The sequence below is a fragment of the Dasypus novemcinctus genome, chromosome 7 (genome assembly GCF_030445035.2).
Source record: "Dasypus novemcinctus isolate mDasNov1 chromosome 7, mDasNov1.1.hap2, whole genome shotgun sequence".
Classification (NCBI taxonomy): Eukaryota; Metazoa; Chordata; class Mammalia; order Cingulata; family Dasypodidae; genus Dasypus; species Dasypus novemcinctus.
Window position 1 is genome coordinate 49,654,943 of NC_080679.1, and position 1,153,433 is coordinate 50,808,375.

The 1,153,433-nt window shown below is 37.1% G+C and overlaps 4 protein-coding genes, 1 long non-coding RNA gene, 1 other non-coding gene and 1 pseudogene across 42 annotated transcripts; 3 read left to right on the forward strand and 4 right to left on the reverse strand.

Moving 5' to 3' along the window:
* Positions 1 to 4,401: 4,401 nt before the first annotated feature.
* On the forward strand, positions 4,402 to 338,664 carry DNAH7 (dynein axonemal heavy chain 7). The gene is made up of 65 exons (XM_058300437.1): positions 4,402 to 4,542; positions 20,766 to 20,828; positions 36,794 to 36,856; positions 38,507 to 38,615; positions 39,382 to 39,529; positions 49,026 to 49,101; positions 50,554 to 50,734; positions 52,936 to 53,011; positions 55,201 to 55,326; positions 61,640 to 61,759; positions 70,106 to 70,289; positions 70,883 to 71,062; positions 76,131 to 76,403; positions 77,175 to 77,302; positions 79,950 to 80,028; positions 83,490 to 83,714; positions 86,638 to 86,784; positions 88,278 to 88,963; positions 91,338 to 91,524; positions 113,487 to 113,680; positions 115,978 to 116,176; positions 119,205 to 119,345; positions 123,411 to 123,623; positions 124,634 to 124,743; positions 128,714 to 128,882; positions 143,603 to 143,705; positions 143,825 to 143,952; positions 150,610 to 150,822; positions 154,938 to 155,036; positions 156,762 to 157,010; positions 158,993 to 159,142; positions 164,024 to 164,206; positions 164,555 to 164,731; positions 167,814 to 167,945; positions 169,343 to 169,567; positions 172,036 to 172,233; positions 184,523 to 184,678; positions 185,412 to 185,580; positions 194,215 to 194,341; positions 194,426 to 194,645; positions 201,020 to 201,892; positions 204,458 to 204,687; positions 207,225 to 207,555; positions 216,896 to 217,242; positions 218,656 to 218,836; positions 220,833 to 221,018; positions 224,874 to 225,037; positions 241,773 to 241,927; positions 250,811 to 251,001; positions 257,769 to 257,902; positions 258,625 to 258,960; positions 264,719 to 264,845; positions 265,802 to 265,996; positions 267,358 to 267,450; positions 291,824 to 292,000; positions 297,560 to 297,721; positions 300,181 to 300,381; positions 302,650 to 302,811; positions 316,395 to 316,580; positions 318,401 to 318,538; positions 322,166 to 322,396; positions 329,197 to 329,349; positions 331,711 to 331,888; positions 337,071 to 337,174; positions 338,251 to 338,664. The coding sequence occupies exons 1-65, from the start codon at positions 4,528 to 4,530 to the stop codon at positions 338,455 to 338,457; spliced, it is 12,063 nt and encodes a 4,020-aa protein (XP_058156420.1). The 5' UTR covers positions 4,402 to 4,527; the 3' UTR covers positions 338,458 to 338,664.
* Positions 338,665 to 508,963, reverse strand: SLC39A10 (solute carrier family 39 member 10). 37 transcript variants are annotated; one of them, XM_058300456.1, is made up of 15 exons: positions 508,572 to 508,724; positions 474,857 to 474,919; positions 472,442 to 472,606; positions 429,006 to 429,177; positions 428,166 to 428,246; positions 396,252 to 396,360; positions 390,258 to 391,273; positions 387,973 to 388,180; positions 378,217 to 378,386; positions 376,042 to 376,236; positions 369,089 to 369,209; positions 367,375 to 367,743; positions 366,098 to 366,178; positions 345,966 to 346,156; positions 338,665 to 341,386 (listed from the first exon to the last, which is right to left on the reverse strand). In XM_058300456.1, exons 7-15 carry the CDS (start codon positions 391,260 to 391,262, stop codon positions 341,228 to 341,230), a joined length of 2,499 nt encoding a protein of 832 aa, XP_058156439.1. In that variant the 5' UTR covers positions 391,263 to 391,273; positions 396,252 to 396,360; positions 428,166 to 428,246; positions 429,006 to 429,177; positions 472,442 to 472,606; positions 474,857 to 474,919; positions 508,572 to 508,724; the 3' UTR covers positions 338,665 to 341,227. The 37 variants fall into 37 exon arrangements, with proteins under 37 accessions (XP_058156439.1, XP_058156448.1, XP_058156425.1 ...); XM_058300465.1 differs by lacking the exon at positions 472,442 to 472,606 and adding an exon at positions 492,769 to 492,826 and having other exon boundaries at positions 508,572 to 508,675; XM_058300442.1 differs by lacking the exon at positions 396,252 to 396,360 and adding an exon at positions 492,769 to 492,826 and having other exon boundaries at positions 472,442 to 472,550; positions 508,572 to 508,675.
* A 5,732-nt stretch (positions 508,964 to 514,695) lies between these two features.
* LOC111765340 (U6 spliceosomal RNA) lies at positions 514,696 to 514,800 on the forward strand. Its single transcript, XR_002797711.1, has one exon. It is a non-coding gene; the product is annotated as a U6 spliceosomal RNA (small nuclear RNA).
* A 25,096-nt stretch (positions 514,801 to 539,896) lies between these two features.
* LOC131279254 (7-methylguanosine phosphate-specific 5'-nucleotidase-like) lies at positions 539,897 to 540,732 on the reverse strand (annotated as a pseudogene).
* Positions 540,733 to 668,007: 127,275 nt separating this feature from the next.
* On the reverse strand, positions 668,008 to 677,547 carry LOC131279255 (uncharacterized). The gene is made up of 3 exons (XM_071215982.1): positions 677,499 to 677,547; positions 671,050 to 672,013; positions 668,008 to 668,052 (listed from the first exon to the last, which is right to left on the reverse strand). Exons 2-3 carry the CDS (start codon positions 672,001 to 672,003, stop codon positions 668,008 to 668,010), a joined length of 999 nt encoding a protein of 332 aa, XP_071072083.1. The 5' UTR covers positions 672,004 to 672,013; positions 677,499 to 677,547.
* A 182,429-nt stretch (positions 677,548 to 859,976) lies between these two features.
* Positions 859,977 to 861,128, reverse strand: LOC131279166 (survival motor neuron protein). The gene has a single exon (XM_058300477.2). The coding sequence runs from the start codon at positions 861,103 to 861,105 to the stop codon at positions 860,233 to 860,235; it is 873 nt and encodes a 290-aa protein (XP_058156460.1). The 5' UTR covers positions 861,106 to 861,128; the 3' UTR covers positions 859,977 to 860,232.
* Positions 861,129 to 985,499: 124,371 nt separating this feature from the next.
* Positions 985,500 to 1,014,247, forward strand: LOC105746594 (uncharacterized). Its single transcript, XR_001118905.3, has 3 exons — positions 985,500 to 985,671; positions 1,013,828 to 1,013,906; positions 1,014,013 to 1,014,247. It is a non-coding gene; the product is annotated as an uncharacterized lncRNA (long non-coding RNA).
* The last annotated feature ends 139,186 nt before the right edge of the window (positions 1,014,248 to 1,153,433 follow it).

Genomic DNA, 1,153,433 nt, shown 5'->3' on the forward strand with positions numbered 1-1,153,433 from the left:
CTTACACAGCACCAAGGGGTCAAATTGCAGAAGAGATCCCATCATGGCCTGCCTTCCAGGAAGGCCAGACTGCTTGGGTTAGGGTCAGGTGATGGCAACTCTGCACGCCTCACTTTGTGTTGGAGAAGAGAGACAATTTTGTGCTGCCTGAGGAGGGTATTTATCTCCAGAGGGTGGGGCCCTGCCACTGAAAGGTTCCTGCCTATTAAACATCTAAGGCTCCCCAGTCCCACGTCCGGACTTAAGGTCTGGTCAGGGCTTTTCATTAGACCTGACATCTCCCCTGAGTTGTGGAATGGAAACAACCTGAAACATCACTGCACAATAGAATAGGAGGTAGGGGATGGGTAAGCGCTGGGAGATGGCTGATTTCCCCAGTACTTGGCTATTCAATCTTCTACTGCTCTACTGGCTTTCAACTATTTTGACTATGACCTCAGGTTATGAAAAACTCTACATCTTCAGTTAATTCCCTGAACCCTCTCCCCATGTCCAGGTCTCAACTTTATTTGTCTCTCCCTGGGGCCTCTGTTCTCATGTGGGCCTTTCTTTCAATTCATCCATATTCCAGATTGGATATGTGGGGTCTGCAACACTGACCCTCTGTTTTCAATACAAACTCTTACTAATTTTAAGCTCATAACATTATTTTTCCTTCTTGTCTCTTGCTTCATTCATCGAAGACTCTAGCCCACAGTTTCCCCCTCCTTTCTGCTACTTTAGTACCTATAAGAACAGCCATAGCCTTCACAATTCAGTTCACTGGCCTCCCATGGCCAAAGTCTTTCACTTTAATCACTTAAGCTTCCGTGGCCACATTCCGGACCTTGTCAACACCTGGAATTGCCCCAGTTCTGAAGTCATATAGTCAATAACTTCATTGCTATCCTTTGACAGTTTCTTCAACTACATCAACCTCATTGAGACCTCCACCCACCCCAACCCTTTTTCTTTCTCCCCTTTTAATGGCCCTTTCCCTTTTTACTTACTTCTACTTATTCCTCCATTTTATGCTCTGTGACTCTTTAACTTCTCTGTTTTCAGATTCTCCATTCTCTTGCTCTGTTGCACTTCTGTAACACCAGCCTGAGAAATGTACCAGGTGTTTGTCATCTCTGAACCTGAGCCTAGTCTGTGAATGTTTTTGGAGGGCATCACAGAAAACATGGATTGCTGCAACTACTAATTCAGAGACTTCAACTTCAGCTGGGTCTTTCCTCTGTCTCCTTGATCAGTTTTGCTCTCTCTTCTTTTCTGCCACATAGTTATTTTGAAACTTCCCCTTTCTCCTTCAGTTTCTCAGCAACCCCTCCCTCCTATCTTCCTTCTCATTTTTACCGGATGATTTTGCCTTCTATCTCATAGAAAAATTGAAATTAATTTGGAGGAGAATGCCCCCAACTATATATCTGCAAAGCTATAAAATGCCCATATTTCTGCCCAATCTTTCCTCCTTCCTTCTTTTGCAAGGATCCTCTTCATCTTGATGACCCTATTTCCTTCCATGTTCTCTTTTATCTTCATCCTCTTCTTCCCATCTGTATTTTAACATGAACAGATTCTCCTATTTGAAAACATAAACTCTTGGCTCTATGACTCCCCCAGCCTGCACCCTATCTCTTTGGTCCATAACTTTTTGGTCCATAAACTTTTTGAAGATTTAGTTACATTTTCAGCCTCCCTTCCATTTTACTCTTCAACTTCTGCTATGTAGCCTCACATCCTCCCACCTTACTCCACTGAAACTCCTTTTGCCACATTCACCAATGACTTCCTTGCTGCTACATCCAATAGATAGCTTTAAATTCTTAGATCATTTACCTTCCACATATTCAATTCCTATTGAAATACTGTCTTCATTAGTTTCTATGAATCTATACTCCGTTTTCCTCCTTTATCTCTGCCTGCTTCCTCTCTATTCTTTTTGCAGTCTCCCTTTCTAACTTGTAACTGTTGGTGTTGTTTAGTTTTTAGTGTTTTTTTTTTTTTAATTAGGTCTTTTCTGTTCTTCCTGAGCATACTCCACTAGCACCTCCTCCATGCTCATAGATTCAAATGTCATTTATATGCTAATGAACCTAAAATCCATGTCCTGTCCCCAGTTCAGAAATTATCTTCTGAGCTCTCATCAATATGTATAATATATACTGGCCACATATGCACTTGCAAGTCCTATAGGTATTGTGCAGTCAACATGTCCAAACCTGGACTCATACTTTCTCATGAAAACCTTCTCCCCCTTCTCTTTTCCCTATCTCAGTGAATGAGACAACCAAGCACCCAGGTATTCAAAGCAGTAAAAGGATCCTCAACCTTACTTCTCCCTCTTAAATGTCCACATCTTTATGAAGCCATTTCCTGGATGTCTCCTGAATCTGTCCACTTCTCTCCATTCCCACTGTCTGTCATTAGCCCAGTTCCAGCCACTGTCATCTCTCCCTGAACTCTTATAATATCCTCCTGTGGAAGACTGAGCTATGCACCCTGGCCGGTGGGGGTGGGAAACACATTCTTTATCTTTTTCTGCATTCCTGTTGAACCCATTGTAAATAGCAACTTTTCAAGATGTTATTTTTAGTTAATGTGTGATCCAACTGAATGAGGGTGAGCCTTAATCTTTATTACTGGTGTCCTTTATAAGGAGAAGAAATTTAGACATAGTAAGAGAATGCCATGGGGAGAAGCAAGAAGCAAGAAGTTAGAGGGAACATGGAAGAGAAATGAAAGGATATCACCAGGTGGTGGGAAGCAGGAGACACAAGCTGAGGAACCCCAAGGGTTGCCACAGCCACCCCAAACGCTACCCATCCCAGGAGGCTGCAAGATTTCTAGCCTCTGAAATTGAGACAATAGGGTCCTGTTCTTTAAGTCTCTCAATGGTGTGGTGTTTATCACAGCAGCCTGGTAGACAGAGACACTTCCTGACAGGTCTTGCTTGCTCTCAGTCCCACCTTTCTTCCATTCATTCACCTTCCTGGAGCTAGAGTGATCTTTCTAAAAGGCAAATGTGATCCTGCCACTTCTTTATGATTAAAATTATCAAAGAAGGCCAGTTGCCCTGAAAGTCTAAACTCTTTACCATGTTTATGGGCCCTGCTTATCTCAGTTTCATCTGCAGATTCTAACTCCCTTTAACCAAATCTACTCTTCAACCTCTCAGAACAATTTTCAGTTCTTCCTATATGATCTGCTTTCTGCCTGGAATATTCTTTGCCTGGCCCTATCTTCTTCCTTCAGATTTCAGCTTCCACATTCCTTCCACATCTTCCAAGAGAAAATTAAGTGGTGCGTTTATGTTTTCCTTGAACCCTCTCAACCCAGCACAGTCTCCACTGCACAATAACTGACAGTTTGTTTTATTTTTTGTCTTTATTTATTTTTTTAATGTTACATAAAAGAAAATATGAGGTCCCCATATGCCACCCATCCCCCTTACCCCACTCCTCCCATAACAACAACCTCCTCCATCATCATGGGACATTCATTGCGCTTGGTGAATATATCTCTGAGCACTGCTGCATCACACGGTCAATGGTCCACATGATAATTTACACTCTCCCCCAGTCCACTCAGTGGACCATGGGAGGATATACGATGTTCGGTAACTGTCCCTGCAGCACCAACCAGGACAGCTCCAAGTCGTGAAAATGCCCCCACATCACGTCTCTTCTTCCCACTCCCTACCCTCAGCAGCTACCATGGCCACTTTCTCCAAATCAATGCTACATTTTTCTTTGATTACTAATCACAATTTGACTGCTTGTTTTAAAACTCCCTTCATCTTTACAGAATGAATTGTTTCTAGGTCACCTTTGTACGCCAAGTGCTCAGCGTAGCGCCTTTTCTGCAGTAGACCATCCGTGAATTTTGGCTCACTGAATTAGTAAAGGTTCTTTTGCTGGTGTTCTTCCAAGGAATACTTTTCTAGTGTGTGGAAAGAGTCAAGAGAAGAAGGTGTCTACCGGCTCCAGCCTTTGCATGTCTTACTCTCATTCCACTAGTCCTCATTAGCGTTGAACCTTTGCGATCATCCACTAATTTTCTGAGACTTTCTAGGAACAGATGAAGCCAACAGAGGCGTTAAAACAGAGGTCCAGCGCACCTGGCTCAGTATAGGGAGGGTGCAGATGCCTGACCATCCCTAATCAAAGGGTATCCTCCTTACTGCCGAAGAAAAGCTACCATCACCTTTAGCTATTCTGCGTTCAGCCTGTAGCCGCCGCCACCGGGCGGAGGGGCGGAAGGAGCCGCGAAACGCCGCGAGTGCGCCCCCTGCGGGAACGCTCTGCCAGCCCCCGGGTCTAGTCCCAGGCGCAACAGGTGACCGGAAACGGAACCGCGCGCGCGAGCGCGGACCTGTTGCTTAGCAACGGACGCTGTTCAGAAGCCAGACCGCCCCGGTGCGGAGAGAGTAGCGCTGGAGTTGCCGGCGGGACCCTCAGCTCAGCCTCTTTGGTCCGCGGGGTTCTCGGGGCCGCCAAACAGAAACCCGGGAGCGCCCACTGTCGCCAGCGCGTCCTCGCAGCCATGAGCACCGAGCAGGTGAGAGGGCTGCTCCCAGCTAAGGTCGCCGCCGAGCCGTTTCCCACGCGTTTCAAATGTTGCGGACGCCCGACTCGCCAGTTGTGACCCCGCACTGTAAAGCGCTCCCTTCAGCCCAGTTAGGACGTGGGATATTGGGCACTTTCCGCGAATAGTGTGGACCACGTTTCCTTTCCAACCGTTCGCTCTTGGTGTTGTCATAACAACCAAACATTTCAGTCTAGTGGTGCGCCTGCAGTTTAAATGACAACCCTGGAAGGCTCCCGCCTGTATTTCGGTGGGGCTGCTCAGCGGGAAATTACAAGGGGTTTGGGCTCTAGAATTGGATTCAAATCACTACCTAGTTGTGTGATTTTGGACAAATCACTTAGTCTTTCTACGCCGTTATTTCCCTTTCTTATGCACAGGGGGAAATCAGAACAACTTTTCCTCTTTCCTAGGATTGTTGTGAGGTTCAAATAAGATATGATACGATAAAATACAATACTATACTGTCCTATGGGTGAAAATTTGGTGAGTGACAAATGCAAAGTCTTAAAATATCCCCATGGTATGTAATAAAAGATTCATGTTCCAATAACTACTTTTTAGAACTCTTTTCTTATTGAACCTACAGATATAAGAGCATCTGTAACCAAAATAAACGTGGAATAATGTTCAAACTTAGATGCTAGAACAAAATGGGATGGCATTAAGCGTGGGCATTATTTGGCTAACCAGAAAACAGCGCAAGCTCTTCATGTGGTTATGACTAAGAAAAAGAACCCTTTAAACATTCTGGCGCTGAATGGGAAAAATTCATTCTGAAGTCTGCAAAATTTGCTTAGCTTTTTAAATTTTGCCACTAAACTATAGTTCTTTCCTTTTTATTGCTTTATAATGCTTTTCCATAGTGTTAGAGTTTATTGTGGAAACAGTGTTAAGGTGGTTTAGTCCCCTATCCACTGGGTTATAGATTACTAAGAGAAAAATGTCAAAACTCTAATTCCCTCATTAATGAAATAAGGAATTGATGCCCAAATGCTCAAGAAAATTTGGTTTTAAACATTTTATTGAAATAAGTGTAATAAATTGGGCCCTAACAAACTCGATGCTGATTCTTATACCAAAGCATAATTAGTAATTAGTAGTAAAAAGAGCACATGAAGAAACAAGAAATAACAAAAAATTCAGATACAGGTAACTAAAAAACTGAGCAATAGACTAATAGAATTTGCTAGTGATTTTTTCCTGTATGATCTTGTTTTCAGAGACTTTAAGAAAATAACATTTGCTATCATCACCATCAATATATATTGGCAGAGACTTTGTTTGATGCCCAAATCAGTCTTTGGCTCCATCTTGATCTATAGCCTACGTTGTTGAAATTTAAAATACCTGTTTACCATATTTACAATGGTATTTCTGAATAGCTTCTATTTCACAAAACCCCTAACTTACCTATCTACAACTAAAAAGCATTAATTAAAAATCCATTGGCAATTTAGTTTTAAGCTTCATTTCAACTTTATAAAAGTGATTTTGGGAAATGACCTCCCCCCCCCCCAAAAAAAAGAGGAATATATGTTATTGAAGAGGAAGTGGAATAGAATTATTTCATTCTATATATACTATTTTTAAACAGCAGAGGGCTCTCTCTTGCTGTTACAGGTTGTAATTTTAAAACTTGATACTTTTCATAATGCTAATTTAGAGTGTAGTTTTTCCTTTTGAAACAAACAGAATATATTAAACTTTTGGAGATGTCATTTTTATTTGGTATTTACTTACATATTCATTCAGTTTTAAAAAGTAAGCCGGTATATATTATACTATAACCTACAGAAATGTGTGGATAAGAGTATAAATTAAAATGTAAACTATAATCCAAGCTTAGTGGCAATGCTCTAAAATGTGTCCATCAATTGCAATGAATGTACCTAACTAATGAAGGATGTTGTTAATGTGGGAGGTGTGGGGAGCAGGCTTAGGGGAATCCCCTATTTTTTTAATATAACATTTATGTAATCTAAATATCTTTTTAAAAAATTAAAAATTAAGAATTAAAAAAGTAAGCAGTTAGTAAAATCATATTTGCTGAAGGAGATTTTAACATATTCATATATTAGTGGAAGGTTGAGAATAACATGGCATTTTTCAGGAATAGCATTACACTCTCTGGCTCTCAAGTTAGATATTTAGAAGAAATATAAGCCCTCTGCACCTCCTCATTTCCTTTTAAAAATTAAAACATAAACAAAATAAGTCATTTTTATTTTCAGTTGACAAAGTTTTAGGGGCTTAAAGATGCAAATAAATATCCAAAGACCAGGAGGCTTCCCATAAATCTACTACAAACTATAGGCAAGGAAGAGAAAACCGCTGTCAGCCTGTCTCTTCCCCAGCACTTTCTCCAGTTGTAGAATCAAGCAGTTTTGGATTTATATAATGATCATTCCCTGTTTTCCTTTAGCATATGTTCTTTTTTTTTTTTTACCTTTTTTATTAGAAAACTTGTGAGCTTACAAAACAATCATGCATAATATCATATGTTCTTTTTTTTCCCATAATATCATATGTTCTTGATTTGATGGCCTTCTAAGGGGATCAGAGAGAGAATAGTTGGATGTGTGGGTGTCTAGTAGCCTGGTGAAAATTTAACAACATGTGGTAACTATATTTAAATCAACCATAATAAATTTGAGAGCATATTGTTGATTTAGCCAAACATCCTAATATTATTGTTGATTTAACCAGACACATTCATAGACTCTGGTCAAAGTTCCATAGAATGGTTAATACTTGGATGATACCAGGTTTACAGTATCCTGTCTAATAAATAAATAGTTGAAAATCAGCAAATCAGCAAGATAAAAAGTAAATGGAAAGTCAGACTACTTAAGGAAAACGTAGGCACTTTAACAACTTTAATTTTGGTAATATAATATTGTACTAGTTGTGATCCCAACAGAAAATAGATGGCATAATCAAAGGGATTTAACTAAAGAATATTTATGTTGAGACTATTTACAGAGTTGTGGGCAAGGTTAAGCAAACCAACGGGAATGACAAGGTACCCAAGAATTTATAGCACTAGGAAGCATTTTTTATTCCTAGGCCTGAATGGGGCAAAGAGAGTGAACACCAACTCTGAACCTCATGAGAGCTGGGGGCTTAAAAGGGCAGCTTCCTGACAGGAGCTAAGATGTGGAGGAATTCAGCCGCCATCAGAACCATGGGTAACAGGGAATCCTAGGAAATAAGTATCCTGACCTCTCTCTCCCGTTCTCCAGTCTTCTACTGTTGCCTCTCATTGGCTGATCCCACCAGAAGTCAGAGGGTTGAGGGCCTATATGGTGCCCATACATAGAATTCAGCCTTCTAGTACCGAGTAGGAAGAAAGGGATGGAGATTTGATCTGGAGGGGCAAACAAGGACTAACTGGCACAGTAATTATTTATAAATAAATGCATCCTTCATAGACAATTCTGTTTATATATCCATTGGGATTAAAAGTTTGTAAATCAGTTGTTTAGATCCTATGATGCATTTTCCTTTCGAAATCTTTTTACCTAATAAAGGTTTAACAAAAGACCTTTATTAAAAATATTACAAAAAATCTTTGCATGAGGAACTCACCAGGATCTGAGTAAATAAATATACAGTATTCATGAAAAGGAAGAGTCCATATCATAAAGATGTCAATTTCCTCCAAACTATTTTAGAAATTTCAATGTGTTTCTATTAAAATCTCCAAAAGTTTCATGCAATGTGAATTGTATAATTTATAAGGGAGAGAAAAGGGGAAGAATATTCATGATAATATTTAAGAACAGCAAGGTAGAGGGAATTACCCTACATATGATATAGTCATAGTAATTGAGAAAATGTGATAAAATTTGTCTACAGATATATATATATGTATATGTACACACATATATCTGTATATATGTGTATATGTACACATACACTTAAGGAATTAAATAAAGGGACAACACTAGATGTATTAAATATACTCACTTTATACACACACACACATATAAAGATACATGCCCAAGAATATTGTGAATTTGTGTGTATACACTAAAATATATGCCTGAGACCCAAGAATATTGTGAATTTTGTGTGCATATACACTAAAATACATGCCTGAGAATGTTCACTGCTGCATCTTTTGTAAGAGAGAAACATTGGAAATAAACTAAATGTTCATTCATAAGAAAATTGATAATTTGTATTATATTCAAAAGTAGAGTACTATGTAACTGTGAAAGTCAGTAAAGAGAGTGTTTTAATGTGGCTAAATTTCAAAAACATAGTATTAAAAAATAGCAAGTTGTAGAAGAATACAAATGATGTGATTACCACTTTTATAAAATTCAAAGCCTTGCAATAACAAGATCTTAGTTTAATGATCATACTTATATAGTAAGTATGATAAAAATTTGCATGGGAATGATGAATAAAAGATGCCATGGTAGCAAAGTGTTAGGATTGATGGAGTTGGTTTGAAGATACATGGGTTGGTATGATATTATTTTCTGTAGTTTGAAATTTTTCATTATTTTTAAGATATGAGTAAATGGAGGCAGTGTGCAGACAACTATCTCTCTTTATCCCCTAGTCTTTCTCTATATCTCTCTTTCTACAACTCTCCTTTCTCCAACCTCTATGACCAGAGTTGTAGCTGTGGATATGATGAGAAGATATTAGATTCAGAATCTATGATGTGGGTAGAACTCATGGGATTTGCTAGTGGATTAGATGTATGGTGTGAGATAAAGGGAGGAATCAAGAATGACAGCAGGATTTTAGCCTGAACAGCTGTATGAATGGCCATGCTATTTACTGAGCTCAATAAAATTTGGGGAAAAACTGGTGGGAGGTGTGTGGGTGTTTCATTTATCAAGCAATGCTTTTGAGATGTTAAGGTAGAGGGGTCTGATATCAAGCAGGCAGTCAGATATAGGAAATATTAGTATTCAGGGGAAATGTAGTGCTGGAGAAATAATTTTAGGAGACTTGAGTATACAGGATGATATTTAAAATGTTTGGCCTCGATGGAATCAACTTGGAAGTAAAACATCTAAGGAATGAGGGATCTCTAGCACATAAAAATCAGAAAATGAAAAAAAAATTGGCAATGGGGATTTAGAAAAAGTGTCCACTGAGGTAGAAGGAGCATGAAAAAATAGTCATTCTAGAAAACAAGTGAAGGCAGAATTTCAAGGAGACAAGAATCAACTGTCAAAATGCTGCTAAGAGATTGAGTAACATTAGGCCTGCGAATTGACCAGGGGATTTGGCACCACAGAGTTATAAGTACCCATGACAACAGTGTTATTCTGGGTATGAAAACTTGATTGGAGAACATTCTGGAGAAATTGAGAGTAGAAGAGTGGACATAACTAGCAAAAGGCATAACTCATATCTGTTTTATACATCAAAGTATCAATCCTCCAGATTTTTTTTTTATTAGATAAAATACCTACCATAGAATTATTCTCTACTGTAAAAGGATAGAGGTACTTCTCTGAAAGTTACTGCTAAAAAGTACAAGTATTACTTATGGAAACTTGAAGGTACATTAATTTGAATAAGTGTCACTTTAGAAAGTGGAGCATTCTGGGAAAGAAGTGAATTTCTAGCATGGAGAAGGGAGGTGGAGTTGACTAAGCCCTGGACACTAAGTTCAGATAAATTCTCAGAAGAAGATAGTGTGGATAAAAGGGTTTGTATTTTTTAAAGCTTTCTGATAAGCACTTTGGGTAGCTATATCCTTTTTTTAAAGCAAGCAATCATGAAAGCTATTCTAAGAACAGACACTGAGAAGAAAAAAACATTTATTTTTTGAAATTTTTTCACCATGTAAAATTCACCAATTAAAAGTATAATGCTCAGTGGTTTTTAAGATATTCATTCACAGTGTTGTGTAACCATAAGTACTGTCTAATTTCAGGGCATTTTAATCACCACAAAAAGAAACCTAATGCCCATTAGTAGTTATTCCTCATTGTCCCTCCCACAAGCCCCTGTCAACCACTAATCTACTTTCAATCTAAATGGATTTGCCTATTATGGATATTTCATGTAAATACAATCATTTATTATGTGTCCTTTTGTGTCTGGTGTCTTTCACTTAGCCTAATATTTTCATGTTTCATTCATGTTGTAGCATGTGTCAATACTTCATCCCTTTTAATGGCCAAAGAATATTTTATGTATGGATATGCCACGTTTTGTTTACCCATCATCAGTTGATAGATATTTGGATTGTTTCCACTTTTTGATGACTGTGAATAATGCTACTATAAACATTCTTGTACAAATTTTTGTGTGGACATATGTTTTCAGTTCTTTCGTGTATATACTTTGAAATGGAATTTCTGTATCATATAGTAACTTTATTTTTATTTTTTGAGAAACTGCCAGACTGTTTTCCAAAGTGGTTATGCCATTTTATATTCCCACCAACAATATATGAGGGTTCCATTTTCTCCATATCCTTACTAACACTTGTTTTTGTCCATCCTTTTGGTTATAGCCATCTTACTGGGTGTGAAGTATGGGCTTGATTTGCATTTCTCTAATGACTAATGATACTGAGCATCTTTTCATGTATCCTTTTTAGCCTTTGCTTATTAATCTTCTTTGGAGAAATGTCTATTCAGAAACTGCCAATTTTTTAAAGTATTTGTCTTTTTATTGTTGAGCTGTGAGTGTTTTTAAATATATTCAGGATATTAGACTCTTACAAAAATTATGATTTGCTAATATTTGTCCCATTCTTTGGATTGACTTTTCAATATCTTGATACTGTCCATTGAGGCATAAACTTTTAAATTTTGATGAAGTCCAATTTATCTATTTTTTCTTTGTGCATTAGGTATACTATCTAAGAAATCATTTCCTAATCTAAGGTCATATATTAAGTTTTATAGTTTAAACTCAAATATTCAGGTCTTTTATCCATTTTGTGTTAAATATTTTACCTGAAATTGGTACAACTTCATTTTTTTTTGTATGTAGATATCCAGTAGTCCTAGAACCATTCATTCAATACTCCAAATCTCTTGCCCTTGTTTTTTTCTTTCAGGCTCCATTACCCCTTTAGTATCTCTTGCAAATCTGGTCCTTTGGTAAGATATTCTATCAGTTATTGTTTGTCTGTTAATACTTTGAACTCACCCTCATTTTTGAAGAAGAGCTTTGCTGGATATAGAATTCTTGGCTGGCACTTTTCCTCTCTCAGTACCTTAAATACATCATACCACTTTCTTCTGTCCTCCATGGGTTCCCATGAGAGGTCAGCACTTAATCTTATTGAGGTTCCCTTGTATGTGATTCTTTGCTTTTCTCTTGCTGCTTTCAGAATCCTCTCTTTATCACTGATGTCTGTCATTCTGAATAGTAGGTGTCTTGGTGTAAGTCTATTTGGATTTATTCTCTGGTGTGTACTGCCCTTCTTGGATATTGATATTTATGTCCTTCATAAGGGTTGGGAAGTTTTTGGTCATTATTTCCTCAAATATTCTTTCTGCCTCTTTTCCATTCATTTCTCCTTTTGGGACACCAATAATGTGAATGTGTGTTTCATGTCGTCTTCAATTTCCTGAGACTGTTCCATTTTTTCCCATTCTCTTTCTGTTCTTTGAGATCATTAATCTTGTCTTCAAGCAATTAAAATCTGCTCTTATGTGCCTCTAATGTATTTTTAATCTCATCCATTGTGTCTTTCATTCCCATAATGTCTGTTACTTTTCTTAGCAGGTTTTCAAATTGTGCTTTATGCTCTCCCAGTGTCTTCTTAATATCCTTTATTTCTTTAATCATATTTTCTTTAAATTCTTTCAAGTGATTTAGGAGAGTTTTGTAATTATCTTTGATTAGTTGTCTTAAATCCTGAATCTCATCAGGATATTTGTTTAGTTCTTTTGGCTGGTCCATCTCTTCATTTTTCCTAGTATGGCTTGTAATTTTTTCCTGATGTCTAGGCATCTGAATACGTTGGCGAATTTACTCTGATGACTAATTTCTCTCTTTTGCATATTTTTTCCCCACAGCTCTTCTTTGATATTTGGTTCTACTTATTCTCAAGTCTTTAAAATTGCCTAGCTCAAGTTTTCAAAATCAGATCAAGGACTCAATAGTGGAGCACAGATTTTCTCCCAGGGGTTGGATACAGAGCATGATCAGCTTTTGTCCCTGCAATTCCAGACTGGTCAGCAGATGGTATTAGTCAGCACACTTTTCCAAGGAGGTTTTCAGTTTATGCTTCCCTGTGTTCCTGTGCTGAATCTCCCATCAGAGACTCGGAGTGGGCTGTGTTGGCTGAATTCACTAATGAAGAGCACCCAGGCCTTTTCTCCCTTTTCCCTTGAAACAGCCGACAGAAAGGAAGATGTCTGTTTCCTTCTCAGTCACCTGCAGTGAAACAGATATTTTACCCCAGCTTCATATCTTGGGGTTGGGGGACGGGACACTTCCTGGCAGCCACCGGGGTTTGGTAACTCATGTTCATTGTTTTGTGTTCTTCCTTTCTCTGTGCTTCACCATCCTGGGAGTTCTGTAGCACTGTCCTGGTCTACTGACACCCAAAGCAGGTCTCTCAGACAACTTTTGGCTCTTTCTCCATTGTTTTTGTGAGAGTGTTCAACTATGTCTTTTAGAGTGTCACCGTCTTCCCATAATCCCCCTATTCCTATATTTTGGAGTGTGTTTTATTAAGGAAAGACGTTGAATTTTGTCAAATACATTTTCTGCATCAATGAGAGGATAATGTGATTTTTCTTCTTCAATTTATTAATGTGGCTTATTACACTAATTGATTTTCTTGTGTTGAACCACCTTTGCATACCTGGGATAAACTCACTCGATTGTGGTGTATACTTCTTTTAATGTGCTTTTGGATTTGGTTTACAAATATTTTGTTGAGGATATTTGCATCTATGTTCATTAGAGTCATTGGTCTGTTATTTTCTGTTTCCTTACTATCTTTTTTTAAAAAAGATTTATTTTCCCCTCCCCCACCCCCTCCCTGCTGTTTTTTGCTGTCTGTGTCCATTCGCTGAGTGATCTTCTGTATCTATTTCTCTTTTTGTCTTCTCCTCTCAGAGATCCTGGGGACCTCTGATGTGGAGAGAGGTTCCCTGTCCATTGCACCACCTCAGTTCCTGGTCTCAGCTGTGCTTCACCTTGACTCTCCCCTTTGTCTCTCTTTTGTTGCATCATCATCTTGCTGTGGGACTCACTTGCGTGGGTACTGGCTCACCACATGGGCACTGTCTCACTACTCAGGCACTGGCTCACCACGCGGGCGTTCATGTGGGCACTCAGCTCACTGAGTGGGCAATGGTTCACTGTGTGGGCACTGGCTTACAGTGCAGGCATGCTTTCTCTTCTTAATTTTCACCAGGAGGTCCCAGGGATTGAACCTGGGTCCTCCCATATGTAGGTGGAGGCCTTATCACCTGAGCCACATCTGCTTCCCTGTTTTCTTAGTATCTTTATCTGGTTTTGGTATTAGGGTGATGTTAGCTTTGTAAAATAAGATTGGTAGCATTCTTTCCTATTCAATTTTTTTGGGAAGAGCTTGAGCAAGATTGTATTAGATCATCTTTGAATAATTGGTAGAAATCACCTGTGAAACCATCTGGTCTGAGGCTTTTCATCTTTGGGAGGTTTTTGATGACTATTTTAGTCTCTTTACTTATGATTGGTTTTTTGAAGTCTTCTATTTCTTCTAGGGTCAGTGTTGGTTGTTGGTGTGTTTCTAGGAATTTGTCCATCTCATCTATGTTATCTTGTTTTTTGGTGTTCAGTTTTTCATATTATCCTCTTATGATTTCTCTTATATCTTTAGGGTCAGTGGTAATGTCTCCCCTCTCATTTCTGATTTTGTGTCTTCTTTCCTTTTTTCTTTGTCTGTCTAGCTAAGGGTTTGTCAATTTTGTTGATCTTCTCAAGGAACCAACTTTTAGTTTTGTTGACTCTATTGTTTTTGTTCTCAATTTCATTTATTTCTGCTCTGATCTTTACTATTTCTTTCCTTTGGCTTGGTTTGGATTTGTTTGCTGTTCTTTTTCTAGTTTCTCCAGGTGTGCAGTTAGATCTTCAATTTTAGCTTTCTTTTTTTTAAATTTATTTTTATTTTTATTTATTTATTTATTTTTATTGACTTTGTAATAATATTACATTAAAAATATATATATGAGGTTCCATTCAACCCCACCCCCCCCACCCCACCTCTCCCCCCGCCAGCCACACTCGTTCCCATCATCATGATCTTCTTTTTTAATATAAGCATTCAAGGACTATAAATTCCCTCTCAGAACTCTCTTTGTGGTGTCCTACAGGATTTGATATGTTGTTTCCTCATTTTACTTCATTTTAAGATATTTACTGAATTCTCTGGCAATTTCCTCCTTGACATGTGCATTATTTAACAGTGTGTTGTTCAATCTCCATATATTTTTGAATTTTCTCTTTTTCCATTCATTTTTGATTTCTAGCTTCATTCCATTATGATCAGGGAAAGTGTTAGTATAATTTCAATCTTTTTTAATTGAAATTGATTGAAACTTGTCTTGTCACCCAATATATGGTCTATCCTGGAGAAGGAGTCATGACCACTTGTAAAGAATGTATATGTACTATTTTGGGGTGTAATTCTCTATAAATGTCTGTTAGGTCTAGTTCATTTATCATATTTTTCAAACTCTCTCTTTCTTTATTTAACCTCTGTCCAGATATATTCTCTACTGAGAGTGGTATTTCAAAGTCTCCAACTATTATTATAGAGACATCTATTTTCCCCTTCAGATTTTCCAGTGTGTATGTCATGTATCTTGAGGCACCCACATTAGGTGCATACATATTTATTATAGTTATTTCTTCTTGGTGAACTGCCCCTTTTATTAATATATAATGACCCTTTTCATCCCTTATAACAGTTTTGCATTTAAAATCTATTTTGTCTTGTATTAGTATCAATACTCCAGCTTTTTTTGTTTGTTTATTATTTCCATGGAATATCTTTTTCCAACTTTTCACTTTCAACCTGGTTATGTCCTTATGTCTATGGCGAGTCTCTTGAAGATAGCATATAGATAGCTCATATTTTTTAATCTACTCTATCAGTCTATGTCTTTTGATTGGGGAGTTCAATCCATTAATTTTTTTTTTTAAGATTTATTTATTTCTCCCTCCCTCCCCATTCCCCCCCATTGTCTGCTCTCTCTGTGTCTATTTGCTGTATGTTCTCCTTTGTCTACATGTAGTCTCATTAGGGGACTCCAGGAACCAATACTGGGGCCTTCCGGGGTGGGGGAGAGGGGGTTACTCTCTTGCACCACCTGAACTCCCTGTTCTGCTATGTCTTCTTATTTTCTCTCCTCTATGTCTTTTGTTGCGTCATCTTGCTGTGCCAGCTCTCTGTGTTATCCAGAACTCCTACGTGGGGTGGCTTTCCTGTACTGGGTGGCATTCTCACATGGGGCTGGCACTCCACATGGTCCAGCTTACTGTGTGGGCCAGCATGCCCTCACCAGGAGGCCCTTCGTATTGAACCCTGGACCTCCTATATGGTAGACTGGAGCCCAATTGTTTGAGCCACATCCATTTCCCCAAGCCATCAACTTTCAATGTTATTAATGTAAAGGCATTTCTAACCTCATCCATTTTATCCTTTGACTTTCCATTGCATTTTCTTAATATTATCTGTCATTTTGCCTTATATTACCCTTCCTAATAATCTTCATTTCTACACTCTTCTCTAAGTCCCTCACCCTTGTTTTTCTTTTCAGGATACCCCATATAATAACTCTGGTAATTCTGGTCTTTTTGTAGCATACTCCCTCAGTTCTTGTTTGTCTGTGAAGACTTTAAATTCACCCTCATTTTTGAAGGACAGTTTTGCTGGATACAGAATTCTTCAGTGGTAGTTTTTCTCTTTCAGTACCTTAAATATACCATACCACTTTCTTCTCACCTCCATGGTTTCTTTTTTTTTTTTTTAAAGATTTATTTTTATTTATTTCTCTCCCCTTCCCCCTGCCCCAGTTGTCTGTTCTCTGTGTCCATTTGCTGCATGTTCTTTGTCCGTTTCTGTTTTTGTTTTTTGTTTTTTTAAAGATTTATTTATTTATTTATTTCTACTCCCCCCCACCCCATTGTCTATTCTCTGTGTCTATTTGCTTCGTCTTCTTTGTCCACTTCCGTTGTTATCAGTGGCATGGGAATCTGTTTCTTTTTGTTGCATCATCTTGTTGTGTCAACTCTGTGTGTGTGGCACAATTCTTGGGCAGGTTGCACTTTCTTTCACACTGGGCAGCTCCCCTTCGATCATTATTTCCTTAAATATTCTTTCTAGCCCTCTTCCATTCTTTTCTCCTGGGACACAATAATGTATATGTTTATGTATTATTTTGCATCACTCACTTCTCTGAGACCCTGTTCCATTTGTTCCATTCTTTTCTCTCTCTGTTCTCCTGTATTTTCCAGTTCACATGTCCTGTCCTCGAAATCACAAATTCTGTATTTGAGCAATTAAATCTTCTTCTATGTGCCTCTAATGTATTTTACTAGGAGGTACTGGGTATTGTACCTGGAACCTTGTATATATGAAGCAGGTGCTCAACCACTGAGCTACACCTTTTTCCTCTAATGTATTTTTAATCTCATCCATCACGTCTTTCATTCCCATAAGCTCTGTTACTTATCTTTTCAGATTTTCAAATTGTTCTTTGTGCTCTTCAGTGTCTTCTTAATATCCCTTCTCTTTAGTCATTTTCCTTCAATTCTTTGAATTGATTTAGAAGATTTGTGTGGTTTTCTTTGATTAGTTGTCTTAAATCCCGACGCTTTCCAGGATATCTGGTTTGTTTGTTTGGCTGGGCCATCTGTTCCTGTTTCCTAATATGGCTTGTAATTTTTTGCTGATGCCTAGGCATCTGGATGTATTGGTGAATTTACTCTGATGATCAGGTTCTCTCTGTTGCCTATTTGTTTTGTTTTGAGGTACTGGGGCCAGGAATGAACCTGGGGGCATTGTAAGTAGGAAGCTGGCACTCAATCACTGAGGCACATCAGCTCCCCTGGGTTGTTTTTTTCATTTGTTTGCTTGCTTTTTGTTTTTGTTTTTAGGTAACACTGGGAACAGAACCCAGGACCTTCCATGTGGAAAGCAGGTATCCAACAGCTTGAGCCATATCCACTCCCTATTGTTTTTTCATTCACAGGTTTTCTTTGATTTTTGGTTCAACTTATTCTAAGTATTTAAAATTATCCTGCTTAAGTTATAAAAACCAGGTCAGTGACTCATTAAAGGGGTGCAGATTTTCTCCCAGTTTTGGGGCTGAAGAGAAACCTAAAAGCAGTTTTTTCCCTTGCAATATCCCGGCCAGCCAGCATATGGCACTTGTTGGCAAACCTTTGCGTGGAGATGTTTCTTTCAATCTTGGCCTTCCTGTGTCCTGGTCTGGCTAGAGCTGAGAATCAAAGCAGGCTTTGTTGGCCAAATTCACTGAAGAGAAGCCCTCCCACTTACCCTCCCTCTTCCCTTGTAACTACTGACAGGTAAGAAGACCTCTGTTTCCCTCTCAGTTGGCTGCAGTGAGCCAGGGGTTATATCCCGGCTTAATGTCTTGAGGGTAGGGGAATCCCTCCTGGCTGCTGCGGGGGTTTAGTAACTCACATTTGGTGTTACAGGTTATTCATCTCTCTGTCCCTTCCCTCCTGGGAGTTGTGCAGCTCTGTCCTGGTCTGCTGACTCCCAAAGCTGGTCCCTGAAACAGCTTTTGACCCTTTCGCCATTGTTTTTGTGAGAGAGTTGAGCCCTGCCTGCCATCTTCCTTGAACCTCTGTATGGTTTTTTTTTTTTTTAAACAAATAAATTTTATTGATACATATTAATAAAGCATAAATCCTTCCAAAGTGTACCTTCAGTGGTATTCAGTATAATCACATATTTGTGCATTCATCACTTCAGTCATTCTTAGAGTACTTTCATTATTCCAATAATAATAATAAACAAAAAACAACCAAAACTATTCACCTCTCAATCTCTCTGTGCTTCCTCTACCTTAAATAGCTGCTCTTCTTTTTCCTTCTCTCTAGTATATTTGTATTCATATTTTGTAAAAGCTGTCTTCTATATGTAATATCATATATAAGTTTATTTTTGAACTCTCAATTCAATTCAGTTTCTTTAATCAATAGGCCTATCCTCATGCCAGTGCCATGTAGTCTTGATTACAATAGCTTTGCATCAATTTTGAAATTGGGGAGTGTGACTCGTCCAACTTTGTTTTTCTTTATCAAAATTGTTTTGGCTATTCTGGGTCTCATATATTACCATGTGAATTTTAAGGGTTCCATTTGATCCAAAATTTCTGCAAAAAAAGTCATCTGGGATTTTCATAGGAATTGTGTTGAATCTGTAGCTTGATTTGGGGAGTATTACCATATTAAAAACATTAGTCCCTGTCATCCTGTCTCTAGCTTTCTGAGACAGCTTGGTTTGCTTATTTCATATCAGAGAGGTCATGTCGTATTTGTCCTTCAATGCCTGGCTTGCTTCACTCAATATAAGGTCCTCAAGATTCATCCATGTTATTCCATGTGTTTGTACTGTATTCCTTCTTATAGCTGAGTAGTATTCCATTGTATATTTATACCACATTTTGTTTATCCATTCATCTGTTGATGGGCATTTGGGTTGATTCCAACTTTTGGCAATAGTGAATAATGCTGCTATGAACATTGGTGTCTATATATCGGTTTGTGTCCTTGTTTTCAGTTCTTCTGGGTATATACTCAGCAGTGAAATTGCTGGGTCATAGGGCAAATCTATAGCTAGTTTTTTGAGAAACCACCAAACTGTCCTCCAGAATGACTCGAGTTCAGTGCCTTGTCAGTGGGCCGCACTTTGTAATTTGTGTTTCTGAATGTGATGGAGTTGGACTCAGTTGTGACCTTTCTACACATGCCTCTTCTGTCACTTTTACCGAACCTGTGGCACTGGGGTTGATGTATACCCAGGAGACTTGAATCTCTGGACTGGCCATGTGCCACCTGGGCCCTGACCCTTAGCAGAGTTGCAACTCCTACTCTCCGGTTCGTTGGACTTACCCAGGTCAGCTAACAGGGGGTGAAGATGGTCAACCACCACAACAGGGAACCAAGAGTAGTGGCTACAACTCCAAGGAGGAGAATCACATCCATCAGCCATATGGGATCTAAGACCCCTCTTGATAAAGAGGTGGAGTGGACATTACATCCCAGTGTCCACAGGATGGAGGAATAAAATATGGATTAGAGTGGACTTAACTGGTATTCTACTATAGAACTATTGTGACTAGTAATGGAAGAAACCGTAGCATTGATGTGGAGAAAGTGGCCATGGTAGTTGCTGAGGGCAGGGGGTGCAAAGAAGAGATGTGAAGTGGGGGCATTTTTGGGAGTTGGAGTTGTTCTAAATGATATTGCAGGGACAGATGCTGGACATTATATATCCTGCCATAACCCACTGAATGTACTGGGAGAGAGTATAAACTACAATGTGAATTATAATCATGTGGTACAGCAGTCCTCCAAGATGTATTCACCAAATACAATAGATGTGATGCAATGATGAAGGAAGTTGTTGCTATGGGAGGAGTGGGGGATGTGGGGTGTGGTATATGTGGGAACCTCTTATATTTTTTAATGTAACAGTTTTTGTGATCTTTATATCTTCAAAAATACAATAAAAATGGAAAAAATAAAATAAAATGTATTAAAGCATAAAAAATCTAAAAAAAAAAACCACATTAGTCTTCCAATCCATGAATATGAGATGTCTTTCCATTAATTTAGATCTTCCTTAATTTCTTTGAATGATATTTTATAGTTTTCTGTGTACAACCCTTCCACTTCTTTTATTAAATTAATTCCCAAGTCTTTTATGCTTTTTTACAGTCTTATAAATGGAATTACTTCCTAATTTTGGTTTTGGGATGTTCACTACTAGTATATGGTAATACAGTTTATTTTTTGTGTATTGATCTTGTATCCTGCAACTTTGCTGAACTTGTTTATTGGCCCTAATGATTTTTCTTTGAAATCCTTAGAATTTTCTATATATAAGATTATGACCCTTCAAGTAAGTTTTAGAATATTTTTGACAATGTGTACTTTACTTTAGAATAGACACTCTGTAAAATTTGGTTAACTGAAGGTAATTTTTTAAAAATGTTTTCACATAGGACAAATCAACCAGCAAAGAAAAATCCAAGACACCAGTGAGATTTTTACCACAATTGTCTACGGTAATGTACTTATAAACTATGCATTTTGCTCCTTGAATTTTGTTGTTTACTAGTTTTCTGACTTGAAAATTAGTTACTGAATATCTGGTTTTGAATCCAGAATTTGAATTTAAATACTCTACTTGATTCTTTTCTGATGGAGAAATTCTATGTGGTTCATATCTATGGAAAAATAAACTTTCTTAATGAATTAACTATATGCTATAATTTCCTTGAATGCACAGAATATTGGAGAATTCTGGATAAAAGAATTGCAAGATAACAGAAAGAATATCAGAGTGAGAGTGAGGAAATGAGGGCTTGGGGTACAAATTATCAAAAACTGGGAGTCGCCACTGTGAGCCTCAGATTCTGAGTTTGAAAATGAGGAGTGTGTTGATTTGGTGATCTCAGAGGAGAGATCTCTTGCAGGAATATAGAAAATTCCTCAGAACTTAGCAACTTTTTCTTTTTTATGATTTTAAATTATCATTGTTCTTTGAGAAAAGGCAGTAATAGACATTTTCAGTTGATAAAATGCTGGGAAAATTAGATTTTACTGTAATAAATTTTAATATCTAGTAATTATATTGAATTTAATGCCACTGAGTTACACTCTAGTGAATCCTGGAGAGTGAGTTTATGTTAGGGTTTAATGCAAATATTTGTTTTCAAATATATTTTAAAAGTTCAGAATGAATTATGTAATGGAATTTGCATTGAGCTATACAGAGAAGATTTCTGATAATTAGAAATGAAAGACATTTTTTTGCTAAGAAAATGTGAATGAGTATTCTTAGGTGTTATGATCTTAAACATTTCAAAATACATGTTTAATTGATAACCTGTTTGTGTTGATATTGACAAGGTATCACACCAAATTTTATAAAGTAGAATCATAGCATTTTTTCTTGGTTCTGCAAACATATATCTTAAGGTTTCTAGTCTAAGAGACAAAGATCTGGAATGAATAGATATTTTCATTTCTTTTATAATTTAACAAATTTTAAAACTGAGAAAAAGCAAAATATTGCCCAAAGGTCTTTTCTGTGTGTGTCTTATTTGTATTCAGGTTTATAAATATAACAATTTCACTTTACTTAATGAATAAAAATATTCATTGGCTGAGATGAATAAAAATCCTTTTAGTCATTGAAGCATATAATCACCTTAAATGCCTTTGATGACTGTTTTAAAACCTTACAGTTTGCTTATTTTTAGTTGTATCTTTCAGTTTTTCTTTGGTGTTCTTTGAGTTTTCTGTCTTTTAGGGAAATCATATTTTAACAGATATCTTTTAAATGACCCCTTGTTTTTTAAAAATCTATTTTTATTTGAATATCAAGGTTTGTACTTGGATGAAGTTTTCCAGTGGTGGCTGAGATCTAGAATGATTTTCACACAAACCTTTGTGCTTCTGAAAGTGACCCTAGTAGTAGAATTGAAGGGTGACATAGCACTGGGGATTCCCAGCCCCTGTGAGCAGGTGACCTGATTCTCAGCCTTCTGAGCCCTCACTTATAGCACCCCCATGAATCCTTAATCCTTTGTGGAGCAAGAAGAGAGTGCAGGAATGGAAGGGCAGATGGCATGGTGGACGTTGTCTTAGATTATATTTCAGAGGGGCCTGAAACAAGGACTTGTATACAGGTAGTTTATCTGGAATGTGACTCCAGAAAGGAAGAGTAAGGGACTGGAAAGAGTAAAACTAGGAAGAAGGAGAGGGCAGTGCAGACATGTGTTAGCAAGTTGGTTGCCATAGTAGACAACTGGGTGACTCAGCCATGACCTTCTGAGGAACTTAGAGAATGCTTCCTGGAGTTGTCCACCCGAGGATGGTCTGGAAGTACCATTTTTCTATCAGCTCTCATCTCCTATTGTTTGAGGGTTGTTCCGAAGGATGTCAACTGCCACTTACTTCTGGCTGCTGATATGTGTGTGCAGAGTGGACTGCCCCTAGAGTCATAAGCTTTGGTATTGGAGTAGCCCCAAGACAGCAAGCAGAAGACATTTCCTTAAGGCAAAACACTGTCATTCCTATATGCATTGAAGTTATAATAGCACAAAACTGCTCCCTACAGCTGTGTCTGGAATCAGTAATAAAGCCAAGGTGATGGGAGAGGATTTGAGGCAGGGTGCAGGAGTTGTGTGATAGAAAAATCATGGAATTCCCTTTGGGTCTGCATCGGGAAAGTGCCAGAGCCGTGGGAGGGATCACATATGACAGGGTCATTACATAAAAGGAAGACATGGACTAAAAAGACTTGAATTTTTAATGTCAAAAAATATATAAATTTGTTTCAAGATCCCCCTCTCCTCACATACACTTTTACTGAAGAACCACATCACTTATCGATGATATTCTGGCTTACATGTGCCTTCTCTTCTTAGTTAGCCAGAAAACCACTGTTTATAAAACATTCTATGAGATATATATTCTGTACCATAGTTAAAGGAGGAACCATTAAGGCCGCTCTACCCAGGCTGGTTACTGAAGGGTTGAGGGTGATAACTCAGCAGGCAGAATGAGTTGTGTAGATCCTAAGAAGTTAGGTATGCGGGATTGTTGGAAGGTTGGTTAAAGGAGTTGTTTGGTACTTGTTTAGTGACTCCAATATAATAGATCTCATTTGATTTACCTCTTGATCCTGTTATGTAAATTCCAGTGCACTTGGACCATATCACCCCAGAATATTTCCTCTCTCACCTAAATTCATTCTTATCAGCCTTTGTCTGAACCCTCATTATCTCTTAAGCCTTCAATTCTGAGCACACCTACTGCACTTTCTAGCTTGAAAACTTTGTGCTTATATGTCTTTCAATATCATGTCCCTCCTGGAGATTGTAGAAAATAGAGCCATTTGTGGTAGACCAATAAATATGCCTGAAATGTTCAACAAATCCAGTGTTTGTACTTTGTAGCAGTTTGATATTGTTTATGAATTCCAAAAATATATATTGGATTATGTTTGTGAACTCGTCTGTTCCTCTGGGCATATTAGATTGGATTGGATTCAGAGGTTTCACTTTTACTTGATTAAATAATGATTAAGGCTTTGATTGGGTTACATCAGTAGGATGTTGAGTCACTGCCCCCTTGGTGGGTGGGGACTCACAAAGAAAAGGACAAGGCACAGAATTGGAGTTTTGAGCTGGAGCCGTGGAAAGTAAACACACAGGAGAAGAACACAGAGGAATAGAGACGGCTGCATAGACATGGCAGAAGTCCCAGGAAGACAGCGAGCCTCATAGTCTATCGCTGACCTTGTGGAGAGAACAGAGCAGCTGAGCCTGGAGAGGAACAAGCCTTAGGAAAGTGACGAGACTTACCCCAGAGTATGGCTGATATTGGAAGAACCTGGGACCATGGAGCCTTAAGAGGAAGAGGAAGGCTGGACCCTTGCAGACGACAGCAGCCATCTTGCTCCAGCTCATGGCAACAGACTTTGGTAAGGAAGTAACTTACACTTTTTGACCTGGTAACTGTACCCCAAATAAATACCCTGTATAAAAGCCAACATATAACTAGTATTTTGCATCAGAACCCCTTTGGCTGACTAATACATACTTTAAGAAGTACTGTCTTTCAATTTTAATTTTTAAGTTTTCATTACATTTTTGAAGGGCTTGTTTAATAAATTTGTCATTTTCTAAAATAAAGTTAGAATTATTTTAATTCAGTTTATCCAGCTCTTTCGGACTTTGATTTATTAGATGGAGGTGGGGTGGGTTGAGGGGGTATGAGAGCAGGATAGGTACATGCACAAATTATATTTCAGACAGAATTTAAACAACAAAAGAGTGCTGTGCATATTCAAAGGAGAGGGAGATCCCCTGTGGCTGGACTTAAGAAAGAAAATCTAAACATTTTGATTTTGGTCTTGAAGAAAATGTAGGATTTTAACAGGGAGATATTGAGGGGCATAATGCTGGTCGTGTTAGGGTAATTAATAATAGCTGACATAACGGACAAATGCCCAAATCTCAGAGACCTTGCTTTCATGAAGTTGGATGTAGGTTAGGTCGCCCTTCCTGTTGTGGTTATGCCAGCCAGGACATGTGGAATCTAAGGGGGCAGTGGCAGGGATGAGAGAGTGGTGGAGGTGGAACAGTGGCTCTGAGCTCCTTTTCTCTGTGTTCACATTTCATTAGCCAATGTGAAATGGGTGGCTCCAAAGAAAGTGTCCGAGATGCTTGGAATTGGTTGCAGCATACTGTGGAGGACTTTGGATACCTACTACTACAGGGGCTTTTGAATATTTCTGAACAGGGAGCAATATGATCAGAGGTGTTACTTAAGAAGGTCAAGGTGACCTTCTGTTACTAGAATTTTTAGAAAATCAAGGCCTGTATCTTCTGTTGCTTGGATTATTATTAAGGAGCCACTAAACTTCTGACTCCAGTCTCTTTCTCCTATATTTTGTTTACTGCTGGCAGGACCATTTATGAATTCACCCTTTGTATGTCCCTGCATTGTAAATAGGGTAAACAATATAGTTTATCGCCCAGACTGAGATGCTATTGAGAGTGGAAGAGGTGCTCCAAATGATTATGCTAGGTCAAGAGGTGTAAACTGGGACTATGCCCATCAAACTGGGATTTAAGGTCACCCTTATAGGAGACTACAATGGCTTTCTATTACCAGACAGGTCAGTAAAGCCCAAAACCCCTGGCTGGCCTTCAGGGTCCTCCGTGATATAGCAGCACCTACGTATCAGTACTATTTCTTCTTTCCACCCTTGATTCAGGTTCCTACTCAAATCTAAGTTCTGCGTAGCGGTGCCTTACCACCCCAGCTAACCTAGGACTTCTCTACCCTTTCCCCCTCAGCCCCCTTATTTTGCATTTTTCTTCATTTATATTGCTGTCTGGCATTATAGGATGCACGTATTTGTAAATAGCTGTCTGTACCCCCACTGGAATGTAACCTTAATGAGGAAAGGACTTTGTTCTGTACTGGGCTGCCGACCCAATATCTTAAAGAGAGCCTGGCACTTGGTAGGTCCTCAGTAAATTGTTGTTGAATTAGAGAATGGATCTACTTTCTTTTTCACTTGGGCCAATAACACCTCCTGCACCTTCTATTCTTATTTAGCCCTCAAGCTGTTGTTCATGATGATCCTTCTGTCTTCAGTAAAGTCATTATTGTGCTTCTATTATGGAGAGCCAACCAATGCTTCAAGGCTTAGCTTCCATCTTTTATCTTCATTGATAATAGTGCTCTACACTATTTATCTCTTATAGATGTTGTTTAGATTTCTAGGCTGCTCGAAGCAGATACCATGAATTGAATTGGCTTAAACAATGGGAATTTATTAGCTTACAGTTTGAGGCTGAGAAAATGTTCAAATCAAGGCATCAAGAAGGTGATCCTTTCTTCCCAAGGCTGGCTGCCAGCAATCCTTGGCTCCTTTGCCAAATGGCAATGCACATGGCAGTGAGTTCTGGTTTCTCTCTTCTTTCCTGTTTTTTTTTTTTTTTATTTCAGCTTCTTGCTTCTGTGGCTTTTCCTCTTTATCTTGCTTCCATTTATAAAGGACTCTGGTAAAAGGATTAAGGCTCATCCTGAATCAGGTGGATCACATTTTAACTGAGGTAGCCTCATCCAAATGTCCTACTTGCAATAGGTTATACCCACAGGATGATTCAATTTAAAACATGTTTTTCTGGGGTATATACAACTTCAGACAACTGCAGACATATACAATTTTTATGATTAAATAATTATCTTCAATGATATATGATATATATATTATACAAATATATTGCAAAATACATAATGTATAAATACAAATTGTATTTATGTATAATATATAAACATATATATTTAAATAATTATATTTGTTATCAACTGGCTTGCATGCCTTGTAGGGCAAAGACTACATTGTATATAAACTTCTCATCTATAGAACAGTAATAAAAGTAGTACAGTACTACTTACCTCATAGTTTTAAAAACAGGTTTTAGATGACAGAAAAGTTACTTTGAAAGTATAAGGGATTCCCATATACACTGCCCATTCCCCCTCCCACATCTTACCCAGATAATAACATCTTACAATTGTGTGGTACATTTGTCACAATTGATAAATAAATATTGAAGCATTGCTAGTAACCAAAAAAAGGTCTATAGTTTACATTGCGGTTTACACATAATTCCAATACCCTAGAAATGCCCTGTGTTCTATCTATTATTCCCTCCCTCTTTCCTCAGAACCTCTGGTAACCACTATCTTTATAATAATGTTTCATGTTCTTCCATTACTACAATATTAATAAGTTTACTTTGTCCATGGTTGCATTCTCCCCTTACGTTTGTTCAGTCTTCAGCTTTGAGGATTTTTGGATGGTGATGCCCACTCTGTCTCAGATTAAGAGGGACCTTACCTCTTATGGGACAAATGGAAGGAACTGTTTTGCTTGAAGTTGTAGATAGTCTCTGTTTTTTGGGATGGTGGTTGTCCGTCATTATCATTTTTTTAGTTGTCCTGGGTGAATCTGATGATTGGAGAGTAGGTATTGGCTACAACTTTCTGAGATTTAGGGCTCAACTGGCATATGAACAGACCAAAGATATAAGTCTCTGAGATGTACATTTAATGGATATGCTTCTACTTATACTTATATAAAGGGTGTAGAAGAATCATTTGTAGGGAAATTATGAACTAGTCTAACTCTGTTACACTGGGGAATTTGGTTGTCATTTATTTCAAGGTAAGGCCCACTGGCAGGGTGCTTGTTTCAAGGGATTGTGTGACTTGCTGTAGCCACTGGAGATTATTCATGAATTCCAAAAAGAGAGATTATCTTTGTAAACTGGTCTGTTCCTCTGGGTGTGGTTCCCTTTGATAGTATTAGATTTGGCTGAGACATCTTTGATTAAACTATGTTAATATTAGGGCTTTGATTCAATGACTTCATTTGGGTGTAACTCAGGTTAAGTCCCTTGGTGGGCTGATATAAAGGGGCACTCAAGAAGGCACACAGAAGACACAGAAGAGGAGCGAACTTGATCATTTTGGTCTGCCATATGACAGAAAGGAGAAGGCTCAAACAGTTAAAGCTCTGAGGAGAGCTGAGCCATTCACCTTATAGTTTGCAGCTGAAGAGACCAGAGCCCTGAGCAGCTGAGAAGGCTGGGAAATAAACGAGCCCTTTAACCTACAGCTGAGATCTGGAGAAGCTGGGTCTACAGAGCCTTAAGAGAAAGAAGAAGGTTGAACCCTAGCAGAGACTGGTAATGATCTTGCTTAAACACATGGCAACAGACATTGGTGAGAAAGTACTTATTATGGTACCTTAAGTTGGACTCTGTAGGACCTTGTAATTGTAAGCTTTTACCTCCAATAAATACCCTCTATATAAGCCAACAGATTTCTGACATCAGCACTCCTTTGGCCAACTATTACTTGCCTATAGTGTCTGATGTCTCTAGAGTCCTTGGGAGCACCCCTATTTGAGGCTTTGTCAACAGTAGCAGTGAGACATGCCTGAACATGCATAAGTGTAACCTCTAGAATGACTTTCTGATTCATATTGAAATCTTTTAGCCATAAAAACACTTTTGTATTTGATGTTTCCCCCTTTTGGTCAAAGTCTTTTTCCAAATACAATGCTGGTTGGTGCTTGGTAGTAATCCTTCAGTGCCAGGGAGGTTCATCCCTGGAAGTCATGTCCCAGGCTGGGGGAGGGGGAGAAGATAGTATGTTTATTTGCTGAGTTTGGCTTAGAGAGAGGCCACACTTGAGTAACAGGTTAGTTTTCAGGAGGTAACTTATAATTAGATTATGTTTCAATTTGACAAGAATAAGATTCACAAGTACAAGTGTTAATATCATATGCTTGATCATGGTGTATAATTCATTTGATGTTTTGTTGAATACAATTAGCATTCCCACAATTGTATTTTCAATCACAGACCTCCACCTCCCCAGAGTTTACCTGTTCCTTCCTCCAGCCCTCCCCCTAGTTCCATGGATAATCAAACACCCCCCCAACCCTGCTCACCCTCACACTCCAGAACTATCAGCCCCACTCACATTACTGCACCATCATCACCCGCACCCACTGCCAAACCACCCTGTTCCACCTTATCATAGATTCTGACCAGATTGAGCATTGGCTTACCACTCTCTACTCCTTTTCTCTCTCCTGGTAAGTCTTCTAGACTCTAATCTTTGTGAATCAGCTTAGTATGCTAAGGTCAAATTAGTGAGGTCATGCAATATTTGTCCTTGAGTGACTTGCTTGCTTCACTCAATATATGGTTTTTGAGATTCATCCATATTGTCAGGAGTGTCAAAGCATCATTCATTCGTACAGCTGAGTAATAGTCCATTGCATGTGTATACCACATTTTGCTTATCCATTCATCTGTTGATGGGCATTTAGGTTGCTTCCAACTTTTTGCAATAGTGAATAATGCTACTATGAACACTGGTGTAAATATATGTTTGTTTCCCTGCTTTCAGTTCTTCTGGGTATGTACCTAGTAGTGGGATTGCTGGATCATATGGCAATTCTATAGTTAGCTTCCTGAGAAATCACCAAACTGCCCTCTGCAATGACTGCAGTATTCTGTATTACCACCAGCAGTGGATAAGTGTTCCTATTCCTCTACATCCTTTCAAACACTTGTAGTTTTCTGCTTTTTTAGGAGCAGTCAGTCTAATAGGGGTAAGACAATATCTCATTATAGTTTTAAATTGCATTTTCCATAGCTAATGATGATGACCATATTTTCATGTGCTTTTTATCTACTTGTATTTCCTCTTTTGAAAAGTGTCTATTCAAATCTCTTGCCCATTTTTAAAATGGGTTGTTTGTATTTTTATTTATTTATTTTTTTTAGATTTATTTTTTATTTATCCCGCCCCCCCCCACACACACACACAGTTGTCTGCTCTCTGTGCGTTCTTCTATGACCACTTCTGTCCTTATCAGTGGCACTGGGAATCTGTGTTTCTTTTTGTTATGGCATCCTGTGTGTCAGCTCTCTGTGTGTGCAGCGCCATTCCTGGGCAGGCTGCACTTTCTTTTGCCCTGGGTGGCTCTCCTTACGGGGCGCACTCCTTGCACATGGGGCTCCCCTACACAGGGGACACCCCTTGTGTGGCACTCCTTGAGTGAATGAGCACTGCACATGGGCCAGCTCCATATGGGTCAAGAAGTCCTGGGGTTTGAACTGCGGACCTCCCATGTGGTAGGTGGATGCCTTATCCATTGGGCCAAGTCTGCTTCCCTGTATTTTTATTTTTGAGGTATAGCATTTCTTTATATATACTGGATATTAGACAGTTTTCAGACAGGTAGTTCCTGAATGTTTTCTCCCACTGAGTAAGGTGCTTTTTCACTTTCTTAACAAACTGCTTCAAAGCACATAAGTTTTTAATTTTAAGGAGGTCCCACTTATTTTTCTTTGATTGCTCACTTGCTGGGTATAAAGCTTATGAAACCATTTCCTACTACAAGATCCCATAGATACTTCCTGCATTATCTTCTAGGAGCTTTATCATCTTGGCTCTTATATTTAGGTCTTTGATCTTGAGTTAATTTTTGTAAAGGGCTTGAGATGGTGATCCTCTATCATGCTTTTGTATATCCAGTTCTCCCAGCACCATTTGTTGAAGAGGCTATTCTGTCCCAGTTGAATGGGCTTGGTGGCCTTATTAAATATCAGTTGGCTGTATATATGTGGGTTTATATCAGAACTCTCAATTTGATTCCATTGGTAAGTATGTCTATCATTGTTTCAATATCATGCAATTTTGATCACTGTGGCTTTACAGTATGCTTTAAAATCAGATAGCTTCATCCCAGAATCCTCAAGATTGGGGAATAAATGATGGACTAGAGTAGACTTGCTGTTATTCTACTATAGACTTATTGTTATTCTAGCAAAGGAAGAACTTTTATCATTGATGTAGAAGTAGTGGCCACTGGAGGTTCTCAGGGGAGGGAGATGGAAAAATAAGTGTAATATGGGGACATTTTTGAGACAATGGAATTGTCCTGAATGGCATTGCAATGACAGATATAGGCCATTATATATCTTGTCATAACTTACAAAATTGTGTTGGAGAGACTTTAAACTATAATGTAAACTATAACCCACATTTATGTGTTCATCAATTGTAACAAATGAAGGATGTTGTTAATGTGGGAAAGTGTGGGAGGGGTTGGGAGTGGGGCATATAGGAATCCACTACATTTTCTATATAACATTTATGTAAGCCAAGTATCTTTTAAAAATAAAAAAGTATATTAAAAATAAATGGATTAATTGTAAAAAAAGAGGATTGGGGAAAAAAATAAAGTCAGGTAGCTTGATTCCTCCAATTTCATTTTTCTTTTTCAATATGTTTTGGCCTTTGCCCTTCCAAATAAATTCCATTATTGGCTTTTCCAGTTCAGTAAAAATTGCTGTTGTGATTTTTATGTGTAAATCAATTTGGGTAGAATAGAAATCTTAATCAGATTTAGTCTCCAATCCATGAACATGGATGTTCTTCCATTTGTGTAGATCTTCTTTGATTTCCTTTAACAATGTTGTATAGTTTTCTGTGTATATCCTTACACAGTTAAGTTTATTCCTAGATACTTGATTCTTTTAGTTCCTTATAAATGGAATTTTTTTCTTGATTTCCTCCTCAGATTGCTCATTATTAGTGTACAGAAATGTTGATTTTTGCATATTAATCTTCTATCTTCCCACTTTACTTAAAACACTTATATCAGCTGTGAGAGCTTTGTTGTACATTATTCATGGCCTTCTACATATAGGATCATGTCTTCTCCAATTGTGTAAGTTTTACTACTTCCTTTCCAATTTGAATTCCTTTTATTTCTTTTTCTTGCCTAAGTGCTTGAGCAAGTGCCTCTAAAACAATGTTAAGTAAGAGTGATTACAGTGGGCATCCTTGTCTTGTTCTAGCTCTTGGAATGAAAGCCTTTAGCATTGAGTATGATGTTAGCTGTGGGTTTTTCATATATACCCCTTATCATTTTGAGGAGGTTTCAAAGTGTGTTTGTCAAGAAAGGATGCTGTATTTTTATAAACGTGTTTTCTGTATCAATAGAGATGATCATGTGATTTTTTTCTTTTGATCTGTAATGTGGTTTTCTTGTGGTGTCTTTATGTGGCTTTGGTATTAGGGTGATGTTGGCATTACAGAATGAGTTAGGTAATGTCCCCTCTACTACTTTTTGGAAGAGTTTAAGCAGGATTGGTGTTAATTCTTTCTGGAATGATTGGTGGAATTCACCAGGGAGGCCATCTGGTCCTGGGCTTTTTTTTTCTTGAGAGGTTTTTGATGACTAATTCAATCTCACTCCTTGTGATTGGTCTGCTGAATTCTTCTATTTCTTCTTTCATCAATGTAGGCTCCTTGTGTGTTTCCAGAAATTTGTCCATTTCATCTATGTTATCCATCTTGTTGGTATACAATTTTTCAGAGTATCCTCTTATGATCCTCTTTATTTCTCTGGGATCAGTGGTGATATCCCCTCCCTTGTTTTTTATTTTATTTACTTGCTTCTTCTCTCTGTTTTTCTTTGTTAGTCTGGCTAAGAGTTTGTCAATGTCATTAATCTTCTCGAAGAACAGCTTTTGGTTTTGTTAATTTTTCTAGTTTTTTTTTTCCCTCTCAATTTCACTTAGTTCTTCTCTAGTGTTTGTTTTTTTCTTTTGGATATCCAGTTCTCCCAGCACCATTTGTTGGTTTGGGATTAGTTTGCTGTTCTTTTTCTAGTTTTTCCATGTGTCCAGTTAGGTCTTTGAATTTAGCTCTTTCTTTTTAAATATAGGCATTTGTGGCTATAAATTTTCCTTCAGCACTGCTTTAGCTGCATCCCATAGGTTTTGATATGTTGTGTTCTCATTTTAATTCATTTCAAGGTAGTTAATGATTTCTTTTGCAGTTTTCTTCTTGACACACTAACTTCCATATATTTGTGCCTATTCTGTTCTCTGCCACTTATTAATTTCCAGCTTTATTCCATTGTGGTCAGAGAAATTATTTTGTATCAGTTTAATCTTTCAAAATTTTGTTGAGACTTATTTTGTGACCTAGCATGTGGTCTTCCCTGGAGAATGATCCATGTGCATTTGAGAAGAATGTATATATTTGGGTGTAATGTTCTGTATATATCTATTAGGTCTCATTCCTCTAATGTATTATTCAAGCCCTCTTTTTCTTTATTGACTCTCTGTTAAGATGTTCTAGCTAATGGTGATAATTGTATTAAAGTCCCCCACTGATTGTATAGGCATCTCTTTCTCCCTTTTGTTTTGCTATTGTTTGTGTCATGTATTTTGGGGCACCCTGGTAGGCACATAAATATTTAGATTGTTCATTCTTCTTGATAGATTGCCTCTTTTATTAATATATAGTGTCCTTCTTTGTCTCTTATAATAGTTTTGCATTTAAATTCTATTTTGTCTGATATTATTATGGCTACTCCTGCCCTTTTTCGGCTATTGTTTGTGTGTAAAATTGTTTTCCAGCCTTTCACTTGCAACCTCCTTGCATCCCTTGGTCTAAGGTGAGTTTCTTGTAGACAGCAGTTCTTTCCTTATTCGTTCATTAACATTCAGTCTCATTACTGTGAAGTCAGTACTTACATTAGCCATTTTTCTTTAGGTTTATATATGTCATATTTTCTTTTTTTCACTTTTTAATCCTTTTAGTTCCTTTTACATAATCTTCCTTTCCACACTCTCCTTTAACCCTCTCTCTACTGTTTTTCCTTTCAATCTGCAGAACTTTAATATTTATTAAAGGGCAGGACTCTCGTTGACCAACTCTCTCAATGTTTATCTGTGAATATTTTGAACTCTCTCTCATGTTTGAATGCCAGCTTTGTTGGGTACAGAATTCATAGCTGGCATTTTTTTTTCTTTTAGCAACTTGTCTATGTCATACCATTGCCTCTTCATCTCCATGGTTTCAGATGAGAAATCAGCATTTAATTTTTATTGAGCTTCCCTGATATGTGATGTATCTCTTTTTTCTTACTGCTTTCAGGATTCTGTCTTTGTCTTGAGTATTTGACAAACTGATAAATTTGTGTCTCAGGTAGACCTGTTGGGATTTATGCTGTTTGGAGTTTGCTGCATTTCCTGGACATGTACATCCTTGTCCCTCATTAGAGTTGGGAAATTTTCAGCCTTTATTTCCTCCAATAATCCTTCTGCCCCTTTCCTTTCTCTTCTTCCTCTTGGATGCCTATGATGCATATATTTTTGCAATTTGTGTTGTCATTCAGTTCCCTGAGTCCCTGTTGACTTTTATCTATTTTAAAAAATCTTTCTGTTCTACTAGCTGTGCAATTTCAGATGTTCTATATTCATCATCACTACTTCTTTGCTTGGCCTGTTGAAATCTGCTGTTATGTGCTTCTAGCATATTTTTAATTTCTTGCATTTTGCCTTTCATCACCATCAGATCTGTTATCTTTTTATGTATGTTTATTATTTCTTCTGCATGTTCCTCCAGTGTCTTCTTAATATCTTCATGTCTTCCTTCACTTCATTAAATTGATTCCTGATATTTGTTTGGGCATCTTTTATTAGTTGTTCTATGTTCTGCATCTCCTGCTTTTTAGTTTGTTCATTAGACTGGGCCATGTCTTCCTGCTTCTTACTATGGCTTGTAATTTTTTGCTGGTGTCTAGGCATTTGTTTATCTTGATGGGCTTATTCAGTTGATTAACTTCTCTTTCTACTCTAAGTTTTATTTAATTTTGTTTTGTGTTAAGAGTCCTCTTTAACACTTCATTCCTCTCATTCTATATCCCTGTAATTGTCTGTGTTCTACCTCCAAAATATTAAGACCATAAAAAGGAAAGAAAGAAGAGAAAAATAATTTTCAAAAGGATGGGAAAGGGGCTGTAAAAGAGCCAGGAAAAAATGTAATAAATGGAAAATTATAAAAATAAAAAGGAATAAGAATAAAAAGTAGAGGAAAAAAAGAAATAGGAAAAAAATAGAATAAAAGATTGGAAAGATGAAAAAAAAAAAAAAGAAAATGAAAGCCAATCAGTAGAAGGGTGAATGAAAGAAAAGCAAAGGAAGAGGGAGAAAATAAAAGAAAGTAAAGAAAAGAATGACAAAAAAGGGGAAAAAAAGAAAAAATTAAAAAACCACCAACAGGCCTCTCTCTCAGGCTACCAGCAAGCATCTCATGTTGCAGGTGCTCACCAATCAATCATCTTGTGGCCTGCCCTCCACAAGTAACATACACAGATGTAGAGAAAAAAGTAAAGATTCAAGAATAATAATTTTTTAAAAAATCTAAAAAATAAAATCTCAGTGTAAGTTCCCTGTCTTGAGACTGTAGTCTCCCAGCTCTCCTTCCCCCATAGAGCTGGCTGGGTGACTGACAACATGGATTGCTCTCTGGTTCTTTTCTCTCCTGGGCCAGTTGGGTACCTGACAGCTTGTATGTTGCCTCTTTTCATCCATCTCCCTTTCCGTCAGGCCAGCTGGGTGTCTGATGGCTCACCTGCTTCCTTTCCCCGTTCTCTTCTAACCTGGACTGTTAGATGCCTGTAAGCCTACCCTTCACTGACCCAGTTCCTCCCTTTCCTGGGGCAGGTGGGTGTTACAGCCTGCCTGATCAGCTTTCCTTCCCCTCTAGCTGGAGCCCCTTCAGCTCTGGCTGGCATCTCTCCTTTTCCTGGAATTGTCTGAGATCTGGTCCAGCTGCCCTATCCCCCATTCCCACTTACTCCTGTCTCCCCCTGAGCAGGCTGGGTGCTGGTCCCCATACCTGTTTGTTCTGCAGCTTCCCCACCTCAAGAGCTTACTGGGCATCTGGACACACCCCTGGTTATCAAGTGGCTTTCCTCATCCTGGAACTGGTTCAGCCCTGGTTTTCCAGCCAAATAACTTCCCTGGCTTCCCTCACCCTCTGAGCTACCTGTGTGCTGACTTGCCTGCCCTATCTCCTGTGGCTTCCCTCCTCCCCAGCCAACTGGGTCCCCCTTGTGTAGACGCCTTCTTCAACTGCACCCTCAAATCTATGGCTTCCCTTCTGCCAGGTAAACCTGCTTACCTCTCCACAGTTCCTGGAAGAAGAGTGTAGCCTGCCATTCCCTACTCTACCATCTTGGATCCTCCTCTCATAGAATTTTTTTTTTTATTTTAATTTTTTATCCCCTCCCCCCCCCCCCCCATTGTGACTTTTTTGTGTGCTGTCTGCTCTCTGTGTCCATTCACTGCATGCTCTTCTGTGTTTTTGCTTGTCTCCCCTTTTTTTTGTTGTATCACCTTACTGAGTCAGCTCTCCATGGCGCTTGCAGGCCGGGCGGCTCTCTGCAGCATGCCAGTGGGCTTGCCTTCACAAGGAGGCCCTGGAACGTGAACCCAGGGCCGCCCATAAGGTACACGGGAGCCCAGCTGATTGAGCCACAGGCGCTTCCCTCTCATAGTTTTTAAGAAAATTAAATGAGAAATCCATGTGAAGTTTTTAGAACATAACTTGACATAATACAATCAATACAAAAATTATTAATGAGATAATTTACAATCTTTATTTTTGTTCTGTTTGGAAAATATAGTATATATTTTTCACTTAAACTCTTTTCACTTCAGACTAGACATGTTTCTGGTGGTCAGTAGTTATATGTGGCTAGTGGATATGGTAGTAGACAGTGCAGCTCTGGAGAATACAGATTAGCAGATGTAAGGAGCAGCTGCTCACTCCAGGTCTAAGGCAAAGTGTTTAAAGACAAGCTTGGAAGAGCGATCCTTTCCCCAGAGCTGATAAGTATTATTGGGTGCCATTTTCCCTGATTTCTTTGCTACAAAGGAAGCTGTTCTAAGACAAACATTGAGAATTAATAAAATAGTAAGTATATTTTTAAATGTTTTTGGATAATGTATGTTTTACTTCAGAATAGACACTTTGTAAAGTTTGGTTGAGTGAATGAATTTTATTTTCAACAAAGTAAACAGTTTTTTTTTTTTTCATATTTTTTATGCAGGATAAGTCAGCCAGCAAAGAAAAACCAAAGGTGCCACTAAGAATTTTGCCACAGTTGTCTACGGTAATTTATAATATGCTCTCATTCTATTTTTTGCTCTCTTAAAAATGTTGTAGTTCTCAATCTTGAAAATAAGTTACTGAAGTTTTGATGTTGAATTCTGTGCTCCATTAGATTCTTTTCTCATGGAGAAATTCTATGAGGTGCGTATCTTAAGAAAAATAAATGATCTTAATGAACTAACATAAGCTAGTATAATTTCTGAGCATGTGCAGAATATTTGAGTATTCTGGATAAAAGAATCAGCAAGATAGACTAGCAGTAAGATTATCATAGGGGAGTCGGGAAACAAGAGCTCAGGTTATAGCTTTGTCACTAACTGGCTTACAGCCTTGGGGTAGTTAGTCGCCAATCTCAGCCTCAGCTTCAGAGTTTGAAAATAAAAGAGTTGATTTGATGAACTCAGAGGAGAAGGTTCTTGCAGCATAGAACTGCTGTGTGTAGAAGAGTTCTCAGATTTTGACATTTTAAAGAGTTTTTCACTCTTCTGACTATAAATTATCATTGTCTTGAGGAAGAGGCCATTGATAGACATTTTAAAGTGATAAAGTGTTGGGTAATATCAATTTCACTGTCACAAAGGTTGCCATTTATATTGGGTTTGATGCCATTCAGTTATATTCTTGTGACTCTTGGAAGCTGAGTTTTAGTTGGGATTCAGTATAAACATGATTTGTTTTGAAAGATACTTTAAAAACCCCAAATGTGCTATAAAATTGAATTTGTATGTCTTTATGCAGTGAAAATTCCTGATAATTAAAATGAATGACATTTTTCATTTAGAAAACGTGAATGAAAGTTCCTAGGTGAATGATCTTGAACATCTTAAAATACATGTTTTAAATGCAAATCTATTTGCATTGGTAATTCCAAGATTATCACACTGAGTCTGTACAATAGAACCATAATATGTTTACCCTAATTCTGCAGAATCTATCTTAAGGTTTCTAGTTTAAAAGACAAAAACCTGAAATGGAATAGACATTGTATTTCCTCTATAAAAAAATAGCAAATTTTAAAACTGGGAAAAAAGAAAATTTACCTTTGGTTTTTTAAGTATCTTACTACTATACAGATTTTGAAATATCAGTTTAATTTCAATTATTGAATAAATATTCAGCATCTGTGATGAATAATAATCCTTTCCTGTCAGTGAAACATCTGATTTTAAGTTCATATTTGGCAGTAGCTTGCAATTTTTCATCAGTGTTTTTTGAGTTTTATGTCTTTTAGGGATTTATATTTTAAGAGATATTTTAAAAATAATACCTTGATTTTAAAAAATCTATTTTCATCTGAATAGCAAGATTTATACAAATTTCCAGTGGTTGAGAACTCATTAAAATGGAAGGCTTAAAAAACACTTGCCATCTTTGGGGATGAGTTGACTCTCTGGAATGAGCATCCCATTTTAAGGTAATGGATCCTCATGTCAAATCAGTAGTTTGGTCTTTGGTAATATCTGCCATATGTCACATACCACAACCATTCACAGACCTGAATTAGTTCTCCTGTTGAGTGTTGGTGCCTTCCTTCAAGATATCTTGATCTGTTTGAGAAAATGTCTGTATTTGTAAGTACTCATGCATTTCATGAAAAAAATATTTTTTTCTGATATTGTTCCATCAATGCTATTTAAATTTCATGTTGTAGGTAAGTACAAAGCCCCAGTGGCAGCAAGCAGCTCCATCATTCCATTTGAGTATAAAGCAGGAAGATGATGTTCCAGAACAGTTCAGTGTTAAAAATGAACAGTCATATGGTAAGAACTTCAATATTCTAGGTTAAATTTTAAGGATATTTTATAGAGAAAAATATCATACAAAATTTAGTTAATGGAATAATATAATTGTAATACCTAAAATGACTGTAAAGTAGAAAAATTTCTCCCAAATGTTTCCCTAAAAAATAACTTATTCCAGTTCTTAGATATTTCAGGCTGTTATACATGATATCAAAGCTGATACTTTAAGATTGGATGTTTATAATAAAATTTTGATTTATATAGAAGTTAAAAATTGACTCTTAATCAAAGGCCAAGAAAGTTTTCCCTAAGAGGGATTTCGTTTTATAAATACTGCCTCCAAATTAGTCATTTTTGTGTTTTTTTAAAAATTTTGACTCATTAAATGTATTCATTAAATTGATTCCATTTTCTATTAACATTTTTTTTCATTTGGTTCTTCAAATATTCTGAAATGATTTTCTATTTTGCTTATATCACAATTTTAGTCTTGTTCATTTTAAGATGATACTATGTAAATATAATTGAAATTTTTGACTTTACTAGCATATTAATCAAAACATAAAATAATTGCATATTCTTGAAATAGTCAGAAGCTTCTCTTATGATAACAAAAAATCAAAGTCGTTTAACTTCCTGATAGTAAAAGTAAATAAACTATACTAAGATTACTTGAGATTTTAAACTGTGTAATTCTTTCTTAAAAGGTACTTTATTGTTTTATTCTAAATATTAAATGATTTGGGTTATTTTTTAAATAACTAACTTTACTTTCTTGTTCAAGCTGAATACATGGAACTCTTTGGAAAAAAAGGCAAATTACTAGACCAAGTTGATGACACTTATGCTGGTCCATCCACTTCCAAATCAAAGGGCAAATCTCTACATAAAGAACGAGAAAACTTTAGAAGTGCTCTTGTAAATGTCATTATGTAAGTTCCATAAGTTAACCAGTATGCATTACTCTAGTTGGAACCCTTGGGAAATTTGTGTCTAAAATATAGGAATTTTAGGCATCTGTAAGGATGCCTCAAAGCCTTATTGGAATGAGGTCAGCGTATAAATAAAGAATGAAAGAAAGATTGAGTTTAATCCTGTTAATGTGTTCCACTTTTAAATATCATGGACTATAAAGGTACCACTGTTAAGACTTAATGTTTCCAGAGAGAGAAGAATTTCAGAGGTCTCTGGTTAAAGTCATGGTGGCTTTTGTATTTTATTTGTTTGTTTGCTTTTTGCTTGTTCACTCAGGTGATACAGTGACATCTCTGGAGTATTGTGGGTTTCTTTGTGTAGAAAAGCGATTGATTTTTTAGAAAAGCGATTGATTGTGTAGAAAAGTGATCAGCCATGTGAGCAGTGCTTAACCCGGTCTGAGTTTCATAAAAGTTTATAAGGAGCAATGCAGAAGCAAGTCACTAGTTCCTCTTTGATTTGTTTCCTCACAGCCTTATGCTAGTTGCTTTGTGCTTGCTTTTATTTAACTATGACTATCAGTGCTCATACTGCTGTGTGTAGAACAAATGGAGTTTCATGAAGAATATTAACATCTTAGCCCCTTTATTATTTATTTCTCGACATGAGCACTCTCGATTCACACACACAGTATAAAATCAGCCCACAAATCCAGGTCTCTGGCTACAAATTCTTTTTATTTTATCTTATATATTTTTTATTTTATTTTATTTAAAAAGATACTTAGATTACATAAATGTTACATAAAAATTATAGGGGATTCCCATATCCCCTTCTCCCTGCACCTCCCACATTTTCCCACGTTAAAAACATACTTTGTTAGTGTGGTGCATTCATTGTAATTGATGAATACATTTTGGAGTATTGACACAAAGCATTGATTCTAGTTTACATTGTGGTTTACACTCTCTCCCACACAATTTTGTAGGTTATGGCAAGAGATATAATGGCATGTATCTGTTGTTGCAATGTCATTCAGGACAATTCCCAAGTTCCAAAAATGCCTCCACATTACACCTGTTTTTCCCTCTCACTGACCTGAGAACCTCCAGGGGCTACTGCCTCCACATCAATGATATAAGTTCTCCCATTGCTAGAATCACAATAAGTTTATAGTAGAATACCAATAAGTCTACTTTTAGTCCATAGTTCATTCCCCAATCCTGAGGATTCTGGGATGGTGAGGCCTCTGCACGTCTAATTGAGAGGGGGCTTCAAACCCATAGGGCGGATGGATGGGACTCCCTTGCTTACAGTTGTAGACTCTTTCGGTTCTTTGGGATGGTTGTTAACCTTCATCATCTCCTTGTTAGTTGTCCTGGGTGAGTCCAATGAACTAGAGAGTAGGTATCACACCTCTGTTGAGATTCAGGGTCCTGCTGGCTGATGGACATCCCAAAGATTTAAGTCTATTGGACATAAACCTGTCGACTCTAGTGCTAATTATAGGTTCAAATAGAAGGGTCAGAAGAGCTATGTGAAGGGGAACCAAAACTGAGTCCAACTCTGTCACATTGGGGAGCATAAATTCCAAAGTAGGGCCCACTGTCAAGGCACTGAACTCCTGATCTATCTGCCATGACTATAGTGTCTTGTTATCTCCAGAGCCCTCAGGAGCCCCACTATTTGAAGTAATATTTACTTTGACAGTCAATGAAATCCTGCTGAAACATGCATAAGTGTAACCTCTGGAATGACCTCCCAACTCATTTTGAAGTCTCTTAGAAATATAAACTCATTTGTCTTTACCTTCCCCCCCTTTTGGTCAAGGTCTTTCTCCATCTGCATTGCTATTTGGTGCTTGATAGTGATCCCTCAGTGCCAGGGAGGCTCATCCCTGGGGGTCATGTCCCACATGGGGGGAAGGTAATGCATTTATATGCTGAGCTTGGCTTAGAGAGAGGCTACATTGGAGCAACAAGGAGGGTCTCAGGAAGTAACTCTTAGGAACCCTATAATACTAGGCTAAGTTTCAATTTCTAAAGTAAAGGTATCTAAGTACAGTCATCAATATCAAGGGCCCATCAGTGGACCATCCTCCTTCACTAGTCATTGCCCCTGTACTTGGGGAATTCTTGCTGTTCCATTAGAGAATGTGGCAGAGCTCCCCAGGATGGGAATGAATTCTATATTTTTTTGGTTATTGTGTGACACTTCACCCACTGTGACAATGGCCTATGAACACTTGAATGCATTTATATACCTTATGTATATGCCCCAGGTGAACCTCCTCCAATGTATTCCCCATCACTGACACCCCTCACCAATGATCCTCCCCTGTCATAGTTGCAACCCTTCTGTGATCCAAAACTTCTTCAAAAATGAAATCAACACAATAACCAAATACAATTAATAAGAAATTGAAATAATGATAGTTTTAAAAATAGAAATAAAATACAATCTAAGAAATTGGAATAATAGAAAATAATGGAAAAATATTTAAAAAATTTTTTGATATTATGTCTTTCATCAATGTAAGACCTCCTGTTTTGTATGTACAGTGATATTTTCTTCTGTTTATTCCCCCAGTGTCTTGCTTTTTTCATTTTGTCTTCAAAGAAGTTTTAGGTTATAGTAAAGTCACATACAGAATATAGGGGATTTCCATATACCCAACATCCTTCCCCATTTCCTGTTTCCCCTATTAATAACAATTTATATGTGGAAGGTGTATTTGTTACAATTGATGTACAAATATTGAAACATAGCTACCAATAATGGTCAATGGTTTACATTATGATTTATATTATGGACCATACACTTTTAGGAATTTTGATGGAACTTAACATAATCTGTATCCGTCATTGCAAGGTCATGTAGAACACTTCCATTGCTCCCAAAATGCCCCATGATCCATTTATTCTATTCCTCCCTCCTTCCCTTGGGGCCTATGGCAACCAGGAGGCTTCACTCCTTGAAGAACAAGATTCCTAGTTACTTGCAGCAACATTGAGGGCTTGATATACTGGCCTGTCCTCCCCTTTTAGGTACTGCTTGTGCTCTCAAGAGACTCCCACACCTCTATTTGAGAAGGCAGCAGGACTTCCCAGGATGGGAGTCCCAAGGCTTTCCTACTCATTATGTAGGTCTCCACCCACTGATACAGCACAGTATGACAGGATGAACACTCACATACTCTCTAGAAGCCTGCCCAGCTGCACCCTGACCTGAATGCCCCCACATCCAACATCCTAAACCAGTAACCCTCCCCTGCCATATTGCCAAAAGGACATTCCTTGACATTGCGGTTTCAACTACAGACCCCCAAATCCCCAGTATTCACCTTTTCTCTCCCCCACCCCTCATGGCTACAAATTCTTATAAGAAATTTTCTCCTATCCTGAATCCTGGCTAGGACAGATGAGCTTTCTTGGGATGACTCCCTGTGTCTCTTATTTCTAGTCCTCCCTTAAAATGAGGGTAGAGGGAAGCAGATTTGGCTCAAGCAATTGGGCTCCCGTCTACCAGGGTTCGATGCCCAGGGACCTCCTGGTAAAGGCAAGCTGGTCTGTGTGGTGAGCTGGCCCATGCGAAGTACTGGCCTGCATGGAGTGCTGGCCTGCACAGACTACTGGCCTGCACAGAGTACTGCCCCATGTAGGAGTGTTGGCCCATGCAGGAGTGCTGCCCCACACAGGAGTGCTGACCCATGCAGGAGTGCTGGCCCATGCAGAGAGCTGATGCAGCAAGATGACAAAACAAAAAGAAACACAGAGGAGAGATAAGAGATGCAGCAAATCAGGGAGCTAAGGTGGCACAAGAGAATGATCGCTTCTCTCCCACTTTAGAAGGTCCCAGGATCAGTTCCCAGAGTTGCCTAATGAGAATACAAGCAGACACAGAAGAACACACAGCAAATGGACACAGAGAGCAGACAACTGGGGGGGGGGGGAATTAAAAAATAAATAAATCTTAAAAAAAAAAACAACTATTAAAAAAAGAAAAGATGAGGGTAGAGCCCACCTTGGGTTCCAGCTTTATGCAGTCTCAGTTTGAATTTTGCCCTTTCCCTCAGGTCTAAGATAATCTTTGTCTTTCCCATGAGGCCATTAAAAATTCAAGGCCCTGCCCCCATGCAGGAGCCAGAGCATCAGTAAGTTCTTTGCTAATTACTCTGCCTGGCCATTTCTTTCTCCAACCCTCCCCCACCATTCCCTTTCATTCTTGAAAACTCAGCCATGCCTTTAAAAAGGTTTGTGATATATTACCCAGCATTTATAAAATTGTACTAGGAGGTTTTTTATATTATCTTTGCTGCTGTGTTATATAAAACAAAAGTCTACTTTTGATAGTTTCATGTCATTTCTTTTAGTTATATCTTTATAAACAGGATGTACATAGATTTATTAAAATTCAGTCTTGGAATTTTTGTACTTTAGTAGCATGTTTAATGGTTATCCTCACATTTAAAATTCTGTACTTTAATTTATATTTTTCCAAGTCCAAGAACCATTTTCTATACCTTCTCCCTTATATACACAAAAGGACCTTAGAATGCTTTAACCTTAACTCTAAATTTTCCGTGTGATAATTGTTTAACACTTTAATTCCACCAAGTCCTTCCCCATGCTTTCTTTTTTAAAAAAGTGAACACTTGTTTAGGTTTTCTAAACTGTTTTCTAATTTCTTAGAAAATTGCCTTTGTATTCCACTCCTTATTTCTGGGTTCATTTTCATTTTTTTTGTCAGTACAAAGCCATTAGTAGTTCTTTCAATAAGAACCTATGGGTAGTAAATGCTAGACTTTTTATGTCTGTAAAGGCCTGTATTTCATTTTTGCTCTTGAATTAATGGTTAAGCTGGCTACAGAATTAAAGGATATACTTTTGTAATATTTCCTCCTAGTTTGTGGCTTTTGTGGCTTGTCTCATTTTTTTAAATGTTTTTTTGAAAAGTGAAAGTACAATTTACCATTTTTTTTTCTTTTAATGTTCTTGCTTTTGGAGTCATAGCTAAGAAATCTTTTCCTAAACAGGCCACAGTGATTTTCTCCTGTATTTTCTTCTGGAAGCTTTAGAGTTCTAACTCTTACATTTAGGTCCATAATCTGTTTTGACTTAGTTTTTGTCTATATGTGAGTTTCAATGTTTTGCATTTGTTTGTCCCAGTATTTCAGCTCCATTTGTTGAAGATAGATTATCTCATTGAATTATCTTGGCACTTTTGCTGAAAATCATTTGACCATATAGATGGGAGAGTCTATTTATGTTCCACTGATTATATGTATATCCTTATACCAACACCACATTATCTTGATTATTACAGTTTTGTAGTAAATTTTGGAATTCTGTAATATAAGTCATCAACTTTATTCTTCTTTTTCAAAATTTCTTTGACTATTCTCAGTCTTTTGCATTTCTATATACATTTTAAGACCAATTTATCAGTTCCTGCCTTGCCCCCCGCTCCACCCCCCCACCCCCCCAAAAAAAGCCTCTTGGGATTTAGTAGGGGTTGCATTGAGTCTATAGGTCAATTTAGGGAGAATTGCTATTTCAGTAGTACTGAGTGCTCCAGTTCATGAACATGGTATTTATCTCCATTATTTACATCATTAATTCCTCTCAGCAATGCCATATATATATATATATATATATATATATATATATATATATATATATATATATATTTTTTTTTTAATTTCAACTTCAAAATATAAAATAACAGATAAAATGCAGCTTAACAAATTATAGAGCATTACTGTAAAAAAAATTCTGTCCAGGCACATTTATCTCATTTAATCCTAAAAACAACCTCGCTGGTTTTTCCAGTGATCAGAAAGATACATAAATGAGCAAAGATTGGTTAAATGACATGATCAAGGTATCCTTGTTAAGGAAGTAAGTGAAAAAACATAGTTAATCATATTCATATCTCATAAAATTAAACCTCATTTTTTTAACTTTTAGCATTGATATAGCACCTCCTTATAAGTGTCTTGATTATTTTAATTATTTTATTTTATTTTTATTTAATTTTATTTATTCCCTCTACCTGCTGCTATACTCACTGTCTGCTTTCCGTGTCCATTTGCTGTACATTCTTTTTTTGTGTCTGCTTGTCTTTTCTTCTCGTCTTCTCTGGGACCCTCCAAGGTGGGAGAGAGGCACCCAGTTGCTTTCTGGTTTGTTGTGTCTCTTGTTGTCCTTCCTCTGTGTCTCTTTTTTGTTGCATCATCTTGATGTGTCAGTTCTCCATGTGGGCCAGCACTCTGCGTGGGTCAATTCTCTGTGTGAGCCAGTTAACTGTGCGGGCCAGCTTGCCTTCACCAGGAGGCTGTGGGAGCTGAACCCAGGATCTCCTATATGGTAGATGGGAGCTCTATTGCTTAAGCCACATCCACTTCCCTTAATATTTTTAATGTACATCTTGTGCTTCTTTGGTCAAATTTGTTCCAGAGTATTTTATTGTTTTTGTTATTGTAAATGGAATTATTTATTCTTTGCTGGTATGCAGAGAAATCAACAGATATTTACTTACTGATGTTACATGCTGAGATCTTACTAAACTTGCTTATTAGTTAAGAATACTTTTTTATAGGTTTCTTAGGATTTTTTAATATACTTGTAGAGTCATATTGTCTGCAAATAAAGACAGTTTTAGTTCTTCATTTCCAGTGCAGATGACTTTTATTTATTTTTCTTTCCATTTTGCATTCATTAAGTTCGTTGGTACATTGTTGAATAGAAGTGATAAAAGTGGAAATGTTTCCCTAGGGGGAAAGCATTCTGTCTTCATATTTATGTAGGATGTTAGCTATAAGTTTTAAGATACCCTTTATCAGGTAGAGGAAATTCTCTTCTATTTCAAGTTTGTTGAGAGTTTTTGCCATGAATGAGTTCTGGATATTTGTCAAATGCTTTTTCTTTGGCCATTGGGATTTCATTTTTTTTGGTCTTTTATTCTGTGAATATGGTATATTATCACATTAATTGCTTTTCAGACATTGAACCAATATTGCATTCTTATCACTTGGCCATTGGTTATAATCCTTTTTATGTGTTACTAGATTTGATTTGCTAATATTTTATTAAGAATTTTTGAGGTTATGTTCATGAATGATATTGATTTGTAGTTTTCTTATGTCTTTTTCTGGCCTCAAAAAGTGAATTGTGAAGTGTTTCTACCTCTTACATTTTCTGAACAAGTTTATGTGGGATTGAATTTATTTATTCTTTAATTGTTTGATAGAATTCATCAATGAAGCCATCTGATCCTGAACTTTTTATTTGTGGGAACATTTTGAGTAGTAATTCAATTAGTTTATTTGATATATATCTATACTGATTTTCTGTTTATTTTTCAATCATGTTTGGCACTTTTTACCTTTTAGGAATGTGTTCATTACATCTAGGTTGTCTAAATTTCTGACATAAATTTGTTCAGATAACTTCCCTGTTTTCAGCCTTCCAACACATCTCTTACTTTTATATGTGCTGAATGAGAGATAAGAGCCTTTCTTGGGTTTCCCAGGTTGATAATGGATTCTTCTTCGCATGAGTTATGGGCTGTGATGCTTTCAACTCTATTTCATTTGTCCTCTATTTTCTTTCCACATTCCATAAATTGATTGACATATCTCATCAGTTGATTATCTACCTTCTGTTCTCTTCATAGTCAAGGGTTAAAACTGTAATACTATAATTTTCACAGGACAAGTTGAAAAGGAGTTGTTCATGCCACTGAATGAGAAAATACTCAGTATAATTCTTTTCATTTTTGAGAGATAAAGTACATCACAAGTTCTCTTTAACCAGGGCTAATGTCTCCTATATTCATTCTGTATTCATAGTCTTATATCTGAATGAAATGCTGCTCTCTTGGAAAAAGGATGGCAGTTGGAAGCATATATTGATGAAAAATGCTTGAATGGGTACTTAATTAGCTGAATGGGCAAGTTATGCAGTTTCTTTACCTTTGAGGTGGGAATAATTATGGCTCCTGTAACAGTTGGTGCGAGGATTAGAGATTATGTTTGTGAAACTGTTTAGGGCCTGAGTAGGTGATCAATCAAAGGCTGTTATTATTGTTCCCAATGACAGAATCTTTGCCTATTGCCCCAGCATAATAGAATCATCATGGAGTTTTAGAGCTGAAAGGATCTTCATTCCAACTGGAAGAGCTTCTGTAGCAGCTCTGATAGCCCCCAACCCTCTTCCTCCTTACCTACCCTGGCCTTGTGACCTCCTCTAGGCAGGCATTACTCACACAGATGATGAAGTTTACTTGATTCTCAGAATTCAGCACGATAGGTAAGATGGGCATTTCTCACATTTTAAAAAGACATTTATTAAGACCATATATTTTATAGTGGCAGAATCTGAACCCAGATTTCCTGATTGTTATGTTATTTTTCCTTCTTAGTATCTCTTTTCTGTATCAACAAAATAATGAGATGACCACTTTTTGTAGCTGAAATAATCAACCCTTATGGCCTTCTCTCTTCAGCTATGGAAGACCTTGAAGAGCTTTCACCAGTCCTTTCATACTCTTACTCCCTCACTCAATAAACATTTACTGAGCAGTATGTCCTGAATTCATCTGAGCCATTACCCAAAGCCTTGACTCTTCCCTGGCCCATATAAAGTTCACAAAATATTGCATTCCTGCATTTGCAAGAGACAAATGAAGTTAGAAGATTCATTCTGAGTACTTACCTTGGAATGATGTCATAGACAGATATTCAATAAACCTCCAATTTCTACTCGCAGTTAGTGGGAATGAGTATTTTATTACTGCATCACTGACCTCAGAAGCAGGTGGGATCCAGAGCATGATACTTTCAATGATAAAGATTTTAAAGCTATCCCAGAACAACTTGTTATTTTTCCTGATGATGTAAACCACCCTTTTCTTCACATCCTAGAACAAGTCTCAAAATGTAGCTCATATCTGACATAGATTTTGAATTGAATTATAGCTACAGACATTGTATTATATGATCACTTAGCCAATAATAAATACAGAAGAGCACATGAGCTTCTATATCACTAGTTGCTAACTTACAATATGTTTCAAAATATCTAGGAAATGGCCCTTTAAAGAACATATTCCTATGTCCTTTGCAAAACTGCATTTGAAGTCTTCTTTGTCAGTATTACTTTACACTCCATATTTATTAAGAACAACTAATACTTTAAGAGTAATACAAGAACATTCCTATGCAAGTTCAGAAAAGAGAACTTGGTTTTAGAGTAACAAAGAATGAGTGAGAGCCATCAAGAGGGATGTCTTCTGAATAAGGTCTTGGAAATGACTTCTGATACAGCTTTCTCTTTATAAATTAAGAGAAAATATCCTGGGAGGAATATGGTACTCAACAAATAAGTATGCTCAATAATTCATTTTTCCCTTGTGATTTAATAAAAGACAGCCTTTGTGTTTTATCCATTGTTATGTGTATTTTAACTGCCCTTGCTATACATTTGAATAGAATTTTTATTATTTTCTCAGGCAACAAGACTCAGCTGCCCCTGATGAAAGCTCATTTCCAAGAATGACCACTTCTGCAGTAGAGAAAGACATCTTGGTAACAGGCTATTTCTTTTGTTAGTATAATTGAAAATAAAGAGAACATTTAAAGATACTTTTATACATTTGATATTATTTTGTGCTTCACCCTTGTGGTAACTCTATAGCTGTAGAAGTGAACATAAAAGTTCCACAGAATTCCTCTATTGATTAAGGGAGGAAATCATTCTCCCTTGTCCCCTAACATCACAGTTAAGGAATTTCAGGTCTGCTTGATCCTTAGGTTAAAGCTAGCCTTGGCCATGTATGGATTTTACATGTTTTTATTCTTCGATGAGAAATTATTTTAATTATATAATGTAAACTTTGTAAAGAATATTAGAAATAGTAATGCTTCAAGTATTTCAAATACAGAAGATATTTTAAAAATGCAAATATCAAAGACTTTAACATTGTTAGTTTGAAAGTATTTGAATGCTTAAGTATTTTTCTAATAACTGCTATATTAAAAACTTGTGAAAATATTGAAGTTAAAATTTCATTATTAAAGAACTAATACTATATTTAAAAATGAATATTTTATGCCTAAATATTATAGTAGCCTTAAAATTATAGTATGGGATATTAATAAGCCAGTTAAAAATTTCCTAAATTCTGTTGAATAATATTCCTGAGATTAATATATATGGATACTGATTCGCTTGCCCCTTTTAAGAATTAATTCTGATTATCAATAAAAAAAGACAAAAACTAACACACACTTCACACATTCATAAAGCACTAAACTCTTAATTCAGCATGGACTCTTTTTTTAAAAAATTTCTACACTTTAAAAAAAAATTCATAATTTTTAAAAAATTTATTTCTCTCCCCAACCCCCCCCAATTATCTGCTCTCTGTGTCCATTCACTGTGTATTCTTCTGTGTCTGCTTGTATTCTTGTCAGAGGCACTGGAAATCTGGTTTTTTTTGTTGCATCATCTTGCTGTGTCAGCTCTCCGTGTGTGCGCTTTTTTTCACGGGGGGTGGCTCTCCTTGCAGGGTGCACTCCTTGTGCATGGAGCTCCCCTACACAGGGGACACCCCTGCATGGCAGGGCACTCCTTGTGTGCATCAGCACTGCATGTAGGCCAGCTCACCACGTGGGTCAGCAGGCCCTGGGTTTGAACCCTGGGACCTCCCATGTGGTGGGTGGACACTCTATCAGTTGAGCCAAATCCGCTTCCCAGCATGGACTCTTAAGTTCATTATACATTCAATAATATCACTTGATGTTTTACTGTGTATTTATGAACTGAGATAAGAGCTTTAATTTTCATAAAATATTATATATTTTTTAAATTTAGGAAATTTCAAAATTGCCTAAATATACTGTACAAAATAATTTTTTTGATTTATAAATATTTTGTTCTGCTAAAACTTACTTTTGTTTGGTAATTTTATTTTTAATAAACACACTTCTTTTATTATACTGTTAAACCCATATATATTTTTCCATCTGTTTATATAGAGGTATTACTATTATATTCACCATGGAATTGATACGGACCATGTAGCCCCAATGGAAGATTCTTGGCTAGAACATGTATTGAACCTAGTCCCAAAACATCTGAAAGTCCTTACTGACAGCATACTCATATTGTCGGATGAAATGAGAGAAGATTATCTTCTTAGTGTAAAAAAATCCATAGGTAAAGTAAAGTATCTCTTTGCTTTCTAATTTGAATATGTCTTCATTAAAAATAAAATATTGATTTGTATTGGAAGTGAATACCTATATTTTAACTTTCTTGGTATATTATTTATGCTCTTTCTTTCGTTGCTGTTCCATTACCTAAAATCTTAGACAAATTTCATTAGTGAAGTACAGTAAAGAATATAGTTCCCATTAATGGGAACTGTCTTTCTCTTTGTAGGAATATATCCCCTCAACAAAGGACAGAAATGAAGAATATTATAAAGATTTAATTTCAAGCCCTGAAAATATTATTATATGCCTAGTTTATGCAAGGCTATAGGAATTTAGCAAAGTCTCTCCCTTTAAACTGGTCCCTTTCAAGGATCTTATAGTGTGGATGTTAGAGATAAGACATACATATATGAATAGTTACTGGAAAATTTAAGTAAAACAATGATGATTAATATTGCTGGTGTCATAAATTAGAACGTTATTACTTTTAATAAGTTGGCACACTATGGGTTGTAGGCCAAATTTGGCCCACTGCCTGTTTTTGTAAATAATGTTTGATTGGGACACAGCTACAAATATTCACTTGCATATTGTATATGGCTGCTTTTGAGCTACAAGAACAGAGTTGAATAGTTGTGACAGAGACTGTATGACCTGCAAAACTAAAAATATTTACAATCTGGCCCTTTAAAAAAATAATTTGTATTTCAAAAATATTTACAATCTGGCCCTTTATAAAAATAATAAGTATTAGTCGACCTCTGGAAGACTAATAGATCCAAGGGTAACTTAAGACTGATTTCTTGCCCAACCGGAATCAAGATCTCTTGAGGTGGGGCCTAGGGATCTGTATTTTTCAAAAAGGTGCTCCAGGGAGCAGATGTGGCTCCAGAAATGGTACCCCTGCTTCCCTCATGGGAGGTCCCGGGTTCTGTTCCTGGTGCCTCCTAAAATCAAAAATTAAAAAACAAACAACAAGCAAATAAATGAAAAAGTCAGCTCAGGGGAGACAATTTGTTTCAGTGGTTGAACCACATGAGGTCCTGGGTTCAATCACCAGCCCTGGTACCTCAAAAAATAAAAATAAAAATAAAATAAAATAAAATAAAATAAAATAAAATAAAATAAAATAAAATAAAATAAAAAGGTGCTCCAGTTGGTTGTGAGAGTCAACGTGGCATGATGGATGCTATTTTCAAAAGTTGGAGAACTCATAATGCTGTGGAGTATTTAAGACTCTTACTGAGTAACCTGGAAATGTAAAAATAAAGATCCAAATATCTGCACCAAAATATTCAGAGGATAATGAAGGAGCTGAACCAATCAGTCTATTTATAAAGCAGAGTGGTAACTGGGATGAGGTAGAAATCAATGACATGCTTTAAGGGAGAAGTCATCCCTGTGTGTAAGAAAGTACTCTGGGGACACTTGAACTGAGTCTTGAAGGATGAGGAACAGTTTACCAGGAAAACATGTTTGGCCTAGGAATTGGTGGAAGGATGGCAGAAATGTAGGAAGGATTTCTCTGGGCTTGCAAGCAATTCTACTGGCCAGAACGTAAGGTGCATTTTGGTCATGGGACAGAATGAGAAGGGCTCAGTATGCCTTTTTAAGGCATCAGAATGCTTACCAAGTAGGTAATAGAGAGTCGTGGAAGGATTTTAAGCAAGGGGATAACAGCATATTTACATTTTATAAAAAGTATCTTGAAAGATGTCTAGAATTAAATAGGAATTAAAGACCATAAAAGAAAGAAACAGAGCTAACTTGCTTTACTCATTTTATAACATGATTGTTTTATGCTCTTGGGCACTTTAAAAGAGAATAAGGCAATATGCATTTTTCCTCAGTAAAAGAAAATGGCAATGACGACTATTCTATTGTTTACCTGGAATTAAAAAAAAAACTACTTTTTGTGACTATTTATAAAGGAAAACATAGTATTAAAAGCAGTAACATTTTCAAATAAAAGAACAGGGACACATTATTAAGAAAGAGAGCATACTCTCAAAGACACAGGCATAATATATGTTTTCTCATAAGAAATGTTTTATTTTCTTCTATTTATAAATGTACAATTGGCTCATTATTTTAAATAACTTTAATTTAAGCCATGAATTTTAATAGAATTATTTTTGTAATTGCTTGGAAATGTATGGTTGATATAAGGTTATTTATTAGAACTTTACAATTTTCTTTTAGTTGATTTTGTTTTAAAAGACCCAAGAGAAAAAGAAGATGATAAAAAGCTAGATGATCTTCTACCACATCGTGCTGAGTAAGCAATCAGGATTCTTTGAGAATATTGATTATGTGGCCATTTCTATATATATGTATATATTTATGCACTGGTTATATTTTCTTATATATATGTTTAGAATTTATATATTTTGTATATATAACTGATTGTTTTTACTATCTTTATTTACTGATGTCTTTAAGCCCTAACATGTTACATGTACATATTGATGGATAGCTAGGTAGACAGACACATAGACAGATAGGCACGTAAATACCTCAGTGGCAAGATATCTTTGTAACTGCACAGCTTCTAGCACAGGCTTCAGATTTAGTAGGGACATAAAAATTTTATGGCAATTTGAATGTACAAAATCACATTTAGAATATTGCAGAAAACACACAAACGTAAGCAATTTATTGCATGTGTTAAAATATAGAATATATAATGGCAAAATCCACATGCTATATTTTCCCTACAAATAATGAACATTTAGGAATAATTATTTTAAATAAATTGAAGAATGGAACTTATATTGATATGATTAAGTAATTCAATTTTATTTTTAAAGATTTATTTATTTTTATTTAATTCCCCCCTCCTCCGGTTGTCTGTTCTCTGTGTCTATTTGCTGCATCTTGTTTCTTTTGTCTGCTTCTGTTGTCGTCAGCGGCACGGGAAGTGTGGGCAGCACCATTCCTGGGCAGGCTGCACTTTCTTTTGCGCTGGGCAGCTCTCCTTACGGGGTGTACTCCTTGCGCATGGGGCTCCCCTATGTGGGGGACACCCCTGCATGGCACGGCACTCCTTGCACGCATCAGCACTGTGCATGGGCCAGCTCCTCACGGGTCAAGGAGGCCCGGGGTTTGAACCGCGGACCTCCCAGGTGGTAGACGGATGCCCTAACCACTGGGCCAAGTCCGTTTCCCAAGTAATTCAATTTTACTGTTTCTTTTCTTTCATTTAAAAGTACCCCAAATGGTTTCCTGTAATGACAATAATAACAACAACATGTCATGTAGCCATTTTCATATATCTTCTATTGAGAGCAGCTTTTCACTTGGGGACAGACAAAAGCATCCTTTTATAACTATAAAGGTGGTATGGATACAACTGAAAACTGAATTGAACTCATTATGTGATAAAACAAGTTAATTTTTAAAAATCCATGGGAATAAAAATTCATATACATAAACTAAAATGTTCATATTTAAATAGACTCTGAAAGCTGAAGATAGAATATCCTTTAAATAAGGATGATCATTGTAATCATTGGAGTTGCAGAAGAAATGTCTTCAAATAAGAATATTAGAGGTTAAGTGGATGTGACCCAATTGATAGAGCATCTGTCTACCATATGGAGGGTCCAGGGTTTGATCCCTAGGGCCTCCTGACCCATGTGGTAAGATGGCCCACGTGCAGTGCTGCTGTGTGCAAGGAGTGCCATGCCATGCAGGGGCGCCACTGTGTAAGGGTGCCCCACACGCAATGAGTGCGCCCTGCAAGGAGAGTGGCCCTGCATGAAGAAACGCAGTCTGCTGCCGAACATATGGAGAGCTGACACAGCAAGATGATGCAACAAAAAAGAGATGTAGTTTCCCAGTGCCACTGGATAATGCAAGCGGATGCAGAAGAACACACAGTGAATGGACACAGAGAGCAGACAACAGGGGGAAAGGGAGAGAAATAAAATGAAATAAATCTTTAAAAAAAAAAGAATATTAGAGACTGTGGTTTGTAAATAACCTCTACTCATTAACAGAGAACAAAGTACAAAAGGATTTCCATAGGTAGTCTGGACACTATCCATGAAATGTTTTTTAAAAAATAGAGGAAAAAAAAATCATGTGTCCCAAAATGAATAGTCATTGAAGATGTATATGAAAGATAGTTGGATGCTGTTTCTGTGTGATCATTTTAAGTTATTTGTGAACTTACTAATTCAATTTGTGGCCTTGATATCAGGATTAACAACTTAGAGAAAAAAATTACCTTATGAATTAAAAATTCAAACCTAATTTCACAGTCATAAATTATTATGAAATTATACTAAACCATGAAGAGTATGACCTTTATATATTTTAAAACTTAATTGTATATATCTGTTATTACCATGAGGAATACACCATATTTTATTAAAATGAAACCATTGTATCTCAAAAAGTACGTTGACTATAAAAATTACTTTTAGATTTTTAAAGAAGATAATATTCTCTCTTTGTTTTCAGAATGGAAATTCTGCCAAAACCTTGGAGGAAGTCATTTTTAGTTGCAAGCAGTTATATTAGGGATCATTTGAATGCAATGAACCCTACAATGCTGGCTCTACTAGATTTGTGGCACAGTACTTTCAAGTGAGTACTTCTGGCCTTACTGAGATTTCTCAAAAGAGAGACGAAAGTTATTTTATTACACTTTAATATTTTGTTGCTCATTTAACTGTGAAATTTTAAAAATTAATTCAAAATTTAATGTAAGTGTTCAAACTTGGTACTGCAGAAACAATATATAAGTATATAGAGGAAAAAGTGAAAGTTGCCTTTGGGTTCCAGCACAGTTCTCCCGCCCCTCAACTCCTGCTCAGCTGCCACTTGCATTTCAAGGGTAATCGCAGTGAAAGGTCAGAATTGCCATACCTTCTTTTAAATACCACAGAACATTAGCTGCAATAATCATTTGAACAGCTTAGAAACTTAGTAAATATTGCCCAAGTGAATGGCAGGAGCAGAAGTTCCTGGTCTTCTGAGATCGTGACTTCGTCTTAATGAGAACCTGGGAAGCACCTGGCAGAGTGGAAAGAGCTTGACTCGGGTCAAGGTGGGTTTCCCACACCTCCATGAAGCTTCAGCTTGTGGGACCCGTTGCAGACCCTGGGAAGGGTCCTAGCAATATGCCCTCCCAAAATTAGAATCCATAGTACACGTGAGCACTTATCCCGGGTTCTGGAGTGGGGAGGGGCCTGGTCCAGGAAACCAAGTGATCTGGGCTTGTCCCATTTCTCTGCCATCTGATTATAGGCTTTCTAGTTTGTCGTTTGTTCTCCCAGGACCTCAGTTTTCCCATATGAAAAATGACATTTTGAGCTAAGTCTCCCTATATCCATCCTTCCCTCCCTCCTCTCTCCCTTTCCTCCTTTGTTTAACAACATTTTGATTTAATTTCTTTAGGCACATGTTCAAATGTAATTTCATATAAGTACATATATGTGATCATATATACTTTTAAAATGCAGTCTTTTTTTTCTGCTTTGAGTTGCTAGATTCCTCCCACTAACTTTTCCTTCTACCTACCCTTCTTACCACCAGCCCAGACAAATAACCCATGATGATAATCTAGTGGGTATCCTTCCAAATTTTTTTCTGAATTTATATAACCATATACATATGTATATATATATGCACACACGGACATAATACATAGCATAAATATTCACATATACTGTATTTTTTTAATCTTTGTTTTATAAAAATGACCACATGTACTATTGCATTTTGCTTCTCTTAAGAATGTTTTATAAAATCCCTATTATTCAACTGGTATAGCTTCAATTTGTACTTTTTAATAGATGTACAGTTTTTCATGGTGTAGCAAAATCATCATTTATTTAGTAGTACCTCTGTTAAGGACATTCATTTTGTTTTCAGTTTTTGCTTCTATGAATAATGGTTCAGGAGATAACCTTATATATATGCCCTCATTTACTGGTACTTTTGTTTCAATGGGACAGATTCCCAAAGGTGGGATTGGTGGATCGAACAAAGTGTATTTGTGATTTTAATAGATGTTGCTAGATTTCTTTCCAAATATGTCTGATACTTCACATTTTCATCAATAATAAATGAGAATCCCTTTCCCAAATAACTCTTAATCTTACGTATTATAGCATCAGTTCAGTGAATATAAACTATTATACCACCGTTACTTTCATTTGCATTTCCTTGACTACTAGGAAATTTGAGTATCTTTTCAAGTTTGTAAGCTATTTAGAATTGTTTGATTGTGAATTCTCTTTTGATATCTTTTGTACAATTTTCTGTTAGATTCTTTGTCTTGTTAACTTTGTGATCTCCTTGTGTAATGGAGAATTTAACCCTGTGCCTGTTACCTAAAGCAATCAACATTCAAACTGCCCTCTAATTTAGGTTAATTGTTATCTCTTGACTAAGTGTATGGTCAGTGTGAGTGTATAGAAGGTTTAACATTTTATATTATCAAAATGTTTCTCTCTTTTCTTTTATACCTTCTGAATTCCCAGTCTTGGTTAAGAAGGTCACTCTATTCAATAAATTATATATGAAGTCTTCCACATTACCTTGTAAAAATTTTTTAACATTATAGTGTTTAGATCACACAGATTATTTTTTCCTGTCATGTACTATGGGGGGTTCACTTTAGTTTTCTTCTGTGTAGTAATTGTCCCAGCATCACTTACTAAATAATCTATCTTTTCCCCTTTAATTGAGCTATCACTTTTGTCATAATTAAACTCTCTTATTTAGAGCAATCTCTTCCTGGATTTTGTTCCTCTACTCTTTGTATCTATTTCTGTACAAATACTCTATTAATTTGATCTGTGTGACTTATTTAGTAAATTTATAATTTTCTTCATGTAGGTGCTCTGATGTTCATATTCATGACTCAGAGTTCCCTCTCACTTTCTCTTTATAATTTACTACATAAATTTTTTTTATTCCCTTTTTGGATGAAGCATGAGGAAGATTTCTCATCCAGGAACTTCCCAGAAAGTTCTGAATTATAGATATGGGTTAATTATTCTAGTTTATTGTGACCTCTTTTTTCATTCCCAATTGTCCCTGGGACAGACTGACTTTAACTGAATGAACTGTAGGATATGATTAGACTATCCTTGGTTTCTAATGCCTACCCAGACCTTCCTTTATATGTATAACTTCAGGGCCTAAGATTTTTAAAATTGAATTTGTCTATTAAAGTACATTTTGAAAGAATGTCCATCCTTTCACCTTTCCAGGGTATATTTCATCCTCAGAACAACACCAAAGATTGTCATTTTTCTTTTGTATCCATTCACAGATGGAATCCCCAGAACACACAGGCAGGAAGCTAGGGGATGGGGCATTATTGCCTATTATTACTCATAAAGGGCTAGGCTTTGTCTGTTAGACAGTGTCAGGCAGCAAGAGACAAAAAATAAAAGGAGGAAGGAGAAGAAAAAGTAGCAAAGCTGAGAACTCTGGCCAAAATTAGGGTCCTAGTCATGGAGGCAGAGCAAAGAGTACCTTCCTAGGGGGGAATGATAGTTGGTGGGAGAGTCAAGGGACCCAGTGAGGTGCAGGGGCCAACAGGAAGCCCTAGAGGTGAAAATTTTCCCTTGTATGGCTAGAGGGTAGTGGGTTAGGCAGTTAGGCTTTCTTGGAATGCTGGAGGAGCAGGTGGTGCTTTGATCTGGAGGGGGTGGAGGTCTCTGTCTCACTCCTGTGTCCATGTGGGTTCTTTGTTCAACCTTTGGGGGTGTGCCATGCTTTCAGACACATAGGCTATGAGGGGAGGGGGTCTGTCTTTCCTCAATGCACATTGGGGGAACTGAGTCACAGCTTGTTAATTATTGCAAACCTAGTGAAGGGGAACCTCTAGCAGTGGGAATTCACGGCACTTGGAATTTACACTTACAGAACCCATTAAATGTCAGAGACAGCATTTGTCATATATTTACAACCTACACAGCACACCTGTAGTTTTGCTTGAAAAATGGTATACCTATGAAGATCACAATAGACTGTAGAAATTATCATTTGATATGAGTTAAGTGATAAAAATTGTGGTGAATAGAAAAGAAAGATGTCTAAGAAAGTTAAGCTCATCTTGAGTGATAAAGGGAACTTTAAAATTTGTGATTTTTACCAAGGAGAGTCTAGGAAAGTATTGCTAGATTAGAATAATGTGGATTCATTTACCCTGCAGTGCTCAGAGGCAATACAAATTAAATCATCCTGGGACATATTTTTAAAATGCTTAACCTCACTCCTAGTAAGAGAAAAGCAAAAAGAGTGAAATGAAAAATGCACCAAGAAACTGTTTTCTATCAGATTGGCAGAAATCCAAAGTTTTGACATCACAGTTTTTTGATGAGGTTTGAAGAAATGGGCACCCTTTTGAGAGGGAATTGGCCTTATCTATCAAATTATAAATTCACTTATACTTGGCTACAGCAATCTTATTTAGGGGAAACTAGCCTACAGAAACACCTGAAATTGTAGGAAATGATCCAGGTATGAGGATCTTTATGGTGGCATTTATTTATTAGAGTGAAAGACTGAAAACAACCAAGTATCCATTGATAGTGGACTGGTTGAATAAATTCATACAATGGAATATTATGCAACTGTAAAATATGAATAAGAAAAATCTCAATGGGCTGATATGGAAAGATCTCAGGGATGTATTGTTAGGTGAAAGAAGCAAGTGCAGAATACTGCCTATAGCCTGCTACTTTGACTGTGATGAAAGAGGAGCACAGGTAAGAGCAAAGCATGTTTCTAAAAGGACAAGCTCAGGGAAAAAACCAGGAATGTAGGCACTTAGAGCAGAGATTGAGGGGGGCAACTAAGTCCCAGTAAGAGGTGAGAAGATTCGTTATGAGAGCTGAAGAACAAAGTTAGGGACCAATTTGTTCTCAAGACCAGAGTGTTGAGCCAGGACCGTTGACATCTCTCCTGCCTGAAATCATTGGTGGACCCAAAGGTTGAAGTGGGTTTCAGCCTGCAATGAGCATCATCAGGTGGCAGCATTTATGAGGGTGGCACAGATATGTGATGACAGTGAATGTATAGAAATTCACTTCTGATTGGAATGGCAGACAAGGGTTAGGTTATGTTCAGAGAAGATCCCAAAGTTCATGGTCTGGTGATTTGGGGCTATTGTTTGTTTCTATTAATATTAATAGAAAATAAAGGGAAGTGGATACAGCTCAAGTGCTTGAACTCCTGCCTACCACATGGGAGTGCCAAGTTTGGTTCCTGGTCCCTCCTGAAAAGAAGACAAACACACAACAAACAGACATATCAAATGCAAACAAGGGAGTAGGGAGAAATAATAATATAAATCTTTTAAAAAAATGAGGAAAAGGTTTTGATGGTTAGAAGACTCATTATCATAAAGCTTTTAATCATAAAGCTTTTAAGGAGACAAACATTTTCCTTCTGCTAACGAAGTTCAACCTAATGCCTGGTGAGTAATAACTGATTTTCCTGATGGTTTCTATTGTCTTAAACCAGTAATTTAAAATATGTCCTATTGCTAAATTATTGTAGGGACCACTCTAAGAAAGCAAGGATGGTATTTAGTAGTATTTTCCCCATCTTCTTAACAATTCAGTTCTTGATCAGGAGGTTTTTCCAAATGGTAAATGTTATTAGCAGATATTTCATGGGAATGTGGTTGTACTGCAAAACCTCTGTAAAGGCCTTTCAATGTCAAAACAACAAAGATGGGTACCTGAGCCTTGAATTAGTCTTAAACACTAAGAAACTGCAGGGAAAATTGGTCTGGTGGCTTGTAGACAAAGTGAATTCTAGGGCTCCTGCCTTCACAACGACTTATTCAGTGCTGTTTCGTACCACATACATCTGCATCCTGATTTACAGCTACTCTTTTAAAATGTAAAAAAAGTTGAAAACATTGACCAAGATCTGATTATGTTTAGCATGTGCTGTTATATTACATTTTAGAAGAATTTTATTTTAAACATTACACTGCTCATTTCAAAAGTTTAATGTTCAATTGTCTGGAATAATACACTGCCAAAGGTTCTGCTGGCCATGGTTGTGCACACTTTGTGCCTAAGAGATGAATTTTAACTAGCAAAAGGACTATAAATAGACTTGAAATGTATTTTGTTTTTTCATTGGTTTTTAAGTAAATATTAAGTGTGATGTTTTTAATAGTGTTTACTATCTTTCAGAGTACATAGAAATTACTTATCACATGAAAATTAAATAGGAATTCCTCCAGTAGGGAAACAGTCTGTCGTTAAATTGAGGTGAATAACACAGTGATAATAAGAGATAATATATTGTTCTCTCATTTTAGTTGATCTGCCAGAGAAAACTCTAATTGAGTAAATAGCAAAAGATGTATAACTTTGTAGTCAGAAAATGAGTTGTACTGAAAGTTGTATGCACTATGTTTAAGAAAAAAAAACCACACCAAAACCAGATAGAGTCAAAGGATCTCTATAAACCAGGTAGTTCTTGATTAGGTGTGAGAACTCCTCTGCCCGATGGATCTCTAATGTCTGGAGCCGATACTGGACACATGAAACAGTTTTCTCTTCAGAGAGAGTGCAATTTTTGTTTTAGGAGCAGTGGACCTTGTAAGCAATGAGCCCTGACTTTTTCTGTTTTAGCTGTTTCTGTTTAAAAGCAAAAACCAGTCTAAAGTATCTGTCACATCCCAGTTATTGCAATCTTGTACCTCACAGTAGTTTCAAATATCATATTTTTCCTACTGAATCTAAATATATAATTTTTAAATTAGACTATTTCACATCCTTTGAAAATTTAATTTTACAGAGCATCATTTTTGAATGATAAAACTTAGGAAAATGATATTTTGAGAAAGGAACAACTAATAAAAATAGCAAATACAAAAACTGATTCTTAAATTACTAACTATCTTTCTCTCTTGCAGAAAATTACGTTTAGTTGATATAGAAGAATTTCACGTTCGCCAGGATGCATTAGAGCTGTCAAATTTCCAGAATATTGTCATGAAACACATGGACTCTGCCAAAGAGACTCTACTTAAAACGTAAAGTTTTGCAATTTCATGTTGAGAAACATAAATTTGAAAATGTAATTGGAGGGGTACTGCATCTTAATGCTTTTAGAAAATCTCATTTTAACAATTTTTTTCATCATTTCTGTTTGTGAGTTAAAGATAGTGTCTATACCCACCTTGGTTCATAATACATATCCAGATGTTCTATACAACACAGATAGTTCAGGAAGTAAAATAATCAAAATTTTTGCTTGCCTTCTTCTCAGTGTCTGGTTTCTACCTCTGCTCTGATAGTAGAGTTAGATACCATGAGGGAATGCAAGAAGTCTGAGAAACTATGAAAGCATCATCAACTAATTATTCATCAGATATTTATTTGGTATCTACTGTTAATATATGCAAGGAATTGTGCCTATTTTACTTTTGGATGGACTACATAGAAGAGTTTAAAGGGGAGCAGATGTGGCTCAAGTAGTTGAGTGCCTGCTTCCCACATGGGATGTCCTGGGTTTGGTTCCCGGTGCTTCCTAGAAACAAAAACAACCAACAAGCAAACAAATGAAAAACCAACCCAGGGGAACTGATGTGGTTCAGTGGTTGAGTGCCAGCTTCCCACATATGAGGTCCTGGGCTCATTTCAGGGCCCCAGAACCATAAAAAAAAAGAAAAGAAAAGAAAAGAAAAAAAGCTTAAAGAATGATTAGGGGAAAGTATAATCTTTAAAGGAGTATACAAGCTCATTGGGAGATTAGACGTATCAAATAATAATTAAGCATCTCTTTGGATTAGTCTTTCAGATTAGAATAGCCTCATAAAATAATTATTGATGTGGGTGCTAGAAAATTTGCTCTCAAACAATATAATAAAATTGCCTCTAGCATTGATCATTCAGTTATTATAACTAAGACTAAACTAGAGCAACTTTAAGATAATAGGGGACATAAAACTTCAGGCATATCTTCATGATTTCCGAAAGTTACTTAGAAATGTATCTCGATAGTTTAAGATTGAATCTTTCCTTTATCTTTTTTCTTCTCCAGTATGTTAGAATCAAATTCTTTGACATTACTTGAAAGAACTTTAGCCTTTTATTTAAAATTAGTATTTTGTTAATATGGAAAAAATATATAGAGAAGTGCAGAATGAAACCCAAAAATTAGAGGGAAGAAAATGCCCTCTTGAGGACAGAATAGGAATAATTCTCTTGATCTGCAACTTCAGGGTTTTATACCTCAGGAATACATTATCATTAAATTTTAGTAAAATGGGGCCAAAGTACAGAGTCTAATATAAACCTTTATTGAGTATATTTACTAAAATAGGTAGATTCATTAGCTGCTTCTCTTGATGCTTCCTGATTGATTCAAAAGGAAGATCTCTCTCACTATACTTTCAATAATGAGACAGAATGGATTTATCATTGCTAAAAGACAGAACATCCACTTGCCCATGGTGGAGAAACAATGAGCAAATGATTAATTTGACATCTGTCCCAATCCTTCTGCTTCTACCCTGCAGTTGCAATTTTACCACTCCTGTCTTCTGGAAAGCTGTTTTATTTTTTTGTGACCCTGAGCTTCTCAGGATCTTCCCATCTCTTCCTCTGGCTCTTCTTATCCTTGCACTCCTCTAAGTCTAGGGGCTCCTGCGGTATCTGCCATTGTCTATCTTCCTTATTTTCTCTCTCTTGGTAATTTCACAACAGCTGTCTCAAGTTCTAAGCCCTTACTGGCAATTTTATACTGAATATCTCCAGTTGATTGCCATGTCAGCACCTGAATCCCAGCATGACCATAGTACTGTTTTCTCTTTCTTCCAAACCTGCTTCTCTTCCTGCTTGCAACCATCCCCAGGCCTAGCTGAAAACCTTCTAACTTTCTTTGTCTCTTGCAAATCATCCACACCCTTACTTTCCTGATACCCCCCACCCACACACCCACTACCACCATATCTGGTATGTGGCTAAATATTCTATTTTTTTAAATTGAGTTATGATTCACTCATTATAAGAGTCACAACTTTAAAGTGCAAAATTCAGTGTTTTTTGTGCAACGAACACCACTAATTCCAGAACATTTTCATCACCCCCAAAAGTAGCTTGTATACAGTAGCAGTTACTCTGCATATCCTCCTTCTACTTCCTTTGGTAACCAGTAATCTTTCTGTCTCTATGGATTTGCCTTTACTGATCATTTCATAAAAAAGGAATGCTACAATCTGTGACCTTTTATGTCTGGTTTCTTTCACTAAGCATAATATTTTCAAGATTCATCCATTTTGTATCAGTACTATTCCTTTTTATGCTGAATAATATTCCATTGTGTGACTCTATATACAACATTTTGTTTATCCATTCATCAGTTGATAGACAGTTAGGTTGTGTCCACTTCTTGACTATTAAGAATAATGCTGGAGCAGACTTGGCCCAGTGGTTAGGGCATCCATCTACCACATGGGAGGTCCACAGTTCAAATCCCGGGCCTCCTTGACCCGTGTGGAGCTGGCCCATGCGCAGTGCTGATGTGCGCAAGGAGTGCCATGCCACGCAGGGGTATCCCCCATGTAGGGGAGCCCCACGCACGAGGAGTGCGCCCTATAAGGAGAGCCACCCAGCGCGAAAGAAAGTGCAGCCTGCCCAGGAATGGCGCCGCACACGGAGAGCTGATACAACAAGATGATGCAACAAAAAGAAACACAGATTCCTGTGCCACTGACAACAAGCGGACAAGAAGAAGACACAGCAAATAGACACAGAGAACAGAAAACCGGGGTGGGGTGGGGGGGAAGCGGAGAGAAATAAATAAATCTTAAAGAAAAGAATCATGCTGCTATGAATATACATGCACAAGGTTTTTGTTTTCAGTTCTCTTGGGTATATATATACCTAGGAGTGAAATTGTTGGGCTATATAGTACCTCTGTGTTTAAATTTTTTGAGCAACTGCTAAACTGTTTTCTGAAGTGGCTGCACCACTCTACATTTCCATTGACATTGTGTGAGAAGACTAGTGATGCTGAGCATCTTTTATGTGTCCATTTACCTATTTTCTTCAGAGAAATGTCATTTCAAATCCTTTGCTCATTTTTTATTGTGTTATCTGTCTTTTTAATTATTGAGTTGTAAAGTTTATATATTCTGGATACTAGACACTCATCATGTGTATGGTCTGCAAATATTTTCCCCATTTTTGGTTTGTCTTTTCACTTTCTTGATAGTGTCCGTTCATGCACAAAAGTTTTTAATTTGGATTAAGTCCAGTTTATCTTTTTTTTTCTTTTGTTGCTTGTGCTTTTGTGCTTATCTAAGAAACCATTGTCTAATTCAGAGTCACAAAGATTTTTCTATGTTTTCTTCTGAAAGTTCTATAGTTTTAGCTATTACAGTTAGGTCTGTGATCGCTTTTGAGTTAATATTTGTGTCTGGTGTGAGGTAGGGGTCCAAATTCATTCTTTTGCATGGGAATATCCAGTAGTCCCAGCAACATTTGGCGAAAAGACTATTCTTCCCTCACTGAATGGTCTTGGCACACTTCTTGAAAATCATTTGGCCATAGATATATGGTTTATTTTTGGACTCTCAATTCTATTCTAATTCATATGTCTACCTTTATTTCAATACCATACTGTATTGATTACTGTAGCTTTGTACTATCAAGTAGTATGAGTTCTCCAACTTTGTTCTTTTTCAAGATTATTTTGGCTATTCTGGGCCTTTGCAATTGCATATGAATTTTAGGATCAGGTTGTCCATTTCTGTAAAAAAGACCATTGGATTTTGATAGATATTGAATTGAATCTGCAGATCAGTTTGAGGAGTGTGACCATCTTAATATTGTTTTACTACCCATGAACATGGATGTCTTTCCATTTATTTAGATCTTTTTAATTTCTTTAAATGATGTTTTATTTTTAATTTATAAGTATTACATTTCTTTGGTTAAATTTATGCCTAAGTACTTTATTCTTTTTGATGCTTATTATAAATGGAATTGTTTTAATTTCATTTTCAAATTGTTCATTGTTATCATATAGAAATTACAGCTGATTTTTGTATATTAATATCCTGCAACCTTATTGAACTCATTTATTAGCTTTAACGGTTTTTTATTTGTGGATTCTTTATTGTTTTCTATATATAAGACCATGCCACCTGAAAATAGAAATGATTTTACTTATTCCTTTCCTAACTGGATGCCCTTTATTTTTTTTCTTGACTAATTTATCTGGCTAAAACTTCCAGTGCAATGTTAAGTGGAAGTAGGGAGAGCGGACATCCCTGTCTGCTCCTGATGTTAGGGGAAAGCTTTCCATCTCTCACCATAAAGTACGATGTTAGCCATGGGGTTTTCGTAGCTGTCCTTTATCAGGATGAAGAAGTTCCCTTTTTTTCTTATTTTTTCTGTGTGTGTGTTTATCATGAAATGGTGTTAGATTTTGTCAAATACTTCATCTATTGAGATAATGTTTCTTCCCCCCTCTCTATTCTATTAATATTGTGCAGCACTGGTTGATTTCATATGTTGAAGCAAACTTGTATTCCTGGGATAAATCCCACTTGGTCATAGTGCATATTCCTTTTCATACCCTGTTGCTTTGGTTTGCTAGCATTTTGTTGGAAGATTTTGGAATCTATATTCATAAAGGATATTGATCCATGGTTTTCATTTCTTGTGATGTATTTGTCCGGTTTTGGTATTAGGGTAATATTGACTTCATAGAATGAGTTAGAAGTGTTCCCATCTCTTTTTTTTAGAAGAGTTTGTGATGGGTTGGTATTATTTCTTCTTTAAGCCTTTGGTACAATTCACTAGTGAAGCCATCTGGATTTTATTTATTGTTTCTCTATTCTTTATTATTTTCTATTTCCTCTCAAATCTTTATTTTTTCCTTTCTTCTATGTGCTTTGTATTTAATTTGCTCTTTTTTTATAGTTCCCTAGGGGAAAAGTTTAGGTTATTGATATTAGATCTTCCCTATATTTTAATGTAGGTGTTTGCAGATATAAGTTTCACTCTGAGCATTGCTTTTGCTACACTCCATATTTGTTATGTTGCGTCTTTATTTTCAATCATCTCTCAAAGTATTTTCTAATTTTCCCCGAGACACCTTCCTTAACCCATTGGTTATTTAGGAGTGTGGTTTTTAACTCTCATGTATTGTGAATTTTCCACATTTGTCCCTTCTGTTACTGATTTCTAAGTTCATTCTTTGTGGTCAGAGAACATAATTTGTGTCAGTTCAATCTTTTTACGTTTGTTGAGACTTGTTTTATGGCTGCCAGCTATTCTTGCTCCTCTCTCAAGAGTGTCTTCCATTTGCTGTCCCCCTTCCTCCTAACTCCAAGCGCCACCACCTTTGGAGAGGCCCTCTTAAACTCCACCTAGAGCTCTGCAAAATCTGTGTAACTGCTCTTTCTCTGTCTCTGATATCTCTCCTTTTAAGCCAAGCCTTTAAACAGCTGCCAGATGAATCTTCTTAAAATACTCCCTAGTTGAGTGCTTCCTTTTTGCTGACAAAATAAAAGTACACATTTCTTAACCTGTCGTTTACAGTCTTCTGCAACCTGGACCTTACCCTTCTTTTCCATACTCAGCTCTGAAAAGACTTTCATATTGGACCATGCCTGTAGGAATAGTATGTTAAAGTAAACGATGTAATTTCTAAACTAGGTTATAATCTCTGTTAAATATCTATCCGTGGGTAAGGCTCTTCATTCTACTTTTTAACCAATTAATGATTTTTAAAATAATTATTTACTCATTGTTTATTTTCATTTGCCAAGATGGGGTTGCTGGGAAAATTGGAAAGTTGTCTAATTACTTCCCTCTTACACAGTCTGTGTCTTTTAGCATTTTCATTCTTGAATACACAGTTATAATGATTGAATCAGAGGTTAAGGAGATCAAAATGGAACAAGGACGTCTAGATTACCATCAGCAAAATATTATGGTTCACAATATTTACAATCTTGATGCAACTCATTACTGGGTAACCCTCCCTATTGCCCTTTAGTACCCAGTCTAAATGACCCTTCTCCATGAAGACTTCACTATTACCTTGTCAAAGGTGGTTTCTTCCTTCTGTTCCCCTCTGATACTTTATTCCCTTATAATATCTTACCTTTTATAATATTTATTTATGCCTCTTTTCCTCCACTAGCCTGTAAGTTCTTGAAGGCTGAGTAATCTTTTGTTTCCCAAATGTTTTGCCCACAGTAGGGAATTCTATAAATATGTTTTAGATAATGAGTGAATGAACCTTTTAAAAAATGTATTTTATTTGTTCTTTTTCCAGGCTTCCAGTTCCAATTTTATTTTATCCCTTGCCTGAACTACTAGAAGCAGCTCAGCTCCCTCTCTTAATTTAGCACTGCCCTTCTCTGCTTAGTATTTGCTCTTCTCTTTGCCTATTGCTTTAAAGGTGTCACTACTGCAGAGGATGTGCCACGGCTTTATCTTAGAGAATGATTCTGTTTCAAGTTCTTATTTTTATTTCCCAGATTCTGCAAAAATCCTTGCAGACTCCCCCCAGCCACACACACATATTCCTTCCTATTTTCTAGTCTATCTCTATTATAGACAGTTAAATGACTAAATATATCAACTCTTCCTAACCTACTTAGTTTTCTTTTTAGCCTACTTCCATTTCAGATCCTTCTTGTAGGATCTTCCTCATTACCATTTCTCTTTGTTCTTCAGTGAAATTACCATCTTCACACACACACAAAAACCCTTCTCTATTACTTACTCTATGCTTTGACTCCAAATCTGTTTTTCCACTGACACATTGCCTTCAACATTAAGAGAGAAAGGATGATGCCATATCTTTTTATATCTCCTGTGACACTGTTTATTTCCTCATGTAACACTCAACACATTTTTTAAAAACATTGCCCATCCCTCCCTCTCTTAAAAAAAATTTTTTTTTGAGTGAGAACCTCTTTATTTTGCCACTCTTTGAGTTCAAAATGGGGATGGTGCTGGTCATCAGGGTGAATATTTGACTTATAGGGTAATAATAACAGCTTCCCTGGCCCTGAGCTGGGCATCACACCATGGGGCAGATATTATTAATATCCTCATTTTATAGATTGCTTAAGTGATCTAGACTGTCTTAGATCATAGAAATGAACACAAATACTGGTCAGTTTCATTCTAAGCCTGTATTATTACCTCCTAAACTGTAAGGCTTAAATATCATAAGTAAATAATGATATAACAATTAGGGACCCAACTTATAGAGCCCTTACCCTCCAGTCATGTATCTTATTTCCCTACTCTTTTTTAAAAAAGTATTTTTAGTTACAAACACCCCATATCCAGCATACTTTCCCTACTCCCCCATCTCCTAATAATCTTTAATTTTGCTATTTCTAGACAAATCTTAATATGTAACATAATACAATATTTATCCATACGTGTTTTGCTTATTTCACTGAGCATAATGTTCTCAAGTTCTTTCATGTTGCAGAGTTGCTGCATGTCACAGAACTTCATTCTTTCTTATGGCCCAATAATATTTCATTGCATGTATATACCACATTTTCTTTATCCATTCCTTTGTTGTTGGACACTTGAGCTATTTGTTAAAGAAACGAATAAACACATTTAAAACTTAGGTTTTGTCTTGAAACAGTCAGGCAACTCCTGCAATTATATTGATCCTTGCTATCATTTCTCATAAAAGAAGATATCAATATTCTTTAATTCTGTGATGTTGGACAGTGGTTTTGTAAACTGACAACTTGTTATCATCATGATGTACCTATATGTTGAAATTTCACTGTTATCCTTTTATTGTGAGGATATATACATAGTTGAAAGTATGCTTTAAACCAGTCACTCTTTCAAGACATATTATTATAAAGGGGATAGAAAAATAATATACATGATTTGTTTGAGTTGTATTTTGTTTTCAAGTTATTGTGGAACTGACAAATTGGCATGGACTATCAACCTAGGGAACCAAATAAGCCTTCCTTTTGGTTAATCAGTTCTTCATGGTTTAGCTTTAAACTAACAAAAGCATTCCATGAAGAATATTGAGGAAACTAGAGAAGAGTATCTGATAAGATCCAATAAAGCCAGTCCTCATATTTCTATAAAAAGTGCAACGAATCATACTTCTGGAAGTTATATTTATGCCTTTCTTGCAGCATCACATTGTTGTGTCATTTTCTATTGGCTATGATTTAAAATTTGTCTTCCTAGGAGAATGAAATATGCTAACGCTTACATTTCAGAGAGTGGATAATGTCACTTAGCAATATACCTTTCTGTGAAGACCTTTGGATGTCCAGAAATTAATGTTAATGCTTAATGTAAAAAGAGTAATTCACCGAAAGTATTAACTTTTAAAAGTCTTTTGTTCTTTCAAGGTGGTTCCCAGAAGTGCAGAATATATATTACCAAGGTAATAAAAAAAAGCAATTGCCAACTGGTGACAGCAGTGCCAAATTGGAATCTTTTTTCAACTGTGCTGCTACACTTATGACTTTACAGCTGCAGGAACTCACTTTGATCTCCATGCAAGATTTCACAAACTTAATTGCACAACCCGCAGTAAGTATGGTTCAGTTATACCAGCATGCCTTTACTAATTTATTTATTTTCATTTCTTTCAGAGAAGAAAATGATAAAATGCCTTTACTAGTGGAAGAGTAGAAAGTATACTAAAAGTATACTTAACTGTTAAAAATGTTAGCGTCAACCCCCATATTTCGGATATACGATCATCATCACCGTACATCACAATGAGTGAAAATTCCCTTAACAGGAAAACTTAGGCCGTAGTGGCTGTGGAAAGCTTCTACAGAGAGCCCTTTCTTTCTCTGGAAGGATGTACTGGTTACATCCTTGAACTTGAACTTGAATGTTCTCCTCTTCATCTTTCTTTCTTGCATGATTCTAGAATCCCGTTGCCATTCACAGCCCCTTTTGTCTGGGACCTTGACCCTGTAGTTGACTTGTAGGTCTAATGCATACTAGAGACCAACAAGTCTAGCTGGAAATCCTTCTTTCTCTTCTTAGGAGAGCTACACCTTGCCAGGGCATAAAAGGAAAGAAGTTCATGTTCTCATGAAATCTAGTTCAGATACGTTCCTTAGTCTATTACAATATGTATATGTTTTAAATATTATTTATTTGTTTTGCAGGATTCTGTTAGAGCCTTTGAACATCCAGGTTTCATCATGAGGCTGATTCTCGATAATGATACTATTAAGTTTGAACCTGAGTTTAATGACTATAGAGATATTCTTCTAAATGTTTATGATGTCATGATTAAGGCTGTCAGTTTTGTGCCAAGAGTTGAGACAAAATTGTACTCCAAGTGGGTAAGTAACAAAATTGTATTCTAAGTGGGTAAGTAACAAGTATATTCTGAGTATTTGAATTTGCATAGTGCTATTCACTTCAAATAATTTCTGGAAGTCGCGGGCAGAATATAAATGGCCTAGTGATATTGGCTCCTAAGGAAATTTGTAAAAACAAAAACGAAAAAAACTATTTTCCCATTAGCTTCTCATAAAATATATCTACTTTCTTTTGTAGGAATTAAACTTGTGATTAGATTTGAGGCACTTAATAAGTCTGCTTTTGAGGCATTCATAGCATGCTATGGATCTCCATTAAAAATTTCCAGTTCTGTAAAACTGTCTTCCCATTAATTATTCTTCTCATATGCCTTTTTTTCATAAATGATTAGCTCCCATCTCCACACTTGCGACTCATTGATTCTATCTTCCCTTTTTTACTCTTTGGCCAAATATTTAACATAGCTATGCTGAACTATATACAACATTGCAACAGTAGTTATTACAGTCTAATATATATTGATATGATATGTCTGAAAATTTCTTACGTTACAAGGTTTTCAGGTTTTATTGGTCCAATCAGTAGCTTTCTTCTTTCATTTCTATTTTTAAAACACTTTAAGAATATATCACATGTACAAAGAGTACAGGAGACGAGTGTGTGAAGTTTGAATGATAAAATTAACATGTGCCTAAATCCAACTTAAGGAATAGAATATTACAGATACCTTTAGCACCTTCCCTATGTTCCAGTTGTTCCTTCCCTTCCACAGGAAGAGCTCCCCCCCTTTAGCAAAATAATCAGAATCCTGAATTTTGTATTTATTATTCTTTAATAGATTTGTTCATTTTTTCCATGTCTTTGTATAAATGGAGTCATATTATATGTAATCTTCTTGGCTTGCTTTTTCCCCCCACTTAACATATAATTGTGAAATGTTCATTTTGAGGATATTATTATCTTTTCCACTGAGTTTCTAATTTTTTAATTAGTTTATTTTTATTTCCTAGGAATTTCATTAGGTTTCCAAATAATATGTTGTAATTCCAATCTACATCTTTAAAGACCTAATCTTGCTTTTACTGACCCCTGCTCCTGGTGGTTTACTTTTTTGGGTGCTTTTTACTTTTTCACTATGGGCTTACATATGTAAGAACTTCATGCAAGGAAATCTTTGAGGTCTTGGTTTAAATAGATTTTTCTAGGATCTGCAAATTCTCTTGCCAGGTTCTCTGGAGGCCCCTGGAGGCTAAGGATCATTTTTTAAAAACTAAAATTTCATCTAAGGTTTTGTGGTTAACTTAGGTAATGTGAATACTGGCCCAAATCTGTATGAAAATAGGCCCCTGATTACAAATTCCAAGGGTAACATCCTTTTTCTTCTCCACTAAGAAGGCCAAGCAGAACATTTTCTTTATGTTCCCCCACTTTCATTCAAAGGTTTTCACCTTTCTACATTCTGAAATTTTGTCACCGCAGAACTCTTACTCTGAGCTGGTGTTAAATTTCAGTGCTTTTGGTTTTATAGGAAGGTATCATTTATAACTTCCTTTATAACTAACTTTGCTCAGGCTTAAGGCTTTGCCTCTGACAGCCACCCCATCTCTAGCCCAACTCACACACACACATATATGCATACACACATACAACCTTTGTTGGAGACTCATTAATGCAAAACCCCAGGCTCTCAGGAATTAGCAGGCTCCCCAGGACAGCTGCTCACTTCTGTATACAATTACCGCTCTCAGTTCATTCTTTGAATTGAATACCGCTCTCATTTTTTTGACTCTTATCTTAATTATTTTGCCTCCTTGGCTATAAACTATGATATTTTTAGCATTTCCCCCCAACATATTTATATGTTTTGAATTAGGTAGTTGTTTTCAGGGTATCTATTCCTCATGTTGCCATAACTGGAAGTCTCTCAGGAAACTTGCTGTTTATTTTGTCCTCTTTTAAACTGCAATTCATCTATTGCATTCTTCTCTATTTGATTGACACCCTGCCTCTTTTCAAAATGATTTGAGGAAGTTTATGAAACAGACAAATATAATAAGTCCATAGGTTAAAAGTTACAAGACAAAGTGCTAAGTGAATAAAAGGAACTTACATAATCATCTAAGTGAATATAGTTATGTTTTTATGGTTATAAAACATGGCCCTAAATATCCTGGTTTCTAAAATAAAGAGAAAAATATTACAATTTTTAACTAGGGTTTAAAAGGTTAATTTTAGACTGTATAGAGGGTGAACAATGTTTTTTCCTGGTATTAAATTGTGAGGGATGGGTCTTACATGGGACATTTATATACAGGGTAATGGTTTGGAAACCCTTTCAGTATCACCTGGTGACATTTTAAAAATACAGATTCTATAGTGGTGCCCCGGTAATGCAGATTGACAATAACAGTCAGAAATCTGTATTAGTCATCCAAAGTGATGCTGATGCAAAATATCAGAGATCTGTGACTTTTATAAAGGGTATTTATTTGGGGTAGACGCTTACAGTTACCAGGACATAAAGCGTAAGTTACTTCCCTCACCAAAGTCTGTTGCCATGTGTTGGAGCAAGATGACTGTTGATGTCTGTAAGGGTTCAGGCTTCCTCTTCCTCTCTAAAGACTCCGTGGTCCCAGCTTCTTCCAATATCAGTTGTAGGCGGGAATAAGTCTCTCTCTCCCGGGGCTTGTTTCTCTCTGGGTTCAGCTGCTCTGCTCTTTCCATTAGGCCAGCTGTAAACTATCAGGGAAATGGCTTGTCTCTCTTCCCAGGGCCTCTGCCATGTCTAATGGAGCTTTCTCTTTCCTTATATATATGCTTCTCTGTGTGCTTACTTGCTGGGTTCCAGGATCAAAACTCCACCTTTCTCATGCCATGTTGTTTTCTCTGTGAGTCCCTGCCCACCAAGTAGGCGGGGACTCAACATCCTACTGACAATGCCCTATCAAAGCCTTAATCATTATTTAATAAAATAAATGTTAAACCTCTGAGTCCAATCCAATCTAATATGCCCAAAGGAACAGACTAGCCTTCAAACATAATCCAATATCTATTTTTAGAGTTCATAAACAATATCAAACTACTACAAATCAGTACTGGCCAGATATCCTTAGATGATTTTCACAATCAGTCAGAATTGGAGACAATTGATATATAAGGTACTTTGAGTAGGATAATTAAACATGGTTTAAATGATATTTGAAGAGCAATTTGCAGAAGTGGAATTCATATAACTGTTTCTTATCACAAACTTTCATAGAAACAAAGTGAAATTAAAATGCATTTTTTTTCATAGAAGGCAAACCTACAAGGGGCTAAGATGCTGTAAGTCCAAGCACATCACCATCTTATATTTGATAGACTTTAGTACATAAGAGGAATTGATACATGTCACATACAAAAAACTATTTTCCTTAACTCTTTTTTTCTCTCTTTATTTTTTTTTAAATGTTACATTAAAAAAATATGAGGTACCCATATACCTCCCACCCTCCTCACCCCACTCTTCCCACATCAACAATCTCTTTCATCATCATGGGACATTCATTGCATTTGGCGAATACATTTTGGAGCACTGCTGTACCACATGGATAATGGTTTACATTGTAGTTTACACTCTCCCTCAGTCCACCCAGTGGGCCATGGTAGGACATACAGTGTCCAGCATCTGTCCCTGCAGTACTGCCGAACAGCTCCAAGTCCTGAAAATGCCCCCACACCATATCTCTTCTTTCCTCTCCCTAACCTCAGCAGCTACCGTGGCCACTTTCTCCACATTAATCCTACAATTTCTTCCATTATTAATCACAATAGTTCCATAGTAGAATATCAGTAAATACACTCTAATCCATACTCTATTCCTCCATCCTGTGGACCCTGGGATAATTCTTAACTTTATAATATAGTTCTGAAATTCAGGTATCCAATTCTGTTTGTGAAAACAGAGCTTAGGCTTTGGAAATCATACAGGCAGTGAACAATTTTAAAACACATTCTGTAACGAATGTTACAGAGTTTCACATGCTATGATTTCACATTACATACAGTACTTAATATAGAGTGCTTTATCCTGAATTCCTTTTTTGAGAGAAGGTGATACCAAGGATCTACTGAGCCCAGGAGTGAAGTAGTGGATGATGGTGGGAGTCACTAATAAAATTCTCATGAAACATCTAGTGCTAAGCAATCTGGATTCTTGAAGTGTCCACTAGAGGGCAGAGTGGGCAAATGCACCCTGGGCAACTGAACAGATTACCCAGTTCTCTAAGATATCCTCTATCAATTTAGATGCTGGAGAACATCCACGAAAGACAGTGGTTTTTATTTGCCACAGTTAAAAATCCCTTCTTCTGGGTGGTGGTCAGAGCATATGTATTTTAAAGAATAACTTGGTTGAAGATAAAGCATGTAGGCACTTGTCCTTTTATTTGAAATGGGAAGGAGAGAAGCTGTTAAGATTTGTTTGCTTATTTAAAATTGTTGCCTGGATCATCTTGTACCCTATTATTCTAGTGATGATAACATAATACAAATTTTGCAACCAGGGATTTTAGTCTGTTCAGTTGCTGTTCACAGAATTAAAGATTAAAGTTAAATGATGAGTAAATAATCTTTTTTTTTTGTTCTAGATAGATTAGTCCTCAAGAGAAAAAAGTACAGTGATCAAAGAACATGATGATCTGACATTGCACTACTTTATTTTTTAATAACGTATAATCCAAGTTTTACCTTATAAAGTTAGCACATAACTATTGTACAAATGAAATGTAGATTTTGCTTTTTACATTCTGTATATTTTCAAATGGCTGCTCTTTGATCCATACTGAAAAACAAAACTAGGTAGCCTTAAGGGAAAACAAAAAATTATACGAAACCTAGATATTTAAAATACTGCTGTGATTAGACTAAATCTAAGCTGTTATCTATCAAAAGTATCTTTCTGTAGAATTTAGTTTAGAAAAACAAAAAGACCTTCTGAATAAAGAAAGAGGACAATATGGTAATACTGGCATTTTTGCAAAGATAAATCATATGGTTAACTTACATTTAAATTATTTTCAATAACTAATATTTTTCCCCCTTGTGCAGGAAAGTAAGTCCAAACCAACAACCTTGAAACCAATAATTTTGGATCAAATTCTAGATGTTCACAAAAAAAGGATTAGTGAAGTGATTGAGAAAGAGAGCTTGGCACCTAAAGAACACCTCAAACTCTATGACAAGTATAATTTTTTGGTTACCAGAAAAGCTGAGAAAGATGTTGATGCTTTCCTTGCAGAAAATCATCATTATGAGGCAATAATACATGAAATTCGCAAATATCAAAAATTAATGGAGGAAATACAGTACACATCTAGAAAGGTACACAACCCCAGTTGTATTCAACTGTTTTCTGTATCTAATGGTCTTTTCCTGGTTTCATCAGCATGCATATTTATAACATACTGTGAAAGAATTAGACCATTAAGATCAAAGGAAAAATATTTATTGAATCTCTGATATGTGCCAAACCCTGAGAATTGTGTTGAGCCCTGAGAATAAGAAAGAAAACAAGACAGACGTTGTTTTTGTCTTCTTGGAGCTGATAGTCTAGAACCACAATTCCAACTTTTAAGTACCTTATATAATTTGCCGAAGAAATTTCCAAGAACTTAATATTGTTTGCTTTAGTGCTTATAAATCTTCTGGACAATACAATAGTTACATCAAAATTTGGTAAGTAAGTAAATTTGGTTTAGTAAGACATAAAATTTTCTTCTTTTGTCCTTTTTTTTTACAATTTTTCAAATTTTTTACCATGAAGATACATTACTTTTTTATATGAATTTGGAACCCACACTATCTATTTAACAAAAACTCAATTCTCCAAAATCTTTATATCATTTATTTTCCTGAAATAGATTTGACTTCTGAGGTAACAAACTCACCAACACGATTTATCCAGAAGATAGTTGCAAAATGCAAATGAATATTCATAAAACTCTGCCTGCATCATATTTTTAAAGAAAACTCGATCTTGTTAGATCACGCACAAAACAATCAGTATTGTGAGAAGGGCAAAGTTGAGAATCTTTTATTTTTAGTTTTCCTCATGCTTATTAAAAGTTTGCCTTTCAATATTTAATGTTGCAGACTGTTCGTTTAGGAATGTTTGAAATGCACTGTGATGAATTGATCAGAGCTCTGGTGAAGCGAGCAGACATTATTTGTGGAAAACTTATAAATAAAATGTTCAGAGATCATCAAGAAATAAATACAAGGTATTTTGGTGATAGTGATTATATTTTTATCTTTGGGGGAGTTTGCCAGGCTGATATGACAAATACCACACAACAGCCTTCTTAAACAATGAGAATTTATAGTTTGGCGGCTAAATGGAATTTAAAAACAAAATACTGGCAAGACTTTCTTTCTCCCTGAAGACTGTTGTGTTCTGGCACTGGCCACTGGCTTTCTAGTCGCATGGTGATGTCCTCTCCTTTCTGGCTTCTGTGACTTCTGGGTTCTCTTTAAAAGGCCTCCAGTAGCCCAGATTAAGACCCACTCTCATTTAGTTGGGCCACACCTTAACTAAAAATAACATCTTCGGGAGGTCTTTTTTACAGTGGATTCACACCCACATGAATGCAGATTAAGATGAAAAACATGTTTTCTTCTGAGGTATATGATTCAGTCTACCGCTGTGGAGAGGGTTAAGTAGATCTGTCACTCAATCAAGGCAATGGATTAAAGCAGTGTCATAAGTGATCCAAAAAATAATAAGAATAATAACGCCAAGGCTTCTTTCTATTTTACTTTTTGTGTGTTATATTGTTGTTATTATTATTTTTTTCACCACAAGTTTGCTTTCCCAATGATTTGACTTAAGATAGTATTAAAAGACATTTGTATTTCCTTTGTACAAGTCAGGTGGACATCATCTAACTTGAGATTTTTTAATTTGTGTAATCAAGACATAATGTGGGTTTTTAAAGTGAATTTATACCATAATTACCATGTGACTAAAGGGGCACTCAAATTTGGAACTGCATCGTACTATAATTAGTCTTAAAGGCCATGGTAACTTATCTGATCTGAAAATGCATTTATTAAGTAATCTGGAAGTTTTTAGGGAAACTGACTCACTGACTCAAGTTACTAAAGTGTAAAGCAGAATACCTGTTCATTTAAGACAAAGTATGACTTGTCCTCAAACATTTGCTGCTAGTGTTCCTTGAGTGACCTCTTTCTGGTATCAGTTGCATGGAAAAAAACCAAATAATCAGAATGTTTTCTAATGGTAATTATATCAGAGAAATAAATTAGATCACTTAAAAAAATGTTTTGTTGTTTTTTCTTTCAGGCTGCTAAGAAGCCTGAAGGGGGAGTGTCATTTACCTATGTGTTAGGCACAAGACCAGGCACTTGGGTTCTAAATATGAATAAAACTGCTCAAAGAGTTTACAATATTGAAGGAAATATAGAAATATACACCAATAAATTCCAGTATGCTACAGTAAATACTGTGCTGAGTAGAAAGTACGAGTCACAGAGTTAGAAAAGAGAAGGAAGCAGTTCTCTTTCAGGATGGGGGTTAGAGGCAATGAGGGAAATCAGGTAAGGCTGCAAAGAGCTGAAGTGATGTGTGAATTTCATTTTGAAGGGTAAGTAGGAGTTTGCTAGGTGAACAAAGTGGGTGAAAGAATTCCAGGTGAGAACATAGTATGTAGAAGACAGTGAGGTATGAAAATAGCATGATACATCCCAAGAACTAGGAATGGTTTGTACTGCTACCCACAGACACAGAGGGAGAAGTGGGTAAGGCTAATGGTGAAAAGTGAGGGCACTGCATGAGAGAGGACAGGACTTGGGTAGCTTATCAAGGAATCACAATCATATATTTAGCTTAAAGCACTTTTCCTATGAAAGTACTAGAGAAATAGTGAACATTTCTTTTACTGATGGCTTTCAACACTGAGTGAAATATTTATTTTAGTTACTTTGCCACTTTCCCTGCCTCTTAATTGCCCTCTGAGCTCACACCAGTCCTCCTTTCCCTTTTCTCCTAATTATTTCTCTTACCTCTCACCAGATCCTCTGGATATACAGAGGCCATATCAGGACTGTTACAGGAACCATTAGATAAGAATTACCCTTAAATTCTTATTCCTACATCTCTCAACTTGCCCTACCCTAAACCCTTTCATCTCTGTCTCCCCTACATTCTTAGAGAGCAAGGAGTCTGTCCCACTGTCACAGCATTCAAAGCTCTTCCCTCTACCTATTCTGTCGGCACTATTGCCTCTCATCCCTCTAGACCTGGCTCCACCAGTTGTTTCCACTGTTCCTGCATTTTAAACCCCTCCTCTGCTGAGTCTACCTCTGAGGTTTACAAACATGTTCAAATTCCTCTTCCATCTTCCAGCCCTACTTCAAACCTACTTAATTACAATGATATTTCTTTTCACCTTCTCCTCACAGTCAGTCTTCTTGGATAATTTTCTACGTAATTTACCCTGGCCTTCTTAGCCCCCACTATTATTTCTGTCCCCACAGTCAGTTCATTATTTATGTTGTCTTCAACTGAAATCTGTAACAAATATTTCCACAAGAACCCTTTAAGATTCTACATTAGAAATGATTTTTATATTCCTGACTTTGATATTGGATTACACATTATTTTATCCATTTCTGGATCTCTGTCACTTAATACAGTTTGGAAAGTAATAGATAATTATTAAGTGTGTACTGAATGAATAAATAAATGAACCCAAATTTGTTTTTTCAATTTGTTAGATTAGATGTCATGTAGGTAAATTGTAATCTTACTTTTTCATGTAATGGAGCATATAAATAGTACACAGGATTGTATTTAGGAATGAAACTGAATTATAAATATGTAAGATAGTTTTTTTCCTGGTGTTTCAGATTATGTGATGAATTTGAGAAGATAGCAGAAAAAGCTCTTAGTACTCCTCCAAGTACAACAGAACTAATGGAAATGAAGGTATTATTTATAAATTCCTTATAGGCATATGTATATCAATTGTTTATTGCCACAATAATGCTAAGTAATAAGGCACTCCAAAAGTTAAAACAGAGGCTTGAAATAATAAGGATTTATTTAGGTTTAGTTTATGAGTCTGCGTTTGGCGTTTTAGGTTAGGCCCTCCTGAATGGTTCTTCTGGTCTCGCTTGAGTGACTTATTTATCTGGGGTCGGCTGGCTTCAGTTGGGGTGACTAGTGCAATTATCTTTCAGCAATTTGACTCTGTTCCACTTGACTCCCAAACTCCTGCAGGCTACTCTGGATAATGGAAGAGGTGAAGTATCGGGGTTGTTAATGCAGTCATCTACCAGGATATTTTGTAAAGATTTTCAATAATCATTACTATGCTGACAGGCATACTGGGAGGTGTGGTCACCTTTCGTTTTTTGACCCACAAGTACTTAAATCTTAAGTAATATTTTTTGTTTTACATAAGAGGTATCTTTCATTATAAACTAAAATTTTCTATGATAATATGCTGAAATATATTCTGTTTTGAGCATAGGATTTGTGGTACTGAAAATATCAGTAGATGAGTTTCACTTTCACCCTTTTTCATATTACTTTTGTGGTCCATATCTCCTTAATGGCAAATGTAAAAATATAAAACAAATAGTTAATCCACATTTAATTTTATTTGCTTTTCATTCTTTCCATATAGAAAGCCTTTGCAGTATTTTTTTTCATTTTCTATCCGTCTCAAAAGCCAAAAAGAGCACTTTGATTTTTAGATTTTAAAATATTGAAATGGACCCAACAAAACATGTAAAAATCATTCAAAACCTTATATCAGCAGGAAATTACAAAAGGAGTATAAAAAAATTGTATTTTCAATGACTGTTTAATATGAGGAGAGTCAATAATACTCTCTAACCATCACTGGAGGTATTTAGGAATTTCAGGTTATTTAATTTGCATTTCTACTGTCCATGGAAACCTTTAGCAAAATTAGGAAATAGGAATTCATTGCCTGGTATTTAAAATATGTCTGTACCTTAAAAAGGTTTATTCCCAAGTGGAAAAATAGTTGGTCAATTTATTCAATTAAGAAACCAGGCATTTATTGCCAAAAAGGAGAAATAAAAATCAGTTATTTGACTATCTAGAAAGCTAAATATTTAACTAAATTTCAAAAATATATTTTCAGTTAGACATTTTGCTACTTGTGGAAACCACCATGGCTTCCATCCTATTTGTTTGGATTAACAACATAAAGGCATTTAGTCTAATTACAATGACATAACAATGAATGATTTCTGGGCAAGTTTGCTTGTTTTTTCTTTTTAATTACAAAAGTAAAAATTTAAACTATGTGGAATTGTATAAAGTAAAAAATAAAAATTCTTCCTTTCCTTTTCCATAATTTCATTTCTTAGGGGTAACAATTCTTTACAATTTGGTAGAACTCTTTTCTTTCCAAACTTATTTTTCTCTCTATTAAAAGAGGTAAAACACTAGTGAAAGAGAGATGAATAGAGAGAGCCAAATAGAAATAGCAAGGAGCAGTCTGAAAATAATTTTTAAAAAATTTAGGAGTGTTTACCTCAGGAAGGGGGCGTGAAGGATAAGGAAAGTGATCATGGGCGGGTGCAACAGGCCCAGTTTTCTCATTTTTCAATGAGGTAAAGGTTTCCTTTGGAATTTATATTATTAAAATACGTAGATAAATCAATATGTATAAAAAGATCTGTGATATATGTATGTACATACACATGTACAACTCACACATGTTCTATGCACTTGCTCTCACACACACGCACACATACATACATGGGTTTGTTTTTGCAAAAACAATCATCACATCCTCTGCTGCAAATTACTTTATTCACGTAATAATAGACCTCAATGTTTCTTCTACTATAATAGGCCTCTTACCTTTTTTCCAAAATTGTTAGTCTGTTATCCCTATCTGATTTATTAAATGATCTGTCATTTCATCCCTGATTTATATGTGCTTCTATTAACGCTAAATTTCCTTATGAACGTGGATCTATTGCTGAAGTCTCTATTCTGCTTTACTCCCTATTCCTGGGTCAGACAAGAACTATTTAAATTATTGCATCTGTACAGTATGTTTTGGAATTTTTTGGCCTTAGTCTCTATCAGTTTTCTTTTCATGATTATTTTTGCTATTCTTGGGTATTTACTTTTTAGAGAATTATAGCAAATTCAAATTTTTAAAATATCAGTGCAATTTTGATGGGAATTGAATGAATTTTATAGACGGATTTGAGGAAAATTTACATCTTTACCGTATCTTAACTTCTAGAAGCATATGTTTATATATTTATTCAGTACTTAAAAAAATGTCCTTCGATAAAGTTTTATAGCTTTCCTCATAGAAGTCTAGCACATTTCTTATTAAATTTGCCCATAGTTATTTTTTAGTTTTTGTAACTGTTAAGAACAGTATTTTTTCCACTATAGTTTCTCTCACTGGTACTGCTGATGTATATAGAAGCTATTGCTTTTGTATATTTAGTTTGTATCTGTTCGTTTTGAACTCGCTTACTCCCTGAAATCTCCATGACTTGGTTGGCTGATTTTTTGTTTGTTTGTTTGTTTGAAGGGGGTTACTCTCTGAGAAGGAAAGGTAGTTGTATGACAAACTTTCCAACATGTACGACTTCATTTTTCTTTTAATTGTCTTGTCATGTTGACTAGGTCATACAAGGCCCTGTGGGGTCTCTGACCTCCATTTACCTCTTCAGCCTCCTGATTCTTCACTCTGTTCCTCCCCTTTCTGCTGCAGTCATGCTGGACCCTCAAGCCCTCACACCAACTCTCTCTGGCTACTGGACCTACACAGTTTTCTGCTGCTTGCAACCCTGTCTCCTTTCCCATTTCCTTATTAATTTCTACTCACCCATCTGCTCTCATCTTTTAGGAAACTAGCCTCACCCCTTGTTGCTTCACGTCCCTATTTCACATTCTGAGCAGCGGTACATTCCCTCAGCAGCACTCCTCTCTCTTGCAAATTTGTGATTTTACATTGTTATGGTGACTATTTGACAAATACCTGTCTCCCTAAACAGACTCTTAGCACCATGGGGGCAAAGGCTATGTCTGTTTTTTTGTCATGTTGAATTGCCAGCACCTGTACCACAGGAGGTACTCAATAACTATTCAGAAAGAATAAATGACATCTCTCAGATATCTGAGCGATGTCTGCTTCATATCTTCCAGTAACTCTTAGTGTTCTACGATTTTCCATTGCCTTTATGTGTTGTTATTTTTATTTCTGTTCTGTCACTTTAGTAGCAGAATATAGGAGGGATGAGAACTGAATTGTTCCACAGTCCATTATCTTGAACCGAAGGTCTACACTTTTCTGTGCATATTTATTCAATGTATTTCCACAGATTTTTTTTACATTAACTGTTCACTGAAATGTCATCTGTAATTTTTGTTTTCCCCAGGCTTATATTCAGAAAGTGGAGGCAACTGAGATGATTGAACTGGAACAGAGATTAGTGGATTCCAAAAACTGCCTTGCCTTCCTCATTGAGTGTGCCAACTTTTCTCCTGCAGACATTAGACTAAATAATAATGTTTTCCAATGGTATGGGAGAATGGGAGAAATTTTTGAAGAACACAGGAAAATAGTTAAAGAAAAAACAGAACAATATCAAGAAGGTCTTAAGGTTGGCATCATAGATACTTTTAATTATTTTTGTTTCCTGGAAATGTTTTTAATTTTTTTGTAAAGCATCATCAACTCTTCTGTTTCAAAAGCCATATATTTTAGCTTTCTCATACTATAAACCTTAGTAGAAGGTAATACACATTTGGAGAGAATGAATAGTATTCACTGGATCAAGTGTGGGGTCATTTCTTGATTTTTCAAGATAACAACAAATACTGTTATCTTATAATACTACTATGTATTTTATATAATCTATAATGTTCTCTTGATTTGGCTATTTTATTTTTTAAAAGATTAATTAATTTATCACCCCCCTTCCCTTCCTCATGCCTGCTGTTTTTGCTGTCTGTGTTGTCTTCTCTTCTCATTTTCTCTCCTTTAGGATTCACCAGGATTCAATCCTGGAGACTTCTGACAGGGAGAGAGGTTTCCTGTCAATTACATCACCTCAGTTCCTGGTTTCTGCTGCACTTCACCTTGACTCTCCCCTTCATCTCTCTTTTGTTGTGTCATCATCTTGCTGCGTGACTCACTTGTGTGGCGAACTGGCTTCACACAGGCACTGGCTGGCCCCAGGAGGCCCCAGGAGGCCCCAGGGATCAAACCCAGGTCCTCCCATATGGTAGGCGGAAGCTGTATCAGTTGAGTCACATCCGCTTCCCAATATTTTATTTTTATCATTTGAATGTCAAAACTCCCTTGTTGAAATGTGTCTTCCAACTTTGAAACATTCAAACTCTCCTAAGAACTGTGCCCAGCTATCATTCTAACACTCAATGGTTCTAACTGATTTTTTTTGTCTTCCATATGAGATACTTTGTGATTTGGGCCTCTCAACTCATCCAGCCTCACCTCCTACTTTTCTCCTTCCTTGCTCTTGACTTTTTGGTAACCCTGAGCTATTTCTATGTCCCAGTACATTCCATGCTCTCCTAGACCTTGTGCCTCTCATATATTTTCTCCATGTGCCCTGGAACTCTGTTCCCCCTCCGCTATGCTTGTCATTCTGGCATATTCAATTTATTTTCTGAGAGCACCTCTTAGACCTCGGGACTAAATCTCCTTTGCTCCTGTTGCACTTTTAACATATCTCCACTTGACTAATTATCCTATCCCCTTGTTATTATTTTCTATGTCTAGATCTCCCCATTAGATGATGAGTGCCTCAAGAGCAGGGCTGTCTCATTTTTACTTTTTCTCCATTTATATCTCAACCGGCTAACATAATAACTGACACACCGGAATATCATGAGAACTCCATAGTTGCCGTCTGAATATTATTTTTAGTCTCATTTTACAGATGAAGAAACTAAGGTTTCCAGAGGTTAAGAAATTTGTTCTGGGTCAGCCAGTAGAGATGTCCTTTGATAGCAAGCCTAGCTCTCTTTCTAGTACACTACAAGAAATATACTTAATTAGCAGAATATATTGTTTGTAGAATAATTTATAGTCTTAGAAAAAACACCATCTCATACTATAGTCTATATTTCTATTTTATATTTAGGCCATTAAAAAATTTAAAAACTTGTGAAAAATATCATGAATAGTAAATATTAGGCATATAAGTTGCAATATAATAGACTCTCAGAAAATTACTAAAATAGTCAAAAATTATCTATGCTTTGTTGTAAAGTATGCTATTTCACAAACTACATATAATGTTGATGAATTTTTAATTTTGTTTTCCTTCTCTCACTGGGGCCAGTGCAATGAATTTGTTAGGAAAGGGCAAAAATCAACCTAGAAAACCTATAAAGTAGAGAATCTATTTTTGAATAACCTAGAATTGATTTTTGAATAATTTATTTAGAACTATTTATTTTAGAGCCACTTAACTGCAATGTTGTAATAAGCCTTTCTCATTTAAATACACACACACATACCTGTTTTATATTGGAGAACTATAGTTTTTAGACTTTAAAATCTTGATTTATTTACCTTATACATTTCTTGCAAAGAAAGCCCATAAGACAGAGTATAATCTTAGACTACCTTGTTTTAAGCATTGCTATTTGAAGGGCATATCTGCATGTTAGAACACAATTTAAGAAATTCCTTTCATTCCAATTGTTTGTAATAATGTCACATATAGTTTTATACCCCTTAGTACATTTGTGGTTTCTTTTGGTCCAATATTTGATTATTATGAGATTTTTCAAATGCTCATAAATCATTTGCATATTACTCAGGGTTATCCATAGAAAAAGAACCCAAGGATATATATATAGAGAAAATAAGACTTATTATAAGGATTGGTTCATGCTACTGAGAGGGCTGGGATGTCTGAACTCTGTAGGTCAGGCTGAAAGCTGGAAATTCAGGCAAAGGAGATACTGAAGTCCTTAGTCTGAATTTCCCAGGGGGAGCTGGCTGTCTAGAAATTCCAGCAAGAGCTAATTGGGTGAGGAAAATAACCACATTGCTATCAACTGATTATAGATGCAACCAACTGACTGTAGATGCAAATCTCATCTTCACAATACCCTCACAGCAACAATTATGGCAATGCTTGACCAAACAACCTGGACACTATAACCTAGCCAAATTTACACATGAAATTAATCATCACAATTTGTGAGCATAAATTCTTTAGCTTATTGGAAAAAAAAGGCCATAGTTTAGTACATTCTTCTTCATTTTATTAGTTAGAACTTCTTACATAGCTAATACAAGGGTAAATCTTATCTAATTTGTCAAGTAGAGGTGAGTGAATTCAGGATGCTTTTTTTACTACAAAAATTTTTAATCCTGACTCTTAAAAGTCCTGTATATTTAGATAATCTTCCAGATCATCTCTTTCTTTATATTTTGTCATGGGTAAATATAATATTAATTCTGATAATTCTTATATTTAAGTTTTCTCTTGATGCTTAGGTGTTTTAATTTTCTGAAATAGTAACAAGTATTATTATTTTTATTAGTTACGATGTGAACGATTTGTGGAAGAACTGGAGAGTTATGCCAAGCAGGCAGAAGAATTTTATGTGTTTGGGGACCTTCAGGATATACAGCGATACTTGAAAAAAGCTCAGATACTGAATGGAAAGTTGGATTTAGCAGCAGAAAAGGTATAATTTGCAAATTCTTAAGAGGATGTATTAATATTAGTTTTCAATTGAAAAAGGATTAAATTTGTATAGGGTATGTACCTTTAATAAGTAGATTCTAATAAAATAGGTTAACTACATTTAATTAGAGAATAATTCAAATGACACCAATAGTTTTTATAGATATGCTTCAAGAGGTGCAACATTGCCATTTTCTATTGATAATGCCACATTTCAGTGGTCTTCGTCTTTTATTTTATAGATAGAATTATACCTCAGGTTGTCTCTCAATTTTTATTTTGCTTCATTTAAAGTAACTGAATTTTAAATCATTTAAATGGTAATATTTAGGAATCCATATTTTCAAACAGAAGTGAGCAAATTATAGCACTTGATTACTATTAAATAGTTTTTCCATCTTCATAGATGCCAGCTTAGACTTGGCTGCTGTATTTTTTTATTAGGCATATTATCTTTTCCCATCAAGCCACTTTGTTCCGAATACTTCTTCAGAGAAGGTAGAGAAGAAAAAGCCACACTCTTCGCTATATTAAAATGTTTAAGTGCATTTTTTATAAAAATAGAAAATATGGAAATAAACCCTTTTATGCTGCTCTATATTTTACTTTGAAAGATTTTAATAGTATAAATTCAGGTAGAGAAGTCATTTATAATAAGCAGAAATATGGAAACATGCATTCAAAAAAGAGAAAATTGTTTAGTTTTTTAAAAAACTGAGGCCTCCGAAATTTCATGTAACCTGCATAATTTACATATGGAGCACACATGTTCCAATTCTATAGGTTTTTCCTCAGAGCCACTGACATCCTCACATATTTTACCACTAAACTAAGAGGAGGCTTTCTTTGCCTCCTCTTCCTTACTTATCCTCAAGACCCAGCTCAGGTTGCATCTTCTCTGCAGAAACATCTGTGGCTGTGCTAATTCAGCACAACAGCTCTCCTTTGAGTGATAGCATTTTTTGTACATACTAGTTGCTTCATATTAAGCAGATACTGCCTTAAGATATCTCTTCTATTACCTTATGTTACTACTGAATAATTGTTCTTTAACTTTCCATTATGTATGACTTGCCTTCTCAGCTGGATTACCAATACCTTAGGGTCCAAATAGTTATTATAAGACTTTTTTTTCTATTTTCTCAGTACTGAACACAATGCTGTATATATTTAAAATACTTAAACTCTTTTTTAGTTAATGAATGAAGCTGCATGCTCAACATATCTGGGCAGGCAAAGATTTCTTTATATATGTAAATTTATTTAACTATTTTAGCTAACTTAACAGGTCTTTGCTCTCTGGAAATTGAAATGAAAAAAGAAATAGGAAAAAGAGATTACTGCTCCATTTCCCTAGATTATGGCTCAATTTAAGTTTAGTTTTAAGCCTTAACGAGAGTTCATTTGGGTCACATTTTGAAATATATATTTAAAATTTTTTAGAATATCATTCACTTTCAGAATAATTAATATATTTAATATCTACCCTTCCAGATTGAGCAGTTTAATGCTGAAGAGGAGGCATTTGGTTGGCTACCATCAATATATCCTCAACGGAAAAAAATCCAAGATAGTTTGAACCCTTATCTTCGTCTCTATGAAACTGCTGTTGAGTTTAGCACCAAATACAGAGCATGGACAGAAGGACCATATCACAAGATGAATCCAGACCAAGTAGAAATGGATGTTGGAAATTATTGGCGAGGGCTATATAAGCTGGAGAAAACCTTCCATGATTCTCCAAATGCTTTGGCAATAACGAAGAAAGTAAGAACAAAGGTAGAAGAGTTCAAGCAGCATCTTCCTCTCATTCAAGTGATCTGTAATCCTGGCTTGCGCACCAGGCACTGGGAGGCCATGTCCAGCATTGTTGGTTACCCCCTGCAGCCTTCAGAGGACTCCACCATTTTCTCCTTTTTAGAGATGAATCTGGAACCATATTTAGACAGATTTGAAGGTATTAGTGAAGCAGCTAGCAAAGAATATTCTCTTGAAAAGGCCATGGAGAAGATGATTACTGAATGGGAAGCAATGGAATTTGTCATTCTTCCTTATAGAGAAAGTGGGACATATATTTTGTCCTCAGTTGATGAAATTCAGATGTTGTTGGATGACCACATTATAAAAACGCAAACTATGCGAGGATCTCCATTCATTAAGCCTTATGAAAAGCAAATGAGGTAAAGTGATGTTTATATGACATTCCCTTGTATTTAATGATACAGTTTTTTTTGCAAATTGATTCTGCATATCATACTTAGTATTTTAAATAGTTCATTGTAAGGAATGTCAACCTTCATTGCTTTTGGAAGAGTATTAATCCCTTGTTATCATCTTAATGGTTTGTTAATTTCTATAATCATAACAAAGACCGTGGACATTCAGTATACAGATATTCATTTTAATTGCCTATAATCTTATCTTTTATATTTGACTCAGAAATAATTTTGTATCTGTAGATACCAGAATGTATACTTTGTAAACTAAAATAATCATGCCCTTTTCCAAATGTACTTATTAGTTTGTAGTAAATGATCACTGAATGTCTATTATAATTTCCATTCCTATGTAGGAAGGATGGTTAGATAAGTACAAAAGAATGAAGCTATGATTCTAGACTGGGGTTTTAGACATCTGACTAAAACCGATTAAATTAAAGCCTTATCCTGTCTGTCATTTTGATGTTTGTAATTTGTACTAAGAAGTTCATATCTTACTTCAAAAAACAGACAGCAATTCCAAATCAGACTGCCATTGCAATTTGAATTTGCATAGTGATGGAAAGCTAATTGTTTAGTAATATTTCCCTACAGTTAATGACATATTAGTATAAACTTGAGTGTGCTCTGATCAGAGTTGACTCAGTCCCTGTATTTGGTTGTTCTCCCTCCTGCCCACCTTGCTCCAGTGTGCTCAAGAGAGTAATTTTTGAACTACTCTGCAAGTGGAATACTAGGTTCTGTTTTGGAGAACTATGGACACTATCATTAGCTGTTGGGAACTTCTCTGCATCTGCCAGGGATTAGGTGGAAAAAGAGGGAAGAGCGCCAGAAGAGAGCAGGAGTATTTGTGTCTTCTTGTGTGAAAGAGATAAAACAAATTTATTAATAAGTATAGAAAGGAAAGTATTTTGAAAAAGGCATTTGAAATGCCTAGCAACTTTTAAAACTCCTATTTACATTTCTTTGCTTTAAAGGTCTAAAATTACACATTGCCGTTTATAAATGATGTATAACAGATTAAGATAGGGAAGCAAATTTGGCTCAACTAATAGAGCATCTGCCTACCAGGGTTCGAACCCAGGATCTCCTGACCCATGTGGTGAGCTGGCCCACGTGCAGTGCTGATGTACACAAGGAGTACTGTGCCATGCAAGGGTGTCCCCCGCATAGGGGAGCCCCACGAGCAAGGAGTGTGCCCTGCAAGGAGAGCCAACCCCCACAAAAAAGCACAGCCTGCCCAGGAGGGCACTGCACACATGGAGAGCTGACACAGCAAGATGACTCAACAAGAAGAGACATAGATTCCTGGTGCTGCTGACAAGAATGCAAGCAGACACAGAAGAATACACACACAGCAAATGGACATAGAGCAGATGGGGGAAGGGGGGGAAGGGGAGAGAAATTTTTAAAAAAAGATTAAGATAGACATAGTTCTAACCCATCTCTAAGTTCTCTTGCCATTAGTAAACCAATCTTCTTTATGACTATGTTATCTCTTATAGTATAGCATAGTGGTTTCAGCTGTCTCGGTTCAAATCTTGTCTCTGTCATTTATTAGGTGGATGGCCATGAACTTGATACCTCTCTGAGCCTTAATTGCCCCATCAGTACACAGATGTTATAATGGACCCTCCCTTATAGAGTTGTAGTGAAGATGGAGTAAATACATACAGGGACCTTAGAATTACACCTGTCTTGTGGTAAACTTGTCAGCTTATGGTATAGATATATTATCTATTCTTAAAGAAAAAAAGTCATTATTTGTTTTCCGTATTTAGAAATGAACTGATAACCCATTTTAAATTCAAATATTCCTCTTCCTCCTCACAAATAATACACGAATATATTTAGGAGCATGCAGATCTTTATTTAAATGTCAGTTTCATCTTAAGAATTGAAACATTGCATTCTGGATATAAAGGCTTTATGGGCCCAAATTTTGTGAATGTTAAACGAAATGAGCCTTGAATGTCACTACCCTTTCCTGAGAAGTTCAGAGCGCCCTTCACTGAGAATACCACTACTGCTGCCAAAACCTCATTTTTCAATTTGTAACCTCTAGCCATGGATCTCAGAAGGGTTTATCACTATGACATGTTCAGATAGCTGTATCTTAACATGGGCATCTGTATAAGCAGAGATGTTGAAGTTATTATTTTAAAACAGGTTTTGAAAAACAGGTCTAGTGATTTAGCCTTGAATGAAGCTAGAAGAATGGAAATGGAAGTTACAACACTGAGCACAAGATTGATAGTCTTGTCGTGGTTTTGAATTTTGCCTTCTGAAACATTGCTTGGTTCACTGTTAAGAGTCATTGTGTTTTGCTTCTCAGAGATTGGGAGGGCAAGCTTCTGCTGCTTCAGGAGATACTGGACGAATGGCTCAAGTTCCAAGCCACATGGCTGTATTTGGAACCCATTTTCAGCTCTCCAGACATTATGTCTCAAATGCCTGAGGAAGGAAGACGATTTACAGCTGTGGATAAAACATGGAGAGATGTAATGAAAACTGTCATGCAAGTAAGTAAAAATCTCTGAAAAGTGTGATTATGTTGGTTGAAGTGACATGGTTTTGTTTTCTAAACTATCCCACGCCCATCCTCATTTTGACTCTCATTTTAGAATCCCAAGGCACAGAAATATCAAAAGCAAAATAGATATTTTTCCCTGATTACCCCTTGAGGTCCAAATTGAAACTGAATTGCTTAGTGAACTTTGGTATTTCTGGCTCTTGCCAGGAGTTTTGGTAGAACAATGCTGTACTTGGTGCTTGCTGCCCTGTCCATTGCTTGTGCACCTTATTGTGTGGTCCACTCCACCTCTGAAATGCACTGCCATGGAGACGTGTCACCCTGCCAACTACTCAGGCAACAAGTGTCTCAATAGGAATAAAAAAAAAAAAGATAAGTTTACAAAGATAAATAGTTTTGGAGTCTAACAAATGCAAAAGAAGGCGGGAAGAAAACCTGAAAATAAATAAAAACAAAATATTGTGAGGAGAATGGAAAATTAAGGCTAAGGAATAATTTTATAAATATAAGAAGAGTATGGCTTTTGTCTAATTAAAAAGACATTTATTTACTGCCTGCTAAGCATGGTTTATGTGTTATTGAAGATTAAGATTAAAGTAGAATAAATATTAGTTATTAAATTATATTATAAATTATGTAAACTACCCCATTAGTATCTTGATCTAATATTGTACTGTGAGTTTGGAAGAGTATTATCTTAAACTTTTTCCTACCCAGAAATAGAAATATGCATATCTTTATTATTTAAACTTTGAAAGTTGTGATTATGATCCTAAATACCGATAATATTGTATTGACATCAACTATATGATTTAACAGGAAAATATTAAGAAAGATGGATATAGATTTGTTTATACATTTACCTCATTTTATATAATAGCACTTGAAACAAATTTCTATATAAGCCAAACTTATATAAAATTAATCACACTGGAATTAATTCCATATTTAATGGTAAGGAACTGTTGTTGAGTCAATTGGTACTTTAATTTATTTTATAACTGTAGCCTTTCATATATTATTTCTACATAACAGGGCAAAACCCGTGTAATATATACACTCTTTCATTATTTTTCTTTATTAGAGAAATTGTGGGTTTACAGAACAATTTCACATAAAATACAGAATTGTCATATACCACCCACCATCAACAACTTGCATTAGTATGGTTCATTTTTTACAATTGATGATAGCACAATTTTATAATTGTACTATTAAAGTCCATGGTTTTTCTTGGAGTTTACTGTTTCTGTAGCATAGTTCCATGGATTTAAAAAAAAATTTTATTCTGTTACTATATATACAATCTAACATTTCCACTCTTAATCATATTCAGATGTATATGTTAATTGGGTTCACAATGTTGTTCTGCCATCACCACCATCCACTGCTGAAACATTTCCATCATTTGAAATAGGAACCCTACACATTTTAAGCCTTAACTTCCCATTTGCTATCCTTACCCTGTCCCCTGGTACCTTATATTTTAGATAGTGACTCTATGAGCTTACTTATTCTAATTGTTTCAAATAGGTGAGGACATATAATATTTTTCTGTTTGTGTTTAGCTTATTTCATTGAATATGATAGGCTGTTTTGATTACTGTGGTTTCATAATAAATTTGAAAGTCAGAAAGTGTGAATCTTCCAATTTTGTTCATTTCAAGATGGCTTTAGCTATTTGGAGCAACTTATCCTTCCATATAAATTTGAGGATTTGTTTTTCCATTTCTGCAAAGAAGGTTGTTGGAATATAGATTGGGATTGCACTGAATTTATAAATTGCTTTGGGTATGATTGACATTTTAGTGATATTTAGTCTTCCAGCCCCTGACCATGAATGTCTTCTCATTCATTTAGGTCTTCTTCGATTTCTTTTTGCAATATTTTGTAGTTTTCTCTATATAAGCCCTTTACATCTTTAGGTAGATTTATTCCTAGATATTTGATATTTTTACTTGCTATTGTGAATGGAATTCTTTTGTTGATTTCTTCTTTCAATTGTTCATTCTTTTTCAATGATGATCTTGTGCTGCACCACTTTGCTGAATTTGTTTATTAGCTCTAGGAGCTTTGTTATGGAGTTTTCAGGGTTTTCTGTATATAGGATCATATCATCTACAAATAGGAAAAGTTTTACTTCTTCCTTTCCTATTTGGATGAATTTTATTTCCTCTATCTTGCCCTGTTGCTCTGGCAAGAAATTCCAGTACAACGTTGAATAACAGTGGTGACAGGGGCACTCTTATCTTGTTCCTCATCTTTGAGGGAAAGCTTTCAGTCTTTCACCATTAAGTAGGATGTTAGCTATGGACCTTTCAATAATGCCTTTATCATGTTGAAGAGGTTTACTACTATTCCGAGTGTTCTAAGTGTTGTTGTTGTTGTTGTTGTTTTAAATCAAGAAAGGGTACTGTGTTAGTCAAAAGGGTTCTGATGCAAAATACCAGAAATTGGTTGGTTTTTATAAAGGGTGTTTATTTGGGGTAGGAGCTTACAGATACAAGGCTATAAACCATAAGTTACTTCCCTTACCAAAGTCTATTTTCACGTGTTAGAGAAGATGGCTGTTGATGTCTATGAGCATTTAGGCTTCCTGGGTTCCTCTGGTCTCAGCTCCTCTGTTTTCTCCACAAGGTCAGCTGTAGACTATCTGGTGAATGGCTCTATCTCTCTCCCTGGGGTTTCTGCCGTGTCTAAGGAGCCATCTCTATTCCTCTGTGCTCTTCTCCTGGCTCAGGTCCTCTCTTCCTGGGGCTTGCTTCTCTTTCCTCTGTGTGCTAACTTTCTGGGGCTCTGACTTAAGACTTCAGCATCGAACTCCAACATCAGAAACCCTTCTACTCTGTCCTTTGCCATGCCTACTGATGTGGCCCAATCAAATTCCTAATCATAGCTTAATCATGCCTAGGTACAGACCAGATTACAAACATAGTCCAATATCTATTTTTGGAATTCATAGCCTTATCAAACTACTACAGGTGCTATATTTTGTCAGATGCCTTTTCTGTATCAATTGAGATAATCATGTATCTTTTTTCCCCTTCATCCTGTTAATGTGGTATATCACATTAATTGATTTTCTTATGTTGAACCAACCTTGCAAACCAGGGATAAATCCCTCTTTATCATGGAGTAAATTCTTTTACTTAATGTGCTGTTAGATTTGATTTGCTAGTATTTTGTTGAGGATTTTTGTATCTATATTATAAGAGATCTTGATCTGTTCTTTTTGTGTGGTATCTTTATCTGGCTTTGGTATGAGGGTGATGTTGGCCTTGTAAAATGAGTGAGGGAATATGCCCTGCTTTTTAACTTTTCAGAAGTGTTTTAGGAGAATTGGAGTTAAGTCTTCTTGGAATATTTGGTAGAATTCCTCTGTGAAGCCATTGGGCCTCGGCTTTTGTTTGTTGGGAGGTTTTTGATTACTCATTCAATCTCTTTGATCATTTGTTGAAATCTTCTATTTCTTTTTGTGTCAATGTAGGTAGTCTGTGTGTTTCTAAGAATTTGTCTCTTTCATCTAGGTTATCTATTTTATAGGCATAGAGTTGTTCATAGTGTCCTCTTATAATCCTTTTTATTTTGTCAGTGCTGGTAGTAATGCCCTTTCCATTTCTCATTTTCATTATTTGTATCTTCTCTCTTTTTTTCTGTGTCAGTCCAGCTAATGGTTTGTCAATTTTCTTGATCTTTTCAAAGAACCAACTTGTGGTTTTGTTGATTCTATTGTTTTTGTTGTTGTTGTTGTTTATTTTCTATTTTATTTATCTCTTCTTAATCTTTGTTATTTCCTTCCTCTTGCTTGCTTTGGGTTTAGTTTGCTCTTCTTTTTCTAGTTTTTTACAGTTTCAAGGTTAGGTCTCTGAAGTCTTTCTTCTTTTTTAATGTATGCATTTAGAGCTATAAATTTCCCTCTCGGGGGACCACTATCAACTACCAACTGATGATGCAACTGGAAAATGACCTTATACGGAAGGTTCAATGCGGATCAGCAGAATATCCATGTCTACATAAAATACCATGACTTTAAAATGCTGTTTGACCTAAAGTAAGGGGGAAATGGAAAGGAGAAATGAGTTTATATGGCTACGAGTTTCTAAAAAAGAGTCTGGAGGCTGGCAGAAGGATTGCCCTCATGCACAACTGAGCAGAGTCAGAGAGACAGATAAAGCAGATACAACCCCCAGATATTGGTTCCTTTGAGGGCTAAAGAGACCCACGGGAGTTATGGTCATGGCCGATGGGGTTAACTACCAGGGCAGATGGCCCCTCTTTGGAAATGGTGTTTATGTGTGATGAATCTGGACTCAGATGGGATCTCCCTTCATAAGACTTTCATGCTAATGTGCTGGAGGTGCAGTTAATGTTGGGGTTTAAGATATATTTAGGGGATTTGAATCTCTGGACTGACAATGTGATAGCCAGGTCCTGAGCCTCAGCAGACTTCAGCACCTACAATCTGATCTATTGGACTTACCACACTCAGCTAAGATGGAGTTGAAGAAGGACAACCACCACACCATGGAGCCTAGAGTGATTACAACTGAATATGGGAGGATTGCATCCAGCATCCATGTGGAATCTGAGCCTCCTCTTGACATAGAGGTGCAATGGACACAACCAATCCAATGTCCACATAGAAGAGGTGGCATTGGATTGGGAAAAGTGGACATGGTAGACGATGGGTATGGGGAAAGGCAGGAAGAGATGAGAGGTGGAGGCGTCTTTGGGACATGGAGCTGCCCTGGATGGTGCTTCAGAGGTAATCACCGGACATTGTAAATCCTCACAGGGCCCACTGGATGGAATGGAGGAGAGTATGGGCCATGATGTGAACCATTGTCTATGAGGTGCAGAGGTGCCCAAAGATGTACTTACCAATCCAATGGATGTGTCATGATGATGGGAACGAGTGTTGTTGGGGGGGGGGGGAGAGGGGGGGTGGGGGGGTGGGATTGAATGGGACCTCACATATATATTTTTAATGTAATATTATTACAAAGTCAATAAAAAAAAAAATTTCCCTCTCGGTACAGCCTTTGCTGCATCCCATAACTTTTAGTGTATTGTATTTTCATTTTCATTGGCCTCAAGATATTTCCTAATTTTGCTTCTGATTTCTTCTTTTAACCTTTGGTTTTTTAAGAGTATGTTGTTTAATTTCCACATATTTGAGAGTTTTCTATTTATCCCAGATATTCTAGGATATTCTAGCTTTATTCCATTGTGATCAGAGAATACACATTGTATGATACACTTTGTATGTACTGTTTTGTGACCCAGCATATAATCCATCTTGGGGAATGATCCATGTACATTAAAGTATAATGTTTATTCTGTTTTTGTTGGGAGAAGTGTTTTATATATATCTGTTAGGTTTAGTTGGTTTAGTGTATCATTCAAGTCCTGTACTTCATTATTAATCTTCTGACTAGATGTCCTATCCTTTGTTGAGATTTGTGCCTTATAGTTTCCTATTATTAATATAGAACCATCAGTTTATCCTTTCAAATCTGTCAATATTTGCTTCATATATTTTGTGGCTCTGCTGTTAGATAATATATATTATAATTTTTACATCTTTCCATTGAATTTCCCTCTTTAATAGTACATAATGACCATCATTGCTCTCATAACTGTCTTTGACTTAAAGTCTATTTTATGTGACTTTGGTATAGCCATCCCAGACCCCCCCCCCCCTTTTTTTTTTTGGTTACTACTTGCATGATATATTTCTTTCCATCCTTTCACCTTAAGTTAACTTGTATATTTGAATTTAAGATGAGTGTTTGGAGACCAAATAGAGTTGGGTATTGCTTTCTTTACCCATTCTTCTACTTTATGATTTTGACTGGTGAGTTTAATCCATTTATATTTAAAGTCACTACTGATAATAAAGACCTTTCTTCTGCCATTTTGATATTTAGCCTTTGTACATCTTATACCTTTTTTTGTCCATCACTTCCATTAACTTCAATAGCATACACATGTACTTCTTCTATACCCCTGCTCCCCCATCATTTTTTCATATTTGTTAATGCATATCTTTGTACATTTTATGTCCAAAATAAAAATTTATCATTACTTTTTATGCACTTGCATTTTAGCACTTGTAGGAAGTAAGAAAAAAGTTAAATACCAAACAATACACTACAAATACTAGAATTTATAATTACCAAACTGGTTACCTTTACTGTAGGTCTTTATCTCTTTATGCTACTTTGAACCACTGTCTCGTGTCTTTTCCTTTCAGTCAAAAGAATTCCCTTTAGCATTGCTTTTTGGGCAGATCTAGTGGTGATGAATTCCCTCAGCTTTTGTTTATTTGAGAATGTCTTAATCTCTCCTTTATTTTTGAAAGAGTGTCTCCCCAGATATAAAATTCTTGGATGATAGTTGTTTTATTTCAGCACTTTAAGTATTTCAGTCCAATGCTTTCTTGCCTCCATGGCTTCTGATGACATATTGGCACTCATACTTATTGGGAGTCCCTTGTATATAACATATTGCTTCTCTCTTGCAACTTTCAGAACCCTCTATGTCCTTTGTATTCAACAGGGCAATCGATATATGACTTGGGATATTTTTCTTCATATTTATCATGTTTGGTGTTCTCTGACTTTCTTAAATATGTATATTCACATCTTTTTTAAGTTTTGGAAGTTCTCTCATTATTTCTTTATTTTCTTTCTGCCCTTTTCTCTCTTCTACTTCTGGGACTTCCATAATATATATATTGGTGCACTTTGATGGTGTCCCATATTTATATTACCCTATTTTCACTTTTAATATTTCTTTTGTGTGTGTGCACCTCAGCCTAACTCATTTCAAGTGTCTTCAAGATCACCAGTCCTTTCTTCTGCCAGCTCCAATCTGCTCTTGAAACCCTCCTGGACATTTTTGTTTCAGTTAGTGTGGTTTTCAGCTCCTGTAGTTTCTGTAGCAGCTTGATATTATCTACAGATTCCAAAAAGAGATATGGATTATGCTTATACCCTGGTCTGTTTCTCTGTGTGTGATACCCTTTGATTGTATTAAATTCAAAGGTTTTATATTTACTTGATTATGTTAAGATTAGTGCTTTGATTTGACCACATCATTTGGGCTTGCAGGGTTTAATCCCTGCCCCCTTGGGGAGCTATGTAAATGGAACTCAATCAGAGACAGAAGATACACAGAAGAAGGGTTCTCCATAGACATGGAAGAGGATCCTGCAGCTCTGGGAAGAGAGATGAACTATTTGCCTGATGGTTTACAACTGACCTTCTGAAGAGAACAAAGCAGCTGAGCATGGAAAGAAATGAGCCCTCCAGTCTGTAGCTGAGACTGAAGGAGCTGGGGCCATGGAGCCTTAGAGGAAAGAGGAAGGCTGAACCCTTGCAAACATCACCCACCATCTTGAGCCTTAGAGGAAAGAGGAAGGCTGAACCCTTGCAAACATCACCCACCATCTTGTTTCAACTGTGGCAACAGACTTTGGTGAGGAAGTAACCTTGAGTTTGACTCTTTAGGGCTTTGTAACTGTAAGCTTTTACCTAATTTAGTACCCTTTGAAAAAGCCAACAGGTTTCTGGTATTTTGCACCAGCATCCCTTTGGCTGACTAATACTAGTTTCTTTTTAAAATTTCTATCTCTAAGTAGAGAGTCTAACACTCTTACATTACTTATTCATTGTTTTCCTGACATCCTTCAGTTGTTTCTCTGTCCTTTCCTTCAACTCCTTGAGCATTTTAATCATCATTTTTTAAAGGCTTTGCTTGTTATGCACACATTTCCATCGTCTTCATTTTTATCCTCATTGTTTTGATAGGCCTTCATTTACTGTTTCTTTTTCTTATACTCCTTTGTTGAACACTATACATTTGAATATTTAAAAATGTTCACTCCAGGATTTATTCCCTGAGACGTCCATTTTGTTGTTTTATAACTGGTTCGTGATAAGCCTGGCATTTTATTTAGCTTTAGCTCCTGTTAAGAACATCTGCCCAGAGTGAATGCACTGTGCAAGGTTTTCCCTGTATTTCTGGGCCTCTCTCTTGTCTTAGGCTTTTGTTTGTTAGTTGTTTTGGAGATCCCTTAGTTACAGGAGTTTGATTATCCCTGTGTTTCCCAGAATACAGACCTCCCTTTCCCGGGTGTTTGAAGCCAAGAGGCTTTCTCCCAAACTGTTTGCCTCTATAGTTCTTTTAAACTCCTTTTTTTGTCTCAAGCTGCTTTTGCCTGGAGGGAATATTCTGGGAGGAGAGTCACCTCAGAGGGGACTTATAGGGCCAGGGACCCACAAATAGGGCACATACTGGTTCCAAAGTACTCTTGGGAGGGTAGCAGGAGGGCACCAAAAGCTCCCCAATGACTTCCTAAAGCTGAGCTTTCTCAGTGTGCCCAGGAAATGTCAGCCTTCAGCTAACTGTCTCCAGCAACCATATGTCTTTAAATCTCCCCTGCCTCCACCCCTGTCTAGGGAGAACTGAAATAATGACTGTTGTAGCCTTTGTTGGAGTGATTTGAAACAATAACTGCCCTCTAACCGTGTTCTGCAGCAATCCAAATTCACTAATCAAAAGTCATGATTGAGATTTCCGGGAAGATGGAGGATTAGAGAGACAGAGGGATCACGTCTCTTCCAGAAAAATAGCTAGAGGACAGGCTGAGACTGTCTGGAGGGCTATTCTGGGGTTTAGGACACCAAGGGAAGGCTAGAAACTACTCAGAAGAGAGAGGAGTGAAGGAAAGAAGTCTCATCTGGCTGGAAAAATCCCTCGAGTAAAGCTGAAGCAGCAGCTGCTGGCATCCATCCCCTCATCCTCAGAGCAAAGAGCAGTCTGCAGACTGCAGTGGAGAGGGGAGAGGCAGGGACGTAACCTACAGAAAATTCAGATTTTGGATATGGAACTTGGTCTGCTGTATTAGAGGTGTTGCATACTTCCAGGTCAGATGGGCCTGTGACATTGTTTGCCCTGAGAACAAGCAGGGAGCTAAAGATAATTTTTCTTCTAAAACACCCTTCCTACTGCCCTGGGTTGGTTGCTGAGGATACAACTAGAGAGGAGGCCAGCCAAGAGAGGAGAACAATTTCTGGGAAACTTTGTTTTCAAGGCTTGTCCTGCCCTGAGGGCAATGCTTTTGTATCACCTGCCATGACAGAGATACATTGAATCCATTTCCCCCAGTCTGGGTCTAAGCTGAGATGTCTGCCAAAGATCACCATCCTCTGGCAGGTCAGAAAATGTATGTAATAAGGGAAAATAAATAAATGAAAGAGGCATTCAGGTGCCTTTACTGCCCCCCTTTCCAAGGCCCTTGGAAACTGGTCTGCACCCCATTACTCAGTCTTAGCTCTGGTTTAAACAGTTAAACAAGGGAAATCCTAAATATCTAGAACAAGTTGCAACAAGAATCAAGGAACAGTGGTAGCACAAACTGCTTAACAGTAAAACCAAGGCAAGAGAGAGAAGCTGAACATCAGAGTAACATAATCAGATGCCTTGACATCAACAAAAAATTAAAAGCCATACTAAGAAAAAGGAAGACTTGACTCAATCAAGAACAAATCAAAGCCCCAGATGAGACACATACATGAAAAAACTAATTAATGAAGCTCATAAAGATCTCCTGAATCGAATCATGTAGTTGAAGGATTCCATGGCTAAAGAAATAAAAGCCATTAAGAGGGGTGTTGATATAGCTCAAGTGGTTGAGCACCTGCTTACTATGTACGAGGTCCTGGGTTCAATCCGCAGTATCTCCGAATAAGGGGGGGAAAGGGCATTAAGAAGACACTGGGTGAGCTCAAAGAAAAATTTAAAATCTTGGATAGAAAAATAACATAGATTATGAGAATGAAAGACACGGTAAGTGAAAATAGAAATACAATAGCAGATTTGAAAATTTGGAAGAAAGAATCAGTGATGTAGAGAACAGCTGAAAATGAATGGAGAATAACAGAGAGAAAAGAATGGAAAAAATTGAGCAGGGGCTCAGGGAGTTGAATGATTTCACAGAGTATACTAACATATTTGTTATGGGAGTTCCAGAAGGAGAAGAGACTGGAAAAGGGGCAAAAGGGTATTTGAGAAAATAATGTCTGAAAATTCCCCAACTCTCTTGAAAGACATGAATATACATGTCCAGGAAGCACAGCGAACTCCAGTTAGAATAAATCCAAACAGACCTATACTGAGACACATAATAATCAGAATGCCAAATGCCAAAGAAAAAGAGAAAATTCTGAAAGTAGCAAGGGAGAAGTGAAACATTACATACAGCAGATGTTCAATAAGACTTAGTGCAAATTTCTCTTCAAAAACCATGGATGCAAGAAGGCAATGGTATTATATAAGTAAGATACTGATGGAAGGCTAAACATCATGAAGATGTCAATTCTACCCAAGCTAATTTATAGATTCAGCACAATACCAGTTAAAATTCCAACAGCCTACTTTACAGAAATAGAAGAGGCAATTACCAAAAAAATTATTTGGAAGGGAAAGGGGTTGCAAATAGCCAAAAACATCCTTAAAAAGAAGAGCAAAGTCAGAGGACTCAGGCTTCCTGCCCTTGTAGTGTATTTTAAAGCTACAGTGGTTAAAACACCATGGTATTGGCATAAAGATAGTAACAATGATCAATGGAATTGACTTGAGAGTTCAGAAATAGACACTCACCTCTATGGTCAAATGAGTTTTGATAAGCCTACGAAGACCATTTTTCTGGGACAGAACAATATCTTAAACATATGGTACTGGGAGAAGTAGATATCCATAACCAAAGATGAAAGAGGACTCCTATCTCACTCTCTATGCAAGAATCAACTCAACATGGATCAAAAACCTAAACATTAAAAACAGGACCATAATACTCCTAGAAGATAATGTAGGGAAACATCTACACTACCTTGTAGTAGGTGTGTGTGTGGGGTGGTTCTCTTAAACCTTACATCCAAAGCACGAGAAACAAAAGAAAAAAATAGATAAATGAGACTTCCTCAAAATTAAACACTTTTGCACTTCAAAGGCCTTTGTGAAGAGTTGGTAAAATGGCAGGATAGCAATTTGGTATGGTTTATGAATTCCAAAAAGAGATATAAGATTATGCTTTTAAATTGGTCTGTACCTGGACATAAGTAAATTATGATTGGGCTTCGATTGGGCCACATCAGTAGGATGTTAGTCCCACCCCCTTGGTGGGCAGGGACTCACAGATAAAACTACATGGCAGGGCAGAAGAGTTAGTTGGAGTTTTGAAGCTGGGGTTTTTAAGCTGGAGCCCTGAAAAGTAAGCACATAGAGGAGCTAGGTCGTGAGGAGAGAGAATCGAGCCTTTGGGAGAGAGACAGAGCCAGTTGCCTGATAGTCTACAGCTGGCCTTGTGAAGAGAGGCAAAGCCTAGAGAGCCTCATAGTCTACTGCTGACCTTGTGGAGAAAACAGAGGAGCTGAGCCTGGAGAGAAATAAACCCCAGGAATAGAGGAACCCAGGATGCCTGAACCCTGGCAGATTCGGCAGCCATCTTGCTCCAACACGTGGCAATAGACTTTGGTGAGGGAAGTAACTTATACTTTATGGCCTGTTAATGGTAAGCTTCTACCCCAAATAAATTCCCTTTGTAAAAACCAACAGATTTCTGGTATTTTGCATCAGCACCCCTTTGGCTGATTATACAGACAGCCTATTCAATGGAAGAAAATATTTGAAAATCACACATCCGACAAGGGTTTAATATCCATGATATATAAAGAGATCCTCCAATTCATCAAAAAATAACCAATGACTTGATTAAAAAATAGGCAAAAGACCTGAATATTCATTTTTCTAGAGAAGAAATGTTCATAAAAATGGCCTGAAAACACTTGAAAAAGTTCAACATCACTGGCTTTTAGGGAAATGCAAATCAAAGCTACACACCTTCTAGGATGGCCACTATTAAAGAACAGAAAATTAGCTCACTCTTATGCTCTCTTGCTTTCACCATGTCCTGGTGCCTGTTTGTACCTTATTCTGGCTTCTTTGTCCCTTTCTGGTCAATATGCAAGTAAACCCGGGGATTTGTAATCTATAATGGGGAATTGTAGTCTGTAAATCAGCCCGCTTTATCGCTTTACAGCTCCTTCCTCTCTACCTGAGACCCATGATCTGTTATTTTCTTCCATTTCTCTTCCCTCCCTACCTTTAATAAATAAATGGCCTAACTAAAAACAAAACAAAACAGAAAACTAGGATGAAGATGTAGAAAGAAAGGAATGTTTATACACTGTTGGTGGGAATGTAGAATGGTACAGCCACTGTGGAAGTCTTTTTGGCAATTCCTAAGGATGTTAGATATAGATCTGCCACGTGACTTGGTAATACCACTACTAGGTATATACCCAGAAGAACTGAGAGCAGTGACATGAACAGACATCTGCACACCAATGTTCATAACTTCATTATTCACAGTTTCCAAAAGATGGAAACAACCCAGGTGTCCATCAACTGGCAAATGGATAAAGAAACTGGCTTATACACACTATGGAATATTATTCAGTTGTAAGAAGAAATGAAGTTGTGAAGCATATGACAACCTGGATTAACCTGGAGGACATTATGTTGAGTGAAGCAAGTCAGGAACAAAAGGCCAAATAACGTATGATTTCGCTCTTATGAACTAAATGTAATGAGCAAAATTATGGAGTTAAAAGCTAGAATATGTCACCAGAGAGTAGAATGTGGTTAGGGAACAGAAAGCTGAGGCTTAATTTGTACAGAGTTGTTAACAATTTTTAAAAGTATACTTTTATGACAGTAGTTGTGAATTTACAAAACAATCATGCACATGTGTAGAATTCCCATTCAACACCGCTCCACCAGCACACCACATTTGTTAGTGTGGAACATTTGTTAGAGATTATGAGATAATATATAAGACTATTCCCTCTAACTACGGTCCATGGAGTACATTTGACATATTTTTTCCATTCCTTCTACTATTAACACAGTACATCTTTGGCATTGATGCCAGTATATTATAGTATTGCTGTTAATTATAGTTCATAGTTTACATTCATTGTATTTTTCCCTTGCTTCTCCACATTCCCACCACCCTGTAATAGTGATGTACATCGGTTCTAGTTCACAGAAGGACATTCTTGCATTTGTACTATTAACAACGATTCTCATCCACCTCTGGGTTCACTGTGTTTTTCAATCCCTAGATTATTCTCTAGCTTTCTTTCATTGACATTTAAATCCCTAGACTACCCTTCTCAGCCATTATCCCATTTATAAACCAGCTGGTACTCACTATAATGTGTTACCATCAGTTCTATCCATTTCCACATTTTTACAGTCAAGTTAATTAAAACTGCTACATACACTAAGCATCAGTACTCCTTTGCAGACCTTCTCTTATCTCCTAATAATTTTGTGTCTATTTTATTGATACATATTAATAAAACATAAATCCAAAGTGTGCAATCCATATTATTTGGTATAATCACATAGTTGCACATTCATCACTTCAATCATTATCAGAGCATTTTCATATTCCAATAATAATAATAATAAACAGAAAAACAAAACTCGTAACTTCTGAATCTGTTTTTCCCTGCCCTACATTGCTGCTATTCTGTTTCTGTCTCCCTAGTTTATTTGTATTTACATTTTGTAAAAATAGTCATGTAAATGTGATACTACCCATATTTGTATTTATATGAGCTTTTGCTGTGTTATACAATCCCAAGTTACATTTTTTAGCTTTCCTTCTAGAAATATACATGACCTTAGACTTACCCTTTCAACCACTATCATACCCATATAATAGCTCTTCTATTTATAGACAGTATGATGTGCTTTCACCATTTCTATTTATTTCCAAAGATTTACAAGCAACCTTTTTACCAATTCTGCACAAATTAACCCTCAGCTTTCCATTCTCTAGCCTCATTCTATTTTCTGGTGACTTATATTCTAATTATTAACACCATGACTTTACACAATATGTTTAGTTCTTAATAGTGTAATTACAGAGTATTTGTCTTTTTGCATCTGGCTTGCTTCATTCAACGTGTCCTCCAGGTTCATCCATGGTGTCATATACTTCACGATTCATTTCTTCTTACAGCTGCATAATATCCCATCATGTGTATATCCTACAATTTGTTTATCCATTCATTGGTTAATGGACACCTGGGTTGTTTCCATCTTTTGGAAATTGTGAATAATGCCACCAGTGTGTAAATGTCACTGCTCTCAGTTCTTCTGGGCATATATCTAGTAATGGTATTGTCCAATCACATGGAAAGTCTATATTCAACTTCCTTAGGAACTGCCAAACAGTCCTCCACAGTGGTTGTTGGGGGATGGGCAAGGGAAAAGCTGTGTTAATGGATGGTAGTACAATATTGTGAATGTGATTAATATCATTGAGCTGTAACTTTAAAAAATGTTTAAAATGGGAATTTGTGTTTTAGATATTGTTATGACAATGAAAGTTTTTAAAAAGACAAATGGAAAAAATCAAAAACTGCAGAAACAATGTTTCAAATTTGCTGGCAGTTTTTATATACCTCGAAGTGCAAACAAACAAAACAAAATAAACAAAAATACGTTACTTGTACTTGCTCCCGAATAAGCAGGCTTCTTCTTGTTTACTTCATTTACTTATGCTCTAAGAATTTATCTTCTTCAACTTGCTTTGCATTTCCTCCTTCTCTACATGTTTAGTATTCAGAGCAGCTTTTGTCCATTCTCTCTGAAGCTTTGAAAATAAACATTCTCTCAGGAAGTCTAATAAGATAACCTGTGTAATAGAGGCTGCTGGATTAATTGCTTGGTACCATAGATCATCATTTTCATTCTTGGGGGTTCCAAATAAACATCTTTTAGAGATGTATTATGCCAAAAGAAAAGCCTAAAATACATTCTAAAATAGAATGTAAATGATATTGTTGGTATAACTGGCTTGATTGCAGTGTTTCGGCTCCTTGAGGTGAAACATGAAATAATTTTTTTGGGTACCCGCTGCCAATTATACTTGGTCAAATCCCATTCTCTTTAGGAGAGGCTCCTTTATTGACATCTCGTTTTAATTCCTGAAGTCTTCAGTCACTTTAGGTTATTATGGCAGTTTTGTCTGTATCTCAATAGCACGTTCTCCTGAGAGCTCTCCTTCTCCCCAGAGTGCAGGTAACCCCAAGGTGCCAGTGATGGGGAGGGGGTGGGACTTCTCTCCCATATCACCTCTCTCCTTCCTGTGTTTATCACATGGTTCTGGGACAAGGCATAGATAAGAGAAGGAGAGAGGGAAGGAAGGGCAAGAGACTGGAGCAAGAAAGTGAGACAGAGGGAGAACAAGAGTGAAAGAGCATTTCCTGGTGTAACAGATCCTGTCAAATTGGCTGTTTGCTTTGTTGCTCTTTGCAGGATGGACACCTTCCAGTCAGTCATGTCCAGACACTGTACCTTTTATGTTGGTCTTCACAACTGGTCTAGCTTTTTGTTCATTGACTCAGTTTGGATAGGCAAAGACCCCAACAAGCTCTGGCTTTGGAAACTCAGTCTTGAGCATCTCCTCTTGGCATTGGTCATCCTCTGTGAGTTTTGAAGGTAGCTTTCATCGATGGCTTTTGCCACATTCTGATATATGTGTCTCTTTCCCCCATGCTGCTGCAGTATTTCACAAATCTCTAGGCCCTGATTTCATCTTCCTTCCATGGCCCAAATGTGGGGTCTGTATAAAGGCAGGATCCATCCTCTGTACCACTTAGTAACCTCAGGCACATGATTCTTGCCCTCCTTAAACTGGTCATCCCACCATGCTGTCTTCTCTTGGGGTTCTTTCCTGCTCACCTGCTGACTGAACAAACTTCCAGCTGGGGAAGATGTCAGCGTCTTCTCTTTTCAGATACCTGAAAACTTGCTAAGCCTTCTCTCAGGCTACCTCCCTAAGATTCAGGCATGGGAACCAGTCAGTTGCCCACCAGGTGGAGGTGAAAGAAGTGGATAATCTATCTTCATGTATATGACACTTCTGTACCATTCAGATCTTTGGTATTCCAACAAAGCAGGGGGAAGAACTCTTGACTTTCTCCCCAGGTCTTTTCTTCTCTTTTTCTAATTTGAACTCACATAAATATAAATACCATTCCACTATTGTTCAAGCCAAAAACCTAAGGGTCATTCTTTATTTCTCCCTTTTCCTTTACTATAATAAATATGATCAGTTGGTATCAAGTGTTTCACCTCTTTGTATGAACTGGAAAACTACAAACATCTCCTGAACTTCCTAGCATTTAAGTTTGTGGTAGTGAATTAGATTCTGTTAAGATGCACTTTTTTTTGAGATTTGGAAGGCATAAATGAAATAACGGTCATCTTCCTGCCATTTTGGCTATTTCTGCCATCAAGCAAGAGCATGAAGACTTGACTCTTTGTTCCATCAGGATTTAAATGTCTGGTCACCAGTTTTATGGCAGTTAAAAGGCAGTGATGGAGGTGGCCTCCTGATCTTAACTCCTTGACCCCTAGAATCACAGCCAAGATGGTGTGTCCTTGAACTCAATATTTCCAGTGTAGTATCCTTTTATCCTGACTGGGGCAGAGGTAGTAACACTCCTGGAAGTAGTCTAAGGAGTCTTTCCTTAAAGCCTAGCCTGATGTGCTCCTCTATCTACACTGTCCAATGATTTTGTTAATCACTTCATTCCCTGTGCTAAATCTCTTTCCTCCTAATGTACCTAGAAGGATTCTGCAATGAACTTTGAATAAATAAATATACCAACACCTCAAAGATGTGTCTGAGGATTGTTATATGACCCAGTTGGATTTTAGGGTAGTGGAGGTCAAGTGACCATTTGAAAATGGGACACTGGTAGTGCCTGGCATGCTTTGGAAGAATCACTTATTTTAATTATGCTCTTAGTCTCCTAGAATGAAGAGTATTATAAGCCAGGTTTTGGTGGCCTTTAGTGGCTACTGGAATAGGTAATTTTGGTGTGAATTTGGAATACAAGGGATGTGAGATGGACTGAATTCTTTCAGAGGCACTAGAGAAATTAAAGAAATAAATGGGTTTTAGGATTTTAAGTTCTCTGCTCAAGACAAGAGAAATGGTACAATGGGCTGTGGGGTTTACAGACCCTATGATGAGTATTGACATTATAAAAATGTGGTATGGCTCATATTGAAGACTCAATTGCTGTCAGCTGAGAGACAATAGTTTGTAAATTTGGGGTACAATTCTAGAGGTTTACACAGTGTATATTCTCAACCAGCTCCAGATATTTGGTTTCTTCCACAGATAGAGTACATTGGGTCTGGGCATTAAGGAGTGAAAATGGGAATGACACCTCACACCAAATAAGCTACTCACATCAATTTTGATTCCCAAACTTGGGTTTTACTAGTATCCAAGGGGGAAGATGCTCCTGTGTGGGGACACATCAATGGTTTCATTGAACTAGAAATTCTTAACCTGTACTGTCCCCATCCTTTTATTCCCCTGTCCTTGTAACTTTCTACCTTACTTTATTTCAGCCTTACTGGCCTCCTTTAAAAAAAAAAAACATTAATCTCACAGCCGAACACCTCTACTTTAGGGCCTTTGCATTGACTGGACCCTCTTCTTGGAATGCTTTACCTCCAAATATCTGCAGAGCTAATGGTTTTGCCTGCTTGAAGTCTTTTCTCAATTGTTACCTTTTCAAGGAGGCTCACATTGAGCAACCTATTTAAAATTGAAACCTGCCTTCACCTTTCCTGTTACTCCTGATCTCCGCCCCCCCCTCCTTTTGTAGCATCTATCTTACTTTATCATTTATGAATTTTATGTTTATTGTTAATCTTCCCTGTAGAGGCTGGAATCTTTGTTGCTTTGTTTACTGTTGTAGCCTAAGCAGTGAGAACAGTGTCTGACACATAGCAGTCCCTCAATAAATATTTGTTGAATGAGCAAATGAATAAATTGTGATTGATCCTTGAATTTTTTGCTAATTCTGAGGATTCTGAGTTTACTCTGACAAATATTCTCAGAAAACTCAATTTTAGGTAAGTGGACCCTGACATCTGCATTAATTCTAGAAATATTCTAGGTCTTAAACGAAAGAACTTCTATTCTTGGTGAGGTCAAGGAATCTCAAAGCAGTAAGGGGGCTTAATAGTCTCCTAGGTCAACCTTCTTAGTGCTTAAATGGTTTAGTGAAGATCTTACCAGTTTTCTGTTCTCTGGGATTTCTGACTAGGAAGTTCATGCTTCCAGAAGTTTACTGCTGGCTTGGGCTTAATTCCATTAAATATACTAAGCTGTACTTCTGTGAAGTTTTCTGGCAGCAGTAATTAGAATGTTCTCTACAGAAACCCAAATTAAAGTTTCAGGCCCCTGATATCATAGGCACTTAGTTAAAATGTAAATGAACCAGGAGATTTTCATGTGAGCTGATGACAGTGGTGATGCTTGTGAATCAAAAGAAGACACAATGAATTGTAAAGTTGTTCCTTTAAGCAAAATTATAGTGGTTAATAATTCCATCCCCACCCCACCCTCCTCAGAAACAGAAAGCAATTGAGGGTCAAGGAAATCATACTAAGCTTCAAATTTCTCTTAGGCTTCTGTTGTTATACCTTATTGTGATGTCCTTAGAACATAGCTTCTGAATACCAGCCTGGGACCACATAGGAGGTTGTAAGCCCTCTGAATTCCTCTGTGTCTACGGGCTTAACCTGCCTTGTATTCACTCACGCATTCAACACGTATTCATGGAATAGACCAGGCTTTTATGGCAATGGTTAAAAGGGATTTAAAGTCAGTTTTATTTTCCTATGATAAATAACTTACTTGAAGGATGGCAGATTATAAAATGTTCATTTCAACTCTATAAAACTGATGGAGTGAAATAAATGCCTCATTCCTCTCCGTCCTCCAGAGTTTTTCTCTCTCTCTCCCTGTTTACTTTTCAAGAGACAGTTAATGAAGGGAATGCGAAAAGACTGCCTGGCAGCTATCTGTGTGTTCTAGGCCTCAGATTAATCTCTTCAAACATGTTGCCTTATTTGGCCCTCATAACAATTTTGGAAGAGATCTCCGGTCTCCATTTGAAAGATAAGAAAATATTCAGATTAAGGAAGTGATCCAGGGTCACGTGGAAGGAGAGGAATATGGGTTAGAAACCAGAGGTGCCCACCTTTGGGACCTTCCCTGATGCGGTGTTTATTACGTTCACCTTCTCACTGGCAAAGAGTAAAGGTAGTTTCCAGTCACAAGATGATTATTTTTGTATTTATTTCTTAAACTGCATTGTCCATGAGTCCATATACAAAAGTACATAGATTATGCCTGTGTCCACTTAGAAGTAACATATTTTGCTCAGTTTTGAGCTAATTTGGTTAAAAATAGATTCTTCATCAGGGATTTAAGAGTGGAAATTTTTTTCTTGAATGCCAGAGGTATTTCCTTTGTAATATTTGGAGAATGGAATTTGAATTGTTGTTTAAAATAACTGAAATTTTTAGCTTTTCAATCCCAGATCCAAAATAGCAACATTGCAAGAAATTCTTTATCCAAGAAGAAAACAAATATTGTTCATCTGTGAAAGGAGATGAACACATTTATTTACCACAGTTACTCATTCAGGCTTGTTTTTCAACAAAGAAAGGCATGCTTTTCCAGAAGGTGGCGCTCCAAGAACACTGTTTTGGCTTTTGGGTTTTGGCTACAGGAGTACTCTATCCTTCACTGAATGAGCTGCACATAGATAGGACTTATTACTTGAGTCGCTGCCATGCATATTTTGTGGTTTGTTTTTCAATGTTTATTTGAAACATAAAGCTGTTAGAAAGCATAGTAAAATGCCATTTTAAAATTGTGCACCTTTATAGGTAACTTGATCTGATTATATGTTATGTATTTCATATAAGCCTATTTTACTGAGAAAACAGATACTAATGATTATTTTGTTCTTTGATCAAATTGCTGTGTTTCCAAGTTATATTGTTATAATTAAAAACAAAACAGGACATTATCCACCTTCAAAGTATATTAACAGAAACAGATTTTAGAGACGCCTATATGAAACAATTTATGCAGACATTTTTGGTTGATCTCTCAGCTATGGCTGAATAACAAATAAAGTTTAATATTCAATGTTAATATTTTAACAATGCTCTCTTGATTTAATTTCATATAAATTTCCTAAAATTCACAATGACATATTAATGAATATACTGGTGCGTTCTTGCTGTATTTGTTATTTGGTATAGTGATTGAAATCTCACCTTAATGTGTTTTAACACCTCTTTTTAGCACCTTTAGGCTTATTTAGTAAAGAACTTCTTTTGCTTTAAATGTTATCAGTGGAACTGAGTTTGGAATTAAAATTCCAAGAATGGACTCTAAGGACATAAACTGTGTTAAAGAAAAATAAAGTAAAAAGAATTTTTATTTCGACTATATCTAGATTCTATTTTACTGTGTATTTCTAAAGTTTTTCATAAAGCCAGTAGGTGTATGGATATGTCATGAAATCAATAAACTTTACTTTAAAAATATATGAGTTCTTAAGCTCACTTTTTGTTGTAATTTGTAGTTTGAATCTAATAGCAGAAAGGAGTCTTCTTTAAATACTTGACTGAGTTTGAATTACTTTAAAGCAAACAGCTCACTGTGACACTTTAATATGACAGAATGTTCAGAAATGTATGCCCTTCAGGTCTCTATAGTATTCAGGAAGAACATTAAGTCTTTTAGGAAGCAGAGTGTTATAATGTTCCAAGCGTGGTTCTTTATAATATAGGCAAAATTCCTTCCTCCCTGACTGTATTAGTCAGTCAAAGCAGTGCTGATGCAAAGTACCAGAAATCTGTTGGCTTTTATAAAGGGCATTTATTTGGGGTAAAAGCTTACAGTTACTAAAGAGTCCAACTCAAGGTTACTTCCTTACTAAAGTCTGTTGCTAAGCGTTGAAGCAAGATGGCAGGCGACGTCTGCGAGGGTTCAGCCTTCCTCTTCCCTCTTAAGACTCCATGGGTCCAGCTTCTTCCTATCTCAGCTGTGGGCTGGCATGGGGCTCATGTCTTTTCCCAGGGCTGTTTCTCTCTGGCTCAGCTGCCCTGGTCTCTTCACAAGGTCAGCTGTAAACCATCATTCATCTCTCTTTCCATGGCCTCTGCTGTGTCTATGGAGCTGCCTTTCTTCCTCTGTGTCTTCTCAGTGTATCTACTTCTGTGTTCATGATTCAGCGTCCATTTATACAGTCCATCAAGCGGGCAGGAACTCAATCCTGCGTGCACTAATGACATGATTGAATCAAAGTTCCTAATCTTGGTTTAATCAAGTATACGTAAAGCCTTTGAATTGAACACAATCAAAGACTATCATGCCCGGACAAACAGATCAGTTTACAAACATATTCTTTCTTTTTGGAATTCATAAATAATCTCAAACTTTCACATCCCCCAAAAATCCTTAATTTTTTATCCACAGTTTTGAAGGATTATGCCATTTTCAAAGAAGAGTTATCTTATCAATACAGATTATTACATTGAATGTAGTTCCTTTTTAATTTATTATTGGTAAAAACAATATTCAAAATAATAAGTATAATGATGACTTATCTTTTTAGAGTACTTTTTCCTCAAGAAAAGATAAAAGCATATATCTCCTATTATTTTGTTTCCCCTTATCCTTCTTGTGAGTTAAGCCAGTCTTCTTTCTCTTTCACTACTTCATCTTCTGTCTCTCATACATTCAAATTTAGAATGAGAAATTGTGAACAACATGGCTGATCATCAAGTCAACATGACTTTCACATAATTAAAGAGGTTAGATCTAGAATATGCAAGGTGACTTTTTAAAACTAAATACCATAAATTTTGCCTAACTTTTGTTTTATTAAAAACATGTAATCGCGAGAGTAAGATAAATATAAAGTTAATATTTGATTTTTGAGTTGAGTTTTTTTCTTTCTTTTTTTTTTTTAGAATAAACATGTTTTGACAGTTGTAGGTATTGACAGAATGCTGGAAAGGATGAAAAAATGTAATGAACTTTTAGAACTCATTCTTAAAGGACTTAATGAATATTTGGAAAAGAAACGTCTCTTCTTCCCCAGATTCTTTTTCTTGTCTAATGATGAACTTCTTGAGATACTATCAGAAACTAAAGATCCCACTCGGTAAGTAATTTGTATGTATAACACATAACTAAATTAATCTGCTTAAACTTAATTTTTGAAACAAGGCAGAAAATAATTATATATAATTATGATTTTATAATAATTTTTATCCAAGAATGCTTTAACTATTCTCAGTTGTTTTAGTTTGCTTGGCTGCTGAAAGCAGATACCATAAAATGGGTTGGCTTTAACAATGGGAATTTATTAGATTACAAGCTTACAGTTTTGAGGCTGTGAGAATGTCCAGTTCAAGGTGTCAACGAGGTGATTATTTCTTCCTGAAGACCAGCTGCTGGCAATCCTTGGTTCCTCTGCCACATGGCAAGGCACATGACAGAGTCTGCTGGTCTCTCTCTTCTCTTCTGGGTTTTGCTGATTTCATCTGCTGGTCTCTTCCTTCTCTTTTGGGATTTGTTGATTTCATCTTCTTGCTTCCTTGGCCTTCTCTTTCTTTGTCTGAATTTCTTTCTCTTATAAAGGACTCCTGTAAGAGGCTCAAGACCCAGCCTGGGCCACACCTTAACTGAAATAATCTCATCAAAAGGTGATGCTTATGATAGGTTTATAACCACAGGAATGGATCGGCTTTAAGAACATGATTTTCTGGGGATATATACAGTTTCAAACCACCACATCAATTATCAATTTAAAACAATTCTAGAAACATAGGTAATATCATTGAATGATATTTTTCCAAATATGATAAACCTCGGAATAGATCTTATTTCATACGTATTCTCTTACAGATTTTTCAGAGCACCTCACTCTTGTAGAAGTGGTCACATTCAGAATAAAAGCCAGTGCCCTCACAATAGCTTAGAATGACCTACACATTTGGTCACCTATTATCTCTCCAGTTCCATCTCCCACTAGTCTTCTTGCTCATTCTGCCTACCAGCCATTTTTCAATCCCTTGTGAAAAGGGCAGCCTCCTCTTTCAGGGTCTTTATACTTCCTGCTTTTTTACCTGAGATACTCTTTGCTCAACTGTCCATAAGACTTCTTCATTTACCTCCCATTGGTCTCAGTGAAGACCTGCTCAAACATCTGCCACCCAGAGAGGCTTTCTCTTTCTACCATTACTTAAAATGACCTCCCCTTCCAGCACTCTCTAGTTCCTTTCCCATATTTATCTTCACTGGTTTATTTCCTTTTTCATACGTATTACCATCTGGCATACTCTATAATTTACTTAGGTATACTTTTACTTCCCCTAACAGAATATAAGCTCATGATAGCAGAGATTCTTCTTTTTATAAAATTTTATTAAAGTATATCATATATACATGCACATAAGTGTATGGTAAAAGTTGTGAACTTACAAAAACAAGCATACATATCATCATACAGGACTCCCATACTCAACACTTTGCATAGTTGTGGAATGTTTGTTGCAAAATATGAAAGAGTATTGTTGAAGTATTACTACTAATTATAGCCCATATCTTACATTTGGTGTATTTTTTCCCCAACCCCCCCCCCCCCCCAATGCGGAGATTCTTGATTGCTTTTATCCCAGTACTGATTCCCCAATCCTTTGAAAGGTATCTGGTATGTTGTAGGCACTTGATAGATAATTATTAAATAAATTTGTTTATTTTGTATCTTCTGTCTTCAAAGCAGGAGGAAATAAGTAACCTAGACAAAAAGACAAATTTAGGCTCTATTTCCATCTGAGTTTTTATACCTCTGTTTCTTTTTTGCCCATTTGAAAGATAAATACAATTGATTATTTGTAACATGCCCAAAATGAAGGGTTTAGGGAGTCCTTTCTATATAGGCTAACAGTTGGGTACCTTCAAAGCAGTTGAACTGATAAACTGTTAAGTATTGAAAGCACTAAACCAGCTTCATAATTTACAAACAGTCTGAAGATACCAGTTGAAATGGCTACTTTTGTGCCTTTGTACGCTTTTCAGACTACTATATTATCTGTTAGGATTTGGTTTGCTACTTTTATTACTTTTGCCATCTTTTCAGTTCATTGTATTGGAAACAACCTTATGGCCCTCTCTTCCATAGCTCTTGTTATACTTGTAATTTTACAGATCTTTTTGTGATTATTCAATTAATGACTGCCCCCCCCCACCCCCACCCCACTACACTGTATAATCCTTGCAGGCAAGGATTGTGTCTTTTATCTCCTGCTCAGTGCTGCATTCCTAGCAGAACCTAGTATGGGTCTAGAATATAGTACATATTTATGAAATGAATGGAAGTTGGTAGACAAAAAGCATTGATATCTTAGGAATTGCTTTAATTTGGTTAATTTCTCTTAATTTTTTTTTTCCCGACAGGGTGCAACCTCACTTGAAGAAATGTTTTGAAGGAATTGCAAGGGTAGAATTTACAGAGACTTTTGACATTACTCACATGAAGAGTAGTGAAGGAGAGGTTGTGGAACTCACAGAGACCATTTCAACAGCCAAAGCTAGAGGTCAAGTGGAAAAGTGGTTGGTTGAGTTAGAAAGAGTTATGATTAGCTCCATTCACAAGGTAGCTGGCTGTATTTATTATTAATGTCAGTAAAGTAGGATAGAGTATTAATGCTATTGTATATATAGCCTTGATAAATGCACTCTTACTTAGACAGAAATTGAAGCATATGCTACCAATGCAAATGTAATTGATAATTTGAAGGTAAAGAAATTATTTGCCTATGATAGTAATTTTGTAGTGATGAACTTGAAAAGTGGGACAAAATACCCTCAGAAAATTTGTTTTTTGTCATGTGTCTGTCTTATTTCTTATAGCCACATGCTAGTACTTTCATCATTAATTAGACACACTGTGGTCTATATGCCTTGAAAGCGTCATTCTCCTTGACATGTATATTTCTATGGCCAATCCTTTTGTTCTGTGTGTACCAATATGTTAGAAATTTATAAACACTCACTACAATTAATGGAAACTTATTTTCTACAACTCTGAAAGCATATTATTGTCAGCTAATCATTTGCAATTATTTTTGTTAGAGAATTATAAGGCATGACAAGAAACAAATTAATTGAGCATTTAAATTCATTTTTTGCTATAATATGGACTTAAGCATTCAAGTTCTTCATCAAGAATAAAAATCATGATTGGACAGAGGAACATCAGGGCAAGAATGGGAAAGAAATACAGCATTTGGTCCTGACTGACAACAGTTTCTATTAATTTTTCAGATTCTCCCCATGTTGTGTTTAAATATATATCATGTCTCTTAATAATGCTTCTTCCTATTCTTATAGTTTTAATACTTACCTATATAATATTTTTCTAGTGGATGTAAAATCTTTTAGACAGTTTCCCATTTATCCCTATTATGAATTATATTACAATGAATATCCTTAAGCAAATAACTTTTTTTATTAGATTTTTTTCCCCTTAAAATTTTTTTTAAAAAGATACTTGATTACATAAATGTTACAGAGAATATATAGGGATTCCCATATGCCCTGCTCCCCACACTTTCCACATTTTCCCACATTAGCACCATCTTTCATCAGTGTGGTACATTCATTGCAATTGATAAACACATTTTGGAGCATTGCCACTAAGTATGGATTATTGTTTAATTGTAGTTTGCACTCTCTCCCATTCGATGCTGTAGGTTATGGCTGGATATATAATGACCTGTATCTGTCATTGTAATGTCATTCAGGATAATTCTGAAGTCCCAAAAATACCCCCTATTATACCTGTTTTTCCCTCTCCCTAACCCCAGAACATCCATGGGTCACTGCCTCCACACCAATGGTGTTTCTTCCATTGTTAGAATCACAATAAGTCTATAGTGGATGATTGGATTAATTTTTATGACAATTCCTCATGTATAGGACCACTAGACCAAGGGGATAAGCTTTGATAGCTGTTGATAAGTATTGCCAAGTAGCATTCCCATTTATGTGGCTGTAAGCAATGTAAATGAATTCTACCTTGACCACTATTTTGGCAGCATTGAATTTGGTTATATGGCTTGTTAATTGATATGGTATTCAGTGATAACTCATCATTCTATGCATATCTGATACTATTTCAACTATTCTTTTAATGTATGTCAGAGTCTTTAGAAAAAATATTTTGGTTGTCATTTGAGATTGCTAACATGTGGCAAGGAATTGTGTAGGAAAATATCTTCTCAAAATGTTCATGTATAGAGTTGCCTTGGTGAAATATGCAAGCATATACAATGGAAATACTACAAATAGAGATATAAAAATAGGATAATGTGTGTTACCATGTTACAAGTATTTGTGTGATTGAAAGACTATTGCCAGTCTCAAGTGGATTTTTTGTCATTTATAAGTAATAAAAAATAATTTTCTTTGCACCTTTGCACCTTTATCTTAGTGGATTATCATGGGGTTTTCTGTAGCTTGCTATCCAAATAAGCCTAATGATATTCATAAATATAATATTTTACATTATATATTCTATTGTGGAGCTTTATGTGATCAGATTTCTCCTCATCCAACTATATACCAAGCCCCTTTTGCAATTTAGATTTTAATGCCTTCCTTTTGCTCTCCCCACAGTATCCTTCTAGAACACAGATGTTTTCTTCATCTCCTTGTCATTGTTCTTTTGTGCTTTTCCTTATTCTTTTGTGTATTCCTCCTATTCCTCAGGTGCCCATTTTCACCTACCCTTTCTGTGGTTTCTTCTGGCCTTTCAAAATTTATTATCCATTACCAGCATTCTACTCTTTGTCTCTCTCTGTTCAGCTCCATAAATATTCCAATTAGGCTAGAAATCCAGAAGGGCTCAAGCATCTTTATATATTCCTCAGAGAAATCTATTTTTGACAGTGTTTTTTGAAATTCAAATATTTAAATGGGTATCACCTCACAGATGATGCATATAATAGACTAGAATGTTTACCATTTGATAGTTGGTAGAAAAAGTTGGTATGCCTGTCCACTGAAACATGTGTAGCAAAGTTCATAAAGTATAAAAGCACTCAACTTTCCCTGGATGAATTATATATCTGTCCCTTCATCATTGCCTTGGTCATGAACTTGGACTGAATTAAGAGGCAGTGAAATATATGACTCTTAGAGGGATTTGTATGATTTGCCTGAATGTGTGTATATACACATGCACATGCACATGGCTGAGTGGGCATATAATTAAATTAAAGGAAAATAATTATCTATGAATTTGGTGGATTTAATTTTGGAATTATTTGAGTTTATGTTTTGCAATGAAATTGCTCATACTTGTTCAAGTCAAATGTATCTAGGATACATCTGGTTATAACTGGTCAAATGAATATTTGATATAATATGGTTGACACAAATTGATAATGTATGAGCAAAATAAAATGCAATGTAATATGTTTGTTTTACTCACAGGCATATGAATAAACTTCAATTTTAATTGTCTGATTTTATAGTTTGAGTCTTTCATAATTGGCTAAGAATATTGTAAAAAATTCATTAATGTGAGTTCATCTGCTTAGGATTTTAGCTCTTAATGTATAACTTTGTTCAAGTAAAGTATGAAACCATTAATCTCTAGTATTTTCTTTCCCAATTAGGTTATTGGAGATGCAATTATTGCTTATTCAAATAATGAACGAATTAACTGGGTAAAGGAATGGCCTGGACAGACTGTTCTCTGTGTATCCCAAACCTTTTGGACATTAGAAGTAGAGACATCTATTCTACAGGGACAAGTGGTAAATTTTTTCAGGATTTTTTCCAATAGTTGCTATTGCCAGAATATACTTGTTCTAAAAAATAAAGACAGTCCACTCAAAAATTTAATTTATGTTGCAAATCAAATTATAGATTTTTGAAAGTAAAAATTTCATGTAACAAATATATAGGAAAAACTGTATACAAAATAGTTCATCAAAATTTATGTCTAAAACATCTGTTTTATTATTTGTAGTATATAAAAATTAGGGCTACTTGAGTTTTGATCTTGGTAGTATATATATTTTCGTGCCTTTAAAAAATATGGTGATCTCAAGACTAAGATACTTCCTAAACTCATAAAGATCAGGAGGAAGTAAATATTAGGCTTTGAGTAAAACACTCCTATGAAAACAAGATATCAGTTGACTTGTTTTCAATATTTTAAAATTTTTTAGTGTATGGATTTTGAATAATAATGCACAATTAATATTTTGAATGATGCCTAGTAATATCAAATACTTAAATATTCCAATATATTTGGATATTTGAACTTAATATTAATTGGATTGTTGTTAATAACAGAAATTACATTCAATGAAACAGTTCTATCCTTGAGATAGGATTTCAAGAGGATCAATTTTCAGTTGATTAATGGGTCAATTGGAATCTAGCAGTAAAACCGTGAGCTCTTAATATATTCTTGACATTGAATCCAATATTATTATCTTTAACAGTTTGAGAGGGGCACATATTCTGTAGACATGCAGATCCCAAAAAGGAAGGGGCTAAGTGACATGTGCTTATTAATTCTTTCCAACTTACCAACAGGTCTCTCACTTCCCAACAGGGCAGAAAGTCAGGGATGTTCAGGAAAAGTCTTAATGGAAACAGAGCACTGAGGAATAAGATTTTTGCTAATAGCAGTATGCCCCATACTTCTGGGCCTTAGTTGTCTCTCCCTACATGCATCTTTCCTTTCTGCTGAGTCCAGAAGAGGGTGTATGTGTAGAAAATATGAGATCTCCCTCCTTGTTTCCCCCAAACTATTATACTAACATTTCGTTCACTGTTGTGGAGAAATAGTTTGGAGGAAATGACATCACAAATGTAGGCAAATGTGTAATGCATCTTCCACATTTTTTTCAGTGATGCCCGAGGCTTTCCAGAATTCTCAATTGTAGTCTTGCCCTCCTCTCTTTTATTTTCAAAAGGGGTGTGTATCATACTTCCAACCCTCTGTTAAATCATGTTTTTCTCTAGTCTTACTCCAAGCAGTCTGGAAAGGTAGGAGTTGAGGCAGAGAATTTAAGTGTAAACTACAGTTGTATCTCTTCCTCTTATCTCATAAGCGTAATTTGATTCACAGGAAACATGCAATTTAGGTCACTCTCATTTCAGTGAGTCCTCTGCTCAAAGCTACTAACTGGTAGTTCTTATCACATTGCATTCATATACAATACTTTTTGGGGGGTGTGTATTACAACAGTATGCACTGATATTAGGGAGGAGTTGTTTACCTACTAATTTATTAATCTATTCTTTTCTTTCACATAATGTGATGTAGGTATGCTGCCAATCACTGAGAATGCCAAAATGAGAACCTGTGCCTTTCCCTTGAATGACTGCTGCTCTAGGGTGATTCAGCTTCATAGACTCAGATGCTTTTGAAGCTTTAGCTTAGCAAGACGTAGCAAGCTGCTCCTTTGTTATTGTTGCTTGCTGTATTACCTTCTTCCATTTCATGGTACTTCCGTAACTGTTCCATGTTTTCAAATAATGTTTTTCATGTGTCAAAGCAACTAATTTCTTTCTTTTTCATGTTTGTAATTTCCCTGTTTCAACCTGACATCCATAAACTACCTGTGTACTTGTCCATATTTCAACCATATTATGCCATTCAAGTTCTGCAGCAGTATCATGAGGGGCTGGTACATGTTTTAGTATTCAGTAGTATTGGTGATTTAAATAAAATATGCACGTGGTCCTATCATGGGAAGTTAGTATATGTTTTAGTATTCTATGTGTTGGTGATTCCCTCCCCCGCCAATTAATATGTAATGCACATTTGAAACCAATGACTGTGGTTGAGCTGCCTGAGGTAACACTCTTAGCAACCTCATAAAAGGTTGGGCACTTCCATTCTCCGCAAACATTTCAAGTTGTTTGGAGCTTGCTGCTATAATAGTTCCGTGTTATACTGTCAAACTCTTAGAAAGCCTGTTAACTTCAGGGTCTGTGTTTTCATTTATTTTTCCAGTGAATATTGATTGCGGAACTAGTCTGTGTGAGGCATTACAGGTGCTACAAAATAAAGACTCACTGTTCTCACAGACCATGGGCTATTGTAAATATTAATGTAATTGAGTCAGTCTGTCATTGTATATGTAAAAGAATCTAGGTATGACTAAAATATTTGATCCCAGAGAAGGTTTATTTTGGCTTAATATTGTTTTGGTTACCCTAGGGCTCATTAATTAGTTCACTGTACAGAATGACTTAGCCTTTTCTTGCATATATTCATTAAAGAGTAATTCAAGAGAAATTTAAAGGGAGTTAATTATAACAAATACTATCAATAACATGACTTTTTAAACTTTAGCTAATTTGAATTCTCATTGATTTATATAACATACTTCCTAAAGAACTCAGTTTATCGTAGTTTGAAGCTAAATTTCATTTCTAAATCTTTCTCTCATGTAGAAAAATACATTTGCTAGTGTAAATAGTAATAAATTCTTATAGACATATACTTTGCTCTGTCAAGTCCAAATGTTAAATTTTTATTTTACGTTTTGTCTTGAACTAGAGTATTAGAATTGGGTAAGGCTCTTAGAGATGCTTACTTTTACTGATAAAGAAACTGAGATGAACTGACTGGAACAGCTTCTGTTCCTAGGATCGGAACTGGTTTAATAATTTATCTACTCAGTATACTTAAATTCACTAATTGGCTCCAAGAATTTAAACATGTATGGTTATTTAAACATAGTGGAGGGGACAGAAGTTTATTTTTCACTCCTTAAAGAAACAAATCCATAGCAAATTAATCACATAGATAATATAAATGAGTGTTCAAGCACTAAGCCTTTGAAAGAGTGCTATCTTTAAAAAAATTAAGATAAAATATTTCAAAGAAGAAAAATGCCCTTTAGAGAAACAATTTGCAGTCCCCAATTCTGCCCTTTAAGTTTTTCCTTTATTCTTGGAAATCCTCATTTTCAGTTTCATTGTTGCCACTTAACTGGTCCTAAAGGAATTAAATAAACTCCTCAGTATAAAATACTTAATAAATATTATAGTGGAGAAAACGACTGCATCAGTCTGCTGCAGCATATTGACACTTCCCTTAAACACATATGGTTTCGTTTATTCTAATTCAATTTGTGTTCTAAATCATCTTCTCTTTTTTAACTAACTCATTGGATTTAGACACCGGAAAAGAGAACTGGCATTAGCTTACCATATACTGAAACTTTCCATGTTTTGTGTATTATGATCTTTACATTTCAAGTGGCACAAACTCAACCCAGAATGCGTTCACAAGGGTCCTTGGGCGATTCAAAGGATGGGAGGAAGATCGGTTGGAATCAGGACCTCAGGGCTTCCGTGCTGCTGCCCCTTCTCTTTCATTGTCTGGCTGTCATCTCTACCAGTCCCCGGCAGGCTTTATTCTGTAGTGGGGAGGAAGGCTTACAGTAAGTAGCCTCTTTGCAGTCTACCTGCCAAGTGTAAAGCATGCCTTTCTCTCAGAGTCTGTATTGCAGTCCCCAACACGAATGTCGGCCCTAACAGAATCACGTAAAGTAGAGAAAGGGTGATTCCCTAAAGGAAAAAATGTTGGGTAAAAAGATGCTGGGTAAAAAGATGCTGGGTACCCATGCTTAGCCAGATAGAACTTGTTCACGTAACACCTTTGTAGTCAGAAAAATTATTTAAAAATTAAATAAATTTTTTAAAATTAAGTAAGTTAAAATTTAAAATTATGTCACATGGAAAATTATGATAAAAACATAGAGAATATTTTGTATACATTCTTGTTCAAAAGGTTTCTGTTCAAAATTATTCTGATCACATTGAGTAATCATATCTTTTTTTTTTTTCAGGCTCTTGAAAATTACTTAGAGATATGTAACAAACAAATTGATGATATTGTCACCTTGGTCCGTGGCAAATTATCCAAGCAGAATCGTGTTACTCTTGGAGCCCTTGTGGTATTGGATGTCCATGCTAGAGATGTCCTCACATCACTTGTAAAAAAGAAAGTTAGTGATGATACTGACTTTGAATGGTTAAGTCAGCTTAGGTACTATTGGCGGGTAAGTGATATCACTGAATGTTATTACTCAGCAATTTCAGCTCAAAGCTTTTTAATTTGTGCTTGCTTGCTCACATGGGAAATAGTATCAGCAGTGTAAGATATTTTTTTGCTGATGGCAGATGATACCCAAACAAGCATTCTTCTGACTAAAGGTTAAAGCAGCCAATTACTGCTTCTATACCATCTATATCTATATCTCTATATTTCTATACCCATTTGTATAGTTATGTAGGAATACATATACATATATGGGCACACACACAAAATTGTGTTTCAGATTCCTGATGCCCCTGAAGAATATATGAAGCAGACTGTTTTAGTCTTATTTAGTCATTCAAGTTTCCTTTTGCCGATGAGTTGAAAGAGGCAGAAAAGTGGTCTGGAAGGAAGGTTATCACAGCATCTGAGTGGATGGGGATGGCACTCATGGTCAGAAAGGCAGGAGGAGCAGGAGCAGTTAGTGTGGTGGGCAAGGAGGGGCCTCTTGAGTGTGGGCAGAGAGAGCTGATGGCTGGAGGTACAGATTTGAAAGCTCACGCGATACATGCTTTCATGGCAGGCTTGGAATGTGTGGGAGGGGAGGAGTGGAGGGACAAGAATGAGCACCCAGGAAACACATGAGGGGCAGGGTGTATAGTGGTTAGGATCTCATACTATGGGATCAGTTCCTCAAATGCAGATCCTCTCCTTACCAGCAGTATTCTTCAGGATCAGTTTTCCTCATCTGTCACCACTCTAGAGTGAAAACAAAATGACTGAAGATATAGGAGAGAGAGGGAATAAATATAGTTTCCTAAGTTATTTCTATGGTAAAAATTGAAACCAGTAACTTCAGAAACTTATCCAAGGAAATAAGATATTGACTCCTACTCAATCAAATGATATCTGAAGAATGAATTTTAGAGATGTTGTCTAAATCATGGTTACTATTTAATTCAGAGCTTTAGATTTCATAATATTTTACATTTTATTGCTTAAACTAACTTCAGCTTATCTGATTAATCTTAGGAAAAGCATTTGGAAACAAAGATGATCAATGCTGGTTTGCGATACGGATATGAATATCTGGGAAATTCCCCTAGGCTGGTTATTACTCCACTCACTGATAGATGTTACAGGTAAACCCATTAATTTAAGGATCTGTTAGAAATGACTTTCCCTCACCACTAGACCATGGATTCCTTAAAAAGTATTAAATTATCTTCCACACTGTAAATTTATCCTGTTATTTTTTCCTAAAACCTTATATTCTCTTCTTAACTTTATCTTTAATTTCTCTTTTTCTGCTGGCTTCTTCCTCTCAGCTCAGATGCTATAAGTGCTTTCAAGTATCTCTCAAACTTAAACACAAAGAAAGCCCTTCATTTGTGTCTCCATCCAGCCCCTCTAGTATTATCCTTCCATTATCATCCAAAGTTCCCTGAAGAAAAGACTATATTCCCTGCCTCCCATTTCAAATATTACATTTACTTTGATCACTGCAATCTGATTTTTGTTCCTGTTGCTCAATGGAAACTGCTTTTGCCATATTCAGAAGAAATATTTGTTAACTTACTCGAACTCACTCTTGTTTTTGACATTGTCCGTCTCCCTCCATCATCACCCCTTTCTTCTTGAAACTGGATTCTTCTTTAGGATCCTTTGAGTCATCCTATTCCTTCCACTGAAACACTGGATTTTCTAGAATTCGTTTTCATGGGTGTTTTGCCTCACTCTTCATGGTTTCCCGCATATGCACACTTAGCTTGAGAGAAGGGACAGTGTTTCTTTTTCTTCGTCCTTGCAGAGGAAGGGGACATGAACAACACACCACAACTCTTTCCAAAGAAATCCTCACTACTGGCCTACCATTTACTATCTTCCTAATGTTTATTTATGCCCTGACTGTAGGTGATATGCTAAATCATTGTCACCAACTATAAGATAAAATGAGCTGGTATTAATTTTCTCAGCTTGGAGAATTTAGTGAAAATTCTGAGACAGAAAGTACCATTTAATATACTGTTACATAATTTTTACAGCTAATATTCATTTAGATTTAGCCAAAATCTTATCATTTTCTTTACTTACCTTACTCTTATTTTACCTTGTTTCTGGTTTAATTTTCTTCTTACTAGGCAAAATCTTTTAGTAATTGTTGCATTGAGATCCTACTCTTCCTGTCATTGTCTAAAAAGTCCCCCTGTCTTTGGTCTTTGCTTAATTGTTAAATGATAGTTTAGCTAGATATAGAATTTTAAATTAACAGTAATTTTCCTTCAGCTCTTCAAATATAGTATTCTCTGGCACCCATTGCTACTGATTGAGAAGTCTGTTGTTCTAATTATCTTTCCTTTATAGGTAATTCTTTCCTCTGCTGTAACTTTTAAGATTTTCTCTCTATTGTTGATGTTCACTATAATATCACTACTTGTGGATAAGTGTTTATGTATCCTACTTGGGACTTCTTCAATTCATGTTTTCCTTCAATTCCGAAAAACTCTCAGCATTGCCTTTGAAATTTTGCCTCTTCTCCATTCTCTCCCTTCTCTCTCCTGGCTTTTAATTTCTTTTACATTCTAACTTTGTTATATCTCTGGGTCCTTTCTTCACGTTTGTATTTATCTTTCACTTCACAATTCTGTTTCCTTATGTCTAATCTGCTATTTAACTTGTTCACTGAGTTTTTTAATTGAAGGATATCATTCATACATGAACATACATAAACAGTAAGTGCATAGTAAAGGTTGTGAACTTACAAAACAAGCATGCATATCACCATACATGTTCCCATACATCACCCCACCACCAGCCAATACCTTGCATTTTTGTGAAACATTTGTCACAAACTATGAAAGCATTGTCAAAATATTACTACTAACTATAGCCCATGTCTTACATTTGGTGTGTTTTCCCTCAACCCACCCAATTATTAACATTCTGTATTAGTATTATATATTTGTTATAGTTCATGACAGAATATTCTCATAATTATTTGTTAACCATGGTTCTTCTTCTACCATAGGATTTACTGTGATATACAGTCCCATGCTTTGTACAGTCCATTCAAAGTGTATACTCAGTGGCTCTTGTTTTCATCACAGAGTTGTGCTATCATCACTTAAGTCAATTTTAGAATACTTTCATTACTTCAAAAAGAAAAATCCCATACCCCTCATTGTTGTTCCTTAGAATTGAAGTATCTTTGACATTGCTGTAAAAAATATTACAATATTTCTGTTAACTATCATCCATAAGTTACATTAGTTGTAATTTTCTGTGTATTACCATATTCTTAACACTTTGTAAAAGAAGAACATACTTATATTTATTCTATTAACCACAGTCTTCATCCACCACAGAAATCACTATGTTCTACAGTCCCTAGATTATTCTCTAGTTTTCTTTCAATTGACATTAACGTCTACAACCATATTTATTAATCAGTAGGTTCACTGAATTTTTGAAAGTTCAATAAATATACTTTTTATTTCTAGAATTTTAAGTTGTCTCTGACAAAATTGGTTTCTTATCCTTTTCCTCACAGTTTTCTGGTGCTTCTTACTTTTTATTAAAATTCCATTTAACAGATCACCAGGATTCCAGAGGGCAGGATGCCATGTATGTAGTAATTGTGTCCCTCTGCATTTGCATTATAAGTTTGACTCGTACCTTCTCTATCTCCATCTCTTTTTCACTCCCTCTCCCCCTATTTTTTCCCATCCCCTCTCTCCCTCTTCTTACCCACTCTCTCTCTAGTTTACTTTCCTGATGTAGTCCATCGTATTTAATTGTGAACTCATTTTTGTAGGGGTTGTTTCTCCATGTAGCCTTGCATGTTCTTAATTATAGAGGTGTTCCTTTGACACAGTTTCACATTTAACTCTGAAGAGAAGTCTAAGGGTTCCTCTGGTATAGGACAAAATTTTAATGTTTATTATTCAGCATGGGTCCTTTTGCCCCATGGTAATGGAAATTTGAACCCCACTGCCATAAATTAGGTAGTCTTTTCATTGAGTCCTATATGAAGTGTAAACTTCCTTGTCTCTTCTGTAGCTGGCTCTTTTTTGTGTCTCTCTAGTCAGATGCTGGAGTAATTTTACTTCCCATTTAGAGAGAAGGCAGCCTTTCAAGGCTTCTAGGTTTTATAGGTGGCTCCATTCCAGCTCCCCATTTTGCCCTCAGTTCTGAGGATTCATTTTCTGTTTTTACGTAGACGTAAATAAACTTGAGTTTATACCCAGATCCCCAAACTATATACACCTCTGCTGCTTTTGTGACTAATTGCTTCTCCAACTTTGAATTCCTTCTTCATTGGTGATTTCCCTTTCCTTCTGAGATGGCTACTTCATCTATTTGTTGGTCATCTGCTCATTGTTTTGTTTTGTTTTATTTTTCTCATTGTCTGTTTGTTAGTCTTTTTTAGGAGGCACTGGGAACCAAAACCGGGGCCTCCCATGTGGGAAGTGGGTGCTCAGCTGCTTGTGCCACATCTATTTCCTGCTTGTTTTTGTTTTTGCTTGTTGTCTGTTTATTATTTGCTCATTGTCTTGCTTGTTGTCTGCTTGTTGTTTTTTGGGTTTTTTTTTTTTTTACTATTTGCCTGCTCATTGTTTTTGCTCATTGTCTGCTCACTGTTTTCTCTCAATGTCTGCTGGTTGTTTGTTCATCTTCTTTAGGAGGCACTGGGACCTGAACCCAGGACCTCACCTGTGGGAGGCAGGCACTCAACTGCTTGAGCCACATCTGCTCCCAGCTGTGTATTTTTAAAGTTATTATTTGTTTTATATTATGAAGCATTGCCATATGCTTGTAGTAAGGGTCCTAGGTTATTCAGTATTACCTCAGTTTTCCATATTGACTGGAATTCAGCAATAAATTTCAAAAGTGAATTTGTTATGAATTTGTCATGTAAACAGCTATTCAGAAATAAAATATAATAAAAGATGAAGTAATGAATTGACAGAGATCTTCAGAGATAGGTGGGAAAGAAGAAATTACTAAAGAGTTAGGAGGCAAATAGGGTTCTCAGTTAACTTTTCCTCTTTTTGCTATATGCATGGAAAAATCACATTATTCTACCAAAACTGTTTATTTCTTATATTTTAGAACCTTATTTGGAGCCCTTCACTTGCACCTTGGAGGAGCGCCTGAGGGTCCAGCTGGCACTGGAAAGACTGAAACTACCAAAGATTTGGCAAAAGCTGTAGCTAAGCAATGTGTTGTTTTCAACTGCTCTGATGGACTGGATTATCTGGCTTTAGGGAAATTCTTTAAGGTATAAATTAACTAATTTTTTTTTTTTTACAAAGGATAACTGATAACAGAGGAAAGTTAATGATGAAACAATATTGAATACACATAAAAGACTTACTGAGGCTTAGTTAAAAGGTAAAAATTAAAGCAAAATAACACTCATTCCCATGGGGCTTGGGGCATGGTATCAAGTTTATTTGTGGAATATGGGACCAAGATGGCAGTGTAAGATGCTTCAGGGTAATGTTCCCCCACAGAATCATTGAACAGCTACCAAAAACTGCCAGAGCCATCTTTCTCAAAATTCTGGAAAACAGTTAAAGGGTTGCAGTAACTGAGCAAATCAAGAAAATAGAGCATTAAAAATGGTGGGAGACCTATTCACCTCTACTCCCAGCTGTCCTCTGAAGCCAACTCTGCTGGTCTCTCTGAGTCTTCCTCCAGCTTGGTGTTTCCTCCTCTGAGCTCTGTCTGCCTTTCCTGACTTGCATGAATCGCTGCAGATCCCGCCCCCAGTGAGTTCAAAAGGAAGCATTGTGTATTGCTGGGCCTTACCCTGGAAGCCCATCGGACTGGAAAGGTCTGCTCCTTCCTCAAGTTGGTGGGTCATCCACTGGCCATAATGACAAACCTCCCAAGCATGCCTTCCCCCAAAGGGGAAGAACTAATGACTACCCCAATGCTGCAGACCACTAAGTCCCTGTCCCCAGAAGCTGAAGCCACCACAGCACTCATTGCAGTTATCACCATGGTCTTCCTTAACTACTCTCAGTTGTGACCTTGATATTCTTTTACCTGTACAAGAACAAAGGCAGCTATGTCACCTATGAACCTGTAGGAGAGCCCAGTATCATACTCCAGTTGGAGAGTGACTCAGCCAAAGGCAGAGAGAAGGAGAAATTTTTCATTTGACTTCCAGACCCCGAGGAACTTATTCCAAGTTCCAGCATAGTAAATTACATGGGTTAATTTATTAGGTGAAAGTTTTATCTGAAGCCAATGAGCAGCATTGATTAATATGGACAAATCTGAGCTTCCTCCCAAGGGCACAGGCTCAAACAACAACCTCAGTGTCACCAGGGACCGGGGACATGGGGAAAGCAGCTTACGATACCTTGAGCCAGGACTTCATGCTATAACTGGTATTTTTGACTAGCCAACAAAGTGATGCTATACCAGGGAACACTTGAATATATGGCCAGTCATCGTCATTTTGATCATTGGTTAGGAGGGAGTTATGGCCACTGGGTGCTCCACTGTGTCCTCTCTCTGGTCACCTAGTGATAGCCCCAGCTTTTCTCCATAGAAGTTCTTTGCAGACATTTGGATATCATGGTAAAAGGCCAGATCAGAGGTTTAGGAAACTATGGAGACCTCACCTTCTAATGAATGTGCTATATTCTTTAGTATGAGCTCTTCCTTCCTATATTTTCCAACAACCTCATACTTGTGCTATTTTTATCTGAATTGAAAGTTTTCACTAAGTGATACAGAAAATAAAATGGTGGGAGAAGCTCATGGCATGCTTGGTGATCCCTCCCCTACCACCTCCCTGGGACAGTGTAGAGCCAACCTGAGTTCCCAGTGTGAGTCCCTGGCCTGTTCCAGAGGGAGCAGAGTAACCCTTATGTGCATTCTGGGTTGCCTATATGTCAGTGCCAGTCTGTTTGGTGGCAGCTTGAAAGACTGAATCAGGAAACTCTTCTCTGGTTCACCCTACTAGCACTTGCCATGCAGGCAGAAGCATCTGGCAGACAGTTAAGTAGTATAAAAAACAATTAAGTCAAAGTGGCCTTACCTCCTTTAAGTCATGGAATAGAGCTCCTGGGAGGGAGAGAAAGCCTATTTTATAGGGAATTGAGAGGACATTCTAATTCCTGTAAACTGAGAAATTCCTAAGGCCATAAGCAATCACAAGCCCAGGACAAGACACAGGCTAAGAAAAGATAGTGACAACTATGCACTCATATTCACCTCAGGCATATCTTATTGATAAAAGAATAAATTCAGAAGAAGAGCACCAGCCAATGCAGGGCCAATTTGCAAAGACTATGAAAGGTACTTTATGTGTTGGATTGTTTGAAATTGTTAGCGCCTGACACTAAGGAAATCTCTGTCATATCACTGTCTGGATACAAACTTAAGGAACAGACAGATCAGGGACTAAATCCCAGTATTAAGACTTTAAAACATTAAAGTCAGTGTGCAACAAAAGGTTACAGGGTGAATAAAGAAACAAGAAATGATGTCCCATCCAAAGGAACTAGGTGAAAATCCAGAAACCATTAAAGAAGAGGATCAAACTTTGGACATACTGATCAAAGACTTTAAAAACTGATCCTTAATATGCTCAAGCAGATAGAGGAAAACACACAGAGAGCTAGATGATATCAAGAAAACAATAAATGAACAATATGAGAATCTTAATAAAGTGATAGAAAATTTTAAATGGAACCAAACAGAAATACTGGAGTTGAAGACCACAATAAGTGAAACGAAAATTTCCCTAGGAGGTTTCAATATCAGATTGGAACTGGCAGAAGAAAGAATCAGTAAACTCAAAGGCAAGGCAATTGAAATGACTCAGGCTGAGGAGCAGAAAGAAAAAAGAATGAAAATCAGTGACCACATCCTAAGAGACCTGAGGACCATCAAATGCACCAATAAACATGCCATGGGAGTCCCAGAAGGAAAAGAAATGTAGAAAGGGGAAGAATGAATATTCAAAGAAATGATGGCAGGAAACATCCCAAATTTAACAAAAGACTTGAATATGCATATTGAAGAAGGCCAGTGCACGCCCAACAGGATAAATTTGAAGAGAACCATACCCAGACATGTAGTAGTAAAACTAAAGATTGCCAAGAACAAGAGTGTTCTGAAAGCTTCAAAAGAAAAGCAACATATTATGTACAAAGATGTCCCAATAAGATTAAATGCTGATTTCTCATCAGAAACCATGGAGGGAGGAGTGAAACAAAATATTTAAAGTGCTGAAACAAAACATTTGCCAAACATGAATTTTAATTCTGGTGAGAATATAAAAGCAGCATAGAGAAATATAGACTTCCTGGAAAGGTAACTATATGGATGATTATAAATGCCAGTACTATTGTATTATATTTTTTGATACGTGTCATGGATAGGCTAATTTGTCAACTTGGCCAGGTAATTGTACCCAGTTGTTTGGAAGGGGTAAGCCCTGGGCTAATTGTAATTCAAGGACATTTATGGACTTTACTCATCAGTGAGTTTACTACAGAGATGACTGATTACATCTATAATCAACCAGGGAGATTGCCATCAGCAATGAGTAATGTTTTTATCCAATCAGTTGAATGCCTTAAAAGGGAAAGTGACTTTAGCATTCAGAGAATATTTCTCAGCTGTCTTGGGACTGCCAGTGTCTCCTGAGTGCTCATCAAGGACCTTTATCAGACTTTCATCAGAGCCCCTGGTTTGCAGCCTGCCTACGGAATCTGGACTTGTGTATCCCCACGGTCATGTGAGAGAATTTTATAAAATCTCATACTATTTACAGATGTCTCCTGTTGATTCTGTTTCCCTACAGAACCCTGACTAATGCAGTATGTAATTTTACTATTTAATTCTATAGGTTATAAGATACAAATGCATAAAAAGTGATGATAATTGATGATTTGGGACATACATGGTATAAGGACACAATTTGTAAAAGTACAAAAAAATGGTGGGGCTAGAGGGGTATAGGAAAAGTATATGTGCATGCTATTGAAGTTGTTGGTATCAAATCAGATGTGATTGTTATGGGTTTAAGATGTTAAATTTAAGCTCCATGATAACCACAAAGAAAATGTGTGAAAATATATATTCAGACAGAAATGAAAAGTAACTCAAAATGATTTAAAAAATTGAATAAATATGAAAGTAGGCATTAACAGAAGAAATTAGGAGTAAATGATATGACTTACAAAGACCAAATAGTTTGATGGCTGAAGAAAGTACTGCATGATCAGTAGTTACTTTTAATATAAATGGATTACACTCTCCATTCAAAATGCACAGATTGGCAGAATGGATAAAAACAATTACCCAACTATATGCTGTTTATGAGAGACTAACCTTAAATTCAAGACACAAATAAGATAAAAGTGAAAGGAATCATACAAGATGTGGTACTCTGTGTCTGGTCTCCTGCATTTAGTGTAATGTGTGGGTTTTTTTTCCTGATATTAACAATTTGTAGTATTAACCTACATTTGTTCAGCTTCAAAGAAAAATGGTCTTATATATGCAATTTTACCTAGATTCATATTTCACATAATCTATTTTTCACATAATTTATTTAGTTCATAATAGAGGCACTCATACAGTATTTGTCCTTTTGTGTCTGGCTTGCTTCACTCAACATAATGACCTCCAGGTTCATCCATGTTGTCATATGGTTCATGACTTCATTTATTCTTACAGTTGCATAATAAATAAATATAAATCAATTTATATAGATGAAATCAGATTAGTGGTTATATAGGGCTGAAGAAGTACTGCTAAGAGGTATGGAGTCTTTCTTTTGGAGTAATGAAATTGTTCTAAAATTTTTGAGAAGATGAAAGTACAACATTGTGATTATACTAAAAGTCATTGATTATATACTTTGGAGAGATCAAACGGATTTTGTTTTTTAAAGATTTATTTTTTATTTATTTCTCTCCCCTTCCCCGTCCCAGTTTTCTGCTCTCTGTGTCCATTCACTGTGTGTTCTTCTGTGTCCGCTTCTATTGTCAGGTAGCACCGGGAACCTATGTCTCTTTTTGTTGCGTCATCTTGCTGCGTTAGCTCTCTTTGTGTGCGGTACCACTCCTGGGCAGGCTGGACTTTCTTCTGTGCTGGGTGGCTCTCCTTACGGGGCGCACTCCTTGCATGTGGGACTCCCCTATGCGGGGAACACTCCTGTGTGGCAGGGCACTCCTTGCGCATCAGCACTGTGCATGGGCCTGCTCCACATGGGTCAAGGAGGCCCTGGGTTTGAACCGTGGACCTCGCATGTGGTAGGCGGATGCCTTTTCCGTTGAGCCAAGTTCACTTCCCTCATATGGATATTAATAAAACTGCTTAATAAACAAATAAATAGCCAGAAATAGCAGCTATGTACAGCAGGGGAAACAGAGATTGAGAGGTGATGAGTTTTCTTGTTTGCTTTTTGCTTTTTATTATTATTATTGAAATAATGAAAATGCTTTAATAATGATTGAAATGATGACTGCACAACTTTGTGATTATACCACATACCATTAATTGTACACTTTGAATAAATTGTATCCTTTATTAATATGTATCAATAAAAATGCATTAAAAGCACTGGAAAAGTGAAATGAGAAGAAGAAAACAAACCATGCAAGTGATAACCAAAAGAGAGCTGGGGTAGCTATACTAATATCAGATACAGTAGACTTCAAGGCAAAAACTGTTATGAGGACAAAAGAGGTCTGTATACTGATAAAGAGGTGAATTTGACAAGAAGGCTTTGTAATACCACAAGAAAAGAAATAGGTTATTGATGTGGGAGGAGTGGGGGGGGTAGGGAGTACGGTATATGGGAACCTCATACTTTTTAATGTAACACTTTTTGCGATCTATATATCTTTTTAAAAAGACAATAAAAATGAACTAAAAAATAAAAAAATAATATTGTAGACCGATATCCCAATAAATATAGATGCAAAAATCCTCCTCAGAATACTAGCAAACTGAATCCAACAGTACATTAAAAAAATTATACACCATGATCAAATATCCCAGATATTTAAGGGAGGTTCATCATTAAAAAAATCAGTTGGCATAATATACCACATGTGGCAGTTTGAAATTATTGATGAGTCCCCAAAAGAGAAAGATTATGTTTATAAACTAATTTACTTTGGATATGATGTTCTTAGATTATATTGGATTCAGTTGAGGGACCCTTGATTAAATTACCTGTTAAGATTAGGACTTTGATTCTACCATGTCAGTAAGGTATGACTCAGGTTGAAGACCTGCCCCCTTGGTGGTCCTGTATAAATGGACACTCACTCAAGAAAACACACGGAAGAGGAGAGAACCTTGCCACTTTTGATCCTGTGGCCCTGGGAAGAGAGATGAATCATTCACCTTGGAAAGAGAGTCGAGACTCAATAGGAAGCCCTGAGAGAAAATCCCTATGGCAGCCTACAGCTGAGATCAGGAAGAGCTGGACCCACAGAGCCTCAGGGGGAAGAGGAAGCCCAGAGGGAACTTGAGGCTGAAACCCAAGCAGACGTCAGTGACATCTTGCTTCAACATGTGGCACCTGACTTGGTGAGAAAGCAACCTTAAGTTGGACTCCTTAGGGCCTTGTAACTGTAAGCTTTTAACCCCAAATAAATACCCTTTTATAAAAGCCAACAAATTCCTGGTACTTTGCATCAGCACCCCTTTGGCAGACTAATACACCACATTTGCAGAATGAAGGGGAAAAACACCTCATGATCGTTTTAATTGACACAGAAAGACATTTGAAAAAATCCCTTCTGCTTGATAGAAATACTTAGAAAACTAGGAATAGAAGGCATCTTCTCCCACATGATAAAGGTCATATATGAAAAATCCATGCTAATCTCAATGGTAAAAGACTGAGAGCTTTCCCTATATAAGATCAACAAAACAACAAGGTTGCCCACCGACACCACTGTTATTCAGTATTCTACTGTACATTATAACCAGTGTAATAAGGGAAGAAAAAGAAATAAAATATACCCAATTTGTAACTGAAGTAAAACTTTCCCTATTTGCAGATGACATGATCCTATATGTAGAAAATCCTTAAAAATCCATAACAAAGCTGCTAGAGCTAATAAATGAATTCAGCAAAGTAGCAGAGTACAAGATCAAGAAACAAAAATAAGTGGAGTCTCTGTACACTGCTGTGAACAATCTGAAGAGGAAACCAAGAAAAAATTCCATTTACAATAACAACAGAAAGAATCAAATGTCTAGGGAAAGGTTTGGCCTAGAGTGTAAAGGACTTGTATACCAAAACCTACAAAATATTGGTAAAAGAAATCAGAAGCCTAAGTAAATGAAAGGATATTACATACTCATGTATTGGAAGACTAAATATGGTTAAGATGTCGGTTCTACTCAAATGAATTTACAGATTCAATGCAATTCCAGTAAAAATTCCTACAGCCCGCTTTACAGAAATGGAAAGCTAATCATAAAATTTATATGGAAAGGTAAGATGCTCCAAATAACCAGAACCATCATGAAAAAGAAAAACAAGTGTGACAGCCTCACATATCCTGATTTTAAAACATTTTAAAGCTACAGTAATCAAAACAGCATGGGACTGGCACAAGATCAGACATAAAGACCAATGGAATCATATTGAAAGTTAAGGAATAAACCATGACATCTGTGGCCAACTGAATTTTTTTTTTTTAGCTTTCAAGGGCTTTTTCTTTATTACTGAAATTCGGCAATTGGATTAATTTATTATTATTATTAATGAAGCTTTAGATTACATAAAGGTTACATTGAAAATATAGGGGATTCCCATATATCCCACCCCCCTATCCTTCTTACACTTCCCCCCATTAACAAATTTCATTTCATTAGTGTGGTACACTTGTTACAATTGATGAGCACATAGTGAAGCATTGCTACTAACCATGGTCTATAGTTTATATTAGGGTTTAAACTTTGCACTGCACAATTTTATAGGTTTTGAAAAAATGCATAATGGCCTGTATCCATCATTGCAGTGTCATGCAGAACAATTCCAATATCCCCAAAATGCTCCATGTTATACCTATTCTTCCCTCAGAATCTCTGGTGACCACTGCTTTGATATCAATGTTACAAGTTCTTCCAGGGGGAATGAAAAAACATAAGGGAGGACTGTAACTATGAATTTAGTATTATGGCCAATTGATTCCCCCCCACAAGATAGCCCCCTCGTCTGTTTGCTCATCATTTCTCTTTTTGCTCATTGTTTTTGCTTGCTGTCTGCTTGTTGTTTTTTGCTCATTGTCTGTCTGTCTGTTCGAGTTTTCTTTAGGAGGCACCAGGAACAGAACCTGGGACCTCCCATGTGGGAGGCGGGTGCTCAACTGCTTGAGCCACATCCGTTCCCTACCAATTGATTTTTTTATATATATTTCCTAATCTTTTTTAAAAATTTACTTCTCCTTCCTCCCCCCCCCCCAGTTGTCTGCTTTCTGTGTCCATTCCCTGTGTGTATATTCTTCTGTGACCGCTTCTATCCTTATCAGTGGCACCAGGAATCTGTGTTTTTTTTTGTTGCATCATCTTGTGTCAGCTCTCCTTGTGTGTGGTGCCATTCCTGGACAGGCTGCACTTTCTTTCGTGTTGGGCGGCTCTCCTTACGGGGTGCACTACTTGTGCATGGGGCTCCCCTATGCGGGGGACACCCCTGCGTGGCATGACAATCCTTGCGCCCATCAGCACTGCGCATAGGCCAGCTCCACATGGGTCAAGGAGGTCCGGGTTTTGAACCGCAGACCTCCCTTGTGGTAGGCGGGCGCCCTATCCGTTGGGCCAAGTCCGCTTCCCCCAACTGATTTTTGACAAGGGTTTCAAGTCCACTCAATTGAAGAACAGTCTCTTCAATAAATGGTGCTGGGAAAACAGGATATCCATATAGGAAAGCATGATGGTGCATCCCTACTTCCTACCATAAATAAAAATTAACTAAAAATGGAGCAAAACCTAATATAGGAACCAAAATTTTCTCCTAGAATTTTTCGCCTAGAAGAGAACAAAGGAAAGCATCATTAGTACCCTGTGTTAAGTAGTGGTTTCTTAGACTTTACACCAAAAGCATGAACATCAAAAGAAAAAACGTTAAATGTAAACTCTCCAAATATAAAATTTTGTGCATCAAAGAACTTCATCATGAAAGTAAAAAGACAATGTACACAGTAGGAGAAATATTTGGAAATCCATATCCAATAATGGTTTAATTTCCACAATCTGTTAAGAACCCTGAACTCAATAACAAAAAGGCAAACAACCTAATTTAAAAATGTGAAAAAGAGTTAAATAGATATTTCTCCCAAGAAGATGCGCATATAAACAAATGAAAAGATGCTCAACATATTTAGCTATAAGGGAAATGCATATCAAAACCACAATAAGATACCATTTCACACCCACTAGAACAGCTACTATTTTAAAAAAACAAAAAATAAGTATTGCTAAGGATGTGGAGAAATAGGAACACTCTTTCATTCTTGGTGGGAATGTAAAATGCTGCAGTCTCTGTGGAAAACAGTTTGGTGGTTCCTCAGAAAGCCAAGTATAGAACTACCGTATGACCAGCCATCGCACTACTAGTTACATATCTAAAAGAACTGAAAACTGGGACTCAGATATTTGAACATCAATGTTCACAGTGGCATTGTTCAGAATTGCCAAATGATTGAAGCAACCCAGGCGTTTATCTCTCGATGAATAAACAAAATGTGGTATATGCATACCATGGAGTATTATTCAGCCCTGAGAAGGAATGAAGCCCTGATACATATGACAACATGGATGATCCTTGAAGAAGACATCATGTTGAGTGAAATAAGCCAGGTACAAAATAACAAGCATTGTGTGATCTCACTGATAGAAATAACTAAAATAAGAAAATTCATTGTGTCAGAAACTAGAATACAGGTTACCAGGAGCAAGGATGGGGTAGAGTAGGGTAATACTTAATTAGAACAGTCTCTCTTTGGCATGATGGAAGAATTTTGGTAATGGATGGTGGTGATGGTAGCACAACACTGTGAGTGTAACTGACACCACTAAATTGTCAATTTGAATATAGTTAAAAGTATATTTTAGGTTGTATATATGTTACTAGAATGAAAATCTTAAAAACACATATGATTATACAACACAAAGCGTGAACCCTAATATAAACTATGGACTATAGTTAATATTATTAAGAATAATTTCTCAATTGCAACAAGGTTATCACACTAATGTGAAGCATTAATAATGGGGAAAATAGTGTGTGACGGTAATATATGGTAACTGTATTTGCATGATTTTTCTGTAAACCTATACTTCTTTAATTAAAAAAAAAGCTTTTTGGGGAAATTAAATGCAGAGAACCATCAGTTCCACTTTTAGGTATATACTCCAAATATTGGAAAGCAGAGACTCAAACAGATACTCATACACTAATGTTCATAGCAGCATTATCTACAATCCAAAAGGTAGGAACAACTCAAATATCATCGACAGATGAATGGATAAACAAAATATGGTATAACCGTATAATGGAATACTGTTCAATCATAAAAAGGAATGAAGTTCTGATACATATTACAACTCTGATGAACATTGAACACTTCATGTTGAGTGAAAATAAGCCAGATACAAAAGGACAGATATTGTATGATTACACTTACATGAAATAGCTAGAATATGCAAATTCATAAGACAGAAAGTAGATTAGTGCTTACTAAGGCTAGCAGGAGGGGAAATGGGAAGTTATTGCTAGATGGATAAAGAATTTCTGTTTTGAGTAAAGAAAAAGTTTTAAAAATGGAATGTGGTGATAGTATTGCCTCATAAAAGTTATTAATGTCTCTCTATTTTACATTTTATGATATATATATTACCACAATAAAATCAGTTATTTAATTATTACATTTTAAAAGTTTATTTGAGACAAGTTCTACTTCTCCATTCCCTGCCACTGGGTCATGTTACTGATAAATGAGAGAGGAGTTCCTTGAATACATGGGGGTATTTAAAAGTTTGAGAATCAGGACATGAGGTAAAGGTTGTATAACTCTAAAGATTTTTTTAACCTTTAGACCTTGTGATTAGCAATTTATTTTCAGTAATGTACTTGTGTAGACGTATTCTAGTTAAGAATTTGTTTTTTGTGAACCAGAAAAGCTTGTTTTTTCCCCCTTATTCTCTGTTGAATTCCTACTCTTACAAATCTTTAAAATTCTTCCAAATGGTAGAATGAAAGGTGTAAAGTCTCTTTTTATAAACCTATAAACAGCTGATTATTTTAGTACCTTGTTTCTACAGCCTGTTATTCTTTAAATATTAGGTTACATAATTTGAACACAAAATAATTCATTTGGAATATGGGTTATTTTATTTGCTTATTTTAATTTTTCTATTTTTTGTATATAATAAACTTTATAATGAAGTTTTTTAGATTGCATTAAAGTTACATAGAAAACATAGGGGATTCCTATATACCCACCTTTGCTCCCTCCAATATTTTTCCCTATTAATAACATCTTACATTATTGTGGTACATTTGTTACAGTTGATATGGATTGCTACTAACCAACGTCTATACTTTACATTATAGTTTATACTTTTCACTGTACAGGTTTAAGGATTTGACCAAATGTATAAAAGCCTGTATCCATCATTGCAATACCATGCAGAACAATTCCATTGCCCTAAATTTACCCTAGTTTCCACTTATTTTTTCTCCCCTCTCCCCTCAGAACCTCTTGTAACCACTGTCTTTATATCAGTGTTGTAAGTTCTTCCATTACAACAATAGTAGTAAGTCTACTTTGGTCCATGGTTACATTCACCCATTATGTTTACTCATTCCTCAATCTTGAGGCTTTAAAGATGATGATGCCAACTCTGCTTCATATTGAGAGAGGCTTAGATCTTATAGGGCAGATGAAAGAACTGTTTTGCTTGCAGTTGTAGATATTCTTTGCTTTTGGGGGTGGGGTTTGTCCATCATCACATTTTGTTATCGTCTTGGGTGAGATCTAATGAACTGGAGAGTAGGTATTGGCTGCAACTCTGCTGAGATTCAGGACTCAACCAGCATATAAACGACTAAAGACAATAGTCTCTGGGACCTACATTTAATGGGAATAGTGCTAATTTTAAGTTCAAATAAAAGGGGTACAAGAATCATGTTATCAATTATATCAATAAATGAGTCTAACTCTGTTACACTGGGGAAATAGATTGTCCTATAGTCCAAGGTAAGGCCCACTGATAGGGTGTTGTTATCATAGGGTTATGTGCTTTGCCTATAGTGTCCAGATGTCTCTAGAGCCCTTGGGAGCACCCCCTGTTGAGATTTTGTTGCAGTTAGTGACATCTGCCTGAGACGTGCATTAGCATAACTCTGAAACACCCTCCCGACTCACTTTTAAATCTCCTAGCCATGTAAACTCTTTCGTATTTAATGTTTCACCCCTTTCGGTCTTTTTCCAAATGCATTGTTGGTTGGTGCTTGGTATTAATCCCTTGGTGCCGGGGAAGCTCATCGCCAGGAGTCATGTCCCTTACTGGGGGAAAGGTAGTGAGTTTATTTGCTGAGTTTGGCTCTTAGAGAGAGGCCACATTTGAGTAACAAGGAGGTTTACAGGAGGCAACTCTTAGACAATAGTTATTAGGCTAAGTTTAAATTTTACAAGAATATGTTCATAGTTGCGTGCATTAATATTGAGGACTTGACGTAGTGGCCTGTTTTATTTTATTAGGCACTGCCTATGTACTTGAGAGATTCTTGCCCCTTTATTTGAGAATGTAGGAGGACTCCCCAGGATGGGAGTTTAATATATTTTGGTTATTGCATGGGTCTTCACACACTGTCTATGATTTTTAAAGTATACTTTAAATATTATGTAACCTTTATATATCCAAATTTTCTTTAGGAAAAATAACATTATTTTTAAAGAGTAACAAAAAAGAATATACCAGTCATAACCCATAGAGCAGTTTGTTCCATGCTGACATGAGACATGGTAATCTCATAACAAATTTTGTGTATGCAAAGTCTTTACATTTATAATGTCAAAACATTTTGAATGAAGTAGAAAAATAGTCAAAATTCTAATGAATAATATCAAGAAAACATTTGAATGAAAATTTTTTTCATTTTCTGTAAATATATACAACCTTGTTATAATAGTGATCTATGATTACAGTAATGATCCAATGTTCTTTGAGATATATTACTCAATTTTTAAATCTACACGGAGATGTTCTTAGTTCTTTGATTTAGATTCAATCACTTGAGTATTAAATTTGCTTTATCAATAAGTTATTATTGATAATGCAGCTATTTTGTGTTAGGATCATGATGAAGAATGGGGATGCAAAATGAAAGGAGACATGATTCTTGCATCAAGAACCTACTAATATGGGTAGTTATTGGAATGGGACTTTATAAGCATTTTGTCTTCTGTGTTTTCTAGTCCTTTTATTATAGCATGTAATAGAGATCAAACAGATTCTTCTCTAAATAATGAAAATTTACTATTTTTGACTTTCCTGGAGTTCATTTTCAGTCTCCTATAGTTCAGTAGAATGAAATATGTAAATCTAAAGTAAGCCATTCTTAGTCATGTGACATTGGCCTAATTAACATTTTGTATGCAAAGCCTTAATTTCCTTTCAATAAGATATATACAAATTGCTATGCATCATTCTTGGTACATACCCAGTACTCAATGAATCACACACACACATGTGCTAACACACATATCTATAAAATATATGTTCAATAAATAATTGTTTTAATCGTTTGATTTTTAAAATGTAAATTTGAATTTAGACTGAGCTACTCTACTCATGTTTGATTTTTCTAGTTTCTTATTATTTCAAATTGGCAGTTGTGAGTTAGGATTGCAAACTCTAGCCTTAAACTGTATTAGTTGGCCCCCCCTTTATTTTTATTAGAGAAGTTGTGAGCTTACAAAACAATCATGCATAACATGCAGAATTCCCATACATCACCCCTCCACCAACACTTTGCTGTGTAACATTTGTTACAGATTATGAAAGAACATTATCAAGATATTGCTACTAACTATTGTGTATAGCTAACATTTGGTATATTTTTTCCATACACCCCCCCCTCCAATAATAACACCATGTATTAGTATTGTACATTTGTTATAGTTCATGAGAGAATGCTCTCATATTTGTACTGTTAACCACAGACCACCATCCACTGTGTTATAGTCTCTTGCTTTGTACAATCCAGCCAAAGTGTACACTTAACAGCTTTCAGTTTTATCACAGAATTGTACAGCCATCACCTCAGTAAATTTTGTAACGTTTTTCTTAGTCCAAAAGGAAAAAAATCCCATACCTCCTATTATTGTCCCTTAGCATTGATATAACCCTTCTTTGACATGATGCAAGAGTATTTTTATACAATATTGCTGTTAACTATAGTCCATAAGTTCATTAATTAAAATTTTCCCATGCATCACCTCGTTCTTACCACCTTGTAATAGTGATGTACATTTGTTCCAGTTCATAGAAGAACATTCTTGTATTTGTACTATTAACCACAACCTCATCCATCACTGGGTTCACTGTGTTATACAGTCCCTTTTAAGGAAATGGACCACAACGAACTAATCTTAATTATTACAACTCATTCCATAGAGTCCACATGAAAGATGCAAATAAGATCAACTTGTAAATAACAAGTAAGAAAAACTTTGAAATTACATGTGATTTGGATAAATGCCAAAAGATAGACAGTAAAAAATATCTATTGGAAATTGTCCCCAATTGATCAAACCTTTTATTCATGTGGGATAATGAATAGGTAATGAAAAAATAAGCCATCTTTAAAGATAAGGGTGACTATGTAATTTCCTTGATAGGATATTAAATCCTCGAAAAGATCAGGTGAAAATGCAACATTTCAATATAATATTTGATCAGATAAAATTGAAAAATGTCATTACTCTTTTCTCCCAGGGACTGTTATCTTGTGGAGCCTGGGCTTGCTTTGATGAGTTTAACAGAATTGATTTGGAAGTACTTTCTGTGGTTGCTCAACAAATTCTTACTATCCAAAGAGGTAATGGACTAGTCTGTCTTGAATTACGTGGAAACAGAAGAAATATGAGAGGTAATGAATGGCACAAGTCACATTTATATGTGGTATTACTAAGTCATTTCATTCTTCATTACCCACAGGTATTAATGCAGGTTCTGATATACTAGTGTTTGAAGGAACTGAACTAAAACTTGACCCCACATGTGCTGTCTTTATAACAATGAATCCTGGGTATGCTGGTCGATCAGAACTGCCAGATAATCTGAAGGTATGGAAAGGATAACTATATCATCTATTTCCTTTCTTTCTAAAATTAAAAAAATTAATATATAAAAAGAGAACATACTAATCTTGAATTTTATGCAAAATATTTGCTTTCAGTAATTTTACTATTTTAAAAAATAGTTTTTATAGAAAATAAGTACTTTACAAAATATATACACACTAGATGCAATTTCATCAAAAACATTTTAAAAATACTAAGTATAAAAAATTAGAAAATACAGGAAACTACTAAAAAGGTATCTCTCTACTGCTTACAATGTTATTTTCTCCCAATTTTGAATACCTTTTTTTACAATGTTGAAATTAAACAATTATGTACACTGGATTTTTTTTCCAAGTTAATATTATAGCATGAACATAATTCAAAGTATAAATAAATTTATTGAACTGTCTTACTCTGGATACTTAAGTGGCTTTTCATTTTTCTGTATTCTAAATAATATTGCAATGGGCAGTTTTTACTTAAGACTTTTCTCTACTTAAAAATAGAAAAATTTCCATAGGACCAAGAACTATGTTGCTAAGCTGTCTTCCAACATAGGTTGTAACAATTGATACCCCACATCAATTCTCGATTTTCATGGATACCCAGCATGGAGATTTTATTCTTCCTGCAAAAAAGAACAAAACAACAAACTTTGCTAAACTTATAGACTAGAACCATCACTTAAAACAAAACAAAACAAAATACCACCGCCAAAAATATCTTTGTTTGTGAAGTCTAGTATAAGCTATTTTATATCCTCTTCTGGTGCACTGTATGTTTATGGCCAGTGCATCAGAATGACGTTAAAAAATAATTCACTGGTAATTGTGGGTCCAAAACCAAGTCTATGTTCCACCCACTATTCACGCGCTGAGACTGACAGCTTCTCAAACTAGATGAGGACTTTTCCGCCAAAAAGATTTTTGATAGGCCTAATTGCTGCCAAATATTTTTACATTTCCATTTTCTGCCCTTATTAGCCCAGAGGTTTTTTTTTTGTTTTTTTTTTTTAAGATTTATTTTTATTTATTTAATTCCCCTTCCCTCCCCTGGTTGTCTGTTTTTTGTGTCTTTTTGCTGCGTCTTGTTTCTTTGTCTGCTTCTGTTGTCGTCAGCGGCATGGGAAGTGTGGGCGGCGCCATTCCTCGGCAGGCTGCTCCCTCCTTCGCGCTGGGCGGCTCTCCTTATGGGTGCACTCCTTGCACGTGGGGCTCCCCTACGCGGGGGACACCCCTGTGTGGCTCGGCACTCCTTGCGCGCATCAGCACTGCGCATGGGCCCGCGCCACACGGGTCAAGGAGGCCCGGGGCTTGAACCGCGGACCTCCCATGTGGTAGGCGGACGCCCTAACCACTGGGCCAAAGTCCGTTTCCCCAGAGGTTTTAATACTTTGTCTTATTGAAGGACAGTCCGATTTAAAAAAATGAAAACTGTAAATAATCTTTACCTAAGAAGCATTTTAAAACTTTCCATTGTGGTTTTCTTTTGCAAAAGTCTTTTTGTAGCAATTTATTCATTCATTCATTTATTTTATTCATTCAATTGGATCCGTCCAAATACATAAATATTTATAAAGGCAGGAAAGGCAAAAATCTGTGAGTAGCTTGTCATGAAAAGCTTAGAATCTTTATTGGTTGAGTCTGTTAATGCCCTAGGCAGATTTTTCCACAGTTTTATTTACAGTGCTTGTTTTAAGTGTCAAAATATTCACCTTGGAGTCCTTGGAGTAATTAACATACTTTTCTTCTACATTAGGGCAAAAGCTGCTCTCAAATTCAGATATCTTTTCTTTTGCTCCTCTTGTGTGCAGTCTTCTTGGGTACAGTGCCTATGGAATATCTCTTTTCAAGTCAATCTAGAAATGCCTAACCATTTTGAAAATATACTATTCTAAAATAAAAATGCTGTATTATTTCCGAATTAAATTTTAAGAGCTACATTGTCATTTTAAATGAGCAAAGCTCAAAAGAGTCTGCTTTGGAATTAACAATTCTAAAATAAAATCTTGCTAGGTCCAAAGAGTATTGTGCTCCGTCTTCAGAGTCACCCTTCTTCACCCAGTGATTTGGCCAGGCACCCGAACCCATGGATCCTGTTTCACAAAAGTTATAATTCCTGCTTCTTCTGTCCAGTCCCATGGCCACAACTTGCTCACCTTCTCTTCAATCTTCTCTTGCATGTCTTATTGCAACAGTGCATTTGTTACCAATCTTCCTCACTGAAAAGTACCATAATGAATTCCCCTCCACAATGCTACCAGTACTATCTGTCTGTTAAAAAGAAATCTAATCACATGATTTCTGGGCTTAAAAACTGCTGGGCTCCTTTTTTGCCTCCAGAATAAATTTCCAATTTCTCAGCATGGTCTGTGACAGCCTCAGGACCCAACTCTATCTGTCCTGCCAGGTCCCTATGTCTTTCTGTCACACTGGGCCTTACTAGGATTTGCCTTGCACATGCTGTTTGCTCCCTTGAGGGTTTTGCTAGGTTGCCCTTTCCCTGCCTGACAAATTCAGACTCATCGTTAAGCTTTCCAGGTCAGATATTACCTTCCGGGTGATGCTGCTGGGCCTGGCAGAGGTTTATAGGCAGCGCATAGACCACAGGTCCATGAATTCCCCTGCTAGGTCTCTCCTGTATCTCCTGAGACTTGAGAGGCAGATTGTGTTTCTCCACCTGATACTCCCTCCTTTCCGCCTGTGTCTCTGATGGGCAACTCCACATAGACTCTGCCTGGTGAAGACCTCTCCCTTTGCCAGCGGCTGTCTTGGGCAAGACTTAAAATGCTATAACTTGGCTTTCTCTTCCTTATTATGCACATCTCCTGCCTCCTTTGTCCCAACTCTGGGAGTGAAGGCCCCATTAATCCTGCTACCGCAGGCCCCTTTCTCTTTCTCCAACATGAGTCCAGCCCTAAACTCAACAAGCTGTAACTGAATTTGGGGATGTGGGAACTTACAGCCTAAAAGCAGCTCTTTTCACAGGAAATGTTTTCACAAATCCTCTCTCCTTTACTCACTCATATATTTTACTGTTTACAAGTAGATGAGAAGGTTCGAGTGCTGTGTATATTTCCTTTGTAAATTCTAGATATTGGGCAGGTTAACCTACCTTTGTCATTGGTATACATCATATCGTGCAAGAAGAGTCCCTTTTTTACATCCTGTTACACCTAATTAAAACTTGCATGTAGGAGTGGATGTGGCTCAAGTTGGGTGCCTGCCTACCACATGGGAGGTCCTAGGTTCAGTTTCCTGTGCCTCCTAAGGAAGATGAGGAAGATAGAGCTGATGTGATGAGTTGATGCAACAATATAATGTAACAAGATGATGCAATGAGGAAACACAACAAAAGACACAACATGCAGGGAGCATATGTGGCTCAAGTGATTGGGTGCCTCCATTCCACACGGGAGGTCCTGGGTTTGGTTCCCAGTGCCTCCTAAAAGAAGATGAGGAGACACAAAAAAGCATACAACAGACAGACACAGAGAACAAACAGCAAGCACAAAACAATGAGGGTGGGGTAGAAATAAATAAATCTTTGGGGAAAAAAAAAGATCTTGCATAGTAGAGCAAATTCTTAAACATATCTCCATGTTAGAGAAGCTATATTTTAGATTGAAGGTATTCTGAAGAATCTGATTCAATGATTGTTTAGAATAAATGTTAGAAGCCATGGTAAAATAGACATATTCTATATCTCCTAATGTTAGAAAGCCTATAACCTGATAATAGCTTTCCAGAGAGTATGCAGCATGAAACTTCCTAGTAGCAAAGAGGAAAATAGTGAGGTAGATTCCGAATCCTCTATTTCATTCAACTAAAACCCAACTCACTCTTGAGCAGATCACACTATTTATGAAATGTATTTCCAGTCCCTTGGGAAGAAAAGGTCAGAAATTGTTGCTTGAATTTATTATTATTTTTTTTTGTCTGCTAGAGTTTGAGGTTCTTTTTATTTTTTTTAAATTTTTTTTGTATCATTCTTTTTTTTAAATTGACTTTGTAATAATCTTACATTAAAAATATATATATATATGAATTTATTTTTATTGTACCAATATGATGTCCTCTGGAAGCATACTCCAGGAAGTACATATACTTGCTTATATTTCACCCTTTTTCTACCAAATATGGCAGAGGCAATAGAACAACTATTTTGATATTTTTGCTGAGATAAGCCTGAAGAGTAATCCTCACATTGATTACATACTGGAATTCATTCAATTCCTGGCAGGTTACCTGAGTCTATAACTCCTTTTTTGTCATACTCAATAAACCATGTCATTGGTTAAGCTAGAATTCAATTTAACTGCTAAAATAATGGGGGAATGGATGTAGCTCAGTGGTTTGAATGCCAGCTTCCCATGTACAAGGTCCCAGGTTTGATCTCTGGTACCTTCTAAAAATAAAACCTCAGAAAATACTAAATTATCCCCAAATTTACCGCTAACAAATTACTTCTGCCCCATCTAAAATCAGATCATAACAAATCGGCACGTCATATGCATCCTGTGTGAGAACCACTACCAGCTTAGAACATCTACCTCCACAGTATTTTAGACTTAAAAAATCTTTTGATCAAGATGCATTTTATCTGTGATAAATAAGAATCAATGTTAAATCCTGATGGAGAACTCTTAATAAATAGGAAATCACAGTAACCTCTTGCAACTTATTTCCTTCACTCTATTTTGTTCCCCTGGCCACTGACTTGTCTGTTTAATGAATTCCACAAACATATTGCTAATAGTGCTGACAGAATGTGAATAGAAATTTGTGTAATTCCTGTGGTGAGTGGGAAACCTACAACCCATGGTACTAACTGCTGATCCAAAACCAGCAGCAACTTGTACTACCATAGAAAGACTGTATCACCCTAACATACCCAGTCATTCTCTTAATCATTCAACAAATAGTTGTTTAGAACCTAGCCTTTAAAGATGCACTATCTGTACAGCAGTTCTTTTGCATTCTTTTTCCCTTAAGGGTGTAGTAGAAAGAACAGTTACTTGCTTAAGCCTTTCCTGTTCCAAGTTGTTCATGCTCATTTTTAAAACACTTTGTCCTTTCTATTCTTTAGTAGTAACTTAGTGGATAAAATAGTAATAAGGCCTGTAGCTAGTAATTAACATAACACATAAGATGGATCTTGCTTGATGCAAACCTTTTATTTATTCTCAATTTGGAAGTCATAATACATCACTTAAGCAAGATGTCTATATTTTCTATCTGCCTTGTGTTTTGAGTGATTCGGCTGATTCCCAGAGGTATTTATAAGCTATCTGAGTAGGATTGTCATTCACATAGGGGCTTCATTGTTTTCCTAGAATATTGTTTTCCTTCTTTTTTTTTTTTTAAAGATTTATTTATTTATTTAATTTCCCCCCTTCCCCTGGTTGTCTGTTCTTGGTGTCTATTTGCTGCGTCTTGTTTCTTTGTCCGCTTCTGTTGTCGTCAGCGGCACGGGAAGTGTGGGCGGCGCCATTCCTGGGCAGGCTGCTCTTTCTTTTCACGCTGGGCGGCTTTTCCTCACGGGCGCACTCCTTGCGCGTGGGGCTCCCCCACGCGGGGGACACCCTTGCGTGGCACGGCACTCCTTGCGCGCATCAGCACTGCGCATGGCCAGCTCCACACGGGTCAAGGAGGCCCGGGGTTTGAACCGCGGACCTCCCATATGGTAGACGGACGCCCTAACCACTGGGCAAAAGTCCGTTTCCCTGTTTTCCTTCTTATCTTTACTTTCCTTCTTATCTTTAATACAAGTCATGTTTTATTAGTTGAGCTATTCCAGTGGATGTGAACTCAGATTTCTTATTTATTCTTTTAAAATCTATTCAGTTTTCTTTCTTTCTTTTTTTTTTTTAGTAGGTCCTAGGGATTGAACGAAGGACCTCATACATGAGAAGCAAGTGCTCAACCACTTGAGCTACATCTGCTCCCCTCAGTTTTCTCGTTATTTGTCATGATGTAAGATTGACTTGTCCCACAATATTTAAAATTCCATGAGAAAAAATTTTTTTACAGTTTGAGAAATTGGTTTATTAATAATAATTATGCATGACCTTTCCAGTTTTCTTTCCTTTATTATGTTCTCTGAAAGACTGGCATGGTTACTACAGACTCAAAGAGGTTAAGACTATTTCAGACTATATCATTTATATAACATAGTTTTGTTATTAGGGGTTACCTGATGGACCCAAAATTATATAATTAATTAGATGTATCGAAAGATCCTCTAGAAAACCCAGTCTCCCAATACCAGGCATGTTCTTAACAGCCCAGGTGAGAAGCCTGGCAGAGTCTGAGATTCTTTTCCCTATATCATGTTGCCTCTTTGGAAGAATATAAAATAATTGACACTTAGCTCTTTGATGAATTAATCATTTGTCAAAGATGTAAGCATGATAGAAACTTGAAAGTGTACTTGAAACATAATTTAAGGGAAAATATTTATACAACAAATTAATGATATATTTTATTATATAACAACAGGAAACACATTTTTCTTTTTAATGAAATTTTTGTCCTATATGATTTGTAATTTAACGTTATTGCAGAAAAGCTATAAAGTCATAAAATGTTGAGAAATAAAGGACAGGGTTATCTTTGTGATGGTCTTTTTAAAAGCACTTTTTCTTCATGCCAATAGGCCCTCTTTCGGACAGTGGCGATGATGGTGCCTGACTATGCCATGATTGCTGAAATAGTCCTGTACTCCTGCGGCTTTGTCACTGCTCGGCCGCTGTCAGTAAAAATTGTGGCTACATATCGATTGTGCTCAGAGCAGCTGTCATCTCAACATCACTATGACTATGGAATGAGAGCAGTGAAGTCCGTGCTTACTGCTGCTGGAAATCTAAAGGTAGAGAAATCAGGCATTTCTGATACAACATGTCCCATTAGTTAATCCCAGGACTACGTGTCTACACAGTGCTCTGGGAAAACTGGTTGGTTTCATCAACTGACTGGAAAAAAACAATGATTATACTAAAAAATTAATTGATTTATTTGCACATATGAAAAAGTAAATCTTGTAATGATTTATAAAAATGTCAATATCTAATTATTTTGGTTTAAGTTCTGTTCCATAATTTTAAATATCTGAAACTAGGTACTACCAAGGAATAACATTACTTGCTTTTGAGAAATGTTTTCAGAATTTTCATGTATAACTTTAAAGGAAATAATATATGATTAATAAAAATGTATAAATGTCACTGTAATTACACAGTTGCAGCAAACTGTTGATTAGCAGTAAGAAATTTGCAATATAATGTTTGCATTTTAAAATGGTATTAGAGTAGCTGAGGTGGCTCAGGTTTTTGAGTGCCTCTCTTCCACATGGAAGGTCCAGGTTTGGTTCCCTGTGCCTCCTAAAGAGAAGATGAGCAGACAGAGGGCACACAGCAAAGGGACACCGAGAGCCAACAGTGACTGCAAACAACGAGGCAGGGGGTGATAAATAAAATAAATCTTTTTAAAAAATGGTATTAGTCATCATCTGTATAGATGAACACCCAAAATACTTTTAGTCTTGGTTAACTTTTCATTGAAAGTATTTTGTGGAATCATAAAATACAGCTACACAACAATTAGTTCTTTATGAAAGAAAGATAAGCTATATCTAGCAGCATAATGCACCAAAGTGTGACCTTGGAGTTTGTAGAGTTTTCATGTTCATGATTTGTAGAAGACATGATTTAAAAATATCTTCTGGAATAACATTATAAAGAATTTTGATATATAGTGGTGATATTCTATTTCACCACATTAGCCTAACATAACTTCAAGTCATTATTTTTTTCAGTAAACAAAAGCAACCAGAAGTAACAATTTGTATTAACCTGACATGTCAGGATTACATTATAGTCAGAAAATGGGAAAGATAATGCTTTATTCTAGTGTCTGTCATCCCTGAAATCTGGGCTAGGCAATTGAGCTATTAAAGTTAACGTAGCAAATGAATCCTGCAAATGAATCCTATCATTCTCTGTCAAAAGCTAATTTAGAATTGTTGAATGTTTTGGCCTGAATATTTTGAAGCTTATATCTGTTGTGTCAAGAAACATTTTAAACATGTGTTTAAAAATAAGTCTCTCTACATAGGACAGAGTCTTATTTCCGTATTACAAATGAGAAAATTTGAGGTTAGAGAGGTCAGAAACTCAAAGGTCACTTAGCAGCAGGGTGAACAAGTATCATCACTAACACTTTCCCCCACATTCTGCTGCATGCTGCCTTCCTGCTCCTTCCAGCCCTCAAGGGCAGCAGCAGCTAGTGAAGGGTGATAGTGGCAGGAACACATGCTTTGTATTTGGAAGGTGTCAGATGGACAGATGGCTGTGAACAGACAAAAGCTTCAAGAATGCAAACAGACATCAGGGCCCACATCCCAGGTTTATCTGGTCTCCAGGTGAGGCCATTTTCATCCTGTCTCTCTTCTACTTGGCACAAGTCAGCTCCTTACTCTAGGTGAGACTGTGTTTAGTGCTTTTTCCCAGAGTTCTAGTTTCTGCAGTTATTTTTAGCTGTAGTGTTAGTGCATACTTGGGACAGGTGAGGCGTGACAGGGAATGTGGGTGGGACTAACCCTTGGATCTCTGGTACCAGGCTCTGGGCACCCTGACTTATTATCTACCCTGAGGCTAGATTTCACCCTAAGAACTATGTGGAATAGAACTTCTTGTATATTCTTCAGTTTTGAATTCAAGTCTGAGGGTCACCCTTGCTTGATGTTTATATCGTTACCTGGTTTTGACAACTTGGATCCCTCCATTATCTGTAAGCAATGCCATGGCCTGTGTTCTTTATGGCCCCATTTCCCAGGGTTTTGAGAGACCTGGATAGATAAGAGTCTCTGATTTAGGTCTGGTGATACATCATCAGGCAGGAAGCTACCTGGAAAGCACTTTAAGGAGCCAACCAAGTTCTGGGGTATTCATCAAATTTTTGAGATGAATTAAAAATAATCACAATCTAGTTCAGTCTAGACCCCACCCACACTCTCCAAGCACCTAGAATCCTCCCCAGAGGGCCCTTAAATGATTTCTTCAGGTTCTCTGGAATTGTAGGCTTGCTTCAAGCCTGGAATAGCCTACCTGTCTGAAACCCTATCACTGGGACCTTAGTATGCCTTACTAAAGTAGAGAGGTACTTTCTTCATTCTCACTTTCAGCTCTATACAGAGTCTGAGGAATTAAAACCAGACTGGTTAGTATCATGAAGCCACTTTTATTTCAACTGGACACAATGAATACTACATAAATTAACTTTTTGGTTCAGATGAGAAATAAGGGGAAAAAGTTCTTTGGGCCAGCAAAAAAAAAAAGAACCTCTCAAATAGCAAAACAGACTTCCAACACTACATATAGTCCAGGTGGTTAACTTGAACTAAAGGCAATGTCCCAATGAGCAGGCCTACCTTTGACCCTGGGAGCTCTGGAGAGTCAGACTTGTGAACTTGACTGACACCAGCACTGACCAGTCAGGCAGGAACATGAAATTTATTAGGCAGAAGGAGTCTTGAGGAAAGGAAGAAGTGTCTGGGAAATTAAATGCATGATGAAGTGAAATGTTGAGGGAAATATTTGAGGGAAATAATTTTGAGTCCATATATATGTTAACATTTGAAACTTGTCATGGATTATAAGCAACAAGTTCAGAATTAAGTCACATTTTTAGTAAACCTTGGGTATATCAACAAATGTTTCGAAATTTAATTGTTTTCTTAAATATCCTCTACTTAACTGATTTGCAGGTTAACCAACCTTCTCCACTCTCTGTAGAGCACACTAGATAACACATATCAGCTAGTGGGCATCACTCTGCTTGGCCTCCCGCTCCAGCCTCCACCAGTTGAGTGGTAGTCCTTACCCAGAGTCAGCTTGTTTGTTCCCAAGTCTTCTTATATTTATTATATTCAGAGTCAGCTTGTTTGTTCCCAAGTCGTCTTATATTTATTATATTTAGATTGTCTCATAACTATCATTCAAGAGCATTATTCCCTTAAAAAAAAATAGAACACAACAAAACTGGTGGAGTAGATGATGCATTATGGATGTATTTTCTTTTGCAAAAAGAACAGTACAGAATGCTACATTCAGAGAAAAGGCCTTGGCATCAAAATATTGGCCAATGAGTGAATACTTATATCTTTTAAATTTAAATGCATCTTTTAAAATGATTACTCACTTTGAATCATTATTTTCTGATCTCAAATGCATAGGATAAGCAAGCTCCCATGCAAAATATAGGCAACAGGGGAAGCAGCTGTGGCTCAATCATTTGGGCTCCTGTCTACCATATGGGAAGCCCTGGGTTTGCATCCCAGGGCCTCCTTGTGAAGGCAGGCTCACCCGCATGCTGCAGAGAGCTGACTGGCCTGCAAGCACTGCAGAGTGCCTCCTGGCCCAGCAGTGCTGCAGAGAGCAGACTCAGCAAGGTGACACAACAAAAAGGGAGACAAGCAAAAAATTCCAAATAGTGCAGTGATGGACACAGAGAGCAGAGAGCAAGCAAGCCGCAAGGGGGGAGGGGAAATAAAATAAATACAGACATAGAAGAACACACAGCGAATGGACAGAGAGCAGACAGCACACACATACACACAAAAGTTGCAGGGGGGGGGGATAAAAAATTATATATATATATATATACATTTATATATATATAGGCAGTAACAACTCCTGAACTACATTGAATTCTTGGCCAACAATTTACCCAGCTCATCTGTGATAAGGTAGTTAGTTCACCATAGGTTTTTATTATAGCCAAGAAGAAAATTCAACAAGTGGAAATGTCAGTTTCTATCATTAATAACAACCCAATAAAATGAAAAGAGCAGATATTTATAAGAGTCACATTTTTGCATTTCTTTCAATTGCCTTTAGGGCTAGTGTGCATTTGTGTATGTGTATGTGTGCACAGAAGGGTGCAGTTAGCAGGCGCAGATATCATCATGAGTGTATTTTCTTTTAGCTGAAATATCCAAATGAAAATGAAGAAATTTTGCTGCTTAGATCTATTATTGATGTAAATCTGCCAAAATTTTTGTCCCATGATTTGCCACTCTTTGAGGTAAGAACATTGTTTATTATAATGTATCAATAATAATGTATTGTGAAATATTTATGTTTGCAAAGCTCCATAGGAGAAACTTTCACTATAGAAAACAGCCATAAGAGTACAGAGAAGCAGATCAGTCCTTGTTTCATTTGAAGTGTGTTTCGCTTTGTTACTTTGGATGACTTTCAACAACTTGGGGTTTTTAACTTGTATTTTTTTCACTGCAGAATGTAATGAGCACACAAAAGTTACGTAATATGTTTGCTTATAAATTCCTCTGGAATGTAGGCTCTGTGAAAGAAAATGATTTATCTAACACACCAGGGAAACCCTAGCACAGAGTAGATACTTAGTAAATGTTTGTTAAAGTAAAGCTTGAAGAAATAAAGAAATAAACTCAATTTCTTTAATGAATGTAATGGTTTTTATGGAGTTGTTTTTCAGGATGATTTAAGATAAGAATTAAATTTACTAATTCTGTAGGATACCAGGATTAGATTAGGAGTAATTGAGAGGAAGTATTAGAATAATGATGAAAGGTTTCATAATATAATTTGGCATCATTCTTTTCCTCTTCCTCATCATCTCAGGTAGAAAAATCAAGGGATGTTCTTTAATTACAAGATATTAGCATGATTATAGGATCTCTGGATGGTGGACCATAACACAGTGACACCCAGATAGATGAGAAAGACTTAGGCTCCGAAGGAGAAAAGGCTGCCATGGACGGTGTCAGAGGGGTTGCCCCTGGGGGAGATGGTAACAGTAAACTGGAGCCATAGGCAAGTAAGGTAGAGTTAGCTAGATTTTCTTCTTGTGTTTTGGGTATTTTGTACAATTCCATGGGCTCAAGGAAGAAGGGTCCTCCCTTAGATGCTTGATATCAGGGCCTTCTGACATCAGGCGTGTGTTTGTTGTAAACCATGAGTGTCCAATTTTGATACTAGGAGCAGTCTGGGTGTGGGCTTAGCAAACTGTCCATGAGGAGAATTGGCAGTTTTTTAGCCATTGCCTCAAAACTGGGTCAAGACAGCCCTTATAAAATATTATATTACGAGGGGGGAGTGGTCTCCTGTCGAACGTCCTATGTTGCACTAATGAATACAGGCGGTTAGTTCCCCACATGTAAGGACAGACAACATTATAGCTGTCACGGGGAAGGGGAGAAGCAATCCTTCCACTGTGGGTGGTCCAGCTTCTGAAGGCACCCATAGGGACAACGTATTTAGAGCTGACATTGCAAATATTTACAGAGCAAATCAGCAAGGCAAGGGTTCAAATGTTCTTCCTAAAGTTTGCACTCAATTTCCTTGGTACTAGTGCACTGTACAGATTTTTCAGGAGTAAAAGCTATCTCGGAAATGGAAATATACCTCACCAGATGTATTCTCATGCAGTTGCACATTCATTCAGTGAACATTTATTGAGCAGTGTTTCTCACATGGAGCACAATTGGCAACTGTGATTGGGACAGTTCCTTGTGGCATTAGACTGCCCCACACCCTGCAGGACATTTGGTATCTCTGCCTCCTTCCCCTGTTACTTGGGACAACCAGAAGGGTACTGCCAGGGATTTCCAATGGCCTACCTGGTGGGAGAGTGAAAGTATGTTACAAGTTATTCCATTAACACAAGATAGTAACTATAATAACAATAAATGTACTTGGGTCCATGGTTACACTCCCCTCTTTGTGCACGCGTATCATCTATATGAACTCTGAAATTAATTGTCAACAGGGAATTACTTCAGATTTGTTTCCTGGGGTGAAATTACCAAAACCAGATTACAATGATTTGCTGGCAGCTATCAAAGACAATTGTGACAACATGAATTTGCAAATGACCAAATTCTTTTCTGAGAAGATTCTTCAAATATATGAAATGATGATTGTCCGTCATGGTTTCATGATTGTTGGAGAACCATTTGGAGGAAAGACCAGTGCGTATCGTGTCTTAGCTGGAGCACTAAATGATATCTGTGAAAAGGTAAGTAGTTATTAATGCATTAATTTATTGATTTATAACAGCTTTGTGCAGGAAAGAAGGTAAAGTAATTTAAAAGATACCCTTAATATGGCAAATTAAAATCTGACAAAAATGAGTTGAAGAGGAAATAAAGTTAGGAAAGTAAAGTGGAGCAGCTAGAAAGTTCAGCAAGAAAAGGGTGTGCCATAAATTTGCCTCTCAAACTTTTTGTTTCTTTATTTTTCAGATTTTAATTGCATTGGTAGTAATGTGCACTTTAGAAAAATCTCTCAAAGCAAAAAGAGAAATCTAAAGGTTTTCATATTTTAGGAGAGTATTTTTATTTTCTGGGTGGTTAGATTTATGATGCAAATTTGTATTATTGACTGATAGTGGTATTGAATTGGAATGTATGTGTAAGTATATACATATTTAAATGCACATATAAAGTAATATTCAAAATTCTTTCACATTTCTGACAGTTTTAAATTCTCCAACTAATACTGTGTTTCTGACGACATCTACCTGTTTTTGTAATAGTTTTTGCTTCATATAGTGTAACATTTGTAGCCTATGGTGGGGTTTATCATCATTTTATCTTCATGTGGAATCTTTCCTTGCAACAAATTTAAAATTATTTACTTGTCTTGTTATTTTCCTTAAATCTACTATGTCAACTTTCAATATTGTAACCCTTACTTTTTCTCTGTATGTATACTTGCCTTTGTCTTTAGTTATAACTTCTGGTGTCAATGTGATTTTCCTTTTATAGAGTACAAATAGTTTGACTTTTATTGTCTCCAATATGATGGTCTTATCTTGTCATCAGGTAATTTAAATTCATTTATATTTATTTTGTCACAAACTGATATGTTACCTCCTCCTCTTTTTGTTGTCTGTTTCTTCTGCTTTTACACTTCCATGTTACTTCCTGCTTCCTTCCTGTGTGCCTGCTTGTCTGCTTGCTTGCTTTCCTTTTCTCCTTTTTTGTTTGTGGTATTTTTTTGTCCTGTTCCTTTGTTGTATTGTTATGTGGACTGATTGTTTTTGCTGCAAAACAAACAAACAGAGGGAAAAAAAAAAAAAAAGCCAAGTCTCTAAAACAACCAAACATTGCGCCACTCAGTTTAAAAGAAGGTGATATTATCAGCATGTATTCTGGTCCAATTATAAAGTCCAGAATGGTTCATTCCAGGAAATTCTGGAGAGTGACACTTGGTTACATAAAACGGTCAGTCTTCCTTAGTCACTGCATACAAGCTACAGCTTCACACGAGTCTTTCTGCATTTGGAGTAAAACCTCTCTTTGGTGGCAACCACTCTAGCCTGCTGAAGAAGATGATAGAGGGAAGCAGATGTGGCTCAAGTGATTGGGCTCCAGTCTACCATATGGGAGGTCCACAGTTTGATTCCCTGGACTTCCTGGTGAAGACAAGCTGGTCCGAGCAGAGAGCTGACCAATGTGGAGTGCTGGCCCATGCAGTAGTGCTGCCCAGGTGCAGCAAGGTGACGCAACAAAAAGAGACACAGAGGAGAGGCAATAAGAGACACAGCAGACTAGGGAGCTGAGGTGGTACAAAAGATTGAGTGACTCTCTCTCACTCCGGGAGGTCCCAGGATCAGTTTCCAGCGCTGCTTAAAGAGAAGACAAGCAAACACAGAAGAGTGCACAGATAGTGGACCCAGAGAGTAGACAACTGTGGGTGGGGGAGGGGGTGGAGGCATGGTATAAATCATAAAAAAAAAAAGTAGATGATAGAGCTTTCCTGGGCTTCTGAGTTTAGGAAGACACATCCCTGCCTGGGCACAGAGAAGAAAGCAAAGACCTTGAGCTTATTAGCTTATTAATTCTTACTATTATTATTCCCAACTTAGCTCTTCAGTTTGGTAGCTTGCTTCCCAAGTTCCAGAGGTAGAAGTGACTGCAGAAGGCAGTGTTGGGAAGAGTTGAATTTATTGTTACATATAAAAAGTAAATGATTGCATTTTTTTTTTCCATTAAGGGGCTAATGGAAGAAAACAGGGTTCAAATTACTGTGTTAAATCCTAAGTCTGTCACCATGGGTCAACTGTATGGACAGTTTGATTTAGTATCCCACGAGTGGTCTGACGGAATCCTTGCTGTCAGTTTTAGAGCATTTGCTTCTTCAATGGTAAGTTCTAGTGTGTTTGCATGCACATTAAAAAAGCTTATAGTATTTCCTTCTGACTAATTTCTGAGTTTTCAAGTTGTTTCAATCACTTGCATAATTTATATTAATAGTTCAAGGTGTTTATTTAAGCCACATTACTGGAAAAACATTGTCAACATCTACAAATATGCCAGAGACCACATTTGTTCTGGGGATAAAAGAAGAGAGCCAGGGATTCTCTTTTCTCCCTGGCCAGATCATCCAGGAAGGAGAGCTTTTGAATAACATGATCCTTTGCCTCTTCGGAACGGGTCTCCCTTGGCCCACCCTTCGGGTTGCTCCCACTGGCACACCCACTACTTTTTATATATACTCCAGTGCCTACAGAAGAGAATGCAGACCTTTGCAAAGTGTTGTTTTACACTTCCAACCCTTCCCTCTAGTGTGTTAGGAAGGGAATAGGCTGTGGGAAGCAGCAGAGGTAAGTGATAGATCCCTGTGGCTTTTTGTGGATGGAGCAGGTGCTTGCCTACTCCTAGCTTATTCTGCTATGTATAGTAGGTTAATTATTATAGAGTATGATGATATGATAGACAGCATTCTAAGACTGGTAGAAGAGGAAAACAGGCTTCAGTTAGAGGAATTTAATTAGTTCATTAAATCATTCTTTTTCATAAATGTCTCCTTTATTCTGAATACCACCCATTCTGAATTTGGTGCTCCTTACCCACCTAAGAACCCAACTGATAATAACACTTAAGTCAGTATAATAAATATAAAGAACATCATATCTCAGTTTTGCTTCTTATTGGCAATGAGATGACACAGGGTTTGACTCACATGCCCAGTATCAAGCTTCAACTAGTACATTTCAAGGATAAAAGTAATCATGAGGCAAAGATGAAGCAAACAAGTCTGGGACCATGAATGTAAGAAACACTGCTGATTGATGGATGTGATTATAGTTGAAATGAGTAGTCTAGGAAGATTAATGTTAGTTGGAGGACAGTGGAGGATAATACAGGGAATGTATAACAATGATTTTGACAGTAGATGAGGATTGTGGTTAATAATATAAATACAGGAATGTTCTACTACAAGGTGATAAGATTGTGGTGATACATGGGAAAAATAAAATCTAATGTAATTTATAGATTATAGTTAACAGCAACATTGTAATGTTTTTGTAGCAAAAGCAAAGAGGGTGCTATATTAATGCTAAAGGTCAAAGAAAAGAATATGGGGTTTGGTTTTATGAGGTAGGAATATGATTAAGCATTTTTTTCTCTCCTTTTTTTTTTCCATTAATAAGGAGACCTTAGCAATGTCAGTTAACAAATCTCTGTTCATCTGTGTATCTTTCTGAACACTAGAGGAACAATTGAGTTAGTAGTTGGAATTGGATGAGATAAAAGTGCCTGGATGGAACTTGTAGGAGTAATACTTCTATAAGTTGTTGAGCTGCCTTTTTCTATTCTTTTATCTTTTTGAATTTGAAATAAAGTTTGAAAATAAAAAGTCTTAGGCCATCATCCATACAGCTGCCAAGGTTTTCTCATGCCATATGAGATGTACTCTGGCCCAGATTAACATATGAAGTTTTAGTTAATGTATGCAGTTACATTATTTACACAGAAATAATCATGAATTATCTCCATTTTATACTCACTTACATAGCTTACATTACATTTCCCAGGAAACCGTATCTGATAAGTGGATTTATGTATCAGGAGCAATCCTAGATAGCCAGGTACATCCCACTGAAAAGTGTTCCATGAATAGTCTCTCTCTAGTTGATTACTTTTTTTTTTTTTTTTTTTGATTTACTGGTAAGTCTATCATTGGCATGTTTCCACACCAATTTGACTAAGTCACATTCTTTCCTTCCTGGGACATCCTGCTGATAACTGGAAAGAAAGGACTACAGATCTGCTACTTAACCATTTACTTCCCTGGCACATTATTAAATCAGGTCATTCCCTAATTGGTAGAATAAGAATGACAGAGAAGCATGGCTTATAATGTCACTACATGAGACAGTATAATTCTTAGCCTAACATGCACCTAGAAGCTATCATTAAATGTTCCATTCTTTTTCATTTTCCTAGAATATCTGGTCTTACTCTTCTTTGTGTGAGTATAACAGGGAAAGGAAATGAAAGTACAATAATGAGGAAGTAGGAAAATATATGAAACCTCTGGTATGGTATGAATATGGTGACAGCTTTGTTTTGAATTTCCTACTTTGATTGTCCAAAAAAAATTAAAACAAAAATGAAAACCAAAAAAACCCCCCACAAGTTACATATTCAGCAAAATAAGATAACAGAGAAAATTTACACACTCCAAAAGATTAGCAGTGATCCGGAAACCAAAGAGAGACAGAGACAGGAGCAAAGAAGAGTGGGGAATGGCAAGACTCCTAGAAGTGGCAAAGTTCAGAAATCACTAGAAAAAATATACTCCCAGAATGATGGGGTTTCCACCCTGAGGGGAAAATACTAAAATCATTTTGAGATGGAACTGAACACTACTACAAGAGAAGAGGTTAGAAGAAGCACAAAATCCTGAAGACTTCCGGATGCAGCAATTCTGAGAAAGTGCCAAAAACCGTGACTTTAGCAGTGAGGGAGTCATCTAATGGCAGCAGCCTGTGAAGGGACTGGAGAATGCAGGTCCGGTGGTGAGGGCTGAAGGGGCAAAGGAGGAATTTACAGGCTGAGGGCAACACATTGGAAGGAAACAGAAAAGAGCTCTAAAGTTTCAAAACTGGAAAGCTTCCCTGGCTCCTTTCCACCTTCCACATTGACCCCTCCTGTAAATAGTGTCCTGGGAAAAGTCAACTCATTGAAATACAGCTAACAAACAAACAAGCAAAAAGAACAGAAACTGGTAAGGTACAATACAAATCTATGCTATAAGAAAAATTGTACATAAATTCTTCCAGAGAATAAAAAAAGAGGGAAAAGGAAAAAAGGAAGAAATAGTGGTGGGAGTGAGATGTGTGTGAGGATGTTGTAGCAGTTTGATATTGTTTATAAATTCCAAAAATAGGATATTGGATCATGTTTGTAAACTGGTCTGTTCCTCTGGCATATTAGATTATATTGGATTCAGAGGTTTCACTTTGACTTGATTAAATAATAATTAAGGCGTTGATTGGGCTGTGTCAGTAAGATTTTGAGTCCTTACTCTCTTGGTGGTGGAGACTCACAGAGAAACTGTGCTGCAGAGAAGGGAAGTTGAAATTTTGATCTTGGAGCCCCAGGAAGTAAATACACAGAGAAGCAGATACATGAGGAAAGAGAGAAGGCTCCATTAGACATGGCAGAGGTCCCAGGAAGAGAGATGAGCCATTTGCCTGAAAGTTTATAGCAGGCCTAGTGGAGAAAGCAGAGCAGCTGAGCCCAGAGAGAAATGAGCCCTGGGAGAGCGATGAGACTTATCCCAGCTTACAGTTGATATTGGAAGAAGCTGGGACCATGGAGTCTTAAGAGGGAGAGGAAGCCTGAACCCTTGCAGACATCAACAGCCATCTTGCTCCCACAGTGGGCAACAGACTTTGGTGAAGGAAGTAACTTAAGCTTTATGACCTGGTAACTGTAAGCGTCTACCTCAAATAAATTCATTTTATAAAAGTCAACAGATTTCTGGTACTTTGCATCAGCACCCCTTTGGCTGACTAGTACAGGTGTTCAGCAGGACTCAGAGCCAGAGGTGACCATTAGAAAGAACATAAGCCCCAGGGAATTAGTGGAAATTATAGCTTGAGCTAATTTTATTTAAATTCCAAAGGTCCCAGGTTACTTCATCATGCACCTGAGTTATGTATTTAATTCTCCTAAGAACCAGGTGATGTTGGCATCTGAGCAATACTGAAACTCTTAACTCTGAATGGTTAAGGCCACTCAGGGGGAAAGCGGTAGAATCAACTTGAAAGGAAGGTCTTTCAGGTTGCGAAGTCCCAGGTCCTACCACTATATGGCTGTGCTTCCCAGAGTGAAGTTTAGTAGATATGGGAAGCCAGCAGTATGAGTGAAAGTAGGTCTTGAGGTGGTTGCTGAAGTGCAGATTCTTCCTTGTTTCCTGAACACAGCCAGAATTGGCCTCTGAGGGTGGGTGTGAAGAGGCCTGAGCCCAAGACAGACCCATGATCTCGTAGATTAGTGAAGCTGGTCACAGAGACTAAGACTGTGTTAGGATGGATTCAAATCCTTCCCCACTTCAACTCAAGTTCACATTATTTAAAAGTGAACCACGGTAACATCGGTGTACATGAGAAGGCTATGTATAAGGATCTGGAAAGAAGAATCAGTTTTTGTACTCCAGCTAATACCTCACCACCCCTTAATTTTCTTGAGCATTGGCTATATTCTGGACAACATATAAATATTTTCATATTTATTATATCATTGTGGGACTGTGAATTTTATATTGGCTTTGATGTCCTGTACCACCAGGAGACAGTTTTATTACGAGAGTGTGTATGTGTGTGAATTCATTCAGTGGAAGGAAGAAAAAAATCTGGCTTTGCATGCAAGAGTAGTGACTCTGTATGAACACAATATTAGACAATCCAAATGAAAATTCTGTTTTCCTCAGCAATTTTTTTTTTTACTCATAATGCTTTCTGAATCATGTTACATATGAGCTTAGAACCATTGAAAAACTGACTCTTAAGGAAAATTTTATATTTCTGTCTTGTCTTTGGTTTAGATAACTTTCTTTTGGGACAATACATACATCTACACTTTACTCAAAGGGTGCATTTCCATTTCCATTTTCATGGTTAAATTAATTTTAGGAGTTAAATTTAAAAATTTTGAAATATGATTCTTGAACTATTTCCTTGCATTATTGCAATTATATTTTTGTCTTTTATTCACTATGTGCATAAACTAGACTCCAGATAGAAAATGGTTAGTTTTTGATGGACCAGTAGATGCTGTATGGATTGAGAATATGAATACTGTCCTGGATGACAACAAAAAACTATGTCTTATGAGTGGGGAGATTATTCAGATGTCTCCACAAATGAATCTTATTTTTGAACCAATGGATTTAGAAGTTGCTTCTCCTGCCACTGTAAGATCTCAATTTTTACATCTGCTTATAAGTTGTAAAATGTTGTAAATGTGTTTATTTACTTTGCAACTTTAACTTTAAAAATGAGAAATATTCATAGAATTCCCTTGAAGAGCCATTTGTGATTCTCAAAGAACAGATATATCTGTTACCATGACAAATTTAAGTCAGGGATGTTTTCTTCTTTGTCTATGATCCTTTGGTAAAGTCATATACAAAAATTTAGAACATGAAATTATGTAAAATTGGGCTTTTTCCAATAATTTTTTGAAAGTTGTAGGTTGTACATATACTGTCATATTTCCTTTATAAACATTACCTTGACGGTAAACAATAATGGTTTTTCAGGTTTCCAGATGTGGTATGATTTACATGGAGCCTCACATGTTAGGCTGGAGACCACTGATGTTGTCGTGGATAAATCTTTTACCTACTTCAGTCAATGCTCTTCAGAAGGAATTTATAATAGGCTTATTTGACAGAATGGTCCCTGTTTCTATCGAATTTATTAGAAAGCATACAAAGGTAAGAAACATGGGAATTTTAAGAAAATAAATAGAAAATTCAAATTAGCCAAATATATAAATTTTAATATTTGTATTTAGGCCTTATTAAGATTTTATTTTTTAAATGATCAAAATAATTTATTAGCTGGTTTGATTTTAAACTTTTTCACTATTTGAGTTAAAAAGATTTTAATTCATATAATTACTCTCCAAAAAAATATTTTCAATGTAACATCTTAGGGTTTGAGAAATTGGTATAGGTGCTAAACTTTCCTCTTAAAATTTTTTTCTTTGTTCAAAGACCCACATATCCATGTCTGGGTAAAAATATCCCAAAATATTATATCTCATTTCCAATTTATGGGTTGTTGGATTATAAATAATTTCCATTTTTATAGTTTTCTTTTGTTTTTCAACTTTCCTTAAATAAATATGTATTATTTCTATAATCAGAAATTTTTTTTTTCTTAAAAGCCAGTCTCATTTATGACATCAAAAGAACTGGATAGAGAGTCTGTTAGTCAGCCAAAGGGGTGCTGATGCAAAATACCAGAAATTTGTTGTTTTTTATAAAGGACATTTATTTGGAGCTTACAGATACCAGGCCATAAAGCATGAGTTACTTCCCTCACCAAAGTCTATTTTCATGTGTTGGAGCCAGATGGCTGCTGACGTCTGTGAGGGTTCAGGCTTCCTGGGTTCCTCCCTTCCAGGGTCTTACTTCTCTCTGGGTTCAAGGTTACTTTCTTCCCAGGGCTTGCTTTTTCCTGGTCTCAGCATTCCTCTCTTCCTGGGGCTGACTTCTCTTTCTTCTATGAGCTTACTTCCTGGAGCTCCAGCTTAAGGCTTCAGCACCGAACTTCAACATCAAAACTCCAACATCAAAAACCCCTCAACTCTGTCCTTTGCCATACCTTTTATCTGTGAGTCCCCACCCACCCAGGGACGGGGACTCAATGCCCTAATTATGTGGCCCAGTCAAAGCCCCAATTATAACTCAATCACGCTCAGGTACAGACCAGATCACAAACATAATCCAATATCTATTTTTGGAAGTTATAACCATATCAAACTGCTACAGAGGATAATCAAGGAGGAGCACAGATCATTGCTAAATGAGGAACCCACTATACTTAGCATGAGCATATCTAATTGTTTAGGGATTCTGTCAACTGAAAAATGAAAAAAAACCCTGGTATTCAGGGAGGGAAGCCAGTCCCTGGTAGAAGGACTGGAAAGAGGTCCTAAAGTAAGGAAATTCTGTTTTTCATCTTTCAATACTAGAACCCCTGAGAGATGAGGCTGTGGACATGGTAGAAGGGAGAGAAGAGAACGTGAATGGAAATCTCCTGCCTCTGAGACTTGATGGTGCTCCATCAAGGCTCTTCAGTCTCTCCAGCTGGAAATTATGGGAAATATATTCTTAATTTCTGCCTTGGAGGATGTTGACCGAAGGTCTTTAGAAATGACCTTGGTTCTGGGAACAAATATGAGGAAAAGGGGCTGGTCTTTCTAGTTTGATTGGATATATTGTAGAAGAGCTTGAGGTAGAAGTTTGCGTCATGGTACAGATTTGGAGAGTGAGTTAAAAACAATGTTAATGTAGATTACCTGAAGGGAGAATTCTGAGAGAAAAAAGAAAAGACCATGTGGCATATAGGAATCCCTAATATTTTTTATGTAACATTTTTGTAATCTAAAGCTTCTTTAAAAATAAATAAATAAATAAATAAAACAAAAACAAAAAAAAAAAACCCACAAAGGATTGAATCCCAGGTGCTCCAGGGTTTAGATGAGAGAGGTGAGGAGAGCCTTTCAAGAAGGAAGTAGTCAGTCTCAACAGAAACCACTGAGGCCAGTTCAAGGAAGTTAAGGACTGACACGTGCCCCTCAGATTTGACAACTGAGAAGATTACCGGGGAGTCTTGGTGCTAGCACTTTCAGGGGAGAGGCAAGGGCACTTCAAGGCGGCTGGTTGAGGAATGTGGGAGATATTGACAGGATACTGGATGTAGACTGTTCTTCCAAGAAGCTCAGATGTAACAGAACTATGTGGTAAGTACTAAATAGTCATATTTCAAAAACAAACGTGTAACTTGAGGGTGAGAATAAAATAAGTTACAGGTTTTTTTCAAGTATTGTCAGAGAATGTGGGTGTTACAAATAAACGAATATTACATATAACTGGAACTTAGCTTTCAATAGCAAAACAAGAAAAAAAATTTTAAATGCAAGTGTTTCTAAATGTACTATGCACTTCGTCTTCTCGAAAAAAGTTATGAATACCTGTTATTTATTATGTTGTAATAAGTAGTTATGGTTTAATTATTGCATAAATAAGAAACAGCTGACATTTCTGCCTGTTTTTTAATGGAGTTGTGACTGAATTTGAAGCTAGCTCCTTCTAACTTTTAGCTTTCAGAGAGTTAATTTTGCTTGTTAACCATGACTCAAGAAGACTAAAGTTTTCAGGGGAGCCAGGAAGGAAGAAAACCTACATTTATTGAGAAATTGTTGTATGCTGCATGGGAGCTAGGAGCTGTATGTGTTATTTCATTTATTTTATTTGCTGACATGGTGAGACTCCCCCTAAAAGTAAAGTGCATGACTTCTACAGCACCCAGAAATGTTTTCGTACGCTCTGAGACTTGGAAGTATATTTCATAAGGATGGGTTTAGTATGAATACTGCTTTAGTTTATAATTATGTTCTAAAATGAATTTTATTTATTAAGGATTTTATGTAAGCAAATTACCCTCTCTGAAAGATTTTTTTTAAGTTTTTGGTTTATAAAGTTAGTTTAACACAAAATCTGGGTCTTTGACTAAATTAATAAAACACCTAATGGCAAGCTAATCAGCATAGAACAGTGCTTAAGAGCACTGTCTGCCTGCATGTGACATCCACCACTGTGGCATTCTAGGCAAGGGAATTAATGTGTGCCTCAGTTTCTCTACCTTTATAGCTAGAATTTTAATAATAGTACCTTTTCATAGATACTATGACTGTTAGAATTGAGTTCAACGAATATTATTAGCTGATAATATTTTAAATAGTGCCTAAGTTAATTTGTTTCACAGATGTTTTTTCTGATTTTTCAGGAATTATCTCCTACTACTAATACAAACTTAGTCCGATCTTTAATGAATCTAATAGACTGTTTTATGGATGATTTTACTGATGAAGTCAAACTAAAAGAGAGAAAAGATCGAGAAACATACTCTTTACTTGAGGTAAAGTCCATTGTCCTTTTGTGCCTTGCAGTAAAAAGACAGAATTACTACTTTCCCCCAAAGCTTCCTAATTAATGAACCTAATTTCTGCCCTGAAGTTAGGGGCTGGGCAGTCCTTGGTACCTGAGCAGTGAGGAGAAAGCTAGGCAGAGCATGCCAGGTGCTGGTGGGGAAGCTTTTCCTCTGGCAAGTCTGTTACATCAGGTGGTTTGGGTGGAACCCAGTGAGACCTCGGATTTGCTACTGAAATCTTGGAACATTTGACCAACCTCAGAAATGACTGATCCCCCAAATGTCAGTGACCAGTTTTGACAACGAGCGTCACCTCTCCTAAACTCCAAATCAAAATTCTTTATTGATTTTTCTTCCCTTTCTCATGAGATACCATTTTTAAAAAGTATATGTGTGTGTATTTAGACTGAGGAAAGCAAGAAAATATATAGGTAATGTATGAAAAGTTTAAAAAGAATATAAGTAGCTACAGATCTTGAATATTCTTTAATAAAAATACTGCTGTACTGCTAATGGTAGCATTTCTAATGTGGTCAATTTGATACTCATAGTTTATAGTTTATGAAATAATTTTTTGTTTTAAGTCATTTCCAGAGAGAAACAGTCTGTGAGAAAACTAGGCGTAGTTGAGTATGGCCAAAGGAAAATGTAGTTTTATGAGCATTGCCAGGACTCTGTTAGCCTTGGCATTAAAAAAGAGATTCAAGGGTTATATGGGAACCTCTTATGTGTGTGTGTTTTTTTTAATGTTTTTTAATGTAACATTCCTTGTGATCTATTAACTTTAATTAAAAAACATTAAAAAAAAAGATTTGATTTTAAAACAAGCAAACAGATTTTCTCATCTAGTGGTAGCTTTTGTCTCCTACTTTTTCCCCCACCTCAGTCTGGTAAGAAGGAAACTGGTGTTTTGCTTGCAGAATGACAGTTCTAGCTCTGAAACCAGTGCCCAGATAATTCCTACAACAGTTAAAATTATATTAATTTGTTATACTTCTTCAAAAATGAAAATATCAAAATCTAAATTTATAAAAATGTCTATATTGTGTTTCATTATTTTCCTTATTAAAGTATGCTTTTATACCTTAATAAAAAAATATCTCAATGTTCTTTTTAATATCAAGCTCTTTTATATATATAAAATATGTGATTTCCTAGATTTACTATTCTTAAGTGGTCACTATGGCTTGAATTTATACTTTACATTGTATTATCTTCTCTGAAAGTTTTTATAAGACATGCATTGTGATAATTAAAAATTGCTATTATATATCTGCTTATACATTTCCTTCCAGAGATATTAATCTGGCTGATCTGATTTAATCTTCAAGGGTAAAGTAAAGTTTTCTTTAATTGCATTTTCTCTTCTCATCTCTCCAATGCAGGGCATTTTTCTGTTTTCATTGATCTGGTCTATTGGTGCTTCTTGTAATGAGGATGATCGGTTGAAATTTAGTAAGATTCTCCGAGAGCTAATGGAAGGTCCAATTTCAGACCTAACTCGAAATAAATATAAATTACTGAGTGGTACTGAACAAACGTCTTCAAAGACACTAACTGTCCCATTTCCTGAAAAAGGAACAATTTATGATTATCAGTTTGTCACTGAGGTAAGAGTTGTGTCTGCCAGCCTGGTAGAGTCCCTTCTGAGACTCACACAGCACATAATGGCTCTGTAGCCACCTTCCATCACTGTTTAGTTTAGGAGGCAGTGTGGAGTAGAAGAAAGTGCACCAGCTTTGAAGTCAGACACACCTGGGTATTAGTCCAAGTAAAGCCACTGTGTAACTTTGGACAAGTTATTTAATCTTTCTGAACCTCAGATTTCTCATTGATAAAGCCCAATAATAATATCGCCTGGGGCACTTATACTCATTAGATAAAATTACTCGTTGAGATATCTGAGTCACTTAGTGATTCAAGGTGCACATTAGTATTGCCACAAATGCTAGGAACTCCTTTAGGAAATCAGCTGGTTTGGGTTAGTTCAGCATCGTCCAAAGTGATTGGTCCGTAGAACTTGGTTGGTATTTGCTTGCTTTTCTTTTTTCTTTTTTTTGAAAAAAACACCTCCCACAAGTCAAGACAGTTTTGGAATATATATTATTTGAATAATGAAGATTTCAGTTTTGTATCCTAATTTTTCACCTAGTAAATAGGTTACCTTTCTATTTCATGAATGTTTCTTTAGTTAACTTTTATTTTTAAAGCCTCCCTATATTCTACCATATGAGTAATAGTGTCCTACTCTTGGATATTTGGGATGTTTTCATTGCTTTCAGTTTTTCACTTTTCTAAGTACTGCTTTAGTGAATATATTTGTACCACAAGTCATTGTGTACATAGTTGATCATTCCTTAAGATGATTCCTAGAAAAGGAATAGCTATATCAATTTTTTAAAATTTTTGTGGCTTTTGAGATGTATTGCCAAGCTCACCTCAAAAGGGATTTTTCACCCTGTCAACAACTGTTTCCTATTCTCTTTCAAACTACTTATAACAGAGCACATTATTGTTTTTTAAGCTTTTCTATCATTCTATTTTGTTTCCCCGACACCAAAGTGATATAGGAAGGATAGGAATATTTTGCAAATTGTACCACTGAGGAAAATAGGGCTTAGAGATATTAAGTGACTGTACATTTCCAGGTTTTCTGATCTTAATCCTAACTTTTCCATATCCTCGAAAAAGAGACATATTTGAAAAGATGATCAAGAATGTGGAAAGGGCTTTATTTTCTTCATCTGTTCTAGAAATATTTTTTTGCCATACAATTATCAGAGTACTTTGAATTCAGCCTTCTCAAAAAGTCTGAACAATATGCATGGAACCGTGCAAGATGACTTGAATATAAATAAAGCACAGTGCTGCTCTCAGTGAGTTGATAACTTGTTCAGAAACTAATCATGTTGGAAGCGGACTTGGCCCAATGGATAGGGCATCCACCTACCACATGGTAGGTCCGTGGTTCAAACCCTGGGCCTCCTTGACCTGTGTGGAGCTGGCCCATGTGCAGTGCTGATGCACACAAGGAGTGCCCTGCCATGCAGGGGTGTCCCCCGCGTAGGGGAGCCCCACGTGCAAGGAGTGTGCCCCATAAGGAGAGCCTCCCAGTGTGAAAGAAAGTGCAGCCTGCCCAAGAATGGCGCCGCATACACACAGAGCTGACGCAACAAGATGACGCAACAAAAAGAAACACAGATTCCTGGTGCCGCTGATAAGGATAGAAGCGGTCACAGAAGAACACACAGCAAATAGACAGAGAGCAGACAACTTGGGGGAGGGGGGGAAGGGGAGAGAAAAATAAATCTTTAAAAAAAAAAAAAAGAAACTAATCATGTAACATTCCAGGCCAACATCATGTCATACATCAAGGCCCAGGATATGTTGGGACTGGCAGGTCCATCACTGGGGCTGAGTTATGTGACACAAGGATGATTCTGAATTCTGATGGACTTTGAATGCCTAGGAATTTGGGTTTCTGTTAGACGAAAGAGTTAGCATGGCATTCTTAGAAGCTCTTTGTTATAAACATGGTCATAGCAAATTAATATTTTCATTCACAAGCTAATTGGATGCAGAGATACAGCATAGTGGTAATTCATAATAATCATCATTTCATATTAAGAAATCTTGCCTGAATGATAAACTGTTATAAATGCTATCATAAGAATCATGCAATATGTAGCTGATGTTCTAAGGAGAAAAACATTTCCATATCAGTTAATATTTAGTTAAAAATTTCTTTGCTCTTAACCCATTTATTCACTTTTCTTAATGCTGTTAAAGAATCTAACATTTGGCTAAAATGATCTTTGGGTTGGCATGAACAGTGGTTTCAGGGCCTCAAAAATATCACAGCACTATCATTTCATTTTTATTCATATAAAAGCTTGATTTTTTTCTAATTTACACATAAAATTTAATTTTCAAACTCAGGGTGAAGTGTTTTAAAGAACAAAATCAAATTTATAAGTATCAGGGCTTGTGGTATTGAACTTTTCTATAATCACATAGCAGTACAGAGCTTTTAAAAGTATTTTATAACATTTGGGATTTGTCTGCTTATTATCAACAGGGAATAGGAAAATGGGAGCCATGGATAAATAAATTGGCAAATGCTCCTCCAATTCCTAGAGATATGTTCTTTAATGAAATCATTGTACCAACTCTGGATACAGTTCGATACTCAGCATTAATGGAATTGTTGACCACCCATCAGAAACCTTCAATATTTGTAGGACCAACAGGAACTGGAAAGAGTGTTTATATTATTGTGAGTATTATAGAAATCTCTAAGAATATTATTTTTAAACTTCCTGAAATAGTAGGCTTAAATCATTTTTTAAAACACTCAAGTATTTTCATGTTTGCACCTCAGAGAAATTGCTCTTGTTTTCTAGAAAATTGAGTAAAGGTATGATGCCATTTTATATCATGAAAACTATTGTCCCATTTATTTAGGTATTTTAATAACTGCGGTCACCCCTCGGGCTGAAGCGTGGTTTGCTGGCCTGGCGGGGGAGCGGCCGCGGTAGACCAAGCCGCTGCCCCCATAATAGGGTGGCTGGTCGAACTCACCGCCACCCCTGAAGGAAGCTCGGCATGGGCGCAGAGTGCCCTCGGGTCTCCCCTTCTCGGCAGCCATGCTTCCGCGGCCGCCCCTCCTCCCGGATGGCGCCACACGATGCCTTCTTTCTCCCTGCGCAGGCGCAGGGCAGAAAATTCCAGTCTGCCCTTTTCCCCTCCCCCGACAGCAGCAACAGCCATGTGTGGGCGGAAAAATCCAGCCCGCCCTTTTCCCCTCCCCCGACAGCAGCAACAGCCAGGTGTGGGCGGAAAAATCCAGCCCGCCCTTTTCCCTTCCCCCGACAGCAGCAACAGCCAGGCGTGGGCGGGAAACTCAAGTCTGCCCTCCACCCCAGCAACAGCAGCCACCAATCCCTAAACCCTGCCCCTTCCCCCAGCAACAGCGACAGCCAATCCCTAACCACCACCCCTCCCCCGTCCAGTACCGCCCACTGACCTTTCGCCGGCAACCAATCAGAACAGGGCGTGGCTTCGACCAATCAGCCTTCCCCAGCCCCTATAAAACTGTTGCCTCTCCCTCAGTAAAGTGGACTTGCGTGTTTACCTTGTCTCCGCGGTAGTTCTTCTGCCGTGCGCCCTCCAGTCCTGAGAGCCCCCGACAAGGGCCTGGCCTCCCTTGTCCCCAGTTCGTCGCCTGCTTCTCCGGGCGACCCCTTCGTCGCCTGCTTCTCCGGGCGACCCCTTCGTCGCCGGCTTCGCCGGGCGACCCCGTCAGCCGAACCGCGCAACCCCTTGTGAGACCGATCCCTCGTCTGCTGCCGGACCGACCCCTCGTCCCAGGTGGGACCGACCCCTCGTCCCAAGCGGGACCGACCCCTCGTCCAGAGCTGGACCGACCCCTCGTCCGCAGCCAGACCCCACCTCTACCGACCGAGCAAGCCGCCGCAAATAACAGCTTGTTCAGGATGAAGAATTTCATATCCCTGGAAAAACATGTTTTAATTATACTCTATTCAATTTTCTAGATAACTTACTATCTGAAGGATTACTATGTTGTAATAAGACTGATTTTCCTTAGTGATTTCTGGAGTCACACTGTTGTGTGTTAGTTAAGGTAACACTAACTGTTAAAACAAAGTCCCAATTTTCAGTAGCTTTTTATAAAGCTGATGTTTTCTTAAGTTTGGGAATCATATTGATGAGACCAGTATCTGCCTCTAGTTCCAGATTTCTGAAGACAGGAAGCTTACTAGAGTCAATAGGAGGTAGTATATAAAAAGAATATAATTCTATTAGTGGCCAGTGTTTGGAATGGCAAGTAAGTACGAGTTTTCCCAGTGTCAAGTGGAGAGTGTGGAAGATAACTGGATGGGAGTCCTCTTTGTGCTCCACTTTATAAAAACTAAAAACTTGCAGGTATTAGGGAATAGCCAAGAGAGGTGAAGGGGAAAAGTTTTGATTGAGATTGTAAATTGAGGTGTTGATTTGGCCTGGAATTTTAAAGAAATAACTGAAAATCTACAGAAAACTAAGGGATTAACCCAAGATGTCCTCAAGAGGCAGGGAATTGAGATTTGACGTGGTAAAAGGCAGTGATTGCAGAAAAAGCCATTTATCTCCATCAAGTTCAGCCAAGGCAATAAACTACCCAGGCAAAACTCATTACTTTTTTTACAAAATTGGAAACATTCCTTACATTTTATGATTTGCTTTTTTTCTGAACAACATACTGTAAATATTTTCCTATTTCATTGTTTTCTGCAAGATGACTTTAATGACATCATAGTGTTCTGTTCTTTAATTGTATGATTATCAATTCAAGCTCCTGATTTTTCTAGGTTCTGCTTTAAAAGTATGACTGCAGTGAACATTTTTGTAGCTAACCCTTTGTTTTTTATCTCTGCTTATTTGCTTAGGATAAATTCCTAGATTCCTAAAAGAGAAACTGCTGACTTATGAAAAATATTGTTAAACCATTCTTCAGAAAGAGTATGCTAATTCACATCCTACTAGCAGTTTATGATAGCCGCATTGGCATTTCTTTATTGTCATTATATTTTCATCTAATCCATCTAGAATTTATTTTCATATATAATAAACAACTGCCTTTGTGCCAATGACTGAAAAATCTTTTATAACCATGTGCTTGAAAGAATACCTTTTATCATATACTAAATTCTAGAATGTACCAGAGTCTCAATCAGAATATTCTACTTTACTGATTTGATCCAGCCCTAGTAATACTTTGTTTAAATTCCTTATGTATAAATATTTGATATCTGATAGTGTTAACCATCAACTTATCTCCCTATCTCCAAGTTTTCTTTCTTTTAAAAAGTATTTCTTGGTTGTTTTTATTTTCCATCCTTCACAGAGTATAAGCTCAAATTCCTATGGGGACTAAGTATGTAGCATAAATGTATGAAATGCACTAGGTGAAAAAATTAGCAGTAAGACACTTTTAATGCATCCAATTTTAATGCAACCTGTTAACAAGAATTAATGCTAGAGTCTCACTATGGATTTTCAGTTTGAGAACAATAGATGAACTTTATAATCATTTTGTCTCTTAGGACCACTAAAGAACATATGTGATTTTCTTCATATATATATAGTTCCTAGGTATTTTGTATTTTTTGCTGCTTAAATGAATGGATGCTTTTCCTTTATATTTTAATTAGTTTTAAAATAATACAATAATTGGATTTTGTATATTTTTATCTGGCTATGTAGAGTAATTCATTTAATTCTAATAATTTTTTAGTTTCTTCCTTGATCACTCTTGTCATCTAAAGGTAATGATTTTTAAATATTTCTTCAATAATTATATTAAAAGCTGCAAATTTTTAAATTTCTTTTTAAAAAATTTATTTCTACCCACCCCTCATTGTTTGCACTTGCTGACTGCTCATTATGTGCTCGTCTTCATTTTAGGAGGCCCCGGGAACTGAACCTGGGATGTCCAATGTGGGAGGGAGGGAGGGAGGCACCCAATTGCTTGAGCCACATCTGCTCCCTGCTTGTTGTGTGTCTCCTCATTGCGTCATTTCCCTGTGGCAGCCCATCACATCAGCTTGCTGTCTTGACCCACATCTGCTTCCCAAAAGCTGCAACTTTTACTCACACTTTTCCTGTCAAGATTCTTTTCCTTTGCCCCTCTCTTTTCTGGGTGCTGTTCAGCCATCCCTTGGTGTCCTAAACACTAGAAAATTTTTTTCCAAGATACTTGTGCCTGTTCTCATGCTACCTTTCCAGGAGAGAAGTGAGTCCTGTGTCTCTCTAATCCACTATCTTCCCAGAAGTCTGCACAATTTATGTTTTGAAATACTTTTCAACAATAACCCTGCCCCAGTCAAGAATACAGAGAGGTATTTCGGGGCTCTGTTTCCCCCCAGAATCTTTGAACAAACAGCAAGAACTGGTAGAAGCATCATTATCAAAGTACCAGAAAACAGTGAAAGAACTGCAGTAATAGAGCAAGTGCCCTATCAAGAAATAGGCTACTTAAAAGCAGCAGAATCTCATGGCATCCTGGCTGGCCTCTCTTCTACCCCTCACTGGCTTGACCCAGAGCCAGCCTGCACTCCCTGTATGGATTCCTGCTCCTGGTTCCAGAGGGAGCAGAGTTATCCTTGTAACATGCTGGGAGAATGTGCGTCTGACCCAATCATGTATGTCTGACCCATTCTATCTGGTGGTGGCTTGAGGGGCTTGCGATCGCAGAACTCGCCCTTCTTGTAGAAGGTAGCTCAGGGAGCTCCCCTATAGAACATTATGGGAGGACAGTCAAGTAGCTGCATAGGGCAAAGCTGTTTTTTGTTTGTTAGTTTTTTTAATTAAAAAAAAATTATTGAAATTTTGCTGGCTGTGGGACATAGAGAACAGTTCATGGGACCATGTGGAAACTGTTTCTTGGGTAAGAGGGGACCATTGTATCCATGTAAACAGGGAAATTGTTATGGCCAACTGTGCATGCATCAGACAAGCTACATGTGCAGAAAGGACCAGTGAGGCCCCTCTGTTTTGACCTGGAGCTATTCTCTCAGCTCACTGTATGGATAAGCTCTGAAGGAGAACATCTGCACAGGTCAATCTGCAAACACTAGGAGAGGTGTTTTCTTTTTTCTTTTTTCCTTTTTTTAAATTAGCTCCTGACATTCAAGGAAAGCTCTGTCATAATAGTAGCTGGATAGAAGCTTAAGGAACAGATGCCTCAGAGTCTAAATTTCAGTGATAACACAATAAAATATCAAAATGTCCTTGTTTCAAAAAAAGATTACAAAACATACAAAGAAACAGGAAGTGATAGCCCAGGTGAAGGAGAAATTTAAAACATTAGAAACCATTGATGAGGAGGACCACACCTGGGACATTTCAAAGACTTAAAAAAAATGGTCCTATGTTTTTTATTTATTATTTTTATTGAAATGATAATGCTGTAATGATTGAAGTGATAAAGGCACAACTATGTGATTATGCCACATACCATTGATTGTACACTTTGGATTAATTGTATGCTTTATTAATATGTATCAATAAAATTGATTTGTTAAAAAAAAATGGTCCTAAACATGTTCAGAGTTAAAGGAAAATGTGGACAAAGAACTAAAGGAAGTTGGGAAAACAACAGGTGAACACAAAGAGGAGATCAATAGAGATATGGAAATTATGAAAAGGAACCAAACAGAGCTGAAAACCACAGTAACAGAAATTAAAAATTCTCTAGAGGGGTTCAGCAGCAGATAGGAGCTGGCAGATGAAATAATTAATGAACCTGAAGAGAAGACAATTGAAAGCATCCAGTAGAAGGTTGAAAGAATGAAGGAAAAAAGAGAGCCTGAGAAATTTATGGGACACCCTTAAGGGAATTCCCAAAGAAGAAGAAATAAAGAACTAGAATATTCAAAGAAATAATGGCTGAAAAGTCACAAATTTAACAAAAGACATGGATGTGTATATTCAAGATGCTCAACAAACTCCAAACAATATAAACCTAAGTAGATGGACACCACGCCATGTTATAATCAAACTTTTGGATGCCAAAGGTAAAGAGAATTTGGAGAGCTGTAAGAGAGAAACAATATGTCACATACAAAGGAACCTCAGTAAAATTAAGTGCCAATTTTTCCTCAGACACCATGGGGGCAAGAAGGCAGTGGGAAGACATATTTAAAGTGCTGAAAACAAAAAATTACCAGCAAAGCAGTTTATATTTGGCCAAACTGTCAGGAATGAAGGAGGGATTAAGATATTCTCATATAAACAAGCTGAGGGAGTTTGTCACCACTAGACTGGCCCTACAAGAAATGCTAAAGGAATTTCTGCAGGCTGAATGAAAAAGGTACTAGATGATTGTCTGAAGCCATGTGAAGAAATAAATATCTCCAATAAAGATAATAACAGGTAAATATAAATACAAGTTTCACTGTATTTTACTTCCTACAGGATCTAAGAGGTAAAAGCAAAAAACATAATGATAAATCAGTGGTATAAATATGTAATTTTTTCTCTTTTTAATTTAAAAAAAAAGAGACTACATAAATGTTACATAAAATATATAGGGGATTCCCATATGTCCCACTCCCAACCCCTCCCACATTTTCCCAAATTAGGAACATCCTTCATTAGTGTGGTGTATTTGTTACAACTGATTAACACATTTTGGAGTATTGCCACTAAGCATAGATTATAGTTTACATTGTAGCTTACACTCTCTCTCACACAATTTTGTAAGTTATGATCAAATATATAATAGCTTGTACCTGTCATTACAATGTCATTCAGGGCAATTCCCAAGTCCCCAAAATGTGCTCATATTACACCTGTTTTTCCCTCTCCCTCCCCTCAGAACCTCCAGTGATAGAAGTTCTTCCATTGCTAGAAACACAATAAGTCTATATTAGAATACCAGTAAGTCTACTCTAGTCCATCATTCAATCCCCATTCCTGAGGATTCTGGGATGGTGATGCCCACTCCACCTCTAATTGAGAGGGGCTTAGATCCCATGGGGCAGATGAAGGAGACTATCTTGCTTGCAGTTGTAGACTCTCTCTGGTCCTTGGGATAGTTGTTGTCCATCATCATCTCCTTGTTAGTTGTCCTGGGTAAGTCCAGTGAACTGGAAAGAAGGTGCTGCAACTCTGTTGAGATTCAGGGCCCAGTTGGCACATGGACAGCCCAAATTAAATATGTAATTTGTGACAACTTTATAAAAGTGGGTAGACAGAGGGGTATGCTATTGGAGTTAGGCTAGGATCAAGACGAAAATTTAAAAAGATTGTTATAGATTTAGGATGTTAAATCAAGCCCCATGGTAACCCAAAGAAGATATCAAGGTACATGTAAATTCATAGAGACAGAAAGAGAACAGGTTACCCTAGGAGTTGGGGGTAGGAGCAATGGGGAATTAATATAAAATGGGTGTAGAAAAAAAGATAAACTGAGAAATAATGGCAATTAAATTCAATGCATGATACTGGATGGAATCTATGAATGGAGGAGAAAAGGCTTGAAATGATATTATTGGTACATAAAAAATTGGTATATATATTGTAAACTTTATATCGATATTAAATTTCTTGAACTTGATAACTGCACTTAATGTTATTACACAAGTGTACAACTTTGTTCATAGGAAATGTACATGGAGGTATTATGTGTGCAAGGAGTATGATGTGTGGAACCTGCTCTCAAATGCTAAGAAGGTGAATGGATGGACAGATAGAGCAAAAGAATGACACTGCACAGATGACAAAATGTTAAAATTGAATTTGGGTATCTGGAGATGGGGGTTATGTTAGAATTCTCATTATGGAGTTTGTATTATTTTTGCAACTGTCCCATAAGTTTGAAATTATTTCAAAATAAAAATTAAGTACTTTTCATAGTAACATACTTGCCTTATTGGTGTCTTTGATAAGACTTTCCTTAGTATTTCACTTTAAAGAAATATGGTTGGAATTATACTTTTCTGTGTTAATACATTCCTTTCTAAGGGGTAGATATTCTATGGATTTAAATGCTGTATGCTAGCCATCCTCTTATAATGTTGACTGTGAACCTGTTGCTTAATTGGGCAGATGCATTCAAAATAATGTTTCAAATAAGTTGACGGTGTTAGAGCTTATAAAGTGAACTTTACCAAAGAATGAAGCAATAGAGCATTTAAGGATAATATTATATGATTACCATAGACAACTGTTGTTAGGATTAAATTGATAATTAATTGTGGTTAGGGTGTAATGGGGATACAAATGGGCTTGTTTCTTCAGCAGGACGCAGTAATGGAGCAAGAATTGATTGTTCTTTGTTCTTTGGAAAAGGGATTTAAGAATCAAGTTTCTAGCAGAGATGGCCAGAATCAACTGGCAGGAGGGGCTATTTATCTCTCTTCCAGGGAAACTGACACTAAATCTTGGCTTCCTTCCATCCAGCTGGTGGGAAATCTAGGAATCCATGCTAATTAGATGTTCTGTTACTGAGTGCTCCTGGGCAGGTGATCTGATCTCTGTTTCAGAAGTTTATTTGGTCTTGAATATTGTAGTTTTGTTTTAATGCTGACTTGAGGTTGTCCATGATCTTTCCCTTCTATTGCCCCAATAAATTAAGAGTTGGTTGTAATTGTAAATAATAGAGATATACAGCTGTAGTGTTAAAATTTCTTCAGTGAAAGAAAATAAAATTTTGAGATAATGCTATATAACTTTCATTTCCATGACATGATTTCACTGATAAGTTATTCTTATAAAATGCTTAATGAACCTTTTGTATGTACTTACATTCTATCGGGGAAATGATTATGTAGTAAATTTAATTTTATATTAATTTTCTATTCAAATTATTTCAATTTCAAGTATTTCAATTTTAAATAGTAGTTGAAAAAAGTGTTATTCCAGTTAGAAGTTACATAAAAACATTATTATAATAATGATACTTTACAACAAATACTGAAGACACAGACTGAGAGCAAATTTTAATTGTGGTGGAAAGGTGTCTGCAACTTCACACGTTTTACATAGTTAATGGGGCTTAACCTAATCATCATTTGAAAATACAATATTTATATTTATGATGTTTGTTTTTCTTTTTTAAAGTTAAGCTTTATTGGCATACAAGTATTTTCCCTTTCACATAACTACATAGCTTTTTAAAAACAATTTTAATCAATACATATAATTTGATCATTAAATTGAAAAGAGATACTAGAGTAGTTTTTATAAGTGAGTACTTAATCTTGAATGTTATCTGTTAACATTAAAAATATTCATTTTTCAGTGGACCAAGTATAATTTTATCTATAGGGAAACTATAAGACATATTGATAATGCATTTGAAGTAAAGACAAAGCATATCTGATGGATAGCTTATGAAAACAAAACTTTTCTTAATATAATTTTTAAGGAATCTGGTGAAAAGTGAACTGTACTTAAGATTTTTTGAAAAATCAAGGTTGATAAGCACCTGGATTTATAGAAACGATTGGATAATGGTCTGAATTATGTATTTTATCTGTATATATAACACAAGTAACTCACAGCCCCATAGTGTATTGATTGTACACTTGAGTTACTTTTGCTCTTTATTTGCATTTACTTGGTCTATGTTTGCCTTTTTTTTTCTTTAACTTTTAGCATTTCTGAATCACTTTGTCTTAGAATCAGCTCATAGCTGCATTTGTGTGTGTGTGTTAATCTGAGCCTATTTTTTCTTTTAACAAGGAAATTGATCTTAGATTCATAAATTGACATGAATGTTTAGACAAACTTCTTATTCAAATTTCTGCTTAGATTTTTATGCTCTTTTTTAAAAGTTCAAATCTGTTGCTCTGGTGGTGTTCCTATTGATTTAGAATGTTATATAAACTATTTAAAATTCTAGTGTTATTTAAATATTTTAAAACTGATTTTTTTTCTAAATTTCTAAATTCTGAATTTACAAATAATTGATGCCGTGAATGAAACAGTATCTATTGACCTCCTACCTTTGTCCAGTTACCTAGGAAAAGTATCATATTGTTACTTCCTTCAATATTCTCCTCACCACTTTTAGACAGATTTTTAAAATCTCAGTTTATTATTGCTAAATTATTTTTAATATTATGGATCCAATCTTTTTGTAGTTATGTTGCATTTGAATTTTCATAGCTATCTATACTTACTATAGTTAGATTTAATTCTGTTTTTATTTTTTTTTATTTTTTTATTTTTTATATTTATTTTTTTATTGACTTTGTAATAATATTACATTAAAAATATATATGTGAGGTCCCATTCAACCCCACCCCCCCACCCCACCTCTCCCCCCCCCCCCCCCCCAGCAACACTCATTCCCATCATCATGACACATCCATTGGATTTGGTAAGTACATCTTTGGGCACCTCTGCACCTCATAGTCAATGGTCCACATCATGGCCCATACTCTCCTCCATTCCATCCAGTGGGCCCTGTGAGGATTTCCAATGTCCGGTGATTGCCTCTGAAGCACCATCCAGGGCAGCTCCATGTCCCAAAGCCTCCACCTCTCATCTCTTCCTGCCTTTCCCCATACCCATCAGCCACCATGTCCACTTTTCCCAATCCAATGCCTCCTCTTCTATGTGGACATTGGATTGGTTGTGTCCATTGCACCTCTATGTCAAGAGGAGGCTCAGATTCCACATGGATGTTGGATGCAATCCTCCCACTTTCAGTTGTAATCACTCTAGGCTCCATGGTGTGGTGGTTGTCCTTCTTCAACTCCATCTTAGCTGAGTGTGGTAAGTCCAATAAATCATATTGTAGGTGCTGGAGTCTGTTGAGGCTCAGGACCTGGCTATCACATTGTCAGTCCAGAGATTCAAATCCCCTAAATATATCTTAAACCCCAACGTTAACTGCACCTCCAGCACATTAGCATGAAAGTCTTATGAAGGAAGATCCCATCTGAGTCCAGATTCATCACACATAAACACCAGTTCCAAAAAGGGGCCATCTGACCTGGTAGTTAACCCCATCGGCCATGACCATAACTCCCATGGGTCTCTTTAGCCCTCGAAGGAACCGATATCTGGGGGTTGTATCTGCTTTATCTGTCTCTCTGACTCTGCTCAGTTGTGCATGAGGGCAATCCTTCTGCCAGCCTCCAGACTCTTTTTTAGAAACTCGTAGCCATATAAACTCATTTCTCTTTTCCATTTCCCCCTTACTTTAGTTCAAACAGCATTTTAAAGTCATGTTATTTTATGTGACAGGGATATTCTGCTGATCCACATTGAACCTTCCGTATAAGGTCATTTTCCAGTTGCATCATCAGTTGGTAGTTGATAGTGGTCCCTCGGTGTAATTCTGTTTTTAAATGGTTTCAGTGCTCACTGCCAAACCTTTCATGCCAATATTTATCATGGGTTGGGGATTTCTTTATCTTCATTCTCATCTTGTATAGTCCATCTCTCTATCTGCTCATCCATCCATCTATCCATCCTTTTATCTAACAAATATTTATTGATTACCCTCCATATGACTGCCACTGTTAGCTAAAAAAAGGTAATAAAAATATTTAACTACGTTATATATTATGTAGGCAAGCAAAGTCAAACTTTTTTAGAGAGAAAATCTTAAGCCAATACAGGAAACTTGAGTGAATTTTCTTTACAAGAATTTTCTTTACAAGAACATGTCATAAGATATATCTTTATTACAATTACTGCTCAGGGCTTCTTTCCTTAAATAAACATAATAGCTTATTTTTTAACTATTTTTTCTATTTAAATTATAACCAATAAGATTTTAATCATACAGTCATAAAAAAGACATTTTAATGATAACATCATGAAAAAAAATTCCTACTTTTTGGAGTAGGAATGGAGTGCGCCCCATTCCTGCTTTATGCTATTCTCGTTCAGGGGATAGAGCAGAAAGTCTTCAGAGATTTTTTAAGAACTTCCTTTTAGAATGTACTCATTTCATGCAAGAGAGAATAATTTTAAATTTAAAAATAAATCCTGCTGGGTTGGTGGAAGGAGTGAAAATTAGTCCTTAATTCAGTATCTCTGATCAACTCTTTACCCTCTTTCCTTCCTGTTTTCTCCATCTGTTCTGCCTCCCAAGTACTCCTGACATGTGTGTTCATTGTGGTTAGTAGGGGGAAATCATAGTTGCTTTTTAAAATATAGGTGTTACGATGATACGTAAGTTAAAATTTGAAGATGTGTTTTTAAGTTTTTCATTTGTTTAATTATGGTAGTGTTTAGCATACAATCACATTATGAAAAGGGGACTTGCTTAAGTATTTACCACTAGATTTTTTTGGTTAATAATCTACTATCTTATATGCAATAAAGCTGAGTGTTGAAAGCACTTATTGCAAGTAAAATTTGGAATAGGAGAAAGCTAACTCACCTTTTCCCCTGTCTTACCCATTTGTGCATAGTGATAGTAGTACTCATTAGGAAAATATGACTTACTTAAGATTTTTTCTAACAAACTCGCCCTTAATTGGGAAGAGGGACCAACATATCCAGGATGCTTTAGTGGGGAGAAGGAAAAGGAAGGAGGAGAGAAACAAGTATATTTTGAGGATACATTTGTTGATTAAGAACAAGTGTAATTGCACCTGCTTTTCAGTGAATTCCATTTCCAAAATGTAATTATATTACTAAAGCTTCCTACCTTATAGACAGATAACTTGGTATATAATTGGAACGAAAATAAGGCATATTAAAAAGAACATGGATTCTGGAGAGACAAGTGGCAGTCTGTACTACTGCCCCCTTAGGCAAGTTCTTCAGACTCTGAGTTCCCTTAGTTTCAAGTTAAGAACAAATGTGTACTCTGCATGGTGGTTATGAAAATCAAAGATGGGACAAGCATGGGACCTGGACAGGCAGAGGCAACTCTACTGACGTGGCAGCTGTTATTACTATTGTGTCTATCTCTTTTTACATTGTTTTGATACTCTAAGATTAAATTTGAGGCTGTCAACAATGATATTTAGTGTTTATTCTGAAATGTCAAAATATTCTGACTATGGCTTGTTTTATTATTTCCTGTTACATAGAATTTTCTTTTAAATCAACTCAATAAGGAAATCTACAAGCCTCTGTTAATTAACTTCTCAGCACAAACCACAGCAGCTCAAACTCAAAATATCATCATGTCAAAACTGGACAAAAGAAGAAAGGGAGTTTTTGGTCCTCCTCTAGGCAAGAGAATGGTAATTGCTCTCTTTCTTTCTATGCACATGCACTGCTACAGTCAGAACTAGGAAACCAATTATGGGATGCCTGACTATAAGTGGCTTCACAAATATTTGTCCTGTTTTTTTAATCACAAATTTTGATCTAAAAGTTTTCCTAAAATTTGTGATTATTTTTCTACTTGCATTAGACAACTTGAAATGAAAAAACAAACAAACACACACAAATACTTGAAACAAGTAACTGAAAGTAGAATACTCATCTGGGGAGTGACCCATGTCCCTAATTCTCTCACTGTAAATTTTCACTCAGTTCTTGCTGCTTGCTCTTCTAGCCCTTTAAATAACCCAGCTTTCAATTCACTTATCTGTGCTCTGTGAAAACCCTCACCCTCGTCACTGGAAGGTTATACTCCTTTAAAAATCTTGCCTTTCTCATTTATTTTAATGTATTGAAGTTGTACAAAGAAAAAAGTATGTCAAGAAACAAATTGTACAAAGGGATTAATAAGTCCCAAACTACTAAACCTATAAAGGTTAGTAATGAGAGTATATCCTTTCTAGAGGAAGTAAAGACCCTAAAAGCATGGATACTAAGGGATATTATTTGTGATGGGGCGGGAGGGAACCTCACTAATGACTTACATGCTGTACAAGAAGATAAGTGAATTCTTTGCCACAGACTTTTTTATGCAACAGGACACTACTTTAAGAGGTTAGCATCTAATACCTCTTCTCTTTTCCTTCTCAGGTTGTCTTTGTAGATGATGTCAATATGCCTGCTCGGGAGGTTTATGGGGCTCAGCCACCCATTGAATTACTTAGACAGTGGTTAGATCACTGGAATTGGTATGACCTTAAAGATTGTTCCATGATTAAACTCGTGGATATTCAAATCATGTGTGCTATGGGACCTCCAGGTACAGTTTATGAGTTTGTGATTATTTTATTTTTTAATTTTAAATCACTCTGGCTATATCTAAAAAGATAGTTAGAGAAAGAAAAAGAAGCCCAATTATACTCTTTGAATTGGAGTGTTTCGTGTCTATTTGGGCTGAGAAGTAGTTAGTACTACAAAGTGGGTGGCCCTGGTTGGGTTGAGGCTGTTTGCATTAGTCAGCCAAAGGGGTGCTAATGCAAACTACCAGAAATCTGTTGACTTTTATAAAGGGTATTTGTTTGGGGTAAAAATTTACAGTCACAAGGCCCTAAAGAGTCCAATTCAAGATACCATAAGAGGTACTTTCTCACCCAAAGTCATTGGCCACATATTAAAGCAAGATGTTGGGTGAGGATTCAGCCTTCCTCCCTCCTCTTATGGCTCTGTGGTCCCAGCTTCTTCCTATCTCAGCTGTAGGTTGACAGAGGCTCATCTCTCTTCCCAGGGCCTCTGCTATGTCTAACTAGCTGTCTCTCTTCCTCTGTGTTCTTCTTCTCTGTGAGAGTCTGATTTTTTGCCCACCAAGTGGGATGGGACTCAAGGCCAAGTTGCACTCCAATGATGTGGTTGAATAAAGCCCTAATCTTAACGTAATTTAATCAGACATTACAGCTGAATCTAATACAAAGGGTATCATACCCAGAGGAACTGACCAGTTTACAAACATAATCAATATCTCTTTTTGGAATTCATAAATAATATCAAACTGCCACACTGTTTTTCTACCAACTCTTCCGAATCCTTGTCTTCCTTCCCCCGCCCCCCCCAACCAACCTTCTGGGACTTTGCTCCCCATTTCTTGGACCTGAGACTTTTAATGCCCCAGGGCAGCTTATCTTCCTGTTTCATTCCTTAATGCTTCAACTGTGTGAGTTTGTCCCTGCTTCAGAATTCAACTTTCCAGTACTCAAGTCCCATTTTAATGAGTGTCTGGATTTAGATGGCCATTGAGAGGAATGTGAGTAGGAAATGGCAATAGAATTAGCCCTTAAAGAGGAATATATAAACTCAAGGGAATCTCTATGTAGGGGAAATTTTATATGCTGGATTGTCTCAAATGACTTGATGCAACTAACTGGACATCTGCAACTCTTCTCTCCCTGGGCTAGAGTTTGTATCCTATTTTTTAGAAAATTCTTTCTCATAACATTTCTTCAAGAAATCTCTGGTATTTTCCTCCTAATTCCTAACTTTAACCTGTATTGCAGACAATTTGCTTTGAGTCCAATCATTGCTCTACACATTATTAGAGAAGTTCTGGGATTACAAAATAATCATGGATAAAATACAGGATTCCTACCACCACCCCACCATTAAAATCATGCATTGGTGTGTAACATTTGTTACTACTGATGATAGAACATTTTTATAACTGCACTATTAACTGAAGTCCATGGTTTAACATAGGGGTCACTGTTTATGTAGTGTAGTTCCTGGGCTTTTCTTTGTTGGAAGGTTTTTGATTACTGATTCAATATTTTTACTAATAATTGGTTTGTTGTGATGCTCTATTTCTTCTAGAATCAGTGTAGGTTGCTTGTGTGTTTCTAATGTATTCATTTCATCTAGTTCATCTAATTTATTGACATACAGTTCATAGTATCCTATTACAGTCCTTTTTATTTCAGTGGGGTCAGTAATAATGTCCCCTTTTTCATTTCTGATTTTAGTTATTTGTATCCTGTCTCTTTTTTTCTTTGTCATTCTAGCTTAAAGGTTTGTCAATTTTATTGATCCTTTCAAAGAGCCAACTTTTGGTTTTGTTGATCCTGGTTTTTTTTTTGTTTTGTTTTTTTTTGTTCATTTATCTCTGCTCTGTTATTTATTTCCTTCCTTCTGCTTGCTTTGGGCATACTGTACTCTTCTTTTTCTAGTTCTTCTAGTTTTGAAATTTGGTCTCTGATTTGAAGTATTTCTTCTTTTTTAATACAAGTATTTAGAGCTATAAATTTCCCTCCCAGCACTGTCTTCACTCCATCTCATAAGTTTTGGTATGTTGTATTTTCATTTTCAATGGCTTCAGGATATTTTCTAGCTTCAGTTCTGATTTTGTCTTTAATCCATTGGCTGTTTAAGAATACATTATTTAATTTCTATGTATTTGTGAATTTCCCATTTCTCCCTCTGTTATTGACTTCTAGCTTCATTCTGTTGTGGTCAGAGACTATACAACATATGATTTCAATGTTTTTTAATTTATTGATACTTGTTTTGTGACTCAACATATGGTCTGTCCTGGAGAATGATCCATGTGCACTTGAAAAGAATGTGTATTGTTTTTTTGTGTGAAGTGTTCTATATATGTCTATTAAATCTGGTTTAGTGTATCATTGAAGTCATGCATCTTTATTGATCTTCTGACTAGATGTTCTATCCCTTATTGGGAGTAGTGTATTAAAGCCTCCTATTATTAATGTGGAATTGTCAATATCTCCCTTCAAATCTGTGAGTATTTGAATATATTTGAAAAATATTTGGGGGCTCTGCTGTTAAGTGTGTATATATATGCAATTGTTACATCTTCCTATTGAATTGCCCCATTTATCAGTATATAATGACTATCTTTGTTCCACATAACTGTTTTTGTCTTAAAGTCTACTTTATCTGATATTAGTATTGTCATCCCAGCTCTCTTTTGGTTGCTATTTGTGTGGTATATTTTTTCCATTCTTTCACCCTCAACTTACTTTGAATTTAAGGTGACTCTCTTACAGACAGCATATAGTAAGGTCATACTTTCTTTACCCATTCTGCCACTCTGTCTTTGGACTGGTAAGTTTAATCCATTTACATTTAAAGTCACTACTGATAATACAGAACTTTCTTCTGCCATTTTGTCATTTAGAACTTGTAAGTGATATCTTTTATGTGCCTTCCTTTTTAATGCCAGATTCTATATTTATTTGATTTTTTAATGTTGTGCTATATTGAGTGCCTCCTTATTTCTGTCTGGATATATTTTTCTTCTGTTTTCCTTATGGCTATTATGGGTTTAAAATTTAACATCTTAAATGTATAATAACAGTTTTATTTGATATCAGGTTTACTTCAATAGCAATGCACATGTACCTCTCTGTCCTTCCACCTTTTTTGTACTTGTTACCATTTATATCTTTGTACATTATATCCAAAATATAGATTTATCATTACTTTTTTAAAAAATTATATTTTAAAATTTATCCCCCCCCCCCATTGTTCCTTCATCTTTCTCCTCATTGTTTTGCTTGCTGTGTCTGCTTGCCTTCTCCAGGAGGCACTGGGAACTGAACCTGGGACCTCACACACGGGAATTAAGTGCCCAATGGTCTGAGCCGCATCCACTCTCCTTGGGCTGCGGCATTTGCTGGCTCATTGCATCTAGTCCATTGCGGCAGGTTGTGGCATCTAGCTCGTTACAGTGGGTTGCATCGTCTAGCTTCTTGTGGCATCTCCTTGTCTTCTTTAGGAGGCACCAGGACCTCCGTGTGGTAGGCGGGTGCCCAACTGGTTGAGCCACATCTGCTTCCTGTCATTACTTTTTATGCATTTGCATTTTAGCATCTGTAGGAAGTAAGAAGTGGAGTTATATACCAAACAATACACTACAATAGTGCTGGCATTTATAATTATCCAAATAGTTACCTTTACTGGCTGTCTTTATTTCTTTCTGCCACTTGGAACCATGGTCTAGTGTCCTTTCTTTTCAGTCTGAAGAATTCCCTTTAGCATTGATTGTAGGGCAGATCTCGTAGTAAGGAGCTCCCTCAACTTTTATCTGAGACTGTCTTAAATGAAAGAGGGTCTCAGTGGATATAAAATTCTTGGCTTGCTGTTTGTTTTCTTTCTGCACTTTAAGTATTTAGACCCATGTCTTCTCATCTTCATGATTTCTGATGAGAAATCGCCATTCAATCTAACTGGGACTCCCTTGTGTGTAACATGTTGCTTTTCTCTTGCTGCTTTCAAAACTCTCTCCTTGTCTTTGCATTCAATAGTATAATCAATATATGGTGGGGTTTATTTTTATTCATGTTTATCCTGTTTGGTATTCTCTGAGCTTCTTGGATGTGCATATTTACATCTTTCGCTATGTTTGGGAACTTCTCTGTCATTATTTCTTTGAGTCTTCCTTTTGCCCCTTTCTCTCTTTTCCTTCTGGTATTCTCACAATGCACATATGGGTACCCTTGATGTCCCAGAGGTGTCTTAGGGTATTTTTGCTTTTAATATTTCTTTTTTGCTTGTGCTTCTCAACCTGACTCATTTCAAATGTCTTGTCTTTGTGTTCACTGAAACTATCCTCTGTCAGCTGCACTCTGCTGTTGAAAACTTCCTCAACCTTTGTTCATTTCAGTTATTGTGATTTTCAACTCTAGTAGTTTTATTTGTTTCCTTTTTTAATATTTCTGCCTCTTTACTAGGACTCTCACTTTGCTTATTAATTGTTTTCTTGATATCCTTTAGTTTTTTCTCTGTGCTTTCTTTCATTTCCTTGAGTATTTTAAAGATCTTTTTAAAAGACTTGGTTGAATATGTCCATATTCACATCTTTTTCATTCATGTTTTCTCTATTTTTATCCTCTTTCTTTGGATGGGCAAGCATTTCCTATTTCTTTGTCTTGTACTCTTTTGCACACTGTATTTTTTCATGTAAACAAGTTTTTTAATAATTAATATTTTTATTAGAGAAGTTGTGAGCTTATAAAACAATCATGCATAACTTGCAAATTCCCATACATCACCCCTCCACAAACACCTTGCATTGTTATGGGACATTTCTTGCAGATTTTTCCATACACACCCCTATTATTACACCTTGTATTAGTATTGTACATTTGTTATATTTCATGAGAGAATGCACATATTTGTACTGATAACTACAGTTCATCATCGACTACATGGTTTACTGTGTTATACAGTCTCATACCTTGTACAGTCTATCCAAAGTGTACAGTCAGTTGGTTCTTACTTTCATCACAGAGTTGTGCAGCCTTCACCTCAGTAAATTTTTGCATGTTTTAATGTATTGTTGGATTCGATTAGTGAATATTTGTTGAATATTTTTTTGTCTGTATTCATTAGGGAAATGAGTCTGTAATTTGCTTTTTTAAAAAATATCTTCATCTGGCTTTAGTATTAGGGTGATGTTGGCTTCATAGAATGAGTTTGGTAGCATTCTAGTTCAATTTTTTGGAAGAGTTTGAGTAAGATTTCTATTAAATCTTCTTTGAAGGTTTGGTAGAATTCACCTGGTAGACCATCTGGTATTGGGTTTTTCATTTTGGGAATTGTTTGATGTGTGTTTCATTCTCTTTGCTTGTAATTCGTTTGTTAAGGTTTTCTTCTACTTCTAGGATTGGTGTAGGACAAATTCCTAGGAATTTGTCCATTTCATCTATATTGTCTATTTTGTTGGCATCCACTTGTTCATAGTATCTTCTTATGACCTCTTATTTCTGTGGGGTTAGTAATAACATCCTTGCTTTCATTTCTGGTTTTATTTATTTGTGTCTTTGCTCTTTTTTCTTTATCAGTCTAGCTACGGGTTTGTCAATTTTGTTGATCATCTTGAAGAACCTACTTTTTGTTTTGTCCTCTCTATTTATTTATTTGTTTGTTTGTTTCCCACCTCCTTGTGGCTTGTTTTTTGCTGTCTGTTCTCTGTATCCATTTGCTGCATGTGTGTCTGCTTTGTCTCCTTTTGTTGCATCTTGCTGCATCAGCTCTCCACCACGCATGGGCCATCAGCTCTCTGTGGCACGCGGGCCAGCTTGCCTTCACAAGGACGTGAACACAGGGCCTCCCATATGGTAAATGGGAGCCCAACTGATTGAGCCACAGCCGCTTCCCTTCTCTATTTTTTTTCTTCTCAATTTCATTTATTTCTGCTCTGATCTTTATTTCATTTCTTCTGCTAACTTTGAGAATAGTTTACTGTTCTTTTTCTCGTTCTTCCAGATGTTTAGTTAGATAATTGACTTTAGAACTTTTTAAATGTAAGCATTAAAGGCTATAAATTTTCCTCTCAGCACTGCCTTTGCTGTATACCATAGGTTTTGGTATGCTGTGTTCTCATTTTCATTCATTTCAATTTACTTATTGATTTTTCTTGCAATTTCTTCTTTGACCCAGTGGTTAAGTATGTTATTTAATCTCTATGCATTTGTGAATTTTTCCTTTTTCTGCCTCTTGATTTCTAGCTTCATTCCATTATGATCAGAAAAAGTGCTTTATATAATTTCAGTATTTTTAAATTTATTGAGATCTGTTTTGTAACCCAACATATGGTCTATCCTGGAGAAAGATCCATGTTCACTTGAGAAGAATGCATATTCTGCTGACTTAGGGTACAACTTTCTGTCTGTGTCTATTGGGTTTAGTTCATTTATCATATTATTCAATTCTCTGTTTCTTTATTGACCTTCTGCCCAGAAGTTGTATCCAATGATGAGAGTGTTTTATTGAAATCCAGTTCTTATTGTAGAGGCGTCTGTTTCTCCTTTCAGTTTTGCTAGTGTTTGCTTCATATATTTTGGGGCACCCTGGTTAGGTGTGTATACATTTATGATTGTTATTTCTTCTTGACAAACTGACCCTCTTAGGAATAATGTTCTTCCTTGTCTCTAATAACAGCTTTTCTTTTAAAGTCTATTTTATCTGATATAAGTTTAGCTACCCCAGCTTTCTTCTGGTTACTGCATGCATGGAATATCTTTTCCAGCCTTTCACTTTCAATCTATTTGTATCTTTGGGTCTAAGACGAGTCTCTTGTAAACAGCATATAGATGGCTCAGATGGATCCCTGAGACTGAGCTTTCCTGGACTGCCAGGCAAAAACATTCCTTTAGCTAACTGCCCCTACAACACTGAGGAACTGTAGTATCAAGTTTCCAGTGCTGCCGCCCCCCTCCCAGGAAGGTTGCGACAATGGCTTTGTCCACCTCTGCCTGGGGCAGGTTAAAACAACTGCTGCCCTCAGAGCTGGGCCCTCAACCTTCAGAATTTGTTAATCAAAAGCCATAACCAGTGATCAGCCATGCCCACCCTCGTGTTTCGGGGAGAGGAGTTTTCTGTCTCTGTCACCAATGAGCTAGCCAGGGTCTGGACCCCATGGCGACCTGCTGCAGGAATGGGGATATGCACCTGTCACCATCACACAGAGAGAGCAATTTGCAGTTCTTTACCATAATTTATCAGCTTCTTCCCCTTGCTCTTTCCTGGACACTGTACCGTGTTCTTCTGACCTCTGGAGTTTCAAAGTAGTTGCCTGTATAATAGTTGCTTTTGTGGGAAGCCTTATTCCTGGGGCTCCCTACTTTGCCATCGTCTCACAATCTTCCTCTGAACAACACCATTTAAAAATAGGTAAATAAATAAAAGACTCTAGTACTCCCCCGTCTCAGACTTAAGTTTTCGTTTTCCCCCTCGCCCCCACACTCTGCCACCCCAAGCCAATCTTTGTACTGAAGTGTCCACTTTTCCCTGCCTCTTCAAGCACTGGACAGAGGAGTAGGCTGAATCCATGAGATGCCCTTTCCACTTGGACCCCATTTTCCAAAAATACATTTCTGAATGTTCTTTGGAAGGAATTGTTGAAGACAGAGTTGGGGGTTCCTTTTGCAACCCTTTAAACTTGACTTTGTAAATTAGTGTTTGTTACAGGCTTATAAGTATACAGATATACATAACAATTTTAGTTCTATAGACTAATTGCTACTAGTTATATGCTTTCACATTTTGTATATTTTCAGAAACCACATGCTACAACTTATAATTCAGTGACAGAAGCAAGATACAGATTTATCTTGTTTTAAACAACCATAAAACATGAACCATATATTTTTGCAAAATATATATTAGAGATTTATCCACTTTTAAAATCACTTCTTAACTAAAAATTTCATGATAGAAAATCTTTAAAAAGCAGTTGCAATTTTTCTACAATTTTAAAGATATCAGTTTTATAAAATGATATGAACCATTCTGAATCCGTTATTTCAAACATTATATTTGCAATTGTAGTTATTTTTATGAAAGGGAGACACCAAAATTTTTTAAAATGCAGGGAGCCAGTGAAGTGGCCCCATGAAACTACAAACATAATCTTCATGAAATTCATTTCAATAGTGGGGAAAGAATAGGCTATGTGTAAAGGTTATGCCTATATTCAGTCACATGGAAAGGATCCTAAACTTTGGTCAGTTGAATTCCTTGGGATTATCTTAATATTGTATAAAAAGTAATAGGGAGAAGCAGATATAGCTCAGTGGTTAAGCACCTGCTTTGCATGTACGAGGTCCCAAATTCAGTCTGTGGTACCTCCTAAATAAAAAAAGAAAACAGGTAATTGGGATGTTACTGTTTACTGTTTTAGAAATCAGTCAATGGTATGAGCCATGGAAAACTTGGTCAATGGTTCTTTCTTTCTGGTCTAATTTCCATTGGTAACATTGACTTCATAGACTTGACCCAAGGTTATGTTTAATTAAATGAATTCATTCAGATAATTCAACTAGGAAAACTACTTTATGTTTACAGTACCATCTTTCAAGTTATTTTATACTGCAAAATCTTGAAGAAAATACTCCAGTATATACTAGCAACGTTTTTAAGAGTTATCCTTTTTAATATTTAGGTGGTGGTCGAAATCCAGTAACTCCTCGGTACATGCGACATTTCAATATTATAACAATCAATGAATTTAATGATAAATCCATGTTTACAATCTTCTCTAGAATATTAAACTGGCATTTTAAAATCTGGTAAGTAATTTAAAGTTTGTGTTTTTCTCTCATTTCCCAATTATATATTTGCTAACATTTTTCTTTTTTCATACTAATTTTCAGTTATAAATTTCCAGAAGAATTTCTAGATTTGACCACACCAATTGTAAAAGGTACAATGGCTCTGTACAAAGAAGCAATGAAGAATCTCTTGCCTACTCCAGCTAAATCTCACTACTTGTTCAACCTCCGTGATTTCTCTCGTGTTATTCAGGGTGTTTGTTTGTCAAGACCAGAAACAGCAGAAAGCAAAGAAGTGATTAAACGTCTTTGGGTTCATGAGGTAAATTTCCATGTTTTAAAATGTGATTATTTAAGAAACAAAAATTTTACCATGCCAAAACTGGGGTAAAAAGAAATATTCAGGAATTTATATTGCTCAAATGCATTCAGCTGTCCCGGTATTTTGAAAGCCAGTGATCAAGATGATTTTTTAAAAATATTGAACAATAAGATGTTTTGTGATGTTTAAAATTATTTATATTCCATTTTCAGAAATATCTATTGATTCATAGAATTTTCAAAGTAGGTATCACTTTGGGTCTATCTTGTTTAAGTGACTTAATCCTTGTTAGTTTAACTTCATATAATTTTGAGAAAGAATACTTTTTAAAGAGATGTTTTTATAAGAAGAAAATGGATTTGTTTATACTACTTATTTGTATTATTAGATGCTAAAAGAACTGCGAAGCAAACTAGTCTAGAATTCATACTTCGTTAGCACAGAAACTATATAAAATGTATTTTAGTCCTCTTTGGGAAAAGGTATGTGGATGAACATTTTCTTATAAAAACAAATACAGGGAGAGAAAGGAGAGAGGGAGAGAGAATATAAAAAAAATAGTTTAATAGTTTTGTAATGGGTAGAGAATGTGGGAAAGTTGGGAGAAAATATTCTTCCATTTTAAAAAAATATAAATAATATAGTTATTTTAATTTTAATAATGTAGTTATAAGAAACCTGGGAAATCAGAATGCTTTGCCTTTTAAAAACCATGTGCTACAGAGACATAAATTTTATTTTTTTGTTTGTTTTTTTTGTTTGTTTGTTTTTTTTAATTTTTTAATTTTTTATTGACTTTGTAATAATATTACATTAAAAATATATATGTGAGGTCCCATTCAACCCCATCCCCCCACCCCCCCTCCCCCCCCCAACAACACTCGTTCCCATCATCATGACACATCCATTGGATTTTGTAAGTACATCTTTGGGCACCTCTGCACCTCATATACATTGGTTCACATCATAGCCCATACTCTCCTCCATTCCATCCAGTGGGCCCTGTGAGGATTTACAATGTCCGGTGATTGCCTCTGAAGTACCATCCAGGGCAGCTCCATGTCCCAAAGACGCCTCCACCTCTCATCTCTTCCTGCCTTTCCCCATACCCTTCGTCCACTATGTCCACTTTTCCCATTCCAATGCCACCTCTTCTATGTGGACATTGGATTGGTTGTGTCCATTGCACCTCTATGTCAAGAGGAGGGTCAGATTCCACCTGGATGCTGGATGCAATCCTCCCATTTTCAGTTGTAATCACTCTAGGCTCCATGGTGTGGTGGTTGTCCTTCTTCAACTCCATCTTAGCTGAGTGTGGTAAGTCCAATAAATCAGATTGTAGGTGCTGGAGTCTGTTGAGGCTCAGGATCTGGCTATCACATTGTCAGTCCAGAGATTCAAATCCCCTAAATATATCTTAAACCCCAACATTAACTGCACCTCCAGCACATTGGCATGAAAGTCTTATGAAGGGAGATCCCATCTGAGTCCAGATTCATCACACATAAACACCATTTCCAAAGAGGGGCCATCTGCCCTGGTAGTTAACCCCATCGGCCATGACCATAACTCCCGTGGGTCTCTTTAGCCCTCAAAGGAACCAATATCTGGGGGTTGTATCTGCTTTATCTGTCTCTCTGACTCTGCTCAGTTGTGCATGGGGGCAAACCTTCTGCCAGCCTCCAGACTCTTTTTTAGAAACTCGTAGCCATATAAACTCATTTCTCCTTTCCATTTCCCCCTTACTTTAGGTCAAACAGCATTTTAAAGTCATGGTATTTTATGTAGACATGGATATTCTGCTGATCCGCATTGAACCTTCCGTATAAGGTCATTTTCCAGTTGCATCATCAGTTGGTAGTTGATAGTGGTCCCTCGTTGCCAGGGAGGCTCATCCCCGGGTGTCATGTCCCACGCTGGGGGGAAGGCATTGCATTTACATGCTGAGTTTGGCTTCTAGACTGGTCACATTTGAGTAACATGAAGGCTGACAGGAGGAAATTCCCAGGCACAAAGTTGTTCTAGGCCTTGTTCTTATTTTGGGTTTATCAGCTCACAAGCATAGTCATTAGCATCAGGGGCTCACTGTTGAACCCTCACTCCCTCCCGGTCCCCGCCACTGTACCTGGGAGACTGTCGCTGCTCCCCTAGGGACCACGACAGAGCACCACTGGCCAGGAACCCAGTACCCCCCCTACTGTGGTTTTTAATTGTTGCCACTATGAGTATATCCAAACATTACCATGCACCCTGGACATATGTTCTGTACAGCTCCCTGTCAGCCATATATCACCTGTCATTGGTACCCCATACCAGTATCCCTCCATTGCCATTGTTGAAACACTCTGTGATCCAGAACTCCCCGAAATTTGAAGCCCAATATAATTTCATGGTCCCTTACTAGGGAATGGCATATAGCGATGAGCTTAAAGGATAGATAAAGAACTTGGATAAAGTTAGATAAAGAACTTAGATAAAGAATGTTGACTTGAAAAAATTCCACATCCTATCTTTTTCTTTTCCCCCCCCCCCCCCCTAATTATTCAGCTTTTCTTCACAGGAGTCCTAGACCACAGCAATGTATATATATAATATACAGCACTCCCACACATCCACCAGAAAACCTTTTCCCTTCCACAGTGATACTCTTACGCCCTATTCATATCATATTTACTTAAATTTTAAAAGAACTTTTAAAAATTTAGTTTCTGTAGGTGTTTTAGATACATAATTTGATTCCCTAAATCCTCATATTTTCAAATATGTGTCCAAGCGAAGCTCCACTCCACTTGGTAATTTGGACTACAGCAAGATCCCATGTAAGGTCTGAAAAATGATCCTTTGGAGAAGGATGAGCTAGAGATTCTGGCTGTACTCCACTGTAGGTTAGTTGATTGGTTCCTGGGGCATAGACATAGGCTCTAACTTTGGTAAGCTATATGGGTAATAGAAATATGTTGAAATATGGAAAGGAAGAGGAACTAGAGAAGAAGATGCCATGGAATTCACTGAAGGAGGGAATTGCCTAAGACAGAATTTTGTCCCTGTCTGAACCTTATTCTTGGAAACAACTGGCATGCTCCCATCTCAGGAACTTTACCCTTGATATTCCTTCTGCTTATAACACTCTTTCCCTCCTTATCTAAAAGGCTCATTCACTTACCTCTTTAAGATCTCTGCTCAAAAGTCCTCCTATCTTAGAGGCTAGCCTTGGGCCTTCCTTTCCTCTAATACCTCCTTTTTTAAAAATTTTTAATTTTTTTTAGATACTGGGACAGGGGATTGAACCCTGGACCTCATCTGTGGGAGGCTGGTGCTCAACCACCGAGCCACATTGGTTCCCTTGAGTTGGCTATTTCATTTGCTCACCTGTTGTTTGTTTTTTGTTTTTGTTTTCTCTAGGCGGCACCAGGAACCGAACCTGGGACCACCCATGTGGGAGATAGAGGCTCAACTGCTTGAACCTATCCGCTCCCCCTGCATACCTCTTAATAACTTACTTTGCTTTATTCTTTGTAACACTGGACATCACCTGACATTTATATATTTATTTGCTTATTTATTTTCTTTACTAGAATAGAAACTTAGTGAGAGCAGAAACTTTATTCACTGCTGTCCCCAATGTCTGGCATATGGCAGGTACTCTAAATATTGTCAAATGAGTACATAAAGGGAGGAAGGGAGAAAGAGAGGAAGGAAGACTTATTATACATCATAACAGGCTTTGTTGTTTGGGATTATACATGCTGTTGCTTTCTTCCAATCATGGGAGCAGTCTGTATGTGCTATTGTGTATTTATGGTATATATGATTACGTTATAGCATTTTTCAGATCCCACGCTACCGTAGATGACAGATTTTTTAGCTTTGACAATGATTCTTGGGCTCTTTGACCTTTAATGAGTTTCATGACATAATTGAACCAAAATTATAATTTGTAATGAATACTTCAAGTTTATATGCTTGAAGTAATGAGTTTGGACACAGCTCAAAACTGCAATAGTATCCTTTTTTCAGAGGAATTCAGAACAAATGTGCAGTCCTTGCAGTGTCCCATATGAGCTTTATTTCTGCTTTTCCTCCTAGATCCCTTGGATTGCCTTCTGCTCTCACCCTCTCACTCTTCCCCAGCACATAGGCCTTCCGGCTCTTCTCTGGCCTGGAATGCTCTTACACCAGATATTCATCCTCTGGGCTAGCTCCCAGCCTGTCTTTGATCAAATCTCTCCTCAGTGAGGCCTCCCCTGACCCCTCTCTTCCATACTACAGCCTGCCATCTCCCCCTTCCACTCCTAGCAGTTCCAAGCATTCTTATCCTGCTCTATTTTGCTTATTTCCCTATCATTTATCATCTTCTAGCATGCTATATATTTAATTTATTATGTTTACTGCCCATCTCTTTCAGATAGCATGGAAGCTCCCTGAGGGCAGAGAGTTTCTTCACTGATTTATTTTCAGTGCTTAAACACATAAAAATAGCTCAACAATATTTCAAAAAATATGAAGTGTTTGAACTTGACATTTTAATTAGGACTTTCATTCCAGAAAGATTTGTTGAATGTCTAAGGTGTGTCAGACACTACTTTATGTGTCTTTTCACTTTCCTTACCTCTTTACCAAGCTGGAAGAACTAATGTAATTTCTCTGAATGTTTTTTCAAAGATATAAAATTGACATACTGTTTCTCATTCCCTTTGGCCTCTCAATGGCTCTCAAAGTTAGTGTGCACATCATCTACTTTTCTTGTTAATAAAGAATATTCCATACAAACAACCAAAGAAAAAATTTAATGGGTTTCATCAAATTTTTAAAAAATTGTGCTTCAAAGGACTCTCTCAAGAAAGCGAAAAGACAAACCACAGATTGGGAGAAAATATTTGCAAATCATAAATCTGATAAAGGTCTAGTATCCAGAATATATAAAGTACCAATTCATGCTATAACATGGATGAACATTAAAAATATTATGCCGAATGAAAGACACCAGAGGCCACATAAAGTGTGATTCTTTGTATATGAAATGTCTGGGTTAGACATATCCACAGAAACAAAGTACTTCAGTGGTTGCCAGGGTCTGGTGAGAAAGGGCAACATGGAGTGTATTAGTCAGGGTTCTCCAGGGAACCAGGACTGACAGGAGATATATATGTGTGTGTGTATATATATATATATTTATATATGATGTAAATATTATAAGACTTGTTATAGGAGTTGGCTCATGCAACTGTGGGGATGGGCAGGTCTGAATTCCACAGGGCCAACTGCAAGCTGGAAACTCCACTGAAGGTTTTCAATGAATTCCCCAGGAGACGCTGGATGACTGAAGCAGAGATGGAAATTTTCCCTCCTGGCTGCTGAAATCATCATTTCTCCTTTTAAGGCCTTTAACTGGTTGGATGAAACTTCTCCCATTGTATTGAAGGCAATCCCCTTAGTTGATAGATATAATCAGTTATGTATCAGTCAACTCACTTGTTTTTTAATGCACAAAACATCCTCACAGTAACAATCAGGCTAGTTCTTGTTTGAAAAAACAACTGGACATGATAACCTAGCCAAATTGACATGTGAACTTAACCATGACAGGGTAATGGGTACAGAGTTTTCTTTTTGGTGTGATGAGAATGTTCTGGAATCGATAGTGGTGATGGCTGCATAACTTTATGAATATACTCAAATCCAGTGAATTACATACTTCAAACGGGTGAATTTTATGGTACTATGCTCAATTTAAAAATCTACAATCAAGGTTTTGAAGTAAAATAAAATTAAAGCACATATACAATGTAAATATGCCAGAAATTACATCCTTTACAACTATTTAGATTTATAATAAAAAAAATTACCTATTGACTTAAAAATGTGAAAGGGTGGCGATAGAATTGAGGGCAGGCTATTAATAGGCAGAAGCATGAGGGCATCTGCTAAGGTGCTGGAAATATGCTATATCTTGATCTTAGTGGTAGTTACATGGGTATATAAATGTGTAAAAATTTATTGAACTGTACTCTTAAGATTTATGTACATTATATAAGGAAAAGAACAAAATGGATATTTCTATACACCACCCCCAATGATTTTGAGTTAGGAGAATATATATTACTATTCTAGTAACATACATACAACCTAAAATTTCCATTTTAAGCATATTCAAATATTTTCCTTTTTCATTTTTTAGAACTGAGGGTAACTGTTATTCCAAATATACAAGATCAAAATTAGTATTTAAATTGTCAGTTTGGATTGTTTGGCTAAACTTCAATAAAGCCCATAAAAATATTCTGAGAATAATTTATATTATTTGAGATTCACACATAAATTTTTTTTTAAATTAGAAGAATCAATTCTAAAGCCACTTTCTAATTACCATCCAGGTCCTCAGAGTGTATTATGATCGCCTTCTGGATAACACAGACAGAAGTTGGCTTGTCAGCTACATTCAGGAAGTTTTGAAAACATATATGAATGATAATTTTCATGAACTTTTTCAAAGTCTGGATTTTGATAATGATGGAGTGGTGGAAGAAGATGACTTACGTAGCTTAATGTTTTGTGATTTCCACGATCTGCAGAGGGAGGACACCAACTACAGAGAAGTTGCAAATGTGGATGATCTTCGAGTGATAGTAGAAAGTCACCTAGAAGAATACAACAATATGAGCAAAAAAACCATGAACCTTGTCTTATTCCGCTTTGCCATAGAACACATTTGTAGAATTTCCAGGATCCTGAAGCAGCCTCGCAGCCATGCTCTTCTAGTCGGTGTTGGAGGGAGTGGGAGGCAGTCTGTCACCAGATTAGCTGCACACATGGCTGATTATTTACTCTTCCAGGTTGAGCTCTCCAAAGGCTATGGTACCACTGAGTGGCATGAAGATTTAAAAGTGATCTTGAGGAGGTGCTCCGAAGGTGACATGCAGGGTGTCTTTCTGTTTACAGATACGCAGATTAAAAGAGAGTCATTTCTAGAAGATGTCAACAATTTGCTAAATGCCGGGGAGGTTCCAAATCTCTTTGCCCTTGATGAGAAGCAAGAAATATGTGAAAAGATGCGCCAGTTAGATCGCCAACGGGATAAAACCAAACAGACAGATGGCACCCCTATTGCTCTTTTCAACATGTTTATTGATCGCTGCCGCAATCAACTCCACGTAGTCCTTGCCATGAGTCCCATAGGAGATGCATTTCGGAATCGGCTTAGAAAGTTCCCTGCTCTTGTTAACTGCTGTACTATTGACTGGTTTCAGGTATTACCATATTAATTTTAGATAGGCTTTTAGAAATGTTGAATTGTCTTCATGACTCATTTTGTAGATTTCCTCCAAAAAAAGGTAGTTTAGCAGAATTTTCTGATCAATGTTGATGGATTCTATGATGTTATAAGTCAAGAAGTCATAATAATAGAGAAATATTTTATTAATTGCATATGTAGTCATTACTTTAATGTATTATAGGATATTTTTATTTTTATTTTTATTTTTTTAATTTTTTTATTTTTTATTGACTTTGTAATAATATTACATTAAAAATATATATGTGAGGTCCCATTCAACCCCACCCCCCCACCCCCCCTCTCCCCCCCCCCCCAACAACACTCGTTCCCATCATCATGACACATCCATTGGATTTGGTAAGTACATCTTTGGGCACCTCTGCACCTCATATACATTGGTTCACATCATGGCCCATACTCTCCTCTATTCCATCATGTAGGCCCTGTGAGGATTTACAATGTCCGGTGATTACCTCTGAAGCACCATCCAGGGCAGCTCCATGTCCCGAAGACGCCTCCACCTCTCATCTCTTCCTGCCTTTCCCCATACCCTTTGTCGTTATAGGATATTTTTAGATAATGTATATGAGCCAGGGTTCTGGCAGGAAACAGAATACTCTCAAAGGCTTCGCTGAGGAAAGCGTAATTAATGGACTACCCCCGGAGGAGTAGGTGGGCTTACAAGAACTGAAAGAGGGTGGTCGGTCATGTAGTAAGTGTAGAGCAATAGCAGGAAGTTGTTAGGACCCCTGAGTGTAGAAGGCCATAGGGAGGGGATGTTGCCACTGGAGCTCTGAGAGGGTTTGGCACAGAAGTAGGAACCACAGCCCTAGAACTCAGCCACTGCTGGAAAGGAAGGGAGGGTATGAGTATTCACCTTCCGCCATCTAATCTTACCATTAGCCACACCCAACAGGGAGCGAAAAGTAAGAAAGCCTGAGCTATGCTTTTTTGTAGTAAAGTTCAGCATCAAGAAGCACAGAGCAGGGTAGAAAAGGGCAAAGAATGGGTTGGGTTAGAAAGGTGCTACAAAAGGAGAATAACTAGTTCAAAATGAAAAGTAATTTGTTTCTCCCCTCTAACTTTTAACAGTGTATAACAATGCATTCTCCATACGTGTAGTAGGAAATTAATGGGCTTTGATAGCAGCCATATGTGTGAGATCCAACACATAAGCAGTTATGATCTTGGGGAATTTACTTAGCCTCTCTGTACCTCCATTTCCTGATAAACTTGGTTATTTCAAGCACCACATATTTATTGAACCCTTGCTTTGAGCCAAGTCTCATTTTAAAATCTGGAGATGAAGAGGTAAGTAAGATAGACAAGACCTCTGCTCTCCTTCAGCTTACTTTCTACAGACAAATAAATGAGCAAAATATAATTACATCATATAAGATGATATGATTGAAAGTAACTCAGAGGCTACCCTGGATTAAGTGGCCAGAAAAACGCTTTCCTAAAAGGTAACCTTTAAGAGTAAACCTGAAAGACAAAAAGAGCCAGTAACAAGAAGACGTGGGCAGAGACCATAGGCTAGTATAGGCAAGGGGCCAGGAAAACCAGGGTGGGCAGGCAGAGTACTGACAGAGCAACAGTATAGGCTAGGTCAGCAAGGTGGGAGGGCCAGATCAGGGAGAGATTCGCAGATTGGTTTGGGGGCAATCTCAGGTAGAGGCTTGCCAGTGGGTTTGGAGTATAAGTATTCTGGAAAGTCATCGATGGATTATAAACCGCAGAGTGATATCGGCCGATCTAGATTTTGAAAAATTCACTCTGGTAACCATAGGGAGAATGGTGTGGGGCAGGTCCAAGAGTGGCTGCAGGGAGACCCGTAGGGACACTTCTGGAATATGCTGAATAGGAGATAATGCAGACGCGTTAGGATAGATACAGAAAGAAGTGAAAGGATTGGGGAACTATTTTTGAGGACATGCCTATAGAACTTGCTTATGGGATGGATGGAGGGGTGAGAAAGGAGAGAGTGATTCAGGACGATTCCTTCATGAGCAACAGGGTAGATGGTGGTGACGTTTGCTAAGTAGGGGAAGACGATGGGTGGAGCAATTTTGATGGGAAATATAGGAACCTTGTTTTGTTCTTCACTTTGAGATGCTTGTAAGCCAACCAAGAGAAATCAAGGAAGTAGTTCATTGTTTTATTCTGGAGTGTAAGGGAAAGAGTGGTAACATTTACCTCAGAGGATTGTTATGAGAACTAAATGAGATGACATCGGTAACGGGTGCTCAGAAATAGACATTCCATATATTTTGGTTCTTTTCCCTTTCCTTGCTCCTTGCAATACTCATGGACAGTTTCTCCAATCCCTGAATAAACCTTGAAGAACTTGCATTACCTACACTAGTTACTGGCTCCATGCCCTAGGAATACAAGTTCTTGGAGCAAGTTCCTCTCTCCCACACCATCCCCAGACCATTCTCCTCCATCTCCAACTTCCATATGTTGTAAAGGGCTGCAGTAGTAACAGATTGACATCGGTGACTTTGATCAAATCCTAAATCATTTATCTTAAATTTAGTCATGGCCTGAAGATGCACTACAGGCAGTTGCCTCACGCTTCTTAGAAGATACTGAAATGTCAGAAGAAATACAAGATGGCTGTATTGATATGTGTAAAAGCTTCCATACATCTACTATAAATTTGTCAGAATCCTTCTATATTGAACTTCAAAGATACAATTATGTGACTCCCACCTCTTATCTTGAGCTACTTTCTACCTTCAAACTGTTGTTAGAGAAGAAAAGAAGGTAAAAATGAAATTTCATATTTCTACAAAAGCTATGGTGGTTTAAAAATAATTGTGTACAAAAATGATATAACTGTGATGAGATTTATTTCATATAAACATATGTGAGTTTTGTTGAATCTTTAGGTGATTTAATCCACAAACATTTTGAACGTAGAAACAGGGTCTTATTCTTTCATTTACACGTAGTGTCCAGCACTACATGCATTATCATACTTGTTGAAAGAATGAAGGCATGCCACTTGGTGCTGTAGGAAGACCCCAGGAGATTTTGATAGTGAGTTGGGGTAAACATCCCTAGAGAGCAATTTTTCTTCAATAAGAAATTAGATAATAGATAAGCCCTTCTCTTTGGATACTGAACAGCTGAAACCCCAGAGATAGCCACTCACTATACATGGCCAGCTTACTTCTCTAAACTCTCATTTGGAAACATCAATATAAGCATCAATAAACGTATTCACAAGAGGAAGTGTCAGAAGGAGAGTTATGTTCTTGAGTTTTTCCAAAAATGTCTTTGGTTCTAAAAATTAATGCTCGTTCTCTCCATATATATTCCAAAATTTAAAAGCTTATTAATATTAAGCTATAAAGTTAGAAGTTTAGAAGATATTAGTAGTCACTTTAAGGGACGTCTTTGATTAATATTTGTGCACATTCAGAAATTTAAGGTTTTTATGTTGCATTTATAATTTTAATAAATTATTTTCCTTTTAAGTTTGGATTAAATTTATCAGACCTTCCTCAGTATTTAAATAATCTATCAGTCTAGTAAATTAAACTTATACATGATGATCCTTGTGTTCTTTTAAATGTTTGAATGTGTTGTATAAATGGGATGTGATTTTGACTTAAAACACAAATTTAGTTCTGTTGCACAATTGCACAATTAAAATTGGAATTACAAGGTTGACTTGTTATCTAACAGACCAAATTCTTCTATATATTAAAAAATACTTAAAATACCAAATGTACACAGATTTCTTAACATAAAAATATTAATTTTGTGTGATTTATGTATCTTTAAAAAAATTTTTTTTAATCATAAAAAATAGTACTCTGAGTTTGATTTTGTATATATTTTATAGTTAATTCTAATCTTCCTGTGGGTAACACACCATCACAAGCATTTTGAAGCATGCGTTTTCATATTGACCAGGACGCTATCCTGGTACTGATAGGACGCTCCTCATCCCTTTTATAGTGACTGTTGCAATACAGACCCAAGTGGGGGTGTCACAGCTTTCCTAGTCAATGTAGTCCACACCCTGGGTTTGAGTCTTATCGTTAGTAATTCTTTTATCTACCTAGAGAAGTCTGCAACTCCCACAAAAAAGCTGCTTTATAACTTGGCAGGATTTTATTTCTTTAGCTCTTAAGACAATTATCCGCCCATGTAGATCTTATCTTTACCTCAATGGAACACTGCTTTGTCTTTATCACACCTATTAGATCAACAATTAAAAACTCCTAGAGAAACAGATTTGATTTTGGATATCACTCGTGACTTTAATTATGTGCCCACAATATTTAAGACCAACCAAACTGAAAGAGAGTTTATATTAAAATGACATACAAACTTGTAGGAAAGCTGAAAGAGCAATAGTTTCCTGGGTGTTTTCAGATATTCGCCTTTCAAATTTTCCTTTTTTTAAAAATTTCTTTCATCTCAACTAGAATTCCTAGCTTGTAGTTTACCTTCCCTTAACAGCTAAAGTCTTCAGCTCTCTTTATCACCAGAGAGTGCTCTAATCTAGAAGCAAATTATTACATCACCTGCCGGGAAAGCAGTAGTTTATCTAACAAAGTGTTGCAATAGGATGAACCGCCATACTGTAGCTGCCTCATGCTGGCATCATTGGGATCTTCCCTGTGTTTGTTCCATGAGGTTTCAGCTGAAACTTAACTCACAGATAATATGGTAAAGTAAATCTAATCCCCTCGGTTCCCATTACTGTCAAGTTTTTACTCTGAGAGGATATGACATGTGACAAAAACATTGAAAATAATATTTTTTGGACACTGAAGTCAGTTTAGAAAAAATTATTATAAAAAGTTTTAAGGAAAAATAGTGTTGTTGGAATAAACTTCCCAAAGTGATTAGTTTTGGAGGTTTATCATTCATTTTAATGCAGGAGACTCCTTGCCTTATGCCTAGTGAGTTTTTAAAAAATTTCTATTATAAGACTAGACATTGTGCTTAGTGCTGGAAACAGAAACAAGACATACTCCCTGTTCTTAATTATGCAGAATCCACATTCTAGAGTTCATCTTTTTTGACAAATTAATATATGTGGAAATCTTTAGACTACTCCATTAGTTTTGTCTTCAAAAAGTCTGAAAAGCTCAAGAACACTTAATTTAAAAAATTAATAGGAGTGGAAATGAATAGAAAATGATGTAATGGTGGAATAATGTCAGTAAAACAAAACATCACTCTGCTAGGCACTGTTGAGCTACTAATAAGAAAATGCTTTTTTTCTTTGAAGTGGAAGAAAAATCCTTGTGACTGACCTTGGTTTATGGTCTTGCTTTCAGTGAGGTAATGAAAATGAAAAGGAGGTATGAAGTGGGATTGGATAAGCTGGAGTCTGCTTCATCTCAAGTAGCCACAATGCAAACTGAGTTGGAGGCTCTGCATCCTCAGTTAAAAGTTGCCAGCAAAGAGGTTGATGAAATGATGGCTATCATTGAGAGGGAGTCTATAGAAGTTGCCAAAACAGAAAAAATAGTGAAAGCTGATGAAACCATAGCAAATGAACAAGCTATGGCTGCCAAAGCCATCAAAGATGAATGTGATGCTGACCTGGCAGAGGCTTTGCCAATACTAGAGTCAGCGCTAAGTGCCCTTGATACCCTCACTGCACAGGTAAGTGCACATTCATCAGCTTGCTAGGGAACATGTCATCACAGCTCAAAAAATATTTCACATTGCCTGATACAATATAGTTTGTCTCTCCAAATTAGTCTCAAAATTTAATTGAAGATGGCAAAAAGATTCCCTAATTCCTCTTGGGGGAGTGGGGGAGATATGCACATGCCTGGCTCAGACAATTTTGAGAAAGATGAGAGCTGCCAGATGTTATAACCTACCTAAAACAACATTTAGTACAAGAACTATGTTCTACAATTTTGCACTATAGTAATAGAGTCACAAGACCCAAATATTTAAATTGATTCTAAGGCATGCCTTTATCATAGGGTTTTTAGACATTTCTGTAATTGGGATATGTCTCACAATAGATGTGATAAAGTATTGTTTCAATATTTGCTTTTTTTTTCCTTGGTGATCTATAAAACAATGTGTCTTGCAATCATATTTTCTAATATGTTTTTAGATTTGATGAAATGTATTAGATGTTAAGATGTGAATTTTTAAAAATAAAAAGTAGAAATTTGGTTGATGGGATTGGAAGGAGAATGTTAGATTCTTTCTTCACATCTTATTCCATAATTGATTTCAGATTGATTGAAAATGTAAATTTAAATGGTTATATTGTTATGGAATAGTTGAAAATGTAGCTCAAAATGTTTATAATATTTAGGTGGACTACAACCTAGGACTTACCTGGTATGAGAAAAATCAGAAAGAAAATCACTGAGCAATATTATTTAGAATGCATATGCTCCGAATATTCATTTTTATTTTTCATAATTAAAAAATTTAGGCGTGATTCATTTTAATACCTAAAAATCTGTAAATTTTGTTTGACATAAACACTATGGATAGGGAAGCGGGTTTGGCCCAATGAATAGGACGTCTGCTGACCACATGGGAGGTCCAAGGTTCAAACCCAGGGCCTCCTGACCCCTGTGATGAGCTGACCCACGCGCAGAGCTGAATGCATGCAGGGAGTGCTGTGCCATACAGGGGTGTCCCCCACGTAGGGGAGCCCCACGTGCAAGGAATGCACCCCGTAAGGAAAGCTGCACAGCACAAAAAAAATGCAGCCTGCCCAAGGATGGCGTCGCACACACGGAGAGCTGACACAGCAAGATGACGCAATAAACACTATGGATAGAATTTTAGAAATATGGGGGTGGGGAGGGGTAGAGAGCATACAAAGGATTAATATGCCTTCTATGATATAAAGAGCTCTTATAAATCAAGAAAAAAGTAGCTGTAAAATAGAATAGTAAATGATAAAGAGGTAATTCACAAAAGAAGAAAGGCAAATAGTCAAACATATGAAAAGCTGTTCCACCTCACCTGTATTTAAAGAAATATAGATTAAAGCAAGTTTTTCTTTTGCCTATCAGAATGCCTGCTAGTGCTGCTGATGGTATAGTAAAACAAGAACCCTTGTATCCTTTCTAGAAAACAATTTATTAGTATTTGTTAAATGCTTTGTAAAAGGTAGAAAATGACAAGTGAATCATTTTTTTAATGTTTATTTTTAATGAGTGGATTTTACAGATACATCATAATAAATTGTTCTGCTACATTTTAAAAAATAGGGGATAATGTGGGAGAAGAGGAGGATATATGGGAATCCCTCATATTTTCGGTGTAACTTTCCTGTAATCCAAAACCTCTTTAAAAATAAAGTTTATTATATATTTTTAAAAGGTAGAAAATACTTAAACATGGCAGTTGAAACAAATAAGAATAAAGAGCATAGATATTATGTTAGAATTATGATTTGTATCTAAAGAATGCTACGCAACCATTAAAAATAACGATGTAAATGTTACTAGCATGGAGGGATGTTCACTATATATTGTTAATGAAATAGAGTGGCTTTTAAAACAGTATGTACCTTATGTATACTATGATTCCATTGGTTAAAATGTAGCATTTTTACTGCTTTGTAGCATATACACATGAAAAAGATAGAGAAGAATATAAATGAAGATGTTTACAGAGGTGAATTATTATAGCAGGATTATAGGAGACCTTTATATATAATAATTGTTCAGTGTTTTTCTAATGTTCATGATAAGTATCTGTATTTAAGAACCTACAAAACTCACTTTGTGAATATTTAGATCTCCTTTTTTATGTGTTTTTGAAGTAGACTCATGCCACAAGTATCTCATATAGTGTACCTTCCTGTTATTCTTTTCTTTTATTAGACATGTTATAGGTTTATAGAAAAATCATGCAGAAAATAGAGTTCCCATATGCTCCTCACACACACAGTTTTACCTATGATTAAAGATTTGCATTTAGTGTGCTAACTTTGCTACAGTTGGCGAAAATTTATACTATTAACTAGTGTCGATGGTCCACTGTGACATACAGTCCTATGGTTTTTTTTAAAAAAAAGATTATTCTGGTAACATATATACAACCGAGAATATCTCCCTTTAACTACATTCTACTATCTAATTAATTAGTGTTCATTAACTTCACAATATTATACTACCATCACCACCATAAATTGCCAGAGCTTTTCCATCACCCAAACAGAAACTGTATGAATTAAGCAACACGCTCCATCCCTTACTGTACCACTGTCCCTGGTAAGTTGTATTCTAGTTTCTGATTCTATGAATTTGTTTATTCTAATTATTTCACATTAATGAGACCATAGGATATTTGTCCTTTCGTGTCTGGCTTATTTCACTCAACATGATGTATTCAAGGTTCATCCATGTTCTTGTATGTATGACAACTTCATTCCTTTTTACGACTGAATAATAATCTATTGTATGTATATACCATATATTACTTATCCATTCATCTGTTGATGGCCACTTAAGATGGTGCTTCCATCTTTCAGAAATTGTGAATATTGTTGCTATGACCATAGATGTGCAAATATCTGTTCTAGACCCTGCTTTCCATATATAACTAGAAATGGGATTCCTGGGTCAAATAGTAATACTAAACTTTCTGAGGAACTGCCAAACTCTTTTCCACAGTGGCTGCACCATTTCACATTCCCACCAACAATGAATAAGTGTTCCTCTTTCTCTACATACCCTCTAACATTTGTAATTTTCTGTTTTTTAATAGTAGCCATTCTGTTGGGTGTGAAAAGGTAACTCATTGTGCTTTTGATTTATATTCCCCTGATAGCTAATGACGATGAACATCTTTTCACGTGCTTTTTGGCCATTCATATATCTTCTTTAGAGAAATGTCTATTCAAGTCTTTCATTCATTTTTAAATTGGGTTGTCTTTTTTATTGTTGAGTTGTAGAATTTCTTCATATATTCTGGATATTAAGCCCTTATTGAATACATGGTTTCCAAATATTTCCTCCCATTCTGTATGTTGTGGTTCTACTTTTCTGTTAAAGTCCTTTGATGCATAACATTTTTAATTTTGATGAGGTCCTATAGATCTTTTTTTTTTTTACTTGTGCTTTGGGTATAGACTCTAAGAAACCGTGACCTGATACAAGGTCCTGAAGATGCTTCCTTATGTTTTATACTAGGAGTCTTATAGTTCTGGTTCTTATATTTGGGTCTTTGCTCCATTTTGAGTTGATTTTTGTGTATAGTATGAGTTGGGGATCCACCTTCACTCTTTCGCATCTTGATATCCAGTATTACCCAGCACCATTTGTGGAAGAGACTCTTCTTTCACGGATGAGTGGATTTGGTACCTTGTCAAAAATCAATAGGCCATAGATGTGAGGGTTTATTCCTGAACTCTCGATTTGATTCCTTTGGTAATTATGTCTGTCCTTGTGCCAGTATCATGCTGTCTTGATTACAGTCACTGTGTAATATATTTTGAAATCCAGAAGTGCGATTCCTCCAACTTTATTCTTCTTTTCAAGACAGTTTTGGCTATTCAGAGTCTTTTACCTTTCCACATAGATTTGATAATTGGATTTTCCATTTCTGCAAAAAAAAAAAAAAAAGCTGTTAGGATTTTAATTGGTATTGCAATAAATCTATAAACTGACATCTTAACATTTAGTCTTCCAATCTATGAACATGGAACATCCTTCCATTTATTTTGGACTTCTTTGATTTGTTTTAGCAGTATTTTGTAGGTTTCCATGTATAAGTCCTTTGTATCCTTATGTACATTTATTCCTAGATATTTGATTCTTAGTTGATATTGTAAACAATTTTTTTCTTGATTTCCTTTTCGGATTGTTCATTACTAGTGTGTAGACACACTACTGATTTTTGCATTTTTCTCTTGTATCCCCACAATATGCTGAATTAGCTCTAGTATCTGTGTTATGGATTTTTCAGGGTTTTCTCCATATTTGATCATGTCATCTGTAAATAAAGTTTAGCTTCTTCTACTCAATTTAGGTGACTTTTATTTCTTTTTCTTAACTAATTTCTCTGGTTAGAATGTTCAGTAAAATGTTGAGTAACAGTGGTGACAGTAGGATCCTTGTCTCATTCCTGATCTTAGATGGAAATCTTTCAGTCTTTCACCACTGGATATGATGTTAACTGTGGGTTTTTTATATATGCTGTTAATCATGTTGAAGGAGTTTCCTTCCATTACTAGTTTTCTAAGTGTTTTTATCAAGAACAGATGCTGGACTTTGTCAGATGCCTTTTCTGAGTCAATTAAAATGATCATGTGTTTTCTCTTTGTTCTATCAATGTAGCATGTTAAATAAATTGACTTTCCTATGTTGAATCAGCCTTGCATATGTGGGATAAATCCCACTTAATCATGGTGTAGAATTCTTTTGTTGAGGAATTTTGCATCTATACACATTAGGGACAATAGCCTGTAATTTTCTTTTCTTGTGGTATCTGGTTTTGATATTAGGATGATGTTGACCTCATGGAATGACCCCTGATCAATTTTTTGGAAGAATTTGAGCAGGATTGGTATTAATTCTTCTTGTAATGTTTAGTTAAATTCATTAGTGAAGCCATCTGGGCCTAGAGTTTTCTTTGTTGGGAGGTTTAGTTTTTATTGATCTGTTGAGATTTTCTATTTCTTCTTGAGTCAGTGTAGGTAGTTTATGTTTCAAGGAATTTGTCCATTTCATATAGGCTATCTACTTAGTTGACATAGAGTTGTTCATAGTATTCTCCCATAACCCTTTTTAATTTCTGTGGGACCCCTTATTTTAGTTATTTGTAACTCTTTTTTTCTTTGTTAGTCTAGCTAAAGATTTGTCAATTCTATTCATCTTTTCAAAGAACAAATTTTGGTTTCATTGATTCTGTTTTTCAATTCTCTATTTCATTTACCTCTTCTTTAATTATTTCCTTCCTTTTGCATGCTTTGGATTTTGTTGCTCTTCTTTTTCTAGATCCTCCAATAGTGAGGTTATGTCTCTTGATTTGACTACTTTATTTTTAGTGTAAGCAGTTAGACCTATAAATTTCCTTCTCAGCACTGCCATGGCTGCATTCTATAACTTTTCCAATGCTATGTTTTCATATTATTTTGCCTCGAGATATATCCTAAAGTCCCTTGTGATTTCTTCTTTGACTCATTGGTTGTTTCAGAGTGCATTGCTTAATATTCACATGTATGTGAATTTTCCAGTTCTACCTCATTGATTTCTTGCTTCATTCTTTTGTGGTCAGAAAAGGTACATTGTACGATTTCAATATTTTTAAATTTTTGGATACTTGTTTTGTGACCTAACAATTGGTCAATCTTAGAGAATTATCCATGTGCATTAGAGAAGAATATGTATTATGATTTGGGCGAAGTATTCTGTATATGTCTGTTAAGTCTAATTGGTTCATAGTAACGTTCAAGTCTCCTATTTCCTTATTAATCTCCTGTTTCCTTATCAATCTTCTGTCTAGAAGTTCTGTCCACTTTTGAAAATGGTGCATTGAAGTCTTCTACTATTAATGTAGAACGATCTATTTTTCCCTTCAAATCTGTCAATATTTGCTTTATATATTTGGGGACTCTACTGTTAGGTGCATATATATTTATAATTGTTACGTCATCTTATCAAAATGACCCTTTTATCAGTACATAGCCCTTTTTTGTCCCTCATAACAGTTTTTGATGTAAAGTCTATTTTATCTGATTTAAGTATAGCTACTGCAGCTCTCTTTTGGTTACTATTTGCTTTTTATATATTTGCCTTTTAGAACTTGTAAGAAGTAAAAAGTAGAATTGCACACCAAAAAATACAATTAGTACTAGCATTTATCAATATTCATGTGGTTACCTTTACTGGAGATCTTTGTTATTGCTGTTCTAGTTCACTGTCCAGTACCCTTTCCCTTCCTTTGGCATTGCTTGTAGGGCAGGTCGGGCAGTGATAAATTCCCTTAGTCTTGTTTATCTGGGAATATCTTAATCTCTTCCTCAGTATTGAAAGTTATTCTTGCTGAATTATAAAATTCTTGGTTGACTGTTGTAGCAGTTTAATATTATTGATGAATTATGAAAAGAAATATTGGATTATGTTTATAATCTGATCTGTACCTGGGCAATACTGAGTTATGATTAGGGCATTGAGTTCCCACCCTTTGGTGGGGACTCAAAGATAAAAGGGATGGCAAAGAACAGAGTTGGGGTTTTCTTATGTTGGAGTTTTAATGTTGGAATTTGATGCTGAAGACTTAAACTGGAGCCCTGGGAAGTCAGCACGCGGAGGAAAGAGAAGCCGGCCCCAGGAAAGAAGGAACCTTGAACCCAGAGGAAAGCAAGCCCCAGGAATGTAGGAACCCAGGAAGCCTGAACCCTTGCAGATGTCAGCAGCCACCTTGCTCCAAATAGATTTTGGTGAGGGAAATAACTTATGCTTTATGGCCTGGTATCTGTAAGCTCCTACACCAAATAAATATCCTTTATGAAAACCTACCAATTTCTGGTATTTTGCATCAGCACCCCTTTGGCAGACTAATATAGCTGCTGTTTCCTTTCAGCACTTAAATATTTTGTCCCATTACTTTCTTATCACTTTGGTATCTAATTAGATATTGGCACTTATTTTTATTGGAATTCCCTTGTACAAAGCATGTTGCTTTTCACTTGCAGCTTTCCTTGTCCTTGGGATTCAACAATTTGACTACTATGTGTCCAGTCATGGTTCTTTTTTAGTTTATCCTATTTACAGTTCACTGGGGTTCTTGTATATGCGTATTGCTGTCTTACGTTAAATTTGCAAAGTATTCTGCCATTTCTTTAAATATTCCTCTGCCCCTTTCTGTCTTCTCCTTCTGGGACTCTCATGGTATACTTATTTGTGCTTTTGATGGTATCCCACAAGTCTCTTAGGCTCTGTTCCCTTGTTTAAAAAATCTTTTTTCTTTCTGCTCCTCTGTCTGAATCATTTCAATTGTCTTGTCTTTGTATTCAGTGATTTTTTTTCCTTTTACTATCTCCAAACTGAAGTTGAACTCCTTCAGGAAATTTTCATTTCACTTATTGTAGTCTTCAACTTCAGAATTCCTGGTTGGTTCCTTTTAAAATTTTCTGTCTCTTTTTGATTGTCGTATTGTTCATTCATTGTTTTCCTGATATCCTTTAGTTCTTTTTCTGTTTTCCTTTATCTCCTTGAGTATTAGAGGAATTTTTTTTTTTTGGTCTTTGTTACATTCAAAGTCTGGTCTTCTTAGATGATGGTTCCTGGATTTTCACCTCATTGCCTTGGTTGGGTCTCATTCCTGTTTCTTTGTCTTGAAATCTTTTATTTGCCCACTGTGCATTTTAATATTTTTAATTGTTAACTCCGGGATTTAGTCCTTGAACTGTTTGTTCCTTAATTTTATATCCAGCTAGTGATTTGACAGAGATTTCCTTGAATTCCAGGGGTTAACAAAAAACAACCAACGTACCCTGCCCCCAAAAAAACAAAACAAAAAACACCTTTCATAGTCTCTGCAAATTGATTCTGCTTTGGCTGATGCTCTGCTGAGAGTTTAGCCCTCCCATCAACATGATTAACCTCAGATGAATAATGTGTAGTGCATAGTCCTGTCTTTTCTGTGCCTGCATCTTGTTCTGGGCTTTTGCTTGCTCTTGGCTTTAGGAATGCCCCCATTTATGGGATTTGCGTGCCCCTTCCCCTCCTTGTAAAATAGACCTCTCCCTGTCCTGGGTGCTCTACTGTGTAACTTAAAGCAGGCAATCTTTTGCTCCCTGCTGCTTTGCCTTAATTGTTTGTTTCTACTGCTTTAGCTCTCTGCTATCTGCTACTGCTGCCGGGCAAGTTCTGGGAAGGCAAACCAGCCATGAGTTTCTGGATTCAGTATTTCAGGCTGCTACCTGATAAATTTCAAGCACATGCAGTCATTCAAATATTTGCATAGGCGTTTTTCTGGTCCCTTCAGAAATAGGGCCAGGGAATCACAATGGGCGCACAGGCTGGCTCCGCACTGTGCCAGGGAGTGGGTGCGAAAGGGACCGGTAAGGGTGTCACATGCTTCTCCTACCATTTTTTTTTTCTTGTTATTTTTTATTTCCTACCATTTTTTAAAAAGCTATTTTTTAAAAAAATTATTTTTAATATCAGTGTTTCAAATTACTCACTTAACACAAGATAATAGCAATAAATCTGCTTTAGTCAGCAGTCATACTTTCTCCTTGTTTTTGTTCATTTCTCAGACTTGAAGGATATGGTGTCCACTCTGATTACTTCAGGCCAAAAAGGGGTGTAGAGATTATGGGGCACAGGAATGAACAGTTTTGCTTGCAGTTGAAAATATTCCTTGCTTTCAGAATGGGTTGGTCCATCATCATCATTTTGTTAGTTGTCCAGGGCAGGCCCAAAGAACTGGAAAGTGGGAGTTGACCGCACACCTGCTGGGTTTCAGGGCTCAGCCGGCATAAGAAAAATCTGGAGGTTTCAAGTCTCTGAGAAATAAATTTAACTAGTAAATTATAAATTATAGGTTCAAATGAAAGAAGTAGAACAATCATGATTAGGGGATTTGTGAATGAGTATAAGTATGTTATATTAGGGAAATGGTAATGCTATGTTTTCTTGATTCAGCACTCACCCAATTACTGCAACCCGTTAACTGTTTTCTGGAGTTCTGAGGAAGATGGCTCTTCCAGTTTTGTTAGTTGTTCAAATATTGTTTGGGGTAATGGCACCCTGGAGTGTCTGGTTCTGCCATCTTGGTATGGGCTTAGAACCTATTATCATTTTTTGCTTTTAACTTCTCCCTTATTGCCAACATCACTTTTTGACACATTTCTGTCATTGTCACCATTTCTACCAATGAACAGAGTGAGCTTCTATCTATTGAGACTTAGTCTGTATGTGAGAACTAACTGTAATTTATAAACAATTATTTCTTTTCAAAATATTTTTAAATGATTAAATAATTAGCATGTTGTTATTTCAAGGACATTACTGTGGTAAAATCCATGAAGAGTCCTCCCGCTGGTGTCAAGCTTGTCATGGAAGCTATATGCATCTTGAAAGGCATCAAAGCTGACAAAATTCCTGACCCAACAGGTTCGGGGAAAAAAATAGAGGATTTCTGGGGTCCAGCTAAAAGGCTTCTGGGTGACATTAGATTTCTACAGTCACTTCATGAATATGACAAGGACAATATTCCTTCATCTTATATGAATATCATAAGAAAACATTATATTCCAAATCCAGATTTCATTCCAGAAAAGATTAGAAATGCTTCCACAGCAGCAGAAGGTCTGTGCAAATGGGTCATAGCAATGGATTCCTATGATAAGTAAGTCCTAATTATAAGAAACCTAAATGTTGTATTTTATTTTCACAGTTGGTTATTTAAACAATATAAAACTTTAAAGCTATATAGGTGAGAGATGCCATGGAAAATCATGTTTAATACCTGCCATGTGTTTACACATTTATCTGAGGTGAAATTACGTAGTCAAAATAGTACAATAGAGTGTTTCTTAGACTTTTTGGATCAGGTAAACTTATAATCTTAAAAAATTATTGAAAACCCCACTGAGCTGTGGTTGTTGTTGTTGTTGTTTTTGTTGTTGTTTTTACCATAGTAGATTTTAAAACTAAAAATTTTAAAAACGTTATTAATTCACTTAAAATAGCAATGAAACATTACATGCTAATGTAAATTTATTTTTCAATCCACATTTTCAAAAAAAAATTAGTGAGAAGGGTAGGATTATTTTATGTTTGCATACCTTCCTAATATGTGGCTTTTCATAGAAGAAAGCTGAACACTTATATCTGCTTCTTCATTTAATCTGCATTATGTTTTGATTGACATATATGAAAAAAAATCCAGCCTTAGATATTTACTTGGACAAGGGAGGACCTCATAGAACCTCTTAAGGGAGCATTATCTTGATGATCCCCAGGGTCCTTGGACCATGCTTTGAAGACAACCAGTATAATATATATGTTCTTTGTAAGACAAAGAGCCTTTTTAGGTGATTGTATGAGAACCATTTATATCATGCACAAAACAGAGTAAAAATGATTATTTGTTCAAAACGTAGCCATTACAGATGTCTTTCAAACTTAAACCCGTTTGAATCATTGTATATGAATAGTACAAGTTATATGTGTTTTGGGTCATGATATGTTAATGGTACATTTTAATGTAATGTTTTATCATTTATTTAGAAATGTCATATGACCCCTGCCTGCATTTTCCAGATAGACAAGAATTTGCATCCATCTTTTTTGCCTACATAGTCCCTTTTATTACCAACATACATATTTATAAGATAATTGTTCTTGGTTAAGTGTATATGCTGAGATTTAAAAGAAATAAAATATCTCATCTTCTCTTTGGAATTATGCCCTAAACAATTAGGCTAGTTTCCACTAATGTTCTGCATGAATATCCTATTCTCCTTTTGAAATAGCAAAATTCATAATTCATTCTGGCAACAATTGTATATTTTATTTCATGTAAAAAGAATTATTTGAAAACTCTGTTTATTTGGTATGTATTTTAATAGCCATTTCTTACAGGCTGAGATCAAGTTGAACTGATTCTTAGTTGAAATGTGAAATATAGAAATAGTATAGATTTTGCAGAAAGGTATGTTTTGTGTCATAGAAAGGATATTAGAAAAATAAATTCAGTGGTTGAAAGTGCAATAGAATATCAAATGAATATTTAATTTACCAATTTTACTTCTTATAGAGTGGCAAAAATAGTAGCTCCCAAAAAGATAAAACTGGCTGCAGCTGAGGGGGAACTTAAAATTGCCATGAATGGTCTTAGAAAGAAGCAGGCGGCCCTTCAGGATGTGCAGGATAAGCTGGCCAAGCTTCAAGACACACTGGAATTAAATAAGCAAAAGAAGGCTGACTTGGAAAACCAGGTTTGTAATGATATAGATAAATATAATAAAAAGTTTAAAAAAACATTAATAAAGTTGTTGATCTATGCCTTAGATTGCTGGAAAATTGAGCTTGATTATTTAAATCATTCTTCATACTCTAAATAAGGAAATGGAAAACTAAAGTGTTAAATGACCTAGGTTGTACAAGACATACTGGCAGAGGTGAGATTCGAACTCATTAACCAGAGCCAAAGCTTGTCCACTGTAGGTGTTTTTGAGACTAAAACATTGCTCTAATTTCATAATACTAGCTGTAAAAACTTACAGCTAAAGTCTGATGATGCTCTAGAAAAATGTTTCAAAATATTTTATAACAATGGTCAACATTTATTAAGTGCTTATTATGTGCAAGACACTGTTGTTCTAAGAGCATTATGTACTCTTCGTTTATTCTCCCAATGGCTTCTGAGGGAGGTAATCATTTTGTACCATTTTGAGGAAACTAAATCACAGAAATGTTGTCCATGGTCAACCCAGCTTGTAAGGTCCTGAAATCAGGCAGTCAGAGTCTAATAACTGCCCCCGCTTCCCCATGGAACTGAACTGCCTCTTCTTATAGGATTTGTGCACAAGCATGTATTTGCAGAAACATATGACATGGTGCTAATCTTTAGAAATGTGATCTATTATTATGATTTTCAAAGGTTGCACTTTAGTTTAAATAATATAACCAAGTGTGGGCATATAGTTGCTCACTGTAAAAAATGTTTCCAACTCTGTTGTATGTTTGAAAATTTTCATAATAAAATATTAGAAAATTATGGTAATGTAAATGAACATATACACATATGGGTGCTGTATCAGCTTTTGAAGGAAAAACTTTAGTTAAATTATTTAAAATATTTTTACTTAGCAGTTTCTGCTAGCAACTTTATCATAGTTCAAGACCTGATTTAGTTTATCATAAACACTGTTGAAAGAAATGAATGAGGAAAGAGACTAGGAAGATAAGATATTTAAAGAGGGGAAATTTTAAAAGGTTTAAATTTAGGAAGTATCAGAAATATAGCCAATTATATATATTTCATTTCTTTTCATCTTATCTTTAACTTGACTGGTACAGTGTTTTATGAATCTTTTACTCTAAAAGTATTTGCTTGATATATATATTAATAGCATTAGGAAAATATGTAAGCCAACTGCTTATTCCAAAATAAACTAAATGTGTCTGCATTTATCAATTAATTCCTCTTTTCATGTAAATTATTTCATTTTGAACCTCAAGATAACCTTTATTTAATCTTGTCTTCTAATTTTTCTTCTGATTTTTAAGTCACTTAAAAATTAAATCAACAGTTCAGGTATTCTGCTGGAATATGGTCATTGCACGGACTGAAGTGACTTTTCCCCAAGTTTGCTACCTTTGTAATTACTCTTTGCTTAATTATGTATAATCCAATTTGGCTGACAGACTAGACTCTCGATTATGACTGATGTCCTAATTTAAGGTTAATTGCAAGTGTCTGAGTATGTTGACACACTTTAACAACTTGAAATTTGTGCTTTGTAAATAAACATTTAGCTTTTAAAATTATCATTAAATCAGCCATAATTTAAATGAGAGGAAAATGTTCATAGAGTACTTAAAATGCATCTACATTCTTTAAATGGAGGGAAACATCAATCTTTGTGAAAGACTGTCCTTTATTACTTAATTTTCAGTGGCTCATGCTGTAAGCCAGTTCCTTAAATAAGAATTATTCTTTGCATTACATGAAAGTCTTTTATGGACTTGATAAATCGTGTTCAAGTGCATAAATTATATGGAAAAAAAAAACAATTCTAATATGTCATGGACTTTCCAGTATTAATAGTAAGGTATGTCACATTTTTCTTTTAGATAGTTTTTTAAAAAAATTCCAGGCAGAAGTCTGCAATTAAGAAAACAACAATTTATCTCTGATGGTAAAATCTTGCAGATTTTTAAATTTTCTCTACTTGTTGATGTTGACAAAACCTTACTTTTATTTTTGAGGTTGACTTGTGCAGCAAAAAACTAGAACGAGCTGAGCAGTTGATTGGTGGCCTAGGAGGTGAGAAAACGCGTTGGAGCCTAACAGCGCTGGATCTGGGGCAGTTGTACATCAACTTGACGGGAGATATCCTCATTTCTTCAGGAGTTGTTGCTTATTTGGGAGCCTTTACATCTAACTACAGACAGGCAAGGAATACTACTCTGTCTCTGAGATCTCTTTCTGACCCTTTCATCACAGCCCAACCTTTAAACTTAGAGTGTATTTTTTTATGCATAACAAGCAAAATATTTTTACATGATTTCTAGTTGTGTATTTTAAACATCCTATAAATCATGCTGGTCGCCAAAAGATTCTATATGAAATGCTCTTCTAAAATTTGTTTTAGAAACAAAACCTCTTTAAATTTAATGTGAAATAGTAGGTTCTAATAATAAAATAATAAAATTTCAGGCCTTTTTAAAAAAAATTCACTTCTCTCTCTCTGAGTCTGAAAAGTGAGTCCTTTCCAAATCATGTCAGAGCCTGAAACTTTAGAGGTGAGCCTGCCTAAAACCCAAATAAATGACTTCTTTCCTTAAAAAATACTAATGCCAAGTTCCTTGCTTTGCATTCCCACTCCTTTCACTGATTTTGCCTCTGTCTTCTCCCTGATCCAATTCCTAAACCTATTCCTTCTCTCTACTCCCTTCTACTTTTCATCCCCTTCCTGAATGAGAACCAGAATATGCTTCAACTCTCTTTAGGAAAATTGAGCTCTCATCCGACCCTGGACATGCCCAGTCTAAGCAGAAGGAGAGATTTAGGAAAAGTTTTTAAACTAAAAGAAAAAAAGAGGATAATAAGAATAAAAGAGGAAGGGGAAATTCAAAACATTTAGTAATAGCTTCTGGTGTCAAGCAAGCAGAGAAAGAGTAAACTCACCTTTATGGAGGGTTTTATAGTTTTATGAAGCTTTTGCTTACACAGGGTCTCAATTCAGGATCACATAATCTCAGGACTTTTTCCTTAAGTAGGGTTGGTTCTTAGTAGCCACTGTTTGGGTTTGTTTGATTTTTGTTTTATGTTTCTGTATATTGCTAAACTGGTTTATAACCCTCACATAGCTGGTGCTTTTGTCTCTGGTCTTTCAGATTCTAGGAACTCTTTTCCTTGTATTTGACCTTCATATTCTTGACTTGGTTCATTTGTATCTTTGGAAGACTGTCTACAGTTATGGCATTAACATCTTGTAGTTCAAATAATTAACATTTAACAAAGCACTCTTATTTAATAATTGATTTCTTCTCTTGACAATTTCAGAAATTGAGGCTTATAAAGAGCATGTGGATTGTTCAGAGACATTCAGCTGGTTAATGACAGGGCAGGAATGAGACTTCTGGTCACCTGAATTCTAATTTAGCATTCTTTCTACTCTCCTACACTGATTTGAACAGTGCAGAGTAGCTGTACCCACCCTTACTATTCTCTATTGGTTGAGAAGATCCCCTGAGAGTCTACACTGGCTTCTGTTTAGCATTCCAGTGCCCTGATGAAAGTGGATCCTTGCCTGGCTCTACCCAGCACCACCTCGACCCTCTCTGACAGACTAATCCAAGGGACTGCATCATGCTGTCTCCACCATCATCCTGTTTCTACCAGACTGGGGCTGCCAGTCAAACCACTACACAGATGCTTCAGGGGAGCCTGGAGGTCCAGCACTGAGACCTTGGAATTTACTTCCAGAAGCAAAACCATACTCAAGCTATACGCACAAGATACAACCAAAGCTTATACTCCTTCTGTGAACTTCTATCCACTGTCCTAGCTGTTTCATCCCATCCCATCTCATCTGTGTGAAGATTAGAAGGCAATTTATTCCCTTCCTTGCCTTACTATATTAAACATCAATAAGCACTGTTTATATGTAACCCTAGCCTAGGTTTTTACTTCTCTTAAGGAGCTCTGCTGTCGCTATCTCTTTCTGTGAATTCATTCTCTAAGTCCTACTCCTTAATCTTCTCTTGTTTATCTATTTATCTCAGGACAGGGCAACTGGCAGTTTTATTCTCCTCAAAGATTTCTAATATAGTTATAAGCAGGGGCAATGTCAGTGCTCCACCCAGATCCCCTCCTGGCTTCTGTGTGCTTTCACATACAATAATTAGCACCTGCGACTTTTTTTTTTCTTTTTTTCCCCAAACTTCTCTTGGGCTTTTCAAGCCCACTTTGCCCAGTGCTTGGAGAGGTGGAGGAGCCTAGGAATTTACTTCTCCCTAAGCAGCCGTTAATGAATGACTGACAGAAGCCTAAGCATGAAAATATATCTCCTTTCCTTCTGGTTGGAACAACTCCAAGGAATAATTTATATTCCCAGGTCCCCATGGAATCAGGCTGACGCTAATGCTGCATAATATTTTCTGATCCTTTATTCTTTATGGCTGCCTCCCTTCCCTGACTTGCACCCCCACTTTCTCACCAGTTTTTGCTGGCATCCCTTCCCTAATAAATCACACAAATCAGTCTAAAACAGAGGCCTTAGAACAGCTTGGTCATTAAAGGTCATCAAGGATTCCAAGTCTCTGGATACAAAGAGCTCTCAATAAAGGGCTGTATCTACTCTCCCAGCTTGAATCTGAGTAACTCAATGACTCATGAGCCCCTTTGTATGATTTATAAAACACAGTCAACTCTAATTCTTCCGGGAGCACTGGGCCCACACTACTTCAACTTAATGCCTGTGCCAGTCCCCAAAATGGAAATAGGCCTCCCACAGTGCTGTTAAGGTGTACAAGCCCTGGGTTGGATTAGTTTGAACTTTGTAAGTGACATATTTCCTACCAATAATCCAAGAACAAACAAGTTTGTAGAAACTGTGTTCTAGCAGACAGAACCCAAACTGGAAATGCCATTTGTCCCTCTTCACTTCCTTGCCCTACGACCTGTCTCTGGTATCAACAACCAAAGTACAAAGCAAAACAACAAAGCCAGATGATATTTCATAGGTGCCTGTGGTAACCAGGCTCTTTGGCTCCTGGTGTAGTGCCAGTGAATGTGTTGTTACATGGCAAAGGGACTTTGCAGATGGAATTAAGGTTACTAATCAGCTGACCTTAAAATAGGGAGATTATCTTTGATTATCTAGTTGGGTCTATTCATATGGATCCTTAAAAAAGGAAAAAGAATCAGAAGAGTCAGAGGGAAAATTATAAAACGTGACAGAAAAAAAGGCAGGGAGGATTTGAAGTGTGAGAGGGATTCAATGTGCTCTTGCTGGCTTTGAAGATAGAGGAAGGGGACCAAGGAACTGGATAACCTCTAAAAGGTGGGAATGGCTGGAGAAGCTGACAGCCAGCAAAAAAACGTGTACCTTAGTCCTTAAACTAAAGGAACTACATTTTGCCGACAACCTGAATGAGCAAGGAAACAGACACTTCTCTAATCTCTACAGAAAGGAATGTAGTCCTGCCAACAACTTGATTTTTATCTTCATGAGAACTGGGTGAATTTTTGATGTAAAAAAACCCGAGAGAATAAATTTGAGTTGCTAGATTTGTTGTAATTTATTATGGCAGCAACAGAAAATTCATACAGTGCTTACTGGTGCTAATAGTCATTGTTTCATTTAAAAGCACAATGCTATGATGTAGATTTACTGTTATTCCCATTCCACCAAGGAGAAAGATGGGGATTTTGAGAGGTTAAATAGTCAAATCACATGGCTAGTAAGTGACAGATTTAGGACTCCAACCTATATCTGTCTTATTCCAGGATGGATGTTTTGAAATAGCCTGTTATCCTGCGTGTAAAGTTCTGACTTCACTATTAAGTTATGATTTCACTGTTAAGATTTATCTTAACACTGAATATAATTAATTTAAGCACATAAGCTAACATTTTAAACTCTCATTTTATTTGAAAAATTGGATAAACACAAATCACTTTTGAGGTAGAATTTCAACAATGGTCTTTTGACTCAATGAATAAAGTGTAATGGAAGAGTTACCAAACATTCATTTGGTAACCCCCAACTTCATTTCTTTATTTTCCTCTGTGTTTTAAAGAACCAAATCAAGGAGTGGACAAATTTATGCAAAAGAAAAGATATCCCCTGCTCAGATGATTATTCCTTTAATGGTACTCTGGGAGAAGCTGTGACAATTCGAACTTGGAATATTGCTGGGTTACCTTCTGACTCATTTTCCATTGATAATGGGATCATCATCATGTAAGGAAATGATTTTTCTCACAAATGATCAGTAGATTTATTTATCTTTGAATCGTTTACCAATTGTAGCTAGTAAAATTTTGCAATATTCAAAATAATTTTACTTAACTAATAAGCTAGATTAAATGTGAACTATCTCTTGTTTCCATTATTAATATTGGAATAGTCGAATATTGTAGACTATTGTAAACTAAACCTCGGCTACTTTTGCTTAATTTTAAAAATTTTTAATTTTTTGGTTTTTAAAATCAATTTTATTAAAACATATCCACAAACCATACAGTGCATCTGTAGTGTACAATCAGTGGCTTTTGGTATTATCACAAAATTGTGCCTTCATCATTGCAATTGATTTTAGAACATTTTCATTACTCCAAAAAAGAAAAATACCCTTACCACTTAGCAGTTCTATCTCAAACCATCTATCCTTACCCTGCCATGCATAACCATTAATCTATTCTGCTTTATAAATTTATTTGTATTTACATTTTGTATAAAGGGAGTCCAACAATATGTAGTACTTTGTGTCTGGTTTCTTTAACTTAGAGTAATTCCATTTGTTTTACAATTAATAGAAGAATATTAATATATTACTATTCCCTATAATCCATAGTTTGCTTTAGTTGTATTGTCTAAATATTACCCTATTATTAATATCTTATAACATTAACATACATTTGTTTTATTTTGTGGAACATTTTTATACTTGCACAATTAGCTGCACTTACTGTCCAAAAGAGGGTTCACTATGCAATTGTCTCATGTTTCATCCTTTAGCATTCCTTCTAGTGATATACACAACATGACCTTAAACCTTCCTTTTCAGCCACCATCATACCCATATATTAGCTCTGCTAATTCACTGACTATAATGTGCTATCATTACCTCTATCCATTTCCAAACACAATCAACTTTATTACAAAGCCTGCGCAAAGTAAGCATGAGCTCCCCATTCTCTATCCTCATTCTATCTTCTGGTTGTCTATATTCTAGTTATTAACAACATGAGTTTGCTCATTATATTTAGTTCATAGCAGTGAAATCATACATTTGTCTTTTTGTATCTGGCTTGCTTTACTCAATATAATGTCCTCAAGTTTCATCCACATTGTCATATGCTTTACAACTTCATTTCTTCTTACAGCTGAATAATATTTCATTGTTTGTATATACCACAATTTGTTTATACAGTTTTTGGTTGAAGGATACCTGGGTTCTTTCCATCTTTTGGAATTTGTGAATAATGCCACTATGAACATCAGTGTGCAAATGTCTGTTCATGTCCCTGCTTTCAGTTCTTCTGAGTAAATATTTAGTAGTGGGATTGACAGATCATGTAGAAAATTTATATTTAACTTTCTTAGGAACTGCCAAACAGATTTCCAAGCATCTGTATATTCTACATTCCCACCAAAATGAATAAGCTTTCATATATATATTTCTCCACATACACTCCAACATGACATTCTAATAGGTGTGAAATGATATCTCATTGTAGTTTTGAATTGCATTTCCCTAATAGCTAGTGAAGTTGAACATCTTTTCAAATATTTTTTACCATTTGTATTTCCTCTTTGGAAAAGGATCTGTTCAAGTCTTTTGCCCATATATTAATTGGGTTGTTTGCCTTTTATTTTGTTGAGTTGTAGGATCTCTTTATTTATCATGGATATTAAATCCTTTTCAGATATATGATTTCCAAATATAGTCTACCATTGTGTAAGCTGTGTTTTCACCTTCTTGACAAAGTCTTTTGAAGCCCAAAAGTGTTTAATTTTACAAAGTAAAGTATGATCATGCGGTGTGGCAGTGCTCCAGGATGTATTCACCAAATGCAATGGATGTGCTTTACTGATGAAAAGGGATGTTGATGTGGGAGGAGCGGAGTCGGGGAGGGGGAGTGGGGGGGGTAGTGAGGTGGAGAGTGGGATATATAGGAACCTCTTAGGTTTTTTAATGTAATGTTTTGTGTGATCTATTTAACTTTTTAAAAAAGACAATAAAAGAATACTCTAATTTTTAAAAATACCCCCCCCAAAAGATAATGAGGATCCACAATAGTATGAATTGGTACAACCATTTTGTAGTCACCCAGTGATGCCTAATAAAGTTACATTCACCTTAATAAAAAAAAAGTGTTTAATTTTAAAGAGGTCTATTTACCTGTTTTTTCTTTTCTTGTTCATGCTTTGGATATAAGGTCTAAAAACCCAACTCCAACCAGCAGATTTAAAATACTTGCAACATTATCTTCTAGAATAGGATAGTTTTATGGTTCTGGCTTTTATGTTTAGATATTTGCTCCATTTTGAGTTTGTTTTTGTATAAGGAGTGAGATAGGGGGCCTCTTTCATTCTTTTGATTGTGGATATCCAGTTCTCCCAGCACCATTTGTTGAAGAGACTGATCTGTCCCAGTTGAGTGGACTTGGTAGCCTTGTCAAAAATCAGTTGACAGGAGTGGATGTGGCTCAGGATGTTGAGTGCCTGCTTCCCACATGGGAGGTACTGGGTTCAGTTCCTGGTGCCTCCTAGAGACAGAAACAAACAACAAGCAAACAAAAGCAAGGGAACCAACTCAGAGGAGCTGATGGGGCTCAGTGGTTGGGCATGAGCTTCCCACATGAGAAGCCCCAGTTTCATGCCCCAGCCCCAGTACCTAAAAGAAGAGGAAGATCGGTTGACAGTAGAGGTGAGGGTCTATTTTTGAACTCTCAATTCAGTTCCACTGATTAATATCTTTCTTTGTGCAGATAGCATGCTGTTTTGACCACTCTAGCTTTGTAATATGCTTTGAGGGTTCAAAAAGTGACTCCTCAAACTTCATTTATTTTTTGCAGGTTTTTGGCTATTAGAGACCCCTTTCCCTTCCAAATAAATTTAGTAATTGATTTCCATTTCTGTAAAGACACTGTTAGAATTTTGATTGGTATTGCAGTGACTCTTTAAATCAGTTTGGGTAGAATTGACAACAATATTTAGTCTTCCAATACATGAACACAGAATTTTTTTTAGCAATGCTTTTTTTTAAAGATTTATTTAATTTATTTATTTCTCCCCACCCACTCATTGTTTTGTACTTGCTGTGTCTGTCTTCCTTCTTTCCCTAGGAGGAACCAGGAACTGAACCTGGGACCTCCAAAGCAGGAGGGAGGTGTTCAATTGTTTGAGCCACCTCTACTCTCCACTTCGCTGCATCCCTCACTAAGTCCTTTTGTCTCTTGTTACGTCAACTTGCTGCACTCGCTCATTGTGCCAGCTCACTGTTTTCTTTAGGAGGCATCAGAAACCAAACCAGGGCCCCCACATGTGGTAGATGGGAGCCCAATTGATTGAGCTGCATCCACTTCCCAGCAATGTTTTATAGTTTTCTGAGTACAGGTCATTTATATCCCTGGTTAAATTAATTCCTAGATATTTGGTTCTTTTAGTTGCTATTGTAAGTGGAATTATTTTCTTGATTTCCTCCTCAGATTGTTCATTACTAGTATATAGAACTACTACTGATTTTTGCATGTTGATCTTGTATCCTGCTTGTTTGTTGAACTCTTTCATTAGCTCTAGTAGCTTTGTCATTGATATTCCAGAATTTTCTAAATATAGGATTGTGTCATCTGTGGATACTAAGAGTTTTACTTCTTTTCCAATTTGGAAAATTGGTTTTCTCGCCTAATTGCTTGAGCTAGAACTTCTAGTACAATGTTGAATAATAGTGGTGACAGTGGGCATTCTTGTCTTGTTCCCAATCTTATAGGGAAACTTTCACCTTTACCCACTGAGTAGGATGTTGGCTGTGGGTTTTTCTTATCATGTTGAGGAATTTCTCTTCTATTCCTACCTTTTTAAATGTTTTTTATCAAGAAAGGATGCTGGACTTTGTCAAATGACTTTTATCAATTGAGATGATCATGTAGTATTTCTCCTTCAATTTGATAATGTCATGTATTACATTAATTGATTTTCTTGTGTTGAACCACCCTTACACACTAGTAATAAAATGTACTTGATTGTGGTGTATAATTCTTTTAATATTCTTTTGGAGATTAAGAATTTTGTTGAAAAATTTTGCATGTATATTCTTTAGATAGATTGATCTGTAATTTTCTTTTCTTGTAATATCTACCTGGCTTCGGTATAAGGTGATGTTGGCTTCATAGAATGAATGAGGTACTGTTGCCTCCTCTTCAATTTTTTGGAAGTGTTTGAGCAAGATTGATATTCTTCTTGAAATAATTGAAAGAATTCACCTGTAAAACCATCTAGTCCTAGGATTTTCTTTGTTGAGAAGTTTTTGATGACTGATTCATTCTCTTTACTTGTGTTGGTTTGGTGAGGTCTCGTATTTCTTCTAGAGTCAGTATAGGTTGTTTGTGTGTTTCTAGGAATTTGTCCATTTCATCTAGGGTGTCTAATTTGTTGGCCTATAGTTTTTTGTAATAACCTCTTATGATCTTTTTTATTTCTGTGGGGTCACTAGTAATATCTTCCCTTTCACACCTGATTTTTATTTATTTACATCATCTCTTTTTTTCTTTGTTCATCTAGCTAAGGGTTTGTTGATTTTATTGATCTCTCAAAGAACCTGCTTTGGTTTTGTTGAGTCTCTCTATTTTGTTTTGTTTTACTTTTTTACTCAATTTCATTTATTTCTGTTCTAATCTTTGTTATTTCTTTCCTTCTGCTAGCTTTGGGATTAGTTTGCTGTTCTTTTTCTAGGTCCTCCAAGGATTCAGTTAGGTCTTTGATTTTAGCTCTTTCTTCCTTTTTTATATATGTGTTTGGGGCTATAAATTCTCCTCTAAGTATGCCTTCAGTCACTCCATGTTTTGCTAAGTTGTGTTATCATTTTAATTTGTCTCAAGATATGTACTAATTTTCTTGAAATTTCTTCTTTGACCCACTGATTAAGAGTGTGTTGTTTAACCTCCACATATTTGCAAATTTTCCTCTTCCCTACCTATTATTAATTTCCAGCTTCATTCCGTTATGATCAGAGAAGGTGCTTTGTGTAATTTCAGTCTTTTTAAATTTATCAAGATTTGTTTTGTGACCCAACATGTGGTCTATCCTGGAGAAAGATCCATGGGTACTTGAGAAGAATGTGTATCCCTGCTGATGTGGTATGCAATGTTCTGTATAAGTCTGTTAGGTCTAACTCATTTATCTTATTGTTCAAGTTCTCTGTTTCCTTATTGATCCTTGGTTTCTTTTTTCTGTCTGTTGATGTATAAGTATGTGTCTCAAAGTCAATTCAGATTTACTCTGTTTTGAGTATGCTTTGCTGCTTGGACATATATTTTTATGTCTTTCAACAAAGTTCAGAAATTTTCAGCCATTATTTCCTCAAATATTCTTTTGCCCCCCTTTCCCTTCCCTTCTCCTTCTGGAACTCCTATGACACATATAGTGGTGTGCTTCATGCTATCATTAATTCCCTGAGCCCTTGCTCATTTTTTTCCATTGTTTTTTCTCCATCTGTTCTTCTGTCTTTTCAATTTCAGATGTTCTATTTTGTAATTCTTTGATTCTTTCTTCTGCCATTTCAAATCTATTGTTATATGTCTCAAGCTTCCAAATTGTTCTTTATACTCACCTAGTGTCTTCTAAATGTCCTTTATCTCTTTAGCTATATTTTCCTTCAACTCCTTGAGTTGAATTTTTATTGATTTATTTTGTCAATGTATTTTGGCTATGCATTGAGAGGTTTCAGTAAATAGGTTCCAGGTCATGATTTTGAAGTATCAAATAAGTATCTTATTTACTAGCATTGTACCTTCTTCTTTTCCTCAGAGATGCTTGATAATGATACTATCTGACTAGAGATCTGAATTGTGCTAAGAATTTTTCACATATTATCTCAACTGAGTGAGGAGTTGATTATTTAGGGAAACTGGAAAAATCTATAAGATTAGGACAAGTTAGATTATAATAGAGCTATCAACATACAAAGATCCTGAAGGCTAATCAGAATTAAAAAGGCTATGAGTCTTCAAAAAGAGCCAGGAGGTTATCAGAGGGGTTGCCCTTATGCACACCTGAGCAGAGTCCCAGAGACAGATAAAGTAGGTACAACCCCGGGTATTGGTTCTTCTGAGGGCTACAGAGACCCACAGGTTCTATGGTCATGGCAAATCAAGTTCAGTGCCATGTCAGTTGGCCGTACTTTGGAGTTTGTGTTTCTGGGTGAATGAGCTGGACTCAGATGTGATCTTTGTTCACAAGCCTCTCCTGTTACTTTTACCCGAACTGTAGTTGGTGCTGGGTTTTAATATGTACCCAGGGGACCTGAATCTCTGGACTGACCATGTGATAGCCAGGCCCTGAGCCTCAACAGACTTCAGCTCCTACACTCTGGTTTATTGGACTTACCCCACTCAGCTAATATGGAGTTGAAGAAGGTCAACCACCACACCATGGAGCCAAGAGTGCCTACAACTGAAAGCAGGAGGATTGCATCCAGCACCCATGTGGAATCTAAGCCCCCTCTTGATATAGATGTGGAGTGGACACAACCATTCCAAGGTCTACAGGATAGAGGAATAGAATATGGATTAGAGTGGACTTACTGATATTCTATTCATGAACTATTGTGATTAGTAATCAAAGAAAATGTGGCATTGGTGTGGAGAAAGTGGCCATGGTGGCTGCTGGGGGTAGGGAATGGGAGGAAGTGATGAGATATGGAGGCGTTTTCGGGACTTGGAGTTGTCCTGGGTGATGCTGCGGGGACAGTTACCGGACATTGTACGTCCTCCCATGGCCCACTGGGTGGACTGTGGGAGAGTATGGGCTATGGTGTAGACCATTGACCAAGAAGTGCAGTCGTGCTCAGAGATGTATTCACCAAGTGCAATGAATGTCTCATGATGATGGAGGAGATTGTTGCTATGGGGAGAGGAGTGGGGTGAGGGGGGTGGGGGGGTATATGGGGACCTCATATTTTTTTAATATAATATTAAAAAAATAAAGACAAAAAAAAAAAGAGACACAATTCCCGTGCCACTGACAACGACAGAAGCGGACAAAGAAGAACACACAGCAAATAGACACAGAGAATAGACAACTGGGGTGGGGGTGGGGGCGGGAAGGGGAGAGAAATAAATAAAATTTTAAAAAATTACAAAGGCTGGTGATACGGTTAAATTGAATTGTATCTGAACACACAGATAAAGTATTAGTACTGTTTTCCACTTGTAAAATAGATCAGACCTATGTCTGATATAACTGCTTTAAAAAAATTCTTTAAATTTTATTTCTATAGGTATAAAATACATTAGGTTTATTTCCCTAGCAATCAAAACTGAGAAGAATACTCACCTTTCTTTGTCTGCTTTTATGTATATTTTTGTGTATAAAGAGGAAAATAGGGAAAATAACAAATTTCTTTAAAATGTACTACTGCTATTATTCAAAATCTGTCTCCCCATTTGGACTGCTGTGAACATATGTTATCACTGTTAGAAGTCTGTATTTTTCAAAAACCTGAAAGAGCACTAAGTAACAATTCTCTCTAGATAATAACAAAAGAACCACACTGTCAAAACTTGGAACCCTGAGGACTATAAAATTTGTTTTCATATTGGAACCACTTGTAGAAAAGTATTTGTGGGTTCAAGAATGTTTGATAGAGAAAGCAAGAAAGATGAATTGTTTAGAGAAAAAAACATTTTCTTGTAAAAAAAAAAAATGCAAAGTAATGGTGGGGAAGAAGTACGCAAATAAATACACTGTTCGTTTTGAATTCAGGATTTATATTCATCCCTGGATTGAAGCTATTTAAACCAATGTGTGTTGCATATAGCACTCCACAATAAATACTGGTATATGTATTTTTAAAAACCTAGATTATTCTTTTCTACCTACCCTAAAGAATATTTTTTTTTTTGAAATTTATTCATCTGATATGTTACTCAATGGAATACCCTAATCTTTAAAAATGAATTTTATAAACTGAAGTCATGGCATTGCCCTGTCTATGAATCTAAAAGATGTTACTTTGAAGATGTTGTCTGGGGAAAATAAAATTGATGCAGTTTTTTACTAGGTGTGGAACAATGTGTGTATTAATATACATATGCCACATGGATATCCAATTGTTCCAACATCACTTGTGGAAAACACTGTCATTTTCCCACTGACTTGAGTTTGCATCTTTGTTGAAAATCAGTTGGGTGAGTCTCTGGACTCTCTATTGTGCCCCATTGATCTATTTGTATATCTGGTCATAAAATGCCACATTGACCTGATTATTGAAAGTTTAGAGTAAGTATTGAAATCAGGTATAAATCTTCTGACTTTGTTCTTTTTAAATTGTTTTGTCTAGTTTTTACCTTTAAATATAAGTTTTAGAACCAGCTTGTAAATATCTACAAATTATCCTGCTGATATTTTGATTAGGACTGTCTATAGATTGATTTGAGAAGAATTAAGTCTTCCAACCCATGAACACAGTATATCTCTCCGTTTATTCAGGCAGTCTTTTTTTTTTTTTCCTCTTCCCTGGACCTCTTACGTGCAAAGCCAGCATTCAACCACTGAGCCATATCAAGCCCCCAAAATTAAAAAAAATTAAAAACAGGTAGTCTTTTACTTCTTTCATCAGTGTTTTGTTAGTTTTGTTATTTGATGTGCTATTATAAATAGTTCTTTTTAATATTTCTATTTTGAATCACTCATTGATAGTATGTAGGAAAGCAATTGATTTTAAATCTTGACCTTATACCCTGTGACATTACTAAACTCATTTATTAGTGCTAGAATCTATTTTGTAGATTCATTGGGATAGTTTATGTAGACAATCAGGCTGTCTGAAAATAGACACAGTTTAATTTCTGACTTTCTAAAATGCATGCCTCATTTCTTTTTCTTATTGCTCTGGCAAGAACTTCCAGTATAACGTTGAATAAAAGTGATGAAATTGGGCATCCTTGCCTTTTTTCCCCAATCATAGTGGAAAGAAATCAGTCTTTCCACCAAGATTTATAGATAGCTATAGGTTTTTTGTAGATTCTTTTTTTAGGTAAAGGAAATTCCTTTCTAATCCTAATTTGCTGAGGGTTTTTAAAAATATATCATTAATGGGTGTTAAATTTTGTCAAATGCTTTTCCTGTCTCTATTGGTAAGAACATATTTTGTTTTCTTTAGTCTATTAATATGGTAAATTATACCAGTTGATTTTCTAATGTTAAATCAGGCTTATAGTCCCAGGATAAACCATATCTGGCCATGATCTTTTATCTTATTTATATGTTTCTGGATTTAATTTGCTAATATTTTTTGAAGATTATTGCATTTATGTTCACAAAAAATATTGATCTATGTTTTCTTGTATTTTCTGTCTTCATTTTGATATCAGGTTAATGCAAGCTTCATAAAGTGAATTGAGATGTTGTCTTTCCTGTTATATTTTCTGGAAGAGACTATATAGAATTAGAATAGTATCTTGCTTAAATGTTTGGTAGAAATGACCAAAAAACTGTGTCTTGAGCTTTCTTTTTTGGGAGGTTTCATCTATGAATTCAGTGTTTTAAATAATTATAGGACAGTTCAGGTTATCAGTTTCTTCTTAAGTGACTTTTGGTGGTTTCTGTCTTTCAAGAAATTGGTGCTTTTCACCTAAGTTGAATAATTTATGGACAAAGAGTTGTTTGTAGTATTTCCTTATTATCCTTTCAATGCTTGTAGAGTCTGCCATGATAATCTATCATTTTTCCCCCTATTAATCTTTATATTGGTAATTTGTATTACTTTTGCTTTTTTTCTTGGGTCAGTCTAGCTAGTTTCAGCTATTTTATTGATCCTATTAAAGAACCAACTTTTGGTTTCATTAATTTTCTCTATATTGTTTTGTTTTATTTTTATTGATTTCTGATCTAAGGTTTATTATTTCTTTTCTTCTGCTTATTTTAGGCTTAAATTGCTCTTCTTTTCTATGGTTTCCTAAGGTAGGAGCTTAGGTTATTGATTTCAGAGATTTTTCTTTTCTAATATATGTGTTTAGTGCAATGAAATTTTCAGTAAAAACTGCTTTAGGTACATACCACAAATTTTGATGTTGTATTTTCATTTAATTTAAAGTATTTTATCATTTCTTTTGAGCCTCTTCCTTGACCCATGGATTCTTTAAAAATGTGTTGTTTAAATTTCCAAATATTTTCAAGGTATCTTTCTGTTATTGTTATTTTTCATTTAATTCCATTATGTTCCATACTTTTTATGACTTCCATGTTTAGAATTGTTAAGATTTGTTTCATGACAAAGAATAAGTGCATACTATTTTTGTTAATATTTCATATGCACTTGAAGATATATGTGTTCTACTGTAGTTGGGTAGAGTGTTCTATAAATGTCATTTTTTGTTCCTCCGTTTTTTTCCCATTTCTCATTCTTTTGGATTATTTAAATTAGCTACTATTTTAGTATTCCATTTTAATTTATTTATTTGCTTTTTCACTGTATCACTTTGTATTATTTCATAGTACAAAGTTTCACAAACATCCTAGAGTTAGTATTTTACCACTTCCAATAAAATGTAGAAGCTTTGTAAATATATAGTCTCTTTACCGTCCTCCTCTCCCTATAGTATGTCTGCATACATTGAAATCTCTCTCTCCAAGACAATGTTAATAGTTTCATCCCACTATTCATACATATTTTAATGAACTTGAGAAAAAATTGTCTATTATGCTTATCAAGATATTTACCATTTCTAATGCTCTTACTTACTTCCTGAATTTGAAAGTTTCTCTGTAGTATCATTTCCATTTTGGCTGAAGAATTTTCTTTAGAATTCATTTCCAGCAGGTCAGCTGGCAAAGAATTATCTTCATTTTCCTTCACCTGAAAATGTCTCTATTTTGCTTTTATTACTGAAGTATAATTTTGTTGGACATAGAATTCTGGGTTAACAGTTCTTTTCTATCACCATTTTAGAGATGTTGTTCTACTGTGTTGTGACTCCATATTTCTGATGAGACATCTACAGTCATTTGAATAATTATTCCTTATGTAAAATATATCATTTTTCTCTGGCGGCTTTTTAAGAATAGTTTTCAACTCTTGGTTTTCAGTCTGACTATGATGTATCTGGGGTTTTTTGGTTGTGTTTTTTTTTGTTTGTTTCTTCTTTTTTAAGGTTTGCTGAACTTCGTAAAACTGTATTTCACTTTTCACTGAACTTTGGAAACATTCAGCCATTATTTCTTCAAAGATTTTTTTGCATCAGTTTCTTTCTCCTCTCCTTCTGGAACCCCAGTGACATGAATGTTAAACCTTTTTATGTTGCCACACAGATCTTTAAGGCTCTATTAATTCTTTTAAAATAATTTTTCTCTCTACTTTTCTGATTGGATCATTATTCATCTGTCATTTCCTATCTGCTATTGAGCTCATACAATAGAATTTTTATGTCAGGTATTATATTTTTCAGTTCTAAAATTTGTATGATCCTTTTTTATACTTTTAATTTATTGGCTGAGAACTTTTCTCCTTCCATTTATTTCAAGAATGTTCACCTTTACCTCATGGAGGAAGGTTATAATAACTGCTTTAAGGAGATTTTTTTGTAAGCCTAAAAGCCTGCCTTTTCTTTGTGAATTAGTCTTATATTCTTTTTTTTAATATTCCCCCCGCCCCCAAGAAGACTCCCTCATCTGTCTGCTGTCTCTTCTCACTGTCTCTGCTCATTGTATCCATTTGTTTGCATGTCTTCTTTAGGAGTCACTGGGAACCAAACCTGGGACCTCCCATGTGTGAGACACGTGTCAACTGCTTAAGGCACATCCACTCCCTGCTTATGGTACCTGCTCATTGCTCATGCTTGTCTTTTTTAAGAGGCACCAGGAACCAAACCCAGGATGTCCCAAGGGGGAGGCAGGTGCCCAACTGCTTGAGACACATCCACTTCCCAAGTCTTTTTTTAAAAAGATTTATTTTATTTCTTCCCACCCAATCCCCCCCCCCCCCCCCCCCATTGTTTTGCACTCACTGTCTATTCTCTGTGTCCATTTGCTGTGTGTTCTTCTGTGCCTGTTTGTATTCTCGTTAGGCAGCACTGGGAACCAATCCTGGGACCTTCTGGAGTGAGAGAGAGGCACTCAATCTCTTGCACCACCTCAGCTTCCTGGTCTGCTGCGTCTTTTATTGTCTCTCCTCTGTGTCTCTTTCTGTTGTGGCATCTTGCTGTGCCAGCTCTTTATGTGGGCCAGCACTCCTGCATGGACTAGCAATCCATGTGGGCCAGCTCTCCGTGTGGGCCAGCTCTCTGTGTGGGCTAGCTCTTCACTTGGGCCACCTCTCCGCCCAGCCAACTCACATGTGGGCCAGCTTGCCTTCACCAGGAGGACTCAGGAATCGAACCCTGAACCTCCCATATGGTAGGCAGGAGCCCAATCACTTGAGCCACATCCACTTGCCCCAAGTCTTATATTCTGATTCTTTGTATGTCAAGTAATTTTGGAATGTATCCTGGATATTGTGAATATGAGGCTCTGGATCTTCTTAAATTCCTCTGACAAAGAATGACTTCTGTTTTTGTAGCTAATCAACTCAGGTAGTTTCAGAATACAATTTCTGTCTTGCCTTCTATGGGTGATATTTTAAATGTCAGTTCAGTTTTGAGAGCCTTTGCTATGCTGTTTGGATCTGCTCCTCAGTATCTATTACACAGGGACTTGGATGGTGGTTTATATCATAGTTAAAAGTCTTTTTTTTTTTTTAAGGAGGTACTGGGGATTGAACCTGGGACATCATAATGGGAAGCAGGCACTCAACCACTTAGTTATGACTCCCTAGTTCAAAGTCTATTTTTTAAAAATATTTTTATTTTTTTAAAAGAATCTTTAGATTACTTATATATTATATAAAAAATGTAGGGGATTCCCATATACCCTACCATCTCTCCCCCTCCCGTACCTCCCCACTTTAACAACATCTTTCATTAGTGTGGTACGTTTGTTACAATTGATGAACACATATTGAAGCATCACTATTAACCATGGACAATAATTTGCCTTATACTTTATACTTTGTACCACACAATTTTATAAGTTTTGACAAAATGTATAATGACCTGTAACCATCATTGCAATGTAATGCATGAGACTTCCAATCTCCCGAAAATGTCCCATGTTATTCCTAACCTTCCTTCTCTCTTTCCCCTCACAACCTCTGGTGGCCAGTGCCTTTATATCAATGATGCAAGCTCTTCCATTGCTAGAATAATAATGGGTCTATAATAGAATAATAACACTCCTGTTTCAGTCCATTGTTCTTTTTCCAACCTTAAGGATTTGGGGATAGTTATGTTCACTCTGCCTCTGATTAGAGGAGGCTTAGAACCTATGGGACAGATGGATGGAACTGTGTTGCTTACAGTGTAGATACTTTATGTTATTTTGGGATGGACGTTGTCCATCATCATCCTTTTAAGAGTTTTCCTGGGAGAGTACAATGAACTGGAGAGTAGGTGTTAGCTGCAACTCTGCTGAGATTCAAAGCTCAACCGGGATATGAACAGACTGAAGTTCTAAGTCTCTGTGATATATATTTAATGGGTATAGGGCTAATTATAGGTTCAAATAAATGGGGTAGAAGAGCCATGTATAGGGAAATTATAAATGAGTCTAACTCTGTTGCTTTGGGAGGCATAAATTCAAAAGTAATGCCCACTGACAGGATGCTAAATTCCTGAGGTTTACTACCCTACTTATACTGTCTAGCTCTTTCTAGAGCCCTTTGGAGCCCTGCTGTTTGAGGTACTGTTTACTGTGGCATTCAATGAGATCCTGCTGAGATGTGCATAAGTATAACCTCTGGTATGATCTCACAACTCACTTTGAAATCTCTTAGCCATAAAAACTCATTTGTATTTAATATTTCCCCCTTTTGGTAAAGATCTTTTTCCAGATGCATCAGTAGTCAGGGCTTGGTAATAATTCCTCAGTGCCAGGAAGGCTCATCCCCAGGAGTCATGTCCCATGCCAGGGGGAAGTTAGTGAATCTACATGGTGAGTTTGTAGACAAAGGCCTTAGAGCTAGAGTCTGGAGGATAGGTTAACAGGAGACAGAAAGGGAATAGAATATGGTGAGCCAATGCTCAATATGGGCAAAGTCTATAAAGTGGAAGGATGTGGTTGGGCAGTGGATGGGGGTGATAGTGATGCCTGATGTGATTGCATTCTATGATGCAGGAATGTGAGGAGGAGTGGGGGTGGGTGGTGTTGGGTTGGACTATCCATGGAACTGGGGGGAAAGATTGGAGGAAGTAACAAGTGAACTCTGGGGATTTGAAGGTCTGTGGTTAAAACTGCAATGGTAGAAAGTTCTTTTAGCAAATGTGGCAGGGGAGAGGTACTGGTGTAGGACATCAGGAGTGGGAAGCTGTGCAGGATAGGGTGCACTTGGGGCATGCCTCTATGGCATATGAATGTATTCATCTTGTCATAGGGAGTTATCTCAGTGGGTGGAGACCCACACAATAAACAAGAAAACATTAAACTTCTATCCTGGGGAGTCCTGCTGTGTTCTCAGTTAGAGGGGCAAGAATCTATCAAGAACATAAGCAGTGCCTAATAAAAGAAAATAGAGCCTATGTCAAGCCCTCAATATTTTTACATGTAACTATGAACCTTATTATTCAAAGTCTTCTTTATGATTCTGTGTGTGCATACATAGCTTGTTAGAAGCAGTGGAAGAGATCAATTATAATGGGTTTGTTCCATCTTGAACCAGTGTTTTCCGTGTAAGAATAATCTCTTAAGAACTTTAGGTTCCAGAATGGTTAGACTTCTATGGTGTTTGCCAGATTTTTTGTTCTTTCATTTCAGGCAAACATTAGTTGATCTAGGGGAAAAAATGATGAAGAATCAGCATGGACCCTTCCCTCAAAAGTATCTACTCTAGTTGGGTGATGCAGTTTAGAAATTTTAGAATTGCCATGATAGGATATTATCATTATATGAAAGTACCATAAATATGATGGGGATGAATTGCTAAGGAAGTTCAGAGGGAAAGGAGATCAAGAGAGAATTTATGGACAACTTAGCATTTGAGCTGACTTTGAAGCTGAAGCAAATGTAAGGCTTGAACATGAAAGGATAGGGAAAGGTATATTTTGGATAAAGAAAACAGCATGAACTGGGTATTGTGGCTAACAAGTGTGAAGGCAACAGAAGGAAGAGTGAGTCATTCAGTTTCTTTAGGAAACACTCACACCTAATCCTCCAAATTTAAAAATATTTCTAAAATATGACAGGATAAAAACTTTTACATATTAATAACTTTATTCCTTTCCAGTTTTTCTCAGTTTCTTAAGCATAATGATTCTCTTTTCATTAGTTGATTGCATCTAAGTTATTACACTGATCTTTTAGTCTTTTTCCTTCCTAAATATAATGTTCTGTAATACAAATGTTGAAGGATGAGATTATTTCCTTTACCATGTAAACTATGTGTTTTATCTGGCTCTAACTCATGTGCTAAAGAATAATGTGTTTCCTTTCTTTTGGGGGGACAAATTATCCAATTCTAAATTCATGCTATAATGAGATTAAGTTGAATATATAATAATCTCTGTTGCTGTTAACTCCAGTCACATTTTATTTTCTCCTTGGGGTCTTATGATGCTCTGCATGAATTTGCTGTGCTCACCTTTTGAAGAGCAAGACATTATTTTTAGGAAACGAGACTCTTGATATTGATTACATTTCACACATAATAGAAAGCTATATGGTTGGACACCATATGATGTGGCAGATACTGGTTAAGTCTTCTGTGATTCCACCCCAAAACTGCAAAGGGAGCACCCTGGAATACAAGCTGGGTTTCTCATGGGCTCTTAACATAAAAGGGAGATGTGGGTGAGAAAAAAAGCTATAGTGCAAAAATCATGAACTTTGGAGAATATATTCCTGTCCACAAGAAGCTCACAATCACTAGGCAAATATGTGATGAGCTACATATATGGCATTAAATATACAAGTGTTTAGAACAAAGACTGTATGAACAATTATGTTAACATTAAATGTTTATGATTATCATGAAGTTTAGATGATATAAAATTATTCTTTTCATCCTTTCTTTAGACTATTGTACCTTTTATGGTCTAGATTTCCAAGGTGAATATGATATTCCAAACCGTTCTTTTCTGTTTCTGCTAATGGCAGTGGGTAGAACTGAGGAAGTGAAGTAAATTGCCCCAAATCACATGACTAATCAATGGCTGATCTAGTTTAGAACTGGAGTTTTCTGATTTCCAATCCAATCTTCTTGATGGATGTCATTGTGACAGAATTAGCAGGAGTGGTGAATATTTTCAAAAAGTATAATTTGACATTTAGAGAATTTTAATTTTCCAAAAAGGAGTAAAAGCCTTGTGCTACGTTTTCAAGATGATTTTTTAAAGATTTATTTATTTTTATTTGTTTCTCCTCCCCTTATTGTTTGCACTCATTATTTGCTTGTCTTCTTTTTTTTAGGAAGCACTGGGAAACGAACCTGGGGCCTCACATATGAGAGGGAGGCGCCTAATTGCTTGAGCTACCTCCACTCCCTGCAAAATAATTTTTATAGTTGCCATTCTCAACTGTTCAATCTAAATGTCTCTGTTTAAAGAACATAATTTTTCATATTAAGTTGGGAAGTAAAACAAATACTAGAAAGAGTTAAGTATAAGACTGTGATGTGCTCATGATTAAATCATGACTTGACCATCTTCCTCTTTCTTTTTCCTTTCAGGAATGCAAGAAGATGGCCTCTGATGATAGATCCTCAAGGTCAGGCTAATAAATGGATCAAGAACATGGAAAAAGCCAATAGTCTTCACGTTATTAAATTAAATGATCCTGAATATGCCAGGACTTTGGAAAATTGCATCCAATTTGGTACTCCTGGTATGTAGCTGAATAATAAGTGTACATTATAGAAATGTCAGGGAGTGTGCAATGGACCCAAAACTATGTAGGTTTCTTCTTTAAAAGATAACTATGTCAGGTTTATTTTAAATGGCGACTTTATAAAAATCTTTCATTATTTATGGGTAAGTAATCAAATAAGAAATTTAAAGATTATAGTCCCAGTAGATTGGGACATTTTCTCAGTCTAAATATTCATGTGTGATGCTTCCTCTAATTTAGCTGTTTAATTTTTGTCTGTTTGCCATTTGTTAGTTCTCCTTATATCTACTTTTGCAGTTGAAAGGGCCACTTGAGAAGCCAAAAGTATTGTAATACAACGTGTAAGTCCACTTACAAATTTATTCCTCTCTTGACTTAATCTACAGAAATGGCACAGAAGTGAGTATAGATTTTTACATGGCTGGCTATTACTGGCCAACCACAATGGAGAGATTAGAAACATGACAAGGACTTTATTCAGTAAAGTTCTAATGCAGATGTCATGTGTCAAAACAAAAGACTAAATAGAATATTTAGACTTTTTGTAAACTGGCTTGTTGGTCATGTTTTAAAACCATGCAAATTATCCATTTTTACTATTCATTTTACCAAATAAGAGGAGATACTTATGAAACTACAGCATATTTGGCTCCAGGTCAAGTTCAGTAATTCCCAGTTGCAATTAGAATTAGTACCACATGGAAGAAGCATAATAAATAAGCCAGGTAATCTTATATATATATTTTATTTATATATATGAATAAGAAGTTCATCTTTAAATTTTTGTTACAGTTAAAGCTTCTGTTAGGATAAGGATGCAATGAAAGAAAAACAACAACAACTAAGTCTACCTACAAAATGTTTAGGATATGCATGTGGGCCCAAAGAGGCACACACAGTGTTTCATTCAACCAACTGGTGTTCATAAAGAATAGTATGGGGAAGTGGATTTGGCCCAACAGATAGCATGTCTGCCTACCACATGGGAGGCCCAGGGTTCAAACCCAGGGCCTGCTGACCTGTGTGATGAGATGGCCCACATGCAGTGCTAATTCATGCAAGGAGTGCCCTGCCATGCAGGGGTGACCCTGTGTAGGGGAACCCCACGTGCAAGGAGTGTACCCCGTAAGGAGAGCCACCCAGCACAAAAGAAAGTGCAGCCTGCCCAGGAATGGCACCGCCCACATGGAGAGCTGATGCAGCAAGATGATGCAACAGAAAAAATGAGTCACAAATTCTGGGTGCCCCTGACACAAGCAGACACAGAAGAATACACAGCGAATGGACAGAGAGAGCAGACAACCGGGGTGGGGGGAAGAGTGGAGGGGAGAGAAATAAATAATCTTAAAAAAAAGAATAGTATGGTAATGTGGAAGTACCAAAGGTGGGGGGGCGGTCATGGTCCCTATGTTCAGATATCTTCCTTGTTTAGTAAACAAGATCAGGCATATATACAATTAACTAATAAAGATAGGAAATTACGTACATCCCTAACTCTTACAGGGAGCAGTGTTCTCTGTGATTGGTAGGGTACGTGCTCTGGAGCCAGACTACCTGCATGTCCCTGTCACTCACTGTTTGGTTCTTTTACCTTCACGAGACCCAGCTTCCCCATCTGTTCTTTGACCTTGTAGTGTGATGAAGACATACATTACTTTACACTGGGTACTTACAGCAGAATCTGATAAGGACTCAATTTATCTTAGGTTTGTTGCCAAGCATGTGCTATGTGGTTTATATGTACCATCCTATTTAATAGTGTTGTATAAGAGGAAATGCAGCAATGAATGTCTCATGATGATGGAGGAGGTTGTTGTTATGGTGGGAGGAGTGGAGTGAGGGGGGTGGGAGGTATATGCAGACCTCATATTTTTTGAATGTAACATTAAAAAAATAAAGACAAAAAAAAAGATTTAAAAAAATCCATAAAAAAAAAAAGGAAATGCAAAGGCAATGGACTCTTTAAATATTTAAGTAATTTCCTACACACAGTAAAAAAAAAAAAACTAAACTAAAAAGGCATCATAATTCTACAAATATTTGTTGAATATTTACCATGTCCTTGTCATTTAGGAGATTTCTGTGATCTCAGTCACTTACCTTGATGTTAGAATTACATCAGTCTGGAGAAGAAAAGGTTATAGAGATTCTGCCTAGTATTTTTCAAACTATGGGTCACAACTGTGGGATAAAAAAACAACAGCACAACTTAATGAGTAATGACAAGCATTTTAAAAATGAGAGGCAATAGGAAAGAATAAACAAAATTTTTGTTTGTGTATTTTTTTAAAGCTTTATTTTATTTTTTCCACCCACCTTGTTTGTGCTTGTTCTCTGCTTTCTGTGTCTGCTTTTTGGGTGCTCTTCTGCTTCTTAGAGGCACTGAGAACCAAACCCAGGACCTCCCATGTGGGAGAGAGGTGCCCAATCGCTTCAGCCACCTCCCTCCCTGTGTGTCGTGTCACTCATTGTTTCCTTGCTGTGTCTCTTTTTGAGTCATCTCGTTGCGTCATCTTGCTGTGTCAGTCCACTTGCCCAGCCCATTGTATCAGCTCACTCTCTTGCTTGTCTTCTTTAGGAGGCACCCGACACTGAACCCAGAACCTCCCAAATGATAGGCAGATACCCAACTGCTTGAGCCGTTTCTGCTTCCCAAGAATAGACAATATTAGGTACATAGCATGAATGGAAAAGGATGAATAAGGATTCATATTGTTTCATGAAAGTTTTATGTGTGTGTGCATGCTTGGGTGAGGCCTTAAAATGCATTTCTGAGTTGTGGCCATAAATTTGTGAAATCCACAAGTAACTCATTTTATTAACCAGGTAAGTGAGGTATTACAGAGTTTAAATAGCTTAACCAAAATTGTAAAACTATTTAAGTGGGGATGTTAATACTGGTCTCCAAGTCATCTGCTTTTATCTAACACTTACTTTGTTACACAAGATTTTCAGTTGATTGACTTAATGTTTGGGGTGAAATTCTTTTGAAATTGCCAATGATTATTTACTATGCCTTCTGACATCATTACAGGGAAGTGAAAAGGTATTAAATACATCAATATCTTAATAGAAACAGATGGTAGTTTTATGGCTATTTTACATTAAACCTTCAAATAAAAGAATTGGTTACTCTTACAGTTTCAAAATCATAAGCTTTGTTTCCATTTACGAACTCATCTTCAGATATTGGCATATTCAAGAACAGTGGCTTTTGATTTGTCATCGCTCAAAGGAAGATTGGGTCAAGAGGGCAAAAGTTTTGGCCTTTTTTACCCACCTGCCTCTGCTTCGACCAGAGCAGGTCTCCCTTTCCTTTGTTTGTATTGTGTTTTAATGTAAGATGCTCTTTGAAAGTAGGTATCCTGCTACTTAAAAAAAAAAAAATTGTTTGAAAGTCAATGTTCTAGAAAATAAAGGTACAGCTATATTAACTTCACCAGTGGAAAAAGTTTGCACAGCATATTATTCATATAAATACTGCTGCTAAGGAAATCTGTTCATATACAAGATCTTTAATAGCTTTCCAGTGACTCTGTGAAAAGAACAATTTTGCATCCAAGGCAAAATCTAGCATAGCTAAGCCTTCCTTATATTTCTATTCTCATCTCCTAGCACTTTACTCTCTTTCCCTCTTGCATATAACATATTAGCAATGCAAAACAGTTTCTGGTTTGATGTTTCTTTCATTTGTTTTCCCATTCACCTAACACATGCTTATTTTGCAGCTACCTCAGCCAGGTCCCTTGGTCGGCACTGAAAATACAGCACTAAAAACAGTTTTGTTCTCTGTCTTTCATGGAACTTTTAGGTTTACCGGGAAGACAGAGATTGTGTGTAATGAGGATGATACTTTGGGGTTTGGGGCCTTAGGGGGCAAGCAGGACTTAACAACATGCCGCATATCACTCGACTTTCCATTCATTTAATGAATTCTTTTAAACAGGATCCTTTAAGAAACAGCTCAAACACTTCTTTTTTTGTAACATCTCTTAACTTCTCCATCAGTGTCACCACTGAAGTTTTTATAGATTTCCACTGTAGTCTTTATTATTATATGCGGAACTGTTTGCTTTTTACTTCTTAACTCCCCAAGGGCACAAAGTAGGTGTTCGATTATTGTAGCATCTATAAACACAATATCCTAGAGTTGAAAATAATATGCAGAAGAGATATTATATTAATTTGAAGCCTCACCTAGGATAATATAATTCTTAAATAAAACTCTATTTTTAGTAGGAATTTATTTAAACATTGGATTTTATGCAAAAAAGAATTACTGTTGTTAAAAGTAAACAAAATTTAACACACTTAGCTGTTATATTTCTGGAATTCAACTTCCAGCAAAGAGTAGATTTTAAAAATCTGATCATGGAAAAATAAAACATGAGAAACAGATGTCTATTGTTGCTATTGTTTAACACTGTAAGGGAAATTCCTGTCAATTCATTAAAACAGGGTGCTATGACCTTTGGAATGGAGGAAACAAAAATCATATTCATAGGCATATTTGTACCTTATCTAGAAAACCAAAGAGAATTAGCTGAAAAATTATTAGAACTAATAAAAGAGAGTATTAAAAAAAACAAACCAGTAACAATTAAGAACCAAAATAAATGGGTAGTGGTTCCAGTCGATCAGTGAGCAGGAAACCAAACTAACCTAAACCAAAACTTAGAATGACTTTAAAATGAATAGCAAGAAAATGATAAAACTTTACAGAAAACCAAAGACGTCAATATGACATCTCTTATTCCGTAATAGGAAAAATAAATGTTCTGAGGGTATCAACTCTTTCAGAATTAAATGTTTGGAAATAAAACTAAAGTTAACCAATGGCATCAAATTATTATTCACGTTCTTATATTTGTTGTAATTTGTTTCGAAATAACTGACAAAATGCCAACAGTTTAGCATAGCTTTTTTTATAATGCCTTAAAGATTTGTATACATTAAAAATAAAGCAATCCTTTCAACAGCTTATTATAAAACTACAATTGTTAAAATAAACTTTCCTATGTATAAATAAATATTATTTAAGAGATGTGCATAGAAGTACTAAAAACTGATTATTGGAATGTGTACAGCTGCACACTCATTTTCTGTGTTTTTATATTTCCTTACCCAGTTTTTACAAAATTTGCCTTTGAGCACATCAGCTAGACTTATTTCAATAATATTATTATTATGATTAATGAGGGAGAAATCAGAACCAGTGGTGAAGTTCCTATGGGTAGAAACCCAGTGAAAACAGCAGTGTTCTATACTGTATCAATTTTAATTTTAGGCCTTATTTGAATATAATTAGGGGTATTTCTTAATCATTATTCATAAATTTATAGGCAATGTTTGAGAATCATGTTTTTTGAAAATGTTTAATCCTAACCTGTCCCTACTCCACCGCCTATCATAGTTTAAACAACACATAATTATCAAAGAAAATTTTATAATCCCTCCTTTCTTCCTTTTCCCATTTCTAAATCCCATATGTCAAAGGTGAAGATAATTGGGGATTATCAAAGTTTTTATGCATTGCTGTATTTATGCCAACATATACCTCATTAGAATGGCTCTCTCTTTATAGATTTAATTAATGTTTTAAAATATTTCAAAAGTACAGCATTTTTGTTCTTTGAAAGGTTTTAGTAATAATAGTATTCTTTCAATAGTCTCTTACTAATATCTAACAGGAAATAACAGCACTAATGCGGAAATCACAGGGATGGGAGCTGGGTGAGACTCCTTAACGGTATTTTCAATCTGTCCATCTCCTTACTCCAATGTGAGAAATAGAATCATGTTTTCTTACATTTATTGGCAGTTCAAACATCTCTATACTATTTTTCAAGTTGAAATTTCTTTATGAGTATTTCTATAGTATTTGCAGTTCCATCGCCTTAAATATAGGACATATTATAGAGATCCTGAGTCACCTTAAAGAACCCTGTGTGTTATAATACATTCTGAGGGGAAAAAAAGCTAAACACTTCTTCTGGATGGTTTCTATTCCTTTGTTTTAGTTTTTATCTTTTTTAATTCATGTGTTTTATATGCTTAGAAAAATAACATGAGATTGGTTATCCCTGAGCTGGAAATTGGAAACTTTTGAAACTCAGGGAATTGCTCTGATGATGTTTAATTGCTTTAGATATAAGAAAATAAGAAAATTTATAAAAAAGTTTCCAAGTGCTTTTTCTAAGTGCTTTTCCATTGTGCAATGAGAGGAAGTTTGTGTAATGGTTAAATGTTGTCTCTATTTACAAAGTAAAGAAAACAGATTTAAATGTTTGTGTGGCAAAAAAAGGGGCAGTAATTTAAAAGAGTAAGTTTCTGTAGAATATATGTTAATGGTGCTTATTTTTAAAATGTAATTCAAGTTTACAGTATTACTTAATGCCTCTTTACAGAATTTAATAGAGAAGCAAAGTTAGAAAACATCTGTCTTGAAGAGCCTTTTATGACTTCATGTTATATGATGATAAATTTTATTATTCTCCTTAAAATCGAGCAATCTATTCTTTTTTTTTTTTTAAGGTTTATTTTTATTTATTTCTCTCCCCTTCCCCCTCTACCCTGCCCCAGTTGTCTGTTCTTGTGTCCATTTGCTGTGTGTTCTTCTGTGTCTGCTTCTATTCTTGTCAGTGGCCCCTGGAATCTGTGTCTCATTTTGTTGCATCATCTTGCTGCATCAGCTCTCCGTGTGTGCGGTACCACTCCTGGGCAGGCTGCACTTTCTTTCGCACTGGGCAGCTCTCCTTATGAGGCACACTCCTTGCACGTGGGGCTCCCACGGGGGACACCCCTGCATGGCACAGCACCCCTTGCGTGCATCAGCATTGCATGTGCGCCAGCTCCACATGGGTCAAGGAGGCCGTGGGTTTGAACTGTGGACCTCCCATGTGGTAGGTGGACATTCTATCCACTGATCCAAGTCCACTTCCCTCAGGCAATCTATTCTTATGGTCCAAATAAGGAACTTGTTATTAATAAATGATTTAATTAACCAAGAGACTTGTCATTAAAGTATAATATTGCAACTATCTGTTAGTATATTATCACATTTTCTGAGAGTATATTAAAAACAAAATGTTTTATCTGTACTCTAAAGAAAATGTAATTTTGCTAACAGTACCTTTTTATTGAAAAAATTTTATAACTATGCTTTTAAAATTTATTATAAAAACATTTGCAAATTACATAAATAAAATACTTTAGTCACAAAAAACACTAAAGGTAACCTAGATAAAAAGAAAGTCTTAAAAAAGGGCAAATAAAATTCAGAAGAAGAGTGAGTTTACAATAAACTGGAATAAGCTCTGGTACAAACCGTATTATATGTAAGACTTTAACACATCACTGCCTAGATATTTGAAAAAATTATGAAGAAGCGTTATTTTTTAATGTGGCAATTTTTAAAGAGGAGTTCTTATCTTTTAGAGATGTATACTCAATACTTGCAAATGAAATTTAATAGCATGTCTTCCTTGACATGCAGTGAAGGAAATTGACAAGACAGTCTTAGGAGTTCATTTGGCCAAAAATAACTTGTGGGAAGGACCGGAATCCATTGTACTTTTACTGCAATAGAGCTAAAAGTACCCATCTCCCCAGTGTCCTGAGCCCTTCCCATCACAACTGTAGGCTCAGTCCCTTGAGGGTCTCCTACCAAATGCCGTGATTCAAGTTTGGCTGCGCTAGCCCTCCAGACACCAAAGCATGAGATTTTAATTGAGCAAATATGTTAAAAGCCTTAACAATGTTACTGAGCTTTGTTTGGGTATTTCCCTTCTAGATTGCTATCCATAAGAATATATTCTGAAAAATGAAGTTTTGTATGCAGTGCTATTTATAATATTGAGAACAGGAAACAATCCAAACATCTAATGACAGAGTACTTTTTAAATAAATGAGGGGAAATCAGTATGATGGACTACTATTCAGTCAGTAAAAGCATGTTTAGGGGAGTGGATGTGGCTTGACTGGTTGAATACCTGCTTCCCACATGGGAGGTCCTGGGTTCGGTTCCCAGGGCCTCCTAAAAACAACAAGCAAAAAAAATGGAAAAACCAACTCAGGGGAGCTGATGTGGCTCAGTAGTTCAGTGCCTGATTCTCACATATGCGGTCCTGGGTTCAATCCCTGGGCCTGGTACCTCAAAAAAAAAAAAAAAAAAAAAGGACATGTTTCTGAGTCTTAATCACATGGGGAAATATGATATAATTCAAAATAATTAAGATGCAAAATTATATATGTTAGTTTCAACTGTATGGGAAAGGATGAATAAGAGTACTGAAGGGGAAAACAATTTACTCAACAAATATTTATCATGCCATTTATAATTTTGTGTCATCTCTCCATTAACCTATATATGGTATAATTCAATTATGTAAAATACTCCGGGGGAGGAAGAGAAAGATTAAGAACACTGATCAGAGGTAGTTTTTCTATTTCTTCTTCATACTTTCCCATGTTTTCCAGATGTTCTGTAATAAGCATGTGTTATTTTTATAATTTATTTTTCAAGTAACAGTATAAAAAACTACGGCTGGAACGCAGTTTCTCTGGTATTGCAAATAGACCGACAAATTATCCTACTTGGACACAGTGCAATCCTAGCTTTAACCAGATGGTGGAGCACTGAGCAGGAGGACCATGACTAAGGACTATTGAAAAAGGGAGGATGACTTGGTAGACCCATAGGTTAAGCCCTTGCCACAGATAATTATTTTTATGGAATTGTTTTCCTAAATTAGAAGAGGACAATAATTTTAAAGGCAACCAGGAACAGCAACAATTTTAGAAGACTGGAAGAATTTGAGGGTTGAACATTTGCAGTCACTATTTAAAATAACATGGACTCTTTCTCTGATTTTACTCTAGTGTTGCTAGAAAATGTTGGAGAAGAACTAGATCCTATTCTGGAACCTCTTCTATTAAAACAAACCTTTAAGCACAGTGGGAGTACATGTATCCGACTTGGGGACGCCACAATTGAATATGCGCCAGACTTCCGCTTCTATATTACCACGAAGCTGAGAAATCCTCATTATCTTCCTGAAACATCAGTAAAGGCCAGTATCTGTAATGAATCTTTCTTTAATCAAATTTTACAATTAATGACTAATTTTTTCCATCTGAGCCTAAGAAAAACAGATTGTCATTTCCTGAAATTGCTGTAATAATTTCCAAATGTTGCTTTTGCATGTGTATGTAAGTAAAAAAGGAGCCTTCAGTATGCTGTGAAAAAGACCCTAAAAACCTAATTTTTATAATTGATATTATTCTTAGATTTTCATTGGTAAAAATAGATGACATATATTCACATTCTTTCTTAGTAATAAATGATAATATACTAATAATTGGAATTGGAATTCAGGAACAGAATTCTATTCTTTCACCTAACAAGGTTGCTGCTATCTGATTTTATATAATTACTTAAAAGAACTGTTTTCAATGATTGGTTCTTTTCAAATAATAAGGTTACTTTAAACAATAAAGTTAGCTTAAACTTTTAGTCAATGACTGAAATAACTTAGACCTTTAGTTGCACCTGAGCGCCTGGAGCTTTAGGGACTATGCCTTATGCCATTTTTTATGCCCAACTCTTACTGCAGTTGATGCTTGGTGAGTGTTTGTGGAGTGAACAAATTGAGTGGGTGAGAGATGGGATTAATTTACAGAAGGGGACATTCAGAAATATTGATTCAGATCGTGAAGATTACAAATAAAGGCAAAGAAAATCAAAATAAATAAACAAAAAGACAAATAAAGGCAAGATTTACCCAGTGAGTTCAAATGCTCTTTTTTTTGGGAAATATTTAAAATGACATCGGCATCTCTCTTCAGATAAGCAGAGAAGGGACTAAAATGGCATAACTGATTTCTCCAAGATCAGTAACACTGCTCTCAAGAGGTTTACAATGTAAACAGCGTGCGTGCAAAGAGTTCGTATTGTTTGACTAGAAATCTATAGAAGAGCTACAAGGTGTGCTGGGAGCCTAGAGAAGGGAACATGATGCTTTAGACTGGACAACAGGAAGTACCAAGAAGTCTGGGTAAAGGAAAGTGGCTCTTGAACTTAATCTTAAAAAATATATATTAAAATATGGAAATTCTTGGCCACCGTTTTTAATCAATTAAAATACTATATACGATCTAGATACCTAAAAATATCTATTATTCATATACCTACCAGGAAAGGCAGTGTTTAGAGGTGGTGAAGAGCAGGGATTCAGGAACCAGACTAACTTAGATAGAATTCCAGCATTTGCCAGTTGGGTGAATTTGGGCATGTTTATTTAACCTCTCTGTGCCTTAATTCCTTCTTCTGTAAAGTGGGAATAATAAAAGTTGCTATCTCATAGAGTTATGTGAGGATTAAATAGATTAATCTATGTAGAGTACTTAAAATAAGGTCCAGCACCTTGTGTTATGTATAAACCATTAGTATTATCTAACTTTTAAATGTGAGAAGAACGAACCATGAGAGAAAATGACAAAATCCCAAAGATATGTTACCAAAAATTTTTAAAAAATAAATAACATGGAAAACCTTTTTTACCTTTCAGTAAAATATGTGGAAATATTGCACATAACATAAACAATTTTTATTTCACTAATAACTGGTTATGGTAGATGTCATAAAACTCTGTGGGGAGGAAACGGATCTATGATTCAGTATCAAAACCTTTAAGCTCTCTAGAGCATTTTATTGCTCCATTATCTTAATTGCTGGGATTGATTAAACAGGGATTAGAAAACATAGTGAGGCTGTTACTTGCTTTCATTTACAAATTACAGTACTTCCTCCTTGAATCTATTTTTAGGATCTTTCATGTACTGTTTGTTTCAAAAGCACCCAAGGGATAATATGCTGCTATAATTCTTCTGAGTCTAAAGGAAAATAAAATTATGAAACCATGTTTGTATGCTGTTTAAATGTTTACTGTGAACAAATGGCTAGATTTTCAAAAATCTTGATTTTGAAAGATCCAACATTAATGGACTTGATGAGGTAATGAACACCTCCTTGTGTCTGAACATAATGAAGTGAAAGCTGTAAAATCTGCATTTGCCAACGGTGCTCCTGTGATCTTTGGATTAAAGCCCATGTAACCTGTGCACTTGGTTTCTCATATCAACAGGGGAAATCCCTTTAAAATTTTAATTGTAGTTTTTTTCCGTGAGTAAATGCCAACAATAGAGAATTACATAACATTTAATGAATTTTTCAAATTTCCCATTTTCAAGAATTGCATATCATCTCGTATAAATTTACGACTGTGCCCATGTAACCTATACTTACTGGCATTCCAGCCCCTCCCCTCCCCCATGGAGAAAGTAGAGGGGAAAAGTTGAAACCAGAGGACTCCCACCATGGAGAAGTGCCTGAGCTTATGCGGGAGGAGGGGTCCCTTCCCTGGGGTACTGCAAGAAGCTCTTTTAGACTTCCTGTCACAGGTAGGAGATTTGCCTACAAAAACACAATTACTCTGCTCCAACAGAGAAGCAAGATGCCATGATTCCCACCCAGCAGCCGGAACTGGGAATATGGGGATGAAAAGGCAAAGACCGAAAACAGGGAGAGGACAGCCACTTCTCCCACAGCATTACCCGTTTGCAGTTAGGAAAGAAAGGAAAGCCCTGGGCCGTGGCAACACAAATAATTTACAAAATGGGCAAAACCACCAAAGATGCTAAAGAGCAATTTGAGATCGGGAGGAAAAAAACAAAACGAATCTGCCTTTTTTTCTAACCCTCCCACAGCTAGGGGAATATTGTTTGTCCTTAGGAGGAGGAGTGGGGCTGCCTCCACAGCTGTGCAGTTTAGACACTACACAAAGATGGGGCAGCAAGGTGAAATCTAGCCCCTAGCTCCTTTGTTAAGCATTGGCCCTAATGTGAGATGTGAGGCCGAGTCTGCACACAGATGGCACCTTTTTCTAATCCACACAAGGTGCTTCATAGGTTAGTAGAGCCTTGGGAAGAATAATCATAAAAATAAAAATGAGAAGACACTTGTGTAATGCAAGTAATCCTTCTAATAAGCTGAGTGTGTTACGTTTGAGTAAAGTATAACCTATGCGTAGCTTGCCCATTAGGTCGTTTTATTTCTTCTCTACTAATTCTCCTGCTTCTAAAGTTCTAATTACCAAATGCCAGTATTTTTAGCTGCTCCAATCTCGGTGAGATGTAATATAAACTATATGCAGACCTTTTTGACAATATTGTCAGTAATGTGTAGATTCAGTGATATAACCTGTGTTTAGAAAATACCTCCTATTTAGGAATCTCCCTTCATTAGGGCCAGGATGAAAACTAGAGCAGAGTCACCTTTGATGGTTTGTGGTAGCTGCTAAAATTGTTTGTATTTTCAACATTCAGCATTCCTGGGCTTCAAGATTGACTTCACAATTATCAAAATGTTTATCTTCAATTATCCATAGTGCATGAAGAATATTCTTGGGTTCTACCTACATACTTTCCAATGACGAAATGATGACTTGACTATATTCCCCTCAATATGTTTTGCCCTCTCCTGATTCTTTGCCCTTCCTATACCATTCCTTCACCTGAGCAGTCATTCTCAACCCAGGCTACACATTAAAATCCCATGGGGAACTTTTCAAAATCCAAGTGCCCAGGCCATACTTCAGACTCTCTGGGGATGTAACCCAGACACTGATATTTTTAACCTCTCCAAGTGATTCCAATATGCAGCCAAGAGTAAGAACTTTTGGCCTCAAATGTTGCTGGCTTCTTTCTCTTGGCTAATTGCCAAGAGGTTCAGCTCATGTTTCTTTTGCTTGGGGATTCCTTCCTTCATCTCTTGGCCTGACTGAGGTACTCTTCATCTGTGATTCTCTAGCCCCTTCTGTTTACCACCATCTGAGTCCTTATCCTACAGGATGTTGTTTGTACTTCTGATTCCCCAACTCTACTAAAATTCCTTAAGGGCAAAGCCAGGCTATGTCTTATTCTTCTTTATAGCACAGAACCTGATTCATAGTAATATTCTTTTATATGAAATGCCTTGGGGAATCATCAGCTAATGCCTAAGATTTTAGGGAACAGAAGTAGCAGAAAGCAATTCCCTGAATAGGGAATATTGACATTCTGATTGTTCATTCACTGAGTTCCTAGGGAGCATATATTTTGTGCCAGGCCATAGCTATAAAGTCAAAGAAGAGATGATCCCTGTGCTAGTTATTTACACTCTAGGAGAGAGAAAAGTAAGCCCATGATTGTATATGCTGTAACATGTGCTGTGGAGAAAGTACAGGAAATAACTGGGGGAAGGAGATGAGGGCAATGGAGAAGATACATTGTCTAGAAAGAACTAAAAAGGTGCCCAAGAGGAGGTAATACTTGATCTGCCCATTGACAGATGACTAGGAGTTGACTCAGTGGCTAACAGGGGCAAGGGTACTCCAAGCAGAACAACACCTGAAGCACATGGAAGAATTAACCACCAGGTGTGTGTGGGCTTCCACAGAGTTCAGTTCAGCTAAAGTGAGACACACATGAATAATGGGAGGTGATGATCAAGACATAGGTGCAGAACTTAACGCAAGACGTAAGGGTGGGCATTCTGCGCAAGGGATTAAGAAGCATTGCCAGGGAGGTGGTAGGCAAAGAAAAGAGGGGACATTTGTTTGAAATCCAGATAAGGTCAAGTAAGTGTTTGTTTTTGGGTTTGTTAGACTAGAGCAAGAAGGTTTCCGTGTTTTGTTTTTTTAAGATTTATTTTTTATTTCTCTCCTTCCCCGTCCCCCCCCCCCAGTTGTCTGCTCTCTGTGTCCATTCACTGCTTGTTCTTCTGTGACTGCTTCTATCCTTATCAGCAGCACCAGGAATCTGTGTTTCTTTTTGTTGCATCATGTTGTTTTGTCAGCTCTCTCTTTGTGCAGTGCCATTCTTGGGCAGGCTGCACATTCTTTTGTGCTGGGCGTCTCTCCTTACGAGGCGTACTCCTTGCACGTGGGGCTCCCCTACACGGGGGACACTCCTGGGTGGCAGGGCACTCCTTGCGTGCATGTTGCGCGCATCAGCACTGCACATGGGCCAGCTCCACATGGGTCAAGGAGGCCCGGGGTTTGAACTGCGGACCTCCCATGTGGTAGGGGGACACCCTATCCATTGGGCCAAGTCCGCTTCCCAGTTTCTGTGGTTTCTTGGTGAGTGTATTAACAGGTGTGTGGATGCAGAGCAGAGGACAGAATGTAGAGGGCTGAAAAATGAAGCCAGGTGGAGACAAAGAGCATATATAAGTAACACTTTCAGTAAATAAGGTTGTGAAGGTGCAAAAAGAGATAGTTCTCTGGCTGGAAGATTGGGGAGCAAGGGAATTTGCTTTTTAAAAAGAGACAACTGAACATGTTTATATACTTATGGGAATGAACCAGAAGGGGAGATTTTAAGATATAGGCAAACAGAGCAACCTACCTGCAGAGCTTTTAGGTATGTGGGTGAAGAAGGTATTAGCATATTTATGGACATGATTGAAATGTAAATTTATCAGTTTGCAGTAGTGGCTGATTATCATATTGTAAAAGTACTTTATTCCTGACAGGTAATTTATACAGTGTTCTTTTTTTTTCCTTATCTCCCTCTATAAGATTTACTTTACTTTTGACACCACTAGGATCTTTAAAATGTAGATCAGGAAGAAGACATGGCTCTACTGATAGAGCATCTGTCTACCATATGGAGGGTCCAGGGTTCAATCCCCAGGACCTCCTGACCTGTGCGATAAGCTGGCCCATGCACAGTGCTACTGTGTGCAAGGAGAGCCATGCCATGCAGGGGCACTCCTGTGTAGGGTTGCCCCACATGCAAGGTGTGCACCCCACAAGGAGAGCTGACCTGTGTGTAAAAAAAAAAAAACCACAACCCACCAGGAGTGGTGCCACACACATGGAGAGCGACACAGCACAATGATGTAACAAAAAAGATGCAGATTTCCAGTGGCACCTGAAAATACAAGCGGATGCAGAGGAACACACAGTGAATGGACAGAGAGCAGACAATGGTGGGGGGTGGGGCGGGGGAAGGGGAGAGAAATGAATAAAATAAATCTTAAAAAATAAAATGTAGATCAGCTAATCCATCCTCTATGAAGGATACCTTCCAACCTGATTCATATTGATTTGGGTGTTAAAGCCTTGTTGGCAACATGACCAATTATGAAATGAGAATAAATTGATTCCCAAATAAAACACTTTAATGAATTACATTTCAGACTAGGACTGTTTTAAACCAACAGTGCTGTTTGCCTATATCTTTTCTTTTAATTTCTCTCCTCTCCCCCCCTCCCCAGTTGTTTGTTCCCTATGTCTATTCGCTGTGTATTTTCTGTGTCCACTTGCATTCTTGTCAGTGGTACCCAGAATCTGTGTCTCATTTTGTTGCATCATCATGCTGCATCAGCTCTCTGTGTGTGCGGCACCATTCCTGGGCAGGCTGCACTTTTTTCACACTAGGCGGCTCTCCTTACAGGGCACACTCCTTGTGCGTGGGGCTCCCCTATGCGGGGGACACCCCTGTGTGGCAGGGCACTCCTTGCGCCCATCAACACTGTGCATGGACCAGCTCCACACGGGTCAAGGAGACCCAGGGTTTGAACCTTGGACCTCCTGTGTAGTAGACAGGTGGCCTATCCGTTGGGCCAAATCCGCTTCCCGCCTATATCTTTAATCATAGTCCCCAAAAATTAAATTGCATTTTTCACATATACATTATACTGAACAGAACCTATTTTAAGGTCAGAAATTGAGCATATAAGCAGAGACTTTTCAAAGGAAATAAATGTCATTTTTGTAAATTCTTTTATTTATAGGTAGCATTATTAAACTTCATGATAACTCCCGAGGGAATGCAAGATCAACTCCTGGGCATTGTGGTGGCACGAGAAAGGCCAGATCTCGAAGAGGAAAAGCAAGCCTTGATATTACAAGGGGCTGAAAACAAAAGGTTTTTGACGTTATAAAACACAAATTATTCTTGTCTCAGGATTATTTAGAAAGAATTAAAGTACACTGTAAGGACCTGTTTTGTTAGATTTAATAGGTATCCTGAAGGGGGAAATTGAAGAGGAAAATGTAAGTGCTTCTGTGTTGATTTAGAAAACTGCATTACAGAGTATATTTTTAAATGCAAGTTCTTAGACACTGGAAGAAATAGAAGGCCTGCCAGAAGTCAAGGCAATGTATTTTCAGCCATTCAGTAAAGTTGGAACATAAAAGTTTGAATATTCATTACACAACTGAGGTAACCTGTTTTTGCTTGAGCATAGTATAAATGAATATGTTGCATCCCACTGTCTGTTCCTAAAGTCTAAGTTGTAGATAGAAAGAGCAAAACTCTAAGTCATGTAAAATCCCAGGAAATAAATGGAGTGATTCTTTCCGTTCACTCTGGGCTGAGATGCTTGATGGCAGAGTAGATTGCCTTACCGTATTTCTCTCTACTTACCACATAAATGATCATTAGAAAGAGTACTGGAGCAGAAAGCCTTGTCTTTATGACATTTTGCCAGATAAGGAATTAATTATATAACATCACCTTCTGGATATTTGTCACAAAGAGATGCATTTCTTTGGACTGCAAGCCTTTATTGCTTATAAAAGAGCGTGTACGTGAAGCGTTTTTAAATGATTCCTTTTTTCTTCTAAGAAAATTGTGTTTTATTTTAGGCAGTTAAAAGAAATAGAAGACAAGATTTTAGAAGTTCTTTCATCTTCAGAAGGCAATATATTAGAAGATGAAACTGCTATTAAGATATTATCTTCCTCCAAGGCTTTGGCTGATGAGATTTCTCAAAAGCAGGAAGTGGCTGAAGAGACAGAGAAAAAGATTGATGCCACCCGCATGGGCTATCGACCTATCGCCGTCCATTCCACCATCCTGTTTTTTTCTATTGCTGATTTAGCTAACATCGAGCCCATGTACCAGTATTCACTGACCTGGTATATTAACCTTTTCATCCTGTCTATTGAAAATTCAGAGAAATCAGAAAATTTATCAAAAAGGTATGTAAGAGAAATACTAAATGCTAGTTAATGCGTGAAAATCAGAGAGTTTTTAGTGGCTTTCACTGTTGTTTCAGAGGGTAAAAGCATCACAGACTCCTAGTTAAAATGAACTTGGTTAATCATTGTACCTGAAATAAATTTGAGGGTTAGAAATTGAACAGATGTGTCTGAATTTAGTCTGCCTGGAAATTGTTTACTGAGATAGAGAGTTATTAAGTAATTCTAGAAAGAGGAAATATTGATATCAGTTTATCACTTATAAAATGTATTAATGCTTGGAAATATGGGAAGAGTAGTTATACCTTCAAAAGATATGACCTCATCCTCTACAAGATTGAATTCCATAAGTTACACATTTACATTTTGATACACATACACCAAATTTGTCAAGAAACTGTGTGTGGTGGGGTATGGCTCTGATAGGGTTTTTTATTCTTATTTACATAAAATGCCTTATTTAATTTTTGGCTATTACAATAAGTAGTAGTAATAAGACCATACTTAACAATAAGTCTATGAGAATATAAAATTTCATTTCATTTATCAATGAAATGATTTTGTTACTTTGGTATTAGAATATGTTTATTTCAAGACAGTCAGTGTAAAATTATTTTTTGAGCAAAGAAAATGTAAATGCAGCCTTTGCCCTTTATAGTATTTTTGATCCATATGAAGCTAGATAATTCAGTTTGACTGTTCCTAGCCACAAAAGAAACTTAATCTAATACTTATCACTTGCAGTTAAGAAATATTTTTTAGAAATTCAAAATACAAATCTCACTGAAATCTGAGTTGAATTCCTTTCAGTTATCATGGGAGATGTCTAAAATTCTGAATATTTTAGACTGAGAAGAGTTTTTTTTGTCATTCATTATTTTACAAGCTTATGATAGGAAAATAATAAAAGTATAATGCTGACATTTTTTGACGTGACAAACAATATTTCAAGAGTCTGCCCATAAGAAAGAGGAGGAAAGGAAGGGGTGTCTCTAAAGAGGAAATGCATATGATAGGGTTTAAAGTTATTTTTCATATTATGATATTTGAAAGCACTTAGGTTATTTTTCACTTTCTTCCAGTTTCTGAAATTGTTAAGTTTAGCAAGGGTTACTGAAAAGAAGAAAACATATTTTAAGTGACCTTTCTTAGAAAGTTCCGCAACATTTTTACATTGTGAACTAGTTAATGACTTTCTGGTTTTCACACTAGATTCTGAGTTTCCTGAGGGCAAGGATTTTCTTTTTTTAATATTCCCAGGATTTAGCACAGTGCTAACCACATTGTAGCCACACAGTAAATGATTCTCTGCTTTTCACTGCAGTTCTCCATTTCTACCATGGTTAGAATAGTTTCCACCAGAATGTTTTTAACTAGTTTAAAATCAAGATATTTGCTGGAGTCCAGAGAAAAAAATTGCTTTGCCACTTAAAGACATATTTTTCATTCAAGATTTAAAAATTAGAACAATTTTCTGCATTTAAAATAAATATTGAACCTTTATTATTTGTTATGTCAGAATAGAACTCACTCATACACGTAGCATCTGATTCTTCATAACTGTGGTAAACCCCCTTACAATTTAAAGAAATCAAATTCTTTTCACCCAGATATGAGATTTGAATGGAAATTTATAAAACAAAATGTGGCCTTTTTTTCTTTTCTTTTTTTTTTGTTATAATCCTTTAATATAGAACAACTAAAATCATTGTTTATGATTAAAGTGATCAAAATGATCCTAAAAAAAGGGTAGAGTTTTATTTTTAAGCTTTTAAGAGTAAATGTACATACAGAAATGCACAGAAATCAATGTATTTGCTCAATGCATTTTCACCAGTGAGCATACCTGTGCAACCAGCACCCAGATTAAGACACAATAACGTTATCAATTATTCAGAAGCCCCACTTCATGCCCCCTTCTAGGAACTAACCACCCTCCCACCTACTCTAAATACTGTCTGGACTTCCAACACCCTAGATTAGTTTTGCTTGTTTTAGAATCTCACATAAATGGAATCACACAGGATGTGCTCTTTTCTGCCTGGCTTCTTGTACTCAGCATTGTGTTTCTGAAATTCTTCCATATTGTTGGGTATAGTACGATAGGTAATTCACTCATTGTTGAATCATATTACATTGTGTGACTACACCACAAATTATCCATTCTACTGTTGAGGACCTTGTCATAGTTTCTTGTTGGGGCTATGATGAATTGTGCGGCACTGAACATTCTTATACATGGGCTTTTGGTACAGATATGTACAAATTTCTGATGGGTGCATATCCAGGAATGAAATTGGTAGTCATAGGGTATGTGTATGTTCTTGTAGAATTTGAGAGCGGTTCAATTTGCATATAGAAAGGCCAGGACCCAGGAATGATTTTGAGAAGGAAAAATGGTTTATTGATGGCTGGCCGGACTCAGAGCTTTCTGTTTCAATCCCGAGCCCTGAACAAGATTTTTGAGTCCCTTTTATACAGAGAGGAAAGGTCAAATGGTCCTTTTGTTTCAGTTCTCAATAGGCTTGAATTAGCATATATCTTCCACATCCTAGGTAAGCTTTTAGCATGGACTTCATACATTCTACATAAGCTTTTAGCACATTTGGTTTGCATTTTCCCTGAATATTTAAAGTTTATAGACCTTGCATTGTTAAACTGTTTCCTGGGACTGGAGTTGTTGCCATGGTCACCAAGGGCAGGACTGCAGCCTCTTACCGTTCCACACCACAAGTTAGGACAGACAGTTTAGGTTAAGGTTATCTCTGAAGAGACAAAGAGCCTCCCACCCATAGCCCACATTATTGTCTTTTGGTAAATACTGAGGAACAGTGTTCCAAAGTGGTTGTATCATGAGAGGACCTTTTAGCCAGTCTTGTTCAATCTACGTTAGTAAAATAAGAGTTTCAATTAAGAAAGATAGCTCCCAAATCAGAAATTAGAGAGAATAAGTCCTCGTCGGAATCATTTCTCTGCCAATTATTGATAAACATTGGACAGATGGTAGATGTTAGCCATTTATTGGACTACAGTTACACCAAAGGCATAGAAGGCATGTGACCTTGTGCCTATTAACAGCTACCAAATTGTTTTAGAATCTTAATATTAGTCTAAATTTTATCTATTTCCTTTTAATCAGAGAAATGAGTACTTCATATGTGTTGGTTTTCTGATAGTTATTATTCATAATTTATTTAAGGATAACAAACATATTATGATATTGCTATGGTATAATATTTTGTATCATCTGTTATTTATAAAATGTTTACTTCATTAAAATTTATTGTAAGAAAATAAATAATGATAATATAGCTTTGTTACAGGGGACCAAACTAAAATCTCTCTCTCATCTATTTACCTGTCTTTCTAATCTATCATCTATCTTTCTATCCACATATATACATGTAAGTATATACATTCACACATGCAGATTTTTGTTTCCTTTTCCTTCTACTTATTATGAGATCATTTTTCCATGTTATTACATACCCTTCTGAAACATAATTTTTAGTAGCTCAATGATATGTAATACCATACAATGAATGTACTATAATTTTTTATTGTAACACTTGTAAGTAGTCTCTAGCTTTTCTTACTATAAATAATGCTACTGTAAATATACATGTCCACATTGTTGATTATTTCCTTAGCCTAGAATCTCAGAATGAGAACCAAAGGTTTTCAGTTCATTCAGACTCTGATATAAATTTCCCTCTTGGAACATGGATGATCTCATATCGCTGTGCCACCCACCCTCATTGAGAATAATAATTTCCATCTTTTTAATGCCAATAGATTAAGAAAATACCATATTTTAATCTGCATTTTTATCACTAATGAGATTGAACTTGAATTTTTAATATGATTGACCCTTATAATTTTCCTTTCACACTTCCTATCTGCAAGAGTAGATATATCTTCAAGTGCCAAAAGACCAAATCTGAGTCACCTGAATTAATTGTCCTGTTAAGGGCAAGACAAATTAAATGCCAATGAAAAGATTGCCTATTAGCATAACAATAGCCTTAAGAATTGTATGATTATTTTAAATCTTCAAAGAATGCAACTGCTTTTCAGCATCTAGTTTCAAGGTCCTCACTACCAAGAGCTTTTTTAGAGTTCCTAACTAGAAATAAGATCCACTTGTTAATTCTTTCAGTGGGAATGCTGGCAGGCGATCAGATTTGGAAATAGGCACGTAGGGAAAAATGGGAAAAAAATAGAGTTAGGATGATCAACAACCTAGGATGTCACTCGGAAATAGTCAAATCTGGTTGTACTGGTAGATATTTTTTTCTAGACACATTAAGAAACAACAATGTAATTTTGCTTATCTGTAATTAAACTCTGCTGGTTTTTCTCATCGGATAAATTGATGCTTAGAAAGTCTGGGCCATTATGCCATGTCAATTGTTAGCCTTCTAAAATTGTTTTCAGTCAGTTGTTTATTTCACTTATAACTATTATAATCTATGTAATAAAAGTAATTTTAAAGTTTGATTCCAATGATAATATATTCCCTTATTAGATAATTAAGTGAAAATGTTTAAAGTGGATGTTCATATTAAGAATTATTATGAATACAGATCACACATTTTAGTAGTTGCTAGAAAGTTGTTATTTGGAAATATGGTTATTTCCTATTTCCATGTTTTGTTTATGTGGTAACTAAATGTAGTTGGTTTTGTGATTTTTCTGCTTCCATGGATTTCTGAACAGAGTAGCACAGTACTAATAAATGTTCATTTAATAAAGGTGCTATTAATTTTACTTTTTCCTTAATATATAATAAAAAACATTACAGGGGAGCAGATGTAGCTCAGGTGGTTGAGGTCCTGCTTCCCATGTATAGAGTCCTGGGTTCGATCCCGAGTACCTCCTTAAAAAAAAACAACAACCGAACAAATATTATAATGATGTGGGCTATGGGTGGGAGGCTCTTTGTCTCTTCAGAGTGAATCTTAACCTAAACTGTCTGTCCTAACTTGTGGTGTGGAACGGTAAGAGGCTGCAGTCCTGCCCTTGGTGACCATGGCAACGACTCAGTCCCAGGAAACAGTTTAACAATGCAAGGTCTATAAACTTTAAATATTCAGGGAAAATGCAAACCAAATGTGCTAAAAGCTTATGTAGAATGTATGAAGTCCATGCTAAAAGCTTACCTAGGATGTGGAAGATAGATGCTAATTCAAGCCTATTGAGAACTGAAACAATAGGACCATTTGGCCTTTCCTCTCTGTATAAAAGGGACTCAAAAATCTTGTTCGGGGCTCAGGATTGGAAGAGAAAGCTCTGAGTCCGGCCAGCCATCAATAAACCATTTTTCCTTCTCAAAATCATTCCTGAGTCCTGGCCTTTCTATATGCAAATAATTGAACCTCTCTCAAATTCTACAACAATTAAAGATTTCTGGAATAAATAGGTCAAATTTTACCCCCAAGGAAGCTTTATAGTTAAAAATAGTCCACAAGCAACAGATTTTTTTAAAATGTGCTGCTATTTTTTTCAGAAGGAAGATGGTTTTTAAAAAAAATACAGTCGATGGTAAAATGCAGTTCTCCTGAAGTGTTTCTGTTTTGTGTAGCTCTCAAATTGGTGCACTCAGTTAATGAGGATCCTTGATTGTTTTGAGGGTAATTGATCAGGAAGTTTATCAGAAGAACATGTATCTAAATGTTCTGTAATAGGTTTTCTAAGAGCATTTTTTTAAAGGATTATTAATTTTTATTTATTTACTTTTCTTTCTCTTGACTCTTAGACTTCAGATTCTCAAGGACCACTTTACTTATTCCCTCTATGTTAATGTCTGCCGGTCACTCTTTGAAAAGGATAAGCTTCTCTTCTCCTTTTGTCTAACCGTAAATCTGCTGATCCATGAGAATGCGGTCAGTACTATTTTAGTCTGTACAAAAAACTCATTATATTAATTTGGCTTATTAATTTACATGGGTATATATATATAGGTTGTAAATAGTAAAATTATTATAGTTAAGGCAAGACATCACAACTAGACTTTGAATTTTACAGAAGTGAAAAATAAATTAGGCAGTTAGGCACAGGTGATGTTGCTATTATACTTTTAGGTTTTAGTTTAAAAGGACTCCGTTTCTATCAGAATCTCATATAAATATACATAAACATTTACTAAATATATTCATATATTTTCACCAAGGAATAGTATAAATGGAAATATTTTTTAAGAACTTTTCAAGACAGTGAAATCTACCCTTTGGGATTAATATCTTTTGTAAATTTTTGCTATTTTTTAAAATCTATTCATTTAAAATATAGGAAGTAAATGTTATCAAAATTCACTATTTTATACAATATGTGCCTAAGATTTGTTAATTTCATATGGTGATATACTGGTTGAATTCAGAAGAAGTAAAGGCTTTAGTCTTGCATTTTTTGTAAAATATTCGTAGTGGTAACTCATTATATTCTATGGACAAAAACTGAAAGTATGGCAGACCTATGGCTTTCTGTTTTCCTACAATTTCTAGAGCCAATAGGTCTCTAAACAATTATTTTGGAAAACATATATTCAAATAGAATATATTCAGAGTTTCATATTTAGAATTGTAATTCAGGAGGAAATTACTTTAAAAATCTAACATGGAACTCTTTTAAAAACTGGTAATTATGGATGCATTTGTTTCTTACGTAACAAATATAACATAGGACTACATTTAATTACAATATAAATACTGAACTATATCAGTAGCAGTAGACCATACCTAAAACTCGAAAATCCATGCTCAAGTCTTTAAAAACGGCTGCAAATTTGCTTTTTATATGATGCACTCATTTCTGACTCTTCTTGCTGCTTTGTTTTCCAAAGATTAATAAAGCTGAGTGGAGATTTCTGTTAACTGGTGGCATTGGACTGGATAATCCTTACACCAACCCTTGTACGTGGCTTCCTCAAAAATCCTGGGATGAAATATGTCGCTTAGATGATTTGCCTGCCTTCAAAACTATTCGTCGGGAGTTTTTACACCTGAAGGATGGATGGAAAAAAGTATATGATAGTTTGGTATGTTTTTAAAGTGCTTGCTTATTGTGAACATTTTAAATGGAGAAATTGATAAATCAGTTTATCCTTATCTTTGAATAAAGCCAAGATTTAAATAAACTTTAACCAGTTGATCAGATGTCAAACTAAAAGTTTCAAGGCAACAGTTGTAGCTCAGTGGATGAGTGCCTGCTTTGCATGTACGAGGTCCCGGGTTCAATCCAATAACTCCCTAAAAAAAAGAAGTTTTGATTTCTATTATTCCTCTCTTCAATATCAGTGGTTCCATTTGAACTTCCATTCAAACTGCTTGAAATGTGTGGATATTAGAAAAGTTGCCTGATCCTTCTTGGATACATAGAGAGTACTGTCTTCCCTCATAATTTTTCTTTAGTACAAGAGCTAATACTCAGCCAATTCCCAGTTAATTTTTCTTTTGTTCCTTGACCTCCTGCTTTTCTTGGATTTAACATGTAAGATCCCTGTTTGGGGGAAGTAGGGGGAGGCAAAGAAGAGATGTGGACAAAATGGTTTTTTTTGGTTACCTCTTTCAAAATGTTTTTATGCATGGCACTGAGATTGTGTCTGCACATGAATTCAAATATTTTGGACTGAATCTCCTGGTTAATGATAAAAATATATATCATAGAGACAAATATACTTTTGTGGATATTTATTCTAATTTAAAATAGAAATTTTATTCATTGTGCTGAAGCATGGAGATTTCTGATCTGTTGTACCACATAGCCTTCCCTGAAGTTTCAAAGGTACAAATATACCTTTTTATTACCCAAAGTTTTACCTTTTCTCCTGGGGTTTTGATGCCACCCTCTCATCATGTATATTTTTAATAGCTTTCTCTTAACTGGCTGCTTGCATTCCAAGACATGTTCTTAAACCTTCCTTCCTTAAAAAAATTTTAAAAAATAAATTAAAATAAAAAAACATTCAAAATAAGAAATAACACTTGATAAATTTCAGTGCAATGCCTTTCCTGATTTTTATAATATGTATTCATTTTTATGAGTAGGTGATGAGTAGTTGATATGATTTTTAAAAATTACCTTTGTTTAGAAAAATACACATTTACTTTTTCCATAAAGGAATCATTTTGTCTAATTGATTAGTCTTCACATTGACTTTAACGCACTTAGTTCATAGCCTAGTTTTTATTCCTTTAAGATGTTTTAAATTTTCTTTTAGTGCTTATTTCATAACTATTTAACAAAAATTACATAACTTTCTTGATTTTGTTTAACCATAATGTGCTTTCTCCAAATATTGGTTTATAAATCAAAATGTTCTACTCTCTTCAGAAATAATCTGTTCTTTTTACAAATAATCTCCAAAATAACACTGACATATAGCCACTGTAATTTTAGGAACCACACCATGAGATTTTTCCTGATGACTGGGAAGATAAAACAAATGAGTTTCAAAGGATGCTTATCATTCGTTGCTTGAGGCCAGACAAGGTAAGTATGGGTTTTGAAAGCAGCTCAATAATTCCAGTAGCTCCTCTGTCCATAATCCGGCCAAGAGTACATTTCCTTATGGGGCAGGTAGAGAGGCTGGGGAAACAGCCCCATTTCCTTCTAAAGGAACCACTTTTCAAAACGTGTAGATTTACTAAAACCAACTAAATTGGAAACTAATCAGACATTTTATAGTTTTGTTGATTTTATGATTCTTTTTTTAATTTTGAGATTGCCCTAGTTCTTCACAATCTTCTTCCTTTACATATTGTAGTCTCCTGTTATTCTTAACTACTTTCGTGAAAGTGGTCAATGGTATTACCCTCAGGCTGAGAGCCTAGTTTCGGACTCCTCAAACACATTCCTTGGATCTAGTTCTATGTCGGCCTTTGGAAAGCAAGTAGAATATTGTTCTTAAGACATCTATCATTATTGACTACAAAGAAAAATATCAAAAATCAGTTTTAACTTCCTTAAATTATGAGTTATATAGCCAACAAATCAGTGGACCTGTCATGTCAGCAACTTTGATATCCATTGACACCTGAATTTGTATTATACCTTATTAAAAAATTCTATTGAAGTATATTGACCCATAGCCACAGAAATATCCACAGAGCTAAAAAAATGTAGATATTAGGTATGTTGGGGAGAAAATTGAGAACATCTAAATTATCCATTATTACAACTCAAGGTTGCACATGATTATTTCAAAACTTATTGTATTCACAATTTGAGTTGTTAAGGGATGTAAGACAATACCTCTATCCTAATCTAAAAAGTAGAAATTAGGTAGTGGAAGCAATATATTAAAATGTTTCTAATGGACATCAGGATAATATGGGGTAAAGGTGTTCTTTCCTCTGTAAGCCATGGTGTTCAATGAACACATGTAATTCCTCCTTGACTTGGCAATCTGTTCTTAGCCAGAGCTGACGTATCCTTCAGGCACAGTAGACACAGTTCCCAAGCCCCACAGTACTCTTATGGGTCCATGTAAATATTTTCATTTCTTTTAAAATTGGAAATAAACATGAATATCATCCAGCCTGGATTATATGTGTCATTATACCAACACATCGTAAAATATAGTTTTTAGTGTTCTTTTATGGAGAAAGTAGCCCATGAAGGCAAAAGTGGCCCATGGAAGTCACGATCCACCCTGCTTTTAGGAGCTGGGAATAAATAATTTCTTTAGGAATTGTCATAAAACTAACATTCTCCCCCTTGGTAGCCTTTTTCAAGATGAACCTCCAGTGAAACTCTAGTGTTAATTCTCAAAAGATTTCATTTCAAGTATTAAATATATAATGCATTTTAAACTCTTGCCTAATATTGCTTCCTCCTCAGAAACCTTTATTAAATGTTCAGTATTTATTATTAAAATGTTCAGTATTTATCCAGTATTTCACTTTGCTTTCTAAGGTAGATAAGGACTGTTCTACTAAAATGAGTGCATGTACCATTTACCTTCCCACCCTGATATGTGAAAATCAAAGAAGCTTTTGCTTGTTTGTGTTTTATATTAAGTTTAATTGAAAGTGATTAATAAGTCATTTCCTGATTGCATCAGTTTTATCTGCAAATATCTTTCCCTACTTTTATGTTTTAAAACATTGTCATTTTGATCTGAAAGTACATTAAGCTATTGAATAGATTGAAGATTACTTACACATTCTTTCTCTTTTGAGGGAGAACAGGAAGTTAGATATTCAAGGTGAGGTTTTTTGGTTTGCTGCCTGGATTTTTGTTTGTTTTTAAATCAGCAGAGGTTAAACTTAAAATTGCATACTTCTCTCAGCTACTCTGACCAATTCTTTAGAAGCCTGTCTCGGAACTTTTTCGTATGTATTCTAATATCTGTTCTAGAGTTTTCCCACTTTCCTTGGAGATGTCTACAAATACGTAGACATTAATGCTATTCCCCAATATTTTTGGTTCTTCTCCTTCCAGGCACTTGCAAGGTAGAGGGCTTGTTTTGGCCAATAAAATGTGAGCAGAAGTGCCAGGCCAGGGGCATCTAATCATCAGTGTAACAGTCTCCCGGACATTCTCCCTGCCATCAAAATTGCAGATGCACATGTAGATATTTAAGTGCCATAAGCAGACTGGAATGCTGAGCCAACATGTGGAGAATTAGTTGTCCACACACACAGATGACTTGGGAAGAACAAGAAATGAGCTTTCTAAGGCACAGAGATTTGGAACTCTTTTGCTTCTACAAACATAATTCAGTCTATCCTAAGGGATACAATTAGTTGGTTGTCTTTATCTATACATTGCACCAAATACTTAATATAAAAAGAATTATTAGTATGTCTTTTATCTAGCAATTTCAGACCTTTCAGTCTTGTTGTTTATTACCAGATATGCCAATGTCTAGTGGTGAAGTGATGATTTTGAAATCTGCATATTTTTAAATTATATATGGCTATTATGCTTTTATTTTTTATTTTTAAATTTTATTATTTATTTATTTATAAACAGAAACCTGATTTTCTCCCCCCAACCCTGCTCTTTTGCTGTCTGTGTCCACTTGCTCTGTGATCTTCTGGGTCTGTTTCTTTTTGTCTTCTCTTTTCGTTTTCTCCTCTAGGCTTCACTGGAATTCGATCCCAGGGACCTCCACTGTGGGAGACAAGTTCCCTTTTGCTTGCACCATCTCATTTCCTGGTTTCTGTTGCGTCTTCCCTTGACTTGCCTCTGCATCTCTCTTTTGTTATGTCATCATATTGCTGCGTCACTCGCACGCGGGCACACCTTTACCAGGAAGCCCTGGAGATTGAACCCGGGTCCTTCCATGTGGTAGACGGAAGCCCAATTCCTTGAGCCACATCCGCTTCTGGCTATTATGCTTTTAAAAGATTAGTTTTCCAAAGTAGAATGGTGTTAACTTACCTTAGAAAGGAATGGTGCTATGTGGGGCTAGTATTTGGGTTGTACTATAAGGCTTTTCTTTCTTTGCCATCTGTAATCATGACTACACTCTATATATCCATGATTAAAATCTGCAATTGATTGATCTCTAGCTTATGGTATACTTTGGTAGTTCTTTTTTTTTTTTTTTGTCTCCTTTACACCCTTCTACCCTAGAAATCAATCCCACCCAATGGTAGGAAGCCACAAATTATGGGCCCTATAATGCTCTAGTTAGCCAAAATGTAAAGGATGCTTATTAAGTCACCAGTAGGAAAAATAAGATAGACTTGGACTTTCCTTTAGAATGTAATTACTTACAGTGTTTTATTGATAAAAGAAATGTGTCAGATGGATAAATACTGAGGTGTGGAGTGTTTTGAGTCCATTTAGGAAACAAAGGGTTTCACGGCACAGCTCTAGCCTCTGAACTATAAACAAAAACAAATTAATCTGCTTTCAATAAGAAATTGTCAAATATAAATTAACATGTTTCTTTGACTTCACATAAATATTTTAGGAACTTTCAGTACATAGAAAAACACAAAAGACCCACAAACTCCTTTCCTGCCTTTGGGAAGAGGGTTGCCTAAATGAGTCCTTTATTTTTGTTACTGACAGATTTCAATTTGCCAACATAATCCTGGCATAATCTGATTGCAGAAAGAAATCCAATTCTATACCCTTGCAGGTAGAATAGCTAGTACAGGTTTATTTACCTCAGGAATTACAGCTCAGTCTTGGGAACAAGCAAGTTTTGTTCAGTTTTAACATTAAAAATCAAACACTGGGAAGGGGATGTGGCTCAACTGATAGAGCATCCACCTACCATTTAGGAGGTCCAGGGTTTGAACCCAGGGCCTCCTGGCCCACGAGCAGTGCTGCCATGTGCAACAAGTACCATGCCATGCAGGAGTGTCCCTGCGTAGGGGAGCCCCATGAGCAAGGAGTGTGCCCCGCAAGGAGAGCTGCCCTGCACGAAAAAATCACAGCCTGCTCAGGAGTGGCACCGCACACACGGAGAGCTGACGCAGCAAGATGATGCAACAAAAAGAGACACAGATTCCCGGTGCCACCAAGAATGCAGGCTGACACAGAAGAAAATCACACAACGAATGGACACAAGAGAACAGGAAACAGCAGGGGAGGGGGGAGGGGAGAGAAATAAATTTTTAAAAATCTTTAAAAAAAAAAAAGTCAAACACTGAGGTTAGCTTCTGCTCACCCTTACGCGAGCCTCGCCGCTAATGAACAGAAAGGCCATTTCACCACAGTGACATGTTTGCGTGGGCACATTGGGTGATGCCAGCTTGAACCACACACAAAGAGGGGGCCACTTATGACTCAAACATTCTAGAAGGGAAAACTTGCACTTGAAATGTATGTGCTTTCATTTTGTTTATAAAACTATAGATTAGTGAAGAAGTCAGCCCTAGTGGGAAAGAGATTATGAGAGAACATTTTTGGTTTGTTTTAGAATCTTGTGGAAGCAGACAAACCATGAGAAGAGAATAGTAAGAAAAGGGCAGGGACAGGGCCTGGGACAGCCAAGAGATTTAAATTTTCCTGCAATATGCTTGACATCTGTGTGCACTCAAAATATCTGAAACATGAAATAACTTATTCTGAATTGAAACTTTAGAGGTGAATTTGTTATTCTGAATTGTTTGTTTAGAATATCTGTAATTAGTTTCCCATCCTCACAAAAAGAGGCATCCTGAGTTATTTATCCATTCATTCAATAGATATTTATTACAGATAAACAGTATACAAATCACCTTGTTAGGTCCTTACCATCATGGCACTTATGTATTTGTTGTTACTGTGCTTACCTTTTCGATATTGGAGTGAATCTAGAGAAATATTGGGAGGTATTTGAACACCTATTTAAGCCCAGATATTCCTTCCCTGGCTTTTAGCTCCCAACCCTAAGATGTTCTCTCTCTCTCTGTCTCTGTCTCTCTCTCCCCCCCCCCCCCCACTCTCTCTCCCCTCTCCCTTCTCTCTCTCTCTCTCTCTCTTCCTCCCTCTCCCTCCTCTCTCTCCCTCCTCTTTCCCGTCTCCCTCCCCTCTCCCCTTTCTCCCCTCTCCCCCCTCTCTCCCCTCTCCCCTCTCTTTCTCTCTCTCTCTCCCCCCTCTCTCTTCCATCTCCCCTCTCTCTCCTCTCTCCCCCCCTTTCTTTCTCTCTCTCTCTTCCCCCCCCACACACACACCAGTATTGGCACTGTTTTCAAGGTACTGTGACAGATCAATGATTTTTATTTATAAACTGTTTGTAAATAGATGTTTCAGAAGATACACAATTGAAGTTTGGAAATATTTGTAACTTTTTCCAGAGGAGACCACCTTTTTGAAATACTCAGCACCTGTAAACTTAAAAGTTTCAAAAAAGCTGCAGATTAGTGGATTTGCCAACTGAATTTGGAGTGTCATGTATACACAATTCTCTCCTTGGAGAGATGAGCAGGTATCCAGACTGTGTTAGTCAGTCAAAGGGGTGCTGATGCAAAAAATACCAGAAATATGTTGGCAGTTATAAAGGGTATTTATTTGGGGTGGAGTCTTAAAGTCACAAGGCCATAAAGCATAAGTTACTTCACTCACCAAAGTCTGTTGCCATGTGTCAGAGCAAGATGGTTGCTGACATCTGCAAGGGTTCAGGCTTCCTCTTCCTCTTAAGGCTCTGTGGTCCCAGATTTTTCCAATATCAGCTGTAGGCTGGGACAAGTCTTGTCTCTCTTCTGGGCTCATTTCTCTCTGGGCTCAGCTGCTCTGCTCTCCACAAGGCCAGCTGTAGACGATCAGGCAATGGTTCGCCTCTCTTTCTGGGGACTCTGCCTTGTCTAATGGAGCCTTCTCTCTTTCCTCATGTATCTGCTTCTCTGTGTATTTACTTCCTGGGGCTCCAGCATTAAAACTTCAACTAACACCTCTGCCATGTCACCCCAAGGGGGCGGAGACTCAGTGTCCTACTGATGTGGCCCAATCAAAGTCTTAATCAAATTTAATCAAGTAACAGTGAAACCTCTGAATCCAATACAATCTAATGTACCCAGAGGAACAGAGCAATTTACAAACATAATCCAATACCTATTTTTGTAATTCATCAAACTACTACACAGATGGAGTGATTCTGGGAGTCTTCAAACAGTTCTTTGTGTTCCTGTCACTCCTTGTGTTCTTGTCACTCCATTAATCCTCTTCCTGGAATAACCCTTGTTCCCTTCCAAAGTCAGTGTGCTCTGATAGCATCTTTTTAACTACTAGCATTTTAATTTTATATGTTAAAGAGGGGTTCACAAAGTTCTATAAAGGGATGACTTGATTTACAGGGGCTTCAGATTAAGAAATGGATAGCAGCATTTACTTTATTGCTTAAATTTGTGTGTATGGATATATTTCAGAGCAGGAGAAAAAGAATATTTGCTAGTTAACATTTAGGTAAATTGAAGTTAGGTAATTAAATTGTTCATTGTCTGGCCTGTACATTTATAGCTGTTGTTTATTATCAAAGTGAATGTAAATTTCTATCAAGGCAAGTGGATATGAAATTGGCTGAAATGGATACATCATTACCTTGAAGCAGCCATTTTCAAATCTCTTAGTATTTCAATGCTTTAACATGGTATTTATATATTCTTTTTTAAAATGATATTTTATTGATGTATATCACTCATAACAGACATAACAATAAGTGTATAGTAAACTTTGTGAATTTCCAAAACAAACGTGTGTAACATGGGTCCTATATATCTGCCTACCACCAACACCTTGCCTTGTTCTGAAAGTGTTACAAACCATGAAAAAGCATCGTCAAAATATTACTACTAACTATAGCCCGTGTCTTACATTTGGTGTATTTCACCCCAATTCACACAATCATTATTATTTTTTAAAAGATTATTTATTTCTCTCCCCTTCCTTGCCACGCCCCCCCCAAGTTGTCTGCTCTCTGTGTCCACTAGCTGTGTGTTCTGTGTCCGCTTGTATTCTCGTCAGCGGCAACAGGAATCTGTGTCTCTTTTTGTTGTGTCATCTTGCTGCATTAGCTCTCCGTGTGGGCGGCACCATTCCTGGGCAGGCTGCACTTTCTTTGCGCTGGGCGGCTCTCCTTACGGGGTGCACTCCTTGCACGTGGGGCTCCCCTATGCGGCAGTCACCCCTGTGTGGCACAGCACTCCTTGTGCGCATCAGCACTGTGCATGCGCCAGCTCATCACACGGGTCAGGAGGCCCTAGGTTTGAACCCTGGACTCCCATGTGGTAGGTGGACACCCTATCCATTGGGCCAAATCTGCTTCCCTTACATGATTATTAACACCCTATATTAGTATTATATATTTATCATTCATGAGAAAACAGTCTCATATTTTTCCTGTTAACCACAGTCCATATTCACTACTGGATTCCATGTGTTATATAGTCCCATGTTTTGTACAATCCATTCAAAATGTACACTCAGTGGCTCTCATTTTCATCACACAGTTGTGCTGTCATCACTTCAGTCAATTTTAGAACATTTTCATTACTCCAGAAGGAAAAATCCCACACCCCCTTATACCCCCTATTGTTGTCCCTTAGTATTGCAGTTATATCTTCTTACCATTGCTGCAAAATATTAGAGTATTACTGTTAACTATCATCAATAACTTACATTAGTTGTCATTTTTCCGTGTATCGCCATATTCTTAGCACTTTGTAAAAGAAGAGCATTCTTGTATTTTTACTATTAACCACAGTCTTCATCCACCACCAAAATCACTGCTATACTTTCTTTAGTTTCATTTCAGTAGGCATTTAGGCTCACAGACTACCCCTGTCAACCACAATCATATTTATAAATCAGCAGTGTTAGTCGTACTCACTATAAGGTGTTACTCTCAACTCAATTCTTTTCCACACTTTTACTGTTAACCTTATTTATATTGCTACATATATTAAGCATCTGCTACTATTTTCAACCCACATTATATTTCTTAGTAAACTATACTCTAGAGTTTACCTCTGAGAGCTTATTCAATGTATTTCATATTAGTGAGTCCATACAGTATTTGTCCTTTTGTATCTAGCTTATTTCATTCAACATAATATCCTCTAGGTTCATCCACATTGGCATATGCATCCCAATTTCATTTCTCCTTATACCTGAGTAATATTCCATTGTATGTATATACCACATTTTGTTCATCCATCCATTAGTTGATAGACACTTGGGATAGTTGCATATTTTAGCAATTGTGAATAATGCTGCTTCAAACATCAGCGTACATATACCAATTCACATCCTTGCTTTCGATTCTGCAACATACATTCCTAGTAATGGGATTGCAGGATCATATGGAGTTCTGTATTCAGCTTTTTGAGGTACTGCCAAACCATCTTCCACAGAGACTGCACCATTCTACATTCCCACCAACACTGAAGGAGTGTTTCTGTTTCTCCATGTCCTTTCCTGCACTTATAGTTTTCTGTTTAAATAATGTCCATTCTATAAAGTGTGAAATGATATCTAATTGCAGTTTTGACCTGCATTTCCTTAATAGCTAGTGATGTTCATCGTTTTTTCATGTGCTTTTTGGCCATTTGTGTTTCTTCTTTGGAGAAATATCTATTCAAGTCTTCTGTCCATTTAAAAAATTTTTGATCCATCCATGTGCCAGTTGGGTTGCTTGTCTCCTTATTGTTGAGTTTGTATGACCTCTTGATATACCATAGATATCAAATCCTTATCAGATATATAGTTTCCAAATATTCTCTCCCATTGAGTAGGCAGCCTTTTTACTTTCTTGAAAAAGTCTTTTGAAAAATAAAAGTTTAATTTTGAGGAGGCCTCATTTTTCTGTTTTTTTCTTTTGTTGCTTGTGCTCTGAGTATAAGGTTTAAGAAACTACCACTTTCCACAAGATCTTGAAGGTGTTTTCCTACATTTTCTTCTAGGAGTTTTATGGTTGTCACTTTTTAAAAGATTTATTTATATCTTTATTTCCACCCCTCCCACCCCCATCTCCCATCCCCCCACCTCCATCCCCACCCCCGTTGTTTCTGTGCTTGCTCTCTGCTTTCTGTGTCCATTTGCTGTGTGTTCTTCAGTGTCTGCTTGTTTTCTCTTTAGGTAGCACCGGGAACTGATCCTGGGACCTTCCAGAGTGAGAGAGAGACACTCAATCTCTTGTGCAGCCTCAGCTCTCTGGTCTGCTGCATCTCTTATTGTCTCTCCTGTGTCTCTTTTTGTTGTGTCATCTTGCTATGCCAGCTCGCCTCGTAGGCCAGCTTGCCTTCACCAGGACACCCCAGGAATCGAATCTTGGATGTCCTGTATGGTAGATGGGAGCCCATTCACTTGAGCCACATCTACTTCCCAGTTGCCACTTTTATATTTAGGTCCCTGATCCATTTTGAGTTAGTTTTTGTATAGGGTGTGAGATAGGGATCCTCTTTCTTAGTTTTGGCTATGGATATCCAGTTGTCCCAGCACCATTTATTGAATAGACTGTTCTGGCCCAGCTGGGTGGGATTGAGAGCCTTGTCAAAAATCACTTGAGGGAAGCAGCTGTGGCTCAACCATTTGGGCTCCCATCTACCATATGGGAGGCCCTGGGTTCACATCCTGGGGCCTCCTTGTGATGGCAGGCTCGCCCACATGCTGCAGAGAGCCACTGGCCCGCAAGCACTGCAAAGTGACACCTGGCTTGCAAACTCCACTGAGAGCCACCCGGCCTGCAAGTGCCACGGAGAGCCGACTCAGCAAGGTGATGCAACAGAAGAAGGGAGACAAGTAAAAACATGGAAGAGTGCACAGTGAATGTTCACAGAGAACAGACAGCAAGCAAGCCACAAGGTGGGGGGGGGGGGGATTTTTTAAAAATCACTTGACCATAGATGAGATTTCTCAGTTCTCAGTTTGGTTCCATTTGTCAAAATGTCTATCTTTATGCCAGTACCATGCTGTTTTTACCGCTGTAGTTAAGTAATATGCTTTAAGGTCAGGAAGTGAGAGTTCTCCAATTTAGTTCTTTTTAAAAAACATTTTTAGCTATTCAGGGCCCCTTACCCTCCAAATAAAATTGATTTTTGACTTTTCCAATTGTGCAAAAAAGGCTGTTGGGATTTTTATTGGGATTGTATTGAGTCTGTAAATCAGTCTGGGTAGAATTGATATCTTAATGTTATTTAGTCTTCTAGTCCATGAACATGGAATGCCCTTCCATTTATTAAGTCTTCTTCAGTTTCTTTTAGCGATGTTTTGTAGTTTTCTGAATACAGATCCTTTATGTCCTTGGTCAAATTTATTCCTAAATATTTAATTATTTTATTTACTCATATAAATGGAGTGTTTTTATGATTTCCTTCTCAGATTGCTCATCAGTACTGTATAGGAACACAACCGATATTTGCATGTTAATCATATATCCTGCCACTCTATTCAACTTATTAGTTCCAGTAGCTTATTTGTGAAATTTTCAGGTATTTCTAGATATAGGATCGTATCATCAATGAATAGCAAAAGTTTTACTTCTTCCTTTCCTATTTGGGTGCCTTTTTTTCCTTTATCTCACCTAATTGCCCTAGCCAGAACATCTAGCACAATATTGAATAAGAGTGGTGACAAGGACATCCTTGTCTTTTTCCCAATCTAAACAGGGAAGTTTTCAGTCTTCCACTGTTGAGTACAGTGTTGGCAGTGAGATTTTCATATATGGACTTTATCATATTGAGAAAGCTTCCTTCTCTTCCTTTTGGAATGTTTTTATCAAGAAAAGATGTGGTATTTTGTCAAATGCCTTTTCTGCATCAATCAAGAGGATCATGTGATTTTTCTTCAATATTTCAATGTGGTTTATTACATTAATTATTTTTCTTGTGTTGAAAAACCCTTGCATATTTGGGCTAAAAACCCACTTGATCATGCTGTATAATTCTTTTAATGTGCTTTTAGATTCAGTTTCCAAGTATTTTGTTGAGAATTTTTGCATCTCTATTCATTAGAATTATTGGTCTGTAATTTTCATTTTCATAGTATCTTTATCTGGTTTGGGTATTGGATGATGCTGGCTTCATAGAATAAGTTTGGTAGCATTCTTTCCTGTTTAATTTTTTGGAAGAGTTTGAGAAAGATTGGTATTAGATCATCTTTGAATGTTGATAGAATTCACCTGTGAAGACATCTGGCCTGGGCTTTTCATCTTTGGGAAGTTTTTGATGACTGTCAAACTCTTTACTTGTAATTGAGGTCTCCTATTTCTTCTGGGGTGAGTGTGATTTGTTCATATGTTTCCAAGAATTTATCCATTAATCTACGTTGACTAGTTTTTTGGTGTACTGTTGTTCATAGTATCCTCTTATGATCGCTCTTATTTCTGCACAATTTTACTTATTTGTGTCTTCTCTCTTTTTTTCCTTTGTCAGTCTATCTTAGAATTTGTCAATTTTGCTCATCTTATCAGAGAACAAACTTTTGGTTTAGTTGATTCTATTGTTTCTGTTCTGATCTTTACTATTTCTTCCTTTGGCTTGGTTTACAATTAGTTTACTGTTCTTTTTCTAGTTCCTCAGGGGTGCATTGGATCATCTATTTTAACCCTTTCTTTTAAAATGTAAGTAGTCATAAGTAGTCACTTTTTTCTTGCATCGATGCTTTCCAAGGAAAGGTTGGCACTTAATTTTATTGACGTTTCTTTGTATGTGATGCTTTTCTTTTCTTTTGCTGCTTTGAGTATCCTCTCTTTATCTCTGATATTTGTCATTCTGAATAGTAGGTGTCTTGGCATAGCTCAATTTGGATTTATTCTGTATGAGGTGTATTGTCCTTCTTGGATATTGATATTTATGTCTTAAGGGTTGGGAAGTTTTTGGTCATTATTTCCTCAAACATTCTTTCTGCCCCTTTTCCATTCTTTGCTTCTTCTGGGACACCAATAACCCACATGTTTGTGCATTTCACAATGCCATTCCATTCTCTAAGAACTTGTTCCATTTTTTCCAATCTTTTCTTTCTGTTTCTTGTCTTTTCAAGTTCAGATGTTCTGTCCTTGATATTACCAATTCTGTCTTTGATCAGTTCATGCCTGTTGTTATGTGCCCTAATATATTTTCTTTTTAAAAAAATTTATTTTATTTATTTCTCTCCCCTTCTACCCCCCCCCCCCCCCCCCCGCATTGTCTGCTCTCTGTGTGTTCCTCTGTGTCTGCTTGCATTGTCAGGTAGTATGGGAAACTGCGTCTCTTTTTTGTTGTGTCATCTTGCTGTGTCGGCTCTCCAAGTGTGCAGCACCACTCCTGGGCAGGCTGCACTTCATCACACAGGGTACCTCTCCTTGACGGATGCACTCCTTGCATGTAGGGGACCCCTATGCGGGGCACACCCCTGCGTGATACAGCACTCCTTGTGCGTATCAGCACTGAGCATGGGCCAGCTTACCACATGGGTCAGGAGGCCCTGGGTATCAAACCCTGGACCCTCCATAGGGTAGGCAGATGCTCTATCAGTTGGGTCACGTTCACTTCCCACCTAATGTATTTTAGATCTCATCCATTGTGTCTTTCATTCCCATAAGCTCTGTTACTTTTCTTTGCAGTCATTCAAATTGTTCTTTTGTCACCCAGTGTCTTCTTAATATCCTTTATCTCTTTAGTCAGTTTTCTTCAACTCTTAGATTTCTAAGAGATTTGTATGATTATCATTGATGAGTTGTCTTAAAACCTGTACTTCATCAGGATATTTGGTTTGTTTCTTTGACTAGGTCATCTCTTCTTCTTTTTTAGTATGGCTTGTAATTTTTGCTGATGTCTAGGTATCTGAATATGTTGATGAATTTACTGTGATGGTCAATTTCTCTCTTTTCGTAGCTCTTCATGGCTTCAATTTCATGGATCTTCTTCTATTTTTTGTTCATCTTATTCTGAGTCTTTAAAATTGTGCAGCTTAAGTTATCAAAATCAGTCCAGGGACTCACTAATGGGATTGCAGCTTTTTTCCCCCCAGGGGTTCAGGATAAGAAACTTAAAAGCAGTTTTTCCATGCAGTTTCCTGGCCGACCAGCAGATGGTGATTATCAGCTAACCTTTTTATAGAAGTGTCTCTTTCAACCCCCACTTAACCCATGCCTCTAGTCTGGCCAAGAGCTGAGATTCAAAGTGGGCTGTGCTAGGTTCTATAGTCAAGGCAGATGGCTCTGGAATTCAGGGCCATGTCAGTTGGCCCTACTTTGGAGTTTGTGCTCCTGAGTGAGATGGAGTTGGACTCAGATATAACCTTTCTACACATGCCTCTATTGTCACTTTTACCGGACCTGTGGTTGGCGTTTGGGTTGGTGTATACTCAGGAGACCTGAATCTCTGAACTGTCCATGTGACAGCCAGGCCCTGGGGCTCAGCAGACTTGTAGCTCCTACCCTCTGGTTTCTTGGACTTACCCTGGTCAGCTGACAGGGAGGTGAAGAGGGTCAACCACCAAACCAGGGAGCCAAGAGTGCCTACACCTACAAGCAGGAGAATTGCATCCATCATCCATGTGGAATCTTAACCCCCTCTTGATGTAGAGGGGGACTGGACATAGCCATTCCAGGTCCACAAGATGGAGGAATAGAGTATGGATTAGAGTGGACTTACTGGTGTTCTGCTGGGGAAATATTGTGATTAGAAAGGGAAGAAATTGTAGTAGTGATGTGGAGAGGGTGGCCACGGTGGCTGCTGATGGTCAGGAGAGAGAAGAAGAGATATGGTGTGGGGGCATTTTCAGGATTTGGAGTTATCCTAGGTAGTGCTGCAGGGACGGATGCTGGACATTGTGTGTCCTGTCGTGGCCCACTGGCTGGACTGAGGGAGAGTGTGGACTACAATGTGGACCACTGTCCATGTGCTGTAGCAGTTCCCCAGAATGTATTCACCAGGTGCAGTGGATGTGCCGCGATGATGGAAGAGTTTGTTGATGTGGGAGGAGTGGCATGGGTGGAGTTGGGGGTATATGGGGACCTCATATTTTTTGAATGTAACATTTAAAATAAAGAAAAAGAAAAAAAAGAATAATATTTCAAATATTAAAAAAATAAATAAAGTGGGCTGTGCTGGCCAAATTCACTGAAGAGAAACCACTCTCCACTCTCCCCTGCACCCTCAGTCTTCCCAGGGAGGAAGTCATCTGTTCCCCTCCCAGTCAGCTACAATTAGCTATGGGTTTTATCCCAGCTGTGTGCTTTGAGGGTGGGAGCTGGGGGTCATATGTGGCCACCACAGGAGTTTAGTAACTCACGGTTGTCGTTTTGGGCTCTTCGTCTGTCTCTTGCCCTCTTGGAGGCTGCACGGCATTGTTCTGGTCTGTTAACCCCCAGGGCAGGTCCCTCAGACAGCTTTTTCCCTTTCTTCATTGTTTTTGTAACAGAATTGAGTCCTGCCTTCCTACTCTAACACCATCTTCCTAACATGGTATTTCTAAATGCAGCTTAGCTATCTTGTACGTAAGAAATTAGTATACAGCAGAGCAAGGAAGGCCTGCAAATGCTTTCAGCATGTCAAATGCTATAGTAGTTGAATGCAAGGGCTCTTTTTCAACTTCATTTTTCAAGGGTGCATCCATAATTCTTTTTAAAATGTCAAGCAGAAGCTGTCACAAGGCTCCCATGTCCTTGCCTCACTGAAATCAAATGAATGTTCTTACTCCTTCACTAAGTGTGGCAGAAATATGAACAATGTTAATTTACTCAGCACAAAACTTATTTTATTTTCCTGTAGAAGGATCCATTAATATCTGTTTTCACCTATTAAAAAGTCTCAAATGAAAATCACAAGTAAAACTAATAACAAGAAACAGAAGAATATAATATAAGGAAAGAAGAATGTACCATATCTCTAATTTTCTTTTCTTTTACTTCCTCAAATCTGTGCTTCCTTTTGCTGTTGTGCTTTGCTTTTCTCATCTCCAATTATCTTTGTGTTGATAAAACAAATGAATAATAAGCACATTTCATAATTTCATTTAGCTCCTTTATGAGGGAACCTGCAAGATGATGAAAGAGCAAACAAGAATAAAATAAGTTTGAAGGGGGAAGATTTATGTAGTTGAAGGAAGAAATGTGTACCTGATTTAAGCTAGGTACAGGGATATGGCTTATTTAACCCATCTTCATCATGTGTTTGGGTATCACCTGTACCATGGCAATCTGGAGCATCCCCCAAAGATGCCAGATGTATAGCTTTCATCAGAAATAAGGAATAAGAGAGGGGGCAAGATGGCGGCTGAGTGAACATCCCTGTTAGAGTCTTCTGCAGGGAATCGGCTGGGCGGCGTTGGAGACTCTTTGGGACCGGATTGTTTCGGGATTTTTGCTGGTCCGGAGGTGTCTGGACATCGATTTGGAGGGAAGGTAACAGAGAGGATTCGTCTGTGAAATATACACGGAGATCCCAGCTACCTGTGGAGGATTCCCTTCTTGGGTGCTACAGGGAACACCTCACATTTGCTGGGTTTTCCCATCCTCCACTGCCTCATTTCTGTGTGAACTGATTTAGGCTACCTATACTATCCCCCTTCCCCTGCATCTTGATATCCACTATCATCTACTGTCTCTCCTATATTCCACCCCCCACCTCCCATTCTTTGATCCACAAAGTGTCTAACTCTTAATTTCTAATACCTTTGTTCTGTTTTCTGTCTATTATCCACTCTTGAAACTATTACCTTTCTTTTCTTTTTCCCTCTCTCATGAAAACAATAGCTGTGTAGTTCATACCATATTCCTCCCAAATTCAGTCATCAACTTCATAAAAGGTACTCTACCTACAGCTATAACTCTATACAATCTACATGAATCTAACCTCCATCCTTCCAGATCTCATATTCCTGCTTTATTAACATACATCACCAATACAACTTTACACTTTTCCCTTGCTTACACAATTGCCTTTCCCCAACACTAATACTTTCCTCTAAAGTGAACTTAACCAACAACAAGTAACTAGAATAAGAAGAAAAAAGTGACAAAGAGAAGATATAACACCTGTGCAAAAATAACAACTAATTAACCTCCAAGAGCAGACAAAGAAGCTAAGGAACTGATTAAATTCGTCAAAATAAAGAGATGACCAGGAAGCAACAAAAATCTACGAACCAAACCAATAATCAGGAAAACATGGCTGAATCCAATCAACAAACCAATAATCACGAAGGGGAGCAAAACTTGGCACAAGCAATGAAAGATCTCAGAACATTTATCACCGACAAATTTGATGCAGTAATGAAAGAGGTTAACAACATGAAGACATCACTTGGAGGGGAAATTGCAGACATACGCAAAAACATAACAGATATGATGGGAATGAACACCACAGTTCAAGAAATCAAAAATACACTTGCAGCAAATATCAGCAGACTAGAAGAGACAGAGCAGAGAATTAGTGATGTGGAAGACAGTACATCAGAAATCAGATAGTAGAAGGGGTCAATAAGAAGATAGAAAAAATCCAATTAGGATTTAGGGACCTGAATGACAATGCAAAACGCTCAAACATACGTATTATAGGCATTCCAGAAGGTGAAGAGAAGGGAAAGGGGTCAGAAAGAGTGTTGCAGGAAATAATGGCTGAAAACTTCCCAAATCTACTGAAAGAGACAGATGTACATATCCAAGAAGCACAGCGCACTCCACAAGTCATAAACCCCAACAGGCCCACCCCAAGACATATACTTGTCAAATTATCCAATGCTCAAGACAAAGAGAAAATCCTAAAAGCAGCAAGAGAAAAGAAAACCATCACATACAAGGGAAGCTCAATTAGATTAAGTGCTGATTTCTCTTCTGAAACCATGGAGGCAAGAAGACAGTGGTATGATATAGTCAAGGTACTAAAGGAAAAAAATTTCCAACCAAGAATACTCTATCCAGCTAAACTAGCATTCAAACATGATGGAGAGTTCAAAATATTCGCAGACAAACAGAAACTGAAAGAGTATACCAACAAGAAACCTCCCCTTCAAGAAATTCTAAAGGGAGTTCTGCAGGAAGAAAGGAAAAAACAGGAAAGGCAAAGTTGGAGGAGAGTATAAGACCAACAACAACAACAAAAAAGACAAAAAAAAATATACAAACAAAATATGACAAACACAAATCCAATCAAAATATGGCTAACACAAATAATTCCTTGATAGTAATAACACTGAATGTCAATGGATTAAACTCACCTATCAAAAGATTCAGACTGGGACACTGGATAAGGAAATATGACCCATCCATATGCTGTCTACAAGAGACACATCTTAGACCCAGAGACGCATGGAGATTGAAAGTGAAAGGCTGGAAAACAATCATACAAGCTAACAATAACCAAAAAAAGGCAGGAGTAGCTATATTAATATCAGACAAAATAGACTTTAAATGTGAAACAATTGTGAGAGACAAAGAAGGATACTACATTTTAGTCCAAGGGAAAATCTGTCAAGAAGATCGAACAATCATAAATATCTATGCCCCTAACAAGGGTGCCTCTAAATACGTCAGGCAAACGCTGGAAAAACTAAGTGAAAGAATAGATACATCTACAATTATAGTGGGGGATTTTAATACACCACTATCAACTCTGGACAGAACATCTCAAAAGAGAATCACCAAAGAAACAAAACATCTGAATATTATATTAGAGGAGCTCGATCTAATAGACATATATAGATCGCTACACCCAAACACAGCAGGATATACATTTTTCTCAAGCGCACATGGATCATTCTCCAAGATAGATCATATGCTAGGCCACAAAGAAAGGCTGAACGAATTCAGAAAGATTGAAATCATACAAAACATTATCTCTGACCACAGTGGAGTCAAGCTGGAGATTTGCAAGGGAAAGAAGCCCAGATTTCACACCACGATTTGGAAATTAAACAACACACTCTTAGAAAAACAGTGGGTCAAAGAGGAAATCTCAAAAGAAATCAATGACTACCTTGAAACAAATGATAATGATAACACAACATACCAAAATTTATGGGATGCAGCAAAAGCAGTACTGAGAGGGAAGTTTATAGCCATAAATTCATATATCAAAAAAGAAGAAAGAGCAAAAATTGAAGAACTAACTGCACATTTGAAGGAATTAGAAAAACAACAACAAAGTAACCCAACAGGAAGAAGAAGGAAGGAAATAACAAAGATAAGAGCAGAACTAAATGAAATAGAAAATAAGAAAGCACTTGAACAGATAAACAAGACCAAGAGCTGGTTTTTTGAGAAGATTAACAAAATTGACAAACCTTTAGCAACACTAACAAAGAAAAAAAGAGAGAAGATGCAAATACACAAAATAAGAAATGAGAAAGGCGATATCACCACTGACCCCACAGAAATAAAGACTATCATAAGAGGATATTTTGAAAAACTATATTCCAACAAAAACGACAATCTAGAGGAAATGGACAAATTCCTAGAAACACATAAACAGCCCATATTGACAAAAGAAGAAATTGATGATCTTAACAAACCAATCACAAGCAGAGAGATAGAATCAGTTATTAAAAATCTCCCAACTAAGAAGAGCCCAGGGCCAGATGGCTTCACAGGTGAATTCTATAAAACATTCCGGAAAGAACTGACACCAATCCTGCTGAAACTATTCCAAACCATCGAAACAGAAAGAACATTACCCAACTCCTTCTATGATGCCAACATTACCCTAGTACCAAAGCCAAACAAAGACATCACAAGAAAGGAAAATTACAGACCAATTTCTCTAATGAACCTAGACGCAAAAATACTTAACAAAATACTTGCTAATCGTATTCAACAACACATTAAACGAATTATACACCACGACCAAGTGGGATTCATCCCAGGTATGCAAGGATGGTTCAACATAAGAAAATCAATCAACGTAATACACCATATAAACAGATTGAAGGAAAAAAATCACATGATTATATCTATTGATGCAGAAAAAGCATTTGACAAAATACAGCACCCTTTCTTGATAAAAACACTCCAAATGATTGGAATACAAGGAAATTTTTTGAACATGATAAAGAGTATATATGAAAAACCTAAAGCCAATATTGTTTACAATGGAGAAATCCTAGACTCCTTCCCTCTAAACTCAGGAACAAGACAAGGATGCCCACTGTCGCCGCTCCTATTTAACATTGTCTTAGAAGTACTTGCTCGAGCACTGAGGCAAGAACCAGAAATAAAAGGCATTCAAATTGGAAAGGAAGAAGTCAAAATTTCATTATTTGCAGATGACATGATCCTATACATAGAAAACCCTGAGAGATCTACAACGAAGATTCTAGAACTCATAAATGAGTTTAGTAAAGTCGCAGGTTATAAGATCAATGTGCAAAAATCAGTAGCATTTCTGTACACCAATAATGAGCAAGATCAGAAGGAAATCAAGAAACAAATACCATTCACAATAGTAAATAAAAAAATCAAATACTTAGGAATAAATTTAACTAAAGAGGTAAAGAACTTATACACTGAGAACTATACAAGATTGTTCAAGGAAATCAAAGAAGACCTAAATAAATGGAAGACTATTCCTTGTTCATGGATAGGAAGACTGAACATTATTAAGATGTCCATCCTACCAAAATTGATCTACACATTCAATGCAATCCCAATAAAAATCAATGCAGCCTTCTTTAAGGAACTAGAAAAACTAACTATGAAATTTATTTGGAAAGGAAAGAGACCCCGAATAGCCAAAGACATACTGAAAAAGAAAAACGAAATTGGAGGAATCACACTACCTGACTTCAAAACATACTATAAAGCTACGGTGGTGAAAACAGCATGGTATTGGCATAAGGAGAGACATATAGACCAATGGAATCGAATTGAAAGCTCTGATATAGAACCTCACATATACAACCACATAATATTCGATAAAGCCACCAAACCCTCTCAACTGGGAGAGAGTGGCCTATTCAACAAATGGTGTCTGGAGAACTGGATAGCCATATGTAGAAGAATGAAAGAGGATTACCATCTCACACCTTATACAAAGATCAACTCAAGATGGATCAAAGACCTAAATATAAGAGCCAAGACCATAAAAACCTTAGAAAGCAGTGTAGGGAAACATCTACAGGACCTTGTAATAGGTAATGGATTTATGAATATCTCACCAAAAGCACGAGCAGCAAAAGAACTAATAGATAAATGGGACTTCCTCAAAATTAAAGCCTTCTGCACCTCAAAGGAGTTTGTCAAGAAAGTAAAAAGGGAGCCCACACAGTGGGAGAAAATATTTGGCAATCATATATCTGATAAGAAACTTATAACTTGCATATATAAAGAACTCCTACATCTTGAAAATAAAAAGATAAACAATCCATTTAAAAAATGGGAAAAAGACTTAAACAGACACTTCTCCGAAGAAGAAATACAAATGGCAAGAAAGCACATGAAAAAATGTTCCAAATCTCTAGCTATCAGGGAAATGCAAATCAAAACCACAATGAGATACCATCTTACACCCATAAGATTGGCAGCTATGAAAAAAACAGAAGAATACAAGTGCTGGAGAGGATGTGAAGGAAGGGGAACACTCATCCACTGCTGGTGGGAATGCAGAAGGATCCAACCATTCTGGAGAACAGTATGGCGGTTTCTCAAAAAACTAGCCATAGATTTGCCATATGACCCAGCAATACCACTGCTGGGAATATACCCAGCAGAACTGAAAACAAGAACACAAACCAATATATGTACACCAATGTTCATAGCAGCATTGTTCACTATTGCCAAAAGTTGGAATCAACCCAAATGCCCATCAACAGACGAGTGGATCAATAAAATGTGGTATATACACACAATGGAATACTACTCGGCTGTAAGAACAAACACACTACAAACACATGTGATAACATGGATGAATCTTGAGAACCTTATGTTGAGTGAAGCAACCCAGACATTGAAGGACAAATACTACATGACCTCAATGATATGAAATAAACAAGCTGCCCTAGATAGCAAGAGACTGAACGATAGGCTTGCAGGAAATCGGAGGGTGGAGGAAGGATATGAGCCGATGTCTGCAGGGGTGGAATTTAAGACGAGATGGTGGTAAGTATGAACACAAAGAAGAGATAAAAGGGGGGCAAGGGGTTGCCTTTGCTTGGGGCTTTGCGGGTTTGAGGGTGGCTGGGGAGGGACGGGTGGGTAACGTTGCCCAAAAGTGGGGGGAGGGAGGGGTAGCATACGAACCAGGAGAGGGTCAGGTGTTGGTGGAGAGTAAAATGCCGAGAAAATCATATCAAAATATAATAAAGAGGGTTACCTGTTTAGAATGCTCGGAGGGGAGGGTCTGATGCAGGACGGGCTCCTGGGGAATGTCTAAATGCTCATTCTGCCAGAGTGGGTGACACCATGGGGTAGAAACCCAAGTAGTGAGAGTGGGGGTGGACCCACATCCTGGGGAGGACTAATGCCATCCAATAGAGGGAACTGTATCCCTCGAGAGAAAGGGTGGCTCCCAGGGCATTGGGGCAGTTGAGCAAGTTAGGCCCTGAACACTATTCCATCTATCTCTGGAAGTGGCTCCTCAGGAAACGGAGGTTGGCTATCACTGAGGGCACCAAGGTGGAAGGGAAAATGGACGTTAAATGTGTGGAACCAAAGTAAATGGGGGGTAAGAGAGGAGTTTCTTGAGAGTACACAAGGATGGATATAAAACATGTAATATTACACCATAACATATAGGAGATGACAGACTGATAATGTAAACCATAATGTAAAACATAGGATAACTAAAAATGTAAAGAACTGTGTATCCTAAAGTATGCACCATAATGTAAACACAGATGTCACCTTGTTAGAAAGCTAATGTCTCAGACTCTGTACATCACTTTAAGTAAATATGATATGAATAGGGCGTAAGAGTATCACTGTGGAAGGGAAAAGGTTTTCTGGTGGATGTGTGGGAGTGCTGTATATTATATATATACATTGCTGTGGTCTAGGACTCCTGTGAAGAAAAGCTGAATAATTAGGGGGGGGGGGGAAAAAAAAAAAAAAAAAAAAAAGAAAAAAATAGGATGTGGAATTTTTTCAAGTCAACATTCTCTATCTAAGTTCTTTATCTAACTTTATCCAAGTTCTTTATCTATCCTTTAAACTCATCGCTATATGCCATTCCCTAGTAAGGGACCATGACATTATATTGGGCTTCAAATTTCGGGGAGTTCTGGATCACAGAGTGTTTCAACAATGGCAATGGAGGGATACTGGTATGGGATACCAATGACAGATGATATATGACTGACAGGGAGCTGTACAGAACATATGTCCAGGGTGCATGGTAATGTTTGGATATACTCATAGTGGCAACAATTAAAAACCACAGTAGGGGGGGTACTGGGTTCCTGGCCAGTGGTGCTCTGTCGTGGTCCCTAGGGGAGCAGCGACAGTCTCCCAGGTACAGTGGTAGGGACCGGGAGGGAGTGAGGGTTCAACAGTGAGCCCCTGATACTAATGACTATGCTTGTGAGCTGATAAACCCAAAATAATAACAAGGCCTAGAGCAACTTTGTGCCTGGGAATTTCCTTCTGTCAGCCTTCATGTTACTCAAATGTGGCCAGTCTCGAAGCCAAACTCAGCATGTAAATGCAATGCCTTCCCCCCAGCGTGGGACATGACACCCGGGGATGAGCCTCCCTGGCAACGAGGGACCACTATCAACTACCAACTGATGATGCAACTGGAAAAGGACCTTATACGGAAGGTTCAATGCGGATCAGCAGAATATCCATGTCTACATAAAATAACATGACTTTAAAATGCTGTTTGACCTAAAGTAAGGGGGAAATGGAAAGGAGAAATGAGTTTATATGGCTACGAGTTTCTAAAAAAGAGTCTGGAGGCTGGCAGAAGGTTTGCCCTCATGCACAACTGAGCAGAGTCAGAGAGACAGATAAAGCAGATACAACCCCCAGATATTGGTTCCTTTGAGGGCTAAAGAGACCCATGGGAGTTATGGTCATGGCCGATGGGGTTAACTACCAGGGCAGATGGCCCCTCTTTGGAAATGGTGTTTATGTGTGATGAATCTGGACTCAGATGGGATCTCCCTTCATAAGACTTTCATGCTAATGTGCTGGAGGTGCAGTTAATGTTGGGGTTTAAGATATATTTAGGGGATTTGAATCTCTGGACTGACAATGTGATAGCCAGATCCTGAGCCTCAACAGACTCCAGCACCTACAATCTGATTTATTGGACTTACCACACTCAGCTAAGATGGAGGTGAAGAAGGACAACCACCACACCATGGAGCCTAGAGTGATTACAACTGAAAATGGGAGGATTGCATCCAGCATCCAGGTGGAATCTGAGCCTCCTCTTGACATAAAGGTGCAATGGACACAACCAATCCAGTGTCCACATAGAAGAGGTGGCATTGGATTGGGAAAAGTGGACATAATGGACAAAGGGTATGGGGAAAGGCAGGAAGAGATGAGAGGTGGAGGCGTCTTCGGGACATGGAGCTGCCCTGGATGGTGCTTCAGAGGTAATCACCGGACATTGTAAATCCTCACAGGGCCTACATGATGGAATAGAGGAGAGTATGGGCCATGATGTGAACCAATGTATATGAGGTGCAGAGGTGCCCAAAGATGTACTTACCAAATCCAATGGATGTGTCATGATGATGGGAACGAGTGTTGTTGGGGGGGGGGAGAGGGGAGGTGGGGGGGGTGGGGTTGAATGGGACCTCACATATATATTTTTAATGTAATATTATTACAAAGTCAATAAAAAATAAAAAAATTAAAAAAAAAAAAAAAAAAAAAGAAATAAGGAATAATGTACGTAAGGCAGGCATTAGCCCTACTAAGCAATACAATCCCATGCCTGATAGGGACCAATCAGCATGGAGCCCAAGCCATGTGATTCTGCTCTTTCTTAAACAAGTTTCCAGGAAAATGCTCAGTGATGTTATCAGAATATTACACAATATAGTTTTCATTTTGTTGTTTTGTTTTAAATTCAACACAATATAGTTTTACTGTTTCTCTTTCATAGTGGTTTTCCAACCCCACCCCCCAGCTATATAATTCTTGATGGCATGGGAAACTTTCTATTAATTGCACTAAAATGACTACTTTTGAGTTGACTTTTGTAACCCAGTCAGTGTTCTAAAACTTAAAGAGCTAAGATTTCTTATCTTCTTCATCTATTATGTCTTGAATACTCATTAAATGAAAGAAAAATACTTTGGAATTCTGGTGTCAATAAATCAATCACCCACCTGACTTTTATTATTAAAATATGTTAGAAATTGATTATCTAAAAGACTTTTATATAAACAGTGACATCTTTGACTTTGGCTCTCTGCCAACATTAACAAATACCTAAGCTAATGTAGCTAGAAGCCTTTGTTTTCAAAACACCTTTGGAACTAACTTTTAAACCATGTTTTAGACAAAATTCAAATAACAAGTTTAATTCTTTCAAATATGTTCTTGCTTTTCTAGGTTATTCCAGTGGTGCTAGAATTTGTTACTAACAGATTGGGACGCATGTTCATTGAATCACCGCCCTTTGATTTATCCAAGGCATTTGGAGATAGTAACTGCTGTGCACCACTAATTTTCGTGCTCTCTCCTGGAGCAGATCCCATGGCTGCCCTTCTAAAATTTGCTGATGACCAGGTACCTTTAGACAGATGATATTATGTTTTTTTTAAAGCAAAATTTGCTTGTAGTTGAACTCCTAACGGCTGAATCTTTGAAAAACTTGGTGGCCCAGAGGTTGACAGGGCCCTAAAAAAATGATACTTAAATGGCAACACAGACGTTAAATACAGCTTGTTATCCAAATTATAAAACCGGAATTTGGATTGGGGAGACACTTGATTTTCTTTACGTTTGAGGAGGCCTGGGGACTCTGTGGCATCATTTGTACGAGGGCATGAGCTTGGGTTGACTTATACATTCAAGTCTGGACAGTGACCCTGGGGAAAAACCTCTTTTTTAGTTTTCCAAAGGGCTGTTGATGCACAGTATCAGAAATGGGAGTTTTATTTAGGGGAAAACTTAAATTCCAAGGCTGTAAAATGTCCAAATCAAGTCACCATCAGAGAGACTTTCTCACCAAAGTCAGCTACTGTTGCAAAGCAAGATGGCCACCAATCTCTGCCAAGGTCTCTGCCTTCCCCTCCAGAATCTACCATTTACTGGAGCTCAGCTGTGGGCAACCAGGCATAGGGTTTATCTCTATCTGGGCTCCCACAATCAGTCTAGGCTGCTCTGCTTTCTCCTCAAGGTCAGCTACAAGCTATTGACATATGGCTCATCTTTCCTGGGCCTCAAATCTCTAAACCTCTTGAGGGCTTCTCTCCTTGCAGCTATTGATGAAACTGGAGTTCTTTCTCTCTCAGAGCAGGATCAAATATGGTGGCTTTCTTTTTCCTGTGTGTCTCTGTGTCTCCATTTATATCAGACCCAGCAAGAGGTCAGAGACTCCAACAAAGTGTCTCATGCCCACAGGAATGGATTAGTTAAAAAATGTAATCTTTCTCTTTTTTGGATTCACAAAATAATATCAAAACTGCCGCTCCTCTCTAATCTTGTCCCTTTTCCTTACTTCTAAATGGGAACCTCCCTTGACTTACCAGAACAAGAATACATTATAATCAACAGGTTGGAATATGTTCTAATATTTAAGTTTCTAGGCTTAAAAAATATTAAAATTAATTCACTAGAAATTCTTGTGAACCTACAGTCTAGAATAAGAAAATAATAAACACACTGGGGCATTTTTAGTTGATTTCCTCCCTTTTGGCATAATCAAAATAATTTTTATGATAATACAGATATTTCTAAAACCACCACCACTATTTCTGTGTGTTTAATACATACTGTTAAATTCACTCGACCTTGTTATAGACATTTTCTCTCAACTTTTACAACAATACCTGAAGTATCTTATTTTACATATGGAAATAGTAGAGCATAAAAAGATTAGTTTCTCAAAGGCCACATAACTATAGACATACCTTGTAGATATTGTATATTGCAATAGAGTAAGTCAGGTGAACTTTTTGGTTTCCAAGTGTATATAAAAATTATGTTAACACTATACTGTAGTCCGTTAAGTGTGTAATAGCATTATGTCTTTAAAAACAGTATACTTACCTTAATTTAAAAAGACTTTATTGCTAAAATGTGCTAACCATCATATGAGCCTTCTGCAAGTCATAATCTTTATGCTAGTAGAGGGTCTTGCCTCAATGTTGATGGCTGCTGGCTGATCAGGGTGGTGGTGGCTAAAGTTTGGGGTGACGGTGGTAATTCCTTAAAATAAGACAATGTCTCTTCCTTTCATGGAAGGTTTTTCTGTAGCATGCAATGTTGTTTGATAGCATTTTGCTCATAGAACTTCTTTCAAAATTGTAGTCAATCCTCTCAAACCAGACCACTGCATTCTCAACTAAGCTTATATAATACTCTAAACCCTTTGTTGTCATTTCAGCAATGTTTACAGCATCTTCATCTGAAGTATATTCCATCTCAAGAAACCACTTTCTTTGCTAATCCGTCAGAAGCACCTTCTCATCCATTTAAGTTTTAGCATAAGATTACAGCAATTCAGTCATCTTCAGGCTCTACTTCTAATCCTAGTTTTCTTGCTATGTCCATCACATCTACAGTTGCTTCCTCTGCTGAAGTCTTGAACCCCTCAATGTCTTCCATGAGGGGTAGGATCAACTTCTTCCAAACTCCTGTTAATGTTGATATTTTGACCTCCTCCCATGAATTATGAATATTCTTAATGGCATGAAAATGGTGAATCTTCTCCAGAATGTTTTTGATTTACTTTGCCCAGATCAATCAGAGAATTATGACCACTATAACCTTACGAAATGTATTTCTTAAGTAATAATACTTGAAAGTCAAAATTACTCTTTGATCCATGGGTTACAGAATGCATGTTGTGTTAGGAGGCATGAAAACCACATTAATCTCATTGTACATCTTCACCAGAATTCTTGAGTTCATTTCAATGAGCAGCAAAATTTTGAACAAAATTTGTTTTTCTGAGCAATAGGTCTCAACTGTGGGTTTAAAATATTTGGTAACCATGTTGTAAGCAGATGTGCTGTCATCCAGGCTTTGTTGTTCCATTTAGAGAGCACAGGGAGAGTCGATTTAGCATAATGCTGAAGGGCCCTAGGATTTTCAGAAATGGTAAATGAACATTGGCTTCAGCTTAAATTCACCAGCTGAATTAGTCCCTAACAAGAGAGCTAGCCTGTCCTTTGAAGCTTTGAAGCCAGGACTTGACTTCCCCCCTCTATCTATGGAAGTCCTCGATGGCATCTTCTTCCAATCGAAGGCTGTTTGGTCTACAGTGAAAATCTGTTGTTTAGTGTAGCTACCTTCATCAGTTATCTTAGCCAGATCTTCTTGAGTTAACTTGGTGCAGTTTCTATTTCGACTCTTGCTACTTCACCTTGCACTTGCACATTAGGGAGACAGCTTTTCTCCTTAAACCTCATGAACCAATCTCTGTTAGCTTCCAGCTTTTCTTCTGCAGCTCTCTAACTTCTCTAAGCTTTCATAGAATTGAAGAGATGTAGGGCCTTGCTCTGGATTAGGCTTTGGCTTAAGGGAATGTTGTGACTGGTTTGATCTATCCAGACCACGAAAACTTTCTCCATATCATCAAGAAAGCTGTTTCACTTTCTTATCACTCATGTGTTCACCAGAGTTGGACTTCTAATTTCCTTCAAGAACTTTTCCTCTGCATTCACAACTTAGCTAACTATTTGGCACAAGAGGCCTGGTTCAACTTTCAGCATGCCTTCCTCACTAAGCTTAAACATTTCTAGCTTTTGCTTTAAAATGAGATACATGGAAGCCATTGTAGGGTTATTAATTGGCCTAATTTCAATATTGTTATGTCTCAGGGACTAGGAAAACCCAAGGAGAACACACACAACATTTATCCATTATGTTCCCCATCTTACATGGGTATGGTTCATGATGCTGCAAAACAGTTAAAATAGTAACATCAAAGATCACTAATCAGAAATCACCATAGCAGATATAGTAATTTTTGAAATATTATGAGAATTACCAAAATGTCCACATGCTGTTGGAAAAATGGCATCAATCGACTTGCTCAACACGGGGTTGCTGCAGACCTCAATTTGTGAAAAACACAGTATCTGTGAAGTACAATAAAGTGACGTGCAATGAAAACAATGTATGCCTGTGATAGGTTAAATATTCTTTACTGAATCAATTTGTATTTTAACACCCAATGTCTTTTTATATTGCATGCTCTTCTTACTTACTAGCATGACCCTTACTGTTTCTTAAAGAATTACTCAATCACAGCCAAAACAAGCCACAGTCCACAAATGAACAAAAAATAGTGATAAACATTACACAATGCATAAAATGTCCAACAGAAGATACAATTTATACATATCCTATACTATATATCAATTTCATGATGAAATTTTGAATGGAAGAGTATGGCCCAAATTAGTTTCTCTAGAGATAAAAAAAACTAGAGAAATCTTAAAGAAACAATGATTATTCTTTAATTTGTTATTGTAACAATTTCTCTCTCCTGGCCTGTAGATAACTTCACTCATTTCCCAGAATGGAAATCTGTTCATTAATTCATCAAGAAATACTTCTATTGCATACCTACTATGCATCAGGTACTTTTTAAGCTGCTGGTATATATAGAAGTGAACAAAATAAAATCCCTGCCTTCATGGAGCTTGAATTCTAACTTGTGTGTGTTTTCACTTTTCAGTTAATGAAAAATAAAGCAGGAGGATTAGTGAGTGCAAAGGCTATGAGATGGAATTAATTTTGACTTGTTCTAAGACAAACTACAAGGAGGCTGCTATGGTTGAAGGAGATGAGGTCTAAGACGTGGTGAGGGACCAGATCATGTCAGGCCTTTGTAGGCTACAGTAAGGACTTTGAGAAAGATGGAAATACATAATAGGCTTGTAGGCAACAAAGTGACATGATCTGATCCATGAATTTTTAAATCTCATTCTAGTTGCAGTGTGGGGAATTAATTAAAAGTGGTGCAAAATGGAAGAAGGATGCAAATAGGCAGGGGTAATGGAGTATTGAAAGTCCAGGAAGAGCAGTGGTGGGCAGAATTAGAATGGAGATGGCAGAGGGAGTAGCAGTGTCAATTCTGTAGGGACTCCCCCTCTCCAAATCAGCACCACCTGTCCAAACCTTAGAGACCTTTCCAGTTCCTAGCTGTATCTCTCTTCACAGTATACAATGTGATTATTTTCTGGTCCCTATGTAGGACTGTTCAGTGCAATGTCTTCACTTGCTATCCCCACGATTTTCTAGGAACAGTAGTACCAGCTCTGTTTCATTTTATGTTGCTTCTATCTACTAGTGACAGTGAGCCCTGAGCATCCAGAGAGGGCCTTAGACCTAATTCTTTCACTGTTTCCATCACTCAAGGTCTTTTCCAGAGAAGCAGTCAGGTGGTAACTGCTATAGAAAGAAGGATATCCACGGAGTCACAGACAACATATTCAGAAGCCACAAATGAATCAGGATATAACAGAATGTGGAAATCTTTGAAGAAACTTTTAAATGGAAAATGGTTGTTAATGGTTTCTTAGTTTTGTGAGGTAGCCAAGTTAATAATTAAAATATAATTATTCATAGGTCTGGAGAACTTGGACATGTTCATCAGTCTTTTTTTTTTTTTTTACTGTAACTTCTATAACATTTTGTTTGATTTGGTTTTAAACAAATCAATTTTATTGATACATATTAATAAAGCATACAATTCACCCAAAGTGTACAATCAATGGTATTTAGTATAATCACATATATGTGTCATCAGTCTTTTTACAGTTTTCTTTTGGGCTTGGATTTTAGCATTTGCTTCATGACAGCCAGTCCCTTTCATCTCCCTCTCATGTCTTCTTAATCTGGTTTTTTCTATTGCTCATTCCCAGTATCAAAGAACTACAGACTTTTCTATCTATAACCATGACTGTTTCCAACATGAAATGACTTGCTTTTTATCTAAATGTTATAGAGTTTTTAGTCAGTAAGAGTTTTTAGGGCTGCATATCATGTGTGGGCCCTTTAGGGATGTTACATAATTAAATTTTAATATATTTAACATTAAAGTTTCCTATAATAACATTGATTCTTCTGAAAATGAGATTTTTAAGAACATCTTTACTATTTTCTACACAGGGTTATGGAGGATCAAAACTTAGCTCTTTATCTCTTGGTCAAGGCCAAGGACCCATAGCTATGAAGATGTTGGAAAAAGCTGTCAAGGAAGGAACATGGGTTGTTCTTCAGAACTGTCACCTCGCCACCTCTTGGATGCCAACCCTTGAGAAAGTTTGTGAGGTAAAAATGTAAGATTTTAAAAAATAAATTGTATTCTGGCTTCTAATTAGTGATATACACACCATCCAGATAATTCCATTACTATCCTCTAATTTGGAGGGTTTTGGGTTAATGGCAAGGCTGTATCACCGGAGAGATGGGCTCATATTAGGAACTCCATCTAGAAGAATAGAGGAGAGCATGTGATCCGGCCTTGTTGATTCTCTTTCCATAGGGGTGTGGGCTTATCCAGTGAAAAGGGAAATATTAGTGATCCAGAGGAGCAGGCTTAAAGGTGAGAGTAAACCACAGGGTAGACAAAAACCATTTTATTTTTGCAGCTATGAAACAAAAGCAGCAAAGGAGGCTCTTCAGGGTAAAATTCAGGTGACCTCTCTAAACCCAAAGGCTCAGGATGGATCTTTTCTTTAGCCCATGTTTCTTCCACTTGGCCAGTTGGCCTGCTCCAGAGGAGCAATCTCAAACCAAAGAGATTCTACCCCCCATTTGCAGTGGGTCACAATGCTCCCCTATTTTAATGGGCAAAAGTTCCAGAGAGAAACCCTCTGTAGCTCAACTGAGTAAACAGAAGACCTGGCACTTGATTCTGATAAACAGGAGAAAATGCATCATTTGGAATTGCCCATGACCCTAGCCCCTCCTTCCTCATGCCTTCCCAGAGTTTCTCAAGCTACTAAATAACCAAGGGAATGATATAAATTGCACTATCCAGCTATCCAACTGAATCTTTAAGGGGCAGATTTTATTTTTCTTTATGGCACTTGTCAGTACTTTGTTTTGTCTGTATCTAGTACCTTGAATAGTGCCTGGCTCTTTGGTCTTAAAACCTTTCAATGCTTCCCATTGCATGCAAGATAAAGTTCAAATATATAAATAGTGCTGTTAACTATACTCACAATGTGCTACCATCACCACCATCCATATATTTAAATGAAGTTAAAGGAGGAAATTTTAGGGTAGTATATGTGGTACTAGAATAAAAATTGTAAACAATAACAACATAGGACTGTACAAGCCATGAACCCTAATGTAAACCATGGACTATAGTTAATAGTACAATTATAAAAACGTTCTTTCATCAACTTTAACAAATGTACCACACTAAAGCAGGGTAGTAATAATGTGATGGGAAATGGGAAATCTGTATTTTATACATGATTTTTCTGTAAACCTACAACTTCTCTAATAAAAAAAAAAAAGATGAATTTCAAACCCCTAATGTAGGCTTATAAGACCCTTCCAAATCTGACTTTTGCCTGCCTCACAGGCTTCATCTCTGGGTGCTTTCCATTTTGACTTCTCTGAATTAGCCGTTAGAACTTCTTTCACATTTGTGGGCACGGCACATTTTCTCAATAATATGGACCACCATAATAGATGTTATTTCTATCTGGAAAACTATTCTTTAAAAAAAATTGCCATAACAACCCGTACTTGTCCCTCAGGCCTTATGTTAGGGTTCTGAATTCGTACCTGTTTCCTTATGGCCCCTCTGTCTCTAGGCTATTCCCATGACTTGTTGAACTGGATCATATAGAGCCATCATGGAGTCATGTAAGAGAAAAGAACTGTGTCCCTAAGGGATGGTGAACCTGCTCAAAGTCCCATGAGTCATGTTGCTGAAGGCGCTGGACTTAACAGTCATCACTATTATTATTAAGGAATGTTGGCAACTAGGCATCCTTCCTAATTCACTCCATCCTGTCACAACCATCTTTTTTTTTTTTTTACTGATGAAGATTTGCAATGAAAAAGAAAGATATCACTGATGTGGACAATTGGGGCAGGTAGCAGTTGGGAATGGGAAATGTACAGGAAGAGAGGGAATAGCCCATGGCAATTATTCTTAGGCTCTATATAGCCTTCACGACAGAGCTAAGTGAGAGTTCTGTAATCCTTAGGAGTTCCGGCTTATCTCCTTAAACAAATAGAACTAATAGTGCTATGCTTTAATGCTTCAGGATATACTGGTTTTTCCTGACCTTCAAAATCTTCCTTTTTTTTCATCTTCACTTGGCTTAATATTGACTTATTTGAATGTGTTGCTTATTCTTACAAGCTCACTACAGCAAGAAGGAATTATACTTAATCTACCTCTGTGAAACAGAATTATTTCTGTATATTTCAGCAACATTGGTGAGATATAAGATTGTTTGGAATGTTTTAGTCATTTTGTTGTTGTTGTTGCTAATTCTGAATTAAGTAACACCTTTTAAAACCTTAGAGTCATGTGAATAGATTTCATCCCTGGAGAATGACAGCACCCCAGGCCTTCTCAGTGAATTATATTGGTTCAGTGGTGGGATCAGAATTTAAAGCCTTTGCTGAAAATTGCAGCAATTAAAGCTCTATTTTGTTAAAATGCTCCTTCCCACTTCCAATCCCCCCATGCACATATGACCTTTAGATTTCCCTTGGGTTTTAGTCACTCTTTTCGTGTGTGATTTCTTTTCTTACAGGAGCTAAGCCTAGAAACAACACATCCAGATTTCCGAATTTGGCTGACAAGTTACCCATCTCCAAATTTCCCTGTGTCTGTGCTGCAGAATGGAGTGAAAATGACCAATGAAGCTCCAAAAGGTTTACGAGCTAATATCATTCGATCATACCTTATGGACCCCATCTCTGACCCCGAGTTCTTTGGCAGCTGCAAAAAGCCTGTTAGTAATGGATAAGTCTTGTTACCTCAGCCCCGTAAAGCAATTCAAGTGGCCCCTGTTGGTTCTGGATGTGTGAACTGAGTAAAAAACTACAAATTAAATAGGCCTCCTGCACTGCAGTGCAGTTGGTTTTGATTACTGATTATTGACTGTGGGGAAGTCAATTTTATTAATATTTTATTTTAATTTTACCACCAGCCTCATTCCTGCTCAGCTGAGAGCTCATGGGGTGTCATTAATAATGTAGCTTTCTCTTTAGAAAGTCAGCTGTAAGCCATTCCCAGTACAAATCTGCAAGGTTGGAGAATCTTGTTTCAGGATATTAACTGAGCCCTTTGCTATATGGAGCCATATCTCTAAATTAAAACGTAAAAATATTTCCTCCATATAACTATAATGAGAGCCAAAATGATTTTCCTCCTTGATGGATGAGACTCATAAGAGCCTTTTTTAGCGTCACCAGGCAAGCGGGAAACCACCCACTGCTTTCATGATTAGAATTCTGTGTGTGAATGTCTGTGACCTAAAATTGTTTCATAGTGTTTTACCATAATTAAAAATGGAAGAGTTTCTTTTTAAGAGGGGTTATGAACCTAGTGGGTTTTTTTTTTTGCCATGAAAAAGCTTACTCTTTTAATGTCTGAATATGTTTTAAGTCACATCAAAAAGAAACATTGAAAATAAAGAAGTATTTTCATTAAACAAGTCATTGTACTAAAAAAAGGAAAAAACTCACACAAAGCAAAACCTGTACTTAAACTAAGTCAAACCTTATCCTAAGTTCCTAAGAGCTACCTTCTGACTCGTTGTTGCATTTATTAGGCCCAGAGAGAACTGGTTATTCCCTGTTAGTTGGTCAGGGCATTTCTGTATATGATGGGCTTGACAGAGCCTCTTTGCAAAATTTTACTCAACCCTTACTTTCCTTCTAGACAAAAAAGATCTATCTAGCTGTAGTCACAAATATTAAATGTCTTCAACTCTCTAGTACTTCACCTAGGGCCTGCATTTGGTGGGCTTCAGGCCACAGGGATGGAGTTGGCACCTTTCTTTATTTAACTCCTTCTACACTTGATATCTGTCGATACTAATAAAGTTTGGAATGTGGGCATGGAGCAGGGGGAGGGTGCCAGACGGTTCTTCTTCTGATGGTATTGCTTGGAGCTCCTTGGCCTTGGAAGGGGTTCAAAGTCAACTTTTTTTTTCTCTCTCCCCCTTCCTTTCTCCCCTCCGTCCCTCCGCCTTCCCTCCCTTCCCCTTCCCTTTCCCTTTCTATCTTTCTATCTTTCTCTCTATCTTTTTCTCTTGAATTCTTTCGGGGTTCCCCACGGAGTGTCTGACTGGGAGGGTATCCCTTTGCAGTGCCTCGCCTTCAGCTTGCTGCCTCTGGGCCCGCTCAGCTTCTGGTTTTCAGCATCTGCTCCATGCAGGCTCTTACTGGTGGGTTTCCTCACTCCCTGGCAAGAGTCCCCTTGACTGGAAAACTTTTAAAATGACCCCTCTCTGACAGTCCTAGCCCAAATTCTCCATTTGCCCCTTGGGACTCAACCCCCTTGACCTCCACTGTGGGCATGTGGTGACTTCCCTCTCACAGTCCTCCATTCTGCCCCTCACAGACTCCTCAGCACTTTCAAGTGTGAGTTTTGTGCGTTTCCACACAGTGCCCTTGCTACAGGGAACGTGCATCAAGTCTTGAAGTGGCCCCATTAATTCCTTCTCACTAACAGGCTTAGCGGACAGACTCCCACTCCCCCCTGCCAACACACACACCCTTCTCCCTTAAAGGGGGGGAAGGGGGCTCACAGTATAACACCTACTCTCTACAAGGAAATCTCTTCCCAAATCCTCCTCAAACTCTATTTTGACCCTGTTATATCTTTATGGGTTTTAGAGCTGTTTAATTAGATTGAACAATCTCCTTTGAAACTTCTCCGTGGTGGTCTGGTACCACACATTAGAATGCATACTTCTTTCATCATGGTACTGAAGTTGGCATCTCCAAAATTCTACAACACACCATTAACTTGGACGAGCTCGCTGTACCCTGTAGCTGTGTGGGCCAACTAAACATGTAATGTATACAAACGGGCACATTTTAGCTTGAATAGCCTGTAGAAATACTCTGAACTCTGTTTTAGTTATGCTTAGGACAAATATATCCCGACACTATTTAAAAGCAAAAATAATTACTTTCATTTTGAAATATGGCAAGTATAATGCAATGTTAGGGGGAAAATAATCATGTGACACCATTTCTTTTCATCACAGGAGGAATTCAAGAAATTACTCTATGGCCTCTGTTTCTTTCATGCATTAGTACAAGAGAGACGGAAATTTGGACCCCTGGGGTGGAATATTCCTTATGAGTTCAACGAGACTGATCTAAGAATCAGTGTACAACAACTCCACATGTTCCTGAACCAGTATGAGGTATGGTAAAAATCACAGCGAGGACATCGCCTGTTTTGCTCTTTATCACACTGCAAGTTGTTTGTATAGTAAGCAGGGATTTCAGATTAATTTTATTCTTATAAAATGAATAGGCAGGATAGTTCCCAACAGCTTATTAAGTAGTACTTTATTATAATAGGCTATTGTAACTGCTATAAAGAATCATTAGCATGTGAGTTGTCTATTAGCAAGCTATACTTTATTGGTTTTATTTTTTAGTTTTTTAAAAATATATAAACACTAATGGAGAGATGAAAAGTCATCATACTGTACTTATTTAAAGGACTTTGGAAAATCTCAAATCAACCAGACTCCAAAATGGAAAGAAAAAAATAAAGAAATGAATAGACTAATTTCCTTCTTTTCTACAGCATGACTTCATTTTTTAAAAAAATTTTTATTTTTTGTCTTTATTTTTTTAATATTACATTAAAACATATATGAGGTCCCCATATACCCCCCACCCCCCGCATGACTTTATTTTTAGAGAAGTAGCATTGTACTGTTGTTCCAGAGTTCCGGCCATTTGTCAGGAGATAAAACAAACCAACCAAACGTCTAAACCAATGGTGCTAACCTGCAGTATGGATTGTGGGAAGCAGCCAGACAGCCCCAGGTTGTCATATAAACCATATTTCATCCTCTGTAGTCCTGATACAAACATATCCACACACACTTTATTTGTTTTTGCTCTATGAAACAGTGCATTCTTTCCAAGATTGCTCTCCTTTGTCTTATTTAATAGAGTAGTTTTAAAATGTTAAATTGCATGAAAGCTACCAGGTTAACCTCTCTTATCTATTAATATAACCTCTACTCTGCTGCCAGAGTTCTCTTTCTTAATGCAAATCTAATCATATCCTACTCCTACTTAATCTTAAAATCAAAATGAAGTACATTTACCTGTAAGATTAACAGATTAAATAATAATATTTAAAATCATTATATCCAGTATTGACATAAATGTGATGAAAGTGGCATTCTCATACTCTGTGACATAGTTATTTGGCAATGTGTAATGAATTCTAAAGTTGTTCACACTGATAATCTGAATTTCCAACAATTGGGGAATAATCAAGTTAATCATAGACATCTGAATAATTGAATATCAATGCAGCCATCAAGAATGATGTTTATAAAGAATTTCTCATGCCATGGGAAATTGCCAATAATATAATGTAAGTGAGGAAAAAAGGCTGCCAAGGTGCATATGCAGCAGGACCTCAAATTAGGTAGATATTTATATTCATATGTATATCCATGTAAAAGACCATAACACAACAAAATAAATTATAACAGTGCCTCTGTCTAAGGGATAGTATTATGAATACTTTGCTTTTTATTTTTAAACTGAGGACCTAATGTTTTATGATCAGGGAAAAAAAGCTATGAAAATGGATTCCATCATTTTAGGATGAACTTCAAGTTCCGAGCAAAACATGATCCTTCATCACCAGCCCCCTTGTTCCTTCTCTAGTGCCATCACCCACCCCACCCCCAGCATACCCCACCCTGCAGGCACACTGGTTCCATACCACACTATCCTTCCTCTCCCCTTTCTCCCTCTTTCCCTCTCTCCCTCTCCTTTTCCCCTTTTCCTGAAAACTTAAATATCTTTTTATATTAAATCCTTGTGAACTCAGAAGTCCATCCCCTTAGAAGACGTCCCTGACCTCTCTCCTCTATCCTGTCCCCAGTATCTCTTGGAAACCCTTACTCTGCACTCACTGGATGTATCTTGATGATAATCTTTCTCATATTAGCTGTCTGCTTCTTTGGTTACCCATTAGATTGTAAGCAACTTGAAGGCAAATTCTGAGTCTTTACTTCTACTGCTTCAGTTCTTCCACAGCTTCCGTCCCAAAGATGTCATGGAACATGTTTCTGTGGCGTAAATGAAAATACTATATTACACCCCCTCCTCAATCAAATATATAAAGAAAATCAGATTTGTAACATGATAGAAAATATAAATTGTCACTTCACTACCATAATCATTGACTTCTGGAATTTTCTAGAACTAGGTGAAATGACTTAGGTGACTCTGACTGGGTAACTATACAGAACTGAAATATTCTAATTATTTTACTGTATTTTAAACAATTTCATTCTATCTAATGTTCTGAGGCAACCCAGGACCTTATATATGGGAAGCAGGCACTCAATCACTTGAGCAACATCTGCTCCCATTATTATTGCTTTAAAAAAAAAAAAAGAAAATATATTTTTATCATAAAAAACAGGTTTTACTATCTTTTGGTTTATTTATACTTACAGTTCAATTCACAGCCTTTTATTAGCGATTGCTATAGTTTGGGCATATAAGGAAGAAGAATCAATGGGTCCCTGCCTTTAAGGTGTTCCATGTTCAGGGGGGAAGACAGAAATCAACCAAATAAGAGTTATATGTAAGGTGATTATACCTCTTAGTTTGCTGGCCTTTGAAGTTTTAAAATAGGTTTGTAGACCACTGGTTGGTACTTCCAGCTTCAGGATTACACACAGTTCTAGTTTGGCTACATGGTTAAATCTGAAAGATGACCAATGACAACCAGTCTCTTTTTTCCGATTGGATCACAAACTGACACTTACCATTCAAGGACATCATGTGGGGTGCTCACTAAAACCAAGCACACTGGGACACAGGTATTAAAGCCACCCATTTCAGGTCGTGATGGAAGGAGTGTTTCACCATGCTGCTTATCATGACCACTTGGTGGGGTGTCAACTTGTGCCATGACCTGGTCCCATGACCTTCAAGATGCACAAAATTCTGGCCACCAATAGGTGGAGTCAGTGGAAAATGGAGGAATTTATAGGTTTAGCATATATGAACTATGTATGGGAAATTGAGTTTGAGCCGTCCTACCTCAGTCACAGAGCAGTCTGAAAGCTGTTGCTACAGTCATGTTACTTATTGTATGATGTAGATCTACAACTATTATTTATTTTATCATTGGGTGACATTTTTTATATTACAGTAAACCCTTTGGAAACAATAACTTCAAAAATGTAAATAGGCCTATTTTGAAAAATAATATACATTATAGTCTATAGTGAAGAGTCAGTTGTGTGAAGAATTTAAAATTTAATAACAATAAAATGCAGCTTTGTGAAGATTATAGACAATATTCTTTTAAAAATTAAAAATAATGAAACCATATTGAAAAGTACACTCCTCACGAAAATGTCAGAGGCATGTCACTTGAGTCAGACATGGCTGAGAAGCTAACTAAAATTTGTGACTATATACTAAGAAAAATTCTGCTTATACTTTTTAAAAGATATTCATTATTAACAGCATTTGTTGCTTTAATGTCTTAATTATTTTAAGAAATATTTTTATTTTGAAAATGTTTTAATTGAATAAAACTATTTTATAGATCTAAAAATATACCAAAATAGATTTCTCAATTTGTACTATTTTAACATTTTATAATACTGTCATTCATACCCTCTTTCTTTCTTTCTTTCTTTCTTTCTTTCTTTCTTTCTTTCTTTCTTTCTTTCTTTCTTTCTTTCTTTCTTTCTTTCTTTCTTTCTTTCTTTCTTTCTTTCTTTCTTTCTTTCTTTCTTTCTTTCTTTCTTTTCTTTCTTTCTTTCTTTCCTCCCTTTCTCCCCTACCCCCCCACCCTGATTGTCTTTTCTCTGTGTCTATTTGCGCGTCTTCTTTGTCTGCTTCTGTTGTTGTCAGCAGCATAGGAATCTGTGTTTCTTGTTGTTGCGTCATCTTGTTGCGTCAGCTCTCCATGTGTGTGGCACCATTCCTGGGCAGGCTGCACTTTCTTTTCCACTGGGCAGCTCTCCTTACAGGGCGCAATCCTTGTGCATGGGGCTCCCCTACGCGAGGGACACCCCTGCGTGGCATGGCACTCCTTGCGCGCATCAGCACTGCACATGGGCCAGCTCCACATGGGTCAAGGAGGCCCCGGGTTTGAACTGCGGACCTCCCATGTGGTAGACGGACGCCCTAACCACTGGGCCAAGTCCGCCGCCCCATACCCACTTTCACTCTCAAAAAATGTTTGGACAATAGGGTATTTGGGGGAAGCAGACTTGCAACAAAAAGAGACACAGATTCCCATGCCACTCACAAGAATAGAGGTGGACACAAAAGAACATGCAGCAAATCGACACAGACAACTTGGGGTGGGGGGAGGGAGAGAAATAAATACAAAATAAATAAATCTTTAAAAAATAGGGTATTTGGTCATTCTAGTTATATAGAGGTGTTAAACTCCAATAAGGAGGTAAGTGGCTCTGTTTGATGTGATAAAGGAAGGCTCCTCAGAGGAGGTACATGGGTTAGGATTTAAGCAATAAATTGAAGGTTTTCAGGTAGATTCTGTGAAGAGACAACAAAGAGGTTAAGAAAGAAAAGGTGCATATTAATGTAAAGTTTCAATTAACCATAAGCATTTTGGAATGACCTCATGTGCATGCTAACTGATAATGGGAGTTAATCTTTTGTTATTGGTGTGCTTGCAGGAGAAGATTTGCATTTAAGAGATATCATTCTAGCAACAGAGTAGGGGGTAGATTAGAGAGTCTTAGATGAGAGGCCAATTTTAGGAAACCATCACAATAGCAGGGAAGAGATGATAAGAATTTAAGCTTAAGTGTTTGAGTTAGGAGGGGGAACACGGTAGAGAAGCAATAAAAATGGAGGAAAAGAATCTAAGATATTAAATGTAAAGGAAGAGGGAAGAGTCTCAGATGACATTTGTTTTCTGGTCCGGTGGTTGGTGGTACCATCCATTGATCCAGACATGCAATAGGATGAGAAATTAATAGGTGTATGACAGGTAGGAAGTGGAATGGCAGGGAGGGAGAATGGGACTACTTCAGTCTCTTACATTTTATACATCTGGATGTCCACATGAAAATGCTTTATAGGCTCTTGGCATATGGATTTAAAGCCCAAGAGAGAGCGAGCAAGAAACAGAATTTGTGAATTGTAAAAGTGTGAGCAGAAGCTTGGAAACAGATGAGATTTTTAAGGAAGGCCTCGTGGCATTAAAAAGAGAGAGTTGAGCACCAAAGATCAATGGCAGGAAAGTACAGAAGATATGGAAAATGAAGACTGTGCAGCCAGTAGGAAAAAAAAAGAACAAGCTGAGTAAGACAGGAATGTCGAGAGTAGTCCACCTGCTACAGAAATTAAATTAAACATTCATTGGATTTCCAACAGTAATTTCAAAAGAGTTTTAAATATTTTTAAATGCTGAACTATAACTTCTAGGATTTTGCAGAAATAATACTCTATTTGTTGGGGAAAAGTGGTGCATTAAAGTTCATAAAGCATAAGTTGCTTGTCTCACCGAAGTCTATTTAGAGCAAGATGGCTGCAGACATCTGCAAGGATTCAGGCTTCCTGGGTTCCTACATTCGTGGGGCTTGCTTTTCTCTGGGTTTAAGGTTCCTTTCTTTCAAAGGCTGACTTCTCTTTCCTCTGCGTGCTGACTTCCCGGGGCTCCAGCTAAAGTCTTCAGCATCAAACTCCAACATCAAATCTAACATCAGCAACCCTCATCTCTGTTCTTTGCCATGCCTTTTATCTGTGAGCCTCCACCCTTTGGTTATGACCTAATCATAACTCAATCATGCCCAGGTACAGATCAGATTACAAGCATAATCCAATATCTATTTTTGGAATTCATAACCATATCAAACTGCTACAAATGGCTAATTTAGATCTGACCTTCTGTGTTTCTTATAGTCCATTAGTAGCAAAAAAAAATTATGATATTAAAATGTATTAAATGCACAATGATAAATAATGATGCAGTACAAATATGAGCCATATCACTTTCATCAAGATCTTTAAATGATACAGGACTGGCTAAACTGGTGTCGTCTATTAAATTCAGCAGTGCTTTCTATTCCTCTGAGGTAGTAATTATATAGCAAACTTGATAAAACTGCTACTCAAGAGTTACATTTAATTCATAATATGTTAAAAAGGGATTCTTTGTGGAATGTGAATTCACAGTTCCCTTTGATATTAAATCTATTTCAATCCTTCAACAGTCAACATTTTTCTTCTTAAAACAGAATGATCCAAAGTCTTGATAAAGAAAACAATCAGAATTAAACTACCACACACATGTACACACACACACACACACACACACATAAAAGTTAGACCAATAGTTGTTGCCATCAAGAGAACGAATAGAATGATAAAATCAAAAGAAAGAGGAGTGCACTAACCTTCACTTGGAAATAAGATTAGCTTTATGGTTGCAACAGAAATAAAAAAACAGAACCTCCTAACTTATATCAGAACATGCTTCTGGCTCCTAATAGGTCTAGTGGATCCTCTATGACCATAGAAGCAAAGCTATAGGCTCTGATTCTAATTTATACTGGAAAAAGTAAGACTGAAGGATTTTAAGAGTCTTTGTCCAGGTAAAGCAAGCCCTTGAAGGTTATAAATCTGTCCATAGGCAGTGGACTTGGCCCAGTGGTTAGGGCGTCCGTCTACCACATGGGAGGTCCGTGGTTCAAACCCAGGGCCTCCTTGACCTGTGTGGAGCTGGCTCATGCGCAGTGCTGATGCGCGCCAAGGAGTGCCGTGCCACGCAGGGGTGTCCCCCGCATAGGGGAGCCCTATGCGCAAGGAGTGCACCCCGGAAGGAGAGCCACCCAGCGTGAAAGAAAGTGCAGCCTGCCCAGGAATGGTGCCGCCCACACGGAGAACTGACACGACAAGATGACACAACAAAAAGAAACACAGATTCTGTGCCGCTGACAACAAGAGAAGCGGACAAAGAAGATGCAGCAAATAGACACAGAGAACAGACAACCGGGGTGGGTGGGGAAGGGGAGAGAAATAAATAAATAAATAAATAAATAAATAAATAAATCTATCCATAGACTTCAGGCATCAGAGAGAGGAATCAAATACTAATAGAAAGTTGAAGAGCAAAGATCCTCACAAAAGTGCTCTTTGCTGTACTGTCAGGGCTGAAAAACATCCTTGAGCCCTGATTTTTGGTCAGGTGCTAGAAATTCACGGAGCTAATCTACAATAATATGCTTTGTAAAGAAATAGTAGGGAAATGAATGAGGTTCAACCAATTGGGCTCCCATCTACCATATAGGAGGTCCAGGGTTCAATGCCCAGGACCTCCTGGTGAGGGCAAGGTGGCCCATGTGGTGTGCTGCCCTGCGTGGGAACGCCGCCCAGCGTGGGAAAACCACCCTGCGCAGGAATGCCGGCCGACATGGAGATCTGGCGCAGCAAGATGATACAACAAGAGGCACAGAGGAGAGAAAATAAGGAGACATAGCAGAACGGAGTTGAGGTGGTGAAAACAAATAATTGCCTCTCCCGCTCTGGAAGGTCCCATGATTGGTTCTTGGAGTCGGCTAATGAGAATACAAGCAGACACAGAAGAATACACAGTGAACAGACACAGAGAGCAGACAATGGGGGGAGTGGGGGAAGGGGAGAAATAAATAAAATAAAACTTTAAAAAATAGTAATAATTCAAGGAGTAGGGACAAATTTGGAAAACAAGCAGAAGAAGGCATGATAATCTTATGGAATCCTGTTTCCATAAGGAATTACTAAATATTGTTCTTCCCCATTTCCCATTGTCTTCTTGCATCAAAGTTCTAGAACCACCATCCACTCATCACTCAACTAGAAACCTGGGAGTCTTCGGTGCACAGTTATTCCTTATCCCTTCCAACCATATCCAACCTTCCGTCACTCCCCATTTCCTCCCTCTATCCCATGCCCTATACTGTACTACTACTGTCTACTTGCTGTTCTTGCAATGCATTGTGTTCTTTCACATCTCTGGGCTTTTGTGTACATTTCCCTCCTATTTGGAGTGTCCTTTCCTATGCTAAATCCTGGTCTCTTTCAGAATTCTTTCTTGAATAACCAACTTAAATTCAAAAGCCAAGTTCATATGTGTCATTTTTTCCAGCAGGCACTGTCCAGCATTGTGGTGGGAATCCTTATCCTTGTGGATGAACAGCTGGGAGAGCATTTGTCTTCCATGGTCTGTCATCCTTTCATAAAATACTCTGCCAAAGAATCCAGGAACATGGGTTCCCAGCTCTCAACTTACTCTGGCAACCTTAACAGAGCTGGTAATGCACATAGGCTACTAGGAACTGCCAATGTTTTTTTTCCACAACAGAGGACACAGTTTGCCTAATTATGAGCCAGTAGACTATATGGTGACTTTATTTTGTTTACTCTTGTGTCCCAGTGCCTAAAATAGTCTATGTAGTTGACAACTCATTAAGTCTCAGGTGAATGAAAAAATCACGATATAGGGAGATATCTTCAATCTATTATACTATATGTAAATTTGGTATAATAATCATAGCATTTAAAATAAATAGGAAGTGGAAGAAGTATTTAATATATAATGTTAGAATAATTAGTTATTTGCTAGTAAGAAAAAATAGCTAGATTCTTATTTCATACTATATAATAGCAATTGGATTAAAAATAAATGCTAAATAAGAAAAATTAGCCCATAAAGGAAGAATATACAGGTGGGATATATATTATCAACTTGGCAGAAGGGCAATTGCTTTGTTATTGCTTTTGTAGTTCTGTTTGTGTGTATTTATGTATGTGAAAGACCCATACCCCACTCTCACCCCCACTTCACCCCCAAGGCAACCAATTTCACAGCTGGGAGCATATCTGTCCAGATGTTTTCTTAAGGCATATACAGTTACACACATACATATACACAATGTACATACAATTTTTTCTCTCAAAGGCAAAATTATAGCATGCATATTCAGCTTTAGCTTTCTTTTCCATTCCTACATATGTTGTGGATGTTTCAAAATTGATATAGATCTCAGTTTTAATGGCTGCTTACCAACATTTCCCCTGTGTTAACAATTAGGATTTTATTTGCATTTTGTTGCAAATAAAACAATGTTGAAATGAACAACTTTGTATATAAACCGACATACTGGTAGTTGACTTCTAGTTTAGTTTCTGTTTACACCCTCTTCCCTCCCTTGGTCCCAGCCCTCCTATCACAATGGAGCAGGGAAGCAATCCAAGCTGTGAGCTGCTACAATTTCTGTTACGCCAGCCAATTTACTTGAGTCACTGGGAAAAAAGCACTCCCCATTTTGAGTGGCCCTGGTTGTGACCAAGCTGCTGAGAGAAAGAGCAGGTAGCATTTTACCCATGAGCTCTCAGGAATATTTTGGCCAAATTTAACCTGTTTATACATAAATACAGTTTTCCCCCTTCATTTGTCTGCATCACAAAACCCTTTCAGGGACAACTGGTCCACGTATTGCTCAACTCCAATTACTACTTTTTTAATTGGCACGTGAGTTTTCTTATAGTTCGTTTGTATGATGTGGGGACCCTGTCAGCAAAGCAGTGCATGTACTGATCAAACCAATTGCATGTTCATAGTTGGAAGAACATAAACATTCTGTTGTTCTCCTTCCTGATTTTGCCTGCTTCTCCACAAGGTCTTGGCCACTGACACAGTTCTAAAAAACAAACCTCAAAAAGTTCCAACTCCTAAATTCAATGAATTTTCCCTCTCCACTCACTATCTACTTTTCTCTACTACTTTTATATCTACTGAAGAGATTTTTCAAAGTAGGATCACTGGAATGTAGGGCATATACACTTCAAATTTTAACAGATACCTGGAAAAGGAGGTATATAGAGCACAAAAATGATGAAAAAATCCTAAAGTAAAAGATTGCTAGATTTTTGTAGAAACTATAGTAAAGCATTGCTATAAAAACCATTAAACATCATAGAAATAAAAGACAACTGATTCAACATCTTTATAAAGAGCTTTTAGGGAAGCAGATGTGGCTCAAATGGTAGAGTTTCTGCCTAGAGTACAAGAGGACCCGGGTTCAATCCCTGGGGCCTCCTGGTGAAAAAGAAAAAGAAAAAGAGAAAGTATGCCAGGAAGTGGATTTGGCACAATGGATAGAGCATCCTCCTACTACAAGGGAGGTTGAGGGTTCAAACCCAGGGCCTCCTGACCTGAGTGGTGAGCTAGCCCATGCACAGTGCTGATGCATGCAAAGAGTGCTGCACCACGTAGAGGAGCCCCACACGCAAGGAGTGTGCCCCATAAGGAGAGCCACCCAGCATGAAAAACATGCAGCCTGCCCAGGAGTGGTGCCGCACACATGGAGAGCTGACGCAGCAAGGTGATCCAATAAAAGGAGACACAGATTCCCGGTGCCGCTGACAAGAATATAAGTGGACACAGAAGAACACACAGCAGATGGACACAGAGAGCAGACAACTGGGGGGGGCGGGGGGAGGCGCGTGGGGAAGGGGAGAGAAATAAATAAAAATAAATCTTAAAAAAAAATAAAAGAAAAGAAAGTGTGCCTACTCCACAAGCCAGTGACCATGTGGTGAGCCAAGTGCCTGCATGGCAAGCTGAGTGCCCACGTAGAAAGCCAGTGCTGCACGCAACTGAATAATGCAGCAAGATGATGACGCATCAAAAGAGAGACAAGGGGAGCGATCAAGGTGAAGCACAGCAAAAAACCAGCAACTGAGATCGTGCAATTGACAGGGAACCTCTCTTCCCCTCAGAGATCTCCAGGATTGAATCCTGGTGAATTCTAGAGGAGAGAAAATAAGAAGAAAAGACAACATAGACAGCAAAAACAGCAGGGTGGGAGGAGAAGAAGGCAGTAAAATAAATAAATAAATCTTTTTTTAAAATAAAAGAGCTTTTAGTAATAAGAAAATAAGGATAAACACTCAAATAGGAAAACACGTAAAGAACAGAATAATTTACAAAATAAGACATACAAATTGACAAACATTTTAAATGTCAAAATCAAGAATAAAGAAGGGAAATTAATTTTATTGTTTGTCAGTTTTTTCTGAATGTTGCTCCATGTTGCTAAAAATGGTGAGAAATAGAATTCTTATATACTGCTACATGGTGTTAATATTTATGCTTAGGATAAAGGAGGGAAGCGGACTTGGCCCAGTGGTTAGGGCGTCCATCTACCACATGGGGGGAGGGGGAGGGGGAGGGGGGAAGGGGAAGGGGGAGGGGGAGAGGAGAGGGGAGAGAAACAAATCTTTAAAAAAAAAGGATAAAGGAAATTTTAATGTTAAAAATCAATCATATTGCTATATAAATCATTTTTAAATGCATATACCAAAAAAAGGCAAAATGGAAAAATTATTTCCAAAAATTTAATAAATGAAGGCCAGTTTTTAAAAATGGTTTATATATATATATATATGTATAAAGAAAAACTATTAATGCTTTAATAGAAATGGGAAAAAGGCTAGTTCACAGAAGAACTACAAATGAACCTTATACTAAGAAAAAATTATCAACCTTACTAGTATTCTTGAAGATGCAATTTAAAGCAATGTTAATTATCTTTGGCCTATCAAATTAGCAAAGATTTTAAAACTGATTGCTATGATTGCTGAAGCCTTTTGGAGAAACAATTTGGACATATTTATCAACTGCATTTTGTAAGCTCCTACTCTTTGACGTAGTAATTTCCTTTTGAGGAATCCAGACTAAAGAAATACTAAAAATTTTAAGAAGTATATGTTTAATGAAATAAAATTAAATATAGTACAAGATTAGAAACAACCGAAGTGTTCAACATTAGAAGACAATTTTTCAAATAGTATTTTTAAAGAATATTTCATGAAATGGTAAAAAAAAATAACTCATGAGATATGGTGAAAAATTAGAATGCAAAATTGTATGTACAGTGTGGTTCCAATTGTATGGATATAAAAAGGTGAGAAGGAAATTAAAAAGGTGATTATCTGTGAATTATATTGGATTTGTTTTGAGTGTCACTCAGCACTGCACGGCTCTCAAGGGTGAGGATTGTGGTCTAACCGTTTGTGTAACTCCAGGACCTAAGCAGCGTCTGGCACATAGTAGGTGCTCAATAAATGTTGGTTGAATGGTAAATGAGTTAACCAGATAATAGAGGAGTTCTCATCTCAGCAATGACTGAATGGGAATGAAAAGTCACAAAAGGAGTAAAAAACTGTGGGAAAATCAATATTTAGCAAGGAAGTATACAAAGGGAAGTTGTGTCAATGCAAACTTTTTGTAAGATGTTGTTCTGCTAGATAAAATGCTTTGCTAATGCTTTGCTATATATACATGTATATAGTTTGACATAACTCAATTAACTCAAGCATAAGAAAGCAATACACATATATATTAAACTTCTGTTAATAATTGGGAGAATATAAAATAAGGAAAGGATTGTCTACAAACATGGATCCTACTGCTGCATTATAATCCTTTACAATATACATATATATAGATATAAGCTCACCCAACTGGGGGACACACCAGTTTACTTGGCCCACATCTGGCCTGAGTCTCAATTGGATGCAATATAAATATATATATATATATAGTTAGTTAGTTAGTTATTGAACCTTTGTTAATTGAAAGAATACAAAGTAAGTGAAAGATTTTCTATAAACGGGGGTCCAACTGCTATATCCCAATCCCTCGTGAGATGCATATATACATTTACAAGCTCACCAGTCCGGGGACACACCGACATACTTGGCCCATCTCCAGCCAGAGTCCCAATTGGATGCAGTATAAATATATATACATATATCTAGTTAGTGAGCCTTTGTTAATAATTGAAAGAACATGAAATAAGCAAAGGATTATATATAAACAGGGGTCCAACTGCCATATCGCAATCCCTTACAATATACGTACATAAAGGTATAAGCTCGCCAAACCGGGGGGACACACCAATTTACCTGGCCCACATCTGGCCAGAGTCCCAATTGGATGCAATATGAATATATACACACACATACACACATGTACACATCTAGTTTAATAAGTCTATACTGACAAAAAGAGTAAGAAACAAGAATAACATGGTCAATCAGAAGATTAAATCAATATTCATCAGAGTCACACAATGACAGAAAAATAGAACAGCTTTACATACAAACTTACCAACATCTAGCTCACGGCTGGGAAGCGCTGAATCAGCAGCCAATACCAGAGTCTTGATTGAAAGCAATTCCTGTGCAGAGCACCCTCTACCAGAGTGGGACTTCAACTGGCTGGACCAGGGACTGTCCCTTTTATTGAATTCATAACCAATGAACTTGATACCATAGATGCCAACTTGTGAGCACTGTGTCAATCCCCGAGGAAGTGGCCAGCCTCCTCAAGAAGGAACACAACACTTCCCTGGGCAGTTCATTCCAAGGCTTATGTGTCAAACCTTGAGAAAGTGGCCAGCCTTCCCGGGGAGGACCCCAATACTCCCTGGAAGCACCTTATCTGTTCTTATTTATTACAAAACATTTCCCAGTGTGCCCACTGCTCCAGTTCTCATCATTCCTCCTGAAATATGAAAAGTGCTAACCGTAAGACATTGCTGGTTAACAAAGCTTCCTGCATGATGCTTCACTTTTAGGTTCGAACAACACTCACTATTTTTTTTCCCAATACACACGTTTAATAATGTGAGCAAACAAGTACAATTCTGTATAAAGTGCTCCAAACTGGTTGAGTGACTTGAGCTCTCAATTTTAGGAACTGCCTTATGATGCTCTGCGATACATGACCGGTGAATGCAATTATGGAGGCAGGGTGACCGACGACTGGGATCGACGCACACTGCGCAGCATTCTAAACAAATTCTTCAATACAGAATTAGTTGAAAATTCAGACTATAAATTCGACTCTAGTGGCATCTATTTTGTCCCTCCTTCTGGTGATGTAAGTATGCCCTTTAGGAAAACTACAAGCAGTAAAATATGAAATTCCAATGGTAGTGAAAATAGGAAGTATACCCATTTTCCCAGAGCCTTGCTTTTTGCTAATGCTTGTGTTATCTGCATTTTCTTCTGTCACATAGGGACATAGCACACCCCATACACAAATGGAGTTAGTGATGTCCTCTTTGCTAAAATGTAAGGAGTACCAGAAACATCCTCACCCAAGAATCACTTCCAAAGTAACCTAAAAATATATTATCGTGATGTCACTTCTTTGGGTAAAAGACATCGTCTCCATTTGAGATGAAAATATACAAAAGAGGTTACAAAATATTATTAACAGTATGAGTTAATATTTATATCATGCTTAATAATTTACAAAACAGTTACACATAATTATCTCACTAAAGCATCAAATTAACATTGGTATTATTATTTTATCCCTTTTACAAATGAGAAAGCAGGCTTATTAAAGTGACTAGCTTAAGACCTGCAGCTAAAAAGTGGTTGAAAGTCACAGAATTAACTGTGACACAAGGCCAAGTTTCCCTTTTGTTACTCTTTCAGTCTTATCAAGTAGAAGATGTGGTATCTGCCTTCAGACGATCATACCACAGATTTCTAGGGACTGCCAGGACATTCAGATTAGTTTTCATTTTATTCTCAGAAACGAAAAGGACCCATGTGGAAAGTTAAATACGTGGGCACATGTAGTAAAAGACAAATACCATACCCACAACCCTAGCCCCTCCACTCTCTAGGATAAATGTTAGCTGAAGGCAGATACCAATAGCATTAGCTTGAAGGGAAAATTCAGTACCATACCTTGAGTCACTGACTGGCAGGAGCATGTCAATATGGGAAGTGTTGTGCAATGATATCTCCAAATGATGAATTGTCAAGTGAGAAAAAAACAAGACAGAGAGTGATATAGGTACTATGACCCGTATCATAAAATCATCAGTGTCCAAACCCAACTAACAAATAAAATATGTATATGGATAAGTGATTATCTGAGCATCAAGAAAGGTAAAGAATTTTGATAGAATTCCTTGTAAATAAAATAGAATGTGTGTACATATGCTTTAAAAGATATATAATGTTAATGGCAGTTATCTCAGGATAATAACATTTGAGATAGTTTAACTTTTCTAAATTGGGTGGGTTTTTTCAGAATAAAATTGAACTTTATATTGAGAAATTTTCATTTTGATTGTGAAAGTAAATTAAGAAAAGTTATCAACAAAATGCAACACAGGAAGATTTATCTTTTTTTTTTTTTTAGATTTTACCAGTAATATTTTAGTATACTTCTTTTATTACACAGAAATCCATGAATCCATTCCTGTATCCATCTATTGACTTTAATTTTTGTGTTTCAAGGAAGTTTTTATTTAAAAATATTTTCATATTTACAGAAAAGTTGCAAAGATAGCACAAAGAATTCCCACATACCACACACCCAGCATCCCCTATTATTAATATCTTAAATTACTATGGTACATTCATTACGATTAATAACCAATACTGAAGATTTATCTTGAAGAAATCTCTAAATGAGGTTACCAGGATTTCTTTCCCTACATTTTAAAACCCATTCACATTGAATGGTACATTTTCTTTCCCTCTGTAAATGTGTCCTTTGAAGGAAAAAAAAAAGGCTTTGGCATAGGCTGAAAGAAAATGAAAGCATTCAGTGTTCAGTCTCACAGGCTCATCCACTCAATAACTGGAGTATTGAAAATTACCTCTCTTCAGTGAGAAGGTTCTACAGTACAATTGATTTCTAACCTCCTGACTTCTCGTTATTCATCCTTACAGCACAAAAGCTACATCGAATACACAAAGACTCTGCCGCTGACACCGGCACCGGAAATCTTTGGGATGAATGCCAATGCGGATATCACCAAGGATCAGTCAGAAACTCAACTGCTATTCGATAACATTCTTCTCACGCAGGTGTGTGATCTGCACAGGAACTGGCTTCTGAGGCCTATAAAGGATGCTCTCCAAGCAGTATGTGCCAGCCCAGCAGAAGCTGTCTTATACAACTCTGTTAAAATAGAGAATCGTTTTTTAAGAAGAAAAAAAAAAATGCATGTCTTTAATGTGGGTTTTAACAAAGCACATTAATATATTTTCCCCCATCAATCTTTTGATTTGGAACAAAGATGTTTTCTTTGATCACCATTCAGCTTCTAGGAGATCCGTTTTGCCCTTTTTGCATAACGAGCCTGAATATATTATATATCATGTCCCTTTTTAGTTTCTCTAAAGTGGAAGAAGAATTTCAAAGATCTCTGGGAAGCAGTTTGGTGACAGAATCCATCTAAAATTTGACATCTTTTATTTTCCACTTTCTTACCTAATTCAATAGCCACTTTCTAAAATGACTCATCTTTGTCAAATATTTCAGAACATTTAGCCTAGTTTACAAAGAAACAGCTAATCTCTTTCACAAAAATAGTTTTATCAGATTATATAATATTTAAAGTATACAATTACAATAGTAAACACAAAATGAATAAGGTTTAGGAAATAAGTGATTGACTCTTGACAAAACATCTCTGCTCTCTAGAGCACTAAATGGTTGGGCATGTTCAAGAGTGACTCCTAAGACACCAGAATTCAGCATGCCATAGGCACAAGTTAGTACATACGAAGGAAAAACATTTGTTAATCTTGTGTGTCTCTTAAGAAATCTTCTCTTGTGTTGTTCTCTCTTTAGAAGATGTGCTTGGTTGTTTGGTTTTTTAAAAAAATGTCATCAGTGGTGGGGGGGAGCAAATTAGTCCAAATGGCAAGATTCCCCACAGTTTTTGAATAAAATTTTAATAAATTGAGGATGAATAATCTGTAAAGAAAATTATGCAACTGTTGGTTTCCTTATGGAATCTCAGGGTGGTAATGATAATAGTTAACACTTACTGGTATTTATAGCATTCTAACACAGTTCTAAGTGCTTTATATATATTAAACAATGTACTGCTTATGATAATCCTATGAGATTGTAGGGGTAGTATTAGTCCCACTGTCCAGCGAGAGAACTGAGGCACAGAAGGATTAAGTAACCAGCTCAAACTCAGCTAAAACAATTGCAAGCCAGGACTCATATTCAAGCTATCTGGCTTCTACTATTTACCTCCAGAATCTGGGTTCTTAATCACCTTGATAAGGTATCTCTCTAGAATTAAAAAATGGCAAAAAGCATAGAAGGCAGATTGCCAGAGATAACGAAAAAGCTAAAAGAACCAGATTAGGAGCATAATGTGGTATGTTATCACTGATGGAAGAGTCCATGGAACCCTTACTTCTTGTCTACTCTAAGATGCATCTTCTAAGAAGCCGAAAAGGACAAAATCCATTTTATGTCCACTTTACATGTTAATAGCAATAAAACCAGTTACTGTCTGGGCATATGTGTATATACGGGTATAAATAAGTCAATCTTTAGGAAAATTAGATGCATGTAATAATACACAATAATCTGACAACAGGACATTTGTAGTGTATTTTGGCTTTATTTAAACTTAATGGGGTATGCCACATTACAGAATATGTAAAACAGTGGACTCATTCCAACAGAAAATGACTCAGAACCAAACAAATGAGTTTAAATACACAAGGGGTAGCCTCTTAGTATGTAATTAAACAACCTCTTTCAATATCCTCAAACTCAGATTGGCAGTTCAATTGCAGTAATGGGTAGGCAGTAGCTCAATGATTCTAGATTGAGTTTTCCACGATTCAGAGACAAAGAGATAGAACTGCAGAGCTGGGAGAGCAAGTTAACAATGACAAGACTTTTACATCATATAGCTGCCTAATAAACCTTAGAAAAATTACGAGAGACAGAGAGGGATTGGAGTTAAAAATGTATGTTACTTTTACAGAGCTCTTTTGCTTAAGTTTAACTGCCTATCTTGAATAGGGAAATTGTTTCCATTTGAAATATTATTAAACTAGAAATGATTTAAGATCTTTGAAAATGTTAAGCTCTGATATGTCTCCTTGAAAATGTACTCTACTTATCTTTATTTGTTTGATAAAAGGAAAATAACCTTTAGAAGAATTCAGGTTACATGTGTGAAAGCTCTAAGCAAAGGTGGTAAAAAAAAAAAAGGAAAAAGCTAAGTTAAATAATTCTAAATAAATAACATCTACTTGCACTTAATTCTCAATATCAATTGGATAATACAAGTTTCATAGTTTCAAACCCTGTCACCCCAATTATGTGCTTTTGGTGAGTGAGAAATGGGTAAGGGAAATGTCTATGTTAATAAAGTATTTTTCTTATGTTTTTTTGAAGGGCTGTAAGCTTGAGATTTTATGTGTGCAGGTGTGTGTTGTGGGGCACAGTATTGTTAGAAAATAGGGACATTTTTCATGTGTTTATAGGACTTAGTATGCACATCAATATTTAAATAAACAGAAATCATATGATTGCATAAATGCGATAGCAATAGGTATTTCACTTTTTTCCCCCCAAATATTCACTATCTTCTTCATCCCCTATGATTTGTTTTATATAATTGGTTGTAAAACCAGTACTTTGGGATCATAATAAAGGATTCTTATATTGGTATATCACTTTTTTTTACTAGAAAGTAATTGGAATTTACCATTTAATTATTTTATTGTGCAATGTCATAAGATCTTGTGGTATTTAGTAGGTAGTGCTAAAAGTCACAGTGGAAACATAAATAAAATTAATATTTATAGAAGACATCCAGTATAGAAAGAAGCCAGGAAATGTAAATCTGATAAAAGAATAAATACAATTTCCTGGGATTGAGGAAAAAATGATATGTCCATTTATATTCTAATAGTGCTCATTCTTTCTCTCATTCAACACACGCACGCGCGTGCACATACACATACACACCTCACCCAAAATACCCACACACTTGCTCACTCTCCACTCATTTGTTTTGAGGATTTAAGAGTTTTTCCAGAAAATATAGATTCATTTACACAGTGCCACAGTAAACATATAAAACTTAAATTGAAATTAAATTCCCCTTCCTTGCTTTCAGTGTGAATCACTAATGTCTGCCTTTTCTCCATAACTCTTCCTACTACTTAGAGGAGATGAGCTTATTTTCTTTGCCCTCATGGTTCAAGGAGAAAACTATATTTCTGTTTTGGGTAACCAGTGGCACCAACGTTATCAGCAAATATATTTTGTGGCAGACTTTCTTAAAGCACTATATTAGATTTAATTCTTATGTGCTTTAAATGCCTGTCATCATTTGGCCACCCCCACCAATGTAAATAACATTTATTCTCCCTTTTTCTGCAACATCTATTCCTTTCCCTCTACCCAGAAGCTTATTTGCTTCCTCTATACCCTTTTGAGCTTTGAATACCATAATGCTCTTCTTCCTTCTCTCTAATGTCCTTATTTCTCAAAAATCCACCCACATGCCTATTGTCATCATTTAATAAATCTTGTGTGGAGGAGGACCATGGATAAAAGAGCCATGTAGTATTCACTTTTATAGAGAGTTGTCTGGGGAACTTTCCTATTCAGCTATTCTTAGACCTTTCTTAGGATTTCTGATTTCTAATTTGGATTCTTTATAGTCTCGTTCAGCAGGTGCTGGTGCAAAATCATCAGATGAGGTAGTAAATGAGGTAGCTGGTGACATCTTGGGTAAACTTCCAAATGATTTTGACATTGAGGCTGCCATGAGGAGATACCCAACAACTTACACTCAGAGCATGAACACTGTACTTGTACAAGAGATGGGACGGTTCAATAAATTGCTGAAGACCATAAGAGAATCATGCATTAACATTCAGAAAGCAATCAAGGTAAGTTGAAATACATCAAAGAAAAATCATTGAATTAAATAGGTCATTCGTTTATTTGGGTACAGATTCTGTGCAAACACTTTTCTTGGTTCTCGCATAGAAAAAAATCTCTGTCCTTGAGGAGCTTATAGAATTCTTAGGTAATAGTTAATCAACAGATAAATAAGTAAAATAAAGACTGTGTTCGATAATGATGGAGAAGAGATGTGCTAAGGAGCTTGTATTTTAGTGAGGAAGACTATTAACAAATAAGTAAATATATGATTTCAGTAAGTGATAGGTTCTATGGGGGAAAAAATAGATTGGTAATGAGTAGAGAATGATGGGCAAGAAGCTCTTCCAACCAGGCTGGGCCAGAGAGGCCCCAAAGAGATGAAGAAGCAAGCCATGGAACAATGGAGGGAAAAACATTTCAGGCAAAGGGTATAGCTAGTGCAAAGGTCTTGACAAGAACAAGCTTGGCATGGTCCATGAACACAAAAAGGAGGACTGGTGTGACTAGAGTAGAGTGAGCATTAGGGGGATGGTAGGACACCAGGAACCCGATTGTGATGGCCTTAAGGGCCATGATCAGGGACTTGAATTTTATTCTAAAGTCTAAGGTAAAGAGAAGCCTTAAGAGCGTTTTGAGAACTGAAGAGATATGATCTATTTTATATTTTTAAATTTCACTCTGACCACTGCAAAAAGGACTGCAGGGGAACAAGGATGCAGGCAGAGACCAGACACATTAATGAGACAGTCCTGCTGAGTTGGTCTGCAGTAGGAGCATTGGGGGTGGTGGGGAATGGCTGGATTTTAGTTATTATTAAATGAGCAGTCTACTAGGCTGGTTGCAAATTGATATGGATATGAACAAGAAAGAAAGAGTCAAGGATAGCTCTTAAATTGTTGGCCTAAGCAAGTGGAAGAGCTGGGGAAGGAACAGATTTGAGAGAGAAAATCAAGACTTGTGTTTTAGTCATGTTAATTTTCAAATTCCTGGTAGACCCATTGGAAAGGTCTACCTTTGGAAAGGTTGGGTTGGTTGCTAGCTAGATGCTCTAGAATTCAAGGAGGAGGTCAAAACTGGAGGTAAATTTCAGAGTCAGCAACATACTGATTATATTTAGATATGAAATTTATAAATTATCTCAAATATTTTGATAGTACTGATGAGTATGGATTACTTTGAAGCATCAATTACCCCCACCCAACCACCCAACTCATATAAGGTACTTATAATTAACTTTACCTTAATATTCTTTCACCATTTTCTTCATATTTCCAAAATTTGGGGGAGAAAATGTATCAAATTTGAAACACCTAACTTGTGTTGACCTCTGAGGTAATGTGGCAACATAAATCCACGTATTAGGTTCACTTATTTTCTTGATTTCTCAGTGATGTGACCCAACCAATCTACCTGGGAAAATTACATGTCACATTCTCTGGTCATGTAGTAAAACTGGTGTGTTTTGTAAAATTTTGATCATAAAAATAACAATATTCAGTATATAAACCATAGCCAGTTGCAAAATATCTAGGACAAAACTTATTTCTTATAGTTACATAAATGGTAAATTCTTACAATAAATTTAACAAAGGAACATGTCAAGCCTATATTAGAAAAAAACTTCAAGGCTCTACTAAGAAACTAAAAATGTAAATAAGTAGAAATAGAAACTTATTGGATCAACATAAAATCAATTTTGTACCAATGTTAAAGACATACTAATATAAACAGTTTCAAGTTTTGTATACCCAGTATCCTAGCAAATATTTAAACATTTATTACTATCTATTTATTGATAAGGGTGTTGGTTATCAGGAATCCTCATATATTGATGGTGGAAGTGTGAATTGACGTAACCATATTGGGGCACAATTTGGCAATACAGTCAAAATGTCAAATTTCCATTAGCCTGAAGATATATTTATACATGTGCATATATGTCAGATAGCAAAATGTTCATTGTAAATGATTGAAAATAAATCTAAAAGCTTATTTTTCAGTAATTAAGATGGATCTCCACAATGGAATGCCCATCAATAAAAACTGAAATGAAAATAAGCATTTTAGTTACTGAAATTAAAATAAGCCAAAATATATTGATAATATGAAAAAAGCAAGACATACAATTTTATGTATTTCATGACCCAGTTTGTGATTTTTTAAAGATATACTCAGAAAAATTATATTCTCCTGAATTTGCCACATTTGCTTTATCACTTTACCATTCTCTCTCTCTGTATTACATGTGTTTGTATATCCACATACGTATATTAATGTTTTTTAAATTACATGAGAATAGGTGCTTACTTTATATCCCTTTATCCTGCAGTACTTCAGTGTTACAAAACCACAGTACAATGATCAAATCCAGTGATTATAATCTTGATATATTTGTATCTAATCAATGTCAGTATTCCAGTTTTGTCAGTTGTCCTAATTATGTCTTTTATAGAAACACTTTTCTAGTACAGGTTTCAGGTCAGGATCAGATATTGCATTTAGTTGTCATGTCTCTTTAGTCTCGTTTTATTTTGGAATGGTTTCTTGTCTTTGATGATATTTTTTAAGAATATAGACCAGTCAGTTTTTAAAATTTCATAAGAGAATATTGAGGAAGAGGCATGGGGGTATACATATAAATTGTGGCCCATTTGAAATGAGCGGTTGGCAAAAAAATGGCTTGTAAGTGGTAAATGTTAATATATTCATTGACGACTCTATGTACTCAACCCATCATTGCTTCCTTCAGCAGTAGTATATCATTTTGATATACCCCAACATATTTTTCCCTTTAATAAAATGACAAATATTTTGATCTATTTAGGATGGAAAATAAATCAGAACTTCTGACTTCTCTCAGTAATACTGATAAGTACCAGCTGTTGTTTATTTGTTTCTGAGCTTGGCCTTTACATACATTGACTCAAATAATTTCAACAATCCTTTCTATTTAGTAAACCTTTATTAAATGCCAAATTGTTTCTGGCACTGATGAGGAAAATGAGGCTCAGATTGGTTAAAGAATTTATTTAAGGCCACACAAGGCCTGTAAATAGTGAAATCAGGATTTAATTCTGGGTCCTTCTGGCTCTAAAATATGTATTCTTTCTACTTGATCATCTTGTTTTTCCAGTTGTAATAGAGAAGTGTAAATTTGTGAATTGCATCAAACTTTTATCTAATATGAAGCAATCTGAAGAGGTGAGAGACATTGTTAGTTTTTATCGTCCTGGCTTTTAAGTATTGTCAATTAATTTTATAATTTTCTAAAACCCAGAGGTTTTTTCTCAGTGATGGGTCATTCTGCTTCAGAGGTCTAGTTTGCTAGTTTTAACTTCTGCTTCATTACTGTTTGATTCTGAGGAATTGTTAAAGGACATGTTTTTCCTAATCCTTCTACACTCACTTCCCAAACAATGGCCTGGTAAAACTATGCATGATTCAGTTCTTGTTTGAGGAGGAACAAGAAAAGGTAAACATTTGAGTCATTTTCCTAGAAGGAATAGAATTGAGTTTATTGGAAAACCAATTAAAGAGTACCCCCAGATAAAATCATTCATTTGTAGCATGATGAGCATGTAGTTATGACACTCTCAAGAGTGGGGAGTAAAGAGGCAGGGGAGGAGAAAAGAGAAGGGGTGAGGTGAGGGAGGGGAAGAGAAGGAATGAAGGAAGGGAAGGAGAAGCACTAGCATATGAGTATAGAAGATTTGAACAACACCACTTACAAACCGACCTAACTGGTGTTTATTGAATACCACCTCCAACAAGATATGACACATTTTTTTTCAAGTTCGTATGGAACACTTACAAACATTGACCATACAACAACCATAAAGCAAGTGTAGTAAAAGGCATGAGATCATCAGAGTATATTCTCTAATCACAGTAGAATTAAGCCGCGAAAGAAAAACAAAAAAACAACTGAAATTCCTGTGTGTATGGAATTGCAGACATACTATTAATAGCATATGGCACAAGGAAAAATAATAAAAATAGAAATTCAAAAATAAAATCATAATGAACATATCAACAAACAAAAATGTTAATAATAAATAATCAAATAAATGTTAGAAAGGAAAAAAGCCAATGAAATAAAAGCAAAAATTAATGAAATAGAAAACAAGCAATAGAGATTCAACAAAGCCCAATGGTGGTTATTTAAAAAGACTGGGGGAGGGAAGCGGACTTGGCCCAATGGATAGGGCATCCGCCTACCACATGGGAGGTCCGCGGTTCAAACCCCGTGCCTCCTGACCCGTGTGATGAGCTGACCCATGCGCAGTGCTGATGCGCGCAAGGAGTGCCCTGCCACATAGGGGTGTCCCCCGCATAGGGGAGCCCCATGCACAAGGAGTGCACCCCATAAGGAGAGCCGCCCAGCATGAAATAAAGTGCAACCTGCCCAAGAATGATGCCACACATATGGAGAGCTGACACAAGATGATGCAACAAAAAAGAAACAGAGATCCTGGTGCTGCTGATATGGATAGAAGTGATCACAGAAGAACACACAGGGAATGGATACAGAGAGCAGACAACTGGGGATGGGGGGGGGGGGGAAGAAATAAAATATAAATCTTAAAAAAAAAAAAAGACCTGAGGAAGTGGAGTGACTCAACTGATAGAGCATTCACCTACCATATGGAGGGTCCAGGATTCGATCCCCAGGGTCTCCTGACCTGTGTGGTGAGCTGGCCCATGTACAGTGCTGCCACGCACAAGGCAGGGCAGGGTGCCCCACACGCAAGGAGTGTGCCCCGCAAGGAGAGCCACCCCACATGAAAAAAGCACAGCCCGCTCAAAAGTGGCGCCACACACACACAGAGCTGATGCAGCAAGATTATGCAACAAAAAGACACAGTTTCTCAGTGCTGCCTGACAATGCAAATGGATGCAGAAGAACACACAGTGAATGGACACAGAGAGCAGACAACAGCGAGGAAGGTGAGAGAAATAAATAAAATAAATCTTAAAAAAAATAAAGTACCATACTCTGGCACACTCACAAGCAGGCGAGTCACTGGGCACGCCCACTTCTTAGCCTTGCCCATCGAAGGGTCCACTTATACCAAAAAGGCTACATAATTGTTGGCTTGAGCTTTAAATAAAGTATTACATTTAAAAAAATAAAATAAAATAAAAAGACTGATAGAACTCATTTACTCTGGCAGACCAATCAAGAAAAAGAGAGAAACAGAAAACTAATGTCAATAATGGAAAGGGGACATCACAATATATCTATCTTTATCTAAGAGGTCTTAAGATGATATGAAAACTTTGGGCCAATAATTCTTAAAATATTAATGAAATAGACAAATTCTTGGAAAAATACATTACCAAAATTGATAGGCAAAGAAATAGAAAATCTGAATACTCCTTTAAATATTTTTAATTGAATGCATAATTCAAAAATTCCTCTTTCATGTGAGAAACCTTCCTCAGATGTCTCGTAAATTGGAGTTGTCTGCTTATATTTTAGAGTAGGGCATTATCCTGTGAAGTGTACACTATGGGAACATTGGCACGATTTTTGACTGTGGTAGTCACTGTAGGGTAATCTGGCTGTGCTGTTTGGCTAAGAAACTGATGGCTCAGTATCGTTAAGTATTTTGTCTTGACCTGCTTCTTCCTGTGTCCTTGCTGGAAGATAATAGACTGGCTTCTAGTATTCTGGAAGCCAAGAGAGGAAAGATGCCTCAAGGATCCCAGCATCCAATGTATATATATATTTACTTAATCCTGCTGATTTCAGCATGGTAACTCTGACCTCAACTGGGCCCAGTGTCCCCCACTCCAGGGATTTCTATTTTCTCCTCCAGGTTTCATTTAAGGTAGGTAAAGTGCAGTTTGGGGAGAGAAGAACTAGAAGTGTTGATTTTCAAACGCAATCCTTTTTATTTACTACCATCCTCTTCTCCTCACTTTCAGAAGTATTTAAGGCTTCCACTTCCCAAGATTTGTGGGTATTCTGCAATGTACATCTGGTTGATTCTTAGTTTTCCCCCTACCAGTTTAGGATCAGGATTTTCCTGACTGCTAAATCAGCTACTAGCAGTTCATATGCTTTCAATCTTCCAAAATCCAATTGTCATTGTCCTTTTCCCTTTTGTTTCTGTACTTATGGACTTAATGCTTTTTAAAAGAATCCCTTATCGTTTAAGTGAGGTTAGGGAAAGAGGCAAATGAAATGTGTGTGTTTAATCCATCATATTTTCTCCAAAAGCTTCCCCATATGTTAGTTGAAAGAACATTGACTATGGCAAAAACATAAATGACAATGGCAGCTGACATAATAGCCAGATCAAATAGGCAGGGATTTTCAAGGGCCTCCAATTTTTAATATCAGTGCACCAGCAATTCAAAATGCGATTAGGCCAATTAGACTTCACAATTGGATTCCAGGGTATTTTAAAATTTTGTATCATTTTCCTAATTTTATATTCATAACAGCTCTTTTAATAAGGAGAACAGATATATTGTCCGTTTAATAGATGAGTAAATGAAGTCAAAGGCTGTGATTGAATAGCTAGTGTGTTGCCAAGTTTTGATTAAGAGACTTTTCATTAGAATTTGGTTAAATGAAGACTGTTAATGTTTTTCTAAGGAATAGTTCAAAGACTCCATGACTTACTTGTGGGCAAAAGCAAATATCTTTACTTTCTCTCTCTTTTTTTTTTTTTTGCTATATGACTCAACCTTAATGATTCAAAATTATAAACACAGGATAATTATGGAGGTGTTTAGGAGGGGGTTGTTCACATCTCTATCCTTTTATGTTAACCAAAGGTTAAATGTGTTCCAGGGGCTTTTAGTGATGTCTGCAGATCTTGAAGAGGTGGTTAGCAGCATTCTGAATGTCAAAATTCCAGGAATGTGGATGGGAAAATCCTACCCAAGCCTTAAACCACTTGGCAGCTATGTAAACGACTTCCTTGCAAGACTAAAATTCTTGCAGGTAAGTTCATCCAAACCATCATATATTGTTAAGTTTCTTCTGGTTTCATTTTGTCAAAACTAGTGTGATGTGCATTGCAGGCACAAATGACCATAACTTAATATTGCATGTAATTTATGTAACTGTTGCATTGACTAATGGAAATACTAGTTGTATTTGTCAGCCAAAAGAGGTGGTAATACAAAATACCAAAAATCTGTTGGTTTTCATAAAGGGTATTTATTTGGGGTAGATGCTTGCAGTTACCAGGCCATAAAGCATGAGTTACTTCCCTCACCAAAGTCCGTTGCATGTGTTGGAGCAAGATGGCTGCCAATGTCTGCCAAGAGTTCAGGTTTCCTGTGTTCCTCTCTTCCTAGGGCTTGTTTCTTTCTGGATAAGATGCTCTGCTCTCTCCACAAGGCCAATTGTAGCATATCAGGTGACCAGCTCTGTCTCTCTCCTCGGGGCTCGATTCTCTCTGGGCTCAGCTGCTCTGATCCTCTTCCCAGGCTCCAGCTCAAAACTACAACTAATTCTTCTGCTCTGTTGTTTTCTCTGTGCGTTCTGACCCACCAAGGTGGCAGGGACTCAACATCCTACTGACATGGCCCAATCAAAGTCCTAATCATAATTTAATCACGCTCAAAGGAAAAGACCAGTTTACTTTTTGGGATTCATCAATAATATCAAATTGCTACACCAGTATTGGAAGTAGAATTTCTGAAAACTTCTTTAGGAGCAAATACTTGTGTCAGTAAAGTAAAAAGTTCAAGTCAGTGACATTTGAACACAGAAAACAATTGACTATATCGATTTTTTTTCATTATATATTTAGGTAGATACCTAGTACAGATCATGTTGAACAACAACAACAACAACAATAAACCAGGAAAGCTACCAGTAAGAAAGATTATTTCTCCCTTTCCCAGCAGTCTTCTAAGTCGTGCTGGTTCAGCCCAAGACAGTAATGACCTCAATAGCTAATAGTTTTGGAAATGTTAAGTTGGCAGAAGCCTATTTCCCAATTATCTGGTAATATTTGTGTTTAACTATGTTCTTTTTTTTTTTTAAGATTTATTTCTTTATTTCTCTCCCCTTCTCCCCCTATCCCGGTTGTCTGTTCTCTGTGTCTATTTGCTGCATCTTCTTTGTCCACTTCTGTTGTTGTCAGCGGTATGGGAATCTGTGTTACTTTTTGTTGCGTCATCTTGTTGTGTCAGTTCTCCATGTGTACGGCACCCATTCCTGGGTAGGCTGCACTTTCTTTCGTGGTGGGCAGCTCTCCTTATGGGGCACACTCCTTGCACATGGGGCTCCCCTACCCATGGGGCACCCCTGCGTGGCAGGGCACTCCTTGCACACATCAGCACTGCGCATGGGCCAGCTCCACACAGACAAGAGGCCCGTGGTTTGAACCACGGATCTCCCATGTGGTAAACGGACGCCCTAACCAGTGGGCCAAGTCCGCCGCCTAACTATGTTCTTAACAGTTATATCAGTTAGAAGTATCCATTTCCTAGGCTCTGTACACAATGCATCCAGAACTGTCTATGAAGAAATATCTGCAGGGACAAAATGCCTAAACGTGAAAACTCCCTTTTCATAACAGGCTTTCTTTCAGACTCGAGTCAGTATTAAGGAATTCAGGTTTTTCTTGAAAGATGAAAGTTCTACCAATGGGAAAAGCTATTTCAACTTCATTTCATCCAACTTGACTTCTATAATTCACTAACTATTTAGTTAAAGTCAGTATTCAACTAGCTCAGCATTAGAAAACTGTGATGTGAACAGAAAATCAAGATATCTTGATATACATAAAGCCCTTACACCGTCACTACCCTGCTTCTTCTGATAGTTCCTTGTACAATGTTACATTTCCATATGTTGAATTTCATTGCATTTTAGTAAAGTAGGAGGGAAAAACTTCCAAAGAAATATTCTACTGGGTACAAATGACTTATTGGAAAGAAACAAAGTGAAAACATGACTTTCTGATCAGACTTTATGGGACTCTCTTCTCTGTTCAATCATGTAACATGATATATGGTGAAACAATGTATATTAGTTGCTCAATATAGTAGGGCTTTCCTGAAGGACTATTGGGCATGAAATAAAATAATGATTTATATTTGTACTCATGCATATTGTGATTCCCAAACTAGTGTTATGGTTATGAAACCAATGTCAGAACCAACACTGAATTTACTACTTATTTTTGAATTGAGAATATGGCTCACTGTTCCTCAGAGTGTTGGCTTATTCACTAGTTAACATAAAAGATAGTAAGGGGAGTGTCTTCAGTCAAATTTTCTTAAACAGTGTTGCATTTAAAGAGTTGAAAGTCTCTGTTGTTAGGATGTCTATGTTTTGACACCACAGCAATGGTATGAGGTTGGCCCTCCTCCAGTCTTCTGGCTTTCTGGCTTCTTCTTCACACAAGCCTTTCTGACTGGTGCCCAGCAGAACTATGCCAGGAAATACACTATTCCCATTGATCTACTTGGGTTTGACTACGAAGTGATGGAAGATAAAGAATATAAAAATGCTCCCGAAGATGGTAAGTGCAGTGACAGTATGAGTTGGCTCATATCTGAGCACTGAACAAAAATATAATATTCTTGATTATTTTTCTTGCCTGTTAAAATAGTAATCCTAAGCTATGAAAGTTACACTTAAGTAGTTGAGAGAAAATTTATGGAAACACAGAGACAGAGAGATAATTATAGAGCAAATGAAGATAAAATGATAAAAATAGGTGAACAATCCTACAGCTATTCCTTAGGAGATTTGCTTTCCCACCCTCAAAATGACCACTTATGCCTTCTTTTCAATTCACTCTGCCCTCATATCTCACCCCACCCTTCATTGAAAAAATAAGCTATCAGAAGAGAACTTTTGCCACAATCAAACCTATAACTCTATCAACATCTGTACTCTCTGGAGGTCCAGATCCCATTTTCTTTCTCCTTTCAAGGACTTTGTTCCCTCACTTATACCCTCTCTTTTCAGAATCAACAGTATCTTCTTTCTGTACTGGATAATTCTTATCAGCATATAAAATGTTCTAGAATCTCTCATAACAAACCAATGAACAAGTCCAATTTTCTTGATATCCACATCCCCTAAGCTACTGTCCCATGTCTCTGCTCCTCTTTATAACAAATATTTTCAATGATTGTCTTTGCATGCTGTCCCCAAGTTTTCAATTCTTAATTCCTACCAGACTTTTACCCTCTGCAATCACCTGATGCTGTTCTTGCCAGTTACTAGTGACTTCTATGTTGACATATCCCATATATTCTCTGTACTCATCTTAACAGTTGAAAGCTTCCTCTTTCCAGAGATATTATTTTCCTTCTGGTTCTAGGACATCAGCATCTCCTGATTTCCCTCTTCTCCACAGCCATGGCCATGCTTCTTTGCTGGCTTTTTCTTTTCTATCTATCGGAGTTCCAAGAACTCAGTCCTGTTAACTGTTTCTTGTTTTTTCATTACATTCTCTCCCCACATGACTCATCCTTGTCTGTGTTGTTAAACAAATCTCCTTGCTTATATCCTCCAAATTTAAATCTCCAGTCTATATCTTTCCTTTGAGATTCAGACATCTAAATCCAACTGTCTACCTGACATGTCCAGTTTGATGTCTCCTAAATAACACTTACAATGAATGTCAATAAATGCTACCACCAGCCAGCCAGCAAATCATGGATTCTTCATTCTTCTTGTCTCTTATATACTCACATCCCATGCAGTCATTCTTCTACAACCCTAATGCCTCCACCATTTTATCTAGACTTCTGCTCTAGCCTCATATCTTGTTTCTCCACTTTTGTTGGTGCCCACTTACAATCCTTTATTTATAAAGCAGCCACATAGATTTTTTAAAAATGTAAACAGATTCACATCACCCTGTAGCTCCCATTGAAAATCCAAACAACTAAATAAGGTAATAAAAATATTTTTCCCATTGTAGTTAGAATAAAATCCAGACTCTTTATCATGACTATGAAACCAAGAATGATCTAGGCACTACCTGCCTATACTACAACCTCAACAAGGACCTCCCTTCCCTCTGACAGTTCCTAAAATGCCTCAATCTCTTTCCTTTTTAAGACCTTGGTACATACTTCCTAAACCCAGATTCAACATAGTAAGAACTTCTTGACCTTCAGATTGCAGCTTAAATTAAAGCTGATCTGAGAGACCCTCCAGACAGTCTATTGAAGCCCCACTCTACCTCGTTATTCTCTTACAACTCTGCTTATTAACATCAGTACATTAGTCATTCTGTGCAATGATTTCTATCCTTTATTGTCTGTCTTCTCTACTACAATGTATATAACAAGAGAGTAGTGACCTTGTCTGTCTTCACCCTTCTTTCCTTAGTGTCTAGCGAAGTGTCTGGCACATAATAATAGGCCTTCAGTTGCTTTCACGGAAATTCCAAAAATCCTGTTGCTTGTGTCCCCTACAAATCCATGGCATTTAATCCAACATTTTAAATGACCTTTTATTATACTCTCCTTTAACATTTAAAGTTTTATTGCAGAAACACATTTAAGAACAATAGATGCATGGGTAAAAGATCTTTGGGACAAATGTTAGGTTAATACCTAATAATTTTTTATTCCAGTCATAGATGCCTAACTTATCATTAACTTGGCAATTTGTTCAGAATTCCTTTATTCTTAACACATTCAGAATGGGCATATTGCTACATGCCTGAAGAGAATTTAATAATCTTCTGCTAAGTTCTTTAGTTTATTGTTCCTTAATTATATGGGTCTTTAAAGAAATATACTCTCTAGTACAGATCACTATATTACATGCTGTAAAAACACCAACAAATAGAAATTTTAGTCCCACCCTCATAAATTAAAAATACAGCTAGATAGGCGAGCAATATGCTAAGAAGGATAAATAATTTGGTTCAAATAAATATTTGGGAGGGAGGAAAAGGATTAAGTTGAGCAAACGCAAAACTAGGGGAAGGGCGTGGGCACTTTCTGTGGAGTTGCTGTGTGCCACTGCTAGGTTCTAGAAACTACCCAAGCCATTTACACTTAGTCCTCACATTAGCCCTATTGCATGGTTGCTATGATTATCCCCACTTACAAAGGTGGAAACTAAGGCTTAGAGAGGTTAACCAACTTGCGCAAGGTCTCATAGCTAGTAATGGGCAGAATTGAGATCCAAATCCCAGGCTATCTGGCCCTGAAGTCTGCATGCTTAACTGACCTAGTAAGTATCTTGGAAGAGGCAGAAGTTTAAAAACATCATCATATTTCTCAGGGTAAGTTTCTTGGTTAATTCTTAAGTAAATTCAGATGTAAGAATATGATTGTTGTTTTTTTTCCCCTAATTTTTTTCTCATGTCATGGTAAAAGACAAAAGGTAGCATTTGGATTGAAGTAGTACTGAGGACTTTCCTCAGTTATGTTTTTGAGCCAAAACATCAAATTTATAAGTGCATTGCCTGAAAATTCTAAATTGGTTAATAGCTAAGATCAAACTTGAATTACCCATCATTATACACTGAACCTAGACATTGTGCAGAGTAGTTATTTCTTTTTACAGTGATGTATTAACTGAAGTTGCTTTTATTAAGGGAGGTTGTTATTAAAAATCTAAAATTATCTTGAAAACAGTAGAACAGGTATAAAGCACAACTTAAAGATCAATAAAGACCATCTAGTGTTCCATGATTGCACAATAAAGAGTAGCCATCAGTTAAATAAACCATTTTACTGAATACTAGAGTGCTAGCGCAGGTTTGCTTTATGATAGCTGGTAGATGTTAGCTAATCATGGATTCTTATTTTATTTTACACATATTAACACACATAATTTTAATGATAAACACACATATCCACAAGCTAGGTTAGGATCTTTAAAAAAAGTTTTTTTCTTTTTTTTTTGGTTACATTCAAAAAATGCAAGAGGTCCCCATATACCCCCCACCCCCTTCACTCCACTCCTCCCATATCAACAACATCTTTCATTATCGTGGCAGATTCAATGCATTTGGTGACTACATTTTGGAGCACTGCTGCACCACATGGATAATAGTTTACATTGTAGTTTATACTCTCCCCCAGTCCATCCAGTGGATAGGTTAGGCTTTTTGCCATTCCATTTTTTCCCTTCCTACTTAGCTAGTTACTAAAAAGAAAATAAGCATTCATGAAATGTTTTGAGAGATGGAGGCTATTCCAAAGGAACTCCTTTCTCATGGGAACTCAGTGGGAGGGACATTGATCCCACCTGAAATATAGGGCTAGAATTGGCTTTTTTCTTTCCTATCTCTACCCCTCTACCAGTTATTGGAGAAATGCCTTGCCAATTAAGAAAAGTTATTTTTATTCCAACTTATTCTATCAGTTAAACCCATGAGGGGAGAAAAGGTAGTCTTCCCTCCAACATCCATTACAGGGCTATCTACATGTGGCTCTTTAAATGTAACTTTAAAATTCAATAAAATTAAAATTCAGTACCTTGTGCACACTAGCCATATTTCAAGAGCTCAATAGCCACATGTAACTAATGGCTATCATTTTGGGCAGCACAGATGAAGAGCATCTGCAAATACTACTTTACATAGTGCTTTCACCTTTTTTAGCTGATTTGATTCTAACACTTCTACAAGGTAAACAAAGCAGGATTCTTCTCTTACATATGACACCAGATTCTGAAGGTAAATGAATTGCTCAAGGAAGGTCACACTGCAAATTAGGAACTGAAATGTAGATCTTTCTACATTCCACATTGTTTCTCCTTCCATCTTTTGCAAAAAATTGCAATGAATATTTCCACATACCAGATATCTGTAGTCAATGCATGAGGTTTTTATACATGAAATGACCATGTTTCACTCATTTCCTAATTTCAGCTGTTAGTGTATATTATACTCATCCAAGAGTCCTTCTGTCATATAGATGTAAGAAGAAATATTAGCAGTGAAGATAAATTCTCAAAGAGGAGTGAAGATTTAACTCTCTGTTCCCTAGTAGCCACTGAAATCCCAATAAATACATTGACTTTTGCTTGCAGACTTCATGGCATTTGGCAACATAATTATTGGCCAGTTAAAAATACAAATCTAATGCAATGTTCACACAAACTGAGGTAGACTTCTAATAGGCTAATTTAAAATTCCTTTCCATCTTTTGCCTTCCATGTCTAATTTTACTATTGCATTACTACACTAGGCAAAGTATAGATGTTCTTAAAATAAGGTGATTAAAACAAAGCACTCTGAACATTGCTTTTGCTTTTTAGAACAAGTCTTAGGCTACTAACTTATTATCACTTGCATGGTATTCACAAGCAGAAATTTCAGATTCATAATCAATATGCATGCATATTTAAAATGTTATATTGACCTGGTTCTTTTTATTACCCCCACCTTATTGTTTGCACTCAGTCTGCTGTGTCCACTTGTTGTGTGCTGTGTCTGCTTGTCTTCTCTTCAGGAGGCACCGGGAGCCGAACCTGGGACCTCCCAAATGGGAGAGAGGTGCTCAATCGATTGTAATCTCATTTGTCTTTCCTCTTTGTCTTTGTTCCATCATCTTATTTGCATCAGCTCGTCGTGCCTGCCTGTCATGTCACTTGCTGTCTTGCCCAACTTCTCTAGGAGGCACTGGGAACCAAACCCAGGACCTCCCATGTGTTAGGGTAGGTGGGAGCTCAATTGCTTAAGCCTCATCCGCTTCCCTAATCTGTTCTTTTACATTTAGGTGTTTTCATTCATGGATTGTTTCTGGATGGAGCTTCCTGGAATAGGAAGATCAAGAAACTTGCAGAGTCACATCCCAAAATTCTTTATGATACCATGCCTGTGGTTAGTATTCTTAAATGATACGATATGGAGTCCTATTATGTGTGTGCATGCACACACACACACAACACACACAGATGTGATTTATTCTATCTACACTGACATAAAAATGCAAAACTAGCAGCTTTAAAGATTCCTCTATGAAAATCTTCTGCCTAAACAGTCACATTTTCTAGGCATCTATCTATCTTCAGCAGGATAGATCAAACTATATAAATACAATTAAGTTTCCATTTATTACTGCATTATGAGAAAATGGCTAGATTTTCACACAATTTGAAGGGCAAGTCTGGGATGGTGTGATAAAACTATAGGCTTTGGGACTTGCATAAATTCCATTTGGGGGGTTCTGAGAGGGGCTCAAAGGCAGACAAAACTCCTTCAGAGAAACAGTGAGGGACCAGCTAACTGCCAACTGGGAGAAAACTGCCTTGTTACCAGATACTGTGGACAGAGAAGTTTCAAATATGAGACCCAAATTGAAAGTCACAAGGGCAATTTAGCAATTTCAGGAGTTGATTGGGATTGAGCTGTTTTTCTTTCACATGGAAACTGAAGTAGCTTGCAGTTAGTAGCAGTAGGAATTTATAAAAGGATTATGGTTCACCTGAATAAGGACATTAGCTAGTAAGAAATGAAAATTCTCATTAGGAAAATTACTTTTGATTTGAGATTAAATACAGCCATCTTGAGAATAAGTCCTTATATCATAGCTATATCTGCAAAACTGCCTTGTGGTCCCTTTATAATGAATCTGGATTCCACAATTATGTAGGAGAAAAAGAGGCCTGAATCCTAATCAGGAGAGGTGAATAGTAGTTGGGTAATACGTTTTTTAAGAGTTGGTGAAAATGATGTGGACTAATTTTACTCAGTTTCTAAACTGGTTCTGAAGACAGTTCTGAAAGTTCTAAAACTATATTTTGAGCAATGGTAGCTCTGCTGACGGGAAAAATCTATTTGGGACACAGATTTAGAAGATATAAGGGACTTTACTCTGACAATAGCATATTAGGCACAAATATATGTAAATATTATTTAATAGTATTGGCTTAAGAGGTTTGTGTACTTTTTTCCAGATGTGGCTAAAGCCCTGTAAGAGGGTAGATATACCAAAACGACCAAGTTATGTTGCTCCAGTGTATAAGACAAGTGAACGGAGAGGAACGCTATCCACCACGGGCCATTCAACAAATTTTGTAATTGCCATGATTCTTCCCTCGGACCAACCCAAAGAGCACTGGATTGGACGGGGTGTAGCACTGTTATGTCAACTTAATTCATAAGCAGATGATGTCATGACCCTATTACCTTTGTCTTCTTAGACTACTGAGAAGAAAATATATTTTACTTTTAAAATAGTTTTTAAGTTGGCTTTGACTAGAGCTATGCTCAATTTTGAATGTATATATGGGCAAATGCAGCCTAAATTTAAAATGATCATACTTCAGTATAGGAAAATGTTCTGAAATAAAGACTAAACAAAACACTTACCCTTTTTTAATAACTTTATTTTGGGAGAGTTCCATAAGCATTAGGAACATACATAAAATGACATACCACTGTTGACAATGAAAAAACAGCATTTGATCATTTCCAGCTTTATAAGGTTAATAAAAAAAATGATTTAGTTACAACAAAGAAAGTTTAGATATTTTAGCAAGTATCACCTTGCAGGACCATAATCACATTTAAGCCACTGACTGTTAATGGAAAAAAATTCACACTGCATCTAGTTACTACAATATTTCTAAGCATAATCACAGCTGATTGAATGCAATGTGATATACACCAAAATTCATATGGATGTCACATAGTGACAGCATTGTACAAGTAACATTAATGACCTCCAACAAACACATGTTAAACTAGACTGTCAAGCTAAAATGGAATGTTGGAGCCAAAGAGAAATGTAGTGGAATTCAGATTGTCTATTAAGACTTGAAACTATACATTAGAATTAAGTGAAAACTAAATACTGGTGGAACCCTAACAATATACTAGCAGCAACTGTTACAGCCCTCTTAAACAATACAAAGTTTTAAAAAATCTAGTAAATAAAGATAATACCGTTTTTGAAAGATTATGAAACTTTATATATTTCAGTATAACCCATTTGCTTTAATCAGGCATTTATTTTAAGACTGGGAGTACATTCCAGCTATTGCTTTTCATAAATGTTTTTAAATGAAGCAGACAGAATGCTGGAATTGCAGAATCCTTTTCGGGTACAAAACCCCAAAATGAACTGTAAGTGTATCTTGGTTCAGAAAACAAGATGTTTGAATCTCTTGAGGTTGGCAGTACTAAAATATCAGCACCTCATAGCTAGGTTGCTTGAAGTGCCCAGAAATGATATGAGGACTGTCCTAATTCAGTGCCCAATGCTGAAAATAATGTATAAAACAAGGAGACCATGAGAAAGCCAGAAATAATTTTTTTCAAGTTCAAGCATAAATTAAGGAAATTTCTCCAAAGTTCCCTTTCTTACAGCATAAAGAAGAAACACTGGCAGTAATCTATTAATACCTGGATGTATGTGCTGCTCTTGAAGTTTTTGTTTTTTGTCTTAAAGGTCATGCAGTAAGAGAAAAGGAGTTGGGAAAGGAGGAGGACTAAATAAAAACATTTTAAATGGAATGGAAAAGGTTTGGCTCTTAAATATTTGAACAATACGATTTTTAAAAGCAGTTACACTGTTGCCAAATAGATTAAAGCAAAGCTGGCTGCACATAGTTCAAATACAGTTTTATCTGGCATAAATGAAGACCACGTGGCACAATATATAAACAGAAAGCTACGTGCATATGACATGGCTTGCACTTCTCACAAATCATTCACAATAATGATAAGAAAACAGGCACCTTAAAAAGACTAATCCCTATCAGGCATCAACAGCATGTCTTGGCACAAAATGATCAAGTAATTTCAGCTTAGTTATTTAAAGATATCTTCCAAGTCACTTGGTATCATGGAAGCCACAGTACCAAAGGAGTTTAACCTAGTAACTGTTTAATGGCCACATCATGTACAGAATATAGACATGAAAAAAGTAGATTTTTCTGCTTAACAACCTGTGAGCCATATCATGTGCTCTTGGTTCCAATGCCAAACTGGTAAACCAATGCATACATTCAGAACTGAAATTTCCCAGTCAATTAACTAGTACTGTTAAAGTTGATATATTGAGTATTTAGATCTTGTTTGGGTTTATCATTTCTCTTGTATTTTCTAGGGTGTGATACTTTCAAGGGAAAAAAATGTTTTACCACATGTTCCACCCTGCCCCCAAAACAAAAGCTGAAACAAAACAAAAACAAAAACAAAATCCCAAACGCCAAGTACAGTGTTAATACAAAGAACCATTATGAATCTGTCATTAAACTGAAGCTCACACAAACATACAATCACAATTTTCAGTAGTTTAGGCTGCAAGTTTAAACACTATGCAAATATATACAAAAATAGTAACTCTAGATTCAAGAATAAGGGCTTCTTTTCCCAATGCTAAATTCATACTCTCCTGCAGCCTGAGCTTTTCTCTAATTCCTAAGGTCTACTTTATACAGTTTCAAACCTGTGTCAAGTTGATCCCTATCACCATAGGTATATATGTAGCTGAATTAAAGGACACTACAATTCATCCTTAGCACAAACAAAAATGTCTGCCCAAAGTCCATTTAAAATACTTTAAAAATGTAAATGATTTTTGGTTCAATTTCTATTTCTGCATAGCCACAGAAGTTTCTACTAGTAAAGAGACTACTTTAGTGTTTTATATGATTATTTTTTAAAAAGTCTTAATCAAACCTATATCAACATTGGTTCATGGAGTCCCATTTTCTCCTTTATCACAAGCTTTGTATTTTTAAAAGACCCCTGCTCTGAGGGAAAACAGTACTGAGCACCAGTCTTTCATGGTTAGGCTCAAATCTATGGAACTTGTAAGTAGTGCAAGCCACTGACTTTTCTTTGAGCAATGTGCATACAGTACAAGAAACAGATGCAAAGCTGCATGTTAACATTCTTGTAATCAACAGTGATTATTGGGAATGGTCAAAACTGGATGTCAAACACAATTTTGTCTTCATAGAGTGCAATCACCAGCATGATGGCAAACCCAAATAGCAATCCTAAATTCTGAAGAATGAATTGCCCCACTGGACAAAAACCATGCTCTTCATTGTCACCATCACCATGCAACATTTCCGGAAGCTGAAAAACAAATTTACAATTTTGTGTAATACTTCTGCTGAAATATTTTTTAACAGTTTCCTACTTAAGAAAACTAATGACTTAAATCAAACTAAAACAAAATAATTATGACTCCTAAAATACATTTTATTCAAACCCTGAGAAAGAAATTTTATACTATGGCTACATATTAAGTAAATATTAAATGTATTCCCTCCCTGCCTGCCAACAAGCACTCAATCTATATGTATTTGTCACTTTTAGTTATCTTCCACTAACCTTATTAATTCTGTCATTTTACTTTATGTTGAAGTATAAGGCAACTTATTACTACTAATAAAACACTCAGAAAAATCACAATTCCCACATTTATTGTTAGATCTTAACTTCACTAAGAAAGTGAAATTCCTTTTAGGGATATCTAATCAAAACTGGATCATTTTTTTTACTCTTTTCCCTTTGAAATTCTCATTTCCACCTACATATGACACCAAAGGAAAGACATTTACAGACAATTCCAAACTGGCATTTCCATGCCCTTAAACTATTGCTTTTCTTCCTATATAGGCATAGCTCTTTTTTTGTGTGCTTTGAAGACACTGCATTTTTCTTCACAATTTGAAAGTTTGTAGCAACCCTGCACTGAACAAATTTATCAGCACCATTTATCCAAGAGCATTTGCTCACTTTGTGCATCTGTGTCATATTTTGGAAATTCTTAATATTTCAAACTCCATTATTTGTTATGGTGGTCTGTGATCAGTGATATTATTTTAATTGTTTTGGGGCACCATGAACCACACCCATATATGAACTTAATGGGTAAATGTTTTGTGTGTTCTGACTGCTCACCAAGCGGCTATTCCCCCATCTCTCCCGCGTCACCTCGGGCTTCCCTATTCCCTGAGACATAACAATATTGAAATTAGGCCAAATTAATAACCCTTCAATAGCCTGTAAGTGTTCAAGTGAAAGAAATCAGAAGCTAGAAATTATTAAGCTTAGTAAGGAAGGCATGCCGAAAGCTGAGACAGGCCGAAAGTTAGCCTTTTGCACCAAATAACGAGCCAAGTTGTAAATCCAGAGGAAAAGTTCTTGAAGGATATTGAAAGTGCCACTCTGGTGCACACGTAAGTGATAAAAAAGCAAAAGAGTCTTACTGATGATATGGAGAAAGTTTTAGTGGTCTAGACAGAAGACCAAACCAGCCACAGCATTCCCTAAAACAAACCCTAAATGAGAGGAAGGCCCTAAAATCTCAATTATATAAAAGCTGAGAGAGGTTGGAAAGTTGCAGAAGAAAAGTGGGAAACTAGTAGAAGCTGGTTCATGAGGTTTAAGGAAAGAAGCCGTCTTCCTAATGTGCAAGTGCAAGGTAAAGCAGCAAGTTATCCAGAAGATCTGACCAAAGATAACTAAACAGATTTTCATTGTAGACGAAAACAGCATTCCACAGGAAGATGCCATGGAGGACTTTCATAGCTAGAGAGAAGTCAAGGCCTGGCTTCAAAGCTTCAAAGGACAGGCTGACTCTCTTGTTAGGGACTAATGCAGCTGATAACTTTAATTTGAAGCCAATGTTCATTCACCATTCTGAAAATCCTAAGGCCCTTTTAAGCATTATGCTAAATCTACTCTGCGTGTTCTATAAATGGACAAAGCTTATATAGCAGCACACCTGGCCAGTATGGCCATACTTATTAAAATATAAAAATATTACCATACTGGTTGATAAATAGCTGCTACCCAAAGCCCCCTAAAGTCGACTACTCCATCTGTATGTTTATGAGTAACTCAAACTAAATCTTCTGGTACTGTTGCTATCATATTGAATGGTTCTAAATAAATACAGATCTTCCTCTCTAGCTAAAATGGTGTTTCTAAATCACACATGTAACCATGTCATTCTCCAGCTTAAAAATTTAATGGCCCCCAATGTTTACAAGATAAACTCTTTTAAAAGCATAGTGTGTTGTCATCTGGGCAATACCTACCTGATAATCCTATGAATATAATTTTTTAATCCATTTTTTCTACTTAACATTAGAAAATACATCATTTTGGTGTCATTAAAATCTTACCAAGTTTGTTCCCACCATTTGGACATTTAAAAAGAGTTTCTAATATAAATGTGATATTATAAATACTATTGCAAAGAACACTTTAATAAGATTTCATTTTTGTTTATAGGCTTACTTTTTTTTATCATTAGTGGTCATTTTAAGTTTTTCCTCAGAATACAGTCCAAGGAATAGACTTACTGGTCAAAGGAATGATGCTATGTATTATTCTGTTTATTCATATGTTCTTTCCTCCTTCATTCTCTAACACACAATTTGGATGTCCTATTCCAAAAAGACTTAATTCTATTCCCTGATTCTTTACACAGCCTCTCTATAGTCCCAGGAACACTGTGCACCACCACTCTATCATAACATGTATCAAGAGGACTGTAACTATTGGCTACTTTTCTTTTTCATTAAACTACAAATCCTTAACATAAAGACACTTTCATTCTTTTTACATGTCTTGCTTCCTACTTCAAAAATTATTATGCAGTACTAATTGAGTGAGTGAAATAAGACAAAAATACCTGCTCTCAGAGCGCTGACATTTTAGTGAGGCAGACAACTTGATATGTAAAAATATTTAGTATGTTAATCAGATTACAAGTGCAAAAAAGAAAAAAATCAAAGTAGGAATAAGGAAAGTGAGGTGTTTTATTTGGATGGAGGTTGAAATGTTAGGCAGGTTACCTCACATGAAGGAAATGAAGGAGCTAGCCAAGAAAATATCTGCAGGAAAAGCATTCAACATGGAGTGATCATCAAGTCAAGACCCTGAAGTAGAGTGTGCCTCAAGGCTTTGAGAAATTGGGAAGAGACCACCCTTTCTAAGGCAGAGTGAACAGGGGGAGGGTAGGAGGATATAAGATAAAGTTAGGAAAACCAAGGGAGAGTAAATATGATCCAGGATCATGAAAGACCCTGAAGGTCAAAGCAAGAACTTTAGTACTTTTCCCTTGAAAACTAAGCCGCTGGACAGACTAGTACGAAATGAGGGGAATGGTCTAGGCTAAAGATATAAATTTAGGGATCATCAGGTAATAAATCTTATTTAAAGTTATGAGACTACATGAGATCATTTTAGAGGGTTTTTATCAACATTTAGAGGTGGGGAGAAGATCCAGTAAAAGAGACTGAAAAACAAAGGCCAGAAAGGTGGGAAGAAAGGATAGTGTGATATTACAGAAGCCAAATGAATGAGGAGAAAATCTGATGGGGCCAGATTTAAAAGTGAGGAGAAATGAAAGTATTAAACAGTGATTTGCTATGAGAGAAGGAGAGCAAATGGGGTGACAGCAAAAGGGGAAACTGGAGTTGAAAGGTCCTTTACTTCCACCTTTCTAAGAAGGGAAAAGTAACATGAAGTTTATATGCTGATAGGAATGAAACAGCAAAAAGGGAAAAATGAATCATCCGAGAGAGAGGGAGAATTTGTGGTAGTTAGCATGAACGGGTATGTTCTAGAACAGTTTGAAGGAGCTGGTCCTCCTTAGTACAGGAGAGATGGTAAACAGGCATAGATCAAGGGAGGTGAGCAGATGACATGATGGAAATTTGTGGTAGTATCTTCACAGCTTCAATGTTCTCTATGCAATAGGAAGCAAACTTAATAGCTGAGCAAGAGGATAGGAACTAAAGTATTAGAGGCCTGAGAAGAGGTGGGTGAAATAACTACCTCTAGGTAACAGGATAATTTGTATTTTCTTCTTTTCGTTTATAAACTTTCTATAATAAACTGGTATTATGTCTGTGATCAAAAATTTAGGTTGTGTAAGTTTGAAATGAGACTTATTGGCCAGATCCTTAATGAGGAAGAAAAGTGAACATAATATAAGTGAATTTTATGTCAATAAACCTATTATGAAAAAAAAATTTTTAAGTGAAAACAAAACAAAAACAAAAACTAACCAAACTGCTAGGCGTTCTGGGTTTGTCAACATATTTGGGATATTAAAATAAAATTAAAAGTTATTTAGATTTATTAAATTTAAGTTAAAGGTAGAAATAAGGTAAATGATATAAATCCCTTGGAATATATTCCATCTCCTACAGAAGAGTGGCTTTCCTAACAGGTAGTATTTCTTATTTGCCATAAAGCAAGCTCAAATAATTATTTTGTCAACAATGATAATAGCACATCTGTGCCCCAGTATTACAACAGAATAATAATTCCATAACTGTGCCTGTAAATACTATTGATGATGATTTTTGGAATATTAACATGTTTTTTTCAAAAATTTTCAGCATTTTAACTGGCTTTCAAGGAAGGAATCTTAGCACTTAAGTGTTTTCCTAATAGATTATTTAAAGATCTCGTGTATCTTTAAAAGAGGCTATATTTTTAAAAATAACTTGGCTTCCAAACTACTTTCAAAGAGTTCTTCCATTTTTGTAAGCTGCATTCTATTGGCAGGGTTAATTCAAAACAAAAATAATACCAAATACCATTAATTGTACACTTTGGATGAACTATATGTTTTATTAATATGTACCTATAAAATTGATTTGTTTTTAAAAAAATAATAAAATCTTACCATATCCACCAATGCTACATAGAGAAACATGCCTGCGGTGATTGCAAAGATCCAAAGTGTGATGTTATTAGCATACTGACCAACAGCTGTGCCTATCAGCATGCCTATGTAGGCCATCATGGCAGAGAGAAGGTTGTACACAATTGCTTGCTTTACAGTCATGCCTGCTTTAAGAAGAACTGCAAAATCACCTGAAATTAAGACATAATAGGAGAGTTTTAAAACGACATGATTTTTAGATACAAATTTGAAGGAGAAAACCAATAAAAAACAAAATTGAGAATGACATACATCTTTAGTAACTGATATTTTATTATTTAAAATTTACGTTTCACTTATTAAACCTTACGACACGCAAAAATATGGATTAATCTCAAAGGCATAATGCATAAACAACAGTATGAAAAGGTTACATATGATGAGATTACATTTATATGACATTTTCAAAATGACAAAAAACTAGTCTGAGGGAGAACAGATTAGTGGTTTCCAGTGAGTAAGAACAGAGGAAGAATAAGACTAAAAATGAGACTATAAAAGGGACAGCATGAGGGGTTTTGTTGGGGTAATGGGACTATTCTGCATCCTGATGATGGTTATGAAAATCTATATGCATGTTAAAATTCATAGAACTATATAGCAAAAACCATCATTTTTACAGTATAATTTAAAAAATAAAATTTGAAAGAAAAAAACACAAAAGAAAAAAGAACATGGGCACCACTCTTTTTTTTTTGATTGGGTAAAAAGAATAAAAATTAGGACAGCTTTATTGAAGTGTAATTTGCATACTGCAAAATATTTGATTGAAGTATACAGTTCAGTGACTTTTGACAAATATATACAATCTTATAAAAACTATCACAAATTGCTTATTTTCTGTTCTTCACATTACCCTACTAGCTAGAAATTGATAGATTTTTCATCTTTTCATAAAACCAGCATTTGATTTGCATTGATTTTCACTATAGTCTGTCCACTTTCTATTTTATTGATTTCCACAATTTATTGTTTTCTATTTTTTAGGTATCACTTCTTTTTTAAATATTTTTTTAATTTATTTTTTTAATGTTACATTCAAAAAATATGAGGTCCCTATATACCCCCCACTCCTGTCACCCCACTCCTCCTCCCATAACAACAACCTCCTCCATCACCATGAGATATTCACTGCATTTGGTGAATACATCTCTGAGCCCACTGCAGGCACCACTCTTTTTGTAAGTAACAATGAATGAATGTTCTCTGCCCTGACCTTCAAAAGGAAATGGCCTGAGTAGGAAGAGAGGTAAGGTTCTTTGAGGATAGTTTATGCTTATATGTTTTGTTTTGAGGAAAAAAATTAAACCTTAATTCTGAAAATTCCAAAAATACAAGAATGAAATGAGACTTTTCTTACTCATCTGTCTAAAATTGCAACACTAGGGAACAAGGATTAAATGTTGCTCAGAGGGGAGCAGATGTAGCTCAAGCAGTTGAGCGGCTGGTTCCCAGTGCCTCCTAAAAATAAATAAACAAAAAACAACAACAAGCAAACAAATAAAAAAAACAACTCAGGGGAGCCAAAGTGGCTCAGGGGTTGAGCGCTGACTTCCCACATACAAGTCCCAGGTTCAATCCCCCGGCCCTGGTACCTCAAAAAAAAAAAAAAAAAGTTGCTCAGAAAAATATTAAGCAAAATGCTGCTACAGATAACAGTCTTGAATCTAAAAGGTTAAGAGAAATAAATTTACTTGTAACAAACTTTTTAGTTACTAAATGTACAAACATCAAATCAATTACTATATTCAAATACTGTATGCAAGGTGCTATATAAAATACTGGGCGTGTTTCTTTCCCTTAAGACAGAATCTTAATATAACTAGAAATTCATTATCTGTTCTTCTAAAACTGTCATGGATACAGGGTCTTGATCTGTACTGATAGATAGCAGTTAACAAAGAAATTGGCACAACGTGCTATTTATCCTTATTCCAGCAAACTACATACAGTACTACAACATAATTCAGGAAAAATAATACATTGAAGAAAATTATCTTCCAATGGCTTCTAAATTATAACTCTCTAGTTTCTACCTAATACTCTTCTCCTTACCTCTCTTACCCTCTGGATCCTAAATACCTTAATTCTCCTGTGGAAACTTGGATTCTTTATCAGCACTTATCATTTCTCTCACTTGGAGTTTTAATTTCCTCTCACCTTTCTTTCTTAGCATCCTCTAAGGAAAGAGCTTACTAACTTCTTCCACCACAAATATCCCATCCATATTGTCAATAATTCTCCCTCTAACTGTGCTAAAGCAGCACTTTGACTCAGCAAAGGATTAGGTAAAAAGGAGACTACGGAAGTGTTTTTTGTGCTATAAAATGGATTGTTCCCTTTTATAATTCCATAATGCAGTTTTAAGAGTATCATTTAATACTTAATGACAGCAGTATCACAGGTACAAACTGTATCAACTATATTTCTTGCCTATTACTAAATAACAAGATAATAAATTACTTCATCCCTGAAAAGCAGCCAAACAGCAAGAATTAACTAATCAAGATGCAAGATGAATTACTAAGTATTTTTAAAGTTGACTTATAACTTACATATACCATTCATTTTTTTTTAATGTAGAGCTCTAAAGAGTTTTTTTTGTTTGTTTGTTTGTTTTTTTAAAGATTTATTTTTATTTATTTAATTCCCCTCCCCTCCCCCGGTTGTCTGTTTTCTGTGTCTTTTTGCTGCCTCTTGTTTCTTTGTCTGCTTCTGTTCTCGTCAGCGGCACGGGAAGTGTGGGCGGCGCCATTCCTCGGCAGGCTGCTCCCTCTTTCGCGCTGGGCGGCTCTCCTTATGGGTGCACTCCTTGCGCGTGGGGCTCCCCTACGTGGGGGACACCCCTGTGTAGCACGGCACTCCTTGCGCGCATCAGCACTGCGCATGGGCCAGCTCCACACAGGTCAAGGAGGCCCGGGGCTTGAACCGCGGACCTCCCATGTGGTAGACGGACGCCCTAACCACTGGGCCAAAGTCCGTTTCCCTAAAGAGTTTTTATAAAAGCACATAACATGTAACCATAGCCATTACCAAACTAAAAACTGTTCCATTACCCCCCAAAATTTCCTTAGGTACTTCACACTCAAGTGCGTAGTGATCTGCTTCCTATCCATATAGTTTTGCCTCTTCCAGAATGCCATATAAATAGAATCATACAGTATGTACCCTTTTGAGACTAGTTTCAACATGTAATGGATATAAGATTCACCCATGTTCCTGCGTGTATCAGAAATCACTCTTTTTACTGGTAAGCAATATTGCAAAATGAACTCGTTTTTTTAGCTTTTCATCAGCTTAAGGACATTTTAGTTATTTCCAGTTTTTGGTATTATGAATAAAGCCACTACACATATTCATAAAACAGGTTTTTTGTCAACATAAGCTTTTATTTCTCTTGGGTGGGAATTATATACTAAGTATATTTTTAACTTTAGACCCTCTAAGCAGAAAATCCTAAAAGCTCCACAAAAAAGCTACTAGAATGAATGAATAAATTTCAGCATTATTCAACAAACTGTGCTGTGAAAACTAGATCTCAATTTGCAAAAGACGGAAGGATGACCCCTTCCTCACACCATTTACAAAAATCAACTCATACTGGATCAAAGACCTAAATATAAGTACCAAGAAGTATAAAACTCCTAGAAGAACACATAGAGAAGCATCTTCAAGAACATGTGTTAGGCAATGCTTTCTTAGACTTTATACCCAAAGTGGAAGAAGCAGATAGAGAGGACCTTATCAAAATTCAATCCTGGGAAGATTGTGGGAAGATGGTGGAGTAGGAACCGCCAAGATTTAATCCCTCCAATAGAACAACTATTGAGCAAGCATGAACCGTATAAAACAACTATTTTGAAACTCCAGAGTCCATTAGAACATTGTACAGCATGCAGGAAAAAATGGGAGGAAAAAGCTGATAAATTGCTCTCTTCATGCAGCAGTTACTGGCACAAATCCCTCACTCTTGTGGCATGCCATGGAGGATTCAAGTCCCTGGGTAGCTTGCTAGCTATTAAGAGTAACATAATAATCCATAAGATCAGGGATGGGTCCAGCAGATAATGGCTTTTGATTAGGGACTTAAGATTGCTGGGGTGCCAGCTCTGAGAGCAGTCAATTGTTCCAACTTGCCCAGGAAAGGGATGCTGAGAAAACTTCAATATGCTATACTTCTGAAGAAGTACGGAGTGCAGCTGAAGAGTTGCACTTGCTAGACAGGTCAAGAAAATACTATTGTGTCTTATTTTTGGAGTGTAATTTTACATGTTACTTCCAAAAGATAATGAAATACAAATGCATTAAAAGTAATGAACAAGGAAGCGGTTGTGGCTCAACTGATAGAGCATCCTGCCTACCATAGGGAGGGTCCAGGGTTCGGTACCCACGGCCTCCTGACCTGTGTGGTGAGCTGGCCCACACACAGTGCGGCTGTGTGCAGGGAATGTCATGCCACACAGGGGTGTCCCCTGCATAGGGATGCCCCATGAGCAAGGAGTGCGCCCTGCAAGGAGAGCTGCCCCATGTGAAAAAAGCGCAGCCTGCCCAGGAGTGGTGCCACACACATGGAGAGCTAATGCAGCAAGATGATGCAACAGAGAGAGACACAGATTCCCAGTGCAGCTGACAAGAATATAAGCAGGCACAGAAGAACACACAGCAAACAGACACAGAGAACAGGCAACTGGCGCACAGAACACACAGCGAATAGACACAGAACAGACAATGTGTGTGGCCGCCACTCCTGGGCAGGCTGAACTTTCTTTTTGTGCTGGGCAGCTCTCCTTATAGGGTGCACTCCCCACGTATGGGGCACTCCTTCTGCGCATCAGCACTGCGCATGGGCCAGTCCCATACAGGTCATGGAGGCCCTGGGTTTGAACTGTGGACCTCCCATGTGGTAACTGGACGCTCTATCTGGGGGAGAGAAATAAATAAAAATAAATCTTTAAAAAAAAAAATTACTGGCTAGATGAAATGGACAAATTCTTAGAAACAGACAAACCACGTACACTGAATCTAGAAGACAGACGATCTCAAAAAACCAGTAGCTAGTGAAACAATTGAATTAGTAATCAAAAACCTCCCAACAAAGAAAAGCCCAGGACCAGATAGCTTCAGAGAGGAATTCTATAAAACATTCCAAGAATAAACACCTTATACTAAACTACAGAACAATATTCCTTATGAATATAGATTTTAAAAATTAACCACGTAATACTAGCAAACTGAATCCCACAATGCATTATAAGAATTTTATAGCATGATCCAGGGGGATTTATCCTTAGGTGGTACAACATAAGAAAATCAATAAAGACAACACATGAAAAAAACAAAGGGAAAAGAACCACATGACTATCTCAATTATTGCAGAAAAGGCATTTGACAAAATCCAGCCCTCCTTCTTCATAAAAACACATAGAAAACTAGGACTGGAAGGAAACTTCCTCAATATTATAAAGACACCCACAGAAAGATTATGGTTTTGTACTAATTCATTTTTGAGGGTGTGGTATACTCTAAATCCATTAAATTTCACTTTAGATCACTTGATTAGATTGCTTCTGAGTGGACATCAGTGAAGCAAGACTCAAGTTTAGTCTCTACCTCTTGCTACAGCTGATATAAAGAGAGGCACAGAGAGAAGGAAGCCACTATTTTGACCCGGCTGTGTGAGAGACAGGACTGCAGGAAAACAAACCCAGAGAGGCTAAGAGCAGTCTTAGAGTCTGGAACCAGCAGAGCACAGAGGCATGGAAAGAAGCCCACAAGGGAATGGGTACACAGAGAAGCTGAGGAGAGGAGTCATATGCCTGACAGTTCACAGCTGATACCAGGAAGAAAGCAGGAGTATCTGAGACAGAGAAGAGACCTAGTAAGAGATAAACTCCATGACTGACTGCCCACAGCTGAGCTCCAAGAGATGGCAGATCCTAAAGGGGAAGGCAGAGACCCTGGCAGAGATCAGTGGCCATCTTGCTTTCCCACGTGGCGGGACCCTCAGAAAGCATCTTCGCTGATGCCTTGATTTGGACATTTCACAGCCTAGGAACTGTAAGCTTTTATCACAAATAAATCCTCTTTATAAAAGCCAACCCATTTCTGATACTTTGCATTGGCAACCCTGTGGCAAGCTAAAATAGAAAGCAAGTACTAAAGCTTTCCGTATTTGGAGATGACATGATCCTATAAATAAAATTTCTAAAAAATCCACAACAGAGTTCCTAGAGCTTATTAAGGAATTCAGCAATGTGGTGGGGTATGAACACTCCAAAATCAGCAGTGTTTCAATACACAAGCAATGAAAAATCAGAAGAAGAAATCAAGAAAAAATTCCACATACAATAGCAACTAAAAAAATCAAGTATGTAGGATAAGTCTGAGGTAAATGACTGTCAATAGAAAACTATAAAATACTGCAAATAGAAATAAAAGAAGACCTAAATAAGTGGAAGGATATTCTGTATTCATGGATTAGAAGACTAAATATTAAGATGTCAATTGTAATCAAAGCAATTTATAGATTCAACACAATCCCAATCAAAATTCAAACAGTATTCTTGGCAGAAATGGAAAATTCATTCATCAAATTTATATGAAATGGGAAGCAGATGTGGCTCAAGCAATTGAGCACCCGCCTACCACACGGGAGATCCTGGGTTCAGTTTCCAGTGTCTCCTAGAGAAGATGAGCAAGACAGCAAGCTGGTGCAATGGGCTGGCATGACAAGCTGATACAACAAGGAGACATAAAGAGAAAACACAATGAGCTACACAACAAAGCAGGGAATGGAGGTGGCTCAAGCAATTGAGCACCTCTCTCCCACATGGGAGGTCCCAGGTTCAGTTCCCAGTGCTTCCTAAATAGAAGACAAGCAGGTGCAGAGAGCACACAGTGAATGGACACAGTGAAAAGACAGTGAGTACAAACAAGGTGGGTAGGGGGGGGTGCAGCAGTTTGATATGGTTATGAATTCCAAAAACAGATATTGGATTATGTTTGTAATCTGGTCTGAACCTGGGCATGATTAAGTTATGTTGACACCCTTGGTGGGTGGGGACTCACAGATAAAAGACATGTCAAAGGAAGAGTTGAGGGTTCTTAATGTTGGAGTTTTGATGCTGGAGTTTGATGCTGGTCTTAAGCTGGAGCCCCAGGGAGAGAGACAGAGCCATTCACCTGATAGTCTACAGCTGACCTTGTGGAGACAGGCAAAGCCTAGAGAGCCTCTTAGTCCACAGCTCATCTTGTGGAGGAAACAGAGGGGCTGAGCCCAGAGGAACCCAGGAAGCCTGAACACTCGCAGATGTCAGCAGCCATCTTGCTCCAAAAGGTGCAAACAGACTTTGGTGAGGGAAATAATTTATGCTTTATGACCTGGTATCTGTAAGCTCCTACCCCAAATAAATGACCTTTGTAAAATTTTACTAACCAGTTTCTGGTATTTTGGCTGATGAATACAGGGGGTAGAAAGACATAGGACTCTCTTCTCTCCCAGAAAAGTAACTAGAGGACAGGCAGAAATGGTCTGGGAAAAAATCTAGGGTTTAGAACACCAGGGGAAGGCTGGGTACTACTAGAAGAGAAAAACGCAAAGAAGGACCATGACAGGAAAACTGAGTTAAAAGCAGCAACTGCAGCTGTAGGCATCTTCTCCCACTCTATGGACACTTTTGAATTCTCAGGCCTTTGGGGCCAGTGGCTACAAAGGGGCCCCAGGGATCCACTTCCCCAAGAAAGGGGAGGAAGAGGGACACAGCCTAAGACTGATTTGACTTTTCACCCACAAATTTGGTCTGCTGTGTCCCAGGAGCCCCCCAGGCCAGAGGCGCTGCGCTACTGTTTACCTTGGAAGCTGGCAAGGGGCTAAAAAGACCAGACCCTCTCTGGTCAACCTCCCTCTTTACTGACTGGGACTGGGTGTTGAAGACGCAGAGGGGAGTGGAATTATTCCCAACTGGGAAAAGGAGGAAACTGCCAGCAAGGGTTGGGGAACTGCCTCTGCCAAAGTTTGAACTATGAGGCTCTTAGCCTCCAGAAGGATCCTCTAGGACACTGATCTGGTCCGTGTGGCAGCAAACACCTTCTGACCACATACTGAACCAAGAGGGCTCCCCAAGAGCGCCAACTCTTGGCAGACGAAGAAAGTGCATGCTAGGAAATTAAAAGTTATTAAGAGGCTTTTTCCAGTCTTTTCAGCCTCCCTCCCCAAGGCCCTAGGAAGCAAGTGGCAACCCATTACTGGGTCCAGGGCCCAGATTTGAGCTACTAACAGGGACAATCCTAAGGACCCAGAAGAAGCTGAACCAAGAATCAAGGACCACACAGACTCCCACCACTATTTCTCTATGAAAGAGAAAGAAATCAGGCATCTAAGTAATCTCACAATCCTATCAGATGCACTGACATCAGCAAAAAATTGCAAGCCATACAAAGACAATGGATGAACTAGCCCAAGGAAAGGAATATATCAGAGTTCCAGAAGAGACACAGGATTTGAGACAACTAATCAATGAGATACATGCAAATTTCCAAAATCAAACTAATGACTTGAAAGACAATATGGCTAAAAAAGATAAATGACTCGAAGAGACATAAAAAAGAAACTGAAAACCTGAATACAAAAAAAAACAGGGAAACGGACTTTGGCCCAGTGGTTAGGGCGTCCGTCTACCACATGGGAGGTCCGCGGTTCAAGCCCCGGGCCTCCTTGACCCGTGTGGAGCTGGCCCATGTGCAGTGCTGATGCGCGCAAGGAGTGCCGTGCCACACAGGGGTGTCCCCCGCGTAGGGGAGCCCCACACGCAAGGAGTGCACCCATAAGGAGAGCCGCCCAGCGTGAAGGAGGGAGCAGCCTGCTGAGGAATGGCGCCGCCCACACTTTCCGTGCTGCTGAAGACAACAGAAGCGGACAAAGAAACAAGAGGCAGCAAAAAGACACAGAAAACAGACAACGGGGGAGGGGAGGGGAATTAAATAAATAAAAAATAAATAAAAAAATAAATAAAAATAAAAAAATAAAAAAATAAAAAACAGAGGTCATGGGAAAGAAAGATACAATAGGTGAGATCAAAAACACATTAGAGAGGAAGCAGATGTGGCTCAACTGATAGAGCATCCGCCTACCATACAGGAGGTCCAGGGTTCGGTACCCAGGGCCTCCTGGCCTGTGTGGTTAGCTGGCCCACATGCAGTGCTGCCATGAGCAAGGAGTACCATGCCACACAGGGGTGCACCTGTGTAGGGGAGTCCCATGCACAAGGAGTGTGCCCCCGCAAGGAGAACCGTCCCCACGTGATAAAAACGCAGCTTGCCCGGGAGTGGCGCTGCACACAATAAGAGCTGATGCAGCAAGATGACACAACAAAATGAGACACAGGTTCCGGTGCCACCGAGAATGCAAGCGGACACAGAGGAACACACAGCAAATGGACACAAGAGAGCAGACAATGGCCGGGGGTGGGGGGAGAAATAAATAAAATCAATCTTAAAAAAAAAAAAAAACCCATTAGAGATATATAATAGCAGACATGAAATGACAGAAGAAAGAATAAGTGATACAGAAAACAGAACAGCTGAATAGAAGAGAGGAAAGAACAGAGAGAAAAGAATGGAAATAATTGAGCATCAGCTCAGGGAGTTGAATAACACAAATGTAACAGCATACCATGGGAATCCCAGAAGAAGAAAAGGGAAAAGGGAAAGCAAGAGTATTTAAGGAAATAACAGCTGAAAATTTCCTAACTCTTATGAAAGAAATGAACTTACATGTCCAAGAAGTAAGTGTACCCCCATCAGAACAAATTTGAATAGACCTACTCCAAGACACATACTACTCAGAATGTCAAGTGTCAAAGATAAAGATAAAATTCTGACAGTAGCAAGGGAAAAACAAATCATCCCATACAAGAGATGTCCAATAGGATTTAGTGTGGATTTCTCATCAGAAAACATGGAGGCAAGAATACAGTAGTATGACACCATAAGGATACTGAAAAAGAAAAACTGATACCTGGGAATTGTTTATCTGGCAAAATTGTCCAAATATGGTGAGTTTAAAATAGTCAGAGTTCATAAAAAAGAATACACTTTTGCAGAAAATATCAAAGGAAGCCTTAGAACCTGGAAGAAAAAGGCAGGAGAGGGAGGCTTGGAGGAAAGTATAAATGAAAGAAAAGCAGAAAGGATAACCAAAAGCATGAAAAGACAGACAAAAGTAAGATACGACATATGAAAACCCAAGATTAAAATGCCAGAAGTAAATAATGCATTTACAGGAATATCATTGAATGTTGATGGATTAAACTCCCCAATCAAAAGGTATAGACTAATAGAATTGATTAAAAAAAAACATGAGCTATCTATATCCTCCCTACAAGAGACACACCTTACATCCACGGCCAGCTGAAAGTGAAAGGTTGGAAAAAGATACTCCATGCAAACACTAACCAAAAAAAAAAAAAAAAGGCAGGGGTAGCAATATTAATATGGGACAAAAGAAACTTTAAATGCAAAAACATTTAAGAGATACAGAAGGCCATTATAAATTAATAAAAGGGACAGTCTGGGAAACAGATTTGGCTCAATTGATAGAGCATTTGCCTACCACATGGAAGGTCCAGAGTTCAAACCCAGGGCCTCCTGACCTGTGTCACCACACACAGCTGGCCCACACACAGTGCTGATGTGTGCAAGGAGTGCTGTGCCACACAGGGATGTCCCCCGTGGAGAGCCCCACGTGCAAGGAGTGTGCACCCACAAGGAGAGCTGCCCCATGCAAAAAAAGTGCAGCCTGCCCACAAGTAGCACCACACACACGGAGAGCTGACACAACAACATGACGCAAGAAAAAGAGATGCAGATAACTGGTGCCACTGACAAGAATGCAAGTGGACACAGAAGAACACACAGCGAATGGACATAGAGAGCAGATAACAGTAGGGGAAGGGGAAAGATATAAATGAAAAAATAAATCTTTACAAAAAAAAAAGGGAGAGTCCATCAGGAAGAAATAAAAGTCATAAATACCTATATATCTAACCAAGGTGTCCCAAAATTCATGAGGCAAACCTAGCAAAACTAGAGGTAGAAACGACATCTCTACAATAATAGTTGGAGACTTCAACACACCACTCACATCTTTAGACAGAATGAGACAGCAGCTCAACAAGGAAAGAGAGAACTTGAGAATATGATAAATGTGCTAGACCTAGCAGACATATACAGAATGTTGTGCCCAAACTCACTGGGTTACACATTCTTCTCAAGGGCTCATGGATCTTTCTCCAGGATAGACCACATGCCAGGTCACAATGTAGGTCTCAATAAAAGAACAAGATTGAAATTATACAAAGCAACTTTTGAGATTATAATGGTTTAAAACTGGAAACCAACAATAAATGGGAAAAAGGCAAATTGATAAATATGTGGAGGCTGAACAATACAATACTAAATAAACCACTGGGTCAAAGAAGAAATTGTAAGTGAAATTTGTAAATATATAGAAATAAATATGAGAACACGACTTATCAAAACTTATGGGATTCGGTGAAGGAAGGCCTAAGATGGAAATTTATAGTCCTAAACACCTATATTAAAAAAGAAGAAAGAGCTGAAGTCAAAGATGTAAATGAGTGACTAGGGAAAATAGAAAAAGAACAGCAAACCATTTGCAAAGCAAGCAGAAGAAATAATAAAGATTAGAGCAGAAATAAATGAAATTGAGAAAAAAAAAGCAATAGAGAAAATTTTTAAAAACTCAGAAGCTGGTTCTTTGAGAAGATCAATAAAATTGACAAACTGCTAGCTAGACTAACAAAGAAAAAAAGAGAGAAGATGCAAATAAATAAAATTAGAAATGGAAGGGGAAGTACAACTGACACCACAGAAATAAAAAGGATCCTAAGAGGGTATTATGAGAAACTATGTCAACAAAACTACACAACCTAGATGAAATGGACAGATTCCTAGAAATGGACAAAAAAAACCTACACACTGACACGACAAGAAATACAAGCACATAACAAACCAATAACATTTAAAGAGATTGAATCAGTCATCAAAAATCTCCCAAAGAAAAGTCCAGGACCAGATGGCTTCACAGGTGAATTCTACCAAGCATTTTGAAAAGAATTAACACCAATCCTATCTAAACTCTTCCAAAAATTGAAGAGAAGGGAAATTACCCAACAAATTTTATAAAGCCAATATTGCCCTAATACTAAAGTGAGATAAACACACAAGAAAAGAAAATTACAGACCAATCTCTCTCACTAACACAGAAGCAAAAATTCTCAACAAAATACTTGAAAATAGAATCCAACAACATATCAAAAGAATTATACACCACAACCAAGTGGAATTTATTCCTGGTGTGCGAGGGTGGTTCAACATAAAAAAAAAATCAATGTAATACGCCACATTAAAAATGGAAGGGAAAAAACCACATGATCATCTCAATCGATGCAGAAAGGTATTTGACAAAATCCCAGCATCCTTTCTTGATAAAATACTTTGAAAGGCAAGAATAGAAAGAGGGAAGCAGATGTGGCCCAAGTGATAAGGCCTCTGTCTAGTATATGGGAGGACCCAGGTTTGATCCGAGACCTCCTGGTGAAAAAGAAAAGAAAGTGTGCCTGTGTGGTGAGCCAGTGCCCATGCAGTGAGCCGAGTGCTCACATGGTGAGCTGAGTGCCCACATGAGTCAGTGCCCATGCAAGTGAGTCATGCTGCAAGATGACGATGCAACAAAAGAGAGACGAAGAGGAGAGTCAAAGTGAAGCCCAGCAGAGACCAGAAGTGAGGTGGTGCAACTGACAGGGAACCTCTTCCATAACAGGAGTCCCCAGGATTGAATCCCTGAATCCTAGAAGAGAATGATGAGAAGAAAAAGACAAATCTATATAGAAGATCACACAGTGAATGGACATAAATGGCAAAAACAGCAGGGTGGTGTGGGGATTAGTTCCACCACCTTGGCAAGGGCATGGTTAAATGATTTATTAAAGCTCATCTGTTCTTGCTTCAGAGCAAAAATAGCTCTGTCCTTGCTTATCCCTGTACAAGCTATCTCTTTTCGCTTGAAGTTTAAAAATGGCTTCCTCTTGCCCTTTCTGCTGCTAGATAGTATGTAAGCCTAGGGACAAAGTTTCTTGTTCGAAGACAAAACATCCTTGAGAAATTTAACTTTGACCATAGCCCTTGGCCGAATCCAAAAATACATGATATATAAGCCAGAGAAACCAGACGGGGCCCTCCCTGCATATGAGTTTTGGTGTGCAAGTCTTTCATTCCCACGGCAGGGTGGGGGTAGGGAAAAAATAAATCTTTAAAAAAAAAAGAATAGAAAGAGAATTCCTCAATATGATAAAAGCAATATATGAAAAACTCATAGCCAATATCATACTCAATGAAGGTTGAAAGATTTTCCTCTAAAATCAGCAACAAGACAAGGATCCCCACTATAACCACTGTTATTCAACATTGTGCTAGAAGTTCTAGCTAGAGCAATTAGACAAGGAAAGAAAAAGGTATCCAAACAGGAAAAGAGGAAGTAAAACTTATTTGTGGATGACATGATCCTATATTTAGAAAATTCTGAAACGTCTACAACAAAGCTACTTGAGCAAATAAGTTCAGCAGAGTGGCAGGATACAAGATGAGCATGCAAAAATCAGTAATGTTTCTGTACATTAGTACTGAACAATCAGACAAGGAAATCAGGAAAAAAATTCCATTTACAATAGCAACAAAAAGACTCAAATACCCAGAAATCAATTTAATCAAAGAAGTACTGGACCTATATGTAGAAAACTATAAAACAATGCTAAAAGATATCAATAAAGACCTAAACAAATAGACTTTCAGTGTTCATGGACTAGAAAACTAAATATCATGAAGATGTTAATCCTACCCAAACTGATTTATAGATTCAATGCAATACTAATCAAAATTCCAACAGCTTACTTTACAGAAATAGAAAAGGCAATTATCAAATTCATTCCAAAGGGAAAGGGCACCTGAATAGCCAAAAACATTTTAAAAAGGAATCATGTGTCAGGAGCAGATGTGCCTCAAGCAGTTGAGTGCCTCCCACATTGGAGATCCTGGGTTCAGTTCCCAGTGCCTCCTGAAAAACAAAATCAGACAAAACGAAAAAGCCAACTCAGGGGAGCCAATGTGCCTCAGTGGTTGAGCACTGAGGTCTCAGATTCAATCCACAGACCTGGTACCTCAAAAAAAAAAAAAAAAAAAAGAGAGTAATGCAGGAGGAATTTCACTTCCTGACCTTGAAAGAGGATCCCTATCTCACTCCCTATATAAGAATCAACTCAAAATGGATCAGAGACCTAAATATAAAAGCAAAGGTCATAAAACTACTAGAAGAAAATGTAGGGAAACATCTTAGAGACCTTGTGGTAGGTGGTGATTTCTTTGACCTTACACCAAAAGCACAAACAAGAGAAAAAATAAATAAATGGGATCTCTTCAAAATTAAACACTTTCGCACCTCACAAAACTGTCTAAAGGGTGAAAAGGCAGCTGACTTAATGGGAAAAAATATTTGGAAATCACATATCCGATATGGGTTTAATATCCATTATATTTGAAGAATGCTACAACAACAAAAAAAGACAACCCAATTAAAAAGTGGGAAAAGACTTGACTAGACATTTGTTCAAAGAAATACAAATAGGGGAAAAAAAAAAAAAAACCACATGAAAAAATGTTCAATGTCATTAGTGATTAGGGAAATGCAAATGAAAGCTACAATGAAAGATCATTTCACACCTTTTAGTATGGCCATTATTAAAAAGAGAGAGAACTACAAGTATTGGAGAGGATGTGGAGAGAGAGAATGCTTATTCACTGTTGGTGGGAATGTAGAATGGTACAGCTCCTGTGAAGGACTATTTGGCAGTTCAAAAAGAAATTCAACATAAATTTGCCATGTGACCTGGCAATACCAGGTCATATAAATGTAAACCAATTTATAAAGATGAAGTTAGATTACTGGTTATGTAGGGCTGGGGAAGGACCACTAAGAGGTGTGGAGTTTTTCTTTTGGAGTAATGAAATTGTTCTAACACTTCCTATGGTGATAATGTACAACACTGTAATTATACTAAAAGCCATTGATTATATTCTTCAGACAGATCGTATATGAATACATCTCAATGAAATTGTTTAATAAATAGGTGTACAAGAATAGCCAGAAATATCAGCTACGTACAGCAAGGGAAGCATAGATAGATTGAAGGATGAAGAATTTTCTCATTTGTTTGTTTGTTATTATTATTGAAATAATGACAATGCTCTAAGGAGGATTGAGGTGATGAATACACAACTATATGTTTATACCAATTACCATTGGTTGTATACTTTGGATGAACTGTATGCGTTAGTAATGCTTCTATAAAATTGATTTGTTAAAGAAAAACCATATTATGCTACATGAAAGAAACCAGACACAAAGTACTACATATTGTTGATTCCATTTATATAAATTGTAAATATAAGTCAATTTATAAAGATGAAATTAGATTAATGGTTATGCAGGGCTGCAGAAGGACTGGTAAGAGTGGAGTTTTTCTTTTTGGAGTAATGAAATTGCTCTAAAATTTTTTGCGCTGCTGAATGCAAGACGTTGTAAGTATAATAAGAGCCATTGATTATATACTTTGGATAGAGTTATGGTATGTGAATATATCTCAACAAAACTTCTGAATGAATAAATAAATAAATAAATAAATAGTGCAAGAATAGCCAAAAACAACAGCTATATACAGCAGGGGAAGCATAGTAAGATTGAGAGGTGAAGAATTTTCTTCTGTATCTGTCTGGTTTTTGTTTCTTATTATTATTGAAATACAGAAAATGCTCTAATAATAAAGAAATCCTTTAACTTAACAAGAAGATGAACAACTCAATTTTTAAAATGCTGGAGAAGTCGGTAGAGTAGGAAGCTCCAGGACCCAGTCCATCCACCAAAGCAGCTATTAAACAGGCAGGAACTGTCAAATATCTGATAGGGTTTAATATCCAGAAAAGTAAAGAAATCCTACAATTCAACCATTAAAGAGAAAAAAAAAAAACAATTAAAAAATGGGCAAAAGACTTGAAGAGACAGTTCTCCAAATAAGATATTAAATGGGTAAAAAGCACCTGAAAAGATGCTTAATAGCACTTGTTATTCAATCAAAATCTCAATGAGATATCATTTCACACCTATTAGAATGGTCAATTAAAAAAAACAACAACAGAAAACTACAGGTGTTGGAGAGGATGTGGAGAAAGAGGAACTCTCATTCACTGCTGCTGAGAATGTAAGATAGTGCAGCCGCTATAGAAGACAGTTTGGCAGTTCCTCAAAAAGCTATGTGTAGAGATATTATATGATCTGGTAATCCCACTACTAGGTATATACCTAAAAGAACTGAAAGCAGGGATTTGAACAGATATTTACACATCTATGTTCATAGCAGCATTATTCACAATTGCTAAAAGGTGGAAACAACTCAAAAGTGTCCAACTGATGAATAAACAAAATGTGGTATATATATATATACAATGGGTTATTATTCAGTCATAAAAAGGAAAGAATTTCTCATATATGTAACAACATGGATGAACCTTGAAGACACCATGATGCGTGAAATAAGCCAGACACAAAAGGACAGCTATTGTATGATCTCACTGATAAGAAATAATTAGAATAAGCACATTCATCAAGTCAGAAACTAGAATATAGGTTACTAGGGGTTGGGTGGGGATAGGAAATGGGAAGGTAATGTTTAAATTGTACATATTTTCTATTTGGCTTGATCCTCAAGTTTGGTAATGGATTGTGGTGATAGTAATATAATGTTTCGAACGTAATTTAGCAGCACTGAATTATGTGCTTGAATGTGGTTAAAAAGGAGAAATTTCAGGTTGTGTATTTCTTAGTAGAATAAACGTTTTTAAAAAAGCAAACGTGAGGGAAGTATATGTGGCTCAAGCAGTTGGGTGCCTGCCTACCACATGGGAGGTCCTGGGTTCAGTTCCTGATGCCTCCCTAAAGAAGATGAGCAAGACAGTGAGTTGACACAATGGGCTAGTGTGGCAAGTTCACACAACAAGATAACTCAACAAGATGAAACAACGAGGAAACATGAAAGACATAACAAACGGAACAGATGTGGTTCAAGCAACTGGGCACCACCCTGGTTGCTGGGAGGTCCTGGGTTCTAAACAACCCAGTGTATAAACAAGGGAGAATGGCGGGAGAAATAATTAAATTTAAAGACATGCAATCTCAGAACAAGCAAACAAACAAAGGACCGAATACAACATAGTGAACCCTATTGTAAACAATGGTCTGTAGTTAGTAGTAGAATTATAAAAACATTCTTTCATGAATTGTACCAAATGTACCACACTAATGCAAGGTGTTAATAATATGGTAGTATATGGGAACTCGATTTTACACACATTTTTCCCATAAACCTACAAATACTCTAATTTAAAAAATAATAAAGAAAGGAAATATATTAAAAGATGACAGGACACCTTGAATTCTATGCTATGGAATTGCGTTCAAGGAAGTATTTGGCAGATCAGTCTCTTATTAACATGCAAAAGATAATTCTAAGATAAAACTAAACCAAGGGAACAAACCAACTAACTAGACTTTAGTTTACAAAAATCTATTAGTGTCAGAAATACATCAAATTTACCATGAAAAAATGTAAAGCCAAGAACCATGCTAAATAGTAAAAGGGTCTAAAATAGAGGATCTGCACGTAATGAAACTAGCATTTAGGAAATAAAAAAGCTACGAAGGAAATACACCAAGTACCAAAAGAAGGATCTAGAGAAAGTAAGTGATAGAATTCTAAAGTAGTAATCTAAGGTCTGAAGCACTGAAGTTGGAGGAAAAGACTCAACATGATAAACAAGGAATAGAGGTAGTAGGACAAGCCAAGTATTAGAATGGCATATTCAAAACAGCAGGCTCAGACATGCCAAATGCATGTTTAGTGAATTGTGTTTAGGTAAAGTAGAAAACATGCAACAAATATGGTTGGAAAGGTAGATAGAGGTTAGATGTGGAGGTCACTGAAAGGGCTAATTAAGTTTTATTTTATATAAGAGGAAGTTACTAGAAGGTTTTGATTACATAAGCCACATTTTAGGAAGATATATCTAGTAACAGTGTAGGAGATGAACTGGAGCAGAATGAACCCAAAGATAAAAGATTATAGAAACCATCCAAGCAAAAGACAACTATACCTTGGTCTAGGTTACCAATTATGTACACGAAAAAGGTAAGATTATGTGTCCATGGTTGGCAAGATAAATCTAAAAGGAATTAGCACCAAGTATGCAGTAATATACATTTTCTGCTTTATGTGGGGAATTAATAATTTTTAAGCAAATTATATGTATTCATTCATCTGCTATTCAAAATTAGCAAATAAGGTTACCATCAATCTAGGCAATTAAATGTAATAAGCCTAGCCAGGTGAATTTTAAAGAAAGAAATTAAAATAGAAAGGACATGTAAAGAAATCCTTGGATACCAAAAAGATATTTTTTTTCTTTCAAATTAATGCCATCCCTACATTCTTCAGATATTTTCTATGTGAATGCATGCTCACATCTTTTACTGCTGTGAGTGAAGTTACAGAGAAGGAAAATTAAAGCCCTAATGAACATGAAGATAAACTATAACATCATTGGTAAACCAATAAATGCCAACTAAAACAACAAAGAAATATCATCTTAATGTATTAGATTACCAAAAATTAGATAATGTCAAGTGCTGGCAGGGATACAGTAACATAAAAATGTACAGATATTGCTGTTTAGATTTAGACTAGTGTAGCCATTTTGGATATAGCAAAATGGCACTTCTTCAGCAGGCATATCCTACAATCCTGGGTATATATGCAGAGAGTTCTCACAAAGGTCAATAAACTCCAAGTCTATGAATATTCAGAAAACTAAAGGCCATGTGAGTTTGTCCAATATTAGGAACTAAATATGTAAAATGTGGTACATGCCTGCCTCTGAGTATTAGGCAAAAGCAAGATTAGATTAACTAATGCTAATCTATATATAGCTTAAAATAATAACTGTTAGTAACCAAAGGTAGGAAATAAGATAATATAATACCATTTATATAAATTTAAAATATGCACATATAAAATAATAATATACATTTTGTAGGAATACATAAAAACATCATGATAAATAAAAGAGAATAGTTGTCTGTTGGGGAGGGGAATGGAAGTGAGTTTAACGATAAAAAAAGAAGAAAGTCCAACCTAAGCAAAAATGTTTTGCATATTATTATAATGGAAAGTCTATTTATAAAGCAAGGGAACATTAGGGTTTTTAAATTATTCTTTGAGCATTAGGCTCTACTCTATTAAAACCATGTAAGAAACTAAAAGGATTTTTGGATAAGATTATGTAACATTAAAAAAAAAAAAAAGAAAGGAACAAAGAAATCATTCAACCATTTGTTCAATTTACAGATGAAAAGAAGACTGGAAGTTAAATGATTACACCAAAATCTCAGTGCTGGTTAGTGGCAAAGTTAAGACTGTTACCAGTTTCTTTAACAACAGTCTAGTTGCTTTTTGGACATCAATATTTCCTTCTCATCATTTATGAAGATGAACTGCTTAACTACTTCTGGGACACCTTTCAATTAATTGGTCTGAAAACTTTACCCTAATTCCTTAAAAAATAAAGTTTTTACATGGTATAAGAAATAAAATCAAAATGAGCTAACAGCAAAATATGTTATTTAAATCAAGAAATGATGTTTCTTTTTAAAAGTTCTTAGTGAACTACTCACAATCTATAATCCTTCATCATAATAACATAATTATTTTATCAAATGCAAAGAAAATCCAACAGAAAAATAAGATACCTATTTTTTCATATTTTAACATCAGAATGTCTTAAAATCAATGGCACATAATCTTCTTCCATCAGTTATTTTTTATGTTTTAACATCTCTGAAATTCAGATGCATTTTACAATTGAATAGGTCTTAGTTTTGATGAAATCTGGTAAAATTTTTAAGGTTATATTACCTAATTCATGTGGCAGTTCATGACAGAATACAGCTATAGAAGTACTTATTCCTCCAGTCAATCCAGCACTAAAAGCTGCTCCTAGGGGTGGAAAAAATAGCAAATTATGTTTATTGACCTTTTCTTTTCCTATTTTCATTAATAATGACAGATTCTGCCATTTTCACTTATCTAAATAGTTTTTTAAAACATATACTGAGATATAACAGTAGTAGAACAACTAGAGAAAGAACTACTCACAGGAAGCAATATTACCTCTTGAATTAACTTCTTTATTTGTATAGCCTTTTAAATAATTGTGTGAGAACCAAAATAATGGTTTTCAATATTTCAATCTCAGCAATTTTAAGCCTCCTTATAAGTTTATGACTGTGCTCGATTGATCATATTCATATTGATAAATATTTAAATGGCTACTATCCTTACCCAAACTTTTTGGGTCTACAGCACAAATAGTACAAAATATTATTATTTATGGACTTGAGGGATGAGATCAGAGGTAAACATGTATCTGACACAGTACTGAAAGAAGGCATATTCTTTAGCACTGACAGACATTATGATAAAAAAATAAACTCCTCTCTAAAAGAAACCAAAGACTATTTCTGAATGACTAATAGAATGTGGATCTCAAAAGAAAAAAAGAATCTGGATCTCAAAGTCATGTATTGATAACATTTCTGAATGATTAATAGAATGTGGATCTCAAAAGAAAAAAAGAATCTGGGGTCATATATTGATAACATTTAATATTCTCCTAGATTGGCAACATCAGTTTACATTAGCAAGATTCTAATATAATACATTTGAATTTGATACAATAGAGTTTTAATGCTGTGTTAAAATTCTTCACCTTTCTGAAGACATGGAAAATCTTAATTAAACCCAAGAGTAAAACTAATCTGTTCTCACTAGAGATGTGTAAAAGTATTTGAAATGTAATTTTAAGGTAGCTTTTTCACTATGGTGACATTACACTTTGAAGAAGAAATCAAGTTATTAAAGAAGTATACTATAGACATTTGTTTACATATTCAAAAATATTTTTAAACATTGGAATTATACCTGCGTGCCCCCAAATAACCTACAAAAACTCATTAACAGAGACTTTAGAAAAACCAAGTAATCAGGAATAATATATGACAGTACATTTATTAAGCTGCAGACAGATTTTATTCTTGCATATTCTAGTTCATAAGATTAGTATAGACAGAGAGGAAGAAGAAAAACAGTCTTAAAGAACAACAAATTATAACCCAAGTTTCATATCTACTTACCAATCGCTAACCCATCACTGAAGTTGTGGATGCCATCCCCCATGATTACCATCCAAGCTATATTCGCTATTCCTGTTTCTTTCAGATCTGATCCAGAATGACAAGGACCATGTGAATGATGAGAATGTTTATGGTGCCACTGATGATTATGTTTCCTCAGCACAGTTTTACTCTCTTCATGGTGGTTATGTGCAGTAGCATGGAGATCATGCTCATGAATGGTATGTAATCCATCACTGTGAGAATGGTCCATGATTTTCTCTTCTTCTACACAAAGATAATTTTTAGGAGGGGATTCCTGTTGGCCTTCTAAATCTGTCAGTTCAGTGTCATTAAGTCGATCTTCAGAAACAACCGAGTCATCAGTTCCTATATTTATAGCAAAGGATATGCTTTATCAACAAGTAAATGCATACACATTTGCTAATTTAATCCAGGCAGAATAGCAGTATAATGAACATTTCTTAAGTTACTATCTCTTAAAACTCATATTAATATATATCCCTCAAATTAATTACAAGTGGTTCCAAGGAGCAATGTTTTTGAACACTAATCGAAATAAATAAATGAACACACACATACACACATGAAATAAACTGAGGCTTCTGGGGAACTAAAAGATACTTCAAATGAGGAAAATGGGAGGATCGACAGCAGGCAAAGTAAAGAGAAAAGCTGAAAAGCATGAAGATGTCATGAAACTTAAGAAGTACATCATGAAACTGTTGATGAAAATCAAAGGGAAGAAAATTACTGTAGCATTTATAGGACAAGAAAATGAAACTTACAACTTTTTCAGAGAAAAAAGAAACCTTAGCGTTTACCCACTGTAACCTTCTTCATATCATGAGAAAACAAAGGCACATAAAATTTAAATAACTTGACCAAGATTATACAGTTAGCTGATGGCACAGTTCTTTCCATTCCTTAATGCTACACCTATATTACAATGCTACTTAGAGATCACTGCTAGAACAAAGCTCAGAATCCATGTAAGTGATAATACTATTTAAATTTTTTTAAAAATTGCAATTGGCCTCGAATAGTTTATCAAAGAAATTTTCCAAAGCAATTTATTGTATGACAAATATCTTAATACTTCCCAAATTGTATTTTGAGGTAGGTTTTTACAGTCTGAGTCTAGACTGCCCTTTTCTGCAGAAAATCACTGGTATACTCGAGACATAACGATTCAAACAGAGGGAAAATTAAGTTAAAGAAACATTTCCATGTTTCCCTGAAAACTGTAAGCTATCTCATTACATCTATTAGGCAACAGAATAGATGAATGGGGAGAGATTTTAAGTACAGAGACAAGATAAAATCAGGCTGTTATTTTTGCCATATAGTAACATATGAAGGACATAGGGATTTTGCACTAACAAGAAATAAAATTAACACTATTCCAGTTCTTAGAAAGCCTTTTTCCTTTGTTGCATTATTTTTTGGTAAAGAAGAAATGCAAAATGTTCCTTGTCAGATAACAGAATGAACTGGCCCTCTATTCTAACAATAAATAAGCCTGAAATTAACAAAAACACTAACAGATAAAATTACAATTAAGACACTCAAATTTAAGGAAATACAAGTTAGAAACTAATATTAGGGAAGCCACAAAGACAAGAAATTTCCAACAACACAGGCACAACTTAGAAGCAGTATTTCAATTTTTATGTTTTAAAAGTTTCTCTCTTTAGTCAGAACTGTTGTCTACCGGCAAGAGGCTTGAGCTGAAGCCAGTCAGCATCTGGGGTATTATTTAACTTATGGTCTGAAAGCTTCCTTCCAATAGTTGATTCTTCTGTGCTCTGCTTCATAAACCATTTCTGCTTTCCCTAAAAAAATACATATATATATATATGATATTAGTAACAAATCTGCAGGCCACAATTAGCAAAAATATTCACTTTTTAACACCAATGGGGACAACTGTTGTTAACGATACACATAAATTATTTAGACAAGGAGTGAGAAATTTTTTTAGACATCAAAAGATCTAAGCAGATAAAAAACCCAACTAAATATGTATAATTCTTTTCTGAACAGTCACTAAAAGGTTTAATTCATTTGCTTTTTAAAATTAAGAATACAGTACACAGTACTAGATTATCATATATAACAACTCAAATGAAATATATGTTAACACCTCTCTTAATTAACAGGGTAAGGAAACAGAAAGTTCTAACAAAAGGTTATTCTTTTCAATTTCATTCTGTGCTTAAAGCAAGCTTACACTTCCCTGAATGTGATGTAATGGAAGAGTCAAACTTGAATTAGAATCCCAAATTTGCAGCAAACATCTATGAGACGGGCCAGTTTGTGAAATTTATTGAACATAAGGATACTTGTCCATAAAGTGAAAATGATAGATTCTTATGACTTAAATAAGACATTATTAAAATAACTGATCACAGTAACTGATGCTTAGTTGCTTTTCATGAAAGACACATTTTCTTTCTTATCACATCTTAACCAGAGATGAACATAATTTAATAAACAATAATTTCTGTGCTTCATTGTTTAGGTTTGAATTTTTCTCATTTCTTAAGTCTGGCTTTTTTTTGCTTTCTTATATCAATGTAACTCTATCTCTTAACAACTCTTTTAACTTCTAACAAATTTCTGTTTCTGTGTGAATTTAAGAAAACAAATAATGAAGTATTCCATAATCTGTGTATAAAGTTAAAGCCAGTATACTCTGGGAAATGCTTACTAACTGGCATGATATTTTCTTGTTGATTTTGCTTAGTCTGTGAACTATGCTTCAGATGTTTAAATCTTCCAACTGCTCTAAATGTAAGCTTATTATGGCTCATTAGAGGGTGTGGCAGATAAGTCTCCAAAGATGACCATCATCAGTTCTGTCCCTCCCTGAATGAACACAGTGCTCTATTCCCTCCCCTGAATTCTGCCAGCCTTTGGATGCTATGTTAGTCTTTAGCAGGTCTGGCAGCTTTTGCTTTTGCTCAGGGATACCAGGCACAATTCTATAAAGAAGCTTAGTTTGGACTCTGAGAGAGGTCATGTACAGGAGCACCAAGATGCAGACATGGACTGAAGCATTCTCAGACCTTCCAACACGGCCTGAACACTGCCCAACCCAGCCGAGTGGCCAGCTGAACATGAATACGGTACAGTGAGTGATTCTAGCTAACGCCATATGAAACAGTAAATCCACCCAGCTGCATTGTGCCTAATATCCTGACACAGAAAATTGTGAAAAATAATAAATTATTGTTGTAAGCCAATAAGTTTTGGGTTGTTTTGTTTTGTAGTAATAGACAATAGAAAATGTAGAAATTTAAAATATTATAAAGAAAATAATAATATAGTGATATCCTAATGAGAATAAACAGTAGTCATGAATTAAAGGAGTGGGAAGGGAAGGTAGAAGAAGGAGCCAACAATAAAATGGAAAAAAGTCTATGTAAAGGGTATAAAAATTAAGGAAAATTTCAATACCAGCTGAGATTTTGCTTAATTGCTTTGGTTCTGATTGTCTACTTTCCTGAAAACTTTGCAAACCATTACCCTTAAGACCCCGAAAGCTTGCTGAAACCCAGACTGTCAAATGTCTATTTCGTTCAAGTACCACAAAACCCCTTTCTTCATCAAAGCCATAGCTTTTTTCATCTTAGGTAATTTATTGGCTTTATGTATCATCATAAAGGAGATGTACTGATTTATATGGCCATATTCCTTTCAAGGTTTCTGCTTCCCACAATTTCAAATTTATAAAACAGCAGCAATATTTTAAGGGTTCTGTTTTCCACCCATTTGCGGTACAAAAAAGAACCCTGCAAAAAAGGGAAGACTCCATCATTTACCTAGCAAAAAATGTGCCTAACTTTGCCTGTAAATTTAGAATCAAACCAAGATTAATTTATTAAAAAAACAGAAAACTTGTTTCCTTTAAACTATTCCTTGAAGGACTACATTTTACACTTATTTGTAAACTACACAGCCATGTTTTGTACATACTGAATACTTAGTATTTGCTGCCTTAATATGTTATTAAGTACACATGACTTAAAGAAATTTAGGGCTGCAAAGTAATTCCAAAACTTCTTTAGGTGTTTTGCAATATATAATTTATTATGTTTTAAATCAGGTACTATACTTACAGCACTGGACTCTTAAATACTTTTCTTTCTTACATCAAATTAACTATCAAGTTGATTCTCTCATCGAAGTAATTCTATTAATCACCGACTCTTCCCCATTCCTTATGCTATGACCCTAGTTCAAGCCCTCCTTTTCTTTATCCTAAATTATTCTAAGCAGTAATCTCCTTAGCAAACTCTTGTTTCCCTGCAGCGCCCCCCTGCTTTGGGATCTATTCCACCATATTCTACTCTTCATTCATCCATCAAAATTCATTACTTCAGGTTCTGCATGACCCTTCAAAAACTGCTGGGGAGCAGATGTGGCTCAAGTGGTTGAGCCCCTGCCTCCCACATGGGAGGTCCCAGGTTTGGTTCCCTGTACCTCCTGAAAAAATAAAAACAAATAATAAGCAAAAGAAACAAAACAGAAAAACAACTCAGAAAAGCTGATGTGGCTTATTGATTGAAGGCCTGGTTCAATGGCCCTAGGTACCTCAAAAAACAAAAGAACAACAACAACAAAACAATTGCTATTAATTCTCTTTCACTTTTCTCTAAATTGAATCTTCCTAATTTCCTTTACCATTCCTCAGATAATACTTCACTGGGCTCACCATCTCAATTACCCCTTCTATGAAGGCAATAAAATATGGTGTCTTAATTAAATTTTGGTAACTAAAATTAAATACACTTTTCCAAATATGAATGAAAGTACAGACCAGAAGTATTATTTCTAATGCTGTAGGTAACTTCTGGAAATCATGGGCAATAAGACATAGTCACATCTTTTAAAAATATATATATATACATACACACACACACACACATATATAAATTTAAAAAGACACAGACACACACCTAATATGTGACTGAAAAAGAACTATAATCAGTGCCCATGATCCAACTTCACAGCTCTGTTCCAAATCATATTTTGTCTCAAAGGGACACATATAAAACATATATATATACAAATAAAATAAATACATAAAAATAGCATAAATTTGTATCTTAAAAGTAGACTGTATATCAAGATGGTGGAGTGAGAAGCTCCAGGGCTCCATTCCCTGGACAACCAGCAAAACCTGGCAGAAATACCTTTATCAAAGCTCCAAAAAAAAAAAAAAAAAAAAAAAAAAATTAAAGGACTGCAATAACAGGGTGAGTGCTGAATCAAGAAAAAGGCAACTTGAAACACTCAGATACCCTGGTACCCTAAAGTTCAAGGCAGAACAGGCCCACATTTCCAGTGCAGGTCCCTGGTCCTAGTTCCACAGGGAGCAGGGCAAACCTTATGTACATACTAGGGGCATGTATGTGGGCCACTCTGTCTCATGGTAACCTGAAGGACTTAACCAGGATATTCATCACAGGCTCCCCATCCCAGATGGGATGTAGATGGGAAACTTGCATGTAGAAGGCAGCTTGAAGAGCTCTCCTATAGAACATGGTAAAAGAAGAGTAAATCACAGCTGCGTGGGGCAAGGTTTGCTGGCTGTGGGACATAGAGTACATGACTGGGACAGTGAGGAAATGCTGTTTCCTGGGGAAGAGGGGACATTAGAACCTGTGTAAATGGGGGATTCCATAGGACCATGTGCGTATGCCCAGGACAAGAAGCATGCACAGGAAAGTCTAGAATGATAACATTACACTTTTGCCTCAAGCTATTCTATAAACTGACTGTATGGCTAAGCTCTGAAGAGGAATATTTGCTAAGGCCAATCTGCAAAGACTTGGAAAGGTGTTTTCTTCCCCCCCCCCCTTTTTTTTTAAATTTGTTATCTCCTGGCATTCAAAGAAAGCTCTGTCCTAATACTAGCTGTGTACAGATTAAGGAACAGTTGCCTCAGAGGTTAAATTCTAGCAATCACACATTAAAATATCAAAATGTCTGGGTTTCAGTAAAAGGTTACGAAACAAAGAAATAAGAAGTGATAGCCCATACAAAGAAGATGATTAAGGCATTAGAAACCATCATTGAGGACAACTAGACCTGGGATAGGACATACTAGACAAAGACTTTTAAAAGTGGTCTTAAATATGCTCAAAGGGCTATTGGAAAATGTTGGCGAAGAACTAAAGGACATTACAAAAACAACAGGTGAACACAAAGAAAATATCAATGAAGTGACAGAAATTATGAAAACAACCCAATTGTGGCTGACAGTACCAAAAATGTAAAATTCCCTAGAGGGATTCAACAACAGACTGGAGCTGGCAGAAGAGTCAGTGAAATTGAAGATAAGAAACAATTGAAGTCATTCAATCAGAGGAGCAGAAAGTAAAAAGAATAAAGAAAAGTGAACAGGGTCTGAGGTACCTGTGGAATACCATCAAGTGTAACAATGTATGTACTGTATAAGTCTCAGAAGAAGAGAGAGAAAGGGGCAGAGAGAATACTTGAAAAACATATGGCTGAAAACTTGCCCAATTAGCAAAAGACATGAATATACATCTAAGATACTCAGCACTCAACAGGACTTGAAACAAGATAAACCCAAATAGACCCACATTGCAAAATATTATAATCAACCTGTCAACCTGGCAAGTGCCAAAGATAAAGGAGTGGGATGACATATTTAAAGCACTGAAAGGAAAAAAATTTCCAACCAAGTACAATTTATCTGGCTGTTTTGCTTTCAAAAATGAGGGACAGATTAAAACATTCCCAAACAAACAGAAGCTGAGGGACTTTATCACTAGAGCAGCACTAGGAGAAATGCTAAAGGGAGGTCTGCATGTTGAAAGGAAAGGACACTCAACAAAAGATGAAACCACATTAAGAAATAAAGATGTCCAGTAAAGGTAATGACATGGGTAAATACCAATGCTACAGTATTTTTGGTTTGACTCCAATTTTTACTTTCTACAGGACCTAAAAGGCAAATGCATAAAATATAATGAGAAATCAATTGTTATGGACTCATAATGTATATACATGTAGTTTGTGACAAGGTGGGGGGACAGAGGAATAGGAAGATAGATTTTATACATTATTGAAGTTAATTTGGTATCAAACCAAATGAGACTGTTATAGATTAAGGATGATAAAGTTAAGCCTTACAGTATTTACAAAGAAAATATTGGTGAATATGCAACATAGACAAAGTAGAGTACAGGTTCTTGGAGGCAATAGGAATGGGGAGCTAAGGCATAATAGATGTAAGGTTTCTGTTTGGGGTGATGAGTAAGTTCTAGTAACAGATGGTGGTGAGGGTACCACGACAATGATATGTGATTAACCCCACTGAATGGTATGCTTGTGAGTGGTTGAGATGGTAAAGTTTACGTTGTATATATGTTTCCACAATTTAAAAAAAAAGAGCAACTAAAAAGTCAATGACAATTAGGGGTAATGTGTGATCCTGGATAGGATCTAATGGAGGAGAAAAGGCTCAAAAAGACATTGGAAAAATTGGAACACAAACTATAAGCTTCATATCATTGTTAAAGTTCTTAAACTTGGTAACTGCACTTAAGGTGGTTACATAAATGAATATCCTTGTTCTTGGGAAATTTACATGGAATAATTAAGTGTTCCAGGAGCATGCTATATCCAATCTACTCTCAAATGTTCAGAAAATAAATTAATAGAGACAGACAAAGAGGTAGGTAGGTAGGTAGGTGGATGGGTGGGTAGAAAGATGGGTTAGTAGATGGATAGAATGATACAGCAAATGTGGCAAAATCTTAGATTGGTCAGCCAAACTGGAGGAATGAGGGTTATTCTTTGTATGAAGTTTGTATTATTTTTCAACTGCCTTGCAGATTTGAAAATTAAAAGTTTGAAGAAAAAAAAGCATTAGACTGTATGTATTATGAGCATGACTATCCGGAGTTCCTAAGAGGTGGGGGTAATTTGGAGTTACTAACACAATGTAAGAATTTTTGTTTCTCTTTTTTTTTTAAATAGCAGCCTTGAACTCACTTTCTTAAGGGAAAATTTCTTTTAAGCATTTGCCTTATTCTAAATGTAACAAGAAACACAGACAATGGCATGACATTTAGGATATTTAACCAATAGTCTAAGCACCATCTCCTAAGTAATTTGATACTCCTGAGAAGACTCATCATGTCCTTCATTTGATTATATTCTCTAACAGAAAACTCCCTTAATCTGACTTCTTATCTCTAAGTACTTCTACCACAAGGCATTGCTAATTTTTTTTAAAAGTGTGAAAAAGTTTTCACTAAGATATTGAAATGAAAGTTGTTTATAATTAAAAACATTTCCTAGGAAGATTGATGAGATTTGCTTCTGTTTATACATTTTTACCTTTTTGTAATAGGCATAAATTGGCCAGTATTTTTTTTCAACTATTTAAGTCACGTAGGTAAGATGCAACACAAATTAACTGAAACTGGGAGGATCAGATCTGATTATAAATGTCAGCATAAATTCAATAACATAAAATGACAAAGATCAAAGGAAAGATTACCTGTTAAAAGACAGATTTAATATACAATACCACAATTAAGAAAAGCAAATAGCCAGAAAAAAATGGCTCTTGCTTTGAGTTTTACATTTCAGAAAATGAAATTAAGAATTAAAAATACTTACTCTTTGTTGTTTATAGTGTTTATACATTCTCAGGCAGTGTTCAATGATAAATAGCAAATAAATGCCTCCAAGAGCAACAAGTCCTTTTAATACAGCATCATGTTCTTCCAAAAACTTCTTTGATTCATGTCCATGAGAATGTCCATGCCCATGTCCATGTGCATGTTGATGACTGTGATCATGCCCACCCTGAGACTATTAGAGAATATGAAAAAAAGCTTAAGTAAGTAACCAAATGCTATTTCAAAACAGATTATAATTTCCTAAAAGACACAGGGAATACGCCTTTCAAGACCCTAGATATTATCTTATTTAAAGGTAAGTATTCTTCCATTCAATATGCCTTACTCAGTGACCTAGAAAGTACAATATTCCATGGTAGCTCTAAACAAAGACCACAAACTCAAATGAATACAAAGGTAAGATACATATTATAGAGAAAGAATTAAGCCAGCAGTAAGACAATAGGGAATAGTAAGGCTTTTGTAAATTGGAATGAATGTAACCAAACTAAATGCCTAACGTTGAGTAAAAATAAACAAAACACACAAACATTAATTCACCAGTAGGTCGCCATTTATAACTCCCTGTAATCTCTTTCTTAAACTGATTTTATCTTTATAAGATTTTTCTAAATTACTTCAAGGTAATGAGCTGCTACCTCTAAATATACTGTGGAACATCAGCAAGAATGTATACTTAAATGTGTGTGTAATTTTCTGCATTTTAAAGTTTTAACAAAAATAAATGCATTCATGAATAAAGTTTTTTTTTTACACTATGAAACTTAAAAGTTTCATAATGCTAACTTTAGTGAACTTAAAAGTTAGGGAACTGGGAAGCAGATGTGGCTCAACTGATAAGAGTGTCTGGCTACCATATGGAGGGCTCAGGCTTTGATCCCCAGGGCCTCCTGACCTGTGTGGTAAACTGGCCCATTAGCAGTACTGCCTCGCACAACAAGTGCCATTCCACACAGGAGCGCTCCTGCATAGGGGTGCCCCATGCACAAGGAGTGCACCCACAAGGAGAGCCGCCCCATGTGAAAAAAGCGCAGCCTGCCCAGGAATGGCACCCCACACACGGAGAGTTGACGCAGCAAGATGATGCAACAACAACAAAAAAAGAGACGCAGTTTCCCAGTGCTGCCGGAAAATGCAAGAGGATGCAGAAGAACACAAAGCGAATGGACACAGACAGCAGACAACATGGGGGAAGGGGAGAGAAATAAATAAAATAAATCTTTAAAAAAAAAAAAAAAGTTAGGGAACTAAACATAAATATTTTCCTTCCTTATGAGTTTAGCATTCTTTCCCCATTTGCTAGTGGTCAACAGAAGTAGTTTCTAAACCTCCCAAAGATCATAAGACCAGAGAGGTAAGAGCTATGTTTAATCCTGCTTAAGAAAAAAATAAGTCAGTCAACTGGCACTTAAACACTGTTCTCACTTCAATTCCTCTAATCGGACCTATATCTGAAAGAGAAACATGGTACTAAGAGTATGGGCTTGTGATCATATCATTAGAAATATCCCCAAGGGGAAGAAAACGAGTTTGATTCTAGGAGAAAACTTGGGGAAATATCCATGTGTAAACAGCTAAAAGCCTAAAATATTTTAACAATGTCCGCCTCCTCCTGATGAGTTGAAAATGCCATAGCACAGTGGCTACGATAGACACAATCATTACAAAACCACTTATAAATTTCTTCTGAAGTCTTTCTTGATATACCACACAGATAAAAAATAAATCACTTATTGACTTTTTTTCTGTATATTCTTTCTTTGTGTGTGCGACAACATTACCATTTTAAACATGTTCAGGTGTACAACTGAGGGGCATTAGTTACTTTTACAATATCATGCTATCATCTTCTATCACTAAACCTTTTTCATCATCCCAAACAGAAATCCATTAAGCAATAATTCCCCATTCCCCTGTCCTCCCAGTCCTGGTAACCTCTCATCCACTTTCTATCTCTATTAAATTGTTTATTAAAGATAATTCATAAGTAAATCATCTAATATTTGTCCTTTTATGTCTGGTTTATTTCACTAAGATGGTGTTTAAGGTTCATCCATGTTGTAGCATGTTTTAGAACTTCATTCTAATGATCCCTTTTAGTTTAAATATTCATACTTTTAACTTTTTTAAAGATTAAAAAAAGATTTCTTACGTGGGGAAGTAGATGAAGAAGAGCATCTCCACTCATTGTTCCTACAGCTAGTGCAACAAGGAATGTGAGAAGGAATTTGAAGCATCCTTGGTTAATGATAGGAACCAAGATCACGCCTAGCAAGGAAAGCAGGCTAATAACAGTGATAGAAATGATACCACAAATCCATGCTGTAGGAAAAAAGTTAATAGTCAATATTAGTATTACCATATAGATTTAAAAGTTTCAAAGAACAATAAATAAAAGACAAATGAGTCATGGAAGAAAGGTATGTCTTCTCCCACTATGCTTTTTAAGAAACCTTCTTTTACAGCACTGCTGTGTTTAAAACAAAACAAAACAAAACAAAATCCCCATGACATATAAACAACTTGAGCATTTGAAAAAACAATCAAGAGACTCAGACGAAATTAAAAATTTTACCTTTGGTGGCTTACCATATTAGTAACAGTAACTCAAAATGACTTAAGGCTATGTTTCATTCTTATTATTTAGAGTGTAAATAAATTTCTCCCAATGTCTAAAGGTATAGACACAGCAATAACATAGTCTATTTAAAAGAATATAATTATAAAACTCTCCTGTGTGCATTACAGGAAGTCAATATCCAATGCATTGCAATCTGTGTATATCTTTCTAATATGCAGTTTAAGAAGCTTAACATAAGTACCCAAAATGGGAATATAGTCACATAAGGAGGTAATAAAAAGCCATGTCATCAGTAGCCTGTGTTTCTTTTTTCTTTTTACAAAAAATAATTTATTCCTGTTTTCCTTGATCTTTCCTCTTTTCAATCTAGTTCCAACCTCTTTTCTCTAGTTTCGCTTTCTGTACAATCTACCACTTTTTATCTTGCTACATAATTATGACTGGCTCAGAACACAAGAAATATTTTCAAATACAACATGAGAATCATATAGGTGTGGTGGAGACAAGTCTGAGCATATTTCTTTATCTAGGCATTCATAATCAAGTAAGAAACCAGAAATAAATGCCAGTGGTTGGAAGATAGACCACTTTAATTTAGAATATAGAGATTACTTTCTATAAGTGGCCTAAAATTAAATACAAGTGTTATTAGTTTTTAAAATTCTGCTCATTTTAATATCTACAGAAAATTTCCCTGAATCAATTTTATAAAGGTTTTTAGCTAAAATCCTATTTTTCTATCAAATCTGGTATAACTATAAATCTTCTGAAAGATTATATATAGTCTCATTTTCCTTGATGAAAATGTTCAGTTATCCTAATGGACAAATGCATTTTTCATGAAGGAAAATGTACAGAGAGTTAAGGAAATGAAACTGACCCACTAGATGCTGAATTTTACCAATAGAATTGTATTTATCCAGTGGATATAGTCACAGTATCCAATAACAACACAATAGCTAATTTCCTATTAATTCATGAGCTCATATAATTATAACTTTAGGTCATCTGTTAGTAACAGAAGCTCTATCAGCAGATAATCATGAAATAAATATGGGGAAGCTAATGGGGCAAACAAGGTCCAAACACAAGCAAATGTAGAGAATGAGGATCTAGTCATTACACTTGGATTCAATGGCTCCATCCTTGCAAGGATTTGGGGACAAGGAAGAAGCAGGTCCAGAGAAGCCAGAGTCAGAGACAGAGCCATTAAAAAGGCAAGATCATGGTTACTGGAACCAAAGGATAAGGGAAAGATTCCCCAAAGGTTGAGACTAAAAGGTACCCCCCTAAAAAGGGATAGGTACTTATAACTCAACTCAACTCAACTAAATAGTTGAAGTTATTAACAAAAACATTAACCTGAAGATAAAATATCTGTCTCAGAAAGGAAGACCCAACTCTCCCTTTCCAAATAAATTTTTCTTTAGTTTGGCAAAAATCCAATCAAAAGCAATTTATTGCAAAAGCAATCAACCCATAAGCAACTTTGATTAAGAACTTTAAAAATGTACTAAGCTACTTGGAAAAGCTAGTAATTCATAGTATTCCAAGATATTCTATAGGAGAAAAAAAAATCTTACTGCTCATAATGTAAGTATATGTGGAAAGGGATCATCAGAACTACAGATAAGACCCAAAATATAGAACAGAGTAAAAAATTAGGATTTTTCAACACTTTTAGAAATTTTTATTAATCAGAACTATTTTGGCCAAAAATGTACCAGAATTAGTCACAAAATAACCCAGTAAAAGTTTATGTTTTGTTTTGTTTTTTGTAAAGAAACTTCACATAACCAGACTAAGGTGCTAAAATCTGCTGGACAAATCTTGTTACTCTGATTTATTCTAAAATGGAAAACATATATTTGTCCATTTCTGGATTTGCCTATAGAGTCATTTGCGATAGAAATTATATTTCTCAATATGGAGAGAGATTGTCATTAATGATGCAGTACAGATCTGCGATGACTAACAACTTATACAAATATAATTTAACAAGCTACTGAAATATTAGCATTAGAAGTTTATTCTAAATTTTGATCTTTTTACATTATGAAATTTAAGGCCATATTAAAATTACATACATATACTTATAAGCATATTTATAAAATTCTACTCATTAAGAGTTGACAGGAGAATGTGATTCAATTCCCTAATCTTAAAAATGAACATTATTCTAAGTATTATTCTAAACATTATTCTAAATATTATTTCCCCTCTAAAATTCTCTTAATATTAACTTCAGGTTAAGGGTGATCCAAATGTGAAGAGTCCAAGAAAGATTCTACATACCCATAAACATCTTGCAATTAAGATAATTCACAATCTCAAATGGCTTTTGGTCAGCTAGCCAAAAATCAAGTCACTAAATGATAAGCTAACTAAAATCTAATTCAGTGAAATCAATTTACCAATATGTTAATGGTGAGCTAAGTATACTATAAATGAAGACTAAACATGTGCAGAATGATACACATGAAACTAGCCAAGTGCTTACACAGATACTTGGGGGAGGGTCTGTGTTTGAAAAGGTATATAAGCTCATGTGTGCACACATGGGTATATTTTACAAATACGGCATACTCCCAGCCACAATTTCCTAGGTGTCAGCTGTGGGAACTACATTCCTTTCTTAAACACATGAGGAAGCAAATGTATGAACTAAGAGAAGAAATGCTTTGAAAGAGATAAGCCCCCTTTATGGTTAGAAAATCTTTGGCATTTAATATGTTACAACTCAAATTAAGAAAGTACAAGAAAATATCATAATCCCAGAGAGGAGGAGAAAGCCTTGCATAAGTAATTAAGGTCACAGCATTGCCCAACTAGGGAACACCATTCTCACAATATTTTTCAAAGAGTTCCATTTATGTGGAATCCAACAGGAATGTACCCCCTGGACGTTTCAAGTTTAGAAAGCCGACCCTCCAAAATGAGAGGAGACATATATGCACATATACACATTTTTTAAAAACAACAGATATATTTCTTGTTTATTGGTTATATGGTAAAATCAACGTCAATAAATTGGTTGTTGAACAACACAAAATGTCAAGAATCAGAAAAAAATGTGGCTGTTTAAAGATCAAAATTAAACAATCTGCATAAAACTGTGAATATCTTATTTAACTCTTTAAAAGAGTTTTCTCTTTCCTTCAACTATGAAGGAACTATGAAGAACACACCTTGCTATATTAAAATATTTTGAAGGCTACCTGGAAAAGATTTTTAATTGATTAAAATAAATAACTAAATTCTAAGACTTAAAAGGATCCTATACCTTTCAAAAGCATTTTCTTTTTGGTATATAAAACAAAGAGGGGGAAACAGATGTGGCTCAGGCAACTGGGCTCCCGTCTTCCATATGGGAGGTCCAGGGTTCAAGTCTCGGGGCAAGTGAAGGCAAGCTGGCCCACATGGCAAGCTGACCCGAGCAGAGAGCTGGCCCATGCAGAGTGCTGGCGCAGCAAGATGAAACAGCAAGAGGAGACACAGAGAAGAAACAAGAAGAGATGCAGCAGACCAGGGAGCTGAGGTGGCAAAAGAGACTGAATGCCTCTCTCCCACTCTGGAACGTCCCAGGATTGGTTCCCAGTGCCCCTTAGCAGACATAGAAGAGCACATAACGAATGGACACAGAAAGCAGACAGCAAGCACAAAAACAATGGGGGGGGGGGGGGATAAATTAAAAAAAAAAAAAAAAGAGGGCACAATTGGGACTATTATAATACAGTTTACTCCTTTTTGTAGACATTGCTTTGATTGACAGTGTAGGAAATTATAAAAATATTTTCAAACATGCCACTTACTCTGCACCTTTATAAAGATGTTTTTTGTTAATTCCTTGCTCACTAGTGGCAATTCAAATTGGCAACATACTAGCTAATACCAACAGTGACAGCAAGGAATTAAGAAGACTTTAATTATCTACATCAGCATTTCCCAAACTGCTCATTCAGTTCTGTGAGATGTTAATAGGTGGTATTCTAAAGGGGGAGGGAGGGGAGAGTTTAATCAAACAAGTTTTGGTAATGTGCTAAAAAGGTTCCTTTATTTAATGAACAGTGTCAATCTCTGAAAGAAGAATACAATATGCAGCATTTCTCCAATTTATTGGATCACAGAACCTATCAGTATATCTCAATGAGCCAGTATCTTGCAGAACACAATTGGATATTTATAATTGGCACCAATGTCCTTCTATTTTACAGATTTGCATATTGTGGCACAGAGATGTCAAGTGTTAACTACCTAGTTAAAATGGTAAAGTCAAAACTAAACCCAAAATATTCTAACCCTTAATCCTCTTAGTCCTTCACTAAATTATAGTATTTTCAGAGAAACCTTGACCAAGTGATTTATTTATTATTTATGTAATTACCTCATAGAGATGGCTTTACAGAAAAGAGAATCTATAAGAAAAATAAGTATAATTAAACATGAAAAATAAGAATGAATACCAACTTTATTAACCCAAGTGGCTATCAATATTTCAAAATTCGAGCTAATTAGGATAGAAGGAGAAGGACAAAAGGACCACTAAAAAACTAACTTGTAACTACATAAAATTACCAGACTATTCTTATCCTTATTTCAATGCTACCTAAAAATATACATAAGTAGTGAGGTTAATCAATTTAAAATATTTATTTCCCATCTGCAGTAGCTTGGAGCTATGTACACTAGAAAAGCATGTTCTTGAACTTAATCCACTCATGTCGGTGTGAACCCATTGTATATAAGATCTTTTAATGAGGTTACTCCAGGGGCCCAAATGAAATAGAATGGTCCTTTTTCCTATTACCAGAATCCTTTACAAACAGAATGAAATTCAGACAGAGAGAAAGCCACAATAAGAAAATGAAAGTCAATGGAAATGGGAAAGAAGGGAGAAGCCAGGAGAGGCAGCCATGTGCACCTCCTTGTGACAGAAAAGCCAAGGGCCAAGGATGTCTGGCAGCCAGCCCCAGAGTACCAGTCCTCTCGGTATCACCTTGACGATACCCTGATTTTGGACTTCTCCTACCTCAAAACTCTGAGCCAATAAATTCCCACTGTTTAAGCCAACCCATTGTATGGTTTTGTTTTAGCAGTCACTAAACTAAAACATTGTTTAACATAAATTGTCATTTATTCTTGCTAGTGCTAAGAAATAAGAAAGAGTAAAGGGCTAGATTTCCCTTTTCAGATAAATCAGAAATTTCCCATATATTTCCTACAGATTTCAAGCCTTCCATGGTATGTTTCATTAGCAAAAATGTTCTACTGTTCTCCTTATGTAAGTGCATGTTATATGTTTCTTATTCTCAATTATTTATTTTTAAAATAATTTTAGCTTTCTAGCATGAAAAATTGAAGTAATAGCCCTTCTCCTAACAATTTGTAAATCTTGTTCAAGGACAATCAGAATCCTTTTGACCTTTAGAAGCAATGTAAAGTTCTGTGAAGTCGCTATAATTGAAGTATTTTCCTGTGCTAATTAAAAAGTTACTTTTAGTCCTTGTAACTTATTTAAATTTAGACCTACATTATCTCAATCATAACTTCCTAGGTGTAGAAAAGAGCAATTCAGTTAATAAAATTGTTTTGATTTCTAATCAAATTGTTATGCTTTTTCAAACAAAATTTCTTTAGTACAAAGGGGAAAAAAGGGACTCTTTCATAACACTTATACTGAACTAACAATATATAAACTATTAAATTCAACTAACAAATGTTTTCTTCATTTGTACCCAAGATACCATATACAATAAAAAGTGCTAAATGTCTGAAACAAGCTTCACTTATTCTGCAAATTAGGTTGCTTTAAACGTTAAAGGTCTTCAAGCTTAGTTATTCACCAACACTCTCTCTCATTATCTAGAAAGAAAATGCATTCTTTTAAAAAGAAGTGCTCATCTGTGGAAACTTTCTAATTAACTTGGTTCAAAGCATGTGCAAGATGGCAGTTTTCTATACTGTTTCAGCATTTTAATTGGCAGAAAATGCTTAGTGGCCTATTCACAAGCCCCCCATGGTAATTAAGCTAGGGTCAACTCTATGACTAAATGTGCCAATCCTGTGAAACTATTTCTACCATACAGAGTATATAGCATATTTTGTTTAGAGCAGTCTTTGAACAAAGTTAATGAGGTAGTAGCTGTATCACTATGGGAGATTTATATAGAACAAGTTAACCTTTCTCAATGATGTAGCAGTCATTAGAAATAATTACTGTCAGGGCATTCTCTCTAGCAATTATTAACATCTATCAAGACATAATTAATTCAAGCTTCATTTCTGACAATGCTAATAACCACCTGCAAACAACTAATCAATATTCACTATTACTCATGTATTTGTTTTCAAAGCAAGTACAATTTCCCCTAAGGCTTTTCAGGTTAAATAAACTGTTATTTTCAATGTTACTATAGTCAAGCATCTATCAACAGCTTTGTTAAAATATCTGGATTATAACAATATTATAACATATACAACTGTAACTAAAAGTTACAATCCATGGTTGATATTAAAAAAAAAAAACACCTAGAATACTTTAAAAGCCTAAAAAAAAAGCCAGCTATTAGTTTTAATTCTAGATCAGACAATCTTTCAGTCTTCCTTTTTCCCTATAAGGAACAAATGTATTTATCTTTAATTAAATTAAAAATCTCAGACCTGGATTCCCCTTTCTCCTGCCACAGTGAGAATTCAGAGCCACCTGAGAGGGACTGTGACTCTCAAGGAGTTAACTCCTCTATAGAGAACAGTGAACATGAAGCCAGGAAAGAGGAAAAATTTTATCTGTCCTAAAATCAGAATTCAAATCTAGTTTGTGGGCCCTTTTTCTTTGCTTTTACTGATCTTGTCAGACTGAATTCTAGAAGACTATCCTTGGATTTGTTACTGACTAATCCATTCTTACGTATACCAGTATTTATCTTTCTAACTTTTCTGCCTGTATCTGCATTATCTATCAAATCACTACTAAATATAAACTATCCACATCTCTCTGCCACTTGATTCTAGCAAAGCAGTAGAGGATAGTGGTTAAGATCATAGGCTTCAGATGAAGTATGCTAGTTTTTATCAGGGTTGTGCCAGTTATGTGATCATAGACATATTACTTAACTTCTCTAAGCCTTTTTTTATTCACCAAATATAATTAATAGAAGAGCTATCTCAAGATGAACTGTAGTTGACAGTAGAAATGTGAGAATGTTCTCTCATGAATAACAAATATATTATATTGATATAGGATATTAATGACTGTGTGGGTTGGGGGGAAAAACGCACCAAATATAAGATACGGACTGTAGTTAGTAGGTGTTTTGACAATGCTCTTTCATAGTTTATAGCAACTATCTCACACAATGCAGGGAGATGTATAGGAGATGTATAGGGAGATGTATGCATTATGACTGCATATTTTGTAAATTCATAAATTTTACTATACACTTGTTTATGTATTTTCCTGTAGGAATGATATACTTCAATATTAGGTATATAATGAAAAAATATTTAATAGTGTACAGATATACAACAAAAACCATGAAGGTAATATTGGAATTAAGTTCGGAACACAATGGCATAGTGATTAAGAGCCCAGGCATTTTAATATCAGACCTTAAGGTTTGTGGGCTCTGTCATTTATTAGTCTAGGAATTGTTTGTAAGTTAACTTTTCTATTGCTCAGCTTCCTGTTGCTATAATTTAGTGAAAAAAAATTAGTGAAAAAAAAAATGCACGTAAAACACCTAGCATATAAAGCTAGACAGAAAATGGTTAAACTATCTGGGTTTGAATCCCAGCTCTACTCCTTACTAATTCTGTGACCTTGGAAAAGTTAATGGGAATAATAACATTCCCCACCTGATAGTACAGCTGTGAGAGGTAAAAGAATTGAGTATAGAACAGCGGCTGCACTACTTGTTAAATAAAATAAAATTATTATTAAATAAGTGTTGCCTATCACTGTAACGAAAAAACTCTGTATTAGAGATTCTTTTTTTTTTTTTTTTTTTGGTAAAGATTTATTTTTATTTATTTAATTCCCCTCCCCTCCCCCAGTTGTCTGTTTTTCTGTGTCTTTTTACTGCATCTTGTTTCTTTGTCCACTTCTGTTGTTGTCAGCAGCATGGGAAGTGTGGGTGGCGCCACTCCTCAGCAGGCTGCACTTTCTTTCGCGCTGGGCGGCTCTCCTTACGCGTGGGGCTCCCCTTCGCGGGGGACACCCCTGTGTGGCACAGCACTCCTTGCGCGCATGAGCACTGCGCGTGGGCCAGCTCCACACGGATCAAGGAGGCCCGGGGTTTGAACCGCAGGCCTCCCATGTGGTAGACGGACGCCCTAACCACGGGCCAAAGTCCGTTTCCCTGTATTAGAGATTCTTATTTGCATTTTAGAAATATAAATCTAGCTTAAGTGCTAAGGATGTTCTGCAAGAGGGATAGAAGCATAGGCAGAGAAAGTTATGGAATTATTTCAATAATTCAATAAAGAAACAAGAAGGACCTGTACTAAAGTTACGAGAGACTGTACAAGGTTAGGAGATACGCTGAACTTGATAACTAAATACACAAAGGAAAAACAAAAAAAGGAAAAAAACAAAGGAAAAAAGCTAAGAGAAAGAAATGTCAAAGATTTCCAGATTTTAGCAAAAGAATGAATTATAATGGCATTTGGGACTCAAGAAGAGGTACAAACTTTTGTAGAGTAGAAGCTTTGTAAATATTAAGTGGGAGGTACCTGTGAACATTAAGGAGCTATTCAATCAAATGGAAATGATGAAAAAAATAAGAGCCTGGACAGAGTTTAACAGTTTTGGTTTTACCCTAGTTGAAGCTCTCCGTAAGTGCCCATGATGAAGTTCGTGGGTCAATTATGCAGCATTGCTCAAACACTGGCTTCCCTGTTGTTTAAAAACTTAATCTTTGCTTTTCATCAGCCCTATCCATCCTTCCTCCCACCCCCATGTGTAAAAGGTTAAGTAACTATAAACATTGAATAGCTTTAATTAGGGATCCAATTATTTATATTTGTCCATCAAGAAAGAATCCAAACCTTTATTTTCTTTTTAATCTAATTAGCTATCCATAGCAAAACATTCCTCAGTAATGCCATAAGAGATAAAAGTAAAATCTACTGACTCTCCTAACTTCTCCCAACCTTTTTAAAAACATGCACATCTAAATCTGATTTTAAAATATCTAAAGTCTAAAACCAAAAGGAAATCAACAATTTGGATTTACTTTTTAATTCACCTACATTTTTAAACAAGTATATAAGGCAATAAACCTTTCAATAGGGATTATTTTGAGGAAAAATCTTAAAGCTCCTTCTTACCCGATGCACCTATATGTGCCTTATCTTCAGGAACCAGATTTTTATCCTTATTTAAATCTTCAACTAAAAGTTTGTCGAAATGCTCAATACAAAGTCTGCTGTCAATCTGATACAACAACGCAGGGCAAAGGTATGTAAATAGATCAGGTGAGATCGGAGAGTTGGCACCATGACCGTAGTATCTTAACAACTGAGTGACGTTCAAACACTGCAAAGAAATTGATAAAGTAAGTATAAGAGTATCTTTAAGAAGATTATGCAGAAAAACAAATTATTATATATAATAAAAATTATTCTGATTACTTGAAAACAATCTGTAATAAACAGATTATCTATTTTTATAAAAACTTTTTGATAGGAATTTAAATGGAAATACATTCAAATAGATTACCGAAGACTTTATATGGATTTTAACCATTTTTCCATTCCAACATGAGAGACAATGACTTTGTGCCATCCATACGAATGACTCAACTATTTTCCCAAAGATTCCTAAGGTGTGAGGAGAAAAATTACTTCCCTAGTCAAATTGCAATCATCAATGACTTGAGATTTTTATTTGTGAAACAGTTTTAAAGAGATGTAGTGCACTTTAGTAACTTTATTTTAAAATACACCATAATAGAAACATTTCCACTGCCAAAGACATCTGGGAAGAATATTTATTGGGAAATTCTAGCCCAGTGCTAGTTAGTTATGAGAGGGCGACAAAATTGGATGACAAAAAAAAAAGGCTGCTTCATCCACTAGTACATAAAAAAAGGCAGAAAATAAACAAATTTGAATTCTACCATACAGTAAAAACAAGTATCTAGAATTAAGGCAAAGGAAGTGGTATTGTCTCTGTTTTTATATATATCCACTCTGGTGGTATGCTTATTTACTTGCTACCTCACTACTTGATTTTATCGATCACAACATGAGGTACTACCCTAACACTCAGAACATTTTCAGAAATCCAGAGATAATTTCCAGAAAGCATCAAACCTGGGACAAAAAAATAAACAGATCTAATGATGCAGACCCCACATATCTAATACAAAGAGAAAACATAAATGATAATATCCAAATGATTATCAACAAAAGATTCTAGGATATAATAGTAATAAATTGATCCATTTCTTTAAAAAGCATAGTAAGATTTTAAATATAAATTATGTTAAAAATCAGTGTTTAAAACTGCTAAGTGGAACAGGTGTAGCTCAGCAGTTGAGTGTGCTTCATGTATATGAGGTCCTGGGTTCAATCCCTGGTACCTCCTGGGGAGGGGGGAAGGGGGAACTGTTAAAAAAAAAAGCTCATGTATTTATACAAGGAATACAAAGATATTTACTCAGATGCAGATATTTCAGTGACAGAAAAAGAAACAGCAAAGGGTTAGGTCATTTTCCACACTTGGTGTTGAAGCAGCGTACACAGTTCTTCCCTCCCTCATTTTTTCTGTGCTGCCTTTTATACTTATGAACAAACACTGAATCAAGAAATTTTTCTAAACTCTAATTAAAGTGTTAAAATTATAATAAACCAGGGCATTGATAAGCTTTTAATGAAACAAAAATAAATACATTAAAGGTGAAGAGATTAAAAAACAACAAAAAAGAACCAATTAAATGTGAAAGTACTCAAAATGAAAATCCAGAAGGAAAACAGGATCACATCGCACTACTTTTGCAGTGTTTCATTGTATTTTTTCAATCACCTTGAATCTATTAAAGGTATGAGAAAGCACTAATATGAGTAACTAGGTCCTATCAGAAAGTGCAACAAGGAAAACAAGTCTTCCATATGTGCAGGATACCTGACTTTGGAACTAGATCAATGGGTGGGAACCATTCAGTAATTCATTCACTCAATTAATGATAATGGAAAAGAAACCACTCTGGTTACTTCCTAAGAACTTGGATTGAAAAGCACTTGGAAACAAAATAAGGTTTCAATTTTCAAATACCCTGAAACCAACCAATAGTGTAATAATAGTAAAAACTAACTTGGAAAGTCAAACAAGTCAAAAAATAATGAATCAAAATAAGGAAGATATTTTCTAACAATTTTTAAATATCTAAATCTAAGGAACCCAAATCTGAGAATATCAGAACAAACAGTACAAGAAAAATACCAATAAAATCTTTAATCTGATTTCAGATCCTTAATATACTTTGTTCAAAACTGTTATCCACAAAAGTTTCCATATGATTGATTATTCCATTGTTATTTCCCCCTTCACCAAAAATGCTCCACTATTATCTGAGCATTAGAGCAGCCATCAGACATCTTTTTATGCTCACCTCATCATGCTGACGGTCATCTTCATTAGAATCTTTGTGACTAGCCGCTGAATAAATTGCACTTTTTTTAACATGTGGTGCTTCTCGCTTTTTAACATGTCGAAGTTCACCCTCATTATCAGATTCGAGATCTTGGTGTCCATGACCAGGTTCATGACCATTATGTTCTGGAACATGTACATGAGAATGACCTGGATTATGTACATGATCAAGCTTGTGGACCCGATTATGTTCACCCTGAACATGGTTAGGGGGGAAACCTGGTGTAATAACCTCAAAATTTACATTACTTTTCTTCCCTTTTCTTTTCTTCTTTTGTTTCGTTGGTTTAATTTCAGTTTGCTCCTGTGTTGTATTGGTCTTTGTTGATGGTTCATGGCTAGGCTCCCCATGATCACTCTGAGTAATAGAATCATTATGAAAATGGTGAGTAGCATTATGATCAAGGTGATAATGCAAATGACGATTATGTAAGCGATGATTATGGTCATGCATATGTTTATCACCAGATTTTACAGATATTTCAATTATCTCTTTCTCTGGATCACATTTATGGTTTCTTTTTGTTGATAGACTGGTCACGGTCTGATTTTCTGAATTTAAATGATTATGGGAATGCTGGTGGTGATGCGAGTGAAAATGCCTTCCCTCTAGAACTGCCAAAATATCTAAGTGAGAAACATGATCGTGGCCAAGGTCCTCATGATTAATCTCAACTATTTTTATCTCTCCAAGGCCCAAGTTTGTTAAAAGTTTCTCCAGACCAAAAAAGGATAATCTTCCATTTTCACCATAGCGGTCAAAAAGTTTCTCAATATAGTAGTTTTTTTCATTTTCAGCATCCAGCACTGAAAATTTGCTTGGCTCCGATTCTGACATTCCATGATGGTGTTTGTGATGCTCTTCAGGGCCATGGTCATGCTCTTCATGGCAATGGTTGCAATGGTGGAAAATAAATGTCAGCAAACAAATGAGACAAAATTTTGTGTGCATATGTACCTTCATTTCTATTTTTCCTAAAGAGATTTAAAGAGAGACAAGCATTAGTTTTATACTAGACACATTCAAAATAACTATTATTTTTCCATTTTCAAGAAAGGTTATCTTGACTCCTCTCATACAATATACAAAAATTGTTGCAATGTATTAAAAACCTAAATATGAAACAATAAATGTCAAAACAATAAAGCAGGGGTTCTTAACCTTTTTTGTTCCACAGACCCCTTCACCAGTCAGGTGAAAACCACAGACCCCTTACTAAGTCCACACTATACTGTGTATTATTTAATAAATATATTGCACCCATACCAATACATCCCCACAAGAATGTTTTTTTGAATTTCACTTCAAGCTCACAGACCCCTTGTTAAAAACCCGATAAAACATTCAGAATGGTGCTGTCCAATATGGCTGCCACTAGTCACATATGACTATATAAAAAACTTAACAAGAATTAAATAAAAATTTTAATTTCTCAGTCATGCCAGCTACATTTCAATTGCTCAACAGCTACATGTAGCTAATGGCTACCATACTGAACAGTACAGATATAGAACATTTCTTCTAGAATCTAGAAGAGTGCTGTCCAACAGAAATATAATGTGAGTCAATTATGTAATTTAGAGAAGCAGATTTGGCTCAACTAATAGAGCGTCTGCCTACCATATGGAAGGTCCAGTGTTCAGACCCAGGGCCTCCTGATCCATGTGGTGAGCTGGCCCACACGCAGTGCTGATGCACGCAAGGAGTGCCGTGCCATGCAGGGGTGTCCCCCACATAGGGGTGCCCGATGCACAAGGAGTGCACTCCGCAAGGAGAGCTGTGCCATGTGAAAAAAGTGCAGCCCGCCCAGGAGTGGCACTGCACATATGAAGAGCTGACGTAGCAAGATAATGCAACAAAAAGAGACACAGATTCCAGGTGCTGCTGACAAGAATACAAGCAGACACAGAAGAACACACAGCAAATGGACACAGAAAGCAGACAACTTGGGGGAGGATGGGAAGGGGAGAGAAATAAATGAAAAATAAATCTTAAAAAAAAAAAATTACATCATTTAAAATGTGTCCTAATAGTCATATTAAAGAGTAAACAGAAACAGGCAAATTTAATTTAACCCTAAAATCTTTGAGATAAAAACACAAAAAACATTTTAAAGGAAAAAAGTGAAAGGTATATACTATATCAAAATTTAGAAATTTCCATTCATCAAGAGACCAGTAAGAGACTGAAAAAGCAAATCATAGATTGGGAGAAGACTGCCATAATTTACCATCCAGAATATATAAAAAACTCTTACAAATCAAAATGAAAATTATGAGACAACCTAATGAAAAAATGCATAGGAAACCTGAACAGGAACTCCCTAAGAGGACTGACAAATTACTAAGAAGCATATTAAGGATGTTCAACTTCAGTGGTCATCAGGGAAATGCCAGATAAAATTCACAATTAGATACTACTATATCCATTCTGAATGACCAAAATGTAAAAGACTAACAGTATCAAAAGTAGGCAAGAATATGGAGCAACTGGAACTCTCATGCACTGCTGGTGTTAATGTAGATAAGCAGGTGGAAGGTAATAATTAGGAGACAACCAAAGGAGATGGACTTCCAAAGTGTGGTAATATTCTCTTTCTCGAACAGAGTAGTGATCCAACAGACATGTTTACTTTATGAAAACTGATGTTCTCTGTATTTTTTTTTTGTAAACATATTCTATTTCAATGAGTTTTTAAAAAATCAAATTTTCTACAGTGAAAGCCAATTAGAAAATACAATTGCTTTCTAGAAATAAATAGGACAAGACACATAAAACCATTCAAAGGAAAAATTTATAAAACCGTTGAAGGACAGTAAAGAACTCCAAAAACTGGAGTGAGACATCATCTACATGGATGGGATAAACAGCATTAAATATGAAGTCTTCCCAAGTGTATATATAAATTTAATTCAATGTCAATCAAAAAGACTGGTAGTTTGACTAATTCTTTTAATGTTATTTTACATGCTTATCCAAAAATTCATGAGGAAGAGCAAAAGCCTAAGGACAACCAAAGATAATTCAGAAGATGAGCAAGGTAGTAAATATCAAGATGTCTTTTTATAAAACTACATTAACTAAAATAACTGGTACAAGGATAGAGCAATTGACCAGTAGAAAAAAACAGGGTTCAGAAACAGAATCAATAATACTGATTGTGAAAAAATGGTTCCTCCTTACAGCATGCACAATAGTCAGTTCCACGAGGATTATAGGCTAAATGTGCAAAGGAGAAAATAGAGGAGAGTATCACTATGATCTGTAACAGGGAAAGATTTTTTAGATAAGACACAAAAAGCGCAAACAATGAAGGAAAATGTTAATTTAAACTAAATTCTTTTAAAAATTCTCTTTATAGACACTATAAACAGAACTTATAACAAGTCACACACTAGAAGATATCAGCAACACATATAAACAATGTATATAAAAGATCATTATCCAAAATATATAAAAAATAAGGAAAAAGCTCCAGAACTGCATCACCAGCTATGCAAAGGATATAAACAGAAAAAGGGATTGAGCAGTGTGACAGTTTGCAGTTCTTTTATGAATCCAAAAAAAAGGAAGATTATGTTTTTGACTAATCCATTCCTGTGGGCATGAGATCCTTTTGAAGGACTACGTCAGTGAGGTGTGACTCAGGTTGAGTCTTTGTCTTCTTGCTGGGTCTGATATAAACAGAAGCACACAGGAAAAAGGAAGCAGCCATATTTGATCTTGCAAGGTAAGAAAGGACTCCCAAGTTTGCCCACAGCTGAGCTCAAGGAGAGAAGCCCCACGAAGCTTAAATGTGAACTACCTTCTAACAGGATGCTTTTAGTTGCAAATAACAGAACACACAACTAAAAGTAGTTAAAACAAAAAGGAAATTTCCATATAAAAAGAAGTGGGGAGAAATGGTGATTCTAGCACAACTATATAATTAAAATTTCAAGATGTACTTACCAAATCCAATGGATGTGTCATGATGATGGGAACGAGTGTTTTGGGGGGGAGAGGGGGGGTGGGGGAGTGGGGTTGAATGGGACCTCACATATATATTTTTGATGTAATATTATTACAAAGTCAATAAAAAATAAATAAATAAATAAAAAAATTTCAAGTATGTTCATCCTCAGATTTGTCCGCTCAGGGTCTCAAAATAACTGCTGATGCTACAACCATTTAACTGCTATAAAGATTTATTTTCATGCCTCTCTTTTTATCCAAAGGAAAACAACCTTTCCCTGAAGCCCCTCCTAAACAGTCCCTTAAAGATCTTTGATCAGGACTGTACCACATGACCATACCAAAACCAATTACTGATTAAGGAAGAATTACTAGGCCACTGACCTAAACAAACCAACATTCACTCCTGTGGGGCTGGAAAGGATCCACCTTTCCTAAGTATAAAGGAAAGGGAATAAACACTCTTAGAACTTGGGGACCTAACAGCAAGGAGGAGAGTAAGAGAGAACAGCCATGGATTATACAACTATTATTAAACGTAGTGTATTTATATAAATAAAGATACATGGCAGTTAGAAATGTATGAATATGAAGGAATACATATCAAATGCATAAATATCAGAAACATAATGAAAAAAGTAAATTAAAAAAGAGGCATGTGGGAAGTGGATGTGTCTCAAGAGATTTGGTTCCCATCTACCATATGGGAGGTCCAGGGTTCGATTCCCGGGGCCTCCTAGTGAAAGCAAGCTGGCCTGAGTAGAAAGCTGGCCCACACAGAGTGCTGGCCCACATGGAGTGCTGGCCCGTGTAGGAGTGCAGGCCCGCATGGCAAGCTGGCCCAAGCAGAGTGCTGATGCAGCAAGATGATGCAACAAAAAGAGACAGAGGAGAGACAAATAAGGGACGAAGCAGACCAGGGAGCTGAAGTGGCACAAGAGGCTGAACATTTCTCTCCCACTCCAGAAAGTCCCAGGATTGGTTCCCGGTGCCACCTAAAAGATAAGCTAACACAAAATAATGACAGTGAAAGGACACAGAGAGCAGACAATGAGGCAGGGGAGGGGAGGAGGTGGGGGGAAATAAATAACATCTTAAAAAAAAAAAGATGCATGTTATGTCATTTCTCTACAATATAAAAACATATAAAATACCTTACTTTTGGATACACACACAGGTAGCAAGACTACAACATGGAAGAGGATCACATTCTGGAGGGTGGTTAACTTCTCAGTAAGGAAAGGAGGGGAAATTAGATAGAGAAGAGGTTTTACATATTTAACTGCATCTGTAGTATTTTATTTCTTTTCAAAAAAAAAGGAAGGCGTCTGAAGCAAATGTGACAAAACAATATTTGTTAAAGCAGGATAATTAGATTCAGAAGAGTCTGGTAGATTTTTCTATGTACTTTTCTGTAAGTTTAAAAAGATATCACATAACCTATATTAGTGGTTTATTGAAGTATGGTTATGCGAGCAAACCAATATCAGTACAGCCTGACAACTTGTTAGAAATGCAAATTTTTGGACCCTCCCAGACTAACTGAATCAGAAACTCTGGACTAGGGCCCAGCAATCTATTTTATCAAGCACACGTGGTGAGTCTGATGCACTCTGGCTGGTCTGAGAACCACTATCTATAAAAATACATTACCAAATAATCCCATTTATTTCTTTAAAATGATATCCTAGTCAATTTAATGTTTTGATTACCTGAATAAATTAGGTTGAATTATCATATATAGTATATATGGGGTAAGAATTTTAAAATAGTCTGTAAAATGTATTTAATTCCAAAGCTACATTGAAATTGTTTTTATTCAAACACTTCAATTTCGTATACAGTCTCATGGATAAAATCACTATTTAAAAAAATCAGTTTTTCTTGTACACTAATGAAGATGAAAGGGCATAAGTGATTGAGAACAATCACAATTAAGCAGAAAGACAACACACAATTGTATTCCCTTAGCTCCCACATTACACTCCCTGCACTCACCTTGGTTTTCTAATAGAAGATGCTAATGAAAAGTGATATTCTAAGTGAGTGTTGCTCCATTCATCTGATATGTAAGTGTCTTGAGTTTTCTTTAGGGCACATTATCTCACTGTCAAATAAACAGGTACCAGTGATAGAAAATACATACATATATGTAACCATGTAATGTGATTACTGAATCATTTATAGACACTTAAAAGATTTTTTTCCCCAATATATTATAGAACAGCCAAAAGTTAATACCTGAAATTACTGTAACTGGCTGGATCACCCTCACCCCTGCATATACTTACTATGTGATGGTTATTCTAGACAGGCCTTACCTTTGTTTATGGTAATTTCAAAACTAGGCTCACCCTTGTATATATTTACTATTGTGATGGTAACCACTCCACCCTCCCCTGTTTGAATCCATAAAACTCCTAAAATCCTCAAAATTGGGGAGGCAGTTTTTGGCCCATTAGGCCACTGACTTCCTTTGTTATTGCACAAGCAAATACACTATTTCTCTCCTTAAAACCCATGTCTCAGAAACTGATCTCTCAAGTAAATTAGGAGCCAAGAATCTGCTTTTGCTCAGTATCACATATATCAGGTAACATCAAATGACTGACTCCATAAAACATAAAAAGTACACCTGTACTGCATGAGCTTGAAATTATCATGTGTCTCTATGCTTAAAAAGTTTATATTCTCAATTTGTTACCTGCAAAGATTCGAAATACCTCAAATTACCTAATCATTTATATTCAAGAGATCATAAGAATTCAAATATGTGGCATCACAGGTGAAATCGTAAGTCCATACTCTTACTTTTTTAATTATTTACTTTTTTAAAAAATGACTTAAGTAAATCATTCAGAAACTTTACAACTTTAGTTTACAACTGCCACAGCAGATGTGTGCTTATGGTTAGGTTAAGTACCTTTTGCAAAGAGATCCTTCCCAAAAGGGAGTGGGATAAGCAAAGTTTACTTCTCCCTCAAACACAGTCCAAGATAAGTATTCCAGTCTATGGACTGCTCTGCTCTAGTCATTCAGAGTCACTTACTTTCAACAGAGTGCCTTTCATAGGGGACCTCTGGGATTGAGATAAGAATGGAGGAAATGATCTCCAAGTCCATAAAACATTTATCTCAAATATTGGCCATTACAAGATACAGTTTTGCCCTAGTCAAAATATTCTATTACAGCTTTCATATTGTGCAGTTTTCCAGAACTGCACTGAGTATGTTAGTTTTATAATTAATATTTTCTCAATTCAGTAAATACATAATCTCCTAATGCTAGTCAATATAAAAAAAGTCAATGTGAATTTCATTAGATTAACATGATTCTTTTTAAAAAACTAATAAAGGTAACACTATTTCTGACACAAGTTTCCTAGAGATGCCAACCAACTTACTACATTCTGTATATAACCTATAAGTCATCTGATTAAAAAATAAACACTTTCAGAAGAAGGGGTATTTTTAAGGGAAAATCAAGACCAAAAGATGAATATCTGTTACCTGAACTTCTCACTCACACATGCATGAAGAATGCATGCAAACAAAATAATTTATTATATTCACAGGAAAAAACTACAAGTTGTTTAGTAAGATTTTAAAACTAGCCTTAGCCTTTTCAATGTCCCAGATTAGTATTTTGAAGGTCAGTGATGTAGAAACCAAGAGAAATCACTGAAAGCCTTGACCTGGGTTATAAATTTACTATTAAGTGAACTTAATGTGAAAATCCATTTTAAAAATGTATGTAATTTCCTAATTTTACAAAGGACTGCATTTCTGAAAGGTTTCATTATATGACTTCATTAAATAATAGTAGAAATAAATTTTATTTATACCCTAAATCTCATAAATCAATTGCATTTCCATCACCTGAACTATATCCATTTTAACAAGACTGTTAATAGTCAGTGTGGCAGTTTGAATTTTGTGAATCCCTGGGAAAGACTATATTTTTAAACTAATCCATTCCTTTGGATGTGGGGCCTTTTGATTGTGTTAAATTAGGTTGAGGCTCCTTTGATTACATTGCTTGATAAAATAGTTTTAGGGCTTTTGATTGGACATCAGTGAGGTATAAGTCAGATTGGGTCTCTGCTCTATTGCTGTGTCTGATACAGACAGAAACACAGAGAAAGACAGACAATAGAGAAAAAGGAACCTATCATTTTTGATCCTGCTGTGTCAGAGAGGACTCCAGGTTCACTCACAGCTTCAGAGAGGCAGAGATGCCTAAGAGACTGAGACAGGAGGCCCAGAAAGACAAGCCCTATGCCTTGTTGCCCACAGCTAAGCTCTGGGCAACCAGGTAAATTCTGGAGGGCAAGGCAGAGACTTTGGTAGAGATCACCTGCCATCTTTCTTCACCACGTGGCAGCTGACTTTGGTGAGAGAGTATCTCTGATGGTGCCCTGATTTGGACATTCGGGGCCTCATAATTGTTAAGCTTTTACCTAAATAAAATTTCCATTATAAAACCCAACCCCATTCTGGTAATTTGCATTGGCAGCTCTTTGGCAAACTAAGTTTCCTTTGGTGATGCAATGGTAGTACACATAGAATAAGTGGAAAGCACTGTGACAGTATGGCATATTGGAAAGACACTAGTCTAGGAGTCAAATACCTTGGTTATAGAGACTCTGCTACCTGACTAGGTCTTTAGGAAAGTAATATAACTTATTTAGGTCTCAATACCAATTATAAAGTAGAGCTATTAATCTCTGCTGTATTTCATAATAACTATGAAAACCAAATAATGTACACACTTCTACTAAGCAGAGAAGTTTTAAATGTTATTTGTAATATATAAATGCAATATAAATACAAGTTGTCAACAGAACTTGGATTCCAAGTTTTATGCAAGTTCTGATGCATCTGCTAAATGTAGTATCTCATACTCTGTAAGAACCAGGAGTCAGAAACCTGTCTCTAGTTCATCCCAGCACTGCCATTGTTTCCTCTCCGCAAAACAGAGGAAACAACTCCTCCTCTGCCTACCTCAAAGGGTTTTATCCATCAATTGAACTAATGTATATAAAACTGTTTTGTAAAGCAATTAAGGAACCTAAGATAATACCATTATGAAATGTGGTACTATATATCTTTCACTTAAATTCCAAAAAGTATAGAACAAGCCAAAGGGAAAGAATCTTTTTGTTCTGACTGGTTTGAAAGAATGCTACCAAATATATTCTGAGAATTCATGTAGCATTAGCACATCCAAGACCAGCCCTGGAAGTATAGAGGGCACCTAATTCACCAGTATTTACTTGAGTAGTACTAGGAAAGCATCACCAATGTACTAGTTTCAATGACATTATAAAACTCCTCAAAGGATAAAATTATTTCAATAATGAGTTTAGGAAGAACACAAAACCCTTAGTTTCATGGTTTGTTTTGTCCCCCTACTTCAGCTAAATAATCGACTAATGCCATCTCAGTATGGAATGCCAATGCAACTCTTTAAATAAATATAAATAAGGAAGCAAGCAAGCACAGTTCAGGCAATCTCTTTATCTTTCCACTGAAATTCATTCATATAAAAAATAGATGCATGCTAATTGAACTTGATCATAATTCAAGTGCTGTTCCCATTTCACTAACTTGAGAAAAGTAGAGAGTATCTACAAAGCCATGCTCTCTTTTGACTCAACTGGCAACTGTCTTCACTTGAAGAATAACTATTGCCACTGCTTCAAATCATTATCACTCAGCCCACCTTCACTCTTTGTGTTTTCCTTTTTCACCATCTTGTTACTTTTACAGGTCCCTGATTTTGCTCCAACATGCCTTTCACAAGCACTGCCTGTTAAATTGATCCTTCCTGTCCATGAGGTCAGCAAACCAACTAACCAAAGTACATCTAGGGCAATCTTTTAATAACATTGACATTTTTTGATGCTGCCAACAAAACAGAGGCTTCTTTGCCACCAGGGAAGCTTTGATTAATTTTAGCTGTCATTATAATTATTTCAAGCCATCAAGGTCCTCTAAGCAGTTAAAAGAGGTGAAATTATTTAGTTCAGCTATTTAGTAGACTCTTACAAAAGTGTAATTCAAATGTCAAATCTACTTTTTTCTCACTAACAAACTACAAATTTCATTATTAACTACCAATAATATAAATACCACCTTTATTATCAAATTTTAACAATGCCAATATATAAGAAAACTACATAAACTCTTAAAGTCTTCTTAGGACACATTTCTTCATAAAACTGTAGTCAAAAAAAAAAAACAGTGGTGGGGTAGAGTTTTATGATATATAGGTATGTAGAAAAATAAAAGGGAAAAAAAACTTTAGAAAATTATTAATGCCAAAGAACACCAAAAGTTACACAGAAAAGGAAAAGTAATAATTTATTATAATGGCTCAGTTGTGAATATCACTAACAGTCATAAAAATGTAACAATGAATACTGTTCCAAACCAGAATTCTAATTGTATGGAGAAACTTGGGTATAAGAAATGGCAAGGTACATGGAGAGGTAGGAAGAACACTAAATCCTCATCTTTAATTGTGAGAAGTAAACGGATAATGACTAAAATTGAGATACAACAAACAGTAATGAACATGTTATTTGGACACATGGCAGTGATTAACAAAGTAACTGACTAAAGGAACTGAAGGAATTCCTTCTCCCTCCCATCGGAAGAATATGAAATAAGAAAGACAGAGGACTTATTTTTTTTCTCTTCTCTAAAAAATTCTCATAAAGGTACTTGATTCTTTAAACCATACTCATACTTTGAACAAAAAACCTAAGTTTTTAAAGTCAGCAATTATAAGTTTTTAATATATTGTTAATGAAACAAAAAAATCATATTATGCCACATATGGAAGGGAAAAAATAAACTAACTTTAGGTCTACATTCTGAACACAAGCAGTTCCAGGATTTTCACAAGCATTTGTTTGCAGAGTTTTTGTCACACTATGCAAAACTTTTCTACTGGAGATTGAACCCAGGACCTCGTATATGGGAAGCAGGCACTCAACCACCCTCTCCTCAGTGAGATGTTGATTTTTTTGCTTTTGTTTGTTTGTTTTGCACGTACCAGGAAATCAAACCTGGGGCCTCATATGTGGGAAACAGGCACTCAACCACTTGGGTACATCTGCTTTCCTGTAAAACATTTTAACCTCAGTCTTTTGCTATTATTTTTGGTTAGTTGCTTGGAATTAATTCCAGGATGTAGACTGTTTGGGGAAAGGGTACAAAATCTTAGCCATTTTCAGGTCTTGTTACAATTTCCAAACTGGTTTCTACAGAAATTAAATCTGATTATACTGCCATAGCAGTATGATCATAAAACACTCACTGATTCTTATAAGCATTTGGAATTATTAATTTTGGAAACAAGTAAAAGAACTTGCCTTACTTTTAATTTATAGTCTTCACTCCCCCCCCACCCCACCCCGGCTCCCTTGTCTGACTTCTTGTTAGGTCTGCTCCCTGAGTCTCCTTGCTGTGCCTGCTAGTCATCTTTAGGAAGCACCAGTAACTGAAACCGGGACCTCCAAGGTGGGAGGTGGGTGTACAACTGCTTGAGCCACATCTGCTCCTTACTCATTGTATCTGCTCATTATATCAGCTTGTTGTGTCTACTCATTGCATCAGCTCATTGTGTCTGCTTGTCTTCTCTAAGAGGCACCAGGACTGAACCTGGGACCTACCATGAGGGAGTGGGTGCCCAGTTGTTGAGCCACATCCACTCCCTAATTTACACTTCTTTTATTATTCTTAGTGCCTCAATATTTTTATCAATCTACATGAGCTTTTATATATCATGACTCGGTAATATTTTCTGCAAAAAAAGAAAAACTTCAGTTCTAAGGGTCTTTTTATTTTTACCTTTCCCCTTTCATGTATAGATATTTTCAGGTACATAAAATTAAACCTAGCAATGTTTTTGCAATTTCTCATAATTTCTAAATTTAAGTTTTTTCTCTCCCACACACTGTATGTTTGTTTCTTTTTAAAAAGCTATTATTAAAAATAACAACCCATAAAAGAAATCCTTCATTACAGAACCAACACACAACACTCTTACACACTTACCAGTTAACTAGCAAAGTTTATATTTTAGCCTCAATAATACTTATAAATACTTGTGGTTAGGCAAAAATTTTCAGAGAAACAGCTTCAGCATTTGTTTTATAAATTACAAATATATTATAAATTATATTATTTTATATATATTTAGTGAACTTAGCATTTTTCTTTAAAAACTTTTCAGCAATTTGATGTTAGCACAACTTTTTTTTCCTTTACTGTTTTAAATTAGCATGATTATTTTCTTGAAAACAAATGTTAAATCTAATTCCACATTGGCTATATATATTATTCATTTTATTTGAAGAAACTAGAGTATCCTTACTGAAAATCTAAACTGTTAAAAAAAAAAAACACATCAAAAAGTTATGCATAGGGAAATGGATGTGGCTCAAGCAATCTGGCTCCCGTCTACCATATGGAAGGTCCAGGGTTCAATTCCCATGGCCTACTGGTGAAGGCAAGCTGTCCCAAGCAGAGAGCTGGCCCATGTGCTGATTTGGCCCAAGTGGAGTGCTGGCCCACGCAGGACTGTTGGCCTATGCAGGAGTGCAGGCCCACACAGCAAGGTGGCCCAAGCAGACGGCAGGTGCAGCAATATAATGCAACAAAAAGAGACACAGAGAAGAGACAATAATAGATGCAGCAGACCAGGGAGCTTAGGTTAGGCAAGAGAATGAGTGCCTCTCTCACTCCGGAAGGTCCCAGGATCAGTTCCCAGTGCCACCTAAAGAGAAGACAAGCAGACACAGAAGAACACACAGCAAATGGACACAGAAAACAGTTAACAAGGGGCTGCAGGGGGAGAAATAAATCTTTTTTAAAAAAGTGATTTAGACTCTCTACTTCTTATATGAATGAAAATAAACCTTAAAAGTGATCACTGAACAAGTTTTAGATGATTACTAAAGGATTAAAAAAAAAAAACCTTGGGGAGCAGACATAGCTCAGTGGTTAAGCAGCCGTTTCCTATGTATGAGGTCTGGGGTTCAATCCCCAGGACCTCCTAAAAACAAACACACACAAAAAAACCTTTCATAGTTCCTACAAGTTTTCATAGTAATAATACTTTTGGTCTTATTAAAGTGTATAACCTTATAATACTAAAAAGATAAAGATACTTCCACAATATTCTGATTCACCTTTATAATAGCTCAAAACATTTTTGAATGGGATAGATGATTCCTAAAACTAAAGTACACACCAAGGGGAAAATCATGTCTCTTAGAAATGTTAATACAAGAACAAGTATTTTCTGATACTTCCCTCTTTTTTTTTTTTTTATTTAGAGTAAAACTTTATTTTCATTGATATTTAACAAGTTAGGTCTTTGCTTTAAGATGAGCAAAACAGATATCCTAAATCTCCTAAGATTGTTTTCACACTGTTCAACCTAGTGGGGTATGGGGTTTCAGGGCCTCCAACACTGACATCTAACATTTCACCCCTTGAGATTTTACCTCTTAACACAGAAAAAAGAAGTAACATCAATATGCAACCATCAAATTGTTTGAGGGTGTAATACTAATTAGCTCTTATGTTATATACTTGCCAACTCTGCAGGGTTGTAACGATGATGAATGATTTTTTTTTTCCTCCCGTTAAATTCAATGTCAATTTTTGGTTTTATTTTCAGTAAAATGTCACAATATATAAAAATGCTGCACTTATTTCACTAAATACATTAAAAATAGTGGGAGTCTGATGATTTTTAATTCTTCATTATGAGTCCAAGCTGAGATATGATATTACTGATGGGGTCTATTGAGCATACTAATTCCTAGTTTGGTGACCATAAGCAAACTGGCACCCACAATTAAACTTGCAGGTATAAATTTTAGAGTGTCAGATTCTCATTCCCATAATGCCAGCCGAAGCTCCAGATGTAGCTAGGAAAACTCAAATGTTCCTTGGGTCCTGAGACAACTGATAAGCACCAGTCCTGCGAAACACCCAAAGAAGAGCCCAGCAGCCAGGGAAGGGACACTACCTGCTTTTACATAATCAGTGATCCCACCAGAAGCAACCAATGCTGTACAGCCAAAGTCAAACAATGTAAAGGTACTAGTGAGCTGGGCTCTTTCTGCATTGTTCTCTTTCCACTCTCTCCATTGGAGAGATTACACCAGGCCTGGAATTGTTGCACTGCTCTCCCGAGGGTCAGTGCTGAGCCACTAGATGATACTTCCCTCTTAGCAGTGAAATATCTACAAAATACCAAGTATTTAAAATCAGATGTTAAAATCATCTACCACTATCTTCAAGGTTGTGAAAGTAACTTAAACACTTCTTGAACAAGATTTTAAATTTTATCCTCATACTTGCACAAACCTGTAACTACCACCACCCCATTCTAATGATAACTTTTAATGAGAAAAACCTAGCATTAAAAATCAATTAAGGGAGCAGGTGTAGCTCAGTGGTTCGAACACCTGCATCTCATGTACCAGGACCTAGGTTCAAGCCCCGGTGCCTCAAAAAAAAAAAAAAAAAAATCAATGAAATATCTAATCCTTAAACTGACAACTAAAAACCCTTATGTTCTGATAACAGAACAAAAAAACAGAATTTGACAGGTTAATGTGATATGACAATAAGTTGTTGTGATCTCCATTTCAATGCCTGAACATAAATGTGGCCTCCTAAACAGTCCATCAGGAAGTAATTTTAATAATGCTATTGTTATTTAAAACTTTACAATTTTGGTTATAAATTGCCTTCTAACCATTAATGTATGAGTGTGAGATCTCTGGGGTGATGGAAGATTTTGGTAATGGATAGTGGTGATAGTAGCACAACATTGTGAATATGATTACCACAGAATCGTATATTTGAGAGTGGTTGAAATGGGAAATTTTATGTTGTATATGCTACCATTATTTTTAAAAGAGAGAGACTAAAGACACAATGACAAATGCAATACATGATCCTGGACTGGAACTAAAAATTGAAGAAATGCCCAAAAGAACATCACTGGAACTGAAAAAAATTGGAATATAGACTAATTTACATCAATGTTGAATTTCTTGACAGCTATACTTAATGTGGCTACAGAAATGGGTATCCTTGTTCTTAGGAAATGTACATGTAAGTTTTAAGTGCTGAGGAGGAGGAGCATGATGTATGCAACCCAGTCTCAAATGTTTAGAGATTAGAAAACTAAATAGATGACAGAAAGGTAGAAAGATAGGCAGATAGAAAGGGGGGAAGGAGAAAGAAGAGGCAGAATGCTACAAGTTGGAGAATTTAGGTATCTGGGTTGGGGATATGTTAGAATTCTATGCATTGTGTTTGTTATTTTTGTAACTTTTCTGTAAGGTTATAGTTATGGCAAAATAAAAAGTTAAAAAACATTGCCTTCATACCTACAGAACATACTTACATGTTCCCTGGTCATGGTAAATTTTTATCTTTTGAGAATATATTTGGTCATTCAAAAAAATAAATACCTGAAGTCATTATATGGCCCACTTAGAGAACTTAGAAAATAAAAAGGAAAAAAAGTTTAGAATATTGATACTTGGTACAATCTGAAACCTTAAGACTATTTTTTCAAAAACCATTCTATAAATCATAGCAAAATCCCCACCAGCAACATACAAGGGTTCCTATTTCACCACATTCATACCAGTTTTTTTTTTTTTAAATAACTGCACTTCTAGTGGATGTGAAGTAATCTCACTGTGTTTTGACTTGCATTTCCCTATTGGTTTATGATTTTGAGTATCTTTTCACATGCTGGTTGGCTATTTGCACATCTTCTGTGGAGAAATGTCTGCTCAAATCCTTTGTCCATTTTTAAATTGGACTATCTTTTTGTTGAGTTGTATGACAAATATTCTGGATATTAAACCCTTTTTGAATATATGGAGAAAAAAGTCACAGCAATATACAGTTGAATTGAAAAAAAGCTTCACCATGTGAATTTAACAATTTCAAACTTTATTTTCAGTACAGTTGAGGTAATACAGTTAGATGGTACTCAAGTGAGTCAGAAATTAGATTTTTATCATTTTTGAAAAAAGCACTCGGATTAATAAAATTGCTTGTTTTTTATGTACAAGGCTGATCTTAAAGCTATACCTTTAACATGTATCCCTCCTTCCATTTTGAAAAATCCCACTTACACTCTTGCAGTCTTGGAGTTAAACTGTTCTATCTCCACCAAAACTTATCCCCTATTGAAAAGCTGGGGCTTGAAGTTGAACACCTTAAAAACACTATGCCCCTCTTATTAGCAACACTAACCAATTGGAGAAGCCAAAAATGGAGCTGAATTACAGCACTAAGGAATCTAATGTATTTTGAATTCTGCCTTGTTTTAGGAAAAGATGGAGAATTTGCCACTAGGAGGCAGCATCAAACTGTTGAGTCTTCGACTGGGCAGTTTTTTTCCCTGACAAACTAAAGTTAGTGTATATTTTTAATGAGAATTGAACTTACAATGAACAGTGACTTTGTAAGATTTTATAACTTTTGATATAAAGGAAAAAACTGTTTTGATTGTCTAACTTCTTTTTCAATTCCTATTACATACCTTCTTTTGCACTTTTGACAGGTTATCAGTTAAAAATGCACTAGTGATACTGCCCTATTGATATAAAACAAAATTCCTATGTTATTTCCATTCTGTGGATAGGTATTACCTAGATAAGAGCTGGCATTTTTATCCACAGTATTTCCTTAGTTAATACTAAATTTGTTTTGTTTACTCAACATTTTAAACTTGATTAAACTGCTACAGAATCCTTGACAACGAAACTTCATACATTTGTGCCATGAGCACCTACTATGTGAAGAAAAGCAATGAGTATGTCCTTCTCGAGGAATTCCCTCTAATAGGAAAAATAAGATGTGCACATACAAGTTGGAAAATGCGAGAGGCAGAATAAATTCTATGGGCATTCCATATGAATACTAAAGTGATAATAATGGAATGACTGGATCCTCTAAAAGTTCCTGTACAGACCATTAAATCTCATTCTGAGTGTAATCAATTATCAGTAGAGAAAAAAAAAAGTAGTCCTTCTACCACCAAACAACTGACACATCTTATATAGAAAAGAAGTAAAATGAAGTAAGTACCTATAGCTCTTTGGTGCATTATCTCATTTAATGGTCACAATAAGCCCATAAATTAGGCTTTCAGTATCTCAATTTCACAGATAAAAGACTTTAAGACAAACCAACTTGCTCAAAGTAACCAAACTAACAAAAAGTGGATCAAGATTTTAAACCTTACGTCTCACTCCAAACACCTAAATTCTTTCCAATACTAAGAGTAAAGTTGGAGTGGAGGGAATCGAATTCTCTTTAATTAAAAGCAAATGATCAACCCAGCTGCTGAATAATTTTCTTTGCTATAAAACCTATATCCTACATTGTTCTCTGTAAATCAGTTTATTAACGAAATAGCACAGAGTAATATTTGCATTCTAAACTTGAGGCCTCCTAAAAGTACTTCAAATGAGGTGCTCAAAAAAAGGAAAACACTTGTTTGCTCTTGGCAACCTGTACATGGAATATAAACGGGTAACAGGAAGAACTAGTAGATTATCATGCAGTATACTACTGGTATTACCTCATGTCATCTCTAACCAAAATTTTTTTAAGTAGCACAAAGGCTTGCATACAGGTTCTTAACCAGGGGTATATAGTAGAATTCCACAAAATATGTTTGGGGGTTAATTTTAATCAACCTCTGAAGTTTAGTAACTCCTTCAATTAGGAAAAAATCACAGCATTATGCAGTACCTGATCCTTACTGAACAGAAATCAGACATCAAATTGCAGTTGTTTTAGCTACCTTTAAAGAGTATTTACAGTTCCCACTACTTAAAAATTATTAGACTTGCCACTATTTTTAATATTTAATGTTTTACTAAAGCGTGGATATTACTTCATATTTAATATTTTGATAATATTTAAATATAATTGGTTTCTGTTGTAATCCTACGTATTTCATACATTTAAAACTATCATTCTGAGGAGATTCATAGCACAAAGTTAAAAACCCCTACCAGCACATCATTATCACCCTTTTTAATTTTCTTCACAGCACTTATCCCTGACACTTCTCTTCCTATTGGAATATACAGTGCAAGTAGGGATGTGGATTGTCTGGCACAGATCCTCAAGGTCTAAGACAAGTGGCTAGCTAATAGTATGGTATTCATATTTGTAGAACAGGGAGCCCTGATATGAAGTAGCATGCAAGAGTCAATCAAACAAGAACTTCAATCACATTACAATTAAATTTTAAATGTTTTCCCCATTTATTACTTGCCTGTTCTTAATTATGCAGAAAACATAAATGAAACTTAAGCCTGTAACATGCTAGTTTTGCTCCATCAAGAACAACATATTGTCAGTTCCAGGTAAAACTAGAGTACTGAGGGGAGTGACCCCCGCCCTGATACCTTAAAAAAAAAAAAACCCACACAAAAAAACAACAAAAAACTAGTGTATTGAAAAGTGATAAATGAATTAAAGAAAACGGTATATTACACCGTCTTTTTTTTTTTTAAGCATGTGCTTTTGTCACTCTATTACTTAAACCAGGTACTTGGCTGAAAGAGCCTTCCAGTTAAGGGTTGAGGGTCCTGCTGAGGTAACTTCCTCCTCGTGCCCAGCTCATTAAAGACAGCCCATGCGGAGAGGCGCCCATGTGGCGAGGCGCCCACGTGAACAGGTCTTTACAGAAGCCACAGGAAGCTCGTCAACGTCACGGCGCCGGCGCCCCCGGAAGGCCCCCTACCTAGATTGGGGCGCTCGGGGGTCCCAAGGTAGAAGCAAGGAGTTCAGCAGAGATTCCTCAACCGGGGGAGGGGAACTGCAAAGGTTTCCCCGCGTCCTACGCCAACCGCGCCCCCACGATCTCCATCGAAGGGCTTCCAGGAACAAAGCCCGGGCGGCCGCGCCACCTCGGAGCCCACCGATATCCCCCACCCAGCCAGCCCTCAGCTCCGGAGACGCCAACAAGCTTGAAATGTTGACTCCCCCGCTCCCCGCCTGGGTTTTCCGGTTAATCGGGGAGAAAGCAAGCCCCCACGAGGCCACCGCTTTCGGAGCACAGGCGCAGCTGTCCGTTAGGCTCTCAGTGCCGGAACAGCGGCGCCCAGGCTCTGCCCGCGGGGTCGCCTCTTCCAGCCCCATTCTAGAAAGGGGAAACGGATTAGGGAGAGGGTTGGGGCATTTCCCTCCGCCTCCACGCCAACTCCAACGCTCCTTAAGACCCTGCTGCATATCTTCCCACTCTGGGCCACAGGGTCCCCACCTCGGTCGGTGCCACCCTCCGCCTCTGAGCCCCCAACCGCCGCCCACCTGGCAAGCTTCTCCCACCCTGAGCCGGGCCGCGCGGCTCCCCCAGCCTGAGCCGGGCGCGGGGCCCCGCACGCGGGGTGGAGGCTGCCAGGCCGCCGACCCACCCGCCCGCACAGCTCGGAGCGCACACTAGGAACCGCAGCGCCCCACGCGCTGCCCACCGCGCGCTTTGCTCCGGCTCGCAGCCGCCGCCGACTGCAGCAGCTGCGGGAACCCCAGCGCCCAGGTCCCCAAGGGATCCAGCCCCGGCCCCCCAGTTTTATTCTCCCTTTCTAACCCCCACCGTCCCGGGACTCGCAGACTCCACCGCGCACGGGGCCGGTTCTGGGGGAGGGAATGTAAACAAATCGGGGTTTTATAGTTACCTCACACTCAAGTGCCGTGTGCATCTCCTCTCCGCTCGGTACCAAAGCCCGGCTGCACCAAATCATGTATTCATCAACGCCGGATGCGCTAACTGCGCCGCGGAGATCCGCACGTCAAACAGCCCCCTACGCTAGCGGCGTAAAAGGCCCACTCAGGTCCCTGCGCAGCCGCACCCCGTCCGCCTATGGGTGCTACGCTATGGGCGTACACGCACCACCCAGCCCTTCCCTTCGGATAACGCCGCTTGCGTAGATGAACTGTACTGCTCACTGGGTAGTCGAAGCAATAGGAAATTCAAGTCTACGCAAACTGCGGAGTTCCGAGTCTGTGTCCGCGCTAGTTTTGTTCCCAGAAAGGGACGCCGCGGGGGAGTTGGGGCGGCTTCTAACGCATGCGTGGTGCGCTCAGTATCTTTCGCCCTTTCTCCGGGACTTGCATGGCGGTTGCTGAGGCCTTGGGCAGGCGAATGAGTACTGGAGTCTCTTAAGTGCATACGCTTTAACCAAAAGGTTTCAGATTGATAAATTAGGATGTTGAGCTGTGCATGAGGTGAACATCTACGTTAAATTAATCTCTCCCTCTTTATTAACGTAACCGTTTCAGTCCCTTAGGGCAAAAAGAACTTAAATTTATTTAGTGCTCTGCGTGAGTTTTGCATAGAATCCCCATCCACACACACCCAATCACATATCCTAAAGCGCACTTAATGCGGACTTACAAGCCTAAAAGAAAAAGTTGAACCGAGGGAGCATGGCCTAAAGCATTAGTCAACTTTCCGAGGTACCTCGGGTTCATCAATTGTCTCTTAAACACCCAGCAGCTCCAACTTCCCAATCAGCCCCCCAATTCCATTGGACTCCTGCCTATATGGTGTCTGTTCTTGTTCCCATTCCTTCGCTCACACCATATTCTATCTGACTTGTCTCTTCCTCTCTTAAGCATCCCATAACCCATATTTTCTTACAGGTGGTTCTGGACACGGCCCCTTTGCTTCATTACTCTGCTTCCTGGCATTTATTTAGTCTCCATGTTGAGGTTTACCTGTATTCTGCCGGGCGTGTCTGTGTGTTCTGTATCAAACCCAAATCTGCTTAATAACTGATAGTTCTAGAGATGCCTAGGAGAGTGTATGCATGAAACCATGACAAATAGTAATAGCAATTTTTACTATGCCAGAGACTTTCTATGTGCTTTACATGTACACTGATGTAACCCCCATAATACAAAGTCATTATCTCAGGAAACTGAGGCAAAGAAGTAAAATTAACTTATCTGAATCCACAGAGCAGGTAGGCAGAATTAGAATTCAAATCAAGTCAGTCTGGCTATAGAGTCCTGCTATTCTGCATATTATACCTTCATGGAGGAAGGTTGTTTTATTTTTGTTTTGTATTTTTGCACAGAAAGGACATGTATTAGGTACTTAACAAAGGCCTACTCACTGCACAGACACTAAGCTTCTTCTATATCCCATTTTTTGGTAAAGCCTATCTATCCATTGTTCTCACTCCTTCCAACAATTTCTAGAGCTCCTATTAGGCAGAGGGACTTAATAGTCCTCAGTTATGGAGAAAAGAGCTAAAGTTTGAGTTTTAGTTTCAAGTCTCAGCATTGCCACCAAGTTGGGGGACAGTAACCATGGTCCTCAAATTCATGAATAAATTAAGGAGATTGTTCTAAGTAAATGCTACAAAATGACTAAGTGGATAAATGATTGCATTATAAACTAGTATATCACTTTTCCCATTGGAAAAGGAATCACTGAAAATGACTTGCCTTAGTCAACATGATCCATTGATGAAACAATGGATTGGGGAACAAAAATGTCACCCTAATGCATGAATTTTATTTTACCTTTATATAAAATATAAGTGTTTTATATACAAATAATGCATTAGGGTAAGGAATTTGCTAATGTGGTAGAATCATAAAACTTTTGGAAAGGGTAAGTTCTTTTTTCCCAGTCAACTCATTTGATCCATAGGAAAGTTCATATGAACTATAAAAACAGTATAGATTTTCCATACCTGGGGGGAAGAGTATGGAATTATGTGCAAATCCACCTTTCATTTGTTTTGTTCATCTATACTACTTCATTCACAATTTTATTTTACATATCTAAAATTTTATGCATGAGCAATTTACCTTTGAGATCTAATATAATAAACCCAATGGCCTTTTCACCTCTCAGAGGATTAGAAAAAAGCCAGTTACAATAAACAGAGGAAATAAAAACCATCAATTCACACCTCAATCATTTGCTGTGACTGAGGGAAGTCCAAGTCATAAATATGATTTTCCCACTCATAGAAGAAAAAATAGTCATCACCCACAGCAAAAAATCTTTAATGAAATCTAAAGAACATGACTGATTCTAATTAAATTGTTCTTTCCATGAATAAAGAATAGTAATAACCAAAAACAAAAAAAACTTCAAATTCACCTTCACCTTAAACTCTGATTTTTAAGTGGCTAAGAAAATTTGGTTCGGAGAAGACCCTGCATAGATCATACCCAGAAAAACTATTGGTCAGGAGTATGAAAAAGACTAAATTTTATTGATACATAACCCTGGGGTATAGAGACTTAGTATGAACAACAGGTGTTAAAGAATTGGGATTAGGAAAGAAAGGGATACTTGGGTAAACTTAGAAACCTAGGCCTCAAAATTAGCAACTGCCTATTCTTTTTTTTCTCCTTTTTTTTCCTTTTGAGGTACTGGGGCACTGAACCCAGGACCTTGTATGTGGAAAGCTAGTATTCAACCACTGAGCCACATCAGCTTCCCTGAGTTGGTTTTCTTGTTCATTTTGCTTGTTTTTGTTTTTTCCGGGTGCACTGAGAACTGAACCCAGGACCTCCCATGTGGGAGGTGGGGGCTAAACCACTTGAGCCACATCCACTCCCCCCCATTCAGTTTTATAAACTACATAGTCAGTCTGGAGACTAAGGTTCCAGCTCTGAATCTGAAGCCAGAGTAACATAAAAGATATATCCCCCATTTCCATTCTTTGAGGCCTGTAGAACTGTGTTGACATCTAACATGGCAGGTCCTTAGTCAGAAAGGAGTGGTGGGGCCTGTGGTGTGGTCCTTTCTGATCCTCAAGAAATAATGGCCATGCCACCTCATTTTTGCAGTGTCTAAAGTCTTACCGTTCCTAAAATTAAGATAAATGGACCTTGACAGTGTGTGGGGGGAAGTTCTCATTAGAGGAACACAGCTACCTTTACACCCCTTTCTAAAGAGCAAGAATTTCATTTTCACAGAGCCCACCGCTTTGATGAGGGTACATAAAGGCAAAGCACATGAGCCATCTCAATCCTGGTGAGAAACAAATTTGACTGGATGTGCCAGTCAAGTGACGTTTACTAGACTTATGTAATAAAACTGGGCCTCAGGGTATCTGCAGAGACCAAAATAGATCAGAGACATGAAATAATTAACACTACAATTCTATCAAGTCCCCATGGGTGGGAGGAAAATTAACATCCACATTGTTTCCTAAAATGACCTGAAGACTAGACTAACCAAATCCTTAATTTCAAGATAAGGAAATACCAACGAAAAGGCTGTAGGATTAGATATCGCTAATGACAGAGAGAGAGTAATAGAAAGCTTCTAATACATCAAAGCATGTCCTTTCTAAAGGAATGAGATGGGGGGGGGGGGCAGAAGAAGGAGAAGACCACACAGAGTATCAACAAAAGCAAGAAGCTTAAAACTAGAACCAGGGTAACAGGCTAACCGTATATTTACCTACATGATAGTGCCAGGAAAGCTTCTGGCTCCCAAGCCTACTCTGTCTTGCCCGCTAATCCCTAGTTCCACGTTTAGAACTTTATTCCTGGGACTTGAAACCAAAAAGACTTTGACCCCTGGGGAAATTACTACCATTTTATTACTTATTTTTACCACTGTGGGAGTATGTATTTTCAGAGCTTTTCTGAAGAGAAAGTTTTAAGAAAGGAGAAAAAACATGAATATATAAATTCCTAAGGGTAGAGTAGTACAAAAGGATGTCTTAATTTTGCCTCCAGCCTCTTTGTTCACTCACAGAATACTAAGATGAAGAAACACATTAGACTTCTGTAGGCAGACACTTGTACCAACCATTGGAGCCTAGGTGCTGTCAGCCATTTTGGATCATTTGGCAGCACTGCAAAAATCAACTTTCAAAACTTAGCTCCTGGTCTAAAGGAATTTTAAAAAGTGACAAATATCCACATGAATATTGAAAATTTGAAAACTATTTGTAGTGGTTACACTTCAACTTAAGGAAAATTGTCAGTGTGGAGATGAATCAGCACTGTTGCCATGTGAATATATATTTTTTAAAGGCAGGTTTATTTGTTTCATGGATTGAAATTAATAAACTCATTTTAAAAATTCTTTAAATGTCATCACAATAGAGCAAATTTCAACTCATGCCTAGGGCTTAAAAGATAATTAATGAGGAAACTCATTTTACAACTGACATTCATAAAAATAATCTTTTAAAATCAAGACACACTTGATTTATCTTAACAAATATTGCTTACCTTTATTTAAAAATGTGACAGCAAGAATGCAGCAAAATTCTAAATATTAGGGAAGGCAATAAATGAATTGTCAAAACAAGAGTAACTTATAGGAATTTCTTTATCTTTCTTGTTGTAGACTTTTGAAGTAAAATTTAAATCACATTTTATTTTTTAATAAAATTCATTCTTCATAGAGTCCCATCAACCACCTTTTCTTCCCAGCACACAGCTTTAGAAAAAAGTTTTAGAATAGTGACCTGCCATGCTTGGCTTCCTTTCTTTCTCTTCTCTGTCTCTCTCTCTCTTTCCTGTAGATGATCTCACCTGCAGCTTCCAAAGATTCTTCATAACTAAGTTTCATTACAATTACAATAGCAGTTCCTTTCTCTAAGCAGTTATGTTTGTCTTTCTTCCCACTCTAAATACTTGAAATTATGTTGTTTAAAATGTGCCAGGCACCACTTTAAATGCCTTAAGTATGTTACCTCATTTAATACCTATGGCCTTATGGGGTGGCTATTATTATCCCCATTTCACAGATGAAGAAAACAGAGGTGGTTACACAGTACAGTGCAGAGTCAGGATCCCAGGCTAGGCAGTTCAGCTCAAATGCTGTGCTTTAATTCTGCTTCTTATGTTATGACTATGCAGCTCTCGATTTTTGCCAGGATCTATCTATATACCACTTTCTCCACAAAAGTTGCTAATTAAAAAAAGAAAAGAAAATTGGGAAAGCCATAAACTGATGGCTGCCCAATGTGTAAATGATGCAGATCAATGGAAAACATAAATAGAATGAAACATAGAACATTAAAACCATATCAGGATACTTATGTGAACATTTGCTCTTTTTTGCTTTATCTTTCAACTTGACTCTTTGAATCAATCCCAAGGGAGAGGTTTATTTCATAGTCACTTAAGTTGGAAAGTTAATTAGTCAATCTGATTATATGTTCAGTTGAAAGCTTTTCCTCATCTTTATGGTGATTTGATGTAGTTGTTCAAGTATTTGTTTATACCAGTAAAATTGTATTAAAAGTTAGGTAGAATCAGGTGTGTGCTAATGACATCAATCATAATGATGTAAATATGAAGTACTAATTTGCTAATCAATGGAGAATCCATCAGGTGCAGGAGAATATATCCCAGCAGACACAAAGTAAAATTCATTTAGGAGACTAAAGGTTTATTTCAGTTCTTGGGTTTATGTGAATCTACACCCTATTGCAAGTCTACCCTGGAAAAAGCACTGAAAAAGAGACAGGTAAATATTAAGGGATGGAAATATTTTCAAGCAAAAGTTTGTGGTCCTCTTGTGTGCAAGCTACTATGTTAAGTAGCTGGGATACAAGGGTGAACAGAATATGACCCTTGCCGGTAAGTAGCTTACAGTCCAACGGAGGAGTTAGTTAAAGAGGCAAAGAGATTAGAGTGGAAAGTACTATGTTAGAGATAGGTATGGGCTGCTATGGCAGCAAAGACCAAAAATTGGGGCCATGCTCAGTTTTCCAAAAGGAAGTCATATCTAAAGCCTGATTTGAAGGATGAGTGGGAGAGAACCAGATAAAAAGCAGGAGGAAGAGCACACCAAGGAGAGTAATGAAATGAGTGAAAGCATGATTTTCAGTTTTAGGAACTGAAAATAGTTCAGACTGATTAGAACAGAAATGCCAAGAGCTGTGGCTTCCACAACTGAGTGGAGAGACAAACAGGGATGAGGGAAGAGGAGCATATTTGTGCATGAGTGACTGATGGTGACTGGCAGTTGGGAGATAAATAACCCGTATTTCTGGGTCTTGTTTCAGATAAAGGAAGCTGTGGGACACTCAGATGCAGGTGAGAGGTGGTTCTGAGATTCAGAAAGATCTGTGATGTAGATGTTCATTTGGAGATTGTTTCATTTTAGGGTGATATGGAAAGCCATTGGAGTGGATCCATTTTCTTAAGGATAGTGTCTAAGAGTGTGAGCAGGGCTAGTCCCTATGCAGAGGGGGAAAATTTTACAAAGAGAAAGGAGAAGAAAGGTATGAAGCTGGAAAGTAAACAGAGAGGTGCGATACCATGGAAGCCAAGGCAAGGGAGAATGGCAACAGGTTAGTGGTTAATATGATCAATGAGCATCAAGAGGCTATAGAAAATATGGATTTAGACCACTGCTGTTGACTTCTGCATGAGCAGTTTCAGGGTAAGGATTAGTATGTAATCCTCTGAAGGAGCTTTCTTAATGTAACTGTTTAGCTTCATTTTCAATACCTGTAAAATGGGGTAATACTTTGCAGGGTATTTTTTTAATTTCTATTTTTATCATGGTAATACATTAGGAAGAGTTTTAAAATTCAACAAGAATAAAAACAGCAGTCCATTGTCAACTCCAAGGTCTACTTCCCCAGAACAAAACCTTCAGTTATTTCAGCTTTTTCCCTGAGATTTAGCTCCACATTTAAAAATGATGTGCTTATCCTGCTATTTCATCTATTTAGGCATCTGCTGTTGACTATAAATAATGAAGATCAAACTTTAACTCTCTCAAAAATACACACATAATCTGAGAAAGTGGGGAGGCTACTTCTTCCATAAGTTTTCAAATATCTTGTTTTCAGGCATACCTTTCACCTTCTTCTATTAAGGGACCTGGTTGCTTCTAATTCTCTGGCATTTCTGTGGTGCTAGACTGCCAATTGACTTCTTTCTCCCTGCCATTCTCACCCACAGGGACTAAGGTTAGGCTTTTGCCATTCTCTTCCAATATTCCATTCTAGCCTAGTGTCAAGGTGAAGTACAGCAGAGACCAGGAACTGAGGTGATGCAATTGACAGGGAACCTCTCTCCACATCAGAGGTCCCCAGGATTGAATCTTGGTGAATCCTAGAGGAGAAAAGACAAGAAGAGAAGACAAAAAGAGAAATAGATACAGAATATCACACAGCAAATGGACACAGACAGCAAAAGCAGCAGGGTGGGGGAGGGGGAGGGGAAGAAAAGAAAAATAAACACACACACACACAAAAACAAATGAGCAGGGACTGGATATGACTCAAGAAGTTAAGCACCTGCCTCCCACATGGCAGGCCCTGGGTTTGGTTCCCAGTGCCTTATAAAGAAAAAACAGACAATGAGTAAAAATAATAAATAAAAACAATGAGCAAACAGACAAGGGTGCCATCTCAGGGGGAAGAAATATATATATGTATAAAATTCCCAACAGTCTAGTTTACAGAAATAGAAAAGGCAATTACCAAATTCGTGTGGAAGGGAAAGTGCACCTGGATAACAAAAAGCATTCTAAAAAAGAAGAGCGACATGGGAGGAATTTCACTGCCTGACCTTGAAACATATTACAAAGCCATAGCGGTCAAAACAGCATAGTACTGGAATAAAAACAGACATATCAATCACTGGAATAGAATTGAGAGTCCAAAAATAAACCCTCACCTGTACAGTCAACTGGTTTTTGACAAACCTACCAATGTTAATAGGACAAAATAATCTCTTCAACAAATGGTGCTCACAAAACTGGATATCCATAACCAAAAGAATGAAAGAGGACCCCTATCTTACTCCCTATACAAGAATCAACTCAAAATGGGAAAAGGCCTAAATATAAAAGCCAGGACCATAAAACTACTAGAAGAAAATGTAGGGAATCACCTTAAAGACCTTGTGGTAGGTGACAGTTCCTTGGACCTTACACTGAAAGCATAAGCAACAAAAGAAAAAATAGATAAATGGGACCTCCTCATAATTAAACAATATTGCACCTCAAAGGACTCTGTCAAAAGGGTGAAAATGCAGCTGACTCAATGGGAGAAAATATTTGGTAATAACATGACTGATAAAGGTTTAATATCCATGATATCTAAAAAGATGTTACAACACAACAATAAAAAAAGACAACCCAATTAAAAATTGGGTAAAAGACCTTAAAAGACATTTGTTCAAAGAAGTACCAATGGCAAAAAAACACATGAAGAAATGCTTGGAAAACGGACTTGGCCCAGTGGTTAAGGCGTCCGTCTACCACATGGGAGGTCCGCGGTTCAAACCCCGGGCCCCCTTGACCCGTGTGGAGCTGGCCCATGCACAGAGCTGATGTGCGCAAGGAGTGCTGCGCCACGCAGGGGTGTCCCCTGCATAGGGGGCCCCACGCGCAAGGAGTGCGCCCCGTAAGGAGAGCCGCCCAGCGCAAAAGAAAGTGCAGCCTGCCCAGGAATGGCGCCGCCCACACTTCCCGTACCACTGACGACAACAGAAGCGGACAAAGAAACAAGACGCAGCAAATAGACACAGAGAACCGACAACTGGGGGAGGGAGGGAATTAAATAAATAAATAAATCTTAAAAAAAAAAAAAAGAAATGCTTAACATCAGTAATGACTAGAAAAACGCAAATTAAAACTATAAATATCATTTCACACCTATCAGAATGGCCAATATTAAAAAGACAAGAAAACTGCAAGTGTTGGAGAGGATGTGGAGAGATAGAACACTTACTCACTGTTGGTGGGAATGCGGAATAGTACAACCACTGTGGGAAACTGTTTGACAGTTCCTAGAGAAGTAAAATACAGACTTGCCATGTGACCCTGCAGTACCACTACTGGGTATATACTCAGAAGAACTGAGAGCAGTGACACGAACAGACATCTGCACATCTGTGTTCACAGTGGCATTATTTATGTAGGCCAAAAGTTGGAAACAACCCAGTTGTCCATCAACAGATGAATGGATAAACAAACTGTGGTATATTCACACGATTGAATATTATGCAGCTGTAAGAAGAAATGAAGTTGTAAACAAGACAACATTGATGAACCTGGAGGACATTATGTTGAGTGAAGCAAGCCAGACACAAAAGGACAAATTCTGTATGATTGCATAACTGTGAACAAAATATATTGTGTAACATATTGTATGATTCCATTTATATAAAATGTAAATATAAATCAATTTATAAAGATGAAATTTGATTAGTGGTTATGTAGGGCTAGGGAAGGCATGCTAAGGGATATGGAATTTTCTTTTTGGAGTAATGAAATAATTCTAAAATTGTTTTGATGGTGAATGCACAACAGTGTGATTATACTGAAAACCACTGCTTACATACTTTAGATAGATCATATGGCATATAAATATATCTCAAAAAACTGCTAAATAAATAAATAAATAACTGTGCAAGAATAGCCAGAAATAGCAGCTATGTACAGCAGGGGAAATGTAGAGAGATTGAGAGGTGAAGAATTTTCTTATTTCCTTGTATGTTTTTTATTATAATTATTATTGAAATAATGAAAATGTTCTAATAATGATTGAAGTGATGAATGGACAACTATGTGATTATACCAAATACCACTGATTATATACTTTGGAGGAACTGTATGCTTTATTAATATGTATCAATAAAACTGATTTGTTAAATAACAGGGGGTTTGGAAAAAATAGACCAAATGTACACTGTAGTTACATGAAAATTCTGTACATTATGCATGACTGTTTTGTAAGCTCACAACTTCTCTAATGCTATATATGATGAATGCCATTACAGAATGGCACTCCCAGCTTTATACAGTTCCAAGGTTTATACCATCCCCTCTATTCATACTTCCCTGGCTCTTTGGAGACATAGGTAAACTGAGGCTTTTTATATCAGGAAGTACCAAAGCCAAGTATTTTCAGCTCCACCTTACTTATGGGCTGTATCCTGGGAGACAGGGAACAAGTGCTCTCAGGAAAGCCTTTTACCCTCTAACCTTTTTTGTTCCATGGACCCCTTTGCCAGTCAGGTGAAAACTAAGTCCACACTATCCTGTGGTATATTTAATAAATACATTACACCTACACCAACACTTCCCACAAGAATAATGTTTTTTTTGGAATTTCAATTCAAGTCCTTGTTAAGAACCCCTGCTCTAAATGCTGGGACAGCCAGCAGCAAACATCATAAATATCTTCATAGTAAATTGCATGTGTGATTATTACTCTTTAGTTGAACTCCCTAGAATTTACAGGAAAGACTCCTGAGTATGGATGTAGCATGAGCTTCTTCCTGTATTTGTCCCAGATCCTTACATTTTTGTTACTATATCTGACTCATTAGCAATATTATAAATGTAAATGTCATGTATTCCAACTCTTCCACTCTATACTAATTGCAAAATAACCAAGTTCTTTAGCAGATACGAGTTGTCTACTTTCATAAACATTTTTAAAAAAATAGGAACCAAACAGGAAATCTTTACCTTTGCTATCATCAAATAGAAGCATTAAGAATCACCTGGGGAAGCAGATTTGGCCCAACTGAGAGGCATCCACCTACTACATGGGAAGTCCAGGGGTTCAAACCCAGGGCCTACTGACCCGTGTGGTGAGCTGGCCCATGCGCAGTGCTGATGTGTGCAAGGAGTGCCATGCCACGCAGGAGTGTCCCCTGCATAGGGGAGCCCCACGCGCAAGGAGTGCACCCCTCAAGGAGAGCCGCTCTGAGCAAAGAAAGCACAGCCTGCCCAGGAGTGGTGCTGCACACGCGGACGTAGCAAGATGACGCAATAAAAAGAGACACAGTTTCCTGGTGCTGCTGACAAGAATACAAGCGGACACAGAAGAACACACAGCAAATGGACACAGAGAGCAGACAATGGGGAGGGGAGGAGAGAAATAAATAATAATTAATCTTAAAAAAAAAAAGAATCACCAATATTGTCTTTTTATTTTCTAATTTTCCTTTTATGGCTGTATAGATATAAAGGGATTAAGAAATGGAAATTAGATTTCAACAGAATTACAAGTTTTCCAACTTGGCTCAGTTCTGTGGAAGCCCTGGTAAATTAACCAGACCATTCAAAGACCACCAGATCAATGGTAGATTCTAGAGAATGAGTTCCCAGAAATTAAGCACTAGATCCAATATATTATTATGTCTATTAGGACTTTTAACAAAGGTTGAAAGACAAAGTCATAAAACCTAGATGTTCAGAAATCTTGGTGTATCTGTGTGTGTGAAGAGAAAGAAAGAGACAGAGAGAGAGACAGAAAGGGAGAAAGAACATGTTTCAAAGGGCTAGGGTGCTTGTGTCAGACCAGGTGGTTATTTGTGCTCCTGAAATAAGGACCAAATAGGGAAATCATGATGACCATTTAAAAAGTAAGGAACAGATGTGGCTCAAGGGGTTGAGCATCTGCTTCCCACATGGGAAGTCCTAAGTTTGGTTCCCAGTGCTTCCTTAAAACAAATAAAGCAAACACGCAAACAAACAAACAAAAAACAACTCAGGGGATCCAATGTGGCTCAGTGGTTAAATGCCAGTTTCCCACATATGAGGTCTCAGGTTCAATACCCACTCCCAGTACCTTAAAAAAAAAAAAAAAAAGGAACCTCTTTCAACTGTATTCTTAATTATTATCTGTAAGAGAATGTCTATTTAAGGATTTCAAGTCTTCTTGTTTAGAAGCTATACATAAAACCAAGGTAACAGATAAGACAATACTAAATGAAAATAATAAATAATTAATAATGATAATAGCAAGAAGTTATGGGAATCGGATGTGGCTCGAGCAATCGAGCTCCCACCTACCACATGGGAGGACCCAGATTTGGTTCCTGGTGCCATCTGGAGAAGACGAGCAAGACAGCAAGCTGGCATGATGGGCAGGTGCAGCGAGATGATGCAATAAGATGACGCAACAAGGAAACACAAAGAAGAAACACAATAAGAGAGAAAACAAAGCAGAGAGCTGAAGTAGCTCAAACAATTGAATGCCTATCTCTCACATGGAAGGTCCTGGATTCAGTTCCCAGGGCCTCCTAAATAGAAGACGAGCAGACACAGAGAGTACCAGCAAATAGGCACAGAGAGCAGACAGTGAGTGCAAAACAACAAGAGGGGGGGGGGCCAGAAATAAATAAATAAAATAAATCTTAAAAAGAAAATAGCCAGAAGTTACAGTATTTACTATGTGCAGGCACTATTGTTCAGTCAAGTCTTACATTATTGATAGTCAAAAGAGAAGTACTCAATCTTAACACACAAAAAAATTCTCAAACCTAGTCCCACTTTTTATATGGGTGCTATTCAAAAAAAAGAAACTGCATGGCCAAAGTTCTCTTACCCTGTAGCATGAAATATGACAGAAACAGAGATAAGAGAGTCGAGGTAGAATTTAGTACCTATTGAGAACTCACTTCAGGCATAACAGGGAGTCATGGGCTTTCTACCTAAACTTTTCCCTGGCAGCAAAACCAGCCACATAGTTTGCCGGGCCTATGCAAAGTAAAAATGAGGAGCCTCTTATTCAAAATTATTAAGAATTTCAAGACAGCAACAGCAGAGTATTAAAGCAAGTGTAGACCCTGCTCAGGGTGGGGTCAGGAGTGACTGCACAGGCCACACCTCCATGAAGTCAGCCCTAACTGAATTATGGGAAAAAACTCCTCCCAAAGACAAAAAAACCCCACAAAAAACCTTAATAATAAAGTCAATTATAAAAGAATATCAGGAAAATCTTTACCGTTTTATCAATCACATTTCACATGATATGGTAAGTTAGTAGGATAATCTATTAGTATGAATCATGTTACAATTTTGTTTTGCACAGATTGTAAGTTGTAGCTAAATAAACATTTAAAATAAAGAATTTCAGGTTTCTCAGAAAGTTAAGTATAGAACTACCATATGACCTGGCAATCCCACTTCTAAGTTTACCCGAAAGAAATGAAAGCAGGGACTTGAACAGATATTTGCCCACAAATGTTCATGATAGCATCATTCACAACTGCCAAAAGATAAAGGCAATCCAAACATCCATCAACTAAAGAATAGATAAACAAAATGTGGTATATACACACAATGGAATATTTTTCAACCATAAAAAGAAATGACATTCTGATACATGAGACACTGAGTATGAATTCTGAAGACATTGTATTGAATGAAATAAACCATGCACAAAAGTACAAATATTCTATGACCTCACAGATATTAAATAATTAGAATATGCAAATTAATAGAGCCAGAAATTAGAGTAGGTTACCAGGGGCCAGGGTAGGGGGAGGGAAAGGAGTTAAGGCTTAAATGATTCAGATTTCTGTTTGGGGGTGACGGTAAAGTTTTGGTAGTGGATGGTGGTAACGGTAGCAGAACATTATGAATGTAATTAACACCACTGAATTATATATCTGAATGTGATTAAAAGGGGGGAATTTAGAGGAAGCAGCTGCGGCTCAATCAGTTGGGCTCCTGTCTACCATATGGGAGGCCCTGGGTTCATGTCCCGGGACCTCCTTGTGAAGGCACGCTCACCTGCACACCGCAGAGAGCTGTAGGCCTGAAAAGGGAGACAAGTAAAAGCACAAGAGCACACAGTGAGTGGACACAGAGAGCAGACAACAAGCAAGCCACAAGGGGGGGAAATAAAGATAAAAATATAGACACACAGAAGAACGCATAGCAAATGGACACAGAGAGCAGCAGCAAGCAAGATAGAAGGAGGGTATTAAAAAAGGGAAATTTAGGTTGTATATATATTATTAGAAAATTTTTTTAAAAACCATATATTGTACAACACACACAGTAAACTCTAATGTAAATTATGGACTAAAGTTATTAATTATAGTACGATTATAATATTGTTTCATCAGTTGTAACAAAGGTACCACACTAGTATAAAGTGATAATAATAAGGAAAACTTTGTGTTTGAAGAGGGTATATGAGAACTCTGTGCTCTCTGTATGATTTTTGTGTATTCCAACAAATTTTCTAATAAAAATAAATTAAAAACTAATAAAAATAAAGCATTTCAATATGGAATCCTGTTTTTTGAGCCTTTTTTTTTTTTTTTTTTTTTACATTGGGTTCTTCAAATAAAGTATGAGATAGCCAGGAAAATTTTAAATCTGTCTGGATAGTTAATGATATTAAGGAGTTGTAATTTTTAAATGTGTAGTATGTGGTAATAATATTGTACTTTTTTAAAAAGTCCTTATTTTTTTAGAGATACATACTGAAGGATCTATGGATGAAATTAAATGACCGAGATTTGCTTCAAAATAAGCCACTGGGCTGTATAGATGATACAAGATTATTGTTACATGAATTGTTGAAGGTAGATGATGCTGATATGGATTTCATTATACTACTTTTCTCTACTTTTGTGTTATTGTAATGAACTCAAATTAAACAAATATACTATCCAGTGTGTCAAAAATGTTCAGGAATTGGATATAAGTTATAGCACATAAATTATTTTATAAATGTAGGATTTTTTAACATATAGTTATGAGAAAAAGATTTCAGAAGTAGTTTGTCATTTTCCTCCTATATTTTAAATAGAATTTCAAATACAAAATAGTAGTTTTGTAGCATGAGCAGCTCTGAGATAACCAAAATGTAGAGGCAAAGACATCAGTCAGTAGGATAGTTGTACCTCTGCTCTGCATTCATCTTTTTTTCAACGTTTTTCAAAATTTATTTTAAAAGCTTTAGAATATATAGATGTTCCACCAAAAATATAGGGGATTCCCATATAACCCCCTTCCTCCCCCTCCCCCACTTTTCCCCATTAACGTCTTTCATTAGTGTGGGTACATTTGTTACAACTGAAACACATATTGAAGCATTGCTACTACCCATTGACTATAATTTACATTATGGTTTACCCTCTACCAACACAATTTCATAAGTTTTGACAAAATGTACAATGGCCTACATCCAGCATGTAACATCATGCAGAACAATTCCAATGTCGTGAAAATGCCCCACATTACACTTATTCGTCCTTCTCCCTCCCCTCAGAATCTCTGGTGATCACTGCCTTTATATCAATGTTACAAGATCTTCCACTGCTTGAATAATAATAAGTCTACCTTAGTCCATAGTTGCATTCCCTTATGTGTGTTCATTCCTCAGTCTTGAAGATTTGGGGTGGTGAGGCCCACTCTGCTTCTGACTGAGAGTGGGCTTAGATCCCTTGGGGCAGATGGATGGAACTGTCTTGCTTGCAGTTGCAGATATTCTGCATTTTGGGATGGGCATTGTTCATCATCAACATTTTGTTAGTTGTCCTGGGTGATCACGTCCAATGAACTGAAGAGTAGGAATTGGCTACAACTCTGCTGAGATTCAGGGCTCCACTGGCATATGACCAGCTGGAAGGTTTAAGTCTCTGGGACACATATTTAATGGGTATAGTGCAAATTATAGTTTCAAATAAAAAGGGCAGAAGAAATACACGTAGGAAAATTATAAATGAGTCTAACTCTGCTACAATGGGGAGATCGGTTATCATAGATTCTAAGGCCAAGTCCATTGACAGGGGTGCTGATTTCCTGGGGTTGTCTGCCCTGCCTATAGTGTGTAGATGTCTCTAAAGTCCTCAGGAGCGCCTCTGCTTGAGGCTTTGTTTACTGGGGCAGTCAGTGAAATCCTCCTAACACATGCATAAGCATAACTTCTGGAATGGCCTCCAGACCCACTTTGCATAAAAACTCACTTGTATTTAATATTTCCCCCTTTTGGTCTACATCTTTTTCCAAATGTATTGCAATACACTCATCCATACAGTAGTTAAGATTGGTCAAGGGTGGAACAAATTGAGTTCCTTGAAAGTGATTTAAATGTGATTTTAAAATTCATTGGTTCCATTCCAAAACAGATCCACTCACTTAGGAGGAAATTTAAAAAATAACCAATTTACATTAAACCTAATTGAACCACATTCTAGTATTCAGCTACATTTAAAAGTGAAGCTCTAATATTCCTATTTACATCTCATTTTATTTGAAATTTTACTTTGTAGCCCTCCATATTCACAAGGAAAGAAAAACTTATCTTTTAAATATTTACTGGCTATGTGCAATATCGAAGCTGGTATTCAGCAATGTTAAATAACAAGTTTGGTGCCTGCTAGCCAGCCAATTCTAGACTAACCAGATAATGGGGTTCCATCCCTACTAGACCATTCAAATAGCAACCAATGACCTTAGTTCCTAATTCCAGTTGTCACTTTAATTGGTATTCTACTTGATTTCCCTAATTCTTTGAAGGTAGTTAAATATTTCCTACTTTTTCAAACCCTCAGGAGACGTGAAGGGTCTGGTAATGGGTAAGAAGACATGTCCAGGAGAGACACCTAGAGAATTAGCCAAAGGATGGCACCTTTTCCCCATGCTGACGGCCCTACCAAGCAGGATGCCTTGCCTGGCTGTCCCACCACCACAGCACACACTTACGGTATTTCATTAACCTCTCCAGTGGCTCCTTTTCAGTCTTTTTCAAGTGCTTTAGTCTTTTTATTTTATTATCCTACACCACTGTTTACCAAAGAGTCTCTAGAGGATCTCATTAAAAGTGCAATTTTGCATGCCTTTCCCCACTCCAAGACCCACTAAACCATCATCTTGGAGGTGAGGGCCATAAATTTGCATTTTAAATCAGCTTCCAGGTAATTCCCATGACAAATGCAGGTTTGAGAAGTACTGTTCTACACAGTCACCCCTGAGAGTGTTACCTCCATGACTTCATTTACTATCTGTATGCTGATGGCATCTATCTGTTTTCAGGTCTGAGTATTTCCACATGGATATTTCTCAGGAAATTCTAATTCAAAATGTCCAAAACTGAACACGTTGTCCACCAATCCTGCCAAAGACCGTCCTCTTTTCTCAGAAAGATTCTACTCTATTCTCTGAGGGGGCAAAAAGCTTAAGTAAGGTGATCATTCTTATCTCCTTTCTCAGCACAAAATCAATGCCTGCTGCCTCTCTCTCCTTATCACTCTTAGCTTTACTTCTCATTACACCCAGAGGGCTCCCTATAAAACTATTATCATCTATTGTCTAGGATTAATTGCCCTCCTGGCCCAATTCATTCGCCACAATGAAAGTTAAGAGTTATCACTAATCTGATTGGGCTACACTTATGCATAAATTTTTCAAAGTCTCCCAAAGCCCTTGAGAGATAGAAAATCCTCCCTAATCTGCTTTCTTATTATTCCTGCAGATTTATCTTTCATTGCTTCCCTCAAAAACTGCACAGTCCAATATGGTAGCCAGTAGCCATGTGTGGCTCTTGAGCACTTGAAATGTGGCTGGTCTAAATTGAGGTGGGTGGTTAAGTGCAATACAAATTGGATTTCTAAGGTTTAATAACAAAAAATAATAATACAATTTCTCAATAATAATTTTATATTGATTACATGTTAAAATGACACATTTTCATATACTGGGCTAAAAATATTAATAAAGTTAATTCCACTTGATCATTTTTACTTCCTTAATGTGACGACTAAATTTTTTTAAATTACATAAGTGGTTCTCATGATACTTTCATTGGACAACAACACTGCTCTGAATAATCCAGCCATACTGAAAGACTTTTTACTCCTCAAATGTCGTGCTTTTCTCTGCTTAAACTGCCTCCTCGTCTTGGCACCCTTTCCCCTGCTTCATGTGAATACCTCAGACACTTGTCCTTCAGGATTCAGTTGAGATATCACAATGAGGAGCTTCCCTACCGCTTTCCTTCCCAGAGTAATTCTAGTTTAAACGTACCTCCTATAGGCTCTCACAGATACCTCTACCATAGCACATATCCTGTACTGCACAGCACAGTTTGTCTTCCCAATCCCTTCACTGGATGTTTCCTATACTCACCAATTCCTTAATAGGAGGGCCTGTGCCTTGCTCAATGTTCCATCCCCAGGATCTGGCACATTGCTTGGTACAAAGTAGGAACTAAGGAAATAGTAGGAGAAAGGCTGAGTGAAATGACTTCTCTGGACCCACAACATGGAACAGGGCTGATACTGGTATATGTGGGAGGAGTTATGAATTCATATTTTCTTTTCATCCTTAGCCTGCTCACATCCTATCAAACACCACCCCCCAACGCTTTCTCTCCTTTTGCCCCCTGTAAAATTTTAAAACTTTATCTGTTAATTTGAGGAAATGATCAGAGAACAAAATGTAACAGCTTTCATGTAAATATTTTTAAATAGCTTTACTGCTAGAAGTTTACTGTGAGAAAAATGACCTAGTCATTGGAAAACAGTTTTATAACTTTTTTGAAGATCATGTCTTTGCAGGAATTTTAATGAGACCTAAAATCAAATCATTTTCCTTATAACCTTGCAACAGTTGGCACTTACTGAGAAGTTTTGAGTACATAAAAAATTCTGGCATACTTACATTATGATTAACACCATATTACTCCCTGTTCAAAAAAAAAAAATTAGTGTACACCAAATATAAAAGCAGTAAGAACAGATGGTAACTACTTTCTTTTCTCAGTCTCATCAGATATAAATTTTATGTAGCATCCTTGCTGTTCATCCAATTTGGTTATTCTGGGTATCCAGGGTTTTGTGTTTGTTTGTTTTTAATGCTTTGGGGGCTTTTCATGGCACAGCCAAGACTTTTCTCTCTTTGAGATTAAAATGTCTGGAGAACTTATACAAACATTAAGCCTCATTTTGATTTGAGGTATTGCTTAACTGTTTTTGTTGTTGGTTCGTTTTTGCTTCAACTGCTTCACCACTTCTTTACTTCTCCACAGTTATGCCTGTCTTCACCACTCTGCTCAAATGACTTGCTCAAAGGTCAGCATTGAATGGGAATAGGTTAAAGGGACACAGGAACCAACTGAACAAGCTCCTAACGGCCAAAGCTGGAACAAAATTTGAGCAATAAAATTAATAAAGTAGTTTTAGATTATAACTCAAAGTAAAAAATAAATATCCAGGCATCCATATAGATATAAATAAATGAAAGAATTTTTAAAAATCAGAGAGAAGAAACAAATCTCCCATGCAGAGAAATTACTCTCAAGGAGGGGGAATAAAGCAACCCAACTCCCTCAGTGTGGGCTGTACAAAGTAAATTCCTTCCAAAGAATACAGTAAGGTAACAAACACTACTTCTGTTGGGTGATCAAGGTCAGCATCAACAGTGATAAATCATGCTGTTAGTATGTACCTGCATTAGTCAGCCAAGGGTGCTGACGTAAAGTACCAGAAATCTGTTGTCTTTTATAAAAGGTATTTTTTTAATTATCTTTTTTTTTTTAAAGATACATATATCACACAAAATGTTACATTATATAAAGGGTATTTATTTGGGGTAGAAACTTATGGTCACAAGGCCATAAAGGAGAAAGTTCCTTCCCTTACCAATGTCTGCTGCCACGTGTTAGAGCAAGCTGGCTGTGTTTCTGTGTGTTCAGCCTTCCTCTCCCTCCTAAGGCTCCATGGTCCCAGCTTCTAATCTCAGCTGTAGACTGGCTTAAGGCTCATCAAACTTCCCAGGGCTCATTTCTTTCCAGGCTCAGCTGCTCTGTTCTGGCCATAAGGTCAACTGTAGGCTATCAGGCTTATTTCTCTTCCCTGGGCTGTGTCTAAAGAGCACTCTCTCTTCCTGCACATCTGCTTCTGTGTTCTCCTTCTCCTTGAGTTTACTTCCCTGTGAGAGTCTGTTTTATCCACCCCAGGGGGATGGGACATGAAGCTGAGTCACACTCTAATGATGTGGTTGGATCAGAACCCTAATCTTAACATAATTTAATCAGAAGTCCCAGCTGAATTTATTACAGTCAAAGGGTTATCATGCCAGAAGAACTGACCAGTGTACAAACATAATCTATATTTCTTTTTGGAATTCATAAATAACATCAAACTGCTATAGAACCTATGAAATGATGTGATGAAAATGACACTTTACTCCTGTGGTTTACCTCCCAAACCCATAGCACCAAACTAATTATGAGAAAAATATCAGACAAATCCCAATTGAGGGACATTTTACAAAATACTGGCCAGTATTCATCAAACTGTCAAAGTCATCAAAAATCAGGAAAATCTGAGAAACTGTCACAGACAAGAGGAACCTAAGGAGACAATGATTATGGAATGTACAGTGGTATCCTGGATGGAACCCTGCCACAGAAAAAGGGCATTAGGTAAAAACTAAAGAAATCTGAATAAAGCATGGACTTTAGTTAATAGTACTATATTAATAGTGCTTTATTAATTGTAACCAATATTAATGAAAGATGTTAATAATGGGGGTAACTGGGAATGGTGTACATGGGCACTCTGTGTAATTTTTTTCTGTAAATCTAAAATGGTTCTAAAAAAAAAAATTTAAAGACTACCTTGACTTCACACTTGCCAAATCTGATTGCTTTTTCTCAATCTTCATCCCATTTGACCTCACTACAGCACTGTAGAATAATCTTCCCCTTGTGGAAACTCTCACTTTAAACTTCTTCAGTTAATATCTTCTCTTTGTCCTGGTTCCCAATACTCTTTTCAAGTATCCAATACTGGATACTTCTTCCAAAAGCTTAAGTGATATTTCCTAGGTTTCTCTTTGACTGTCTTAACACTTTATATTATCTCCTAGGGGAAAAAAATACAGATAGATGAATGGATGGATGGATGGATGGATGGATGGATGGATGGATAAATATCAATTCCTACAGCTTCACCTATGACTATGACTTTTAGGTTGAGGGCACCAAAATCTCTACCTCTATGTCCACATCTATCTGTAAAGGCCAGACCATATTTCTAGCTGCCTATTGGATATCACTTATCTACAGACCTTCAGGGTTCTTGACCTTAATACATCCCTTCTTTTATCCCCAAATCCTGTGACTCCTTTTGTGTCCCCTGTAATAATAAAGTACAAGCATTATAATTTCTCCAGTCATCTGTTAAGACCCTTGCATAGACCCATGACTATTCTCTTTTTACCACCATTATCCTCTCTGGTCTCAAACAAATTTTGTCTCATACAATTTTGACTATTTCTGGTTGCTCCCTTGTCTGTCACTGCATTAGTGTTCTGGAATACCTACCAATCCTTCATTCAAAACAGCCTTAGCTGACCTTAGAATGTGGAGGCATGCCCTATAGCAGAGACCTCCAGCCCTGGTATGAGATACACTTTCAGGATGGCATTGGTTTGTGTTTCCTGGGAAAGAAACAACACGCCCTCAGCTTATGACTAAGAGACTAAGACCGCCATAGCTTTTTCCCCGGTGTGTGGAGAGAGAGAGAGAGAGAGAGAGAGAGAAAGTTTGTTCCTAGAACTTTGTAGCTCTGGGGCATCTCCTCCCAAAAAGGTCACAATTGACTGATACCCACATGGATGGTAGAAAAACTCAATTTCACTTTAACTTTGGCAAAATCATTGTTATCTAATCAAGCAATTACCCACTCTCCTACCCCACCCCACCCCACAGCTTTTCCTTGCTAATAAAATCCTGATTTTATTGAGGCAACAGAAAAATCATGTATTCAGTTGAGACTGAAGCCAAACACGAAAAGGTAAATCTTTTCTTAGTCTAAACCAAGTGGTTCTCAGGAACCCTTTACATTCTTAAATATTATTAAGACATTTGAGAAGACAACAGAAGACATGTATTCCCATATCTATTTCTGCATTCAATCTGTTGTTTTGGTTGACGTATATTAAGAAAATCCAACCTCGTACAAATACATCGTTAGAAAAGGAGAAATACTTAAATAGTCTTTTCAGATAATTTTGGATATTCATCAAAACTCAAAAAGCTATACTTTCTTGTATTTACTATGTGAAATCTGAAAACATATCAATGAACTTTTGTAATCTATTATACTTAAATCTTTTGATCTGTTTTGCTCTTTATTTTTATTTTATTTTTTTTTTAAAGATTTATTTATTTATTTAATTTCCCCCCCTCCCCTGGTTGTCTGTTCTTGGTGTCTATTTGTTGCGTCTTGTTTCTTTGTCTGCTTCTGTTGTTGTCAGCGGCACGGGAAGTGTGGGTGGCGCCATTCCTGGGCAGGCTGCACTTTCTTTTCACGCTGGGCGGCTCTCCTTACGGGGCGCACTCCTTGCGCGTGGGGCTCCCCCACACGGGGGACACCCTTGTGTGGCACGGCTCTCCTTGCGCGCATCAGCACTGCGCATGGCCAGCTCCACACGGGTCAAGGAGGCCCGGGGTTTGAACCGCGGACCTCCCATATGGTAGACGGACGCCCTGACCACTGGGCCAAAGTCCATTTCCCATGTTTTGCTCTTTAAATGCATCTTTTATCCATGCATGATTTTGTAACATGTTGGTCTTTTCAAATATATTGGTTCACAAAGTTATGCCAACCTTTAAAATACTGAAACATTTCTTTATATTGTATCAAAAAAATCACTTGTTATCATCACTTATTTCATCAGAAAGATCTTTAAGTATTGGGAAACTATCAAGATCACATTGGTGGATACAAGTTACTTAACATTCTAATTTTTACCGGAAAGCTTGAATTTTATCATTTAACATTCTGTCAGTAGTTTTCCTTGAAATGACAGGCTCACTTAGTTCATTTTCAAGAAAATATCTGCAAAACTCCAACTGTGAATCACCATATTTTGTTGGTCAATCTTAAAAAATTCCATGGGAAAAGAAACCTGCCCTTTTAGTTCACAACTTTCAATTGCATTAGTGCTATGGAGATAACTAAAGCACTTTGTATGCAGGAGAACTGTTCCATGGGTTCTTACCATTTCATCACATAGAATACTGAAAAGACATGTACCAATGGGTCAAGATTTAATAAAATTAGTAATTTCTACTGCTTCATCAATGATATTCTTAATTAGAATTGGCCTGCAAAAATATAACAGCAAACTTTGAAGGCTTACTCCCTGCTAGAAACAATGACTACTGGAACATTTTGGGGCCACTGCCTTGATTTGTGTGAAAGTGCCAGCTGTGTTACCCACCATTGCTATGTATAGTCAGTGCAGATATTAACAACACAGTGAGAAAGGCAAACGACATCTTAGAATTATTAGGGAATTCCCTGAAAGGTTCTCAGGACTTCCATGGATTACTGCTGACCTAGCAGATGATATTCCCTTTTACTTACCAATTATTAGTTTTGCAATAGATCTATGACATAATTTTGGCCAGTAAGCCAAAGAGGCCTGTAGAAGGTTGACTGGATGTACCACAGAAAAAAAAAAACAAAATAAAACATGTTTTTAATCTTAATCCCATTCCTGTGGCTGTAACCCTATTGTAAATAGGACTTCTTGAATAAGTTAATTTTAGTTAAGATATGAGTTACTGAATAAGGATGGTCTTAATCCTATTACTGGAAGCCTCTTAGAAAAAAGCATGGGGAGGAGCTAGTAGCTGAAAATCAAAGAACCCAGAAGAGAACGGAGAGAATACTACCATGTGACTGAAAATCCAAGGAATTCCCAAGGATCTTGGACCAGCCAAAAGATACCTATGGAAGGAGAAAGCAAGCCTTCCAGCCCCTGAAACCACTGAGTCAATAAATTCCTGTTTTTAGGTCAAATCATTTTGTGATATTTGTCCTGGAAACTATGACAGGGCCTCTGAGAAAAGTTTCTTCTTTTTAATAAGAGGTATGGAAGCATAAATCTCCCTTTGTCATCTACATGAGAAGCCTAGAAATAACTTGTCCAAGAGAACAAATAACACACTGAATTATAGAAAGCATAAAAATGGAAAACACCACGGTGACTGATGTCATTGTTGAATTCTTGAATTATCCAACTCTGGAACTGCCCTATCTCTAGAATTCTTGTTAGGTGAAACAATAATTCTCCTTAATGCTTAAGTGACTTTCAGATAGATTTTCTGTTCCTTAAAGTAGAAAACATCATTACTTGTATGTATTCTTACACTTCCTTCAATCCATCACTATTTGAGACCCCAAGGGCCTGAACACAAATTTGATACATTCCGTAGTCCCTAAAATGAGCAAGCAAAACAAAATGATTACAAGCCATTTAAGAGAGCATAGTAGCTGGAAGGAGGCAGACCAAGTTGAATAACTAGAACAGGTGGCTTATATGAAGGCAAATCTAATGAAAGAAATGCAATTAAATTTTAATAAAAACATAATGGGAACCCTTAAGGGGATGAATATACAGCACCAAAAATTCTGGGACAAAAACATTATTTGGATTATAATTATAATTAGAAAGTAAACAGGTGTTCAGAGTCAAAACACCTGGAATATATCCAAGTATCAAGAAATCAAAACCACAGATTATATAAGACAATAGAAAAGTATTCATTATTCTGTGTTAACACAACATAAGTCTTATCATTGAAGTTAGAGGTGTGGTCATAAGTAAGAGAAATAAAATGTGTACACATATATACATATACATACATATTTGTATATTGTCAGTTTACAGTAGAGTTCCTGTCAAAATAAAATAGTCCTATCTTTTGATATCTACCTGTTGATTTGGAGATTTCTGATTCCTGATTTTTTGAGGTACCAGGGCTGGAGATTGAACCCAGGACCTAGTATGTGAGATGACAAAACTCAACAAGCCACATTAGTACCCCCTGATTTATTTGTAATCTTTGAATATTATACTGTGAGACTCAGAAGGGGAAATGCTTGAATCAGAAAAACAAATTGGTCTTGTAGATAGAAAAACATGTTTTTTAGCTCTCCTATGCACTTCTCTGTGTGTTAACAGAAAAGCGGGGATGTTTCACAGTTCTTTGTGCCTTGAAAGATCCAAGTTCTTGTTCTTTAAGAATCTAGCCACTGTACAAAGAAAAGTTTTCAGAAAATAACAATCTCTGTAAAGTCAGCTTTTAACTCCTTTAACGTATAATAATTTTAAAATTGATATTAATGATATAATTTGGACTAGATCTGGAAAGAGTAGATATTACCATAATCTACATCTAATATTTTAGAGGTTTCAAAATAGAGAAGTACAGTACCTTTAAGGTATCACTGGATGAAAAAAACAAATTGGCAGGTAGAAATGTAACTAAGACTTGAACAGAAATGGATGAGACTATGAATCTTAACTTGTATTAGGAAATCAAGTACTATAAAAGTAGAAAAGTGAAATGAGAGCTGAGGGCCTTTCTTTGTGTTTGACATTACTACTCAAATTCAACTTCAACAGAAATATTTAATTAAGAACTAAGACCACTGAACTACTTTAGGAACAGCTTTTCTCAAATAGAAAACACAACGACATTTTTCTTCTCTAATATCATAACAAATACGGATAATGCAGATCTGTAAAATTCTTGAACAGACGAGCCTCAACCTGAAGACTGTTACTCAAACTAAGCATCGCAGCTGTAATACAGCTGCAGCAGCTTCAGTAATTTTGCCCTTTATTAAGATACTCATATTGTATATTTACTTAAATTTTGCATCCTTTATCATAAATAAAAACAAAAACTGTTTCCTAGTTCATAGTTTATTAACATTGATAATATATCCATAAAATTTTGCATTGTTTTCTGCCTTAGGATGGAATAAAATTGATCTTATGGTGATATCAATATTTTCCCCACATCCCTGATGAATGGGCTTAGATATACTGATAAATAAATAAATAAATAAATATATATTTTAAAGGAGGTTCCAGGGATTGAACCTGGGATTTTGTACATGCAAAGCAGATATTCAATAGCTGAGCTATACCTCTCTGTTGATAAATATTCTTAACCACAAATTGAAATTGTTTTCAAAGGATATTTTTGGACTTAACTTCAAATGAAAATTCAGCAAGTGTTAATATATATATTTCCACTGAAGTATTAACAGAAAACAAATTAGGCATCAGCAACTTTTAAATAAACTAAGATTGAATGAATTTAATTCCAGTTACAATGAATAATTTGTCTAGGATTTTTTTGGTAAGTTTTTACTTCTTGTTTTAATATTTTGGGCAAGGAATTTTTAAAAAGAAATAAATTATTTAAAATTTAAAGAAATATGGTATTTTAGGGGTATTATAAAAATGTCTGTACATTTTCTTAAGCAGCTATATAGTTTGGGGCTACAATGTATTTGGTGTTTTAATTTGAGGTTAAATTTTTAAATTGGAGATTCAATTTGGCATTTTAAACACACAGATTTTGAGTGAAATAACTAGTTCAATTCTTCCAGCAATGATGTGAAAATATTTCTTCTCTGAATTGTCCCTTTCAGGTACCACAGACAGAAGTTAATATTGAGTTATTGGCAGCCTTATTAGCCACCAACAAGAATTTTACTGAATTGTAATAGAAATTCAAAACACTTACCATGGCATCCACTGGAATATATTTAGTGAAAGAGTGTCCTCCAGTAATCTTAGATGGACATGCTTAGTGTGTGGCTCCATAGCCTGGCATAGATAATAAATTTGTATTCACTGGGGCTATTGCAGTAATCTAAGTAAAAGATGCTGAGGTACAAGTTGTGTAAGGAAGAGTAGAAAGATTTGAGATACAGTTTAGAGGTAGAATTGACAAGACTTAGCTATAAACTAGTTAAGAGGGGGAGTGGGATGGATAGGGGATCAAGGATAACTCTTGGGTTTCAGATATGAACAACTATATGGGTGTGTATTGGTCAGCCAAAGGAGGTGCTGATGCAAAGCACCAGAATTCTGTTTGCTTTTATAAAGGGTATTTTTTTGGGGGGAGAAGCTTACAGTCACAAGGCCCTAAAGAGTCCAACTCAAGGTACCATAAGAGGTACTTTATCACCCAAAATCTATTGCCATGTGTTGATGCAAGATAGCTGCCAATATGTGCAAGGGTTCAGTCTTCCTCTTTCCTCTTAAGGCTCTGTGGGCCTGGCTTCTCCTGATCTCAGCTGTAGGTTCACATAAGGCTTGTTTCTTTCTCCACCATGGGTTTCTCTCCAGGCTCAGCTGCTCTGGTCTCTTCACAAGGTCAGCTGTAGACTATTAGGCTCATCTCTTTCATGGGATCTCTGCTGTGTCTAATGAGCTGTCTCTCTATGTCTCTGTGTTCTTCCCCTGTGTATAAACTTCCCTGTCTTTGAGCATCCATATATATAGCCCACAAAGGTGGGGGGTGGGGGTGGGGGTAGGGAGATGGGGGGACAGGGACTCAAACCTAGTCGCCCTAATGACATGGTCAAATAAAAACCCTAATCTTGATTTAATAAAGTAAAAGTGAAATCTCTGAATCTAATACAATCTAATATGCCCAGAGGAGTAGGTCAGGTTACAAACACAATCCAATATCTATTTTTGGAATTAAAAAACAATACCAAACTGCTACAGGGTGAAATAATTTTTTCCAGAAGGGAGAAGAATAAAAGAGGGATAGATTTGTGGTTAGAAGTAGGAGGATACAGACTTAATGGTTTGAAATATTTTAAGTGTGACATACTTGAGAGACATCTCAGTATAAATGTTAAGGAGATAATGGAATATACAGGTCAAGTTTCAAAGAGGCATCAGAGTCAGATTATCAATTTGGTACTTGTCAGAGTTTAAATGGTCTTTGAAACCATAGGACTGGATAAAATGGCTCAAGAATAACTGGGTAGGCCAAATCAAAGCTGTAATCATTATTTAATCAAGTAAAGTGAAACCTCAGAATCCAATATAATCTAATTTGTCTAGAGGGATAGGCCAGATTGCAAACATTATCCAATATCTATTTTTGGAATTCATAAACAATATCAAACTGCTATACCTGTAAATTAACATGATCTTTGAGCTGTCTTTTTTTTTTCTTTTTCTTTTCTTTATTGTTTTTTTTAAAGATACATTGATCACAAAAAATGTTACATTAAAAAATACAAGAGGTTCCCGTATACTCCACACCCCACATCCCATCCCCCCACTCCTCCCACATCAACAACCTCTTTCATCATGGTGGCACATTCATTGCATTTGGTGAATACATTTTGGAGCATGGGTTCTCAGAGAAACTGCACCTCAAAGAAGGGAGTTTTGAGCTGGAGCTTGGGAAGTAACACACAGGAGAAGAACACAGAGGAATAGAGACAGCGCCACAGATATGGCAGAGGCCCTGGGAAGAGAGAGGAGCCATTTGACTGATAGTCTACAGCTGACCTTCCGGAGACAAGCAAGCCTGAGCCCTGAGAGAACTGAGCCCCGGGGAGAAAGACAAAGCCTAGAGAGGCAATGGTTGACAACTGATAATGGAAGAAGCTGGGACCATGGAGTCTTAAGAGAAGGAGGAAGAGGAAGAGGAAGACTGAACATTGGCAGCCATCTTGCTCCAACATGTGGCAACAGACTTTGGTGAGGGAACTAACTTATGCTTTATGGCCTGGTAACAGTAAGCTTCTACCCCAAATAAATACCCCTGATAAAAGCCAAAAAAAGAAAGAACTGGGTAGGAAAGCAGATATTACTCAAGCGACTGGGCTTCTGTCTACCATATGGGAGGAACTGGATTTGATCCCCAGGGCCTTCTGATAAAGGCATGCCAGGCCCACGTGGGGAGTGATGCAAAAGATGATGATGCAACAAAAGAGAGATGCAGGGGAGAGTCAAGGTGAGATGTGGTCACTTTCCTCCAGTCTGTTTGCAACATCATTTTTTTGGTGTTAGATACCAGACGTGTTAGTATTTAGAACTTACAAGTGAAAGTTGAATCAGAACTGTATTAAACTTCTTCAACATATTTGGACAAAGTCAATTCCCAAGTAATATTCCTATCACTATTAGAATGACCAGCACTTCCCTTGCTATAGCAGGCACGACAGTGCCATAATTTTAACAATTACCAATTAATCAATATACCAGGTTCTTTGCCAAGTATTCTGTATGGTTATCCTCATTTAGTCCTCACGCCCTCTGAAGCGGGCACACACTGAAAAAATTCACATGTACAATTGTCCTCTTATTAGTTCCCCAAGGAGAGGGAGTATATCTTATTCACCTATATCTCCTTCACTAATGTTATGATGGATAGACCATAAATGTTTATTGATTCAATACATGTTTTAATTATAACATCAAAACACTTATATATTTTAACTGTAACTCTAGTAAACAAGGTGGAAACATTGATTTTGCTGCCATTGTCTTACTCAAAGAGCCCATCTTTGTAAATGTTCTTCATACCAGAAGTCCAATTCTAAAATATACTTAAATGTCTCTTTACAGAGAGATTTCTTCTACAAAGGACTTATACACACAGCAGACCCTACTGGAAGTATGCAAAGTTTGATATTAACGACCATGTGCTCCTATCTTTGGCATTCCTTTTCCTCTCCAACTAGTGGATTTATGTTGCCCCACAGTCTTTAGAGATTCCCAGGGCAAAATCCAGCCATTTGATATACTATGTGATCTTCCCTCAGATTTACCCCTCTTGTTTCTAATTCCTTCCCAATCTCTTTTCCTGTTGTACAGGAAATGTGTGGTAGTGTGTTCATAAATTATTCTAAAAATCATAGCATGTTAGAACTGGCAGGTCCTTAAAAGTCTGTCTTCCTCATTTTTCAACTACTAGGTAATTATATTACCTTCAGGGTTATGTTAATTTGGATCATAAAAATGACCTTAGGGTGTGCTGCTAATGGTGGGAAATGGGTGCTACTAAAGTCACATTACCCGCCCTCTGGTACACAGAATGGCATAAATTGAACACTAATTTAAATCACTGTCTTCATAATTTACTCCATTTTAAAATGGGAGAACAGATTACTATAGAAGCTGCTGCTCTTTAGTTTAAGTCATTGAGGGGGGCATGAGTCATCTAGGGAGGTTTTTGCTTAGTTTTTGTTTTAATGCAGATTTCTAGACCTACTGTATCAAAATGTTCAGATAAACGGCTCGGGAATAAAGTATCCAGAGTCATATAGCAAACTGGAACTGAAGTATATTGTTAGTTAAAAACTCTCAACTTAGATCACTTCTGAGGTGATAGTTGTCTACTTTTACTTTAATATAGAAAAGCAATATCTTAAAATATAATTTTAAGGCAAATCTTTGAGTTGTTGAGAATTTACTCGTGCATTATCAAAATATGTATTTTCCCTAAGAAAAACAGATTAATGCTTGGAGATGAAAAACAGCCAAGGGGAATGGGAGGACATTTATGTCAAGGAGGGAGACTGTATCTCCAGGCAACAACTATTTATCAATTTTCCTGCCAATAAAACTTACCAGCCAGTTTCTAAGCTGGGAATACAGATGAATGATTCTGTATAGTAATGTGTTCTCCTTTGGGAAAATTTGCTCAGGAAAATCAGTGCCCATTGATGATACTTTCTCTATATCCTCCGCATTCTTGCCTACACCTTACACATTTAATCTCCAACTGAACTTTTTTAACTACAGCCTATGCTCATTGACTAGAATCCCAAAATTCTCCCTAAAATCTAGAGACTTGGTTTGTTTGTTTGTTTTTTAAAAAAAGCTCTTCTATTTTCATTTCCACGGAATTATAGAAGGCTTGTTTATTTGGTTTGACTTTTTTTTTTTTAAACTATATAGATCTATATTGTGTGAACATGAAATAAAGTACATGTATTATTTTATCTTTTATATGTCAAATTAAAATCTCCTCTCAAAACTTTAGGAAAAAATCCAGGAACAAAGAACAGGAAAATTGGAAAGTAGCTCTACTGGACCTGTGGTTGGCCCTGGGGCTGGTGTATACTCAGGAGACCTGAATCTCCGGACTAACCATGTGACAGCTAGGCCCTGAGCCTCAACAGACTTGCAACTCCTACCCACTAGTTTATTGGACTTACCCTGACCAGCTAACAGGGAGGTGAAGAGGGTCAACCATCACACCAGGGAGCCAAGAGTCCCTACAACTGCAAGCAGGAGAATTGCATCCATCATCCATGTGGAATCTAAGCCCCCTCTTGACATAGGGGTAGAGTGGACATAACCATCCCAGGGTCCACAGGATGGAGGAATAGAGTGGACTGACTGATATTCTACTCTGGAACTATTGTGACTAGTAATGGAAGAAACTGTAGCATTGATGTGGAAAAAGTGGCCATGGTAGCTGCTGAGGATAGGGAGAGGGAAGAAGAGATATGATGTGGGGCCTTTTCAGGACTTAGAGTTGTCCTGGGTGGTACTGCAGGGACAGATGCTGGACATTGTATGTCCTGCCATGGCCCACTGGGTGGACTGGAGGAGAGTGTAAAGTACAATGTAAACCAATATCCATGTGGTAGAACAGTGCTCCAAAATGTGTTCACCGAGTACAATGAGTGTGCCGCTATGATGGAGGACGTTGTTGGTGTGGGAGGAGTGGGGTGGGGGGTGGGGTATATAGGAACCTCTTATATTTTTTAACTTAACTTTTTTTTCATGATGTATATATCTTCAAAAAAATACAATTTACAAAAATGATGAGGTAGGGGGTGGGGAGTGGTGTATATGGGAACCTCTTACTTTTTTTTAAAATGTTTTTTAATGTAACATTCTTTGTGATCTATTAACTTTAATTTAAAAAGTGTAAAATAAAATAAAAAGCTATTAAATTCCCTCCAAAAATAAATTTAAAAAAATATAATAATAATAATAAAAGAACTGGATTCATTGCTATCGGGGTCCCATCATCTGGATCTGACACTTTCTAATCCTGAGGAGATTCTGTTGAATTTTAGGGTTTCTGAGCTTATGGCTGCTCTCTCCAGGGGGAAAATAAAGAGTATAGAAGAAAATTGCAAAAGTTTTTTTAATCTTCTCAAGATTAGGAAGACAAGGACAAAGCCTACTTTAGAATGTTTAGAGGCTGAACCTCTTAAAGATTGTGATTCCCCATCTATTGTTCAAATAGACTCACTACTAAGCTATAAAGCAAAATGCAAAACTTAAATGAATACTTTAATTGGGAGTTTTTCTCCCAATACACACATGGTTTTAAAATCAGTAAGTCTATCATTGCTGAACTTTCTTCAGTTTTTTTGTGCCCCTGCTTTTGCTGGGACCCATTAAGCAATCCAGATAGGGAAAGATCTTGTCTTAGACATGCATCTTCCTCACCAGTCTCCTACCACAAAAGGTAAAGGAAAAATGAATTGGGGATGAGAACGGATAATGGTAAAGAGGTACTTCTGATATACCTGGCTGGTTAGAGTAAATTCAGTGTCAATGTTTTAAATCTTAAATATTTTTCTGAGCGAATACTGTGACTGCTCTCAAATTATTTTAATACCTTTTCAAATTAATTTTTGGAAGTTTGCTAACTTGTGAGAACAACTTTCACCCTTCCCGTACCCCTTCCCACACTGACCACAAGGATAGGCAGTCATTGCACTTACATCTTTACATCTTTACATTGAAATTGGAGGCTTTCATCTACACATATATACAGGTGAAGGGGTCACTGAATTCTGACTGGCGGGTAATCGCTCTCCTTTATTTCTTTCCTGAGTATAGATTTTCAGGAAATGCCAAAGTCTTTATTTTAAAATTTGAATCCTTGGTCTAATTTTTCCCAATCTGTATATCTAAATAGGTTTTTTGTTTGTTTCTTGTTTTATTAACACTTGATCAAACATCTTTACTTTGATGGAAGAGTTTTGCAATGTTACAAGTATATTCCCAATGCTTTCAGGCTCTTTCATTTTCAAAAGATGAAAAAGCAAGTTGCTGAGAAAAAGAATAATATAAATAAAAGTATATAATACAGCATGTTTATTTTGCTCCCATCTAAAAATTTCACAATAAGCAGTTTTATAAAGACGAACATGTTTTATTTTCTGGACCAAGCTTCTATTTGAGAGGTAAAGCATACAATTAATGGGCTGCCTCAAACTTTAGTTCTACTGCCAAAATAAAAACTACCCTACTTAAGACTCTGTGTAGCATACCGGTTATTTGCTTCATAGTATTTGGCTAAGTATGCCTTTCTTGTTTAAGAAATGCATGCCAAGTCCAAAAAGACATACTTTCTTGTAATACAATAAGATAGCATTAATAAACATTCGATTTGCAATAAATTATGTAACACTGGGTAAGGCTGGAGTGGCAAAAGGCAAGGACACTCTATCCTTATAAAAATTATAAGGTCACCAAAGAATTTAATAATAAATCTTAGCTGGACATTATACATCCTGCCATAACCTACTGAATCTACTGGGGGAAGAGTATAAATTACAATGTAAACTATAATCCGTGCAGTGCAGCAGTGCTATAAAATGTATTCACCAAATGCAATGATTGTGCCACAATGATGAAAGAGGTCTTCGATGTAGGAGGAGTGGGGGGTGGGGTGGGGAGTGAGGAATCTCTTATATTTTTTAATGTAACATTTTTTGTAATCTATGTATCTTTTTAAAAAAAGACAATTTAATTTAAAAAAAGAGAAAAAAAAACCTTAAACAGAGGCATTAATATTTAAAGATTACAATTTATACAAAAAACACATGCCCTGTGTAAAGTGTAGAAAAGACCACTTCCTGAGTAAAATGGACTGTTTTATTAAATGGATCGCAAGTTCTACTTTAATGTGACATCATTCATTTATGTACAAATCTCCACCCTTATTCTCCTCCTACCCTTTACAACCATGTCTTCTGGCTGAGCTGACTTAGCCCAGGGCATACTGCTTGGTCACACGGTCTGTGTGATCTCCTCTATAGTTTTTTCTGCACATTCCTCAAGCCCATGCATAAATCAAGTCCAAACTCTTTGGTTTTATTCTCAAGTCACTTTATCACATTCATCACTATTTCTCTTTCAAACATTTGAGTTCTCCTTCAGCTGGCTGCCCTTAAAATTCATTGTTACTTATGTCTGTGGCTGACCAGTTACAGTTCTAGTACTGTCATCTTACTGCTATTAAACCTTGGCCTTAAATGGAAACGTTTACTTTAGTAGGTCCACTTAACCCAAAACACAACTGTAAATGTTGGAATACTTGAAATTATTCTAAGGGTAAACTCTAAACCATTTCTTTTCTTAAAAAGTTCAATAATAGACAGGAGAGCAAGAAGCAATGTGATATAAGGAAAAGGGTAGATTAAGCCAGACAAATTTGAATTAAATCCCAGTACCACTGTTTACTAAGGAAATTATTTGACTATCCAAGCCTCAGTCTCTTCATCTGTAAAATATTCCTTACTTTACAGTGTTTATGAAGATTAAATAGGATAGTGTATATAAAGAATCTAGCATATTGTCCTAAACACAGTAAATTGATAAGTGGATTTATTAGTATCATAGGTACTAATAAAACCCCTCCCCCTTCCCCTCTTTTTTTTTTTTTTTCCAGGTATCAGGGACTGAGGGTTGAACCCAGGACCTTGTATGTGGGAAGCAGGCAATGAACCACTGAGCCACATCGGCTCTCCAGGGTTGGCTTTTTCATTTGTTTTGCTTATTGTTTATTTTTTTCACTTTTCAGGAGACACCAGGAACCAAATGGAACCTGGGACCGCCCATGTGGAAAGCAGCTTGAGCCACATTTGCTCCCCTCCCCATACCTCTTTACCTCTTTTGTCCTCAAAGAATCCCCAAATTCTGCCTGCTCATGTACAGCTACAAAATCTGCCCACTAACACTTATGTTTCCAAGCCAAACTCTGTTTCCATACTTGGTCATTTTATACCTTAACTACTAGTTTTAGTTTGATAAAGACTTCCAATGCAATGTACCAGAAGTAGGTTGACTTTTACAATGGGAATTTATTTGGTTAAAACTTTACAGTCTGGAAGCTGTGAAATGTCCACATCAGAGATACTGACTCACCAAGTTGCAACTGTGGGCAATCAGACATAAGTCAACATCATCTAAAGATGCTTTCTCTTCTAGCTCAGCTGTGGGTGAGCAGGCACATGGAAGGGCATGATGCTAGCTATGCTGGTCTCTGCCTTCTCCTCCAGGCTCACTTTTTCCCAAGCACAGCTGTGCATGATGACGTCTATGGCCCATCTCTGCCTTTTCCTCTGGGCCTCCTCTCTTTCAGGCTCTTAGGGGCCCCTCTCTGTGCCTCTGTGTTTCACTGATTCCAGCCTCCAGCTTTCAGGACCTCTCTTTCAGCCTCTCAGTGTTTCTGTCTCTGCAGCTTTTTTCGGTGTATCTGGGGCTTTTTAGACCCCATTTATAAAATACTCCAGTAAGAGGATTAAGACCCACTCTGGGTCCCCCAGTCTAATAAAAGACCCTTAACTGAAGCAATCTAATCAAGTGTTCTAATCAAAACGTCGCTTAACTGAATCTTATCAAAAAGTTCTTTCTACAGTGGGTTTTCAGGCACAGGAATGGGTTTGTTTTAAGTACAAGATTTTCTGGGGTCCACAAGACTAAAACCAGCACACTACTACAAATGTATTCTTGCCAATTTATACATCTCTGAATTGAAAATTTTTACAAATAAAATTATCTTTTCCAAGAGTGTTGGCTAGGCCACTTTTCTCCTTAATACTACCTACAGCCGCCAGCTCCTCCAACTGGAGAATTGGGTTATGTGATGTGAGATGCTCTAAAGTCTTTGGGGCTAATAATAACAGGAGAAAATGACCCCCAATCCAACAGGCAGCTTCTAAATCAGTGTAGTTTATTTCCACAAACCCTAACAGCTCTTTGCCCCTTGACAAAGTTCAGTACCAAGAAAGCAAACCACCTTCAAAGAAATTTTTAAAAACTCAAAATCCAATGGCAACCCATTTGTAATTCTAAATATGCCTTTAAAAGAAGTTCAGCTCATTTTCAAACATTGTCTTGTAGGAGCTTTTCCAAGGATATTATTAAACAATCAGAAATAAATGGTATATGACATAGATGACATAAACAGACTACTTAAATTATGTATATTCTAATCCTGCCTGTCAAATAATAGCTGGAAAATGTGCTTAATAAATATTTCTTCACTTAAGCATCTCTGAAAATTCTAATACACTAATTAAGCCAGTTTTCTATTAATCTGATTTTAGAAGCTTATTGTTTGCACTTAGTTACCTGAAGGATATTAACCAGAACTTCTCAGAGCAGCTTTGTTTACAGGAATGAGAAAACATCTCAAAGCAATACCAGACAGAATGGTGTAAGGAGCACCTTATGACCCAATCAATCTGTAACTTTTCTCAGAAACAAAAAGCTTGCTATTCTTGAGTGGTTGGCACAACAATATCTAAACTGTGGTTTATTAGCAGCAGAAACCAAGGACAAGTTGAACATGCTTGAGACAACACGGGACTGAGAAACTGCACCTACCTTCCTCATAAGACCCCTCATATCACTTGTTTTTCTTCTCCCTTACCCCTCTCCTTTGCCTATAAAAACCCTATTTCCCATTCTCACTTTGAACTGGTTTGGGGAAGATTCCCCCAGTTCCTTGCTTGTGCACTCACAATAAATCACCTTCTCACTGAACAACGTGTTTCTCCTTTGTGGCACTGGATCCGGTGGGCCCTTCTATTTGAAACAGCCTTTAAAATAAGACACTGTTTATCACTCCAATTACAACCATCATTAAGCATCACACTGTCTCATTCACTAGTGCCAGTCAGACTGCAGATAGTCAAAAGGTAATCAAAAGGTAATCCCAGGGAAGCAGCTGTGGCTCAATCAGTTGGGCTCCCGTCTACCATATGGGAGGCCCTGGGTTCGCATCCCGGGGCCTCCTTGTAAAGGCAGGCTTGCCTGCACGCCACAGAGAGCTGCCGGCCTGCAAGCCCCGGGAGTACCGACCAGCCGGCAAGCGCCGCAGAGAGCAGACTCTGCAAGGTGACGCAACAAAAAGGGAGATAAGTAAAAAAAAAAACACAGAAGAGTGCACAGCAAATGGACACAGAGAGCAAAACAACAAGCAAGCTCAAGGGGTGGTGGTAAATTTAAAAAAATAAAATACAGATACACAGAAGAACGCACAGAGAATGGACACAGAGAGCAGGCAAGCCGTGGGGGGAAGGGGGGAAGGTAATCCCAATGAATAAATTACACTTTGAATGAGTTTGATACAAATTAAAACTACAGACAATCTATGTTTTATTTGAAAAATGGTAGCTCCCGACTCTTGATCCCTCTATTCATTTTTGTAGCAGGTACTCTCCAGTACCCTGTGCTGATCTCTGAGTTACCAGAGTCAGGCAGGGATATGGGAAAAAAAACATTTAAGGGATTTAGGAAATGGGAATGATGGCCAAACACAGGTTTTCAATATGGTAGATTTTAGAGAGTTGAGCGGATAGTTTTCAGTGCATGATAAATAACACACTCAGTAAGTTTGGCATGCATACCCTTTTTTTCTGTTTTGTTCACTCTTGTATCCCTACCACCTAAAATAATGTCTCAGGTAAATGGTTCAAAAACATTTATTAAATGAATCAATGGCCTTTGAAGGAGAGTGGACCTTCCAGAATGGGAATCTTATAGCGGCAACTTGCACAACATTTGTGGTGGATTTTTACTGGCGGGGAGCAAGAACATCCATCTCTAAATATGGTAAGTAGAGGATTTCCCACGTAACTTCATTCAGACAGATTCAGACAGAAAGTTCCACAAGTTCTAGGTAACTGGAACTATTAAATTTTAACTCTAATCTCGTACTTAACCTTCATCACAGGAAGTTTTGCTCCATATCTCACGCATATTAATTGACAATTTAATGCCTTCTTTTGCTCTGAACTCTGGGAAAATATTTCTATAGTGCCTTCAACTATTATTAATGGAGTCATCATTCTTTTTTTTTTTCCTCCAGGCTAACTCAGGTATTCTTTCATTCTTCAGCTATTCTTTCTGACCCTTTAATTATCTCTATTGCTCTTTGAATGGTCTCCAGATTTTTAATATATAATGTTGTATTGCCCAAGCTTGGACACGATATGTTGGGACTGGTAGGTGGAAGCTGCCTAAGTGATTTTTGTAAGATAACCTCATGCTTCCTATTCCAGTTTATGTGGACTTACATCAGTTTGAGTTTTGATTTTCTTTCTTTTTTTAATTACATTTTCCATTTGCAGGTTCAGTCTCACAATTTCTGAAATAGTCATCTTTTATATTGGGCATTCATAGACTGGTCATTCTCTAGCTTGTATGTGTAATTTCTTTCCTCAAGTACATTACCGTCTGTTTATCAATACTAAATCTTCTTTTGGCCTAAACACACCACAGTCTTAGCCCAGTACTAGATAAAAGTAAGCAAGCAATCCCAATATAATAGTGGTATCTGTAATATAAAACCAATCTCATTTTCTCCATTATTATCTCTTCATGTCCAAATTTATTCTTCCTGAGTTCTTAGTCTGTGTTATCAGCATCACTGTATGCCCAAACTAGAGGGGCCAATCATTTTTTTATTCTTTCTTCTCTCTCACTACCTACAGCTAATTGGTTTCCAAGTCCTGCTGTTTTTACCTGACACATCCTGTTGTGTTTACCTCTTGCTATGGCCCTTCTTCTTTATTTCACTCTACTACCTTAGTTCAGGCCTTCAGCATCCCTAGACTGGATTAATGCAATAGCTTTGGGTTCCTCCCCTTCCATCTATCATTCCTTCCTCCATCTAAACACTGATCTGATCATGCCAATTCTTGCTTTAAAAATCATGATTCAGAGGAGTGGATGTGGCTAAAGCAGTGAGTGCCCACCTCCCACATGGGAGGTCCAAGGTTCAGGTCCTGGTGCCACCTAAAAGAAGAGAGCAGATGCTACCTCCTGCTGCAGCAAACTAGACGCCACCTCGCACTGCAACAAGCTAGTTGCCATCCCTGCTGCAACAAGCAAATGCCACAAGCCAGCAGATGCTGCAGCCCAGGAGATGATGTGCCTCAGGCTGTTGGGCACTCGCCTCTCGTGGGAGGTCCCAGGTTCCGTTCTCAGAGCCTCCTGGAGAAGGAGAGCAAACAATAAGCAGACAGACAAGAGAACCATCTGCAGAAGGAGGGGATAAATAAAGAAAAATAATAAATAAATATTTTTTAAAAATAAGCAAAAACAAAAAGCAGACAATGAGCAAAAACAAAACAAAACAAAAGAATAACTAGCAGACATTAAGCAAACAGCAGGCAGCAGGCAAACAAGGAGAAAAAAAAAACAAGCAGGGAGCAGACACGGCCACCTCCCAGGTGGGAGGTCCTGCGTTTGGTTCAGTGGTTCCTCCTAAAGAAAAACAATCAGACAACAAGCAAAAAAAACAAAAATAAAAAACAAAAACCAGCAGACAATGAGCAAACAGAGGGGAGAGCGAACTCAGGTAAGCCAACATGGCTCGGTGATTGAGCGCTGGCCTCTTGCATTTAGGTCCTGGGTTCAATCTCCAGTCCTGGTAGCTCAAAAAAAAAAAAAAAAAATCACAAGTCCCCATTGCTTAATAGGCATTCAAGACCATGAGACTCCACCTGCCTATTCAGACACCAGTCACATCTCTTATCTCTTCTCCTCCCCAAACCCTACATCATGAATGACAAATGTGTCAATTTTGATCAATTAGAAGTGTTATGACTTAGCTATGACAGACTGGCCACATCTTCCATGAAGGGGGTGATGGTATTGGTAGTAATGGCACCACCTGTGTAATGTATTTGCTGTCCATCTTGTTATACAGATTGAATAAACATTTCCCTAGTTTCCCTAACTCTTCATTCCTTTTGGTATTCTGTAACTTTTTATTTTCCTAGACCTAGTCACCCAGACTCCAGTCTTGCTCCTGTTCTCATTGCTTTTGCAGTTATCTTTTTTAAAAAAAATCAGTAAATAGTATTTGGACAGTGGATGAGCATACCAAAAAAAAAAAAAAAAAAAAAAAATTGGCTCCACATATCTCATCATATATCAAGTATATATAAAGGATCCAAGATTTAAATTTTAAAAAATGAAGCTATAAATGTTGTTTTAGTTTGCCAAAGGCTGCCAAGGCTATATACCAGAAATGGGTTGGCGTTTGCAGTGGGGATTTATTAACTTAAAAGCTTTCAGGGGAAGTGGATTGGGCTCAACTGATAGAGCATCTGTCTACCACATGGAAGGTCCAGGATTCACACCCAGGGCCTCCTGGCCCATGTGATGAGCTGGCCCACGCAGAGTGCTGATGTGTGCAAGGAGTGCCCTGTCACACAGGGGTGTCCCCCGTGTAGGGGTGTCCCACACGCAAGGAGTGCACCCCATAACAAGAGCCACCCCATGTGAAAAAAAGTGCAGCCTACCCAGGAGTGGCGCTGCACACATGGAGAGCGGAAGCAGCAAGATGACACAACAAAAAAAAAGAGATACAGATTCCCGGTGCCACTGACAAGAATCCAAGCAGACACAGAAGAAAACACACACCAAATGGACACAGAGAAGCAGACAACAGGGGAGGGGGTAGAAGGGAAGAGAAATAGAAATAAAAAAATAAATCTTTAAAAAAACAAACTTTCAGTTCTGAGGCTATGAAAATGTCTGAATCAAGGTCTCATCAGAACAAACCTTTCCCCCAAAAACTGGCATCTGCTTCTCTTCCAGGTTTCCTTGCTTCAGCTTCTGGCTTCCTCTCTCCCAGTTTCTGTTGATTTTAGCTTCTGGCTTCTGAGGCCTTCTCTCTTAGCCTCTGGGAGTTTCTCTGTCTCTGCAGCCCCCTTTGCCATGTTAATCCCATTTATAAAGGACTCCAGTAAAAGGATTATGACCCACCCTGGGCCATGGTCTACTGAAGTAATTTAATCAAAGGCCATTAAATGAAGTCATTTGATCAAAGGAACCTACTTACAATGGGTTTACACCCACAGGAATGGATTAGTTTAAGAACCTAATTTCCTGAGGTCCAAAAAGTTCTCAAACTACCACAAATGTTTTAGATGATAACAAGGAAGAACTCATTTATAGTCTTGGGGTGGAGGGGAGGTCTTTTCTAACTATGACTCAAAATCTTGGAGTTAAAACATTTGTAAATTTAATTCTATCAAAACCAAAATCTTCTACAAGGCAAAAAAACAAAACACTCCACAACACTCTAAGCAAATGCAAAAGATGAACTGGAGAAGTTATTAGCAACCCATATCATAAAAATGTAGCACCTCTAGCATATAAAGAGTTTTTAGAAATAATAAAATAACCAACAAAAATATAAAATTGGTCAAAGAATATGAAAACAGGTAGTTAATAGAAAATTATATAAATGGCTCTTAAATATATCAAAAGATGTTCAACTTCACTCATTATAATAGAAATCCAAATTAAAACTATTAAGATATCATTTTATTTTACCTATGAGGTTTGAAAAATATCCAAAAGATAGATAATGCTATTGGATAGGGGAAGCAGGTAGTCTTGTATATTGATACTGAGGATGTAAAAATGATGTAGCATCTACGGAAGGCAATTTAGTAATATCATTCAAAATTGCGCATGCACATACTCTTGACTCAACAATTTCACTACTGGAAAATTATCTTACAGATATATTTTCACAAGTGTAAATGCCTAAAGCACAAGATTATTCACTTGAGCATTATTTGCAATAGCAAAATGTTGGAAGCAACCCATCAATAGGGGACATATCAGTTATTACATCATATAATATAATAATATGCAGCTTTAAAACAATTTTTCTGCGAAGTGAACATGGCTCACCAGATAGAGTGTCTGTCTACCGTATGGGAGGGTCCAGGATTCAAACCGAGGGCCTCCTGACCTGTGTAGTAAGCTGGCCCATGCGCAGTGCTACCACGCACCAGGAATGCTGTGCCACGCAGGAGTGTTCCTCACGTAGGGGAGCCCCACGTGCAAGGAGTGTGCCCCCGCATGGAGAGCCACCCCACCTGACAAAAAGTGCAGCCCACCCAGGAGTCACACCGCATACACAGAGAACTGATGCAGCAAGATGACGCAGCAAAAAAAGAGACACAGTTTCCCGTTGTCTCTGAGGGTGCAAGCAGACACAGAAGAACACATAGTGAGTGGAAACAGAGAGCAGATAGTGGGGTGGGGGGAGAGAAATAAAATAAATCTTTAAAATAAATAAATTAATTAATTAAAACAATTTTTCTTATAAAAAACATAAAGAAGTTCCCTCTACTGAAATGGAAAGAACTCATTCCATTTGCTTAAGGGAAAAAGAGTATAAAGGTTCAGAGAAGAGAACAGAATGCTTAATTTGCATTTTCTTGAACATATTTAAAGAGACTCTGAAAGGATACACAAGAAAATAGAGAACATATCTCAGAGGATCTGGATGGATGGGAGATAGGGGTAGGAAGACGATTTTTTACTAAACACTTTAAAGTTTCTTTTTAAAATCATGTGTGATAGATTTAATTTGGATGGATCCCAGAATATCATGTTCTTAACCATTCCTATGCATGCAAACCTATTATAAATGGGACCTTTTGATTAGATCCATTTAAGGGAACTTCCTTTTGATTAGATCACTTCAGTAGGGCATGACCCAATGTGGGTCTTAATCCTCTTACCAGAGTCCTTTTAAAATGGAGGAATAAAAAGTCACAGACACCGAAAAAAGGCCTCAGAGAATGAAGATAGCAGGAGCAGAAATCAGCAAACCTGGGAGACAGAAAAGCCACATATGGAGCTGCCTGAAGTTGCAACAATGAGGCCCAGAGAAGAGGCGAGAGATGAATAGACACTACCATGTGCCTGATCACCCACAGTTGAGCTTAGGGAGAAAATGAGCCTGAAAGAGATGGCAGAGACCAGCAGAGCTACCACTGTGCCTTGCCCACGGCAGGAGTCTAGGATTGGCAGCAGCCAACCTTTGGGGAAAGAACTTGGCTTGATGCTTTGATTTGGACATTTTTTCTCAGTCTCAGAATTGTAAGCTTTCAAATTAATAAATACCCATTTTAAAAGCCAACCTATTCCTGGTATTTTGCTCCCAGCAGCCTTTATCAAACCAAAACACAATGTAAATATATTATTTATTAATAACTTAAGAGGTAAAAATAAACTCCTTTTGGGGAGCAGATATAGTTTAAGAGATTAAGCACCTGCTGCCCATGAACAAGGTCCCAAGTTCAATCTCCTAAACCTTCTAAAAAAAGGGGGCGGAAATAAACTCCTTTTAGTTAGTTGTTGCCAGCGATTATGACAGTCTGAGAAAAATGTACAATCTTTACTAAACTTCTTCTACTTTACTAGGTATTCTGAAACTTCTCTCACCCTGATTTCTCTTGATGTCTATGCTCAGTCACAATACCCTCAGTGCTTTGCTTCTTTCCCAACATTGGGCATTTTTATATAATTTTCTCTACCTTGAAAGTTTTTCTCCACCCTCCTCCCCTACCCTTCATGCCAACTTACATATTCTTTAGATCTCAATTATTTTAAGACTGTCTGTCCAGCCTGGAGAAGTTTGGATTGCGTCATAGCTTAGTTAAATTCTACATTTGTCTTTGTAAACCATTTGTGGATATCTGTCTCCCACACTTGACTGTGAAGCTCCTAGAGGCCAGGAGGAAATACTTTACATAGCACACTTTTCCAGAGCCTGGCTTGTTTGGCTCAGGGGCTCTGTGTGAATATTTCGTGAACAATTTGTCAAACAAATGCACTCCTAGGGCACACAGTATAGGGGCCTTGTGTGAGAACCTACAGGGAAAGATGTGAGGGAACCTACAGGGAAAGAGGTGAGACAATTGCTGTCTTTTCAGTTTACCAACAAGTGAGGTTAAGATACATATACACACCTATGGACTAAAGTAGACGTAATAAAATTCTAGTAATAGAATAACTTGTAATATTGGTATAAAGAGAGTGGTCATCATAGATTCTGAGGGGAGGGAGAGGGAAGAATAGGTGTAACATGGGGCATTTTGGGGACATTGGAATTGTTCTCCATGACATTGAAATGATGGACAGGCCATTATACATTTTGTGAAAACCTATAAAATGGTATAGTGCAAAGTATAAACTATAATGTAATCTATAGACCATAGTTAGTAGCAAAGCTTCGACATTTTGTTCATCAATTGTAACAAATGCACCACACTAATAAAATTTGTCCTTAATGGGGGAAAGTGTGGGAGGGGAGGGGTGGGGTTTACTGGAATCCCCAATATTTTCAATGTAACATTTATATAATCTAAAGCTTTTTTAAAAATAAAGGGAGGGAAGGGGATGTGGTTCAAGTTATTGAATTCCCATCTACCACATGGGAGATTCCTGGTTCGGTTATAGTTGCCTCCTAAAGAAGATAGCAAACTGGAACAAAGGGCGGGTGAGGCAAGCTGATGCAACAAGAGAAACAAGAAGAAAAACGTAATGAGAGACACAACAAAGCAGGGAGCAGAGGTTTCTGGTGCCTCCTAAAGAAGAGGAGCAAAACAGTGAACTGATGTGATGGGCAGGTGTGGCAAGCTGACTCAACAAGGTGACACAACAAGAGACATAAGAAGAAAAACAGGGAAGCGGACTTGGCCCAATGGATAGGGCGTCCACCTACCACATGGGAGGTCTGCAGTTCAAACCCTGGGCCTCCTTGACCCATGTGGAGCTGGCCCATGTGCAGTGCTGATGCGCACAAGGAGTGCCCTGCCACGCTGGGGTGTCCCCCACGTAGGGGAGCCCTATGCGCAAGGAGTGCACCCCATAAGGAGAGTGGCCTAGCGTGAAAGAAAGTGCAGCCTGCCCAAGAATGGCGCCACACACACAGAGAGCTGACACAACAAGATGACGCAACAAAAAGAAACACAGATTTTCCCGGTGCAGCTGATAAGGATAGAAGCAGTCACAGAAGAACACACAGTGAATGGACACAGAGAGCAGACAACTGGGTGGGGGGGCAGGGAGGAGAGAGAAATAAATAAAAAAATAAATAAATCTTAAAAAAAAAAAGAAAAACATAACGAAAGACACAACAAAGCAGGGAATAGAGGTGACTCAAGCGTTTAGGGCTTCCCTCCTACATCAGAAGTCCCAGGTTCGGTTCCCTGTGCTTCCTAAAGAAACAAGGAAGACGAACAGACACAGCAAGTGCAAACAATGAGGGGGTGGGGAAATAAAAATAAATCTTATAAGCAAAGGGGAAAAAAGATAAACACACATATAATTGTACGGCAGAATGTGGTTATTTCCTTAGGAGTTAACAAATAATGTTTTATAGGATTTAAAGCAAGGGGACTGGTTGAAGGATTTTTTAAATGTTATTATATGTTAAGAATGCAGTAGTATTTGAAAAGCGATTTTGAAAGACTGCTGTGATTTCCTTAGGAAAGGGCAGGGTATTTAATTCAGAGAAGCAAGTGTCTACAGGGCCAGGCAGGTGATGGGACTAGTGGAAACAAATAAACAAGATCTAGAGGTTTATCTTAAACGTGGAGAATTTTTTTTCATTCCCATGCTCAGGTCATAACCCAGGCCATAAAGGAAACAGTTGAAGACTTGTACTCAACAAATGTTTATCAGGCTCCTGTTATGTATCCAAGTCTTTTAACTTTATCATGCTGTTGTCAGGGACTTTATCCCTAAGGAGCCAGCGTCCTGGAAAACTGATGTCATTGCTTACAGGGTGAATGATCTCACAGGATAAAAGTGTGAATGACTCAGAGGAAGCATTATATCCCTCCAACTGGAGACTTATTAGTGACTCAGTAGCCTAGTCTTTGAATACTAAATCCACTGAGATTGGCGGGCAGAACAAATATTGGGAATTTAGAACAGGTAAAGGTCTCTCCATTGCTAGAGTTTGACAACAGTTAGAATATTTAAAAATGGCAAATAGTAGGATGTGGTTTTCAAGGAATAATAAATACCAGCAACCATTTTCTCCTGCTCCCACAACTCTTAAATAATTTGTTTGTCTTTTTTTAAGTTAACTGTTGCACTGGGCAATGTTTTAATCTGCCTCTACTGAAACATACAAAATCACTTCTATGGATAAATGTAACTGATTAACTGCAAATGAAAACCAAATCATGCAGTCTAAAGCCTTAATCTGTTGAACTTCAATTGAGCTAAAAGAGTTCTAATTGTTTTCTGAAATGCACCAGGTATATAGTTTTTATAAACAACCCATAAGAGCAAATATTTTTTAAAAATTCACAAAATGGATTTCTGTAATCAGTTTGATAGTTTAAGTGTCTAAAGTGCTTGCAAAATTTTAAATGCTCAAAGAATATAATCACTGAGAAAAGCTGTAGTATTCCTTTAAAATTTTATGAAACATGCGTTTACTTTTTATACAAAGCTCACCTTTGTTCTCAGAGGGTTCCAGGGCACAAGCATAGTAACAAAGGAAAAGAGAAGCAATGCAACGCATCAGATAGGCAAAAGGCACAAGGACAGGCCAAGAGACATAAACTTTCCTTTCCAGTTAAAAAGAAAAATTCACCATCATCACAGTGGAAGAGAGGCGTCTCTAAGCAAGAATTAAACGTTTTCCTAGCTGTGAGCTAAGAGATATATGGAGGTGGGGTGGGGGGACAGAATGAGAGCATATTGCTTACGGCCCCTGCAAACAGAAGCTCAATTTAAAGAACAAATCAACCCACTCACAAGGCAAGTTTAACTTCACCTGCTGGAGGTAAGTTCAGTCTCTTTCCCCTTCTTTGAATGAATGGGGAATCCTCTTGGCTCAGACACTGCCTCCCACCAGAGGAATGCGTGGTATCTACACCACTGTTTTAAAACCCACAGCACTTAAAGGAGCTGTAGCCACAGGTTTCTCCTTTTCCCTAGTGCTGGCCAATTGTAAACGTTCAACGTGAACCTTGAACAAGTTAAACACTATCATAGGAATCCAAAAATAGTTCTAGCCAGGGGTTTTTGTGTTTATTTTTTTAAGTAAAAATCACGATTTACATGTTTATCACTTCAGCCTTTTTGAGCCCAGAGCAATAGAGTAAACAAAGGGCTATTTCCTGACAGCTTAATACAAAGCATGTTTTAAGGAAAGATCAAAAGTTGTCCTTGGAATGTCTGTTAGGACAGAGAACTGAGACTTTCCCAGATGGAAAGTTTTCAAGAAAACTCAGAAGACTCAAAAAGTTCTTCCAAACAATGCAGTAAATGCCAACTTGTTTTAATACTTATCTAGAGACGTTTCTGTGGCCACTTCCCTGCAACACAAATATTTATCTTTCCCCCTCAACTTTGTCTAATATACTTTCCTTTCTGCCTTGAGATAATACTCTTCCCAATACGTGGAAGCTTTTCTCACTTAGCTCTAAACGGTGGGAGGAAAAGTCATGACAAATCTAGCCATGCTTTATATTTATACCTGTGATATTTTATAAAAATAGGAAACTGAGAAGTCATTTGTGTTTTTGTTTTTGTATTAACTGTTCCGTTGAAAAGTAGATGAAAGAAACTGACTTGCCATTTATACACAGCCATTTGTCATTACTTTCAATTTATTATAGTTTGCAATTTATTCTACAATGCCAAGTGGCTACTCTTAAATATTCTGACTTGATATGATTTCTCACGGAGACTCTGAAACTTCAAGTGTCATGAACTGAATTGAAAATGACCATCTGATTCCAAACACTGAGCAACGATGTTACAAAGGATATGTGTTTCCCCCGTAACCAAATAAGCACACAATTAAAACATAAAAATAAGGCAACATCCTTAACATCTTTAATCTTAATGATACAAAGAAATTAAAATTAAAAAAAAATAAACTGCTTACCAAATAATTTGCTAATTACCATTCACTGACTATTCTAGTTAACCAGTTTCTTAGATGATCTATATATATATTTTGAAAAGGAGTAGAGTCTAGGTAGTTAATTTATAATGTAGTAGATTTTATGGCTCAAACAAACTTGAAGTTCATCTCATAACTTTGTGCGTATGAGGAGGCAAATAAAAAATAACAAAAGCAAAGAAATGTAGGGGAAGTGGAATAAGGAAACAAAAGAGCAGAATCAGCAATTGAGATGGCTAGTGACAGTGCACAGAACACAGTGTATTTCACTGTTTTCCTCACCCTCAGCCTCCCCAGGATTTGCTCAAGAGTGTGGACTGCCTGTGAACTTAAAAAATAAAAGAACCTTTAGGAAAACTACTCAGTCAACCAAACTGCCTAGTGAACTTGACTCTGAATCTTGCATTTGACACTCTTATTTTTTTCACTTCTTAAAGGAATATTACAAACTCTAAATAATTACCAAAGGGCATGTATTATTTGCCAGAAATGAGGTAAAGAAGTTGGTAATGTAAGCATTGCTTATTTAGCTTTTGCAAAAGAAGATTATCAGATACCTCAAAAAAAATAGGAATTATGAGTTTAGGGTTTATATTAACATGACTATACATTTCCTTCCTTTTTCTCCTCCCCTCCTTTCCCCTCCCCTCTCCTCTCCTCCCCTTTACTTTCCTTTTTTTTAAATTTGGAGGTTAAGAGATTTTTTATCTTCCTTTGAATTCTGGTGCCAAAGTAACCAGAAGAACTGATGTGGAGCAAGATTAATTGGATGCCTGTGGACCCTCTATACAGTTCCAATTTCTATGGAGAAGAGGTCTGGAGAAAATTAAGAATCTACAGTGGAAATGTTGAAGGCAGCTTTGTTTCTAATAGTTGAAACCTGGAAATAATCCAAATATTATCACCAGGGAAATGAATAAATGGATAGTAATACAATAGATTACTACATTAAAACAGGACAAATTCCTGATACGTATAAATATATGGACACATCTCATGACATAATTTTTATCAAAATAAGCCAGACACAAAAAAGTAGACAATTAATAGTTACAGTTATATCAAGTTCAAAAACAGACAAAACTGAGAAGTCAGGAGACTGTACCAGAGAGGGGTTATTGCCTGGGAAGGGACGTTGGGGAGGAAGCCTTCTGGGGTGCTGAAAATATCTCAGATCTTTATCTAGATGAAATATACAGGTATATATATATATACATTGCATTATTCACTAAATATTTGTGCACTTTACGCATGTTATTTCTCAATTAAATATTTTTAAAAATGAAATTAAAATAATTCAGAGTGGAGGAAGGAAGAAAAACTTGAAAGCCACCACCAAAATACCAACAGATTAGACAGTAGTAATAGCCCCATTTACAAACACACACGCACAGACCAGATAAATAATTCTTTACCCAGGGGTTGAGATAATGACCAAGCTTTTTTTCAAAAAACTTTCCCTCTCCTACAGCAATAATGAAAAACAAAAAACAGACCAAAAAAAAAAAAAAAAGAAAAAAAGAAAGAAAAAAAATTTTAAAGAAAAAACAATAACAAAAACAACAGAAGAATTAAAGGCTGGCCTCAAATTTATTTTTTATGTTGTTCACACATTTCATTGGAATGGGAAAGGAGGCAGGCACAGAAAATATGTATTTGTTTAGGCTTTCCTTTGTGTTTTCTCTGGGAAAAACCTCATAACGAATCTGGGAGATGGGAAGCAAAAGGGGGAGAAAACTCAAGGTTTCTATTTTTTAAGGCAGTTTAATTGAGATATATTCACATACCATACAATCTATCCAAGGTGAAGATTTATTTTCAATTGAACTCTTGATAAAATATAAGTGCACTTTTCTTTTTTTCTAGAACTCTGGCAAAACAAATTCCTCTCTTCTTAGCTAATCCTCCTCTCTCTAGTCTTTTTAGGTCAACAATGAACCCTGTTCTCTGGTTCTCCCCACCTCTGGACTGCACAGGCCTGGTAGATCATTTTGAGTGGTAAGGGTTGTGTCTGGTGACCAGCATGTACAAGGATTCCAGCCTGGCTCTTGAGATTCATGCTCTGGCATTCTCATATAACATCTGAATTTTTAACAACTAGATCGCTGCCTCACTCACCACTCAAAGTTCTGCTGATTATGACCCTGACTTCATTTTATGAAATGATTTAGAAATCCTAGACCAAAACAGCAGAAGCAATTATGGAAATGACAATGCTATGCCTGAATATTTCATTTCAATAATGTATAAGGGGGTGTGGTGGTTTAAAGCTGTATGTTTGGGAAGCGGACATGGCTCAACTGATAAAGTGTCCATCTACCATATGGAGGGTCCAGAGTTCAATCCCCAGGGCCTCCTGACCCATCTGGTGAGCTGGCCCACGCACAGTGCTGCTGCATGCAAGGAGTGCTGTGCCACACAGGGGTGCCCCCACGTAGGGGTGTCCCATGCTCAAGGAATGCGCCCTGCAAGGAGAGCCGCTCTGTGTGAAAAAAGTGGAGCCTGCCCAGGAGTGGCACCACGCACGTGGAGAGCTGACGCAGCAAGATGATGCAACAAAAAAGAGATGCAGTTTCCCAGTGCCACCGGATAGTGCAAGAGGACACAGAAGAACACACAGTAAATAGACACAGAGACCAGACAATGGGGGAGAAGGAGAGAGAAATAAATAAAGTAATTTTTTTAAAAAAATTAGGAAAAAAAGCTGTATTTACCTAGAAAAACATGTTCTTTTAAATTTAATCCATTTCTGTGGGTGGAAGCCCATTACAAGTAGAAATTCTCGATGAGGTTATTTCAGTTAAGAAGGTGTGGTGGCCCACTTCAATCAGGATTGGTTTTCTTCCTATTACTGGAGTGCTTTATAAGCTGAATGAAATTCAGACAGACAGAAAACCACAGGAAACAAGAGGCTAGATACTGAAGGAACACAGAAGGAAGGGAAAGACCCAGAGATGCCACCATATGCCTTGCCATGTGACAGAGGAACTGGCAGCCAGTCCCACAACACCACCATCTTCAGGGAGAAAGTATCACCTTGATGACACCTTGATTTGGACTTTCTTTTAGACTCGAAACAGCTAATAAATGATCATGTTTAAGTAAACCCAGTGCACTGTATTTGTATGAGCAGCCTAAGAAACTAAAACAGATTTTGGTACCAGGAAACTGTGGTGTCACTATTACAAATACCAAAAATGTGGAAATGGCTTTGCAAGTGGATAATGGGTATAGAATAGAAGAATTATGAGGTACCTGATAGAAAAAGCCTAGGTTGCTTTGAAGAGGCTGTTAGTAGAAATGTGGATTCTTAAGGTACTTCCAATGAGGACTTAGATGGAAATGATGAACATGTTATTGGAAACTGAAGAGAAGGCAAACCTTGTTCTTACATGGCAGAGACCTTGGAGAAATCGAGCTCTGATATCAGATATAAAGCAGAACTCGAGAGTGATGAACTTCGATATGTGGCTGAGGAAATTTCCAAGCTAAGGGTGGAAAGTACAGCCTGGTTTCTCCTTGCATCTTAATAGTAAGATGCATGAGGAAATCTATAAGCTGAGAACTGAAATCCTGGGCACAAGGAAACCAGGAATTGATGGTTTGCTTGGAAAATTCTGAGTTTCCAGAAAGTAAGTTCCCAGAGAATAGTGCTCTAAGTGAGGGTTAACTGAACATGGAAACAGTCAGCAATTTTCATGGAAGTCAGAATTGGAAGTGTAATTATCCAGGAAGGTTCTGTGGAAGGTTATTTTGTCTGATTATTTGGACCCCTGGGAACTACATGCAAAACCAACAGGTTTATTGCATACTTTTTATGAACAGAACCAGTGCCAGACTGGACTAAAAGGGACACATTGAAGAAAAACATCACTTCTAGGACAGAACCATGGAAACTGAGGTTTGTACCAAAGACATCTTCTTAGGCCAAGAGAGTGGGCCCACCCACATGTGTGGAAAGGATGAGTCTGCCCCCGTGTTTGGAGAGGGTGGGCCTTCTGCCCCACTGTTCAGGAAGAGTGCCTTTGGCCCAGTGCCTTGGTGCTTGGATAGGGTGGAGGCGTCACCCCAGTTTGGGAAAAGAATGGCTGCTACATGAGCACTTTGAAAGGGATGGGCTGTCACTTCATCAGACCTCGAATCTAATATAGTATGCCCTGCTGGCTCTTGGAATTGTTTGGGACCCATGACCCATAGATTCCTTCCAGTTTCTCCCTATAAGAATGGTGGATGTTATCCTATGCCTGCCCTTCTATTATATATCAGAAGCAAATAAGGTGTTCTCTCAGTACCACAGGTCCACAGATAGAGGGTAATTGTGCCCCAGGGCAGATGACACCCATAACAGAGAGAAGAACTAAAAATTTAGGGCCTATCTAGTGTTAGTTGTTTTATATAGATTAATCACATTTAACCCTTGTTTTAGTTTGCCAGAGACTGCCAATGCAATATACCAGAAATGTGTTCACTTTTCAATAGGGAATTATTAGGGTAGAAGCTTACAGTTCCAAAGCTGTGAAAATGTCCAAATCAAGGCATCATCAAGAGATGCTGTCTCACCAAGTTGCAGCTGTGGGAGATCAGGCATATGATGGTGTCATCCAAAGATGCTTTCTCTCAGAGCTCAGATGTGGGTAATCAAGCAGATGGCTTCTCTCCCCTTTCTGCATTGCTTCAGCTTTGGCTGCTCTGCTGATTCCAGCCTCTGGCCTCTCATCCTCTGAGTTTCTCTGTCTTTTTGCAGCTGAAGGTGATCCTGGACTCCTCTCTCATATGGCAGGGTATAGTAGCTCTCTTTCTTTGTATGTATCTTTACATGGTTCTGCAGGACTCCAGCAAGAGGGTTGAGACCTACCCTGGGTCATGCCTCACTGAAGTACTCCAATCAAAGGCTCCCAATGGAATTCAGTCCAATCAAAGGGTCCCACACCCATAGGAATGGATTAACTCCAAGAACATGATCTTTTCTGGGATTTACAAAAAAAACTTCAAACTGTTACCACCCTCATGACAAATCTCTGAGCTACAAATTAGTATCTTCATTTTATAAGTGGAAATCTCAGGCTTCAAAGACCAAAGACACTAAGTATGTACTTGCCAAGGTTAAAAATCAGGACCATCTGACTCCAAACCCGTTTCTGTTTGTTTTTGTTTTTATAAAGGTGGTATGGGGGATCGAACCCTGGACCTCATACATGGGAAGCAGGCACTCAACCACTTTGGCACCTCCAAAGCCTTTCCACCTTGCTACTGCTCAGGCAAGGTATTCACTCAACAAACTCAGAACTAAATTGTGAAAATTCTTTCATCCTATGAAAAGAACATACATGGATAATTATTAGCTAAAATAGATGGCAATCTCCATGAGGGTGAAGGCTAAATTTACTTATCTTTTTATGTGGCATAGAAAAATGCCTCTGTGTGTTTGGTACAAACTTCCAAAAAGAGGAGACAGAAGATGATTTTTTAAATTAACACACACATGAACACACATTTTTTCCAAAGATGTGTAAGCATGCATATCACTGTCATTAAGGATTCAAAGACCTCCAGAAAAAGTAAAAGTTCCTCACTTTAGACAATAAGCAAACTAGTCAGTAAAAAGAATGGTTAAAATGACTATGATAACTTAATGAAAATAATGATAGTAATATTACTAACAACAACAATAACACCTGGGGACTGAATTACATTTGCTGGTTTTTATCTTAATGGTGTGTGTATATATATATATATATATATATAGCAAATTTTCTTTTTTAATAGTCTTTTTCTTAAACGATACATAGATTACAAAAAATGTTAACATTAAAAAATATAAGAGGTTCCCATATACCCCATAATCGGTATATGTTTGTTATACCATAAATAATAAACAAGCAAGCATGGAGCCTTTAATGACAAGCAGAATTATTTCAGAGAAAAGAGCATGCAAATACAAGATGTTCATATAAAATCGAACCTAAATAAAACTTAAATGAACAAACTAAAAGCCAACTATTAGTAAAATTACACTCTGATGACCAATTCTTTATACCAAAGACTCCAACACTGACTGAATATTTTTTTTCTGGATTTTTCCCCATTTTGTTTTGGTTGCTCTATGTAGAAGAAAAGCTCTGAATAAGACTTCCATTCTTAATGCCTTATTTTTCCCCCTGAAAATCATAATCTAGAGTTAGTCTATTTACTTTTAAATTGTCAGAATTTGTTACTGAAAGAAATGTACCCTAGGGCTGTAGTTATTGTATTGCTGAGGATTCTTTGCAATGAAAAACATGCAGAATTCCAAAGTGGTATGCTTTGTTATTTACTGCATACTATTAAGATTTTGAGTTTGTTTGATGTTTAGTAATTCAGAATGTAAAGTTATATCATAAAATAAAAAGTTTTCTTTGGATGATGAAGGCTCATTTAGCTTTAAGGTAGAATAATCCAGGTTTTCAGGTTTGTGGTTGCTGTAACAGAAAACTGAGTTTTTGCTTCAGAATCATCTAGGATGAATTTGTTGTGATTCTAAACCCACTCATTAATCCCCATAAGTGCAGAAGTGTATGGTTAGGCTCAGATGTGAGATTATAAGGCAAAAAAATATATCTTTCTTCATATATTTTTGTCTTATTTTTTTATAATAGTTATGACAGTAAATGGATATTTCTGAAATTTTAATAATGTGAACCTGTGTAGTGTAAATTTTTGTCCACTATTTCAGAATAATATTTAATTTTGTGGTTCTCTTTTCAACATTTTTTAGAGAAGCCATTTCCTGTCAAAGGGAATGTCTATAATTTTTTTGGACAAACACCTGTCTTTAATCATTTTGTATTAGTTTTGAGACTACTCTCCAGTAAACAGGGAACTGATTTCTTCATACGATCCCTTATCCACATTATGGTTCTTAATCCAGTCTGTCTTTGCCCATCATCTCTTTCTTATTTTTGTTTCTCCATTTTCAAAGCCTTATACTTAATGATTCCAGTAAGCTCTTGATTTTAATTCAGAATTTTTTCCAATTCCTTTGTACAAAATTATACATTTCTTCCTTTTGATTGGTAGTCACTCTATTCTATCTTAAGGTCGTTACCTTTTCCTTTTCCTTTTGGTCTCCATTGAGTCTCTGTCTCTGGGGATGCCTACTCACAATTTACCAAGTGTTTGTTGAATGGCACGGTCTAGGAGTATGGTGCTTCCTAGAAAAGGAAGGGGGGATGTCTGTCATCACTGTACTGAGCCCTGTACTAGTGAAGGTATTAATATTCACCAAAATGAAATAGTAAAAGAAATGGTCAACTGCTTAATCAATAGCATATACTCTGCTAAGTAAGTATACCATTGAAAAATGGTAAATAATGAAACTTACCCTTTAAAGAAGATTTCAGAAGATGATTTAGGAGCTTTACCTCTTTAACTCAGCTCAATCCAACTCAGGCTTCAGTTACTGAAGCCCTGGGGGTTGTGGAGACTACAAATAGAAGGTCCCTCTTCCTGAATTTTACATTCATTTAGATGATTTAGATTCATTTAAGGGTGCTAGAGCCTTCAAACACCAAGCTGTATATAAGGTGTTCTCCTTGGAGGGTGTGTAGTAACTGTTTTCCCCAGCCAGTGAGAATCTTAGGTTCCCCCTCTTTTAAAGCTTCAGGCTATTCAATTATTCTTTGACGTTGAATAACCCTCAGGGGTTTATATCCGACCTCCATATTTAATGTATTTTAATTTGGCCTTTTAATGATCTACTTATGCATTCATGAGCTCATCTTCCCCTTAGGACTTACACAGGTAGCAAAGAGATTAAATTGGCATTCTTCACTACTTCCTGAGCAATTGCCAGTCTGACTTCATGAATACTTTTTTCTCAGAACTTGCATTAGAAAGTTTCAGAGACAGTATGAGTATATGGTTAAATAAATAAAACTAAGTCTTTTGGCCTGGTCCCTTTATAACATCACGACTATAGTAAAACGACAACGTGCAACACACACATACATTCTGGCTTTTCCTCTTCCTCATTTCCCCTCCCCCCAACTTTTTTTTTTTTTTTTTGCCTAACACCTTTGAAATCGCAGAAGGTTTGTATTACTTTTTGATAGCATGCCTTAAACCCCCCTCCCCCATGAGCATATATATATATCTTTTCTTTTAGGTTTTTATTTATTTATTTATGTGTTTGTTTATATCTCACCCCCTCCCCACTCATCTGCTCTCTGTGTCCATTCCCTGTGTGTTCTTCTGTGGTCTGCTTGTCTTCTCTTTAGGTGGCACTGGGAACCAATCCTGGGACCTTCTGGAGTAGGAGAAAGGCACGCAATTGCCCGTGCCACCTCAGCTCCCTGGTCTGCTGTGCCTCTTATTGTCTGTCCTATGTGTCTCTTTTTGTTGCATTATCTTGCTGCATGAGCTCTCCCCTCAGGCCAGCTCACTGCACCGGCCAGCTTGCCTTCATCAGGAGGCCCCAGGCATCGATGCCTGGACCTCCCATATAGAAGACAATAGCCCAGTTGCTTGAGCCACATCTACTTCCCGATTCAAATACTTTTTGTTGTTGTTGTTGTTGTCATCTGGAGCACATTTTGTATGTAGTTTGTCTACTCTGTCAGCCCTAGACCAAATAATGTCTTTAATGCTTGATGAAGAAAATTCCAATCTACATGATTGTGACTGGAAGAGTTAGTCTAGGAGGTTAATGTTAATTGAAAGACAGAGGATAATCTAGGGACTGTATGACCTAGTGATTTTGGTGGTAGATGGGATTAATAGTATAAATACAAGAATGTTCCTCTATTACAAGGTGTTAAGAATATGGTGATACATGGGGAAAATACAACATTAATTTATAGATTATGGTTAAAAGTAATATCGTTACTTTTTTGTAGCAAAGGCAATGAAGGTACTTTATCAATGCTAAAGGTCAAAAAAAGAAAGAGTATGTGATTTAGTTTTAGGAGCTAGGGATCTGATCCAGCATTTTGTTTTCTTTCACTTTCTTCATTAACAAGGAGACCTTGGTCATGTCATTTAACCAGTCTGTGCTCATTTATTTATCTTTCTGAACACTGGAGAAACAATTGAGTTTATTTTTAGGATTAAATAAGATAAAGGTGCCTGGACAGAATTCTTTAAAGTAATGCTTCCATAATTTGTTAAACTACCTTTTGTCTGTTATTTTAATATAGCCTGTGCATGAATTCAAAATTATCTAATTCTGTATCCAAGTGTGCCTAGTCTCTAGAAAGCCAATTAAGTGATATAGGCTCTATAGGCTTTAAATATTCAGAAAGGATGTAGACTGAATGTGTATTCAAAGTTACTTCCAGTCAGAATGTGGGCAATATGTTAATTCAAAACCTATCTGGTACTCAAACAAACACTTAAAACGCTAAGAAACTAACAAAGAAAAGTCCTTTTTGCATGAAAGCACCATTTGACTCCCCACTCCTACATCCTCTGTATAAAAGGGACCCAGAAATCCTATTCGGGACTCGGCTTTTTGGACAGGAGTCCCCGGGTCAGGCCGGTCATAATGAATTTTTCCTTCTCAGAGTATTCCTAAGTCCTAGCCTTCAATACACGATCAATGAATCTCTCTGCTTCCACAACAATTTTATTTTTTGAAGTTGAAATAAAATTTACTAAAAAAAAAGGACACCTGAGAAAGTGGATTTCCTTCCATCACCCTCTCCTTTTGGTGAGAAAAGTGGGGATGGGGAGGGCATTGTGAGTGGGACAAAAGTAATGCCTAAGCCAGAAACCAGCGAAGCTAGCTTCCAGGAGGTCTGTCGGAGGAACTCTTGACAGAAACAATCTCGAAGGCCCTCTCCTATCACCAACTCCTCAAATCCCCTCCCCCAACTGTGAGGATATTTAAATCATTGTCATGTACCACATTATAGTCATTTCTATATTGTATTATCTTCTTTTAGGATTCTACTTCTCTTTGCACCTTCTGCCTATATCACCTAACGTGGTCCTAGAGATTTGATAAATGTTTGCTGAATTGAAATAAATTGCTTGGTCCTGCTCAGTATCCCTTTTTTTAGGATATAGAAAATACTTCTCTCAGTTGACCCCTTCAACTTTACAGCACACTGTGAAGACATAGAAAGCAAAAGCGAAATGAAGAAAAGTAACTTGGACAACTTTAAAAATTGCTGCAAAAGAAATTTCAATATTGTTTTTTCTGGAAAAAGCTCACAATGAATAATGCGTCTTAATGCTTGATAAGGTAAGCTCTTACAGATGCAGACAGGAATGTATTTGTTATTTTAAATACTTCCCACCTACTGTGGATGTCTTCAAGGGTAATTAGAATACGTTAAGGGCAACTTTCACAGTTTACAAAATAAAATGCAGCCTAAACTTGAATTTCCTTTCAGTTATATAGTTGTAGCGATAAAGTACACAGGATCATAAAAAATTTAGTGAATCGCTGATTTGTATGTTACCATGTTACCTCAAATCCAAATCTGGAAAAGTCACAGACTAAGTCGCCTTGATTTTTTTATCTGAAAAATTGGGCTGGGCTGGGGGCTGAGGCTGAGGGCTGAGGGTGGGGGTGGGGAGGGAGGGTGCAGGTTCTCTCAGATGCTAGGTGAGCTACCAAATCACCCCCAGGGCTGCAAAGGAATGAAACCCTCTGTCCTCTTGGCAGTTTATCAGTGTATCAAATTGGTTTATGAAGGGAAGCAAGTAGCAGCATTTGAAACAGGTGAAAATATCCCATTATATCTGGGTCTTAATATAAAGAATTACATCTACATTTTAACCTCTTGGAAGCAGCTTATTTATCTTTATTTATTCTCTGCCACTTTGGCCCCAACACATATGTTTAAATGAAGAATTCCTCAAGTTACAATGCAATTGGCATATATTGAAATACTGTATACATCTTAAGTAATTACCAAAACACTCTACATAGAAAATAAATACTTAGCACAGGTATGTAAAGGCTTGTGAAAACATTTTTTGATCATTTGGAATGAGAAAATTTAGTAAACATTTCTGATACTAGGTTTAACAAACAGTCACCTATGTTTTTCTTCTTTTTCCTGGCGGTGGCCGACATTCCTTAACTGCCAGGGTACTGGGCCACCGTGCCTTCAAAGAAAGTTGTCGCTCTAAGAGGTCATTAAAATTGATGGCCTGGATGGCAAGAGCCACTTTCCACCTAAATTCTAAAGTGCAAAAAAAGAGAAACACCCTAATTTGGAAAACTATAAAACACTTTCCCACTGAGCTAGACCACCAGCTCCCTGAGTCCCTCAGAAGCGGCTTGCCCCTACCCCAGGTATGTCCTCTGGCTGTGGGAGTGGGCCACCAACAGGAAGAAAGCAAGATAAGGCAAAATGTGAAGGCTCATTTTACTATATTAGGATATGGGAGGAACAGGAAATCCAGAAATACCAAACAGAATTGTGGAATTAAGACCCAGGGGCTAAGGAGGTTTGTGATAAGCTCTTGCATTTTGAGTCTTCACTGCATTTAAGATAAAGACAGTGAAATGTTTCAGTTTGTGTTTTTTAGGGTCAGACAAATCTGACTTCAAGTCCTGACACTGTCATTTATTATGTTAATTGCTTAATCAGCTGCTCCCCACCCTATCCCACCAAGTCTCAAGTTTCCTTATTTATAAAATGGGATAATAATTATATCTATTTCACAGGGTATTTGTGCAGTTGGATAACATAATGTATATAAAACATTTAGCACAATGCCTGGAATTGTTAGCTAAAAACAAACAAGGAGACATTAATTGCTCAGCTGTTTCTATCTGTAAAAAGGTGACTGAGTCAAGGAAAGCCCATGTGGTAGGGAAGTCAGATTGATTGTGTGTTTCTGATCAGGGGTTACTGACTACCCCCTATCCTCTTCATATTTCACATCCCCTGCATGTCTCCCACTCGTGCCACTGTCAGAGGTGCTAAGGATATTAGTTCATTTGACAAAAGTTTAAGGAGCGTTAACTCTGTGTCAAGCACTCTGCTATGTTTGAGGGAAACACTGAGATAGCTGAAAAGATAGTTAACTAGTTAAACAAACATGTACAAATACAATTCCTCTTGTAACAAAAGAAAAACCAACACCAAGATTTCACTTAAATGAGTTGGCAAAGGAAGATCTCTCAGAGAAAAGGAAATTTAAGATAAGACATTCCAGTAACAATAATTACCAGCCTATCTTGTAACTCCCCTAGAGTTTGGTTATCACTCTCCAGAGGAGATCTCGAGAAGAATTCAGAGAAGAATTCAGGAGGGATTACCTCCTCTCTGAGAGCCACCCTAGAGCAATGGTTATAGATGAAACTGCAAGACAGCCTGGATGCCAATATAACTGCAGACCTTCACCATGATGCATAATCGACTTTCAGGGGAAGGTGCGTGTTTCCTCCTCTGTATATCAAGGGGGAAGAGTCTTGGCTGCCTTTCCAGCTGAGTACATCAGTGAACGTTCTAGTGACCAAGAGCAGGGGAAGCCTCAGCCCCATTGCCCAAGTTCTCACAAAAGCCCCCACTTCCCCAGGGGGTCTCTGTCTGGCAGCACTGTCCTCAAAGCCATGAATAATGGTCTCCTCTGACTCTCAAAATTGAAGAATTATGTCGCTTTCATCACTCTCATCATCACTCTCATCATTTTTACCTGTGGGTGTTGTCTGTTGCAGGCAGGACCCTAAGGTGCCCTGATAGTTCTGCCCACTGTGTCCATGTCCTGTGTGATCCCTGTGGGTGTGGGAGGAAGCTCTGAGTACGATGAGATATGCCTCTATTGCCTTGTATGGAGAAAGGGAGATTATTCCAGGCCTGTTCAGGTGAGCCTTTCAAAAGCAGAGGTTTCTTCCAAGTGGTCACAGAAAAGAAGTCAGAGAATATTAAGTGAGAGGGATTCAAGATGTGAGAAATTTTCCATTGCTGGCTTCGAACATGGAGGTGTCCGCATGGCATGGAGTGCAGCAGCCTCGAGTCGCTGAGATGGCCCCTTGTTAGCAGTGAACAAGGAGAAGAGGGCCTCAGCCTTACAAGGAATCAAACTCCTCCAGCGACTAAATGAGTTGGAGCTACTTCCAAGAGCCTTCAGATGAGAACTCAGCCCAGCTGACACCTTTATTTCAGCCTCTGAGATCCTGAGCAGGGGGCCCAGCCATTCTGTGCCTCGACTGGCTCCTGAACTACAAATATGTGAACAAATAAAGGGGTGTTGTTTTTAAAATAGACACAACTGTTCTTGTTGGACTTGGAACAATTTACTCATATTAAAGGAGAAATAATCTTCCTGATTATCTAAAAACAAGGCACAGGATATACCCCTTTTGGGTTGTAGTAACCTGTGGGAGTAATAAAAGAATAGGGAAGAAATGTAGGAGACCAAGAGCTAAAAATAGGAGAATGTCAAGTTAATGTTCACATACTCAGAGCATTATCTAATGAAAATATTTCAGAGGGGTTGAAGAAAGAGCTTTTATAGAGAATTATATTAAATTAATTTTAATTGATTTAACAACAACAACAAAAAAATCCACACGTAATATTTTCTTGGCTAGCTTTCTTACATATTAAAACCTAAAGCCATGCAGGTAAATTCTCAGGCTAAGACATGTTTTGACCTAATTAGGAATACTTCAGAGCAACAAATAGGATACTATGATTTTAAAGATAACACTAATGCTTAAGGCAAGAACTAGTAAAACTGGCCAGACTTGATTTCTATCAAGGTTTTTCTTGCAGGGAATTAAGAAAAAGGAAAAAGTATTAGTCTTTTAGAGAGTTGAAATGACAGAAAACAGAGTTGGGCTTTTTTTTTTTTTAGATACTGGGGCCTGGGATTGAACCGGCGGCCTTGTATGTGGGAAGCCAGCCCTCAATCACTGAGCCACATGGGCTCTCTCAAGTTGGGCCTATTGTTTCTTTGCTTGTTGTTTCTTTTATTTGTTTTTAGGAGGCATTGGGAACTGAACCCAGGACCTCCCATGTGGGAAGCAGGTGCTCAGTGGCTTGAGCCACATCTACTCCTGGACATCAGTTTTTATGAGGATTAATTTAAGTGTATAATTAAGAAAAATATAGCCCTCCCATCACACTTGCAGACTTCAAAACTATAAATGCAGTTTATCCATCTCACAATTCCAAATAGTCATAATCCCAATCCAGAATTCCCAGTTTTCTGATATACCAGCATGTCTACAGTAATATCAAGGGGTATTCTAATAGTGTAAAAATAAAAATGATTGATTTGCCTCAATTTTAAAAAGAAATACACATGAAATATAACTTTTGGGGAGAATGGTAAGGCTACTCCAAAAAGACTGATAATTGCTATTGCAAGTACTATAATTTTTATTCCTGGGCCACAAACATGACTGATAACTCTCTTATAAAAAGTCACACATGGGAAGTGGATGTAGCCCAGTGATTGAGTCCTTGCCCGCCATGTATGAAGTCCTAGGCTCAATCCCCAGTACCTCCTAACAAAACAAAAATATAAAAATAAAAAGTCATGCAAAGAAACAAAACTTTTGAATATAGACAGTGCAATAAAAATTTGTAATCATTAAAGAATACAATTATGATATAAAATTTCACTGCAACAATCTCCTTCCTTCTGATCCTACCTTCACCTTTCCATTATGATATCAAATTTCTGCTGATTCTCCATAGATATATTTAAGGTATTTTTCTCTGGATGTATTCCTTCAGAATATTTTGAAAGGCAGTTTCCATCTAGAAAGAAATTAACAGCAATCTCTTGAAGTTTAACCAGGAACATGCAGTCAACCCTGTAGTGATAGATTTAGAAATGATATAAAGAGGGAGGACATACAACATGAATGGCCTTTTAACTTAGTCCTCATCTGCAGTTGTTTGGATGGTAGTGAAATAGATGTCACTATTTGAGATTATCTTTTGCCAACCCAGTATTTAGAATCCTGGGTGGAGGATAAAAATGATAAAATTAGTCATGACATAAATCACTTCTACTACACATGAAACTGCACTACAGATTCTATGGACAAAAAAAAAGTATAGTAAAAGAATATTACAAACTTTATACCAACAAATTCAACAACTTAGATAAAATGGACAAATTCCTTGAAAGACACAAATGACAAAACACAAACTTCAAAAAAGAAATAATAAAAACGAAAACACCTCAAAAGAGTCCTATATCTATTTAAAATAATTGAAGTTGTAATTAAAAGCCTTCAGGTCCAGATGGCCACACTGGAGCATTCTACTCAATAATCAAGGAAGAATTAATACTGATCCCATATAAACTCTTCCAGAAAGAATACTTTCCAACTCACTTCTCATATGCTGATACTAAAACCAGATTAAGGCATTTCAAGAAAACCATAGACAAATATATCTCATGAACATAAATGAAAATATACATATAAATGTAGATGCAAATGAATCAGGAAATATATCAAAACCAAGTGGGATTCATCCTAGGAATACAAGGTTGGCTTAATATTTGAAAGTTAGTTAATGTAATTTACCATGTTAGCATAATCATCAAAAAATGGCAGAAATTCATCTGACAAAATTTAACAACATTCAGTGCAAAAACAGCCAGCAATGTAGGAATAGAAGAGAACTTTCACAACTTGTTGAAGAGCACCTATGAAAAACCTAGAGCAAACATCATAATGAAGAAAGATCGAAATTCCCTCAAATACTGGAAATTGTTATTCTAATCGATATTGTATTGGAAGGTCCAACTAGTAATTAGGCAAGCAAGAGAAATAAAAGACATACATATCGTCTACAAGAAAGTCCTAAATAATCTACAAATACCTACCACAACAATAAGTGAATAATAAGTGATCTTAGCAGGGTCACAGAATACAAGATTAATATACAAAATTAAATTGTATTTCTAAAGATTAGCAATAAGAAATAAGAAATGAAATTTTAAAATACTATTTACAATGGCTTAAAAATATAAAATTTAGAAAAAATATAATAAAATATATGCAAGATCTATACACTAAAAACCCATTACTGAGAGACATGAAAGAGGACTTAAATAAGTGGAGAGGTATATTATGTTTATGGATTGGAAGAAGTAATATTGCGAAGGTGTTAATTTCACTGAGATTAATCTACACTCTCAACCAAAATCACATCAGACTTTTTGGCAGAAATTAAAATATATATGGAAATATCAAAAGCCTTGAATAGCTAAAATGGAAGACTCACACTATTAAATTTCAAGACTTTTAAAATTTCAATAAACAAGAAGACATGACACTAGCATTAGAATTGGCGTATATATTAGGGAAACAGATCAGAGTCCAGAAATAGACCCACACATATATAGTCAATTGATTTTCAAAAAAGGGGCGAATTAATTCAAAGGGAAAAGGACAGTCTTTTCAATGAAAGGTACTGAAAAAAATTGGATATCCATTAGCAAAAAAAATGAACTTTAAATTGTCATAATAGGTGGCTCATTGATCTGAAAAGAAAACATAAAACTGTGAAACTTTCAGAAGAAAACATAGGAGAAAATATTTGTGACCCTCTTGGGTTTATAGAAAGCTTGCTTAGGTAGGACACAAAAAGTGTGAACCATAAATGAAAAAATTAATACACTGGATTTCATAAAAGATTCTTTGAAAGACACCAATAAGAAAAAAAAGGCTAATCATAGACTGGGAGAAAAGATTTGCAAAACATAAATGTGATAGAGCAATTGTACCCAGAATACATAAAGAAATCATCAATAAGAAAACAAGCAACCTCCCTCAAAATAGTGGAAAAAAATTGAAGATACTTAACCAGAGAACATAAACAAATGGCAAACATCATTAAACAATTCATTAAGGGAATGCAAATAAAAATCACAATAATTTACCACTACATATCCACTACAATGACTAAAATTTTAAAAATTGGCAATATTAAGTTTTGGTGATTCTGTGGAATAACTAGACTCCTCCGACACTGCTGGTGGGAATGCAAAATGGTACAGTCTTTTTTGGAAAACTGGCAATTTCTTAAAATGTTTAACATAAATTTACCATATAGGAGTGGGTGTAGCTGAGAACTTGGGTGCTGATCCCAGGTTCAATCCCCAGTATCGCCTACAAAAAAAAAAAAAAAAAAATTACCATATAACTCAGCAATCCCAGTCCCAACTCTCTATCTAAAGGAAATGAAAACTTATATCACACAAAGACTTGTATGAAATGTTCATAGCAACCTATTTGTAATAGCCAAAAATTGAAAACAAGAATGTCCACCAATTGGGTAATGGATAACAAAGTGTGGTAGACTTATACAATAAAAAACTAGCTGGTAATAAACAAACTACTGATACACACAGCAAAAAAAAAAAAAAGGAGAAACTACTGGTACACACAACAATAATAACAAATCTCAACAAATCTCAAAAACATTATACTAAATGAAAGCAGCTAGATACAAAAGAATACCTGCAATATGACTCCATTCATAATAAATTTTTAAAAGGCAGAACTGTAGTGATAGAAAGATGAATGGTTGTCAGGGGCTGGGATGGGAAACAGTATTAACTGCAAAGGGGAAGGAAGGAAGTCTTTTGGGGTAATAGAAATTTCTATATGTTGATTTTTAAAAATTTTTTATTTATTTATCTCCCCTCCCCCACCCCATTGTCTGCTCTCTGTCCATTCGCTGCATGTTCTTCTGTGTCTGCTTGCATTCTTGTCAGTGGCACGGGAATCTGTGTCTCTTTTTTGTTGCGTCATTTTGCTGTGTGCAGTGCCCACTCCTGGGCAGGCTGCGCTTTTTTTGTGTGGGGCGGCTCTCCTTGAGGGGCACATTCCTTGTGCATGGGGCTCCCCTATGCAGGGGACACCCCTGCGTGGCAGGGCACTCCTTGCACGCATCAGCACTGCGCACGGGCCAGCTCCACACAGGTCAGGAGGCCCTGGGTTTGAACCCTGGACCTCCCATGTGGTAGGCGGACACTCGATCAGTTGAGCTATATCCACTTGGCTGTATGTTGATTTTGGTAGTGGTTACAGGACTTTATACATTTGTCAAAGCTCATCAAATTGTATACTGAAAATTTGTGGGTTTTATTGGATGTAATTTATACCTCAAAAAAGATGAAAAAATAGAAGCCATATGAATGACATGATAAGTCTAGTCTATTTAAAGATAGAAAGTTGTTAAATCAATTTATCAGCTGCAGAGAAAATCCATCAAATCCTACCCATCACTTCTTGTGAAGGAAGATTTTGAAAGCATATTCAGACTTAAAGTAACAGAGTTACTAAAGAAAATAAAATGGGAAAGCAAACAGAAAAAAAGAAAAAAATTAAATACTTCAGACTTCTGGGAAGATGGCAGACAAGAAAGACATGGGACTCTCTTCTCCTGCAGAAAAATATCTAGAGGACAGACTGAAGCAGTCTGGAAAAAGTTCTTCTAGGGTTTAGAACACCAGGCAAAGTCTGGACACTGCCCGGAGGAGAGAGGACAAAGAAGGGGAATTGTGACCACAGAACTGTGAGTTTAAACCAGTGGCTACTGCTGCCAGCACCCTCCCCCACACTAAAGCACCTTAGAATTCTCAGGCCTCTGGGTGTGTGGCTATGGACAAAGGGGGCTCCAGGGAATCCACTACCCCAGGAAAGGGGAGAGCGAGGGACATAGGCTAAGGCTGACTCAGCTTCTGGTCCACAGATTTAACCTGTTATGACCTACCAGTCCTTCCAGGTCAGGCGGGAACACACCGTGGTTTGCCCTGGGAGCCAGCACAGGACTGGAGAAATCCGACCCTCACAATCTCCCTCTCTTCTAGTCTGGACTGATTGTTGAAGACTCAGAGGGGTTTGGAAATATTTCCTACCTGGGAAAAGGGAGAGGGCTACCAGAGAAGGCTGGAGAACTGTTTCAGAGAAAGTTTGAATTACAAGCTCTTAGCATCCAGGTAGGAAGCTCTATCATATTGATCCAGTCTGTGTTGCAACAAATATACTCCCACCGGGCATTGAACTGAGAACTGCTAAAGAGCGCCTTCTGCTGGCAGGCCAAGGAAGTGCATGTGAAAAAATTAAAAATAAGAGAAGCTTTTTCTGACCTTTATAGCTTCCCTCCTCAAGGCCCTAGGAAGTGGGTCTGCAACCAATTACTGTGTCCAGAGCCCAGTTTTGAGCAACAGGCAGGGACAATCCAACAACACAGGTTGAACAAAGAATCAAAGAGCAGCGGTAACACATAGCCTCCCATCACTAAATCCCTACAACAGAGAAAGAAATTGAGCATCTGAGTAAACTACATCCTAATCAGATGCCCAGACATCAGCAAAAAATTATGAGACATACTAAGAAAATGGAAGACATGGCCCAAGAAAATGAATATATCAAGGTCCCAAAAGAGACACAGAATTTGAAAGAAGTAATCAGCAAGATGCGCACAAATTTCCAAAATAAAATTAGTGAGTTGAATGACAGTATAGTTAAAGAGATAAATGACATCAAGGAGACATTTAATGATTGCAAAGAAGAATTTGAAATCCTGAACAGAAAAGTAACAGAGCTTGTGGTAAAAGACACAATAGGTGAAATAAAAAACACACTAGGGACCTAGAACAGCAGACTTGAAATGACAGAAGAAAGAATGAGTGATACTGAAGACAGAACAGCTAAAATTGAAGACAGAAAAGAAAAGAGAGAGAAAAGAATGGAAAAAATTGAGCAGGGGCTCAGAGAGTTGAATGACAACACAGAACACAACAATAAGTGTCTTGGGAGTTCCAGAAGGAGAAGAGAAGGAAAAAGGGTCAGAAAGAGTAATAAAAGTTGAAAATTTTCCAACTCTCCTGAAAGAAATGTGCTTACATGTCCAAGAAGCACTCTGTACCCCAATCAGAATAAATATAAATACGGTGAAACAGATGTGGCTTAACCAATTGGGCTCCCCTCTACCATATAGGAGGTCCAGGGTTCAATGCCCAGGGCTTCCTGGTGAGGGCAAGCTGACCCACATGGCAAGCTGGCCTGCACAGAGTGCTGGCCCACGCAGGAATGCCATCCCATGTATGACTGTCGCCCTGTGTGGGAACACAGCCCAGCACAGGAAAGCCACCCCGCACAGGAGTGCTGGTTGATGTGGAGAGCTGGTGCAGCAAGATGATGCAACAAGAGAGACAGAGGAGAGAAAATAAGAAGACAGAGCAGAACAGGGAGTTGAGGTGGTGCAAGAGAGTAATCGCCTCTCTCCCACTCCAGAAGGTCCCAGGATCAGTTCCTGGAGCCACCTAATGAGAATACAAGCAAACACAGAAGAACACACAGCAAATGGACACAGAGAGCAGACAACAGGGGGAACGGGGAGAGGGGGGAAATAAATAAATAAAATAAATCTTGAAAAAAGGAATAAATATGAATAGACCTACTTCAAGACACATACTACTCAGAATGTCAAATGTCAATGATAAAGAGAATTCTCAGAGCAGCAAGGGAGAAGCAAACCATCACATAAAAGGGAAGCACAGTAAAACAGCACGGATTTCTCTTCAGAAACCACAGAGGTATGATGGAATTAGGATACTGAAAGAAAAAAACTGCCAGCTGATAATTCTTTATCCAGGAAAATTGTCCTTTAAATATGAAGGTGAGTATAAAATATTCACAAACAGAAACTAAGAGAGTTTGCGAAAAAGAATCCAACTTTGCAGGAATAGTAAAGGAAGCCTTAAAACCTGAAAGAGAAAGACAGGAGAGAGAGGCCTGGAGGAGAGTACAGAAGAAAGATAATCAATAGAGCAAAAAGACAAAAATATGATTTGATATATGAAAACCAAAGAATAAAATGGTGTAAGTAAATAATGCATTTACAGTAATATCATTGAATGTGAATGGATTACACTGCCCAATCAAAAGATATAGGTTGACAGAATGGTTAAAAAAAACATGAGCCATCATATGCTGCTTACAAGAAACTCACCTTAGACCCAGGGATACAAACTGGCTGAAAGTGAATGGTTGGAAAAAGATACTCCATGCAAACAGTAATCAAAAAGAGCAGGGGGAAGTGGTTGTGGCTCAACTGAGAGCGTCTGCCTACCATTTGGAGGGTCCAGTGTTCGATACCCAGGACCTCCTGACCCGTGTGGTGAGCTGGCCCACATGTAGTGCTGTCATGAGTAAGGAGTGCTGTGCCATGCAAGGGTGTCCCCCTTGTAGGGGTGCCCCATGCACAAGGAGTGTGCCCTGCAAGGAGAGCCGCCCCATGCAAAAATGCGCAGCCCTGCCCAGGAGTGGTGCCGCACACACACAGAGCTGACACAGCAAGATGATGCAACATAAAAAGTGACACAGTCTCCTGGTGCCATATGACAAGAATGCAAGTGGACACAGAAGAACACACAGTGAATGGACACAGAGAGAAGACAAAAGGGGGGGGGGGTGAAGGGGAGAGAAATAAATAAATCTTTAAAAAAAAGTTTCAAAGAAAAACCACATTAGAGAAATACAACAGCAGACTCGAAAAAAAAAAAAAAAAGAAAAAGAGCAGGGATAGCTATACTAATACTGGACAAAACAGACTTTAGATGCAAAATGTCATTTGAGATACAGAAGGCCATTACTTATTAACAAAAGGGACAATCTACCAGGAAGACATAACAGTCATAGATATCTATGCACCTAACCAGGGTGTCCCAAAATACATGAGACAAACTCTGGGAAAATTGAAGGGAGAAATAGACATCTCTATAATAATCGTGAAAATTTCAATACCTTATTCACATCATTAGATAGAACAACTAGACAGAAGATCAACAAGGAAACAGAGAACTTGAACAATATGACAAATGAGTTAGATCTAACAGACATATAGAGAACACTGCATCACAAATCAGTGGGTTATACATTCTTCTCAAGTGCCCATGGGTCTTTCTCCAGGATAGACCACATTTTACAGCACAGTGTAGCTCTCAAAAATATAAAAAGATTGAAATTATACAAAGCACCTTCTCAGATCATAATGGAATGAAACTGGAAATCAAAAACAGACAGAAAAAAAGTAAAATCACAAATGTGTGGAGGTTAAACAAAGCACTCCTAAATAATAGTGGGTCAAAGAAGAAACTGCAAGTGAAATCAGTAAATATATTGAGACAAATGAAAATGAGAACACAACTTATCAAAACTTATGGGATACAGCAAAGGCAGTCTAGAGAGGGAAATTTATAGCCCTAAATGCCTATATTAAAAAAGAAGAAAGAGCTAAACTCAAAGATATAAAAGAACAACTAAAAAAAAGGACAGCAAACCAATCCCAAAGCTAGCCAAGGAAACAAATAATAAAAATTAGAGCAGAAACAAATGAAATTAAGAAGAAAAAACAATAGAGAATCAACAAAACCAAAAGCTGGTTCTTTGTGATGATCAATAAAATTGACAAACTCCTAGCTATACTAACAAAGAAAAAAAGAAAGAAGATGCAAATAAAAATGATCAGAAATGAAAGGGGGAAAGTTATGATTGACCCCATAGAAATCAAAAGGATCATAAGAAGAAAGTATGAGAAACTGTATGCCAACAAACTAGTTAAACTTGGTGAAACGGGCAAATACCTAGAAATACACAAACAACCTACACTGATGCTACAAGAAATACAAGAACTTAGCAAACCAGTCACATATAAAGAGATTGAATCGGTCACCAAAAATCTCCCAGCAAAGAAAAGTCCAGGATCAGATAGCTTCACAGGTGAATTCTACCAAGTATTTAGAAAAGAATTAACACCAATCCTATTTAAACTCTTCCAAAAAATTGAGGAGGAGGGAAAATTATCCAGCACATTTTATGAAGCTAACATCACCCTAATACCAAAGCTAGATAAAGATACTACAATAAAAAAATTACAGACCAAGCTCTCTAATAAACATGGATGCAAAAATTTTCAACAAAATACTTGCAAATCAAATCCAATAGCATATCAAAAGACTTATATGTCACACCCAAGTGGGATTTATTCCTTGCATGTAAGCCTGGTTTAACATAAGAAAAATCAATCAACATAATACACCACATTAACAAATTGCAGGAAAAAAACCACGTGATCATCTCAATTGATGCAGAATATGCATTTGACAAAATCCAGCATCCTTTTTTGATAAAAACACTTCAAATGATAGGAATGGCAGGAAAATTCCTCAATATGATAAAAGGCATATATGAAAAAACCCACAGCCAACATTGTACTAAATGGGGAAAGGTTGAAAACTTTCTCTCTAAGACCTGGAACAAGACAAGGATGCCCACTGTTACCATGGTTATTCAATATTGCACTAGAAGTTCTAGCTAGGGCAATTAGAAAAGAAAAAAAAAAATTAAGGCATCCAAATAGGAAAAGAGGCAGTAAAATTCTCACTATTTGCAGATGACATGATCTTGTACTTAGAAAATTCCAAAGTATCCACGACTGTAGCAGTTTGATATTATTGATGAATTCCAAAAGGAAATATTGGATTATGTTTGTAAACTGATCTTTTCCTCTGGGCATATTAGATTATATTGGATTTATAGGTTTACTTGATTAAGTAATCGTGTAAACCTCTTGTGCCAGTAGGGCATTGCATCCCCACCCTTTTGTGGCATGGCAAACGACAGAGTCGGAGGGTTTGTTGATGTTGGAGTTTTGTTGTTGGGGTTTGATGCTGAAGCCTTAAGATGGAGCCCCAGGAAGAGAGGAACCCTAAGCCTGGAAAGAAGCAAGAATGGAAAGAGAGGAACCCAGGAAGCCTGAACCTTCACAGTCGTCGGCAGCCATCTTGCTCCAACACTTGAAAATAGACTTTGGTGAGGGAAGTAACTTATGCTTTATGGCCTGGTATCTGTAAGCCCCTACCCCAAATAAATATCCTTTATAAAAACCAACCAGTTTCTGGATTTTGCATCAGCACCACTTTGGCTGACTAATACAATGACAATGCTGGTTGAGCTAATAAATGAGTTCAGCACAGTAGCAGGATACAACATCAATATGGAAAAATCAGAAATTGGTTTTGTACACTAGTACTGAACAATCTGAGGAGGAAATCAGGGGGGAAATTCCATTTACAATAACAACAAAATGACTCAAATACATAGAAATTAATTTAGCCAAAGAAGTACAGGACCTATATGCAGAAAACTACAAAACAATGCTAAAAGAAATTTTAAAAGAACTAAACAAATGGAAAGACATCTATGTTCATGGGTTGGAAGAGTAAATCTTACCCAAAATGATTTATAGATTCAATGCAATATCAATCAAAATTCCAACTGTCTATTTCAAAGAATTAAAAAATGCAATGAACAAATTCATTTGGAAGGGAAAGTGCACCTGAATAGCCAAAAGCATTCTAACAAAGAAGGGCAACATGGGAGGAATTTCATTGCCTGACGTTGAAATATATTACAAAGCTACAGTAGTCAAAACAGCATGGTACTGGCATAAAGATAGACACATCAATAAGTGGAAAAGGATTGAGAATTCAGAAATAAACTCTCACCTGTATGGTCAACTCATTAACGGGATAAAACAGTTTCTTCAACAAATGGTGCTGGCAGAACTGGATATCGATAACCAAAAGAATGAAAGAGGACCTCTATCTCACTCCCTATACAAGCAGCAACTCAAAATGGATCAAAGACCTAAATATAAAATCCAGGACCATAAAACTACTAGAAGAAAATGTAGGGAAACATCTTTAAGACCTAGTATTAGGTGATGGTTTCTTGGATTGTAAACCCAAAGCATGGGCAACAAAAGAAAAAACATGTAAATGGGACCTCCTCAAAATTAAACACTTTTGCACCTCACAGGACTTTGTCAAAAGGCTGAAAAGGCAGCCCACTCAACGGGAGAAAATATTTGGAAATCACATGTCAGATAAGGATTTAATATCCATGATATCTAAAGAGAGGTTACAACTCAACAATAAAAAGACAAATGAGCCAATTAAAAAAATGGGCAAAAGATTTGAATAGACATTTGTCCAAAGAAGAAATATACAAATGGCAAAAAAAAAAAAAAAAAAAGGAAAAAATGTTCAACATCATTAGTGACCAGGGAAATGTAAATCAAAGGTACAATGAGCTATCATTTCACACCTATTAGAATGGCCACTAATTTTTTTTAAGGTTTGTTTTTATTTATTTATTCCCCAACTCCCCTCATTGTGTGTGTTTGCTCTCTGCTCATCTTCTCTTTAGGAGGCACTGGGAAGTGAACCTGGGACATCCCATGTGAGAGAGAGGCACCCAACTGCTTGAGCCAACTCTGTTCCCTGCTTTGTTCTCTCTCTCATTGTATTTCCTCTTTGCACCTCTTATCGCATCATCTTGTTGCATCAGCTTACTGTGCCGTCTATTTCATCAGCTTGCTGTCTTGCTCATCCTCTCCAGGAGGTACCAGGAACCAAGCCTGGGACCTCCCCTGTGGTAGATGGGAGCTCAATTGCTTGAGCTACATCTGCTTCCCGAGAATGGCCACTATTAAACAGACAGAGAACTACAAGGGTTGGAGAGGATGCGGAGAGGAATGCTTATTCATTGTTGGTGGGAATGCAGAGTGGTGCCGTCACTGTGGAAGATTGTTTGGCAATTCCTAAAGAAGTTGAATATAGACTTGCCACATAACCCTGCAATACCACTACTGCATATATACCCAGAAGAACTGATAGCAGTGACATGAACCGACATCTGCACATTGATATTCATAGTGGTATTATTCATGATTGCCAAAAGTAGGAAACAGCCTAGGTGTCGTCAAACATTGAATGCATAAACAAACTGTGGTGTATCCACATAATGGAATATTATGCAGCTGTAAGAAAAAATGAAGTCATAAAGCATATGACAACATGGATGAAAATGGAGGACATTATGTTGAGTAAAGCAAGCCAGACACAAAAGGACAAATACTGTAGGATGGTGTTATTAATAAATAAAATATATTGTGCAACATATTGCATGATTTTAAAAAAGCATTATGTGTGTTCAGTACATTTAATTGAGAAATGTATGTTTTTATTTTTAAAAAATTAAAGACTTTATTAATGGTATAAAGCTTACTTAAGATAGTTGAGCTCCCACCTACCACATGGGAGGTCCTGGGTTTGGTTCCTGGGGCCTCCTGGAGAAGATGAGCAAGGAAGCAAGCTGGCATGACAGGGAGGTGGAGCGAGCTGCCGCAACAAGGTGACGCAACAAGGAGACACAGAGAAGAAAGACAATAAGAGACATAATAAACAAGGGAGCTGAGGTGACTCAAGCAACTGAGTGCCTTGATGACACAGAGAGTAGATAATGAGCACAATGAGGGAGGCAGAATAAATAAATCTTTAAAAAAAAGTGAAAAATAAGAATTATACAAATCAAACAAGAAAAAGCTTTATCTCCCAATCAAGGAGGCAGAAATAGAGAAAAAATTCCAAGCAGATGGATAGGTCTCGGAAGACAGCCTTTGTGTTGAGCTTGTGGCTGTCAAGCAGTGGAGCCCATTTTCAGAAATTAAGTTCTATAGTAACATGAAATTATTATCCAGAAATCTGACATTACTTAAATTTCAGTTTTTGCAACAAACTTTATATTCAGAGCAAACTCTCTTGCTCCTGCAGAACACCCTGCCAGCTATATCCAAGGCCAAGGGCTACCTTCCTCTTTTTAGCACTTAGGCCTGCAACTTTCTTTGGGAGCTGAAGTTTTCTTGCAGATTTGCAATAATTATCCTAACTTGTGTTGGGTCAATTTCCTGCTGCCTGGTACTCGCTCTGATGTGCAGTCAGTTCTGCCACTAATGCCTAATGATGCCAAAGCTATTGTAAAAAAGGAGATAGAAGAAATCTGAACTCCAGTACAGTAACTTAGGAAATTTCATTTTTCCTTTAAAAACAAGTATTCTCTGACCTAGATCTATTGTGTCATAGCGTTTGCTCCCATTTCTTTAACTTGGTAAAGAAGTCACTACCTATAGCATGATTTTGATGGACTTCCATTTGTGATGTACCCGCTGTTGTCTTATAGGGCTGGGGAGCAGATGTGGCTCAAGATGTTGAGCACCTGCCTCCCACATGGAAGGTCCGGGTTCCATCCCTGGTGCTTCCTAAAAACAACAAAAAACACAAAAACAACAGCAAGCAAACAAAAAATCAAACTCAGGGGAGCTGGTGTGGCTCATTGGTTGAGTGCCGGCTTCCTGCATATGAGGTCCTAGGTTCAATCTGTACCTCCGAACCTTAAATACTAAAGGGCAAAAGAGTCTGAGAAGAGAAGACCTTGGAAGAGTACCCTTCAACTCTAGTGAAAATGAGCATATTCTGTAGAGCATTCACAGAAATAAGTACTCCTAGCACAAGGAAACCTCCCGTTTTGCGCAGCGGTTTGTGAGGGGAGTGAGGGCTCTGAGAACCTTTGGCAACTTGTGCGGAGGGGCATCAAGATGAGAATTCATTCCTTACCTGTGCCTGAGTCCAATACAGTGGGCTTAAAAGGGCAAAGTGTGCCAAAGCCAAAGGGCCCGTCTGTAAGAGAAAGGTAAAGCTCTATTTCCAGGAGCCTCATCTCATGAAGGCGTGCTGTGATGCTGATGCTGAAGCGAATGCTAGGGTCTCCAAGGGTGCTGCCCAGAGAATGCTTTCTGAGGCTGAAGGGCCAAGGTGTCCAATGTTTCATTTCCACCAACAGGGAACAAGTATTCCTATCTTCCACATCCTTTCCAATACTTGTATTTCACTTTCTTTAACAATGATTATTCTAATAGATGTGAAATGATATCTCACTGTAGCTTCGATTTGCATTTCCCTAATTGCTAATGATGTTGAACATTTTTTCATGTGTTTTTTTGCTGTTCATATTTCTTTTTTGGACAAATGGTTTTTAGCCCATTTTTATTTTTTTAAAGATTTATTTTTAATTTATTTCTTTCCCCTTCCCCTCCCCCCAAGTTGTCTGCTCTCTGTGTCCATTCACTGTGTGTTCTGTGTCCACTCGTATTCTTGTCAGAGGCAACCAGAATCTCTGTCTCTTTCTGTTGCCTCATCTTGCTGCATCAGCTCTCCGTGTGTGCAGCACCATTCCTGGGCAGGTTGCACTTATTTCGTGCTGGGCAGCTCTACTTATGGGGTACCCTCCTTGCGTGTGGGGCTCCCCTACATGGGGGACACCCCTGCGTGGCACAGCACTCCTTGTGCACATCAGCGTTGCGCGTGGTCCAGCTCATCACACGGGTCAAGAGGCCCTGGGTTTGAACCTTGGATCTCCCATGTGGTAGGTGGACACACTATCCATTTGACCAAATCTGCTTCCCTTTTGCCCATTTTTAAATCAGGTCATTTGTCTTTTTATTGTTGAGTTGGAATATCTGTATATCACGGATATTAAACGCTTATTATATATGTGATTTACAAATATTGTCTCCCATTGAGTTGGCTGTCTTTTCAACCTTTTGACAAAGTGTTTTGAGAAGCAAAAGTGTTTAATTTTGAGGAGGTCCCATTTATCTAATTTTTCTTTTGTTGCTTGTGCTTTGGGTGTAAGGTCCAAGAAACCATCACCTACCACAAGATCTTTAAGATGCTTCCCTACATTTTCTTCTAGTAGTTTTATGGTCCTGGATTTTATTTTGTGTGTTTGTGTGTTGTTTTTGTTTTTGTTTTAAAGATTTATTTATTTATTTCCCCCCCACCCCGGTTGTCTGTTCTCTGTGTCCATTCGCTGCGTCCTCTTTGTCCACTTCTGTTGTTGTCAGTGGCATGGCAATCTGTGTTTCCCTTTGTTGCGTCATCTTGTTGTGTCAGTTCCCCATTTGTGTGTCACCATTCCTGGGCAGGCTGCACTTTCTTTTGCGCTGGGCGGCTCTCCTTACGGGGCGCACTCCCTGTGTGTGTGGCTCTTCTACGCAGGGAACACCCCTGCGTGGCACGGCACTCCTTGTGTGCATCAGCACTGCGCATGGGCCAGCTCCACATGGGTCAAGGAGGCCCGGGGTTTGAACCGCAGACCTCCCATGTGGTAGATGGATGCCCTAACCACTGGGCCAAGTCTGCCGCCCTGGATTTCATTAGGTCTTTGATCCATTTTGAGTTGCTGCTTGTATAGGGAGTGAGATAGAGGTTCTCTTTCATTCTTTTGGTTATGAATATTCAGTTCTGCCAGCACCATTTGTTGAAGAGGCTCTTTTGTCCTGTTAACATGGACTTGTTAGGTTTGTCAAAAACCAGTTAACCATATAGGTGAGGGTTTATTTCTGGATTTTCAATCCTTTTTCACTGATCAATGTGAGTATCTTTAGGCCAGTACCATGCTGTTTTGACCACTGTAGCTTTATAATATATTTCAAGTTCAGGTAATGAAATTCCTCCCATGTTGCTCTTCTTTTTTAGAATGCTTTTTGGCTATTGGGGTGCACTTTCTCTTCCAAATGAATTTGTTAATTGCCTTTTCTGTTTCTGTGAAGTAGGCTTTTGAAATTTTGATTGATGTAGCATTGAATCTATAAATCAGTTTGGGTAGGATTGACATCTTCACAATACTTAGTCTTCCAATCCATGAATGGTGATGTCTTTCCATTTCTTCAAGGCTCTGTTGATTTTTTTAGCATTGTTTTGTAGTTTTCTGAATCTAGTTCCTTTGTTAAGTTGATTTGTAAGTATTTGAGTATTTTTGTTGCTATTGTAAATGGAAGTTTTCCCCTGATTTCCTCTTCAGATTGTTCAATACTAGTGTACAAAAACATTATTGATTTTTGCGTGTTGATCTTGTGTCCTGCCACTTTGCTGAACCTGCCTATTAAAGTAGCTTTGTCATAGATGTTTCAGAATTTTTAAATCATGACTTAGAGCAGAGGTGGGTTAACTTATTCTGCAAAGGGCCAATGGTAAATATTTTAGGCTTTGCAGTCCATGAAGTCTCTGTGGCACCTAATCACGTCAGGGGCTCAGAAAATACTTAAATGAATGAGTGTTATTGAGTCCCAACAAAACTTTTTTTATGGACATTGTAATTTGAATTTCATATAATTTTCATGTGTCATGGAATCTTCTTTTTAATTTTTTTTTTTTAACCATTTAGAAGAGTAAAGTTTCTTAGTTCTGGATCATAGAAATAAAAGTTCAGTGCTGGGTTTGGCTTGTGGCTATGGTTTGCTGTCCTGGACTTAGGTAAGACACACTCCACCTTGTAATTGCTGTAAATAGACAAGTCAAAATTCCCCAAACCAAATGTAAATAATTAAACTGTAATTTAGGGTCAGTTGGCTATTGTACTATCTAGATCAGTCTCAGGAATTACCAAAAGATTCACTGAATTATGTCTTGTAAAACTTTTCCATAAAATCTGGGAATGAGAATCCTGGGAGAGTCTGTGTCGTTTGAATTTGTCCTGCTGGAGCAGGCTAGTTTAGGGAATGAAAAGACAAGTCTGGGACCTGGTAGAAAACCACATCTGTGAAACATGTGGCCATGGGAACCATCCCTGAGGGAAGGACCCCACAAGATGGCTGCTGGAAGAACCTTGTGAGAATTCCCCATTTGGAACGGGATTTCATTCAGGATCAAGGAAAAGCCCCACCATGGTGGCTGCTGGGTATGGGGAATGGGAGGAAGAGATGAGATGTAGAGGCGTTTTCGGGACTTGGAGTTGTCCTGGGTGGTGCTGCAGGGACAATTACCGGACATTATAGATCCTCCCATGGCCCACTGGATGGAACGTGGGAGAGTATGGGCTATGATGTGGACCGTTGAGCATGAGGTGCAGTGATGCCCAGAGATGTATTCACCAAGTGCAATGGATGTGTCATGATGATGGGGGAGAGTGTTGCTTTGGGGGAGTGGTGGGGTGGGGGAGTCGGGGGTGAGTGGGGACCTCATATTTTTTGAATGTAATATTTTTAAGAAATGAATTTAAAAAAAGATTTAAAAAAAGAAAATTCTAAAGCCATGCCTACTATTAGAAAGATTGCAAACAATGGAATATGGGACAGTATAATAGTAAAACCTCTTGAAAACAACAAATGAGTAAAATTTCAAATATAAGTCTGTTTTCACAAATATAAAGACAAACTAGATAGATGGAAAAAGAATAGCAGGTATGTATGTCTGGAGGAGTATAGAAAGAATGAGAGGTGATGAGAATTTTATTGTTTTTCTATTTTGGTTTATTATTATTTTTATTGGCATAATAAAAATTCTTTAATAATGAAAAAAAAAAAAGGAAAAGCCCCAGATGTTCTCCAGGGGACTTGCCATTTGACCCCTTGGGGAGATTGACAGGTGGATTAACCAATCAAAACAGCAAATAGCTGGGACTCCTCCCCTGAACATTAATAAGGGGCAGGGTAATCAATTACTTGAAAAGCAAATGCAGAGACTAAATTGGCCTGTTCTGCCCTTTCTCTGCCTGGACCAGCATGCAAGTACATCTGGGGACTTGTAATCTGCGATGGGAATTTATAATCTATAAATCAGCCCTTTTAATCCTTTTTGCCCTTTTTCTCTCTTTGCTTTGACCAGCCCACAAGTGTACCTGGTACCCATAATTTGTTATATTCTTTCTCTTCTCTCATTTTCTTAATAAATTACTGGCCTAACTAAACTGGCATGTTCTTAAATTCTTTTTATGTGCTATAACCAAGAACCTAGAGAAAATCTGGCAACATTGTCACAAACATCAAATTTTAAGTTCTATGTTTTATCTGCTGAGACTTTGGCTTTTTCTTTTCTTTCTTTTTTTTTAATCCATTGCCCTCAAATTTTCTAGTAAAGCGAAATCTTCAGTCATGTGTCCCTGTTGCTTCAAGGATATAGTATTCTAATTTAAAAGGCCAAAGAGGCAAGCTAAAATACTGCCATGCTCAAATTAAAAAAAACTAGATTTAAGTTTTGTTGCAGAATCCCATATAGTTAGTTTCTGTAAAGAATACAGTGAGATCTTGTTTCACTTAGACTATTCTGTAAAAAGGAAAAAAAGCTATATAAAGCTATAATACATAGTAGCAATGACTTCAGCATAAAAAGAATATAGGAAAACAAAAGGATGAACGCAAATGAATTGGAGACTACCTATAAGTAATACCAAGAAAGCAGAGAAGCTGATAGCTGATAGCAATTCCTCCTATATGTTCAATTCTTATAAGAATGTTCATATTTACATTATCAAATTGACTTCCAGATTCTTTTAGCATCTGAGGTTTAGCAAGGATTTAACACTTCGTTGTTTTCTCCCAAGACACCTAACCAACTAAATTCCAAACCAAAATCCAAAGTCAGTTTAGATTCACTCTAAAAGAGTTCTTCGCTCACTATTTTCACAAAAGTACTTGATATCTCCTTTTAAGAATGTATCACAAAATTGAACCCTGAAGTTCATACTTTGGTGAGTTACCAAGGCAACACTCAGATTAGCTCTGGGAAAACAGTAGCAAGGGTTTCATGTTATTTTCATTGCTTTTGTTACACGGCTCTATCCTGCCCTTCGGACCCCATCATGAAGAAGATCAAAGCTTTTCTCTTCTGCTTCAACTTCCTTCTTTGAAAAGATGAGTTTGGAAAAAGAAGCTATTCCCTCTTTCCTTTAAATGACTGCAATCAATGAAAGAAACAGCACCAAAATCTTGGAGTCAACATTTATTTTGGGGGGTAGTTTTGACTTGGCTTTTAAATATTATGTGCTTTTTTTTCCTTTTAACATCATGGGTATGATTACAAATCTAGAGTCATGTTTTACAATATTGGGCACCCCACTCTAACAGCTTTACACACCCATCTGTGCCTTTGAACAAGAAGGGGCCAACAACTCATTTTGGAAGTTTGCTCTGTTTTAACGTAAGAGTTTGGAATCTAAGTAAAGCAGTGCAGTGTTTTTCTTCATGTCTTTGGTGGATGAAGGAAGCAAGATAAAGCACAGCAGGGGTAGAATAAAGACTGGCCTGGCTGGCCCAGCAAGAAAGTCTCACAGCTTTGCAGACTCTGAACATTGTTTTCTTCTGATTTAATCTTTCTTTTCCCCTCTACCCAAAAATCAGTTCCTCTGAGCCACTGCTCACAGGATGCCATTCTAGACACCATCCCACTTGACCCATCCTACCTGAGCATCTAAAAATCTAAGAATAGAAACTGCTGATTTGGTGAGTCTCAAACCTCCATGCACTTTCAGTTTTTACTTTTTCCTGCGTACAACCTTTGATACTGGCCTTTCTCTTAGAGAACCTTCCTTGACATCTGAGAGGACCTGATCTTTCTTCTCTTACACAATTGCAGACTATACACTTTATGTACAAACACTATTTGACTTATTTGGTTTTATCTGTATACCAACCAGATTTCCAGACAAAAGCAAAACAATGTATTCCCCCCACCCCCGTGTTCTAACTCTTTGGTAATACATATTGTAATGCCTGATAACTTGGCAGTATTAGGCTAAGGACGATGGTGAGCCATCTCTGGGGCAGGGTTTAGCCACAATTTATTATTATATTAGTCACGATTCTCTAGAGAAACAGAACCAACAGGATATTTATACATATATGGCTCATTTAACCACGGGGATTGGCAAGTCCAAACTCGATAGGGCAGGCTGCAAGTTGGAAACTCTGATCAATATTTTGATGAATTCCCTGGGAGAAGCTGGCTGGCTGAGGTAGAAATAGAAATTCTTCTAACTGCTGAAATAATCAGTTCTCCTTTTAAGGCCTTGCAACTGTGCAATCAGCTACAGAGGTAATCAACTGACATGATTTAAATCCAGGAAATAACCTCAGAGTAACAACCAGGCTTGTGTTTGCTTGTCCAAAAAACTGGACATGATAACCTAGCCAACTTGACACATGAACTTACCCAACACAGTCCACCTGTTGTCAACTTGGCTCCCACACACATCTCCTTAAACCATACTTAATCTCTTAATAAAAACAACAGTCATATTTTCACCTAATTTATATCAACTGTTCTGCATATAACGAGAAACAAGAGGATGCAAGTCTGTGGGTAATAGTCAGTCTTAAACTTGATATCCTGTAACTTAAATACATTACATAAGTTAATATAACCTATGTTATATAATAAGAGGATAAGATAGGGAAGAAAAAAAATGATATTTTGAGATACATACACACACACACAAACATATTCAAAACAAAACAGGGAAGAAATACTCATAATTATCACAATTCCTTATTTCTGCAACTGCTCATGTGGTCATAACTTGTATTTATCACTACCTTTCTCTACTACCCATTCCATATTCCCTTTACTCTCAGAAGCACCTCAGTTGGTCATAGTTCTTTGCGTCATGGGGTGACCCTAACCTTCACTTTTGAAGGTTCTGGGCCCCTAGTAGTACCACTTGGATTGAGTTGCAATTTTCCATTGACTTTAATCACAGGTTATGGTAGTACTAAAAGACCCTAGGTGATCTCTACATTCCAGGCTAGCTCTTTTTTACCTCCATTGTTTAGTAGCACTTCTCTTTCCCCTTGACAATAGGGATCAATCGCTCCAGTGAGAATGTAATTCCCTTCTTTGCCTCTGAATTCAGAGGCATGAAGAGCCCAAAGTGGCTGGGTTTTAACTTCCAGTTCAAAGGAATTATTGCTGTGTTTCCTGTAGAAGCACCCTTCCTTTCAGAACTAAGACCTGTAGACACCCTTCCTTTTTAGAACTAAGAACTTAAGGAGAGCTTAAGGCAGCAGGGAAAAAGGCAAGTTTTTTTTCTAGTGGATCACTAGAGCTAATAGTGAGCAGTACCACTTCCATTTCTACCCCTTTATTCCTGGGCCCATGAATCCTGGCTACAGGAGAAGCAGTACCATTGAGTGGATGCTGATTTAGAGCATATACAGTCTCCTGGAGAAGACTGTTCCTGCTCTGCAAGGTATTGCAGAAATGAGGAAGGTGAAAGCTAACTGTTTCTGGTGGTCATTACTAAGAGTGTTGAGAAACTCAGTAGGTACATACCAGGGGCCAGGGGATGTGTTGATTTGCTCAAGTAATGGTACCACATCTGTAACAGGAGCTGCAATTGAAATCACCACCTGGTTAAGTTTATGACAATCCACTGTTTTCTTCACAGGCCAAATAGGCTGTGGACTACAGTGGTGTTTTTGGGTTTCTTGGAATTAACGTCATTTCAGAGCCAGTGTGTAATAATCCCCCAAATATCTTATCATTTCCTTTTCTCCAAGGCATGGTCACCCTGGTGAAAGGATATACATCTCTTTGGGGAAGGCTGGGAGTATGAATTTTTGGCATTACAACTGGATCATTCCCTAAGGGGAACTGGTCTTCCCTTCATTCAGGGGTTCTGGGTCTATTTAATCTCAAGCTTGGGAATTGATTGAGGGGCCATGACTCTCATTATTTGTGATTTAAGTTAGACTTTTGTTCATTTGACCTAGAACTCGTCTGCCTATACAGATCAAGTAAGAAAGTAGTAGATTGCTAGTAATATTTCACATCTACGTACTCCATGAACAACTAGCCAACACCATAGGTCTCTGCAAGTTAGACTATCCTATTTACTACTTTGACTGCGCTGTCCCTTACAGTAGCCATACCTATCTTGTCTTTGGTGATTAAGTACTGTCACTTGGTTCCTGACCAATGCAGGATTAGATCATTGCCATGTGTTTAAGGATCTAAGTTCAGTGGCAGCAGTACCCACAGTAATATCCATAGGGAACGTAATCACGGAGCTCTTCAGGGATGATGTAGTTGCTCTCACAAATATATTCCTCACAGTCCTGGTGAAAGGTATATCCTCAGGACATTCCTGAGGGGGTGAGTAAGCAGGTCTTTCATGATAAATTCACTCTAACATTTCAATCTCTCTAAACTTTTGGATCCCCTCTTCTTCATTATTCCAGGACAGTTCTGACACTTCAAATTCAGATGACATAGGCAGCCTTCTGGTCTATGCTTCAACCAACTGCTTGGACAAACTGTTAGAGCCCTTTCTAACATCTCAAGCTATGACATCTAAACCAGTATCTCTGCTTAGTGGGCCCATATCAATAAATTCAGCCCAATCCAACTTTATATTTCTTCTACCATTACTCCACACAATTAATATCCATTCCCACACATATTACACTAAGTTCTGTTTATATAAATTGAAAAATTGTTTCAGTTCTTTTGGATTGTAGTTTACCTTCTCATGGGTCACCCTTTGTACCTCACCTTTTGGGGCCTGTTGGGACTCCAGTCTAATTATAGGTCTGGAAGAAAAGAAGGGTGGTGGAAGCATGACATGAGAGGAGTTATCAACATCTTGCAAGCCAACTATGTCAGGGCATTCCATTGTAGTTTCATTTGGTGAAACAAGGTTAATTTCTTCAAATGGAAATAAGAGGACTATTTCCACTGAAGAGGTAGTTACAGGTTTATCAGGCACAGCAGGGATTAATTTCCTCAGACAGAGGTGGGATGAATGATTCCCCAGGTTAAACTGGAGGTAGGGTGGCTGACAGCCCAAGGCATACTGGAGGTTGGGTGGCTGATTCCTCAAGGGGGACCATTACAGGTTAATCTGGCAGAGACTAAACAGAATCTAGGGTTTCAATGTCCCCACCATCATCATCATTAGCCCTTACGTCAATTTACGTTATAATTCAGCTATACACACAACGAGCCTCTGGGTCTGGTTTTCAGAAATCTCTACTGCCAGTTCACACTATGGACTCTCAGTGCCATCTTGATCACTGAAAAGAGTCATTAGTGCTTGTATTAGTCAGCCAAAGGGGTGCTGAAGCAAAATACCAGAAATTTTTTGGCTTTTATAAAGGGTATCTATTTTGGGTAAAAGCTTAGTTATAAGGCCCTAAAGAGTTCAACTCAAGGTTAATTCCATATCAAAGTCTGTTGCCACCTGTTGAAGCAAGATGGCGGGTGACATCTGTGAGAGTTCAGCCTTCCTCTTTCCCTCAGCTATAGACTGGGGGGCTTCTTTATTTCTAGGCCTGCTCAGCTGCTCAAGGCTCTGGTCTCTTCAGCTGCAAGCTAAAAGGTGAATAGCTCATCTCTCTTCCTGAGGCCTTTGCTATGTCTATGGAGCTGTTTCTCTTCCTCTGTGTTCTTTTCCTGTATATCTACTTCTATATGTCTTCTTGATTGAGTGTCCATTTATATAGCCCACCAAAGGAGGTGGGGACTCAAATTGAGTCACTCTAATGATGTGGTAGACTCAAAGCCCTAATCTTAACATAATTTAATCAAAGGCATCTCAGCTGAATCTAATACATTCAAAGTGTATCAGGCCCAGAGGAACAGATCAGTTTAAAAACATAGTCAAATATCTTTTTTTTTTTTTAATTCATAAATAATATCAAACAGCTACAGTACCCTTTAATCTAATCAGATTAGAAAACCAATTCTACAAACACCAGAACCAATCCAGAAATCTCATCCTTACACTTCTCAAGGAACCCTCTTAATACCAAAATCTGTATTAGTGTTCTCCAGAGAAATAGAACCAATAGAATGTTGTATATATGTAAATATTTAGAGATTTTATTGTAGGAATTGACTTGCAACTATGGGAATTGGCAAGTCCAAACTCTAGGGCAAGCCACAAGTTGAGAATTCTGATGAAGGTTTTGATGAACTCCCCAGGAAAAGCTGGCTGGCTGAAATGGAAATAAAAATTCCTCTTTGTGACTGCTGAAATCATCATTTCTCTCTTTAAGTCCTTCAACTCATTGGATGAGAATTTTTTCATTGCTGAAGGCAATCTCCTCTGCTCACTGTAGATGTAATCAGTCACAGATGCAAGCAGCTGACATAATGATTTAAATCCATTGGAGTAACAATCAGCCTTGAGTTTGTTTGACCAAACAACTGGAAACCTAGCCAAGATGACACATGAATTTTACCATAACAATTATTATTGTGGAAAGATGGAGATGGACTAACAGGCAGAACTGAATCCTTTCACATTCAGTCCAAGGGAACTGCTTTGGGGGTGAGTAGACCAGGACAGTGCTATACAACTCCCAGGAGGGTGGGGAGCAGAAAGATGAAAAAGCCAAAATGACAAACAAGAGTTGCCAAGCCCCTATGGCAGCTGGGAAGGTCTCCCCTCCCCCAAATCCAAGATTTTAAGCTGGAATAAAACCTGATTCACTGCAGCTGACTGAGAGGGGAACAGATATATTCCTCCCTGTTAGCTGTTTCAAGGGAAAAGGGAGGGGAGGTCGGGGTGCTTTTCTTCAGTGAATTTGGCCAGTAGGCCTGCTTTCAGTCCCAGATCTTGTGAGTCAACACAGGAAGACCGGAGGGCCAAGACTGTAACACCTCCATGGGAAGGTGCATTGACTAGTGCCACCTGCTGGCCGGTCTGGAAATTGCATGGACAAAAACTGCTCTCTGTACCCAACCCCTGGGAGAAAATCTGCACCCCACTAGTGAGTCCCTGGCCAGAATTTGAAAACTTAAGCTGGGAAAATTTGAAGACTGAGAATAAGTTGAACCAAATATTAAAGAAGAGCTGTGGAAAAAAAAAAAAAAAACAGCAATAGGCAAGAGAGAGAAGTTAGCCATCAGAGTAAATTCACCAACATATTTGGATGCCTAGACATCAACAAAAAATTATGAGCCATACTAGGAAACAGGAAGAGATGGCCCAGGCAAAAGAATAAACCAAATATCCTGAAGAGGCACAGGATTTAATACAATTAATCAGTGATAATCACACAACTCTCCTAAATCACTTTAAAGAATTTGAAGAAAATATGGCTAAAGAAATAAAGGATATTAAGAAGACACTGGGAGGGCATAAAGAACAATTTGAAAGCCTGCAAAGAAAAGTAACAGATCTTTTGGGAATAAAAGATGATGGATGAGATTAAAAATACATTAGAGGCACATAAGGGCAGATTTTAATTGCTGAAGACAGAATTAGTGATTTTGAAAACAGAACATCTAAACTGGAAAAGACAGGAGAACAAAAAGGGAAGAGAATGGAAAAAATGGAACAGAGTATCAGGGAACTGAATGACAATGTGAAATACACAAACATTCACGTTATTATTGGTGTCTCAGAAAGAGAAGAGAATGGAAAAGGGATGGAAAGAATATTTGAGGGCATAATGACTGAAAATTTCCCAACCTTTATGAAGGGCATGAATATTAATATCCAAGAAGGACAATGTACTCCAAACAGAATAAATCCAAATAGACCTATCCTGAGACACCTATTATTCAGAATGACAAATATCTGAGATAATGACAGGATTCTGAAAACAGGAAGAGAAAAGCAAAGTATCACATTTAAGGGAAAATTGATAAAATTAAGTGCTGAGCTCTCATCAGAAACCATGGAGGACAGAAGAAAGTGTTATGATATATTTAAGGTACGAAAGAAAAAAACTGTCAGCCAAGAATTCTATATCCAGCAAAGCAGTCCGAAAATGAGGGTGAGTTCAAAGTTTTCACAGACAAACAAAAACTCATAGAAAATGTTACCAAAAGACCAGATTTGCAAGAGATACTAAAGGGGGTTCTGCAGCCTGAAAGGAAAAACCAAGGATGAAAGAATTGGAGAAGAGTTTAGAAATGGAGATTATTAGGATGTGTAAGCTAAAGGAGAAGGAGACAGATGATAGAATGATATGATAACAGAGAGCTGAAGGACAAACTGGATGAAGTAAGTAATGCCTTTTCAGTAATAACACTGAATATTAATGGATTGAACTCCCAAATCAAAAGACATAGACTGATAGAATGGATAAAAAAGTATGAACCATACATATGTTGTCTACAAGAGACTCACCTCAGATGTAAGGTCATAACCAGGTTAAATGAAAGTTTGGCAAAAGGTGTTCCATGCAAATAATAACCAAAAAAGAGCTGGCATAGACCAGATAAATGTAAAATAACAATATTATAGTAAATGAACAATAATTACTCAGTACAACTGACAAAATGTTCCTGTGATCAATATTTTGTAATTTTTTTCACACTAAATAAACACTTGCTTTTACTTGAGGAGGGCTGGAGAAGAGATATATTTTTTGATACTTCATTTTTCTTTAACCCTTTCTTATTTATACTCTTTAAAGACAAAAATCTGGATCAATAAAGATTTAGCATGACTACTGTTGAACAAGACTTTGAGTTTTTGGCCTCATAAAATTATGAGCTGGCAAATTATTATCTGCTGTAATTCATTCCAATAAGATGTGAAGAATTCCCAAATAGGAATTTGATTATCTGGAAAGAATTATGGCCTAAATGGAAATTAAATGACTGAACTAATATTCAATTGCATTCTTCGAGATTATTATGCCCAATAGTTAGAGCTGTAATATAAAAAAATTATGCTATGATTAATTCTATTATATTTCAATTATTATTTACATTTATAAAAGTTTGTTGCTATGATATATATATATTTTAAGATTTATTTTTTATTTTTATTTTTTAATTTTATTCATTTTGTAAAAATATTACATTCCAAAAATATGAGGTACCATTCAACCCCACCATCCCCACCCCACCGCTCCCCCCAGATTTATTTTTTATTTATTTCTCTTCCCTCCACCCCCCCAGTTGTCCCCTTTCTGTGTCCATCCACTGTGTATTCTTCTGTGACTGCTTCTATCCTTATTAGCGCACCGGGAATCTGTGTTTCTTTTTGTTGCGTCATCTTGTTGTGTCAACTCTCCGTGTGTGCGGTGCCATTCTTGGGCAGGCTGCACTTTCTTTTGCACTGGGTGGCTCTCCTTACAGGATGTACTCCTTGCATGTGGGGCTCCCCTATGTGGGGGACACCCCTGCATGGCACGGCATTCCTTGCGCGCATCAGCACTGGGCATGGGCGAGCTCCACACGGGTCAAGGTGGCCCGGGGTTTGAAGCGTGGACCTCCCATGTGGTAGACGGATGCCCTATTCATTAGGCCAAGTCCGCTTCCCAGATATTTATTTTTTATAATTATTGTATTAAATCTAACCTGACCTTGCACATGTTTTAAAAATTTGTAATTTCTTTCAATCTATTTTTCTATTTATTTTACAATTTTCCAATAAAGGACTTTTTAACAGCTAAAAGAAAGCCATTGATTATAAATTTTGGATAGATCATATGATATGTGAATATATCTCAATAAAAGTGCTTAATAAACAAAAAAAAAGAAAAATCAGAAATAGTAGCCATGTATAGCAGGGGAAACAGAGAGATTGAAAGGTGAGGAATTTTCTTGTTTTTTGTCTATTTTTTGTTTATTATTATGAAATAATGAAAATGTTTTAATACTGATTGAAGTGATGAATGCACAATTATGTGATTATACCAAATACCAATGACTACACTTTGGATAAATTGTATGCTTTATTAATACATATCAATAAAATTGATTTATTTAAAAGAAAATAAAAGAAATGGTACATTAACCTTGGCTGTACTAGAAGGTTTTTAGAATCAAGTACTAAATACTATAAGATCTGGGCAGCCTGTGACTATTTCTGATTGTAGCTATAGAGTAAGTTCTTAACATTTAGGGTTTCAAACAGTACAAAATACCCCATGGTAGGGTGAGTGTTGCAGTTATTCTCAGGGACCTGCTGGCAAGTGGCCTGCCCATTTCTGTCCATTGTTATCCTGTCCTGTCGGGCCACACCTATGGTGGGGGCTATTATCTGTAGTTCATTCTCACATACCCTGGCCTTCAATTCTGGCCCTTCAATCCTTGAAACCTCATCCTGAATTTGACAGCAAAAAATGTAGTATTTTCTTAGAGTGGTTTGTGGCAGTTTGATATTATTTATAATTCCAAAAAGAAATATAGATTATGTTTGTAAATGCTCTGGGCATGACACCCTTTGAATGTATTAGATTCAGTTGAGATGTCTGATTAAATTATGTTCAGATTAGGGCTTTGACACAACCCTGTCACTAGAATGCGGCTCAGCATTGAGACCCAGGCCCCTTCGGCTGATAAAACAGACTCACATGGAAGTAGATACATGGAGAATCAGATACGTGAGAAAAGAGCGAAGGCTCCATTAGTCAAAGCAGAAGCCCTGGGAAGAAAGATGAGCCTGATAGTCTGCAGCTGACCTTGTGAAGACAGCAGGGCAGCATAGTCTGGAAAGAAATGAGCCTTGGGGAGAGAGAAGAGCCTTATGCCAGAATATAGCCGATATTGGAAGAAGCTGGGACCACAGAGCCTCAAGAAGAATGAAGAAGGCTGAACCCTTTCAGACATCTCCTGCCATCTTGCTTCAGCACATGGCAAATGACTTTGGGTGAGCAAGTACCTCTTATGGTACCTTGAGTTAGACTCTTTATAGCCTTGTGACTGTAAGCTTCTACCCCAAATAAATACCCTTTCTAAAAGTCAACAGATTTCTGGTACTTTGCATCAGCACCCCTTTTGGCTGACTAACACACAGTGTAATGTTTCTCCTATCTGATATACCTTTATGAGAAATTCTAGTACACACAGATTTATTTATGGATACTATTTTCTCAACTGAGAAAAATCATTGTTGTCCATTGAGAAGTGAGAAGTGCTTCTGTTTATGGTAATTAGAAAAGAGAGAAATGTGGGATTGGCAATAGATAACCAAGTTGAAGAGGACTGCACATTAGCAAAATGAATAGAAGCTGAGAAGTAGAAAATTTCAGCTTCTGAGGTACATTTCGATGGTGTCCTAAAGCAACTGAGATTAGGTGAAATAATCTAATGCTTTGAGTTTCAGTGTGAGGTTATCAAGAGAAGAGTTTGAGACTAGATCACTGTGGATTTAAAGAAGATTGAGAAATATCTACTTGGCTACATAGAAAAGGTAAAATAAAGAAAATCTAGAATTCTTTAAAAAAGTTTCAATCATTAAAATTACTCAATGATAGGAGGGCTTGAGCACTGGGATCAAGGACTAAGAATGCAAAACAAGCCAACACTCATGTTAAGAGAACATAAACAAAACTCAAGATTCGCATTTTCTGGAACAAAATCTCATTAAAAGTCCATATAACTGAGCTCCTGAAAAGGTTTTAGCACACAAGTTTCAATAAGGAAAACCAAGCCAACAAATAGTCATTATTACCAATGTGTAAAATATCACAGATACTAGTTTTATTTAGTGTGCTCACTTCATTGCTTTGTTTCAATGCATGGAAAAATATTCACAATGGCTTCTATAGGGCCACTCATGACCTCCATTTCTTGAACACTATTTCTCCCTAAGATCTTTTTAAATCATGTATATTCCAAGAGTTTTCAGAAATCTAATCTTAGAATGGGCCTCCCAAGCTGAGAGAGTATTTCAAGCTGAAAAAGGGTTTGCACCAATGGAGTTAATTCACACCTCACCCTTTCTAATAGCCTAGATTCGGAGCTTCTATCCCAGAGAGTGGACACCTCTCAGCATACTTTGCATTAGCATTGACCTGATAAGCCTACTGACCAGTGTGGGTCTGTAAGTAATTTTCTTTTATTTTTAAAATTTTACCTTGGCACAGCTAAGATAAGGTGCAACATATTAAAATATTTTAAAAAACACAAAGTATTTTAGGCGAAGAATGCAGAATATAAACCAGGATTTTAAAAATTGCTACCCTTCTGTAAGTTCAATATTCATTCTCCAGGAATCACAAATGCTATTTATTGACCTTATCTATACATTTATCTTTGTATTATATTTGATTCTTTGACTTTTAAGATCAGCATTATGAAAACTGTACATGCTTTAAAAATTTTTTATGTGCTTAATTTACATTATATGGAAATTTATCTGCACTTACTTTTCATTGTCCATTGTCCTGCCCAACTTCCCTTTACTTTCATGTAATATTCAATTTCACGATTTCACAAAAGTGTTTTGTAATATGACTCATTTTTCCATATGATTAGTGTAGGGTAGGAAAATTTTTATGATGTTCAGTTCCTCCCTTGATTTTTTCGAATATCTTCACTTATTACATGATTAAAGTATTAGGGACTTAATGGTCAATTGAAAGAGATAAGTTTTTCTTTCAATTGCTAGCAGCATATCTTTTTCATTACAATTTTATGTATTTCACTGATTTAACAATTGACTATTTTGATTTTCTGATCAGCCTAAAAATTTTTGCTGATCAAATTGCTTATTTTTTAAAAATCTAATTACCCACAAGCCTAAGACTATTTATCAAGTTGCTAACTGAAGTAGTGTGTCTACTGTGCAAATTATTGTGTTATTTAAGCCAGGCTGCAAACCTTAAACCAGCATACATATGTACCATAATCTATGGGTAGAAAATTATATATTTCACATAAGAGGTACTACATTTTGTTGTTGTTGTTACTGTTTCTTTTTTATCTGAACTGAAAGGTTATCAGGGCAGTTAAAATGTATACATACACACAGAGTCTGTGCTTTTGTAATGTTGCCTGAGGATTATGCTGTATATCCAGCATTCTGCATCATCCTAGAATCTAGATTCACAGAATTGAAAGAAATCTTGAGAGGATCAAATCATACCTAAAGTCTTCGTCATATTTGATTCCTCCCAAATAGAATTATGTGGACCACACCATTAACTCATAAGACCTTGCACTAACAGTTAATATTACTTAGAGAGATGTCAAAGAGCCAGTCATCCTAACTGTGTTTCTTATTGTATTGTGAACCCCTTTGCATGCACTAACATCAATAATTTGATTTTCTATGTACAGAACATATATATTCTTCATAATACTTAGTGGTTTCTAGATTTGTTATTCTGGTAAGAACATGAGGAAAGGGGTTAAAAGAAGAGGGAAGGGAAAAAGGTACATGAATCTTGAGACCAAAGTTCTACAAAATTTCTCCTTGGATAATGCATTTCTATTATGTAGAGATTCAACTTTATGTCTTCAACAAAATATTTCACAAATAATCTAGAAGCACTCCTGTCATCCTTGGAGCCTGGTTGACTGCCAGCGCCCACGACAGGTTCACATTCTTAAATGGTAGAGCACTACACAGCCATGTCAAGGCACTGAATATCCTTTCTTTGGCCTCAGGAACATTTATGCTTTAAGCCTAGGATGTGTTGAACATCAGAAGATTTATCCTGCTACAACTTTTCCAGGAAGCTCTAAGTCCAACGAAAAAATGAGCAATTCTGCTCTCCCTTAAATAAACTTCCCTCTGTCTTGGTGGGGGGAGGCAGAATGAGGTGAGAGGTCACAAGGGTCTCGGCCTCAGTCTAAGGTCTTTCTATGCACCCACCAATTGGGCCTTTTGGAAGGGGTTTGTTGGTCTCAATTAACATCACAGTAGCTCCGCCATCAAATCTAACTCACTGCATATTTCTAATTTTTGTGATTGTTACAGCTGGTTAATTCTCTTTGTTTTCCTAAGCATGGATCATACACATTCCTAAACTTCCAAACTTCTCTTTATAATTTTTTTTCAAATTCCATAGGACTATAATTTCACATTTGAGATATAACCATCACACTCTTCTAAGTGATGATTCTCAGGACTTTGCTGTATAGTTTCCACTGTAAAGTGAGCAAGTCAGAGAAAACAGCGCTGGCTTTGTGGGTTCTCTCTCTTCTAAGGTAATTCCCAAATATTCAGGAGCGGATTCCTTTTCCCTTCTTCAAGTCTACATGCCTCCTTAAGATAGACTGAGGTCTGAAGGTGTCAAGAACAGGAAAGTGGAATTTAACATTTTACCTCTGTGTAGAAATTGAGTTCTCAAGGAGAACACAGGAGTGGGATTTATCTTTTAGGCTCAGGTAAGACTAGAAATCTCAGGAAGAAGTGCAAAACCAGAATGAGCATCACCATTACAATCAGCAACAAAAACATTACAATTATCACAGCATTCTCACTGTGTCCCAGATGTTGCACTAACAACTTCATGCATTATCTCATTTGATCCTCTGAACAACCCTATGAAGTAAGTGCTACTATTATCTGCACTTAATAAATGAGAAAATTTGTTTACAGAGGTCAATTGGTCTTACTAGGGATACTAATGAATGGTGCTACCATAATTGAAAGCAGAATGTCTACCTCCCAAGCTACTGCTCTTAAGCACTCACCTCTAAAATTGGACCTGCTGAACAACTGAATTTTATAGATAAAAGGCATTTTTGATGTTGAATACCTATTTGTACTTGGTGGATCATCATGGCTACATTATATATTTATGTATAAAGATTTTTAAAAACTTATTTTATCAGTTGCCTGACTCCTTGAACTGAGATTGATAATGTATCAAAAGTATCAATTCATTAATTGTTTACTTGTGGAAAAAATATATGAAAAACTAAATTAAGAACTATGGGGAAGGGAGTGGATGTGGCTCAAGTGGTTGTAATATAGCCTGTGCATGAATTCAAAATTATCTAATTCTGTATCCAAGTGTGCCTAGTCTCTAGAAATCCAGTAAGTGATATAGGCCCTGTAGGCTTTAATATTTAGAAAGGATGTAAGACTGAATGTGTATTCAAAGTTACATCCTGACGGAATGTGGGTAAGATGTTAATTCAAGACCTATCTGGTACTCAGACAAACACTTGACTAACAAAGAAAAGTCGTTTTCTTTCATAAAAGCACCATTTGACTCCCCACCCTTATATCTTCTGTATCAAAAGGACCCAAAATTCTATTCTAGGCTTGGTTTTTATTAGGACAGGAGTCCACCTAGTCCCGCTGGTTGAAATAAATCATCTTCCTTCTCAGAGTTCTCATGTTCTGGCCTTCGATACCATTTACACCTGACTTCTCTGCTCTTACATTTGAGCGCCTGTTTCCCACATGTGAGGTCTTGGGTTCGGTGCCCAGTGCCTTCTAAAAACAAAGAAACAAACAATAGGCAAAAAAATGAAAAAAGCCAACTTGGGGGAGCCCATGTGGCTCAGTGGTTGAGTGCCAGCTTCCCACATATAAGGTCCTGGTTTCATTTCCTGGCCCCAGCTTAAAAAAAAAAAGCTGGACTAGGTGGACTTCTAAAATGCTACTGTTATTTATTTTGATGTCATACCTATTACTTCAGCATTCCATTTATTTATATCTCCTTTTAAAATATATTCTGATTGTTGTTTTTATATTAAAATTGTATTAGATTTGCTTTAAAATATACATTTTCTGATTTGGGGGAGTAACGTGCATTCTGATTATTTAATCAGTTTGCAAGTAGTTTATATGTTAGAAGTGATGGTTTCAATAGTATTTTTGCCTTTTCTCCTTCTGCTGTAATTTTCCCTTCCCTCTTTTCTCTTTGCTCCCTCCCTCCTTTCTTTCTTTTCTTTTTTGAAAGAAGGTGGTCTTAAAGTAGGCAGTCACTGAGTCCTGAACCTGTTAAGTTTATACCTTTTAGTCTAACACCATGTGGTACTTTAGAAGCACCATGTAGCTTCATTTACATTTGAGACAAGGAATATTGTACATTCCGTTGACTTCAATACGAGGCTTATGACAACAAAACTATCAATTGTTGATTATTCCAACCTAGTTGGAAGACCATAGATCAGTGGTTATTTTTGTATCATGGCAAAATTCATTTTGAACTCTAGACACATGATGAGATGGAGCATAAATGTGTCTCATTGCTAAAAAAGGAGGAGTCCATAATCTTACGTTCTTGGTGGCTTAGTATGGCTAGAGGTCAAAACAGGAAGTACCATTGTTAGCAGGCAGAAACATAAAAGTTCTGTTCTTAAAAACATCTTGAACCTTCTTCCTTATGAGGACAATTTTGAATGCAGGAACTTTGGGTGGGACCATATGGCTTCCTGCATTCTCTTCAATCAAAGTGGTAAAGTTTATTTCTGTTTTAAAACACAGTTAAAGGAAAAATATTTTTGCCATTTCAGAAAAGAACAACATTCAGTTCTTCTAGATTTTTATGAACACCTCTGATCCTTTCTCATCTGTGGCTTAAAAAATCACCAGTACTGATGAAATATCATTTGTTTTAGAGAAAAATCTCAGTATATTTTCCTGAAATAATGTGGGGCTTTTTTTTTTTTTTTTTTTTAATTTCTCTGCCTCCTTCCAGGGAGGTTTAGTCCACAGCCATATGTGGGTGCTCTTTCTTATACTTTCATGATAAGAATTTTTTTTCTACCCCAATATAGTGATGGTGTAAAACATAAGTGCTACTATGATCTCTGAAACTGGGGAAGTAGAATTACATTCCCCAGGTTCCCTGGTACACAATTACTACCAAATCATTCTTATAACACTTGTTGACCTAAAATAATATTTTAAACAAAGAGAAAAAATGTCATAAATATAAAAAATGGAAGGAAGACCAAGAAAGAAATACTATGCTAAATATCTTGACCTTTAAATGTTCATTTTCAATCTTCCAGGTTTTCTCCTAGCCTGTAACTGATGGCAAGCAAATATGCTAGAAAGAAATGAATCATTCTAAAAAAGAATAGGCATAAGCATCTTTACAGGTGGAATGAATTCAAGCAATTTTTTCTCTTTTCTTAATGAAATGAGACTATTTCAAAGGAGGGTATTCTGTGAGGGAATATTTCAGCCAAATGCTTCATTAGAAGCTAATCTTTAACAGTAAGCAGTCATTGTATTAAATACAGTTTATACAGTAAAAGACTGGAAGACAAAATCCCTATGTAGTGGGACCAGGGATTAAGACAAACACATCTTTACATGTACACAAATGCAGTCATAGACATGACCAAGGATACCTTTTTATATATCTTTCTTTGTGGGTAAATATATTTGAATTCAGAGTTTTTTGAATATTAATTTCTGCATACAATTTGTGGAAAAAGTTTTCTGACTTACCTATGGTAGAATTTGCAAGGCTGACCTTAAAGAAAAATAAGAAGTATTTTGCATAGCTATTGAACTTGTCTAAGAATAGATTGTATTGTACCAAATCTCCTAATCCCATGATCAGCTAGAACAGTCTTTAGTTAAGTTTATTCTATCATCAAAGTGTAGAAGAGGGCAAGTTCTAAGATCAGAATGAACCTCAGAAGATATCTCTTTATCCCACATGTATTATTGTAACAGAATTTGCTTTCTCATTTGCAGAAACCAAGAGAAGCTGCAAAAATAACAGAAAAGAAGAGACGAAGGGGCTTAACAGAGATACAAGGTTTTAGAGTAGAATGTGATCACAAGATCATTTAGGTTACTCCCCCCACCTTTTCTCTCTCAAATATCATGGCACGTTTGTCCACTTTTTGTTTTACAAAGTGAGTTGGAAATTCAGTGGGCTTTTATTATGCAGTTGGAATTTTGAAATACAAAGAAAAATTAAAAGAAAGGAAGCACTTGATTGTAGGGTCAAAGTTCTATTTTAAAAAACTATGGGATTCTTATAGGAATAAAAAAGGCTTTGCAAAATTTTATATTTTAAAGTTTGTGGGGTTTTTTTTTTGTAGTTTACAAAGCACTTTTATATGGAATTATTTCATTTGAACCTACAATGAGGGAAGGCTAAGGTCACATCATGAATTAATGCCTGAGCTATGATATAGACTAGGTATCTTGTCTCCTAGTCTAAGATTCTTTGCATTATATTTATTTCTTACCATGATTGATTCTGAAACATGAAAGACTAGCAGCTCTTTGAGGGCAAATTTAGTGTCCTATTTAACTTTGCATCTCTAATATCTAATCCAAAGTAGAGGTGATGTTCAATTAATGTTTATTGGATGAATGAATGAAAAGAAAAAAGTAAATTGAAACATATTAAATAATTAAATGAAAATAGAAGATCTATATTATAGTTTTAAGACAGCCACTCAGAATATCAAGTATTTTCATAGATGCTATCTATTTATCTGTCTCCTTATCAATGCCCTATCATCGATCATCTGTCATCTATCTTATTAACCTCACTTCAAATAATACATTTTATCACCCATTATTATTAGATGTGCTAAAGTCATGAAGTCTTAATTATTATTTAGGAAGTCTTGCCCAGTTTTAGTGACTGCATAGATAATAGAATTCTTTCTCCTCATCCATAAAGTTTCTTGGAATACAAAAAGTACAAATGGTCAAATCACCTGTCATGTTTGGGAGAGTACAAGACTATGACTGTTTACTCATACTGTATTTACATCAGTTTTCTTTATTTACAGTTGTTATATTTCCTTTATAAATTCCAAAGACTTAATGAAAGCATCAACTGATCATTTTTATATTATTCTATCGACATCATTTTCCATGACTAGATGTCCACTGCTCATGCTTAGATAAAGCACATTTTTTTTTTAAAACCTGCATTTCTAGGTAGATATCATAGCTATGTTAAACTTTATTTTATTTCTGAATATTCTAGCTATGTCAACATTTGGGTATGTGACTTGGAAGAAAATTCAATGGAAGAACTAATTTATTTTCATTTCAGGTAATAATTATTGTAGGTAAAAGCAAAATCTTCTGAGAAAAATAGAATCTCAAAGAATATACAAATTTTACAAAGCCAAACCCCTAAAATAAATAAAGACCAGATATCCAGGATCAGATATAGAGTTTCAAGATCCATATCAGAGAAGAAAATACCAAGAAATGGCCCAAACCAAACTTTGCTAATTTAGTTATTTCTGTCAGGAAAAACTATACACAATGCCATCTAGTGATGAGTGACTAACACATGTTAATCACAAAGAAGTGACTGGGAAAGGAGGGGGAATTCCAGGATTTTTTTTTTTTTTTTATGTTAGGGGAGAAATCCTTTTGAGAGAATTAAAATTGATAGTGGATTCTCCAGATACACTTAGCATATGAACATTTATCACTGATCCTCAGCTTGGGGGTTTTTACTTTGAAATACTGTATTGCCACCTACCTCCAAATCTGCAGCTTTACCTCCTTCTGCTGCTGTCTTTCACCAGATGGAAGCTGAACTCAGAACTGATGAATGTCCTCCAAGCTGCAGCCCCTCATTTTAGTAACAGGTGGTGGGGGGTGGAGCACTTTAGAAACCAGTCTTAACAACAACAAAAAAAGTACTTCAAAAATGGGAACAAGATGGTTCCTGAAACAATCTGTGCTAAGTTGAAAAAAATAATAATAACAATAATAACCAAACTGTTGGAAGATCAAAGACTAAAACTGAAAATAGGGACAAAGAAATCATCTTTGTCTTTCTTAACCAACAACTGTGCAGAACTGATACTCTCTTATTCCTTGTACCAAACCTTCATTGAAAATGCCAAAGACCTCTCTCTGAATGGCTGTAGCATTAATGCCCTAGGGAAATAATTTTATCCAACATTTCTCATCTTTTGTAAACAAATGGCATAGGTGTTTTTTTTGTTTGTTTTTGTTTTTTTTTAAGAGAAAGACCAACAATCTCTCAAATGTGGAATTCCCATAGACAAATAGATTCTTTTTGGTTAATTTTTCACTAATTTAACCAGTTTTGCTACCATAGATACATTTACGGCAAATAAATATTGCAATGTGTCCAGTTATATCTGTTTAAAACATCAGAGGAGTATTTCCGTTCCCTGAGAAAAATATCAATTTAAAGACCTTTGTGAAATAAAAAGAAAAGCTTATCAAAATCTTCAGCTTCAAGTGTGTTTAGTTATTTTCTTTTTATTATTGCCTACTTGCTGTGATTGGAGCACAATGTGTGGAAATTGCATAACCATTATTCCCACAAATCAAAGAGATTGAGAAATGGGAAGGCCATGTAGAGCTGCTACATGAAAGGTTGATTTTAAAAATTCCACTCTGTCTTAATGTCTGAAGTCTTCCCTCCTTTCTTTTAACTATTGTTAGCTCAGTCTTAACTATCTATTGGTTTGTTTGTCTGTGTGTATGCTTTGCTATTTAACTAAAATTAGAATTAGCCACAGGGCAAAGAACATTTTAAAAAAAGTATTTTGGGGAGTGGGTGTAGCTCAGTGGTTTGAGTGCCTGTTTCCCATGTATGAGGTCCTGGATTCAATTCCTGGTACAGTTTATTAAAAAAAAAAAAAAGAATGTTTTTGAATTTTCCTTAGTTCAACTTTACTTATATTATTTTTAATATCTTGGGCTAGTCTAGGAAAAGGGTTCTAAAATTCTAGTATTAGAGCCATTAAGAAAAAATTCAGTTCAAATTCCATACCATTGTTACTGGATTTTATTTAGGTTCTTGATTATGCTGCAGAAACGAATTTCAAGAGCACCCTGGGTTAGTTAGGCCAGTAATTTATTAAGATTGGGAGGGAAGAGAAATGGAAGAAAATAACAGAGCTTGGGTCCCAAGTAGAGAGGAAGGGGCTGAAAAGTGATAAAGCTGATTTACAGACTACAATCCCGCATTATAGATTATAAATGCCCAGGTTTTACTTGCATAGTGATCCAAGTGGGGGAAAAGGTGACCAGAATTGGGGTCCAAATGCAAGAGAGTGAGTTCAGGCCTTGCATAGGCTTTTTGAATGGTTAATTATTACATGCCTTTGCTAATGGCCTAGGAGGAATCCCAGCTGTTTACTGTTATGATTGATTACCCAATCCATCAATCCCCCATGATGGCCCAATAATAAAGTCCTTGGGGAATATCCTGGGCTTCTCCTTGCTTCTGGAGGAAATCTTGTTCTGAACGGCAGAATCTTGGGGGGAGGGGTGTCTTCCAGCAGCCATCTTGGGGTTATTGATGTCCACGTGGACTCTTTGCCAGGTTCCAGATCCATCTATTAATTCCCTATCTTACTAGCTGGCTTCACCATGATGGGTGCCATCATCTTAATCCATTCCCATGTTTATGAGGCTAGGAGCATCCTTACCCTATTTCCTTCAAGCTTAAAATAGTAACCATCAAAAATTTAACATAGAATTATCATATGATCTCGCAATCCCACTTCTAGGTATATACCCTCAAAGAATTGAAAGCAGAGACTCAAACAGATATTTGTATACCAATGTTCATAGCAGCATTATTCACAATAGCTAAAAGGTAGAGGCAAACTAAGTGTTCATCAGTGAAGGAACGGCTAAACAAAATATAGTACATACAAGGGGATATTATTCAGCCATAAAAAGGAATAAAGTTCTGATACATGCTTCAACATGGATGAACCTTGAAGACATCATATTGAGTGAAATAAACCAAACACAAAACATGTGTACATTAGTCAGCCAAAGGAGTACTGATGCAAAATACCAGAAATTGGTTGGTTTTTATAAAGAGTACTTATTTGGGGTAGGATCTTATAGATATCAGGACATAAAGCATAAGTTACTACTCTCACCAAAGTCTATTTTCACATGTTGGAGCAAGATGGCTGTCAATGTCTGTGAGGGTTCAGGCTTCCTGGGTTCCTCCCTTCAAGGGTCTTGCTTCTCTCTGGGTTCAAGGTTGCTTTCTTCCCAGGGCTTGCTTCTCTTTCCTCTGTGTGCTTACCTCCCGGTGCTCCAGCTGAAGACTTCAGCATCAAATTCCAATATTAAAACGCCAACATTAAGGACCCTCAACTCTGTCCTTTGCCATGTCTTTTATCTGTGAGTCCCTACCCACCAAGGGGCAGGGACTCAAAATGCTAATTATAACTCAGTCATGCCCAGATACAGACCAGATGACAAACATAATCCAATATCTATTTTTATTTTACATTATGGTTTATATTTTACACTGTACAGTTTTCTAATTTTTTAGTTACATTATGGTTTACATTATGTTTTACATTTTAGACCAATATCTATTTTTGGAATTCATAACCATATCAAACTGTTACAATGTGTTTACATGAAATAACTAGAATATGCAATGTAGGGACAGAAAGTAGATTACAGATTATCAGGGACGATGGGAGGAGGAAAAGAGGAGTCAAGGCTTAATGAGTTCAGAGTCACTGTTTGGGGTAATAGAAAAATCTCAAAATGCATGGTGGTATTAGTAGCAAAACATTGTGAATGTAATTAAATCCACTAAATTGCATGCTTGGAAGTGGTACATATGTTACTACAACAAGAAAAAAAAGTACAACCTTTCAGAAGCTGATTTGAGTCAAAGAAAGTCTGGATGCATTACAAAAGGGTAAACAAAACCACTAAAAATTCCTGACTTTTTGTGTTTCTCTTTCGTCCCAGTGGAGGAGGTTTGGTTGCCTTACAATGATATCCATGCTGGCACTTCTTTCCTAAGAGCCATAGGTATGCAGAGAACTAAAAATTACACTTTTCTGAACAGGTCTTGGTGATCTGTTGGGGAGAAGATGGGAATCTCTACCTCCCTTGTGGAAATTAGGGGGTGAATATTGGCTAAAGCACTTAAAAGTAAATTAAGTTTAGTTGGGAGAAATTCTGCTTGGGTAGTCTAATAGCACTTTCCATGTTTAAACTCATTTTCAAGAAGTAACAATCTGCAAAAAGGCATAAAACTTAGCTATGCCATGACACTTTTCAGTAGCTGTGATATAATGAACATAAATATTGTTTTTGGTTTCTGTATTTATGATCAAAGATTATTTTCTTCAGTAATGTTTCTCCTCAAAGACAGATTTTGGTGCTCTTTATAAAGCAAATTTCAGAGATTATAAGGCTAAAATAGTGATTAAAGCAAAAGTCTATGATCAGTCACACAGTCTAATTTTAAATCGTGATGGCAGTTTTTAATCTTTAAACTTGGTTCCATTATCTTTGCCTCATTTTTACTCCTGGGATTTCTCTAGTTAGAAATGTATATTATTGACTTTCTGCCCACATATGCTTCTAAAAAAATCTGTTCCCACCTACAAACCCACTGAACAGATGGGCCTAGTCAACTGTGTTTATATCAGGTGACCCTTCCTGTCTGGTTACAGCTGATTGGGCCAGTGCTGTGGACACCCGCTCTGAGAGCCAATTCATAGATTAGCCCAAGCCAATTAGATTATATTTCCTGAGAATTTGAACTAAGGCACAAAAGTCATACTTGGGTGACAGGGGTTGGAGCTGTAGGATTATAGGTATTTGGTGTGAGTATTTTCCCATGACAGGCATAAGGCAAATTTATGATGGAAGCCAGAGAAAAAGCCTTGCATATGGAGCCAGCCTAAGAGAGCGATGTAGAACAAACATGCAAGGAGAAGCAGTAATGAGGGCTCTAGCTGACATTTGAGAAATCCCACCTTACCACCCAAGTCTCTCTTTCTACCTTCTAAATAAGCATTGACTTTTCCAGCATGGTTTGGGCTGGATTGCTCAGCTCTAGAGATAATCCCTTATGGTTTTAAATCAATCAGCAGATTCCATCACCCTGTCCATGATTGGTTCAGGGTAGGTCATGTGAACCAATTAGGGACAATGAGATTAAGGAGACAGTTGCAGGGATTTGGATACAGAAAAATTCCTTTTCCAATCCATGAGAGATGCCTCAAAAGTACTCCCTACTTTTTTTTGTTTTAGATGTAACTAGGAAGCATGCAGCTCTGTTGCTTCTAGCCACCATCTTCAGGCCATTAGGGGAATTGGCCTTACATGAAGACAACTTCATGGAAGACAGAGTGCAGCAATGGAGAGAAACTAGTCTTTGTTAACATTGGAACCATTTACTCTCTTAAAGCCTGCCTAATTTTAAAAATTTCTCAGTCACGTATACCAATAAATTGTTTAAGCTGACTGGTTAGATTTTCTTTTACTTATAACTGAAACCTTAAATTTGAATGAGATGAATGATTTTCTAGGTCTCAGAAGACCAAACAGTTCCATGAATATCAATAGCCCCTAAGTAGGGGTGTCTTAAGCACCATGATCTCCATTGCATTATGCCTGGTTCTGTCACCCAGTAGAATGCCTGGCACACATTATTTGCACTATCAATATTTATTAAATAATAAATTCACTCCTCTCTTACTCTCTCAGTAAAAATCTTTGAAAGTAGTGGATTTGGGGGAGGCATCTGACTTTCAGGTTGTGTGAAGTGATCTTGGAGAAGATTAAAAGACTGGGCATTTTAATGACGACTGAAGTGGAAAGAAGGCCATTCAGGAAGAAGCCAATCAACATCACCAAGGCTGGGAAGAGAAAAGTGATAGTGCTATACGACAGACAGGACACAAACTTCTTTCTTATACGTATTCTATACAATCGTTTATTCTTAGCTAGATAAGACTTCCAAGGTAACCTGACTTTGTCCTCTGCATTTGAAATGCAAGTTGATAGAAAAAAGATTATGCTTTCCTGTAATCAAAATCAAGGTATCTCTGGCATTGTGGGTACTATATTAGTTCCCAGAGCTGCTGTACGAAGTACCACAAACTGGGTGGCCTAAAACAACAGAAAATGATTCTCTCACAGTTGTGGAGGTAAGAAGTCATCATCGAGGTGTCAGCGGGGCCATGCTCCCTCCGAAAGCCGAAAGCGCTAGAAAGAATCCTTTGTTGCCTCTTTCCTTACCTTTGGGTGGCTCCAGGCAATCCTTGGCATTCCCTAGTTTACAGGTGCTTCACTCCAATCTCTGCCTCGGCCTTCATGGGGTTTTCTTCGTTGTGTCACTGTATGTTCTCTCCCCGTCTTAGAAGGACTCCAGTCACTGAGTTTAGAGCCCACCCTAATTCAGTATGAATCAATCTTAACTAATTCCATCGTGATGATCCTGAGATTCCAGGTAGACCTGAATTTTGGGGGCACACTATTCAACTCATTACAGGTACATTGCCTCACTTAATCCTGACAATCCTGCTTGGTGGGTATCATTAGTTCTCTAATACTGATGGGAAAATTGAAGAAGAGATATTAATTAACTTGCTTAAGTTAATAAGTGACAGAGCTGAGATTACAATGAAAAGGTCCACTATTATTTTTTGATAATAGTGATCAAATTGTGATTAATTTATGACCTCTCTAATCTTGCTAGGTCTGAAGCTCTTGTTGGAAGGAGGTCATTAGAAGTTGGTGCCTAGGGGAGTAGGTGTAGTTCAGTGTTTGAGTGCCTGCTTTGTGCATATGAGGTCCTGGGTTCAGTCTCTGGTGTCTCCTAAAAAAAAAGAGTTGGAACAGTGTTTGCTTTGGTAGCACACATTCCAAAATTGGAATGATACATGAGGTTAGTGTGGTCTCTGTGCAAGGATGACACACAAATTCATGAAGTGTTCCATATTTTTCAGAATCTAGAATACAAGTTACCAGGGGATGGTGGGGGTGGGAAATAGAGAGTTAAGGCTTAAAATGTACAGAGTTTTGGGAGCAGACATGGCTCAAGTGTTTGGCCGCCCACCTCCCACATGGGCAGTCCTGAGTTCAGTTTCTGATGCCTCCTGAAAAAACAAACAACAAGCATAACAAACAACAAAACCAACTCAGGGGAGCTGATGTGGCTCAGGGGTTAAGTGTTGGCTTCCCATATACAAGGTCCTGTGTTTAGTCCCCAGCCTCAAAAAAAAAAAAAAGTACAGAGTTTCTATTTGGAACCATGGGAACATTTTGGTAATGGCTGGTGGTGATAGTAGCACAACATTGTGAATGCAATTAATAGCACTGAATTATATATTTGAATATGGTTAAAAGGGGAAATTTTAGGTTGTTTGTATGATACTTGAATAAAAATCTTTTAAAAAGTTGGTGACGTAATTGTCTCCAGGGATACTAACTGGCTGACTGTGGAGCAAGAATGATATAGATTTACTTTTTCACTGCCCAATTTTTTGTGCCGTTTGAAGTTGAAACATATGCCGATATTATTTCATAACAAATAAAATAAATGACAAATTTAGAAAAAGTCCTACCATGGAAATTTTCATCAGATAAGATGATAGGCCTGGATTAAATGATTCTGAGATCTCTTCTAGCTCCAAAATTACTTTATTGTGTGGTTCCATAAAAAGAGCTCTCAGTTTTAGAGAAAACAAAGACTTCTTTCTTGAATGTTTTTTCAAACCACTGAAACTGCCTGAGAGGATCTTAAAAAGGTCACCTATATTTTTGGCAATATCTATGAGTTTTTTAAAAAATCAGACAAATTAAATTAAATTTTGGAAGTTAGCCTTCTGATTCAGATTAGGCCAAACGTCTCTAGGGTCCAATAAAACCCAAAGGGACCTGCCAGCATTTTCACATGAAAGGACAAATTTGTTGAGATTAACACCAAACTACTTAAGCAGCGGAGGGAAAAGCAGTTAAAAGTGCAGCAATTAATCACTCAGGATATGTCCTGTGGGTGAGGATAAGCTGAAGGGAAGCATACTTTGTTCATTTTATTTTCTCAGGAACACAGCAGGCATCTTGCAAAATCACTAGGATAGGCCCCAAAACCAAAACAAAGGAGAATAAAGAAAATTCATGCACAGAGGCATTGGCAATTTGCCTTCATTCTCTAATGGCAAACCCTACAGGAGATGGGCACCCCTTGGAGTCTGACCTTGTCTCAGAGAAGACAGTTTAGTATGTGCATGGGTGGGTTTAAAGGAACTGCTTCACATTTATGAAATCTTTCACATGTCTGAGGTCCCAGGTGTATGTTATCATAAGAACTTTTCAATCAAACATGGAACAACTTTTCAGTACACTTACTTGTATATTCATGTTTTTTTTGAGTGGCAAAAACTTTAATCCGATGGAATTAATGCGAGTATGAGCAAGGCAACTAAGTGCCTCTCTTCTTAGCACTGAAGATAGTTACATCTAACTTTGCTGCTAAAGATAGAAAGTAAGTTCTGCTAACTAAAGCCCACAGTGTTTTGCACATTATTTTTCTGAATTCCTTCATTCTATTAGAGTTAGAAATGCTAAAAATTTCTGCCCTAGCACCCTTTTTGGAAAAAAATCAACGTGCTGTGTTTGATGTCTATACTAGTCCACAAGTCATCCTTGGCTAAAGTTATAAAGCAAGAGAGGAGATTTTATTTATGGGATTTTGCATTATTTTCTCTATTTACCACACTACATTTCCTCTTCCAAAACCACAGAATTATGCTGCAAGTTACAACTGAAGTAGGCAATGACAACCATTGTTAAGACTCAGAATTACAGGAAGAGGGTAATTTTTCTTCCGAGTGAGCTCCAGAGTAAAAGGCAATTCTTCTCTTTTGTGTGAGACATTATCCCCAGAATTTTAACTTTTATGAGAGATAAATAAGAATGCACCAGTGGAGAAACCCCTTGTATACTGGTAGCTGGCAGTCCCACTAGCTTGAAGGAAATTTCACAGCGTCCTTCCTCACTGCGCCTCTTTTTCCAAAAAGGGCTTCTGTTCCATAACCTTCTCCATGTCAGGTCAGGAGTTCTGTGCATCCAGCATTGGATTTTATTTTGATGGTGCCGAGTGGAATGCACCAGTTGGTATAACTTGACAAGGTTTTGCCTGTGTTGGTATCCAAACTTGGCAATGTTAATCGGCCAATTAGCAAGTGTTCCCCCAAACCCTAATTCTTGTTTGTCAAGTCCAGCATAATTTTCTGATCGTCTCCATCCCTTCCAACTGGATCATAGTGTAAATCTCATAAAGCTTCAGAGATTTAATTGTCTCCTTTAGAGTAACACCATGAATATCCCTTGCTCTGCTACTTTCAATTTTAATCTACAATTTGGTTCCTTCCCTACCTGTGCCCTGATTTCTATCCCCTTTGCAATTTTTTTAATGGAAGGAGGTAAAACCCTTTGAGAAAAGTAGGTCACAACCTTCCATGTAGCTCATCTGGTGACCTCTGCCCCATTTTGCTTGTTATAGTTTCATAAAAGCACTGGGACTCTCCTTAATGAAGAACACTCAGCGAGCCTCCATCGTGAACTTTGCTGAACTCAAATCAGGAAACCAGAAAACATAAAACTTACTTATTCATGAAGACCCTTAAGGAAAATTCTTAAAACTCTGTGTTTAAGCTCTATGTTATTTTGAAACACAGATGAAAATGCCTTCCTTAAAGGGATGTTTTGATGAATAATGAGATGTGTATAATTTGTTCTGAGTTGCTGGAGCAAAAGTCCCATATAAGGGAGCAATTATTATTTATTATTACCATCCAGATGCTGGGACTATATTTTTCCCAAGGACAAAATGAAATATAGGGCAGATGCAAAAATTCCAGATTATCGGCAAGCTCAAGGGAAACTACCATATGGTGGGTATCCTTTGATAAATATGTGAAATACATATTTATATGATAAACTGACTAGTGAAATTAGAGAGATGCCTTTGAGAGCTTTTACCAGAGTTCAGTGAGTCCCCTGGTGCATTGATAAGTGGAAGAGAATCCTGCAGGGGGTAAATAGGTTCCTGCTAGTATTTGGGATAGGCTCTTTGCCTTACTATAGCTGGAAGCAATGATTAAGAAAAGAATCAATGCTGCTGAAGCTCTTATTCACTGTTAGTGGGAGTGAATTTGGCACAACCTTTTAACAGGGAAATTTGGCAATATCTATCAAAATTGCAAATTCATATCCCCTTTAGCTCAGCAATTCTACAGCTAGGAATGTACCCTATGGATATATTTGTATTGCAACATTGTTTATAATAGCACAAATTTGGAAACCACCTAAATGTTCGTTAATAAGAAACAGGCAATTAAAAAAATGAGGAGGACTTGTATGTGCAGATATGAAAAGATCCTTGTATTAGTCAGGGTTCTCTAGGGAAACAGAATCAACAGGAGATATCTGTCAATAGTAAGAGATTTTGAGTCTCTCATGTGACCGTGGGAATGCACAAGTCCAGGTTCTGCAGGCAGGCTACAAACCACGGGCTCACCTTAATTGTCCAAAAACAAGCTGGGAAATTCTCCCTGAGTGCTGAAATCACTTCCCCTTTTAAGGCATTTGACTGATAGGATAAAGCACTCATTGCTGACGGCAATCTGCCTGATTGATGTGGATGTATGCAGTACCATCTATGCAGTAAAGTACTAGTGACTAAAGTCCATAAATGTCCTTGTATTACAATTAGCCCAGTGCTTGCTTGAACAAACAACTGGGCACAAGTAACTAGTCAGTTGACACATTAGCCTAACCATCACAATTCTCAAGATATAATTTTTACAAGATGGAAAGCAATATGTGTGTCTTGACTGAACTTGTGTAAATAAGAAAAAGGAAAAGTGTGTAAACTGGTATGTACATAAAATATATATATATATACACACACACACACACCCACAAAACAACTATTAACTGTGGTTAATTTTGGGGAGGGAAACTTGGAGGGTTATGAAAAGGAGAAACCAGTTTCCTTTTAATTTTACACTGTCAAAAACGATACATATATAATACCTTAGTTTTAAAGGTTTTTTTTTTTTTGTTTTTTCAACTGCAGCTTAGTAAGAGGCAAACTGAAAAGCTATTGCTACTATGCAGCTCATACTGTGGTCATTATTTCCTAGACAAATATGTCCAAGAGGGGAGGAGACGGAGTTTGCTTTTGATTTGCTATGGACACTGGCGAAGAGCTAGAAATATCATTCTCATCGCAGAGTGATTGAATCAGAAGCACCTGGCTTGCATCTAAAACACCTGTGAGGCCAAGCCTCTCTTATTCTCTCAGCCAGAGTGAGGACATTGGGATAAAATGGTATTTATTTTCCATTCTTATCACCTGTGATTTTGTTTAAAAATCTATTTGCCTCAAATTCATATAAAATACACTTTGACTGGGTAATTGATGATCACGCAGCTTGATTTCTAATTGTTATGAATTTATTAAAGACTTTAAATGTTGTCTCTGAAAAAATCTGTTCTTTTTGTAATTAACAAGTTTAGCTAGAATGTGTACATTTAAAAGGATACTCTTCCAACACAAATATAAAAACCCACATTGTCATATTTTCACTATTTCCTGTGATAGCTTTTCTTATTTGGAGTCATCATGTAACATACCTTTATAAAAAATACTTGGTATGCAATATTGACAAAATATACAATTATGGAGGAATCTTGTACTTCAACTTGTTACACTAAAGGCATAACACAAAAATTGTTTCATGTTTCTCATTTTAAAGGAATTTAAAACTAGTTGCTAAAAAGAACCACAGTACAGTCATTTTGGACTGTGCAAATATGTAATCATGAATCATAGTTAGAAAATAAGTCACTTACAAAGATAGTAAGTTGGTCTTTATCATTAACTTAATCTTCATTTTGGGTTCTTACACAACTTCCCAGAATGAGGGAAATGAAATAATTCTCAAACTATTCCTCAGTTGAAATGTGCTCAAAATGAAACACCATCCTTTGATAAAGGCTGAATCCAGAACTATTGCATATGTCATTTAAAACTTCCCCCAGAAGTTTGGGGTGGGCTGTAAAAGCACTGTGACGTAATTGAAGGATCCAAATATGACTGACATTGCTCATCTCTTCTTTGAATACCTGAGCTGGCCTTAAAACCAACTGAGTATAACTGATGTGGGTCATTCTCCTCCTCTAGCATATGAGGCTGGGTCAGAATTAGCTTTACATTTTATGCTTAACAATTTTTTTTAGGTATACTGACACTTGATTTTCCTATGTTCCTGCCAGGGGAGAACAAAGTAGCATAATTTTATTAAGTTGAAAAGCAGTATTTCTCAACATCACCTGGGAGCTTGTTAAAAATATTTCAACAACCCCTAAAGTTGGAGAACAATTTCTGTTTAGGAGCACTTTCAGTGTGGGACCAAGTACCACAAAATATCTTGCCCTCCTCAAAGGACTTTGTGAAGAGGATTAAAAGGCAGCCAACTCAATGGGAGAAAATATTTGGAAATCACACTTCTGACAAGGGTCTAATATCTATGATAAATAAAGAGGGTTTTCTACAGAAGAATTACAAATGGCAAACAAACACATGAAAAATGTTCAACATCACTGGCTATTAGGGAAATGCAAATCAAAGTTACAATGAGATATCATTTCACACCTACTAAAATGACCATTATTAAAAAAAAGAGAAAACTACAAGTATTGGACAGGATGAGGAGAGATAGAAATGTTTATTCACTCTTGGTGGGAATGTAGAATGTTACAGCCACTGTGGAAGTCTGTTTGGTAGTTCTTAAGGAAGTTAGATATAGATCTGCCATGTGACCCAGCAATACCACTACTAGGTATAACCCAGAAGAACTGAGAGCAGTGACACAGATATCTGCACACTGATGTTCATAGCAGCATTATTCACAATTGCCAAAAGATGGAAACAACCAAGGTACCCATCAACTGATAAATGGATAAACACATTGTGGAATATACACCTGATGAAATATTATACAGCAGTAAGAAGAAATGAAGTTGTGAAGCATATGACAACATGGATGAACCTGGAGGACATTATGAATCTTTTACTTTTTGGGATTCACAAAAATCAAATAGTCCCATATGCTTTTTCATAATTTGTGACAAAAGTTTCACAAAAATGCAAGGTGCTGGTGGTGGGATGATATGTGGAAGCACTGTATGATGTTCTGCATATTTGTTTTGTAAGTTCATAACTTTTACTATATACTTATTGTTTACATATGTTCACGTATGAATGATATACTCAATACAATTCTTTTAAAATGAAAAAAATATCTTGACCTGCTTTTCAGATATCTCTGACCCTGCAATTAAAGAATATCCACTCTCAATTCATCTACACACACCAGAGTGATTGTTAAGAAAACTCAGATATTCAGACTGCAGATATCGATACATTGGAATCACATGCAGGAAGTGTTAAATGCAGATCCTTGGGCTTCCCTGGAGGCAGGGTCTGAAAATCTACATTTTAAACACCTGTCTCAGCTGATTTTGCTGGTACACCTCTTCTCCCGAGATCCCCTTATTCCACTTTTTTTTTTTTTTTCATTTTTAATGATTGAAACAAAAAATATTTAAAGTGACAGCTTCTGGAAGAACCACTTGTTTTTGCCCCTCTTGTACTTCTGCTTAAACTTGACCTTGACTTCATGCTGGGCCTTGTATTTAAGAATAGGGTCTTGGCTTAAGTGATAAAGCCTCCTGGGACAACCTGGGTTCGATCCCTGGGGCCTCCTGGTGAAAAAGAAGAAGAGAAAACGTGCCTGTGTGGTGAGCCAAGTGCCTGCTTGAGTGGTGGGCCGAGTGCCTGCATGGTGAGCCAAGTGCCCGCATGAGTGCCTGTGTGACGAGCCAGTGCTCACATGGCGAGCTGAGTGCCCGCACAGCAAGCTGAGTGTCTGTGCAGTGAGCCAGTGCCTGCACAAGTGAGTCACGCAGGAAGATGATGATGCAACGAAAGAGAGACAAAGGGGAGAGTCAAGGTGAAGTGCAGCAGAGACCAGGAACTGAGGTGGCTCAATTGACAGGGAAACTTTCTCCACATCAGAGGTTCCCAGGATCAAATCCTGGTGAATACTAGAGGAGAAAGATGAAAAGTGAAGACTAAAAGAGAAGTAGATAACAGAAGATCACTCAGCAAATGGACACAGACAACAAAAACAGTAGGGAAATGGAGGGGGAAGGAAAGAAAAAAAAAGAGTAGGGTCTCTGAAGACATCCTTGTTGACAATGGTTTTGTTCAGGGGAATATCTATAGAGTACCTTGTGGGCATGAGGTGATTGTAGTTTTCAACTTTCATTAAAGAACTTTATCCTTGACTTCTTGGTGATTTTCTTGTGCCCATGGGAGCTGTCATTTTGCAGGGGTAGTGGTTGATTCTAGCTACCAGAGCATGGCTGCAGGGATGGTCTTAGGTGTCAACATCAAAGTGCTTCATGATGATGGCTTTGCATCCAGAGGAGCATTTGGCCAGCACCAGTACTACCTTCTCAGGTTTTGTAAACAATGAGGCTCCTGAAAGAACTTTCTTATATTCCACCTTCTTATATTTTTCATTTTGGGGTTTGGGATTTTCTTAGTGCTCCTGCTACCTCTCTGATATCATCACTACTTCTATTTTTGGGAAAGAGCAGGTCTTATTTAGAGCAGTGGTGGGACAGAAGAATGTGATAAAAAAACACTATAATTTTTCTTACCGTGTACTATCTACTTTAAATGCCTCCCCTAAGCCTGTTTGTATGAACAATTAAAGATGACTAAATTGGAAGAAGATGGTAAATCTTCATGTCACACCTCCAGACCAAGGAAATTATTTTTATCTATTGTGAACATATGTAAGTACATTAAAACTGCAGAAGGCAAGGAAGGAGGGTTCTGCTGTGGCCTCCTATCTGGTCTCCCTGCTTCTGTGCTTCCCTGCACTGCCTGAGAGCTTCCCACTGACCCAAATGCCAATCCAGTGGATTCTCCATCCATCTTTCTTTTGAATTCTCTGAACAATCAACTTTTGAACACAGCCTTCTTCCCTTCTTGAGATTCTTTTAATTAATTAATTAATTAATCTCCCCCCCCCCACTCCGGTTGTCTGTTCTCTGTGTCTATTTGCTGCGTTTTCTTTGTCTGCTTCTGTTGTCATCAGCGGCACGGGAATCTGTGTTTCTTTTCATTGTGTCATCTTGTTGTGTCAGCTCTCCATGTGTGCAGTGCCATTCCTGGGCAGGCTGCACTTTGTTTCGCGCTGGGTGGCTCTCCTTACAGGGCGCACTCCTTGCTCGTGGGGCTCCCCTACGCGGGGGACACCCCTGTGTGGCACGGCACTCCTTGCGTGCATCAGCACTGCACGTGGGCCAGCTCCTTAAGCTCCTTTTTGTCTTTGACACATTTTCTGTGAGCATCTTCCCAGCACCTCTCATAGTCTCTTTATCCCCTGCTTATCTGGTTTGTTTATATGCTGCTTTCCTTACGTTTCTTTCCTTAACTCTCTCTTTTACCACTCTCTTTCTCTCCTCTCCTGCCTTTCTCTTTTTTAATATTTTTGAATACTTACTATGGCTCAGACACACTTCCAAGCACTTAAGTAAAATAACTCAGATAATTTTCATCACATTTCACATTTGAGGGAATTGAAATAGGGAAGATAGTTTAATTTGTCCAAGGTTACATAGCTAGTTAGTTACGGAGTTAAGATCTGAACCCCAGCATACCAATTCTGAAGTCTGTTTCCTTAACTACTCCTTCATACATGTTCTTTTCTTAGTCTATAAGCCCATTTGAATGAGTTTATCTTTATCTTCAGCTTCAACTTTCACCTACAAACTCATTTGTTTAGTATTTTTAACTCCAACTAGTGTCTGCCATCAGAGTTTCAGTTTTGCGGTTGCTATTGCTCATAGTATGTCACCAGAATTTCCCTTTAGGGTAATGAATTCTTATATATCCCTCCAACTTAATTCATTTTTCTTGCCTTAGTTCATGGGTTCTCTAGTGTCCTTGTCACCAAAGCAAGTGTCTGGGAGCCATCCTGTTCTTCTTTTCCTAATCCTCCATATTTACTTGATGGTCAAAATTTGGTTTATTCTACTTTCTTACTATTTTTCTTTCACCTCTGTTCGCTCCTCTTCTTCCCTACTGCTATCATGACTGTGGTTTAGATTACAGCAATATTATTCTCAATCCCTTGTGCAAGGGATCAGTTTTTACCTTATGATATTGTGAGTCTCTTAACTGATAATGTTTCCTTCTTTGAATTATATTTTGAAGCACAGAGCCATATGTGAAGCTACTTATAAAAAAAAGTCCATAGGAATTTATGGCATAATTTTCAGAACCAACTTCTCTTTTTCCATCATCCTATTACCCTCCATATATTTTTCTTTAGACTCATTTTCTTACATTTTCAATTTTATTTTATGTTGCTTTTCCCATATTAACTACTTGCAATTTCCCCAAGTTTGCCAACCCAATTACTACCTCTGGATCCTTGGTCATCCTGGAACACTCTCACCCCAGCCCCTTACCTCCTTTTCAAACTTCTACATTTTTCAAGCGTCAATTCATGGCCATTTTCTTCTGGATATTATTTATGACAACTAACTTATGCCACCTCGATAAAAAATAATTTAAGGCCTTAATACCTATTGCCCTTATTTGGTTAGATATATGTGTTCTTTCTGAGTTCAGGGACAGACTCTTCCTATTTTTCTATTTTCAGTGGCCTAGTAAAGGGCTCTACATTCAGAAATAGCTCATGAAGAGATTCTTAAAAGAATAGTGATATTTAATGAACATTAACCATGTGCTGATGACAGGCCGAACTTCAACAACATTTCAGTGAAGATCACACTTCTAAATTTTTTGGAGATTTCTGTCATTTCTAAACACTTTTTAATCAGTTGTTAAGCCCTGTTTCTCTGCAATAATAAGAGTAAAACCCTTAAAAATAAGCATGTGTTCCACGCTGGTTCCAAGAAGGGGGGAAGTTGAGGTAAACCACATCCTACTCTCAGAGGAACCAAGAAGGACAGTGAGTGACAACTGTAAGAAAGGCAGGGGTAAGAGAGACTAGGATGACAAAGTAGGTCCAGGCCCATGATGGTTCATCAGCAGTGAGTTGCTCATGACAATGAATTCTCTGCTGTTTTACACAGCTAGTCAAGGCATTTCTAGGCTCATTTGTAGGAGGGGAACTAAATAGAGCATTGTTTTAGTTTGCCAAGGAGCTGTTATAAAGGGGATTTATTGGGGGGTAAAAGCTTAAAGTTCTGAAGCTGTGAAAAGTCCAAACCAAGGCAGCCTAAGAGGTGCTTTCTCACCAAAGTCAGCTACTGTTGATCCTGTTGTCCAGGAATGTGGCAAAGGAAGACTGCCAACGATCTGTGCTGAGGTCTCAGCCATAAACAGGAAACTAATCTGATGCTCTGTGAAATCTCTTGGCCTGTAAGCTCTGGGTATAGTCCTCTCCATTACTCTCGGTGATGGTAGTAGGGCCGTGAAAAGGTCAAAATCAACATGGCTTGAGGATACTGGGGTCATGTAATTAATTCTCTCTTCTTTCCTCATTCAGGTGGGTGAGGCTAAGAAATGTTATTTATTTATTTATTTTTCTTTTAAGTTCCTGAAATTGAGTTTGAAATAAACACGTATTTTGAATTTAATAATTAAAATATTTAAAAATATACATTTACTGCAAACTATTGGAGTTAAGAGTCTATATAATTTTTAGATTTTTAAGAGCACTTTATTGTGGAAGTTTTTGAACCTACACAAAAGTAGAGAAATTGAATTAAAAAAAAAAACCCATGTATCCATTATCCAACTTCAACAATTATCAACATTTTGGTATCTTGCTTCATCTTCTACCCCCTCTTCCCCCCTCCCCTCCCCACCCCAGTCTTTTTCTTTCCTTCCTGGAATGAATCTCCCATAGATAAGATTTTGAGAGCCTCCAACAGATTCTTCTCCCATGTAGATTAGTTTAATCAGAATATTTTCTCGTGAACACCTAATACCAACTTCTGCCCCATCCCCATCCCAGGCTATTACTTTTTAACTCAATGGACACTGTTTTAAGTATATAGTGCTTTTAACCAATTATCCGAAAGTTTAGCAGCTTTAAACAGCAAACATTTGTCTCCTGGGTTCTGTGGGTCAGGAATTCAGGAGCATGGTAGCTTGGTGATTCTGGCTAAGGGTTGAAGTCAAGATGTCAGCAGGGGCTGCAGTCATCTGAAGGTTTGACTGAGTCTGGAGGATCTATTTCCAAGAAGGCTGATCACATGGCTGTTGGCAGGAGGCTGCACAGACTTCTTCACAGGGTGGCTTGAGTGTCTTCACATCATGAGCTTCCTGCCCCTAGAATGAGTTGTTTATGACATTGCAAGGAGAAATCACAGTGTCTTATATGATCTAGTCTATGTAGTTTTATGCCATCATTTCTACCACATTCTCTTTGTTAGAAGCAAGTCACTGAGCTAAGCCTGCACTCAAGGGGAGTAGAACTAAAACTCACCTCTTGAAGGGATTTGTGGACATGTTTTAAAATTACCATGATCATCAATGGCTGGAACATCAAGCAAAAATGAAGACGGAACTATAGTGTAATGAATTAATTAAAAACTGATTTGGTATCTAGGTAAAGAGCCTGGGTTATTGCTTTATCTAAAGAAATTTTGGGAAGGAGATTGACTTTAAAGGTTATATTTCCCTTTATGCTTTTTCTCTTATCTTATGCCTCTCTCTCTTCTCTTTGCTGTTGGATCCCAGAAGACCCACACATTTTCCTAGTTGTCCTAATACTAAAGCATCCTACCCAGATTTTCCTTCCCCTTCAAAAGTCTTCTATACTTATAAATTATTGTTTACTTTTTCCCTTCCATTATATCTAGTCATAATTTTTATTCCCTAAGTTTAGACTATAGCAGACATTAACATTAAAATCTAATTACACTTTTAGAGTTGGATGAAAGAGATCTCAGAAACCATTAGAAAATTAAGTCGATGTGCCAAAAATCATGTTTCAATGAATAATAAAAATTGAAACAGAAAATTCAATAGATTTACAGAAAGAATTACAGAATAACAGAGCTCAAAGTAATAAAAACGTCTTTCTACTTTTGGTGAGTCCTGCCCTCATCAATGGATAAAGATATTTAAATATCTTGTTCCAGAGTCACACAGCTAGTTAGTAGGCACAATTTAGAATATTTTTTTCAAGTCTTTTACTTCTACTATACTGTGATTCTTTCTACTATACTGTGATGTATTTTGGTTTTTATTATTAGACACTCTAACGTACTACTTCAGATTTAGAGAGTCTGTATTCTGTATTTCCTAAAGTGAGGTTAGGTGACTAACCTCAGGACTGATCATATATTTTGTCTTCCCAAGCAGGACTTCTTGAGAAAAAAAGGGACATTATTAATAATTATGTTAGGTCAACAGGTGTGAACTGGGAAGGCCTTGGCTAAACTAGTACAAATGGCTCCCTATTAGTAGGAGTCATGATGAGTAGGTATGCTTCTAGATTGTCCTTACATTGTTTATTTCTAAATATTTTCAGTGCATTCAACAACATCACAAGATAATAATCCAAGTAAAGAAGATTTCTTTGTAACTGCCTTCTGAAAAAACCTGTAGTTCTTCTGAGAATGGAAGGAAAGAGTCCTCCAAATTCCTGACTGAAAGTAATTAATTCATTCACTCAAAACATATTTATTGCTTACTATGTACCAGGCATTGGAGCTCGAGATATCAATGAAGAAAGACAGAAATTTTTTGTTCCTAAGACCTACATTTGAGTAATGACACAGATGATTTTAGTGATCTGTACAATTAATACAATTTGGGTTTTGCTTTGCTTTTTCCAGTAATAGTGATAAAGGTATTATTGAGACATCCCCATTCTTAGGTCAGATTCCTTGGTGACCAAAGCCATATAGTATTAGGCAGAGGCTTAAGATGTGGTCAGAAATGCAATTCAAAGCATGGTTCAGACATTTTTGTGTGTGTGAAGGTGTATGAACAAGAACTACTCCCACGACCTCTAGTCTTATGGTGTGATCCAGTGAGCTGATTTGCGTCAACAAAATAAACGTAGTTGTTTAACCCAAGGGAAACATTTTACCAATTTTACAGTTGGATAGTTTCCTTTTTAAAAAAATACATTAGTAATGATTTCAGCATTAAGATTTCCTATGAATTAAATTTGTGCAGATTCCAGCTGAGTTAGAATTTTACCAAAATGATAGAGTCCTGCTAATTACTACTTTAAGTAAATCTTCATCCTCGCTGTAAATAAGGTAGGTGGTAATTTACTCTTCTGAAGATGTATAAATTAGGCCACCAGGAGGTTAAGTAATTTGTTCAAGGTCACAGTATGTGGCAGGATAGAAATCAAATCTAGAAAACTTGATTCTTAATTTTTTAAATCAAATAATCTATTTCCCATAATTAGCTATGTAAAAAACCTTCATTTATAAATAATAGTCTTCATCTACTAATTATCTATTTCTGTCTATCTGTATCACCATCATCACATCATCAAGATCAATGCTGTATTAACAGTGTTGGGGTTTATCCAGCAAAATCTACTGAGTGATTATATTAGTCGAATGATCTTCAAGAACAGAAAACCTCAGGGAGATGGAAGAGTTTTAGGTAAAAAAACATTTACATTATCAAACTTATCCAGCTGTTTGTGCAGCAGGGTGTAGGAAATTTTTAATTGAACTTTCTTTATTGAGTTTTATTCTCCTTCTAGGACTGTGCTAAGCAGGAATGACCTGTGAATAGCTTTTCTGGGCTATCCCAAATGTTGAGTTGTCATTTTATGACACTTGATGAGGTTGCAGAATCTGGGAGATAGGTATACAGGAGAAGTTTTTTTTTTTTTTTCCTTTTTTATTGGAGAAGTTGTAAGTTTACAGAAAAATAATGCAACAAATACAGAGTTCCCATATACCTGCCCCCATTATTAACATTTTACATTAGTGTGGTACCTTCATTACATTGATGAAAAAATATAATTGTACTGTTCCCTATGGTCCATAGTTTACATTGTGGATCATTGTGTTGTACTGCTCTATGTTGTTGTGGTTTTTTTTTTTCAATTTTTATTCTAATAACTTATATACCACCTAAAATTTCCCTCTTAAGCACAGTCAGATATACAATTCAGTGGTGTTAATTCCATTTATAACGTTGTGCTATGATGACCACCATCCATTACCAAAACTTTTCCATCACCCCAAATAGAAATTCTGTATCAATTAACAGATGAAATTAAATAATTAACTCCCTACTCCCTATCCCCCCCGCCCCCCGCCAGCCCCTGGTAACTTGTATTCTAGTTTCTGACACTGTGAATCTGCTTTTTTTTTTTAACACTTCTAAAAATTAAAATTAATAATGAATCTGCTTATTTGAATTATTTCATATCAGTGAGATCATACACTTTTTGTCCTTCTGTGTCTGGCTTATTTCATTCATCTTAAGGTCTTCAAGATTTATCCATGTCATAGCATGTATCAGAACGTCAATCCTTTATACAACTGATTAATATTCTATTGCATATACTATACCGCATTTTGTTTATCCACTCATATGTACTGCCTTTTGGCAATTATGAATAATGCTGTTATGAATGTTGGTGTGCAAATATCTGTTTGAATCCTTGCTTTAAATTCTTCTGGGTATATACCTAGAAGTGGGATTGCTTGGTATTATGGTATTCTATATTTAACTTTCTGAGGAAACACCAAACTCTTTTCCACAGTGACTGCAACATTTTATATTCCCACTAACATTGAATGAGTGTTACAGGACAAATCTTCACTCTTCTATATTTGCTAGGATAACACTGTCTCTCACCCACTTTAGAAAGAGAAAGTCGAAATATACATTTGCTATAACCATAATGCCCTCTGTGATGGTTAGACTAACTGTCAACTCAGCCAGGTAATTGTGCCCAGTTTGGTTAAGCAAGCACTGGGATAATTGTAATACAAGGGCATTTATGGACTTTAGTCACCATTGACTTTACTGAAGTGGTAAATTATAGATAGCTGATTACAATTACATCAATCAGGGAGACTGCCATCAGCAATGAGTGATGCTTTATCCAATCAGCTGAATGCCTTAAAAGGGAAAGTGATTCCAGCACTGAGTAAGAATTTCCCAGCTCATCTTTGGAAAGCCAACGTTTCCCAGAACTCATCAAGAACCTTCACTGGACTTTCATTGGAGCCCCTGGTTGCAGCCTGCCTGCAGTATCTGGGCTTGTGCATCCCCATGGCCACATGAGAGATTCTGATAAAATCTGTTACTATTGATAGGTATCTCTTGTTGATTCTGTTTCCCTAGAGAACCCTGACTAATACAGCTTGGTACTGGAAGTGGTTCTTGAGGAACAGAGTTTTAAACATGGGATGTCTGAGGTGGTTCTGGGAGTTTTGCAATTCGCTTTCTACTCTAATTGGACTCCAGGGTACTAATGACTGCCTTTCTAATAACAAAGAGGCTGCTAACAGTCCATGGCATGAATTGGCAGTTGAGATACGCAAAATATGATCACTGGATTCCCTTCCACACTTATAAGAAGCAAGGATCTGGGTGAGAGTGTTTTCAACACCTTAATAGAGATTTGTGGAGTCAAAAGGTATAATGATGTTGGCTGGATCCTCCTAGATACTCTGGATACAGTTACAAAAGAAAGAGATGAGTTAAAGTCTTCAAATTCGAAACTTAAACACCACATGAATGATGAGAAAGTTTCTATGTGTGCTCTGAAAGAAAATCTTGTCTCCTGTAGTCACAGGTTTGAAATATCTGAGAACCAAACTCAGACTCTCATTGCACGAGTAGTGAAGTTACAAAAGAAACTAAAATCTCAACGCTGCAGGGTTTTGGCAGTTAAAGTGAAGACATTGATTGGGAAAGAGTAGAACCCAGAGAATTGGGATGGAGACGTATGGGATGATGATAATATTGGTGGGGTCATTGGAACCCTAAATTCTGCTGAGACTTTACCAGATAAGCCTGTGAAGTCCTGCCCTGTGAAGACCACACCTTGCCAAACTTGTATCACCCAGCCTTCCACCTGCCGCAGGAGTCTGGGCCTTCTCCCAGCCCTGAGGCAGGTACCAGCCAAACTCCAGCATGCTTTGCCCTGAGGAAACTGCCTTCCAACCTCTGCTTGAAGAGATTAACCCTGTCTCAACAGAAGAAAATGCAAGGGAATGCCCTGAGGTCAGAAGCTTCGAAGGCATTTCCTACCCTTCTTCTTACCCATCCCCACCACCTCTCTTGTCTTTGAGACCCACTGCTAGACTAAAATCACAACAAGCCCCCAAAGGTGAAATACAAAGTGTGATCCATGAGGAAGTAAGGTATACTGGGAAAGAACTGCATGAGTTTTCCAACTTATATATACAGAAATCAGGGGAATATGTGTGGGAATGAATAAAAAAGGTATAGGAAATGGTGGAAGGAACACAAAGTTGGGTCAAGCTGGAATTATTGAAATGGGCCCACTAAGCAGAAATTCTGGATTCAACACTTGAGGGGTTAGAAAGGGCTCTGAAAGTTTGGGTGGCTGACTGAAACATGGACTAAAAGATGGCCTTGCAAATCTGAGGTTGAGATGCCAGATTTGCCCTGGTATACAGTAGAAGAGGGAATTAAAAGGTTTAGAGAGATTGGAATGCTAGAATGGATTTACCATTTGAGACCTGCCCACCCACCCCAGGAATGTCCAGAGGACCCACCTTTAACCAGGACTGTGAGGAATAAATTTGTAAGACTAACTTCATCTTCCCTGAAGAGCTCTGTGGTTGCTCTTCTCTGTAGTCCAGGTATTACTGTAGGGAGAGGTGTGATGGAATTAGAATCCTTAAACATGGGGATCATTGGATGCCAGTCCAGTAAAAGTCAAGTATTGGCAGTTTTTTAAAAAAATTTCTCTCCCCTTCCCCGCCCCCCCCCCCCCAGTTGTCTGCTCTCTGTGTCCATTCACTGTGTGTTCTTCTGTGACCGCTTCTCCTCCTTATCAGTGGCACTGGGAATCTGTGTTTCTTTTTGTTGTGTCATCTTGTCATGTCAGCTCTCCGTGTGTGCGACGCCATTCTTGGGCAGGCTGTACTTTCTTTCGCGCTGGGTGTCTCTCCTTACGGGGTGCACTCCTTGTGCATGGGGCTCCCCTACACGGGGGACACCCCTGCATGGCAGGGCACTCTTTGTGTGCATCAGCACTGCACATGGGCCAGCTCCACATGCGTCAAGGAGGCCCGGGGTTTGAACCATGGACCTCCCATGTGGTAGGTGGATGCCCTATCCATTGGGCAAAGTCCGCTTCCCAAGTATTGGCAGTTAATCACCAAAGACAAGGTGGGCATGGCTATGGCAGTGAAAGGCAGATTCAAAAAAGCACGCAGAATAGTCTGAGTCACATAGAGTTATGGCATTGGCTAACATATCATGGGGTACCTAGAAGAGAAATAGATGGGAGTCTACTAAATTTCTTCTGGATCTGTCTAAACAGATGAGTTCTAGGTTGAGTGAACAAAATCCTAAGTCAAATTACAAATGCAGAGAATCAAGTCCCCTTAATCAATTCCCAGACTTGAGACAGTTTACAGACCCAGAGCCCTTTGATTGAGAAGACCAGGTCCCCTTGGGGAAGGATCTTGTTAAACTGCCAAAAATTTGTACTGTTAATCTTCCTCTCACTTTTCCCCAAGAAGACCTATGACCCTTTACCAGAGTAACTGTGCATTGGGGAAAAAAAAATCATCAGACATTTCAGGGATTATTAAACACTGGCTCAGAAATGACATTAACTCCAGAGACCCAAAACATCACTGTGGTCCACCAGTCAGTGTAGGGACTTATGGAAGTCAGGTGATCGATGGAGTTTTAGCTGAGGTCCATCTCACAGTTGGTCTAGTGGGTCCGCAGACTCATTCTGTAAATTTTCTCCCAGTTCCAGAATGCATAATTGGAATAGACATACTCAGTAACTGGCAGAATCCCCATATTGGATCCCTGATTTATGGAGTGAGGGCTATTATGGTTGGAAAGGCCAAGTGGAAGCCACTAGAACTGCCTACCTAGCAAAATAGTAACCAAAAGCAATACCGAATTCCTGGAGGGAATGCAGAAATTAGTGCCACAATCAAGGATTTGAAGGATGCAGGGGTGGTGATTTCCACCACATCCCCATTTAACTCTCCTATTTGGCCTACACAGAAAACAGATGTATCTTGGAAGACGACAGTAGATTGTCATAAACTTAACCAGGTGGTGACTTCAATTGAAGCTGTCCCAGATGTGGTATCACTGCTTGAGCAAATCAACACATCCCTTGGTACCTGATATGCACCTGTTGATTTGGAAAGTGCTTTTCTCTCAATTGCTTTTACTAAGGACCACCAGAAACAGTTTGCTTTCAGCTGGCAAGTCCAGCAGTATACCTTCACTGTCCTACCTCAGGGGTATATCAACTCTTTAGCCCTATATCATAATATTGTCTGCAGGGATCTTGATCATCTCTCCTTCCCACAAGACATCACACTGGTCCATTATATTGATGATATCATGTTGATAGGACCTAGTGAGCAAGAATTCAGCAGAGGAAGATTTTAACAATTAAGTGGATAGACCTGCTCTGTGGCTAATGTTCAGCCTCTTTCCCCATCTACTCCTGTCATTGCTCAATGAGCTCATGAACAAAGTGGCCATGGAGGTAGGGATGGAGGTTATTCATGGGCTCAGCAACATGGACTTCTCTTCACCAAGGGTGACTTGGCTACAGCCAATGCTGAGTGCCCAGTCTGCCAGCAGCAGAGACCCACACTTAGCCCCCAATATGGCACCATTCCTCAAGGTGACCAGCCTGCTGCTACCTGGTGGCAGGTTGACTACATTGGGCCACTTATACCATGGAAGGGGCAGAGATTTGTTTTAACTGGAATAGACACTCTGGATAGGGGTTTGCATTTCCTGCATGCATTACTTCTTCCAAAACTACTATCTGTGGACTTACCGAATGTCTTATCTACCACCATGGCATTCTACACAGCATTGTTACCAACCAAGCAAACCATTTAACAGCAAATGAAGTGTGGGAATGGGCACATACCCATGGAATTACTGGTCTTACTATGTTCTCCATCATCCTGAAGCAGCTGGATTGATAGAATAGTGGAATGGCCTTTTGAAGACTACAGTGCCAACTAGATGGCAATACCTTGCAGGACTGGGGCAGTGTTCTCCAGGAGGCTGTGTATGCTCTAAATCAGTGTCCACTCTATGGTGCTATTTCTCCCACAACCAGGATCCATGGATCCAGGAATCACGGGGTGGAAATGGGAGTGATACCACTCACTATTACCCCTACTTACCCACTAGGAAATTTTTTGCTTCCTGTCCCTGCAATCTTAAACTCTCCTGGCCTATAGGTTTTAGTGCCAAGAGGAGGAGTGCTGTCACCAGGGAACACAACAATGATTCCACTGAACTGGAAGTTAAAACTGCCACCTGGCACATTGGGCTCCTCTTACCACTGAATCAACAGGCAAAGAAGGGACTTACTGTACTGGCTGGAGTGATTGATCCTGACTATGAAGGAGAAATAGGATAGCATCTACATAATGGAGGTAAAGAAGAGTTCCCCTGGAATACAGGAGATCCTCTAGGGCATCTCCTAGTACTGCTACGCCCTATGATTAAAGTCAATGGAAAATTGCAACAACCCAATCCAAGCAGGACTGACAATGGCCCAGAATTTTCAGGAATGAAAGTTTGGGTCACCCTATCAGGCAAACAACCACAGCCAGCTGAAGTGATTGCTGAGGGTAACGGAAACATGGAATGGATAGTGGAAAAAGGTATTGATAAATACGAACTTTGACCATGTGACCAGTTACAGAAAGGAGGACTGTGATGGTCATGAGTCTTCCTTCCTTGTTTTATGATGATTAGGATTGTATATGTACACAAAACAAATTTATTTGTCTTCTTCCTCAACCTTTTCCTTTATCATATAACATGTTATATCAGTTTCATGATATAACTTGAGGATGTGAAGTTTAAGAAAGAATATTACTCAAGAACTTTCACCTTATTCTGTAAGGAATTAATGTGTTTCTGGTTGTATGCAGGAGAGTTGAACATTGTTAGGCAGAAATATATATGTATATATGCACGTCTGTTATTGTTTTTATTGGTTTAAGGTATTGTGTATGGTTGCCAAGTTGACAAGGGGTGGACTGTGATGGTTAGGCTAATATGTCAATTCAGCAAGGTAATTGTGCCCAGTTGTTTGGTCAAGCAAGCACTGGAATAATTGTAATACAAGGGCATTTATGGACTTTAGTCACTATTGACTTTATTTATTTATTTTAAAGATTTATTTTATTTCTTTCTTTCCCCTTCCCCCCCATTGTCTGTGCTCCATATCCATTCGCTGTGTGTTCTTCAGCTTCCGCTTGCATTATCAGGTGGCACTGGGAAACTGTCTCTTTTTTGTTGTGGCATCTTGCTGAGTCAGCTCTCCATGTGTGTGGCACCACTCCTGGGCAGGCTGTGCTTTTTTTCATGCGGAGCAGCTCTTCTTGAGAGGTGCACTTCTTGCACATGGGGCCCCCCTATGTGGGAGTGCCCCTGCATGGCAAGGCACTCCATGTGTACGGCAGCACTGAGCATGAGCCAGCTCACCACATGGGTCAGGAGGCCCTGGGTATCGAATCCTGGACCCTTCACATGGTAGGCAGATGCTCTGTCAGTTGAGCCACGTTGCTTCCCACTATTGACTTTATTGCAGTGGTAAATCATAGATAGCTGATTACATCAATCAGGGAGATTGCCATCAGCAATGAGTGATACTTTATCCAATCAGTTGAATGCTTTAAAAGGGGAATTGATTCCAGTATTGAGTGAGAATTTCCCAGCTCAACTTTGGACAGCCAATGTCTCCCAGAACTCATCAAGGACCTTCACTGGACTTTCATTGGAGCTCCTGCGTACCTGGACTTGTGCATCCCCACCATTGTGTGAGAGACTCTGATAAAATCTCTTACTATTGACAGGTATCTCTTGTTGATTCTGTTTCTCTAGAGAACCCTGACTAATATACCCACCATCACCATCATCATTAGAATATAGTTAAAGACTGTATTAATCTGCCAAAGGGGTACCAATGCCAAGTACCAGAAATGTTGGCTTTTATAAAGTGTATTTATTTGAGGTAAAAGCTTAAAGCTTCAAGGCCGTAAAGAGTGCAATTCAAGGTTGCTTTCTCACCAATGTCGCTGCCACGTGTTGAAGCAAGATGGTCGTTGATCTCTACCTGATCTCTCCTTTCCCTCTGGGCTTCCAGCCTGGTTAGGGTTCATCTCGCAGGGCTTTCTATAGCCAGCTTCTTCCCAATCTCAGCTGTAAACTATCATGCTAATGGTTCATCTCTCCCCAGGGCTGCAGGATCAAAGTTCTCTCCTCTTCCATGCTTCTTTTTGAATGAGGGCCCATTTATATCAGCTCACCAATGTGGCGGGGGACTCAACCTGAGTCATGTGTTACTGATGTGGTTGAATCAAAGCCCTATGTCCTAATCTTAGCAGATAAGTTAATCAAAGACATCTCAGGTGAATCTCATACAACAGAGGACTATCACACCCAGAGGAATAGGTTAGTTTACAACATAATCTTTCTGGGTGAACTGTTTTCCTGTCATCTTTGGACAGCTAGCATCTCCCAGAACTCATCAAGGACCTTCACTGGACTTTCAATTTCTCTTTCAGAAGTTTGGTAAAAATGGATTGTAAATAATTCACTTTAAGTAAGATGCAGCTTGTGCTCCAAATCCCAGGCACATACACACACACAAGCATACAGAGCACATTTTTGATTTTCAAGTCTTTATTGATGAATTCAGAGCAGGCAACACATAAAAAGGTTTAGAAGAGACCAGTAGGATATATCTTGTTTATTTTATAAACTACAATAAAGTAGTTCATTAGCAAAATCTATAGCCAAATAGACTAATAAGAGACAAATGAATCACAATACATCAAGAGAAATCTAAGAGGACACAAATTAATCTGAATCTGTGTTGCTGGAGTTTTGTAATTCAATGATGAAATATACAAACAAGTTGTAATTTCTTCTGTCTTAAAAAGAAAAACATCTTTTAGTCCTATGTTCCCTTTAGCTACTTATTTCTTTACTTCCTTTTTGAAAGTGTCTCCAATTCTTTTTTCCCCCATTCACACTTGAACCCACTCAGCCAGATTTTGCCTTCTTTACTACAGCATTGAAATAGTTCTTGTCAAGGTTACCACTGACCCCCCATTTTGTCAACTCCAACTGTAATTCTCAGTCATCAGTTTACTTGATCAGTTGACACAGTTCATCATTCTTTCTTGAATCACTTCACTGGACAGTTAAGAAACAACACTCTTATTAGTTGCTCCTTCACGATCTTTGGGGTTATTCCCTTCATGACCTCTAAATACTGGTGTGTTCTGTGGGTTCATGATTCTGACTTCTTGTCTTCACCAAAACACTTACTTCTTAGGCCACCTCACCCAATATCAAGATTTTAAAATACTACCTACATTCTAATAGCACCCAAATTTATAACCCCAGCCAAGACCTCTCTCATGTACTCTAGAGTCATGTATTCAACTGCTTACTGACTACTCCACTTTGGTGTTTGCCGACATATTCTGGCATTCTCCCCCAGATCTGATCCTCTTACGGTTTTCTCCATCTAAGTAAAAGGCAATTCTATCCTTCCAATTTTAAGTTATAAACCTTGATACAATCCTCAAATCTTCTTCCATTTTTCACATTCAATACATCAGTAAAATCTATATGCTCTGCCATCAAAATATATCCAGAGTCTAACTACTTTTTTCCTCCTTCACCTCTACTACCCAGAAGGAAATTAACATTCTTTCACTCCTGAAGGATTGCAGTAGCTTTCCATCAGGTCTCCATGCTTTGGACCTAGTCCACCAAAGTTTCTTCTTGACACAGCAGCAAGTGATTCTTTTAAAATGAATTAGATTGGAGAGTGGATGTAGCTCAAGTGGTTGAGTGCCTGCTTTCCACTTATGAGGTTCTGGGTTCAATCACTGGTACCTCCTAAAAACAAAACAAACAAAAAAACTCCAACTCTCATTGGGGAGCTAATGTAACTCAATGGTTGAGTCACTGCTTCCCATGTATGAGGCCCTGGGTTCATTCCTGGTAACTCCTAAAAAAGATAATAAAGCATCAGATCAGGATGCACCTCTGTTCAAAAACCTTCAATGACTTCTATCACACTCATAGTAAAAGCCAAGACCCTTACAACAGCCTACAAAGCACTCTATGTTTGTCTCACAGCCCCTCTCTATCCTTAATTTTCACAACTCTATCACTTACTTTACTTGCATTAGTCAGTCAAAGGGGTGGTGATGCAAAATACCAGAAGCCTTTTGGCTTTTATAAAGGGTATTTATTTAGGGTAGGAACTTACAGTTACCAGGCCATAAAGCATAAGTTTCTTCCCTCACCAAAGTCTATTTCCATTTGCTGGAGCAAGATGGCTGCTGACGTCTGTGAGGGTTCTGGCTTCCTGGGTTCCTCTAAGCTCAGCTCTTGTTTTCTCCACAAGGTCAGCTGTAGACTATGAGGCTCTCTAGACTTTGCCTCTCTCCATAAGGGCAGCTATAGATTATCAGAGCTCTCTCTCTCTCTAGGGTTTCTGCCGTGTCTAAGGAGCTGTCTCTATTTCTCCTGGCTCAGGTCCTCTCTTCCTGGGGTTGGCTTCTCTTTCCTCTGCGTGCTGACTTCCTGGGGCTCCAGCTTAAGACTTCAGCATCAAACTCCAACACCAGTACTCCAACATCAGAAACCCTCAACTGTGTCCTTTGCCATGCCTTTTATCATGCCCAATCAAAGCCCTAATCATAACTTAATCACGTCCAGGTACAGACCAGATTACAAACATAATCCAATATCTATTTTTGGAATTCATAATCATATCAAACTGCTACATTACTGTCGCTATACTGACCTCTTTCTGTTTTTGTTTTGAACATGCCACATGATGGTGATTGAATCATGTTCCTTACGAAAGGCATGTTCTGGTCCTATCCCCTGATCCTGTCAGTGTGAACCCACTTATAAATAGGACCCTTGAAGACATCATTGGTTAAGGTATACCCAAACAGAATAAGGGTTGACTTTAAATTAATATGGCTGAAGTCTTTATAAGGAAAGGAAATTGGAAGGGAAAGCCACAAGGGGAAGTCAAAAGTCATCTGGAACTCAGAAGAAAAAGAAGAACTCAGAAGAAAAAGAAGAGATGGGAAAAGCAAGGAACTCAAGGTTTGCTGAGCAGCCAGAATGCTGCTGACCCCAGGAAGATGCAAGACTTCTGTCCTCTGAAACCATGAGCCAATAAATCCCCCATGTTAAGACAACGCATGGTATAGTATTTGTCTTAGCAGCCTAGAAACTAAGGCAAAAGTCATGCTCTTCCTCAGGGCCTTTGCACTTGCTGTTCCTCCTCCCTAGAATATCTACTAGGATTGCTCCTTTACTTCCCTCAGGCTTTTATTCATGTGCTCCACTGTCTGTGAGCCCCCAACACTCTATATACCCCTTATACAGCTTTAGTTATTTATTTTTTGGTTTCTTCTTTCTTAAAAATTTAATCTGCTTCACATGTTAGATTTGTTTGAAGAGCAGGTTCCAATGTTTAAAATTTTTGGAAAAAAAAATCTCTGTACCAGATGACCCCTAGAATGTTAACACCCAATAGTTCAGTTCATTTGAAACAGCTTTTGCCACCTTCTTACCTGGCAGGTCTTCTCCGAAGCTTCTGGTGAGAAAATGGAAGGTGCTCTGTCCTGGATTTTCTCTGGGCACACAGGGAAGAACAGTGCTCACAGCCGAGCAGCCTCCAGGTGAGGCTCCCCTCTCAGGCAGGGCCTGGCCTGAGCCTGCTGCGTTCAGGAGCCCTGCACCTCCATCTGGAACCCCCAGCACAGGATGTACTGCAGCAGCCTGTTGATTAGATCCAGCATCTCATCCTTTCCCAGCATAATGCCATAGAAGACCATGCAACACTTCCACTGTTCCTCCACCTTGTCATTTAAGAACCAACTTTGAGAATGTTCCCCATACCAGAAACCAGACATAGTGAGGTCCCACAAGGAGTCTCTAAGCAGAAGGGTGTTGGCATTGCCCTTGTACTACTGGAAGCAACTACACATGGAGCTGTTCTTGTTTATGTGTGCATGAGCTGGTCCTTGATTCCTTCTAGGAACCCATTTTCGTCAAAATCCATGTAGTTAGTCACAACATGGATGTTGGGGTGGAAAGCTTTCATTTGCTGGATAATTTCTTCCAGGACATCACCCCTGCAGGTGGAAGTTTGTTATGGACAGGGGAAGGTTGTTATGGCACAGTGTATTGAAGAACTTAACATATCCCTCCCTAAGCATTGCCTTGGACTCTCTAACCACCTGAGCTGCTGAATTTTCTATTGACACAGGAGCCTAACCATCACAGGGGGTTTTAGGGGTATGGGGTTTAGGGGTACGGGGGTTGCTGTCCACTGGTGACTGGCTTCTGGATGCTGTCCATGACCTCTGCAGGGTGTGTGGACCAGCAGTGATTAGCCTGGGTCACTGTCCAGGAGATGTGAGGTAACCTGAAAGCTAGGTGGGTGGGTGGGTGGTGGTGGTGGTGGTGTCCCTTTCCTCCTTCTCGCTTTGCTGGCCACTTTCGACAGTGCAACATGGGGCGCTCCATGACCCCAACAGGCCACCTCACCCAGCCACATCACCTGGTGGCTAAGAGCCCCAGCTCCCGCCAGAAATCCGGCTCTGTCCCCTGCCGCACCCTTGACCAGGCCTCCCAGGGATGTCCCAGAGAGTCCCAGGCTCCCCTGTGGTCCCAGTCCATGTCAGTTCCAGTGGCTCGCTCAGTCTTGGGATAAGTAAGCACCCTGCTAAGGACCACCATCCAGATGGGGCAGCCCTGGAGCTTGCAAGAGATCATGGGCACCCTCCTCAGGTGCAGAAAGACGGGTTACAGGTGATTTCTGATTTTGACATGACCTTCAGAATATTTGCATTTAATGAAAAGCAAGGTCCTTCTTACAATTATTCTGGATATCAACAGGATAAACTGGGAGGAGTGCTGGGCACTCCTTCACCACTATTACCCCTACTGAGGGAAATACAAACACAACCATCAAAGAGAAGTTACCTCATGCAGGGTATTGGGGAACCAAAGCTCACGATCTCCTATGTCAACAGAAAATTCAGGGAAGCGGACTTGGCCCAGTGGTTAGGGCGTCCGACTACCACATGGGAGGTCTGCAGTTCAAACCCCAGGCCTCCTTGACCCGTGTGGAGCTGGCCCATGCGCAGTGCTGATGCGTGCAAGGAGTTCCGTGCCACACAGTGGTGTCCCCCACATAGGAGAGCCCCACGCTCAAGGAGTGAGCCCCGTAAGGAGAGCCACCCAGCACGAAAGAAAGTGCAGCCTGCCTAAGAATGGCGCCGCCCACACGGAGAGCTGACACAAGATGATGCAACAAAAAGAAACACAGATTTCCGTGCCCTGACAACAACACAAGCGGATGAAGAAGACGCAGCAAATAGACACAGAGAACAGATAACCAGGGCAGGGTGGGGTGCGGGGGGAAGGGGAGAGAAATAAATAAATAAAAATAAATCTTCAAAAAAAAAAAACCCCAGACAATTCAGCAGACTTCCCTCACCTACTCCCCCTTTCATAAAGTTTCCATTCCACAGCCTGGGGAGATGCTAAATCTAATGAAAAGGCCTGTACCTTAAACCCGGGAGTGAGCAGCTCCAGCTGCTTATCAGGGTGGGAATTCTGAGTGGCAAGCCCTCCTCCCTTCTGCTAAATATCCACACCAGGGATCAGAACAGATTTGTCTCTCCTCTCCAGCTAGAAGAGGGGCTTGCATATCTGTCATCCCTGGACCCTGACTGGAGCAGTTGGCCTCCCCGGGAGACTAGCCGCGATGAGGCTCTTCCCCTACAGTTATGGACCTTTTGTGCTGGGTAAATGATAAAACAGTCATTTGCTATAAGTTTCTGTTGTGTCTGAGCATGTGCTCCCAAGACATACTGTGTAGCAACTCACCCCACACCACTGAGGTAAGATGACTCAATGAGTAATGTACCCAATGCCCTTATGAATAAAGAGTTTTTTCTAGTCTGGCTGGATAAATTGGCTCTTCTTGGCCTTGTGTGAATGTTCAACACTATTCCCTTTTCCCTTTTGGATGATTCTTTCCCCTGCCATAGGTAATTTCCTCACAGACATGCACCAGTCAATACACTGCTAAATAGTCAAAGGAGACCCTCCACAAGTCTCTGGAGTTTCCTCTTTGCACAGCTCTCTTCTTTCTCTGTCTTGAAACTAGCTTCTATGGGTCTCCTTGGTCTCTGAACTCCACCTTCTCAACTCAGGTTATTTGCTGGCTCTGCCTGGCTACCTCCTCTTTGTGCATGGCCTGGGAACTATAGAGTTTACCTCCTTTGTTTTCCATTTCTCAGAGATCATTGTATTTTATTACCTGACATTCAGTGTTTTGAAAATTGTTTAATAAATTCAGAAAAAATTAGAAAAATTTTGGTTGTTTTAGGCAGGAGGGTAAATTCAGTCCCATTTATTTCATCTTGGCTGAAAGAAGAAGTCCAAAGTAGTGCCTTAAAAAAAAGTCAATGGGAGAAGAGATGATAGTGCTGATGATACCAGAGTGATAGAAATGCTTGTTGCTAGAATGTTTTTAAAGTCAGGAAATTACAGCTGAAGAACAACATGTTTTGTCCATGGCCAGTAGCCCAAGAATATGGGCTTTGGAAGCAGTGGTTTGAACTCCAGCTCTACCACTTGTTTGCTACCTGACTTTGCACAAGTTACTTAAGTCTTTTGAGCCCGTTTCCTTCTCTATAAAAAGAAAAAGAGGAATAGGAATATCTGACTATGATATTGGAAGTACTAGATGAGACCATATATGCCAATTATCTGCCACAGTATGTGGGACGTAGCTGCTCCTAAACAAATGTTTGTTCCTTTTTCACTAGTCTCTCCTATTCCCCAGAGTCCCTATTCCTTAAAAATAATTGTGCGTGTTTTCTATTGCAGTTTTAAATAGTCTATGAGAGGAGCAAAAGGCCTCGTTATAAATTTCTTCAGGGTATAAGACTAGAATTTCTGTTGCTTTCTTCTTTTATTTCTTTATCATCAAACACCCAATATATAAAAGGGAATGTGTTGCAAACTATGGAATGAAAATATGCATGGCAGAGTCCTTGCTCTCCAAGAGCTCACAGGCCAGCTAGTGAGGTGGACAAGTAACCCACAACATGATAAAATGACACCACAGAAACACTGTATCTGTTTGCAAAAGAGAAAGTTGGCGGCTTGCTGGCTGACAGATAAAAGCACCATGTCCGTATCCAATCTGTCTTCAGCTTCTTTTGTTGTTTACTTCTTCAATATCTGATTTATTTCAAGCCTCAGACTCTGATCCAGCTGACCCTGTCTCTACAGAAACCATTTGATTCTTTCTACTTAGTGTGTTCAAAAGTCACTTTGTGGCAGACCATATCCTTAATGAGCTGACAAAGCTGGGGGCAGAGTTCCGGGAGGCATGGCACCTCATCTGGGGAACTCATTGCCTCTGGACAAGAAGTGATTACCTAAGGCACCGACTTTAGGAAGAGATGAAAGGCATGTCTGTAAGCTTTCCTTGATCTGGACACTGAAGGCCTAGCTAGCATTCTCATCAAGCTTTTACTAACTCATCACCAACCAATCAATAAGAATTTGGCAGAGGGGAAGAAAGAAGGACACGATTCTTCTCCTTCAGGCAGGGAATTAAAACCAGTGTAGTTAAAGGAGGGCGGTCTTCACACGGAAAGAGCATGCAGGACTGGACCTGAGGAGGCCCAGGTTTCAGGTTAATCTTTCCAGGTAAATGGCATTAGACAACTAACTCCCTTGGCATTCTTTGCACAAGTTACTTAAGCCTTCTGAGCTCTGCACATCAGTAAGGAAGTCCAATTAAGAGTTATCATTTTTGTAATTTAAAAAAAGGTTTTACTTTTGCCATGCAGCTTTAAATCTGAGACCAAACAAAATGTAATTTTCCTTCTGACTAAAGGACAATGAATAAGTCTTTTTCTTTTCTTTTCTTTTCTTTTCTTTTCTTTTCTTTTCTTTTCTTTTCTTTTCTTTTCTTTTCTTTTCTTTTCTTTTCTTTTCTTTTCTTTTCTCTTCTTTTCTTTTCTTTTCTTTTCTTTTCTCTTTTCTTTTCTTTCATGCTGCTTTAGTGGAAATAGAGGGGAAAAGCATACAAACTAGAGAGGAAGTTGCACCTCACAGCAGGGCAGCCTGACTTTCTCTAGGTCCACCTGAATGTGGGAGGTCTTGGGTTATGGATGAGTCTCTTTTGCTCCCACATCCTGCCAGAGAAAATACCCTGCTGGCTGGAGACCCAGAGTTCAGTTAGCTCTTCTGGGATGCATGCAAATGGTGATTTCACCCTGTACATCTCGAAGCAATGACTTTAGGATGAAGCTTCTTGAGAGTAGGAGCTGGTGCTTAATCAATGCCTGCTGAATGGGGTAGGCACTCAGGGCCCACCTTAGTTTCTGACAGGCAATAGAATGGTGGTTAAGGCACAGGGACTTTGAAGTCAAATTCCTGCTCTGCCACTAATCAGATGTGTAAGTTAATTAACCTATAAGTGGTTCTGTTGTCTCACCTCTGAAAGGGGAATCATAGTTACCTCATTAGGTTGATGTGAGGATTACAAGAGGTAATACAAGGCAAGTCCTGAGGCAATGCCAAGGAGCCACTCATTAAGTGGCAGGCCCAAGCAACATTGGTGGAGCTAGGGCAGAGCAGATGATGTCAACAATTAGAAACTTAGCAGCATTGGTAGAACAGATATTATGGTTTTCATTTCACACATGAGGAAACTGAGGTTCAATGAGTTTAAGAAACTCACCTAAAGCCAACAGCTAGGAAGAGGTTGAAGCAGTTCTGGAGCTCATGGGTTCAGACAGCTAAACTCAGTCTGTCTCTGCAAGAGCTGCCTAAAGTGAATGGAGGTTAGTGCATCAAGTCTAGCCATGGGATTTGGGAATATTCTCACCATTGCCTTCTTCCTAGACATCCTGGCCAAATGGTCTGTGACATATTTAAAACAAGGCCTGTCTACAGCCTTTTGAAAAATAGTAAATTGAAGCAATAAGGATTCTACGAGTTGTCAAAAGCATTTAATGCTCAAGAACCAAGAACTTCCATTTTCTGTGAATATCTTTGTCCCTGTGTCACTAAGTATTCCCTTCAGCTAAATATCTAGATGTGGATTTGCTAGTCAAAGGAAATGCATATTTTTATGCTATACTAATGAAACAATAAATCTCATTCTTTACCATTCGTGTTAAAAAAGAATAAAAGAACTTCCATTTTCACATTACAACTCTCAATCACTTTCCAGATAGGAGATACCATGGCGATAGCCCTTACTGCCCTGTCTGTCTTAGTTTGCTAGGACTGCCTTACCACAAACTGGAGGCCTTAAAAGGATAGAAAATCTACTGTCTCACAGTTCTAGAGGCTGGAAATCTGAACACAGAAGGTCAGAATGGTCACACTCTCTCTGAAACCTGTAGGGAAGAATCAGTTCCATGCTTCTCTGATGGTTTCTGGTGGTGGCTGGCAAGCCTTGGTGTTCTGGGCTTGTGGCATACCTCAATCTTTGCCTCTCTTGTCACACGGCCATTTTCTCTCTCAGTGTCTCCTTTCCCCTTTTTATAAGGACACTGGCCATGTTGGAATAAGGGTCCATTCTACTTCTCTATGATCTCATTTTAAGTTGCCAAATTCCATCTGTAATGGCCTTATTTCCAAGTAAGGCCACATTGGAGGCATTGGAAATTAGGATGTCAACATATCTTTTGGGGAGACACAATTCAACCAATAACACCGTCTAATACTTACTCAGATAAAGGACAGTTGTGTACCTTTTTTTTTGGCTATGCTTTTTATTTTTTTGAGAAGTGAATTTACAAAACAATCACGTATACCATACAGTATTCCCACACATTGCCCCCAGATGCATACCTTTTAATCCTCTTTGCAGAGAGACATAAAAGGTATTTTTTATTACTTTGAAAAAGTGATAAGGAACTTTTTTTGAACACTTCTTTGTACCAGATATCTAAGATTGACATACTTATCTATAATAATTAAGACATTACAACATACCAGAGAGATATGGTTTATTATCTTTGTTTTATGATTTTTCCCAAGGTTATTTATCTTTTAATGGGGTAGGATCTGAACCTAGGACTTTTTCAAAGAAACTTCCTCAAAACCTTCATTCTTCCTATATGATACAGACTGGCTTTTAACAAACAAACCAACAAATCAACAAATAGATATTCCCTTCAACATAATTAGTAAAATTTCAACTCAAAAATTTCTTACGGAGATATTACTTATGACCAGCTCTGTGCTACAGTTCTAAGCACTTAAAATCTTGTTATGGAAGCTTAATACCTTTATGTTTTACGTTGCACAGTTTTAGGGGAAAGATATAATTTACATTGTTCAAAGCTACTCCTTGCATATTTATTAGATTTAGTAATTATTTTGTGGAGGTGGAAGATGGAAAGATAAAAAATGATCCATGCCAAAGGAAGACCTCCATGCACCAGATCCTTTGGCTCAGTATAAATAATGGTAATTATGAAAAAGGACATGAGATGGCATGTATTTTATTAGGATAATATACCTAAAGTATGATCTCACCTTCTGAGTCAAAACCAGATAACCTAACTTGTAGACGTTCTTGTATCACTGGGAAGTAATTTTGGGCCAGAGCAGGGATGACTAAGCACGGCCTGCAGGCCAGATTAAGCCTACCAGGATATTTTGTCCGCGCTCAGCTCCCACTGAGAACAAGCAGAACATTAAGCAGCAGGTGGACGCTGACTCATCGACTCAGTAGGTACCCTGTTCCTGCCAGCACCAACTGGCTGCAGAAAGCTGAGATTGCCCAGTGCTAATCTGGTCTTCGAAGTCCCTTCTGGCTGTTAACCCCTGGGGACTTCATGATTCAGTCCTACTACAGAATCTGGGTGGGCTAAGCACATGCATGGAGATTGGCAGTTAGTAGTAGCAGAGAGGAGAGATTAGCAGGGATACTATAGATGATGCCTCCTCCTGCTTTCTGTTCCTCTGGCATGACCCCTGAGTGTGTCTGTAAGTCCCTAGGAAGGGATTTACGAGTGCTTGGAAATAGTTTGTGACTGCTGGCTGCAGCCCTCTCAGCAGCCTGTTCCAGTCATTCACCTGGAACCATTTTGCTCCATTGCAGTCAACTCATGAGTCCTGAGAAGCCACAGCTGCACCTTGCTCTGCTGGACTTTGGGAATTGACCTCTCTTTTCTGTTTTGAGTTACGCGTAGTATGTTCTATGCCATAGCCGTGAAAGCTTGGGGAGCTACCCCTGGATCAATGGGGCTTGACACAGGACTCAGAACACTGCTCTCCTCGGATGACCAGGGCTTTGTAATTGGGCCAAACTTTGTGCCTGGCTTTTTTTCCCTCTGTTAGGGTGAGTGCTTTCCTAGGAGATGCTGCGGTTCCTTGTGCAAATAGATCTCAGGAGGACCAGGCTACCCTCTTGCCGGGCATAGAGATACCTATATTTGCTCAGCAGTGGGCACAGTTTGGGTTACTAGTGGGCCCTAATTTACAAATTATTAATGAAACATCAAAACCACCTTTTATTGTCCTTGAGTGATATAACGCAACAAATTAGAATTGTAAGATTTTCTCATAATCAGAGAAAATTATTTTAGGGAAATCTCATAACTCTGAATTTGACATGATACATGGCCAAGGAATGCAAAGGAAGAGGGAAAAAAAAGCCATGGATAATGTGGCAAGGGTGGTGGATATACTGTGGAATATTCAAGGGATATTTTTAAGCCCTTGACAGGACATTTTTGCAAAATTGTCATAAAATGATGCACCTGTATTTTGTAAAAAATTACAACTTTAAATTTAGTTTTAGAAAAAGAAAAACGGACAATAGGAAACTTCAGACATGTTAAACTATAAAGGAAAACCAACGGAGATGCAGAATGGAGAATATGTACCTAATTGTATCAGTCTCTTTTAACTTTCATTTTCAAGGTTATCACCCTTCAGTGAAGATAAACACTACTAAAAGCTTGTCAGCTCTTTTTTAGACAAGAAAAAGGATTCGTTTCTCTGCCTGTCTCAAGGAGATAGATGCGGGCATTGGTGTCCTTCCACAAAGCAGTCGATGAGCCTAAACAAGATGAAGTGGCAGCGTGTTGATGGAATATATTCAGAGGTGACAAGCAGCCTTGCAGACAGCGATGTTTTCTTCATTATTCTGCAAACAAGACTTTAGAGAGCTCTAACAATAGAGGAAAGAGAAAAAAGTATATCTTGCCAAGGTTAGAAGTTAGGAATTCACTGTGGCTTGAAGAAGGACCAACCAGCCTCTGTACTGGATGAGGATATAGAAAAAAAATTTTTTTTCCCTGAATAGCAAGAAGCATTTTCTTTAAAAAGGAAGGACAGAAGGAAGGAAGGAAGGGAGGGAGGGAGGGTGGGAGATAGGGCCACTTAAAACATTACTTTAGTGCATTCAGCGAAAGATATGTGTCAGACTTCTCCCAGCATGGGGGGAGGTGGGGTTTAGAATCAGAGTTCTTTTAGGATATATGTTCCAATCCCCTCAGCAAAAGGTGAACTAGGTAGTTCTTGAAAGGATAGATGGTTAGAGAAGTGAGGGTTTTAAAATATTATCTGGTCCAATTGTCTCTTTTAAGAGAATAGGAACCTGAGGCCAAGAGAGTGTAAATTAAATTACTTGTATTTACATGGACAGAATGTTGGCATTTTTACTCCTAGTCTCGTAAAGTTTATCCTAATACTGAATATACACTATGTCATGCAGAATTAAAGGCTTCCTTGTATGTGTGTGTGTGTAAGACAGAGACAGAGATGGGTAAGGAGATATGGTATAATAAAAAAAGTTTATTTAGCTATCTTGTGACAGCTGCCATTTAAAAATTTTGTTAAGGCCTCCCCTGCTGGGTATCACTGTGGGGCATTGTCTCCTGAAATACATGTGGCCACCACTTCCTCTGTGTGTGCTACATTGGAGCCCTCAAAGTGCCAAAGGTGTTCTGTGGAGAAGGGGGGCTAGAAACATCTCTATCCTTTTCTTCCTTTTTGGCTTAAACTCTTAATACTCAATGGACAGATTTTTTTTTTTAGGTAATGGGAATGCGATATTGAACCCAGGACCTTGTATATTGGAAGCTGGCACTCAACCACTGAGCGACATTGGCTTCCCTGAGTTGGATTTTTGTTTGTTTTGCTTGTTGTTTGCTTTTTGTTTTTTTCAGGAGGCAGTGGGAACCAAACCTGGGACTATCCATGTCAGAGGCTGGCGCTCAGCCACTTGGGCCACATCTGTTCCCTAATGTAAGATTTTTGACACAAGTGATCATGGGGTGTAAGATTGATTTTAAGACCTTCTACTCTTCCTGTGATTTACCCTGCTCAGTGGCCTCTGGCCTCTGTACATTGGATAATTGGCAGGAATTAGAGTGACATGTGGAATTGCTTCTTGCTTGATGCTTGAGTAGCAATTTATTTTCATTTTTATTTTTGCAAGATTTATTTTATTTATTTCTCCTCCTCCCCCATATCTCCCATTGTCTGCTCTCTGTGTCCATTTGCTGTGAGTTCTTCTGTGACTGCTTGTATTCTCATTAGGTGGCTCTGGGAACTGATCCTGGGACCTTCTGGAGTGGAAGAGAGGCGATTACTCTCTTGCACCTCCTCAGCACCCTGTTTTGCTACATCTTCTTAATTTCTCTCCTTTGTGTCTCTTGTTGTGTCATCTCACTGTGCCAGCTCTCTGGGTCAGCCAGCATTCCTGCATGGGGTGGCTGTCCTATGCTGGCTGGCATTCTCACACAGGGCAGCACTTCTGCACGGGGCGGCATTCCTGTGTGGGCTGGCACTCTGCCTGGGCCAAGTGACCACGTGGGCCAGCTTGCCCTCACCAGGAGGCCCTGGGCATCAAACCCTGGACCACCTATATGGTAGACGGGAGTCCAATTTGTTGGGTCACATCCATTTCCCTTGAGTAACAATTTAAAATTCAATGGGGAGGGAAGTGGACATGGCTCAACTGATAGAGCATCCACCTACCACATGGAGGGCCCAGGGTTTGATACCCAGGGCTTCCTGACCCATGTGGTGAGTTGGCCCACACGCAGTGCTGCTGTGCGCAAGGAGTGCTGTGCCACGCAGAGGCGCCCATGCATAGGGGAGCCCCGCGAGCAAGGAATGCTCCCTGCAAGGAGAGCCAATCTGCATGAAAAAAGCACAGTGCGCCCAGGAGTGGTGCTGCACACATGGAGAGCTTACGCAGCAAGATGACGCAACCAAAAAGAGACACAGTTTCCTGGGCCACCTGACAAATGCAGTGGACACAGAAGAACACACAGCGAATGGACACAGAGAGCAGACAACAGGAGGGGAAGGGGAGAGAAATAAATAAAATAAATCTTAAAAAATAAATAAATAAAATTCAATGGGGGAAAGCAGATGTAGGTCAAGTGGTTGAGTGCCTGCTTCCCATGTACAAGGTCTTGGGTTCAATCCCCATTACCTCCTAAAAAAATGCAATGGGTTCAAAAGGAAACAAAAGTTTATCACTGTACATCTTTTTTCTCTTGAGGAAAATTGAGCATCTAGGGGAGTCAAGACTCTCTTGGCAAGAAATTAGTCTTGACTAACCAGCAGTTAATACAGGAGTGCAAGTTACTTAGTCTCTTGAAAAGTTAGTTTCTTCATTTGTGAAATGGGATGATCTTTTATTCAAAGATCTATTTTGAATAAAAAAGGAGATAATGTATTAATATACCTAAAGTCATGCTGTATAATAATTGTTATTAGTAGCCCCTGCCATTCCTTTCATCAGGAGGCAATACTTCAAACCAAGAGATTGACAAAGTTTAGGGAAATTATTATATTTCCTTATATTTTTGGTCATTGGCAAAGAGGCTTCAAAATGTTTAGACTGCTGATTTCAAGATTATTTTGGAAATCTTAGTGGATAGTCAGGAGGTAGGCAATTAATGATTGGAACAGGATTGGAGAAAAGGGACAAATATATTAACCTCTATTTTCCCAGACTTCACCAATTTATCATGAAAAATGGGGTCATGTTGACATTAATGCTCATTATTGCCAGCTCCATAAACCAACTGATGGATCCAGGAATTTGATCCCTTGAAAACTCTCTTTATCTTCTGATTTCTGGAAGTCCCCAGAAGTGTGTCACATGGCTCACAAGCAAATCTACTTTCCCAGTGAGCTGTTGGGCACTGTAGGCACTGCTGGGTCTGTACAGTTTTGCTTATTTCTGCTGATCATCCTGGCATCAGAGGTATTAACCATAGCTCCCTTTGTAAGCTCTTGCCTGTAGACTTCCTCGATAAATAGCTCAGATCTAGCAACTGTGCTAGGCAGCTGAAAAATAATGTCCTCTTCTTTTCTTGTCTCCAAGTTCTTTTGGGGAAAAAACGTCGTCTTCATAGTCCCTCTTAGCTTCATAGTCCCCACAGCTATGCAAATCAGATTATTTAAAGACTTGCCCAGCAGTCCTGGCATTAGAATAAGTTCAGCAAGAACCCTCTCCCTCCGGAGTGCACACACACACACACACACACACAGACGGAAACACACACTCACGCGCCTGTGGTATTTTTTATTTGTTTAGAGCTATAGGTAGTAAATAGCAACCTGGCTGTATTTATCTAAACACAGAACACACTCAGATTCAAGTAAACGTTCACATTATTTATAATTCTTAGATGGCACAATTCTATTTAAACTGTAGCACCAATATCCTGATATTCTCCCTTCAAAATAATTATGTTTTTTGGGGCTAAAACTAATTTGTGTATGTGTTATTTTAACATCCATAAAAACCGTTATTCTTGTTCAGCTTTTCCCGATATGTTAGTTGTTTAAGAAAGCATCCTAGAAAGTACATCATTTTATGTTCTGTTTCATTATTAGCTTCTTTTTCAGATGCCTGTGAAAAGCATAACAGTTAAGGTGTGAGATATGTTGATAGTGTTAAAAATCCATTTCCAAAATGAATCAAGCTAGAAGAATTATTGCAGCAGCTTTCATCTGGATATGGACACACAGAGCAATGGACTTAGCTATTATGTCAATCACTGGAAGAACCTAAACTGTTAGCTTACGGGGTACAAAGCTAGTAACCAAGCAGTTACATCTGGGAGATTATGACATCTATGCACATGGATACTGCTTTGCTTACACTTCTTGAAGGGTATATAAATAATACATGTTATAACTTTCCAGAACTAATTCTATATTTAGCCTTTATAATCTCTTATATGAGGATGAGTTCTTTTAACATTTCTCTCATAGTTTTATTGATCCTAAAAACAGAGCCTTAAAATTGTAGATATAAAATAAAACTTAAAATTCAATATCCTTGGAGAGGGATGTCTCCAAAATGGCAGGGTGAGATGCTCCATGATTCAATCCCCCCACAGAATTTCTAAACAACAAGCAGAATCTGGCAGAACCATCTTTCTAAAAAAAATAAAATTAAATGCTTACAGTATATTGGGCAAGAGCAAACTAAAGAAAAATGTAATTTAAAAACTGTAGGAAAATCTTGTGGTACTTTTGTTGGCATGTCCTCCACCACCTCCCTGACTCAGTGCAGATCTAGCACATGCTTCTAATGTGGGTCCCTCTCCTGGTTCCAGAGGCAGTACTGTAACCTTTTTGTACATACTGGACTACAAGTGTGTCTGTATCAATCTTTCCTGTGGCAGCCTGAACCAAGACACTTGTCTCAGCCTTGCTGTCCCAGAACTTGTTCTGCATGTAGAAACTGGCATGCTGAGCAGCAAAAATCAAATCACAGCTGTCTGGAAAAAAGTTACTGGTTTTAAGATATACAATATAGAACCCAGGACTGGAAAGAGGGGCATTTGGATCTGTGTAGCCAGGGGATTTCTAAGGCTATGTGCTTATGCTCAGGATAAGCTTATGCTCAGGTTCAAAAAGACTGGAGAGGAACCTATTATTTTGCCTAGGACTGTTCTACAGGCTCATTGTTAGGCTGGATATGCTCTGAGGGGAAAGCCAGTCAGCATAGAGCTAATCTGCAAGAACTGCAAAAGGTGTTTTTCCTTCCTTCCTTCCTTCCTTCCTTCCTTCCTTCCTTCCTTCCTTCCTTCCTTCCTTCCTTCCTTCCTTCCTTCCTTCCTTCCTTCCTTCCTTCCTTCCTTCCTTCCTTCCTTCCTTCCTTCCTTCCTTCCTTCCTTCCTTCCTTCCTTCCTTCCTTCCTTCCTTCCTTCCTTCCTCCTTCCTTCCTTCCTCCTTCCTTCCTCCCTCCCTCCCTCCCTCTCTCTTTCTCTTTCTCTCTCTCTCTCTCTCTCTCTCTTTCTTTCTTTCTTTCTTTCTTTCTTTCTTTCTTTCTTTCTTTCTTTCTTTCTTTCTTTCTTTCTTTCTTTCTTTCTTCTCTCTTCCTTATTTTTTGCTAGCTCCTAGAATTCAAGGAAATCTCTGACATAATGTTAGTTGGATAAAAGCTTAAGGAAAAAAACTTCAGTGACTAAATTCCATAGTTACATTAAAATATCAAAATGTCCACTGTGCAACAAAAGATTTACAAGGCAGAGTTCCAGGAAGATAGCATTGGAGTAGGCAGGCAGAGCTTAAATCTCTCACAAAAACAAGGGAGAAATGGCCAAAAGGTGTCTGAGAGACCAAATTTGGGGGTCAGCAGACTGTGCAACTCCCATGAAGGTGAGAGACAGAGAGATAAAGAACCCAAAATAACAAACATGAGTTACTAAACTCCCATGGCAGCCAGGAAGGGCTTCCACCCACCACCCTCAAGACCCTAAGCCAGGATAAAACCCTTGGCTTACTGCAGCTGACTATGAGGGGAACAGACATCTTCCCCGCTGCCAGCTGTTACAAAGGGAGAGGGAAGGTGAGTCAGAGGGCTTCTCTTCAGTGAATTTGGCCAATAGAGCCTGCTTTGAATCTCTGCTCTGGCCAGAGCAGAAATATGGGGAAGTGGAAGTTGAAAGAATCACCTCTCTGGAAAGGTTGACCAATGAGTGCTATCAGCTGGCTGACCAGGAAATTGCAAAGAGAACAACTACTTTTGGGTCTCTCTTTAGCCCTACCCCTGGGAGAAAACCTGGCCCAATTTTGATAACTTAAGATGGGTAATTTTAAAGACTCAGAATAAATTGAACCAAAAATCAAAGAAAAGCTATTAAAAAAAAAAACACTAGGCAAGAAAGAAATTGAACATCAGAGTAAATTCACCAACATATTTAGATGCCTAGACCTCAACAAAAAATTACAAGCCATTCTAGAAAACAGGAAAAGATGGCCCAGCCAAAGGAATGAAACAAATATCCTAATAAGATAAAGGATTTAAGAAAACTAATCAATGGTAATCATTTTAATCTCCTAAATCAATTCAAAGACTTGAGAGATAAAGGATATTAAGAAGACAGTGGGTAAGCATAAAGAACAATTTGAAAGACTGAAAAGAAAAGTTACAGAGCTTATGGGAATGAAAGATACTGTGAATGAGATTAAAAATACTTCAGAGAAAGTGGATGTGACTCAACAGTTGAGCAGCTGCTTCCCACATGGGTGGTCCTGCATTTGGTTCCTGATGCCTTCTAAAAACACAAACAGCAAAGAACAAGGAAACAAATGAAAAAACCAATTGAAGGGAGCTGATGTGGCTCAGGGGTTGAGCACCAATTTCCCACATATGAAGTCTTGGTTTCCATGCCCAGCCCCCATATCTAAAACAAAAGCAAAAACAAAAACAAAAACAGTAAAGGCACGTAACAGCAGATTTGAATTGCTTGAAGACAGAATTAGTGATTTTGAGGACAGAAAGGACATCTGAACTGGGAAAGACAGGAGAATAGAAATAGAAAAAATGGCCCAGGGTCTCAGGGAATTGAATGATGACATAAAACATAAAAACATATGCATTATTGGTGTCACAAATGGAGAAGAGAACAGAAAACAGGCAGAAAGAATATTTGAGGAAATAATCACCAAAAAGTCTCCAACTTTATGAAAGACATAAATACCAATAACCAGGAAGAGAACATACCCCAACAGAGTAACTCTGAATAGACCAACTCTGAGATACTTACTATTCAGAATGACAAATATCCGAGATTAAGAGAGGATTCAGAAAGCATAAAGAGAAAAGCAAAGCATCACATACAAAGGAACCTCAAAAAGATTAAAGGCTTACCTCAAATCAGAAACCATGAAGGAGAGAAGAAAGTGGTATGATGTATTTAAAGTACTGAAAGAGAAAAACGGCCAGTCGAGAATTCTGTATTGGCAAAGCTGTCCTTCAAAAATGAGGTGAGTTCAAAGTCTTCACAGATAAAAATTGACAGAGTATGTTGCCAAAAGACCAGAATTACAAGAGCTACTAAAGGGAATGCTGTGCCTGAAAGGAAAAAACAAGGGCAAGAGACTTGGAGAAGAGTGTAGAAAAGAATATTATTAGGGAGGGTAAATTAAAGGGTAAAAAGCCAGGCAATAGTTAAATATGACAACAGAAAGTCAAAGGACAAAATGGGTGAAGTAATGCCTTTACAGTAATAACATTGAATGTTAATGGTTTGAACCCCCCAATCAAAAGACATAGACTTGATAAAATTAATAGAATTAATAAAAAATATGAGCCATCCATATGCTGTATACAAGAAATTCACCTCAGATGTAATGACACAGTCAGTTTGAAAGTGAAGGTTGGAAAAAGCTATTCCATGCAAAAAGTAACCAAGGAAAGAGCCAGAGTAGTGATACTAATATCGGACAAAACAGATTTGAAATGCAAAACTCTTACAAGGCTTGAGGAAGGTCACTATATATTAGTAAAAGAGGCAATTCACCAAGAAGAAATATAATAAATATTTATGCACCTAATTTGAGTGCTCCAAATATATGAGGCACACACTGGCAAAACTGAAGGGAGAACTAGATTCTCTACAATAATAGTTGGAGACTTGAAAACACCACTCTCCGCATTGGATAGAACATCTGGACGGAGGATCAATAAATAAAGAAACAGAGAGCTTGAATAATATGATAAATGAAGTAGACTTAAAGGACATTTATAGAACATTACACCTCAAAACAGCAGGATATACATTCTTTTCAACTCTGCCAGAGTTCAGGCTTCCTGTGTTCCTCTCTTCCTGGGGCTCATTTCTCTCTGGGCTCAGCTGCTCTGCTTTCTCCACAAGTTCAGCTGTAGACAATCAGGTGAATGGCTGTGTCTGTCCCTGAGGCCTCTGCCTGTGTTTAATGGAGACTTCTCTACTTCCTCACGTATCTGTTTCTCTGTGTGTTTACTTTCTGGGCTTCAGGATCAAAATTCCGGTTAACTCCTGTGCCTCATCATTTTCTTTGTGAGTCCCCACCCACAGATGTCCTACTGATGTGGCCCAATCAAAGCCTTAATCATTATTTAATCAAGTAAAAGTGAAGCCTTTGAATCCCAGAGGAAAAGACCACTTTACAAATATAATCTAATATTTCTTTTTGGAATTCATAAACAATATCAAACTGCTACAAACCATATGTTAGGTCACAAGTCAGGTCTCAATAAATTTAAAAAGACTGAAGTTATACAAAATACTTTCTCTCATCATAATGGAATGAAACAGGAAATCCATGATGGACAGAAAAAAGGAAAACTCATAAATATATGTAAATGAAACAACTCACTCTTTTTTTTTTTTTTTTAAAGCCATGGGCTTTTTTTTTTTCCTAAGATTTATATTTTATTTCTCTCCCCTTCTCCCCCCACCCCAGTTGTCTGTTCTCTCTGTCTATTTGCTGCGACTTCTTTGTCTGCTTCTGTTGTCAGCGGCACGGGAATCTGTGTTTCTTTTTGTTGCATCATCTTGTTGTGTCAGCTCTCCGTGTATGTGGTGCCATTCCTGGGCAGGCTGCACTTTCTTTTGTGCTGGGCAGCTCTCCTTAGGGGGTGCACTCCTTGCACATGGGGCTCCCCTGCGTGGGGACACCCCTGCGTGGCACAGCATTCCTTGCACGCATCAGCACTGCATGTGGGCCAGCTCCACACGGGTCAAGGAGGTCTGGGGTTTGAACCGCAGACCTCCCATGTAGTAGACGGATGCCCTAACCACTGGGCCAAGTCCACTTTCCACAACTCACTCTTAAATAATCAATGGGTTGAAGAAGAAATTGCAAGAGAATTCAATAACTATCTTGAGATGAATGAAAATGAGAATACAACGTATCAAAACCTATGGGACACTGCAAAGACAGTGCTGAGAGGGAAATTTAGAGCCCTCAATGCTTGCATTAAAAAAGAAGAAAGAGCTAAAATTGAAGACCTAAGTGTACACCTGGAGGAACTAGAAAAAGAACAGAAAACTAATCTCAAACTAAGCCAAAGGAAAGAAATAATAAAGATCAGAGCAGAAATAAATGAAATTGAGAACAACAACAACAACAACAACAAAACCAAAATCTGGTTCTTTGAGACAATCAGCAAAACTGACAAACCCTTAGCTAGACTGACAAAAAAAGAGAGAAGACACAAATAAAATCAGAAACAAGAAGAGGAGCATTACCAATGATACCACAGAAATAAGATAGATCATAAAAGGATACTATGAACAATTGTATGCCAGTGAAACTAGACAATGTGGATAAGATGGACAAAATCCTTGAAATACACAAACAACCTATCCTGACCCTAGAGGAAATGGAATACCTCAACAAACCAATCATATGTAAAAAGATTGAACAGTCAGCAGAAACCTCCCAAAGATGAAAAGCTCAGGACCAGATGACTCCCAAGGTGAATTCTACCAATCATTAAAAGATGATCTAATACCAATCTTTCTCAAGCTCTTCCAAAAAATTGAACAGGAAAGAATGCTACCAAACTTATTCTATGAAGCCACCATCAGCCTAATACCAAAACTAGATAAAGATACTACAAAGAAAGAAAACTATAGATCAATATCTCTAATGAATATCGATACAAAAATCCTCAAAAAATACTTGCAAACCAAATCCAAGAGCACATTAAAAGAATTATACACCACAATCAAGTGGGTTTTACCCCAGGTATATAAGGGTGGTTCAACACAGAAAGTCAATTACTGTAATAAACCACAGTAATAAATTGAAGAAGAAAAATCATATGATCCTCTCAATTGAAGCAGAAATGGCATTTGACAAAATACAGCATCATTTCTTGATTAAAACACTCCAAAAGATAGGAATAGAAGGAAGCTTTCTCAATAATGTAAAGTGCATATATAAAAGACCTCTCAGCTACCATTGTACTCAATGGTGAAAGACTGAAAGCTTTCTCACTGAGATGGGAGCAAGGGAAGGTTACCCACTGTTACCACTGTTATTTAATATTGTGCTAGAGGTTCTGACCAGAGCGATTAGGCTAGATAAAGAAATAAAAGGCACCAAAATAGGAAAGAAAAAAGTAAAACTTTCACTATTCACTGATGATAGTATCCTATACCTAGAAACTCCTGAAAAATCCACAAAAAAGCTACCAAATTATAGACAAGTTCAGCAAAGTTGCAGGATACAAGATTAACCCTCAAAAATCAATAGTGTTTCTATACACTACTGGTCAGCAGTCTGAGGAGGAAAACAGAAAAAAAAAATCCATTTATTATAGCAACCAAAAGAATCAAACACTTAGGAATAAACTTAACCAAAGACATAAAGGACCTGTATTCACAAATCTACAAAACATTGCTAAAAGAAACTAAAGAAGACTTAAATAAATTGAAGGACATTCCAAATTCATGGACTGTAAGACTAAATATTGTTAAAATGTCCATTCTACCCAAACTGATTTGTAGATTCAATGCAATCCCAATAAAAATCCCAACAGCCTTTTTGCAGAAATGGAAAAGCCAATTATCAAATTTATTTGGAAGGTTAAGGGGCCCTGAAAAGCCAAAAATGTCTTGAAAATGAAGAACAAAGTTGTATGATTCTCACTTTCTGACTTTAAAGCATATTACTTAAGCTACAGTTAAAAACAGTGTGGTACTGGCTTAAGGACAGACAATTTGACCATGGAACTGACTTGACAATTCAGAAATAGACCCTGAGATCTATGGTCAGGTAATTTTTGACAAAGTTGTCATGTTTTCCCAGCTGGGCCAGAACAGTTTATTAAACTAATGGTGCTGGGAGAAATGGATATCCAATTGCAAAAGAAAGAAAGAGATAGGGATCTCACAACTTGTATAAAAATTAACTCAAAATGGATCAAGGACCTAAATTTAAAACTAGAATCATAAAACTCCTAGAAGAAATGTAGTAAAACATCTTAAAGATATTGTGGTAGGTAGTAGTTTCTTAAATCTTACACCTAAACATGAACAACAAAAGAAAAAATAGATAAATGGGACCTCCTCAAACTTAATGCTTTTGCACCTCGAAAGACTTTGTCAAAAGGTGAAAAGGCAGCCGTTTCAATGGGAGAAAATATTTGGAAAGTACATTTTCTGATAAGTGTTTAAAATCCATGATATATAAAGAGATAATACAGCTAAACAATAAAAAGACAAACTACCCAATTAAAAAATGGATAAAAGATTTGGATAGACCTTTGTCCAAAGAAGAAATAAAAATAGTGAAAAACACATGAAAAAATATTCAACATCACTAGTAATTAGGGAAATGCAAATCAAAACTACAATGAGATATCATTTCACAACTATTAGAATGGTCACTATTAAAAAGTCAGAAAACTTTAAGGATGTAGAGAATTAGGAACACTTATTCACTATTGGTGAGAATGTAGAATGGTGCAGCCACTGTGGAAGACTGGTAGTTCTTAAGGAAGTTAAATGTAGACCTGCCATGTGACCTGGCAATAACACTGCTAGGTATATGCACAGAAGAACTGAAAGCAATGACATGAGCAGACATCTGTAAACCAATGTTCATAGTGGTGTGATTCATGATTGCCAAAAGATGGGAACAACCCAGGTGTCTGTCATGTGATGAATGGAAAACAAATTGTGGTGTATACACATGATGGATTGTTATGCAACTCTAAGAAATGAAGTTGTGAAGCATATGACAATATGGATGAACCTGGAGGACATTATGTTGAGTGAAGCAAGCTAGACACAAAAGGATAGACACTGTATAATTGCAGTATTGTGGGCAAAATATATTGTGTAAAACCATGGAGTTAATAACTAGAATATAGGTCAACAGAAAATAGAATGAGGGTAGAGAATGGAAAGCTGAGGGTTAATCAGTACAAAATTGGTAAAAGGGTTGTTTGTGAATTGCGGCGGCTTGCTCGGTCGGTAGAGGTGGGGTCTGGCTGCGGACGAGGGGTCAGTCCCGCTTGGGACGAGGGGTCGGTCCCACCTGGGACGAGGGGTCGGTCCGGCAGCAGACGAGGGATCGGTCTCACAAGGGGTTGCGCAGTTCGGCTGACGGGGTCGCCCGGCGAAGCCGGCGACGAAGGGGTCGCCCGGAGAAGCAGGCGACAAAGGGGTCGCCCGGAGAAGCAGGCGACGAACTGGGGACAAGGGAGGCCAGGCCCTTGTCGGGGGCTCTCAGGACTGGAGGGCGCACAGCAGAAGAACTACCGCGGAGACAAGGTAAACACGCAAGTCCACTTTACTGAGGGAGAGGCAACAGTTTTATAGGGGCTGGGGAAGGCTGATTGGTCGAAGCCACGCCCTGTTCTGATTGGTTGCCGGCGAAAGGTCAGTGGGCGGTACTGGATGGGGGAGGGGTGGTGGTTAGGGATTGGCTGTCGCTGTTGCTGGGGGAAGGGGCAGGGTTTAGGGATTGGTGGCTGCTGTTGCTGGGGTGGAGGGCAGACTGGATTTTTCCGCCCACGCCTGGCTGTTGCTGCTGTCGGGGGAGGGGAAAAGGGAAGACTGGAATTTTCCGCCCTGCGCCTGCGCAGGGAGAAAGAAGAAGAAGGGTGCCGCCCCACAGGCATCGTGTGGCGCCATCCGGGAGGAGGGGCGGCCGCGGAAGCATGGCTGCCGAGAAGGGGAGACCCGAGGGCACTCTGCGCCCATGCCGAGCTTCCTTCAGGGGTGGCGGTGAGTCCGACCAGCCACCCTAGCTTACTGCGGCTGCTCCCCCGCCAGGCCAGCAAACCACACTTCAGCCCAAGGGGTGACTGCAGTGAATCTTTGGAAATGAATAGAAATGGTGAGATCATATCATACTGTTTGCAATGATGAAAATGCTGTAAAAATGATTGAAGTGATGAATGCACTGCTATGTGATTATACCAAATACCATTGCTTATACTCTTTGGATGGATTTATGCTTTATTAGTATGTATCAATAAAAGTGATTTGCTAAAAATAAAAGATTAAAAGGCATTAAAAAAGGGAGTGTGTAAAAATGGCGCACCCAAAGAAGATTAAACATCAGAAACCATCAATGAAGAAGCCCAGACTTTGGAGAGTTCAAACAAAGACTTTAAAAAAACTGTCTTATATATGCACACAGATCTATAGGAAAATGTAAAGAAAAAACTAAAGGAAATCAGGAAAATGATATATATCCAAAATGAGAATTTCAATAAATAAGAAAACAGAAAAAAGAACCAAACTGAGTGGAATACCATGATGACTGAAATAAGAATCTCCCTAGATGGCTTCAACAGCAGATTATAGCCGGAAGATGAAAAAAATCAGTAAACTTGAAGATAAGACTGTCTGAATTTTCCATAGGGCTGCTGATGGAAAGTCCCAGAAATGTGTTGGCTTTTATAAAGGGGATTTATTTGAGGTAAAGCTTAGTTTCCAGGCCATGAAATGTCCAATCATGACACCATCAGAGATGCTTTCTCTCCAATGTCAGCTATTGTTGATCTTAGTATCTTGCTACATTGGGATCAGACATATGGAGGGGCTCATCTCCTCAGCCTTGTGCTGTTCCATGAGCCCAGCCTCCTGGGGGCCATTTTTCATGCCTTTGGACTCTGCTAGTTCCAGAGTTCAGGACTTCTCTCAGCTTTTCAGGGCTTCTCTGTTTTCCTGCAGTCCTCTCTCTCACATGGCAGGAGCAAAATGGCAGCTTCCTTTTTCTCTGTATGTGTGTTTCTCCCTCTGTGTCTCTGTTTATATCAGACTGAGTAAGAGGGTAGAGACTCAACACAAGTAATGCCTCATTGGCATAGTCCAATCAAAATGGTCTCATACCCACAGGAATGAATTAGTTAAAAAAACATTATCTTTCTCTTTCGGGATTCATAAAAGAACTTCAAACTGTCACAGGAAAATTAAAATTGTTCAGTCTGAGGAGAAAAAAGAAAAAAAGAATGAAGAAAAGTGAATAGAAACTAAGAGACCTGTGAGACAACATCAAATTTACCAATATACACATAATGGGAAATCAAAAAGGAGAAGAAAGAGAGGCAAATAATATTTGAAGAAATAATGCCAGGAAAATTTAAAATTCCTTCCAAATTTAATGAAAGACATGAACATACACATTAAAAGAAGTGCAAATATTCCAAACCAGATGTATTAGTCCGCCAAAGGGTGCTGATGCAAAATACCAGGAACTGGTTGGTTTTTATAAAGGGTATTTATTTGGGGTAGGAGCTTACAGATACCAGGTCATAGAGCATAAGTTACTTCCCTCACCAAAGTCTATTTTTGCGTGTTGGAATAAGATGGCTGCTGACGTCTGTGAGGGTTCCGGCTTCCTGGGTTCCTGTGGGCTCAGCTCCTCTGTTTTCTCCACAAGGTCAGCTGTAGACTATGAAGCTCTCTAGACTTTGCCTCTCTCCACAAGGGCAGCTGTAGACTATCAGGTGAATGGCTCTGTCTCTCTCCCTGGGGTTTCTGCCATGTCTAAGGAGCCATCTCTATTCCTGTGTTCTTCTGCTGGCTCAGGTCCTCTCTTCCTGGGGTTTGCTTCTCTTTCCTCTGCGTGCTGACTTCCTGGGACTCAAGTTTAAGACTTCAGCTTCAAACTCCAACACCAATACTCCAAAGTCAGAAACCCTCAACTCTGTCCTTTGCCATGCCTTTTATCTGTGAGTCCCCACCCCTAAGGACATGGCCCTAATCATGCCCAGATACAGACCACTTTACAAACATAAACCAATATCTATATTTGGAATTCATAACCATATCAAACTATTACACCAGATAATCTCAAAGAGATCCACATTGAGACACATTATAATTGAACTATTAAATGTCAAAGACTAAGAGTATATCCTTAAAGCAGGAAGTGAGAACCAACATTTCATGTACAAGGAACCTGAATATGAATAACTGCTGATTCCTCATTGGAAACCATGTGGCAAGAGGGCAGTGTGATGACATATTTAAATAGCTGGAAAAAAAATTGCCAACCAAGAATTCTATATCTGGCAATACTGTTTTTCAAAAATGAGGAAGAGATTAAGATATTCCCAGATAAACAAAAGTTGAGGATATTTTCACCAGCCCTACAAAAAATGTTGAAGGGAGTTCTTCAGGTTGAAAGAAAGGACATTAGACAATAGATTGAAGCTACATGAAGAAATAAAGATTTCTCTAATGGTAACTTCATGGGTAAACATAAATGCCAGTACTACTGTATTTTGGGCTTGCAACTCCACTTTTCAATTCCTACAGGATCTAAAATGCAAATGAATAAAAAGTAATTATAAATCTATGGTTTTCTACATACAATGTACAGAGATATAATTTGTGACAAAAACAACATTAAGGTGGGTGATGTAGGAGTATGAGAGCTTAGCTTGTATATGCAATTGAAGTTAACTTGGTATAAAATCAAATGAGATTGTTAAAGATTCAGGATGATAAATTTTAGTCCCATGGTAACCACAAAGAAAATATATGAAAAATACGCAAATAAGGATATGAGAAGGAATTATAAAATGTTCACTACAAAAGGTCAACTAAATACAAAAGTAGGAAATAATTGAATAATTGAGGGATAAAAAGTATAAGACTTACAGAAATCAAATAGCAAAATGGCAGAGGTAAGTCTTCTATTATCAGTATTGCAAAGCTTCAATAAATCAAAACAGCATGGTCCTGGCACAAGGGCAGACCTATAGACCAATGGAATAGAATTGAAAATTCAGTGATAAACAGATTTTTGACAAAGGTGTCAAATCCACTCAATGGGGAAAGAATAGATTCTTCATCAAATGATATTGGGAGAGTTGGATATCCACATCCAAAAGAATGAAAGTGGATCCATATCTCACATCATAAGCAATAATTAACTCAACATGGATCAAAAGCATAAACATAATAACTAAGACTATAAAACTCGTAAAACATAAGGAAATATCTTCAGGACCTTGTATTGGCAGTGGGTCTTCAGAGTCTGTCTAAAAACCAAGAGCAACAGAAGAAAACTCACATAAACTAGACTTCATCAAAATAAAAAAAAAAAACTTGTTTTTGAATGAAAGGTCACTATTAAGCAAGTGAAGTGGGAACTTGCAGAATTGGAAGTCATATATCTGATAATTATAATTAAATTGATTATGTATAATAATTATACATACAAATATATAAAGAACTCCTAGAACTCAACAACAAAGACATCCAAATTTAAAATTGCACTAAGGATTTAAATAGAAATTTCTCCAAAGGAGATATACAAATGGCCAATTAACATATGAAAAGAAACCACCCCACTAGAATGTCTATTTTTTTTTTTTTAAAGGCAAATAACAAATGTTGGTGAGGATGTGGAGAAATAGGAACTCTTGTACATTTTTGAAGGGATTGTAAAATGTATCCACTGTGAAAAACAGTTTGGAAATTCCTCAAAAAGTTAAATATCGAATTACTGTATGACCTGGCAATCCCACTTCTAAGTAATACCCAAAACAATTAAAAGCAAGAATTTGAACAGATATTTATACACGAATGTTCATAGCAGCATCAGCATTGTTCATAATAGTTAAAAGGTGGAAGTAAACCAAATGTCCATGAACAGATGAATAGATAAAATATGGTACATACATTCAATGGTATAATATTCAGGCATAAAATGGAAAGAAATTCTAATACATGCTACATATATGAAACTTGAAGGCATCACGTTGAGTGAAATAAGCCAGGCACAAAAAGGCAGATACTGTATGATTCCTTATTTTAGATAACTACAAGATGCAAATTTATAGAAAGTGAACGTAGATTACAGGTTGCCAAGGTTGTGAGCTGGGGAGATGGTATTGGGAGATAATGCTAAATGGGTGCAGAGTTTTTATTCGGGTATGGTAGAGATTGTAGCACAACATTGTGAAAGTAATGAAATCCACCGAATTGTATGTTTGGAAGTGCTTAAAATGTGAAATTTTGTGTAGTATATATGTTACTGCAATAAAAAAAGTTTATTTTCTCATTTTGCAGAATTGGAAACTGAGGCCTGGTGAAGTCACATAGCTGGTTAATGGAACAACCGGAGTTAAATGGGGCATGGGATGTATAGTGCAATATGAAAGTTATAAATACAAATAATTAGGGTATAAAAAATAATTAAATTCTATGCCACTTCTGTCCAGACATATCAATTTACACATTAATAGTGTGTGGTCAATATCTAGAATAATATTATTTAAATCTTGCATCATTTGTCATATATTTAGGGCAGTGATGAGGAACAGGCAGTTTATTAAGTCTGCTTTTAAAATAAAAGGCAATTAGAAGAATTGCTGTTCCTTTCTATTCTCCTCTTGCAGTTATATCTGAATATTATACTTCGATTTCAATCCATTATTCTTGAATTTCACTTGTTTAACTTAGTCCCATTTTTTTCTTCCCATGTCTGGGCATTTTTCTAGTGTACCACTATAATTCCCTTGTGTATTAGTAAGCCAAAGGGGTGCTGACATAAAGTACCAGAAATCTGGTTTTCATAAAAGGTATTTATTTGGGGTAGAAGCTTACAGTCACACGGCTCTAAAGAGTCCAACTCAAGGTACCATAAGAGGTACTTCCTCACCCAAAGTCTGTTGCCACATGTTTAAGCAAGATGGCAGGTGATGTCTGCAAGAGTTCAGCCTCCCTCTTTCTTCTTAAGGCCCTGTAGTCCCAGCTTCTTCTGATCTCAGCTGTAGACTGGCAGAAGGCTTTTTGCTCTCCCTGGGGCTCATTTAATTTTGGGCTCTGTTGTTCTGTTCTCTTCACAAGGTCAGCTACAAGGTAGACTATTAGATTCATCTCTCTTTCTGGTGCCTCTGCCATGCCTAATGAGCTTCTCTCTTCTTCTGTATCCTTCTTCTCTGTGTGTTTACTTACATGTGAGAGTCTGTTTTATCAGCCCACCAAGATGACTGGGACCCAGCACTGAGTCACACTCTAATGACTGGTTGAATCAAAATTCTAATCTTAACATAATTTAATCAGACATCTTAGCTGAGTATTATACAGTCAAAAGGTTATCTCATCCAGAGGAACATACCAATTTACAAACATAATCTCTCTTTTGGAATTCATAAATAATCTCAAAACGCCACACCTTGTCATATCTTTTACTACATTTTTGAGTTATTTTCTTAGTGCTGCCCCTCAGAATTAAAATTAACATCTTAATTTATAACAATCTAGTTCAGGTTAATACCAAATTCATTTCAATATATATATGTTTTATGCTCAATATCAATTTATAATTATTCTTTATGAATTTGCCTTTTAAATCATATAGGACAAAAAATTACAAACAAGAAGTACACTTTCTTTTATATTAAACTATGTAGTTACTTTTATCTGTGTGCTTTATTTCCTCTTGCAGATTTTAGTTACTTTCTAGTATAATTTCATTTCATCCTGAAGGACTCTTTTTAGTATTTCTTGCAGGGCAGGTTTGGAAGAACCAAATTCTCTCTGTTTTTGTTTATCTGGTATTGTATTCATTTCTCCTTTTTAGAAGGAGAAGTTTGCTGGATATAGAATTCTTTGTTGATAGTCTTTCTCTCAGCACTTCGAATATGTTACGCCATTGCGTTTGGGCCTCCATGGTTTCTGATCAGTCGTCAGTCTTCTTGAGCATGACTTCTATGTAATGAAGTTGTTTCACTTTTGCTGCTCTCAAGATTTTCTCTTTGTTGTTGTCTTTACTGTTTGATTATGACATTTCTAGGTGTGGATTTCTTTGAGTTTACCTACTTGGAGTCTTTTGAGCTTCTTGGATGTGTAGATGACAGCTTTTCATCAATTTGAGAAGTTTTATAGTAAAAAAAGCTGTGCCTATGCAAACAAAGGATCATCAGTGTACTCAGATTTCTAGAAATTGGAATTTAGGTCAGTTTGCTGAAGAAATAAAGGGTGGTAAGTGAAATATGGAATGTGCAGTGAAAGAAGAAAGTTATAAATTCTAGCTCTACTCCACAAAGCAGTTGAAGAAACATTGTACTATAGTTTGTACTTTCATAATTTCCTTGCTGGTTGTTTGTTTGGATATTTCACACAATTTTATTTCTCTTTCTAGTTTTTTCACCACTCTTGTATACAGAGTATGTTTTTGGTGATAAATTTTACTATAAAGTTCAATTGGAAGAATTCTGTGGTTTTAGTTGGAGGACTTACATGACTCAGGGCATCTGACTTGAGATGCATGCAGTAAGTGAGAGACTTCAGGTTTTCTTTCTTTGGAGAGAGGTTGAGTTCATTGCCAGTTTTACTTAGAGGAGTTAAAACATATTGGTTGGGGACATTTTGAATCTATAGTACAAAAGGAAGGATTGTGAGCATACTGGGTAATGAATAGACTGGACTATGGTGGACTTTTGTTGTTTTTAGCTACCTAGCATCCATTTCAAGGATGAAATTACTACTCAAATTTCTCTTTTGAGGAATAGCCTCTTTCCCTTTTGAAAAAAATGTGAGGGGGGAGGGGCATATGATTCCAGTTAAACCAATTAGATGCTATGTTCTAAACATGTGAAACTGGATTACAATATGATGAAGACTGAAATTCGTTAGCCCAAATTCATTCAAGAGGAGGGGTGTCTTGGTGATTCCTTGATATCCTTGCATTTGATCAGCATTCCTAAAAATAATGTGAACTATGGCAAATATTTATAATAAATTATACTTTTGCTTAAGCAAACCAGAGTTAGTGAACTAACAGTAAGTCTTATTAAAATAAACTACCAATTCCCTTGTTAAAATAAAAATAAAAATAAATCATTGATGTATTTCCATGTTGGAAATTCTGCTTTGGGTATTGATTTGTCATTCATGAGCATATGTGAGAATGTGTATCTGTGTGAAAATGCATTTATCACAGGTCAGGAGTGTGAATTTGAGAAAGGGAAAGGGTGATAGTGAGAATATCAGCCTGTGGTGTGAACCCTTTATATGCACTATATGTTGTGAACCTTGCAATATGGCTTAGAAAGTGTAGTTTGAAAGACTATTTATAGAGCTGTGGAAGCAGAATAACATAAATTCCTTCTCTGAATAAAGTAAGAGGTCAGATATGTGACTCTTGGTTTAAAAAGGGAATCAGCTTTGATTACAGAGAATCTGTGAGGCAAATCAGACCCTAAAAGTACTCTTTGCTGATTCAAACACTATTGTTTATTGCTTCTTTTTGCTGAAAAAGTAAAATATAGATACTGAATATGTAAGCCTATGGACCTTAATAAAAATCTTGCTTTTTAACAGATCATTTTGGGACAGTCTCTCAAGTCAGACTAGAACTTTATTGTGCTCAACAGTAATTGGCAGCAGATCCCTGGGATGTGCTTCCCAGCCATTCGTTGTCAAAAGACAGACTCTGCTGCTCTCATATTGTTTTATTAGCCAAGTACAATGTCAGCTTTTGGGTTGTCAAAATCATGAAACATACTTGTATACTTACAAGAGAAAAGAAATGATGGTTCAGAAATTGTACTTATCTTTCTCTCTTCAGGCATAACCAAACTTAAAATTAATTTAAGCTAACTTCTTGATTTCACCAACTATAAAAATTTGAGTAATTTTTTTAAGATGGGCCTTTTATTTCACTGAAAAATAAATATAAAAATAAACATATGAAAAATATGAAAAATAAACATAAAATAAAAGTGCTTCTGTTTCTAAATCTAAAAATAATTTGAAATTTTATTTATGCTTCTACAATATATTGTTTTTCTCTAGAGCAGAGGTTGGAGTTTTTTGCTAATTTTCTGTCAAATGAGAGAAGGCTGAAGGTGGGAACTGGAGTGATAGGCCACTGTTTATTATGTTAACAATAGAATCATGAATATATTTTATATATAAAATTTAGTAACTTATAAAGTCCTTGCTGTTTTATTTGAATTATTTAAATATTTACATATTTATCCATACATATGTATTTTAAATTTTGGTCTACTACTGTGAATTAACTGTGAGAAGGTCCTAGCATAATAAAAATTGTCATCATTTTGTATAAAGGGTTGATATACTTTCTTTTTCTGAGTGACCAGCTGCCACAACAAAATGTGTAATGTCATAGTCCTGGCTATATTTGGGTTTTCATGTACAATAGTTTTGTATTTGGAACTGAAAATAGCAGTTAGAATATTAATTTTATTTTCACAGTCATTAGTTGCCTACCTATTGTTTGAAAATGTGAAAATGTCTAGCATATGATTACTTAAGGACAATTGAAAACATACATGGATAATTTAAATAGGATTGCATAAGTATCAGTATCAATAGCATTTAACTACTTTCTTTTCTAGACTATCACACTCCAATTATAAATAAAAACAACCTGAACTATTTAGGCTTCCTCATTAGAATTGAGAGGTGAATAATGATTCTCATTTATGTTATGTGATAAGGTGGTACTTTTACTTGAGTCCTGTCATCAATCTTAAGCCAAGAGATACACCTCTAGGAAGCATCAATCATTGGCTTCAAATCAAATTCTATCAAGTATCAGCCATGTAATCAACTGTGATCCTCAGTAACAACTAGGAGACAATGCCCTACTTTCACTTTATTCCTGCATGAGAGCCCCAGCTTCAGAGTCTGGCTAAGACTCAAGGACATAATAGGGAGTCTGGTTTATACAAAATAAAAAGATAAAATTCCTGCTTTGTTTCTTTCCCTTCCCCACCTTCAACTTACTCTCCAGCACATCGTTATTCTTCCTCCATGTCCGTAGTAGAAGGATTTCTCAACACAGTCTGTTATCTTACTTCATTCAGGCTTCTCCCATCTCATCATCATTAATTGGAATTTTCAGAGGCTTTATCTTAGACTGGAGTCTACACAGGAAGTTATTCTCTTGGGAATTCTGATTAATTCATTACCTTGAACCCTCATTCTATCTGGTTATTGGGTATGTTCATAGGTGCTGATCAGTCCTTTCAGAACTCGGTACAGTTATTACCTATTTTTTTTTAGGGTGGCTACTCTTAATTCCCTATATCTATTATTTCCTCTTAAAAAAAGAGATAAACATTGCCATAATTTATCGACAGATATGTTGAATAGATAAAACAGGAAACCTATACATTTCTACAGAGAAATAAAATCCATATTTTATAACTAGATACACATCCATATATGTAAATATACTGATCATCATTATTATTTTTTCATTTATAAAGAAAACAAATATTCTGTGGGGTTATCTTCACTGAAGAGTTAAAATAAATAAATAAGAGTAGGGTATGTATCACTGTTTGATGGTTTTAACTCAGTATCTTTTAGATTTTTGTAATAAACTAGATAACCTGCCAAGGTCCCTTTCACCTTTATAATGATATAAAAAGATGTCACTTCTTGAATTACACAGGAAAGAAAGACCCCAGCACTGCTTCAAAGGAAGTTTCTGTCTAATTTTATCAGACTCAGTTATTTAATCTTTTCAGTAGCCTGAGGTTTCAAAAAGGGAAACATTAAGTGGATAATTTTCTATATGTTATTAAAAGACATTGGAAAGTTTTATAGCATAGAATAGGTCAAGAGATAACAAGAGGACAAAAATAAATGGAAAAACACTTTAGGGAAAAGAAAGATGTGGGTAGGAACTTATGTGAATTTACTGTTGACACTGTGGTTTCAAAGATGACTGCATTTTTCTAATAGGGCTTCAGAGATCTGAGTTCAGTGCAAAGGAAATTTATTCTGATTAGCAGGAAGAACAAAGTACAAAAATGCTGTTACCCCATCATTTGGGAGAGAAGCATATATTTTCAAATTCTCCATTTCTTAATGGAACATTATATACCCAATTTAACATAATGACTTGAGAATTTTATTTATCTATATCATTTTCCTCTTTTTTCACCCACCATTCTCTCTTTATAACTTCCTTGCTCTAATTCTTTCTAAACCCTCCACCTTCTCTTAGATATGAGTTGACTTCATTTGAGTAATAAATGATATTTGTCCAAAGAAGCTTTAACTTGATGTTTATTTTTCGTGGGGAGTCTGGCACTGAATTTAACATTTAGATACATTTGGAAAATACTTTATAATGTTATTTTAGAGTTGATTGCTGGTGCTTGAAATTTTATTCTTTGAATTCACTTCTTTGATATCAAAGTGCAGACACTCCTGGTAAGAATTAGTGGCACATGCCTTAGTGTGAATAAGGCTCAGAGGCTGCATTTTGATTAGGGTTTGGTGGAGATTAAGAGCAGGACCATTATTTTAGCTAAGGTGCAGATGTAATTTCATGGTGGGAAACCTGCTGAATGCATAGCCTGGTTTGCTACTCACCAGCTCTGTAAACTTGTAGTCACTTAACTCTCCTGAACTATCTCATATGAAAAAATGGGGTGATAATACACACCCGGCTCATCTAACAGGATTATTGGGAAACTCAGTGGAGAATGTATGTGTGACAAAAGATTTGTAAACTGGAAAGTAAGAATATTAAAGGGCAGAACCAAAGGGGAAAAGAAATGTGGCCAAGGTAACGTATATTGCATGTCATAACTAAGGCAGATCCTGGTGCCACCCATAATCGCACTCAGAATTCAGACAATTAAGATGTCCAGGGTTCATATATTGCCTTCAATATATCACTGTGTTAAAGGAAACCTCTTTTCTTTTCTTTCTCTGTTTCTTCTCTAGCCCAATACATGCTAGCCCAGCTTCTGTCCCTGTGTAGCAGCATATGGAGAGGTGAAGGGACTGTGTAGAAGAAGATGGGAGAGGATGGCTCCCTGAGCACAATTCATGCTTGGCCTGAATCTTCAGTAGGGGAGAATTGTTTAGATCTGTGGCAAGATCTGCTCCTTTTTTTTTAATGTGGTCCACCAGGTCTAGCCACTGTTTTTTACCCTCACCTACTCCACTTTTTAAATAATTTTGTTATCACGGAAACTCTGGGTTTTGCTTCCCTCCAACCTTCTTTTTCTTTTCTTTCTTTTTTTAAAGATTTACCTATTTATTTATTTATCCCCTCTATTCCTGCTCTTGTTTTTTTATTCACTGTCTGCTCTCTGTGTCCATTTGCTGAGTGTTCTTCTATGTCTGCTTGTCTTCTCCTTAGGCAGCACTGGGAACTGATCCTGGGATCTTCCGGAATGGAATAGAGGTGCTCCATCTCTTGTGCCATCTCAGCTTTCTGGTCTGCTGTGGGCCAGCACTCCTGCTTGGGCTAGCACTCTGCTTGGACCAGCTTGCTTTTACCAGGAGGCTCTGGGAATCAAACCCGTTCCCCTCTTCCTTCTCTTTTGATTCTTTCACACTTACAGAATTTAAAAAGTTATTGGGAAGTGGATGTGGCTCAAGTGATTGGGCTCCCATCTCCTAAATAGGAGGTCCAGTGTTCAATTCCCGGGGTCTCCTGGTGAAGGGAAACTGGCTCACGTGGTGAGCTGGCCCATGCGATGACCTGACCCATGAGGAGTGCTGGCCCATGCAGGAGTGCTGGCCTGAGCAGAGAGCTGGTCTAGCAGAGAACTGGTGCAGCAAGATGACACAACAAAAGGAGACACAGAGGAGAGTCAATAAGAGACACAGCAGACCAGGAAGCTGAGGTGGCACAAGAGATTGAGCACCTCTCTCCCTCTCTGGAAGGTCCCAGGATCAGTTCCGGTGTTGCCTAAAGGGAAGAAGGCAGGCACAGAAGAACACACAATGAATGGATGCAGTGAGCAGACAGTGGCAGGTGGCAGGCAGGGGGCGGGGGGATTGTTAGTAAATAAATAAATAAATCTTAAAAAAAGTAAATATTGCTTATCCTTCTCAAGGCAATGTAGAAGAGCCTGCTGATTTGGCGGAAGTGTGTGTGTGAACATAAATATTATTATTTCCATTATGTTATTATACCCATGATCTCCAGGAACACACTGTGGCTGAATTAGGGTCCATCTATTCTACTCTCAAGCAAGATTTCTCATTTTAGGAGAAAGACAGTGCCTTGTGGATTAGGACAGATACTGATTTGAATTCTAATGATCCTTAGTAGCTGTGTCATTTGGAAAGACCTTTAAGTTCAGTTTCCCTAGAATAGTGGTTCCCAACTGGGGACAATTTTGCCCCTCCAGACAATAATGTCTGAAGCCATTTTTGGTTGTTACAACTGGGGTGTTCTGAGGACAGGGAATTGTCCTGAATGACATTGCCATGATAAATCTTGCTATAACCTACAGAATTGTGTGGGAGAGTAAACTACAGTGTAAACTTTTTTATTTTATTCCCTCCCCCCTGCTATTTTTGCTGTCTGTGTTCATTTGCTGTGTGATCTTCTGTGTCTATTTCTCTTTTTGTCTTCTCTTCCTGTTTTCTCTTCTAGGATTCACTGGGATTCGGTCCTGGGGACCTCTGATGTGGAGAAAGGTTCCCTGTCATTTGCGCCACCTCAGCTCCTGGTTTTCTGTTTTGTCTTGCCTTGACTCTCTCCTTTGTCTCTCTTTTCGTTGTGCCATCATCTTGTTGCGTGGCTTGCTGAGTGGACCTGACTTGCTGCGCAGCTTTTACCAGGATGCCCTGGGTATTGAATCCAGAAGCCCGATCACTTGAGTCACGTCTGCTTCCCCAGTGTAAACTTTAATCCACGCTTAGTGGTAATGCTTCAAAATGTGTTCATCAGTTGTAATGAATGTACCTCACAATTGAAGATACTGCTAATGTGGGAAAATGTGGGAGGTGTGGGGAGCAGGGCATATGGGAATCTCCTATATTTATTATGTGACATTTGTATAATCTAAGTATCTTTAAAAAAATTTTTTTAAATTAAAAAAAAAAGACAAGACATTATTGGAGGCTAAGATATACTTGGGGGAAAGGAGGCAGATCTTGGGTTGTAAGAACAAAAGTGAATATAGGTACTTCATTGATTTTTATCCTTCAGTCACATCACTAAGTTCTGAAATACTAGGTGGCATAGTAAAGGGGACATCACTGCAAGAAATATTGTGGGTCAAACGAGGAGGGCAAACTTTGGCTAAGGAACGTCAGAAATTTTTTTTTTTGTAAGAGAGAAAGGAATAATTGTAATAGGACTTGTCAAATGACTTAAAGTAACAGATTACTATTTTGTTAGTTCATAATTTATTCTGGCAGTCTGTTTAACCATATGCACAGTCTCTTGAATATGATTTAAGTGTTAAGTCCTACTTATGAAACTAATACAAACCAATTTTAAGAAGTCTGTTGAGAATTAACATGCATGCAGATCATGAAGTCATTCTCATTAAGGAAAATGCACATTCATTTTAATTTTTTACAAGGTGGAAGCCTCTCTGAACAAATACCAAGTAGACCTAAATTAAAAATTAAAAACAAAATAAAATGGCCAAAACTGTTAAAAGATTTTATTCTGCCAACATGTGTTATCCAGGAATATGTAACAGAGAGCTATTTTCTTTAAACAGTGTTGAGATATTTCAAAATATATGGATTATTATATTCTTCTGAACTTTTTAGGGCTAATTTTGTTGGTTTTAGCTACAGCCTTGTTTCAACAGACTTTCTTTCCACATGTTGAATTATTGGAGGCAATGGAATTGTAAGTGGTTTGTGAGGGTCACCACACATGCCCTTTTGTATAAACTAATCAGCCTCTGAAGAAGAAAGACAATTCAATGCTAACAGCTGAACCAATGAGAAAAATGGATGTATCGTAGCAAGTGTGAAATTCTTTTCAGTTGGCTTGAGTAGTGAATGTAGCTAATAATAACCTTTTGAATTTTCTGTCAAGCATATCCATATATCTCTTTATACATTGTTGTCAGTCTTGTAACATTGTTGGACCATTCATTATTCAACTACTTACCATTTATTGAAAATTTATAAATTTGTGTTCAGTCGCTGCCCTATGTATTGAGGATAAAGAGACAGCTAAGAATCTGCTCACAGTCTAGTGGGAGAGATTGACAGTACAAAGTACAATGGTACATGCATTCGACAAGGTAGGTATTTGTGGAGGAGAGCTGGAGGAGATGCTGCTGGATAAATAGCCTGGGCTGAAGGAGAAGCCAGGCTGCAAAGCAGGCGCATGGTAGCGTGTGACGACCCCATGGAGAGACTTGGAGCCAAAATGCCCTGTGAGGGTTGTTCCATACTGGGCTGAAATGACCAGGCCTTTCCACCCTGCCTGGTTGGTTACCGGAGGATCTCCGCGGGAGGGAGATCCCTCCGCGGGAGGGAGAGGTGAGTGAGCTCTGTGCCACTGAGATTGATTCTGAAGGGATTGACTCTGAAATGTCTATTGACAGCATGCCCCGTAGCTAGTGCAAAAAGTCTTTCCTTCCAGAAGCATCTGGGCAGTGACTCTTTGTGTCCACTGCACATGTCAAGGTGAGAGGTTGGTATGAGTGGTTCTGCTGGACGAGACAGCCTAGCTGGAAGACGTGAGCTCCCTTCCGAGTCCCTGGAGGCTCAGCTGGTTAGTTTTTAGGAAAAGCGTTCATCAGTTTATGAATTAGTATTATTATTTTTCTCAAAGTTTTGTTATACACATAGAGAGTTGGTTTACGAATCTGATCAACTTTCTTCTTAACTGTAGTCAAACAAATATAAGCCATATAACAAATATGGCTACCAGCTCTGCTTAACTATACTTCCTGTAGTATGTTCTCTGAAAAAACAGAAAGGTTTAAATTGTCAGGAAGTTTTAGATGGTTTTTACTTACTGTTAGTTTAAATTTACATGGTAAATCTATAACAATTAAAACATTATAAATATATTACAGGGAACATGGATCTGTGGTTAAGAATAGGATTCTTGAAACAAATGCAAATGCTTATGGTAACGAGGGAAGTTAAGAACAACCTGACAGCCAAGATGGGTTGTTTTCCCTGAGACCCATTACACTGGCACTAACAGCAAAAAAGAGACAGAGCACCACTCCACCAACAGCTGGAAAATGCAAGAGAATTCAAGTTAAAAAAGACATGAAGAGAGGAAAATATACTCATGTTTATTTAAAATGTGCAACTTGTGATTGAAGAGATGCAAACGAATCTAAAACTTGGTGTCACTTTTAGTCATTACCATTGCAATGACTTATTTTAAACATTGTAGACTTTTTCAAAGAAAAATTACAAGAGAGAGACAGTGCAGCTAGTAGTGTAATGAAACACATAATCCCCATGCAAAGGGAAGCTTGCTTGATGGTCCTATCAAGGCTAGGTACACTAAAGGCCCCTACCTCCTTACAATGAAACTCTGAAAGATGACTTTGAACCCAGATTCCATCTTTGGAAGAAGGAGCAGCAGGGGATAAAAACCTTCATAGAAAGTTATAATTTGAATTGACTAAATACATACCTAAGAGAGACTGTTTTAAGCAAGAAGAGCTGTTCACTTTAACTGGCAAATTTAAATGCGCCCCCTATCCACTGGTTTGAGTACCATAAGGTGGTTCAATTCAATTATAGCACGTAAAGAACACTATGTTATTTTACTCTCCTGTGTGTAGTGTGTTAATTTTTTCATGTTAATATAATAAATGTCATTCCTCTTATTGAAAAAGTGATTTTTAAAGTTGGTTTAAACATTTAGCATCTATATATATTTATGTGATAAAAATGGCAAATATTTGTGACAATGAATATCATCAGACATCTTTATGCACTGAAAAATGATTTAACAAGTCTTTCCTTTGAAAGTAGAAGATGCTGTATCATAGACCATATGACACCAGAGAATTGACCTCTCAGCAAACTGATACGGTTATAGAAATATCCACCAACAAGTGTTTAAAATATTTTTCCCACCATCACTTTTGGCAACATTCTGGCAATGATTTTTCTGACAGAGTGTATAAAATAATGGAAAAAACAGACATATTATATAAGTCTTAGTTCTCAAAATAGTATGATTCCCATACCTAGAAGGGAAATTGATTGGATGTCAAATCTCTTAGTGCAGCAGCAGAATCTATTATTTAGCAGGATTTTCTCAAATTGTTAGTAATCACTTTTCATTAGCGGTATCATCAGTGCAATAGCTTCTCACCCATTATTCAATGAGAGAAGTAGGAAACTTTTGTTGTTTTGTCTGATGGCAACCAATTTTAGTCCTTTATATATTAACAGAAATTTGGCTATATCATGCAAAGGATGGCACAATTCACATTTATTTTAAAGATAAAAATATGATTCCAAATTAATTTCCAACTTGTTTGTTTTAACTAAACTCCTAGAGTTAGGAGTATGATCACCAGTCTCTGCTGTTAGTAGTTTTTTGGTTGGGAAGTTTGGGGAGTACTAATGGGGACAAATGGGATCCAGGAGAAATTTTTAAGTAAGGGAGCAGAGTTAACTTTAGGACTATTGCTTTGCCAGTCATGTAGCCTGTGCTATAAAATATGGTAGCCACTAGCCACATGAGCTATTAAAATTAAAATTAAAAAAATTGAGCTACCTGCTTACTATAGCCACATTTCACATGCCTCACAGCTGTGGCAAGTGGCTACTGTATTGGACAGCACAGATAGAATACACTTCCTCATCACCAAAAATTCTACAGGACAATGCTGATGTAGAGGATGGATAGTAGAGTGGGGGAAAAATCGGCAGGAGGAAAAACAATGAATTTATTAATGGGGAGTATTAGTTCAAAAAATGAAGCAAAAATTTCTATGTCGTAAATACTTTATAACACCTTTAGCAGTTTTTAAAAAGCAATTTTATTGATATATATATTCACATGCCATATAATGCATCCAAAGTGTACAATCCATGGCTCTTAGTATAATCAAATAGTTGTGCTTTCATCACCAGAATTTTTAGAACATTTTCATTACTCCAAAAAGAAAAACCCCACATGCCTTAGCAGTATCACCTCTCATTCCCTCTATCCTTCCCCAGCCCTACACTACCACTAATCTAATTCTGCCTCTATTGATTTATTCACATTTACATTTTTTTAAAAAATTGAGTTTACAAAGCAATCATGCATAACGTATAGGATTCCCATATACCATTCCACCATCCATACCTTGCATTGTTGTGGAACATTTGTTAAAATTGATAAAAAAGTGTCCAAATATTACTACTACCTATAAACCATAACTTACTTTAGGTGTACTTTCCCCATAAACCACCCTCTTAATAACACCGTGTATTATCATTGCACATTTGTTATAGATCATGAAAGAATGTTCTCATATTTGTACTACTAATCACAGTCCATCATCCACCTCAGGGTTCACTGTGTTATGCAGTCCCATGCTTTGTACAATTCATGTAATAGGTACACTCTGTGGCTCTCTGTTTCATCAAAGTTGTGCTCTCATCCTCTCAATCAGGTTTAAAATGTTTTCATTACTTTAAAAAGACAGATCCCCTACTCTTTATACCCTCCTATGTTGACTTTGGCATTGATATAGTACCCTTGTTTTCCATGATGCAACAATATTACAATATTATTGTTAATGATAGCCCATAGATTACATTAGTTATATTTTCCCCATGTATCATCATATTCTTAAAACCTTGTAATAGTGACATCTATTTGTTCTAGTTTGTATAGTTACGTTTTTGTATTTGTACTATTATCCACAATCCTTACCTAACATGAAACTCACCGTATTACAGAATCCTGAGATTTTCCTCTAGCTTTCTTTCTATTGACCTCTGCATCCCTAGATTGCCCCTTTCAGCCATGATCACATTTGTAAATCAGTGGTGTTAGTTATACTCACCGCTTGATGATTGTGTTACCATCAATCCTACCCATTTTAAATATTTACCTTCAACCTTACTGAAATTTCTACATACATTAAGTATCAGCTACCCCTTCTCAGCCCTCATTCTATCTCCTAGTGACCTATATTCTAGATTTCAATTCCCTGATTTACACATTGTATTTAGTTAATGTTAGTGAGACCAGAGAATATTCATCCTTTTGTGTCTGGCTTATTTCACTCAACATAATGTCCGCAAGGCTCATCCATATTGTCACATGCATCCCAATTTCATTTCTTCATACAGCTGAATAGTATTCCATCATATGTATATACCATATTTTCTTTATCCATTCATAGGTTGATGAACACTTGGGTTATTTCCATTTTTTGGCAATTGTGAATAATGCCACAGTGAACATCAGTGTATGAATGTCCGTTTTGTCCCTGCGTTCAGTTCTTCTGGATCATAGAGCAGTTCTTTATTTAGGTTCCCAAAGAACCACCAAACTGTCCTCCACAGAGGCTGCACCATTCTACATTCCCACCAACAAAAAAGGAATGTTCCCATTTCTCCACATCCTCTCCAGCACTTGTAGTTTTCTGTTTTTTTTTTTTTTTTTTTAAATAATGGCCATTCTATAAGATATGAAATGATTCTCATTGTTGTTTTGATTTGTGTTTCTATAATAGCCAGTGAGGGTGAACATTTTTCATGTGCTTTTTGGCCATTTGTATTTACCTTTAGGAAAAATGCCTATTCAAGTCTTCTGCCCATTTTTAAATTGGGTTGCTTTTCTTTTTTTCACTGAGTTGTATGATTTCTTTATATTTATTATATAGAAACACTACTGATTTTTGTGTATTAATCTTGTAACCTGCCACTCTGTTGAACTAATTTATTAGCTCTAGTAGCTTTTTGATTTTTCAGGATTTTCCAGGTATAGAGTCATATCATATCATCCATGAATAGTGAAAGTTTTACTTCTTCCTTTCCTATTTGGATGCCTCATGTTTCTTTTTCTTGTCTAATTGCTCTAGCTAGAATTTTTAGCACAATATTGAACAACAGTGGTGACAATGGGCAGCATCCTTGTTTGTTCCCGATATCAGTGGGAAGACTTTTAGTCTTTCACTGTTAAGTACAATGTTAGCTGTGGATTTTTCATATATGCCCTATATCACGTTGAAAAAGTTTCCTTCTATTCTTATATTTTGGAGTGTTTTTAATCAAGGAAGGATGCTATATTTTGTCAAATACCTTTTCCATGTCAACTGAGATGATTATGTGGTTTTTCTTCTTTGATTTAATTTATGTGGTATATTACACTGATTGGTTTTCTTGTGTTTAACCACCCTTGCCTACCTGGAAGAAAATTCACTTGATCATGATGTATAATTTTAAAAAAATGCATTTAGAATAAAAAAAAACATAGTCTATAAATAAGGAAGATGAGAAAGCAATTTACTAAAAACAATATATAATAGTTTAGGGTGAAGAAAGTATTTTATTATAATTACAGAATCTCAGTATTAGAAATAGTCTTTGTTATATTGCCTAGTGACTCATTTGACTGAATCCACTTTAATTGTCTGATCAGTTTATGTTTGAATACTCTCAGTAATGAATAACACATGGTTGTCTGAGACTACATTTCACCTTGATAGAACAATCCAAGCAGAGTGTGTCTTGCAATGACTGATAAAGCCTTTTGGAAAGCTTGAGGCCAGTGACTGTGAGTGCTGATTAACAGTAAGGGAAGAAACTTAGCTACTCAAATGGATGATTGCATTCTGGTCTGAGTTCATCTCTGAGAATAGGCAATCTCTTTCCTTCTCTGTTCTCATCCTCATCCTTAACTTTAAATAGAAAAAAATAGTATCTGCAGAGAGTCATGCATTAAAATTATATGGGTTAATGGCCTTTGAAAAATTTAAAGTGCTGTACATGTACAAAATTTTATTATTTCAAAGCCCTAGGGAATTGTGGCAACACAATAAAGTGTAATAAAGCTGATATTATGGTGGGAGAAACCCTTAGGGAGCTTAAAGTTATTGTCTCAGCAGGTCTGGCTTACAAAAGAAACTTGTTAAAAAATAAGATATATAAAGTTATATAAAGTTATCTGAACATGCATAAATAAAGATGAATATGTCCTCATCCAGGAGCTCAAAGACAGCCTCTTAAATAGACTTCTTATTGGCTCAGGCGAGAAATTGAAAATTCCAGTCTATAAAGCAGAATAAAAAGTCTCAAGACAGATAGACTTGCAGAACCAAAATGTTACTATAAAACAAAATCCTGAAGGTTTTATTCAGAATGATTTCACAGAAACAGAATGAAAACATAAAACATCCTGAAATTTCCCAAGAAAAACCTGTCAGTTTTAACATCTGACCAGTCTATAGAGGGAAAAGACCAAACACACACACACACACACACAACCCACCTTATTTTCCAAAGGTAAATATGATGGTTAAGCTGACAGAATTCAGATTTTAATGAATTAAAAATTGACTGAGGTTTGTGACTACATCACCATATAAAAAAATTCAGAAACAAATGACCACAAATCCTGAACTTTGCTCTAATTCTGTTGCATTAGAGGAAAGAAAAGCTGTGCTAGTTTTCCAATTGGTGCTAACAATAGGATGGAAAAATTGCACATGAAATAAGAGTCATTAGAATTTGTTCGTGCAGTTTTCCTTGGTACTTGACAGTATTGCTGTTCATGAAGCAACTGTACTATGGGCAGTTTCATCTGGGTGCAAGTGGGACTGGTTTTCCTAAGTGTGGTATACAATGACAGTTGTCTCTGCTCTGCACCTAATAGGGTGTCTGCTCTCAGCCAGTCACTTTTCCTTAGATTTCTCATCCATATAATTCAGGAATTTGACTAGGTGAGCTCTGAAGTACCATTATGGATTTATTCCTATTTAGTAACACTAATTGTTTAATCGTTTACTCCGGTCATTTGTTTACTATTTTACCACATTAATTTTCACCAAATTCTGTAGGATATTATTTTGTCATTTTACAGCCCTGAATTTGAAAAAGGGAAAGTAACATTTTCAATATCACAAACCTTGCAGGAGACGTCAGAATCTCTCCCAGCTCTGTGACACCATGGACAGTGCGCTTAACACAGCACCAAAATCACCTCGATGGCAAAAACCGTCATTAACAAACGTAAATTTCTCAACCTGTTAGTTCCCAGGAAACTATGGCTGGAAGTCAAACACTATTTTTAGTGTCTTTCCTGGCTTAAAAGCTTACAATGAAGTGAAAAATAAAGCATATTCTCTGGCTCAAATGTTTAGCGGTGAGGATGTGACTATCGTTGCTAGCTTTATCTAAAAACCATCTGATCATTCAACTTTATGTGACATACAATTCATTTTAAGAAGTTTCTTTTGAGATAACTGTAGATTCACATGCAATTGTAAGAAATACAAGAGAGCTCCCTTTATCCTGTTCCACGCCAATACTGACTTCAGCATTGCTATAGTACAATAGCATATCCAGGAAATTGACATTGATATACCCATTGATTTTATCCAGCTTTCATGATATTTAGATGTACTCAGTTGTGTGTATGTGTGTGCTCAGAGTTTCGTGCAGTTTTATCACATGGTTAGATTCAGATGAACACCACAGTCAGATATAGAACGGTTCCTTCGTAAGGACTCCCCACGCTCCCTTTTATAGTCACAGCCACACTTCCCCACCAGCTCCTGGCAACCACTAATCTATTCTCCATTGCTATAGTTTTGTCATGTCGAGAATGTTGTATGAACAGAATAATATAGTGTGTAACCTTTCACAATTGGCTTTTTTTACATAGCATGATTCCCTTGAGACCCAAGTGAGTTGTTCAGTGTGTCAATGCTTTTTCATTGCTGGGTAGTAGTTCATGCTATGAGATACCACAGCTTGTTTAATCAGTCAACCTTGAAAGATGTTTGGGTAGTTTTCAGTTTTTGTCTATTATGAATAAGGATTTTATAAATATTCATGCTGAGGATTTTATGAGAACATAAATTTTCTTTTCTCTGGGATGAATGCCCAAGAGTACAATTGCTGAGTAAGCATTTGATTAGTTCTGTAAGAAATTACCATACTCTTTTCCAGAGTGATTATAACATTTTCCACCAGCAATGTACGGAAGACACTTTTTCAGTATCCTCACCAGCATTTGGTTTATTACTATTTTTTATTTTAGCCATTCTGATAGGTGTGTAGTGATATCTCATTGTGGTTTTAATATGCATTTTCCATCTTTTCATGCACTTATTTACCATCTGTATATGTTCCTATATTTTGCCCATTTTCCTATTGGGTTGTTTGTTTTTGCACTGATGAGGGTTTTTTTGGTAAAGACTTTATTGCAATATAATCTATATATCATACAATTCATCTATTTAAAGCATACAAATGAATGATTTTAAGCATGTTTACAGTGTGCAACCATCACCACACTCAATTTTAGAACATTTTTATTTCCCCAAAAGAGGTCCCATACCCTTTAGCAGTCTTCACCCATTCCACTTCTCCCTGAGAGAGGTGATTTTACATTGCTTGATTTTACATTTCAAATAACAGTGTTTGAGAGTCCCAATTTCTCCAAATTCTCACCGACACTTATTATTTGTCTTTTTTATTATAGACTTCTTATTTGCTATGAAATGGTATCTCATGGTATTGATTTGCATTTCCCTAATAGTTAATGGTATAGATTATCTACCTCTTCTTATTGGCCATTTGAATATCTTCTTTGGAGAAATAATTATTCAAGTCCTTTGCCTTTCTTTAAATTGGGCTATTTGTCTTTTTAAAAATTTTTTTAGTGAGGTGTAAGAGTTCTTTATATATTCTATACAAGTCCCTTATTAGATACATAATTTGCAAATATTTTCTTCCAAATATGTTGATTGTCTTTCCACTTTTTTTATGTTGCCATGAAGTACAAATGTTTGGAATCCAATTTATCTGTGTTCTTTTCATTTGGTGCTTGTGCTTTTGGTGTCATATAAAAGAAATCATTGTATAGCCAAGGTCTTGAAGATGTATGCCTATGTTTTCTTATAAGAATTTTTATTTTTAACTCTTACATTTAGATCTTTGATCCAATTTGAGTTAAATTTTGTATATGATGTGAGGTAGGGGATTAATTTCATTCTTTTGAATGTGGATATCTAGTTGTTCCAGTACTGTTTGTTGAGAAGACTATTCTTTCCTCCATTGAATTGTCTTGGCCCCTCATTAAAAGTCAATTGTGTATAAATGTGAGGGTTTATTTTTGGATTCTCATTTTTTATAGCACACATTTATATGTCTGTTCTTAAGCCAGTTCCACAGAGTCTTAATTAATGTAATATTGTAGTAAGTTTGAAACTGGGAAATGTGAGTCCTCCAAATTTGTTCTTTTTAAAGATTGTTTTGGCTATTCTGGGTGTCTTCGATTTCTATATGAATTTTAGGATCACCTTGTAAATTTCTGCAGAGAAGCAAGTTGGGATTTTGGTAGAAATTGTTCTATGTTTGTAGATGAATTTGCAGAGTATTTTTTTTATCAGAACAATGTTAAGTCTTCCAATACGAAAAAAGAATGACTTTCTATTTATTTAGGTCTTCCCTAATTTATTTCAGAAATGTTTTGTAGTTTACCATGTACAAGTCTTCCACCTGATTGGTTAGATTTATTCCTAGTATTTTATTCTTTTCAATGTTATTTCAAATGAAAAAATTTATCTTAATTTCGTTTTTGGTTAATTCATTGCAAATATATAGAAGCACAATTGATTTTTTAATTAATTCTTTTGATACATATTATTAAAGCATAAATCCATCCAAAGTGTACAATCAATGGTATTTGGTATAATCTTGTATTTGTGCATTCATCACTTCAGTCATTCTTAGAGCACTTTCCATTATTCCAATTAAAAAAATAAATAAACAATCAAAACTCATCACCTCTCAATCTCTCTATGCTTCCCCTGCCATACATAACTGCTGTTCTTTTTTTTCCCAAAGATTTATTATTTATTTCTCTCCCCTCTCCCACCCTTCCCCCCAGTTGTCTGCTCTCTGTGTCCATTTGCTGTGTGTTCTGTGTCTGCTTGCATTCTCAGTGGCACTGGGAATCTATGTCACTTTTTGTAGTGTCATTTTGCTGTGTCAGCTCTCTGTGTGTACAGCACCACTCCTGGGCAGGCTGTGCTTTTTTTCATGTGGGGTGGCTCAATGCAGGGTGCACACCTTGCATGTGGGGCTCCCCTATGCAGGGGACATGCCTGCATGGCAGGGCACTCCTTGCACACAGTAGCTCTGCACGTGGGCCAGCTCACTACATGGGCCAGGAGGCTCTGGGTTTGAACCCTGGACCTCCCATGTGGTAGGCAGATGCTCTATCAGTTGAGCCATGTCCACTTCCCTAACTGATATTCTTTTTTCTTCTATCTAGTATATTTGTATTTACATTTTGTAAAAACAGTCTTACATATGCAATATCAGCTATATTCATGTTTTACATGAGGTTTTACTATCTTAGAGAGTCCCATGTTACAGTTTTAGCTTTCCTTCTAGTGATATACATGACCTTAGAATTTTGCTTTTAACCACTGTCATACCCATACAATAGCACTGCTAGTTACAAACACCATGATATGCTTTCACCTCTTCTACTCATTTCCAAAGATTTACAAACAACCTTTTTACCAGTTCTGCACGGATTAACCCTTAGCTTTCCATTCTCTACCGTCCTTCTATTTTCTGGTGACCTTTATTCTAATTATTAACTCCATGAGTCTACATAATATGTTTAGTTCCTAGTAAAGCAATCATACAGTATTTGTCTCTTTGTGTCTGGCTTGCTTCACTCAACATAATACCCTCCAGGTTCATCCATGTTGTCATATGCTTCACTACTTCATTTCTTCTTACCACTGCATAATGTTCCATTGTGTGTATACATCACAATATGTTTATCCATTCCTCAGTTGATGGACACCTGGGTTGTTTCTATTTTTTGGCAATCATGAATAATGTCTCTATGAACATTGGTGTGCAGGTAGCTGTTTGTGTCTCTGCTCTCAGTTCTTCTGGGTATATACCTAGTAGTGGTATTGCTGGGTCACATGGCAAGTCTATATTCAACTTCTTTAGGAACTGCCAAACAGTCCTCCACAGTGGCTGTACCAGTCTACATTCCCACCAACAGTGAATAAGTGTTTCTAGTTCTCCACATCCTCTCCAACATTTACAGTTTTCCAACTTTTTAATAGCGACCAGTCTAATAGGTACAAAATGATATCTCATTATAGTTTTGATTTTCATTTCCCTAATAGTTAGTGATGTTGAACATTTTTTCATGTGTTTCTTCACCATTTGTATTTCTTCTTTTTTTTTTTTTTTGGCTTTTATAGAGGGTATTTATTTGGGTAAAAGTGTACAGTCCCAAGGCCATGGGAAGTCCAACTTAAGGCACCATAAGAGGTGCTTTCTCACCAAAGTCAGCTGCCATGTGTTGAAGCAAGATGGCAGGCGATCTCTGCCTGCTCTCTCCTTCCCCTCTGGATTTCTTGTTCCTCTTAAGCCCTGTGGGCCTAGCTTCTTGTGGCGTCATTTGAGTGATTCTGTAGTTCTTTCTTTCCTGGCAAGGGCTCATTTCCTTCCTGGCCTTCTATAACTGTATTTCTTCTTTGGACAATTGTCTTTTCAAGCTTTTTACCTAAATCAGATAGTTTATCTTTTTATTGTTGAGCTGTGTGATCTCTTTGTATATCACGGATATTAAACCCTTATCGGATATGTGATTGCCAAATATTTTCTCCCATCGAGTTGGCTGCCTTTTTTTTTTTAAAGATTTATTTTCTTTCTCTCCCCTTCCCTCCCCCCCCCCATTGTCTTCTCTGTGTCCACTTGCTGTGTGTTCTTCTGTGTCCATTCTCACACGTGGTGGCACTGGACAACTGTGTCTTTTTTTTGTTGTTGTGTTATCTTACAGTGTCAGCTCTCCATGTGTGCAGTGCCGCTGCCCTTTTTTCAAGCAGGGCAGCTCTCTTTGCAGGTTGCACTTCTTGTGCATGGGGCAACCCTATGTGGGGTCACCCATGTGGCATGGCACTCCTTGTGCATCAACTCACCACAAGGGTCAGGAGGTATTGAACACTGGACCCTCCCATATGGTAGGCAGATGTTCTATCAGTTAAGCCATGTTTGCTTCCCCCTTTTCACCCTTTTGACAAAGTCCTTTGAGGTGCAAAATTGTTTAATTTTGAGAAGGTCTCATTTATCTCTTTTTTCTTTTGTTGCTTGTGTTTTGGGTGTAAGGTTTAAGAAACTACCACCTACTACAAGATCTCGAAGATGTTTTCCTACATTTTCTTCTCGGAGTTTTATGGTTGTGCTTTTATATTTAGATCTTTGATACATTTTGAGTTAAATTTGTATAAGGTGGTAACATGATTGATTTCTATATATTGAGCTTGTGCCCTGCAATCTTGCTGAATTCTTTTACTACATTTAGTACATTTTAGTGGATTCCTTAGGATTTTCTATATATAAGAAGTCATCTGTAAATACAGATAGTTTTACATCTTCCTTTCCATTATCAATGCCTTTTGTTTCATTTTCTTGCCTAATTACCATGGCTGGAATGTCCAGTACAATGTTGAAGAGAAGTGGAAAAAGCAGATATCCTTAAGTTGGTATGTATCTTAGTGGAACAGCATTCAGTCTTTTCACTATTAAGGCAGATATTAGCGGTGGGTTTTTCATAGATACCCTTTATCAGGTTGAGGACATTCCCTTCTATTCCTAGTTTGTTCAATGTTTTTGTCATGAAGCAGTGTTGGATTGCATCAAATTCATTTTCTGCTTATTGAGATGATCTTGTGAATTTGTCCTTTATTCTAATGATATGGTGTATTACTATAATTGATAGTTGGCTTTTATTTTTTTCAAAGATTTATTTATTTATTTATTTCTCTTCCCTCCCGCCCCACCCCAGTTGTCTGTTCTCTGCGTCTATTTGTTGCACCTTCTTTGTCCGCTTTTGTTGTTGTCAGTGGCACGGGAATCTGTGTTTCTTTCTGTTGCATCATCTTGTTGGGTCAGCTCTCCGTGTGTGTGACACCATTCCTGGGCAGGTTGCACTTTCTTTCACGCTGGGCAGCTCTCCTTACGGGGCGCACTCCTTGTGCATGGGGCTCCCCTATGTGGGGGACACCCCTGCGTGGCATAGCACTCCTTGCGCACATCAGCTGCACACGGGTCAAGGAGGCCCAGGGTTTGAACCGCGGACCTCACATGTGGTAGATGGATACCCTAACCACTGGGCCAAGTCTGCTGCCGATAGTTGGCTTTTAAATCAACCTTGCACTCATGGGATGAATTCCCAGCTCAAGGCATACGATACCTTTTACATGCTGATGGTTACTGGTTTGGCTAGTATTCTAGAGAGGATTTTTCATCTGTGTTCATTCAGAGATATTGGGCTCCAGTTTTCTTTTCTTGAGATGTCTTTGTCTGGTTTGGTAACAGGGTAATCCTGGCTTCATAGAATGAGTTGGGAAGTGTTCTTTCCTCCTCTATTTTTTTGGGAAGAATTTGTGAAGAATTGCTATTAATTATTCTTTAAAGATTGGTAGAATTCACCAGTGAAGTCATTTGGGCCTGGGATTTTCTTGGTGAGTAGATTTTGATTACTAATTCAATCTCTTTATCTGTATAGATTTATCTAATTTTTCTTCTTCTTGATCAGTTTTAGTAGTTTGTGCTGTTCTATGCATTTGTGTATTTCATCTAAGTGGTCTAATTTTGTGGCATACAGTTTTTTGTAGTATTCCCTTATAATCCTTTTTTATTTCTATAAGCTTGGTAATAATGGTCCTGCTTTCATTGCTGATTTTAGTAAAATATTTGTTTTTCCTTGTTAGTCTTACTAAAGGTTTATAAACTTTTTTGATCTTTCTAAATAACCAATTTATGGTTTTATTGATTTTTCTCAATCCACTTCTGTTTTTGACAATGCTCTTGGGCAAAAGTTGCTCTACAGTCTGGTCCAATTAAAGCTGGGTCCCTTTGCTTTGGTACTTTTTTAAGCCAGTCTTTGATTTTTGTTGTGGCCTCAGAAGGGATCTCCTTAGTTGTGTCTTTCCCTGATTCTTTCTGGTAAACTTGCCTGTGGTTTATCTTATTTCTTTCATGAAGCTACCAGGCCCCTCTTGATTTACTACTGCAAAAATTGCCATTGGCTGAACTTCCCCATACTCTGTTTCAAATAAAGTAATTTTCCTTGGGTAGAGCTGTGAACATATCATGTCTTATGGCCTGCCTCTTCTGCCCAAAAAACCTCTGAGTTACTGCTCTGGAGCTGAGGTAGAGACAGTGGTCCAGTTCTCTAAGAGTGACACACCTTCTTTGTGAGTAGGATGTTGAATTGGGTTGGTATCTCAGATCTTCTTGGCTTGCTATTTCTATCATGGAACTTCCATCCTACAAGTGAGCTGGGGCAAGGATGATTAGAGTCCCATTATTGTCAGGCTACCATTCCTGGGATAGAGCTTCTACTCCACAAGTAGGAGTTGAGGGGAAGAAGAGAGTCCCCAAATCCTTGGCTGAACTGACGTGGAATTTAGCCTGAGCAGCATGAATGTGGGCAGGGAGGTGTAAGAAGATAAGAAATATTGGTGGTTTGCCTTTTCGGAGATGTACTGCAGCTAGACAAAAAGGAATTTCTGGGTTCTTTGCTATACCTGAATTGGAGTTTCAGTTATGCTGAGATGGTGGAAAAGAGGAAATGTATTATAATTCAAATACCAGAGACTCTTGCTGTTCTTAATGAGTTTAGCAGATTTTCTTGAATAGATATTTCTTCATTTGCTATATGCCTTTATGGCAATTTCCATATACAGGTGAGTGTGTGTGTGTAAATTTAAAAGTTACAGTTGTTTTTATGGGGAGGGGATCCATGGAGCTCCTCATTCTGTCATTCAGATGTGAATCTGGTATGATTGAGTTTTTAGATTTTTTAATATATATTATATATAAGTCTTTTGTGATTTGCAAATATTTTCTCTCAGTCTGCTGCTTCATAGCTCATTTCTTTTTATTGCTGAATAATATTCTATTGAATGGATATACCACAGTGTGATAGATTACATTATGTAGCCCAGTTTATATTTGTTCTTACTTTTAATCCACATGCCTGTAGGTATAAACCCGTTGTAAATAGGATCTCTGGAAGACATTATTTTAGTGAAGGTGTGGCCCAACTGAATGAGGTGGGCCTAAATCCTGACCACTGGAATCCTTTGCAAGCAGAAGAAATGCAGGTATAATCAGAGAAAGGCACAGGGATGACCCAGAACCAGAAAATCAGTGGGAACGTGTAAGAGAAAGGGGAGGGCATTGCCATGCCTTGTGAGGCAGGATGTAAGCCAAGGAGCCCCAAGGATTGCCAGCAAGCTAGCCTGAGAAAGCTACAGTTTTCAGGGAGAAAGCAAGCCTTGCTAATATCTAGATTTTGGATTTCTTCTACCTCAAAACCATGAGCCAAGAAATTCCTATTGTTTAAGCCAGTCTTTGTGTTGTATTTGTCATAGAAGCCTGGCAAATGAAGAAACACAAATCGTTTATCTTTTCACTTATTTAAGGACATCAAAGCTTCCAGTTTTGGGCAGTTATGAAGAAAACTATTATAAATATTTGTGTGTAGGTTTTTGTGTAGACAAATTTTTCAACTCATTTGGGTGAATACTTAGGAGCACAATTGTTGAGCAGTATGGTAAGCCTATTTTTAGTGTTGTAAGAAACTGCTAAACTGTCTTCCAAAGTGGCTGTATCATTTTGCATTCTCATCAGTAATGAATGAGAGTTTCTATTGCTCCACATTGTCACATACATTTGGTCTGGTCAGCGTTTTTGATTTTAGCTATTCTAGTAGGAATGTAGTGGTATCTCTTTTTTTCCCTTTCATTATTGTTTTAATTTGCAATTCCTGACAACATGCACTATCTCCTATACTTTTTTTTCTGAAAGTTTTATAGTTTTATATTTTAAATCCATGATAATTTTGAGTTAATTTTTGTATAAGGTGTGAGGTTTTTTGTTTTGCTTTGTTTTTGATTTTAGCCTATTTGCTCTAGTACCATTTGTTGAAAGGGCTATCCTTCCTCCATTGTATCACTTTTGCCCATTGAGAAAATTCAGCCAAATATTGGTGTGAGTCTATTTCTGGGCCCTGTATTCTGTTCCACTGATTTGTATGTTTATTCTTCCATTAATCTCTCCACGAACACCACACTGCCTTCATTCCTGTAGCTATATAGTAAGCCTTAATTTTAGCATCATGCAGAGTGATTTCTCCCACTTTATACTTCCTTTTCAAATTGTTTTAGTTATTCTAATTCCTGTGCCTCGCCACATAAAGTTTTGAAAAATTTGTTCATATTTCCAAAGAAACTTGTTGGGATTATGGTAAAAATTGCATTAAAACTATAGATCAATTTGGGGAGAATAGACACCTTAACTATGGTCAATTCACTTTTTTTTAAAAGATATATTTTATTTATTTATCCTGTCCGCCTTCCTCTTGCTGCTTGCTGTCTGCTCTCTGTCCATTTGCTGTGCATTCTTCTGTGTCTGCTTGTCTCCCTTTGTTGGGACATCTTGCTGTGCCAGCTCTCCATGGGCATGTGCCATCAGCTCTCTGTGGGACACGGGCCATCTGCTCTCCATGGGGCATGGGCTGACTTGCCTTCTCCTATATGGTAGACGGGAGCCCAATTGGTTGAGCCACAGCTGCTTCCAGTCAGTTTATTTTGAATTGTATGAAACATTCAATTCCCTTTTGTTTTTTTAGAGTGTGATATTGTTTTATATAATTCAAGGGCAAGAAAAATAAAAAAATATGTCGATATGAATTTATGTAAACATACACACATTATATATACATATATATCATTATATATGTAATTATAAAATTATATATAAGTGTAACTTGTAAGAAGCAGATGTAGGCAAGATATGTGGATGGAATAGGGGAGGAGCAAACAGTGCCATTTACAAATGGTTTAGTACGTGGGTAGTAGATTATTCATGTATATTTATTTATCTATTTATTTTTAAAAAGTTGTACTATTCTTTCCTCCAAATCATGCTTCATTGTTTAGGAAAATTGGAAGGTGGAAGTTCATTTACATGTAACAGAAAATTATGTCTAAGATGTTGAGCATCCTTTCCTGTGCTTTCTGGCCATTTGTTTATCTTTGGAGAGAAGTCTATTCCTCTTTTGCCCATCCTAAAATTGGATTTGATTGTCTTGTTGTAGTTTGAGAATTTCTTTATATATTCTGGATATTAAAACTTTATTGAATGTGGAGTTTCCAAATATTAATATTTTCTCCCATTGTGTAAGTTATTAATTTACTTTCATGCTAAAGTCCTTTGAGGCACAAAAAATTTTATTTTTAAATTTTTATGTGATCCCATTTATCTATTTTGTTGTTGTTTTTGCTTGTGCTTTGGGTACAAAGTCTAACTGTCTAGCACAAGTTCATGAAAATGCTTCCCTACATTTTATTCTGGGAGTTTTATAGTTCTGGCCCTTATGTTTAGGTCTTTGATCCATTTTGAGTTGATTTCTATATTAGGGGGAGGTAGGGGACCTCCTTCTTTTTTTTTTTTTTTTGCAATTGGAGATCCAGTTTACCCAACACCATTTGTTAAAGAGACTATTCTTTTCCAATTAAGTGGTCTTTGCCCCCTTGTCAAAAATCAGTTGGGCACCAAAGTGAGGATTGATTTCTGAGCTCTCAATTTGATTCCATTGGTTTACATGTCTGTCTTTGTGCCAGAACCATGCTAGTTTGCTTTTTTTGTTTGTCTTGTTTTTTAGGTACTGGAGTCAGGGATTGAACCTAGGATCTTGTATGCAGTATCCTGGTGCTCAATCACTTGAGCTACACTGGCTTCCTATGTTTGTTTTTTAAGGATTTGTTTGTTTATTTATTTTATTTATCCCCCCTCCCCCAGATGGTTCTCTCATCTGTCTCCTCATTGTTTGCTCACCTTCTTCAGGAGGCACTGGGAACCAAACCTGGGACATCCGACATGGGAGGCAGAATGCCCAGTGGTCTGAGCCACATCTACTCCCTATAGGCTGCAGCATCAGATAGCTTGTGGCATCTTTTCATTTAGGCATTTTTGTGAGTTGTGGCAGGTGTGGAGTCTAGCTCATGGCTGTGATGCAGCGTCTAGCTTTTTGCTGCAGGTGTTGAGTCTGTTCATCTTTTTTGGAAGGCACTAGGACCTGAACCAGGGACCTCCCATGTGGTAGGCTGGTGCCCAATTGGTTGAGCCACATCCACTTCCTCTTATGCTGTTTTTTGATTACTGTGGTTTCATAACAAGTTTCAAGACTGGGAAGTATGAGTCCTCCAACTTCGTTCTTATTTTTCAAGATGGTTTTGGCTATTCAGGGCCACTTACACTTCCGTGTAAATTTGAAGATTGGGGTTTCCATTTCTGCAAAGAGGTTGTTTGTATTTTGACTGGGATTGCTTTGAATCTATAAATTGCCAAAGCAGTTGGGTAGGAGTGACATCTTATTATTTAGTCTTCCAGTCCATGAACAGGGAATGTCCGTCCACATATCTAGGTCTACAGTGATTTCTTAAAATGCACCTGGAATGATGCATATGCTTTGGTAGTGGAGGGCAGTGATGGCAGCACAAAACTTCTAAGTTAATTAGTAACATTGAAACATACAGTGTGAATGTGGCTAAAAGGGAAATGTCATGCCTTATACATTGTAACAGAACAAGAATTAACAAAACAAAATTTATGGAACTGCACTACACAAACAGTGAACCCTAAGTGAAACCATGGACCACAATCAGTAGTATAAACACAATAATGCGCTTTAATCAATTGTGTAAAAGCTTTATACCAATGCATGGAATCAACAATAGGGAGGTATCTGTGAATCCTGTACTCTTTGCATGACCGTTCTGCAAACCCCCAAACTCTCCAACAAAAAAATTGAAAATATATACATTTCCTTTCCTTTTCTTTTATTCTTTTTCTTCCTTATCTAATTATAATATTTTTATTTAATTCACATTTGCTGTTTTTACAAAGATAAGAAGAAAATTCCATATAGCCCATAATAAAAAGGTTTTTATCTTGATGAAGTTGTCATTAGGTGAGAGTGTCTTTTTTTGGTTTAATTTTCTACATTAATGATGACAAGCACTGCTTTTGTTTCTGCATAGACATAGCCACGGATAATCGCCACCACCACTTTTCTACCTCCTGTTAAACTAGAAATAAGTTATTGGGTGAAAGCCAAATGACTCTTGGATTGTAGCCCTCCAGAGAGGACTGAGCTTCCAAAGCTCCTCCGGATGGGCAAGTGTTCTGCTAAAAACAGGATTTTATTTTTAAATAAGGTTGAAATGGGAAAGTGTTTACTGAGTGTAGCTTTTCCATTGTTTTGCTGGTTACTATTACAGTCAATCTATTAGCTAAGTGACCCCTCACAGAAAGAAGGGAAAGTTGAATGCTTCTGGCTGGCAGTAATATTGCCCCCAGCTAGAAGCTGAGACAAGTGGGAGCTCTTATCTGTATCTACACTGAGGGGTCAAGGAACTGTGGATAGTTATGTATGTAGGGGTTGTTACAGTAATCAACTTTTCTGCCTTAAGAATAAAAACAAATCTCCAAATTGATCTTAATTTTCTGCAGCTGCGGAAAATTTCATTACAGTATCTTTTTATAATAAAAACTCTCATTAGTTGGTAGAAATAGAAATTTGATTCACAAGATTATTTTTTTTTTCTGGAACAGTTTATTGGCAGTCATTTCTGCTAGAGATTGGGATAGAAGAAAAAGTGCAGATGATTAAAACTCAAGCAAGAAGGCACTTGCTTTAACCTAGGCCAAGAAACTTGCTAACTATATATTGCTTTGCTTCTAGTTTTAAAGTAGTGGTTCTCTTTATTGAAGGTGAATGAATGTGAAAAGCTCAATTCTTGTGAGTTCAAATCACTTCGTCATACCCCTATATGTGTTTTTCCTTTGTAAATTCATATACAATCCTTTCTGCTGTTATTTGTTAGTTAGGACACATTTGGTGGCATGTCACAGAAAACTCAATCAAGTGTATTGACCAGAGTAACTGAAAAATCAATGTGTAAGAATAGCTGGATCTAAAGAGTCTAACAATGCCATCTAGTCTCAGCGTTTTTCCATCTCTAGGTTCTCTCTTAAATTGTATTGGTTCAATTTTCAGGTAGGCTTTTCCTCTCTGCCTGACTGTGGATCAAGCCTTATATTCTTCCAGCTACAAGTCAAGTGAAAAAAATTTTCCTCTCTTATTTACTCCAGCAACTAGGACTTCTATGTCTTGTAATTAACTCTAACTGGGTTATGTGTCCATCCATGAACTATTATTGTGATCGGGGCTAGCCTATGCTTCAATTAATCAGCTTGAGTCATAGTCTGACATCTAACCAAAAGGGATATGAGCTCTGCTCATGGACATGGCCTCAGGATAAGGAATGAGTGAATGATTCAGAGGTGGCTATGTATGGGGTGACATTGGGGAGCTACTGAGCAGGCAATAGTCAATAGCTGTCCACTACACCTGGTTCTAAAGAATTTTTCATTAGAAAACAAAAGAAACAAAAAACGTGTAATGTGACAGAAATGTATGTTCCTCAACACAAATGGGGAAAATGATAAATACTGCCATATAAACAAAACCTGTTTATAATGATGTTTAATAAAATCATAAAGATTCATTAGCAACTTCTCGTTTTTGGGCCTTGATTTGCTCAAATTTAAATTTAAAGGGCTGATAAAATAATTTCTTAGGTGTCTTTCAGCTCAAGTCCACTGCCATTCCATGATCAGTAATCCTAACTCCTGCTAAATATATTTTGTCACTCTAAGGCTTAAAGCCGAAATTTTTTTAAGGTAAGGATGCTGGCAAAAGTCTTAGGTAGTTTTCCACTTCATCCAAGTTTTGGAGGCTACCCAGATACACAAAATTTGGAAAATGTCTAAGAGTAGGAAGAGTTGTGGATAACATTAAGGCTACTGTTATAATCAGGGCAGAAGGTGATAAGATGAAAGGCAGAATTTTTATGAGTCGATTTTTAAAATTTTCTGGGTATTACTTTTCCATAGTGTTTGTCCAGAAGAAGGTTTGAATTCTTATATGGTTGACTCTTCTTACTGAGCTAACTCTCCTTTCTCTGGCATTGGCTGGTATACCCTCAGGCAGGCCACGATTTGTGAACAATTATCTTAGAGGACCTTACTCTCATTCATTCATTCAACAAGTATGTATGGAATGTATAGTACTTGCCCAGCACTGTTTTAGGGCGTGGTCAACAAAACTAATTTCCTGCCTTAATGGAGCTTACATTGTTTTGAGGAGGATAAACAGATAAACATGTAAATGACTCAGATAGTATTAAGTGCTGTGATAGAAAATGAAGCAGGGTACATTGATTGAGAATTACTGGAGTGCTATTTTATGGTCATCCGAGGAGGCTGCTCTGAGAAGATGACTTTAGAGCAGAGGCAAATGAAATATCAGGTCTCGTCTGAGGTAGGGCGGTTCCCGGTAGAGAGAGCAGCTATGCAAGGCCTTGAAGCAGGAGCATGCTTGATGTGTTTGAAGAATTGCAAAGAGGCCCACGTGGCTGGAGCAGAGGCTGCAGAGGGAAGAGTGGCAGGAAAGGAGATCAGAGAAGCAGCCTGGGGCCAGATCATGCAGGTCAGGTGGGGACTTCGAATTTTATTCCGAGTGTGAGGGGAAACCTTGGAAGGCTTATAGCAAGGAAGATCTAGTTTGCTTTATAAAAGATCCCCTGGGCTGTGCTGGGAGAGTATGCCTTAAGGGGAGCAGAGGGAAAGCTGCTGTTGAAGCCCTTGAGGTGCAGCCCCTTGCTCCCAGCAGGAACTCCTGGTTGGGACATCTCCTGGGACACTGCCCTCACTTCCCACTTGATCCGCATTCTGAGCTACTATGTCAGAGCCAGATTACCTGCTCTTACTATGCACAAATGTGTTCCTATCCTCTACCTGGGGAATGGATGGGTTTTCCTATTAAAACAATAACCCACACTGTGGAGGGATGCTATTGTACATTTCATTATATTATGAATCGTATAAGCTGACCTGGGGACATAACCACCAATTAAAAGATTGTGTCTCTGGGGATATTATTTCCAAGTTCTAATCAACTGACTTAAGATGCTTTGTATACTAAGAGCTAATTTGTAAGTTGGAGAATGATTCTTACCCTAGACCAGAGTTGGAAACATTTTCTTACAAAAGGTCACTAATACATTAGTAATTAATAACCCCTAGTGGACAACTTGGAAATAAAAAAAGTCAGTTGAGGAATATTTACTTTGAAAGAGAGCAAGCTATAAGAATGACTTGAAACAAATGAAATAAATTGAAGTCTGGAAAATTCCCCAATCCTGGACCAAGTAAAATATTTCAACAAAATTAATTTAAGGGGACAAATTCTTATACTAATCTTGTAATTAAGTATAAAAGGTTTTTGTTAACTAGTATAGGTAAATGAAAACCATGTGATTTTGGACTCATTGTCCTGGGTGGTGAACTGGGCATCAGTTCTCCAGTGTTCAGTGATTTTTTTTTTTAGATTTATTAATTTATTTATTTCGCTCCCCTTTCCCCCTCCACCCCAGTTGTCTGTTCTCTGTCCATTTGCTGTGTCTTCTTCTTTGTCTGCTTCTGTTGTTGTCAGCGGCACGGGAATCTGTGTTTCTTTTTGTTGCGTCATCTTGCTGTGTCAGCTCTCCGTGTGTGCGGCGCCATTCCTGGGCAGGCTGCACTTTCTTTCGCCCTGGGCGGCTCTCCTTATGGGCGCACTCCTTGCGCGTGGGGCTCCCCTACGCGGGGGACACCCCTGTGTGGCAGGGCACTCCTTGCGTGCATCAGCACTGCTCATGGGCCAGCTCCACACGGGTGAAGGAGGCCTGGGGTTTGAACCGCGGACCTCCCATGTGGTAGACGGACGCCCTAACCCTGGGCCAAGTCGGCCGCCTGCTCAGTGATTTCTGAGTAATTCTATTTACTCTTAAATGTTAAAATGTTAAATTGTTGTCAGTTATGTTCTTACAGCACTATACATGTTACTAACCAAAGTGTGTTTTGGGCCAAAATTCAGTAGTGATTATGACTTGTTAAATTCCAAATGGAATTTATCGTTTATTATCATTATTGCCTGGATCACATCTTTCAAAATGGCTGATGAAACTAAAATGCAGAATGGAATCAAACTTTACTAAATTCTCTGACTTGTGTAAGGCTTACCATTGCATGGGGGAAAAATCCCATTGGTATATAATATGCTTTTAATTAAATCTTGTAGGCACCTCAGTCTAACAGTTCTTACCTGGATCATTCCAGATTATTTAGTAACCCCTAGCTATAAGAAGTAAAGCTGACTGCTGAATTTCCTTGGACATCCTGTTTGCTTTTCCAAAATCGTTTGAGGGGAACTTCAAAATCTATATTCATCTTTTTTATTTTATAAAATTTTGAATTAAACTGGAACAGAATGAAGTATTTATTTGCACGATTACTTGAAAGGAGTCATGTCTGGTAAAGGGAAAGTCAGTGAACACAATTCTAGTCTCTCAGCCAGTAGGTCAAATGTCTGTGCCTACAAGAACACAAATCACCCTTTTCTCTATATCTTGTCTTTTTCTATCAGGAAACAGTGGCTCTTGACCTTAGCATTTCTTTAATTAAAAAAAAAAAAGAAAAGTCCTATGAGAGTTTGTTGAAGTGGCCTAATGTTAGAGGAGAAGATCAAGTCTAAAAGCCTCTGACATTGAGAGTGGATAGAGATATTGTTCCCACGTAAAAATAATTGCTTTACTTAATTTCCCAGAAGAACGTTTTTAGAAAGTGAATTCTTTGATCTGTTCAAGAAATCTATCATTTCTGCCAATTTACTTTTTTGTAAGAACCAGACTGGACCAGGTATTAGCAGACAGATTTGATATGGAAGTTATTCTGTGTCCTACACCAACCTAATTAAAATCACATGTCTGTGCACGCTGTATTGTGGAGCGCAGATAGTCTCATTCCAAGGTTAAATCCAGTTTGAACAAAGATGAGTTTTAGGAGACTTTTTCAGCTTAAAAGGGCTAGAAGTTCTTATAGCAGGCATTTGTGTGTGTGTATAATTTTTTTGTTTGTTTGTTTAGTTTCATTTGTATAGAAAGAATGCCGAAGTGTGAGATTGAAGCAGGTTAATAAAATAGGGAATCAATAGCTGGATCTGGAATCTGGCAGAAAGTCCACGTGGACCTCAATAACCCTCAAGATTGCTGCTGGAAGACACCCACCCCCAAGATTCTGCCATCCAGAACAAAGACTTTTTCTAGAAGCCAGGAGAAGCCCCAGATATTCCCAAGGACTTTATCATTGGGCCCTCATGAGGGGAAATTGATGGGTGGGGTAGTCAATCAAAACAGCAAACAGTTGGAACCCTTCCCCTGCCATTAGCAAAGGGGTGGAATAATTAATAGTTTATAAAGCAGATTGCGAAGCCTGAACAATCTCTCTCATGCGCTCTCTCACCTTCAGACCCGTTCCTGCCCTCTGCACACCGCTCTTGCCATTTTTTCTCTGCCGTGTGGCCACACAAATAAACCTAGGGATTTATAACCTATAATGGGAAATTGTAGCCTGTAAATCAGCCCTCTTGATCACTTTTCACCCCTTTCCTCTCTACCTGGGACCCCTGGTCTACTATTTTCTCCCATTTCTCGTCCCTCTCTACCTGAATAAATTACTGACCTAACTCACCTGGGATGCTCTTGAAATTCATTTCTGCAGCATAGCCAAGAACCTAGATAAAATCCAGTAACAAAATGGTTTAGTGTTTGGCTAAAATTTTGGTAGCTTTCTTGAGAAATAAAGCGAATGTTCTATACTCTTACACCTTATTTCATCATGAGAAAGGCATTCCTGTTTTGAAAGGAAACTTAGTTTTGCCACTTGTTCCTGTGATGCTTAGATGGAGGTAAAATTAACGACCTGGGCTGGGAGTTTGTGTGTGGTCCCCTTCTTTCTCAATTGTGGTTTAAAAAGCTGACTCTAGAAAATTCTTTGCTGTACCTAATCCATCTGGCCTCTTTCCTAGTACTGTTAAATGCATTGTATGTGTGTGTTGTAAACATAACTCATCTCTCTGGGTGACGTTTTGGTAAACCTTAGGATTTATCCTTGGGATTTATGCAAGGGCAGGAAGAATTCAAGGCTAAGGATTTAGTAAAAATGTTGTGATGATATTCTTTCATCATTTGTAACAACTGTGTCACAACACTGTAAGGTGTTGTTGGTGGGATGATGTATGGGAATCCTTTACAGTGTGCCTGATCTTCTTTAAAATTTTGAAATAAAAAAAATAATAAATGGTGAAAAAAGTAATATATCTTCAGGTAGAAAGATTTATTACATAAATCTAATAGATTCAGAGAAAATTTTGAAAACAGAACCATGTAGTTTCTCGTGTTTTCAAGTGGTGTGACATAGTATTCAAGGGCATGAATTTGGAAGATAAGATCACCCTAGAATCTTGAATCTGTTACTTACCAATGGTATGAACTTAGACAAATTACTTCAACTCTCTAAGCCTCTGCTAAAATAATAAACCTCCTTTCAGTGTTTTTGTAAGAATTAAAGAGTTGATGTATGTAAAGCATTTACCATCACCCCTAGCACATAGTAGGCATTCAATAATTTATATATTTTTAGCAATGAGACAATTTAAAATAATCAAATAACATCTAATCCTTGAAATTCTGCCCCTAGTTTAATAACAAGGAATAAAATAATACTGTATTCAGATTTTATTTGTGAATGTAGGTAACTATTTTCTCTCTTTTTTATATATTGTCATTGTGAATGCCAACATAGTTACACTTATTTACATTAAATTTCAGATGATAGCATTGGTCTTGATTATTGGCTATTTTAGAGAGGAACTGTTCAACTTTAGCAGTACTATAGCACATATGAACCACTATTTCTACTAATTTTATTTTTTTATATTCTGTACCAAAATGAGGAAAATATAGTAAGAGTTGAGTTTCATAGCATATTTCTATCTGAGCCACTTGAAGTACCATGCACAAAGAAAGGACTTGCTAAGGAAAGTTATAAGCTCCAAGTTAAATATTGTAAACCACAAAGAAATCCTAACTAGTGAAAATAAAACCCAGATCCTCCACCATTGTTGTTGAAAAAAGTGTTTCATGGTGAACCCATCTCAGACCATAGATAGAACTTCTCAGGTAGTTTCTCTTGGCTTTCTACTCTCACACTGTCTTGACTTCATGGAGTCTGAGGTTTGTGCTTCCCTTTGAAACTCTACCTGTATAACTGACTTCCCCTATTTCTTCATTTTGTAGCTGAGATGACATTGAGATATCTACAGAAAACTCCCAGAAACGTCATCATTATTTAAGCTTATGAGATCAAAAATAGGAAAGAAACACAGTGTCATGTATCTTGCTCATCAGGTTTACTAGTTATGTGTGTGTTAGATCCCTTCAGTACACATGGGTTGTTGGTGAAAACATTTTACTTTTAGTGTTTCAAATTCCACCTTTACGTAAATACCAATAAGAACTTCCTTAAGGTGGATGCTGTGTTGTTTTGCTAAGACCCCTCCTTCAGGATCAAGGCACTCATACCTGAAGCTGCTGAAGGCTCCCTTCTGAGTGCCTGGCTAGGAACTGTCCTCAGATGAAGGGAGTTTGTTAATCCATGGTTTCACTTCCTTGCTGGAAGCAATCTGTATGCAATGACTTGTTGATGTGGTGCCCCTTGCCTTAATTGAGACAACTCTAAAGGACCACCTTAGATATCTCTGAGATATTGTTTGTGGCCCCTGTTGCAACTTCGTTACAGTTCAATCCCACCCTCTGCCTTTTCCTGCTTTTCGTACCACCAACAGTTGCTCTTGAGAGCATTCGTCAATAAACCTTGTGTATGCATACATCAGAATCTCAGATACATTTTTTTTAAAACAACCTATTACAGTTGGTACCAGAGGTGGGGCAGTCATAGGAAGCAGATGCTGAGATGGAACTTTAAGCTGGTTCACCATTACTGTTGGTAACTGGAATACTGATAGAGTCTAGCATGAGGTTGCATTGTAACTGGTAAACCTATAACTGGCAATGAACAATAATGGAATAACCATGAAAGGAAATACACTGGTAAGTGTGATATTTCAGGCATTTGAGAGGTTTAGGAGAAATAGTGATTTAAGGATTATTGAATTAGATGGCTGTTGCTGGGGGATTGATGCATTGGAGAACCACAATGAAAGGCTAATGGTGATTAATCAGCATGTAAGGGTGAAAGGCCAGAAGGTCTCCTTGGAAGCATGCAGTCTAATTTTTTTTCCAGAGGACAGAAAATTAAACCAGGGATGTAACTCACAGGAGAAACAGAGCTCCAAAGAATGTTGAATTCTTAATCCTGGTAGGTCTGCTTTACAAAATCCAGAGCCTTACTCAGGAAGGAGTGGGGTCTGGGACAGGGACATCTGGGTAAAACACTTGAAAATCTCAAATCCTCATCATTCCCCTTAACTCTGAACCTTCCATTTCTTCTTAAAGGCTTGCTTTAGACAGTGTTCAGTGAGGCTTCTTCCTTGTGAAAAATGACACCTACGCATGCACCTCCTTCCCAGAATTTACCCTTACATCCCCTATGGACTAATAGCAAGGGTGAAATTACAACAAAATAGCTAGAGAAGTGCTGGGTTGCTGAGAGAGAGGAAAGTGACTGAAGGATATAAAGGACCAGGGTAATATATACTAGCAGGAGCTGGAAGAGTGTATATGGGACTGGATCAAGAGGGAAAGAAAATAAAACTGAGTAAGGAAGACTTTATTGATATGGGATCACTCTACCACGATATGGAATTTCACACTCTGGCAAAATCTCAGGAGGTAGTCCTAATTATCTTCTGGGTTGGTCTTGGAAGCTTGGAAGATTTTCCAAGAAGTAAATGTTATTTTACAGAAATAATAATGTCAGAACTTCTATGACATATTATGGAGAAATGGATCTAAAGACTCAATGAATTTGGGCATACCAAATATACTATGTAAGGCCAGAAAAGGTACCAGTTGACTACATTCTGTGGGATGAATTAGAGGACATGCTGTTTCCTAAAGCTTTAAGTAGCTTCTGGCTTCTGCTTAGGCTATAGAAAACTGGAAAAAGCATACTTCTACCCTTATAACAACAACAACAACAAAATGACAATTTGAAAATTCACAACTTTTCTTGAAACAATTGGGAGAGCCAAGGTCACAAGGCAAGCAACTAGCCCCACATTTAAAGAAAGATCATCACCTCCAAAGAGGGAAAGAAATTAAACACTTGCTTGTCTGGGATAGACATTACCAGACCATGAGTTAACAAGCAGTTATTCAGTGGCCTGAAAAACAAGTAACATCAGTTCACTGCTGGGAAAGGGGAGAGTGGAGAAACCCTCTCTGAGGGATAGTACAAAGGGAGGTCATAAAGCTAAGGGTCCAACAGAAATTGAGAAATCCTAGTCTCCTCCCTAAACCAGCCTCCACCCTAAACACAAGGCAATACTAGAGAAATTTTAAGCATGTAGTACTCTAAGAGTAATCACAGCAACAATAATACAAATCCAAGTTCAACTCAACTTCTGGCTAGATTGACTTAATCTCTCACACTAAAACCCTAGCAGAAAGAAAGGCATGCCCATTTGCAGGCATAAAAATCATTTATCCCCATCTTTCAACAAAAAATTACAAGGCGTACAGAGACGTAAGAAAAAAACAACACAGTGTCAAGAGGCAAAACCATAAACAAAACCAGACTCAGATATGGCACAACTGTTGGAATTATTAAACAGGATATTTAAAATAATTATGACTGACATGATAAAGGCTCATGTGGACAGCATGCATGATCAGATGGGTAATTTCAGTAGCAAAATGGAAATTATAAGAAATAATCAAATGTAAATGGTAGAAATGAAAAACACAGTAACAGATGATAAATGCCTTGGAAGTGTTCATTAGTTGACTCCACACAATTTAAGGAAACAGTGAACTTGTACATAGCTACAAAAATTGAAATATAAAGAGAAAAGAGAGTTAAAAAAAAAAAAAGCCAGAAGAGAGCATTCAAGAACTGTGGGACATTGTCAAATGGTCTAATATATATGCAATTGGAATCCCAGAGGGAGGGGAACAGTAAAACAGAAGAAACATTTGAAAGAATAATGGTTGAGATTTTTCCAAAATTAATCACAGACACCAAAACAAAGATCCAATTAGTTCAGAGAACACAAAGCATCATAAATAACACACACACACATACCCCACATATACATCTCTATGCATATTATATTCAAACTGCTGAAACATAGGCCAAAGAGAAAATCTTGAAGAAAAACAAAGGAAAAAAAGAGATTTCACGGAGAGGAATAAATATACTAATCAAATCATATTTCTTGTTTAGAAACTATACAAACCAGAATTCAGTGCAGTGACATCTTTATTTTGTAGTGATATGAACTACACTGATGCCAGCAGTACCAGCTGACTGAGCTCAGTGGTAGAAAATGCTATTGTAGAACTGGGATCACTGATAGCAGAGAGGGTGAAAGAATCCTGAAATAATCATGGTCATGTGGTGTGCTTAACTAACTACGAGAGGCAAGGTGGATGCAATTATTGTAATGACCAATGGTCAAAGTGGAAGACAGGAGTGTTTGACTCAAAGGAACTGTGAAGATGAGAGAAAAGAGTTCCCAGGGGCAAAATAGATGGGCAGCCAACAATGGTGTTTCACAATCTATATAACTGAATGAAATCAAGCATGAATGATCAGGAAGCTAAGAGCAACCACCCCAATAAAAAGTCATAATTCCTTGCTCAATTTGCAGACCTGATCCAGTTCTTAGACACAGAACACACTGATTGAAGGGAAGACCAATTTCCCATGAAGAATTATTGTGTAGCATCCACAGCACATTTAAGGAGAAATGATTTCTCCAGTCCTTACTCAAAGGAACCTATGTCTATTTACTTGGACAGCCATATACTGTGGAAAGGGGAGTAATTAAATGTTTTTTGTTAACAAATCAGTTTAATTGATACATATTAATAGAGCATACAATTCATCCAAAGTGTACAATCAAAGGTATTTGGTATAATCACATATTTGTGCATTTATCACTTCAATCATCATTAGAACATTTTCATTATTTCAATAATAATAACAACAACAACAACAACAATAAAAAACAAACTAACTAACAAGAAAACTCTTCACCCCTCAATCTCTCTATGCTTCCCCTGCTATATATAGCTGCTATTTCTGGTTATTCTTGCACACAAATTTATTTTTTAAGCAGTTTTATTGAGATATATTCATATACCATATAATCTATACAAAGTGTATAATCAATGGCTTTTAGTATAATCACAATGTTGTGCTTTCATCACCACAAAAGATTCTAGAACAATTTCATTACTCCTAAGAAGAAAAACTTCACACTCCTTAAAGCAGTCCTTCAACAGCCCTACATAACCACTAATCTAACTTCATCTTTATAAATTGATTGATATTTACATTTTATATAAATGGAATCATATAATATGTAGTACTTTATGTCTGGTTTCTTTCACTTAGCATAATTTTTTTTTGTCTGATATTAACATTTTGTAGTGTTAACATATGTTTGTTCAATTTCAGAGAAAAATGTTCTTACGTATGCTTCATTCAACATAGTGTCCTCTAGTTTCATCCATGTTGTCATGTACTTTACAACAAAAAGGACAAACATTTTGTTGATTGTTGGACAGAGGGTCTGACTTGACATTGATATCTGGGGACCCAGAGCATAATCATGGGCTACTCTGTTAGTTAAGGAGTTTGTGGGTGTCTGTAGGCAGAATAATACTCTCCCCCTACCCCCAAGTGCTATCCTAATCTTTAGAATGCTACATGGCAAAAGAAATTTAAGATTGGAGATGAAGGAAGGTTGCTAATCAGCTATCTTGAGATGGTGAGATCATTTTGGATTATCTGTGTGGGTCCAATGTCATCATGAGGGTCCTTAAAAGTGGAAGAAGGAGGCAGAAGAGGGAGAACCAGAGAGACAGCAGTTTGAGAAAGACACAGCCTGAAATTTTTGCCTTTGAAGATGGAAGGGAGCCAGGAGCCAAGAATTGCAGACGACTTCTAGATGCAGGAAAAGGCAAGGATAACAATTTTCCTCTAGAGCCTCCAGAAGGAACCCAATCCTGCTAGCACCTTGACTTTAGCCCACTGAGATCCATTTCAGACTTTTGACCTCCAGTATTATACTATAATGATTTATGTTGTTCTAACCCATTAAGTCAATAGTAATTTGTTAAAGCAGTAATAGGAAACTAATACAGGAGGGCCATAATAATTGAAGACCTAGCTTAAGCCCAGCTCACAGTTGTTCTGTGAGGTTCACAGTCACATTTGGTGGTCCTTTCCCTGGTCCCCAAATGTATAATCGTAATGCACAGTCTCATTTTCTTGACCTACAGGGGAAAAGCTATTGTGGTGGGCAAGCCAAAGGGCCTTCTGAAACTTTCCTTCAGTAGTATATTGCACGCTGGAGGGAAATGGCAGAGATTAGCACCACCCTTAAGAACTTAGAGTATGTAGGCATGATAGTCCACATTATAAACTTATTTGATTCACCCATGACCCCTACAAAAAACAGATGAATCTTGGAAAATGAGAGATAGTAATCACAAATGAAAATAAATAGTAACCCCAGTTGTAGTTGTGGAGCCAGATGTACAATTTTGGGGACAGCAGATTAAAAAGACTTCAGGTGGCATACATTCATTGTTTAACAAGCACATTCTTTTCCTTACCAAGAATTAGGGAGCAGATGTGGCTCAAGCAGCTGAGCACCTGCTTCACACATGGGAGGTCTCGGGTTCAGTTCCTGGTGTCTCCTAAAAACAAAACAAAACAAAACAAAACAAAACAAAACAACAAGCAACCAAAAAACTAATTCAGGGGAGCTGGTGTGGCCCAGGGTTGAGCATTGACCCCCCACATACAAGGCCCTGGATTCCATCTCTGGTCCTGGGAACCAAAAAAAAGGAAAGAATTAGTTCACATTCACAAAGACTATAACATACATCTATAATATTTCCCTAGGGCTATTTTCGCATTCCTTCCCTGTGCCATATGGTCATCTGAAGGGAGATGGACTATCTGAACATTTCCATAGAATATCACATTTTTCTACTGTGTGAGTGGCATCATGTTAATCTAATCAGATCAGCAAATACATTGGACATCTTGGTAAGATACATGCACTCCAGAGGGTGGCTGATAACCCCGAAAAAGATTCTGAGCATGGCAAAGTAAAGAACAAATTATTGCTTATACCTTATACCATTAAGTAGGAGGCAAAGTCTAGTAGGCCTCTTCAGATTTTATAGGCAGCAGCTTCCTTGAGAATACTCCTCCAATCCATTTCCTGAGTGACATGGATGGCCCTGACTTTGACTAGGGTCCAGGGGAGGAAAGGGCTATATGGCAACTTCAGGATATAGTGTAAGCAGCACTAATACTTGTGCTGTACAGTCATATAGTTGTATAGACCATATAGAATTAGAAATATCAGTGATGGAAAAAATGATCTTGTGCCACCTATGGCAAGCCCAATAAAAGAATCACAATGTAGACTCTTAATTTCTTGGCCAAGGCCTTGCACCATTGAAAAACAGATTCTGGCATGCTACTGGGTCCTGGTATGGAATGTCTTGTCAGGGAAAATAAGAGACCATGTGACCAGAATTGTCCATTATGATTTGGGTTCTTTCAAACCCCTCAAATCATATGCTTGGGTGGGCCTCACAGCAATGTATCTTTACATCTGGGATTGGGCAAGAGCTAGACCAGAGGCATAAGTAACCTACATGACACCCATGTCACCCACCACTGTTGCCCCAGCACTGTTCCTCAACTCACATGGATGGGAGTGTCCCTGTAGACCTGCTGATGGAGGAGGGAAAACTGAGCTTGGTTTACAGATATGTTCTCTTGCTCGCTATGTAAATGTAAGCCAAAAATGCATAGCAACTGCATCACAACCTTACTTACTGGAGTTTCTGAAAGATAGCAATGAGAAGAAATCCTCTTGTTGGGCAAGCAGAGCTTTGAGTGGTATACCTGGTCATCTACTTTGCCTGGAAAAAGAAGAGGTCCAAGGTAGGGATGTGAATGAATTATGGTGAAAGGTTTGGCTGATTGGCCAATGTCTTGTAAACAGAAAGATTAGAAGTTCAGAGATGAAAATCTGGTGAAGAGGCATACTGGATGGACTTACAGGTGTGTCAAGATCTTTCTATGTCATGATGACATGTACTAGAGAGCATTCAACAGGTAGACAGAATGATTTATCCAGTTGACATCAGCCAACTGGATATCATTACTTATCACAAGCTAGCACAATGGGCTTATGAATGGAGTAGCCATGGTGCCAGGGATGTAGGCTTTGCATGAATGACAGCATGGGCTCCCACTCACTTAAGCTGAACTAGTTCCTGCCACTGCCAAATGTCCAGCCTGCTATCCCTGAGCCTTTTATCTGGCACTATCCACCAAGGTGATCTACCAGTCAGTTGGTAGCAAGTTGACTTTACAGCCCCTTTCATTCTGAAAAGGACATTGATTTATTTTTAAAAATTTTTTATTTATCCCCCCACCTTGTGACTTTTGTGTGTGTGTGTGCTGTCTGCTCTCTGTGTCCATTCACTGTGTGTTCTTCTGTGTCTCTATCTATCTATCTAATCTATCTATCTATCTATCTATCTATCTATCTATCTATCATCTATCTATCTATCTATCTATCTATCTATCTATCTATCTATCTATCTATCTATCTATCTATCTATCTCCCTTCCCCCCTTGTGGCTTATTTGCTGTCTGCTCTCTGTGTCCCTTCACTGAGCACTCTTCTATGTTTTTTGCTTGTTTCCCTTTTTCATTGTGTCACCTTGCTGAGTTGGCTCTCTGTGGCATCTGTGGGCCAGGCAGTGCTCTGCGGTGCTTGTGAGCTGGGCGGCTCTCTGCAGGGTACAGGCAAGCCTGCTTTCAGGAGGAGGCCCTAGGATGTGAAACCAGGGCCTCCCACATGGTAGATGGGAGCCCAACTGATTGAGACACAGCCGCTTCCCTGATTTATTTTGATTAGAATTAGTAATGTCCTGGGTATGGATTTGCCTCAGGGCCTGTAAGGCCTCAGGGGCCTGCCTCACATCCCTCACATCTCTAATATCTTTTTTTTTTTTTAAGATTAATTTATTTATTTCTCCCCATCTCCTCATTGTTTGTACTTGCTGTGTCTGTCTGTCTTCCTTGTTTCTTTAGGAAGCACTGGGAACTGGACATGGGACCTCTGATGTGGAAGGGAGGTGCCAAATCACTTGAGCTACCTCCATTCCCTGCTTTGTTGTATCTCTCATTATGTATTTCTTCTTGTTTCTCTTTGTTGTGTCATCTTGTTACTCAGCTTGCCACATTGTGCCAGCTCACTCTCTTCTTTAGGTGGCACCAGGAACCAAACCAGAGACCTCCCATATGGTAGGTAGGAGCTCAATCACTTGAGCCACATCTACTTCCCTCTAATGTTTATTTTAATATATTTTTTATTTTTTAAAATATACTTTGATTACACAAAATATATAAGGAATGTCCCACTCCCCACACCTCCCACCTTTCCCCACATTAACAACTTCTTTCATTAGTGTGATACATTCATTGCAATTGATGAACACATTTTGGGGCATTGCCACACAGCATGGATTACAGTTTATACTATAGTTTATACTCTCTCCCACTCTACTCAGTAGGTTATGGCAGGATGTATAATGCCCTGTATCTATCTCTGCAGTGTCATTCAGGACAGTTCCAAGTCCCCCAAATACCCCATATTACACCTCTTTTTCCCTCTCGCTGCCTTCAGCAACTCCAGTAGCCACTCTCTCCACATCAACGATATAATTTCTTCCATTGTGAGAATCACAATAAGTTTATAGTAGAACACCAGTAAGTTTACTCTAGTCCGTATTTTATTCCCCAGTCCTGAGGATTCTGGAATGGTGATGCCTACTCCACTTCTGATGGAGAGGGGGCTTTGATCCCATATGGCTGATGGATGGGAATACATGTGTATTCTTTTCACTATGGCATCCATTAAAACTTAGAGTAGCATTTATTGTTCATATACTATATACCAGGTCCTTTACATTTATTTTATTACCTTTAACCCTCACAATGGCACCATGATCTAGATATTAGTATCCCCATTTTGCTAGCAAGGGAACTGAGGCTCAGACAGTATGAACAACTGGCTCAAGATCATATAATAAGTGGTCAAGTCATTTTATATACCTGGATCTTTCCAAATCTGAAGACCATGCTTTAGGTCATACTGTGTTGTAACAGCTGAGTTGTAGAAATGCAATTTGCAATAAATGCAAGTTGGGTAGGATAATCTGAAATTCTATAGGGGGCCATTTCTATTTCTCTGTAAAGTCTTCTGCCTTCATACTTTATTTCTTCGTTTTTTTCTCACTATCTTGGAAATTACTTCCAGAATGAAAAATTTAGACAGATTATAGTCTTTATGTGATGGAGCACTCATCCATTTACAGTTTTTAGAATATTACCAATAATTGTTTTCTGTTCTACATACAGTTTTTTTTCTTTTAGTTTAAATTATGGACACACATATAAATATTTCCATCTAATAACAAAATATGGCAAGGGCTGGGTCTCTACAGTTCCGAGTTGCAAACTGTACCAAAATATAATAACATGATATTGCCAGTGAAAATAAGGCTGTTCTTCACTCTCAGAGGAATCATCAAATCCTTTTGTTCATTTTTATGCTTTGTAATCCAATTTCCTTAACCATCCCTGGCAGTCTGTTTCTTAGCTGATTTAGGATACCACAGAATTCTTTAAAAAACAAATGGATTTGTCTTCTTCTAATATCCACCATTATTTTTTAAAAGTGCCATTGTGATGAATTTGTTTTCTATCCTTTAAATGACCTCCTTGCCCTTGTTATTGCAGCTCTCAGCATCCAATTTTATACAGAAAATATAAAGGAAAGGGAATTTTAAAATGAAAATTTTATTGCAGCACACATAGTTTCAGCAGCTGCCGTTACAACGTTATCATCAAATGCCAACACTGACAAAGACCCATGGGGTCTATTTTCTAATTCAGTCTTGAAGGAAATTTACAATAGTGAATCTCTATGGCAGTTGAGGTTAGCTAAGATTTAGATGACCCATTTCCCTTATCTAATGAATTCAGGCCCTGAAAACTTTGCAGAAGCTTTAAACTGACAAAACACCAAGAGAGTTGATGTGAAATTGAAAGACAGCTGGCATGGACTCAGAGCCTCTTGAGTTTAGGTAAGGAAGCTGCAAACTTTCACAGCTGCAAGGCTGTCAAAATGAAGATTCCAGCATAAAGATAGTCAAAATATTGGTATTAGATGAAGAACTTTATGCCTGAAGCCTTTACTTTACAGAGAAGCATCTTCGTTTTAAGTAAAGAATGTACATGGCATTTTTTGCATTTATCTCCATTTTGCTAAGTTAAAATAAGTGAGAATGTTTCCATCTCCATAAACTTAGGTTTAAAAAAGTCCTATTAAATTTGAAGAAGTTATTATTATTTTAAATGATCTAATCTTATTCCTGGAAATAAAACCAACTTTGATGTGGTTTCCTTTTTCAAATTGTCTCATTTCAACTCTTTATTCTAAAGGAGTCATGAGGATAATTTAACATTTTATTTCTGGGCTTATTTAACAAATTATTAGGTAGAGAAACATGATAGGTGCTGTGTTTTCAGGCAATAAACTAAATCATCAACTGTCATTTTTATATATCTCTTTTAAGCTCAAAAAATCCCAAACCAAATGGAATTTATGGCACTATTGAAGTTTTACTGACGAGAAGATACTTCTGTATTAAAGACATAGTTTATTGAACACTAATTAGAAGGCTGACTGTATTTATGAAAACCTAAAATTTATGAAAACCTAAAAACCTAAAATTTTAGCCTGTCACAAAACTCTTTCCTGCTAATTCAAATTGTATCATGATTGGTCATTTATACTTGAGAAATGGCTTTAAACTCATGCCAATAGTGAAATCCCCCTGAATGGGAATGGTAATGTGTGAGATACAATATAAATGTAACCTCAGAAGATAGGGGATAAACTCATTTATTACATCAATGATGAAAGAAAATGAGAAATTTCTGTGTGTGAATAGTTCAAAATAATTTATTTTATTTTATTTTTAGGTGGTACTGGGAATTGAACCCAGGGCCTTGTACCTGCAAAATAGGTGCTCAGGCACTGAGCTATACCTGTGCCCCAATATAAATTTATTTTAATCTAGGAGTCCTAAGTCTTATTAGACTACTGGAATATATATACAAAAAGCCATTTTCAATCCTTCCATGCACAAGGAGACTCAATCATAAGCTACGTTTAATTCACTTATAATTCCTATGCTCCTGGCTACTAATTCACATACTACTTGTCAACCCCTTCATTTGAAAAATGACTTTACTTTTTGTAAATTTATGACTTTTTTGGTTTTAATATAAAATGCTAAGCATATCAAAGTATAAAAACAAAATAATTTGGAGGTCAGCTATGGACTTCTGTACATTATTGAAGACTCAGGGGAAGGACCTGTAAGGCTTTCTCTGGCCTTACCTAGCAGAGCCAATCACCTCACTTTGTGTCTTTTCATTCCTGTACTGATCTTCGTTGCAATACTTTTTAAAGTATATTGAATTTACTGTCTCAGTGCCTTCTTCCTTATACAGTGAGCTCCTTGAAATCATGGACTGGATTTTATTTTTCTTTGTATCCCTAAGTGTCTGACCCAGGACCTGGACGATTGTAAATGTTTGATCAATGCTTGGAGGATAAATCAATAAAAGATTATTCTCAGTGAGATTTCAGAGCTGGATCAGGGGTAAATAGAGTGAATGCAGGGTTAAAGCCAGGTGAATGGAAAAGCTTAGAGCAAAGAAAGAGGAAGGACCCAATTTCAAAGGGAATCCTGGTGCTGGGTGTGTTGGATGAGACCTGAATATCATGATGTGACTTTTCCAAGACTGAACTTTGGGAGACTAAAGCCCTTTTCAAGAATTAGAGAAACCTTCAATTCATGGATAAAAACCAGTATTATTTCAATTACCATTCTATAAAATAATATTGCAATCAATTTTAGAGCAGAAACACATTATTGATTTTTTTCCCCTGCAAATGGGGGTGATATGCAAAGTCTTTAGCAACCAACATGAAAAAGGCAGCAACCAATTATAAAGGCTACTCAACCAATAAGAATGTGCACAGTTTGTAGTTCATATACCTGCGTACCTCTAAGTGATCACGTCTGCTCTGAATCCAAACTAACCTATTTTATTGCTCTTGGACAAGTGTTAGCAAACTTTTTTTGTGTAAAGAGCCAGTTAATAAAAATTTTAGACTTTTCATGCCATATAATTAGTCACCACCTTCAAATGCCACCATAGCATGAAAGTAGCCACAAACAATAGTAAATTTTTACCAGAAAATCTTTATTTACAAACATAGGCAGCAGGTTGGATTTGGCTTGTGGGTCATAGTTTGCCAAACCTTGTTCTGGAATTTCACAGATAGAACTAATACTAAAACATTACACTCTCATATAAAAGACAAATGGTCTTTCTGGAAGAAGACACAAGAAACTGACAATATTGCTTGCCTTTAGGAAAGGTCACTGGATGTCTTGAAATAGGAGCTTGAAGACTATTCCTTGCACATTCCCCAGCTCTTTGTAATTATACTTTATCTGGGACTGATTTTCTAGCAAAGACAATGTGAAAACAAGCAGAGTAAATGATTCTGTTTCAGAGTTACTGATGTCATTTGTTTTGTTCCATTGCAGCCCAGGGGGTGAGAACATTTAGCCACCCACCTGACATTCCTATGTGAGGTCTAATAAGAAGATCAAATTCAATATTTTCCACACTGAATCATCTCCACATGAACTGCTTTTCCTTTTGTGTTCCTTACCTTAATGCCTGATGCCACCACGCCTCCTGAAACTCAAATCAGAAATGTGGGCTTCTCCTTTTCTCTCACCTGTAATGTCTAATCACCTGATCCAGCTAATTCTGCCTCCTAAATATACCCCCAGCCTCACCTCTACCTGTATAAATTCAGGCCCTTAATTTCATTTTCCAGGCCTAGTGCAATTGTTTCTTTATTTTCTCTGTTATCAGTCTCCTTTCCTTCTAGATCAACCTCCATGCTGTCCCAAATAATTCATATGTTACTTGTCAACTTAAATCCCTGTTCTATTTCTCCTGAACTACTATTAAGTGCACACTAATCTGGGCTATTAAATAGACTGTTGATAAAGTAAGTATTGTTTAACTTGTTTAACTGTCAAGTAAGATCAAGCATAATTTTTTAAATTGCAGGCCTTCTCAGAGACATTCGTGTGATAATATGAATTGTGAGTATCCGAGAGGAATTGTGTTATTTGGCTTAAACAAATGACCATTTATTTGCTTCCACAATGAAAGTAAAAAAAAAAAAAAAAAAAAAGAGTGGTCTTCATTATTTGTTGATCCAGCAACTCAGTGATGTCAGATAAGGATTCTGGTTCTTCCATTTCTTGCTCAGCCATCCACCCTAATGACTTCAGCTTAAAACTGGTTCTTTTTGTAATAATAGGTTCATTGCTCATTGCCTGTATATTAAGTCTGCACTTATTCTCACTTAAGCACTTGGTGGGGGATGGGGGGGTGGTGGTGGTGGTGGTGGTAAGGGATAGAGAGACAGAGAATGCTTTTCCCAGTCATGGCACATAGTCTTTCTCTTCATTCTGATGCAATTGTTTAGACCCAACTTTGGACCTTAAGTGTTACCAGGGGAATACCACATGCTGATTGGCTTAGGACAGAGTTCTTTAACCAATCTTGGGCAAAGGAGACAGAATAATTCCTTAGACTAAATCAGGTCTTCTCTTGGAGGTGGGATCAATTCCTCAAATTGCATTGCATCTATACTGGGAAGGGGTTGAAATAGAAGTTGGGCAGTTACCTGTAACATCCACTTCACTACAAGTTTTTAGTGTCAGTATTTCTTCAATGTATTTGACTAGGAGCTCTTTGTTCATAGAGCAGAATGTTTAGGAAGTGCTGATCTACAAGATTAAGTTCAAATTCCTTCCTTTTTAAAAAAGATTTATTTGCCCCCCCCCCCCCCCCCTGTTGTCTGCTCTCTGTGTCCATTTGCTGTGTGTTCTTCTGTGTCTGCTTGTGGCTCCGGGAAAAGATCCTGGGACCCTCCAGGGTGGGAGAGAGGTGATCATTTTCTTGCACCACCTCAGCTCCCTGATCTGCTGTGTCTCGTGTTACCTCTCTTTTTTTGTTTTGTCATCTTGCTGCACCAGCTCTCCGTGTGGGCTAGCACTCCTGTGCAGGGCAGCACCGTTGCGTGGGGCAGTATTCTGTGCAGGTCAGCACTCTGCGCGGGCCAGCTTGCCACATGGGTCAGCTTGCCTTCACCAGGAGAGCCTGGGTGTCAAACCCTGGACCTCCTATGTAGTAGACAGAGCCCAATTGCTTGAGCCACATCCACGTCCCTCAAATCCCTTCTTAGAGTGAAAAATTTTTATGACATAGCCCCTTACTTTTAACTAGTGGTGTAATCACCTCAAAGTTATGCTCTGATGTAACAGGTTTATCAACTTTCCTATATCTCTCCATGCTACTTAATATTTCAAAGAGGTTTATACATGTCCCTGTGGCTAAACAAGTTTTTCCAACCCTCATCTCCTTCTCATCCTTCAAATTCTAGATCAAACACCATCTCCTCTGAGGTATTCTCTTTTTTGTTCTAGTCCATCATCTTGCACATAAGTCTTTCATTGCTTACCCTTACAACATTTCAATTATTTGTTGCTAGCCTTCTAGATTTTGAGTGAATTGAGGGGATGGTCAATGTCTTATTCATCTTTGCAACAGCAGAAAATTTGGCACAGGATTGTTGTAAATGTCTGCTCGATTGAATTGTTCACCTAGTATGATTTTTGAAAAATTATGTTCAATACTATGCTTCTGTACATTTTCTTTGTGCTTAGAAACATTAAATGTTTTAGTGGCTCACTGTAAAACCTTTATCTGACCGTTTGAATGGTAGTTCTTGGATCCTTTTCAGAATCTATGCCATAAAATTTCTTAAAATGTATTTTTCTGACTTTTGCTGCCTAACTTCAAAGTTCAAAATATTAAAATTAGATGCTGATTTCTGATCATGCACTATTTGGGAAAATTTTGGTAAGTACAGGCAGGACTGAGAATACATTTTTCCGACAAATATCTGCATAGTTGATGTATCATTTTTAGAGCATGCAAAAATGTGTTTCTTCAGATAACAAGCCTTCCAAAGTACACCCTAGAGTTATCTCATATATGCCTGGTAACTTATAAATGTAGAAGGACTGGCAGGTAATTGTTGTTTTAGTGTGTCAAAGGCTAAAAATGGCCAAGGTTAATTGCAGATTTAAAAAAACAGTTTTTCAAGCTCTTTAGTCCTTTCATGTAAAGTCATTACTAGGTGAAATGTGTGCTTTGAATTGCTTTTCCTCTACAAAAATACAAAGAGTAAGTATTTTGCTGTTGTATGAGCTTACTTGTAGAAGATATGTGCTTGTTTGATTATGCCACCTAGCATCCATTTCTTCTTTCCTTATTAAACACTTTGCAATTTCCTTTGGAGAAAGTACATCACCCACATTGGGCAACCTTGGTCAAAAGGTACTTATCCTTTCTATTTCGGGGACCAATGTAGTCTCTCTCCCCCAGTCCTGAATGTAGATCAAAAAGCAGCTGGAGCTAATCCATCTTAATGGAAATGTCTAGGTGAAACTGCCCATAAATTCTTTCTACACAGATTTCTGGAAATATCCTGATTCCTGTGCTCTCAAAGCCTGCTTTATTTTTTGAGCTCCCCTATATTCTTTCTAGTAAATTACCTTTTAGCTTAAGTTAGGTAGCATCAGTATCTGTACAAAAAACCCAGATGATGAGCTAGTCAAGGTCAATGAAACTTTGATTTGTTTTCAGCCACATTTTCAAATTTCATCATTGTCAACTTTACTCTTTTTACTTCATTTAGATTTTACTGCTTCTCATATGGGGAAAAAAAAAGTGTTTTTCCACATATCAAGTAAGCACAATTCTTTTTATTAGGTGCCAAATGAAGTCAGTTTTTAGAAGCCAAGTCTTGTCATGTTCAATCACATTTTTTTGTAGCCCTTTCCACCTACAACAAATATAAGCTGCCTGTTAAGATGAGCCTTAACCATCTCTTTGAAAATCATGTAAATATTTTTGGAAAGGGAGTTTCATTCCTCATTGTTGAGAAAATTTTCTCACAGTTTAGAAATGCTTTTGAAAGGAATTAGTTTTCCAAAGTTAGGAAAATAATTTCTTGTGTTTTCAGAAGAAAAACGGAATAAGAGATACGTTTGTCTGATGAATGCTCTACTAGAAAAATTGCCAACTACTCTTACTGGATTTTCCTGGGAAACTTGCATCTGCATAATACATGAAGTTTGATTTTATTTTATGGTATAGACTATTATTTAAAATCTAGGAATAAAGAAAAAGAAGTGCAACTGTGTATCTCCTACAACTCTTACAATGTATTGCAAGGGTTTGAACTCCATCATGGTGAAAGAGAAATGAACATTATTTAGATGAAGGTCAAAGGTGGAGATGCTATTCTGAGTGAAGTATCTATAATAAATGAGCTTTTGAGCCACAGGGGCAAGGTAGTACCTTATCATGTCCTCTCCAAAAATCTTTTTGTAAGCTTTAAAATACAAATGCCTTTAGAATGTCAAACTTATATTTTTTCAAAGGAAAGAAAACCCTTCTGAAATATTAAATGGGCTTATAAAGGGGAAAATTTTGGCTAAAAGGAGTTCAAATATTTTCTTTCATCAAAAGTTTAGTTCATTATTGTATGTGAAAAGACCAAGGAAGAGCTGCTTAAGATTACAAAGACCCTATGATGGCTTTAGTTAATGATAGTGCATAGCCAATTTCGTCTTCTGCTTTTGTTCTTGCTTTATAAATGGTTTCAGCATTGGTTTTCTTTTGTCCTCTTCTTTTTTGGTCATTACAGAACTTGATTATTATGTGTTTGATAATCGTAGAGGTTTTCCCCACATTACTTCCAACTTTGTGAGGTAAGATTAACCACAGATGTTAAAAGAAGGCAAATGAAACTAACTTTTATCATATACATACGTGAAGGGATTTTTCTTTTTTTTTCTATCTTGGGATATGTCAGAAGAACAGGGATGAGGGTGATGTGGAGAAAATCTTCTTTGGAAGAGTAAGGGACATGGTTAAAGGGAAGAACACAAATAAGTTTTTACTTAGGGCAGGAAAGAAGAAAATTTCTTTTCCGTATGCAAATTTTTTTGTGAAACTAGGCGGTAAGCTGAATGATGCTGAATCTTTTCCTTGCAGCCCTTTAAATTTACTCCTATTAAAAACTAGAAATACTTTTAATCCCTCTTGATTTACACACTATGGAAGTTTATCACTATTTATTTTTGTACTAATTTGTCCGTGACCACAAGATGGAAATAGATCATATTAATTTCTTTTGTGCAATCTCAATCTTGAGTGCAAAGATAATCATGAAAGGTCCCATATATTTATAGTCTGCACATAAACAGAATTCTCTTCCATTGACCTTTGCTGTCTTTGTCCATCTTATTCTACAACTAGGTTTTTTTACTTGATTTAGTTAAGTGTTCCAGCTTGGGCTCAGGTCTTCCTTGTAACTAACCAGAGAATTATCAAAATTTGGTTTCCTTAATGACGACAGTAGAAAACCTCATTTTCTGTTTGTAGCTGTTGCTTTTACATTTTTATTGATGGGGTAAACAGTGAATAGTGGCTCTGAGGAACAATCAGGGAAGGGTGGATTTACTGCAACAACTGCTGGAAAGGAGGACTCAAAGGTTGTCCTGCTCACCTGTGTGGTTTGTTCTTCTCAAATTTCTTCACGCAACTCCAGGATGATTTTTTGGGTGCTATTTCAGTGATTTTTGTGACCTACTGCATGCGTCTGCAACCAACATCCCCCTTAAGTAGATCATTGGTTTAATTTGTAAGCAATAGGCTATTTGTACAATAATAATCCCGTTTTAAAGTGATTAAATGACATTCCCCTGTTTTTAAGGTAATTTTAATTAAATTAAAAAAAATTTTAAATTAAAAATTTTTTTTTTCCTGTCTACTCCATGCTAGGCATTGCATTAAGTTTTGGGACTCCTGTGATGATCAAAACACTGAAACTCCCTTTCACAAAGCTACATGAGACAGATTCAAACACAAATAATGATAATAAAGTGTAGTAAGGACTATAAGAGGGATATGCACTGGTGTCCAAAGGAATGGACTCCTCGATAAATTCTTGAATGATGAGTAGGTATTTATCAGTTCTCGTTTGGAAAAGGATTGGGATCAGTGAGGGAAAAGCTTTTGGATTGTAGGTACAGTGGAAGCACAGGCCCAGAAACATGAAGATGGATAGACTGGAGAGAGAAAAAGAAGGTCTTTTTCTTCTTTTTCGGTGGGGCAGGCACTGGAGAATACCATAGAAAATGGTAAGTGGGCAGGGATCTGAAGGGGAAGAGTCCTGTGGATGGTAGATTTAAAGTTGAAGGCCAAGGCTCCTGCCTAGGCTCAGCTCCTGAGTAGAGGGCTGACTTTGTGTAAGTCACTGAAAAATATCTGACCCTTAGATATTAGATTTCCTGCTTATAAAATGAGGATGTTGGCTTTTGCTTTTCTTCTGCTTTAAAGTTGCCAGTGGCTTCCCAATTCCAGTCACTGTTGGATAATATTCCAGAAGGTACATGACTTGGTTCCATCTACCCTCTCCGGCCTAATGTCTTGCCACCACTTTCCTTGAGATCTTAGGGGTCTGTACTGCTGGCTCAGGTCTGAGGTTCCTCCAAGTCTAGCTCTCTTCTGTCTGGAACAAGAATTTCAAATACAGGTATTCAGTGTGATGACACTGTCCCCTTCAAGGACTGATAGAAAGATTTTAGAAAACAGAGGGAAGAGTAGAAGGTGACAGCACAGAAAGAAGGGTAATGTATGTAAGAGGAGTGGTTTCTGTGGGACTAGAGCTCCAGGGCCAGGTCTCCAGGCTAAAAATTGTATGATTCATGGCTCTGAAGCACATACATCCTATGTACTGGTACACTCCAACCATGAAAGGAAAAACAGGATGGCTTTTTGCTCTGCACACTTCTTTTACTGCTCCCCTAAACTTCATCTTCTCTTAGCCAAACCTGATAGCTAGAAAACATGCTTACTAAAATTTCTTCACTTAAGCAGCTCTGAAAACTTTAATACACTAATTTAATTGGTGTTCTGTTAATCTAATTTTAGAACTTTTCTGTTTGTACTTAGTTCCCTGAAGGATATTAACCAGACCTGCTCAGTTTTGCTTACAGGAATAATATGTCTCAAAGCAAAACCAGACAGAATGGTGTCAGGAGCACCTTATGACCCAGTAAACCTGTAACTTTTCTCAGAAACAATTAGCTTGACACCCTTGAGTGGTTGGCACAATAATATCTAAACTGTGGTTTATTAGCCACTGAAACTGAGAACAAGTTGTACATGCTTGAGACAACACAAGACTGAGAAATTGCATATACCTTTCTCACAAGACCCCTGGCATGACTTCATTTTCTTCTTTCTTACCCCTTTCCTTTGCGTATAAAAACTCCAGCTTCCATTCTTACTTTGAACTGGTTTTGGGAAGATTCCCTTGTTTCTTACTTGTGCACTCATAACAAATCACCTCACTGAGATACATGTTTCTTCTTTGTGGTGTTGGATCAGGAGGACCTTTTTATTGGAAATAGCCATTCCCTTGTTTCCAGAAGAAAGCCACATCCCTTGAAAAAAAGATGAAGAGCAGGGGACAGAGATATTGGGGCTTGCATAGGGCTTGTTTTTTTTTCAAATTACTTCTCTTCCAGAAGGGGTATTTACTCAAGGCATGGCCAAGTAAAGATACTAAGCATCAAGTTTGTTTCTAGAGTAATACCTATTTTTTAAAATAATTGAGTGATGACTGTTATCACTGTATTTACCCCTTTTTCTCTTCTACCAATCAAGCTGGTAGTAGTTTGGTACCTGTTATTTCAGGGAGGGATATGGCAGGGCAATTCACAAAAATAACTTTTTCCTTTTGGAAATTTTTTTAATAGTCTTTTTTTTAAAAAAAAACACAGATCACACAAAATGTAACATTAAAAAATATAAGAGGTTCCCATAAGCCCCACTCCCCACCCCACCCCCACTCCTCCCACATCAACAACCTCTTTCATCAGTGTGGCACATTCATTGCATTTGATGAATATATTTTGAAGCACTCCTACACCACATGGATTATAGTTTACATTGTAGTTTACACTTTCCCCAGCCCATTCAGTAGATTATGGCAGGATATATAATGTCCAGCATCTGTCCCTGCAATATCATTCAGGACAACCTGAATGATATCACACCTCTTCTACCCTCTCCCTGCCCTTAGCAACTCCTGTGAGACTTTAAAATGAGTCGGGAGATCAAGAGGTCATGCTTATGCACATCTCAGCAGGATCCCAAAGTCAGTCAAAAATAACCTTAAATCTTGCCTATATGATGTTTCAAAAACCTAAGCTTCACAATGGGGAAGAGAGATCAGAGTAAGCAAATTTTCTTGAAGAAGTCTTAAATTTTCTTGATGAAATATGCTTCCCAGAGTAGAAAACAATTCTCCTGGAATTGGAATGGGGAGAAAGAAGAGTAGAGGTATCATGGGTCGTGGGACACTGGAAACTTCACCCTGTCTTCTGGCAGTACTGCTGGGGAGAGAGCAGGACCTGGGCAGGGCTGTGGGTTCCCTTGGCAGATAGGGCCATAGTAGCTGTGGCAATGATTCTCGATTCCAAACCTGGTACAGAGGACCGGGCTGGGGGAGGATCAGGTGGGCAAGGACAGTGACATCTCAGTGACACTTCTTGGCATTGATAGAAGAGAATCCAGTGGCTCTTTTCCAGTACTTGGAAAGGCCTCAGGACTGGGTGGTACAACCCCTGAAAGAGGTAGAACACAGGAAAGACTGACATGGAATGTCTTTCTTCTTATGATAGTCTGACAGAATGGAGAATTCAGAGTCAATAATTTAGTTTAATTATAAAAAATAGAAAAAGATGATCTCTAGCCCACCTCAGTGGCTCACATCCTCTAAGTGTGAAGCAGTGATGAGATTGAGCTGACTCACACTGGTTCATGATGGCTGATTAGGTTTATCAGCCAGTTAAGTTAAACATAACCATTATGAAAACTTTAAATATAAACCTACAATTAAATAAGTTACATTGAAAACAAAGTAATACTCCTAACTCATTTTTTTCTAAATATTTTACTATTACCTATGCTCTTGGAACATTTATCATTACTGTATGGTGGAAATCCTACAAAATCATGTTCTTCTGCATGTATCTTCCCAACTTCATGTTTAGTGACTTTACTGAAATCAGGCATGGCTGTAGTATTTACACCATGGGAATCGGCAAATGTAAAGGAATTTTCTTACCATCCTGCCTCCTTCCCTCTCTTCCTCCCTTCTTTCTTTCTTGGAGAGCTCATTGTTAAACATTTAGTAGCATACCCTGAGTACAATGAAAGAAAAATGAAAGAAAAAAAAAAGGGTGACTGCCAGGTGGAATTGAGAAGGTCGGAAACAAGAAGGGAATGTGTCCAAGGAAATGACCAAGGAGCATGTTTAGCACTGAGGCTATCACTGTCTCCTCTTGGTGGGAACGCATGGATTTTGCTAAAGCTGAGAGGGTGACTTCACAGGACCAACTGAAGTCCACCCACATTCTCAAGTATTTCCTTCAGATTATCCACAATTGCTGAGAATAAATTTAGAAACAGATATCCTGAGCAGATGAGTTAAACATGAATGATTCAGTACACGTGAGGGAACTTCAAGAATCCCTTTGCTCATATCCAGTGATTGTATGGGCTGACGGTATCTATGGCCCCATCTTCTAAGGTCTCACTCGACCATTCCTGCTGGATCTTGCTGCCTCCTCAGCTTTTATTCTAGTCTCACCTCTGGGCTTGGTGTCAGATATTTTCCTGCTGGGGTTGTGCTTTGGCTGCAGAGTGTTCTCATTACTTTACTTTCCTCTTTTCCTCTTCTCTTTCCTATACTAGTTCATGCTTTCATTAAGTTTCTACTCTGTTTTCTCTTTTTTAGCTTTTCTATGTCCCTTTCAATGCACAGATTATCCTCTGTGTTGTCACTTCATCTGTTTTTACCATTTTTTTTTTTTCAGTCTTTTCGAATCTATGCTTAGTCACCTCATAGTGGTATGTGTTTGAGAAGTTGACTTCTTGGGGCCTGTTTTCTTTTGGGTAAAATGGGAAGATTTTACCATGCTCACAGAGGGTGTGTTTGTTTGTTTTGTTTTGTTTGTAAGTTTTAAATGATGTAATGTACATAAAGTGCTTAGAAAAATTTCTGACACCTAAAATAATTAATAAATGGTACCTGCTCTTTTGATAATGTTAATCTAAACTGAATTTGTTACATTTGTGCTACAAGCATCCACGCCAAGATCTATATCAGTGGTTACAAATTGAAATGCCTGTGGGACCTAGGTAGAAGACATCAACAAATGAAATGAGTAAGATTGGGAAGTGACAGAGATGGTGGTAAACTGAAGAACTCACAACTGGTCTAAATGAGGCAGCCACTTCTTAACTCTGGATAATTACTGTCATAAGGAAATATGAGCCCGGATTAGCTAGTTCTTTTAATTTTTCTAGAAATGGTAAAAATTGGTGTTTTAAAAGTAATTTTTTTGGTTAAAAATTGTTGGCTCAATATTTGAAAAACAGCACTTCAAAGAAAACAGATCTACTGTTAGCATTTGGCCTGCTGTCCACCAGCTTGAAATCTCTGCAGGACTTTCTATTGAGTTATTTGTCAGCAGTTTGTTCCTTATTTATCAATAGGAAATCCTGTCTCATATGACTAGCTGATTATCTAGTAAGAGTGCATTTGGAAGATAATACTTTATGGTATTTCCTTCACTCCAGGTGTAACCTAACCATAGTGAAGCATTTCAAAGGCTGGCAGTTATTTTAACCTTTTAAAAATTGTTTGTTCTTTATCAACTGTTCTGTCTACATTACACTCGAGTGTAGACAAGTTTGGAAACCAGCTTTACTTTCTTAGAAAGGAAATTTGAGAGAATTTGAGATAGTAGGATGATGAATTTAGTAACAGAATTTCACTGAGAAGTCATAGACCAATGGGTTAATATGTCCATCTACTGACATAAGGTATTGGATGGGTCACATAATTTACATGGGTCTTAGTTTTCTTATTTACATACAAAAGGGTTAAGTGAGATTATCTTTACATGTTTCCTAATTACTTGAGTGATTATTAAAAAATAAGGAGATTATCTTCAGAGAGCTTGAAGCTGAGTGAGGAGGGAATATGGTGATAGTGGAGACCAAAACAAAAATATTGTAAGACAGAACACAATATTAGAATCATGAGATGAGTAAATTCCTCTTTTGCCTCAAAGGAGGTAAAGACTTTCTCACTGACTCAAAATCCAGAGGCAATACAAGAAAAGACTGGGAAATTTGACTAGATAAAAAATTTCTTTGCACGCAAAAAAATGCCATAAACAAATTCCAAGGACAATTGACAAACTGGAAGAAATTATTTGCAACAAATATTATAGAAAAAAGGCTAATATCCCAATAACAGAGAGAATTGAAGGACAAAGGATTAAAAACATGATAAAAAAATGTGAAATAGATATGAACACACAATTCTCTCTCTCTCCCACCCTCTCTCTCCTCTTGCTCTTGCTCCTTCACACACAACAATATAGAAAGGTCCACACATGCATGATAAAAATGTTTGAACTCACTCATAATTAGAAAAATGGTCATTAAAACACCACAGACATGTCATTTTCACCTATAAGACTGACATAATTGTATAAAATGAAAATACTTTTGGCACTACCCAGCAAAATTGCACATGTGTTTACCTCTTGACTCATCAATCCCACTTTTAGGAATCTGCTATGATGGTAGCTCTCTAGCAATAAGAAAATACATATGCATGAGCTTATTCATTACATCCTTGTTTGTAATTGCAGAATGTTAGAATCAATCTAAAGGTTCAACATGGGAGAATTGTTGAAGATATTGTTACCTCTGCATAATAGAACAATTTGCAGCTGTAGGAAAGAATGTGAAAACTTTATATGAACTGATTTGGAGTAATTTTCAGGAGATATATACATATTTTTTAAAGATTTATTTTATTTAATCCCACCCCCCACCCCGTTCCTCTTGTTGTCTGCTCTGTGTGTCCACTTGCTGTGTGTCTGCTTGTATTCTCATTAGGTGGCTCCAGGAACTGATCCTGGGACCTTCTGGAGTGGGAGAGAGGCGATTACTCTCTTGTGCCACCTCAACTCCCTGTTCTGCTACATCTTCTTATCTTCCCTCCTCTGTGTCTCTTGTTGTGTCATCTTGCTGCGCCAGCTCTCTGCATCAGCCAGCACTCCTGTGCAGGGCAGCTTTCCTGTGCTGGGTGGCACCATGTAGGGTGGTACTCCTGCACAGGGTGACACTCCCCCATGGGCTGGCACTGGATGTGAGCCAGCTCGTTGCATGGGCCAACTTGCCCTCACCAGGAGGCCCTGGGCATTAAACCCTGGACCTCCTCTATGGTAGATGGGAGCCCAATTGGTTGAGCCACATCCATTTTCCCCAGAATATATTGTTAAGTGCAAAAGAATATTATAATATGCTATACTTCATATAAAATTAAAGAGGATATAAGAAAATATGTACATATCTGCTCAATTATGCAAAAGAAATAGAGAAAAGATAAGAGACTAATGACAATGGTTTCCTCAGGGGGTGGGTAGAAAAGGGGTAGAAAGAAGAGAAAAATGGAACTGAATAGTGGGGTTTGAGGGGAAAGTGATATTTTTCTGAATAAGCCTTTTTGCTCTGACTCTTAGAATCCTAGTTATTATATTTCAATAAATAATCAAAACCAGCCAGTATGTTTTGGAACACCAATTGAAATGCAAATAGTAACCAGTGGACCTAACCGTAATTATAGATAAATAGCCTAACCACAATGAAGGGGGTAAGGAAGAAAAACTAATGAAATAACTTTAAGAACTAGTATTTTGGCTTTATACTGTCAGGTTAGAGACCAGAGAACTATGCATAAATGCTGTACTATAGTTACTAAATTTGTTTGCCACAGGGTATGGGTCAGCAATTCTGCAATTACTTTATGTATATATTAGGACTGAACAAATAAGTAAATATGTCATAGGTAATGGAGAGCCAGGTTTTCATTGTCAGAGAAAGAAGTTTTAACTAAGGAAAGGGAGAAGGCTAACCTTGGGGTGTTAGATTGGAATGGGAGGCATCAATATTATGGTAGTCAGAGTAACGACCCCCTCAAAGATGGCCACAGTCTAATCCTGGAACCTGTGAATATGCTCTATTATCTGGTGTAGTAGGTTGGATTATGTACTCCAGAAAAAAACCATGTGTTTAGTCTAAATTCCATTCCTGTATGGACCTTTCTTATTTGTTATTTGTGGTTAAGGTGTGACCAACTGTGTCAGGATGGGTCTTAATCCTATCACTGGAGGCCATATAAAGAGAAAGCCACAGGGAGAAACTGGAAGACATAAGTCAGAAGGAACCCGGAAGAGAAACGAAGGCATCACCATGAGACAGGAACGCCAGGGACCCCAAGAATAGGCAGCCAGCCGGAACACTACTGACCCTGGGAGGAAGTCAGCCTTCCAGCCTCAGAAACTGAAATATTAAATTTTGTTGTTTCAGCCAACCCTTTGTGTGGTTTTTGTCATAGCAGCATGAAAACTAAGACACATAGCAAAGGAAAATTAAAGTTGCAGATGAAATTAAGGTTCTAATCAACTGGTGTTAAAATGTGGAGATTATCCTGGAGTATCTGGGTGGGCTCGATGTACCCACCATAAGGGTCCTGCTAAGTGAAAGAGGGAAGCAGAAGAGTCAGAATCAAAGAGATGAAATATGAGAAAGACTGGACCAGGCCTTTGCTGGTTTTTTTTTTTTTCCCCCATTGCTGGTTTTGAAGAAAGAAGGGGGATTGATTATAAGCCAAGGAATATGGGCAGCCTCTAGAAAAAGATTCTCCCCTGGATCCTCCAGAAGGAATGAAGGCCAGCCTATACCTTGATTGTAGCCCATTGAGACCCATTTTTTAGGCTTCTGGCCTCCAGAACTGTAAGCAGGATAAATTTGTGTGGTCTATGGCACTGAATTTTTTTAACAATTTGTTACAGGAAACTAATGCAAGTATGAAAATATTTTAAATGTTTATTAAATGTTTAAAATTTTAAAATATTTTAACAGAAAGCGGTGAGCACATGTAACTCACAGACTCTAGTTTTTAAATACCTTTCTCCAATGAAAGGAGACAGGGATCCATGTTGATCCCAAGGCTGGGGCAGGGGAAAAAAAATATGCCAGGAACATCTTGTGGTGGCAGAAAATAAGAAAGTCCTCAAGAAAGTTGGAGGCATGTCAAAAGGACACAGTCAGCCATAAGGATCCCCAGAACCAAAGGCCAAAGCTGAAACAAATTGAGTAACAAATTAGTAATAGTGATAGATTCTAACTCATAAAACAAAATAAATATTCTTGTGTTCATATTTATTTAAATAACTGAAAAAATCAATAGTTAAAAGAGAAGAAACAACTCTTCCTTAAAAGCAAATTCCAATTAATAAAGGTAAAAAGAATGAGAGAAATAGAATAATTACCATTGGGCCAACGCAGCAGTAATAATTATTGTAGGCAAGATCCATGAGTGAATGCTAAAATTTGTAAAAGTATGATGAGAAACAGGGTATTTGAATAGTCTACCTTAAGATATTCTATAGAATGAATTGTGATCCCCCAAAAGATGTGTTGAAGTCTTACCCTGAGTAACTCACAATGGGACCTTATTTGGAAATAGGGCTGATGGAATTAGTTAAGTTAAAATGAGGTGATGCTGGTGATGATGGACCCTTAATCCAATGTGACTGGTGTTTTTATAAAAAAGGGGAGAAGACACACAGGCAGACAAAGGACTGAAAGCTATGTGAATAGGGAGGCAGAGACTGAAGAGCTATAGCTGCAAGCCATGGAGCGCAAAGGATTGTTGGCAAACTGCCAGAAGCTAGGAAGAGGCAGTGAAGGATTCAACCCTTCAGGGTTCAGAGGGTGCATGGCCCTGCTGACACCTTAATGCCAGACTCTTGCCTGCAGACTGGAAGGCAATCCATATTTGTTGTTTTAAGCCACCTAGTATGTGGTATTTTGTTATAGCAGCCCCAGGAAACAAAGGCAAGATATTTAATAAATATGAAGGGGAAAAAATGGGAACTTGACGTGAAGATACCTGGCAGATCACACTTTAACCAAGTGGTCCAGGTTAACAGAACCAAAAATAAGACACATTGGAACCATGCTCCCCTTGACACGCTGCACCGAGAAGGGCACAACTTCACTTCCATGTTGTCAGGAATGTACAATCTCAGTTGAATCTCGAGCAAGCAAAGGGCAAACCCGAACAGAGAGTCATTCAACAGAACAACTGTTCAGTACTTTTTAAAAGTATAAAGGTCATGAAAATAAGGAAAGACCTGAGCAAATATCATGGATTAGGATTCTAAGGAGGCAGGGCAACTAAATGCAATGTGGGACCCTGAATTGGCCTGGACCAGAAAAAGGACATTAGAGAAAAACTGGTAGAATTTGAATGAGGTTTGTAGTTTAGCTTATAGTATTGTATCCTATTAATTTCCTGGTTAAATAAGATGTTAATACGAGGGGAAGCTGAGTGAAGCATATATGGGTAGTCTTGATACTAGTTTTTAACTTTTATAGAAGCCTAAAACTATTTTAAAACAAAGAGAAAAGTATCATGAGAGCAGTATAGAAGAAAGTGTTTAAAAGGGTTACATTCAGAGAAACTTCATGGCAGAGGAAGTAATTATGAAGGATCTTGAAGGATAGATATGAGCAGTGTCATAAGAGAAATGTGGATCGGGGATTTAGGTACTAACAATTGGCATGGTTTGATAGGAGCGCTGAGTGTGGAGGAACAAGTCTAGTAAGATAAGGCGGAGCCATATTCCTGAGGTTTTGAATTCTCAGGCTGGCAAGGAGACACTTACGAGACCGGTTAGGATGCATTGGTTTTCTAGGGCTGCCATAACAAATGACCACAAGCTGCATTGTTTGAAACAACAGAATTTTTTGTCTCACAGTTCTGGAGGCTAGTGGTTCAAAATCAAGGTGTTGGCAGAGCCACACTCCCTCTAAAGTCTCTGGGGAAGAATCCTTCCTGCCTCTTCTAGCTTCTGGTAGCTGCTGGCAACCCTTGGCATTCCTTGGCTTCAGTCTCCGCTTTTGTGGTCACTTGGCATTCTCCCTGTGTATCTCCTCTGTCTCTGTTTTCACATGGACTTCTTGTAAAGACTCCTGTCACTGGATATAGGGCCACCCTAATCCAGTATGACACAGTTTAAGTTGATCATATCTGCCAAGATCGTATTTCTAAATAAGGGATCATATTCACAGATACCCGGGGTTAGGAATTCAACATATCTTTTTGGGGGAACACACTGATTAAGGTTATTTTAGTGAGATTAAAAAGGGATGGCTTAAAAAGGATTGCATATATAGAGTGTATAGAACTTGGTAACTGGCAGATGATGACTAGTTGTCTAGCCAATATACATTTTTTTCATTATCTTCTTTATAACAGGCACCATTTTGGGAAGCGAAGGTGACAGTATTCCTGTCTAAAAACTGACATTGCCCAGCTTCCTTTGAAATAGTGGCATCAAGGAAAATTGTCTTATGGTTTTCCAGGAAAGCTCTTTAAAAATAGGCTAACTCCATAGACACTGACATTTGTCCCTTTCTTTTGCACAGAACATGGACACTGTGCCAGGAGGTGGAGCCATCATCCTGGACTATGAGATCAGGACAAAAGTCCCATGCAAGGATGACATAGCAGAAGGACCCCAAGGTCCTGGTTCCTTGATGCCACAGCAGTCCAAGAACACCCACTTCCAGATATCTACCTATGTAAGTAGTAAATAAAAATGACTTACTGATTTAAATCGCTATTTTGGGGGGAGTTGGTGGTGGTAATGGGGTTTTTTGGTTGGAAACCCCATTCTGTCTCCTACAGTTGAATGCAATCCTAATTGATACAGTGACAAGGGGAATGAGAGAAATGAGACAAAATACTTTTTGCACATCTAGGAAAATGATAGCATCATCAGGAGAAGAGGAAAGGAATGATTTTGAGTAAGTACTTGGGATTGGGTGGTGAGTATGATGAACAATGGCCCTGCTTTCACACTGGGAGATGCAGATAACAAACAATAGCAATAACAGTAGTGATAAGAACAAGAAGAAAAGATCTGATTCCAGTAAACATTACCCAAAGAATTAATACAGAGTGATGCTAATTAGAGAATTACTGGGTGATTCCCAGAGTGAGGTGTTAGGAGACAAGTTGAATTGTTGCATCTCTAGGCCATATAGGTGAATATTTTCAGAAACTGTGAATTTAAAGATTGGGAGAGAGGTTGGAGCTAGACATTCAATAGGGAATTGTCAGCATGGAGATGTTAGTAAAAGCAAAGTATGGGTAGAGAAGAGTGAATCAAGACATTTTGGGGTTCATAAAAAAGGGCAAAGCATCATTAAAAGTTATCAGACAGGGTGTCATCCTGTGGCATGCCCTCACCCATGTTTGGGGTTGTATACTATCTCTTTTCTTGTTTCTTAATAAACTCTCTACTCCCTTGCCTAAAAAAGAAAAAAAAAAAAAGTTATCAGAGGTAGGTATCTGACAAGTGTTGTATCTTGCCCGAACAGAGGCATGAAATCTTTTAGCAAGGAGAGTCATTAATGCTACAGGGACATTAAAATAGATGAAGTTAGAGGAAAGACCATCGAATATAGTAAATTTGTAGTCACCAATCATTAGTGACATTTGAGGAGGTGTTTTAAAATAAACATGTGGTAAAAAAATGAAGAACCACACTAAATCCATTCTCTGCCACTCCCAATGCACACGTGTGGGTGATTAATAGGTAGGCAGAAATGCAGTTCCTTTTTAAATGCTAGCACTCTTTATAACACAACTCTTCATTTGGCAATGTTCAGTCATTTCATTAAAGCACTAGCACTGCAGTTTACAGTAGCCCATAGCGTCCCCTGAATTCATTTGATTCCTGTAGCTCATATGATAATTGCTGAGAGAAATGGCACTTTGAGTCACTCAGTTGTGTAACAGCAGCATGTTTTACGACTTTTTCATCTCATAAAACAAGGCTAAATTTTTCCTTACAGTTGGAAAATGCTTTAGACGAGGATAAACCTGACCTAGGGCTCCAAGTTTATGGACCCGATTTATTCCCTCTGTAAATTCATGAGACAGCTGTATGTGAATTCTTCCACAGGGTGTGAAATCTTATGTTGGTCAGGTGTTCATGTTTTTTCATGTAATTAAGCAATTATTTTCAAATGGATGAAACATTTTAGAAGGCTTTGAAAATGTTAGTAAAGCTAGCACTCTGTTGTATTTATGTTGGGTCTCAATCCTAGTTGATCAAAGAATGTTTGGCAGTTGAAGATATTGCAAATATTAGCATTTCTTCTTTGCAGATAGAAAAATTATGTGATGAACTTGGAGTGATATTGAAAATCAAAAGTAGGAGATTCTGAACTAAAGCTCTTATTAATAATGTTTCTTCATCCTCCATCAATATCTTTTATTCTTTTTCACTTCACCCACACAAATAAAGCCATGTAAGTATTTTGGAGAGATAATATTGAAAGAACTGTGGTTAAATTCTCAATTTTTAATGAAAGTGTTGTCTTGAGAGTGGAGATTGTTGCTGTGGGTTACCAGTTTTCTCTATCAGTCAATTACTGACTCTTTCCACAATACATATCATAACTTCAAGTCACATTCCACCAGCCTCCTCAAAACTCTAAACCAAATTAAACCTACAAACTATATATAAAGAGAAATTTTGGGGAAGCCATATGGCTCAAGCAATTGGGCTCCCATTTATGATATGGAAGGCCCAGGGTTTGTTTCCTAGGACTTCCTGGTGAAGGCAAGCTGGCCCATGTGGTGATTTGGCCTCTGCGGAGTGCTGGCCTGCCCAGCAAGCTGGCCTGAGAGGAGTGCTGGCCTGTGCAGGAGTACTGGCCTGAGTGACAAGCTGGCCTGAGCAGAGAGCTGGCACAGCAAGATGACACAACAAAAAGAGGCACAGAGGAGAAACAATAGAAGATGCAGCAACCCAGGGAGTTGAGGTGGTGCAAGAGATTGAGTACTCTTTCCTATTCTGGGAGGTCCCAGGATTGGTTCCTGGTGCCTCCTGAAGAGAAGACAAGCAGACACAGAAGAATGCACAGTGAATGGACACAGAGAGCAGACAGTGAGGGGGAGGAGGGGATAAATAAATAAATAAATAAAGCTTTAAAAAATTCTTTTAAAAAAAGAGCAGTTTTGTAATCCAGATACAGTTAGAAACCAAGTCCTTATTCTCTCCTTTGAAGGAGTCTCCTATATATATATAAATTCTTCAGTCTCCACTAAGGGGATAGATTGCTCATGTAATTGGTCAATTTATTAAAAAACTCATGAAAACATGAACAAGGAGAACCCATCCCTTTTAAGTGTGTACTCTGACTTACTCAGTGTCATGATTCTAGACAATCAGAATTTCCCAAATCCAGTGCAATATCAAGAGAAAATGTACTCCTCCCTTGTTGGCTCAGCAGCTTTAAATAGACCTGAAGCATTGACTGGTTGTTGTAAAATGATGCTACTGTCCTGTTATCAGTAGTGAGCATTGTGTACACATTTGCTAGTTATTTAACTGAGATTAAAGAGTCTGTGGACAAGGACTGGACTGATTGCTCCCATTTGAGGGAACAATCTAATCCCACAGTCTTGGGCTCATTTGAAAGAATTCAAATCTCAAGAGAGAAGGTTCCTATTGAGGTAGATAGACTTGCTTCAAGGAGGGCTATGTTAACTCAGATGCTTGGGGAGGTAGGAGGACACAGATTAGCCTCAAGGAAGACTCTGAGCAAACCTGTGCATTCATTATTACCTGGAGCCAAAAGTTTCCAATAAAAGTTTCTGAATTGGTTTCCTCAGAGGATTGAGCAGATAAAGGCATCCAAAAAACTGCTAGTTGGAAGGAGTGAGTAGATCAGAATGAGGGAGAATACTTTTCATTAAAATTGAGTCTGCAAACCAAAATTACAAAACACATCAAACTCTAAAATGAACACAACCTGAAAAGAATTAATAAATTGGAAGGTAATACTGAGGAATTAACTCAGAACCTGAGAGAGAAACAAAAAGTTAAAGGTATGAAAGAACATTAAAAACAAGGGACGGAAGCAGCTTGGCTCAAGCAATTGAGCTCCCATTTACCTTAGGGAGGACCTGGGTTTGATTCCCGGGACCTCCTGGTAAAAGAAGAAAAGAAAAAAGACATCCCTGACCTTCACAGCTCAGAGAGGTGCAGGTCCCCATGCAGAGTGGAGAGGCGCAGACCCCTGTGCAGTAAAGCAACTCAACAAAAAGACAATGATGCAACCAGATAGAAACAAAACAAAACAAAAACAAGGGAGACCAGACTGGTACTCACTAATTCAGATGTAAGAGTTATCTTGAATAATAATAAGAAAAACTCTGTTGAGATAATTGAGAGTTTCCTAGAATTGTAGAAAACAATAGTTCTTAGATCTAAAGTCCATTTTATATGAGTAGGATAAATAAAAATACATTTATACTTAGTGTGGTGATTTGGAGCTGAATGTATCCCAGAAAAACATGTTTTGAAACTTAATCCATTCTTTTGGGTATAAGTAGGACATTTTGATGAGGTCACTACAATTAAGGTGTGGCCCAACTCAATCAGGGTACGTTTAATTCTATTACTGGAGTCTTTTATAAGCAGAATGAAATTCTGACAGAAAGAAAAAGACACTGGGGGAAGAAGTTGAAGGTCAAAGAACCCATAAGAGAAGGAATAGGCCAGGGGAGGCTGCCATGTGCTTTATCTTGGGACAGAGGAGCCTCAGACAAAGGATCATTGGCAGCCAGCCCCAGAACATCAGTTTTCAGGAAGAAATCATCTCCTTGATGATGCCTTGATTTGGATTTTTCCCAGCATCAAAACCATGAGTTAATAAATTCCTCTTGTTTAAGTCAGACCATTTTATGGTATTTGCTTGAGCAGCCACAGAAACTAAAATAGATTTTGGTACTGGGAGGGTGGGGTGTTGCTATTGTATAGCAAAAATGCGGAAATGGCTCTGGAACTGGGTAATGGGTAGAACCTGGAAGAATTGAGAGGTGCTTGATAGAAAAAACCTAGATTGCTTTGATGAGGCTATTGGTAGAAATATGGATGCTAAAGGGCCTCCTGATGAGACCTTAAATGGAAATGATGAATATGTTATTGGAAACTGGAAGAAACATGATCCTGTTTTAAAGTGGCACAAAACTAGGCAAAATTTAGTTCTGATGTTGGATGGAAGCAGAATTTGAAAGTGATGAACTTGGTTATTTAGTTGAGGAGATTTCCAGGCTAAGTGTGGAAGGTGTAGGCTGGCATTTATAAAGTTAAATTGTATCCCCTTGCTATTTATAGTAAAATGTGGCAGGAAAAGAGTAAACTAGGAAATGGACTCCTAAGAACAAAGAAACCAAAAATTGGTGTGTGAAAAAATTGTTAACCTATCCAGATAAGGTGCCCTGGGACTAGAGCCAGCTGTTGATATATCAGGGAGCTTCCTGAGCTTCCAGATAGTAAGTTCCCAGAGAATAGGGCTCTATGTGAGGGTTTAACTTAACATGGAACCTCACAGCCATGTGTGGCAGTCAAGACTGGAAATGCAGTTATGCAGGAAGGATCTGTGGAAAGTCCTTCTGCCTGATGGCTTGGATAACTATGAACTTCATGCAAGGCCAACAGGGTGTTTACAAAGTTTGTGTGAGCAGAATCACTGCCAGCCTGGACTGAAAGGGATAGAGAAGGGACAAATTCCAGGGCAGAACCATGGAAGCTGAGGTCTGGACCAAAAGAGATTTCTGGTCAAGAGAATGGGCCCACCCATGTGTGTGGAAAGGGAGAATCTGCCCCTCTGCTTGGAGGAGGCAGGCCTTCTGCCCTTTTGTTTATCAGGAAAAGTGCTGTCATTCCAATGCTCAGAGATGTTGGGGCCTGTGCCCTGGCATTCACAGAGCATCTGGCTGCTACCTCAGAGCTCAAAGGGGGTCGGGCCTGTGCCCTTGGGTTTCCAGAGAGCCTGGCCATCCCTCCAGTGCTCGGAGGAGGTAAGGCCTGTGTTCTGGGGTTTGTGGAGAGCCTGGCCAGCATCTCAGTGTTCAGTGAGTGTAGTGCCTATACCCAGGGTTTGCAGAAAACCTGGCCACCATCTCATGATTGGAGAGGGTGGAGCCCTCATCCCAGGGTTTGGGGAGAGCACAACTGCATAAGTACCTGGAAGGGTGGGGCTACTGCTCCATCAGGCTCAGACAAAACATCTGTCTATGGATAACTCTCAGGCCTTGAAATATAATAGAATTTACCCTGCTGTGTTACAGAATTGTTTGGGACCTGTGATTCCTGTTTTCCTTACACATCTCCCTATTGGATTGGGTATGTTTATCTTATACCTGTCCCTCCATTGTGTTTGTAAGCAGATAACTTGTTTTCTAGGTTTCATAGGTCCAAAGACAGAGGGGAATTGTGCCCCAGGACAGATCACACCCATAACTAATTTGATGGAGACTTTGTACTTAGCATTGTTACTGAAAATGACTAGGCTTTCAGGATGTTGTGGTGGAACAAATGTATTTTTTTATGTGGAAGAAAAACGTCTTTTTGGGGTCCAGAGGGCAGACTGTCATGTTTTGAACCTATATACTCAAGAAAAGAGTGAAATTCAGGCAAGTCACTAAGAAGAAAAGCCACAAAGGGAGAAGCTAGAAGCAAAAAGTCAATGGAACCTGGAAGAGAAGGGAGAGACTGCCATATGCATAGCCATGTGATAGAGGAGCCCACGGCTAAGGATCAACAACAGCCAAAGCTAGAACACCAGTGTTTGAGAAAAAAGTCTTATCTTGATGATACCTTGATTTAGACTTTTCCTTTCCTCAAAACTGTGAGTGCATAAATTCCCATTGGTTAAGCCAACCCATTTCATGGTGTTTGCTCTAACAATGAGGAAACTAAAACACCATATATTTTATTAATTTATTAATTATGAGTATTTTCTGTCTACCCTCATATTCCATGAGGACAGAGATTTTTGTTTTCTTCAATGACAAATCCCAAGCTCTTAGAACAGTGCTCAGCACACTGTAGGCAATCAATAAATATTTGCTGATATTTCAGGTCAGTATTTATTGTAATAAATTAATGTAGAAGCTTCTTAAATTATATTGATAATGCAAATGTCTTTTGGTTTCTCTCATTCCATTGATTATCAGTCTCAGTTTTTTGATATTTAGATAATTTGTTTGTTTTGCCAGATATTTTAGTGAATAGTTCAAAAGGCTGAATCAGAGAATGTCAAATGCTATTTTATAACAAAAATGTCAGTCCATCTCTAAAAGTGATAAATCTTCATCCAAGTAACTGGTAAAAATATTGATCAGAGCAGGCCGAAGATAGAACCCTGAAGTACAGCTCTTGAGACCCCCCTGTAGTCATTTATCACCACTCTTAAAAATCACTTATCCTGTATTTCTCTCCATGAGCCACAAAGACATGGTGATAAAAGTTGGCGAAAATTCTGTTGGATTCCAGACTGATAACGATGTTAATAAATGCTAATGTTTACTGCAAACTTACTATTTGCTGGTACTGTGATAAGTTTATTATATACTGTATTTTTTTAGTGGGTTTGTACCACTTTTATTCTTTTTTTATAGTGTATGAATCATAAAGCTAGTAAGTGATGGAACTAGTATTTGACTCCAGACAGTGTGACTTCAGAGTCTAATCTTTGACTACTGTAGCGGCTCACTGACAGCTATATTCTGTTTGTTGGTCTCTGACTTACCAGCCTCGTGATTCTACATGAAATATCTTTTGAAAAACCTGTTATGTGCCGAAACAAGGACAAATATGATCTGATCCTGCATTTAAATGTTTAAAAGGGAAACAGACGTATGGAGAATATTATCTCAATCTTATATCTATCTTGTGCAGTTATTTTATTTTTGCTTGTTTGGAAAATACAGGGATGTCTTTCCCTTTGTTCCAGTAATTAACTTGGTTCCAAAGACCCATTGGCAGCAAATAAGCACAAAAATCCTGTATAAATACATTTCTGCCATCAGTTTCTGAAGAGCAGAAACTTAGAACACTTTCTTGATTGAGACAGCTTATTTATAGTGCTACATAAATGCCAAATGTTTGAACCGTGAGAGTAGCTGTGCTTAAACAGATACCCCTGACCTGCTGCCAATGTGCTATCTTTGATCTTCTGAGACTTTTACTAAGTTCTCAGGCGATCTCATCTCATTGCCCCTTAACTGAAAGCAATTTTCATGTTTTATATGTAATCCTTTTGAGGCACTTAGCCAGGTGGTGAATTAATTACTTTTGTAGGTTGAGAAAAGATCCCAACTTAGTTGTTATATTCAGTTAAAGTTAGAAACTTTTCTTTGAAGGCTATATTGAAATAGTTTAAGCTTTTACTTCATTAAAAATACATTTAAAAGTTAGAACTATGCAATCTAGTGACTGATTCTACATGTTTTGGAATAAGGATTCCTTTTATCACTAGTATAATTAGGAAGGGCTATTTTGTTTGCAAACCAGTTTCTTTTTGAGCTAAAGACAAATGTCTTTGGAGGTGATAAGACTATAAGGTTTTTGTGATTGGAGGTAGAGGTGAAAGGTCTAGTTTGAAGTCTATAGAAAATTCTACATGGAGGTTTACTTTCAGCACACACTGAGCAATCTGGAAAGAATACTGTAACAATAGATAGCATTTCTCTGAGAAAAGGAAATGGAAGAGATAAGAGAGCCCTGAACTTGAAGTCAGAAGACAGTTCTAAATCCTGTTCCTAGCACTAACATGAAATGTTACCTTGGACGAACAATCCCTTAACATTGCTGAATCTCAGTCTCTTTGTATGTTAAAAGTGAATAATGATACATCTCCCAAAGAATTACTCTGGGATCCATTGACATAAAGTTAAAAAATTGTCCGTAATGGGGTAGGCATTTAAAAAATGCTATGGGTATCTGAGTATGTGACACTCAAAATTCATGACTATTGTGATTCCTGATGCACTGAACACTATCCTTGCAGTTCGAGAGGTGATGAGTGTTATTACCCTCGCTTTACACATGGAGAAACCATATTTTAAATGACCGGAACCTCATCATTTGGAAAGAGGCAGAGAACCCTGTCTTCTGACAAACACCCTCCCTATGAGTTCCTGTTCAATAGTGAGCGGTATAGTAATAGAAGGAGAGGCCTCTCTTAAATCAAGTAGAATATGTCTCCCTTGAGTGACTGAATGCAAACCTTGACTATGTAAGCAGTTTCAGAAGAAGGTCATTGTCTATGGAATTAATTTTCATTCTTGGCTCAACAATGCTTGCTGGCTGTCACTGCTTGGTGAAAAGCCCATCTGTTCAGTTAGGAACTTGCCTGATTGATGGACAAGGATTGGCAGGAGTTGGAGGATAAGTCCCCATAACCAGAAATAAATTATTTAAGTGTCCTTTAGTTCTGGGTAGAAACTAAATCTCTGTCTTGATACGTAATATAAAGTAGAAAATGAAAGCTTTTATTTGAATATATCTAAATAATGTAAGTCCTCACATATCCCACACGTAATAGATGCTCAATGAACTTTGTTAATTTTGTGAATTAAGACCAAAATTCATTTTTCTTTCTTGAGTTATCCAGAGAGTTCTCACTTAATAGATGTAGGCCTAGTACTCACTAAGTGTTTAAGCTCTATTAATTTTCTTATCCTCTGTTTTTTCACTCTGTCTTTACATATTCCTACCAACCAAGAAACTTCTGCCAGGCTTCCTTTTGTGTAGCTTTGTATTACAAAAATAATTGACTATAATATGACCAAATTTACATTTTCAAACTGCCCACATTCTACAATTTGACTTGCTAAAAGAAATGCTATTCCTTATTATCCTCACCCCCATCCCATGAGGACTGCTAAAGTGTTTTGAGTCAGTATGTAAATGTATTTCTTGTCTCACATCGCTGATATATTTAATGCATTTTTTAATGAATAATTTTAATAAAATGATTCCAGGACAAAGATCCAGTACTGAGAGCAAATTCTAGCATCTAAGATCAAGAAGAGTTCACCTTAAAATCTGACATAAAATGGAAACCATATTTTAATTATGAAATATTCAAAATTTAAATATACATACCATAAAGCTTAAAATTACTGGACTTTAAAAAAGCATACAATGTATAAGATTAAATGGGACAATATGAGTTTTATTTTCACCCCAAACTCATATGACAATGGCAAAAAACTATGCTGTATTTGGCCTTTTCTTTCTTTTTATTTACTTATTTAATTTATTTATTATGCTTCCCCCTGCCATTGTTTGTGCTCACTGTCTGCTCTCTGTGTCTGTTCATTGTGTGTTCTCTGTGTCTGCTTATCTTCTTTCTAGGAGGCACGGGGAACTCCCACGTGGTAGGTAGGTGCACAATCACTTGAGCCACATCTGCTCCCTGCTTGTTGTATCTCTCTTTTCTATCTTCATTGTGTCATCTTGTTCCATCTCTCAATGTATCTCCTGTTGAGTCATCCTGTTGTCATCAGCTCATCATACCAGCTTGCTGTCTTTCTCATCTTCTTTAGGAGGTACCAAGAACAGAACCCAGGACCTCCCATGTGGTAGGCAGGGGCCCAAATGCTTGAGCCACATCTGCTTCCCAGCCTTTACTTTTTTTTTTTTTTAACATATCAACATCATATACCAAAAAATAATTGATAAATACAGTAAAAATTTATTTAACTTTAAAAATAACTTTATATGCAAGCATTTAAAAATTATTTATCAGCATTTGTTGGTGACTTTAAAAGTAAAGAATATTGCAAAGTATTTAGGAAAAAAGCAAAAAAACACAGGCCCTGCCTTAATGGGGGCTGTCAGTCTAACAGAGAAGATAACTCATCTAAATATGGGGCATAAATATGAAAAGTACACAAAGTGTTATTGAAGGTCAAAGGAAAGTGGGGTGATTCTTTTTATCATATGGGGTAAAGAGGTGGGAGACAATTAAGTAACTTGATGGAAAAGTTGTTTTTTTGTGCTGGCCTGGCAAGAATCGAACATTGGAGGAGGAAAGGGTATTATGAGTTCCATGTTGCCCGTGGGCTTGCCTGCTCTTCCTTGGAAAGGCAAAGGCCAAGCTGCATTATATGTGCCCAGACCTGTCATGTGCTGCCATGCTGCTGTGCTTTGGCACAGGCTCGTTTCTTTCCTTGAATGCCCTTTGTCTCTATTGTTTTCTGAAAACTCTCACCCTTCCTTCAAGCCTGTCAAGAAACTCACTCTGTTCCCTCCTCCCCCAGTCTCTCAAAGGTTGGTTACTTTTTTCTCTGTGCCTTGATAAACTCTGTACACTCTTTATTTTTTTATTTTTATTTTATTTATTATTGTAATAGTCATCATCTTATTTTGCCATCCGTTTGTTCATCTGTTTTTGTAGTTTCAGGAGTCAAGAAACATGATGTATCTTTTTTTTTTTTTAATTTTTTTATTTTTTATTGACTTTGTAATAATATTACATTAAAAATATATATGTGAGGTCCCATTCAACCCCACCCCCCCTCCCCCCCCCAACAACACTCGTTCCCATTGATGTATCTTTTATAACTATTGCTTTTCATAATGTTCACTCTGAGAAAAAATAATGTTAGCTGAATAACTGAATGAAAGAATGAGTAAAGTGTTCTATGTAAGCTCTAAATATTGAAAGGAATCTGTGTGTACCGCTAAGACTTGTGACAAGAAAGTAAGAAAAACTAGGGAGGAGTGGAGGGAGAAGAGGGAAAGCACAAGCAAGGAAACAGGAAGCATGTAAGCAAGGAGAAGGTTTAAAAATTTGATAGGTATGTCTGAGAAGAGTTTACATAAGGTACTCTGGGAAGAACTTCAGAAGATGTCCATTGCTATGCAAGTACACTCCTTGCCAACTGTAAATTCTGAAATGCCCTCTGGAGACCTGCCTTTGTCGCTGAGCATTCTCAAATGACCAAACCAACTCATTTCAATAGTTTTCCCAGCATTCACCCTCTTCATCCTAAGCAAGGGAATGTCTTCTAGATAGTCAGTTCCATACTTGGGAGCTAAGATGTAAGTGAGGAAATGGTCCTAAAAACTTATATTCACAAAATCCTGAAAAGCTAATGTAATGACTTGGAGATGTGTATCCCCGAAAACATGTCTTTAAACATAATCCCTCCCTGTGGGTGTGGATACATTATAAATAAGAGCTTTTCATGATGTTAATTCTGTTAAGGTGTGGCCCAAATTAATCAGTCTAGTCTTTAATTTGGATTACTGGAGTTGTTTATAAACAGAGTGAAAGTTAGATGAGAAAAAAAGAGTCAGAGGGAGCAGCCAGAAGCTGAAAGTGAATGGAACCCTGAAGAGATGGGAGTAACTAGGAGAGCCTGCCATGTGCATTGCCATGTGACATAGAGCCAAGGAACCAAGAATCACCTGCAGCTGGTCCCAGAACATCTGACCATTTTACATTTGATCATCAGCCATGAAAGCATCTTCTTAATCAATCCTGGGTTCTTGTGAGAAAACATTTTATGGGAGTTTGCATTAGAGACCCCAGGAACAAAACATGTTCTTAATCTCAATCCTATTCCTGTGGGTGTGGACTTTTTAAAGATGTTATTCTTAGTTAAGATGTGGCCAACCAAATCGGGATAGCTCTTAATCCTATTACTAGAAGTCTTATAAAGAGAAGGTCATAGGAGGAACTAGAAGCTGGAAGCTAGTGGAACCCAGAAGAGAAAGAAGAGGACATTGCTATGTGATGGGAAAGCCAAGATAATCAAGAATTCCTGGTTAATCAGAAGCTACCAACCATGGAAGGAAGCAAACCTTATAGCCAATACCTTGATTTGTACTTCTGACCTCTGAAAGCCTATAAAATCCCACTGCTTAAGCTAATATATTGTATGGTATTTATCATAGCCACCAAGAAAACTAAGACACCTCTTAAAGACCATTTTGTTGGTTTATTGGCACTAATTAATGTAAGTGAACATTTTCCTTTGCTTGTTTGGTACAGAGCCTTCAGATATATTTATTTTGAGGGTGGTAGGTAGGTAGCCCTGTTGTTAAGAAGGAGTCAGTCACACTCTATGCTCAAGTGTCTCATCCTGGGATTGGTTTGCTGTTCCTTGGTCACAGATTCAGTGGTACGTTCTTCTAATATGGTCGTTTTATTCTTTTGGCATTAAGTGAAAATTGGATGATTTCCTTCATATTTGAAAGCCTTTATGACTTTTGGGTGTGTGTATTGGAACATTTCAGAAGAGATTCATTCTTTTAGGCATTTAGGATCATCACTGTATTTAATTTTGGAATTGGGGTTTTCCATACACTGGGATTTTATTACAAATGGGCACACCTTTTGCACAAGAACTGTGCAAAGTATCTTATGATTTTTAATTCACTTAATCCTCATAATAACCATAGGAGCTGGTTACCATTAATATTCCTATTTTATATTTATCTGTGTCTCAAAGAGGGATGAGTAATTTGCTCAAGTTTGCATAGCTAGTAAGTGACAGAGCTGGGCATCAAATCAAGACTAACTGGCTGGATCCAGAATCCATGCTTTTAACCACCATACTATACTGCTTCTCCACAGAGTGACCCATTTTCTCTATTCCAGGCAGTTTAATTCCTGGAGTAAAAAATGAGGTTATTATAACAGTTTCACCTAGTTGGGATCGTATTATGGGTATTAGGAAGGGCCTTGTATTGGGGACCTTGTATATTTCTTATACCATTATAGGAAAATCTTCTCTATCTTCCCAAAGTAATGTGAGTACACCTACCATTTGGATGCTACAATTTTAAGTATTAAAGATTATTTTTTGAAAGTCCAGCAATGGTATCAAGCAAACATTAATAGTAAAAAATCTGATGCCATTAATTACCTAATTTCATAGATTTTCAGATTTTTATTTCTATTCAAAGTTTACCATAGAATTTTATATCACAGAAAGATCAAGTCTCACACGATTAGACAGGAAACCACCTTAAATTTAACCATAGGTGCCATCAGCTCTCTTCCTGCAGTTTTGCTTTATGTTCTCTGCCTCTGACTTTGATGAAGAGAAAACATCTGGTTACCATTGTCTATATAATAACATTATATGTCTGAAGTTGGTTATTAAGTTTCCCTGAAGACTTACTATGTTTCTTGAAACTCTTCTTATTAACTCCATTTCCCAACCTTTCATTAGTTCATTTATTAAGGATTCTTGCCATATTCTCCTCATTTCTTCATGCTTCAAAATAGTTGAGCTCAAAATTGCACACATTCTATAACTTATTTTAAAAATGTCTATCATCCTCACTGCATTCTGTGAGCACTGGTCTGAGAGTCAGGAGACTCAGTATCTACTCTCTTTCCAACTAATTGGCTGTCTTGAGTTGGACAAGTCAACTAACAGCTGCATCTTGGTTTACTTATCCGAAGATTACAAGAATTGGATCAGAAGACTTTTATTGTGTTGAAAAAGTATGATTTTATAATTCTTTTTCCAGTGAAACATTTAAAAATGTATATCTGTATATAGCTAACTTGTCCCCTGCATTCTCATGTAATGGTTATTTTTCTTCACAAAGCAAATTATCCTTCATTTATCCCTAGGAGCTTTAGTATATTTATAATTTTTAGCTTGTCAGAGTCACTCAGAATTCTAATCTTTTGCAAGGTAAGGGATTCACTTAAACTACAGTCCTCCAGTTCCAACATGCAGTATCTAGAACAAAAACAAGCCAGAAAATACCTGTGGTTTTTGAATCACTTTCAGGAATTTATATAAGATAAACTAGGATTTTTATATTTAATCCCATAGAAGAAAGGTTTAATAGGATAAGCAATAGGTCAAAAGGTGAGGCTAACCCATCTTTATTGCTCCACTTCCATTTTATCCTCTTCCAATAATATTTATTTAATGCCCTCTTTTACTGTGCTAAGTTGCTATGCCAAGAAAGCTTAACAGATGTATTTCTTGTCCTTGAAGAACTCACATCCTAAAATAGGTATCATTGAAGTGAGAAAAAAGAATAAGAGATAGACTTAAAATATGCAGGAAATAACTGACTTTCAAAGTATGTGTACACTTATGAATATGTGCTAGCTGAAATCCGGTAGCAAATGGTAGCTAGACAGTTCATCACCAATGCTGACTTCATGACTTAGGCAACAGCTTCTAACCTTGCTTACCTTCATATGACTTTTAGGAAGGGTCTTGTCCCGGAACAGATACTACCTATTCTTTTACCACTACTAATTTCTCACTCCCTTTCTCCCTTGCCGCTCCTTCTCTCTCCCATCCTCCCATTCCCTCCCGCTCCACTCACACTTACTCCCTTCCTCTGCAAGTAGATGATCCAGTTCTGGTTCTTCTCATTGAGCTAGCCCAACACTCTCCTTGCCATCTGGGATCCCAAAATTACTCTTATCATCTTTCTTAAAATCACTCTCAGATTCTTCCTTCCTATGCTAAAGGGTTCCTAGAAATAATAATAATGGTAAATAAAGTCTAGCTTCTTTCCCTAGAGAGGCTGAGGATCTCTGGTGTTGGGAATATTAATAACCCTTGCTGAAGTGGGGTATAAATATTCTAAACTTGTGACCACATAGATGGGAAAGGTTATGAAAACTATGAAGGAAGAGCTGGAAAATTCCTGGTAGAGTTGAAATGGGGAGATATAGGACAAATATTCCAGTAATATTTGAAGGGAATAATAGAACAAGCAGTCTGGAGATACCCTGATATTCGAATTTGTAATTGTAGCTAAGGAATTGGACAGTATGGAAGAGAGAAAACCAGGGAAGAATTTTAATGAGAGCAATTTGAAGGTTAAAGCAATGGGTCATTAACTACTCTTGATAAAACATAAACACACCCATGGTCTTAATTCTTGCATAAAATGTGGTTAATGGTACTCTTCTCCTGAAGGAATATGAAAGTACAACAATAACAATCATTGAAAAGTTACTAATCAAATGTCACTCAAGTAACTACAGCTTTTCTTTCCTGAAGTTTTTCAAAGTTTTAGTCAAAATTCCTATAGATTTATTCTAACATGCCATTTTAAATTCTAGTTGACTACAGCTATCTTGTTTGGATATGAAAGAGAAATTTTCCCTTTATCAACTGCAAAATGCCATTTATTTCTTTAATATTCTAATAATGATGATTATAATGTAAAATAAGATGTGTGCCTTTTCTTTTTCAAAAAATGTTCTACTAGAGCAAGATTGGTAATGAAAGTGACAGTAAATAAAAACATGATAATGAGGAGATATTGAATCAGGTAAGGCACAATGTTTAATACAAACCAAATCACTTAAAAATCATTTTATAGAAACAGATGCATTTAAATTGCTATTTAGGTGCTTTTGCATATTGATGTTTACAGGGCATGGTTTAAATTCATTGTTCATTTAGTTATGGCTCAGTTGGTAAATGTGTTAATGAACAAGGTAGAATCTGAGTCATTTATTTAAGACATGCAAATACTTTCTGGCAAGGAAAAAATTATTCCTCTTTGCCGGGGATTACATGAGTAAAACACTGATTTTATGTTGATTCTGGTGAAAATGTTAGAGTCAATAAAAGTTTAAAGCTAGTGCTTGATGGTATTTGTATATTCAGTGGGAATAAAATTCAGTGCAGTTGTGTTCACAACCTTTTAATTTTTTGCTTAGAGTTTAAAAAATGCCTCTAGGAGAGGTGCATGTTTTATTGATTAGCCAACCCAACAATTTTTAACTCTGTATAAATAACTTCCAAGTGTTTCTGGATTCTAGTTGCTGAAGTGACTAGAGTCAACATTATTATTTTGTAAATTATAATTCCTTACTAAACATTTTTCACATTTCAATTAACTATTAACTTTTTTCTTCCACTAAGTACTAAACAATGAAGTAACTGTGCAGTTAATAATAGTTTGGCCATGCGTGACTTTTATTTCACAAAGAACAATCATATTTGGATACACAGGCTGTCAGTAGAATAATTTTATTTTTTTAATTGATGCTTAGTCTTCTCTAAGACCACCATTAACATCCCACCTTTAATGATCAGCCAGAAATGTCTTCACATAATTGACTCTTCTCCAACTCTGACACTAAGCAGTTTACCTTCGTCTTAGAAGAGTAGATTGTGGAAGAACCTCTGAGGAGGCCCACCAAAAGGCAATTCTATTGCCGATATTCCCACAGGCCAAACAGGATGACTATCTGGAACCATTTAAAGCTCCTATGGGGAGGAGAAGGAAATGCTCTTTAGAATAGTCATCATTTGGTAATGGAGGTGAGTTTCAGACATTCTTCTTCCTGTGTGTAAATGTGGAACATCTGTGAGAGCAAATGCCTATGCAGCCTGTGCAAACAAAAATAGAAGGATGGCCATTTAGAAATCTCCTTCCCATATATTGACTTTATTCAAGTAATTAGAATATTTCATTTAAATGTGGCTCATAACTATTTTTTGTCGCCATAATCCTATGCTAACTTCTCTAGTCACTTTAATCTTTAAGTGGTTGAAAACAGTGGAGGAAAATAGTAACTATAGTATTTAAATTAAAAATTTTAACCTCCTCTCAGCTGTTTATAATACTTTTCAATGGACCACTGACTATACCAGTCTTTGAGGTTAGAAAACTAACATGTTACATAGGAATTACACATGAGAATCCGAAATCAGCAAATCTTCTTTTGGTCTTTCCGGTCAAAGACAGAACGTATTTTTAAATTGTTCTGCTCTTGGCACTTATGTCTGTCTCATAAAGAAGTCCACCCTGATTCTATTTACCATATTGTGTAATCTTATGTGTAATCTTACGTGTAGTCTTCTTGTCTCAAGACAAGGGTATTTAGTGTATTTCAATTTAATTTAAGTGTTTCTTACTATAAAGCAGTAGCATTTCAATACACCGAAGTAAACTTTTAAGGTTGTTGTCAAAAAACTAGAACGATTTATGAAGAATAGGGCAAAATCACCAAGATTAGTAACCAATGTTTTAAACACTGTGAAGAAAGAATGACATACAACTGCTTGCATATTAGTAAGGTGATACCATGCAAAAAACAAAAGTGCAAAAAGGAAAAAAGAATTTTGAAAACTTTATTGAATTTGGTAAACTGTGAAAGCTGCTGATAATAGGTTATGTGAATTATTCTAGAAGTCTCAGCAAATGAGCTTAGTATTAAGACTTCAAACTGTCCTATCAATTTCACATAAAAAATAATTTCCCATTTGATGTATGTACAATTTTAAACAGCATTCACCACATTTGTTGAAATGCATTGAATGTTTTTGTCAAAGAAAGGATTTTAAACACCCGGGTTATGTTTTCTTCATGTTCTTATCCTTAAATTGATAAATTTCTTTTCCATCTCTCTTCTTGGTAATTTGAGAATATGGGGAAAATTGTTACTATAAAGTCTAATGCATTTCATCATGGCTTATGAGTGTAGAGTCTAATTCATCAAAAGTATATTATGGGGGATCAGCTGTAGCTCACATGGCTGAGTGACTGCTTCCAATGTACTCGGTCCTTGGTTCAATCTCCCATACCTCCTAAAAGAAGGCATATTATGTAGATCTTATTAGCTCTCATCTTTTGCATAGTATCACGTACTCTGCATGCACTTAGAAGCTAAGATATGGATGGGTATGTGCAAAACCGAGGTGGTACCCTGGACTGTGCTTACTGAAATCCAGAATTTAAATGGTAACATGTTTTCATAATTACCATTTACTTTAGCTCCATGCCTGGCTCCATTTATAAATAACAGCAATACAGATAAAACCTTTAAAAATAAATTTAGATGCTATAGAGGATACGAAATAAGTGATGAATTCTGTCTTTGAGATGCTAATAGTTTAATAAGGAAGATAGGATATATAAATAACCATGAAACAAGCTAGGTCATAGGAAATGAGAAAGAAATTGCTGGGATAATTTAGTGAAGAGGAAAATGACTTCGAAGAAGACCTGGTGAGGAATATGGCCGATAAGGTTCAAGAATGAGTCTATTAGAAATAATCAGGGGAGAGGACAGCAGGGGACCTCATTGTGCATAAAATTATTAATAATGAGGGAGTGATCAGGAACGGGGAATTGCAGCTGCTGCTAAAATAGGGCTGGGGAGACCAGAAGGCTGTTTTTCTGCACTCAGTCCTGTGTCTCAGTTCTGTTCACTTTCAGCTTTTCCACATTTGCCTTTTCATATTTTAATAGCCATAAATGTTGTGAACGAGGAAGGTAGCGGAGGGACTTCTTTTGATGAATGTCTGCAATTTATTGTCTCCTTTTCTATTCTATTTTTAATGAACAGAACAACACATAGGGGAGGCTCATTTTCTAACAATGTTTACTTCACAATTTGAAGCCCACAGCAAGGCAACATTTGAGAGTCTTTGACTTAGAACATTGGTGGGCTGGGCAGATGATGAAAGGGGGAAGTGGTGTTTCAGCCAAGCCAAGCCAAGCCAAGCCAAGCCAAGCCAAGCCAAGCCAAGCCAAGCCAAGCCAAGCCAAGCCAAGTTGACATCAGGAGAACTTTAGGTTATTAGGGATTCCCAGGCCATTTGCTGCCGAAGGAGTAATGTTGACCCCAGGTCCTGGGTAGATGCCAACTAGGAAAATTGCTTGTGGAAAAATTAAATTGGATAAATTGAAAACTGCTCTTTGCTCATGTATCACACAATCTATAAACTCTCATTTTTCCATATGGGTTTTGTTTCTGTTTGGCCTGATTATGGCTAAAGGCTGTATGTTTTTAAGTTATCCACTAGATGAATATTGGACAGTTGAAGGTTTAGATAATTTAGTTAAATTTGGGGTGTGCTGCTTAGCATGTGTGGGTGATGGGATGAACCGCATTCTTGGGCCCTTTAAGGCAGTCATTAGCAAGCACAATTGGGCAATCATTGGTGAAAATTATCTCATTAATTTTAATTGGGGAAAGTCATCTTTATTTCCTTTTCCTAAAGCCCACATTTCATTCCATGGTTTAATTATGTTATTAATTTACCTCAACAAAAGAGCAGTTCATCTCTTCTTGATCTCCAAATAAGCATCTTACAACATTTCATCCAAACCTTCCCCGTTTTTGAGCTCTACAGTCAATTTTCCACAGTCCTTCATTCCTAGCAGCTGACCTCACTCCTTTTGTATGGAGGAGTAAAACGTTACTTAACACAAAATCCCTCATCTGTTCCCTTCTCTGTTTTGGTATCTACACCTATCGTGTCTCTCTGCCTTTAGTCTCAGAGAAAGGGATGTTTCTTTTCCTTTTCCTTTCTAAGGTTTACCACTTGGTCTGAGCTCCTTGCTTCTTCAAGTGTGGCCTGCAGATCAGAAGCACTGACATCATCTGGGAATCTCAGGCCCTAGCCTAGACCTGAGAATCAAAATTTGCCACTAGGGAGGGGATTTGGCTCAAGTAGTTGAGTGCCCACCTCCCACATGGGAGGTCCTGGGTTTGGTTCTTGGTGCCTCCTAAAGGAAAAAACAGACAGACAGTGGGCTCAAACAATGAGCAAACAGATGAGGGATCCATCTGGGCGGAGGGGGAATTTGCCACTTAAGATCACCAGGTGATTTGTGTGCACATTCACATTGGGGAAGCAATGCTTAGATCCTACTAAGCCCTACATCCCCAGGACTATTTTCTCTTGTTTTTTCCAGCCCCCACCCCCACCCCCAGTGTGATGCATCAATTTCTTTATTTCTGCTGGTTTTTAAAATGCTCACAGTTTTTTTCTTATCTTGTCAACACTTTGTCTTCCCACCAGTTCTCACTTAAATTTCATTTTAAAAGATTCTTGGCACATCCTTTTGTCTTGATTTTCTTAACCCTTTTGTGATTTCTCCTGACAATTTTCTTCTACATGTATCATTGAAAGTGGCCAATGATCTCCAGTTCATCGATTCAATGATTTAGTCTTAGTCTTATGCCCTTAAGTCCTTGCAGAATTTGGCATTTCTCAGCATTTCCTTGAAGATTGCTGGTAAATGCTATGTTAATTTATAGTGGTTTCATAATAATGGATTTACATTTCTGGATATCTATAATATTCTTATTGAAAATTGTAATTGTTTCACTTGCTATTGGTACAGTATTTTATTGCAAAACAATACTTTTATGGAATGTATTCTCTATCTGTATTTAGACATCTAATTAATTATGATTAATTATCATAATTAGTATTAGTATGTGATCTTAACATAACTCATTAAAGTGGCTTCTTTCTTTTAGTATAGAGTGATGCTATTGGACCACATAGTTTTGGTAACAAATTTGGAAAAAAAAGTCCACTATACATTTTAACAACATTTATCAGCTCAACACTGATTTTCATATGAAATGGGGGCAAGAACATCAGAACTTCGTGGCTTAATGATTTGGTCTGTGAACCATAACCTAGTTAACAGAATAGCCTCAGGGTTACTCATACATTAGGACTAAGGTCACAGAAGGGAATCAAGTGCCTTATGCTTTGACTTGATTATTATTAAATGTTTCCCTTCAGGAATATTACATTAATTTTCAATTTCAGAAAGAAAATTACTTTTGCAGTGGATAGAACAGGACACTAACTAGTTTTCTCTAAAACCTGGACATTTGCCAACTGCCTAGAGATATTCTTGATAGATAATTTCCTCCCTCTCTCCCCCTGCTTGTGCACTATATTCTAATTGTCTGGTGGGTGGAAAATATAATTTTCTTCTAAATGAACTTCTGCAGATGCTATTGGGAGTATCTATATGATCTAATCAATAAGTCAGTGGGACCATTTGCCTGGTTAAAGACTTTAAATATATAATGGTGGTAGAGTTCTATGGATTTGCACACACAAAAAATGTTTTTAGTATGTTTTTCTATTTTTTTAATATATAGGATTAAAATGTGGTAGAGCTTAACAGATGGAGGAAAGGAGCAGGAAGGTAACAACTTATCCAATTAGCAAAGGTTTGAGGGTCTACTCTGCACATACCACTCAAGCTTTTTAATCTCTCAAGGATAGCACACTCATTTGTGTTGTATGCCTATCTACTTAAATTTTCTAGATTGCAAAAGGAGGATTAATATTTGTCAGAATCTTTTGGGCTTTGGAAATTTACTTATTTTGCATCTATATGAGCACTTTTTGTGTTTTGGATGATATTCGGGATTTTCTCTAAGAACACTATGTTCTTTTGTACTACTACATATGTGATGCAAGTTACTAATTCCTTCACTTTTTTCCTCCTTGCCTCAAAGTCCTTCCCAAAAGCCATTATGCAAGTTAGTATAAAGATCCTTAAAATTACCTATGTACTATCTAAAATCATAAAAATTGTAATTTTTCTCTCTCCAGGTACACTGTGTGTTATAGATAATGCAAACAACACTGGACATAAGATAGGGTTGTGTTTCCATTCAGTTTCTGTTTTTTCAAAGTAAGAAATTATTTAACATTAGTTTTACTCTAATTCCAATTCAATAAATAAATATATATGTGGAACACTTGAGTGTATTTCCATCCTAGCACATTAGTTATCTATTGCTGTGTCACAATCCACCTAAAACTTCAGTGATTTCAAACAACCATCACATTGTTAATTACATTTCTGTGGGTTGACTGGGAGGATCTTCTGGGAGTCTCAGCTGGGATGGCTGGGGAGTGAACCTCTCCCTCCATCCTCTAGGAGGTGGACTTGGCTTCTTTTCAAGTTGGGCTTCCTTACATTGCTGCTGTGTTTAAAAGGATATAATGCGTAGGATATAATGTCCTTGGCTGGACATATCATTTTGCTACATTCTACAAGGCCAGAGCAAGTCACGAGGCCAGCTCAGATTGAAGGGGATGAGAAAATAGATTCTACCGTTTTCTTGATTGAATAAGGGGCAATGTCGCTTCCTAAGATGGGATTAATTTTTGTCCCTACTTTGCGATCTACGATGTCAGGGAAGAAGCAGAATGATCAGGGTGTAATCTAATCAATCACCATAACAAAGTCAAAATCCTAAGAAATAAAAAAATATAAACAGACCATACAACCCAGTTAAACAAAATTTTAAAAACTAGTGAAATTTGAAGACATTTCACAAAAAAGATATATATATATAGCTGATCAGCATATGAAGAAATGCTCAATCATTAGTCATCAGGGAAATACAAATTAAACCCATGAGATAACATGCATATTAGGACAGCTAAAATTAAAAAAGATAAAATACCAAGTGTTGGTGAGAATGTGTAGTGAATGAATTATGCATTGCATGTGCATATAAAATAGCATAACCATTTGGAGAACACTTTGACAGTGACTTGTGAAATTAAACATATACTTACAATATGACTCAGACATTCCAATCCTTGGTATTTAGCCAAGATAAATGAAAATAGATATTCACAAAAAGATTTCTTCACAACTATTCACAGCAGTTTATTCATAATAACCCCAAATTAGAAACAATCTAAATATTCATCATTAGGTGAACAAAGAAGTTGTGATATATCAATATAAAGGAATACTACTCAGTAATGAAATGGAACCAACATAAATGAATTTCAACAATATTTTGCTGAACAAAAGAAGCCAGATACAAAAGAGTACATACTGTATGATTTTACTCATTTGAAATTCCTTAACAGGCAAAATTAATTTATAGTGAAACCATTGATTAGTGGCTGCTAGGGCTGGGTGTTCAGGAAGGGTTAGATGTAAAGGGTTGTAATTATGTGGGTGTATACATTATGAAAACTCAGTGGAAGGAAGGGAGATGTGGTTCAAGCAATTGAGCACCTGCTTCCCACATGGGAGGTTCCTGGTTTGGTCCCATGTACTTCCAAAAAAAACAAAGCAAACAAAAGTCCTGGGTGGGTTCAGTTCCCAGATCCCACTACCTTTTTATCTCTTTAATTTCCATCCTAAGAAATAGTCATATTATTAATGCTTAAAATTAATCCCAAATTTTGTCATTTCTGCCTCTTGTAATAACAAATTGTGACAAATTAGTGTGGAAATTCTTTCTTAAATATCTTTTGTATTACATGTCAAAGGAATGTTATTTATTGTAACATAAATGAGGTTTGAATTCCATCACATATAGAAAAAGACTTTGCTGGCTATATCATTAATTCTAATAACAATTTAAAAGGTTTCTGGTACGTACATATATTATGAACAATTCTCATTGGCATAAGGACTTAGAAGCACTCATACATCAAAGGTTTTAAATTAGTCTTATTTTCCAAGAGTCACAATTCTAGGTTTATACAATTTAGTAAAAAAATAGTCTGTAAGAATTTTATGTGTTTTCCCAAAGCAGAAATTGGGCAATCCACAAGGAATGCAACTGTGTGAATGAAAAGTAGTTATAGTTCACAAAAGAGGGAAACATATGGTCAGAAAATACTCTTTAATTATAGAAGGAATTAAAAACAGCTAAGGAAAAAGTCTTGATGTCCTAGTAAACATCTCTATTTTTCGAAGTTTTTTTCTTACCCTAACACTTAGTAAGAAATACATTTTACATCTGGATACATATATAAATGAATATACAGTTCACACATTTGTTCATATAAATAACTGAAACAAGTTACAAGAAACAATTTTCCTTATTTATGCAATGCAGTCTGATATTCTATTTCATTTAAGTGAAAATGCTGGTTGGGCTGAAGTTTAATAAACATTGCTCTGGTTTATGAAAGATTATGTGTAATTCTTTTACAAAGCGAACCAGAGAAAACAGTAGCAAAAATGAATTTGGGCAAAGAAGAGAAAACATTCTATAATGTAATGAATAAATGTTGGGCCCTGGAACTGATCGATGGTCATGGAATTTTCCAAGCTTCTTTAGAAGAACAATTGACAATTATTTGTTTAGGATAATTTTTTTTGTATAGACATATCCAGATATTGTAGCTCTACCAAATGACCCTCTGAGTTGCTTGCAGTTCCAAAAATATTCTAGAATTTCCTTTATTTAGTTAGAAGATGAATAGATAATTCTGGTTTTTAGTTATTAATATTTCTTAGTGATTGCCATCTATGGAGGAATTGCTACACAGTGCATCATGGGAACCAGGCTCAGGCACAATAGAGACTCCCAGCAAATGACTACCTTATTACTTGTATAGCACAAAGGGTCCAAAAGATCAGGGGAAAAGCTCTCACTATGGCTGGTGCCCTGGGGTGGCTAACTGCTTGGGTCAGTGTTGATGGACAGCAGCTAGGCACACCCTGCATCACGTTGGAGTTGAGGGATCTATTGTGGCTGGGCCCCTGGGAAGATCAGCTGCTTGGTAGTTCTTTGCATCAGAGATGAGGGTACATGTACTGCCTGAATGCTGGGCTTGTATACACTCCAGGGGTATGGGGCCATGCCAATGAGCAATTTTTGTGCCCTGACAAGTAGGTGGGGCTGATTAAGATTTAATGTCTCCCCAGTTGTCTGTGGTCTCTCATGAAATACCAAACACCTGCATGGATACAAACACAAATGGAAACATGCCAAGCACCTTCAGGCAAACAAACAAGAGTGCAAACCAAACAAACACCTTCACACAAACATGAAAGAGGGGAAAAGGAAGGTAAGTAGGCAAGAACTGGGAGGTGGTCACTGTGTGTCCATGTGTTCATAACTTCATCTCCCCTTGAATTTGTTCATAATATCTTTGATGATATAATTTGATGAAACTATCATTATGTGAATATTCACTTGGCAAACAAGAGTTTTACAACATATTCAGAGATTTTATTGGAGCACATGGTACATATATATTGATTATTAATGTTAAAAGGCTAAAATAATATAGGACTTTATCTGAATTATTATATATAATATTTGGTTCAATAAATGAAAACATATTAAAAGGTAAATCTAATTTTAATATAAATTATCAATATTTAAGGAGATTTCGACAATGTCCTATCTTTATGCTTTTTTTATCTTCTTTTTTTACATTAAAATAATTATTAGTGCCCTTAGTAGCCATGCTAAAATACAATACAATATTACTGGTATTTATAATTAACCCATATAATTACTTTTATCAGAGGTCTTTATTTCTTTATTTGTTTCAGTCCCCTATCTGATGTCCTTTCCTTTCAATCTGAAGAACTTCCTTTGGCATTGCTTGTAGGTCAGATCTAGCAGTGATGAACTACCTCCCATTAGTTTATCTGGATATGTCTTAATATCTTCCTTGTTTTTGAAAGACAATCTCAACAGATGTAAAATTCTTGGCTGGCAATTTTTTTTTTCTTTCCGAACTTTAATTATTATTTTAGTCCTGCTGTCCTCTTGCCTCCATGGTTTCTGATGGGAAATCAGCACTTAATCTTAGTGTGACACCCTTGTATATAATCTGTTATTTTTCTCTTACAGTTTTCAGAATTCTTTCTTGTCCTTGGTGTTCAAGAGTTTGGCTACTATATATCTGGGTATGGTTCTCTGAATTTATCCTATTTTGGGGTCATTGGGCTTCTTGAATGTATATATATTGACTTCCTGCCTATTTGAAAATGGTATGGATATTAGAAAGTAACACTCTTTTTGGTCCATTGCTAATAGCTGTTCAAACAATTTCATTAATCAGAGTGTGTGTAGTAAATTTAATCCCAGTTTTGCTTATTCATATAATTATTCATATAGTCATTAAATACAAAGTCATTCAAAACAAGTCAGGGATCCTCTAATAAAACTGAAATGACAACTCAGACAAAGACTAACCTAGACCTTCATATTAATCTTGCTATGTGGGATGTTGAAAATCATCCTGTCTTGTTATTGTTTTAGAGGTAAAATAGAGACAATGGAATTCAGGTGGCGAGTGTCCCAGGCCAGCTGAACAATGAACACTATTATTATTTTAGGGTTCATTGTTTGTCTAGACTCCTGGGAAAAATATTAGTTGCTTTTTTTCTTCCATTTTTAAAGATAAGATTGTTACTGAGTGCCTTCATTTGTTTAATTAAATAATCTTGATTTTTTTCAGTCACATTTAAAGACTGAGTCAATAGAAATCTGGGAAGGAAGTCTATTTAGAGGCTATGTTAATGGTAGGTGAATTTGTCCTTCCATATTTTAACTTAGAAAAATGAACAGAAAGGCAGATTCTTAAAACACAAAGGAATTGGCCAGAATCATTTTAGAAAAGAAAGTTTATTAAACCTATCTAGATGAATGCTGGTCTGACTAGGAAGTCTGCAGGTTTGGAATGCCTCCCATCCCCTATAGTCTCCAGACTTTGTTGAAGGTTCTTGTTGTATACCAACAAGCAGAAGTGTATAGTCTAGTAAACTAAGAAAGAATCCTTCCTTATTTCGGGTTGTTTGATCAAATATCCATGGGCAGAATTAGCTCACATTCCTCATATCTGGAATTATTTATTCCTTTACTCTTTATCCCATGTGACATCCCTTGGCTTATCAGATATGCAGAAGCCTCCACTGGGAAGTCTAAAGAAGTTTGTCCACAGCTAGAGGCAGAAAATTTTTCAGAGAAGATTCTGGCAAGCCCAAATAAGACCATGGCTGGGCCTGAAGTGCCCTCCCTGAGCCACCCTTATGGATTTGGACTGTCCCCACTACTGACGGAGGGCTTAGAAATATAGCCTATATATATGCTTTCCTTTCTACAGAGACTTAAAAATAAGAAAAGACAGATACAAGTAACAAACCAACAAAGCAATGTTAAGAGTGGGGAAAATGTTATTCAATTGCTCTTTCTTCAGAAGAAACTTCCTCACAAGCTACCAATGGTGGATTAGTAAAGTCACCTTCAAACAAAAGAGCAGTGCATCTATTTACATATGTGTACATATATGGGTACTCTATCATAGAGCCATAGATGATCAATTTATGGAAATATGACATTAATTCTGATATAAAATGAGTACAGTGTCATTTTATAAGAAGCAAGTTTATGTAGCAGAGTTGCAATTTATATAGTCTTAGGTGGCAATGAAAGTTACCTTTATTTCCTATAACTTATTACATTTTGTTCTGTAGTCCCCAAATTTTTATGGTCAGGGAAGGAAATGAGCTTAAACATGACAAAGAAGGTAGGCTTGGGCTTTATATGGTCTATTTAGTATTAAGCCAGTGTATTTTATATAACGGTGAATTCAAAGTACAAATTTCTTATGAGGGCTATTAGTCTACTCTCTCAAGGTGCCTCTTTTCTTGAGGGTGGATCAGGGAGAAACTCATGTGACCTTACTGTGGAAAGACAGGGGCTGTGGTCTGGTTCTTGTGCTGTTTTCAGTGTACACCCAAGTGTTTTTGTGGTACATTTGGTCTGTGCTGGCCTTTGGGTGCTGTGAGCTGGCATCCTCTGACGTGTGACTTGCTATTTTTCTAGGTCACTTGGGCAGCTACTGCTGAAAATTAGAGTCCACTACCATTTGCCTTTGGTCATGAGGTTCCTGTGTTTTTCAACTCCCTCCTCCTAGATCCTCAGCTCTAATTAACTGCCACCCCTCCCCCCAGCTTCTACTTTCTCCATATACAGACCTGTCTGGACCTGGATCCTGTTTTCCCATCTTGATTCCAGTTTACCTGAAGTTCACCCTATTATGGCCATCATTCCTTCTTGGGGTTCATCTTATTTAATTGATCAATAGGGTGAAAGCTTCTTTCTTTATGTGCCCCTTCACTTTGGTTTTAAGCATCCATGCTGAGTTTTTATGGACTGAGTCCTAAATATACAGATATCCTTTAGAAGTCTGAGAATGTGACAACATTCCTTTTGAATCAAAATGATTATTCTAATGATTTTAGGACCTCTTATTTAACCATAAAATAAAGCCACAGGTTTTTGACTGTTCTTCATTTTCTTTCTTTCCTTAATAATACAAAAAGGATAATACCTAAAGAGTAAAATAATTGTTGCAAAATGTTCATATTCCTTTTCATTCTAATTCATGGTATATATAATAAGATGTATAATGAAAATAATGAAGTATTTATTTTCTGTTTTTTTAAGCAATCATTTTTGAAGAATTACTTTATTAATTTATAATTTCATAGTGCAATTTTTACAAGTTGGGTATACAAATATACCTCCCTCTTACAAATATATATATGTATATGTTGTCTTCAGCCAAATAAATTAGAAATTCTGTTCTTATTCTTTGTATCTCCCACAATTTCAAGTATAGTTAGACATGTGGAAGGTGCTCAACAAATCTTTTAAAAATGAATTCTCTAGAAACAAAGTATGTTATTTAGTGTTGTGAAAAAATACTCTAAATTATTTTATTTTTTCCCTTACATGAAATCCTTACTGCATTGTTCATCTTATGGCACTTGACTAACTGATAAGGAATATGGATATAAAGATGGTGTGAAATCTGCAGTTTATAGAAATTAGGGTGATTTTCATTTTTAAAATAGATGGCAAAATCTCTTTTCACATTTTAAAGTTGTGGATTCAGAATTTGTCATGTAATCAACAAACTATGAGGACTTAGCATATATAAATAAAATTTAGTGATGAGTTAAATGAATGAAGTTAAAACTAACATTTATCTAATTTTAAGAAGCATTATGCTATTGAAATACATATTAACTAACTGTCAATAGTTTAGCAAAAACTGTGATAGTAATTTTCAAACAGCAAAGTTAAGCATTTCTGGAGCAGAATGTTGTACGGGTGAACCTTGAGAAAGGTGCGAGAGTTAGCAGGGGACTTTTGTGACTGACTCTCTTGTTCTGTCCAGTGGCTGGGTTGTCAGTCCTTCTGCTTCTCCAGCCTATCTCATGGCTGTTAGGACATGAGAAGTAACCATCTTTCCAAAAGGCCAGGGCCTTTCTTTAAATGATTCTATTAAAATCTACAATTCCATATATTCAGCAGCACCAAAACCTGTATATGTAGATTCTTATTTTCTACAGAAAAGAACAGTTTTCACAACATGAGTGATAAAGCTGCTATATTAATACAACCACTAACATATTAGCAGAGATTAGTCTGTTGTTTCCATAATAATTTTTCAGTCTGGACACCACCCAACTTCTCTTTGTCTCCTGCTGATGTGGTTCTTGCCCTGCAGCCCACCATTCATTTTACTGCTTTTTCCTTTTCCTCGTTCAAGAGTCCCATTCCTGGCTGTTCCCATCACTATATTAATATAAGATTCTTCTGAAAAATTATAAGGAAAGGGAGCTGGTGACCTTTATGTCTTGTTGGCATGAATTTCTATCCACTTCAGTAGTCATGTCGGGAAACATTGTGTAATAGCCCCTCCTAAATAACTGCTCACAGTTGATTTCTTAAAAACAACCACGCAAAACAAAACAAAAACCAACCAAACAAAAAAAACCCCTCTTTCTGTTAATCCCCTCAAAACCAGAGAATGATACTCTGGGCAAACGCACCTCTACTTGGCTGATTTCCTGATACCCTAACATCCTTTCAATTTTCAGAAAATTCTCTTTCATGAGAAGGTAAGATGATAAAAAATGTCACTCAGAAAATGCAATTAATGATTTTCCTGCCTCAGCAGCTTTAAGATTACACACTAGCCTAAACTTGTTTCCTCAGCATATTTTACAAGCTTTTTGGCTGCTCCTGACCAATCCATAATTTTATAATGTTGGAATCTATACACCTATTCGATAGGCTAGTCCCAAATGGATTTACTTAAGACAATCTTATTTTGTTTCTGATGCCTTCCCGAGGTTATCTTCTTATGGGTACACATCCATCAAATTTTTCACTGTGATACTTCCTATGAAATTACAGCTCTCAGCACATAGCTTTGGGTTGGTTCTGATCAGTGCCCTAAAGCTGGAAGAAAGAAAACTGGAAAAAAAAAAAAAAAAGCATAGAGTTCACAATCTTCCTTTCATATAAACATAATAGGATGAAATTACCTGCAGGGCCATTTTTATCCTGTATTCTCCTACTGTGTCAAATTCAGCTGTATTGGACTTGGAAAGCTAAAGGTATGAAATGGTGACCATTTTTCTAAAAGCTATTTCTCTGGGCATCTCAGTGGTAGTCTCCAAGGTATATAGCAATTCTTCTCTGTTGAAAGGTCATTTCTCTTTCCTTTTCATCTAATATCTTAACTGGACATTCATTTGTTGGACAATTGTAGAAAGCAGAGCTGAAAGATCTATGGGCGCCACAATATCTTTCCAATTGAGTTACACTATCTTATTATATATGTATACATACATACACATACAATCTATCTATTAAAAACACCAAAGTACTTTTACTTATCTCCCTTCATATAATCCTCTCAACAAATGGGGAAGGTATGCTATATTTTACAGTTGCTAAAATTAAGGATTACAAAATTTAAGTGAGTTTCCCAGAGTTGTGAAACTAGTTCTTTTGGCTCTTGTTTAGTACTTTTTTCAAGACCTTACTTCAATTATCAGCATTAGGATAAGTTACTCATTTTTAAATAGAAGCTCTAGATGATAGTTATGAATATTTGTAAATGTTCTTGGAATGGTACTTTCTATCCACAATGAATATATAAGAATCTGATCAAGTCCTCACCAAAAAATTGAGATCAGAAAATATGGGGAAAAGGATAGCTGGGTTTATGTGTAAGAGAGGAGGTCCAGGAATGCTTTGGGGCTAATTAAGCTCATGGTGGAATGCCACATAGAGAATGTGTGAAATCTGAGTGTGGGCAGGGAGGATTAAGAAGGGTGCTGCAAAGCGAAAGGAATGCGAGAATGTTGAAGACAGATATTCCCCAGGCCTAATCCTGGCAAGAGAATTTCTTCTGCTGTATTTACAGGCAATTTATTTTGATTATTTTTTCAAAGAAAGCATTCATGTCTACAAAGTTTAAATGCTACATGTTCTATAATTGTAGTCTAAAGCAATTAGGTGTTTAATCATGTTTAAAGATGTTTAAAGATCATTCTTTATTCTTATTACGATAAATTTCTGTTAAAAGCATTAAAGTTTCTAAAATAGTGCTTTACCTATTAATTGGCCAGAAATAATTTATATCACAATTGCATTAAAATGCACTATTAATATTATAAACATAGATTTGTTATGAGCAAACTTTTCTTCCCCTCTGTCCTTACAGATAATATTGAACTCTGTCTGTTCAGTTCTTTAAAATGGTGCTCAGAGCAGAGAATTTATTCATGGCCATTCCTTTGCAGAAAGAGTAGCCACATTTCCTAACAGACAAATTTCCAATTCTGGTTAATGTGGCTTTGGCTTAAATTCTGAGGGTCTGAGAATTAGGAAAAAAAAAATCTAATTATGACGGATTATCTTTCAGCAGTTCTCACTTCCCATTTTATTCAGACATACTCACTATCTTGACTGATATGAGAGCCTTCAGAACAAAATATAAATGTTCATATTTACTTTTTTAAATGTAAAAGGACTGTAAAAATAATTTTATCAGAAAAGTTCAGGAAATGCATGTGAGGTAAAATAAAGTAGAGTTATTTCTTAAACAGGAAGACTAATATCCTTTGGTAGACAGAAATATACAAGTGATTTTAAAGCATTTAAGTTACATCTCTAAGGTTGACATAATGCCACTTTAATGAGAAATAGGTGCATATAAATTAGAAAAGTTAGAAGTCAAATTTGTACTAATGAATTCTTTAAAGTAAAAACTTTCCTTAATGAAATGCATAATTAAGCATTAAAGACCAAAAAAAAAAAACAACGGACAATCTTCTATCACTTGCATTAAATTTTGACTTAAGGTGAACCCCAATTTGTTACTAATGCTAAAAGCCTTGCTGCTTCTCAATGTTTATAAAAATAAACAGAACTAATGTAGTTTTAAAATGCTGATTTTAGTATTTTGAAAAGTGACCATTTCCTGTTTTGATAGTGCTAGAGATAAGTGACAGAGATAGATAAGTGATAATATAGACTGAGAACATTACATCCAGGATACAATGCCCAGCAATGACAGGATTCTTACAGGCTAAGAGAGCATTTCTCTATACTAAGCCAAAAAGACTTATACAAAGTTCAAGTCTTTTTGGGAAGTTCAGACATCAATTATCATGGCGATTCTCAACCTTGGTTCTGCATTGGATTACCTGCGAGCTTTAATCTGGCCTCACCCCAGACCCTTTAATCTCTCTCTTTCTCTTTCTCTCTCTCTCTCTCCTTCTCACCCCTCTCCTCCCCCTTGCTCTCTAGTGTATGCATGCTCTCTTTCTGTGTATGAATGTAGGGGTGGACACAGGCAATGATGTTTTTATGTTTTTAAAGATTCATTTATTTATTTTCCACCCTGCCCCCATCCCTTGCTGTCACTCTCTACGGCCATTTGCTGTGCGTTCTTCTGTGTCTGCTTGTCTTCAAGTGGCATTGGGAACTGATCCTCGGATCTTCCAGAGTGGGAGAGAGGTGCTCAATCAATCTCTTGCACCACCTAGGCTTCCTGGTCTGCTGCATCTCTTATTGTCTTTCCTCTGTGTCTCTTTTTGTTGCATCATCTTGCTGTGCCAGCTCTCTGCGCAGGCTAGCACTCCTGCATGGGCCAGCCCTCCTGCAGGGGCCAGCTCTCTGCATGGGCCAGATTGTGGCTAGGGCCAGCTTGCCCTCACCAGGAGGCCCCAGGACTTGAACCCTGGATCTCTCATATAGTAGACAGAAGCCCAATCGCTTATGCCACATCCATTCCCCAGTGGTGTTTTTCAATGTCTCTAGAGGTACCAAGTCTTGGAAGGTTGTGGGAAAGGCCATTCATCGAGTTTTCTAATAGGTAAAATAATATTTGCTATTCCTTTTGCCAGGTATTCTTTTCCCCATCTTTCTCCTCAGGTCTATTTATCCTTCACACCCTAGCCCAACTCACTTGATTTTCCAAGAATGAATTAAATTCTCCTCTCTGCTTCCTCCACTTTAATTTGTAAGTATCTATTATTGTCCTTAGCATACTCTTTCAGAATTTGCATGTGCTTTGTCAATCCTTAAAAAGAACACAGTTTAAATAAAAAGTTAAATTCAATTAAATTCAGCCAATTTAACTTTGTAGTAAAGTGTTTGACCCATAATACGTCCCCAGTATACATTTGTTGAATTGCATCTGATAGATACTGCCTCAGTGACAAGTTTGTTAGATGTACTTTGTGATATATATATATATTCAGTAATTTTTCTTGGTGCCTGCACACACAAAACCAAAATTTATACCATTTCTTTATTGGCCAAGGGAATGCAGATGTTTTATTAGAAACTAAACTTGTTTGATACAAAATTTCTTTTCAAATTTGTGATAAATTCTAGCAAGTTCTAGCACCATCAAAACTTATAAAGAATGTTCTGTTCATGACCTTAAACCAATAATTTACTGCTTATTTCCTTGTGTTCTATAATGATACATTTTATTCTATGCCAAAGGAGAAATATTAACTGTAAATTTCTACTTTAGTTTAAAAAAGTATAATTTTTCAATCATGGACATACATATTTTTCATATGGAAGTCAACCATTTTCGTGCTTGAAAAGGTGATATTTCCAGAGAAATACAGAGTTAATTTTTAGGGCTTTAATGTGAAATAAAGAGTTTAGTCTGAAAAAAATCCCATTAGGAGTAATAAACTACTGACAAAACCATTTGCAAAAAAAATCCAACCATCAGGCATAGAAGTATGCTCATTCATATAACAGAGTATTATGGGCTCCTAAAAACCTTTGGAGCAATCTCTAAGATAAACTGTTAAAAATATAAAATGCAGAAGAATGTGTGTTATAAGTTTCTTCTTGGACAAGAAGTGCTGGCATGTGTGTGTGTGAGGGTGTATATGTGTGTGTATGTGTTTACTAATATTTAAAAAAAAGAAACATTTAAAAAATAAACCAAAAACAAAAATTTTTACCTATAGGGGTAAGGAGTGAACAGTGGGGAAGAGATAGTGATGGAGGCTACATCTCTCTCAAAGTGCCATGTTTCATAGTTTTGATTTGGGAACCATGTGGATATTTTCGGTAGTTAAAAAACAAAATTAATTTTAAAGGACGCTTAAAGGAATCTCTAAAGTAGAAGACAAACAGAAACTAATGAACCTAACTCTATATCACAGAGAACTATGCAATGCAGAATAATTTCAAGTGATTTTAGAACATGGTCTTTTGACTTTTCATCACTAGTGAGATATATTGTAAGGACACAAAGAGCCAAAAAGAAATATTAGACTGTACTCAATAGAATTGTAGCTAGTGATGTTAGCATTGCTATTTAAAAACGATTATTAATATATACACAGATAATCACATAGAAAGGATAAAGCAAGTAAATAATTATGTTGTTAGGGACTATGAGATTCAAAGTAAGAGAAAGAGATAAAATATAAAATCAAAGAAATTAAGTAAAAACCCTGAAATTGTTAACTGGAATTGAAAACGTTTGGACTTATTTATTTTTCTACATTTAAAAATCAGGTTTGTCCACTGAAAAGACCTAGAAGCAATGACAACACACTGGCAATAACTACTCTACAACACACGTGCAGGCTTCTAAATACTATTTCCCTAAAAGGAACCCAAGCTTTTCAGGAAAATGGCTGAGTGCAGGCTGGGGTAGGGCTTGTGCAGAATGAGCTTGGGATATCTTGTGGGAACAGACAGAGAGAACGCTATTCAGTTTCCTTAGGATCAGGTTGAATGTACACAGGAGACAACCTGAAGGGCTCTCACTGGCCGAAGAGGAAGCACATTGACTATCCAGAAGAATAATGACCACAATGGAGTCAAATATGATACCAGAAACAAAAACAAACATATATAAAAGCAAAAGCATAAAACCTTTGTCTACCTTTGGAAGTAGCTAGAGCATCAACTCATTTTTCTGAAAATTGATGAAAGGAAGGATACAAACATTTATTCTGCCTTTCCTGTTTGGACTATATTTCAGAGTACCTAATAGTTGATGGCGTTGCTTCTTTATAGAAGAATCATAGCTATTAAATGCAGAAGAATGGCAAATATTACCATTTTGTATGCTATAATATAATAATGGATGGAGGCAACAATCAGAAGTGTCTACTAGAATCATTAGGTGAAAGATTGATGGAGAGCTCAATAAAGGATAGATTCCTCTTGATAACAGAAGGGGAGAAATTGATGTATGTGCTTTTTGATGTAAAATAATAATTCACACCTCCATCTATGAAGTATCCTTGCCAAAAGAAAAAAAAAACCACAATAAATTAAACCTGAATCTAACAAAGCCTCTATTTCTAACTCCAGTTTTTATGATATACATAGAATAGAGAAATAGTAAGCATCATTATAAAGATCCATTTAACCATATACAGAATGGGGGACAAATTCTATGGACAAATGATCCTGTTTCTTCAACAAATAAATGACATGAAAAGAAAAAAAAAATAAGGTGAAGGAGGAATGTTATAATTAAGAGAAAACAAGAAGTTAACCAAATAAATACTGATTCCTGATTTGTACCAAAAAAGTTCAAAAAGGTATTTTTAAAAACAATTGGGGCCAATTGGACATGGGCTGGTTATTAGAAGATATAAAGAAATTATTGTAAAAATGTTGGGTGTAGTAATTGTATTGTGGCATGTTCTTAAAAGTTCTTCTCTGATAGAGATTCATACTGAAGTATCTATGGGTAAAATGATATGATTTCTAGAGTTTGCTTTAAAATATTTTAGGAAAAGGCAGAGGGATAGATAAAATTAGAACAAAGAATGTTAATTATTGAAGTTGGGTAGATGATATGTACCAAGGACGATTAGACAATTTTAACTACTTTTTTTAATATTTGAAATTTTCCATAATAAAAAGTTGAAATATAAAACAGAATAATTAATTTCCATACTCTTTGAAAGGGTCAATAACCTACTTTAACAGAAAGAAAAAGGCCATCAGCTATATATTTTATTGTTTATTTTGTTCTTCTTGGTCATAATGAAAAAAATTTTTGTCAATTAAAGGACTAACATTTTAAATTATTATGAATTATCATGCAGTTATTTTATTAATTAACAACGAGAAGGAAATGAGTTAGAATGAACATTTTTCAACATGAATTTAAGCATATCTTTGATCATTTAATGGAGTTGTGGATAAGACAAGCAGTGGTGCTTGATGGTAGCATAGATAAGAAATCCATTTTAGGGCACCGGACTTGGCCCAGTGGTTAGGGCGTCCGTCTACCACATAGGAGGTCCGCGGTTCAAACCCGGGGCCTCCTTGACCTGTGTGGAGCTGGCCCATGCGCAGTGCTGATGCGCGCAAGGAGTGCCCTGCCACACAGGGGTGTCCCCCGTGTAGGGGAGCCCCACGCGCAAGGAGTGCGCCCCTAAGGAGAGCCGCCCAGCGCAAAAGAAAGTGCAGCCTGCCCAGGAATGGTGCCGCACACACAGAGAGCTGACACAACAAGATGATGCAACAGAAAGAAACACAGATTGCCATGCCGCTGACAACCGGAGCGGACAAGGAAGATGCAGCAAATAGAACAGAGAACAGACAACTTGGCGGGGGGGGGGGGGGAGCAGGGAAGGGGAGAGAAATAAATAAATAAAATAAAATCTTAAAAAAAAAAGAAATCCATTTTATTACAGGGAGATTCACAGTTTATTGACAGTCAGCTAGAATTATTTACTTTGTATATTCTTATTTGGATATGTTTCTGTGTTCTTTATTTTATTCTGTTTACATTCTTCTTCAGAATGTAAACTTTTCCCTCTCCCCTTTTTCCAGTATGGAGACACTGAATGAATGGTATAAGAACCAATAAATGGTACCTCATAGTTAAAACAGTCTCTCCTCTAACATAGGAATGTTTTCCCTCCTTCATTGCAATGTCTTGCAAACTTTTGTTTCCACATTTTTCCACAGAAAAATAAATGTTGTACAGAAGCTGCAAGATTTGGAACTGTAATATAAAATCACTTTTTCATTTTATCAGGCTGATCAATGCACACGACTTCACCTTTTATGAAGCTTCAGGAAGTGGCCCCATTACTTAAATGGTACAAGTGGTTTAAGAGAATGTTAGTGATGATAGAAAGAACTCCTTGTGTACTGTGCAATGCTGATAACCTATTTCAGTGAAACCTAATGACAGAAATAGATAATATTCTCCAGGGAACAGATGTGACTCAAGCGGTTGAGTGCTAGCCTCCCAAATGGGAGTTCTCAGATTGGGTTCCTGGTGCCTCCTGAAAAAACAAACAAGAAAAACAAATGGAAAAAAACCAACTCTGGGAAGCCGAGGCGGTTGAGCACTGGCTTCCTACATACAAGGCCCCAGGTTTAATCCCTGCCTCCCTGGTACCTCAAAAAAAAAAAAAAAAGAAAAAAAAATTCTCCAGCAAATCTTTGTGCAGGGCAAGTATAGTCTGTGTGTAGTTGGCTCCTTGGCTCCTATCCTTCCTTTTCTACTTGTTCTTGGAGTGGGCCAGTGCCTGAAGTTAGCACAGTGCCACAGTCATCGCCTCAACAGGGATGTACATCCTGTAGGCAACCTAGTCTGTTTTCTTGCAAACCAATTCTAATTGACGAGTAGAGGCTGTCTGAGTCCTGTATTTGATAAGTTACTTTTAGATGCAGTGAAAAAGGGTGACATGATTAACGATGTCTGCTCTGGTATAGGATGGCAGTAGCACATGTGGCATATTTTTGGCCTTCCCTTTTTTATAGCTTTTTTCCTTTGCTTGCAGCTACCTTCAGCACCCTCATGAGCTCATGATGGCATATGATCTGTGATCAGTAGGCTGGAATAGATACTAAGAATTTATAATGCCAACTATATCATGTCTTGGTTATAATTTTATAACTTCTTTATTAACCACTACACATTTAAGATTTTTTTTCTGAAAGTGGTTTGCACTGCTCCCATTGCAGATTTTTCCTTTCACATACCTAAAACACTGACAAGGCCCAGGCATACAGATTGTTGCCATGGAGGAAGCATGATTCTAACTGGAAATAGCTGGACCATTTTGGATTTATTATCACTGAGCCTTAATCTAATCTTAAACTAAATGTCCATATGTACTCAGGAAGTGATTATATGAAATCACCAAATTATTTAATTATACAATTGTACAACTACACAGCTTGAAGAAATCTCAGAGGAAAAACAAAAACAATAAAAAAATCTCCACAAGGGAGTATATTGAGGAAGGAACGATTTTGTCACAAAATTTTTAGTGTTCTAAAATCCTAAAGTCTTAAATGAAAAGCTAATGGGAATGGATGGTGACTCCAATTTATTGAAAAAGTCTGATCAGTTTGTGTGGGCTCGCTGGCAGTGATTAGCGGCCCACGAGGTCCGGGCAGCCTTCTACGGCTCGGCGGGAAGCCCCTAGGCCAGCGCGTAGGCCTAGGTTCTCCAGGCGTGGGGGACGCGCGGTAAAAACCACGGAGACAGCCTGAGCGCAGGAACAAGTCTGCTTTATTGTGGAAATACACTTGGTTATATAGGGTTGGGTAGAGGGAGGGGCAGGAGCTGGGGCGGGTTAACTACGGGGCGGTAGTGGATAGGTGGAGTTGTGCAGGCGGCTATGAGGTAGGCAGTAGCCAGGGAAGAAGGCAGATTATATATTGGCAACGTGGGCGGGACAGGCGGGAAGGACAGCAACGGCTGGAGGAAGGAGATAACAAAGGCTGGGGGAAGGGATGCAGCAACAATTGCTCCTTCTGTTTTTTAAGGGAGAGTAGATGAAAACAGAGTATCTCTGGGGAGGACGAGGGGTGAGGGGGCAGAATTGACTGGCTAAGGGCAAATGACATAGCATTTGATCAGGATGCATGTATAGCCCTTAGAGTCGGTACGTGCTAGTGCTAAATGAAATATCTAACCTGATGTTGCTTTTTTGGGGTGGATAGCACTGTGGCTAACTTAACTGCAAAATTTCTCTGACGTATAGCAATAAAGGGGGGCGGGGGGTGCACCCAAGCCCTTTACGCCGAGGGAAACAAACCCGTGCCGGCGGCTACGGTCAGGGAGTTCTACAGTAAGCAGCTTACAGGCAGGAAGTACGGTGGGAAGGGGGGCGAGGACATGGTCGAGATTGAGGAATGGAATCAGAAGCAACGAGACGTTGGTAATGAATTTGGACAAATGAGGAGAATACACTGTCAGCATGATCTTTGGCAAGGCGGATGATTCGTCGAATGGCCCAGGGACCGACGGTGAGGCCCAGGACAATGAGCAGAACTGGGGTTAGTAACGGGAGGAGATAGGGGAGGAGGGGCTGCAGGAAGCCCCAGGAACCAGCAGTTTGGGCTCGTTCAAGTCGGCGTTGGTTGAGACCTTTTTCAAGTTCTTTTAAGCTAGAGTCTACTAAGCCGGTATAGTTAGCATAAACGCAGCATTCTTCTCCTAGAGCAGCACATAGGCCACCTTCTTTAAGGAGGAGGAGGTCAAGGCCTCGGCGGTTTTGCAGGACAACTTCAGAGAGAGAATTAAGAGAGTCTTTAAGGTATTTGACTGCATCACGGAGGTAGATGATATCAGAGTCTACTGCTTGTCTGAGGTTTTGGAGGGCAGATGCTTGTGTGGCTAGAGCTGCAACACCAGTGGCAGCTCCAGCTGCAGCTAGGAGGGAAGTGACAGTGAGTACAGCAGTAATAGGTTCGCGTTTGTGGAGGTAAATAGCTTCTTGCGTGTGATCAAAGGCTTCAAAGAAATGTAGAGGAGTGTGATAAATGACTCGAGGTGTGAGGAGGATAAGAGCACATGTTTCTTTGGTCTTGTTAAGTGTAGCAACAGATAAGCATGGAGTAAGTCCGGTGGAAGAGCAAAGCCATAGGGTAGTGTTTAGAGGAATTAAGTATTTGGTAGAGATATTTGGGGAGGTATAGTTGGCACAGGCTGTAAGGCTGGGAGTGCGAGAAAAACGGGGGTGAATGCATAAACCTTTGGAAGAGATGTGCGTAAAAGTGAGTGGGACATGAGTAGATTGATTCCAATTGCAGGAAGAGGGGGAATCGTCGGTGGAGGAAGTAAAGAGTGGTGAAGGAATAGCAAGTGGATCATAAAGGGGGAGGCTGGGGGAAAGACACAACCAGCAAGAGCGAGTGAGGTTGGGGTGGGAGGCGTTGAGAGAGAAATAGGAGGCATTTAGGAGTTTGAAGTAGGGACTAGAGGAGATGAGAGGATGTGGTTGCAAATCTGAAGCAGGGGGGGAAGTGGGCCTAGTAGAAGGAACGAAGGCGGTCGAGGTGGAAGAGATTTTGAGGGGAGTAGATGAGGACGGAAGAAGGTGAGCAGTGGGTGGGGGAGGAGGGTTAAGGATGTGGTTGGGACCAATAGCAGAGAGTGGGACGGAGACAGGTCTTTTCATTATAATAAAAAAGGCACCAGGGTCATACTCGGTCATATACAGACGGATCCCCCAAGTGCGGCCTGTGAACCACTGATCTGAATTAGGGTCTTTGACAGAAAGTGTGACGCGGTCCCATCGATTTCCATACTTGAGAGTGAGATATGGGTCTTTGTCTTTTGGGGTTGTAGACAGGCCATAGGCTATGGTTTCACAGCCCCAGGATGGGCAGTAGTAATGTGTCGGATCATGACAGCCTCTCACTGAAGGGGGGCATATATAGTAACCGGAAAGAGTTTTCCCGTAGGGGCCAGTAAGGCCACTGCTAGGGGTGCCTGAGCACTTGGGTCGGGGTGGCAACTTATTACTGATGTATCCCATGTTAAATGTATTTATAACAGAGCTTGAGATTTTAGTATCTGTGTGATCGTATCCAGCTAGCCGGCAAACGTGCAGCGTGAAGGAGGGGGCTCCAGCAGTCACGTTGAAGGCGAGAAGTTTTTCAAACTGCCAGAGGCTGAGGGTCCAATTGAAGGGCTGGTGATTCAGGTTGGCGGTAGCAGAGGAGGCTAGAGATAGCATGAGGATAAGGAGATGAATGAGACGGGGGAGGGTGGAGGGGCAGGAGGCGGGGGTCTGGATAGAGCGGGCTTGTCTGAGGAGTTGAAGAATTTGGCGTTCGATGGGGTCATCATCTTCAAGAGAAAGTCGGCTTAGGCGGCGGGCAAAGAAGCGTTGTTGACGTCGTTCGCGGCGAGAGAGAGCTGGTGTGGTCCCCATGGGCGACGGTGTTGGGGTAGTAGGCTCAGATGAATGTACTTGGGGGCGCATAGTGGTCATGGGAGAAGGACTACAAGAGAGATGAGGATAGCAATTAGAAGCAACCAGGCAATAGCGAGGAGAAGACGTTGACGAAGGTTCCAGTCTGCTGGGGCTGTGGCTGTGAGACAGACAGCTGAAAAGATTGTTAGAAAAATGAAAATTGCAAGAAAAAAGCAAAGTAAGAGTGGGTGGGAGGGGAGCTTGAGGAGCATTTGCATGGTGAGTTCCCTTTATTGATAGGTTATAAGGCATGTTTTGGTGAAGGTCAGGCACTTGTCAACGGCGGGTTGCGGAGGTAGCAGAGGCTTCTCTTGTGCAGAGTTGGGTCTTTGGAAAGATCTGGAATGACAAAAAGGAAAAAAGAGCCCCCATAGAGGAGGGGCAATCAGCAGAAAGAAACTTAGAGAGAGCACTTATTGGAATAGAAACATTTTTAGGAGGGGGCTTGGCCGATGTTTCAATCATTGCCATTAGCATTGTGTTCTGGTATCAAAGGACGTGGGATGTCTTCGGGGTCTGGCGCTAGTGGGCGCGGGATATCATCTAGGTCAAGCTGCTGTGTTGCAGGCCGGATGTACCGTCCTGGGACCCAAAGAGGCTGTCGTTCTGTTTCTGGGAAAATACAGGCGAACCCTCTTCCTTGTGCTAGCAGAGGGGCAGGTTCTTCTTGCCAGCGATTGGAAGCTGGGTCTTTCCAGTAGACCACAGGAGTTTGGGAAGGCGGCCACATAGGTCCCCAATGCTTATGCGTGGGAGAGAGTCCTTGACTATCAAAAGTTAGGAGATTGTGATGGATGAGACAAGCTGTTACAACATCTGCTGGAGCTTTGTGGGGGGAAGAGGCTTTCTCTTTTTGAATGAGTAGCTTGAGCTGTTGATGAGTGCGTTCGACAATTCCTTGTCCTTGTGGGTTATACGGAATGCCGAAGTGATGTGTGATGTGATACATTTGCACAAAGTTGGCAAAGGAAGCACTGCGGTATGCTGTCCCGTTATCTGTTTTGAGGTCCCACGGGACTCCCATGAACAGAATGGCTTGGCGAAGAGCCTTGATGCAATGTTTGGCACTCTCCCCTGCGAGGGGCACCGCGTAGCACAGATGGGAAAAGGTGTCAATGGCTACGTGAAGATACTTGAAGCGGCCGAAGGCGCTGACATGAGTGACATCTAGTTGCCACCGCGAGTTAGGTCGGAGGCCGCGAGGGTTGACACCTTGGGGTTGCAGGGGCCCCAGAGGGAGGAGAGGGGCGCACACGCGGCACGAGCGCACTAGGTGCTTGCAGGTTTCAGCAGGTAATTCTGGATAGAGCTTGCGAATTGTCCGCGCTGAGTAATGAAACCGCGAGTGCAGCAACTTAGCGTGGTTGATGGGGTCTCCAAGCAGATTTTCATCCACAACATAATCTTTGCAGGCTAAAGGAAATACTCTAAAGCTTGACATCGCCGCATGGGCAAGGTTGTTGCCGTGGGCAAGGGGCCCCGGAAGGTTGGAATGACTTCGCAAATGTGTGATGAACCAGGGCTGCTGTCTCGTTTCAAGTAAGCGCTGCATGAAGGCAAGCGCTCGGTCAATGTTTGAATCGCCTGGCAAAAAGGTGGCAAGTGGCAGGCTGCGACAAACTTGTAGTGTGTATAGGCTGTCTGTAAAGATATTGAGAGGCTGGCTTGGGTGGAGATTGAGGACCGCTGCGACCGCTAGGAGCTCGCCTACTTGAACAGAAAAGTCATTGGCGAATACTAAGTGCTGGGGCTCAGGTTTTCCAGGAGTGTAGATAACGGCTGCAAACGCTGTTTTTGAGGCGTCTGTGAAGGCAGTGATGGCTGATGGAATGGGGTTCCGCGCAGGCAACGGGCGGAACGGGTTAGAGAATGCTAACTGAGACACCCCTTGCAGCAAACGGTGATGAGGGTAGTGATTATCAAAGGAGCCGCGAAAGAGCTCTACTAAGCTCTGCATCTGGGTATTGTTCATAATAAGGGAAGAAACTTCTTTGGCATCAAGAGGCCAAATAATAGTGTGCGGTGGGATACCATACGTTTGTATGGAAAGGAAGACTAAGCCAGTGGCCAACGCAATCCAGGCCCTTAGGAAAGGGCAGATTTTTGGGAGTTTGCTCTTTGACGTGTGCAGAAAAAGAAGAGGACCATCTTGCCACAGGAGACCTGTCGGGGTGACTGGCGTCGGTAGAACCAGGGCAAAGATTGGAAGATCTGGAGAGAATCGCTCGAGGCGGCATTGCTGAAGCGCATCACTGACTTGTTGGACGGCTTCTTGCGCAGCGCGGGTGATGGTGATCTTTTGCCGGACTGCAGCAGGTGGGCTATCTTTGGTTTGCAGAAGCTCGAAGAGAGGCTGCATTTGTGCTGTCGTGATGGGAAGAGCTGATCGAAGCCAATTGATTTGCCCACAAAGTTGCTGAAGTTCAGTCAGTGTCATAGTGGGAGAGATGTGCAGCTGAGGGCTTGACGGTTGTATGAAGTGATGGAAATGAAAGCCCAAGAATTGAAAAGGAGGTTTGAGGTTTATTTTGTCTGACTGTACGGTAAGCCCGAGACTCGAGAGGTTGGTCATCACTGCAGAAAGCAGGTCATTGAGAAGGGTGCTAGAACTCGCTGCTAAGAGAAGATCGTCCATATAATGGATGATGTATGTTTCTTCAGGCTGGAAATGAGAGCACAGCGGCTCGAGGGCACAGTTGACATAAAGCTGGCACATGGTGGGGCTATTCCGCATACCTTGTGGTAGCACTCTCCACTGGAATCGGCGTGCTGCGCCCTGGTTGTTGGTACGTGGGACTGTAAATGCAAATCGTGGGCAGTCCCGCAGGTGAAGAGGAATGGAGAAAAAACAGTCCTTGATGTCGATGGTCGCCGCATGAAAATGCTGGGGGACTGCAGTAGGATGGGGGCAGCCTGGCTGGGGTGACCCCATCGGCTTGATGTGCTTGTTGATTTCTCGAAGGAGAAATCGTGGAGAAGGCGGAACTTGCTAGTGTTTTTTTTGTTAATGACAAAGATTGGTGAGTTGTAGGGACTGGTGGACGGCTCAATGTGCCCCGCTTGTAGTTGTTCCTCGACGAGGGCAGAGAGAGCCTGTAACTTGTGCACGGGCAAGGGCCACTGCTCGACCCAGATGGGCTCCTCTGTGTCCCATTCCAGAGGGATAGGGTCAGGTCTTGAGACAGGAGCAGTGGCCCCTAGAAGGGGGGGGCAGCGCGGCTGAGAAGGCTTCTGTGGTGATTCGAGCTTTTAGCTGGCTGAGGACATCTCGTCCCCACAGGATGGTTTGAACTGAAGAAAGGACGAGTGGACGAATTTGGCCTTCGTGACCTTCTCGATCGTTCCAATGCAAAGGCTGTGATGTCTTCCAGGAGGTAGCAGCTCCCGTGGCGCCAATGACTTGAGGGCCGGTTTCGAGGGGCCAGTGGTTGAAGGCAGCGATTTCAAAGGGAATACAAGAGATTTCAGCACCAGAGTCTAAGAGCCCTTCAAGCCACTGCCCGTTGATTTTGAGCTCGAGGGAAGGTTTCTGGTGACGTGTGATAGGCATTGTCCACATTAGGGCTTTGGAGCTCTCTTGAAGGCCTCTTGGGAGAGGGGCTGAGGCCTGCCCCGTTGGAAGTTTAAAGGCTGTTGCGAGGAACGGCAATCGCGAGCCCAATGGTACCCTTTTCCACAGCGCGGGCATGGTGTGGGGGGGCCTCTCGGTCGGCGCAGTGCCTCGGCAGGGCGGGGAGCTGCTTGTTGAGGGCACTCGCGGATGAAATGACCAGGTTGACCGCATCGAAAGCAGGCAGAAGCAGAGGCAGAGGACACAGCCATGGCGGAGGCGAAGGCAGTAGTAAGCGCTTTAGTTTGAGGGTCAATATCTCGGCAGGCTAAGACCCACTCGTGTATCTGCTTGTCGCGAAGAGGGAGGATGACAGTCCGGAAGGGTGCGAGGCATCCGTCGAGAATAAGCTCTTTTGCTAACATAAATTGGGCGTCTTCATTGGTGATTTTCCGCTGACAGGCTTCTAGAACGCGTGCGACAAACGCGGGAAAGGTCTCTTGTGGGTCTTGAAGCATTTGCGCAAATTTGGTAGATTGCTTGGAGGAGACTAGCGAAAATGACCGCTGGACAAGGTTCTTTGCTCGTTGCCAAAACCCTGGATCTATATTGACATAAGACTGAGGATTAGCAAAGCCGTTGATTCCGGTGTAGGCATCCGGTGGATCTCTGACACCGATGCGGGCGTTCTCTGCTACTTGCTGCTCAACAGCATGCTGATAATAGGCACGCCATTCAAGAAACTGACCGGGTGGAAGGATGGCGCGGGCTAAGGAAATCCAGTCATAGGGGAGCGCAAGTTGAACTCCCAGTTCTTCTAACAATTGTTGGACATATGGGCTACCTATACCATCTTCTTTCACAGCCTTTCGCAGTGTCTTGATCTCTTCGGCCGTAAAGGGAAGCCAGGTCTGAGGGCGCTGTGGCGTAGGCAGCGGGTTGAGCGGGTAAAGCTGAGGGGCGGAAGGGTGCGCTCTTCCGGAGTCGCCGTTATATGGTGGTGGCGAGGGATGAGCGGTAGCGGGAAACAAGTGAGGGAGTGGCAGCTTAGCAGCGTCAAGGCGGCAACAAGCTGGTGGCGGGACCCTTTTGAGCGTTGGACAAGATGGCGGTGAAGCCACGTCATTTCCGGGAGCCGGCCAAGATGGCGGCGAAGTTACATCATTTCCGGGGGCCGGCCAAGATGGCGGTGAAGCTACATCATTTCCGGGGGCCGGCCAAGATGGCGGCGAAGCTACATCATTTCCGGGGGCCGGCCAAGATGGCGGCGAAGCTACATCATTTCCGGGGGCCGGCCAAGATGGCGGCGAAGCTACATCATTTCCGGGGGCCGGCCCGGGGGATGACGAGACAGGAAGGGGCGGGTAAAGGCGAGAGGAAGCGCCTTTGTTCCCGCCGGCGGGCTCTAATCCGGGTGAGGAAGAAGCAGGAAGCACGCCATCTTGGGCAGGGGTGGAGGAAGGAGGAGGAGGTCCGCTATTCTGAGGAGCCACAGAAACGGTTTCTGTAGGCGGCGGGGAGCGCGAGCGGGGAGGCTCGCTCTCGAGAGCTGCGGCGAGCTGGTCAGACAGAGAATTCGTGTCTCTAAGATCATCGGGCTCATAATCATTGGGTTGTTTGATCGATTTGTCCCGGATGACTTCGGATGGTGCACCAAGGAGGCAGGCACGAACGGCCACAAGAGTAGGCAGCAGGCCGGGCGGAAAAGACCGCCTTTCATGCTCTATGGCAGAGGTAACTCGATCTATTAGCCGTGAGTACGTGTCCGGGCTCCAGAGCTGGCAGGTGGCGAGCCACGGATTGAAGGGGAGTAGTAAGTCCCAATATTTTTGGAGCTGTTTCAGGGAAACTCGAACCCCATTGGTATCAAGCAGGGCGGCTAAAAGCCGAACCTGAGGGGTATGGTGTGAAGAGAGGGAGGTGCCCATAGTGGGAGAAGAAAAGACGGCGACGGGGTCCCTACCTGGAGAGCTGAAATGGTCGCCAGTAGACAACAGCAACAGCAGACAACAGGGGCCATAAGGCGGTGGAAGGAAAGGATCCCGGACGAGCCCCCAAGTGTGGGCTCACTGGCAGTGATTAGCGGCCCACGAGGTCCGGGCAGCCTTCCACGGCTCGGCGGGAAGCCCCTAGGCCAGCGCGTAGGCCTAGGTTCTCCAGGCGTGGGGGATGCGCGGTAAAAACCACGGAGACAGCCTGAGCGCAGGAACAAGTCTGCTTTATTGCAGAAATACACTTGGTTATATAGGGTTGGGTAGAGGGAGGGGCAGGAGCTGGGGCGGGTTAACTACGGGGCGGTAGTGGATAGGCGGAGTTGTGCAGGCGGCTATGAGGTAGGCAGTAGCCAGGGAAGAAGGCAGATTATATATTGGCAACGTGGGCGGGACTGGCGGGAAGGACAGCAATGGCTGCAGGAAGGAGATAACAAAGGCTGGGGGAAGGGATGCAGCAACAGGTTTGCTTAACATAAAATGCATCCATTTTGGGAATGAAACCTGATAATGGGTGAATTAAGATAGAATTAAGAGGCGAGACTATTTTATTTCTAATTCCAAGTCTGTTGTATATCTGCTTTATAAAATACTTAGTTGGGTTGCAACTAAAGATGTTGATGATAAAACAACTTTATAGCATATAGTTGTCTTCAGAGTGTTTCATGGATAAAAACTCTTTCAAGTACTCCCATTTTTTGAGGGTGTGGTGAAAAAATTATATATCTTTTAAATTAACTATAATACATCAAAAAGAAATGTTGGTTTAAGTATGACCTGGAGAGTTTTTAGGTATGTGCTACTCTTACAGGCTATCTATCTCACTGGGTTGTGGTATCACACTTGTAAATAATGCTTATTTTTAATGTGACCTCTAGAAAGGCATACAAACTTTTCTGATCATTTTTCTTTTATTTTGTATGAGCATGAATGGAATTTTTAAAAGTAGTTGTAGTACAATGTATACATTTTTATTCTACAGAACATGAAAAGTGATTCAATTTTAGTCATCTCTAAGTTATCATTACCTCTTAGAGTATACAAAATTAAAAACATTAGAAAAAATTTTTATTCATTTTTTCCCTTTTTCCCCAAATGTTATAAATGTCAACTCATTATTGATGATATAAAATAGTCCCAAAAGATCCATGTTGTGCCTTATGTGTCTAATTAAAGCTACATTTTGCACATCAAAAATTTCAAAAAGGGTTTTTAGAGAATAGATAGTTCACAAGAGTTCATTCTTCAGAGCTAAAATAACCTCATTCTACAACATGATTTTTGATAGGCTGGTTCTAGAAGGCCAAGTGATGGTGCAATTGGTGAAAAAAAACCGGGAACCAACATTTTTGAGTATGCAACCTGTAACATAGTATTTCTAATAATCCTGTGAGAAAGACATTAATATTCTCACTTTAAATATGCAGAAACAGGGACTTGAGGAATTAAGTGACTTTTTTTTCACTTTAAAATTTTTGGGGAGGAGTGGATGTGGCTCAAGGGGTTGAGTGCCTGCTTTCCATGTATGAGATCCTGGGTTCAATTTCCTGTACCTCCTAAAAACAAACAAATGAGAAAAACAACTCTCACTGGGGAGCATACGTAGCTCAGTGATCGAGCACCTGCGTCCCATGGGTTCATTCCCCATTACCTCCTAAAAAACAAACAAACAAATTTTTTTTTTTAATTTCCAAATTTTAAAGAACAATCATGTATGCCATATAGGATTCCCATACACCCCCATCACTAAAACCTTACATTGTCTTGACATGTTCATTTAAGTGACTTTTCTTAAACTTTTTTTTGAAGTTTATCATTCATACATGAACATACATAAACAATGGTATATAGCAAAAGTTGTGAAGATACAAAATTAACATGCATATCATCATGCAGGGCTCCCAAACATTACCCCACCACCAACCTGCATTGCTGTGAAGCTAATACGAACCAAATACGATGAATAAACTCAGGGAGGTAAACTCTGGAGTACAGATTACTAGAAAATAGAATGTAGGTTTGCGGGCGGCTATGCTCAGCTGGCTCGGGGGTAGCTGCCGGGGGGCCAGGGGCCCTTTGAGCCGGCAGCAGGCAGCTCAAGGTGTGGTGGGGACGCGCGGCGTGGTGGAAGAACGCCATGGAGACAAGGGCTGTGCGCAGGTCTGCTTTATTGAGGAAGTACACTTGGTTATATAGGGTTGGGTAAGAGAGGGGTTGGAGCTAGGGCGGGCTAGCTACGGGGTGGTAGTGGATAGGTGGGAGTGGGCGGATGGCTATGAGGTAAGCAGTGGCTAGGGAAGGAGGCAGATTATATGTTGGCAATGTGGACAGGACTGGCGGGAAGGACAGCAACGGCTGGAGGGGGAAGATAACAGCGGCATCTGGGGAGGGCCGTGGGGCAGTGGAGGATTGGCTGGAGGGGCAGGGCGGGCCTGCAGTTCATGCCGTAATCAGTTACTGGCAGAGGTTGCGAAAGGACGGGGCCCCAACGGGCTGGGTGCGGCGAGAGGGTGGTGGGGCTGAGGCAGACTGGGGTGAGGGGACATAGGTTGATGCTTAATGTTTTTAGAATTTTTCATAAAGTTTATTATAAATGTGTGGAAATGAATAGTTGATGGTGATACATTATAGTGAGTATAAATAACACTGTGATTTATAAATGTGATTGTAGCTGAAAGGGATAATCTGCAGATATAATTTTTCAATTGAGAGATTTGAGAATAATCTAGGGATTGTATAACAGTGATTTTGGTGGTAGATGAAGATCATGGTTAATAGTATAAGAATATTCTTTTACAAAGTTTTAAGAATATGGTGATGCTCAGGAAAATTACACTAATGTAACTTATGGATGATAGTTAATAATAATATTGTTTAAGTGACATTTGAAGTTCATATAACAAGGAGAAGAGCTGGGGTTCAAGCTTAGCTTTGATTCCAAATTTGATATCTCCTCAACTATACCAAATTGCTTGCCTTCTGAGTTCTAGAAAGGTAATAATTAGTGATTTTGAGATATGTAGGCATCACCCACTGAATCAAATAATGCATACTTTAAGGTAAATAACAGCAGTAGTTTTAATCTTGAAAAAGCCTAGGAAGTAAAATTGTTGAGTTGAATGTATGAAATTTAAAATTTTAATATGGTTTGCTAAGTGTCCTTTTCTTCACTTCTTCATTGTCTTCTGGCATTTATAGTAGAAGCCATTAGAAGCCTGAGGTCAGACTTTTTTTTTTTACTTTGTGGATGATAGCTTTTTCTCCTTGAACGATTTTTTTTTTGTATGAGTCAGTAAATTCACCAGGATATATCTAGTTCTTCATTTTTTTTTTTTCTTGACCATCTCTTTTCTCCACAATATATACTGAAGGATGTTAAATATGTAGTTTTAGATCTTCATAAGGAAGTTTTCTATTATCACTTCACTAAATATTTCTTTTGTCACATTTGTTCTTTTGTCTTTTTAGGATCACTTATGCTGACTTTCTGCTGCTGTCTTCTACATATATCATATTTTCTATAATCTCTTGTGTCTATTCTTTGGCATGGTCTTCTATATATTCTTTTCAAATCTTTCCTGTTACTGACTTTTTCCCCAGTTGTGTAAAGTCTATTTCTTTATGCTCGCATTGTAGTTTTCATTTTATTTCAGTTATGCTTTTTTCTCTTAATTCCTTTTCTTTACCTCTAACAAATCACTTTTCATACTATTCTGTTGTTTATGGCATCTTGTTTTTAATCAAGTGTATGTTTTCTTTGATCTACTTTTTCATACAATTTATTCTTTAGTTAATTTCTTTGAGAATGTACAGACGTATTATGATTTCCCCCCTATTTTCTCTAACAAAAGACTTTTGGTTAGTTTCCTTGCTGGCCTTCATCTACTTCCCTTACGTATATGTGGTGACTATATAAAGGTTGCATTTTGATCTTTCAGCTTATCCTTCCCCTGGGAGTAGACAATTCTCTTGAGTTTGTTCTTTGCTCAAGAAGGGGTTCTTTTTGATGCTTCCCACTATTTTCATGTACACCATTTTATTTTATTATTCTTTTTAAAAGATTTATTTTATTTATTTATGTTTCTTCACCCCCTCATTGTTTGTACTTGTTGTGTCTGTTCATCTTCTTTGTTTCTTTAGGAGGCACTGGGAATTGAACCCAGGACCTCTGATCTGGAAAGGAGGCACCTAATCGCATAAGCCACCTCTGTTCCCTGCTTTGTTGCGTCCCTTGTATTTTTTTTCCTCTTGTTTCTCTTGTTCCATCATCTTGTTGCATCAGCTCGCCCCATCTGCCCATCATGCCAGCTCGTCTTACTTTTCCTCTCTTTAGGAGACACCAGGAACCTTGCTCCCTGCTTTTGTTTTGTCTCTTATTATGTTTTTCCTCTTGTGTCTCTTGTTGTATCATCTTGTTGTGCCAGCTTGCTGTGTCTGCCTGTACAAGCTCACACTGTCTTCTTTAGGAGGCACCTGGAACCGAAACACAGACCTTCCATGTGGTAGGTGGGAGCCTAATTTGCTTGAGCCACATCTGTTTCCCATGAACACTGTTTTAAATATTAGAATTTGAGCTTGAGGACTGGTAGTAGTTATTTTTAGTCTCAGTTCAATCCTTCATCTACTGGGTGGGTAGGGCAGGTTGGGGTGCTGTATTGCTGGTTAGCTCCAGTTCAGTGAGAAAGTCTGAATAATTTCTCACTAAATGAGATGAATCATTTCCCTGGTACAAAATCAAATCTTCTTATGGAGAGAGGACTTTTTTTGAGTTTTGGCCCTCTTTTCTAGGGACAAGAAGATAATTCTGATCAGAGGTTAAAAGGCTACAATTTTGAGGCTATGAAAATGTCCAAATCAAGGCATCATCCAAGATGCTGTCTCACCAAAGGTCAGCTGCTGGTGAACCTGGACTCCTGCCACATGGCAAGACATAATGGCAGCTGGTCTCGGCTGAGGTCTCTGCCTTCCCCTGCTAGGCTTGCTTTTTTCCTGAGCTCAGCTGTGGGCAGTCAGGCTTATGGGGTCTCTCTCCTCTCCTCTGGACCTCATCTCTTTAAGCCTCTGCGTTCTGCTGTCTCCTCTGCTTTTCTCTGTGTGTCTCTGCTTCCAGTCACCCATTTATGAAGAACTCCAGCAAGGATGCCAAGACCCGCCCTGGGTCATGCCTCACTGAAGCAATCCAGTCAAGGAGTTCCACACCCAGAGGAATGGATTAGCTCAAAGAACATGATCCCTACTGGGATCCACAGAAAGCACCAAAGTGTCACACCCAGTGTGGTAGTTTGAAGCTGTATGTACCCCCATAAAGACATGCTCTTAAATTTGATCCACCTCTGTGGGTGTGGACACATTGTGAGTATGACTTTTTGATGAGGCTACTTCAGTTAAGGTGAGATAAACCTCATTCAGGGTGGGTCTTAATTCTCTTACTGGAGTCCTTTATAAGAGAATAAAATTCAGACAAAGAGAGTAAGCCTTAGAAGCAAGAAGTTGAAAGCAATGAAACCCAGAAGAGAAGTGAGAGACCAGCAGACACTGCTCTGTGCCTTGCCATGTGGCAGTGGAGCTAGGGATTGCTGGCAGCCATCCTTCAAGAAGAAAGCATTGCCTTCGTGATGCTTTGATTTGGACATTTTCTCAACCTGAAACTGAAAGCTAATAAATTTGCATTTCTTAAACTTGACTCATTTCATGGTATTTGAAGCATGCTATTTGAAGCAGCCTAGGAAACAAACACCCAGAAAGAACACAATGCTTCAGTTTATTGCTGAGATTATTTTGTAAGAAAAAACCACACATGTATCTAAGGAGAACAAAATAATGAAGTAGGAGGCAGTAAAGGAATGCTTCTCCTAATGACTATCTTTCTTATCAGTACTCGTTCCCCATGGTCTAGAGCATATTAATCCACTTTACTGAATAATTTCAGAGAAATTAAGAACTACCATACACCAAGTGTTTGTTCAAGCTACTTGGAAATGGCAGAAAGAGGTCAAGTGATTTCTAATGATTGCTTCATAAACAATGTGCTACCTAGATTGGTACTTTAAATTTTAAACTTCTTGAGTATTTGCAACCTATTTACAAAATTTATAATGGTCTAGTAAAGGGGGAAAAGAATAACACTTTCCACTTTGATGTTATTAATGCCTTTTCAAACATATAAATGTCTCGTATTTATTTTAGTTTGGGTTTAATACCCTTTACATAAGTTAGGTTGTAAAGAAATTTTGTTAAAATCTAGAAATATAGCTAAGTTGAATTCTAACTACTGAATGCAGAGTGTTTTGATTTTCATGTGTCTGATAATTCTCTACCTTACCAAGTTCTCTAAACATGATAATTTTCATGGTTCCAAAAATTATTTCTTTACTATAAATGCAACCATTACAAGAACTTTACAAATGAGCTCCTTTGGAACCTTGAGGTTAATTAACTTTACCATGCTTTTCAACGCTATCATCTTTGGCTGCCATCCAAAATGTATCTGTTTTCTCAGATAGTCTAATCTTTGCACTGACCTGTCCTTTTCTTTCCGGCTAATCCTCTTGCTACTGTCTCCTTTTCCAACCTTTTCCACTGTGGCCTGTGGAGCTCCATATCCTAACAAACAAATTCCCTTGAGTCTTGCTTATATATTTAACTCAGAAAATTACTTAGCCTATTACTGGTGTCTTACCTTGACTTCTAATGTCCCTAGTGAATCCAAAATACTGAATTTAAGTATTTTAACAGCCTTCCATTAATAAAATAATTTCTCTAATAAAATGTCTCCAGAAACTACACAATACTTTCCACATTCCATGGCATGTACCATGCTTGTTTTATCTCCTCTTAAATTCTATCATTTTGTATGATTTCTATTCTAAAATCATTTAACAACAATTGCTCTTCTTTAGAGAAGTTGCCTTTGCCTGCCATTGTGTGTTAGCGAACACTGTTTCCTTACTTTAGAAAATAGGGCTCCACTTTCCGTACTTTTGAAATCCTAACATTATTTATGATCTGACTAAAATTGTACCTTCTTCAAGAAGCCTTCTCAGGTACAAGCAATTTGAACTGCACATACTTTCTATTTTATTTTATTGTACTTCATACTGTAGAACATAATCTATCTTGTATTTTATTAGATATGTACCTGTATTGTTTTCCATCTGATTGCAAGAATTTTAAGAATAGGAACTCTATCTAATTGATCTTTAAACCCTTGGAATTCTTTTTTTTTTTTTTTTTTTTTATGAAAACAGCTTGCTTTTATTTATTTATTTTTGTCTTTAATTATTTTAATATTACATTAAAAAAATACGAGGTCCCCATATTCCCTCCACCCCCCTCACCCTACTCCTCCCCCCATAACAACAATCTCCTCATTGCATTTGGTGAATATATCTCTGAGCACCCCTGCACCTCATGGTCAATGGTCCACATCATAGCCCTCATTCTCCCACATTTCACCCAGTGGGCCATGGGAGGACGTACAATGTCCGGTAACTGTCCCTGCAGCACCACCCAGGACAACTCCAAGTCCTGAAAACACCCCCACATCTCATCTCTTCTGCCCATTCCCTACCCCCAGCAGCCACCATTGCTGCTTTCTCCACACCAATGCCACATTTTCTTCAATTACTAATCACAATAGTTCATGAATAGAATATCAGTAAGTTCACTCTAATCCATACTCTATTCCTCCATCCTGTGGACCTTGGAATGGTTGTGTCCACTCCACATCTATATCAAGAGGGGACTTAGATTCCACATGAATGCTGGATGCAATCCTCCTGCTTTCAGTTGTAGGCAGTCTTGGCTCCCTGGTTGACCTTCTTCAACTCCATGTTAGCTGAGTGGGGTAAGTCCAATAAACCAGAGTGTAGGAACTGAAATCTGTTGAGGCTCAGGGCCTGGCTATCACATGGTCAATCCAGAGATTCAGGTCCCCTGGGTATATATTAAACCCCAGCACCAACTACAGTTCTGGTAAAAGTAACAGGAGAGGCATGTGAACAAAGATCACATCTGAGTCCAGCTCCATCACACAGAAACACAAACTCCAAAGTAGGGCCAACTGACATGGCACTGAACTCGATTTGCCATGACCATAGAACCTGTGGGTCTCTGTAGCCCTCAGAAGAACCAATACCTGGTGTTGTATCTACTTTATCTGTCTCTGGTACTCTGCTGAGGTGTGCATAAGGGCAACCCCTCTGATAACCTCCTGGCTCTTTTTGGAGACTCATAGCCATATAAACTCATTTGTCCTTTCCATTTCTCCCTTTGATTCAGGTCAAAAAGCATTTTTAACTCCTGGATTATATGTCGATTGAGATATTCTGCTGGTCCAAGTTGACCCTTTTATTCAAGGTCATTTTCTAGTTACATCATCAGCTGGTACTTGGTAGTAATCCCTTGGCACCAGGGAGGCTCATCCCTGGGAGTCATGTCCCATGCTGGGGGGAAGGCAATGCATTTACATGCTGAGATTGGCTTCGAGACTGGCCACATTTGCACAATACGGAGGCTCTCAGGAGGTAACTCTTAGGCAGCCTGCAGCTCTAGGCCTTGCTCTTATTTCAGGTGCACAGGCTCACAAGCATAGTCATTAATATCAAGGGCTCATTGTTGGGCCTTCATTCTTTTTTGGTCTTTGCTGTTGCACTTAGGGGAGTGTTGCTGTTCCTTTAGGGACTCTGATAATGCTCCCCTGGCTAGGAACTCAGCACTCCCTCAGTTGTTGTTTTTAATTGTATCCACTATGAAAATATCCAAACATTTTTATGTACCCTGGACATTTTATGTACCCTATAGAACTCCCTGCCAACCATGTGTCCCCTGTCAATAATATCCCACGCCAGTATTCCTCCCCTGCCATTGTTGAACCTCTCTGTGATCCAAAACTTCTTGAAAAGTGAAGCCCATTTCAGAACTTGGATCATGGCAGGCATCTTAGGCCAGGATATTTTGCTAGTAGGGAAGAGAGAAGCACTGAAAAGCACTAAACAGGAAGGTTATTATAAGGATAACTAGTGAAATCTCACAGAAGTCTATATATAGGCACCAAAGTGTGTACAAGACTATTGGGATCTGGAACTGGGAAGACATTAGAAACTAAGAATTTTGTTTCTCTCTCTCTTCTTCTCTCTCTCTCTCTCTGCCCCCCAGGGATACATGGCCTCTCTCATTTCTGACTTATGTTCTTTCTGTCAAACCAGCCTCCTCTAAATTTGTTAGCCCAATACCCATACTGTTCTAACATGGACCGTACAGGACCTTGCATCTTTCAGCTTTCATCACTATCTAGCAACTTCTCCAGTCTCTTAGTTAAAATTTCAAGAGAAATTTTTAGAGTTCATGTTTTTGAACCAGGCTATAACTTATTGTGGGTTATTGGGAAGACTAAGGGTTGGTTACTCTTGAGCTAGTTGTTTACCTCAGTCTAAAGAGTTGTTCAAGGAAGAGTAGGGGGTGACAGGATAAAAGATCCAAAACATGACCATTGGTATCATAGGGCCTACTGCAGCGGCAATTCCTCCAAGGCTCTGGAAAATGTTTAACTTAGTAGGTCTTTTACAAATATTTATTGATTGAATTGATCTAAAACTTAATATGAACAAAATTTGGTTCAACTCTTACCACAGTAATTAGTTTATCTCCTCAAGTAGTATGCTTAGAATAAGATGCTTCATTAAGTACTTATTCATTCACAGCTAATTATACTATATAATCATTTTCTATTTATAAAATCAATTTGTTCATACTTTTTTATTGCATGCTAAATACATCTAGATTTGTGGAGGAAAATTCTTCAAAGTGGTGCATAATTTGAAATTTTAAGTTCTAGATTTTGAGAATACAATTTTTGTCTGGAATTTCTTTCTGAAGGTCACTCTCATGTTGGGAAAATAAGAACACAAAAGAAGACTTTTCTGGTTTTTTACTCTTTACCATTATCTGGGTGGTGTTTAATTTATTATGTTATGCCTAGATTTAGAGAAGTACCATTTCCATATTTCCATATCCAAAGAAGCTTTGTCAGATTTGGAGGAATTATAATAATAATACTTAAGTCTCCAAAGGTGTTGTGAAGATTAGGGGAGATAATGTTTGCCTGAGAATAGGATATAATCAACAAATGGCATTATTTTTATTTCAAACACATAGCTTTTGGATCCTTGAACTATCACTTTCATCATTTTGCTCCCTTATTTTTAAATCAAATTGAAGTTCCTCAGCTAACTTTCAGGACCCTCTTCCTGTTTCCATGTACTGATCTCTTGCTAGTCTCTAACCTCTTCACTTCAGTCATGTAATCATCTTTATATCTCTCCAAGACATGGCAGTCCACCTCTGTGCCTTTATATTTTTCTCTTCCCCCTCTTAGAATGTACTGCATCTCCTCTTAACTTTGAGAAATTCAATACCTGTTCATGGGCCAGTTCAAGTCCTACCATTTTCATAAGAGATAGTCTAGTGTAGGAGAGTGAGTCTAGATTCTGATATCAGAGGACTTGGGTTTGAATTCTTACCTATAGGTTATGTGACCTTGAACAAGTTGCATAATAGCACTTCACTTGTCTATGAAGTGGGGGTAATAAACATGTATTATTTCATGTTTGTAAAATCTTTTGCAGGTACCCCAGTCCACAAGGATATCTCCTTTTTAATTTTTTCCCCCTTCATACATGTAATGATTTGCTACCTTATTTTAACCATATGACTGCTGGTTAGTAGCTAGTGAGGCTTGATTAAATTGCAGGGCTTAGTGAATTGTTGCCATGTTGTGATCAAGTATCCTTAGGATAGCCCTGACCTCCCAGAGAGGTATGATTCTGTTTCATGGCACCCTTCTTGCACAATTGCCATAATCTTCTCTTTGAGTTTACTTTGAGGGAAACACTGAGACGAAAGAAAGCAAAAGGGGCCTTTGCTCCCACAGTAGCATGAATTATTTTCCTGGATAATTAGGGTCTAAATGCTGTCATTACAGAGATTAGAGGCTGCTATAACACTTGCTGAGGCTTCCTCCCAGTTTAGGTACCAGCTGCTTCCTGAGTAGTGAGGCAAGCTGCTCAAGATAATGGTGCTTCAGGCTGTTAAGTGGCTTCTGAGTGAGGGTAGGCTACTTGATTTAAATAATAGCAACTGAAACAAAGACTATTCAGACTGCAGGGAACACCATAAAAGTGCACACATTATTGTGGGCATAAAATTTTTATCTTTATCACAGTGCTGTTATTCTGTTATGGTTACTGCTTCTTTCATAGGAATAAAGTGTATTGATTTTTTTCTTTCTTTTTCTCTTAGTGAGCTGAATTGAATACTGACTGCTTTATATGGCATTTCCTTAAGGAAATTCTGGCTTTCACTATGTGCGTCCTTATAAAAAGTTTACCATCTATTGGTGACTTCTTTATATTGTGGCCAGCTATCCCAGAGATATGACTAGGCATCAACTTCATTAATTGTCTCTGGCCATCTCACCACTTTGGCTGTGATGTATGGAAGGCAGACGGGCACTGTGCTTAAGGACATGGACTCTGGTCAGCTCTCAGTGCCACCATTTACCAGGTGTGACCTTAAGCCTGGCACCTAGCCTGTCTGCATGTCAGCTTTTCACTCTGTTACCCCTTGTATGGTTCCTAAGAGAATTAAATGGGTTAATACCCGAACACTACACAGAAAAATACTTAGCAGATAGCAAATACTCAATAATTATTGTTTTTGATATTTCTGTTGAGTATATAGAGCACCTGGTTTTTAATCCATATAATAACACTCTAAGAAGTAGGTTTATCATGATTTAATAGACATGGAAATTCAGGTTTAGCCAGGATTAAGAAACTTGCACAAAGACACGACTAGTAAATAGCAGAGATAGAATTCAAATTCAGTCCTGACTCCAATCTGCTTTCTTAACCACTGTGCTCTATTGCCTATGTTCTGTTTACAAATATTTCTTGGCTGTGTAGTATGTATTAGGTTCATTTTAACATTTAGCTATAACATTTTTTCCCAGGCTCAAACCATGCGTGAACAAATCCCCATTGTTGAAGCCAAACCATTTCAAGGTATTTGCTTACGCAGCCTAGGAAACAAATACAGTGCGATCTGGAGATAAAACTGCCCTGTGCTTACCGCTGGAGACTTGGTATGCAAGTGGGTTTAGATACCTCTTTATGCTACAGCAGAAATGCCAGCACAGGTCACTGAACTCTTTTAAAAATATATTGTTTTGAACCGGGGACCTGTATGTGCAAAGCAGGCACTCAACCACTGAGCTACACCTGCGTCCCTCCACTGAACTCTTGAATAGATGGGTTGCAAGAATGCATCCTACCTAAAAGCCTTGACTGCTGCTGCAACTCTGGAATTACCGTATTTCGCTTACTGAAGGTCCACAACACGAGGACATCATTTGGAATGAGAACAAGGCATTCACTTGAATGCTATACTTCTTATTTTCCATTCTAAAGTTTATCTTTGTAACATATAGGTGCTTTCCTAAATATCTTTTGAACGATATCATTAGCTGATCAAAATTTTAAACTCTAATGCATTCATATTAACCAAAGATGTATTTTTAACACTAAAGTGATGAAAAATTTTAGTAAAATCATTTCATAAAAATTATAACATGTGTTCTTAACCAGAGAAAATATTTGGATTTTAGATATATGGTAACTAGGAAGTAGTTCTTTTTCCTGGTGTTAATCCATGAGCACATGGTTAAGAAGGTAAAATTAGGTTTGGAGCAATTCTTTGAATGTAAAATGCTCTATATCAAAAGCCTTATCTTTTCTTCCACTCAGTTATAACAAAATTTTGTGTTGAGTAATAGAATTTAAAAATGGCTGTAGCAAGGACTCTGGATTTTTTTTAAAAAGGAAGGAAAAAGCGAAGTTTGTTTAAAAGATAAATTCTTGGGACATCTTTTGATTCTGTAATGTTGGGTGATTCTAACATAGGTGGTCGGGGATTAATTTTAGAGAAAACTGGATTAGAGAGCATATTACATACTTTAAAGCTACTCAACAAATATTTGGCTCATAGTGTGCTAAGAGATTCTGGTGATATGAACCTGAACCTCAATGATAACAATAAATAATAAATAATAATAAAGAGATCCATTCAACAAATATTTATTGTCTATTCTTTTCCAGGCATTGGTCTAGGAAAGAAGAGAACAGTGAAGAAAAGGGCAAAGTCCTTGTTCTCAAGGATGGGAGTGACAGAAAATAAACAAACAAATCAATATATAATGTGTCAGAGGCTGACAGATGCTTTGTAGAAAAATAAAACAGAATAAAGATGATGGAAATGGAGCAAGTAGGGAGGGAAATAATATTTGCTGACTGCACTATATTTATAGGTGTTCTTTTTTTTTAAGGGTTATTTTATTTATTTATTTCTACACCCACCCCTCCCTGTTATTTGTGTTTGCTGTCTGCTCTCTGTTGCTCTTCTTTTTAGGAGGCACTGGGAACCGAACTTGGGACCTACCATGTGGGAGGGAGGTACCAATCACTTGAGCCATGTCTGCTCCCTGGCTTTGTTTGTTTTTCTTGTTAATTTTCAGAACCTCTCAGAACATTAGAGTATATTATTATTCTTTTGTTGATGCCAAAACTAAGGCCCATGAAGCTTAAATGATTTTCATGATCTTAGAAATAAGAACTGTTTGAGTGAGTATTCCAACTCAGTCTTGTTGACTTTGCTCTGCTCTTCTGTTCTTCATGACTCCTTCCCTGGTATCTAATGATTTTTATTGGCACTGTTCAATGTGTACATACAAAATGTATTTCTATGCACACAATTATTTAATCTTCCCAACAATTTTAATGAAATAGGTAACATTATCAGGCTCATTTTACAGAAGAGAAAACTGAGATTCAAAGAGGTTAAATAATTTCCCCAAGTTAGAATGTGGTATGTCCATAAATATTTTACTCTAAAGTTTATGTCCTTTTCTGCAAGCTAGGAGCCAAGCTATAGGTGATACAGCTTAGCGTTTAGGATCATAACTGCTCAAGCTGGATGACCTGTGTTTGAATCCCAATTCCACTATTTAGAAGCAATTTGACCTTAGGTGTTTAAATACTCTAAGTCTCAGTTTTCTTCTCTGTAAAATGGGGACAAGAATAGTATTTAATTTACTATGAGAATAAAATGAGTCAACTCATCTTAAGCACTGAGAAATGCCTGGTACATAATCAGTGCAATATAAAAGTTAGCTATTGATGTAATATTGGATGGATGAAAGTAACCTATAATTAAAAAGTCTTATGTGCTAGCCTATAATTAAGTGTTAAATGATGTGGTTTTGACAATAATTACAGCAGAAGTTCAAAGAAGAGCATGACCACTGTGGTAGAAAGTTCAAAGAAGTCCACTTTTCATAGATTTGTTTCCAAAATGTTTATCTGGTAATATTAACGATCCCCTCCATAGGAACAAACACTTCCACTGTTTAAAACACACTGATGGCTTTCCATGAATCTCAAAATAAAGACCACAATTTTTATATATACTTTTAAAATGTGGATCTCTTTGAATTAATATTGGTGGGCATCCAGTTTTCTTTTGTACCATTTAAAAATTTTCTTTTCCAACTTTGCAAAAAAAGGGTTTAGTCTCAGCTTTTCTGAGCTCTTACTATGGAATATTGTCTTGAGATATATAAAATCCAGAGTAACATCCAATGGAAAATTCCAAGTCCCTTGAAAATAAAGCAAAGAGAGTTTAGTTAAGTCACATTGAAGGGAGCAGTGTATTGTTTCAGCAAGTTTAAAACTCAATAATCCTTGGCAAGGCTATATTTTCATGATTCTTTCATTATTGTCTAACTTCTCCACTATGTACATTGGTGTCTTTAGCTACCTGCCTACTTCTTAGATTTGAGAAGTGAGAAGGTTTTATCAGAATACATGTAGAAGTGTGGTTTTTTCCCTAAAGAAAAAATGAAGTGCAGACTTTTTCTGACTAAAGGTAAATGTGAGCTGCCTGATTTATTGGTTTGACAATGAAGAACATATTTGCCTATTTGGTTACAGAGTAGATATTTCCCATATTGAATAAGTTAAATTTGTAGTTCCAAAATTTTGATAAAATTTATTTAAAGCACATATACAATATACAACACAATGTAAAATACATTTTTTATAACTATTTGAACTATGATACAATTTTTATATGTTAATTTAGAATGCTTTCAGGGAGTATCTGCATAGAGTTGAAAGACCTCTGGGTCATGAGACATTACACTGTTGACTTCTGTTCACTTCTCCAGCCTCATATTACACCATTTCCCACTTTGCTTACTTTGTTCTATCCAGAGAGCTTCTTTCAGTTATTTGAGTCTGCATAGGCTAATATATCCTGATATATCTGCCTGAGTCCTTAGGAACTCTTCTACCTTTTTTTTTTCTTTTCTTTTTCTTTTTTTTTAAACCTGATACACTCCTAGCCAGCCAAGTTCTCTCATTACCTCCTTGGGATGGCTTCCATGACCTTTCTAACGAGGTCAGGTTCCCCTGCAGCACTTAATATGTGCCTCTCTGATGTATCAGAGATTGTAATTGTACATTTTCAAGATTCTTTGATTATTGTCTAATTTTTCTACTCTGTACATTCTATGTGGGAAAAGTCTGCCTCATTTTTAGCTCACCATTGAATCCCTCTCAAGGAAGGTAGACTACATGTGGTAGGAGCTATTGATGCTTGTGAATGAATAAGGAAAAGAATGAGTGATGAAATAGGTGATGGGTGAAATGTTGAACTTGAAATAGAATATGAAAGAAGGGAAACATTAGGTAGGCTGAGAGGATTAGAAAATATTTTGCAGCTAGACAACAGTAAAAATGGGCAAATTGATACGGCATGTGTGGGATGAAGAGACAGCCATGAATGAAGTGGAGAATTTGTTTTAGGAGGGAAATACGGAGATAGATTATAGGTAATCTTAAAAGCTAAGCAACGAAATTGAAGGTAGTGCAGCATTTAAATCCAGAAACATTAAATTCTTGAATCTTGGTACAATTTATTTGTGGAAAGTTTGTTTTGGCAAATTGGGACCAGGAGAGAAGGACAGGAGTCAATGTAAACATTTAGAGATATTTTGCTATAAAGTAGAATGGGAGATGAGTACAGTTTTGATGAAAAAGAGGAAGGGAAAGGCAGGTAGACATTCTAAAAGAGCACTCAATCGAATTTAGGGAAAAATTGGTTAGAAGAAAGAGAAAAGAAATTAATCCAAAGGATCCCTGGTTTCTTCTCTGGAAAGAAGTTTTGGGGAACTTGGGTTGTTGGGGTGAGAATGTGTCAAGTAGAAGCCCTCTTATCCATCCTGATTGGACTGAGAGTTGGCTGGTTAATCACAAAGTCAGCTGAAGTGGGGATATCATAAAAATATAATAACAAATGTATTGATTTCTAGTGTCATTCCATTGTGTATTTCCATACAATGTGGGAAATACATTGTACGATTTCAGTATTTTAAATTTATTGCAACTTGTTTTGTGATCTAATGTATGGTCTATCCTGGTGAATGTTCTATGTGTACTTGAGAAGAATACGTATTCTGTTGTTGGGTGAAATGTTCTACAGATATATATTAGGTCTAGTTGTTTTATAGTATTGTTTAAGTCTTCTATTTCTTTCTTGAGCTTATGTTTAGCTGTTCTATTCATTATTGAAAGTAGGGTATTGAAATATCCAACTATTATTGCCTCATTTTATAAATCTCCCTTTAATCCTGTCAGTTTTTGCTTCATGCGTTTAGGGCCTCTTTTGTTAGATGCACATAAATTTATAATTGATGGATTGACCCTTTATTATGACAAAATATCCTTCTTTGTCTGTGGTAAAGGCTTTTGTCTTAAAAGTCTGTTTTGTCTGATATTAGTATAGCCACTCCAACTCTCTTGTTTGCATGGTGTATCTTTTTCTAAACTTTTACTTTCAATTGATTTGTATCTTTAAATCTATGGTGTACCTCTTGCAGACAGCATATAATTATATAATTTTTAATCAATTCTGCCAGTTCCTGCCTTTTAATTGAAGATTTAATCTATTTACACTAAACATAATTAATGATAACCTAAGATTATATCTACCATTTTGCTATTTGTTGCCTTGTGGTCTTATATCTTTTTTGTTTTCTACTCCTCCATTACTACCTTCTTTTGTGTTAAATAGATATATTTTTAATGTACCATTTTAATTCCCTTGTCATTTCTTTTACTATATATTTATTTATATATATATTCCCTTGTCATTTCTTTTACTATATATTTATTATTTAGTTATCTCTTAGTGGGTTCCTTAGGAATTACAATTAGCATCTTAATTGATTAAAAAATGGTTCAGATTGCCTCATTTAATTTCAGTAGTATACAAAAACTTAGCTCTTATACGACTCCATTCTCTTTCCCTTCCTTTGTGCTGTTATTACTATCCAAATTGCATCTTTGTACATTACATGCCTATCAAGAAAGATTTATAATTATTGCTTTATGTGGTTGTCTTTTATATCAGTTAGGAGACAAAGTTATAGAGAATACATTTATACAGTCTTTTATATTTACCTGTGTAGTTGCCTTTATAAGTGCTCTGTATTTTTTCATGTGGATTTGCGTTACCATCTAGTTTCATTTCAGTTCAGCCTAGAGGACTCCTTTTAGTATTTCTTGCAGGGCAGGTTGGTACTAATGAATGTTGTCCATTTTTGTTGAGATGGGAATGCCTTAATTTCTCCTTCATAGTTGAAGGATAGTTTTGTTAGACATAGAATTCTTGGTTGATAATTGTTTTCTTTCAACACTTTGAATAGGTCAACACACTGCCTTCTGATTAGGAATTAGTAATTAATCTTACTGAGGCTAGTGTGGTATGTAACTCCTCTCAGGCTTCTTTCCAGATGTTTCCTTTGTTTGATTTTGATGTGTTTAGGTATGAATCTCTTTGAGTTATACTAACTTGGAGACTGTTTAACTTCTTGGTTATTTAGGTGACTGTTTTATATCAAATTTAGGAAGTTTTCAGCCATTATTTATTTATTCTTTCTGCCCTGCCTTTCTTCTCCTTCTGGGATTCCCATTATGAATATGTTCATATATTGGCATGCTAGGTTGTGTCAGGTAATCTCTGAGGCTCTGTTCATTTTTCTTCTTTTTTTTTTCTGTTCCTAATTGTATAATCTCAATCGATTTATCTTCAAATTTGCTGATTCTTTCTTCTGTGTGTTCCAATCCACTGTCATTTTACTTTTCAACTCCAGAATTTCTATTTGGTTCTTCTTCTTTTTTAAAAATGATTTCTGTCTCTATTGATATTTTCTACTTTGTGAAACATTGTCATATTTTCCTTTAGTTATTTCATGGTTTTCTTTAGCGCTTTGGACATATTTAAGTAGATAATTTAAAGTCTTTGATTAGTAAGTCCAAACTTTGGGTTTCCTCAGGAATCATTTCTATTGGTCACTTTTTTTTCCCGTGAATATAGCCCAGACTTTCTTATTTTTTATATGTCTCATAATTCTTTGTTGAAAACTGGACATTTTTTCCCTTGTTCTTAAAGGAGCTTTAGGTTACATAAATACTAAATTGAAAATATAGGGGATTCACATATACCCACTCCCTCCCACTCCCACACTTTTGCCTATTAACAACATCTTTCATTTGTGTGGTATGTTTGTTACAATTGATGAACACATATTAAAGCATTGCTAATAAATGTGGTCTACATTATGTTTTATACTTCACACCACACAATTTTATAGGTTTTGACAAAATGTATAATAGCTTGTATCCATCATTTCAATGTCATGCAGAACAATTCCAAAGTCCCCCAAACAACCCATGTTACACCAATTCTTCCCTTTCCCTCGTCTCAGAACCTCTGGTGACCATTGTCTTTATATCAATGTTACATGTTCTTCCACTATGAGAATAATAATGAGACTAATTTAGTTCTTAGCTGCATTCTCCCCTTATGTTTGTTCATTCCTCAATCTTGAGGATTTTGGGGTGGTGTTACCTATTATGCTTCTTAATAAATCCCTTGGGGCAGATGGAAGGAATTATCTACCTTGCAGTTGTAGATATTCTCTGTTTTTTGGAATGGCATTGTCCGTCATCATCCTTTTGTTAGTTGACCTAGGCGAGTCTGATGAACTGGAGAGTAGGTGATGGCTGCAACTCTGCTGAGGTGCAGGGCTCAAACAGCATATGAACAGACCAATTAGCACTATACCCATTAAATGTGTATCCCAGAGACTTAAAACTGGACGTTTTAAATACCATAATGTGGCAGCTGTTAAAATAAGGTTTTTCCCTCTCCCAAAAATTTGTTGTTGCAGCAGTTTGCAGTAGTAGTTTGTTTGAAGATTATTCTAATAAATTCTGTAACATCTGTATTCTTTGTTATATGTGACCATTGGTCAGGTAATATTTGGACAAAGATTTTTTTAAATGTCTGGGACTAAAAAGTTTCCTGGTGTTTGTTAGCAGTTCTGTGTGCATTTGAGGAGTGCCTTCAACACTCAGCCATGCAGTTTACAACTCTGTCTTAGCTTTAACTTCCTGGTTCTCCAGGGCCTTAAGGTCTGCCAGAGGTGAGAGCCTAGTGCCTTCTCAGATCTTTCCTGAGCATGCACATGGCTCTGGGCATGTGTACTTCCTTATACATGTCTGTGGTCTTCTAGATTCCCAGGAGTGTGTGTTGGCTTTTCAGTGCACGCTATGGATATCTGCTTCCCCAGCTTTCCTCTTTAAGCTTCTTGGGTAGTCTGTTGCTTGCCCCAACTGTTATCCACTGCCTCAGGCAGTTGTAATATTAGACAATTGCTTCTGATTATTTTTGACAGATGCTCCCATGAAAGGACTGTTCACACAGGCAAGCTTTAACTCAGTTCACACAAATACTTGTAAGTGGGATCTTTGTAGGGATAGCTAGATGGGTCAAATAATGCTCATTCTTTTGGAATGGACTTTGAAGGATCTCCAACCCTTTTCTGCCCTCCCCTGACCCATCCCCCCCCAGTAGCTGCCAGACTGTTGGGTTTTAGTGTGAAAGTAGGCTATTGGTATTTAAGACTACTCTAGAATCAGGAGGGTAGTGCCATAAACCTCACTGTTCTTACTGAGACTGAACAATTGAAAACAAAACATAACAGTCCCTTGATTGATGAAAATCTTTGGCTAATATCCACAGTTCTGAAAAAAATTGCCTTTGACAAATTTTTGCTTGTGTTCTCAGGGCTCTTTCGTGGGAGAAGAGTTTCTCCACCATTTTTACTGACATCATTGATGGGAATTAACTCACGAAACTAAAATAATGATTTGTGAACAAATAACAGACTTTGGGTAAATCTGTGATACAGTTAATGGGAGCAGTAGTTTATGTAAGAGGACTATGAACTTGGAGTATGAAGTGTGCTATGGGCAGATCAGTGTGATTTAGAAAGGGACAGAAAAACTGTGGGTTTTTTTTGTGTGTGTGTGTGAGTGGTTAAAAGCATATGCTTTAAAAGCACTTCTATTTTACACACTTAGAAAGAATTAAGTGGTTTACTGCGGATACATTTTCTAAGCACAAATCTTTTCTGACTTTATTGAAACTATCTTAAAGTTGATATCAATCCAACATAACCTAATAGCTTTTCAAGGGTTTATAATTTTTGGAGTTCTGTGTATTTAAATGGAGAAGCAGTTGAATGGCAGATCTCGCATTCAATTTTCTTCAGAGGCTGAGCCTGGAAAGGTCACGAACACTTTAAAACACCTGGAAATGCTTCTGCTCTCAAGTCAATTTCTTCTACCACTCACAGTTGAAAGTATCTCCTTTCTGTTATTGCACAGCCTTGAATATTTCTGTGTGAGTCCTGGGATAAACTCCTACTTGCTACTCAGTGTTTCCATCTTGGCTCTCTTGTTATTGAAGTATAAATACCACATTGAATCTCTTGTGTAGCTGTAACAGCGATCAGGTCATGGTCAAATGCTGTCTTCAGTTGGAAGGAACTGGTTTGTATCTCAAAATGATTTGAAATATATTATAGAGCACAATGTAAAATAAATTATTAGGTGTTATCAGTTGCTATTCTATCCATCTGCTTGCCAATTAAAGATCTATTTCCCAACCCTTGCTTTTTAAAAAATTAATTTCTTTTTTATTTTTAAAGAAGCTTTAGATTACATAAATGTTACCTAAAAAATATAAGCAATTCCCATATGCCTCACGCCCTCCCTCCCCCCTTCCCATACTTTCCCACATTAACAACATCCTTCATTAGTGTGGTACATTTGTTACAATTGATGAACCCACATTGTGGTATTGCTGCTAACCCAACTTTCACTTCTAAGGTGCTGTTATTTAGATATATTTCCCATATCATAAAATTTAAATATTTCAAGTGTAAAATGCAATGATCTTTAGGAACTTTACCAAGGTGTGCAACCATCACCATAAATAAATTTTAGAACATTTTCATTTCCCCAGTAGGATTCCTTATGTCCATTTGTAGTTAATCCTCTTTCCCACCCTCGGCTACAGACAACCATTAATCTATTTTCTGTCTCTAGAAATTTGTCCTTTTTGTACATTACATATGAACAGACTCAGACAATATGTACTCTTTTCTGTCTGACTTCTTTCACGTCACACAATGGTTTTGACATCTGTCTATGATACAGCATATGTCAATAGTTCCTTTTCTTTTTATTGCTGAGGAATATTCTATTGTATGGATGTGCTGCATTTTGTATATTCATGTATGAATTGATGGACATTTAGATTGTTTTCAGTTTTTGCCTATTTATTATGAATAATGCTTCTGTGAACATTTGTGTGCAAGTCGTTGTGTGGATATATGTTTTCATTTTTCTTGAGGAGATAACCTAGTTGTTGAATGACTGGATTATATGGTAGTTTTATGTTTAACTCTTTGAGGAACTGGCAAAATGTTTTCCAGTATATACACCATTTTCATTCTTATCAGTCATGTCTGAGGGTTCCCATTTCTTTATATTCACACCAACATTTGTTACTTGTTTTTTTGTTTATAGACATCCTAGTGGGTATGAAATAATATCTCATTGTGGTTGTAATCAGCATTTCTCTACTGACTAACGACATTGAACATCTTTTCATGTGCTTAATATATTCTCTGTTGAGATGTCTGTTCATATCACTTTTTCATTGGGTTGTTTGTCTTAATACTGAGTTTGAGAGTTTTTGTATATTTTGTTTATAAGTCCTTTATCAAGTATGTGCTTTGCAAATATTTTCTCTTATCTGTTTCTGTCTTTTCATGTTCTTATTGGTGTTTTATGAAGTGCAAAATTTTGCATTTTGATGAGATCCAATTTATTAATGTTTTCTTTTATGGACTGTAATTTAGGTGTCATATCTAAACAATTTTTTTTTTTGCCTAACCCAATTTCTCAAAGATTTTCTCCATTTTAAAAAAAGTTTTATTGTTTCACTCTTGCATTTAAGCCTATTTCAATTTTGAATTGAATATGAGGTGTGGGCGCAAGGCAATCTTTTTGCAGGTGTGTATTCAGTCAACCCACACCATTTGTTATTTTTTCCCCAATGAGTTGCCTTGGCATCTTTGTAGAAAAATCCATTACCTAGAAATCATAGAGTTTATTTCTGGACTCTAAATTTTTGCTCTGTTGATCTACATGTCTGTTCTTGTACAGTACCACACTATCTTGATAACTGTAGCTGTATAGTAAGTTTTGAAATTAGTGAGTGTGAGGCCTCTAACTTTGTCTTTATTCAAAAGTGTTTTGGTTATACTAAGTGTTTTGCATTTCCATATAAATTTTAGAATCTGCTTGCCAATTTCTGCAAAAAATGCTGCTGGAATTTTGATAGAAGTTTTGATATATAAATCTATATCTATAAATCTAAATCTATATAAACTATATAAACTATATATCTATATAAACTATAGATTTGAATCTATAGTTTAATTTTGGTAGAATTACAATCATTAATACTATTGAGTTTTCCATCCAGAGTCCTGAAAAAATTGCTTTTGACAATTTCGTTTTGCTAGTGTTCTCATTGCTTTTATAGGGAGAAGAATTTTGGAGGTTCTTTTTTGAACATGGAATTTCTCTCTATTTATTTAGATCTTATTGCATTTCCTGAGCAAATTTTGTAATTTTCTATGTTCATCTCATACTTCTTTTCTTAAGAGTTATTCCTATTTTATATTTCTGATGAATTATTGTGACTAGAATTGCATTCTTAATTTCATTTCTGGATTTTTCATTGCTTGTGTAAGACCTAACTTTTTAAGCCTACCAAACAAATTTAGTTAATACTGGGATCCTGATCGACTTAATGTGCTGCTTTAAATTCTTAGATAAAACCATAGCTTATTCATCAGAGTGTACTTGAAAGCCTTAGCATAGGTCTTGTACATGATAGCTTATATTGTTCTTGAATAAAAACATATATTTTGGAACATTATTTTTCAGTTTAAAAGGACATGGTTACAGACCCACATTAGTTGGTGACATAGATGGAAGCTTGATCTAAATAAGTAATATGAGTTAAAATTTTTTCATAGGCTCTTACCAAGCTAGAAGTTAAGGATTTTATTGATGACAGCTAGAGATTTACAAAATTACATGTATGAGCATGTTTTGTGACAAATATATATTTTTAACAGAATAAACACTTTTTTTAAACCCAATAGATGGTAATTTTTAAGCAAGAATATAAATGTTCATTTTAAATGTTTCAAGAAATCTTTCCCAGGTTATACACTTAGAAATATTGCCAATAACCATTCGAAGTGCTAGTTCGTCAGTCTATCTAGGTTGTAGTTCCTAAGTTCTCTGGGTTGAGGGTAGGGGGAGGTATAATTTCTTAAATTGCAGGTAGAATAAACCTTGGACTATCAACTGGATGGCTGTGTTTAAATGTTTACCTTTGTGTACAAGAGAAACGTTTTGTCATAAAATGGAGACTTAACAACATTTGTTAAAGGAAGGAAGAAAATTTCCATGGGTTGAATGGTGGATGTTATAGCACAATAATCAAGCATGTATAGAGCACACATAAGAAGAGTGCCAGTCCCAGTTCACACCTGTTGTACTCGTATCCTACCTGGCTGAGCGTTTGACGTGGATTTTTTATTTTTTAGTGAGTGGAATATTATGTGATTAATGTTTGCATTAAAATAAGTCAGAATGTTTCTGTGAGATCTCCACTTTGTAATTTCAGCTCCTGCTATGGTCCTATCCAGTAGTATCTGACACATTTGTGCAGTAACCACAGTTCTCATGAATATGTGGTAAATCTGAAAGATAACAAGTGATAACTTGGTCCTTTCTGAATACAATGTAACAGACACCTCCTATTCAAGGATAGCATATTGTGCTAGGACAGAAAATAGGGCCAGATGCTGGTAGGAGGTAGCCCCTTGAAGTACTAGCCAATTGGGCTGTGTCTTATGCCATGGCCTGTGAAATTAATGAAGTCATCCCCAAACACTGGGATCTTACACAAAAGGGGAAATTTTAGGTTAGGTGTATATAAAAAATGGTTGTGGTGCAATATCCTTTTCTATAGAAGCTGAAGTTCCAACAATCAAATCAGAAACTGTATTTATAAAAATTTATGTTTTAATATACAGAGAGTACCTGTATTACAAAATTTTTGTGACATAGCTAAATTTGAATTCAAAAAAGTTCTGTAGTATGGAGGTATGTATTTTTTTTTTTTCTTTTTGCTGTCACTTATCAAATGATTTTAGGCATGTTTAAGCCTTTGGAGAATTCTGTTGCAAACCAACTTAAGTTTAACTAAAATGACATAGAAATTGTATCCAAATAAGTCCTAAATTTTGATTGCATTTTTTGGTCAAAATTAATTAGAAATTTGTCAACATGGTTAATGAATATAATTCCCAAAATATAAGCATTTTAAACTTTTAGCAAATTATAATTATTGTAAAAACTTAACACATTGAACTTTTTCCAAAGATAGTACTGACCAAATAAACTTATGATCTCAAATGGGGTATAAGATCTAAATGTGAATTCTAAAAGTGCACAGTGAAATATCTTGACTTGTGAGGAGAATCTTTTGATGCCAGAATAGATTAAACTGAGGACCAAGATTTGCTTTAGGCAAAGCATTAAAATGAGTCATAAAGAGAGACAACTTATTTGATATTTATCTTGCAAAAATATTTGTTGAAGAAAAGTACCCTTAATGGAGGCAAAAAAGAGGTAACATGAAAACATTTGGGCTGACTTACTGACATATTTCAGTACAAACATTATATTTAATAATCATCAATTTAGCAGAATTTGCTCTGAGTTTACCAAGCAATTTAGCACCTCTACTGAGAGTTTTTCATTAAAAGTGTTGTGTTCTACAGACAGATGTCAATTGAAGATATCACTAATTTCAAAATGTTGAATAAAACTGAAGTAATTTTATGAAAATGATAAAAGAATAAGATTATATAGAAAAATAAATTCTTTATTAAAATTCTAGGACAGATAGTGTTAAAAAACTAATTAAAGTGAGAACAGTTATTCTACCTTTTGTTGTTTTTTAATGTTCAGATATTTAATATAAGCTTTTTTCAAACTGTCTTTTGACATACCTGTTATGTGTTTTTAGTTTAGTATAAATTTTTGAATAGTACTATTTTAGAGGTCTAATAATATAAAGCAAGTATTTGTTGATTAATAATATTTCAAAAAGTCATGTTATTTTAATTATCTTTAATAACCCTTTTCTCTTAAAGGTGTCCCAGCTTGCATGATTAATTATATGGTCACCCTTCATATAAAGGACATGATAACAAAAAGCCTACATCTTGAGATTCATCTTGGACCAACTGTACTCAGCAACCACATGGCTTCTATCATTTGATTTCTGACCTTCTGCGTTTTGCTTGCATCCCATTTCCCCCTGCTTTATCTCTACTCTTGATTTTTCTCTTGGCTCAGTGGCTAGGCAGGAGAAGTACTATGACTTCTTTATTTTGACCTGGGAAACCTTTCTTGAAAATTCCTTCCTTGGAAGTCCCATTGACTTGGCCTGATGTTTAAGAATGCTTTCAGTCTGTGCCTTGGTCCCAGCTCTTCTAAGTTCTGTTTTGGGCAGTGTCTTGATTGCCAGTCTTGAGATTTTATCATTACCCTTCTTTAATTCATTCATGTTTTAATTTTCCCTCCAAGCAAACACATTAGATATTTAAAAGGTTTAATTCACTTACGTTTTATTTTGAATTATCTAGAACTGATAACTTGATATTCAGATCAATGCCTACAAATAGGGCTACTTGTTTACATTTCAATTTATTAACTATTTTTAATCATGAAACATATTTCTTATTTTTATGACCATCCTAATTCTAGGGCAAACTCTATATAGGTTACTATTTGTTGGATTCAGTAAGGCCAGAACTGTATTAGAAAATGTAATTAACTTGCATTTGTCATCTTTCTGGAATACCAGGAGGGTTTCCATCATTAGGGTATTCTGTTAAAAATGTTGTCAGCAGCAATTATGATAATGTTCATGCATGGAAATTAATTTCTGTTTCTGATTATTCCACAATTAATAACCTTAACTGTAAAATTTATACCTTCCAGGTTGATAATATTCAGCAACTAATTCTGTGGAAATAAAACACAAAACTAGTACAATGGTAAAGAATTTTAAGGTATATTCTTGATATTACTTTAATCTTTATAAATATGACTGGAATGCCTCCTATAAAAGATAATATATTTTTTGTAATCCATATGATATAAAACACCATATCAAAGGAAATAAGTTTTTCACTCAACCACTTGATCAAGGAAAATATTTTTGGATTTTTCTGGTGTAACCTTAGATATCCAAGAAACGTACTGATAGTATTTAACAAAATTTCAGGCTGTGTGCATGTGGCTTAGTATATGTACACCATGGTATTATCACCTCACTTTGTGGGCTTTGGAGAGAAGAGGGAGTGTACCATCTGGAAAGAGTTTACATGACATTTTGGGTTGTGATATTTCTATATTAGTAGCATCTAAGATGAATTACTCTTCTTTCATCTAGGTATTTGTTGACATGCAAATCTCCCAGGAGGATTTGGAGATACTGGTTTCCCTTGCTATGAGCACTGATTTCTTTCTTGGCTTGAGATCCTTGAATGCTGCATTTGAAACTCCTTACCATGGCAGTCATAGCAAATGAAACTACAGACTGTGTGTGCCATACAAACTACAAAAAAAGTTTAACTTGCTTTTGTAAGATGCTGGACAATAGAATCACTTCAGGTATTTTACTGACTAAATAAGGTAGCATTTATGGATAGGTTACTACTCTTAGTCCATTTGGAAAAATGGTTGAGAGTGTCAGAAATCCATATGTAAAATTCAAGAGCAAGTTATTTGGATGTCCAATGTGGGAAAAACCAACCCATTGGATCTTTCACTTGCTTTGAGCTTTTATAAATAGAAAACTGGTTAACGGGTTCTTTATGAACATTTTTATGTCATTTCTAATTGTTTCTGCTGCCAAGTATATTCTTTTTTTTTTTTTTTTCTTGCGATGAGATTGAGAATTTATTCTACTACAAGAACAGAGCGAGCACTGGCACAGACTGTGCAGGTGGCTACAGGACAGAGACAGGCAGAGGGGCACGGGCAGAGACAGGCACGGTGGTCGCCCCAGCCGTCGGGGCTGCGCAGTGGTGGTTCCCAGGTGGCGCCCAGGTGTGTGTATGGGAGTGCCATGTGCCCGGAAAGCCCCCAGCTCTGGCTGGAGAGGGTCAGGGCTCGGGGCCCCATCGACAGCTCGGAAGTGTATTCTTAATAAGGCTGTAGGTGTTTTGAGCAGCCATAATACTGCAGGTTCATACATCAAATAGTTCTAAACGGAAGTAACTTGAATAAACAGAATGGAATTTTGTGAGAATGACACTCAAACCCAAGGTGAAGGTATACATCTGAAAGTCCAATGATTTGTGTGCCCAGCTCCATACTTCAGGATAAATGAGACTAAGAGGAGGGACTGAAAAATAGAATTAGTTTTAACTTAAAACAGCATTTTCCTGGGGGATAGCAAAGCTAAGTGTTGGACTTTATCACAATGGATTCCAATCAACTGAAATTGATAAATGACATGAACTTTTAGTGTTCCTTGTACGCCAGACCCTTACTGGTCCTAAATGAAGTTCCTTCCTGACCAATGAACAATGGGACTTTCCCCTTCAGATTAAAGATTTTATTTAAAAAGTATTAACATATCAAAAATTATCTTTTGTATGTATGTGCACTTTTGCATTTTATTATAACACTTGCATAGATTTGTGTAACTGATGGATGTAGGATGACCGAATACCTGAGAGTAACTTGTTTCTCTCCCTGTTGCTAGGATACAAAGAAAAGAATTGTATGTAAATCAGAAGGTAATGAGATGCAACCCTCTCTTTGTGCCAAATTCCTCTTTTGGTGGTCAAGAACATTCTGTTGAAGCAATGAAGTATGAAAACCAGCTTCAATCAGTTGGCTGGACCTGCACAGAAGTAGCTCCTTGCTGTCCTCACTTCAACTTGCTTAATTAACATAGTAAAATTCCCACCCAGGGGTGGAGTTGTCTGCCCTTTTCTTGATCATGCAATGTATGTGCAAGTATAATTTCCTGAACATACTAATCATACAATTACGTAACCAGCTATGTGTGTTCATCCATATGCATAAAAACTAATGCATAATCAAAGCAAATGCTAAGTAATAACTTGGGCAAGAATAAAATTGCTGCACAGGGAGTCAGGTCTGAGTCACTTTAGACTGGCTTTGGCTCCTTACCTCTGCAGACGTAATAAATGTGAGTTGCCTAACTCTCGTGTTGATGTTTTCTTCATGCCATCTCTGGTTATCCATAAAGGCCCTGCCTTGAGGCCTAACATAACCACCACCACAATCAGGACATAAAACAATTTCCTTCTATCCTTTCTTAGTCAACACTCCCTTCACCCCAACCCTTGGCAACTACCAATCTATTTCCCATTCCTATATTTTTGCTTCTTCTGGGATGTCATATATATGGACACATATAGTATGGACCTGTGAGGCTGGCTTCTTTTCACTCAGTCTTTGAGATTCATCCATTTGTTGCATGTATCATAGTTTGTTCTCGTTAATTGCTGAACAGTGTTCCTTTGTATGAACATAACAGTTTATTATAGTTCATCTATTGGAGGATATTTTCTCTTAGTTTTTTGAGGTTATGATTAAATATCCATGCACAGATTTTTGTATGAAGTGAGTTTTCATTTCTCTAGGGTGAAATTTTCATTTCTCTGGGGATTGCTGATATATGTAGATATATGTTTAACTTTTTAAGAACTGCCAAACTGTTTTTCCAAAATAGCTGTACCATTTTGCATTTCCACCAACAATGTATAAGAGTTTCAGTTGTTCTGCATCACCGCCCATATTTGATATTGTCAGCTTTTTAACTTAGTGACTCTAATTGGTTTGTAGTGATATCTCACCGTGGTTTTAATTGCATTTCCCTACATTTTAATGATGTTGAACATACTATCATATGCTTATTTGCTATTTGTATCTTTTTCAGTGTTTGATCAAATCTTTTGCCTATTGTTTTATTGGGTTGTTTTTTGTTGAGATTTTAGAGTTTTTTTTAAAAGATATATTCTGACTATAAGTCTTTTGTTGGAATTGGAACTTGTTTTAACAAATTGCGTACAGAATATATAGAAATAAATTATTTAATTAAATTCTATATTACATATTTAATTCTACTCAGATAACTAGTTTTCAATGCTTATTTAGCATATCATGAATGCCTCCTTTCTAGCATGTAAAAACCTTGATTTTTCCCCCCCTCAGTATAAGCTACTAGACCACTCAGGTAAGTTAATAGATTCAGATAATATATATATATTATCTTAAGGTCTTTTTTTATTGTTTGATATTATGAATCCTGACTGCCACCTCCTAACCAGGCTGCCCTGGATGTATCACTTAACTTCTCAGGGCTTCAATTTACTTAACTATAAAGTAAAATTGTGTCTAAGAATATTTGTGAAGGTTAATAAGGTAATGTACATAAAGTGCTCAATTATAGCTCAGTGCATATTGGAAATTCAATAAACAGGGATATAAAAGAATTTCAATGGACAGGGAAAAATTAGAAAAATAGTTACTTTAACAGAAAAACAATAATTTTTAATAATGAAGGTATTTCAGATTTCTAGATTCTTTGTCAGATATTGTAGTTATGTGACTAGTTGTTTAAGAGCTAGGGAAATTGGCTTGTCAATGTTATTATGGACAACTGCTTAATTTACTTCCTTAGTAAACTCAATTATAGCTACTGCTATGGATGGGAAGAGGCCAAAAAAAAAAAAAAAAAGTGATTATAGCTCATAAAGTCATGAGCAGTCCAAAAAGTGCATAATGAAAAGCAAACAAATACTTCACAATCACAGAAGAAACATAAGGTGCTTAGTCAAATAGTTATTTGGTGTTAATCAAATACTGTTTTTCTGACAGTAAATTGTGGGTCATGATTTCATTTACCCTAAGTAACCAGATTTTTTAGATTTTTCCTAATATAAATTCAAGACTTTAAAGAGTGAATTGTTTGCCATTTAAAAATTATTTCTTTTTAGTGTATCTAAGCAGAAAATATCAGAAGATAATGCAAAAGGGTACAAGCTTTAGAAAAATAGTTAATCCAAGGAAGAGAAATAGCCATCAGTAAACAAATCCAAGATTCACTCTTTGTAGGGCCACTTGATGGGCGGGGGGGGGGGGGAAGGGGGTAGATGCTAGATCAGTAGTTTCCAAACTTTGTTTTACACTGGCCTCACCCGGGGAGGATCTCTAGATATTTGCTATTGATGCCTGGTTCCCATCCCCAGACATTCCTATTTAATTGGTATGGAGTTCAACCTGGACAATGGGGATTTTAAAGGCTCAGGTGATTCTAATGTACCGTAGAATTTGGGAACCACTGGATTAGATATAAATGAAGGAAAAAAGTCTGGTTAAAGGTCAGTCTTGACTGACAGCTGTGTGGGAAGGAAGTAGTGTCTCATAACAAGATTAAATTAAACTTCATCAGACATTTGCTTTAGCATCTTGCCAGGAATGTTAATTTCTTCCCAAAGGAGAAAAGGTTGGCCTCCACATCAGGTTTGAGACAGTTTTTCATTTATCTAGGGAATTTCACTGGAGAAAGAATCAAGAAACTTGATTCTGTCTCTGTTTCTCACCACTTCCTCATTCACTAGCCGAATTACACCAGACATTTTTTTTAACTGCACTAGCTTTCAGTTTACTTATTGGTAAATATGAGAGTAGCTATATTTTATACTCTTTTCTAGCTCTACTAGTCTGTAATTTTATATGTAATAATGATAATAATCAGTACTATAAAATGAATAAGATAGAAATAAAAAACATAAAATTCATTTTGTCAAATATACACCTTTAGTATATGCATACTGAGTAAGCTGAGCCACCTTGCATCTGGCAGGAAAATGGAGTTGTATTTAAAATACACGCACACACACACTCACGCACATACACACTCTGAGAGAGAAATACAAGTCCAAACTTTTAAAGACTGAAGAACGATATGATAGAATTACCTTCCTTAAGACCCATGAAAATGTCCTAAAAATCCTCTTTACCCATTTCTTCCCTATATCACAAAACAGCTGTTTCTACATTTACTTGTTTTCATTCCCTTTTCTAGGTCTTCACACCAAACATCAATCTACTTTCTAGAACTCCTCTTCCGGTTGTCAGGACCTTTTTCTTCTAGGAGTGGCTCAGTTGGGCTTTGTCTGCCAAATTTTCTTGTACTAAACCCAGCATCTGGAGAAATTAGAACTGTCTCTAGGGAGGCAAGTCCTGGAATTCAATCAGAATTCCATTCCCTGCTCATCCAGAGAAGGAATATGGAGTGTCCACTGACTATTTTTCCCCCGGGTGCATGGACCACCTGCTTGTCCTCAATGCCTGTCAAAATGAATGCACTGCTTCTATCCTTCCAATGTTCTGGGCAGTCCTGGTGGTTCTTTCCCACAATATAAGGCATCCTTATGGAGCCAGAGAATTGCCCCTAGCAGGTGGAGTATCATGTTTGAAAGCTTGCTACACTAGAAGCAGACCTGAGTCTTGCACTGACTCTAACAGGGTTCCCTAATCAAGGGGGAAAAAGTCACTTATTCCTCATCACTCCCTGGTTGGGGATCTGATATCACAAGAATGAATCATGGCTATGTTTGTTTCCCAGGCCCACCCTGGCAACTCTACTATGAAATAAAAATTTGATCCTGCTCCCTGAGGATTACCACAGAAGCCTCTTTCTCTTTCTCCTCACCTTAATTAGTTTTATTTGCATGAGAATGCAAATCTACAGTAATTGTGGTTGTCTCTTCCTCTAGCAGTGATCTAATTCAGAGGTTTCAGGTTCTCCAAATTGTGTTGCATCACAGTTGTGCTGTTTTCATATTATCTGATCTCCTTGCTAAGCAGAGGCACCACTTGCTTGCTTCAGGGAAGATTAACATTGGTTCGGCCTGCAAACAGAAGAGTGTTGATTTTCAGCATCTCCAGTTGAATTTTTGAATCCACACTAAAACAATAGTCCCCCAAAGTTTGACTTTATATAGAGAGAATGAATTTTCAAAATTCTTTAAACTTTCATTAACATATTAATAACTAGGTCTAGTGGATATGAATGTCAGGATTTGTATATACCGTGAGTATAGACAATTTTTCTGCTGCGCAAGAAAGGAGGACGGTCTTCTCCTTTCAACCCTAGAATGAGAAGAGGAAAGGTATGAAAGAGATAAGCCAAGAAGCCGGATTTGGAGGGAGAATTTCCACCATTGACTTGGAGCGATGTCTAACATAATGTGGGAAAACTAGTGCAGTTTTGGAGGCAAGAGGCAGCAGCTAGTTAGGTAAGTCCAAGTTCAGGCTCCTAGCTCTTATAGCCTATTTGTGGCAGGCTGAGGATCTAGGGTCTCTGTATCCAGGTGGATGATGGAGGTGGAAGTGGAATGTGGAGATGTTGAAAAAAATTCATGGGACTGGTGAGGTCTGGGGTGGACATATGGGTCTGAATGGAGCCAGATGACTGGGACCATAAACTTCTGTCTGGACCAGACAGATAGGCTGGTCACAGCTCAGAAAAGAGCATGTTTGGGCCAGAGACCCTGCAGGAAAGATCAGCGGGAGAATAGAGGATGGGCTAGACCTGCTCTCAACCTTGTGAAGACTCCTCTGGTGTCACCATGATGTCATGTAAGCCCTTCCACCAAGCCAGATGCCATCTTGGGGAGAGGTAAGAAAAAGGGGAAGCTGAAAGCCTAAGCATTTACTAAAAGATGGTATCACCCTAAAGAAATTAAAATCTGTAAATGCCTGAAATATAGGCTCCTCCATCCTCTACCCCCTTCCCGTACCCCCATCCCCACCATTCTATGGGAGCTTGTTAAAAAGGTTAAATCAGTTCCAGAAATAACAGAACCATATTTCCTTTGCATGTTTAAACAGTGATGTGTACAGTTTCATCCGATCTACATATGAATTCTAACAACCCTCTACCCTTGGTGCATACTCTTTCTAGGGCAGCTAGAAAGTTGACACAAAAACAGGAGTCTTTGTGTCTGTGGCTCATCGTGTAATTCCTAGTTGTGGACCCCCAAACTTTCGTTTGGACTCAGGCATCTTTCAGTCACACGGGTCTGTTATCTTTGCAGTGTTTTCATGGCTTGGGCCAACTCTTTATCCAGTTATTCTCTCAATAAATAGTTACTGAGCACCAATGAGGTGCCAGCAAAAATATTTCTGCTCTAGGCATTGAGAGATAAATAATAAATAAGAAACAAAAAGTAAAATATACTTCCAGGGTCCAAATTTAGACTGAATGTTAGGCCTATCTTTCTGGACCAGACAGATATGCTGGTCACAGCTTTGGCCTAGTGGGACCTGGAAGCAAACAGCCTTTCCCTGCGGTTCTGATGTCCCCTGGTGGCAGCTGGGCCACCATGGGATCCTGTCTTTACCAGAGGAATGAAGCAAGGGCTCTGAACGAGTCCATTCTTGTCTATTGAGTCTTCCTCTTTTCTTTGAGGAAGAATTCTAAAGGCTTAAGAAATTGGATGTCCATGCAGACTGACTCTCCAGCCTGGACTGTACCATGGGGATTTCTTTGACTTCCTCAATTTAGTGAATTTCATGCCTGTAACCACATAAATCAGCAATTCTGCTGCTCTGCTTGCCAGCATGGCCAAGACCCAGGCTAAGAATCTGCTCAAGCAGCAAATGATCCTTTCTGCTTGGAAAGCAGGAAAGGCGAAGGCAGGCATGTGATTACTTATTTTAGTATTTTGTCCCTGTTACATATTCATATATTTTTATCATTTCAGAAATGGTTCTTTTTCTCATCTCAGTCTAGTCAGTCACTTCCTCTTCTCAAGACAAACACCAACAGTTATAGTCATATATTTACATCTGTGTTGGTGTTACTGCACATATAAATGAAATATATGTGTATATATAAATATATATGCTGTCTACATACTATGTATATATTCATTAATCTGCTCAATATATTTGGAATGAGGTCAGGTATATAAGTCAGCAAGCCAACAAAATTAATAAACTCTTATAATTTTAACTGAATAAGGATGCTCTAATTCTGATAAAAGTAAATCTATCCAATACAAAAAATTCTCTTTGCTTGTAAGTGTATTGTCTTTCTTTATAGCTTTGTTTTTCCAGAGCATGTTAAGGACATTTCGCTTGTATAGTCCTGTATTTCTAATGCTGTAAATTGTTAGAATTCTTTAAAGGGGAATACGTATAATTTTGCCTAATATTGGACCCTGTACTTAAAAGTATTTATAACAAAACTTCACTGTAACAAAATATACAGAAACATTTAGTTGAAGTTGGATTTATGATAATTTCACATTTCCTTATTTTTAACTAAGCTTGGTGAGTCATTATTTTCAAAGTCTTGTCACCCAAATAAACAAATAAAAGACTGGATTTTTTTATTTAAAGTGTTTCAAAAATAGAAAATAATATGGAAAACACTATGAAGAATGCACAACTCAGCTTTGTCAAATCTTAACCACCTGCCATATTTGTATCAGATTTTTAAAGAAATAAAACACTACAGACAGGTGGTGGACTTGGCGCAGTGGTTAGGGAGTCCGTCTACCACATGGGAGGTCCGAGGTTCAAACCCCGGGCCTCCTTGACCCGTGTGGAGCTGGCCCATGTGCAGTGCTGATGCGCGCAAGGAGTGCCATGCCACGCAGGGGTGTCCCCCGCATAGGGGAGCCCCACGCACAAGGAGTGCGCCCAGTAAGGAGAGCCCCCAGTGCGAAAGAAAGTACAGCCTGCCCAGGAATGGCGCCGCACACACGGAGAGCTGACACAACAAGATGATGCAACAAAAAGAGAAAAAGAGACACAGATTCCCGTGCCGCTGACAACCACAGAAGCAGACAAAGAAGACGCAGCAAATAGACACAGAGAACAGACAACTGGGGCAGTGGGGGGAGAGAAATAAATAAATAAATAAATAAACAAACAAATAAATAAATAAATCTTTAAAAAAAAAAACCCACTATAGACATATATGAATTTTTGCACGTTCCTCCTCAAATTCATTCTCCTTCTTCTAAATTCTTTCTAAAAGTTATTCACTATCCTGAAATTGTTTCTTATTCCTGTGAATGCTTTTGTACTTTTATTAAATATGTATGAAAATATAAAGAACATATGCATTATTTTACGTAATAAAAAATTCACAAAAATGTTATACTCCAAGAATATTTTGCAAGCTGCTCTTTTTTCATTCATTATATTTTTGAAATGTATCCATACTGGTCAAGGTAATACTTTTTTCTTTATTATAACTTCTGTAGAGTATACAAAGAACACAGTATGCAGTGTTTCAAAGAATTTAATGTTCCTGCCTCTAGGGCACTCAAGTGTCCCTCAAGTGAAGGTCACTGAGCCACTCAAGCTTATCTCTTTTAGCCAATTCTCTCCTGGATTCCAGTATATCTACTCTCTCCCCTCTTCCCTCTGGGGGCGGTGTTAGCTCAGCTACATCTAGCCCTGGATCACTTTTCCTCTCAGAGGGTTCCCTCATAGCCATAACCAAACAGTGTCTCTGTAGCTATGACCCATCCTGGGTGTTTGCTCCCAGGAAGGTTGTTTCTGTTTCTACCCTGTGCCTACCTCTATGTCTTTGGTGTTCATTTCTTTTCTCAGGGACTCCAGGCTATGTGGTAGTGTAAATTCAAATTCTAGACTTATTTGTTGTACAGACCTGGTATGTGAAAGAAATCTGAGAATTATAAATTCTAAGAGATAATTTTCTACCCAGAGTTCAGAAAAAACAAACTGTGTATATGTATATTATTGTATCTCTCAGTGCTGGTGATGAATGGATCTTTTTTTATTCCACATTTCCACTGAAGGTGCTAAGTTTCTAGCAGCTACGCAATGCATGCACATGTGTCTGTGTGCGTGTGGAGGGGGGTCTACTTGTAACTTCCAGCTTACCTTATGTCAAAGACCTCTTGTTCTGTTTCCTTGTGGTCATGAAGATCCAAGTCTCCACTTTACAGGGTTTGGCAGAACTCCCCAAGCAGCCACATTGACAACACACACAACACAATTCTACTTTTCTGTTCCCCTTTCATTTTTGGACTCTACAGATTTGCCATATTTTCTCATGAATGCATCTATGTTTTTCAAAGCATGTTTTCATATTTTTTAACCCAGAATTTCTAGTTATTTTGTGGGCCCTATTTCTGGGTCTCTAATTGGTTCTCCAATTTTACTAGATATAGCCAAATTGTTCTCCAAATACTAGAACCAATTCTCATTTCCACTAGCAGTACCTATTGCTCCATCGTCTCACTAATATTTGGTAATAAAAGGGTGCTATAACAAAAAGATTCCATCATAAAATATTGTCATGTATAAAAATTTGCACAACAGATTCGTATAAAATGGTATTCCATTGTTTATTAATGTGCTTTTCCTGATTTCAACTGATATTGAACATTTTTCATATGTATATTAGATATGCTCTCCTCTTCAGTAAAATATTTTTTCTTATTCTTTGTCCATTCTTGCCATTCTCTCATTGGGTTTTTGGTCCCTTTTAAATTAAGTTATAGAATTTAAAAATATATATTCTGATGCTACTCCTGACCCATGTGATGAGCTGGCCCATGCGCAGTGCTGATGCATGCAAGGAGTGTTGTGCCACACAGGGGTGTCCCCCGTGTAGGGGAGCCCCATGCGCAAGGAGTGCGCCCCGTAAGGAGAGCCACCTGTGCAAAAAAAGTGCTCTGCACACACAGAGAGCTGGAGCAGCTAGATGACGCAACAAAACGAGACACAGATTCTAGGTGCCGCTGACAAGAATAAAGCGGGCACAGAAGAACACACAGTGAATGCACACAGAGAGTAGACAATTGCGGGTGGGAGAAGGGGAGAGAAATAAATAAAAAAATAAATCTCAAAGAAAGAAAGATAAAGAGAAGCATCCCATCTCATAGAAGCAAATTCTTTCCAGCTCCTGTCAGATAGATTATAGCACTTGGATAGTGAATTTGAGTTTCATATTTCTCTTAGCTGAGATGAAGTGGGAAATTTATGAATATGATGTATTTTTGTTTTCTGACAACAGAAAGGAAGGGGCATGTGTTAATACACACAGATGGCATTTTTCATGAAATTAAACTAAATGTAGAACTTTGTTACAGCTGGCAATAGAGTTAGGGTGACCATATGCTTTATCTTCTGAATCAGGATACTTTTGAGAGTGTGTGGAGCCTCTTACAATAATTACAGGGCTAATAGGAAAGCAGATGTAAACTAGGATTTTCCTAGGGAAACCGGAATGTGTGTTCAGCCCTAGTTTTAGCTGGCATGACTTTGCCCTTGCAGAGCTTACACAGACCTTTGCCCTTGGTTTCTTACACAGCTAAAAACATTTCTTCCACATGTCTATTTTTTACATACAAAATCAACTGGAAATGTGACAATATCAACCTGACATTGTTGAAAAACAAGAATGTCAAAAGATTTGACTATTGCATTGGGTACTAATGGGTTCAAGTACAATTGCCCTTGCAGTTCAGTAATCTATATATTTGAATATACTTTATGATGACTTGAAGATAAACTTGGCTCTAGGTATTGTTTCAAATGTTTTCTATTCTTCGACTATACATACCATCTTAATTACGTTAAGGGTTTGATAAGTAACTGTTAGCTCCTTCCAACATTCTTCTCTTCTTACATTGTGATGAACTTTTATTCTTTAGGAGCGCATAGGGTCACCTGAAATAAACACTGCGTTTCTTAACCTTCCCTTGCACTTAAGTGTGATGATGTAACAAAATCTGTTAAACTAGATACAAGTGGAAGTCATTGAAGCAAATTCTGAATAATGCACTTAACGTAAGGGAGTCTGTCTTCCTTCTCCCCTTTCTCATTTCTATCAGAAAATCCAGACATGATGGTTGGAGTTAAAGCAGCCCTCTTGAGCCATGCACTGCTGCCATATGTTGAGGATGATAAAGTAGCAAGACAGAAGGGGCCTGGGTCTCTAATGATTGTGAAGCTGCTGTGTCAGTCCTGGACTCCCCACATGTTTGGAGAAAGAAATAAACTTGTTTCTGGTTTCAGCCTTTGTTATTTTGTATTGTAGCCACTTATAGCTAAACCTGATCATTACTTTTACAGAAGCTGGTGCTAAAAGTAGGTCTTATACATGACAGAATCTAAAACAATTGACATTAGTTTATTCTGCTCAAGGATGGCAGGAAAACTAATTTTAAAATTTAGAAAGCTGATGATCCTATAGCAAAATATTTGGTTAAACTTTACCAATAATTGCATGGAATATAATCTTTGATCTGACTGAGGCGGCGATATTGGAGGAAATGGTAAGATAATTTCAGAATGCTGATGTGTATTGGTTGTTTCTTATTGTAAAGTGGTATAAGAAAGTGATAAACTCAGGTTAGAGTTAGCTATCTTGAAAGTAAAGATGAGAGGAAACACAACTCTGCTAAGGGAGGCTGTATTTCCAAGACTTTTTCAAATACTGTTCATCAGGAGTTCTCTACCAGAAAATGGGATCCAGTGTAGCGCAAAGATCAGATTAAGGTATTGCTTTGCCATCCAAGCCTTTTATTTCATACGGTTTTAAGGGAGCTGTGTTTAAGGGAGACAGAGGGAAAGAGTTATTGTATGAAGCTAGCGAATATAGGATCAGAGCTCCAGGCTTAAAATACATTTCTAAATGAGATTTTTTTTGACTTGCATTGAAAATGGATATGATGCACAGAGGTTGGAATTCAACTAAATTTTTGAAGGAATTTTTTGCCAAAGAAACCTGGTGTCTGATTGTTCAACCCTTTAGCTGTACTGCCCTTTCCCCCTATGCCTTCTCCCCTCCCTGCCACTCATTCCTAGCAGAAAACTTCTCAATGCACATCTTAGGTATGACCTTGGAGAACAAGGAACAAGGAAGCTTATTGACCTAGCAGGCAAAGTCAGGGGCCACAAAAGAAGAAGGAAGATTCTCCCAGAGAATGGAATCAGGTACTTCCTGATGGTTAACCAAGGAAATTTCACTACTTCCAGAGAAGTGGTAGATGCTTTTTTGAGTTTGCTTTTGGTGAAGTGTCAGTGTTATTAGATAGTGAAGAAACTTAGAAACTTCAGCTGGGAAAACATACAACAGTAAACCCATTACTAAAATATATCAGATGCTTTATTTCTTCTAATAAATGCTATTATAGTCACATGTTGAAAATTATAAATTTAGAAAAACATGGTGTTTTTGGGGTTCATTTATTCTATCCTTTGAGTATTTTCTGGCACGAAATATTTATTGCTTACTTTCTTTCAACTTCACCCTTATCCAAATTTAATTTATAAACCATAAACCTGTATGCTTAAATATTCGAATATAGTTTACTTCCTTTACTTAAAAAATATATTCATACTACTTTCTCTGTTTATTGCAATCCTGTTTGCAGTACAGAATATATTGCCTTATGTCTCATATTTCTGTTATATCCATACACATGACTGTAAGCTCTTAGGGGACAGAGAAGTCTGCCATGCTGTTCTGATCAATATTCTCAAGAAAAAGAAAGGGAACAGTTTTTCCTTTTGAAAGCCTGTCCTATTTTCTTAATGTTTATGGAAATCCCATGATTATTTAACAACACACAAATGACAACTTTGAAAAAGCCTTTTGTAGACTATGAATGATCCTGAGTTGAGCACTCTTGTGTACTGTGAATAAAAATTGGAAAAACATTGGTGTTGTGTTCCTGGGAAGCAGGTGCTCAAGCACTTGAGCTACATATGCTCCCTGAATTATTAATATTTTAATGCCACTAAAACCTGGTAGACTTGCCCCATTCAATTCTCCATGTGAAGCCTTATGAATTAGTTGGAAACTTCACAACTTAACGGTTATTTGACTGGGACATGAGTGAAAAATCATGAGTCACATTTCTTATAGGTATTTGAGTACTCCTTGATAACTTTCAGATTAGTATTTAAGCTAAAATATCCTAAAGGAAGAATAATAAAATTTTTTTCAGCAATTGAATCAGGTGAAATAATGATCAATTAGTACATGTTCAGTATGCATGCTAGGTGTTCTTTTTACTTGTTATTGGAACCTTTTCAGGGAAAGCATCATTGCCTCTAGATAAACTTGAGGTCCTAGGTTTTATTATCGTAGTTCAGTTTATTCACATAGTAGGGAGTGAAATAATAAATCTACTTCAAATTTGTATAAAAAATCCCTTTTAAAATTCTTTTTACATGTTGTTTCATAATGGTATGATCTGGAATACACAGTTTTCTTTTTTTAATTTTCAATTTAGGATTTAATCAGATATTGTTAAGACTCTGAACTATGTCTGAAAAAAAATTTGCCTAAGCCTGTTTTAGAGCTATTTTTCTCTGAAAGTGAGGGGCTACCCCTCCTTGTGAGATTGAAACCTGCTTTCTCATGATTAGGAAGAGACCCTTTTGGGATTTCACAAAGGCAAATAGTGTTCAGCCTCATCCACTTCAATAACTGTCTCCTTTTGTTATAGAGAAGGGATGCATGTATTGTTAGAGTTGATAGGGGAGGGAAAACCCCACTACAGACTGCTGCCATTTTCAGAATGCCTTCCTAGAGAGGACTCTCTTTGCTGAGATGTAGATGAGGTCTAAGATGTGAAACAACTAGATTGATCTGGAGCTAAACTAAGGAAGTTTAATTCCATCTTGTAAAATTCAGGCTATATTGAAAACAACAAAATCCTATAATAACTATATGGTTATAGTAAATGTTGACTAAGAACAGCTTAGATCAATAAGAAAGGCCCTAGATTACCCCGAGATTTGTTTTCTAGAATAACTTGCCTTTTAGAACTATCAGTATTATACTTAACTGTATTACTAAAGTGACTACTTTTGATTTATAAAAGGATCACTGTGTAAGGAAAAGGACTTAGCTGCTCTTTCTCAATAGCTTTCTTGAGAAGCTCAACGTTTTATAAATAATTCAGTCATTTTTGCACCTCTGGAGGTAATGTATGCTAATTGCAAGTAAAATATGAACAAAACATAACTTTTTGAGGATCGAGTTTAAAAACTCAATTCTTTAAAATGGATAAAGTAGCTCAATAATAAAGCCTAGGATTCAACACCACCTCTAAACAATTTCTGCTTTAGTTTGGTGTTCATTGCTGTAGGAATCCTGACACTCTGCTGAGACAAGCAAACAAGTAATTTGTTTAGGGTATAGAGTAATGGTTTGCATTCAAAACCCCAAAGGCTTAAAGGGGACCTTTACCCTGGTAAGAACTGAGATTCATGACACCATAACCAGCAGCTCATGCAGAGAGATCTTGAGTGAATTGGTTTGGGGTGAGGCTTTCAAGTGAGTACTTTTTAAAATCTTAGAGATTCTAATCTGCAGCTGGGATGGAGAACCCCTACACTCTAGCCTTCAGCATATTACGCTGTGTGTGCAGGGAAATGATATTAGGATATTCTGATCAGAACAACATGAGACATGCAATCTACATGCACTAGATCAAGCCGAGCCTTGGTGGGCATGAGGTGTGGTGCTTGTGTGTTCGTTTTTTTTTTTCTTTTACTGCTCAAACTTGGATACACTCTGCTTCATTCTTTGGGTAAAAACTTTATCACATTTATCAGGAAGAAACTAGCAGTGATTTTAATCATTGTTTCTCACCCCCTTATAAAGTACCACCTGCAATTGAGGAAATGAGCCAATGCTTCTAGACCTATGGACCTTATGACTGGGCATGCTACCTTGCCTTGGCAAAGCTCTCTTAATCAGAGCCCCTCCCTGCCTCCTGCTGTGACTTATTCTATAACAGCTGTGGGTGATGCTATCCCTGCCTAATGCTTGTGACCCAGTGAATCTTCTCTGCAGAAAACTCCTGAGAGCATATCCCCACCAATCTAATGTAAAGGCAGAGAGTTCTTTGTAATAGTTAATGAGGCCATGCTATTATTCTGCTTAAAATTTTATCAGTAATTCCCTTTTGCCTTCAGATTACATATGCTATACCACCATTTATTGCCTAATTCTTCTTTTCTGGCCATCTCTATATCCCACCATTCCCCTCCTCTACCACCCTCCCTCCACCTATAACGTGCTGAAAGGGGAACAATAATCGCTCGTTTCCTAGGATATTGTGAGGATTAAATTAGAATCCTGAAAAGTACTTAGTATTGTACTTAGAATGTTTTAAGTGCTCAGTACAGGATTAAACACACACACAATAAATTGTTGATTCCTGTTACCATGAAGCAGCTGTCAGTTTCTTCTTCCACATTTCTGTAGCTTGTTTTGTGTTTCTCTAACATATTGCATTGTAATTGATGGTTTACCAGTCCTTTTAATACCACGGGACTTGAATGAGAATAGATGCTTAATGTTTCATGAAAGCAAATACCACTGATTTAGGAGTTTAAATGACAGATTTCTGCTCATCAATTAATTTTCTTTTACATGTTCAGACCTTATATATTAATTCAATGAGTAAACGAATTAATGATTCCCTTTAAAACCAAGAACTGGTAAGAATTCTGAATGCAGCTCACAAAGTTTTGGTAAGTGTTCTGTAGATGGATTAAGACAATGCAGTTGAGGGAAACGGACTTGGCCCAGTGGTTAGGGCGTCCGTCCAGCACATGGGAGGTCTGTGGTTCAAACTCCGGGCCTCCTTGACCCATGTGGAGCTGGCCCATGCGCAGTGCTGATGCGCGCAAGAAGTGCCGTGCCACACAGGGGTGTCCCCCGCGTAGGGGAGCCCCACACTCAAGGAGTGAGCCCGTAAGGAGAGCCCCCCAGCGGGAAAGAAAGAGCAGCCTGCCCAGGAATGGCGCCGCCCACACTTCCCGTGCGGCTGACTACAGCAGAAGCGGACAAAGAAACAAGACGCAGCAAATAGACACAGAGAACAGACAACCTGAGGAGGGGGGGAATTAAATAAATAAATAAATAAATCTTTAGGGGGGAAAAAAAAGACACTGCAGTTGAGCTTTCTAAGAACCCCTGCAAAAAATTAACCTCCTAACTATATCCAAAACTATCACAGAAAAATTTAAAGACTAGAAAATCACTATAATGCATCTTCCTTAGTGCTATACTTGAAATTCATATTGCTAAAATCTATTTCATTGAAAAAGAATGAATTATCAAGGCACATATGATTCGACTTTTCTCTTTTAACAGGGCCAGTCATGTAAGCAGGTCAGAACTGAATGTAGTAACCAGCGTTTGATATTATAGGCTTTCCTGGCAAAATTGTTAGTTTTCCTTTTATGAAAATAGACATGCAGAGGATGGTTAGTCATTCACACTGAATTTTCAAAGTCCAATTTAGTAAATGAGAATAAGTTATTGTCTTCAGCTGAGTTGGCTTTGGGCAAATACGTGTACACATCTCTAGCCCTGGGGCTCCGTGTTCTAGAACAAATTCCCAATCCCTGTGCAATTCCCTTGGGATCTAACCTGGTGAAAGGCTGAGAAGCTTGTTTTATAACATTCATTTAGTAACTAAGTACTAGATTCCTTCCACATGCTGGGTATTTTGACTGGTTAAGCAGAAGGATTAATGTGGGGATTTAGGGCACTATGGCAAAAGGGAGAGGCTAGCTCTGCGGGACAGAGGCTTATCCTGGCACTTCATACATTTCAGCGCAGGGATCACAGCTCACATCACTCATTGGGAGCACTGCAGGCCCGCTATTCCACGTGATTTACTTTCTTTCCTCCCTTCCTCCCTGTTTCTTTCCCTCTCTCCCTTCCTTCCTTCTGTCCTTCCTTTCTTCCATCCATCTTTCCTTCTCTCCTTCCTCCTTCCCTCCTTCTCTCCTTCCTTTCTTCCCTTCTTCCCTTCTTCCTTCCTTCTCCTTTCTTTCCCTCCTTTCTCTATAGTTAGTTGTTTGTCTTCACTTACATTGCCTTACATTGTCAATTTTATGAGGGTAGGGATCATATTTGTAATGCTTTCCATTTTATCCTTGCTAGGCAGGAAGTGGACACTAGTATCATTCAGGATAAAGACATGTTCTAGAAGTGAAGCTAGAAGCAGTTTCCTTTTCCTCCAACTGAATGTTTCCTTAAATTGAAACACAGACTTGTAGCAAAAAGATAACATACAGGAAAGGAGATCAACCCAGACAAAAATGGGAGATAGTTGAGAGTTACACTTGGCACTCTGAGACAGTGTTTGGCATATGCTGATGATGGAGGTTAAAAGGGAGGATGTTCTGAAAACCCATAGATCCTCAATAATACTGGGCTCTAACCTTATTTAGAGCAGGGGTTCTTAACCATTTTTTGTTTCACAGACCCCTTTGCCAGTCAGGTGAAATGAATACTACTGTAATTTTTAAAAAATATATTGTCTTTTTTTTGAAGATGCATAGACGACACAAAATGTTACATTAAAAAATATAAGAGGTTTCCATATACCCCACTCCTTCCACATCAACAACCTCTTTCATCAGTGTTGCACATTCGTTGCTGCTGTAATTTATTTATTGCATGTTTTCGTAAGTGAAGGAAATGCTAGCTTTCAGTTAGAGACCAGAGAAAATAAAGACAATAAGTTGATTTTTTTTAATTCAAGCTTATAGGCCCCCTAAAATCTTTCCATAGACGGCTGGTTAAGAACCCCTGGTTTAGAGGGTGTAGCAGTTTGATATTATTGATGAATTACAAAAAAGAAGTATTGGATTTTGCTTGTAAACTGTCTTTTCCTCTGGGCATATTAGAGAATATTAGATTCAGAGGTTTTACTTTTACTTGATTAAATAATGATTAAGGCTTTGGTTGGGCCACATCATTAGGATGTTGAGTCCCCCTGGAGCCTGGGAATTAAGCACACAGAGGAGCAGGGCAGCTGAACCTGGAGAGAAACAAGTCCTGGGAAGAGAGGAACCCAGGAAGCTTGAACTCTGGCAGACATCGGCAGTCATCTAACTCCAACATGTGGCAACAGACTTTGGTGAGGGAAGTAACTTATGTTTTATGACTTGTTAACTATAAGCTTCTACCCCAAATAAATACCCTTTATAAAAGCCAACAGATTTCTGGTATTTTGCGTCAGCATCCCTTTGGCTGACTAACAGAAAGAAAACAACCAGGTTAGTACGTGTTTGTTTCATGAATCTGGCATGGTATAATTATTGTGAATGGCCAAGTATTTAGATGCCAGGACATCTGGTTGACCACAGCAAAGGATTTGAACTATATAATCACCTGGAAGGTCCTTCAGACCCTGGGCTGCTCAGTAAAAGAAACCTGTCAATTTTTAAAAAATACTAGTTTTAAAACTAAACACATACTTGGATTTCAAGTACGGAATTGGCATCTAAATTTACTCTTCTGTATGTAATCAACTTGTAACAACCAGATTTATATCTGTATAGATTTAAGATATATCTAGTAGACAAGAACCGCTTCATGTGAGAGTGTGATCAAACAAAGTAATTTTAAAAGGGCATTTTAGTTAGTTCTTAGACCCCTTGAAGGGGATATCCCAGGACTCTATTATCAAGACAAGATTTAGTAAGTACTTGTTGAATGAATAAATAAATAAATATATATACAAATGAATGCATATAGTCCTGCATGAGAACTGAGAACATGGGAATTAATACCACTTGATTAAAAATCAGAGAACCTGGATTTTAGTCTCAGCATTATTCCAAATTAGCCATGAGATATCTGTAAATAATTTGCCTTTCTTGGTCTCAGTTTCTTCAATAATTTCTGCCATATTTACTTCAGAGGCTTTTATTTATTTTTAACAAATAAAGCGCTGATAATGAAATTTTAAATTTATAAAATGATATAGATGAAAATTATGGTTGAAGAAGACTTTTTAAAGTATTTCTTTACTTTTATTCAGAGATTGTGTTTATTCATTTTTTATTTTGGGGAGAGAGGATACCTGGAAAGATCTATTATTTAATTATTTGTGCTATACTTCTTATAATACAAAGACAATGAATTATTTTATTTCTACATTATCTTAGTCATATAGTTTAATGTGGGAAAAATAAATAAAATGCCTATTATAATCATAAAATGGAATCAGATACCAGATTTAAGTTTTTCAAGATTCTTCAGAATCTCCTCAGAATCATTAGATACCTATAGAAATTTATTTAGAAAGTGCTGTGATGAAAATGGAGGCATAGGAACCAAAACTCTTCTCACAATTCTATTGCAGTGAACCCATTGCTAGAAACCACATGCCCAATGTAGCAGGACCTGTCAGTTGTTATTCAATATCCATCTACACCTTGCCCCTTCCCCAGGTTTTAGATAGATCCACAGTCCCCTTCAATAAAGACTACATTTTCCAACCTTACTTGAAACTAGTTCTGGCGATTTAACTAAATTTTGGCAATGGTATATTAGTAGATGAGGATGTGAAAGCCCCAGAAAATGTCTTCAAGGGTGGAGGTAGATTTTCCTAATTAGCCCTTTCTCCATCCTGCTGGATGGAATGCAGTTGTGATGGTTGCAATTGGAGCAGCCTGCTGGGACCATGGAGAAATAGTCAGTGCTGAGAAAGGTAGGGTGAGGACACAGGAGTCTGAGTCCCTGACAAGATGGCACACTCTTCCAGCCATGGACATCCTCCTACCTCCTACTTTTGATTCTGGCACTCATAGCTCAACTCCAAACTAAAGAATATACCCAATCTTGTGGAAGTACGTTAATAATGAAAAGAAGTATTTTGTAAACTGTAGGAAAGTATAGAGATGTTATTTTCACTTTTACTATCACTGTCCTTTCATTTTTCCTCTAAGATGATGATAAGTTTTGGGTTGGTATTCTGGAATATAAATGGGTAACTTTGATGGGGTTCAAGGGAATATCTATAGTAGAGAAGGGCTAATGTTCTGAATGGGTGAGGCAATTTCAAATTGAGAAAAATGTTTTAATATGGGAAGTCTCCAATCTCCCCTCCCTGAAATGCTTCCTCTTGGGTACTGGGCTTTGGCCAGATCCTAAAGGTCTGGTCTGGATGTTGCGTTTGGGGTGGGCTGATCCTCACACTTCAGTGGATAAGTGGAACTGAGAGCAATCAGGGACAAAGTCCAAATGAAGAATTAAAATAGAAAACTAGATAGAATGGCAGAAGAGACGAGACAAAGGGACCAGGTATAAAGACAAAATCCAACTGCAGACAATAGGTGGAAATGGGGCATACCAGCTCAAAGCAAAGAGGTTTTAATGGATCTGGGAGGTGGAGCCTACAGAACATCTCTGAACCACTGTAGTGTAGTTGCCATATCTTTATTAGTACAATCATGCATAGATTCAGCCACAGATGGGGAAGGTGCCAGGCTAGTTTGGACTGGGGAATATGCTGGAACCCTCCTAGGAGGGAGAGTAAAGAAATAAGGACTGAAGAACACCGGAGGCTGGCCTCTGAATCTTTCTATTTGTTATTTTATGGCAGTTAAAGGACAATCATGGGTTTCTTGATTGAGTCCAGAGCTGAATATGTGGAGAACTCATATATTATGATTGGTACAGCTGGTGGGGGAGGGAGGCTCATTGGTCAGGAATGAAATGAAGAGACTGATAATAGGAATTGGTTAGGCAAAGGGGAAATAGGATGAAATTCTTGGGGGAAATGGGGTAAAAGCAAGGTGGGGTGTTAGGCATTATGCTGGCTGGTGTTTAGGACAGGATTCCAGTGCTAGAAGGCAACTGGGGTTCTAGGAAGTAACCTAAGTTTTGATTCCAGTGTATAACAGAATAGAAGCTGTGGTAGGTTGATTTATATACCCTAATTTAAATATATTCTTTATCTTAATCCCTGCCTTGTGGGTGTGAACCATTTGCAAATAGGACCTCTTGAGGATGTTGTTTTCAGTTAAGGTGCAACTTGACTGCATGAGGCTAGGCCTTAATCCGAGTATACTGGAGGCCTTAAGAAGAGAACGAAGTCAGCTGGAGCCTGGAGGAGAAAGGAGAGAACATCACCATGTGATGGCAGGCGAGGTGCAAGCCAAGGAACCCCATGGATTGCTGGCAACCAGCCCCAGAACGCCACAGTCCTCAGGGAGAAAGCAAGCCTTGCCAATAACTAGATTTTGGATGACTTCTAGCCTGAAAACCATGAGCCAATAAATTCTTGTTGTTTAAGCAAAAGCCAGTTTGTGCTATTTGTGATAGCAGATCAGGAAAACTAAGACAGATGCCTTCATATCAGTACTGGCTCTGTGGAAGCTCTACTAATTGCTCCCATTGTGAAGTGGGACCAGGACTCCAGAATTCTGATCCAGCTCAGGCAAGAGCGAAGTCCACTGTGGAAGGAAGGCATCCATTCCACCCACTGAGGTGGCTAGGAGGAAAAGATGACAAGAAGAGGTCATCCACTTCCAGTTCTCAGATCAGAATGTTGTGGGAAACTGGCTTACCTGTTCCTTATTGTAAATGTTACACCTGTTCTATTGTAGATGTTGCAGTTGTTAGATGTTGCAGTTGTTCTCTATTATAGATGATGTTGCAGTTCTAATAGCAAACAGCTGCTTGATAGTTTCCAATAAATACAATGTGGAAACACTAGGGCCAAGGCTCTCAATTCCAGAAGCTGTGAGTCCCCTGGTCCCAGCTTTATCTCCTCTCTTGTGTCTCTTTCTCTATCCTTTTATTTCTTAAAGTTCTGCATCGCCTTCCCTTTGAGCCAAACTACTGTGAGCTGATTGCAGGATCAGAGTGCAAAGAGTCCAACTCAGAAACGTTTTAAAGAGGTTAACCATTGCAGGGACAGGGGGAGAGTAAATAACTGTTGATTGGTATTAGCCAGATCAACAAGACACTAATAGGATGAACTGCCTGTTTGGACACAAATGACTTTACTATTCAGATTTCCTCCATAATGATTTTGGTTTCTTAAAATTTTACCCACGTTTTCAATATTCCTAGTGATTTATATTGAGTTATATAACACAAAGAAATAAAATTGCATTTGATTACAAAATAGTCCACAGATTGTGAAGAAACTACCACCCACAATTGTATGCAGTGATTATTCATTCCTTTAACAGTCATCTATCTACATTCCATGTGTTTGCTTCTACTAATAGAAACTCAATTTTTTTTGGTGGGGGGGTCTTCCTTTCTTGGAATGCTCAAGACTTTCTTCGGCAATTAAAAATAAAGCTTAAAAATAATCTTGGCTTAACAATTTTGATAAAGGGATTCTATTCTAGGAGGCTCATCTACATTTTCCAAAAGCTATTAGTAGCAAATATTCTCCAAAAGTGCATATAAAAACACATTCAACACCGCTATTAAGTCATATGGTATTGACAATAACTTTTAACTTGTGTTCACTTCAAAGTTTAAAAAAAAATCAGAAAAGTGTTTAATCTATTTGTTCTTTTCGTCTTGGGCCAAAACTTATCTTGGAATTTCAGGGAGTCAAAGTATTGAATAAAAAGAAAAGATCAAAGTCCATATTTAAAATCTTGGTAGGAAACACATAGTATTCAAAATAAATAAGTGGGAATTTTTATATGGCACACAAAGCATAAACAATAACTACTGATCATTGCTGGAAATAAGTGTAACTAAATATTTAAGTATAATTAAGATCTGAAATGTCACAGTGGGTAGTTAGCATATCTCCAAGCACCTGCAACACTTTTTTTCTTCTGCACTAACAAATAGAGCTTTTAACAACAAACTTGAGTGAGTTGGAATATTTGGGGTCAACACTTTTGGCTAGAAATTTAAGTTAACATGGCTCCATACCACCCCTGACATATGGATATCTAGGCTGGGGATAGTGGGAGCTGTCATTCATTGTTAAGAAGTCTCCAGTTCTAGGACATCATTTTTCTCCAAAATTTAGAAATAATTTGTTCTGTCTTCCTTTGAGATAGCCAACCAACTCATCTGATTAACTAGGTATATATTGATTGAGCTATGTTTATTATATATAATTATTTGTCAGCATCATATGATTTTCCTAGGAAAATTAAGCATAATTGACAAGTTGTTTATTTGAACTCTCATATAATACTGCTAAGTAATTTACACTGCTTTTATAACATTAATTTTATTTGGCACTATATTATTTTCAGTTGTTTTACGTATCTCTTTCTTCAAATAGACTATAAACTAGTTGGAAATGAGACCTGCAAAATGCACATTCATATCCTCTGTGGTTGAGAGCATCATTCATTCAGCTTTTCCTAGGTCCCAGATATTGCTGACACTCAGATAGAGTGGCATAACCTACCAGCAATGGCAGCAGCCTGTTTTGTAGATGGAGATGCAGTCTGAGAAAAAGTGGGACTTATTCAAGAACATGACTATAAACTTGTCCTATCAATTATCAAAATATAGGTAACCAGTGAGAGACTCTGGTCAAAAGCTGAAGCAAGAGGTCTGGGGCTAAGGATAAGGTTATGGAATGGGGCAAAGTTAGAACAAAGAAAGGATTCCAAAATCACTGGGTATTGAGGAAGAGGAGCTTATTGGCCAGTTAAAAGGTGCAGGACTAGGACAGTGAAGGGTAGTTTAATGCTTACTATAGCCATATAATATTTCATTAACCAAATCAAAGTTATTATTTTGATACAGTCCGCAGAGTCCAGAAAGGCATTCTAACTTCCTATGCTAGGCTCTTGACAGAGTGAAACACTGATGGTTTGATAAGTGTGTTTCTCATCAGAAGAGGATGATTTTTCAGTAAATATTCAGACTAAAAGGTGTTCACATCATACCAAACATCAAATTCATAAAGAAAAATTTCCCTGCGACACAGAGAAAGAAGGTATTTGGTAAGGGCAGCTTTATCAGGAGTGCTTTATGGAACATGCATTGTAGGAGAGCTACATCTTCTGAAATTACCCATATCTTGTATTCTGTGTCACTCATGTGACAGATTGTATTTCTCAAAGATGGCCTTCACAAAATATCCCTTCTCACGTGCAAGTTCTACAACCTGAGATTGAAAATTCTCTCAGCTGTTAGTAGGGTATATATCCCCTTCTTTTGAACTGAGAAGACCTTTGCAACAGCTTTAACTAACAGAGTGCAGCTGAGTGATGCTATGTGATTTCCGAGGCTAGATCATAAAAATGTGATGCCCATTCACATTGTCCCCTTGGAATGTTAGCTTTTAGAACTCAGCCATCATGCTGTGTGGAAGCTGAGCAGTCATGTGGAACACACATGTAGGTGCTCTGGCCAATAACCCCAGCTAACCACCAACAACCACCATCACCTGCGAGATAAATGAGTGGGGAGTCTCCAGATGATTCCTTCCCCAACTAAGTTATCTCCAGCCTTCTTGCCATCCCATCTCATGCCACATAAGGCAGAGATAAACTGTTGTGCTGACCCCTGTCCACATTTCAAAATTGTGAGCAAAATAAATGAATGGTGTTGTTTTAAGCTACTAAATTTCTAGCAATAGATGATTGGAACAAGTCACTAATAGAAAGAAATATGGTTTGCGTTTTTGAAATACCACCTTGGTGAAGATATTTAGCCCAAGGACATTTCCATGAACTTGGTTTCACTTTTTCTATGCTTTTACCAAATGAGCTCATTCATTATGTGTGTATAATACTTTATCATATTTGATGAACCTTGGTTTCAAAACAAGAAAAACTTTTTAGCAACAAATGTATGTTTATAACATTCAATGCATTTTTTAAAACAAATATCAAATATTAGTGTTTTTAATCATTGATTATATTGCATTGATGATTAAACAACAAACTTTGAAAATGCCATCCTTAGGCACTATTTTTTTTTTCCAGAAATACAATTTGCTAAAGTCAACATGTCAGAACAAAGTGACTATTGGAAATGATAGTTTATGATTCAATGCAGCAATAATATGAACATTTTAAAAACTTAATTACTTCCTCAAAGGACATCTCAGTTTCCAGTTTTCTAGTTCAAGAAAAGTGAACATTTCCATTATAACAACTTGATTTAAAAAAGGGAAGCATTTAATAATTGAGTTAATTGAGTTAAATGTCTCAGCCTTCAGTTACATTGCATGTGATTTGGCAGGGAAAATAAATACATCTTCAGATGAAAGAAGGGCTCATAAGGCTTGTTTAAAATATTCTTCAAATAACTAGGTAATGTTATGCATTTGAGAAATTCTTTAAAAGTCTAAAAGGTTATCCATCTCAAATTGACTAAAATGACACTTGAGAAAGAAGGTTGGTAGCTGCATGTGTGACACATAGGGGCTGTGATTCTCACGAGAATGGGGATGGAGATAGGTGGATGAACGACATGCACATACCGATGGCTCCCTGGAAAATTGGAAACATTTCTCTCACATCCACCCTTGACAAATTCCAACCCCTAAGGGAGGACAAATGGAAAAGTGCAAAATGCTGGAAACTGAAAAAAATGGAGACAGAGGTGGGAAGAGAAACCAGAAGACAGAACAAAGACTTGGCAGAATGTACTTTGTATTTGAATGTGATGAGTATAATGAGGATTTAGGTTAAGAACTCAAGGGAAATAATGACACAGAAAACAGAAAACAGAATGTAAGAATGAGAGAAGAAAAATTATGTTGAGCTCCTTATTAAAAGGAAGGGAAAAAAGCCTTTGTATCTGAGCAACGAATTGTTTAGACTTCAAAGATTTGTGAATAGCAAATGACATTTTTGTACTTCTGGGAAACACTTTGTCTTTATACACTAGGAAGCTCAATATGATTTCTACATAGAATTTTAACTGAATTATGTTATCTGTGAAAATGGAGTCATTTTCCATTGAATTATGAAAATGTTATTTCTGAGCATAAGAAATAATAGTTTTGGAGTGGCTAATACAATCTTGGTAATGTTTTTTACATTAATGAATTCATTTTTTAAATAGCAATGCTATATTAACTTCTAAAATATTCTTTGAACTACTTTTGATCAACCTACTTTTTTCTTAAGAATATGGCCCTTGAACATATAAGTTGCTGTAGGACCTCGTTTGCAATTTATTACTTTACTTTGACCTTCTAAGTTCTTGGCTCTCTCTCCATCCACAAATGGTCTGGCATGATTCCTCATCTCTCTGCTTGCCTTGATGGTTCCTTTCCACCCATAATCCCTGACAGCTGGCTGATAGCCCCACTGTGGTTACTTGAGTGAATCTGTAGGTAGTATTGCAAAGACCTGTTTCCTCCATATTTTTGTCTGGTGATAGGAGCACAGGCCTCCCTCTTTTAACCCTGTTAACTCCAATTTTTTGGTAACATTTCTAATCCGAATCAGGGCTGAAGTTTATAAATATCCCTCACACCCTGATGAAGAGGCATATTCAAGGCACTGCACCAAATAATTTAGAAAACTTTACATAGCCTACATCTTTACAGCTTAGAGTCTTTAAAACCCAACATTCAGAGAGGGTACTATGTGGTTGCGTTCTGTCTAACTTTACTACCAATCAATGTATCAGCTTTAAGGAAGTCTATCCCCCAAAGAGGCCCTTAGTCTCTAAATGTCAAAACAGTCTTCCTTTTGAAAGAACAGTTTCTTTTCTGTGCAAAAGGTCTTCCACGATTCACTCAGTGTGTTCTCCTTAGCATTAAAAAATAAACAGAAGCGACATATCCTTAAAATAACTATCTGAACTCGAGTCACCTGTGCATCCCCGAAGCTCTCTAAATGAATGAACTGTCAAACATCACACAGAAGTGGGAATTAAAACTGCTGAACTTAAGATATTAGAGACAATATAGTGCTTCTTCAGGTCAGCATGTCTGCCACAGAGTTCACACAGTTGCTGTGCCACATTTCTCCCAGTGTATTAAAACATTCCCTTTGAATAACACCAGCTCTATACTACATTACTTAACCTCGGGGTGATTCTAAGCCTCCAAACCATCATCCAATTAGAGCTGACATTCTCTCGTTAGCTTCTGTGTTTGGAAGAACCAGTACAAAGGGGAATTTAGGAAAAAGACAAGTTGCTTCAACTGGAGAAATGAACAAAGATTAACCATGCCATTGTGGAATTGTGAACATTTACTAGTTGAGCATTTTAGTGCCATGCAGTGTTGACTTATTAATTGCTTAAAAGCTGTGATGCTGATTTCTAAGCTGCCTGTTCAGTGTATGTAACAGATATTGTTAGTCACGTGCCTTTTCTTCAAAGGACAACCTGTAATAAACCTAGGTAGCAATTAAAGGTTTATTCTTGCAAATTTCTTTTCCATAGACTAGGTCTATAGGATTATAACAAGTAGTGACCAGCAAGACCAAAACCCCTCTTCTGTGCTGGAGCCCTCAAAAGAAATGCAGTGGAATAACTGTCTCCCTCTTCCCCTGACCATTTGGTCCCTTTGCCAGACTACTACTGCATGGGGATTCTATAGAGAAAACTGGGGCATGCGATGAAGGAAACAACAGAGGTTGAATTTCTACCTCCCTTGGACTTGACTCTTACACTGGCTCTTCAACTCTTAAGGATTTCCAAGGATTCTTTATTCAGTTTTGATCATGCTTTCCTGCCCTTGCTCTCATATGCATCTGCTTCGAGTGACTCAATGCACAAATCTTTCTCTTGGGAATGCTCCATCCCTTCCAAAGGAGGAGGGTTTGGTTCTTGATTTTTCCCCTGAGTCCTCAATCTTCAGAACCTGGACTTCAGCTGTGATGGTTACCTCTGCCCAGATTCACAGGCTCCAGGTGAAAGGTGGGCTCTATTTCATGAAGAAGGGTGGGAGTGGGTTCTTCAATCCCAGGCTACTTTTCCTGTGGCCCTGCTAGTCTGCTTGCTTGGTGATTAAATAAGCACATCTCTCTAAGGGAAACATGAGTTTTTGTTTGTTTTTGAACAATGTAGCCTGTCCAAGAGTGAGGAGAGAGTGTTTTTCCTTCTCTCTTTGCAGAGTCTGGCCTTGCACTTTAGGGATAATGGACCCATTTGATTGCTGTGAGAAACTCTGGACTCTTTCCAGCTCTGAGATGCGGTGATATCCTATAAGCATACTACTTTTTAAAATGGGTATTTTCTTTATTACCTGAGGAATGTCCCCTCAATGGACTAAATTCTTTAGATTGATAATATGATTTGGATAGAAAAGGATGCCTTTGTATATTTCATCTGCAGCATTTGTGTCTTACTGTATTTGAAATCTCACCCTTTACTCTGGACTGATGGCAGGTGGTCTCCTGAACATATTCTGTTTCCACCTTTACAATTTGCACTCATTTTACCACTATACAGTCTTCTGTATTCAAATCAATACACTTAGGTTCCCTCTTCCTTGGAAGATCTTTCCTTCTTCCTTACGCCTGTGCAGATCTCATTCTTTCATATGTTGTCTCTCCACGCAGATGGTCTTTGCTGCATTTTTGTCATTCATTTCATTTTGCTTTGTGTTTATAGTTAGTATAAATTCAGATATATATGAATATGTATATATATAGTTCTTCAAAGAATTGTAAGCTCCATGTAAATGTTTCCTACACTTTTTTATATTTTGCCTTTAGTTGGCACTGAATTAATGTTTTCTGACTGACAAACAGGTCTGAGTCATCCTCACTATAATTTTCACATTCACTTTCTGGCATATATTATATATATTTTTAAAAATATCCCCTTTTCCAAGGCTGTTTTAAAATTCTAGAGGATTTTTGAGGAAAAAACAAACACTAAAACTGTTTCCTGGTAAAATCTTTGGCAGTGAGGATCACTTATACAGAAACTAATAGGAATTCCAAATTTGATGTTGCAGACTCCCAAGCTATTGAAATTTCTGGTTAAACTCTCATGTGAGCAGTTGCTTACCTAAACTTAAAGCTTTGAAACATCAAGAATGTTCTCTTTCTTCAACCTTTGTTTTTATGCATATTCCATTATATGAGCTATTGAAGTATTTATTAGATCAGATAATTTCTGTTAACTTTTAGTTTTTTTTTCCTATGTAATCTTGGGGTTCAGTACCTTTGGTAGAAAAATACTTCTATGTACAATAACTTTTTTATTGTTATTATATACTAGATATCATGCTAGGTTTTGATTTTCTATAATTCTTTGTAACTTTTGATTCTAACAACATCATGGGTATATTCTAAATTGGAAGACATGAAAATATTAAATGGAAATAAAAATGTATATAGTTTTCATGTAGGCACTAAATGATCACATAGCACATTAAATTACATGCTACAGGACAGTGTAAAAAGAGCATTCCTTAAACTGTTTTTTCAAATGCTTTTCATTTAATTTCCAATGGTAGTCAAATTTACTTCCTACTTTTCATCTAGCATCTAGCTCTTCAAAAAGCAGTTTCTTGACTTCACACAAGTTTTTCTTAATTCAATTAAGTACACTTTAAGACATTTATTTTGAAAAGACAAATCATCAAAATTATACTGGGCATTTCATAGAAAGATGCAGTCTGACATACTGATTATAAAACTGTAAGCAAAGCAAAAGAAGGAAATAAAAACAGAGGAGATAATTTCCATTACTTATTTTCAGAATTTTTAAATCTCAAAAAGAAATATTTTGGGTAATGTTTTAGGCCAACCCTAAATTAATGCAATTATTTAAGTAACTGAAAATTCCCATGACTCCATTTTATTTATTTATTTTTAAAGTTGGTGCTGTACATTTGTAGGAAACTTTATGATGATTTTATCATTTAACTTGAGACCATATTGTTTGTTGTTATACATTTTTGGTCTTCAAGTTTTTAGAGAAACCATTCTCAGAAGGAATGCGTGAATCTGATAGCAGGATAACAGTAGCAGTATTTAGTGAGCTCATATCTATTTCAAGAGATGATGGTATTTTAAAGCACTTTTCTGCCAAGTATCACCAACATTTAATGTATTTCACCACATGAACAAAGGTGATATGATGTAAATGTTAGAAAATGAGAATCAAATTTTTAATTGATAAACATATTTAATACCACAATTTGGTGGACATTATTGCCATTAATTTCTTTAAAATAGACATTTAAGATCACAAATAATTATTCAGTATGTAAAGGCTGAGAGTAAAAAAGACAGATAAAAATGTTACTATGAGTATGAGGTATTAACTATGGATTTCTAATTACTAGACCTGATGGAGAAAGAAATCTGATGGAGCAAAAAAGTAATTATTATAAAACTGTTGATAATTTAGGTAAATGACTTGTCTCTAAATTAAAAAGTCAAACCTAGTTAATTATATCTTAGCTAATAAAAAAATGCAGTGATAAGATTTATATTGGTGAAAATTAATGAACTCTTTAATGAATTTTCTAGTAAGTTATAGAAGTCAGAAGTAACTTAATAAAGAGTCTGAAAATGTTTGGAAGAGATTAGGTTTACTGAGATATAAAATGATACCAGAAATACTGAAATTCCATCTTCTATAAGGAAGAATTTAAAATTAAATCTGTCTTTTAGGTTGTATCTCATTGTCTAAAATAGTCTAGCACAAAGTAGCATTTAATAAAAGTTATTGCATAAATTAATATTAAAAATAAGCCTTGTATGAGAACTGATGTGGTATGTGTGCATGGGTGTTGTAAATCTGAGGCAGTGTTTCAAAATGGTCAAATTTTGTTTCCTGTACTTTTGTACCTGTCTCTCTAATTAGGGTATTTATGCTGCCATTTAGCTGTCCAAAGCATAACCCCTCCACCCAAACACACTTAAGCACGTCTAAAAGTTCATTTTTTTAAAAAGACTTATTTATTTATTTATTGATCTCCCCTTTCCCCGCCCCAGTTGTCTGTTCTGTGTGTTTATTTGCTGTGTCTTCTTTGTCCGCTTCTGTTGTTGTCAGTGGCACGGGAATCTGTGTTTCTTTTTGTTGCGTCATATTGCTGTGTCAGCTCTCCATGTGTGCGGCATCATTCCTGGGCAGGCTGCACTTTCTTTTGTGCTGGGTAGCTCTCCTTACGGAGTGCACTCCTTGCGCGTGGGGCTCCCCTACGCGGGGGACACCCTGTGTGGCACGGCACTCCTTGCGCGCATCAGCACTGCATGTGGGTCAGCTCCACACGGGTCAAGGAGGCCCGGGGTTTGAACCGCAGACCTCCCATGTGGTAGACGGACACCCAATCCATTGGGCCAAGTCTGCTTCCCCTAAAAGTTCATTTTTTCACCTACAAAAATGTCGTACCTAAACTTCGATTCCTTTTTTCCATCCAAGTTAAAATATCCATCAGTATTGTTGAATACTTGGACTAGGTGATTGACTTTCTACTATAAATCACAATAAGATCTGGTTTAACTTTCTAAGTCTATCAGTATATTTTGGGCCTGAAAATGGGAGAATGAGCTTGTTTTGCTCATTTTTGGCACCAAAAATTTTCCCAGTAGCCAGGTAGGGCTCTCATGGCCCTGGGATTGAATGCATACACATATGCAAATGTCCAGAGCTCCCCACTGTCCTGATAATCACTATGCCATTTCCTTTGATGTTGCTGGGGAAATACTTTTTTTTGGTCATTATCTGCATGGGTGAATATAGAAAGGTGTATAAGCCAAACTTTTGCAGATAAATTTCTAATAAAATGCAAAATGAAATTGCAAATTTTATTAGCAGTTCTGAAAATTTTGAAAAGTATTGTTTGAGAACTGCTGTAATCACACGCAAAGCCATTGATAAATGAGGATCTGGCAGAGTTAGACAAGTTAACAATTGAAGGGAAAAGTGACAAGCATGATGACTGGATAAGTTCTTCAAAAGAGAATGATTTGAATATCAAAAGATTAAGAAAGGTCTTTTCAGGAAATAGATGAACACTTGAGTAAATTTGTGAGAAAATGACCCTCTTGTACGATCATGCTGAGAAAGTCAAGCTTGAGATAAAATATGGCATACAATTTTGGATGATAAATTTTTTAAAAACCCTGATTACAAGAGATTTGTTTTTAAAAATTCTAATAATTGGTACATAGTTACAAATATCACCTTTATTTTGTTAAATAAAGCATGAACTTACTTTTATAATTTTTGGTTTTACTTTTCAAAGTCAAGTCTCATCCATATATATTTTTTTCACTGTAGTATGAAATTTTGCCCCTGATTTTAAGTGGACTGACTTTCGTGCCTTTCTATTATCCTTTATCTGTACTAATTAAATAACAAAGCCCTATGTATGAGCCAATGTGTGTGTGTTTTTTGGTGTGTTCATGTCATGACTTTTTAAAATTTAGAATTTATGAAGATAATAAAATATGTTAAAAATGACTGGTGCTGCATTGGTAATAAGAACTATATGCTATTTACCTGTATAAACTCTATTAAATACATAGTAGATTTTGATATCTACTTCCAGTTGGTCTCAATCTGAATTGGGATATCTTCTTGCGGCGGCTTGCTTGGTCGGTAGAGGTGGGGTCTGGCTGCGGACGAGGGGTCGGTCCAGCTTAGGACGAGGGGTCGGTCCCACTTGGGACGAGCGGTCGGTCCAGCAGCAGACGAGGGGTCGGTCTCACAGGGGTTGCGCGGTTCGGCTGACGGGGTCGCCCGGCGAAGCCGGCGACGAAGGGGTCGCCCGGAGAAGCAGGCGACGAACTGGGGACAAGGGAGGCCAGGCCCTTGTCGGGGGCTCTCAGGACTGGAGGGCGCACGGCAGAAGAACTACCGTGGAGACAAGGTAAACACACAAGTCCAACTTTATTGAGGGAGAGGCAACAGTTTTATAGGGGCTGGGGAAGGCTGATTGGTCGAAGCCACGCCCTGTTCTGATTGGTTGCCGGCGAAAGGTCAGTGGGCGGTACTGGATGGGGGAGGGGTGGTGGTTAGGGATTGGCTGTCGCTGTTGCTGGGGGAAGGGGCAGGGTTTAGGGATTGGTGGCTGCTGTTGCTGGGGTGGAGGGCAGACTTGAGTTTCCCGCCCACGCCTGGCTGTTGCTGCTGTCGGGGGAGGGGAAGAGGGCAGACTGGAATTTTCTGCCCTGCGCCTGCGCAGGGAGAAAGAAGAAGAAGGGTGCTGCCCCACAGGCATCGTGTGGCGCCATCCGGGAGGAGGGGTGGCCGCGGAAGCATGGCCGCCAAGAAGGGGAGACCCGAGGGCACTCTGCGCCCATGCCGAGCTCCCTTCAGGGGTGGCGGTGAGTCTGACCGGCCACCCTATTATGGGGGCAGCGGCTTGGCCTGCCGCGGCCGCTCCCCCGCCAGGCCAGCAAACCACACTTCAGCCCGAGGGGTGACCGCACTTCTTTTCAGGAATTTTATTATGGACCTCAGATAATTCTTAGTTCTTTAAGATGACTAAGTATCTGTGGCTCTGCAAATGTGTGTGTAAATGCATGTGTGTAATTATGTAGGTTAAATCCATTCTTGCAAAAAACAATAACTTCTTTTTTTAATCTGAGCAGTGAAAAATCTGCCAGTGCCTGGACACTTTCTTTATATCTACAATTAAATAATCTTCTATTCAAATAGATATGCCTGTTCAATCACTTTTATATAAAAATGTATGCTTTGCATTTTGATATTTCCCTTGATTTTTAATGTGTTTTCCCTTTAAAAAATGGAAAAATTTAAAAGAAGGTAGGAGGAAATAATAACTACCTATGGTGTTTCCATCTAGCAACAAGCACTAGTAACATTTGTATATTAGGATATATCTTCCCAATCTTTTTTCCATGTGTAACAGAATATTGAAAGAATATTTTTCTTATTATTGTCTTAGAATTGTTTCTAAAGTCTTGAAACCAACCCATCAAACAACCAAACATCCAAGGTAACAGAAAGCAAAACAAAAAGGCAATATGTACATCCATACTCTAAAGACAGCTGCTGAGGAGGCATCAATTTTATCCCCATAAGATTACTATTAGGTGGCAGTACTGGCCCTCTCTTCTTCATCCCTTACCTTTTCCTTTCCCCAATCTGTAAGAGTACTATACTCAAGGATTCTATGTGCATTGTCAGAGGTGTGAGATGTTGGCCTATGCAGAATGACATGTGTAGAATAGAATAACTTGGGGTGACAGCTGGAAAGCGGAGATGTAACTTATTCTCCAGGTGGATCTTTATGCATCAGACTTAATGATCTGCCTTCTGCGCCCTTTTAGAATGGGAGTAAATAACGCAAGATGGGAAAAAAGAGAGGAATAAAGCCATCTTCACTCTTTTTTTTTTTATTGTGACAAAAGTATGCCCTTTTCTAGTGGGTCAGGAGAACATTATGGAAAGTATCTGGGCTTCAGTTGTTGGGTCTATATCTCGCCTGAGAAAGCTCACCTGTGGGAAGGGGACACCAGCAAGAAAGTTTGTGGGATAATGCTGGAGCTGGAAGCAGAATGGAGGAGGGACTGAGGAGTAACTAAGCTGGAGTGAATCCCCTATGTCAACAAACTACATAGTGAGAACCTGTACCAGAAAGAACCATGAGAGGTTATTTGGCCTGTCACTGTTTAGAAATAAAAGAATAAGGGAGAGAGGAGGTATGAGGGAGCCTGTTGGTCCCCATTCCAGGATTGCTGGGTAGGCCTCATGGGCACTGAACTGAACATGAGATGAAGATTTAAAACTCTACAAGACTGAATTTTTTAACACTTAAAAGTGACTGGGAAAAAGGATCTGTTGAGATGGCATTAAAAGACGAGAAAAGGAAATGAACTGAGCATTTTCTAAGGCATTGAAGAGAGAAAAATAAACTTTATCATCTTTGTAGCCCACTGAATTCAAAGGCTCTTTGATAGGCCAGTTATGTGTGCATATAGAAAGCTGAAATCATACTGTGTATTTCACAGTTTTGCTTTCCTTTTCAAAATACAACTGTGACGTCAAAAATATTTCCACGTTATTGAAAACTCTTTATATATATTATCTGCATGTGCTTACACCTCACACAGGGTATGTTAGGAAATGCCTAAACTGAGAGGAGGGAGGAGTTCTCTAGTTCATCTTCCTGTTTGTACTCAAAGAATAGGAAACTCAAAAGCCCACTCTCATCCTGAATTTAGCTGTTTAGAGAGATGGTGTGTGTGTGTGTGTGCATGCATGCCTCTTAGCTGTCCTATCTTTCATGCTAGAACACTAAAATAAGGTGATTTGCATAAAGTAAAAGAAATTAAATATAATTTTTTTAATCTCTGCTCCCTGCGTCTTGCTTGCTGTCTGTTCTCTGTGTGAACTTCTCTGTGTTCTTCTGTGTATCTGTATTTATTTATTTCTCCCCCTACCTTGTGGCTTGCTTGTTGTTTTGCTCTCTGTGTCCATTCACTGCATGTTCTGTGTTTTTTACTTGCCTCCCTTTTTGTTGCATCACCTTGCTGAGTCGGCTCTCTGCAGTGTTTGCGGGCTGGTGGCACTCTGCAGTGCTCTGAGGACCGGGCGGCACTCCACGGTGCTTTGTGGGCCAGTGGCTCTCCGTGGTATGCGGGTGAGCTGGCCTTCACAAGGAGGCCCTGGGACGCAAACCCAGGGTCTCCCATATAAGACAGGAACCCAACTGATTGAGCCACAGCTGCTTCCTGGTAAATATAATTTTTAACGACAGTGTGGTCTATTTTATAGCTGTGCCATTGTTGCAGCAGAGAGAAGTAGGGTGATCGTGGTATTGAAGGCCAGGATGCAAGAAATCTCTGAGAGGGAAGATTTATTATTAACAGTCAACCAGGTCCGGTGGACTTCTGTCCAAAAAAAACTGAACCTGGAATAGGATTTCTGGGTCCCTTTTATACAGAGGATGTAGGAGTGGGTTTTTTTTTTATGCAAATGGTGCTTTTATGCAAAAAGGACTTTCTTTGTTAGTTTCTTAAAGTTTTAATCGTTTGTTTGAGTACAAGATAGGTTTTGAATTAACATATCCCCCACATTCCAGGTAAGGTTGAATTAACATATCCCCCACATTCCAGGTAAGCTTGAATTAACATATCCGCCACGTTCCGTCCGGACGTAAGTTCGAATACACATTCATCTGCATCCTCCCTGAATATCCAAAGCCTAAAGATCCTATATCACTTAATTGGCTTTCTGGGAACTAGGCATACTTGGATATAGAATATGATAAGTTTGCATTCATGCACTGGCCATATTACTTCCCCCCTTTGATGGCTGCTTAAGGTTGTTAACCTTCAGCATCACTATTGTCGGAGTCTCTCTGGACTGACTGGTATGTATACAGAGCCATGAGATGGGCAGCTGTCTGTGTCTTTACTATACTATTTATTAGGCTGTGAATCCTGCTTATGATGAAAGGGAAGAGGCAAGGAAGTATGGTGCATCCTCCTATGAGGATGGCAATTATGCCCACCAGAAGCTTGCAATTGTCTGCTATTGACTGGCAGCTTCCAAAGGGATTACTTAAATTCCAACCATTCCAGGTTTGCACTGGAACATGAGCAGTTTTTACCATTTTGTTTGTAATTTCATCAATAACCTTTCCAGTGCTGTCTAGTTCAAGGCAGCAGTTAGAGAGATTGAACTTTCTGTAAACTCCCCCTTCAACTGCCAGGAGATAGTCTAGAGTGAGACGGTTTTGATAGATAATGTTTCTGAATTTAGTTTGCTGTTGGGCTAGTAAGTTTAGAGCATGGGTGGTTTCATTAGTTATTATTTCTACCATGGCTTGTAAGCAGATGATTCAGTTTAGCATATAGATAGAGGTTCAATAACACCACATGCCATCCTCTGCCCAAGTTGCTGTCCCATAGTACTGGACTGTATGCTCAGGGGGCCATTCTTCATCTCCCCAGGTAATGACAGCCCTTTTTCCTCTTATTTTTTGATATACTGGTTGGCTCAGCTCTTTCCCTTCTGCTAAGGGAATGGGGAAGAAGGAGGGTTTTATTGTACTGAACACACAAGTACCACACCAATTTTGGGAACGTTCTTGGAATGCAACTTTCCCACAGATCCAGTACAGACCATCAGGGGCAGTAAAGAGGCCCTTTCCATACTGTGGAGTTCCATACTGTGGAGTTCCATACTGTGATTAATTTGGGGAAAGTATGATTTATGAGAATTAGGTCAGATTCACTCCATGTTCCCCAGGCTCCGTTGTATTGGTGGTATGATTCTGGAATCTTTCCCCTGTACATGTTAGGTTTCCAGTGATATGGAGGAGTTTAGGCATACCCTTGAAGCACAATATTTTCCTATGACAGATGTTTACAAGGGCCACATACCATCTTGGGGGATGGCCGGGAGGCCAGTTTCATTATATGGTTGGCTGTGATTGTATTCTCTAGTTTCCCAGGGCCATTGGTCTACCATATTAATACCTCCACACACATAGCACGAGGAGACATTTAAGGCTGCCCCTACTACCACAGCTGGGTTTATAAAGAGGTTTTTTCTACTTGCAGAATGGAAAAGGGTCTTTCCATTTCTTCATAGAAGGAGTGGGACACAGAGTGGGCTTTACTCATGAGTGGGTGTTTCCCATAACCAACCCAGATGTAGGCTCCTGGGACTACTCCTTTACCATCATTGTGGAGGTTCATTTGGACTCCCTGGGTCTGCCAGTATTCAGGGTTAAAAATGGTGAAGTTTAAGGGTTACACTGACTGTGTGGACAGTTAGTTGGGCTGTTCCTTTGGTGAGGATGGCTGTTAGTCTAGTTGTGTCTGTGGCCCAGGTGGCCCAGGTCACATAGGCCCAGTAGGGCAATAGTATGCACCTATGTATTTGCACCAGAAGCACCCCCCTCATTGGGCTGCACTTTTCATTTCTGGAGCACACAAATACTTATTGTTATGAATATATTCCTGCTCCTAGCTGAGCCCTCCACAGTCAGTGTTCCATGGTATCCCGGAGTCTATAACCTGACATGCATCAAATAGGAGAGACACTTGTTGGTTCCAGCTAGTGACTGGGGTGGAGTTAAGTAGCTCCCCATCTTGAATTAATGCTCTTATTTCTCATTTATGGAAGACTGTTGGGGCTTGGGATCATAGCAGGTTATTTGGCCAGATATGTTACAGACACTATCGGAGATTCTCTGAAACTTGCAGGTGGTTATCTGGCCCTTGCAGGTGTAATGGCTATGATATATTAACATGGTATTGACAAGGGCCCCCATTCACACTTCTTGGATACACGGCTTACACTCTGAGGTGCCAGCCTAGGACCAGGGGAGGGTCAGGGCTAGGAATAGGGAAAATAACCAAAGGGGCATTGTAACTGGGATTAAACCAGATTCCTACTCTTTGGCTATGTGTAGACCAATCAGCTTCTGTGGTGTGATTGGAACAGAGCTTCGTGTTCCATCCTCAACCTTCAGCCGTGTGTGGACCAGTCAGCTTGCGGGATGTGACTGGAGCAAGGCTTGGTGTTTTGTTCTTTCACAAGATGAGTTTGGTTGAGTTGTGGATATCTGGAATACAGGTCCAGGACTCTGGGGCAGCTCACTTGACCTGGCTATGGTGTATCCACAGTGTGATTTCAGCTACTTTAACTGCAGTGGGGGTGGATAAAATGATAAGATAGGGTCCTCACCATTGATGGGTTAGTGGAGCTGATTTCCAGCCTTTGACACAGACTGCATCTCCTGGTTTGTACGGGTGTATGGAGCTAGCTGCTTAAGCAAATGGGGACACTTTCTTAGACCCAGTAGTGCAAATTTTTTAGGGATTTTCCTAGGCTGATCATTTGCAGAGCTATTGATATGTTTCTTCTGTCTCTAGGGTCCCCTTCTACATCTTTGATTAAGGGGGATGGCCCAAAGAGGATCTCAGAAGGGGTTAGGCTTAGCTTTTAGCTTGGGCTGGCTCGAACTTTGAGGAGGGCACTTAGGAGTACTTACACCCATGTTAGCCCAGTTTCTTGGCAAATCTTGACAATATAAGTCTTTATTGTATGGTTCATTTGCTCTACTTTTGCTGAGCTTTGAGGACGGTAAGCAGTGTGCAGTTTCCATCAGATGTCAGTGCTTTGGCAATCTTTTAAGTGATTTCAGAGATGAAGGCGGGTCCATTGTCACAGCCAGTTGACAGGGGCAGCCCATATTGAGGAGTGATTTCCCTGAGCAGAACTTTGGCCACTTCTTCAGCCTTTTTGGTCTGAGTGTGGAAGGCTTCCACCCAACCAGAAAAGGTGCAAATGAGGACTAGGAGGTATTTATGGCATTTCTGTGAAATCAAATACTAGATCTTTGAGGGGCATATTGCCAATTTGTTGGACTCCTGGTGCTCCAATGGGTCCCTGGTGAGGGTTATTCTTTGCACATGTCACATACCACTGGCACATGGCATGGGTGATAGCAGCTAGACTTGGGATGTAGAAGAATCTTTCTAACACTTCTTTAAGATGGGTTTTTTCCCAAGTGTGTGTGTTCAGGTAGGCCTGAACTATGGCTGTGGCTAATATTTGATTCTGTGATTGGGCAATGTCCACCACCCGTTTGCTCCTTGTGTCCCATTCTCAGAGAGTGTCCATTCTCTCTCAGCTTGAGTATATTGTGGCTCCTGGTTATTCACATGCTGCAGGACAAGAGCAGGCAGTGTATGCTGCAGTTTCTGATAATTAAGAGGTTGGGGAATGAGGGCAGTGGCCAGGTCCTCAGATAGGGATCTGTCCCAAGCTGCTCTTTTTGCTTCAGCATCTGCCCTCCAATTTCCTTGAGTGATGGGGCTGTGATTGTCTGGTGTCCCTTGCAGTGCATCACAGCCATTTTGATGGGCTCCCAAACTGCTTCTAGTAGTTCTAGAATTTGTGTGCCATATTTAATGCTCTTTCCTCCTGACTTGATGAGTCCTTTCTGTTTGTATAAGTCTCCATGCACGTGCAGGGTAAGGAAGGCATATTTGGAGTCTGTATAGATGTTAACCTTGGTCCCAGCCACAAATAGTAGAGCTTGGGTAAGGGCAGTGAGTTTGGCTTTTGGTATTGATGTGTTATCCAGGAGACACTGGGCCTCCACTGTGGTTTCGGAGGTCACCACAGAATATCCCACTATCCCACTGCCCTGAACAAAACTATTCCCATCTATGAAGAACGCCATGTCAGGATGTGGTAGTGGCTAGTCTTGGAGGTCTGACCTGCTGGAATGCACCTCTTGCAAAATCTCTAGGCAGTTATGGGTTGCAACCCCCAGCTCAACAGATAGCAGGGTAGCAGGATTCAGGATTTTTTATGAGTTCCAGTTGGATGGATGGATTTCCACATAATAGAGTTTGATATTTAACCAGGTGGCTGTTAGTAAGCCAGTGTGTTCCTTTGGCTTCTAAGATTGTGACTACTGGATGTGGAACCTGAACAATCATAAGCTGCCCAAGAATTAATTTTATGGCTTCTAGTGTTAGCATTGCTGCAGCTGCTACAACTTGCAGGCATGAGGGCCATCCCTGGGCTACAGTGTCCAGTTATTTGGGTAGATAGGCTACAGATCTTTGCCAGGAACCCAGGTACTGAGCAAACACTCCTACTGTGATGCCTTGGTGATTATGGACATAGAGATAGAACGGTTTACTGAAATCTGGAAGCCTGAGGCTCAGTGCTTCCATCAGAGCCTGCTTGAGAGCAGTGAAAGCATCTTTCTGTGGGTGTTCCCAGAGCAGTGGATTACAATCTCCCACCTTTGTGGCTTCATACAAAGGGCGTGTGAGGACCCCAAAACTGGGGATCCAAATGCAGCAGAATCCAGCCACTCCAAGGAATTCTCGCAACTTTTGGCAAGTGCTGGGCTCAGGGAGGCTACAGATTGCTTCTTTTCTTTCAGGTCCTAATTCACAGAGGCCCTTTGCTATTTTATAACCTAGATATTTGACCTGAGGTAGGCAGATTTAGGCTTTCCTTTGAGATACCCAATAACCCTTTTGTTGTAGATGTTTTAAGATGGCATGGGTTCCGCTAGCAGTCTTGGTAGGTGGGATTTCTGAGGATGAGGTCATCTACATACTGGAAGGGAGAACAATTATGGTTTTCTGTTTACAGGATTTGAGATCACTGGCCAGAGCTTGTCCAAAAATAGTGGGTATATTTTTGAATCCCTGAGGGAGCCGTGTCCAGGTTAGCTGTTGCTTTACACCAGAGCTCTGATTGTCCCACATAAAGGCAAAAATTGGTTGAATCCAGGGTAATATCTGAATGCAGAAGAAGCCATCTTTAAGATCCAGGCATGAAAAGTAGACTGCCGATGAGAGTATCAAGCTGAGGAGAGTGTAAGTGTTGGGGACTGCTGGGTGTAGGGTCACTACTGCTGAGTTGACTATTCACAAGTCCTAGACTGGGCGGTAATCCCCATCAGCCTTTTTCACTGGGAAGAGTGGGGTATTCCATGGAGACTGGTATGGCTTTAGTATGCCTTCATTCAGCAATCTCTGAATATGTAACTGGACTTTTTCTTGCACTTCACGTGGAACTGGATATTGCTTTATGCTCATTGGACTGGCTCTGGGCTTTATTTCGACAATTGGAGGAATGTTGTTTGCCATCCCTGTTGGGTTGCCCTCTGCCCATATTTTGGGCACATCTTTGAAGGGGAGCTGTGCAGTTGTAGATTGGCCGGCTTCGCTGAGGCAGAACAGTCTCCATTCCTCCTCCAGAGAAAGGGTTAGCATTGGAGGATTTTGTGGCCCCAGTGTTAACATGGACTGCCCCGTGGCATCAAAGGTAATCTGAGCTTGTAGTTTAGACAGCAGGTCCTGACTCAGAAGGGGGACTGCACATCCTGGGAGATACAGGAACTTGTGAGTGACTTCTTTACCCTCAATGTTACAGGTCCTGACTTGGAGGAAGGGCTGCTGGATGCTTTTACCACTTGCCCCTGCGATAGTGGCTTGTCTTTTTGACAGTGGCCCAACTGGCCTGATCATTACAGAATGTTAAGCCCCTGTGTTGACCATGATATGTATGGTGTGCCTCCCAGTTTGAACTCTGACCATAGGCTCCATGAGGCCAAGAGAATAGGAGCCTGGTCTGTCCTAATAATCCTCATCAGAGCCCTCTATTCCCACAAGTCCAATGAGCTGATTTGCAGGTTTTCCTTATGAATTTTTTGTGCACCCAGGGTTTAGTTTGTGATGCTTCTCTTGCTCTCCTGGCTAATGCTTTTGCTGCTTTCTTGGGCATGACAGGGTCAAGTGGTCTTTTGGGGCTCTCCTGCTTCCAGTGCCCTTCCTCCTTTCAGTACACGCTCTGATTTTGCCCTAGAGGTGGGCCCCCCCTCCTTGGGGCAGGGGCGTCCCAGTTTACTTTCTTGACAGGAAGTTCCAAGTTCCTCAACTATTGCTGCTCTGAGAAGGTCTTCTTTCTGTTTCATTTTCTGGTTTTCCTCTCTCCTGGTTTCTACATCATGGTTGATGTAAAGCTTGGTGGCTACCTCCATAAACTGGGAAATACTCATACCAGCGAACCCATCTAACTTCTGTAGCTTTCTTCAGCTGTCAGTCTGTGATTGGGCAACAAATGCTGCATTGACCATTGTTTGGCATTTGGGAGCATCTGTGCTAAAGGGCATGTATACACAAAATGCCTTGCATAGTCACTCATAGAATTGAGCCGGACTTTCATCAAGAGTCTGTAGGACTTGGGTGGTCTTTGCCATGTACTGTCTTTCAGCTTCCTATGGAAAATTTCTAGTCAGTTGAACCTGGTCATGTCTTTGGGGTCCCATTAGGGGTCCTCATCTGGGAACCGTGTGTGGACATATTGGTCACTCTCCAGGGTTCCCTCAAGTGGGTGCTCTTTGAGCCAGATTAGAACCCCTTGTGTGACTTGTGTTCTCTCCTTGAAGTTGAGTAAGGTCATGTGGAATTGTTTACAGTCAGCCCAGGTGGGTTTGTGGGTCTGTATGATGGCCTGGAAGAGATCCATCATGGCCTGAGGCTTCTCTGAGTATGGTGGTGTATGACTTTTCCAGTTGAAGAGGTTGCTGGTAATGAAGGGTTTGTACATGAATGTTCAGTTTCCTCCTTGTATCTGGGCATCAGCATCATAATAAATTGGAGCTTGGGCTTCATAGAGAGGTAGCTGTAGTGCAGCCCTTCTCCTTACTCCACCTGTCCCTGGGACTCTTTGTGGTCTGAGTTGTCATCTTTCAGGGACTCCCTCCTGACTGATGGTTGGCACTACACTGCCAGGGGCCAAGATTGGCAGAGACAGTGGTCATGGAGGTAAAAAGATTGCATTGTTTGGAGAAAGCGGCCACGGGAGCAGTTGGGCCATGTTGCTTGGAGAAAGCAGCTGTGGAACCAGCTGCAGAAATGGTTGCAGGGGTGGCTGTGGGAGCGGCTGTGCTGTGTTGCTTAGAAAAACTGGCTGAGAAAGTGGGTGCAGGAAGGGCTGTGAGGTAGCGCTGCTCAGGGAAGATGGTGGCAGAGATGGCTGTGGGGGATGGTGAGATTTTGTTGCTCAGGAAACTTGGCTCATCCCCACTCCTCAGCAATGGAGCAGTAGGAGCAATCGCATAAGGCAGCAGGAGGTCATTTTGATCTGGCCCTTCTAGAATGGGTGGGTCGGCACTAGATTTGGGGCTCACTTCCACAGGAACATTTGCAAGACACTTGTTTGGCCTGGTTCCTGGGACAGCACCTCTGGGCTTTTGTATCAGGCAAATCCTGGCTTCTTTCGTCATATATTTCTTTAATCGGGGCAGACTTTGACTCAGTGTCCTGCCAGGCATCAGTGTAGGGAAACTGGTCAGGGCATCCTGGTTTTCTGATTACCATGTGGTGGACTTTATGGATGATCCATGTGTCAAAGGTGCCCTCCTGGGGCCAGCCCACACCAAAAGTCAGCCATTCTAATTCACAAAGCATTCTAAGTTTTCCTGGCTGGAACTTTATGCCATATACATCTCCATGGAACTCTCGGGGAAAGTTTTTCAGCATACAACCTATCAGGGTCCTACTTTGTGTGTTTCCCATGTTTCCACCCTGTGTTGATGCTGCACAACACTCACTCAGTCTTTTGTTTTACCTGTCTCTGGCTGTGTCCCTTGCAGGAATTTATAGTGCCTCTTAGCCTTAGCGTGTTGGTATAAGCCCCTGACTCAGAAAAGAGTCCCTTTGCAGGGAAGCCCCCCAGACTACCCTTGACCAGATGAGGTCACCATGGAACCGCAGATTGGGACTCCATACTCACCCCGCAGAAGTGTGTCTCTATATCTCACTCAGTCTCCACAATCACATGCACACAACCACCTTCCTTTTTTCCTTTCTCAGAAATAGAGAAGATGGCTTCCTCCCTTCTCCTCAGGAGTACTAGGGTCATCTTTGAGAACTGATCAGGCTTTCCTCCTTGTTTTTTAGAATTGGGCTTTTACTGTGCTATGCCCCCAGGGGTCTTACCCGTCTGGTGTGCAGAGCTCCTTGCTTCATTCTCAGGGTCTCTTTTGAACCCTATGGTGCCTCCAGTTTCTCCAGGAGGGTTCCAGCAGAGTTGGACTCCTTTTAGTTGGAAAAAGAGCAAGATGGCGCTGGTGAAGAGGTTCATCCAGGCCCGCAGGACCTACGCCAAGGACCCGAAGGACGCGGTTGAGCAGTGCACGCTGCTGCTGGAGGAGCCGGGCCTGGACGGCGCTGTCCGCGTGGGCGACGTGTACGGCTTCCTGGTGGAGCACTACCTGCAGAGGGAGGAGCACCAGATGGCCTACAAGTACCTGGAGGAGATGCGGAAGCGGCTGCCCTCGGCCAACGTGGCCTACTACGTGACCGCGCGCACGGTGGAGGCCGTGCACCAGGGCCTGGGCGTGCCCGTGCCCCGCGGCCTGCCCGAGCACACGCGCCACGGCAGCGCGGACGCGCACAGGGAGGCGGCCGACGAGGTGCTGGAGGAGGTGGTGCCCGAGCTCTGACGCCGGCCGCAGGAGCCACGGGGGCCGCAGGACTCACCGGCGGGGAGCCCACGCACGAGCCCGTTTCCTTACACACACAGCTGGAGCGCGATGCCCAGTGTGCCTGCCTGTGCCCTCAGAGCAGCAGCTTTACACACCCGCCCAGCGGCCTGCCTCAGAAGCTTCTAGAACCTCATCAACTGAGGCTGCCACGGGAGGGCAAGGGGCTTGCTCCCACGTCCCCCGCACCTGCCCCCAGCCCGGGACGGGTGGCTGGACAGTGCCCCTGGGGCGTGAGGCTCAAGGCCTCCGTCTGCACCGTGCCTTCGTCAGCTCCCTCCAGAGAACAGGCGCTTCTCTCACGCGCTGCTGAGATTTCTATGAATAAAGTAGTTTATTTTGTCAAAAAAAAAAAAAAAAAAAAAGCGCAACTTTTTCCAACTAAAAGGAGTCCAGGGGCACCCAGAGCTGGGGTTCACCTGGGCCCTCCTGGCCTTCTCGGAGGTGTCCGAGAGGGGCAATCAACTGTTGCCACTTCTGGCCTTCTCAGCAATCTGGACGAGCCCCAAGAGATGTTGTGGCAGAGAGAAGTCAGGTGTTCATGGTATTGAAGGCCAGGATGCGAAAAATCTCTGAGAAGTAAGATTTATTAACAGCTGGCTGGACTGTTATACAGAGGATGTAGGAGCAGGGAGTCAAACGGTTCTTTTATGAAAAAAGGACTTTCTTTGTAAGTTTCTTAGAGATTTAAGTGTTTGTTTGAGTACCAGATAGGCTTTGAATTAACATACCCACATTCCAGGTAAGCTTGGATTAGCATATCCCCCACATTCCATCTGGATGTAACTTTGAATACATATTCAGTCTGCAACCTCCCTGAATATCCAAAGCCTATAGAGTCTATATTACTTAATTGGCTTTCCAGGCATACTTGGATATAGAATAAGCTAAGTTTGAATTCATGCATAGGCCATATTACTGTAATATCTTTAACTAGTTCTCTATTTCCCCACTTAAAAAAAAATTAAAGTGTATGAACATTTTCATATAGAAATGCTTTCTTCATTTGCAATTATTTTCTCAGGGTGGATTCTTAGAAATTGCAACTAGAATAGGCAGAATACACTTTTAAAGTGCTGATTATATATAGCAAACATTCTCTTATAAAATTTGGGTATGAAAGAAAATTAAGATGAAAACAAAAATACTGCCAGTCAGAGAAAGAAAATTACTACTATTTTCTTCCAATCTTTTGCATATGCTTAAATATTTACAAAAATGAGATCATAATGAATAATCAGATTTGTGTACAACCTTTTCCCACTTAATATTATACCATGAGACTTTTCCTAAATTCAAATATTTTTTGAAAACTTTATTATTATAGCTGAGTAGTGTTTTACTGAATGAATTTATAAAAGTTATGTTTTCTTTTTCACTGTCATGGATACTTAGATTGTTTAAACTGTCTTGGGATTATGATGCTGCTTTGAACATCCATGCACATAATTTTTTTTCACATATACCTTTGATTTTTTTACTTTAAGCTAGATTCCTGGAAATGGAATTTCTGAGTCAAAAGTTAGGAGCATTTTGATGAATTGCTTTTCAGGAAGTTAGCACTGAGTTCACTCCTACCCACATTTATGAGAGAGTTGTAAATTTATATTCTTGTTTATACCCCACTTCGCATTGAGAATTACCATGAAAATTTTTTCCAAGTTTCATAAAGAAAACTGATAACACTTTAATTTTCATTTCTTTGATTATTAATGAGCTTGAACTTTTCCTTTAATGTTTATTAGCCATTTGCTTTCCCCCTTGTGTGTTCTCTGTTCACACCTTTTGCTCATTTAGCTATTTTATGCATTTGCATTTTAAAAGAAGAACTCATTAACACAAAATAAATCCCTAGTTAGTGAAACCTATGTAGAAAATATTTTCTATGCAGAGGGCAATCTTTCCTGCTCTTGTCTACTGTTTTTTTAAAATTTATTTTTATTTATTTATTTTATTTTTTATTTCTCTTCCCTTCCCCCACTCCAGTTGTCTGTTCTCTGTATCAATTTGCTGCATGTTGTTCTTTTTGTCTGCTTCTGTTGTTGTCAGCAGCATGGGAATCTGTGTTTCTTTTTGTTGCATCATCTTGCTGCATCAGCTCTGTGTGTGTGTGGTGCCATTCCTGGGCAGGCTGCACTTTCTTTCGTGCTAGGTGGCTCTCCTTAAGGGGCGCACTCCTTGTGCATGGGGCTACCCTATGCGGGGGGCACCCGTGCGTGGCACGGCACTCCTTGCATGCATCAGCACTGCACATGGGCCAGCTCCAAACAGGTCAAGGAGGCCCGGGGTTTGAACCGCAGATCTCCCATGTGGTAGGTGGACACCCTATCTGCGCCTGTCTGCGCCAAGTCTGCTTCCCTTTTCTACTGCTTTTGAAAATTTATTCAATGAAAAATTGAGAACCTATTTGATATAAGGAACTATACACTGTGGGGAAAAATTTGGTAAAAAAGTATTTCTTGCTGTAAGGAAAAGGCCATTGTGTGGGTTGAGTTAAATTATTTGGCTTATTGCTTTTTAGAGGTCACTGATTTCTGTTTCAGAAATTATAAAAATGAATTGAATTACATCAGAGAAAATATGGACAATAACAAAAACAAGGGGATAATTATTCCTAATTATATCACCTTAATGCCTTTGTACTTCTGTATAGCTTTTTATTTTCTATGCATTTTAGCATTGCTGTAATCATACTCCCAAGTACTTTGTATCTTGCTCCTTTTACTTAATGGTTTTTTTAGAAGGAGTCTTTATTCCAATGGCTGAGAAGTGTTTCCCTACTATTTAGTTCACCATACCCATATTTTCAGCTTTGAGATTGTCTCCATGTTTCAGTATATTTTCTTTAGGTCTGTTCTATATTTCTTAGCAGTTTTATTTTTTTCATTTAGTGTATAGTGGGCATAATACTCAAACTTTTGCACTTAAATTATAAACTTTTTAGAATAGCTAATTAGAAAGCTTTAAGGAATGACAAAGAGTGATTGTTTGGTAACCATGCCACTTGTTGCAGTTGATAATTTGGGGTGATGGTTTCCTTGATTATCTCTGATCACACCACTTCAGTTGCCTCTTGTCTTGCACTGGAGAGCTCTCCATACCAGAAAACGTGAATTCATACTTTACTTATGATCTTGGGCAAATTATAATTTTATAGTCTTCCTTTTTCTCATCTATGAAGTATAGCTCCTAAAGCCAGCACCACACAATGTTGTGAAGATTAAATGAAATAGTTTACAGTGTCCCCAAATGAATGTTCGATTCCTCCCTCTCTCAGTTAATCTCCTTTTCATTCTGGCTATTTGGAGGGAAAGCTAGACCTTGAGTTGGCTTGAGTGGTTGACTTTTCTGTTTCTGTTTTTCAAACTCTTTTTAGGAATAGGCTCTTAATCCCGGCTGTGCCGTTTAAGTCTTCTTGAAACCTCTCAAAATACAGTAATTACTGATTTTCCATCAATTTTCTCTAAGCCAATGTTTGAATATAATTTAGGTTTAAAGAAATCTTTTCTATCCTCTCTTTGGTTGACTGTAGATTGCCAGAGTATCTCAGGCAGAGCCAGGCTTCTAAGTCACAGTTCATAATTCGGCTGCTCTTTCATGAAACCAGGCTCCTCCTGTGTCTCCTTTGTGCATCTAATAGACTTTCTTTTCCTTATTCATGTCCTTTGCCCTTCACATATTTTTCTTGTCGAGTGTTAAGATTTTTGATGCAAATTTAACAGGGGTAGTTAAGATATTTTATCCTAATTCCATAGTAATATAAATGAAATTACATTTTAGGAGGGTTAAATGAGATTCAAAAAAGTGTACCTGCACACAGGGCCTTTCATTCTCATGAGAGAAATGATACCTCTTTATATATGCCTTCATTATCCATTACTTAAAGGCATCTCTGAAAATAAAATAGGAAATCAATGGTCTGGAAAAGGTGCTTTCTGTTTTAGAATCCAAAGTTAAAAGGAAGCAGAACTTTCCTAGTATGTATGTCCTTTCCTACAGCAGGTACTTTACTGGCCATGAACTATTTAATGCCAACAGTTGGCCCATGAGCTGGGTGAGAGAACATTATACACACATATTCAAAGAGGAAAGCCATGTCTTCCAGGACATTGTGAAAAAGTAGAGACACCATGAAATTAATTTTTTAAAAAAAGAAATACATGTTTCAATATTATTACTGTTCCATCATGTGCAGTTTCTTTTCTTGTTTCCGTGTGTTAGCATTATGATAGATGGGAGGAAGGAAGGCTATGAATTCTGCTGAGTTACCCAGATTGACTGTGTGTGTGTTGGGGGAGGGGTAGATGGGAAGGGCAGAGGGAGAGAAAGAGCAGAGGTTAGGGAGAGGGTAAAGCCAGGATTGTGCAATGACTTAAAACAACACAAATTTATTATCTTACAGTTTTGGAGGTCAGAGTTCTAAAAATAGGTCTCACTGGACCAAACTTAAGGTGTTTGTAGGGCTGTATTCCTTTCTGAAGGCTCTAGGGGAAATCTGTTTTCTTGTCTTTTCTAGTGTTTAGAAGACATCTGCCTTCCTTGGCTTGTGGCCCCCTTCCATCTTCAAAGCCAGCAATGGCCAGTTGAATCTTTTTCAAGATGCTGTCTCTCTGGTTCTCACACTTCTGCCTTCCTCTTCCCCACTGAATGGTCCATTTGATTATATTGGGTCCACCAGGATAATCTTTAAAGTCAATTGATAAGCAAACTTAATTCCATCTATGACCTTTTTTAAAAATATATTTTTAAATTATTTTTAAAGGATGCTCAGATTACATAAAATGCTACATAAAAATTTTTAAGGGATTCCCATATGCCCCACTCCCCACATCTCCCATTTTCCCCACATTAATAATTTCTTTCATTAGTGTGGTACATTTGTGGAGAATTGCCACTAAGTATGGATTATAGTTTACATTGCAGTTTACACTCTCTCCACTCAATTCTGTAGGTTATGGCAGGATATATAATGGCCTGTATCTGTCATTGCAATATCATTTAGGTCATCTCCAAGTCCTGAAAATGCCCCATATTATACTTATTTTTCCCTCTCCCTGCCTTCAGCACCTCCAGTGGCCACTGTCTCCACATCAATGATATAATTTCTTCCATTGCTAGAATCATAATAAATCTATAGTAGAATACTGATAAGTCCACTCTAGTCCATATTTTATTTCCCAGTGCTGAGAATTCTGGTATGGTGATGCCCACTCCACCTCTAATTGGAAGGGACTTTGATCCCATATGGCTGATGGACGGGACTCTCTTGCTTGCAGATGTAGACTTTCTCAGTTCCTTGGTGTGGTGGTTGTCCATCTTCACTTCCTTGTTCGTTGTCCTGGGTGAGTCTAATAAACTGAAGAGTAGATGTTGCAACTCCACTGAGGCTCAGGGCTCAGCTGGAACATGGACAACCCACAAACTCAAGACTCTTGAATATACACCTACCAACTCCAGCACCAACTATAGGTTCAAATAAAAGGGACAGAAGAGGCATCTGTAGAGAAGTCACATCTGAGTTCAACTCTGTCACACTCAGTTGCACAAACTCCAAAGTAGGGCCCACTGGCAAGACACCAAACTCCAGAGCTATCTGCCATGACTATAGGACCTGGGTGTTTCCAGAGCTCGTTGGAACCCCACTATTTGGGGTAGTATCTACTCTGCCAGTCTACGAGATCCTGCTGAGATGTGCATAAGCATTATCTCTCTGAAGACCTCCCGAGTCACTTTGAAGTCTCTTAGCCATATAAACTTATATGTCTTTACCATTTCACCCTTTTATTCAAGGTCTTTTTCCAGTTGCATTACCAGGTGGTGCTTGATAGTAATCCCTCGGTGCCAGGGAGGCTTATCCCTGGGAGTCATGTCCCATGCTGGGGGGAAGGTAATGCATTTATTGCTGAGTTTGGTTTAGCATGAAGGCTCTCAGGATGTAATACTTATGTACCCTATAATACTAGGCTAAATTTCAATTTCAAAAGTAAAGTTTCCTAAGTAGAGTCATCAATATCAAGGGTGCATCAATGGACCATTCTTCTTCTCTAGTCATTGCCCCTGTACTTGGGGAATTGTTGTTATTCCATTAGAGAATGTGGCATAGCTCCCCAGGATGGGAATTCAATATTCTTTCAGTTGTTGTGTGAATCTCTGCCCACTGTGGCAATGCCCCATGAACATTTGAATGTATTTATATGCCTTATATGTATGCCCAGGTGGACTTCTTCCCATGTGTCCCCCATCACTGATACCCCACACCAATGATCCTCCACTGCCATATTATAACCCTTCTGTGATTCAAAACTTCTTCAAAAATGAAGCCAAGAATATTGCCAAATTTGATTAATAAGAAAATGAAATAATAATGATAGGTTTAAACATATGAAATAAAATAATAATTTAGAAAAACTAAAATAAAGTAAAAAAACTGATAGTAAAAAAATGAAAAATATTAAAATTTTTTTTGACATTTTGCCTTTCATCACTGTAATATTTGTTGTCTTGTATGTGCAGTGGTGTTTCCTTCCATTTCCTCCCCAGTGTCTTACTTTTTTCCACTTTGTCATCAAAGAAGTTTTAGGTCACAGTAAAGTCACATACAGAATATAGGGGACTCCCATATACCCAACGTCCTCCCGCTTTTCCCCCTTCCCTATTAACCTTTTTACATGTGGATGGTACATTTGTTACTACTGATGTACAAATATTGAAACATAGCTACTAACCATGGTTAATGGTTTACATTATGGTTTACATTTTAGACCATGACCATACACTTATAAATTTTTGATGAAATTTATCCATCATTGCAAATCATACAGCACACTTCCATTGCCCTCTAAATACCCCCTTTTCCATCCATTCTATTTCTTCCTCTCCCTCCCCTGAGGGCCCACAGTGACCACCAGGTTCACTCCTTGAAGGACAAGATTCATACTTGCAACAATGCTGAGGGCTTGACACACTAGTCTGTCTTCCATTATTAGGAGCTGCCCATGCTCTTGAGAGACACCCTTCCCTCTGTTTGAGACCATATCAGGCCTCCCCAGTATGGGAGTTCAACTTCTTCCCACTCATTATGTGGGTCTCTCCCCAATGATACAACACACAATGACAAAAATGATCATTTGCACATTCTCTAGAAGACTGCCCTATATGTGCCCTGTCCCAAATAATGCCCCCTTCCCCTCATCTAACACCGTAAACTGGTAACCCTTGGTATTGCCAGAAGAGTTTTCTCAGCATTGTAGTTTCAACCATGTACCCGCCAATTCCCAGTGTTTACCTGCTGCCTCCCCAAATCCTCCCACCAGTTTCATGGATGGTCCAACCCATCCTCCCCTCTGTCAAGCTTGCACCTCCCAACCCAATAATATCCCTACACTCCTGTCATACACGACTACTCACTTCCACCTTATCATAGATTTCACCCATATTGGCGTGGGGTGCCATCTACGGCCTTGATTGCCCACTGCTTTGTAATATAACATATTGACAGGTTATGGAGATTAGGATATGAACATAGTTGTTAGGCCATTATTCTGCCTACCACCGTCTGTCTTCTGGTACGCAAAGATTCACTTCTGCCTCACAGGCAAAATACATCCACCTTTTCCCAAGGTCCTCAACGGTCTCAAACCATTACGGTATCAATTCAAGTTCAAAATCTCATCACAATATCATTAGCTGAAGAGTCCCAAATTTTAATACACAAATCATTTTAATCAGAGATGGGTTAGGCCCTGAATATAATCCATTTTGGAGCACAATACCTTTCCATCTGTGAACATGAAACTTAAAAAACAAGTTATTTGCTCCCAACAAACAATTGTGGGACAAGCATAGGACATTATTTATAAAAGTTCTGTTTAAAAGGGGGAGAAAATGTAAGAAAACAAGGAGTCACAAGTTCCAAGCAACTTCAGAATCTAGCTGGGCATTCTCCCTTTGTTTTCAAGGCCTGGGGATAATCTCCAGGGACTCTTAGTTATACCTTTGTTTGAGGCTCCATCCTAGTCATCTTCCTTCTTTCATGAAAGGTATCATATTCACATGTTTGCAGTTGAATCATTTTATCAGTCTCTTTCTTGCTTTAGAATCTTGGAGATCTGACAGCCTTCTTTCATTTTGTACCCTCTCTATCTCTTTTGGCACAAATAGGCAGTGTTTCGCTGGTGTAAAATTCTCAAGAACATGCAGACACCTTGTGATTCAGTGAGACCCATGTTGAACTTCTAATCTCCTGGGCATAATATAATATACTGTTCTTGTTTTAAGCCACTAAGTTTGAGGTAGTTTGTAGTGTCAGCAATAGAAAATATAATTGGATCTAGCAATATGGAGATCTTTGAAGACAATGACAAAATCTTCTTTAGGGAAATTGTGAGAAATGAAAGTTGTTTTTGAGGGGATTCAAGAGAAAGAAAGAAGAGTGTATGTAGACTACACTTGAATTTCCCACATATTACATACTTTCTTACCTCTGTACCTTAGCTCATTATCTTCCTTGACTGGCTTGTACTTCCTACTTCCTTTGCCACCTTCCATTCTTCTGGTTAATTCGTATCATTAAACCTTCCTTCACTCTCTCAATTTGGGTTAGCTTTCTCCTTGTAATAGATTTCAGTAAATGCCTATTGAATGATAATTATTTTGGTTGTTCTTGAACACTAATAAATTAAGCATTTATGAAGTATACTCTACTGCCCTATGAAGTTTTATTATTTCTCTTCTTTACGTACAGTTCAGTAGTTAGGTTTCTATTCAAATATTTGTAAGGTAAGCAGAAAGATTAGCCAAAAGAACAAATAGCCATCACATTTCAATCAAATCATAGCTTTAGCACATAAAAACTATTTACTTAGGTGAAAGCTCTTTTCCAGGGAAATATTTGTAGATCATTATCTTCAGTTTCAGTTTCAAAAGTAAATTTCCGAGTAAGTCCTGCATTACGATTTTCCATGGAAAGAAAAAAAGGCATATTTATAAAACTGAATATGAAGCTATTTAACTTTCAGGAAAGAGGATGCTAGGAAATGCCATAAACATTTGAAAGCTTAAACACACCTGCATTGAAAGCTTAAACACACACAGACATAGGAACTAGCAAATTAAACCAATTAAAGTAATCAGGAAGCAAAACTTACCAAAATAAACAGAAAAATTATTTAGGTTTTAAGGAGTCATCGAATTTTACTTCCTTGATCTTAATATTTCTTTTAAACTTTCTCACTTGTTCCTATCAAATCCCTATGCTTCCTCTCAGCAATCCACCCCTCCAATAGACATGGTTTCCTGTGGCTTCAGAAACCACATTGTTCAGTTAATTCTCCTGCCCTCTCACCATGCACTGCTTCCCACGCTCTCTTTTTATTATCTCATAGGCATTGAAATCTGCTTTGAGAAAGCAGCAGCATCTTACATAACCAGAAGGAAGTCTTTGATATCGCAACTACACTCATCTGAAACAACCTGGAACAAGAACGGAAGCAAGTAGTGTTTCACAGCAGCCAAGATATTGTAACAAAGAACAGACAGTACGATTCAGAGAATTTGCTTTTTGGAGAGTCTTCCAGGCTCTCACCCTGAGTCTGCTTACTTTGACATAGTCCATTTATCAATATATCCTGAGGACATTAATGAATGATGTCATAAAACAATCACTAATATATTAATTTTTTGTGATGATCTTGAGTCCTAAGTACAAGTTAGTTTGTGTTCTGTGAATTAGCATAATTCTAGGAAGTGGACAGTTCATCACTTAAAGAGTTACATTCAAAATGGTTAAAACAGAAATAGTTTCCGCACTTAAGAAATGAACTTCATTAGTTTACTAAATACATTTTTGTGGAATATGAGATTTCCTAATAAAGCAGAAAATGTTTTTTCCAATTCATCCAGCAGCAGAACTTTATGATTTTAAATTTATTTACTTTAAAAATTAAACGTGTTTGTACAAAAGTTTAGTGATAACAAAAATCTATTGGAGTCCACATGGTGCAGTAGCTTTGGAAAGAATGTCTGATGAGTCACAATTAGTCCAATTGACCCTGAATTCAGATAGCTTGGGTTCAGATCATTATTTTGCCACTGACTAGCTGTTTGAACTTTGTCAAATTACGAAACTGTTCCCTGCCTCAGTTTCCTCATTTGTGAAAATAGGATAATAAATATAGCCACCTATTAGCATGCTGCAGAGTAAACACACAATAAATGTTAGTTGTTAAATAATTTCTGTATAGTTTTATTTTTATCTCTTTCAGAAACCCATATATTAGATGCATAGAGAGAAATCAGAGAGAATTATAAAATCTTAGCATTGAAAGAGAACTTAATTGTTCAACAAAGGGAGTTCAGAAACAAATCCACTCTTCACCCGATATAAGCATCTCTTCTCAACTCCCCTGCATCTGCATGGAAATTTCACTGAAAGGAGCTAACTCTTTCAGGGGTGTTTCTTTTGTGGTATGGCTCTGCCAACTTCATCCTGGATTCCAGTTTTCCTTCTAGAGCAATAGAGAATAAACATATCCAGCCTTTATTGAATGCAGGCTGTGTTATAGGTAATATACCATATACCTTACACATATCATTATTAATCCTTACAAGAATAGAACTGATATTCTCAACTCTATTGTAAAGATAAAAAAAAGTGAGGCACAGTGGGCCAAAGTTCTTTTCTGAGGTCATACAGTTAATAAGTTTAAAAATGATAAAGTATTCTTATCAGTAACATCCCTTTAAATATTTGAAAATATAATATTTGAGAATATGCCTTCGTCTTCTCTAAGCTCTCTCTTTCCTATAGAAAGCAATTCCCCCTGGCATTCCTTATATGACGTAGGCACTTTATTTTATATCTGTTATCCTTTCATGAATACCTTAAAAATTCTTAATAATGCTCTTCAACATGGCAACCAAGACTGACTACTCTTCTCCAGACAGATATCACCTTCTCTGATTGGGATCTTACTCAATTACATAGCTTAAGACATTTTATTTTTTTCTGCAGCTGTATCAAAATATTGATTAATGTTCAGCTGGAGATCACCTAAAGTTTTAGTTTTTTTTGCTTCACTCAAAATGCTATCATGTCTTGTCTTTACCATCTTGTACACATGCACGGTTTATTTTTATTTTTGTTTTCTAAATCTTAACATGTCAATTTAATCTCACGGGTTTCATCTCAGTGTTCTGCCTTGTCAAGATCATTTTGAATCTTACTTATGTCATCCAGCATATTAGCTCTGCCTTTCAACTTAATGCTATTTTCAAATTTGATAACCACGTTTTCCGTGCCTTCATCTAAGCTGTAGATAAAAATATGGAGCAGGAAAGGGGCAAAGATACAATCCTTAGCACCACCGGCGACACTTTAGTTAATGAAGCTCCATCTTAGTGAATAATGGTCAAGCAATAAAAAAATAATGCAGTGTGGTTTGTACAGTATTTAATAGTTTCAAAACCTTATACTGTAATAGGAACCATTATTTTGATCTAATCCAGTCCTTATAACCACCTAATTGGATAGGCAGAAATTAGATTTAGGACAAGAGGCTGAGGTGAGGCAGTAAGTGTGCTGGGATTTTAGGAGCTTTGGAAAGAGTGCTTCTCCTCCTTAAGTTCCTCCTCATTCATTAATTGGCATGAGGAATTCAACTCTAGTCTAATTTAATTCCAATGGCCAGTGTAGACTTAGAGCTTTTTTGAAATGAAAGAGCCCTTGCTTTGTCCCTCGCCTGGTATCCCAGATGTTGAATGTCCATCTTCATTTCTCATTACTCTTGCTTCTTAAGACTTCTTAATTGGGACTGTCGTGTCACTGCAGGTGCCTTAAGCTCCTGGGCTTTTTAAGCTCCTATTATATTCTTCTGCAATGATCCCAATCTATGTCAGACTATGCAGAGCGAGAGGCATCAAGGGACATGAGTCTCCTAAAAAGCAAACAATGCCCAACACCTGATTTGGCACAGAGAGCCCCTACTTGTATTATTATTGAAATAGTAATAAATATTATTGAAAAAGTAATAGAAAATTCTTTTTTAGGCTGGAGAAAGAGAAGTGACCTAATTATTGTTTTTCACTACATGACAGATTATGCCCATCTGTTTTTCTCCTCCACCAGGAATAGAACTAGAGGAAACAGATTTAATCTGTAGCCTGAGCTTTGTAGTTTAAATATAAAGGAGAATTTCCTGACAGTGAGTAGTGGATTATGGAATTTGTTTCTTATGAGATTTAGATTTCCATCTGGTTTGACTATGCTTGATGCAGTTGTCTCTGAAGGTGGCAAAAGAGGGGGAAAATATAGGTTAAATGACCTCTTAAAGATTCCTGTTCCTAAGGATTTATGATTCACTTTTTGGGAAAAAAAGAACTAAAATGGCTTCATGCTTTCCTAACTTTTAAAATGTAAGATAATATGAATTTGTAATTTATTGGGGGAATACATATAAATAATTTCAAAAATGGATATTCAACCACTTCTAGGATATAGGAGGGTGGATCTGTACTTTTTTAAAAGACTGAACATGGTTTACTAAAGTGCATTTCGGGGCTTGCCTTAGTCAAAGTAGTTATTTACTCAATTATGCTTCACATTTTAAAAAATGAATTTGAATTTGGAAAGAAGCAAATGTTGTGGTTTTTTTTTTTCATGTGACAGTATTTGGGTTAGATACTGTTGTAGTAGCAACTTTAGTGCCCATCATTTTTGCCCATGAGTTGATAGAAAAGCTTTATAGATCTAGTAAATATAGTTACTGAACTAGACAAATTATAGATAATGGCAACAGAAATAAAAATAACCCAATTATTGTATTATATAATATGGTTAGCTAAAACATGATCTAGTTGGAGAATGACTGAGGTAGAAATAAATAACCATAAATAAGGGAGGAAGGTGAGATTCAAAGTAATTTATGATAAGAGTCACCTTAGAAATCTATATAATTATCAAAGTATGGAAATTCTGCTAAACTCACATATGCACCTGCATGGCAACTGTTCTCCCACAAACAAGTGCTAAATGTTAAAAATGTGAACTTCAGAATCTTGATAGATAATGTTAAATATTCAAGACTGATAATAAAAGATGAGATTTTTATGACAGTAGGTTAAATACTAATAATTATACTTAACCTCCAGCAAGGATTCCAAGTGCCTTTCAAATTAGAAAATGACTGCTATATTTACTTTTTGAACATTGGATTTGTACAATGATTTAATTTAGGAATGAGTTAATTTAGGACAACCACAATGTATTTATGATTTAATTAATATATTTTGAAATAATACTAAAGTTTTGCTAAAGGGACTCTGTCAGATGCTGGTATTTGTATAAAAAATGTGAATTAATCTTTAGATTAAGCAGATCTTTATTAAATATACAAACAAATACAAAATGTTCTTTAGAGATATTGCCAATAGGTACATTGTTAGGGACTTTCCTGGGGAGATACTTGCCCTATTTCTTAGGTTTTAAAAAGGAAAGTGATTCAGAAATCTGCCATTCAGGGCATGAGAATAAACGAATATCTTCCTCAAGAACAGAAATTAAAGTTTGAGAAAACTGTTTTTACTATAGGGAATAAAATCTCTAAGATTTTCAATATTCCTGGCAGCATTGGTGAGTTGTAGATAGAATTCACAACTCATATTTGACAGCAGTTTATGTCACTGTGGGAATTATGTTACCTTTGCTTTCCTTTTTGACAATTTTCTGCCTATTTACTGAGTCTGCCTCTCTACTATTCCCTAGGTCTCAATATTATTATATCTAGTCCACATAACTATTCTTCAAACATTAGAGCTTTCCTCAATATCTTGAGCAGATCTACAGTTTCCTGCCATAACCCTTATCATTTTCCCACTACAAGTAACAAATTGAGAGGATTTGACATGTACTTTGTAATAGAAAATTCTGGATTTGTGTGAAATCAGAGAATTTTTGGGATACAATGACAAGAGGCTGTACCTCATGTGCTTGAGAAAGGAATGACTTGGGTGAGGGACTCACACTAAGAAATCATTCTCTATGATTAAAAAATAATCTAGTTAGGCCATATTTAAATATGCTACTAAAGGTAGATTTTAGTTGAGAAAAAGATGAGGTCTCTTAAAATAAAAAGTTTGGGAAATGTGGTGGTTTGGAGTTATATACCCCAGAAAAACATGTTCTTAATCCATCCTTGTTGGGATGAACCCATTGTAAATAGGACCCTTTGAGGAGGCTACTTCAGGTAAAATGTGGCCCAACTGATTCAGTAATCTTTAATCCAGATTACTGGAGACCTGTGTAAGCAGAATGAAAGTCGAATGGAAAGAAACCATGGGAGGATCCAGAAGCTAGAAATCAAAAGAAGCTGGAAGTGAAGGAGAGGATGCTGCTATGTGCATTGCCATGAGATGAAAAACCAAGACCAAAGACCACCAGCAGGCAGCTCCAGAACGCCATATTGTTAGGGGAGAAAGTTTCAACTTGTTGACACCTTGATTTTGGACCTCTCCTAGCCTCAAAACTGTGAGCTATTATATTCCAGTTGTTTACGTGAACCCCATTGTACAGTATTTACTTTAGCAGTTGGGAAACAAACAGGAAGTAAACTTATTAGTTATAAGATGAATTACTGTATAAGTTTTTTTTTAAAGATACATTTATTTCTTCCCCCTCTCTCCATTGTCTGCTCTCTGTGTCCATTTACTGTGTGTTCTTCTATGTCTGCTTATATTCTCCTTAGGTGGCTCCAGGAACCAATCATGGGATCCTCCAGAGTGGGAAAGAGGTGTCATTCTCTTGAGTCACCTTAGCTCCCTTGGTCTGCTGTGCCTCTTATTATCTCTCCTCTGTGTCTCTTTTTGTCACATCATCTTGCTGTGCCAGCTCTCTGCATGGGCCAGCACTCCTGTGCAGGGCAGCACTCCTGCACAGGGCAGCACTCCATGTGGGCCAGCACTCCACATAGGTCAGTTTGCCACACGGGTCAGCTTGCCTTCACCAGGAGGCTCTGGGAATTGAACCCTGGACCTTCTATATGGTAGCCAGGAGCTCAGTTGCTTGAGCCACATCCGTTTCCCTATATAAATTCTTAAAACCAAGAAAAAGTGTGAGGATTTTGATATTTTCTGGTATAGTGCTAGTCATCCTCCAAAATCTCTTCTTCCAAGGCACATAGCACACTATTAAAAGCTACGTTTACCAGCCTCCTTTGCTGCAAAGGGTGCCATGTGACAAAATTCCTTACCTCACAATATGAGGGGAAGTAATGCATGAAATTTTGCCCTCACTTACTTATTCTAGGCCTACTCCTTTTCCATTTCCTTTGAGATGGAACTTAGACATGCTCAAGGCCCAGCTTGACCATGAGATGGGAATTAATCTCTAGGGCATGGTAATATGGTAAAAGGAACATGGTCCTTTGATAACTGAATGGAATGGATTCAACCTTCTTAACTAGCTACTTACCTTGGAACATGTATGAAAGAGATAAATGCTTACTTCTTTAACCCAGGAGTCTCTTTAATATAGAAATGTATCTGTACCCTAACCTGTCTAACTTTTATGGACAAATATTTCAAACCAAGATAAAATATCAGGGTGCATTATGTTAAAGAGTTTTCATGATAAGATAAAGATTAATAAGAAAGCCTTACTATACCATGTTTATGCTTTTGTCTCTTCAGATTCACTCTTACCCTTTCTCCATTTTGTTTGATGCCCCATGAGGCTGACTTTTATGGATTATAGAAACAGGCATTCTTGCTATCTGACTTTTGATTGGGTTTGACTAATAGAGAGTCCTGGGAAATGAGGAGAAGTAGGTGAATGGGTCCAGGTATTTACTCTTTTGGCTTTCCCATGAAAGGGTGCTTCAGGCTGTTTTATACCTCTAACTGCAGGTAACTACTTTCAAGGTAGTCTTTCCTACATGATTTTCTCCTTTTTTTTCCAGTAATGGCTCCCTCCCCATGTACCTTTGATGTTAATAAAGTTGGGTTACAGAACCATCCCTTGTTGTTTCTCTTGCCCTGCCAACACCTTTATAAACAGACGCTTTTTAATTAAACTCTCCCTGAATTATCTTAAGTTGTGTGTTCTGTCTATTTTCTGTTGGAAGCCTGACTAAAACAGTATTTGTGCATCATTCTTTTAAGGATAATGTTATCTGAATGTTAGGAAATTATTTATAATCAGCTTGAAGTTACTTTTTTTTTTTTAAAGAAAACGTTATTATAATTGAAGGGATATTGAAGGAAAAGTATGCAATTTATGTTTTAGGTAGCTTTACCTATGTAACCACAGTTATTTTATAATGAAAACCTGACCTCAGCCCCTGTTTATTTTTTTCCAGAGGAGAGGATAACTTAAATTCCAGACAGAGTGCGTTGGGGAAAAAACAATCAAACAAACAAAAACAAAGACTTCTAGAGAATAGCACTGAAATTCTCTATTCTAGGAAGTGGTAACTCATGTCACTTAATGGCTGATGGCTTGTGGGAGGCTGGTAGTGGAATAGTATTCTTACAGAACTGGTTACATATCCTGACCCTCCAAGTGCTGTGGAACAACAAGTAGGTTATAATGTGGATTTTATCAGCCATCAACATTGAATTGAAATGAAGGAATTCAAGATTCTTTCATTGTGAAATGACAGAACTAAAGTAAGCAAGGTTTATCAAACAGTTAATTTCTTTGCTTAAGTAACTGGGAAGTCTGGAAGTCTGAGGCATGTCCAAGGCATCATGAGATTAAGAAATTGCATCTTTCTTGAATTTAATTCGTTCTGTATATTGACTTCATTTTGAGGCAAGATTTTTCTGCCTAAGAAAGATGTTTGCTGTGGCATTTTGAGATTATTTATGAATCCCAAAAAGAGAAAGACTATGCTTGTAAACTAATCTATTCCTCTGGCATGATATCTTTAATTACATTAAATTCAGCTGAGATGTCTTTAATTAGATTACTTGTTAAGATTAGGCTTTTTTATTTGACTATGTCAGAGGTTGTGGCTCATATTGAGTCCCCCTTCCTTGCTGGGTCTGATATAAATGACCCACTCGCTCAAGAAGACACACAGGAAGAGAGAGCTCAGTCATTTTTGATCTAGACATGTGACAGTGGAAGCTGCAAACAGCTAAAGCCTGGGGACAGATGATTCATACTGCCTGATAGCATACAGCTAAGATTGGGAAGAACAGATGAGACTGATATAGGAAGCCCTATGCCAACCTGCAGCTGAAATTGGAAGAAGCTGGACCCACAGAGTGTCAAGAGGAAGAGGAAGCCCAGAAAGGAAGGTAGAGAATAGTCAGAGATCAGTGACCTTACTTCAACATGTGGCAACTGACTTTGGTGAGAAAGCAACCCTGAGATGGACGTTTTTATTCTTTAACAAATCAGTTTTATTGATATATATTAACAAAGCATATAATTTATCTGAAGTATAATCACATAGTTGTACATTCATCATTTCAATCATTATTAAAGCATTTTCTTTATTTCATTAATAATAATAATAAACAAAAAACAAACAAACAAGAAAATCCCTTGATATAGGCTATGGGTGGGGGCTGTTGGTCTCTTTGTAGATAACCTGAGCTGTGTGTGTCAGATAGTGAGAGCTGCAGCCCTGCTCTTGGTAACCATGGCAACAACTCCAGTCCCAGAAATACAATTAAGCAATGTAAACTCTATAAACTTTAAATATCCTGGAAGGATGCAAACCAAATGTGTTGAAAGGTAACATGGAATGTATGAAGTTCATGCTAAAAGCTTACCTAGAATGTATAGGATTCACGCTAAAAGCTTACCTAGAATGTGGGGGATATGTGTTAATTCAAACTTATTGAGCACTGAAACAAAGTAGCATTTAACTCTTCCTCTGTATAAAAAATTCGGGGCTTGGATTTGGATAAGAAGCTCCTGAGCCCAGCTGGTTGTAGATAAATTCTTTTGTCCTTTCCCAAATTATTACTGAGTCCTGGCCTTTCCATACGCAATAATTGAAACTCTCTTGACATCTACAACACCCTCACCTCTCAATCTGTTTCCCCTGCTGTCCATAGCTGCTATTTCTGGGTATTCTTGCACAATTATTTACTTATTAAGCATTTTTATTGAGATTCATTCACATACCATATGATCTCTGCAAAGTGTATAATCAATGGCTTCTTTTATTTTAGCTGTTATAAAGCCCTTTATTGTAAAATTGTAAAATAAATAGAAAAATAGGTGGAAAGAAATTACAAATTTTAAAAGAGAATGCAAGGCCAGGTTAGATTTAATATAATCAGTTATGAAAAATAGATAGCATAGCAATAAATATTTATAAATGTAAATAAAAATTAAAATATAATAGAAATTAATTATACTAGAACTCTACTTTTTATGTTATAGCTCTAAATATTGGACATAATAATCTCTAAGAATCAATAAGTTATTTAATTTTTGTTTAGGCCATAATTCGTTCTAGATAATCAAATTCCTATCTGGGAATTCTTCACATCTTATTGGAATGAATTTGCAGATAACAATTTGCCAACTCATAATTTTATGAGGCAGAAAAACTAAAAATCTTGTTCAACAGTAGTCATGTTAAATTACATTTACCTACTCTGTTACATTTACCTACTCTGGCTCTTTCTTAGTTACCCTTTGCATGGAATATTTTTTTCCAACCTTTCACTTTTAACCTGGTTGTGTCCTTACCTCTGAGGTAGGTCTCTTGTAGACAACATATGGATGGCTTATATATATATATATATATATATTTTTAAAGAGATTTATTTATTTATTTCTCTTCCTCCACCCCCCTCCCCCTGTTGTCTGCTCTCTGTGTCCATTCACTGTGTGTTCTTCTGTGTCTGCTTGTCTTATCTTTAGGTGGCCCTGGGAACCAATTCTGGGACCTTCTGAAATGGAAAGGAAGTGCTCAATCTCTTGTGCCACCTCAGTGTTCGGCAACACTTTTGTCTCTCCTCTGTGTCTCTTTTCCTTGTGTCATCTTGCTGTGCCAAATCTCTGCTCAGACCAGCTTGCTACCTGGGCCAGCACTCCTGTGCAGGCCAGCACTCCTGCACAGGCCAGCTCACCATGTGGGCCAGCTTGCCTTCACCAGGAGGCCCTGGGAATTGAACCCTGGACCTCCCATATGGTAGATGGGAGTTCAGTTGCTTGAGCCACATCCTCTTCCTAGGCTCATATTTTTTTAATCCATTCTATCAGTCTACGTCTTTTGATTGGGAAGTTCTGTCCATTAACATTCAGTGTTATTACTGTAAAGGCATTACTTACTTCATCCATTTTGTCCTTCAGCTCTCTGTTGTCATATTGTTCTATTGTCTGTCTTCTTATCCTTCAGTTTATGCTTCCTAATGATCTTCATTTCTAAACTCTTCTCCAAATCTCTTGCCCTTTTATTTTCCTTTCAGACTGTAGCACCCCCTTTAGTATCTCTTAAAAATCTGGACTTTTGGTAACATATTCTATCAGTTTTTTTTGTCTATGAAGACTTTGAACTCACACTCATTTTTGAAGGACAGCTTTGCCAGATACAGAATTCTTGCAGGCAATTTTTCTCTTTCAGTACCTTAAATACATCATACCACTTTCTTTTTGCCTCCATGGTTTCTGATGAGAGGTCACCACTTAATCTTATTGGGTTTCCTTTGTATGTGATGCTTGGCTTTTTACTTGCTGTTTTAAGAATCCTCTTTCCTGATATTTGTCATTCTGAATAGTAGGTGTCTCGGGTAGGTCCATTTGGATTTATTCTGTTTGGGGTGTGTTGTTCTTGGATATTGATATTTATGTCCTTCATAAGGGTTGGGAAGTTTTCAGTCATTATTTCCTCAAATATTTTTCTGCCCTTTTTCCATTCTCTCCTCCTTTTAGGACACCAATGATGCTGTGTGTTCTTTTGTGTCTGCTTGTATTCTTATTAGGCAGCTCTGGGAACCAATCCTGGGACCTTCTGGAGTGTGAGAGAGGCAGGCATTCTCTTGCACCACCTCAGCTCCCTGGTATGCTGTGTCTCTCATCATCTCTCCTCTGTGTCTCTTTTTGTTTTGTCGTCTTGCTGCATTAGCTCTCCATGTGGGCCAGCACTTCTGCACAGGGCAGCACTACTGCAGAGGGCAGCACTCATGCATGGGGCAGTACTCATGTGTGGGGGCAGTACTTCATCTGGGCCAGCTCACCACATGGGCCAGCTTGCCATCACCAGGGGGCCCTAGGTAACAAACCCTGGACCTCCTGTATGGTAGATTCGAGAGGCCCAATTGCTTGAGCCATATTCATTTCCCTCCTGTATTTCTTTAGTCATATTTTCTTTAAATTCTTTGAAGTGATTATCACTGATTAATAGTATTAAATTCTGCAGCTATTCAAGATATTTATTTGTTTATTTATTTTGACTGGGCCATCTCTTCCTGTTTCCTAGTAGCGCTTGTAAATTTTTGCTGATGTCTAGGCATCCAAATATGTTGGTTAATTTACTCTGATGGCTAGTTTCTCTCTCTTGCCTATTGTTTTTTCCACAGCTCTTCTTTGATATTTGATGTAGCTTATTCTCATTCTTTAAAATTGCCTAGCTTAAGTTTTCAAAATCAGGCCAGGGACTCACTGTTAGGGCACAGATTTTCTCCCAGGGGTTGGATACAGAGAGTGTGAACAGTTTTTATTCATGCAATTTCCAGACTGGCTAACAGATGGTGCTCATCAGAGGTGTTTCAGTCTTGGCTTTCCTTTGTTCCTCTATTGAAACTCCAGATCAGAGATTCCAAGTGGGCTCTGCTGGCTGAATTTACTGAAGAAAATTGCCCTTCCCTACCTTTTCCCTTGAAACAGCTGAAAAGGAGGGAGATGTCTGTTCCCCTCAGTCAGCTGCAGTGAGCCAGGTGTTGTACCCCAGCTTAATATCTGGAGGGTGGGGAAGGAAAGCCCTTCCTGGCTGCCACAGGGGCTTAATAACTCAAGTTTGTCATTTCAGCTTCTTCGTCTCTCTGTCCCTCCCCCTCCTGGGAGTTGTATAGTACTGTTCTGGTCTGCTGACCCTCAAAGCAGGTCCCTCAGAGAGCTTTTGGCTTTATCCTTTGTTTTTGTGGGAACTTTCAGCTCTGTCTGTTAGTTTATTGCTATCTTCACACAATCCTCCGAGATGGACTTTTCATGACCTTGTAATTATAAGCTTTTACCCCAAATAAATACTCTTTATAAAAGCCAACAGTTTTCTGGGACTTTGCATAAGCAGCCCTTTGGCAGACTAATACAGTTTCTGACAGCCTTAACTAAATATACATAATTATGGCATATGATCCCATGAGAATATACTCCCTTTCAGAGTTCACTAAGGGACTGTGATTGGCTTCATCTGGGTCAAGTTCCCAGTTCTTGACTGTGATTAGGTAAATTTAATATTTTGAATGGACCTAGCCTGAATGATGTGACCAGTTACTGTGGCCAGGTAGAATCAGGTGTCATAATTAAGAGCCTTCTAGAATCATGAAATAGAGGATGTGTGGTGGTTGGTGGACAAAAATAACTGTTGATAGTTTAAAAATTCTTAAGAACAGATTTTTGGCCTTATTTATTACTGGTTATTTCAAAGTAGCTACATAAGAGAGGTAATCTATTATAAAATTATATTTTCTACTCAAAGTGATAACAACTATTTAATGTTTTTTTTCGCTTTGGAATTAGGGAAGTGGCCTTAATGTTTGAGACAGATAAGAGCCTATCACACGTGAGCATATGTGCAACACATTTTTAGAAGACAAGCTGTGAGCATAGAAGAGTCCAGTGGATAACCCAGAAGTGAAAAAGAAGATGTGAAGATGGAACTGTGTACAGACTCCTATTTTTTTACCCTTTATGAAACTGTACATTTGGAAGCCAATTTTATAGAGATTAATTGGGAGACAAGATGAGATTATTACTGAGTTAAAGAAAGAACTCAAATTCATAAACAACAGATAAAATGTAAATGAATACTAGGTAAAAGGCTCAAAATTTTTCTGGAGGGCTTTTCCCAGGAAAGGTCTGGGAAACTCTGAAAAAGTCTTCAAAATTTATGTTAGGTTGAAGAGAGGAATGGGGAACAATGGTAAGAGCAGGTGAATGAAGGAGGGAAGAAAAAAAAGGGCCTGATAGCCTTGTGCACCAGAGATTGAGATACATATAGTAAATGATTTTTAAGTGGTCCTTTGAAGAGACAAGTACATGAATGATTATTTCATAATTTGCTTTGAGTTAGAAATATGGTAGAAGATGGGTTAGAGGTTTTCCCATAGCCTTTTAAAAAATAAAAATCAGGAGAAATTAACAAATTTACATGTTCATTGGCTTAATTGATGTCTCATTTTATTTATAGAATTCAAGGAAGACAAAAATGGCCAGCACAAAAATAGATTGCTGTTTTCCCTTTAGAAGTTATTTGTTCACAGAAAGAGAAAAAGAGTCATTCATATATATATATATAATATATATAAAAATATATTTAATGAAGAATTTGGATGAAGTATTTTTGGAAAAGGTCATATTATGGGTAACAGTATCACAATGATTTTCTCACAGGATAATCACAGCATTTAATAATAACACAAATAGAATCATTTTACACTGCATTTCCTCAACACATAAATTTATTTTGTGGACTGCTTGAAGTCATTAGAACTGTGTGGAAGGTCATTTTATGAATCCCCTCTAGGGCTGTCAGATGAGCTATTGTTACTTCATTCCCTCAAATTTCAGAATGTGGCTGGAGTGCAGGGGTGTCTTTTAAAAATTCACTGAGGAATACTTTCCCTTAAGAAGGTAGGAACTGGTAAATCATTTAATAAGTCAAATTAAGTCTTCCAGTCCATATTAAACTTAAGAATTTCTGATAATTCCATTTGCTACAGTATTCTCTTTTGAAAACCAGCCCCAGTGCTAAAAGACCAGAATTCTGTGGAATTAAAGAAGTCCTAGAGCCTTCATTCAACACAGCACCTCTCCTTCGAAACCCAAGAGAGCTTCATATTAGAAAATAGATCATTTTGGGTTCTAAGACTTGTATTTGAGCACATTAATACAAATAATTTATAACGGATTTCTGCTCAGTCTAGCATTATACATGATAGCTTTCTCTTTTCATATCTGGTGTAGTTGTGTATTTTAGCACACATTACATAAAATGTAGAACAATAAAACCATATACTTTCTTTCTCTGCCCCTTTTTTCTTGGTAGTTATAGCAGCTTATGGTTAAACAGCAGTTAGTGATTAGGAAAAGTGATAAAATTAATGCAGGCAGGTTTTATTCTCCACCTGGTTTAGGTGTAAATCAAAGAAGACGAATGTCCAGCTATTAGAAAGCAATTAAAAACTGTTGCTCCACAGAGGAGTTTCTGTCCTTGTTTCTCCACATATGTTACCAAGAACTTTCACCTTTTCCCTCCCTCTTGCCCACATTTTCACTCAACTTCTCCCAAGAAAGAGTTTTTATTTATGTCCTCCATACTGACTTGACAACCTTTTTTAGTGGACAGTTCTGTTCCCTCCTGACTGAGGAAATGGTCCCAAACAGCTCCCTCTCTGGTCGTCACTATGCTTGTCTACCTGTGCCAATCATAGTTTTGCGGGTGGTTAGTTTGCGGTTTGAGATCTCATCCTCCCATCCTTCCTGAAACTTTAACCAGCTTTTAAGCCTAAAACAAAGAATAAACACAGATTTTAAGTATAAAAATGTAGAGAGGATCTAATTATGGTTTTAATTCAAGTTATAATAATATCACAGGTCATATCCCTAATGCACAGTTTCTTTTTCAGAGTTAGTTGAGAGTTATCAAAATTTAGGCATCTGTCTATTAATGGTTCAGGCCAATGTTAGGGAACACTGGGAAGTAGGCATAATTGATCTTTGGAGTCTCTCCTTCCAGTTTTTTCCCCCTTAATTCAAAAGCATGCCACCTTTATTATAGAGAATTCAGAAAATGAAGGAAAACATAGGAAGAAAATAAATATCGTGGATAATATGATAATATGCATATTCAGAAATAATGCAGTTAACATTGACTATTATATTAATATTTATTATGTGACTACTATGTGCCCAGCATTATACAAAAAAAAAAAAAAAACACCCAAAAAACAACCCAGAACAAGTCATAAACAGGGATTTTGACTCTCCCTCCTCTTAATCCTCCTTCCAGGTACTCAGTAGTCTTCAGTCTTCTGAAAATCTCCACCCCAGCTCCTACCCTTTTACAGACACTGGCATCTTTTTTCAATAGTATTTCTGAAGTTTCTTCCTGTCTTTCCAGACTTTCTCTTCCTTTCCTCTTCAAAATTTTCCTCATCTCCTCTCTCCTAATATTTTATATCCCTATTAAATTACCAGCAAATCTAATAAACATATTTAAACCAAAATGGTCATGGTTAATCTCATCATAAAATAGATTACATTTTTATTTTGACCTAAAGGAGTTAGCGTTTTGTGAATTTCTGGCCTATGTCAGAGCAAGTGAGAAACATTTTTTGATGACACTTCACTGAGAGCTAATCAGCTCACATTTGTCTTCAAATGAAGAGCAGATAGGGAGAAAAATGCCCTGGGAACAGCCCAAAATGTACCTGAAGGAATTTAACCTCATTGAATTCCATGTATTTCTTGTCTAACCTTCCCTGTCACCACTGTCTTTCCTGTCTCATCACCTCTGAGGCTTCAACCCCACTGCATGTTAATAGGGCATTATAGGTGGCACTTCCATGGGGGACATTTTCCATCTATTTTGAATGTGATTATGCTATGTCAATGACAATAGTCAAATCTTCAGAGCTCACTATAGTATTTCATAGACAGAATTTACTTTTGTAATTAGACTGGATCAGGATGATGTAGATTAGCAGGTAATCTTATTAAAACAGTCTTTTAAGTCTGTGTAGGTCTGAATAGAACAGGAATTTAGGATGTTTAACTCCTTCATATAGTATTCCTCATTGTGGCTAAATTTAAGAGGGCATTTAAAATACTTGAGAGCGAGAGAGACTAAGAAACAAATATTTCTGTCCCTGATTCTGTATCTTAGATTACATTTTAAAGAACAATTGCAGCTACTATGAAAACAATACAGAGTCACTATGATTCTAGTCTTGCTAGCACAATTAAGTTGGTAATTGTTCTATTATTACTTTTGACCTTATTGCAAAATCTAGGTTCACAATAGATCAACTATTAAATGAATTTCACCTTTGAGAACACAGATATAAGTAAAACAGTTTTTCCTAACATAAAATTCATGTATTAATTTTCCATATTGACATTCATGATACACAAAGGCTGACTAGTGCCTGACACCAAAGGTATTGCAGTTACAATGCTCCAAAGAAAATGAAAATTCTGAACACTGCTATTCACATGTCTTATGTTAAGAAAAATTTTTGTCATCATGCAGTGAATGAAATTCAGCCATCATTTACAGAAGTCTACTGCCTGGAGGTTTAGAATATTCTTGATATTTAGCAAGCAGGAAAACTAAGCTAAAATCATGGCTTATGAATAATGAAACAGACAAATTTACTCCCTCTGGAGAAATGGAAATACATACTGTACACCTTTCCAAATATTTGTTCATCTACTTTTCTCACTCCTGCCAGAAGGAATAAGTCCCCCACCCCCTTTTTAATGGAATTGTCTAGAAAAAGTAGTCCTTGTTGGGAAATACGTTTTCAGAAATACTAAGGTTTTTATTCTGTTACTAAGCCATATTTATTATTTACAAGTATACATCTCTTTCAATAAAGAAATGGATATGTGGTAAAGGCTCATGATGGTGACCAGGCATCTGAAGTGGGGGAATATTCCCATATTAATGCTTCTTTTCCTATTCATATAGTGACCTAGAAATGGCTTTCAGAGCCTCAGGATATCTGGCTTTGCCAGCCTTAGAGAGGGTTGAGAGGTACAAGTCACCTCTGAAGTTTGTCTTTATATACTATTAATAAGTCCCAACCTAGAGGCTGTGTCTGATTTATGGACTTGGCTTGGTTCCACCTCTCACAGAGGTATATTCAGGAAGCAAAGGCAGCAGCTAAGCCATCAGTCACCAAGAGCTAACTGTAATCAGCTGGTTTGGAAGCTTTTCCTTGTGCTTTCTGAGCTGTCTGCCTTAGCATTGAGTTGTGGTTCTTTTACCACATTGTCCAAAAATGCAAGCTGTCAGATATTTTTTTACTTACCTCCCCTGGCTGGAATAATTAGTAAATTTGATAATGTTTACATCCAGCTTATTTTTGAAATACTGTTATTATGATGACATGAATATATGAGGAATAAACTTCCTTTCCTATCGTCTTCTTAATATTTAAAGATGAGGGGTGAATTCAGAAACTGAATTTATCCTTCAGATTTATTTGTTCTTCCTGACAGCTACAATTAGCAAATTGCCAGCTACAGTAGAATGTCTCTAGGCCAGAATACTTAATTCTTTTCTCACCTTGATAAAGTTGTGGTTTGATGACTTTAAAAGGCCATTTAGGCTGTTGCATCAGCTAAAAGGGTGATGCTGCACATTAAATCACTGAAGAGGGGAGTAGGATAGTTTTTAGCTTTCCCTGGGCTTAACACTGTAGCATCATTATTCTATTTGGAAGACTTCAGAATTTAGCTAAGTTCAAATGCAGTAGTACAATTGGCTATGTGCTAGGTGTATGCTGCACATTCTTTCATTTAATAACTAAACAGTAGGTATTATTGTTCCCATTTTTACAGATGGTGATTCTGAAACTCAGGAATGTTTAATAACCTGCCCAAAAGTCATAGAGCTAGTAAGAGGTAGAGCCAATAAATGATCTCAGGTCTCTTCAACTCTATCACCCATGCCCTTAACCACTGCAGTGAATAAAGATAGTGCCCCAAAACAAAAAGAAATAAGTTAGATCATCTGTACCTTTTTACATGATTTGTTCTAGCTCCACTACACAATGAGTAATTTAGAAACTCTGCAGGAAATAGGCACTTCTATGATTTCTAAAATGTATGTCTCCCCCCATGTTTTAACATCTCTTAAATTTGGATGTGCATAATAATCAATGAGGTCTTAAAATTATCAAACACCTGGCAGCAGTTGTGACATAGCTGTCATTGCCTCAGCCAATTTATCTTGCTTATATTTTCCTTTTTAGGAATCAGTAGAGGGATATATTAAAACAAATCTATGTCAAAATAAGACCAAAAGAGCTCTTTTAACAGGTATAAAATAAACATTTTAAATGATGAGAAAGCAACTTATCACACTTTGCCAGTGTTTTTCTTTCTTAGTGGAATATGAGAGTTTAACAACATCTTAGATTCAATAAAATGCAATATGTGATATGTGTATACAATGGTTATGCAACTTATTACTTTTAAAAAACACAGCACTAGTACTATATTTCTCATTGTGTCTGCTAAATTGTAAATTTTTGCCAATTGCATCATCTAGCATAGTGTCATGCAAGCAACAGATACTGACTAAATCTATGTTGAATTGAATATGTAATGAATCTGATTTTCCTGTCTTCCCTGGAAGGCAAAATCAAAATAAGAGTTCCAGTGTCAGTGTCACTCTAATTATTGTAGAACCTTCCATGATGACCTCCTTGAAATGGCACGCTAATTTTTAATGTATTCATCATAAAAAGAGTTGACCTCCTACAAAGAGCACAGTTTGGGAAGTCAGAAGATTTTAATTTTAATCCTGCCACAACCTTCCTGTGACATCTTAGTAAATTACTAAGCCTTTAGTAATTAGTCCTGAGCCATTTCTAAGAAAAATAATTAAAAGTCCTCATAGCTCCCTTACAGGGTCAAAGTTACTGGGACTGTAAGTGAAATTACAGATGCAAAATCATTCTAAAAGCTTTAGCAAATACTCACAAATATAATGCGTTGTTGTAAATAAAATGGTCTCACTGAGGAGCCTGAATTTTCCAGTAGGGCTGATTGGAACCTGGAGTCCCGGTTTCTTATGGACGTCAGTCCCTGCCTTTTGAGTGCTGCTCGTTTTCTTCTTGGCACTGTTCTTGCACACTAGGGCTCAGTACATATCTGTTTAATAAGCCAGTGAATGAAGACAGAGGCAAAACTAATAACTAAAATACATTTAGGAGAATATCAGTGAATATTATTCTCCGCAGATCCCACAGTCCTTTGAAAAGGCAGTTGGAGTAATGGGAATAATTTGCTTTCCCTCGATATGGAGCTGGGGTTAGAGGTCAAGATTTCTGGGATTATGCACTCATTAAAAAAAAGAAATCTTGTCCTTTGTCGTGAGTTGAATTGTATCCGCCCTCCTGCCCCCCCCCCCCCCCCACAAAAGATATGTTCAAGTCTGAACCCCTGATACTGGTGAATATGATCTTATTTGGAAAAAGGATCTTTGCAGATGTAGTCAAGTTACAATGAGTTAATACAGGATTAGGGTGGGCCCTAAATCCAAAGACTGGTGTCCTTATAAAGAGGGAGAGATTTGAGGACACAGAGAAGACACAGGAGAAGGCCAGGTGAAGACAGAAGTGGGATTGGCGTGATGCTGCCACAAACCAAGGAACATGGAGCACTAGTGCGCTAGCAACCACCAAAGCCAGAGGAGGGTATCTTGCCTAGAGCCTTTGCAGGGAGCACAGCCCTACCAATACCTTGATTTCCATGTCTAGCCTCCAGAACTGCGAGACAATAACTTTCTGTTGTGGTAATTTGTTCTAGCAGCCCTAGGACACGAATACAGCCTTTTCCCCCTCACTCTGATAAACTCCAAAGTTCTGGCAATGCATTCATGTAGTTTTCCTCACAGTGGAGAGAGAAAGGATCACATTTCATATAATATGAAAACTTTCTTCCGCAAACTCCGATTTCCACATCAGATCGTCACTATATATGCAATAAGATTTGGAAATTGGATTCTTATTAATACTTCTTTATACAAATATCATTAACTACAGATAATATTTTCATGTTTCATCCATTTTTGACAGCAAATTTTGCTCCCCAACTTAGTCAAACAGGCTTTTCCACTAAGAAATGACTTGAACATTTGAAACGTGTTTTAAATCACGCAAAAAAAAAAAAGTTTTTCTTAAAGCAGTGAGCATGATTACCACAGGTAAACTTTTTTTTAAATAAAAGGAAAACCAAATTCACTTAGGAATATGATATATTGCCACTTGGTGGCAGTCTTTACTCATTTAAAGCGGTATTGATGACTAAAGGAAAAATGTGTTTGTAATAAAGAAAAGTGACAATCCAGGGAGAATTTTAATGGTCTAATTTTAGACACAGCATTCAGGTGTTTTGGTATTCTGATAGCCTGGATCCAGCAGTTTCTGGACGCTGTCAAGCACACAGGTAGATCTAGGGAAAGCCGTTCAGGCTATGAAATGCATCAGGTCTGCATATAAAGATGTTTTGATGCGGCAAAATTTGGCATATTAGACTTACCTCTTTGATTTTCTCTTGTCTCTATTCTAGAGGACATGATTTTAAAAGCCTGATGGGTATATAAATAGTAAATAGTAAATACATGCAACAAATGATTTTCCAGAAGAAGATTCTCCTAGGAAACAACTTGGAGCAGTAAAAATTCAACAGTGTAATCCATGACAACCTTTTGGTTACTGGATAGCTGAACTTTATTTATGAACAAAATTTAGAAGAAGGTAACAAAGCAACAGCTGCCACTAGCCACTTTACCCATTAAAAGGTATTTTTCAGGAAGCATGAATTGTGGTAAATGCACACATGATGCTGAATGGTACCAGGTTGCTGTTAAATCAGTCAGAACGCAAACTGTGAATAATGGAATCCTATCCAACTGTCACTCTTTCACATGATCAGCCACCATTCTAAAGGTTTAATTTGACATCAATCATTTTAATAGAACATTAGAAAGGAATTATGTTAGAATATTGTCACTGGGATGCAGGGGAATAGAAATTTCTGACTTAGTCAGTCTTGTTCTTGAGAGGTATAAAAATATCAATGCTGACCTTTTCCAGCATTTGGAGTAGGAGGTGGAAAACATTAAAGACCTATGCCTATCTTCATTACAATCACAGTGTCTGGGCAACAGTCCCAGCCTCTAGCATAAAGAACCTCCCAGAGCATAGAGCATTAGTGAGTTCAGTTCAGCTTTGTCAGCTATGGCATCAATCACATTCAGAGTAGTTATATCAGGTCCCCACCCAAGCCACTCAATTATGAAAATCTCTCTGATGCAGAACTAGCATTGCCATTACATTCAAAATCCATTTAGACAAGCTCATTGACACTAAGGTACCACATCTCCCATTTTAATAGATGAAATTCATTGAGAATTCTGCAGCTACATATTTTAGGGCATTGTTTCTCCAAGTACAGCCCAAGAATGAATACATTTCCAAAATACTCAAGGATGATGTCTAAAATGCAGATTCCCAGGTCCTAAGAAGGAATAGGGATTCTTACAGCAGACTGGTAATTTCTATGAGTTCCCAGAGGAATGATTCTTATGCTTACTAAAGTTTGAGGACTACTGTTAGGTGAGTAGAAACAATTTGTGTGACTAAACATCAAGCCTAGTTTCTATCCCATAGCAGTATGTGTTTGCCACTCTTCACCTTAATAGTGAGAGGGTTTTATATTTTAATTTTATCCTATGGAGTTCTTTGGAACCAGGGGCTGGGATTTAGAAACTTAGTGTGCACCAAATACCACAGAGGCAGAAAAACTTAGAGATGAAACTATAGAGGAGTATTCTGTTTGAAGTTCTGGTTTATCAGAAATATATTGCTTTCCTAATTATGACTTATCCCCTATATAAATATCCAAGGATATTTAGGGATGCTACATTCCCAGGAGAACTGACATTCATTGTCATCAACTCTGCAATAGATTCTTTATATTGTAATATTTCAATTAATGCAATGTTGCCCTTATTCCATCTCCTATTCATCTATTACATGAAAAGATGAGAACACAGTATCAGGCTAGCCTGCTAAAGGTAGTGATGGGCATGTTTTTCTCACTGTTAATCTCAGAGACATTTGAATTACGATTGCTAGGATGCCCTTTGAAGGCTAAGAATCTCTGTACCATCTTTATTTTATTTTATTTTTGTCAGAGTGGTACATTTGTACTACATTTCACCACAACTGGTGAACACATATTGAAGCATTGCCACTAAGTGTGGATTATAGTTTACATTATAGTTTAAACTCTCTGCCACACAATTTTGTAAGTTATAACAAGATATATAATGGCCTATATCTGTCATTGCAACATCATTCAGGACAATTCCAATGTCCTGAAAATGCTCCCATATTACATCTATTTTTCCCCTCTCCCTTCCTTCAGAACCTCCAGTGATCACTGTCTCCACATCAGTGATAAAAGTTTTTCCATTGGTACAATAACAGTAAGTCTATACTAGAGTAACAGTAAGTCTATTCTAGTCCATCGTTCATTCCCCAATCCTGAGGATGGAGGGATGGTGATGCCCACTCCATCTCTAATTGAGAGGGGGCTTAGATCCTGTGGGACAGATGGATGGGACTATCTTGCATGTAGTTGTAGATGCTCTCTGTTCCTTAGGATGGATGTTGTCCATCATCATTTCCTTGTTAGTTGTCCTGGGTGAATCCAGTGAACTGGAGAGTAGGTGTTGCAACTCTGTTGAGATTCAGGAACCAACTGATACATGGAAAGCTGAAAGATTTAAGTCTTTTGGACATACAACTGTCGACTCTAGTACTAATCATAGGTTCAAATAGAAGAAGAGCCATGTGTAGGGAAACCACAACTGAGTCCAACTCTGTCACACTGGGGAGTATAAATTCCAAAGTAAGGCCCACTGGTAGGGTGCCAAACTCCTGAGCTGTCTGCCCAGCTACAGTGTCTGGATGTCTCTAGAGCCCTCAGAAGCCCCATTGTTTGAAACAATATTTATGGTGGCAGTCAATGAGATCCTGCTGAGATCTTGAATGATCTCCCAACTCACTCTGCAGTCTCTTAGCCATATAAACTCATTTTTCTTTAACCTTTCCCCCTTTTGGTCAAGGTCTTTCTCCAGTTGCATTGTTGCTTGGTGCTTGGTAGTAATCCTTCAGTGCCAGGGAGGCTCATCCCCGGGAGTAATGTCCCACACTGGGGGGAATGTAATGTGTTTATATGCTGAGTTCGGCTTAGAGAGAGGCTACATTTGAGCAACAAGGAGGCTTTCAGGAGGTAACTCTTAGGTACCCTATAATACTAGGCTAAGTTTCAGTTTTAAAAGAAAAGGTTCATAAGTACAGTCATCAATATCAAGGGCCGGTCAATGGTCCATCCTCTTATACTAGTCACTGCCCCTGTACTTGGGGGATTCTAACTGTCCCATTAGAGAATGCAGCAGAATTTCCCAGGATGGGAATTGGGTAGTCTTTTGGTTTTTATGTGGTTCTCCACCGACTGTGACAATGCCCTATGAACATTTAACTCTTTCATATGCCTTATAGGTATGCCCTAGGTCTGCATGATCTTTAACTGAAACTTTTTATATTTTGAAAATCTTGTATCATATGGAGCATTTTTAGATATTTCAGAGGCTTTGCTCTTATCTTTCATTCTTTTAGTTCATAATAATTACATATCCCTTTGAGTCATAAAGTTCAATTCTGTACTTCATGTTTAGGGTTTCCACCGTGATGCTATTTCTTCAGTTAGTATAGAAGTTAATGTCATTGGAAAAACAAGCTTTGTATGCTAAATCAGTTAAATTCTCAAAAAAGAACTAATTGTGAGTACTAGAATCCAATTTTGCATCTTAATCTTATATTTCTAGGTAGATACTATATTGCAATATGAAACTTAACAAGAAGACTATCTATCACTGAAATTTCTTGAACAGCCTGAGTCTCTGTTATAATGCTTTCGGTTCTCCAGAAAGATAGCCAGGAAATCACACCAATCAGACTTAAAATCTCCTTTTCATTCCTACAAGAAATTAATTCCATGAGGATCATAGCATGATGTTTGTGGATGAGAGAGCATTTCTGGATTCATCAACATTCTATTCTGAACCAACAACCTATTGATATGAAAACCATGCTTCTTATAATTGAGACTGTTTGCTTCAATCATTTTTCTTTAAGGCTTGCATACAGATGATAGTTGAAAAATAACAGCTCCCATTATTCCAACTCCTGCTTGTTAATGAGTGTCTAAAAGTGGTTTGAGAGTAATTTGATCAGGATCATCCCAAATAGTTCACTTTGATGGCTATAATAAATAGTACATATAATCTATTAATTGTTGAATTTTTGAATTCAGATGGGCTGTGGAGATCATGTTGCATAAACCTCTTTATTTTGTAGAAAAGGAAACAGGTTCAGGGAAACCAGTTTTACTTTCACTGTAAAACCAAATGTTCAGCTTTGGCATAATAAAATGATAATATAAACTGCACAGGAATGAATACAACTTGATCACTCAGGCTTACACTTCATAGATGAAAAGTCTCAAGCTGCTTTTCATTTTGCTTTATCATCTTTTCACTTCTTTCTGTAATCATTTCTCCTTAACGCATATTTGTCTAAATGAGAGATCAACAAAATCCTAGTTTTTTCTAGTTGTTTCTATATCAAGAAATACATTTTTGACAACATACATTTATTTTGACAATCATAAGGACATTGCTTAATAATATTCACCACAATTCACAATAATAGTTCTCACAGATTTTCCTTTGGTGCATTCTGCTTTTCCTTGTCTTGGACTGAGAATTCGACTTTGAAGAGCTGAGTGCTTATGAAGTTTATCTTTTCATGGTATTGGAGCTGAGTTCTTGGTGCTTCTGACAGTCCCTGAAAGAAATAGGTGAAGGAGAGATGAAAGCAGAGGAATCAACTCAGTAATAGTGAGCATTTATTGATTCCTTGGTGTGGCTCCATTAGGCTGAGCCTTGGAATAGTCTTAGCTAAGTGTATTGCAAGGGATAGGGATACATGGGCCTACGTGGTGTGTGATGGTGTTTTAGTTTCCTGGGTGCTTAAGCAAATACCATGCAGTGGGATGGCTTAAACAATGGGAATTTATTAGGTCACAGTTTTGAGGTTAGAAAAAAGTCCAAATCAAGGCATCATCAAGATGATGCTTTCTTCACAAAGACTGTTATACATTGGGGCTTGCTACCAGCAATTCTTGGTCATTGTCTCCTCTGTCATATGGCAGACAGAACACATGACTGCTTCTTCTGGTCTCTCCCTTCCCTTCATGATTCCTTTCATGACTTTGGCTTCTGACTCTCTCTCTCTGAGTTTCATTCTTCTTATAAAGGACTCCAGTAATAGGATTAAGGTCTATCCTGATTGAGGTGGGACATACCTTAACTGAAGTAACCTCATGAAAAAGTCCTACTTAAAATGGGTTCACATCCACAGGAATGGATTAAGTTTAAGAACATGTTTTTCTGGAATACAGTTCCAAACCACCACAGATGGGGAATCTACAAGTTGGAATTAATTCTGTTTTAACCTAAGATGTGGGGCATACAATATCTTGCTATGGTTCTCTTTTCTCTCCTTTGGCTTTCCACATCTTGTCACACACACCCTTGTCTCTGGGTCTTGTGTATTGGTTCCTCTTTAATAAAATATTACTTCGAAAGGATATTAAAGACCATCCTGCCCAACCACATATCTATTACAAGAATCGCTTCTATAGCATCCTTGATAGATGATCTTCCAAATTGTATTCATATATTTCTAGTTCTCAATAACTCATTATTTCATTATTAGACAAATCTAATTGTTAGAGATTCTTTCACTCATAGGTGAAATAATTTTGACTGCAAATATTAGCTTTTGATTTTAGTTATTTTCAGAAATTATTCAAAGAAAGAATAATCCTTTTATAACTTGGTAACACACCATTATGTGTTAAGAGTCAGTTGGTGGGAAACGGACTTTGGCCCAGTGGTTAGGGCGTCCGTCTACCATATGGGAGGTCCGCGGTTCAAACCCCGCGCCTCCTTGACCCGTGTGGAGCTGGCCCATGCGCAGTGCTGATGCGCGCAAGGAGTGCCGTGCCACGCAAGGGTGTCCCCCGCGTGGGGGAGCCCCACGCGCAAGGAGTGCGCCCGTGAGAAAAGCCGCCCAGCGTGAAAAGAAAGAGCAGCCTGCCCAGGAATGGCGCCGCCCACACTTCCCGTGCCGCTGATGACAACAGAAGCGGACAAAGAAACAAGACGCAGCGAATAGACACCAAGAACAGACAACCAGGGGAGGGGGGGAAATTAAATAAATAAATAAATCTTTAAAAAAAAAAAAAAAAAAGAGTCAATTGGTATTACCCCAACCCAACCCCTACTACATCCACAGATACATAGGTTTCCCTTTGTCAGGCCAGACATCCCCAAGTTCTTCATGTGACATAGTGGTTTATGGATTGCTTGTCAACCTGGTTCCCTCTTGTGCCTTTATCACATATATTTGCCTCTCTCTAAAAATAATATACGTACAATTGAAAATAGTAATTTTCTTTGGTCTGGAAATTATCTTCCAACCAAAGTAGTCTCAGATTGCACTAGTTTTTGTTATTTGCTACACCTCCATCATCGAGTACTTTCACAATTAATTTATTAAATGTCACATTCACAACTGTTAACTTTCAGTGATTTCAGACCAGTCTTCCACTCTTTGAAAAATTATTCCTTAATTTTGTCAGCGTATATTTGAAAAGCCTGTCTTCATCCAGCTGGAAGACAGGAGCTTGAAGGACAGCACCTGAGGCACAACGACAGACAACTCACTCTGTAGGTTGATCTACCACAAATCCACATAAGTGTATTGTTATGAGACCCACATCTAATGCTGCTGAGACTCATCACATCTCCCATCCATATCAAGATACTCTACTTCTTCTACCATTCCCATCATTACAGTTGCTATCTGCCTTTGGTTCCTCATTTCATTAAACGTTTGCTGTAACTTATCCATATGCAATTTCACCATGCTTAGGCTCTTTCTTATTCATGTTCTCTAGACATGTTGGAATTGGTTTTCTTAAACACTATTCTTTAACAAGTCATTGAACCAAGGGCACATTATAATATTTGTGGAAGTTGGGCATTTTTGGCTTTGTGGGTCTGTTCTTCCACTTAAAAAAAAAAAAGAAGATTACTTTTAAAAATAGTGTTGGTATAAAGTTAGTTTCTTACCTAAAATTAGTTTTTACTTTTGATATGAAAAGAAATTAAAATAGTGTGGGCCTCAGCATTGGGCTTACTATGCCTAATGATTAAATCAGTCCTGCATTAAACTCTAACATCAAGTGTATGCTCCCAAGTCTAACATGAGAGCTCCTCTATTACCTTTCCTTCTCAAGTTTCTCCATTTATATAAGGTTTTCCCTCACTGCTCCAAAACAAGGTCCCTGTATTTTAGTCAGGTGACACATATACCAACTTTCCTGATCATCAGTTCTACTTCTTTCACATTCCATGGCTCATTGTGACTTTAATTGTGACTTTAATAGTTAATTTAGAATTCAGAATTTATTATGGTCATTAGCATTAAATAGAGACTGCACTGTGATAACACTATCAATTAGCACCTGAGGAAGTTTTCTTCATTGGTTTAAAAAAATTAATGCTTATTTCCCTCATTCAAACATGTAAAATTTCAATGGAAAATTTTAAAAAATATTGAAAGTTTTATAGGAGAAAACAAAAATCACCCATTGTGTACTTCGAGACTCTTATGGGCCCCAGAAAAATCATGTCCTTAGAGTTAATCCAGTCCTGTGAATGTAAACCTATTGTAGTTGGGAACTTTTGGTTAGGTTACTTTACTAGGGAGTGATCCAGGGTGAGTCTTTTTTTTTTCATTAGAACTTTCATTGTAGTAACATATATACAACTCAAAATTTACTATTTTAACCACTTTTAAATATATGATTCAGTAGTATTGTACATTCACAATATTGTGCTATTATGACCAATATCCATTACCTCAATTTTTTCATCATTGATCACATGGCTAATGCCCCTGCCCTCTGATAAAGTTTTTTTATTTAGCAAAAATTTTTATTGTCTTTTTTTAAAAAAGATAAATAGATCATACAAAAGGTTTTATTAAAAAATGTAAGAGGTTCCCATATACCCCACTCCCTACCCCAGGGTGGGTCTTAATCCTCTTATTCCACTTTATAAATGGGATGAATATATAGAGAAACACAGAGAGAAAGCCAGAGTAAGCCAGAAGCTGAAGCAACAAAACCGGAAGAGAAGGGAGACTAGCAGAAGCTACTATGTGCCTTGCCATATGACAGAGGAACCCAGGATTGCCAGCAGCCAGTCTTTGAAGGAGAAAAGCATCACCTGATAAAGTCTTGATTTGGACATTTTCATGGCCTTCGAACTGTAAGCTTATAAGGTAATAAACCCCCTTTGTAAAAGCCAACCTATTTCTGGTACATTGCATTCTGGCAGCCTACCAAACCAAAAACCCAGAATACCATCACAGAGAGAGAAAAAAAAAAATTATAGCCAATTTTTCCTATTTCTTTTTAGACATTTCATACTAAAGTTATTTATATTTTAATAAAATTAAAATTATACTGTCACAGGGCTTTTAAACCTAATTTTCTCCAATATGCTTAAAACACTAGCCTATATTTGTAAATATTCTATTATGCTATGATTTTTGCTTACTGAATTATGTTCCTTTTCTGACTGTATCATAGTTAATAACCTATCTCTTAATGTAGGACATCTCAGTTTTTTTTCCAATTTTAGGAGAGTATAGTCAGGTCTACCAAGTTTGTTTATTATATGTTTGGTATTTTTTAAATTGCTGCTGAAAAATTCAGGAGCTTGACAGGTGGTGGTAAACAGGAAGTTGGATAAATGCAGTAATTATCATCCTCATTAGAATTTCTGGGTGTTTTGTATTTCTAAATGTAGTCTTTTAAAATTAGAATGTTTTGCCTTGAATTAAAGAAATATGATGTGAAAGCAAATGAAAATTAGAAGCAGTTGTTTCAGAAACTAAAATTTTTATAACTTTAAACCTTTAAAAATATTGCAGTGGCAGTGGTTTGTCAGTGAAATCTTAATCTGCTTATACTTGAGTGAACTGTCTTATCAAAACAATCCTGGTTTTTCTTATAGTTTCAACATTCAATAAGCTGTTGGTTTGTGTGTTTTATCTAATAAATGTTGCCTAAGTAACAAAAAAAAAAAATACCAAAATTACAACACATGATAGATCACAGTCTGGATGTGCAGTGTGAGAAATCTATGCTATTAGGCATCATCTACCATATGAAGAAGAAAGATGGATTGATAAAAGCTATTAAAAACTGGAATTAATGCATATTTTATGGACTCTACAACATTAAGGAGGAAGATTAAACTTAAAGGTGGCCATTTCAGGCTTTACACAGTACTTTATAATTTTATTTTCATCCCTTAGAGTATCGTGGGTGTAATGCCAGCCGACTGATTGTGTTTCAGAGATGAAATAACCATCTTCAGCAGCTTGGCAATCAAGGGACTATTATCTAAAAATCTTCTTGGTATTTATGATGTAAAATTTTCAAGGCATCTTCTTTTTCATCCTGGCGGAATTCAGATGGTTCACAACGTCCACATACCCACATGTCTTCTCTGACCTTCTACCATAGTGCTTAAAAGATTTATTATACTGAATTTCAGAGTGTAGTTTTCCATAAACAAAGTTATAACACTGAGTAAAGGTAAAAGGACTTCAAATATAATTACATTACTGAATTAATCCAGACACTGAATTAATCCATACACTGCAGGAAAAAAAACCGGTGTTTTCCCACATAAAGTGAACATATTTTTTTTGATGCATTCAGACATTAATCATATCTTTCAGCATTTATACAATGCAGCTCTTGTTAAATAAGTTCTTCCACTTAAAAATCACTCTTGTGGACCTACCCTTAAGGATATTAACCTATGAATAAATTGCTAGAGGGAATGTAGAATTGGAGATATAAAAACAAAGATATAATAGGGCAATCTGGCTATGCAGAATAATGAGCTTGTAAATTTAGGATTTTGTTTCTTGTCCCAGTTCAAGAAGTTGTTTCAGCAAAGTGGCACAATCATATACCAAAAACACACATGGTAGATAAAATATGTAAATGAACCAGATAGATATTATGGGAGTGGGATGGATGGGTTCTAGAGAACAGCAATTTGAATGTAAACTAACAATGCTGCTGTTGATATGGAAACATTTTATTCTACCCATAACCTGGTTTTATTCAATCTAAAAAGATAAAAATTATAATTTTAAAAATTAAAAATTGAGGCTGGGCGAGGGGGATTGAGGTTAAGCAACTGCTGGCGGTGCTCATATCTGAACTTACATCTGTCTAATTCCAAAGACCACTTCCTTTTCACCACACTGTGTAATAACTGGACAATCCTATTGCTGTTGTGCTGGTATTGAATAGACTCTGGGAGCAGTTGTCTATATCTGATAACTTCAATGAATTTTTGGATTTACTTAGTAACTGTGAGAAGTTCTTAATCACCCACAATACATTCTATTCCCCATTATTAACTTGGCATGCTTGATCATAAAATGTTTTTGCTAGTTAGGCTGTCTTGCTTCGTGGGCTGTCAAATTTCTGGAAAATATCAAAGGATTCCCAGAGGGTACCAGAGGGCAATCTTTGAGTTTGTGGGTAGAAAACCCTGCAGACCATATCACTGATATAATATTGTTTGTCTGGGTTCTTTTTATACGAAACATCCTAGAATGCCTTCTGGAGCATTATTAGCCATCACTAAATAGATAATTCTCTACTACCAGAGCACATTTTATGGAGTCACTCCTATAAGAAGCCACAAATCAATGCTTTTAAAGTCTTATTTAGTGTGTGTGTATATGTGTGTGTGTCTTCAGACTGGTATGTCATATTTTCAATCACAGTTTGTTTGTCCCTTCTGAAAGGCAATTATTCCAGCCTTTTAAACTCCATATAGAGCTTCTCAGGAAGATTTCAGTCTGCCATTTGAAGTGCTTCTTTGAGACCCTTCAAAGTAATTCTCATACATGATCCATATATTGCAAGTCTAACTCTCCCCAACATTTTTTCCAAAAATTCTCTGAGCTTTTTTCACACAAATAGTTTGAAATTTAATTTCATTTATATCGATTGTGACTGTTGACAAGTTACTTACTCTTGACCTTTGGTTTCCTAATCTAAAAAAATGGGGAAAATAATAGAATCCACCTCTGTGGATTATTTTGAGGATTAAATTAAGAAATAAGGTACATGGCAGGTGATTTGCTAAGTGTTTAGCCATAGTAAGCACCCAATAAATGTTAGCTGTTACTAGTCTATAGAAGCATAAATTTTCTTCACCTTCTCTATTTCATTGTTTAATCAGGTATGGATTTTACCAGTGTACAGCACTAATAAGAGAAAGAAGAGGGCTGGGGTAAAGCCAATTTTGGAAGGAGAAGAGTCAGAATTGTAGGATCAAAAATGAGAGGGAGAGAGGAAGGGATGGTGAAATATAGATAGAAATTGGAAGATTGGGAGGTGGATAGATAGGTAGATAGAGAGAGTAAGCGAGATGACAGAAAGAGAGAGAGACATTTGATATGTAGAGAAATGGGTGCATGATGCAGGTAAATATGGGATGGAGAAGAGAATCTATGGGATGTATTGGCTTTACCTTCTATTTTCAAATTTTAGTTTATAGTAAACTGTTATAAAATGGTTTACTTTATCGATATTTTTTCTCAAAGTGGATCTAAAAATATGACTAAACATATGACTAAAATGGAAAAGAGGTGTGAGAATGTGGGCAGGGTATCTGTCTCCATTTCTGTGTTCATGTCCTATTTTCATCACTCTTGAACTCTCAGCTTTGTAGGGAAGGGGAATGGGAGGGTAACAGCATTGGTTCTCTTTCATTTCCACTCCTTGCTGCAAAAACAGAGAGGAGCACCTTGCACACCATCTATCCCATCTCTAGCCCTACACTAGCTCTTCTCCATTCCCTGACTTTTTTGGGGAGGTATGTAATACAAAAAATTGGAGGAATTAAGGAGGCCAAGAAAAAAATGCCATTGACTTGTGACTTAACCTGTGAGGAGAGTCCTGAAAAAGAAAACACATGAGATTGCCTTTGTATTAAAGATAATAACTGTGTCATGGATAGCACTTAAAGAAAATATTTGCTGTGTTGACTTCCTTATAGAAAAATTGGTGGCAACCAAACCACAAAAGCCCTGAAATTCTAAAGGATATGTGCAGAATCCAAAGATCTTCAACATACAGAACTGGAGGATTTGACAGTTTTACATCCTGTACTGATCCATCTTATTATGACTGATTGCACTGGACTGCTTAAATCCCATTGGGTTACATCCTCATGAAATGGTATTTAATCAGTTTGACAAAATATAACTAGTGTGTCACATTATAATAGGTTATATCTTACGTATTGGATGCTAGACCACTAATGTAATATTCACTTTTGCAGGCATATACAGGTTTTTTATTATTTTGTTTTGTTTTTTAGGTACAGGGGCTGGGGATTGAACCTGGGACCTTTTATGTGGGAAGCTGGTGCTCAACCACCAAGCCACATTGGCTCCCCTGGGTTGGTTTTTTCATTTGTTTGCTTGTTTTTGTTTTTTTTTAGGAGGCACTGGGGACTGAACCCAGGACCTCCCATGTGGGAAGCAGGTGCTCAACCACTTGAGCCACATCTGCTCCCTACAGTCATCTCTTTTTGTGGGTCAATATGATGTAAAAATTTCTATGCACTTTGTTAAAGCCTTATGCAATTTCTGGATATCTATAGTTAGATTTTTATTCTTAGTAAACATTGAAATGATTTAAATCTGTGGTTTTAAAATAAATTTGATTATTTGATTACAGTAACCAGTTAATGAAATTACCTGTTTTATCTTTTTATTTTTAAATTTAATAATTTAAAGATTTATTTGCAATTCCTTCAAATCAAATATAGGATCCCAATCTTCTGGCCAGCCAATTGCTGGTTATTTTGCTAACAGGATTTTTGCTTGAATCCAGATTTTGTCCTATGTTTCTAGGATCTTAGAAAAATGACATTTGTGCAATTAAGTCTCATCATTTGCAAAATGTTGTCACAGTAGCTCCAGCTGAGGTTGAATAGAACAAACTGTTTTACAATTTTACATGTGATACAGTGTCAGAAAGCCAGCTTAGAACATGATGCATAACGTTGCTCAGAGTGAAAATTTTATTGCTAGTTCCAGTAATCATGAGTATACATGAAGATACAAAATTAGATAGTTACTGTTCAATCTGAACTTTTATGAGATACTAAAAAAGGAGTTCATAAATGTACAGAAGTGGAGAATTTCACACCTTCGCTTGTGAGATGGAATGAACAGCAGAAGCCTAACTAATATCCATAGCAGGCAAGGTTATGTTTAAACTTGAAGGGACTTGAGAGCCCTGATTGAGGACAGCTCATATGGTAAGTTTATTATCTTCTGCCTTTGTATTAATACATATATAATTTTCCCCTGGATTTTTAGAATAGGTTCATCCAAATCAGAATGCATACACAGTGCAATTAACAAACTCCATCTGCATATTGAACATATGTTGACATTGTGATTTTATTAATTTTATACCCATAAAGTGGTCTGATGTACACTAGGATCCCGCGGAGTTCTTATTGTCACCTTAGAATGCCCTTTTAAGCCAATGCAAGTTGTGACCTCATGCCAAACTCTTAAATTCACCATTGTGCCTGTGACTGAGTATGTAGGGAAAAAACAGTGGAATTACAGTAGCAAAACTATAATTTCATATATTATAAGTAATCATATTCCATTGACACTAGAAGTATGTATGTCATGTTTGATTTTTCCTGCTTTTGGAAAATAAAAGTATATATTTTAAATGGATTTGCATTGTGAATTTGGCTCATTATTTTGCTTAATTAAATCTGGATTGATTTACTTTGCTTAAGTGCCAATGTGTTAATTTTTCACATTACATTACTGAATTTCTCAAAATAGTGACTGGGCAGATGGTATTTTCACTTTTCCTTCTGTATTATAATGCCTTAAAAATTATAAACCAAAATACAGGCTTTGATAAACTATAGAATATTCCTGTTTAAATTCCATTTACTACAGTTTCTACTTGTGATCTGTGACTTTAACTTGCTGCAAATGTTTCAGGTTTCTTGCTACAAATGGGTAACTCTAGTTGTCTGACCAATAGCATAATACATGCATTCACTTCTGATATTGATCCCTCATGATCTTTTAAAGCAGCTTTCTGAAATGAATTGTCATCAAAGGATTAACCACATGCTCCTTCTATTCCTACCACAAATCAAGCCTTCAGAAGCTGAAGACTGAAGCAGAAACCAGATTTCTTTTTTTCTAGATGCCTTTGTGCGAAAAGGAGAACAAAAGGCAAGAAAAGACAAGAGAGGTCTGATTCAGCAAAAGCTAGACAGAAATCACTATGCAACAGCAATGTGCTTCAGAAGTTCTAAAAAATGCCTTCATATTGACAATTAAAGTGTTGAGGGTTTTAAATCCATGAATAGTAGTAGTTGTATCTCATTATCATTTCAATTTCCTAGTGGTTTATTGATGTGTCTAGGACAACAGTGAAAATTTACTCTCTATTTAGAAGTGATAGGAGTTAAAAATAAAAAATAATAACATTAACAGTAGTCAATATTGCTTTGGAGCTTATTACTTTCCAGAGAATAAAATGTTTCATGCATCTTAAAAATTTACTCTGCATAGTAATAATACCAGGTACGGAAGAAGAAACTGAAATGCAGAGAGGAAAAATATTTTAACCAAAGTCAATCAAGTTCTTTGAATCATAGCTTGGTTTTAATCCCAAGAAGTTTGATTCCAAAGTCCAAGTGGTCAATGTCGCACTTGACTGCCTTTGTACCTAAAGGGCTGGGAGCAGAATAGAATCTCTCGTAATTTCAAGCACAAAGTTTAATTCTGGGCTAAATGCCATGGCCAGAACCCTGCCAAATGTGCACATCAGGGGAAACATTTTGGTGTGGCTCTTAGAGACCCCATCATACTTTTCTGTATGATCGCCTCACCTTCCAGCATTTTCTACTTTACTTTCTGATATTCTTCCATCTGAAACAATTATTTTATGGCATAACTTGACATCTTAGATGCTACCTAAGTCTTTCCTTGCACATTGATATTGGATAACTATAGCCAAAGAGATGTAGAGAATTGTGAAAACTTCTGAAGTTTTTAAAGGAGGATTAGATCTGTTATTCAAGTAATTATTTTTAAATATTAGGTTTTACATATTTCTGGTTGAAATGAATTGATTTTAACATTTGCTAGGCATATGCAGTAGTTAGGTCTTTGAAGAAATGCAAAAATAAATTGGTGGCTTGGATAACTATTCTCATATACTAGCCAATTGCTTTTCTTATGCTGCTCTTCAAATGTCCAGAAAGCACTTACTTCATCCATCACTACTGTTTTCTCCTCTCTTTAACACACTTTTTACTCCATATTATTCTTTACCTGACCTTACTTGAGATTTATTTCTGAATACTTGTGCATAAAATAAATATTTACATGTTCAATTTTATTGAAAATAATTTACCTTTCCTATTTTATTTGTGAGAGAGATCACAACTACATTGGTTGTATTTAATATAATCTACAGTTTGGAAGACCATGAGGAGAAAACGTATTCACTTTTCAATTGCTTAGGGTAGAGTGCATTAAAGGGGTTGGGTCTGTTAAATATAGAATTCTAGGGTATAATTAAAGCTGAAAACAGTGGAGATACTTTCATCATTAGAATATTTACAGATATTTTTAATATGTAACACTTTTTTACAAGTGATACAGAACACATTGAAATGTTAAGGGAAAGAACCCCTGAAAAATTCAGAAGAGCACAAAGGAGAAAGAGACCTTACCTATGTCCCCTCGTTTCCACTATGAAGAAAACCACTGATACATGTTTATGTACCTTCTTCTAGATAAGCATATATAAATGCATAAGAAAGCAATATCATAACTATAGTTTTGTATCGTAATTTTTCTCTTTCATGTATTTTAAAATATTTTCTCATATTGAATATTCTTTTGCAAAATGTTTTATAAACTTTCTTGAGCCAGTCACCCCTCTGGCAGTTTGTGGAAGCATTCAAACCCCCTTCTAAAATTAATGTTGTTTTTTTTAAAGATTTATTTACTTTACTTATTCCTTTTCAAAATTTATTTATCACTTCCCGCTCCCTCAGATGGTTCTCTTGTCTGTCTGCTCGTTGTTTTCTTTCCTTCTCCGGGAGGCATCAGGCAACCGAACCTGGGACCTCCCACATGGGAAAGGCAAATGCCCAATGGCGTGAGCCACATCCACTTCCTGCAGGCTGTGGCGTCTACTGGCTTGTGGCATCTGCTTGTTTAGTGTCTGTTTGTTGCAGCTGGGTACAGCGTCTAGCTCTTGTTGTGGTGGGATGTGACATCTAGCTTTCTTTGTGGTGGGTATGGGTGTCTGCTTGTCTTCTTTAGCAGGCACCAGAACCCAAACCCAGGACCTCCCATGTGAGAGGCGGGTGTCCAACTGGTTGAGCCACCTCTGCTTCCCAATAACGTTTTTAAACCTATGAAAATGCCAGGATTAAAAAAGAAACTAATTACATGGAAAATAGTTAAATAATAATAAAAAGCATTTGGGGATATTATAATTAACATTAACAACATTTTCCCAGTAGGTCTAATAACTGCCATAACTTCAAAGTAGTGATGGTTGTATGAGTTATTTGTGGCAACTATAATATGCTTTGAAATAACTGTGATTTCTTTTGCTGACAATGTTGCATGTACTGCTAATACTACTGTGATTTGGTTTCTCCATTTATGATTGAAATGTCAGCTAGAGGTTAGTGAAAATAAGGATGGCATTTTTAAAAACACCCAAGTTCTTGGACCTTAGAAGAACCCTGTTCTACAATATCTATCTATCTATCTATCTATCTATCTATCTATCTATCTATCTATCTATCTATCTATCTATCTATGTCTATCTATCTAGCAGCGGTACTGCTGGGCCACCTGGCAAGTCTATATATTTTATTTATTTATTTATTTCTCTCCCCTTCCTCCCCGCTTCCCACCAGCCCCCCCACCCTGGTTGTCTGCTCTCTGTGTCCATTTGCTGTGTGTTCTTCTGTGACCACTTCTATCCTTATCAGCGGCATCAGGAATCTGTGTTTCTTTTTGTTGCATCATCTTGTTGTGTCAGCTGTGTGTGGCATCACTCCTGAGTATATTTTTAATGGCTCTATACTATAGAGTTATTGACTGCAGGATCACCAGCTACTAAATAGTAGACATTTAATGAAAAGATAACACATTTTCCAGTATCAAATCTAAATCAGTGTATCAAAGGAATCATATATGGTCACTGAAAGTTGCCCCATTGTAAAATGCATTATCTTCAGCCCACATATCCCAACATTAAGATTCCTATATCTATTTATTTGCTGGCTATTTTCACTTAGATGTCTGACAGCAGCCTACATTCAACATATACTAATCTATCTTACTTCCCTATCTCTAGTCTTAACCCATGTTTTCTAGAAAAGAGAGCATGTAAACGTTTGTTTTTACTCCACATTCTACTGTGGGAGTCAGAGTGAAGAGAAAAGGGAAGTTGGAGAAAGAGGGAGAGAATGTACAAGAGGATGTGTTAACAAAGCTGACTGCACACACATTATGACACACAAGAGTTTTAGTTGTTCATCAACTACTGAGTTATATTCTATCATGGATGTTTCTAGTTCTTTTTGCTGATTCCTTTGGTTATATTCTGATCTCCTAGGGACATTGATTTATAGAAAGCAACATCCAATTCTTTTTTTGGTGGTTATGGTAGTGGAGGTAACCTAGGGATCATTGTAACATTCACAGATTTTTATGTGTCTAATGTCTAATGTCTCTGTGGTCAGAGCCAGGCTATTTATTGTTATTGTTGGCTATAGTTACTTCAAGGCAAACAAGTAAGTTATTACCCAGCAAGAATTCAATGACAAATTCATACATCTTTAAATCTGGAGGAGTTTTGCTTCAACTTTTTAATCTTCTGCCCAGTTGGATCTGACAAAAATCGAATAGGAATGAGAACATTTTGTAAGCATGTCCCCACTGGGTGTACATTGTACTAATCCTCTAGGAAATAACTAAATAATAACAGGCACAACTATGTCTTTTCTAGTCTTTTGATTTCTTCTGAAATATCTCATTCTGCACAATATATGGATGATTATTTTATAAAATGTGTTAAATTTAAATTCTTTAAGTCACATTCTTGAAATCAAATCTTTCTTTTTGACATTTAGCAGGTTGTCGGAACACTCTTACGAAGACTCATTGACAAGCAGGTCTCTAAACCAATGGGATATTCTAAACTCCAGAGAAATCTGCCCAGATTGAAGTGGACTTAGGACCAAAGCAAAATCTCCAAAAATTATTTTTTAAGAAAGATTTTCTAGCTGTCTATTAGATGCTCTAGATTTCAACATATTAAAAGATCCAAGGGTGATATCCTATATTTTTATATTAATAATTCAACTTGATTTTTTTCTCAGTAGACAAACTGAGAACATGTGTGCAAAAGAGCCACTGATGGAGTAATTATTGATGGTCCTAATATTTCCTAAGCAAAAATGGAGATTAGTCTAAAAAAGGTGAAGATTTGCATATATAATTTATTTTTAACAATTTTTTTCATGTTGAAATTAGTTTTTCTTATATACAATTTATGGGCTGAGGAGTGAATTTGCTAATATAGACCATATTTCCTGACTTTATTAGCAGAAAATATATTTTCTTGTCTGCATATTGTGGGCAACCTTAGACACTTTTATGTGCTTTCTTGAAAAAATCTTCAGTAAGCATAAATGAGTGATTCAGTTTTATATTTTTGTTCTCAAGATTGTACACAACCTCTTATCTAGTCTAATGTCTATATGGTTAATGTCTGCAGGGTATTAAAGTATAAATTTTATAATCTCTTGGACAATTGAGTGCTTTATCTTCCGATACACCAGGATTAAACTCTAGGCATTATCTTATCCAGTGAAAAGCCCTGTTGCTATTCTGTGATGCAAACCTGAAGCAAGTATATTGATCTTACCTGACAAGTCTAGATGTTGGCTGAGATACTAATGGATGTGAATACAATACTTTTCTGGAGGTGTTTACTCTTTCTCCATATGAAACAATGCATTTGCCAGAGTGTTATGAAGGTACAGGTTACATTTTTAAAAAAATGCTTCAGTTTATTGAATTCTAATGATCTGGTATAGAATATTTAAGGTTGCTACTCAAGAATAAAAATTTATGCTTGCATATCCTTAATTCACGGAATTTTGACTCATTGGTTCTTTACATTTTAGTTGAAATAAAACCATATTTATCTGGAGGAGGAAATCATGAAATGGTAACCAGCGATGATTAATATAATCCTATATTATCATACTGTTTATTTAATCCATTGCACTGTTTTCAGAATAAGAAATAGCTTTAGGGGTTTATAGGGAATGCAAACAATGTTTGCTGTGTTAGGCTGAGGGGAGACATATAGCTTCTGTGACCAAATGGAGTAACATAACTTTTGGTTTACTGTTTTGGAATATCATAGTTTCATAGAGCTTTATGAATAGATGCCTATGCAGGAATCACAGTACGGTATCATGTGGACATAGAAGATACGTATATGTGTGAAGGGTGATATTTTCATATTAAGATGACATTTCATCTGCAACCAAAATACTCTCACCTTGGGAGTAGGACGATGTGGAAAGTGATTTCCCAGCTCCAGAAACACTGCACAGCAGCCTGCAGCAGGAACCTAGGGGTGTAATAAGCAAATAATGCAAATTACCACAAACCAAACAAATTCTACCATTGTCTATGATTAGTAAAGGATCCAGCTCATTTTGCAGAGGGCTCAGTAGATTAAATTCCACTCAGAAATGTACAGCTTGATCAGTAAAGTTTGTAAATGACTTTACAGATGAGGGATGCCATTCAATAGTGAAGATACCCTTCAGTAGCCAAAGTATTTTAAAAACTCCACAGATGAGATGTGCTGCAACCCAGAAGCAGGTGCCCGGATCTGTTACAAGTTAAACTGCATTAGCAGAGTATTTGAATTTTCTAAGAATACAGTCTAAAAGGATAGCGAACTCTATATAGTGAGTATCTTAATTATTAAATTAGTAAAGCAGGTGTTGGGGATTGAATCATGTTCTCCAATAAAAGCATATTCAGATCGCAACCCTTGGTACTGTGGGCTGGAACTCATTTATAAATAGAAACTTTGAAGGTGTTATTAGTTAAAGCGTGCCCAAACTGAATGAGGGTAGGTCTTAATTGGATATAGCTGAAGTTGTTATAAGAAAAAGAAGACAGAAAGAGCAAGAAACTGGAGGTCAATGGAACCTGGAAGAGGAAGGAGAAGATACCACTGTGTACATTGCCAAGTTATGGCAAGACCAAGGGCCAAGGATTGCCAGCCCACCCAGAATGCCAATCTTCAGGGAGAAAGTAACTCCTTGCTGATGCTGGAGTTTTACTTCTCCTAGTCTCAAAACCATGAGCCAATAATTCCTGTTGTTAAGCCAACTTTTTGTATGGCATTTGTTTTAGATCTGGAAAACTAACAGTAGACCACTGTGTGAGTTTGAAGTTATTTTATGAACCCCAAAATAAAAAGATGTTTTTGAACTGATTTATTCATATGTGTGGAGTGGTCATTTTGATTGACAATATCAGTGAGGCAAGACTCAGGTTGGGTTTCGCCCTCTTTCTGGAGCTTTATATAATCAGAGACAGAGAGAGACACACACAGAAAAGGAAGCTGTTTAGATTCTGACATGTGGGAGAGGGAGAGGAGGAGGGAGAGGGGGAGTGGGAGGGGGAGAGGGAGAGGGAGAGGGAGAGGGAGGGGAGAGGGAGAGGGAGCGAGGGGAAGGGGAGGGGGAGGGGGAGAGGAAGAACTCCAGATACACCTACAGCTGCAGAAAGGCAGAGAAACCCTGAGATGTTGAGACAGGTCCTGGGGTCTGGAATCAGCAGAGCATAGAGGCATGGAAAGAGGCTCCTGAGGGGCTGGGCTCAAGGCTGAGAAGAGCCCTGTCATCTTGTTTCACCATTTGGCAGGACACCAGGATCAGCAGTAGCTGACTTTGGTGAGAAAATATTTCTGATGGTGCTTTGATTTAGACATTTCATGGCCCTGGACTATAAGCTTTCATCCCAAATAAAATTCCCATTATAAAAGCCAACCCATTTTTGGTACTTTGCATCAGCAGTCCTTTGGCAAACTAAAACAGCCACCACTTGACAGTTCATTGTAAGATTAAATGAAGACATTTAGGTTTATCAGAAATAATGATGACATTGGAATATCCAGGAATATCTAAAAAATTTACCTTAGAACATAGTCACCTTTCCTGGGTGGGCATACTTACAAGGAACAATGAAATACGGAGGAAAGTATCACTTCATTGTTTGCTGGGTTTGGATCCTAAATCACAATACAGAGAAATCTGGTAAAATGATATGTGGCCATTTCCCCTGAAGTTAGGTTTTACAGCTTCATGTAAGAAGTGACTGTGGGTGGATGAGAGGACCGTTCATTCACTAATCCCCCAAAACAAGTTTCAGATATTACTACTGAGCTATATTAGAAAGAAGTCTAGTGGGGGGTTGAGACAGGGAGAGGAAGGAATGGAATCAGGAGAAAGAGAGAGAAAGGAGAGAGGGGTTGGCATGGTGCCAGGTCTTTGCCAATTCAGGTGGGTTTCATCTTTATTTATTTAGTTTTGTTGAAGAGAGAGAGGCAGAAGTAAGTGGCTGAAGTGTCAGCACATGACTTTAATTGCAGAAAGAGTCATCCACAAGTGCTGCCCTTTTAATAGACAGCCTTTTACCACTGGCAAATTTGTGTTCTGAGATAAGACCAATCAAGTTATGATGCCCAGCTCTAGCCTCTCCTCTGAGCTATTAATCTGTACATTGAACTACCTGGTAATAAGCATGTTTGGAGGTTTCATAATTACCATATATAACATGTTTGAAGACTTTTGACTTTTTTCTCCAAATATATCCCAATCCCTTTTACATTACCACCCCAACTGTTTCCCTCTAATTAGTAATCTATCCTCATCATCCTCTCAATTGCTCAAGCTGGAAATGTAAGTGCCATTCTTGATTTCTCCTTTTTCCTCAAGCCTCACATCGAATCCATTAATTCATCTTATCAATTATTCTTCCCAAATACGTCTCCTGTGTGGATGCTTGTCTTAAACTTTGCTAACATCCCCCTTTCCAGGTCAACAACCTCTCTCACTATGACTAGTTCAACGACCTCCAGGTGACTAGTGCAACAGCCTCCAGGCATCCACTTTTGGTCCCCTCCAATCCATTCTCCATATACAGAAGTCAGAGTGATACTCTTAAAATATTAATCTGTTCATGGTTTTGTGCTGCTTATTACATTTATGATGTTCTGGTTAAAACCATGCCCAAATGTCTTGTCATAGCCTAAAGGGCCCCATCTTCCTCTTGTTTTCTTGCTCTTGACACTCTGAGCAGCTTTTTATTTTATTTTACTTATTTCTCTCCCCTTCCCCCTCCCCCCCAGTTGGATGCTCTCTGTGTCCATTCGCAGTGTGTTCTTCTTTGTCTGCCTGTATTCTTGTCAGTGGCACCTGAAATCTATGTCTTTTTTTGTGTGTGTGTCATCTTGCTGCATCAGCTCTCTGTGTGTGCGATGCCACTCCTGGGCAGGCTGCATTTTTTTCCTGCTGGGCTGCTCTCCTTACAGGGCACACTCCTTGTGCGTGGGGCTCCCCTACGCAGGGGGACACCCCTGCATGGTAGGACACTCTTTGTGCGTATCAGCACTGCATGTGGGCCAGCTCCACATGGGTCAAGGAGGCCCGGGGTTTGAACATTTGACCTCCCATGTGGTAGGCGGACACCCTATCTAGTGGGCCAAATCTGCTTCCCTGAGCTGCTTTTATTTATTCAAATATGCCAGTTTCATCCCAGTCTCAGGAACTTTACCTATATCTTTTCTCTGCATGAAACACTTGCCTCTGTATCTCTTATGAGTGACTCCATTTCATCCTTGTAATCATAACCTAATGTTACTGGTCAACTGGTCACGACTTCATTTCTTTTACTGCTGCATAATATTCCATTGTGTATATACACCACAATTTGTTTATCCATTCATCAGTTGATAGACACCTGGCTTGTTTCCAACTTTTGGCAATTGTGAATGATGCTGCTATGTACATAGATGTGCAGAGGTCTGTTTGTGTCACTGTTCTCAGTTCTTCTGGGTATATACCTACTAGTGATATTGCTGGGTCACATGATCATGTTTTAATGCTAATATTCTGCATCAATCTCTCCCTAGTCCACCTACCAATACTGATTCTCAATGGTCCTTTGGAATATATCTAATAAATTTAAACTAAGGTGGTAACATTTTGTTATTTAATAGACCACAAAACTTTACTATAGATAATGTATCTCTACTAGTAGAATTTCAAGAATCAGGCAGACTAACTTTTTTAGTTGGGAAAGGAAGTCTTTCCAATTAGTCTCAAGTCAAAGCATAAAATTGCTCACCAATTGTATTGTGAAGAAAACATAATTTTAGACTAAGTTGGTTGTGTAAATGATTCATTTTATCTTTGTGGACAATTCCTAGTTTTCCTAAAATTTTTGGCATTTTATTTGGATTTAGTGAAAACTTTATGATGCCAAGCTCATCTATATGTGGGAACTATTTTTATGGAAAATCTTACCCCATTTTCTCCCCACCTGCTGATGTAATTGTGTATAGACTTTCCTCTTGTAAACAAAAAACTACCCTGCATTCTTGGAAGATCAGAAGTGAATTATAAAAATTTATGTGCTTTTAATCTATAGTTCTTCACCATACTTGTCATTACGCTTCTATTTGAATTTTCATTTGTAGATAAAATTGGTTATTTATTGCTGAGAATATGTATGGTTTTGTTTAAAAGAGACAAGAAAATGGCTTAAACAATGTAGAAATGCATTTCTGTGACCCCAACATCTGGATATCACAGTCACTATGGTGGCTCCGAAGTTGCTGTGATTTTGGTTGCTTCCAGATTTCAGTTTTGTTATCCCTAGATTGTGGTCCTTACACACATGGTCCTGATAGAGCTTTAGCTATTACATTCACAGGTTTTAAAAAAGATTTATTTACTTTCATTTTTCCTTAATATCCCTCCTCCCCCAGATGGTTCTCTTGTCTGTCTGCTCATTGTTTGCTTGCCTTCTCCAGGAGACACCAGGAACTGAACCCAGGACCTCCCACATGAGAGGTGAGTGCCCAGTGGTCTGAGCCACTTCTGCTTCCTGTGGGCTGCAGAATCTGTTGACTTGTGGCATCTTCTCATTGTGGCAAGGGTGGTGTCTAGCTTTTTGCAGAGGTGCAGGGTCTGCTGATCTTCTTTTTAGGAGATACTAGGACCTGAACCCAGGACCTCCTATGTGGTAGGCAGGCACCCAACTGGTCAAGCCAGATCTCCTTCCCTATCACATTCAAATTTTAAGTACCAAGATGGAGGAAGGGAGGAAAGAGGCACTACTTCCATTAAGAGCCTGCTCTAGGAACTGAACATACATCACTTCCTTTTATATACCTTTGGCTAGATCTTTATGACAGGGTCATACCTGGTTTCATGGGAGGCTGGGAAATGCAGTCTTGTATTCACTCTTTGATTTGCATAGCCATGTACCCAATAGGGGATTTTATTACAGAAGAATGAAAGAACAGACTCTGGGCGACAATTTCAGTGTCTTCCACAAATGGTGATCCTTTTGTGTGGGATGTGTGTTCTCTTTTTACCCACAGATTGAAGTTAAATCCTCTGGAGAGGAAAATATAGTACAGAACTTATTGTACAATATTTGAGGTTTTAAAAATGTATATCTAAATCAGTTTAGTAATTGCAAACATGGCTTACAGAAAATTCATGAATAAAATTATTTTGAAGAATTATTCCATACCAGATTTTATTTGTACATATGAATGGTGATCAGCTACATTTACAATTACAGTTTGCAAGAGAGATGATTAGAGAATGGGTTGCAATTAGATTCCATCTTATCATACACTTGAGTGACATATGCTGCCCATTGGAAGTACTGAAACAAATGAGTAAAGATCAAATGACTAAGAAAACTGTTAGAAATTAAACTATAATTTGTGTGTGTTGAAGGGTAATGATTCCTAAGATTACATTCCTGGAAAGGAATTGATTATTGTGTTCAGTCATTGCAGAGTGGTTGGATTTCCCATAACTACTCATTACTGCCTCCATTTATAACACATACTGAAAGGCTGCATATTCACTGAATTGCCTGTTGAAAGCTTTTGCACAAAGAATCTAAGCTTGAATGACATACACTAGAGACAATGGATACAACTAAGGATTAGACAAATATTAACCTTAAAACAACATGCTAATCTTAAAACTTCTAAAACTTCATGAATTTCTTCTCCCTCCCTCTCTTCCTCCCACCCCCTCTTCCTTCCTGTCTCCCACTCTTCTTTCTTTGTTTTTGTTTTGGAGGGGACAGGCATTGGGGAGAACAGCATAGCTTATGAAATGGTTTCCAATGTTCTTTTTGTCTTGTTTTAATCTATATGTTGTTATTCAAATTAGCTTATTATGGATGATCATGATTATGTTTTTTCCAAGCTTTTAGTTATTGTTACTTTATTAGAATTATAAGTAAAATAATATCTATAGTAGAAAAGAATTGTAGGTGGATTGCAACATCTTAGGATAGAAAGCAGGATTTCAGACAATTTTAATGCCATAATACGAAGCATACAAAGCAGTAATTGGTCTTGATTTTTAAAAAACTTGATTTCATTTAAATTTTCATTCATTTATCCATCCAATAAATAATTAGTGAACAACTACTGTGTGCCAGGCACTTCATTAGGTATTGGGAATATAAGGATTGTATAAAGACAATTTCTTTCTTTTAAATTATGCATTTTGTGAGTAGAGGGCATAGAATAAACAAACAAGTGAGGGGATGATAAGTGCTATAAAAATGACCAAACAACTAAGGCACAATAAGGGGAATAGAAAGTGACCAGTGTCTCTCTGCATGTGTAGGTGATTTGTTTTGTATACAGAATGATGAGTGATGACACTGGAAGAGAGATATGAAGGAAATAAGAAAGCAAACCATAGGACTATCTTGGGGAAATGCCAAGAAGAAGGAATAGAAAGAGCAAAGACCCTGGAGCATGCTAAGGAATCTGGACTTGGGGAAGAGAAGCAGGGTAGGGATAGTTGATGACAAGAATTAGGAGATGATGTTAAAGAGATAACAAAGGCCTGGCTCATTTAGGGTCATGCAGGCAAGACAAAGACTTTGGATTTAGCTTAGCAGTATATGAGAAGCCATCAGAAGGTGGCTGAAAAGGACTATGCTGAAAAATCACATGTACCCAAATACATTGTCATCATAAATAGGGATATAACAATCATCTTGATAGAGTAAAATTTTTTAGTTAAGCACAATTTAACATTTAAATTTAAAAGGATTCCAAATACTGGTTATTTTTAAAAAATTTTTATTAAGGATATCTTCCTAAAATGTTTGGACCAAATGAGCCATTTAAAAATGTATCTTGGGAAGCGGACTTGGCCCAATGGATAGGGTGTCTGCCTACCACATGGGAAGTCCAAGGTTCAAACCCCGGGCCTCCTTGACCCGTGTGGAGCTGGCCCATTCACAGTGCTGATGCACACAAGGAGTGCCCTGCCATGCAGGCTGTCCCCTGCATAGGGGAGCCCCCCACACAAGGAGTGTGCCCCGTAAGGAGAGCCACCCAGAAAAAAAGAAAAGTGCAGGCTGCCCAAGAATGGCACCACACATACAGAGAGCTGATACAACAAGATGATGCAACAAAAAGAAACAGAGATTCCTGGTGCTGCTGATAAGGATGGAAGTGGTCACAGAGGAACAAACAGGGAATGGACACAGAGAGCAGACAACTGGGGGTGGGGAGAGGGGAAAGAAATAAATAAAAAATAAATCTTAAAAAAAAAGTGTATCTGTCTCAAAGTATAATAGAGTAGTGCTAGAGGTAGAGAATATTAAAATCACCATTTTCATAGGATGAACTTGGCCTGAATTGGAGAATGAGATTTTTGAAAAACTTCTGATTACTAGATTAATCAACTATTTGCTAATAAGAAAAAAAAAATTTTAAAAACACTTCATTTCTCATTCCTTATTCTGCAGAATTTCCTTTTTATTATTCTTAATTGGTGCAGTTCCCTTTCTAAAAATAATTTCTTATTTATACATAAGAAAAAAAGGCCAATTTTAAATTTGACCTTATCTTGTCATATAACTGATTCAACAGTGAAAGAAAAGAAAAAGGAAAGTCAAATCAGTTTTGAAGACTTTGACTTTGCAATACTATAATAAATTCAAGATTGAGGATTGAGAGTGGCAATCAGAATTTGTGTGGACTCCTTTAAGCAGTTATATTTCACCAAAACAATCCAACAGGCCGGAGAAAATTCGTAATAACTAATTGCTGCTATATCAGTTTTAATATCCACCCTTGTTTGGAACTTGATATATCCTAACTCTCAAGGGTATGCCTATAATTATGCTTTTGAGGTGCTCAAGAGCTTTATCACAGAGAGACGTTTGAACTCCAATGTGAGAAGGTTAATTATTTAGAATATCCTTGAAAACATTCTGCGGTATGAGTGGATTACATGAAGACACATTGAAGTGACTACAGAAGTCCGAGAAAGATAAATGTAAAAATCAATGATTTGTCTATGCTGAGTCTCAGAGGACTGCTTTGGAATACTAATGCTATTAGCTACTAATCCTGTTTTCAGAAACTGTTTCAAAATGTTATTTCTCCCTTTAGCAATGCATGTCTCTGGAGGATTGTGCATAAATTTAGCTAAGATTTTCAATTTCCTGACTTTTATTATGTGATTAATCCATAAGAAATTCATTTGGCAATGTGATGAGTAAACATGTCTTGTGTGCCTTGTATCACCTTATGATCTTCTTGTATGATTCCATGATTAAGAGGCCTTTAAATAATTTTAACAAAAGGTCGCTGTTATTTTGAACTGCTAATTAGAACACTTTTGGGCTTGGACTATCCTCCATGTTTGAAAGTCTCATGAGTAAAAAAAAGATAGGGCATTTTGCTTAAAAATACAGTTTCTTTTATTCTTTTATGTAATGACATTAAAGCCTATTATTCTTCTTCTCATCTATCCTGGGTTTTAACTCCCTTTTCACTTCAGTGTTATTGAGGGTCCAACAAAAGCACTCCCCTCTCACTTCCAGGACCTTTTCTCCATGGAGTTGTGTTTCTTCCCAGGATTGCCAGTTTGGCAGCAATTGTAGGTCACAATTGAACTTGGCTCAGCCAAGGTAGCAGATTGCATGGCATAACTCAGTCAAAGAAGAGTGGCAATATTTTACATTTTATGTTTTTAAAAATTCCTTTTTTACAACTACCTTTGCTTAGGCATAAAAGGAATAGATTAGGAGGGTACTGGTGTAGCTCAAAGAATTCCAAAAAAAGTTGAAAAACTAGTAAGACACTAGGGATCTCTGAAGCAGAATTTGTAGGTCTTTTCTTTACCACACTGCTATTAATGGTTTTGCTCCACTGACACTGGGTTTCCATGACTTTTGGGAGAAAACTACAGATTCTTGGCAGGGAGAATTTAACTGGGGGTCCAGTGGTCACTCCTGGCCAATTAGCTGTGGCAATACATGGTGTCATGTAGTAGAACTTTAGAGATCCACTGTGGATCAGGTGTATTTCCCCAGAAGTGGGGAATGATAGTGAGTCAAGCAGTCAGTGGAGGAATGTCTACTATACTTTCTCATAGGTTGCTTCTGCCCTGTCAAGGAACATGGAATGCCTCAACCCTGAACTTTCCACACATATTAGCAACATCCATGGCAACTCACAATGGATGATTTCCCATTTTCTTCTGCAAAGGAGGCTGTTGGAATTTGGGATTGCATTGAATCTGTAAATCATTTTGGGCAGAATTGACATCTTAATGTTACTTAGCTTCCAATCCATGAGCATGAAATGTCATTCCATTTACTTAGGTCTTCTTTGGTTTCTTTTAGCAATGTTTTGTAGTTTTCTGTGGACAATTCCTTTACATCCTTGGTTAAATTTATTCTTAGATATTTGATTCTTTTAGTTGCTATTGTAAATGGAACTTTTTTCTTGATTTCCACCTCAGATTTTTTATTACTAGTGTATAGAAACACTACTGATTTTTGTATTTTGCTTCTGTAATCCACCACTTGCTGAATTCATTTATTAAATCTAGTTGCTTTGTTGTAGATTTTTCAGGACTGCAAATAGTGAAAGTTTTACTTCTTCTTTTCCAATCTGGATGCCTTTTCTTTCTTTTTTCTTGCCTAACTGTTCTGGCTAGAATTTCCAGTACAATATTGGCAATAGCACTGGTGTCAGTGGTCATCCTTGTTTTGTTTCTGATCTTAGAGGGAAAGCTTTCAAGTCTTTCACTATTAAGTATGATGTTAACTGTGGGTTTTTCAAATATGCCCATTATCATGTTGAGGAAGTTTCCTTCTATTCCTAGTGGTTTAAATGGTACTGTATTTTGCCAAATCCCTTTTCTGTGTCAATGGATAAAATCATGTAATTTTTTCTCTTCATTTTATTAATTTGGTGTATTATATTAATAGATATTCTTGTGTTGATCTACTCTTGCATACCTGGGGTAAAACCCACTTGATCATCGTATAAAACTCTTTTAATGTGCTGTTGGATTCTATTTGTAAGTATTTTGTTAAATTTTCCATCTATATTTATAAGAGAAATTGGTCTCTCTTCTTGTAGTATCTTTATCTGGCTTTAATATTTGGGTGGTTTTGCCCTCATAGAATGAGTTAGGTAGTGTTCCCTCCTCTTCAATTTTTTGGAGAATTTGAGCAGGATTGGTATTAATTCTTCTTGAAATGATTGATATAACTCACCTGTAAAGCCATCTATCTTGTCCTGGGCTTTTCTACATAGAGTGGGTTTTGGTGATTGATTCAATCACTTTACTTTTAATTGGTCTGTGGAGGTCTTTTATTTCTGCTAGAGTCAGTGTGGTTGTGTGTTCCTAGGAATTTGTCCTTTTTTTCTAGGTTGTCTAATTTGTTGACATACAGTTGTTCATAGTATCCTCTTAAGATCCTTTTTATTTCTGTTGGGTCAGTAGTAATGTTCCCTCTCATTTCTGATTTTATTTATTTGCACCTTTTCTTTCTTCTTTTTCTGCCTAGCTGTTTGCCAATTTTACTGATCTTTCCAAAGAACCAACTTTTAGTTTAATTTCCTCTATTTTTTAAAAAATTCTGAATTTTATTTATTTCTGCTGTAATCCTTGTTATTTCTTCTGCTTGCTTTGGAATTAATTGGCTGTTCTTTCACTAGTTCCTCCAAGTGTGCAGGTAAGTCTTTGATTTTAGCTCTTTCTTTTTTGATGTAAGCATTTAGGGCTATAAATTTCTATCTCAGCACTGCCTTTGCTGCATCCCATATGTTTTTATATGTTTTGTTCTCATTTTCAGGGGAGTAGGTCTCATTTTCATTCATCTCAAGATATTTACTGATTTCCTTTGTAAGTTCTTCTTTGACACACTGATTGTTTAAGAGTGTGTTTGTAAACTTCCATATATTTGTGGATTTTCCAATTCTCTACCTGTTGATTTCTAGCTTCATTCCATTGCAGTCAGAAAAGATGCTTTGTATAATTTAAATCATTTTAATTTTATTGAGACTTGTTTTGTGACTCAACATATGCTCTATCCTGGAGGATGTTCTATGTGCACTGCTGTTTTGGTGTGCAGTGTTCTGTATATGTTTGTTACATCTAGTTAATTTATCGTGTGATTCAAGTTCTCTGTTTCCTTATTGATCTTCTGTTTAGATGTTCTATCTATTGATGACAGTGATGTATTAAAGTCTCCAGCCATTTATGTAGAGGTGTCTATTTCACGTTTCAGTTTTGCTATTGTTTGCTTCATGTATTTTGGGTTATCCTGGTTAGTTCATAAATATTTACGATGGTTATTTATTTTTGATTGATTGCCCTTTTATTAATATATAGCTTTCTTTTTCTCTTATAACAGCTTTGACTTAATGTCTATTTTTCAGATATTATAGTAGAATAACTAACCCAGCTCTTTTTTGGTTACTATTTGCATAGAATGTCTTTTCCCAATCTTTCACTTTTAACCTACTTGTGTCTTTGGATCTAAGGTGAATCTCTTGTAAACAATATATAGTTGGGCCATTTTAAAACATTTTATCCATTCTGCCACTGTGTCTTTTGATTGGGGAGTTTAATCCATTAACATTTAGTGTTACTGATGTAAAAGCAGTACTTACTTCAGCCATTTTGTCCTTTGTTTTTTATATGTCACATATATATATGTACACACACACACACATATTTTGGTCTCCCTTTTCCTTTATTGCAAACTTCTTTTTTTATAGTTGATTTTTGTGTGTGTCTTCTCTGAAGTTTGTTCCCGTGCTTGAGCCATATCTTTCTGTTTTTTTATTATGGATTGTAATTTTTTGTGGATGTCTAGGCTTCTGATTATCTTGACTAGTTAGCTCTGCAGGTCAGTTTCTCTCTCTTGTCAGGGGTTTCATTGTTGTTTGACTTTGTATTAAGGCTCTTCTTTGATGGTTGGCCCAACTTTTTCTAGATATTTAGAATAGTCCATGTTTAATCTGATTTTCTCAACTCTTCATCTGAATCTTGCCCTGGATATATGATACAATTTTTAACATTGCCCTTTTCATGTAATTGTTTCACCTCCAGGAGACAATATCCTTTCTTCTGTTCCATCTCCTGGAGTCTTGATCTGTTCTTTTGGTGCAGAATTTTCTTCCCAGCTTCTATGATTTGCTTAAATTCTCTCCCTTAATTTAGTGCCTTATTTTCCTTACTCTTTTTAGTTCTGGGACCCTCTTTCTTATACCAGCTCAGTTTACCCCTCCCCCTTCCTAATTTTTTGTTTCTTCTCTGTTAGGGTATCCTGCCCTGGGGAGCCAGATAGGGTCAATCCAGAAAGGTGGGTCACTCTAGAAAAGTCCATTTTCTGTTTAGGTGGTCTAGTAACAGAAACTGGATTGAGTAAGTGCAGCACTTTCCTGACTGAATTTTATCTTGGCCTTTCTCCATTTTCTTTTTCTTTCTAGGGGTCCGTTTGAATGCAGTCCCAAGAGGCTTGTGTTCTGCTCTGTGTCTATGTGGATGGGTCCCTGACCCTGGATATGAGTGGTGTTCTATTGCTGCTGTCCCTGGTAGGAGGTTGGAGGAATCTGAGCTGCTGCTTCTGAGCCACTCCCTAAGCTGAGTGGAATTAAGTGAGGGAGAAGCTATGGACCGGTAGTATGGGGTGAAAGTTTCCTAGCTGATATCTTTCTCTTTCTTTGATTCAGCATTTCTGGATTCCCTCTCCAGTGTCTGTTGCCCTCCAGAGTTCTAAGCAAGTAGGAATTGTCTTTTTAATTTGCTGAATCTCTGGGGAGGTTTCTTTCTGGGTATGTCTTACATTGCTATTTTGATGACATCACCTAGGCCTACCTTTTAAAAATAATTTTAAGAGAAAAATTGAATTATTTTGGTCTTCCTTTCAATTTCCCAATGAGTAGGTAGATTCTAGACTTGATTAGAGATGTGGTAATAAAGATAAAACTACTGTCACCAGAGAAGATTTTTACAAAGCAAACTTGCTAGTGATGTACAATCATTGGTTGTACTAATGACCAAGTTTTGAAATAATTTAATACCATTATATACTTTGAACCAAAGCATGATTACTGAATCAAATACTATTTAGTTGAAGAAAAGGTATGCCCATAAATATATGAAAAGCTAATTTTTTTCATCTAAATATTTAAGGGGTTTTCATGTTGAAAGTTTGCAGAATAATTTTCTGAATAAAAACATCCAAGTCAGTGTCTTTGGGTAAATATTAGCAAATGACATTGGTATCAGCAATATTCATTAAATATCTGCTATGAAACTGACATGATATTACATAAATGGAAAACTTAAAACAATTGAATAAAATAAGAAGAAAAAGTAAGAAATTTTCATTTAAGAACCTTAATAATTTGATTTGGTATATTGAGAATTGAAAAGGTATATGTATGATTTTTCACAATTTTACTGCAAAGTTTCATATATGATTGGAGATCTCTTGATCACTTTTACAAGTTGAAAATAGTTATGGAGAAATTCTAACTGGGATATAATTTTAAACACGTATTACTGATTTTGCACTATGTAAAGATCAAATATTTTCTGAAAATATTATAACATGAAAGCATTTCCTCATCATTTTATGTACCTCCCTCTGTTCCTGCTCTTCTCATATACCAGTACCTACCACTCCCACTTCCCAGTTTTGAATCCTTACTTCACTATTTCTGGCATTGATGACTTTGAGACACTCAAAATTCATTCATACATTCATTTGTTGAAATAAAATTATTAAGGCATTCTTTGGTGATTGAATTATGTACCCCAGAAAAAACATGTTCTTAATATTAAGCCCATTCCTGTGGACATGAATCAACTGGAGATAGATCTTTTGAAGATGTTATTTTTAGTTAAGATGTGACCAACTGAATCAGGATAGGCCTTAATTTGGATTATTGGAGTTCTTTGTGAAATGAAATACAGAAATAGAGGGAGCAAAGAGGAGGAGCTGGGAGCTGGAAGCTAGAAGTAAAGGGAACCTGGAACCTGGAAGAGAAAGGAGAGGACATTGTTACGTGATGGAAAGCCAAATAAAAGCCAAGGACTCAAGAATTGCCAGCCAGCCAGAATGCTTCCGACCCTGGGAGAAAGCAAACATAGCTTGTGAAATTGTGAGCCAATACATTCCTATTGTTTATGCCAACCAATTATGTGGTCATTGCCACAGAAGTCAGGGAAACTAAGACACATCCTAGTTACGTACCAGATGCTGTCATTGGTGAGGATGTCATTAGTTGAAGGTGGAGATGATGGTAGGATTTTAAGTTATTGGCAATGAGAATGGAAAGAAGTGGATGGCTTTGAAATATTTGGGAGATTTAATTATGTTTTCTTGGTGAGTGGTGGATGTTGGGACGTATTTCTCTCCCAAGGTGTGGTCAGTAGATTGATTATATTTGTTGCTCAATCATTTCTTATATTATTAGTGTTCATGTTCCAGGCAGCCTTATGAAGGTAAAAGTATTGTTGAGATGCATTCAGTTTTCCTGATCATTTTTGCATCATTATGAAATTCGTACAAAATATGTTCAACATAAACCTTTAAATACACTTACAAGAAAGCAAAACAAACCTGTCAACAACTACATAGGTTGTCAAAATAAATCTGTACAATGTCAGATAAAAGTTATAAATGTTGAATTAAATTTTTAATATGCATTTTAAGGTTTCATTTTTAAACAATCTAAAACAAATGTCTTTTCAAAGCTTTCCCTTGCCAGTGAATGTTATTACTAAGGAGGGATAATTATACCAGTAGGTACATTACTACCACCTAATTTATGAGAGTCCCTATCATCACAGATGTTTCTCAGGCTGGCAGATGGGGACTTCATGGACGATTTCCCCTTCTTCCCAGGAACAAGTGTCAATATGAAGGAGATCTGAACACTTGCCATTTAGTACCAGGTCAAAGCGTTCACTTCACATTCCAATGATTATCATGATGTTGGAACTTTTATCCTGAGTTTACCATGTAAAGAAAACACATTCCGTGAGACAAGATAGCATCTCAGAGTATGCTGGATTTAAACATATATACTGTACTTTTCTTATTTTCTTCCTTTCTAGAAAAGGATCGCACCCCTTGACTTTTTAAAATTTAAATATTTCAGATTCCCAAAGGCCTAGATAATTATATAATCAATACTTATTATTATGTGCACCATCCTGCTTGAAAAAGAAAACTTGTAAAGACCTTTGAAGAACTCTGCATGCTCTTTTCAGATCACATTTGTCTCTGTACCCATCATAGGTAGTCTTTGAGTATTTCTCATTTCCTTGCATTTCTTTGTACTTTTAAATATGTATGTTAAACAATATAAAGTATTGTTTGGCAGGTTTTAAACTTTAAATAATAGACCAGGACATCAATTGACTCTTGCCTCTACCTCTGCTACCCGATGCCCACCCAGACTCTGCAAACGTTATTGTACTTTACTAGCCGGTTCCGTACTGCTCTCTGCCACCAACGGCGCTAGAGGGAGACTGTTAGGTTGCAGGAAGAAGACACTGGTTTCTTTTCTTTCTTATCATGGCAGCTTTTCTTTAGCTCGACTGCAGTTGCTGTGCCTTCCAATAACAACAGCTGAATCCTGTTTGCAGTGTCTATACTTGCAGAACCAACCTTGTTGTTCCTCAAATACTCAGTGCCAGCAGCAGTGCCTTTTACCTCAGGGGTCTCCTCCCAAATCCACTGAGTCCTTCGGGATTCAGAGACACCAGCACCAATTAAATCAGGGCCTGCGATCTTGGAGGTCTGAGTTCAGCTTTGTTCTCACAGGCCTAAAGGGTGCAGCTGCTTCCAGAATTTCCTACTCTGTGAGTCCAAGAGTTTACTTTTTGCTTTTCAGTTAATTAAGTAGATATAAGAGTGTTGTTGTTAGTGATTCATTTTATTAGATTCTGTCTTTTGACTTTGACGCAAGAGATCATTACCACAGGTCATGTTCTTAAACCAACAGTTTTCAACCAGAATTTTATTTATGAGGTTTACCTGTGGTGTTTGTGTAGGACTAGGGCAATAATTTTCACTGCTATATTCCATTATAGAAACATGCCCCAATTTATTTATCCTTTCTTCTTGGAATGGCTTGTTTAAAAAAATTATGCACTAAATATTTTTATAATGTCTTAGTGTAAATGCTGGCCTGAACATTTTTATACATATATTATTGATTCTCAGACTGGTTACCAAATTGTGGATTTGTTGTTCTGTAAGAAATGTACATTTTTAACTTGATAAAATATTGCCAAATTGCTTTCCTATGTAGTTGTGTCAATTAACACCTTAAAAAAGGAGTAAGAGCTCCCATTTTTCCTTTAGGTATTGTCAGTTTTCTTAATTTCTTAATTCACAATGTGAAATGGTGGCTTATTGTGTTTGTGTTTGCATTTTCCCCAGGTGAAAGGTTTTTCCTTGTTTCTTCACCATATGGATTTCTTCTTTCTTTGAACTATTTTTTTAATATATTTCCCCTATTCTTCTCTTGGGTTTCTTTCATTGATTTAGTGACATTCTTTATGTATTATGGAACCTAGTCTTAGGTCATTTTTTAAGCTTTTCAAGTATTTTTTCCCAAACTGTGTTTTCTCTCTGCATTTTTTAAGGGTGTCTTTTGATGAACAGAAATTTTACTTTTGATTGCTTAAATTTATGAATCTTTATAATTTATGTTTATTGGGGTTTAGTTATAAATTCCCTGAAATCATGAAGTTGCTCACCTATTTTTTTTTTAAACATTAAAAAGCTTGCCTTTTTATCCTTAATCTACCTGGGATTTTGTATAGACTTTTAATTTAATTTAATTTAATTTAATTTAATTTATTTTTATTCTTATTTATTTTATATTTAATTTAATTTATTTTGTTTTATTTTTATTATTTTTTTAATACATATATACAACCCATCACTTACTGAATGTTCTGTCCTTCTACCACTTATCTGCAGTGCCACTTCTGATATTTATCAGATCTTCACATATGTGTAAGACTGTTTCTGGGCTCTGTTTTTCTACCACCCTGATACAATATAGCTTCATAAAAAGACATTATTTTTTTTCCTAGTACATCTTTTTTTTAAAATTTATTTTTAATTTATTTTTGAAAGATACCTAGATTACATAAAATATTACATAAAAAAATAAAAGGGATTCCCATATGTCCCACTCCCCATACCTTCCTCTCTTCTCCACATCAACAACTTCTTTCATTGTTTTGGTACATTCATTGCAATTGATGAACACATTTTGGAACATTGCCATCAGTCATGGATTATAGTTTACATCGTAGTTCACACTCTCTCCCACTCACTTCTGTAGGTTATGGCTGTATATATAATGACCCATATCTGTAATTGCAATGCCACTCAGGACAATTCTGAGTCCTGAAATTATCCCTGTATTACACCTCTTTGTCCCTCTCTCTGACTTCAGCACCTCCAGTGGCCATTGTCTCCAAATTAATGATATAATTTCCTCCATTGCTAGAATCACAATAAGTCTACAGTAGAATACCAGCAAGTCTACCCTAGTCCATATTTTATTCCCCAATCCTGAGGATTCTGGGATGGTGATGCACACTTCACCTTCAATTGAGGGGAGGATTCAGTCCCGTACAGCTGATGGCTGGGAGTCTCTTGCTTGCAGTTGTAGATTCTCTCAGTTCTTGGCGTGGTGGCTGTCCATCCATCCTTTATTTCTTATAGGACAAGAACCCACCCTGTGTTCTGCCACTATCACCACATATTTTTCTTCTCCTTCAAAATTGTCTTGGCTATTTTTGGCCTTTTATCTTCCACATAAATTTTCAGAATTGGCTTATTAATTTCCATGAAACACCGTCTTGGTATTTTTTTTTTAATAAAATTCTATTGAAGTATATCATTTGTACATGATCATGTATAAACAATAAATGTATAGTAAAATTTTGTGAATTTACAAAACAAACATGCATATCACCATACAATGGCCCCAAACATCTCCCCATAACCAACACCTTGCATTTTTGTTAAACATTTGTTGCTAACTCTGAAAGAGCATTGTCAAAATACCACCACCAACCATATAGGACATGGGATATGGGGCATTTTTTACTAACTTGCCCAATTATTAACACCCTGTATTAGCATTATACATTTGTTATTGTTCAGAAGAAAACATTTTCATATTTGTCCTGTTAACCACAGCCCATCTTGGGATTTTGATTAGATTTTCATGATACCTCTAGATTAAATGGGAGAGTTGATATACTTTGATATCAGGTCTTACTTTTCATTGATATGGTATATATCTCCATTTATTTATTTAGGTTTTCTTTATTGTCTTTCAATATATTCTTATAATTTTCTCTGTGAAGACCATGCAGTTAAAAAAAAATAATTTTTAGATTCTCCAATATATTTTTTCCCACTTATAAATGGTATATTTTAAAAATTAGATTTCCTGTTTGTTGCTGGTAATAGGGCTGTAGTAGACTTTGGTATATATATCTTATATCTGACAAACATGCTGAACTCTTATTAATTAATTCTAAACATCTGTAGATTGTTCTTACATTTCCTATAGAGGCCAACATTACTTCAAATAATGACAGTTTTGTTTTTCATTTCTAATTATTATACCTTTAAATTGTTTTTTTATTAGGTGGTCTAAGATCACTTCCTGTGTAATATTAAATAATCATTGACAGTGGGATCCCCTGGTCTTTTAGTTTCCCTGATTTTATTAAATGTTTGTTGGCAGACGTTCAAAAGCTGTCTTCTTTCTTCCTGGAGAATATTTGTGGCATATCTGGAGAGTTTCCTTTTGGGAATCTTCAAGTCTAGTTTCTGTATTACAGATTATATCACCTTCAGTTTGACTTTTAAGACTGACTCTGTTTCTGTGTTTTTTAGGAGGCCCTTTCTCTGCTTGGTTACCTCATTAGGAAGCTATCTTTTGGATAGAGTACTGTTAATCTTAGTTCCATACTGGTTGCATCTGTGAAAAGAAACATGCCAGTGGAAGGCAACCCACTTCAAATGCAGCCTAGTTTCTCCATATTAAGCTGCTCTGGGTCCCTAGGTTCAATCTCTGAATTTTATCTGTTTTCAGGCATGTTTAAGACAGCCTTCATGTTACTCAAGTGTGGCCACTCTCACAGCCAAACTCAGCATGTAGATGCAGTGCATTCCCCCCAGCGTGGGACATGACACCTGGGGATGAGCCTCCCTGGCACCAAGGGATCACTACCACATACCAGCTGAAGATGCAACTAGAAAATGACCTTGAATTAAAGGTTCAATATTGATCAGCAGAATATCCCTGTCTACATATAATAACATGACTTCAAAATGCTGTTTGACCTAATGTAAGGGGGAAATGGAAAGGAGAAATGAGATTATAAGGCTATGAGTCTCTAAAAAAGAGTCTGGAGGTTGTCAGAAGGAATGCCCGTATGCACAACTGAGCAGAGTCTAAGAGACAGATAAAGTAGATACAACCCCAGGTATTGGTTCTTTTGAGGAATAAAGAGACCCACGGGTTCTATGGTCATGGCAGATGGGGTTCACTGCCATGGCAGATGGCCCTTCTTTGGAGCTGGTGTTTCTGCATGATGGAATTGGACTCAGAGGGGATCTCTTCTCACAAGACTTGCATGCTACTTTATTGGAATTGTAGTTGGTGCTGGCGTTTAAGATATATTTAGGGGATTTGAATCTCTGGACTGATAATATGACACCCAGGCCCAGAGCCTCAACAGACTTCAGCTCCTACACTTTGATTTATTGGAATTACCCCACTCAGCTAACATGGAGTTGAAGAAGGTCAACCACCACACCATGGAGCCTAGAGTGTCTACAACTGAAAGCAGGAGGAGTGCATCCAGTATCCATGTGGAATCTAAGCCCCCACTTGACATAGATGTGCAATGGACACAACCAATCCAATGTCCACAGAGAAAATGTGGAATGGGTATGGGAAGGGTAGCCATGGTGGTTGCTGGGTTTGGGGAATGGGAGGAAGAGATGAGATGTGGAGGCATTTTCGGGACGTGGAGTTGTCCTGGGTGGTGCTTCACGGACAATTACGGGACATTGTAGATCCCCCTAGGGCCCACTGGATGGAACGTGGGAGAGTGTGGGCTATGATGTGGACCATTGACTACGGGGTGCAGTGATGCTCAGAGATGTACTTACCGGGTGCAATGGATGTGTCACGATGATGGGAGAGAGTGTTGCTGTGGGGGGAATGGGGGGTGGGGGCGGTGGGGTTGATTGGGACCTCATATTTTTTTAATGTAATTTTTAAAAATAAATAAATAATTTTAATTAAAAAAAAAAAAAGAAACTCATTTTCTACGTGCCAAAATCTCAGGGAGTATTACATATATATAAAACTGTTTCTTGAATTTCACCTTTCTTGGCTCCAAGCACCCTCTATACACTTGCTCTGGCTGAGGTCAGGAGGAATTGTACAACACTCCAACAGCTCTCTGCAAAAGAATACTATCTACCAATCTTTTCAACTACCTGGTCAATTCTACTCCTTGAATATCCTCATATTAGATGATGAGCTAAGGCTTACTGAATTAATTTTCTACCATTTCTTTTCTAGGTTTTGCACAAGTGGACTAGAATCTTACTTTAGAATATGCAGTTATATGGGGCCTACTCTTTCACACCTGGCCTTTGTGCAAAACAGAAAATGTCCCACTTTAACAACCTCAGATAAGATGATCCAATATTTTTTTTTCTTTTCTTCTTTAGAAATTTCTTTAGTGAGGTTATGTTATTAGAGAAACATCATAGAATTATTTTTTCTGATCTGCAATTGCTTTTTATTTCTCTTCTTTCTCAAATGAAAGTTTAACTTATTATTAAATTTTTGCCTAGTTATTCTTTTTTTTAAAGATTTATTTATTTTATTTCTCTCCCCCTCCCCACCCCCTCCATCCCCAGTTGTCAGTTCTCTGTGTCTATCTGCTGCCTGTTCTTTGTTTGCTTCTGTTGTTGTCAGTGGCACAGGAATCTGTGTTTCTTTTTGTTGCATCATCTTGCTGTGTCAGCTCTCCGTGTGTGCGGCACCATTCCTGGGCAGGCTGCACTTCCTTTCATGCTGGACACTCTCCTTATGGGGCACACTCCTTGTGTGTGGGGCTCCCTACGTGGGGGACATCCCTGCGTGGCATGACACTCCTTGCGCATATCAGCTCTGCTCATGGGCCAGCTCCACACAGGCATACAGGTCAAGGAGGCTTGGGGTTTGAACCATGGATCTCCCATGTGGTAGACGGACGCCCTAACCACTGAGCCGAGTCCACTTCCCTGTCTTGTTATTTTTAACATTGTACTTTAAATTAATTATTCCACTGTTGCCTGGTTTCCATTGTTGTAGTTGAGAAGTTTTCTCTCAGCCTAATTGGCATTCATTTCCAGTTAATTTTCTGGTTGCATTTAGAATCCTGAGTTTGCTTTAGTATTCTGTATTTTTGCTATGTTTCGTACACATGTTTTACTTTTGTTATTCCTTTTTAGGAGATATCATTCTTTCTGAATGTGAAGATTTATGTTTTTCATCAAATCAGGAATATTTTCAGCTATTATTTCTTGCAAGCTCCCTCCCCCATTATGTCCATTATCTTCTGGAACTCCAATTGAAAATATGTTTAACATCAATATATCTTTCAAGTCTCTTAACTTCTTTTTTTCTTCTTATATTCTCTCTTCCTAGATGATTTATTTAGATCTATTTTTCTGTTTACTCATAATCTTTTCACATCTTTAACTTGCTATTTCACATATTCATTGTATTTCTATTTTGATTATTATATTTTTTATTTCATTTTCAAATCCATCATCTTTTAAAATTCACTTTTATTCTTTAAACAATTTATTAAAACATTTGTATTGTATTCTTAGACTTACACTTCCAGTATAGAAGTATTGGGAATATAATTTTCTTTTTATTATTTCTGATGGATTTTGTTTGAAGTGGATTATTTCCTCACACGTTGCATAATTTCAGCTTAGAACCATATATATGGGGTGTTTTACCAGAATTTACTTTGTTAGCCCTACTTTGGTGATATACACATGTAGTGGTATCTTCTAGGGACAACTTCGAGTTAATTTCTGAGCTAGACATTTTAGGAGCAATGCTCTAACAAATATGAAGCCTCAACGCTTATGAGGTCAAGCTTGTGGTTGAGAATTGTCAGGGTAGATGTTTACTTTTTCCTCTTCCAAAGCCCCGTCCATATTTAATTAGTGTATTAGTCTGGTTTCTCCACAGATATAGAACTGACAGATATCTATCTATCTATCTATCTATCTATCTATCTATCTATCTATCTATGTATCTATCTATAAAATGTATGTAAATGTATGTAAATGTAAATATTGAGGTTTATTATAGGAATTAGCTCACATGACCATGGAGTTTGGCAAGTCCAGATTCCATAGGGCACACTGCAGGTTGGCAACTCAAAGCAGGTGATTTCCCCAGGAGAATTCTGAGGAAGTTTGAATTTCCCAGGGGAAGCTGCCTGGCTGAAGTAGAGATAGATATTCTTCTTTCTGACTGCTGAAATCATCACTTCTTGCTTTAAGACCTCTAACTGATTGTATGAGGAGACTCCCTCATTCTAAGGGTAATCTCCTTTGTTGATTGTAGATGTAATCAGCCATAGATGCAATCAGCCGGCTAATGATGTAACTCCATCTACAAAATACCCTCAGTAACAATAAGGTCAATATTCACTGGATTAAACTAGACACTACAACCTAGCCAAGTTGACACATGAAATTAACCATCATAGTCAGATTAGGCCAGATTTCTTCATGGTAATAAACCCTGAAATCTCATTGGTTTATAGTAACAAAAGTGTACTTCTTGATCACGCAAAATCCAATGTGCGTCAGTGGGTGCTCTTCTCCATCTGGTGACTTAGGGATCCAGGTTCTTTCTGTCTTGTGAAACCACCATCTCACCAGATGGCCTCTAAATTTATGTGTCATGGAAGAAGCTGATGGAAGAGGCACACCAGCTTTTAACTACCTGTCTGGAATTTAATTCCTTTACTTTTGATCATAGCTTAAAATAGTCACATGGCCCATTTAATGTTAAGGGAACTGATTAGAGAGAAAACATAGCGTTGCAGTTTGGTAGTATTTATGAATTCCAAAAATACATATTAGATTATGTTTGTAAACTTTGGGCATATTAGATTGTATTATCTTCAGAGGTTTCACTTTACCTGATTAAACTATGATTAGGGCTTTGAGTGGGCCACATCAGTAGGATGTTGAGTCCCCTCGCCCTTGGTGGGCAGAGACTCACAGAGAAAAGGACAAGGCGGAGGAGTTAGTTGGAGTTTTGATATTGGAGCCCCCAAGAGTAAACACACAGAGAAGCAGAAACGTGAGGAAGGGGAGAGGGCTCCATTAGATAAGGCAGAGGCCCAGGGAAGAGAGACGAACCATTAGCCTGATAGTTAATAGCTGGTCTTGTGGAGATAGCAGGGCAGCTGATCTCAGAGGGAAATGAACCCTGGGGGAGAGACAAGACTTTTTCCCCTGAAGCTAATATTGGAAGAAGCCGGGACAATGGAGCCTTGGGAAGAGGAGGAACACTGAACCCTTGCAGACATCACCCACCATCTTTCATCAACACGTGGCAACAGAACCTGGGTGAGAAAGCACCTCTTATGGTACCTGGAGTTGGACTTTTTAGGGCCTTGTGAATCTAAGCTTCTACTTCAAATAAATACCCTTTATAAAAACCAACCAATTTCTGGTATTTTGCATCAGCACCCCTTTGGCTGACTAAAACACATAGGGAGAAACAGTAATATTTCATTAGCACTAATTGAATCTATAACATGAGGGCCAGATTTGCTTTATATCTCTTTTTTAGAAGGAATATTTTTCCCTTATCCTCCCCATTATAGCCAAGGCTATAATACAAATGAGGTTTTGGCTGTTTGGGAGACGAACACTGCACCTTGCACAGACAAAAGCCTTTTCTCCTTTTTCTGCCCTGCTACTAAAATCAACTCTTTCATTTCCATGATTGATGAATAACATACGGAGTGCTGTTGTTTTGGTCTTACCCTTCTACCTAGATTTCCTGATGATTCTTTGCTTATCTCTCTTGTCCTTAATCTCTTGTGAGTTCAGCTGTATATTTAAATCATGTATTTATATTTTACCCAGCTTTTCTATATGTTTTGTCTTGGGACATATTCAGAATATTTGGACTGTCATATTCATAATCAAGAAGTCATGTAGACTTCTTAAACTAGTCTAATCAGTTTATTACTAATTCAAAGAGTTTGAAACCCAAGAAAAACACTAAGCTTTGTATGCTCACATTGCACAAGAATGGTCATTATTGAAAGACAAATTTATTATAAAATATTGTGAAGTTTACATATGTATTTTAGATATGGGTGTAGATTTAGATATAGTAAATAGGACAGTAATATAAAGGTCTAAACATTCCCTGACATATCTAATTAGGGAACAAAGAAAACTCTCTAAGAGTAGAATTGATATAGAACTAGAATTTTTCATTTCTTTAATTATTGATTTTTAAAATTACATTTTAGTGAAAGCACCAGATTAAAGTATTGTAAGTAACCATAGCACTGGTATTTTTCCTTGGTAGCCAAATGATATCAAAATATCTTAACATGTATCTTATCATCCTCTCTCTGTCCTTTTGTCTCTGTATCCAATCTATTGGTGAACCCTGCTGCTTTTCCTTCATAATGGCTCTCAGTACCACCTCATTATTTCCTTTTCCTACTGTTATAATGTTAGCTGAGACTATGTTCCTCTCTGGCTTGAGCAATGACAGTCTCCTCCAGCAACCTACAGCTCTCCAATCCTCCTTTCACTGGCTCCAAGCTCACATTCTCAGTCCATTGCTTTTATCTTCACAGATCCCATGTTTAAAACTTGGACACCCTCAACTATGTCACTTCCTTTGTCCAGATTTTGTCATGTAAGTTAAAAATAAGTGTTTTCTGAATAAGCCTGAAGTATTACTTTAATACAATTAATTTGAGTTTTAAATTATCAGTGAAAGTAATTACGATACCACCCTTGCAATTTTGATATATACTTTACAAGGGGAAGAGGAGCTTGAATCCCCTTAGTTCCAGCTTGAGTACAGCAGAGTTCAATTAGATCTGTGAAATGCCTCTGTGCTCCAAATGAGTAAATTATTCCGTTCAATTAAAAATAGACCCAGCATGGTGTAATAGGATGGGAGTCAAGTCATCCTTTGGCTTCATAGATTTCTTAGCTTTTCAATAAACAGTTGAAAAAGGGGGTGGGTATGATATAGCAAGTTAGATATAGCATTTGGTAGGTGTTAAAAATATTAGTAGGCTAAATTCAAAATGACTTTTGCCCTTTCACAATAATATCCCTCAAAAGACTGGTTAACATGCTTTGTCATAATTGCTGACTGTCCATTCATTCCTTAATTCCTTATCTTCTGGCAATTTTGTTTCTCTCCCCAGTGACTCTAATGAAGTTTCCTTGATTCCATCAATTAAATAATTGCCACATTTAACTCCCCCCCCTGCAGTTCATATATGCCTTGACTTTTCCGAAACGTGACACTGCTGAACATGCTCACCTTCTTTTTCCCTCTCCCAGTTCTGTATTCACCTTTTTGAATACACACACATACAAAGTTGATATTTAAATATATACATTTACATATATTTGCATACACACACATATAACACACACACTTATGTATCTTCTCATTCCTTAAATATGAGCATTAATCAAGGTTTGGCTCTTAGTCTACTACCCTTTTTATATATTCCTTTTTAAAAGGAGTCCTTCATCTTCATAACTTCAAGTAATATCCTTTCCTCTGCCCCTAGTTCCAGGGTATCTTGGGCTGTGTTATAATTAGTTGACTGAACACTGTCTATAGCTCTTTAAAATCTTGGATCTGTCAACTTTTAAAGGTTCCATTATGGGAAAACCAAAGAAAATCACTAGGTGGAAAATTAATTTTCTGGAATATAGCTGCAGTGAATCTCAAGGCTGGATGAAATGAAGCTGCAGATTTCATGCAGTCTTAGTTCAGAGCTTCTTAATTCTCTGTAGGTTCTTACACTCTCCATGATGGCCAAAGGGAAAAGTGATTTGTATGAGAGTCTGGGGGAACTTATTTTGTGAAACCTGATGCACTAAAAGAAAGTGGTTTAAAATTTTCAAGATCTTTTGCTTTTACCATTTCTATTCTCTCAGCATTCTTTCTTCATCTCTTTCTTCTGGGCCTTTACAGATCCCAGCTTTGAATAGCTTTACTTGCGTTCACTGTTATAGTGCAATTTTAGGAGAACTCTGGATTTTGTTTTCAAGCTTCTGGCTCTTGAGCAAAATACCACATCACAACTTACTCTCCCTCTTTTCAGTGCATCTCAAAAATGAGAAATAAGGTTTTCTAAAAAAAAATTTTGGGGGATGCATGATTAGCTTATAAAATGTCTGTGTTAGCTATTTGTGCAAGCTTATAATTTTTATTTGAACCTTTTATGGAAGCATTAATAATTGTTTAGATTAATCACTCTGTGACCAGGCATATTTTAACCATGAATGCAATTGGAGAGACAGAAAATTTGGAGGGGAAAAAACTGCATCCTAATGGGCAATAAATTGTTGATGCTATACCCTAGAGGATGGCAGGGAAACAAGATGAAAATAAAGTAGATCTTGAATGACTGTAGAGAGGAGCAACTGCTTGCCAACCCAGGAATGGTATTTGAGAAACAAGGTACTATATTTCTCAATATATTTATTGTTGGGTCTCTTTGTTACAGCAGCTGAGATTTTTTATCCTAGTATTAGCAGGAAAAGATAAAATAAAATAAATAATGATGTTTAGATTGGCACAGAAGAGCTAATTTATTTTAAGAAGTTTAAGAGTGACTAGGGAGGAAAAAAGTTTAAAAAGACATGTTTGTGATTTTTATCTTTTCAGTTTTCTTTTAAAGTTACTTAAAAATTTAATCTGCCATCTATATTTTAGAAATTTTTCTACATTAAATTCTAATTAAAATCAAATCTCAATGAGAGACAAAGTTTGAAAATCTGTCCATGAAATTTAAGGCAATTTTGTCATCTTTTAAAATGGCATTATATTTACACTATTAACTTTATAAATACATAATAGATTTCCCAAAATTTTTTAAAAAGTTTTCTTCATGAAATTTTCTTTTACTTCATCTGTGTTTCAAGATTTGAATAAGATTTCTCTTTTGAGTTTTTGAATTCTATTTGTTTTTGCTTTAGAAGTTTCATTGCCTTGGCAAGGTGGTTGTGTTTTGTTCTGTTTTTTTTTCTGACACTGTCTCCATACATTTGAATATTTTTGGTGAAACTTTGGGAGGGTGATTTGTTTTCCTTTTCCAAATTCTCCATGCTATAATGTCACTTAGATTTCCAAAAATGTAAAAAATATGTGTAACTCATTTCTCATTTTGAGAAACAAATATGTTTAAAATGTGGATAGGTTTCAGCTTCAGATAAAAAATAAGTGAAAAAAATTTTTCTTGTCAAATAAAAAGTCGATAACTTCTAGTTCTAATTATTATAAATTTTCATAGGATCATGTATTACAGCTTCTAATGCTTATCAAAAATACAATTCTACCTCTCATTTGTTTGAGTATTTGACTAACATTTTTCTCCCTCTATCCTCGGTGTTCATGAGGACATGCTGCCTGTTCTTTGGTACTGTGGTAGCTCCTGTTCTTAAAATGGTGTCTGATATATCATATGATTTCAATAAATGTTTGAATGTTAGAGAATCACATGAAGTTTTATAGTTTAAAATCACATGAATTTTATTTTATTTTATTTTTTTTTGGATGTAAATTACATTTTTATTGTTTCTGAAATATGTTATTTCAGTGATTACTTCTACATCATAGCATAAATGGAGTCTGCAAAACACCGAAAAAGTGGGTCTTGGAATTTCTATATGAAAAATCTAGCCTCTAATTTTCCTTCAACTTATACATCATATAAATCATGCATTGTGTTATTTGTTTTGAGTTTTGAGTGTCAACACCATGTACTAGTTTGACAGGTATTGTCTGTGGTGGTTTCTATCTGAATCTGTGCTATTCAATTGTTAATGGTTTTGGCTCTTAGGGTTAGAAAAAGGTGGTTTTCCAGGGTTGCTCTGCCGAAGTGGAAAATCAGATGAGGAGGTTTTCTGGAGTTGCTGAACCATCACTGTCAGAGTTGATGGACCTGAAGGGTATTGGGAATGAAAGAAAGAGAAAAGGGGGAAGGAAACAAGGAGAAAGAACAAGAGAGAAAAAAAGAACGAGAGAGCTGGGATCAGGGGATCTGCAAGTAGAGACTCATCAGACAATTTTATTGATTACAAGGGACTCTTTATATACCACAGTGTACGTGTCTACAAGCAGGACCACGACAGCCTACGTGCCAATAAGCACAGACCTAGTAGAAACATAGCTTACGTGGCATTAAGAAGCAACTCGTATTAACTATCAGCATTACCTATAGTCTAAGGAATTTTAGGAAAAAACCTTATCTCAAGGTACAAAGTCTAAGTGTTCTATACATTACAAAAAGTATGAGCTCATCTTTTCTTTCAGCCTTTAATAGCTTCAGCCCATTTGCTGGGAACTCCCAATCACTGCATTCCTTAGGTTGCAAGCGTAGTCATGGAGACAGCACGAGCATGGAGACAGCATGTCTCTCCTTGAGAGGCCACTGTGCCTCAGTTTCCAACATTTCCCCCTTTTTGTTTTAGTAGAGGTGACCGTACCTGTCTCGGGTTGCCCTCCTCTGAGGGTCTTACTCGTCATTGACTACTGACCAAGCTCTTCAACTTGGGGAAATTATTGAGGTGCTTTTGCTAGCACCAGATTATTTGCAAAAATCACATGAATTTTAGATGCATGTATGATATAACAAATTATTGCTATAATCTTCTCATCTCTGGAACTTCTTTATTTTGATTATTTTGATTAATTTATTTAGAAGTATGTAAATCCCAATTAACCACAATTTAAACAATTAACTTTATACATGTGAAAATTATTTTATTTCAGATACATGGATGAGTAATTTTGTATAAAATATGGCATAATTAAAATTTCAAAAATAAAATCTTGTACAGATAATTAAATATAGAGAGAAATAGAGCATGCCATGGCAAATTGTAGACCAGTTAGACCAAAAGGCTCATATTTTGACAAAAAACAAAATATATTGTTTTTATGTTATAAAATGTGTAAAATAAAAATATATTGTTTTGTATTCTGATTTTTAAACACTCTAATAAAATTATCACAAAATAATATTGAAATATTGCTAGTTAACATTATAGTGTTTTTAGACATATGAAATTTGGTTATTGAATGTAATATGACCAAAGCTGAATTGCCCAATTGGTCAGTCATAGCACTTGGAGTTACAGTCAAGGAAACAGAACTCCAACATTTCAAAAATAATTTAAAAAGCAATATAAATTTTTAGTGAAGTGTCTTGGAAATCATGAGGAGTGACCTTTAAAAACACACAGCAAAACTTAAGAAGTATTAGGCATTCTTTGTCTGATATATATGGCAGCTACCAAGAAGATGACTTCTTCCTCTTATCAAATCTCCTAAAACTAAAACTCTTCCCTGAACCCAGCCCATGTTGGTTCTTTATTTCTTTGTCCTTCTTCTTATATTCTGGATCTCTTTAAATCACTTCCCAAGAGTCACTTTGTTCCTCTCAATTCTTGCCTTTGTCCATATTTCCACTATGACACAAGGCCCAGGGGCTGACTTCCAGTTATTGATAGCTTGTCTGTTCTTGTTGCTAGAAAGCTGGGGGCTAAAAACTGGAATGAAGAAGTTAAGACTAAGTATAAATTGCCATAAAGATGAAAAATGATAAACTATCCAGTGTTATCTAGGATTCAGGGAAATCAGGACTCTATTATTTCTTTGAGCAGTTTGGTTATTTGTATATACATCTATGTCTATGTCTATATATCTATATATCTATATAAAGTCATAAAAATAGGCACACCTCAACAATAAACAATTTAAATATTAGTAATCGATTTTAAAGAAACAATGACTCATTACTTGAGACAGTGAAAATGGAAGCAATCTAAATATCTAAGAACATAAATAACTGATCCTTGATGTGAAAAACTTAAAAAGATTTTTTCTGATTTATCCCAAAAGGTAAAAGAAAATTAACAAAATAGTCAGATAAAATTAAAATGACTAATTTATTCTGATTCATTACCATAATTGTTTTTGTATGCTAACTAGTGAATTTTAGTGGTGGTGTTTTTTGGTATAATATCATGACACCTTTGGTTTAGAGTAATATTGACACATTTTAAAACAACAACAACAGTTTACCTTTCTCATTTTATCTGACCCTTTTAAGAGGACTAGTTTATATTCTGATGGGATCATAAAAGAGAAGAGATCTACCCTGTTGGAAAAGAGAGAAAATAGAGGCATATTGTTTTGCCTATTTCATTTTAAAAAAAGAAGGGATTGAAATTTTTAACAATTTATTAAACCACATTATTTAAAAAATCTGTTTTCCTTGCCTTAAAATAACTTTATATGGGTCTTCTAAAAATAGTATTATGTGTTTTTACTAACTTGGAAATTTAAATGGATTTAAAATCAGTGTTAGAACTTATAAGATTGCAGGAAAAGCAGAAATCATTGAATGTTAACTAGATGTACAGTTCCTGCATAGATTCAGATGTGGACAAGTATTTTTTCTTGAATTTAAAAAAAAGTTTTATTGGAGGTCACTCAGCTTCCCTAAGTAACTCATTTCAGAGATTCACCATTGTTTAATTATAGTCATAAATAAAACATTTTAAATTTAAATTTAACTTAACACTATAAATAAACAGATCATTAAGTTGAAAGTTTTCTTTATTTAGAGAAGGCAAGGAATAATTTTCCTCCATACAAAAGCTACTTTCTTTTATTAAACTTGAAATTACTGTAACTTTTGTTTTGACAGTGTCTTAACATTTTGAAGGTATTTTTTCCTAACTTAAAATGACTTTCTTTTATTTTTTGCCTATAAAAGGAAATTAATTTTTTAGAACAAATTTCAATTTTTAACTTTCCAAATGCAAGATCAGTTGTTAATATATTAGCATTTACATATGCACGGAAACTAGAAAGCTCCTGGTGTATCTAAAAACCTTGAATATACTAGAAAACTTACATCCACCAGAGAAATACAATACCATCCTAAACAGGGTACACTATAGTCATTTGTCTGTACCATACAGAGTTGTAATCATTTATGTGATTTTTGAGTAAAAAGAGAGCAGAGCCTAGAGTTCTTTCAAATCATTTCTTTTCATCCCTCACTTTGGCTTGACAGGAGATTAATAAAGGAAATTCCTTTCTTAGATTCTTCTCAGGGTTGCCTGCTAGCATTACATTCTGCTTTTTAATTAATTAATTAATTAATTAATTATTTTTAGATTAATAGTGTGCTCACCATGCTGTCGGGTGTAGGATCTCAATCAGTTGAGTAATACTGAAAGTGAAGTGTTTTGTTAGAGCAAAGGTCAAGGTGTGTAGATGAAATTTTATCTTCATTGAACCTGCAATTTTCTATGGTTTCCATTTTTATTTCTTTTAGAGTAATAATATTGCTATCTTCATAAAATATATTGCAATATATTAATATGCATTACAAAAAATTCAAACCATACAGAAAAAAATTCCAGATCTAATCACCCAGAAATAACCATTGAATTAATATTAGGTAATTATAAATTTCAGGTTTCTCTCTGTACAATATAATGATAGAAGACTAGATAGGAATAATTATTTTATATAAATGAGATAATATGGTACATACTATTTTTTGTACAAAATGCATTAATTTTAATTTTACTTGAATTTAACAAAAGAAAAAGGAACAAGTAAACTGAAGGAATAGCTAAACATGTTTCTCATCACAGGGATTATTAGTTCCTAAAGGGTCTTTTTGAAATAAAAAAATAATATGAGACACTTAATTGTACTATTGTGTTGTCAAATTTTTGATCATACATATATTTATATATTTGAACCACATATATGTATATATTTGAAACCATATATATATACAGAATAAAGTTTTTTAAAATATTTTGGTTTTAATTGTACAATTTCTGGTAATTTTGACTTGTTCAATAGGTGACTCATTATTAGCAAGCAAGCCTCATTTTTGCTACACAGTAGAGTACAGTAGAATAGTAAGTTGACTGAGCTTGGCTGAGACTGCTACCTTATTCTATAGACATGTTTATTAACTGTTTAGAAAATGAATTTACTAGGAATTTAACATGTCTAATATACTTTTGCTCCTGATTCAAAATAGAAAAGATAATGTTATAATTATTAGGCATATATTTAGTACAGGATAAAAGTACAGCACTTAATATTAACTAATGTATTACTTAATGCATAAAGATTCAGAGTTGCAATTATTAGTTTTAAATTTCAGATTTGTAATACTTTACATGTTATCTCTCCATGAGAGCAGGCCATAATGCCAATTGTGTTTAAGTTTTACTTACAGTGTTCTGGTATCATGGCTCCACTTAGCATGTTCTTCACGAATGAGCAAGTCATAGCATCATTGATCCTAGAGAGATTTTCCAGTATTCTACTAGCCTGGTGCATAGTGCTCTCTGACAAGATGGAACAGTGCCAGTCTGGAGGCGATATCCATTGTACACTTGGCTGTACTGAGTCATCATTGGCTGCTGCAGGAGCTTGAAACTGCAACATAGTTTCCATCAACTTCAGGAGCAGAACCAGAGGCTGATATAGCAAATATTTTTAATTGAGGGGTCAGTGACCAGCCTAGCCAATAACTCACATGGAGAGGCAACCTGCAATGTATTCAAGGCCTGGTTTGAATGCACAAAAGAGTTTGACAATGTTAAAGTTTATTCCTTGTTTTTAATATATATTTTAAACAATTTATTGCAACACATCATATATTAAATGACTGTTTACTTACACAATTTTACCATGAAGATAACAGTAGGTACTTTACTTTAATAATAGAGGGAAAATTATTTTTCATTGTTAAAATGAAAACAGAAGATTCCCAATAGAATCAAGATAACTTTTTATTACTATTTACTTAAATATGCACCTTACAGTGGCCTTCAGACAGGTTTTTATTATCATGAAGTTATTTTTTTGCAACTAATACCAATCTAAGTTTTTAGTTAACAATGATTTCTAGAACTAGAATTATTTAAATATTTTCAGTTTGGAAGATGTTTTACAAACTCTTTATAATTGACTATAACCACATTGACTAGCCACCTCATGTTTAAATAAACTTATTAAATTACAATTATCAACCAAAGAAATTTACTTTATTTATTTAAGAGAGCATATCTACAATTTTTTTAGCCTAATTTCACCAATGTGAACTTACAGTTTCCATTATTTTAAAGATTTTGTACATACAATGTTAATTTAGTTTATAAATTAACTATGGGAGATTACACTTAAGTAAAATTGAAACCATTATAGTTTATGTAAGGAATGTTCTCTTTTTTCCTTACAATAAGCTAAAACATTTTCTTTGCTTAAGTTATGAAAATGAATAATTTTTTAAAAGCACATTGATTACCATGTTTTAAAACATATTACACAATTACTTAATTTGTTTAATCATAATCCAGGAAAGATCTCTCTATAGTTTTTATGGACTTTTCTTTACTTACTGAAATTTGTCAACAGAGCCACCAATTACCTTTATTTTTGTTGGAAATAAATCTTCTTCTGGAAGAAAATAAGGCTCACCCGATTGTGGAGAAAAAAAAGAATTTATTTTCAATCTTGCAAGAAGGGGTGCACAACCAGAAAACATGGCTGGTGCCTGAACAAAGGAAAATGACACAGTTTATACCCCTAAGCCTAGCATGCGAGCTTTTCTTCTGTTTCTCTATAGATTGGCTACTTCAGAAGTTACAGCCTACCTGAGAAGATCTAACTTTCCAGCGCAAAAGTTTGTGATTTAACTGCTTTCTCTATCACATTCCAACCATTTTAGTTTTTTATCTGCTCTCCTTTGTCAAATAAAGAATGGAATTTAGTGCTGAATTGGTATTGACTTAGCTCTTTCTTGGGCATCTTTTATTGCCTGTAAGACTGGCTTAAGCTGGTTTTCTTTGTTGCTGTTTAACCCGGGAGTGGGAGACTGAGGCAGTAGGCTGCCAGGTTACATTAATCAATATTTTCTTCTTTTATGTGAAAACTAAACTAATCTTTGTTTTTTACATTTTATGGCTGAAAAAAGGTTTAAACTGGGAAATTACAGGGCAAACTGATTCTTAATTCCTTAGTCTAGTAGATAGGTTTAATCTGCTACACCTAGTCTTGCCTTCAATGCTCTTGCAAACAGGAGGCCCTTTCCTAATAGTTCCTATTAGAGTTTTATATGACTTTTCCATCTTGCTTAGTTTAATTTGGAATTCAAGAATATTTTTTCACATATATAACTGTATATTTAATTTTTAACAATTTGAATAGGGTTCTTTTAAGAATTCTCACTTGTTAATTTGATACTATCATCCTGATACATGAAGACATACACTGAGCAAACGGTAGACACAAATAGAGTTAGACACAGAAACACAACTCATTGATGTTACTTATAATTTGCATTATTTTATATACTGTTTAGATTAATTTGGGTTTTAGAAATATATATTACTTATATAACTGCATATTTAACCTCAACAATTTGAGCAAATAGACAGACATGAATAGTTTGACACAAAAACATAACTTTAGTTACTTAAAACTTCCATTTTTTACAAAGTAAGTGTGACTGCACAACATTTCAAAGACTCTTGAAACTTTTCTTAATTTGCACTATGACTGTGCAGTTTTACACTATGACCATGAAGTTTTACACAAGAATTTTCTTTCTTAACTAATGGCTTGTAACCAAAATGTTTCTAACGTTTTAACACAATTCTCTTCTGTTTCAGAACTTTATATTTTACCTTGAATTTAGCAGAATTTTGATAAGCAACAAGATTAATTCTTGAAGCTTCAGGGAGACAGACTGGTTTCTCTCATGAATTAACACTCTTAGGAACACTGACTGTTAAGGCAGGAGACTTCCTTTATTCCCCCCCAGTCCTTGGAGATAATAAAACTCCAGTGGTTGTTTAACCTTAAGGGCTAAGAATTTCACCAGGCAGCAATTCAGTTTATGCTTGGATCCATGAGAGAAAGCAGGGTTACTAATACTAGGACAGGAGACAGGGATGTTCCAGCTTTTTCTGGACTGTAGGGGCAGAAGCTATCATGAAATAACCATAGGCAAAGGCAAGGGGTGAGGTCAGGCTTGAAGCAACCATAAATGAAGGGTTAGTTTAGAATATATACTTACAATAATAGTTTCAGGCTAAATTTACTCAGTTATAATTTCAGTTATTATTTTTCCACTGTTTTATAATATAAATGCATTTATAAATGATTTTAACTCTTGTAGTTTTTATTAATTTTTTTAAACCTGTTAATTTTATAACATTTTTAAACACCTTTCATTTGACTTATAACATATTAAATGAACTTAACTATTACTTTAATTTTTCTTTTAAGGTAAAAGAACAAATCTCTTGCAGTTAGTTTGAAATAAAAAGCTACTTTTCAGGATTTGATTTCTAGAAAACCATGTTCTTTTAAAAGAGATAAGACCCTTTCTTTTTTAAACACTGAGGGAATGATGAGGTTAAAGCACAAGAAGCTATTTTGATAAAACAGATTTTCTTTGTATATTGATTATTCAGGAAACTATTACTAAAAGAGACTAATGACTTGAGAGACTTTGAGAAAGAACAAAATTTTTATCATTGCATTAGTATACTATTTGATACTAAACCTTTTAAAACTTTATAGACAGACCCATAGAATTTTACTCTACTTAAATCATAAAAATTTCTTTTCTACGAACCTTCTACACTTTCAATATTCATTCAGGTTTTGTCCCACACTCTCTTTCCCAATAATCAATCATTTTATCTTAGGACAAAATCATCTCCTGTTTCCTTAACAATGAAAACACATTCCATATATCCACATACTAAGTTATCAGGCAAACTTCTTACAACATATAATTGCCATCAACACAAAGCAAACTTGTTAAAATAATGAACTTTTCTTCACTTTAAATACTTAGTAGCATGTAATACCAGAAACAGTTTTTTAGAAGCAAGTTGGCAGGGGAGACTGGCCACCAACAAGTTTTCCTGTTATAAAGTTACCTTTTATTAGTAGTATTATCAATTCAGGTTTTGTTTAATAAAAACTTTTTGGAATTAGCCATTTAAATATCTTAATTTAAACAATGCTTCATTAAGCTTTTTATAATTATTTATACTTTTAAGACAAATTTTACCTTCACAGAACACAATCCCTTACTTAAAGTTACCACAATACCTTCTAAGAACCTGGGCAGAATGCAAACGTATTTTGGCTTTGACACCCTAGGGAGGGAATTTTACTGCATTTATTTTGATTCTGCTTTTCACCCCTTCACTTCCCCCTCTTCCAGGCAGTTGGGTGCACAACAATCCAATAGGAATATGGCTTATGAATAGAAGGTGTGGATTCCCTGGAAAGGGGCAAGCTGCTCCCCCCCTTTCTGGCTTTCCACCAAAATGAGCAGACAGAACTTAACTCAAATTCGGCACCCATCCCAGGAACTCAGTCACATTGACTGGGGCGGCCCCAACAAACCCGGGTGCGTGGCGCCGACACAGATGGCCTTCAAGTCCCGGCAAAGGGGCAGACCAGAGATGAGGCAGCAGAGCATGAGCAAACATCCAGACTCCACAAACATCCAGATTCCTCAGTTTTGCCTCATAAACAATTCTCCTCCTTGCCAATGGCAAGGAAGGGTTTCAGCTCAGTTAAATTCCACTACTTTGCATAACCACACAACTCCAACACCAGCATTGAGCTGACACAGACAGAAGCACAAAGGTCACTAACTGACCCACAAGTTTTGTATATATATATTTTCAGCATGGCTGCCCCCACAGCCATCACAAACTTTAGAGCACTTAACATTTGGCTTAAAGTGAATTCATTCACAATTCAGCACCATAACAAAAGACTCCAGCTAGACCTTTTTCACTGTTTAACTTTATACCCAGACCAAGCTTCTCTAGAAAAGCTGATCCATTTTCCTGTAACCAAGTTTTTAAAAAAATCCAGACCAATTTCCAGGACATTAGGACTCGAACCTATAAACAACCCTTCCTATTATAATCAAGCCTTCACTCCTTCAGTGGATATAAGACCAGTACCAGATTCCAACATGCAGTTAGACAAACCCAAAACACCAGGCTTTTTCCCGGTTTTTCTCCTTTTTCCAGACCTAGAGAGAACGGCTTCCCCCAATTTTCTGGGGCTACTAGGGTTCTCTCAGGAAGTGATCAGCCTCCCCTTCTTAGCAATTAGAGCTAGGGCTTTCCAGACTGTGCTCACCCTGGGAGTCTTACCTTCTTCCATGGTTGGAGTTCTTTTTTGTTCCCAGAATCTTTCTCTTCAGACCTTCCATTGCACTTGATTTTCGTCAGGAAGATTCTGGTGGAGCCCACATCTTTTCTGGATTAAATTTAATCCAGGGGCACCCAGATTTGGGGTTCACCCAAGTCCTCCCAGCTTCCTCGGGGATTTGGAAGGGGCAGAAAAATGCTACTGTCTCTGGCCTTTGTTTGCAATTCCGGATGAGCCCCCCAAAATGTTATAGAATTTGAGAGAGGGTCAATTATTTGAGTATAGAGAAGCCAGGACTCAGGAATGATTTTGAGAAGGAAAAATGGTTTATTGATGGCCGGCAGGACTCAGGGAGCTTCCTGTTGCAAACCCAAGCCCCGAACAAGACTTTTGAGTTTCTTTTATACAGAGAGGAAAGGTTAAATGGTCCTTTTGTTTTCAGTTCTTGATAGGCTTGAATTAGCATATATATCTTCCACATCTTAGGTAAGCTTTTAGCATGGACTTCAGATATTCTAGATAAGCTTTTAGCATATTTGGGTTGCATTTCCCCTGAATACTTAAAGTTTATAGACCTTACATTGTTTCTTGGGACTGGAGTCATTGCCATGGTCACGAAGGGCAGGATGCAGCCTCTTACTGTCTCACACCCACAAGTCACAGACAGCTTAGGTTATCTCTGAAGAGACAAAGAGCCTCCCACCCATAGCCCACGTCACTTCTTGTTATGCAACAAATCTGTAATTCTCCAGATAACTACATATTTGAAGTCCATAATCTTTGTTATTCATATAATGTAAATCCTAATATTAAATTGATTATCAGAATGTTACTGTGAGACTTCTTTTATTAGTCAAAACTGAAAAGAACTGTAATCATCTAATCTTTTAATTAAAAAAAATATTTAAACCATTCAAATGATAGTTTTCATCACATCCACTAACCTTAATTTAAGACCCATACTCTATATAAATGTTTTGTATTAAGTTCCCATAATAAAACCTATCTAATGCTTGCTATGTGCCTGGGACATGCTTTGTAGTCTCTCCACACCATTTTATTTAATTCGCACATAAACTTGAAGAGACAGTCCTAAGGTAAGATGAGGAAATTAAAGCTTAGGAAGGTAAATGTCCTGGGGTCATACAAGGTTTGAAATCTGGGTCTGGCTCCTTAGACTGAACTCTTTATGATCATACATGCAGCCTCTTTCAGGCTGAGTTCAGTGGTTAGCTATCTTGCTTCATATATTAAGCTTTTAAAACTTTGGGTAAAGAGCAACTAAGTTTGATTTTAATACAAGTCAAGCAGTAAAAGTGAAGCTTTATAAACTTATGATATTTCATCCTTACTTTGGATATTCTTCATGGGATGTTAGCAATAAATGGTCCACATCTTGCCTTCATTGATGCATATACAATAGTCTTTCTGGTGGTGCTGAGGGGCTTGCCTTATTTTGGGATGCCCCACTCAGAATCTGATCTTGGCTTTCCAACTGCCTCTGTATCCAGCTGAGACAACTTAATAGCCCTCTGAGTCTTTTTTCTCCTGCTAAGTGCCCTCTTCCTTGCCTTTGCTTCCCCATTATTCAATCCTGCCATTCTCCAAATGATGGTCTCAGTCAAGTCAGTTTGTAGATGGCAGGTATATGTTTTCTCTTTGGGCATATTTTTATTTTCTTCCATTTCCAGAGTAGCAACCTTCAGACTGTCTCTTTCTTTTGCCATACCAACTTTACTGAAAGCTGTAAGAAATCACAAATGTAGTCTAATGTCCTGGATTTTTCCCACTTTTTTCCCTATTTGTATAATCTCCATTAGGGCTGTTTGAAATTTAGACCTACTTCTTTCAATAGCTGAATCAAATGTTTCCTGGTTGCATAATACAGTTGATCAGTCTCCTTACCTGGATGGTAAGGTGCCTACTTAATTCTGCCCTATGTTATGTATGTATTCATCCCATCCTACACTTAAGGTCTATTATTTTATAGCCCTCTACTTTTTATATACATAAATTGGTAATATTCAAGGTTTTAAATTGCAAGTGATAAAACAACTCTGGCTAATTTAAGTGGAAAGGAGTTTATTAAAGAAGACTCCAAAATGTATTCACCAGTTGTAACAAATGTATCACACTAATGAAGGATGTTGCTAATGTGGGGAAATGTGGGAGGGGTTGGGAGCAGGGTATATGGGAATCCCCTATATTTTTTTAAATGTAACATTTATGTAATCTAAGTACCTTAAAGAAAAATAACAATTATATTTTTTAAAAAAAGACTGTGTGGCTCACAGAATTTCCAGAGGGATTTGATTTACCCTGTTTGTGGTAAATGAATTATGTGCCTCACTTTATTTATAATCTTAATCTACACCCCTGTGGGTATGAACCCTCTGTAAATAGTACCTCTTAAAATGTTATTTTTAGTTAAAGTGTGGCCCAACTGAATGAGGGTGAGTCTTAATCCAGATACTGGAGGTCTTATAAAGAGAAAGCCACAAGGAGGAGTCAGAAGCAGGATGTCAGCAGGGACTTAGAAGAAAAGGAAGACATTACCATGTGATAGGAAAGCCTAGGAACTCCAAGGATTGGTGGCAAAGCAAGCACTAAAATGCTACAAAACCTGGACAAAAGAAATCCTTCTAGCTTCTGAAACGATAAGACAAATTCCCATTGTTTAAACCAATGGTATTTGTCATAGTAGTATGGCAAACTAAGACGCACTTGAAATGGTCTGATGAAGATGGTACTGCTGCTGCTATGTTCCTCAAGGTATCAGTCTTGTTTCTGGACATGATATAGCTACTGTCCCTATTGTTCCATCACCAGAATAGATTCTGCATGTCACTAAGTTTTGTTGTTTCTTTATCATAGTAATAGATATACAGCTCAAAACTTCCCATTTAGTTTCAAGTGTACAATTAAGTAGCATTAATTACAGTCACAATATTTTGTTACTATCACCAACATCCATTACCCAAACTTTTTCATCACCTCAAATTCTGCACACATTAAGCAATAACTCTTCAATCCCTTAACCCTCAACCCCTGATAACCTGTAATCTACTATTTGTCTTTACATATTTGTTTATTCTAGGTATTTCATACAAGTGAGTGCATGTAATAGTTGTCTCTTGCGTCTGGCTTGTTTCACTCAACGTGCTGTCTTTAAGGTCAATCCATGTTGTAGCATCTACCAGAACTTCATTCCTTTTAATCGTTGAATCTCTTCCATTATATGTATATACCACATTTTGTTTAATCATTCATCTGTTGATGGACACTTGAGTTGCTTCTACCTTTTGCCTATTGTGAATAATGCTGCTATGAAAATTTGGTGTGCAAACAGCTATTTGAGTCTGTGCTTTCTATTCTTTTGTAAGTATACAAAGAAGTACAATTGCTAGATCATATGATAATTCTATGTTTGACATTCTGAGGAACTGCCAAACTGATTTTCATAATGGCCGCACCCTTTTACAATCTTACTAACAATGTATAATTTCTCCACATTGTCACTATGACTTACCATGAAGTGGTTTGGCTTGAACAACAGGAAATTATTAGCTTAGAGTTTTGAGGCTAAGAAAATGTCTAAATCAAGGCATCCTGAATGAATGAAGTAGGACATACCTTAACTGAAGAAGCCTTATCACAAGATCCTAATTACAATCGGTTTATATTCACAGGAATAGGTTAAATTTAAGAACATGTTTTTCTAGGGTGAATACAGCTTCAAACCACCACAATTGCCATTTGTATATCTTTTTTCAGAGAAATATCTACTTTAGATATTTCTTTGTTCACTTTAAAATTGGGTCATTTGTCTTTTCATTGTTGAGTATAACAATTCTTTATATTCTGAAGGTTAAACTCTTTATCAGATATATGGTTAGCAATTATTTTCTCCCATTCTGTAGGCTGTTCACTTTCTTGATATTGTTCTTTGATGTATCAAAATTTTTTATATTAACCAAGACCATTTTATGTATTTTTTCTTTTGTTGCTCATGCTTTAAGCATTATATCTAAGAAATCCCTGCCAAATCCAAGGTTATGAAGGTTTTCCCCTATGGTTTCTTCTAAGGCTTTTATGGTTTTAACTTGTATGTTGAGGTCTTTGATCCATTTAGAGCAGGGGTTCTTAATCTTTTTTGTTCCATGGACCCCTCTGCCGATCAGGTGAAAACCATGGACCCGTTACTAAGTCTATACTATACTGTGTATTGTTTGATAAATATATCACACCTACACCAACATGTCCCCACAAGATTAATGTTTTTTTGAATTTCAATTCAAGCTTGTGGACTCGTGGTTAAGAAACCCCTGGTTTAGCATTAATATTTATATATGGTGTGAGGAAGGTATTCGACTTCATTCTTTAGCATGTGGATATCTTGTTTTCTCAGTATTTTTTGTTGAAGAATAATTCTTTCCCTAGTTAATGTACTTGGCATGGCTTTCTACTCTTGTAGTACTATTTATGAACCATTTTACTATGAGACAGCCTCTGATAATATTCTAGTCGAAAACCTCAGTGGTAGCTTCTGGGTTGGCAGTCTTGGGCTTTTGTCAAAGTCTTCTTCAGCCTAAGAGTTAGTTGCCTACATTTCTGATATCATTTGAGAGTGGGGTTTGTATGGGGTTGTATGGGACAATGGCCTTTGAAACCCTGACATCTGGTATCATTCAAAACCTCGTTCATATGCTTGCTTTTTCCTGGTTATTTTGTGAATAGGAACAAATAAACTTTCCAGATGTGGTATGTGATTTCTTGAGGAACCAAATGATCTTTGTGCCTCTTATATTAAAATTGGAGCTAGCAAGGCAATAACTTATTTTGTTTGGTTGAAGAATATGTCTAGTAGTTCTGGCCCATGTAATTACTAGTCATTTTATCATTTCTGCTGAGCCCTATATTTTAGATGGTTTAATTGGCTATCTCCTGGTGGTTGTATGATTAACCAATATAGAACTCATTCTTAGCTTGATTTTAAGATTTAGAAATCAACATTATATTATCCATATAATGAATCACAGCACATTTCTGTTGAATCAGATCAAAGTCTCTTCTCACGAGTTTGTGGCAATGAGCTTGAGAATTTAAATATCCCTGTAGAAGGCAGTAAATGTGTGCTGGAGTCTGTTTCACATGAATGCAAACTTGATTTTGGCTTTCTTTCAAAATAGGAATTTAAAAGAATTAGCCAAATTGATCAAAGAATCTCAATTTCCTGTTACTTATTGTACAATTTGAAATGTTAACACTGTCTGAAGCATGGCTGGTGCTATTGGAGATACCTGAGTTATCCTCCAGAATCCATGAGGTTTTTTTTAGGCCATTCCATACCACTAAGCAAGGAATTTGTGGGTACTATTTCAACTGCATTTAACATTATCTTTAATTAAAACTGAAGTCTTAATGTTTCCCTCCCAAGATCCCCTCTTAACCACTTGAGTGGGTTTATATAATTCCTGTCTAACAAGCAAATTAAGAGAGGATGAAGAGTAGATTTGCATGACATCCCTTTCCCAAAGGTTTGGGTAAGGCAAGACTCCCCCTTTCATAATCATATCCATTCCAGCAATGCATTCTGATAGAGATTATGCAAGTTGTTACACAACTTTCTTTCATAAATTCCTACTTTGAGGCATACTTTTAATTTTGAATATTTTGCTACATCCCTCTAACTAATTATATTACTCTTTAACTTTTCATAGCAGGTTTAGCTATATTAGTATATTGTGTACCAGTTTCCACCTATCCCAGTAAAGTTTCTTTGCCACTCAGCAAATGCAAATAGCCTTAAATTCTCTGCTGGGAAGTTGTTCCAACAGACCCTGGTCGTTTGTCATTCAGAATAGTAATCCTTTCCTTTATCTTCCACTGTATAAGCAGCGCTACTTTGGAAGAGACTTTAGTTTCTACTTTTATGTCGTCATTGGACTTTTTTTTTTAGAATTCATCAAGGCTAGGGCAAATTGAGGAGTGGTGAAGCAGTCAGATCACCCAAGGTTTTGTAGTGATTCATCAAAATTTTAACAGCTACTCTCTCTATCCCCTCCTTTTCCTTACCCTTTTAAGGTAAGGAACACTTCCACCCTTAAATATCCTGGCAGTTTTTTCACCCCTTATTTCCCTTTCTTCTGCATAATTCCACTCTTTTCCCATCATTCCACCCTGTTTAAGGGAGCTGGGGGAGGACATCAATGACAGTTTCCCTGACATCATCCAGCTTGCTCATCAGAACGGTCAAATAAGGAGTTCAGGCTTTGGAAACTCTTTGGTCACAACATCAGTCAAGTAAAAGGCAAAAATTAAGGGATATTTCAGTATCATCATATAGCTAATCTAAAGTTGCTTGTATGCTTAACATTTCAGCAGTTTCAGAAGGATTATTTCATTGGGAGTTTGCCCCTCTGTCCACATATCTAAAAAGTTGCATCTAACTGAGGATCCTGAGTGAGACCTAACATTTGGCAGTATCTATCACAAGGGATATAACTCCTTGGTTCTGAATGCATAAAATTCATTTTGGCAGAGGCTTCTCAGGAAGCTATTAATATCAGTTCACAAAGGAATTAACTCTTTAAATATCTCTGTGTTTTAGTTGTCACTGATTCCTGTATAAGAACCTGTATAGTCTTTATAGTCATTTTCATTCAGACTGGGTCACATTCTGATCAAAAGAAATATCTGCCCAATTCCTTTTTGTAATTCTCTTCCTTTTTTTTAGGATCACCAGCCTTAATCTGGTGAACCCGGTAGCCTCCGTTCTTTCTGTTACTTTCATTTTTGCCAAATAGCCTAAATTACAGTATTCCTGGCTGATTGCCCTCTGTCTGAATTTCTTTTTAAATCCATATAGCTCCTACTTCTCCCCTGACTTAGAATCTCTGAACTCTAAGACCCAAAAGTGGCCTGGGAGTCAACTTGTTATCAAAGATTTGTCATTAACCTTTTCTCATATTTCTTTAACTGTCATTTAAATTATACAGCCAAGGGTCATTTCATTACCCTACTCATGGTGTCAACTATATCCATTACATAATTTCAGATAACTGAAAGAACTCATGAGGTGCTACAGCATATCTTCAAGTGAGGCTTTGATAAAGACAACACATAGTGGTGTAGTGTGAAAAAGAATTTTCAGGCAAACATCAGAGAGGTCTGAGACTTCTAGGCATGGCTCTCGGTGAACTTTCCTAATTATACAGGATGCACTATCTTTGAATTGTGACCCACCAAAGTATGTATGAGGAACCTTGGCCTCAGGTCAGCCAAGCATGAGTTTTCTGAGACATCTTTTATATAATCCTGGTCAGTAGGTAAAACCAGGCTATGTAACTATGTAAGCGAATGATAAAGCATCAATCTATATTCTTAATAAATAAGGCAGACACGTTGCTATTGCTAGGAAAGTTTCAAAATTCAAACTGGACATTATAAATCTCTAGCTAGTATATTTCATTCCAGTGTTGGCAAAGGGTCAGTGCCATTGTTCCATGCATTCTCTGGAAATAAGTGTCGAACTACAGGTGTTACAATCAGTTGCAAGTTCATTCTATCTGTATATAATATATCCTTTCTGTATGTACATTATTCTCTTTCTTTGACGTGATAGTTGATTCCTTTTTCATTTTGTTGGTTTATTATATCATTAGTTTTTACCCTATCACAGTATCCATTCTTCTTTCCTTCTTGCTCATTTAGAGATTAAAATATTCTTCTTTCCTGGGTTAACTCTTCCATATTTATTCTTTCTTCCTCCCTTTCTTTCTCTTTCATTCATTTGACAATTAAATATTAGGTTTCTGCAATGTACTAGACACTGTGTTTGCCCTCAAGGAGCTTAAAGTCTATTAAGATAGTTAATATGAAAACATATAACTGGGAATGAATATTGTGGATGATATGTCTAGGGTTTAGTGGTATACAAGGAAGGAAGTTTTCAGTTCTACCTGAGGATTCAGGAAATGTTTTAAGTAAGAATTGGTACTTGGAAGCATAAACTGGATCAAACAATGCATAGAAACTACAACAAATGCTTTCGAATGTGTAGTAAATGGTAAACTACTGAACAACTTTTGGAAGGAGAATAAAATAGCCAGATTTAGAAAGATCATTCTGGTGATGGTTCGATAATAGATTGGAGTCAGACAAGACTGGAAGTGGGAAGTTTGTTACAGCTTATTTGCACCTTTCATACACTCTTTCACGCTCATCCTCAATCATTCAATGGCATCAGTGAAGTTGCTTATATCTACTTAGTCACACACTTAGCTCTTTTTGGTAGACATTCTCTCTGAGATATTTTATACTGTTTGCTCTTACCTCCCAATTAAAACTGTCCTTCTTTGTCTGCTGGGACACCACTTCCTAGGGAAAAGGATTCTCTGGGTTTGCAGAGAGTTGAAGCCAGAGGTAATGGTCAGGCACTCCTGGGCTCTGATTCTACTTCCTCCAATCCAAGAGGATGTGATCTTCCTAATGTTGAATTTGGATCAAGATCCAGAAGAGCCTGATGTTGCAAATATTCCTTTAAACAGAAGTACAATAATTATAAATAGAGTTTCTTCCTGGAAGGGGGTATAAAGATAAGTAGGGAAACGTGTGTTTTCTCAGTTTTGGTAGCAGTGCCTGTAAAGGTGCTATGGCAAAGCAGCATCAAAGTGTGGTATTTGCACATCTACTAGATTTCAATATTCTTGGTTAAATAAATCTGAAAATTGTATGTGTGGGTTTTGGGTATATGATGTATATGAGTTGGTGGTGGCCAGGAAAAGATGATAGTGGGCATGGGGGTTGACTGAATACATCTCCTGAAATGCTGTTCTATCCCTCCTATCTGCCACCTCATCTCCCCACCTGGTGGTGTTTTCTTGGTGGCCATGCCTACCACTGCAGACTGTACATCCAAGTGATGCTCCAAGACATGTGCTTTGGGCACTGAAGGCCTGAACTCCCAACACAACTCCTTTGTCACACTTCACCATGTCTTTCTCCCTATATAGAACACTTCAGTGATCTTATGAATGTATGATTATTGTTAACATATATGCATCATAAAATTTCCCATTTCAACTACTTTAAAGCATACAGTTCAGTGGCATTAACTACATTCACAAAGTTGTGCTATCATCATCACTATCCATTACCAAAACTTTTTCATCACCCCAATCAGAAACTCTATACCCATTTAGCATTAACTCCCCCTTCTCCCTGCCCCTTGCTCCTGGTAGCCTGTAATCTGCTTTCTGCCTCTGTGAATGTAGATAGTGTAGTTATTTTGTGTAGGTAAAATCATACAATATTTGTCCATTTGTGTCTGGTTTATTTTGTATAATGTGATATTTTCGAAGTTCATTCATGTTTTAGCATGAATCAGAATTTCATTCCTTTTTATGACTCAATAATGTTTCATATGTATGTATAGAAAATATTTTGTTTATTCTTTTGTTGATGGAAACTTGGGTTGCTTCCACCTTTTGTCTATTGTGAATAATGTTGCTATAAGCATTGGTGTACTAATAATATCTGTTTGAATCTCTACTTTCAATTTTTTGGATATATACTAAGAAGTGGATTGTTTGGTCATATGGTAATTTTATGTTCAACTTTCTGAGGATCTCCCAATTGATTTCCACAATGACTGCACCATTTTACAATCCCACCAACAATGTGTAAGGGTTCCACTTTCTCTACATCCTCACCAACACTTATTTTTATTTTTATTTTTTAAACCATAACCGTCCTAGTGGGTATGGAGTGAGGTATTTTATTGTGGTTTTGATTTTCATTTCTCTTATAACCAGTGATGTTGAGCATCTTTTATGTGTGTTTTTTTGGCCATTTGAATATCTTCTTTGGAGTAATGTCTGTTCAAGGCCTTTGCCCGTTTTTAAATTGGATTGTCTTTATGTTGTTGAGTTGTAGCAGTTCTTAATATATTCTGTCTAGTATAGCCTTATCAGATATATGGTTAGCAATTATTTTCTCATGTTCTCTATGTTGTCTTTTCATTTTTTTCATAAGGTCCTTTGATGTCCAAAAGTTTTTAATTTTGATGAAGTCTATACTATCTATTTTTTCCTCTTGTTGCTCTTGCTTTGGAGCACATCTAAGAAAGCACTGCTAAATCCAAGGTTTTGAAGATTTTCCACTATATTTTCTTCTTAGAGTTTTGTGGGTTTACCTCTGATGTTGAAGTCATTGATCCATTTAGAGTTAATTTTTATATGTGGTGTGATGTGTATTTCATTTACTTCTAATAGAACTAGCTTTTCTGCTTTCAGTTTTGTATAATGAAGACAACACTATGAAGACCTGATAAAGGCAGAACGAGAAAACTCATTTCCTATTCTGATCCTCTGTTTAATAAATCCTTAAAACCTACCAGTGATGCCAATGGATAGTTTGCTTCTCATGTGGATGCCAAGCAGTCTATTCTTTTGGGGACCTTTTCTTAACATTAGGGGCATTGGTTAAGTGGGTCTCAAAAGACTTCCCTGTTGAGATTCACGCATCTTATTTAGCAAGGATAATTAGAAAGCTAGTGAAATAAACAAAAGAAATAATTGAGAAAAGCCCTTATAATATGTTGGCAAACTTTAAAGTAACATTGCCTATCCTTTCATAAAGGCAAGTGAGAACAGCCTGCTGGGCAATGTCTGAATTGAATTTCTCATGAGAAACTTGGTGTTATTGAGCTACATTCACTCAGCAGGGAAATGTTCAAAATCCATCTTCCATTTAAGGTTTTGAAAATTGTGCACATCTAAAAAAGTCCTACATTTTTCTTCTTAGAACAAATGAAAATGATGATAATGATGATGACAGTTGCTTAGACAACACATGCTTTTACATGCATAGACAAGGGAAGGTAGGATGCTAGAAATAATGGTAATGTGCAGCAAGAATTAACTTTATATTCAAAAATATTCTAAAGACAACTCTACAGAAAACAAATAAAACTTTGTGCCCTTGAGACTAAATTCTAGTCATATTGAAAGGATTCCATTACTTGAAAAGATATTAGAATTCTGAACTAATATTTGTGAGGTTTCTAAAGGAATATTATAGCAATTTGATTGCAGTAAAAAGAATGTTTACAGATCATGGAAGGAGACTTTGTAAACATGATTTGTTGAAGCAACAACAGAATTAGAAAGCATTAGACCCCAATTTACTGAAAAACTTTTGCCAAAACAAGCTCACAATTGTTTATGGAAGACAGTTAATAATAATATGAGAAAAGACCGTAACAACAAACAATTCAATAAAATATAAAGTGAAAATATGCTTAAAATTCTAAAGACCTATATGATTTCAGAAATAACATAAATTTTAAAGGCAAGAATTCAAGTTTCTGTTCTATTACTTAATATTATGAGACTCTGGAAAGCTCTCTAAGAGCCTTAATTATTATAGCTTTAAAATGGGTTCTAAAAGTTACTTTATCAGGTTTCTATAAGGATTAATAAAATATATGGAGAAGCATTTTTTTAACTGTAAAGCACTATGTCAATGCCACTTTTTAATTTATCATTATGAGTGGCACCATATTTACTTTCTTCTTGTCAAGACTAGTTCATTTGCAAATGAGAGAAACCTGCCTTAAACTGGGTTAAATAATAAAGAAAGATATAAAGAAAAGTCTAGATAAACCTAAACAACAGAATATGCTACATCCATATCATAGTTTCTCATGATGGTCACATTCTAATAAAATAGCTAAGTTTTTCCTCCCAGTTTTTATTGCTTTATCTGATAATTCATATTCAAAATAAACTTGTGGCATCAGTATTGTTATTCAAGAGGTTAAGTAATATCTGGGTTTACTTAGACTTTAAGTGTCAAAGCCTGGATTGAAATCTAGCTCTCTTTGATTCTGAGGTTGAATATAGATATCTATTGGAGTAATTTCTGATGTAATATTGTGGCTCACAGTTCTGGAATTTCCTTTATATAATTATGCAAGTTGTAAAGACATTTTAGATCTCAGTTTTAAAAAAAATTGAGGTAAAATTTACATTGTGGAATGTAAAGACCTTGAGGGTAAAATTTGATGTCTTTTGACCATTGTACTCACTCTTTTTTTTTAAAGATTTATTTTATTTATTTCTCTCCCTTTCTCCCCTGTTGTCTGTTCTCTGTGTCCATTCACTGTGTATTCTTCTGTGTCCACTTGCACTATTAGGCAGCACCAGGAAACTGTGTCTCTTTTTTGTTGCATCATCTTGCTGCATCAGCTCTGTATGTTTGTGGCACCACTCCTGGGCAGGCTGTGCTTTTTTTCATGTGGGGCTGTTCTCCTTGTGGGCAGCATACCTTGTGCATGGGGCACCCCTATACAGGGGCACCCCTGCATGGCACAACACTCCTTGTGTGCAGCAGCACTGCACGTGGGCCAGCTTACCAAATGGGTCAGGAAGCCCTGGGGATTGAACCCTGGACCCTCCATATGGTAGGTGGATGCTCTATCAGTTGAGCCACATCTGCTTCCCTGTACTCACTCCTGTAATTTTTTTTAAAAAGACTTTTCTTTCTTTATCCCCCACCCCCCTCATTCCCTCTGTTGTCTGCTCTCTATGTCCATTTACTGTGTGTTCTTCTGTGTCTGCTTGTATTCTCATCAGGCAGCTCTGGGAACCGATCCTGGGACCTTCTGGAATGGGAGAGAGGCAATTACTCTCTTGTGCCACCTCAACTCCCTGTTCTGCTACATCTTCTTTTTTTCTCTCCTCTGTGTCTCTAGTTGCATCATTTTGCTGTGCCAGCTCTCCACGTCGACTGGCACTCCTGTATGGGGTGGTTTTCCACACTGGGCGGCATTCCCACATTGGGCAGAATTTTTACATAGGAGGATACTCCTGCATGGGACAGCATTCCAGCATGGGCTGGCACTCTGTGTGGGCCTGCTTGCCATGTGGGCTAGCTTGTCCTCATCAGGAGGCCCTGGGCATCGAACCCTGGACCTCCTATATGGTAGACGGGAGCCCAATTGCTTGAGCCACATCCATTCCCCTCGCTCTTGTAATTAACACCCTGACAATCAATACCCCAATCAAAATATGACATTTTTATCATCTGAGAAAGTTTCCTTATGCTTCTTTCTAGTCAAGTACATGGTTTTTTCCCCAGAGGTATTGTTATTTTTATTTCTATCACTTTGGATTACTTTTGCCTATTTTTGACCTTCCTATAAATGTAATTATATAGCACATATTTTGGCCTCTTCAACAGAATGTTTTTGATATTAATCATATTTTTCTTTGCATCGGTAGTTTAATCTATTATATTGCTGAACAGTTTTATCTTATATGAATACAGGACAACTTGTTTATCTATTATCTGTGGTCATTTGAGTTGTTTCCAGTTTTTGGCTCTTATGAATAAACTATTATGATTAAAACTGTTTTAATTATTCCAATTCATCTTTTATTGGATATATGTTTTCATTTCTCTTGGGTAAATGCCTACGATTGGCATTGTTGTCACATAGTAAGAATATGCTTAACTTTATGAGATTGCCAAATAGTTTAATAATTTTCAAAGTGGTTATAACATTTTATGCTCCCACCAGAAAAGTATGAGGAGTTCATACTCCACATGCTTGTCAGTATTTGATAGTCAGTCTTCTTGATTTTAACTCTTCTAGTACTTAGTAAGTGGAATCCTATTGCATTTCCCTGATGACTAATAATATTGAGCAACTTTTCATTTCCTCATTGGGTGTTTTTTCATTTTTCTTGTGAAGTATCTGCTAAACTCCTTTGCTCAATTTTCAAACTGAGTTTCTAATCTTTTGATTATTGGTAAGATTATTGATTATTTTTGAATCAACCTCTGCATAGATATATGTATTGCACATATTTTCTACTACTATATGGCTTGCCTATTCATTTTCTTAATGATGTCTGTTAATGTGTAGAAGGCTTTAGTTTCAATTAAGTCTAATTTATTACTTTTTTCTTTCATGGTTAGTGCTTTTTGGGTCTCCTTTAAGAAATCTGTGGTAATGACAAAGTTGAAAAGATATTTTCCTACATTTTATTATAGAAGCTTTATAGCTTGAATTTTATGTTTATGTCTATAAACCAGTACCTCACAATTTTTGTATATGGAGTAAGGTAGGAGACATGTAAATGTAACTTTTGATTGACATATTTCTTTATTAGAAAAATTGTAGATTTACAGAAATATAAAGAAAATGCAGAGTTCCCATATACTCCCACACACTCAGTTTTCCCTATTATTAACACTTTGCATTATTGCGGTACCTTTGTTAAAATTGATGGAACAATATTATCATTATAATATTAATGATAGTTCATAGTTTACATAAGGGTTCAATATGTTTAAAATTTTTTTTTATTCTGGACATATATCCAACATAATAGTGCTGGGCCAATCACCTATCCATCTATCTGGCTTACTATCCAGAAGTAGCCACTACTCATCCATCCACTCATCCATCCATCCATTCATACTTCATTGTTTCTCCAAGGATTCAAGATAACTTACTAAAATCCACAAAAAGAGGAAAAAATAATTGAGGACATCAGGGGTAGAAGTTTTGAATGTATAAACTGTTGTGGTTTCTCCTGATAAGAGTCAGGGGATACAGAAGGATTTGCTATGGATTTGGAATAACATAATTCAGGACAAATTCTGTTTCTTTTACATTACCATCCATCATAAGAGTTTGTAGCAGCTTGGAAATAAAAAAATTGGACAATGTCTTTTAACCTGATTAGAATTTAAGTTCGAGAGAAGCATTCCATTTGACAGGAAAAAGAACTAATTGACATTTGGGTCATGTCTCCTGATTATTTGACTTTGTGCATTTTTGGCTGAATTGAACTGATACCAGCTCCTTGTGATCATTGCCAATTTCCATGCCAAGTAAACTGAATTATTTTGATTTTTCACTCATGTGCTAAGAATTACATTCCCTAATCACTAATATTTATAGGCCAGTCACCCATTATGTGAGAGGATATATTGGCCACATCATGTTAAGTATATATTGACTATGTTAGGATGTATTATGCTGTTTATTATAAATTTGTGAGTTTGTAATCCTCTAGCATTTTGTTAGAATAAGGCTAAAATTTCCCTGAACTGTTAATGTTTCAAAGTATATCTTTTTTTTTTTTACTTTTAAAGATGATTAGAAATTGGCAAGCCCTACTCTGACAGTAAACCATAATAACCCATATCATAAGGCATACACAGACACATACATAAATATACACTCACATAATGTGGGAAAGGAAGCTATCTCAAAGAAATTGGAAAAAGACTCTTAAATTAAATTAGATAGCTGTATAGTCTCCTCCTGGGAGACAATTCTCCATGGGTTTCTGGAGTTTCTGCCCTTCTTTAGAGTGAGGCTCTGACTGCTCTTCATTTTGGACTATTGTTTAAGGATAATTTCTGTATTACCTTGGAAGTTATACGGTGTCTCTCTCTGGAGCGAAGTGTAGCTATGCTAACTAACTGGTATAATAAAAATGCCTCTTTCCAGAGCAGATGGCAAGCGTGATTACAGCCCATTTAAAAAAATTGGTCTTCTCTAATCTTGAGATTCCTTTCTGTAATGTCCATTGTATATTCCTGTGCTATTTAGCCCTCTTCATGTCACCCCTTCATAATTGTGGCTTGGGAAACCAGCACAAAAAATACTGATACTGTGTTTACTGCTATTGCTGTGAGTAATAAACTGCCATCTCTCACCTAAGAGTCTTGCATGTTCTACCAGGATCCTGGAAACTGACAGGCTAACTTGCTATCTAACAAGACAGAAATCTCAGATCCTTCACAATTTTTTTTTTTTTGGCACAGCCAAGACTGATTTTGGAAGTCTGTAAATATAAAAATTTGTCCTAAGTAAACCAAGAGGATTTCAGAGTTTGTTAGTAGAATACCTACTCATGTCCAAGTCAATATATTTCTTTAAATCTTTACTGATAGTAACTTTTAGCCTATCTATTCGTTATAACATGATGGCTATCTAATTTGCATTATGAAATCATTCCATTTTTGAAGAATAAATTCTGTGTTTAATATTTAAATTTCAGTCATATGTGCTTGAGGATTGCTGAACTGAAAACCTAAAGTTACAAGGTTTGTGGGAGTAATAATTAGAAGAAGCTAACAGACATCTAAGGTGGAGGAGAGAATGTGGGATGTGTGTTTTTGAATCAATCATTTTATGAGAGGTAAAAATCATCACATATTTTCTAGCTATTGTATTTCCCCATTTGTAAATGATATTGTTTTTCAAAGAACCTTACAGAAATTATATCTCTAAAACTGATTGCAGACAGTGCGTCAGGATGTTATAAAAAAAAGAGTTTCTCTGCAAGAAGACTTTGTTCCAGACTTGTCATCTTCTTACCTTATGACTTGAGTATTTCACTTATTTTCTTGGATCTCTAATTTCCTTTGCAATACAAACAAACAAACAGATAATGTCCTATTCACTTAACTTACTTGGTGGTTTGAGAACTCTTAAGTATTAACACATTTTTCTTTTTTTTTTTAAGATTTATTTTTATTTATTTATTTCTCTCCCTCCCCGGTTGTCTGTTCTCTGTGTCTATTTGCTGCATATTCTTTGTCCACTTCTCTTGTTGTCAGTGGCACGGGTATCTGTGTTTCTTTTGTTGCGTCATCTTGCTGTGTCAGCTCTCTGTGTGTGCGGTGCCATTCCTAGGCAGGCTGAACTTTCTTTTGAGCTGGCGGCTCTCCTTACGGGGCGCACTCCTTGAGCATGGGGTTCCCCTACACGGGGGACACCCCTGCATGGCAGGGCACTCCTTGCATGCATCAGCACTGTGCATGGGCCAGCTCCACATGGGTCAAGGAGGCCCAGGGTTTGAACCACGGACCTCCCATGTGGTAGACGGACGCCCTAACCACTGGGCCAAGTTTGCCGCCAACACATTTTTCTTAAGTAGAAGTTTATCAGTATTGTATAGATGCCATAAAGAGGACTGAAGAATTCTCATAATAGCCAGCTAGGGTTTACTGGCATCTTTAATGTCCAGTGTTTTTCCTTATTGCCATTTCTTAAGACATGGATGGGCCATCATGTGATGAGACCAGGAGAACAGGATAGTACCTAAATTATAGTGGGGCAAATGATGAGCAGGAGCTTACAGTGAGGCAAACCCTAATATTCCAAATTTGTGATGAAATGTCTTCATGTGTAAGACAGGGTCCTAGGAATGTTTTCATCAAAGCCTGCTCTTTTGCCAAATGATCAGTTATATTTTGTTGGATGAAAAACACAAGGAATTGATTGGTGTTAACAGTTTACCAAAACCTCTTATAAAAAAATATTTATTTTCTGATAGGTTATTGGACATGAAGGTCTTTCAGAGTTTTCATTGCTCCATTGTCTTGTTGTCCCTGCCTATTTGTCTTCCCTGCTCCACACCACTCATTTTCCTTCCTCAACCTTGCAGTCTCTTCTCTCTGCCCCTCAACTTCTCTCTCTCAGTTTATCCTCACTTTGCTCCTAACTTTTAAAAAATTTCCTCTCTTCCTTCTATTGTTAGTCCCTTTTAGCTCTTCAAAATTCCATATTTTCTCCTTTGATCTTTCTCCTTATTGCCTTTCCTTTTATTTATTTTAAAGATTCTTATGTTACACAAATGTGACATAAAAAATATAGGGGATTCTCATATGCCTCCCTCCATCCCCCTCCCATACTTCCCCACATTAACAATATCCTTCATTAGTGTGGTACATTTGTTTCAATTGATAAACACATATTGGAGCATTGCCACTAAGTGTGGATTATAGTTTACATTATTTAATCTCTTGCACAATTTTGTAAGTTATGACAAGATATATAATGGCCTGTATCTGTCATTGCAATGCCATTCAGGACAATTCCAATGTCCTGAAAATGTCCCCATATTACACCTATTTTTCCCTCTTCCTCCCCTCAGGACCTCTGGTGGCCACTGCCTCCTTATCAATGAGAATAGTTCTTTCATTGCTAGGATCACAATAAGTCTATAGTAGAATAACAGTAAATCTACTCTAGTTCATCATTCATTCCCATTTCCTGAGGATTCTGGAATGGTGATGCCCATTCTGCCTCTAATTGAGAATGGGTTTAGATCCTATGGAGCAGATGGATGGAACTCTCTTACCTACAGTTGTAGATTTTCTCTGTTCCTTGGTGGTCATTGTCCATCATCATTTCCTTGTTAGTTGTCTTTAGTGAGTCCAGTGAACTGGAGAGTAGGTTTTGCCACTCTGTTGAAATTCAAGGCCTGACTGGCACATCAACGACCCAAAGATTTAAGTCTCTTGAACATAAATCTATCAACCCTAGTACTAACTATAGTTTCAAAAAGGAGGGTCAGAAGAGTCATGTGTAGGTAAACCACAACTGAGTTCAACTCTGTCACACTGGGGAGCATAAATTCCAAAGTAGGGCCCACTGGCAGGGCACCAAACTCCTGAGCTGTCTGCTGTGCTATAATGTCTTAATGTCTCCAGAGTCCTCAGGAGCCTTGCTCTCTGACGCAATATTTACTGTAGCAGTCAATGAGATCTTGCTGAGACATGCATAAGCATAACCTCTGGAATGACCTCTTGACTCACTGTGAAGTCTTTTAGTCATATAAACTCATTTGTCTTTACACTTTCCCCCTTTTGGTCAAGGTCTTTTTCTGGTTGCATTGTTAGTTGGTGCTTGGTAGCAATCCCTCGGTGCCAGGGAGGCTTATCCTCAGAAGTCATGTCCCGTGCCGGGTGGTGGTAGGGGGAGGGGGAGAGGAGGTAATGCATTTATATGTTGAGTTTGGATCTTCCAGACCCTAGCTCTGTGAGTCTGCTCACTTTGCTTAATTCGTATCAGTGAAGTCATGTAATATTTGTCCTTTAATGCCTGGCTTGCTTCACTCAACATAAGGTCTTCAAGGTTCATCCTTGTTATCCCATATATTAATACTGCATTCCTTCTTGCAGCCAAATAATTTTCCACTGTATATATATACCAGATATTGCTTATCCATTCATCTGTTGATGGACATTTGTGTTTTTTCCAGCTTTTGGCAATAGTGAATATTGCTGCTATGACCATTGGTGTGCATATATCTGTTCGTGTCCCTGCTTTCAATTCTTCTGGGTACATACCCAGTAGTGGGATTGTTAGATCATATGGCAGTTCTATAGTTAGCTTCCTGAGGGACCACCTGACTGAACTTCACAATGGTTGTACCATTCTGCATTCCTATTGGCAGTGGATAAGTGTTCCCATTCTTCCACATCCTCTTCAATACCTGTAGTCCTCTGTTTTTTTAATAGCCACAAGTCTAATGAGTGTAAGATGATATATCATTGTAGTTTTGATTTGCATTTCTCTAATAGCTAGTGATGCTAAGCATCTTTTCATGTGCTTTTTAGTCATTTGTATTTCTTCTTTGGAGAAGTGTCTATTCAAATCACTTGCCCATTTTTTAAATGGTTTCTTTGTCTTTTTACTTTTGAGGTGTAGGATTTCTTTATATATGCTGGATATTAAGCCCCTCTCAGATATATGGTATAGCAGTTTGATATTATTGATGAATTCCAAAAAGAAATATTGCATTATGTTTGTAAAGTGGTCTTTTCCTCTGGACATATAGAGTGTATTGGATTCAGAGTTTCACTTTAATTGGTTAAATAATGATTAAGGTTTTGATTTGGCTATATCAGTAGGACATTGAGAAACTGTACTACAGAGAGGGGAGGTTGGAGTTTTGATGCTGGAGTTTTGAGCTGGAGTCTAGGAATTAAGCACATAGAGGAGCAGAGGAGCTAAGCCTGGAAAGAATCAAGCCCTGGGGAGAAAGACAGAGCCCTGAAAGTCTACAGCTGTCCTTGTGGAGAGAGCAGGGCAGCTGAGCCCAGAGAGAAACAAGCCCCAGGAAGAAAGGAATCCAGGAAGCCTGAACTCTTTGCAGATGGAGCAGCCATCTTGCTCCAACATGTGACAACAGACTTTGGTGAGGGAAGTAACTTATGCTTTATGGCCTGGTAACTGTAAGCTTCTACCCCAAATAAATACCCTTCATAAAAGTCAACAGATTTCTGGTATTTTCCATGAGCACCTTTTTGACTAATACCTCCTCTAAATTATCTATCTTATTTGTGTACAATTTTTCAAAGTATCCTCTTATGATACTCTTTATTTCTGTGTGGTCACAGGTGATATCCCCTTCCTAGTTTTTTATTTTATGTATTTGCATCTTCTCTGATTTTTAAAAAATCTTTGTTAGTCTAGCTAAGTGTTTGTCAATTTTATTAATCTTCTCAAAGAAACAGCACTTGCTTTTGTTTATTTTTTATAATGCTTTGTTATTTTCAATTTCATTTAGTTCTGCTCTAATCTTTGTTATTTCCTTCTTTCTACTTGCTTTAAGGTTAGTTTGTTGTTCTTTTCCTAATTCCTCCAGGTGTGCAGCTAGGTCTTTGATTTTAGCTCTTTCTTCTTTTTTATTGTATTATAGGCATGTATGGATATGAATTTCAGCTTTTGCTGTATCCATAGGTTTTGATAGGTTGTGTTGTCATTTTCATTTGTTTCAAGGTAGTTACTGATTTCTTTTGCAATTTCCTCCTTGACCTACTGATTGTATAAGAGTGTGTTGTTTAACTTCCATATCTTTGTTCCTAATCTGCTTCTCTGTCCCTTACTGTTTTACAGCTTCATTCCATTGTATTAAGAGAAATTACCTTGTATAATTCCAGTCTTTCTGAATTCATTAAGAGTTGTTCTGTGGTTTGGCATGTGGTCTCGCCTGGAGAATGTTCCATGTGCACTTTAGATGCAGGTATATCCCCCTGTATTTGGGTGTAATTTTCTATATGTCTTCAGGTCTGTATGCTCTAATATATTATTTAAGGTCTTTGTTTCTTTATTGATTCTCTGTCATGGTATTCTCTCTAATGCTGAAAATGGTGTACTAAAGTCCTCCACTATAGTCGTAGGGGCATTTATTTCTCCACTTTATTTTTTCAATGTTTGCCTCATGAATTATTTTTTAAATTAATTTATTGAGGTACATCACTCATACATAAACATACATAAACAATAAGTTTATAATAGTAGTTGTGAACTTACAAAACAAACATACATAACATTATACAGGACTCTCATAACTCATCCTGCCACTAGTAACTTGCATTGTTGTTAAACCTTTTTAACTATTAAAGAGTATTGTCAAAATATTTCTACTAACCAAAGTATTTTTCCCATAACCAACCCTATTATTATAATCTTTGTATCATTTATATATGAACATACATAAATAAAATTTACGATACATAAATTAAGTGTATAGTAAAAGTTGTGAACTTACAAATCAAACATGCAAACATCATACAAGGGTCCCATACATCAACCGTCCACCAACACCTTGCATTGTCATGAGATGTTTGTTACAAATTATGAAAGAATATTGTCAAAATCTTACTGCTAATCTTAGTCCCTATTGTACAATTGGTGTGAGTTTCCCCCAACTCACCCTATTATTTTTTAAATATATTTTTTATGACAGAATTTGTAAACTTTATAAAGCAATCATGCACATGTACAGAATTCCCAAACAATACCCCTCCATCAACACACCACAATGTGGTGTGTTGTTTGCTACAGATAAGATAATATCATCTGATTGTTATCATGTCCATAGTGCATATTTAGCTGATATTTTCCATACAGCCTCAGTATCAACACAGTACATCTTTTGCATAGATGCAAGAATATTATATTATTATTGCTAACCACAGTCCATAGGTCACTCCAGCTGTATTTTTCCCATGCTTTTCCACATTCCCAACACTCTGCAGTAGTGATATACATCTGCTCTCGCTAACAAAGGATGCTCTTGCATCTGTACCATCAACCACAACCCTCATCCACCTATTGGTTTAGTGTGCTATCCAGTTCCTATATTATTCTCTAGCATTCTGTCAATTGGCATTTACATAACTAGACTACCATTTTCAATCACATCGCCATTTATAAACTAGCTGTTACTCACTGTGTGTTACCATCCACTCTATACATTTCCACACTTTTACAGTAAAGCTAATTAAAACTTCTACATTCATTAAACATCGGTGGTCCACTCAGCCCTTCTCTTATTTCCTTTAAGAATCCACCACCTACCCCCAGGTCTTGAAGATATTTTCCTACTATTTCTTCTAGAAATTTTATGGTTCTTGCTTTTATTTTTAGGTTTTTGATCCATTTTGAGTTAGTTTTTGGGTAAGGTGTAAGATAGGGGACCTCTTTCCTTCTTTTGGCTATGGATATCCAAATCTTTCAGCACCATTTGTTGAATTGAATGTTCAGCCTGAGCTGTGTGAGTTTGACAGGCTAGTCAAAAATCACTTGGCCATACATGTGAGGGTCTGTTTCTGAACCATAAATTTTGTTCCATTGGCCTATGTGTCTGTTTATATGCCAGTACCATGCTTATTTTACCACTATAGTTAGGTAATATGATTTAAAGTCTGGAGATGAGGGTTTTCCTTTCCTTTTTATGATGTTTCTGACTATTCAGGACCCCTTACCTTTCCCAATAAATTTTATGATTATGTTTTCAGTTTATTTTTTAATGCTGGTGGAATTTTTATTAGGACTGCATTGAATCTGTCTATCAATTTGAGTAGAATTGACATCTGAATGATATTTAGTCTTTCAATCCATGAGCATGGAATATTCTTTAGTTATTTAGGCCTTTTTTGATTTCTTTTTAACATTGAGCTGCAGTTTTCTGAATCCAAGTGCTTTATATCACTGTTTAAGTTTATTCCTATTTGAGTTTTATCTGTCATATTTTATTTTTACCACTCTTTTGCCAATTTTAGTTACTTTTATTGGTATAATCTTCATTTCTAGACTCTCTTCCAGGCTTCTCTCTCCTCTCTTTTCTTTTCAGGCTCTTGCATACCCTTTGGTATTCCTGAAAATCTGGTCTCTTGCTTAGAAATTCTCTCAGTTTCTGTTTATCTGTGAATATCCTAATCTTTCCCTCACTTTTGAAAGACAGTCTTGCTGGCTATAAGAGTCTTGGCTGGAAGATTTTCTCTCATAGTATCTTTTTTTTTTTAATTAATTTTTTTTCTCATAGTATCTTAAATATATCAGACCACTGTCATCTTGCCTCCATGGTTTCTGATGAGAAATCAGCACTTAATCTTATTTTGTATCTCTTATATGTTATGCATTTTTTTTTCTCTTGCTGTTCTCAGAATTCTCTCTTTGTCTTTGGCATTTGATATTCATATGAGCATGTGTCTCAGAGTTGGTCTATTTGGATTTTTTTCAGATGGAAGTATGTTGTGCTTCTTGGATATGGATATCTCTCTGTCCTTCAGTAGGGTTGGGAAATTTTTTTACCATTATTTCTTCAAATATTCCTTCTACCCCTTTCCATTCTCTTCTCATTCTGGGACACCCATGACACATATGTTTGCACTTCTTTTGCTGTCATTTAGTCCCCTGAGACCTTGTTCAATTTTTCCATTCTTTTTTTTTTTTTTTTTTTTTTTTTGATTCTAGGGATCTCTTTATTGTAAAGATATGTTTTTGCCACACAACCAATCAGCAAATATGTGGTGGGATGATACTTCGGCACCATGAGGAAAATCCAGTGGGGATGGGGATCACCCTTTATCTAATAGTTTTGGCATCAAAATGTTTTTAAAATTGTTATTAACTTTAACATTTCAATTTTAAACATTTGTTTGCTGAAAAGCACAAAATATGTATAAAAGTGGGATTCATTTGTACGTGATGGCAGACTTACTCCTAATTTAAATGCGAGCATCTTCCTTCTTTTTGATTTTGTTTGAAGCCCAGGTAATAGCCAGTATGATAGCCACTCATGTACCAAGAGATTAACATGCTTCCCAAAGCATCAGCATCATCAAAAGAATCTGGACATATGGGAGGTGGAGGGGGAAGTATTGGTGGTCCAGAAGGAAGTGGAGGCAGCCAGCATGACAGGAAGGGGGGTGGAGGTGGAGGGGGCGGGCCATTGAATTTTAGGCCTGACTTTCCGGGTCCCAGTCCAGATCCTGGCATGGGGGGTGGTGGAGGCAGAAAAGAGTTCCATGTAGTAGCTTTTGACTTTATGTTATTTGGTTTATTTCCAGGAGACTTGGAGGAATTCTCACTTTCATCCGTTGAAAGTTGACTCTCATTTTCATTCTCCTGAGCATTTTGTTCTACATTATTCACTCCTTCAAAGGTTGGGAAAAGTAAATCTGACAGATTTTGCTCCTCTCTATTTCCATACCCAGTGTAAACCACGACGCAGGTATCTCTCTTAAAATCAATTGAAGCAATGGTAGCTGGGTAAATGCAGCCATCTTCTGACCAAATGGCAGAACATTTGTCACCAACTTTCCACTGTTTCAATGGAGTTGTGATGTTCTTTTTTTGGCTTTTATTCTTCTTAACAGGTTTTCTTTTAGGTGTGCCTTTTGGCTTGTTTGAAACTTCAGAAATGTCACCGTTCTTCAGAGCATGCTTAAATGAAGCCACAGCTTTATCATAGGCTTTTATCAATGCTGTATCATCCCAAATGTCAGAATCATCACTCTGCCCTGTGCCCCGCCGGAACAGCACCGACTCCTCCTGCCCAGAGACGCCGCCGCCGCCGCCGCCATCCATCGCCATGGTGAGCTAGTTGCCAGATGCACGGCGGGCAATTTTTCCATTCTTTACTTCATCTGTTCCTTTGTATATATACTTTCAGAGGCCATTTTTTCAAGCTCATTAATCCTTTCTTCTGCCTCCTCAAATCTGCTATTATATGATTCCAATGTTTTTTAAATTTCATTTTTGCACCTTTTATTCCCATAAGATCTGCTATTTTTCTATGTATGCTTTCAAATTCTTCTTTGTGCTCATCCAGTGTCTTCTTAATATCCTTAGTCTCTTTAGTCATCTCATTGAATTTATTAAGGAGATTTGTTTGAATACCTATGATTAGTTTTCTCAACTCCTTTATGTCATCCAGAGGCTTATCTTGTTCCTGTAATTGGGTATCTTCCTGTTTCTTGGTATGGATTTTAATTTTTTATTGGTGTCTTGGCATCTGGATTACTAAAGTATTTATTCTTGGTGCAGTTTTCTCTTTAGTTTAGGGCTTCCTGCCCTTTCTCCCTTGCTGGTTGTGCAGTAGGAGCCAAGGTTGTAATTGGTGCTATAAGCTGTGGAGGCTCAAGTTGCCCTCCTTGTGCCAGGGACCAGTGAAGCTTCTCTCAACTTTTTCCTTTGCCAGGGGTAGGGGCAGAGTCACAGCTACGTGGAATAATCCAAGTTGTGCAGGGCTAGACTGTAGTTGCCCAGAGAGACTGATGAAGCTTCACACCCCTTTCTCCCCTACGTGGGGCAGGGATAGAGCTGCAGATATGGGCAGCAATCTATGCAGTGCAAGTACAAGATGACCGCAGTTGCCCTGGTAGGCTTCTGATTTTCAGTCTGTACCAGCCAAATATACCTGCAGTTACCTGGATAGGCTGGTGCAGGGTCCACCACTCTCCTCCCTGCCAGAAGTTGGACTGAAGCCTAGTGTAGGGCCATAGGCCAATCTGGGTGAGAGAAACTGGTTCCTACCATTACTGTGCTTTTCAGTTCTGGTTTCCCCTCAGGTCAAAATGGCGACCACTAGCCTCTTTCTGACTTGGGCAGATTCACATCCCAGCTGTTCCCAGGGATATATCTTAACCAGATAGGTCTACCAATCAGTAGCCAAATTTGGCAGCCAACTGTCTACTTCTCCCTTATTTTTGGGAAATGGAGCTTCCAATTTCAGCCATAGAATAGCTCCTAGGGCAGCTTGTACCACCAGAGAAGGCATAATCACTGATCTCCATGGCTTGGCTGGTAGTTTCCCACAGAGGCTGGTGTAAGTCCCCACAGCTTCCTCCCTGCTGGAGGTGGGGCTGGGGTTTAGGCTAGAGCAGCAATCTGACCTTGATGGAAAGAAGGCAGTCCCCACTAGCACTGTGATTTTCAGTCTGCCCCGCTTCTCCTTGTGCCAGGCGTAGAGTTAAGATGGAGGCTACCAGCCTCTTTCTGGCTTGGACAGGCTCAAACTTAACCTCTTCTCAGGATTATACTTTAGACTGCTGATGTTACTGATCAGTAGCTGAAATTGGTGTCCAACCATCTCTTCCTCCCCCGTTTTTGGGAAGTGGACCTTTCAATTCCAACTGCAGAACCACACCAGATGTGGCTTGTGCCTCCAGTGGAGGATGGGCAGTGGCCTTTGGAACATGGAGCACTCTAGTTATCAGTCTTCTCCACAGATGGGCAGTCTCTTCCTTCCATTCCTTCAACAATGTTGCAGGATGTTTTTCTGGCCTCCTGGAGCTCCCAAACATGTGCTTCAGCTAGCTCCAGGTAGCTCTGGTGTTTACTAACTGCCCTGTAGCATAAGCTGACTCTAGGAGTTCCTTACTCTGCTACCGTCTTCCTGGTTGTCCTACCTCACGTAATTTGAGTCTCCCTGGTTAGGTGCATACATGATTCTTTCTTCTTGATAGATTTACCCTTTTTTAAAATATGTAGTAGCCTTCTTGTCTCTTATAATAGTTTTACATTTAAAGTGTATTTTGTCTGATATTAGTATAGCTACTTCTGCCCCTTTTTGGCTATTGTTTGCATGTAAGATTGTTTCCCAGCCATTCACTTTCTGCCCCTTTGCATCCCTGGGTCTCAGGTGAATTTCTTGTAGACAGCACATAGATGAGTCACATTTCTTTATCCATTCTGCCAATCTGTGTCTCTTGATTGGAAAGTATAAGCCATTAACATTCAATGTTATTATTGTCAAGAAATTACTTACATTTGCCATATTTTCTTTTAGGTTTATGTATGCCATATGTTATTTTTATTTCTCTCTCTCTCTCTTTTTTACACTCTCCTCCAACTTCCCCTCTCTCCTCTTTTTCCCTTTCAATCTACAGAACTCCCTTTAGCATTTCTTGAAGGACAGGTTTCTCAATGACAAACTCTCTAAATTTCTATTTATCTATGAATATTTTGAACTCTTCATCACTTTTGAATGCCATCTTTGCTGGATAGAGAATTCTTGGGTGGAAGTTTTTTCTTTTAGCACCTTAAGTATGCCATACCACAGCCTTCTTGCCTCCATGTTTTCAGCTGAGAAATAAACCCTTAATCGTATCGAATTTCCCTTGTATGTGATGGATATCTTTTCTCTTGCTGCTTTCAGTATTCTTTCTTTGTCTTGAGCATTGGACAATTTGACAAGTATATTTCTTGGGGCAGGCCTGGTAGAGTTTATAGTGTTTGGGGTGTGCTGTACCATGTCCCTCAAAAGAGTTGGGAAATTTTTAGCCATTATTTCCTTCAACACTCCTCTGCCCCTTTTAACTTTTCTTCTTCCTCTGGGATGCCTATAATGCATATATTTGCATGTTCATATTATCATTCAAGTCCCTAAGTCCCTGCTGGTTTTTCTCTTTTTATCTGTCTGTTCTACTATGTGTCTGATTTCAAATAGTAGAACTAATTCTTTCCTGTGCCTGTTCAAATCTGCTGTTACGTGCTTCCAGGGTATTTCTGATTTCTTGTATTGTGCCATTCATCACTATCATGTCAGTTATTTTTTTACATATATTTACAATTTATTTGGCATGTTCTTTCAGTGTATTCTTAATATCCTTAATCTCTTTCTTCACTTCATTAAAGTGGTTCATGATATTTGTTTGGACATCTGATTAGTTGTTCCATGTTCTGTATCTCTTCCTGTTTTTTAGTTTGTTTATTAGACTGGTCATATCTTCCTTTTTCTTAGTGTGGCTTGTAATTTTTTGTTGCTATACACACATCTGTTTCTCTTGATATGTTTATTTGGTTGGTTAGCTTCCCTTTCTACTCTAGGGTTTTATTTTTGTTGGTTTTTTTTTGTGTGTGGTAAGGTTTCACTTTGACACTGCGTTTCTCTTGTTCTATTTCCCTGCTGTTTTCCATGTTCCCTTGAAAAAAAAAATTAGGCCCAGAGAAAAGGAGAGAAATAAGAAGAAAAAAAGAATAATAGTATTAATAAAAAAAAATGTAGACGAGGAACCATACAAGATCTATTAAAATAAATAATTAACATGAGAAAAAAAAAGCCTAAGAAGTACAGAGGAATAAGAATAAAAAAGTGGAATAGAAAAAATGAAATGAAAACCATAATGGGGAAAATATATAGAATGAATTAAAAGATTGGAATGATGAGAAGAGAAGAAAAGAAAAAAGAAAATGTAAAAGAAGAAAGAAAACAGGAAAAAGGAGAGAGAAATAAAAAGAAAAAATTGAAGGTCAAACAAAAAGAGGTAGAATGAAAAAAACCCCAGAAAACAAAAGAAAAATGAAGGAAAGAAGAAATTAACGTAGAAAAATGGACAGGTAGACAAAAGGGGAAACACAACGAGCAAGAAAGAAAACAACAGCAACTAAGAAACAAACAAGAAATCACACACACACAAACAAACGAACAAAAAGAACCAAGGAGAAACAGCCTTCCCTCTTAGGCCCCTAAGGGGCTTCTCAGGCTACAAGTGTTAATAAATCACCTGCAGCCTACCCTCTGCAGGTGTTGTACTGGTTTTAGTGAGTAAAACAAGGAAGGAAAAAAAAAAGAAGCTTTAAAAAACCGAAAAAAAAAATTGTATATATGTTCCCTGTGACAAAGTATCAGCTAGATGCCTGTTAACCCTGTGAATCACTCTCTGGATCACTTCTCTAAGGAGACCCAGAAATTGAACCAGGGGCCTCGTATATGCAAGGTGGGAATTCTTCCACTGAATAAATTATCCCTTTAGGTTAATCAGGCTTCAGAAAGCCATCTTCCCCATTTCCCTCAGGCTTTTTAGACTCCTTCAGTTTGCTAGAGTCCTGCTGGTTAGCTGCCTGTCCCTGCCCCCTCTCTAATCTATTTCCTCTCTCTCCTGGGGGGAGCTGGGCATGACAGCCTGCCTGAGCAGATCCCTCTTCCTCTCTCCTGGTTGGGTCCGGCTCCCTTCTGAGATTCAAAGGAGCTCAGCTGGTCAAACTCACCGCAAAGAAACCACATTACCCTCTGTCAGACGGCTCTTGCTCCCAGGGAATGCCCCCTGCCAGTCCATTGGCAGCAGTGAGCCAGGGGCTTTACTGAGGTTTCTTACCTTGAAGGCAGAGTATGCTGTTTCCAGCCACAGGGGCGAGCAATTTATGGTTTTTCTTTGGCTTCTTTATCTTTACAGTACCTACATGACTCAGAGCACCTTCCCATTCTCTATATATCCAAAGCAGCTCCTTGAGTTAGGTCCCTGACTTCTCTCTGCTTATTTTTGCGCGAGGGTCAGACTCTGCCTACCTACTTTAGTGCCATTTTTGCCCCCACATTGGTTTTTTTTTTGCTTTTTTAATTTTAATTTTTAAGTTTTATTGAAGCATATCGTTCATACATGAACACACATAAACAATAAGCGTAGAGTAAAGAGTGCGAACTTACAAAATAAACATACATAACATCACACAGGGGTCTCATACATCACCCCTCCACCAGCTCTTTGCATTGGTGTGATACATTTGTTACAAACTATGCAAGAACATCATCAAAATACTGCTAACAAATATATTCCTTATCTTACATCTGGTGTATTTTTCCCCCAACCCATACTATTTGTTTTTTATCTGCCCCTCTTTTTTCTCCTTCCTCTGTCCTATCCCCCCGTCTCCTGGCTTCTAATTCTCCTCTGCCTCAGTGCCATTTTTTTTCCCTGAGACAAGCATGCTGTGTGCTTTTCCTTCTGTGCGTCTTTTTAAAAATTTATTTTGAGCTACCAGGGGCCAGGGATCGAACCCAGAATTTCATATATGGGAAGCTGAAGCTCAACCACTGAGTCATATTAGCACCCCTGAGTTGTTTTTTTTTTTCATTTGTTTTGCTTTGTTTGTTTGTTTTTTGTTTTTAAAGGAGGCACTGTGAACTGTACCCAGGACCTTCCATGTAGGAAGCAGGTGCTCAACTGCATGAGCCACATCCCCTCTCTTGTGTGTCTTTTTTTACTTCCCTGAACAAAATGTTCTTTCTCTCTCAGCTTTCTCCAGCTGTATCAGCATCAGGAAACCGTAGCATAGATCAACTGAACAATCCTTAAAATGTTGCTATGATCTTCCCATAAATTAAAATCTATTTAAAGACAACCTGTCCAATAAGAATGCTGTAAACCTCATCTATAGTGAAAAAATAGCAATTGTTTAGTATGTTGGTAAATTTGTCAAAGTAGGAAAATTGATCATTTATCATATTCTGTTGGCAAATTGAATTTCAGACATATCAATTTCTGATGTATTGACCCACAGTCATTTTAACTGGAAGGCTACTGCAGCAAGTGTCATGCTGAGTTTCTAAGAATTTGTCAGTTTAAATTCCTCCTGACATTGGTCAGAATTGGTCTTGGACTGCGAGGTCACCCTTGCTATAGTTGAGAGCAGCAAATGAAGACTAGAAAATGGGGAGACTGTCTCAAATTCTTTTCATTCACATTTTCTTATGTTTCCTTATGGATTCAGAAGAAGTAAAACAGAATATTTTAATATATTAATGTGTGCTAGAACTAGAAATTGAGGATATTCCCAATTTAAAGAAATTTCTCATAGGCTTCTATGATGACTTGCTGAAATGTCTCAAATATGTGGACCTTATTTTTCTAGCCAATTATAGGCAGCCATTATAACTTACAAAGAAAGAGCAATACAGATTGGAACTTTGAGTGTAAGTCAGAGATTTTTTGGTCATAATATGCTGATGGCAAGAATGAGTAATAAAGTTTTCAGCTAAAATGTGACAAGAAACACTGGTGAAGACAAAAGGAGTGATGTGTAATTAGAAACCAGTTTGGAATGACTACTCCTATGTACATTCACTTCTGACTTCTACCCAGCGCAAGCCCATAGCATTCAGAGACTGAAAGCAGTCTTTCACTCCCCCCTCCCCTGAACACTAGTGATAGTGACCCTTTAAAGTAGGGGTTCACCGACTCCCAAGCGGTCTGTGGAAAGATTTCAGGGGTCCATGAGGTTGAGTTGAAAAATAAATCAATTTATCTTTAGTTTCTCTGACCTCTAATGGAAATCTAGCATTTCCTTTACTTATGAATGTATGCAGTAAATAACTTTACTAAACTGTGTTTGAAGAGGTCTTTCTCTCTTCAAAATTATAACATTAATTAGTAATTGTACTATATTCATTTCACAATCACATACCACCTTGTGTTACCTGTTTTATTTTGCCATTTTACTGACAAATTTATTTGAAAAACTCTTATGTGTTCATGTCCTGTCTATAAAATCTTTTGAGAGAAAAAGTAGTTGTGTCATTTTGCTTTTTTCACAACACACAACTGCTTTGAAAATGGTGTGTTCCATAATACATTTTGATTCAATCAATCCCTGGTACCTCCTGGGGGGAAAAAAGACTTCTTCTGGCTGAGCTGAGGGGCGGTTGTGTACGTAGAAGGATATCGGCTGTGAAATTGAAACCATGGCAGATCTAGAAACTCATGCCCAATTTCAGTTCACTGGTATTTAAAAATATTTCAACCCTTATACTCTCATAGGTAGAATGAATTGTGTACTGGCCACATATAGAGGCATTGCTTTGATTGTCCTATACTTCAAGTTAAAGTTCAAAAAAACTGCAGTTGTGAAAGCAACATAATTGGATTCTAAATTGTACCTCATCCAAGTACCATGTTCTGATGCCTTCAGAAGCTAATGTCAACTTGTCATGTGATACTCAATTTGTACAATAAATTATGAACCTGGAAAAATTTTTAAAAATAATGATAAATGATACCATAAGTGCTGACCATATTGTGTTTAACCTGATTGCATATATCCATGCTGAGTTCTCAAAGACAGATTTCGTGTAGTAATTCCCATCGATTTAAAGTATAATGAAGGTACTGGGAACAGAAAACTTTTAATATTTTATAATATTGTGATAGGCTTATAGACTATGAAGAAATGTTTTTAACCTTGGCATTTATTTCAAAATGTGTTTTATTTCACACTACTTTTGCTCACTCCCCTGGAATATTGGATTATTGAAGAGTTCATAATACTCTCATCATCGTCAGCATAGTGTTTAGAAACCATGGTATTAGACGGAAGAAGTTGTAATTTATTGCCACTTTTTAATCTTCTTTGTGACCATCTTCAGGACAGTGTGAGATGTAAGCAATAACTAAAAATTAAGGTAATGCAGTGCATATTACCAGATTAATTAGATAGATGATGTGACATTCAAAGCTATGTCTTGCTATTTTTGTCATCTATTTGTATAGCTGTGTTCCTTATTATTCTCAATAAAAGTTAAGGTCATTATATTTTCCAGCCTTAGTATTAGAGTGAACCATATGAAATTGCTGGTGTTTGATCATTTTTAAAACTAAATTAATTGTATGTTTACAGAAAAATCTTTAGTAAGTGCATAATTCCCACAAACTTTCTCCCCCTCCCACAGAGTTTTCCCTATTAAAATACTGCATTAGTGTGGTACTTTAAGTTAATGCAACAGTATTGTTGTAATTACTATTAGCTGTTGTCCATATTTTACAGTAGGGTTCACTGTTTGCATTGTAGAGTTCTATGGTTTTAAAAAATTTTTATTTTGGTAACATATATATATAATCTGAAAGTTCCCATTTTAGCCACTTTCAAATACATGATTCAGTGGTGTTAATTACATTCACAATATTGTGCTACCATCACCACCATCAATTTCCAAACTTTTCCATCATCCAAAACAAAACTTTTTACCAACTATGCATTAATTACCCATTCTTTCTCTACACCGTGGCCTCTGGTAACCTGTATTTTAGATCTTGAACAATGAATTTGCATATTTTAATTATTTTGTATTAGTGAGAATATACAATATTTGTCATTTTTTGTTTAGCTTATTACACTCAACATGATGTCTTCAAGGTTCATCCATGTTTTCACATGTATCAGAACTTCATTTCCTCTTTATGGCTGAATAATATTTTGTTTTATGTATATACCACCTTTTGTTTATTCATTCATTTGTTGATAGAGACTTGGGTTGCTTCCATCTTTTGGCAGTTGGGTATAATGCCACTATGAACATTGGTATACAACTATCTGTTGGAATCCAAGCTTTCAGTTCTTTTGGGTATATACCTGGAAGTGGTATTGCCAGGTCATATGGGAATTCCATACTTAACTTCTGAGGAACTACCAAACTACTCTCTATGTGGCTGCACCATTTTACATTCCCATCAACACTGAATGATTTTTCCTATTTTTTCATACCCTCTCCAACACTTGTTTTTTCCTTTTGTTTATAGGAACCATTCTAGTGGGTATGAAATGGTATATCATTGTGGTTTTGTTTTCCGCTTCCCTAATGGATAATGATGTTGAGCATATTTTCTTGTGCTTAATGGCCATTTGTATATCTCTTTTGGAGAAATGTTTCTTCAAGTCTTTTGTCCATTTTTAATTTGGGTGGTTTGTATTTTTGTTGAGTTGTAAGACTTTTTTATATATTCTGGACATTAAACCCTTATCAGATATGTGGTTTACAAATATTTTTCTCCACATCTGTAGGTTATCTTTCATGAAATTTTTTATTTAGGTCATATATATGATAAACACCAAAACATTAACTAAAGTCGCAAGATTGGTGGATTCATAAGTTTGCAGTGAATATTATAAACTTATTCACAAATTGGATATTTGCTATCTTAAGTTCCCAGTCACATCTGTAATTCCAAAGTGAACTGTGTTATTTGACAAAGGCACTTGTTTTGTTCCCAATCATCATTTTCACCATTTCTTTGGCAGCAGTTTTGGCAAGTGTCTCAACAAGGACTTCAACAGCTCTAAACTTTACAATTTAATATAATACTACAATTAAACATTAAAATTAAATTTAAAATGAGGCTTTTACAGCTTTTGCATTTTAAGCCCTTGGCACACTACATTTAAATTTTTAAAATTAATTCTTTTGGTAAAGAAATTGTAGGTTTACAGAAATATGCATAAAATACGTAAAATACAGATTTCTTATATACCACCTGTTTTAGTTTGCTAGACTGCTAAAAGCAGATACCGTAAAATGGGTTGGCTTTTAACAATAGGAATTTATTAGCTTACAGTCTCGAGGCTGAGAAACATGTCCAAATCAAGTCATCATCAAGATGATGCTTTCTTCCAGAAGACTGGCTCCTAGAGATCCTTGAGTCTGCTGCCACATGGCAAAACCCATGACAGAGTCTGCTAATCTGTCCCTTCTCTTCTGTGTTTCATTGCTTTCAACTTCTTGCTTCCTTGGTTTTCTCTCTTTTTGTCTGAATTTTATTCTATTATAAAGGACTCCAGTAAGAGGAAGACCCACTCTGGCTATGGCTTAATTGATGTAGCCTTATCAAAAGATCCTACTTACAATGGGTCCACACCCACAGGAATGGAATAACTTTACAAACATACTTTTCTGGGGTATATACAGCTTCAAACCACCACACTCTATATTCTGGGCCCTAAAGAGACATATTCTATCCATATACAAATTCATTCATTCACAATATCCCAAAAGCCTTAAATCATTTCAAAAACAAAATTTAGTACAAAGTCTCATCAAAATCATTTGTAGGTATGATTTGTCTTGGGGCACAATTCTTCTCTGTCTATGGACCTGTGAGAGCTAGAGAACAAGTTATATGCTTCCAATATACAATGAAGGGACAGTCATAGAATAAACATTCCCATTCCTATGGCAAGAAACTGGAAGGAAAACAGGGGTCACAGATCCCAAACAATTCGGAAACCCTGCAGGACATACTCTATTAGACTTCAAGGCTTGAAAGTTATCTATAGAATCATGTTTTGTCCTCTGGGTCTAATGGAATGGTAGCCCCACCCTTTCCAAGTGCTAGCACAGTGGCCATGCTCTCCTTGAATACTGGGGTGCTGCTTTCTGCAAATACTATGGTAAAGGTTCCACCCTTGTCAAGCACAGGGATGGTGGCCAGACTCTAGACTCCATCCTCATCAAACACTGGGTGGTCGCCAATCTCTACAATCTCCCAGGCATCTGAGAAAACTGAGGTGGTAGCACTCTCCCTGAACAACAGTGCAACACCTGCCCTCTCCAAGTGCCAGGGATAGACACCCTTTCCATATACATGGGTGGGCTCACTCTCTTGACCAGAGATGATGTCTTCCATCCAGTCCTCAGCTTGCAGAGGTTCTGCCTTTGAAGTCATTTTTCCTTCAGTCTGTCCCTTTTAGTCAGAGCTGACAGTGGTTCCATTCATACAGATCTCATTTGTTGGTTTTGCATGTAGTACACAGGGGTCCAAATCATCAGACAATAGAGCTTTCCACAAATCCTTCCTGGATAACTGCATTTTCATGCTGGCTTGTGCTGAAATGGCTGGCTGATTCCATGTTCAGTTGAACCCTCACAAGGAGTACTATTTTCTGGGGAGTCACTTTCTGGAAGCTCAGAATTTTCCAATCAATTTCTGTTTCTTTCTGCCCAGGAATTCATATAAGCTATAAAGAGAAACCAGGTTCCATTTTCCACATTATTTTGGAAATCACCTCAGCTAAATATCCAAACTTGTCTCTTTCAAATCTGTCTTCCATCTGATGTCAGGACTCAATTTTGTTACATTCTCTGCCACTTTAAAGCAAGGATTACCTTTCTTCCAGTTTGCAGTAACAAATTCATCATTTTTATCTAAGACCTCATCGGAAGTCTTTAGCATCCATATTTCAACCAACAGTCTCTTCAAAGAAATCTAGGCCCATTCTGTCAAGCAACTCATGATTCTTCCAGCCTTTACCCATTTCCCAGTTATAAAACCATTTCAACATTTTTATTGTTTGCTGTAGCAAATACCATATCAGACCAAATACCATACCAGAATCTGTTTTAGTTTGCTAGGCTGGTGAAAGCAGATATCAGAAAATTTCAAACCACCACACCAATCTCTTATTAACAACTTGCATTAGTGTGGTATATTATAATTCATAAAAGAATATTTTTTAATTGCACTATTAACTACAGGCCATCATTTACAGTAGGATCCATTGTGCTGGACAGTTCTGTTGTAGGTTGTCTTTTCTGCCCCTCTCCCGCCCCCTCCTCTTCCCCTCCCCTGCCCTCACCCTCCTGTTTTTGCTGTCTGTGTGCATTCATTGTGTGATCTTCTGTATCTATTTCTCTTTTTGTCTTTCTCCTCTAGGATTCACCAGGATTCGATCCTGGGGACCTCTGATGGGGAGAGAGGTTTCCTCAATTGCACCACCTCAGGTTCTGGTCTCTACTGTGCTTCACCTTGACTCTCCCCTTCATCTCTCTTTTGTTGCATCATCATCTTGCTGTGTGACTCACTTGCTCAGGCACTGGCTCACCACGTGGGCATTTGGTTTGCTGTGTGGGCACTTAGCTTGCCATGCAGGCAATGGCCCACCATGCGGTTCCTGGCTTACCATGCAGGCACTCACGTGGGCACTCGGCTCACATGGGGCACTCGCACAGGGACTTGGCTAACCACATGGGTACTGATTAGCTGTGCATGCTCTGGCTCATCACGCTGGCTCTGGCTCACCATGTGGGCACACACATGGGCACTCAACTTGCCCCATGGGCACTCATGTGGGCACTTGCTTCACCATGCAGGCATTTGGCTTGCCATCCAGGCACTTGGATTGCCATGCAGGCACCCACATAGACATTCGGCTCACCACACAGGCACCTGGCTCACCACATGGGCACTCGGCTCGCCACACAGGCACTAGCTCACCACACAGGCATGCTTTCTCTTCTTCTTTTCATGAGGAGGCCCCGGGGATTGAACCCCGGTCCTCCCATATGATAGGCAGAGGCCTTATCACTTGAGCCACATCCACTTCCATGTAGGTTGTCTTTTTACTTTCATGATGAAGTACTTTGCATAAAAATCTTTAATTTTGAGGAAGTCCCATTTATTTATTTTTTCTTTTGTTGCTCATACTTTTGGTATAAAGTCTATGAAATCATTGCTTAACACAAGGTCCTGAAGATGTTTCCCTATGTTTTTTTCTAGGAGATTTATAGTTTTGGTTCTTAAATTTAGGCTTTTGATTATTTTGAAATAGTTTTTGTATATAGGGTGAGATATGCGGTCACCTTCATTTTTGTTCTGTTTGCCTACAGTGTTCCTCATTGTTCTCAGTAAAATTAGAGTAATTATTTTTTCCACCCTTAGTGTTAGGTTGAACCATATGAAATTGCTGAAATATGATCATTTTTGACCTAACTAAAACGGTAGTTTCATATGATTCAACCAAATAGTTCACTATGTAAATTCCTCCTTTACATGTACATTACTTACAAAAAGGTCTTGAACAGGTTTTTTTCTATCCATTTTTATTTTTGTTTAAATGCATACCTATAGACTAATGATGATAATTTTTTTAGAGATTTTTATTGTCTTTTTGAAATAGATAAATAGATCACACAAAACGTTTCATTAAAAAACAAGAGGTTACCATATACCCACTCCCCCCCACAACGCTCCTCCCACATCAATATCCCCTCTCATTAGTAAAACACATTCATTGTATTTGTTGAATACATTCTCAAGCAGTGCTGCACTTCATGGACCATAATTTACATTGTAGTTTACACTCTCCACCAGTCTGTCCAGTGGGTTATGGCAGGATAAATAATATCCTGCATCTATCCCCGCAATGTCATTCAGGACAACTCAGAGTCCTGAAAATGCCCTATATCACAATCACACCTCTTCCTCCCTCTCCCTGCCCTCAGCAACTCCCATGGCCACTATCTCCACATCAATGATACAATTTCTTCCATTGCTAAAGTCACAAGACCTCTATGGTAGAATACCAGCATGTCCACTCCAATCCATATTATATTCCTCCATCTTGTGGACCCTGGAATGGCAATGTTTACCCACCTCCAAATCAAGAGGGGGCTTAGATGCCACATGGCTGATGGATGTAATTCTCCTACTTGCAGTTGTAGACACTCTCAGTTCCCTGGTGTGTGGTTGACCATTCTCACCTCTCCGTCAGCTGACCTGAGTATGTCTAATGAATCAGAGAGTAGGTGTTGCAACTCTGCTGAGGTTCAGGGCCCACCTGGCATATGGACAGTCCAGAGATTCAAGTCTTCTAAGCATATATAAACCCCAGCACCAATCACAGGTTCACTAAAAGTGAAGAGGCATGTGTAGAGAGGTAACATCTGAGTCCAACTCCATCACAATCAGGAACAAGATTCCAAAGGAAGGCCCACTGGCAAGGCATTGAACTCCAGAGCCATCTGTCATGACCATGGAACCTGTGGGTCTCCGTAGCCCTCAGGAGCACGAGTACCTGGGGTTGTATCTACTTTGGCTATCTCTGGGATCCTGCTGAGACACGCATAAATGTGACACCCGGATGACTTCCCAACTCATTTTGAAGTCTCTTAGCTATATAAACTCATTTGTCTTTACCATTTCCCCCTTTTATTCAATGTCTATTTTTAGTTGCACCGGTGATGGCAGTAATCCCTCATCCCTAGGGAGGCTCATCCCCAGGTGTAACGTCCCACCCTGGGGGAAGGTAATGCATTTACATGCTGAGTTTAGCTTAGAGAGTGGCCACATTTGAGCAACATGGAGGCTCTCAGGAGGTAACTCTTGGGCACCTTGCGTCTCTAGGCCTTGTTAAAATTTCAAGCAACAGGCTCCTAAGCATAGTCATCAGTATGAAGGGCCCATCATTGGACCATCCTTCTTTGCTGGTCTTTGCCCTTGCACTTGAGAGATTGTTGCTGTTCCATTGGGGAATGCGACAGAACTCCCCAGGATGGGAACTCAGCACTCCCTCAGTTGTCATGTGTACCTCTCATCCACTATGACAGTACTCAACGTACATCCAAACCTATCTATATACCCAATATGCATGCCCTAGAGAACTTCCTCCTATCCATGCATCCCCCATCAATGGCACTCCACACCAGTGCTCCTTGCCTGCCATAGTTGAATCCTTCTGTGATGCAAAACTTCTTAAAAAATGAAGCCTAATATATTGCCAAATTCAATTCGTAGGAAAATGAAATAGTATTGACAGGTTTAAAGATTAGAAATAGAATACATAATAATTTAGAAAAACTAAAATAAAGTAAATAATAAATTGGGATATTATAAAATGAAAAATATCATAAAACTTTGTTTTTGACGTTTTACCTTTCATCACAGTAATAGGTGTTGCCCTGCAAATACAGTAGCAAGGCAATTTCCTCCATTCCTTCCTCAGTGTCTACATCCTTTTTCTAAAAAAAAATTTGTCTTCTAAAAAGTTTTAGATCACAGTAAAGTCATATATACAATATAGGGGACTCCCATATACCCAACATTAAACACTTTTGCCACTTCCTCAGCAATGATCTTTTTACATGTGGATGTTATGTTTGCTACAGTTGATGTACAGATATTGAAACATAGCTAACAACCATGGTTCCATTATGACTTACTTTATGGTTTATATTTTAGACTGCACAATTTTCTAAACTTTTGGTTATGTTATGGTTTACATTATGGTTTACATTTTAAACTATACACTTTTATAAATATTTGGTGAAATTTAACATGGCTTATATCCATCATTGCACTAACTTGTGGAACACTTCCATTGCTCCCCAGTTACCTACACTTCTATACATTCTGTCCCTCTCTCCCCCTCCCCTCAGGGCCCACAGTGATAATGAAGCTTCACTGCTTGAAGGACAAGATTCAGATACTTACAACACTGCTGAGGGCTTGACACTCTAGTCTGTCCTCCTCCACTGGGAGCCATCTATGTTCTCAAGAGATACCTTTTCCTCTGTTTGAGACTATCAGTCCACCCCAGAATGGGGGTACAACACTTTCCTGCTCATTTTATGTGTTTCCATCCACTGATATAACACAATGTGACAAGATGAAGCACTCACACTAGAAGCCTACCCCAGGTGCACCCTGTGCCAGATGTCCCCTGTCAAACACCCCAAACCAAGTAACCCTTCCTTATTATATTTTCTAAAGAGTTTTCTCAACATTATGGTTTCAACTACATACCTGACAATCTCCCATATTCACCTGCTCATGCTAAACCCTCCTCCCAATTCCATGGACCATCTTACCCATATTCCCAACCCTAGCCCCCTCAAGCCTGCAAAACCCCACCCAATAGTATCCCTATTCTCCCTTCTTATTCCTTCACTGCACTACTACTTACCTCCACTTTATCATAGATTTAGCCTAGTAGGCATCAGCTCACAACTTTCCTCTTACCCCCTATTTCCTTTAAGCCTATTGTCCAGTCTTTAGCTCTCTGAGACAGCTTGATTTGCTTAATTCATACCAGAGAGGTCATGTAGTATTTGTCCTTCAATGCCTGGCTTGCTTCACTCAACATAAGGTCCTCAAGATTCATCCATGCTATCCTGTGTGTTAGTAATGTGCTCCTTCTTACAGCTGAGTAGTATTCCATTGTATGATATACCACATTTTGTTTATCCATTCATATGTTGATGGACATTTGGGTTGATTCCAACTTTTGGAAATAGTGAATAATGCCGCTATGAGCATTGGTGTGCATATATCAGTTCATATCCTGGTTTTCAGTTCTTTTGGATATTTACCCACCAGTGGAATTGCTGGGTCATATGGCAAATCTATAGCTAGTTTTTTGAGGAACCGCCAAATTGTCCTCCAGAATGACTGGATCCTTTTACATTCCCACCAGCAGTGGATGAGGGTTCCTATTCTTCCACATCCTCTCCAACACTTGTAGTCCTCTGTTTTTTTAATAGCTGCCAGTCTAATGGGTGTAAGATGGTATCTCATTGTAGTTTTGATTTGCTTTTCTGTAATAGCTAGTGAGACTGATGTTGAAAATCTTTTCATTTGCTTTTTAGCCATTTGTATTTCTTCTTTGGAGAAATGTCTGTTCAAATCTCTTGTCCATTATTTTGAATAGATTGTTTGTCTTTTTATTTTTGAGATATAGTGTTTCTTTATATATGCTGGAGAGTAGGCTCCTATCAGATATATGTCTACCAAATATTTTCTCCCATTGGGTAGGCTGCCTTTTCACTTTTTTGATAAACTCCTTTGAGGTGCAAAAGGCTTTAATTTTGAGGAGGTCCTCTTTATCTATTTTTTCTTTCGCTGTTCATGCTTTGGATGTGAAGTTCATGAAGACATTTCTTATTACAAAATCCTGTAGATACTTTCCTACATTGTCTTCCAAGGTCTTTATGGTCTTAGCTCTTATATTTAGATCATGATCCATCTTGAATTGATTTTTTTGTATAAGATGTGAGATGGTAATCCTCTCTCATTCTTTTGCATATGGATATCCAGTTCTCCTGGCACCATTTGTTGAAGAGGCCATTCTCTCCCAGTTGAGTGTTCTTTATGGCCTTGTCAAATATCAGATGACTGTATATGAAAGGATCTATATCCAAACTCTCAATTTGGTTCCATTGGTCAGTGTTTCTAGCCTTGTGCCAATACCATGCTGTTTTGAACACTATAGCTTTGTAGTATGTTTTAAAGTCAGGTAGTGTTATTCCTCCGATTTCATTTTTCTTTTTCACTATGTCTTTGGTTATTTGGGACCTCTTTCCCTTCCAAATAAATTTCATAGTTAATTTGTCCAGTTCAGTAAAAAATGCTGTGTTGATTTTTATAGGGATTGTATTAAATCTGTGGATCAGTTTAGAAGGACAGACACCTTAGTCTTCCTATCCATGAAAAGGGAATATTCTTCCATTTATTTAAGTCTTCTTTGACTTCCTTTAACAGTGTTGTGTAGTTTTCTGTGAATAAGTCTTTTACATCTTTAAATTTATTCCTAGTCATTTAGTTTTTTAACTTACTATTGTAAGCGGTATTTTTTTTTCTTGATTTCCTCCTTGGATTGCACATTATTGGTGTACAGAAATGATACTGATTTTTGCACATTGATCTTATAACCTGGAACATTTATAAGTCCTAGAAGCTTTGTTGTAGATTTCTCAGGGCTTTCTAGGTACAGGATCATGCCAGCTGCAAATAGTGAAATTTTGACTTCTTCCTTTCCAATTTGGATGCCTTTTATATGTTACTTGCCTCAGTGCTCAAGCAAGTACTTCTAACACAATGTTAAATAGGAGTGGTGATAGTGGGCATCCTTGTCTCATTCCTGATCTTAGAGGGAAGGATTTTAGGATTTCACCATTGTAAATGATGTTAGCTGTGGGTTTTTCATATATACCCTCGATCACGTTCAGAAAGTTTCCTTCTATTCCTATCTTTGGCAGTGTTTTTATCAGGAAAAGGTGCAATATTTTGTCAAATGCTTTTCTGAATCTATAGATGTGATCATTTGATTTTTTTCTTTTGATCTGTTTATGTGGTGTATTACATTGATTGATTTTCTTATGTTGAACCATCCTTGCATACCAGGAATGAAACCCAGTTGTTCATGGTGTATAATTCATTTTGTGTTTTGTTAAATATGATTGGCAAGTACTTTGTTGAGGATTTTAACATCTAGATTCATTAGAGAGATTGGTCTGTAATTTTCTTTTCTCATATAGTATTTGTTTGGCTTTGGTATTAGAGTAATATTGGCATCATAGAATGAGTTAGGCAATGTTCCATTTTGATTTTTTGGAAGAGTGTAAGCAAGATTGGCGTTAGTTATTTCTGGAATGTTTTGTAGAATTCACCTATGAATCTGTCTGACCCAGGGCTCTTCTTTGTTGGGAAGATTTTAATGATTGTTTCTATTTCTTTACTTATGATTGGTTTGTTGAGATCATCAATTTCTTCTTTCGTCAATGTAGCCTGCTTATGTGTTTCTAAGAATTTGTCCATTTCCTCTAAGTTTTCCTTCTTATCAGCATATAGTTTTTTAAAGTATCCTCTTATGATAGTCCTTATTTTTGTGGGGTCAGTGGTGATATCCCCTTTCTCATTTCTTATTTTGTGTATTTGCATCTTCTCTCTTTTTTTTCTTTGTTAGTCTAGCTAAGGGTTTGCCAATTTTATTGATCTTCTCAAAGAAACAGCTCTTTGTTTTATTTTTTTCTAGTACTTTCTTATTTTCTATTTCATTTAATTCTGCTCTGATTTTTGCTATTTCTTTCTTTCTTCTTCCTTTGGGGTTAGTGTGTTGTTTTTTCCTAAATCCTTGAAGTGTGCAGTTAGGTCTTTGATTTTAACACTTTCTTCTTTTTTGATGTATGAATTTATGGCTATGAATTTCCCTCTCAATACAGCTTTTGCTGCATTCCATAAGTTTTGATATGTTATGCTGTCATGTTCATTCATTTCAAGGTAGTTACTGATTTCTTTAGAGATTTCCTCATTGACTAACTGTTTGTCTAAGGGTGTGTTGCTTAACTTCCATATATTGGTGCCTAATCTGGGTCTCTGGCCCTTGCAGATTTCCAGCTTCATTCCACTGTGGTCAGAGAAATAATTTTGCTTGATTTCAATCTTTCTGAATTCATTGAGACTTCTCTGTGGCCTAGCATGTTGTCTATTTTGGAGAATGATCCATGTGTGATTGAGAAGAATGTATATCCTATTGTATTTGGGTGTAGTGTTCTATATATGTCTATTAGGGTCAGATCCTCTAATATATTATTCAAAGTCTTTGTTTCTTTCTTGATTGATTCTCTGTTGAGATGTTCTGTCTAATGGTGATAATGGTATATTAATATCCCTCACTACAATTGTAGAGGCATCTATTCCTCTACTTAGTTTTTCCAGTATTTGGCTCACGTATTTTGAGGTGTCCTAATTAGGTGTATAAGTGTTTTTGATTGTTCTTTCTTCTTGAAAGATTACCCCTTTTACTAATAGGTAGTGTCTATCTTTGTCCCTCAAAATAGTTTTGCATTTAAAGTCTATTTTGTCTGATATTCGTATAGCTATTCCTGCCATTTCTTGAATATTCTTTGCTTGTAAGATTGTTTACCAGCCATTCATTTTCACCCTCCTTGAATCTCTGGGTCTAAGATGGGTTTCTTGTAGACAGTCTATAGATGGGTTATAATTCTTTATCCATTCTGCCAATCTGTGTCTTTTGACAGGTGATTTTAATCCATTCAGTGTTATTACTCTCAAGGAATTACTTTACATTTGCCATATTTTCTTTGGATTTTTGTATGTCCTGTGTTGTTTTTATCTTTTTGTCTTTTTGGTTATTTTTACACTCTCTCCAACTCTGTCTTTTCTGTTTTTTTTCTTTCCTCCCTTTAGTATTTCTTGAAGGGCAGGTTTCTTATTGGCATACTCTCTTAGTTTCTTTTTATCTGTGAATATTTTGAAGTGTCTGTCATTTTTGAATGCCAGCTTTGCTGGATAGAGTATTCTTGGCTGTAAATTTTTTTCTTTTAGTACCTTGACTATATCATACTACTGTCTTCTTGCCTCCATGGTTTCAGATGAGAAATCAGCACTTAATCTTATTGAGCTTCCCTTGTATGTGATAATTCTCTATTCTCTTTCTGCCTTCAGTATTTTCTCTTTTTCTTGAACTTTGGGATAATTTGAAAAGTATATGTCTTGGGGTAGGCCTATTGGGATTCATACCATTTGTGGTGTGCTGTGCTTCCTGGACATGTACATCCATCTCCTTCAATATGTTTGGGAAGTTTTCAGCCATTATTTATTCCAACAGCCCTTCTGTCCCCTTTCCTTCTGGGATGTCTATAATGTATATGTTTTCTATCTTTTATTAACTCTAATGTGTATGTTTCTGAGTTTTTTGTTATCATTCAAATCCCTAAGTCCCTGCTGATTTCTTCTATTTTTTATCTATCAATTCTACAATCTGTTTGAGTTCAGATGCGCTATCTTCCACATCACTACTTCTTTCCTCTGCTTTTTCAAATCTGCTATTATTTGCTGAGGGTGTATTTTTGATTTCTTGAATGGCGCCATTCATCACCATCATATCCATTATCTTTTTGTGTATGTTTACAATTTCTTCAGTATGCTCTCCAAGTGTTTTCCTAATATCCATAATCTCTTCCTTCATTTCATTAAATTGGTTTATGATATTTTATTGGAGGACTTTGATTAGTAGTTTGATATTCTGCTCCTCTTCCTGGTTTTTAATTTAGTCATTGGACTGAGCCACATCTTCCTGATTATTGGTTTGGTTTGTACTTTTTTGTTGCTCTCTGATCATCATTTTATCTTCGTGGGTTTGTTCAGTTGATGAGCCTCTCCCTCTAGTCTCGCAGTTTTTTAGGTGCTGTTTTTGTGTGTGTGTTATTTTTTCTCCTTGACACTTTGTTCTTCTTATTCTATTACCTTGTTGTTGTCTAAGTTAGCTTGAAGGAAAAAGGTTAGGACCAGGGGAAGCAAAAAAGGTAAGAAAAGAAAAAGTATAATAGTAGTACTGGTAGTAAATGTTAGCAGAAGAACCATATAAGACCTAGGAGAATAAATATTGAACTCATGTAAGCAGTGTATAGTTATAGGAATAACAAAGTGGAGTACCTACAATGAAATGGGAAACTGAATATGGAGAGAAGTATAGTATGAATTAAAAGGCTAACATGATAAGGAGAGAGGGAAAGAGAAAAGACAATAAGATAAAGAGTTAATAAAAGATAGAGAACAGAACCGAAGTGTTAGAAATAAAAAGGCAGAAAAATTTGGGGCTGAAGAAAGAGAGGGAACGTAAGAGCAACAACAGAAGGTGGAATGTAGAAACACGTAGGAAGGAAAAGAGGTAGCGTTGGTTGCCAAAATCAGTACACACAGAAAAGAGGAGGTTGAGGATGTGGAAGTACAGCAAACAATAAACAAGCTGGCAGCACCTTGAGCTATCACTCTTCCTGTTGCACTCTCTCCAGATCGATGTCCAGCAGCCTCCTGCTTTGTGGGTTCCCAAAACAACTCATTCAGGCAGGATTTTGTCCCCACTCAGCCAGTTTTTTGTAGGAGCAATAATATAGGTGCTCTTACTCGGATGCCATCTTGTCCTGCCTACCCCTGTAATGATGATTATTGAGTTTTATTTTTTCCTTTTATGAACAGAGTAGTGCATAGCAGAATAATCATACTCCTGAGTCGGATACCTACTTAGTTCAGTTTTCTTATATCATCTAATGTCAATCTTCTCAATTCCAGTTTTTAGGATGATCTGGTGTCACCACCACTGACAGGCCAGGAACAGCCCAGAAAACTCAGTTCAGGAACCAGTGACATTAGAAGCATCTTTTGGATTGTTTAGTTAGTACAGTCTAAGCAACAACATTTATGATGGGAAATTAGGAGGGTGGGAAAGTTGTCTTACATCCATAAATAAAGTGCAGTGTGTGACTTTATGAGCAAATACATGTTTGGCCAAAGAAGAAATTTAATAATAATGTTGAAGGCTGATTTTGGGGCAGCTCGTGAGCATCAGGTGGCAGTGACTCAAATGACAGAAAATTGATAGAAATCATTCACTATAAATACAGAAAATGTCATAAAGGGAACTATGATGGGTCTTAATGATAGTGAATTTTCTTGAAACAATGAAAATTTCTGGCCCAGGCTGGGAAAGACCCTGCACATTATCATGTTTTCTGTGCTCCTATTATGTGACCACAGGTCTATATCATCTGGTATGGTCTGTGTAGTCCATGTGCTTATTATTACATTATTTTACCTGTGAGACTAACTTTACACGAGTAGATCTTTTTGGTTGTATAAAGATGTATGAATTAGACAATGGAAATGTAAGGTGACTCTCGGAGCTAAAACAGCCAGGCTAAGCTTGTGCCTTCAAATAGTCTGTCTGAGGAGAAGGTTGGCTCCAGGAAAGCAGACTCTCCATTAAAGACTAATAAACAGTTGTAGACTAAGCAAATTACATTCTTAAGTGTCACCAAAGTCCAACGTTGTAAATATGAGTGATTTATCATAGATTTCACAGATCTGTTATATTTAATCAATTGCACAGTATGAGTAAATTCTTCCAAATTATTTTACAATTAATTGTGATATGCAATTGAAAATATTAATCCACATACTATGAAAGCAAATACTTTCATTAGACATAAGTCCACTTATTGTCTGTCATTCTATTCCTAAGGAAATATGTTTATTCAGATTTACTTTGATGCACATGTAATACACACTGATTTGAGGAAGTAAAAATCCAATATTTCAGTATATGTAATACTCATAGTCACAAAACAATGTTTGTTCCTCTAGACAAAATACCACTTTTACTTTCACCTTTTCCAATTATTATTTAGATTTATAATATTAAAACAATGTTTTTATTATCTAATAATGCAATAGCATAGCTATTTTGTGGATTCTGGGACCAAGTGCCTGGCTTCAAAATTTTGTTCCTACAGTTATCTGTGGATATGTCCTTGAGAAAACTATTTAGCTTCCCTGAAAATCAGTTTTATCTTATGTAAAATGTAAAAATATATTTACCTTATGATGTTGTAATTAGGATTACACGATTTAATAAATGAAGTCTATTTGAACAGTGCCTTCACCTACACCATTGGCAGACATCAATAAATATTAGCTATTATTATTACTCCCCAATTTTCCCAATAAAATGTATTTTAAAGGCTTAAGAATTATGCTTCACAGTAAAACAATTTAAAAACACTCTTTTGTTGTTTTCAAATAGAGCCAGAGAAACAATGAGTGAAGAGTTTTTGGATTGGAAAACCAAGAAGAGATGAAAATTATCATATCCACTTACTTTTGGGGCATCCAGAACATTAACATGAGCTTAACATTTTGTATAATTTCACTAGTTACAGAAATATATTTTCAATATAATTTCTTAATTACAAATCAATAAAGGGAATATTTTCTTTTAAATTATGCATTGTGAGGTATAAATTATTTCACTAGTTCACTTCCAACATAAAAAGAGTGATACCATCAAAATAAGACACTAAATTAACAATTGTTTCTACCTATTAATATTCTACTTACATTTCTCTAACAGCCTAACTTTAGTCATTTGGAAAAGACACCAAAAAAATTCACTGCGTTTCCAGTTAGGGCTTGGAATCACCTCCAATAATTCCCATGATAGGAATTAATGCATGTTCTTCATCATCTGCAAAACTACTGGCATTTTTATAGCTGAGAATCCAGAGAGAAACATTTTTTTCCTAAGAAAAAATAGATAAGGGTAAGCCACTAGGGTTAAGGCTTGGAGTTTTCCTTTATAGGCACATTTATTTGTTTCCATTAAAAATCCCTTTGGAAGTTTCTTCACTGTTATACATAAAATTGCTCTCAAGAGTTTTTCAGTTTTATGACTTTTGAATCAGTGAAGTTATAAACCACAAAATTCTTAATTATTCCATTATCAAGAATAGAATTTGATGATGCTATTTTGAGAAAAACAAAAGTAGATGATTTACAAGAAATTAGATAATTCTTTGACACATATTTCATCTTAATTACTGTTACGCTGGTGATGGTACAATTCTGCATAATCAAATTAGACAAATTTCTCTCCTTTCTCCACAGGGTTACATACAACCAAGTTACCAAATAAGGGTTGTTATTTATTGTACTTCTGAAACAAATTGTGAGATGACTATCAATATGTAGATTAAATCTTGATGTTTGGTATAGTTTGGTTTGAAATAATTTTTTTTGCAGTGAACTTAATCAAATGAAGTGTTTAAAAATTAAACATAAATATTTGTTTAATATTTACAATTGTTTATTTATCATTTAAGATTACAACGTTTGTATCCATTATAGAATTTTGCTGATATTTTAAGTGTTTAGTTGTAATATTCTTTTAAATATAAGAGGGAAGCATAGCTTTTAGGGACTGGGAGTTTGTTTCAGCAGAATGACCAAGGTGAGACACAGCTATATGAGAGCCCAATATTCATCCAGATATTCTTAATATTCATGATATTTAAAAATATGAAAGAATGTAAGATTTTATCAAGTCCAAATGAAAAAGGCATTTGCACAGCTTAACTTCCTACCAAGTACACATATCTTAAGAGTCAGATGAAAAACATGCAAAATCCAATGAAGCAATTGCCTTGGATAGGGGTTTAAGACTTTTGTGAGTAATGGGTGCAATTGGACCATGTTTTTTAGCACATGACACCCATGATCCTCAAACTATTTCACTTTTGCATTCTTTAATTTTGAAAATAAATACTAAACTTTTACCACTTGGGTATTTCAAAGTTACCATCTAAAATGTTTCTTCATGGAGTCAAATACTTGAAAGAGGCATAATTTTAGTCATATTTTATTGACATTTTTATGTAAAACTGTCCACTTCCACTGTTAACCCGCCTTCTGTTGAAGCCATCGTTATCTTACACATGTGGCATTGTAATAGCTTCTAAACTTGTCTCCTTGCTTTTACCTTTTTCTATTTCCTACTGCATCCAGAATGATTCTTTTAATATATGAATCAGATGAGAATCTGTTCAAAACCTTTTAATAAGCCTTTACTTTTTTACTCAAAGTAAAGCCAGAGTCCTTACAGAGGCTCAAAAGACTTCACATGATCTGGTCCTTGTTACCCCTCCAATTTCACCTCTGTTTACCCTACTCCTGGCTCCCATCCATCTTGTCATAATAGCCCCAAAGAGTTCCTTGAACATGCAGGCATGCTCCTTCCTTATCTCAGGGGCTTTGGTTATGTGAAGACATGTGACACAGGGCCTTTGTAGTGCCTGTTTATTTTTTTAATTTTTTCTGTCCAGAAGTTTCTTCTCTCAAATATCTGCTAATTCAAATGTCAGTTTCCCAGTGAGCCCTAGCCTGACCTTGTTAATTAAATGGCAACCAGTCTCCCTCATCTTATCTACCTTCTCTCCAGAACCCATCATCACCTAATATAGAGAATTAAAACCATCCATTTAAAGAACTGCATCAGTATGCTATTCGCTGAGTCAGAAATTTTATATTAATTCTTTTATGCCTTGGTTTTGTATTTCCATTTCACTTTTCCAGCAGTGTTTTCATTTAGTGCAATTTATTTTATGCTTGGAAGGTTTTATAATTAACACTATGATATTTCTCTTCAGCAAAATAGAAATTTAAATATGTTATTTCTAGGTACCATGAGGTTCCAAACATTAACATTTTTTTCTGAATTAAAATAGCCACAATTTTAATACTAAACCCTTGGTAAGAGACATAATATATTATAAATTTTTATAATAATTATACAGAAAAAATAAATTTTCTGAAAATATATTCTTAATTAGATGGATGAGGCTGTTTATTTTTAATTAAGGTATGTATTCATGGATGAATGTTACTTCTAACTAAAATAAGATAGGAATTATAGCTGTAAGCTCTAAGGAACCTTATTCACATAAATATATAAGTGGGAATGGAAGGTGTTCTGTCACTGCAATGTTCCTCAGAATTTTGAGTCAGTGACCTATCAGCAAAATTTTATTTTAAAAATCTACGAATTAGAAGCTCAGTTAGGCCTTCCTAAAATTTTATTGAAAGTAAAGAATTAGAAATACATCCATTTGCAAAATGATTTCTTACCTGGTCATTAGCATGATTCACTTCCTAAATTTGGGGAATATAAATATGTTCCTCTAAGGTAGACAAATGGCTTTTTGTTGTTTTGCTTAAACAGTGGGAATTTATTTGTGCATAGGTTGAGGCTGGGAAAAGTTCAAATCAAGACATCATCAAGGCAATGCTTTCTTCTTGAAGACAGGCTTCTGGGACTGACTCCAGGCAATCCTTGGCTCCTCTGGTACATGGCAAGGCACATGGTGGTATCTACTGTTCTCACTCTTCTTCCAGGTTTATTCCAGCTTCTTGCTTCTGTGGTTTTCTCTCTATATATCTTATTTCATTCTCTTACGAAGGACCCCAGGAATAGGATTAAAACCCATCCTGATTGAGGTTGGTCATACCTTAACTGAAGTAAACTCATCGAAAGGTTCTACTTACAATGGGTTCACACCCACAGGAATGAATTAGATTTAAGAACATGTTTTTCTGGGGTATATACAGCTTCAAACCACCACGATGCTGATTTGCTAAATATCATGATGCTTTCTGTCACTCTGCACCCTCTGAAAACCTCACCTGATGAGGCCAAGTAGGCAGAGGAAACAGGAAAACATTTTACCAGGTAGAAAATTGTATTTCCTAGTTGATCGTGCTATGCAATCTAACCTTCCAAAGTCAATGCTTATAAGCAAGTTATGGTATTTTGAAATGTGCAAAATCATGAGTTACTTGGTAACAAATATGAGTAAGCCTCATTACAGAAATATCTTGAATCAGTCTGCTAATCACTTTTCCTTTCTTAGGTATTTGTTAGATAAAAAAGATCCTAGGCATGTTAAACTATTCTTTAAGCTCCCTTTTGAATGCCAGTTTTAGTTGATTTTCCTTCCTTTGAATGCTAACCTTAATAGTTCCATAAATATATTACATTTAAAGTTTTATGTCCATCCATATTTTATTTGGTAGATTATGATGACAAATTCTAGTTACATGTTTGTAGGAGTGGTAGAAACCTCAATGTTTGGAAAATAGTGATAGAAGCTGATATAATAAATAGTTTAATAAGGGATGCATTTGCTTCTTACTGGCCTTGGTGAAAATATTATTTAATTTATTAAAATTCTCCAAATTTGTCAAGGCTTTTAGGATAAACCTCTATGATAAATTTTGATGTGTATTCCTTATATTCATTAAGTTCTTATATGTTTTTCACACATGATCATCATCTCATTAAGTCAATGATCTGGTTAAGAAAACAAGATTTATAAATAGGAAACAATTAACAAATATACAATATCATACAAAATGTGCTAACTTATGGGGCATAGGCTAAAGGAACTATGAACGTGAACTAGCCCAGTTAGAAACAACTCTTTAGATTCAAGGCTAGGATGAGAATCTGATGTATCAAGGTGTGCAGCAGATAGTGGGATGTAAATATGACAATCTCTCCCCTGCCAAGAGTGTGTTATAGTGGTGAGAGTATGGTTTCAGCAGACCTGAGTCCTGATTCAGGCTCTGATACCTTCTAGCCATGTGACCTGGGTCCAAGTACATACCTCATCTATGAATAGTACCAACCATGATTTTTATCAATAAGTAAACATGCCAGTATCTTTGTATTTAGTTTTACAGTTTACCACCTACCCAAGAAAGAATTTTTCACCCCTTGTGGGATATTTTCTTGAGAGCCCTCTGAAACAGAAAATGTAGACATTTTCCTTTTGACATTTAGGATTATATGTTTGGGTGATGAGCGTGTACTGTAGCAAATATGACTGGAAAAGTAGAGGTTTGAAAGTCAAGGAGAGTTGTTAACAGGAGACCACTGTTAGTTTTTTTTTTTTTCCTTTACTTTTAAAGAAGATTTAGATTATATAAATGTTACATTGAAAATATTATGTAAATGTTACATTGATTCCCATATATCCCACCGGCTCCCCTCCCATACTTTCCTGCATTAACAACATCTTTAATTAGTGTGGTACATTTGTTACAATTAATGAACACACATGGTTAGCATTGCTACTAACCGTGGTCTGTAGTTTACATTATGGTTTACTTTGCTCTGCACAATTTTATAAATTTTGACAAAATATGTAAGGCCTGTATGCATCATTGCAATATCATGCAGAGTAATTCCAATGTCCCCAAAATACCCAGTGTTACAATTATTTTCCCTCTCCTTCCTCTCAGAACCTCTGGTGACCACTGTCTTATCTTTGTTACAAGTTCTTCCATTACTGGAATAATAGTTAGTCTACTTTGGTCCATTACAATCCCCCTCTTATGTTTGTTCATTCCTCAGTCTTGAGGATTTGGGGATGGTGATGCCCACTCTGCTTCTGATTGAGGGAGGCACTGTTAGGTCTTAAGCAGAGGAGTCAAGATAAAAATGATGGAAAATAGAGAATGTGGGGCATGGAATGGACAAATGACTGTTAATTATACTCATTACACTTTCACTTGGAGGTGTTTTGTTTCTGGAGCTAAAATTAGGCATAATCAAAGTAAAAACAATCACCAAAAGTTAGTATTTTCCCCATTGGATCTGAACAAAGATTTATATATCCCAACTGTATTGAATTTCTAGATATCTCAAAGTGCCTTAAAAGGTGACAGAAGGACAGAAAGATAAACATTTGAGAATAATTATCTATAGTTGGACTGGTAATTTCCCTTTTGGGTTTAAATTCATTTATACTTATTCTTTTGACTGATTAGAACAGATCATCAATATCTGAAAAAGAGAAATTAATCCTAATTAAATGGTGATGGTTTTCTAGAGTTTAGGATGATGCATCACTGAAAACATTTGTTTTTCTAATATTTTATTAAGAAGGCAAAAAAGTTCAAAGAATTGCACAGAGAACCTCTCAGTTGCTCACCACTTAGATTGTATTATTTTGTATTTTACTCTTTTTGCTTTATCACAATCTATCTAACTACTTAACATATGGCAATTAAAAAACAACAATAACCAATATATAAGTAAGTGTTCTTAAAAGTGTTGAATATCTCCTTTGTGGAAATTAGCGAAAATGAAAATGCTTTTTATTCCCATCACCTATTTCTATAATGTATCTGAATCCAGACCAACCTAAAAAGAGACTCTAAATATCCTACTTTTAATGTCTAGCTTTGTCTTTTCCCTTTATATAAATATATGCAATAGAGAGAATTTTAAGAAGCTTCACTGGGAAACGGACTTGGCCCACTGGTTAGGGCGTCCATCTACCACATGGGAGGTCCGCGGTTCAAACCCCAGGCCTCCTTGACCCGTGTGGAGCTGGCCCATGCGCAGTGCTGATGCACGCAAGGAGTGCTGTGCCACGCAGGGGTGTCCCCCGCGTAGGGGAGCCCCACGTGCAACGAGTGCGCCCATGAGGAGAGGCGCCCAGTGCGAAAAAAGTGCAGCCTGCAGGAATGGCGCGCCCACACTTCCCGTGCCGCTGACTACAACAGAAGCAGACAAAGAAACAAGACGCAGCAAATAGACACAGAGAAAAACGGGGGGGGGGGGGGGGGGGGGATTAAATAAATAAACAAATCTTAAAAAAAAAAACTTCATTGGAGGTTTATGGAACATTGGTTTAAGGAGGTTTCACTAATAGAAATCCTTTAAATTTTCCTTTTGTTTGGCTTCTTCCATATTTAGACAACCCATAACAATGTCAGATTTAGAATGAAAAAGAGGTAAGTCTTTCTTTTGTAAAGTAAAAGGATCATTAGAAAAGATGAACCACCGTGATTAATTGACAACAAATACATTCTTAGGCTGATCAGTGTTAGGAAAGTACATATGTGGAAGTAGAATATTTGGAAATTGATTCCCTTAAATAATACCCATGTGTACCTTGGAAAACTCTCCTTTACTCTAGTTTGAAGTCCTTTGCCATGCCATATTGACATAAAATGGTGACCAGATGCTATAAAATGGTCATTGAGAAGAACGATGACCACAACTGGAAATTGCAAGTCCTAGCCAAAGTCTTTTCATAAGTAACTACTTTACATGGTGGGTCTGCATCATTCAGCTGGGATGATTTAGAATTAAGAACAAAAATATTTTAAAAAATGAAGACCATATTATTTTATATTTTAATGCTAAGAAGGGATCTGTACATATTTGGTATTTTTTGTATTTATAATATTTAAAGAAGTTTTTTTATTAGGGAAGTGGCCTTGAAAGTTCAATTTAAAATGTGAAATTGAGCAATTGCTACAAAATTATACCTTAAAAACTTACTAAATTAACATACAATATTAGAATATTTATGAGAAGTTAAATGTCATCATGCTTTTAAATTTAATCTATTTGGTTTATAAGAGTTATGTAAGACCTCTGGAAACTCTTGTTTCAGACACTTAAAGAAGAAAAATCAAATTTATTAAAGTTATAAAATTATTTGAAAGCATTTAGCTTATCAAAGTTATCAAATGTTTTCAAGTTACCTTAAAAATACTTATTAACATTTGATAGATTTATACATATAACAAGATTTATAAATGAAATTTTAAAAATCTAAGGGTGAACTAGATTTTAATTTAACTTTAGTATATAGAACATTGATCTGAAAAATAAAAGCAAATCTTTCAGCAACAAAAACCTCCATCAAAAGATACATGCATTCTTAAACCTTATATTCAAAGCATGAGCAACAAAAGAAAAAAAAGATAAATAGGACTTCCTCAAATTTCAACACTTTTACACTTCCAAGGACTCTGACAAAAGGGTGAAAAGGCAGCTGACTCAATGGGAGAAAGTATTTGGTAAGCACATATGTGATAAGGGTTTAATATCCATGGTATATAAGGAAATCATACAACTCAACAAAAAAAAGACAAACTCTCTGATTAAAAAATGGGCAAAAGTCTGGAAGATAATCATTCAATGAAGAAATAACAAATGGTGAAAAAAACACATGAAAAAATGTTCAACATCACTAGTGATTAGGGAAATGTAAATCAAAACTACAAAGAGATATCATTTCATACCTATTAGACTGCCGCTATTAAAAAGTAGGAAAACTGTAAATGTTGGAAAGGATACGAAGAGATAAGAAAGCTTATTCACTGTTGGTGGGAATGTAGAATGGTACAGCCACTGTGGAGGACTGTTTGGCAATTCCTAAGAATGATGAATATAGACTTGCCTTGGTACCCAGAAATACCTTTGCTGGGTATATACTCAGAAGAACTGAAAGCAGTGACATGATTAGATATCTGCACACCGATGTTCATCTCAATGTTATTCACAGTAGCCAAAAGCTGGAAACAACCTAGGTGTCACTCAACTGATGAATGGATAAACAAATTGTAGAGTATTCCCATGATGGAATATTATGCAGTAGTAAGAAGAAATGAAGTCATGAAACATATGACAACATGGATAAACTTGGAGGACATTATATTGAGTGAAGCAGACCAGACACAAAAGGACAAATACTGTATGATTGCCTAAATATGAACTAGATATGTTATGTGATATATAAATATATTATGTGAAATATGAATATGGGTAAAATTGCATATAAAAGACTTTTTCTTTGATACTGAACAAATATAAGTTATAAAATATTAATAATAGACAAAAATTATACTAAGTGAAGACACAGACACAGAGTATTACATATTATATGATTTCATTTATATAAAAAAGTAAATATATGTCAATTTATAAAGATAATATTAGATTAGTGATTATGTAGGGCTGAGAAAGGAATGCTAATGAATTGTTTGTCTGTTGTATTAGTTGTACTCATCAGCCAAAAAGAGTGCCTATGCAAAGTCCTAGAAATCTGTTGGCTTTTATAGAAGGTATTTATTTGGTATAGAAGCTTACAGTTACAAGGCCCTAAAGAGTCCAACTTAAGGTATCATCAGGGGTACTTCCTCACCAAAATCTGTTGCCACATATTGAAGCAAAATTGCTGGCAATTTCTGCGAGGGTTCAGCCTTGCTCTTTCCTCTTAAGGCTCAGTGGGCCCAGCTTGTGTTTATCTCAGCTATAGGCTGGCATAGGGCTCAGCTGCTCTGTTCTCTTCAGCTGCCAACTATCAGGCAAATGCCTCATCTTCCCAGAGCTTTAGGATCAAAGCTGGCAAAACTCTTTCTTCTGGCATCTGTGGAGCACTCCTGTGCATCTTCCTGGGTTTTTCTTGAGTGGTTTCTATTTATATAGCCCACCAAAGGGGTGGGGACTGAATCCTGCAAGCTCTAATATTAACATAATCAAAAAAATGTAAAACTTTTGAATTTAATACAATCAAAGAGTATTTTATGCCCAGAGGAAAAGACCAGTTTACAAACATAACCTATATCTCTTCTTGGAATTCATAAATAATATCAAACTGCCACATCTGTTATTTATTTATTTATTTATTTATTTATTTATTTATTATTATTATTGAAATGATGTAAATGTGCTAATAACGATTTAAGTGATGAATGCACAACTATGTGGTTATACCAAATACCATTGATTTTACACATTGGATGAATTGTAAGCTTTATTAATATGTACCGATAAATTGATTTGTTTAAAAAACACACATGCAGTGCACGCACACACACACCAAAGCTCATGGGAACACTTTGAAGTCAGATAGACTTGAGTTTGAATGCTGTTTATCAGTCTTTTAATATTGGGCAAGTTAATATTTAACCTATTGTAAAATCTCAGTTTCATCATCTATAATAAGATGGAGATAATAATATCTACCTATTGCAATTGTCCAAGAACTAATAAAATAATGCACTACAAACATTTAGCTTAGTATTTTGTACATAGTAAGTTTGGTGGGTTGGACCTGTGTGTTCTTAAAATTAATTCATTCCTGTGAATATGAACCCATTGTAAATAGAACACATTGGTGATGTTACTTCAGTTAAGATGTAACTCACCTCCTTCAGGATGGGTCTTAACCCTCCTACTGGAATCCTTTATAAATGGGATGAATACAGAGAGAGAAAGCCAAGATGCTGAAAGGAACAAAACCTGAAAGAAGAGAAGGTGGCCAGCAGACACCATCACGTGCCTTGCCATGTGGCAGATGCCACATGGGATCTCCAGCTGCCAGTCTTTGGGAAGAAAGCACCACTTGATAATGCCTTAATTTGGACATTTTTCTCGGCCTTAAAACTGTAAGTCAATAAATTGTTAAAAGCCAACCTATTTCATGGTATCTGCTTTAAGCAGCCTAGGAAACTAAAAACCAGTAAGCATAAAATTATAGTTATTTAAAATGGATAGTTCAATGAAATTTTATTAATGACATTATCATAATTTGTATATACTTGACTAATTGCCATTTTTAGTAATACTAACTTTTCCCTTTTTCTCTTTCATTTTATTATATTAAACTATTTGGTGTTTATAGAATATTTTGGAGTCGGTAGACAAATGTTTCTCTTAAGGAAATTTTAACTAACTACTTCATAAATGTATTTTTTCAGCATTTGTTCCACCAACTGACAATGTCAGAGATTGGAGTCTCTCAGGCTGGGTGTGTAAAATTATCTGAGAGGGCCAACTGGAAACCAGTTCCTCAATTATACTTCTTCAAAGGTGGCTTTATTGAAATGGCTTTTAAAATGAATTGTACGAGATAAAAAAATGGCAAAAACTAGTAACTCTGGCTGAAAATAAACTACTCTAAATATAAAGAAAACCTTGGGAAGTGCTATATTTGCTAGTGGTGGTGGTAACGGGAGTGGGGAGTTTTGAATCCAATTTTGCCCTTAATCTTTAAAGAGTGAGGTGAAAAACATGATTATAAAAGAAATATGGTAAATGATAAAGCTAAGTTTCAGTGGGAAGTAAGGTAAAAATTATACTAGTTTAAGTGCCCTGAACAGTAATTAGAAATGTGGGAGGGCTACAAAAAGTAATTGTGTCATGTTGATTAAGGAAAGACAAGGGCAGCATGTGATAAAAGGGCTGTGGATATTTTGGAAGGTCCCTGGTGCCCTTGTATATTAAAAGTTTTTTTTTACCTTGATTGATAAATGCTATAATGCAGTTGATAGCATTCATAAAAAACTATATAAAATATTCTAAGTATATTAGTTGGTCATATTATGAACCAATGATTCTTAAAAGCAAAATCTTTCCAAACATTCTTGAAAACAAATCATTGCTTCTCTGCTTAGGTATGGAATCCTAGAATTGTTGTTAGAAGACCCCTGAAATGAAATTTTCTTCCCTTTTGCATCATTGCACAGGTGGATTATGTTTTCTTGATCTCAGATATGAAATGTTATCTAATATTGAGAGAACTTAATCTCCCTCTGTAACTTGTTTGCATATTTAGCAGTGTGATTCCTGTCTACACAGTCTTGTTTATATCCCAGCTAAATCTCTTTTGTAGTAGCTTAGACGCATAGCTTCTTATTTTGCCCTCGGTGGAGAGGAAAAACAACTGATAAGAATCTATATGATATTCTGGTATTTATTCTTTTCCCCTTTCCTCACTCAGGAGAGAATCGTGATTTTTTTTTTTTTTTTTGTCTTTTCCTCATAGGTATGACTTCTTCACTTAAAAAATTTGACCAGGGGTGTTGTACCATTGATTCTGTATCTTTTTGGGCTCCTTAGTTTTCATTCTCTTTAATGCACAGAGAATAGCTTTTGAGTATCAGGTAAAGCCAGGCCAGGTTCAAATGACTCAAGGGCCTTATGAGGACTTTATAATGTATAGAGTTAAGATATGCTACCAATCCCCATCTGGAGCAACAGAGGGGAGATGTGCTCATAAAGGCAGATAGAGAACTTATCTCATTTCAAGACATTTTCTTTCTTTGGTACTAGAGCTGAATTACGCTTGGCAGAGAGACCATCATTCAGAGATTTAGCAGGGATAACTGTGTGCAGAGCCATAGAATAACCAATGTAATTCTTATAGTACAATTTTCACAACTCAGACAACCTTCCTTCAAGATAAGCACACAGAATCTTTGCACAGTATTGTGTTATCCCAGATTGGATCTTGTAAAACACAATTTCACAACCCTGGATCACATTTAAGACACATTCAAAGACAACTGGCCTACCAAGAGAAGCTTAGTCCAATTTATGATGATGTGTGTATTAGTAGATTCATTTCTATTTCTGGAAATTGACCACGATTTCTGGTTTTGATTTTGACAGTTCTCACTTTTACCTTGACCCCATGATCATCTTGTTCATTTTCTCTTTAAGTTTTGTGCCCTCCTAGTCGCCTAAGTCTTGCCTGGGCTTACATAGACTGTAGAGCCCTCACCTGCACAAGCTCTTAATTTGTGACTGCTTAGCAGGAGCATGCATGAGCAGAGCTCTGCATTCTTTGGGTTTCTAGTACAGAAATTAATTTGACCCTATGATTTTGATCATCTTCATATTTTATAATCAATTGTTATGATTTAGAATTTATGCTTATATTTTATTCAAAGGAAGGACCTAGAAGGAAATCCAGCTCCAGTGAGTGCCCTGCTTGCTAGGTGGTGAATAGTAATTACCTAAACCTTCAGGAACAAGCAACCTACTACACTGGTTGTGAGTCTAGTTAAAATGTTGTGGAAGGATATTTAGATTAGAACAATGTTTTTTCATGTTTAAAATTTAATAGCTAATGTATTTAGTGTTTCTTTAGATACTATAATGAATTAAGTGCCAAAATCATGCATAGGATAATGTTGATCACTTTTTTACAGTAAAGTCTGACAGAAAAGTTCTGCTTTGTAGAATTTTGTGTCAAGTAAAAATGATTCAAGTACAAAGCAAAAACTCTATTTAAAAATAAGCATCTTGGTAAAGTTAAGATTTCTTTCTTATAACTGTTCCTGAAATTAATAGGAAGGGGATCCATTTCTAAAGTGAAAATTAAAATAAGTTTATTTCGTGGAAAAATATTTCTTTTATAGTCTTTTAAAATGACATTTCATCAATAATGTTTTCCTAATGTGAATTTGTGAAAAGTGATTTAAAAATATAGTCGACAGCATTCAAATCCAATAATATTCACTTATGCAAATAGCACCTTAAAGTTACTTTCAGAAAGGTGAAGGTTAAGTGCAGTAAATATCAGTAATAGCAATATATTTTGCATGTGAAATTAGCAAGAACATTTTAATAAGTCTGAAATGTGAACTAAGGATAAGAGGGAAAATGTTCCAGATAAAATTTTCATGAAAGGTCAAGGTCTTAAAGTCATAGTTTATGATCATTTCTGAATTCAAGATGAGTATATCAATGAAATTTGTTATATGTACAAGTAAAAGACTTTAAAACAAGAGTGCAGATTTGTTAAAGTGTTTTTATTACTAACAAATTCAGGCACCATTCCACATTCTTTCATGCCTCACAAATATGCTATTGGGGATACCTTGGGAAGGATCAAGAAGATCTAATAGATGACCTAAGAGAAGTGCTGCTTGGATATAAATTTTTGGAACTTTTAAAGCACTGCTTCTAATATGATGATATTTATGTAAAAATCCAAAAAGATTTACAGATTGTTCAAGAACATGAATGGAGAGGAAGAGAGGGGAAAGGGATAGGGCTAGCCTTTAGTTGTATTTGTTATATTTTTATTTAATAGAATTTTGAAGAAAAATGGTAAAATATTTAACTCAGTTAATCCTGTTTTATATTATTATCTATACAAGTGTGTGCATTTTGAACATTTTGGTTTTATAAATAAAAATTTAAAACATTGTAGTAAAAGTTTTCATATTCTAAGTAATGTGGACAGTTAAAACTATCTATAAAAGGAACATGATGTTTTAATAAATAATTGTTAAAATACATAGGCACTTACTGTATGACAGGAATTTTACTAGATAGTTTCTTGTATTCATTAACTCCTCCCAATACCCATATAAGCTAAGCATTATTGTAGTTCACCTTGTACTGATAATCTTGTTAATAACTGTATCCCTACTCTCTAGACAAGTACCTTATAGGCACTTGATAAACCTTTAAATATTTAAATTCAACAACAAATATTTTATACAACAAATATAGCCAGGCACAATTCTGAGGATGTAATAGTGGTTAAAAGAAAATGTTTAGTCTTAGAGCTTATTATGTTCTGTTGGGAGAGATAATGAAAAAATGTAGATAAGTATCATAAAATAAAACAAAACAGGTTGAAAAAGAGAGGAAGTGAATGAATGAATGAATATGATTTGTATAAGGTAAGTGTTGGGAGATAGAGTATTCTTTGGGCCCCTTGCACTCTTATGAATCTTACTGAGTATGCCAGACTGCTGCCTGTCTCTGACTACCAGTTTGCTTCTCAAGGTTTAGAAGTGAAGTATTATCTCTCTTTTCACCTCAGACTGATTGCTATAAAAGGGATAGAGTTCCCAAACTCAGTGTTCTTCCGCTGTGATGCAAATATACTGCTTGTGAATCATCTGTGGCTATCGTGTTGCCAGTGAGTCTTGTGGACAAGAAGAACCAATGCAGATTACCTATACTGCTTGCTGTGCTGCCTGTAATACTTCTATCTCATTTCTAGGTATCTCATGTCTTTTGCTGGCATCCAGGAAACAGTAACAGACTAACTGTGTGAACAGGATAGAATCAAATCTGAGATCTGACCGAGTCAGTAAGGTGAGCATGTGTAATTCAAACCCAGATCTTTTTGTTTCTAGAGTCTTGTTCTTAGTTACTATGGCAGCTATATTGGTTTCTTACAAATTAAATTTGTTTTAATGCCTGCTAACTTGAAAGACCCTTAAGGTTTATCTACTCATATTTTCAAGGGTTATATTTAATTTCTTTGAACTGAATTATTTTTTTCTGTCATTGTGGTCTCATTGCCTATCAATAGATTTTTCAGGTATGTTCCTTCATACCTCGCAAACATAAGAAAAAGTTAAGTACATGTCTTCTATTATTGTGTATAATAAAAATCATATTTAAAATAAGTTTAAGTAAGCTGTGTTTTCACTTTCATTCATTTATTCATTCAGATTTACATTAATCATTCACTATTTTCCAGGTACTAAATGATGCTGACAAGACCATAAATATAAAAAAGAATGGTCACTGTTCTTGAGAAACTTATATGGCTTCTCCTTGTCTGCTTTTGGATATATTAGTTTTTAGTTTGGAAAAAATTCTCAAAATAGCTATATGTAGCCAAATTATAACTGTGTTAGCAGTTGTTGCTAAGCTTTATTAGGGGATTCCATTATACAATAAGGGACCACAGAAGCAAGGACATATCTGTATTAACTGACACTCTTATCTGTTGCACCTTTTCTCTTGTGTTGGATTATGTTTTGAGACATATGCAAAGATTTGGTATAAGGTCAAGCTTATATATGATTTTCCCTTCTGTAAACAAGATTTGTTTCTTTTACCTCAGTCTTTCATTCCGTGTTATAGTGATACTCTAGCACTGTTTCAGTCATAGTTTCTGAACCAATGGATTTTATGAGGAAGTATGTCAATGGCCTTTGCTCTCCAGTTCAGAACAATCTACCCCTACCCCTCTTAAATAAGGAATCTGATGGTCCTAACTGTTAAACTCCAGTGTTGCTTTCCCTGACTCTTATATGAGGCTAACCAGACATGGTGATAAGCCTTAGGCATTTAAATTTTCCTTGAAGTTACCTTCAACATTTCCCCTTACTTCACATACTGGCTAGGCCCTAGGATTGAACTTAACCCTTTGCCCCTACTCCCCAGTTCCACCTAGTTTAGTCCCCTTTAAAAACAGAATGCTTCCCTGAACCTGAATTTTGAGTGGGAGAGGTAAGCTAATTTCTAAAATCTTTGGTTTGTACATATACTAATTGTAAACATTTTAGCAGAGTCTTGCTATTAACAAAGTTACTCACATCAACAATATTTGAATTGTTGTTCAAGGTCTTAAGTAAAAATCTTGAAATAGATTCTGTATTTGTGTCTGGTTTAAGGGCAATATGTTATGTGACTATGATTTAGTACTAATCTGTTATCTTTGATCCAAGATACAAATTTAAAGAATGCTGTTCACTGTTAATTTGAATGACAAGGATGTTTTTACTTTATTTTTCCAAAGTGATATGACCATCTGTTTATCTATTTCCCATCTGTCTATCTACCTTCATATTTTCATGTTATCTGTGTTTGAGATGAACAAATTTATTTTCATTATTATCTTCTAAGTCCATGCTTATGGAACCAGGAGAAAAGGGCAACAAATGCTTTAATTACTCTCCTTATGTATTTGATATTAAAAAGTAGTATTAGTTTATCTGAAATATGTACACAATGTCGATCCCATATGATTTTAATTTGGAGTAAGAGTTGGCATTAATAAAATAAGCATTTGTGTCTGTTGAGATTTATAGATTTATTTTGTTGAACTATACCTGACATTTAGCTTTGCTCTGGAAAGATAAATATAATAGCACCCTGTTAACAGAGGAAATCATATTTTATGTAGGTTATAAGTGGGAATGTTCACTAAAAGAACTATACTAATAAAATATTCAAAACAAAATAACTGTGCTTAGTGTTTAAGTAGAACGGCATATGTCAGTTAAAACGTAACTTTGCATTAATGAACAACACACAGTATAGGCTATTTCACACCGCAGTAAAAATGAATTGGAGAGGATTCACTTTGTACTTTCAACCTCCTAGTAAGTTTAAGCTGCACTCTTCCTTCATTCCAGGCTCCTGTCTTGACTATCTTCAAAACAATCTCGTTATGACTTTCAATACCTCTACTCACTGTGCTTTTTCTGTTCTCACTCAAATGAATCCCCTTCTTCACTGCTAGTCCCGGACTTCATACAGATCAATGCACATCATTACCACCATCAACCTAGGGCTTCTCAACCTTCCTGAGCGTTCAGAACAGTTTGGGAATCATTTTTCTTTTCCCTTTTCAATTTTTGAATTTCCATAATATCTATACCGAAATCTTTATTCTGAACTCTTACTGTGTTTTAAATGCCGTCATGCTCAATAGATTTCTCTTTCACAGAGAAAGCAAAGATCATCAGGAAGAGTCTTCCATGACTTTGTATCTCTTCTTCTAAACATTCCTGTAGTGATACCCATTCTTTCTTCCTGACCCATAGTCAGAGGCACCCTTTCTCCTTCACTTGCACCCTAGAGTTTATCTCCTTCTAGCAATCTGAAACTCTGCTGGTGTTTTTACCCAGCGATTTTTTCCACTCAGCCTGCAATATACAAATAAGTTCAAATGTCCTTATTCTTTATCTACCTTTCCTTCAAGCCCTCCCTCCCTTCTCCATTCACCATCAAAATCTTTGCTAATACAGCCTGGACTTGCATTCTAAATTCTTCAATTCCTGTTTACTCATTAATTACCATTAACAAACAAGGGATGCTCAGTGCCTGATTAAGCTGCTCTTTCTACAGTTACCACCTCTTGCTTATTAAATAGAGGCCTTCTTGTGATCCTCATCTTAATTTTCTTTTGTGTAGTACTTGGCATTGTGGACCACCTTCTTCTTGAGGAGTTTGCATCTATTAGATTTTAGGATATTCTTCTCTTCCAATATTTATCCAATATTAATATTATCTGAGAAATGTGTTTATGTGTCCTTTAGTGCCTTTTTCTCCTTTCTTGTCCTTTAGATATCTTGAGTCCTCAAAGTTCCATTCTTTTATTTCTTTTGTTACTTTATACATTATCCAGTACCCCCAGGCTTCCATGCCCTCAACTGCCATCAAAATGCTGTAATTGACAATTGCAATTTTATCTTTATCTTTTCATTTTCACCTGAAAATGTGTGTCCTGTAACCACCTTAAAATCAGTGTGTTTAAACCAAATTTATTACTTCTCCTTTTATATCAGGTTTCTATTAGAATATTTCCCATTTGGATGAAAATATTGCAATCATCGCATTTCTTAATCTGGAAATCTGGGGACCATGCTAGCTCTTGATTCTCTCCCTTCACATCCACTCTCTCCTTATTCATTTTAATCAGTCCTTAAACCTTAATAATTCTAACCCTGAAAAACCATTAAAAATAGTTCTTTTCATCCTTCCTGACACTTCCTTTGAGGCCTTCATCATCTTTCTTTTGAACAATTACAACAGCCAAGTTATCTGGTTTTCACTACATTTAATCTTACCCTCATTTAAACCATTCTCTGCTGTCTCCTGAGTTTTGTCACTCTTCTCTGTAAAATCCTCTTTGGTCTCCTTAATGCCCAAAGGGTTAGACCCAAACCCTTTAATTTCTCTGAGAAAGTCTTTTACAATTTGGTCTCAACCCAACTGTTCAGTCTCGTTATCAATCAGTCTCTATGTGCACCTTAATTCCAGCTAAACTGACTTCTTCCCCTTTGCTCATATGGTTCATACTGCCTTGAAGGCTATTTTGCTCCTTCTCTCTCTTCCCTCTTCAAACCCCAGCTCAAATGTTAGTTTCCATCTTGCATTACATCTCCTCAGTAGTACCTAAATTAATCTTGGAAGTTAAATAACATTTAAATTACTCCTTTTGGAGAGAATGATTATATGACTAGATATATCTTTGTCTTTCATGAGGATATTTTAAAAAAACATTCATTCAGTTTGATGAGACACAAATGTATCTTAACCAAATATAAGGAAATGTTTCCATTCACATTCTATCTAAGCACAAACTTCAAGGTTTATTATTTATCAAGAGTCTAGATTGGCTGGACTGGTTGGATGATCTTGGTTGGGCTTAACCGTTATCTGTGGCCACCTGGGAGTTGGGTGAGGACAGGTTCATTTGGGTGGTCTCTGCTGGGGTGAATTGATTCTATTCCAAGTTGTACCTCATCTCTGTCAGTCCAGCTTGAGTTTGATGTCATGGTAGAGGCAGAGGTTCCATAGAATGGAGTTTGACAGCCTAGGTTCAAGGAGCAGATGTGGCTCAAACAGTTGAGTGCTTGTCTCCCACATGGGAGGTCCCTCGTTAAATTCCTGGTGCTACCTGAAAAAACAAACAAAAGCAAACAACAAGCAAAACAAATGAAAAAACCAACTCAGGAAAGCCAATGTGGTTTAGTGGTTGAGCACTGGATTCCCACATATGGGGTCCTTGGTTCAATCCCTGGCCCTGGTACCATCATGTAATTCACAAAGCCAAGCTGGATTCAAGGGGGTAGTGAAACAGATCTATTCCATGATGGGAGGAACTGCAGAGCAATATTACAAGAAAGAATTGAATATTGGGGCCTTTTTTTTTTTTTTTTTTAGGTACTGTGGACTGGGGATTGAACCCAGGAATTTGTATGTGGGAAGCTGGCACTCAGCCACTGAGCCACATTGGCTTCCCTGAGTTGGTTACTCATTCGTTATGCTTGTTCATTTTTGTTTTTTCTGGAGGTACTGGGAATCAAACCTGGGACCTCCCATGTGGGAGGTAGATGCTCAACTACTTGAGCCACATCTACTCTCAATTGGGGCTATTTTTGCAGTTAGTCTATCACAGCTGAAAGAGCATTTAAAAACTTGATATACCACTCACATAATATTCTATAATTAATGAATCTTTTAGAAGTGAATGAGTGATTATGAATGTTGCAAAAAGGGAAATAAAAATGTGATAAAATATGTTATGCTATGCTATGTTTGTTATGTTATTTTACATTATGTTATATAGGTTGCAGTTCTGTATTATCCCTTAAAATTCAGACATTATAAAAATATGAAGCAATAATCACTTAGGTACATGACTAAATTAAAATAATTAAAGTTTTAACTTTTAAAAGTAAATTGAAAGAATTTGCAATGGTTAAATACAAAAAATTAAATGAAAATGTTTTTCATAAAAATAAAGTAAAATTATACTAAAAGGCATTTTCAATATGATGACAGGAAATTGAAAATGAAATACTATATTTTGAGAAAGTCAAGGAAAGAAATCTCAGATTACCTTCAAAAATATTATAGGTAAAGCTGCTGAATAATTCTGAGAACTCTTCTCCAGCAAGCTTGTGGAAATTACCAGCAAGATGGCTGGCTTCAGTTGATATTGTCAATTTGTTCATGGCATGGCTTCCAAGTATTGAGCGCATGAAGCTTGCACTCAGATGACAGAGAGGTATTCTTCACTGAAGTGGCATTGGAATACAAATAAATTGGATACTACTTAGAGACCTGAAATGCCACTGTGAGATGAAGGGCAAACCCCACTGAAAGTGACAGAAATATTTTCTTCTCTGGCTAGGGAAAATATATAGGAAGAAGATGAGAGATCTTTTTATTGGAGTAAAGAAAAATGATAGTGCTTCTATAACCCAAGCACCATGGTTCTTAATGCAATTCAGTAAATGCCTCAAAATAGAAGTACATTAAACTTGAAGGCAATCAGAATACAACTATTGTACTGTCATAATGTGGTAAAAGATGTGATATCCAAAGCTGGCAAAGGTACCTATAGGAACTATGTAGCATCAAATATTTTAGAGCCATTTGACAGTCTCTCTGGAGGTGCATATTTAATTGCACATATCCTACTCATTGAATGTTTTTGTGTGTTTCAGAATATTCCTATTAATAGATTTCTTCTTAATAAATTTTAAGTTAATTGATTCCAAGACACTGACTTCATATCAAACTTAAGAACCCTGGCATTTTACACACATAAATCACAGCCTCCTACATAATCTCATAGAAATGTGTACTTCACTTTTAAGTGAATCAGGCATGTCTTGTTCATTTCTCAAGGCATGGTGGCATATTAAATCTCTAAAGGTTTAACCATTAAGCATTTGAGGTATGAGTCTCAAGTAGTTGGCAGGAATGTCCTATTAGCTACAGTAGAATAAATCTAATTTGAATTTTATTAAATGAGAATGTGTGATTATAATTTTAATCATCAAATTCTTATATAGCAATTTTTCTTCACTCATTGTCATATCCAAAACATCCATTTTATATCTACTTATATACTTAATGACTTATATAGTATATTCAATATAAATATTCCTATATATGTACATGAAAAATATACTATCCCTGTAACTTTCTTTATATATGTGTGTGTCAAGATAATTTTAAAATTTAGCTTTCCAATACTGAAAAAAATATTAGAAATTTTGTATAAGCATGATTTTAGATTGGATTTAATCATAGGCTAGCAATACCATAGTGTAGCAGTACTATACTGCTCAATTTCTACAATTGTCAATGATGCTATTTTTTTTTTCTACTCCTCAGTTTTAAGCACTTGAGTTTTATGTGTATAAAAAAGTACATTGATTGAATTTGGCTTCAAATAAGAAATGTACTTTTCATGAACTTTAAGAACATTTAAAAATGATAAATAGGTCTCTAATGGCCAAATAAGCACAGATTATTTGTTACAAACAAATGATTAGATTTAGTTCTAGAAATTTAAAGACACATAAACAATTATTTGACTATAATTGAATAATTGCTTCCACAGGCTCTGGATTTCTGGCAGTGTTTCAGACACTTGCCTGGTTGCAAGGGGACTGACTGGGGTGGAAGTGGGGAGGTGGTTCCTAGATTTTTTAGACTGCAAAACCTAGCCACCCACTTTGCATGAGTCTTGCCTTCTTTTCTGCTCCCCTTTTCCACTTCTCAGGCCCTTCATGAATACATTAGGTCCACCCAGGTAATCCAAGATAATCTCCCTATTTTAAGGACCAACTTTAATTCCATCTGCAACCTTAATTTCCCTTTTTCCATGCAACCTAACATAGTCACAGGTTATTAGATTTAGGGCATAGACATCTTTGGGGGGAGCATTATTCTGTATACCACATGCACACACACGTACACATGCATACCTACATATATATGTTATATCTCTACAAACATACACATACATGCAAAGAGAAGGAGTCTAGTTATACATCATATCATTAGTAGTCAGAGGTTGAATTAAGGTGGTTTTCTTCTTTACTCTATTCTATTATTCCAGACTTTCTACAATTAGAAGAAAAATCTAAGAAATACTATTTTTAAAGCAAGCTTCTAAATTATGTTTTGCTGAATATTACAGAGATAAATATCACCCATCAAAGTTTATAACTTGGGCATTTAAAAAGTAATTTATTCTAAAAGTTGATGGTGCACTGACTGAACACCACATACTCAGAGGCTTAGGAAAGAGGCCAACCAGGAGAGATTGGGCCTTCTCAGCCATTGATTTCTGTACAATCAATTGACTCAGATCATGCAGTTAATCCAATTCAGTAGTTAAGAAAATTGAAAGGTCCAGCTGTGTGATTTTTTAGGTCCAGTATATATATATTTCATAAGAGAACAGAAAGCAATGTCATTTTTGTCAACCTGTCTGGAGATTCAGAAAGGTAGAAAAATAAAAATAGGCTTTTTTTTTCCCTGCCGAGCCAACAGAATATTTTCTAGAGATAATAATGAAATATATGTCATTAATTTTCCTGGGAACCCCATATAAGCAAATAGCAAAGGCAAACTATCATCATAATCTGTGAGCCATAGTAGATTAAAGTTCTTTGCTTATGCATGTGAAGGAAAAGAAATTTAAGTACAAATAGAACAACCTCAGTTTGTTGAAGCATTTAAAAACAACTTGTCATTTCTGAAATGGAATCATTTCATTTGCCCTTAAATAAGAATATGTATAAACAAGTCAAATTTTGAGTGCCAGGAAGTGTTATGGAAATCAATTAGGTCTGTATGTCGTTCCTAATTACAATTTGATGAATAACTATATTAAAATATAATGCAAAAAAGAAAAAAATTAAATAATCACTTGTTATTTCAGTCTTGTAAAACATAGAAAATGGCTCAATTAGGTACCAGTGCTACAGAATACATACTAACTACTATTAAAATTATAACTAGTTTCCTCCTTTTGAAATTAATCTTTTTTAACCATAAAATTAGACCTTTACTTCTCTCTACATTCTTATTAATTGCACAGTACTTCACGGGTTCTTGTTGAATTGAACAAGGTAAATTAGTCTAGAAAAGGTCACATTTTTTCCTTACCGGTTGCATGCTAATTAGTCAGGAACACAAGGAGAAGCTTGTGAAGTGATAGAAAATTTGAACTGTGGAAAGTAAGAAATGGCAAAAACATATATGGAATGGGAACACGGCAAGAACATGAGGTCCTATTATCACAGCTGGGTAGGCTTAGCCCCCACTTGAAGCCTTGGTTCTTTCCCAAGAAATGGGGTAATTTTTGGTTCCAACTCCTCCTTCACTTTCAAGAAGATGCATCTTATTTTATTGGAATTATTCAGGTAATTTAAAGTGAGCTTTCTAAACTCCTTCCATACACCTAAAAAATTGAAATTTCCCACGTACGTACCCTTGCCCAGTGCCTCCTGCTGGTTAAGGAAGATCATCCTTACTTTTCTAAGACTAAACCTTCCACATCGATCATTTCCCCTCTAATGGTCTTATGGGCTCCAGTTCACCAAATACACCTTTCTTTAGGATGACCATATAATATATCATCCAACTCACACTTCAGAGCTGCACTGTCCAACATAGTAGCCAGTAGCCACATGAGGCTAATTGAACTTAAACTAATATTTTAGTTACACTAGTTACATTTTGAGTGCTCAGTATCCAATTGGCTGGCAGCCACCATTTTGGATAGCCTGGATGAGGAAACTTTCTATCATGACAGAAAGTTCAATTGCACAATGCCATAGAGGAGAGTGAATTTGGACACTGTTAATGTCAGGACAAAGGTGTTAACTGTCACTGTCACTGGGACATATGGCCATTCTACTTATCTTTAGTTTTTTTTTTCTTTCCTGAAGCTTTCCTTTCTGCCTACTTCTTTTATGGCTATATAAAATTTTAGATAGTATATATATAACTAGAAAAAATTAAGAGATAAAACAGGACTGTACCACATATGAACCCCATTGTAAACAATGGACTATAGCTAATAGTACAATTATGAAAATATTCTTTTATGAATTATAACTAATGTAATACACTAATGCATGTATTAATACCAGGGTGGTATATGGGAAAACATACCCTAATGTAAATTATGGGCTATAGTTAATGGTACAATTATAATATTCTTTTCTCTATTGTAACAAAGATACCACAATAACTTAAAGTCAATAACAGGGACAAGAGTAAATAGCAACACTGTATTATCTACATGATTTTTCTGTAAACCTACACTTCTATAATTAAAAAAAATTAAAAATATTCCTGAAATTGCACAATACAAACGGTGAACCCTAAGTTAAACCATGAGTAGTTAATAGTCCAATTATAAAAATGTGCTTTTATCAATTGCAACAAATATACAACACTTATGCAAGGTGTTAATAATAGGCTGGTAATGGGAACCCTGTATTTTATGCATGATTTTTTTATAAGCCCACAACTTCTCTAAAAAAAAAAGATGATAGAAAAACTAGAAAAACAACATAAATGAGTACCAAGAACAACAATCATGAACTGATATACTCCCACATTGATCCTATCTGTGACACTAATTATTTAGCCAATTAAGTAAAGATTAAAAAGAAGCCAAAGTATTTTTTTCCTGTGGGTGGGTAAAACAATCATTTGAATCAGATTGTTCTTACTTTATAACTGGCTGCTTCAGGACATTATAGTAATAATAATTACCATTAATTGAGTAACTATGATGTACTACTGTTTAAGGTATTAAATGCTTCATGTATTAACATTATACAATTTAATCCTCATAATAACCATAAAGTGGATCTGTTCATGTTCATACATAATGTTTTCTATATATGTGCTACATATAATACCTTGTATATGTATATATATCTTATGGAAGTTAGTGATTTACTTTACCCATATATATCTACCTCGAATTCCTCTAAATAAGAGTCAGTAGTTCTTGAAGAGAAGCAATGTGCTATTTTCTTGATTAACCAGAATCTCACTGTGAAATTAAATAATTGGACTGACGTAAGTTAAATTTAATTTAAAGGGTCCTCTAATTTGCATTATCACCACTATTATTATTTATATAAAAATAAACTAACTCCATCCTTTGAATGATGCATTTGGGCACATAAAGGTGAAAAATACTTGACATTTGTCCATCACTTTCGAGTGTACAAAGCGGTTCCCATATATTCAGTCCATTGGGAATTGGTCTTTAAGTGTGCCATTAAATGTAATTAACTCAATATTTTTTATGTACCTTCCAGACTGAAGTTGCTATAATATAGAACTCTAAAATGAATGATATGTTTAAAATATGCACAGAAATCCAAAATTTGAGGAAATAATAATCTGTGCTAGATTAAAATGAGTTGTAATCCAGAAGAAATATGTTATTCAGAATGTTTAACATCAACTGGGTGGAGTCAGAACCTACTCCTGAGAAACTGTCCACTGATCAGACAGATGTCAGACAGATGTTAGAGGAGGAGGAGGAGTCTCTATCTAGCCCAAGACATAGATATGGAAAACAGAAGTGCAAAGGCAGGGTTCTGAAAACCATGGGGATGTTGGGTAGTGGAGGAGGAGTTTCAATAAGTGAAAGTACACTGCCACGTGAAGATCTGGGATGATATGCTGCCTGTTGCTATCTTTTATATGCATATCCAGACATGGTTTGTAGAAAAACTGGCTGCAGAGAAAAATTCACAAATAGATCAGTCCTTGGCCTTGAAATCTTGTTTACAATTCAGTATTGATGAAACATCTCAGTTACATCATATTAGGGATTAAATCCTGCAACTTCATTCTAGTTGCTGGCTAGAAGAACTTGGCTAAGAAGTGGGTAGATTTAGGACCAGTATTTAAGTTCTGAGGAGACAGTTAGGATGGAGAATCCTATCTGAAATTCTTTAAAAGTGAGTGGAAAATTGGAAGGCATCTGGCCAAGACAAAATCTTGATGGATGGCATTTTGATGGATGGCAGCAACTATTAGAAGCTGGAGGAACTCAATGCTGAAACTAATTCCAAAACTGGGCTGGATTTTTATGTAAATAATAGAGGTTAAATCAGGAGTTGGATAAAGGATAAGCATGGATGGAAGTAGGGGAAATAGGAGAGGTATTTTACAATTGCTCTGAACCCCATTTCATATCTTTGACTTGTTTTAGTGGGTTGAGTAGGCAAGAAGTGTGTGGATGTTTCAGATGGACAGAGTGGCGTAGAAGCTCATCATGAAGTTAGGCAAGCCCCAGGAAGTTACCACCTGGCTAACTGCATGTTCTACCAGTGGATTTCAAGTGCTTGGACATTATTAAACCTTAACTAAACCCAAATTTTCCATGCATCTCCTGATACTGCTACATGGACTTCTTAGTTCATTCTACTTTGGGCTGGGCAAACTCTGCTATATTTCCTTTCACAACTGGAATTGTGCATATGAAATATGATGCAGCACTTTCTTCCAATGAATTCTAGCAAGACTTTTGAAATTTTTAATATTTTCTTTCTAAGTAATATTTCTGTCATATTATATAGGAGGTAATAAGGATTTCTAAGTTTTCATGGGAAGAATAGAATGAGTGTGAATTATAAAAAAAAGTAGATCAAATGTGAAAGTATAAGTCAAAGCCATGCAATTGAGTTTTTGGAAAAAATATTGCCTAGAAAAGTAAAAATGCTTATATGGGACACATGTTGATGCAGAACATTGAAATGTTGATTCTGGGCCAGGGTGAAAATATGGGACAAAGGAAAGAGCTCATAATATTTCCTTCCCTTGAAGAAAACAGAAATATGACTTGAGAACAGGCTAATGATGTATAAATGCTCAGTCATGAATTATTTTATATTTTAAAATTTAATTGTTTATATTTAAACAAATTTCTACAGTATCATTTCTATTACCAAACATGACAGATATCTGAAATTTAAAGAAAAGACAAGAAGTCTATAAAGGCATACTCAAAGATAAATGAGAAATGATGACACTTTATTTTCATTATGTACCTTATGCCATTTCTTAGATTTAGCATAGATTATAACCTCACACTGTACTTAGATTCAGATTCTAAATACCTGCGTTAGCATTTCTAAAATAGTTGGTATCTTGGTAATTTTTCTATTTTATGTAGAACAGTATGTGGTAAGAATTGGGACTTGGTTAAAAACATTGTGGTACATCCATACAAAAGACTGCACAGTAATATAGAAAAATGTTTAATGATGAGAGAAGATCTATTTTTAAATCAAGGAAGTATTATCCCACTTTGTGAAGTACACATATGCCTACAAAAAGCAATGAAATGTTCAGACCACAGTATTAAAATGGTTATCTTAACACAGTAGAAATGTTGGTGAGCTTTTTTCTCCTCTTCAGTTTAGTTGTATTCTTCTTATGACTAGAAACAGAATATGATGTTCAAAACTTCTTTGCTGAGGAAAAAGTAGTTTTGTATAAAAACTGGAAAACAATCTTTTGATATCAATCCTGTTTTTAAGCACTAGCCAATTTAGAGGTCAAGAGAACAATATAAAACTCCTAAAAGCATAAGAACTCATATGTGTATCTCCCAGATGGCACACTATCTTAAAGTGTAATAAAATCCAAAACAAAGTGAAAATTTTCAGATTATTTTTCTTAAAAATCAAAAAAGGCCTAATAGTATTCCGTGATTCCTTAATAAAATGCCAAGGTCTATTTTTAATGCTCCCCCCCCCCCCCCCCACTCCATCAGAAGTTGTATAGAAAAGAGTTAACATAGCAGGACTTCCTTAGAAAGGCTGCTTGCAAGTTTGGCCCTTGACTGACATCTACAAAATTAGATTACCAACCAATAACTGATAAGAATGGCTCACTCTGCTTAAACTGCTTGTGCAAATAGAATGGTTTATGCTGAACACCTGCTTTCTGTCTGGGGTCTGGAATTTTGGTGCATGCCAGGTAGAGGCTGCCTACATGATAATCCTTCAAAATTTCTGGAGACTGAGTCCATGAGCTTCCCTGATTGGCAACATTTCACACATATAGTCACAACTCACTGCTGGAGGCATTAGGGTATCATGTGTGACTCCTCTGAAAGATGATTCTTGGAAACCTATGCCTGATTTACCCCAGACTTGGACCTTTCCCTTTGTTGATTTTGATTTGTATCATTTTGCTATAATGAATCATAGCCATGAATATGACTGTATGCTAAGCCCTGCGAGTCTTCTTAACTAATCATTGAACCTGGGGTGGTCTTTGAAAACCCCTAACAGAGAGGCTAACTTGCAGAATAAGGTTTTTAGTTCAGTTTTTCATGTATTTATATCAGCTATACTCTGATTAACATATAAGATCCCTCCTCTGTAACACAATATAAGAAATCTGTAGCACATGTAACTTTATGGTCTTGTACTTAACTGCTTTTCACAAAGAGAATTTCCAAGTATATTGTTGTTAGAGGTTTGCAATAATTAACAAGCTGTAGCTCAGTTTCCCTTGATATGCACTGGGGAAAGGCTAACTCTATCCTCTATAAGCCTACGTGTTTAAGGGCATGGCGCTGCCCCACAGGTTAAATAAAGAAACCACGTGGAGATGGGAGTAAAGGAAAATGGAAATCTTCCCTACCTACATATCAGAGGGAGATAAAATTCCTACAGAACAAAGAAGCATCTGCTCCTGCAGCATTCCAAGAAGCCATAACTCCCCAACCCACTATCTTCTAGTCACTGTCAGGGAAAGTTTTCACCTCTAGGGCTTCCTATTGGCCCCTTCACCTCACTTGGACCCTCAAACCCCTCCCACCAACTATCATTTCCCCACCTAGAAAAGTTCTGTATAAATTCAAATCCCCCCCTTCCAGGAGTGGGCTGAAGTCTCTCTTCAGTCCCCCACCATGCTGGTGGGGGGGGGGGCTGAAGTCTGTTCGTCAGACCCCCTCTGTTGGGAGAGCTTCTTAATAAATCTTTCTTTGTCTTTAGTCAATCAGTCTCCATGTCCCAGTAAGTGCCGTATTTTCTCCAACAATTGTAAAAATACAGACTCCACTAAGTCTGACTGGGCTGAGTCCTGGATTGGGTTGAGAAACCATGTTCTTTCTGTGGAGGTGCAATTTAGTTATTAATGAAACCCCATAACAAACTGTGTCCCCTTATTTACTTAAAGCTCTAACTTTTGAAATGAATTACTCTAATTTATATTTGGTGCTAGCTCACAGGAGTGGAATAGGAGCTGAGCACTGTGTATTATAGCATCTGATTCATAATTAAGATTAAAAGATTTTTTTCCATGTTTTTTAAAAGGTACTTAGCTAGGTCATATTAATGAATGGTATTGTATAACAAAAGGTTTTCTGCTCCTTGTTTGAGACTTTCCACTACTAGAAAACACGTTATTCTCTTTGTGGAATCCAATACATAACAGCATGATCTGTCTTACGGCATTTGTTACTGTGATTGAGCACAGAGATTTAGCTCATAACCCTGCTCTGTCACCATCTGTGTTACCTTAGGTAAGTTACTTAATCTTTTAAGCCTCAATTTCCTCATTGGGAAAATTTTAATAGAATGACTGTATTTCCTAGGCTGCTGATAATGAGATAATAGACACAAAATGTTTAGGGTCCATTAAATAATGGTCCTTTCCCACACTGAGTGTGAAATCCATTGAAACAGACATAATCAGACATATGGAAATAAAAGTCAGCTGCATTACTGAGAAAGTTAATTGGAGGACATGGCTTTAGATCCACACCCAGGTATATTTAGCAGTAGTTCATCCCTGAATCAGACTTACCCACCCATGCACTAGTACAACGGAGCAGCCACAGACTTCCTCTGCAGGGGATGAGCCACAGCACAGGCAGACGAGAGTGCCCTCATCTTTTTCCATAATGGCTTCAAGAAAGGCTCAGATGGGATCCAACCATGCTTTTTCAAAACTCATCAGTCAGAGAAGTCAGTGAGTGAGTGATGCAAAGAGAGCTCATGGTGATGCTCTTCTCTGATTGAAGTTCTTCGCAAGAGAGAGGGAGAGAGGGATCCTTATAAAAGAGGGCCCAGCAGAGTGAAGAGCAAAGGAGGTTTCCAATGAAGGCTTACTTTACTTTTCCTATGAACGTTCTACGGAAGGCTGTTCACCTTGATGTCTGAGGACATGCCTAGTTTATCTCTTATCCCATGGTACTTTGGTACCTTGCACTAATAGAGCTGGAAGCATTGGTGAATATATGAAGATACTATGCAGAGCATTGATCTTCCATGCCTCTATTCTGGTGCTTTGAACAAGAAGGTATATAGTGGAAAGAACAATGAAACTGGGAAATGTGAATTTTAATTCTAGTTCTGACTCAGGTTGAGTTGCTTGTTTGACCTTGAAAAATTCACTTAATTTTTTCATTTAGAAGCAATGCTAATAATACCCCTGCTATGGTTCACAGGAATGAATAAGACTAAATAGTTGGATGTGAAAGCACCTTGGAAAATATTTTTAAAGTGTTATGCAAATGGTAGAAAACTTTTAGGCCTGCTTTTCATATTCAAAGTAAAAAAAAAAAAAAAAAAAAGGAAAACTGCCGTATACTTCTTCACATTGGCTTTTGACTACTCAAACCCTATACCAAAAAGTCTTATATTTTTGGTCACATATCATTTCCCCAAACAAAAACCTTAGATAGCTCTAGGTGATAGAAAGTTTAGTTATACTTTTATCTCCTATTTTCCAAATTTTCTAAAATAAGCATATGGTTCTTTACTTAAAAAACAAAACAAAGGCAACAACACAGCATTCTCTGATGGACCCTCGTTGCCTAAAGAAGAAAACCCAAGTTCCTTCACACTGAGTTTAGTACCAATTTTTCCTTCCAATTTTATCTCCTATTTTTCTTTTATATGTTCCTTGCACTCTAACAAATTTGGTTCTACTCTCTTTTTTCAAACCCAACAACAATTTTTGCCTTTATGTTTTTGCTTTTACTATTCCTTCTTCCTTGATTGCCATTTTGTATCTTTGCCTTGCAGCATTCTATTCTTCAAGATTTATATTGAATCCTAATTCTTTCATTTCTTTCTCTGATAACCTCATCCAAGTTTTCCTTCTCCACATGGAACATGCACTTTGTCTTAGGTGTTTACGTCTTTGCAACTTCGTGTCTAGTTTGCATTTGTATTCATCTCAGTGCCCAGTAGAGTGCCTTGCTACTAGTACTCATTTTCTAAATGCTCATTGTTTTGAAAAAAAATTTACAATAAAATAAATGACTTAATGAGGTCTACCTCTCAGTGGCTTTACCCTAAAGTACAAAACTGTTCCCTCAGGATAGCATAATTTAAAAATGTGAAAGCACCAAACGTTAGCTTGATCTTTTTTTAAACTATTAAAGGGCAAGAAAATATAATAATGAATGCATCAAAAATTTGTTTTTGTTTCATTATTTCTCTATTCTAGGTATTACTGATTAACTTGTAATCACCATGCTAATGAGGTCTCTTGTGGGCTACTTGAAATCTTTAATCTATGCCCATAAGGTGAGCTGCAAATATACCCCTTAATCACAATTAGAACTTAATGAAATACTTTAAATGCAGCAACCTATTATTGCCCTCAGTTCTGGAAAAAATAGTTTAAAAAACATCAAAATCGCTAAACAGCATTATATTTACAAGCAAAAGACACAGATTCACTTAGTGTGTATGTGTGTGTGCATATGTATAAGAAGATTCATTTGAATGACACTATTGTCTCATTTTACAAATGTGGTGTTGTAGTTAATACATAAAGTTTATATACTTTGATATTGCAAAAAAAATCAAAATAAAATAACACAATTAGAAATATCCCAAGAATAGCCATTAGGTACATACTATACAAAATGAAAGAGATGAAAATGGAATGCTATGTAAATAATTTATAAAGATAGAAGCAGATTGTGATGGTTAAGTTCATGTGTCATCTTGGCTAGGTTAAGGTGTCCAGTTGTTTGCTCAACAAACACTGGTTCCATTGTTACTGTGAGGATATTTCATGGATTTAAATAATCAGTAAGTTGACTGCATCTATGGCCTATTATATCTACAATTAACTAAGGAGATTGCCTTGAACAAGTCTTATCTAGTGAATTGAAGACCTTAGAAGGAGAGCTGGTGATTTCAGGAGTCAGAAGGAAGACTTTACATCTCTGCATCAGCTGGCCAGCTTCTCCTGGGGAATTCACTGAGAATCATCATCATAGTTCCTGCATGTGGTCTATAATAAATCTCATGATATTAGTCTTATGTATATAAATATATATACATACCCACACATACATATATAATTCACAGGATATTTCCAAAGATTTCCAAAGACTGTTCCAAAAGTAAGGTCAGATTCAATATTTGTAACAAAAAGTTATTGCCTTTTGACCTGATTTATCACATTACATCTTCCTGAAAACACTTTACAAATAAAATATAAATAAGGCAATTGAAGCCCATTTAGGAAAGTTAGAAGCAAAGGCATTTTCTTATTAGAATTTAAACTGCTCTCATGTAAATGATTTCACCAATATCATCTCAAGTGCCATATATGAAATCAATTTAGTTATTTCAGACTGTCTAGTCTACAAATTCATTGCCTTATGGAAAATTTATCCCTTGCATAGATAACTGATAGTAGGAACATTCAAATAATAAAACGATTTCAGTGTATTAAAAAGTAGGCAGAATTCCTTTAAATTATCATGTGCTTATTTCCTGAGCTATATCTTTGTAAATATTTAGTGTACATCATCTATTTACTTGTTATTCTAATCTAAACCATAAAATGAAAATCTTTCCCTAGTAAAAATTTCTTTATAAACGTTGCTCTTCTGATGTCATGGATCAATATCAACTGTAAGATAGAGAGTAATATGATATAGTACAATTTTAGCAAGATTGAGCAATGTATTAATCCTTTTAAAATACAGAATAATATTTTCACAGACACCCCATCTGGGTTGATTTAAGTTATTTTTATTAAAATACTAAAAATATGTATATGTAAAATTAATATCAATTTCTTATTCTTTCTTACAAAGTTATAAAATCAATTTTTGCAACTGAAATGCAAACAAAACTTCAAATCAATAAAACCCAAATAAACTACCTTAATATGATGGGATAATGTTATTTTGTGAAAGCTCAATGATTCTAGCAGTGTGATAAGGTCCTGAGTGTTCACACCCATATCTTTACCACTGAGGTTTCAGTGATAACTGAAGTTGTCCATACTCTTCTTTCTTTGTGTTACTGATAAAATGTTCCTTTCCACAATAATAAATCTGCTTCATCAAGTTTTTAACAACCCTTGACAATAACATTTTTACTCCCTGATACCAAGGAAATCTTAGACAAAATGCAGATTCATGAACTGAAATTCCACACTTTGAAGATGGTGATTGAGTTGAACAGAGTATGCTTCCATATTTTTTATTTAGTATTAACATAAATTGGCAATACAAAATTTTAAACGTCCTCTTAGAAAACATGCAGATCTGCAAAAACATTGGTTTCAAGGAAAGAGCACAGGATGTCTGTTTTGTTTTGTTTTTTAACTAGGGATATTCTTCTACATTGTAGTGTTTTTAAGAGTAACCACAGATCCTTAGATGGAAGTGATAGGATATTCTTCATTATGTTATTGAAAGGTCATGGGAAGCAGACATGGCTCAACTGATAGAGCATCCACCTACAATACGGAGGGTCCAGGGTTCAATACCATGCCACGAGTAGGGATGCCCCACGTGCAAGTAGTGTACCCCACAAGGAGAGCCACCCCATGTGAAAAAAGTGCAGCCTGCCCAAGAGTGACGCCATGCATGTCACATGGAGAGCTGACACAGCAAGATGATGCAACCAAAAAGAGATGCAATTTCCCAGTGTCTGTTGCAGCCTGATAATGCAAGCATACACAGAAGAACACACAGCAAATGGACAGAGAGAGCAGACATCAGCAGGGAGGGGGAGAGAAATAAATAAAAATAAATCTTTAAAAAAAAGTTTAATTAAAGTGTTACTTATATACATGTGTATAATGATGGGCCCAACTGTAACATTCACTAAGCTTTTGCCATTTGCTAGATGTCATACTAAAATTCTTGAGATGTGCATTCACATTTGAGCCATACACTCTAAGGCAGATTATAAATAAATTTTCTAGGATTATAGCTAGTAAGTCATAGAACTTTTTTTTTTTTTTTGAGATACCAGGGCCAGGGATTGAATCTGGGACCTCATATGTGTGAAGCTGGCACTCAACCACCAAGCCACATCGGCTTCCCTGAGTTGGTTTTTATGTTTGTTTGCTTGTTACTTGTTTTTTTTTTTTTTTAAGGAGGTACCAGGGATCAAAACGGGGCCTTCCATGTGAGAAGCCCATGTGGTTCAACACTTGAGCCACATTCATCCCCAGCATCTTGTTTTTAAACACTTGTGTATTTTCTTTGATCTACTATTTCATACAATTTAATCCACATCTGCTCCCCAAGTGATAAAGCTTTGATTCACATTACAGGCATCTTACTTCAGAGACCATATATATAATAAGCACAATATACTGCTGAAATCTTTTATTATTAAAATTTCCTTTCAAGACTTATGGTTAAACATGGCTGATTGAAAAAGCATGTTTATTTTTGCTTCTTCCCCAAACCATGTTGTTAATAGTACAGTAAAAAAATTTTTAGAAGACTGAAATCAGATCAGTTACTAGTGACATGGCAGGTGGGAGAAAGCTGAAACCTAATTTTCTACAGAGGAAACAGCAGTGAGAAGCAAAGGATTTTTGCTTCTAGAGCATGAGAAAGGCTCAGGAATTGTAGGCAGCAGATATATCTGTAGACTGGAGAGCATGGATCAGTTGAAAGTCTGAGTAATTAGTGGAACACTCAGGTTTCCTTCCTAGTCCACGTGTCTAGAGATTGACTCTGCCAGGAGGTATGAGGCTTATATGCTCTGGATATTGAACAAGAGGTGTCTCTAATCAGAAACGGGTGTGTGGGAGGCACTGTGCAGAGAGTAATGGTGATGAATGGTGAAACCCTAGTCCCTGCCCTTATTCTATGCCCACAGTGTCACCAGCCACACTTTAATCTCGAAGCAGTCAAGTGACTGGCCCAATTAAGGCCTTTCCATATGGTTTCTGAAAGAAACAGCTGGGGGTTTGATTGAATCACCTTGGAACAAGACACACCCATGGGCAATCCCTTCTGTTTTTTACCTTTCACCTTACACACACACACACACACACACACAAAACACATTCCCATCAAATTTTTATTGTTTCATCCTTAATGAATGGACAAAATGAAAGACAATGGGAGGGGAGAGGGTAAGAGAAAGAACAGGGTAAGGAAGTCAGAATAAACAAAGGCAATGCAGAAATCAAAAGAAAAATTTCAAAATGCTATATTGAATATACTTAGAGAACAGATTTTGCACATCTAACATAAGAATATTTTGGTGGAAAAGGAATATCCTGAGAACAAGAAAGAGCTCTTAGAAATTATAAATAGAGATCTGAATACACATTTAATAGATAGATTATAAGATAAATTAGAGGAAATCAGAGAGTAACTCTGGACACAAAGAAGGAAAATAAAAGGATAAGAGAAAGAGAGGGCCAGTCTAGAGGTCCACATCTGACAAATATGAGTTATAAATGGGAGAATCTTGAAAACGTAGGGAAGAAATTTATTAACAAAATAACGTACAAGGATTCCCCAGAACAGAATGACATGATTTTAGAGATTACAAAGGTCTGCCATATGTCCAGACCAATGAATGAAAAAGATTCACATCTAGGTGCAACTTTTTGGTAGACTTACTATTGTAGTAATGGAAGAACTTGTAACAATGATATAAAAGCACTGGTCACTAGAAGTTCTGGGAGGGAGGAGTATTTTTGGGACAAGGGAATTGTTCAGCATAACATTGCAATGACAAAGGCCATTATACATTTTGTCAAAATTTATAAAATTGTGTGGTGCAAAGTGTAAAACATAATATAAAATATAGATTGTGGCTAGTAGCAATACTACGATATGTGTTCATCAACTGTAACTAATTACTATACTAGTGAAAGATGTTATAATGGGAAAAAGTGTGTGGGGGGGGAGGAGGAGAGAACGGAATATATGGGATTTCCCTATATTTTCAATATAACATTTATGTAATCTAAAGCTTCTTTAAAATGAAAATATAAAAAATAAAAATAAAAGTAAATTAAAAAAAATTTAAAAAGTAAAGAAAAAATCCTAAAATTTTCCAGATGGCCGGAATCACAATATTGCTGTACTTCATAAAAATACCCCTGGAAACTAGAAGACAAAGAAGAAATAATATTTAAATATCTGAGAAAAACATTTTCAGCCTAGAATTCTATGCTCATCCAAGTCTCAAGTAAGTAAGAGGTAGAATAAAGATGGATTCCCTGATGCATTTGACAATACTGAATATGTCAAATACAACTACACTCGTAGTTCTGTGAAAAGTTTGGGGTTAAATTATTGATAGGCTCATTAAAATCTAAATAGAAGAAAAATTATTCATTTAAAAAATGTCCAACAAGAAAGGAATTTATTTATAGGAATCAGTGATTATGATATAACCAATAAAGTTACCTAACCAACACAGTAAATTGTAAAATATAAACATATAAGTAGAATGGGGTAGGGAAGCGTCTTTGTTGTGTGTTCATTACCCACTGGTGTGAGATGTGAGCTGATTGTTGCATAGTCTAGGGAGTTTTGGGTTTGGGTTCTGAGGAAATTTTGAAGTCCTAATAGTTACAAGGTTACTCTTAAAATCAAACAGTCAAAGAAATTTGTTTACAATACTTTCGTTTTTCTCTGCTCATAACTGTTCTATTTGGACACATAAGCTTGAGTTACACTTGTTAGAGCAGTAATACACTCCAAGTTGGCTGTCACTCTGATAGCAAGCTCAGGAACTCAGATTTGGCTTTAAAAAGCAGATTTTATAACACTATGTATAAGCTTATTTTAAAAACAACAGACTGCTTATACCATGCATTATTTTTTAGAATTATAGTTAAACTGAGTTTAAAGTAAATAAAGATACTGATGAAATCAGAAAATTCAGTCAATGCTGAAGTTGAATATATGGGCTTCTTAACTGCCCAGTCGCCAATGACATTCGTTTTCCCACTCCGCAAGTACACAAATTAGCCTTGAGATATAAGCATGAGTTTGCAGAAGTGAAAAAAAGTGATCATTTAATAGGCTTGAGAATTCATAGAAGACAGGTAAGCAACATTTATTTTGAATGTATATTGTATAGAGATAAATATACTGATATTCAAAAGAAGAAAGGGAATTCAGTGAAACATCAGAACTCCTCCTTTATTAATATGGTTAGGAAAGAAAAGACTTAACTAGCTCATTTTTTTTCATGCCAGAGGAAAATTATTAGAGAAAGTATTAAAATGAGTTTAATTTATATTGAAACCCTTTCTTTTTGATTCTTATATATCCATCAATAATTAGTATTAGAGGCTGTAGATAAATTTGGATGAATTATAGAAAGGTCATTCTACAAATATATAAAGGGTGAAAATATAGTGGATATTCTGTTGCTCTTTATTATTGTTGTGGAATAGACATTTAATTTGATGTAACAAATATTAATCTCCTACTATGTGAATGACACTATGCTGGATATCCTTGGGGATGTAAAGAAGAATTAACATTGAAGGATGAGACAATGGAGGGAAGTCAAATACACAAATTATTAGAATTGAAGGCAAAATACTAGAGAGGCATGATGTGCCACTTTCTGTAGAACATGCAGATTCTTGGGCCCTACTCCTAGACTTGTGATTCAATAAGTCTTGTTGAAATTTGCATTTCTAACACGTTCTCATGTATGCAGTGTCATGGAAATCTTTACTGAGCAGGTACTGAGCAGGGTCTAATTTGATTTAATAATTAGAGTTCCTTGGCTTTAAATTAGTTATCATATCTCTGTTAGTTATCTAAAATATATATTATTATTAAAAAGAAATAGGATGATTTACAGAAATGAATGAAATGTTGAAAAGCCAGCTTTCATAAAGGCAGGAAGCTGAAATAACTTCATATATCTAAGAATAAGGAATCAGAGAGCCATGTCTTCGCAGAGTCCTCTTAATGAAGTATGATCTCCAACAGATTTAAGCAGTGGTATAATTCCACGAAGTCAGGAATCATCTTGGGGAGTATTCCAAAATTCAGGAATTAGGGTGTTGATAACTCACAGGTATATAAAAAAGGAAGATATATACTTGTAAGAAAGAATCTATAGGATGGATAAGCTGTGGGATTGAAAGAAGAGGGGGAATTAAATCTGAAGCTTACTTTAGAGAAGAGCATCTGTTTAAATAATGAGTGCATGGTTCAATTGCTTCTCAAAATACTTTAACCCTCTAATTTTTTAAGCTTATGTTTACCATGTCTACCATGAACATCTTAGATTTTCTCTGGAATTCTCACTTAGACATGTTCCATTCTCATTTTCTATTGTTTTTCCTGGTTACTATAATATTCATTTTCCAGTTACAGAATCATTCAAATATGGTTTAACTGTATGAGTGTTGTATAAATGATTTTTCTTGTTTGGTCAAGCTTCTCTCATCAGTTGATCAAATTCTACATTTTATTGTTGGCTAAAATATTATAAGTAAAGACAATGCTTTGCATGTATTATATGCATTGTATGTCCATTCTAAATTCATGTGATAGTATTTGTGTTAATGTCACTTTGACATGTAATTGAAACTTGAAGCCAATAGATTAATTTTGTATGGTTATGGGAAATTTGCATTAACTGAACATTTTATGACACATTCTTGGGTTTTTAAAAAATATTTTCCAGTATATGTAAGTGTGATATGCAACCTTTGATGGCAAAAGTATGTAACTGAGAACTCTAAATTAATTTGTTTACTGAATAAAAAAAATATTTTAAAGTAATGCTTCCAGAATTTAAGCTGTCTTTTTTTGAAGCTAAAATAAAGTTAAAAATAGACATTTTTTTGAGAATATAATTGACTCTATATTATATATCTTTGCTAATTATTTATTCCAGTGGAGAGATTTTAATGTTGGAATGAAAACAGATTAGGAAGATATCCCCCAAAATATTTTAAGTGCAACTGAGGTTCTAAAACCAAGGCAGAGGGATTATTGTTTGTCACCCTTTCTCAAGTACAGGACTGTCAGGGCCAATATACCCTCTTTATATTCAATTGTTTCATCAAGTCACTTAACCGCAATGTGCTGGTTTTGTTATCTGTGAAATACTAATAAAAGCATCTTTAATTCATGAGGATGTCCAAGTGAAGAAACAATCAAATTTGAAGAATCATGAGATAACATTTATCCAAAACTGTAAATAGACAACATTTTTGAGGCAAAATCCCCAGTCACAACAGCATTCTGCTGTGAAACTCCAAGTGTGTATATGTTTAAAAAAAAACAAAACACCAAAATATTCCTATTGGTATTTTCTTTTTCAGGAAAAGCAAAAACAAATGAAGAAAATATCTCCATAAATTCATCCAGCAACTCATAATGAGTTTTTGGAATAATCATTTCATGTTATTTATTAACAAATCAAGGGCAAGTTTTCCAAGGAAGTGCAAAAAAACCCCTCAAACAAACAAAAAAACACAAGGAGCTGATATACCAGAGTTTAACCAGGTCTTTAATGTAGGTTTTCTTTGAAGTTTTTGGAAGTTATTTCATCTCAGCATAATTTTCTTTTTTCTCATTCTAAATTGGGTAAACTTAGTTTATGTTGGTGGTTCTACCTGCTCTTGGTTAGAGTGGTTTAGAAAAAATCTTCTCAAGCAGACTGTCTGGATTCAAATTCCAGCTTGCCGCTTACTAGCTGATGCCTCTGGACAAGATACTCCATCCCTGTATGCCTCAATTTCCTCACTTATGTAATGGAGAGTACCTACCTTATGGATATGTTGTGAGGAGTAATTATAAATAATTTATTAGAATAATTGGAAAATGGCAAACTGTACAGAGGTGTTTGGAAATTTGGGATAACTATAAATACACATTAAAACCTAAAAGTTGCTTCGCTAATTCACTGGAAGTATTTTTACTTTAAAAGGATTAATGATAATAAAAATTAATCATAATAACCAGGCAATGGAAGTGCTCTAAATTCATTATTTCATTTAGTTCTCAAAGCATTCCTGTTAAATTGATATTAGTATCACTATTTCACAAATAGATAGTGATAATTGGACAGATGTTAAATACTTGTCCAAGCTCATGAGTTAGAAAATGGTATTGGGCTTCAAAAGCATGTGCTCTGTGTTAGAGGTCAAGCACTTAACTATTTAGCCTCCAAATCTAAGGATAGACACCAGGAAAAATGAGTTATCAATGAGGTTTTGCAGATCAGTAATGGGTCAATGAGTTAGCCAGTGACAAGAGCAGCATCTGGGCCCACTATTTCTCTGACTGAGCCTGCAGTCTTGGTATTTCTGATCTTTCTTCAACAATACCCCTAAAGGGAGTGGTTATGAAAATACATTTGTAAGCACATTATTATTAGCAAGACAATTTGTTTCATCAGAAAAAATTGTCAATCATCTTACATCTGTAGGCTGCAAATAATAAGTAATGAACCAATTTATTTTTCCTTCACTGAAAAACAAGATTTTCTTTCTGAAGAAGGGATGTTACTTGAAAAATAGTCTCGGTCTAATTTAACTGCCCTGATGACATCTTCTGAATGCCATCATTAGGCTGTACCTTCAAGATCATGAGAAAACTTTGAAACAGTAAAAGGATCTTTTATACTGGGAAGAATAAATGAGCTACCTTTATCACCTTCAGCAGGAAACTAAATTAGACTCACACTAATGATCATTTCTATTCTAGGAAAAGTCTAAATGCCTACCTAAGTATACTCTGTTATGCAGAAATATGGCAGATTAAAACAATGAAATCCATGCATTTGCATGGTAGAGCAAAGCAATTATGGAGAGCCATTTCATACTCCTTATGTCTATTTAAATTTTAATCTAATTTTCCTCTAATTCTAACCTATACATTTACCTATATTCCCACTACCTTAACATAACAGCAATTAAAAATTTGAAGTATTTACTCACATCTGCTCTTATATGTATACATTAAAAATTTTTTTATCAACTAATAAATACAGAGAAAAAACAATCAAATAGTCCCAGGAGGCTTAGAATGAAAAATAGTAGTCCTCATTCAATGATTTCTTACATCAGAAGACTTGCTCATCAGAGACAACTACCTTCAGCTCTTACAACTGCTTCTTCTGATACTTACCTTAATATTTCAAATAATATACGGCTATGTTGGACACAGTGATATGCCATGCAGATCCTCCTTCATAAATAAAGGACTTATTGCTCAGCTCCTGGGAATGTCACTGGCAGGCAGCCCTCAGCCCCTATTCTCTTGCAGGGATCCAAAAGCTAAAAACAGTCTGATTTTTTTCACTTATTATTTTTTAATTCTTATTAAAAAAACCCATAGATCTGTGGCCATTCAATGTTATTTTTAAAAGACCAAATGCATCACAATTTATCTTTTCCTTCTCAAGATACTTCCATTTAAGAGTCTCCAGACTGTGTGTATCAATTGCTTGCTTTCTAGACCTGTTGCATATTTGTCATTCTGGGATTTCTCTTCATTATCTTCCACATTTAGACGACCTGTGCTTTCCTTTCTCATTGTAGACACATTCATTTTTTTGGAGTACATACTCTAGTAGATTTCCTAAGAGTGGGTGAAAGCAATCTAAAATACTTTGTCTATGCTTTCAGAATCTTTATTCTCTGGATCTGAATCCCCATGATTGTAAATTTGCTGTAAATTTGTTATTATTATTTATTATACTGTTCAATTGATCTGGAAGTTTTTTTCTTTGTTTTTCTTATATATTTTCCCTCATTAGTTAAATTATTTAGGAATTAGATGACAAATAAATGATTAGTAATTTGACTTATTATAAGTCTTGTTAATTAGATATTGAACTTTCTGTATTGATCCTTTAAATTTCTAATTTTTTCTTTTTCCAATACTTTTACCCTTTTATTTCTATTTTTTTTTTGTTGGAGATTTTCCTTATTCTTCCAAACTTCTCATTGAATTTTAAATTTCAAATAAAATACTTTTGGTTTCTAAAATTTTTTACTATTTCTGAGTTCTTTCTAAATAGAAAACTGCCCTTATTTTACAAGCTTAATTCTCTTATTTCCACAAGAATATTAATTGTATTTTTCCTATTAAGTTATATTCTGCTCCCTGCTTTTCTGTTTCTTCCTGTTTTGTTATTTGTTTTCATCTTATGTATGTGCCTCAATGCTTTCCTCCTCTATCTAGTGATGTTTCTGTTGTCCATTTAAATTTAAAAGTGAGATACAAATAAGGTTAAGTGGAAATTTTACATGGATGGCAGAGTTTATCTGCTGGTGGTATTCACTGTAAGATTATGTGATAAGCCAGCCCTCTTCTAGAGCAACATTAAGTTCTTGGCATTTTGTGGTTTATACTTTTCCTAAAGAAGAATCTTGTGCTCTCTTCCTTAGGGGTAAGAGGGAAGGGCAATGTAGCTAACAGCATATTCTGAATCCATGATCTTGGGGTCTATCATTTCTTATTTGTTAATATTTTATTTAGGAAAATTTTCTTTTATAGTCATGAGAGAGATTGTCCTGTAATATTCCTTTCTTCTAATACCCCTTTTCAGGTTTGTATGCCAAAATTATGTTGGCTTCATGAAACTATTTGGGAATATTTGTATTTTTCTTATTCTTGGGAGATTTTATACTAAATTGGTACTATTTTCTCCTTTAGTTGTTCAAAGAATTCATCACTAAAGCTATCTAAACCTGAAGTGTTGTTTTTGTGTGTGTGTGTGAAAGTATTAATTATGGAATCAGTCTCTTAATAGATATATATTTTTAGTGTCAGTGTTGGTAGGTTTTTCTAAAATTTGTCCAATTCTAGATATTTTTTTAAAAAATTGGCACAAATACTACAAATGTCTTATTATAATCCTTTCACTGTTTATTGACTCTGTGACAATATTTCCTGTCTTATATCTGATATTCCTGATATTCTTGCTCTCCCCTCCTTTTTAATTTTACTAGATATATATCAATTTTATTAGTCTTTTCATGCAGCCAACTTTTGACCTTTTATTTCCTCCACTGTTTTTATTTTCTGTTTTATTAAATTCTGTTTTTATCTTTATTATTTCTGTCGAAGCTTCCTTTGGTTTTAATTATTTGAAATGGATACATATTTGTATGTTTTCATACTAGAAAAACCACTTAATTTTGGAAATTAAATAATATACCTCTAAATTCCTATTAGGTCAAAGAAGAAATCAAATAGGAATAGTTTGAACTGAAAGATAAAAAAGTATGAGTTATTTTCATTTCTTGTTAGAAAGTCAAAAGTGACAAGCTCCTGTCACTTTCCCCCTAAGTCCTGCAAAAAACAGATAAAATACAAACCAGTGTTTTGTTTTGTGTTTCATTAGAGATCTGAAAACACAAAAGAACCTAAATGAACAAAATTCAAAAAATGATCAGGGCTTCATAGCAGAGAAATAATCTACACTGTTCTCATTTTAGGTAGAAAGGTATATGGAGAAGATACCACCCATATTTTAAACAAATTTTATAGGCCACATGTGGACTACATGATGGGTGAGAATTATGAAGAGCTCCAGCCACAGACCAAGTCTATACCCGCCTTCTGACTCATTGCCATACATTCTTAGAGGCTTGGGTATAGTATGCCAAAGGCTGGGAACAGGACAGGAGAGCTTAAATATCCTTCCTCAGCCACACAGAGCTTCCCTGAAATACAAAGAAGCTTCTCCCTGTAGTTGGAATGCTAAGAGAAATTCATCCAAGGGACTCTGACAGACTGGAGGTATATTAAGAGGGTTGAGAGAAATCCATGCAATGTGCTCCAGGAATTTCATCTGCAAAAAAGATTGAAAGTGGAAAGGAAAAATGAGAGAAACTCCACAAAGGCATTCTGGGCCTTCACTGAATGCAAGGAATCCCAATCCAAAAGATGAGGAATGGGACAGCCGAGCAGAGAGAGATCTCCCAAAATGCAGAAAGCCTGGAATGGGACTAGAGGGCAAAGAGAAGAACAAACAGATCCAAAGCCTGGAGGCAGGATACAAAGGAGAGATATACCACAGTTTGAAAGCTAGTGGCCTAGACTTTAGGGAACAAGAGATCTCTTAAAACTCAGCAAGTCTTACACCTCCAAGTTCTGATCAAGGGAATGTCCTGGTCTTTCCTTGTTTTGAAGGACAACAGCATTAAATTGATTTGACGGTGGTGTTAAACCGTTTCAAGATCATAATGAGAGAGATTGCCCTGTATTTTCTTAATATCCTTGTCAAGTTTCCTTGAAATTTGTTGAGGCTTAGTATCATGCCAAGTTTTATGAATGTTCCAAGAATACCTGAAAAGAATATATATTCTGTGGTATTATTGCAGGGACCCATAGCCGATTTTATTGTGTTGCTAAAATATTCTATATTTCCTCTGATTTTTTGTTTGCTGGTTCCAGCAACTACTAAGAGAAATGAGTTAAGGTTTCCTAAAATGATTATAGTTTATTCTGTTCCTCTTTGTATTTTTGCCTATTTTGGCTTTATTTATTTTGAGATAATGTTATAAGGTGTGTATACATTCATACTTTTTTCATTCCTTACGGATTGACAATTTTATCATTATGAAATGTCCCTCTTTATCGCTAATAATGCTTTCTGCCTAAAAGTCTGTTTTATCTGGTAGTAATATAACACAACCCATTATTTCTTGTTTAGTGTTTGCATGACATATTTGTTCCCTTTTCTTACTTTCAACCTTTCCATGTTCTTGTATGTAAGGTGTCTTATTTTTTAAAGATTTATTTTTATTTCTCTCCCCTTGCCTCCCGCCCCATCCCAGTTGTCTGTTCTCTGTGTCCATTCACTGTGTGTTCTTCTGTGTCTGCTTCTATTCTTGTCAGAGGCACTGGGAATCTGTGTGTTTTTGTTGCGTCATCTTGCTGTGTCAGCTCTCCGTGTGTGCAGTGCCACTCCTTGACAGGCTGAACTTTCTTTCACTCTGGGAGGCTCTCCTTAAAGGGTGCACTCCTTGCGCATGGGGCTCCCCTACACGGGGGACTCCCCTGCGTGGCACAGCACTCCTTGCACATAGCAGCACTGCGTGTAAGCCAGCTCCACATGGGTCAGGAGGCCCTGGGTTTGAACTGTGAACCTCCCATGTGGTAGGTGGATGCTCTATCTGTTGAACCAAGTCTGCTTCCCAAGGTGTGTCTTTAATAAGCAACATCTATTTGAGTTCTCATTTGCCATCTTACTATTAATATTTATTTTCTGGTCATCTCACATATTCTTTCTTTTCTTCTATTTCTGCCTTATTTTGAATTAATGTAATGTTTTCTATGATTCCATTAGCCCTCTATTAGCGTTTTAATTACATGTTCTGTTACTACTCTTTTTCAAATTCTCTCAGCCTGGAAATGGGTGAGGAATTTGAGAGTCATATAACTATTTTGGCCAGTAACTTACTTTGGAATGCCATTTCAATGATATCTTGGTTCTTCAGGTGAAGGTCAAATTTAATATCATTTTCAGTACAATTTGACAGGTATGCTTTGCATTTCAAGTCAGTGGTAGCACCAGAATTAGTATAAGAAAAAGTTGTGTCGAATTACTTGGAAAATGGGAAAGTAAGTGAGCTAGGAAACTTTCCTTGCAGCTTCATTTGCCTTCCAAAGGTTGTGTTTAAATCTTAATGTTTAATATTTTGTATGGTGTGACTTGATGTTGATGGAAATGTTAATTCTGTCATCCCCAACTGGTTTCTTAACATTCCTTAACACGAGATTGTAGTTTAGTATTAACGCTCATGTACTTATTCTTTTGAGAGTGGAGGTTTTTCTCTTTTTCTCATTTTTTGGGTGTTTTTTTTGAGTTTCAAGGGAAGAGAACAGAGTAAAAGTGATTTTACTTTGCATTACTTAATTGGAAGTCCCTACCTACAAAATTTAAGGCTGATCACAAATCAAAAGTGAGTGGTGGAGTCTATGAGGAAATCTTGGCATGACTGGGACTGTCTTTGCTTTAACTTCCTGACTTTTTCTATTCCCACAGAAGCAGAATATTCCTTTACAGGGGTTTTATGGCTAAAGTGGTTAGCCTGGTTTATTTATGCAGTTGAATAATTGGTTCCATTGACTTAGATCTGTGATAATAAAAATAATTCTTCTTATTATAATACTTAGTATAATACTTACATAGTACTTTCTTTAAAAAAAGATTTACTTATTTACTTACCTTCCCCTCATTGTCTGCTCTCTGTGTCCATTTGCTGTGCATTCTTCTGTGCCTGCTTGTCTTCTCTTTAGTGACACCAGGAAATGATCCTGGGACCTTCTGGAGCGGGAGAGAGGTGCTCAATTTCTTGCATTACCTCAGCTCCCTGGTCTGTTGCATCTCTTATTGTCTCTCCTCTGTGTCTCTTTCTGTTGTGTCATCTTGCTGCGGCTAGATCTCTGTTCGGTCCAGCTTGCTGTGTGGGCCTGCACTCCTGCATGGGCCAGCATTTTGCTTGAGCCAGCACTCCATGTGGGTTGGCTCTCTTCTCAGGCCAGCTCACTATGTGGGCCAGCTTGCCTTTACCAAGATACCCTGGGAATCGAAACCTGCACCTCACATTTGGTAGATGGGAGCCCAATTGCTTGAGGCACATCTGCTTCCCTACGGTAGCATTTATCGATAATAATTATTAAGAATAAAACAAATCCTTACTGAGCTCCATCATTATTGGCATGGGGAATACAGCAGTGACTCTACCAAACAAAAATCTCTGACTACATGGAACTTACATTCTAGTGTGGGGGAAGGCTTGATAACAGTAACAAGAACTAATAGCAATTATTGAACATTTGCTACATGCTAGCCACACTTTTAAGCGATCTACCTATATTAACTCTTTTAATCATTGCATCAACCCCATACAGTGGGTGTAATTTTATATGGAGGGGAGCTGAAGTACAGAAGAGTTAAATAGTTTGACTATGACCATTCATTTAGTAAGTACTGGAATGAGGGTAGTTTCAGAGTCTTCACTATTAAGCACTCACAACAATACATAAATTGATTTTGATGATAATTTTCAAAGAAATCCATGGCTGAAAGTTTCTAAATAGAGAAACATTCCCTGGTCATTGCATGACTTAGAATCCTTTCCTTCATTGAATTACAGAATTGATAATAATATTGAAGTTATAACTTTGACTTGCTGTATTGTAAGACATTATTATTCTTAGTTTCATGTACTAAAGATAATTGACTGCTTTTAATGGTCATGGATATTTTTAAAATCATGCTATCAAGTATTCTTTATATATGAGTGTATTTTGGTGTATATTTTTGATTATCATTTTAAATAGACTTTTTATTTTAGAAACATTTTAGATTTACAGAAAAATTGAAAAGCTAACACAGAGTGTTAACATCTCACATTAATATGATACATTTGTTACAACAAATGAACTAATAGCTATGCATTACACTTAGTTGCTCTGTCTTCTTAGACTCCTCTTGGCTGTGACAGTTTAATAGAATTTCCTTGTTTTTGATGACCTTGAGAATTTTGAGGAGTGCTGGTCAGGTCTATTGAAGGATGCCCCTCTATTGGAATTTGTCTGATCTTTTTTCTCATGATTAGACTGGGACTATGGGTTTTGGGGAGGATGATCACAGAAGTAACACACCATTTTCATCACATCATATCCAGGATACATCTACCAATATGATTAATGACTGTTAAAGTTGACCTTGATCATATGGCTAAAATAGTGTTTGTTAGGTTTCTGCACTGTGAAGTTACTCTTCTGCTCACCTCCCCTTTCCATGCTGTGCTCTTCAGAAGGAAGTCACCATGAACTTCCTCCCTTAATGGTGGATTATCTAAATTATTTGGAATTTTTCATGTGGGAAATTTATCTCTTCTCTCCCATTCATTAATTTATTCAATCAATTTATTTATGTCAATATGGACTCATAGGTATTTATTTAATATTTTAATATAAATTATATATAGATGGGTATTTATTTGGTTTATAATCCAGTATTACTTTATTTTGTTATTTTGTTTCCCAAATTGTTCCAGCTTTCATCATTGGGAGTTCTTTTGGTAGCTCTGTGTCCCTTTGATATACTTCTGTCAGTATGGGGTGTTTGTTTTGTTTCGCTTTTTTTTTTGGCACTTCCTTACCTTCTGGTCCTTCAAGGTGCTACAGGCTCATCTTGTATGTGTCTTGCTCCAGTCTTAGAATCAGCCATTTCTCTAAGTAGCCCTGGTTACTTTTGTTGAAGAATGGCATTAGAAACCAAAACCCAGGCACTAGATGTGCTCATTTGTACTGTTTTATGTCTTTTAGGTGACAGAGCAAACAAATATAAGTGTGTATATTAGCCCCTTTATATACACATATCTATTAATACAAATAATCCTGTATATAGGCATCTGTGTCTATATAAAGTTTAACATGAGTTCATACTGATGTCTCCAAATCTAACCCTTTACCACATGGATCATTCTAACCTCCTCTACTTGCTTATCTGTAAATTCCCCCTCCTATAGTAAGAAACTTAATTCCCATCATCTGCCATCTATTTACATAATTGTTCAATTCTAGTATACATGGATAGCAGTATCAGATTTGTTTACCTGCACCCCAATGGTAAACAACTTCACCAAATAGAGTTCAGTGTTTATGTGCAATTCCTTTTGTCTCTTGTCTTACAGAACCCACTTTCCTCCTCATTCCCTTCAGTGAGATTCATACACTTATATTATATCTAGCTTCTCTTATCATAGTCTGAATTCCTTCCTGTGATCCCCTGACCTTCTAAATGACCTTTTTAAAAAAAAATCACCCAGTGTTTATTGTTTGTATTTAGTTCATATTTGTAAGACCATACAATATATATCCTTTTGTGTCTGGCTTATTTCACTTAGCATAATGTCTTCAAGGTTCATCCATGTTATCATTTAAGTCCCAGTTTCATTTCTTCTTACAGTAGCATAGTATTCAATCATATATACATACTACATATTGTTTACCCATTCATCAGTTGATGGACACTGGGTTGTTTCCATCTTTTTCAAATTGTGAATAATGCTGCTATGAACATTTGTGGGCAAATGTCTGTTTGCATCACAGTATTTTTAGTTCTGGATATATTCCTAGTAGATGGATTGTGGGATCATATGGCAGTTCTGAATTTAGCTTCCTGAGGAAATGCCAAAGTGTTTTCCACAGAGGCTGCACCGTTCTACATTCCCACCAACAGTGAAGGAGTGTTTCTATTTCTCTACATCCTCTCCAGCTCTGGCTGTTTTCTGTTACTTTAGTAATGGCCATTCTATGTGGTGTGAAATGATATTTCATTGTAGTTTTAGTTTTCATTTCCCTAAAAGCTGGTGATATTGAACCTTTTTTCCATGTGCTTTTTCACCATTTGTATTTTTTTTTTGGGAGAAATGTCTATTTAAGTCTTTTGCCCATTAAAAAAAATTATTGAAGTGTATCCACTCATACATAAATATACATAACAATAAGTGTACAGTAATAGTTGTGAACTTACAAAATAAAGATGTATAACTTCATACAGGGCCCTCATACCTCAACCTACCACCAATTCCTTGCAAGTGGTATTGGTACATTTTTAATGATTAAAGAACATCCTCAAAATATTACTACTAACCAAAGTATCTTATATTTGGTGTATTTTTCCTCCAACTAACCTTCTTCTTCTTTTTATTATTTAATATCATTTATACATGAACATACATAAACAATAAGCACAGTAAAAGTTGTGAACTTACAAAGCAAACATGCATAACAGCGTACAGGAGTCCCATTCATCAATCCATCACCAATACCTTGAATTGTTATGAGATATTTGTTACAAATTATGAAAGAATATTGTCAAAATCTTACTACTAACTGTAGTCCTTATCATACATTTGGTGTATTTTCCCTGAACCCACCCTGTGTTATTTTTTAAATATATTTTTATGACAGAAGTTGTAAACTTACAAAACAATCATGCACATGTGCAGAATTCCCATAAAACACCCCTCTTTCAACACACTACCCCCTGGTAGAATATATGTTACAGATTATGAGTTCATGTAATCAGATTATTACCAGGTCCATAGTGTACATTTAACAAACTTTTTCCATACTCCCCCATTATCAACACAGTACATCTTTGGCATAGATGCATTTTTACTATTATTACTATTACATTATTACTATTATTACTACATTATTACTATTACCCACAGTCCATAGGTCACTCCAATTGTATTTTTTCCATGCTTCTCCACATTCCCACTGCCCTGCAATGGTGATGTACATTTGCTCTAGCTCACAAAGGACGTTTTTGAATCTGTACCTATCAACCACAATTTTCACTCACCACTGGGTTTACTGTGTTATTCAGTCCCTACATTATTCTCTAGTTTTCTGTCAATTGGCATTTATATTGCTAGACTACACTTTTCGCCACATTTCCATTTATAAACCAGGTATTACTCACTATAATGTGTTACCATCAACTCTATACATTTCCACACATTCACAGTAAAGTTAATTAAAACCACTACTCATTAAGCATCAATAGCCCTTCTCAGTCCTCCTGTTATCTCCTTTAAGAATTCATTACCTACCACCAGGTCTTGAAGATATTTTCCTAAATTTTCTTCTAGAAGCTTTATGGTTCTTGTTTTTATATTTAGGTTTCTGTTCCATTTTGAGTTAATTTTTATGTAAGGTATGAAATAGGTATCCTCTTTCCTTCTTTTGCCTTTGGATACCCAGTTCTCTCAGCACCATCTATTGAGGGACTGTTCTGTCTGAGTTGGGTGGGTTTGACTGGCTTGTCAAAAATCACTTGACCATTGATATGGGGGTCTGTTTCTGAACCATCAGTTCAGTTCCTTTGGTCTATGTGTCTGTCTTTATGCCACTACCATGCTGTTTTTACCACTGTAGCTAGGTAATATGATTTAAAGTCTGGAAGTGAAAGTCTTTTAACTTTGTTTTTCTTTTTAAGATGTTTCTAGCTATTCAGGACCCTTTACTTTTCCAAATAAATTTGATAATCATTTTGTCCATTTATTTTAAAAATGATGGTGGAATTTTTATAGGGATTGCATTGAATCAGTATATCAATTTGAGTAGAATTGACATTTCTTTTTTAGAATTGACATCTTAATGATATTTACTCTTACAATCTGTGAGCATGGAATGTTCTTCCAGTTATTTAGGTCTTTTTAAATTTAAATTTCTTTTAACAATGAGTTGTCTGAATACAAGTACTTTATGTCATTGGTTAAATTTATTCCTAAATATTTGGGTTTTATCTGTCATATTTTATTTTCACCATTCTTTTGACACTTTTAGCTACTTTTACTGATATAATCTTCATTTCTAGACTCTCCTCCTAGCCTCTCTCCTCTGTCTTTTCTTTTCAGACTGTAGCACACCCTTTAGTATTTCCTGCAAAGCTGGTCTCTTGATTACAAACTCTCTCAGTTTCTATTTGTCTGTGAATATTCTAAACTCATCTTAATGTTTGAAAGACAGTCTTGCTAGATATTAGATTCTTGGCTGGAAGTTTTTCTCTTGTGGTAACTTAAATATGTCATACCACTGTCTTGTCTCCTTGATTTCTCGTGAGAAATTGGTAATCTTATTGGGTATCTCTTATATGTTATGCATTGCTTTCTCTTGCTGTTTTCAAAATTCTCTCTTTGTCTTTGTCATTTAACATTCTAATTAGTAGTGTCTTAGAGTTGGTCTATTCAGAATTTTCAAGTTGTAGTACTTTGTGCTCCTTGGACATGGATATCTATGTCCTTCAATAAGGTTGGGAAATTTTCTACCATTAAGTCTTCAAATATTCCTTTGGCCCTTTTCCCTTCTCTTCTCCTTCTGGGACACCCATAACACATATGTTTGCTTGTCTCTTGCTGTCCTTTAGTTCCTGAGACCTTGTTCAATTTTTTTCCATTCTTTTCTTCATCTCTTCTTTTGAATGTTTGCTTTCAGAGGCCATTTCAAGTTTGCCAATCATTTCTTCTGCCTCCTCAAACCTGCTATTATATGATTCCAATGTTTTAATTTTATTTTTTGCACCTTTCCTTACCACAAGATGTGCTATTTTTCTATAATGCTTTCAAATTCTTCTTTGTGCTCATCCAATGTCATCTTTTTAAAAAAATTTCTTTGCCTTTATTTATTTTTTAATGTTACATTTAAAAAAATGGGGTCCCCATATACCTCCCACCCCCCTCACCCCACTCCACCCATAACAGCAATATCATGAGACATTCATTGCACTTGGTGAATACATCTCTGAGCACTGCTGCACCACATGGTCAATGGTCCACATTATAGTTTACACTCTCCCCCAGTCCACCAAGTGGGCCATGGGAGGACATACAATGTTCAGTAACTGTCCCTGCTGTACCACCCAGGACAACTCCAAATCTTGAAAATGCCTTTTTAATATCCTTAATCTCTTTAGTCACCTGATTGAATTTACTAAGGAGATTTGTTTGAACATCTATGATTAGTTGTCTCAACTCCTTTATGTCATCTGCAGGCTTATCTTGTTCCTTTAACTGGGCCCTATCTTCCTATTTCTTGGTGTGGATTTTAATTTTTTGTTGGTTTCTTGGCATCTGGCTTACTAGATGTATTTATTCTCAGTTTAGTTTCTCTCTTTAATTTTTAAGGGCTTTCTTGCTTTTTTTCCCTTGCTGATTTTCTAGTAGGAGCCAAGGATGTAATATGGAGACTCAAGCTGCCCTCATTGTCCAAGGGACAGATGAAGCTTCTCTCACCTTTCTCCTTTTGCAGGGGTAGGGACTTCTGTGTATAATAATCCAAGTCACGCAGGCCTAAACTCTAATTGCCCAAGAGACTGATGAAGCTTCACTCCCTTTCTTCCCTACCTGGGGCAGGGATGGAACTGCAGATGTTGGCAGCAGTCTATGCCATTCAGGTCCAAAATGACCGCCGTTGCACTGGTATACTTCTGATGCTGTCTAGCCAAATATACCTGTAGTTACCAGGAGAGTTTGGTGCAGGGCCTGCCAGCTTCCTCCCTGCCAGTGGTGGGACTGAAGCTTAGGCTAGGGCTGCAGGCCTTTCTGGGTCAAAGAAGCTAGTCCCTTCAGTCTCTGTGATTTTCAGTCAGTCCATCTTTCCCTCATGCCAGGGTAGGAGTCAAAATGGTGACCACCAACTTCTTTCCCACTTGGGCAGGTTCAAACTTTAACTGTTCTTGAGGTTATATTTTAGCCAGCCTAATTTACGAATTAGGACCTGAAATCAATGGTCAATCGTCTCTTCCTCTTCTGTTTTTGGGAAATGGAGCTTGCAATTCCAGCCACAGAATAGCTCCTGAGGCTGCTTGTGCCTCAAAAGTAGGATGATCACTAGCCTCTGTGGCGTGGCCTGTAGTTTGAGACTGGTGGTCCCCTCAACTTCCTCCCTGCTGGAGGCGGGGTGGGGCTTAGGCTAGAGCTGCAATCTGATCTTGATGTAAGAAAGCTGGTCCATTTTGTGGATTTTCTGTCTGCCCAATTTCCCATGTGCTGAGGGCAGAGTTAAAATGGCAGCTACCAGCCTCTTTCCGATGTGGACAGGTTCAAAGTTTAGCTGTTCTTGGTGTTATACTTTAGCCTGCTAAGTTTAGTTATCAGCAGCTGAAGTTGGTGCCCAACTGTCTCTTCTTCACCTGTTTTAGGGAAGTGGAGTTTCCAATTCCAGCCTCGGAGAAGCTCCCAAGGCAACTTGCGCCGCGAGTGGAGGATGGACACAGGCCTCTGGGGTGTGGACGCTCTACCCATGAATCTTCTTGGCAGATGGGCAATCTCCTCCTTCCATTCTTTCAAGCATGTTGCAGGATGCTTTTCTGGTTTCCTGGAGCCCCCAAACAGGTGCTTCAGATAGCTCTGGGTGTTTACTAACTGCCCTGTAGCAGGAGCTTACTCTAGGAGCTCCTTAGTCTGCTGCTGTCTTGCTGGTTGTTCTCCTAAACGATCTTTTAAACATTTGTGTACATCAAGATCCACTCTTGGTGCTGTAAATTTCTGTGAGTTTTGGCAAATGTATAAGGTCATGTGTCCTCCATTATATACCCTAAAAGTTTCTGTGCTTCACCAATTTTATTTCATCCTCCCTTTGAACTCTCCTGTCAATCACTGATTTTTTTTACTGCCTCTAAAGGCTTGCTTTGCCAGAATGTCATGTAATTTGGAATCATACTGCATGTATTAGGGTTCTCTAGGGAAACAGAACCAACAGAAAAGATCTGTAAAAAATATGAGATTTTATGAAATTGTAACATGTGACTGTGGGCATACATGAGTCCAGATTCCATAGGGCAGCCTACAAGCTAGGAACTCTGATGAAGGGTCCTTGATGAATTCCCCAGGAGAAGCTGGTTGGCTGAAGTAGAGATGAAAAATTCTTTCTTCTGATTGCTGAAATCATAACTTCTCCTTTCCCGGCCTTCAACTGACTGGATGAGAAGTCCCTTATTGCTGAAGACAACCTCCTTAGTTGATTGTAAACATAGATGCAAGACAAAGATGCAGACCGCTTACTAATGATTTAAGTCCATGAAATCTCCTCACAGTAACAATCCACTGCTTGCCCTACCAAACTACCAGGTACCTGGTCAAGTTGACTCATGAACTATTCATTAAAAAGGCATGTAGCCTTTTCAGACAGGCTTTGTATATTTAACATCCTACATTTAACGTTTCTTCATGTCTTTTCATGAGTTGATAGCTAATTTCTTCATTGATGAGTTATGTTCCTTCATATGGCTATATTACAAATTGTTTATCCACTCAACTATTGAAAGGAATCTTGGTTGCTTCCATTTTTTGGTGGTTTTTAACACAGCTGCTATAAACATTCTTGTGCAGGTTTTTATGTGACTATAAATTCTCCATTCATTTGGTTAAATACCAAGGATTATGATTGCTGTATGATATGGAAAGAGTATATTTTCTTTTGTAAGAAACTGCCAAACTACTTCCAAAGTGTCCATATCTTTTTGCATTCTTAGCAATGAGTGAGAGTTCCTGTTGCACATCTTCATCATTTGGTATTGTGTTTTGTTTTTTTAAATTTTGGCATTGTAGTCGGTGTTAGTGGTATCTTATTTTGTTGTTTTAAGGATAATTACTTTCATATGCATACTATTAACTATGTCTATAGTAAGGTTAATTCTATTGAAAAATAGAGATTAGAGTTTTGTGATGTCAAATTTTAAATAGTTTACTCTCAATTACTTAAAAAAGTGAATTATCATGTCCATTTCCTGTTCTTATTCTAAATTTTGTTCCATGGATATTTATTTAATGTAGTTGCCATCTGTTTTTAAGGATGTTTTGGTACTAATATATTGAAGAAAGTAAACAAAAAGTACCAAAAATACTTATTATATATACTATATATAACACATATATGTATATAACATCTATACACACAAATATATATTACACACATAATTTTCCAAAGTTTTCCTTTATTTTGAGCTGTCTGGGTATTCAGGTGGCCCTGATGGGTAGGTTTATTCATAAGATGATGGCATGTGAGGGGGATAAATCCTGGAAAACTGACTCTGTGAATTAATCTTTCATTTTCTCAAGTTTATACTTACCATTACAGACTATGCCAGGGTCATTGCTTGCTGATTTAAGTCTCCAAAACGGTTGAGAGGGGGCAAGATTACCAATATCTGGATGCTTTTGTAGGGTCTTGAGTGCAGGAAAGTACTGCTGAGTATCCAGCTCTGGTAGCTTTCCATGTATTATAGAATTACCTTTCAGGTGCCTTACAGTAACTCATTACTTTTTACTTTGTCTGATAGTATTTCTCTGTTAATCACATCACTGTCGGTTTGTAATAATAACTACTTATTTTATTATGTGGTTTCCATCGTAACACTTCATTTTTAAAACCTTTCGTCCTCCTTCTCAGAGTTACTCTTTTCTATACTTTTTACAGTTCAGTCATAGCTTATTTTCATCTGTAATCTCACTCCTCTCTCAAAGCATGTAACCATGGAAACGATCACAGAATGTCTGTGTTTTACAAATCGTGGTATAAATTACAGGTCATTACGATTGTTATGTTACTGTTCTGGTGAGAGTGCTGCTTTTTCACCTATGACAAGGGTTATGACTGTTGTTAATTCCAAGGGGATTTGTGGTCGTTTGGTGTGGGAGTAGGTCAGGAATGCTGTGGTCTTCCCTTCAGTCAGTGTCATGAAGGCATAAGTTATTATTATACCATTTTAATAGCTGCCTTAACATTTGCTTTGAATGACTAGGTCCTTAATTAAAGTTAGTGATTCTGTTTTAATTTTCTATTAAATATAAAACCTCACAAAGCGCCTTTCATAAATGCAATTCAACATATCTGTGAAACGTTTACTTTGTGCTAGGCACTGTGCCAGGTGTTACAGGCAGTAATCTTAAGGAGGAATAGAGAAGATGATGCAAATATGCAAAGTAGTATAACACATAGTGGAATATAGAGTGTTTATTAGTTAGGATACAACCAGGAAAATAGAAAACACCTAAAATACTCAAGAGGGAGAAAATTTAATATGGGGTATTGGTTAGCTATTGATGGAAGGAATTGAAAAGCCAGCCAAGGGACAGTGAAGCAGTTCAGAGATCAGCAAGACAAGGAACTGCCACCAACCATGGGCTGGAAAGACGAAGGTAAGGGGCAGTATTACTGAACCCAGGGACTTAGCATATTGAGTCATTGGGGGAAGGTGTAATCATGGAGAACCTGTCTGGCAGATGTTAAAACTACAGAAAAGACACAGCAGCTGCCAGAGACACCAGCATTTAGGGATAGTGAAAAATATCCTGGCTTTTCTCTTTCTCCTGAATTCCAGTCTCCTATCATTGCATTCCCAGTTGAAGGTCTTCTAACAGGCAGCCTGATAAATGCAAATTTCAGGAGTCATCTAATTATGACACTGAGAGAAGAGGGGAAGGAGAAGGAGGAATGAATCCTACTTTAGGGTTCAGAATTGGGCTATTTGAGGAGGTAAGATTACTGCAGAAGTATTCTGAAATGCTATAATAGGCTTCATTCTGCATCACCTCTAACTACATTAGATCTAAAGGATGCAATACATTATTTAAAGGCAAATTTTGAAAATGGACAACAACTGGCATAACAGCTTGTTTCTGTTCAAAACAAAAAGAAAATTGTAAAAAAATATTCTTCTTTACCACTGAGTTGATCATGGACATGTTGATAAAGTTATCTGTGAGACCAAGTTATTTTGGATTACGTGGGACTATTTTTACTATTATATCAAAGAATATAAACTATTTAATATAAAGTTGGGTTAGATAACAATGATGTACAGTAGTTGAGTCTATGTGGACAGATAAATTAATTTGAAGTATTTTCAGAAAAGATAACTGTATATACACCCATATATATTCATGCATGAACACTCTACAATGAGGTGATAAAACAATTAAACATAATAGTTTTAGAAAGCAAAGTCCCCAAATTTCCTAAAATATATTACAATATTGTACAAAAATATTAAGTGAATCTGAGGTCCAGTGAACCTTATTTGATTGATAATCTACTTTTCCCCCCTACTTCTTGTCCCTTCTCTCCATTCATTTTTTTCCATGTGTTATAAATATGGGTCCATCCCATAGTCTATGTTTATTTCTTTTTACTTTCTGTGCATGCCATTTTCTTGGAGATTTTATGCCATTTCCACAAACATCTTTTCAAATATATATTTTTAGTTCTGAATTCACTCCTTTGTTTCCATATAGTATCTCCATTTAAATGCTGCTACCTCATTGTTGGGATAGTCTGTTGTCATTTCAAAATTAACACTTTAGTATCAGTAAGCGTTCAGACTGGAAACAGTGGACTCCATTTAAGAGTTAATTGAAGAGGATTTAATGAAGAAACTATTCAGAAGTATGGGAAGGATTAAGCATGTCAGTTAAACATGGTGATAAATAAATCCAGAGACTAGCAATAGTAAGAAACTTTTACTACCCCTAAGCCAGAAAGTCCAAGAGAGTGGTTATCTAAACCTGAAGAGAACGGAAACTATGAAAGAAAAGCTTCCTGAGAAGAGCTGTGCCAATATTGCAGACCCACTCAGAGGCAGAAGGGGTAAGACATACCTGACCCTATTTTCCTTTCACTTTCTCCATTTCCTATGCTGTTTTTTGGCTAAACAGAGGGAAAGGAACAAAGTGATACAAACTATACAAGCCAGCCTCCTCCTTGAGCACAGACTGGGCCAGAGAAAAGCAGAGTGTAGACATGGAGGCACAAATGGATAATAACCATCACAAAATCTAAATCCCAATTCATCCCCTGCCAAAACTCCTTAATTCTACTAATGTAGAATATGTACCATATATGTACTGTGTCTTTCTAAGCTTCTTGAAATGCTTTCAACCTGACAAAAATGGCTAGTGAACAAAATAGTAGGGAGAAAATAAAGAGCAATTTTCAGAACTAACGGATATGTTTGACCCAGTCTAGAGTTATAACACGAAGTAGGTTGCCAGACCTTAGATATATAACTAACTATATATATTTAAAGGCCTTATATTTTGATGTAAAAATCTTCGGTAATGAAAGAACATCTCACAATTGTTAAATCTATGTCATTTGTTGAAAAGTTCTTAATGCTGAGGCACGGATCAATGGAGGGGTGTGCTATTTAATTCGCCTGTGGTCCATGTGTTGGCCTCAACCCATTTTTGAGGAAAAATAGGGAAAATGTCTTTTGAAATTGATGAACACAATTCATTATATAGGGCTGACCAATAAAGAAATTGGGGCTGATACAGAGTTTGGCTTATATGCTTTAATCAGGCCCCATGAGGGCAGGACTACTATTTTTTCCCCCTATTCTTATTGCTAGGGTATATCACTTTGGGATTTCTACTCCAAAGAGAAGGACATTAACCAGGGCTCCCCTTTCTGTGTTTTCCCCTGGTTTTCAGAGGTTGAAAGGATATCTGTTCTTTGCTTTTCAACCTCTGATAACTTTAGATTTCCTTCTTTCAGATAATGAGCCTGTGATTATTTATTTTGTTAGTCCACTAATCCTTCAATCAGATCTTTTTACATGTTGTCCAGCTTTTCAAGACCTTAAGTTTTCTACCATTATTTACCAATTATTTATTAATAAACTATTAAAATAATTATATTTTAAATTACACAGAGAATTACTAATATTCTAAAGAGAAAAGAAGAGAAAGAAAAAGCATCTTTTAGTGTGAGATGTATGTATGGATAAGGGAGTATATAATAGTGATAAAGAGACTAATTTCTAAGTTCATTTGCAAAATATCCAAGATTTATTTGGTAGATAAAAATTTATCAATCCATTCAAAGACTTTGTAACTTGATAAATTGATTGTTGTCATTGTTTATAATAATGATGAAACACTTACCTTGATGTTTCCATTTATCTGTAACTTTTTATTTAAAAATATATCCTTTTTCTTATCCTGCTGTCAGGGAGGAATACAATTAATTACTGATTGGTCTTGCTTATAGTCTCTGGCACTGTCTGTGTCTCTCCTCACACACTCATTTATGCAGTCTAGCATGTGAATAATAGCTTTATCTGTTTATGGGTACAATATAGAATAGTGAATAATGCCATATGATAATAGTGGGAACTGAAGTCATGGCACCTAATAGCCATACTGTCATGGGGGAAGGGGCTCTACTTCTCTAATAATGACTTAGAGGAAAAAACAGCTGAGATTTTTCTTAACAAATATCAGGCTAAGAAAATCAGTGTGAAGTATTGCTTTCGATAAGGTGCACCATGGACAAGGATTTGGCATTTATTAATAGTAATGATGTTCCAGTAACTACATATATTATTTCTTTTAATTCTCATAATCTTGTGAGACAGATTATATTCCCGGGTTGCCAGCTTGTCTTCATCTGGGTTTCAAATGAGAAAATGCACTAAAGTTAAGGAAGTTCCATGTGTGTGACACAGCTGGTAAAAGTCTGAGCTGTATTTGAATGTCTGATTGATGTTGAAGTTGATGTTGAAGGTTTTTCATAGATGATCTTGGTTGTCAACTTCTAAGAATACCTGTCTTCTCTTCTGTCTAGGTCTCCAGGACTCTAGTAATGACAACGAAATCATGGGGATCACCGGCTTTAGGGGAAAAGATGGAAAAATGGAGACAAATAGAATCAGGTGGTAGTGGGAGCAATGAAAAGTAGGGGTAGAAAATGCAGATGCCTCAAATGCTATAGAGAATCAAATAAAACAAAGCCTGAAGAATGTTTATTGTTTATCTGTTTCATATTCATAGGGATATGGAATATATCGTGGCCTTTTATCATGTAGGCATCAAGAAGCTGAGCTGGTCTAGGTGGCAAGTAAACTACGCTCAATAGAAGCAAGGAAATTCAAAATGTGCAAGGTCAGGAATATCAAGGTTGTACAAAGCATTAGGTCAGTGAGTACATTGTGAATCTTTTTCTAGGAAATAATGTGGGAGCAGAAAAAATGGGGCACAGAGTTTGGAAGGGAATGCAAGCAGGTTGCAGTAAAATGATATGAACATAACAACTAGTAAGGCACCTGATGCACTGTAGAGCACTATTACAGAAAATGACACAATTGTGTGTATTCTTGATATCATAAATACCTGGTTTTCAACCTTACATGTACCCTGAATGATGCTTGGCATTTATTCCATTTCTCTTTTGGGCAGCTATACACACTAGCAACTTTACCATTCTTTGCTAACCCCTTACCCCATTCCTGATCTTCAGTCTTTATATTAGGGGAGGGGGAGAGTTCTCCAAATTTCACAAGCAAAAAAGCCGGCCCTTAGCTGGGAACTTCTTCTACTCAGTCTTGCCTCCCTAAAAGCCTATCTAAATCTTCTCATTATATCTTCTTCTGTTTCCTAGAATAAGAGATGTTTTTCTTTCACTGGCACTCCTGTTCTCATTTCTTACCTCCTCTTCTGATAGTTTGATCCATCAGTTGCTGGTTTTTCTTTGCTTTTTTCTCAACATTTTCCTTCATATTAGCCTCTCTTCATTAGCCCACAAGTAAGTGCAAATATGACCCATTTTAAAAAGAAGTAGTTTCTTTACCTTTCCTTTTAGCTATCATTCTTGAAATTGTTCTGTTCAAAGTCATGGCTGAAGTCTGGTCTATGACTTTAATCAGCACACCAATCCTATGACACTCCATCCAAGGCCCTGAAAGAGCAAATGCCCTGTGCTCCTTTTCTTCAGAGCCTATCTTCTTTCATTAAGCAATATTTTTAACAAAAGATTTTGGGTTTTCCTTTAACAGTGTTTAGGAATCTTAAGTTTTGGACTGCTGGAAGAGGGGGTGATGATTGTGAGGGATCATGAAGAAAGGACAAGGCTGTGGGAAGTTGAAGGTACAGATGGGAAAGTAATTCACCTAATGAGCCATTGAGTTCAGACTGGCTAAGGAAGCAAATGAAGACAGGAAGCTAGTGATAAATTTGAAGAAAATAGTTTGTATAAGAGCGGTGGTTGGGCAAGGAGCTGGTTTGAATGCAGGGCATATAAGTGAGAAGTATAAACGAAGAGGACTGTGGTAGAAGAGTAGGGTATTAGAAGTTTGCTTATTTATCATGAAATGGTCCTGAATGAATACAAATGCCACACTGTGACCATCAGGGTGAGTTCAGTGAGGAGTGTTATGGTAAACAGCTTTAGTCTGAAACATTTAAAATTGTGACAAATGTGACAAAATGTGCTTGTGTGTTGAATGGGTAGAACATGAAGGCTTTGAAATTTCCAGAAAATTATTAGTGCTTGGTGATGAGGGGAATTGGGATGAGAAGAACTGTGCAACCACAGTCCAGATATCTATAAACAAAATAGAACAAAACAAAAACCTACTGGAGAGACGAATTTGACACAAGTTGGAGAATTCATTATGGATCTTCTTTCTTGTCACCAACTCACAATAATCTGTACATTCTTAGCATATTTTTTCATTTAAATTTATTGCAACATAATTCTCATATGTAACTTACATAACCTGGCAACCTTAAACAGGGCTGTCTAATTTGCCTTTTTTTCCCCATGTACTTATTATTTCAGTCACAAACAGATTGTTAAGGTTTTCTTCAGAGGGAATTTTTGTGCATTGTGATTCCTTTTAAAAACTAAAAGGTATCTAGGGCAGTGTCTTGGTCACCAAGTTTTTCTTTAAATACTTGATTCGTTAAAGATCATATTCTGAATATTTAATTCATCACAAAACCTTAAAATGGCCTTACCTTTTATTAATACTATCTTGATTATTTAAAAACTGTATTAATGATATAATGTTTACTTAGGAGGCCACTGACACTTCCTGTGGTTAATAAATTCAAATTTTATGAGTGGTGCTAATTAAACAAAATCTTTCTCAAATAATCTATTCATTGGTTTATATTGGCAAATTAAAGTAATTAACAAAAATTTTCAATTTCACATTCATAAATTTTGGTTCATTTGGTATTTATTTTCATTGCTTGGCTATGTTAGTCACCAAACTTTGAGAAGGAAAAAGCTTCAAATGTTAGGGGATGGAGAGAGAGTTTAAGAGTATATTCTGTTTCCTCTCTGAGACAAAAGGAAGAGAAATCCATTAGCTCAGCAGGGGAAGGTTGTTTTGTAACTTGAAAAAAGGCTTTGATTTTCTTTCTTTATTCATTTTTATTTTAGAAGCAACTGAAATAATATACTAGAGAAAATTGCGGAACCTAAGAGAGTCAAGTTTTTGAAGATGGACCAGAAACACAACTAGGTTAGAGCCAGGCACATCAGCATTTCCAGCACAGCAATATGGACACATATGGAAAATTCTGATCACTCATTGAGCCTTCCTAGGATTCTTCATCCCAGGAAGTTCTACAAAGGAAAGATCATAGTCTCAAAATATTTTGCGTTTGATCCTGAATCCAGAAATCACTCAAGCTTAAAAAGATATGCTTCAAAATTCTAAATACAGTATTCTTTGTCATCCTGCATTTAAAGATATAAATATATATAAACCTGCTTCTCTGCACTAAATGCATTTACATTTTATTTCTTGAAGTGCTTTGTTTTGAGTAAGTGAAAATGAAGGCTGATTTTTAAATCTTTAGAGAGAAAATTGCTTCAGAAAGTCCATTCCCTTCTTCGACTATTATTAAAGCCAAACATTAAAATGCCAGAGATTTGGTGGAACAATAAAGGTCAGTCGGCATGGTACTAACTTAGTCAAAGAAAGTACTTTTAAGGTAAAAGCATTTCTGCATATATATAATGAAATGGAATAAAGAAAACAATTCATTCACGCAGGGTTCATTTGGTTTCTCTGAGAAATAGATTTTATTCTTTCTGCCTGGGCTAGGAAGGCTGAGATCACTGTGAACTGTTATTTGCATTTCCTAGGTTGACTGATTGACTGACTAATAGCCACATCTTACTATAAAGGGGCAGATAAAGGCAATACAGGATAAAGTACTGCCTGTGTGTATATGACTCTGTGTGTTCAGATATAACAATCCTTGTTAAAAGATTCGAAGGATAGTTTTTGGAAAATAGGGAATGGGCTCTAATAGTAAGAGATTATCTACTTCTGGGCATTTTTTAATCCTTCTGAATTATTTAATAATTAAAAAATAAAACAAAACAAAACAAACAGTTTTGCTCCTGGAGCACAAAATTGCAGTTGTGGATTATATGATTTTGGTAGGAATTTAGACCCAAGATTTAAACAAAAATCCTTCAAACTTACTTCATGATATTAAGATGACTAAATATTAAATTTTAAATGGAAACAGTGCATATAACTTTTCACTTGTTTATTCTACAAATATGCATTAAGAAGCTGCTGCACACTTAAACGTATACTCTATGTTGAGGATAACAGATGAAGAAACAAATTATCTGGCTTCAAATTGCTTACACGTTTTATTTTGTACAACTATTTATAGATGTAGGCAAGATACTTTGTTAAAGAACAAAGAAGGTTCAACTCCCCTAGGGTGGTAGCAGTGGCTAGAAGGCTAGGTAAGACTATAAAGATTAGCAGAGATGGCACATGGAGAAACTTGTGCACCAAGTCAAAAGCATTAATTCAGGTAATCTTCCTCCTCCCCCCCGCTCCTTTCAAACCCTGTTTATCCTTTTCTTTTCAAACAGCACATTTATTTGCAGCACTGAACCATATGACATTTTTGTAAAGAAAACTGAAATATGAAAAAATTCCAATTAAGATGTTTTCAATTGAATGTGACACCCTCAAAATAGTGCATTACATACATATGCTTCTGGAAAACATTTTAAATTGGCTGTTTCTTTCGGTGACTGAGTATTGTCCCCAGTTCAGTTATTGGTTCAGTGAAATGAATTTGCCTTCACACCCACACATTTAGGTTAGAAACAAATTTAATCTATACTTTATCAAAATATGTAACTCCTATCATGCTTCCTTTACTCAGTTTCTAAAGCATGCATGCACTTGTTTATATAATATTTTATTTACATATTTGCACTTATTTCTATACTATTTCACTTTAACAACTTTATAAGCTAATGAGTTACTTGTCTCTGCTTTTGAGCTTCTAGCAGGCAATACCTGGATCTAGTGAAGTATGGCCTTTTTGTTGCTTATCATTGCCCCTTAATGGCCTGATTAAGAATTTGTGTGATGGTCTCTTTGTTGGCACATGTCCCTTTTGGCAATAATGTACCTGATATGGGTGTGTATATATGTGTGTGCACCCATGAATGTCTTATTTTTTGCCCTTATTTTACCTCCAAGGGTCCATTCTTTCCAAGTACTCTGATAGAAAGTTGTATTAAGAGGGTAATTAACAAAGTAATGTCCGATTGATATGTCAGGATAGGCCTTATAACTAACGAATTAGCTCCTCAGCCTGACTCCAGAGATGTTCTGGGATACTCTCTGGCCTCATTGCTAAATGCAGAAATATTGCTGGACCAGCCTTTGTTAGTCAAGAACGCCCGAGGGTAATAGCCAAGGCACATGCACATTTCTGAGAGTCGTGCACCCTCTGGTCTTCAAGAACCATTCTGTGTATCTGCTACCTCGGTTGGTGAGGAGCACCGAGCCCAGATGAAGTGCCCCCCCGCGGCCCCCCCCCGCGTGTCCAAATAGCTCACATGCAGTTAGTTTTATCCTTGCTACATCCAGCTACAACTCATGGGGACAGTTAAGTTTTCAGAAGGCCTATTTTTAGAATGACCTTTTAAGATACTCTCTACCTGGGACACTTTTGAGAGAGAAGAGGACACTAGCAATAATTATGCAGGGATAACAAATATAAACCAGGACTGTCCTGTTTGAACTAAAATATGCATTAATTCTAGACCCTGATACATCTCTTACTCACTCACATATTTCATTCTCAGCTGTGTGTTTCCTAGTGAGAAATTTGGGACATGAATGCTTATATCTCTGCCTTTCCTGAAAAACGTTGCTGATTTCTCATCTCTTTATTCTTAGAATGCTGAGTTCTTTCTGTATCCTTTTTTAGAAACGAACATTGCCTGTGCCTGCTTCTATCAATGTAAACCTACCACTGACATTTCTGAATACAGGGATCATGAGGATATAATATGTATGTACTGAGTATAAAACAAAGAATTCTGACCTTGGGCAAGTTACTAAGCCTCTCTCTTCCTTAGTTAACAACTGTAAAATTGGATGAAAATAATATCAATCTTACAGAGTTCTTGTGATAATTAACAGCATTCATGTAACTGGGATACTTTGAACAGTGTCTAACACGTACATTGCTCATAATAATATAATGATAGTGACAGTTATTATTTTCCAACTCCTCATTGCCTCACCCACAGCCCTTGACTGTGTTCTGTCCCCGGATCTACTTAGGAAGCCTTGTCTGTCAATGACCTTCTTTGTTCAGATCCTCAGATCTTCTCAGTTTTCATAGCTCTCCACTGACTGTGACAGTTCTCTGCACACTGGATTCTTTTTCCCTTTGGTGTGTTGCTTATTAATTTCTGCATTGCTCAACTTCAGAAGCTGCACAAGTTTAGGGAAGCAGGCAAGAAAACCCCACTTTCATTGTAGTGAACTGTCATCTATGTGTCTACACCTGATGGCCATATCACCTTTCTTCTCATCTCTCTCTGAAGGAACCAAGAAGAGAAAGCAAACATCTCACCACACTCACTGGAGTGCTAGCAGTTCCTGGTGCATGGGAGGCACTTGACATATTCTCGTTGAATTAAACTGCTTTTTAAAACTTTACTAAACCTTTCTTAGAGGTAGAACTAACTGACACTACCTTATATTTCCCTGACTACAGGTAATTACATGGTTTGTGATGGTATAATGATAGCTTTGAAGTTGTTGACAGATATTTTTCCATGACCTGTGGCAATATATTTTTAGTAAAATTAATGCCAGCTCCCTTTGTATACATGGCTTCACTTTTTTTTTTCAGAGATAAAATGACCTTAAGCCAGAAATTTCAGTGGATATTTATATCCCCAAAATATATACACAATAACATTTGACATTAAATGCAATTAAGATAAAATCATTTAATTTTTTTGAATGACTTTGTGTGAAGGTAGAATTGACAAATTCAAGCATTAAAAATGCTAAATGGTCCATTACTATATGTTAGAAAATGACTACTTACTATATGTTAGACACAAAGCTAAACACTGCTGGAATAAAAAAGATGAATAGCACATGGACTTTCTTATTGATGTAGTAAGTTTAAGGTGTCTATTAAATATCCAAGCAGAGATGTCGAGTAAGAATTTAGATTAACAGGACCAGAGATTTCAGGAGAGGTCCAGGTGGGAGGCATAAATTTGGAAGTGTTGGCTTACTGATGGCATTTAAAGCCTTGAGACCTGATGAGCTCACCAAGGAGAGTCTAGATTACAAACCAAAGCTTCTAGAGCTGAGCTCTAGAGCACTTCAACATTAGAATCCAAGATTCTTTCATGGTCCAAAGGAGGAGATTCCCTACCAATGTCTACTTGAGGTCTCAAGCCAGATCTAATTAAACTTGAGAGCATAGTGTTATATTGTCTATAATTTAGTTTAAAATACTTTAGCAGAAACATTGCAATATACGCATCTGTTATTGAGGTTTGATCTACATGCTAGAGGGCTTACTTACATTTGAATTATCATGATCAGGGTACACACATGAACTAACAGCATTTGAAAGACTCATCAAAAACTTACAGTATAGAAGCAGTCCAACTACATGAGTTTTTCATCAATCCCACAGGGTGTGTCACATAGCTAATAGGGAACTGAAGTTTTCCATTACACTGATTTATTTATTTTTTTAGATATTTACTTATTTATTTATTTATTCCCCCACCCTTGCGGCTTGCTTGCTGTCTGCTCTCTGTGTCCATTCACTGTGCTTTCTTATGGGTCTGCTTATCTCCCTTTGTTTTGTCATCTTGCTGCACCAGCTCTCCCGTGGGCACAGGCCATCAGTGCTCCACAGACACGGGCCAGCCTGCCTTCAAAGGAGGCCCTGGGCTGCAAACCCAAGTTCTCCCATGTGGTAGATGGGAGCCCATTGGATTGAGCCACAGCCGCTTCCCTACATTGATTTATTTTTAGTGACATGAATATTGTTCAAGATATGTGGATTTGCCAGAAATATACAAACAAATCCAACTCTGTGTGCATCAGATAAAATAATCAAATGAGCTCAATACCCTGTACCCTTCAGAAATGTACTCTATGCTTAAGATTTCCAAATGAACTATGTTCCAGCACCCATGGGAGACTTTGTCCTCTGATACTTGACTAGTAAGATAGCTAAATATCTCTGCTAGAATTACTGTTGCAACTGCCTTGAATGGATTTACATGGAAGGGACATTTTAGAGCACCTAAGAAGATAGAGAGCTGGGACTCCATCATGCTTACTGAATATGTCATATTACATTTTGTTTATTTGATAAGAACTAATTGTATAGGTGGCAGAATTGGGTTGGATGGTGGCTTCAGTCAGATACTGGCTTTCAGTACAGCACATGACCTGATAGCAAGGGATGTGTGTGTGTATGTGTATGTATGTGCATATGCTTTCAGTCACCTTTAACTATTGATGACTATACTGACATTGTTAGAAATAAATATTCTTCTTCTGGAAGAAAATAAGGCTCACCCGATTGTGGAGAAGAAAAGAATTTATTTTCAATCTTGCAAGAAGGGGCGCACAACCAGAGAACATGGCCGGCGCCCTGAACAAAGAAAAATGACACAATTTATACCCCTAAGCCTAGCACGCAAGCCCTTCCTCTGTTTCTCCATAGATTGGATACTTCAGAAGTTACAACCTATCCGAAAAGATCTAACTTTCCCGCGCAAAAGTTTGTGATTAACTTCTTCCCTCGTCACATTCCAACCATTTTTGTTTTTACCTGCTCCCCTCTGCCAAATAAGGAATGGAATGTGGTGTTTAATTGGTATTGGCTTAGCTCTTTCTGGGGCATCTTCCTTTTTTTTTTTTTTTTGACTCCCTATAGTGCTGGCTTAAGCTGGTTTCCTTTGTTGCTGTTTAACCCAGAAGTGGGAGACTGAGGCAGTAGGCTGCCAGGTTACATTTCTTTATGTGAAAACTAAACTAATCTTTGTTTCTTACAACATGTACCAAGATAACTTAATAATTATCATAATTATCATAGCAGTATATAGTTATCTTAGATTAATTTGTGATGTGATGTTAGTTGAACATCTACTGTGATAGAGTGCTTCAAACCTATTATATTAATAGTAATTTATAAAAGGTAGGAAACATCGAAAATATCAATGGTCTATGCCAAGAGATAAGGACTCTATTTAAAAAGCAGTTAAGAGCTACATATTTTATAATAAGTTTCTTTAGTTACAGGAGGAATGGCAATTACGAAAGACTTTGTGAAGGAGGGGAATTCAAGAAATTGAAGAATGGGTAGGATTTAGAAATGTTTATATTAGATCGAAGGTCTTTCTAGGATGATGAAAATAGTTGATTTTGCTTTCCAAGTGGGAGAAGCTGGTGTGTCTGCACTGATGACTCAGGTACCTTGTGGTTTTACCTGAGGTCATGTTATCTGTGTGGAGAGATGTGCATCAGTTCCAGATCTGAGGGGGAAGTGTTATGGGATTAAACCATTGAACCCTTAGAGCAAAGAAGCTGAAAAAGGCATCAGAAGCCAAGTTAAGTATGGAGCCAAGTGGGAAGATATTAGCTGGGAATAGAAATAGGAATGCATAAATGAGAGACAGGGACTTATTGTTGTTCTGGGAACATGTTAACATAGATTGGTCAGGTCTGTTTAAAGAAGCTAAGGTGGCACAAACATAAATTCTGTAATCAAAAACATGGAAATGGCATTCTATGGAGCTAACCAAAAAATGTTTGTTACAGAGCTTTCGGGAAGAAGGGTTTGTTTGCCCTGACTCATTCCAGAAATATCTTTTAGATGGCTTTTACAGAGTAAACTAACAAATTACACATAGAATATGACAATGTGGAAAGAATAAATAGAAGTAAAAAATGACCAGGAAAAGAGAGCACAAATATGTACAACGTAAGGAAAACTTTTATGAATTTAATTTGTCTGAAATATTTAACAGCCATGATTGTAATTTTAAAATATAGTCAGCTGTATAATTCTTATAATAAAAACCAAGACACTTATGAGAGAAAGCAATACTTTAATATAAATGCTAAAAGAAATCTTTTACATGCAGCTTTATATAAAAGAGCTGAATAATGTTTTCAACAACAGATAGTTAAACAGTGACAAGCAGTTCAGTGAATAATTTTCGTAGGTTGACAAGAAGTGCTTATAAATTGAAGTGACTGGAAGGATGGATTATGGTTTGATCGTAGAGGGCTGTGATTAACAGTTTAAGTAAGGTGTTTGAACTTTATTTAATTGGCAATGGCAAGTTATGAAGTTTTTGAGATGCATAGTGAATGATATGAAATCATCTTTAGGAAGAAAGATGAGGCAATTGTGTTCAAGATAGATTAGAAAGAGAAGGAAACTGAAAGTAAGAGCCCATATAAGTAAGTGGCTTTGCTATAATCTAAATATGAGATAATAAGCATCTAAGCAAGTATATTCACATTAAGAATGGAAAAGAGGGACTGATAATATTGTTGAGGGAGAATCTGCAAAACTTGACGGTACATTGAATATGGAGGGAGAAGTATTTGTAAAATAAAGAGTTGTATTTTTGAACAAGGTGAATAAGTTAGTGAGAATTCAAATTAGCAGGAATGGGGAACAGAGGATAAGGAACAGGTTTTGTAGGGAGGTAATATTAGTTTAGGACACAACAACTTGGAGGTGTCTGTGTGGGACATCGACGTGGTGATGATCAGTAAGAAGTTGGGGCTTCATAACAGAAGGTCAGAAGAACGAGGTTGGACATATAGCTGGCCAAGTACTTATTTATGTAAAGGTGATGGTGGAAGTCATTATATTAGACTTTAGAAAACTGTTAAATTCTATGGAAATTTTTGTTAGTATAATTTCTAAAACTCAGAACTTAAATTTGGTGTCTGGATGATATTTCTTCCCTTGTGTCTCTAAATAATAATAATAATCTATTATTATATATTATCTATTATATATCAATATTATTATGATCATATTATTATTATCATCAATAACCATATAGGAGGAATAAGAATAAATATTAAAACTGGAAGCATACAATGTTTTGTGGTAAAAGATAGGTATTAAATAATTTAGAAGTGTAGAATATTAGTATTTTCCTATGAAAATATGCCATGCAACACAGTTATAAAGTTTTCTCTCCTTTGAGTTTGAAATATTGAAATAAGTACACCCTTGAGGGCCACCATAGAATCTGATATTTAATGATATCACCAAAAACATTATGACAAAAATATTTCTGCCCAATAGTAAATCCATTTTTTGCTCATGTTCCTAACTGATAGGGATTCTTTCAGATGAAGGGAATAGAATATGACCATTCCAATCATTCCATTGAGTCAGAAAGAACCAATTGCTATAGAATCCATGCAAATAATTATCAAGTTGGGCAGAGCTCAGCAGAATAGCGATAACTGAAAGTTTACACGTAAAGACAACAGTCACCATTCTTTAGAGTATATTGAAGGTAAAGACTGTAAATAGTTGTAAATGTCAGGATTTACTGAAACAAATGATCCTATTATTCACCCAAAGAATAGCTTATGCAGAACTCTTTACAATATTTCCCTTTGTGAAATGATATCTCAGGTAACCATCCATGTTCTATTTTACCATTCCTAGTCAAGTCCTTTGCTGGGGACATGGTCTGTATTTGTTGGCCAGGAATTTTAGCCTGGATATTTCCTTCACACTGACTTTGGTTCCCTGTGTGCTGTTTTGGTCCAATTTGCCTGATGCATATCCACATTGGGTTCCAAGTTGCCTAATCACAGACAGATGGGTCCTTTACTTGTCTAAAATAGAGGTTCACTCAAGACTAATAGTTTTCTGTAAATTGCAGCAAGACCACTTGTAACAAGGACTTGATGGATTGGAACAGGGAGGAAAGTTGCTAGGGAAGAAACTAGAGATAAGGATGTGGTAGAAAATGTATGTGTCTGTATTTATATAATTCAGACGTCCCCTGAAGTCTGGCCAGGATGAACCCATTAAAACCTGAATTTTCAAGTAAAAAAAGTAATAGGAGAAACTGTTAGGCTGTCTCCAACTCATTACCAGGAAGATGACTGGTTACATGTGAGATAATTGGGAAATAAATGCATTTGGTGCTAGAGGTACTACCAATGCATTTATTAAACTACTTAACTCAAAATTGCTTGACAATAGTCAAGTCAGAGGCTAAACAAAGTTACTTTTAGCACTTCCTCTATCTTCTATAGCTTTAAAGACATGCTTACATGAAAATACAATAAACATATACGCTTCTCATGGTAGTAGTATTTTGCTGAAAACAAAACCACAAAAAACTTTGTCCTCTTCACAAAACAAAAAGTTGAAAAATCTCTCTAGGTTTTGTACCATGTAGATACCTGGGTTTGGTGGTTATGATTTGATTATTACATTAGATATTGGCATACACAGAGTGGATAAAACCACAGAAACTGGGCACAATGCCTAATGATTTGATTATTACATTAGCTGTTGGCATACCCAGAGTGGAAAAAACAGAGAAATAGATTGTTTTGTTTGGGTGTGCTGCATGGCTTTAAAGACCTAGTCAAGTTCTGTTGATAAGTCTACTATTTTTTTTTTTTTCACTTCATCAATTTATGTCTTCGCCATAAATTCAGTATTAGGATGAATTATCCTTATTTCAGAAAAGATAAATTGGGTATTTACTGAAGGAAATTTATTTTGAGGTGAATATTATCTTATGAGGTGAATATTATCATTTGTCTCATTTTATTAACATAGAAACTGAAACGAAATGAACAACTTCCTCAAAGCACCCCATTAGGATATGGTAGAGATACGATTAAGCTTACTACTGAAAAATAGAGTTTAAGTTTTTGTGGTGGCTTTGGGCCATGTGTCCAGAAAAATATTTTCTTAATCTTAATCCATCCCTGTGGGTGTGAACCCATCATAAATAGGAAATAGGACCATTTGTTGAGGTAACCACACTTAAGGTATGGCCCAACTGAAACAGGATGGCTGTTAATCCTATTACTGGAGTCTTTTGAAAGCAGAATGAAATTTAGATGGAGAGACGGAGCCTCTGGAAGAAACTGGAAATAACAGAACCAAGGAGCTAGGAGAGACCGCCATGTGCATTGCCACATGACAGAAAAGCCAAGGACCAAGGGTCTCTGGCAGCCAGCTCTAAACTACCAGTCTTCTTGGAGAAAACATTGCCTTGATGATGCCTTGATTTTGGACTTCTCCTAGCCTTAAAACCATGAACCAATAAACTCCTTTTGTTTAGGCCATCCCATTGCATGGTATTTGTTTCTGCAGCCCAGAAACTCCAAGTATTCTTGCAACTAGTTCCAAATAAAACATTAGCTATTTCCCCTCCCTCCATCACACTCAGTAAACACAGCAGGTCCTTGTATTGTATTTAATCTTTGTTGTCATCTGATTTTGCTTCTGTCTAGCCCCATTTCCTTTTAGCTCTGAGTTTTTCAATTTATCTGTTTGGTTGCAATTTTTCAGTTGTTCAGCAATGTTAGAAGAAATCAACAGATAAACAATCCTGGCATCAAGTATATTTATACATTTGTTATAATGATATGAAAAGACTTTTCATTATTTCTGAGTTTATTTTACAGTGTTTTCCATCTGGGTAAAATTGTAGTGAAGAATTCCTTAAGAATGCCAGAAAAACAAGGAACCCATATTTATATGAACACAATGCCAACACATTTAACTAAAGAGCTAAAACATCAATCATGCCTTTCTCCTGCACCCACCCTCCAAAAAACTAGGTCCCCAAAGTAGTTGGAATTTTTTTTTTCAATTAATCCATTTGTTTTCTCTTGGTGTAAACAGTTCTATAGTCATGTATTATTTTCCTTCTCATATTACTTGTTAATTAAAAATGATCTTTTCTCTTTTGAAGCCATCCTAATTGATCAGTAATTGCATTTTTTTATATTTCTAGATACAAAATCACCAGGAGAAGCAAAAGTATTAAGTGCAAATTACATTTACCTTCTGGAGTCCTAACAAGCACATCAATGTTTTACGCCTAAGGAAAAGTTCAGACTGGGAAGATAGTCACAGAAATTTTGTCTCATGCATTATACAAATGCTCTACATATTAAAAGTATTTTGGATTAATAAAGTTTATTTTGGGAAGTCACAAGATTGTCTTGTTATTCTTTTTTTTTTTCTTATTAGGATAAATATTATTAATGCTATAGCTGTAACATCTACTTTTGATTTTTAGTGGGGCCTAATAAACAAGGTCATGGTGCAAAGAGGTTGTAGCAATTTGATATGGTTATGAATTCCAAAAATAGATATTGGATTATGTTTGTAATCTGGTCCATACTTGGGTGTGATTGAGTTATGACTGGGGCTTTGATTGGGCCATGTCATGAGGGTTTTTGGTGTTGGAATTTTTGATGTTGAAGTTTGATGCTGAAGCTTTAAGGTGGAGCCCTGGGAGGTAAGCTCACAGAGGAAAGAGAAGCCAGCCCCAGGAAGAGAGGAACCCTGAGCCCAGGAAGAAGCAAGTCCTGGGAAGGAAGGACCCTTGAACCTAGAGAGAAGCAAGACCCTGGAAGGGAGGAACCCAGGAAGCCTGAACTCTTACAGCCATCGGCAGCCATCTTGCTCCAACACATGAAAGTAGACTTTGGTAAGGGAAGTAACTTATGCCTTATGGCCTGTTGTCTGTAAGTTCCTACCTCAAATAAATACCCCTTATAAAAACCAACCAATTTCTGGTATTTTGCATCAGCACCCCCTTGGCTGACTAATAAAGAGGTGCTAAACACTGGTGCAAACCTATTGTATAATAACTTTTAACAGCCAGCATGGCAATAAAATATACCATCAGTAGATCTTTAAATTAGCTGGTGTATGGGCTTGTGTTTTATCTTGATGTGGGGAAGCTTCTGCCCAACACATACAAAGAGTGATTAATCCAGATCTCTCTCTTTCTTTGAGTTTTTTGTTTGTCCTTCAAAGTTCATAGGCAAATGGTGTCAAATGTCAGGCTAACTTGATGAGATATTAGCTGCCATTTAGGATCCTGAATTCAGAGCATCACCCTTTCATCTGCCTAAACCAGAGTAATATTAATAAACTATCTATATTTTCAGATTTTAACTTTTGTATGTTCAGAAAAAAGTAATTTGAATACACAAAATTAAATTATAGGGAATTGGGTGTGGCTCAAGCAGTTGGGAACCCACTTACCGTATGGGAAGCCCCAGGTTCGGTTCCTGGTGTCTCCAAAAGAAGACAAGCAAGACAGTGGGCTGACTTTATGGGCCGGGATGGTGAGCTGAAGCAACAAGGTGACACAATAAGATGACTCGACGTGGAGTCACAGTGAGGAAATATAATGAAAGAAACAATAAGCAGGGAGTGACTGTGGCTAAAGAGCTTGGGTGTCTCCCTCCCACATGGGGATCCCAGGTTTGGTTCCCAGTGCCTCCTAAAAAGAAGATGAGTGGATACAGAGAGCACACAATGAGCAGACATGGAGAGCAGACAGTGAGCACAAATAACAAGGGGGGAGGGAAGAAATAAATAAATAAATCTTAAAAAAAGGCTTAGAATAAAACTGCACATTCTATAAAAAAATTAAATTATAGTTGTGTTATAAAATAGCAGTATAAGAGTGGTACCTTATAAACTCACTTTAATAATAATTATGATAAATGTTCCTTTCATCTAAGGTAGTTTCCTCTTCATCAGAAATAATGTAGAATTGACTTAATCTCATGACTTTAGCATAAAATTTTACTGCAATTGTGAGTAAAACATGGAAATATATACCACTATTCCAAAATTTTTCCAGTGAGCAGAAACCATTTAGACAGTTACTTCAAGTAACACCATATTTTATTGAATAATTGTCTCTGGTCCATGTTGTTTACAATATAAAATCTACAATGAATATAAAATGTGAGGATGAATTTAAACTATTAAAAAAATGGCTGAAGAACAAGTTAAAGCAAAAAGCAAAATGCTTTCAAAACATGATCAATGTACATTATCAATCTGATACTACTTTCTGTGAGGAGAAAAAATAGTAAACATTCATTTAAGAAAGGGAGATTTGCTATTTATCTTTTACTGTAAGAGCTGTGGCCCTTAGCTAGCCCAGCCAGCCTAGATTAACTTTCTGCTTTAAAAAGGAAAATCTGGGTGGTCCTTCCGTAGCTGATCATCATTTGTGGTCAGCTACATCACCTTACATTTTGATAGTTTCCCACAAGAGTCGCACTTTCTGAAAATGCACATCCTTATATTCTCTTATGGCTTCAGTGCCGGCAGGTGACCTATAGTCTTCAAATCAGATGTGAACTCAGAGATGAGCAACAAAAAGAGGTAGTCATGGAAGTGGATTTGGTGTTCTGACCAGCATATTGTTAAGGTACTCACCCTATGGGAGTGGTAGATATTTTAGAGTCTCATCCCAGATGTGAAGGATACTGAGTGACTAAGGCTGTGATGTTTCAGGTACAGATTCTGTGGAGTGATTGGGCATTGCTTCTGGAGGTATTATTTCAGAGCTGGGTCCTCTAATCCTCTCAGAGATTTTGTGAGTTCCCTAACATCCTTTATTAATTTACCTTTTGGGAATGTAAGATCGCCTGATTGCATTTTTTTCTTTATTAAAGTAGTTGTGGATTTACAGAATAATCATGCATATAATACAGGACTCCCATATGCCACCCTATTATTAATACCTTGCACTGGTGTGGAACATTTGTTACAAATGATAACAAATGGGTTTTCTTATTTACAACTAAGAACTGAAACAGAAACTCTTCTCCTCACCACTCCATACTGCCAACAGTATTTCCTCTGGAAGTTGGTTAATTCCTTTTAGGCCTCTTGCCTCGTGCTATTTTTGCTTATGTCATAAGATGTTAAGACATTCCCCAGGAATCAAACTGAGATAGAAATTACCATGTGGAATATTTATTAGGGAATATTCTGGGATCAGCTCTTTTGGATACAAGCAGGATTGGGCAGCGGGTGATACGGGGCTGTGATGCAGTTCCAATGAACGCCCCAATGAGTCCCATAGGGAGATGTGTTATTGGATATTTGATGGTGGAATGCAGAGTTTACAGCTGCATATCCTACATGACTTAAAGAGACTGATAGGCTTGCCTGTCCTAAAATATCTCTGCCATTATGAGAGTTACTTTTCAAAATGAAAATGATTTAGTTGGATTGGGGTGACTATATTAGATTGCTGCAGTATCTCATCATTCCAGCCAGGAGAAGTGAATCATAATGTATTTTCAGATACATGAGCTAATAGGTCAGTTTTAATGGAGTGAGCAAAAGAGAGAAAAAAAAGGGAAACTTTACAGTTCAAGGAGCATGGCTATAGGAATATCACTTATCATGAAGACCCAGATGCCTGATGAGAGGAGGAGGTTTTGGTCAAAGACTGGTGGTAAGCACAGTGTCTGGCATTTGCAGGGTATTGAATGAATGACCAGTGCATTGTTTCTTTGGGCCTGAGAGGAAACATTTTAGAATTTTCCAGATTTGTGATCCCTAAACGCTCATTGATTCATAATTAGATGAATCAATATAATTAACCCATATATCTTCCATATCAGAATCATAGGGAATGCTTCTTGAAAATATAGATTCTTGTGTCCCATCACAGGCTATCTAGTATGAACTCATGGCGATGGATATGGACATTTGCATTTCTAACACATACCTCAGGTGATTCTTAGGCCCATTAATTTTGATAAACACTGTTTTTCACCCTGGACTCTGTGAGAGGTAGAGCACTTCACAGTATTTGTGAGAAAAGAAAATCAGTGTGGTCTTTGATTAATGGCCCAGAGGAAGAGAATAAGAAACGTGTCTAAAAATATCACCTTAGAATTGGAAAGGTTGATGGGCAAGAACAATAAGTTATTAAAACCCAAGAATAATTTAAGAACTAATTTTACAGATAATTGATAATGAAATGATCTGATAATAGTGCAAGTAGAGTACATAGGGGTGCCTTTTGAAGAAGCTATAATTAAGAGGATTAAGGAGACCAGCTGAAAAGAAATTAAAGGAATCAAGATAAATGATAATAGAGCAGGAACAAGAAACTTCCTGGAGATAAGGCAGTTTTAGGAAAGTGGCATTAAGTATTAGATTTTCTGAAAATCTGTAATTGAAATGAGAAGACTGACACTAGGACCTTATAGAGAAACTTTCATGGTGGAATCCTTTTCAGGAGGTCTATGTGTTACTTAAATTGAGAGGTTCTTTTTCCTTTGTATAATAACAACAAATAAGTTTTTCCATGCTAGACATTATTTTCTAATGTTTAACTGAAAACCATTGATAGGACTTCTACTGAATAAAAGTGAATTGTAATATCTCATGAAAAGCATAAGCATAATTTAAATATAATGTAGAACTTTAGAAAAAATAAATTTATAGTATCCTGATAGAGCAATAGTATTGTTACCTGTTAACTGAATTGTTAGTTACATTCAATATATTAAACACCTTACTTAAAATATAATAATCTGCTCATAACTGACATGATGTTAGATATTGTATCTAAGGTTTCAAACACTTTTTACTCATTGAGCAATATTTGAATTGCAAATCAATATATATAAGTATATTTGAATAATATATATTCTTGATTTTATATTGTCATCCATTAAATTACATATTTTCATTCCAATATCTATTGTTCCTGTTCAGTGATTTTATAATAAAATATGCATTCTGATAATATAATTCCACTTATCACACAAACCTTGCTGTGCTTTTATTTTTTAATTGAAAATTTTATTGAGATAATTATAGAGTCACTTGAAGTTGTAACAAATAATACAGAGAGATCCCTTCTACACTTTGCACAATTTCCCCCAAGGGTAGCATTTTGCAAAATTATAATATCACAACCAGTATATTGACGTTAATACAATCCACCAATCTTATTTAGATTTGTCTAGTTTTACTTGCACTTACTTGTGTGTGTGTATTTAGTTCTATACAACTTTATTACATGTGTAGTTTCGTGTATTCACCACCACAGTGAAGATACCCAACAGTTCTATCACAAGAACCTGTCATGTTGTTTTTTTGTAACCATAGCCACCTACTTTCTGATATTTTTTTTAAACTTTTACTATTCCTAGGCATTTATACTTCTATGTGATGCTGAAGATCATTTTGATCAAAACCCAGTACACACACCAAGTAAGGACTCTGATTCTAGTTGGTTCAAACAAAAAAATAAATATTAGTTTTGGAAAATCAATGTTTGTGCTGCTAACTGTTCCATCCAGTGTTCAATGCCTTCCAACCAAATACCATCAGGAACAACGTGTATTATCTTTGCAATAAAGGGGAACGCACATCTTGGGGAACTGTGGAGTGCTTCAGTAAGCAAGTATTTAAATGGACGTGTTATAGGATATAGGCTTGTGTTAGGTGATTTGGGGAGCTCAAGAAAACATGACTTTGCCCTAGATTGGATGTTGTCAGGAAGTGGGAGCAATTCTACAATTGCAGATAATAATAGATCTCATCTGTAAGTCAAGGGGAATGAAACTAAAGCTGTAATTAGTAAAGAAGAAACTGGCACTTATATTAGCGAGTTTTGTTATTTGGATAAAGTTTGTATTGTGTCTATATTCAGACATGTTTAGGAGGTAGTCTTGTTTTTGTATTGACCCATCAAAGGAGCCTTGTCTGATGGTGGCATTCTATGAAATTGCTTATATTCAACAAACCATCAAGGCCCAGCTGAGGGGGCTAGGCCAGCTCCCAGGTGTCAGGGGTCGATTTTTTCTTTTTCAATGGGAACATTTATTCTGATCTTGTCGTATTCCTTTTAATAATATTTTGTGTTTTTCTTTATATTGATTTTTCTTGATATATTTATTACTATATATTTATATATATCATAAAGAGATTTCCCCCCATTTTCTGCTATTCACATTTGTTGCTAGAATAGAGGAAATCTACTGGGCTTTGCATATTTGTATTGTATCCTCCTTCCTGAGCAAGTCTTTCATTAGTTCTATTTTTGACCATTTTATCTTGGATTTGCTATCATCAAAATAGGATAATTTTTTCTCTTCTTTTCCACCACTTATGCTAGCTATCTAATTTTGTTTTTTTACTAAAATTTCCAAAGGCAGTACTTAGTATTAATGGTGATAGCATTCATTTTTGGCCTTAACAAGAAAAATTTTAGTCTTTATATATTGTAATATGTACCATTTGGTTGTGGTACAATAAACTTGTATTTACATAGTTCATTTCGGTTAGTATTTAACTTAGAGGTTCTTTTGTAAATGACTGCAGAATTGGATTGAATAACTTTTTTTATCATTTATTGATTTCATCATAAATTTTTTCTTTCATTATTATGTGTAAATAATGGATTTCTTTTTTTTTTAATGGTTTATTTAACAATCCATCCCCCCCACCCCCACCCCGCAGTGTCCATTTGCTGCGCGCTCCACTGTGACCGCTTATATCCTTATCAGTGGCACCAGGAATCTGCATCTCCCTTTGCTGCGTCATCTTGCTGCTTCAGCTCTCCCTGTGTGTGGCGCCACTCCTGAGCAGGCTGCACTTTCTTTTGACTGGGCAGCTCTCCTTGTGGGGCGCTCTCCCCGCATGTGGGGCTCCCCCATGAGGGAACCCCCCTGCACAGCAGGGCACTCCCTGCTTGCATCAGCGCTGCATATGGGCCACCTCCACGGGTCAAGGAGTCCCAGGTTTGAACCACGGACCTCCCATGTGGTAGGTGGATGCCTTAACCACTGGGCCAAGTCAGCTTCCCTGGATTTCTTGATAGACATTTTGGTAATATATCTTCTTGCATTCCTGGAATAAACCCTACTTGACATATATTTTCATTTTGATATGTTTTTGAATTCTATTTGCTAATACTGTGCATAGTATGTTATATATTTTAACAAAGAGCTTTATACTGACCAGAGAAAGATTAATAATTCTCTAGAAAAATAGCAAAAGTCATGGCCCAATTGGCCAACAATAATATGAAAAATGTACAAAATCTGTAGTTAAGGAAATGTATACACACACACACAAATAAAGAAGATGTTACTTTATTTCCATAAGAATGTCAAAAAATAAAAAAGAAGTGTATTTCCCATCACTGATGGTGATGTGGAAGAAAGGCATTTCTTTCACACATTGAAAAAAGTGAAATGTGACACAGCTGTTTGAGAAAATAATCTGACAACATCCATTGAAATGCAAAACACATACCCCTTTTTAGCAATTTCACTCACAGGAATCTATCATATAGAAACAAGAGTACTCTTATGTAATAAAGGTATGTGTAGAGATCTTGAAGTGGAAACAAAGCAAAGCAAAGCAAATAAAAATGATGGAAATAAACAGAATGTCTATAAATAGGGAATGGCAATATAAACTATGGGGCATCCATACCATGGAATATTATGCTGCCATTAAAAATAAAATAATGAATCAGTTCTATACCAATTAACTTGGAGGGATATCTATGATGCATCATGGAGTGAAGGAAATAAGATGCAGTAAAGCTATGGGCATGATTTATATTATTGTAAAATCAATAGCTAAAGTAGGACATGGCTATGTGCATATTTTATATCATATATTTTATACATCTTACATATTCTATGAAATATAAATCTGAAATATTTCTCAGCATAAATATTGAGTCCTCTCTTGTGGCTCCAACTATGATTTTCTTTCCAGGTAGGTACAAAATTAGTAAGGTATTTTTATCTGAAAATACACAATAGTTTTTAAATGTGAATGGTGTCCATATGTATGTGTGTGCAGTGGTCTTAAAGCAACTACCATCAACACCACCTCCACAAAAAACCCAGAGGACCCTGGCCGAATTAGAATAGTATTCGTATTACACAGGAAAATTGTGAAACCATTTTTATTACTGACTTCAGAATATGAACAAATATAATTCAAGATAGTGACAGACAACTCTGGTGAAACTGAGAGGCACTGAGTACACACTTCGGATGGATTTTAGAAGGCATGAGACTGAATGACAGTGAACCCATGGTGAATGATGGACTGTGGTTAATAAGACAAATATGTGAAGATTCTCACATGAACTAACAAATGTACAATACATATACATGGTATAAATAATAGGGTGGTTTGTGGGAAAAATATACCAAATGTAAACTATGGGCTATAGTTAACAGTGATATATATGCATATATTGTTTTTTTTTAAGAGTTATTTTTTATTTATTTTATTCCCCCCATTGCTGCTTGCTTGCTGTCTGCTCTCTGTGTCCATTCACTGCATGTTCTTCTGTGTCTGCTTGTCTCCCTTTGTTGTGTCATCTTGCTGCGCCAGCTCTCTGTGGGCACGGGCCAGCTTGCCTTCACAAGGAGGCCCTGGGAAGCGAACACAGGGAAGCGAACCCAGGGCCTCCCACATGGTAGAATGGGAACCCAATTGATTGAGCCACATCCACTTCTCAACAGTGATATTTTAATGATATTCTTTCATCATTTTAAACAAATGTTCCACAACCATACAAGGTGTGGGTAGAAGGGTGATGTATGAGAATCCTGTGTGCTTTGCATGATTGTTTTGTATACTCACAACTTCTGTAATAAAAAATATACATGCGAATATTACATTTCCTCTTTAAGTTTTTATAACAATCTTGAAGATGAATAAAATCATAAATGGAAACAAGTTCAGCTTCGAATAATGCTTTCTAAAATATGCAAAGTATATCTCAATATATCAACTTGTATCCAAAATTAAAGATTAAGTAAGCAAAAGTGATACTGTAAAACATGTCTTAAAAAGATTTGTTGTAGTGGATGACATATTAACAATGAAAAGGTGAGCTGACAAAGGAACCCTTCTACAATCCTATTTCTATCACAGCTGGAGGTGCATGACTTCTTTGTTCTTGCAAAGGTATTAACGCCACATAGTGAGCTCCTGCAACAAAAATTAAATATGTATTGGCTTCCATTCTTGAATATTAATCATTTAATCATAATATAAAAGGAATTTAGTAATATATAATAAAATAAGTCAGAACCCAAGATTTTCTTTAGGGTTTACTCAGATGCCATCCTTATGCAATGACAACCATTGTGAAACAAGTGTTTATAATGACAGTGAAATCCTGTTTGAAAGTAAAATATTTATACCAGTGAGCTAATTAGTTTTAAAAATCTATTTTGAAGTACTGAAATGCTCTAAAATTGATTGTGGGGGTGAATGCATAACGCTAAAAAAGCCATTGAATGTACGCTTTAGATGGATTGTATGGTATGTGAATATATCTAATAAAACTTGCTTTAAAAATCTATATATCCAAACCCAAGTTTTTTTCCAATAAACTCCATATTTTGATGCAATAGATATTGGGCTTTGTTTATTTATTTGTTTTCATCCTACTGTTAAATGCTGTGTAGATATAGATTGAGAAAAGGTAATATTTGCTTCTTTCCTAGGTTCCTGTAAGAAAATAGCTTTTAAAGCTTAATTTATACTGTGTTCATGCAATCTTACTAAATCTTGAGAACATCAAGCAACATTTTTGCGGGGTGGAGTAGGGTGCAGTGGGGAGGTGAATTTACCTGATGCCTATAAATATTTGCCTGTCTCACATCAACTAGTGTTCTGTTATCACCAAGCACACTTTAAAACTGTTTTGTCAGTAAGTTCCCGTGTATATTAGTGGAATGTGCAGCTAGAAAAGTAAAAAGTTAGGTACTTAAAGAAAGGCATAGTAAAGAAAAGAGAAAATACAGAGGGAATATAATCTTTTTCTAGATTAGTTATTCATTTCTTTAACAACTGTTTCTTGAATGCTGGGGACTCTACCAAGTGTCACAGATTTAATAGTGATCAAAGAGAAAATGCCCTGGCTTTCCAGAGATTATTTCCTAGTCAAGGGCTCTTCAGGTAAAGGATGGAGACAACCCACAGAAATGATCTCTAATATAGTTCCAAAAAGGAACTATATTACCCTGAAGGAAATAAAAACCTCCTAGTAAAGTAATACAAGACTATAGTTTTATTGTTGCCAATGTTTCAAAATAACTAATATCAGAAAGCAAAAAGTAATAGAGTTGTGAAGGAAAGTATATCTAGACAGCATCGTTTAATATAATTTCTCACAGATTACTGGGAGTTATCCTGTTTTATACATTTAGCAATGTGGATTATTTAAATATACAAAGGTGGTGATTGTGATCTTGTCTTTCTTTCCCTGTCAACAAACAAACATAAAATATCCACCGGAAATAGGCTTATGAGGATGTTTTTACTTTAAATGATGCATTAGAATAGAAAGCGCTTATGAAGAAACAGTCAACGTAAACTGAGGTTTTTATTTCTAAAAGAGAAGAATAAATCTTTTCTAAGAGAGTGGATTAGAGTTTTATACCCGTGAAAGCAGAGATGGTCAAGAATTATTAAAACATGAAAAATCAAGTGATGTTGAAAGATCATTATCTTTATATTAACATACTAAATTTTTATAATTTATAAAATTCTTTAGAACAGCTGCATGGCAGGAGGAAATACATAAAAATTTATTTACTGGAGTATTTTTATTTTTTCAACCCTAATAACTAGAAAGATAAATGTCTAAAACAGTCCTATTCTCTTTCTATTGTTAGGTTGATTTTACTTAGTATTTATTCATTGCATTTTGTCCAGTGGTATACTTCCTGCTAGGAGGAAAACTTCATGGACTCTATCTGTGAGCAGTTTCCAATTCAGTAATTTACCTGAGCATGAAAAATAGAGTCTAATAAAGAAAAGGAAATGTTACAAATAACAAAAGATGATTTATGCATTATTAACAGTTGTCTGAACAAAGAGATCAACATGAGAAAAATATTGGGGAAAACTTTTTTATCGGAGAGGCATCTAGAGTTGATTTTTGAAGGTTTCTGGATTTGGATGGAATTATATTACAGGTGAAACATAATGAGCAAAAATGATCAATACTGGCGATGGAGTGATGCATATTGGAAACAATGATGTGACCAATCTCATTAGAATGATAGATCTGTTGTAGGAAGTAGTGGCAGAAAAGTTAAGATGAAATTAGATTTCTCAAAAGACTTGCATAGCATAATAAGAAAGATGGATTTCTTTTGAGGCAATACAAAGCTATTGAATATCTCTGAGTCAAAGCAAAAAAATCTGGCAGCATATTGCAAGAACAATTGGAAGTATAAGGTATTTGGGAAGGCAGCTGTTTTAGTTTGCTTAAAACTGGTGGCGGTGATATACCATAAATGAGTTTGCTTTTATAGTGGGAATTTATTAGATTATAAACTTATGGTTCTAAGTATAGGAAGCAGACTCAAAGAGGTTGAGTCTGGAAGATAGGTTACCAGGAGATAGAACAGTACTAGAGAATGGTAAGCCAATGCTTAATTGGTATAGAATTTATAATTAACTTGATTATAATTCTTTGGATATGGATGGAGGTGATGGTGACACAGTAATGTGAGTATAATTAACAGGTACTGAAGTGTGTGTGTGAACAGGTCATATATGTTGCTAGAAGAAAAGCTAGAGGATAAAATGGGGGATTGTATAACACAATGAACTCTGTGGTGGCTGAGGATTATAGTTGATACAAATATAAGAATGTTCTTTCAGGATCTATAACAAAGGTATATTGATATATAAAAGATTGTAACTTATAAAAGAAAAAAAAGCCTACACCTCTTAGGCTGTGAAAACATCCAAATCAAGGTATCATCCGAGATGATGTCTCTCTGAAGATCAGCTACTGGTGATTCTGGACTCCTTCCATGTGGCAAGGCTCATGGAGGCATTGGTTTCTCTTCTGGGTCTTGTTGATTCACCTTCTGGCTGCTCCATCTGTGGTTTCCTTTCTCTGGCATTCCGTTCTGAGATTCTGGGTTCCTTCCCTCCATCTCTGCAGCTTTTTTTCTTTGTGTGCCTGCTGCTTTTAGTCCTGTGTTTATAAATGAATCCAGCAAGAGGACCAAGACCCTGTGCCATGCCTCACTGAAGTAATCCAGTCAAAGTCCCCCCAGTTGAATCCAATTGATTCAAAGGCTACTACCACACACACAGGAATGGATTAGCTTCAATAGCATGATCTTTTCTGGGATCCACAAAAAAGGTTCAGTGTGTCACAGCAGCTATTTCAGTTTATCAAGCTGCTATGACAAATACCACACAACAGTTTGATTTAAACAATGGGAATTTATTATCTCACTGTTTTGGAGGCTAGAAGGCTTGTTTCCTCCAGGGTTCAGTATTGTTGTGGTGCTGGCTTGCAGCGATTCTTGTGGTCCCTTGACTTGCATCTCTGCCTTGTGTTACATGGAGACCTCTCCTTTCCCTTTTGGGTTCTTGCTGATTTTGTGCTTTCAGCTCATCTATACTTTTTGTCACAGATTGACACTGCTACCGTTTTCCACCGGACTGAGGCATCCCCCAGGCTGGTGGGCTCGAACTAGTTGGCCCTGGGGGAGTAAGGACAGATACAGACACTATGCACACTCCAGAGACAGGGTTCTGGACCAAGTCTAACTTTATTACGTAGGAACAGCAATTTATAGTTCAGGACAATAGGGAAGGGGGGCTAGGCGGTATTTGATTGGCAAGGACGAATATATGCCCAAACAAGGAGAGGGGTAAGCTATGGGGGATGGTTAGGTTGATCACATAGCTGAGTTTTTTCACACCATACTGCTTGATTGGTGGGGATTAAACAAAGGGAAAGGGACTTGCAGAGGAGGAAGAAGACATGGTGTAGCTGGACAGGGCTTGGTTGCCATTCTGTCTGATTTCGTGGTCAGTGGCCATTTTGTTTAGCTGTGTGGTTGCTTTGAGACAGTGTGTCAGCAACTGATAAACTATGCCTTGTCGACTGTGCACAGGGTGCTCTTGGGTGCTTTTATTTCTCCTACAATTCCTCCTTTTTTATATTTTTAAAGAAAGTGGCTTATGAGTAGAGACTTGCGGTGACCGCGCCTGTCTTAGGTTGCCTTCCTCTGAAGGTCTTACCCATCATTGGCTGCCAGCCAAAGCTCTTAGAAGGGGGAGGTCCAGTGTGTACTTTTAGCACGTTTGTCACACAACCCGATTGATGACGACTGTTTGGTTGTTTTTATGGCAACCCGGGTTGAGTAGGGGCTTGTTGGTATGGGTCGTGGCAGGTTAAAAATTGGTTTGAGCTTCAGTTTGCCATAATGGCTGATATGGCGGGTGCAGCAATTGAAAAAAGGTTAGTAGGGAGATACTTTGTATTTGCTTCTTAATGAACTTCACGATACAAGGAGCTAGAAGTAAGAAAAAGAACAGGGTTAAGAGGGGGCTAATGAGAGGGACCTTCCAAGCTAAGAGTGGAGAGCTGAACCTGGAAAGAAGAGAGTTTTGGTTTTGGTTTTTATTGGATGGTTTGATACGTAAGTTGTGGAAGGTTTGTAGGTTTTGTTCTATGACTGTGGACTCATTTACATAGAAACAACATTCTTCTTTTAAGAAGAGGCATGTGCCACCTTTTTCTGCTGTCAGCAGATCTAGGGCATGACAGTTTTGAAGGGCTATTTGTGCTAGTGAAGTAAACTGTCTTTGGAGCGCTTCTAGGAATTGTGCAGTGTTTTCAATAGTGGTTTGCAGTGCATCGTTAAAGTTGTTAGCGGCGATAACGCTATGTCCTAGGGTGCTGCCAGCGATGGCAACAGTAGCGAGTGTGGTGGTAAGACTGGCGCTTACTAGAATGGGAAGAAACGCTGCTCTCTTAGAGCGGGACTGCGGGAGCAGGTAACTAACCTCCTATTCACTATATAGTGTAAGTTGAGGGACTAAGGCAACTAAGACACAGGGCGTGTTGAAAGATGCGTTTAAACAGGGGGTGAGGGAGTGGTTGCACCAGAAGTAAAGGCCTTTTGATGTGGGGTAGGGTGCAGTGACAGAGAGGTTGTGCATACATGGGAGAGAGGAAGGGCTAGAGGAAGGGGGCGAGGAGGCAGCAGAGGGAAAAGTAAAGCACATGATGTTGATGAGGCTGATGTTCCAGAGGGGGATGTTGGGCAGTATGGGCTCAGTGCATGAGTTGTTTCCATGAGGGAAAGATGAATTGTAATTGCCGATTGGGACAGCTGCCATAAGGGGGTGGGCAAGGGAGGCGCATAAGAAACAGTGGATAAGGTTGGGAGCTATGTGTGAGTTGTTGAGGAGGGTTATGGTATTGTTAAGGATGTGTAGCCAGGAAAGAGATGTAATAGAAATTGTGGCAGATGGGTGAATAACGTTTTGGAGTTCTTTTTCTGCTTTTGAGATTATATTTTTTGTTTTTTGTAATGGAGCGGTGCGATTATATAGGGTATAGAGTCGAGCAATGTTGATGAAGCTGGAGGGAGTGGAGGTATAGGGAGAATAATACAGTGCTCCTCTGACTCCTGTGGCCCACCTGGGGTGCCAAGGGTCCGTGATGTGTAGGTAAAAGGAGGTACTATTTGCATAGAATAATCCTTTGGTAAATAGGGCTCCTTGTACCCAGGCATTAAAATAGATGCAGGAAAAATATGGACAGCCTCTGTAGATGGTGTCATACCAGTTTTGAGTGCAGTAGTCTTTGGTTTGGGTATGGGGAAAACAGGCATAAGGGTATGTGCTCCATTGTTTCGAGCCGAGCTTAATGGCATTGGGCCGGTTGGGAAAAGTAATGGCTTCACTGCAACCTGTAAGGGGGCAAGTGGCGGATCCAATATTTTGACTTATGGTCCGTTCAGTGGTGCTTATGGTTTCTCGTACGGTGAACGTCCAAGCGTAGTTGTTAATTTGTATGGTTATGGGGGGAAGGGTGAGGAATAGGAGGGGAAGGAGTAGTAGGGGTGTTACCGTACGAGGAGGAGGTAGGCAGCTCCAAGCATGTTGCTGGTCGGATGCACCTGCTAGGAACCCAGATGGGATGTTCAGCATTTTCTGGAAAGATACATGCATATCCTCTACCTTGGGTCAGCAATGCACGCGGACCATGCCAGTCATTTGTCAGGGGATCCTTCCATCGTACCAGGGGCAACGGTGTTGGCACATTGTGCAGGCCTCTCCAGTGTATGGCTGCAGGGGAAAGACCTTTTTGATTAAAAGAAAGGTAACTTATAGTTATGAGGACTTTAGTGAGTATTTCTTTGGGGGTATCATTATTAGTATTTCCCTCTTTTTGTTTTTTAACTTGTTGTTTGAGAGTAGCATGGGTTTGTTCAACAATACCTTGTCCTTGAGGGTTATGAGGAATGCCAGTGGAGTGGGCAATCTTCCAAGTATCACAGAATTGTTGAAAGCCACAGGATGTGTAACATGGGCCATTGTCAGTTTTTAGCTTCCATGGAATGCCCATATGAAGCATGGCTTGCAATAAAGCGGACATGGCGTGTTTTGTTTTCTCTCTTGTAGAAGCTGTTGCTATTATATAGTGGGAGAAAGTGTCTATAATGACATGCACGTATTTTTGTTTTCCAAAGTTGGCTACATGAGTAATGTCCATTTGCCATATAGCATTGGGTTTAAGATCTCTAGGGTTTACTCCTTGAGGCTGCAGGGGTCCCAGAGGTAGAATTTGACTGGAGACGCTGCAGGCCCGTGTGAGGTGTTTGCACTGCTGTTGCGAGAGTGAGGGAAAGAGTGTATGGAGGGAGTGAGATGACATGTGGAAGCATGAGTGAAGAGCCCTGGCTTGATCAATGACAGAGGCTGTTAGTATGAGGGCTTTATCTGCTTGGTCATTACCCTGTGTAAGGGGGCCTGGCAGGTCTGTGTGAGAGTGTATGTGTTGGACATACCAGGGATGCTTTCTGTTTTCCAGTAACTCTTGGGTGTTGGTGAGCATGACGTCTAGGAGATTGTTTTTATCATGTAGAATAGCAAGGGGCAGTGCCTTAATGACTTGTGCGGTGTAGGCGCTGTCAGTAAATATGTTTAGAGGAATATTTTGATGATAGAGAAGGGTATGAAATACAGCATATAATTCCCCTTGTTGCACTGAGCCAGAATGCTTTTCTCGCCAGATTTTATCGGGAAGTTGCTTAACTGTAAATTGAATTTTTGAATACATTCAGTGGCAGGGGTATCTAGAATGCATTTACTGCCGGGTTCAGAGTCACCTTGCAGGAGATCAAAGAGTGGTCTGAATTCATAAGTGGTCATATTAAGGTGTGGATGAATCCAGTTAATATCCCCACAAAGTTTTTGTAATTCAACTATGGAGGTGATTCTTGGTAGTTGAATGAAAGGTGGTAAAGGTGTTATTTTATCTGTTATATGATATCCCAGAAATTGGAAAGGTGCATGCATTTGGACTTTTTCTGGGGCTATTTGTAGCCCTAACTGGGCTAGATTGTGGAGGAGTACCTTGAAACAGGTGTGCAGGTGATCTTGGTTAGGATGAGAGTAAGATATCATTCATGTAGTGAATAATTTGGCAGTATTCAGCTAGTGGGTATACTGTGTAATGAGTGAAGGATTGGCATATAGCAGGGCTGTTTTTCATACCTTGGGGAAGAACTTTCTATTGGAAGCGCTGGGATGGGATGGCGTTGTTAATGGAGAGCATGGTGAAAGCAAAATATGGGCGATCATCAGGGTGCAAAGGGATAGAAAAGAAACAATCTTTTATATCAATCGCTATGACAAAATTGTCACAACAAATGGCAGAGGGATGCGGGAGGCCAGGCTGTAAGGACCCCATTTTTTCCATGTGTGCATTTATGGCTCTTCGATCATGGAGTAATCTCCACTTGTGTGAGGCTTTTTTCTGTATTACAAATATTGGCAAGTTATGGGGGCTAGTAGAGGGTTCTATGTGATCAGAGTTTAATTGTTGAACTAGATCACAAAGGTGAGTAAGTTTATGTCGAGGCAGTGGCCACTGCTCCACCCAGATGGGGATTTTAGTATCCCATCGGAGTTTTATTGGATCTGGTTTGCTTATAGTCAATAATGGTGGAGCAGTGGCCTTTAGAATTGGGGGGCAGGGGGGGAGGTGGCTGGTAGTTAAAATTGCTCCGAATTGTTGGAATATATCTCTGCCCCATAAAGTATTTTGTAAATTAGGCAGTACTAGTGGTTTAAAGGAACCCGAATGACCCTCTCGTTCTGACCAAGGGAGTGGGTCACGTGATTGTTGAGATGTTCTTAAGACTTCAACCCCTTGTATTATTGGGCCTAGGATTAACGGCCAGGATCGATCAGCATCTCTGGCGCTTAGGACAGAAACATCTGCGCCTGTGTCTATTTGTCCTTTTATTTCTTTACCATGGACTGATAATGTCAGCCAGGCCTTCTGCTGCGTTATAGGGATAGATAGTCCAATAAATGCTAAAAGGGTTGTCATTTGTATTGCTTTCTGATTCTTCTCTTGTTATGCAAAAAGGATCATTATCATTTCTATAGCCTTTTGAGTCCTCTCTTACTGGCAGGGCAGAGAGATGCCCCAGAGGGAGTTTAAAGATGGGAGGGGGCAGCCATCAATGTCGGTTTTTGATTTACAATCTCGCTTCCAATGAAACCCTTTTTTGCATCGGGAGGACTTGGTAGGGGGAGCCTGATTGGGGGATTGGGAGTTTTACTTTGATGGGCAATTACAGGCGAAATGCCCAGGTTGATTACAGTGGAAGCAGTTACTTGGTCTAGTGACGGCATTAATGGACAGGTGTTCTGCCAGTGCTGCGGCGAGAACGGTAGCTGAGCTAGAGCTGATGTCCCTGCATGCAAGCACCCAATCCTCTGGAGTGCCGTTTCTGAGTGGGGCAATAGCTTTACGACATTCTCCATTGGCACTGCCCCACAGCAAATTAGAAATAAGGGCCTTTGCTGTATCGCCGTGAGTGACTTTCTGCTCCACTGCCTCTTTGACTCGACTATAGAAGTCAGCGAAGCATTCATTGGGCTTTTGGACTAATTGAGACATTTGAACGGGTGTACCTTTAGGATTTAGCTTGCGGAAGGCTTTTTGTGCACAAAGCCGGCACTGGTCAAAATAGGTTTCATCATTATCTGCCTGTGCTTCAGGAGAGGCAAATAGGCCTTCACCCTTTAGAGCGTCTACTGGCACAGGATTTTTTGCAGTTCTATTGTGTACGGCAAGGACTTCTGCTTCATTGTAGTAAAGAGCTTTCCAGGTGATGTAGTCAGCTGGTGGTAGAATAGCTCGGGCTAGATTTTTCTAATCTGTAGGACAATTTTGCTGGTAGGATAGATTTTCTAACAGCATTTGGGCATAGGGGCTATTGAGGCCATCTTCTTGGATGACCTTCCTGAGGTTTGAGACAGTTTTATGATCATGAGGGTACCAGGCGTCAGGGCGCTCAGTACCGCGGTGCTGGTTTACAGGGAAGAGTTGGAGGGCAGAGAGAAATGAGGAAGCTGCAGCAGCGGTTTCCAGAGGGGGTGGGGGCTTTAGCCTGCAGAGGGGCGGAGTTATTGGGACTGTTGGGAGGAAATGACGAAGGGCTTTCGTAAGGGGAAGTATCTAATTGGGGAGGAGCCGGCTCCTGAGAAAGCCGGTTTCTGAGAAAGGCTGAGCTGTGGCTCCCGCCGTCAGGGGCTGGGCTCCCCAGCAACATGTCTGTTTGGTTTGTTGTCAAGTCTGAGCTCTGTGCTGGATGAGGAGGAGGGGATAACTCTTGCCTAGTATGCTCTTGTGAGTTGCCCTCAGTAAAACTGACTTTTCGGTAAAACTGACTTTCTCTGACCAGAACTCGGTTAGCGAAGGGTAAAGGGCCTCCCGCAAAGCATAGTAGGGGGGAGAATCAGTGCAGAGGTTGGGGGGATGAAGATCCCTGAGCAGCGGCGTTTGCTCTGAGGCCATTAGATCAGGGGGCACGGGAGGAGGTTCATCTGGTGGCGCGCCGGAAAGACAGGCATAGATAGCCAGCAGTGCAGGGATAAGGCCAAGTGGGAAAGTTTTGCCCTCATGAACCTCAGCAGAACGGACCCTTTTTAACAGTTTTGCCCAGGTGTGCGGGTCCCAGAGAGAGGCAGAAGAAAGCCACAGGTTAAAGTGTACAATAAGATCCCAATACTGACTGAGTTCCTTTTCTGAAATTTTTATGCATCTACTAGCTAGGAGAGCATGAAGCGTTGTTGCTTGCGGCGTCCTTGTGGAGGACGGAAGGTTACCCATGATAGGGCAGGGAGTCACTCACCCGATAGTGGTGTATGACACCATTCACGGAGGTCCCTGATCTGTGGGACTGTCTCTGTCCGTAGGACCCACGTTGGGCGCCAGATGTCGCAGGGTTGACACTGCTTCCATTTTCCACCGGACTGAGGCATTCCCCAGGCCGGCGGGCTCGAACTGGTTGGCCCCAGGGGAGTGAGGACAGATACAGAGACTATGCACACTCCGGAGACAGGGTTCTGGACCAAGTCTAACTTTATTACGTAGGAACAGCAATTTATAGTTCAGGACAATAGGGAAGGGGGCTAGGTGGTATTTGATTGGCAAGGACGAATATATGCCCAAACAAGGAGAGGGGTAAGCTATGGGGGACGGTTAGGTTGATCACATAGCCTGAGTTTTTCATGCCATACTGCTTGATTGGTGGGGATTAAACAAAGGGAAAGGGGCTCGCAGAGGAGGAAGAAGACGTGGTGTAGCTGGACAGGGCTTGGTTGCCATTCTGTCTGACTTCGTGGTCAGCGGCCATTTTGTTTAGCTGTGTGGTTGCCTTAGAGACAGCGTGTCGGCAACTGATGAGCTATGCCTTTTCGGTGTGCACATGGTGCTCTTGGGCACTTTTATTTCTCCTACACTTTTCTCTGATTATGTCTGGATTTCTTCTGCTTATAAAGGACTCCAGTAATCTGAAGGTGAATCAACAAGACTCACTGAACTAGGCCGCATGTTAGCTAAAACAACATTGTCAAGTGGTCCTGTTGAACATATGCACAGGAATGCAGATTAAGAACATGTCTAAACTGGGGTACAAAATTCAATCCACCACAGCAGCAGTAGCTGCTGCTTTGGACAGATCATGAGCCCTTACACATGGACATAACATATAGGAATAATGCATATGGAATAAGAGCAGGTTTTCTCAAGGCAAAATGTTTGCATGGGTTATGGGGAAGGAAAATTTGAAAGTAAAGTAAAAACTTCATTAATGAATTATACCATGTAGGGGACTGTGTACCACTTTTTGAATCAAGTAATTGTCATAGTTGATAACATGAGTGCAAAATAGGCTTGTGGAATGTAAAAGTGGAAGTGACCTTTGACTTCCTGGTAAGAGACCTCCAAGCTGATAGGATTCTAAATAATACATGTACATTGTGTTCAGGCAGATAAAGGCCTTGGACAATTTTATCTTGCTATGTACAGGCTCAGCTTGCCTTTGAGTGAGAGCATGCATGCCTATATATCTCACAGTGGCAAGGAATTACCTAGATCTTGGGCCTGGAGGGGACTTCTGAATTGAAATGAGTAAGATAGCAGCAACAGGATTTCACTGATGACCAACACAGCAATAAGGTTTGAGGTCTGTAAAGATAGATGATGATCAAAGACCAGATAGAGCTCCACATCCCTGACATCTTGACTGAATATACATTTTCCGCAACTTGGATGTAAATCTAGCAAAGTGTGTGTGTGTATGTGTGTGTGAGAGATATGCAAGGGGTAGAGAGATATGAGGCCAGATTACATATCTGCCACTGTGGAATGGTAATCTGTTCAATGGAAAATGGGGTTGTAATAGAAAAATAAAATCTAATATTTATTCCCAGTACATATAGCTCATTTCATTATGAGGTCTTGCACATCTTGGGTGGTTGGTCATAAGTAATTAATGTTTGTTTATTAAACAGAGTCATTGATTAACTTAAATAAGGCCTTAGAGGTCCTGAAATTTATTTTATGACACTATACTTCCTAAAAAGGTAGCAGAATGTTATGGAATCCCTATACTTAATTGGATGCATAGGACCTTTTTACTATAATATAAATGGAGTCAACAGCTTTATTTCTTTCCTAAATTTACACTTTCACTCCAGTCCAATATTTTTAGTGCACATTTCCTCTTGAAAATTCCACTGAGTTGAAAAGTTAGCTGTTTTTTTCAAATTTCTTCAATATACAAAATTATCAGACTTTTATTTAGCATTTAATGACCAAGTAAAGCATATTAACCTGTCTTCATAGTTATATATTTAAAACACACAAACCTTCAGATTTAATAAAATGTTTGAAGGTATATTTCAGTATTACATTTGGAAATATATGATTATTTGAACCATTCTACAACATGGACCAGAGATGTGAAAATTGATGTCTTCAACATTCTTAACAGTTGATCATTTTCACAGCATGATCCCATGCTAATGGAACCTTGACTTGCACAGTGAAGTGGAAACTAATAACTCTGTGCTGAGGGTGTAGCATATGGGCAATATATGTATGTAAGTGTGCACTCATGTGCATACATATTTACATAAATATAAAATACCTTTTAAATGTACTTTGGAACATGCAAAAGCAGATACCAATTTATTTGATTAGTTTTAGCATTTGTTGTACTTAATTCTAAATATAATTTATTGTTGTTTTTTAGAAGTGATTGATGTTTATTGCAGAAAATTTGTAAATAAATGTATAATATGCCAATAAGCAAAATATCACAATCCCAATATTTTATGATATTCCTTATGATCTGTTTTCAATTGAGAAACGTGCTTGATTCATCGAGAGTTCACTGTAGGAGAAAACTTTTCAAAGTTTTACTTTTCTATATGGCTTTAACTTCTCATCCAAATAATGCCAAGGAAGAATTTTGCTCCACAGAAAACTGATCTCAATTGCCTCCTTTTCCTGTCTTCCGTTTTCTTCCATGCATCACTCCCAGGCCCCAAAACCTGCTTCCAAATAAATCTGCCTCAGAAATCATTATAGTTATACTTTGTTTTAACCTAGCAACACATCCATTTTTTGTTATTAAAATGAATGCAGAACTAGTGGGATGGCAGTGGATTAAGGAACTCCTAGTGTCAGCTCCAGCTACAGGGCAGTTGGTAAATACCCAGAGCTCTCTGGAGCTAGCTGAAGAACCTGTTTGAGGGCTCTAGGAGACCAGAAGAACATCCTGCAGGATCCTTGAAGGAACGGAAGGAGGAGACTGCCCATCTGCAGAGAAGATTAGTAAGTGGAGCACTCCACACCATGGAGGCTGATGCCTATCCTTCACTGGAGGCACAAGCTGCCTTGGGAGCTTCTCCACAGCTGAAATTGGAAGTTCCACTTCCAACAAATGGGGGAGGAAGAGATGGTTGGGCACCAACTTCAGCTACTAATGAGTAAATTCAGTGGGCTAAAGTATAATCCTAAGAACAGCTAAAGTTTGAACCTGTCTAAGTCAGAAAAAGGCTGGTAGCTGCCATCTTAACTCTACCCCTGGCACAAGGGAAAGCAGGGTGGACTGAAAATCACAGTGCTGGTAGGGACCAGGTTCTTTCCATCCAGATCAGATTGCAGCTCTAGCCTAAGCCCCCACCCCAACTCTGGCAGAGAGAAAACTGGGGGGACCCACACCAGCCTCTCCGGGAAATTACTGGCCAAGCCATGGAGGCTGGTGTTCATCCTACTTTGGCAGCACAAGATGCCCCAGGAGTTATTCTGAGTCTGGAATTGGAAGCTCCATTTCCCAAAAACAGGGGAGGAGGAGATGGTTGGCAACTGATTTTGGCTCCTGATTAGTAGATTTGGTTGGCTAACGTATAACCCTAGGAACAGCGAGGGTATGAATCTGTCCAAATCAGAAAGAAGCCAGTGGCTACCATTTTGACTCCACCCTCACCATGAGGGGAAGCCCGGCAGACCAAAAATCACAGTGATGGTAGGAACTGGTTTCTTTCACCCAGATCAGCCTGCAGCCCCAGGTTAGGCTTCAGTCCCACGTCTGACAGGAAGGAGGTTGGTGGGTGCTGCACCAGCCTATCCATGTAACTTCAGGTACCTTTGGCTGGCACAGACTGAAAATCGGAAGTCTACCAGGGCAACTGCGGTCATCTTGGACCCACACTGCATAGATTGCTGCCCACACCTGCAGCCCCATCCCCTCTCCAGGTAGGGGAGAAAGGGTGTGAAGCTTCATCAGTCACTCTGGGTAACTACAGTCTAGGCCTGCACAATGTGGATTACTCCATACAGCTGTGACTCTGTCCCTATCCCTGGCAAAGGAGAAAGTTGGGAAAACCTTTATTGGTCTCTGGAGCAATGAGGCAGCTTGATCCTCCATAGGTTATAGCACCAATTACATCCTTGGCTCCTACTGCACAACCAGCCAGGGAGAAAGGGCAGAAAGCCCTAAACAAAAGAGAAAAACTGCACCCAGAATAAATATTCTAATAAGTCAGGTGCCAAGACACCAACAAAAAATTAAAAGTTACACCAAGAAACAGGAAAATATGACCCGGTTGAAGGAACAAGATAAGCCTCCAGATGACATAAAGGAGTTGAGACAACTAATCATAGATGTTCAAACAAATCTCCTTAATAGATTCAATGAGGTGGCTAAAGAGATTAAGGATATTAAGAAGATATTGGATGAGCACAAAGAAGAATTTGAAAGCATACATAGAAAAATAGCAGATCTTATGGAAAGGAAAGGTGCAATAAATGAAATTTTTAAAAAATTGGAATAAAAAATAGCAGATTTGAGGAGGTAGAAGAAAGGATTGGTGAGCTTGAAGAAATGGCCTCTGAAAGTGAACATACAAAAGAATAGATGAAGAAGAGAATGGAAAAAATTGAACAAGCTCTCAGGGAACTAAATGACAGCAAAAGAAGTGCAACATATGTGTTATGGGTGTCCCAGATGGAGAAGAGAAGGGAAAAGGGACAGAGGGAATATTGGAAGAAATAATGGTAGAAAATCTCCCAACCCTATTGAAGGACATAGATATCCATGTCCAAGAAGCACAATGTACTCCCATTCAAAAAAATCTGAATAGATTAGCTCCGAGACACATACTTATCAGAATGTCAAATGACAAAGACAAAAGAGGAATTCTGAAAACAGTAAGAGAAAAGCAATGGATACATATAAGGTATACCCAATAAGATTAAGTGCTGATTTCTCACCAGAAACCATGGAGGCAAGAAGACAGTGTATGAAATATTTAAGATACTACAAGAGAAAAACTTCCAGCCTGGAATCTTATATCTGGCAAGGCTGTCTTTCAAAAATGAGGGCGAGAGGGAAGCGGCTGTGGCTAAATTAGTTGGCCTCCTGTCTACCATATGGGAGTCCCTGGGTTCAAGTCCCGGTGCCTCCTTGTGAAGGCAAGTTGACCCATGCTCTGTGGAGAGCTGATGGCGGGTGTGCCACAGAGAGCTGACTGCTTGTGCACCGCGGAGTGCTGGCACAGTGAAATGATGCAGCAAAAGGGATACAGAAAAAACAGATACAGAAAAAAAGTGCAATGATTGGACACAGAGAAGAGACAGCAAAGAATGGAACAAGCCACAAAGGGAGGAATCAATCAATCAATCTTTTTAAAAAATGAGGGTGAGATTAGAATATTCACAGATAAATAGAATTTTCTCTTGGTTAGAGAATTTTTAACCAAGAGACCAGATTTTCAGGAAACACTAAAGGGTATGCTATAGCCTATAAAGAAAGGAGAGAGAGGCTTGGAAGAGAGTCGAGAAAAGAAGATTATATCAATAAAACTAACAAAAGTGGCAAAAGAGTGGTGAAAATAAAATATGACAGATAAAAATCAAATAGTCAGGAATAACTTCAACCAATGATGTAAAGCACTTGTATTGAGAAAACTGCAACTCAATGTTAAAAGAAATATAAAAAAGGCCTAAATAACTGGAAGAACATTTCATGTTCATGGATTGGAAGACTGAATATCATTAAGATGTTAATTCAACTCAAATTAATATACAGATTCAATGCAATCCCAATATAAATTCTACCAGCATTTTTAAAAAAAAATTGAAAACATGATTATCAAATTTACCTGGAAGGGTAAGGGATCCTGAATAGCCAGAAACATCTTTAAAAGGAAAAACAAACCCTCATCTTCAGACTTTAAATCTTATTACCTAGCTATAGTGGTAAAAACAGCATAGTACTGGCATAAAGACAAACACATAGACCAACAGAACTAAACTGATGATTCAAAAACAGATCTTCACATGTATGGTCAAGTGATTTTTGACTAGCCTGTCAAACTCACATAGCTCAGGCAGAGCAGTCCATTCAACAAATGGTGCTGCAAGAACTGGATATCCATAGCTAAAAGAAGGAAAGAGGACTCTATCTCATACCTTATTCAAAAATTAACTCAAAATGGATCAAAAATCTAAAAATAAAAGCAAGAACATAAAGCTTCTAGAAGAAATTGTAGGAAAATATCTTCAAGACCTGGTGGTAGGTGGTGGATTCTTAAAGGAGACAAGAGGAGGACTGAGATGGACTACTGATGTTTAATGTATGTAGAAGTTTTAATTAGCTTTACTGTAAAAGTGTGGGAATGTATAGAGTGGATGGTAATGAATAGTGAGTAATAGCTAGTTTATAAATGGGGACATGGCTGAAAATGGTAGTCCAGTAATATAAATGCCAATTGACAGAATGCTAGAGAATAATCTAGTTGCTGAATGGCACGGTGGACCAGGGAGTTGATGGAAATTATGGTGGTTGGTGAAGATGCAGGAGTGTTCTTTGTGGGTTGGGACAGATGTACATCGCTACTGCAGGGGTTGGGAATATGGAGAAGTGTTGGGAAAAATAAAACTGGGGTGAGCAGTGGACTGCGGTGAGCAGTAATAATATAACGCTCTTGCATCTATGCCAAGATGTACTGTGTTGATAGTAGGGCAGTATGTAAAATGTGTGCCAAATGTACACTATGGATGTGGTAACAATCAGATGATATTATCTTACCTGTAACAAGTGTTCTACCATAGTGTGGTGTGTTGGTGGAGGGGTGTTGTTATGGAGTTCTGTGCCTGTGAATGATTGTTTTGTAAGTTTACAATTTCTGTAATAAAAATACATTTAAAAAATAATTAGAGAGTGGGTTGGGGGAAAAATACAACAAATGTAATAAAAAGACTATGATTAGTGGTGACATTTTGACAATGCTCTTTCATCATTTGTAGCAAATGTCTCACAACAATGCAGGGTGTTGGTGGAGGGTCGATGTGTGGGACCCCTGCATGATGTTATGCATGTTTGCTTGTAAGTTCACAACTTTTACTATACACTTATTGTTTATGTATGTTCATATATAAATGATAAAAAGATAATAACAATAGTGTCAGTTGGAGGAAAATACTTTGGTTAGTAGTCATATTTTTACAATGCTCTTTAATCATTAGATAAAATGTTTAATAACAATGCAAGGTATTTGTGGGAGGGTGAGTTGTGACAGTCCTGTATGATGTTATATATATTTGTTTTGTAAGTTCAAAATGATTACTATACACTTATTGTTTATGTATGTTTATGTATGAGTGGTATACTTCAATAAATTAAAAAAAAGTGATCACACACACACATGCACACAAAGTGATTACAAGTTTTCCAAAGAAGATATACAAATTGTCAATAAGCACATGAAAAAATGTTCCACATCATTAGTCATTAGGGAAATACAAATCAAAACCACAATGAATTACACTTCATAACCATTAGTATGGCTATTTTAAAAACAGAAATTACAAGGGTTTGTGAAGATGTGGAGAAATCAGAAACCTTGTGCATTCTGGCAGAAATATAAAATGGAGCAGCCATTGTAGAAACAGTTTGGTGATTTCCTCCAAAAGTTTAATATAGAATTACCATATGACCCCAGAATTCCATTCCTAGGTTTATTTCCCAAATAATTGAAAACAGGGACTCAGGTACTTGTACACCACTGTTCATAGGAGTATTAATCACTATAGCCCACAAGTAGAAACAATCCAATAATTCATCAACAGATAAATGGGTAAAGAAAATGTTATATATATGCAATGTAATATTATTCAGCTATAAAAAGGGATGAAGTTCTGATATATGATGCAATGTAGATGAACCTTGAAAACACGCTAAATGAAATAAGCCAGACACAAAAACACAGATATTGTATGGTTTTATGTACATAAAATATCTAGAATAAGCAAAATCATAGAGACAAAAAGAATGAGAGGTTATGAGAGGTTGAAGGGACAGAGGAATGAACCATTGGGTACAGAGTTTCTGTTTGGAATAATGAAGAAGTTTTAATGATGGATTGGGTTGATGGTAGCATAACATTGTAAATATAATGAATGCCACTGATGATAATTTAAATATAGTTAACATGACAAATTATATATTATATATATGATATCACTCACGCATACAAAAAGAATCAAGTAGGCCCCACAACATTAGCCAAGAAACCTAATGAAAATTCAATAGATTCTTCCCAGTTCCATTTTTATTGGGATAGGATTGGTTCTTAGAAAGGGCTGGACTATTTCCATGCAGAGGGCTGGCTACTGACAGAAAGGAGGGAGAGTGCCTTTGAGACTAGTATGCATGGCACTCAGGAAGAAAGACAGCATTTTTGTTCCCTGTTTTCACCTCTCCTTCCTCTTTCCAGCTAGTGCGGTAGGGAAGTTGCTGAGACTAGCTGAGTTGGAGTTTTCAGGGAGGGGGCAGGAAAAACACAGAGGTTGCCAAAAAAGATGGATCTGATGGCTGCATGAGCGTCACAAAACAATACAGCTGAGATTGCTGACGAAGTGTCTGCCAATCGCTGGCCAGAAACGAATTTAAATTACCCTGTAGTAAACATCATACATGTGTGTGGTGGCTTAGACCTAAAGAGCAAGGCTACCCACAGCTGTAGACTCTCACTTCCTTGGTGTGGTGGTTGCCATCCTCACCTCCCTGTCAGCTGACCTGGGTAAGTACAAGAAACTGGAGAGTAGGTGCTGCAACCCCTCTAAGGCTCAGGGCCCAGTGGGGAGTGGGGCATATGGGAACCTCCTATATTTTTAATGTAGCATTTTGTGTGATCTATGTATCTTTTAAAAATAAACTAAAAATATATTTAAAAATTTTTAAAAATTTAAAAAAGCAAAGCTAGCATTTACTGAGTCCTTATTAAGTGCCAAGAACTTTACATACATATGTCTTGTTCTCATAACAACTTTGCAAACTGGTATGAATAATTCCATTTTATAGATAAGGAAATAAAGCCTCAGTGAAATTGAAAAAAAAAAAAAGAATGCAGCATTCCAAAACTGAATTTCTAGAGATAGAGAGTGGGAATTTCTTTCTATTAAGCATGTTAAATATGAGTTGACTGAATCTCCTTATTGGATTATAGGTAGAGCAATTGTTGGTGTCTTGTACATGCCATAAGATCATTACCAATTGCTATGACTATGGACTATGGCTCAGTCTGTAAAACTGTTGTAGCAAACAGCTCTTTTGGTGAAATTCTTTGTGACTTTTTTCCAATTTCCTTTACAAATGTGCCCTATTTTATGGACTTTCATGACTATATATGAAATTTGTCCTCTTGCTATTCATCCCAAAATCAGAAAGAATAACTGTAGGTTTATCATCCATTGGTATGCATAAACAATTATATTGTTTAAAACTCTTTCTTTCTGTTAATGCAGCATTGAACTGTAGAAGTTCCTAGAGTGAAATGAAACTGCTCTCCTTACACTGACAAAAATACCCCGCGGCACTTTGCTTATTTAAATAGAGTGCTCTTCAGCAAAGGTTGCTCCATCAACAATTAGTGTCTTCATAACTCCTAAATTATTCATTAATGCAAATGCAAAATCCAATCACTTTATTCTTCAGCAAAGTTGAAAGAAGAAAATTAATGCTATCTATTTCTTTAAAATGTACTCTCTAGTTCATTCGGCCTTAATGTGTTTGAATAATGATAAATATAATTTTGATATGCAAGGGCTCTATAGCAATTTAATTTTTCTAATAATGAAAGAAAGATGAAGACAGGATTTTCCTAGACATATAGTAAATCCAGAAGAGTCAACAAAATGATATATTGGCACATTGTGTCAGATTCACACCCACATTTCCCCTTGGTGTTTGATCCTTGGACAGACAGTTACAAAGTTCTCCTTGTCCCCAAACTTTGCACACAGTCCAATGATCATAACATCTCTACTTATTTATCCGTGGATTTCACTAATCATAGGGAAATGTGCAGTTTTGCCACCAGTATCCCTTTATCTTCTCTATAATAATCAGTGTCTTATTTTTCCTTTCAATAATTATTCTTTCCAATTTTGAAGGCATGTTGTTCCATTTGAATTTGATCTACAACTCATTGGCAGGTTTTGGTCACATGGCTCAGACTGGCAAACCAGAGAATTACATTTCAGCCACCCCAGTGCTTGGCTTAGTATTAGGTAAATGGCCCACTTAGAACCAATGAAAAGCAATCATGTTTGGTAAGAGACCCAGTCATGATGGAAGCAAGCCCTGCCTTTGGACTTTTCAGTAAAATGAGGAATAAATCTCCAAGTTCAGAGGTTAAGCAGTAAGCATTTATTGAGGCTCCTTTTATTAAAAGAAAAACACTAAATCAAGATCACCCTAAGTGACACCCATGGCAGACACCCAAGTTCATTGTGGTAGATGGAATTATGTACCCCAAATTAGATATGTTCTTAATCTTAATCTGCATTCCTGTGGGGGTGAACCTATTCTAAACAGGTCCTCTTGAAGATGTTGTTTTTATTTGACTTGTGGCCAACTGCATGAGAGTGGGTCTTAATCCAGATTGTTAGAGTCCTTTATAAGCAGGGGAAATTCAAGCATGTTTAGAGAAAACCACAGGGAGGAGTCAGAAACAGGAACTCATTGAAACCAAAAGAAAAAGGAGAGAAAATCACCATGTGAGAGGAAAGCCTAGAAATCCAAGGATTGCTAGCCAGTCAGAATGCTACCTACCCTGAGTAACACTTTGATTGAGACTTCTGGTCTCTGAAACTGAGCCTATAAATTCCTATTGTTTAGCAGCCTGGAAAACAAAAACAGTTATCCTAAGGGACAACAAACTCTGCGCAGACTCAGTGCAGTCCTCCAGGAAGGCAATCGGGAACACCAGATAAGTCTGCATAAGTTACATATTATACAAACCTTAAAGGGCAATTTTGCAGAGTCGACGAACTTAATGATGCCCCAGGATTTGTGAATCCTATGGTTTGTACAAAACCAGGGACAGATTGTTGACTTTAGAACTCAGATGCAACTTAATTATTCAGATGTTTGATTAGATTTTTTATGTGGTGATATAGTTATGTGGCTCTCGTGGGGAAAGTTAGTTTGATCATGTGAAGTTGGCATTATACCAGGATTTTAACAGTAATTGAGAATCTTATAATATTCAGATTTCCATATTCTTATGAAAGAAGCTAGTCTTTTGAAGTATGTACTTCCAATCTGAGCGAAGTAGATGAACTTTCAACCTGTTCTTTTCAGAAATACTGTTTTATTGTTGTTGTTGTTGTTTAGATTTGGTAAGAAAGTACACTTTAAAACTAAATTATACCTACAAATAGGTCTGTGTTGAAATAATATTAAATGTTGTCTATTGACCACTTGAAAATTTTAAAAGTACATTAAGCTTTAAATTGCATGGCATTTGCTAGTAAAAGTTTGTACCATAATTGTTGGTGAGCTTTCAGAAGTGTTTCTTGGAGATAATGCTTGAATAATCTATTGACTGGATTTGAATAATTTATGCATGAACAAGCATAGAGTTATAATTGCAATTACAATGTTCAGTTCAGTAGCAATGACTTGCATTTGAAGTTGGATGGCGATTACCCTGTATAGCTTAAGCTCTGCCTTTCATTACATTTTTAACAAAGGCTTCTGAGCAAAGGGAGATGGCTCAGAGCTTGACAAAAGTTCCCAAGTGAAGTTTTAAGGAGTTTCTTTCTAAAGATTTTTATTTCACTTTATTATTATTTTTTATATTCAAAGTCTGAAATCCAATCTTGCATGCTTCTGTGCCATAGAGATAAAGCAAGGGACTGGAAGTGCCCCTGGTTGGACAGAAAAGGACTTTTTCTACTTTTCTTCTGAAGGAGCAGCTGCTCTCATCAATAATTTCCTGAAGCAATAGTCCTGGAGTGTAAACAATATTTTATAGAGATGACAGTGGAACAGAATATGTTATTGCTGAAATTTGTGCACTTCACTGTGGAGAATGGATTAACCTTCTGTAACAGGGAATCAAATACATAATATTTTCTGAATTAAATGAAAGGGTTAAGAGTTTTTATATGAAGGGAGTTTCTGACTCAAAAGCAACAATTCAATTAATATTGCTCTTTTCACAAACACACAAAAACCATTTATATCCTAGCATAATCTAAGAGATTAATACTAACAGTCTTAGAGTGTCTTGCTGATTAATTCACATTAATTTTCAGAATGTGACACTGAATTTTTGCTTTCTCGAAAAAAATTAAAGCTGTACAAAAGTGTTGACAGTTGTCAAGGTCTTTTTTTCCTTGTTTATCTAAGATGTAATGGGCCATGAATTCATTTCTTTTGTATTTCCTGAAGTCAACAAGCAAACATTTATAATGACTTTCACAATTAAAACAACTTTAATTACAATATGCTAGAATCAAGCATTTCCATGGAAATCATTTGTTGCTAGATCCTTTGAGGTTTGTTTCACTCATAAAGGGAATGTTTCACTCATTCACTTTCTCCAAATTTTGTCTGCTTTTTCTAAAATGTGGGGATATTTCTTAATTTTATTATTCACATTAAAGGCAAACTAAAATGGGACAGTGTCTGGGGGAATGAAAGGCAGAATTGTGTAACTCTCCTATCATGGGCTCCCTAACATATATAGAATTGTGGATTCTTAGACTTATAGCCTTGAAAGCATCCTTGATTCCATTCTATTATGTCCCCTGCTTCTAAGCAAAACAAAACAGTAAAATATTGTAGGAATATTTTGTTGAAAATCTTAAAATCAGAGAAAAATTTATAGGCTTTTTCAATAAATTCTTTTTTTCCATAAGAGTTATGTTAAGGAATATAATTTACTTCCTCTATAACTTAGATCAGTTCCTACTTGCTGGTTTCTAAACTACTAATTTAGGTTTGAAATCATCATGAGAACATTAAAGGTGGACTAATTAAATATAAAATCCTCAATGAATTGTTGAGAAATTTTTAACTCGAAGGTCTAAGATTTATTTTATTTTAAAATCTTGTTGAGTTAAAATATTTGTATTTTCAGACTTCTTTAAAAGATGTTGAATATTTTGTTCCTACTTATTCTTACTTCTCTTTGCAAATGAGAATGAAAAAATAGACCAGATTTTATCATCACATTTACCTTATTAAGCCAGTTTCAGAACTAATGTAGTTTGAAGCATAGAAAATGACTTTAATGAAAATATTCATTGCAAAATTCAAAATCAGTTGCTAAATTTGTTTTTGATATTCTCTTGTTTAAAATAATCTATGCAGATGACTCTTTTAACTGTAGTAATTTACAACTGACTCGTTATACCTTACTAATTAGAAATGGTACAGAACGGATTTCATAAAGAAATAATTTTGATGAGCAACATTGTAAGAAGATATGTTTTCCCAATATAAGAGAAAATATGCTTTTGACATTTATTTTAGAGGAGCAGTGGATAAATAGCACGTACCCTGAAGTGAGCTGCCTGTGTTTTCAAGTCTCTTCATCTGTAAAAAGTACTTACCTGTGAATATTAGAATTATTTTATTATATGCAAAAGCACTTAGCACAGTTTCTGGAACAGTACTCCAAGTTTTTGCTAATATTTATGGTTTATAGTTAAGTAGATAGCATTTAATTAAGTTAGCTTATCTATTCTTCAGTTTCTCTACCTGGAAATATTATGGGGAACATCACTTTTGATAAAATTCTATAAAAATTTATAGTCTTATGTTTTTCACCAATTTGGATGGTTCTTTTTCTCCATATTACCCTGAAGTAGAAAGACTTTTCTTTGAGAAGAATCAGTTCATGACATAGGAGAAAATAAAGGAGGAAATCACTTAGAATCAAGCACTTTATATATAAAATATATTCAATCATTTCATTTATTCATTAGTTATTTGTTGAGGAGCTACAATGATCTATATTATTTATACATATATTATTTATATGTAGGTAATAAACTTGTCTTTTAATACTTAGGCTTGCATTGAGTCTTTAAGAGTTTGTAATTCCATACAATGAAAATACATTGACAAGGTCAGAGAATATTTATATATATATAAATATATATTTATACATAATAAATCATGATAAGATTAATATATGTTATATATATTATTTAAATCTTCCCGATAGGTTGGTGAGGGTATCATATTCTTTTTTTAGGTAGAGGAAACAGGAGAAGGAAGAGATTATGTGATCTGATATGTGACAATGCTGGGATTTAAATCTAAATTTCTCTGTTCTAAAACATATGCTTTTCCCAGAAATACCATATTGCTCTAATAAATGGTAAATTTAGGCCAGTGATGCATGAAATAACTAAGGATCAAAGTGTGACAAGACCAAAATACCAAGTGACCAAGTGTTAGGGTTCTATACCTAAATACTAATGTAAAAAAATAACTCATTGAGAAGCAAGATTTTTTACTATTTATTAACAATATAAGTGAAGTTATAAGACTTCTAAGTCAATCTTAACTATGTATACTGCATTTTCAAGCCAAATGTCAATGAATGAACATACTAGATCATTCAGAAATTCTTCTCCAATAAAGAGAAAATAGGATATTTTATATATAAAATATTTGTTACAAAGGAGCAGTTTATTAATGCTAATGTTTACAATTTTGTGGGTCAAAATTTAAAAAAATTAGCCTAGTTTATTTGCAAAATAGTATACCATGCCCTAAGAGGTGTTTCTATACCCCAATCAAGGATATTGAGAAGATTTAACTGGTGAATTTTGTTTAGGATAGGTCCTCAATAGAATGATATTATAAACACACTTTTAAATCTCTCTCTCCTAAGAAATTTTCCCCTCAAGATGATCCATTTGACATTTCTGTAAAAACTGGAGAGACTAGAAAACACAAAATTCCTAAAGTTATATTTCTTTGTATTTAGTCCAAGAAAGATTTGCATTATCTTTTCTGTTGTATGAAGATAGTATACAGTTTAACTGAAAAATTACTTGATTGAAAATAGATGGCCAATTAGCAAAAGTAATTCTAAAGGATATTTTATATTAATGCATTTCTTTTGCCTAAAGGAGAAAAATATCCATTGTGATTTTAAAATGGTTTACTTTCAATTATGGGCTGTTATTTCTGAGGAGTGTAATATAGGTTTATATAGGTTTCTGCTTATACCTGAGAGGATCCTTCACACATGTGCATATTGTACAAAATAGGATGGTAATCAACTGCTGTTATCACAAAGTGGAGGAAGTTGGCATAAACCTTAGTCAAGTGATCTGAATTTTCTAAAGTCTTATTCTATTTGTGAAATGTGATTACAATTAATGCTAACTATTAAAATCACAGGCAAAGTTTCCTTATTCATCATGGAGGAGATATAGACAGCTAGCTTTCTAACTCTCAATTCCAAATGCTACTGACCCCATAAAACAAGATAGAATAGCAAATTTTAATTTTAATATAAGACATTCAATGCATAATTATGTTCCTTATAAAACTCATAGTGCTGTTTTTTTTACAACTGTGTATAATATTAACATAGTACCTCTCACACAGGGGTCTAAAACTGCATATCCACAGGATGATTAGGGTCTCAATTGAGAATGTCTAAAAAGATCTTAGCAACAGGTGCAAAACAGCTGCAGTTCTATTTCAGTAATGACAAAGGATAGATTTATTCTCTGTGGGCTTTCTTGTGCAGTCTGAATTGACACTAATGTTTAAGATGCAAAGAAAATTAAATAATAATAACTCACATTTTAATGGATGAAGAAAACTTCAGTGTTGTGAAGTATTGAGAATTTGGAATATGTAGTAGTAATTTACTGTCTAAGTCAATAAGTCTAATTTATTCTTTCACTTAGCTTTGAATGCAATATCAGTATTAGCTTTGGACAATAAGAAGAATAGGTGCTAAAGTTTACAAATTAGCTTACTTTGAAAGAAAACATTGCTTTGTAGCAAAATTTGATTTAGGTACCATTTTATATCTCTTGCCATGGTTTAACTTAATTGTTTTTCTCTTTTGAAAACATGCTCCAAATATGAGATTTCCTTCAGCATGCTTCAAGGTGAGATGTTATTGGTGTCAATTCCAAAAGTATTTATGAAGTACATACTATGTGCTTCTGGAGAGTGAAGGAGCTGTAACAAAGTAAAATGAAAGCGCTCCCCCCAAAAGCTTTCTTTTCCTCATTAAAAAATGTATTGAAGTGTATCTTTCATATATGAACAAACATAAACAAGAAGAATAGAGTAAAAGTTGTGAGTTTACAAAACAAATATACATATCATCATACAGGGCTGGCGTTCCTCAACCCACCACCAATACATTGCGTTGTCCTGAAACATTTGTAACAAACTGTGAAAGACCATCGTCAAAGTATGACTACTAAGTGTAGTCCATATCTTACATTTGATGTACTCTTCCTCCAACCCTCCTTATTGTTTTTTGTTCATAAGCCATACAATTTATCTAACATGTACAATCAATGCCATTTGGTATAATCACAGAATTGATTAATCATCACTTCAATCAATAGTAGAGCATTTTAATTACTCCAAAAAAAAGAAAAAAAAACAATGAAAACAAAACCACTATTACACTCATATGTTAGTGCTACTAATTACAAATTCTGTGATGTGCTTTCACCATTTCTATTCATTTCCAAACATTTACAACTTTTTACCAATTCTGCACAGATTAAAATTCTGCTTTCCATTCTCTAACCACATTTTATTCTCTGATGATTTATATTCTAGCTGTTAATGCCTTAAGTTTGCTCATTTTATTTAATTCATGATAGTGAAGTAATACAATATTTGCCCTTTTGTTCTTGGCTGGCTTCACTCAACATAATATCCTCCAGTTTCATCCATATTGTCATATGCTTCATGACTTCATTTATTCTTACAGCTGAATAATATTCCACCATATGTATATATCACAGTTTGTTTATCCATTTGTCAGTTGATGGGCACCTGGGTTGTTCCCATCTTTTGGCAATTGTGAATAATGCCGCTATGAATATCAGTGTGCAGATGTCTGTTCGTGTCCCTGCCTCAATTCTTCTGTGTATACCAGTAGTGGTATTACTGGAACACATGGCAGATACAAATCCACTTTCCTTAGGAACTGCCAAACATACTTCCATGGTGGCCATACCATTCTACATTCCCACCAACAGGGTAAAAGCATTCCTCTCTAAGTCCTAACAGTTTGGGTAGAATTGATATCTTCATGATGTTTAGTCTTCTAGTCTATGAACATGGAATGACCTTCCATTTGTTTAGGTCTTCTTTCATTTCTTCTAGCAGTTCTTGGGTGTGTATGTATTTTTCTGAATATAGATCCTTTACATTCCCTGTTAAATTCCTAGATATTTGAGTCTTTTTGTTGCTATTGTAAATTGAATTTTTTTCTTGATTTCCTCCCCAAAAAACTTTCAATAAAACTTTAATGGTGAAATTGCCTAAATAACCATGGTGTACTCAAGAAGGATACTGGCTGAATAATAACTTGGAAACTTGGGAAGACTTCTGTTTGGAGGAGGAAAGATAATACCAATTTTCGACATGTTGCATTTCAGATAAATTTATATTTTATATTTATATATATATTATATATATATTTATATTTATAAAATTTATATTTTACAAATATAAATGAACTCTCCTATCCTTTAGTTCTAATCTGTACTGTTAGAACATAAAATCTTGTCTTCTAATATAATAGTATATTTTGTAAGAACTTTTAAATTGGAATATTTTTCACTTGTGGATGATTTATTTATTTTTCTTGCCTAATTTATAGACAATCTATCTATACTGGGTGATCATAAAAAATATCAACGTAACACTGTGGGAAACATATTGGGTCTTGATGCATAATTGGTTCTATTTAATAAATATCTACTAGTAAAACCATCCATGTGATAGACATTTATTCATAACATTGTCAGAGTCCCATTAGGAAAGAAAGATGAATAAAACACTATATCTTGGCTTTATGTGGAGAAAATATACACAATAAATTGATATTTTTTTATTGTTATCTGTGATTTGGGGTATTGTTTAAATATAATCTAGATATTTTATATTTAATTTTCAAATTCTAAATTATGACAGACATTTAGGAAGATGTTCTTCTTTTCTAAATTTAGATATAATATCTTCATTTAAAATTACAGGAAATATTGCCATTTAATTTATTTAGTATTAAGAATTTTTTAGGGCTTGAGACAAAAGATACTTTTAAAATTATACATGTATGCCTGCGGCATCAGGTCTTGCAGTCTAATAAAAAATGTTTAATGTTAAATAATTTAAAAACAAAAATTATCCACAGATTAATTATGGACTCAAGCTAATTATTCTGTGCATTTTATAGCTCCTGGGAGACAAATTGCTACCATGTCAGGCTGTTATAGCTGAATAATGATTATGGACCCTCACAATCTGGGTTTATATTGGAGAATATCATAGTCCCTAGTAAGAGTATTTCTTCTTTGTTGGGTGGTCAAGTTGTGTCTCTTCAAAGCCAGCAATTAATTTTTCATCAGAAATATGCTTTTGACCTCCTCCATATGGAAATAACAAAAGTTTTCAGAGAAAAAAAGAAAATCTTATACTACTTTAGATGCTTAAATAATTTGATTGGGTGTATCTTTGTGTTTGGTGTATTTGAGTTTAATGAGAATAAGCAATACATTTATATAATTATTAATTCTTTAAAAAGAACATTTTAGGACCTCATTCAGGGAAACAGTTTATGACATGCAACTGTTAATCGAGGTGAACTCTTCAAGAATCATTAAATTTGAGGTAATGGGTTTGTCTAGAAGCGAGTTGTATTAATTGTTGGACCTTAGTTCTGAATGATGTACAAGAATCAGAATTAGTTGAGGTAAGGAGGCCAATCTCTGTATAGGCAGAGATGGAACTGAGCAACTCAGTCAAAGAGAGCTCAAGGCAACAAGAAGAAGGGGAGCAAAAGAAGGAAGAGAAGAAAAGGGTTCCTGTTTTTACCATTATCTGAAATGCCCTTTATTTCCCTGCCTACCTGGCAAACTCCTATTTATTCTTTAAGTTTCAGTTTGCATAATTTAATCTCATTTTCTGACCTGAAATGAGTAATTTCTCTTCTGTGTTCCCACTGCACTTGACACAAACTACTATACCTTCCCTTATTGGAATTTATTATAGTTTTTAATTTATTTATCCAACTTGCTCTTAAGATCACAGGAAATTGCATTCAGTTCCCAAAAAATATCTGAAACATAGTAGTTGTTGAATAAATACTTGGTATTTCCCCAGGAAAGATGGTGAGTGGATTTAGAAAGTTCCAAATGATGCTCTGGATATTTGCAATTTTTACAAGATATTTAGGTGGCATTGGGTAGCTATAAGAGAAATAATATTATTTATTGCTCACAAACAGATAATGTAAGGAGAGAGTTGGACCCTCCAGTGAAGTGTGTGAATGGAATTGTTTCCTAGGGCAGTGTTTGTAGCCAGCCACAAAGCCCAGTTACTAGGCCTAGCTAGTGTTGCAGATTATTTGCCACAAGGCAAAGGGAAGACCAAATAATGAAGGATGAGAAATTATAGGTTGAAGAAGCTGTACAATAGGCATGTGGCTCTTCCCATAGAGTTTGGAGTTCTGGTTTCTGAAGGAGAATCATCCATACTGTATTCTCCAGAAGAAAACGTTGAGTCACAGGGTAGAGGGAATAGCAGAGATCTGGCCCTTTACAGAACAAAACATTGCATCTCATGCTTAGCAGCAACTTTGTAGTAGCTTAAACATGTTAAACCTAGCCAATTGGTAACTGTGGTGTGGGTATAATTATGCCCATTTTTTCAGATGAGGAAACTGAGACATAGAAAGCTTAAGTAAGTTTTTTTATGTATAAACGGTGGCATCAGACTTGTCCCTAGGCAGTATGGTTCCAGAGTCTGTGTTCTTAATCGTTGTGCTATATCAGAAATCCAAGTAGTTTTATTGATAATAAAACTGAATAAGAAACTTACCTTGGCAAATCACCAACATTAGCTTTCTAATGCATACCTCGTAAATTGAACTCTCCCACCATGACCATGACAAAGTCATGACACCTTTTTCTCAGGGTTTAACCTATCCCAGCAACTATTCCGTACTGATGAGCAGAGAACTCAAGAATGCTGAGGACAGAATGTTCCAGATGAGACCTACACTGACCACATATACTTAGCTTTTTCCTAAACTCACAAATTGGGTAATGTAGTAGATTAATTTATGTGTTCCAGTTTAGACATGCTCATAATCTTAATCTGTATCCCTGTGGGCATGAACTTGTAATCAGCACCTTTTGAAGATGTTATTTTTATTTAAGGTGTGGTCAACTGAAGCAGGACAGGCTTTAATTTAGATTTTTGGAGGTTTTCAAAGAGAAGAAACTAGAAGCCAAAGTCAGAGAGAGAAAGCCACAGGGAGAATGTGGAACCCAGAAGTAAACTGAACCCAGAAGAGAAAGGAGATGACTTCACCTAGTGATACAAGGCAGGGAGACGAGCCAAGGAAACCAAGGATGGCTGCGGTCAGCACCAGAATGTTACAGACCCTGGGAGAAAACCTCACCTTCCTAATGCCTCGATTTTGGGCTTCTCCTGGCCTCAAATTGTGAGGCAATAAATTCCTGTGGTTCAAGTCAACATATTTTGTGGTCTTTGTCATAGTAGACAGGTACACTAAGAGGGGTAAGAAACACGATGGGATGGAGGCTGTACTTTCTTAAAAAGTGGGAATCCCCACTGCTCTATGGAAATACTCATAGAAAGCATTTATAGATGATGGGCTGTAACACACCATCAGAATGTCAAAAAGCTAAATTTATTTTATTTGGTTCTGAAATAGGAGACAGAATAGTATAAGGTTTAGGGACCTGAAATTAACAATTTGCTAATTGGGTTAAAAATTGCTACCCAAAATATTTTCTTGGAGCTCTTGGATTCAAAAGCAAGCTTTGACTGATTCTTGTTCATGTGGTTTGTTGAAGAAGTGACTTTTCCTAATTAACTCAAGATGGCAACCTCCCAAAGCCGTCTGTTTTCAAGATTGCAGGTATTTCATTTTCATTCTGTTGTGATAAAGACAAATGTGATGAAGATGATTGGAATTATCTCCCATTATGAGCTTGTTAATTTGTCTACTGTAATTTTCTAAGCGTTTTCTTGGAACACATCCAGAAATTTATAAATGATATCATCTTCCATTTCATATTGCCACAGACTGGGAAACAATAACTAATTTCAGATAATAGGTATTATAGCTTATGTAAAATACATAAACACAAAACATGGTAGCAATTGCACGATGTTTTTTAATTCATTGGCTAGAATATTATCCACCAGGACTATATGAAATGTATTTTTAGCAGAGGCTATTTTTGTATAAGGTGAGTTAAAGATATGGAAATATGCAAAGATGTTAGTATACTTATTTCAACAATTAGTTATTCAATACATATTTATCAAGCATCTACTATGTAACAAGTACTACTCTAAGCAGGGAACCAGGGGACAAAATCCTTGCCCTTGTGAAGTTTATATTCTAAGATCAGCACACATTTGCTTAACCTCTACAAGTTTTTCACCCCTACATTATTTTTCTTCAGTGTTTATTTATTCCCTTAAATATACGTATTTAAAAAATAACTCAGTCACTGTTTCTAAAGTGGTAGAAAAATTGGTGTACTTGCATTCTATCAGCTACTAATGTTCTACTCATGTTTAGTAAATCATATATAACAACACGATTGATGATCATGGAAAGTTTTTCATGTGATGTCTAGTGTGCTTGATCAGTTCTCAGGAACTGTGATGCTTCCGTACTAAAGTAGAATAAAATTTACTTCAGTAGATATTGAGGATTAAATGTATATCATTTGCATTCTTTGAAAATTAGTAAGCATGTAAAGTAAATGTGATAATGCTTTATATGTCAAAATTATGTGATTTACTCAAAAGCCTCATTTCTCAATCATTTCTAATGATAGGGGTGTATCTTTCAACCATTTTATCCATGTACTTTATTCTAGTAAACTATCGTTTATTGAGGATAAACTGTAAATAAATTCTTCACATACAACAACTCTAATTTCAACAATAACCATGAAGGATTTATTGTTGTTATCATGTTACCAATGAGAAAATGAAGCCTCATAATTATTATTTGTGCCCAAGGTCACAAAAATGGCAGTGGCAGATTCAGAATTTCACATTCAGATCTGTATAGGTTAAATTCAATGTCCACTACATTATTTTACTGAGCATTTTGCAACAGCTTCTTAACTAAAGTTCATGGAAGAGTTTGAAAGATTTTCTAAGAGTACTGCATAGGAATGAGAGATGCTAAATATCCAAATCAAAGAGAAAAGTGAATATATCTTACAAAAACACAGCACTATCAGATGAAACACATTGTTTTATTTGCATTAAACTATTTGCAAAAAGTGCTTAATGGCTTAAAGAGGCATATTCAGTAAGACAATGACTATAATTGTTTGCTATTTTAGAATCAATTGGTCTTTAAATTTGGTTTGGTAGGTAGCATAGAATCAGTGGTAAGTTCTCTTCTATTTCATTGCTATAACAGGTTCATTTTTTATGACTATTTATTTTGATATAATTTTAACCTTTCAGAGAAGGTGCAAAGATAGTACTAAAAAAAAACAAAAAACAAAAACAAAACTCCCATTTACCCTTTAGCCAGATTCACTAATTCTAAAATTTTGTCACTGTTGCTTTAACTTGAAATATTTGAGAGTAATTTCCAGAAATCTTGCTCTTTTATACCTAAATGACAAAAGGCACTGAAAGACTTGTGCTGAAGAGAAATATGTAAGCCAGGTGCCAAAATCTTTAATAAATGAGTAGTATGTATCAGTGACAAGGATGGGAACATATAAGCTAATGCTATTGCCCAAATTTTCTGAAAATAATTATCTCCATATTTCTGGGCATGCCCTGATAGCCTAACCTGATTGACTTTGTTTTGTACTGACAGGACAGAACTTCAGTCACCACTCTGATGGCCCATACTCTAGATCTTTATTATGCAGGACTTCTTTATTGCTAAACTAATAAATTCAGATATTTTCATTTGATCTCAACTACCATGACCTTCTATTTTCCTTCTTAACCATCTATCTCTACCTATCTTCTTCCTTCTCTATAATCCTCAGATCCCATCGCTCATCATATCCATCAATAGTCTCAATAAACTTTACTTACTGTTTTTCTGTTCATCCACCTAGCAAAATCCCAGATCTGGGCAAATCCAAACTATCCACTTTATTTGTATTTAATCTCATGTTCTGGGCTCAGGTGCAAGGATTATTGCTACTATAAATTCATGATCTTTGATTTCATCTGACTCTACTCAATGCCAGGCAAGCATAGCCAGGAATGTTCATTTCTTTACTATAGTATTTAAAATATTATTCTCTTGTAAAACATGTAAAGCATACTTACATATCTGATACTATCTTGTTCTCTCTTATAACTGCAACCTCTAGTTTCTACAGAAGACTTCCAATTAAAATTTAAGCAGCTATACTCTAACAAGGGGAATGGGCCTCTAATGTAGCCACTATGGATGTAAGGTTCTCAAGTACATCTTACCATATAGCCCCATCCCAAATCTGAGGTTTCCACTTCTTCCATTTTAGGGCCCTGTGTATAGCTCTTTATATAGGCCTCTGGTTAGAGGATGGGAGTCTTTCCTGGGCTGAGAATTCAACTTTTTCTGAAACTCAGCTACTCTTAAGATTTTGTCCTGAGCTTCGTTCTCAGTATAGTCAGTTCTCCAACTATAGAAGGCAAGATCTTCTTTAAACTCTCCCAAGGAGTTTGTAGTGGCTTGAAGTGGTATGTACCCCAGAAAAGCATGCTCTTAAATCTAATCCATTCTGTGTGTGTAAACCCATAGTAAGTAGGATCTTTTGATAAGGCTATTTCAGTTAAGATGTGATCCATCTCATTCAGGATGGTCTTAATTCTTTTACTGGAGTCCTTTATAAGAGAATAAAGTTCAGAGAAAGAGAGAGAAAACCATAGAAGCAGGAAGCTAAAAGCAACAAAACCCAGAAGAGAAAGGAGCACACAGCAGATGTCAGCATGTTTCTTGCCATGTGACAGCAGGAACCAAGCTGGTCTTTGGGAAGAAAGCATTGCCTTTATGAGATCTTGATTTGGACATTTTCTCAGCCTCAAACTATAAGCTAAGACATTCCCATTCCTTAAGGCAATAGTATGTGCTTTAAGCAGCCTAGGAAATTAAAACAGATTTGCTTTGGCTTTCATAATTTGAATTTGTGGTTAATTGCTCTGAAGCTGTCATTTTCTCTCTTCGAAATCTCAAGGGCTTTCAGAAACAATGTTCCAAGTACACAGTCCCTATATTTACTATGTCTTCCATACTTCACAAATGCCAGATACACTATATAAGCTAGGGCATCCCCTTCATCGTGTTTCCTGTTCCACATACCCCAGGTAATATATTGCACTCCCACAGCAGGTCAGGGATTATCAGTTTTATATTTGACACCAGCAGTGTAAATCCCATTACCAGCTAGATAGATAATCTGAGAATCCTGTCCACAGGCAGCTTCCCAGGACCTCTTGCTCTCCCAGTTTTCTTAAGCTGACTCAACTCTAGAAGCAGAACCTGAGACAGAGATTCAGTTAAACATGATTTTCTGTGTGAGTGCTTTTCTTGAAAGAAACAGTAAGGGATGAGAGAAAAAGAATAGCAAAGGAGAAAAAACTTGAAAAGAATAAAGTGTATCCTTAAGCTAAGCCATGGGGGAATAACACTATAGTTATCCCCAACTTGAGACAAGAGGGCTGGCCATTTTCACCCTGCGTCAATAAGTCATGGCCTCCAGGTGGCTCTAAGTAGGAGCTACCATTATCAAAGTGCAATCCTCTAGAGACAATGAAGCTGCTAGCAGCATGCCTCATGGTAACTGGGACAGCAATGGTACGGCCTGTTAGAAGGGTTGTTAGAAGGGTGGGACTTCATTAGTGCTGCTACATAGATGACTCCAAACATGATGATGAGAGAAAGAAAGATACAAAATAGTACATGCTGTGTGATTTCATTTATATAAAGTGCAGGGACAAGCAAACTAATCCATGGTGATAGACAATGTGTACCTTAAGGTGGGTGAAAAGGGACTTAAGGGAGTTTCAGGGGAAGTGGAAATGGTTAATTTCTTGATCTCTGTGTTGCTCCAGAATCAGCTATAGGATACAGATGGGAGTCCATAAAATGCAAAGTATTTGGGTCCTGGCTTAAAATAGGATAAAGATTTGTGCATAGGGTGGAATGGAGGGATCCTATGAGTTGAAGAAGATCCACTTAGATGCCTGACTCCACCTAAATTGTGTGGGAGAGTTTTTTCCAGGTTTGCATAATCATTTATTTAACAATATGCTAATTCATCCTGAATTTATTGCTTTCTTTTTGGAAATAAAAACATGTTTTGTTGTTGTTGTTTTCTCCATTTTCCTTTCATTTTTATCCTCCTTTCCTTATACATCTTGCTATTTTTCTGCTTTTCAGATTGATAATTCAGAAAAATTTTCTCTGGCCTAGAGTTGGTCCCAACTCATTTCCAACATTCTATATTGTCTTATATGAATTATGATTGCTTTGAGTGAGCCCCACTGGAGCTGCTCCTTATAAAAGGAATTTATGTGGTTATAAATACATCACTTAGGTTTAAGCACCCAGCTTAAACAACTCATGCTGCTCCCCTGGGACTCACAACTCACTCAGATACTCATGTCAGAATCATTGAATCAAACATGCACAGAGCATAAAAGTGTCTATTCACACAAACCTTTATTTATCCCTCAAACTGTTTTAATATTGGTTATGACTGCCACAAACTTTATTCTTTTACCAAAACATTTGTCTCAGTCATTCTATACATTCACCACAGTAGTATCAAAATATGAGTTATGCTGTTGTTTTCGGAAGAAACAATTACAAACTTGTGATGAAGAGATGAATAATGCAAAATTCACACATTATTACATTGTGTGAAAAATGACATTGTCATTTACAGCAGGAACATAGATTATCTTAAAGTTCACTGGTTGCTTTCCATAATCTTTTTTCCCATCTCGGAAGAAAAGTGAATTAAAAATTTTAAGCAAAAACTGTAAATTAAACATAAAGAAATTATAAAAATAACTTTAAATCACCTTTGCTATTTTGGTATAAATGCATAGATTTCAACCGAGGAAAGGCTTGTGAGACATTTGGAAGGCAAATAACAAAGAGAGCTTTTTATAGCACCTGTGATTATGTCTATTTCTGGCAGCTATCAATTATAACTGATGTCCACTATAATCCTGATTGATGTTTAATGCCAATCACTTTCAATTTATTTTGGTTTAACAAAGGAAAAGTTCTTCTGGAAATGTATTTACCTGGGCAACAGCTCTTTTTGCATTTTCTCTAATTGAGAATCTGCTTTTGACATATCTCTGTATCTGTCAGTATTTTCATGGCAGTACCTTGTTCTCTGTTATACCTTTTTTTTTCAACTGCCACCCTAACTTCATCATGTAAACTAGCTTAGCATCCATTTAAATTCATCACAGGGAAAACTTGACATTCCAGGCCTAAGAAAAATATTTGACTAGGTAGCCACAAATAGATAACATTTTTACAATTCTTTCTCCCTCTCGATCTCTTTTCCTGTCCCTCTCTTTCTCTCTCTATCACTTTCTCTCTCTATCACTTTCTCTCTCTCTCTCTCTCTCTCGCTCTCGCTCTTTCTCAGTCTCTTATTCTGACATGTAAAAAACAGAGTTTTAAGTTTTGGATATCTACACACTTTCATAGCTATAGTATGTGTGTATATAAATGTATATGTACATGTATGTAAATATATGTATATACATACATACTTATATATTATGAGAAGACTGACAGCTTAGAGGGTTATGAGGAACTAAATATTTTCTTTATTTAAATGTGGCTTAGATCTCATTCATATTTTGCTACTAGATTATTAACTTACGGCTATAAATAACATATTTATATTGCTTAGGAAGGACAGGGAGAACCTTGAAAGGTTTGCAGTCTGGGCAATTCAAGATGTGTATGATGTTACCAAGGTTAACGTAAATATTATAGGAGAAAGAGAGGAGAGATTGATTGATTGAGATCACCTACCCACGCTGGGAGTGGCTTTGATACACTTAATCACTGCAGTGCTAAATTGGTACAAGGCCAAGGACACTGCTGAGGATGGGTGGATGTTTCACTGTGATACAGGGAAAGGATTAACTCTGTATGATGCGATGGCTTTGGATTTTTCTTTCTTTTTTCAGTTCTAGTTGAATCTAAGTTTGAGACTTTCCTGTGTATCCAATCATCAGGAAAATTTTTCTGAAGTAACAACTTGCTCTGAAATCTCAAAGGCTGAACACCCAAATGCTTCTCACTTACCCTACATATCCAGCCAATATCAACTGACTCTGCTCCACATTGTCTGCACTCTGGATCTGAGAATGAGGGGCCAGCCACTATCTGGAACATGGCTGGCTCTAGTGGCAGAGGGGAAAAGTATACAGCACACTGGCTCTTAAAGCTCTTTTGGTCAGTGTAGAATCAACACTAGCAGGATTATTGTAAGCACTAAATATGATTAAGTATGAAGCATCTGGAATATACTAGGTGATCAATAAATGTACTAGTATTTATTACTCCCACTACAAACATTACTCAAACCTTTTGAGATGTTGGATACTTTATTTCTCCTGGTTCTCAGCCTTCTCTCTCCCCCCACCCCCAACCCACCTTGTTTAGTACAGACTCTAAGATCTATCTCTTCAATGACTCTACTGCCACCATCAACAAAATCCTTGACCTCTTACTTTTCTTTTCATCCTCTTGGCAAGAAAAATCTCATCTCAACCTATTGTCTATCTTTTCTAGTCTTACTTAAGACTTTCTAATGACCACTGGAAAATTGACACAATGATGAAAATTGCCATCCATAAAAAATTGTACTTTCTAACTTTAACTGTCACATTAGGGGCATCCAGAAGATATTTTCTCTTTTGCTAGTCATTTTGTTTATCCATTTGCTGTAGCAATTTTTAAGAACCATCCCTATTTGTTATGCCATCCCATCCATCCCATCTTCCTCCTAAAATGCAGCTAAGCTCCTTAAAATGGAAGTGATCATTGAGATTTCCCCTTAATTCCCTAACTTGAAAAGGACCATCATTTTGTCCTCATATTTTCTCTCCATTCATTAATTATTTTTTCCTAATATTTAAGACAATATTGAATTCTTTTCATTAAATGGTTCTGTTCTATCAGCAATTCTTTTTTTTTCAACTCTATCTTCAAATTTTTCTTTCTATTAGCCCCTTTCAGTTTCCTCATAATCTTGACTTTCTTCCAACATATCTTAATGTCCTTTGCTGCTTCCTTTTTCTCTGGGAAATCTCAAACTATTACATGAATTAAATTGAAAGTAAAATACTGGCATCTTACTTTGCTTCTGGATATTCTTCAATGGTTCAAATAAAAGCCAAACTCTTAAGCTGGCATTTACAAGGCTCTTCTGGATCTGGTCCCTGCTTACTTCTCCATCTTCATTTCTTCCAAGTGTTCCTCTTCCTGCAATCAATATGCTTTATGAACATTCACCAAACTGTCCGCTTTTGCTCCTTGGCCTTTGTACATCCTTTCCCTCTATTTGGAACTTCTTATCGGCCAAGAGAGACCCCTAAAGAGAGATCAACCTACTCCAGTACAGGTGTTGGGTTCGCCAGCCAAGTTACTACTCATACAGGCTCTAATGTAAAGATGTTTTACTCATGTAGAGAAGAGACCGAACAAGGTCAGCCTTACTAGTGGTTGTCGGTTCCCCACAGCTAATGGGTCTCAATCTTTGACTACTACGGGGAGATCTTCTATGCATGGCACCCCTCTCTTGTGTTTGTGGGCTTTCTTAGAGGAGCCCATTCCCTCCCTGCCAGGGACAGATATACCATGGGGATGTTCTAACATAGGCCCACCAGGATCAGGCTGTGTCTAGTGAATATTTACATATGCTCTGAACAATAGGGGAAGGAATGTACTGACAGCCCCTTCCTTCTAGGGGATTGTTCTTTACCATGCCAGGCCGACACACTTGGACCTGAGCACAGAATGTATTTATGAGTCCTAGGGAACACAGCAGGCTGGCCATGCTAGGACTGTCCCCACCCACACATCTTTCTTCATCATCTTCGCTATATTTTACTGTTTTTTTCAGTTTCACTTTCCTAACATCTCCAAAGTAGGTTTGATGCCTCTCCTGTGTGTTCTGACAGCATGCTGTGTCTACTTATTACTGGCATTCATCTCACTCTGCTGTAACTGCCTCTTTACTTGCCAATCTCCAGACTCAGTCTATGTGGAGAGGGAGAATTGGATTCCTCATTTGTCCCTAGTGCTTAAAAAGTTCTTGAGAAGTACAATTACATACATTTGAGTGAGTTGCATAGTGATAATCCTTAGTCATATCTGATTAAACTAAATGAGGTGCCTTTATTTCTTTATGTGAAATAAAAGGTTTAATGTCATTGGTGAGAATGTTTTTACCTGATCTACCTGATAACATATAACCTTTTGCCTTAGGCATTCTGGTTATTACAGGCCATTCTTTTTGCCCATGAAAACAAATTGTATTTGCTCTGTTGTTCTCCTTTCGCTAAGCTTCAGTGTCACACAGGCCCTATAACTATTTAACAACCAATTATGAGAGCATCTGTTAGTTATTACCCCTCTCTTCTAAAATCCTAATACTGTTTGCCTCCCTCAAAATCTTCAAGAGCTATTTCTTTTTTCTTTGATTTTCTCCTCTTGCCATCTTTCATCTGTAATATCATAAACTTCTCTGAAAGCATATCTCTAGTTCTGTACCACAACAGTCAATTGTTAATTTCAGCATGTGAGTTTTTTTATCGACCCAAAGCTTTCCTATCTATGCTTTACGCTCAGACGGTTTTTTGTTGTTGGTGTTTTGTTTCATTTTATTATTATTTTTGAGCAGGCAGACTTTGTTAATGATCTGACATTCTGAAAACTTGTTTATCATACACTCAGGAGGCACTGGACTCATATCTAATTGGACTGTTTTTATGGGACTATTTGCTGTAGATAAAAATGGATGGTTAAGTCACAGAAAATCTAGGACTGTCATTTCACTTAGAAAATGAAGAGAAATTTTCCCAATTCCTTTTGGCTCATATTTTATCATAATAAATGCTTCAGAGATGAATGCTTTAAAAATTCTCTGAGATTTTCTGGAACTTTAAAAATATTCATTCAATTTATTCTTCTGAAGTTTATATACTGTATTTATTGAGAGTAATTCACAAAACTGCGGAATCTTAATGAATTTAATAATTCATATTGTTATAATACACATTTTTGAAATATATTGAACTTTTAAGTAATTTTTCAGTTTTTAAAATTCTAATATTTTGCAAGAGAATAGTTGAAATATGTTATATATCCACATTAATAGAGCTTGTAACTGTTGAGTGAGTTTGATGGTACACTATATATTTTGCTATCAGGAGGTTGGTTATTACTATGAAAGTTAATGTAGAGGATTATATGGAGTCATAATAAAAAAGGGAAAAAATGATAGTCTGAAAAGAACTTTCTCTATCAAGGAAAAATACAGATCACTCTTTTCTGGAACTGTCTTTTCTCTTTGTGGCAATCATTATATTAGTAGAATTTGCCTTCTGTATCTCTTCTTTTGCCAGGTAAAAAAATGAAAGTCTCAGGAAAACTTCACAAGGTTTCTTTTTTTAACTATTTTTAAAGAAGTTTTAGATTAAAGAAAAATTTCATCAAAAATATAAGGGATTCTTAAGTACCCTCCTTTCCCCTCTCACATTTTCCCCTATTAATAACAACTTACATGAGTGTGGTACATTTGTTACAATTGATGAACAAATATTGAAACATTGCTACTAACCATGATCTATAGTTTACCTTATGGCTTAAACTTTGCACTGTACAATTTTATAGATTTTGACAAAATGTATAATGGACTGAATCTGTCATTGCAAAACCATGCAGAAGAACTCCAGTGGCCTAGAAATACCTTATGTTCCAACTATTCTTCCCTCTCCCTCTCCTCAACAACCTATGGTAACCACTATAGGTATATCATTGTTACAAGTTCTTCTGTTACTACAGTAACAGTAAGTGTATTTCAGTTCATGGTCGCAATCCCCCTTTATGTTTGTTCATTCCTCAATGTTAAGGATTTGGGGGTGGTGATGCCTCCCCTGCTTCAGACTGAGAGGGGACTTAGACCTGGGGCAGACGGAAGGAGTTGTTTTACTTGAAGTTGTAGATAGTCTTTGCTTTTTGGGATGTCATTGTCCATCATCATCATTTTGTTAGTTATCCTGGGTGAGTTCAGTGAACTGGAGAGTAGGTGTTGGCTGAAACTGTCTTGAAATTCAGAGCTTAACAGACAGAAGATTTAATTCTCTGGGACATATATTTAAAGAGTATAGTGTTAATTATAAATTCAAGTAAAAGAGGTAGAAGAATCTTGTGTAGGGAAATTATAAACGAGCCTAACTCTGTTGTTGTGGAGAAATAGGTTTTATTTATTCCAACGTAAGGCTAACTGACATGGTGCTGATTTTATGGGAACTTTACAAGATTTCCATCATAATGTAGGTAGATTATATGTTTAGAGAAAATATTCCATGCATTTCAACCATGTCTATTTATGCTAAAATTGAATGTTGCAGCTTAATATTCCCTTCATAAAAAGTAAACAAATGCGATCTTTATCATAGGTCTTTGTCTCATTAGCTGTAATTAAATAAATCTTAGCATCATTGGTCTACTAAATTGGAGGACAGATATAATGAAAATTTTAATTCTGAATGTTAGCAATTTTACATTAAGCTCTAACATGAATTTCAGAATAGCTTCTTGAAAATTGCATAGTAAATGATATATTAGTTGAATCTCAAAAAAAGATAACTCATTTAAGGTAGAAGTTTTAATAAAATGAAAAGCCCAAAGAGAAAAATTACCTATAAGCTTATCTCTTGAGGGTAACAATATTTTTTTAAAAAAGAAAGCTAGTTATAAACGCTGAGGCTCAAATTTTTCTCATGACATTTTGTTTTCATGTATGCTCCCATCTAAATATCTCTTTCCATCAACACTTTGTCTTCCCATTTCTAATTCTGGTCCATGAATGCAGAAGAATTTTGGATAATTTTTGGAAGATGGGAAAGAAGGACCTCTTAAATACAAGCAAATCTAAGATGAATATTTAGTTACTAAATTTTTTAATGTATTTAGGTAGAATTTAATTTTCATGAGTTTTTATACATTTTTGTAAAATTTACAAAATATAAATTATATCTTGTTTCTCTGTAATAGAAACCACTCTTCTTTCCCATTGCATTGAGTTTTCTAATCAGTCATAATATTTTCTTTTTTTTGTAATAATTTATAAAATGTAATTTTCTTGCTATTCCACATATATAATTTTATCCTCTTCTACTAATGACACTTCTGCTTCTATTTCAATTCTTATACTTATTTTTTCCTCTTTTCTAATTTCACTGGTTAGTACTGTATAGCAGCATTAAATAATAGCAATTATTATTTTTTATTACTTTACTACATTTCCTAATGTTAAAGCATCTGTACAGCTTGGAGTACACGCCATTTTGGTAGTGGGTTATTCTTCTGATTAGTTGCTTGATTGCATTTGCCAAAAGTCTATTCAGGATTTTTGCATCATACTTACAAATAATGGTTTTCTTTTTATTTTGACATCTTGGCCAGGTTTTGGTATTAACTTCGTGCCTATCTTGTAAAAATATTAGTATGTAGATTTCTTTTTCCTTGACTCTCAATGGTAGTTAAGAACATAGACTATGTAGATAGGGTCTCTTAAATTTTCTGTGTATGTACATAAACATATCATTTGTTAATAGTGACAATTGTGTTTCTTCCTTTTCAATCCGTTTGTGTTTTTTTTAAATTTTATTACATTGATTAAGAGCTATAATAAACATTGAATAAAATTGGTGATAGGCTATCTCTATCTTGTTTCTTATCTCAAAAGGTAATGATATTTTGTTCTAGTTTTGTTTGTTTGCTAATATCCCTTATTATAATAAGGAGTTACCTTGTAATTCTAGCATACTAAGAGATATCAAGAAGGGGTATCTTATTAAGACAAACACTTTTTTTCCCATCTGTGGAGATGATAATATGATAATATTTTTTGATCTGTTACTGTAGCAAATTATATTAATTTTTAAATTTATTTTGCTTTCCTGAAATAAATCCAACTTGGTCCTAAAGCATTATTGCTTTTATTTATTCTTGAATTAAGTTTGCAAACATTTTGTTTAATATTTTTGCTTTTATATTCATGAGTCAAATTACCCTTTAATTTGTCTTTTACACTGTCCTGGTAAAGTTATTGTATCAAGTCTAGATTCATAAATGAGTTGAGGAGTATTTCTCATTTTTTTTTCTTTTTTCTGAATGAGACTGTGTATGATTTATTTCTGATTGAATGTCTAGTAGAACTCACAGGGGAGGCCATTTGGGCCTGGAGTTTTCTTTGTAAGACAAGAAAACAATTTTGTTTTCAAATTTATTAGCATAAAGCTGTTTGTGATAAATTTTCTCTTTAACGCCTGTCATATTTTTTCTTGATTATTTATAAATTCTCTGTTTTTGCTTGATTTACCTTGACAGAAGCTGTTAACTTTTAAAATTTTCTCTTTCCATATGTGGTAGACATAATAATGGTTCCCAAAGATTTCTACATCCTAATTCCTGAAACCTGTGATTATGTCACTTTATATAGCAAAATTTTGTAGATATTAAGGAATTTGAGGTAGGAAGTTTGTTTTGGATTATCTGGATGAGCCCAATGTAATCACAAGGAAGGAGAATTGGAGTAGAAAAGAGACAGAGAAAGAGGGAAACAGAGAGGTATGAAGATGCCATGCTGCTAGCTTGAAAATGGAGAAAGCATCTATGAGCCAAGGATTGTAGGTAATCTCGAGGATTTAGAAAAGAAAAGGAAACACGTTCTTCTGTTGACAGCTTGATTTTAGGACTTCTGACCTCCAGAACTCTAAAATAATAAAACTGAGTTGTTTTAGTCCTTAAATGTGTGGTAATTTCTTAGCACAGCAATAGGAAATGAATATACTGTAGACCTGGTTTTGGCTTAATTGGTACAATCTGTTGAATATTAGGTGCCTGTCTGCTCTTTTTTTTTCCTTCTTTGTGCTGTCTTAGGGTTTATTTTTCTGTTCTTTTTAAATTTCTTAAGATGAATGCTTATATCATTATTTCTAATCTAATATATATCTCTATGCTTACAGTTTTCTTCTTAAGCATTGCTTTAGCTGCATCAAACAAGATCTTCATTTTATTTCAGTTTATAACAATTTTCAATTTTTATTATTTTTTCTTTAACCATTTAGTAGTCAATAATTTAGTAATGCTGTTCTTAATTTCTAAACACCTGGACTCATATATATATATATTTTTATATAGTTTTAGACTATTTTATTATTTTTTCTTTAACCATTTAGTTGTCAATAATTTAGTAATGCTGTTCTTAATTTCTAAACACATGGACTTATATATATATATTTTATATAGTTTTAGACTAACAAGACAATTCCTTTATAATCTTCAATCTTCACCTGGTTTCACTCACCAAAACCATGGTACTATTAATATTAACAAAACTAAGGAATAGACATAAATATTGGTACAATACTATTAACCAATGTACAGACTTTGTCTTTCCATTATAATTCTAACCATTTTTACTTCCCTAATAAATCCATGATCCCCCATTACATTTAGTTGTCATGTTTGTTTATTTTCTTTCAATCTGCACCAGTTCTGTTATTTTTTCTTGTCTTCACTTTCTTAATATTTTCAAAGAATACTTGTCAGGTGTTTTGTAGCAGGCTCCTCCGTTTGGGTTTGTCCAATGATTTTCCATGATTGGATTTGAGTTATGGACTTTAGAGATTAATACCACAGAGATGATATGCCTTTCTCTGAGCATTATATCAAGAGAGTACAAAATATCATGTCCTTTTACTGGTGAGATGTAATATTGATTACTTGGTTAACATGGTGCCTGCCAGGTTTATCTACTGTAACATTAATATTTTTCCCTATTGAATTAATAAATGTTTGGAGGAAGATATTTGAGGCTATGCAAATACCCTGTTTCTCCTTAAAGTTTTTACCCACTAATTTTCATATTTATCCATGGATTATGCCTGTAAAATTATTACTGTAGTCTAATGATGAATTTCTATTTCTCTATTTCCTTCATAATTTATTAATTGGAATTCTTCTGTAAAGAATAGTTGTCCCTTTTTTTAAAACCATGTGTTTATTTTTCAATGATTTATATCAGTATAGGCTCATGGATGTTTATTTTATTCTTTGGATTATATTCCAATATTATTGTTATTTTTTTGTTGTTCAAATTGTTCCCACTTTGAGAACTGAGAGTTATTTCAGCTTGACTCTTCTTTTGACATTCCTCATTCTTTTCTGAAAATGTATTAATTTCTGGCATCAAAATATGCTCCAGGTTCATTCTGTATTTTCCCTGATCTAGGATTGGAGTCAACTACTTCTCCAAAGAGCCTTGGTTCCTTTCATTAGAGAACAGTGTTCAGAAATGAAGGTCTGGGCACAAAATGTGCTCATTGCTAGTGGAGCATCACTACTTCTTTGACAGAGTTAAGAAATATATGTATATATACAAGCCCATGTTTGCATATATCTCTACTTATTTCTGTGTCAATTTATCTATCTACATATTTATTTACTATATAAAATATATATTTTAAAAATGCGTGAGTTCATACTGATATATTGAATGCCTGTCCAGTTACAAGACATTTTTTAGCATCCCTCCTTTACTTATATGTAAACTATTTTTCCAACAGTGGGAAATCTGGCTATGGTTATCTATGGCATATTTACTTATATGTTCATACCTCATATACAAGGAAGTAGGTTCAAATTTGTTAACCTATACTCCTGTGAGAAACTGATTTACCAGTTAGATTGTTGTGTCTGTGTATAGTTCATCTTCCTTACAGCATTACAATGTCTAGTCAAAACAATGTTTTCCAAAATTACTTGCATAACTCCTTTCTTTCTGAAGTCCTTCAGTGTGGTTATGTCATTCAGCTGAGAATTAGTTAGATTCATTTGCCATTGTCTGCATTCCATCTTGGTTACTGCTGACACCCTGGCTGGATTTTTTTTTTTTTAATTGTATGTAGAATTGTCTTTTTGATGTAGTCTTTTATGGCTTTTGACAAAGGCAGTCATATGTTTCCTTGCTATTGTAGTCATGTATCCACACCACAGTACAAGGAAGTTCAACACCCCAAAATTTTTCTTGTGTTGCTCTTTGTAGTTAATCCCTCCCTACCCCTAATCCCCTACAACAACTGGTCTGCTTTCTGTCCCTATAGTTTTGTATTTTGAGACGATGTTATACGTGGAATCATACAATATGTAGCCTTTTGATCCTGACTTTGTTCACTTAGCAAAATGCATTTAAAATTGAAGTGAATGAATTTTTTTCTCAAAATATAATTTATTTAAAATTATTCACACAATTATGTCTTTGCATAGATCAATATTTTGTTCCTCTTATTGCTGAGTAGCATTCCGTTATATGGATGTACAACAGCTTGTTTATACATTCTTTTGTTAAAGAACATCTGGTTTTTCCCAGGTTTTGGTGAAGATAAATAAAGCTTTTATAAACCTTCATGCAGAAATTTTTGTGGGAGGATATGTTTTCATTCATTTGGGTAAGTAGTTAAGAGTTGAATTCCTGGATCATGAAGAAATGCATATTCAACTTTATAAAAGGCATTAGTTAATCTTCATATCTCTGTATTGGTGTTTTTTTTTCAGTTCTGGAAAATTCTTCGCTTTTTATCTACAAAAATAATTATTGTGTTTCACGTTGTCTGATTTTGGAAGAAGCTTGGACCATGGAGCCTGAAGAGGAAGAGGAAGCCTGAACCCTTGCAGACATCAGCAGCCATCTTGCTCCAAATTGTGGAAACAGGCTTTTGTGAGGAAAGTAACTTATGCTTTATGGCCTGGTAACTGTAAACTTCTACCCCAAATAAATACCCTTTATAAAAGCCAACAGATTTCTGTTATTTTGCATAAGCATCCCTTTGGCTGGCTGACTAATAAGCTGCCACATAGCCTTTCAGCTCTAGTAGAGATCAAATATATTTTGTTATTTTTTTCTTTTATCTTTTCTTTTTTTTCTTTTATTTCAACCATATACTTTGAATATGTCATTTTCGGTTACATTTCCAAGCTTACTATATTTCAACTTTAGTGTGTGAATCCTAGAATTACACAAAATTATTGATTGGATTGATAGAAAAGTATTTGATTTTCTATTTCTATTTTAAAATCCATATAGAGTAAAAAGAATTCATCTTTACTATGTTTTAATATATTGATTGACACTGGCACCACCACTACTTGATTTTTCCAAACAGTTACATGACATTTATGTGGTGCATGATATCTTTAAGAAATGATGTCTTTTCCACAATGTGGAAGACTTGTCAGTGGATACCTCACTTTTGTGTATGTGTTTTTTATGGCCTATTAGGATATATTACAGTTTATTTTTCTTATTTAAAACATTGATCATGCAATTCAGTTTAACTGAGTAATCCTCATGAATGTACAAATGGCCTTAAAATTTCTCTGAAAATTGCAAGAAAATAAAGCGCTCTTATTTTGAGTTTTTCTTCAGCCATATTTTTAGACAAGAATGATAATTTGATAATTTGTAATTATTTAGATCTTTATTATATATATAGAAATACAGATTTCATTAATGATTAATATTTTCTTAAGTTTTTTAACATGCCATGTAAATTTCTGAATTGTAAAGACATCATGATTAGTAAGACATTTAAAAGCTATGCACCTAGTGGCTAAAATGAAGTAGCTGGCAACAGGCTTTCTCCCAATGAGGACAGCTAAACAAGCTAGAAAACAAAAATAAATGGAATACAGAAAATAACTTATTTGCATTAGAGAATTGTTGAAGGAAAGGAGATTAAATGTGCTAAGATTACAGAAAGGCAAAAACCTCAAAAAAGTAAGCTAATGATCTATGTCTACATCTTCTTGATCTGGGCACAAACAAGAAAGAGGCTGAGAATCCCGGTTTTCCCAAGCAGAAGACTGTTGCTAGAGTACAGAAAACTAGCAGAATTTTCTGTAGGCTCATGAGGGTACAGTGACAAAATCGGAAAGTCCACAGGCCTCAAACACTTGGCCAATTTCTCGTTCAAGATATTTGTCCACCTCTGAAGCTCTAAAGATGGAAAATTGAAAAATGATACCAAAAAGCTCTGAAAATCAGAGTTGAGATTTTAATAGTCTTATGATGCTGCGGGGATAAAAATTTGAGTTCAAGACCCACTAAGGGGAGAGGCCCTGGTCGACACATCAGGCTCTCAGCTGAAAACACTGGAGGACACTTTATAAGTAAATTGATTCTTACCAAATCTGCAGTCCCAACACTTCTCAGTTCCTGTTTGGATTAAGGTGATACCCTTCATGATAGTGCATAACAGGAAAATGTGTAGCCTGTCTTGTGGAAGATAACGACACATGGAACCTGCAATTTTTAAAAATTCACAATGCCCAATATTTGATAAATTGACTAGATATATTAAAAAACAGGATCATATGATTGGGAAAGAGAGCAGTAGTGAGAATGAGAGAGAAAGAAAGAGAGAGAGAGAGAGAGAGAGAGAGAGAGAGATTGAGCTCTAAGCATCCCAAAATAGGAAATCTTTTTTTCACCAAAGTTTAAATCATAAACACTTAGTGCATTGATAACCAAACTTAACTAGTTAAATTTTATCTGTCTGTTTGTCTGTCAGCCTGCCCATCTATCTATCTACCAATCTAGAATTCAAACCTTTCTGGGAGGGGGAGAACGGAGGTGGCTCTAATAATAGCTAAAGTAAAATAAATGGGGAAAATACTCAAGCCATAGAGGAAACTTTTTGCAGGTATGGTAAAAATGAATAAAATTGTTTGAAATAATACTTGGAAGATAATATTGTGACAAATCATAAATGTATATCTACTGCTACGTAGAAAAAATTGACAACGATTAAGAAGTATTAGAAAAAACTGCACACAGGGAGGTTTGCCATATATTTCAATAAAAGGGTAGATGTTTCTAACTTCTCTCAAATTATATATTTCATTGAAACAATATATGAAGAACTACTCAATTGTGAATCCACAAAAGAAGGCTCAGCAGGAAAAAATGTATTCACTACAATATATGACTTTGTCAAAAGTAGTGTTTTAAGGAAAAGCTGCATAGTGCAACCTTTGATAGAATTATTCCTTGAATAGAATAAAAATAAAAAAGAATTTGAGAATAAATTAACATATAATACCGTTCATAAAATTTGTTTACTTCATTATTCAAAGGAACATTATTATAATAATAAAAAGGATGAAACCTGAATTGCATAAAGTGCGCCAGATGTTAACTTAGCTGATTTGATAAAAACAAGATTTTGAAATATGTAAATTTGTTTTTCACATCAGGTCTCTGCTTCCCTTATAGAAATATATTTTAAAAAGCTGTCAAACATAAAGATGAATTTCTCAATTTACATTTATGAAATACAAGAATTGAAAATTAAAACTTTTTTTCTGTGATGTGACCATGTTATATTTTAAAGTAAAAAAGATAATATTAATATAGTTGCTTTGATGTAAAATTGATAGTTTAACACAAATGAATAAATAACTGCATTTCTAGGAAACTCATTAATGGTTACAGCATATGGAAAGTAGATATATGAAAATTTTTCCATTAGTTTTATCTGAAATAATGTACATATTACTACCTCTAGAAGTTTCATATCTGCACATTTTTGAAACCACTTGTTTAGAATATGAAAACTGTTAAGTCTTCCAATTAATTTGCAAAGACAAGTCATTGACATAAAGAAAGACAGAAATATATTAGACAAATTTCAATAAGAATGATTGCTTAACTGGAATTGAAAATTTAGAGTCCTGATTTAGTAAGCTCAGAAGGTGAAGTGCTTCTTCCATTTGATTATATCTTTGTGAGGTATCATTTTCATTTATGGAAATTGTTAAAAGTAGGTGTTTGAGAGGATGGAGGCAAGATGGTGGCACAGTAGCGTGTTCTAAGAGTTAGCTTGTCCTATGCTACAGTTAGTGATCAGCCAGAAACTATCTAAATGATGTGTTTGGGGGACTCAGGAGACCAGAAGAGCATTCTGCAACATCCTTGGATGAACGGAAGGAGGAGGCTGCCCATCTATGGTGATCTGTGAGTAGAGCGTTCCAATATGGAAGCCAGTGCCCATCCCCCACTGGAAGAGGAGGATGCCTTGGGAGCTATTTCCTGGCTGGAACTGGAAACTCCATTTCTCAGAAACAGGGGAGGAAGAGATGGTCAGGCACTGAATTCAGCTACTGATTAGTACATTTGGCTGACTAAAGTCCAATCCCAAGTATATCTGAAATTTGAAACTGTCCAAGTAGGAAAGAGGATGGTAGTCTCCATTTTAACTCTGCCCATGACATGAGGGGAAGCAAGGCTAATTGAAAATCACAGTGATGGTAGGGAACGACTTCTTTCAACCCAGATCACATTGCTGCTCTAGCCTGGGTTGTGGCTCCATTTCCAGCAGGGAGGAAGCTGAGGGGAAATGCACCATCCTCTCTGGAGAACTGCAGACAGTTTAGACTTCCACTGACTAGAATATTGAACACACTTATGCATTCCCACCCCTGACAGGGCAGAAGGGGTGGCAGTGCTTCAGGAGCCTCTCCAGTCAACTGCAGTCACCTTTGGGCCCCACTACTTAGACTGTTACCCATACTGTGGCTTAATACCTGCAAATGTCAGGGAACAAACATGGGTAGTTTCAGGGCAACTGCAGTCACTTTTGTTCTGCACAGATTTGATTGTTGCACATACCTGGGCCCATCTCCATCCCTGGCAGTGCAGAAGGTGGGGGGAGCATTTTGGCAGCCTCTTCAGGCAACTGCATTCGGTTTCAGCTTGCATGACTTAGTTTGCTGTCCACAGCTGTAGCTCTATCCCCAACCTAGGCAGGGGAAAAAAATGTCTGGAGCTTCATCAGTTTCTCTGAGCAACTACAGATGGGCTCAGGCTTTGCAGCTTGGATCACTACACAGGACTGCAGCTTCATCCCCACTTCTCACAAGGGAGAAAGGAGGGGAGCTTCATTGGTTCCTGGGGCAATGCTGGCGGCTTCCACCATAATAGATTGCAATTCCTTGGCTCCTACTCTTCCCCCAGTGTGATGGTTGGCTGATGTGTCAAGTCTGTCAGGTAATAGTGTCCAGTTGTTTGGTCAAGCAAGCACTGGGCTAATTGTACTACAAGGGTATTTATGGACTTTAGTCATCAGTGAGTTTGTTGCGTAGGTGGTTGATTACATCTACAATCAACCAAACCAAGGAGATTGCTGTCAGCAATGCGTGACATTTTATGCAATCAGTTGAATGCCTTAAAAGAGGAAGTGGTTTTAGCATTCAGAGAGAATTTTCCAGCTCAACTTTGGACAGCCATCATCTCCTGTGAACTGATCAAGGACCTTCATCAGAATGGAGCAGCTTGCCTGCTCAATTTGTACTTGTGCATCTTCACCATCACATAAGAGAATTTTATAAAATTTCATATTATTTACAGATATCTCCTCTTAATTTTGTTTCCCTAGAGAACTCTGGCTCATATGCCCAGCAAGGGAGAAAGGGCAAGTAAAAGATAAATAAGAGATGAAAAAAAAAATCAGACTGGCTAAACCATAAACCATTATACAGTTTCAAAATAAGTTGAACCAAGTATCCAAAAGGGTCTATGGCACAAAGCCAATCAAATAGAAAGATCTAGAATAAAGAGAGAAACTGAGCCCAGAACAAATATCTCAAGATAATCAGATAAAAAATAGCAACAAAAAATTACAAGCCATACTAAGAAACAGGAAGACATAGCAAATGACAAAAAGGAGTTGAGACAGCTAATCACAGGTGTTCAAACAAACCTCCTTAAATTCAATGAGATGGCTAAAGAGATTAAGATACTAAGAAGACACTGATGTAATGGAAGAACTCCATGTTCACAGATGAGAAGACTAAATATCTTTAAGATGTCAATTCTACCCAAACTGATTTACAGATTTAATACAATCCTAGTTTAAAAAAACACACACATAAAAACAGCTTTTTTTTTTTCAGAAATGGAAAAGCCAATTATCAAATTTATTTGGAAGGGTAAGAAGCCCTGAATAGCCAAAAGAAAGAAAGAGGACCCCTATCTCATACCGTAATCAAAAATTAACTCAAAATGGATCAAAGATCTAAATATAAAAGATAGAACCATAAAACTCCCAGAAGAAAATGTAGGGAAATATCTTCAAGATCTGGTTGTAAGTGGTGGTTTCTTAAACCTTAAACCCAAAGCACAAGTGAAGAAAGAAAAAAAGTGGATAACTGGGGCTTCCTCAATATTAAAACACTTTTGGGCTTCAAAGGACTTTGTCAAGAAGGTGAAAAGGCAGACTACTCAATGGGAAAAAAAAAATATTTGAAGCCACATTTCTTATAAGGGTTTGATTTCCACAGTATATAAAGAGATCATAGAACTCAACAAAAAAGGACACGCAACCCAATTAAAAAATAGCAAGAGAATTAAATAGACATTTTCTAAACAGGAAATACAAATGGCCAAAATCACATGAAAAAAATGTTCAATATCACTAGCTATTAGGGAGATGCAAATGAACACTACAATGAGATATCATTTCATACCTCATAGAATGGCCATTATTAAAAATAAAAAACCATAAAACTAGTGCTGGTGAGGATGTGGAGAAATAGGAACGGAACCCTCCTTCACTGCTGATAGGAATGTTGAATCATGCAGCAACTGTGGAAAACAGTTTGGAGTTTCCTTGGGGAGCTATAAGTAGAACTACCCTATGCTCTGGCAACCCCTCTACTTAGATCCAGAAAAACTGCAAAGAGGGATGTGAACAGATATTTCCACACTGATGTTAATTGCGGCATTGTTTACAATTGCTGAAAGATGGAAACAAAACAAGTGTCCATCAACTGATGAATGGATAAACAAACTGTGGTATATGTATACAAAGGAATACTATGCTGCTATAAGAAGAAATGAAATTGGGACACATATGACAATATGCTGGAACCTCCAGGACATTATGGGACACAAAGGGACAAATACTGTATGGTCTCATTAATATGAACTAAATACAGAGAATAAAAACATAGACTTAAAATCTAGATTGTAGTTTACTAGGAGATAAGATGAGGGCTGAGAAGGGGTACTGATTCTTAATGTTTGTAAAATTTTTAATTAGCTCTATTATAAAGTGTGGAAATGGATAGTGTTGATGGTAGCACAGTATAGTTAGTATAACTAACACAGTATGGAAATATACACCAAATGTAAGATATGAACCATAGTTAGAAGTAATATTTTGATGATGTTCTTTCATAATCTGTAACATATTTTCCACCACAATGCAAGGTGTTGGTGAAGGGTCATGTATGGGAATTCTGCACCTTATGCATGCTTGTTCTGTAAGCTCACAACTTCTCTAAGAAAAAATATAAATTGAAAAAAAAAACAGAAAAAAAGTAGGTGTTTCAAATAAGGTGAGCATAGCAATGGCCATTCATATTGTTTTATCACTAACTATTAAATATTGAAACAAAAATTTTAAACATAATAAAACAGAGTTGATTACACTGGTTTCAGTGAAAATTTTTAATAAACATATTTTAAGGAGAACAAAATTGTTTTGTATTGTTAGAAAAAATAAAAATTATTTTAAGACATTTAATCTAGAACATTTATTTAAATGTGTGTTTTTGTGCTTGTTATCTACTATGTATGTTAGTGAATAATATAATCAAACAAACAAGTTTATATATATATATATATACACACACACACACACATATGGGAAGTACATGTTCATGAAAACACATATTACTGATTAGCATGGTAAAAACATTTGGAGATCACTCCAACTTGGACACAGTATACAAAGAATACTATATATATACATTATATATGATAGAGCTTTTAACAGCAACTTTAAACTTAAGCTCTCAAAATTTTTGATGAAATTTTTATAGTTAACATTACCAAGAGGTTAAGAGCTTTTATCTGAGGGCAGTTTGTTTCTGAAAGCCAGAATGGGTTGAAGGAATGAGCAGAATAGAAAGGAGTCATAGGGTGAGAGGAGGTGGTATCTGTCAAAAAGATTTGCTTGAACTCAGTAAATGTACTGGCAATATACATAGGAATAAAACAAATGGTCAAGAGAATAGCAGAGACTGGTGACTCTTTGACTGGAGAGAAATAATTAAATGTTGGTGATTAAGCCCTGGGTTGAAAAGAAAAGGCTGTTTGAGTTGGCTGAAGGTCAGTCCTTGGGTTTAATTCTCCCGCACTTCCAATCTGCTCTGGGTATGGATTGTGCAAATTCAGAGGTCAGAGAATACCTCCAGACACAGAGGCTGAGGAGGTTGTTGGAATATGCTGCTGTTTGCAGGCCATGTACACAGTAGGTCAAGGGGATATGGGCATCCATCCTAACACCTGATACTGGCCTGTTGAAACTTTGAGATATCTAAGTGGAGACATAGAGAGTAGTCAGTTGTATTAATTATGGCTTTAGAGGAGATTCACGGTAGAAGATATTTATTTATTGGTTATGGAAATTATAAAAGGAAATTGAAGTTGAAGGAGTGGAGTGGGGACTAGATAAGATTTGCCTGGCAGGGCAAATAGAATTAGAACATAACCTCAGAACCAGCCTTGGATTTAGAGGTCAGGTGAGAGATGACAATATGATGCTGGAGACTGGTGTGAAATAGCCAGAGATAGGAGAGTAAACAGAAGGGTGAGATGAGTTGTAAGCAGCCAAAGAAAATAGTGTTTAAGAAGCAGGAAGGGTGAGCAGTAGTAAATGCTGTTGAAAAGTGAAGTAATATGAGGATTAAAATATGCCTGGTTGGAGGAGTCATGTGTAGGTCAATAGTGACTGAGAGAGGGTTATTTTGATGGAACAATTGTGGCAGAAAACAAATCGTTCACCAGCAAGTAGGTTTTCAGGAAACTGATACAGCAAGTATTCATTTAGAGAAGCGTGTTTGTAATGCAAAAGAGTGGTAGCCTAAAGACGAAAGGATTCATTAGAGACCTTATATCTTCCAAGAGGTCCCCCATCAACTATTACAGTTACAGAACTGTGAAAGTTGATTATATAATGTGTGGACTCAGTATATGATTTGCGCATTACTGACATAACTGGTTGTTTATTTATGTTTTGTGTGGTTTAATTATTCCGAAGGAAGCCATTCCATATTTAACTAAATATCCAATAAAATTCAGGTCAATTGTGGTGGTATGATAAGTGGCCCACAACAAAATGCAATTATTCTCCCTAAAAGGATAAAAATTCTTGTCAAAGGATATGTCATTTGGGTGAAAGTGTAACCACTGACTATAGCAGATTTACTTGTAATCAGTTGTTACTTTAGTTTATTTTGCACTTGTTATCTTATGGTAACTGAGTGATCTATAACACTGCTGTAACCAGATGCTTGGCCCTCATTTATAGCCCGTTTGTTTAGCTTATTTCCGTTCCTTTCCTTGTTATTGTAGTTGTCTTCTTATGTTAACTGAGCAATTTATAACGTTGCTATAACCAGATGCTTGGCCTTCATTTATAGCCCTCATTTACAGCCAATTCATGTTTAACAAGTTAGCTTTTATAGTTTTCGAGGGCTTCTTAGGCCTGTGCTTGCATATTCCCTATTTAACTGTAACCAAAATATAACCATCTGAAGACCAACTTAACTTACACCACTATCTGCACCTCTCTTTGTTTGAATCCAATACAAACCCTAAGCTCTTTAGACTCTGGGAAACAGATTTGTGCTTTCCTCCTGTCTCCTTGTTTGGTTGCCCTACAATAAAACTCTTTTCTCAAAATCCTTTTGTCACAGCATTGATTTCTGTGCACATTGGGCAACAAACCTGCTGCTTAGGAACAAAAGAATCAAGAATATATAAATATACAATGATTGATTGAGTTCTTCTTTTCCTTCATTTTTTTAGGGAAGTTGTAGGTTTACAGAAAAATCATGCATAAAATACAGAGTTTCCATATGCCATCCTATTTTTAAAATCTTGCCTTAGTGTGGTAGATTTGTTATAATTCATGAAGTACATTTTTATAATTGGAGCACTCCCTTTTTACATGCAAATAAGGAGGATATTTATTCTGATGATCTAGCATCTACTAAGGTCCTTATTTTCCAACCTGCTCTTTTGGCATCAAAGAAACTATATGAATCCCATTTTGTACTCTGAACTAAAGGTTTACATCTTATCTATGGTTCTTAATCTGTGGTCAGCTTCCTACCCAAGGTGAAGAAGGCCTTAAAATTGAGTAACCATAAGTGGGTGCAATTACAATTGGTTGGTGGTGCCAAAAATGATAAGAGAGTTCCCCAAATTCTGTAAGAATTGTTTGGAGGAGAGATGGGTAGTTCACTAAACAAATATATGACTGTCACACAGCAACAAGATGGAATCTGCTGTGGGAGAAACTTCAAGTTCCCATTTTTTTGTGTGTTTTAACCCTAAAGAAAGTTGGAAGTCTTGTTTTAGAAAATTGATGTTTTTGTTTCTGTTTGTTTGATTTTGCTACCCTCAGACTGATAATCTGGAATAATAACTGCTGAATAATTAAATTCCCAAAAGAAGAATTGCATTTAAAAACTGATGTGGGATCATGTATAACTATCTAACCCATAGATCTAGCTGTATCAGGGCTATGGAATTTGTTTTTTAAAGAGTGAAAGTGTTGAAATTAAGTTATACCTATTAGAAAGTTAGGCCGGAGGTATGGAGGAAGCAAATTACTAATTTAAAAAAAAGATGAAATTAGACTGGGAAGAGCAATAAGGTAAATATAGTATAATATTTCAGTTGATTAGAAATGATTTATAAAATTAATTCATTGACCTTCACTTCTACTACTTTAATAAAAATAGGATTTTCTTTATAATTATTCACTACTTTGAAAATATTGTTTTTAAATCTCCCTAAAACCTGTATTAAAAATTAACTCAATTGTATTCTGGATCTTAGATAAGGTTTTTCACTGTCTGAGGAGATCTCATTTTTCAGTTTGAAAATTGCATATTTGTCCCAAATAAGATGGAATGAATGATAAAAAGATACCTATCAACACTGTAAGAGAATGTGAAGTTGTTTCAATTACTGAGGATACAGAAATTTACAAAGTTCCACTTGGTATCAATGCACAGAATGGGGATTCTACCAGGTAAATCTCCTTGACCTTTCAAAGAGGTTTATATCATCTTTCTGCAATCCTCTCTGTAACCTGAGCCATTTTACTATTGCAAAGATTCTGACTCTTTGTCTACTACCTTACTAAATGAAAGCAATTAGCGAAAAAATTCATATATCCACGGTAGGATGGAATGAAGATTTTATCATTTTCCCAGGAGCATCTCTATGTAGCTCTACATTTGAGGTATTTTTGAGGTATTTTCTCCACAAATAGAGCATGAATTGCTGTTAATATAATCAATGATTCAAAAACATTTACTGCCTGTCCATACTAACATTAATATACTGGATAAAATAAATAAATATTAATTGCAATTTTGTGTGTATTTTCCCTAAACATTAGATATTTGAAAATTAATATAGTTGGTTACATTTCTTAGTTTTGATTAGATTTGATACAATGTAGGTGACTGCAGGTGAAAAGCAAAAATAATGTTTTTTGAGTAGTAGCAGCTTCAAGCATTTGGAAAGAGATGACTTGGGTTCCACTTTTATTCTGGATAGAGGTTAGAAAGCCTATACTTATATTTTCCAGATGCCTTTGTAACTAGCATTTTGGATTTCAGTTATTTTCTAGCAAACTGATTTACTCATTAGAGATTTGGAAGGCAGAAGGGAGGAAAAGCCATCTTCCTGCTGTTGGTACAGCCAGCAGGCAAGGTCTAGAAATATGAATATTTAGACACAGTTGTCAGGGTTCATATTTTATGTTTTTTTCAAAAACTAGCCATTTAAACCAGAATTTTTATTTGTTGGCATAGAATTAATTCCTTGAGTCTTCTCTCACTCTTCTCTGGATTGCAATTTTCAAAATTTACCGTAAGAACACAGTGCCACATTTTTACTAGAAGTGATTAAGTGTTCTTTGTTTACTTTCTTGTTTTTTGTTATAGACTATTTTTTGCTTTCTTTCATTATGTTTTGAGGAATGAAGATTTTGTAATCTCATTATTATCTAGACCCAGGTATATTTAACCTTTGTTTGTGCTATCAAGTACCAGGGAAGGTAACCCACACAACAGGCAATTACAGTCCTTAGCTCTTCTGGTCAGTTCACAGGGTCCACAAAGCCTGCAGAATGAGCAATTCTTCTTTCCCTCGTGTACTAGTAGACAATAGGTTAGGAAACAGGTATACACACGTATTTATCTATGTTGACTAAACTGAGAAATACAAGAAGTCTAAGGGGCTCCAGAAGCCCTGAACTTCGAGGGCTTAATAAAATCCTTTTAGTATTCACCCAAGTCTGTCCCATTTGATTTCATCTTTGTTTACTTTATTAACTCCTTTGTAATGACTTTCCAGATGTTCCCCAAATATGAAGCTGGTTAGAACATGGGTTTCTGCAACCACTTATCAATTACTGCCGACTTCCTTTGCTTGCTGCTTTTTATATGAATGTGAATGTTAAAAGGTCAGGGTAGGGATGGGTGAGGTGGGGTGGGGTGAATCATACCTGGTAGTGGTGCCTGTTAAGCTCTATCTCAGTCAAGCACTCTTCTCCATTTGACTGAAACCTGCATTCTTGACTCATCTCGCCCTTAAGGTAACAATAATTTAGAGACTCTACAGTCTGCATCTTCTTCTAATTTGAATTTACTAATGTATTCCCAAATTTACTAGTTTAACATCCAGAGTATTTCCAAATTCTTAGTCCATCTATCAGTTAATGAAATAAATTTCTATTTTTAACTCCTCCAGATTTTACTTATAAATACTAAACAATATGTAACTTTCTTACCAACACTTAAATATGTGAAAATATTAATTTATATATATAAATTATTTTTCTCCCTTTATCAGCATGGATTAACACTTCCCTACTGAACTCTTCTTTTTCGCTTGCATAAATCATCACATTTTGTAACAACAAAAAAAGTGTAATTAGAATGTAGACCTAGAAGAGGTTAATGGTCATGATTAACATGATTGAAAAAGTTAACAAAAACCTTGCAACTTTTGTATTGCACAAATGCATCACCAAGCAATCTGATAAAGTTACTTCTTCCCTATAAGGAGTACTGTTGCAGAGGGAATTCTTGAATTAATAGAAGGCTCATGAATAAAAGCAAGCAGGTATTTTGTGATACAGAGCAAAACCATGAAGCACAATGGCCTTGAATATGAAATCCCGTTTCTGACAGTCCTCTTTTTTTCAGAGTCGCATTTAGGGTTTTGTATGTAGAGATCAGATATTTCATGAACTGAAGGACCTGACTAATCACTTATGAATACTAAGAATCTTGTAAAAATAATAGAAATAAAATTCTTCTGAAGGAGCAAAGAAGGCAGATCTTTGTGGGTTTTTTAAGAACAAAGACTGAAATATTTTATTACATTTAGAAAGGATTGTTGCCTGAAATCTCATATTAAAATGTGTTCATTCAGGTGCCAAGAGTGATACTTTGAAAAAGGAGAGGAAGTTGGAGTACTATAATATATATGTTGCTAAACTCATTTCACTTGTAAAGGGAGGGATATTGATTTCATTCATCTCCCTTACTTAGAAATCAGACTTAAGAAAAATTCAAGTTCACTGACATCAACTCTAAAGATGACAAGATTGAATTTAGAGCAGAAAGAAAAGGGAGCTGGAAAATGATAAATGTAACTTCATTAAGAAAATTTAAAAACACAATTTTTCTTCATAAGAAGGCAGCAAAGGAGCCAGAAATTCTGGCTGCATCTTTAATTTATGGTGACCTCTATGACGTTTGTGATCTATGCATTTTAAATTGTGAATGTATCTGCATACATTTTTTTCAAGAGCAATCAGGATATACAAGTTTCTAGAATGACCACATGAGGTTTTTAACCCCTTGAATGCTATTTGTTTGTTGTGTGTATGTGTGTGGTTTGAAAATAACAAGAAGCTTTATGAAAGAATGTGGAAATATAATATTTTCGCTTTTATATTTTTGTAATTAAAAATGCAATTATTTTTCACCCCCTGAACCTTTATTTTTTTCCTTGTGAGGTATTGGTGATCAAACCTGGGACCTTGTACATGGGAAGGAGGTGCTAAACCACTTTAGCTACATACACTTCCCTGAATTTTTCTTTTCTACTCTTACTGTACTTATTTTTTATGAAAGTAGGTATCACTATTGTTGCCTTTGAATATTAAGAAATGTACTATAATTCTTCAGTTCTTCTATTTATTTAACATGCACTTATTACATGTCTTCTACATATGTTATTATATTAGATACTATGAGAGAAATAAAGATATTCAGACCTTGAGGATTCTTTAAGGGAGATTATAAACTATTGCATTCATCTGGGATTTGTAAGATTGTTTTAATTTTGTAGCAAGAGCTTTTTCCTAATTTTGGATGATGGACACTCTCTTTGGAAGACAAAAATTAGTGCTCTTTGTCCAGTGCCAGAGGTTCTTTACATTTCTTTCCATGGACCCCTTTGCCAGTCAGGTGAAATCAGTAGACCCCGTAGGTCCAAACTATACTGTGTATTATTTAATAAATATATCACACCTGCACCAACACGTCCCCACAAGAACAATGGTTTTTGAATTTCATTTCAAGCTCATGAATCCCTTGTTAAGGACCCCTGGTCTAGTGGAAATTATGCCATATACAATATGGGAACATTATCTGTTACTCAGATGAGAGCAAGGTCCAACCTTGAAGCAGAGAAGGCCACTAATCTTCTGGAGCCACTGGAATATAGGACTATCAGAATGATGTAAAATTTGCTAAAAAAAAGTGGGATTCCTAAATAGAAATTGTTGCCTTCACTTCATCTGTCATTCTGTGGTTCCAAGGAGCCCTAATATCACCATCAGAACAAGAGTTGAGGAGTAAGAAGAGCTGATGGATACAGAAATTAGGATTAATGAACTTGGGTTAGGGAGACTATTTGAAAGACTGAATTGCAAGCAGTTCAGTTTAAAAAGGCACTACTTGTTCCTGATGGCCTATAAATAATTATGTAAAGATAAGTTTTGATTTAAGCAGTTTTAATGCGTTGGTAGAATTTTAATTTGACAAATTGGGCAAGGTAACATACTTTAAAATTTGATTTAAATTCTTCCAAACTGTTTTGTTCAGATATTTGTAAAAAGATACAGGCAAAGCCCCTTTAAGGGGCTAAGGATGGTTGGGTTCATTAAATTATTAACTTTAGTGGTTTTGCACAAAGTAATTGGTGAGGCTATGAGTAGTGAGCTCAAAAGGAGGAAAACATGAACTGCAAGAAGGTATATAAGGGAATAAATCTCTTCCTAAATTGTAGCCACCTTGTATGTGAGGTCTTCTTTTGTTTTGCAGTTGTAGGAACTCTGTAAATGAGAGAAGTAGCTACTCTTCACCAAAAAGCATAAACAAGCTAAATGGAAGCAATAAGATCACAGATAAATGTTTTATTTTAGATAATCTTCCATCAGCAGGGCAATTAGGGAAACAAAACAACAGTTAAAGTGGAAGGTTGAGGTGTTACGCTTTTCTATCTACACTTTAAAAGTGAAGTCCTTTAGGCTGACAGAATAGAACTCAGAAATGGTTGGGCTCAAGAAAAGGTTTGGGATGAATTTATCTTCTTGACCAGGAGACCATGAGAGCTAAATTAAACAATTACGAATAATAGTTAAAATAGATGAAGGGCAGAATATTTAATCACAGGGAGTATTTATGGCTTTCCCTTCTATCATTTTATCTTGAAATTACTATTTAACTAATATAAATTAAGAAAAGTTTAATTATTTTTGCTATTTTTATTTTCAGGAGTAACCAACACCAACTAAATCCCTTCTAAACCATCTGAAACACAGCACACGTAGGCAGCAGAAATGTCCCCGCCCTAATTTTACAAGTAATTTTGAGAAGATAGAGAGTAATTTCCAGGAAAACATTCAAGAGGAGAGATTTAAAAAAATGCATGGCCCAGTTAACAGCAAAAATCAAAAGGCAGCTGTGTCTACAGATTTCGTGGTTGTTTTCCTTGAAGGGACCCAATGTCCCAGAACATCCTGTGGAATAAGAATTCCCTTGATGCTGGTTAAACAAGATGCTAGTTGATTTGCTTGAATGATAATCCATTTAATTGGACATGTAGATCTACAAACTGGTTACTAGATGTTGAGTTATTTCTTTTGTACTAGCTGAGTCACTTCATTTGTTCCCGTATTCAGACCAAGAAAAATACATGAAAAGTATTTATTTAACACAATTGGGTTCTCACTGTTTTCTTGAAGCACGTCAATCCAGAAAACACAGGAAGAAGATTTGTATTGAAATGTGATGTGGTATGGACATTTGAATTCCCAAAGAACAGCGAATATTTTAAAATGATGAGTGAAAACCCACATTTTATAAGACTCCTTTTTCAGTTGAACTCCACCCCCACCTCAATTACCCCTCCTTTCATTCCTTATTCTGTACAACTTTAGTGATATTTTGCTGTAGTTTCTTCAAGAACTGGATTTTTGTGGGGGTTTTTTTTTTTTTTTGAAATTTAGTGTCACTGTCAAAATCTATTTTTAGATACTCTGAGACTGTTTGCTACTATTCATATTTTTTACAATTCTGTCTTTTTACCTAAGAACCTTTCTGTCCTGGTTCTAATACAAGGAACTTCTGTAGTTTCATTTTTTAAAATGTACACTTATTTTTCTAATGGTACTTCCTGAAATTCTTGTGGGCTAGAGAACACCCAAGAACTAGTAGAGATTTCAACACAAAGTGGCTGATGGTCATTATGATACTGATTTTATCCTGAGAAATAATAGCTCCTTCAGGTTGTGGCTTTGATTATTTATATTCAGAGAAATCTTCTTATCACATTTTGAAAATAACTTTGAGAAAGAGCCTATGTTTATGTGGAACTCATTGTAGGTGCTGTGTGAAAACACTTTTGAGTTCACATAATATGCTTTTTTTTTCTTGATAATGAGGCCAAAAAGTGATTATTTAACCTTTTTTTATTCTACATAGAATTTTTGTTTTTGAGAAATTCTCCTCCTTAGCAAATATGATTTGATTATACCATCATTTTTTTCTTTTTTCTTTATTAAAGAACTTGTGGAGTTTATAGAACAATCATATATAAAATACAGGATTCCCATATACCACCCTGTTATTAACACCTTGTATTGGTGTGGAATATTTGTTACAATTCCTGTTACAATTAATTTTTATAATTATGCCATTAGCTATAGTCCATGGTTTAACTTAGGGTTTACTGTATGTATAGTGCCGGTCCATGGAATTTTAAAAATTTTATTCTGTTATCATATATACAACCTGACATTTCCCCTTTAAATATTTTTAGTAAAGAGTGGCAAGTGCGATCAGAGAGAAATCTGCGGAAGTTAAGATTTGACCCTTCATGATAAACAGGTGTGAATATATGGGCAAATTAGTCAAACTCTTTGGTCCATTCCTCCATTTTTTAATACAGGGCTATAGGGTATGTTTGATGTATATGGAGAAAGCTATCAAAGAACTTAAAAAATATAGATACACTCACTGTACTTAGGTGCTCTTTCAATGCCAGTCAACCTTATATAATACCTTAGGAAGAGAGAAACTGCATCAACCACAGAATTTACTAACCTTAGTTTATGATTTTTGCTTTTTCTAAATAAAATTTTATTTGATTAAAATGGATAATCCTATTGTGATTTTTGCAATTCATATTTAGTGTGACTAGTTTAAGTAGGGAAGAAGATGGTAAGTAATTCTTTGAGAGGAATAAAGATTGATTCTTTTATGTTCTCTATAGGAAGTCAAGGAGAGAGATTTGGGAGGTGGAAGTCAACAAATAAACAGAAACATAGCAAAATGAGGAAATAAGAGTTTAGGTACCTTATCTCTTTCATTTACGTGCTTTATAGATGTGAATGTACTAATTGGGCACAGCCGAAATTTGTGTAAAATACCTTGTGATATATTCAGTGCAATGCAATGGACACAGAGATAAATCTGATTTTTGGTTAGGTATATTAGCAGATACTAAACATATTAGAAAGCAGAAAAAGTTAAGAATTAAAAGTATTCTTTTAATTCTTTATGACAATAAAAATTTGATTTTTTCCATTGTCTTCATCTTGTGATTAATCTACACTTTTCATACTTTCTAAAAATCACATGAATAATCTAGTGTGAGAAAATTACTATTACTATGGAAACATAATAAAAGTATAAGATCAAATATAATTTGTTGAATAGCTGAGGATACATTTTTTCAGCCCCAAAGCTGCTTTTTTTACGTAACTTACATGTGAAACAACATATAGCATTTTACCTAATATATGTATAGCATAATTCATTTTCATAAAATTAAATTTAAAATTATCGATATGCAATTTCTTTCAGTTAATAATTTGCCTGAAATTTTATCAATCAATTAAATATATTCAACACTGAGACAAGTCTTGACAAATTTCTAGACTTTAAGGGTAAAGAATCCCAAGGACATTTGGGAAAATAATTTGTCACCTCTAATAGCAAAAATAAATCAAGCTAGTCCTTTATCTTATGTATCACAAACACAGAGCATTGTCTACAACATCCTTCCTAAAAGAGTGTGTTCTAAGAATGGTTTATCCAACCAAACTGTTTTCAAAGCTAAAGCAGCAGGCAAACATTTTCAAACTCATAAGAATTCAGAAACTATAGCAACACAAATCATTCTTAGAAAAACCAAACCAAACAAAAGAAATCTAGCATACCAGGAGATGAATTGATAATCTGTGAAGAGAGGAACTGTTAGTGAGAATTAAATCATTTAAGTACACAACAGTGTGGAAATTATGGTTACAACAGAAAATATAAATATTCTAAATCTTGACACTATGGAAATAATATGATAAACAAAATTGGGAAGTAGAAATGGAGATGTATCTACACCTCTCATAGAAAGACATTTTAAAGTAATAAACTTTATTTTTAAAGCAGCTTTAGGTTTAAAGGACGATTGCACAGAAAGCACAGAGAATTCCCGTATTACCCCTCACCCCAAGCACATAATTTCCTTTTATAACATCTTGCATTAGTGAGGCACATTTGTTGCAATTGGTGAACCAATACTGATACATTATTAGTAACTAAATTTTATAGTTTGCTCAGGGTATGGTAGAGTTCTATAGGTTTGACAAATATGTAATATCACATAACCACCCTGTGAGGCTACGTGAAAACAGCCTAAATTCCTGATACATGTTAGTATCATCAAAGAAACATATTTACGATCTTGTAAGTTCTGACCTGACTCTGTGCCTTCTTTGTTCTTACCCTGTAAAACCCTCTGCTTGGTGGTTCAAAGTAGCACTCTGAACCTCCTGACTGACCCAGTACCAGCTTCACAGTCTGAAAGTTCTCTAATAAATTGTTATTTTGCTAAATGGAATGGCCTGCTTCATTTTTTGGTTGTAAGTGCCCGTTGAACTTTGGCAGAACCTATTCTGTAAGTTCACGGCCAGACAGTTGATGAGCCAGCCAGGAGACCAAAAACATAAGCCAAGGGAAATGAGAATCTACAGACTTACTGTTGGAGATAGCAGGAAAATCTTGGGATGGGCAACTTTCCATATGTGGGGGGAGGAAGCCCACTTTTGAGAAAGTCTGGCTTAGTGTGTGAGTATAGGAACTCCCCCCAAAAATGCCAGCTGGAGTGTTATCTATCCTGCAGGGATACCTGAGGGGCAAATGGAAAAAAACGAAAAGAAAAAGCAATTGCTACTACTAAGTGATCATTTTTATGGGCAGCTAGATATGTTATTGAAACTCAGTTAAAAGCAGAAGCTAAAGTAAGGAAATTAGAAGAGGCTCTAACTCTAGCTCTCGGAACGGTATTAGGTTAGTATGATCCAACGATGCTAATGTATTAGAAAAAAAGGTAAAGACCAAAGAAAGACAATTAGAAGTAATGGTACTTAAAGTTGCAAGAATGCATGATGAAGGACACTGAGGCAGCAGGTTTTGAACAGTTATTCAGAGGGAAGACTGGGAGAGTGCAGAAGAGGGAGAATGGGAGGAGGAAATTGAACTTGAAGGCAAGCCTAAATAGGCAAGGCTGTTAATAACTACAAAAATGAAGGCAACCAGGTCTCCTGATGGCCATCAGATAATAATAAAAGGAGAATACCCATGCAGAATTAGTAGAATTAACAGAAAACTTTAAACAAAAGGGCCCAGAGCATAGCCACTTGGTTGCTAAGATTATGGGATTTAGTGGTAAAGTCTAGGTCTTGTAACATACCACTCCTAATAAATATTTTGGAATGAGACAAATATATATGATATGCTTTTCTGGGGGCACGGAGGGCGGTGGGGAGCATATGAGATACCCAGCTTGCAATGTTAGGGTAGTTTGCTCTACTCATGTGTCTTTTCCCCAAAACCTATCTATCACATTTATGGGCCCATCTCTGGGGATTTCCATAGATGGCTTTGCCCTATGCTCCAGGATCAATAAGGACTACAATGTGCAAACAGTTTTTTGGAGACCAGTGAATAACTAGCTCTATGCAAGGTCTTCAATTCCCTGTTGTCATCCATATTTGCAGGAGCTCATGGCCCACCCCTAGTCTTAGGGGGAGGGGATATCCAGCACCTTATACCAAACTTACTCTTTTTAGGGGGAGCTCTGGGAGTGATAGTCAGTGGCACAGTTTTAGGCATAGGCAACAACTGAGCTGTAATCTTTTTTCCTTAGGTAACTTTTGCCAGAGTCTTACTAATACAGCCTTAAGTTATCTATTTGTTCCATTGGGGTGCCTGCAGCAATTAAATCATCCAATAATTGTTTATGGAGTATACATACAGGTTCCTTTTCCTTGTGAGATCTCTTTGGTTACTTTCCTTGCCCCTTTTGACACTATTCTTTCCATCCCACCCAAGTCTGCCATTACCCGTGCCATTTGGTGAATGGCCTGGCTGACTAGTGGGCTTAGAAGAGCTACTAATGTCCCATAAGAGGCTGGAGGTCCAGGTTGGAGGATTTTATCCTTCATACCAACCATCAATAGTTCCACATTAGGTCCACAAAAGTGTTCAGCGTATGCTGCATGCTTCCTCCCTAGTTCTCTGACTATATCTGTACTTCTGTAAATGACCATTGGCCCAATGTGGTCAGTATATCCCCCTCATTAGGCCAGACAAATTTTGCAGCTAAAATGCACCACACAAATAAATTTGAGTGCCATCTGGTCTTCAAGACAAAGTGTAGTTATGCTCGTCATTTTTGCCATTTCCTTTCTTGAAAGCATAATCTTAGCAACCAAGTGGCTATGCTCTGGGCCCTTTTGTTTAAAGTTTTCTGTTAATTCTACTAATTCTGCATGGGTATTCTCCTTTTATTATTATCTGATGGCCATCAGGAGACCTGGTTGCCTTCATTTCTGTAGTTATTAACAGCCTTGCCTATTTAGGCTTGTCTTCAAGTTCAATTTCCTCCTCCCATTCTCCCTCTTCTGCACTCTCCCAGTCTTCCCTCTGAATAACTGTTCAAAACCTGCTGCCTCAGTGTCCTTCATCATGCATTCTTGCAACTTTAAGTACCATTACTTCTAATTGTCTTTCTTTGGTCTTTACCTTTTTTTCTAATACATTAGCATCGTTGGATCATACTAACCTAATACCGTTCCGAGAGCTAGAGCTAGAGCTAGAGTTAGAGCCTCTTCTAATTTCCTTACTTTAGCTTCTGCTTTTAACTGAGTTTCAATAACATATCTAGCTGCCCATAAAACAACGAAAAGAAAAAGCAATTGCTGCTAATAAGTGGTCATTTTACCACTAATACCACTAGAGAATTCGCCTTTGCATTCACATGGTGAAATCAGTTATCCAAGGTGCTGCTCATTGGTCACTGGAGCACCTGCCTCCACCTAGGAGGGCCATCCATACTAAATAATATCACATCCTGGGTGGACATGCTCAAATCAGTGAAATGCTATAAAGGACTGGCCAGAGTGGGGATCACACTACCAGCACAGAGATATATGGCTGTGAAAACAAAAATACAAAAAACAAAAAACAAAATGGATAGCAGTTGGAGAATGACAGTTGATTATCAAAATTAAATAAAGTTGTTCCCCCTATTCACACCACAGTGCCAAATATTGCAATGCTTCTCAGTAACTTATCAGCCCCATTAGGAGAGTTCCATTATGTGTTAGACTTATCTAGGGCATTTTTCAGTATCCCACTACTGAAGGTAGCCAAGATCAATTTGCATTTACATGGCAAGGTGGCAATGGACTTTCCAGGTTTTTCCACAAATGTACATACATAGGTCCACCATCTGTCATGAGTGCATCTGGTCTAGCAAGATGGGAAAAACCATCAAATGTTGCTGTTTCAGTATATTGATTATTTTATGCTTACTTCTGATAGCATTACATCTTTAGAAACTGTGGCCTTGACACTACAGTGCCTTCTAACAAACTGAGGTGGGCCATCGATGATACATGGTTTTGTTAGGTAACATAAGTCATCCTACCATGGTCATAGATAAGGTACAGATGTTTCCAACTCCCCAAAGAGTAAAGGAACTGCAAGACTTTGTAGGCTTATTAAATTACTAGAGACCCTTTATACCTCATCAAGTTCAAATACTTTGACCATTATAAAGTTTAATTAAAATGTGTGTGGAGGGGCTCAATGGCATGGGGACACTGAGGCCAAGTGAGCTTTCCCACAAGCAAAAATAACTGTAAAACAGATCCAGTCTCTCAGCACCTTTAGCAGGGAAAGTCTGTGAACTGGATGTTCCTACCCAGAATGGTTCTGTTGGGCCTGTGGAAAATAAAATGGAAAGCAAGTACCACTCGGGTTCTGGTCCCAGCTATGGAAAGGAACAGAATAACAATATTGTTCTATTGAAAAACAATTGTTTGCAGTATATCTTGGTCTTATGTAAACTGAGCCTATAACAGTGACTTTGTTTGAAATTGTGTAAACGTTATCGTCAATAAGTGAATGGGTCAAAGACGCTTGTATTTGGCCTAAAAGTGTTTGTGCACAGGCTCCACAAACATGGCATGCTTATTTAAAACAACAGAGTTACATAAATTATGGGGGCCAGTTACATCTGTAGAGAATCTCAACCCTCCAGTACCATCCATGCCAGCAATACGGAAAGTAGCACCACTAATAGAGGGTGTAGGATACCCATCAGAGGACGCCTGGTATACCGATGGTTCCTGCAGAGGACAACCCCCTGAAGGCACACAATGGCAGTTCAAGTAACTACAGACACTATATGAATGGATGAAGAAGAATATTGGAGAAGTCAGTGGGCTGAACTAAGAGCTGTCTGGATGGTTGAAGTCCATGAACCTAGGCTGATTTCCATATGCCTTGACAGCTGGGCCATTTATCATGGTCTGACTCTCTGGATGGGACAGTGGCAACAGGAGAAATGGACCATTGCTGGCATTCTCCAGGCTTTTGGGTGTTGCAAACAAACCAACAATCAACATTTTATGAGGACCAAAGCACCCAGGACAGGGTGCAAGAAAGAGAAATTTTCTGGCATTTTCATCTGCTATATGACCCCCAGGCCACAGGCCTGATAGAAAAAAGTAATAGTATTTTGAATGACAGCTACAACAGTTATGTCCCAACCACTCATTGCATGGGTGGGCACCTCATTTATAGGAAACAAATAGGTTAATAAATAATGCATTGACAACTGGACAAACCTCAGCATACAAGCATTTCAGGATCCCAATGTCCACTCCATTAGTAATAAGTATAGAAGTGACAGTGGAACAAGGTTAAAGCTTCTAATCTTTACAAAAGAAAGAAATTAATTCCTGAAATGGGCAATCAAGGTAAATGCAACTCATAACCAGACGAACTGTGAGTATGTGGACTGTTACCAACTTCCACTGGAGAAGTAATGCTTTGGACAGTATTGCCTTTCAAGCTAAAAGTTTTGCCTTTCAAATGGAGAACTGCTTCACTAATTTTCCTCTTGAGATTAACAGGCATAAATATTGGTATATGTGTCATGTTATTGTTGTGGATTCTGCCTCCAGATGTGCCCCTCAGTTGCTGCTCAGGGATATTCACAGAAGAGGGGCATGTAGAATTTAAGAGTGGGCTTTTTAAGGGGTGGAATGTGAGGCCATAAATCAGAGAAGTCATAAATTCCTAGATAAGACAAATCCTGCCCCCCTCGTCTGTAAGTGTGTCATAAAATGCATGTGCATATTCCTAAGCACATAGCTATCTGTATTAAACTCCTCCTGCTACAGATCAGTACTTCAATGAAACATATTTACAATCTTGCAAATCCTGACTTAACTCTGTGCCATCTTTGTCCTTGCCCTATGTAACACTCTATAACCCACTTGGTGGTGTGGAATGCTACTCTGAATGCCCTGTGGTCACCAGGCCCAGCTTCCCAGTCTGTGAGTTCCCTAATAAACTATTTATGGTGTGGGCTGCTTCATTTTTCTTAAATGCCAACTGAACTTTGGCAGAACCTATTCTGTATGTTCACAGCTAGACATACCATTACGGTATCATACAGAATCATTTCATTTCTCTAAAAATGTCCTGTGCTCCACCTGTTCATCCATACCCTCCCTGTGGCAACCACCAATATTTATATTTCCTCTATAGTTTTGCCTTTTCCACTGTGTCACATAGATGAATTCATACAGTGTGTAGCCTTTCCAATTGACTTCCTTCACTTAGCAATAACCTTCTGCACATGTTCCGTATCTTTGTGTGTGGCTTGGTATCTCATTTCTTTTTATCACTGAACAGTATTCCATTATATGGATGTGCGGTTTGTTTATCCATTCACCTATTGAAGTACATATTGTTGCTTCCAATTCTTGGCGATTTTGAATAAAATTGGATGTAAGTTTTCAACTCCTTTGGGTAAATATATTGGAGTACATTTGCTGGATCATATTGTGAGTCTTTGTGTTGCTTTGTTAAAATCTGCCAGGCTATTTACCAAAGTGCTTGTTACCATTTTACATTGCCACCAGCAGTGAATGAGAGTTCCTGTTGCTCTACATTCTCACCGGCATTTGGTATTGTCCATGATTTGGATTTTAGCATTCTAATAGGTGTGTAATGGTGTCTCATTATTTTAATATGCAATTTCTTAGTATGTTGAGTATATTTTCTATATGCATATTTGCCATCTGCATATCTTCTTTGGTGTTCAGATCCTTTGCCAGCTTTTAAAATGTTTTTTTTTCCTTATTATTATTGAGTTTTATGTTATTTGTATATTTTGGATACAAGTCCTTTGTCAGAAAGGTGATTTCCAAATATTTTCTCTCAATCTTTGAGTAAGAGCTAAGAATGCCAATGCAAAAAAACCAGAAATGGGTTTGCTTTTATAATGCAGAATTGATTAGGGGAAAAGCTTATAGTTCTGAAGCTATGAAAATGTCTAAATCAAAGCATCATAAGAGATGCTTTCTTGCCAAAAGTTGGCTGCTGATTGGATCCAGGTCTCCTGCCACATGGCAAGGCAAGATGGCTGCTGATATCTGCTATTCCTTTCTCTCATATGGCAGGTCAAAATTGTGGCTATCTTTCTCTATGTGTTTCTGCTTTAAGTTTTCAGTTTATATAAGACCCCAGCAAGAGGGCAGAGGCCTAACATGAGTCACACCTCACTGACATAGTCCAATCAAAGGCCCTAAAGTGGTCTAATCAAAAGTGATCTAATCAATGCTAATGTGCTGGAGGTGCAGTTAATGTTGGGGTTTAAGATATATTTAGGGGATTTGAATCTCTGGACTGACAATGTGATAGCCAGGTCCTGAGCCTCAACAGACTCCAGCACCTACAATCTGATTTATTGGACTTACCACACTCAGCTAAGATGGAGTTGAAGAAGGACAACCACCACACCATGGAGCCTAGAGTGATTACAACTGAAAATGGGAGGATTGCATCCAGCATCCAGGTGGAATCTGAGCCTCCTCTTGACATAAAGGTGCAATGGACACAACCAATCCAGTGTCCACATAGAAGAGGTGGCATTGGATTGGGAAAAGTGGACATAGTGGACAAAGGGTATGGGGAAAGGCAGGAAGAGATGAGAGGTGGAGGCGTCTTCGGGACATGGAGCTGCCCTGGATGGTGCTTCAGAGGTAATCACCGGACATTGTAAATCCTCACAGGGCCCACTTGATGGAATAGAGGAGAGTATGGGCCATGATGTGAACCAATGTTTATGAGGTGCAGAGGTGCCCAAAGATGTACTTACCAAATCCAATGGATGTGTCATGATGATGGGAACGAGTGTTGTTGGGGGGGGAGAGGGGGGGTGGGGGGGTGGGGTTGAATGGGACCTCACATATATATTTTTAATGTAAAATTATTACAAAGTCAATAAAAAATAAAAAAATTAGAAAAAAAAAAAAAGAATACAAGCGGACACAGAAAAGCACACAGTGAATGGGCACAGAGAGCAGACAACTGGGGGTGGGGGGAAGGGGAGAGAAATAAATAAAAATAAATCTTTAAAAAAAAAAAAAAAAAGATCCCCAAACTGAATCTAATTCAATGATACAGCCCCTCACACAGTAATGGATTAGTTCAAAGAACATGTTCTTTTCTGGGATGCACAAAACTTCAACTATCATACTTCCCTACATTTTCTTCTAGGAGTTTGATAGTTCTAGTTCTTCTATATAGGTCTCTGAGTTGATTTTTGTATATGGTGTGAGGTAGGAGTCCTCTTTCCTTTTTTTGCAAATGGAGATCCAGTATTGCCAGTACCATTTGTTGAAGGGACTATTCTTTCTCAATTGAGTGGTCTTTGCCATCTTGTCAAAAATCAGCTGGGCATATATGTGAGAATTGATTTCTGAACTCTCAGGTCTATACTATTAGTCTGTATGTCTGTCCTTGTGCCAGTACCATGCTGTTTTGATTATTGTGTCTTTGTAATAAGTTTTAAGATCAGAAAGTGTGAGTCCTCCAACTTCATTCTTCTTTTTCAAGATGGCTTTAGCTATTTGTTGCCTCTTACTCTTCCATATAAAAGTAATGGTTGGTTGGCTTTTTCTGTTCTGCAAGAAGATTATTGAAATTTTATTGGAATTGCATTTAATCAATATATTGCTTTGGGTAGTATTGATATCTGTGGCAATTTGATATTATTTATGAATTCTAAAAAGAGACACTGATTATGTTTGCAAACTGGTCTGTTCCTCTGGGTGCAAAACCCTTTGATTGTATTAGACTCAGCTGAGATGCCTTTGATTAAATTACGTTAAATTTAGGGCACTGATTTGATCACATCATTAGGGTCACTTGATTTGAGACCTCCCCCTCCCCCTTCATGGAAATGGATGTTCAGTCAAGAACACAGAGAAGTAGATACACAGAAGCAGATATACAGGAAGACAGATGAGCAGTTTGCCTGAAAGTTTGCAGATGAAGAGACCGGAGCCTTGGGAAGTGCTGGGAAATCCCCAGGAAGTGAAACAAATCTTTCAGCCTACAGCTGAGATTGGAAGAAGCTGGGTCCATGGAGTCTTAGGAGAGAAAGGAAGACTGAACACTTGCAGAATCACCTGCCATCTTGCTTTAATATGTGGGAACAGACTTTGGGTGAGGAAGTACATCTTCTGGTACCTTGAGTTGGACTATTTGGGGCCCTATAACAGTGAGCTTTTACCTCAAATGAATGCCCTTTATAAAAACCAACAAATTTCTGATACTTTGCATCAGTACCCCTTTGGCTCACTAATAGAACATCTTAATCATATTTATACTTCTGATCCATGAACACAGAATATCCTACCACTTATTAGTGTCTTCTTTGATTTTTATCAGCAATGTTTTATAAGTTTCCATGTACAAGTCATTTATTAATATATCCTTGGTTATATATATTCCTAGATATTTAATGTTTTTAGTTACTGTTGTACATGGAATTTTATTTCTTTTTCCAATTGTGCATTCCTTGTGTATAGAAACACTCCTGATTTTGGGGTGTTTATCTTGTACACCACCACTTTGCTTAATTCATTTATTAGCTCTAGGAGGTTTGCTGGAGATTTTTCAGGAGTTTCTCTATGTAGGGTCATGTCATCTGCAAACAGAGAAAGTTTTTCGGCTTCCTTTCCAATTTGGATGCCTTGTAGTTCTTTTTCTTGCTTAATTTCTCTGGCAAGACCTTCCAGTACAATGTTGAACAGTGGTGACAGTGCTTATCTTCATCTTGTTCCTATCTTAGAAAGTTTTCAGTCTTTCATGGTCAAGTAGGACGTTAGCTACGGGCTTTTCATATATGCCCTTTATCAGGTTGCGGAAGATTCCTTTTAGTCCTATTCTAAGTCTTTATAAAATCAAGAAATGGTACTGTATTTTGTCAAATGTCTTTTCTGCATCAGTTGAGAAGATCATGTGATTTTCCCCTTCATTCTGTTAATATAATATATTACATTAATTTATTTTCTTATGTTGAGCCTACCTGGAATAGCAGGGATAAATTCCACTTGATTATGGTGTCAGATTTGGTTTGCTAGTATTTTGTTGAGAATTTTTTCATCTATATTTATAAAACATAATGGTCTATTGTTTTCTTTCCTTGTGGTATCATTATCCAGCTTTGGAATGAGACTGATAGAACAAGTGAGGGAGTTTTCCCTCCTCTTCAATTTTTGGAAGAGATTGAGAGGAATGGGAATTAAGTCTTCTTAGAATGTTTGGTAGAATAACCTTGTGAATCCATCTAGTCCTGGGCTTTTCTTTGTTGGGAGGTTTTTTATCATTGATTTAATCTCTTCATTAGGATTTTTTTTGACATCTTCTTTTATTCCTTGAGTCAATGTAGGTAATTCATGTGTTTCTAAGATTTTGTCCACTTCATCTAGGTTATTTAATTTATTGGCATACTTGTTCATAGTATCTTGTTATTATCCATTTAATTTTAGTGGAATCAGTAGTAATTTCTCCCTTTTTATTTCTGATTTTCAATATATATATCTTCTCCCTTTTTTCTTTTGTCAGACTTGGTACAAGTTTGTTGATTTTATTGATCTTTTCAAAGACCAATTTTTGTTTCAGTCAATCTCTGTTTTTTACTTCCTTTATCTCTGCTTTTGTTATTTCATTCCTTCTCCTTGCTTTGGGTATTTAGTTCACTCTTATTTTTCTAGTTCTGCCAGTTTTGAGGTAGGTCTCTAATTTGAAGTTTCTTTTTTAACATAAGCATGTAGAGCTATAAATCCCCCCTCTCCCAATACTGCTTTCACTGCATCTCATAAGTTTTGATATGTTACACGTTCATTTCATTCACCTCAATTTATTTCCTAATTTTGCTTCTAATTTCCTCTTTTTAACTCCTTGGTCCTTTAAGAGTATGTTATTTAATTTCAACATATTTGTGAACCTCTTTTTCTCCCCCTGTTATTGATTTCTACTTTCATTCCATTCGATTTCAATATTTTTGAATTTATTAAGACTTTTTTGTGACCCAACATATGGTCTATCCTGGAGAATGATCCATGTACACTTGAGAAGAATGTGTATTCTGTTTTAATTGGGTGCAGGGTTCTATTTATGCCTATTACATCTAATTGGTTTAATGTGTCATTCAAATCTTGTACTTCCTTATTGATCTTCTGAGTAAATGTTCTATCCATCATTAAGAATGGCATGTAAAAGCCTCTATATTAATGTAGATCCATCAATTTCTCCCTTCAAATCTGTCAGTATTTTCTTCATGTATTTTGGGGCTCTGCTCTTAGGTGCATATATGTGTGTATATATAATATATATATTTTTTCTTTTACTTTAATTTTTTTATTTTTTAAAGAAGCTTTAGATTACATTAATGCTACCTAAAAAATATAAGGGATTCCCAAATGCCCCACTCCTTCCCCCTCCCATGTGAGCAACATCCCTCATTAGTGTGGTACTTTTTATTTTTTTACAATTGATGAACACATATTGAAGCATTACTAACCATTTACAGTTTACATTTAGTGTACAATTTTGCAGGTTATGACAAAATATACAATGGCCTGTATTCATCACTGCAATGTCATACAGGACAATTCCAACGTCTTCAAAATGCTCACATATTACACCTATTCTTTCCTCTCCCATCCCTCAGAACCTCTGGTGGCCAATGCCTTTATAACAATGCTAAGAATTCTTCCATTAGCTAGAATAATAGTATGTCTATAGTATAATAATAATAAGTCTACTTTAGTCCCTTGTTCATTACCCAATCTTGAGAATTTGGGGATGGTGATATCCACTCTGCTTCTAATTGAGAGGGAGCTTAGATCCCATGGGGCAGATGGATGGAGCTATCTTGTTTGCAGTTGCAGATGCCCTTTGATCCTTGGGATGGGCATTGTCCACCATCATCTCTTGATTAGCTGTCCTGGGTGAGTCCAATGAATTGGAAAGTAGGTGTCGAAACTCTGTTGAAATTCAGGGCTTAACTCACACATGGATGGACCAAAGATTTAAGTCTTTGGGACATGTATTTATCAAGTATAGTGCTAATTATAGGTTCAAATAAAAGGGGAAGAAGAGCCATGTGTCAGGAGACTATGAATGTGTCTAACTCTGCTATACTGGAGGGCATAAATTCCAAAGTAAGGCCCACTGAAAGGGTGCTGAATTTCTGAGCTGTTTATAGTTTCTGGATGTCTCTAGAGATCTCAGGAGCCCTGCTATCTTAGGCAATGTTTACTGTGGCAATCAATGACATCCTGCTGAGACTTGCATAAGCATAACCTCTGGAATGACCTCCTGACTCACTTTGAAATCTCTTAGCCATAAAAACTCATTTGTGTTTACCATTTCCCCCCTTTTTCTCAAGGTCTTTTTCCAGATGCTTAGCTAGTTGGCACTTGGTAATAATCCCTCAGTGCCAAGGAGGCTCATATATTTATTATTGTTAAATCTTCCTGTTAAAGTGTCCCCTTTAACAGTATATAATGACCATCTTTGTCCCTCATAACTGCTTTTTACTTGAATAGTTTATTTTATCTGATATTAGTATACCCATACCAGCTCTCTTTTTTTTACTACTTGCATGGTATATATTTTTCAATCTTTTTAACCTTAACCTATTTGTATTTATGATTTTACATCTAATTGCAGACAGCATTTAGTTGGATCATGCTTTTATATTCATTCTGTCTTTTTTTTTCCTTTTGACTGGAGAATTTAATCTATTTACATTTAAAGTTATTACAGAAAATATATGACTTTCTTCTATCATTTTGCTCTTTACTTTGTATGCCTTATACCATTTTTGTCCCTCATTTCTATTAAAGCCTACTTTTATATTTATAAGCTTCATTGTGTTGCATGATATTGAGTACCTTCTTATTTCTATATATACTTTTCTTCTCTTTTCCTTGTGGTCACCATGGGGTTAAAATTTGACATCCTAAATATTTAACAATTATATTTGGTTTGAAAACAACTTCAATAGCATGTACATATATTTTCCTATACTTCTTTGTTCCCCCACCATTTTTAAAATATTTGTTACCACTTAAGTCATTTTATGCCCTAAAACATAGATTTATCATGACTTTTTATGAATTTGCATTTTAGTTCCTATAGGAAGATATGGAGTTATTTACCAAAAATTATAATACAATAATATGAGCATTTTTAATTATCCAAATGTTTACCTTTACCACAGGACTTTTTTATTTATGCTACATTTGAACCACTGTCTAGTGTCCTTTCCTTTCAGTTTGAAGAACTCTTTTAATAATGCTTGTAGGGGAGACTTATTATTCATGAACTCACTAAGCTTTTGTTTATCTGAGAATATCTCTGTCTCTCCCTTATTTTTGAAAGAGAATCTCGCTGGATATAAAATTCATGGCTGGCAGTTGTTGGCAGTATTTCGATCCACCACCTTTTGCCTCCATAGTTTTTGATGAGAAATTGGTACTCATTCTAACTGGGACTCCCTTTTACATAACATATTGCTTATCTCTTGCAGCTTTCAGGACTCTCTTCTTGTCCTATGCACTTGGCAGTGTAGCCAATATATGATAGGGTATATTTTTCTTCATGTTTATCCTGTCCTTTTCTTATCTTTTGCTGAGTTTAGAGAGATCTCTGTCATCATTTCTTTGACTGTTCATTCCTTCTGCCCCTTATTTAATTTCTTCTTTTGGGGCTTTCATAATGCATATATTGGTGTGCTTAATTTTGTCCCAAAGGTGTCTTAGGCTATTTTCACTTTTAATATTTCTTTATTCTCTAATAGACAATTTCACAATTTTAAATTTGTTTTAATGTGCTCAATGAAATGGCCCTTTTATCTATGAAATGTATTAAAATGATAAGTTTGAAGGCATAAGCTGACAATGTACCTAGAATTTTGTTTTAAATCTGTGTCTCATTAAAGGGCAACTAAAGAATGTAATATAGGTAGAGTTTTTTTTTCTAAAAGTTTCCAGATATGATGTTTAGCATTTTATAAAGGTCACTTCATCTTTGAAAATAGGCTAGGGAAAACTGTTCATATAAACAATTGAATAGTTGAGGCAATAATGTACTAGGCCCATATGACCACTTGGAATCATTGTGATATTAAAAAAATTTTCTTTCCTCATATTTTGATACAGTATTATATTACCTTAAGTAAATAATTGCCTTTCTCATAAAAAAAATTTGAAACTAAGATTCAACAAAATTATTATAAACCATTATGCCACATACATTTTTATATTTAATTTGAATGAAATATTCAACAAGCTCCATTCCAGCTTCAAGATTCTTTGAGAAAGTCGAGTCATCCTTGTAGAAGAAACTATTTATTCTCATAGTACAGAACAATGTTTCTCAAACATTAACATGTGTCACAAATATGTGGAGGGCTAGCTAGTAAGCTAGCCCAGAACTACTCTTTGAGAACCACTGGCATAGAGCATTTGTAGTGTTGATAATCATTACCCAAAATGTTTCTAAAATGTAGATTCCTGGATGCCACCCGTAGGCATTTTGATTCAATGTGTCCAGGTAACAAATATCCTAATTTTTAAAATAAAATTTTATTGAAGTATATCATACGTACATGCACATACATAAACAATATGTGTATAATAAAAGTCATGAACTTACAAAACAACATGCATATCATCATACAGGGCTCCCATACATCACCCCACTAACCAACACCCAAATATCCTATTTGATATATTAAGCCACAAATCTCATTTTGTGTTGTTAATTTCTGCAGGCTTTAAGGTAGTTTATGGATTGGTGGGAAGATAACAAACACACCTATTACAGATTTAATTATTCTCATATTCAGATACAGAAAGTGAGGTAACCTCATAGATCACACTAGCAAATGCTGCCTATATTTCTGATGGGGAAGTGGTAATTGTGCTCAATATTCCTAAATGATATCAATGCCAGAGTGTTCCCATGTCCTGGGGAACTCATATCCTGGAAGTTCACCTAATACTCTTGATTGTAGGCACTTCTGATCTGGAATTTGGTGGTAGTGCACCCAGCTCAAACCATTTTCCTGAAAGTCTAATAAAGAATCAGAAAGAATGTAGTTAAACAAATGTTATACATGATGCATATTGTAACACTTTGGATCAGAATTTCCCAATCCCTTCCCCCATCCTTTAGTTTAATTATATAACCACATTCTTTCACATGTGGTTCTGCAATTCTTTTGACTATGGACAGAGTTTTCTGCCCAGCCTTATTGATCTTGTGGTTTGTTTAGCCAATGGAATGTGGGTAGAAGCAACAGTGTGCTGGCTTTTAGTTAGGACATTGAGGGATTGCTTGCTTCTACTCACCCACTTCATTTCTATGATTGCCATGAACACCACATGGTCCCAATAGCTGATATCCCATTAGTCGGGGTCTCATAACGAGAAACATGGGGAGCAGACCATAACCCATCCAGAGTCTGGAGTCCCAGTCTGTCCAGTAACACTAATCTAAATTATTGGCTCTTCAGATGACCTGCAGAATTCATGAATAAATGAGCATGAAAATAGATGCTGATTTATGCCTCTAAGGTGTGTAGGCATTTTTGTTTGTTTTTTATACAGAAATAATTATTTAATATGCACTTTTATGTTCTTATCTCTGTTGGAATAGGAATATAGGTTTTATTATGAATGGTTTAGACTGTGCCTAATGCACTAACTCAATGAAAATCAATTACTGAAATCAATAAAACTAGTTCTTTAACTTATCTAGTTAGCTGTTGGACTGAATATGTTCAGTTAAAATGTGAGCTGTCCTTGTTATGGGTAAGAGGGGCCATATTCTCAGATTATAATTTATTACTCTTTTCTGCACTAAGCCTTTAGTTAAAAGTTGACATATTTATTTTGATAATTTTGTATTTCTAAATATGTAAGTTATGTCATTCCAAAAATTTTAGTTCTACTCTCTACTGTCTTTCTTCTTTTCCCAAAGACTCTTATTCCTAATATTTGGCTGTCCAGAAACTTTTTCTGTATTCTCTTTCCCTCTTGCAGTCGTTTTATTTAAAGAACATTATTTTCTATTCTTTGATATCTTAATTTATATTATTTTATATGATTTTAGTGTATCATATACTTTTATTTCCAAGTATGATTATATTATTTTATGTACAGCTCTCTGGGAATTTCAGGGATAATTTCTTCAGATTTTTTCAGTTCCAGGTGCTCAGTATGTACTCAACCAATGTTGATTGAATGAATGCTGACGATCTCACCAAGAAACCATCATTCTGCCATAGCTCTTTTTCCTCCAAAATGGTTATAACTGAGGTTCACATGTGATTCAGTAGATCTTCAAGTTTGTCTGGACCTACCCTGGAACATTCAGAATGACACTTTCTCAATAGCTGACACTCAACTCAGGCGGAGTTGACAGGCTCTGTCTGCTAGCGACCATTAATATTTTTTCTCTGGGGCTAAACTCCCCAAATTGTCAAGGTCCTAATTTGAATGACATTTTTACTTGGAAAATATTACTTCGTCACAAAACTCCAACACTCATTTCATTTCTTTTCCTTACAAATGACTCCCACTTTTAACCAGTACTTACAATTTCTTTTAAGCAGGGGAGACGTTTTCCCTTCTAAGAATCCTCTTGAACTCAATGACTCATCACACTTATCAGATCAGGTGGTACAAGTAAAATTAGTGTCAGAAGGTATTTACTAATAATGGGGCTGATAAAGAAAATTAAACCATTATAAAAATAAATCTATAAAGATTCATACCCAGCATCCTTCACATGCTCAGAATATAATAGTGAAGAGATACATTTAGACAAAAATATTACATTAAAAGTGATTGCAGGGAGCATATGTGACTCAAGTGGTTAAACTCCTGCCTCCTCCATGGGAGGTCCCAGGTGGTTCCCACTGCCTCCTGAAAAAACAAAAACAAACAACAAGCAAAACAAGCAAAAAAAACCCAAACAGCTCAGAGAAGCCAATGTGGCTCAGTTGTTGAGCACCAGCTTCCCACATACAAGTTCCTGGGTTCACTCTCCATCCCCCAGTACCTCAAAAAATAAAAGTAAATAAATAAATAAAATTTTAAAAGAGTGATTGCAATGCTTTATGTTAATACAGGTATTTTAAACAAGAATGTATAATTACAAAGCAGAAATAATATTTTTCAGGCAGTTTGTTGAGGTGTTATCTTGTGTTATTCTTTGGAATTTGTAATGAAAATGAGGGAAAAAGAGGTCTCTAGGTTTGGCTGTCTATGCTAAATAGTCCTTTTAATGATCACATATTGGTTAAATGTTTAGGACTAATCTTTTGAGGAATCAGAGTGAAGCAAAACTTCTCTCGTATATTCATTGAATGTCTCCTTAGAAGAGTATGAGCAGTTTAAAGCCAGATGATCTCATGGAACATCAGACTTGAAAGCTGGGCTTGCACACCTGCTGTGCAGCATTAGCACTAGCAACCAACCAGTATCCCAGAGCACTGTGAAACAGAGGCTCAGCCAAACCCCATATTCTACCTAAAATAGTATTGAATTACTGATGTGTTTGGGGCTTTATTCTTTATTCTTGTAACTTCTGCATGCTGAACGAATCAGACTTTTCTGTCTCTATCAGTATCTTAATTCTTCATTTTCCGAGAGAATCAGTGACAAGTGGGTAATTCTTTTCATATTCATGTCTATTCTGTAAACTTTTAAGATGTCATAGACTATGGAAAGGGACAAAGAATAAAAATTGGGACAGAATTATAGTGAAAAGATTAAGGTACCAGAAATAGGACTTATTTACTAATTAATTTGTTCATCTATTTAATAAGTACTTTTTGAATGTTTAGTACATACAGAAACTGTCCTAGGTACCAAAGATAGAATAATAAACAATGTATAGAAAAAAATTAATGAGGAAGTGAAGGAAAGAGAACAGTGAAATATAGGGAAAACAAAGATAAGGTCTAATGGTAAAATAATATATTTTTATATTTTCTTTATTTCTATTCAACAACTCAATTTTCTCTTCTTATGCTTAGTTATTAGTGCCACATATTTTAACCTTTTTTTTTTTAATTATAAGGGCCATATATTCCCAGGAAATAACATTGTGCAGAATGAATACCTTATATTTTGGTGACTGAGCTCAGAAGGCAAGTGCTGCTTTGAAATGAATTCAACTCTGGAAGTGATTTATTTAAACATATTTAAATGACTGATTTCATCATTCAGTTAACCGAATCAGACATTAAGAGAGAACTTATTGTTGGATTGCATTTCTACCACATACTAGAAACTTTAGGAAATCCTTTAGTTAATGGTCTCATTGGTATATTTTATAATCTGTGATATCATATATGAAAGTATTAGCTCCTACTCTATCTCATAAATAAGTATCTGCCAAAGAAAAAAATTACTGAAATCCAGAACTTGAAGTTTAGAGACTGGGGAAAATACTCATATAATTTATGTTAATTTAACAACCAAAAAGTCTCTGATTAACACAGTAGGGCATGCTGATTTTAATACATCCTATTCCAAAAATTAGTCATCATTTAATATATGCTTAGCTATAATGATATTAAAAAGGACTTTCCAAAATTATCAAGAGAGAAATTAATTTTAATTCCTATTCATCAATTGTAACAAATGTACCATACCAATGTAAGGTGTTAATAATAGGGTGGGATGTAGGAATCCCGTATGTTATGCATGATTATTCTATAAACCCACAACTGCTCTGATAAAAAAAAATCTGGGCTTGTAGAAATGCTACAAAAAGAATGGTAAATTTTTAAAAAGGTATTATTAGTAGTTTGTGCAGTAGACACACCCTAAGATGACTTCTAGTAATTCCTGCCATCTGGTGTCCATTTCTTTGTACAATCAGTTCCAATTCTTTGTACAATCCCCTTCCCTTGAGTATAGGCAGAACCTGTGATTTGCTTCTAACCAGTAGAATATGGCAAAAGTGTTGGGCTGTTTCCTCACTGATTAGGCTGCTTCTTATGGCAAAAGTGATGGGATGTCACTACCATGATTTTGTCATGTTAACTAAGACGCCATCAGCAGCTAGGAGGAAGAGGCTTTCTTCCTGGCCTTGAAGAAGCTAGCTACTGTGATGTGAACTGCCTGTGCAAAGGCCATGTAGCAAGGAACTGCAGAGGTAGCTAGAATCTGAGGGCCTTACGCATACAGCTTCAGGGAAGTAACTTCTGCCAACAACCACATGAGCTCGGAAGAGGACTCCAGGAACACATTCTAGCTGACACCTTGACTGCAGGTTTATGAGCCCCTCAGCAGAGGATCCTGTGCTCAGATCCCTGACCTACAGAAACGGTGAGATGAAAATGTGTATTGTTTTCATTAAACGCAATTAGGAAAGAAAAGTAATAACACAATTAATAGAAAAGTGACATACATTGTATCGCTTAGTATCTGTTGGTTATAGAATGAATGGTGGTGAAACATGCTTGTTCAAAGAAATGGCTAAATTTATTGAAGTATAACATGCATACAGCAACGGACACAAATCACAATAGTACAGTTGCTCAGAAGTTTTATAAATTAAATGTGCTCATGGAACCAGCGTCCAGAGCAGGAAATAGAACATTACCAGCACTCCAGAAATTCTCTTCAGGCCCCTTTCCTGTTACCATGTTCCATGCCCCAAGAAGGGAAAGAACCGTTGTTCTTTCTTCGAAACCATGAGTTTAATCTATTTTTGAGATATAAAAATGGAATCATACTGCATGTACTCTCTTGTGTCTGGCTTCTTTCATTTAACGTTGTGAGAGTCACTCATATCACTGTTTGTAGTTTGTATTTTATTGCAGCAGAGCAAAGGTCAGCAAACTTTTTTCCGTAAAAGGTCAAATAGTAAATATTTTAGGCTTTGTGATCTATATAGTCCCTGTTGCAACTACTCAACTGTGCTATTTTAGCATGGAAGCAAACACCGACAATACATAAACAAATAAGCATGGTTGTTTCCCCTCCAAAAAACCACTTTATTACAAAAAAGGATGGCAGGCTGGGTTTGACCGGAGAACCATGTTTGTCAGTCTCTCTCATAAAGTATTCCCCTGAATGAATATACCACTTCTCTGTTCTACTGTTAATGTTAATTTCAGTAGTTTCCAGTTTTTGGCTATTATAAATAGTGCTAACAAAGATTCTTATACATGTTATTTGGTGCATTTCTGTTGCTTCCATTCAGTTTCTGTGTTTAGATAGAATGACATTAATTTTATCAAGAACTAGACATATAACTAATGAGTTTATTTGGAAAAAAGAAAAAAGGAGAGAACCACATACAATCCTGCAACTGAAAATTTAAGAAAGTTCATTCTAGGAATCTGTAGCAATCAGAGTCTATAGATTAATCCTTTTAAACATTAATCATGTCACTCCTTTTCTCAAAACCCACCAATGGCTTATAATCATTCCTAATGATGTGGTCTATAAGAAAGTACATCATCTGTTTACTCGCCACTTTTCCTTGGTCCACTGGGCTCCCATCACAGCCTGGCCTTCTGTCTCCTGAATACCACAAGCGTTCTCCTATCTCAGAATCTGTTTCCTCTCCTGGGATGTTTTTTTTCCCTTCCCCTAGATATCCACATGTCTAGCTACCTCACTCCCTTCAGGTTTCTGCTCAAATATTTTCTCATTGGAAAACTCTTCTTTGACCAATTGCCTTAAAATAGCTACCATGCCAAAGGACTTATCTTTTTTCATGGCACTTATGATAGAAAAAGAGCAGTTTTCTCACATGACTTTAAAGGTCATCACATATCTGTAGTCATCAGTACTGAGAAAATCAAGGATCATTTATTTTCTGAAAAAGAATTATCAACTCATTATAAAGGGTTCAAGATTTAACTTATTTGAAGAACTAGTGTTAGACAGGGCATTCCAGAATTTTTTTCCCCCATTCATTTCAGAAGGCAATATAATTTTTTTTCTAATCATGGAAGTCAACATGAAAGTCATCATGGAATTTAGGCAAGATAATCGTTTTGTTTTCTCCACCTGTTCTTGTAATCAAATCTTTCCCCTCAGTCATGAATTTAATGACATAAATTTTTTAGTGATTTTATGCTTCATTATGATTAACTTGATCTTTTGTTAATTTGGCCATTTTTTATTTAATATATATAACAATAGGTGTTGATTAATGTCTAAAACTAGAATACTATGACACTAAAATTTGAGAATTAACTTTTCTTCTGGTTTTGTAACGTTCCTAGATGCATAATTTCATCTTTGTGCTAGAAGTAGTTTTATTTCTTATATTATCTTGCTTATTCCATGCCAAGGAACCATCACATTGGCTTCTTCAAAGTTTTACTTGCAGTAACTGTAAATGTAGGCATATTCACCTTTTCTTGAGAACTCCAAGCTTGTCAATACTTTTGCCCTGTTTACAGAAGTAAAGGTTTTACTATCTGAAAGGCTGGTATTTCACAAACCGTAAAGTAGTAAACATGTTTCTCCCAGGATTTTTAGTCATAGGCATCATTGCTACATAAAAATTATGCTACTTTTTCATTAATAAAAAACTTATCTTTCTTCATAGCATTTATTCTATAAAAAGAAAACAATAATTTTGGTTCTCTTCTCTAAGGGTCATCACATATCTGCAGTCATTAATATTGCAAAAATGAAGAAAAGCTTATTTTCTGAGAAGGAATCATCAACTTAGTAGAAAGGGCTCAAGTATCAGTCATACTTAATTAAAGGATATTTGTCTTTATGTGACATTTCTTGTGTTGTCATGGCAAAAAGTTAGACTGATTTAGTTCTGCAATGCTAAGAGGGAATACTGATTCTCACTGTTCGTATATAAATATCTATATGTCATGAAAATTGAAAGGACTCAGTAAAGCCATTTTTCATAGAGCTTTGCCTTTGTTGTGGGTGGTTTTGCAGACAAGCACATCAATACATCATTAAAAAGCTGTGCGTTTACAGACCAATCATGCAGCAAATACAGGGTTCCCATATTCCACCCCATCATCAACACCTTGCCTTGTTGTGGGACATTTGTTAAAACTGATAATATCACTTTTTTTTATAATCACACTTTTATTTTTTTAAAGACAATAGTTACCTTTGTTACAATTGATGACAAATTATTAAAATACTACTATTAACTGTCATCCATAATTTAGATTTGGTGTATTTTTCCATATATCACCCTATTATTAACACCTTGAATTAGTGTCATACATTTGTTACAATTCATGAAAGAACTTCTTATACTTGTACTATTAGCTATAGTCTATCATCTGTAATAGAGTTCCCCGTGTTATACAGAGCTATGTTTTATCTTTTAATTTTTATTCTAGTAACATGTATGACCTAAAGTTTCCCTTTTAACCACATTCACCTATAAAATTCAGTGCTGTTAATTACATTCACAATAATGCGCTACCATTTCCAACACCAATTTCTAAACATTTACAATCAACCTAAAGAAAAAAATTTGTGCAAATTAAGCATCAACTCTCCATTCTTCAGTCTCAATCCCCTGGTAACATAAATTCTAGATTCTAACCTTATGAGTTTGCTAATTGTAATTAGTTTATATCATTGAGATCATACAATATTTTTCCTTTTGTGTCTGGCTTATTTTACTCAGCATAGTGCCCTCAATGTTCATCCATGTTGTCATTTGCATCAGGACTTCATTCCTTTTAACAACTGAATAATATTTCATTGTATATATATACCACATTTTGTTTATCCATTCATTGGTTAATGGACACTTGAGTTGCTTCCATCTTTTGTCAACTATAAATAATGCCACTATGAACATCAATGTGCAAATATCTGTTTGAGTCCTTTCTTTCAGTTTTTCTGGGTATATACCTAGCACCATAATTGCCAGGTCATAAGGTAATTCTGTATTTGGCTTCTTGAGGAACTGCCAAAATGTTGGCTACTGCATCTTCCACATTTTATATCCCACCAGCAATAATTGAGTGTTCCTGTTTCTCCACATCCTCTGCAATACTTGTAGTTTTCTGGTTTTTTATCTTTGTTTTTTTAAATAGTAGTCATTCCAGGAGGTATGAAATAACTCATTGTGGTTTCAATTTGCCTATCCCTAATAGCTAGTGATGTTGAGAATCTTTTAATGTGCTTTTTAGCTATTTGTATATCCTCTTGGGAAAAGTTTCTATTCAAGTCTTTCCCTATTTTTTTGTCTTTTTATTGTTGAGTTATAGGATTTCTTTGTAAATTCTGGATACTGAACACTTAAAGGATATGTGGTTTCCAGATATTTTCTTCCATTGAATAGGTTGTCTTTTCACTTTCATGACAAAGTTTTTTGCTGTAGAAAAGTTTTAAATTTTGAGGGGGTCCCATTTATCTATTTTTTTCTTTTGTTAGTAGTGCTTGGATGTGAAGTCCATGAAACTATTGCCTAACATAAGGTCCTGAAGAGCTTCCTTACATTTTCTTCTAGGAGTTTTATAGTCCTGGTTCATATTTTAAAGGCTTAGATATATTTTGAGCTTTTTTTTTGTATATGGTGTGAGATAGGGGTCCTCTTTCATTCTTTTGCATATGGATATCCAACTCTCCTAACACTAGTTTTTGAAAGAGGCTATTCTTTCCCAATTGAGTGGACTTGGAAGCCTTGTCAAAAATCAACTGATCATAGATGTGAGGTTTATATGTGAACTCTCAGTTTGATTCTATTGGTCAATATGTCTTTGTGCCAATTCCATGCTGTTCTTTCCACTGTAGCATTGTAATATGCTTTAAAGCCAGGAAGTGTGAGTTTTCTAACTTTGCCCTTCTTTTTCAAGATGTTTTTGCTGTTAGAGGCTCCTCACTCATCCAAATAAATCTGATAATTGTCTTTTCCATTTCTGCAAGGGTGGTGGTTGGAATTACATTGAATCTGAAAATCATTTTGGGTAGAATTGATTTCCTAATAATATTTACTCATTCAGTCCATGAACATGGAATACCCTTCCTTTTATTTACATCTTTAATTTCTTTTAGCAATGTTTTTCAGTTTTCAGTGTATAAGTCCTTTACATCCTTGGTTAAATTTATTCCTAGATATTTGATTCTTTTAGATGCTATTGTAAATAGAAATTTTTTCTTGATTTCCTCCTCAAATTGTATATTATGTGTTGATCATGTGCCCTACCACTTTGCTGATTTTATTAACACATAGCTTTTTGGTAGATTTTGCAGGACTTTTCCAAACAGGATCATGCCATCTGCAAACAGTGAAAGTTTTACTTCTTCCTTTACAATTTGATGCATTTTATTTCTTTTCCTGGACTAACTGGCCTAGCTAGAATTTCTAGTACAATGTTAAGTAACAGTGGTGACAGTCAGCATTCTTGTCTTATTCCAGATTTTAAAGGGAAAACTTTCAGTCTTTCATCATTGAATACAAAGTTAGCTGTGGATTTTTCATATATGCCTTATATGATATATGAACAGTATATTAGTCCACCAAAAGGGATGCCTATGCAAAGTACCAGAAATCTGTTGGTTTTTATCAAGGATATTTATTTGGGGTAAAAGCTTACAGTCTTAAAGCCATGGGAAGTCCAAATCAAAGTATCATAATAGGTACTTTCTCATCAAAGTCAGCTGCCAATGTTGAAGTAAGATGGTGGGCTATCTCTGTGAGTTTTCAGCCTTCCCCTCTGGATTTCCTCTCTCAGGTTCAGCTACTCTGCTTCTTATCAATTTCAGCTACAGGCTGGCATAGGGCTTGTCTCTTATGACTTCCTATATGAGTCTTGGGTGGCCTGCTCTTTTCCCAGCATCAACTGTATGCTGTCAGGCAAAATGGCTCATCTCTCCCTAAGGCTTCAGCTGTTTGAATATTTTCTTTTCTATTACATGGCAGGAAAAAAATGACAAACTCTCTCTGTCTGTGTGTCTATTTACATCAGATCCACCAAGGGGACAAGTCATCATTTGTGACCTGAGTCACAAATTACTGACATGATTGATTCAAAAAACCCTCAAAGTATGAAATAAACAAGCTGCCTTAGATAGCAAGAGACTGAACGATAGGCTTACAGGAAATCGGAGGGTGGAGGAAGGATATGAGCCGATGTCTGCAGGGGTGGAATTTAAGACGAGATGGTGGTAAGTATGAACACAAAGAAGAGATAAAAGGGGGGCAAGGGGTTGCCTTTGGTTGGGGCTTTGCGGGTTTGAGGGTGGCTGGGGAGGGACGGATGGGTGACATTGCCCAAAAGTGGGGGGAGGGAGGGGTAGCATACGAACACAGGAGAGGGTTAGGTGTTGGTGGAGAGTAAAATGCCGAGAAAATCATATCAAAATATAATAAAGAGGGTTACCTGTTTAGAATGCTCAGAGGGGAGGGTCTGATGCAGGACGGGCTCCTGGGGAATGTCTAAATGCTCATTCTGCCAGAGTGGGTGTCACCATGGGGTAGAAACCCAAGTAGTGAGAGTGGGGGTGGACCCACATCCTGGGGAGGACTGATGCCACCAAATAGAGGGAACTGTATCCCTCGAGAGAAAGGGTGGCTCCCAGGGCATTGGGGCAGTTGAGCAAGTTAGGCCCTGAACACTATTCCATCTATCTCTGGAAGTGGCTCCTCAGGAAACGGAGGTTGGCTGTCACTGTGGGCACCAAGGTGGAAGGGAAAATGGATGTTAAATGTGTGGAACCAAGGTAAATGGGGGGTAAGAGAGGAGTTTCTTGAGAGTACACAAGGATGGATATAAAACATGTAATATTACACCATAACATATAGGAGATGACAGACTGATAATGTAAACCATAATGTAAAACATAGGATAACTAAGAATGTAAAGAACTGTGTATCCTAAAGTATGCACCATAATGTAAGCACAGATGTCACCTTGTTAGAAACCTAATGTCTCAGACTCTGTACATCACGTTAAGTAAATATGATGTGAATAGGGTGTAAGTGTATTGCTCTGGAAGGAAAAAGGTTTTTGTGGGGGATGTATGGGAGTGCTGTATATTATATATATGCATTGCTGTGGTCTAGGACTCCTGTGAAGAGAAGCTGAATAATTAGGGGGGGGGAAAAAAAAAAAAAGATAGGATGTAGAATTTTTTCAAGTCAACATTCTTTATCTAAGTTCTTTATCTAACTTTATCCAAGTTCTTTATCTAACCTGTAAATCCCTCGCTATATGCCATTCCCTAGTAAGGGACCATGACATTACATTGGGCTTCAAATTTCGGGGAGTTCTGGATCACAGAGTGTTTCAACAATGGCAATGGAGGGATACTGGTATGGGATACCAATGACAGGTGATATATGGCTGACAGGGAGCTGTACAGAACATATGTCCAGGGTGCATGGTAATGTTTGGATATACTCATAGTGGCAACAATTAAAAACCACAGCAGGGGGGGTACTGGGTTCCTGGCCAGTGGTGCTCTGTCGTGGTCCCTAGGGGAGCAGCGACAGTCTCCCAGGTACAGCGGCGGGGACCGGGAGGGAGTGAGGGTTCAACGGTGAGCCCCTGATGCTAATGACTATGCTTGTGAGCTGATAAGCCTAAAATAAGAACAAGGCCTAGAGCAACATTGTGCCTGGGAATTTCCTCCTGTCAGCCTTCATGTTACTCAAATGTGGCCAGTCTCGAAGCCAAACTCAGCATGTAAATGCAATGCCTTCCCCCCAGCGTGGGACATGACACCCGGGGATGAGCCTCCCTGGCACCGAGGGACCACTATCAACTACCAACTGATGATGGAACTGGAAAATGACCTTATACGGAAGGTTCAATGTGGATCAGCAGAATATCCCTGTCTACATAAAATAACATGACTTTAAAATGCTGTTTGAACTAAAGTAAGGGGGAAATGGAAAAGAGAAATGAGTTTATATGGCTACGAGTTTCTAAAAAAGAGTCTGGAGGCTGGCAGAAGGATTGCCCTCATGCACAACTGAGCAGAGTCAGAGAGACAGATAAAGCAGATACAACCCCCAGATATCGGTTCCTTTGAGGGCTAAAGAGACCCATGGGAGTTATGGTCATGGCCGATGGGGTTAACTACCAGGTCAGATGGCCCCTTTTTGGAACTGGTGTTTATGTGTGATGAATCTGGACTCAGATGGGATCTTCCTTCATAAGACTTTCATGCTAATGTGCTGGAGGTGCAGTTAACGTTGGGGTTTAAGATATATTTAGGGGATTTGAATCTCTGGACTGACAATGTGATAGCCAGGTCCTGAGCCTCAACAGACTCCAGCACCTACAATCTGATTTATTGGACTTACCACACTCAGCTAAGATGGAGTTGAAGAAGGACAACCACCACACCATGGAGCCTAGAGTGATTACAACTGAAAGTGGGAGGATTGCATCCAACATCCATGTGGAATCTGAGCCTCCTCTTGACATAGAGGTGCAATGGACACAACCAATCCAATGTCCACATAGAAGAGGTGGCATTGGATTGGGAAAAGTGGACATGGTGGCTGATGGGTATGGGGAAAGGCAGGAAGAGATGAGAGGTGGAGGCTTTGGGACATGGAGCTGCCCTGGATGGTGCTTCAGAGGCAATCACCGGACATTGTAAATCCTCACAGGGCCCACTGGATGGAATGGAGGAGAGTATAGGCCATGATGTGGACCATTGACTATGAGGTGCAGAGGTGCCCAAAGATGTACTTACCAAATCCAATGGATGTGTCATGATGATGGGAACGAGTGTTGCTGGGGGGGGGGGGGGGGGGGGGAGAGGTGGGGTGGGGGGGTGGGGTTGAATGGGACCTCACATATATATTTTTAATGTAATATTATTACAAAGTCAATAAAAAAAAATAAATAAAAACAAACAAACAAAAAAAACCCTCAAAGCAATCTTAACAGGTAATCCAATCAATGACAATTCAGCTGAATTTAATGCAATCAAAGGGTATTACACCCAGGGGAATAGATTAATTTATAAACATAATCTTTCTCTTTTTTCAGATTCATAAAATTATCTCAAACTGCAATGGGAAGTTTATTTATATTCCTGTTTTTCATAGTGTTTTTATCAAGAAAGGAGGCTGGATTTGATCAAATGCCTTTTATTCATCATTGGAACCGATCATGTAGTTTTTTCCCCTTCATTTTGTTAATGTGGTGTATTAATTGATTTTCTTGTGTTGAGCAACCCTTGCATACCTGGGATAAACCCACTTGATCATGGTATATAATTCTTTTAATATGCTATTGGATTCATTTTCAAGTATTATGTTGAGGAGTTTTCCATCTATAGTCATAAGAAAATTTGGCCTGTAATATTCTTTCTCAACACATCTTTTATCTGGCTTTGGTATTAGGGTGATGTTGGCCTCATAGAATGAATTAGTGTTCCCTTCTCTCCAATTTTTTTGGAAGAGTTTGAGAAAGATTGGTATTAATTCTTTGAATGATTGGTAGAATTCACCTACCTGAAGCTATCTGGTCCTGGGCTTTTCTTTGCTGGGAGTTTTTTGATGACTGATTCATTCTCTTAACTTGTAATTGAACAATTAAGTTCTGCTTTTTCTAGAATCGGTGCAGGTTGTTTGCATGTTACTAGGAATTTGTCCATTTCATCTAGGTTGTCTAAATTGTTGCCATAAAGTTTTTCATAGTATCCTTTTATGATACTTTTTCTTTCTGTGAAGTCAGTAATAATGTCTGACCTCTCATTTCTGATTTTATTTGTGTCTTCTCTCTTTTTTTATTTGCCATCTAGCTAAATGTTTTTAAATATTTATTTATTTATTTATCTCCTCTCCCCCCATCACACCCCTGGTTGTCTGCTCTCTGTGTCCATTCCTTGTGTGTTCTTCTGTGACTGCTTCAATCTTCATCAACGGCACCGGATATCTGTGTTTCTTTTTTGTTGCATCATGTTATTGTGTCAGCTCTCTGTGTGTGCAGCGCCATTCTTGGGCAGGCTGCACTTTCTTTCGCACTGGGCGGCTCTCCTTACGGGGCACACTCCTTGCATGTGGGGCTCCTCTACGTGGGGGACACCCCTGCATGGAACAACACTCCTTGCATGCATCAGCACTGCGCACGGGCCAGGTCCACGTGGGTCAAGGAGGTCCTGGGTTTGAACCGCGGACCTCCCATGTGGTAGGTGGACGCCCTATCCATTGGGCCAAGTCCGCTTCCCTAAATGTTTGTTGATTTTATTGATCTTTTCAAAGAACAAACTTTAGGTTCTTAAATTCTCCCATTTTAAAAAAACTCTTAATTTCACTTATTTCTGCCCTAATCTTTGTTATTTCTTTCCTACTGCTTGCTTTGCAATTAGTTTACTGTTCTTAGGTATTTGAATTTAGCTGTGGATAATGCTCAGCTTTTTTTCTATTCTTTTTACTATTTGTTCTTCTCACTGTATTATTTCAATTACGCTGCCTTCTACTTTGCTGACTCCTGTCTTTTCAAACCTACTCTTGTAAACCTCTAGTATATTTTAATCTCTACTATTGTGCCTTTCATCCCCATAATTTATATGTTTCTTTCACATTTTAAATATTCTTTGTGCTCACACGTTGTCTTCTTACTATCTCTTTATGCATATTTTCTTTCATTTCCATGAATTGACTTGGGAGATTGGTTTGAATTCTTTGATTAGTTGTTCAAAATTCTGTCTCTTCTAAAGTTTTAATTTGTTCCCTTGATTGAGCCATATCTCCTTGTTTCTTAGTATGGCTTATGATTTTTTTGCTGATGTCTAGGCCTCAGATTATCTTGATGAGTTTAATCTGAAAATCAATTCTTCCTTTTGTCTAAGGTCTTATTGTTGATTGGCTTTGTCTTAAGGCTTTTCTTTGATGCTTGGTCCAACTTATTCTAGACATTTATAATAGACTGTGTTTAACTGATCTGATTTTCTTAGCTTTTCTTTATTTGTTTCTTGCCCTGGGTGGTGTAATTTTTAAGATTGCATTTTTTGTGTAGTTGTTTCATGTATAGGAGAAAACTTCCTTTCTTCTGTTCCTATTCAAAAAGTATTGATTTTTTTGTTTGTTCTTTTGCATAATTTTTCCCCCAACTCTTATGATTTGTTTAAATTTTCTCTCTCACTCAGTGCCCCATTTTCCTCACTCTTTTCAACTTTGGACCCTCCAGTCTTATAGGAGTTCAGTTTAACCCTCCTCCTCCCTTTATTCTGCAAGCTTTTTCTGCTTCCGCTTTCTTCCCTGTTAGGGGAACCAGATAGGGTCAATCCAGAAAGATGGGTCACTCCAGAAAAGTCTCTCTTGTATTTAGGTGGTTCAGGCAACAGAAACTACACTGAGTGAGCACATCAGTTTCCAGCTGCAGTTTTACTGTGATCTCTCTCTCCCTTCCATCCTCCTCTCCCTCTCTCCCTCCCACTTCCAATCTCCCTCTCCTTCTTTTTCCTCCTGGGAGAACTTTGTATGCAGTATTTCTCATTGGCTTGTGTTCTGCCCTGGGTCCCTGTGAACTTGGGTCTCTGTGCCTGGATATGCATGGGATTCTAACTTGCTTTGGTGTGCTCTATAGTCTGTGTCCCTGGTAGGAGGTGGAAGTGATCCAGCCTGCTGTTTCTGAGCAAGCCCCAGATTGCATGAAACTGAGTGAGTGAGAGGCAGTGGATCAGAGGGTCCAGGACAGGCATTTTCTACCTGATATTTTTCTTTTCCTTCAATAGTATTTGTGGAATTCTTTCCAATCTCTACCATCCTCTGGAGTTCTAAGCAAGTGGATTTATCCTTTCATTTACTGAATGACTGGGGAGGTATTTTCAGGGAATGTCCTATGCTGCCATGTTGATGATGTCACTAGAGCCCTAAATAAACCATTCTTGCTTTTCTATTCTGGGGATTTTGGGTTTATTTTCACAAAAAATTTCTGCATTTGTAAGATTCTTGGAAATCCTTATTCAACTACCACAATTTGACAGGTATCTATATATTGTGGGTATACAACTTCTCCAGGGAAGTCTGTACCTGTGATTTTATTCCCTGAGGTATCATTTATTAAGAATACTAGTACAGCTCCTTACTGAGATTATCATTCTTTTAATGTTTTTGTCCAGAGATTTAATTTCTGATCTAACACTCTTAACAGGGCCTTGAAGCAAGTGAGAGAAAAGTATAAGAAACCACCCATAATTGACAAGTTGAAATAACTTTGGTTAATTTATTATAAGTGCTGTTTTAAAATTTGGAATCTCATATATTTTGCATTCTTACCAATGTAATTTTATGGGTTTTAACTAGCATAAGAAGAAGGAGGAGAAATGAGGCAGAAGGGTAAGTCAGGTATTTGAAGTGCGAGAGGGACTTGGTCCGCTATTGCTGAATTTGCAGATGGAGAAAGGGGGCCACAAGCCAATGAGTGAAGGCAGTTTCTAGAAACTAAGGACAACCCTTTTATGATAGCCAGCAAGAAAATGGAGATCTCATTCCTACAGAACTACGTGATATTTTATTCTGCCAATAACCTGAATGAACCTGGAGGCAGATTCTTCCACAGTCTCAGAAAGGAAAGTCTGCCAATACCTTGATTTGTTCTTGGAAGACTCCTAGCAGAGAATGAGCTGAGACATCATGCCTGTAATTCTGACCTTCTAAAAAGTAAGAATATAAGTAAGTGTTGTTTTAAGCCATTGAATTTGTGAAATGTATTATGGCAACAATAGAAAACTAATACATATACCTATTACATGTTAACATAATAACATATTTTATAAAATAATGATATTTTCCAAAGCCAAAAGAATATTAAGTATGTTAATATCTGTTGCTATGCAGCAAATTATCTGGTCTTATCCAGAGGTCTGGATCTTTCCAAATTCATTCAAGGGTTGGTAGAATTCAATTATTTGTAGTTTCTGTTTTCTTCCTGGCTGTTGGGCTGGAGTCGTACTGAATGCCAAGAGAGCACCCTCAGAGCCTAGGCAAAGGACACTCTCACAACAGCTCTGCCTACTTCTTCAAAGACAGCAAAAGAATCTTTCTTCAGTCTGTTTTTAGGGGGTCTTACATAAGGTAATATAACCAGGGAGTGACTGTGCTATCACCTTTGACATAAAATATAACCTAGTCAGAGTAGTGACTAACCCATTATATTCCTAGTTTCTGCCTACACTAAAGAGGAGGGGATTATACTTGGCATGTACACCAGGGACCAGGAATCTTGGGGAACATTTGAGAATTTTGCCTACCACAAAACAAGTATTATTGCTATGTGAATTGAAAACATCTTTTTTTTTTTTTTAGTAGTAAACTTTGTTTCAAATTCAAAAAATAAAAGAGGCAAAAGGCAGCTTAACAAATGATGTAAGCATTACTTTAAAAAAAATTTGAACAGGCACATTGATCTTATTTAATCCTAGTATCTTTAATGTCTGATGTAATAGAAGACATTTGGAATCTCATTTGCTTTTATATTTAAGCTCCTGCAATATGTTGTTTCAGTTGAAGTATATAAGGAAAATTCAAGCCTCCTGGTTGAAAAAAGTGGGAGTATTTTTCAAGTCTTTTCTGGATTCTACACCTTCCACTTAAAAGTGTTAGTTTTTTAAAGGTTAGTTATAATGTGGAGTCAGAAATCTTATCAATGAATGTTTTGTACTGTGACATTAACCTCTATTGGTCTTTTGTAGTCTTTGGAAGGATGGTTTTTTTCAAATCTGTATTTCACTCATGCATGATTTTGTAACATCATGCATTGGTTGTTTGGGAAATATTGGTTTACTGAGTGATGCAAATATTCCAAATATTGAAACATTTCATTGAATAATAAAAGTACATTTGTTAAAATCACTATTTATCTCATCAGAGACTCTTTAGGTAGTAGTATGCTGCCAAGATCACAGTGTCTGATACATGTTTTCCAAAATTCTACTTTTTGCTTGAAACCTTGAATTTTTGTCAACAAATACCTGTTGTTTTTTCTTGAAGTGACAGGCTCAGTTTATATTATTAAAAAAAAGTCCACCAAACACTCAATATGCACAGAAAATACAGTAGACATGTTTTTCTTACTCTTACTTCTTGGTAATATTTCTCTTTCAAATTAGTCAAAAGTACAAAATTAATGGCTAGATTGCAGTTTTGAAGTAACTGGCTTTGTTTTGTTTTTCCATATGCTCCTCCTCTGCCTTCTATAAATATGTGAAATATGTTTGTTTATAAGATGGCATTTAGAGATATTCATCTATTGACAGGATTTTTTTTCATATGTGACATTTATTCTTTGACTTGTGGTATTTCTTTTGCTTTAAAAATACTTTGCTTTCTCCTTTAGAGTAAAAAATAATTAAGGTTATTTAGCCAAAACTAATATTTCATTTGCTTTAAGAGGATTTATTTAAAACGCATTTTTGTTTTATTTCAAATTATGTTAGATAATTTTAAGTGAGTTATTTTTATAAAAGTGTGTAATAGTGAATCTAAGATTCCACTTTATGTCTTAAGTTATATAAGCCTAATGAGCCATGTATGGACCACCGTTCTCTCTGTGCTTATGTGGTAATTTCCTGATTAATACTAATTAATGACCTGTCAGTGTTCATTTAAAATGAATGATGGAAATGATTATTCAACCCTGATATTGAAATCACTCAGCAATTTGGCACTAGATTTCTGTGTCAGGAGGCAGTGCCAAACTCTTGATGACTACGTGTTATTTCCATTTTCTGCTACAGTAAACTGAAATTAAATGATGTTTGTTTTTAGGTAGACTAGGCCTCTAAAGGCATGATGGATGATTTAGCTTCCTTTCATTGCTTCTGTTTGATTTATTTATAAACTGTTTTGTGCGGTAAATTAGGTAAACTGCACAGCCTCAGTACTGCTAGGAGGACTTTCCTAACAAAGGAGTCAGAGATACATACCTTTCTGGAACCATTTCCTCCCATGTTCATCATATTGTTACATTTTAATGCCTTTAAAGATTCTTTTTTCTTAGTGTCAGGATTTTCAGAAGAGTCACTGCTCAGTATGCCCAATGTCTCTTCCCTCTTTCCTATTTTAATAACAATTGGGCTAATTATGGACATGAATGATTTGCCAACTTGGAAAATTTTCACCCCCCTTCTAAAAATTATGACTAGTTTGTGGCAGAATTGGTGATAGTTCTTAAAGTGATTCCTCATTTGAGAAATAATGTTTAACAAGGTGTAGTTATGTGTTATAAGTCATCATCAAGTTTTCCATTCTTTGTTCATACTGCTATGAATATATTCCACAAATAAATATATTTATGAGAATATATTCCACATAAATATAGATCTATATCCATAATTGAATATATGTTGCTAAATTTCTGGAAAACATATTAATCATATAAAGGATAGCCAGCTTTAGAAAATTTACCTTTTTACATAAAAATCTACTATTCTATTTATAAAACTGCTAAAAACAGAAACCTATAAACTAAATAAATTACAAAGAAATCAGAGAGATAATTTGTCAAATCCCCCAAAGATCACCAACAAAACATGTGTCAAAAATAAGTTGGATTTATTCATAGTCTTTGACAAGGGGAAATCCTATTGAGAACATTTTCAACAATGCCTAAAAATGGAAAGTTAAAGCATTGGGGATAGTACTAGAATAGGGTGATTTTGATTTTGGGGTTGATTTTGCAAACCAGAAAACTAGTATAGGGATTGGCTAAAATAGGCATTTGGGTATGCTTTTAATTGGCTGGTATTGGTAGTGGGGGACTTCATGCTAGCTCTTTGCTAAAATTTTATATTCTTCATTTTCAGAGCAGTGGTAGTGAGGCTGGTCCTTTGATATTTGAAGTGTTGGTAAATTTTCATTTCTTAAATTTTTAAGTTCAGCTTTATCTGTCATCTTCTCTTTGGCCACCCTTCAGCCAGGGCTGCAGTCTGTCAGGGTGCTCAATCTAGATCTGACTGGAGGTGACTTTTGCCACATTGCAAGTCATTTAGATTTCAAAAAGAGCTAGTTCTTGTTCATTCAATTGGATGATTATTGAATCATCAGGAGAGAGATGGTAGAATTTAAGATTACAGAGCTGATCTATTTCAGGACTGGTATACTAAAAAACAGATTGTGATGGGATTTTGTAATCTACTTTAAACCAAGAGAACAGATCTTGATTGTAATGTGAATGTCCTGAAGAACTGGTGATTGTACTAGACAAGGTTCTCCAGAGAAAGAGAACTGACAGGATGTATATGTAAATATTAAGAGATTTATTATAGGAATTGGCTCACATGACCATGGGAATAAGCAAGTCCAGATTCCTTAGGGCTGACCTCAAGTTGGAAACTCAATGAATTCCTCAGAAGAAGCTGGCTGGAGTAGAGACTGGAATTTTTTCTGACTGTTGAAATTATCAGTTCTACCTTTTTAAGACATTCAAATATTGGATGAAAGGAGATTTCTGTCATTGCTGAAAGTATGAGATGTCATACATTCCAACTTGAAAGAAGAATATTTTATGTAGAATGGCTGTGTTTTGATCTACTACCTGTACATCTTGTGAACTTCTTGGCTAGGGAGATGTATGACTTTAAATAGAATTGTCCAATTTTCCTGTTAATCTCTAAACCATTATGAGTAAGATATTCCATGCTTTTCAGGCCTCCTGTAAAGTATGAGAGCAGAAAATAGATAGACATAATTCCACATCAGTGGATAAGACTTGATTTTAACTAAAGCCTAGCCCATCTTCTTGTGTTAAGTAATCTAAGGATCTCTATTCAAGAGCAGAAATTTATAGGCCAATATGGACCCTGGGTGATATCAAGGATCATCTGGAAAGGGAACATTGGTTTACCAAGATAAAAGTACCTCTTCAATTTTCATATTGTAGCAAATAGTCTTTGGGGCTAAAAATACAGTGCCAGTCACTGGTAGCCACCCATAGATCGGTTTTTAACCACAATAACTCATGAGAGTATATTACATAGTATTGATAGCACGTAATAAGAGTCATGTGGCACCAGACAGTGAGAATTAGGGAGACTAAGATCTATACTAAAAGATCATGATGTTGGGCTTGAGTAGAAAGCCTTCCTTTTAGGGGAATAAAGTGAGGTACACATTCCATTTCTCAGTCCTTTTCCAACCTGTATTTCTGTGAATGTTCAGTTACAATGTCCTGCTCCTATAAAATGCCAAACAGACTTTATTTTTTAAGATTTATTTTTTTTATTGATTTCTCTCCCCTTCCCGCCCCCTCCCCCCAGTTGTCTGCTCTCGGTGTCCGTTAGCTGTTTGTTCTTCTGTGTCCGCTTGTATTCTTGTCAGCAGCACTGGTAATCTGTGTCTCTTTTTGTTGGATCATCTTGTTGCTCCAGCTCTCCAATGTGTGGCACCACTCCTGAGCAGGCTGGACTTCCTTTTGCATGGGGCGGCTCTTCTTATGGGGTGCATTCCTTGTGCGTGGGGCTCCGCTACAAGGGGACACCCCTGCATGGCATGGCACTCCTTGCGCGCATCAGCACTGCATGTGGGCCAGCTCACCACATGGGTCAGAAGGCCCTGGTTTTGAACCCTGGACCTCCCATGTGGTAGGCGGGTGCTCTATTCCTTGAGCCAAGTCCGTTTCCCCAGACTTTGTTTTGATGGATACAGAAACTGCTAATGCTGGGCATTATGTGATAGGGAGTTTTAGACTTTTTGAGATATTGCCAAGTAGTTCAAAGTTTTTACTGAATTAGATTGATTATAAATGAGTCATGAACCAGCCACATCATCTTCTGCCAGTGTTGGTTTATGATTGTAACCAACTTGTACCTTCTGTGGTGGGAATTTTCATGAAGAATGTTCATGAATGTACATTTAATGCTATCATGTGCCAATAATTGGCTGTTTTGCATCGCCAAATTTATCTTCATGATTTATCCCAATAGTTTTCTCAAAATTTAAGGCTGAATTCTCTCAGCTTTTATAATAGACTTTTTGAAGGAATTCATAGATTTCTCCCTCAATCTTTGACTGTCCTTTATATGGGAATCTATGTCAAGGGAGCTTGTTTGGAATAGTGATCAACCAGGACATCTCATTAGCTTCTAGAGCTTTTATTGTCCGATGCAATAGGCTTTAGTCATGTGTGGCTATTGAGCCCATGAATTTTGACTATTCTAAATAGACGTATGCTTTAAGTGTCAAATACACACCAAATTTTGAATATTGAGTAAGAAAGAAAAAATGTAAGATAGGTCATTAATGTTTTTTTTTAAGATTTATATATTTTTCTCCCCTTCCCCCCCACCCCAGTTGTCTGTTCTCTGTGTCTATTTGCTGTGTGTTCTTCTTTGTCTGCTTCTGTTGTTGTCAGCGGCATGGGAATCTGTGTTTCTTTTTGTTGCATCATCTTCTTGTGTCAGCTCTCCATGTGTGCGGCACCATTCTTGGGCAGGTTGCACTTTCTTTTAGTGCTGGGCGGTTCTCCTTATGGGATGCAAGGGGGTGCACTCCTTGCACGTGGGGCTGCCCTATGCGGGGGACACCCCTGCGTGGCACAGCACTCCTTGCGCGCATCAGCACTGCACATGGGCCAGCTCCACATGGATCAAGGAGGCCCAGGGTTTGAACCGTGGACCTCCCATGTGGTAGATGGACGCCCTATGGATGCCCTAACCACTGGGCCAAGTCCACTTCCCCATTAATGTTTTTATATTGGCAATATGTAGAAATTGCAATATTTTGGACATATTTGTTTAGCTAAAATACATTATTAAAATAAAAATTGTACAATTCGATTTTTTAATGAAATAAGTAAAGTGTTAAAATTACATATTTGGCTCAAATTTATTTCTTTATTATGTTTCTACTGAACAGCCACGTTTCAGAGTGAGTACTTTATACTGTACGCATTAATTTAAATGATAACTATTTTTTGACAATAGCAGGGTTTTCTTGTTTGTTTTATTTTAAATTTTTAATTATTTTTTGGTACTTGGCTGGGTAATGAACCCACGACCTCATATGTGGGAGCCAGCATTCAACCACTGAGCCACATTGGCTTTCCTGAGTTGGTTTTCTCATTTGTTTTGCTTGTTGTTTGTTTTTGCTTATTCAGGAGGCACCAGGAACCCAACCTTCACCTCCCGTGTGGGAGGTGGACACTCAACTGCTTAAGCCACACCCGCTCCCAATAACAGGGGTTTTTAATAATTTTTGTATTTGCTGCCTATTTTTAGTGGAAGCATCAGACATGAGAAATCTTTTTCCATAGCATGCCAAAATCATGTACAATTATAAAGGTAAATCTGCTATCAGTATAGATATTGGCTCTATATTTTTGGTAATTTGTCAGGCTCTAGTGGAAATTACAAGCTTTTTCTAGAAATTTGTGCTAAGCCTCTGGTAAGTGATTGAATTCTAAAGGGGAAATAATTATGATTACTGCATATTCAGTCTGGTATTTTCTTTGATTATTCTTTAAGTAAATGCCACCTATAAAATTTATATTGGTGTATTTATGAACATTGGTGTACAACTCTTATAGATAAATGTGTTTTATGTCTTTTGGGAAATTCCTAGAGTTAGATTGTGAAGTCACATGGTTAATACATGTTTATCTTTATTAGAAACTGCCAAACTAAATGACTGTGCTATTACACATTCCCAGTGGAAATGCCGGGAATGCCTGTTGCTCTATTTCCTTGCCAAATCCGATATTTTCAGTCTTTATAAATTTTAGTTATTCTAGTGGTTTTGTAATAGTATCTCATGGTTTTAATTTGTATTACCTAAAAGACCTATGATGTTAAGCATCTTTCCATATGCTTATTGTCATGCATATCTCCTCTTTAATGAAGTGTCTGTTTAATTCTTCTGGTCACTTTTATTGGGTTGACTGCCATCTTATTATTGAATTATCAGAGTTTTTAAAGTATGTTCAGAATTAACGACCTTATCAGCTATTTGTTTTACAAATATTTTCTACTGTGGGTTCACTTTTCATTTCTTAACAGCGTCTCTCAAATAACAAGTTTTTAATTTTAATGAAGTAAAAAGTATTATTTTCCTTTATGATTTGCACTGTTCGTGTCCTTTATAAGAAATCTTTTTATACTCTATGATTGCAAAAGAATTTCTACTAAACTTAATTTGAGGTATTTTATTATTACCACATTTACATTTAGGCCTATGATTCATTTTGAGCTAATTTTCATATATAGTGTGAGGGAAGGTTCAAGGTCCACTTCCTCCCTCCATATTTATCCAGTTGTACAAGCACTATATGTTGAAAAGACTATTCTTTCTCCATAGAATTATCTTGATAAATTTGAAAAGTTAACTGTTTAAGTATATATTGGTTTATTTCTTGACCCTATGTTTGGTCATATTGGTAAATAGGTTTATTTTGTGCCAATTCCACACTGACTTGATAAATGTAGCTTAATAGTAAGTCTTGAAACCAGAAAGTGTCCTTCAATTTCATTTTCTTCTTAAAAATTGTTTTGGTTTCTCTATGTCCTTTGCATTTTTATGTAAAGAAATCAGCCAATCTATTAAAAAAAAAGGTGTTGGCATTTTGATAGGTTTTGAATTGAATCCAGGGACAATTGCCGGACATTCTATGTCCTCTCATGTCCCACTGGATGGAACGTGGGAGAGTGTGGGCTATGGTGTGGACCACAGGCCATGGGGTGCAGCGATGCCAGGTGGTGTACTCACCAGATGCAATGGATGTGTCATGATGATGGGGGAGAGTGTTGCTGTGGGGTGGGTGTGAATGGGGACCTCATATTTTTTTAATGTAATATTTTTAAAAAAATGAATAAATTGAGGAGAATTTGGAAAAAAAAAATTGGCAGGGGTGGCATTTAATTCTCTCTTCCTTAGGTATAAAAAAGTCTTTGATATTGGCATAAAGTTTAGCCTGAAACCAAGATTTAAATTCTACTTGCATAGGCCTATTTTCTGGCTTGTTAAACTTTAAAAGAAATTAAAAGGTTTTCTCCCAAGGGAGTCCTTTAAGTAAAGGACATTCTTATAAGGGTCAGGAGGGACTGAAGGAATGGCAGAAGGATGAGGAAGAGGTTGAATGGGATAATGTGAAAGAGAAAGGCCTGAGTAGTGTAGTATACCTGAGATTGAGGTGAATTTCTCTTTCAACCTTTGCCAAAGGGACTTTTAAGAATACCAGAATAAATGATTACTGGATGTTTAGAATCTTATTACCTTCCTTTCCTCATTCACCTCTTAAGATATACAATGTCAGACATGTCAAATATTCTCCCAAATGGCTAGTATAATTTCACATTGTCCTTGGTAAAAGAGTATCCTCTTGAGAGAAATAGGCACATGCAGTAAGACAGTAATATGAGCTAGGTTAATTGAGATATAACATTCTAGTAAGACAAAGTGCTTTAGTATAGCGTATACCTAAATACTCTTGTATAATCCTTGAAATGGTGACATGAGTCTGTTTAATATGCCAGGCGAGCTAGAGAATGAAAAAGGTCCCTAAAATGAATACTCAAGAAGTAGGTTCTGCCTAGAGGAGTCTGCACCGAATCTCGGCATGTATTTGCAGCCTTCTCTCCCATTTCTCAGCAAGCTCTGTTCTTTTCCTCCATTTCCCAATAAATTCTTTTTACTGGTCTAGTTAAACCGGCATGTCCCTAAATTATTTTATGCACCATAGCCAAGAACCCAGAGGAATCCAACACTTTCCTGTCTTCATTTGGTGAGCCAGCCAAGAGACAAATAAGTGAGTGGTGCTCCCCATTGCTGCCAGAGACTGAGGCAGGACTTCTCTGGACCCCTTACCTCTATACTTAGCAGCTGCCCAGGGATTTTCCTGGAGGAACAAAGCTGGAGGGTCCTGCATGAAGTTTCTGCCATGGACAGACACTGGAGCTTTGTATCCAGAATCAACACCTTCCAGAACAAGATATTAGTCGTGTGGGGATTTCAACCAGTTCCAGTCGTAGTGCCAGATCCATCTTTACTCAGCCTCAAAGGAATAGCCAGAAATGTTTATGCCTTGTCAGGCAGGGACTACTTCCCTAACCAGCAGGAAGTAACTACAGAAGAATAATTATTGCACCGCAGCACTCCCTTAAGAATAAGAACATGAACTCTCTGAGGTGGAAGTTGAGGCAGGTTAGCCAGGGAAACGAGAAGATGAGCCACAATGTGGCTGAGAGACGAAACAGCTGATAGACAACAAAGCTGCAAGACTTCGCTGAGACCTTGAATTTAACCTTGAGGTCCCAGTTTCTCTTTCTGGGACTTCCTCTTGGCCCCAGATATTCCGAAGACACCTCACCTCTGGCCCCATCATTGGTGGAATAACCAATAACAGCTGGGGCCTCTTCCTTTAATACTAGCAAGGGGGAGGAATAATTAATAGTTTAAAAGGTAACCACGCAAGGCAGAACTCTCTTTCTCTGCCTAGAGGAGCCTGCACCAAATCTCGGCATGTATTTCCATCCTTCTCTCCCATCTCTCAGCAAGCTCTGTTCTTTCCCCCCATTTCTCAGTAAGTTCTTTTTACTGGCCTAACCAAAAAAAAGAAAAAAAAGTTTAACACCCAATAACACCCAATGTTGGTATTTAATCATGAGGAAATATAAGACAACTGAAATTATGAGATATTCTGCTAAATAATTGCCTCAACTTCTCATGAATGCTATAGTCAAGAAAGACAATGAAAGCTTGAGAAATTGTTCCAGACTAAAGGAGACTTAAGAATCATGACCACTAAAAGGGATCCCAGATGGACCCTAATAGTTGAAAAACTATAGCTATAAAGGACATTATTGCTTCAAATTGGTGAAATTTGATAATGGATTATGGATTATATAATATTGAATAAATGTTATATTTTATTATTTTGCTCATTGTATTGTGGTTAAGAGAATGCTCTTGTTCTTAAGAAATGCATACCTGAGTTTAGGAGTAAAGAGGCATGGAATCTCCACATTACTCTCTCAAGTTCTGAAGAAATTGTGTATGTGTGTGTGTGTGCACGTGCACAAAGACTTGTGGACCCTGGGCAGAGTGAAAGAGGTGAGAAAGAGAAAAAAAGGGAGAGACAAGGGGAAAGAGGATGATAACACAATTAAGCAAACTGAAAAACAACCAGTTGAATATTGATAACAGGCATAAGCAGTTCTTTGTTCTATTCTTGCAAATTTTCTGTATACTTGAAATTATATCAACATACAGTGCTGCACAAAATAAAACTAAAAAGTCATTAGAAATGGGGGAAGCAGATGTGGCTAAAGCAATTGAGTTCCTGCCTACCACATGGGAAGTCTACAGTTTGGTTCTCAGTGCCTCCTGGGAAAGACAAGCATACCGGGAACTGGTGCAATGCGCAGGTGCAGCAAGCTAATGCAAAAAGATGATGCAACAAAGGAGACACAAAGAGGAAAAACAATGCTAGGCACAATAAAAGAAGGGAGCTGAGGTGACTCAAGGGATTGGGCACCTCTCTTCCATGTGGGAGGTCCCAGGTTTGGTTCCGTGCCTCCTAAAAAGAAGATGAACAGACAATGAGTGAAAACAACTTGGGGGGGGGCGGGGAGAGAATAAATAAAATAAATCTTAAAAAAAGCCAATAGAAATGGATTAAGAAGTAAAATCTGATTTTTCTAATGCCAAATTGTTATTCTCATCTTCTTTATTCATCAATTGTTTCTTCTCTTTTTGTGTTTTTTGTTTTTCTATTTTTGGTGGTCATGTTGTTTTGAGGTGGTGTAATTTTTGATTGAACCCAGGACCTCGTATGTGGGAAGCTGGTACTTAAACACTGTAGCCGTTTGATATGGTTATGAATTCCCAAAATAGATATTTGATTATGTTTGCAATCTGGTCTGTACCAGGGCATGATTACATTATGATTAGGGATTTGATTGGGCCTTGTCATTAGGGTGTTGAGTCCCCACCCCTTGAGTGAGAGGAACCCTGAGCCCAGGAAGAAGCAAGCCCCAGGAAGAGAGAAACCCTGAGCCCAGGAAGATGCAAGCCCTGAGAAGAGAGGAACCCTGAACCCAGGGAGAAGCAAGACCCTGGAAGGGAGGAACCCAGGAAGCCTGAACCCTCACAGATGTCAGCAGTCATCTTGCTCTAAAACGTGAAAATAGACTTTGGATCAGGAAGTAAATTATACTTCATGAACTGGTATCTGTAAGCTCCTACCCCAAATAAAAACCCTTTATAAAAACCAACCAATTTCTGGTATTTTGCATCAGCACCCCTTTGGCTGACTAATACAGAGTTTGGTACTGAGGAGTGGGGAAGTGCTTTTGCAATTACCAAAATGCTGAAATGGTTTTATAAATGGGTAAGAGGTATTTTTTGGAGGAATTGTGAAATGTTTGGAAGAAAAGATCTACAGTGCTTTGAAGAGACTGTTAATAGCAATATGGATGCTAAAGAGACTGTTTATGATGCCTTAGAAGTAAATGATGAAACTATTATGGAAACTGGAAGAAAGGTGATTCATGTTTTAAGGTTGCAGAGAAGTTAACAAGATTAACTCCTGGTGTTTTATAGAAGGCAGACTTTGAAATAGTGAGCCTGGGCATTTAGCTGAAGAAATTTCCAAAGTAAACCCAGAGAATGTGGCTTGGCTTCTGCTTGCAGCTTATAGCAACATGCTAGATGAGAGATATATGCTGAGGACTGAACTGTTGGATACAAAGAAAAAAGAAACTGATTGTGGAAATTCCAAGCTTCTGGAAATCTGGCTTCTGGAAATTCCAGATGAAAGTGCCCCATTGGAGGACATCATTAAACTTGGAACTGGTAAATCAAGATTGAAGATGCAGTTATCTAGGAAAGACTTGTGGAAAGTCTTACTGCCTGATGGCTTGGACCCTTGTTTCCTGCATGCCAAACCAACAAGGTTTTTGAGAGAGCTGTATGAACAAAATCACTGTCTATCTGGAATAAAAAGGACATGGAAAGGAGAAATTGAAGGAAAAACAGCTTTAAGAGGAAAACCATGTAAGCTGAGATCTAGAATTAGGACATCACCTTGGGCCAAGACAGGACCTCACACATGTGTACAGAGAGGGTGAATTTGTTTCAGCAGTTGAAGAGGGTGGATGTTCCTGTCTAATGTTCTGGGAGAGTTTTGCTGCCCCAGGGTACAGAGAGGAGGAGCCCATTCCTCAAGGATTTGGGTGGTTAAGATGAGCACCCCATAGGTCTGAGAGGGGTATACCTGCCCTCCAAAGGTTAGGGAAGACCAGGTGGTCAACTCATTGATCTGAGAGGGTTGAGCCTGTATACCAAAGGTTAGGGAAGGCCAGGTGGTCAACTTGTTGCTCTGAATGGGTTGAGCCTGTTTGTGAAAGTTTAGGGGGAATGTTGTCTTCACATCACTGTACGAGGGGGTTTAAGACTCTAACCCAAAGGTTGGGTAAGGTGTGGCAATCACCTCAACATTCTTGGAGGGACAGGTCTGGAGCTTGGTTGACACCCAGATGCTTGATAAGGATGGAACCAAGAAAATGACTGTTGGGCAAGCTGGTGGAAAGGATGGGTTCCCATAAGGCACCAAGGAGAAGAAACCATCATCTTAAGAATGACTCTCAGGCTGAAATTGAATGGAGGATGCTCTGTAGGGTTACTGAACTGTAGAGGGCCTGTGACTCATCTTTCCCTCCCAATTTCTCCTCATTGTAATGACAGTGTTTATCCTTTGTCTGTCCATTTGTATACTGAAAACAGATAAATTGTTTTGTAAGTTTCAGAGGTCTATAGCAGACAGGGCTTTGCCCCAAGACAAACTGTATTTCCTTAAATTGATTGTGATATGATTTAGTACTTGCATTGTTACTGATTTAAGGCTTTTTCAAATATTGTAATGTCTTTTTGGAATTCAGAGGGTAGAGTGTAGCAGTTTGATATGGTTATGAATTCCAAAAATAGATATTTGATTATGTTTGTAATCTGGTCTGTACCTGGGTGTGATTAAGTTATGATTAGGGCTTTGATTGGGCTGTATCACCAAGGGGTGGGGACTCACAGATAAAAGGCATGCAAAGGACACAGTTGAGGGTTTTTGATGCTGGAGTTTTGATGTGGGAGTTTGATGTTGAAGCCTTAAGCTGGAGTCCCAGAAAGTAAGCACACAGAGGAAAGAGAAGCAAGTCCCAGAAAGAGAGGAGCACTGAGCCCAGGAAGATGCAAGCCCTGGGAAGAGAGGAACCCTGAACCCAGAGAAAAACAAGACCCTGGAAGGGAGGAACCCAGGAAGCCTGAACCCTCACAGATGTCAGCGGCGATCTTTCTCCAACACGTGAAAATAGACTTTGGATAGGGAAGTAAATTATACTTTATGGCTTGATATCTGTAAGCTCCTACCTCAGATAAATACCCTTTATAAAAACCAACCAATTTCTGGTATTTTGCATTAGCACCCCTTTGGCTGACTAGTACAATCACTGAACCACATCAGCTTCCCTGAATTATTTTTGCTGTTGTTCTTGTTCTTTGCTTGCTATATGATTTTTGTTTGTTTTTTTGAGGCACAGGGACTGAACCCAGGATTTCCCATGTGGGAAGCAGGCACTCAACCACTTGAACCACATCTGCTCAGTTTATTCTTGATTCCATCAAAATTAAGGATTGTACAATCTTTTCCTTTACCAATCTACTCCAAATGCCTTTGCACCCTTTGTCAAATTGAAATTATGCAATGTAGCTTTTCACCTTTATATCTTTAGAAGAAACCTGAAGGCAAAAAACATTCAGGATAAAGAGATGAAAGTAAATGAATTTGCATACAAATCATTCAATTCAGGTCAGTGTCTAGTGCACTATGATTTGAAAACTAGAAGGATAACTATGAATAATATGTTAACAAACCTGTTTCCCTAAAGAAGAGAATTAAGAATACAATAATATTTTGTTTTCAGAAATATATTTCAATCAATTAGGTGAAAAATTTCATAAGAAAGAAAAGACATTTCTAAACATGCCTTATGTTACTCTTTTAATGAATAATTTCAGTTATCCTTTTATAATAAAATATTCTCTTCATTTTAAACAGACAGCTTTCTATATAAGTGTAGAGAAAGGTTTTCAGGATTCTATTTACTCTGAGAGTTAAATAGAAAAATCATGTTGCCCAAATCCTTTTGCCTTAAGATGAAAAAAATGTACCAGTTAGAGCTTCCCCCTTACAAGATTTGCAAGGATTAACAGGTCATAAGACTGTGAATCAATACCCCTGTGACATAAATTGAAGAAAGGCAGCCTCCAGCCGTGACCCACCAAGTCTTCGCCTTGGAACATAGAAACCATGAATTGGGATGACTGAATAGCTGTGTTTCCCCACTCAAGAGCTATTAATCTGCTTAATATTCTAAAAAGATTTTTCCAGCTGAAAACACATTAAATGATGTGGATAAAAGTTCTGTTAGAATAGGTTACTAATAATATTGTTACTAAAAATAGAGCTACAAGTAATTGTGCTTCAGCACTATCTCAATAACAGAAAACCCAATTCATTTTTTCCTTAAAGAATCAATTTTATTGATACATATTAATAAAGCATAAATCCATCCAAAGTGTACAATCAATGGTATTCAGTGTAATCACATATTTGTGCATTCAACACTTCAATCATTCTTAGAGCACTTTGATTATTCCAATAATAATAATTATAATAAACAAAAAACAAAATTCGTCACCTCTATGCTTCCCCTGCTGTACATAGCTAATATTCTTTTTCCTTCTCCCTAGTATATTTGTATTTATATTTTGTAGAAATGATCTTATACATGCAACAGCATCCATATTCATATTTTACTTGAAGGTTTACTATCTTCTAGAGACCCATGATAGTTTATAACTTTCCTTCTAGTAATGTACATGACCTTAAACTTTCCCTTTTGACCACTGTCATACTTATACAACAGTACTGTCAGTTACACACACCACAATATCCTTTAACCATATCTATTCATTTAGAAAGATTTGCAAACAACTTTTTTACCAGGTTTGCAAAGACTAACAGAATAACCCTTAGCTTTCCATTCTCTACCCTCCTTCTACTTTCTGGTGACATATATTCTAATTTTTAATTTCAGGGTTTATGTAATATTATATTATATATTTAGTTTATATTATAATAGAGCAATCATACAGTATTAATATTTGTCCTTTTGTGTCTGGCTTGCTTCACTCAATATAATGTCCTCCAGGTTTATCCATGTTGTCATATGCTTCATGACTTCATTTCTTCTTAATACTGCATAGTATTCCATTATGTGTATACGCCACAATTTGTTTATCCACTCTTCAGTTGATGGACACCTAGATTGTTTCCAGCTTTTGGCAATCATGAATAATACCACTATGAACATCAGAGTACAGATGCCTGTTTGTGTCTTTGCTTTCAATTCTTCTGAGTACATACCTAGTAGTGGAATTGCTGGGTCACATGACAAGTCTATATGCAACTTCCTTAGGAACTGCCAAACAATCCTCCACAGAGGCTGTACCATTCTACATTCCCAACAGTGAACAAGCATTCCTATCTCCCTATATTCTCTTCAACATTTACAGTCTTGCAAATTTTAATAGCAACCAGTCTAATAGATATGAATTGCTATCTAATTGTAGTTTTGATTTGCATTTCCCTAACTGCTAGTGATATTGAACATTTTTTTTTCATGTGTTTCTTCATCATTTGTATTTCTTCTTTGGACAATTGTCTTTTCAAGTCTTTTGCCCATTTGAAAAAAAATCAGGTAGTGTAGCAGTTTAATATTGTTTATGAATTCCAAAAATAGATGTTGGATTATGTTTGTAAACTGGTCTGCTCCTCTGGGCATATCAGATTGTACTGGATTCAGAGTTTTCACTTTTAGTTGATTAAATTATGATTAAGACTTTGATTGGGCCACATCAGTAGGACATTTAGTCCCTGCCCTCTTTGTGGACAGGGACTCACTGAGAAAATGACATGGCAGAGAAGAAAGAGGGAGTTTTTGTTGCTGGACCCATGGGAAGTAAATATACAAGAGAAGAACAGAGAGGAATAGAGACAGTTCTGTAGACACAGCAGAGGCCCCAGGAAGAGAATGAGCCTGACAGCCAACAGCTGCAACTAAGCCAAGTGAGAAATGAGACCCAGGAGAGAGACGAGACTTATCCCAGCCACAGCTGATATCAGAAGAGGAAAAGGAAGCTAAACCCTCAGAGATATCTATTGCCATCTTGCGCAACATATGGCAAATGACTTTGGGTAAGAAAGTACCTCTTATGGTACCTTGAGTTGGACTCAGTGGGGCCTGGTAGCTGTAAGCATCTATACCAAATAAATACCCTTAATAAAAGCCAACAGATTTCTGGTTCTTTGTATCAGCACTGCATTGACTAATACAGGTAGTTTGTCTTTTTATTGTTTAGTTATTTGATCTCTTTGTATATCATGGATATTAAACCCTTATTGGATATGTGATTACCAAATATTTTTTTCCATCGAGTCAGCTACCATTTCACCCTTTTGAAAAAGTCCTTTGAGGTGCAAAAGTGTTGCATTTTGGGAAGCTCCCATATATCTATTTTTTCTTTTGTTTCTCATGATTCAGGTGGAAAGTTTAAGAAACTACTGCCTTCCACAAGATATTGAAGATGTTTTCCTACATTTTCTCCTAGGAGTTTTATGGTTGTTGTTTCATATTTAGGTCCTAGATCCATTTGGAGTTTATTTTTCTGTAAGGTGTGAGATAAGGGTCTTCTTTTGGTTGTGGTTGTCCAGTTTCCCTGGCACCATTTGTTGAATCGACTATTCGGGCCAATCTGGGAGGACTTGAAAACCTTGTGAAAAAGCACTTAACAGTAAATGTGATTTCTTGTGAGTTCTTGATTTGGTTGCGTTGGTCAATGTGTCTGTCTTTATGCCAGTACAATGCTGTTTTTACCACTATAGCTAGGTAATATGCTTTAATGTCCAGAAGTGAGAGACCTCCAACTTTGTTCTTCTTTAAGATCTTTTAGGCTATTCGAGGCCGGTTACCATGCCAAAAAATTTTATAATTGGTTTTTACACTTCTGCAAAAATGGTTGTGGACTTTTTATTGGGATTGTATTGAATCTATAAATCAATTTTGGTAGAATTGACATCTTAATGATATTTAGTCTTCCAATGCATGAACACAGAATGTCCTTCAATTTATTTAAGTTTTGTAGTTTTCTGAATACAGGTCCTTTATGTCCTTGGTTAAGTTTATTTCTAAATATTTGATTGTTTAGTTCTATCATAAATAGAATTTTTTTTCTGATTTCCTCCTCAGATTGCACATCAGTAGTATATAGAAATGCTATTAATTTTTGCATATCAATCTTGTATTCTGCCACTTTGCTGAACTCATCTATTAGTTCTGGTAGCATTGCTGTAGAATTTTCAGGAGATTCTAGATATAGGATCATACCATCAGTGAATAGTGAAAGTTTTACTTCTTCCTTTCCTATTTGGTGCCTTTTATTTCTTTATCTAGACTAATTGCTGTAGCTAGAACCTCTGGCACAATATTGAATAACGGTAGTGACAGTGGGCATTCTTGTCTTGTTCCTTATCTTAGCAGGAAAACTTTCAGTCTTTCACCATTGAGTACTATGCTAGCTGTAGGTTTTTCATATATGTACTTTACTGTATTGAGAAAACTTCCTTCTATTCCTATCTTCAGAAGTGTTTTTATCAAGAAGAGATGCTGTATTTTGTCAAATGCTTTTTCTTCATCAATTAAAAGGATCATTTAATTTTCTTCCTTCAATTTATCAGTGTGGTTTACTATACTAATTGATTTTCTTGTGTTGAACTACCCTTGCATAACTGGGATAAAATCCACTTTATTGGGGGGTATAATTTTTTTAATGGGCTTTTGGACTTGGTTTGCAAATATTTTGTTGAGGAATTTTGCATCTATATTCATTAGAGGTATTGGTCAGTAATTTTCTTTTTTTTTCTTGTATCTTTATCTGATTTTGGTATAGGATGATATTAGCTTCATAGAAATAGTTTGGTTACATTCCTTCTTGTTTAATTTTTTGGAAGAGCTTGAGCAAGACTGATATTAGATTGTCTTTCAATGGCTGGTAAAATTCACCTGTGAAGCCATTAATTCTGTGCTTTTCATCTTTGGGAGGTTTTTGATGACTGTTTCAATCTCTTTACTTTTGATTTGTTTGTTAAGGCCTTATCTTTCTTCTAGGCCCAGTGTACGTGGTTTGTGTGTTTCTAGGAATTTGTCCATCTCCTCTATATTGCCTAGCGTTTGGCATACAGTCTTTCATAGTATCCTTTTATGATCTCTCTTATTTCTGCAGGGTCTGTGGTAATGCTTTCCCTCTCATTTCTGATTTTATTTATTTGTGTCTTTTCTCTTTTTGTCAGTCTAGCTAGGGGTTTGTTGATTTTGTTTATCTTCTCAAAGAACCAACTATGGTTTTGTTGATTCTCTCTATTGATTTTGTTATTCTCCATTTCATTTATTTTGGCTCTGATTTTTACTATTTCTTTCCTTGGCTTGTTTTGGGATTAGTGTGCTGTTCTCCACGTGTGCAGTTAGATCTTCAATTTTAGCTCTTTCTTCTTTTTTAATGTAAGCATTGATGGGTATAAATTTCCCTCTCAGCACTGCCTTTCTAGTGTCCCATAGGTTTTGATATCTTGTGTTCTCATTTTCATTCATTCCAGGATATTTGCTGAGTTCTCCTGCAATTTCTTTTTTGACCCACTGATTGTTTAAGAGTATGTTGTTTATTCTCCATGTATTGATGAATTTTCCCTTTTTCCACCCATTATTGATTTCTAGTTTTATTCCATTATGATCAGAGAAAGTGCTTTGTATAATTTCAATCTTTTCAAATTTATTGAGACTTGTCTTGTGACCCAGCATATGGTCTATCTTGGAGAAGGATGCATGAACACTTGAAAAGAATGTATATCCTGATGTTTTGGGGTATAGTGCTCTATAGATATCTGTTAGATTTAGTTCAGTTATCATTTTATTCAAGCTCTCTGTTTCTTTATTATCCTCTGTCTGGATGTTATATCCAATACTGAGAGTGGTGTACTGAAGTCTCCAACTTTTATTGTAGAGACATCTATTTCTCCCTTCAGTTTTGCCAGAGTGTGCCTCATGTATCTTGGGGCACTCAGGTTAGATGCATAAATATTTAGAATAGTTATTTCTTCTTGGTAAATTGCCTCTTTTATTAATATGTAGTGACTTTCTTCATCCCTTATAACAGTTTTTCATCTGAAATCTATTTTGTCTGATATTACTTTCACTATTCCAGCTCATTTTTGTTTTCTACTTGCATCAATATCTTTTTCCAACGTTTTACCTTTAACCTGGTTTTGTCCTTACATCTGAGGTAGGTCTCTTGTAGACAACAGATAGGTGGCTTATATTTTTTAAAAATCTGTTCTGTCAGTCTATGTCATTTGATTGGGGAGTTCAAACCATTAACTTTAAATGTTATTACTGTAAAGGCATTACTTACTTCATACATTTCGGCCTTGGCTCTCTGTTGGCATAGTGTTCTATTGTCTTTCTTCTTACCCTTTAGTTTACCCTTCCTAATAATCTTTATTTCTAAAATCCTTCCCCAAATTTCTCAACCTTGTTTTACCTTTCAGGCTGCAGCACTCCCTTTAGTATCTTTTGTAATTCTGGTCTTTTAAAAACATATTCTATCAGTTTTTGTTTGTTTGTGAAAACTTTGAACTCACCCTCATTTTTGAAGGACAGTTTTGCTGAATACAGAATTCTTGCTGGCAGTTTTTCTCTTTCAGTACCTTAAATACATCATACCACTTTCTTCTTGCCTCCATAGTTTCTGATGAGAGATCGGTGCTTAATCTTATTGATTTTTCCTTGTATGTGATGCTTTGTTTTTCTCTTGCTGCTTTCAGAATCCCCTCTTTATCTCTAATATTTGTCATTCTGAATAGTAGGTGTCTTGGGGTTCTGTTCAGATTTATTCTGTTTAGGGTGCAATGTCCTTCCAGAATATTTATATTTATGTCTTTCATAAGCATTGGTAAGTTTTTTTTAAAGATTTATTTATTTTATTTCTCTATCCCCCCATTGTCTGTTCTCTGTGTCCATTCGCTGTGTGTTCTGTCTGCTTGTATTCTCATCAGGCAGCACTGGGGGTTCTGTGTCTCTTTTTGTTGCATCATCTTGCTGTGTCAGCTCTCTGTGTGTGTGGCACCACACCTGGGTGGGCTGTGGTTTCATGCGGGGCAGTTCTCCTTGTGCAGGGGCCACTCCTTGCATGGGGGGCACCCTTACATGGGGGCATCCCTGCATGGACTGGCACTCCTTGCATGCAGCAGCACTGCATATGGGCCAGCTCACTACACAAGCCAGGAGGCCCTGGGTATTGAACCCTTGAACCTCTTATATGGTAGGCAGATGCTCTATCTGTTGAACTTACATCTGCTTCCCCATTGGTAAGTTTTCATTCATTATTTCCTCAAATATTAATTCTGTTCTTTTTCCATTATCTTCTCCTTCGGGGACACCGATAACACAAATATTTGTGCATTTTGCATTGTCATTCAATTCCCTGAGACTTTGTTCCATTTTTTTCCCATTCTCTTCTCTTTCTGTACTCCTGTCTTATTCAATTCAGACATTCTGTCTTTTAAATCACTAATTCTGTGTCTGAGAAATTCAGATCTGCTCTTATGTGTCTCTAATGTATTTTTAATCCATCCATCACATCTTTCACTCCCATAAGGTCTGTTACTTTTCTTTGCAAGCTTTCATATTGTTCTTTATGCTCACCCAGTGTCTTAGTATCCTTTAATTCTTTAGTCTTTTTTTCTTTAAATTCTTTGAAGTGATTTAGGGGAGTTTTGTGCTTATCACTGATTAATTGTCTTAAATCCTGTATCTTTTCAGTATATTTGATTTGTTCCTTTGGCTGGGCCATCTCTTCCTGTTTCCTAGTATGGCTTGTAATTTTTTGCTGATGTCTAGGCATCAAATTGGTAAATTTATTCTGATGACCAATTTCTCTTTCTTGCATATTTGTTTTCCACAGGTCTTAATTGATATGTGGTTCAACTTATTCTAAGTCTTTAAAATTGCCTGACTTAAGTTTTCAAAATCATGCCAGGGAGTTACTAGGGGAAGGATACAGAGAGTACCAAAACAGTTTTTGTTTACTCAATTTTCAGACCAGTCAGCAGATGGGACTTGTCTGTGTACCTTTTCACAGAGGTGTTTCAGTCTGGGTTTTCTTGTGTTCCAGTGTTGAATCTTCAGAGTGGAGATTCAAAGCAGGCTCTGCTGGCCTAATTCACTGAAGAAAAGCACCCCACCCCCACCCCCGACACTCCCTCCCTCCCTTGAAACAGCTGACTGGGAGGAAGATGTCTTCCCTTCTCAGTAGGCTACAGTGAGCCAGGGATATTACCTCAGCTTAATATCTTGGGAGTAAGGGAGGGGAGCCATTCCTGGCCACCATGGGGGCTTGGTAACTCATTGTCATTTTGGCTTCTCGGTTCTCTGTTCCTCACCCTCCTGAGAGTTTTTGACACTGTCCTGGTCTGCTGACCCCCAAAGCAGGTCCCTTGGGCAGTTTTGGCTCTTTGTTTTTATGAGAACACTCAGTTCTGCCTGTTAGTTGTCACCATCTTCCCACAATCCCCCAATTCATTTTTTTTTATTCCCCCCACTGCCTTGCAGCTTTTTGCATGCTGTTTGCTCTCTGTGTCCATTAGCCTTGTGGCTTGCTTGCTTCTGCTCTCTGTGTCCATTCACTGCATTTTTTTTGTTGTTGTTTTGCTTGTCTTCCTTTTTGTTGCATCACCATGCTGAGTTGGCATTCTGTGGCACTTGCAGGCCAGGTGGCACTCAGCAGTGCCCAGGTTGGTCACTCTCTGCAGCATGCAGGTGAGTCTGTCTTCACTATGAGGCCCTGGGACATGAACCCAGGGCTTCCCACATGGTAGATGGGAGCCCAACTCATTGAGCCACAGTCACTCCCCCCCCACCCCCCACCAATTCATTTTTGAAAACATCGTTGTGATACGGAAGCATCAAAACTTAAGCCAATTGAATTCTGAATTAGTGTAAGGACTGTATTAAAATTTTATGCTTATTATGCTATAGGATTTAATAGGATCATTGAATAGAGAGTTTTCCTCAGTAACCATCTAGTCAAATATGAATATTTTATTCATCAGAAGACTGAAGCCAAGAGATTTGAATTAAATATCTGTTCAAGGTCATATTGGAAATTCATTACCAGCAGGTTAACCCTAAATCATCTCAATCCAGGTCTTGAGCTTTTAAAATTTTGGAGATAACAGCTTACCTCTATGTGGTACCAGGCTTGAGGATAGGGGAAGAAGAAATATGGTGTGGGGCATTTTCAGGATTTGGAATTGTCCTAGGTAGTGCTGCAGGGACAGATGTTGGACGTTGTGTGTCCTGTCGTGGCCCACTGGGTGGACTGGGAGAGAGTGTGGACTACAATGTGGACCACTGTCTGTGTGCTGCTGCGGTTCTCCAGAATGTATTCACTGGGTGCAGTGGATGTGTCACAATGAGTGAAGCGTTTGTTGATGTGGGAGGGGAGGTGTGGGTAGGGTGGGGATTATATGGGAATCTTATATTTTTTGAATGTAACATTTAAAAAAAAATAAAGAAAAAAAAGATGGTTTCAGTAAAAACTGAGATTGAATAAAATGCTATGCCTTCGAAACACAAACTTTCTGGGAAATTTATCAACTCTTTTGGCTATAATTATTAATTTGACATTGGTCTTGCTGTATCAGCCTCAATATCATGAGCTCTAGATACAAATTATATATATTTTCAAATATGTGCTGCGTATTTCTACCTGGATATTCCACAGGCATCAGCAGTGTTTCCCCAATTTAGCTCATTAACACCCTTGGGAATTTAGTTTGTTTTGTGTGCTTTTCTTGTGTTTTTATTCATTTTATTCATTCCCAGAGGCTACGTTTTACATATGTGAAGAAGAATAAAACTACTGTTTATGTTATATGTGATACCTAATTTTTAAAAATTACACTTGTAAAATGTACTTTCTAAACCTTTAAATATTATTGACATGATGAATAAGACAACATATTTTAAATTGAATTTGTTTGAACATTTTAAGTATTTGGCACAAAACTAATTAAATTCTAATAAATAGTTCAATACAATAACATTTTGTAATAAATGTCTTGACAACTTAAAACATGTTAAATTATTATAAAAACATAATGTAATAGGATATTATATTATTACTTGGAAATATGCTATCATTTGAAGTTTCTCTTCTTTTCCTTCACAGATATTTCTCTACCTTGATAAGGTCAAATGTGGTAATTTTCTTTTTACCACATCAAAAGTTGCAGATTCTGGGCTATTAAGGAATTGAATCTTGCCAGGAAACAGGAAATGTATGTGATTACCAAAGTGAGCAACCGTTGGGCTTGGTTTCTGAAATGAAATAGTCATTACTTTTGCTAAGTCTGTAAAATTTCCAAGTCCAAGTCATTTCTTGAAACTTGGCTGCTCTGCTTTGCTCTCATGTTCAACAAGTGTGAGCAAACGATGCTGTGTCCTGTTTACTGTTTATTTCAGGAAACCTCATAATATCTGAGTTTATTTGTATCATCATCTCTCAAGAGAAAAGACATGGTACCTACAATTTCAGGTGCCTATAAAACCTACTGTCCTTTTATTATATTTGGTTAATCTTAATTTCACAAGACACCTGAATACATTTCTACTTAGTTGTTGTGTAAGACAGTAAGGACTGACGAGTCTTTCCTCTTCTCAGTATAGTTCCTATATATTTTTTAGAACCTTATGATTAAATCACAATTTCTTACAGCTACCTTTCCCTACTTACACAAATAGAGAAAAGTACCTATCTATATTTTGTAAACAGATATATGTTTACTAGAAGAAATAAGAAATAGGATGTGTGTTTTTATTATTTTCTCTATATTAAAATGTATAAATGTAAAAATAGATTCATTTTAATACAGATACTGTTATGTACTTTTTAGTAAAATTCCATTTTTGAATATTATTATTGATGTCAGCCTTTTTTACTTTTTAAATTTGTTTAGTTTTTATTAGAGTAATTAATGCACATAATTTATCAAGTTAAATAGCATTAGTAATTAATGTATATAACTTACAAAGGTAAATAGCATCATTAAAATCTCAAATGTACATTTTGCTATTTGGGAGAGATTTTTTCCATTTTGTCTCCGCAACACTTTAATAGAATTTTAGTTTAAGATATCTCATATTCATTCAATATTACATTCAATATAATTATATTACAAGAACCTTTCTTGCTCTTTCAAAGTTACTTTCTTATAACTTTCTACTCATATTTATGGATTGAACATTTTCTCCTTTCTCTCTGAGGATATGAATTAGTTTGTGGAATGGTGTAGCTGATTTTTTTGCTTTTGTTTCCCTTACCGTGTGCATGGTTGTTGAATTGGTCAGCTCTCAGAAGGTTGCAGTTCAGTGGCGAACAATCTCCACATCACCGGGGCTTATACCAAGGAAGCTTTATTTCTTGCTTACTTTATTCATCACCTACAAATTGTCTGTGGTTTCTCTTGCATGTCTGCTTATCAGGGATCCAGGCTGAAAGAGAAGCCCTACATATTTCTACATTCTCTTAGCAGAGAACTACATGCTGACTCTTAAATTCTGGTTGGGTGTGCTACACCACACTTAAATAAATATTGCATCTGGGCAAAGCAAGTCAATTGAGGCAAGAATTTGATGCCTCCCACAGGGAGGGGCACCAGGGAGAATTTTCTCAAGTTTTTAGTGGACCTTAGTTTTTTCATGTTTCAGAGAAAGGCACTGTAAGAATTTACTGAAAGTTTTGTTTTGAGGAGAAACTTGTCCACTAGTATGTGTCACAGTGAGTGACTCAAAGGAGGATATGGTCCTATCAGTGGCAAATGTCCAAATAATAGCCTCTGTAAGTCTCTCTGCAGGACATTTTACTCTCTCCTTCCTTTGATAGTATAAATCCATCTACCAGCATTCCGAGAAATGTGCACCAACTAGGAGGGATTAACAATGTTCAGTGTGACTTTTACATAATCTACCTGGTTTCAGAATGTCAACTAATAAGGCCCATGGCTCTGCCTCAAAGCTCCATTCAGACTGTCTCTTTTACAACTGTAATGGGAAAAACCTCCCATATTCTGTCAATATCAGATGATAGTGTGTGTATGTGTATGTGTGTGTGTAATCTGGAAGTACAACTGTTCATTAAACAGGCTTTTAAGCAATGCTTCTGATTTTAACCCCATGTTACTACTTTTACATAACATATTTTAGGGTGAAAATCAATTTGCTTTTCTGTTGTCTCTCCCTTATCCCCCAACAATTAAAAAAGCAGGTACAGTTCAGCTTTTTCTAATCAATATATTTTAGAATCTGCCAATTTAATTAGATTTTACAATATATTGGCATGATGTTTTACATATCCCTTTCTTTTTTTTTTTTAATTTTATTTTTTATTGACTTTGTAATAATATTACATTAAAAATATATATGTGAGGTCCCATTCAACCCCATCCCCCCACCCCCCCCCTCCCCCCCCCAACAACACTCGTTCCCATCATCATGACACATCCATTGGATTTGGTAAGTACATATCCCTTTCTTTCACTTTGCTCCTATAGTTTATGACGCATATACTTAGTCTATGTTGAAGTATCAGGAATAAAATACTTAGCTCTGTTGTACCTATTTCCTACTAAACATTTCATCCTTAAAGTTGAAACTCTCATTCCTAGGATTTTGAAATGAAAATTAATATTCAGTCAGTGTAACCCACATGCTGGTTGGTATGTTTGAAATCATTAATATTGAATGGCACTGGGTTTATGTCATGGGGCACAGTATGGAAATGTTTAGCATTAGAAGGGTCATTGGGGAAATAATGAGAGAGAGGAAATGTCTTCTAGTGTGGACTATGATAGGATTATCCTTGCCATAGTTGGTAGAATGTAAGTATTCCAACCATGAAATATCTGAAGAGTATCTTGATTGTGACAGAGCATCTATGCAGGGTTATGTCAGATTAGAGGAGTCTAACGGGGTCCCATACTTCACTAAGAAGAGCAGGCAACTTGCATTTTGTAAAGTGCATTGTAAACTAACAAAGCCTTCATGCAATTCATTGATTTAAAAAAGTGTGTATGTGAAATGAGCTTTAGCAACTATAATGGCTGAAGACTTCTGAAAATAGAAATAAACATCCTAAAATATGGAAACAGCCGACCTTCATAGATGGTGTGCTGTTGGAATAACATTGGGCCTAAAATGGGTAGTACAGAATCTGGAAGAAGAATCAGGGGTGGATCTGATTTGTTAAAAGGCCCCACCAGTTCCTTATTTAGTGGAAACTACAAGTAAGTTTATGCACATACCATACACATGCATACACACACATATCACATATAAATATACATCCATTATGTTTGTATATCCTTCTGTGTTTCATTTTATTCTCAATTGTTTACAATTCTTATTCTAGACGGTGACTTCAATCAGGCATAACAACTTCTTTTGCACCCTCTCTAAATTCTAAATTCAAACAACTTCCTTTAGGCATTGTCATTCTTGGGTAATCTATTTCACTATCACTGTTCAGGTATTTTTGTGAATGGACTACACATTATAACAAAAGTAAAGAGTCATCTCTGAGAAAAGTAAAACACCAGTTTTACTTCCGCTAAAAACGTATCTTTACCAAGACCCCCAAATTTAGTCCTTACCTTTCTGCTCTTCCAGGGACTAACGACATTTATTCTGGGCCAATGGAAGTTCTACCTGAGAAAGCTGAGGAGTATAAGTAATGCAGATTTATTCTGAAAATGTTTTCGCTATTTTCATGTAAGTTCTGCTGTATTAGCAAGAGAGCACAAACATGTAATGGAGCTGATGCTTTGCCTGTTAATTTGTTCTTGTAATACAAGTGACTGGTACATGCATTATTTCTGAAAGCTCTAGAATGATTACATTTTCTCATCAATGAAGTTTTATTTTATGGTTATCTCCTGCTCTGGCACTTAAAAGAATATACAACCTGTTCCTTCTCCATTGAAACCTAGGTGGTAAGTTGTAAGTTCACAAGATTGACAAAACAATTTCATCAACATTGTAAAAACATTCAGGTAATAAGTAGTATTCAGAAATGACTGCTCTGGATAGGGGGACAGGTGTAGCTACATGGTTTGCATTTTTAAATTTGTTTTTTATTAGAGAAATTGTATGATGACAGAAAAGCCATGCAGAAAATACAGTTTCCCATGTGTGCCCCCTCCCACACACGCATTTTTTCTCTATTAACAGTTTGCATTAGTGTGGTACCTTTGTTACAAATGATAAAAAAGTACTATTATAATTACGCTATTAACTATAGTCCATATTTTACATTAAGACTGTTGTGTTCATTGTGTTGTACAGTCCTATGGATTTCATTAACATTTTTATTAGATTTACGTTTATACAACCTAAAATTTTGCTTTTAAACTACTTGCAAATATATAATTCAGGTGTTAATTACATTCACATCATGCTACCATCACTACCACCCATTACCAAAATTGTCCATGATCCAGAAACTGTACAAATTAAACAGTAAACTCCTATTCTCTACCCTACCCTGTCCCCTGGTACTTGTATTCTAATTTCTGAGTCTGTGTGAAATAATTGATATGATATAATTATTCTAAATATTTCATATCAGTCAGATCATACGATATTTGTCCTTTTGAGTCTGGCTTATTTCACACAATGTGATGTCTTCAAAGTTCATCCATGTTGTTACATGCACCAGAATGTAGTTACAGGGAAGTGGATGTGGCTCAACTGATAGAGCATCTGCATATCATATAGGAAGCCCAGAGTTCAAACCCAGGGCCTCCTGGCCCATGTGGTGAACTGGCCCACGCGCAGTTCTGCTGTAAGCAAAGAGTGCCATGCCACACAGGGATGGCCCCCAGGTAGGGATGCCCCACATGCAAGGAGTGCGCCCCAAAAGGAGATCCACCCTGAATGAAAAGCACAGCCCACCCATGAGTGGCACTGAAAACATGGAGAGCTGACGCAGCAAGATGATGCAAAAAAAAAGAGACACAGATTCCTAGTGCTGCTGAGAATGCAAGCGAACATAGAAGAACACACAGTGAATGGACATAGAGAGCAGACAATGTGGGGAGGCTGGGAGAGGGGAGAAAAATAAATAAAATAAATCTTAAAAAAAAGAATGTAATTGCATTTTTAAGGCTGAATAATATTCCATTGCATTTATCTACCACATTCTGTTTATCCATTCATCTGTTGATGGGCTCTTGGGTTGCTTATGTCTTTTGGAAATTGTGAATAATTTCACTCTGAAATCAGTATACAAAAGCTTTTCAAGTCCCTGATTTCAATTCTTTTGTGCATGTAACTGGAAATGGCATTGCTGGGTCATGGGGCAATTTTAATACTTCACTTTCTGAGGAGCCCCCCAAGGTCTTTTCCACAGTGACTGCACCATTTTACATTTCCACTTATAATGAATGAGTGTTCCTATTTCTCTGTGTCCTGTCCAACACTTAATTTCTATTTTAAAATATAGTAGCCATTCAAATGGATATGAAATGGTATATCATTATGATTTCAATTTTCATTTTCTATTTGCCAATGTTGTTGAGAAACTTTTCATGTGCTTCTTGATCATTTGTTTGTCTTATTTGTAGAAATGTCTACTCAAGACTCTTGTCCATTTTTAATTGGGTTGTTGTTGAGTTGTAGTATTTCTTACATATTCTGGATATTAAACCCTTATCAGATATGAGGTTTCCAAATATTTTCTTCCATCTGTAGATTATGCTTTTACTTTCATGATGAAATTCTTTGTTGCACAAAAATTTTTAATTTTTATAAAATTAAATTAATATTAATTATCTATTTTGCCTCTTGTTGCTTGAGCTGTGGGCATAAAGGCAAAGAAACCATTGCCTAACCACCCTTACATAACTGGAATAACTGGTGTATAACTCTGTGCTATTGGATTAGGTTTGTTAGCATTTGTTGAGGGTTTTTACTTTTATAATCATGAGCTATATTGATCTGTAATTTTCTCTCCTTGTGGTATCTTTATCTGCTTTTGAAATTAGGGTAATGGTGGATTCATAAAATAAGTGTTCCCTCCTTTTCAATTTTTTGTAAGTGTTTGAGCAGGATTGATGTTAATTCTTGAAAAGTTTGGTAAAATTTATCAAGGAAGTTATCTGGTCCTGGGCATTTATTTGTTGGGAGGCTTTTGATTACTGATGTAAACTCTTTACTTTGTAAATGTAAATGAAAACATTCCCTCTTGGCATTGCCTTTGCTGCAACCAATAGGTTTGGTATGCTGTGTTCTTGTATTCATTTGCCTCAAAACACTTCCTAATTTCTCTTGTGTGACAGTTTGAAGTTTTCTGTGAATCCCAGAAAAGATCATGTTCTTGGAGTTAACCCATTCCTGTGAGTGTGTGACCATTTGTTTGGATTGAATTCAGTTGGGGGCCTTTGATTGGAGTATTTCAGTGAGGTGTAACCCAGGGTGAGTCTTGACCCTCTTGCTCAAGTCCTTTATAAGTGGGAGAAACATGGAGATACACAGAGAAAAAACGCTGCCATTTTACCCTACCATGAGAGAAAAGACTCCAGAATGACCTGCAACTGCAGAAAGACAGAGAAACCTTGAGAGGCTGAATGAGAAGCTGGAGGCTGGAATTAGTAGAGCAGCCCAGAGGAGAGAGATGAGCCATATGCTTTATTGCCCACTGCTGAGCTCAGGGAGAAAGTGAGCCTGGAAAGACAGAGACTGGCCACCCTTCTACCTTGCCATGTGTTAAGAGCCCAGGACCTTCAGCACCTGACCTTTGGTGACACACATCTCTGATGATGACTTGATTAAACATTTCCACAGCCTCAGAACTGTAAGCTTGTACTCTAATAAATTCCCATTATAAAAGTCCACCCATTTCTGGTATTTTACATTGGCAGCCTTACAAACTAAAACACTTTGTGATTTCTTTCTTGACACTTTGGTTGTTTAAGAGTACATAGTGTAATTTCTGTATATTTGTCAGTTTTCCATTTCACCCTCTGTTATTTTTTCCTAGCTTCTTCCTTTGTGGTTAGAGAAGATACCTTGAATGAATTCAATATTTTAAATTTATTGAGTTTTGTTTTTGTGACAAAACATATGATCTATCCTGGAGAAAGATCCATGTACAATAGAGAAGAATTTGATTGGAGTATTTGGGTAAAGTGTTAAATATATATACCTGTTAGGTCTAGCTGGTTCATAGTTTTGTTCAAGTCTTCTAATTATTCTTTGCTCTTCTGTCTAGGTGTTCTGTTATTGAAAGTGATATGCTAAGGTCTCCTACTATTAATGTACACCCTTGATTTCTCTCTTCAAAACTGTCAGTATTTGCTTTATATATTTTGAAGCTCTGCTGTTAGGTGTTATATACTAATGTCTTTTTATTGAATTGATTCCCTTTTCAGGATATACTGACCTTCTTTGTCTTTTGTAAAACTTTTTTAACAAATCTCTTTTTTTCTAATATCAGTATAACTACTCCAGCCCCTTCTTTGTTACTATTTGCATGGTGTATTTTTTTCTTTCTTCTCACTTTCAACCTACTAGTGTCTTTGAATTTATGATGAGTTTCTTATAGACAGCTTATAATTAGGTCATTTTTCTTTGGCCATTCTGCTAACCTCTGCCTTTTGATTGGAGAGTTTAGTACATTTATATTTAAAGTAATATTGATAATGGAGGACTTTTCTTTGGCTATTTTCCTATTTGTTCATTGTAAATCTTATAATTTTTACTTCTCATTTTTTATTTTAATGCCTACTTTCATATTTATTTTATTTTTGTAGGGTACCATTTAAAACCCCTTCTCATTTCCCTCTGTATACATTTTTCATATATTTTCTTTGTGGTTACAAAGGGGCTTAAATTTAATATCATAAATCTAGAGCAATCATATTTGTTTTGATAACAGCTTTATTTCATTTGCATATACAAAATTGTCTTATATTTCTTTGTCCTTCACTTTTTTTGTACTTGTTACAAATGATATATTTGTACATTGAATGTCCAACAACATAGATTTATCATTTTCATTTTTGAAACTGTAAGAAGTAAAAAGTGGAGTTACATAGCAAAAAAAAATACAATATAATAATACTGGCATTTATAATTTCCCATATGGTTACTTTTACTGAAGGTCTGTCTTTAATTATGGTGCTACTGTTTAGTGTCCTTTCCTTTCTGTCTGAAGAACTCTTTTTAGCATTGCTTGTAAGGCTGGTCTAATGGTGATAAACTTCCTCAGCTTTTATTTATCTAGTAATGTTCTTATCTTTCCCTCATTTTTGTAAGACAGCCTCACCTGGTATAAATTCTTGGTTGGCAATTGTTTTCTTTCAGCCCTTTAAATACTTAGCTCACTGCCTTCTTGACTGCATCATGTCTGCTGAAAAATCAGCACTTCATCTTATTGGGGCTCCTTTGTAAATAACATGTTTTGGTCAGCTTTCAGAAGTCTTTCCTTGTTTTTGGCTTCAACATTTTGATTATTATGCATTTGGGCATGGTTATCTTCAATTTTGTGTTTGTGGTTTTTTGGGATTCTTGAATGTGTATATTCATGTCTTTCATTAAATTTGGGAAGTTTTCTGCCATTAGTTCTTCAAATATTTGTCTGTCCTTTCTCTCTTCTCCTTCTGAGATTCCCATAATGTACATATTGGTACACTTGATGGTATCCCACAGGTCTCTTAGACTCTGTTAACATTTTCATTCTATTTTCTTTCTGGTTTTCAGCTTGAATCATTTTAATTGTCTTTACTTCAAATTCGCAGATTCTTTCTTCTGCCAGTTGAAACGTTCTAGGGAATTAATCACTTCAGTTAATGTGGTCTGCAACTCTTGTACTACTATTTGACTTCCTGTTAGATTTTTTATCTCTTTATTGAGAATCTCAATAGGCATTGTTTTCCTGATATACTTTAATTCTTTTGCCTTGTTTTCCTTTACCTCCTTGAGTGCTTTGAAATTTTTTGTTTGTGTGTTTGTTTTTAAGTATCTGCCTGGTATGTTCAAACTCTGGTCTTCTGCATTGATTTTTTTTCTGGATTTTTATCTTTTTCTTTTGGAAGGGCCATCATTCCCTATTTCTTTGTTTCATAATCTTTTGCTGCACACTGTACCTTTTAATATTTTAATATGTTAGCTCTGGGATTTAGTTTCTGAGCTGTCTATTCCTTAGGTTTATTTATTTTTTTTAAAGATTTATTTATTTCTCTCCCTTTACCCCCCCACTCCAGTTGTCTGCTCTGTGTCATTTGCTGCATCTTCTTTGACCACTTCTGTTGTTATCAGTGGCACGGGAATCTGTGTTTCTTTCTGTTGCATCATCTTGTTGTGTCAGCTCTCCGTGTGTGCGAATTCCTTAGGTTTATATCCAGCTAGAGATATGACAGAGATTTCTTTGTGTATCAGGAGCTAAAAATAAAAAAAAAAAACCCCACAAAGCAACAAAAACAACAAAAACACCTTTCAGCATCTTTTCAAATTGGCTCTGCCTTGATTGGTGCTCTCCTAGCCCACCCATCAAATAGAGCAACCTGAGGCTAAAGTGACCTGTGGGATCCATCTGTTTTTTATAAGCCTGCATCTTGTCCTGGGTTTCTGCTTGCTTGTGGCCTCCCCTCCCCTTCTCAATTTTATGCCTTAAAGCAGGTAATCCTTTGCCCCAGGTTGCTTTAACTCAATTGTTTCTTACACTGCCTTAGCTGTCTGCAAACTATGTCAACCTGCTTGACAAGTTTTGGAAGGATCAGCCAGAGATGAATTTGCTGGTTCAGTCTTTCAGGCTGCCACTTGATAGATTGGTCCCAACATACAGGCACCTCAATATGCACATAAGTGTTACTTTGATCCCTCCAAGACAGAGCCAGGGACTCACAATAGGAATGCATGCTGGCTCTGCATCATCAAGGGAAGTTTGGGAAAGAGGCCAGCAAGTTGTGATGAACTTCTTTTACTATTTTTTTAACCTGCATTTTCTTGATTTGTCCCTTTCCAAGTTAATGATCCTTTTAACAATTTTCAAAACTTTGAGGTAGATGGCTCTGCCAATTTTTGGTAATGGTTCAAAAATTCTGTGGGAGAATAGCACCCTAGAACATCTTACACTGTCATATTTGTTCTACTGATTTTTTTTCTTTTTTTACTTTGAAAAATTATTATTCAATAATAAAGAAGCTTTAGATTACATAAATGTTCAAGCCATATAACACCATTATCATATTCAAATATCACCATCATTTTCAAAGCTACCACTAAAGGAAAAAAAGACGAAACTGCAAATGTTCCATAAACCTGCATATGTTCATGAAAGGCCCTTCTATTTCCAATTAACACTAACTAGAGATGAGGGCATTTTCTGATTTTTTTTCTTTGCAAACTATTTAATGGTAATATTCCAGGAAATCATCTTCATTAACCTTTATTTCATCAGTTTTACATCTGGTTACACTGTGGTGGGTTCTTCTGCTCTATCCAAGCTTATCCTGATTTGCATGCTGGTATGTGTTGGGGATTGAATCATGTACCCCATAAAGGCATATTCAGGTTCCAACTCCTGGTCCTGTGGGTACAAACTCATTGTAAACAGGACTTTTGAAGATGTTATTAGTTTAGATGGGGCATTAATCCAAATTGTTGAAATCCTTATAAACAAAAGAAATTGGACACAGAATAGAAGCGTTAGGGGAAAAGCCAGAAACTGGAAGTTAACAGAACCCAGAAGAGAAAGGAAAACATGCCACCATATGACTTGCCATGTGACAGAAAATTCAAGGAACCCTGAAGATTGCCGACCAGCCAGAAGGTATCAACCCTGGGTGAAAGCAAGCTTTCTAGCCTCTGAAACCAAGAGCCAATAAATTCCTGCTGTTAAACTAAACCACTGTATGGTATTTGTTTAGCAGCCATGGAAACTAAAACAGTATGCTTCTGTCCTCCAAACTTTTCTTGCTCTTGCCTCTCCATTTTCATATCATACATTTTTCAGAAAGTTCTTCTAATTAGTCTCATCTGATAATTTCTGTGGCCATATTTAGTCAAATACATTTTAATAATATAATTGTTAATTAGAGAAGTTGTGAGCTTATAAAACAATCATGCGTAATATGCAGAATTCCCATACATCACCCCTCCACCAACATAGTCAAATACATTTTTAATACTCTCTTCATTTATATTCTTGATATCACTTTATAATGATTCTTCAATTGTTTATTATTTATGTGGGTTACTCTAACTCATTTCGATATTCTTGGTACTTCTATTAGGCCTTCCTATTCAATGATATTAAGATGTTGAGACAACTCTAGTTGATGAACTAAAATTGGGTAAAGTTGATAAATAACCGTACCTAACATAACAACATAAAATAATATACAATGTAACATATAACATAGCATAGCATACCATCACATACCATCGTATCATAAGCTTAACATAACATTAAAAAAATTCAACAGGAATGGAGACATATACTACTCTATTTGGTAACCATATTCTTATGAATAGGCTGGATTTCATATATTACTTCCAGCTTAATGTTTTTTAAGAAAAAGTACATTGCAGTTGACCATCAGTAAGAGTCAAAAAGAAATAGAAAATCTATAGAAAAATCTTTAGCATAAAATAAGTTTCTTTTAAAATCAAAGAATGCAGAAAATGTAAAGCAAGATATCTAGTATGAATAAAACACTTTTCTATGTACTGCATTTGGAGGTTTCCAAGAAAATGCATTTGCTTGCAACTTCACAATTTTACCCTACAATATTCTGACTATAAAAATTAACAATATTAACAGCAGCTTACATTTATTGAACATTTATATATACCCTATACTGAATTTAGTCTTTTTACATACATCTCTTGTTCACACAACAAATCTTTTAAATTAGATTTTTATTATCCTCATTCTACAGACAACTAAATAAATTACCCAACACACAAAGCTAAGAACAACAGAGCTAGAAATCAGATATTTTCTATCTGTATTAATCTATTGCACAATTTTGTTAATAGTTCAGGATACCACATTAGCACATTACTCATCAGTTTTAGGATGTTTTGAAATACAGGACTCACAGAATGAGTTCAAATTCTATGAACTTAAAATCTCAAAGCTATCTTAAAGTGTACATAGATTTCACCTTAGAAATGTCATAAAAAGAATTATTCTAAAAGGACTTTTGATACATAAGTTTTGGATTTTATGGATTCTATGAGGAACTGAAGTGGGCTACCTGCCAGTAAATATTTTACCTATAAATATATGTGTGTAAATCATTATGTGTGGGCAGATGAGTATGTGTACTTAGTTTTATAAAGGCTAAACTATTAAGTGTCCTTTTTAAGATTTTTAATGCTAGAATACAATTTTAATTCTTGCTACCATGAAAAAATAACTACATTCTTTAGTGAATCTGAGTTTTGCTTCTTCGTTGGAAAAAAAATTTACAGGTTTATTTTCTATAAAATGGAAACAATGATTGTACTGACCTCATAAGGTGGCTATGAAATTTTACAATTTAAACTATTCAAACACTTAAAATAGTGGATGTCATTGAGACAGTACTTAATGCATGCTAGCCATTATTCATATTTAATGAAAATTGTTGTGTGTTATTTGTTCTGACTATTCCTAAGCCACGAGGAGATTATAACAGAAGAATATGAAAGCATATATATAGAAGAATATTTATATTGGCCTTTGATATAGACCTTTATATTAGGTGATGATTGATTAGACAATGCTTTTGCTTTCAGTTATTTTGAAATGATTTGTTTACACAATAACAAAATAAATGCACGCTATGTGCTGGAGTGCAAATCATTTTACATAAGCAATCTAATATCATGATCATAACAACTTTAAGAGGAAAGTACTATTTTCTTTTTGTTTCTAATGAAGAAGCAAAACTCAGATTCACAAAACTTTGGTGACTTTTCTAAAATCATATTCCAGTTGATGTATGAAGCTGCACCTGAACTGTGAACTTTTGAAACCAAAGTCCAAGCTTACAACTAGTTTATTGACAGCAAGTTGTTGTCTCTCCTCCTTCTGAGGATACATTTTAATAAGAAGTATAATTTTTACCTTTTTTTCTCCTAAATATGTATTCATATAGACCCCAGATTGAAATTTTTGAACAAAATGCATCTAATATTTGGAGCAAGGTGATAAAAAGTGCTAGAGTTACATTACTTCTATTATATATAAATATATATATATATGGCTTAAAAATATATTTCTAGATATTTAAAGTTTTCCCCAAAATATAATTGGCAACAGTCTCTCTTTTTATTTCACAATTCCTTTTGGTACATTGACATTTAGCAACTTAATGCACTTGACACATGAAATGTAGTTACATTTTGTGAACTTCTGTTTCAGGAATTTCTTTTTATTTTTTCCTGCTGATAACTTAAAATTGAATTCATCAAATTCCCTGGTTAAGACTCATTTTTGAAACAATTATAAAAAATACAATAGCAATAATCTCTTTACTTTGTTGTTTCCCCTCTCTTCATTTTTAATAGTTATACTTATCAGTTTATTACAGGTACTAATGCCCTCAAAAATGGATTCCTTGTCATCACCGTAATTATAAAGACAAGAGTCATTTTATTCTAACAATTTTCATATAAAGATAAATTGGAAAATAATAAAAGAGTATTATAGAGTTCCTTAGTTCTGGAATTTCCTTTGCCAAGGGCAACAAACTAGAATTATCTCAACTCTCTGCATTAATAGATGTGATATGTGCAAATCTTAGAAGTAAAGCAAATATATCCTAATTCTGTTTTATCACTGATTTTAATTTTCAACATAATAGGGGAGCAGAGGAAAGGAAGGAAAATTTAAAATGTATTCTTTTCTGTGGCAGTTTGAAATTATTTTATGAATCCCCAAAAGAGAAATAGTGTGTTTGTAAACTAATCTATTCCTCTGAGTGTGATACTCTTTAATTGAATTAAATTCAGTTGAGGGGACTTTGATTATATTACTTGATAAGATCGACCTAGGGCTTTTGATTAGACTATGTCAGTGAGACTTGACTCAGATTGAGACAGCTTCCTTGCTGGGTCTGATATAAATGGAAACAGAGAGCAATTCACTCAGGTGGACATAGGAAAAGGGAGCCACCATGTTTGATGCTGCTGTTTGAGAGGTTTTGCCCATGGCTGAGTGATAAAGAGGGAAGTCCTGGAGAGGCTCAAGAAGCTAAGGCCCAGAGAAAGAGATAGAAGGCCCGTAAGAGACAAGTCCTATGCTAGGGTTGCCTATAGGTGCAGAAAGGTGGAGACCATGCCACCTTGATGTGCCATGTGCCTGGACAGCAAAGTCAACAGTAACTGACTTGGTGAGAAAACTCCTCTTATGGTGCCTCGATTTGGATATTTCAGTCTTGTAACTGTAAGCTTTTACCTCAATTAAAACGCTTTTATAAAAGTGACACGTTTTCTGGTACTTTATATCATCAGCCCTTTGGCAAGCCAAAGCACATACTAAAGTGTGAGGTCTTTTTCTTTTTAATTCATAAATAAGCAAGCTGGTAGACCTTTCTTGGCTCTAAACAAAACAAAACTAACACCAAAACCCCCAATAACTTCAGAGTTTTGGTCCCTTTTGTTGATCTGAAATTCTTTGCTTCAAAAGCAGTAAATGCTTCAATATCTTGACTGTCAAAATAACTTAATGGAAATTTTTATTTTCATCTTCTGATCTTATTCATTTCATAGTGAGGTATGGGCTTAATATGGGAAATTTTTCTTTTATTTATAGCATTTTCACACTGATATTTCCAGGCACACAGAGGGACTTCAAGCAGCTGATTGTTTCTGAAATTAGCTCAGCACAAACACAGAGCAGTGTCTGAGAATAATATGCCTAAAAAGTAAAAATTCAAAAGAACAAGGCTGCTTTATAAATAAAATTTATCTAATCTGTTTTAATGCATTTTCATTTTGTATTTATTAATTTATTTGCAAAATCCCGTTGATTCCTCAGTCAGGATTCCAATCTAAAAGTCTTTAATTTTTAGACTGCTATATTAACCCTGGTTGAAGATGAGTCATGATAAATTAATGGGTTTGGTTGAGCATTTCTAATTTTGAAATACATTTACTCATTTAGGCTTGATCAGAAGGAGATATTTTCCTTTGAAGAAAAATAGAATTATGTCAACACACATTTGTTTTCATTAAATTAGTGTGAAATTTGATGCTTTACTCTAGGTTCTCCACAACAGAGCACAATTACTATACTTGAAAATTTTATAGTCATGTGGGTTGTTTTCAATTTATTTTGTAAAAAAACATTGTCTAAAAGTCTAGAGATGCTTGCATTCATAGATGTGTTTGTTTAAATAAAATTTATTCTATGTATATTTTTTATTTCTTTGTTCTTTTTAATCCTGAAATTACATTTGCAGCTAGTTTAGAATTTATGAAAAACTTGAACAAAATGATTGGTATTACATTAGGGGAATGATGGGAAATAGCAAAATACTTCTATAATGGAAATGACCTAAAGCTCATATAAAATGAGTCTCTATTCCTTTCTATGATGTTCTATTCAAAGAATGAAGATCTAGTTAAATATTACAGATTATCATGTACTCCAATAGTAAGTGTCCTTGTAATAAGTATACTAGTTATAACCTTTTACAGGTACTTTTGATAAAAATCACAAGACTTACATGTATATGAAAATCACATTCTCTCTCCTTTGTGTTCAGCTGAGGTCAGGACATTGTCTACCTAGCCTGTTATGGATACTCTAGGTTGTTTGGGCAATATTCGGGGAAACTGGCTTTGCCTATAGGTTCAAATGTAAAATAGGACAAAAACACTCTATTTAATAGCTTTCTTCTCAACTTATCTAACATTTCCCCTCTCCATGAATTCATTGCAAATAGGGGAGGTCAGAAACACATCTTGTTATTTGTTTTCCACCTCAACTTTCTCTTCTTCTTCCCATGACTACCAAGGAAAGAAGAGCTGCACTTTCCTTTTCTACTTCCTGACTGTTCAGACACTTTTATGTCATCCTTCCTGTAGCCTTTTTTTTTTTTTTTTGGTGGTCACCCTGTGTGTTTTAGTTTCCTAGGATGCTTCAAGCAGATACCATGAAATGGATTGGCTTAAACAATGGGAATTTATTGGCTTACAATTTTGATGCTGTAAAAATATCCAAATCAAGCATCATCAAGGCACTGCTTTCTTCCCAAAGAAGACTGCCCGCAAGCCTCACCTCCACTGCTATATGGAAAGGCACATGGCATCAATGGCTGATCTCTCCCTTCTTTTCCAGGTTTCATTGATTTCAGCTTTTTGCTTGCATGGCTTTTCTCTCTTAGTCTGAATTTCATTCTCTTATTAAGTACTCCAGTAATAGGAACTAGAGTCATCCTGAATAAGGTGGGGCTCACCTTAACTGAAGTAGCTTCATCAAAAGGCCCTATATACATTGAACACATACCCACAGGAAGTGATTAGATTTAAGAACATGTTTTTCTTGGGTACATACAGCTTCAAACCACTAGACCCTCTTACTTCAGTCCTTTAATTGTTTTCTGGAGATTTATGAAAGATATTTCTGCCTGTTCTACGTGGTTGTTCAAAGTGGGAACAGAACCCTCAAGCAAATCACTCTGTTCTCTTGAATGGAGTGGCCCGCTCTTTTGATTTTGATTTAGATTTCTGAAATTTTTAATAAAAAATAGCTGTGACTAATACACCACTCACTACACAGAAGTGGAGTCACCATTTTATCTACATGGAGTCTTCTTTTTGCTCTTTGTTGATGATGAACAAAACCACCAGCCACTTTCTGTTTTAACACAGAAAAGAGGGGCATGAAATTTGATACAAAATAGAAGAGAAGAAATATGGAAGGTCTCACTATGTCGTAAGTTTTCTTCTGGCAAGCTAAGAAATACATTTTGGTAATGATCTGCATTTCACTGGTACCAGGGAAACTCAGTACTTAAGTTATCCAGGGTTGCTATAAGAAAATAACACAGACAGATTGACTTAAACAAGAGTAATTTAGTATCTCACAGTTTTGGGGTCTAGAAATCCAAAATCAAGATGCTGGCAGGGCCATCCTTCTCTGAAGTCTGGAGCATTCTGGTGGTGGCTTGCTGGCAACCCTAGCTCAATCTGTGCTTCTGTATTAGTCAGCCAAAGAGGTGCTAATGCAAAGTATCAGAACTTTGTTGGCTTTTATAAAAGGTATTTATTTGGGGTAGAAGCTTACAGTTACCAGGCCCTATGGAGTCCAACTCAAGGTACCATAAAAGGAACTTTCTCAACCAAAGTCTATTGCCACATGTTGACACAAGATGGTTGGGTGATATCTGCAAGGGTTCGACCTTCCTCCCCCCTTTTCAGGCTTTATGGTCGCCACTTCTTTTGATCTCTGCTGAGGGTTGGCATAAGGCTTGTCACTCTCCTTGGGGCTCATTTCTTTCTGAGCTCAGCTCTGTTCTCTCCACAAGGTCAGCTGTAGCTTATCAGTCTCATCTCTATTCCCGGGACGATGTCTATGGACATCTCTCTTCCTGTGTATCTGCTTCTGTGTTCTCCTTCTCCATGTATTTACTCCTGTGTGAGAGTCTATTAATCAACCCTGCACTTCCTAATGACATAGTCAAATAAAAATCCTAATCTTGATTTAATGAAGTAAAAATGAAACCTCTGAATCTAATACAATCTAATATGCCCAGAAGAACAGACCAGTGTACAAACATAATCTGTATCTATTTTTGAAATTCATTAACATCATCAAACTGCCAAAGAGTCCATCATATGATCATCTGTCTCCTGTCTTCTACTACTGTGTTCAAATTTCCTCAGCATAAGAAGTCTTTAATAATATTGGATTAAGGCCCAACTTGATTCAGTTTGGTCTCATCTTTAACTAAAAGATCTCCAAAGATCCTATTTATCAATGAGTTCACACTCACAGGGCAGGTGGTTAGGATTTGAATAAGTCTTTTTGGGGGACATGATTCAATCCATAACTCTCAGAGAGGTTTAAGAGAACATGGTTCTTCCCAAGCTTTGTGACTGTGGGACACTGTGGGACACATCAAAAGTTGGAGGTGACCAAAGTTTCCCAGGAAATTTGAAGAGAAAAGAGGGATAGCAGGATTGAAGAATGGAGGGCACAAGAATGGGAACTGAACCCAGGACTTTGTACATGGAGGTAGACACTCAAACACTGAGCTCCATCTGTTCCCCAGTGAGAATTGTTTTTTTGTTTGTTTGTTTTTAGGAGGTACTAGGAATTAAACCTTGGATCTTGTACATGGGTAGCAGGCATTCAATCACTTGAGCTACATTTGCTCCCCAAGACTTTCTCTTCTGCAAATAAATGTGTGTATAACTGAAAGAGAGAAGTTTTCATAAGCCATGCAAAGAAAAATAAAATCAGTAGAAGCAGAAAATGAGGCATTAATTCAGACACTGACTTTGACTGTGATGCCATAAATGATAAAAATAAAGTACAGATTGCTTTTAAGCAAATATGTATTTTTGTCAATAGAAAATACAAAGTTTAATGAGATTTTTTTTCAGAATAATACTTAATTGGAATGGCTTCCTATTAGTCTGTGTTTGTTAGCGTTAGGGACTGACTTCATTTGTGTTGGAGTCAAGAAGGAAGTGCACATATGATTATAGTTATTAGGGATGTGGAAAAGCAAATACAGGCCACCCTGTGATGCTGCCTTTAGTGTCCTGGGAAGAATCATTTCTTTAAAAGTAATTTTAAAATGCAAATACAGGTGATAACAGATTCTTGTCTCCCATAAGACTATCAATTTCTTTGCCCCACACTCATTTAATTTTCGTAAAGAATGAAATATGGGGCAGAGATTTATTTGTTGACAGTTACCAGGACTAACTCAGTCTCAACTCTGACCTAAATTCTCCCTGCTTAGAAGCAGTGAAGTAGAAAATAATGAGGGTTCTGTCATTTCTGAACTTTTAAACTTGAAGTTGCCTGAATTTATTCAAGTCCTTTGAAGGTGGAGAGTTCAGATCCTTTTGTTGTTCAACCATTCCCTAACAATAATGATCCTTTGGTTTATTCAGCTTTAACATTTAAGCTGAGCCTGTTCTTACTGACCCCTAGATTAAATGGCATATTCCAAGTTTTTCCTTAGATTTTATTTTCAATTTATTTTCTAGACATCAACTGTGTCATTATCTACTTTTTCTCCCTGAGGTTAACTTGGAAATGCTAAATCTTAGAATGCTGTAACGTTGTTTTCAATTGTGAGTAAATGTCTAACCTAATTTTTGTAACCTACTGAAAATTCTAGGCATTATTTTATTGCTATAAATGATATTGACATAAATATACACAATTTTAAAATGAGGTCAAAGAAATTTGGTAGATATTTCATATAATGATTTTATTTTTACCCTTCACTCTCAATGCCTAATTTTTATAAGAACTCTTATGAATTTAAAAATTATAAGAATATTTTAGAACTACAGTTCTTACATCCATTTTTAAAGTGCCCATTTTACAATGAGAAGACTACCATCTAACTTAGGAGGACAAGTCAATAATTTAATTTTACTTATGTATACATATATACATATGATTTTTAAATTTAAATTTTTAATTTTTTAAAAGATACTTAGATTACATAAATGTTAAATAAAAAGTGTAGGGGATTCCCATATACCCCACTCCCCACTCCTCCCACACTTCCCCATATTAACAACATCCTTCATTAGGGTGTTACATTTGTTACAACTGATGAACACATATTGGAGCATTGCCACTAAGTACGGATTGTAGTTTAAATTCCCACACATTTTTGTAAGTTATGACAAGATATATAATGGCCTATATCTACCACTGCAACATCATTCAGGACAATTCCAATGTACTGAAAATCCCACCATATTTCACCTTTTTTTTTTTCTCCTTTTTTTTAAAGATACTTAGGTTATGTAAATGTTACATAAAAAATATAGGGGATTCCCATATGTCCCACTTCCCACATGTCCCACATTTTCCCACATTAATAACATCCATCATTAGTGTGTTACATTCATTACAATTGATGAACACATTTTAGAGCTTTGCCACAAAACATGGATTAAAGTTTACATTGTAGTTTACACTCCCTCCCACCCAATTCTGTAGGTTATAGCAAGATATATAATGGCCTGTATCTGTCATTGCAATGTCATTCAGGACAATTCCCAAGTCTCAAAAATGCCCCTGAATTACACCTGTTTTTCCTCTTCTTCCCCTCAGAACCTCAAGTGGTCACTGCCTCCACATCAATGATACAATTTCTTCCATTGCTAGAATCACAATAAGTCTATAGGACAATATCAGTAAGTCTACTTTAGTCCATGGTTCATTCCCCAATCCTGAGGATTCTAGGATGGTGATGTCCATTCCACCTCTAAATGAGAGGGCGCTGCGATCCCATGGGCTGATGGATGGGATTCTCTTTCTTTCAGTTGTAGATTCTCTCAGTTCCTTGGTTAGTTGTCCATCATCACCTTCTTGTTACTTGTCCTGGGTGAGACCAATGTACTGGAGAGTAGGTGTTGCAACTCTGTTGAGCTTCAGGGTCCAGCTGGCACATGGACAGACCAAATATTTAAGTCTCTTGGATGTACACATACCAACTCTAGTACTAAGTATAGGTTCAAATAGAAGAACAGAAGAGCCATGTGTAGGGAAACCACAACTGAGTCCAACTCTGTCACACTGGGAAGCAAAAATTCCAAAGTCAGGCGCATGAGAAAGCTGCCAAACTCCTGAACTATCTGCCCTGACTATAGTCTCTGATGTCCCCAGAGTCCTCAGGAGCCTCACTATTTGGGGTAATATCTACTTTGGTGGACATTGAGATCTTGCTAAGATGTGCACAAGTGTAACCTCTGGAATGACTTCCTGACTAACTTTGAAGTCTCTTAGCCATATAAACTCACTTTTCTTAAACTTTTCCTCCTTTGGGTCAAGATCTTTTTCCAGTTGCCTTGCTAGTTGGTGCTGGGTAATAATCCCTGGTGATCATGCCCCATGCTGGAGGGAAGGTAATGTATTTATATGCTGAGTTTGGCTTAGAGAGAGGCCATATTTGAGCAACAAGGAGGCTCCCAGGAGGCAACTCTTAGGCACCCTGAAATGCTAGGCTAAATTTTCCTTTGAAGAGTAATGCTTCATAATCACAGTCATAAGTATCAAGGGTCCATCAAGGGACCATCCTTCAATAGTCCTTGCCCATATACTCAGGTGATTCTTGGTTTCCACTAGAGAATGTGGCAGAGTTCTTTCAGTTATTGTGTGAATCTCACCCACCGTGACAATGCCCCATGAACATTTGAACACATTTATATGCCTTATATATTTGCCCAGGAGAGCTTCCTCCCATGTATTCCCCATCACTGACACCATGTATCAACAATCCACCCATGCCACAGTCATCAGCCTTCTGTGATCCAGAACTTCTTGAAAAATGAAGCCAATAAAATAGTCAAATGCAATTAATGAGAAAATGAAATAATAATAATAGTTCTAAAAATAAACAAAATAATGGGATAATGGAAACTAATGAAAAAATTAGAAAAAATTTTTTGACATTTGCCTTTCATCATTGTAAGATCTGTTGTCCTATATGTACAGTAACATTTTGTTCCATTTATTCCCCCAGTGTCTTACTTTTTCATTTTGTCTTCAAAGAAGTTTTAGGTTACAGAAAAGTCACATACCAAATACAGGGGACTCCCATATACCCAACATCCTCCCCCTTTTCCCCCTTCCCCTATTAATAACATTTTATATGTGGATGGTACGCTTGTTACAGCTGATGTACAAATACAGAAACATAGCTACCAACCATGGTCAATGGTTTACATTTTGGACCATACACTTTTATAAATTTTGATGTAATTTAACATGACCTGTATCCGTCATAGTAAAATCATGTAGAACACTTCCATCACCCCCTAATTGTCCCCTGTTCCACCTATTCTATTCTCCCCCCCTCCCCTCAGGACCCACTGCAACCACCAGGCTTCACTCTATGAAGAACAGGATTCATAGTTACTTGTAACACTGAGGGCTTTACAGACTGGTCTGTCCTACTCTATTAGGCACTGTCCATGCTCTTGAAAGACTTTTCCCCCTCTATTTGAGAACATAGCAGGCCTCCCCAGGATGGGAGTCCACCACCTTGCTTCTCATTATGTGAGTCTCCACCCACTGATACAGCACATATGGCAAGATGAACACTCACACTTCCTTAAAGCCTGCCCCAGGTGTTCTCTGTCCTAAATGCTGCCTCCATCCAACACCCCAAATCAGCAACCTTCGCTTGCCATGTTGCCAACAGAGCATTTCCAACATTGTAGTTTCAACCATGTACTTGCCAATCCCCAGTGTTCACCTGCTGCCTCCCCCAACCCTCCCCCCAGTTCTGTGGACCATCCAACCCACACTCTCCACCCCACTGCCTTGAGAAACCAGCACAGCCCAACCCAACAGTATCATTACACAACTGTCATGCCCCATCAATGTACAACTACACAATTCCACCTTATAATAGAATTTTCTCATATGGGCATTGGTTCACAACCTTCTTCTTCCTTTCTATTTCCTGTATACACATCTTCCAGACTCTAGCTCTGTGAGTCTGCTCAATTTGCTTAATTTATATCAGTGAGGTCATGTAATATTTGTCCTTCAGTGCCTGGCTTGCTTCACTCAACATAAGATTCATCCATCTTATCCTTTGTGTTACTATTGTATTCCTTCTTACAGCTGAGTTGTATTCCATTGTATGTACATACTACAATTTGTTTATCCATTCACATGTCAAAGGGCATTTGGATTGATTCCACCTTTTGGCAATAGTGAGTAATGCTACTATGAACATTGTTGTGCATATATCTGTTCGTGTCCTTGCTTTCAGTTCTTTTGGGTATATACCCAGCAGTGAAATTGCTGGATCATATGGCAGTTCTATAGTTAGTTTTCTGAGGAACTGCCAAACTGTCCTCCACAATGGCTGCACCATTCTATCAGCAGTGGATGGGGTTCCCCTTCCTCCACAATTTCTCCAACACTTGTAGTCCTCTGTTTTTTTTTAATGGCTGCCAGTCTGATGGGTGTAAGATGATATCCCATTGTAGTTTTGATTTGCATTTCTCTAATAGCTAGTGATATTGAGCATCTTTTCATGTGCTTTTTAGTCATTTGTATTTCTTCTTTGGAGAAGTGTCTGTTCAAATCGCTTCTCCATTTTAAAATAGGTTGTTTGTCTTTTTATTTTTCAGGTGTAAGATTTCTTTATATGTGCAGGATATTAGGCCCCTATCAGATATATGCTTACCAAATGTTTTTTCCCATTGCATAGGCTGCCTTTTCACTTTCTTGACAATCTTGAGGTGCAAAACATATATTAAATCTGTTCTGAATAATGTTTTATTGATATTTAGCCTATTTTAGATGAATCTTTTAAGGATGGAAGTTGCACATGAAGTAGATGAAGTTTGAATTTAGGTGTCTGTCTTAGTTTCCTAGGCCTGCCGTAACAAAATACTACAAACTAGAAAGCTTACAAAAAAGAGAAATTTACTGTGTAACTGTTCTGGAGGCCAGATGCCCGAAATCCAGGTGTCATAGGGTCATGTTCCCTCTTAAGTTTTGAAAGAAGAATTTCTTCAATGTCTCTCTCCTGGCTTCTAAAGGTGGCCAGCAATCCTTGGCATTCCTTGGATTGTGACAGTATAAACCTTATCTCTGCCTCCATCTTCACATGACCATCTTCCTTCTTTCTCTCTCTCTCTCTTTCTCTTAGTCTTTCTGTCTTTTCTCTTTTTCTATCGGCACCAGTCATATTGGATTAAAAGTCTGCCCTACTCAAGTGTGACCTCATCTTAATTTAACTAATTCCATCTGCAACAACTTTTTCCAAATTAGGTCATTTCCTGAGGTGCTAGGGTTTAGGACTTCAGCATATCTTTTGGGGGTACACAATTCAACCCACAACAGCACTCGTGTTCCCTTTCCCTTTTCCTAGACTTGGAATCATGTGTCTCCTGCCCTTTCCCAACCTATTGCAGTCCTCCAATGCACACACTTCAGGGTCCCAGGTTGCTGTGTTTTCTGATTTATCGCTTCTATTTATTTTCCCCAATCCACCCATTTTTTTTCTGAGAAATAATTTGAATCTTTATGTGAATAAGGTATATATGAGCTTTTGCCAAATCTTGTTATGGGTCTGAGAGCAAGCAAGCAGTGTTGTGAGAACACACTATTCCATACATCAAAAATACTTGGGGACTATGCTTTTTAAAAGAAATATTATTTATTTATTTATATTTTCTTAACTCAATTTTTTTGATACATATTAATAAAACATACAATTAAAATCCTTTTGGCATTTCACTGTGCAAGTTAACATGAAAGTTTCTGAAAGTGAAACAGGAAACTTGTTTGATTTTGTTTTACAGTTAAACAATACAACTCATTTGCCAAAGGGAAGACCAATCTAGCTATCTGTTATTATTCATGAACAGCTATTTCACTGAACAACAGCTTATGTGGGTTAGCTTTTATCATGAAGGAAAGATAAATTATGTCCATGAAATCCCGTCATAAACAAAGCCTTCAATTCTTCTGCTATATAAGGGGACTCCTACAAACAGTCTCCAAGTAAAGTTCTCACAGACTTATGCCTAGGTCAGAGTGTTTTCCTCAAGTTTGGGGGTGTGTGCATTTAGTGTAGGATAATATCAGGCTGGAAATATGATTGGGACCAGATCATAATGACCTTAAAAGTGGTTCCAGATTTATCCTATCCATATTGGGAGCAATTAAAAGTTTGTAATGAAAAAGGTACACGAGAAGATCTGTGTTCTCAAAGATGACTGGTCTGGCAGGATAGAGGTGGATGGAAAGTGGAATGTGATTCAGGTAGGCAATTTTAAGTATGTCACAATAATCATTGCAGTAACATAGGGGTCCTGAACTAGTTTCACAACACTGGAAAGCATTTGAGAAGCACATTTGAAAAAGATTTAGGAAAATAGAAAAAATAGGGAAAAGAAATGCACAATGATGTCTCAATTTTCTAGCTTGGATTGATGATGGTAAGGTAATTAACTGAAACTGAGAATTTTCTAGCTTGGATTGATGATGGTAAGGTAATTAACTGAAACTGAGAATATAAGAGAAGTAATGATTGGGGGTATGGAAGGGCAAGGGTAATTTTGGTCATATAAAAGTAATGAGGATATGTCATTTTAAATGCTACCATACTTCCTAGGTTTGCCTAGGTATAGAAAGAGCAGTGAGATTTTCTCTCTCAGCATACCGCAGTGCCCCTTAGTGCCATTGTGCTATTGCCCATAATCTCTTTTCTATTTATGACTGGTAACCACTCTTTGACATTTTCTATGGTTTTGCCTCTCAGGTTTTGTCTACCTGACAAAAGCTTTCTTTCAAATACGTGAGTAAAAGGCCAGGACAAAATAACATAAGGGAAAAAAACTTGTGAAAGTTCTACTGTGACTTTAGTCTGTAAACAAAAACAGTGAGGTCGTTGGTGCAGTCATAAGGTACATCATGTCTTTGCAAACATGTTTGATTTCTAAGGTTTAAAATTATCAAAAAGAGAATGAGTAATTCTTTCTAAATCATATCAACACTAATGAAACATTTAAGGATCACTTATGTGAGTGCCACTCTGAGGAAATAAATAAATAGTGGATAGATAAAATCAGTGAAGCTAGAGTAGGGAAGCTGCCTGTTTGATGGAATGGGAAGAAGTAACCAAAGGACTCCTGAGGCAGAGTTTTGTGTACATACCATTAGCTTATTCCAGTTGCTAAAACCACTCATTCTGTCTTTAGCTGGTGAAAACATGACATCACAAAGGTATAATTGCCCCACTACAACTTAAATAAAACGAACTTTAGTGTTAGTTTTACTGAGGTCTCTGAATTAGTTTTCTAAACTTCGTTATGTTTCTTTATAAAGAAGCTGCATAATAATAACCACCTTAATACAAGGCTAATTATCAACTGAGATTGTATATTAAAGTATTTTATAGATTATAAAGGATTATACATATATACAGGATTGATATAATTGAGCTGAAACACAGAAGCTGTCCATTAGAAGGGACACATGCCATTTTGAAGAGATAATACTCTTAATGGTTCAAATTAATTTAAAAGATTAGCCAATAAGCCATTCATATAGTTTAGAGGAAGAAGTGGATTTAAAAATATTTAGGCAGGAGACTAACATGAAAACACTGGCTCTAGGAAAAAAGAAAAAAACTTTTGCATCAAGAACAAAGTGCCAGGTTTGAAATGGGAGGTCACAAATCAGACTTCTCTTACAATTTATATAGGTATAATTCTGGTGAATCATATATATATATATTTAAAATATGATATCTTGAGTTCTGAAAAATAATGTATTGATGTATTTAATGGTAAGGATGTAGTAACAAGGACTGTACATTCAGATAGTAGTTTAGGAAAATGAGAACTGCCTTTCAAGTTATTCTTGGCAGATCCTCTCCCCATTGCCCATACTACCACTGTCAACATACACATGGACACACAGACATATGCAGATGCACATATGCAGATGCACACACCACTTCCATGCATGATACTGCTTCCCCTCTTCTGAAATGTCCTTACGTCCTCTATAATGAATAATATGTAATGTTGTTTCCGGACCAGCTCAGGTGTCATCTCTACCTTCTTAGACCCCATGGTGGGCTAAGCAACCTTCCATTTTGTTCTTTAATCACCCTGTGCATAATTATTTCATGGTACTGACTAGATTACATTCAAACAGATAGCATACTATATATATACACACACACACAAACCGCATGTTTATATGTTTGCCTCCCACAGAAGACTGTTAGCACTCTGAGTTTAGGATCATATTGGATTAATCTTTGTCCTCATTGTGTATCATAGTATCTGATATATTTTTAAATGCCCAGTAAATATTTGGAGTCAATTGAAAATGAGATTTTAGAGACTGAGTGATGCAAAAGAAAATAGTGCAATTTTGAAGGACGTTGAAGTGGTGGTAATAGCAGTGGCAGTAGCAATACGAAAGATAGTATTGTGGAGGAGAAGGTTTGGAAGAAGACATGGGATCTTAAAATAATAAGATACTGAATCCTTCTCATTTATTTGTTTCTTTTTAAATTTAAAAATGATTGAAGTATACCATTCATATGTAAACATACAAAACAGTGTATAGTAAAAATTGTGAACTTACAAAACAAACATGCCTATCATCATACGGCACTCCCATACATCACCCCACCACCAACATCTTGCATTGTTGTGAAATGATTGTTAAAAACTATGAAAGAGCATTTTCAAAATATTACTACTATTGCCCATAGCTTACATTTGGTATACTTTCCCTCCAACCTACCTGATTATTAACACCTTGTTTTAGTATTACATATATTTATTATGGTTCATGAGAGAACATTCTCATCTTTGTTCTGTTAACCATGGTTCATCTTCCACCACAGGATTCATTGTGTTACACAGTCCCATGCTTTGCACAATCCATTCAAAGTGTAAACTCAGTGGCTCTCATTTTCATTGCAGAGTTGTACTGTAATTATCTCTGTCAATTTTAGAATGTTTTTATTACTCCAAAAGGAAAAATCCCATGTCCTTATATACCCTTAGAATTGATATATCTTCTTTGCCATTGCTGCAAAAATACTACAATATTACTGTTAACTATCATCCATAAGCTATGTTAGTTATAATTTTCATGTGTATCAACATATTCTTAGCACTTTGTAAAAAAGAACATTCTTATATTTATACTATTAGCCACAATCTTCATAGAACACCAAAACCAGTTATACAGTCCCTAGATTATTCTCTAGCTTCCTTTCAATTGACATTTACATACACAGGCTACCCCTTTGAGCCACAGCCACAATGTAAATTATACTCACTATAATGTATTACTACCAACTCTATTCATTAACACACTTTTACAATAAACCTTATTAAAAATTCTAACATATATTAAGCACCAGCTCCACGAGTTTATTCATTGTATTTTGTTCATATTAGTGAGATCATGCAATATTCATTCTTTTGTGTCTGATTTAATTCATTCAACATAATGTCCTCAAGGTTCATTCATGTTGTCATATACATTCTGACTTCATTTCTTCTTAAAGCTGAATATTATTCCATTGTATGTATATACCACAATTTGTGTATCCCTTCATTGGTTGATGGACATTTGGGTTGTTTCCATCTTTAAGCAATTGTGAATAATGTCACTATGAACATAAGTGTGCAAATGTCAGTTCATGTTCTTGTTTTCAGTACTTCTGAATGTATTTCTATTAATGGGATTGTTGGATTACACAGCAGTTCTATATTCAGCTGCCTTTTTTTTTTTTTGGAATGAGACACATTTTCTCTTATTAATTTTTTATAATATACATTTTTAATTTTTTTAAAAAGATACTTAGATTACATAAATGTTACAAAAGAAATATGCCCCGCTCCCTACCCTTCACACATTTTCTCACATTAACAACATCTTTCATTAGTGTGTACATTTTTTACAATTGATGAACACATTCGGGAGCATTGCCACTAAGCATGGATTATACTTTACATTGTAGTTTACACTCTTTCCCACACAATTTTGTAAGTTATGACAAGATATTTAATGGCTTGTACCTGTCATTGCAATGTCATTCAGGACAATTCCCAAGTCCCAAAAATTCCTCAATATTACACCTATTTTTCCCTCTCCCTTCCCTCAGAACCTTCAGTGACTACTGTCTCCACATGAATGATAGTAAGCTCTTCCATTGTTAGAATCAAAATAAGTCTATAGTAGAATAACAGTAAGTCTGCTCTAGTCCATTGTTCATTCCCCAATCCTGAAGATTCTGGGATGATGACGCCCACTCCATCTCTAATTCAGAGGGGGCTTAGATCCCATGGGGCAGATGGATTAGACTATCTTACTTGCAGTTGTAGACTCTCTCTGTTCCTTGGGATGGTAATTGTCTCATCATCATTTCCTTATTAGTTGTCCTGGGTGAGTCCAGTGAAGTGGAGAGTAAGTGTTGCAATGCTGTTAAGATTCAGGGCCCAACTGGCACATGGAAACCCCAAAGATTTAATTCTCTTGGACATGTACCTATCCCCTCTAGTACTATCTATAGGTTCAAATAGAAGGGGCAATTTCAATTTTGAGGAAGTTTTGGATCACAGTAGTGTTAAAATTGTGGCAGGGGAGGGTCACTGGAGCTGGGTGTCAGAGATGGGGGATGCATTGGAGGAGGTTCACCTGGAGTATACCTATAAGGTATATGAATGTGTTAACTGTTCATGGGGCATTGTCACAGTGGGTGGAGATTCACATAAAAACCAAAAGAATATTGAATTCCCATCTTGGGAAGGACTCTGCCACATTCTCTAATGGGACAGAAAGAATCCCCCGAGTACAGGGGCAAAGACTAGTGAAAGAGGATGGACTATTGATGGGCCCTTAAGAATGATGACTGTACTTATAAACCTTTACTTTTGAAATTGAAACTTAGCCTAGTAGTATAGGATGCCTAAGAGTTATCTCCTAAGAGCCCCCTTGCTGCTCAAATGTGGCCTCTTTTTAACCAAACTCAGCATATAAATGCATTACCTTCCCCCCAGCATGGGATATGACTCCTGTGGATGAATCTCCCTGGCACTGAGGGATTAATACCAAGCACCAACTGGCAATGCAACTGGAAAAAGACTTTGACCCAAAGGGGGAAATGGTAAAGGCAAATGAGTTTATATGGCTAAGAGATTTCAAAGTGAATCAGGAGGTTATCCCAGAGGTTACACTTAAGCACATCTCAGCAGGATCTCATTAACTGCCAAAGTAAATATTGCCCCAAGTAGCAGGGCTCCTGAGGGCTCTGGAGATATCCAGATTCCATGGGTATGGCAGACAGCTCAGGCACACTGCCGGTGGGCCTACTTTGGAATTTATGCTCCCGGTGTGGCAGAGTTGGATTCATTTGTGGTTTCCCTACACATGGCTTTTCTGCCTCTTCTATTTGAACATATACTCAGCTTCTTGAGGTACTGTCCAACAGTCTTCCACAGGAGCTGTACCATTCTACATTCCTACCAACAGGGAAGGAGCGTTCCTATTTCTCCACATCCTTCCAGCACTTATGGTTTTCTGTTTTGTTTTGTTTTGTTTTTTTAATTATGGCCTTTCTACAAAGTGTGAAATGGTATTTCATTGTAGTTTTGATCTGTATTTTCGTAATAGCTGGTGATGTTGAATATTTTGTTATGTGCTTTTTGGTCATTTATATTTCCTCTTTGGAAAAATTTCTATTCAAGCCTTTTGCCCATTTTTTAATTTGGTTGCTTGTCTTTTTAACATTGAGTTTTAGAATCTTTATATATAACATGGATAACAAACCCTTTTCAGATATGTGGTTTTCAAATATATTATCCCATTGAATAGGCTACTTTTTACTTTCTTGATAGTTTTTTTGGAGAACAAAAGCATTTATTTTGATGACCTCCCATTTACGTATTTTTAAATTCATTGCTTTTGATTTGGGTGTAAGGTTAAGAAGATATCACCTACCATAAGACCATGAAGATCTTTTCATCCCTTTTCTTCTAAGAGTTTTATGGTTGTAGCATTCATATTTAGGTCCTTGATCCATTTTTTTTTTTAATTTTTTTTAAATTTTTTAATTTTTTTATTGACTTTGTAATAATATTACATTAAAAAAATATATATATGAGGTCCCATTAAACCCTACCACCCCCACCCCACCTCTCCCCCCCCAGCAACACTCCCTCCCATCATCATGACACATCCATTGCATTTGGTAAGTACATCTCTGGGCACCCCCGCACCCCATGGTCAACGGTCCACACCATGGCCCACACTCTCCCCCATTCCATCCAGTGGGCCCTGTGAGGATTTACAATGTCCGGTGATTGCCCCTGAAGCACCATCCAGGGCAGCTCCATGTCCCAAAGACGCCTCCACCTCTCATCTCTTCCTGCCTTTCCCCATACCCATCAGCCATCATGTCCACTTTTCTCAATCCACTGCCACCTTTTCTATGTGGACATTGGATTGGTTGTGTCCATTGCACCTCTTGTCAAGAGGAGGCTCAGATTCCACATGGATGCTGGATGCAATCCTCCCACTTTCAGTTGTAATCACTCTAGGCTCCATGGTGTGGTGGTTGTCCTTCTTCAACTCCATCTTAGCTGAGTGTGGTGAGCCCAATAAGTCAGATTGTAGGTGCTGGAGTCTGTTGAGGCTCAGGACCTGGCTATCACATTGTCAGTCCAGAGATTCAAATCCCCTAAATATATCTTAAACCCCGACACTAACTGCACCTCCAGCACATCCTTGATCCATTTTGAGTTAATTTTATTATAAGGTGTGAGGTAGGTGTCTCTTTCTTTATTTTGGATATAGATATCCAGTTCTCCCAGAACCATTTTTGAATGGACTATTCAGGCACACTCCGGTGGGTTTGACAGTTTTGTCAAAAATCACTTGACCACAGATGTCAAGGTCTGTTTCTGAATTCTTGGTTGGGTTCCAATGGTCAAGATGTCTGTTTTTAATGCCAGTATCACACTGGTTTTTTTGTTTGTTTGTTTGTTTGTTTGTTTTTACCACTGTAGCTAAGTAATATACTTTTAAAGTCAGGAAGTGAGAGTTTTCCAACTTTCTTTTTCTTTCTTTCTTTCTTTCTTTCTTTCTTTCTTTCTTTCTTTCTTTCTTTCTTTCTTTCTTTCTTTCTTTCTTTCTCTCTTTCTTTCTCTCTTTCTTTCTCTTTCTTTCTCTCTTTCTTTCTCTCTTTCTTTCTTTCTCTCTTTCTTTCTCTCTTTCTTTCTTTTCTTTTCTTTTCTTTTCTTTCTATTTAGATCTTTTATCCTTCCAAATAAATTTCATAATTGGCTTTTCCATTTCTGCCAAAATGCTGTTGGGATTTCTATTGGTATTGCATTCAATCTGTAAATCAGTTTGAGTAGAATTGATATCTTAATGATATTTTGTCTTCCAGTCCATAAACATGGACTGTCTTTAAATTTATTTAGGTTTTATTTATTTTCTTTTAGCAATGTTTTGTAGTATTCTGAATACAGACCCTTTATGTCCTTGATTCTTTTAGTCATAATTATAAATAGGATTTTTTTCTGACTTCTTCCTCAGATTGTTCATCAGAAGTATATAGAAACACAACTTATTTTAGCATACTAATCTTGTATCCTGCCCCTTTGCTGAACTTGTTTATTAGTTTTAGTAGCTTCATTGTAGATTTTTTGGGATTTTCTAGGTATAGGATCATATCATCAATGAATAGCAAATGTTTTACTACTTCCTTTCCTATTTGGATGACTTTTATTTCTTTTTTCATGCCTAATTTCTCTAGCTAGAACTTCTAGCACAATATTGAACAACAGCAGCAACAGCAGGCATCCTTCTCTTGTTCCCAATCTCAGGAGGAAATTTCAGATTTTCACTATTGAGTACTATGCTAGCTGTGGGTTTTTCATATATGCACTTTGTCATGTTGAGAAAGTTACCTTCATTTCCTATCTTTTGGAATGTTTTATCAAGAAAGGATGCTGTATTTTGTCAAATGTCTTTTCTGTGTCAATCAAGAGAATTTTTCCTCATCAATTTATAAATGTGGTTTGTTAAAATAATTAAATTTTTTTGGTGCTGAACCACCCATACATACCTGGGATAAAACTCACTTGATCATGGTATATAATTCTTTTTTTTTTTTTTAAGAGTTATTTTATTTATTTTTATTTTATTTCTCTCCCCTTCACCCCAACCCCAGTTGTCTGTTCTCTGTGTCTATTTGTTGCGTTGTCTTTCTGTGTCTATTTGCTGCGTCATCTTCTTTGTCTGCTTCTGTTGTTGTCAGCAGCACAGGAATCTGTGTTTCTTTTTGTTATGTCATCTTGTGTCAGCTCTCCATGTGTGCGGCACCATTCCTGGGCAGGCTGCACTTTCTTTCATGCTGGGTGGCTCTCCTTATAGGGCGTACTCCTTGTGTGTGGGGCTCCCCTACGTGGGGGACACTCCTGCGTGTCAGGGCACTCCTTGCGTGCATCAGCACTGCGCATGGGCCAGTGCCAAATGGGTCAAGGAGGCCGGGGGTTTGAACCGCAGACCTCCCACGTGGTAGACGGATGCCCTAACGACTGGACCAAGTCCGCCGCCCTCCAATGTATTTTTAATCTCATTATTTGTGTCTTTATTTCCATAAGCTCTGTTATTTTTCTTTTCAGGTTTCAAATTGTTCTTTATGTTCACTCAGTGTCTTCTTAATATCCTTTATTTCTTTAGTTCATATTTTCCTTCAACTCATTGAATTGATTTAGATTTGTGTGATTATCATTGGTTAGTTGCCTTAAATCCTGTGTTTCATCAGGATTTTTGATTTGTTCCTTTGGCTGGGCCATCTCTTCCTATTTCAAAGTATGGTGTGTAATTTTTTTCTGATGTGTAGGCATTTGAATATGTTGGTGAGTTTTTGGTTCAACTTATTCTGCATCTTAAAATTGTACACCTTAAGTTACCAAGATCAGACCAGTAACTCACTAATGGGGTACAGATCTGATCCAAGGAGTTTGGGACCTGAGAGATTAAAAATGCAGTTTTTCTTCCTTCAGGTTCTCAACCTGCCAGCAGATAGTGTTTGTCAGTTAATCTTTTCATGGAGGTGTCTCTTTCAACTTCCACTTGCTTGTGATTTGGGTCTGTCCAGAGCTGAGATTCTAAGTGTGCTCTGCTGACCAAACTCACTGAAGAGAAACCACTTTTCACCCTCTGATGCAACCTCTTTCACACAGGAAGGAAGACATCTGTACCCCTCTCAGTTTGCTGCAGTGAGCCATGGGTTTTATTCAGACTGTTTTCCTTGAGTGTGGGGGATGGGTGCTATTCCAGCCACAGTGGCTAGTAACTCATGATTTTCTTTTCAGCTTTTTCATTCTCTATCCCTCACCTTCCTGGAAGTTTTGCAGCACTCTCCTGGTCTGAAGATCTCCAAAGCAGTTCCCTCAGACAGCTTTTTGCCCTTCATCCATTGTTTTATGAGAAAACTGAGCCCTGCCTACTTATTCAAATGCCATTTTCCCAGAAAGCCCCACTTATTTGTTTTTTAAGATTCATGAATTAATTCATTTGCTTATTCAACAAAACTATCTCAAAAGTACTATGTTCCAGACACTTAGGGAAAAAAACAGAAGAATCTGATGTAGGACAGATTTTCAAGTTCTTTGAAGACTAATAATTGGAAATAAAATAGACACCATTATATGTGAGGCACAAAAGATAACATGGTCATGGGAGCCTGGCAGAATGACTTAGAATACAAACTCTTTGTTCAAATGCCCTAGTTCAAATCTTTGTTCTAGTCCTTATTAACATGCAACCTTAAGAAAGTTACTTAACCTTTCTGTTTGCTCATCTGAAAAATATTAAGATAATAACATTACAGCTATTATTGCTTTGTTGTGAACATTATGTAAGTTAATTTCCAATAAAATCATTTCTAGTGTTGTTCTTTGGGCATTTCTAAGTTATTTTTATGCAGTAGTGGAATTATTGAGACAAAGTTTATCAACATATTTTCATGGATTTTTATATAAATCATTAAATTGTATTTTAAAAGTACTGTACTAATTTATTTTAACAACTAATAATGGATTTATTAGTTTTGTTACCAACTTGCTGATACTTACCTTTCCCTAAATAGATGCAAAATGACATTTTATATTTTAAAAATATTTGTATAGATATATTTGGAATGGTTGAGCATTCTTTCTTACATTCCAGTTAAACTTGTATTTCCTCTTATGTGTAATATTTGTGGTTTTTATCTTTTGGGAGTAAGTAGGTCAAATATCAAGTTTGATTCCTACAGCCCATTTGGCGTTCTGTGATCAGTGCCAAGAATTTCCTTTTCCCAAAACAATTTCTTTCTTCCTTGGTTTTCAATACTATAAGTACTCTCTTATATTTTCTCTAGTCCCTGTGGCTGCTCCTTCTGACTTTCCTTTGCTAATTCATCTCTTACTGACTTTTAATAATTGGCACTCTATATTTTCCTGGCAGATCAGCTAGCAGTTCGACTACCATCTATTTTCTGATGACTCTCCCTTTTATATTTCCAGACCAGACTGTCTCTAACTCCAGATTTCCTTACTCCAAATCTGTTCTTGGAGGTCACAAAGGCAAACAATCTCCACAGGTCCCAATATAAGCTCTTGATCCTTTTCATCTCCAAACATGGCTCTTTTAATTTTACCCTCCATAATAGTACCACCACTCTCTCAGTCATACAAACATGAAAGTTTATAATCATTTTGATAACTCCCCCACTCAATTCATCGCAGTCTTTAAAATTTTTGCACTTTTTAGTTCAAAGATTTCTCATTTCCTTCTTCTCTCACATTCATCTCACCTCAAAGTTATATTCCCTTGTCTCAATTATTGCAGATTGATGGAAGATCTTCTTACACCCTATGTGGTAACCACAATGATGCTTTTAACTTACTAATACTATTGTGCAAAATTTACTGTTTAAAACTATTAATATCCTACTATTATTAGAATAACACCAAAAATCCTTACTTTATTCTATACATCCTTGTATTAGCTGTCCTGACTTCTTACTTCTCTCACAGACCACCATTGTTTAAATTGCTCCCTGTTCTGCGATGTGATCATATAATAGTCCCTCCCTCTTCAAGGTGTAAATACCCTGTTTCCTCAGCATTATCTCTCTTCATCTAGATAACTCCTACCTTTTATCAGTCTGTGCAGAAGTCATTTACATAGGAAGTCTTCCTTGAAGTCCCAACAAGATAATCCACCCCTCCTTTATCTGCCACCTGAATTTATCCTTTATAACAGTAATGACAATCATAATTAAACATTTGATTAAGTAATTAGTTAAAAATTGACTCCTCCTATAAGCTCAATAGGGCAAAGTTAGTACAGAAAAGTAAATAGTGATTAAAAATAATTTTGAGTCAGTTATTTAACTTCTTTGAACTTCAATTTCTTTAGTTTCTAAAATGGACATTATTGTTTTTAGTACTTCACAAGGTTACTGCAAAGAGTATATATGATAATGTATATAAAATCACTTTTGAATTTGACAGTAAGGTATAAATATATCTCCAACTCAATTCAAATACACTATTTTCATCTGAAGTCTCTGGGATCTGAAACATGTAATTAAATAATATTTGGATGCTGAAGTTATACTTGAAGTAAACTCCTTGAGTGTCTAACGTGTAAATAGACTGCTTTTAAAATTTTCCCTTTCTAGCAGGCATCTGGTAATGTGTCCTTACTATAGGTCAACTAATCTTGATTTGCTCTGAATTGCACAATACTCTTCTTCCAAAAGGAAAAAGAAAAAAGGAGTAACGAACAAAGAGAAGGTCCAGGTACCTTTTTTCTTGGGATTGGTCACAACTACTGTGATTTTGGGACTAGATATGATAAACAATAAAGAATGTGTCTTTCCCTGTTTGACATACAACATTTGTATAATTTATAACTCTTGATGTATGGGGCTTTCAGAAGTATGTGGTCTGGTAACAGAATGTCAAAGAAGCCCAAGAAAGACAAACAACAGAGTCTTCTCCTTCCTCTTTTGTTCTGCAACAAAAAGTAAGTGGAGGGTCACTGTAAGTTTGCTTTGTTAGATTAGCTTGGCTGCATAAATGAAGTCAGCTTTGGTTATGATTTAATAAGCCCAGTGTATCCACCCAGGAACTCCAGGACCCTAAGACCATATACGATTGGGAATGGGCTAGCGTGATATACCAGGATAGGTACACATAGAATAATTAAAGCATAAATCAGAATGAAGGGGCACAACTATAATAAAAACTCAGAGGTAAGAATTAAAAAAAGTTAGAATAACAAATAAATATAAGTGATCAACAGAAAAGGTTAATGTATATTTTGTAAGTTAATCTAATTATTTTAATTTAATTTAATAAGTATTGTGTGTCCAGCATATTCCTAACAATTGGGTCTGATTATAATTATATATGAACAAAATATAAAATTGGGGAGAAAATTATTGTTCTTTTAAATCACATGTTATTCACTATATATAGTGAGAGAGAGTAAAATACATATATATTAAAATAATGATTGGTTTCATATGTGATGAACACAAACTGACCTTGAAATATATTGGGAGACAGAGATAGATATAGGCATAGAGATATATAATTACAACAGACAGATAATTATACAACAAATGTGATAAAATGCTAGTATTTGATAAATATGGTATAGCAGTTTGATATGGTTAGGAATTCCAAAAATAGATATTGGATTATGTTTGTAATCTGGTCTGTACTTAGGCATGATTAAATAATGATTAGGGCTTTGATTGGGCCACGTCATTAGGGCATTGAGTCTCCACCCTTCAAGGGGACAGATAAAAGGCATGGCAAAGGACAGAGTTTGGGGTTTTTATGTTGGAGTTTTGATGTTGGAGTTTGATGCTGAAGACTTAAGCTGGAGCCCTGGGTAGTACGCTCACAGAGTAAAGAGAAGCCAGCCCCAGGAAGAAAGGAACCTTGAACCTAGAGAAAAGCAAGCCCCAATTAGTTAATTGAAAAATTTTGGATTTGTGCTGAGTAGACCCAATGTGAATACCTGGAACATTTTGAAAATGTTTATTCCTTTACTACTGTCTTTTGTTTATCTATTTCTATATCACATTCAAAATTTTAAAATTTGAACTTTTTAATGTATTTTTAATTGAAGTTCATACATGAACATACTTAAACAATAAGTGTATAATAAAAGTTGTGGACTTACAAAATAAACATGCAGGACAACATATAGAGGTCCCATACATCACCCCTCCACCAACACCTTGTATTGTTGTGATACATTTGATATTTTAAACTATGAAAGAGTACCATCAAAATATTACTATTAACTTTAGTTCATATCTTGTATTTGATGTATTTTTCCTCTAACCCACACTATTTTTTTAAAACATATTTTTAATACAGAAGTGTACTTAAAAAATAATCATGCACATATGTAGATTCCCAAACAATACCCTTTCACCAACACACTATGCCATGGTGGAACATTTGTTACAGCTTGTTACAGATACTATCATCAGACTATTATCACCAACCATGGTCCATAGTGTACATTTGGCACAATTTTTTCTTCCCCCCTTTCAGCATTTTGATATTTTTTATGAATTTCAAAAATTTGTATTGGATTATATTTGTAAACTGGTCTGTTCTCCTGGGCATATTAGATTATATTGGATACAGAGGTTTCACTTTTACTTGATTAAGTAATGATTAAGGCTTTGGTTGGTCCACGTCAGTAGGACATTGAGTCACTGCCCCATTGGTGGGAGGGCACTCACAGAGAAACCACATTGCGGAGAAGAGAGGTTGGAGTTTTAATGCTGGAGCCCCAGAAAGTAAATATACAGAGAAGCAGATGTATAAAGAAAGAGAGAAGGCTTCATTAGACATGGCAGAGGGTCTGAGAAGAGAGATGAGCCATTTGCTTGATAGTTTACAGGGACCATTTGGAGAGAGTAGAACAGCTGAGTCTGGAGAGAAATGAGCCCTGGGAGAAGGATGAGACTTATCCAAACCTACAGCTGATATTGGAAGAAGCTGGGACCATGGAGCCTTAAGAGGAGGAGGAAGCCTGAACTCTTGCAAACATCAGCAGCCATTTTGCTCCAACATGTAGGAACAGACTTCGGTGAGGAAAGTCATCTATACTTTATGGCCTGCTAACTGTAAGCTTCTACCCCAAATAAATATCCTTTGAAACACAACAGAGTTCTGGCACTTTGCATCAGCACCGCTTTGGCTGACTAATACACTCCCCATTATCAACACAGTACATCTTTGGCATTGATGCAAAAATATTACAGTATTGCTATTAACCACAGTTCATACGTCACACCACTTGTATTTTTCCCATGCTGCTCCATGTTCTCAAAACCCTTCAACAGTAACTTACATCTGCTCTAGCTCACAGAAGGAAACTCTTGCATCTGAACCATCAACCACAATTCTCATCCACCTCTATGTTCACTGTGTTATTCAGTCCCTAGATTATTCTCTAGCTTTCTTTCATTGACATTTACTTCCCCAGAATACCTTTTTCAGCCACAATCCCATTTATAAACCAGTTGCTACTCACTAAAATGTGTTACCATCAACTCTATCCATTCTACACTTTTAGAGTCAAGCTAATTAAAACTTCTACATACATTAAATATTAGTAGTTCTTTACAACCCTCCTCTTATCTCCTAATAACCTATACTCTAGGTTTTAGCTCCATGCAGTTATTCTTCATATTCAGTTCATATTAATGAAACCATGCAATATTTGTCCTTTTTATCTGACTTACATGACTTAGCATAATGTCTTCAAGATTCATCCATGTTATCATATGTGTTCCAATTTCATTTCTTCTCACTGTATCATAGAATTCAATTGTATGTATTTACCACATTTTGTTTATTTAATCATTGGTGGAAGGACACATTGGTTGTTTCCATCTTTTGGCAATTGTGAAAAACACCACTATGAACATTGGTGTGCAGATGTCTGTGTTTGTGTCATAGTTTCTAGTTTCTGGATGTATTTCTAGTAGGGGAATTGCTGGATCATATGGCTGTTCTATATTTAGCTTTCTGAGGAACCACCAAACTGTCTTCCACAAAGCTTGCTCCATTTTTTTATTTCACCAACAGGGAAGGAATGTTCCTATTTCTCCACATCCTCTTCAGAACTTACTGTTTTTTGTTTTTTAATATTGGTCATTCTATGCAGTGTTAGATGATACCTCATTGGTTGTTTTTTTTTTTGATTTACATTTCTCTAATAGCTAGTAATATGGAACATTTTATTCATGTGCTTTTTGACTTTTTGTATTTCCACTTTGGAGAAATGTCTGTTTAAAACTTTTGCCCATTTTTAAATTAGATAGCTTGCTCTTTTTATTGTTGGGTTGCATGATCTCTTTATATAGAATGGAAATCAAACTCTTATCAGATATATGGTTTCCAAAAATATTATTTTCTTCCATTGAGTGGGACCTTCTTTTTTTTTTTTTTTAAAGATTTATTTATTTATTTAATTTCCCTCTCCTCCCCAGGTTGTCTGTTCTCTGTGTCCATTTGCTGCAGCTTGCTTCTTTGTCCGCTTCTGTTGTCGTCAGCGGCACAGAAAGTGTGGGCGGCGCCATTCCTGGGAAGGCTGCACTTTCTTTCGCGCTGGGCGGCTCTCCTTATGGGTGCACTCCTTGCGCGTGGGGCTCACCTACGCAGGGGACACCCCTGCGTGGTGCGGCACTCCTTGCGCGCATCAGCACTGCCCATGGGCCAGCTCCACACAGGTCAAGAAGGCCCAGGGTTTGAACTGCGGACCTCCCATGTGGTAGACGGATGCCCTAACCACTGGGCCAAGTCCGTTTCCCCAGTGGGACCTTCTTAATGAATCCTATGAATCAAAGAAGTATTTAAGTTTCAGGAGATTCCATTCATTCATGTTTTCTTTCATTACTCAGGCTCTCAGCATAAGGTTTAAGAATCCACTACCTACCACCACATCTTGAAGATGTTTCCCTATATTTTCTTCTAGGAGCTTTATGGTTCTTGCTTTTATATTTAGGTCTTTGATCCATTTTGAGTTAATTTTTGTATAAGGTGTGAGGTAGGGGTCCTCTTTCTTTCTTTTGGCTGTGGATATCCAGTTCTCCCAGCACCATTTGTTGAATATACTGTTCTGTCCAGCTGGGTGGGTTGACAGGCTAGTAAAAAATCACTAGATTATAGGTGTGAGGGTCTGTTTCCAAGCCATCAATTTGGTTTCTTTTGTCTATGTGTCTATCTTTATGCCATTTCCATGCTATTTTTGCCACTGTAGTTAGGTAATTTGATTTAAAGTCCAGAAGGGACTTCATTGTTCCTTTTTAAAATGTTTCTGGCTATTCAGGGTGACTTGTCTTTCCAAATAAATTTGATAATTGTGTTTTCCATTTGTTTAAAAAATGGTGGAAATTTTATTGGGATTGCATTGATCTGTATATCAATTTGGGTAGAATGATATTTAGTCTTCCAATCCATGAGGATGGAATGCTCTTCCAATTATTTTGTTATTTTTTATTTCATTTGGTAATGCATTGTAGTTTTCTGAATACAAGTGCTTTACATCCTTGGTTAAGTTTATTCCTAAATATATGAATCTTTTAGAGGCTATTGTAAATGGAATTTTCCCCCTGACTTCCTTCTCAGGTTGTGCATTACAACTGTATAGAAATACCACTGATTTTGTGTATTGACTTTGTATCCTGACACACTACTGAAATCATTTATTAGCTACAGCAGCTTTGCTGTAGACTTCTTGGGACTTTCTAGATATAGGATCATATCATCCATGAATTGTGAAAGTTTTATTTCTTCCTTTCCAGTTTGGATGTAGTTTATTACTTTTTCTTGCCTGATTGCTCTAGCTAGAACCTCTATCACTATATTGAACAACAGTGGTGATAGTGGGCATCCTTGTCTTGTCCCTGATCTCAACAGGAAAGAGTTCAGTCTTTCACCATTAAATACAAGATTAGATGTGGATTTTTTTCATAGATGGACTTTATCATGTTGAAAAGGTTTCCTTCTATTCCTATATTTTGAAGTATTTTTAATCAAGAATGGACCCTGTGTTTTGTCAAATACTTTTTTGCATCAATTGATAAGATCATGTGATTTTTCTTCTTTGATTTATTAACATGGTGTATTATGCTTATTGATTTTCTTGTGTTGAACCATCCTTGCATACCTGGTTTAAATCCACTTGAACATGATGAATAATTCTTTTAATATGTTGTTGGGTTCAATTAGCAAGAGTTTTCTTGAGGATTTTGCATCTGTATTCATTAGGGAAATCAGTCTGTAATTTTCTTTTTTCATAATATCTTTATCTGGTTTTGGTATTAGGGTGATATTAGCTTCATAAATGAGTTCGGTAGCATTCCTTCTTGTTCAATTTTTGGAAGAGCTTGAGTAAGATTGGTATTAAATCTTTGAATGCTTGGTAGAACTCACCTGTGAAACCATCTGGTCTTGGGATTTTCATTTTCAGGCATTGTTTGATGACTGTTTCAATCTCTTGTGATTGGTTTGTTGAGGTCTTCTATTTCTTCTAGGGTCAGTGTAAGTTGTCTGTTTCTAGGAATTTTTCCATTTTGTCTACTTTGTCTAGTTTTTTGGCATACAATTGTTCATATATCCTATTACAATCTCTTTTGTTTCTGTGGGGTCAGTAGTAATGTTCCCATTTTCATTTTTTATTTCATTTATTTGCATTTTATTTTATTTTTTCTTTGCCAATCTAGGTAATGGTTTGTTAATCCTGAAGTACCAACTTTTGGTTTTGTTAATTTTCTCTATTATTTTTTTGTTCTCAATTTCATTTATTTCTTCTCTGATTTTTCTTATCTCATTCCTTTTACTTGCTTTGGCATTAGTTTGCTGTTCTTTTCCTAGGTCCTCCAGCTATGTAGTTAGATCATTGAATTTAGCTCTTTCTTCATTTTTTAATGTAAGGTTTATGGATTATAAATTTTCCTCAGCACTCTTTAGCTGAATCCCATAGTTTCTGATATGCTGTGTTCTCATTGTCATTTGTCTCAAGGTATTTATTGATTTCTCTAGAAATTTCTTCTTTGATCCATTGATTATTTAAGAGTGTTGTTTAATCTCCATATATATGTGAATTTTCCCTTTTCTGCCTCTTTTTGATTTCCAACTTTATTCTATTATGATCTGAGAAAATGCTTTATATAATTTTGATCTTGTTGAATTTATTGAGATCTGCTTTGTGATCCAACATATGGTCTATCCTGGAGAAAGATAGATAAGCACTTGAAAAATATGTGTATTTTGCTATTTTGGGGAGCAATGTTCTGTATATGTCTATTAGGTTTAGTCTATTTATCATATTTTTCAAGCTCTCTGTTTCTTTATTGATTCCCTGCCCAGATGTCCTATCCAATTCTAAGAGTGGTGTATTGAAGTCTCCCACTATTATTGTAGGGATGTCTGTTTCTCCCTTCAGTTTTGCCATTGTTTGCCTCATGTATCTTGGGGCATTCTGGTTAGGTGTGTATACATTTATGATTGTATTTCTTCCTGGTAAATTGCCCCTTTTATTAATAGGTAATGTCCTTCCTTGTCTCTAATAAAATTTTTGCTTTAAAGTCTATTTCATCTGATATAAGCATAGCTACTCCAGCTTTTTATTGGTTACTGCATGCGTGGAATATATTTTTCCAACCTTTCACTTTCAAACTACTGATATCCTTGGGTCTAAGGTGAGTCTCCATCAGACAGCACATATATAGCTCATATTTTCTTATCTATTCTGCCAGTCTTTGTCTTTTGATGGGGCAGTTTAATACATTAACATTCAGTGTTATTACTGTAAAGAGAGTTCTTATTTCACCCATTTTGACCTTTGGGTTTTATCTGTCATTTTATTTTATCTTATTTTATCACTCTTTTGACACTTTAGTTACTGGTACTGATACAATCATCATTTCTAGAATCTCTTCCAAGTTTCTCTCTCCTGTTTTTTTCTTTTCAGGCTGTAACCCTCCCTTTAGTATGTCCTGCAAAGCTGGTCTCTTTGTTATAAACTCTCTCGGTTACTGTTTATGTATGAATATCCTAAACTTGCCCTCATTTAAAATTTTTTTAAATTTTTATTCCCCCCACCTCAAGATGGCTCCCTCATTTGTTTGCTCATCTTCTTTTTTATGAGGTACTGGGAACCAAGCCCAGGACCTCTCATGTGGGATGCAAGTACCCAACCACTTGAGCCACTTCCACTCCCTGCTGGGTGCATCATCTGTCAGTTGTGTTGTTTGCTGGTTGGAGCATCTGCTGGTTGTGGTGTCTGCTGGTTGCTAATTGTAGCATCTGCTCATTGCAGCATCTGCTTGTTGCAGCATCTGCTTGTTGCAGCATCTGCTCATCTTCTTTAGGAGGCACTGGAAACTGAACCCAGGAATTCCCATGTGGGAGGTGGGCACCCAATTGCTTGAGCCACATCTGCTTCCCCCTCACCCTTATTTTTGAAAGACAGTCTTTCTGGATATAAAAGTCTTAGCAGGAAGTTTTTACTTGTGGTCTCTTAAATATATCATACCACAACATTTTGCCTCCATGGTTTCTGATGAGAAATCAACACTTAATCTTATTTGATATCCTTTACATGTCATGTATCACTTTTCTTTTACTGCTCTCAGAATTCTTTCTTTGTCTTTGGAATTTGACATTCTGATTAGTATGTGTTTCAGAGTTAGTCTATTTAAATTTATTTGGATGGGAATATGTTGTGCTTCTTGGACATGGATATCTATGTCCTTCAATATGGTTGGGAAATTTTCTATCATTATTTCTTCATATATTCTTTCTGCCCATTTTCCCTTCTCTTCTCCTTCCAGGACATCCATGACATTCATATTTGAATGTCTCTTGCTGTCATTTAGTTCCCTGAGACCCTATTCAATTTTTTCCATTTATTTCTTCAGCTATTTGTTGTGTGTTTGCTTTCAGAGGCCATGTTTTCAAGCACATGGATCCTTTCTTCTGCCTTCTCATTCTGTCCTCACATGCCTTCAGTGTAGCTTTAATTTCTTATTGTGCCTTTCATTCCATAATATCTGCTATTTTTCTATGTATGCTTTAAAATTCTTCTTTGTGCTCACCCAGTCTCTCTTCTTAATATCCTTAATCTCTTTAGCCATTTCATTGAATTTATTAAGGACATTTTTTGAATATCTGTTATTAGTTGCCTCAACTCTTTTATGCCATCTAGGGGCTTATTTTGTCCCTTTAACTGGGCCATATCTTCCCCTTTCTTGGTGTGGATTGTAAGTTTTTGTTTATGTCTTGGCATCTGGCTTACTAGATGTATTTATTTATGCAGTTTCTCTCTTTAGTTTGGGGCTTTCTTGGTCTTTTCTCCCTTGCAGTTTGAGTAGTCAGAGTTGAGGATGTAGTTGGTGCTGTAGGCTATGGAGGCTGAAGATGCCCATGTTGCCCCAGCGATTAATGTAGTTTCTCCCAATTTTCTCCTTTGTCAGGGTTAAGGACAGAGCTGTAGCAGTGTGTAATGATCCAAGTTGTATAGGACAAGACTGTCTGTAGTTGCCTGGAGAGACTGATGAAGCTTCACACCCCTCCTCCCCTACCTGGGGTGGGGATGAAGCTACAGTTGTGGGCAGTAATTTATGCCATGTGGGTCCAAAATGACCCCCATTTTTGGGAAATTTATGTCAGTAGACTGACATATCACTGGCCCCCCACTCCACTAGGGAAAAGATGGACCCTCTGGAGTGCTCAACAATCTAATCCTTGTAGACTGCAGTTGTCCTGAAAGACAGAGGGAGTACTGAACCTTCTGCCCTTTACGGGGTGGGAATGGAACCACCAATGCCCAATAGTTCAGTCTGCATGGGCTGCCATTGCCTGGAGAAGCTGAGGAAACACCAGCCTCCTCCTATTTTACTGGGTGGTGGAAGGTAGATCCATGGGCACCCAACCGTTCAGTTCCAATAGGCCAAAGTATTTGTCATTTGCCCAGAGAAGCTGAGGAAATGCCAGTCTTCTCCTATCCTATTAGGAGGTGGGGGTGGATCCACAGGAACCCAACATTTCAGTTCCTGTAGGCTGAAAGTACCCGCTGTTGTCCAGAAAGTCTGTGGAGACACTAGATTGTTCCTATCCTCTTGGGGGTGGGGTTGGGGATGGATCCACAGGCATCCAACATTTCAGTCTGTGCAGGCTGTAAGTGCCTGCCATTGCCTGGAAAGGCTGTGGAAACACCAGTCCCTCTTTTCCTATTGGGGTTGGGGGGATCCACAAGTACCCACCAGTCCAGGCTGTGTAGGCCCAAACTGCCTGCTGTTACCTGGAAAGTCTGAAGAACCCAGCTCCTCTACTATGAAATATCCTACTTGGGGTGGAGATGGAGCTACAGATGTCCTACTATTCTGTCTGTGTGGGCCAAAAGCACCTGCAATTTCCCAGAGAGGCTAGGCAAACACAGTCCCTCTCTTGTCTCATTAGGGTTAGGGATGGAGCCACAGATGCCCAATAGTCAAGTTTATGCAGGCTAAAAGTGCCTGCAATTACCCTGAGAGGCTGAGGAAACACCAGCCCTCTCCTATCCTATGGGGGGTTGGAGCAGAGGTAGAAATGGAATTGAAGGCATTCAACAAACCAGTTCATGTGGGCTGAAAATGCCTGCAGTTGCCTGGAGGGGCTGAAGAAACCAGCTCCTCTCCTAACCTATTGAGGTGTGAGGTTGGAGTCCCAGGTGTCTGACTGTGCAGTCTGTGCCAGCCAAAAGCCCCTGCTGTTGCCTGGAGAGCATGGGTAGATGCTCTTGCCAGAGATGGTACTGGAGCCTAGGCAAGGGCTGCAATCTGATCTGGATGGATAGAAGCCAGTTCCTAACTTCACTGATTTTTAGTGAGCCTTGCTTCCCCTCCTGCTGGGGATGGAGTTAAAATGGCAGCTACTGGCCTCTTTCTGACTTGGACAGGTTTAAACTTTAGCTGTTCTTAGGATTGTACTTTAGTCAACTGAATTTACTAATCAGTAGCTGAAGTCAGTGCCCAACCATGTCTTCTACTCCCACTTTTGGGAAATGGAGCCTCCAATTCCAGCAACAGAATAACTTTTTTTTTTTTTTTTTTTTTTTTAATTTTTTAATTTTTTATTGACTTTGTAACAATACTACACCAAAAATATATATGTGAGGTCCCATCCAACCCCACCCCCCCACCCCCCCCCCTCCCCCCCCCCCAACAACACTCGCCCCCATCATCATGACACATCCACTGGACCTGGCAAGCACATCCCTGGGCACCTCTGCACCCCATACACATCGGTTCACACCATGGCCCACACTCCCCTCCACTCCATCATGTAGGCCCTGCGAGGATCCACAATGTCCGGCGATCACCTCTGAAGCACCACCCAGGGCAGCTCCATGTCCCGAAGACGCCTCCACCTCCCATCTCTTCCCGCCTCTCCCCAAACCCCCCGTCCATTATGTCCACCTTTCCCAATCCAACGCCACCTCTTCCATGCGGACACTGGACTGGCCGTGTCCACTGCACCCCCATGTCAAGAGGAGGCTCAGATTCCACCTGGACGCCGGATGCAATCCTCCCATTTTCAGCCGCAATCACTCTAGGCTCCATGGTGTGGTGGCTGTCCCCCTTCACCTCCATCTCAGCTGAGTGTGGTAAGTCCAACAAATCAGATTGTAGGTGCTGGAGTCCGTCGAGGCCCAGGATCTGGCCATCACACCGTCAGTCCAGAGATTCAAATCCCCCAAATACATCCCAAACCCCAACATCAACTGCACCCCCAGCACACCAGCATGAAAGTCTTATGAAGGGAGATCCCATCTGAGTCCAGATTCATCACACATAAACACCATTTCCAAAGAGGGGCCATCTGCCCCGGTAGTCAACCCCATCGGCCATGACCATAACTCCCATGGGTCTCTTCAGCCCCCAAAGGAACCAACATCTGGGGGTTGCATCCGCTCCACCCGTCTCTCCGACTCTGCCCAGCCGTGCCCGAGGGCAAACCCTCTGCCAGCCTCCAGACTCTTTTCCAGAAACCCGTAGCCATATAAACTCATCTCTCCCTTCCATTTCCCCCCCACTCTAGGCCAAACAGCATTCCAAAGTCACGGTACTTCATGCAGACATGGACACTCCGCTGATCCGCATTGAACCTTCCGTACAAGGCCATTTTCCAGTTGCATCATCAGTCGGCAGTTGACAGTGGTCCCTCGCTGCCAGGGAGGCTCATCCCCGGGTGTCATGCCCCACGCTGGGGGGAAGGCACTGCATCCACCTGCCGAGTTTGGCTTCGAGACTGGCCACACCCGAGCAACATGAAGGCTGACAGAAGGAAACTCCCAGGCACAAAGTCGCTCTAGGCCCTGTTACCGTCCTGGGTTTATCAGCTCACAAGCATAGCCATTAGTATCAGGGGCTCACCGTTGAACCCTCACTCCCTCCCGGTCCCCACCACTGCACCCGGGAGACCGCCGCTGCTCCCCTAGGGACCACGACAGAGCACCACCGGCCAGGAACCCAGCACCCCCCCCACTGTGGTCCCTAATTGTTGCCACTATGAGTATATCCAAACACCGCCATGCACCCTGGACATATGTTCTGCACCGCTCCCTGTCAGTCATACATCACCCGTCATTGGCATCCCACACCAGTATCCCTCCACTGCCACTGCTGAAACACTCCGTGATCCAGAACTCCCCGAAATTTGAAGCCCAACATAACGTCATGGTCCCTTACCAGGGAATGGCATATAGCGATGAGTTTAAAGGATAGACAAAGAACCTGGATAAAGCTAGATAAAGAACTTAGATAAAGAATGTTGACTTGAAAAAATTCCACATCCTATTTTTTTCTTTGGGCACCAGCCTCAGTGGTGTGGAATGCTCTACTCATGAATCTTCTTTGCAGATGGTCAGTCTCCTCCTTCCATTCTTTCAAGGATGCTGCAGGATGATCTTTTGATCTCCTGGGTCCCCAAATAGGTGCTTTAGATAGCTCTGGGTGATTACTAACTCTTAGAGTTAGTACTGACTCTTAGAGCTCTTTACTCTGCTGCCATGTTGCCCCACCTCTCAACTGAATTTTGATGTGTTCTTATTATTCTCCTCTCATGTCATTCTGTCCACTGAGTAGCTGGTTTTACTTTTTAGTTACATGCTATTTTAGAGCTATTGTTAATCAATGAAAATATATTGCATTTTTATCAAGTATATACTCTAGGGTATGCATTAGGTAGAAATTTTAAATAGTTGACATGTGTGTCTCCATTTATTAAGTACATACATATCTTATTGAATATTTTTTGCCATTATTTACCAATTTATATCATAACTGGGCATAACATTTTTATTCTGTAGTTTATCAACAACAGCCACAGGAATACAGAGCTGGAATTATATAATACATCTAGTCTAATTATAAAACTCATATATAATTATTACTTTTTAAATTCTAATTAATTGTCATGAAATGTACTTTGTCCTACTAGCATTTTAAATTATTCATCCTGAATTTAATTCAGAGCCTCTTTTTTTCTTTTCTCTTATTTCTTATTTCAACTCTCTTCTTTTTCCTTTGTTCTTTCATTAAGAGATTGAATTTTACTTTTTTCTTCTTTTTTCTCTCCTTTTTCAGCATTTTCGTGAATATGATTGATCTTTTTTTATGAATATCTCACTTAACAATTTGCTGGGGTTGGGGTGATGTTTTGTCAGGTTTTATTTATTTATTTTTTTCCTTTTCTGCAGCAATAGATACATTGCCCCCAGACACATAGCAATTGCTTACAAAAAAGCAGGACAATCCTAGGAGTCAGAATACAGATCTGAAAAAATGAAGTGACAATATTTTTTTAAAAATCCATGCACCATGAAGAGCAGAGCTTATAATAACAGGAATTTCCACTTTTCAAATTAAAAGTAAGCCAAAATTTACAAGAAATTGTAGTTTAAAGGAAAATTTAACACACTTTTATTAGTTATGTCCTTTATGCAAGATTTCTTCTTTGGTTATTTTTTAAAATTCCCAGATTTCTAGTATCGCAGTGTTGTGGTGGAGGAAGTCAGACACATTTTAAAGTTCAGTTAGTTACTGTATCAAAGTACCTGTATTCCTGATCCAATGTCCTGAAATTTTTGCCGCAATTTAGAAAGTTGTAAATCTCAAGGAACTAGGAGCTGTGCTCAAAATAGTTTAATGACCATTATGGCAATTGCAATTTGGGCTCAAATAAAAGCAACCTCAAATTATATAAGGGGCAAGATATTTTCTTTAATCAAGTTCTAGTAAAAGTATATCTTTTGAAAATGCTGGTTCAGTTGAATGTGAGATCTTTTCTTTGGTTTTCCTCTTATATTTAGAAAATTTCGGTTTGACCTCAACAGTCTCTCTATATCCATCTATTTATTGTTGTTAAATGTATATGTAGAAAAGCTCTGTCTTTTCAAAAATATTTTGACTCACATGTTTTGGCTGAGAATTATGTAAAGGATAAAAAAGATATTTCTTAGCATTTTTTCATGATTTTAAAATCTCTAAGACACTTTATTTTACACTTAAATGTTTTAGAAATCATAAAACTCCATAGTATATAACCCTCGTTAAAAACAAAAGACCAACCAAAAAAAAAAAAAAACAATAAAATGTCCCGTATTAAGAAAGTAGAGTATTTATATTATGCTTTTGTCACTATCAAATGTGTAAATGTTTGGCTTCTTAGCTGGTCTGTAAAGTATATTTTAATCAGATTGCTACCTTAGTTGAGTTATTTGCATTTGCAATATCATTTATGGCTTGATTTTTTAGAAACAAATGTGAAGTTCTAATGGTTGCTATTTTTTCAAAGACAAAAAACTATGTTATAGTTTCCTGGATAAAACAGATACCACACAATGGGTTATTTAACAACAGTAATTTATTGGCTCATGGTTTCAGAGGCTAGAAGCCTTCCTTCTTCCTATGGATGGTATCTATCTAAAATCTTTCCTGCAGAATCTCAAGGAAAAGGGGCTTTCTTTTAAGTCTTCTCACATTGGCAACAACTTACTAACACTACGTACTCTTAAAGTAAATGCAAATGTTTAACACTACCAAATGTTATATCCACAAACAGAAAAACAAATGATAGCAGTATCTATTTTTTCCTTGTTACCATAAAATGAAAAATATTAATATTTCATTTTTTAAATCATGGATTACTACCCTATTTGTAAATAAAATTTATACATGGGACTATTGGCATTATAAATTAGTCACACTAAGAAAAAAGGAAAAATACTTATATTTTAATACAAGAATGAAAAACATTTGCAAGAATAAAGTCTATTGAGATTATTCGGGAACACCCTAACCTATTATCACACTTTAAGGTCAGGTAAGGAGTATTTTTGAGATAATGTCTGAAAGATTTTAGAGGCAGAGACCTAATTCAAGCATTTTCTGTTCAGGAAAAAATAAAGGCCTTTTTATCTTCAGAATAGTGATATGGTGGCACAGGAGGCTGATCCCTGCTTTCCAGATTGCTTGTGAGTTATTTAGTTCTTTTATTAGCTCCTTCTTACATTACCATCTTGATTCTTTTTCCTTGCTGCTATTTCTTTGTTTGGGACAGCAAAATTGGGAAATACGTTGTACTTGGTGAGTGATAGAAATCTGTACTGAGTGATTGTGTAGTTCCCTTGTGGTAACGTTAGCTCAGCTACACATCTGATATTTAAGTATGTGTCTCTCAGCACTGCCGGGTGGGGATGAATCTGGGCTCCCAGGACCTGAAGTTCTAAATTGATCAAGACACATTGTGAAAATAGTAGCTGCTCTTCATTGAGTTGTCTATTCACTAGGAACGCTGATGCTATTCCCTGATATATACTACCCAGAGACTTTACTTTTAATTTAATTCTGTTTAGGAGAGCTTTGGGGAAGGGTCTGAGACAACTGCTTTGGGAGATGGTGTTTGGCATGTTGCAAAAAACAGAACATGTTATCTAGTAGAAGAAAAACTAGCAGTAGTGAGAAGGAACTCTGTTCTATAATTAGATTCACATTTTAGTAATTAAGTCAGTCTTTATTGTCAGGAGCACTGCTAGATATTTTCTTTTACATAGATGCAATTTACACACAACAATTAGTACTTATTAATTACTATTCCAGGACAACTTGTTATGTTACAAGAGCCATAACTTAAATACCAGCTGAAAGTCTCCTACGGATTCAAAAGAATGCACACTCGTGAGTTACTCATGGCTTTGTTGTATACCATGGTATACAGGGACTATCAATCAGTTTACTGCCTCTTTTTCCTTCCAAGTTTTTGATTGCTTCCATAAACCCCGAAAGGACTCATTAGGCTTGCTTCCTTTCCCTGTTGAAGTCCCAATGCTTCAAGCACTTTTACAAATAATGATTTGAACTTGGGTGAAAGTTTCTGCAACATACTGAAGATCAAACCGATCATCTAATATCAAACATTTCAAAAGACAGAACCTGGGAGTAAAATCAACTTCCAAAATATCAGTAATAAAATCACTAAGAGATTATGTGCTAAGTATACCCCAGCTAATACAACCAAAATGAAAGCATGAGGAAGTACTAGGGGAAGATAAGGACAACGGCCTTAGTGTGTATATGCAGGTTTGTGTGTCATGAATGACAGAAGGTGAGAAAAGTGGCAAAGGAGATAATCATTAAAATAATTCATGTTCTGTTTATATTTCTATTTGCAAACTAATTACCACTTCAAATCCAAATTCATTGACTTGACTTACTGCGACTGCGATTAGAAAGGACTTTGATATCCCAAGTATGCTTGAATTATACAAAAACTACATTTCATGTCCCAGAAAATAGGTCACCTAAAACCTTCAGAGATTATACACTTAGAGATGGTAGAACATTCTAAGCAGCAGACATTGTTGTAAAGGCCGGTAGAAAGTTTTGTGTCCCCTGCTCCCACCCTGCCTTTCGCTTCCTTACACTTTGCCCGCCTGTTCCTCGTAACCTCCCTGTATTGTGGCCCTTCTCAGCAGCAGTTTGTGCTGCTGCCTCCCTCCGCCCCTCCTCCCAGCCACTGTTATCTTCCCCCTCCCAGCCGATCGCTGTTCTCCCCGCCTCATTTCAACCGCCCTCATCCCGTATCCGCCCCGGCACAACCTCGGAAACAACCCCCTCTGCCATCAATGGCTTACGTCATAAACCGCAGGTCCGCCCTTGCCTCTGCAGCCAATCCTCAGCTGCCCCGCGGACATGCCCCTCCCACAACCTCCCCGCCTCCATGACACTATAAAACCCCATGTACTTCCCGAATAAAATCAGACCTGCGCATAGACCTCGTCTCCGTGGTTTTTCCTCCATCGAACCGCGCGTCCCCACCAAGCCTTGAGCCGCCCGCTGCCGCCCCGGTCAGGCCGTGGCGTAGGCCCGATCCCCGGCAGCGACTCGCCTGCAGTGACCCGCCTGCAGTGCCGCAGCGGAGGCCAACAGTTTTGAAAAATGAATTTGCTTGTCTTAGGTGGGTCACTTTTTTCCGGTCTACAACTGGAACAATATTCCTTATTACTTCCAATGCAGCTTTATTCATTTTCGTTACATTTGTACCTAACTCAGAAGGCATTTGAATTTTTGAACCTTGAATATATGGACATTCTGATCAAGACAGTTTTTTTTTTTAATGAGTGAAATAATTCCCCTTTAAAATTATTCAGATGAAATATACACTTTTTTCCTGAAAGGTACATAAGTCATTATTTTTGTTTACAACTACTTAAATATATATTCATTAATACTATTCAATTTAGCTTATGTGAAATTTCTCTTGTGGTATAAAAGTAAAATTTAATCATTATCACCTCTACCTTTCCAGATAAGAGGTTATTTCATGGCATTGACTAATTCTCCAGAGTTTCATTGAGATGCATATATATATATACAATATGATATAAAATAGTCTAAGATTGTGTGAAATACACATCACTTTTTATTCAAGGGCAAGTTTTATAAGTGAGACATCCAGTAGTAGGGAATGAGACCAATATTAACTCAAAATTTCATGCATGTCATATTCTACAGGAAAATAGTTTTAGAGCATTTAAAAATTTTTTAATTTAATTTATTAGTGCTACCTTTCATCCCCTTCATTAATGGAAGCAGTTACCTTAGTTAACATATTTTTCTCCTAATTTAGTCGCGTTTACTGGTTCATCAAAGTAAAAGGGAACACAGCACTAGTAAACTAAAAAAAAATATTAGAGTTTCCACAGAAAAACATGAAGGGTTTTTTCTTTTTCTGGAGTTATTTTTTTCCTTCTGTGTTGAAGATTTTGAAGGCACAGGAAAAGGAGAGAGCTTTTGTATGTGAGTTAATCATATCCTTGTTAACCTTTTGCCTTCAGCCACAATGACATTCATTCTTTATATCACAGTAGACCTCATCAGCAGGAATATGCTTTTATCTTTGCTGCCTAGTTTTACAGGACTGGAGGGAATTGGCACCACTAGGGAATCATTAAAGAGATAATGGACAAATTATTTTCTCATATCTTCATTCAGACTTCTTTCCCACTGGTGCCTTCCTCCTCAGCAAGCATCAATCAGAATTATTCATTAAGAATTGAGGGGTAGAATAGCATCTCGAGGGTGAATGGCAGAAGAGAACGAAAAAACTTGGAAGCAAGTAGCAATCAGACTCAATAGGCCAAAAAGAGATTTTGGGATTATTTTCTATGTGACTGTATTTGAATTAAAGAGGTTGGAATGGTATGGAGATGACATGTTTATCTGAAAGCCATGAAAGTATAGGTGGTTTGAAATATTTAAAAATCTCATCTCCCAGAAAAGTGCTTTCAGCAGTAGCCCAAATATTTTCTAGAATAAAAGTTCCCTCCCTCCCTTTCACCCTTCCTCCCTCCCTCCCTCCCTTCCTCCCTCCTTCTCTTTCTTCCTCCCTTCCTCTCTTCCTCCCTCCCTTCCTTCCTTCCTTCTGTCCTTCTTGTTAAGCCTGTTCATGCAATGACACACAGATTATTAGTAATTTGATTTGAGCATCTGTCTCACCTTTGTTGAGAAAATCCTGAGTAGTTAGTAAGTCTCTGTGCTTAATGTGGGACTTTTCTACTTCAACAGAAGGAAGCTGGAGAGCAAGGTTAAAACTACATGACCTGTTGGACCATTCCTCAACCTTCATTGCCTGGGCTAGTCTGGTTCAGCTTTATTTAAAGCAGGATAGGTTATAAGGAGAATTGCTTTCTGAAAACCCTTGATTAGAAAACAAACAGAACAATACACACACACAAAAAAACAAGGAGCCAGTGCATTTTAAGGGGTTTAAGGTATTTGAATGGAGTTCAGACCAAAGAGGAATATCCCTTTAGAAGCATGATGATTTAGCACGCGTTCTTTAGGTGTGACGGCTTAACATGAACCCAGTTATTCTTTGGTTTGAACTCACACCTCCAGGCTGTGAAGGAAACAGGATTCAATTTGTTAGACTTCTTTATTATGTGTTAATGATTTACCAGATGCAAAACAGATTTCCTAAAGCAGAGCCATCACAAAAATTGCTTCAGACAATGTTGTAAAAGACAACATGCTGTTATCTATCCCTGAGGTCTTAATATACATAGCAGTGACACAGATTCATGGTTATAGGGATAATGATGGAGAGGATATTTTTCCTATTCGAAATATCCTTGGTTTTTAAAATTTTAATTTCCGATAATTAAACAAGAAAGAATAATATTGTGTACTTGTACATGGAAGAAGAGTAATGTAATGTTTTTTCCATGGGCAATGAATAGAAATATTATAAATTCTGTTGCAGTTTTAATGAAACTTTTCTGGGAACTCTCCCATCCTTTTCTGTTCCAAATTTAGCAGGTAGATGTACTGTATTTAACTTAAAATTGTTGTAGGCTACTTTATGAAACACAAGCAAACAGGGCTATGAATTGAATTCTGAGTTTTAAAAATGAGAGGAAAATGGTGGTATTGCTAATGCTTCAAAGTAACAAGGTTATAAACAAACTGCTCACTGTTCTCATGTATTTTTAGTAAAGAGATTTGGGAATAGTGCAACTAATCCCCAATGCCCAATTAAAGTCTCTTAATTAATTTAACAAATGCATTGCAAATGTATAGTTGGAGATATTTTAAATAACATACACTGCATGGAAGAAGCTCAATAGCCAAACAAATAGAAAAGAAGTTCAGATGCTTTAGCTTTCTCAATTATTCTTAATAAAATAGGTAAAAGAAAAAAAAAGATGAACACAATTAATAGGCAAATTATAGAGTGGCTATTTTTTGAAGTGATGATATTCTGTCATATTTGCCTAAGAAAATCTTGTGTTAATAAGACATTTAAAGCTTTCCAGTAATTTTCTTTAATTCAAATATTTGTTTGCTTGTTTCTTTTATTTGTAATCTTATTATACATTGATATTAACCATAAATATGGATAAAAATAGATACACATAGACATAGATATGGATAACATAATAACTCCATCTGCTTAATCAGATATCTGTTGTTGGCAATTGACTGAAAGCTGATCCACACACAGATATAAGATTCTCAGGCAATGTATCCTTTCTATTGGCAGCATTTTCTGCAGAAGCTGGAAATGAAATGAAGCCTATCACTTTCTGGGGAGGTTAGTCCTCAATTTCTCCAGCATAAGTTTGGTCCTGGTGGAGTTCTTCCAAAGTGTGCAAACTGCACTTCAATTAAAGAAATCTGCAGGGCACAGAGAGCAGATGAACAGCAAGTATGCTGGGACGTCACTTGACAAGAATCTGGCAGTTGGGAAACCCAAGTGCAAAGCAGGCAATTGGAAACGCTGTGCCGGAGCAAATATTTAATATACCAGGGGACTGGGAAATAATGTCGGTTTCTCATCATGTTTTCCATTTTCTTGTAACCTCTAGAAGGAAGAGCTTGTGGTTCCAAATCCAATGAAGAACCCAGCACATTAAAATGTGAGCAGTTGCAAAATCCAAAACTTGTGCTTTTAAACAGGTGTCAGGAGGAAAGGCCTCAGCTATTAACAAACAAACCAGTAAGATCTTTTCTCAACCGAAATCCTGACTGCATTCATTTTGGCTGAGGTTGTTCTTGGAAGCATTGAAAATTCCCAGTGAGAGTCTTTCATTTTTCCTAGTGCAGATGATTTTCTGTTGGCTTTTGCTTAGTTTCAGCTGACTTTCATGTAAATGTACCACAGACGGGGGTTAAAATAGCCAGATGGCCATTGCTTCTCTCCCTCACTTCTTTCATATACTGCAATCCCCAGTACTATGTATGTGGGGCTGAAATATAAATTATTTTGATGAATGCTGGCTACTTTATCACCTAAAAATTAAGGCAACTTGATGGTTTCATTCATTTAGTTGAAACTCTCACTTTTCTGAATAAAAAATTCCTGAAGGACTCAATCTGTTATCATTTTAATTAGAAATACAATTATAAGTAGTTATGATATAATTAATGACTAGGTGTAACCCAGTTTAGGGACATCAATTTCTACTCATATTCTGTACATCATGTCTAAAATTCCCCATACTGCTTCCAACTGTCCCCCAGAAAAGTACCTATAGAATCCCTAAAAGAGACTAATGTGTTGAATGGAGAGTCAAACGACCCCATTTTACATACTGATTTGTTCTGAGGCCTTTTGGGGGATTGGGATAGTTAAGAAGCTTGAATAGGCTGGTAGATAATACAACTGACCATAATGGCAGGTCAGAGGGGACCTAGGCATTTAAGGGTCCCTAGGGTAAGGTGATGCTCCATGCTTGAAAAAAATGGCACCACACTACAAAGAAAGATTTTTAGCTCTCCTTCCTCCAAATGGCTATAATTGTGGAAATTGCAGTTATGAAGATTCCATATAAACTCTATTATTCTGCAAACTTTCAGAGAGTAGAAATGATTTACAATGCCAAATGGATTTGAGTGTAGAATGTGATTTAGCTGGACAAGAAAAATGTATTTATATTATTTTCCTATTGATCACTGAAGATGTATCAAGATGTGCTGTTATCCAAATATTAATATGTTATGTTCTAACAACAACCAAAAAAATAGGTCATATTCCCATTTTACAAATGAAGAAACTGAGGCTTAGCTTAAATAACTTGCCATGTAATTTGTCATACACTAAGTAACTGGAAGAGCAAGAATCATCTGAGTCCAAATACTATGCTATTGACTCTACTACCTGATTAATAGATTTAGGACAATGATTTATGTGGACACAACTTATTATATTTTATTTTTTCCTAAGTAAATATTCTTTCTCTGCATGTAAAAATAAGTGTGAAGGAAATAGGAACCTATTAGCAAAACTCATATTCTCTAAATTGATAATTGAAAGTAGTTTTACTGCACTAGTGGAATATGCCATCCACACAATTAGCTAATTAGTCAAGTTTACACATTTAGCAAGAGAAAATTGACCAGCCAAATATCAGTCATTATAACCTAATCACATATGTTACTTTCAATGCAAATTAAGGCCAAAACTGGAGAAGAGTAAACTGAATAGCATTTGAAAACGCTCTAAATGTTACATCCAGTTTTCACATAGACCATGACTATTCCTCTTCAGTGAAACAAATATAATATTCCAACGTAATAAATCTAATTCACTGTGGGAATATGTTCAAATAAGTAAATCCTGCCATGTTGGTTTTGCATTATAGAAGACAGCTGAATTTGTGAGAAAAGGCTCCAGTTGAGTCTCAGGCATACCTCTAATATAGGGATTCTTAACCTTTCCTTTTGCCAGTCACGTGAAAACTATGGACCCCTTTCAGAATGTAGTGGCAGATAGTTTTACGACACTCAACTAGCATCAGGTCTAATAACTACCATAATTTCAAAGTATGGAGGAACATAAGCAATTTTTCAAGATATGTGACAACTGTAGTGTGATATGAAATGAATAGTACTGTGATTACATACATTCATAAGTGAAGGAAATGCTAGATTTCAGTTAGCGGTCAGAGAAAATAAAGATTATAAGCTGATATTTTTCAATTCAATTCAATTCATGGATTCCCAAAAATATTTCTATGGACCTCTTGGTGATCTGTGGACCCCTAGTTAAGAACCCCTGCTCTAATACAACCTAGTTCCCAGGAAGGAAAGGTTTGTCTTTATCTGTCTTCTCCATTTGATTGCGAGCTCTTTGAGGGGAGAGACCATGACCACACTGCCAGTAGTTTGCACAGTGCCTGACACATGAATATTGAAAATTTAGAGAAGGAAGAAAGGGAGGGAGGGTGGGAGGAAGAGAGAAAGTGAAACAGAATAAAAAAGAGAGAAGGAAGGACAGAGGGAGGGGGGGAGGGAGGGGGACCTGCCTTCCCACAATTGTTCTGCTAATAATTGACTGAGGACATTGCCTCAGTTTTTCAACCTCCCTCTGCATCAGTTTCCTCATGCCTAAAGTAGAGATAATATTTGACTGTGTTGTGAGTTATGCGAAGTATGCAAAAGGCTACATCAATTCAAGAGGTTATTATTTTAAACCTACCAACAAGTAAGAATCTAAAAATCTAAGAATCAAATTAGATATAATAAATATAGCTAATTAATGAATATGTAAAATCACCTAGAACATTAGTTTTGCTAATTTAATATCAAAAACGATTAATGTTCATTAAGACCCTTTAGCTTAGCAAAGTAGATAAGAACTTATTTTCTTGGCATTTGAGTAATATTTTGATTTGTCTAATACCAGTGACTTCAAAAGAGTTCTATGCATACATCATCTTTAAATGAATTAAAAAACATGTTAAATGATCCTTGGAATATAAAACAATTCAGAGTATTAAATGGTGTCATGATGGTCTTTTAAAATGTGCCATTGAGGAAGAGGTAAGGGTGGATGGTGGTCAAAAACAGGAGCAGTATTAATTTTCTTGTATAGCCTCATTGCTGAAATGCCACATCTGCAATGGCCATGATTAAACTAAAATAGAGTTGTAGCATCTTAAAGATGGGAGAGATCTTAGAAACTACAACTGCCTCAGGGACTTTGCACCAGCTGTTGCTCATAGTTTTTATCACAGATCTTCAAAGACTGCTTGCTCTTTCTGGCCACTTAGGCCTCCGCTTAAGCATCATGTCATTAGAGATGCCCATGAACTATTCAATCTGATGTAACCCTCAGGCTCTCCCCATTCCAGCTCTCAGTTGTATTGCCACACATTCTTCATTGCCATTAATATGGATTTGTATTATTCTGCCAAAGGGATGTGTATTAGTCAGCCAAAGGGGTGCTGATGCAAAATACCAGAAATTGGTTGTTTTTTTATAAAGGGTATTTATTTGGAGTAGGATCTTACCTACCCCAAAGTCTATTTTCCCTCACCAAAGTCTATTTTCACATGTTGGCACAAGAAGGCTGCCAATGTCCATGAGGGTTCAGGCTTCTTCGGTTCCTCTGAGCTCAGCTCCTCTGTTTTCTTCACAAGGTCAGCTATAGTCTATGAGGCTCTCTAGGCGTTGCCTCTCTCCACAAGGTCCGCTGTAGACTATCAGGAGAATGGCTCTGTCTCTTTCCCCGGAGCTCCAGCTTAAGACTTCGGTGTCAAACTTCAACATCAAAATTCCAACATTAAGAACCCTCTGCTACAGGGTGCCAGTGCAAAGTGCCAGAAATCTGTTGGCTTTTATAAAGGGTATTTATTTGGAGTAAAAGTTTATGGTTCCAAGGCCGTGGAAAGTCCAACACAGGGACCTAAGAGGTGGTTTCTCATGACGGAGAGGTTTCAGCCTTGCCCTCTGGGCTTCCTCTCTAAGTCTCAGGTGCTTTGTTCCTTCCCAATTTCAGCTATGGGCTAGCAAAGGGCTTGTGTCTTAGTGCTTCCTAAATCATTCTCAGCTGTGCTACTCTCTTCCCAACATCATCTGTTAGCTGTTGGGCAAAATGGCTCATCTATTCCAGGGGTCTCAGCTGTTTGACCCTTCTCTTTTCTGTCACATGACAGGATAAAAAATGACAGTGCCCTCTCTTCCTGTATGTCCCTCCCTGTGAGTCCATTTATATCAGACCCACCAAAGGAGCAGATACCCAACCTAAGTCATGCCTTACTGATGTAGTCAAAAACCCTAATCTAACAGATTATCTAATCAAAGCTTTCTCAGCTGAATTTAATGCAAAGGGTATTACGTCTAGGTGAATAAATTAGTTTACAAATATAATCTTTCTCTTTGGGGGATTCATAAAATAGTCTCAAACTACCATATTTTATTCTTTTTTTCTACTCCCCATCACCTGCCCCACCTCTAGAATATAAGCATCTTGAAAGCAGTGACTTGGGCTGTGTAGGTCCTGCTGTCTCTCAGGCATCTGTTACTCAATACATCTTTTGAAGATTGGATAAATAAATAAACCACTAATTTTTCATAGGAGGAACCAGAGGAGAAAGCAAGTGGAGTCTTTGCCCATGGTCACACAGAGTATTTGCCCTTGGTCACACAGAGCCAGATTTGGGCTGGTTCTCCTGACACATGACTCAATATTCTATTTACTGCACTCCCTTTGTTTCTCCTCATATGAGTCAGATACACCTGACCCTATACAAAGGGGCACAAAAATATGGCCATTTTATAAGCTCCCTCCATTCTATTCTGAGCAGTTTACTTTCTCCAGAGCAATAGGACAGCTCATCAGTGTAATGTGATTTAGGCCTTACTTTAGATTCCATTAGTGTCCTTCCTGTCATATAGTTCTGCCACATAGAAGAGACAGAGAAGGCTCTGATAACCACTTCACACTCACAGCCTTCAATGAAAATGTGTTTGAAGGTGTATAGAAACAGTTTTCTATACAGCAGTTCATTTATTCACTTAAGGATTAAGTTTTTATTGAAGATGTACAGGCATTGTTTTAGATATATTGTATTAAGTACAGAGAGAAAATCCAAGCCTGTATTGTTGAGCTAAAAGGTCATCATTATACCGCTATGTGGGAAGTGATGTAAGGGTGTTTACTAAATGCTATGAGATCAGAGAAGAATCAACAGTAAATGCTGTCTGGAAAAGACAAGTTTTCATAGAAAAAAGTAGTATATGAGCATGTCTTTAAATCTGGGCCATTGGCCCTTGGAAAGTAAATAAGACCAACTGAATACTTCTGACAGAGGTAAGCGAACTCTGTGCAGTTGCTCAGTAAAATGATTTATTGATTCATTTAGGAATCAATAGTTACCATGCCAGGCTTTGAGATCCAGAAACGAAACATGTTCTTTGCTGTTAAGGAGCTTATAGTCTAGTGGGGGAAGTAGCTATGCAAGCAAGACCAACAACATATGATAGATATTTTTGTACATGTTCATATGTAGTATAGAAAGCAGCAAATTGGGCAGTTCTACCTGGTGGAAGGAGAGGTTCCAGGAAGTCTTCCTGGAGTGGAATAAGACAGATGAATGTGAGTTGGCTAACAGTTGGTTCTAGGAGCAGAGAGGGTTATGTACGATAGTGTCTGTGTCTATACAGAATAAAATTAAGTCATTTTAAAATATATTATAGAATAAATGGGAGTGGTCAAGGGCTTAAATAGCCATTATAAAGTTGAAGAAAACCAAAGTGGGAATTGGTGTGTAAGATCTGTGGGAATATATGTGGTGTTTAAGGGATCCATAGAGTGAATTTTAAGGGGTTAAGTGTAGATCAAGTCAAGCAAAACAACTCTTGAAAGATGTATGTATAATTTGTTTGTGTTTTGAATTGAATTATTTCCAAGTTTCACCTTGGCAGCCTGAGGTATGGATGTACTTAAGGTAATTGTCACAAAATATCACTTATACTTTGAATGCTGTACTTTAGCATGTCCATCCAGAAGTTCAGGGAGAAGCCATGGAAACTGAAGAGCATGAGTCAACTTAGTTAGAGTTTAGGAAGTCGAGAACATTTGAGACTAGTTTACTTGCTGGGTCATAAGCATGAAAACTGGATAGAGAAAAAGACAAAGATCTAGGGTCTCAAGTTCTAGGTAAATAAGGAAGCACTAATAAAAGATCAGAAGATGACAGAGTAGAAAGAGGCACATAACCAACTGTCATCATCTTTAGTCTATTTTTATTATCATGATAATTACTACTTTTTTGCTTTTTTTTTATACAAATATCAAGAAATTATGGTTTGAAAACTTCAATAGGAAGATTGGGAAATATCTGTGCAGCCAGGGATATTGGAGAATAAGTCCCCTCTTCCTACAGGACAGGGCACAGGGGAAAGATTGTCACACTAGGAAAGGGTTGGGTTTCAATTAAAGCTGGGAGATGGAGGGAGGTCTGTGAATCGATTTTTTAAATAATGTATTTTTTTCTCCTGGATTGGATGTTAACAGTTTTTATTGTTTTTTTAAAAAAGGAAACCCAGTAAATAGATGTTAGCTATGAGAAGACATTAGACTGTGGGGCCTAGATTTTGGCCAGTTGTGAGAAAGAGAGAGGTTCAGAGCACAGGAACTGGTAGTGTTGAATTTCTGTAAGAAATTTCTTTTTCAGGCAACTGTATGATACAAATAGCGTATCTTACCTACCTTGTCCCTGTCCCCCCATCCACATGTCTTCCTGGAAGCACATGAGCTTTGCCTGCTATAACTTTGAACTCTGCTTGCCAGAACACTTCTTGTTCTGAGAAAAGAGCACCTAATAAGATGGTTTCCCACTATTTGCACACAAACCCCTGTCACTTAGCCACTTCTGTTCCTCAGTCATGTATACGCTTAGAGTGGTTGCTATAGGTGCAGACATACTCCAATGAACTTCTTGCCAGTCTTGCTGTTCCTTTGAGGTAGCTGCAGCTCTCTGTGTGTAGTTCCCGAAATAAATGCTTAAGGAACAACCACCCTAGCTTTCAGTGCCTCTTTCTTCAAAATCTCTTCAGGGCCTGTTTTGGGGCAATTTGGGGCAGCCAGGACTGGGCCTCCCCTGTTATTTCTTTCAGGGTGAGTCCTGCTGCTGGTTCAGCAGGATGCAATGACAACTTGATCCTAATTACTTAGAGGCCTGTGGCAGAGAGATTCAAAGATACATACCATACAGGAGGTGATTTAAAGAGAGCTGCCATTGATCAGAGATATTTCCAGATAAAAATTATTTTCATTATTGTAGTTGGAAATCTGGGATGAGTTTTGTTTTGTTTTTTAAATTTTTTTAATATGTCAATTTAGCAATCTGAGGCAGTTAGGGATCCCTGTCTCTGCTAAGTGTAATTTCCACAAATTTCTACTCACACACTAACAGCTTTGTTGCAGCCAGCCTTGAGGGGATACACACTGACACAGGGAAACCCCAGGGCCTGGATTTTGAATAAGGCATTGTCAGCTTGAGTGGCAACCTGTTGGTAGGAAAGAAATAGGAACTGGGACCAGAGATTAGCACAGTCAGGCTATAAAGAATGAGAAAGCAGTGAGAATTGGGTCAAACAGAGTTAAGGTTAACTTCAGAGGGGCATACGGTGAGAGAATCTTCTTGAATTTTTATACAGAAGGCTGGTGAACTATTTTTGGAAAGAAACACATTTCAGGCTTAAATTAAAGAAACAGAAGGTTAGTTTTGAAATGCCTAATGAAACAGTTATTATATTCACATTGTCATGATGATAGAAGTTTATTTATAGAAATTACACTGGACTAAAAAAGTGTCATTACATAAATACACATGTTGCCGCCTTTCTCCACCCCTCCTCCCCTTCCAGCCCCCGCCGTCCTTCCCGCCAGTCCCGCCCATATTGCCAACCTACAATCTGCCCTCTTCCCCAGTAACTGCTTACCTCAGGTCTATCCATCAGCTTCAGCCTGTCCACAGCCGCCCCTTAGCCAACCCTCCCTTCATCATGCCCCTCCCTCTACCCAACCCTATATAGCTAAGTGTACTTCCGTAATAAAGCAGACCTGTTCCTGCGCTCAGGCGGTCTCCGTGGTTCTTTCCTAACCGCGCGTCCCCCACGCCTGGAGAGCCCCGGTGCTCTATCCCTGGAGCACCCCCCGCCGGCGGTTCGGTAGGAGCTGACCCCCCCCCCCACTCTTGGGCCTGAGCGAGGACGAAACCCTCCCGCTCAGCTACAACTGGCGCCCAACGTGGCGGCTCCTCCCCTGGCCCCTCTCTGCTGCTGCTGCTGCTGTGATCGTCCTCCTCTCCAGGTAGGGACCCCTCGCCCGGACGAGCCCCAAGGGACCCCTCGCCGTCGTCCCGTCCCTATCCTGTCATGGGCGCCTCTTTGTCATTGCGTCAGGCGCCGCAAGTCAGAGCCCTCACTGCCCTGCTCGATGCCAATGGAGTCCGCGTCTCCTTGCGGCAGCTCCAAAAGTACTGGGATCTCTTGCTCCCTTTTAATCCGTGGCTCTCCACCTGCCAACTCTGGAGCCCGGACACCTATTCGCGACTCATAGATCGAGTCACCTCCGCCATGGAGCACGAGAAACGCACCTTCCCAACAGGCCTCTTACCCGTTCTCGTTGCCATTCGTGCCTGTCTCCTTGGCGCACCGACCGAAGCCGTTTATGAAGCTTCTCCCAAACGGCCTCTAGACTGTGATCCCGATGAGTCCGCCGACACTGACTCTCTGTCTAACCAACTTGCTGCTGCTCTCGAGCGCGAACCTCCCCGCCCGAGCTCCCCGCAGCAGACAGAAACCACTCCTGCCACTCCCCAAGATGGCGGACTTCCACCTTCTTCCCCCACTTCTGCCCAAGATGGCGCGCATCCGGCTTCTTCTCCGCCAGTATCCTCCTCCTCCCACCTCTACCCGCCTCTTCCTGCCCAGTCAGCATCCGGTTCGGGCCCGAAAACTGCAGGGTCGCCATCTTCCGCTAAACCGGAAGCGCCCCCGCGCCATTTTGTCCACTGCCGGATGTAGCTGCTCCGCCATCTTGACTGGCGCCCGGAAGGGTCCTGCTGCCATTTTGTTGTCGCCCGGAAGCCGCTAAGCCGCCATTTTCTCACCCGTGTTCCGCTTATCCCTTGCCGCCGCCGTACGGCAATAGCCCTTCACCTGCCTTGGCTGCTCCATCGGCCCCCGGTGCCACGTCTTCTCAAACCCCCCAGCTGTATCCGCTAAATCCACAGCCCACGCCACAGCGACCCCAAACTTGGCTACCCTTTACAGCGGAAGAGGTCAGGACCCTCCGCAAAGCTGTAAAGGAAGACAGAATTGGCAGCCCTTATGCGCAGCAACTACTTGAGGAGTTAGGGACCCAACTCGTTCTCCCATATGACTGGATTGCACTAGCCCGTGCCATCCTGACGCCGGGTCAATTTATTGAATGGCGCGCCCATTATCAAGCGGCTGTTGACCGGCAAATCGTGGAGAATGCCCAGGCCGGCGTCCTCGATCCCTCCGATGCATACACGGGCACCAACAATTATGCAAACCCTCGTTCTTATCTCGAAATTGACCCAGGGTTTTGGCATCGGGTAAAAGTCCTCGTCCAGCGGTCATTCTCTCTAGTTTCCACCAAGCAGCCTACCAAGATCGCGCAGCTGCTTCAGGACCCCAATGAAACTTTCCCAGCGTTTGTCGCCCGCGTCATGGA

What these genes read in the sequence shown, in the direction of transcription:
- DNAH7 (XM_058300437.1), top strand. An exon ending in CTTCTACCACATCGTGCTGA is followed by an intron (nt 53,012 to 55,200) that starts GTAAGCAATCAG and finishes CTTTGTTTTCAG; the next exon opens with AATGGAAATTCTGCCAAAAC. An exon ending in TGTTCCTGAACCAGTATGAG is followed by an intron (nt 302,812 to 316,394) that starts GTATGGTAAAAA and finishes TCTCAATTTTAG; the next exon opens with GAACTGCCTTATGATGCTCT.
- SLC39A10 (XM_058300464.2), bottom strand. Translation starts at nt 391,262, where the DNA reads ATGAAGGTACATATGCACACAAAATTTTGTCTCATTTGTTTGCTGACA. An exon ending in GGCACATATAGGTGCATCGG is followed by an intron (nt 378,387 to 387,972) that starts GTAAGAAGGAGC and finishes TTTTTCCTACAG; the next exon opens with CATGGATTTGTGGTATCATT. An exon ending in TCAGCTCAAGCCTCTTGCCG is followed by an intron (nt 367,744 to 369,088) that starts GTAGACAACAGT and finishes CTATAAATATAG; the next exon opens with GAACTGATGACTCGGTTGTT.
- LOC131279255 (XM_071215982.1), bottom strand. Translation starts at nt 672,003, where the DNA reads ATGACCACTATGCGCCCCCAAGTACATTCATCTGAGCCTACTACCCCA. An exon ending in CTTCCACCTCGACCGCCTTC is followed by an intron (nt 668,053 to 671,049) that starts GTTCCTTCTACT and finishes TTGTTTTTTCAG; the next exon opens with GAGGCACCAGGAACCCAATC.
- LOC131279166 (XM_058300477.2), bottom strand. Translation starts at nt 861,105, where the DNA reads ATGGCGATGGATGGCGGCGGCGGCGGCGGCGTCTCTGGGCAGGAGGAG.